The sequence below is a fragment of the Struthio camelus genome, chromosome 1, assembly GCF_040807025.1.
Source record: "Struthio camelus isolate bStrCam1 chromosome 1, bStrCam1.hap1, whole genome shotgun sequence".
NCBI classification, from domain to species: domain Eukaryota; kingdom Metazoa; phylum Chordata; class Aves; order Struthioniformes; family Struthionidae; genus Struthio; species Struthio camelus.
Window position 1 is genome coordinate 14823543 of NC_090942.1, and position 1121089 is coordinate 15944631.

The 1121089-nt window shown below is 41.5% G+C and overlaps 11 protein-coding genes and 3 long non-coding RNA genes across 91 annotated transcripts; 6 read left to right on the plus strand and 8 right to left on the minus strand.

Annotated features, from left to right (window-relative positions):
- The first annotated feature begins 45974 nt into the window (after positions 1-45974).
- LHFPL3 (LHFPL tetraspan subfamily member 3) lies at positions 45975-317526 on the plus strand. 3 transcript variants are annotated; one of them, XM_068929877.1, is made up of 4 exons: positions 46159-46662; positions 233666-233902; positions 278588-278615; positions 315176-317526. In XM_068929877.1, exons 1-3 carry the CDS (start codon positions 46194-46196, stop codon positions 278602-278604), a joined length of 723 nt encoding a protein of 240 aa, XP_068785978.1. In that variant the 5' UTR covers positions 46159-46193; the 3' UTR covers positions 278605-278615; positions 315176-317526. The 3 variants fall into 3 exon arrangements, with proteins under 3 accessions (XP_068785956.1, XP_068785978.1, XP_068785967.1); XM_068929866.1 differs by having other exon boundaries at positions 46162-46662; positions 278588-278635; XM_068929855.1 differs by lacking the exon at positions 278588-278615 and having other exon boundaries at positions 45975-46662.
- On the minus strand, positions 258163-373734 carry LOC104140583 (uncharacterized). 15 transcript variants are annotated; one of them, XR_011138636.1, is made up of 10 exons: positions 373597-373734; positions 372973-373494; positions 371144-372795; positions 325860-325953; positions 302882-302999; positions 280972-284162; positions 277012-277198; positions 274165-274552; positions 260110-260325; positions 258163-259965 (listed from the first exon to the last, which is right to left on the minus strand). It is a non-coding gene; the product is annotated as an uncharacterized lncRNA (long non-coding RNA). The 15 variants fall into 15 exon arrangements; XR_011138649.1 differs by lacking the exon at positions 260110-260325; XR_011138625.1 differs by lacking the exons at positions 258163-259965; positions 260110-260325 and having other exon boundaries at positions 271395-274552; positions 280972-281151; positions 284078-284162.
- LOC138065590 (uncharacterized) lies at positions 355401-366753 on the minus strand. Its single transcript, XR_011138652.1, has 3 exons — positions 362671-366753; positions 360794-360846; positions 355401-356195 (listed from the first exon to the last, which is right to left on the minus strand). It is a non-coding gene; the product is annotated as an uncharacterized lncRNA (long non-coding RNA).
- Positions 373735-374326: 592 nt separating the features above from the next.
- Positions 374327-445520, plus strand: KMT2E (lysine methyltransferase 2E (inactive)). 8 transcript variants are annotated; one of them, XM_068929694.1, is made up of 28 exons: positions 374363-374681; positions 380392-380476; positions 382450-382506; positions 393010-393194; positions 400464-400575; positions 400923-401152; positions 402990-403070; positions 404393-404451; positions 410550-410722; positions 412046-412084; positions 414059-414271; positions 416730-416860; positions 417998-418115; positions 418253-418362; positions 420251-420512; positions 422602-422700; positions 428496-428660; positions 429468-429776; positions 432184-432438; positions 432643-432787; positions 433581-433834; positions 433981-434037; positions 437029-437592; positions 440186-440487; positions 441764-441852; positions 441953-442072; positions 442237-442328; positions 443238-445520. In XM_068929694.1, exons 4-28 carry the CDS (start codon positions 393124-393126, stop codon positions 444747-444749), a joined length of 5562 nt encoding a protein of 1853 aa, XP_068785795.1. In that variant the 5' UTR covers positions 374363-374681; positions 380392-380476; positions 382450-382506; positions 393010-393123; the 3' UTR covers positions 444750-445520. The 8 variants fall into 8 exon arrangements, with proteins under 8 accessions (XP_068785788.1, XP_068785812.1, XP_068785834.1 ...); XM_009669434.2 differs by lacking the exon at positions 380392-380476 and having other exon boundaries at positions 374542-374681; XM_068929687.1 differs by lacking the exons at positions 380392-380476; positions 382450-382506 and having other exon boundaries at positions 374327-374681.
- A 2170-nt stretch (positions 445521-447690) lies between these two features.
- SRPK2 (SRSF protein kinase 2) lies at positions 447691-600992 on the minus strand. 14 transcript variants are annotated; one of them, XM_068929744.1, is made up of 20 exons: positions 600916-600986; positions 600713-600797; positions 551852-551899; positions 551146-551231; positions 546124-546187; positions 497828-497979; positions 490830-490938; positions 490203-490290; positions 489874-489961; positions 484321-484427; positions 479766-479931; positions 477201-477226; positions 475464-475710; positions 474031-474519; positions 467999-468099; positions 467796-467903; positions 456570-456639; positions 455781-455873; positions 455220-455312; positions 447691-449342 (listed from the first exon to the last, which is right to left on the minus strand). In XM_068929744.1, exons 4-20 carry the CDS (start codon positions 551192-551194, stop codon positions 449158-449160), a joined length of 2235 nt encoding a protein of 744 aa, XP_068785845.1. In that variant the 5' UTR covers positions 551195-551231; positions 551852-551899; positions 600713-600797; positions 600916-600986; the 3' UTR covers positions 447691-449157. The 14 variants fall into 14 exon arrangements, with proteins under 14 accessions (XP_068785845.1, XP_068785896.1, XP_068785888.1 ...); XM_068929795.1 differs by lacking the exon at positions 455781-455873; XM_068929787.1 differs by lacking the exon at positions 455220-455312.
- On the plus strand, positions 599227-615558 carry LOC104138399 (uncharacterized). Of its 2 annotated transcripts, XR_011138653.1 has the most exons (7): positions 599227-600198; positions 602351-602721; positions 603434-603522; positions 603617-603742; positions 603832-603942; positions 611696-611770; positions 613526-615558. It is a non-coding gene; the product is annotated as an uncharacterized lncRNA (long non-coding RNA). The 2 variants fall into 2 exon arrangements; XR_692920.2 differs by lacking the exon at positions 611696-611770.
- Positions 615559-623669: 8111 nt separating this feature from the next.
- On the plus strand, positions 623670-648345 carry PUS7 (pseudouridine synthase 7). 19 transcript variants are annotated; one of them, XM_068930012.1, is made up of 20 exons: positions 623674-623781; positions 624759-625016; positions 625214-625256; positions 625946-626087; positions 626204-626281; positions 626935-627328; positions 629149-629245; positions 629363-629464; positions 630356-630500; positions 634829-634940; positions 636305-636382; positions 638210-638338; positions 638596-638721; positions 639027-639088; positions 640236-640396; positions 641240-641366; positions 642102-642203; positions 645353-645482; positions 646545-646636; positions 647394-648345. In XM_068930012.1, exons 6-20 carry the CDS (start codon positions 626964-626966, stop codon positions 647528-647530), a joined length of 1965 nt encoding a protein of 654 aa, XP_068786113.1. In that variant the 5' UTR covers positions 623674-623781; positions 624759-625016; positions 625214-625256; positions 625946-626087; positions 626204-626281; positions 626935-626963; the 3' UTR covers positions 647531-648345. The 19 variants fall into 19 exon arrangements, with proteins under 19 accessions (XP_068786139.1, XP_068786113.1, XP_068786062.1 ...); XM_068929961.1 differs by lacking the exons at positions 625214-625256; positions 625946-626087 and adding an exon at positions 632515-632532; XM_068929979.1 differs by lacking the exons at positions 625214-625256; positions 625946-626087 and adding an exon at positions 632515-632532 and having other exon boundaries at positions 629149-629233.
- Positions 648346-648604: 259 nt separating this feature from the next.
- RINT1 (RAD50 interactor 1) lies at positions 648605-663724 on the plus strand. 3 transcript variants are annotated; one of them, XM_068930097.1, is made up of 15 exons: positions 648605-648754; positions 649651-649748; positions 650141-650336; positions 650501-650742; positions 651655-651828; positions 651906-652055; positions 653277-653433; positions 655425-655535; positions 655720-655945; positions 656523-656660; positions 657449-657648; positions 658913-659127; positions 659808-659988; positions 660077-660195; positions 661461-663724. In XM_068930097.1, the coding sequence occupies exons 3-15, from the start codon at positions 650160-650162 to the stop codon at positions 661675-661677; spliced, it is 2307 nt and encodes a 768-aa protein (XP_068786198.1). In that variant the 5' UTR covers positions 648605-648754; positions 649651-649748; positions 650141-650159; the 3' UTR covers positions 661678-663724. The 3 variants fall into 3 exon arrangements, with proteins under 3 accessions (XP_068786198.1, XP_009664272.1, XP_009664271.1); XM_009665977.2 differs by lacking the exon at positions 648605-648754 and adding an exon at positions 648812-649028; XM_009665976.2 differs by lacking the exon at positions 648605-648754 and having other exon boundaries at positions 649610-649748.
- On the minus strand, positions 662767-664496 carry EFCAB10 (EF-hand calcium binding domain 10). The gene is made up of 4 exons (XM_068930127.1): positions 664310-664496; positions 663752-663919; positions 663436-663520; positions 662767-662898 (listed from the first exon to the last, which is right to left on the minus strand). Exons 1-4 carry the CDS (start codon positions 664449-664451, stop codon positions 662862-662864), a joined length of 432 nt encoding a protein of 143 aa, XP_068786228.1. The 5' UTR covers positions 664452-664496; the 3' UTR covers positions 662767-662861.
- Positions 664497-675458: 10962 nt separating this feature from the next.
- Positions 675459-799915, minus strand: ATXN7L1 (ataxin 7 like 1). Of its 16 annotated transcripts, XR_011138688.1 has the most exons (14): positions 799589-799852; positions 799010-799078; positions 755953-756057; positions 709304-709526; positions 702084-702367; positions 696699-696781; positions 695580-695836; positions 693050-693242; positions 690410-690531; positions 686010-686949; positions 684659-684823; positions 682621-682809; positions 681461-681535; positions 678049-678108 (listed from the first exon to the last, which is right to left on the minus strand). XR_011138688.1 is itself a non-coding variant. In XM_068930149.1 (12 exons), exons 1-12 carry the CDS (start codon positions 799701-799703, stop codon positions 678067-678069), a joined length of 2508 nt encoding a protein of 835 aa, XP_068786250.1. In that variant the 5' UTR covers positions 799704-799915; the 3' UTR covers positions 675459-678066. The 16 variants fall into 16 exon arrangements, 13 of the variants coding, with proteins under 13 accessions (XP_068786250.1, XP_068786277.1, XP_068786239.1 ...); XR_011138686.1 differs by lacking the exon at positions 684659-684823; XR_011138695.1 differs by lacking the exons at positions 684659-684823; positions 755953-756057 and having other exon boundaries at positions 675459-678108; positions 799589-799887.
- A 65-nt stretch (positions 799916-799980) lies between these two features.
- CDHR3 (cadherin related family member 3) lies at positions 799981-864399 on the plus strand. 6 transcript variants are annotated; one of them, XM_068930284.1, is made up of 23 exons: positions 800156-806422; positions 812842-813020; positions 820312-820709; positions 821386-821679; positions 823765-823850; positions 827390-827592; positions 831384-831552; positions 833952-834043; positions 835498-835592; positions 835698-835802; positions 839976-840124; positions 841038-841227; positions 842864-843029; positions 844521-844620; positions 844761-844859; positions 846814-847040; positions 848764-848935; positions 850882-851126; positions 853862-854043; positions 855485-855498; positions 857219-857250; positions 858162-858210; positions 861014-864399. In XM_068930284.1, coding segments are annotated over exons 3-23 (3045 nt in total). In that variant the 5' UTR covers positions 800156-806422; positions 812842-813020; positions 820312-820707; the 3' UTR covers positions 861388-864399. The 6 variants fall into 6 exon arrangements, with proteins under 6 accessions (XP_068786364.1, XP_068786372.1, XP_068786385.1 ...); XM_068930271.1 differs by lacking the exons at positions 855485-855498; positions 857219-857250; positions 858162-858210; positions 861014-864399 and adding an exon at positions 799993-800079 and having other exon boundaries at positions 806375-806422; positions 853862-854215; XM_068930244.1 differs by lacking the exons at positions 855485-855498; positions 857219-857250; positions 858162-858210; positions 861014-864399 and having other exon boundaries at positions 820312-820390; positions 820641-820709; positions 853862-854215.
- A 15302-nt stretch (positions 864400-879701) lies between these two features.
- SYPL1 (synaptophysin like 1) lies at positions 879702-885246 on the minus strand. Its single transcript, XM_009666004.2, has 5 exons — positions 885124-885246; positions 883800-883918; positions 882397-882601; positions 881328-881516; positions 879702-880478 (listed from the first exon to the last, which is right to left on the minus strand). Exons 1-5 carry the CDS (start codon positions 885190-885192, stop codon positions 880350-880352), a joined length of 711 nt encoding a protein of 236 aa, XP_009664299.1. The 5' UTR covers positions 885193-885246; the 3' UTR covers positions 879702-880349.
- A 33326-nt stretch (positions 885247-918572) lies between these two features.
- Positions 918573-950428, minus strand: NAMPT (nicotinamide phosphoribosyltransferase). The gene is made up of 11 exons (XM_068930296.1): positions 950167-950428; positions 938333-938489; positions 936929-937032; positions 933792-933920; positions 933159-933317; positions 932636-932772; positions 930501-930726; positions 929166-929285; positions 923569-923709; positions 923279-923413; positions 918573-921499 (listed from the first exon to the last, which is right to left on the minus strand). Exons 1-11 carry the CDS (start codon positions 950224-950226, stop codon positions 921386-921388), a joined length of 1482 nt encoding a protein of 493 aa, XP_068786397.1. The 5' UTR covers positions 950227-950428; the 3' UTR covers positions 918573-921385.
- Positions 950429-1090768: 140340 nt separating this feature from the next.
- Positions 1090769-1092594, minus strand: CCDC71L (coiled-coil domain containing 71 like). Its single transcript, XM_068930307.1, has one exon. The coding sequence runs from the start codon at positions 1092426-1092428 to the stop codon at positions 1091568-1091570; it is 861 nt and encodes a 286-aa protein (XP_068786408.1). The 5' UTR covers positions 1092429-1092594; the 3' UTR covers positions 1090769-1091567.
- Positions 1092595-1121089: the final 28495 nt, after the last annotated feature.

Here is a 1121089-nt window from a genome sequence, read left to right on the forward strand (position 1 = left end):
CTGCAGCTCAGGAGCTCCTGCTAAAAATACTTACAGATCTGGGAAGTCACGCTAACTTTTCTGTGTGTTTGCAAAGAGTACTAGAATTGCCGTTCATTATCAAGATTTTGGGGTAATTGATCTCTCAGGACCTGACTGAGTCTTAAGACACACTAAGAAAAAGTACCTCTTGTTGCTTTCCTGAACCATGACATCAGGAAAGCAATGTTTTTATGTGGAGAAGGCGCTGGACTGGTCATTCTGGTAGGGCACTAGATCAGTTGCAGGCTGCTGGTCCCGAATGTCCACAAGGGCAATAGTATCCCATACTTAAGAACGTTCACTAAAGCTTCATTTTAACAAAGACTTTTGAGAAGATAGGAATCCTGACAAGTTTCAGGGTATTTTCTATGTGCTCTAGACATTTTGCAACATGTATTAGCTATTTCTCTGCAAGTTAGAAATAATTATTTCCAGTCAAGCACAAACTCATTGCTTGCCGGTCATGAGCAATGGGTTGTGATCCAAATAAAGGCAAGATCATGCAGCTGTAGGACATGAGATGGGCATGTGAAGTTAGGTTGTCCATATTTCTGTGCAACAAGTCTGACACTTCAGGGATGCACCAGACCCACTGGGTACTAGCTGCCTAAATGGCCAGATGCACAGTAGCCATTTGTCCCTAAAACTCTACAGGAATAGTGCATTAGGTATTATTAAGGGAGGAGGCTTTTGATCACTACTGCTGCACATTTAATAATTTAAAGCTGTAAGGCATATTGCAGCTACAAGGATCTACTCATCATTTACTATTTAAGCATGAAGAATTTAGAGCATTTTTAAGGCTCTGGTCATTGCCTTATGTTTATTTTTTATATTAGAAGGTTCAGTGGTTTTTTTGCCAAGGGAGTAACTGCAATCCTACCTGCAGGTGTATTTGTAGCCGTGAGTCAAAAAAACTACTTAATATGCTTCTTTATGCAGATACCACACGTACTGTTTTGTCTTCATCTGCAGAAAAAAACAGAACAAAGTAATTCTTATCAGAATTCCCATATTTTTAATGTAAGTTCCAAGTATAGTTCAGTTACAGAAATATTTCTTTTTACATCTTGGGTTAGGCAAAAGGAGGTAGAAATGTCTCTGAACAAAAACATGGACTTTGTTTCAGCGTGATCTGGAGAGAGAAATAACGATATGCAAAACTGCCTCATTTGATTCTCTAGCCACATCGGTAAGGAAGAGCTGCTGACTAGTGAAAGTGTTGAAGAGATACCATGAAGACTTTTATTAAAGTTCACCATAGAGTCTCTACAGTTAGCTGGCCCGATGCAACAACATTTTAATCTAGAGCTGCTTATCCAGAAACTCTGGAACCAAATGCATTTTGAGCCTCGCCTTAACTTGCTGTTGAAGAACATGTAAGAAACTCTGTACTTCCCCTATTTTTTTTCGGTCTACTGAACTTCCATTCTAGTAAAAGTCGTAATATCCATGTTTGCATATTTAAAAAGTTCTTAATAGCTCAGATTCATATTGACCTCACACTCGGATAGCAAGGTCAGCAGCCAGGAAATGAAAACTAGCCTTGTATGCCTTATGTCAAAGAGCTACGACCTCCAGAACTCCCCCCTTTTCCCCCAGTCTTTGATAGTACAACAGAATTGAAAGTGTGAAAGTTTCCCTGTAGCCCTGGCTGGGATATTTAGAACTAGCAGTTGTTTTTTCTAGTTGTAGAAGAAAAAAAAGGTTTCTTAGTCCTTCTTAAATGCTAAGACCTGCAACTGAATGAACCTACTAATTTTTGAGAATACTGAGAAGTTGAGACTCCGTTGTTCGAGACTGAAGAAGCCCTCTCTTGGGTTCGATAGACTTTGATGTAAAACATACAAAGGAAGGATTGTTTAAACAACAGTAGTATCTGTGATGGTTTAAGCTTATAAGCAAGGTGGGGCTTTGAGAGGGATATAATATCTTACTGGACCAGCAGAAAGTTGGGTAGAAGGGATAGGCTTCATGCCTGGTTTCCAGCTATATCAGCTAGTCAGAATGAGATATAACCTCTCCATACAAGCCTTGTCTCTATAATTAAGAAGTATCATCTTTCCCTGCCTGTTCTCATGTGGTATTGCTCTCATATGGTAAGCTGATTTGTTTCTGAAAACTCTTCTTGCTGTCTGATTGTCTTGGAAATCTTTAAATAATGACAAATTTCTGCATACTCAGGTTGCCTCCCTCTAGGTATTTACTGCTTAAATGACCCTGTAGTACCCCAGTAGTAGAGCAGTTTGTCCCTCTTCTACAGCCAATTAGGTAAAAAAAGATACTTTTATTCCTCCTGTCAGTGTGACCAAAGCCCCCGTTGAAGGGACAGGGTGGATTATCAGGTAGGATATGAACCAAAGGACAAGAAATCAGGTTCTGCTCCTCATCTGTCACTCACCAGTTTCACCACTTGAGTAAGAATGTGAATTTTGGAGTCCATTTTTGGTGCAGGGAGAGCTAGATTTGTTCAGGTTCAGTGCTGGGCTAACATGGTTCAGATTTGACTCCAAACTCCAAACTGAAATAAATTTGCATCTGCCTGCAAAAAATGACATAGAGAGTTGCCAGTTAAGACTATGTCTCCAGATCTCCTCTCACATATCTGCTGGGTCATTTTAGATTTTAAGGGGATTGGAATAGGAATTGTTGCATCTGACGTCTTTTTATAACATCTCTTGCAGTTAAATTATGATCTCTGTTGCAAGTTCCTATGGAAAGTATTAATAAATAAGCTGCATTACCTAATCTTAAAAAAATGCTGTTGTCAGACTTGTAGGATACAAGTGTTCCAGGAAGTTTCATTAGCATTCTTCACCAGATAAATTTGGAAACGTAGCAAGCAGTACATGCTAAATGATGAAGAGATGTTCAGGTGTCTTTCTCTGGGAAATGACTCCTCTTCCCTGGTGGGTTGTTGTGATTACTCGGAAACTGTGCATAATCTGACATGGTGATGCCTGTCTCTTCTCCTGAATGATTAGAAATCTTTGCTGTCAGAAAATATTTAGAGTATAGTTTGTCTTCCATTGCTTTCAGTTCCCGAAGCAATTACATCGGTAAGACTTGGACCTGGATGACACTTAAATCTGTTGGAGTGATTTTTTTTTTAATGGATGCAGTTTTATCAGTAGACACCTACTATAGATGCATATTGTGAATATGGGGGCGTCTGTTCTGCCATAATTGTTATTTCTCTGATGTTCTTGAAAACTGTCTCTGTATGAAGAGGATGGTATTGCTTTACTGAAGTCAAGACAGCTAAAGTCTTGTGAATTTCTACTTTTGGTAAGACCTAAGAAAACAACACTTTTTTTTAAGGGTGCATATCAGCTTCTCATTGCTCTCTGCTCTTTGTTCTGATTTCTGTATGTGACTAAGACATTTTACTGCTCTGTGAGGTGACAATTCTGAATTGTCTCCAGCCCTATGGAATATGCAACCATGAAGTGAGACACACTTTCTCCTTTGGTGATAGAGGTGGCTGGACTGGGCAACTGTGTGTTTGTAAATAATTATGTTATCTGTGTTTATTTGCCAAATCATCTCCAAGTTGCACATGGCCACAGATTTATAGTGCAATTCCTCTCAGTACAAAGAGGAAAGCTACTTTATAAGTTAAATCATTGCATCTAGCAAAAACATAAATATGCAACTAAAAGTCAAATGAAAACAATTCAAAACATTTCTTTTCACTTCCCCCTTATATCCTCAGGGAAGAAAGCAAGAGTCACTAAAACTGTAGCAGAGAAGAGGATATCTGGCAAGCAGGCCAAGCTAGTTTAGAATAAGGTATGTACAGAAAAACAACCTGAAGGAATTTAGAGAGCTGAGGATACAAGGGGGAAGTATGAGACACTGAGACAGGACAGCAAGAGGAGACTGCTGAAAGATTAAGTCTGGCCTCCTGTAAAACAGACATACAATTTTATTCATGTTCGACTTAAATTTGTTTCACAATAACATATCTTCCAGCTAGACAACGAACAAGTCTGAGGTCCCTTACACAGGGAAATAAAATCACTTCTCCTGTAACACAAATTAGAATAGAGGTTTATTCCAATTCTGGAAAGAACAGACTGAGACTGACAACTAGAATGGAAAGGCTGAATGATCTTGTGAGGAGGATGCTAGGATGGCGAAAGTGCTCCTGTCTCTGCTTGGCTCGGCCACCTGTAGAACACTGGCCTGGATTTTTGTTTGAATTAGATTTAGGAATCCCTAGCCAAATTTCTAATTTTTAGCAACCAGCTTATGAAAGCAGTGCTGGTTTGTTATTGGTTTGTTTTGTTTTCAGTCCATTCAAGAGTATTCCCTACTTCTCTTATCTCAGGTAATTGATATCATTTTGCACTTCTTTCGCTTCTAATCTTATGATCTCTTATGCAAGCAATACACATTCAAACCTAGAATACCGACTTGTGCTGTGGCCAGGACAAATGACTTGCAAATACAATTAATAATCATCCATGGACAAGCAATTTGAGACAACTGCAGCAAAAGAGTCAGTAAATATCTCTCTGTGAGTAGGAGATAGCAATTTGCTAGGCATTAGGAATCATCTTAAGATAACTTTAAAGCGTGATAAAGCCATAGACCAGATTTTAAGGCAGTATATGGTATGCAGGACTTTCATCCCTCCAGTACACCAGTTGCTTTCCCCTTCTCTCATTCCCCTTTCAGAAGGCCTCTGAAAAGATTAGTTGTATTTCTACAGAATCTGAAGACGAACGTTCTTCTGAAGTATTAAATAGCTCCTTCATCAGCAAGACTCTGTCCCCGTGTTTTAAGACACAGTCTCAGTCTGTACTAAACTGTCCTCAGAATTTCCTACTGTTTCTCCAATATCAACAGTTCAAGCTTTCGCCCTTAGCGCTTTTAAGAGGGCTAGCCATATGCCTGCTTAGGAATATTTGTGAAATTACTTTGATACCTTCCCCCACAAACAGAAAGAAGTAATTTAGGAAAAATAAATGTAATTTAGAAAGAAATGGCTTAGCTTCCATTTCAGCAATGATGTTATAGTGAAGGAGAGGAGGGATAGTTCCCCTGGAGTGCATAGGTAACTTTCCATTTGCTTCAGTATTTATAGCTATTCTTATAGGGTTTGGGGAGAGGGGGAGAAGTCTTTCTGAGAAAAAGGTATTTCATGCATGGCAAAGTCTGAACAACTACTCTGAGCAAGTTATTCACTGCTTTTCATAGGGTTTCAACCTCTACTGTACTAGGCTGAATGCATTCAATTTTGGCTGATTTCAGTAGCTAAATAGCACAGGCCTGTGTCATTACTTGTAAATGCTAGGTACAAAAGGCACAAATGAAGGATCTATGGCCAAACCAGGCAGCACACTATAGAAGCAATTAATTGCTGATAGAGGTGGGGAGGAGAGGACAACAATTTTGACCTTTCCCTTTTAAATGTGTCTTTTAACAGTTATCTTTTGATGACTTTTGATTTTGGACATAAGATCTGAGAGAAGCTATTCCTGATACGTTAAAACGGCAAAAAAAACCCCAGCAAACAACCAAAAAAAACCCCCAAAACAAAGGAAATAGATATAGAAAGTTAGAGGTAGCTGAGACATCTTGAGGTATTTTGAAACACAAGGAGTAGCTACTACATGCAGGGAGCTTATGCGTATCATGCAGATAGAAGGAGGGACTGTGATTTTGCTGGCCACCTCTGTAGGTGGTGCTCACCAGCCTCCCTTCCCGTTCCTTGCTGTCACAGGGCTTTGGGGACAGGCTGCAGAAAGGAGCCTGCAGGAGACGCCTGGCCAGGAGGAGCTGCAGGACTATAACAGGAACCATTCCTCAACACTGACTGGAGCATCTCTGCTCCCTCCTGTCAACTCTTTGCTCCAAACCTTCTCCTACCTTGATAACTAGAAGCTAGGTCTGTCTTACAGTACAAGCCACATCACTGGTCTGAGCTGCCCAGTGGAGCAGCTCCGTATTCAGCACTCAGCTACAAGACTAATTGGGACAGGATTAGTGCTGCTGGGACCAGGCAGATTCAGCAGGTCTCCACCTCTACCTCATGATATTTTCATTCTGCTGTTACTCACTTATCCATTGCTCCAAGGATACCTCCTCCATGCTGTCGGTTTTGTAAACAGGTCAGTTCCCTCCAGATCGTTCCTTCACAAGTTTCTGCCTGCTACAGCCAAAAAAGAAGAGTCTTACTGAGCCCATGAGACTTCCTTCTGGGTCCCCAGACAGCCTGCTCTTTTCTGTACCACTGAGAGCTCCTGAATGGCTTTCTTCTCTCTTGGCACTCAGATCCCCTATTGCAACAGGCTTTTGCTCACCTTTTCTCTTTCCAGCTGTCCTCCTCTCCAGTGGCTCCCTAACCACCACCTTCCCTTGACACAGGAGGCTAATAAATCCCACTTCATCCTCATGATTCCCTCTCTACCGTACAGCTCACTGCTGGGCCAGCATTTTTGCTCATGTGAAGCCGTCTGCTCCAGGACTTGCGCAGTTGGTCAGCTCGATCTGTCATCCTTTGACCATCCACAGCCAGCACAGGAATCAAGGAGCAGCCAGGACACTACGGTGTGTTTTGCTGTAGTGGGAGAGCACCCTCTGTCTAGGTCTAACAGCAAATGATGCCTCTGTAAAGCAGCTGCTACAGTGCTTACAGACATAACCTCACCTGCCAGAGCGTGCCCAACGCAAGAGTCTACAGGCAGTTGACATGTTCTGCCACATTACATGACCTCCTTGCGTGACCCAATACATAGAGTCTGGGTGCTGAAACTGAAGTATCTTGAAAAATCTGATTTCATCACATTATTCATTCTACTTCTGTGTTTAACTTCTACCATGAGCCTGTGTCAGCCTCGTCTATTTACATTTTATGTTCTTCCAGGCAGGAGCTGTCCACTACACATTTTTACTGTCCTTAGCACAGAGGGGTCACATCCTTGGTTGGCCTGTAGGTATGACTGTAATAATAATAATTAGGATCTTGCAGAGCAATGAGGAACGTGCTACAAGATAGCAAAGGGAACCGGTATAACATGACTTTGAACTTGACATGAAATTTTTCAAGAAGCCAGCTCAGAGACTTTAAAATGGGAATATTATGTTGAAACAACTGAGTGCCCAAAAGACTGTGAGCTGCTGCATTCTATATAAGCTGCATTCTGGAGATAACACGGTTGGTAAGTCCTGCAAACAAAGAATTGCAATAATCCAGCTCTGAAAAAAAAGTCAAACCAATTCAAAATCCTCCTCTCTTAAGAAGGGTCTCAGCCTGGTGATATTTCATAGGCAGTATACAATCATGGTCTGGTAATACAATGCATACATATCTGTTGATCAGTCTTATAACGATATGAAAGCTTAATTCTTCAAGATGGATTTAAAGGGCAAGATGAGGTGAATGCTAGGATAGCAGTCGCGTTCAGCAAATGCTTTCTGACGCAAGCCTTATTCAACTCTTTGTGATTGCTGATATCCAAGGATTGACATTCTTCTCTTATGTCTCCTTACAGTTTGTCCTAATACAGTTGCTGGTGTCTCCCTTAACCTGTCATGGTTTCTCCATTATTTGTTTCTCTTCTGTTATTGTTCTTTTTTAACATAGAAAGCTCAGACATGCCATACGCAGCTACTGGAATCACTATCAGCCGAGATGTCAGGCAGAGTAAGACAGGGCATAGCAAAGGAGAGGGGATTCTTAGAGGACAGAAAACCCTCTTTCTCTGCATGAAAAATTGGAGCCCCAGATCTGCCCAGCCTGTCCATACTCCTGCCTCCCACCAGTGCCTGTGTCTGTGAGCTTTCTTCCCTTCACACTCCTTTCTTTCCTTCAGAAAATCCTGCCTCTGTAGGGTAAGGCAGCATATATTCAGCCTGTATAAACAGAAGAAAGCTGCAGTGGGTTGCAGTTAGTAGAGCAGTGCACAGCAAGAGCAGAGGCACCTGCCACCTTTGCTCTAATCAACATTTTGAATACATCACGTGCCTGAAATTAATTTACAACTGAATAACAATCCTTTTTCAAGCAGCTTGATACAAACCACACATAGGAATTGGACATGGCTTTGTTTAACAGTAATTTTTCCAATCAAAATGGTTATTTAAGCCAGTTTCAATTTGATAATATAGATTCATAAACTCCAGTTTTTTTTGTTGGCATAACTGAAGAGCATTCCCTTGACAATTACTTTGCCAAGTACCACAGAGTTCCAGTCTAACCCTTTGTTTGAATGCTGTCACATCAGTACAACCAGACCTAGGGAATGCCTCCGCTGCAGTCGCTGAAGTGTCTCTCCAGCACAGAAATGCTCATGCTAACCCAGAAAGAACAGAAGGAATTGTGCAGCTGAGAGGACACCCATTTATGTAGCTCAGTGAGGTAATGTATCATGCAACACAGTGTAGCGGTGCGATTTGGCTCTTCTATCCCTCCCCTCTCAAGTCAATCAAATCAAGGCTATTCCCACCTTGAAGCCAGTTCTATCAGCCCTGATATAGCAGGAGAGAGCTCAGAGAGAACTAATTTAGGTTCATCAGTAGAAAATACCTGAAAAATACTGTTCCTCATTCCTAAATCATCACCGGGAGAAGGCAGGCACAGAACTATTCATTTGGAATTGCCCTAGAAATATGTGTTTGTTCACAGGCAGAGAAACCCTAATCTCAGAGAATTACTGTGAGCTAGTATGTGCTGCTGCTATGTCCGATCTGTTATGGGCTGGCTCTAGATTTGCTCAGAGCTCTAGCTGGTGACTCTATCAAATAATCAGTTCAAGTTCCCCCATCAGCATCTGAGATTCTGGTCATTGACACGTACTCTTCTGGAGCTCTAGTTGAATTTGAGCTCTCCTATCTTCCAGCTGGCAAGGAAGAACCGCAAGCGAGGTGAAGGGACACTGCCACTTCAACCCTTGCAGTTTCTGAGAGTGACTAACCTCTGCACGAGCCCTGAGATGCACTGCCTATCCTTTCTGTGAGCCTAAGGAAAAACTATGTCCCACAGGAACAGACCCATAAGCAAAAGAGCATCAGAGTCCACGGTCCTCCATTACCTTCTAAAAGACACTTGAGAGTCCTTTAGTGAAGTGCCAGTCGTCCTTCCTGGCTAAGAAACTGTTTGCAGTGCAATAAACCAGTCTGCTATGGACAACTTCAAAGGTGTGTTCAGCACACAGGATTACACAGAGTTCACAATTTGATACAGACATATACCCCTCTGTCACATTCATTGGAGGCAATCCAAAGTACCTGCAAAGCTGTCAGCATACACCATGAAAGTAGACAATAAGTAGTGAAACACCTTTATGGGTTTAGGAGGCTGTCTGTGGTGCTACAGGGGGAATTCACATAGTTCCTTCCTCTAAAGAAAATAATCTGAAAATGGATTTGCTTAGCACTAACAAGAACATACTGTTATTCAATTGCATGTGATTTTCATGCTTGCTAAAAAGACATGCAGTCTCATTAATCCCTGTTAAGTGTGAGACATTTTTCTTTCACTTTTAATATTCTCAATCCCAGGAAATGTCAAAGGGAATACAGGAAAGATTGACTACAGAAAAGTTATTTCCTCTGAAATCATGCTCATCCGCCTGTCAGGAATTCTTGAAACAACTGCAATAAACCCTGAATTTTTAATGTGGTTCTCAAGTTCAGAGACAGAGAAATCAGTGCTCAGATGGTTAGGACTGCACTAGTTATCTACAATGTCAGGTTACACATGTTTCTGTAAAAGGAAATCAAACAGGAAATTACATTTAAAGAGGGTGATCAAAAATGGCCAGAATACAAAGCTTTTCTCTGCTGAAAAGCAGAGAAAGACAGGTCAGGACAAATGGATTTGAAAGGGCCAAGAGAGAGAGATGAACTCTCTGCCTGATCCCTCATTGTTCTAGGTTATGGCAGAGTGTATGGGTCTACATATGCCTGGGCAGTGGGTGTAAAGTAGCAGTACCCAAACTGTGTAACATAGACTCCATAACACTCAAAACTCCAGACAGCATGCATCCTTACTAAATCCTTAGTTGTAAATACAGTGAATGAGACATGATTCGAGACTAGATAGAGATTGCTTTTCAGGGCCTTGCTGTCCATGGATCACGATTTGGGAACCAATAGTATAGGTTGAAATTTCCCTTACAATCCACTTGGCGCCAGGAGATAAGGCACATGAGGTGCGAGAGGAAGAACTGAGGCCTACACTGTGCATCTCAGCATACTCAGCTGCTGCTGTGACCCACTGAAGCTACAATGTTGAACCTCTGTTTCAGGCTTCTGGAAATAAATGTTTTCTGCAGTCTTGCCAAAAGCAGCAGCATCAGTCAGGCTTAGTGGTGAAAAGATACTCTAAGAGATAGTCTCTCCACGAGCGTCTGATAGGCTTGATTTTCAATTTGCTGTGCTTGCTTGTTTGCTTGAGACTTAGAGTGCAAAGCTAGCATGTGTGGATCGGTTGGAATTTTTGATGCTCTTGGAGGTCTCTGATGGGTTTAGGTACATTGAGCTGGTCTTGAGACATTCTGCTTGCTGGCAGGAGCTCCGTGCTAACAATCCGTTCTTCTGTGTTGGACAGCACAGACCTTTCTTTTTGTGTGTAGGCTCTTCCACTTGGGTATGGTAAGATCTTTTCTTAGCTGACTCCATAATTTTGCATCTTTGCAAACTTCTTAATATTGACTAAAACTCTGGCCTTAAGGGCTTCAGGGATCTCTGTGAACGTGCTACATTGAGCACACCGCATTAAAAGCTTTCTCAGAAATAAGAGGCTTTCTTTCAGTGTAGCAGCTTGGCATTAAGGAGGAGGGGGACATGCAAGACCATGAGACCTGCTAAGAGATGTCTGAAGGACTATGGGGAAAACAGCTTCAGGTATTCAAATGCTGGCAACATCTGTGCTACTTAAAGGTGCAAGATCTGAGCTCAGGCCACTTTTTTATTCATAGCTGTCCTAGTAGAACCCTTAACAGATTGAAAGTTGTTTTGGATCTGTTAAACAGGTTTTATTTGTGGTTTGTATGTCCTGTCAATCATGCTGTCCTTTGTGTGACCCTCAGTTAGTTGGCCCTTGTGTCCCACCCTTATGTTATTAAATCATTGGTTGGGGGTGACTGGAAGGGGAGCAGATCAAGGTGCTGGTCGGCAGGTGGGTCCACATGCTGGTGACAGATCCAAAACACCCCAGTCAGAACGCGGATCCAGGCAGAGTGTGACCAATGGCAGTGTCCGGATGCCTGCGGGCCCAGCACGGTCTATCTATAAAAAGCCATGCGCCCCTATATTGGGGGGGCTTTTCCTCGTCGGGGGCCCCGGAGGAGAAGAAGAAGCCAAGGGCGTATTCCCCAACTGAAGATGGCTCTGCTGGAGGCTGCGGGACGGCCAGCGGAGGAGGTCCACCACTAATGGCTGGCTTCAGGGACGCACCGTGCTGCTCCTCCCCTCCCCCCGCCCCGACCTGAGATCACAGAATCACAGAATGGTTGAGGTTGGAAGGGACCTCGGGAGATCATCTAGTCCAACCTCCCTGCTCCAGCAGGGTCACCTAGAGCATATTTCCCAGGATCACATCCAGACGGGTTTTGAATATCTCCAGGGAAGGAGACTCCACTACCATGGATGCCAGGTCAGGGATTAAGGCTCCTAACTTACCGCGGACAGATGAGTTATCCCTGTAAGGGCGAAGCGGCACACCCTCTCTGGTGTGGCCTGCTTGATCGTAGGGCCTCTGGCCACGAGGCGGCACACTCTTCCCCCCAATTTGTGGTGCAACCTGCTAAAGAGCTTCCCGCTGGGCGGTGGCCCCCTCTGTGGAGGGTGGTCTGCTGAGAGTGCAGGTCCCTGGACCGGAAGGCTGCGCTCCCCACTGTGGGTGCAGCCTGCTTAACCGTCCCCTCCCACCACCACCATACCACTTTCGTAGGTCTTCGTTGATTGTCTTTTAAACTCAAACCTCTGTGTGCGTATGTATAAATATATAATCACTTCTGCCCACTTTTTTCCTGAAGCTTCAGGTATACCATTGTAAATAAGTTAATGCCTTGTGATTATTGTATATTGTTATCAATATTACTATAGTTGCTATCGTTACCGTTCATTACTTCATTAAACTTTGTTACTTACATGTTACAATTGTAAACTCATGCCTAAGGAGTAGGGACACCTATACTACCACCCGAACCTGTTTAGCGTACGGAGCCTGCTGAATTACCTTACCAGGGCAAAATGCCTATCAGCTGGTTCGGTCGTTCTGCAGAGACCTCCCGGCACTACAGCAGAATATTTCTTCCAGTGAAGTCAGCTGGTTTTCTTTAGACCTGGGCTAGAATGGGAGCAACTATGCTAAAGGGGTATAGTACTTATGGGATATCAGAGTGCACCAGATTTGGTGACCCTTAACAAATGCAGCAACATAAACACATCTCCATGAGATCTTGAGTGGGAAGAGGTCATTGTTGCAGGACACAGTTGCCTTTTTGGCTGCCAAAGATTGGTTATAGTTTGGCTATGCGAGCCCAAAGCTGATGTGGAAGAGCTTGACAAGCAAAACCTACACAAATCCTAGGAGAGATGGGAAAGCTGATTACAAGTGAGTCCAGAAAGAGTAGGAGAGCTTGTTTTTTGTGTGTGCATTTAGACTTTGCTCTGTATTTAGAACTTTGTACCTTGAGTATGTGGGACCTTGATGTCACATACCAAAACGGTTAGATAGTTCCACCACATATGTGGATCATCTAAAGAGGCAAAGAGGGAAAAAGAGGAAGAGGGACTGCCCCACTGAACTATGCTGTGGAAGAGTGCAAACAGGTATGTCTAGCAGTTTGCTCTGGGTGGCTTCCGCACTGCTGTGTATGGCATGCACATAGAGGCCTGTCACAGGAGGCTCTCTCCACTATGTGTAGACACACTGCCAAACAGCAAGCCCTCCGCACAGCGCATTCATCTGCACACAAATCAATGCTTGCACTTTGCCTGCAGATAGCTCACATCCATCACAGTAAGGACAGTACCTTTGGCATCAATAGCACACAAAAGACAGAGGCAACTGTCACAGCCGTTTGTACAAAGCAAACTAAAATGATGAGAAATAAGGAATTAGTAGGTCCTAATATAGAAATGACTTAAGTGCAACCTTGTTTTTTGGTTCTTACTTATACAGAAAGAAATGAAAATACATTATGCACGTATAAAAATTTTATGTTCATATTAAATTGCTATATAGAACTTGTAGGATGGTGCAAGTGGTGTGCAACTTCCAAAAGAACGACACTCAAGAGACAATTACATTCCAAGAACAAAATAACAATTCTTGCACTTCCCATTGCATGCCATGGATTTCGGTAGGAGCGGGAGTCAATTCAGCTATAAAACAGGAACTACTAGCTCTCTCACAAACATTGACTGTGGATCAAGAAGTCCCCTTCATGCTTCAAAAACCCATGTTCTGTAAGAGGAGTTGGTACCGAAAGCAGTTCAGGAAGCTGTTCAGTACTCACAGTCCCTGCGAGCCAGAGCAGCAGCTTTTCTTCCTTTGAAATATCTGGTAGGATAGCTTATTATGTTTGCTGGGTGGTCTTGGGAAGAGGGAACAGAGAATCACGAGGAGAAGAAGTGAAGCTAGAGCATGGAGGGTCACAGTTGATGGGAGGAGGATGGCTGGAGGGTTTGACTCATGCTAGCTGAGGGCAGACTTTGGGGTAGCCAGGGGCAGTTGTACAAAGGTGTTACCATGTCACTGAAGCCATCTGCCCATGAGTCGCTTTCTTGGCAGGCTAGTATACTTTTCTGTCTTTATCTGTTTGTAAGAGCACAAGAGGTGAATTTACAAAACCACTGCAGACCACCCCCAACAACATTCCTGTATACGCAAGGGAGCAGAGTGGCACACAAAAAAGTAATGGCTGAGCGTTCAAAACATACCCAGCCTTTAACTGACTGAAAATGAGTACAGTCAGGACAACATGGTACAGGATGGTCTGCAGATTCTTTTCCAGACAAGTCTTTCTGGACTTTGACTAAAAAAGTTGAGAAATACTACCCCATTACATGAATAAGTGTCCATAGGTGTTACTTACGCTATTTGGATGGCTTCCACCAGGTATGAAGGTGTCCTGCGCATACCTCCCAAACAAGTTTATTGAAATGCTTACATACATAGAGCTCACAGCAAAGTATGTGCAGAGCAGTAACTATGCAACCTATTTGCCAGATGTGGCGAACTTCTTGATCATTGTGACCCACCTCTGCTGGTCTGGAGCCCCAGAAAGCCAGAAAGTCACTACTGTCCCCATGAGTCGATAAGGAAAAAGTGTCCTTGAGCTGCTCAAGAGAAGCTGGAGGGAGGTGGTGGCAAGAGCTTAAGACAGTCTGCAGACAGCTTTGAGATGGTGGTCAGAGCTAAGGAAAAGATAACTTTGTGACTGGAGCCATAGCGAGCAGCAGCTAGTAAAGATAGCAGGAGGGTGATGTCCTATCCAACCTCAGAGGAGCAATTACTTTATCTGCCATAAGGAGTAGCACTTCTCTTAGATGGGGAAAAGGGATCTGCCCAGGTGGTCTTTGAATATGCCAAGCCCATGCGCGGGATCTAGCAGAAGAGAGTCCTGGGTTGGCAAACTGTTGGCTGCTAACACCCGGCAAAGGGGGATTCAGTGTCGACTTGAGCTCTTGGGTAGGAGGTTAACCAAGTATTGCTATTTTATTAATTTGGATTTGTAAAATTTCTACTAAGTTCCTCCTCTCCTGCAGTCCTGTTTGTTTAAAATCCCTCTGGCCCTTCTGTGAATGGGGAAAAAAGCTCATTGTGAGCACTCAGACAGTGTAAGCCAGTTCCTCTGGTTTCCAGATGGAGGCTTGAATTGGAATTACTTATATTCTTTTGAGAAAGAACCCTGAAATGATGAAACTCAGCTAACACAGCCCTTTTTACAGCCAAATGCAGCTGGAAAAATGGTTTTGTCTCTAAAAATACCTTAAGTTTTTGCCCTTTGCCAAGCATTTGCAGTATTTTGCTGACATTTACATAATACCTTTCTTTTCCTAATGAAGGCCTTTGAAAATGCCAAAAATCAAACAATCACAGAATCTTAGAATCAGGATAGTTAAGCTTGGAAGGCACCTCTGGAGATCATCTAGTCCACCCCGCCCTGCTCAAAGCAGGGTCAATTAGAGCAGATTGCTTGGGACCTTGTCCAGCTGGGTTTTAAATACCTCCAAGAGTGGAGACTACTGGTATTTGACAACCCTTACAGTAAAGAAGTATTTTCTTATGTTTAAAAGCAATTTTCTGTATTTCAGTTTGTGCCTGTTGCCTCTTGTCTTGTTGCTGGGCACCACTGAAGAGTCTGGCTCTGTCTTCTCTGCTCCCTCCCAACAGATATTTATACACATTGATAAGATTCCCCCCGAGCCTTCTCTTCTCCAGACTGATCATCTGAGCTCTCTCAGCCTCTCCTCGTATGAGAGATGCTCTATGCCTTTAATCACCTTTGTGACCCTTTGCTGGACTCACTGCAGTATGACCATATCTCTCCTGTACTGGGGAGCCCAGTACTGGACACAGTGTCCAAGATGTGGCCTCACCAGCACTGAGCAGAGGGGAAAGATCACCTCCCTCAACCTCCTGCCAACACTCTGCCTAATGCAGCTCTGGAGGCTGTTGAGAATCTGTGAATCGTGAGAGTCTGAATCAGAAGATGAACGTGCTTTGTGGCGTTATGGCTCTGGCTCCACTATTCAAGTTGGGATTATAAAATGTTCTTGATATCTACTAAGGGGTATATTCATACAGAGCACTACAGAGCGCTGTCTCATGATAACCCATGTTCATGTCCGTCCTTGAAGTGTAACAATTTGGATATTTGATCAGTTTTCCTTGTGCAGCACCACAAATTCATACAATTAGATGTAGGGAAATAGTAAAAGAGACAGTTCTAATCATGTTATTTCCCACTGGTAAGATCAAAAGTCAGAGGTTTTTAGATAGTTCTTGACAGGGATGTAGTGAAAGTTTTTTTTTTAAAGATAGACTGCAATTGACGTCAATGATACAGTAATTCTTGGCTGCAGCAGGAAACATTCAAATTGGTAAAAATAACATTTTTTTTTTCCTTTTAAGACCACTGCTAGCAGGTATTTAGTCTGCTTTGGCTTTTCCTCAGAGTCTTCACAAATGTATCAAGCTGTTTCACCCGCAGACTTAAAAGCAGGAAACAGAAAGACTGTTATTAGCTTTTTATATTTTTGAAATTGCAGGTACTCAAATACCGTAGTGACAAGATCCATGAGGTAGGTGCAGGTTACTTTGCTGTGAATTGTTTGCGCACCCCCAAGGCAGGCAGAGCCTTTGTGCCAGTGGGATGGTCGAGTCCTCCGTGCCTCCCAAGTGGCCCAGGTGTCTTCAGACCTGACAGGGCAGCATTACTTATGGCCTCGGGTCTGCAACATAACCTTGGCCACAGTGGGTGGCCTTGGCAAAACATTCAGCTGAGGCAGGTGCACTGATTTTGGCCCAGCTCATGAAAACTGAGAGAAAAGAGAGTCCTCTTTTAGCACCATTTATATTCCCAGTGCAGCACCACAAATGGTGCCATCTACCTTCTGTTTCTGTGATGTAATGAGGTCCCAGAGGGAGAGCTCCAGCAGGCACTTGGTTTCGGAACAGCTGAATTTGCTTCCAAGTTGGCTGAGTCGCCCCTCAAGTGTCTGAGAAGAGAAGACTCAGCCTGGGCAAGAACATCAACTTTATTAGCTGCGTTGTTTTGTTAACTTTCAGGCATGAAAACATCAAGTAACTGTGTTGGCCCTCCTGAGGCACAACTTGCTGTCTCATATGCAAATTAGCATTCCTTTCATTTAAAAATTTCTTCTAATTTCACATTTGGTTTCAGAACTGTATCTATTCACCGTACCGTGAGTGGCAGCCCGGTCTGACTGATTTTTTATTTATGATCCAGAGTAGAAACAATAAATGTATGCGATGATAACTTCATGAGGTCCTGGGATAACCTGTGGACTCATCTTCCATCTCCTCCCCACTGTTCCTGAAACCTCATCCCAGGTCAAGCATTATATGACCTCCTTTACAGATTCTGCCTTCTGCCCTTTTCCACTAGTCTTCCTGCCTACTTTTTGCCCACATCCAGGCATCTTTTGTTAGTGACCACTCACCATTCTGGCTTGAGCACTGCAATAATGTCACTCTGGAGGAAGTCCTTTCCCAGATCTGTAGGGCCTCCTTACCAGCCGGCACGGTACTTCTGGGAAGATGCCAACACTTTTGTTGTCTGCTCGTGCTATGTTTGAACTAAAAATTCCAGCTGAGCACCGTCAGCCTCTGTGTCTTTCTACAACTGTATGTTCTAGCTGGATGTTAAGTGGATCACCATCAGTATATTCTGAGTAAACTTGCACATTGTCTTCCAGCTTTTTATGTCTAATTTTATCACTAATATAGTAGAATTATCAATGCAGTTAATTACTTTTTTTATATCTTATTGCTCCCAGCACCATAATAATCTCATACACTGTAATGGCTCCCTTCAGTATGAATATATGGGCTCTATTTTGCACTTTAAAAAGGATATAATGGTCTTCCTTATATTTCTAGATCTCTTATTAATGAATAATGAAGGAAGACTGGAAAGGAGGAAGAAGAATATAGGAGTAGAAATAGATGGGGTAGTTAGGAAGAAAAGATAGAGAGTCAGTTTACTAATTTTGAAGGAGTGAATTCATGTGTTGAAGGAAAAATTAACAAAGAAATAGAAGTCAAGAAGAGAAAAAGACAGTAGTAGAAGTGGATAAAGATAGTTTCTTGGGGGGACAAAAGATAAATTAGAGACCCTGATACACCTTCCTCCTGGAGAAAGAAAGATATGCCCCAGGAAAGAGAGAACAGTAGAGCTCACAAAAGGTCTGAAATGAAAAAGAGGGGTAAAATGGGGCCAGAATTGTTGATGGGGAAAAAAAAATGGTACAGAAATCGGGGTACCATTCATATTAGAGAAGAGGTGTAGCACATATTAAAGGAGAGAGAGTTGTAGATTTTCTGTAACCTAAACATTTTAAGAAACACTCTGGCAGAAAAGGGGAAAGCTCCAGAAGAAAAGCAAAAGGAGAAGTATTGGTCTATTTGTCTTCAATAATAGATCACTCAGTTCATTGTTTATAGGCAGATTATTCAATTGCCTTGAGAAAAAGAGCGTTAAGTATTTTGGATGCCTTTCTTGACCTAGAATCTATGCATGTTGTTTTTGAATGACAGGATTTGTGTTGGATATCTCATAGCCCAACTATCCAACCCACGTCCTTTCTGCTCTGTGCTTCTCTGCTGAGCTCTGCCGTGCAGGCCACCAGCTCCTCTCACCTCCAAAGGTAAGCTGTCCCCTTGGTCTAATGCCAAGGAAAAACACTTTAGGACAAACGTCTGGGTTATTTAATGCCAGGAACTGGTTAGTGAAATGAGCAGGTGTGCAGACAGCTTCCCTAATCCAATTGACCTGCTGACGTGCACAGGGGTAATCTGTCCAGAGTCCCACTTCTCTGGGTAAGGGCTGTAGCAATCCAGCTTGCTGAGATGAGTGTGCACCCAAGGATGAAAAACTGTTCCTGTGAATCCCCTCCAGCTCTCACTCACATCAGTTATAACATGTATGTCTCCTTAATTCAGTAGAAAATCTGACTTTAAAATTGCTGTGTCACCTGATTCTCTAACAAATATGCATCTTGTGTACAAAGAGGCAACTGCATGCAAAATAAAAATCAGGATCTGCAGTAGTAGAGTGCGAAACGAAGTCTCCCCGTTTTGCACTGGGTGCCGAGTTAAAAAATATTGGCTGCTCAGTGGGAGCTCCTTGCTGCAGTTCTAGCTGCAACATGTAGTACGTAAGTCTGCCACCAGCAGCTCAAATATAGATTGTAGTCACTTGTTTCAGCACTTGGAATGGGTTTATGATCTGTCTGATTGCAGTGCTCTCCAGAGGAAAAGATAGAAGGAAGTTGCCACAGAAGAGCAGAGTGCTTCAGCTACTGGAGGATGCACAAGCTTAGCTGAACACATATTACCGAGGATCTGTGGCGCTGAGAGGCCTTCTGCTGCAGGAGCAGGTGCTATCGGCAGAAAGAGGGATTGCAACTGGAATATGGGCTTTCTTTGCACGTGCCTGTGAACACGTAGGGGCACACAGAGCTGTCTGCCCATGGCTCTGTCTCCAGAGCATCAAGGCAGGAGTGACCCGTTCACCTGCTTTTACTTGTGCCCAGCTGCTGCCAAGCGCAGATGGAAACGGGGAGCACCAGGGCTGATCTGTGGGAACACACCCTCTGAGCAAGCCACCCTCCTAGTGAGCTCTAGTTACCACGTGTCCTAACGTGTCTGAAGTATCCTGCATCTCCAAAACAACAGAGGAAGCCTCCCTGCATCCTCCCAACTTCCTGATGTACCGCTGAGTCCCCGATCCGTCCTATTCGGTGTATGAGAACTTTGCTGTGAGGCTTTTCTCAAGGCTGAGGGCATCTCCACCTGCTAGCGGGCCTTCCCAGCACTGTGCCATGCTCCAGGGCAAAGTGCACCGTTCAGCACTGCTTATTGAGTAATATGGTTGTTTTCATATTACTCTGAATTCTGAACCAGTGTCTCTAACGCCATCCCCAACCCTTCTGCTTTTGCATCTCGGGAAATTCTGTTCTTCTCTGGAAGTGGCTATTATGTGCAAAGGAGGTTTAATTCTCCATTTCATTTGCCTTACTATGATACAAAGTGGCTGCAGTGGATCAGAAAACAGTCTGAGTCTTAATATCTCTTTCTTGCCTCCCTCCACTTGAACAGATTGCTTATCCTGGTATCTATTATCACCTCCACTTCCCATTACCGCTTGCTAACACTAGCCAATTTGAAATCTTCTGCACATCATTCTGTTCCCTTTCTTACACTAAACTCGCTGCAAACAGGACTGTGTTCATTTCCTTGCATTCAGCATCCAGAAAGGGAACATTAAGTTTGGCAAGAGGAATCCCCATGGTCACACCCTTGGTTCATCTATTACCTTTCCAAACCATGTCTTTCCATTTTGGAGTCACCCTCATCCTGCAACTGTCCTCTGCATCGCCAGTTGCTCCATTTTGCACAATTCCCTACTAATCTGCTTCAGAATATACCTCTTCTGCCAGTTCCCAGCACCTTCACCGAGCTGTGCGTGCCTATCTGCTCTCACTTTCCACCCGGATTATTGCAACCCGCCTTGGTATAGTCTCAGGTTTATATTCGTCCATCAGCCTCTCTCTTGAAAGACTGCTCTCACCTTCCTATCAGCTACAAAAACCCTCTAATTGTCCCAAAGTCCCTTAACGGGTCGAATGGATCCTCTCTGTGCACAGTGCTATGCTTACTCCTGCTGGCCCCTCCCTTCTGGCTCTCCTTAGACCTTGTGCTTTCCAAAGTTAGTTCTGGATTTCCTTCGACTTCCTCCAGAACAGCATTTTGGGAGCACGGCAGAGTTTTGGAAATTACAAGGGGAAAATTGTTCAGAAGGCACTGGAGACTAAAAGCCTTAACCTCGGACCTTCATTTCCATTATAAGCTTCAGTGCTACTGTCATACCAGCTACAAACGTGATGATTATGTACACTCTTGTACAGCCTCCTTATTAACACAACATCCCTTTTAAAATGACAGCTCGATAGTGCTCCTGTCTGTTTTGCTTATAGCCTTGCGGGCTCTGCCCCACACTGTGCATTACAGTTACTGAAGTATTCCCTGGTTTATGGCCCCTCGTCTCCTCTGATTTTTTATTGCTACGTTTTACAGTGTTTTCCCTTGCTGCAATTATTGTGCTTCCCAAGGTTTTGTATGCATGATGCCTTATAAAAATAAATTGAACCTTTGCTCTGTTTACTGTTTTCTAGCCACAGGGGAAAGTAATTCATTTGTTTGAGAAAAGGGGTGTAGTAAAGTCACCAGCACGAGGGCAAAATTCAAGCCTAAAACATATTACACTTTGATGAAAGGCAGAGAGATCAAAATGTTTCTTCAAGCACTTTTCCAGACCTATGGAGATTAGAGTTAGAAATAAAATTGTTTTGAATATATTTCCCTTTAGCTTATGTCACTTATGTCAAAGAAAGATAGTCATTTTGCAAAAATGTCCAGGTAATAAATCTAAAATGACATTCTGGAGAAGCCAATGAATCTTCACTTATTTTTGAAAGATATTTTTAGCTGGATAACATCCCACAGATAGGCATGCACTTTGTCTGTATGGATATTTGTTATCGTTTCACTTGCCTCACATAAGATTCGTTGCATCTCCAGTAATAAGTAATTTTACATCCTTCACTTAAAAGCTAGTTTTGAAACTTCCCAAAGCAACTATTCCTCAGTGAAACACAACAGACAACTTAGAATTAGAGAAAAAGTGCCTAAAGGGACTATTCTTTCCTTTTCTCTTGTGAACCAGAACAAAAGCAATGGCACACACATTTTATTATGTCCCAACTCTAAGCCCTCTGTGTCTCAGGATCAAGAAACTCTGCATTTACAGTGATGACCTCAAAACCTATAAGAAAAGCATTTCAAGGGACAGTTAAATAAAAGTGCAAGAGTCTATTAAGATAGTTAATAACAAAAACTACAGAAAATTTTACTCTGAATCTTATAGTGCTTTATTTCTTGAAAAATAAATTATTTATGGTATTTTTTCACATCAGTTCTTCATAATGTAATCCTTCTAGGAAGTTTTACATGGTTATTGCTCTCCTCTCACACAGCAGGAGTTGTGTGTAGCTTCACCTGAAGTTTGCATTAATTACAGAAGATGGTGGTACTAAAACTTACTATGATGGATGGTTACTTGGAAGAGTACTTGATTTTTTTTTCCCTCCATAGTCTGGCTTTTGTGTATGCTATAGCACACCAAAACCAAACTAAGTTTCAAGGCAGAAAAATGCTGAGCTCTGTGACAAAGAGAATTGCAGCAGTTCCAGGTGAATTAAAAGGAGGTTCGGACTGTACTTATCATGAAAAAGAATAATTCCTTGTATTATTTATGTTATCCAATAGAATTTAGTTCTGGATTTCCTTCGACTTCCTCCAGAACAGCATTTTGGGAGCACTGCGGAGTTTTGGAAATTACAAGGGGAAAATTGTTCAGAAGGCACTGGAGACTTTGTTCAACCCAGAAAGTATGGGGTGCTGCCCTGGATATGGGTCTCCTGCGTTCATTTGAGGGTTTAGGCACTCAGGAAACAAAGTCTTCTCCTCCCACTCACACCTCTTTTCCTTGTTCTTTGTGGGGCACTGGCTACTCTAGCCTGAGTCACTGAGCAGATGTGGAATTCCCCAAACCCCACTCTCTTCCAGCAAAACGACGCCCCCCCCCCAAACTTCCTTGCCCACCTTTTTCAGCACAATAAACGGGTGGCTCCCACTAAAGTGATTCAAGTAGTTCAGCCAACAAAATGCATCAACTTTTGAGCTGCTGTCTCTAGGCTTCTCTGTGAAAATCACAGCTAAGGATCCATGGGTTCACCCTTCTTTTATGCTCTTCTTAGAGCGACTCTAGGGGTGGCTGACCAGGGCTACAGCAGACCACAGGGTGCCTCTTCTGTGGGTTCTGAGTTGCTCGCTTGCGGGAACTGCAACTGCTTGTAAGGACCCTTCATAGCCTGGAGTGTGACTGCAACAGCTATGGCAAGAACAGGGAATTTTGAGGGTAACAGGCTGTAACATTATTAAATGTATTTTGCTTCTATTTACAAGCTTTCCTAAATCTGCATGAAATATAGGAGACGGTTTACTACCAGAAGATATTTTTGCTATTAAACCTTCTCTATAAAGGTAAATGAGGACTGATATTTCAGATAATTAACTTTTGGGGCACATGAGACCATTGCTACAACTAGCCAGAAAAACTGCTATCTATCTAGATTTTTACTCAGAACCCTGCATATCCAAATTTCACTGGAAGTGCATAAAGTTCATATTGATATTAGTCAAACTGATGCAAAACACTTAAAGAAATCTGAACCATCGAAATCAGAGTTTAAACGCTTTTAATGGCTAAGGAATAGATCAAAGAATTTGAATTGCTTACATGATTTCATTGTATGTTTTTTTACTTCATTATCTATTTTCTACAGTGTGGAGATCCCATTCTGAGAATCAAAGACAAACATCTGGTTTTACTGCTCGTCTCTGTGAGGGTTAATATCCCAGTGACTTCAAAAGGAACGGCACATAGCTCACAAAGTCTGAATTTGGTCCACATAATACAAAATGAAGTATGCTTATGCAAAACAGAATCGTATAAAAGTCTTAAAGGATTAAATCTCTCTCACAGTCGTGGAATCCACAACAGGAGGAAAAACTGAACAAGAGAAATTCAAACTCTGCTATCACAAGACTTCACTGATTTGTAGGAAATTAGTGTAAAGTAATTCATTTCTTTATGCAAGTTGTTTCTTTACCTAAACCTCCCCAGTCTTCAATGCTAAGCCTGCTGTAAATAACACAAGTGAAGGTGTGCAGATAATATTAAGAAATGCTGCAGAACAGCATATATCCTCGGCACAGACTTCAAGCTTTCTGTGTAACTTTTGGTGATATTTTTTTTTAAAGTATTTTCCCTAACTTCAAAGTTAATACCAAAAAGAAGTGAGGGCAGCGAAAACTGTTTAAAGAATAAATTGGGAAAACATACTTTGCATTCACCTGCAAATTGAAGCAGACAACAGAAGGAGCAACGTTGAAGATCAATTTACACACCCATAGTACACACACATGTAGCTCTCTCTTCGGCTCTGTGCCCCCTACTGAATTGTCAGCCTAGTTTCCAAGAAGGAATATTATGAGAAATAAGTACAGAGAAGAGGGGAAGGAAGAGAACTCTCCCGAAATCTCACTCAGGTGGATATTTCCGCAGACGTTCCAGGGGGACAGATTCTCTTCCTTCCTGGATTAGCGCCTTTGTGCCACTTAGGTGCTAATTAGGAATTCAAAACTAGCTTAAAGTTAGTTTTGTTAAATCCTGTGCCTGACAATTCCTCTCCTCTTGAATAAATTACGGCAAGCTGTTTTTAATCAAGGCAAAACCAGAGCAGATCAGCCCACAGCATCAGAAAACGAACAGTGCCCTGTATATCAATGCATGGCTCTTGTCTCCGCAAAGACTATTTTGAAAAAAATCACGTATGAGTGGCATCACAAAGTGTCCCACTGGCTTACCAGGATGCCAGATTTACAGAATTAGGACAAGATCATGGTCAGCTGCTGCAAGTGAAGAGCAGATCACAAGAAACTTTTCCTTTTTATCCTGTCCTGCTCAGAGGTGCATTGAGCTGCAGCACTTGGCCTCTGCCTGGCATGAACTCCCGCTCCAGGATGCTTTCTTCAGGTCCTTGCACCAAAATGGCAAAAGGCCCGCTTTATGGCACAACCTCCTGTTAGTTTACCACCTTGGCAACGTTATTCTTTCCTTCCAACATACAAGGCACATTTATTTCATACACCTATTTAGAATCGGATGAGTGCAAGGTACACCACTTATTTTTGTTATAGCCACCCGATTCTCTTACTGAAACTCTGCAAACCATGAGCAGCTCTAGACCAGATGTTACCAAATATTGTTTCTAGTTCTGTTAACTTTGGTCCTAAATCTTCAGTGGCTGCTGGTCTCTTGCAACTCTCATACTCCTGACTATGCTTGCACAGCCATATTTGGCCCGAGCTAGGATTTGGCTCAGGAGATGGCAGTGAAATGATCTATGTGCCTTTGCGCACTAATGCATCCAGTCATCTCCAGCGATACAGAATAAGCAGGAAATTTGGAGTTCCAGAATGCAGATTAAAAGCGCCAAATATGAAAGTTATTTGTGCTGTGACAGTATATGGGGAGGTGCTGGCATACATATTTGGAGTAGTGACGTGGCATATCATGTATTATGTGCCAGTCCTACTTCAACCATTGAAATAGGTAAAAAATGATAAAGTAGGAAAAACTCCAACAGGGAAAAGCATGATGTTTCCTTATTAAAAAGTAGGTCACAGGTGTTCCTGTGTGGCTTGGGAAAATGTCATCAGCTATGAACTTTTTATATGATTTGGCCATTTTGAGGTGATATTCAGCAAAGATGGTGACAAGAGGTGTGAAACATAACATACGAATGGTTTATTTTATGATAGGTGGAAGCAAGTGCATACGAAAAACGTATGGAAGGATTTAACAGAGAAACTGGGTAGCTCTCTACTTCACTAGTAAGAGACTGAGCAAGAACAATAGTTTACAATTACATTCATTTAGTTACTTTTATTTAGTTATCTCAGAGCACTTTGCAAAGGTGAATCAACAGCAAAAGAAGGCGAGCTGCTGCACACTTAATTGGTCATTCAGTTACTTACTGACAAATCAGGAACAGGCTCGCAGTCCGATTCCTGGGATCTATTCCAAACCTTTTAGATTCATCAGGATAAGTAGTGCAGGACCAGTTAATAACACCATTAATTTTCAGATGGATCCTTGCCTATTTTGAGGAGACAAAATGGCCAGTCCTAGCTTTTTGCATAAACTGAATAGTTATTATTCACAAGACCAGACAACTAATTATACTTTGGATTTGGTGATGTTACAATTCAGACACGAACAATCCTCTCCCATAACTCATTTTGTGCATTTGCCTTTGCAATAGTGAGTTTCCTGTTTCACTCCTATTTAAAAAAAACATTTTTTTTTACTGTTGTTAAAACATTACCTATATTGACTTTACTGGTCTAGTTCAAAACTTGAAAAAACTTCCCGTATGTTTCCTTGAAGACTCTTTAATAAAAATAAATACAGCTCCTTTTACTTTTCTTTATAGCCTGTTTTGCAGAGCTACTACGATCTTTGTTGACCTAGCCTGTACCCTCTCCAGGGTAATAACCTATCAGTGTGTGCAGTGATTGATGTAGTGTTAATATTTGAAATAGTGCTTGACAAGTGTCTTACACATAGAGAGCATCACCTTTTTGCAATTCGTCTTTTGTCAATGCAACAAACATATAGACTTACTTTTTATGAGACATTAGTTGGCATGAGAATTTCAATTGCTGTTTTCATACAAACTCCCAGATCCTTTATGTGATTACAGTCCTGTTGGATTGTTCCATTTAGCACCTCTTTCTTGGGCTGTTTCCTTGATCCTGGACTAATTATATTACAGAATTGTATACTGAATTTCCTTTACCATCTGCTGGTCTAATCAGCCTAATGATCCATGTCCTCTGGAAGCAGATTGCATTATTCCTCATTATTTGCTCTGCTTCTGACTTTACCATCATTTGCTCTGTGGATGGAAAACTTGGCTCCAGTTCTTGGCTAAAATTGAGGGCAGTGACAGCACAACTTTAAGCAGATGTTAGATAAAGTTACTTCTGGAAGTATTAGTATCATCTCCTAGCATAATTCAGAGTAGCTGAAAAGCTACCTGAAATGAGACCAGGAACCGTTAATCCCTGCAGCTACAACTATTTAAATCAATGGGATTCAGCGAAGTGGTGGGAATTGACGTTTCTTAGCTATGCTCTGAACGGTGCCAGAGAAGAGACTAATACAAAAGCCCATTTACTGCCTACACATTACCAAAGATTTCTCCTGGCAAGACCGACTTAATGGAGGTTTTGTACTATCATCAAGATTCAAAACAGCTGAAATGCTGTTAAGATCTAGCCCTTGTTTTTCAATGCTTTCTTTGATTGTTTTGATGTAAAATCGTTCAGTGTATGAATCAGGGGCCTTCAATCCGGCTCAGAGCTACTCCAGCTATAATGCCTGTGAAGCCCTAAATAATTGCTGAGTATCAGAATGTCGCTTTCTTTTGTTTTAAACTTGTACATCTCTACATTGAACAGAAATAAGCTGGAGTTTCACCAGCAGCTGCTGTTTAAGCTTAGATTGTAGGATCTAACATAGCTATTCATCCTCATTATTGCTTCTTCTGAGTCACTTCCAGTGAACACATTGACCATCGGACTCTTGACAGAGTTAGCACCTCTGTCTTTTCTGACAACCTGAACACTCCTCTGTGGAGTTATAGGAGACACTGAAAATACTCACAACATATATTTTGCATAAAAGTCTGCAGTAATAGTTCTGTGTTTTTGGGTGTTATATTACTAGAATATAGTTTCATTAGAACATGAATTTCCATGTATCTTACAAAATAAGTACTTGCTTAGGTTTATTCTGCAGCAATGAACATTAAGGGCTCTGTATTCAGTTTCCTGTAAGTAGGTTGCTAGTGATAGCTGAAATGCTCTAGGACATCTGAAACACGGGGCTGGCACACCGTACTCAAGACATATGAGAGACTCCTTCTGAAATGGCAGCTGGAGGTGAAACAATATTCTCCAGAGTATTAAATAGTCGTGCTAAAGCTTCTCTGACTTATGTGGAGAAACTTTGCTGAGAGTGTCTGTGGTGTAAAATCTCCTAAAACCAGTGAACAGTGTCTAAGAAGGCAAAGTGGTGTGGAGAAGGCATTCTGGCAAATGGATCATCTCTGCAATTAATACATTAGATGTTATCTTAAAGCCAGTGAAGTTTCACACACTCTGAGATTGTCTAAGACGTTGCACAGTTAATACTTTTTATCAGCTGTGATTTGTAAGATATTTTAAAAAGAAGAAAAAGATTTCTGTTGCACGTCTGACTGTCTGGGAGGTGAAATCTACACTCCAAAGAGCCTCTGCAAAGAAAACACACCTTGGTCCCAGACACACCTGACAACATTTGCCCTCTCGCAGAGAAGAAGAGCTAATCAAAGCTGTAACACGGTTAAGTTCCCCTAAATTAGAAGATAAGGAGGAAAGGGAAGTGAAGTCCTGAGGATATTATTTGGCACTTCATTTGCACTCAAGAGGCAACACGATGACTGTCACTATCCCAAGGGGGACAGGAACACGATAGATAAAGAGAGAGAGAGAGAGAGAGAGAGAGAGAGAAAGGTTGATTCTTTAGGATAACATTGAAGCAGCAGAGTACTTCCTATTTGCTTCCTTCGTTTTTGTGCCTCAGAGAAATCCAGAGTGACAAATACAATGGAAGTTGGTTTTATGATTTGTTATTTCCCTTTTAGAACTTGGTTTGTAATCAGGAACTTAAGCGTTTGGTTTTCCATTGACTTTGTTTCACAACCAAACTCGCTGAGCTCCTGACGTTTAGGTGAATCTGGCAAATCTGGAGTGTATGGATTTCTTCAAAGGTGAGGAATTGGTGGAGAGCAAGGCATGTGGACACCTTGTCGAGGGCTTTGGAATTTGAGGAAATGGATGTTTTGCTTGCAATCAGGAAAGTTTTGGCATGGGGCTCGCAGCGAGGAGGGCACTGTCCCTCGTAGGGAGTCCCCAGAGAGGAGATACCCCCAGCGTCATGTCACCCCAGGTGTCACACCTTCTTCCAGGTGGTTGAGCTGGGGCTGGAAGAAGGCAATAAGGAATTTTGTTGTGTCATTGTGCTGTGAGAATTGAAAAACAGTGATAGAGACAGTGAAGCTGGGAGTACTTTTCCCATCTGTTTTCCTTTTTTCTCTTTTCCTCCCTTTCTGAGTTGAGTTTATTTTGTTAAAGAAATAATAGGGCTGAGCTTCAATAACCACCCCAAATCAATTCTTCACTCTTTTCCCTTTGGAATATTTTATGAAGACTGGAAAGGGTTGGTTTTGGGTGGTTGTTCGAGTCCTATCCGGTACCTTTGAAAGAACAAACTGAAATGAACTTTCTGTAATATACAGATAGGGTATGTGCACAAACCACCGTTGTCCTTGGCTACAACTCCTAAAGACTTACTTAATGCAAATAAATATAATAATATTATTTTAAATGCCTAACCCCATATAAGTGTGTATTAAAAATTAAAATGTTTTTGGAAGTGGCTGCATTCTTTAGGAGCGAATATATTCGTCCCAAGCCAGACTTTCCTACATTATAAAACTGGGTGGGAGTTGCCTGATCTGCATCGTACAGCTCATAAGAATTCCTTAAACTACTTGCATCTGAGAGACTATATTTATTTTTAGGAAGACTACTCTTCCTGACTTACAAGGTTCCTGGGATGTGGTAATCACAACAGGACTTCTCCAACTGTGCCAGTCCAGATAATTCTTATGAGTCTGTTTCTAGACTGAATTTATCTGGCTTCAGTGTCTAGCCAGTGACTCACCATCTACTTTTGTGTAATGGAAACAAGACGTCTATTATCAAAATTCTGTTCTGAATATGTGAATGGAGTGATTGAGCCTTATCTTTGTTAATCAGACAGAGCTGGGACCTTTCAGGATAAAGCATGTCTTCTCCTTTCACTGCTGTTACAATCTTTCTTTGAACCATTTCTAATTAATCAATATTCTTCATTAACTGGGGTACCAGCATTACACACACCAGTCGTATCACTGCCAAATACTTCTGCTTGATTTTCCTCTGCATGTGCATCTAAGAATCATATATATTAGAGATATTTTTCATCACTCCTATGTAATGTAGTTTATCTCTTATCAAAATCTGCAAAAAGTTATGTGGTACCAAATTAAATGCCATACAGAAATATAAACAAAAATTGTGTAAGTATTTAATATAAATAATATCTCTAACAACAAAATGCAACTGTAAATTTTTTTTCCAGTTGTCTGCTCAGGTTTGGTCCAACTGCCGTAAGAAATTGTTATCTAGACTTAATGTTTTGTCTATCTCAAGAGCATCTAACTACTACATTACTATAGGTACAGTACTCTGAGTGAGACTTTCTATCTATAGTCTCTGAAAAAAAAATCTCCAGAAGTGATCCTAGGAAAATGACAACTACTGTTCCTTATGTTGGCATAATACAGTTAACGCCAGTAGTCTTACAAATCTCATGTAGTGATGTTACTCTTCATCATTCACAGTTTAGTGTCCTCAGGTTTTTTACACAATTTTAGCCTCACAGACCAACAGTGCTCACAGAGGTTCAAGGGAGGCATCTAGACACCAACTCAGTGAGAAACAGAGTCAAGCCAAGTTCATGAGGGCTCTGGAAAAACAGGTAAAATTCAGCCAGTGGTGCACACTTGAGGCAGCTGTGGAGAGTGAACTGGTCTCCTGCCTGGGAACTGCTCCTTCCTTTTGAATTGAAGAGTCTTTTAAAACTCCCAGCTGAGATTGATCAAACATTTCAAAGGCCAGGGGAGTCACTGCAAATGTGCTGGAGTGGTACCTGAACGGCACTAAAAATATACTCCAACATCCACGAAATCATTTAGGGTTTGTTCTTCTTTCCAATCAGAAATAAAAGCTTGAATTAAAAAAAAGAAAGAGAACAAACCCTTATGCATAGGATGTGGGGGCTTTGTTTCCTCCTGCTTCCAGTACACAAGAGATTGCTTGTGTGATTTTGTTGAAACTGTCTAACCCATAAATCACCTTTAGGTGCAAGGTTTAGCCTGAGAAATTGGACTCTCAAAATCTCATTGTAAAATACTAACATTGAAGAAGGAAAACAGAGAGGGGAATGCAGTGGCTCTTTTCGTCTATATTTGCTTGGATTTACTTCTATTTCTAGCAAATATTACCATGTTCCACTTTCATGTGATATGCAGGAACTAAGTCTCCATCTTTTTTGGTCACTTTTCTAAGTATACGTGCAACAGTTGCAGCACATATTTTATCTTCTTTCAGAATCTTCCAGAGGAGTTTTTTTAGGGTTTTACCTTGCATTGGCATGTGTATGTATTCAAAATTTAAAAAAAAATGCAATAATTTTGCTTTAACAGTCACATTGCACAAAGCACAGTAGTTACAAGAGGTTCAGTAACCTTCTCGCGTAAGATGAAATATTTAGACATCATATCGTTCACGAAACAAGAACATACTTCATACCCAGAAAAGAGGATCTATCCAGTGCATTCCTGCGGGAGGCATTTAGACCTCTGCTTGAGGGCCAAATAATATCATATACTGTTCATATAAAAGAATAAGGAACAGGCAGCTGACAAAAGAGCTTTAGGGAAATTTCTCTCCAGAAAGATTTCTCTGCGAACTTCCCCGCTCTGCTCCTCTGTACAATTGAAAAAAACAAGGAAGGGGAGAGAAAACTTTGCTCAGCTAAAATTTTTCTTGGATTTAGTCATTTATCTATTCAGAGCGCCAGCTCAGCAGATCTTTGCGCTCCTAGGACACAGCTTCTGTGCTAGCAGCATTAAACTGGTAAACACCTTCCTTTTTCCAGTCTTTTGTCTGTCCTATCTACCTAAGCTGTGGTCCTGCAGGTGATAGCATGTGAGCTGCTGAGCCCTGAGGTCCTCAGGCCTCCATGGGAGCACAAGCCACCTGCGAGTGTGCTGTGAGCTTCAGGCAAAGGTGAATGACCCACATTTGACATGGCAGGAGCTATCTCTTATGGGGCATATGTAGAAAGTTTAGCATGGTGGAGACCTGATATCAGCTGGGATTTCTGCTTTCTCCTGGAGTGTAAATGCTAGGTAAATTGTAACGCAACGGTTGTGGACTGTGGTCTGTAGACAGCTGCCGGACCATGGTTTCTGAAGTGTCTGCGAGAAGTGACAGAGAAAAGTGAGTCTATTATCAGCCTCTCAAAACTTGCAATATGAGGTCTGTGCCTCCCCTGAGAAATTGTTATGGGTCTGCAAGCTGAGAAGGGTTGGGGCTCTGCGCATGGTGCTACTCGGAGCACAACGGCTGTTCCGGTACCGCTGTGGTGGGAAAACCCTCCAATGACTGTCCTTCGTGCGGCGATACCTGTCTGCACAGGCAGCAATGAATAAAGACTCCCAACCCTTTGGCTCTCCAACAGCCAGAGGAAAAGTATGTTAGAGAGAGAAGGGAATCAGCCAGTTCCCCAGGCAGCAAAGAAAATGTGACATACAGCTCTTGAACTGTTAGGAAGGCTAGAGGCGCCACTTGTTCCTTCTCCTGTGTTCCTGCTCTCGACCTTCTGTGTAACACGAGAAGCCTGCAGCTCCCCTGTGCTCTCCAGCTCGCTGACGGCTGTTTCCCAGGACGGTGCCTGCGGCACTTCGGGTTGCCTAGAGGCAGCACAGATGCACATCGTGCAGAGCTGGGAGGTTGGAGGGAAGTCATCACAGCGCCTGCTGAGACCAAACTTGAGCCAGAGGCGAGGAGACCCCCTCACTGGGGAAACAGTTTTGTTAAGCGTTCAGATGCGTGGGAGAAAGTTTGGTAGCAGGAGAAGGGTATGGACCAGAAAGGGAAAGAGGAAGACTATCTTAGAATAAGGAAAAGCAGACGTATAATTGGAGAGGTAGTGCAGACAAGGATGCTAACCTCAAAAAAAAGAAAAGTAGGCTCTGTTTTTTCTGACACTATGGCACGCAGAGCAGGGGCAGAGGTGAACAGCGAAGGCAAGGGGGGCAGCTGGGCCAGCTGAGCCAAACAGAGCCAACACGGAGATGCCTATGACTACAAAACGTTCACAGCTTCTTGGGAAGGTGACTGCACCGTAGGAGATGTAGACATTTGACAGCCTGCCTGCAGCAATGGCCAGCTCAGATGATCAGCCCGCAGGGCAAACTGCTACTGCTGGAGATGCTAATCAGACCCGTGCGCAGGTAACGGGCTGAGAGCGCTGCAGAGCTCAGCATTTCTACTGTTTCAACCCATTCAGAGGTGCCACTACAGATTAGATGAACATCTTCCTCAAATTTAAGCAACATTTTTTTTTCAGAACTGTCTCATAAGAAAGGAAGGCACATCCTACTCAATATGTTTATGTAGCTGATGCAGCTTGCAAAGGATTTGTAACTTAGCACGTTAGTCAACAACCCTTTTTGTAATCACACAGAAGTGGACAATTGGTTACTTTCAAATCTCTGAAGAGAAGATTAGGATCTCAAACACTGTAATGTCTCCTCAGTTAATTTTAACTGCAATATAATAATTTTATAATATAAAAATCAGGTGGTTCAATAAGATCTTTTCGGCCTGTATGAATTGAATTATTCTATGATTTCAAAATTGTCACTTCTGTTACGACTGGGCGCAGAAATAAATCCCCCTGTCAATATACGCCATGGTGGGGGAGCAAACTCTGTGCATGCACGATGCAACCAAAAGACCAGTTCCAGGACATGGTAAGGCCAGCAGACCATCCTGCGGGACTTCACAGTTCCTTCTTCCTTGTCATGTGTCCAGCGTCCCTGAGACATGACTGAGGGAGGCCAAAATCCAAGAGAACTCTGTATAAAAGAGACTGCTTTCAAGTAATTGGAAGTGATTTTGTAGTGAGGTCTTTAATTCCAAGTCTGTCTGCTTTATAGAAGAGTCAGCATTTAATTATACTTTTTGCAAAGCTTTCCCAATGGTCTTGAGGTTACTGAGCAGGTATTGAAAGCCTGACATGCGGCAGACCACTAATGTTAATTTTTCGTTATAGATCTTGGAAAAATGGAAAGGCTGTTTGAAACTGCTGTTCTATTTTTTAATCAGGGTAAATGGATGATCAGCTAGTTGTAGGTTAGTCAGTGTTACAGTGTTACAATGTTACATTCCTAGCAAAATAACGGAAAACGCGTCTTTGTTAGATTAGCGCGTCATAGTGGGAATTCTATGCAGCATTTAACCTCCTCTTGCGTATCATTTAGATTTAAAAATTAACACTATCCAATACCAATATTGCAAGTACTAAGTCAACTAAAAAGTAACTGATATGTTTTACAGGTATTTCTTAAAGACAACACTTAATGGAAAAGGGCATTTCTGAAAAGCTTTGTAGTGATGAACTGCTGGCCCAGTATTGTCCAATATTTTTATTTTCTAACAGTAAATAGGAACTGGCTGATAAAGTTTCCAAAAAATTCACCCACTAGCAGAATGGTAAATCATGATGAGCACTTACGTACACAATGTGATCCATGACCGCTTTATAAACTGAACACATATTGCAGACAAAAATATAATCCCCCTGCAGTCAATGGCAAGAATCACACTGACTTGAACAGAGACAGGCTTTTGCCTTATTGTTCTGACAGAGTCAGACAAAGGTAATGCATCTGTAAACACCGAATGCATTCTGCCTGTGAAGACTGGGGCGCTGCCTTAGAAAAAACAGGACTGAAAATGTTCATGGGCCATCATAGATCAGTAGGCTGAAGATAAGCACTCATGGTAACACTGCCGCTGCAAGGCTGGATCTGCAAACAAGCAATCTTCAGCCTCACTGAAAACTTAATTCTTTGCCTGAGCAGCTCAGATAACATCCGCTGTGTTAACAAAAAACTGAGTGATCCTGGGCCAGATGTTTACCTTTTTCTGTCATTCATTCCGTATTTCCTAATTAATATTGCTGCAGACTAGCCTGTTTCTTCTGTCCCAAAAGTCAAAAGATTATTGATACACTGGCCAAGGCTCAGAAATGAGACAGAGCAGCCATCCAAAATCTGGGAGCAGCCCATTACAGCGATTAGGGAGCTCTGGCTGCTTGGCTTTTTGAAAGAATAAGAAGTAACTTGATCAAAGTCTTTAGGTACATAGCTGGGAAGAAGATAACATCTGATACATTACATAGCTCTTTTATCTATTAGACGAAGGTATAACAAAATCCACTATCTGGAAGCTGAATCTAGGCAAATAAAGTGAAGGAAACGAACCGCTGAAACTGTTGCCACTGTATGATTTCCTAAATCTAGTTTGGGGTCTTATCACAGACTGTTACTGCCCTCAGCTCTGGCGCCCTTAGGCCAGGCGCAGCAAGGAATACCACAAAGGAAATTCCTACTGTTTTTTTATTCATGATTGTTTTCATTTATGAGTTACAGCACTTGAAACAGTCAAAGCCTGAAGGAGCCCAGGCTGCCAGCCCTCCCCATCTCCGTAGCCCTGGCCTTGCCTTCGGGCTGCGGCAGGGGTGGAGGTTCCCGCCAGCAGAGAGCGAGCGCCAGCTCCGGCGCCTGCCCGCGGTGCACAGAGAGACGCCCGCGTGGCCCTGCTGCTGCAAACTCTGCTGCTCACTGGCAAAGGGTGGCGGGATGCCTGTGGCCCTCAACCGCTTTGTCCCAGCTTCTCCGTCCCTGCTGGCCAGCGAGGAGTCAACCCAGCACGGGGGGCAAAGCGGGCACTCCGGTCCCCAGTGACGAGCTTGACACATTGAGCCCTCAACCTGCCAGTTGTTTTTCTAAATGCGCGCCCTAGAGCCTAAGCGCAAGTTTTTGGCGTGGATGCAGGAAGGTCTGGGTGAATCGTTATGACCTGTGTTTTGTGAAAGAGTCTATTGTATTCATTTCTCAGAAAAACACATTATGAACCAAAATTCAACTCACATGTTTTGCCATTTTGAAAATAGTTCCAGAAAATAAAAAAAAGAGGGAGGGATATTCTGTTTCGATATTTTCAAAATGAAATAGCCATTTTTTTGTTACATAGGACTGCTTCATTGTGTTAGTACATGGTAAAAATATGTGAAAAGGTAGCAAGGAATCTGATCGGATATAATTTTTCCCTAATTCATTTTTAGTTTGGCCATCAAACAGAACAATCAATTATTCTCACAACTCTATTCACTGTAAATAAGTGTCTTTCTTCCAGCATACCAACTTTCCACAGTTTTCGCTCCTTTACAGACCGCTATTTTGCCAAATACAGTAACTTGTATTTTTTCCCAGATGATATCTTCTCTTTATAATTTCAGTCACATAAATTTCTTGTATATTTTTTCCACTGTTAGTGTTGATTATAACTAGTTAGCCTCAGTGGTGATTATAACTAGTTAGCCTCATCTGTAAGTTTCATTAACATGATGTTTATTGCCTCTTTCAGATAATGAAGCTATTAAATAAAATTGGATCTAGCAAGGATCCATTGCATATGTGACTAAATATTGCTCCAATGTGGTTAAACATTGGGTTTTGATCATTATTATTGTCTTTCAAAAGCTTTTCAGTGCACACAGTAAGGACCCAATCCAAGTCACTTGGAATATTGCGGCCAAGATATTGCAAAACACAATATCACTTTCTTTAATGAAATCAGAACGCTAGCTCCCTTCCCTCGTATTGCCTTTTAACTGGAAAAAAGTATGCTTGGCAAAACTTACGCTGTGTAAGCTCCTATTGTTTATTGCTTATTGTTTCATTAGCCTCTTTATTTTACTGGCTATCTGCAGATATTTTCCCCAATATTTTATGTGTGCTTATTTTATTCAAAGAGTGGGTAATGCTGCCAATTTCCCACTGTGAAAATCTTCATACTTTTTTTTCGAAGCTGTTAAAATGTTGGCTGCAGTCAACAGCTCTTTACCTCAGTGCCACCGTTAAGATGAAAAATAAGTTTAGTGACGTTTTTGAGCCAAAGATTATTTCAGCAGTACACGTGAAGTAAATATTTATTCAGATTACAGCCTGAAGCTAAAGCTAAGGAGACACTCCATAAGTTTGTTAGCAGTAGGAGAATGACCAAAAGACTGCAGAAAGTGGTGGTTCACTTCTCAGTGGAAAGGGAAAAATTATAACAGATGACGTAATAACTGAAATTTGTAATGGCTTTTCTGTTTCAGTAGGAATGTCAAATCTGATCACACAGTTAACACCATTAGCATCATTATAAATAGGTAAAAATCCAGACATGGAATAGGAAGAGGTTAGAGACCACTTGGACATGTTTTTCAATCAGCTGAGTGCATGGAAATTACTGAGAGAATTGTAAGTTGTTCAGAAAACAAGCTGGGGCAATGTTTTTATATCCATGGGATGAGAAAAGTTTTAGAAGGTTAGAAAGATTAGAAAAAGACAAACACTACGTCTATGTTTAGAAAAGGATGACAGAGGAGTATGAGCAAGGAGAACAGGACTGAAGGAGTTACAGATTAGTCTGCCAAACTTTAATGCCCAGGAACATACAGGAATAAACAATCTTTTTTATAAATACATGGAAGATAAAACAGGGATGAGTAACACCCCACATAGGTTTATCAAGGAATGATCTTGTCAAATTTAATTTCTTCTATTACAGGATAACAGGCCTTGTGAATAAAGGAATAGGCATCCTGTATCTTGACTCTTGCAAGGCTTGTGATACTCTTGTATGTCATATTTTCGTAGCCTGCTGAGGAAATGAGGTTTAGGTGAAGCTGCTGGAAGGTGAATGCAAAGGTAGGTGGCAAGGAACTCTTAAAAAGAGTAGTTGTAGCTCACTGATCTCCTGAAAGTGTTTTCATTAACAGTTTCACAGGAGTGTGCCTTGTGTTTAGTATTAGTCAATATTTTTATTAATGACTTCAGCAATGAAATAGGTTATATGCTTATTAAATCATTACATTACATTAATCTAAGAGGGAGCTGCAAGGACTCTGGAGACTTAAGCAGTTAAGTACATGAGGATGATTCTGTGCCTGGGTTAGTATAACCTACTTGTCATCAAGACTAATTAAGCACATTAGCACCTTGCTAATATGACTGTACTGCTTGCAGTAGCTGTGATATCCCTAAATGGCACTGCATTATGCCATAGGGAATCACTCTAACAAAGAAGTCTCATACTTTCTTCATTTAATCTCCTTCCATGATCTGGTCAGTGTACCAAATCACCAGCAGGTCAGTGTTTAAACATTTTACCCTAAATCTATCTGGAAACACAGCAGACTTAGTTGTATCGTGTTGTGCAATGCCACGGCGATTGCTTGCTTTAGGTTGGAATATCATCTTACACAGCATCAAAATCCCTTTCTGCACCTCCCAAGCTTCCCTTGCAGATTCCTCTCTCTGAGTATTGATCAGGCCCAGTTATTAGAAAGGTTTGCACCGTCCCTAATACCTGCGTTACAAGAATGGTAATATTCTTGCTTTTCCTGAAAACATATTAGACTGCAGGAGTACTATGATTCTAGCAGATCAATACCGGAGGAGATTATTTTACCTACTTTTGCCTCACTGCTGTATAGTTCTAAAATTAGAAACAAGCAGAAACACTATGCAGCATCCTAATTGGCTTGTCACTAGGGTAAAGTAACCAGTCAACTCCTGACTTACTGGATTTTAAGATCTGGGAATCAGGAGGTCCTTCTCTTGCTCCATCCTGACTGATCTGTTGTTTAACCTCTCAAGAAGAAATATTCTGAAATATATGTAATATATATTTAACTGGATTAGAATCTTAATCTAATTAAAACATGTTTCTGTCATACAGTGTAAGCTAAAATATTTTTAGTTATTCTTCTCTACCTTTAAAACAACTACCTGAGACTATTATAAACTACATCCTGATTGCAGTAATAAGTAATAATTGCTTGCTAAGAGATGAGTGCGTACTTCAGTTCGGGAATGTGGCATTCTTGCAAGCTTCCTTAATGTTACGTTTAGCATCATATAGTGTTTATTCAAATGGCTGATGGTAGGAAAGTTATGGCCACCTACGTGATGCTTAGGGATGTGGAAGGAAAAGCTAAAACGTGTCTTGTTGGCAGAAGACACGTTGTTGTGATGTCTTGTTTTACATCCTTATCTTAAACTAGACTGGCCAGAGAGATGTAAGTCCTTCTCCATGTGAATTCCAGTCTAAGAGACATATCTTAACTAAACTCCTATTATATGAAAGGCATGTCTAGACACCAGCCTTAGCTGTACATCTGTCTTTGAAGATGTACAATATATAGCCTGCAGCATGATATTTCACAGCGCCTTTAGTATTGAGTCTACTGACCCTCTGGCAAACAGCTGCCTTAGCAAGACAGGCAAAATTTCCATCATTTCAAGAGGAGTCTCTGATGGTGTGTTTAAACAGCGCAAGGCAGCCAGCCACCTGAGCGCAGCGTTGTCCGAGTCGATTAGCAACGCAGACAAGCCGGCTATATTAGCAAGGCAGAGCATTGTGCTGTGGGGCTGTGGCTGGGGCTCAGCCAACGGATTCAGTGACGCCTGAGCTAGTGGGGCACTGCTTAGTGCTGCGCAGGGCACCCTTGGCCCAGAAAGGAAGCATTTCTTGGTATGCTTGTGGGATGGGAAAGGTTAGATCCCAAGCTCCTGAGCGGTCCACAAAATGTTTTATTTTCACCAGTGTGATTCAGAGTAGTTCTCCAGCTTCTCTACAAGATATAGGTTGCGAGAAGGAAGCTGAAGGAGGTCTTAGCTGAGCTGTGTGTCAAAGAGAGTGTAAAGATCTCTTCTTCTTCACCCTGGCTCTCAATGACTATTTATGGTCCCACTTCCCCCATATTTACTTCATCATCCTAGTTTGTACTTCCATCCGTTTTCCCCTGCAACAGCCACTGTTCATCCCGCTTTTTCACAGCAGTCTGGAACTGAACCTCTTCTGGGTACTGAAGCCCAATCTTCTCTTGTCACAGCGAATACTGTCACACAAACTGTTCCCCACTTCTTTCTCTTTCTTTAAAGAGTAGGTGAGATCCTTCTGCCATTTCAATCTTTGCTTCCACAAACAACCCAGCTATTTCTCACATCCTTTCCCCCTTGCTTCAGTCGTTGTTCCCTGCCTGACCACCGCTCTCCTGCCAGCCCCCTGCTTGTCGGTGAAAGAGGACTTCTTCCTGTTGCGGCTCACTGCCTCGGTTAGGGGCAGACTTTAGGATATGTGGCTTTTCCCCCATCACTGCGCTCAGTATGCCAGCTCTTTGGGGTGTGCTTGGAAGCAGCTCCGGCACAGCTTGGCCGTGCTTCCCCCGGCACCGCTGGTATCGGATGGTGCCCCACAGGTCTCCTTCTCCGTTATCACCAGCAAGAGCAGGCTGAAATTCAAGACAAGTGGGGCAAATCTTCTGAGTTACTTGCTCTCTAATTTTTATGGTAGACCTATACTGGGCTGTTTCTGACTGACACAGTGAAGATAGCAGCGGTTTGTCTGCCACGGGCAGCAGGGATCCTCACCATGGGTTTGCTGCATCTCCCACGGTTGTAAACACCACAGAAACAGAAAGCAATAGCATTTCCCGCTCCCCGAGAAGGGACGTTTCACCAGCGCAGCCCAGGCCCTGGCGGGAAGGAAGGCAAAATGTGCAGAAACTATAATGAAAAAGACATAACGTGGAAGTTAATGCTTTCTGATCGACAGCAATAGCTCATCAGTGGAGAGGCCCTGGGTTGCCATGGCGACGGGCCTGCCGCACCGCTGGGGCCACTGTCTTTCGCACCCGCGTTGTGTTGTACTGTTCGCTGGCGCGCAGAGTTTACTGGTCTGGGGTTTAAAGGGAAACACTGCTGGTTTTCTGTAAACAACCCCCTGCCGTTTGCAGCCAAGTCTCTGCACCACAGGTAAATGTGGGGCAAGGAGAAAAAAACGACGCGGACTGGCAGGTGTTTTTAGATGCGAACAGCGCTGGCGCCCACTCGAGCTGTAATCGAGTCCAAAGCACGCCTCGGCTCTCTCAGCCATTAGTGAAATGACACAGCAATTCCCGCCTGGTGTCTCACGCCGTCCCCGCTTCAGCTCAGCCTCAGCCTTGCTCAGCACCGGGAAAGGGTGCGGGCAACCGAGGCTCTCCAGTTTTTCAGCGTTGGGTGCCCCGTACCTACTTGCACAAGGCAGAGCAGCTGCAGGACCGCCGAGGCTTTCACTCCTCCTCCCCTGGCCGCGAGGTTTCGTCCGTCAGAATTAGGCCGGTCCAAAGGAGAGGAGTTCATGAACCATCTGTCTACTCTTTGGTCATCACTCCACACCAGCTGTGTTAATGAGAAGTACAAGATCTGAATAAAATATAAATAGGTGTTTGTTGTAATAGTTACAGGCAGCTATTTAAGTGGGTTCAGACTGAAAATATTTATAGACAGTGTCTAGTCCGTGAGCGATATCATGGAAACCCAGGAGGAAAGTTCCCACAAAGTGGGGCAATCCCGATCCCCCGACAGGCAGCTGCAGGAGGAAGAGCTACCTGGCAGGTAGACTTGACTGTGAAATGAAAAAAGAGACTGTAAGGCAGAGTTTTTCTACGGCTTTTTAATAGAGCCGGCCTGGGGGGAACTGCTTGCAGGGGGTGGGCCAGGAGCAGAGCCACGAGCCTGAGCGGGGCCATCTCCCTCCCACCCGGGGAAGGGCGCGCATGGCTGTGCACGTGCATGTTCTCATGGGCTGAACATGCTTTTTCCCAGTTCCCTGAACTGTTACCCTAACAGGTCCAGCCCACCGAAACTAGATCATTCATGGTCAAACACCTCTATTGCTATTTGTTCATTAATACATAACTTCCCGCTATCCCATTCCCTGCTCTAAGGGCTCTTTCTTTCCTGCACGTGCCCTCCGGTCCTCTCCAACCATCCATTCACTCCCTCTCCCTGTTATCTTGCTTTCACCCAACCAATGTGAGTATCAATGAAATCCAAGACCTGCATTGCTTCCCAAACCGCCCATTGCTTCCCACACTTCCTAAATATTGCCTATGGCCCATCAGCAGCCTTCATGTGTTGTTCCTAGCCTCAGTACGCTAAGGTTTGCCTGGCACAACACACACTCTTTACCCTAAGTGCTCCAGATAAAATGTTAAAGCAATTCTCCACCGTGGCAAACAATTGACTACTTCCAAAAAGAAATGCTGTAACTAGTTTATTAGAAATATTAACTAAGTAACATCTTTATTTTGTACGTTTTGCGATAGTTTATACATATACAAAATGAGTATATTATGGTTAGATAAAATGATGAAATAGTATGGCTCAGGCCAGTTTGGGTCCCAGGCTACACGGCAATTTGATTTACATCCCCTTTGTTCTATAATGCATGCTCACATACTAATCTGTCAATAGGATCCTGTCTTATTAGGTGCATGAGACACTGTCTACTGTAGGGAAAAACCAGGGTGATGGGAATTCTACTTCACCTGTTGGAAAAGCTGGAGGTTGCATGCATTTGGTGAAAGGTTGTTTTAAGGCTCAGACTTTTTTAGATGAAATTAGACGGCAGCTACAAGGTCAGGACCCAGTTAATTCCCCAGGTCAAAAAATAGCGAAAGTAGGACAGGGCCATTGGAAAGAAAGGATGATCTGAGGATTAAGATGATGAATGCTGTCCTGAAGAGCTGAAGACTAGCTCTGCTTCTGCCAAAAAAATTCTTGTGGGATGCCAGGCCAGATGCTTAAAACGTTTTATAGAAGAGCAGGCACTCAGTATTGCTCCCACTGAGTGAGGCCTGATCTGCAGAGCTGCTGCAGCCAAAATCCTTGGGAGCTCTGCTTTGAAAAATGAGGTACCTGTCTTTTACCTTAACTATTCTATCCAGATTACCCTCTGTAAAATTAATATACCATCTTTCTATCGCACAGAAACATGATATTTTCTAAGCCTCTACAACACTCATATAACTGTGGTAAAAAACACAAAACAGCCTATGAGAAGATTCCTAAGCCTCTCTTCAGTGCAACGCAGGTCTGGGCCGCACACTGAGCAATCAGAAGAAAAGAAATGAGGGAATAGATTCTCTTTGTAGCAACTGCCAGTCTTGTGAAACAAATGAGCAAGGACACCTGTGGAAAAGAAAGATAAATGATTAGGTAATTAAATAATATATCATAATAAACAAGCACAGAAGAGAAGATTTAGGATTGCATAGATAATCCAGGCTTTTTGCAACTTTTGATTCTGAATCTTAGTCACGCTCTTCTGTATTTCCATTTATGCTTCTAATTGTCATTTATAAAGAAATCTATATGTCTTCATGTAACAGAATATTGATACCACTGGGTTAATTACATTGGAAGGAACTTTCAAATCCAGTAGAGGATTTTGCTGTTTGAATTCCCAGAGTAATTGACCAAATATTTACTTCTACAATTTATTATTCCTGTAAGGCTCAACACTGGAAGGACATGGGACCTATTATCAGTGAATTTCACAGAAACTTCTGATACCAAAGAACAGTGAGACTAGAGGATTTACAGTTCTGAGAGTGGGCTGATTTGGAGAGATTCAGGTATCTGAAAAGATGTCTCCCTACATCTAGTACCACTTTTACTATTTTAGCTGGACTAAAGTATATCCATGAAGGATTAGTGGATATCACTTTGGGTCTATGCATGGAGTCCTACGGGCTCCCTTTTGGAGCAAGAGCATATTCCAGAGAGGACATTCTAGAATATCTAAAGTGGCCACGGTCTGGACACATGCAATCACCTCGCCTTTCCTGAACTCTCACTCAGCTTGTCAACACAATCCTGACTTCGTCCTCTGCTTCAAGCCTTTCCCTTTTTTATCTAGAGTGGCTCCCACGTTTCCTTCCCTATCCCAGTCTGGCTCTCTTCCCCTGAGCTTCTCCTCTAGTCTCAATATTTATGCCCCCCCTGTTCCCTTGCCCCATCCCTTTTGCAGAGCGCCTCTCCTCACATCTCCTGGCTCCTTTCTAGGTTCATCTCTCTTCCTCCTGCCAATCGGACTCCAGGGTCCATCCTTCTCAAGTGGACATTCACAGGCCATTCAAAGCTGCTCACTTGGTTCAAATCCCCTTTATTTTTGAGCTTTCAGAACTTCTTGCCCAAATAGCACTCTGACCTCTGTCCCCCGATTGTGAGTTCCAGCCTCCTCTTGCTTTGTAGGTCTGGCTCTTACCTTCTTTACCTTCATACTCGATGGCTCCTTAGAGCACAGGAAAGACACATCCTGCACTGAGCCCTGGGGCCCAGCTAACTTCAGCCTGGAGAAAATGAGAGCAAACACTAAAGGGAATGCTCATCATTCCTCCTGGAGCTGGAGCAAGTTCAGTTACCCTTGGAAGGTGGCATATGAGCAGTCTGGTCACATGTGCTAACTGCAGGAGAAAGACAAGGCGAATTTTAGAGAATTTTAGCTGTAGTTTGCACGCTTGGAACTACTTTGCAATGCAGCTTTACTATCTGAGGCCCACACAGTTCATGCTGCCAGTCTCAGAGCAAGCCAATGTGCTGCATGCCATGTACACCACCACAGCACATTCCCTGAGGGCAGTGCTTTAGTGTATGCAACAGTAACATTGTAACTGGGGCTGCTCCCCACGGGTTGGTGTGTTTATTCCACTGGGCTGAGTTTGTTCAATGGCAGTTTGTTTAATGGCAGTCATATGGCAAACACCTTCTCCTAGTCTTGTGAATGGTGGTGCAACCACAGCCCAAGCCTCCAACTTTGCCACAAGAAGCAAGAGAGGACAAAGAGCACAACGAGCAAATCCTTTCTCCTGTTTAGTGTGTTGCTAACAGAATAACGTGAGTGAGACTTCTGCGAAGGGCTCCCCAAATTAGGGAACCAGCTCTCTGCTGCTCTGAAGACAGTTCTGAGGTTTAAAAAATAGCACACATTTTTCTAATCTGCCAATACTTTTGTTAGTTCTAAGCCTCTGAGAAATCAAACTTTGTCTCAAGCTGGTAAAAAATTTTAACAAAAGGCAGAAATCAATTTCCACAAAGGTATCTTCTCCCAGGCTTTGATCAGCACTAATATTTAATTTAGTGTGGCCCTCTACTGGCATCGACCAGAACATTTCCCACCGACAGCAAGAAATCTCCTGGACTAGAACAGAACAGCGTTATCTTCTTTGCTCTCAGAAACTTCCTTTCTCATTCCTTCGCTCTCTGGCTTTAAGCAGTCTCAGGAGAGACTAATCTTCAAAGAGCTATATATATGTACCATCAATTTTTATTATTAACTCAGGCTCAATGTGTAAGTTGGGGACTGTGAATCCAAGTGTCAGTGACATATGCATGATTATTACCAGATGCTAATTGCTCATTAATATATGCTAATTACTGCTGCATGCCAAAATGTTCAATGTGAAGTGTGCCAGGCCAAAGTCACTTGACTGGAGTTGAGCTGCTTTTTTTCACGGGTGCCCCCTCCTGCTTCTCCACTAATTCATGCCAACATAAGCACTTTCAGCACTGTTTTAGAGCAATTCTTTCTAACTTTACCTTGTTCTCACTACCACGGTCTCCTCCAGAACCGACCGCTGCCATGTCTTTTTATAAAAATGAGGCGAGCAGCAATCCCAGAAGTTTACCCACATTTCCCAGCCCTAAGACAAGATCAACTGTTTTTAGATTTACCTCACCCTGACAGAGGTTTGATTTAGGCAGGACACAAGTGTCTCGTGGCTCCACCTGACAGGAGGCTGCTGGCCACCCTACCACAGTGAATTTACAAGTTATTGGCTCACAGCTGAATATTTACTGGTGATTTGTAAATGAACAGCAAACACAGGTTTTCAGAACAGGTTTTAAAATCGTCTGCTAGGGCAATGAGCAATGCTGGAAGTAGCTCAACCAGGTAGCTGTTGCCCCAGCCTGGGAAGTGACCCCGGCAACCTACCACGGTCCCACCACCACCGTCAGGGACAGCACGGTGCACAGCGCTGGACTGAGGGACCGCCAACGCACGGGCGAACCTGATGGGGAATAAATCACATAGTCAGCAGGGGTGCGGCGAGGCGAGCGTACGGCGGGGCCGCGGCAGCTCCTCGGGGCGCGGTGGGGGGCCCGCGGGGCGAGGGCCTCGAGGTGGCGGCCCGGGGGCTGCGCTCGGGCGGAAAGCGGGGCGCCGCGCCGCCAGGCCTCGCGCTGGCACCTGCTGTGCCTCCAGGGCTCAGGAAAAGGCGCAGAAACCAGACCAAAAACATGCGAGAGAGGAGAGGCTCCCCCGAGTCCGCCCCGGGGGGCCCAGGCGGAGGCAGGCGGGCACCCGCCGGCCGGTCCTGCCCGGCGGCTCTCCCCACTCAGCCCCCGAGCCCCGCGGCGGCCCGGCCCCGGCCCCCCGCCGCCCCCGAGGACCCCGCGGCCCCGCCGCGGCCGGCTCCCCCTTCCCGCCCTTCGCCTGCCGCCCCCCTCCCACCCCCCCGCGGGCATGGGGCGCCAACGGCTCCTCGGCCCGCCGCCGCCCGTGCCTCGCGCCGCAGGCCGCCGTTGCGCAGCGGGGCGGGGCGGGGCGGGGCGGGGGCGCCGGAGGGGCCGGGCGGCGGGCGCTGTGGCGGTTGGCGCCCGCCGCGGCGCGGAGCGGAGCCGCGGGCGGCGGCGGCGGCGGCGGCGGCGGGAGGGCGGGCTGTGGGGCGGGCGGTGCGCTGAGCCCCGATAGGCGGCGGCGGCGGCGGCGGCGGCGGCAGCGGGCCATGTTGCTGCTGCTGCTGCTGCCGCGGAGCCGCTGAAGCCCGGCCGAGGGGCTCTTCGGCTCTCGCACGCAGCGGCGGCGGCGCGTCGAGCGGAGCGAGCGGGGAGGAGGAGGAGGAGGAGGAGGAGGAAGGGGAGGGGGGATCTTCTCGGTGAGGATGCCCGGAGCGGCGGCAGGCACGGCGGCGGCAGGAGCGGGCTCGGCGGGAGCGGCAGCAGCGGGGATGCTCCCGGCTCAGGAGGCGGCCAAGATCTACCACACCAACTACGTGCGGAACTCGCGGGCCATCGGCGTGCTCTGGGCCATCTTCACCATCTGCTTTGCCATCGTCAACGTGGTGTGCTTCATCCAGCCCTACTGGATCGGGGACGGCGTGGACACGCCGCAGGCGGGCTACTTCGGGCTCTTCCACTACTGCATCGGCAACGGCTTCAGCCGGGAACTCACCTGCCGGGGCAGCTTCACGGACTTCTCCAGCCTGCCCTCGGGAGCCTTCAAGGCTGCCTCCTTCTTCATCGGGCTCTCGATGATGCTCATCATCGCCTGCATCGTCTGCTTCATCCTCTTCTTCTTCTGCAACACAGCCACCGTCTACAAGATCTGTGCCTGGATGCAGCTGACCTCGGGTGAGTCGGGGGAGCGGCCCCGGGCGAGGGGCGGCCGCCGAGCCGCGCCGGGGGGAGGCGGTGCGTGTCTGTGTGTCCGTGTGACCCCCCCATGGGGGGCTGCGGCTCCCCCCGCGGCGGCGGTGCTGCTGGAAGAGCAGGGATGCACCAGCGTGCCTGGACCGCGGCGCCCGCCTGCGCCGCCGCGCCCCGGGGCGCGGGCACGGTGACCCCGACTCTCCCCTCGCGCCCTCCTGAAGAGCAGCCGGAGAAATTGTGCGATTACACGAGAAGGTGCCTCCAAACTAAACCATGTGCGTCCAACAGTCCCTCGCCCTCTGGGGAGGGATTGCATGTTAATAGCTGCGCCGGCAGTGACAGCCCAGATCTGTCCTCTAGGACTTGGTCTTTCAGTAAAGGTCGGAAGAAAATGGAAGTGGAAGGCGTAGGGATGCCTCAAGCCGGCCGCAGTAAGCAAAGTCAACTGCCTGTTGAAGGTTAGTCCGTAGCTCAGGTTTCCCTCCAGTCTCGACAAAGCCTGCTTCGGCTCAGTGAGGTTAGGTGGCGAGGTCCTCCACTGGTCAAATGGAAGGGCAGCTGAGGTCGTTGGGTTTTATATGCCTGAGTTTTTGTTTGGGTCCTGTGCCTCCTATTTGCAAGGTTTATTTTCCTCCATATGTTAGAAGGGGGGAAAAAATCATTCCAGTTGCTGGTTTTGACTCAGAAGGTCTCCTGACATCATTTGACTTTCCCCATCCTATCCAATGTCTCCCTTGGGAAAATGCATGATAAGAAAGAGGGAGAACACCAGGACAGCCCTTTTTGCATTTCTCCGACAGCTTTCGTTCTGGGTTGGTAGAGAACTGGAGATTTGTGTGCTGCTGGGTGGCTGAGGAGGAGAAAAGAATGGTATCTAGAGCTGATAGTAATAAAATCACTTTTAGCAAGGTGGAAAATACTTTAATAATTTGAAAAAGAGTTAGTCTGAAATAAATCCTACCTTCCTACCCATCCTCCTGATAAAGCCCTGAAATTGAGAAGTTCTGTCTTTGCAGGAATAAGCTGTTAGGGAAGCAGAGTGAAATGTCTCCAAAGTGGGTTCACAGTCACTTTTTCAGTCCCCTTAGTTGACCGACATTCATTTCAGTTTCAGAGCAGTAATTCTTAGTTGTTTGCTGAGTACCTTCAGCATTATTCAATTTGCCACTTAGTCTGTAAAGCTTAGTGGAAATTTCTGGTTTGTACTAAATGGCTTTGTCCATTTTCATATGCCATGCTGTTTATGTATATGTTATAAATATTTTTTATGGCTTGCTGTTACTATATTTAAGTTTCTGTACATTTTTTTTCTTTATCACTTGGGCAATGATCGTGAGACGGGTAGATTTCCCCCCGATTCCAATGTGAGTAGGACTGGGCTCACTATCTCTGCATTGGGAATCCTGTGTGATGCTGGGGCTACTTTTTCTATTCTACAGCACATATTCACATATGGTGTTGTTAATTGTACCCAGGCAGGTCACTTGGCTCCATGAAGAGTAAACTATATCTTCTGTGCACAACTGATATCTCCTCTACTCCATTAAGGACTTTTGCTTTCAGCTGTCTCCTCTCCTTAGGGCTCTGCTGGTATAAGGCAGCCTGAATATTCACTGGCTTGGTGCATCCTCAGCCTATTTTGTTCATGTCCTGTATGCAGTACGACAGCCCAATTTCTCTGTAGATCCCATATACTTTCTGATATCAGAGACACAGTGTTTTAGTCATATGGTTCTACTGCTTTATGCCAATAGAAGCTAGTGCAAGGTAGACAAACAAATCTAATTCCTTTACTGCTTTTCTGTACAGGTGAATAGTAATGCTTAGAAACCACTGACTACTGTTGTTACATATGAGTCCAACCAGTATACAGCACGTTGCACAAGCGTTGCACTGAAGAGATATTTTCAGGCAAAATGGCATGCAGTTTTCATCATCTTCAAAGCTCATAGATGCGCTGTTTGCATTGAAGTCAACAAAAGGAGTTTTACAGCAGCAGCAGAAGCGCTTCTCAGAGTGCTTACCGCCAAAATTAAAATTAATTATAATTCTCCAAAATTAATTCTTCAGGTAACATATTTTCAGGCAAATGGTTATTGGTCATCTCTCACTATTTGCTGTATGTGAATGTCCCAGAAGAAGAACTAGAACAATGTTGGGTATTGAAAGAGGCGGACTTTGTTGTTTGTTGAATGTTGTAACTTAATTATTTACCTGACTGTTCATTTTTGCATCACCTTTAAAAAGTTTCCTCAAAAAGAGAGAAATCTGTCAGAAAATCCACATTGGTCTGGTCTGCATCCAGTGAAGAAGAAAGCTATGGTGATGGGATAGAAGAATAAAATGTGCAGGACAAGGAAGTTTTAGTGAGCTCTGATAGGTTTCTTATGAGCTATATCACCCATTTCTGTTATTACATTACTCTTTTGAGATATAGGTAACTAGCAATAATAAGCCTAAGATGCTTATCTCTTAAATTGCATTACAGTAATGTCAACTACATATGCATATAGTTCTGCATAGTGCAGGAAGAAGTAGTAAAATAAATATGTGAGTATAGCTTTGATTTTGCTTGTTATTATGTACCTTAGTAGTAGAAGCATTCAGTTAGATCATATAATAATACTGTAAATTAATGTAGGCTAAATCTCCTCAGAAGTACTTTTTCGATTTGGCATTGTGCTTGATTTAGGATTGCAAATAAAAGCTTAGGATCTCGTTTCTTTAAAAGAAACCTTTTGATCACATGCTGTCCTGCATGAGTCATTATAAATTCTCAGCATGATGTGGCTCTTGTTTTGAAAAGGTGTTTTTTTAAATAAGGAAAAGATAAGTAATATCTCGGATGCATACATTTTCAGTCGGTGTCTCTTATCTCTCTAGTCATGACTGTAACATGATTAAGCAGAAAATTCATTGAAGAAAGGTGTTTCCTTTGTATATGTGAGGACAACATACATTAGACTCCCTTGTGATTTTGCCATCGCTGATACTGTTTTCTTGTTTCACAGGCAAAATGCTATTAGTGTGCATTTGATATATTAAGAGCTAGTGTTGACAGCCTGGTTGTCCAGCCGCTAGCCTCTGCTTCTGCAATTTCAAAATCGTATGTACAAGTACTTGCACCTATGCTTACCTAATCTGAGCAGCTGTATGAACACAACCTGCGTAGCCTCCATCACTGTACTGTAAGTGGAAGTGTTAGAAACAAGGTACTTTTGGTCTTTACTACCCCACATCTGAAGGCTGCAAGGAATCTCAGCCATGAAGACATTTCTTGATTTTTTTTTTTGCTATACAAGTTAAATAAATTAAACACTTCAGTTCTCTCACTGTGACTTTTTTCATTGTTAGGCATTTGCCATTTCTTTCTTCTTTACTATGACGTTACAGGTTACAGGAAAGAGAAAAGTAGACAAAGCAAAAGAAAGGCATAGAAACGTCCTATGGATGAACAGCATGAAAATGAATATATATGTTTTCCAATGGATACCTAAGTCCATGCCCAGAATAAGAGGCCAGATGAACAGAACAACATAAACCAGCTGTCCTGTGTCCAAGTGAAGGCCCATCTAGTCCACTATGTTGTATCTCACAGTGGCCAATAGTCACAGCGCCCGCAGAAGAGTATAAGAGCAGGGGAAGCTCGTTCTGCCTCACAGGGCTCTCCCAGCACTTCCCTGCTCACAGACTTCCTGAGCCGGAATCTTTGCATTTAAGAGCTCTGGATGGAATTTCTTTGTTATGACTTTGTCTAGTCACTTTCTGAATCTGTGTAAACTTTTAGCTTTTACAGTATCCCAATGCAAGGAGTTCCACAATTTAATGCATAGGGTGTGAAGAATCAGTAGGATTTTGTTTTAAGTTTTGGACCTTACACCTGCTAGTTTCCTTTCATTTCCCCTAGCTCTTATATTGGAAGAGGCTGTGAACAACGGATCCCTAAACATCTTCTGTGTGCCATTCTTGATTAGATAGACCTTTTGTCATATCCCCCCTCAGTTACTGTTTTTGAAACTTGAAGTATGCTTATCTAGTCATTCCTTAGTTGTTAGGTCGACCCATGCCTTTGATCATCCTTGCTGCTCTTCCCTGAACTAGTTCCTTTCTACTGTAGCCTTTGGTGGGAGCAGAACTATACACAGTATTGAAGACATAGGCAAACCAGCAATTTATACAGTGGCATAATGTTATTCTCTCTTTCGTTCTCCATTCCTTTCCCAGTAATTCCTAACATTCAGTTTTTACTGGTAGTGAGCAGTGGGCTGATGTTTTCCGCAGAACTACCTATTATAACCCCAAGATCTCATTTCTGAAGTGGTAATAGTCACCTTGGAGCACATCATTTTGTATGTAAAGTTAGTTTTTTTCCCCCGAAGAACCTACTTTATATTTATTCTTCTACACTAAATTTCATTGGTCTTTTTATTGCCTAGCTACTCGTTATTGTGAAGTCTTTCCTCATAGTCAGCTCTTATCTGAACTACTCCGAATGAATATCAGCAGCAAACTTTGTCACCTCACTATTCACCCTGTTTTTCCAGATCATTTATAAATATGTGAACAACTCCCAATTTCAAGCACAGATCCCTGCAGGGCTCCACCTCTCTCCACTCCAAAAATTAACAGTATTCTCCTACCATCTGTTTCAAATTATTTATCCTTGCAAGGACATTCCTTTTCATCCTCTGAGAGTTTAGGTGTTTTAAGATTGATCAGTGATGGATTTATCAACTGTCTTTTGGAAATCCAAGTAGACTTTGTTAACCAAATTTCCACAGTACACATTCTTGACTTCTTTAGAGAACTCCAGTAGTTTTGGGAAACATGACTTAAAATAGCTGTCTTGGTCCTGCCTTACTCACTTCCTTTCATCTAACAATTATGTCATCTTTGTGTATGTGCCCACATATTCTTTTGTCTTTCATAGTTCTTATTAATTTGCCCTGGTAAAATCCGCAGATTTTACCTGGACCTGTTTAAAAACTGTTCTCATATTAGCCAATTTCCAGTCCTGTAGAGCCAAAATAGTCTTAAGTGAGAGGTTGCAAGCCATAATTAAAAGTTCATTAACAAAAGTTCATAACAGGGTGTTGTTTTGGAATAAAAAGGTGAAATTTTTCATTGCAGCTTTGTTGTTGTTTGCCTTTATACTTGAAATAAGTCTGCAGGACCAGGTGACTTTTACGTAAGAGTCTTAAAAGGCTTGACCTTGATGCTCCCAGAGCCTTTGTTACTGCTGGTTGTCAGATCTTGGTACGGGGTAAATTCCAGAAGGTTGGAAAAATCTGGTCTCATGCCAGTATTTGAGCAGGGTGTCTAGTGCAGTCAGGGATCTGTTTGTAGCCCACTGTTCTTCAGTATCCTTTTTAATCGGTTGGAAAAAAAATACAAGTTTATCACTACTGAAATGTGCAGATGGCACAAAAATTGTTTAACAAATGATAGTAAGGACAGATAATTCCATAGACTGATCTGGATGACATAATTAACTGGGCTTGCTTGAACAGCCTGTATTTTAATACACCAAATGCAACATTAAGACTTCTGTGAATCAAAATGTAGGAGGCACCCTACTGCTAGGAGGCTGTATTTTTGGAAAACAATTATTTTGAAGAGGAATTAGAGGTGGTGGTAGATGAGTGTGAGCTCTCAAAGCAGTGCTGCACATAAAAAACCTAATGTGATCCTTAAACATCAATGCAAGACATAGGGCTGTGGGGTTACCATTGCCTGCAGTGGTTCCAGGACTCACTCTGTCCCGTTCTAACAGCTGTCAAGACTTAAGTACAAAGTGGAAAAGGTTTCAGCAATTATTTAAATAAATGAAAGAAGATGAGCTAAGAAGGTGATTTTTCTTGCTGTTCCAAATTGTGGTGTATAAAGACCTACACAAGGAAGTGATTTCAAGTAGTACAGTCTTCCTTAACCTGACAGAGCCAGTGTTTGGAAGCTCAAGTTATACAAATTTGCATTAGCCATGAGGTCTGTTGTAACTTGTTAAATTTCATTTGTTAATCATCTTTACAGTGTTTTCTTTGTCTTTAAATAGGACTGGATGCCTCTTTTTCTAAGAGGTATGGCCTAACTCACCGGAAGCAAAGGAACTAGTGAGGCAGAAAAACAGGGTGAATGATCATGGTGAGCTCTTCTCGTTACAAATCTAATATTGTCAAACAAGAATCCTTAACAGACACGCCTGCCAGACTTTGTTCCCCCTGCTTTCCCCTTCTGCAAACTGACAGAAGCACTGAAGACCTAAGGCAGCGGAAAGCAAATCCTGGAACGTCGAGCAGGTTTTGAACTGAGTTTCAGCATTGATGCTGACTTTAATCAAATGATTAAACCCTCCCCCCACTGTAGATTGGGTAACTGAGGTTTTTTGGTAATCTTTGAGCTGTAGTAGGTGTTAGTCCTTCAGGGAGAAAATTCTAGCAGAAGACACTGAAGGCTCTGTCAACAATTAAACTAAGATGGCCTCAGTGTCCCAGGGACGTAAGGTGCTGGGGCTGTGCAGGCGGGTTTCGGGGAGGAGCCATGTGCTCTGCTGGCCAGCACAGACTCTCGCGTCAAGCCTCCAAGGTCGTCATCTTATTAGAGCAGGCCTGTTGCATGAGCCCATTTCTCTCAGAGGAGAAATCTTATTGCCAATACAATTTGATGGTTATTGAGCTCCAGAGGAAACTCCCGCCAGGCTTAGCAGAGATCCTTGGTGCCCTCCTTGTCAGTTGGCTGGGAGCACACCACGGAAACTCAGTGCTGCCGCTGTCACCATTGCTGAGATGAGAGGTGCTAAGCTGATCTGGGAGCTGTTCATGTCCTGGAGTGAGCTGGAGTGAACTGCAAAGTGTGCTGGACAGCTTAGAAAGATGAGTCCAGGATGAAATGAGTGATGTGGTTACGCAGCCTTTTCAGTTTGGTTACCTTATTTGAAGTAAACATTTTCTCAAGTTCCATGCTTTGGCTATGAAAATGAAGGAAAAAGGTGTGTTCTGTGAAAAGCGGCACTAAGGAAGAAATGCTGTGCCTGAGTGTCCCCTCCCTGCCCCAAAGAGTCATTTCCTTCCCCACATACCTTGTGCTCGCAATGTCAGCAGTTCTCCCCTACATCCCCTCGTCCCCTGCCTCCACATATCGCTTCTGTTTCAGTAGCTGAACTCCCAGACTCCTCACAGGCTCTTGGTCTGTGGAGCTGACAAAGACACACCATATCTTATAGCTGCTGCAAACTATTTGTGTGTTGATTTGATGTCCTGAAGTTGCGTCTTCGGGTTGTTAAGGGATGAACTATCCCTGTCTTTTCACTGGGGGGAATTTCTACTTTTCCTTGTTACCTTTTTTTTTTTCTCCACAAAACTTGGAGAAGTTCAGTATCTTGGAGATACCTACCAGCAGACAAATTTGGTTGAAGCTGGTCATCAGGCTTAAAAATGGCTAGGGAGGTGTGCCAGACAGACAATACAAGCGTATCAGTCTTGCTCCTATAGGGAACCTAGGTAACATGTATCTTGTATGAAGTGCCTTTCGTTTATTCGTATGAGTGATTTGAGATTTTGATAGCAAAAATTTGATTTTGAAGGATAAAGGTGTTTTGGGAATTTCTTTTGTTTCAGAGTGTAATAAAAATTTCAGCATCTTGTAACTTTTCCAGTTGCCTTTTATGAACGTCCTGGCAGTTGTGGCCCACTGTCTGAGAAACACTCAGATAACAGAATAGTGAGATATCAAGGGAAAAGCATGAAGTTATCTGAGCAATTTGAGGAAGAATTCCATGTACATTGAAAAAAAAAATGTACAAGAGGGGAGAAAGGAACTGGGAGAGAATTTAAAGGAGAATTTCACCTATTGAAATATGTTGAGTTGAGAACTTGAATACTGCTGGGAAAAAGAAATTGGAGTGGGGTTTTTGAAAGCAGCTGGTATTGTTGGAAAGATCTGCTTTCTTGAAATTCAAGGGGCTTTGTTGACATAGACTAAGGCTGCTGCTGAGTTCTTTAAAAAATTCCTTCTAGAAGTTCAGTGAAGAAAATTGCTGTACAGGAAAATAGACCGGGAGAAGCATATGGATATTATCAGTAGTAGAAGGCAGTTTATAAAACAAAGCTAGATTTTCAAACACTAAGGTTATTTTACCTTTTGAGAAGAGAACCTTTTTTAGCACTGCGGTATAAACAGCATTAGCTTTGATCTTGCAGACATAAAGACAGCAAACATATCAGGACAGAAAATCTGTGGCATGATCAGACAGTGAGGACTCAATATTTGAAAACTAACAAGATCCAGCTGTGAGGGATGGCAGGGTCACAGTAGTGAGGCATCACAAAGGAAAAAATAAAAACATATTTTTGCTCAGAAATGGTGAAATGAGAAAAAGACATGAAGAAGCCTAAAGCCTGAAAAGTCTGCAGAATTCGATAACATCAGTTGCGATCAGCATTGTTAAAAATGCAGTGGCAGCATGACAGAGTGGATAGCTAGAATATGCATTACTATATGGAACGGTGTGCAAATCCCAATTACTAAGAGAGAATTATGGCTAGAATCCTTAAGAAGGGAAATATAATAGACTTTAAGATCTATCTATTCTAAGAAAGGTATTATCCGTCTTCATGCTGGCATTCAGAGATGCAGAAGACTTGCAGCAAGCTGGCTTTAGGATGAGAAGGTCGTACATACTGGGGAAAAAGTTTCTTTATTTTCTCCTTGAGAAGACAGATGCAAATTTCTGAACTTCATTGATTTTAAAAGGTAGCTGATGGCCTCTGTGGAGAGCCTCTTTGACACAAGCACATCATGTGCTATTTCAGAGAAAATTATTCAATCAAGCAATCGTGACCGCATCAGAAGGAAAGAGCTACAGAGTAAGAAGGAGAGAGCTACAGAGTAAACGGTTTAAAATAAATTATTACAAATAGTTGATGAGATGTCACACGTTCCACTTTCCTTATTTTTCTGGTTGTTTTTCAAAAAGGAGAAGTTTATGGGGAAGAAAGACACAGTGTACTTGCAAGGCAAAATACAAATATTCTGAGTTGTTTAGAAAATGCTACTTGTGAAACCTTGGGAGGTTTTTCTGTTTGCTGCTATCGGCAGTCATGTGCCTTCCTTGTAAAAGTTCACTGAATAAGGCAAAGGTAATCTTATGTGAGTAGCATGACCAGAATGTGTCTTGTACTGCTGTGTTAGACTGTGTCTCTGGAACCGCAGTCTTACAATACTTTAGTCATCTTGATGAACTTTGTGTGCAGTGGAAGTGCAAATAAAATAGAACAGTGTCTCTTAAGATCGGGGTAGGTTTTGACAGGGAAGGGAGGAGAGTGGGCTGGCAGCAGCATGTTTTCTTCCTCTCTGACCTGCCTCTTCACCTGCAGTAACAGGCTTCTGGAGCGTGCAGAAGTACAGATGCATCCTGAACACTTTTTGTAACGGGGAACCTCCTGACGTGGGCAAGAAGAGCCTTGCAGAGAGTTATGCTGCAACAGCTCAGATGATAGTCTGAAAGCATAAAGTATCTGCATACTCTGTTACATTCTTAGAGATAGTCTTCAGAGTTATGCTCAACTATTCCTGTAGCTGAGAACAAGCAGGTCAGCAGGGCAACACAATGGCAACATCGATACCCATAAATTGAGCACAGCCAGAACCATTCTCCGGTGCAGAGTCAGCTGGCACACAGTGGCCAGTGGCCATACTATTACATTTTTTTACCTTCCAGAACTGGGTCATGGCTCTGAGATTGCCTACTGAGAATTGTTCCTGGCATGTCCTAACTTGCAAACTGTCCCCTGGCAAAACCACGCCTGTGGAACATGTCATGGGACAGTGCTAACAATTTAATAGCATGGACAATTGAGTTTCAATGCCTGGGAATGTTCCTTGGCACATCTTAATTTAGGGGTATAGACATAACCAATATGTAACAAAGTCTCAAAATGGGGAGTTCCAGAATTATCTGGAAATTTGAAATGACGTGGGATTTATTCTTTTAGTTTGAATCATTTTATAACGGTAACTTAGTGTCATGGTATTCATTTCTGATTTTCATTGTTTTAAATAATAGAAATATGTGAATGAAAAATTCGTATGAGGTATAGTTAGTTTTGAAATTAAATTTACTCCCTGAAAATGAAAGATGCTTATAAGCTTTGGTAGAAGGAAAACATAAGCAAAAATGTTGTTGAATATGCCACAGAAAAGTTTTTGACATAGAGTTAATGAGAGAGTGTGGCCCATGAGCCTAAAAATCTTAAATGAGTCTTCTCTGTGATGTAGACAGTGTGTTTCAAAATCAGATTTTTCCCAGGTGTCTTCAGCTTGGTTAATAAATCTTTGAACATTATATCCTAACACTTCTGCATTGAATCTTTACTTGAGAGACATTCAGTGTAGCTTCCCAAAGAGTTAATTCAAAGTTTTAAGATTAATTCCACATGTTAGACTTTCCATGAAAATAAAATTATTCATTTTTGTAGCTTTATTTTCCTTGCAAATTGAAAAAAGTTAATTGTTACTTGGTTGTTGTGTCTTGATACTTAGCCCTCCTATTTCTGGTGAAATTATGTTACAACATTAGTAAAAAAATGCCTGAAATTGCAATTCATGGTCACTACGCTAGAAAAATATGATTTTTTGTATTAGGCATCTAGCAGTTTTGCTCCAGGTCTGACTTTCTCTGTAAAGGAAAAGAGGATTCAAAGACTAAATTGGAGGAGAAATCTAGCCAAGACTTTTCGCTTGCATAGATTTTAGGATGGGTTTGTTAGGCAACTTTTGCTAGCTAATAGAAACTGTGTAACTAACCTCTGAACTGTTTAAAAAATCCTGGATGCCCTGTTTCTAACTAAAGCCACATTTTCTTTCTTTACTTTTGCCTAGATGGCGGCATCAGGTAGCACAGCAGTGCTGCAATGGGGAGTGTCCTCATTTTGCTGGATTTACATAAGATTTCAGAACCCATTCACATGCGTAGACCAGAGCTGAATTCCTTTAGAAATCTGGCTACTAGTGACTGTCTGGCTTCAGAATAGCACAGCTTGTCTTCTAAAATTCCGCTCTTCCATATTAGTCCAAAGCTGCTGATCATTTACTAGATCCAATCACTTGCATTTAATTTATGTGAGACATTTTGTATTTAATCAGATTCTTGAAGTAGTGTAATAGCATCAGCTGGCTCACCAACAGTAATTTCCAAGCTGACACTTCACCGTTTGTCAGGCAGATACCCTTGAGGTTCAGTGCAATGGAAGCCTGGAATGCTACACAGAAAGGTCTTGATGACCTTGAGGCAAAAGGAGTGAGGTGGAATTCTGTAGGGCGAAAGGAAAGGCCACACAGCTGAAGACAAGTGAAAAGGAGTGATGGGAGGACCTGAGTAGACAAGTTCACCAAAGGATGACAAGGAGATATCAACATAAGGCAGCTGTGAAGGGGGCATGTGTCATCTTGGGATGTATTTCATATATTTCCAGCTGAGTTAGGGAGATCGTAACATCATTGTGTGGTATACTTTGAGATTGCGTTTGAGATTCTGGTCGCCCATATCCAGTTCTGACTGAAAAGGCAATAGCTGCAAGAAGGAACATCATGATGATTAGGGGAACAGTGGCATTTCTTGCAAAGAGGAAGCTAGAAAAACTTGGTTAATTTATGTAGAAAAAGAAAGGTTGAGAAGAGGTCCATGACTGCTGCCTAAAACTACATCAAAAGGCTAATAAAAAGGAGGAAGGGAAAAGAACTGTTTAAGCTAGTGGTTTTCAGTTTTCTCTCTTTTGTGGACTCCTACACTTTTTCCAAAGATGATGCTACATACCCTGTAGAGCAACTTACAGTCTGTTAGGCCTACTTTGCTTCATTACCTTTTAGAAGGCCCTTAGAAATATTTTATGTACCCTTCCAGTGCCTGTGGACCATCAGCTGAAAACCAGTGATTTTAAACGTGGAGCTAACAGTGGGACAAGAACAAATGGGTATAAGCTGGATATAAATCACTTCAGCCTGGAAATTAGAAGAAGATTTCTCATTATTAGAGCAGCAAGGTTCTGCAGCAACTTTCTTACGGGAATTGAATTGGCAAAATACTGAGCTGTTCACTGGCAACTGATGAGTGTCTGAAAAAGATTACACAATGAGATGCTTGTAACAGCATGTGCTGTTCCTCTGGTTTTCATTTCTCAGAACCAATTCATCTAGGTGCATGTTCTTTTCCATTCTCATTCCACTTATTCTGTTTTTTAAACAGTATCACTCCTATCAGAGGGCCTTCTAGATTAAAAATACACAGTGACCAACATCTGTTGATCTGTCGAGTGGGGCTCCACGCTGCTCCACCCACACTTCTGCTCCACTCCTGCCTGCCATGCTGACAAAATAAACCATTATTTTGCTTAAATTCCCAGCAAAACAGTAAAATAGTGTCACAAACAACAGCTGTTGCGTTACTGTGCTTCACATTGTCCCTTTGCATTCACCATTTTCATGTGACTCGGTTATTTAATTTCCTTTAAGAAAATTAAAGTCATGAATGAGCTAAATATTTATGTTCAAGAATGAAAGTAGTGAAAAAAATGAATCTCTAAAATATTCTAAAATACAACGGTTTCAGGAAAAACAGTTTACAAATTATCAATTATGTGACTAACCTGAGATATAGTTTTGTTATGGACATTTCTTTAAGAAGTTGTCCCTTGTCCTCTCTCAGTTCACATAATCATTTTGCCATCCCAAGCTGTTATGTAAACTATGCAGAAAGAAAACACACTGCGAGCTGCAAATTGAACACTTTTATCTTGTACACTTCAGTGATTTTCTATATGATCCCAAGATGTTAGACACGACATTTCATTAGTTTTTAGTTATATGTTGTGTTGAAGGAATTGTGGCAAGGCAAAACTGAGATTGTCTGGGTAACTGTAACTGCATTTTGTCTTTTCCTAAAGGGAGGTGTAATTTTTTTTATTTCTTGGGGTTACTTTTTCCTAAATCACGTCTGGACCAAAAACAAAGCAGACTTCTGCAGTCAGCTCCATTTTATTGGGGGTAAAGAGGAGTTGGACTTTGTCAGATAATGGATAAGCATATATACAACACAGGGGATGTGCTGGATGATATGCACTGAGGTATCTGACTACACAGACCTGGCTTAGTCTGTCGTAGTATAGCAGCTTGCTATCACCATAAGCCTGGCAGACCTAACCTGGCTCTTACAAGGCCATACAGATGTTTCTGTACTGAAGTCAATACTGTTCAGGGTCTGAGTTCAGGTATGATGTCAGACGGAAGCTCTGTCTGTGTTTGTTCAATGCTGTGCTCTAAGGATCTAGAAGTAACACTTTGGGAAACCAGAGGACTGATAAATGCAGCATAGAGGCTTCTGTATGGACATAGGTCAGTGCAAGCTGAAAGCATTCAGTGTAGATATCTGTGCACATTTTCTAAATTCTCATTCTGGTCAATGGAGACATAGCAGTGCAGTCCACGGAGGCCAAGCCATCAATATTTTGCCTACATCCAGGCCTCTAGTGGTGTTTGAAATGCCTTAACTGTCCTGTCTTACTTCTAACTCCTTTTCAGAAGGACACAGGTCTTCTATAGTTCCTCTGTCATATCTGTGGTCTGCACACAGATGTCTCACAAACTGTGAAACAGCTCTGATGTCATTAGGCACCAGTGTGTTGGCAAGTGAATCGAACCCAAACTTAGACTCTTAGCTTACATGTGAGACTCTTCCATTGAGGTCTGTCAATCTGGAGGTGAATCCCACCCTCTGTGACTATGAAACCAGCCTGGGTCCAGCACCTAGTGAGCCCTGGATATGAGCTGTGCTGTACAGAGCCACCACGCATTGGTGGCATGGCTGATGTGAGATGTGGCATGCGAGAGAGGGGGATCCAGCTCACTAAGTGGGGCATGCATGTCTTTGCCAGCACGTTTGCCAGCCTGGTAAAGAGGGCTTTAAACTAGGAAAGGTAGGAGAAGGGGAGAGTTATAGAGACAGGGCAGTCAGGAAAACACCGCTTAAGTCAGGCTGCCTCCAGCGGGTGCATGCAGCAAGGGACATGATTATGGGGTATCCTCTTGCACCCCTCCTGGGAAATCAGCTCGCTCGAATGCCTCTCTGAAGTGCCTGTACACCAATGCACGCAGCATGGGGAAGAAACAGGAAGAATTAGAGATCTGTGTGCGGTCGCAGGGCTACGATCTCATTGCATTTACAGAGACTTGGTGGGATAGCTGGCATGATTGCATGACTGAAATGTTGCCATGGATGGCTATGCACTTGTCAGGAAAGACAGGCCTGGAAGGCGAGGTGGTGGAGTTCTCCTTTATGTGAGAGAGCAACTGGAAGGTATCGAGCTCTGCCTAGGGGTGGATGAAGAGCGGGCTGAGAGCTTATGGGTAAGGATTAAAGGGCAGGCTAACATGGGCGACACTGCTGTGGGTACTTACTACAGGCCACCTGATCAGGAAGAAGTCGTCGATGAGGCCTTCTACAGACAGCTGGAAGTAGCCTCACGATCACAGGCCCTGGTTCTCCTGGGGAACTTGAACCACCCTGACATCTGCTGGCAAGAGAACACAGCTAGGCACAGACAGTCCAGGAGGTTCCTGCAGAGTGCTGAGGATAACTTTCTGACACAGGTGGTGGAGAAACCAATGAGGAGAGGTGCGCTGCTGGACCTTGTACTAACAAACAAAGAAGGACTGGTTGGAGAGGTGAAGGCTGGGGGCAGCCTTGGCTGCAGTGACCAGCAGATGGGGGAGTTCAGGATCCTGCAAGGAGGAAGCACGGCAATAAGTAGCATTGCAACCCTGGACTTCAGGAGAGCAAACTTTGGCCTCTTCAGGGACCTTCTTGGAAGAATCCCATGACATCGGGCCCTAGAAGGAAGAGGGGTCCAAGAGAGCTGGTTAATGGATCACCAAGGATCACCTCCTCCAGGCTCAAGAACGGTGCATCCCTCTGAGCAAGAAGTGCAGCAAAGCGGGCAGGAGGCCAGCATGGATGAGCAAGGAACTCCTGGCAAAATTCAAGCAGAAGAAGGAAGCATACAGAATGTGGAAGCAGGGACAGGCCACTTGGGGCAAATATAGGGATGCTGTCAGAGTGTGCAGGGATGTGATGAGGAAGGCCAAGGCCCATTTGGAATTACATCTGGCAAGGGATGTCAAGGACAACGAGAAGGGCTTCTTCAAATACCTCATTAACAAAAGGAAGACTAGGGAAAACGTGGGCCTGCTACTGAATGGGGCAGGGAGCCTGGTGACAGAGCACACAGAGAAGGCAGAGGCACTGAATGTTGTCTTTGCTTCAGTCTTTACTGCTGAGGCCAGCCCTCAGGAATCCCTGACCCTGGAGACAAGAGAGAAAGTCTGGAGAAAGGAAGACTTTCACTTGGTTAAGGAGGATCGGGTTAGAGATCATTTAGGCAAACTTGACATCCACAGATCCATGCGGCCCGACGGGATGCACCCACTGATGCACCAGCAGAGGGAGCTGGCGGATGTTACTGCTAGGCCACCCTCCATCACCTTTGAAACGTCATGGGGATCAGGAGAGGTGCCTGAGGACTGGAAGAAAGCCAGTGTCGCTGCAGTCTTCAAAAAGGGCGAGAAGGAGGACCCCAGGAAGCATAGGCCAGTCAGCCTCCCCTCCATCCCTGGAAAGGTGATGGAACAGCTCATCCTGGAGGTCCTCACTAAGCGTGCGGAGGACAAGAAGGTGATCAGGAGTAGTCAAAGCATGGATTCACCAAAGGGAAATCATGCTTGACCAACCTCATAGCCTTCTCTGGTGGAACGAGTGGCTGCGTAGAGGAGGGCAGAGCAGTGGATGTTGTCTACCTGGACCTCAGCAAGGCTTTGGACACCGTCTCCCGTCACATCCTCATAGGCAAGCTTTGGAAGTGTGGGCTGGATGAGCGGACGGTGAGGTGGACTGAGAACTGGCTGAATGGCAGAGCTCAGAGGGTTGTGATCTGTGGCACACAGTCTAGTTGGAGGTCTGTAGCTAGCGGCGTTCCCCGGGGCCGATACTGGGTGCAGTCTTGTTCAACATAGTCCTCAGTGACGTGGATGAAGGGACAGAGCGCACCCTCAGCAAGTTTGCTGATGATGCCAAACCGGGGGGAGTGGCTGAGATAACAGAAGGCTGCGCTGCCATTCCGAGAGACCTCGACAGGCTGGAGAGCTGGGCAGAGAGGAACCTCCTGAAGTTCAACCAAGGCAAAGGCAAGGTCGTGTACCTGGAGAGAAATAACCCCATGCACCAGGACAGGCTGGGGGCTGACCTGCTGGAAAACAGCTCTGCAGAGAAGGACCTGGGAGTCCTGGTGGACAGCAAGTTGAGCGCGAGGCAGCAACGTGCCCTTGTGGCCAAGAAGGCCGATGGGATCCTGGGGCTGCATTAGGCAGAGTGTTGCCAGCAGGTCGAGGGAGGTGATCCTGCCCCTCTCCTCAGCCCTGGGGAGGCCTCATCTGCAGAGCTGTGTCAAGCACTGGACTCCCCAGTACAAGAGAGACTTGGAGCTCCTCGAGCGAGTTCCAGCAAAGGGCTACGAAGATGATGAGGGGACTGGAGCATCTCTCCTATGAGGAAAGGCTGCGAGAGCTGGGCCTGTTCAGCCTGGAGAAGACCAAGGGGAGGGGGTCTGATCAACGCGTATAAGTATCTGAAGGGAGGGTGTCAAGAGGATGGGGCCAGACTCTTCTCCGTGGTGCCCAGCAACAGGACAAGAGGCAATGGGCACAAACTGAAACACAGGAAGTTCCGTCTGAACATGAGGAAAAACTTCTTTCCTGTGAGGGTGACTGAGCCCTGGACCAGGTTGCCCAGAGAGGCTGTGGAGTCTCCTTCCCTGGAGATGTTCAAAACCCACCTGGACGCGATCCTGGGCAACATGCTCTAGAGGACCCTGCCGGAGCAGGGAGGTGGGACTAGATGATCTCCAGAGGTCCCTTCCAACCTCGGCCGTTCTGTGATACTGTGATTCTATATGTGATCTGGGTAAGCCTTCAAAGATCCTGTAGTTGAATGTGCCTGTGCATTGCAGGCAGCCAGCCAAAACTGCCCTCTTTGGCCAGTGGTCTGCCAGGGGACAGTCACACCCACATGGGTGTGACTAAGACAGTCAGTTTGAGTTTGGATCAGGAATGCATTTTTAAAGTGAATCTTATAGTTGTCCTTTCTTATGGCATGTTAGTTTACATTGTGGAGCAGTCTTGGGGTGTGCAAACAGGACTCCCATCTGACGAAACTAAACCAGAAAATGCTCTCCAGGAGTGCATGTCATGCACTTTTATCATGCACGTGAGTGCAGTCCACAGGACCGGACAGGAGCTAGTTCAAAATGAAACCTTTGAAACACACATGCTGTGGATGGATGTTAGGTGCTAAGCACCAAACATTTCAGATGCTTTACAGATCTACTCTATTGCACTATACTACTTGCTAATGTAGACGTAGTCTATGCTTTCACACTGGATTTTATTAAGTTTCGGCTTGCCTGTGTCTTGGGTTTGTAAAGCTGTGCTTAGGGATAATTAAATATGTATTTTATTCTAAATAAGCAATATATACCCTCAATCATAGTTCCTTCTTAATCTATTTTTGTCTGGGATTAAAATAAAGTCACAGTGTTATAAAGGCAGGTATCAGAAATATGATAAAGGAATTTGAATTATCTGCTTCTGAAGGAGATTAGTGAATAGTGTATAAAGAGCTGCAAAACAGATACTGTCAAGAACAAAGGTGTTATTATTTATTACTTCCATTTATCCTAGCACTAAAAGTCAAGTTCTAATCATTAAAGTAAATATCTCAGTTTTGCTGACCTTCAGTGATATTTGTTTGACAGGAAAAAATGTCTGACAGGAAGTAATATGTACGTAATATCATCATTTTCTGAAAAGTTTTAACAGTCTAAAATGAAATTGCCTTGGTATTTTTAATGTAAGTTCTTTAATGCCTTAAGTTTTGTTGCTTTATTCCCAACGGACATTGTGATAGGTCATTAATGTGTATGTGGATACGGCCAATTGAGAATAAGAGCAAGGAAAGTCACTGTAAAGGAATGGTGATTCTTTTGTTCTGTAAAATAATATATTTAAATTGTGATTTCTCCAGTTCTTTTAGAGTGCATTATAGTGTTATTATGCTGATCTGTGATTTGGTAGAGTCAGTGAAAAGATGTCCATTTATTCCAGCAGACCTTGCATCAACAGAGCAAAGGATTTAAGCATTTGCTTAACTTTTCTCTTCAGTGGGATGGAAACGTGTTTTAAATGCTTGGCTTAACTAAGTCCGCAAAGAATGCCCAGCCACTTGAGATGCCAGTCATCAAATATTTCCTTTATGTACTTGGTACACTTTTTCACAATTTCTACAAATACATTCATTGTAATAAATAAAGGGGTGGCAGATCTGTGCCAAAATACTAATAGATTAACTTCTAAGGGCCAGTTCAGCAATCTTGACTTGATACTGAGGGATTATTCTTGTGAATAATCCCATTGTGTCTATGCCGTTCAGTATTAGAGAAGCTATTAATTTTTATATCGTATAACATTATATCAAAATCTTACTGCACACTTGTAATGTTCAATATCCTGCTGTACAATCAGATGAAACACAGTGTGGCTCCACAAGAAGAGAAAATTTGTCTCAATGATATAAACATAAAGTGATCTTTGTGCAATCAATTCTATACACAGTGCAGTTCTTTAAAAAGGAATGGCTATGTGGTCATTTGGTACATAACATATTGCTAGCCTGTAGCCACATTAGAATGCAGTGACAGACAGTAATGTGGGAGTTAATATATATTATGCTACTGCAGATTTTAATAAAAGGCAGCATGAGTGAAATGATTTCCTTAGTTTATAGCTAGTATACCAAATTGTCACATGCCATAAAATACATAAGCGGATACCATATAAAAAGGTCTGCAGCAAGAACTGCACTTGCAGCAGATTAGAGAGGGAGTTGTAAAATTAAGTATAATATCACTCTTTAGCAAGTACAGGGTAATTTAAGTCTGGCGTTAGAACAGCGCGATGCCAGTCAGTCCCCCAAAGAGTGAATAGTAGGAGCCAATTGCTGTGTGTCTATGTAATCACGACCATAGGAGTGGAAGTAAAGTATTTGAGCAATCGTGATTATGAAGATAAACTGCTATGTAAATAACTGGAGAAGTGGCTGTCAGTAACATGCTTATATTTCTTACCCACTTAAATAATTAAAGTAATAATAAGCTTCCAAACTTTGCTGCTATCCAAAACAATGTGAAACCTTGCATTCATATTACTGTTTTCTGCCACATATTCCCTTACCGTTATGTTTTGTACTCCTCCTAAATAATGTCCCTAGTGAAATTATAAGCCCCCTGGAGCAGGGACTAGATTTGATTTTATATTTGAACAGAGCCCAGCGTAGCTGAATCCTGATTGTGGCCTCCAGCCTTGACTGCAGTACAAATTGAAGTAAAGATTATTGTTATTATTTGAATTTTATTTGCATGATGTGAGCAACAGAAGCTTGATGAGGTACCCCGTTTGCAATAGTAGTAACTGCGTACTGAACAAACCCTGCTATGTAACCTTGGGTAAGTCGTTTCACCTTTCTGAGTTTTCCCATCTGTAAAATGAGAGTGAGATAACTCCTTAAAATGTGCTGTGCAAATACTGGGTGTATTACTACTAGAAACTGATTGTAAGGCTTTGTATGCAAATTCTGGCTGTGCTTTGTGCAGGATGACCCCTCACCTTTATAAGAACTCAGAGATGCCTGGGCCATCGTGATAGTAATCAATGTAAACAATGAAAAATTGTAATTACCTTGAATAGGAGAAAGTAATATTAAACATATTTGTGGATGTACGTCACTGTGAGCAACCATCTGTAGGATGATAAATAGTGGCATACAGAGATAAACACATTGGGTTGTCATTCCAGACAACATATTCTGTATGTTTATTTCTGTATTAATGAGGGACTCAGTTCTGTTTTGACATCTGTCACTTTGCAATCATGGCAGTGCAGTTCTGAATTTGAGAATGAAATTCATTGGCATTATTTAAGCCTTTCGCTCTGTGCATTGGAAATGCATATGATGTAACACATTTGGCCAAACCAGGCTTTTTCCTTGGATAACAAGACTTAACTGGCGTGATAACATCAGTAGATGACATAGCTTGAAATGCATCAATTCAGGAACCTAAATACTGAGGCCATGATCATCCTGGGCAGACTTGAGAGGAATGCTTTGAAACAGGGAAGAATGACTGACAGAACCAAGGTTTAGCTGATCTTATTTATTTGGTCACTTCAGCATTCAGCAGAGTGCAATAGTTCCTTTTTTGACTTGTTTTTTTCTTTCAAAAAGGAACTGCAGCATGTCCAGATATATAGCTCATGGCTCATTTACTCTACAGTACCAATGCTTGCCACCACAGTGCTTCTCTTTTGAACTTACATGAGTGACAGATTGTTCAGACTACTGGTTTTCAGCATCCACAGCAAATTGGCATGCCGTAGGGCTTTCTGTTGGCAAGAATTGCTTCAGGGAGCAAAAGCATAGTTGATATCCAAGGAGTTACCAAACATATTCAAACCACATCTTGGGACCATTCAGCTGAGGGCGCTAGCTTTAAGTTCCTGCAAGATTTAGCATTTCACTTTTTCTTCCTTCCTATATGTGTTCTGGTTGTTCAACTATGACTGTTTTGAGTGGATAGATAGTAGCATGAAAGAAAGACAGCACATATAGAGAAGAGGATCTATTTACAAAGTGACTTAGAGGAACAGCAGCCAACATTGGTTTTCTGCAGATAGTTTGAGAGGGGCAACCTAACCTTGACTGGAAGGACCAAATCTCAGAGACTTTCAGTGTTCTCCAGTATAAATGAGAACTTAGTTTAAGTCTAAATAAAAGAGGACTTTCTCCTTCTTCACTATTGTCTCTACCTACTGACATATCTTAGAAATATATTTGCCCTTTTTGAAAATGGCCTATGCGACTAAGGTAATTCTCACATAAGACATGATATAGATGCTCATGGGAAAATCCAGATAGCTCAGAACTATAGCAGTATGTAATTAAGCAACCTTTGTGTAGTCATGGTTGATGGCTGCGTAAGTAGATTCCGGTCTAGAAATTTAAAAGCAAATGGGTCGTCGTTTGTGGTGCACTGCTCCAAATTAGATTCTTAGTGTCTGAAGAATAGAGGAAAACCAGCTTATTGTTATTTAGAAATTCTTAGAGGCTGTTCATTCCACCTATGCTCTGGTTGTCATTTTACTTGTGTTTCTGATAAAAAAGGTGATGTGATACTGGGAGTAAAGGGGTAATAATGAAACTCAAGGTAAATAATCCTTGCTATTGTACTACGAGTATATCAGTTTCTTCTCTAACTCTAATATCCATCTGGGAAGTGTTTCCTTCCAAAAAGCGTGAAAGCAATGAGGAGATAACAGTTTTCACCCAAGAGTAGTAATCTGGCAAAGATATGGATATTATTCCTGAACTGTGATTTTTAGTGCTACCTGCAGAGATGGTGGATGGATTATTTCAATCACAAACACTTAGACAAATCTGATGTGGGGCTCTGTTCCAGGAAAGCAGTGCCAAGAAGGATAATTTTATTCTTCAGTGAGTTTTTAGGTGGTGCTACTTATGAACTGAGAACCCTGTGAAGGTTATTTCTTCAGCCACATTTTGTCAATGAAACTTCTGCTCCACAGTCAGAAAATGCTCTGGCTGGAAAAAAAAATTGTGTTGGCAGGAAATTTTATGACATATTGGGTGATGTCATTAAGGGAGCTGTTAGCAATCTGTCATTTAAGGAACAGCTTCTGCTATTCCAGCATAAGGGAAGTGATTTAATTCCATGTCTGCTTGGATTTCTCCTATACAATCAGTGGAAGCCCAAGAGAATGAGGAGGCACAGTATGATACTCTCCTGATTACGTTGCTATCATCTCCAACTTATGGACTAGAGTGCACGTGAATGAAGTGTTTATATCCAGAGGAACATGTTGCAGGATGCTTCCCAAATTCACTTAGCCATATACATGTACATCATTTAGCCTGTACTTCCCTGTACAGAGAAGTATTCTTGCACAAGTACATCCCAGTAACTAACTGGGATGACTGTGCACAAGGAGCAACTGGGATGACTGTAGCATCTAACTCAGGTTAGGCAAACATATTTGTTTGCTGACAAGCAAGGAGAGAAGGAAGAGAATTGCCTAGGAGTATCCGTGATCTGGCACCAGAGCAAGTGCCCTTCCTGTTGGAGGGTGGCACACAAACCCAGATTGTACCGGTCCTCAGGAAACGCTTGGGAGTATTGCAGCCTTCTCTCAGCTTTTGTTTCAGCTTCGGGTGGCTTGATCTTGTCTTCTGTGAGCTTAGACACGCCATAGAGCTTTACTAAGCTATTGCTGTACAGAGCCCAAGTATGCTAAAATTTGTTCCTTTATTCTAGTAGCAAATGTAAAGACATGCAGTTAAGTGTTTGCTGCCATAATCAGGATCATTATTTTCCCTTCCCAGGAGATGGCAACTGAGTTTATCTCCACCAGACAGCCTGTGATTTCAGAAATATTGGTATGACTGATTTAGTAAATGGTTCGTGCATAACTTCTGTGAATGAAAAAGTGTCCTAAATTGGAGCAGTATCTAAGAATACTTAGCATTTGTATAACGGTTTTCAACCAACTGTTTCAAAACACTTTATACACAACAATAAGCATGGTTATCACTATCCTAGTTTTCTTCACCATCAGCAAGAGGGTTTGCTGACTGCCCAGAACAGAATCCTGCCTCTTCCATTTATCCTCTCGGTCTAATCAAGTTGCTATTACTCAGGCTCAGTCTTTTACAGGGCTGGTGGAGCTGCAAGTTCTCGAGCAGAAAGGCATGGAGGATGGTAGCTTCATATTTGCCATAGCAAGATATGCTTCTGAAATACAATTATTATCCTCACAGCTGGGATCCACAGTCCTGGAGAGGCGGTTGGAGTGAACAGGAGAGGTGAGAGGTGGGAGTGGAACATGGTACATTTGCAAGGTCTGAATGTATACTATATAACAGGAAACAGAATTGGCAGCAGTATGAACTCAAGTGCAACTGTCAATGGTACGTGAATTCTTAAATCTTTGTCAGCTAACCAAATAGTAATCATGAGACCAGCCCCTGTAGAATCAGAAGTTCGGATAAAAATATAACATTATAAAAAACTCATTAATTTGCTAAGGAATAATTGCCGTTTGGAGTCCTACCCTTTCAGATTATCATTTTCAGAGTTTACTGTACAACTCTGAAGGCTAACCTGATATTCTTGCTTACTCGTAGATCTCCAGTCTCCACAAACTGGGACTTTGATAAATCAGCAAATATCTGAGATAGATACTTGATGAAATTCTGAGTGTGAGCAAGACGGGGAACAAAGTGACAGCTACCAAAACATAGGCATAGGAAGTACAGCCTGAGTTCCAATGATGAACAATTCTTAATATACTTTTTTTTGCGGGGGGTAGGGTTAACTTCAGTAGGAAACAGATTAACTGGGGGAAGAATTTGGAAATCTAGGCAAAATGACAGGGCTTGATGTTCTTATTTTAAAAAAAAAGGTTTAATATAAAGGATATAAAAATGGCAAGAAGGGTGAACGTGTCTACAAGAAAGTTTATTCCAGAATTAAGTGCTAGCATGTAGGGAATTGTTACAAATTGGAAAAATACCTGCATAAGAAAGCTAAATTTGACTTTGCAATGGTTGCCTGTAAAAGCAAAGTTTAGCAGGAAAAAAACAACTCTTCTAGGTTTTTAAAATAAATCTTAATTGTATAATTTCTAATAAGCTACAAGGCTTACAGCCTTATCATAAAAGTCCTCTAAGCAGGAATTAAAAAAAATAGAATGAGATTTTCAGTTTCCAAAAATAGTTTGCCAAGAGCAGAGGGTTTTTTTCTTCCTGATTGCAAGAGAAATTACTCTGCAGTATTTTATTGAAGAACAAGTAGTATTCTGTAAAAGAATAATTGATAAGTGATTTTTCTCCCTTTCTGTTCTCCAAGCTGGATTTTGTTGCGCTGTCTAGATGAAATATTCACCATGGTACTGACCCCTTACTTGTGCAATTTGTCCGATGTTTGCTCAGAGATGTTTAGAAGTAGTGGAGCAGAAAATCCCTTGCTACAGCCAGCATTTGCTGGGGATTACTCCTCACACTGGTATATGTTGAAGGAGATTCACTGGATAAAGTGAAGAAATAGCTGTATGTCTTCAAGACTAGAAATCTTTTGAGTATGATCCCCAAATACCCTGCCCAAACAAGAAAAGCCATTCTATTTTTTTAACAGATAAAAATATATCAGACACATTTTTGAGGGGTGCACATTTGAGCTTCAGATGAAGAAGATGAATATAGTGCTGCTCTTTTAGTTCTTTTTGATTAGGAGGCAGAATATTTTTGAGGTGGAGGGAAGGTTCCTCCTTTATTTCCTGAGGTAATGTTGAGCATTTGCTGATGCATCACACTTCACTGTATGACTTGACTTATGCTGCATTGCTGCTGTGAAAGGCATTCATAAGTGTGGGGCAGATGTGTCTCAGCTAGTCGAACCAAGTGAGCAAAGGATTTGTGTTCTCTCTTTTGCTTATTGGCAAATTTTGCTTGAACTCAGACTTGCAAGCTCCTCAGATCAGTGACTCTTGCCTAGTTTCTAAGAAGTACCTGCTACTCTTTGGATACTCAGAGTCGTAATGTAAGGGAAACTAATGAGAACATTAAATTACTTGTAATCTCCTCATGTCCCTGTAGCCTGTTTCCACTACCGTACTGTGGCCTTTTGCTGGTTGCAAACAGCTAACTGTGGAGCCAGCACAACCTGCGGCCTTAAAGAGCCACTTACCTGCTCTGTTCTGTTCTTCAGAGGTGCTGGAATAGCCATGTGCCCCAGTGCTGTTTTTTAGGGGGCTGGAAACAACAACACTTTCCATATCAGCCTACTCTAGTGGTGTCACAGAGGCAGTGAGGACAGCAGCTCATATCCTGCTTCCTCCCTGAACTTGTTTTATTCTCTGGATCTCACACGCCATTTTTATTTTGCTGTGTAATCCTTTCCAAAAAGTCCATTTTCTGTTTTGACACTGCTCTACCAATTGACCAAAAGGATTTGTGGCAGATGCCCAAGAGAGCAGGTCTTACTGAATTCAGCAGTAGTTACAGGAACTTATTGCCTGTCAAGATAAAGAATGGCTCCTGAGGGGAAGGATACTCCCTTGGTGATTGTAGAGGTCAGGGAAGTTTTCAGTTCTGGGCTTGCATCTGCCATGCACTTCTTCTGTGACTTTTGGCAAGTAACAGTCTGAATTTTATTTCTTACAGTCAGCCAAGGAGAAGAGAATGTAATTACAGTAAACTCTCCATTATGCGGGGTAGTGGGGAGGCCTCTGGGATAATTTGGATGAAGCAAAAATATGAATCATACCGAACATGTAGATAAGACTATAGGAACATGTGTATGGAGGAAAAACAGGTCTGTGATGTTGTTGATTGCACAGTAAAGTAATCCCCAGGCAATCTCAGGGTACGTACACAGACCAGGGTGTTGCATGACTGCAGCTATACTGTTTCCATTGTGGATAGCCATGGTACACTTAACCCCAACTTGTATAATTGAAAGCCAGCTATACGAGCAGCACATGGGGAGGCCAGCTGAGATCTGAGCCCCATCATGTTGAGTACTGTACAAAAGTAGGTGAAAGAGACCTGTGTTCTGGTAAGTATGTGTTTTAAATATACAAGACAGGAAGGGAAACAGTAGCTGAGAAGAAGATGTGACTTTAGCCAGGTGCCCCCAGCAGAGCTGGGAATACAGCCTGCGTCTCCTGACTCATATGCTAGCCCCAGCCTCAAAGCTCTGCTGCCCCAAGTGATGGGAGAGGGTTCTTTGTAGAATTTCTGTAGATCCCACTGAGGTATTTTTATAGTATATTCTATCATGCTTTACTGAGGAATATTTGCGGTAATTATATATCGTCTTGTTTCACTATCCTCATTTTGAATTGCTTGGTCTCTACTTCACTATAGCACAGCTTGGCTCTTGGTCCAGTCTAGCTCTGGTACTATACTGCACACATGCCCACTAAAATTTCTTGCACTGAACAGCTGCCATAAATGTCCAGTAGCAGCTTTCCTAACCTGGTTAACTCGGTATTTTTTCATTATTTCATTATAGCAATATCAAACGGTCTTGGTGCCTTTATGGATGAATAACTAGAGAATATATTTTTGTGAAAAGGATCTCTTCTTTTTTTGGTTAGGAAGCAATTCTAAAAATGCCCTCAAAATCCTTAATGATATTTATTCTACTCATCTGACCTAAAAATAGCTAAGGCAATTTTAGTGGGAATGAAAAAAGTGGGAATGAAAAATCGCTTGCATGTAGAGTTTCAGCTCTGAGTGGAAGGCAAACCACTTAGATCCTCTTAGATCAAACAATGAAGTAAAAGTCAGGATTTCCTAGTTTATAATCATAGTTTCAACTGTTTGCAAACTCATTGTGGCCTAGGCAAATCACAGTTTCTCCATCCTCAAATCAGGAAGGAAAATGACTTACTATCCAGGTCTGTTGTGGAAACATGTTAGTTAACATTCCTAAATGTGCCTAGTAAATCATTTCATGCTAGTTTATACTAGGGTGCTGTGTTTGGCTATAGCCCGTGATTCCATTTCTTATAGATTATAGCCACATTGGTTGTGTTTCCTTGGAAATTGTTCCTGGAAAAAAACAGGATAATATATGACCAGCTAAAAGGCTGTTGGGACCTCAGGAAGAAAAAGGCTTCTCACCCCTGCTTTACTGTTTGATGTAAGAGTGTTTGAGCACTTTGCAAATGTCCATGAGCAAAGCTTCTTAACCTCAGCTGGAGAAGGGCAGGAGCACTGCTACCAAATGAGGAGAAAATGGATGTTTAGAGAAACTTCGACCAGCAGTTTAGACTCAAGAGCCTACGTTTAAAGATACTGGTTTTCTGAGATTAGATCAAGGTCACTCAGTAAAGATGTGACATGTCCAGGTCCATAGCCTATTGCTCCAGCCTCTTAATAACCAGACTACCCCTGCTATGGCTGTCAAATATTACTATTAACAGAGCTTCAGTGCAGGGTTATGAACGGGCTGAACCTAGAAAGATAGACACTGTCTTAACCAGAACACTGCCATTGACCCTAGGATGAAAATACGGCCTAGATTAAGCAAAAATTCAGTGATCTATTTCTGATGAGGTATTACTTAGTACTGAGTGACCTTTTTCATCACTCTTTTTCCATGACTTATAAATGAAAGTGAAACCTGGTTTGTCTAAAATCACAGTGCTGTGGAGCAGCTTGTGATAACCATGCAGTAAAACTATATAAAAAAAAGACTGTTACTGTGACATGCAGTAAAACTATATAAAAAAAAGACTGTTACTGTGAAATCTCTCAAGTGACGGTCCTCTCCCTTGTGTGTGCGGGGTGATCTGTGAGAGTATGGCGCGCAAGAGCTAAAAAAAAGGGCAGACTATCTGCCAGAAAGACGAGGCACCTTGCTTAGCTCAGGGCAGGAGCTCTGGGAATAGTGTGAGGTTTCAGTAAGAAGTGAGAAGTGCCATTGTTTTTGCCAGGCGTGTAGACACCGTTCTTCAAGCTGGCTTGTGCGCTAGAATCTGGTCCAGAGAATTAACTGTCTTTTCTTTTGTCTGGAAATTCCATCTTTATTGATTCTCACAGATTATAAGGCCAAAAGGGACCGCTCTGAACATCTAGTCTGACCTTCTGCTTAATGATGTGGCCCACAGGCCTTCCCTGAATTAATTTTGGCTTGAATTAAAGCAAAAAAAAAAAAAGAAGAAGAAGAAAAAAAAAAGAAACTGGATTCTCCTTGCCAATTCATCAGATTCCCAGTCCATTGATATTTCAAAACTTCTTATGGGGTTGTTTCTTACCAGATTACTTCTAACTGCGGTTACTATTGCTTTCCCAGTTTCTTTCTAGTTCAGATATGGATTGGAGAACACATTTGACTGTGGTTTTTGCATTCCTATCAAGGGCCTTGCATAGGCAGGGGACTATAGGGAAGGATTCATTGCAGAGACACTGGTGAATAAGTGGGGATGGGAAGAGTATGGTTAGCGTTGCTGCTATGTAGCTGTGAGAGTGCAAAGACATCCTGCACAGCATCCTGGGAGTTACAGCTTGACAGAAGAGACTGGATATGTTCAGTGAGATAAGCTGGAATTTCCATCCCTAAGACCTGGAGGTAAAGAAGGCTACCTATATAAGTAGCTTGTCAGCTTACATGAATTTGATAAGCTTCGAAGCCAGTCAACAGACGAGGTGGATCAGGTGAAAGAAAATTGGTGGTGCAGTACCTGCTGGGTTTCTGACAAGAAAACCAGAAAACCCAAAGCTTACTGACCTCAGAACCAGTTTATGTCTTCTGCCCTCTTGCTTTATCGGAGTGAGCCAACAGCAGCCAGACAGAGTGCAAAGTTCATGGTCTTTCCTGTCTCTGCTCTTTTCAGTCCTTTCTTCTCAGGGGAACATGACGCAGCATCCCTTCCCGGTAGGGCTATGCTCTTGCTTGAAGCTTGAAGTCAAGATGCCTGAAATGGCTTGGCTACTGAAAGCAGTAAATTTCTTTTGACAAGAAGCAGGAAGAATCATACTGCACAGAGGTTAGTATGGCCCTGTCACTGTGTGAGATAGCTAAGTATCTATGGGAGATGTCTCAACATCTGACTGTAGTTTGCACTATAAACATACTTTAATTGCTATATGTGGGATTATTTTTCCTGTTGATGTGTGCTTGCCTGCAGGAAAAGGGAATGCAACCGAAAGTTTTCATGGTTTCAAGGAATCTGTGAACTCCTGTTCTGCTGTATCATGATGCACTTTTCTCCTCATAATTTGACACATCCTGAAAATCCAGCCCTTCTTTCTTCCCCACTCAACTGCTAACATTTTCTGATCTTCACCTTGGTGTCAAGCCACTCACTCATTCTGCCCATATACCTGATTTACCCTGATTTCAAGAGTGATATTCAGTGTCCTCATTTTTCCACCAGCTTGGACCTGTCAGGTCTGTCCAGCTGAGAGACCAAAGAATGAGTCCAACAAAAATTCCTTGTATTCTATAAAAATATCTTACTGTTCAGTGACTAAGAGTTTTTTCTGCAGTTAGCAGCATTTAAAACTAGTGCCTAAAATGCTGGCTCCTAAGGAAGATCTGACTTCCAAAACAAAAACTGATTGTTGTTTTCTGACTTCATTTCCAATATATTCATTTCCTGCAAATCCCTAAAGTGATGAAGGGTCATCTAAAAAGGGCCACAGATTAATTATGTTAGGATGCGCATATTATTTTCTTCCTGCTAAATTTGAGAAGTCTATTTAAAGAAAAATGAGACTTTATTTAAAAACCCCAAGGGACTCATTACGCCCTTTACTTATTTCTAATCATACTGCAGTAGATAAATAGATAGTAGTAGATAGACAGTAGATAAACGCTTGCAAATGGCATTAATGCCTAGGGGCAGGTTGCTGGGGGTTAGCTGCATTGTCATAGAGCACACCATCTAACCTCTTAACTAACTGTGCTTTCCAATCTTCTGCACTGCTAATTACCATGTAGCGCAACTAAATAAATAATGCATGCTGTGTGCACCTAGACTTATAAATAGGCAAGTGTTACACAGACATACAGACTTTCCCATTAATGGTGCTCAGTAGTGTTATCTGCTTGAGTAGACAAGAAGTCAGGGCATCAGTCCTGATGTTTGATGACTCTGTAAATAGTGAAGCTTTTACACACTTTTTAGCTTTTCTCCATTTCCTAGGTGCTGCATGATTGCTAGTAATGCTCTGTCTCACATCCTTAATCCATAATGATATGGTTGGGAGTCATCGATTTACATGAATCAGTAACATTCTGGCTTTGGCCAACATCAATTCATGTTGTAAAAGGCTTGCAATTGCTTTATCTGGTGACATATAGCACTAAGGAGACATTTCCAGTGTCTGTTTATAGGATTTAGTGACAACATTGGTTCAGAAGTAATATATGCAAAGGTATTTCCAAATCCATCAGAGGAAACATCCTGCGAGAAATTGCATTTTGGATGTTTTCGGAGCTAACCTTATTGAATAATTCTGAAGTAATCCACAGAGCTTGTTGAAAATTTTAGCAAAATGATTTTTTCATTAGAAAATACTGATTTGCAATAATCAAAACCATTTGTAGCACTGTGCCAGTTTCACCAGTAATGGAAGTAATGGGAAAGGCTTCTTCCATCTAGGACAGGAATTGTCTGGAGGAATACTCACTTAGCCCATTGCCTCAGATGTCGAACACTCACTATTAAATCTTTACCTTGTGTCAGAAAGCTTAGATGCTTGCATTTCTGATATTTCTTGTAGTTGAGGCAGATGCCCTGACAGCCTATTGGCTATTCCAGGATGTCAGTCCCTTTTATGAAAGGTTTTGGTTTCATCCCAATGAGGAATGGTAGTCTTTAGGTTTTGCAGAAAAGCTATTCCTTCCAGTGCTAACAGCACACAGGCAAGTCCATCTTGTAGAGTTAAAAGTTGGTGTAAACCGTTGCGTCAACCTTAGCCATCCTGCCGGTGAAGTGGTGGAGCAGGTAGCACATCTTCAGAGTCTCTTATATGTCATGAATTGAGTTGTGGCGTGTGCTCTGCGGCTGCTGAGCTATGTGCAGTGAGAGCAGGGTCCTGAGCACATCCCTCCTGCTGTGCCCGGTGCCTCCGGCCCTCCCTGCACTGCAGTCAGGAGCAATCCTGCCTGCCACTCACTGGTGAGTTAGGAAAAGAGGAGAAATCTTCTTCCATGCACTTCCCTGCTGCGCAGCTTGGCAGAATGAGGTCTTCAGGCTCTTGTTGTTGTCTATACCCCTTATAGGTCCTTGCTGATCTCTATAAGAATTCAAATATTTCTGGTAGTATCTTGTATTGCCTTTTTGTGCATGAAAGCTTGCTATAATCCATATTTTGTCTTCCTAAAATCTCATTACTATCTTCTTCTAAAGGTAAAAATCTTATACTTTGGATACTTTTTTCACTGAAAATTTGTTTCCTCGAACAAACAGAGAGAGTAACGTCACCTCTAATTATGTGACTGAATGCTTCAGCCTTTAGCCATTTTGGGGAGTGCATAGCATAACATAGGTAGCAATGCAGACCTTGCTCAAACTGACTTGAAAGACAAATTTAGTCTATCCTTTTGTGGCTGATGGGTCTACTGTAAAGGTCACATCCATATTATTGGTATGTTTGGCCTGTGTTTTTCAACAGCTTATTCAACCCTTATTACTCTACCTTGTTTAGATAGGTTTTTTTTATTTCAGTTGATGCTTTCCCACTTATATTACTACCTGTGTTATATTCCAGATAAAAGTAATGTAATTTATTGCCTATATAGTAGGTACACTAAGGAACCTTCTGAGTTCTAGGGAACTCAGAAGTACGTTTTCCATTGGTGCATGTTTGTTTTTTGGAATTTTTTCTGTTCTATTAATTTATTATTACTGTACATCCTTGATAAATAGATCAGGTGTAAGGCTTTAAAAGAGGTACAGAAACATAACCATCGTTTTCTTTTTAAATCATTCTGTTTGGCTGAATATGGATACAGGATATTTAATTGGAATACTCTCCAATTCCCCATGCTATTTGATAGTGTGATGAATTCTGCGTTCCTATGAATGCTAGCCTGATTATATGGCACACACATTAATCTAACCTTGTTGCCACTTAACTGGTAACTATAGCACATCACCTTCTGTTCTGTGATTGAAGTCCTGAAGTTCTTATTTAAAGCTGTTCATAAATTCACTTGACTAGTGACCAAAATGTTGTGTCGTGCTCTGTACTTTTCAAAGGTAGCTCTTTTAAAAGTATTTTAATAGTTTCTTTATTTCATCATCATTGCTTAACTGTATTTCTTGTATGTATCACTGTAGTAATGAGTCTTAGAGAGTTTTCAGAGAGGAGATTGCACCCTTATAGAGCAGACAGATAATTGGATATATATGCAAAAGATGGTGCCTTAATCACTAACATAACGCATAGGAATATTTTTAACCTTCTTTATGACAACAGACCTCATTTGCATTGACCTAAAAAGGGCTAGGCGTAACATCAATAATCATGTTGCAAAAATGGATCACAAAAATTTGCTTTTGTGAGTTTCCTGATGGAGGATGATCCAGATCCAGTAGTCTGCGCGTGGGCCTGCATGTGCAGGACGAAATTCTGTTTGCAAATTAGGCAAGCTTACAAAGTTCATCCTCAGGGATGCCTAGGGAAACCTGTGTTTTCCTCTTTGTTACATTCTTATTCAACTTTTAAGGGAAATAGTGAAGGCAGTTAAAGGTAGCAGGATCTGACTCGGTCACTGTGTAGAGACCACTAAATCCAGCTCTTCTTGCAAACGTAACTATTGTGAGTCTTCCATTCCGGAAGGAAGTATCACCTTTAACAAAGACCTTGCTGAGTTCAGAAATGCTAACGACTGACTCAGCTCAGCTTTCCAGGGTCCTATGTTCACTACTGGCCACTTTCTGTTGCAAGACTTCTTAACCATTATGTAGACATCTATGGCCAGTTTTTTTTTTTATGGCCAGACTTTCATATCTTCTCCAGACTGTAGGTCCTTTTGGTTCTTACTCTTTGGCTGTACAACATCTAACTCCATGAGACCTAGGTCTGAATGGGGACTTCTGAATGTTGCATAATAAGGTAGAAAGCAAAGAATTATTAATGTGTGCATTTCTGCTGTAAATGCTGCAGCTTTGTACTTGCCTGCTCATAACTGTTCCTTTCCTCTTTTAATTATATATATGCTTTTATTTCAAAACAATTTGAATCTATTTCTGTAGCAAAACGTACAGGGTAATGAAAGGCATTTACATGTGTCTTTGTTGAGTTGCAGCAAGAGTATTTTAAAAGCCTTGTAGCTTTATTTTTCTCTTAGAATGTCATGTCACTTACAAACTAACATCTTCATCAAGGCTCACTTATAAAAGGACAGTACAACTTCTGTGCTCGTTGACAGTCCTTGGAGCTTATTTCACTCTCTGCTTTTTTCCAGAGACTACATTTGAAGTAGGTAAGATCACTGAATCCACGGTGAGGTGTGAGAAACTCCAGATAAATTAGATGGCTGAAATAACAGTGATTGCTTTTAACTTGATTTCTCTTTTTCTCTGTTTGCAGGCAGATGGGAGGAAAGGTCTATACTGCAGTCATTTGCATGATTGCCAACTTTATCGCTTGACCTGAGAATCTGAGTAGTGGTAGATAGCATAAGCTCTAGTCAGGAAATGAAAGGCCAAAGTCGACTTGTTTCATTGTTTAACCCTTCTCTACTGCTTTTATTGAATACAGCTAATTTCTGTCACTTCCACGCAGAGACATTTTAAAATTGAATGGTGATTAAAGGAGGCATTTTATCTATACAGCTTTCTTTGTATGAAAGATCTGCATTTAGTAGTTGATTTTATTAACAATTCAAATGTAACTGATGAGTTTTCTGTATACTGTGATAGACTGTCAGTCTTTGTGGCAAATAAACATTTTTGTGAACAGTAAAGAGCTCAGAAGGTACATGTGGTGTAGGTTTATTATTCATTTGTATTCATCTTTTCTAACTGTAAATGGTGGTGAGTGGGAGATCCAAAACTGAAAACAAAAGTATTTAGCAAGAGAAATCAGAAATGACAGTAACAATCTGGATTAAAAAAAAAAAAAAGAAAGAAAAAGAGAGAGATACAGAAGCAGAAAAGTTTAGTAAAGAAAACTTGGAACAGAATCTTTGGGAGCAAGAAACCAGGAAGAAAACTGGAGAGGAAAATCTGTGTTCCCCAGAAATCTAGGACGGGTGAAGAAGTTGCCTATGGAAACAGGGGTGTTTGATTTCATGCGTGGTGCACATGCAGAGCCAGCAACGATAGGAGCAGCCTGAGCAACATCAGCCATAGCATCACTGAGCAGCTGTTCAGAGGTGTCGATGACCAGAGCAGTTGTGTAAGTGAAGCAAAGAGGCTGCTAGTCAGAAGTAATGAGTCCCTCTGAGGACAACCACACAGCCCCGGGGGCCCTGGAGGGAGAAGTGCGCTGATACACAGGCTTCTGGGTGGGTCCCAGACTGACTCCAGTGCTGGCTAGAGCTGTGTGTAGGAGTAAAGGAGATTAGCTTTTCAACCAAAGACAAGGAATTCAGTGGTAGCAGTTATCTTTCCCAGAAAGGTTTCTGAAAATGAGTTGTTTTTCTAGGCAAACCCACAGCTAAGAAACTAAAAAGGGGGGAGGGGGAGTGCCGCAGAGCTAGTGGTGGCATGATTTGTTGACCACCTTAGAATAAATTCTCTAATAAAGGAAGACAAAATTTAGTTACTTGCTGCTTTTGAGGTATATGATTTGAGCTGATATTAGAAAGGAAAAGGCCACTCTAATACTTTATTACACACTTTACAATTGCAATCATAATTTCTGTTGCTAGGGCCAAATAACTTTCTGCTGCTGGAGTGAAATAACTTATTTATAACTGATACCTGACTTAACGTAATTTTGTACAAAAAAATATATTTGCAGACCTGCTTGAGTATTTTAAAAATAATTAGAATTATCTGGAAGACATCAAACAATACTGATGAGTGTTTTAGATAATTAACTGTTATTTTGAATCTGAACATAATTATAAAAGTCCTAGACCAAGTGAGTATTAGACATATGGAACAGATATTCATATGGAACGGAAAAACAGAACCTCTGACATGACTGATCTTTTCAGAGTTCGGGGAACGGTAAGTATCTTTGGTTGTCATGTCCAGATACTGAAACATTTTTGTGTAACTTTCAGAAATCTTGAGGATTTGTTAGGAACAATTTTCAAGAAGTGCATATAAAGCCTTCAGAATTTACTGTCTGTGGATGCATGAGCACTCCGATACTTGAGTAGAGTGTCTGGAAGCAAAAATTATGCCTCTCTCTCTTAAAGCCCATGTTCTTTACTCAATAAAATGATCCATGAAGACATCATGCAGTTTGCCACACTGCTAATTCCATTTGTACAGTTGTCAAACACAATATATTTCTAAAGATTCTGAAATACTTTGGAAACTGAGTGTCACAAGGTTTGGTCTTCAATAAAATTCTATTAACTGCCCTGCAATTAAATACTTTGTAGAGAAAATAGTAAGGTTTTTTTTAATTGATTTAAAATTGTCTAGAGAAAGATAGCAGTTGCACAGGTTAGGAAAAACATCTAGCTTCTTCTGCTGATGTAGTAGATGTAAAATCTGGAAGAGCAGAATCTATACCAAGAATAAAATAGTCCAAAGGGCAGGGAGATAAGGCAGAGGAGCTCAAATGCAATTCATTGACTGGTGAAAACGGCCAGGGAGCAGCAGGGCTGCCCTGCAAGGGAAGGTGAGCCAGGAGCTGAAGGGGGCAACAGGGCAGGCAGGGGCAGTGCTGCAGAGGCGAGGGACACGATGCTGCAGAACTGAGCAAAAGGAGCGGAGCGGGTTCAGTGAGAGTAGCCAGGACTGGCCACCCACCAGCAACTGCTGGACAAGTCCGTACTGACAAGACAGCTCCGAGGTCAAGCCAGGAAGCGAAGGTCGTGAGTCAGGGTTGAGAATCAGGATCAGCAAGGCTCATGGCCGGGCACAGGCATGCCTAAAGCGCAGCTGAGGCAAGGACCAAGGGAAGAGGCTTGAGCTTAAAATGCAGCCTCTGAGCCAAGGGGGGAAGCCCCAAACAAGTCTTTCTCACAGTTTTTTTGACACAGCCCTTTCCCCCTTTCTGCTGTTTTCACAGTAATCTTATCCAGGGTCTCATTGCTGCACTATATCAGAGCTGACCTTGAACAAAGGCAGCTAAACCCCTAGGAGCAGGGAAAAGGGTTATGGAGCCTGTTGGTGCATCCAGGGCCCCAGCACACATCATAGTGCTGGTCTGCATGTTTGTTACTGAATCAATTAAATGCAGCTGCAGCATGCAATCTGGAGTCCTCAGATGGCACTCCTGCTGGGTGACTCCTAGTCTTGGGAGCTGCAAGGGTTGTTTCAGGCCTCTGAGATTCCCCAGTAGGTTACCTGGCTTTCTTCTCTCTAGAGTCTCACCAGTGCCTTCACTTCACCCCCATCTCACCACAGCAACAGCATCTCTCTCTGTGTGCCCAGCTCAAGTGGATGCTGCTCAGGAGGTATTTGCTAGCTGAGCAGGTGTTCCCCATCTCCTGGGCAGTGGCAGGCTGCCAGCTGCACCACATTGATTTCTGTTTTAGAAAAACTGAAATTGATATTTGTATTGCTGCTATTTTTCATTCAGAAAATCTGTGTAACCTTCAAGCTCTTGCTAGTATTTTGGGGGTAGCTGTCATTGTTTCCAGAGTGTTCTGTATACTGGGCTGTTATTCACGCCAAATCACCATTCAAAGAACTTTTGGTTGCATCCTCGCTGGAACGCATTTGCTAAAATTCGTCTGAGCTGATGCCTATCTCAAGGTACGTGTTAGTCAGGTAGATGAAACTGTTCAGTTTGTGGATACGTATTTCACAGTGGACTTGATCATGATTATGAATCCAGTTTCTCTCCTTTCAGTGAAAAGATCTACGTGTTTGAGGGTAGGCAAAAACTAGAAATGCTAACCTAGGAATTAAATACTAGAGAAATAACCCGGACTCTTGTGGCTGAAGACTTATCTTTAGGGAGCTGACAAATTCAATTGATTAGGATTTCTCTAAAGAACAGATATGCAGAAAGGAAATTTTGTTCTTTTTGTTCAAGATGGTGGCATGGTAAAAGGTGAAGTTTCTTGAAAAATGAACAGACCGACTCAGGATAAAATGAAGAGGCAAGTAAATAATCCAGGCATAGTTCTTTTCAACTGCTGTTCTAAGATGCTGTTCTTTATTTGATTGAAGGAAATCTTGATGGCCTATTGATGGGCACTGAACACAGTGCTACAAGTAAAGATTAGATCCATACATTTTTGTGCGGTCAAACTGTTTTTCTTTTTTTTTTTTTCGAACCAGGTGGACATAGTCTATTTTATTTAAGAAATCAAATTTAAAATACGAATAAAACTAAATTGCTTTGAGTTCTAACACGTCTTAGATTAACGAGGGCAATCTGAATTGACATTAAAACAAACAGAATATTTAATATGTAAGCTCTAGTGAGATTTGGAAATTCTAAAAATAAGAAAACAAAAATTCCATGTCCTAGAGCAATTCTTCTGAAACAGAGTAGAAAGGATGCTGAAGAAATTCCTTTACTAATATAAAATGCTGGCCCTTCAGATCTGAGTACACAGTCAAAATTCAGGATCTTGTAGATCATTTTTTTTCAGTTTGTTTAGGGATGTCTCACTGTTTCTCCACCTGAGCTGTTTCTCCCTTGCTTCTGTGTCATGCACTTCACTATCCATAACAGCGCCTAGCAGATCTCTTCTGCCCAGGTCATTCAAATTCCTGCGTATACCCTTGCATATAGACTCATTTGGGCTAATGCTAACCAGTCTCTAACCCCTGTCAGAAAGGCAAAGCAATGGATAATTTTTCCACTTTCTGCAAAGTTTAATCCGGACTAAAGCTTTTGCCTTACTTTCTGCCATTGTCCAGTGGGCTTGGACAGGTGATACTATGAACAATTTGGTGAACAGAAAGCAGAGAAATAGTTTAAAAAAAAAAAAAAAGAGGAATGGAATTCATATAGGGACAGGTTCTGTCTGTGAGATTATTTCTTGTGAATCCAAACACCCCAAACCAGTTAAACCTCTGTGTTTACTTTCACTCCCTGCTTATTTCTCTTTTAGCCTCCAGAGAAGTGAAAGAGTCTCTCCTTCTGGGTCTGACTGCAGAGCAAGGTGAAAGCATGATTGTCACACAGACCATGGTACTTTACCTTGATAACTGAACCTAGCTAATATAGAAAACAGTGATCGTGGAGACAGTGTCTTGGTTTCAGCTTAAGACTCTTGTCCTTCTTTGCAAAACCATCTTGAATCAGTCTTCTTTAAATTCCCTGTGGGTGTCCATCATTCAGCCTTATTTTATCAGAGGTTGTCTTCTGATAAAAATTCCTCTAGAAATCACAAAATATTTAGTAGTTTTAAAATTATGACATCAGTTCACAACTTCCTTTTCCATTATTTCTAGCATCTATGCCTATCATTTACTCTTTTCCCTATCTTCATGAAAATGCTGGTATTTTTCTGTTTGTAGTACAAAGCATTCATAGTAGCATTGTGAGAAGAGAGGAAGGAGTTGGATGTACCAGTTATATTTTTTCTATATCATGAAGTCTTTGACATTGGAGACCATGTGTATTGGAAGCATCTAGCTACTCTGGCATCTCTTCCTGTGGTCCCACTTAATTGCAGTGGTTACATGAGGAACATTTCCTCTTCTGCAGATTTTTTGATGAGAGAAGACGTTCATTTTTTTTCCTGAGTATGCACGCTCCTTTGAGAAACCAGTTTTGATTTCCTACTTAGGGCAGTGTTTGCAGTCTGTCAAATCAACAAGGCTGTCTTGACAATGTGAGGTTGCAGAATCACGATGGTACAGTTTTTCCAGCTGTGTAGCAGATTACTCCTCAAGTTTCCAGAATTTATTGGAGGAATTGTAGGGATGGTTGCTCAGACACTATCTCTGCAGATCAAACTGCAAATAGTTTACGAGTGCGGCCTCTGCCAGGGGTTTGTTTTAGCTCGTACAATTATTTTCCTTTACCCCTTTGCTGTAATCAGTTACCATCCAGTTTAATGACTGGTCATACTCTTGTGTCAGCGCTTTCCCAGACTGTTGCTGGTTCCCACACTATTACTGGTTACTCTGTGCTGTGAGAGGGAGAATGAGGTATGAATAGGCCATAACAAGAACAATCCCAAGAGTCTTTGTAACTCTGAAGGTGTCAGATCACAATCTGCTGAGTGCTGATGCAGGTTCTGTTTCTCGTCAAACTCTCACACTCACAGAGACAATGATGATAATTTATTTAAAAAAAAAGGTTCTATAGTAGGAATAAAATCCTACAAAACTGTACATCATATACATGCATCCTGGTTTTGGAACAACTCTTGTTTCTTTGGCTTTAGGTTCAGATTAGCAGACCAATCTCAGACCAATTTCAACTATTTCAGTTCTTGAAGAAATGTTTTTTAGCTAGCTTTGGCCTATCATCTGTAGATAACATAGGAGCTGAGAGAGGCAGACTACGTAATACTCTCTCTGTAAGCCTGCCAAGTATGGCAGGTACACTACCCAAGCCAAAAGCTGTCACTGTAAATTACCACAGTCTGTGTTCAGCTGTGAAAACATTGTTTCCCCTATCCTTTCTACCCACTTCACCTTGCCATTTTTAAACCTTACCAAGCTGAACCTGCTACAGAGTCAGAATATATCATCTATTTGTAATAATGGATAAGCACAATTTTAAATTACTTTGTTTAATTTTCTGTACTTCACATCTGATGTGATTTTACCATATTTTTCCTTTACAAGAACACTAGATGAGTCCGGAGACTGGTTAAACTCAGTTAGGCATTTCCTCACTAACTAGCAATGTTTTTGCCTCTCTCAAATATTGATGTCTGGCAAGGTGGAGGTTTAATGAGTTGCTTTCCTCCAGTCTCATCCTCATGCTGTACCTCTGCAGGCAAACTGGACGGGGAGAATGATTGCTGATTGTTAACCAGAAATGTCTAAGAGCATTATACTGAACAAGTCCTGTAGGCTGTGTCTTAAATAACATAGAGCAAGAGGTGTTAGCTCTTGCTGCACATCTCCATCCCATAGTGGGGTAGGACTCAGAATTGCACCCAATCCTTTGTGCCTTGCTTTCCAAGGGGAAGAAGTATTGGCATGTAAGCCAAGTGCTTTAGCCAGGCCCCATATTTGGAAGACTGGGGTACCAGGGCATCTGGGCATCATGTGTACTCTTGAGGGTCAAAATTCAGTCGTAAAGTCTCTGGAAGCTTAGACATCACTCTTTATTCTCCACAGTATTCCTTTATACCAACAGTTGTCAGAGTCACTAGTTTGTATGTTTTTTCCATCTTTTATTCCCTTTTGTTCTTACAAACAGCAAAAATGTGTCTTTGTTCTATTGTCCTGAAAGGTAAGAGCACCTAAAATTTCCCAACAGTCTAGGTCTCAAAGCTGTCCTCTCTCATCTTTTCTTTGCTGGAAACTATCATAGTAGTGAGTAACTATTACATGGATTTTGCCCTTGAATGAAGAGCAATTTATTTGCTGTCACCATTGTGTATAATTTGTCCCATCTCACCCACATCTCTCCTTTCTTCTTTCTATTTTCTTTACAGAACAAAACAACAATGATAGAGGTAATCCTTCAATATCTCAATTTTGGTGTCCTATCTTTCTCCTCTTACCACCTGCTTCCTGCACCAGATAGGGACTTTGGTCATAAGCAACGCTCTCTTCTCATGTTTAAACTATTCTTATCTTTCTAGCTATTTTTTCCACTGTGCAGGCACTAGCTAAATGGCGTCCCATACTTTTTCTACTAGGTACCTATTTCATTAAGTTTAGAAGCTAATTTTACCTTCTTTGTTGTCTACTAAATATCACGAATCTTTCCTTAACTTCATACATATTAAACACAGAGCTTTGCTTCTAGGGCTTGTGGCAGTTATCTTCCGTATTTCTAACAATGCCTGTTTCCTTTTTATGGGATGTTCTTACAAGGATAGGTTCAAGTTCCTTGGCAAACTGTGTGTCCTCTTGGAGGCCTCCTTTTTCTGATACTCACTAGTCAGTATGAGCCCAGCTGAGAAATTATGCACTGGTTCTTTGGCACTTTATCCTATAAAGTCTCAGTGGTACTGGATAAGTATTCTACATCCTTTAACTTTCTTAGTTCTCCCTAGACAGTTCTGGTTTACAGTCCTCTTTCTGCATACTTCAAGCTGTTTGGCTGGATTCTGTCTCTCTCACGTATGGTTACTAGCTCCCCAATAGATGAAAAGAGTTTGACCCCCATCTGCATCACTTAATTCTTTTCGCAAAGCATAAATCCTCTGAGTGGCCCATCCGGGCACCCAGCAGCTATATTCCATTCTTCCCTCTTGCATATCCTTTGATTTCTTTCCAGAGCTGATGTTCATGATTTATCTTCTCATGTCCTTGCTGAAGCTCATCTGTTAGCAAATTCTAGGTTGGCCAACGCCTTTTTCCATTTAAGGGAGGAAATCTTACGCTGTAGTAGATAATGCTAAGGTTTTGCTTCTCCTTACTGTTCTAGTCAGGAGTTTATACCAGAGTTAAGCTTTTATCTGAGCTGTCCAGCGTGGTCATGCCCTGCGGTTGTCTCTGTGGCATATCTTCATGTTTCTTCACCTAAACTTGCGGCATGTTTCCCTTAAACATGCATGGCCACACAGTTCATCTGCACACCCACACTTCTGTATATCCCTGCCCTCCAAAAATATTCAACAAAACTATTTATTTCAGATATGTGAATTCTTGAGTAACTATATACCGTGCCTAGATTTTGATGAGAAGTCTGTCATTGTTAGTTATGTGAATGGCGGTGTCTAACCCTACTAATTTTATCAAAGTTTAACCCAATTTGAAAATACTTTCTATCTTTAATTATCTTAAGCGAGTCAAACCACGTCCAGAAAACTGGCACAACGAAGTGTTCTATTTGGAAAGCCACATTTGAAGGCTAAGCGTGGGCTGACAGGCGATCAAAACATCCTTTCGCTGAGTCTAAGGGAAGAAATGTTTTACTCTGAGAGCTGCAGTGGGAGTAACCGAGTACCAAGAAGGTGGATGAAGGAGAGGTAAAGGTGTCTAGAGACACTATAGTAGGCTTTATAGATACTTTTTCTGGAAGCAAAATAGGGCAATGACTTGTCTACTGATTCAAATATGATTAATATAAAGAAGTGGGTGGGTAGATTTGTTTTAAAATGCAGAGGAAAAATCAGTTATACATCAAGATATAAATGAGAAGGTTTGAATATAAATTAGATTGCACAGTAAATGACAAGATGTAAGAAGAGGAAGCCTTTTGCAGATGAATGTAATGTGTTTTGTTCTTTTAGTCTGGAGACCTGAGAGACTGAAGAACAAAAATGTAAATGAGTGCTTGGGGGTTACTGACGGGTGCAACCTACAGACTGGAGTCTTGCTTAGCTTAGTGTAAAACCCAAGTTACCAAACGGAAATTACAAAAGCTGCATTAAAGCAAAGCTGATGTAAGTGTAATCAGGCTCTGTATGAAATAGCTGTAGAGGGTTCATCATGGCAGCTGCAGGATTTGTACTTAACAGGGATATTTCAGCTGGCTCTGCAAACAGATTAGAAGAGGTTGCTTTAGCTGAGGAGGAAATAATTTATCTAAACATTGCCATACATGATTCTGGCTTTTACTAATGGCTGTAAACATTCCAGCAGTGAGTCAGTAAGTAACTGTTTGCCATGTCCAAGTTCATTAATACAGAGATTTGGAACATCTGCTTGGACTGGCAAATTAGCACCCCCCATTTCCTCCTAGTGAGCTTGAGAAATGTGGTTGTCTGGATCAAAGGATGAAATAAACTTTTTTTTTTTTTACCCCAGATGTTATTTACCTTCTGGGATGTTATATTAAAACAATATATTATTTGAAATTCTTTGCCATCTTTTTTCTTTCAGGATGTAGTTCATGTGGAAAGACGTGATGGAAGGAAGATGGTATCAATCATGACAGGGAAATTTAGCTGTCATGCAAAATTCTATTACACAAAAAAATCTGTAATTGGAGATAATATTATTTCAACTATTGTGCTGGAAAATTTTGATTTTCCTAAGGGAGGTTTCTCATTCCTAGAAGGTTTTACAGGTCTTTTTGATTACCAGAGAAATTGGGAGAAAGGAAAAAAGAAATAGACAAACATAGGAAAGTACGTGGTTTGTATGTTTACATTTATATTTGAAGTGGCTCTATGGACAGGATCAATGGAGGTAAGAAATACTCTTTCCAGCAATACAGTGATATTTTTCTGTCTTCATTTTAAAGGTTCTACTGAGAAAATGGGAAGAGAGCAACCTTTCATGAAATCTCTTTACCTTTTTTTTTAATTCTTTTCGGTTCAGTTAGGTTCCTTTTCATTTTAAAAGAACTAAATATTGTACTACTGTGTACAGAATTTATGATAGAGTAACCTGTAAATCTCCTTTTTGGGTAGGTTTACAATCTGCTGGATTAATGAGATTTTAATGTACATACACAATATTGTCTTCATATTTCAGTGAACATTTAGTATTCCACAAGGAAGTTATTGACTGTAAGGTTGCTTTGGTAAATATTTACCCTGAGGTCAATACATCTTGATATACATCTCAGCAGAAGTCAATATCTGTTTATTAGTGTGATTTTAAAAAGAAGATATTGATAAGAGTAGTATTGATAAGAGTACAAAATAGCCAGGTACAGGTAGTCAGTTGATAAACAGTTTGAAGATGTTACATCAAAATTGTTGTGAGATAAAGAGAGGTAAACTACTACTCTAAAGATAAATTTTAGTGTTTAAAATATATCAGCAACTGCACTTTCTGGATTCTAAATGTAGAGGAACACAGAACACAAGTCCTTGCACCTTGGGCACATTCACTTGGGAAAAGAGGGAGTAACTTAGCTACTGTATGTTTACCAAGTAGAAAATTTACATGGAATAGCTTTTGAAACTCAGTTAAAATAATAATATGCTGAGTAATTCATACATATTCAATGATATTCCTTATTGTGTGTGCTTCTGATGAAGTAACAACTAGAGTAACAGAGAATCCTAAGAGTGTTAAATATATAAAATAGATACGTGCTGCTTCTCCCCATAACGTGGCAAATATTATATCCATAGATAATTAAGAATACCTTGCTCACAGCCAAGAAAGAATCACATAGAGAACTAAAAAAGTCCATAAATGGAGCTAGTTGGCATTTCTGGTGGACCTTTCACTGCATGAAGCTCTCTCAGAAGCAGGGTAGAGTTTCTGGTCAAAGCAAGAAGAAGTAAGAAAAACTGAGAAATAAAGAAAATACTCCTACATTTTGCATTCTTTTCCATTAATGGAGACCAACAGAGATACTTGTTCAGATAAATTTACAGTATCTTTCCCTCTCACTTTCTTTCAGCAAATTGCAGGAATTAAGGGAAATTTTATTTGGATGGATCTTATTTCTCTTTAATTCTAGAGCACAATAGAAACTAGAAATATTTACAAGGCATTGAAATCTATCCTGAATGAAAGTCTGTATGTTGTTTGAATTGATAATACTCATATACTAGGAAAACTTTTGTGTTTCTAGATCATAAATATCTATTAGGAGTATAAAGGTAATAATGCTAATATTTGTTTCTATTATATCCATTTGTTGTCTTTTTTGTCACAGAGGAAGATAAATGAAGGAAAGGCTAGATTTTTGACATTGCTGTGCTGCTGAAGGCAGAAATCATGTTTATTGCCTCAAAAGAAGGCTCCAATGTAGTAAATGAAGAAAACTACTTCTTGATACATTTCGTAATGTAAAAGGGGGAAAAATCAAATGGAAATAATTATTTTGCTTTAAGAAGACACATAAAGACTGAAGATTCTTCACAAGAATACAGAAATCAAAAGCAGTTAAAACAGCACAAATGGAAAGGAAAGACTTAATGTACACTGAGTGAAAAGTGTGGCAAATAAAACTATCTGAACCACTTTTTATGAAGAGGGCAAAGCTGATAAAGTGCTAGCTTATCTCCCTAGAAGAAGAACTCATGAGGAAGCAATTTGTTAAATAAAAACTGAAGGGAATATGATTACACATTCCAGATATATTTAAATCTGCCTTTCAGGGTTCCTCACAAATGTGTATGTACCATGAAACAGAACTTCTCCTGACAGATACAAGAGTATTTAAAAAACAGTTTTGAATTCTGTCAAACTCAAGAAAATTGCAATTGAATTAGAGAAGTCAGAGAGTCTCTTAAACAGAGACTGAAAAGGTTATAAACAGTTTAAAATTTAGAAAATTTATATTTCTATATAGCAGAAGTCTGTAAAACTTTGTAACTCTACATTCCCTTATTATACAAGGTCTTTGCGAAAGTTCTGATGAATATATTCACTTAGAAGCATGAATTGTCTTACTATCAGATAACTCACAAAAAATAACTCCGTATATGGGAATGTTTTTTATAACCAGTGTCTCAAAAGAAATAGAAGTATACATTGTGTGCTTAATAGAATGGTCACAGGACTTGTGGAACCAGGCCACTGGGATTTTTGGGCATCTCCAAGGTAGACATCTACATCTGAGGCTCCCTTTATAGTTAATTAAGAGCCACTTCAAGGGAGCAGTCACTTTGTCCTATTTTAGGATTAGGCAAATTGCACTTCAGAAATGTCTAATTTTTTCCATTGCCTCATTTTTTTATTGCCTTTAAATGAAGTCTAAGCAGCAAACTCAGATGTACCTATTCACCATATTGGGTCTACACTTAAGCGGGGGAATCCCACTCCAAATGCTTTAGACTGCCAACATATATATTCCTTAGAGTTACTCTTCAGATAATGCACACTGACCTGCATCCTTACAATCACATTGGAAAAAGTAGATCAACCTTCATTTTTATCACATCATGCAGAGAGGGATTTTGACTTAGTTGAGTGACTTTTTTAAAACTTTAAATATGGTCTGTGACCCCTGATGTAACATACCTAAGTGTTTTGTGCTCAATCTGAGATCTAATTTTCTAGCAAAGGGCTACTTTAAAGGGAAAGGGAAAGGATGATCACAGAATGACAGAACGGCCGAGGTTGGAAGGGACCTCTGGAGATCATCTAGTCCCACCTCCCTGCTCAAGCAGGGTCCTCTAGAGCATGTTGCCCAGGATCGCATCCAGGTGGGTTTTGAACATCTCCAGGGAAGGAGACTCCACAGCCTCTCTGGGCAACCTGGTCCAGGGCTCAGTCACCCTCACAGGAAAGAAGTTTTTCCTCATGTTCAGACGGAACTTCCTGTGTTTCAGTTTGTGCCCATTGCCTCTTGTCCTGTTGCTGGGCACCACGGAGAAGTCTGGCCCCATCCTCTTGACACCCTCCCTTCAGATACTTATACGCGTTGATCAGACCCCCTCCCCTTGGTCTTCTCCAGGCTGAACAGGCCCAGCTCTCGCAGCCTTTCCTCATAGGAGAGATGCTCCAGTCCCCTCATCATCTTCGTAGCCCTTTGCTGGGCTCGCTCGAGGAGCTCCAAGTCTCTCTTGTACTGGGGAGTCCAGTGCTTGACACAGCTCTGCAGATGAGGCCTCCCCAGGGCTGAGGAGAGGGGCAGGATCACCTCCCTCGACCTGCTGGCAACACTCTGCCTAATGCAGCCCCAGGATCCCATCGGCCTTCTTGGCCACAAGGGCACGTTGCTGCCTCGCGCTCAACTTGTTGTCCACCAGGACTCCCAGGTCCTTCTCTGCAGAGCTGTTTTCCAGCAGGTCAGCCCCCAGCCTGTCCTGGTGCATGGGGTTATTTCTCTCCAGGTACACGACCTTGCCTTTGCCTTGGTTGAACTTCAGGAGGTTCCTCTCTGCCCAACTCTCCAGCCTGTCGAGGTCTCTCGGAATGGCAGCGCAGCCTTCTGTTATCTCAGCCACTCCCCCCAGTTTGGCATCATCAGCAAACTTGCTGAGGGTGCGCTCTGTCCCTTCATCCACGTCACTGAGGACTATGTTGAACAAGACTGCACCCAGTATCGGCCCCGGGGAACGCCGCTAGCTACAGACCTCCAACTAGACTGTGTGCCACAGATCACAACCCTCTGAGCTCTGCCATTCAGCCAGTTCTCAGTCCACCTCACCGTCCGCTCATCCAGCCCACACTTCCAAAGCTTGCCTATGAGGATGTGACGGGAGACGGTGTCCAAAGCCTTGCTGAGGTCCAGGTAGACAACATCCACTGCTCTGCCCTCCTCTACGCAGCCACTCGTTCCACCAGAGAAGGCTATGAGGTTGGTCAAGCATGATTTCCCTTTGGTGAATCCATGCTTTGACTACTCCTGATCACCTTCTTGTCCTCCGCACGCTTAGTGAGGACCTCCAGGATGAGCTGTTCCATCACCTTTCCAGGGATGGAGGGGAGGCTGACTGGCCTATGCTTCCTGGGGTCCTCCTTCTCGCCCTTTTTGAAGACTGCAGCGACACTGGCTTTCTTCCAGTCCTCAGGCACCTCTCCTGATCCCCATGACGTTTCAAAGGTGATGGAGGGTGGCCTAGCAGTAACATCCGCCAGCTCCCTCTGCTGGTGCATCAGTGGGTGCATCCCGTCGGGCCGCATGGATCTGTGGATGTCAAGTTTGCCTAAATGATCTCTAACCCGATCCTCCTTAACCAAGTGAAAGTCTTCCTTTCTCCAGACTTTCTCTCTTGTCTCCAGGGTCAGGGATTCCTGAGGGCTGGCCTCAGCAGTAAAGACTGAAGCAAAGACAACATTCAGTGCCTCTGCCTTCTCTGTGTGCTCTGTCACCAGGCTCCCTGCCCCATTCAGTAGCAGGCCCACGTTTTCCCTAGTCTTCCTTTTGTTAATGAGGTATTTGAAGAAGCCCTTCTCGTTGTCCTTGACATCCCTTGCCAGATGTAATTCCAAATGGGCCTTGGCCTTCCTCATCACATCCCTGCACACTCTGACAGCATCCCTATATTTGCCCCAAGTGGCCTGTCCCTGCTTCCACATTCTGTATGCTTCCTTCTTCTGCTTGAATTTTGCCAGGAGTTCCTTGCTCATCCATGCTGGCCTCCTGCCCGCTTTGCTGCACTTCTTGCTCAGAGGGATGCACCGTTCTTGAGCCTGGAGGAGGTGATCCTTGGTGATCCATTAACCAGCTCTCTTGGACCCCTCTTCCTTCTAGGGCCCGATGTCATGGGATTCTTCCAAGAAGGTCCCTGAAGAGGCCAAAGTTTGCTCTCCTGAAGTCCAGGGTTGCAATGCTACTTATTGCCGTGCTTCCTCCTTGCAGGATCCTGAACTCCCCCATCTGCTGGTCACTGCAGCCAAGGCTGCCCCCAGCCTTCACCTCTCCAACCAGTCCTTCTTTGTTTGTTAGTACAAGGTCCAGCAGCGCACCTCTCCTCATTGGTTTCTCCACCACCTGTGTCAGAAAGTTATCCTCAGCACTCTGCAGGAACCTCCTGGACTGTCTGTGCCTAGCTGTGTTCTCTTGCCAGCAGATGTCAGGGTGGTTCAAGTTCCCCAGGAGAACCAGGGCCTGTGATCGTGAGGCTACTTCCAGCTGTCTGTAGAAGGCCTCATCGACGACTTCTTCCTGATCAGGTGGCCTGTAGTAAGTACCCACAGCAGTGTCGCCCATGTTAGCCTGCCCTTTAATCCTTACCCATAAGCTCTCAGCCCGCTCTTCATCCACCCCTAGGCAGAGCTCGATACCTTCCAGTTGCTCTCTCACATAAAGGAGAACTCCACCACCTCGCCTTCCAGGCCTGTCTTTCCTGACAAGTGCATAGCCATCCATGGCAACATTTCAGTCATGCAATCATGCCAGCTATCCCACCAAGTCTCTGTAAATGCAATGAGATCGTAGCCCTGCGACCGCACACAGATCTCTAATTCTTCCTGTTTCTTCCCCATGCTGCGCGCATTGGTGTACAGGCACTTCAGAGAGGTATTCGAGCGTGCTGATTTCCCAGGAGGGGTGCAAGAGGATACCCCATAGTCACGTCTTGCAGGCATTCCCTTTTCTCCTTCTCTGGAGAACATCTACTTTTCTGGAGATATTCAAAACCCTCCTGGACACAATCCTGTGTGACATGCTCTGGATGACCCTGCTTGAGCAGGGGAGTTGGACTAGATTATCTCCAGAGGTCCCTTCCAACCTCAACCATTCTGTGATTCTGTGATTCCTTGACTGCATGCACTTGCTGGAGGTTTCCCCACTTGAGCCATGTTGTGCTGTTTGAGTGGTGTCTATAACTCTCCCCTTCCCCCATTTTTCCTTGTTTAAAGCTCTCCTTACCCAGTTGGCCAGTTTGTTGGCAAAGATGCGTGTGCCCCATTTAGTGAAGTGGAGCCCATCTCTCTCAGTCAGCTGTTGATATTCAAACAGGGTCCCATGGTTATAGAAAACAAAACCCTGTTGCTAACACCAGCAGTGCAGCCAGTTGTTTACCTGGAGAATCTGTCTGCTCCTCCTCTTATCCTGCTCTTAACTGGCAAGATCGAGAAGAAAATGACCTGGGCTCCTAGACCCTTGGCTGCCATCCCTAGAGCTCTGAAATCCTATTTGATAGATTCCAGGTTGCCCTTGGTATCATTGATGCCCGCGTGGAAGAGCAGTAGAGGGTAATATTTGAATGTATGGACAAGCCTCAGAAGTCCTTCCATGACATCTTGGATTCGAGCCCCTGGTAGGCAACAATCCTCTCTAGACAAGCGGTCAGGTCTGCAGATGGATGCTTCTATCCCCTGCAGCAGGGAGTCACCCATAACAATCACTCGCTGCTTCTTCCAGGTGATCCTGCGTGGCACAGGGTCCGTCAGCTCAGTTGCTTCACTTGAAGCCATGCCCAGCGCCTCCTCAGCTTGGAGGGCACTAAACCTGTTTGTCAATTGCAAGTCTTCAGGAGGAGCAAGAGCCCCTCTCCTTATACAAGAGGTGAGGAATTTCCAGTCTTCATTCTACAGACTTGTGACTTACTGTTTCACATGGCACAGAGCCTACCTGCATCTCCGCTGCTGTGGCAGGTGGAAACTCATGAAGCTGTAGGGTCTCTGAGAATATCTCTTGCTCATCTTCATGGATTGTATGCTTCCTCTTGTAACTCCTTGACCTGGTGACACAACTCATCAATGACAGTGCACCTTCTGCAGAAAAAATGACTGGCATCCCCAGCTTCACGGAGAGGCCCCCAGGCACTCCCTGCAACCTGAAACCTGCAGAGCTACATCCGCTGTCAGAAGGTCTGTCTGGGTGGAAGCCTCTGACACAGCAACGCGAACAGCTACCGGGGAATGCTCTCTGCGACATGTAAAAACAGTATCTGGGGAAGCGTACACTACTAAGACTGGAGATGATGGGGGCCTTCCTGCACCCTTCTGCACCAACTGCTGCACAGACTGCTGCCTCTGTTCACTGTCTCTGGGAGCTGTGCTCTAGACCTATCTCTTGTATAGGCCTCTGCCTAGCACTGACTCACGGGGTACTTGACCCACTCTAATCAAGAGCTGGCTGGAACAAAGGCCCCAACTCCCTCTAATTAGGGGTAGCCAGCAGAGCTCATTAGCAGCAGCTACACCTAGCTAGAGCTTCCCAGGAGAACTTAAGGCCTCCTGCAGTTGTTCTTGCCTAGCTGTCCTTGCATCTCAGCAGCAAGCACCCTCTCATTCCTCAGAGAGTTGCCAGAAAGCCCTCACAACTTCCAACAAGGTTCTCAGAAGTTCTAAGCAGATCCCAGATACTGCTGCAGAAACTGCTGCATCTGTTCACTAACTCTTTTAGCTGTGCTGTGGGATCTTTAAAAAACTTTTATTTGTCTTGTTAATAGGGCAGCTAGCTGGGAAGAAGAGAGCTTGTGTGTCTGCTAAATGATCTGAAACTGAAGTGTAACAGAAAACGACCTTTTACTTAAATGACATTTTAATTCATCTTATGTAAGTTGTATCTTCTGTCTTGTCTCCTCTCTGGGAAAATTTTAGTTTTAGCCAAGTTCTTAGAAATGTTACTGCCCATACTGATGAAGGCAGAAACTATAAAGCTCAAAAATTTCATCTCATTCCACGTAAGTCATGACGAAAATTAATTTTTTAAGTATAAATGTACTTCCTAGACTACTTACTGAGTACCCCTCTTTTTCTGAAGTGATCACAGGAGGATATCCTCCTATCTAGCATAAAATACATATACACACATTAGGCAGATGAAATACTTTATATATGATTTGTTTGCCTCAAGTCCTATGTTTTTCCATATGATCTTGACACCTCTAAGAGTTCTACCTGGAAATTAGAAAAGGTGGTTGTGAGAAAGAGTCTACAAACTGAATTTAGGATGCGTAATTTCTGTTTTTAGAAAGTCATGGTTTTTGGAATAATATTTAAAGAATGTTTGTTTCCAAGGAAATCATTCTTTATTGGAAAGCAAAGCACACGTTTAACTACCGTTCAGTTAAGGCAGTTCATTTAAGGAAATCGTTTAAGGAAAAAGAAAATACAATGCCTGGGAAGGAAAGAGTAGGCAACTGTTTAGATGGTAGTGGTAAAACTTTCCCAACCTCCCAACTGTGGCACATCTGTTTTTGTGAGACATCTTTTTGTGCACATGTTTTTACATTGTGATTGGCTCACAAGGGCTGGGTTGCAAAATGACTGAATACATGATAGCAGGATAGGTCTGATTTAAAAGTCACAGCCTTTGTGTGAAGGAAATGGGCTTATAAATTACAGTATCTGTATTTATCTCTGGTTAAAGGAGATAATGCTGTTGTTTGCTGAGCTCATTATATTTGTTATCTTGTTGTAATAGGGGCATATACTGTAACGATCTGCTTACACATTGCTTTTGAGAAGACAGGAAAAACTCTGCCTGGGCTCCTATGTCAAGAGACAAAATGGATGTGCTTATGCTAAGGCCTGAGGTATGTCCATACAGTGGCTCCCAGAATGTATGAAGTGCCCTGAATTAAAAAGAAAATTTAGGCCCATAACAATGTATGAAGTTCTCAGTTTCACTCTGCTCTTGTGAGTTTCCTGTGGATAATTCTGGTCAAAATCCAGAATCAGTATTGTTGATTTGTAACTGTGCTTGAAAAATTATCATGAAAAACTAAGAGGATGAATCTTGCAAAGCTTCTTCATTGAGTTTGCTTCTGATGGAGTTTTCGCATTCTGTCATCTGTATATGCTGCAAAGCGAACCCTTGGCTTTGCACTATAGTCTGTCACTTTCTAGCAGGGTTTCACATGTCATTTTGGTTTATTCCCGGCTCAGTCCTTCAAATTTTCCAAATGTGTTCCTTACAGCTATTAAGGCTGATTAAGAACTCATTTAAGAATGTCAACTTAGTTACTGATGAGAAAAATTAAGCCATGAAGTATGGTGTGAGCACATTCCTTGGCTAGTTTTTCCTGTACCCTAGATCAGCCTCAGCCAAAAATGGAAAGATCTTTTCAGACAAACTCTTTCTTCAGTTGTGCAGCTGCTTCTATTCTAATTAACACTATATAATGTTTAAGTCTGTCCTTAGCTTAATAAAACTTGCTGTAGGCATCTGTTGGCCTAGAGATATGTTCTGATCATCTCTCTCTGAAGCTTCTGGAAGAAGAAATATGAATGCTTGCTTCCACTCTTTAAAGACCTAAGTCTAAGGAATTGAACTATATCAGTTCCTGTCGTCCTCGGCTTCTTTCTGGCCCAAGGTCTGTAGGTAGGAGTCAGCTCACTTAGCTCCACTCACCCTATTGCTTGCGGTAGATGGAATGGACCTCCATTGACTTCAGAGGGAGCCTAGCAATACTGCAGACAGTATATTTAGGTGAGATTAATTACCACTTCTGTAAGTGATACTTAATAGCGTTGTACTCTGTACAGTTAGACGCAGCAATGTTGCTGAACATATTACACTGTTGTTTGATGTTTTATATTTCATTATTTTCAATTACTGACATTATTTGTGTTAAAAGAGTGTTCAGAAGCTCGAAACTTGTCTTTGGCAATGTTAGTTCTGGTATTTCCTATCTCTGGACTGCTTGACTTTGCAACCCTAAATTTCTTTTAATATAGCTTTTTACATGTGTTATTTATACTTTGGGATAAATAGCATTACAGTTAATAAGGGAATAGGCAAGAATAAAGGATTCAACAGAAACTATTGTCTTTAATTAAAATATCAATTTAATGAACCTGGACTTTTCCTGCAGCTATGTTAGCATTAATAATGCTGGTGGGCAAGGTTATTGGAGCATAATAGCAATATATGCATTGAAATTGCTAAACAAAAATAGATGAGTCAATTTCAGTTAACTCTAGTAAAATAATTAGCATTTGTTGAAGGAAGAAAGAACAAAAATCAATAGGGAAGAAAAATATTTACACCATCTAGAAGAGATTGAAATCGAAAAGAAAAACATCTTTGGAAAAATGCACTTTCAGGTGTCTTTGAGAAATGAATCAGAAACAAAGTAAACAGCCATTGAATGTTCAGAAATTCGATGTGGTGAAAGTGAAAATCTTTAGGAATAATTAAGGTGGATAAAATCTCCTTGCACTGTAAACGGTAGAAACAAATCCTTAATCACAGTAGGACTCAAGCTTGATAAGACAAAGACATCAGTAACAATGTCACAAATAAATCATTATTAGGCGGTGAGCTTAATGTCATTGCACAAATAAAATTCTTAATTTTTTACTGTGAAATTTGTTTGCCTTGGGCCTGCACATTTCTAGAAATCTGGTGTAAAATCTAGAAGTCTAGATGTAAAATGAAACTCAGTAGCATAAATGAAAATATATCATAGAAGGTACTTTAATAGGAATTTATTTTTACCCCTGCAATGACCATTTTGATGAATTTTGATATGCTGAAGTCAGGAATGGTCTTGTAAAACAGAGCTGAAAATTGTGTGGTTTTTTTCTTAAGAGAATATATTGGGCAAAAAATGTTTCATAGCAAATGTAATGCGTAGAGCTCAGAGAGTATGTTCCAAAGAAAATCTATTCAAGCAAGAAGCATCAAAGCATTCAAGTGAGACCTTGAATGAGTTATTAAACAGTAAGTAGCCTGGGAATGAAGGTAGAAAAATAGATATGAAAGAGAAGGCAGCGAATGTGATCAGCCTTCTGCAGAAACTGTTTTTTTCCCTTGTCCTGTAATTTAGACATGAATTTATTCAGCACTGCATGTATTATTTATATCTTTTCTCACCACCTTTTAGTCTCATGATTTTGGGCTTTGGGTGACTTTAATGGGAGCAAGAAACAAGACTTAACATAAAATAAAGATGTGATCCTGAGAGGCGACCCAGAGTTACAGGGATTTGGCCTCTGTGAAGATCAAGTCCTGAAAAATTAACAGTCTTCACAGCTGCTCTCTGTCTTCTGGAATTTTCCTTAAATTAATACTTTAAAATACCCACATTTAAATGGAAGTAATGTTATTTTCCCCCACTTAAGCTATTTCTGTTTACCCGTTAATTGGAAAAACAATACTGTGAGCCATTTGTTATTCTGCTCAATTTCTGCAGGTTAGGTAGCAAAGTTTAGTGATTTTTTTCCCCAGTTCACTGATTTCTCAAGTGATTTAATGTTCTGGGGGAATTATTTCAGCTGCTAAAGATCCTTTAAAGTATGGATTTGCTATAAATATATCCATGCACAAAAAGCATGGTTTATTTAGAGGGCAAATAGAAAGAGTATTGATAAGAAGCATTTAATCTTTAGGTTATCAATATAAATCCAACCAAGCTCTGTAATAACTTGAAGTTTTTACTGAAAGATGAACATTTGTCAGCCTATCCAACATTGTTTTGGAATGCAGTCCTTTTTTCAGCAGCTTGGGAGTAGGGGTCAGAACCTAGGTCTCTTGTCTACAGTATCCACTTCTGTCTTAGCTCTTTATCTCTATGAATCTTGCAGTGTTTGTGCTGTGGTAGCTCGTTTTCATTAGGGCTTCCCAGCCTTTTGAACGAGGTGATGCAGAATCACTGCTCTAGAACTGAGCTTTTTAAAACTTCATGAGTGGGTGAATAAAAAGGATGCCAGTTGAAAAAGATTTTCAGTGGGAGAAAGGAACTTTTTTCAAAGGGAATTTGCATCGCTGTTGCATTTTTGCCGGACATTTGTCACATTTATAGACTGGTAGATTTTCAAGCCACAAGAACCCACTGTAATCAGCTGATCTAACCCCCTGGGTAGCACAGGCCATATGTCTTCCCTAAATGAGTTTCAGTTGAAACAGGACATATCTTTCAGAGAAAAATCCTGTCAATTTTTCAGTTTCTAGTGATGTGACACTAATTAGAAAACTGGAAAAGTTGTTCCAGTGGTAAATCATCATCACTATAAGAAATATGTGCCATATTTCTGAACTGGTTGTCCAGATTCAGCTTCCAGTTCTTGGATCTGTTTGCTAGACTGAAGAGCTCTCCACACGAGACTTGTTTTCTGCATGTTGGAACTTGGGCTATTAGCAAATGCTTTTTGTTCTTAAATATCTTGAACTCCTTCAGTCTTTCACATGAACTATATTTTACAACTTTAACCATTCTTTTTACTCTTTTCTAAACCCTATCCCAACTACTCAACATCAGTCTTAAACTGTGGACATCAAACCTGGACAGTATTTCATGACCAAACACCAAGATAAACCTGTCACCTCATTCAGTATTTCCACATCCAAAGATCACATTCATTCTTTTAGCAGAACATCGTACTGAAACACATGTTATGCTGAACACCCACCATTACCCCCTAGCTCTTTTCAGGTAGGCTCTTTCTGAGAATAGATTCCTGTCTATGAAGGGTATGGTCTCCATCTGGCTGTGTTAAAATTTATGTTAATTGTTTATGCTAGTGCCCAAAGCAATCTAAACCTCTCTATACCACTGACTCGTCCCCTTCATTATTTAGCCACCCCTCCAATCTTAATCCCATCTGCCAACTTTATTGGTAATGATTTTATGTTTTCTTTGCAAATCAATGATAGGATGGAAAATAGAGTGGGGCGAAAAACTGATGACTTCAGGATCCCCGTGGAAACACATATTCTAATGAATGATCAATTTCTCAGACTGTAATGCTTTTAATGTTATGTCATGTTGATTTTTATATCGTTCTGGTTAATCGAAACATCATGTAGTAAGTATCATCTAAAGTACCTTTAGAAGTCTATTATGCCACCATTGTTACTTTTAGCAACTTGAAATCCCAAAAAAAAATCAAATTAGTTTGACAAAATCTGTTTTCGGTAAGCCTGTGTTGATTGGCAGTAATTATATTAGCCATCTTTAATTCTTTATTAAGCAAGTCCATCTTGGCCATTTCATTGTTTTCTCTGGGATCAGTGTCAGGCAGACAAGCGTTTAATTACCTGAGTTGTCTGTATAGTAGCTATTGAAAATATTAGCATGACGGTAGTTATGTTCCAGTTGTCTGGAGTTGTACGTCCTCACATATGAAGAACAATAGTAACAGCACAATTTTTTTTTTAAATTCTTGTTTGCATGTAGAGCAGATTATTTAAAATGTTGAAAAAAATAAGGAGAACACAGAGCTTTGTTATTTACAGGATATCCCTGGAGGATAGCAAAAATACTTAATGGAATTCACATTGGATGAGCAAGTAAAAATAATTAATATATAGACATTAGCAATCAAGGCACATTGCAAGCAGGCGTGTGGCTTATAAGAAAACAATTTTCTGATTGCAGAGGATTTTAATATTAGCTCATTTATTTGAAAAATATAAGAGACTTGATAAGTGGGGACATAAAAGTAACATTTATGGAGCGCTTCTCCACTTATCTGTGGGCCTGTCAGTCAATAATTTTTCTCATTCAGTCATCAAAAGTATAAACAAATTATAAAATTGCAGAAGTTTTCTGCTGAGGAACTTTACTAGAAATTCTTGCTTATATATTAAATTTCACCAATATCAAAGTCTTGCTCCAAATTAGAAACCCTTTTCTGGTCTCTGATGGAAGTAAAAAATGCAGTTTTAGTTGTGTTTATTCATAATTAATAGATACAGAGTTCCAAAAACAATATCCTCAAAGAGAGATACAGCTTTCTTCCCTTCCTGCTCTCCTGGCTCCAGTACGTTCTCCTTAGCAGCACATTGTTAGCACCGCTGTTTGACGAGGGTATCAAACCCAAAACATCAGAATACGATATTGCATAGGGCTTCAAAGCTCAAAATCCCACAATTTGGCCTATGTTGATACTGGTTTTCTCTGATAGTGATGTTGGACAGTAAGGAGGTCTGAGCCCAAGACAGGAAGTCACGCTGTGCTAAATGTTGTGTGGTCCAACACGGTGTAATCATTGGCTCATAGCTGAGAAAGTGCCGACTGTGCTTAAAACTGTGAGACTACAGAAAAATAGCAGAGCAAGGGCAGGACCTTGAGGGAGATGCACTGTTCTTGCAAATAGGCAGAAATTAGGTTAAAAAGATGAAAACGTTCTACTGTTCTCTCTGTTGTGGACACCATGTAGCAAGGGACCTTCTCCTTGGGAGTGCCCGCGCTGGGCCCAGGCTCACCTGGCTGTGCCGTGCCCTGCTGTGAAGGGGCCAGCAGTTCCTTGGGGCAGACCTGCAGCTGCCTTGGACCTGACAACACGGCACGAGGGGAGCCTGGAGCAGAGCCAGGACAGGATGGTGGGCTCTAGGCAGAGGTGAACTCATCTGCTGGGAATGTGGCCATCCGTGAGTCTGGGGCCTGAAGCTGTTACAATGGGAAAGCAAGCTCACCTTTGCTGATGGGGAGGAAGTGTAGAGACCTCTGCAAGGGCATTTTCTGTTCTTTTTAGTTCTCTACACACTGTTTTTTTGCTGATGGAGTGGCTTACCTAGGACTTGATTTTTTTTTTCCCTAGGTATCAGATATTGCTAAAATAGTTATCTCATTCTGTTTTAAATGCCTGTGGGGACAGTAATTTTCCCACGTAACTTAGAGCCCCAGCCACTGCTGCATGATGCCAGCACAGCTGGACTGCGCGAGCCTTCAGCTGCACCTGGGGTGGAGAGCAAGGAGAAAGCAGGTGGTGGAAAGGAAATTGGGTTTCTGAGACTCCCACCTTTTATAATACTAACTGCTGCAATTAATGCAGTGTTTTCTTAAAACCCTAAATCTCACACAATTTTAGGCTCTGATAATTGTCTTGGGGGTAGGAGGGTTTTTTAAACTGTTCTAATTGCTGCCAGTGGACCAACTCCTATTTCCATCCACCTTGCAAGAACTCCAGTGGAGCAAAGCAGGGAGCACTGGTGCGTGCGTAAGGCGAGCAGTGCTGGCACACTGCGTAGCTGGGTTTTGTGGTAGAGGGACAAATGAGGGATATGCACCCGCAAGCCGAGAACAACCGCTCCCAAAGTCTCAGGGGAAATCTTGTTGGCCTTTCTCTGGGCAACAAGGCTGGTTCTTGTCAGTCTGCTCAGTTCTTTGCAGATACCTGAGTCTCTTCTCCCTCCTCTGGAGAGAGCTGGAGATTTTAGGGGAGAAGAAGAATGATGAGAGAGTGACACAGAGGAAGGAAAACGTGTGGGGAGACCAGGTAGTAGCGACAGTTTTATCTATGGCGTGAGATGCGCTATTTGATCCAGAAGAGCCTAGGTGCTGCTGAGGGGGTAGCTGCCCTGATGGAAAATCCTGATTAAGCCTCTTTTAAAATGCATGTTTGCCTGTTTTCCTTGGCTAATAGCAGTTTTTTCTTTTGTTTTTAAAATTTAGTAACAATCTGTCATGCCACTTGGTAGTTAGAGAGTCATTCTGCTACCCTTCTCCATTGTTCCACTGTTTTCTGTGGGTCTCCCAGCAGGACCAAATATTATTCAGCCAAAGCGTGGGAGCAGACTGGCCTTTAATTAATGGATCAATTATGATTTATACAATAAATGTGCCTCAATGCTCTGATACTTACCTAAGTGAAAATATTCATCATTTGATTTATATGCATTAAAAGTACTGAGCTTTAAAAAACATAGTGGTCATTTCTTACTCTCAGATTCCTGAAAAACTTCATTTTATAATGTCGTTACTGAAAAGTCTTAATTTTAAAACTTCAGTCCTTGGTGTTGACCTTACAATTGATGTAAACAGATGGCCGTGCTCCCCTTGAACATCACCCGGTCCTGTATTAGCTGTTGTGTGAACAAACACTTGGTCAAAGTCAGACTGGAAAAAAAAAAGCCCTCTCAGAATCATATATTTAGAAGTCCTATCTTTGCTTCAAGACACGTTATCTTTGTGGTAGGTGATCTTATTGTCGCTTCCTGGTCTGTATCACTGCCATTCCCTTGAAGCAGCTATTACTTAACCATGACATTGAAGAATCCTTCTTGCTTAGGGAAAGGTTTTATCTTGACGATGCTAATTTACAGTGCAGGACTGTTGTGCTTTTCCTTGTACTAAACAGGAAAGAATCTGTATTTTTAGCCACTGTCATGTTAGAATGTTCCGTCTTATAAAATAAACAAGTTTTAATTCCTAATTATTTCTTAGATTTTCTCGTACCTTTTACATCATGTCCATTATTTTTATTTTATAAATAAAATGTGCTCATGGACAGACGTTTGCACAGATGGTATATCATAATGGGCTTTGTACTAGCTTGGTTTTAGATTTTGTTGCCCATAATAGTTAACTTCAAGTTTTGAAATTCAGAAGTAGTAATACTTTACTGGCTGGTCAGATACAGTGACATTGGAATATTGTAAAGTTTGTTATTATAATACACATTGCTCTTTTAAATTAAATTTATTGGTTATATCACTGAGGGGGGGGCATTAGTTACTTGACATTTATTTGTGTATAGCACAAAATGTGCTAATTGTATATATTCATAAAGTTAGTGCTCAGAATGTGATAGAGTCTATTTAGACATATCTGAATGCAGCATTTTTGTTTGTGTATTTCAAGTGAAGTTAGTGCTCATAGAACATTCTATATTAAGATCCTAATTCAACAACTTTGTATATTAGCTTCTGATTTGTATTTCTAGTCATGCCCCGTATTCTGTACTCTCCATTTGCTTACAGACGAGTGTAGTCTATAGACAGTGTAGACCCTGAAATAAGTCTATATTGAAGGATTCAGTCCTACACAGCTAGAATTTGCTACAGGGATAAAGAAAGAGGGGAGTGATGCTGCTTTGTTCATATCTGATTCCCAGCTGGATGTTAGGCCTGTATTTCTTTCACTCCATAAATATTCAAAAGCAGAGGAAAGCTCCTTATCTTTGAAATTATTTGTCAAGCTATCAAAATTTACAGAGTGTTTGGAGGACTCTCATACAGAAATTTTCTTCTGCATAATTCCCCTATCTAATTTCCAGTCTTATCAGATCTTTCTACTGACTTATGCTGTACTGATCATGTAACCCTATGAAATGTTTACTAAAACCACAGTTTCGGCTTGTTGCAGAGAAATGTGCAGTGTATATTATGTTTGAGACTGGGACTGATCACTATTCTAATAAAAGGAAATCACACGTTGAGTGATTTGTCTTAACTGCCTATGAAATTGCTTTATCTTACCTTATAAACTACACTCTGGAACCAAATTCTGTCCATTTTACTCGGTGCATATTGCAGATGACTCCAGTGAGGTTATTTGTGTAAACAATAGGACACGAAGGGCAGGACTTTGCCCCAGGTATCAGGAGGAGCCACCGTAATTTGATAGCCTTGAGTAATTTCCGTCTGCCCCTTCTTTTTTATTTATTGTACTCCAGAGTGAATATACCTGTGCCCTTACTTTTCTTGCTGATCAGAGCGTGAGAGATTCTTCTTTCTCGTGTATTACAACATTTGCTGTGCTTGGGTAGCAAGCACCTTCAGGTGAAGAGCTTCCAGGCAGTGTTGGACAGAATTCCCTAGGCAACGGGGTCTGACAGCAGCCTCCCGATCCACAAGGCCAGACAGTGATTTCTTGCATTCGTGCACAAAAGTGTTCACATTCACTGGTGTAGAAATTGGGCTTGTTGTTTTCTCAAAGTAATTCTTAGAAAGCCAATATTTTTTTACTGAGGTATCCAATATAGTTGATACATTGTAGGCTCTAATAATCAATAAAAGATTCTTTTTGCTTTCCTGTCATCTTCTGTGGGAGCCATTAAAATACCTTCTTTCAGGACAGATCTTGAAAAACTCTCTTTGATTTTCTTAGGAAAGAATTAGGATTTTTGAGCCCCAACATGCATGCATTCCTGATGATATTGTACCCAATTTTGGCCTTTAGGAAAAGGCTACAGAAAAAAGCAGGGTGGGTGTTAGGTCTATCTTGACCATGAACCAATACTCCTCACATGATGAAGAGTGGTGTGATTGGGAAAATATATTTTGTTTCTGAAGCTTCTTCATAAAATATCAAATTAAAAATAAGGTGAGAAAATGAACACCAGCCTATTATCATTAATGCAGTGTAGCACCACAATAGGCTTTCGTACGTGCCAGCTAATTATGTTGGGAAAACAGGCTTTCAAAGACAGGAATACCTGTGGCTAGCATTTTGCACAGGCACAGATTTCTGTCTTTCCCCCTCAACACCACTGCACAGCAGGCAGACACACTGTAAATGGAGATCAGAAGCCCTGCTAAGTGCTAGCCTGGCCAGAGCTAGACCGAACACAGATAGGGACCCAGTGCCGGGTCCCCAGGGAACACTGTGCAGAGTGGCCATGAAGGGCCAGGCTCTGCAGAGGATGGGGCACTCGACTGCACACAGATCCTCCCTGACAGCCAGGTTGTATGTGGCATCCCACTGATTCTGCCTTCAGGCAAGGAGGGGCTCCCCAGCTTGACTTTGCCAGCAGCAAAGCAGACAGGATTGGAAATTCTGCTTTTTCATTTGATAGTTGAAACTTGTGTATAGCCATCATTTGCTCCAGTTAGATCATTTTTTGGCTTGTTTTTCCTTTCTTGCTTTTCCCATTATGCTTTTTCTCATTGGACATACTTTCCAGGAGGTCAGCTGTTGTACTTGCTTGGTTTGTCAGCTCCATTAAATGTTTATTCAATCAGTAATCACCTTGACTTGAAGAGGTATTTTTTGATCGTGCTTAGGCTCTGTCTAGAGTTTCCTTTAGCTTTCCTGATCAATTTTGGTCTGATGTGATTTTTATACTTGTTTTGGTATAGGTAGGGAGAAGTTAGTGTTTATATTTTTATATCTTTGGAGATGTTGCCAGAGGGTAAAATCCTGTTAGTTTTTCTCAAATGCATGGTCCTGCTGAAGTCAGGTGGATGGAATGAACAAGGATAAGGAGTGGGATGTCACTATGAGTTTACATATTTTAACTATCAAAAATAACAAGATTTTTCACAGAAATCAGTCTTACGCGTCATAAGGTGAGTGTTAAAATCTTAGATGTGTTCAAGTAAATATCATTTTGTATCTAAGTCCAGGGATACCCTTGCACAAATTGGGTCCCTTGGTTAGTCATCAAAGTCAATTACAGTTACCTCCCGATAGGATCAGTCCTCTTTGGTGTATTTTTGTTGACTTTAGAGTTTTTATGATGGATAGATAGATAGACAGTTAGGTATTTTTTCCCTTCGGAAATTTTCCAGGTTCCTCTAACATCTAGGCTCAAAAATCACAAAGTCACTATTACAGCTGCAGCATCACCCTTTAGAAACGTCTGGCAAAGCACCTGAAACCACAGCATTTTTATTTTTCTTCAATGAGGCCAGTAGGGTATTGGGCCTTTTCAGAGATGTCCCTCCCTTTCGTGCCACTTTACAGCTGCGAAGAGCGGCTGTGCCCAGCCCTCCAGCCCTGGGCTCCCAGGCTCGCTCCAGCTTCCAGGCTTCCCTGTGCAGATGATGCTCTTGCAACACTTCCAGATGACCTTCCTGTTTCCTACAGGATCTCTCTATGTGAGTTTTAATTTGTGATGGCAAGAATCCTAGCCTGATTATTCCTGGTAATGTTAAGAACTGAATCTATTATTTGGAAAATTACTGTCAATGCACTGCGTGGAGAAGGTGCTTCTGTAGCATGGCCGCGAGTCTCCTATTTCCAGCGGTGAAAACCTTCGTGCTCCACTGATGGCTGCCATATTTCAGCTCTTCAGCCCTCAAAGGTCATGGAAATGTCATTGAAAGGAGACGACCTGCAGACTAGTCATTCTTCCCTCCAAATCCTCTCTGCAATCCATCTCTGCAAATAACTCTGCATCCAGCTTGTTTTAATTTGTTAGGAAATTCCTTTCATTTCTGTGGTTGCCATTACAGGTCTGAGGCCATGCATTTTCCATAGGCTGGACATCCTGGAAGAGAAAGGGATTTAGAGTTACAGAATCTGTGACCAGAAACCTCAGACATCTTCAGGCAGTCTGTAGGCACTCCATGCTGGCTTGACATAAATACAGAAGTTCAAACAAGGAGCCACACAGTGTCACACTTGAGTGTGACAATTTTTTGTTCATGGCAGCATGGCATATGGGACAGGTTGCTGCATTTGCTAATGCTTACTGGTATCAACGGTGATTACACCGAAGCTATGTGTAAAAGTAATGAAAGACTAAAGTCTATGAGGGAAGTGCCAACTCTTACTACCTATAAAACATTATTTTATGGATGACAGGCATAGAGGTTGCAGTTCTGGAAAACACTGCATTCACAATTAATACTATTTTTTAACCTCTCTTTCACCTTCCTTCTTCATAGCATCTATGTCTTGCTGCCAGTAGATCTAACTGAAGAGAAACCTGTGATGGAAGTTAAACATTCAAAACACATGCTTGTTACAGCAAAATAACCATTGTCCTTAATGGGAATTGTGTCTGCATATTAAGTGATAGATTCACCACTTTGCTTTTATTCCATGTCATTTAGAATTACGGAACGAATAGGGTTGTGTGGATGTGTGGATGTGTTTGTGTTTGTTTTCATCATCCTAATATACAAAAGATCAAGTCACTATTAAGAAGAAATAATTATCATCCATCCCCTTGCAGTTCTCCTTTCTGTATTCCATTGAAATGGTTCTGAATACCTAGATGGAGTCAGAGATTAACAGTTTATTTTGGCCAAATTCATATTTTTAATCTTGCATCAGGTTTGTCTTGTTCGTTGGCAGGCTCATAAAATAGTACATATGATGGCCTGATAATTAACCCAATTTTATATAACTAGTAGTGCAAAACGCTATTCAGAAGCTTTCATCAAATATACACTTATCTGAGTATATCTTTTGAAAAATGTGGTTTATTTATCTATTGGACTGAGATTTCTTGTCAGTCCACAGCATGGAGCTAATCTGCTGTTGCCTGGCTAGCTTGTGACTTCAAACCACTGCCTGCAGTGATTGGACAACAGGGCGCATGAGGCATAGTAGACCTTTGGAGGGTGCACATACAAAAGCAGTACTTTTTATTGTTTTAGCAGGGTTCCACATACTTTTGTTAGGACAATCCGTTTGCTCTATACAACGGTCCTTCCTATCTCTGAGCTTATCACAGAATCACAGATTCACCGCATCACACATTATCAAGCGCAACTGTCTGTATTACGACCCTCCTGCTTCTTGTCAGCGTACGCCAGGTCCCATTTTGCAGCAAAAGCAAAAAGTACTTGTGCCTTTCCCTCCCCTAGTCACTTATTTGCCTGTCTTTGATTGTGAAAACAATCCCTGCATCTAATTCTGCCCTCATTTACATCAGTGCAACTGCACTGACATCAGCAGAGTGAACTGCGTTTAATCAAGGCCTACCTGCTGTCTATACCATTGTAAGTACTTGAAGTAATGATGATTTACGACAACTGTAATGTTATTTCTTGCAGTTCTAAAGGAACCATTCCATAATAGAAACTATAACACTGTACAGAGTTTCATTTGAGCAAATGCTGGTTTTGAGCAGTAATGCAAAAATTGCCCAAGTCCATTCAGCTTCTTGTAGTCTTGTAGTCACCGTACTGAAAAAGTCTAAATTATTCTCAAAGATTGTTTTAAAAAATTAGATCTTCACTGAGAATTCTATATGGCAGTTTTGAGCCTGAAACAAATATTTGTGGCTGAGCTGTAAAGGATTTGAAAGGAGATTTGTGAAACACAAACACTGAAAGGCCTTGTAAAATGAGTGCCCATGAATACAGTGAGCATTACCAAAATGACTTTTTCCAGTTTAGAATATGGCAGCGACATTTCTTTTATAAGAGGCAATCATTTATCGTTTTAAGAAAAAGGATTGGGTCTGTTCTATTTACCTTGGGGAACAGAGATACCAGATTCATAAGTGTATTCTCAGAGTAACCAATTGTTAGATTTTTCAGGCATGCATTCTCTAAGATTATTTAGTACTCTCAGGACAGTTGAGACTGTGGTATAGATATTAATGGTCCACAATGACCAGAAACTAGGTTATTCCAAGAAAGGCAGTGGACATAAAAGCTCATATTCCCCCTTAAAATGTTTTGTATGAGAATATATGGGAGTGAGAGTTCAGCTAAATTCTCAGGTTGCAGTCTCAAGTTTGCCAGGTAGTGGATTATGAAAGTTTGCTTTTGTACTTTGTGAAATGAGCATATTTAATACGGAAAGAAAAATTTGAAATGTCACAGACCATGAAATGAAAATTTCAAATGATTTTTCAGGACAGATTTTTCAGTCTTGGGATCATGTTGCAGTCCTCCTAGATTCTGCAGCCAGACACCTGCAGAGGCTACATGTACTTCCCTGCTTGGCCATCTAGCAAAGAGATTTTTGACTGTGCCACTGATATAATGATCAAAACAAAGAAACCTGTCTGTGTATCCTCATGCAAGCGAGGGAGCATTACAAGGCTTTTGATTTGTGATTGTTTAGGAAACACTGAGAAGGCTGGAAATGCGGCAGCTGTGGGCATAGCAAAGTGCGATCTGGAGTCAGCAGGTTAAAATGGGGCTGGCTGGTGTATTGGCTCACAGGAAAAGGTAGGCAACGTGGGGCCTTGCATGACATCAGCCTTCAGAGCGGCTTACGGTTGGCTCTAGCTGTGGGTATGGCATAGTTTTTTTGTTCAATTAGGTAGCCAGAGAAAAGAAAGCTTGCTGCATTAGTAAGTAAGTTCCTTATTTTCAAGCCGTGCTTTATTTTTAATCAAAGCAAGGACAAATAGTCTATAAAAATTCCTATCTTCCATCCTCTGAACAGATAAACCAGGATGAACAATCTGCCTATGATGATGAATAGGCCTATTACCTTGTAAATTGTACTGTATAGTAACTCCTATAACAACAAAAGATGCTGATGCATCTTTTTGATTTGATGATTTAATGCCTATTACATTATTTTACTTCTCGTCCTGGAGGCATTATGGACAGGAAGACATGCGTCTGATATATATTGAAATTAAGGTTGAAAAGTTTGTTTCATATAAACCATGTGAAAAAGAACTATGCTTTATAGTAGTAGTAGCAGTCGTAGTCATAGTCATAGTCGTAGTCATAGTAGTTAGTAGTAATAACAACAGGAATAACTTATAAATTATACTTTCTGGTACCATGTTTGGCAAATTTCAAAGAAAGCTACTTGTCTCTATCACTGTGGTATATTGCCTGTTATAGACAATGAAGAACTTACAGGGATATGAAATCATAATAAAAATTGAAGACCTAAGCTAAAGTTTTGGCGTCCATATGATTATTGAATACCCTCTATGCTGGGATTCCGATGTTGCAAATATTTCCAGACAGGAATGCTAAATATCCTTTTCAGAGATAATTTAATGACCTTCTGGTCCACTTAGGTCACTTGTGTGTGAGGTGGAGCCAACTAACTATCTGCATTTGGCATTGGGAAGGCAAAACTCAACCTAAGGTTAAATTTGATGAAGTTCTTTTATCAGAAAGCCAGGGTTTCTGTTCCTTCAGAAGAAGCTGCAAGACAACCTCTTTCTGTGATCAGCAAGTGCATCTAGATATTTAGGTATCTGTCCTTTGCCATTTCGAAATGGTGAGCTCTCTGCTCAGGCCAGAAATGCTCATTATTAGTCCTTAGGTATGTGGCCTTGGACTTTGCACAATTGAATTCCACCTATTTCTATTACTTCAGACCTCAAGGTTATTACTGCGTGCTATCCCACTTCTGTTCTGAATCAACAGTTCCTCCTAACTAGGTATCATCAGCAAATTATTAGCACATACCTGCTTTTTATTACAGTCTTTAATGAGATTGATCCAAAAAATTAATCATTGAGGAAATCCTCTAGTAACCCTTCTCCAATGCAGCATGCTTGCATTGGAGCTTTTTAAGCGCTATGCTCCAATTTTGTCTTTCTTAAGAAATTTTAACTTAAGCACACTACCACATAAGTCACATGGCTACTGAGAAGCAGAATTTCCCTTCTCAGTGTTGTCTACATTTAGTCCTGACCAAGGCTCCTCTGGCTCTGTTCTCCCCTCTGTTAAAAGTTCTTCCATTCCATACAACAGAAACTTCAAAGATTACTGCAGGTGCTGCAGATATATCTCAACTGTCAGGTTAAGCGCACATCCAGCCCCGTGCTGGGGCCAGGCTTGCCTGTCATAGGCACTGCTTATCCACGAGTGATTGCTTTGAGATAGGCTTGGGACAAGCTGTGAAGCCTTCTCACATAGGAATGCCCAAGCCTATGGAGTGCCTCTGCACGGCCTTGAGGTCTTTGTCATGCAGCCTGGATGGTTTGGACATAGAAACTATGTCCCAGTCTCCTAGCAGGTCTTTTGATCTGTGCCTAAACACAGTTTTGGACTTGGAGCTACAGCTGATCTAAGAAGTCAGTACATAAAGAGCCAGCCATTGTGTTCAGTATGCTTAAGCTTGGTCTCAAGTCTTACTGCATAGGCACAACCCTTGTCTGCCAGATCTTAGTTGAGTCTTTTCAAATACTGCCTGCTGATTTGTAGTAGTATTTGATGAAGATCAGCTGCCCTTCACTGGCTCCTCTATTCCCAGTGCTTGCAGTCCACAAGGGAAGCTCCACTGGTAAACTGGGAGGAGAAAGTATTCTATACCCAGGCTGTCCATCCCCAGATGAAATTTGCTTCCCTTTTCTATGTTACCTTCCAGACAATGTGTCCTTTGGATAAATACATTCACTCTGTAGTAACTTTTAATTCAACGTAAATATCAAGATTGACTTAAAGTCAACACGTTTTCCTTTAAATACAGTGCATTTAATGACAAGTGTGTAATTAACTTTTTTTCTAATTAGTTATTGGCTGCTTGCCAAATTATTTTAGTCACAATATGTGTTATTATTTAGGATGATACCAAGCAAATTACTGGCGTGTCAACTAATTGAAAATGTTCAAATGTCAAAACTATAGCAGTTTGCAGTTCCCATTCGGTAGCTGGTTAGAGTGGTGCTGCAGTAAATAAAAGAAGTAGATTTTCAGATGGTTTTCATGTGAGGACCGTTTATTGCCTAGGATGGATACCATCCTCAGAAGTTAGGACCTAAGTCTGCAAGTGCTGTAGGACTGGGTAAAGCTTGATCCTGGAGTAACTGGTTTCAATGAAGCTGGCTTAAGGGTGATTTTAACCTTCTGCTTATATTCTTAAAGTATTTTCATCATGACATAGCAAGCTACATGCTTTTGTGCAATATTGGATGCTATTACCAGGCAGCAAATGATTGACTTTTAGTTGTTAAAAATATGAATTAATTTGGTGTGTGATAAACAATTTCATTTTTGAAAATAATAATTTGACTAGGCTTGGAACGAACTCCATTTAATGCTCTGCCAGGAGATAAATGGCTTTCCTTTTGTTAGTTTGCTGCCATACTTAGGACACTAGCTTGCCCTTTCAGAGGCTCGCTGGCAGCCCTCGGCATTCCCATGGCTCCCACTGACCGCCCACGCTTTGCTCGTGCTTTGATCCATTAAAGCAGTGGAAGTGATTGCACAGATGAAACATCTGGCTGTATCATCTTGTGTTTAGCTACCCATGTTCTTGCGACAGTGCTTGTCTCGGGAGTGCCAAATGTGATCCTTTTCCTGCTGAAGTTGCTGCTAAAATTGTAATTTCACTTCAGTAGGCGCAGAGTTGAACCCACCAGCTGACGTAAGGCTCCAGGCTCGTCTCTGTATGCGTGCGCGAAGGCAGAGCGGGCCCCGCTGCGGGACACCAGATCCCAGGGCCCGGAGGCTTTGGAGAGGAGTTGTTGTGACAGCTCAGGCCCCGTAGGTGGACGAGCACGGGTGCTGTAAGTTAACTACCACCATCTCCTTTTAAATACAGTGTTGTGCTAGGCCCTGCCACTGTGTGAGGAAGAGCGGTCTCAGCAGGCGTCTGCACTCGCCAGGGAGTCCGGGACACCCTGTGGGGAGGCAGCACCATTGGCCCTCTCCCCATCACAGGGAAGTGTTTAGCAGAAGATTAGAAGCATTTTTTGTGAGCTTTTTACCCCTTTCTGTCTAGCCTGCTCAAGTTTTTAACGGTGTTGAGCATGGGCATCAAATTGGCCACAACGGGTGAGCCTGAAGGAAAATGTTGAATGTGATGAACTTCCAAGCCAGCAGGAAATGTAAAGTTTTGTGACTGCAAGATCCAGCTGCCTCGCAGCCTCATCTCCTCCAAATGCGATCTGAGCTGGAGGAGGGGGCTGCAGGCAGCCAGAAGCTGTGCTGGTAATTAGGTCAGAAAGCAGATGAGAAGAAAGAATAGGAGAGTGAGGACGAACAGATCAGAAAAGCCTATGTTGCTGCGGGAGCTGCAAAGAGGCACCCAAGGGCAGCAGAACGCGCCAGAGTGCCTGGAAGCACGGTGGCAGCTTGGCGGCTCTTCCCTGACCGTCCCCCCACCAGCCGCTGAGACAGGATGGGACAGGAGAGCACTGCCACCCGCTTGTTAGGAGAAAGTCTGCGCCCTTGCGTTTTCTGAGTGAATTTATCAGCTGCAGATTTATGTCTGGTATGCTGCAGGCTTCCCTTTCTGGAAAGGCTCAACATCGTGTCACATGCTGTTCAGGCAGTTATGTGACCTTGCAGGAATGTGTTCTTTCTCCGTAGCTCCCCTGAACATGGTACGATGCCAGCTCTGCTTGTGCAGGGTATTTGTTAACGCTGGGGAGCACAAAAGCCAGCTTTCAGTGTGGTACCTGCAAAAGATTTTGTCTGCAAAGAAAACGTTTCACTGCTTAGACCTTTCTGTGTGACTTGCAGCAATCGTTCTTCTTTGGTTTTCCCATCGTCCTGGAACGTTTAAAAATGGTAGTGGTGAAAGAGGATTAATATAGGTACTGAACTGTTGGTATTGATAGTGTAGTAATGGTGATACGCTTTTTGAACTCTGCGTGTGTTAAATAAGACGAGGACAGAGAAGAAATGGTACGCCCCAGTTGCGATTAGGATCCTATATTTTCTTACTTCACCAGTCTGGGATGTGTTGATGTGGCCACTTTAATAGCTAGCAAATAAGACACCCTTTCCTTCTCTTCCCAGATTCATAATTCTCAGTGAGTGGCAGCATCCAGAGTGTTTGATCTCTCTTTTTCTAGGCCTGATTTGTCTAGGCTGAAAATTCTGACATCTAAATTTCCACTAAGCTGGAGGGGAGAGATGTGCTCTAACTCCAGGAAGAGTCTTCCTAACAAGAAAACTGCCTGCCTGTTCTGTGGGTAATCTTTTGGGACCACGCAAGAAATAAATGTCCCTCTTTCCCCTAGCTCAGCTGTTACCTTCCTGGGAACTGGAAGAAGGCAGGAAGTATTTCACAGGCAGGTGCATTAGGTAGCCATTAAACCCAATGAGCAGCAAAAAATCAAGTTCACAGGCACAACGGGTATTATTCGCTAGCAATCATTATTTGGATGCAAATCAGCAAGAGAGCAAATGTCATTTTCCTGGGAGTTTTGCTGTGTAGTTAAGAATTTAATAATGGGAGAAGGTAGCAGAAATACTCTGGCATAGCTTAGAAAGTAGGCAAAGCCTGAGTGGGAAGGAAGGGTCTGAAGAGAGGTACACTAAGTATAAAGCCACTTACAAAGCCACGTCTTTAATTGTCATTCACTATAAAAGGCTGGTAAAGTCTGAGCAAACGTGTCGTTCTGAAACAAGCACAGGCTGGCACTGTACCATGAGGTATCCTGAGGAATCAGGAATTGTTTAGAAACAGTAACCTGAACCTCTTTGCTGACACAACACACTGCACCTTCCCTAGACATCAGCTTGGTTTGCAGGAGAGACCTGGAGGCTGGCGTCCTTCCTTGACCAGGAGGTCAGTTGCTGGTATTCTGATGTTACATGTTGTGTCAATTCTACCTCGTTTTATATTTTAGCTCTAATATCACATAGGCACTTTTTTGGTTGAGTTAGCCACATATGAATGAAAGGACGAAACTACTGAGAACGCTATTTGGCTGCAATAATCTCTGTGCGCGGTAGCCGAGCGTCGGAGGTGCAGTGTTGAGCCTTGAGGCTTTATGCTGTTCTATAAGTAGATCTATTGCCAAGCTGGATTCTTTAAAATCACATTGGTTTAAATGAAGAAAGGAGCATCCTAAAGGGCTGGATTACGATCTGTTACATCAGTGTAGTTTCATTTTAGTTCACTGTTGAACAGTCCTGGTGTTTTCTGGGCTCTGACTTTGATCTTGGAGCAAATCCATTGATTTCTGCTAGCCCAAATGAGACCGGAATCTGAGCGTCTGAGGAAAACAACCACAAGCGTGAATGGAGCTGGGGCAGACGAAGAGCGGCACCCCTCACTCCATGCCCCAGCACTTGGCCAGGATTTACGTTATGAGTCTGTGAAAACAGACTTGCTGCTAGAGCTTGGACCAGGATCTTTGTTATGAGTTCAGCTTCCAGTTTGGCCATAGTCTGTGTAATAGGAAAAGACAAGCACCTCATGAAACCTTTTCACCCTGCCATTTTAGGATGAGGTAAAGTTTGACCAAATGCAGTTGTCCACCATGCAGCTGTCTCTGTAGCTGGTGAGGAGAAATAGGCTCTCCGAGGGCCAGATTCCTTTCCCCCAAAAGTAGATGGCTTTGTATTTTCTACTAAAGAAGAGGAATTTCTGCTAAAGTAGACATCAGATAAACTGCATCCTAAAAGTGTCTTTTCCTCTCCATTGACTATAATATATCGGTCCAGTGTGATTTACTCACCTGTGGAGGTAGGTGAGAAGAAATAACCCCGTTTGCTAACGGTATTATGGATCTGATAGAAATATCATATTTGCCTTATGTCTCTCTTTTCGAATATGAATTATTAGCTTTTCAGTCCAGAGACCATCTCTTAGGGTCCTGTGTACAGCACCTAGCAGAGTGCATCCCTGAGCTTATTTGGGGCCTCAAAAGGCCACTGTATTATAACTTCATCTATTTCATTTTATCGCTTCTCTGTAAGACTATTATTATGGTAATATGTTCAATGTAAGAAGTAATATATTATGTATTTGCATTATGTTAATGAACACAGCAGTCTTGAGTCATAAAGAACTTAGATTTTAAGTGTTCAGCAAATATTTTTTAAGCTAATGTACTGCAGTGGTCCCTTTTAAGTTAGCCAACATAGTATACATTAAATATTGAAGTGCTCTGGACTGAGCAAAACAATATGTCAGCATTATGCAGCAGCTGAATGCTAGATGCATTTCAGGTGCCCAATGAAGGATGAGAGATGCTACTTCTTTGGGAATTCTTCCTGACTTTCAATCAAATAGCTGATCTGAAATGCCAAACACAAACTACATTTCATTTCAGAATGCTGCTAGGTAGTCCTTGATTGAACACTTTGAACCTGATCAGAATCTAATTTGTTTTTGTATTACAAGAGACACTTACATTAGCACCTCTAGGAGATCAATAACAGATTTTAATGCATACTAATAAAAAAGATCCTAATTCCAAATATAGTTTTTAGTTTCACAAAAGCAACATAGTTCTTGCTAATCGAATATCTTTGATGAACAAGAAGCAGTGAAATGGAGTACTATTTTCAGACAAATGGCTCAGAATTATACTAACTAATGCTGCAAAATGAAACCACACTAATCTATTTTTCACAGGTGTGGGTGCAATTAGGAGTATTTTAGGGGAAAACACTTTCTCACAGGGGAATACTAACTTCTTCCTGAATGTTAGCATTGCTATTCAGTGTATACTGCAGTAAGGTTTCTCTTTATGACAGTAAAAAATATTGTAATCTTCAGAATTAAGAAAATATTTGGTGCTTCTTGTGAAAATTGTAACATATCAATTATAAAGAAATGATGTTCGTAAATGATTGTTCATACTTACCGAGTAGAGTATAGATTGGCAGAATAGTTTTGCTCAAAGGATTTACCATTGTTGTATAAATTCCATATTCAGTTAATTGAGAATGAAAGCACCCTTTTGTCTATCTGGTCCATCATCCCCCAACCGATGCCTCCTGCTCAGTCCCTGGCATACTGGAGACCAGATCCTGACAGAGCCTCGGTAGTGCTACTACAATAGCAACTGTCTGTTAGTTTAGTAATATGTTGCCTTAGAAATTCCATATAGATAGGATGCAATTTGATTTTTCATGATTTATGCTTAATTTCTGCCATTGCTGTATTAATTACATGACCAGACTTGATGAGCAGAAACTCAGTGCGTCTCCCAGATTTCAGCACCCTATGTAAAACCTGAGAAATTGATCTTGGTGGTTTTGTGCAGCACTGCAGCCAATTCATTGTGTGGGAGTTGGAACATTTTATTGATCCTGTAATGTCATTCCCCGTACGTCTAGCCTTCCGCTGAACCAAGCGTTTCTTCTCCATTACAATCATCCACATGTGGCAGAGCCAGTGCCTGGTCATGATCATCTGTCTAAAGGTAGTGCCAGACTCTTAAAAATAACAATTCACAAGACTCCTCTACGCTTTACTGTCCCTGGTCTGTTCCCTGAGGTTTGTATTCTGACTACATGTTGCGGTTGTTTGAAGGTTTTTTTGTTTTATGTGGATGCAATAATACTCATTCAAAGTTTCTGAGAGGATTTTTGCATGGCCTGCCAAAATAATTATACCTTTATAGTTTATTATAAGATATATCAGAAATGTATGTCTACATGCATTCACAAAAGTGAAGGAAATAGTCTGAATGCTCAGCATTATATTCGTAATATGAGAAGGAACAGGCTGGCTATGTGAATATAAACCAGTGTTTATATGCTGGGGCCCCAGCTTCCTTCTATAGTTTAGATTTTTTCATATGCAGAAAGCATAAAAAGCTATAGCAATTTTCAACAAAGGCAAAAATATTTTTACAATTATATAATTAAGCTGCAAAGCACAAACATGTCTCTACAGACTTGAGCTGTAGCAAGTGAAGTATTTGTGCTTGACATCCATTAGTGAACAGGGGAAAGGGCAGTTCAGAGTAGTTCAGAATTGCCCTTCAGAGCCTCCATCCCTCCGCATGGATTTTTCTGCATGCATCTTCAGATGAATGAGGAGAAATATGGTCTAGGCCAAGCCTCATATGCCTTTCTCGTATGTGATAGTTTGGGTTACTTTTGCTTCAAAATGCCAGCCTTTTATATTTAGAAGTAACAAAATGCCCTTCTTATGTGAGGAGGCAAAACCACCCGTGCAGTTTGGTGTGGTTGGCTCCCAGAGCTCTGGCAAAATAGAAATAAAGTGTCTTACTGTCTTTCATTGCTGAATACAAAGACTTCTCGAATGCACCTCTCCTTCCCAGAGGTGGTGAAGAGGCACGTTTTGCAAATGAATGGCTTTTGAAATAGAGCTGGTGCTGATGCAGCTTTGGCTGAAACTGTGGATCTAGCAGAATGGCTGCCAAGAGCCCCTGTGCCATCAGTCAACTCCTAGATTTGCCTTTCTACAAGGCAAAATGGGGTCCAGGCACATCCTGGTGCGTTCTACAAGGCGTCTAATTTGCTCCAGTGAGCTTTGCTACTGGAATCCCGTACCTAAAAATAAGCATCCAGTGTCAGGATTGTTGTAACTTAATCCTTTTGTAAACACTGTCCTCTGGTAACTTGGCAATATCCTTTCCCTCTCCACTTACTGCTGGAGGAAATCACAGAATCACAGAATAGTTGAGGTTGGAAGGCACCTCTGGAGATCATCTAGTCCAACCTCCCTGCTCAAGCAGGGTCCTCTAGAGCATGTTGCCCAGGATCGCGTCCAGACGGGTTTTGAATATCTCCAGGGAAGGAGACTCCACAGCCTCTCTGGGCAACCTGTTCCCTCAGTCACCCTCACAGGAAAGAAGTTTTTCCTCAGGTTCAGACAGAACTTCCTGTGTTTTGAGTTTGTGCCCGTTGCCTCTTGTCCTGTCACTGGGCACCACGGAGAAGAGACTGGCCTCATCCTCTCGACACCCCCCCTTCAGATACTTGTACACACTGATGGGGTTGCCTCTCAGTCGTCTCTTCTCCAAAATGGTGCTACCGAGGTGAAAACTTGCTTCAGATGAAAAGTTGCTGCTCAGCTCTTGGCTTGGCTAAATATGCATGATCTCACAGTCATCTGGCCTGGACTCCACCAAAAAAGGTGACCTCAAGACTGCCAGCAACAACTACCAGCAACCACCAGTCCTCGCGGCTGAGGACACCAAAAGGAGCACGGGGTCCGCTGTGCAGGGAAGTGATGTCATATACTGCTTACAACTGAAAAAGAAAAAGAAATGGTGTCTGGAGAATCGTGCCTCAGGGCTACTGTGGTCTCTCACCTACACCTATCCATGCTGGATCTCCTAAGCTGAATGGGAGGATTTGCCTGTTACATTCTCAATGTCACTCAAAACCACTGGTGAGCACATTCCATTTTTCTGGAGATAGATCTGTACAACACTCCTGAGGATTACGACAACTCATGCTCCCCAGCACGCTTGGAAAGCATGGTGGACCAGGGCAAAAGGACTGCTGGGGCAGCTCTTCCCCTGCCTGTCCTTCCCCAGCACAGTGCTTTGTCAGGATCCACCAAATTAATCCCTGTTCCAAGGACAGCTGCTCTATGGATGAGGTGGGCTGCAAATTGGGACTACCATATGTATTACATCCAGCAGTAAAAACCGTCAGGCAGTGTTTATGGTTCGGCTGGCTCATAGATTCATAGACATTTTATATCATAAAACATTGCCCGTTTTAGCATAACTGAAATGTGACCTATTTTTGTAATAATATGACCAGGTGTAGAAATAGATGGATTTCACTAACCGTGGGTTATTGGCAGTGCTCCACTGCAGCCTCTGTTGAAGTCACCGAGACTCTTTCCACCCAGCTCAAAAGAAGTTTGCTTGCCAAATTGTATGTGATATTTGCTAGTGTGTTTTTTGTTCTCCATGGAGGTACTTTTTGTCATTCCACCTTAAAAAAACACCAAAACAAGGATAGTAAACATGTGAAACTTTGATATGTGATGTAGGGGTTAGAATCTGTGTGCCATTAGAGACTGTACGAGAATAGTTAAAAATCTGATAAGTTGTCACTGATGGAGTGAAATATTACTTATGGCCAAATATGCTTAACTTTCATAGTTTTAGTTTTCTTAGTGTTTGTACAATATTTAATTTTTTTCCCTCTGATACTTTTGTTCAGGAATGCAATGTCTCTTTTGCGTTCATAGTTTATACAAATGAGGATTTCTCATTTGCCCTTTTTTTCCCTTTCCTTTTTTCATATACAGAATGAATATTTTCGTATTTCAGTTTGCCATATTGGAAACTCAGTTCTTTGAGAAAAATAGCTTCTGGTTATTGTTCATTCTGTAATAGCAAGCTTACTAATGCAAAAAGTAATCTAGATACAGTCCAGAAGTTTTTATTAACATTTTATTTGCTGATGACTTCAAATCTAGAAAGGTTATATCAAGTTTAAAACACATTAGCATTTGTATGGAGCACTAACTATTCCCTAATGACTTAAGAATTACAGTTTACTGCCTGTGAATACTTCATCTTGCTTAATAGCTTTTAAATTAGTAGAATAAATGCTGCTGAAAAAGAAAAAATCATTAAAGATGCATATATGGTGGAGGTTTTGCAAAAATATACTTTATGATTAAGCCTATCATAGCATTTGAAGTTGATTTAGGACTGAAAGGACATACTTAATTTTCATGGAGTACTATATATAGAACATAAATAATTCTAAATACAGTTTGGCCAAATACAAATCAGTAAGGAGGAGAAGGGGAGGGTCCTAAATTATATCTAATTGCTTTTTCTTGCATACCATACACACATGAAGCCCCAAATTCTTAGCTGTTATTATTCCAGGCATCTGTGGTCTTAGTACCCTGCTACTAGGGTCGTCCAGATAAAAATCCACAGTAGGCCGTGCGCAGCGTGTCTTCTGCTGGAGAAGAAACCACGCTACAAGGAAAGATGGAGTTCAAAATCTCTGAGCAGGGAATGGCCTCTGTGAAGATAGGTCAATTGAGGGTATGTTTTGCTAATACATCTAGTGGATTTTGAGATTCTTCCTGTGAGAGCATAGACCATAGTGTTTGAGGTGCGTGTTTCACTGCTAGTAGCACACCCTCAGAACGGCTGTTACCCATTTGTTGCAGCCAAGTTGCAGGGTAGGTTGCGTGAAATCCTACCAGTTTGTCGCACTCTAAATCTTGTTAGGTGCAAAAAAAACACACATCATATGCAAAGCCAAGAATTTGTTGTTGGTCCAATTAAAGTCTTAGGAGTCTGATCAAAGAATTATCATTAGTCAGTTACAAAGATAATAACACATGTTCAAATGATATACCATTACAAATATATATATACACAAAACTTTCCAATGTCTGTCCCGTGGTTTGGTGCCTTCCACTGTCCCACTGGGTCCTGTGGTCAGTGGCTTCAGTCTTGGGGTCTAGGGAGTCATCAGCATCCCGAGTCCCATGGTGTTGATGGTTTCTTCCTCCTCCCTCTGGAATCCAGTTAGGATCATTTTTATCTTTGCTAACATGTGCTGCAACTTGTTCTTTCTTCACTGGCTTGCAAGTCCATGTTACACCCAAATGTATTATGTCTCACATATGCTGGATGCTTGTTCTGTGCTTTCTTTGCTGCTGCTAAAGGTGGTTTTACCTAACTTCCAGATCTGCAATCCTGTCATGCCCACTAATTGACCATGGGTGAGCCGCTTTATAGCTCCAGGGCCCTGGAGCTGTTAGGAGCTAAAACAAATCTCCAGGCAGGCGCAGATAGATCCAGAGAAATCCTGGTAGGTCTGGAGACCTGTGCTATTAGCCTAACGCAAAGATTGTGGCCCATTACAGGCAATGGCAATACCATATTTACCTAGCTGCAAAACAAAGAATTGCACATAGCCTTGTGAGTTTATAAGTACTTAGAGCCAATTTTAAACAATGTGTTTATTTTTAAAGTGAGATTTTCTTGGGGGGGGGGGTGGAAAGAGGACTGAGAAGACTAATTGATCTGCTCTGTTAGGCTGAGAGGCAGAAGCCATAAAAACTGAAACATTTTAAAATTTTAATTACAAGTAATTCTTCTCGCAATGCTTATCAGCTGAACTGTACATATTACACAATGTTAAACACCTACCTAATCATAGCAGTGATTATTATGCAAAGTCTTTTTCCAAGGTAGGTCTTGAAATGCCCTAAGGACATAGCAAGGGAAGGGCTGGGAAATTCAGGGCGCATATTCACACTTTTATTTTATTTTATTCCCTCACATTCCACCCCTCCCTCATGCCAATCATTTGTTAATGAAGAACAGGGAGAACGAATCTGAAACATCCAGAATTTTCCTTGTTGTCATTTGTTCCTGAGATTCTTCCCTACCTCTGAGCTATACAATAAAGGAAAAAGTCACCATTCAGGCATTGCTGTGCTTTCAAGCAACCTTGGTATATCGGAGACAAAAATGCAGGGACCTTCTTGGCACTGCAATTTCATATCAACAAACGTGGAAGAAAATAATTAGGAAGTCTTTTTCAATATTGTAAAGCTGTAGTACTGTTGGCATTTTTTTGCAGTGAAAACATTGAAAATTACAATACAATGATACTGAAAGAAGGAGCAGGACAACAACACCATTACCTTCTACAACTAAACCAGCTTCTTAGGTTTCACAGAAAGTGGATTATTCCGCAGCATCAATAGTCACCCTGAGTACGTTATTACCCTCAATCAGGAGTGGAAACTTCCTTCATGCCAGTGTGCAATGAATCTCCTCCATCCTCCACGGCAACCTAGCTGTGACTTTGTGGGAATGACACAGCTTCTCTTTCCAGCTACTTCTAACCACCAGGAGTAGAGTAAGGCCTAGCTGGTTGCCCTCCGCATAGTCTCGCGTGCATTTCACTTTCCCTGCTGCAATGATTCTCAAATTTATACTTCGAAAGCAACCTTTTGGAGTTGTTCCATGCCAAATGCCTATATACATTTGTACTGCAAGAGCATATTTTATTCACCTCTCCAGTGATGTCACTGTCATAGCAGTGGATTTGCTCTTCTGACTAATTATTTACTGGACGAGATAGTTAAGTATTTGTGACTGTCAACCACAGACCAGCCATGTATTGTAGAAATACATTCAGCTAGAATTGTTCAAAATGTGTGATTTTTTTTTTAATATTGGGGATTTTTTAAAGGTTAACTTCACTTGTAGGTTTTTTCTTTTCTTTTTTGTTGCTGAGTTGTTGCAAAAATAGTTGGAAAATTATAAGTTCTTTCTTTAAATTGCAGCTGTCTTTGCTTTCCCTTAGTGATATCTTTACCTGTTAAGTTGATGATGGTCAAAACATGCAATTGTTTATGAGAGTGTGTTTGGGAATATTGTAGATATCCAGTCTGCCTAGCTATCCAGTCAGCCTTTAGGGTGACCAGACTCACATTTCTCACTTCCCAGGAGAGCATCCTACTTCCTTAACTACAGCTAAGGTGATATAAAGCCTCAGCCCTGTAGAAAGGTGAGAATTCAGGTCTCCTCCATCCTGGGCAAACAGCTTAATCAGACAGTCAAGTTTCATTTTGCTCTCTCTCTCTGCTCCAATTAATCTCCAATTATCTTTTGCCAAATAGCGGGGTTTCTCATGGGGCAGAGCAGCCTCCTACCTGCGGGCAGGGCAGCCTGCTTAGGAAGGAAGAGCTGACAACTTGATTGCTGTCAGGCATGCAGGTGAGGCTCCCAAATATTCTCTGCCCTGCGCTAGCACTGTTGCTACTGTGAAATTTCAGAACGGAGAGGAGGGCAGAGATGCTCCCCTCCAACATCAGTGAAGGGCTCTGGCTGCCTCTGGGCTGCACCCTGATGTCTCCCCGCAAGGTGGGCCAGCTGCACCCGGAGACACCTCCTGCACCTGTCCCTCCAGGACCCGGCACAGGAGGGCCTGGCTGAGGACCCCCATCATGCCGAGGTCTGAAGAGGCATCAAGCTGCCCGGATCTGCTGGAAGAGCAGGAACCGTGGGGAGGAGCTCTGGATTCTGGCACCGTGTGGGGCTTGATCTGATTTTGGATATTGCATTCATGGGCTGAGGCACATAACTTCAACCAAAATAAGCTGTTATCACTAAGTCCTTTTGTAGCTCTGGGCCTCAGCTGCTATGGGCCAAATTCCTAAGAGGACTCAAGCTTCCAGCTCTTAAACCTAAAGTCCCGCTAAAGCCTGTGAAGAAGGGAAGTTGCCTAAGTAAGCATTAGGAGCCTGAATATTTTATGGTTCTTGGTCCCAGTGAGTTAGTTTCCTACTGCTAAGATGATGGCGGTTGTCCTGCCCATTCCCAGGCGTGTTTTGGGGCTCATTAATTCCTGCGGCATGAGGGTGGATCATGTTTCGTCCATCTTTCCAGTCTTAGACAGGACACAAATCTGCTCTAACATTTTTAAAAGTTTATAAACAAGACCATGGGCAAATTCCTCTTCCTTTATAATTATAGAAAATAAAAAAAAAAATCTTTGGTTCTTCAACTCACACTTTGTAATTTTTTGTAGGTCAAGAACCTTTTTTTGTTTTAACATGCACATTTATTTTTGCGCTGTTTCTTTTAGTGGTGCATGCAGGGATTCTGTAGGATGGTAACCATAGTAACCGCAGAACATGGAAGATGTAATTTCACCCCCAAAATGCATATTACTGGGTTTTATGTTTGCTGAAAGTGGATCGTCTGGTTCCCTGAACAATGGAAAGAAGTGAAAAAACTTATTTCACAGTGATTAAAAAAGGAATTTACAGACTGTAATCATACTGTATGAGAAATGTGTGTTAGGTGACGTTCTGATATGTCCCTGAGAAGCCAATATAGACAGAAAAAATCGGATAGAAATCTAAGTGTTATTTCCTTGTAATGTTTAGTAACAATGAAATAATCTAGCCTGAGGCTTTCTTATCAACACTGGGCATTTTGTCATCTTTGTGAATGTTGTCAAGTGATATCAGGAACTTAGCTGATAGAATGACAAAACCATGATCCTGGGTAACAGGAAATATATAATTTGTCCTTGACTCCAAAGCAAATACACTAAGTTTGTTTCATATAATTTAAAGAAACAGTAAATTGCTTTGGAAGACATATACAATTATGAGTATGAAATAATGTTGGAAAGGGAAGAAGAGCTGATTTTGCTATAATGACACTTCCAGACAGAGCAGACCAGCCGGTTTTGTGACAGGCTGGATATGACGTTCGTCTTACAACCAAAACCATTTTGCTGGCGGTGAGAATTTGACCCAATATGTTTTATTATATTGCTGCGTAATTTGAAACTGCTAGTGCTTTTGTCCTCCTTTCCCTGTATAAATGATCCTATTTTTCATATGGACTAGTGTCCCAGAAGAAACACTGCAGGCCCTATTACTGCACTGGTTTCTATTTGCAGTTTATATTTCGTATATATTTTATATATGAAATACGTATCTATAATGCATATATATACAAAATACTTGTATATATTTTAGGGACCAAAGCAAAATCATGACCGTTATGTAATACCAGGAGTTGTTACCATCTGTCTTTCTCTTGATAGTACTTAGGTAGATAACTGCATTTATTGCTGAATAAAATCAGTTATTATAAAAACACTTTAGTAGCAATAGTTCTAGGGATTTTTTGCTGTGCATTAGTAGAAAAGGTAATTCCTTGATGAGTCACATACCGATAAATATTTCATTTTCCCAGAAAAACTTTTCTTCATGGGATTGCTAAGCCCAAGCCCTGAGGAAGCACGGGTGAACTTAAAAGTTATCATACTGGTTTAGAATAATGAGATTAGGTTTATAATATTAAATTTAGTGTATATTTTATTTTTTAATTTACTCTTTACCTTTGAACTGATATTTACTTTTCCTTCCTCTCAGAAGGAACTAAACCTTGAAAAGGGGTGGGGGGAGGGATAGAGAGAGAGAAGATGAATTTCACAGAATTACAAAACCCCATGAGTCAGATGTTATGAAAAACAGAAATAGTGAGAACTACTGATCTAGTAGGAAAAGAAAAATGACAGCTTAGTACTCTTTAGCAATCATCTCAGCCATGAAGTTTGATTTTTATTTTTTTTTAGCAACCTTCTCCCATCATTACTTTCTGCAGACTGATCTCTTGATTTTCACATTAAAAAATCAGCTAAGTCCCCAAAGTGGCCACTTGGTCAGTGGTTGGAGTTTGCAATCTTCTCTCAGTCTCTCCAAGTTCATGACTACATTCTTAACAACAGGATAACTTTCCCTGAAAAAGGCAACATATTTATGATAGAGTTTTTATTTACATGAGCATTAGTGTTTTTATCACGTGGAAGGCTGTTTTTCTCCAGTAGGCCAAAAAATGTTACTCAAGGACGAACAGAAGGGTTTTTGCAGTGGAGAAGAAGAAGAAACAAGGCAATGGGCAGGTAACAACAGGACACACCAAGCCGTGCCCTTCATAGCCAAACACGTCAGCACTTTCACCTGGCTAAGCAAGAGCACCCACAAGTCCCCAGTGACTATTTCAAGGCTTTGCATGCTGTATTTCTTCCCTGTTTTGATACCTAGTGCACGTTCCCTGTGAAAATTTGGTATTTCCCCAGGTTTTGCTCGTGGACCTGAAAACAGTGAATTCTCTGTTATCCAACAGAGAAGTAGATGGGTACTACAAAAGCTGCAACAAATTCCATAATAGTAATAACATTACTAATAATAACAGTAATAGTAATAAATGTATGAATGTTTATTCACTTCATAAAGCAGCCACCATGACAGTGCTAAAATGACCTTTTTGTTTTAGAGAAAACAGTAAATATCCTTTAGAGCACTTTCAATGTACAGTAAGGGGTGAAAAATGCAACGAGAATACTTAAGAAAAATAGCAATAGATGATGAATAAATTGATTACCGGAAAAAAAATGCTTTAAAAGATTCATGAATAAATGCAGTTAACTGAATCAGTCACCATCACAATTAGCAAACCATGTTTGTATGAAAAAATATATTGTCAATTAAATGTTTTGTAAGTGAAATCAGTAAAGGAAGCTGGCTCTTCTACAGAAAGAAAAGAGGATTGATTGCTATTTTTAACTGAATTGAAGAATGTACTTTGTTCTCTGGAAGAATTTGATTTCCCACCTCAAGTTTTACAGCTGTTTGCATTGGAGAGGTTGTGAAGATATATTTTCACCATTAAAAGAATGCCTTTACCTGTCCCTCTTCATAGCAAAAATAAAAAAAAGCAAACTTAAGTTCACATTTTTAGAAAAATATTGTCCTGAGGGCTGAAATCAAATACAGGAAATTTCCTTCTGAAAACATTTGTTGCCCCGGCAAGAAGAAGACAATGACAGTTGTGTGCATTTAAAAGATAGTAATAATACGTAAAGGTGCCATACCCTCTCTGCAACACAGCTAGGGAAAAAACATTGGTAATTCCAATTTTAGTAGTTTTTGCAGAGGAAGTTGCATCAGTTAATACAGTTCCTGTGGAAGGAGTAACGTTTTAGGCTCAGCAGGAGTGTAGAAGGTTGGACATCAGATCTCCGGCTGGATTATTTGCTGCTCTTTCTTGTAGCCTGGCAGGACCAATGAGGAGGACCAAACCTGACTTTGAAATCTCTGATGAAGGTACAAGATAACGTGCTACTCTGGCTGATGGAGGCGTTAGTTTCAATGGTGTTCATCTCTTCCTAGATGGCATTGTCCTGACATGACCAACATAGGAGCTAGCAACTGTTCAGTATTTGCATGGATTACATTCACTGCCTACCATACCTGCTGAGAATGAAATGAAGCATGCATGAGCAAATATGTCCTTAAGGTATAACTTTTCATAATAATTAGAAATATCACAAGAGGTCCTTGATTTTGTGAGTTTTCTCAAGCTCAACCTCCCTGCTGCTTTAAGACTTTATGTTCAATTTATTTTGGCTTGCAGTGTATCATTTATGCTGACATGGTTTGACTTGGTTTTGACGTTGTATTATTGTCTTCTCAGCCTTGCACTGTTGGCTGTATGACTGTCTGATGATACTCAGTGGCTTGCAAATAAATAAGACAATTACAGTTGGTACAAACATCCATTGTATTTCACAATGTGCAGGCTCTGTAGTTGATTTCCTAACCTAAACATGTGTAACTGGTTTCAATAAGCTGTTCTCTGAAAATACCCATTACTGTCAATTCAGGCTACCCCACGGAAAATTTCCTTTCCGAATGTCTTTATTCTGGAGTCAGTGACTGATTTGCCCAAAGATCTGAGATTTGGCATGCTGCATTACTCCTTCAGCATCGCTCATTCGTTTGGCTACTCGTCCACCACCCTAGCTCCTATTCCAATGGATGGAAAGCTCAAACAATATTTCTATGTCAGATTTTAAAAGCTTACAATACTTTCATGTGTTTCAACCCACTTTTGGTAGGAGAATGATCCCAGGTGTCCTTCTCCTATGTCCCAGATGGATGTTAGCTGATAAAGGAAGAAATGGAGTTTCTTCAGTTTAAATCCAGCTCAACGTGCCAACAGGCTCTTTTGGGTTTTTTTACGTGTCTGCAGTATGTGATTCGCATCATGGTATTCACCATACTATTAGATGGCAAGCATAAATTATGAAGGAGCTATTTCTTTGCCTCTGTGCAAAGTGTTGCCTTCAGAGTTAGTGGAGGGTCTCCAAAAGGGCTAATCTAACCCAAATCTTAGTCTCTGTGCCCCCAGATGAAATATTATATGTCGGCTTGATTTTTTGGTAGGGTTCTTATAAAATGTAAAACAAGAAGGAAGTGGTGATGCCAGAGCTAAAGGAATGGAGGAGTCAAGCCTAAGCAGTTATTTAAAACAGCAAGCTTTCTCTACTCGCTGGAAGTAGTTTTTATTCCCACAGCTACTCTCTTCATTGTCAACATGACTGCTCACATTGTTTCGATTTGAATAGAGTGACCTTAGGGTCCTCTCAGGGTTGGTTTTTGGGTCTTTGTCAGATTCTCTTCCTTTTGTAAAGTTCCAGGTATCTAGAAATAGGAGACTTCCTTTGGTGTTTTCCAGCCCCTCTGAGCATCCTCAGTTGCTTGGTTACAAGTATCACTGGAGGAACTGGTTCCCAGCAGCAGCAGCTGGGCCAGTGTCACAGGGCATCCGCAGCTCATTTCCTCCTCTATTATCCTTCTTGCAACAGCCTTTACTGTCTCAGTACAAACTGGATTTTAAAATGAAACTCTGAAACTGCAGTGAGTTCAAAACAGTAGTCTGCTAATCAAACAGAGTTTGCAGCGCGCTATAGCCATGTACAAGCACACAGTGATCTTCCTCACAGAAGTTTTGTGCTTCTTTCCTGTTGACATAAGTTGTGAACATGAAAGGTAGCATTCACCTCAGTTAGCTGTTTGTGTGCTATTCGCAGCAGGTTTCCAGAGGATGTGGTGTAGAGCAGTTGCCTTCTGGGATAAGGAAGAACATAATGTAATGGCACTGTTTTCCAGTAGATCTTGGGGCTTTTTGCCTGGCAAACAGTGTAGAGGAGAATTTGATTCTCCTCCATGGAGGGCCTAGTTTTTTTAGAGAGCGCTGCCAGAGAGTTATATTGTTTGGTGATAAGGTTCGGGAAGCAAATTTCATGGAGTCCTCATGTTCTCCACCAAAACTGCACAGTACAGCCCACCTTTACTGGGCTTATTAAATCCAGCTCAACGTGCCAACAGGCTCTTTTGGGTTTTTTTACGTGTCTGCAGTATGTGATTCTCATCATGGTATTCACCATACTATTAGATGGCAAGCATAAATTATGAAGGAGCTGGCAAACCCAGGTTTTATTCCTGGCTTTCATGGCATTCAGCCAAATCTACTAATAAAATTTAGTGAATCAAATTATCTATTCCACGTGAAAAAGTTGTACATGCTCAGAGAGCCAGAAATAGAATAGTTTAAAAGACAGTAGAGTGAAATGTTGAGTCAGTTGATTAAAGAGCTTTACAAAGACTCAAGTTTCATTTTTCTGGAACATATGATGAAAAAGCTTTCCCTGGCCTGTGCATCCTGCTGTGCACCCCATTTTCCCTCTCTTCTTAGGTATTCAGAGTGGATTTTTCTTCTGCTATAATAGGATCTTGGCCCGTGAAGCTCAGCTTTTTGACTACTTCCCTGCCTGCTTATCCATCCAGAACTATGTGAATGGATCTGCAGGTCAGTTTGAAGCAAATGGGACAGCTGAGACAAATGACACCGATTAACTATCAATTGTCTATCACTCAGTAAGTCTAGATGGAAAATGTATGGAGGAGGGACAAAGAGATTTAGCATGAAGGCAAATTTCACCTTGAAAAAGCAATGAAAGAAAACAGAGGAGGACTGAAGTTGGCCGTTCAGAGGCAAAGCACTCAGCTTGGGAAAAAATAGTCACATAGGAAAATAAAAGCTGGCAAGAGCAACTGAAAGAATGATGAAAAATCAAAATGAAGGGAAGTTTTGAATCCAAAGATGACAGTGAGAAAAAAAGGACAATTAAATGGATGCGAACTACGCTGATGTATCCTTACATGGGGATTTGCATCAGTTTGAGCAAAGTGGCTTAAACATACCTCCAGCTAAACTGAACAGTGTGAACACAGAATAGGCCCAAGAGACAAAAAGCAACAGATAAAGTTATCCTTAAACCATACTTACAGTTGTGGACATGGTGCAGAATCAGTTTGTGCTGTTGGGAAATACAGTGGCACAGACAGTTTGTAGTGTGAAGGCAACCTTCCAACAAACTAGTTAATTTTAATATTTTCATTTTGAATTAATATGTTAAAATCTCCACTGTGTCTCAGCTTAAATTCCCCTCTGTGCAACGGAGTAACAGAGAACAGGAAGACTTTTCAGCAGAAGTCCCCAGGACTTGAATTCAGAGACAACATTTCCATGTTCCTGCTCCTCATTCCCTCCCCTTCCAGGTTTTCCAACCCCTAATAGAAAATTTCAAAAACAGTAATTTTCCCTGTGTCAGCCATCAACCACATCAGAGAAATAGTACATAGATTTTAGTTATAGAGGGGTTATCGTGAGTAATAAAATCCCAAGCACAGTGGCAGTAATGCTAATCTTTGTTTTGCAAATATTCCCCACAGTCTTTTTCAGTAAAGAAGCTAAATGCTCTTCTGCAACCATCAGGTCTTCTTTAAATTCTTCCGTTGTTCCCCTCTGTTTTTATAGCCACCATCTATTTTTTTGTTCCTAAACTCTCCTTATCATGGGTTTACTGGGTTAAATTTAGCAGTGACAAACCCTGCAGCCCCAGTAACGTCAGTGTGTCTAAATTAATGTAAATTTTTGTTTATTTATGCTGAAAAGAATCATTTCTGAGGAAGGAAAATCACTGTTCGACTGACCAGCAGCTTATTGATTCACTGAGAAAGACGAAAGTCATTTGGTAGAGTTTGATGTGGTTTCAACTCTACCCCTACTTCCTGGGGAAGTAAAATGTTCAGTAGGGATCTTGAAAGAGGCAGGATAATATCCTCACATCCTTCTGCATCAATAAAAAGAGTAGTACCAGCTTTACGGGGCTACATTTTCTACAAAGGGGTATGGCTGTGCGATATTGCTGTGTACTACAAAGTACAGAATGGTCTCCAGTATAGAATGGATCTATATTGCCTACAACTTGGGGCAGTTCCCAATTCTTAAAATACTTTTGGACATATTCGTAGTCAGAAGCAATATCTGTAAGTGTAATATGAGATTGCAGTTCAGTTTTAAATATCATAATCTAGAAAAGTAAGCATAATGGTTAGTACATTGCAATTAGTATTCAGATTGGATGGACCTTCTTGCTTGATCATAAAGCCACAAATCAAAGCTTATGTGTGGTTGCCTGTTGCGATATTGATCCATGTCCGTGCAGGCAGCCTGGCAAAGCCTCTGTTAAATTAATACAGCTCTCAAGAGTGACTGAGCAAAGGATTAATGTAGAACACTGTTAATCAAATTAAGTGTTTCCTAGAATTCTGTAATACATTTTATGCACAAAGGAAACTTTGGTAAGAACTTGTTACTACATCAGAAGTTATTCATTCTATTGTATTTCATAATTCCAAATGGAAATTTGTTCTCCTCTTCAGTGAGATCTGGTACTCAAATGCTGTAGCATGAAACCTGGAAAAAAGCCTATAAGCATAACAATTTGCAACAAGAAAAGAGGATGTGCAATACAGAAAAAAAGGTGAAATGGAGGTTCAAATCTTGCTTTTTGTAGTTGCTCCTAAGGCATATGGAGAAGGCATAGGCATCTGTCTTTTTAGCGCTTATAAAACTGACTTAGACTTCAATTTCTCAACACTTTGAACCACTCCAATGGAAGCAAGCAGTTTTCTGAGCCAAAAGAATAGGCTCCTGCTCATGCTGGTAGGGACAAGAGAACTGAACCATCAGCATTATCCTGCATGCAAAGCCCTTGCTGCTGCTTCATCTAAGCAGCTTAGCCAGACAGATGGGTGGAAAGGGATGAAGCCAGATTACATCACAGCTAGTTGTGTATGACTACACAACTGCTCTGCAAAGGCTTGAGCTGGGTCCACGCAGTAACGAATCTTCAAGCCCCAGGTTCCTGAGTTTGATTCCACAGGTCATATCAGGTGATGGGAGCCAAAATGGTGACTCATGTTAAATAGCAACATTTAGAGAGAGTCAGTTCCGTGCTATCGTGCTGGTGATAACAAGAGAACTTGTGGACTAACCATTGTCCATGGACCCCAGGTTCAGCTGTGGCCCAGCCCTACTAGAGGTCTGCCATTTACTGTTCATGCATCGTCAGTCTGCCCTTGTGATGTGTGATGATGAAGGCTAACGGGGGTCTGGGCTGCATTATAAAAGCATAGCAAGCAGGTTAAAGGAAAGGATCGTTGCCCTCTCTTCAGCGTTTGTGAGGCCTCATTTGGAACACTGTGTCCAGTTTTGGGCTACCCAGCACAAGAGATACGTCTGCATAGTCTCCACAGTTAGAGTGGTCAGACACTGGGGCAGGAGCCCAGAGAGGCTGTTGAATCTCCATCCTTGGAAATGTTTAAAATCTGACTGATCAAGCCCTGAGCAGTTTAATAAAACTTAAAAATGGCGCTGCTCTGAGCAGGAGATGGGAGCAGACAGCCTCCAGAAGTGTATCCCAACCCAAAATGTCCTGTAACTCTATGATTCTGTTCCTGCCTATCTCTGCTACTAGGCTGACTTGAGAGCTCCTCTAAACAGAGGCATGTACTAACTTCTTCTGTCTTCCTTGGCAGAACAGATTATTATTCTTTCTGCTGTAACGAATTTATTTTGTACATCCTCAAAGAAAAGGGCTAGATTTTCCTTTAATGTTCCTTTTATGGAACAAAGGCAGGGTGCCTGTTGGTAGCATACAGGTATATATCTGTAAATAAGTGAATAATAATTTTATAATTATAACAATAACTTTATCTACCACTACACTAAAGTTTTCTCACCAAAAAATATACCCTTTCTGTTCCTAAGATATTAGCAAATACTATCTTTTTAAGCCACTCATCCATATTAAAAAGAGCAAACAGTAGTTCTTTTGTAGGCTGAATTTCACAGAATCACAGAATCACAGACTGGTTGAGGTTGGAAGGGACCTCTGGAGATCATCTAGTCCCACCTCCCTGCCCGAGGAGGGTCCTCTAGAGCATATTTCCCAGGATCGTGTCCAGACGGGTTTTGAATATCTCCAGGGAAGGACACTCCACAGCCTCTCTGGGCAACCTGTTCCAATGCTCTGTCACCCTCACAGTAAAGAATTTTTTTCTCAGGTTCAGACAGAACTTCCTGTGTTTCAGTTTGTGCCCGTTGCCTCTTGTCCTGTTGCTGGGCACCATGGAGAAGAGACTGGCCTCCTCCTCTTGACACCCTCCCAGAGTTACTTTCAGAGTGCACTTAAAAATACTTTCTGTAATATAAATAATGTTCAATTACAGTGGCACAGCCCTGCTGGCAAAGGGGTGATCCACGTGGAGATTATCAGGTTTCTTACAGGAGAAAAGAAAGAAGAATAAGAAACTAATTCAAGTTAGAAAAACTCAGAAGTCAGTGAAGAAGTTTTATATGATGCTTTTCAATGACCTGGGAAGTACTAAAAGGAAGTTTAAAGAAAGTTAATCCAGATCTTGGACTGTTAGACCAGGGAGAAGGGCTAAAAAAGAAAAGAGGAATCCTGGGATCTGGTTTGTTCTGGAAACAAAGTCCTGTTTCTGTGGTTTGCATTTAGGAGTCCATGAATAAGGTGCATAAATGATGTTGAGAACAAAGACTAGCTAGCAGTCAGCACTTCCCTGAGAAAAAAAATGCATTTCAATGAGCTAGAGAGTTGGGGCCTCTCTTGCCTGTGCTGTCTTTGGCCCACTACCTAGAATTACTTCCTGTATATTGGCCCTAAACACCTCCTCCCAGAATATCCCATTGCTTGATGCTATGAGCTCCTAGCGCTACAGCTAACCCACCCATTCCTGGATGAGCACTGTAGTGATTAAACTGTTGTGCAGAAATTATTTTGACGTTTGGAATTGAACTCCATCAAGCTGGAAGCTGCTAGGGGTGAGTCTGAGCACATGTAATGTGGTGAGCCTCTCTGGGGAGCTCCGTGGTGCTCAGGCACCTGCCTACCACCCTCATACCAACCTCACGCCCAACCTGCCCAGGGCCCTGAGCGCAAGCATCGAGGGATCTTTCGAAAGTGTGATACCAAGGGCTTTTGGCACCTTGGTGAGTATCTCTCATTGACAGCAGAGTCGCAAACACCCCTGGGACCTAGTCTCTGGAGTTGCCTTGTCTACCTGTTTGAACACCCTTACATGCCATTGAGAGCACTTCGGACCACCCAGTGAGATCTTCCAGTCTTGCCTCTCACCTCTTGTATAATAATAATGGATTACTGCTGATAATTAGGTGGCAGGATTCACAGAGCTAATAATACATATCTAGTCTGGTGGGTGGATTACTTAAGCAGGACCTATAAAGAAATGCAAACAAGAAAATCCTATTTAAGTTCTAAATAGTATTATCAATGTTACTGAAGTCTTAGGAGGAGTAGGATGTTGCAACGTATCTGTGCAAAGAGACCATGCACTCGCAAAAGTGATGATTGAGATATATAGCCACTTCTGACTTTATTAGCAATTCTAGATGTTCACTGCATACATATGGAAGCTTTTAATAAGTGTGTCTTGACATATCACAAAAGTTACATCCTTTTTTTTTCCTTTTTTCTCTCCTAATTTACAAATTCACCCTAGGCCCTATTTTGATCACTCATGTTCCCATACTGTGCAAAAATACTTGCAACACTACATTGCACTACAAGAAAAAAAATCAGATACATGGAATCAGTACGCATATAGGAAACTGCTTATTAATTTAAAAGTCAGCCATTTGATATATGAAGTGTTCATAATATACATGAAGTTTACGCAATTTAACAATTATATATGTCTGAGTCTGTGGTTGACAAGCCCGACTTATTTGGGCTGATAAATTGCAGGCTGCATTAAGTAATTGGAATGATTTAAGACTATTCTGCAGAAATGCAGCTGAGGGACATTACAGTGGGTCCTTTTTATTTTTAAAGTGTATATTTTAAGAGCTTAAATTGCTACCATAAACACTCTTTTAAACTTTAACCATACAAGTAGGTCCATTTTCAAAGACAGTCGTTTATTTGTCTAGCAATAAACAATAATTTATGATATGCGGTATTGGTTTTCATTGACTCTCCAGCTCTTTGGCAGTGACATAATGCTGTTTAGTTGCTTTTGCTGAAAAGACTACATAATTATCATCTGTGTTATTATGTGAGACAAAAATACTTCCTGTGTAAGAAAATAATGGTTTGAAAGTTGGAGTGAGGCCTAGAATTTATTTTGGTTTGAAAGTCTCTGTCAGTGACAGAACAGAAGTCTATTCAGACATATCTCCCTTCCTATGAAAACCCTGCAGGATGGGAGAATTGTGACTTTCAAGCCTTGGACAGTTAGATAATCTCCCCTGACAGGCTGGTGGTGATGTAGAGAGCGAGAGAACAGATCATCCTATTTGTGCAGCATCTGAGAAACTTTTGGGAAATCTGGTTAAATTTCCTCGGACCTTAGGGTGGGTAGATGGAACGCTGCCTTTCATGTGTTGCTTCTCCTCCTGGACTGTGACTCTGTAGCATGGGCCACTTCAGATTTACCCTGCCACTTCACCGTCTTTTCACTCCTTGTGCCTGCTCGACGTCTTTGCAAATGATTCTGTTTGCACATTTGCACCTCGTGTTTGTGGTGCCAAAAGCACAGGTCACCACCGTTTGATCCAAAGGAGAACATCCAATTTTAAGAACCAGAAGCTCTGAAAGGGCAAGACTTACTTTGTAATGGGTTCATTTTAGCAAGTAGAGGAATCATTTTGGCCTTTTACACAACATATGCTCTTACATGCTCCTCCAGGAAAGTACCCCAGTACCATTTCTGGGCCTGAGCCTGGAGTTTTCTGTGTTTTTCCATTCCCATTAAAGAACATACCAAAGGGACTGTCTGTGTCTGAACTGCAGTTTCCACATACCATTTTAATGTTAAATGTTATCCTGAGGTTTTTTTTTTGCTTTGATACATAAGGCACCTAAAAAATTGCCTCTTGAATGCATGTAGTATTTCTTAAGGTCAAGATATGCCACCCTCTAATAAACTGCAATCAATAATTATTGAAAAAAACGTAGAGTAGTGTATCATTTATCTTGAAACCTCCTGCTCCGAATAAGAATTCTAGCTTCACTTTTCAGGATAAATTGTAATCTCTCCTAGGTTCTGCCAGGGATACCATAAAATATGTTGTTATATTAATCAAAGTCCCAGCATCCTAGCATCCAAACTATGAATTATTGCTGTATTATAAATGCTCAAGAAAGAATATAGCAGCTTATCCTAGTCTTGCTGAAAAGTGTAACGATTACAATGTGGTGGCAGAGAGGGCAGGAGACTTTGTAGATATGCTCATTAAAACCTTTCTTTGGGCATTAGACTGATTTGATAAATCCACTTTAACAGTTATTTTTCTCTTTATAGCATGTCCATAAACTACCTATCACCTTTTTAAGTGCTTTATAAAGAAATTAATGGATTAATTAAATATTTCCTATGTACTTTCCAAATCAGCTCATGAAACTCTTGAAGTACACCAAAGATTTATGGACCTTGCTGCATAGTGTACTACCTGATATTATTACTTAAAACACTTTTCAACACTTGGATAAATGTTCAAAAGAATTTCAGGGCAATATCAGCCTTGTAATTTTTAGAGCCAAAGCGTCATCAGCCTTTGCAAAAGACTGCTCCAGAATTTTCTGCCAGTGACTGGCCTCACACATTAAGGCTCAGCTTTTTTCTTCATTTGCAGAGAATTATCTTATTCAATTTGTGCAGGGAGCAGCTATGTTAAGCATTTATGTGGAAAGGATCAGAAAGACACAAAGTTAATACTGTATCTCTATGTAAATATTTTTATGAACTGTGAATAGATTGCATTAAAAAATGGGTAGGAAATAATTCATTTATGTATTTGTAAAGTTAATTCAAGTGTTTGGAATAGATTGCAGATGGGTAATAGAGTGATAAGAAAGAGCCAACATCAATCTGTCAAGGAGAAATCATGTCCAAACAACCTAATTTCCTCCTAAGACAAAGGCAAGAGGCTCTGTGGACAGAGGGAAAGCAAGAGATGACATATATCTTTCATAAGGCTTTCGATGCTATCTCACATGGTGTTCTCAGAAGCAAGCCAGAGGGGAAAGTATCATCTAGGTGAAACTGTGGTAGAGCAGGTGAGCACTAGGTTGGATAACCGTACCTACTCACGGGCTGATATCCGTGGGTCGATGTCTGACAGGGAAAGCACATCAAGCAGTTCCACAGGCTTTGTCTTGAGCCTACGACTGTTCAGTGTTTACTTCAGTGGTATGAACTGCGGAGGACGCATATTAAAATTATGGATGACAAAAGACTGAAAGGAGCTGGAGGACAGGCTTAGAATTCCAAAGGATCTTGTCAGATTGGGAAAAAGTTATGAAATAAGTAATATGTGCAGCTCAGCAAGTTTTAGTTACTCTTCTCGCAGCCTCCCTTTCCCATCAGCTGCTGGCACTAACATTAGCCGTTCCCTGTACTGCAAGCACTCCACAGAGCAGTTCCTCACCCTCCAGACACAGTTGGCTGTTCCAGATCTTGTTTCTAATTCCAGTTCTTCCAGGTAGCAGACTTGTCTAGTCACAAAAAAAAAAACCTGACTTGGCACTAGACTCATCACTTGGCTTTCTTTATCCAGACAGCGTGGCAAGTGGTGAGCTTGACTCTCTACAGGAGACTGAACAGAACATGCTGAGCCCAAATGTTCAGCAGTCTGAAGCAAAAAAAAAAAAAAAAAAAAAAAAAAACAAGCCCCAGTTTCTCTTTCTATACATTGAACGAGTTCAAACAGAAGTCATATCATGAATTTCTCTCATGCGGTTTTTAATCAGGTAACTAGATATCCCTATGCAATGCATGCAATCTGCAGCAGTAGCAACACTATCTGTTTGGCTCATGCAACCTGTCCTTCCGCACTATGTTTAAACATTCCCCAGTCTGCATGTCCCTCTCATTCAATGCTATGTGCATCCTGTGTAAACCTCTGTGGGTCTTTTTGAAAGCTACAGACATCTGGCTTGTTAGTACGTTATCTAGCTGCTCATCAGCTGTGCTTGGACGTTTGCTGTTACTTCAGTTGCACAGCTACAGTAACTAGCCTTCACATTTTTCTAATCTGCATAGCATTGCTGTAGCCTGTAACAGCAGCTAGTGCAAAGCACCAAGCTTAGGAACAGCCAGTTGCACAGATAATTCAAAACGAGGAAGCAGGGTCCTCCAGGAGGCAGACCACTAGAAAATGATATAAGAGCTGCAGCAGATCTCAAACAAAACTTAAGTCAGCAGTGTCCCCCAAAAAAGCAACCATCACTGTGGGATGCTTAGCCATGACATATATGAGGAATTAAATAAATAAGTAAATAAGTATTCTCTTTAATTGAGAACTACTGAAAATTTAGCTGGAATAATATGTACATTTCCAGAAAAAAGGTGGACTTTGCTCTCTGGAGAGTGAACAAAAAGATGCAGAAAGTGTGGCCTACTGGGGTTGAGAGAAGACTCATTGTTTAATGGAGCCTTCTCTGGAGAAGAGAAGGCTGACGGAAGTCATGGCTTAATAACACCAAAATCCTCCTATCCACTGCCACCTCTCTGAGGAACGAGATTCTTCATGTCCCCTGTAAGCAGGATAAGAAGCAATATGCTTAAATGGGAAGAAGTGGAGAGTCAGTTTTTATTTTAGAATACTAAAGCTCTGGAAGAGCTTGCTAAGGAGGATTATAGAATCTCCATCACTGGGCAATTTTGAGAAAAAAAGCAAGGATATCTGTCTGTCAATAATAGTCCTTGGATCTGGCAGAGATCAGCTAATCTCTCAAGGTCTCTTCCCAATTATAAATAGGAGAACAGTCCTTTATCCCGAACAAAGCGCTGTCGATGTTACCAGCACGTAAGTTATTGTTATATTTATGCTGAATTTCTAGCTCTTGGAGTCCTCCATTACAAAGTCTGCCAACTTTCAATTTTTAAAAAATTAAGATTTTGTCATTTCTAGTTCCAGTTTCCTATTTGGAAAAAAGAACCTAAAAAGTGCACTTATCAAAAATTAACTTATTACAAGATTTTTTCAAATCTCACAGTTTTCAAGTTGACATTAATATTTTTCATGAGACTTACTCATGTCTTGAAACCTTTGGAGTTGGCAGTCTGGTAGTCTGATACTTAATGCTCACACCACAAAAAAACCCAAAAGTCTCATTGAAAGTTAGAGGAAGTGTCACTGAGTAAGAGTTACTTGTGTGACTTGGTCTTTGCAGAGTTAAACCCTTTTTTGCAAATTCGTAAGAACAGTCATCCACAGATCCGAAAGCAATTTAGAAACATTATTTAATGTTAAGACTCCACTTGGCTTAGGCTACAGATGAGTTCAAGTAGCTTTGGGGAGTTGGCTGCTTTTCAATGGAGAAAAATAATTCCACTGGAAAGCAATTGGACTGAGTGTTTGTGGTACTTGGAGCACTAAAAAGAAGTGAGGGCAGATTTTCTTGGATCCACACTGGCATCCGTCTAAGCCAATTCAATTATTCAGTGAACCCTATGTAACCATGTCAGGACTTAACTGCAATGAGTAGGGAAGGCCGTGGACAAAAAGCAGCCTCCAGTGTAAACCTTTCACTCACTTTGCTGGTTGTAACTTGGTTTCAAACTGATCCGTATTTCCACGCTTAGAAAAAGTTCAACAGGCCTGACAAAATGGACCCCAACATAGTTCCCCTTGTTGCCACATTCCTGTTCCTTCCAAACCACATGTTTGAATCTTTCAGATCACATAGTGCAGATTCATATCTTCAGATGTGGAGATACTGTGTTCAATAGCAATTCATCAAAGAGGATGGATCATGAGGATAATTCAGGTTGGAAGGGACCTAGTCCAACCTATTACTCAACTGAGAGTTAGCTCTCAGATCAGACCAGGTTGCTCAGGGCTTTATCAAGCACTGACTGAACATTGGAACAAGTTGCCCAGAGAAGTTGTGGCGTATCCTTGTGGCATCTTGGAGATATTCGAAAGCCGTATGGACACAATCCTGCACAATGTGCTCTAGGTGAGCCTGCTTGAGCAGGGGGGGTTGGGCTAGATGATCTCCAGAGGTCTCTTCCAACCTCAACCATTCTGTGATTCTGTGAAGTAGAGTATTGAAAGGATGGAGACTGCACAACCTCCCTTGGCAGCCTGTGCTACTGCTGAACTGTCATAATGGGGAAAAAGTTTGTCTTTCTATCCAGCATGAACCTCTAATGTTTCAGCTCATGCCTTTTGCCTCTTGTCCTTCTGCCATGACGACTGTGCAGAGCCTGACTCTGTCTTCCTGACGACCTCCTTAGAGGTGCTGGGGAGCTGCTCCAAAACCTTTTCTGCTCCTTTCCTGACCATTTCAGTCGTCCTCCACTGAATTTACTCCAATTTGGCAAAGTATTTCTTGTTTTGGGGGGCACCAAACTGGATGCCATATTCCAGATGTGGTCTAATGAGTGCTGAGTACAGGAGGATAATCACTTCCCTCAGCCTACAGCTATGTTCCTGTTAATACAGCCCAGGACCCTGTTGGCTTTCTCCGCTGCCAGGGTATGCTGTTTGCCCACATTCAGCTTGCTGTCTGCCACGACCGCCAGGGCCTTTTCCACAGAGCTGCTCCCCAGCCAGTCAGTTCCCAGCTTGTATCATTGCAAATTTTTCTTCCTTCTCAGGTGCAGAACTTTACATTTGCCCTTGTTGAATTTTGTAAGGTTCCTATTGGCCCGTTCCTCCAGCCTGATGGGTCCCTTTGAATGGTAGTCCTGCCCTCGAGCATATTGACTGGTTCCCCCACTCTAATGTCATCTGCAGACAAGAGTGCACTGTGTTGCTTCTTTCAGATCATTGATAAAGGTGTTAAATAGGATGTGTCCCAGGTTAGACCCCTGTAGGGTCTACAGAGCCACATACCACAAGCATCGAGGTATAGTATGAGCAATACTACCTTCTGAGCCCCACCAGCCAACTAGATATTTACCTTTTCTGAGTTAAAAGCTGATAGGGAGGAGGGTTGTTTGTTTAGTTGTTTTTTTAATGCAAAATGGTATACTTAGGCTGCAGTTCACGTTTTGCTTCCCTCGTCTATAATCCAAGAAAGCTTAGCAACAGGGAAAGGTAGACAACTCTGGGGAAAAATCTGTGGCTTGCATTAGTGCAAACATACAAAGCATGTAAGCTGAATGTGTCACAAGTGTGCACTTGAAGTCTATATTTGGTATGCTCTCCAGCTTATACTCCCTATCTGAGCAAATCAGAGCCAGAAACTATGGTGTTTTTGTTTATGTATGGATTAAAAAAAAAGAATTTGGAAGAACTGTAAGAACTAAGTGTTATCCCAAGATATACTGTGCCAGTATCATCTGGCACATGCTGTCATGAAAGAAAACTGAATAACATACAGTGTTGGGAATGTGATCCTGGAAACTGAATGATTGGTCCGGAGCAGATGCCACAAGCACAGTCAAGGCATTAAGAAGTGGGGGACTGAGAAGAGTATGCCTGGGCAAAAACATAAGAAAAAATCCTGTGGCAAATTTACAAAAGAAAATGTGGTGAAGGTGTGAACACAGGAAAAGACTAGCTGCGCATATGGATGCAGATACTAATGAAGTGTTCTGGGAAGAAGTCTGTGTGAGTGCTTAAACCACACCAGAAAAACACCTGAACCAAGAGAACAGGCGCACCATGCCCTCTTAGAGCATTCTTCATTTAACCAGTAGTGAAACGATCCAGGAATATATAATGTTGTACCGAATCAACCTAAAATCTTACAAAATTATTAATAGTAAAAAGTCCCTAAATCAAAATGGCTTTAAAAAGCCTTTGAAAAATCATCGATAGCATTCTAGGAGATAAAAGTAGCCAAGAAGAAATTCTGAATGTGATTTCAAAAGCATAGGTATTTGGGTTTCTGTTATCTATGCATTACTGTTACAAGCTATCAGAAAAACAGGTAAGCCATCAGTGCTTCATGACAGGACTTGTATGAAATTGTAGTGGTGATTTTATAAGTCCTTCTTAATCTTGTGGAGCATTTTGGGAGATAAATATTGGTGTGACCCTCTTGGACAGCTGTTTGATTGTCAGTATATCAGCATTTCTGGTCGCAGAGTGTTATGCAAATGTTGATGAAAGGGGGAGAAGAATCCCACAGCTCAGTTAGACAGTATCAAATTGGTATCTCTGTGTACATCTGTACTCATCTGTTACTAGAAAAAAATAGGTCTCTATGGAAGACCTGGCTCAACTTAGTCAAATAGTGAAACTCCCACTGATAGCTATGAAACCATGATTTCACCCTCCAGTCTTCCTAGATTGATTGATTGATTGCCTGCCACACTATGAAAATTTCATCCAAAAGATCCATTTGGGGCTTTCTGTCACAAGGCTGCCTTTCTCAAGCTTTCTTAAGCTATTATGAATATTTAGTGCCTTTCATCTGGCATTGAGATTGAGTGGACTGAGATTCCTGAGCTGCAGAAGTTGGAGAGTTTATTCTGATCACTGCAAAGTCACATTCCCACTTCAAGATCTGAGGAATCTTTTGTGCAGCAGATCTGTCATAGTGTAATCTTGCTGTGGTCCTCTGCTAGAAACTCTTTTGGGTCTAGGATTAAGCTCGTCACAAATCTGTCTTACCTTTATCTTACCTTCTTCAAAAAGCTACTTCCTCACTAGGTTTAACCTTATGGTATTTTGGTCAAATAAGTAAATAAAGTAAAGGATTACTTCATGATATGTTGAAATGGCAAATTTTATCAGTGTTTGCCATTTAGTAGCAAGGAAAAACTGCAGCGAGTAATCCTAGCAAGGATTACAGAGTATTTTGACCAGTAGTAAGCACTCAGATTTAGCTAAAGCCTGCTCCTTCCATGGCTAGTCAGTAATCCTGGTTTAGACTAAAAGAGTAATTAAGGTGGTGTAGGGAAAAGAGAGTGCACAAAAGGAAAGAAACAAATGAAGCTATGAAGTTTAAGAGTAACTGGACCAGGAAACGTACCAGAAAACAGTGCAAGAACTTGAAGAACAATGCCAGTCTTGAAGAAATACCACTGGAGAGAGACATTTCAAATGATGTGTTCTGAAAGAATTCAGAAATCCTTAACTTTTATTGGAGCAGCTAATCCTCCTTCATCCCAGCACAAAAATATATTATATATGATAGTTTTTATGGAAGAAGCTAAAGCTTATTGCATAAAGGCTAGCTGAAGAAACCAGTACCAGCAAAGTCATTCAGAGAAGTTTGAGCTGATGTAGAAATTTGCCAGAGGAAAGCATATCCGAAGCTCCTTATTCCCAAGTTCTGGTTATGCTATTCAACCATTCTTGACATGTTTTGTAGCAGTTATTGCCAAGTGAAAAGACTTGATGCTAGATTCCACAATAGATTGTTTAGAGTGCAATTATCGGCCTTACAAAAATTTAAACAGGGTTATTGCTGAAGATTTGTGAAGTTGAAATTATTTCTGACATCTGGACGCAGCATCCTCATTCCCTCCTTTTTCCTTTCCTTCCCTATTCTTGAGAGAGTCAGTGTAGCACATCATTATTGCAGTTAGGAATAGAAATGATGAAAACTGGTAAAAGCATTTCCAGAAATGTCTTTCTCCCATTTAATTTTTTTTTCAAAAGCCCAGCAAACAAACTAAAAACAACAGATAACATTTAAAAGCCACCAATAGCTTCTACTGACTTTTACTTGAGGAAAGGTCTTTTTTTGCCTTTTTCATTGCTGACTGTTGACACTAGTTGATAACACAGAGCCAGTCCTCGCTGATTGTACATAGTTGACAGAGATGTATAGAACAGGCTCATGCCCTGAAACTCTCACAGCTAGTTACTGTAGTACTGCAATTTGCTTTTCTACGAAGAATCACACCAAAATTACATTATTGTTCTAGAGATCCTGCAAAGTGGCACACTAGTTCTCTGATTAATTCATCCACAAACTGTGGATCTACCACCGTTCCTAGTGAACACAAGTAAGATGCAGGTTCAGCAAATTTCTGGGGCTCTGGGGAACAAGCTATCTGGAAGAGATGGTGGTACGCTTTGCTAGACTATTAAATGGTCTTATGTAAATGACTGCAGTTGAAATTGTCCTTGACAACATCTGGGAGATCTGCTTATCAAAGATTATTGAAGGAGAAACCTCATAAGAATGCATTAAAAAAGATAAGGGTTATTTATTTGAGAATGGGAGTCATAATAAAAAGTCATGAAATAGGAAAGGTATCAAGGAGTTGAAATGGCAAGTATGAGTGCACAGTCAATGAAATTGAAAGTAGGGGATTCAAAAGACAAACTAGGAAACACCTTATTACATTTTAAGTATTGAGAGTTGACATTCCTGTATCATTACATATTTTTGAAGCCAAGATTTTAGTAGGATCCAAACACAGATTGCATGTTTATATAGATAACACCTGGGATAGGAGGGCTTTACTTGTTAAGTAAACTTGTTAACTACAATCTTTGGGAAACTGTAAATCCTCATGTTTCAGAACTTGTTTTCAGTACTGGGAGGAAAGTTTCCCTGGAGAAAGATCACCTCATACGTATTTAATATCAGGCCTTCTTGTAGCTTATCTCTAAACATCTGTTATTTAGCACTGTTGGCAACCAGATTTAGACAAGGTGGGCAATAGTGTGATGTAATATGGTAATTCACATGAGGAGAATTAGGTCCGCTTGGTCCATTTGGTCTTATGCACACAATTTCGTTTTTCAATTTCAAATTCCCCAAGAGACCCCATTTGGCTGGCCAGAGTGATAGGCCAAAGCACCACCACCATCCCTCCCCCCCTAAAAACTCACTTGAGCCAAACCAGAGATTTTAATCAGTCTACCTTACTTTTTAAAAAATGTTTTGCAGCCATATAACCTTACCAACTTTACAAGTTGTCTTCAGAAATAGTTGAAAGGATCTCTAATGGAAACTATGATTTTCAGACAAATCTAGAACTATACGAAAGACAAACTAAGCATTTATTGGGAAACCTCTTTTGATCTTTTTATTACAGTATTTTGCATCTTCGGCAAATGTGGAAATGTGGAATATCTGGAGTGCTGGTTTCTATAAAGGCTTCGGTCCTTGCTGGTCAGTGTAGCAGTTTTTGCAGTTTATATTACAAGTGAGAATGTACCTGCTGCTCTCTGCTTGGTACACGTTCTGGTAAAACTTTCCCTGTGAGCAAAAACAATTTTTCCTGAGCTGCTATTTACCTTTGCCTTTCCCATTTACCTAATAAAATTTATAAATATCTACCCACCATTTCCTTAATGCATCCTTAGTGTAAGCTAATGTTTAGCTTAGGTTGGATTCTTCTAGGATGTCAAGGTCCTACTTGTACAGCTATAAGCTTTTCCAGGTCAGTGCAGTATCTCTCATTCTCACAGCCAGTTCCCTGATGCTGTTTTCTTATCCTCTCTCTGACTTCTGTGGCCACTGCCCTTTCTCTGTCCTGCAAAAGTTTCTTTTCTCTTGCTTTGTGAATGTCTTAAATTAATAAGCTTTACTACATGTAGGTCCAGAGTCGCATAAAACCCAGAGGCCTAATGTGGGCTTTAGGCAGAAAGTCAGTGCCTGGGTCCAGGAGGTCCAGTCTCCTAGTCTGTCACATCTTTTTGTTTAGGTCTGTCCGTTGGCACCTGAGTTTTTAACCCAAAATCTACCTACATGTTTCTGCTTCTGCAGGTTCCCACAGGACCCATTTGTCCTGGCCATTTTTCTTCTACAGCAGGATGGTGATACTGCTGTCCTTGAATTCAAAAGCCTAAACTGAAAAATTTGCCAGAATTTCCGTTGTAGATGATCTAGTCCCACATTTCTTACCTTCAGAAGGGCAGGAGTGAGCCACTGTCATGGTTGCTATTGAAGCATGTTGCTTTGCAGCAGTGAATTCAACATTGATTTGACCAAAGAGGGAGCATCACTGGTGCCGGGGGGACATGGGGAGCACCTGCAGGGCACTCTGCAGGCTGTTTTCCTGAAACAGTCACTGAGTGGAAGGTAGATTTCTGCAGTTCTGATATGCTTTATGAGCTAGATCTATCACTACCTGATAGCTCCTAATAGTTGTCTCTTTCAAAGGCACATTTCAAAGCTCCACTTACCTGCTCATTAGCACAAGGAGCATGAGGCTGTAGAGTAAAAGCCAAGAAGACTTCCTGTAGCCAAATTGAAATTCTCAGGTTGTGCATGTAGAAAAAATCTGCAAATCTTCAGGGGGAGTTTAAGGCAAATTTTCTAGGCCTCTGAAACAGCATCAACTTTGACCCATGGGCAGGCGTATCGTTTATTTTAAAATCTATTTTTATTTAAGGCTTTTAACTGTGTATTTTTAGCACAGTGAAAGTGTATTCTTTATGGGACTGATAACAGAAAATTAGATCTATCACTTTTTGATGTCAGCATAATTCATCTTTGAAATTTTCTAGATAGTTTGCCACAACTCTAAGGCCTGCCACTCATTAATTACTCTTACAACATGAAAAAAGCACGCAGCATTAGGGTAATAAGCATCATGACTCCTTAAAGGCTAAAGCTTTACAAGTGATAAATTTTAATCTTGAAAAAAACTTTTCCAGTATTGAAAGAAGTGAGTGTAGTGAAGGTTCTGGACCAGATCCAAAAAAGAGAAGGCTTCTACAAGTTAAGCGCTGCAGTGCCTACATTTTAGGGGGCCTCATCCTGGGAATAGGACCCAAATCCCAGAGTTATGTATCTGTAGTTCCTCTGCAGAACCTTGCAAAAGACAGGAGACACAAAGTCTGTCATAGAGAAGTCATATCTTTTATTAGACCAGTTTGTGTTACTGGAAAAAGTGGAAACAGTTTTAGGACATGCAATCTCATACTCAGGAGAGACAGGTGGTTCAAAACCACTCAGGATGAGCAGGGGGGGTGATATTTCTCCCTGTATCACTCCACTCCCCCAATACGAACCTCACTGCTAGCCCTAGGTTTAGGGCAGTCTCTTGGGAAGTGGAAGATGGCAGTTTGAATTCCCTCCCAGGTAATTAGAGCGGGCGCTTAGAGCCCTGGTTTCCTCCAAGGTGAAAATGTTCTGCCTCTCCAGCTGCTATGTAAAAGCTGTGTGCCTTTTCCAGGTGTTTTTGAGAAAGAAAGTGGCTACACAGTTGCAGCTGTATGAGGAATCTGATCTAGGCAGTGGTTGTTAGGTGTTCTCCAAGCAGCTGCTACGTTAGGTTTGTTGAAGTATTGGATTTGCACCAGATTTTGGATCCTGCTGGGTTCTTGCTGGGAGAGAGGTGTTTGGTGATCAGGCCAGGGCAATAGGAGGCATGCAGAAATGCAGAGTAGCTGGCAGGTAGGGGATTTGCAGGCCACGAAGGAAGGCAGCTAGCAAGTGCAAGGAACATCAGGGACACGCAAACTCCAACTTGAACAGGTTTTGACTTTGATGCTTTTGCCTCTTGGTCTCCACTAATGCTTCAATCTTATTTCTTAAGTTTGATTTTGTATTTTGGGTTGAGGTTTTTTTTTTTTTTTGGATTTGCACCTTTATCCATACATGTTTTTTCAGGTTTATAAACAATCTTTTGCTAGTTAATTGTCCTCTTCAGTGAGCTGACTCTGGTAAAGATAGATAAGGCATACTACAAGTTCCTATTGCTTACGTCTACTACTTATATCCCTTCCTTGAAAAGGATGATTACTACTAGAAACTCAGTGGTGCCTGGCTCTTTTCCTGGCCCTGACAGAATATTCCTGGCTGACCGAGGTTAAAGTGCAATATTTTGAGGTATAATCTCTGCAAAACTTTAGAGAAATTTAGTGGTTTATCTTCAACAATGACTTGTACAACAGTGCGGTACAGGGTACAGGTATCCATTTTGAAGCCCATTGGGCTTGAGTTCAGAAGAGCAGCATCTTCCACTCATTTCTGCCATGGTTGTGCATGCCAGCGTTTGTGTAAAAGAGGTTTTGTGGGAAAAACACTAATCACTGCTTCTGTCACATCTCAGCAACAAGCAGGACTGCGTCCATTACTTCATCAGTGAAGTCTCCGTTCAGAAATACAAAGTTGTTCCGTCACTTGTTCATTAATGGATCTCTACAAAATAAGATACAGACATGCTGAACACTGTACAGACACAAAACACATTTCATCTGTCCCAAAGAGTAATTTTTCTCTGTGGAAATTGTGGAAGATTTCAGTTAAACCAGGACTGTCTTTGCTCTAAAGAGAAGATGAGATGCCCATGGTGAGCAATAGAGAGAGGTTACTCTGTGACAGGCTGAAATCAGAAAAGAGAGTATTACTTTACTTCAAGTTCAGCGCCGTGTTTATGGAGAAACCAATTTTTCATCAATTGTATCAGATACTGCCATCAAATTTCCATCTAATGTCCTTGTCCTTTGCCATCTTCTTTGCAGGGACTTTGTTGCATTAAATCTCTGTACAAAGAAATGCCCTGAATTCAGATCCAATTTATCAAGTGAAGGAAAATCTGTACAAAAGAATGAGGGAATTCTCCTCCTGGCAGTTACAATCAGTGGTCACAGGACAGAAGTTCATAATGGGTATCTACTGCCTCTAATTTTTTAGAAATCTTTTTGCTTTTATGAGTAGTTTTTCCACGGGTCTCAATAGGTCCAGAATTTATCCCATCAAAAACAGCCTGAAATGTATGCCTCTTCAAAGTGAATAGAAGTGTACATTCCCTGTGGGACTGTGGGGAGAGGTACAGAGGAGTCAGGAAGAAAATGAAAGGGTGAAAGGATATAACAGCAAATGGAAAATGTTAAGGAAATAAGGGGAACTGGGTAAACGGAAGAAGGACCTTGCAAAGGCAAAGGTACAAAGTCAATTTTGTAGGCACACCTAAGTTCCACATCACTGAATTATGATAAGACTTAGATGAAACTTTCTTCTGATTTCCGTCTTGCTGAGAGCATAAAATGAAATGTTATTCAGGCTTCTGGGATCACTTGATCCTTGCAGAGAGTTTATGGCTCTGTTTCCTATAGCCACTCCGTCAGCCGCAGCATTACCGCCTGGAAACAGCCTGGGCTGGCTTTCCAGGAGAAATATGAAAATTCTGTAACTTTGTGGGTGACTCTTCTAGGTAGGTAGAGCATCCCAGCAGCTGAGGTATAATCTCTGCAAAACTTTAGAGAAATTTAGTGGTTTATCTTCAAGAATGACGCTTGTACAGCAGTGCAGGACAGCACTACTGCAGCAGTTTAACACCCTGGCTGGATCACTCCCCACTGTACCGACCTAATGGGCAGTTGTTGCTGTCGGGAGGCAAGAAGTTGAAGTGTGACAGAAGAGGCAACAGCTGGGAAAAAGTGAGCAGGCAGGAAGGACAGTAACAAAAATAAGCAAGGTATATAACACTTATAACACTGCCCTTGTAGGCAGTGTCCTTAATGGAACATTGGTTTGAGGTGAAAGAGGGAGTTAAGGTGTACGTGGTATTTATGTTGGAATATACAGCTGACGTTAAGGGTTAGATGAAGGAAGCCCATGGCTTACAGTTATTCCTAGGTCTTATTTTTTAGAGATTGTCCGATGTTTCTCAATATGAAAGATCTTTTTGAACGTATTACAGAAATGTATGTGTGTGTTTGCTGCAGGTACATGATAAAAACAAAGCAAAGCTGGCAGCCCAGTTGGGCCAGAAATGTTCCAGGCCAAATCTAGCACTTGAACAGTCCAGCTGCAGTAAATTGATTTCTCTAAGGTAGAAATGAAAGAGAACATTGTCCTTTTCAAAGTTTTTTGTGGGTTCTCTTTCTTCACCTGTTCACTCATTCCTGTGACTTATCCTTGCAGCTTAAGATATTTTCCCTTCCCAGAACGCAGTTTTTCATTTTTCCTTAGGAAAGCGTCCAGCCAGTGACTTTACCTCTGACCACAGACTTCATTATCTAAGCAGTTTTCCAAGAATAAAGCACCTCTCAGAGCCGTTACTAGACTCGAATAATACTCAGCTTCCTGAGAATATCCAGCCTGCTAACTACTACTGAGTTAGCACGGGAGAAAAGAATGATATGCTCTTAAGTAGTAAAAAATGAAGTTTATCTCTCTGGAAAAATGAATAAATACAGATGTGGCCAACTGATTGATTCCGCACTAAAGAAAAGTGGACTTGAGACATAATTTCTCTTTAATGCAAATGAATACAGTGTAATACATAAGATTTTAGCTCCCAGTTGATTTTAGGAATGTAAAATCAGTCACATAACTTCAGAGGTGTGTTTAAGCCATAAGGATGACAAGTATATTACCATGTCCTAAATCATGAGAAAAGCTCTAGGTTGGCCTGGGACTCATAAATGCTCAGTCAGAAATTAAAGCTCTAAAGAGAATCATCAAAATCTTCCCGCAGTCTCCGGAGGTTCGTTTTGCTCTTGCGCTGCCTTCCAGCCCTGCAGAGAGGTGGAGGGATGACGGCTCCACTACAGGACTCTTTCCCAGCAGTGCTGACTGCTGGGAGCTGCAGAAGCCCCTCAGCTTGTCCTTAGCCCGGTGGCAGTGGGAGAAGCAGAGGCTGGAGAAGCCTTCTATGCCTGGAGAAGCAGCTGAGGGGACAGGGCCAGCGTAGGATACTGCAGGGTACCCAGCCTGTGCTCTGCAGAGGACCTGGTGTCCACACTTGGATTATTTTAGCAGTGTGAGATGCTTGGCACCATGCCAGCAGATAGTCTCTTGCGGGAGCCCAGCAGTGAGCCCGGGAGGCTGTGTGGGTAATGACCACACTGCTTTCATCTGCCTGGCAGACCTGAGGTCCTTTGAGTCAGCATTATTTCCTGTGAAGGTTTTCCATCAAGTTAATAGCCAGGGTGAACGTGACTCTTTTTGCCCTGCTAGACATGTTTCCCTTGGAGTTTTTGAAAGGTGATTGTAAGGCCTTTGTGCTGGCTGCAGAGAATAATCAGGCAGTGCTTCTGACGGGAGCAAAAGTCAGCAACAGGATGGCTTACTGCACTGATACTTACTGTAGATTCATCCACAACCTGCAGAGAGCTGAGCTTTATAAGACACCCGAAAAAATGGCCCCAGTGATCAGTAATTTGTCCCCTGGTAAAACGCTGTGTTTCTGCCACAGCCTGTTATTCTTTATTTGCTTTGCTGTTGTTCAGAGGAGCCCTAGTCACGCAGCAGGACTGGGTACTACACAGACACGGATCGTAAATGCAGTCAGCTACTGTAATACAAGTCTAAGACCAGACAGCAGATGGATGCATTCAGAGGAGTACAAAGAGGCAGTGATATAATATTGTTCATCAGCTGCCTTACTGTTGTCACATTAGATTTTAAACACATCCTGGCAAAGGTAAAGATTCACTTTGCCTGGCTTGGGCTGGATTAGATTTAGTTGTCTAAGTTAAACTAGTCACCTATGCTCTGTAATCAATGGAGAGAAATGGGCACTGCCAAAGAAGAATAATTCTCTTTCTATCGCTGGCGTCTAAGCTACTTAAGATGAATCCTTTATTGGAGAGGCCTCTTTCTTTCCAATAACTCTACATTGGTATCTGAGACAAAGTTCACTAGGTGCAATTCTTAGCTTAAGTTCAAAGGTGGTATCATCATTTGTGGAAAAAATGTACTGCATCAGTGTAGTGCTGGGCACTGGATGGTGTCAGTGCTCCAAAAACATGCTGTCATGCTCTGCGGTCATGACCTGTCCTTCAGGTCTGCGTTATCCCTCTTGGAGCCGCTCAAAGATTTTGCGGCCTTTGATCCTGCCTTCTCAAATCCTTGTGTGGGCGTTGCTTTATGCTAACAGATACGTTACACATATTTTTTCCACAAATGGGTAACGGTTTGATTTCTCAAAAGCTGAAAAAGGATTCTGACGTGGTGAAAACAGCAGAGTGCGGGGGGTATAGGCACAGATGGTGAGCGGATGGTGACGTACCTGGGCAAGGGACTCCCTAACTCCGCTCTCATTTCTGGTAAGAGGTTGTACACTACAGCTCTGACATGCAAACACACAGGTGAAATGTTTTGCAAAGCAGACACTTCGTGCTTTCTTTTTGAAGCAAATCTCTCTGAAGCAGCTCATGCAGTGGGCTTTTGTGTTCTGGACAGTAGATTTACCACGTGTGCGCCAGGTAAACTTCCTGACCACGTTAACAAACTTCCGTTGTGGATCCTGGTCACTGTCGCTCTTCCCACTTGCTGGGCATGAGGCTCATCATTCAGCAGTGTTATTTTGGTATTAATCTCAGATGCAGAAATCTCGAAACAATTTCAGTTCCTCTTAAGGTTCCCTTCCTATGTAATTCACAGCAATATGGTAATAAACCCCCAGCTGACACAATAGAAACTACTCTAACGTACACTCAGAGGATGACTTCGTTTTAACAGACTCTTAATGAAATATGCAGTATAGGAACCCTTTCATGAAATATGCAGTACAGGAACCCTTGCAAAGAGGGGAGAGTAGAGGGGATAATTAGTTCAGAGCTGAAAGCAAGGACAGATTGCTGTGTTATTCTTCTGAACACTGGCATTGTATGCAGAAAAAATGCTGGTTCTTGGCTTTTATCCCTCGAAGACCATTCAAAAGCCACAAGCTTCTTGCATTATCACTTCTGCAAGCTTGCCTCAGGGAGTGGTATTCAGCATCCCCACAGACTGCCTCATGTTTTTTCCTAGCAGTCTGCTTGTCACACCAGGAAGCTAACTCTCTGACTGCGACTTTCAGACTACTTTTCTTTTGTAAAAGGCTAACGCAGTCCCGTGTACAATAGCCTCACGCTGCAGCAAGATCCACCACCAGTCTCTAGTTGTCTTGCGTCTAACATGTTAAGAACTCAAATGTCACCATATCCATGTAGTTTCCTATTATATCCTATCCTAAACTAGAAATCCCAGCTCTCTGCAGCTATCCAGCCTCTGGTCCCAGTGCTTGCTGTAGTGGCTCATCCAGCTTTTCCTATTTTCAGCTGAATACCACTTCCTTTGCCATCCGGAAACAATCTATTAACCATTTCATGAGCTGGCGTGAGGCTTTCCTCAGCATTGCACTGCTCCTTGGAGCAGCTGCTTTCCTTTGGGAATGAGGTAACTTGCTTCTAAAAGCCTTCTGAATCCTCAAGCCCCATCTGGGCTGCTATGACAGACGAGAAGCTGTTCAGAAGACAGGTCATGAGGAAAATTAGAATCTGGTCAGTCTTTCTGAACAGGTAATATTCAGCATATAAAGTACTATTTAAACCCCATCAAAATGCCATTCCCAGTGAAGATCCCGTGCTTGATCCCAGTGAAGATCCCCTTCATGGGTTGACAGCTCTCTCTCTTCAGCTGATATATATTGCTAATACTGTTTTTACATTGAAAGATGAAGTCTATCCATACTGCACTACAGACAGAGCCTTTCTCCATTATGGAGGAAGCAGCTGAAGCTGTAGAGGACATTAAGAGTAGGAAAAGCATTACCTTTAAAGAGTTACGTTGACACCTTCTTCCAGGAATTTTTCCACCCTTTTTGGAGGAGGGTTTGCATGATGCAAGAGGGGACTGTTCAGTAAGCAATGAGGAAACACATGAGTTGAGACAGCTGGACACTTCTGCTGGCCTGCCATTGATGCAGATAAGCTCAGGTCCTGGCCTGCAGTCAGCTAGAGGGTTTAATTTTCAGCCTGCTTTTTGGCCCACAATGACCAGAAGTCTCCAGGCAGTGCCCAGGAGCCATTCAAGGGGACAGCACGTCCCAGGGACTGTTCCCGGAGGCAGCTGTGCCATGGCACTTGGCCTCAGGGCCGAAGCACGTGCCTGCCCTGTGCTATTGCCAGCCTACTAGTGCAGGCTGAGAGGCTGCCCATTGCGGGCAGGATGATTTTAACGTCGTTTGTGAGCCCTGCTGCAGAGATAAAACAGGGTGCTCTTAGGTCAGGACACACTTCCCGGTCCAGGCAAATTGTGCACCCCTGAACCCTGAACAAGGTATTTAACACCTCTGCACTGGACCATGTGTGAACAGAGATACAGCCTTGCTCTTACTCTGTGTATCCCAACTGTGAGCTCTCTGGGACTTGCCTTGTGTTAGCACAACATTTAGCACAGCAATAATTGAGCTTAATTGCAAGCCTCTAGGGAACTTTGCAATAGAAGGGACAAAGATGAGAGGTGTCGTTTTTCGAAGCAGTAGTCTGAGATAAATTTTCAAGGCTGTAGAAAGTGATTTGGCAGTGTGGCTTCTGTAGCAGCGAAAAGTGTTCTACTATGTTATCTGCCGTAACTGAGATGCCCACAGTCCCCCATGGCTGAACAAGATGCCTGTATCAGTAGCACAGTGGCACGTCGCATGAGATTACTGCGGGAACAGTTTCACACCGACATCCAGTTGTGCAGTTTATCTGCACTCAAAACTCACTAGCTTCAGTGAATGGCTTTTTCACACAAAATTACTGAAAAACCAGGTTGTATGTTCTCCATGCTTTCTGAATGTTATTATTTCTTGTGAGCCTGTGATTTTTTACCCCTCAGAAAGGCTCCTTGAGCTGTCCTCAAGGTTTAGCTCAGGCCATTGACCCAGGACGGTCCGTCCATCTTAGTGCTCTCAGAGCTGCTCCCTGGCTGGTCTTTGCAGGATAATCTTGGCCGGCCATCTGCAAGGGCTGGCAGTCTCTCCATCTTTGATGTAGTCAGTTCCCTACAGTCAGTTTTTCCTTTGCAGAGCAAGCGGAGTCCAGATGAGAGCTTGCTTGCATGCTGGGTCCTACCAGCCCACAGCACTACTCTTTATCTTGTCTCAGTTTCAAAGATCATTGCATCCGTCATGGAGTGCCCTTCTCCAAAGTGGCTCTCAGGGCTGCCCATGGACCCCTGTGCTCCTATTCCCAGCGCGAGGATGGGATTCCTTGGTTCCTCAGTGACTTTAGTCCTGTCTTGCGATAAGTCAGCTCATTTTAATGTTCCTCCCACAGAAGTTCTCCTTGATAACACTCTTTGTTCCTTCTGCTGAACTTTGCAGTTTGGCTCAAAGGTTTTGAAAGACTTGCTGTGCTGAGTTTAATCAGGTGTGTTGCATTTCTCCCATTGGTATGTTGAGCCTTACAGAAACTCAGCCTTCTTTGGCAATTACTGTTCTCTTTTTCCTCTCTTCTGATTTTAGTAATTTCATTCTGTTCTGTTTGCCCAGCCTCTCTAACTCCATTAGGATTTTGTATTCTCAGGCTTCCCCCGTACACTCCTCTAAGGAAAGGGTTTTTTTTTTTATTCCTTAAATATTACTGTTAGCCAAAATCTTGTGCTTCAACGTTTCAGACAGACTTGCGGCTACTAGGAAAAGGAAAGTAGTCCTTTGTTTGCCAGGCAGCCCTGGTAGCTCTGAAGAGAAATATCCCTTGCTAGGATGATTTCCTTGAAAAAGGATAATCCTTCAGTAGATGTTTCCCCTCCTTCATTCTGTATAGTCACATCAGCTTTGTGCTTTGTGCGTATTCTTGCCAGCCTGCAGTTATGGGGTGAGTATACTTCTTTTTAATGTAATTCTTACAGATTAAACTGCACTGCAGCTGGTGAAACAGTTTGCCTGCAAGGATGGCAAAGCCTGTAACAAGCAGCTATTACTATTAGTCATGTATACTATTCCTACATTGAACATGTTGCTTGGAATAATATGCTAAATGCCATATGGGAAGGTGAGGCTCCTCTTCCCTGTATTCTTTATATCCTCGACCTTTTTTTAAAACCAAAAAAAAAAAGTATTTACACTCTTTCATTGTTACACTCTTTAGAAAGAACAACAGAATAGCAGGTAGCAATTTTAATTCTTTGTTCAGGCAAGATCAAGCCTCCAGATGCTCTGGGACAGGAAGAATGATGAAATAAATTGCAAAAAAGTTAAAGAAAATCTATAAATTACCTTTAGAAGTAGCTTTGTGAAATCCCATGATGCCATTTCAGACAGGCCAGTGTTACAATGCACAAGGACAGGGAATAGGGTGAGGATTGCAGCAGTGCACTGATTTATAAACCTTGCTGTGCTCTATGGCTCCCTCATCATAATCGGTTGTATGGCCTGCACATGATGAGAACATATCTAGATTGCTCCTCAGCACAGTACTTGTGCTGGAGCTGTGGCCATCCTGTTTGTGTACCCTTCACACTCACCAGCTTGCACAATTTCAGCTTAAACTGTGGCATTTCATTGGCATATCAAAGATGCTATTTTAGTACATTTCTAACTCCTTTTGCGCTGGGGATGTTGTAGTGAAAGTCGTCTACATTAGTAGTGTTTCACTTTGGCGTCTCAAGCGTGAAAATACCACCGTAAGAAATCTCCTACTAGGACAGGAAAATGGTCCCTCTAGCCCAGATAGATTCTGAATTCAGTAGCAGTGAAGGGATTTAGGGAGAGCACACAAGTCTGACTGCTCTCTTCAGTCCATTCCCATGTACCCCTCCATCATCCCCTGCCTATTCCCTTTTTATTCCCATTTATGGACCCTTTAAAAACTTGCTGGTGCTATCTGCCTCCTTCCACAGCCTCCTGTGGCAACACGCTCCAGAAGTGCACTCCTGACTGTGGGAAGCAGTATTTTCTCTCATGTCCTACTAATCTTTGTCGAATGCCTCCTAGGTCTACGGTTGTGGGATTTAGTAAATAGTCGCTCTGCGCTCACATTATCCCCTTCCTTCATGACTGTGTAAACGTTTTACGCTGTAGGTGAAGCCCACATAAGAGCCCCTGCCTGCTTTTTCCCACCTTGTGCAACCACCTTTTTTCATGGAACAAGAAAGATGTCAGCATTTCTCATCAATAGCTGTAGCTACCCTGTTTGTGCTGGTGAACACTTTGGAGGGAATTTCCCAGCAAGCAGAGAGACAGAATATCCCAAAATCTTTAACTGTTTTCTCTCTCAGTCCTTTCCCAGACAAATTATTTTGAACTTCACTACCACGTGCCTCATTTCTGCATCTGGCTTTATGGGAGTTGAGAATATTTTCCATTGGAGTCTGCTCTGAGGACTCTCAGGTTTGGCCCTGTTTTCAAAAGGTGTAGTGATAAATTACTTTAACTTTGTGCTTAAATACCTAAGATACTCGGAACTATGACTCTCTATTTTTACATAAGTTGGATCCTGCATCAAGAATATTCAGTGGCAAACACCGTTGACTAGAAACTTGTAGTAAGTTTTAGCTACTGGGCAAAAACCAAACACCAAACAATTTTTCCATCAAGTGATCTTAAAAATGGAGCCATTTAAAGTTCTGCTCCTCTTCTGAAGCCAACAGGATAACAAAATTTCCATGACTTTTAAGCCATATTCCTCCTGTTCTGTACCTGCTCCAAGGTGTCCATTCTACCTCTACCTTTGTCAGCCTTTGCCAGACAAGAAAGCATTGGTGAGCAACATAAAATAATCTGCTGACTGGAGGAGAATCTATTCTCTGCAATGTTTCCTTGCCTATAAGTTAATTCATTGAGCAGCTCACCTGTGAAGAAGGTTTAAAGCAAAAATGAAAGGTGGTAAATCCTATGAATTAATCAGGAAGACTTTTTAAATTATTAAAATACTCTACACTTTCAATTAACTTGTATAAAGGATTTAAAAGGTGAAGAGCGTATAAATTTGGAATGCATTTAAATTAATTCATAATTTTTATATTTATATATTCTTTTACAACCCCCTTGATACTGAGGCGTAAGGTATGTTCTAAGTTCTTGAATGACTTTTCTATGCTGTAAATATTTTATTGTGTTAGCAATAAATACTTATTTATGTACTGGGCTCTCACATGCGTACTTAAATTCTGTAATAAAGATGTAGGTAATAAAAACATGAGTTCTGTGCTTTCATTTATTGTCAGGAGATTCAACAAGCTGTTGTGCTTTTCTTAATGCTGAATACTGATTCCCATCCTGGCAACAATTTTATTAAAGAAAACAAGTTGGTGTCAGTGTGTTGAAAAAGCTGGCAAAATACTGACAAGGTAGATTGCATTTCTCTGTAAAAAGTTATAGATTTTTAAATAATGCCATTATTCTCTGCGGCCTGAAGATCTGGGATCAGAGGATTGTACATTTGCTATCCTAGTTCTAAATAAGCATGATACCAGTATGAAGGGACACCAGTTATTAAGTACAGTCAGTGGATTAAGAAATAATAATACCCTGCTTGTAACCACAACAGCAGATGACAAGATGCAGGAGAAAGCCAAAGGCATTCCTTTTCTTAAGTTGCCAGAACAAATTCCTGATGTCAAGGTTAAATGCCCTATTTTGTGAAGCCCTCTATCATTCAAAGCACCAAAAATATTAAGAGACAGGTGTGAGAGAGTGAGAGACCTGCATGTCTACCTATCCCAGTCTTGTTCATAGATCTTCTCTATCATCTTCAATCCCTCTTTTTCTACTAGCTGGATTATTTTTGGAACAAACTTTCTCCACGCTCATTGTATCTTCATTTTCCTTATATTTCTGTCAGTTGGTGTATCTAATGTTCAGAAAACACAGGTTAAGCTTTATAGTATTCTTTACTATGGTCTAGATTAAGAGCTTTTAGGGGTTGTCAGAGCAGTTTGTGGCCCATCGAAATCTACCTCTGCAGTTAAGATGAAAAAGCTCCCGAGCGTTCGAGTGGAACTGAGAGAATCATCCATCCAGGCAAAGATAAATGGAGCCACTTAGGTTTTTACATAAGATGGTATCTAAATCCAGGCATCCCCTGACACACTCAAATTCTTATCTGAGGCTGGTGCTGCGTATATATCCAAGGGATTTTGTGTATGGATTTAGGTCAAGGATGAAAATGTTCTTCAGTCTGATCAGTCCTCACTATTCCCTTGACAAGGTCTCTCTCGTAAATATGAGTCGAACTTGTTGGCTTCCGAAAGCCTAATGCTGAACATATCCATACTTTCCTTTCTCTTACTCCTGCAGTGCATGCAGTATGACAAATAACTCCTTGCTTCTTACAGTAGAAGACTTCTAAAAACCAACAGTGTGAAAAATAGATTGAGACAGACAATATATTCTAAATATTCCAGTTGTTTGTAAATGATCTCACAAATTTTAAACCGTTGGTCATAGATGAAGATATTTTGTTAATTGAGATAATTAAGACCTGTGCTTGTTTTGCATCACAGTGGAATTGCAGCACAAACACTTAATTTCTAACTTTTTGTCCATTTTACTGGTTCTGGCTCTCTTAGCACTTACCTGTGTCTCCTTTGCATTCAAATCTGCTTAACAATTCTTAGAGAATTAAGATGGCATTGCTTCCACTTTAAGTGAGATTAGGGAGATTATCTTATCTCAGCAACCTGTTTTACTTTCCACTCCCATCTGGTCACAAGTTTCTGAAAGGGTTTTTATTGTCAGTTATGCATCCCTTCAGTGCATGTTACTTTCAGTTTTGCTGTTGACTGAAAAGTAATCACAAAATACTTTAAAAAATATCATGAGTTTTGTTATATTACCACTATCTGTTCCTTCTCCTACGTGTTTTTGACACGTATGATTAAAATCAGATATCAGATATAGCAGATACCATCACATAATATTAAAATTAAAATTATTATTAAAATCATTTATCTTCTGTTACAAAGAGTTACCTGTTGTGAATTTCACATTCAAATATTTTAAATTTGTATAAATACGGCATTGCAACACCAGTAATTCACAAAGATTTTAAGAGAAGGATTCATTGCCAGTTGGTTGATGCCAGGGAACATGCATAGAATTATAAAGTGCCTTTTATAAGCAGCCTGGCATGGTGACTTCTGTGGTATTGATGTATGGTTAATTTATATAGCGCACATGAAGGTAATCTGGTGAGTAATAAGTGCTTTAGAAATGCATAAAGAAATAGCAGTTGAATTGAAAAGTCTCCATTCAGATTCATTGTAAAGAAAAGAGCTAAATAAGAGAAAGTGGATGCTTCCAGGGAGAGGACAGTAGCCCGGAGCAGGCTCTGAGATCTTGTTGTGGCCTTGCGGCTCGTGCGAGCAATGCGACTGCAGCGTCTTCACCTCCGCGAGGGTTTCTGCAAGGTGCTGTTGTTCCCTGTTCTACAGCCATCACGCTCCAGACTGTTCATAGTGCAAACTGTGAGGAAATGTGTACTGGAACCAGCATTTTTCTATTTCATTTTGAACTTCTTACATTTCCTTTCACTCCATGTTCAAAGGAAATCATTGTTTCACTGAAATTTGAGTGTCATTGCAGCTAAAGCTTACTGAAAAAAGTATATATGTATATGCATTTGAATTGGCAAAAAAGGGGACTGATTGGCACTGGAAATAAGAGCTTATTGTTTCTTCTCTTAAATATATTTATTGATAAATCAGATCTTCGAAATATCATCCAGAGTTATTCAGGACAATTCAAGAGCATCATGTTTTTGTATAAGCTGTATCTCAAGCAGGAATTCCACAAAGCTTACAGCATGTACATTTTAAAAAATTAGAAATTTCAAATCAGGGTTGAAGTTTAATTAAGGATAATAATGCTCCACTTACGAAAATTGTATTTACATATTTTTGTACGTCTAGGTCTGTAAATGTCTGATATGTCGTTATTTCCAAGACTTCATTGATACCGGGATATGTTAGAGAATAGTAGAAATGCGGGCCTAGAAAAGATGTAAGTCCATTTCACTGCATTGGCACAGAAAATTCATAAGACAAAAGCATCTTAATTAAAAATATGTTATCAGCAAAGTATGATTACTTGTCCAAAAATTTGTGTCCAAAGTTTTTAGTTCATTTTCCATTATTTCACTATAAAAAGTGGTCCGGTTAGGAAGCAGAAATAATACTATGTGGCTTAGATTGTCAAGTTCACACAGTAAATGAAGTATGATAATCCATTTTTAACAGTTAAAATGTTATTAGCTAAAGCAAGTGAAAATAACCCCATGGATGCTCTCTAGCTAGACATAAACCTGTGTGTATCTGAACCGAAGCAAACACATTTACGTTTTCTGAGCATCGTTTTGAATATAAGATTACCCTACTCCACACGGCTTCACCTTGGGCTGGAACTCAAGTATTGCATAAAGTAGTAGATTTGTAGGGCAGGGAACTGAACCGAGGGGTCCCATTCCCCTGGAGTGACTTCCCGAGCTCAAATAATATGTCTAAGTGGCAGAGACTGCCCGGAGTCTGCCCTGGCTGGAGGGGTGGTATTTACATTGCCTCCTGGTCTTTCATGAGAGGGACATACTCCAGACTAGGGTACCTGGTGGCTGATAGTACATTAAAGGGGGTATATCTTGATTCTCAGAGCACCTGCAACGTCGTTTCTGCAGAACGATACTGCAGCGGAGCATGCTGTAGCTCCATCCTTGGCCGCAGAAATTCGGGCATGGGACCTCCACTGCAAACAGTCTGTGCACTTACTGTTCTGTGGGGTACACGACAACAGAGGAAAGCTGTGGCCAGAGGGAGATATGAACTGCTTTTTCTGCAAGAACATGGGGAAGGATGCAGAAGAGAAGGTGACAGTCTAAATGGCAGCACTTCTGCCCACAGCTGACAGTGAGGGACCCCCAGCCAGTTTAATTATCCTCCTATCACCAAAAAAAATATTTTATTTTCAGCTTTTACAGCTGGAGAAAACTCTCCAGAAGAGACTCTTAGGTCATAAACCAGTGCTGGAAGTCGCAGAGGAATAGGAGGAAAACCACCAATAATTGTATTGACCCTAAGGGCACTCAGCTGAGACCGCGTTGTGGTTCCTGGTCCTACAAATGTAACCAAAGACAATCTCAAGTGAGGTGATGTGCATACCGGGAGCATGGTCTGAAATGACTCTTCAGCCTTGCATCAGGTGAAAGTCAGATTCCCTCTCCCCATCCTTCTTCTGACACCATAATTCTGTTATTTCTGACTCTGTGGTTGCCAGCCTTCAGCACAAGGAGAATCAGGTATCTAATCAGAACTGCCTGGAGTTAGGGCTCTCTCCCAAGGAAGGGAAGGGAGGGTTCAAGTACTCTTCAACCGAGCAGGACCTCTGGTGAGCAGCACAGCTCTAACTCTCCTGCTCTTGCACTGCCAGCCTGAGCTCCGGCAGGACAGATACCGACATTTTCTGTCCGTTCCCAACACAGTCAACAGAGAACTCGAACTTAGTTCTGGATCTTCTCTGTGCACTGTCAGTGGTACCTTAGTCTCTCTATTATTTTAGAGGAAATTTAGGCATTTACTATAGGAGACTTCATTGCCCTCTCACTCCCAACAACTGATGCAGCTAAATTTAGGCATGTCCACACAAAAATTAGATGTTTACATTAGTCACACTGAATTTGTTTGTATTTCTAATTTTCTCCTCACTGTTGAATTTGTAGAAATTATTGATTTTAAGTATCTTATGCTAAATTTCAAAATTCTGGTTATTTGTCTTCATTTTATTTGCCCTTCACATCAGATTGTAGGACTTTTTCTCTTATTTTTAGTGTAGAGGTGGTGAAAATTCTGGGAAGAGATTTGAATTCATCTTATGTCTTTGTTTTGTTATAAAATAAAAAAACATAGTTAACATATCCTGTTCTAACATTTCAAAGCTGGGAGATAGAATTCTTCATCAGCCATGAGATCTGAGGGAGCTAGTTAAGCAAGGCAAAACAGGAGAACTTAAAGCCAAGACAAGAACTACCTAAATAGCCTCGGTAAGTCACTTATGGGTATTTCAGTTGCCATATCTTTGCGTTATCTGAAGATAACTCTTGCCTTTCTGAGCAGGATATTGGGATTAAACCAATCCATCTTTGTATAGTACTCTGCATGCGTAGAATAGTATGTGCTACAGAATACTTAAGTGAATACAGAATATGCTTTATTGTGGTCGACACACATGGCACGGTCTGTGTATTTCAGTAAATATCGAGAACAGTTGAAGAATGCAGACTCTTCATTGGAATACAGCACAACAGATGTATATTATCTTCTCTTCAACCAAGAACAAAGCCAGACTGACCTGTTAAAAATTCTGATTTATTTCTGTAGATTAGTTTCTCTGCATTGATCTAAAAATAGGGTTCATTAATAGGCATTTAATTGGCTCTGTGAGTTGTAGAGATAGCAATTGCAAAAGCAATTTGAACATATGCAGACAATAACTAATGGTGGAATCGAAGCTGTTTCTAGTGGCTGACTAGAAAGTTCACAGAAAGCTCTGATCATTATTGAACTTTCATCTTCAAAACGTTTAGTGGAGGTCCCATTTACTTGAGTGGGACCTTCCCGATCCAAATCCAACAGGGCAAACAACCAAGCATTTAATCAGCCCCATTAACTAGTGCTCCAGCAGCTGATCAGCACTTGCTCTCACAAGCACGTTTTCCTGCACAAACCACTGCAGCAGACAGTATCATAAGGGAGAGTGCTAGTTTGGGAGAACAAATTATACTCATACCTAAAAAGGCTAAAGGGATGAATTCTGTCCATAGGTAGCTGTGCCTTGCTGTTATTACTCAAAAATTGTTCAACACAAATGGGACAACTAGATTTTGGCCTGAGTTTCCCTGCTGTGTTCTGTAGCTGAAGAAAATCTCATAAGAATATTGGTATGAATTTACACTCCATATATTTATTTATCTAGCCCCCTTTCTAATATATTTTTTAATTCTTTACTCCATAGCATCCTGCAGCACGGAGTTCACAGTGCAATTACTTATTTTGTGGAGGAAAAAAAAATCATTCCTTTTATTTGGCATAAACCTCCTGCTTGACAATTTCAGTGGATTCTTCATAGCTCTTGTGTTATTAGAAACAGCAAAAAATCATTCCCTATGCATCTTTTTCATGCCATTCAGGACTTTATTGGGCTACATCCTAGCAGCACAGGCACATTCCCATTGTTTTAGCTGTGTTACTAGAAATCATGCACATCAGCAGACTTTGTATTCACGTCTATTTGCAGGTGAAGCAGGAGATCTTAGGCAACATTTTATGTGCTGAGTAAACCTCATCTAGAACATGAAGTTTTCATACATGCCTCCCTAGATATGGTGTGAGCTCCTTCCCAGTAATAGCACTGGGCAAATTTATATTTGATTAGTTGTGCCCTACTAGTTGCAGGGAAGGTGATCTGGGAGCCGAGCATCACAGCAGGGCAGGCAGAGGCAGTGTGCTCGTGGACAGGATGCAGCCCTGCAGTACCAGAGTGAGGCAGGCCATGCAGGGCTGACAGGGGTTCCTGGGGTCAGCCTAGAGTCTCGATCACCAGACAAGTCCATGGTGCTGAGGCAGGTCTGAGATCAAGCCTGGAAGTCAAGTCAGTAGCTCAGGAACTGGTCAGGATCTGGGAGTTCTGAGACTGCAGTGAAGCTCCAGCAGAGACCAAGGGTGAGAGCTTCAGCTTAAATGAAGCTCCTGAGCAAAGTGGAGGGATCCCTGCTAAGGCTTCTCACAGCTCTGTTCAAGGCCAGACACCTGCAACCTATCAACATTGGCTTCAAGCCCAAGCAGCCAACCCAAGGCTGGAGAAGATTTACTCAGGGCTCTGACCCTGGGAAAGTGGAAGAATAACTCCCAGCTACAGTCGTGAGAAACCTCACTGTCTTGAAGGTTTAGTAGCACTTGATAATATCATGGTGCTTTTCTGCTATCCGTGCCAAGAAAGACTCAGATATTGTGCTTATTACAAGACCTCAAGCAAACCACTTCACTTCTGGGTCTTTTTTTCCTTCTTCTGTTTTTTCTGTAGTCCTAGTTGGGGTCTTTAGCTTGTAGTTAAAATACGATCACCAACGTGGCATGCAGAGTTGCCCAATCGTTAGTTCTTTCTTAGAACTTTAACACTTCAAAGCATGCTGCAAGTTACTAGAAAAACAGGCAATTCTGCTAGGCCAAAGGAGCAAGGTTTGGGGAGAAGAAAAGTAGTGGTGTTCTTCCAGAGACAGCCCTCATACAAATCTTCGTTCATTTGGGACACCAGATCAAGAAGTGAGGAAGCGTAGAGTGGGATAATCTTTCTGGTGTCATTGCCCTTTCGGATGTGATCACCTTTTTCCTTTACTGCATCCTCCAACCATTATATCTCTATTTGTAACCAGAATGAGCCAAGGAACATTCAGGGGCCCTGAAGCCAACTGGTTGGACGTTATTCACAAACATGTAACTAAACTATCCTAACATCCAAAACTGGACTACATCCAACAGCCTACCTGGACTGGCGTTGGCGTATGCTAAACCTTGAGTCGTTCCCAAGCACTGTGTGGAAGAAAGCTGTCTGGTTGTGCCAAAACCATGCCAGGAATGGTAGTAACAGTGAAACAGGATGACTAACAGCAGTCCTGTGCGTGTGCCTCTGCCTCAACTCTGGTTTAGTAGTATAGACATAGCCTAAAATATTGTTTCCTTGACTCACATTAATTAGATGTTTCAGTTTAAAAGGGTCGTATAAGGTCACTGCAATTAGCTGCCAGAGGCTTTATTTCATATGAAATGCATATGACAACAGTACACTTCTCAGCGAGTTGGGTTCCAGACTGCCAGCAGACTGAGGTAGATACCTACATGCCTACATGTCACAGCTGACTCACGTATTGAAGAGTGTATTTGCTCCTGTAATACCTACCGCCTTTAAAATACAAACCTGAATTCTGAAGGATTCTCTAGGGGGAAAAAAAGCTTTGCCTTCATAATCATCTGTATGCCTAGAAAGATCTGCAGCCTTGACCTATTCAATAGTCTGCCCTTGTGTTCCCCAGCAGAAGAAAGGATGATGACAAAGGGATAGGAGTACGCAAGAGAGTTAGCTTCCAGCTCTTGCAAAAATCTTTCTACAGATGCACAGATACGAAGTTAGTCCTGGGGCCTGGCAAGACATTTGTACTTCTGCTCCTGCAGCGGCCACTGCTGTTGCCCATTGCTCACTCTGTTTGTAAGTCTCTTCATTAGCATGCAGGTGTCACAGTAGAAAATGAACTTTTCTCTCCTATGCAGTGGAAACTGGGATAAATTTTCATATGTAGAGTAACCATCTCAACTCATCCATTCTGCAGCAGGTTTGCCTCATGGGTTAGCAGTCTGTCTTTGGAATCAACATACATCAGCCTGTATCAGAAGGACAGGAATCTATATATGCTACCTTTCTCTTTAAGCCAGTTTCTTGTGGCATTTTTATTTTCATTGCCCTTCAATATATACCATCCAAGGAAGCATGTAGCCCTAATTCACTACTCTAATCTCTAATTTGAGCCTTTATTAAGTTTTATGAAAGTTTAATGAATATTGCTTTCCGCTACCCTTGAACTAGCACGTGCAGAAAAGAGCTGGATGCCAGTACAGCAGCAGACATGCCTACTAAGGAAACGAATGTGGGGATTTCCACTAGAGAATGTTACCTGCAATTGCTTACGCTAGACCATTAATATAAGACATTGCTGCTCAATAACACTATGCACCGTCTACTACACCATTACCATCCCCAAGCACTTTTGTTTAAACATGATGATAGCATCAGATATAGGTGAGACCAGTCATTGAAAACTACATTAGCATGCCTCTTTGGTCTCTAGTAAGTCTTGAAGCTAGGTGAAGTCTTTTCATGTTGACTATTTTGGCAGGCTATATTGTTCTACAATTTATCAGTTGATAACTTTTGCTGCCTCACAGTCATTGTGTTTTCCCAAGTGAAGAACCTTTGGCTGAGCTCTGGAAATATATGCGTTTCACAGAAATGAAAAGTTATTAAATCAGTACTGCAGGGGAATGCAGAGGAATGATCTGTTTGTAATTCTGGGAAAAACAATTTAGAACACTGTTTTTAAAGCTTAACGAAATTACTTAAAATCTTTCACAAAAACAACCAACCTTTTTCATCTGGTCTCCAAGGATTTCGTTTATCTTTCAGATCTAGTTGCTGCAAAATACTGATAATGCAGAAATTCCATGAGGCGTTAAATCTCCATCTACCAGTGGCTGGCAGAATTAATCAAATTACCTTTTAAAGTTAATGCAGTCGGTGAGAAGAGTTTAATGATATTCAAAACCTTCATGGTAATAATTACAGATGAAGAGGGTCAGTCAGTTGAGAATTAATGCAAAAAGTGCATAGAATGATAATCTGAATTAATGTATCAGACTGTGCAGAAGGCATTGGCAGAGCAAGCCATGAAAATAAAATTCATTTGCTTCCCTTCAAAAGAGTGAAATAAACTAGCATTTGTAAGAATCTGAAGTCAAGGATGAATCTGAGGCTTGAGCTATGCTAGAGAGAAGGTTGGGAGAAGTGAAAGGAGTGACTCAAAGAAAGAGAAAAAAAATGAACAGAATTGCTCTGGAATGTCTCACAAAGTTTGAAACTGTTTGGCTCTCTCTTGTGACTCAAAGAAGTTTTACCACAGATTTCTCTTGCCCCAAGGCTATCTCACATTTTTGATTTTCTTTATTTTGCGTATTTTTTTTTCTATGCATGTTTTTTCACAATTTAAAAAATGATCAAATATTAGGTGAGGGCAGTGTCTTAAGTGCCTTTTTCCATGTAGTTCACAGGGTTTTTTTCTGTCTAAGTAATAGAACAATTCTGAAAGGACTTTCAAAAAAATTAATACAATGTGCTCCTCCTTCACTTCAAACTGGATAAGCTCAGGCTGCATTCAGGTCTCACAGAAAAGTCTGTATGTCAGCTAAACTGGAGCTGAGAATTAGTGTAAGTATACAGCATTACCTTCTGAGCACCTGTTCATTCTGGTGCCTGGAATCAAAAATCGCTATCATCAGTTGAGGATGCCCTATTTGAAATATCATATAGTGACCTTACTTCGGAGGAAGGCTAGTCAGTGTAGGCCTCTATTTTGGCTTAAGTATCCCAATCTCTTCAAAATCACTAGCCAATTTTTAAAAAACCTGACCTACAGCAGCAATTCCAGTGTTTTTTGGTTTCTATCTTTTGCATACCATGAAATCAGTTCAGGCATTATACTGTAATGTTCACAAAAACTGAGGCAGCATTGCTTTTATGGTTAATTGCATGTTGAACTTTCCATGTGGCGTTTTTGTATTTCAAGCTTCACTGCATATCAGCAGTTCAGATTCTTATTTTGCATGTATGAAGAGATTATCAAATATACCAGCAGAGCCCACTGCAGAGAGCCTGTTTACATAGCAAGGTGATTATGCAATTGGACCATGAGGATATGAATTATCTTTGTGCATAGCTGTATACTGCACTCTTTAGACCAGCAGGACTCAACATGCAGCAGCCAGCGAACAGCATTGGCATCAGAGACATGCAGAGACACGAGGCAGCCATGGCAGATCCTTCATAGCAATCACTGTGAAACCATATCAACTTGGTGAAGATGTGCCATCGTTGCAATTCAGGTTCATCACTTGAGGTTGTGTTATTGCCAGCCTGCCTCCCTAGAGAGCATCTCTTCAGCTGCTGCTGGTTTTGTCCTCCAACCTTACTGCTGAGAGGAATCCCAGGAGCTTCTCCCAGCCCTCCAGTGAATCTCACAGAGTGGCTGGGCCTGCCCAGGGCTTTCCTCACAACTTTATGAAGTAACTGGAGGACGAACCAAACACATCATACTCTGGCTCTGCACTGCAGTAGCCCCAAGGACTAAAATAAGGAGATCTATTGCTAGAAAATCAGAGCTTGAACATGACTAGCTCCTAACACTTCAGTCAACTGAGTTGACTTTGCAGTGATGCCACACTTATTGTCCTATTGAGAGTTAAAGTTCTAATCAAAGCATTTTTAAAAAAAAAAGCAACATTATTTTTCTGTTGCATCAGAAAGAAATTGGACACTTTTACTGCTTCACTGCAAATATTTTTGTTTGCATGCTTCTTGTTTGAGAATTGCAGAGTAATTGGCTTGGCTGTGTTTGATCAAGAAATCTGGCAAAAAAATATGTAAAATTCCTGTGGTGTAAGGATTTTTTTTTTCTTTTCTGAACAGCTGAGACGCAAAAATGATGTAATTATAAAATGTTATAGTTAATCCTGTAGTGATCTTGACATTTGCAAAAGGAAAAAGTGTGTAAATACTCTTGGAAGCCCTGTGACTACAGAGCATATTCAGCATAAGTAGACAGTTATTTCAAAAATAAGAGTCAGTGTTTTGTGTGGCACATAGGTTATGTGAGTACAGCTTAACGCTCTCTTCTGTACTAATCTGGAAGATACAGTAAAATTTACCAAGTAATAATTTTGTTGTTGGAACTGTCAGGTGTAAGGACTTGCTTTGAAGGGCAAGATCTTCCTTCAAACCATTTTCCAGTAGCTTTTCACCTAGATTGAGGTAGGTACTGGTGGAGTACCATTTCACCAGCTTTAAAGTAAGATTCGGGTTTCAGTGTTCTTTAGTAATTTTCTAACATACCTTTCATTCCTTGCCATTTGTGATAGTAATACATTAAAGTCAGCCTTTTACTTTTGCCAAAGTTTACCAGCCCACACATAAATTCTGCTCAACAGACCTTTGTTCTGATCATGGGAAAGAAGAAAGCTGACATTAATTTACTTCCTCCTTAGAAAAAAAATGTTTCTGATTTGGATAAGAAATGAGTAAAGCTTCCAGAGATTGCTTTACAGCATTAAGTAGTGGCATTGCGTGAGCTTTTTAAAAAATGCCAAAGGTAGCGAAGAGCCAAACAGGACTTAACGATCCTAAACCACCGAAGTGCTTATAAAAAGCCCATACCTTTCCTCTTACTTTCCCCTCAGCTAATGCTAAAGCATTATGCCCTGGAAGGCTTAAGTCTTCTCCGAACCGTCCTGTAAGGCCCCCTGTGATCAGAGAGAGATTTCTGGTTGGAGTTGCTGGTTCATTTTAGAAGCTTTGGTTAGAGGGAGGTTCCTTAGGCCACGGCTTTCTTGTTTGTGCTCTCTCCATCTCTCAAGGGAGAATCACTGCGTATCTCACGGGCAGGCTGCAGGTGGCAAAAATCTGCCCCAGCAGTCAGCGCGGGGCCGTACAAGCAGGACACCGCACAGTTCAGAGGAAATCACTGGGGAGTACTAGGCTAATTCCCCACTTGAGCTGGAATTGGAAAAAGGCAATTAGATCTGTGCTGAGAAAACGTGGCTAACTCCAGCTTTCAGGGAATTTAACGGTTTAATCGTGCTTTGTAGCATAGTAGAGAGAAGCTGCCACCATAGCTGGAAAACTATGCTCAGAAGAAAACCTCAGATTAAAATCACAGGGTCATTAAAGTTCAGGTGTGTTGGAAGGGCCCTGAAAGGGCTTTTGAACACTACCTGCAGACACAGTGCAGGTACAGGCAGATTTATTAGTTTCTCAGTTTCGTTTTCAAATTGTGCATAGCCATGACAGCATGTGCTCTTCGCATAACATGATGCTAGTTCTTTTAACACCTGCTAGTTCATGGCAGCATTGCCGAGGGCTGGGCCGATAAAGAAAGCAAAACACATAAGCTTTGTATCTTTCCATTTCTCGTTTTCAGCAGCTATTTGATCCCAGCCCTGTGCCCAGTCCGTGAGTGGCTGCTTCTTCTACTTTTCTATTTCTGTTTCCTGCATCCCAGAAAGTCTTCTTAGTATTAAACGTAAAGTTTTCATGGCATATGCTACATTTACCCTCTGGCATCAACCTTTCTCAAAATATATATCTGATTGATAGAAAACATCAGCTTTCCTAGGCTCCTCAGTTTCTCATGCCACGTGAGGTTTAAGTTCCAAACAATGGTATTTCAAACAAGTATTTGTATGTAGCTTTAGTATTTGAGATTTAAGCTTCAAGGACTCTTAAATCAAATATATGATCTATGGAAAATAATATAAAAAACATTTATTCACAAACAATATTAACTGCCTGAAAAATATCTTTGGCGGGAAAAAATTAAGTAGATTTTAGCTGGTGCTTAACAAACAGATTGCCCAAGCCTGCCAAAGGAACCATCTGCAGGTACAAGAGGTAATTGATTTATAACAGTTCAAAAATTCCTTCTGAGATAGTGGCTGGTATGCCACACTACAGCATGGTACAGTTTGAAATGTTTCAGTCATGTAGCTTTAAAAATAATCTCAGAAAGTAATAAAAAGCCCAAAGAATAAGATAGCTGTTAATTTGACAGTGCTATATTTCACTTAATGTCCCAGTTTCTGCAGTGGGAAAAAGATCCTATTTCTGTAGGGAAAGAATGGTTGGACTCCACCAGCCATGGAAACTTGAGAGATCAGGCTTGGTGACCTGAGTGTAGAGAAAGCCAGATGATGGCCGGTGGCATGTATATTTCTGGACGAGTTGCAGGCTTGCGCGACAAGCCGGATCTTGTGTTTGTACCCATGTGCACCTGGGGAAGTGCTCAGAAGAGCAGTGTCTGGGGGCTTTCAACGTGTGGTGGACCTTGCCCAGGTTTTGCATTTTCACATTTTTGAAGAGTCCAGCAGGAGCAGCTGTCGTGTAGTGAGGCAGAGGCAGTAGTCCCAAAATGTAGTGCTATTCTACTGCTAGTTTAAACTACACATCTCAGGTTCCTCAGCTGTAAAAGGAGGCCCGTATCTCCCTCGTATGGGCGGTTAGATATTTAAAAAAGAATACTGTAAATTGTTATATAAAATCCTTCAAGAGAAAGCACGACAGAAGTGAGCATAGCACCTCTTTCTGTGTCTTAACATCCTTGGGCTGTTTATTTCTTTGGATTAATGCAGAGAGAATTTGGTGTTAAGTGAGTTCCTTTATCAATAACTTTGCATTGTCTTATCACTGTACAGACCAGCACAGCAGCTGTACACACTCAGCTGCAGCAGGCAGCTCACAGTCTGCAGGCCTCTGGCAATTTTACAGACTAGCTATTCCATAGCATCCTACAGAATGAATCCTTTCTATACATTTTCATTTCTATGCCATGTAAGTTTGGCTATAACCTCACAGAGCCTTACCAGGGAAAAATGGGTACCAGAGTTTTGGAATAGCTGCTTCGGTGACTTTCCACTGCAGCTTAGCCTGCCCTGCCACTGAATGATGACCTCTTTCATCCTTCACGCAGATCCAGTACCACTGGTAAGGCAATAACACAGCTCCCTATGTGGGACGTCCCAGCCTTAGTCATGTTGACTGCTACGTCGTTGCTCCTTCACTGTGGTACTACCTGGTGTGAGTTGTACGTGTGAAACTATCGTGTGCTCTGCTTCTAAAATGTCGTAATGTCTGCCCTCGTCAACATCTGCACTCCCGTGTCTCTTGTTACCATGACACCTCTATACAACCAAAATATCAGTATTGCTCCTCTTTGTTTGGAAGCGGTAGCCCTACCTTTATTAGGTTACAAAAAGTTTCTCTTTCCAATGCTACAGCTACTGGACTGCAAAATCCCAAGAGAAACTGTGCTTTTACAGGCGCTGATGCTTCAGAGCTGGTCTTGGACTTAGGCGTTTCCAGTCCCCTGCGGAAAGTGGCCCCAGAAGAGGAGTCTGGGGCCCCTAGCAGTGGTTGCGCTGGCAGAGCGTGCACGTGCACTGCACTTGTCTGGATATGAGGTTGCAATGCGGGAGCTCTCTGACCCATGTCCATGCCTGAAACCAGGGAATACAGACTCTGAAATCGCCATTTTTGTTAGCTAATTGTTTGCTTGCTAAAAAAAAGGCAAGTTAGATATTGGAGTCTTTTTAAGGTCCCAAAAGATGTAATGCTTTCCTTGTAACTAGTGAGCCTATTACATGGTTGGGCTACTGCATTTCCTAAGGGTGTGTAGTAGGGTTTAATTAGTTAGCTGTACTGAATACTGAAAATATGAAATGCTTTGGATGTGATACTTGGTACAGATAGCTATATAAAACGGTTATATTAATAGGAAAACTTTAAATCGAGTCAAGCATATGAGCTCAAATTTATATATTTTATTGATTAAATCAAGAAAAATTTAGCTCTATGTAGGGTATGCTACAAAAATCAGCATAAGAAAAATGCATGCTTGCATAATGCTGAGCTTTTATACTCATCTCTCCATACTGAAATTATGTATTAATTAATTCTCCATAGTCGATTTTTTTTTTTTTGGTGAACGATTTATTGCTCTGGAGACTGAAGCCCTACAAAGGAAAAAACAGGCAGAGTTTGGCGATGACTATGTGGATTTCCGCAGAATACATTGACAGTATGTTTTAGCACCAGTATTTTTGATTAATAGGTTATTTAGCATTCATGCCCTTTTGATCTTTGGCTCTTTGCTGAGATTGTCTGCATAGCTGCAGAAAAACATCAGTCATGGCAATGTTTTGTCAGAGGAGCATTGTTTTGGTGGTAAATCATATCTTAAATAAAACTCATCTGAAGTTAAATTCTCAAAAATTTGGGATATTTGCTAAAACAAGGTATAGAATGTATTGCGAAGAGTAAGGAAAAACATTAGTTCTAGTTCTTGAAATGAAAAAAATTGGAACTGAGCTTTGTTCAGAAGAAGACCTCTGAATTGTGGGCTCTATCTATCAGAGCACAGGTACATGGAAAAAGAGAAATGTGGTGGAAATTCTTCAACCACTGCCTGATCCCCTTCTTGCTGGTTGGCAGCCCAAGTGCTGCTATCTTGGCAACAAAAATGAAGTACAGCAATAGTTACAGTATGGTGTCATTAAGTGGTATTAGGGCAAAGATAAAAAAAAAAATTTGAATTTAATCAACATAATCTCAGCACCCCTCCAGAACTGAGTACCCAAAGTCAGAACTGTTGAGGTTTCTCATTTTTACTGTTTGCATTTTCACATTCAAATGCACCAGGTAAGCAGGATGCCTTTAAAGGAGCTCTGCTTTCAGGATTGGCCAGAAGGAGCAGGCTGTGGGGGATCCAAAAAATGCAGTAGAAATACTGGGTGGAAAGAGCGCTCCGGGCAAACTTTCCTTTGTTATATTACACGTGTAACCCCTTTCCTCTGTGAAACTGTAGAAAATGAGTTTTCTCTACAGATCACTTGTGGTTTGTATGCATGAAAATGCAATATTTCTGCTGCAGTGAAGAGCTTTACTGGGTAGTTTTACAAATTTTTTTTAATATTCATGCTTTTTTTATTGCTTTATTCTCTTCTTAGAAAAAGAAATAATGGTAATTATAATATTAATTATAAGCTGCCAACAGATCAAGAACTGTAATCCATAAAATTCTCTCTCTTCAAGTTTTTCATGAATCTCAGTAACTTTTGACTGACAAATTAGTAAATTATTTGTATGCAATCCTGTTATAAAAGAGTCATACAGAGGTCTGCCATGTGATCCAGTGGTCATGTGTTCCCGTGTTAAACTGCTCTCCCTGTTACAAGTGCATGCTTTATTTCTATTTCTGTTTTCATGGCATATTCATGTTCAGGATTGTAGACACTTTTTAATGGAAGAAATTTAGAACTAAAATATTTGCTCAAAATAACTAGATATGACAAACAACTCATCATTTCCATGCATCTGTGTGCATGTCTGCATCATTTCTGTAGTGAGCTCTCTCACCTTTTCTCCATTTTATGCAGTGTTTGTTAGTAACTGGTAGCCTGGATCAGAAAATCATTGTGATTCAGCAGATCGCTGGATACAGTTAATTTACCTATCTGCTCTTCCTCAGAGGGGTGAACTTAAATACCCTTTGACCAGCGTTCCCCCATCAAGGCTTCACAGGCACACTTTCAGGGATGACTTGTGTTGCTTCTCAGCTCACAAGGTCAAATATCCAGCTCTCAGGATAGAATCAGCATTTTGCAGCCAATTGTAAACAATACCCGAGCCCTGAAAATAGAACCTTTCATGCTGTTGCTATATGTATTTAAATTAGCTTTTATCGGAATAAATTCACTTCAGTCATTGAAGTACATTGGTTTATCCAGCACTCCTGGCATCCCAGAAACTTGCACAGAGTTGCATGAACGCAGATGTTAACTGGCTAGGCTGAGTAATTGCTCAAAAGCTACCTGACAAACCCACCTCCCTGCTGAGTTCAGGGAACCACATTCTTTAGTATAACTAATCCTTTCTCTTTCACAAAAGCAGATCAAATAATTTCACATTGTCTCTTTTCAAACATCCTGGTCTCTCTCTGGCCGGGAGAAGATTGGTACGCTCTATGCTGTTAAATGAGGTATTGATTTCCTGTTTCTGCTGCCTGACATCCTGTCATATGAAAGACTTTAATCGATAGATCATATGTCAGCTGTAGTTATTTCATGTATCATATTATTATTAGCGTCATCATTATTATTAGTTTACACTTCTGTCTAGACTGCTTCAGAGCATTAGCATGTCTTTCCTCTTGCGCCTGACTCTAGCTCCATTACTTATTTCAGAGTAGTAGATCTCAAGAGATACGCCGTGCCAGACAATATACTTCTGTCTCTGTATGCCAACAGAAGGCAGTAAAACAAAGGAATAAAGAGAAAGCTGCCCTTTCCCCAAAAACGTCCACTCCCATGCTTTTTTTGTATCATCTTGAGTAAGTTGTTCCACTTTGCCTAGTTTTTGCTGTACCAGAGGAAAAATAAGCTTCTCTCTTCTACAGTTGTGGTAGCAGTATTTCTCCTGGTAGCGTAAGGTGGTCAGTGCAGTCTCCTGTGCAGGAAGTGAGTTGGGTTCACGTCCAGTCAATGACCAGCGCTCGCTTTCCCGTTGCCCGTCATTGTTGCCCAGGGACTAGACGAATCTCGATTCGCTACGCGTCTTCATACTGGAGCAACCACACGAAGTCAGGAAAGCGATGGTGCTGTCGTGAAAGGGATAGAAAGAGCCCACATATTTAGAGCTCCTGACCATATAGTCTAGTGCAGTGGTGCAGTAGTTAACAAAAGGGCGTTTGTCCTCTAATTCTGATCCCCTTTCCACTAGTTTTTACACAACTATTGGCTTCAGTAAGATACTCATTGTTTACATAAAAATGACTGAAAGTAGGATCGAGTCTTCCATGTCTAGAAAGCAGCGTTCTGCTTCCTGCATCGCCAACTCACCCGCCTCATTTTTCAGACTCCACTGGGACTCTGGCTGCTCAGAATTAGCCTGTGTAATTTGTCATATCTCCCTTTCCCAGGCTTTTATATAATGATGCATTTCTGCTGTGTGCAATATGTTTCTGTCAACTTTCAGGTCTGTTATTGAAAAAAGAAAAGGCACAGCTGGAATCTTTAACAGAGCAATAGCACACAAAAATTCAGCTCTACAGTTACATCCCCTTTTAGCTATGGTATCTCTTTGCACATCTAGCACATAATTAAGTGCAAGCTATTCTTTTAGAAAACAGTTAGTGATTGCCTTTGAGCATTTTTAGAAAATATGGGCATTCATCTTGTTTATGAATAACATTCGTTTTTTAAGTACAGATATGTAGTCTGCATTTTTATCAAGAAAACTGTGAAGGCTGATGTTAGAGGACAGAGTAACTTATGAAATACACATACCTTGTATAATTAAGAATATCATATGAAAAGCTGCGTTTCTATTTTAAAGATTTTGTGCGGCTCACATTTAAAATAAATTAGCTGAATAGTGGATGTATTTTAGAATAGCATATATATATATTTTATATATATATATTTATATATATATATATATATATATCTATAAACGAATTTTCTAACTTGTTTCTTCAGTGTTTTAGAAGTTTTGGCTTCTAACTGACAGTGGTTCTACCTTCTTGTACTTCTAAGATGGCAGAGCTTAGTTCTCTGAAAAACAGTGAACTATTGTAGAATATCTGACCTTCAGGTTTTGAGATACGGTTATCCAAACATAAAGCTAGAACCTAGAACAAACCTTGCCATACAAAGGCAAATCCTTTCATTCCACTCTCTGAAGCTGACAGTATAATGGTGAAATATTTTACTTTCAGGCTGTTTAAAATTCCCACTTAAATGATAGAGGATATAAAGATTTTAAATTCTTTGACTTAGGAAGAAAATAGGAGCCAGCAAGATCCTATAACTATTTTTCCTAAGAAATGTAAATTATGTATATGCATAATCTGAAATTCTACTGTATGTCCAAAACTGTATGTTACACACTCATCCTACATTTTCACAGTTTGTTTTCAAATTATGACATTGAACTTGATTTCATTTAATGTAATCATGGTAAAAAATGCTCTGTACCTGTGATTTGATTTAATTGAACTAATATAGGAGCTAATGGACAGATGAAGTACCTTTTGTCAGCTTTTCTTCTAGGATTTTTCAAAAATTGGGGAGAAGGGGAAGTATACCTTCTCTTTTAAAATAAATTCATCTACAACTAATGACTGTCAGCATGATACTCGTAACTGAGGGAATATTTGCTTATAGCAGGATTACTCCTACTGAGCTGAATGAGAGTACAGAAGGAATTAGAGTCTACACAGTCTGACAAAGGTTTTGCCTGATAATTTGGCTTTCCCATTTTCACTTGGCCTTCAAAATCATACCCTTCTGATTTTTCCTTCTGACTTCACAATAAGCCTCTTCCAATTTAGCTAAATTTCTTTCTTTATCTGCCAGAACTGAAAATATCAAATTTTTGTGAACTGAAAATAGCAAATATTTAACAGAACATGCAGCCGCACACTCTTAACAATGTGTGCTGTCAATGGCTGACCCAGCATCTGCACAAAACAGTGCGAGTTTTAATATGAGTTCTCATGGAAGCAGCATTAACCTCTAATTTCTGGTCTTTCAAAAGCATCACCAGTTAACCAATGATCAACAGCAAAATTATTGAAGTGTTGACATGAAGTAAAGATATTGACTTCTTGAAGTCGGTAGGACTTTTGTCTCCAGTAATATTCTAGGATTTGGCCCCAATGAATGTGCTTTTACCAAGCTGAAATGTCCTTTCAGTTAAATCCAGACCCAATGGTAAAGAATATGAGTTGTAACTTTCTTCCTGAAATAAGGCCAAATCCTTAACTCTTAATACAGGCAAAAGTCCATGAGTAAGTCCGCATTCTTTTTTTAACTATTTGAATACCAGTCTTTCTAGACTATAATCCAGGGATGTGATCTGATTTTGCAGAATACTTAAGCACACACATAAGAACATGCTCATGGGATTTGGTAACGTAAATATAGGGCTAAATCATTCTGCAGAACTGCAGCCCTAACGCTTTTACTTGCAATAATTGTTAACTCTTAAGGGCTTTGCATAGGTGAAACTCTCCTTTGAGTCAATAAGGGAAGAAAAGTCAATTGGGATACACTGAATAAAGAATTTAGCCGTCAATACACCGTCAATATGGTCAATACAGCGTCAGGAGGAGCTCGTAATGCTGATGTTATCACTTTATCCTAAGCATTCTGAGTAACTGTTTCGGTCTGTAGATTCAGGCAGAAAATAAACATTCACACAGAGTTTATTAACAGCACATACAGAATGACTAGAAAACTTAATTCGCTAACGAGAGGTTTTGCAAGCCTCTGTGCTAGCAAAGCCTCATTTCCAGCCGATTTATGTCTCTTGCTTGATTGGCTTTATGACTGAATTGTAGTGAGATTTTATGTTATCTCTGCATATATGCGTAGTCTTCCCCTGCAGAGTAATTTGATGGCAACATGGATGCCACCATTTGACTGCACATCTTAGCCAAGAGAGTCGGTATGACTAGGGTAAACTTGTGTGCATTTGAGCCACAGTCTCTCCACTGTGTAGCTTGCCTCTTGCAATGGAATCTATAGGATCTTGGTTGTCTTTGAAACTTTCACTCTTTTGTCCCAACTTTCACTCTTTTGTCCCATACGGTTAAAATTGGCCAATGTATTCAGCAGATCAGGGAGGCATGACCTATGGAGGATGAGGGAACACATAAGTATGCTTTTCAGTGCAGTCCAGAGTGATATGAGAATAACTAAGAAACTGTCTCCAGAAGGAATATTTCCCAAGTCCATTGGAAGGTGGAACTGTATAAATGAGATATTCAGGATCACTTAAGACATCAAATCACAGAATCATATAATATTGGAGGTTGCCGAGGGCTGTGTCCAGTCGGGTTTTGAATATCCCCATACTGGAGATATCCATACTGGAGATTCCATGACTTCTCAGGACAACCTATTCCAGTGTTCAACCACCCTCACAGTAAAAAAAGCGTTCTCTTAGGTTGAGATGGAATTTCCTGTGTTTCCGTTTGTGCCATTGCCTCTCGTCCTGTCACTGGGCACCACTGAGAAGAGTCTGGTTCCATCCTTTTACGCTCTCCTATCACATATTTATACGTACTGATACACTTGTCCCTAAGCCTTCTCTTCTCCAGGCTGAACAATCTAGCTCTCTCAGCCTCTCCTCACATGTCAGATGCTCCAGTCTCTTAGTCATCTCAGTGGCCCTTCACTGGACTCACTCCAGTATGTCCATATCTCTCACGTATGGAGGAGCCCAGCACTAGACCCAGCACTCCAGATGTGGTCTCACCAGGGCTGAGCAGAAGGGAAGGATCACCTCCCTCAACCTGCTGGCAACACTGCCTAATGCAGCCCAGGATGCCATTGACTTTTGCCACAGGGTCACACTGCCGACTTATGGCCAACTTGTTGTCCACCACGACCCCCCAGGTCCTTCTCTGCAAAGCTGCTTTCCAGCCAGTCAGACCCCAGCCTGTCCTGTTTCTAAGACATATAGCCTGTCCTATAGGAATAACCTGGAGTTATTCCTCCCCAGGAGCAGGACTTGGTATTTCTCTGTGTTGAACTTCATGAGGTTCCTCTCTTCCCATTTCTCCAGCCTCTCAAAGTCCCCTGTATGGTGGTACAATCAGCTGGTGCATCTGCCAATCGTCCCAGTTTTGTATCATCTGCAAACTTGCTGAAGGTGCGCTTGGTCCTGTCATCCATTAATGAAGATGTTTAACAGTATTGGCCCCAGTGTGGACCCCTGGAGGACACCATTAGTAAGTGGCCTCTGGCTGGACTTTGTGCCACTGGTCACAACCTTCTGAGCCCGGCAGTTCAGCTAGTTTTCAACCTACCTCATTTAAAAAAACATGGAAGGTTTGATTAGACCTTCCAGGTCCAGCTAGCTCTTCCAGCTAGCTACTAGCTAGCTGTAGGAGAGCTGACCACACTTCCCAGTCTTAGCAGACCTCCAGAGGCTGCTGGCGCTGACCTGAAGGGTATAATGCTCTGCAGCTGGTAGTGACTCATTTCTAAGTGATTTGCGGTGTTGGCCTTTGGAAGATCTCTCTTTAGATATTTTCTTAATACAGAGGAGATGAGTGACAAGAGACACCAATCCCTTTCCTTCATCCTTGCCCTTCCTTCTTATCTCCAAATGTTTCCTACCCTCCGTGTCCATTTTCCAAGCTGAAGACTTTGAAGAAGTCTCTTCCTCCTATGGATTTGGCAATGTCCTGTACAGTTAGAACCTAATGCACCTGCCAGGCACATTTTCTCTTCTGCATTAATTCCTTCATGTCAAAGAAGATGAGACTGCAACTGATAAGTTTTACCTTAAGATTAATCTTGCTTGCTGCATGGTAGTGCTTTTCTTAGTCTGAACCTGGCTGCCCCAGCACTCCCTCAGGAGTATCAGGAGATACGACTTTATTCACTTGAAGGTTTGTCTCTCCCAGCGTAGTCATGGTCGTATGGGAGGATCAATGTAATATTCCACTCTTTAAGAAATGAATCAAGACATTTAAAAATATTATTTAAATGAATATGCAATGTAAGCTTTAGATTTTCTTCCGGAGTCTGCTTGTAGTAAACCGAGAATTTTATTAGCAGTATAGGTTTTAATTTATTTCTCTCTCCTGGAAATCTGTCACATCACAGCTTTCACTTTGAGGATGGGTTTCAGAATTATGTCTGCCATTATATCAGTATTGTCTCTGACACTAAATCATATAGTGTGCACAGGATAATAACTGAAAGGTGCGTTGCTTTTTAAGGTTCTCTTTATGACTCTGTATGAAAAGTCTTGCTGCAAAGAGGCAAAAATCTTTCCTAGTTAAGATTATAGGGAGATTTTTTTTAATTGTCGTTCCACTTATGGCAAATCTACCTGCAAATATATCAGAATTAAATTAATCCATCTTAAATTTCCCCCATAGAGGAAGAACTTGGGAGGAATGTAAGGGTTTCTGGACATTGGTTTTCATCATAAATGATCCCTAGCCTATCAAAAGTTTTCCACCTTTGCAAAAAGCATTGTAAACCTTTTTCTTTCTATGTTAGTACTAACAATTAGAGGATAGGGGAGAGAAGGCCTGTCTCAAGGCTAGCTACATTTAATAACTCTGTAGTTTGTTACATTACCTCATTGACTGGAGCCTCTTACTGTTTTAGGCTGAGACTGTAGAGCTAATTTCAGTTAGGTATTCCCATAGTAAGCACTCTATAAATCCTGTTGATGGGAATTTATTTCCTATGCAAAGGAGGTTGTAAGAATTGCAAATTTCTTGGTCTATGTCTCTAGCATTTCAATGGTTTCTGGAAGATTTCAGAGGTCCTAACTCCTGGCTGGTGCTCCTGCAAAGCTTGTCAACTCTGCAGGAGCAGAGACCTTCTGGGCCAGGTGACATACAAAGCTTATAAATTTTATAGCATCAGAGCTGGAGGCAAAAGACTCTGTGGTACTCCAACTTCATAAATGCCACAGGTGTCATTAAGCTGGTGGGTATCCTTGATCCTAGCCAAATTAAGATCAAAGACAGGTACCTTCTGATACTTCAGTATGAGCATATTTTACTGTTCTTGGTTTCTCAGCCATGAACTATGAAATAAGTGTCGGCTACACTGGAAAAAATGTTGCTTGTCCTTCCAATTCTATAAACAATGAGAAGAGATTTCATGTGAAATCACAGTAACCGATGAGGTAAAGGGAGACTTCTGCCAGAAAATGTTGTGCGTTATATGCAAGTGTGTGAGCTAATGAGCAATGAAGCTACTAAACAAACTGGTACATTTCTACTTTAATAAGAAAGCAGAAATAAATTGAAATAAGTGATAAAAGGCATTTCCCCAAATTGCTAGACTTGTGCAATGCATTTCGTTTCTAATAGTTCAGAGGTTCTTCTACCACATCCTTCTTCAGGTCTGTTTACCCTGTTCAGACACATCTGAGCTAGGTCTAACCTACCAGCTTAGGTACTGCACTTAGGAGTGCAAACGGGAGTGCAGGCACAGCGCTTGAGTCTTCTGAACAAGCTTTGCTCAAATTTGAATTGAATGTTCAAGTCAGTCCATTTAAAGCTACCTTGGCTATGCTTACAGTAGTATAGGTACACCCCACCACCTAGCTGCAGAGGGGAAGTTCGGTTTGATATAGGTGAGTATATGCACAGCAGGCACTGATGGCATGAACAAATCGGACCGTCAGGCACCATGGTAGGAAAATAATCGAGGTGTATAGACTAGCGTCCTGAATTTACATACATCAATTTCTTGAGCAATAATCGACCAAAATGGATTCACATTTGATAGAATTCCTTCAGACTGAAGTTACACATGCTTCATGGGGTTGAAAGCATTCTCATTAATTCTCTTTAGAAAACAGGAGACTATGTTATATAATTTAGCAACTAAAAAGCAAGTTATGCTCTCTTCAGTGACCCAAGAAATTTTTTTGGTTTCAGTATGGCTGTTAAGAGGAGGAACCAAACAAGATTTAGCCGAACTGATTGTAATGGAGATTGTGATTTTTAGTGAGATGGATCCCAAGAAATATGAAATATATTTTTGCAGATCCGTTGGCGTTTGATACATCCAGTCCTATCATCACCTTTATCTTTCAGTATTCATCTTCATTCTATTGATATTTTGCCTTTCTTGAGCATGGTACTTCCTTATTAGTCACACATTATGTTTACTTATTGTTAGTGGGAAACGTTGCAGAAAGTTGAGCTTTTTGTACACAGTAAGCATATAGAAAATGAGGGTACAAATACAAGGACCTACCAGGCAAGCAGTCGCATCATTCTGGCTCCTGCATGACTCTCTGACTTAGGCAAGTGAAAATACCGGTCTGTGAGTGCTGGCTGGAACAGGTGAAGGCACAGAGGTGACATTGGCAGGTCTTAGAGGAGCTCTCTAGATTTGTCTGGAGAAGGAAATATTGATCTAATGTACAAAAGTTGCGGACAAGGTTTCTGGTCACAAGAAGACCGGACAGTGTATTAATGAATCCTATGCTGCCTCCTTCAGATCAAAGTAACGTAAACTGCTCCCCATCCTCACAAAGTCAGGGTCAAAGAGATCAGGTCTTCACCTGAAGTATCTGGCAGGTTCCCTAATAGGCATCATCAACAGATAGAATTGAACAGAAAAGGTTCTTCATTAAACTTAAACAGTAAATGTGTATCTTTCCAGGAGATTAAAATTTTTCAAGCAAAAGGGGAAAGGTTCCTTATTTTTATGTTCTCATTGGGTTCAAAAAAGGGCTTTTTGAACCTCAACATTCGACACTGTTTCAGGTACTGGCAAAAATACCAAATTTTAGGAGGGAGCCTCCTGAATGAGGTGTAACCCCATTGTGACCTGTGCTGCCCAGGGCTGCTGACCACAGGAGTGCTGCTTCAGCTCTAGCTGAGGTGGGTACCTGTGGGAAACCGTGATGCCACTGGGCTCAGCACGGCCCCTCCAGTGGCAGGAGCTGCTGCAAGAGGAAAATCCTCCCCCAGACCTCATCTCACAGCATGAAGTAACATGTATGTGATAATCAAACTAAGGAAAAGGGCTAAAAATACCGACCGAGTGATTATCCAATAATCTTTCGGTTACTGCCCACTGACATGGTTTGGCTTGTGGAGCTGGAGGTCTCCAGCTGGGTGCCTGGTCACTGCCTCTCCCAGGCTGCTGGCACAGGTCGGGCTCAAATCTCAGTCCTGACCTTTTTTCTGCTGCATGAAAGTGGGCTTCCCGCACCGCTAGCTCTTTTGATACGTTTCCAGCTGCAGTCAGATCTGTCTGGGGTTTTTCTCAAATTCTCCTTGTTATGAGGTTGCAAACATAGCCTTTCTCGGTTTTTCTCTCCAAAGTTCTTCAGTCTTTTTCAGGCATCTTCAAACTAAGGCCTTTTTTATTCTCAGAAGAGTTTCTGGGTCAGCTCTACACCTGTAAGCAAAAAATGTTGATACTGGATACAAAATTTATACCAGTAAGATAACTTATATCAGTTTCCTGGATGAAGTAAGTTTTAGCAGTAAAGGACTTCTTTTGGTATAATCATCTCCTGACATTATTTTGTCAGTTATGTGAATACATTTCTTTCACACTCCCGGTAAGGTCATAGAAATAAACACTTGAGCCCAAGTGAGGTAAATATTCTTTGTGTGTGGTATTTAGGGGAAAGGGTGGCCCTTTGTAGTGCCAGGAAATGTCAGCTGCATATGAAAAAAGAAAAGAAAATACACACCATGCTTCAGAACACTTGTTTCCCAAAAACAGCTCTTGACAATCGCAGGGTAATCACACAATCCGATCATCATAATCTTTAAATTTTCCACAAGCACAGCGTTTTGTTCTGTGTGAATTCTGAAGGCAGGGGATTTTTTTGTTTTCCTCCATTTTGCTCCTACAGCCAGAAACAGAGAGCACTGACACTTCTAGGTATATTCCACTTTAGGGGAAAACCACAGCGCACACAGCCAGCCAACAGCAGCAACTTGGAAACTTAAAAATTTCTGTATTGCTTAAAGGACAAAAGGGACCGGGGCCACTCTGAGGCAGTGAAAGGCAGCCATATCGTGGAAGTCCTAAGGATAAAAAGCCTCTTGGGGTTCCTCGCTCAGACTCAGATTTAGCTCATCTCCAGAACCATGCAGCTTCGTATCAGCTGTACTGGCATTATCTAATTACTAATACACTTGTAACATGTTGTAATAGGAATGGGAACCTTTTCCACTCCCAGGTAGCACTTTCAGTCTTCTCCAACAATCGTGTAAAGCTAGGAACTTATATAAGTTCCCATCTAACAGTGAAAAAATACCCAGAGAATCATTTCGGTGGCCTAGTTTTCAGACAGCAAATTCTAAAAAGAATTGCCTTAAAAAGTGAGGGGATAACATTCATCTGGATATGGGTTCCCTCAGAAGGTTAGGTTTGGTTTCTGAATTACAGATGTTTTTCTAAGTTCATGCTCATTCCAAATGAAGCCGTATCTCTAGCTTAATACATTTTCTGTGGTGAGCCCAACCACCCATCTAAAAAGTTGAATAATCTAATTCAGAGCATTCAAGATTTACTAATGTCGCTCTCAAACTGTAATGCAGATAACAGTGCCTCTCTGTAAAAGCATTCAATTTAGAGATAAAATAGAAAGGGACTCTATTCTGCATTTCAACATTGATATAATTTAAATGCCACAACAGTGCAATTCATTCTTGCATGCCTTTGGCTACCTGCCAACACAAAAATGGTGTGTGGAGAGAGCGAGAAGAGAAATTATATAAAAATAAAGTATGCTGAGAAAACGATGGGTTTAATGGTAGGAACTGTACCTATATCATTATTTTTACGATGCAACTCCAGTAAAGCCCTGCCCATGAAGTGTCCATGGACAGGCTTGACCTACAAAGTGCATCATTTTTCAAGCTCTGCAGACTGTTTTCGTGCTATCAATTCCAGTAATTACTGCATTTAGAAACAAAGAAACAATAGAATTAACATAGGAAGAGCAAAGATATATTCTAGATCTCCTAGGCTCGAACAGCTGCCTTCAATAGGCAACTTAAACATTCTGACTCTGAACAGTGCTGAGGAGGCTTTCACATGTGTGCTGCAAGGCTGGGAGCACAGGTGGACAAACTATTTGAATAGGAGAAGCTGGGGTATTTTCCACTAAGGTTTCCCTGGCTCAGTTGTTTTAAAATACTTTGCTAACATTAGAGTTAGTGTGAATAAACTATTTTTACTTAACTCTAAATGCTATGACTCATGGATAAAAAGAGATGTATACTTGAACTTTAGCAGATCTGAGAAGGGTCTCATAAATATTGAAGAGTGGTACACTTTGTGCAAAGTAGCTCTAGGTGAGCCTGACCTTTTCCATATACAGCAACCTTGTCTCAAATCTAGTTAAATGGGGATTAGCAATTGTGGTTTTTTTAAAAGAAAAGATGGATTAAAAATTTCTGTAAGAGCTTGTTTCCAATATAACTCACTTATTCTCAAGCCAATACTACAGTCCAAAAGGAATTTTCAGGTCATCCACAAGGCATTTCTGTCAAAACAATGAAACAGCTGTCAGTCTTCGCCATCTATTTTCTCACAGCAATTCTTTTTTCCCTGAATTCCCATTTCATGAGTCTTTTAGGTTGTCCAGAGACGTTGCTGGGTTCTGCAGTCTGTAAATGCTTTGTGTATTTCACTAGGGGAAACCCAAGTGCTCACTTTTGAATCTAAATTGCTCTCTTGAAGTGAGCAAATTTTTAGAACACAACATTAAATTGCAAAATATTTTGGCTACATTGCAATGAGGATTTCAGCAATGAGGAATGCTGTTTATTTTTGATTAGGAAAATAAACAGTAAAGTGACAAAATGAACAAATTTAGCTATGGAGTTCTACATGTTCTAATTGTTTGCTTTCTGCAGTCCCAGGTGGCTGTCTCTTTGTCAACTGTTAGAGTTTCTGCAGATAGCGTATTGAATTCTGTTCGGGAAAACATGAAACAGTATATTAAATAAAAGCAGAAGTCCTCCTGGTCATCCCTGACTGTGTGTGCCTACAGCTAAGTGAAGCACAGCAGAGAGTTGTGCAGGGTTATGGAGCACTGCTCTGGGATCTTTATTGCTTCGGACCGGATTCAGTGTAGCCGTGTTAAGGCAGCATTAGCATTTACTGATTTAGGCAAAGTGCCGCACTAGTGTGACTGGCCTGCGCCATTATACTCCGTTTTGTGGCATATACTCATAGTGGCTCCTGAAGCTGTGATGAATCTTACAGTGGTCATGGTAATGACTAATTTAGATTCAAAGTTTATATCTCAAATTATTTTTATTCTACCTAACCTGAGTGAATATGACTACCTCTAGAAACGGTTGATCCTTTCGCTACTTCTGTTAGGCTCTTGGCTTCAATGATGCTGTGAAGTAATGACATCCATAAGTTATTTAGACCTTTTTTTCTAATTAAAAGAAAAGGCTTTCCTTGTTTCAGAGTTAGATAAATGCTGCCTTCCAAATGCTTGAAGTGTTACTTTACTTTGACTTATGAAAGGGCATGGAACAGAAAAAACCCTTTCCAATTCATTGTTTGCTATCTTTGGTGTATCCTATTTTGTTCACTCACTTACTCTCTGAACAGTCCCAGGCTTTTCAGTTTCGTGGGGTTGTTCTGTACCTTTATGATCCTATTTCTATCACTATTTGTGCTGTGCCTTTCCAAACTCTGTTTAAACTATATCCTTTTGAGATATAGCTTATCAGCACTGACACACCGTTAAAAGCAGGAGTGAGCATTTCATTTACCTTAAGACATTATCAGTTAAGAATTCTTTGTCCTATTCTATATGCATCCCCACAATTTGATTTTTTTCTGTGACCCCTGATCTGATTTAAGCTGAAGTTTGTGTTACAGGTCCACACACACGGATCTTTTTCCTTTGTGGCTACATTTAATTTATAAGCGAATAACATAGAGGAGTAGTTCAAACCATTCCTTCCTTGTGCATTACTTCATGTTTGTTCACATTCTGATATAGACATATCATATGTCTTCCAGCAGCCTTTCATGTACCTTCATCAGGACTCTCTTCAAGTGTTCCTTGTAGTTTTTTCTTCTTTTGATTCATCTAAGTTGTTTTTTTTTTTCTAATTCTCTCTTCATCTCAGGTCATAAATAAATACAATTAGTACTACTCGCTGTAGTCTGGGACTTTGGCACACTGGAGAGTAATCTTCAGTCATATTGAAAGTGACCTTTTATTGATGCATGTGTTCCTGTAGTGTTTGCGAGCCACATCACTGCTTTTCTGTCACATGATGATCCACTTATCTTCTTACACAGAACTTTGCCAATGGCTTTTGAAAATGCTACTGAATTATGTCAGCTGGTTCTGTTTTCATTCACTATCTTGCAGGGGGGTGAAGTGCGGACGGGTCCCTCCGAATCCCTCTGTCTTGGCAAATGTTCCGTATTATGAAAAAATGCAAGAATTCACAGTTGTGACCCATCGATTTGCCTTTTGTTCGTCTTATTCAATAAAGGACAGCTGAAGAAATCTTCCCTACTATAACATTTGATATCTGTCTTTCTTGTTGGCTGATTCTCACTTTTACAACCTTGGTTTTCTCTGTCTTAACTTAAATTATATCAACATTAGATATCATTGAAGGCAGACATCCTTTGAAACTTCAGGCTGATGAACAGAGACAGGAATCAGTTGAGCAGCAGATACTAAAATACTGGGATCAACTTTAGGAGGAACCTTTTAGAAAGGAGGATATAGCTACTTTGCAAATGCACTTACCATTATTTTATTCTTCCCTTCACTCTCTAAAAAGAAAGCAATGGCACTCTTTGATCTTAGAAGACTACAACACGTTGATGAGTGTACAAAAACTGTTTCCTTGCTGATTATACGAGGAAAAATGTTTTATTCTTCCCCTTCATATTTGTATTGAGTTGCCCTGTAAATTATAGAATAAAGAAGCTTATTTTCAAAAGGAAGAGCACTTATCTTCTCATTACATGATTCAAAAAGGGACGGGATGGCATGAAAAATCCATTGAAGCCATTAAACGTTGCCTCTGGCTCAAGAATTCCCTGATCTGCAAAATGCTGCAGACTAGGTAAATAGCCCTGTATGTTTGCCCTGGTTATGTATTCTTTCCTTTCTTTCCCTGGTATCTGCTATCGGCAACTGCTGAAGAAAAGGTGCCGGCCTGAACAGCTCTTTAATCGGACCATACAAAGAAGTTCCTCAATCTTTGTTTCTCCTTTTGAAAGTCCTTCTTTTTTAACCATGACCCTGTCCTAGTGGCAGACTCCCAAGGCTGCCACTTAATACTCCTGGTTCCTCAGCACCCCAGGAGTTGCTGCCACGCTGTTGTTCATCAGTACTTCTCTCTGGAGCATAGCTATGTTCAGGTGGAAGGAGTCTGCCCCGGGGTGGTGCTCGGCTCCGCTTACAGCCGTTCCCTTCAGTGCCCTGGTGATGGGGCTCAGAGAGCTGCCTCCTTGAGGGGTTTTATGATGCCAGGAAGCGTGCATCCCTGGCTTGTCCCGGGCATCTGCCACATACTGCTCAGCTACCCGAAGCCCAGCAGATAATTGCTAGTAATCCTCAGAAAAATGGAAGAGGGCTAGAACTGTCAGTGTTCATAGACATCTCTAACTCATAATATCCATCCTGCTGAAACAAGTCACGGGGTGTGATTACTCCAGTTGAAACACTGCTAGAGAAAAATAATCTGGATAACGTTTATGTAAACAAATTTGTTAGTGTCATTAGCTACGAGATATAAAAATTACACTTATTCTATGTAGTCCTGGACAACTGTATGTTACTGTCATGGACAAAATCATTCTGAAGGGAATAAACTGAATGTAAATTCTGTGTTTTTGTGCTTTCTGAAGAAACTAATATTCCCCAGTCCTCAGGGCCGGTAGAGGTGTGGAGCAGGCAAGCATAGGGTCACAAAAGCAGTCTAGGCCAGTTATTCAATATTTTAATTCTCTTATTCTCCTACGAGGTTTATAGACTGGCTGTAAAACCAGTCTCCCTTTTTCTTCTCCCTAACCCACGGAATAGCTAATCCAGCAGTTGTACTTATATTTGTGGCTCCCCATATTCTCTCAGGGCCTTCTCTGAGGAAGGGTCAAAGTGCGCTCGGTGGGGTTCTAGCTGCTGCAATCAGCACTGCAATTCTGCCTTTTTCTGCTGTCATTCCCCCAAGTACCCCTTACAGAGGACATTATTGCTTACCATGGCTCCCACCCTTTTATGGGGTCCTTCTCTCCTTGTAGATGGAGAAAGGACAATTATTAAATAGTGACATATCTCTGTGTTTTCATGAAAATCTGGATTTGCCAAGCAGAGAGGAGGGTGATTCAGTTTCCCTTTTTTTCTGTAAGACAATCAGCTCTTCTCTCTTCTGCGGTATGTAACACAGAGCCCAGGAACTGAAGCTGATATATAATTATCTGGTCATTTCCTCTTGAACAAGCTTTCCTAAAAAGGTAGGTGTTTTAATTAAACTGAGGATATTGTTGCTTTGTGAAATTCTCTAGTAAAGATTATAGAAACCATATTCAGCATCTTTGAAATATGATATCTTTAACCATCTGTATGGGCAAAGATGGGTTGAAGTAAAAGACAGTGAGAGAATGTTCAATTCCTTTTAATTAAAATGATTGTTTACTAGAGTGTGTGATAGTCCGAAACTGATTAATGTTCTTAATGAACTACATTAATCTATTTGTGGGTTTCTTTTTAAGGCTTCTGTGGGTATGCGTTATCAATACCTTCATTTGCTAAAGCAAATTATTTTTCCTGTCTTTTTCAGGACTGTTTATCCAGGTAGCCTCATTCAGAATTACAGATGTTATAAATCTAAGGTTGCTTATTCATAGGCATGAGATTTAACCAATTATCGCCAAAAACAGATAACCTTCTGATAACCTCCCCAGGAAGGGAAGAATCAGAATGAGATAGTAGTAATTAGAGAAGTCACGAATGGCTTCTGAGTAACAATGTAATCACTAATTAGTTAATGCTGGTCAGTATCTCACCCTTTAAGAGGACACAGTAGAAATCTCAATTTATGCTTGACCTTAAAACCCTCCTGCCATGATGAGCCAGCTCTGGTCCATTGCCACAGCTCTGGTCTTCCCTTTTGTATGCTTGGCCTCCCATAAGGCTACAGCGCCCGCGTCCCCTCCACCTCCTGCTGCTGCCCGGGAGTGAGGGCCCTCATCCGCCCCAGGAGGTCACAGGCTTAGTAAGTGGGCATCCATGGGCAGTGGGGCTGTGCTGAGGGATGTTACCTCAAGCGTTACCTTTGGGATGTTACCTTTTCAAGCGTTGTTACCTTCAGCTGAACTAAGAAGAGGTTTAGTGTGGACACACAGTGGTGACAGCATATCTGCCTCCTGTTTTCATGTAGTTTCTGCTCAATTAGAAATTGTAAAAACATTCTGTCCTTGTCACAATGTCTGACCCCATCGTGCATCCTGGATTCTGGTGTTTCATGTGCACTATGGCTGTGCCAAGCTATTAGAGCAAAGAGATGTTTTCCACTCTGAGCTTTCTCTTTAAAGGAAGCTGTCAGAAGAATATATCCCTTAAACTTTACATTTAGTAACTCTATATAAAGGAACAATAGCTTTGAATTTCCCAGTTATTTAATACCTTGTTAAACACCACTCAGCTACTTGGCAATAGTTAAAGTAATCTTCATTAAGTAGCCTTGATGCCAGCCCAACTCTGCATAAACTGCTGTTGTCACCATTCATTATTGTTGCCTGTAAAAGATCTTGGGAGATATCTCACTGAAATGGAAACCTGGAGTCGATGTTTTCCAGGGAGGACAGAACATTCTGTAATTTTTCTTTTATCACTCATCTTTCCTTCCTCAAATACTTTAGAAAATGTATCTGATACACCTTGGTACAGCTGTGAGAGGTTTGTTAAGGCATATCCACACACTGAGGTACAAGGGTAGTTCTAGTCTGACTTAGTTTAGTCCAACTAACCTGAGCAACACTAACAGTGTGGAAATGGCCACACAGGCTTAAGTCAGGGACCCGGGGACATACACTGTTGCCAGCATGCATTACATATTTGCTAGAGTTATTTATCAGGCTAGCGCACCCACGCTGGTGTATGCTCCAGTCACACTCTGGTTTTGCTGTGCTGACACACAGCACAGCATCCTTCACTGCAGGGCAGTTGGCTCAGCCCAGGCCCTCAAAGGCTTCTCCCCATCGAAGGGCGTCTACCTACTCCGGAGGGTCTGGACACCAAAGACAGGATGATGTTCAACATATAACAGTGCTAAAAGTGAGGGGATGTCTGAAGTGTGCTGAGCTCCTGCTGAGCACGGCATGAACTGGGAGCCTGAAGCAGTTTTTTCCCCCAAGATCAAGATCAGGAACGTGAAACAGGCTCCAGTGCGGCTGGGGAACCTTGCCATTGAAGGAAGCAAAATGTCATCTTCCTGAGCTGCAGGGTCTTGCCACCCCTGCTGGGCACAGGGCATAGCAGGAGCTGAGAGGGGGCAACTCTGGGCTGCCCCAGAAGCAAGATGAAGATATGTTTCACTGGTGAAGCACTGGTGAAGATGGGCTCATCCTGAGCTGCTGCAAGCTTTGTGAACAGGCCCCTCAGCAGTCAGTGTACCCCTCGTTGTCGTCACACCGGAGTATCCCTTGCTCCCCAGACTCTGCTGTCAACAGAGAGAAAACAGGTAGTTCAGGTTTTTACTGTGAAAAATCCAGATAGAAAAACATACTGAATTGTGCTTGCCTACCATAAGCATTAATGGCTGAACCACTTCTGCCTAAACGTAGGTCCGTTATCCGAAGCAACAGGGCCTGGGCGCCCGCTCCTCTGCTCCTGCGGCTTTGGCTGCCTGGGCCCATGGCCAGCTTAGATCGGATGCAGGCATCCGCTTTGAGAAGCCCTGGACAGCTTTGAAGCATTTGGCAAAGGAGCTGGAAGAAGGCCCTGCTTCTCCCTTTAAGTTCAGGCCTTGCTTGTGGCACTATGGCTCTTGCCAGGACAGACACTGCCCTGCCTTCCTGTCATCTCGGCTCCCGCTCATCTTCCCTGGCAGAGCAGCCATGTTTTTCCCTGACACCAAGGAGGAAAAAAACTCAGTTGTGCTAACTTCTTATTTAGGCAGCTAAGACATCTCCTCCCATGTGTTCATCTGTTTCTTGCAGTTCTCTCTCATTTCTTTTTAAATGTGCCTCTGCCAACGTGTCACTGTGCTTCCTTCAGCCTTTCACAATACAGACTTGTGATATCTGTGTATCCAGTGTATCTTTCGGACATTGTGGAGAATGGGATATGGAAAAAAATATTAATTCTTCATGGTGCAGGGTGGCCAGCTGCTTCCCCAATCCAGTAAACCAACCAGTAGTAACAATCTGCTATCGCCACCACTGTGGAAGCTACATATGACTTTGTAGGTCCCACTTCCTCATGTCTCTAACCCAAAGCCTTCACACAGGTATTTGCTATTCTCTTGGCTGTGGGAGGAACTGGGTCTGCTAAGTCCATTGGGAAGTCTTCAACATTAGATATTTGTCTTCCACTTCAGCACATGAGTTTAGTGTCCCACACAGCTCAGCCGTGGAAAGGCCTCCCTCAAATCCCATTGCATGGATTTTCACCTCAACGTGGTGAGTCCCTTTGGCTGGCACATCCCCACAGCAGTCATCTGTGTTGTAAGGAAATTAAGGAATACTACACAGTGAAGAAGCAGGCTTTTTTCTTTTTTTACCCCTAAGTTCTCCATGTTCATCAAGTTTGCAAGCCTAGGGCAAGATTAATTAAAATCAATGGAGCAAAGCAAATTAAGCACTTAAAAGTGTTCCTTGGGGGCTATCAAAACCTGAATAAATCAAAATAAATATTCAAATGTCTGGGGCTTGTTATGAGACTATTTTATCATTCAACCCATTCACTCTCCCTGTCTTTCACTTTTTTCTTTATCTGCTCTTCACAGGGTTCATTGGATGCTCTTTCCTCCGTGTCTCACACCAGCAGCTCTCTTGCAGACTCAGGACTCTACTCCCACACATCTAAAATAAAAAATCACACTCCACACAGGCCAATTTAGCAACTCTGACTCACTTAGTAAACCTTACTGAGATATAAATACTACTATTCAAGTTAATGGGATGGTCTGTGAGGAAAAAATAGGCTCACAATTCTAAATAGGGATCATAGGATGAATGTCTGCATTTTGTTTTCACTAGAAAAAGCACAATTGTCTACTGTGTATATAAGATTTTAAGGAAAACTGCAATCACTTGCAGGTATCTTTGGATGCTTCAAACTGTATCCTCAGTCCTCTTCCTGACTGAAGCCCAGAATTGACTCAGGATCCCAATTAGCTCCCACAGAGAAGGAGGTGCAAGGGTAGATATTGACTCTGTGAAATCTCAGCTCTACCTTTTTCTTTAATTAAGTCTATGCTTTTGTGCCACCTGATTGGTCCTAAATAGCCTTGGCTAGTAGGAAAATCATCTCACCAATATACATCTGCTTCTGCTTGAGATCTTAGTAAATCTTTTAAAGTCATTCCAGCTCTAGTGTGCAACCCTCACAGACGGACTTGTTCGATATCTTCTAAAGCCAGATGTTATGGACGGACGAGGAACTTTGCTAGGCAAGTGAACAACTTGGTAAAGAAGGTGGATGCTTGCAAGGTTTTAGTCATTGAAATTCTGGAGAATACTGAATCTAAGTCTTCAGAGACCTTTTTCTCTAATTACCTGTACAAAGTATTTCAAGGGGAATTGCTAGCAAAGAATTGCTACCTGTTAGCTGCCCATATGGGAGAGAAAAAAAGACTTTTTACCTCTTCTTACTGCTTGTAAAACACAGGAAGCTAAAAAAAAGTAATTTCCCAAATATGTTTTTGCATTAGGGACTAATAAGCAAACATTTCTTATTTCTAAAGAGCCATTTCAAGATTTGGGTCTTGTATTGGCATATTACCCTTACAAAAACTCAGCTAGATAGGTAAGAACATATTGAGATTTTTTATTTCCTGAGGTAAGTTTATACTTACTCTGTTAATTAGAAATGAGTCAAACATTACAAAAAATCTTTTCTGACCAATATGTACTTTCAAATAACTAATTCACTTTGGGCTGACTTACACCCAGTGTTTGCTTTTCATAAACATTTGAATGATTAAGTGTTATTGACATGAATGTTCACAGCCAGTGAATTTATTAATATTACTTGCTTTCAAACAGTGATTAATGGCCCACGCTGAGGCTGGAACCCCATGGAGCTAGTTACATGCATAGACCTTTTCCCTACTTTAGAGTTAGGCCTCAAGACAAGACAAGCAATGACGGGAAAGAAGGAAGCAATTTATCCCCACTGTAGTTAGAGTGAATTGAGACACGGGGTTGTTAGGGCATTCCAACGGCATTAGTGTGTGATTGACTTTAAGCCTGACAGCATTGCCACTGAAGTACTTAGCTGGCCAGCGCCTGCATGATTTTCCCTCAATGGTGCATGGGCTAGGAAAGGGCAGAAATCTGGTGCAAACAATCAGAACAGTGAGCTGAACACAAGAGCATCCTACCATCGTTATCTTTTCACAGAGACGTGGGTGAACATCTGCAGAAAACACATTTAAACATGCCTGTCTGAAGGAGAAGTGTTTTTGTATGTGTGCTGCAATGAATGCAGAATGGTGCTGGATGATTTATCTGATTGTCATTACCCATGTCAAGAATTCCCTCACCATCTTCCCTCACCAGTTACTCACCAGCCTGCCTTAAGTCCCACACTCTTACCTCTTGTTCATTTAGATATCTGGGTTTTTGGCATTCTTGCAAGGTACAGAAACTCCTCTAGCATCCCTTGGGAGAGCTGAGACCTGGTGGCTCATATTCCTGAGCCCTGATGCTGGAGATAAAGAGCTTCCAGACCCTCCTCCAGCCTTCCCCTTTTCCCCTTCTCAGCGCACCAGCTGTTCTCCAACACAGCGCTCTCCGTACTGGGACTCGTAATAATGAAAGCAAACAGATAGACCTGTTGCATGGGTTTCTAACACAACTGCTTAGTCTTTCAGACAAAATAAAATAAGCCTAATCCAACTAAACACAGTAAACTACTGTGAACTGCTTGTTCATATGGTGCCTTCCCTGGATTTTCTACGACCCATCAACATTTCTTGAGATTTCTGTGGCATCCAGATGTCCTGCATCCCCACCCTGTAATTCATGACTTCCTTTTTAAGCCTAGAGTTTCTACCTTTCCCTTGTAAACAGATTCCTTCTCCCCTACTCGGTCCCAGAGTTAAATGCTAAAAAAGCCCAACAAGCTCCTTTCTTTCTATGCCCCATCCAAAATTTCTTTTATCCTTGTGCCTCTTTCTCAATGTTTAATGTTGGCACAAGCATTTGGCTTCTTATTCTGAGAAAATTCTAATTCTGCAAATTTCAGTCCCCAAACATTTGTGGAGAAGCTGAGGAAAAGTGGTTTCATCTAGGAAGCATTTGCTCTTCTGCTGTCTACAGGCAAGGTCTACTGAAGTGATATAAATATCATGATCGTGTATTTAGAGCTGGATGTACAGCTGTTGTTCTCTCAGCTAATAACAAGGAGTATGAAGCAAAAAGGTTTCAGCATAAATATTTTAATCATAGAAAGGATTATTAAATTGTAGACTGCCAGCACCTTCAAATCATTCAAATGACCAGTCACAGGTGGCTCCAATGGCAGCTTTTGGCACGAGAACATTCTGAAAGGAGCGTCTCTGGATTTGTCACTCGGTGACACTCTCTTTCTGGTGAGTCTTAGACAACACGCTTAGATGAGACACTCGACTCCTGCATACCAAGGGCTGGGCAAGATGGATCTCGATGAACAAATTAATTCGTGCTGGAGTTCTCTGTTTTACCAAGAGCCACACAGAACCCTGTTTTCTACTAAGCCATGTCAGTTACTGGTAAAAAACTACTATCAAGCCCCCAGAAACACATAGGACCCGTTTGGCTGGGTTCAGATGCCTTCCACAAACCCTTGGGAAACTGGGAACGCTGAAATGAGTAATAGACAGCCTGTGCTGTAGGAAAACGGATGCTGGTCAAAAGATCAACTATCCAAAAGGCAGAAACTACTGGGATGCCATTTGTCTCCCCAGTCCTAACTGGGAAGCAAATAGCAGATAGCTTTGCAGCTAATAGCTGCAAATAGCAAATAGCTAATAGCAAAGCAGATAGCTTTGGAAGAGCTTATTTTGTCTGGCAAGAAAAGGCCAAAAGACTATTCAAACAATATTTGCTATTTTTTAAAATCCTGCTTCTCTGCTTGTAAAGGTTTTATATGCAGGTAAATCATGTGTGTCTTAAACAAGCTGTTCACCATCAACTGGAAAGAAACTTCTTGAAGAGAAATATGGAATAGTGGCCCAGATCCAGCAGGGTATGTTGACGAAATCAGCATTCGCTAGCTGGGGCATGGGAGGTGGTGGGAGAGGCAGGCGGCTCCCCCGGGAGCAGCAGCTCTGAGAGCCAAGAGCGCCGCTGGAGAGAGGAGACGGCCGTTGCCAGGAAAGGACCAGGAGTCAGTCAGTTTTACAAAGCAATCAGAAGAAGACATATGGGGGTGTATCAGAGTCGGGCTTGGCCACCAGGGCCCGTCCCCTGCCTTGCCGGATTGATTTAGAAACTCGGCACCGTCCTCACCAGAACTCTTGCTTTTAGCAGCTTCTCCGTACCTGAAGAGTTCTTTCTTGCCAACCAGATAAGAAAAATCTTAAAGTTACAATGTACTGATGTTGTTCAAAAGCCAGGATACGGTGATAACTGTATGAATCCCCCCCTCTATCTACCTTTAAGTGAAAGTCTGTCTACATCGCTCTTTGGTTTCCCTGGTTACAGAGACTTTCTGTTATCCAGGTGTGAGTCTCTGATGTTAAACACCGAGTCTTATTGCTTCTGTGCTGTGGTAAAGGTTAGAGGGGATGGCTCAACTATTGTCTGAATGAAAACAACATGTTCTTATTAACAAATATACAAATAGTGGCACTTATATGATGTGCATTGCTGTATTTTTAAAACAATTACAGCAGGACTTCTTAATCCACAGAGGAGTGAGACTGAGGAAACGTCATTGTGTTTGGTTAGCAAAGGTAGAATTTTTGTATTAGATTTGTTTGATATTTGATTTATATCCTTGTAATTTTAAACAAAGGCAATTAGTTATTCTGAATACATAGGAAAATTTTACTTTTAGATGGGAATAAGGTACCTTCTATATTTGTTTCTTCAGCTTATCAACCCATATCATCAAATACGAGAGGCTTGGTCTTGTTAGCTTGAAAATCAGAAGGGAAAGAACCACTGAATTCCAAGAAAGGCAGCTTTGTTCCAACAGCTTAAATTGAAGACAACTGTCAGGAGTGCAGAGATGCTGCGTTCGCTTTGCAGAGATTGCAGAGCTCACTGTTATTCTCTTATAGGTGCGGCTCCTACAGGTCTTGAGTTCAGAAGTTTGGCTCTGTGACTGCAAAACAATCATTTTAGAACATCTGTGACAAATGCTGCTGATTTAAAAATGCAGGAGATTCCAAACAAATTATTAGTTCATCAGAGATCTTAAAAGGACATGAACAGGCTAAAAATAAGTGCAACAAATGAGCGGTGTCAGCTTTCTTACCATTAGTGCTATAGGTTGGGATGGTTAGAAAATAGACAGAATCCCCTTTACCAGCCATGCAGAAGCAATGGTGGCAGCTTGCAGGGTTAAATGCTTTCTCGTATTTATAATTCCACTCCACTTTCTCCTCCTGTACGGATATGGATGCAATGATTTCTCTTGCTCACAGGTTGCCACTTGGACCATCCTGTTTTAGAACGTTACAGCTGAAAACATTGCAAATCTCATTACTCTTTCCCACTCACACTATATGTTTAACATTGCCTTTCATTCCACTCAGACAATGGAAATTGAATATACGGACAGTTTTGCAACACCTACTCTGGCACTGAAGGAGAACATTTGGATTTAAGCATCCTTAAATGTTGTTTGCACTGTGTGGGAAAAAAATCATTATACTTCTGTTATAGCATTGCTTTGGCTAGCAGCTTTTGACCACTTCAAGATTGTTTGCTATTTGCTTTTTTTACATATATTCCTACTGTATAAAAGGAAAGAGGCAGTTTATTATGAGTCTTATCCAATCATGCTGTATAATTCTATGAAAGACAAAAGGAATCTCTTCAGCTATGTCAAATACTGTATGCTGTTCTTACATTGACATTACCGAACGTGTTTTGCCGTAAAATATGGATGATGTGTAAAAGCTCAGAAACTGCCTATTAGATCAAACCAGAAATTCCTTTTGGAATCCAAAGACAGTCTAGTCTGGTCTTTGGCAGCTGGTACCAGGTGCAGGAGAAGTATAAATAAAGTATAAATAAAAGTATAAATAAAGATGAATCCTTTAAAGGATTCTTTCAAAATAAAGATGAATCCTTCAAAGGATACGATTTCTGGATTAGAAAACACTAATTTTTCCAAAATCCAGGATCATTGACTAATGATTGTTTATTTCTAGGCTTAAGTTAAAATGTCCCATCAGAAATCATACAGAAGATTTTCCACATGATTGGATCATAAGCTGAAAACCTTTTATCGAGAGGTGGCTCCTCTTTCCTAATCAAAGGGCTCATTTCTCAGAAGATAACATGCAACAAAATGTCAGTTGCCCGTCCTAGCACTTAATGCAAAGTCCCTGTTCTGAAGAAAGGCATAGGGTGCTCTTCTTGCCAAAAGGTATCTACATGTTGTACACAGCAGTTCCATCTTACGGATGCCAAAGATAACTCTGAACAAGCTCACCTATATGGCATTGCAGCATTGCACAAAGGAAGTGGCTGGCTCCTTAAGTTGTAGCCATATCAGTATAGTGCTCTTCCCAGGCTATTTCTCAGCAGAGCAAATTATCCTGGGTGTAGATCCACATTGACAAGCTATATTGCTTCCAGTCTCAGAGCTTGCTACGTCAGCATTGTGTCAGAAAACTACACTTTCTTGCACTGCACATTACAGACCTACCTGCACGTACTTGAGTGGAATTTAGTAGTTCTGTGTATGCCCTGTCATGCTGCTTGGCTTGAATTCGCCTAGGTTAAATTTGCCTTCAGACATTGCCCAGGTTCTGCGGGCTCTCTCTAGCTGAGTATACTTGTTAGTATTATCTCTTTTATTCTATAGATGGTTCATAAGGATAATTCATCTATGATTGCATAATCTTTCTGTAAACATCATAAAGAGATGGAGACAGTGAAGCTCACATCATGCATTTCCTGCATAATTATATTTGTTTGTAGTAGTATTCATTTTAACTCAATGAAGATCAACTTACTTATCATAAGTACACCTGTTGACCTGGCCATATGTGTTCCTCTTTTCTTTATAAAAATAAAAAAGTATTTGGAGAGAAAAAGCGTGCTCTGAGAATTAATCAATGGCAAAAAAATATTTTCGTCCTCTAGTCTTGGGAAGAGTGTTAAGAGGAAACTATAGACGGAATATGGAAGAATGAGGCAATAGTAGTAGAAACAAAAGAGGTACTGGGTGCAATCTCACATGTCGATAAGTCATAGTCTTCAATGGTCATCCAGTCATCTGAGTTATACTCATCTACTTGACAGGATCAAAGCCTAAATGGCAAAATAAAATAAAATAAAATAAATCCTTAAGGGTAGCACAACCAAAGGTTGCACCAAATACAAGCAGATAATGTAGCTTAAGCTAATCATTTTTAACACTTACACAGCCTTCTGTACCTTAAAGATATTTTCTAAATAATTAAAATTCAGTCACTTGCATCAGTTTGGGTGAGATTCCTTCTACCTAATTGTAGCTGTGCAGAATATAGCTCACCCTCAATAATCATTGTAGAAAGAAAGGCACTTCCGAAGTGAGTCATTCAACTTATCATGGACACCTATCTTGAGATGGAATGATTTGTTCTCTGGATGTGCCTCTCTCAATGTGTCAACTAAAAGAGGCTAAATGACTATTGTAGACAAGAAACATAACTTTAAATAGGCTTCAGTCACGAGAGAGGACTTCTATCCCAACCATAACTACTTGCCACAGTTTTGAGAGAACTAAATTTTAGAAATGTAACCAGGACCAAACCTCTCTCTGGGTTTTATATAGGGTTAAAGTCAGTGTTAGCACTTACAAAATGATAAGTAGCAATAACAGGAAGTTCTTCAGGTTAAGAGACATTTGGTCCTAAGCAGAAGGCTGTTCAGAATGAAAATGGCTAAAGGTGATCACAGGCTGGAGATCAGCAATGCCCTATGCCATGTGATAGCTTGGCCACTTCTGTAGCTGGCACTACATATTGACTTTCTCAACAGAAAATTAAGTATAAACATGTGGGGAAGTGGATCAACCCCTTTCTTCCCAGTCCCGATAGAGATCAATGTTAGGTCACAGCAGGGATCTGTATGGAGAAGCTAGTACTGCCAATGCATGATGCCACATGCCTTGTGAATAGAAAACACTGATCTCCATGGCTGTCTGTTGGATATTGCTGAGTGCTGAGACTATGATAACATATCCCTTCACAGTCTGGTAAGCTCTTATCCACCTCCTGCTGAAGACACGTTTTTGACAGCATCTGGGACTCTGACTTAAGTTTCCCTAAGACTACATATCTAAGCTGTCACATTCCGCTTTTCAACATCAAGTATACATCGTCCGACCCTGTAAGAAACACATGATAATCAATTAGACATGCTGTATAAAGCAAGAGGTATAGAGAGCTTTCAGTTTAGCTTTGTGTGATATCTAACAAAAATACCCTATGGAGTCTTCTGTATAACAAGATTTTTAGCCTGATTTCCTCTGGAAATGAGGCGTATGTGATCATGCTGTTTTCGTACCTGTCAGTTCCTTCTTAGAAATTTTTTATCCATTGGCATATTTCAAGTTTTCTAAAAGGTTCAAGAAAATCACTGACAAGCTTGAGAAAAGAGTCCCAAATGAGTGTATTCACCGAATGAAAAATGGTTATGAAAGCTCACTAGTTATCTGTTCAGTTTGACCTCGTGGTTAGTTGATGAGTGCCTAGGTACTGGCAAGGCAATAAACATGCATGAAGGTTAGAGCCAGTTACAGCATGGGCTGCTTTGTAGCTGATCATCAGTTAGGGCATAAGGGAGTGAAGTGGTGATACCTATGGGGTGGGAAACTGATGGTGTGTGAATGAAGGCAAGGCCCGGACTGGGAATTGTTGAGGTGTTGCATTTGAGAGCTGGTGACACAAACCCATACAAATTGGCTAATTGTGCAGCTCCCAGAAAAAGGGTTTTTAGCCTGTATTTTAATGTTATCCATTAATTAAAAACTAATGTAAATTTTCACTTTGCAACACTGACCTTTGAATTGTCATACAAAGTAACTGTATGACAAATGCAATAAAACCTGCATAGCTGTTTTAAAGCATTCTCAGATTATCTTCTCAAGTATCTCTATGTCTATCCATTGTGCTGAATTGTCTGAATTCAGAATTCTTCCAGGACATTGTTACTTAATGTACTGCCTATATACAATATGTCAGTAAATCTTCAATGCTAATAATATTTAGAAAATTTGAAATGGTTGAACGTCAACATGATTTACAGAGTATATTTTAATTATCTTGAACAAACAGTTATTATTTCACTTCTGTAGCTGTGGAAATGAAAAGAATGAGGCAGCAGGGAAAAATAAATCACAGAATCACCTGGGCAAGAATGATAACACCTGGGTTAAATACAGGCCAAGTGAGCAGAACTCTGGAAAATGACAAATAGTGAGCTAGCTTCAAGGAAGATTAATATTAAGGACCATTGTTTTGGACCATTGTCCAGTTTGAAATGGAACTTCCCATTGACTTAAAAATTGAGACATGATGCTACCATGATGTTTCTGTTACTACTTGATTTATCTTTTTCTGCTCTTGAGGAGTACCCTCTCATTGCCGTAATACTTTTGACTGTTTTGCCATCTTTTATCCCATATATCTCATCCTGTCTCTCTGACTTTGTTTTATGAGTTTTTCTTTTACCAGTCTTCTCTTCAACTCTCCAGCAGAGCCTTCTCCATTAAGGGAGTCTCTTATGCCTCCCTCCTTCCCATTGTACCAAGCCTAGTCTCTTTTTCAGCCATCCATCCGCTCGTTTCAGTGTTAAAGTCGACAGTTCAGTGTTCCCTTCCTTCACTCAGGGCCCCCCTGAGTTTTCATTTTTATCATCTTGTGTATGTAAAGTGAGAGACAGAGAGAAATTTAAACAAATAAATGCAGAAATATGTTCGTGCCCCACTGGACTATCCTGTCATCTTATTTTTGCCACCCATATCTTTGTTTGCCTTTCTTTTCATCATCTCCTATGTGTTTATGAACTTCATGTCCTGTCTAGTAAACTATGTGTAGCCCTAGACTGCAAGTTCTTTGGATCAGGGAAAGTGTCTTTACCTTTAAATGTTCTATGACAATTAATGTAAGTGAGATTATATTCCATACTGGTAACTACTAAGTATTTCACAATCTCTGAGTTAGTGAATCTACACCAGGGAAAACCACTATTTCTCTATTCCTCACATAGCGTATTTAGATTTTGCTGTTTAATCAAGTGATGCTTAGCTCATTTGAAGTGACTTATGTAAAATTTTCAGTTGTCAATTCCTGCATACTAATCAACAACTTAATAACATGCAGTAAATAGTCATCATGCTTAATCTTAGCAGCAAGCCACACGTTGGTGCAGCTGTCTTAAATTCAAGGACAAAAGTTGCTCTGTATCCTTGTTGGGCCAGAGACTGATCTTCATTTTCTTTGTCAGCAGGGAAAAAAGTCAGTCATGCGGTGCAGTAGATGTGTAAATTTGTTTTTGTTTTTTAGTCAAAGAGTAAATTTGGTGCACGTTCATATTTTCTGAACAAAAAAAAAGGTACCTGGAGGTAGTTAAACGAATGCTTGAGAAAGAGGCTGTAACTCAGTAAGCTTCATGAGCTGCAGAGCATTTGGGCAAAAGTGTGTGTGAAAAGTGCTAACGTGAGTAACCTAAGGGTGACTTCTAAAGCTGAGTTATCTCTTATCCCCATTAGATGTCACAAATAGGAATAATATACCATCCCCCTGACAACACGTTATGTGACTGTTCCTTTGAATTACAATGTTAATTGAAACACCTATATGAAAATATTTCATAGCCTTTGTAAGGAAAATATAGCTCTCTTAAATTTGTTCAGGCTTTTCATATCTCTTCTAGTCTCATAAGACTAGGATGTCATGAAGAATAAATTCACCAGATTGATATATTGACTACACCAGGATATACTTTCATGTGTTAAGTCGTAACGATGTGATTGGGCCAGTAATATCCCACTAAGCAACACTTTTAGTGTAAATTTCTTCTAAAATCTTCAGGGTTAAATTTATCATTGCAATAAACATACAGTACACATATATGACAGGCAGAGAGTTACGTATGTGCTTGTGTGCATATACTATAGGCAAAACCCTACCTTTAGTAACCAGGAGTTCTACCTCTGTAGGTATTACGGCTCTGAGTTCTCAGCTGTTGCTTGAATTCCATCTTTAGTTTTCTAATTCTGAATTTAGAGTTTAAATTATTATTATTAACGTTGCAGTTAATGCGTGACAGCATTTTGACAAACTGGATGACACAGTTTGTTGCTGAGATAAATAATTTCTTCCAGCTGGAAAACACAAACATCACACAAAATCTAGAAGGACTGTCTCTGGAAAAGAATTTTGTTACTCCTACAGGGAAAGTGGCACTGATGTAATGAGTTTATAATTACATTTTTTAAATAATTTCCCAAACTACTCTCAGTGGTGGGGGGTGAACATCTGTTCAGATCGGCATTTGTATGGTTCTCATCATTCAGACTGTGCTCCTAGGGGTTACCTATGCATTATTCACAGGCAAAAATCATTTTCTATCTACAACCTTCCATTCAAAGAAAGGAAAATGTTTATCAGTGGAAAGTTATACTTTTTCAGACTCTAAATTTTACAAAAGGCAAGAAATTTGCCTTGACGTGTCTGAAACACCATGAATATTTTGGAACTAACTAAAGATGAGACAGTTATATGAATCACTTTAGGGAGAGGGGGAAGGATCAAAAGAAGGAAAATCCAAAGTTCACAAAATTATTCATTTCAATTTTCAGAATATTTCTGAATTTGAGTTTGGAATTATCAGACAGAGTGAATTTGTGTTTTATATGTTTGGATACAAATTAACCAGAAGCAAATAGTCAGTTGTAGGTCATATTCATCATTTAGCAAGGCTGAAGAACAATAGAAAAAAACCCTACACTAGAATACATCCTACATAACTCCACTAGGGCCAAAAAATTGCAATGTCAGAGAGAAAAACATTGAGCTAATGTCTGCATTCACTTCTTTCTTTGTTAGACACTTTGTAACAAAATAGTGTTTCAATATGAGAAATATTGGCTTAACCAAATCAACTATTACAGTCTGGTTAAATTGATCTGGCTTCCCATGAGAACAGCATATAAAATCTATTTGTCTCTTATAACAAAGTATAAGCATAGAGTTTATTACAAGGGAGATGATCGTGTAGTTTGTGATGGAATGCCGAGTATGACCTAAATCCCCTTAAGGCATTTATCTGCAGTTGAAGAACACTTTGACCAGAAAAACAATCTTTGAGTAAAAGTATCTGAAATATCCTTTGGCTGAATAAAATGAACTGCTGTCCTCTATGTCTACAATGATCTGTTTTGTAGTTCAGTTCAGCTAGATCATTTTTCTGTGGCCCAGATTCTGTTAACAATACACTAAATTTTATTGGACATTATTCCATTTAAAATATGAGACCAACTCCAGGGTAACTACACTGTATGAGATCAGGCTTAGACCTGTGGTTTGTGTATAAATGGAAAGTCATGTACTTACGACATAGATATGCTAAGGGCACTGAAAATTCTAAATCTATAAAGAGAATTGTATTTAAGAAGGCTTAAGTAGGCTTTATTTTTAATCTTTTTTTTTTAAATAGACAAGCTGAAGAATTATGCATTCAGATATAGTGAACCATCAAAATGACAATAGGTAAGAACTACAAATGAAATAAAGTCAAAATCCCTTCTAATATGATTATAATTTTGCATTAGGATATTCATGATCTATCAAGAGCATAAGAACATCCAAACCCTGGCTCATGACATGGTCTGTTTGACAGAGAAGCAATAACTTTATATTTAACACAGATGGAACCAATGTTTTTATTTTCAATGGTAAACGTGTACCTTCACTGCTGGCTTGTCATTGCTATAACAGAGGACAAGAAATCCCTAAAGGTGGAGTGGGAGTCAGAAGAGAAGCATGACGAGGTCTCTTAGGGTGATGAATAAACGTCTCCTTAAAGAAAGAGCTGGTCATTAGTGCTTGGGTATTCTGGTCTTCCTTGCCTACAGTTAGCGCTCCATGGCGTTCTTCATGGCACTTCATGCAGTTTGGATTTATACTTGCAGAAACATCATGATAGACAGACCAGAAGAAAGGCTTCACAAACACTAGTTGAGAAAAAAGTAGTGAGATACCCTGGACAAAACCAGAAATACCTTCCGGTTCACTGGCATGTGTGTTGTACTTCAAAAAAATAATTAAAAATCACTTGTTTTTCAGATAGTAGGCAGACATATATTCCAATTTATCACCTTTTTCTTGATCAAAATTTAATTTTGTCCCAGACATACTCAGACTTGTGATATTGCCTCACATACACAAAAGGCAAAGCTACTGAAACAAGCGGAGATACATAGGGTGGGATTCAGCTTGCAAATTGTTACTTCAATTTAGACGCCCATAGGCTTAGAGCTACATGTGCGCTAGATGTCCTCATATAATCAAAGGAGACCTAGTCAATGCAGTCAGTGGGATCTGGAGAGCTAGTCAACTCACCTGAGGCAGACACACCTGATGAGTGAAGTGCTATCTAGACTCCACTGACTGTGTTGGCTCGATCTCCGCTGACTGCAGTTGAAGAGTAAACAGTTCAGTTTGTTGAAGAGTAAACAGTTCAGTTTAGCAGCTCTGTTAATCTCTGCGTACATTGCAGACTTGAGTGCTGGCTGTTCTTGCTCATGTTAGAATGAATTACTGAACGGATCTTAAAAAGTCCTGAATTAAGTCAATGCTATTTTGTAATACTATGAGCAGGAGCCTCTTATGTGGCTGTGGAGTTTGGATGCTTAACCAGAGCTGCCTAAAGTATGTTTGAAACCTCCAAAGACTATGATGCTTAAAATCACTCTGGTTTATATCTCTGTATACATAGTTTCCCCTAAGTTTTACATTTTTAAGGAGGTAAAGGACCACAGTGATCATCTACATTGAGCCTTTGCTGAATATGGATAATTACTGCATCAGTAGATCAAGGGAAGATTTGCAGAGAAACTAAAGTCATCTCCCCCTTAATCAGTCCTCTTAATGCTGCTAAATACAGTATGTACTCTAGTAGGTCGTGGACTAAGGCAGAGTCATGTAGCTGTGCAGCCAATTGCCTCCCACACTATCTTCTAGGCTATGGCTATAGCCAACCCTCCACTCATAAAATAAATGCATCTAAAAATATCTTAATCTCCCTGCACTGTTTTGTGGACAGCATGATGGGGTAATGGACACTTACATTAGAGCCTTTGGAGCCCCAGAGTTTGAGAGAAAGGTTGTGTTTCTGTAGCTTGAATCTGCATGCTGAAGTACCAAAAATGTCCTGCATGTCCCCATGAATTACTATTAAATTAGAACATTTTTGAATCAAAGAACTGAATTGTATCTTTCAACAATTTTTTTATAAAGCTCATACAAACAAACTCCTAATTTCTTCATGCTATTTGCAGAGAGACTGACCCTGATGCCTTTTAATCAATAGGGATTTTGCACTTGACTTCAGTAGAGGCAAAAATTGGCCCAGGGTGAATAAACATCCAGGGGTAATTACATCCCGGAGCGTTTCAGTGAAGTATGCATCCAATTTAAAAGAAATCCCCTATTTCTTTATTTTAACAGACAGCATACTCAATACTTTGGGCTGGCTTATACATGTTGTGTTTCTCTATAATGTATTTACTTAGAAAATCTAAGCTCAGCTGCAGCCTTTGATGTTTAGGGAAGTGTTTATAAGTGGTTTTACTTAGTAAACTGCTTTCCCAGACAAATTTACTGAAGCACTAGAATATCAAACTGTGAAACATAGTCTCAATAGTTAGTATTACCTGGAGTGTACAGGGAAAAAAATGGCATTATGATATTCATGCTTGCAGCTTTTCAGGTCTTGCGTATATGTATTTATAAACCTTAGATATCTCGTATTGCATCAGTGCTGGCCGTAATATCTTTCCCAAGCAAATCATACAACATTACCTGCATAGTAAGTAAAATGTACTCATACATCTGAAAGTGTTGCCTGAAGTTGGAAGCTGTAACAGGTGCTGAGAACCGAGACACTATTATTAACCTATCAGGGTATTTAAATATGTCAGCTTAGAAGTCTGTTGGCAGAAGGCTGGTTAACATTACAGAATGGAAATAAGGCGTGTGTTTAAAAATTTCTAGTTACAGAAAAGCTTTAGAAACAGTGTTATATATGGGGCTTGAAATTAGTCTGTTCAGGTCTGATGTGCTTCAAAAGAACGAGAAGATCTGATGCTTTTGGAAGTGAGGGTCTGGTAATGCTGTTCCTAACTCCTGGCTCACTCTGCAGCTGTAAACCAGACCTCTGTCTACGGACACCAGCAGATGTGCACCAGCATGTCAGGAGGCCGGTGGAGGAGGTCTGCCCACCCTAAGCCTGATTCCTGAGTGAATATCCAGTTCCTCAGTCGTTTGAGGCAGTCATGATACATCTCGAAGGAGTGGGTATGAGTCTGCCCACTAGGAGGGACGGCTACATGTCTGGGAATATGACAGGTAGGGAAGGAAGTGCCTGAGGACTGGGGCAACACACCTACAAACGGTGGGAAATAGGGGTGGGCCGAGAGCACACCCTGTCCCGCTGCCTTTAACCTTCTGCCTAGGGACCTGGGGCGGGGGGCTCGGCATCAGGGTTCGGCTCGGGTTAGGGGTGGGTGATAGCTTCTGCCAGCTTGTGTGGGTGACGGAGGAAAGGCGGTGCGGGGTGGAACAACAACATGAGCTGGAGGCTTCCTGGGAGGCTGCAGTCTAGTCTGTGCCTTCTCCATCTTCTGGGGTATATTACGCCTCATCAGTGGCATCCCCGTTATTTAGTTTGATATCTGATGGAGGAGAGGCCGCCATCACTGCCAGATGTTCTAGCGCTTGTCCCTGGGACCCTAGATCATAGGAGCCAGCACCTCATCCTCAGATGAGCTTAAAATCACAAATACTTTTATTTTGAAAGAAGTCATTTCCTTGAAGGAATTCTGTATTTACTTTCGATTATTTTTATCTGTATATCACCCTTCAGGTGTGTTTTCAACCACTCCTTTGGAACTAAGAGGACCAGAAATTTCTTCTTTTTAAGAAAGTGTGAGAATCTTTCACATTCAGATAACAACTTAAAAACCTTGTGAGACTCACAATAAGATCATGAGAGCTGACAACAGAGATACAGAGTGTGTTTGAGGTGAAGATTGTTATCAGGCCCTGAAGTGTTATCATACAACATTCCCAAACCGTGGGACTGTTCAGCTGTAGATGACATTGAAGACACTGTGATTTTTTTCCAGAAGGAAGAAATAAATAGCTTCTCTCATGTTGTAAAAGATAAACATTTCACTTATTAATGAGTCTGACAGAATTTATGGCTACTGAGTCAGCAGCGATAAAATGCAGCAATCGTGGATTAAAATATTGCATCCCCTGTAACAGGTTTGGGATAGAAAATATACTATTTTTTTCTTTTCCATATATCTTGGGAGATGCAAATGATCAACAGCATCTGAATCTGCAAATCCTCACTACGACTTTTCTCAAGAGCAAATGGAGCATTGGGCCCTTACCAAATCCAAATATTTCCATCAGAATTAGGCCCACAACTGTAACCTGAGAACACTAGAGCAAGGGAGAAAAATAAGACTTTAAAGTCTGCCAATTTGACTTTAAATTCAAGCATAATAAGGCAGAACAAAAAAAAATTAAAACTTAAGAAACAGCTGTTAAAGGGCATAAAAACACTAATCCTTTTGGAAAAGCATCAGAAGCAGGAAATCTGCCAGAAAGTCCATTGGATCAACAGACAATCAAAGTATAAACGTCTCCGAGAAGACAGGACTACGCTAGAAAAACCAAAATAATTCTTCTGCACAGCTAATTACTTTGGAGGAGTTTTGGGAGGCTCCCACACTAGAAATCTTCCTTCTGGGAGACTCATCAGATGTTCTTTCTCAAATTTAAATGGAGATAGAAAAATATATGGAATAATTAGACAAAAAAAAAACCAATAATTTATCAGCAAGATCAGAAGGATCAATAGGAACAGATATGCCAGAATTATAAAGGAATTCAAGGATGAAAGATTCCGGGACAGGAATTAGGAATAATTAAATTAAGATAGCAGATGAAAAATTTGAAACAAAGAAAATGATATGGCTTTTTTTCACCTGATGGATAACTAAGCAGTGGAACTCTACCTCAAGATATTGTGGACACTGAAAGTTTACCAGGATATAAAATTTAACTGGACAAATTAACTGAAGAAGGAAAAATTCATGAAATATCACTAAGGATAAAGATATCTCCACTGGTGCCTGAACTGCAAAAGAGACTGGATCTAGGGAGATACCACTACTGCTTTGCACTTTTCCTCTTTTGTGGGGGAAAATGGGTATAGGGAAAATGGTATGCAGAAAAACAGCTGACCTAGTACAGCTGTTTTTATGTTGTTATGTTCTTCTGAGGTTTTAGAGTAGATATTTACACTTCCTTTCTCCCTCTGTTCCCAACACACAGATGCGTGGAGGACCAGATCAGTAAAAGTATTTAGGTTACCCACTCCAGGTGATTCTCAAGGGAGCTGAAACAGTAGTGGTTAGGCACCTAAATCATATGTACTCATTTACTGTCAAAACAAGTTATTTTTATTTAAAAAATAGCATCAGCAGTGGCATTTGTTCAAATTGAAGCTTACAGACCATAGCTCTAAATGATATAGCGTCTCTTACTAAGAAGTTACAGCAAAGGGCTGTTGCTTTGTAGAAGCCAGATGCTTTATTTTAAGTGACAGAGCTCTGATAATGCAGCACTTCTGACTAATAGTGTTGGAAGAAAGCTGTCACTGCGGGCTGCGTTCTTGCCACTGAGGTGAACTAAAGTTAGCCAGTAAGAAAGATGCCCATTTTTTTCATGTACTAATACTTTGAAACAAAAGAATTAAAATTCAGCATTAACAGAAATTGCTGGAAAAGTCTTTAGCACTTACATTTGTTACTGGTTTGTGAGGATTGTGATACCTTAATAATGCAAAATAAGGATGGTTAGTGGGCTTTGAGCCCAAAACATACGGGCGTATTAAACATTCACATAATCATAAACCCTGCAAACCCTAAATAAACCAAAGTCCCGGTAGGAATCGTTGAGTTTTTCAAAGAATAGAAAGCTGCAATTCACTAGAAAGGGAAAGCAAGGATCTGTGTGAGTGACTAGCATGACCAAGGGAGTCATCAGTCTAGAAGGTTTGCTAAAGAGTTAAAGGAGGAAGACAACAAACTGGAGAGGACAGAGAAACAGCTGCAGGAAGCAGGTGAAAACATCCAACTAAGTGAGATAATTCATTGCAGAGAGATTAGAGAGAGAACTTTTAAACAGAAGAAATAGAAAACAGAGTAGACAACTGAGAAGAAACAGAAGAGAGGTAAGGAGCACTTCCCAAAATGCTGATATGTAGTAAGGTGGAGAAGATCTGCTAAGATTAATGCCTTGCAACTCCCTCTTTCCCCCCCTTCCATACTATAGATTATGTTCACGGTAGTCCTTCTTAAATCTCTTGTATCTTGGGCCCTCATCAGTGCATAGGTGCTCAAACAGAAGCCACAGTAAGGTATGTTTTTGTGTCACCATTCAAGTGCAGATCTCACTGTAATAACTGCAGTGCGGTAATCAAAATACTGCATGTCTGGCCAGGGAATCTGCAACAAGATAGTGCACCTACCTGCCTAATTCAGTATAAGGGTCACACTACAATTGTGCTCATTATCTTGTAACTTAGTTTTAGCGTAAAATGAAGGCACTCTTGCAATGCATTATGGGATCCTGGCACTTAGTTTTAGCGTAAAATGAAGGCACTCTTGCAATGCATTATGGGATCCTGGCACTCCTCCCAGGAAATCGCTGGAGAAATTTCCTCTGTAGAGATGGTCAGTGCCATCTTTAGCCATCTGGAGAGCAGTCAAGTTGATGCTTATATAAAGATCTTGTGATTAAATGGACAGCTATTCTCAGTCAGGACTTTCTTGGTACAGAAGTCCCTGTGCGGGGAGTGGGCATGAGAGGATCCCGACCTGTTGACCCTAAATTGCAATGTTTTAGTTGGATGGCATTATTGAGATAGGAATGAATTAGGTCTTCAGCAGACATTTATTCACATTGAAGGCTGTATAGATATCTTCTTCATGACAAAATTCACCTAAAATATTTAATAATGGCACAGATTTCTGCAAGAGAGGTTTCCCTACTTTGCTAATTCAGAGAAATATAAATATGTTGGAAAATGTTGACTCTTAGAGGTAATCTGTCTGTGGTATTGCAGACATTGTATAAAACCCTTCCATAGTGTGCTACGTGGAAAGAGGGTTGGCAGACAGAAAAAATCTTCTAAGCAACAGATGGCAGGTGACATGACAACCATTTGAGCAATGGTAACCTTAATCTAATTAGTTTCTTAATCAAGATTAAGAAGAAACCAAAGGTGTGAGAGGTGGTGAACAAGATATCTGTAATCTGTAAAACAAATATAAGAAGAGGAAGGACATGTTGAAGGATAAGATGCGTGAAAGGAGGGAAATTACAAGAAAAATTTCTGTATGCTTTGTCAATATGTAAAAAAAGTAGTCAGCTTGCATCAGCAAACATGCACAGAACAAGCAAAGGTGGGATATATAACAGACTTTAAAACTGTTATATGGATAAGATCAGCAATTTAAGCAAAAGGGGTAAGCATAATGAGAAAAGGACGTAGGCATTTGATGAGAATGAATGGTATCTCCTTAAAGTTTCAAATGTAGTCAGAGATCACCAAAGTTTCTGCTGGAGTTATGAGAAATGGAAAGATTAGCAAAACGAGAGGCTGAGGAATATCTCAATGAAATTTTTGCCCAAGTGGTATCTCCAGGGGAACTTTTAGCAGGACCATTTCCACCGTTACCATTCTGCTAGGAGCTGCTTTTGCCTGTGCTGGGGTTTTGCATATGAAGCTGTCCCAGCAAGACTCCCACTGCTCTCTGGATAGGCACCCTGTGGAACCGGCACCACTGTTTTGCTTTAATTGCTGCAGCTGCATCAGCTGAGTTTCCATCTCTCTTTTACATATGGGACAGATGATCTGCTTTATGTAGTAGTTCCCATAAGTGCTACAGCAACTGAGAACAGGTACACGTGGAGGGTGCAGAGCTGACATTGTCAACCTGCTGCAGGCATTTTCTAGCTGAAAATGCTGGGATGGAGCAGGTATTTATGAACCAAACCTCAGCAGGTGGGATCAGGTCAGGAGGCAAATCTGGAAAACTCAGCTGGGGCTGCAGAACATTTGGATGTGGAAGGTGGCATTTCTAGAGGCCCCTGCTTGCTTCAGCACCAACACCAACAGTATGGCTTTGCAGAAGATCTACCAAAAATACTTGCTCACTGCCAGATCAGGTGGGCTACATTCAGTAGGAGCTAACTAAGCTTATTACCTTTCTTAGGTCTGTTTCTGATTAGATTCTACTAATGAACCTGAACAAAAATGTCCTACTGTTACTGTCTGGTTTAACTGTCAGGCAGAGTAAGTACAACTTTTCTAGTTACTGAGATAGCTATTATATATCAATATACTCACAGTTCAGCTTATTTTAATCAGACATTAAATGTACTTTTTCTCTGCTCTTGGCTTTCTGCAAGCTGCAAAGTATCCCATCTGAAGAGTGTCAACAGACTTGATGCAATGGATTTCAAGAATTGTAGTGTCTCATTGTTTAGGATTCAAATCATGATGCCACTCCACATTCACAGACATGTCAAAAGGGAACTTCTTCATGTTAGTGGATGCATTTGTGAACCACAATAGATGTTGCACAGGCAACAGAGTGGTCTAGAGAGACCCATTTTTAGAGCAGCATGGTCAGAGTGGTGGAGTAGCTATAGCAATTGTTTTCCAAGAAACCCAAGATGTTCTTTCCTTCTGTGGCTGAATCTGTCTCAGACTTCACCAGGAATAAAGGTAGTTATTATCTGAGCAGCTGCATGGATGAGTGCTAATACGGTCCTCAGTTGGCTGAAAACATGTTGAGCTGCTCACGGCTGAATGGACACGAATCAAACATTTCTATTACTAGGGCTGTACAGTGTGTCTTATGTTGTACTTAAGAACAAAGATGGGAAACTTTATCCTTACAGTAGAAAGGATTTTGAGTGGCTTAACACCGAGGTAGCTGAGGTACGAACAGCTGAGTGCTTCAGCAGCAGCAGCCCCTTGTCAGTGTACTCTCCATACGCTCTGGGCTAAATTTGGCTGTTCCTAAATAAACTGTACTTGAGTTATGTGGGTATTAAAAACAAACTTTTAGCACATTTTAATGAACCTGATGGACTTATTAGGGGACTAAGAGATGTCACATGCCAGTGTTCAAAGGCAAACGCTGTATAACATTTTAAACCATGCAAAATTAAAAGTGCAAAGCATCGACTGCTATTCCTGCATGAATCACAAGCTGTCTCTGCAATCCTTTTTTTGGGCTGAATGAGAGGCAAATTATGACATGGTGTTGTGTCACCAGCCCCTAAAAGATGTAGTGACCATGCAGAATAATGACTACTACTGTACAGGTTTTTAGGCATTTTGGTCCATGAATTTTACAGTCTCTATTTTTGATGTCTCAGGAGTTGTGTAATATTTTGGTGCACTTTCCTATGTAATTCTGGAGTCTCTCTGTTTCCCCTGCACCAGGCACTCCAACCTTTCCTTTCTTTCACAGATTCTGAACTTGGACATCTGGAGAGAATGACAGAACCTGGTTTCCACATATCCATATCTTTATCATCATGGTCAGGGAGTTTGTCAGCAGGTTGAAGCAGGTGCCTACCCAAACTAAAGTTTTCCAAAGAAACTGTCATGATCTCTGAAGTAAATTGCATTTACTTCCAAAGCACTTTTTCAGAATAGCTCGGAACTCTCAGCCCTGTCACTTCATCATACTGCTTTCCAAAGCTAGTAATCCTGTGAGACTGAGAAATGGATTCACAGGTGTCATTGATAATAGATTTAGGAATAACACTAATTAAAGATTGCCAGTTTACTACAGCCAGTGGTGATTCTGATGCACCGAGATCTTAAAGTTTACGTTTCCTCTAAACTTTTAAAAGAATCCTGTAGAGTGAATGACAAGACACTGGACTGCTTGCGAGGGCGGTTTTATATGTTCTATGTGTTTTATTGGAATACTCAAATATCTCTTTCATTGTATGTCATCTCCTTGCAGTGTATTGGTAGAAATACTTGTATGTACTTGTTGCCTGATGCGTGCAGCAACATTTTGACTTTCCTGTGGTATTTCCCTTTTTCTTGCTGGTACTCACCAACCCACAATTAAAACAAACAAACTGCTTCACACAATAATTCATTTAACCAATTTGTAAATGTTTTCAGCCATTATTTTAAGAGAAGAGAGAGAAGTGGGGAGAAGGCATGGAGCTTCAGGATCTGTGAATATTTTTTAAAGAAGGCACAGTTGCTGTAGTCCCACCTAAACTCCCCTCTACTGCCTCTGGCTCCGTCTCTGGATCCAGTTGGGTCAGAGTCAGCTGACTCCTTCTGGAAGCACTGTGCCTCCTAGTTCATCCTTCTTAATGAGCTGGGGATGGGCATTCACTTTGGGGTTTTTCTCAGGTCACCTACCATGTCTTCAAGCTTTGTGCTTTGCACCCAGCTTTGTAGGTATCAGTGTGGACAGCTGGGCAGCCCAATGTTTCATGGCAGACCCATATGCCTTTGCTGGGACTCTCAGATTTCCCTTTACCTTGCGTTACTGCTTTGCCTTGCATTATTCTGGTCTTTCCAAAGTTATCTTCAGATGCAGACAGCTTCATTTCTGAGACAGCAATAAATAGCAATGGCAAATTAATAGGCATATGCCGGAAATTTTAAATGGAGGGGGACCTCCTAAGTTCTGTGACTATTGGGCATCAGTGCTGAAAATTAGCACCAGAGTGGTTACTTGCCATGTTGGAAACAGTAAGAATTGTTTTATCTTAGAGGCACTGTAGCACTAGAACCGTGCACGTGCTGGCTTAGAAAAAGGTTCAAAAAGATATTACAATGTGATGTCATAAACCTAGATAGGACTTGAAACTGCATGTGTAGGCACACAAGGATTTGCTGACAGCTATACTGTTAAGCATTGCTGTATAGGGCAAATCTTGGAGTTAAGCACCAAGCTTAAAAAAGAAAAGCACAGAAATGTACTTTTTAAGGATTGAAAATAAATTCTAAAAGTAACCCTTCCACTTTGGAATTGATAGGGGAATCAGGATAACGAACACAGCAAGGCAAGGACTGTTGCAGTTGTACTTAACAAAACAGGAAATATTGCAAAGTAGGCAGACGCAATAGCAAATGGAAGATGAGGTATGCTTACCAATAGCCTGGAAGTACATTTATCATTAAACCACCCTCCATTTGGAATGTATATACAAAACACTGGGGACAGCATGTGCCAAATTAAACCCTTAACAGTCTGCAACAGCTCCTCTCAAAGGCTAGGTGAAGCAGACTCAGTTACGGTCTGAGCTCTGAATTGGTGTCCCAGCTGAATTCACACGCACTGTATTATCCCTTTCAAAGTCTATTTGTTTCCCCAAGGACCCCATACCCTGGAGTATCTGGATGTACGTGTTCCCTGATGGTTTGTAGGTAGTCTCCCAGGATGGATTAGTTGTCATCCACCCGAGCACAGATATTTGGAGCACTGATAGCCAATGCCTTTGGTTCCCATTGACCAAAGCAAAGCCACTGTTTTCAACATATCTTCCCTTCTAACCAGCAACACAGTTACCTACAGAATCCAGAGGCAGACCTAATAATAAAGTATGCACAAAATTAATGCAAATTTTTTGTATGTTTTCTCAAAGATGTTAAAAACTCTCAGCTCTGGCTAGCCAAAAGCAGTGAGTTCAGGAGGCTCAGCAATCTCATAGGCTTGGCCCTCGGTGAAAGGGTAGCCTTGCCTTTAACAGGAAAAACACAAGCAGGAGAACATCACTACTGTTACTGGTCTCACTCTCCAAGGCTCTCTCCCATTACCTAAAGCTCAGATGCTCAGCGGAAGAGACACTGCCATTCCTGATACTTCTCCTGCCGCTAGGTTCAATGAGACATCAGGTCTTGAAAGGCAGTAAAGTGTAACTGCTGAATGTCAACTTTAATGAAGAAGCAATGCAGCCGAGTAGTCTTGGGGCCTGTTGTCCATTCCTCTTTTCTTCTGAGCAAAAAACTATTAGGAGATCAGGAAGAGCAATGGCAGAGATAAGTAAAGAACAGCACGTGACAAGCTGTGCAGGCATAAAGACGTATATGTGTGCCTCAGGGGCACTGTAAGGAACTATACAAAAGTCAATGCCTTTATCATCCATTCAGAACTTGTCTTGTGTCTGTGCAAGTCTGTTTGGAATGTCAGCTAGTACTGTTCTGGAAATCGGATTTAAATTATTATAATGACTGTAGTTAAACCTTAACATTTCCAGCTCAAGAACCAGGCTGCTTCCTTCTGCTCTCACTTGCTCTCTTTTCAGATGAGACTGCCAGTTATTGCTATATCTTCCAGCTGCCGCTCTGCTCCACATATTAAGGTCCTCCTCTCTGCAGGCCTTCAGCTTTGCATTATCTGCTCCCACTTACCTGTCACATAAAGGTACTTCCAACTTCTTTTTCCTGTTCCACAAAATTCCCCAGCTCTGAGGTATGGCTGTGGGTCCCCTCATTCAGAGGAGACAGGGAACAGGGAGCAGACTAGCTTTGGGAAGGCTGCTGATTTTAAAAGTGAGAATGCAGGTCAGTTTGTAGCTAGATCTTCCCACAAAGAGCTAGTTGGAGTTCTCCTGCCTGACTCTCCGTTCTGGCAGAGTATATTGCAGGGATCCCACAGTCCTGAGGAAACGGGTGAATCCTGAAGAGATTTTTAATAATTTGTGGATGAGCCAGTATCTCAGAGTACAGTACTCAGGTGAGTACCTTTCCCATTTGTCAAGGGAATCATGGCATTCAGTCAAGTGCAAGTCATTTTTAGCAAAACAATAATGCTTTACAAAAGAAAAGAGGAACGAAAGCCTTCTCCCTCCTCTTCCAGTGCACTCGGTTATTTCTTTTCTCCTTGTTCATGACAGAACATTTCCTTGTGCATCATGTCATCTTTCTACTCACCTTCAGTCACTTCCTCAGAAACTTCAGTTTGTTTGCAAAATGGGGAATACAGTTGATTCCTATGACTGCAAAGGGAAAGTGACTATCACGACCATGAACAGGGGGTGTTTGTAAACTGTTGACCTTAAAACACTTCTCATTTCAACATTAAATCACATTTTCTTATCATGATGCATTATATTCTGGGAATCATAGCCATGCCTTTGACAGACAAAGTAGCAGTGACCATGGAGCCGTGTTTTGGCCTGCTGCAGAGAAATCTTGCCAGTGGCTATCTTACCCACTCCCAAACAACTTCTCGGATATCTCTCCCAGTTTCCGTAAGAGAGATTTCTCCTGCTGCCCGGCTACCAAAATCAGAAGGAGATATCTGTCCAGCAGTGCTTGTAGCTGCATGTGTTTCACTCTTCTTCCATCTGCTGTGTAATATGGCAAGTCAGTGCTGCAGGAAAGCCCATTAAAGAAGGAGCAGTGGCTCAGCACATTTAAGAAACTTTTTTCCCTGTCTCTCTTTTTATTTCGTTTTCCCTTGCAAGCATTTTTATTATTCATACTTCTTTCATGGCATGACAGCCCACTAAATGGAGATCAGATAACGATTGGTTGAATTCTAGGTAACAATTTGAAATCACTAGCTCAGTTATTGACCACTGACCCATGCTATTTCATGTACTGGATGGGTGAGTTACCTTGTTTTCCAATTATTTCCAATCATGACTGTCAAATACCCAAAGTGGCAATGCAAATGAAACAGAGAACATGACTAGGACGTCATACCAGATGTTGCTCTGAAGCAGCAGTCTACGTGGGCTGATTCTTTAATGCATTGCTAACATGCCATTGCTGCTGGCATGCTCCGTGGCACGTAGCAGTAAGACAGAGGCAACCCCTGCACTCCAGCATTGCAGCAATGTAGCTGGGGTTGTGTAACAACGTCAGGAAGCCTTGCCGGTTGTGAGCTACTGAGGTGCAGCCTAAGCCTAGCTGGTTTCACAGGATGTAGCTGTAGGAGGAAAGGCAGTCAGAAAGTGGCTTTGCTGACTACAATATAGGCAAGAATTTATCCAGGTGGAGAGTTTTGCTAAACTGATGGCCAAAGGAAAATAAATCCAAAGCCTGTGAGCACAGTGCCCGTGGTGCTAGGACCTGGAGCCTGCTTCAGCACTGCTCCTGCCCTAAGCTTCAAACAGCTGACGTTTCCATTGCTTGGCAGCTCTTTTGCGTCCGGTTCTGCAGATACTGCTCCATCAGCTGAGAAAAGTAAAGATAAAGATCCAGGTTTCTGATACCTGAAGATACAATGTGTAAGACTGAGAACCGTAGACCTTAAAGTCGTAAAACCACTGTAAAGGTCCAAGGTAGCTCAACCTGGCCTTCATAGAGAAAGACATCCTGATAATTTGTTAATATACTGATACAGCTCCATCTTTAATAACTGTTTAACAGCATCAGCTTGCACAGCTTAAAAGTTTTTGGCCTGACTACAGCTACTGAGAGTTTGTGCCAGAACCTCTCCCACGATGATTCGAAACTGCCTTCTACTTTACCACCTGCATGTATTCCTGCACCGTTGACATCCATTTGTCCTGGTGCCGAAGCTGCCCTTTGATTTAAATAACACCTTTCTCTCTCTGGGATCCACTCTCTTGAATTTATACAGAGCAATCATAAAGTTCTTCAGTGCAAGACATACAATCCTGCAACAGTGCACGAGACTTTTAGAGGTTTTTCTCCTCATTTTTAGCAAGTAAATGGTTACTGGCTGGAAAGTTGCTAGTTTTCATAGGCGCGAAAGACTGAAATAGTGACATTTATTATGGAGCCTATTACAGACTTAGTTGTGTAAATTCCTTTTTCTTGTGTGAATTTCTCTTTCTTCCTGCATCTTGCTTCCACCTCAGAAGCCTGCAGAACTTTGCCGTGTTTATCTTGAAAATGGTGGTTGTGCATTCCCAGACTTTTCCGCTCACCAGCATTTGCTTACAAATTTGCTTGCAGTTGCAGTAACTTCAGAAACAGACAGGAGGCATGCATTTCCCGAGTGTAAAATCAGGCTGTTGTAGGTGCTTGATGTTTGGCAGGGAAGTGAGGACAGCTTGAACAAGGACCTGGGCATAAAGCAAATAACTTTATGCCTCTCCTCTTTCTTTGTCGTCATCTTTGCACATCCTTAATAATGAAGGGGAAGGGCAAATTTCTATAAAGACCACGGGGAGAGAGCCTAATAGTCACCTCCTTCTTTGCTTCCTACTTCCTCCATTCTATTATATTTTTCACACAGCTTGATATAGGCTACCTTATTTTTGATCTTAGCTTTCTATAATTCTACGTGGCTGCTAACTCTTTGGCTGCTATCTCTATTAGATATCCTTCTTCTTTCTGAATCTCAAATGTGTTTATTTCCCAACCACCTCATCTCGTAAGAATATAGGCCTGCAGGAGACTTAGCAAACCATCAAATCCAGTCCCCTAATCATGACCTGTTACAGCATCATGTAGTGTCTTTCCTGAAGTGCCAAATGATATCTTAAAATAATCTTGCTCTGATTAAAAGGTTGTTCCAAACATTACTCTTCTGATAATTAGAAACCTTCTGATTTGCAGCCTAAATTTATGTGTAGGTAGTTAATACTAATTTATTTTAGTGCCAGCATTTGCCCTTTAACTTAAATAGCTTTGCCCCTCTCTGATGTTTACCCCCCTGACATATGTATAAAGAACAATCTTATTCTACCCCCAACCCAAACCTTTCTCTTATTGGGCTCCTTTTGAATGTAGGCCTTTTTTGCTCCCAGAAATCTTGCTAGCATGCTCTGGCACTTCTTCCAGCTGGAGTCATCTTTCTTGAACATATGTGACCAGAACTGCACACAGAAGTACAAACAGGGTCCCACCAGCACCTGATGGCTGTAATGCTTGCATTGTGCTGACAAAAAAACATTACCTGGTGCTACCCGGACTCGTGTTTACTGTTTTCATGGGTGCATTTTAATGGTGACTCATAGCCCTCCAATGAGTGATCAGCATATATTTTTTCTCTTCTTTATCGTTTTTATCTTGTTCCCACTTCATAGCAGAAAATACATGCAGAAGTGATTGACTTTGCCCTTTGCACAATTACATTTGCAGTGCCACATTTTATCACAGACCTAGTCCTCCAGTTTACAAGGTCATTCTCTACATCCTGTATGATATCCCAGTAGTATTCTGCATTAACAGTGCCCCCCATCAGTGGACTTTACTGCCAAATGCCTACTTTTGCCCAAGCTCCTAATGAAAATATTAAATGATTGGGCCTAAGGCTGATCTTTGAGATGCTTGACCTGTATTCTCACACAAACCCTACACTTTCTCTTCAAGCACCAAATGTCGATCCCTCGTGAACAAGTACCATAACCACCTTAAAATTCTTGTGTTACTCTCTATCTTCTTCAGGTTAAGAAGCAAGTTTATATATGACACTCTATCCAATCCTTTTTGGAGAGCATGCTGCTTAGCTAGAAGAGCAGTGACTTTATCCAAGAAAGCTATCAAATAAATCCATGTTAATGTCTTCCCATTCTGCATTTACCTCTATGTCTTTAACTACGTCTCCCTCAATAATTGCTCAGATCTAAGATCGACTAATGAGTGAGTGTTTGCTCCAATTACTTTTCAATTCACCATTTTATTTTGTTTTGCTAAAATTTAGGTAACACATTTGCTATTCTCCAGTATCTTGCCAATACATTTGTTAAAAAAGACTTAATATCAGTTTTTGTAATTTGTAAGTGTTAATTATTTCAGTATTTGGGATTGACGATTACCTATTCCTCCAGCCTGAGCCCATTACAATCTTTTTAGCTTTGCTATGGGCTTTAATGCAGTAGTTTCCATTTCTGCATGCTCCTGCCCATTAGCTGTCATGGCTTTGCCCTCATGTTCTGTATCTTCCTTCTCTGAAAAATGAGGCAAAGAATTAGTTCTTGGCCCCAGCCTCACCACATAGCAGCCCCATTTTTACTTTTCTTGTATGGGTAATGAGGGTAGATAGAGTTTGACTGTTACTCATTCAAACAAAGTTGAAAGTATCGCTGAAATTCCCTCTTCTCAAGATATTTCAGCAAATTTGCATCTTTGGCTGAAAGAAATTCAAGGGTTTCCCCAGTATTATGTATGGACCTCTTCAGTCCAGTTGACTTGCTAACTAGTTTCTTTAGCTTATCAGAGTTTGTCTGTCTGAAATATGTATTTTTTATGTCTGGTTTCAGGCACATTTTCATTCATCTTCTCATTTTATTTAAATTGAATTGACTCATGGTCACTGAAGGCAAGATTATTTTCGGCTCTTCCTCCTCTTTACCAAAACTAAGTCTAACATAGCTTCACTACTTGGATGAGTAACTTGTGAAGAAACATCAGCTGCATAAATATCAAGAAATGTCTAGACTATGCCATTCATAATAGCACTTATTCTCCAGTCTTCTGTAGCCTACACTGTGTTTATATTGAGTTTATTCATTAAATCTAGTATAATTCAGTATGCTATGGGTTGGATAAAGACCAGGTTGTACAATAAAGAAGCTAACATTAAATTAGAAAGCTGCAACACCCCAGAGTGACAGTATTCAAAATAAACACTTGTAATAGTAACTTTTGTTGCCAAAGACAGTCAAGTCAAAATTGTATAACACAGCTGTGATCTAACAAAAACCAAAGGAGCAATATGAACAGGTAGTACCTTCATTACTTACACTGCTCTTCTCCATGAGACTCTAGCATGTGAGAAAAGTGGCTTTTTGATATCCAGCATCATCAAATAACCTAGCTTCATGACAGCTGACGCCTAGGTCACAGACCTCTGATCACATGCATTTGCAAGCACCTTTTTCATTCCTGGGATTTCTTGGGGCCGGATAAACTAGCTAGTTTCCACCAAGCTGAACTGCCATTTCTGGGGCTAGTTGACTCCAGAGACAACTGGGACAGCTGGACAACTGCCCATGGAGCAGCATGGAAGAGGCCGTGCCAGGCTGGTCTCACTCAGCCCCGCAACCAGCTCCACACCAGCAAGCGTGGCACAGCCAAGCACCTCCACACCCTCAGGCGACACTCAGGACCCGTAACACACACCTCCGTTGCCATAAAAAACACTGCTGTGCTGGTCTCTGACGCAGCCCGCACATTAATATGGACACTTCAGATGGAAAAGTTAGAAAAAATATAATGATTCAGTCCTAGGGCCAATGGATGCCACAAGGTGGCAAGGTGATATAGTGTAAATGTAACTTTTGCCCTGTGCAAAAGGGCTTTTTGCAATATCACCTCCCATACCTGCTCCATTGTAAATAAATATTTTTAACATTTGCCTTGTATAATTTTAGTTCACCCATTTTTCATCAGCCAGTCATCTGCCTCTGCTATAACTGTTAGCGATCAGTTGTCATTACATTTCTAGAGAATTTTTGCCCACATGCTGATTAGACCTGCATCCAATGTCCCAAGTTTTCATATTTTGTCTGGACAAGGCACTACAAATACCTATTACATATAACTGTGCCTGGAACACTATAAGTTATGATCTTTCATGTGAAGTCATTGGGATACACCCTGTGATTCACCTGCCATGTGCTCATGCAATCTACGCTATTCTTATATTTATGCTCAAACTAAGCTAGCTGTTATACCAACTAAATTATTCATAGATCTGCATTCATCTCAAAGCTTAATTATCATGGCTAATGATCAAAACTTGGAAGTTAAATGCTCCCATGATGACACAGCCCCAGACAGAATTTCTATCTGTATAACATCAAAGAAATCTCTATCTGTACATGAATCCAATACTTCAGGTCTAAAACAGACCCTCTTGGTTCAGTAAAATTTCTCTTACAGTTCATCTCCAAAGTGATTTAACTGAAGTAGATTGCACTACCTTTGCTGTTCCTTCTTACATATTTACAGGTTAACACATTCTTCTTGCTGTTTCCACCTTTCTGAACAACTCATGATCTTTACTGCCTGTCTTCAGGAATGGTGGCTGGTGAGACATATTTCTTTTATCCAACTTCCCGTGCTGCAACAGATGAATGAATTCTTCTATTTTGTTGTCCAAGCTCACGCAGTCGGCATCAAAATATCTCAGTTATCTCTTTGTCAACTCATCCAGGTATTGAAGTGCCTTTTCTCCCTCACTGTAACACCTGCCTCGCCATGGCTTTCCACAATAACATTAAGTTCTTTTTCTTTTCTGTCCAGTCTCTGAATATTTCTTCTAGGATACTTTCTTCCAAAAAGACTCTAGTTTACACCTATCAAAACCATTTGTGCGAATGGAATCAGTAAATGAAGAGAATCAGGGGATTTGCTTCAAAATTGCATGTTTGCTCCAAGCCGAAGCAAAAATGTACACACAGAGAATTTTAAAGCAAATTGTTAGCACAGTCTGTATCACTCAAGACAATCACAGCTGCATGGCTATGCAGCCTCTGCATTCAATCAGTGCTGTATTTGGTCAGTTAATAAGACACATTTTCTATCTTCTGCCACCTCGCCTCACCCTTTCTTTCTTTCCCAACTCTAAGGTCCCAAAAGACTGCAGTTCCAAAGAGTTTCTTTATAGTTACTGTCTCCCTGACTGAGTCCTCACCTTTCATTTCACCTCATCATAGAAGCTAGCTCCATCAACACAGTGGGCAAAAATTCTCTTCATTCTAATGAAGTTTAATAGGTCTCATCCACTGTTTTTGTAAAGACCATTCAGAAAAAATTCTGAGGAGGAAGAACCTCTCAGTTTTGGGAAGCAATGAGTCTCTGGCATCTGCGGATATGGAAGGAAAACAGTTGTCACTGTAGCTCCCATTCCATTTTGTGTTACTCTTTTATCAGGAAATTTGCCATCGTCACACTTTACATGCAAGTAAGGTGCATAAATTGGGTGTGTTATCAGGAAAAGAATGAAGATGAGGTAAGAGTCCTGCCAGTGGAAATTTCTCAACACCGGTTTCCTGTATAACAGTCAGGTGTTTCATAAATAGAACTTCATTCCATGCGATAATATAATATTAATCTGTCACCATATTTGGCACAACCATATGATCTTGAACTACTTGTTTGCTAATTACAGTTTGAGCTCATGCACGGAGTACAGGCTGTGATAGTATTAGCTTGGTCAGAGTGGCAGGTCTGTCAGTGCCAGCAACAATTCAGTGTCTGTTTCCAATCTCTGAAAGTGTCATATATGCATCTTTCCATCCCCAGGATGTAAAAACTTGTGCGCTCTCTCTTAATATGAATTATTTGTCTTGTCACTCGGAGCCCTAAAGGAAAATCACGTGGCAGTTTCTGTTAGCTGGTCATTTGAGAAAAAGCTTCCTAAAAGAGAAGTCAACGTATATCAGGCGTGTTTAAGTAATATTTATTAATATTTATTAATTTTTTTTTAAAGCTTGAAAAGTTTCACCAAATTCCAATGTGTAGGGAAACAATTTGCTAGCTTACGTCTTGTTAAAAATAAATCAACAAATAACAAAAAAAAAAGGATAGCAGGAGGTCCAGGGACATAGTTACAAAGACAATATTCCTGCTAATAGCCTTCTCAAGCAAACAAAGGGAAAATGATGTAGATATGATTCTTATAACTGTTACAGTTGCACAAATAGCTCTGAGCATTGTCAGTGACACTAACCAATCTTCCATCAGTTTCTCCCTGTTGCTTCTTACAAAAGCTCTGATTAGCTGCAGAGGTACTAGACCAGTCTGTCGGCAGGTTCAGGGAGACGGAGCTAATTAAATATATTCAGCTCACACAATGAAGACTGTCTTAGAGTAATATAGACTTAAGTTTTTCATTACTCAAATCAGCAAGTCTGTAGGAACTGATGATTTAAGTCCTTTTATTCAATAGATGAGCCTTCAGAATCTGAAAGTTTCTGACTTTATTAGAACTCTATAGTAGTGAAATAGTAGTACCATGTCCTTCAGTCTTTGTTGCATTTCCATTTCACGCTGCTATTAAAGACAGCGGAAGTTTAGACAAAGTAGGAGATGGGACCTGTGCCTGTGTTATAAAATCAGCTCTTAGCAGTTTAACCGAAATTGCAAAAAAATTGGTTTCAATTTTTCAAATTTATAAAAAACTGAAAGTAATTTTCTCCTAGCCAAAATCTTCTAATCCTCTTTAGAAGGATTAAAATGTAAAGTTTTATAGCAATACAAAGTAGATCTATAGGTGGTCTTTTATACCTCTCTTATTCAGTCCTGTGGCTGATAAATGAATCATTACCTGTTTCATATTATTGAGCAAGGCTGTGTCCTCACAGGCATTCAGTGCAAAATATTTCCTTAGCAAGTGAAGACTTTCAGTAAACTAATCTTACTTGTATCAACCATTACAGGTGTGGTATGATTCCTGCATCTGAAGATGCTGATCACCAGTCATGTAGTAGAAAGCATCTGAACTGTATAGGCTGAGCGGATAATGATAATATTTCCTCTTTGATATCTGCCTTTACACAATGGGATCCAGTTCAACCAACATTTACCTGTGTGTCTTATCACTAAGAGCAGTCCAATTGCAATCCACAGAATTACTCCACAAAGCAGTAAGGTCAGCAGGTATATCAAAGTATGCAGGATCAGGATTTAGGAAAGATCAGTTAATTGGAAATCTGAGCAACTGACTGGAAAGATGTGTACTGAGTTCTTGAGATAAGGGCCCATGTTTTTAAATACCAAAGTGGAAAAGAACAAAGTTAAATCATTTTTTAGGAAATACTGAGGACATGTGATATATAATAAAAAACCATAGAGATGTCAATATTTGCTGACTACTCGTATGAAATTAACACCAAAATCCCACTTGTATATTTTGATTATTAGCTGAGCATTGAGCATCCTTGTACTCTGAGGGTGATTAATAGAAGTGAACTAGCTTTGGTAGTTTGCTGTTATGTAGTAAACATTTGTCAAAGTTATCTGGGTAAATGCTGACATATTCATGAATACCAGAAATATGCAAATCTAACATTTCATTTCAGAGAAGTCCATCACAACTGTGAGAGTAATGCTTAGCCATCAAATGTGGAAAGTAATCTTTCTGGAAGTATATGTAACTGTCTCAAGAAGGAAAATTATTGTACCATTTCTCTCTAAAATATTTGGGGGGGGTGGTCTTTGGAAATTATATAAATAAGTTAAGGCAGGCAATAGGCAACTTATAATTTGCCCCACCAGCATGTTCTGAGTAAATCAGTCTAGATCTAATTGTCCTTGATTCTAAGCCTAATGGTCCTTGAAGCTATTATAAACTGCTATATTTTCACACAAATGAACTGCTCAGGAAGAATTTGTCAGCTGTGTTAGGTACAGGTTTTGTTCTACATCAGCCGCATCTTTGCTCAAGGTTTTTTCAATAAGACTTTTGTAGCTGTAAAAAATAAAATACCATTCTTGAGTTCTGTTGTCACATCTTTTTTACAATATTTCATCAGATTAAATCAGTGCACGTCTGTTTTTGTTTTGTGGGTGCTAGAGGTGTGTAAAATGGCAGTGATAGTGGCATGGTCCTGGAAAGGTAAGAGCTTTTGCCGTTCCTAAAACCCATGGCAGCTGTCAGTTGCACAAGTTACTCTGTGTATAAACTATTGTTGCAAAGCAGAGAAGAGGTTCAAAAAGCCATTTAAAGGGTTTTAAATCATACATTGTAATCTTTGCAATTAGCACATACACCTGTGCTAACTTAGTGCACAGAGCATGAGTATGATATTGAGACTTGTAACAGGTGATTTAGGATCCACTGTACCTCATCAGCCCTACTGAGAAAGAGCGGTTAATGCTGGAAATAGGCTTGTTTCCAAGTTAGAAAAGACATACTACAGGCAATTATTGAAAACACATAGATTTTCTAATTCTCCTATATGCAATAAGAACTGAGATAATGTAATTGTTATTCTTAGATTTTCCTTATTTTACTTAATTTTTATGCCATATGCCCCTTTATTGAAGGTGGCCCTCTGCCTTTACACAGATAACACTGCACTTAGGCTGTTTGCTTCAGTGAAGCTAATGAGTCTATCAGCACAAGCAAGGCCTGTAGAATTAACCGTATTAGTGCACTATTCAAATGCTTTGCATTGATAGGAAATGTACCTTGAGTACCCAACTGCTCTGTTCCCTTTTCCAAATATCCCATCTCTCTGCAATAGAATCAAAAAAATCGGTTTCAGTTGGAAAGAACCTTTGGAGACCATCTGGTCCAACCCTCCCACTCAGAGCAGGGCCAGCTTGCAGGAGGTTTCCAAGGAAAGCCATTGTGAAAAGTGACCAGCAAGGTGCCAAGTCATGCCATCGCTATGCTCCTTCAGCTGTACCAGAGGAAATTCCCTGCGGTTGCTGGACTACAGCACTGGGAAGCCAGGTCCCACGCAAGTTTTGTGTTTAGAGCTACACTCAGTCCAGTCCTATGAGATGACATCCGTGCATATTCTCAGCCCATCGTTTTTCTCAGCTAATGGCTCAGTGAGGAGAGCCCATGCTAGTGAATATTCACAGTAGGGATGCACTTGTGGGTTTGTATTTTTTCTGCCGTGAAATATTGCCACCTCTGGGGCACATCTTCCTTGAGCGGAAGCTCTGGTGCAGCTTTCCTTTCATCGTACCTCCCACCACAAGGCACACCATCTGGTCGGAAGAGGGGCAGATAACTTCTAAAGAGGCTGCTTTACAGTAACCACAAGACATATGTCCATAGCTCATATCCAAACACCCTCCTCTCTAGGCTGGTAGGACGTGCAGGCAGAGGCCATGACTGAGCTCCAGAGCACAGCAGGGTGCAGCTGCAGGTCTTTTAGCATGTGCCCAAGTGCCGCGTCCTGCTCAAGGTGTGGGTGGCCTGGGCACCGATGGGGCTGCGCTTGCTCAGTCCCAGTCCACCACGGCTGCCCAGTCTGGGGATGCGATGGGACCAAGCCAGGGCGGTCGCCTTGCCCAGTGGCTGTTGTTTAGCAGTGGATGTAGTTTAGCTGCCCCAGGTGACAGAGCACATCTCTTCTGAAAAATCAAACTTGTCACTCCATTTTGTCCATTCTTTTATCCAGAGTCATGGTGGCCCTGGGCACTGCCTGCAGCCCCACAGCAGGAGTGGTGTCCCTGGGGAGCAAGGTTCAAAGCACATTACTGCTCCTAAGAAATTAAGCTGAGCCTTTTACCAGGGGAGCTGTGTCATCCAGGCTGGTATACTGCACCCGTGGTGAATGAGCACCTGAACATCCCTCCTTTTCCTCTGCCCCCCCAGCACCAGCTGCCCCGACCAGAGCCATCGTTTCAGTGTTGAATGCTGGCTAGGCCTGTGCAGATTGAATCTGCTTTTGTCTTGATGTTAACAGGATCGACGCTTTTGCCTGTTTGAGATGTCATTTGTTGATTCCTAAAGTAAAGGAGATCAGAGGTTGGCAACAATCTTGACAGCTTATTTTACCTTGCAGAACAATGTCATTACTTGTGTTTTTGAGGAGTACAAACCTTGTGCATAAGCACATATTTCAATTAAAGGGGTACTGACAACTTGCAGAAAAGATACCCTTGCTATTATCTATAGGTGTTACAAGCACTTAGATTGCTAGGAATGATAGTCAGGGTTTTGCTGGTTTTTTTCCCCTATTTTTCTCTGGTTTATCTGCACTGACCATTTGACAGTAATCAGGTGTTTCCTCTGAATAGCCAGCTTATTAATTATTTTTCTCTTTTTGTTTTGTTTTTTGTTTCTCTTTTCGTTTTGTTTAAGCCTTTCATATTACAGTGAAGAAATCTGTCTCACTGAGAAAATATAATTGTATTGGAACAAAAATTGGCCAGGAATTCAGGATATACCTTTTTTTTTTAAGAAAGAGCTGCCAAGTTGATGTTCTCTCTTAGGTTTTTATATTGAATATTTAATCGCAGCATATAATTGTGTGACTTGTTTTTAAGCCATCCAGCTTTGAAGCTGAGGATGAAAAAGTGTGTTGTTTTAATGATAAATGTGTAGGTTCTGACAAAAAATGAAAGTTGGTCTCATTATCCCATTGTTCTCCTTTTCTTTTTTTCTCCAAGCTGCCTGTCTCGTCCTGGGCTGTATGATTTTTCCTGATGGCTGGGATTCAGATGAGGTAAAACGGATGTGTGGTGAAAAGACAGACAAGTACACGCTGGGGGCTTGTTCAGTCCGCTGGGCATATATCCTGGCTATTATTGGAATCTTGGATGCCCTCATCCTCTCATTTCTGGCATTTGTGCTTGGCAACAGACAAGACAGCTTGCTAGCAGAGGAACTCAAGTTGGAAAACAAAGGTAGGACTGCTTTAGAAACACTATTATGGGGTGGCCTCAAGGGCAAATGCTTAAAAACAATGGTCTGTGTCATTTTATTTTACATGTGAAAGTTAGCATGCTGACATACTTTCTAAGTTGCTGGGGAAGAGGAAGTGCAAGCGGGACAGAGGAAGTTATGCTTTTCAATCTCCAAAGTCTAAGAAAGTTGGAAATTACCGTAATTGCTGCATTATGAAAGAACTAGCACGACTGCTTAATATTTTTTAAAATTGTAGCTGGGATGTTCTTGTGTTACCCCCCTGTACATTATTTCATCAGCATTTAATTTTCACTTTCTCCATCTTTAATCCATGCCCCGTACAAGGTTCGTTCCTTTGATTCCTTTAGGATTTTACATAGTAATATGAATGGCTGTGATAGTATTCATGATATGTATTAGTGCAATAGACAGCAAGGAGGGAGTGCCTGGCTTAGGAGATTAGTAATGAGCTATGTAACAGGTCAGACTTTACAGTGAGGCACCAGTGGACTAAGAGCAAGAATCAGAGGCAGGGATAAAGAAATTCCGTCTCTTGTTTTACTGTGTTGCTTTGAGCTAATTAGTCAGTTCACATGAATCTAGGACAGATTAATAACTGAATATTCATACAGTCATTTGGGAATAACATACAGTTCGAGATAACAAGCATGAAAACGTAAGAAATGCCCTACTGTCTCAGACCAGTAGTCTATCGCTCAGTTGCAAGAGGAGAGATGCTAGGTGGCAAGCGTGTGCAAGCATGGCCAGTTTGTGCAGTCCCTTTCGCTGGTGCTCCCCCAGCATTCACAATTGTATTTACTGTGATAGATATCACAGACGCTATATTCCCACTTCAACCTTTTAATGGACCTGTTGTCCCTGAATCTGTCTAATCCCTTCTGAACCAGCTGATACTGTCAGTTTGCACAGTGTCCTGTGGCAGCGACTTCCTGAAGTTCACTACTGACTGTTTTTTACTAGCTTTTATCTGTGTTAAACTGATCCCCTACCAGTTTCACCAGGTGTCACATAGATCTCGTAGTGCAGGAGTCTGCGTTTAGCTCATCTGCCACCTTTGTAAGTTTGTAGGTTGCTTCTAGTAATAACAAAGATATTAGGAGCCCTTCATCACTGGGTTGGAAGTCCAAAACAGTTTGGCAGCCTAAGTTATATGAAAATAGCTGGTCTCAGTCCTGCTCCAGAAGAACCATTATCCATATACCTGAAAGCATCAGCACACTGGTACCTGCTTGCTGAATTGCAGACAGTCAGCTCACTAAGGCTAAAGATAAACAGACCTGAAGGTTGAACTTTACACACAGCTGTAGACTTCCTTACAGCCTACTCCTGTTGTGAGTTAAGGAAAGTGTATGTTGCTTGCAATTGCCTGTATACACCTATTCTGCAGGGAAAACGAGGGCAACAGCTTCCAGGAAGGTCACTGCGGCCTTTTTCTGTGAGAATAATGTTCTTCTACTTTTGAAAATTAAATACATATCAGAAGGGCATTCATAGCTATGCCACAAGTGCTTGCTGCATTAGCATCCTGTTTAACTGCTCTGTGCCATACAGATCTCATGAACCCTACAGCTCAAGCACCCTCATCCATTTTGGCACCTTGTGGGCAAAAAACAGCTTCTGAAGACTCATCACCTCTCACATCACTGGCACAAGCTTCTGCCAGGACATGTGGTCCTCAAGGTATCTGACAAAGACCATTCAGCAGCTCATTTGAGCTTGGAATAATCCCAGCAATGTAGCACAATACCAGGTTCAAAGCAAACCAGAACTCAGCAGAAAGGGACCTCCCTCCACAGTCAACTCTAATATCAACCACTTGTTAAACGATCCTTCAAAAAAAAGGAAAAAAGACCATTTGCCTTCCAAAAAAAAAAAGATGTCTTCTTTTCGTCCAAAAAAGCTTCTGCTGAACAAGGACAGGCTGAGCCTAAACCCTCCTGCCACCTCCTGGTATTCCCCCACCAGCTTGTGCTGCTGCAGGGCATGGCCACGTGCCAGAGGCACCACGGGACAGCCAAGGAGCGGGGTTGTGGGGCACCTGGCCATGATTTGGACATGCGGGAGGTATCGGTGCCAGTGGGCCGAGTGGCTCTGCATTTCCCAGCAGGGAGGTCCCACCTGGCAGCGCTGCTCCTGTCGACATCCCCGCAGGCGCACCGGTCCTGCTGGCATGCGTGGGGCTGCAGGCTGGCACCTCTGCGGGTTTTCATTCTTACCCCTTTGCCTACACTTCCTTAGCCCCTTTCAGATTAAGTGACTCTGGAGAAAAGAAATCACCAGCATTCACCCCCTAGTCCACATGCAAAGGACCCATGCATCTCTTGGAAGTGACTAGGATGCCAAAATGTTAAATGTGCAAATATCACCAAGTTGTCTCCTAAATACATTGAAAATAAGACTAAGAATATAAACACGCACACACCCCACCTAGGTCTCACCCAGTATTGTTGTTAGTATGACATCAGAGCCCTCATAATAAGGCAATGGGTTAGAAGCAGCCTTGATTTCTAAACACCCTCCATACTTTCTTTCCCCTGCTCATCTACAGGTGCTCTATTCCAGGGCTTGTACTGGCTCAGGCTTCTGGATTAGCTGGGCTGGATTAGGAGCATCCCTTCTCAAGGAGGACTGCCTGGGCTGCATCTGTCCTCCAAGGGATAGAAGATCTGGACAGGCGGTCAAGGGAGCCCTTGTGAGGGGCTGCTCTTTGCCTGGGGACCCAGGGATGCCTGCCCTTTGTTGGAGGCAATGTCCTCTGGTCACAGGCCTGGACATCCTGTAGGTGGGTGATAAGCAAGTTACTGTCTTAACAGAGAGTCATGCAATCCATTGTGGGTTTTTGGGAGAGTATCTGGGGAGCAACCTACACTGACCTCATAGGTGCTCTAGAGCACATGTTGAAGACCTGCATATGCTGGAGGTCCTTCTGCTCTCTGCTACCCTTGGGCATTTCAGGTGGGCTCCCTGACCGGGCAGTGCCCGGAGTCCTGCAGCATGGTCCTGAACCTACACTGTGCTGCTAATGGGCAGATTTGGCCTACAGGCTGCCACCGATGGCTGTTAGAGGATAGCATAGACAGAAAGTGTGCTGAGCACGTTGTCAGCCTGCTGACCGTGCACTGCAGCTGCACGGGCTGGATCAGCAGACGGCCTTTACGGGTGAGAAACCTCCTCGTGCTCTCTCTGCTCTTCCCTTGCTGCAAAGGGGATGCCCCATGTGTGTAAATACTGTTATGCAGCTGCTCAGCAGAGGGGAAGAGACTGTAAATTAAGTGTGAGAGTAATAACAGTCTTCATTTATGTGGAAAAATCTTCAAGAAAATAAATTATTAGGGAATGCTCGACAGCTGCACGGCTGTTTGTAATCAGGTGATAGCTCTGACCTGAGGAGTCGTTGCAGATCAGCTCCTGCAGTCTCCGTAATGCGCGTCTGCGGTGACGGTGCTGATAGTCTGTGTGAGCACCTCCTGCCATGGCTGTTTCTGAAGGCTGTGAGGAGTAAAGGCTTGAAAGTATACAAAATTTAACAGGATGGTAAGATGTGGTAAGAAAATGGCAGAAAAAGAACAAGCTGTACTTCTAGATAGACTTAACATGCTGAACTGTCCACCTGCTCTGTGCTTTTGAATACTACAGGTCTATATATTTACATAGGTTAATGAATGCTTGTAAGTAAGGAATTTGACTGTTAAAATTATTCATGGGAGAGGAAAGGCATATTTTTGCCATACAAGACAGTTTCACTTTTCACTCTTGGATAGTGAAAAATAGTTCTTAGCCATTTCTTATTTGCTTAGGTTAAAGATAAAACTACCATGGTAGTGTCACGTCTGAGAAATGTAAGACAAGTTTAGCACACTTTTTTCAGGGTATCGTCTACTTAATGCAATTTCCTAATCATGCGAAATTTACTCAACAATTTTCATTTTAAAAACCACCTTTTAAAGGAAAGGGACACCTCTAAAAAGACTTTTTTGTTATATTTATGCTATTAGCAAAAAGAGGGGAGAGAACAGTGTTGTGTAGTTGGCTTTAATTCATAGGAACTAATAGTAATGACTTAAAGGCCTGCATGTTATTAAACTAATGGCATTCAGGATGATAACAAAAATTGTCAGAATTCATCTTAGCCTTAAGCTTCATCAACACCATTGTGAGCGAGCCGCCAACATCAGGCCTAAACCTTGATATGCAACAACATAACTTAACATTTTGAACCATAATGCCTTAATGATATAAAATTAAAGTTCTGGCCAAAGGGCAAAGGCATGAAATGAGATGTTTCCAAAAGAAATTGAGAGTATAAGGCAATTGCTTTTATGGTAGAAGGTGGTAATATAGTCCGCGTTACAAGTCATAAATATATGAGCATTCAGAAGGAATTCTCTTATTCAAGTAATATCAGTCAGACCAGGTGTGTGATGCACTTTCTTTGTGGACAGCTGTATCCTTTCTGATGGATAGAACAGCTTCACAAAGCATTTATGTTTAACATTTGACTCATCTTTTGGCACCAGATGGTCACGATAAGCAATTTGCACTAAAGGTTTTTCAGAGTTAGAAGCCTGGAGCTGAAATAGATAAAAGGATGAGAGAGCTGGATAGGAGTTTTGAAGGATTCATCTACCTGCAGTGATTGCAACTCACACAGACTGTGACGACACTAAATTTGCTCCCAATAGCCAGACTGCAGGGAGTTCAGTGCACGGTGCCCAGCTGAGCGCTTTCCCGCTTTGTCCACATTTACACCCTCATTATTCTCCATATTGTGTTATCAGTGCCTGACCTGCGTTTTTAAGGTCACAGTCACCGTAGAATAAACATACTTGAAGGAAGAACTAAGGGGAAGTTGCTTCTTGGTGACAAAGCAGTTTTCTGTAAAAGGAAAAAGATTCTTGCACGGAGATTTATGCACTGTTGGCAAGAGAATTATCTTCTGTAAACAAGAATATGCTACCCACATGATTTCTGCTGCCATTCTCTATACAGCAAAATTATAATTTAACCCCTCTTTAAAGCTGTGTACTCCCTAACATCTCCTGATACACAAGTGAGTATATGCACCTTTTCATTTTAGTTAGCATATACTTTCCCATTAAAAATAAAATGCAGTGTTGCTGATACTCTGTTCCCTTTCTTTGATATTTCACTTTACATCTGCTTGTCTCCTTCCACCCTTCCTTTCAAAAAAGTTCAAGAGTGATCCACAGGTCTCCACATCAGCCTCTTGCTGCTTCTCTGTGGCTCTGTGTTGAAAGTGCTTTAGGTGACTTTGAACTCAGAACCAGCTTGGCCAGCTGAATTTCCATTTAAGAAGGAAAATGTGGAAGAAGCTCATGCGGGAGTGTTCTGGGATGAATTGCTACAGATAATCTACCACATGTGCTTGCCAAATTGCAGCTGGCCAGAGAAAGCTGGAACTACGTCAAAAGGTCTATAGTGGTGCCTCAGAGGGGAAGTATTTAGGTACCCTGCTTTCCAAAGGCAGAATCAGGCTGTTGTTTGAAGCTCCTAGCTGTAAGTTCCAGGTTGGGAATTCCTGGCCCTAATTTATAGCTTCAAAACATGATTCTCTGCTATTTCAGCCAAAAAACAAGTTTCGTCACAACTGTGAAGAGCTCACGTGTTCTCTTTCAGCTGCAACGAAAATGTGGCTCATCTATCATATCATCACTGCAATTAGATCCAGTTGTTAATTTCTTTGCTTAATTGTAACCTATTTTCCATCATGTATCGCCTCCACAATGAGCTACAAGGAGCTCTAACTACAAGGAGAGTAGACAGGTAGTACAAGACCTATTTCATCTAGAAATTCATATGAAAATGTTAGATACAAATAGTAACATAACTCTTAACCTGCAAATAGAAGCCAAATAAACAGCTTTTTGAGAACTTTTTTTTTTTTGCTAAAATTTACATCTTCAGGAAGATGGACATTTGCCTGTGTTTTCAACTATATAAATGATATAATATAAAGAAGAGAAAATATAAAGCTAAAATTGAGATTTCATTGTGACAAACATCAGAGGGAACTTTTCTCTCCATGAGGAGAATTCTTATAGCACTGCTGTAGGATCTGTGTTCCCAAGGTATAGACTTTCATCCAAGGTCTATATAAACCATCACTGGATTCAAATCAGCACTCTCCTTTGCAGTGCCTGTCATGCACTTTCTGGGCTGGTGTGTGCTGAACTGTGCCTTACAAAGCCAAAGAGCTCCAATCAGAGGATCTGGAGGCCATCTGCTCCACAACAGGCTGTAGCATGTCATGTAGGACACTGATGCTGGAGATCAGAGCTTGGGGTTTGAACCTCCTCAAGCCAAGGCGAGTAGAATATCCAAGTATTTTGGAGGTTTCAGTAGAAACTTAGGAAAAGAAGATGGGAAGTAAGACGTGAAGTCAAGTCACCCAGCTGCTTCACTATTGACTTAGAAGACGATTTCAGATCCTTCTATTTGGAAGTGTCGATTTTCGTGCTTATGAGTATGTTAGAAGCAGAGAAAAAAGCTACTTAGATTTTTCTACCTGTATTACAGAGCAGTAAGGCAAAAGCCCTGGAAAAGAATTCAAAATACTTGAGTTCAGTTCCTGGTTGTGTTACTGGCCTTGGATATATCATCTGATATCTCCAGTTCTCTGCCTTTCAACTGGAGGAGAACGAGACTGTCTTTGTTAGTAAAATACGTTGAGATTCAGCATTGGAAAGAGGAGTAGAAAAGCTAGACAGTGGTAATATAATTATTGAAAGTAAGTATCCTGAAATTGAGCCCATAATAAAGTATTTTAGCAGGAAAATACTTTATCCACATGCTAGGTGATGCTGCCCTTAAGGGGAGGCAAATGAGGCGTCAAAACTAAAAGTCTAAAGTTGATTAAAATACCTTATTAAATAAAGGTCAATCTTGCACTAGTGCTGATTGATATGTCAGCTGATCCAACAGTTCCTTTCCAACTCTACTTTCTATAATGAGAAAGTAAAATCACTCCTAAGCATATGCATTAATTACTTCACAGAAGAAGTTGGATGCCATGAATAAAGAGTCCTAGTTCCCCACTGATTACTGAAGGAAAAACATGGTGAACTGCTTTCTATCTCATAGAAACCTACATCTCACTTGCTGTTAATACCACCGTTAAATAATTTTTCCATCTTAGTGTTCCCATGGCACGAGGGACAAAGTATCAGGATTTGAAGGCATGCTGGTAACCAGACTCAAAAAGCTAGCCAGCTTCTAAAAATCCTGTCTTAAATGGCATGGGAAACTCACAACATTGTATGGGCCCCATGCTCAGCTGAAAAATTCTGTAGAGCAGCAGACCACGAGGGGTTACGCATTAGAAAACGGAGTGGCATGATGCATAGGAACGTAATATCGAATGCTTTTAGTGAGTTGAGGCCAAAAAGAATAGCCAAAGCAATACCGTCACTTGCTTACAATCATTTATTTACATGGCCTCAACCCCCGTGTTCAGGATCCACTTAAAATTTCTAATACATTTGTATTTTTCACACCACCATCTATGAAATTCAACATAGAGGGCAGAATGCAAAGCCTTACTCCAAATTAATGGAGTCGTGTTGGCACAAAAAATAGCTGCACTTCTCTCTTATGTCCAAAGGAATGTACATCAATTTTGAAGATGCATATTTTAAGTTCTGGGTCCTTTAAAGAATAACAGTACTCGATATTAATTTACTATGTACATGCAGGAGTAGAAGAAAAGTGCAGGTAAGCTGAAAATAAGTAGCTGGTATAGAGACTGTTATGAATTTGTTGTATCCGAGTTACAGAGTAGGTTTTGGAATTTCCACTGGTTCCTTTTTATGGCCAAAGGAACGCACTGTATATGCAAAGCCAAGAATTTACCGTGAATCTCATTAAAGTCTTGACAGTCTAATTAAAGAATTAGTAGCCCAGTTAAAATGATACTAACATTTATGGGTTCAGATCATGTGCAACTAAGATAATATACACACAAACTGTCCAGTATCTACTCCTTTGATGTTATGGAAAGACGGTTTCTACTGCCCTTCTGGGTCCTTTAGCCGAAGGCTTCAGTCTTACTGGCCAGGGAGGGTGTATGGGGTGTTATCAGCATCCTGAATCAGCTCCCTTTTATGGGAGGAGTATGATGTTGATACAGCTGGTTGCTTCCTCTTCCATCCAGAAACCACTTGGGGGGCCATATTTATGTTTGCTAACACAGTCTTCACCTTGCCTTTTCTTCACTGACTTGCAAGTCCACGTTACATCCAAATGTACCATGTGTGGTGTGTCTTGCAAATATTGGATGCTTGTTCTCTGTTTTCTTTGTTACCCCTGAAACTGGGTTTACCCATTTCCTGGGGTTGCAACCCTTTGGTAATCAGTAATTGCTCATTAGTGAGTTGTCTGTAGCCCTGGGATCTCCGATATCGTCCTGTGCTTGGTAGACCTCCGCAGTCGTGCCATGCCTTTGCTCCTCTTGCTGCGCTTTATTCCGAGGTCATAGATAGTTCATTCTACACAGAATAACTATTTGTCACTGCTATTAGTTGCAAAAGTACTTATAAATGTAGGTGTTACGCTACAAACTGTACAAAGCTAAGCTAAAGTAAAACAAAGTGGGTGATAGTCACCCAGTCATTAAGCAAGTGCTGTTAGAGGCTAAAACAAATCTCCAGGCAGGCCCAGATAAGCCCAAAGAAAGCTTGGCAGGTCTGGGGACCTGTGTTGTTAGCTTAACACAAAGCCTCTGACCTGTTACAAGGAGCACTGTGTTTACTGAGCTAGAAGGCAGCAAGTCTGACTGTGCCATCGCCAGCAGTTGCATTAAAAATGGTGCTTTGAGGTTTAGGCAAAAATCAGAAATATTTCACAATACGTCGATATTCAAAGGGAAGTAGCAGCCACATATTTCATGCCAGGTAGGGCTAGTCACACACAAAGATTTCCATGCCCTGTCATCCACGCCTGCTTCCCGGCTGAAAGCAACCACATTTTTAGGAGAAGCAGCAGAGAACAAGATGAGTTCGTGACTCAGCCATTCTTGCATGAATGTTTTAGGGCAGTTTATTAAGGCAGACCAAATAATGAAGGCAATTTTGTGTAAATAATCTAGACTGTGACTGGGAACAGCTGATCTATGAGAACATTTCTGCCCTCCAGCGTAGACTGCCACATTAGATAGCTGCCTGGGCTGTCTGTACATTCACACCAGTCCTAACTCACTGCCTGTCCACGCACAGAGGAAGCCCATAGAACTGAGCTGGAATTGTCCTGTGCATGTGGATCCCTAAAAATGTGCTCTCATGAAGCATTGGTAGTGAGTCCCGAAATAATCAACTTCACTACTTTGGAAACCAATAAATGTTCAATTTGGCTAAATAAACAAGTAGTACAGCATCTCTGCGTGCTCACCAGTGACTTGCAAATAGGAGCAAGCAAAAACTGATCATGTGGGAGGAGCAAAATCAACTAAAAATATAGATTCCATTGTTCTGAAATAATTTAAAAATTTGAAACAAATTCTCGTAATTTTATGGGAAATCCCTCTCGTGATTTAAAAATTTATTAGTTTCATTATCTCATTTCCACTGCGAGTTTGTTCTGATTCTTTTTAAGCAGTTTCATAAAACCAGAGTCGTTTTCTATCTGCAGACAAAACATCTGAATAAAAATACAGGTAACCTCTCCATCTATGGGCATCATGACAATAGAAACAAAGGATGTTGTTATTAGCTTTAGAATAAAGGAGCTATCAAAAATTCCAAATGAAAAAAGCCTTGTTTTCCAAAGTTACGTTCAAAGAGACATGTAAGTCATTGCTGATGAGGTACATGAGAAAGCTGGCTCGGTCTGGCTTTTGTCACAGGTAATATCCAAGACAGCTTACTACAGTAAAAAGCAAAAAGTTGATCTTTTTGGTGCTAGCAGTGTAGTTTTACTCTATTTAGCCAGTCATTTTTATGTTACTTTCTTCTAGAACTTTGAAACTGTTATGGTTCTTTCTGGAGTCTATTCGGAGTTGGTAGGGACTTCCTCTTGTGTCCTTAATCTTCTGTATGAAACTCCTCCTGTATGACAAGCTTGGCAGACCCCAGTTTGTCATTTCCACACACCTCTCCCTGGATTCCTGGGATGCCTGGCCCTAGGACAGGCCCCGACTAGGACACCCCCATGTTTTAGCTCCTTGACTCTGGGGTGATACTTCCAGATCCAAGTTTGCTGAAACTAAAAGTTAGGCTTCTTCTCTTGGCTGCCAAGGTCTTAGTCTGTTGACTTTGCCTTGTCTGTACGGTTTTACCTCATATAATACCAGACAACAGCAGTGGAAGAGCATATTGATGAGGAGCATTGCAGTCAAGATTGCTATAGGTGGGTACTAACTTCATCCGCTGAAAAGGAACACAATAGATAGCAGGTGAAATTATTATTCAGAGACGTTCTGGTTAGGTTTTGTATACCCCTTGTAGCTGGAGGGTTTTGTTTCTTAATTCATGTTTTTATATTATACAAATAGCTTTGCTCACAGCACACGATCTATGTTATTATGCTTACTCGCTCAGGCATTTGGCATGCAAGCACTCCAGCTGTCAGAAATGTTTTTATGCACCTACTTCAAAAATGTTTAGTATGGAATGTCCTCTATAGACATGGTAAAATTGAAAACAGAGGTTTACTTGCAATGCAGTTTGACTAGAGATATTTCCAGCACCACTAGACATTTGATTTTATGATGCACCTTCACCTTAGTGTTGTAAACCTAAAAATTCGTGATCGTAATGAGCTGGCACGAGGACATCATTGCAAAGTCGTTCATGTACTCTTTCACCTCAATGCACTTATGGCCTTTTTGGTGCCTTTATTTGCTTTTCTTCCCCACTCTTTCAAGGGTTTCACAAACTACCACTCCACATGGCATGATCTGGATGATAAAGGTAGATCTTTACACTATGAATACACCCTACTGATTTTTTGCGTCTGAATGCCCACTGTAAGGTCTAATAGGTGGACAGTCATCTTGAAATACTGAGTAAATCCATCAGCATTGCTACTGGCAATGAAGTACAGAAGTAAATACTCCCTTGCTTCCTGAACGCAGCAGCAATAGTTTATCTGTGTTCATTACATTTCTACCGTAACGATATATAAGCTGTGAAAGAGATGTACATATTAGGTAAGATTTGAGAAAAATAGCAGTGTTATGCAAATGCCTGCTAATTTGGGTGCCTCTGGAATCTGTTCAGAGTACAACAGTTTAGTTATTTTATGATTTCTTCAAAAAGAGCACATTCAGAAATGAAACTAGATTGGCACAGGTGAAATGGACTCATTTTATAGAAAATGTTTACTGCTATTCCTTTTATTTTCAGGTAGATTATTGAACCTAAATCTTCAAAGCTTTTCCAGTGAGCATATTGGACTCAATTATGCACTGTTTTTTCCCTCTTGTGAAATCAATGAGAATTTTAGTGGATAGGAGTAAATGGAGTCCATTATAGCAATTCATACACATTTTAAGTTGTCATGAATCATATTTCTATTATTCCTTTTTTCCTATTTATTTCTATTATTCCTTTATTTATTATTATTCAAACAATATTTTTCCAGTGTTTTAATGTGTGATATGCATCAAATAGCTTCACATTTCCTTTGAAGAACTGTTATAAGACTGACAATAACAACTGGGTGACCTCTCGCACATAAAACGATGATAAAGCAATAAAAATCAGGCATCATATATCTTATAGAGACAAACATTGGTCTGCTAGAGAACACTGAAATGTATTAAGAATCATTCACTGTATTTCAGGCGTTAGGGAGAAGAAAACAATGTCAAAGGGTTAATTGGAAGCTGGGTATAAAAGTCATGCTGGCAAAGTATAGACGTGTCATGCTTAGGAGAACAGCCACAAAAACACAGGACTTCCATCCTTAATGGGAATGCTGGATTTGGCAGCATAGAAAAAAGCAATGCCAAGTGGTTGTGGAGAAGCTTTCCTTGGGAAAATAAAAATTTGTAGCAGCTTTAAGGCTGCATTTCTGTGCCCTTTCAGAATTAGCCTGCAGCATCTAATTGTTGAATTTCGAAAGATAGCTGAAAACCACCTGAGAATTAACTGGCACGTGGCCTCTGCACTTCCAAGCCAGAGACGTTAGCTATCTAAAGAGCAAAGCTACCTTCCATTGTTCTGTCTCAGAACAATGCGACAGAACTCCCTACTGCTCTGTGGATGTTAATTCTTATTCCATATGGGCAAAGATGACATGTTATTAAGTACAATAAATCTTCCCAGGTAACTATCAGCCCTGCTATTTTCCTGAAGACGACTGACAAGCTCATCTTAAATAAATCCCTGAAAGGCCTCTGTGAAATGATTAGAAGTTGTATGTTTACAATGATGCCAGAAAATCAGCAGGTTTATACACTGATCAATCATTTAAACACTAGCAAGCAGCTGGCATCTGAGGCTCCTCTATCAATCAGTTCTCTCGCAGGTTAGAGGTAGTAAAGTTGTACTCAGACACCAAATATAGGTATAAAAAAGCTGTAGGAATGCTAAGTACTGTGGATTATTGCATGAACTGTTAAGATTACATATTTAACAATAATGTTGCGTGTAAGTGCCTGATCCCAAGATCACAAAGAATTGGCCAAGGTGTCACCTTCTTCCATAAGCCCAGCTGAAGCTCTTTCATTGCTTTTCTGTGCTTTTCCACTTTTTCCTTGCAGATTGTTACAAACGTATGTGCTCACCCACTGTCAGTCTCATGAAACAGTGGGATAGGACGATATTGACCGTTGCCCTCTGTACTGTGGAAATTGGTTTTGAAAGAAGAGCCGGGGAACCTCTGGACAAGCTGGAGCTGAATGCAAGGACAAAGCCAAAAAGCCACTGCTTGGGTTTCTGTGGTCCTTGTAGGGTGTCCACTTTGGAAGGGACTAATTCTCTCTGTTTCTAGGCAAAGAGTCTATCTGATTTAGTGAAGAAATATGAAGGCACGTCCACAGTGCTGTTACTTCCAGCAGGAAAACAGGACAGTATAGTCTTAGTCCTGTTGGTTCTGCTGAAAGTGTTAGTGGCTTCTTTATATCCCTTCCCTTTCCACCCAAATCCATATTATATGTGCTATGGCTATGACTGCATGGGCTTGCAACAGTGCCGTCCTCTCAGCTGCTATGCTTATCTCTGCACAGGGTGCCTTCTTCAGTATGGTCTTTCAAGCCTTTAAGTATAAAGCTCTGTACATCTTTTAATAATACTGAGCCATAAGTCCCAGCAAATCGAGAACAGCTTCACTCCCGCTGTGGTTTCCTTTTCTTCTCTTCCCTCCTCTTCTGCCTCACTCCCCTCTCCTTTCATAGAGTCTGTGTTTGTATCCCGTTTGCTTATCAAATCTCTTTATTTCACTTAAATTTCAGGCCTTCAACTTTCCTAATCCCTGGACTAGGTGTTTCAGCAATTTATATTTTCTTAATCATAGGGAAAAGATATCATCATTTAAGCAGACAAAAATAAAAGGAAAAGGGAATGTTTCTGTTTTTCATATATATATTGCTTTCTAAATTCTGACACTAGAAGCATTATAAACGGTATTGTCATTCTTAGCCTGCTTGGGAAGAGGAGGTGAATGCTATCATATGATAAGTATAAATGGGCTTTTATAGTTATCACTCAGATCAAAGCCCTCTGCATTGACCAATTCTGTTTTTTTAAAGGAGAAGGATGCAGCAATTCATCACCTGTCCAGTATAGTCAATGTTTTATACCTTTTTTCTCAGAAAAGAATGTGTGAACTGCCTGGCTTTGACAAGTTTGAGGCACTTTGTACTTTTCCTTTCTAGATCATCAGTGTAAGTATAGCCCATATTTGATGAAATCTGATTAAGAATTGAATCTGGAGGATGATGGCTGAAGCATGTAAAAAAAAGCTAGGTTCTGCCCAACTGGTAGCAGACAGATTCCAATAGAAAAAAATACATATATCTTAACCCTGTACTTGCAAACACTCTCACTAGGAAGTCTCAGACATGAATGGAGAATACACATTCCTTTGAATGCTTTCATCATTGGACTCCTAACTTGAGATACCTAATACCTATTTCCAGAATTGCTGAATATGTACAAGTCATGAGGAATTGGCTGAAACATGTCACTCAGCTCTCTGAGAATCAGATTGTCAGTATCGAATATCACATACCCAAGAAGTGAAGCACCTAGAGGTCTCATTTGAAGAACATCTGCTGCTGCCTCCTGATAAGATAGTCCTTGTAGATCACATGCCTGACAGAGATGGGTGCCGTACAAATGTACTGTGACAGAGCTGGTGCGTTTTGGCAGGCCTATGTGGTAAAGCCAAAGGTTAACTTATGATGGCTTGTATCTGCCTGTACTTCCGTACAGCTGTCTCTTTGCGTTCCCACTCCACCTCAGCATTTGTATCCTACAGAATTAGTAAAGTGATTTAACTCAGTACCTGACACTGCTTTCTCTGTGTTTCCAAGAAATTTAGTCTGCAGTAACTGTGATTTTGCTTTGTCTGCCATTTTCTAGAGACAATTTTAATATCAATTCCCAGTGAACATATTGAGGTATTTAAGATAAAAATAGAGTTCCTTCTGTGCTTCGCTCTCCCATTTGTACAATCTGATGCCAGTTCTGAACTTATATTCGCATATAAAGAAAGAATTTATCCTCCCATCCTTCCATGACAACATTAGTATTGTTGCCTTTAAAAAGACAACAGGCAAAACAACATTGGCGCTATAGAAACAGCGGACGCCCTTGCACACTGTATTACACATTTGAATAACATAAGTAAAGGAACTGCAGTTTCCTGTTCAGTTTTGCAACATGCTCAAGTTCTGGAGTTATATTTACATTCTTTCAGAGAGGGTAACAAGGATGAAATTTCTGATCTGCATATTTTCCTGTCCTTAAAGAAATAGAAGAATGTTTTCAAAGTCTTAATCTGAAGATAATCAACAAGTTCAGAATTCTGGCTTTATTTTCAGCAGTCTCATTGATTCCTGGTAACACTGTGTATACCATCTAGACCTCAGACCAAGATAAACTTAATTAGGAAAACTTTCTGACAAACTGTATATTAAGTAAAAGACATCTTTTCAAGAAACAAAACCTTGGGTGGTGCTTGAATTTAATGCTTAGCGTTAGCTTTAAAAACATTTTTATGCTGGCACATTTCACTTTGATATTTTAAAGGAAAAAAAATCTGATTTTCCTCTCAAAATAATTTCCTTATGAAATTACACTGCTTATCCACCCATCTGTTTATCAGTCCCTTCCCTTAATAACTTTTAAACCCATTGTCCAGTGTCAACAAGATTTGGCAAAAGGCTAATGGTCTTAAAAATATCAAACTCCTAGAGGTGCTCTGAAGATCAGTAGCCAGATGAAAGAGTGATCGCAGTAGAGTTTACTAGTGATCGCAGTAAGGGGAAGCCAGAAGTTGCAGTGCTTACCACCACTTGGTGACTAGTCGGCTCAAAACTCAAATTTCAAATGTGCTGCACTGCCTGCTGTTTCGTGCCCAGTTGACACACCAGATAAACTTAGGTAAATCCGTGCAAGTAATCCACATTGCAAGTATTTCTGTATGAATGTGATGCATACATGTGTATAGACAGGTAGGGAAATTGGGAAGAAACCAAGGGTCCTGTGGGAGAAGGCTGTGAAGGACAGTGGGGCATGTGGGAAGCATGAGATATGGAAAAGCTCAGGAGACACGAGGGGAGCTGAAGGATCTGAGGACATAAGAAGAACAGGTATTGTAGATGGAGGGTATGTGGGTGTAAGAGGAAACAGGGTATTGCCATGGAGGTGTCATGGAGAAACAGCGAAGGAGGTGGGTCGCTGTGCTGTAGAAGTATAGAAGGAGGGCACGTTTGTTGGACGCCAAGCTTCATTAGTCCCGCTGCTCGTACAACAATAGGCTCATTTAAATAAAATTTTAAAAAATAAAGATAAAAAGATTATCCAAGTGCCTATATAACTCACAAAACAATTTGTCAGATATTTTGGTTTAACTTAAAACAAAACAATAGGAATTAGTGGGAAGATCATTTTTCAAAAGAAATTGTAAAAATTGTGTTTCATTTCAGCCCCAAACTATTTTTCCAGTGCTTGCTTCAGCCACTGAACTGAAAAATTGGTTGTTTACCTAACTCTTGTACTTAAAAATATTTGCAACAAGGGCATGGCCAGGACTTTTCACTAAGTGTTTAGCTGTGGGGGCAGCTCACAAACCACGCCAGAGAACCTGCACTGCCTATTGGAGTCCTGGCTGAGAAGATCTCTGCCTGCACTTCATAGACTTTGTTTTCTTGTTTAGCTGGAGATAGCAAAGTAGGATCAACTTACTGACCTCCTCAGGTGATAATCTTCAGAGATGCTGTCATTTCAACAGCTGCCATAAGAGAGCTTTCTGAAGGCAAGCGCCTACAAAATAATCAATTTTCAATTTGAATGTGCCAAAAGCTGCTAAGCTTTATGCTCCCGGGTTCATGACAAGAACGCTACCATACTGATTGAAGAGATTGTGTTCACCACGGTTAAACAAACTAAATGGCCATGGGCCATGCCTAGAGGGCTTCTGCTATCTTCCAGAAGATAGCTATTAACTATTGCTAATAAGTAGTAGGTGAAATACAGGATACACTCAGAGATAAATTTATCGTCATTTTCTGTTATTCTCTCTGCCGCCACCAAGTTGGAGCACACTGGTGCAAGCAGTGCCCAGAGCGTAACTGTTCTGTGGCTGAGCAGAGAGTTGTATTCACAAAAACTGTCAATCAGCACTGTAAAGCAGTTTAAGCCCTTTAAGAGAAAAAGATAAAGAAGAGCTGGTCTAGGAGATTCGGCATTTTGAAGATGCAGCAGTTCTCTTTTTACAGCTGAGGAAAATGTGGGATAAAAGCAAGTGCCGTTAGCATTCATCCAAGCAGGCATCGCACTGAGCGGCGGGGATACGTTGCATCTTGCAGTTCTGTGAAGGCATCAGTCACCTCTTATGCTGAAGTTGTGTCCAACGCCTCCCACAGACAGTACATGGTATGGATGGGTCACCGCCAGCTGAACCCGGGATAAACCTCTGTCACCGGATCTCTGTTGTGCCTGAAACAAGCTGCAATAGTCTGGACTTCTCCATGGAAACCCTCTGTTCTGACCAACCTTTTGACTGCTTCTTTCCTTTAGGAACTGTGTCCCACTCAAAAGTGCTGAACCCTGTCAGTACCAGCATCTGGTCCAGTGTGGTTGTTTGCACCAATATAAGTCCACTGACTTCAGTTTTCTTTCAGCCTTGCAGCAGCGTAAACAAGATCAGAATTAAGTCCTGCAATCTTTGTTCTAAATAACATACCCGTTGACAATGTGGAGAGAGCTTTCTTCTCCTGAAATAAAAACCTTGTCATGCTCTGTTCAGCTGACTAAACCTAGAGAATGACCTTAAGTTTAAATTGTAACTCTTGGTTCAAAGCATCTGAAAAAAGGATGGGAAGAAAGCCCTGTTGCTTATTCCCAATGGAATAGAAACTTTTTAATGCAATTACCTCACACACTAAGACAGTTTTAGGAATGTGTTAGGTATGTCCCGTCTCAATGTGTGGCAGCATATTCTTGCATACCTGTGCCTTCCCTGAGCTTAGGGAGGGAAGGAGATCACTGCGGTGGCATTAAAAGTGGTGCTGCTGTAATACAGTGGGGTTTAGAAACTTCGGCATTGAAAGACCACGTTTCTTCCAGAACTGGAAGCAGTGAGTACAGCTGCATCAGCGTGGCTCTGAGCCCGGAGACACTACGCTTCAGCACAGCACTGAGCTAACGAGGCTGTATTGGTTTTAGGACTCAGCTAATATCTGTGCAGCACCTTGTGCCAAGTGCAAGTACTTTGAACTGGTTTTTTGGTCTCTTTCTATGTGTTGTTTCCCTCCTCGTGATGTTGCTGAGACTGGTTCCATCTGGAAAGAAGCATTTTGTCCTTCTTTGTCTTTGTGCGTATGACATAACAGAGCGTGGCGCATAGATCCCCTAAGCTTATAACAACCCACGCAAATACAGTGCGGAAAGACTGGCTCGGGTCTTTAAAGGCGTGCAGCTGCATTATTGCAGCACTGTCTGAGCTAATAAACCCTGCTGATGCGCAGGATTTGTTGGCTTGTGCAGAGAACTCACCCTCTGCCACAGCTGCATCACCTGCTTCAGAAGCAGGCAGCTAGGCAGGACCCTCCAAATTGTGTCATTCTGCATAATGAAGAAACACCATATGTCTCCTAGCAGCATTGCCTTTCTCTGGCCTGCTCCATCGAGGGCCATGTCTAGCCCTTGCAAGCAAAAGAAATACGCTGTTAGGTGCAGGAAAGGGAGAAATTGTTCATTGCTGGGATAACTGCTACAATTGCCTGAGTTCAGAATGAACACAGAGCAGCACTGTGCTTTTCCTCATCACCCAAAACAGCACAAGACTGAAATCTGCCCTAACCTTGAGGCCAGCGCAGAGGACAAGGGAGTCAAGAGACTGTTTCCAAGTTCTGTAGGACTTTGGACAAGGCACATAACTGCTCTGTGCCTCAGTTTCCCCATCTGCCCTGCAGAGGCTCCAGCACTATTTGCTTGTTTCAAGCATTTTCTGCAAGGTCTTTGCATTAACACTTCTGAAGTGGCTGGAGTTCCTCAGGCGGAAGACGTGATAAAAGTGCATATTACTGTAAAAAACAGCCTGCTAAAAATAACTCTCACGAAACATCTGTCAAACTAAAAAACTTGAAAATAAGCTGTTTTATTCAAATAACATAAGGAAGAGCCAAACAGGGGACCACATAAATCTCGTGCTGCACATCTGTGGCCAGCTCAGAGATACGAGGCCACATTGTATCGCAGGCACGACACTCTTCCCAAAGTGGCCATACGTCCCAACCTGGCCTTTACTTTTCTGGTAAATACGTAGGGTGAGATGTGCCTATATGTAGTGAGGAAAGCAGGATGTGCCGGTATCAGAGGGAGACGAGGCTTGCACCTGTTCATCACACTGATGAGCTGCTTCACTCCCTGTTCCTGTCCCACCCCTGCTGCGAGGCAGGATCCACCTGGGGCTGAGCCACGGTGCTCTCATTAATGCAGGACCAGGCTCTGCCGTGCTCAGTTCTGCTTGATGCTTTTTCACTTATGCAAGCAGCAACCCCTGAATCTGTACTGTAAGGGAAAAAACTCTGCGTCTCACTGACGCAGTTCATCATTGCCTGTGTGTGTTGAGTGATTGCCAGGAGAAACTTTAGCTGCTGTAGCAACTCTTTTGGCTGAGCTGCTTGAGCCCTGCAATGAAAAGTGTTCGCCAAGACATATACAGATAAAACTCATGCAGTCACTCAGATGATCTTTCCTTGCTTGAAGTATTCAAATCAGTGGTCAGCAACTTTCAAGGAAGAGAAAGCCCAGTGAAACAGTTGCAAGAGTCTGTATGGAGGTTTTTTTCTGTGTAGCTTCATCTGGGTAGTTAGAAACCTTTGGTTTGTCTGCTTTCTCCAAAAGTTTCAGATATTTGATCAGGAAAAAAGAAAACATACCACAGGGAATTAGGAACCATCCTCACAAAGTAAATATGAACAGCAAGCAGTAGAAGATGGAGCTGATTGGAATAGCACAAGCAGAACGAGCAGGTTGAGTGGCAAACAGCAAAAATACAGAAATCAAACCCTGTTACCAGAGAAATCACCACCAGAATATAGGGAGCTAAATTCACTGAATAAGTCATTCACTCTGAAAAGTTTTCCCTGCTCTCTGAACTGAATGTGGAAAGGTTTCCATGCCATTCTTTCCAGCAAGCGTTCAGTCAAAGATAAAGAGAGGTCAGTTTGTCAGGCAGAGAAATAAGTGAGTTTCTCCATGAGCAGCAGCCATTGCTGCCCGTAGATCAATTAGGGTTGGAGTTTGAAACATGCTGTGGTGCAAAAACACCTACCATTCCCTTGGTGCTGCCTGTATCATCTTCTGCAGAGGCATGAAAAGTCAGTTCTGTCTTCAGCATATAGGTCTTTCAGTTATTATTAGACTGTCACAGTAAAGGAGATGAATTGACAATTTTAAGGCATGTTCTAAACAAAATGCTACCCAATCCATCAAAAGGTGTTTACAGCCTTTCGTAGTTACGCTTCTCCATTGGTAGATAGATACACATTTTTCACTAATAGAATTCCATCAGAATGTATTTCCCTAGATAGGGAAATTATAGGCTGTCTACGTAACGAACATTTTAGCAGCACTTGAAAACTCAAGCTTTGAGAGTCTGGAAGAGTACAATAATATGTATCATTCAGTCCATATTTTCTTAAGTAAAAAAAAAAAAAAGATATGAATTGGGTTGAAATCAATCATTTTCAATGTGTGGAAATAAGTCTTTTCATCTGAACCACTATTATTTTCACTTTGGGAAAAGGAGACACAGCTTTTTCCTAGCATAGTAGCATCATAAAAGTAAGATTTTGGTTCTATTAAGTGCATTTAAATGAGGATATTAGATTGTAAGTCTATTTATCTTTTGTATACACATTTTAGCCTCCATTAGTATAATGCCTGAGCAATCAATCTGTTTTGCCATAGTAGGGTGCTTTCGATGCTCTTCTGAATGTTCTTACTAATGCTCTATGTCATATAGGTGTTAAGCTAACTGTTCATTACTCCCAAACGAAGGAAGTTCAGGTCTCTCTTACTCACCTCATCCCTCCGCTCGCGGGTGCAAACTCCAGCCACCTGCTTTGTGCCAGCTCTGCTGCTTGTTGGCACTCTTTGTGAGCCTCAGGGAGCACAAAAAGTGAACTGGTGCCTACTCTGTCAGTGACCAAATCTGCTGGTGGGGAAGTCCAGCAGGCTGCCAAGGCAACTGGACTGCCACTGCATGACACCGGCCTCTGCAGGTGCAGGAGAGGTGGACGTAGGGAGAGTCCAACCTCTTTCCTCTTAGTGGCAGCAGGTTTGGGAAGATTGGCACATCCTGAAGGCATCATTGCGTATGGCAAGGGAGTTATTATTCAGCCATGCTATTTCCTTTTGAGGCACCCTTAGAAGGATTTTCATCCGGCCCTGGAGTTTTCCTGCTCTCCCTTCCTCAAAGGCCAGGGGAAAGCATCCACAGCGCAGTGAGTGCTTTCTCAGTGCTACCCGTGAGGACTGGTTTCTTGGACAAGGACCAGGCACAGGTGTGTTTATGGACACTATCAATCCCTGGCAGTCCCTCACGCAGTTTTCCCACTGCCTGCAGAACTCATGTCCCTGCTGCGGAGACGGGTGACCCACCTTTTCCGACCTACCCCAGCACGGGAAGGACTAGAGGAACTCCAGATTTGCTGCATCTTTTATCAAAGGGCTGCGGTGGCTTCCTCCAGGCACCAGTGTGCAAATCCAAGTTAATGTTTAGCAGCTTAGTCAAATAAGGATTAGGATAAGGTAGGATTTTAAGATAGCTTAGACCTATTGCAATTGTCTTCTACAAACAGGCCTACCAGCCTGTTTTTGCTGTTGCTCACGTGTCAGACAGTCATTTACATGGTCCGAAGCTAAAATAAAACACCTCATCACAGTGCTACCTTTTACCTGGGCTTTGTGCTGATGTACATGGCCACACTGGCTGTACGCCAACAGCAAATATGGTTCTGTACGCTTAAAAGCGCACATTAGATTTTCATTTGAGTAACTACACAGGATCCTTTCAGTATTTGCACCTGTTAGTATTAAAAGCTGTATTCACTGTAGTTAACTACAATGCCAACATGTCTTTGGAAGATTTAAAGTGTGAATGGAAGTGGGTCAGGCTCCTGCAAAATCTACATAAGGCATAATTAGCATGTCCATCAACTATCAAAGACATGATATATTTTGCAAACTGTTCATTAATTCTGTACAAAACCAGTCACAGGTACAATGCAGTCTCCGCATCTAGGGGTGAAGGCTGCCTTGTATGCAAATCTGCAACATCTGTGTGGTTTGGGGGTTTACCATCTTTTCTTTTTAAATGAGTGAAACGTAGATGAACACTGAAGACACTCACCTGAACTCTTCAGAGTCAGTAATTCCTAATTACTAATCCCTTTTTAGTTTAACTCTGTGAATTATGAAATGCTTTTCAAAATTGTGGAACGGAGTGTCTGAACCACTTGGGAGCTGGTAAAACTTAACAGCAATGAACTCTTTCTTTTCGAGACACGTTGTCCTGTCACGAAAAGGTATGCAAGCCCAAGTGCCCAGGCTGCCATTCTTTACATCCCTAAGACTAATGCTGACTTTACCAGAGGTGTCGGGCTCGGGAGACTGTAAAATACAGTACTGATTTCATAGAGGTAGGTGGAGCCCTAAAACCTATCACAGGGTGTGATCAGCCTCTGAGAGAGGGTGATTCTGCCATAGCCACTGGGAGCTTTGCCATCGACCTCAAGGACAGCTGGATCTGACCAGTGTAAGATTCCTCAGCACTGCTTTTAGACAGGCATGCCCCATATGAACACAAACATTTTATGTTGGTGCCGTGCAATTTAAGGGGTCTGATTTGCAAAAACATTCCGTGCCTCCCCAGCAACTTTATAATGGCATATATTCCTATATTCAAACGTCCATGATCTGGCAAAGAGAACTGGAATATATATATCAGGGAATATTGACATACGTTCTGGGACTCTCAAATTAGGATTTCAGAGTTGTATGCATGTTTTTTTTCCTCCATATTTAAAAAGGATTTGTACAACTACACTACAATATTATTACACTTTGTAATTACACAGCCTAATTACATGATTATATATCTTTACTCTAATTACATAATTAAAAACCATTACAGAAATTATGTGAATATATTTGAATCAATTAAAACATGTTTTGCCCACCCAGGCAACTGACGTAACAAAAAAAATAATGAGGGGTAGCAGGTAAACCTGCATAATATATAATACGATACCCTATTATGTCTTATTAGAGAAATTCTGTTCAGTTCCATCCATAGTCTTTGACACTGTTTTACTTCAGAACAGACAAGAATTTGAAACATCACAGGTAAATCTTAAAATATAATCATTTTGTGTTTTGTATTCTTGGACACCGTTTCACAACGCTCTCTAGTTTGGCTTCTCTGGAGCAAAAGTTTTATGAGCAAGATCTGACGCCTGTGTCTTGAGAGCCTGGTAATGGCATGGCATTCATGGCCAGTCAAGCCACTGACTCACTGGGTCAAATCCAGTCCTGTCTGTCAGGGACTGGAGCCAAACAGGATGGTTGTGAACATGTATCAACAGCAGGGAATTATAGAACAGGACGTTGTGGGGAGATAATCCTTGCTGATTCCTCTGGAGCTGCCTATAAAGCAAGTCCTCTCAGTAAGAGAAGGACAGTAAAATGTGTTTGTTTGCATCAGTGTCTCTAGCTCAGGAAAAGCCGGTCAACGGGTGGACTTGCTGGATTTCCTATGTGGGAACTGGCCTGCGTGGCCTGCTCCAGGGGCCTGGTGGACACGGGCACCTCACACCTCAGGCATAGAGACAGCACACACCAAAATAAATATCTCACCAAATCCTGGGCATGGGGACTCTCAGTTCTTCCCTGCTTGGTAGTGAGAAAGCTTAGTTTCACCTCAAAGGGCTGGGCAGAAAGCCAATAGCTGGGGGGGCTCTGGTACAGCCGGGGAAGGCAGGGAAGACAGAGGTGAGCTGGCAGAGCTGGGGGCTGCTGACAGCTCCAGTGCCAGATTTGCTCAGTTGGCTTTGCTAGGGGAAGGGGTCTGAGGACACGGACCCGCCAGCAGGGCATAAGCACGTGCAGGCACATGCTCGTCCTCTCTACCACGCAACACCTGGGTGCCCTGCACGGGGAGCACAGCGGCCACCTCGCTCCAATAAGAAGAGTCTGCGGAAGACGAGGATGTTCCTCCTGCTGCTCACAACGGGCTGGGGAGCTGAGTCTCCAGCACAGAAAAATCCCACTGTAGAGAGAACGTCTGGCAGTCCGTTGATGGGAAATTGCAGAAACAAAGACTTAATTTTTCAGGGCTGTCAGAGTAATATTTTCTGCAAGCACTAAACTCACCTGAGGAAATTCTAAGCCCTGGGACATTTCCAGAGTGAAAGGGAACTTGACTGTCTCATTTATTCCAAACCTTGCCAAGGAACAGTCTCATTATGATCACTTGCATACACAAAACATAAAAACAATAACTTATTGTTTTTTTCTTTATTTTCCTTTATTTCTAAGTGCTGAAAGATATTAATACGCCTATGGGATTTGTGTAGAGAGTAGCAGATCTGTAGCTTAGTTAATGCAGAATAACTTGTAGGTTCCCAACCTTGCAAGCCATGAATAAGTAGGTATTTTTCAGAGGTTAGTCTGCTTGAGGGAATCCCACTCCCAGACTTTACAGTTCCTCTTTACATGTGAAAGCGAGAACGTTATTTAGGCTTTGATAAGCAATGTCTTCTACCTGGAGCATAACCATTATAAGCTCAGCAGGTGTGTTTCATGAGATATTATAACCCTTTTTAGCTCCTTTTTTTTTCCTGAAGGCACAATAAAACCTTCACACAAGATAAAGGTAGTGAGTCTAGCTTCCCTGGTTTTGTTCAGTTTCACGTAAATTTGTTCTGTTTACAGTTCATTTCGCAGTTACATTCTCTATTCATTTTGTATGGTTATTTTAAAATGTCTATATCTGTCTCTCCCTGCATGTATCTCCCACTCCATTCTGGGCTATACTTTTACTCTCCTGAACAGCAGGGCTACTCTGTTGAAAAGCTGTGTCATTTTTCCTAAATCCTCCCCCCAACCTGTTCATTTCTCATTTTAATTAACTTCAGAAGATATTCATCCATTTTGCTTGCAGTGACTAAGGTGCACCCGCTGCAAGCTCAGGCAAGACTGGGGACCTCAGCACCCAATGTGGTTTCCCTGTCTCCAGTATTTCCTGACACAGCACCCTGCTGATGGGTGGTTTCGAGCACACTGCACCAGGGAGCATGTTAAGCTGTTTCTCTCGGCTAGCATTTCACGCAGCCGGTGGGGCTCGCTCTGGGTGTCTCCCTGTGTGGCTGGAGCAGAAATACCGAGTTACAGGGTCAGGAGATCTGAACCAAGGTCAGTGCCCAGTTCTTCAGCCCTGTCTGGTGGCTTCAGCCCTACATTTCCCCTGTGATTCAGAGATGCGGTCACGCTTCATGCAGCAAGACCTGAGCTACCTTCAGGCTCGCTGGTGCAGGCACAGCAATAAGATGAAGCAGTAGAGATGCAGCAGCACAGGCTAAAGCAAAGACCATATTAACCTAACAGGACACTGGATAATACTGGTGAATGAAGCTATATCACTGCATCTGCACTGCTGTAAGTCTAGCTAGGTGGAGGGCAAGCCACAGGCTTTCCTTGTCTATCCTTGGTTGCAAGGGGCCGTCACGTTACCAGATACCTGAAAGGTATACATATCTTCGTTTGGTTTTGCCTTGCACCTCCAATATCTCTCTTCTGCAGCAGGGCCATTGACAACACAGCCACTAGCACAGTTCAGGTACGATTCAGCTCCAGAGCGAGACACATACATGTAGGTGTCCACATGTGCGTGAGTGTTGTTGTGTAGTCGGTGGAGATGTAGTCAATGCTGGTCAATGGGGAGCACGGAGCAGTGTCAGCTCATCGTACGCGGGGCCCAATTCAGGTGCCCACGTTTATGTGTCTGTTGCCGTTTGAGATTCCCTGGTGTATGTGAGACATCCACCCAGGAGGTCATTTTGGGCATCTGAGGCTTTGAGGGAGGCTGGGCTGGAGGACGCAAAAACGGATGCAAGGCGTACTGTGCCTCTCGCCCTCGGCACTAGAGTACAGGACCTTTCTCATTCCCTGGCACAGCCGTAACCCCTAGCTGAAAGGGCTGCTCCGGCAGGTTGTGTAAATACTTCACACGCTGCAGCAGTGCCTGCTCCTGGGGCTTTTTCTGTTGGCTCTGCTGGGTCGTTGTCCACTCCAGCACCCCTCTAGTAAATCTTCTTCTGCATCCCCTTGTGTAGCTCCTGTTCAGTCCCCTTAGGCAATGTAAATAAGAAGATTTTCATTCCAGCTCTACCTCACCACAATAAATACACACAACATATGGTCTAAATTTATCCTTCCTGCTGGAATGTAGCTTTGTTTGCTTAAATAACAATACAGCATAAAGTTTAACCTACGTTTTCTTCTGACCTTGGCGCTTTTCGGTCTTTTCCTCAGCAGGACTCCCAGTGAGTTGAAGAAAATAGTTAGCCTTCTGAACACGGGCAATGGGCTTTGAAAACTGTAAATTGTTAGGTAGGTTTAGCAGGTCAACCCAGATGTAGAAAAACAAAGGTGAAAAGTATTTGGAAATTAAGCCAGGGAGCAAGATGTCATGGTTGGCCTCTGCCTCACTGCAAGACAAAGACGTTCATAAACATAATTGACATATGAAGATCAAGTTAAATTAGGCATCAAATACATTTGATAACATACTGCTGTAAAGAAAATTGAAAAATGAAGGTTTTATAACGATAACTTTTCAAATGAAAAATGCAGCATTTAGTTTGGGGAGTCGCTCTTGCTGCGGGCCTCTTTTCCAGGATGGGAGCAGGAGCAGGGCAGCTCATAACACCTTGCAGCTGTAAGTGAGGGCTCGATCCTGCATTCCTCACGCAGACTAAACTCCCAGAGCTAATTTTTAAAGTACATAGAAGAGGACCTTTCCTTAAAAATTTGCCCTTTGAATAAGCAAACCTGTTTAGTCATCAGTCCTGGAGGGCAAATTCCTCCTTTGGCTACACTGCAGCTGTAGGATTTACACCCACTCCATGGCAGCTCTCAGCCCCTCTGGCAGCCTGCTCATCCATCAGTGTCAGTGCGCCTTTTCCCCCCACTATTAGATTACTCTGTCATTCTGTACGTGATAGCTCAAACTATTTATGCTACAAAGAAACTGTGTTAAGAACGTCATTCTCCGCTATCTTATTTTACACTTTCACCTCGCGTAGGTAGCAATGACCGCACCAGGCTGAAGGACGACATGAGATTGGGCCAAATTCTTCAATACCTTCTTTGGATTGCACTGATTTAATTGAAACCAGCATCCTGTCCTTTTCATTTCCTGAGTGGCACAATGCAATTTCTTCAAGGGCTAAATTGTGGCATTTACAAAATATTCCATTTCTATATAGCAATTATATATCAAACAGTGAGTTGAACAGTTAAGCCTCCTTGTGCTCTGCTAGGCAGCTTCCTCCCTGGCATCATGTCAATGAAATTTCACCTCAGTGATATTTTTGAGCTATTAGCTAAGAAGATTGTATTCAGCCCTGACTGATTCAACCTGTCAGACAGTAGACAATTAGTTTGAAAGGTTCTGCTACCTGGATAACCTATGGATAACATCTCTGCTGCATAACTAAATTTGGAAAACAATTTCCCAGATCAGATTTCTCGTGCCTGCATCCTCGTTTTTTGTTTCAACAGGTTGCCTCAAGTAAGATATACAGCAACTCCATTGCATACAATGAGATTTTTCAGTGTGCAGCTTTTGCAGAAATTTCCAAATGGTTGAATGCTCCTGAGGAAATTTGGTACTTGAGCAAGCAGATCATTAAATCACAGTGCACACATCAGCTAGACAGGCTGACATAGAAAACAGACCACGCTGCTGACCTTTCTGCTTTTCATTGTTTTTCATTGTTCGTGCTATGCTAGGTTCAACAAGTGTGGCATGTGCGCAGACTGCATATAGCATTGCTTCTAAACAAGACTAAAAACGCAGAAGTAATGAAAAAATGATGAGACATTTTTTCCCTGTTGGAAGTCATGTCAACCTTAATATAACCATTGCCAACTTTCTGTTTTTCCCAAGTATATTTTTTTCCAGAACAAACAAAAGAAAAACTTTCACTTCCTCTTTTCAAATAAATTTAATATCAAGGGAATTATGCTGTATGAGCACATGTAAAATGAAATCAAACTTCACTTTTCATTAGAAAAGCAAATAATTTTTGCCATGGATTGGAAAGAGAGTTTTGCCAAGTTATAACTAATCTGAATATTATCAACTGTTTAAGGTCAGAAATATATTCCTTTCGGATAGAAAGATTGTTTTTGATGGTGGAAAACAAAGAATGCTTACAAATCAACGATTTGAGTTTTTTTAGACAAAAGGATTTACATTGACTTTTAGTTCATAGTATTTATCATTTTTAATCCATTCACATTCGAAAGCTAACAACAATCTAGAGAAATATGCACAAAATCTAGACACTTCAAGGTGATCTTTGTGTATACATTCTACTGTTAATCTACATAATCATTTTAGTTTTCTTTTAGTCTTTTGGCATTGAGGGAAAAAATGCACTGAGACATAGAAATTCCACCCAATTTGCAGGCAGCAAACAAGTTTCTTGACGTTAATTTGGGAAGGAGAAAACATCTCTGAATAAATTTTAACCAAAGAGTTATAATTATAACCAAAGGGTGATTATAACCAAGGGGCCAATGCTCCATTTGATCCCCTGTCATTCCTCAGACTGAAGTGAAGCCCTAAGTGTTCATAAAACTGATATAGCAGTTTGTATTCTAGGAAAGTGAAAATCATTGTACTTTTTCCAAGCTAAAACTCTAAAAAAGCAGAAAAATATTTTTATCATGAAGGGCAAATTGAGTAGATCCAAACCCACAGCAGCCAAACTTAAGGCCTTTGGGAGCCAGGGATTTACAGACACTGACAGCCTGTCCTCGAAGCCTGATTCCCTGTCAGTCTAAAACAAGCATCCAGGATTTGTCTTGCCCCTGAAAGGTAGTGCACATAGGTCTCCCCTCTACTGAGGAGTTTCCAAAAAAAAAAAAAAACCATGTTTAAAAAATTAAAGAAATGATCTACTGCAAGAAGATAATCAGCATGATGCATTATTTAGTGCAAGAGGTAATTAATAAAATGCAAATGCTTTGCTCTAGTTAGACTCAAGGACATATTACTGCTAGTGTAAGTTATACCGACAAAGAAATGAACGGGAGGAGGGAAGCTAGGGGAGGTCATATGTTGTGCAAAGTGACATTTCCATTGCTGCCGAATTTCCAGATTTTACGTGTTAACCGAATTCTGTTCCGCTGTGCACGGAACCGACGAGCAAGTCAGCGCAATGAGGGGTCAGCGAGTACACTGAGGCTTGTCTGAGCTCCTTCAGGGTAAAATCGCCTGACCTCAAACTCAGAACAAGGCCCCAGAATGGAGAGGAGGCTGGATTCGGATTTGTTATTCGGCTCTGCAGGACTCTAGTTTCTTTCTGCCTCAGGATTACCTGCTCAGCTGCAGAGTCATGAATTAACTACGTTTCCTAAGTCTTAGGTCCGCCGCTCCCACTGGAAAGTCACCCTTCTTTTGCCTCTGTTGCTCTCACCAGGCAGCTCATTGCCAGGAAACGGTCTAGAGCGGTCAGCTGCCTTCTGAATTGGGTATTGCACAAAGGGGACCATAACACCGTGGGGCAGAGGAGCAGCCGTTTATCCATGGGAAAGTCGTGGGAAGGCAGAGGGATAGGTGACATAGGGAAGCAAGGGGTTGATGCACATGAGACTCGGGACCTGGCAATAAGAAAGCCAACAGGACGATCGGGCAGATGAGAACGCAGTGCTTGCTGAGGACCACATCAGTCAGCTTCCCTTCCAGGCAGCGGGAGATAAATCGGGGCCGCACTCAGCGGGCGAGGTATGGGGAGGAGACCTCCACCTCGGAGCCGCGGCTCCTAAGCCCAGCTGCTGGGCCGTAGCGAGCGTCAGCGGGTGCTGTCTGGTGGAGGTTGGAGGCCTCATGTGCATTTAGATGTCTGACGACCCTGCGTGACTACATGTAAAAGGGAGCTCTTTAAGCGCGTGGGCCAAAACTGAATTAAGCTATAACTTACTGCCTGGCAATGGGGCAAACACCAGGTTTCTGAGAAGGCGCGTTATTGATCATCTGATACATGACAAATGAAGGGTCATCTTCTAGGGCTCGGGCTTCCCTAGCTGATAATGTGCTGAGACATTTCTTTGCACATGCTAGGGATTATGATAAAAAATCTGGTATTATCCTGCTGTATTTGTATCACCTCTGCATGGAGGGCTCCCAGGCTTAGGGAAGGGGTGACTGAACAAGCCACAAAAATATCTGGTGAATCATGGCAGATTTCAGCTGCAAGTTTATCATCGGTTTTCACAGGTCAAGCACTGTGGCTTGGCGCTCAGATCCAGCGTACCATGGACTTGGGTGACAAGGGTCCCTCCCCCTTCGCACCTGACTGAAGGCTTTTCACTGCTCAGTAAATGAATTTGCTGTGCTGCAGTTGGTTTCTGGCTAAAAAAATAACCCTAAAGCGGTAACTTTAGTGGGGTTCCACTGCCTCTTCTGTTTGCAAATCTAAGTTTCAGGAAGCCCAATCACTTCAATGAACAACCTTTTGACCCTGGTATCCATCTATCACATAGAGTGATGTATTTGCCAACAGGAATATCCAGTTGGGCAGTCAATCATTTAATAAGCCTTTCTTGCTACACAGAGTGTATTGATTTCTTCTTTCAGCAATAGCAAGAGACTATATTGTCAGAGTAGGTGTTCTGCAGTTCTCGTATCCTTTTCCTCATGTAGCCTTTGTTTTATTTCCCTCCTTATGATTTCCATCATCCTTTATTGCTACAGATACACTTCCTGTCATCTCTGTGTCCTGAAGCATCTCATTTTCTTTTCACTTGTACCTTGATTAATGTCTTCATCAGTTTTGCTTTGCTCTGTGGTGTTGTGGAGTAGCTGCCCTAGAAAGCTCTTCGCTGTGAGAAACGTGGCTTTTTTTTTTTTTTTGATTTGTCAATGATTTTCGCTTCTCTGTTTCTCTTTGGCGATTCCAGATATTTTATCCTGATCTTTCTACTGATTTCTTTAGACTAGAAATTAGCAAGGTTTTGTTTAATTGTTGTTAAAGCAACTGATTTAAATGTTCTTCTATACCAGCTAGAACGTTATGGATTTAAATGCCTGCAAAAATAGAGTTTGTGTTTAATGTCCCCCTCACTTCTGACTGTGTTAATTAGGATGATTTAGGAAGAGTCAGTGCATTACACCAGGGTCACACTGGTGGAGGCTCACTCCGGCGACTGCAATTAAGTCTTTTAATTTTCAATCAAATAACTCTTTCGCCATCCTTTTGAAAACACATCATTGAATCATTAGTTTTGTTGTCCTTACCCTTCTCTACTTCTGTCCTTTTCCAAGGACTGCAGCACCCACTCACCATTGCTAACATTATTCAGATTTCTGCTCTTGCTCCTATAGTAAGTGTATGGAGATTTTGATTAAAAAATTTTAACTCTGAATAAAGGACTTGCCATCCTGAAAAAGTCTAGAAGCATCATGGTAGGATATTAGAATTCCCTGGTTATTTCCAGCCCAGTTGTCCTCTTACTAAATAGATGCATTTTCTCAAAGATAAATTTATTATGCCCTGGAACATCATTCCATGATGCTGTCACCTTCCTGTTGCAAAGCCAAGTGTGGGAGTTAATTTTTGCCAGCATTTTGCGATGAGACTGACAACTTCAAAGTATCAAAAATAGACACAGTCTCAAAGAAGGTGGGGATTATTATCTTGCCGCAGCCGACATCATAGCCACTTTATTTTGAGCCTTTTCACTCTGTTGAGTTCAATCCTGTGCAGACTGAAAATGTTATAATTATATGGGAAAACATTTGTTGGATGCAAAGACGCAGACCCAGCGCAGCGTGGCTGGTAAGGGCTGCGGGGACCCAGCTGCCGAAGAGACGGAGCCGGGACAGGGCCAGCCGGGATTTTGGGGGTAAACCCTGGGCTGGGTCCAGCCCGGGTGTCTCAAGGAAAGGGGAGAGGGGAGGGCAGGTCCCCCACGAGCCCCGCACCGGTGTGCAAATGCTGGTGTCCCCAGAGGCTTGCAGACAGCCACGGGGTCTGCAGCTGGACGAGGCAACCCTTTTTGTCATTGCTTTTAAAATCCCAGCCAGTGGTGCCTGCATCGGGGTGGGCGAAGGCCCAGTACATGCGCAGGAAAAATACCTTTCTCCGAAAAGCGTCACGGCATCTTCATCAAGCACCGCGGGCTCCTCTCCTTCCCTCAGCAGTTTGTTTCCAACCCTTGCTGTTAACGTGTTTTGCCTAATTTCCTCTTCAGATCTGTCTCGTTTCAGCTTTCAACCATTCATCCTTTTCCCCTAGATTAAAGAGCTCTTTTCTCCCTCTGAAGATATTTATTCACTGTAATCAAGACCGTTCAGTCTTTTTGATAAGCTAGACAAATCATGCTTTTTAGATCTCTCTCTCCCCATTAGGTGTTTTCTCTAGTCCTTGGCCCACTTTCACAGGGTTTTCTGTATCTTGCTCCGTTTTCCCGCAGCCCCTGTAACGCACGGACACTGAGGCTGCGCAAGGCGGGCGCACGGCCGTCCCAGCGCTGCCCTAGGAAGGAAGATCGCTTCCCACCTCCATGTCACAATTTCCCTGTGTATCCATCCAAAATCTCGGTAGCCTTTTTTAATGACAACAGGACACTGAGGTTTCCTGACTCTTGTTTGGCCTCGAAATTATTTGAAGGAAAAACGGCACCCAGTAAGTGCAGCCATTTTTATTTCTTCTTCCTGAAAGTTTAACTCTCTCTTTGGCTGTATTCAAAAGCGTCGGACCAGCTGACCAAGCACTACATCTCGTATGGCTGCCTTGTCCTCATTTAACACATCGTCGATCCTTCTGTCAGCTACAGATGTTATCAGCCATGGTCTAATGGAGCTTCTGGATCGCTGCTGAATAACTTTTGGCCTTGGAGCGATATCGGTGCATGCTTACCAGAAGCCCTCCCCTCCCCCCACCATTTAGTGATGATGATTCGTTGTCAAATTATGCTCAGATAAAGCATTTTTAACAGTTCTTAATCCTTGTTTCACACATGCTTTATTAAGCTTCCATAGTGCTAATATTACATCCTGCAATACCAAGTTAAACACCTCAGAAAAGTCTTTTTGAATTGCATAGGCCCAGTTATTTTTATAAGCTATAATTTTTGTAAAGCTCTGATTTATAATCTGGGGAGGTAGCAAAAGGTTTGTCTGCACTGCAGGCTTCAGCATGGCTGTGCTGGTCTGGCAGCTGGAGGCAATCACTAGCCATCACTGCACAGAGCTGGTGTGTGCTTATTTACCCTGCATCCTGCCTACCTCGTTAGCAGCGCAATTAGAGAGCCAGTTCAAGGAAGAAACTCCCTCACCTCAATTCACAGAGAAAGTTACGGCAGTGTCAGAGAGAGAGACCATCTGAATTTGTTAATAAGCATGTTTCTGTGCAAACATTGGGATTTACTTGATGAAGATTCCCGTATCCACACCCAAGAAGGATATTCCTGTAGGGGTTTCTTATTTATGCACAGCGGGGAGATTCGGCAGCCTCCAGGGCACGTTCCCTCCCGCCCGGAGGGAGCATCCCGGAGAGCACACTGTGCATCTGAAGATCTACGTGGGTAAAGGTGGCAATTTTGGCTAGAAACAAGTGCCCCAGCCAGAGAGAGAAACCCTGATTTGCCAAAGTCTGTGTTTCTCTGCTAGCCCCCATACCACAGCGCCCTCTGTGAGCCTCGGGAGCAGGGGCGGCAGCAGTGGCGGCCGGCAGGCGGGAGCCATGGGAGCGACGGTGCCGGTCAGGGGACCCCAGCCCTCCCCGCAGTCCCCTGGCTCGAGGAGCTGTGCACCTGCAAGGGAGCCATGAGATGTCCTGGCAGATGTCTGTTCACAGCAGCCACTTGAGAGGAATTTAAATCAAGAGTAGGAAAGATTCACAATAACCACCTTCCCAGGAGTAGGAAACAGCGGGGGGACATATGAAACCTCTCAAGTAGGCCGTGGGTGTTCAGCCCAGCTCTCCAGCAGCCTTGGCAAGTGCTGGAGCATTTTCTCTGCGTTTTGGACAGAGTTCTACAGGCTTGCACTTAACATTCATCCTTTCCTTTGCATTTTCTATCATCTAGCAGAGATGGTCTTTCAGTGCTGCACTGGCTTTCTGGGATCCCACGCTCGGGCACATGACTTTTCTCTTACACTGAGAGTTACCTATCTGTTATTTCCTGCTTTATGAATGCTCTTAGATCCCTGAAAATTGGATACTAGAGCATCATGGCTTGACATTGTGACCACTTGGTAAATCTAACCCATAGGACCCAAAAAAACACAGAGTTATTTGCAGTGGCACAGCCACCCACAGTATGGCAACGATGGGAAATGTCTACACTGATATTTGGTTATCAAGAATTTTATGACTGATTTTCACAGTCATAGTTCTGGAAGCCTACATCTAAATACCATTTGTTTACTAGGTGAGTACTATTGTGACGGTCACAGGGAAAGCATCGAATCTTGTCTTCTCTCAGAATCTCCTGACTCCTTAAGGAATAATATCACTTCTCAAAAACTGCTCAGCTGTTATGCTGAAACTTTAAAAGATAAAGTGCAACATGAGACAGAAAGAAGTCATGGAAGATTCCGGTCCAAATTGTTAACATGTGGGATATTTATAAGCAACTGCAAACTGGAGCGTGCAAAACATTCAGCAAACTTCGCAGCAGGCACCACGGCACCTTGTACAACTGCTGCCTTGCCGAAGCAGGAAGATGGTTATGGAGATGCTGTGCTGGGATCCTCCCAGCTTCCCTTCCTCACGGCCAGCCTTGAGCTTCTGATAATAAAGCACCTTTTAGGGGGTCCCTTTTTAAAACAGTTTTTAAGATTGGAGGGTGTTGCAGCACTAGCTTTCTTTCTGCAAAGAAATAGGTGAAGCCTAGCCCTAAGGCATTGCCACTGAATTGGATGCAAATTTTCCTTGGGTTCCTTTGAAATCCTTCTCCAGTGTCACTGTAGACTTCTAATGGTTCTTGCTTTTTCACCTTTTCCTGCTGGAATAAGGACTTCTCTCCTTCCACATGCCCCAGCAATGCAGGTGCTGCAGAGCTGAGAGGAAGAAAGCAGTGCAGGAGGCTGGCTATGGTTGACTTTTTCAAAAGGACTTTTGACTGCTCTGGTTTTTGGGGGACCCAATTTGAAATATCATGGGAAGAACTGACTTTCAGAAAGAGAATGTCTGGCAAAATTAATCCATATGCCAAGAAGTTTAAAGTACTCAATATCATCAGTTGCTTCTGAGAAACCTGGCCCCAGTATTCAACTGAAGAGCGGGGCAAGGAAGAGCTTTTTCATCCTGTGTGAGCTTCCATCGAGTGCGGGGATGATCCCAATGGCCTTTGTGGCTATGTATGCTCACCATCAAGGTCCCTTCCTGGTTGATGCCATGGCTATATCATGCTGACTGGTTACCTTACCAGCTGTGCTAGCATGACCTTTATGAAATTCTGCTATAGAAGCTGTTCCACTTTTTATAAATAACTCAAAATTCACTGCATGGGGGGATTTGAGCTAGGACCTTCTTCGTCTGATGTAAGAAGGAACGGCAGCTTTGAATAAGACTCTTTGGTCTACAGCCACTAGCTGTCAGGAAGAATTAAATATTCCTTCCACCTTCTGTTCACAGACGATACTTTGGTTAGAGTTTCTCTGAATGCTCTATGTTGCAATTTTGTCTTTGAAATACGCATTTTTATATGTCACCTCAAACTAATTATGTCTCTGTTTTTCCTGAGGAGATGAAGAAATGCACTAGCTGTGTCCAAATTATAGAACTAGCTACAGAGATGTCACCTACAAGCCAAGCTGGATGAATAGTGGGGAGAGAAGCACGGCAGCTGTTTTCAGCCATTGCTGTAAATTTTGCTGCTTGTACAGTTAATATACTAAATTGCTGCTTGTGGAGAACGCTCCCAAAAAAATTCAGATACAAGGACGGCAGGAGGGAGCTTGAGTAGCTGTCATACACTAGGTGGCTGTCAGCTCCTTAGACTCAGCGCTCATTCCTGTCCATGCAAGCCCTGTGAAATCAGGGGAGCTATAGCTGCTCATCCCAGGATTGAATGTGGGCCATCATTTACCTTTGAACATTTTTAATGATTTCCCACCACATTTCCTAATGATAAATGTGCAACATGGGGTAGATGAGCAATAATGCTGCAAGTGCAAAAGGAACTTGGCTGTGAAAAAGGACAAATGGTCCATTTGGCTGCTGGGTCCCTCCGCACCTGGCAGTTGGGGGCCCATCCTGTGCAGTGCTGACACCTCTCAGCTCCCACTGAACAAAGAAGAAGGAAGGCAGCGGCACTCATAAATGCAAAGCACTGGCCTGGCCTCCAACGTCCTGCACCCAGATGGTGCAAGGGACGTACTTACTTTGTGCCGTGGTGCCCTCTGTTGGCTATGCCAGAAGATAAGGACCTCAACAGTAATGTCAGCTAGAGGACATCTTTTCTTACAGACTGAGTGGAAACGCTCTTGATATTAATTACAATAGCCATAGTATTGCAGTTATACCTGAGTTTTATCAAATATTTATCCAAATGCATTTATTCTACTCTTGAGCAATTGTAATCCCTGGTTTATACTAATTTGAGCTCAGAATCTGACCCCTTATTTAGAGTGCTACACACTAATTGCTAGAAAACTTCATTTGTCCTGGAATACCTTGTTTTGACAAGCGGACATTGCAATGAGAGCCTTTCCCTACATAAACCTTTTGCTTTAGAAACAGATTACTCATGATTCCTGTCAGATATGAATTGCAGATATCTGGGGAAGTGTAGCACGGGGATATTTGAGATTGAAATTGCCTTGCTATCTGTTCTACTGCAGCTCTCTTCCAAAGTAGACTTTAAGTTATAAATTACCTTACAGATTTGTAAAGCATGACATAGAAACATTATATACACTGTAAGTGCTTTAAAATTAATTTGTTCTTGAATGTGTCCATGTATGAATGAATGAATGAATTTGACATAAGCCTCTCAATTTTATGCTCCACTACAGAAAGTGTACAAAGTACAAACTGTAAATCAACTTCCACGTTTGCTGAAATGACTGCTCAGCTGTGAAAAGAGTCTGCCCAATATTTAAAGAAGATTTAGATACAAAAATAATAATGTGTGCAAGAGAGCTGACATACAGCCCTGGGACTTTCTAACCTGAAATACTGAGATTAGTGAAGTTGCATCAGTGTGCAGATTCTTCAGGTTTGGGCTGGATTGCAGAAGGGCAAAGAGGTCACAGGGAGGCAGGATGACTGTGGTGGTGGCTTGCTCACCACGCTAGTGGAGCTGACACATTTGGCAGCGGCCTCCTGCCTCCTCAGGCAGAGCTCATAAGCGTGAGATGCCAGGGCAAGCGGTGGTTTAGCTCTGTATGATGTTCAGAGATGTGAGTAGAGTTTAGCAGTGACATTTTTACCTCTTTTATTAATTAAAAATGTATGTCAGGGCCATAACACAATTCTTTTAGGAATTCAGGTCAAATTCAGCAATAGTTTTGCCTCAGAAGTGGGATGGACCTTGGTGGTAGTTTCCTTCTTTCCTGCCAGGCATACTGATGATGGGGCTCCCCCGCAGTGTGGGACAAGAGGGCTCCAGCCTCCTTCAGGAGAACCACCTCTCACCAGTCTGCCGGGGCTGTGACGCGCCTTTCGAGGGGTGGCCAGGATTCTTTCGGATTCTGGGATTAGTTGCACTGAACTTGAGAGACTACCATTTGTTAGATATAAGAATTTATTAGAGCTAAGCGATTCTACACGTATGATAGACACTGGCCAGCACTAAGCAATTAATACCAGACAATCTACAAGTACAACAAAGCTAAAGAGTATAGTAAAGAATAAAAACAGAATACTCATATCAGAGCTGTATGGTTAAACCATAGATGCACGCTACGATGAGCATTCTCGGATGCACAGAACAATGACCATTCTCGCCCTTTCCTTGTCCTTATGGGCCACCCTTTCGGTATCATTTTCCCTGGATTGTTCTCACCATGTCACAAGCCACGCCAAGACGATCCAGGTTCTCCCTGCCAGTTGGCATTAGGAGCATCCCTGCTGACGGGTGGGTTGTCGGGTCTGCAGGCCAGCTGACACTGAGTCTGAGTCCACACCAGAGGTATGTGGCTTACTTTCTTTTATCCTTTATGGGCTTAGTTCATTATCTAATCCATCAATGCAAGCTGGACAATAGAACAGATGGCCTCAGTCGATAACAGTATGGATACCAACAGGCTGGTCAACAGGATGCTCAGCGTTATGGTCGACAGATAACAGTACACATATCAACAGATGTCAGTACAGATGTTCAAAATTTCACAGTACCTAGATGCTTACGGTATGAGTCTGCGGTGTCATTTCTCCTTTGCTGACTAGGTTTGCGCCACAGTCACGGAGTCACTGGAAGGGTATAGCAATCCCACAGTGTGGTGGCTCTGGCCGTAGTGCACCTAGGGTTCCTAAACTCTTGGGGAGCACCCTAGATCAAACCCCTCTTCTATGGGCTGCACTATCCTGAGCCCTACGCTTGCCTGTGTGGCACCTAACAGGGGCAAGTATCTGACATCTCTTCTTTCAATGTGGCTTAATCTGGTGCAAAGTGCTTCCATGGTCATTGCCACCAGACTGAAACCCAGGCACCCTGCATCTCCACTGAATTGCTGCCATACTGGGCTGGAGAATCATTCTGTTAAATGCATGCTCTTTCTCTCTTGACTGCTGAATATTTGTTCAGTTGTAATTAAAAGTAAAATTACCACAACAGGAGAGCTTGAGAACATCTTATCTCAGGTGACCTCTGGCTGGAATCTAGGGAACTTCTCCAGTAAAAGACAGACTTTGACTCAAATCTCTACATGTAGCAGAGTGTGGTCTTGACCTTGGTGAATGTCCTTTCTTTTGAGTACTAGGTCAAACAAGAATAGCTGCCACATTTTGTTCTGCTTTGTGATGCTAGTCCTTTTTTCCTCTGCTTTTACAACATATCCCTTAGATCATGCATTGTGCTGATATGAAACCAAGTTTTTCAGTTTTTCAGGACTTCATTTCTGAAAGTTGATAGGAAATTTTTTTTTTCTGGTTCTGCTGCTGAACCAAAAAAAAAATCAAGGATTCTTACAGCTCCGATGGTGAAAACCTTCCGCTCATGCTGCAGTGAGCGATATTAGGAGTCTAAGGACACCTGAAACAAAAGCAGCAGCTTAAAAGAGAAAGAAGCTAAAAAGGACCTGAACCACCTGCCATGGAGATAAATACCGAAATCCTTGTTAACTATAGTGATTCAGCAGAGATCTTTGTCCTTAATACCACAGATGAGTTTATTATCTAAAGAGTAAACATACACCTGAAAAGCAAAAATAAATCTTTTGATGGGAGAAAGAACTTTTGAGAATAGATTTTTTTAAAAATCGTATACTGACTATAAAATCAAAAGGAGAACATCAAAGATGTGATTATATGGATTAAGCCCAAACTCAGCTCTTTCTCTGAGAAGACTTGAAGAGGTGGAAATACAATTCAGTCAGGAAAAGAAGAAATAAACTTTTTCTTTTAAATAAGGTGCTAAATGTATTGTATTGCGTAGTGTATATGTCCTTATATTAACGGACGTAATGCAGTGCTTTTATTCCATAGCTTAAATGACGTTTGCTAGCCTAGGGGAACGGAAGTTCCTGCACCTCTGCACTGCATGACTCAGATACCATCCCTTTGCTGGCAGTTGGATGCTGACTGCCCTTTGCAGAAAGCAAGCGGATGCAATCTCTAGTTCTCCTGCCTGTCCTTTTCCCAGCCAGCACGGGAGGAGAAAAATGCCTTCTCCTCCTCTCCTCAAGCTCCGACAATGGAGGTAGCTCTGGCTTAATAGTGCAGGTCTCCCTCCAGCAAAGCTTTTAAGCATGTGATTAATCCATCCCCATTTAGAAAAGTGCTGAAGCAGCAAAATTTTGCCGCGGGAGACCTGGGAGTATACTCCAATTAAGGCATTTTGCTAAGTGCTTTGCTGAGCAAAGATGAGCAGCTGAACCAGGACTGTGGAAGGGCAGCAGGAAAGGGGAGGGTGGCAGAGCAGCTCCAGCAGCACCGAGGGAGCATCGCCACAGCTCAGAAAAGCCCACTTCTGGAGCCCAGCCTTGCTGGCTCCGGTGTAACCTTTACAAGTCACTCCACTTCACTCTGCCATTGGAGCAGAGTTAATAATAGTGACCTCCTTAAAATCTTTCTGAGATTTACACACATGAAGAGCGTGTTGTGAAAGCCAAGTGTTAATGGAAACATCTTTGATGAAATTACCTGGCTTCTTTGGTAATTTCCTGTAGCTCTTTGTAAGCTGTTCGAAGTCCTCACTTCTGACCTTGGCAGTATGGTAGGGCTCTCACCAGTGTCCTTCGCTGCCTTGCACGTTCACAGCCGGCATCTCTTCCCCAGGCCCAGGGCTGCATAAGGAGACGTGAGCCAGGACAAAACGCTCAGCTCGCAGGCCTGGACTAACCCCGCCAGGGACCACAGGTGGATTTAAGGGCACAGAAAGCACAGCCGCTCCGCTAGCCCCAGGCTGTGTGTCACGTTTATGTCATCTAGAGTCAACAACAGCTACAGGAAAGACAGTAGCTTTTAGGCAAGTGATTTCCAAGAATGAAAGCAATTGAGTGTGGTTGGGGGGAGGAGGAGATTTCTGTTGCTGTAAGAAAAAAAGAATACAATAAATGAAAGACCAATTACCAGCTGTAGAAAGACCCTGGTGGAGGAGGATGGGTGGAAAATGCCACTATTGTGATGGGAAACAAACAGAGAGAAATGGTGATCCCTGCTTAGGAGAAGTGCAATAGGGCGGGCTGCAAGCGGCAAGGGGGAATTTTTCATTTGAGCCAGAGAGAGGTAATGAAGGAAAAGGGGTCAACGTTTCATTTTCTGAAATTACAGGATATAAAGGCTACAGTACTCTAAAAACTGAATTTAAATGTTTATGGAACTTAAAAAAGATTTCACAATAATTATCAGGAGAAGAAGTGACTGAGCATAGAAATAAGGCTACTGATCAAACATGAAACTAAGAACAAGCAGTATTATTCTGATATGGCTGAAGGGTCTCGTGCTGGTGCGAGGTGATTTTGGCTTCCTTGGACATCAGCTGCAGAACCCAGCCCCTGTCGAGAAGCGCTCGGCACGTCCGGGATCAAACTCCGGCATGGCAGGATAGCATAGGGCACTAATGCAAATGTTCATGTAGTCCCGAGGCAGAGAGCACTCATGGAAACCAAGGCAGCCTGTCACCACGACTGCTACTCACCTTGGGCATGCGGGTTGCTAATTCACCGGTACATTTGAGGCACCCGGTGAAAGAGTTTCTGAGGATCTCGGTTTGGAAACCCTTCCTCTACAAAACCGTTCAAGGGAAAGCTTCATTTTAGGACATGTACATCTCCGAAAAGTGCTAAAGATTGCATTGTTCAAGAAAACGGCATGAATTGTTGTCATCTAAAATAAGCGACTAGTACAGCAGAAACTTTCTGGCTTTTGCCAAACTAGCCCCTAGTATCGATCCAACAGATCTAACCTCCACAGAGGTGTACGAAGGCTTAGTGCTAGCAAGTGCCTGCAGATGCTGCCCAGCTGAGTCACCAGCTCCTGACATAAAGCCTCTGTCCCAATCCCTGCTGCGCTAATTGGTGTGATATGTGACTTAGGGTGCGCAAGGATGACACAGGTTGCAGGGGCTGAACTGTGATGTTTAATTATAAACAACAAAATCTCATCATCATAAAGATCGTTTCCATTAGTGATCTGACACAGCTTCTTATGTCTTATTGCAAGGTGTCGGTGGCATTAACAGACTGGGCTCTTTCCTTTCCCCTTGAGAACAGGGGAACTTCTTAAGATAAACAAATACTTTTTATACTACATATTCTTAACCTAAAGCTTTCTCCCTATTCTTTTATAAATTCCTGGCGATTATAGAGGCTCAGTGGGCTTAGCAGAGATGAATTGCATATGATCCTGGAATACAGCCATTGCATTAGTTACTCTTCCTTTCAGTTGTTCTGGGTTTTTAGTAAATAATCTGCATGTTTAATCAATGGAGACTAATTACAAAAACACACCAGGGCATGTTTTACTGTTGCATTAAAGGCTGTTCATTGCCATAAGCAGGGTGGCCTCATTATTTCTAGCTGTAAATCACTATCTATGATATACATCATGTAGAATTTCACTGCAACTCTTAAAAAAAAGCCTAAAAGAATATTTTGTCACTGGATACAAACAACAATGGATTTACAACAATGTAACCAAAGGTATCCTTTAACCATGCATATGATATTTTAGATGAAAGGGATTATAACAAACTTGATTACTTCCTCCTACAGCCCTAAATTCAAGGATCCCAAAGGACAGGAGAGTCTGTTTAAAATAGCTCCAGAACAAGACTGCTTTGTACATCTAAACAAAAGCAGCCAAGCGCTATTATCGGTTACCTCACTATAAATATGAACTACCTTTAGCGACCTTGATATAGATTTTTCCTAAATTCGCAGTAGTAACAAAACAGTTACCACTGCCCCAAACAGTTACCACTGTCCCTTCGTCTCCAAGGGGGTGGCAAGCCGGTAAACCAAGGCCGGTGGGGAAGGCGAGGAGCACGTGAGCTCCCCGGAGCTCGTCCGCAGTATCCGGGGTGAGAGCGCGTGTCCCACGGCGGCCAAGGGGCGGCGGGTGCCCCCAAGGCCAGCAGGAGCGGAGACGTCCCTCGGCCCCAGCTGGCAACGCCAGCCTAAGTGCCCTCGAGAGCAGTCCCCGCCGCATGCCGGGAGGGAGCTGGCGGGCTTGGGGAAAGCGAGCGCGCCGGGAGAGCAGGAGGCCTCTGCTCGCACACGCCGGAAGAGCAGCTCTGCTTTTCCCGGGGTATTTCCCAAGTATATCGGATTGGTGTAATGCTACAGAATCGTGACGCCTGCCACCTAATCCCCAGAAAAGGGCACTGGTTCCACTCCGCCGGGCTGTGCTGGAGGGCGGCGGAGAGCCACGTGCCAGCACATCGGCACGCGTTTCTAACCAGCGGTTCTCACGGTGCAGACACAGCAGAATAAAATAGGGGAAAAGGCAAAATGCTGTCAATATCACTTATCTGATGAATTATTTTACCTTAGGTTTTTCAGCACTGTAAATGAGATGGCTGCTTTGCTTTGTATCCAGGCAGTGCGTGTGCATCCTGCAGCATCTCAGGCTGCTCCATGTCTCATTGCCTAAATAAGGGCAGGAGACAAGGCGATTCCCTGTACCAAGATATATACTGTCACAGCTTCCAAAAAAGACAGAAATCCAGTGAAGTCTGCAAAACATAAATAAATAAAAGGTATTTCTTTCTGCTTATTGAAAAAGTTGATAAATTAACATATTGATTATTTTCATCAGAGACATGTCTGTCATTTAACCAACGCATTCTGATACCTTCAGCTACCGGGGCTAATCTCTCTGGTGTCTTTTAGAGTTCTCCTACAGTAGTCCCAGTTAGAAAATATAACTCTGATGTTGTGTTTGTTGTTTGTGATTTATATGTCAAATCTACTTTTAAATTCCTCTCAAAGGAGTTTTTAAAGTGATAGTGGAACCATTGAGCTATATGCTTAGTTAAGAAATTACTGCTTTAAGACAGTCTGTCAAATTCTGTCTATTTTGGCATCTCCTGCCAGGTTCCTCTTGAAAAGAAGCAGTTTAGGCCAATTGTTTGCTCTGTTAGTCATTCCTTCAGGAGAGCTGCTTTTATTTCTTTCGTCCTTGTTACAGATTGTTAGCTGTTCAACAGTAGAGTATATAGATGTGCAAGTACGCGTCTTTTCCTGATATAAATCCTTCAGCTTTAGGTAATTTTTGTATCTTTCCTCATCAGACAAAAAAATTTTATACACTTATGCAAAGAACTGTGAATTCACAATAAATTATCTGAGGAAGTAACTGAAAATAGAGATCCTCTGAGATACGAAGGCTCTTCAGGTCCCGCTGGGCTTCCTAAGGGCTTCGGGGGTGTAGGATCTCATAGGAGCAGGCTTACATGCATGCATAATTAGAAGTACAAATCGTGGTTGTCCTTGAGATCTAATCCATTATGACAGTTTGTACCAATAAAGGTTTGGAGGTTGGGCCATTCAAATGGTACTTGCGTTTTTGCAAATATAACAAAAAATAATAATCAGCAAGATCCATATTTTTTAATACTATCATTTCTCATCTAGAAGAAAGATGTCCATAGGTTTTGTGTGTGATTTTATCTTTGCTCTAATAAATTGTTCTGATTTGTGATTTTTTTTTTATTTTACATCTTTCTTCAAATATTTTTGAAGTAGCCAGGTTAACATAGTGTTTCCAGTTGCCCACTGATGGAAAGATGTTACCAAGCATTTTGTTTCTGTTATGATCAGGAAAAATGCAGTGAGGCACAATAATTCTTAGGACTACTTTGCTTTTTTATATCTTTATTTATGTTCTGTTACTATTTCTCCCCTATTAATCTTGGTTTCTTCATCCGCCTCCTTAGCACCCCGTTGAACCACTCACTTGGCTTTCAAAATTTACCTACTGGAAAAACTGAGACAAAAACCTGGGCTGTTCACTCTCTCCACACTATAGTAAATGATGAGATTGTTTACAGATGATACTACAATGTGCAAGATCTCGTTTGATTATACTTTAACTATTCTGTTTTTCCCTCCCTACCTCACAGATGATGGAAATGCTTAAAGCAAATTAAGGTAGTATGACACAGACTAATGTAAGTGTGAGCATGGCATCCAGGGGACAAGCTGTGAAATGTTTGCGCACTTCTGCCAAAATACGTTGCATGGCTTTCTGCTGTTGTCTCGTGTTTCTGATGTTAGGCAGCATGTTCAGCAACATGTAAGCATTTCATCTGAGCAACATGTAAGCATTTCATCTGATATCTATATCCTCAGCTTTGGTTTCATATTTTCTTAATAAACCTTTTTTAATGGCTGGTGGCCACTGCTAGTAGCAAATCTGCAAGCTGCATATGTTATTGTTAAGTAATGTTCAGAAAAGCCTCCAAGGATCAGGGCCTTGCTGGATATGGTTGTTTAGAAACCTGCTGTGAGAGTGCTGGAGTCTGCAGCTCACGAGAGTCAGACCCAGTATTGACACCTTTTCTGCGCTTGTCGCTGAGCAGCAGCTGCTCCCGCGCTGCAGTTTCTTGAATTCAAGCCTTTTATTAGCACAGCTGCTGCTACATACCTCTCCGCTCCCTACATCTTTGCCTTGCGATGCAAATGCTTTGTCACCTATCGTAAAACATGTTACGTGTTAATGTGGCAGGTGCCACATAGGAATGAAGAATGTAATGTTCTCGCAGTACTCCGTTAAAGAGACTCTACCATGGACAAATATGATATCTTCTGGTATTTATATGTTTTTTTAATTTGAGTGTATATAATGCTTACGAAGGTAAGACCAACCATAGTAGCCTGAAAGATACTTATCAACACCGATATTCTGGTGCTGCCTGTTACTGAGCAGCAGAATTCGGCTATTTCTGTTCTCCTGCAGTAGCCGCTCATATTTAAGTGCAACCTTTTTATCACAAGGATGGTACAGGGCAACTTAGTGTAATCTCCATCTTTGGAGATATTCAAAAACTTGACTGGAAAAAGCCCTGAGCAACCCTCCCTGACTAGAACTATTTCAAGCAGGGGTTTGGACTAGATGACCTCCAGAAGTCTCTTCCTACCTAAATTTTTCAATGATTCTGCAGTTTCATGACTGTGCACAGATGGGGAGTAGAGTGGAGCAATAGAAATAGTTTTCGCTATGCCCTGAGCTATCATTTGAAACCACATCACCAGAGATGATAGGTCAGTGCACTGGTCACTGTTCCACTTTTGAGGATAATAAAATGGAGATAATAAAATGCTGATTATTTCTCTCAGTATATCCAGTTCAGCCACTTGCAGCTGGGCTACACTACGGGTGTTGGTTGCATTTCCTTATCAGGCAACAAAAATATTTCAAACTATTATACGTGTAATAGGGGTGGAATTAGAGCAGATGTCTTGTGAGAACTGAATGACTTATCAGAAACATATCTACCTTTTGAATTACTGGAGCTGTAACAACTGACACTGACAGCTGTCTTTGTGATGTTTTTATACCTCTTCTCAATTTTCCTGCATGAGATCCCTAGCTCTGTTCCTTAAGACACTAATGATTAGAACTGTCAGAGCTGGAGAAAATCCACCTGGTGAGCAAGGTCACCTTCTTTATTCCCAGTAACAAAGGAAAACACCAGGATAACAAGGCTAAGGAAGTCCTAATTAACGCCAACGGAGACCTAAAAGCTAGGGAAAAATAGGGCAGGCAAAATAAGACGCTACAGAGGTGAGATTATTTTGTGAAATCATTGCAAAAGAAGCCTGGAAGCTAGAGTTTCAGAAATAGGGTTAATGCTGGGGATGGGCTGTGGAGGAGAAAGGGAATCAACAGCACTGTTTTGTGAGCTGCTTGGTGAGTTCCCACGAGCAGAGCCCTGAGGCACGGCAGGCCCCACAGGCAGGCGCTCCTTGGACGGTTATTATAAAGAGGGCATCGAAGCAATTCCTCCTCCTCCTCTCAATACCAGCAAAAAAGTTACAGTGCTGCTTCTTGAGCTCGGCTCCTGAAGCAGAGGCCTTTGGACCCACTACGTGCATGCCGAGCCAGGCCACCCAGCAACTCATCACCTCCTCTCCTCCCTGGGGAGGAGATCCACCTTCCTGCATCCTACCCAGCACAACTAAATGACTGTAGGCACACGGCTTTCATGGTAAGTGGGTATCCTGGCATTTTCTACATCTACTCACAGATCTGACTCTATTCCCCCTTAAAGATCCTGAAACTGCTATTTGAGTATTGCTGCACTATGCCACTGTGACAAGAAATAGTTCATCTTCCCAAAGCACCTGGTTAAGTGTTTTTGCTCCCAATTTCTTCCCCTAATCCACTCTCAGTCTAAAGTTCTGATTCCTTGAATTGTGCCACCTCTCCTGGTTGCCACCTCCCTCCCCTCAACTCTTTGACCCCCAATTATAGGATTGTCCCAAACAGCTGTCTTTCACGCACCAGTATTTGGAAGAGAACTGCCGATCCATGCCAGGTTTCAGCCTATTCATATGTATAATCTGGGTGTTTCTTGCTGATCTTCTTACGCAGCCATCTCTGGGTTCTGCCACAGTCTGGTGCAGTTGTAAAAAGGCCGGTTTCTTAGCTGATTTCCCTTTTATGCCGAGAAAGTCTCCAACTCTTATTTTACAAGTGTGAAAAAGTGGCCAATAAACAAGAATGACTTTTTTTGCTTTTCAGCACCTTTATATGATTAATAGAACATTAAATCATGTTTTCAAATCCAGCAAGAAATATTCAAATCAGATATTGCAAACAGAAATCCCACAACCTTTCAGCAGTAAAGAGTGTTGCCGACTCTCCCCAGGGAGTGTAAAATTTCATTTTGGAGATCTTTAAGGACAGGTTAGTCAAACACGTCAGAAGTGACATTGGTATAATTATCCTGCGTTGGGACCAGGAGTGGTTTGCATGACCTCCTGAAGTCCCTTCCTGCTGTATTTTTGTATGATTCCGCTATTTCAAATGATTTTAACAAGCTCAGCCACAAAATGCAATCACCAGTCTAAATGGCTCACACATTAAATGGCTGACACCAGGACACAAGTTCATAAGAGAGAACAAACCCGAAGAACCGCCGCAGACTGTTGAATGTCACAGTGTCTCGCTTTCACACGTACACGAAGGGTATAAGCCTCCGCACACACTGCTTGTGCTTCTTAGTGTCACAAAAGACCAACATCAAATAGTCAGTCAGCTTAAATAGTTGCCACAGAACCAGACGTCATGTAAAAAGGCATTTTGCTGAGCCGTTCGGTGAAGCCATTCATTTCTTAATTAATCAATATTTGATCTTCTCAAGAATGAAGAATAAACTACCATAATAAAGGGCCAGGCTATAAAACCCTGTGCTAAATGAGCTTATTGTGAGCAGTGTATCTCCCTTTCTTTTGATGATTTCAAGTAAGCATCATGAGCAAACTACCCTGCGGTCCCACTGAGTCGTGCCCACATGTCTTCATCTGTAAACCTTGTTATCTAGGCTGGCTTCCTCTTTGAGCCTCAGAGCATCCATCCTTTACCAAATCCTTTGACATGGCTACCTTTTCCAATTACATCATTCAGAGCAAATGACCGGAATAATTTTTCTAATTACCTATGGCACAGTCTTGCCCTTCATGTAAAGGTTAACTCCTTGGAAAATTATTCAGAGACTATCGTCATTGATCAAAAGCACCTCCTACAGTTTCATTCAACCTTTGGCCACGTGTAGTTCTGACCATATCAAATTAGGAAACTAGTTCCCAACATGCCTGCTGAGTGGCTCCTCTCCATAGTGTTTCAGTAACACTGACACGTTGGGATTTCCCATGGCACCCTCCTGGGCTTCCCACATGGGACAGAGCTCCTCACAGTGACTGTGGCTGGCCATGAATCTGTTGACTACACTGCTGCCTGCCTCCTCGTCTGCCCGACAGCAGACATGCTCTGCAGGCAATGTGCTCTAAAATGATCAGACTTTCCAGCTCACTTGCTGATGGCCTGGTTTCCTTTATTTCCTGTATTTAGATATTCTCTGCACTGTGGAGCCAGACATGCCTTGAGCAGTCTCATGCCCCTGGCAGTCTTTTGCCACACTTGTGGCACACTTGTTGCCAGACACTTGTGCTGGCCTCTGTCACTCTAAGAGATCTTCTGACCCCACATTTCCACTTGACCAACCCTGTCTTGCTCACACAAGCTACTGCTGCCTTGACATGTTTGGGGATCTGGGATACACCCACAATAAAAAGGGTAACACGCCATGTCCTTTTCTGCTACTATCTACCATTTTCAGTTATATGCTGATCCCCTTCACCACTGTCAGTTTTGTATGAGCCACAGACCAGCTTGCTCCCGAAAGCCCATGGGATAGCTTGGAAAGAGAAATGTGCCCGGTGGAATGCCAGTGCCTCCCTTGCTCAAAAGACTACCCATCTTCCTAATGTGTGAAAATTGCAGATCAATGACAGTGGAAAGCTCAGCTCGGCTCAGACCTTCCTTTCTTCAGCAGAGCACAGTTATAATCTTTCATTAAGGCTGGCCAAACTCCTGCACCATGACCACCCAAAACGTCCAGCTTTTCCTATGACCAAGGGCCACGAGACATGAGGATCAGAAGGGAGGGTAGTATAAACTACCTCTGGAGGTAGTTTATAGACAGGGCTGAGCTTGTGTCTGAAGCTCTCATGATCTGGCAGTGCTGGTCTCTGCAACCCCCAATTCCTGTGAGGCTCCTGTGTCAGGTGGAGACTGTCAGCCATGTGGGAACCACAGCGCATGGGAACCACCACTGAACCACTCACCACACGTGGCCTAAGGATCTTAAGTTATCCACTATCATAAATGTTGCATTTGCTGAATATCACAGGTTTCAAAAACCTTCCTTTATTGTAGCAGAAAGCGATAATCCTTCTCTGCATTGAGACTAGCCAAATAATTTAACAAGTAAGAGGGACAGAAACCTAGGCAGAACAACGGCATCTTATCAACCTGGCAATATCTTAACCTGGCAAGTAATTATGCATGAGCTGAGCTAGAACTTGATGATGCTGTTGCACCTGCTGCCTTATCTGTCTTCTAGATGAGCAGTTATTTTCGATTTTCTGGCTGTTCAACAGGCTCATCATTAAGAACGTTTTCTTATTTCTTAAAATATATTTCCCTTCTGTAGTCCTATTGGCAATCATGTTAACACCAAGAGCCCTCAAGTGCTCATCATCTTAATCACAGCACTTTCAGCAGAAAATGATTCTCTGAAAGACTTAAAACAAAAGGGCTCTATCCTGGTGCCTGTGGAACAGGTTATTCTTTTTCTGTTCCAGATTTCTGTTTCATATTAAAATGATTACTGGAAACTGTACTTTCTGCTGCAGAGAACCATCTTCAACAGACTTGAACTGGTGAAAAGGGCAATTAATAGGTTTTTTCACATCTCTAGCCTCTGTGATGTAATCATAAATTTTGCAAAAATGCAAGAATCTTTCCCTCCTGGTAAATGAGATCTGCCAGGTAACTTTGGTCCTTACCAGAGAGGGAACGGTGGATGAAGGCAAGGAGAGCCTACCTCTTTAGCTCCCTTCATCAATCAGCAAGAAAAGGCAGCAGGTTCTTCCACTTTGGTAGGCTCAGGACACACAGAGCACCACCATCTGGATGCCAAGGAAATGCACAAAAAATCAATTTCATTGAAATGAAGACATACAGCTATCTTCAGCCTGTTATATATTAAGGGGAGCACAGTCATTCTCCAAAATGCCTGAAGCCAGCTCTGAAAGCAGAGCTCATATATTCTCAGAGGTGCTTGAGCTCAGATCAAGTTTGAGGGGGAAAAAATATTGCTTCTATGAAATTCGTGCCAGAGGAGATCTCAAGAAGTAAATCAAAGGACACTAGGGACAAATCGTTGATAAAAGCATATCAAAACTTTGTTTAATTTGTTTGCACTGCTGTTGTAAAGCAGACTCACTGGAGACAATATGATCTACAAATGGAATTTGTTACTAAATCAGGACATGACTTACTGGAAGGATAAGGAAAGTAATGATTTCATCTGAGTCATTACATCTCCCTATCAATAGCATATCTCTGTGGGGAGCATGCTCACCTCTGGCTGAATATCAGGTGGTCTGTATAGGACAGACTCTAGAAGCTTAACTCAAGGACATGATAAACCCAACTATCCAGAAGTCTGAGAGTTAGATATTCCCTGCTTGAAATCAAATGTGCGTAGATGTGTGCAGTCAATGAATGGTATGTGCAATATGCAGCACATTATCCCTTCAAGCTGCAAAATTTGCTTCTGCCCAGGTCTGTGGGAAAGTGCCACGTGTTAAGACAGTGAGGGGGTATCTCCCGAATACATGTACGTTCACAAGCACTGCAACGTGTAAATCTGATGCATCCCAAGCACATACTCATGTGGTCTGTGTGCAATGCACATTGGACTAAGTGAGCACATGTTACACAGTGAGTGGATTTGCACCTGTGCACCTTTGAGCTGCTCAGCTTTTGGGGTGGATATTCAAAATCCTCAAATTCCACTCAGACAACATTTCTGGGCTGAAAAAGAGCACATGTATATGGAGGGAGGGGTGGAGAAACGAGATAAACTTATGAATCAGGAGTTGAATAGCCTTGCAGACATGCCACTCAAAATTCTTCAGCCTTGTCTTCTCCTTGCATCCTGTACTTCTGTCGTTCATATTGTCAAAGTCCATTTTGTGCTCTTCTCTCCCATATTTCCATGCAGTTCTTGTCCACCATCTTCCCAAATCTTCTTCCTCAGCAATGTCAACTTCCAGACAGCTCCTTCAGGCTCCAGAGTATTCCTCTCAGTCTGTTTCTCTTTTTAAAGTACCACCTTCCCTCCTTTGTAGGGAGGTCTCCCCTCTTCAGGACTGTAGTTCTGGGTGTTTTTTTTTAGTTATACAGCTACGGCTTAAACTGACCCTGTTATCTTTCCTCCCATGCCTGTCTTGTTTGATTGCAGTTGGGGAACCTATTATCTTCTCCATCCAAGCAGCTCACAACCTCAGTGTTATTTCCAACATTATCACCATCTCCCCTTCTCTCTCCAGAGTGATATTGTCATTTAATCCTGTTGACATTCCCTCAACAGTGTCCCACAAAAATATCCATTATTATTTGTTCCCACAGTAAGGCCCTGATATCTTCACCCTCAGCCTCTGCAGCCTTCTCTGTTCTGGACCACTTGATGCTCACCTTATCTTCCCTCAAAATGTCATAACTAAAATGAATTCCTCACTGTAATTCCCCAGCAAACCACACTAAATCCTTGCAATGCTTTACCTTCATCCTCTCCATCAAGTTCATGGTCCACCGTTTCAAAAGTTTCCATAAAACCACTCACACAGCTCTCTCTGCTCTTCTTCCTTCCTCCAGACTACCCATCTCCTTTTCCTGTTCATGGTGCTTCCTTCTCCCCCCTGGGGCCTCCTGTGACACAGAACCCTCTTCCTGCAATGCCACGACCACGGTGACCTTCAAACCATACCAGGCTGTGGAAAGCCTGGCTATGTTAGTTTCAATGGAGTCTCCCATATACCCTGGCCTCTGATATTGAGGTATTGCTTTGCAGACGAGACACATGCAGTAGTGTGCATAGTGTGCTCTTGCTCTGTAAAATCCTACATGGAGACCAAGCATGTGCTGGGTAGCAGGAGGAGAAATCACCTCAGTGCTCCTGCCCAAGCTGACCTCACTCAAGTTTAGCTCAAAGTAAACCAGAGTCAGATTTCATCTGCCATGTGGTTTTGTAGCAGGGGACCTAATGCTCATCCTGAGCTGGCAACATCCCTTTTTCCAGGAGACACAGCCTTTCTATATTTCCTGCCTTCATTATAAATTATTAGGAATGGAGACTAGAGTATATTAAATGCCTGTAAAAGACCTGGCATTACATTAAAATTACATGGAGAGGAAAAAGATTCCTCTGGAAGGTATGAGTGAGATTTGAATAGGGAAAGTATCTCATGAGCACGTATGCACAGAATATTTTTTTCCCCGGGGGGAAAAAATAGGGAAAGTGATTGTGTGACCACAAGACACTGTCTGAGTAGACTCTTTTGAACAGAGCTTAGAATACTATCCACCTATCATAAAGGACATTATTTCTATAAATATCTCAACCCTGTATATGCTGCTTGAGCTGAGATGTGAGGCTTAAAAATATTTTCTGTAACCCGCACCATTTCCCTGAGCAGCTTATTTCAGCTCTATGATTTACAACAAATTCTTCGGCTGGTGGCAGCTGCCTGTGAAGTAGTTTCTAATTAATAAGTGAATTTTCAGACTCCTTAAGGACAACGTTTGTAACAGATTAGAAAGATCAGAGATGCCACAAAGATTTCTAAATAACAAGAGTTAACTGTGATTAAATGGATCACTGTAGAGTGGAGAATAGACTTCTCAATTACATATCAAAATTAGTAAACAAAAAAAAGGTATAGCTATTTCATACTGATGACTTAAGTAAGCATGCCCAAGAGCAATAGATTCAATCTGGGGTCCAGAGTACTTGTAAGTGGCTGGTGATTTTGAATGCTCAGCGCAAGACTCGAAAGGGTTAAATTTTTAGAGCCTGGATAATCAGGCTTGTTTTGAAAAATGAAGAGGCTACAAAAATTATCTCCAAAATTAGTTCATTCGGAAGGGCTAATTCCATTTTGCCAATATCAGCCGTGATGGACATTATGTCCTGCAGCAAAGAAGGAGCTAATGCTACTTGTCAAATCATTTGTAACAGTTTTTCGTAATGTTTCAAAATATATGCAAGTCGCAACTTAACTGCATGGCTTGTTCATTTTAAGTCTAATTAATAACAGCTTGTATAAAATATGATGCACCATTCACATGCTTAGAATCTAATTAATTATAGTTTGCCTGTACCTAATAATAAATCTCCCTTGCTAAGCTTGGTCCATAGACTCATAAAAGTGCATAGCTTTTGATCACCTTTAAAGGCAGTTCTATCACTAGCAATGATATAGTTTACAGAGTCCTACAAAACAACCTCCTTCCCATAACCTTTGATGAGCATATCGCATGAAAGGTAATAGGCAGCATTTATAGACCATCCACATGAGCAAAAGCACAGACTACACACAGACTCCCTTGAAAAGCCTAAGAACCAGGCAGTAACTCCTGAAAGTTCTAGCCTGTTAATTCATATTAATACAGTAAATAAACAATGTTTCTTCCTAAGTAGCAAAATTAGCACAAAAAATCATTCCGTGTTGGCTGAACACACTTAGTCCTAGTGATACTCAGAGTATTATAGTTTCCTCTTGGTAGATAATAGCTGCTTTTCTAATTAAAGCATCTTAGAGACTTATTCTAGCCTCATTTTAGGAAGAGTAAACTCAGCCAGTCAGTCAAATATGTTTTTAACGCTGTCTGACAGTAAAATTCTGGAAAAGCTATGAATATTTTGCTTAGAGGAATAAAATATGGACCATATATTCCTTTGGCAGGATTTGCTAAACACTGTGCAATTACAGAGTGATACAGTCATGTTTCTCATTAAGGATAGCAACTCTCTGGAGGAATCCAATTAGCTAACTTGGCCATTTACCCAGCTAATCACAAATCCTTACCTTCCTATTTTTCCTCACCGTCCTTGATACTATCGGAAGGTGCAGCAACTGTGATAGCAATAACCATTCCCGTGATCTGCAGAAATGTCTCCCTCTCTGCTTCGGCTTGAGAGAGAGACAGAAAAAATGCTGTAAGCCATGCTGTTGGGATTGAGGGATCAGCTTTTTTTTTTTTTAATCTGAAACCACACACATAACTTTAAAAATACATGACTGACCAAGTGAATGGTGCCTCCTGGGGAGTTAGAAGTTAGGTCAATGTTTATGCACCTTCAGGAGAGGAAGATGGTTTAGTGCTGACATGGTGCCTTCGGCTGTGGATTCAGGCCAGGGAGGCGGTAATATCCAATATGACCTGGACTTCACATTCCCACATTTCTCCCTCTGAGACTGTACATGCTAGAAGTTTAAATGGGTTCAAAAAACAGCTAGATATATTGATGGAAGAAAAATATGCAAGGCTCTTAGATGCTACAGTTCCCCTTTTGGCTCCAGAAGTCCCTGAGCTGCAAATTGTTGGAATATGGCAGAATATTCTGGGGAATATTCCTAGAGCTTTCCCTGTTCTTCTGCTTTTCCCCACACATCCACTCCTGGCTGCTGCCAGAAAAAGATACTGATTGAAAGGACTTTTGGTTGACCTTACATACAAATAGCGAAAATAGTGTTTTCCAACCTTCCTGGGGAATACTTGTTCACTGCGAACCACTTCAGCTCTGACTCTAGCAGCTGGCTCTCGCTGCTCTCTTTCTGCCATGGACTTTGCCCTTCACAAGCCCTCATGCTCCAGTGACCTCAGCCTTTTACTACTTCTCTGGAAGAAAGCTTATGTATTTTCCTTGCTTCCCCCTTCCTCATACTAACTGCAGTTTTGTATCGTTACACAGAATCTAGTGGCATCTTCTGATGGATTCTTTACAGAAAGCCTTAAATCCAGCATATTTTTCAAATGTGATGTTACAATGCGGAGGCCTGACATGTGGTTTGTCATTGCAACATTCCTCATCTCTATTTCCTCAGCACATCATAGAGGTCACTTTGCAGAAGGTATTTTCTCCAGCTGCCCTTTACTAGAAAGACGGGACTGGTACCAGGGGCGTGAAAGTATCCAGCCATATAATGGGCAACCGTTTAGTCATATAGCAGGAGAGAGGACACGGCATACAGCTCTCTGAGACTATACTGTTAGCCAGAGATCCTGTCCCCACAGAAAGACTGAATATCACATCATCTTACCACGGACAACGATATTTATACCATTACAGTAACACCTTGTCATGGACACCTCATTGCAGGTCTAGACCCGCGACTCCGGGTGAGCCCTGCCTTTCGGGAGTGCCTCGTTTGCTCTGGAGGAATACGACTTGCCTCACTGGTGCAGGAAGGGGCATATTTCTCTGGACTTGCAGGAGTACTGGTTAAGCAGAGCAACCATAGCGCAAAAGATTGGGTCGCTTTTGCCTCCAACACTGTCATTTCTTTCTTGTGCAGTAGAGTTCTCAGATGTACACATACACAACACTTAGATTTATTTCTATTATTTGCCAGACCTACAAAATACATGAGCTGATACAACAAACAGCTTCCACCCAGGCTACAGGAAAAAAGATTGTAACTTTCTATCATATCCACAGCTCCATCAGAAAACCTGAGGTTTCACATGAAGGAAGCACCACACGTAACCACTGAATAAAAACAACCTCAGCCCACTGGGGACCCGACAGAATTTACAGACGCTGAACTGGGAATGACAATCCAGCCCTCACAGTGAGCACAGCACAGACAGCAAATGCACATACCAGTTAATATTTTGAGATTGTTTTAGCTTTATTTGTGCATCTTGACAGGTGACGTTTCCAAGGCACTGCAAGTCTCTATTGAGTTGGACCTATTATTAATTATGAATATGAAGCTGAACTTTGAAAAATACTTACATGACAGAAAAATAAGGACACCTGTGCCAAGAATCATTTATGCAGAGAGGGTGATTCTTTGAGACTTTGCCTGTGTCCTGAGCGCACCACTGTTATCACCTAGCCTGACCTGCGTAATGTTTAGCATCATTTCCCACAGCATGACCCAGAGCAATGTTTAAGCTAGCATATACTCTACAAGGGACAAAGCACTGCTGAGCTATACATCCTTTAGCAGGTTTCTACTGTGGTTAATTATCTTCACGGTTTTAAATTCATATGTATACATATTCCCAAGTGCATTTCCTCATCCGCGTTATGGTATGTCCCTGCATCTAAATGTGGGTCGGAGTTTGTCCAGGAGCATAGCTCCCAGCTGATGTTCCCTGCAGGTATAACCTCATATGAGGTTTTTGCTCCTCGCTCGGTCCCTTGTTGGCTGGCTCACTGCTCACAGCTGCTGAGGATGCCCATCTAGTCTGTTCTCCCAGGGCACCCCAGCAAAGTAAGCCAAAATGCTGCAGAAGAATCTGCACACAGAGCTGCCCCTACTTACAGGGACCCTGGAGATGGCTGTGGGCGAGATGTTACTCAGAATTAGGTCTGTAAAGAGATAAATGGAAGGCTGTCACTTGAAACGCTGATGTAAGGTAGGAATTGGACAACAGGTTTCATTAGAGTCACATCTGGAGCTACAAATCTGGCAGTTCAGGTGCGTATGGCTACAGCAGCCATAAGGGACAGCTGAAAGAGCTCTTGAATAACACCTCTGAAGAACTGTCTCTGAGACCCATGCAGACAGTTTAATGCAGGCAATTTCCTGCATTATCAAATTCCCCGCATTATCAAATGATGGGGTCATATATGGAAACAAGCTTTGCCATTAGTTCTCCTCTTGAGAAAGGCTGCTGAGAATAAACTTTTCTCCCCAGCAGTCATGCCCTCCTCTTCGTCAGCAGGAGCACAGCAAACCTTCCCAAGGGGCTTACACATGCTATTTACCCAGAATGAAAAGGATGGGTGAAAAAATTAACTAAACACTTGTTTAGGTAGCTGATACATTCGGTTTGGTTTCTTAGCAACCATGGGAAAAGAAGCTGCTTGAGATATGAGCTATCTGGTCAAATCCAAAAGGCATCATTAATGGAGGACTACACTCCATTTCTGTGTTCAATAGCAGCTGATGATTTGTGTTTGCTGCCTGGTGCAGAGAAAAGAGGCAACTCTCTCTCTCTCTGAAAACCCTTCTATATGCAAGAAAGGATGGCAAGTAAGCCCACCTTTCTTTACTGAAGGATGAGGGGAAAAGGTGGCCTGCCATTCTTTGCACGGGGTTATTTCAGATGGGGAAAGGTTGCTTAGGGTTAAACTGATTTTCATTTTAATGAGAATGGAAAGGATGAGAAAAATCTTGCACGATATTTTAACATCTCTGACAACTGCAATCAGTGAAGTTCCTAAATAAGGTCACAAGTAGGAACTATAGTTCCTACTCAGATTGCACCTACATCCATGCCCCAGCGAGAAGGCACAGCAAAAGGAGAGCAGGAGGGCAGTCCTGCAGCAGCGACCTTAAGCCACTTGAATTATGTGAACTAAAAAACAGACTCACACCTTGTTGCCAATGTAGCCAGCTGTCTCCCTGCATAAAGCAGTCAGTCACCCAGTCTGCTGGGAGATGCATCTACTGACAATGCAGGTGGCTTAGCTAACGCATCTTTTAAAGGTTGTTGCTTTGTGATCCCTGCTTCTAAGTGTACGAGAAGCTGCTCACGGCTGTTGTCTCAGTGATCAGCAGTGTCAGTCTCTGGTAATTCCCTTGAGCAAATCCACAAGGAGAAAGGGATGATTTTTGCCAAACAGTTTCAGATTTTAGTGAATCTCTGCATTATGTGCTGGCTTAGGGCTTGTACTGGTGTGTGTACTGGTGCAGCCATTTCATTGTTTTGCTCTTCTCAGGGGCAGTGTTTAAATCACTTAAATTTATGCCTGTTAGTGACACACTGGCTGTGCTCATTGCTAATACTTTATTTCCATCCATACTAACAGTATCTATCTCATTCATTCAGATGTAAGTATGAGAATGCTGACCTGTAGTTAATCCTACAAGTCCCTGACTTTTAATTTAATGACTATTAAATATTAATGGGAGCAAAGAGTGGAAGTCAGATCACCTTTTCAACAGCTTAGTGCCCCTGTCACCAGGCTATAATGTCATCCTTGATCTTGCTTTTTTATTCTCTTCCTCGTAGTTTCATTTACAGGACAGAGAAAGCCACGCTTTAATAGAAGACTCTGCAGTCAAGCAGCTAGCACAGGATTAGAGCTGAATCAGGATCTCCCAGCTCCTGGGTGAATGTTCAGAACATCACAATACTGGATAAAAGGGGGGTTGTTTTGCCCAGGTCCCAAGAGAGTATCCTCTCCACACACCAGCATAGAGGCAATGCTAGAGAAGGGAGGAGCACATGCACGCATGTGCAGACATGAACTTGTTGAGCTGTTGTGCAAAAAATAATTAAAATAATTCAGAGATGTGGAGGGTGTTAGGGCCTTCCCTAGGGCATGTGCTTTCTGTGCGTGGTTCATTCAATGAACATGGTGCAGAGAGTGGGCCCAGAGGCTCCTGTGTCCCCAGTGCAAGCCTTAACCGCTGCAGTGCTACACTCCTCGCTTTGTTCCAAACCCAGTGACGGGACACCTACCCTGGTAGGCCTGGGCTGCAGGTTCAAATCCCATCTTCTAGAGGAGAGAACTCAACATCACACTTTTTATTCCCTAGATGAGTACTATTACGTCTTGATTCTTACAAGAAGCACCATCACCTCTTCTAGTCCTGCTTCAGTAATAAAAAGTAATGTCCCCCACTTGATTGTCTGGAGCAAACCACAGCTAGGGCATCCCCAGCGGGCAGCAGAGCCCCTCCAGGCCCACCCAGGGCCGAGTCTAAGACTCACCCGCTCTCAGAGCTTGCTGGCCGAGCTGCCGGCTCCCTATGTGATGCGCTTGGATCGAAAACGCTTAGCCCTGGGCAGTGAGGGTTCAGCATAACATTGCCCAGGGTGGGTGCTTATAAGTCAGAAAAGGAAACATTTCATTTCTAAGCCCCTTAGGTGGGAGAGGAGGTTCTCTTCCTCAGCTTATTTCTGTGGGGTTTTCTCAAGATTTATTCTTTCGCCCTGCCGTGTGTGATCATATCCTCCCATACAGCCATACGTAACTGCTGTAGATATTTGCCTGTGCTTGAATCTACGTATCTGCAAATGATGATATTTTTCTAGTTATAAAGCTAATGAGATAAAGCAGAATTCAATCAAAGCAGTTGGGCCTGAAGTGCATTAATACTTAATACTACCCTTTACAATTGTAATTATGATTTATTTACTTTTTTAATTGCTATCTGGTTTACTTATCTCTATGAGAGATTTCTCAAGAGTATCTTTCAGACTATACTGTTTTATTTTTATAGAAAAATGCAGGCATTTAGTGAAATGGAAATTACTTCCTTATTATTTAAAATTAATTCAGCCTGTCAAAATGAGCTCATTGCCATGCACAGTACTTCCTTCTTAATTCAGTCTCAGCCTTTCTAGCAATTGAAATTCTGGGCTGAGGTGATGTACATAGCAGGTTTTTTATACATATTAAACCCTACATATTAGGAGGATTAAGGCTGCATATACATTTTAGAATAGGGCACATAATTATGAATCGAGTTTTGTGCCAGGAATGAAGGAATATATGTCTTCCACTGGTCTTGTAAACTGTTTTGCTAGCCAGGAATGACGCTATGAAGGTGCCTAATGGGAATAGAAGGGACTTTGCTGCCTGCCCTTGCAGGACTCCAGGATAAAAGTGGAGAGAAATATTTACGTATGAATAATTGGGATGCCAGTGCTCCTTGCCTTTTTTCTTCTTGGAATAAAAAAGAAGAAAATGAAAAGCAGAAGAGGATAGAGGAGCTTGAAACTTGTGATGGATGTAGGAAGAGAAAGCCTTAATAATGAGAGAAAAGTGCCTGTCACCTGAGGGAGTAAAGAAAATAAGGGGAGAAAGGGAGGAAAGAGAGCCAGCCAAACAGCTTCTGACACTGGGGATGGTTCTGAGCTGAAAATGAGGGGAAATGAAGGAAAAAGGAATAAAATGAGCTTTCAGATGGCAAAATCTGTGTTTCAGTAGCACAAGCTCACAGTAAGAGCTAGCACCGGGAGCCCTGTGGTCTGTCTGGCTCACCCTGCTGTGCCCATGAGAGCTGCTCTGCCCAGGGCAATGGAAAGTAGCAGCAGAAGTCATGCCCGGTCCTTGGGTGACTCTGCACACCTTCCTCTCGGGGAAGGACCAGGAGCACAACCCCGTGGCAAGCGACGGAGAGCAAGGCCCAGAGACCTCTAACGGAGCTTGCTGTCCGGACAAGCCAAGATTAGTGCTTCTAGGGAGTAATTCATCTTGTCCTTGTGTAGGTGTCTAAAATAAGCCCGATGACTCACCCCCCAGAGGCTGTATCTACAGTAATAAATTAAATGTGGCTGGGAACGCTCTCAGGCACCGAGGCCAACGGGTGCAGTGTGGCCTGCGTCTACACTAGCTAACTGTTTTCACCACCAAAGCAAGGAGCAATCAGCGCTCAGGCAACTGAGAACAGCCTCGGGCACATCTGGTAAGGGGGCTGAAGAAGATTAGCTGGCATGTAGCAGCATGGGGGCACCGCTGATCTCACACGTTCCCACACAGACGGTCACGTTTCTGCACCCAGGAGAGTTTTCCCAGGCACCAGGTTAATATACTAGTACAGATGTTACCTAGAAGTGCCTGTCTTTGTAGACTAGAGGGAAAGTTCAGGGTGACCAGCTCAGAAACATGCCTCCATCTGGCAGCTATCTGTGGCTCACTGAGGGCAGCTCCACTGTCCCAGGCACAGCTAGAAGCAGCCCTGCTGACGCCAGGTCCGCAGCCATGGCTGTGCCCCGTCCCAGGGTGGCAGGTCCTCGCTCCGCCATCCTCTCCCTGTCCCAGCAGGGACCAACATCTTGTCCTCTGGCCTTCAGGGTTGTCTATGTCAGATACAGTCTTGTCTGAGGAAAGGCATTTAGTTTGGCCATAGGTTTGCTTCAGGGTCAAGAATCAGTTGCGGGGGGCAGAGGGGAAAAGACAGGACTTTAGAAGAGCTTTATGATTCAGACTCCTTTCTCTGAGCTACTTTCACTCATCTTTGCAGCTGAATGTCTGTGATGGATGTTCAATATTCTGGAGTCAGCTGAATGTTGTAGGAATTACCTCAGGGATTCAGCTTCCCTGGGTAACTGTCCTGGTCACAATCCCTAAAAAGACGACAGCAGAAAAAGAAAAGTTGGAGGACTGAGCTATCAAGGAACAGACTCTTTGGAGGGCAACTGACAAGATTGCCGTTCCTGTAATGAGATGACTCTGGAACTGATTTTTCTATTCACTGACTGAATCAAAAAAGTATTTTAAAAATGTTTTAATCAATTTAGGCAGACCAGAAGCAAAACTTTTACTGTCACTCTTATCTTTTGTCATCACTACTATCTGCAAGAAGGGTAAGAAAGAGGATCTGGAGAACTACAGGCCAGTCAGTGTCACCTCAATCCCTGGGCAGGTGATGGAGCAAATAATCCTGGAAACCATTTCCAAACTTATTAAGGACAGGAAGGTGATTGGGAATAGTCAGCATGGATTTGCAAAGGGGAAATCATGTCTTGACCAACCTCATAGCCTTCTGCGATGAAACAGCTAGTTCAGTGGTCAAAAGGAAAGCAGTGGCTATTGTTTTTCTTGACATTGTCTCCTATAACATCCTTATTAACCAACTGATGAAATATGGACTAGAAAACGGACAGTGAGGTGGACTGAAAACTGGCTGAACTGCCAGATTCAAAGGGCTGTGACCAGTGAGACAAAGTCCAGCCAGAGGCCAGTCACTACTGGTATCCCCCAGGGGTCAATAATGGGGCCAGAACTGTTTAACATTGTCATTAATGACCTGGATGATGGGACAGAGTGCACCCTCAGCAAGTGTGCAGATGATGATACAAGACTGGGAGGAGTGGCTGATTTTACCAGCTGGTTGTGCTGCCATTCAAAGGGACCTCGACAGGCTGCAGAAGTGGGCAGAGAGGAACCTCCTAGAGTTCAGCACAGGGAAATGCTAATTCCTGCACCTAGGGAGGAATAATCCCATGCACCAGGACAAGCTAGGGGATGACTGGCTGGGAAGCAGCTCTGCAGAGAAGGACCTGGGGATCCTAGTAGACAAGCTGATCATGGACCAGCAATGTGCCCTTGTGGCAAAGGAGGCCAACAGCCTCCTGGGCTGCATTAGGCAGTTGCTGGCAGGTAGAGGAGGTGATCCTTCCCCTCTGCTCAGCCCTGGTGAGGCCACATCTGGAGTGCTGTGTCCAGTTCTGGGCTCCCTAATAGAAGAGAGACATGGAGCTACCAGACTGAGTCCAGTGAAGGGCCACTGAGATGATGAAGGGACTGGAGCATCTGACATGTGAGGAGGGGCTGAGAGAGTTGGGACTGTTCAACCTGGAGAAGAGAAGGCTCGGGAGGGATCTTACCCATGTGTATAAATACCAAATGGGAGGGTGTAAAGGAGATGGAGCCAGACTCTTGTCAGTGGTGCCCAATGACAGGGCAAGAGGCAATGGGCACAAACTATTCCAGCAAATTCCATTTAAATATAAGAAGATAAGTTTTTATTGTGAGGGTGGCTGAACGCTGGAACAGGTTGCCCAGAGAGGTTGTGGAGTCTCCATCCATATTTAAAACCAGACCAGACACGGCCCTTGGCAACCTGCTCTGGGTGACCCTGCTTGAGCAAGGAGTTGGACTAGAAAACCTCCAGAGGTGCCTTCCAACTTCAGCTGTTCTGTGATTCCGTAATACTGAGACAAGAGAACAAGAGGGACCTGGCAAATGGAAAATAACGGATTTTGGTTTAGGGATTTGCAGTAAAAAGATGGTAAGAAATAGAAGGCTGGACTAACCAGAGACATGTGATGGTGAGCAGGGCATGCAGAAGGACCCTCCTGCAGTAGCACTGATGAGATGGATGAGATGTTGGAGCACACAGCTACCTCCAGCTGTGCCACCCTTGGAAAGGGTAGCCATCTCCCACTAACGCTGTATTAGCGGGTGAATAAGAGCTCATGTGAAGAAAGCTCTGTAAAACGAAGACCAGTGGCAGGGAGCCTGATCAGCCCTCCAGGTCTCTCCTTCATCCCGTGTTGTACAAATTCAAGCAGAGCGAACGGGGCTTGAGAGATTCCTGCTGTGCCACTGCCCCATTGGGGTCAACAGCGTGCCAGCTTTTGTGAGGCCTGAGCAAGGGGAAGGGAGCCCGTCACAGTCAGGGCTGAAATTAAAAGGTGACGTGTAACCCCTCTGGGCTGGTGCCTGAACTACCTTCTAAGGAATCAGGTTAGGAAAACCTGTCTCTGCAGGTAGCTTGTCCAAAACCGTGTGCTGCAGCATGGACTGATGTCGCCGTCTAGCGCAGGCACTCTCCCCTAGGGATAAGACGTCGGTACACAGAGTGAGCACACTGCTCCGGGGTGCCAATCTCACTTTCCTCTGCCTGTGCTATATTTTGGGCTGGGACAGCTTCTTTTTCCCTTTTGTTCCTGCACAGCTGTCTGAAGGTGGTTTCTCCGAGGGCTGCGACTCCAGCTTGCCTGGGGGACAGCTGCTGTGTCCTGGTTCCCTTGCCAACATCTCCTGTGCCTGCAATGTAAAACCTTGATAATTACAGATATGCTTTGATGTGGGCTATTTTGCTGGATATTTCTGGTGAGAAGGGCACCAAGGAATGCCTAAAGCGCTGAAACTATTGGGGAGCAGTGCGAGAAGAAATCTGAGATTTCTTTCCTCCCATGTTCAGTGCCGCCTTTGTCCCGCCAGCCGTGACTTTTGTTGCAGCAGCACATCAGATGTGGGAAACACACCTGGACTGTCACTTCCACATCTGCATTTTTTTCAGGTGCTTGTGATTTGCTATTTTGCAAACTCTTCTGGGAAAATCAAATGTTGGCTTTTCCAGATTCAGCACAAATGGCTGTGAATCATCAGGAGCATTTCATATACACAGTTAAATAAACTATGCTTGAATTTAAAGCATTGCATCTGTGCAAGACAAAATAATATAGAAAAGGTGACACTTTTCAGATCCACTGGTGGGGCTTTTTTTATTTTTTTCCAAATGAAAGTCCGAAATATTCTTCATTTAGTAACTACAAAATATTGTGCAATGAGGATCCTAAATAGGAGAAGTTATTATTTTTGGAATTTGTACATCTAATAGTGGTTTATTAGATATTCCAGGTTTAGACTGTTTGGAATTAAATTACATGTAACGTTAATTAGTTTTCTTAATGCCACGTATTTTGAAATTAGAAGTATTGCAGTGGGTGAGCCGATGACTTTAGGTACAGCACTCCCCTCTAGTGGGTAAAATCAGAACATCCCGATTTTGCAGGCCCTGCTGCATCCCAACCAGTAGCACCAGGCTGGAGATGAAACTTTTGCTTTTTCCCTCAAATATTCTGAAGATTCCGAATTGCTGTTATTCTTTATGCTTTGATATTTATTTATGTTATGTTATTTTTCTTCTGAATTATAGTGGGGAAGGGAGAGAGGGATGGCACAAAGGAAATGTGAGGCTCAGAATCAGTTCTTACTTCTGAATTTTGGATGAGAGCAGTAATTCCTGACTTTCCTGAGAAATCCTCCTGCTAAAAGTTCCATCAAAAGTAGCAAAACACTTTATTTCCACAAAATCTTTTGGAAGCTAAAACTATTTTTTAAAAATTTGAAAGGGCACTAGGCAAATCTTGAAGGATGGGTTCACCACAAGCTACTGCCCAGCTGCAGCGCCTGCCTCAGCAGCTCATCTAATCCCACTTCCAACTCCTTATGCATTGGCATATGCTCATTCAAAATTATGTCCCTGAAACATTCCCTTGTTCTGCAAGCAAGAAGCAGTGCTGTGGAGAGTTTCGGCTTCAGGAAGCTATAAAAATGAAAAAAAAATCATGTCCATCCATTTGCTACCACAATTCTGCTATGATGCAGCTATCTGTAATGGAGGAATGCTTCTAACCCCTCCTTTTTCTTCTCTTACATAACTGTGGTCATGTATTTAATTAATTTAAAAAAGGATGTTGCCTGAGAGCCTCAACAACTTCCTGAATTTTGTGATCCATCCCATCATTCCACTGAAATCAAAGCAGCAGCCCAGCTGGCACCAAGTGCACTGAGAGCAAGCCATTAATATTTGCATGAACCAATTTATCTCTTAAAAATGTTTCTTCTTGACTGAAGCATAAATTGCCTTTACTCTAATGCGCTATATGATGAATTGCATTTGAAATAGGCCTATTTTTAGCAAACAAATGCTAATGGAAGCCTGCCGTTAAAAATAGACAGTACAGTTGGCACAGAAACAAGGGCCAGGGACTCTTTCAGTGGAAATGCTCTCGGCATAAGTCATCTGGGGAGAAAGTGCGACATCCATATGGAAGTTAGTTCCTCCAACTGGGGAGACTATGAACAGCATGTCCTTGAACCATGACTGGTCATCCAAGCCCTGACATAGGAAAAGCAGGCAGACGCCCAGCAGGGCATCCCCATGGAAATTAGCTCAGCATAAGGAGCCGTCCTTGTAGCTCCCATGGGTTGGATATGACAGGGAGGCCACCTTTTCCTTCTCTCAAAGTGCCTGATGCTCAGTAGGGGCAATATAGATAATTAATGCATCTGAGGATGAACAGAGCTGCAGGGGACTTGGGCACCCGCTCGCTGCTGTGGTGGGAGGAGCGCTGCAGGGAGCGTCTCTCCTCATCGCTCGCTCGCCTACCCCGGGGCTCCCACACTGCATCTCTCTCAGTATCTCTTCCACTGGTTAATGGTCTTTATCCTAGACAGATTTTTTCCTCATGTCTAACTGACGTTTGCTGGACTGCAATTTCAGTCGGCACTTGTCATATCCCCAGAGAGAGCAATTAATTCCCTTCCATTTTGCAACAGATTTTTTCATCGTTGATGAGTGATATGGCCAGTAAATACCCTCTACTCTAGACTAAACAGCTTGGCTGCCCCAGTGCTTACTCTTACATTAGATTTTCCAGACTTCCAGCCATTCTTGTTGCTCTACTCTTGTCCTCCCCTGGCTGATCCACTTCTTTCTGATAGTCTGGTGCCAAAACAGCAGCTGTACAGCTGAGGCTTTGGCGAGTCGCCCGCTAGAATCATTTTGCACATCTTATACATAATATTCCTGTTTATACAGCCTGGTATGGTGTTTGTCTTATTTCACAACAGAAAGGCACCACGGACTCATGATCAGCATACTAATAATACTGTTTGAGCCTTTTCAGCAGAACTAAGTAGTCAGTTGTTCCCAAACTTATGTTTTGTACAATTTTTTTTCTGCCTGTGCACATATTACTGAATTGCATCCTATTTTCCATGCCATTTCTCTCATTCATTATGAATGCTTGAATGCTAATTCTGTCCCACAACATGCTTACTGCCCATCCCAGATAACTGTAGTCTACAAATGTAAGAGGAGATCCCCTATTCCATTATCCAAGTCATTAATGAAAATATTTTAATGGTATCAGCTCTAAGACAGATTCCCATGAAACCCAGCTAAGCGCTTTCTTCCCGCTGGACAGTGAACCACTGATCACCACTCTAAGCGTATGTCTTTTCCAGCTAGTTTTGCATTTATTTTCATAGCAGTTTATCTAAGTAGTGTTTTCTTAACACTATGAGTTTCAGATTGTAGCCCCAATGGTGAATAGAAGAAGCAAGGTTTGTAGGGATAGGTCAAGTCTTTTAGTAGACTAGCTTATATGAAAATGGAAAATGGATAAGCTTCCAAGCACACATCAGTCAGTGTTTATCAAATATCTGCTGTATATTTTCAATAGACTTCTTTTCATTCCACTCAGCACTGATGGGGCTGATGTGACTCAATGCCGGTTTTTTTCACCTTGTTTTAATTCCTGGGTGAATTGTGCAAACACCATTACTCACGGCAATTTGGCTCCACCACCAAGGCAACCTAAAACCAGACATACATACTGATAAGGTGTATCTTCACAGTCAAAATCTCCTCGGTGTGGCAAATGATTCTTGGAAGCAGGCTGACTGCAGAGCTATCTTTGACTTCTATGGTCAGCTGCGATCACATTGGCCCAGCACTTCCTCAGATGAGGGTAGTATTTCTGCTTGCGTATGTTATCCCACGATTCTCAGCATGCCTTGCATCTGATCTGCCCTGGGCATAGTTTCACGGTGCACCATGGAAGAAGTCGTCCATCCCTCTTAAGCCTCACAGAGGACACGTTCTTAACTTTCCAATAAAATAGCCTAAAGCACATCTCTTCGTCACTCCACGCTCCTCCATTCTGTTGCTCCCACTGGAGCAGGGGCCTCAGCGCAGCCCACATGGACAGAGACCCTCTGCTCTTGCCTGTCATGTAGACCCAGCGTCTAGTATGGGGTTAAGGTGTTTCAGGAGTGACTTGTAGCCCTTGGAGCACAGCTGCACATCATGGTGAGATCACATAGGTTCAGTGCAGACATGGCAGAGTGAGAATCCCTGATTTCCCAGGTGTGCAGGGTTATGGAGAGCTTCCCCTCAACGGTAGCGAAGACCATGACAGGCTGCCACTCCAGGGCTTCGTCCTTTCAGAGACGCACGTGGGCCTGTCTCCAAACAGGCCCCCAAAATTGCACTAGACATACAGACGGACCCTGCTCAAAAGAGATTACAGACCTAATTTTGGACATTATTTTTCAGCATTTTGCTTGAAAAGTAGTTTCAGGTAGGGCAGCATCTCTTTCTTGCTGCCAAAAGATTTTACCCACTGAGCTCTAGCCAAAAAATGCAGCCTTCCTGTGGCAAAAAACTCTATTGACACTGAGGACCAGACAAGAAAGCCCAGTCTGTATCTTTGTTAATGGAAAATGACCTAAAAAGCCTAATTATTCCTGAAAAAAAAACTAGTACATATGATTTAATCCTTTCATACATAATCAAGAGAATGTTCTCATCTTGGCAAAAAAAAAAAAAACCCACTTCGAGAAGTCCTTGGTAGATCCATAGTGCTTCTCATTATCATATGATCTTAGCAGCTGGGTTGGCTCTACTCATTCGAAAAGCACCAAAAAGGCCCCAAAAGGATTACAGGAGGCACAGATTGCAACAGAAAACATGCTTAGGAGTCTGGATTTAAAGTATGGGTTTAAGAAAAGTAAAATTAATTCTTTATTTACAGGCTTTAGCATTTTCTGGGACCAAGCCCATTTCTTCATAAATCTAGACCACAGCCCAAACTGGGAAGTAGTCAGAAGTCAGGAATAATAGTCAGAAGACAGGAGTCCCAATTAAAGATAATTTACCTACAGTAGCATGGGTGTTTCATTAGCAGACAACATTAAGAATCAATACTTTATGACCTAACACATACTTGAGTCATCTATCATGTTTTATCCTCAGATGAATGATGGTTATTTGACAGCTCAAAAAAAAAAAAAGAAAAGTTTTTGCTGGTGTCACACTTGCAGATAAATTTAACAGCTAATAGTCTACAACAAGCAATTAAAACACATTGGTCTGTTATTACAGAACAAATTCTATTCCACGGGGCCTAAGGGAAATGCATCTCATACAATTTGGTATTTTTATACAAGAGGACAACACAAACTATGCTTTCCCTGCATGAAAAAGCTGTAATGCTGCTACTTAACAACGCATAGCTGAATACTGAATTTGGTGCTTTTACGTAATCGAGAAGCAAAAAAACCCACCTGCGCACGTCCTCTGTGTGAGTCTAGGAACTAAGTGCTTGAATCCCAGTGTCAGCGGAACCACAGGCAGACAGGTCCATAGGCATGTACCCATCTGGAAGATACTGCAAATTTGTACCTAGATTAAAGCAGAACAATGGAAGGAGATTAGATCCCATAAAGAGGAGGAAGGGATGGAAATAAAATGCCTGTGTAGTTACTTATAGGCCTAGAAATGTCATGAATGCACACGCTATTTTTCTTTTCAAAGTTCCAACTCTGAATCATGCGTTGCACATGAGTCTCAGCTTTCATTTGAAAAAAAATAAAAAAGCTTCCATTCCTCAAAATTGCAAAGAAAACCCTTAGCCTTCAAAAAACATGAAGTAAATAACAAGGAACCCAGACTGTTTTCAGAACCTCATGTTTGTACGTATCCTTTGTTTGTGAAGGTGTGTAGTTCACTACAACTTTCTGGAAAACAAGGACTTCATTTCAGGAGCAATGCCGCCACTTTGTTCTAGTGTGGAACAAAAAAGGAGACCTTTCCATTTTTATTCGGTTCTGTAGGTAATTAGTGGAAAGCAGCCAGTTTCCAAAGTAGGCAAGAGCTTGTTTTCCAGAGCATTTTCTTTCATTTTCCACATCTCTCAAAAATAACACCTTTGATCTGATAAAAATGAAAAGCACCTGAGAAAAGCTTCAGTCTCAGCAAATTGGCATTTGCAGTGAAAATCTCTTTAATAAGAAGTTACTATGGGCAATACCAAGAAACACTGGGAGAGCAAAGAAGTCTAAATGACCACGTTTTTTTTCTATCACCAAGCAATCTTTGAGATCTCATTAGTGATGTATTTTGAGAAAGACCTCAGAAAAGAGCAGGAGGAAAGCAAGGTGCTGCAGCAGCAGGGGCAGTAGGGATGAGTACACGGTTAGTCTCTAGGGTTTGGTGACCCATTTCTTGGGGGACACTAGGAGATAGCTACACGTGTCTCATTACAACCACAGCTAAAGCTTTCCCTAGCGCTTGCCCACATGAGGTGAGTCAATGCACAGCAGTGGGTGGTTGCTCCAAGACACAAGACGCTTGGGAGCACATCTTAAACTAAGCGGTGCTGAGATCTCCGCCACCTTTTCCTGGTTAGCAGCAAAGAGGCAGTAATAGCAAGGCAAATGCCAAGCGTCGCAGCTCTACACAACAGAAGCTCAACCATCTTGTCAGAGGTGCTAGACGAAAAGGTTTGTTCTTTTGCTAGAGTTTCAGCTCATTTTTAAATCTGCTGGGAGCGACATGGTCGCATGGCCGGTCCTGGCTGCAGGGCGGTTACTTCTCGCTCCACAGCCCCCAGGCTCAGCAGGGACCCACGCGACCATGCGTTCTTCTCCAGGCCTCAGGGACCTTAGGGGACGTGACTGTTGGAAAAGGCTTCCAAATGAGGAGACGTATCAGTGTCTGAAGCGATGAAATATTGAATCCCTGCTCTCTCTCTAGGATATTCATCATCAAAGATTTACTTATCTGTCGCTCCCTGACAGCGGTAGCTGACAGGGACGGTGACAGCTGACATACATTAACCAGGCACAGCACACAAGCTATCACTCCAGTGCAGAAATCTATCATTATTATTTAAGCACCAACAAGGAGTCTCGGTTGGTGCCAGACACCAAATGCAAACAGCACCTGCTCTGAAAAAATCAATGCCGTCAGGGTTTGTCCGAGGCGAGGAGCCTTCGATACAAGCACCTGAGCCCTGTTAGCGTTAATAAGCACCAACGCAGGTGACCGCAGCAGCAAAGACAGGAGCCCCAGAGCAGCCTTGGCGATGCGGGCACACGCAGGCTCCGCCGGGGACAGGTGCTCCGACTGCTGCCGCAGCCCTCGGCTTTCCCGTCACTCTGATGGCTGCAGCCATCCTGGGCAGAGGAAGGAGACAGGAGGCTTGATAGCAATTTCTTATTGAGGGCAGAAGGTGGAAGCCCTTGTTAGAGCTTTGCTGGAGTTGCACAACCTGATAATGCACAACGCGCTTACTAAAGGCTGCAGGTGCAGGGAAATGGGTTATTTTCCAGACACCTTGGGGGATGCTGTTGAGGATGTAAATGCATGGGCCTGACTCAGCTCCTCTTGCCCAAGCTCCTCCCTTTTTGCTGATCAGCTTCATTTCTAAGCAAATTCATACCAGCATCGTCTTCATCTAATGGGTAGTTCTGAATTCTTTTTGTCTTTGAGGGAGGGGATGACCGAATTTAGAAAAATCCTGATGAAACCAGGTTTCAGTTTGATATGGCAGGGCATTTTTTCCTACTCCCTGTTAGTCTTTTCAATCAGGCTGGTTGCTTTTTGAGACCACCACGCCGTCTCTTGCTTTTACAATAGCAATCATGCCTGGTTACAATGGTAATCACATCTTATTTAGCAGGGTGAGGTATGATTTACATAAATTTGCCTTACAGTCATTTGTGGGAATGAGCAAAACAGAAAAATGTCCATTTGTGTGTATGAATCAGGCGTAGGGAGGGAGGAGGAAAGCAGCCACCAAGCCCTAAAGCCTGTCTTAAGCTGTATAAGGTGCGATCCTTTTAGAGGAGGGAGCTATTTACAACACCACGTGGACACCACATCCCAACATTAGAGAAGCATCTGTTGGAGGGTGGGGGCTTGTAAAAAGTGCCACCCTTCCGACCATCCACAATCTTCTCGCTCATGCAAGCTCAGCTGCCAAAGGGCTGTGCCTGCCTTCATACGGTTAAGGCTTCTGTATTCATGCCTTTAAGTACATGGACCCTGAAGATAGGTCCAGAAAAGACTGGTTGTATTGAGAAGCTTCAGGATAGGTGACCTCCGGAGTTATTTATTTAGTTGCATTCTTGAAGGCATCATATACAGAAGACATCGCCAGGAGGGACTTGAATACGGAGAGTGTAGTGGCATGGTGAAACACAAGGGACAGTGGGGAGAGTGGAAAAAGGCTTAGAGGTGGGATAGGGAAAGGAAGCAAACACTGGATGCAGAGGACGGCATAACGGGAAATAACCGTGTCTGCAGATTGCCAGGGTGAAGCCAGAAGAGGCAGGAGCCAGCAGCTTCCCTCCTACGACCAGCTCCACAGAATGGAGAAAGGCAGCAAAGGGGTGATGCTCTTGTCATTATCATCTCAATTCCAAATCTGCATATATATACGGATATAACTATAACTACAGGATTTGCTAGATATGCAGAGCTGTCACCTTCCTATTTCTGAAGCAGAAGAGAAAGAGTATGCCTAGGGCATGGTATCACACCTGTCGTTCAGGGCTAGTGAAAACTAGCCTGCCCTCCTGCACGCTTTTGAGCTAACTATTTCATAATACTGTCCTTCTCTGTGATGGATCTTTTTCTCTGCATTGCTAATCGCTGTCTTCCTCCTATATCAAAAGCTCTTTGAGGAAGGAACCTCCCCTTTTTCTTTTGCCAGAGTGCACTTAACACACTTACAGCAACTCAAAAAAAAATTAAAGGGAGTGATATAAATTCAATAGCCATAATACATTCTTATATATTGGCCAAAGCCTGCATAAATCAGTTTTGCAGCGATCCTGCAGCAGAACTTTAAAGGGAAGATGCCTGGATTGATGCCGTCACGCACTCCCTCGGGACCTTGCTGCATGCCAGGCAGTTCTCCTGACTGATAGTGGCCACCAAGAGCTTCTTCGTCTTCTTAGACCCAGGCTTTACGATCTCTCAGATCCAGCCTGTTGTCTAGCTGAATTTCACCCACTGAGGTTTCTTTGGATGTTGCTTGTGCAGGATGAGTTGTGCATGTCATCGCTAAGCTTTGGAAATGCTGACGCATTTTAGGCATGACCCTAAATGTATTTGCACAGAGGATATATAGACAACAAATTAATATTCCCATACTCCAGTAAGCCATTAATTAATTAATTAACTTGTTGTTTTGAAATCCCAGAAATAAGCGTCTTCAGACTTTTATCTTTCTGTTTCCCATAAAAATACAAGTCAGCACCTGTATGTTTCACAGACACAGAAAGGGGATTCCTGTTTGCAGCTCATTAGTTGCTTTTGATTGAGGCCAGACGTTGCAAACTCTTTGAGATGACTCTGTGTTTAGTGTGAAGGCCTCCCACCCTGCTCTGATCTTGCTTTGACAGCTGAAACAGCCTCATGCCGTGGACCCCGACACACACCCTGCTTTTCTCTTCCTTTTCTCTTCCTTTTTCTTTCATATAGCCCCTTTCCCCCCACAGTGACTGTTGGGTGTCCACAGCAATAGGTAGGAGTTATCACAGGTAAGGAAACAACCTGTTCCTCTTTACTGTGTCCTGTATTAGTGCTGAAAAAGGCCTTGAGGAATGACAAATCCTCGTGGGAATGCAGTCATTTTACAAATGGGCCTTGCTTTTTCTTTTTTTTTTTGCTATAAATCTAGACTGTAATCATAGACTCTCCAAGCACTAGTCAGCAGCTGATGCCTGCTAGTGCACCCCTAATGTTTTTAAAATGAATAAGCACTAGCTGAAGCCTTCATCTGAACAGATGAGAAGTGTCAGGAAATGCAAATGAGCGATGGAGAATAGAAGAGCTCAGATGATGGATGTGGTGAAGCAGATACCCCTCGACACCCACAGACCCCCGCATCCGCTCTCTCCGTTGGGGTGCCTCTGAGCTGCATTGACCCGGGCAGGTGGAGGCAGAGGGAGGATAGGCACCAGCACAGGTCCTTACACATAGAAAGATTTTCCTCCAAACTGGATGTGTGTTTGAGTAACAGGGAAGCAGGTCAGATTCATGCAGTGTTCCCAGTTCGTCTAGTTTTGAGGATGGCCAAAGAACAGAAAAATTGATTTCACACGGAGAAAGAAAAGTTTTAAAGTTTTTACTATTTTGAAGCATTTAAAATTCAACTGCTATTCCAGGCACTGAAGGTTTTTACTATATTTTTTGATTTTTTAATTTTTTTAAATTGAACTTCTTGTAGCTATTTTTCAAACCCTTGATGTGCTGAGAAGGCAGTTTGCAAGGAGAACATACAAAAATGCCTATCAAATTGTAATTAAAATCAGCAAATCATTTTAGGAAATTTCATTCACAAAAAAGTCATTTTAAAACGCCAACATATTTTTTAAGGAATTGAAAAAAACACCTCTTGCAGGTTTTGACCAGCCCTGTACATAACTTAACGACTGTGTGAGGTCCCCAGGTAATCCTCAAGAGTGAGTCTCTGCTGTGACCTGATCCAGGAAGAGGAAAAGCAAAACTGAGTGAGATTTACAACTCCTGCCCCCTTCTCTGGAGCCTGCTACTCCAAACCCAGGCGGGACTTCTGCGTCCTGTGAGCGCTTGGTGTTCAGCAGCACTGAGAAGGCGGATGTTGCCTACTCAAAAGAGAAATTCCGAAACACTGCTGTCCATGGCCAGCATGGTTAGTCGACGGTCATGGCCCTGCTTCTGCTGGGAGGAAAAACTGACTATATGACTCAGGAAATTATCCGCCATCTAGTTTATTTTAAAAAGAGCAGAGCACCTTTCCTTTGAATGCAGTAAAATGAGCCTCACCATAGCCGTTTCCTTACTGAGAAATCCTGACTAGCACCTTCGAGAGTCTGTTTCAATATCTTGGCTTTCTCCCAGGGCCAGACTCCTACTCCCTGTGCTGTGCATAAATGCATTTGAAGCCCGAGCACCGCATTTACGTCAGTGGTAAGGAGTGCCTCTCCTCTTCCTGGGCTAGCTCTTGGCCTCCTGCACCCCATGCTGCAGGCACTACCTACCCAAAAAGTCAAAGTTTGTGTTTGCATCAATGATGAGACTTGTTTTCCTAGACCAAACGCTAGGACACTGGCATCAACTTCTAACATTGTCTAGCAGAGTGAAGAAAACTTCTGAAAGCAAGATGCACAGCTAAGAAAGTTAGATGTAAAGTGGATGTTAACAAAAAATAAAGAAAATATAAAAACATACAATGACAACCCAAACATTTTCAGGCCCAGGACCTTAACCAGCTACCCACACAAAATTGGTCCGATCCGTGGAGGGGCACTCAATAAACAAGTACAGATCAAAGTTTATAACAAATTTTAAATAAAGATGAAACAGCTTTCTGAGCAGGCTGATCACACAGCTTGAAGGCTAGTAAAACAAACAAACAAACAAAAAAACTACAGGTCCTCTGGGTTCCAGAAAATAAATTAACAAATAACTCCACCAAATGCAGAGAACATAAAGAAAGCAAAATATATTCTCATACAACCATTAAGGAACAGGAAGAGTTTAGGAATCACTGTTCAGGGATTCCTGTTTAGTGACAGTAATTTATTTGACCATCTGGGTAGAGAAAGGCTGCAGCAAACCACACTGAGGAAATAAAAATAGATGAACAACAAGTAACTGGTTTTGCTTGGCTTGCGCCTATGACTCTGCAGGGCAGGAAGCTACTTAACATGAAAGACTTTATTGACGAAGGCATTTCAGCCTCTCTCCAGCCCTTCCAACAACATACTCTATCTCCCATGCCAGCAAACCTGTCTTGAGACGTGACTCCCATCTCCAATTCCCCAGAAATATCACCAAGCACAAAAGACAAATTGACAAGGGCTCTGGAAAGGAACTGCCGGAGGAAGGAGCATTTCTGTGATGCCTCCTGACTTTCTGTTCCACGGTAAAAGAAAACTCTTTAGGACCAACAATAGAAGGCTTTTTGCTGTGTTTGTTCATTATGACAAAAATCTTCCTTTTCTCAGTAGGCACAGAGTAAATATTGGAAGGGAAGACAACTCTTTCCACTATTGTGTTGGACTGGATCACTGAATCTCCCCGCTTCTGTACCCACTCCGAAGGGACACACATCCCCCTTCCTTGCTCACAACATGCAGCATTGCATGTGATGGTCATGGCAAGGAAGCTGTGCATGCTCAGCACCACGACACAGGCACAAAGCTGTCTGGGAGCACTGCAAGCACACAGGGGTCTGGAGGCTGTTCGTGGGGAGATGCTGGTGGTTGAACCGCCACCCGAGGGGGTCCTATTTCAGTCAGCCCAGATGACAGGGAGGTCAGCTATGACTTCCTCCAGTCCTTGAGAGGGTTGTCTATCTTTCTGTCTGCCTTTCTCACCAACACATAGACGTACGTTATTTTCTTGGACCCACATTTGAACTAGAAGGCCACCCAAACCAGGGATTAGGGGAAGCCCCTCTAACAGGGGAAGCCTGAAGTATTGCTGCTGCCTATACTCTGGGTTTCAGAGCCCGTGGTTGCCATCTCACTAAATTTAGGTGCATTTGAAGGAGGTTCCTGTTGAAAGAAGAAAATTGTCAGACTATGATTAGGTGCCTCCCTTAAGCTGCTTTAAGCCCATTTTCCAGGATTTGCAGTCAAAATTCACCTGCTTCCTGAGGTATGATTTTATTGACAAGAGCAGTTAAGCTGACAGTGATATATAGCCTGGCTCATGCCCTCCTGCTAGGCTGGCTTGCTCCTAGGATCCCCTCATCAAGGCCAGCCAGCCTCTTAGCTGCTGATCCCCCTCAGCCTTCCTAGGCAGGAGGTAAAAACCTTAAATTCACCTTCTGTAAAGCTATTAGCCTCCCCTGTAAAGGGAGTACTTCTAATACACAACCATACATCCCAGCAGGAATAAAAATACCCACCACGAAGTTGTGCTCAGGTAAGAACTTTGACAGCTTGTTAGAATAACTGATCCACAACAGCCTATTAATTTAATATCTCAGATTGAATATTATCCTTTATGCATGGGCAGTTGGTTCTCTCCTTGTTTTTCCACTCCTTGTGTTTCCTTGTGTTAATCACTCTGTGCAAGATATATTTATATCCCCCAGTCTAGGATTCACACACCTAACTTCATCCATCTCAAACTGGCCTCCAGGCTCAGTCAATGGTCTTCAGTCCCTTAGGAGCCATCTGAGGGGTGTCATCAGCCCTGAACAACTGTCTGGGCATGATATGAGTCACTCTGAGCAGATCCTGCCTCTCTCCAGGGACTGCCCAGGAGTTGGGGAGTAGATGCTCGAGTTCTAGGTGGCCAACATTACATGAGATGCATGCCCAAGACCACACTTTGTTGGCTCTCTGCCCCAAGGAAAGCCCACCTTTCTCAAAATTGCCATCTGGAAAAGAATATGAACGTGAAGAAACTGAGAACATCATCAGGGATACTCTAGTGTCATGCTCTGGGCTCCAGACTTAATTTCTCAGTGGGTCTCTCCTTTCATATTTTGGCATAAAGTGGTCAGACTTCATTGCCTGATGGATTTTTTTTTAATTAATTTGCCTTAACAACCACAATTTTCTTTGCCACTACACCCCCAAAACCCATTCTATCTGGAGATACAAAACAAATAAAAACCCCAGAAGATAATGTTTCCCTGTTGCATCACTCTTCTTCTTCAACAGCACGCTGTGCACGATTAAACAGTTTCTCTGCACCGACAACCTTTCCTTCCTGCCATATATCAGTCTTCACATAGAGCAACAGAAAAAGGAAAAAAAGGATATAAGAATAAACTGGATTTAAAAAATACAAAAGGTGTACGTCCCCTTACAGAGTCTGTCAGGGAACAGTAGGACCTGAGCAGTATGGCAGTCACTGGGAGTGCACTGAGTGTGCAAGGAGTGCAGCTTCAGGTCAGTGGTGCACTTTCAACACACTGGGTTATTTCTTGTGAACAATGATATAGGAACTGCTTGTGGCTGAGCACTGTCCAGTTACATGCAGACCACTGACACTGGTAACCTGCCAAAATTATTCTGGCTGGATCTTTCAGCCATTTTTCTGTTTCTTCTTGGAAAAGGACATATAATGAACACGTCATTCTTTGTGTTCGGTGGTTAATTCCTACCATCCTCTCAGATTCTAGAAAGGCCATTTAGTGGCCATAGACTGAGCCTCCTGCGTGTAGACTAGCTTGGGTCTCCTTTCCATTGAGTATTTGGCAAATTCTTGAACGTTTCTGAAAACATTTCATACAGCCTCTGCCTCTGGAATTAAGCTGCTGCCACTAACAGGCAGCACCAAATACAGTCCAGCAGACCAAATAAGCCATACCATTCTCCTCAGTGCTCTGGTTTCACAGAGCTTGAATACCAAATCTGTTAAAACCTTGTTGTTGTTTATTTGATTTGATTCTATTTTACTGCAAGGAAGTGCTGCAGCAGAAGACCCAGCTCACACACCACTCTACTGAGATGAGCTTCCCCTCTAATGCTGTACAGACAAAAATATCACAGAAGCACAATCTTGAAATTTTTTAAAAGTTTTTGCAACTCCTCAGGGTTTGCTGTATACGCCCCACACAGTCTTTTAACCTCCGCGCTTGGAGGTATGCTGTGGTAGCCTACGAATATGATTGCCAAGTCCTGCTTGCTAGTTTGCCAGGATGAGGAGGAAAGTCACTTACCTAGCCTTAGTGAGGACAGGAGATCATTTATCACATTTTGTCAAAAAGATGCTGAACAGTCAAGCACCAGGGAGAGAGCTGCTGGCAAAAGAGGTCTAGCTGGGAAATCTTGGGCCATCCGTACTTCCATTTCAACAGGGGAGCCTTGTTCTTTCCTTGTTCTGTCTAAATGTTAGTGCATGGGCAGGCACAAGATGGCACAACTCCTTTAGCTTTTGACCTATTACTAGGACTATCTGTGGTCAGCATCTCCAAAAACACATGCTGGAGTTTCAGCAGGTTCGATCACCAGGGGTCTTATGAGTTAGGACAGGACCTAAGGTGATGACCAGCTGTTTATTAAGCGTATAATATTTGCCCCAGGGTGGCTGTCAGGGCACTGCATAAGGATCGCCCTGGCAAGGCCAGGGCAAAGGATGCCGTGGCATCAAAGGAAAAAGACACCCATGGCAAGCAGGCAAGTGGGAACAGACATTTATAGGTTAGAGGGATACTGTGGTCTGTGGAGATGAGTTCACCACTACTCCGTGGGCTCTTGAGAGCTGACGTGGTTTTGGCATAGCACTGATTTCGGTGGGATCACAAATGCCAGTTGCTTTTTAGGTTTGTAAGTAGCTCTAAGAAAAGAAACCTCAAGGAGTCAAAAGCGTATGATGTGCTACAAAGCAGACTGAGGGATGTTCAAAGTGAATGACTTATTTCTGCAGGTTCTTCTTTCCATAGCATCAACTAGGCACTGTGGCATTTATTAATTTTCTTTTCCACGTTTATGACACTTGTGTGCAATATTTGTCAAGAGAACTAATAAAGGTTTTAGTACGTTATAATCCAGACACTCATTGCTGGATATCCAATAAAACACTGTTAAGGATTTGAATAGCACAGGTACACTGGAGTATGATTAAAAATAGTTGAAAGAAATGGTCCATTCCATGTTATCAATCTTAGATTTTTCACAGGAGCATGAGGGCACGTGCTCCTCACCGTGTAACTTTGGCTTTCTCTAGATTCCTGTTTCAACTACTATGGATTGTCTAAAAGGCTCAAAAAAACCCAGTACTGCACTTAAATAAAAAGGTTAGAGGTTCAAAAACTCTCTCTTTCTTTCTCTTCTTTTATATAGTAATGCTACTTATCCATATTAATTATGATATTAATATGGCAGTAAAATATACTGAAACTCCTGACTCAGGCCATTTTTAATAAGTTTTATTTATCACAAATAATGTGCATTTCTTATCCACTCTTCATTCTTTATTTTTGCTACATGTTTTAAAAGGAGAGAGGAAGCTCAAGGAGCAATAAATGCTGATTTTGCTTTTACAACAGGAAATTATCAGCCCCATTATAGACATCCTTCATTAAAAAGTTGTTCCCACAGTGAACACTACATTGAGTGTTCATTTTCTGACAAAAGCAAAGCAGACCCATTCACCTTCAGCAGGGCCCTCCTTAAGCTCAGCTTATGCTTCTTGGATAGATTATTTGCTAGTTTCTAGTCTCAGCAATATCACCTAAAAGTGTCATCTTTGTAAAATATATCTGCACCAAAGATGTATGCTGAACATGTGTGAGCTATATCGAGTCAGAAATTTTCTGCCAAAACAATCTTTGCTTGAAATACATCAATTTATTGGAAGTTAACAGGGAAATTAGGTTTGCAGGGTCCACAGCAGCAGGCCTCCTGGTTGGCAGCCATGCAGCTCCCTGAATTACCATTGTGTGCTAAAAGCCCTCAGGACTCTGGGCACCTGCTCGGGGGCATAAGTCTCCTTGAAGTTTGTGGATGAGTTAGCAACAGGCCAAGTAGTCCATAGCAGTCAAGGCAGCATGAGAAATCTTGGGGTAATGGGAGAAGGTGGCTATTCCGTGTAATTTGGGGGGAAAAATGAAATAGTTCAGTCTTCTTACACTAACTTGTATTGTAATTTCACAATTAAATCTGTTCTTGGCCCTTTTCTTTTTATTTGATTTCTTTCTTTTTTTAACCAAAATTGGAATTTCCCCCGAGTTCTGAATTCCAGCAGTCTCTCGCTGAGGCCACCGTGCTAGGATTAGTAGAAAGGGGTTGCAAGGAAGGTGGTTTTCCTTCCCCTCAGGCTTCAGGCTCGTAGGAGCTCTGACCAGTAACACGTCTCTAGTTGCCCCCAGAGGTCCTCAGGGAAGCCTAGAGGAGCTGGAGACAGTGGCTGGAGGCAGCTGGAAGCAGTGATAATCCACTCACCCTCCGTTTCTTTACTGCACCTCCTAAGGGATCCATATGTCCCTCTGTTCCCCACACTGCCCCTCCAGCGCAGTCCGGTCAGCCAGGGAACGGCTCTTCTCACCCTCCACAGCGTAGCTGTGGTTAGTTTTTGCTCTCCAGCACATACAGTTCTGTTCACCATAGATGAAACTGGAGGGATCGGAGTTAGTTTTGGAGAAAGAGTTTGGATGGAAAACATCTCCGTCATCACTGGGGTCTGTTCCTTTGAAATCTATCACAATGCATTATTTTATCAATGTGGTTTGGGGGCACAGGGGAGTGAAAGAAATTAGTGACGTGAAACAGGAACGCCAGGAATTTAACTTGATGCATGGTATTAATCCAACAAATGTGATTCTTGCCCCATTCACACTATATCTTTATTTTCCTATTGTTCAGACTTAAAATGAAACAATCTCACTACTTTGACTTCCCATGTCAATTTGTTGATGAAAACTGATCTTTAAGGATTCTAGATTACAAATCACTGCAATGATCTGAAGATTAAAGTTGTCATGTCTCATGATAAATGGAAATACAAAGAATGAAGTGTATTTACACTATTGATCAGATGCTAGTCCTGAGCCAAGCACAGTATGAATGTCTTTATGTGTGCTGGCAGTAAACCAGCTTCTCTCTTCTCTCTGTTTTGCACAGTCCTACTAAGCCAATCCTCACTAGAATGAGCACAAAACAAAATGAATAACAGCTTTTGTACATCAACATTAAAATGGGAAGAAGCTCGGGAAAGGTCTCCGACAGAGAAGAATGCTGACGAGTGCAAAACTGCCTGACTGGTAAGCGCTACCTTCTAAACACAGATCAGCCAGACACGGAAGTGGTTTTCAGAAGAGAAATGCAATCATGGATTACACACCAGCTCATTACAAACTGTTGCTGAATACAGCATTCAGAAGACATGCATGAAAAGTCACATTTGGGGAATAAATTAAAAGGGGTGTAGTTGTTGCTAGATAAACATATGTAATATATATGCATTGAAGAGGTTTGTAAATGTCATTTTTTTTATTCAGATGAAAAGCAAAAAGCTTTAAAACCTTTCACAGTAGAGAGGCAGTTAATTCCAGACTATTCCTATCCCAGTAGCCAAGAAGCTGATAGGACATTTCTCTTAAATTAGCATTTATAAATAGACTCTCTGAATGTTTCCATCTCCTAGTGGAAAAAGCATAACTTTTACTGCTACATTTCTGCACTTCACTTACTTCACTGTATAATAAGTTGACTAAAAATGTAAAGCTTCTCAATTTTTACTGCATACGTGTTCCAATTAATCTATGTCTGTAACAAACTTAAGACTGAAAAATTATTTCTGACCTATATTCTAGTTCTATGAAGCATATATACTATAAGATACATCTGACTCAATATCATAATACTATAATTTCCCAAGTAACATAGAACTGCTTATATTTAAAGTGAGAAAATAAAACCACCTGTTTTGTTTCGTTTTTTCAATAGGAGAAAGTAATTTACCCCTTAAATATAACGTACAGCTGCCTGCTGTAAGGACATTTCTATTGTTTTTCCGTGATGCGTAAGCACTGAGCGACATTAGCCTGTGCTAACAGCGATCAGGCTAGGTGGCCTAATCATCCTTTCCGGCCTTAAAATCAACTCATACAGTAACAGGACTAGCAAATATATGCCACGAGTAGGCGCGCAGCGGCTGGGTGCGTGGTGCCCGGGGTATGCCCTTGGCTTGCCCCGCCGGGCAGCCGCGCTCCCCAACGCCGCCAAACGGCAAGAACAGGGCGCGACACACGGGGACTCGGGAAAGACTTAATAGACCTTAGTGATGAACGGCCCACGCTAAGCGAATTGCAGGGGAGGGAGCCAGATGAAAAATTGTCTTTGATCATACTGCCAATAAATAAGTATAGGAATTAGGTAGCTCTTTTACCTAACTAACGAGGTACCAGTGTGGCCCCGCTTATCTTAGAAGCCGAACTCCAACGTGGATGTTTGCCAGTAAAGTTTATATGTGCATCTGGGTGGGATTTTTAGAAAACATTCTGTTCGAATCCAAATCTACACTCATAGTTGAGTGCAGGAGACGCTCCTGACTTCTGCAGGAGCAGAGTTAGCGCTGATGAAAAATCCCATTCAAATCAATCAACTACCTTAAATAAATTCCCAGTACCTGCTACTGAACTAAAGGCAAAAAATCAAGTAATTTACACATGACACCCCATAAACTCACTAAGGTCCCACTTTAAGCAGGTATTTAAAACTGTGATGTCCAATCAGTGTCAGCTGGAAAATGCACCCCCTTAAAGGCTGGGCGCCTTCAGAAGATCCTTGTTAAATGGTATCTCAATGAAGCTCATCCTCATTCACTGCTTGTGCTGAACCACAGACACACACCCATCCCAAAAGCCCGGGCAAGGGTTTGCTATCTGGCTGTGTTACCGTATTGCCGTCTTCTTTTGCTCCTTCAGTTCACCTGTATCCCAGATTACTGCAGTCATGACACTTTTGCTGCGACAAAAGCTGCAAAAGCAGGGTTTTTCTCTACTATGTTATTTTTTGCTACAGACTACAGAGTTTCGCATTATAGTGACAGTGTCATGTCGAGCCCTTTCTAAATATATAGAAATGTTGCAAAAAAGTGTCATCACAAGATCTTGCGGTCCTGCCAGGATAGTTCAGTGAAAAGGTACCGTTTATACATAAACAGAAGCAAAGACTTACACGGACGTACATCACTAAATGTTGATTCAATAGGAGTAGTATGTTTTTATTTTTTTAAATGTTACTGCTTTCCCATTCCATTCCATTGTAACGTGTCAACTGCGTGTAATTTTTTTTAATGTCAACAAACTGTAAAGAAAACTGTTGGAATACCTGATTTTCTGTAAAAAAATAATAACAACAATAATTTTTGTTACTTTAAAGTATGCTTGGTATTAAAGTACCTAATAAAGTTCAACAATGAATTTTGTAGCATACTAAAATAAAGTGTAACAGTGCTTTTCTCCAGCTCATCTGTGGTAATGGCTGCTGTTGTTGCAATTACTGTTGTCCTCCTAAACGCAGGTTTGGCTCCCTCCTACATACCTGCACCTACCCAGACCCCTAAGATAAGCCAAGCCCAGGCAAAACCCGGTCCCTTCATGAGCACAGGGGTTCATCTGCATGCATCAAATTTGCAGGTTAAGAACCTCTGTCTTAAGTAGTCATCTCCATCCTCTGGTACCTGACTGTATATATCTCTGTGACAATATAAAGTTCCTGATTGCATTGTCCTGTATAAAACTTAGTTTATAACTAGAGAATGCAAATTGTAAATAAACTAGCCAGGAGTTAATTATGGCTAAAGAAAGAACTGCCAGGTGTGTAGGATGTTGAGGTCCTGTTCATTTGCATAGGCAATGCACTTCAGTTATTCCTAAAGAGATCAGAAATGTCAGAGGAGCAATTTGGAGTACCCAGCAAAGCTCAAAAACTGATTCCCTCTAATTTCCCTCATGACATTACAATGAAGACACAATTCCTTAAGCCTTGCGGCTGTCCCAGGTGCGCATTGTCCCAGCAGTTGCACCAAAAGGAGGTAGGTACTGCGCTCTCAAATAGGGGCTGGATCTGCCGGCATGATGCTGATGTGCCGGTACGTGTTTCTGGGGTTGATCTAGAAATGGCAGTGGTGGGGGTCTAACAATTTCCAAACTTCATGGTTCTGCCACGTTTTGATCTGAGCAACAGGTCGACCTCCTCCCACACCATCTATATTATATAGAAAGAAGTAATGTTGGGCGCAGCGGCTTTCTGTCCATTTTCAGTGCGCTAATCTGCTGTCCTTCACACATTTAGGAAGTTTGATTAGTTTCAGCTGTAAAGCTGATTCTCCAGGGATTTGAAATGAAGTAAGAACTACCCAATGAAAACCACAAAAAAGCAGATTTATCCTGACTAGTTCATATATTGAAAAAACAGCTTGTGAAACTCTTGCTTAGTGTCGCTACATACTAACGTGAAGTAGCGTCACTACCACTTCTGAAACGCCTTTTGCATTTGGAAAAGCAGACTGAAATATCTTTCACTTCTCCCAGGTAGTTTCATAATAGTGCTGTGTGCCTTTACGTAGCCTTCCCACTTCACAAAGTGATGAGGGGAGCGCTGCCTGTGCAAAGGGCACAGATTTCAAAGAAATAAAGTATAGGCCGGTACCTAGTGCTCCTCAGCTTCCAAGAGGACGTATGTCCTCTATTACCATGAAAGATCCTGAAAAGCTTCTCACCTTTCAGAATAGTTTCAATAGCCACTACGAAACACGTATTGAGACCAAAGTTGCAAGACCAGCCTCCAAGTTTTAATACCAGCTCAGCTGCATTGTAAAACAGTCTAGACTAAAAGATGCTCAAAAAAAATGTAGGAGCTAAGTCTGACTTTACGTCCACAAACTGGTTTTAAATTAGCATAACAATATTGATTATTACTCCTGATTTTGTCAAGTGTAAGTTAGCTTTATATTACCCTAACATTGCTGTAATAATTATTAATAACATGATTTATCTATTAAAAGTTATTAATAATTATTATTAATAACCTGGCTATTTATTAGGGAAACAAATAACATAAAGATTATTAAAATCCTATTCCCTAGAATGACGTCTCTTGATGTGATTAACGCATATTTAAAAAATACTTCCACAGTTTAACAGCTGAAGATGATCTAGAATATCAGTAGTATAACTCATTACATACGATCAGGATTTCCCATAGGGTTTTAGGACAGAAAGGTAGGAATTTTGCTCTGGTTTCAACACATACAACACAAAGCCTGTCACCAAGAAAGGAACTAGCTCTCCTCTCCCTTTGCCTCGGCTTTTCTCCCTTAATTAAGCGAAATCAGTAGGAATGTCACTGGACTATTCTGAGACTAAAGCAGGTGCTTGTTATATATGTGGGGATGCTCAAATGGCAATAGAAAAGCACATAAAATACTCTGATTCTCAGGCAACGAGCTGAGACAGTTGCGGGGCATAAAAACAAGGGAGTTTTCTGGAAGAGTTTTCAGACTACCAGCTGTGAGACACGTCACCAAGAAAAGAGCTGCCCTAGTCAGTACAGCTGAATTCCCCGAATGCTTCAGAAGGATTAGGAGTAAAAACACTCCAAAATTCTGGAAAAGCTTCCAGGTTAATATGCGCTACCACTGGTTTTCAGTTTTAACTGCTGCACTATAACAGGAAATTCCTCATTTACAGCTTTTAATTAATGTTGCATTAAGGAATTTGCAAATTCTTCAGCCACAAAGTAGCTTAGCGATGCAGAGAGCAGAGCAGCGGCTACTGTGCGGGGCTGTGCTGCCATCTAACGACCAGCCATTTCAGGGGCGATTACTCGGAAGTTGCTCAAAGTGCAGCTTTGCATTTGTATTTATAGAGATCAGGATAATAAAACCAGTGCATATATAATCTCCTGTGCCTCCCAGAAAAAGAAGAAAAAGCAGGTGGCTGAACTGTCAGCGTATTCACGTACACCGGACAGCTATAAAGGCTTGGGAACGTACTCATTTCTATTTGAATTTCTAAAGACTGCAGAGAACAAGCCCCATCTCGGTAAATACGAGTGAGAACTTTTCCTAACACGTAAAGAGCACAGCCCAGGGCTGTGCTGCCCAGCACTCCCCAGAGACGGTTTTCTGCATTTCCCAGTGAGTACGGCTGCCAACGCTCTATTTGCCTTCTCAGGGCACAAGTGGGCGACAGTGACATTTTCTTTCCTCTTGGCATATGACATCATTTCAGGCATTTAGGTGCACTCACTGATGGCCATGAGAGATACCGCCTCTCTCCCAGTTCACTGTAACCCACCTTATTAAAGAATCATTAGTGGCCTTCTACTTGGTAGATCATCAAAAGTTTTCCAGATCCCATTCTAAATTTCCTATACAGACGACTCTATAGAATATATAGACTTGTTTTCAACAAGTGATCTTCTGTAGACCTCTCCTCTCAATTTTTCCCTAGGTAGATGTTCTGCCCAATGCACTGAATCCCTTACCCAAAAACCATGATGCTTACAGCTCAGTCAGGACAGCTATGGTCTATACTGAGCATACAAGTTAATATGAAATGACTGGTAGGAGGACTCCCCATCACCCCAAAAGACCAGGGAATACCTTCCATGATGACTAGCCAAGAATGACTAGCAGCAAAGAATCTCTCAATCATATCCGAAAATCTGAATTCTACAGAGCAGAATGAAGTGTGAACTTGTGAATTTGGGCACTGGGCCCCACTACTCAGGAAGACTCAGCAAGTGCAAATCACCCTGAAAAGTGGGCAGGAAAGCAGGGCTATAGAAATAGTTCCGGGGTTGAGCTGAGCCATGGGCCAATGTGAATTACAGAGAGACCTCACAGAAGAGAACTGGGACTGGGAGAGCCGAACAGGAGCTCTGAAGGAAGCAATCCCATACCGCTGTGTTAGCAAACCCTTCCTAAACCCCACAGCTTTTCAGACCCAACCTGAGCTCCAGCAGAAGCTGGACAGAAGGCCTGTTCATGAGGCTGTCCATGGTGTTACTGCCACGGGGATGAGATGGAGGGATGGAAGAGCAGAAATGTTAGGCATCAGAAAGAATGGAAAAGGCAGGGAGCTTGAAATGAATTCCTGTACCACCAGATAACCTTAACCAGCCAGCATTCCTCCAAATTTCCCTGTTGAAATCATAGCAGTTAATGAGGCTGCTGGAATAATGACTCTGAAGATACTAAACACAGCACTGATGAGCTACGGGCATGCAGTAGGAGACTCACAAGCATCTCCAAAGGTGACAGAACATGGAAAACTGATGGTCCCTAAAGGAACAGGACATCAGATTTAGACCCTACCCTGATAGCATTTGCTTTGAGCATACTAATGTCTGATTAGATTTACCAGGCTGAAGGCTGGGAGGGGATAAAGGCCCTAAACCTAGAATAAGAGCAATCAAAGCAAGGGGCCACAAATACACTAACCATGATCAAGAGTGTGCTGTGAGGAGCTAGCTGAGGGCAAAGGAAAAGGCTTCCCATCCCTTGGGGATCAGGGTTGCAAAGGGGCTTCTCATGGAGAGGTTCCCAAAATGATAAGCAGGATATCACCACACTCGTATTTCCCATGCATTTCATACTGAATTCCCTGAAATGCACTAGATAGATAGATAGTCTTCTCGAAGGCCTTAGACAACAGGACTCCAAAATAAGTTTTTAAAATATGGCATTGCATGTATTTCAGCCAATTGCATGACTATGCTTGCTGCTTTTGCAGGACTGGAGTCACTGTTTCCTGTCATGCTCAAAGGAATTACCACACCAGACAATATACTGGCTTGCCAGGCAATTACTGTTGAACTGTGGTAATGTTCAACCACACAGAGACCCTATGTCTAGTTATCATTTTACAAAATAGAATAGGCACTTACATGTCTTCTTCTTTTCGCTGCTTACAGTACCCTTACAAGCCCTTCCAAAGCTGAAGAGCAAAATATTAATAATTATTATTAAAAATAATAATAGTAATAATATCCTCACCCACTGTCCACGAAAAATTCACAGACACAGCCTGCTAGACTGTTTTTAGTGTCTAGTGAAAGTCGCATGTTGGCCTCTTTCTTTTTGTAAGAATCATGGAGGGATAAAGAGGCTGGGATAAATTTTTATAGCCTGGAAAATGCAGGGAAAAATCTCAGAAACCAAGATGTGTGTCTGAGAGGCCCAGAGCCTCAGCGTCGCAAAATCATTCATGTTGGCAGAGACCTAGGGAAGTCTCTAACCCAACCTCCTGCTTCAAGCAAGGTCAACTCTGCGGTTATGACTTTTTCTGGTCGGGTCTAACAAACTAGTATCTCTTGACAATCTGCTCCAATACTTAGTCAGCCTCATAAATGAGTCAATAATGAAGTAAATATTAATTAGGACAAGCAGACATGTGATTTCAGAGCTGTTGCTATAATGTATATGGCTCTGTTCTCTAGTGAAATCATTCCAATCTTTTTACAGCGTGTTTTTAACCCTTGGACACATGCGTAGAGGTCAAACTTTAATATATTTATAGTGCTAACTTGTGGGTTTTGGATTATATTCTTGCAATGGTTGGAAAGGATGTATTTCATCTAAGCTTGCACAACATACCTGGAACAGTTAAAAAAGGAAGGGAATTTTCCCCTAGCTTTAACACTGTGTTTGATAAGTAATAAACATATCTAGACGAAAATAGAAATTATTGGTCTGCAGCCCTGACATTCGTAGCTGTGTTTTCTGCAGAATTCCCCAGCCAAGAAGAGTCAGGTTGAACTAATATGCGGCTATGAGACCTGTGCCTGCAGCCCAGGTGGCAAATTAAATAATGGTGGTTGGTCAGTATTACTCTTTCTTTGGTTTCATGTTGTTATGGAAACAGTTTGACCGTAGGTTTCCGAGGAGCGGAGCCTCACAGATGCCTAACAGTGAATTTAATTAATTATTTAAATGACGGTACAGCAAAGTAACAGCTTGAGCTGGGTGCCTCTGGGGAGGGACCCTGAACAAAGACATTTGGGGGTAATTCTACTCCTTACAGTCTCTTTCCCCACCTGCCCGTGACAGTCTCTTCCAGTCGTCTTTGCCGAGTCGGTGGTCTCTTTCCTTTTGATTGGTTCACGTCTACATCCTGGGACGGTTGCTCTGTTCCTGCTTCATAGTGCCTTCTCTTATCCGAAGGTTAGCCGTTACCTCTGTCCATTGCGTGCTGTTATCTTTGAGGACCGGCTCTAGCTGGTTTTGCGGTCGCGTCCTCAGCAATGTCTCTCGAGCTCATTTACAATTCGGTCCTGCGGCCTGCAGGCTTCCTCTACTTTAGGCACTAGTGCTAAGCTGGGCTAGAGCTAAATGAGCTCCCTTTTCTAACACGTTGTGTAAAAATATAGGTCTTTCTGAAAACCGTTCTGTTTAGGGGTAAATTGGAAGATTTGTAACAGGATATCAGTTTACACTGAAATATGTTGTTATGCAAAACTGCTGCTGAGATCCAAATGGATGTGAAAGACAACGGATTCGCTCCTTGTGCTTAGATGCAACTTGGTGGAGGCAGAAGGACATGCATTGCCTTGATGGTGTAGAAGACCAGTGAAACACACAGTGGCGTCCGCTTCCAGACCACAGATTCTTTCTAATCTAGGACCTCTTCTCTGCTGCTTGAGGAAATCTCTCCAGCAACAGGGAAGAACTCAAAACCTGGAGGCAACTCTGTGGCTTTACACCACCACCGCCCCAGTTTCTTTTTGGACTCAAGCAGCCTCTTGAAGGTAATGAGTTACTCTATTCCTTCTGGTTTCTCCACTTTTCTTGTTCTGCTCTCTCCACTCCATTTTCTTGTCAAGAATACTGCCAATTATTCTATTTTTTATTGCGAGTTTCTGAAAACTGGTATTATCCTGAAAGTCTAAATAATTTACTGTGGATTTCTTAATAAGAAGGTGGAGAGCCCTTCTGTCTTGTTGGGTTTTTTTTTTTATCTTTTCATTTTTAAAGTGAGTTTCCAGTACTAAAAATCATGATGAAAGCAGGAAAATATGCTCATCACATATTTTAAAGGTTTCTAAACCAGAAGGCAAAGAAAAAGAACTCAAGGCACATTTGTATTTAAATCTCATTATTTTTAAGCCAATCTCATAATATTTGGTAGCTTGATGCACAACATTTTAATGCTAAGGACTGTAGTAATCAATAAAGAGGGTACTTTTCCTGTGGTGCAGAAAACAATACGTCAGCCAGATGTCATCCCAGGCCAGAAAATGAAGTAGCACACAGGGGCGAAAACAAGCTCTCGTCCTGCTGGGTACTGTGCCAGTAAACCAAAGCCCCAAGCAGAAGTTTTGCCAGGTCTTGCTCCTGTTCCCTCCTGTTTCTTTTTTAGCACATTTGTATGTTAGGATTTTACCGACAAGACTGTTGATCCAAAATCCAGCAACTTACTACTGCCTTGCCTTTGTCCTCTCCTCTCCCCCGGATGACAGATGATTAATATCAGCAAGAGACTTTTGAAGCAAATGAATTTATTGAATGTAACAGAGAGCAACGGGAAACTTTCCAGACCAAATGATTATTCCAAAAGCTTGAGGGAGGAGAGGTGTTTACGAAGACAGAGTAGACCAGAGCCCCTGTACAGAAACCCATGGATTAAAATAAATCGCTGTGGCAGCGAGATGGCAAGCACAGTGGCACGTCCAAGCCCCCAAAGGCAGTCGATGTCAAGTTAAGGCCTAAAGACACTGATCTGTAAAGATTTGGGGTCATCACAGAAGGCAGAGACAGAAAATCAATAGGGACTGAGCACTAAGACCCACGACTTCGCTGCCTGAGTTAAAGGAAAACTGTGGCAGCCATGGTAACAGCAAGATTTATTTATTCAGTATGCTACAGGGTACAGAGATCAATACAATCCTTTCCTTAGGATTGGTCAGTCATTTTAGTTGGGAGAAGATGAGCATACACGTTACTCAAGGCAGGTGCACTCTCTCTCTCCATGTACGCCCAGCTGTGTGGTCTCAACGGTACGCAGGGATTAGTCCACCCTGTGGGCAGGCCACCTCCATCCAGAACTACTAGTTGTCCAAGTATCCTGGCTATGTCTCCTTCATCCAGACACAAGCAGAGGAATTCATCCACCAGTCTCAGGTTTTCAGCAGCTTCATCAAAGCACAGGCTAGAGCCACAGTCAGAGCCTGGGCTGTCTGACACACTAAAAGCCCAGGCAAGTGACAGAGGGTGTAGTGTCACGGCCAGCTGGCGCTGATCTAAGGGTGCGCTGCTGCCGAAAAGAGCAGTCCTGCCTGTCCCTGCCGGCTCCCACCACCTCTCCCATGTCAATACCAGCACTTGTGTAGCTGCACAGTGAGCTGATTCAACCTACTTCACGGCCACATGATTACTGGTGCCAAAATGTTGAGGGGGTGCCAATATGGGGACTGCAAGGGAAGCCCACAGTAGCTTGGCAGATCCTATTCATGACACCACACCAGGAGGCTGCAGGCAGAGTAAACGTGGTGCACTCTGATCCCCCGACACTGGGCATAGTCTGAACAACTTACCAGCGCTTGCACGAAAGCCCAAAGCACCCCAGCTGCATCAGAGTTGAAGGGCATGTGCCGTAAAGTTTATCTCGGCATGATCAGTACGTTTAATCCACATAGACCACAGTGGGCGACCCTGACCACCTCTGCAGGACATGCTGAACGTGCCAACACTGATTAGATGTAGGAGGATCACTCATTGATCTGTGGCAAGGGCAGCTCTATCTAGGGCAACAACACCTGCATCCATACGTCTGTTGCAGCTTCCCAAACGTCCTACCTTTACCTCACGGTGTACTCAGGAGTGTATCCTAAAAGCAGTGCTCAGTTGCATAGCGTGAGTCAGACTCAGGTGAGTCAGCTGGAAATGCTATCTGTGAAGGGAAGAGAGACAACTTTACAGAGATTTTTAATCTGACAACAAAGCCTTCCATAAACTTCAAAGTTGAAGCTATTCAGCAAGACAAATACTGCAAAAATGAGTAAGTAGGAGGGTCATGCATTATTAGTCCATGGGGAGCTGCCTCCATCTCAAGTTTCAAATCAAGATCAGCGATTGTTTTCTTCAACAAAGCAAAGTTTTGGCCTTGATCAAGACATTTCTGAGCAAAATGGTATGTGTGGGGAGACAGTATATCGCACATCAAACCCGGACAACCTTGACAGACAGGCTTTAGCAAATCTTCCTGCTGCTGTTCAAGGAATTCTTGCCCCTAGCTGTTCGCCCCACCTCGCTGCCAGCGTTAGCAGACAGGGGTGGGACGCTTACATATAGGGACTGGCGACTGCCATAAACTGTCATTAAGGTGAGTATACACTAAGACACAGGACTTGGCGCAGGGGGCTCATTCTGAGGACTCGTCTGAGTCTGTAAACTTCAGCAGAGGAGTTAGGAGGAGTGCAGAGAGGAGTCACAGCTGGGGAAAAGTAACTTAAGCCGAAGGAGGACGACTATCATAGTTCATTTACCGGTGCCCTCCAAGTAGTTTGCAAAGCATTCTGGCTTTCAGCTGTCCTAAAGCACGTTATGCAAATGAAGGATAAATACCATTGTTTAACTGCAAAATTATTTCCAAGTTTAATTAGTTTTATATGAAAGTAAACCCAGTCTTAGCTGATTCTTCCTGAACGAGTTGCAGATTCAAGGTTTATATTGTCACAGAAAATTATTTATGTGTAGATACTAACAAAATTACTTAAATACTATAGAGTCAGGAGAAACAAGCTTCATCTCAGTGTGAAAAATATGCGCTGCACCAAATACTGTCTTTCCTTCCAAGAGCTCTGCATTCCCTCAGTTTTGATTTTATAGATGTTTAATTTCAGGCTGAGGAATGCTGGATTCACGAGAAACACGGAAGTGAGTCCCAGGGAGCGAGTATTACTCCCCTGTTTTCCAGCTGGATACGAGAGCAGGAGAAATGCAAACAACGGCAAGCCAGGCTGCACCCTCGCGCTCTGCACGGCTTCCTGAAACGTCTCAGGAGGGAGATAAACTCAGCTACGCTGAAAAACAGCTCACAGTTAAAATGGCATCTGCTAGTCCTGCTGCAGCATTCAGAGTCACACTTGCCCCTCCATTTGCTTCTTTTAGGCTAAATTACTTTGTTCCCCAGGTGTATAATTAGATATAAAGGGGAAGTTGAAGATGCATATCCTCCTGGCTTTTACTAGTTTTCCCCTCCTGGGAAACAATCGAAGTCCTGTTTTAAACTTAGGAAGGAAAAACACTTTAAAAAAAAAAAAAAAGGAACACTAAAAAGCTCACAGGAAATGACCCAGAAACGCTTGGGATTTGGCCTCACTGATTCTCAGGCTGCAAGCAGGTGGCCAGCGTGAAGCTGCAGAACCCGCCGCCCTTCGTTACCACCCCTCCGCTGACGACGGCCATCACCCGCAGAGCAGCTTGTGTCAGTGCTCTGCCGCCGCTCCACGCACAACCAGCCAGCTTAGCCTAACCAGTCGCAGCTGGGTGTTTGCAAGGAGCCGGAGGGATCAGCCTGCCGGCGATCAGCGAGGTCCCGCAGGGCCTGCCCCGGAGCCGGCAGAGCAGCGGGCATCCCCGGCATTCGGGCAGCGCTGGACAGCTGAAGGGGGGTCACACCTTCAACGGGCACCGAAAGGAAACGCCGCCGACGGAGCGGCACTGGGCCCCCTCTCTGCCCGGCTGGAGTCGCCTGTCACTGCCCCCCATCCTCCGGCTGGCAGGCGCTGCCGCGTCCTGCCTCCCCGAGCGCTCACAAGGCGAATAAAAATGGGGAGCTGCGTCATCGGATCTGAGCAAGCAGAAAACTGGCAAGGGAGCAAGGATGAGCTGCTGACGGAGGCCTGACGGCAGCTGCTAAACCCCGAAGCTGCGGTCTCTTTGCAGCCTAAGAAGCTCTTTCCTCCCCTGAGTCTGTTTTCACTTGAAGCCAGTTTCACATTCTGGACCGAAATGGGATTTATATTTTTTCCATGTGGCCCACACCACTGCCTGGGTCTCGCGGCGCATGGCAGGTCCTGCCACGCACAGCGTAGGGCCTAAGAGAGGCTGCAGATGCCCAGACCAGAGGAAGCCTGCGCGTCTCTCTCTTTCCACGATTTTTCCCATGACCAGCCAGATCACTCGGTGGCTTTGGGCACCTTCCCTGCCTTGCGGCAATGTGAGCTTCTCTAGACTGGCTGGACAGGCTTCACGGGCTTTCTTTGGAGTCTGGATCATCTTCATGAGTCCCAGGGCTGTGCAAAGGCAAAAGGGGGCAAACAGGCACAAGCCCTGCTGGCTGCTGCTGCCCAGGGCATGGGGGCCGGTCTGCAAAGCCAGAAAAGCAAAGAAGGAGGCAGCAGCATCCAGAAGGAAGGAAGCCCCAAGGAGGGGGAGTGCACCAGCCACCAAAGCTTGCATCATCTTTGCTGAGGGCACCTCGTTTTCCCAGCCTTTCCCACTTGCCTCCTGCTGCCACCAGTCTGTGCAATTCCACAGACTACAAGTTTTGGGGGAATTTTTTTCTTTCAGATGAATCTGAGGGAGTTAGGAACCCAAATCCAAGACTGTCAGTTCCCCAGGCTAGGACTATCCGTGCTGACCGAGGACAGCTGCTCGCTCTGTGCACACAGAGGAATTTGGCAGCCTACTGATGTTGCTCCTCAGTAGCAGACAGAAGTACGCTAGTGCAGCCCAGAAGATAAACCAGCATTGAAGGAAAGGAGCATGAAAGAGGAACGTAGCATACAAAATAGGGTTTGGGCTCATCCAAGGGCAGTGGTCAGGAGAGAGGGCTGGACTGTCTCCCAGTGTGCACAGCATACCCTTTATTACCTTCCTGCAATGTTCAGCAATTTACACAGGCACCAAATCAAAGCAGGATTTAGCCTGCATCACACCAGGAACTGCCTTTTTACAAACCGCAGGGTAAAATCAGACATGACAGCCTCACCTTCCTGATTAAAACAGTGAGAGTGGTTTCTTTATATCTAATCCACTGATAAGGAAGAGATACGTGGACTGGGACAGCACGTCTGGAAACTGTTTAATAGGAAGTAACATACTCCAAAGTCCTATACCTGGCTTATTATTCACCTGCTCAACCCTGCCCCCTTCCAAAGCACATGTTTCAGCATGCCGGGTTTCTGTTAATTGAAGGTGCTCTTAAATGTAAATGAGGAAAATCACACTAAAGTCGCTCAAGACTCCAGATAAGATTTGGAGCTGGTACATCTAAGTGAAATGTCACTGAGGCCAAAGGAATCGCCCTGTTCCTCCCTTTTCCGCCGCCATCCACTGCAATCTCCGAACTTGACCCTACATTGCCATGTCCTTATGAAGGGCTTAGCACAGAGGATAACGCATTGCTGCAACGGCGACTTGGTGCCCCCCTCCCTCGGCGAGCGGCCCGAGGGGCACGCTCCCGTCTCAGGCTGCCCTGGCGCAGATTTCCTGCCCCGGAAACTCTCGCCCTTTCCACGGGCTGCTCGCGTGGAGAGCGGGCTGGAGGGAAAAGGAGACGGGGAGCGTCTCGCCCGGGTGGGACGAGAGGCCTGGGTTCCTGTCCTTGCCCCTGTGATTACTGCAAGCTTTTTCAGTAAAAGTCTACACAGGATGGGTTGGGCCGCTTTATCAGGGTTGCACCAGGGCTCTTTGGGTTCGTGCAGAGCAGTTCTCAGGGAGGTCCTTTTCAAACCAGCACCCTCAGCCAGAGCCCGAAGACATCTGCTCCCCGGAGCTGAACAGCCAGGCTGGACCCATGGGTTTAGCTCCGCTACCAGCGGGAGGGGGATGGCTGATTCGCCCTGTTGAAGAAGGACTGCCTTTTGCTTTCATTTAAGAAATAGCACTTAGGCCTCGACTGGTGATGGGCAGTCCTAAAGGCACAAATACAGCTCTCTAGGGCACTTGCATGACAAGGGCAAACTATGAAAGACTCCAAGCCTGAGAAGGGATATAATTTGCTTCTCTCTCAACTGTCCCTAAAAGAAGAGAAGTGACTCTCCTCACAGTAAGAAATAACAATCTTTTCCCACAGCCACCAACAAACACATTAAATCTGAGTCGATTCTTTTTCTCAACCAGATTGCAAAATAATTCTTTTTTCAGACTTTTCTGTTCCCTCAGCAAATCCCTCAGGAATTGCTGCCCTCTTCCCATACCTCCTATGGCACGTTTCTCCACGGCCTGGGCAAGCCTGGATTGCTAGTGCCGGCGCTCAGCAATATCTGGCTTATTCGTCTGCAAACAAGGGGAACGTAAAGGCACTTGAGACTTCCTAACCAGACCTTTGCTTTTCCAACCTCTCTCCTCCTGGCCTCACATTTTAAGCTGAACAACTCTTGCTGAGCGAACAGGAAATAACAGCTCCTTCCTGCTATACAGCCCTACCCTCCCGGCCTGGGAACACTCGCCTTCTCCCAGGGCTGGCTTGGGCATCAGCCAGGGCTGGTGCCGACTGGCATTCCCCTTCGGAGCCAGCCTCATTCACCTGTCGCTCTTAAAGCTCAGAAAAAGATTGGTTCAGATTATCTCAGCAGAATCCTGGTTAACTGCAACCGAACAGCAGCTCTGCGACAGCTGAGATGGATAAAGCTTTTCAGTTCAATGTTGACTTTTCCAAATCCCCTAAATTTCACATACCCATTCAGATGTCCTGGAGATTTTACGTGACTCATGACAGTGCACAGTAGAAATAATGATGTCGGTTTGGGACGTTTTTAGATGCAGTCTCTTGGAGAAGAACCCTAGCTTTTAAGGATGACATTGTTATAAGCTCGTTTTTTTCCACTTGCGTGCCCCGGGCATTCTCAAATAATCTGAATTTCTACTGTCTGATTGATGGTGCCCTCTACACGTGTGGAAAACAAAGCTGAAGACAACATTCAGAAACAAAGTTAAGTAATTCAGTTAGATACATAGCATTGATTTTGCGAACAAAGAGGACTACTTGATGCAGAGGCATGAGTGAGACAGACAGCAGTTTTTGACTGCATTAGGTTTCACATGAACTCAGGCACTCCAACAGATGTGCAGAATTTGAGGGCCTTTGCCTCAAAGAAATCTGGCTGGGCAGAATCTGTTGGGAGAGAGGAAGGTGCTGTGCCAAAGACCAACTCTATCAGAGAGCTTTTGCTTGAAGGGAAATACAACAGTGCAGCAAAGAAACTCAGAAGGGCTCCGACTATTTCCAGATAGAAAAGGCAAAATTACACCTCAAATATTTGCAGGGAAGAGGGGAAAGAGAAGTGAAAAGGGCACTGAGAAGAGCTCAGGCCACAGAGGATGAGCGGGTTAGTCAGCATGGGCAAGGGGACTTTGGGAGGGATGGTGGCAGGACTATGCGGGCAGAAGAGCTTCTTCACCTCCACACCAATTCTGCGGTGTGTGTGCCATAACCAACGGTCCCTGCTTTCTTTCCCTATGTAAGATCTGGAAAATCATGTGCCCTCAGGGAGAAGAGCAGAGTCTGAGCCACATCTGTTCCCCCTTCCCATGGCTGGGATCTTGGAGCCCCATCACCTTGTTCTGCCTCCCTGACGCAAACTGGATGCGGCTCATCTTGGCACTTACAACCCCTCTTCTTGCCACCCAAGTGGGAGAGCTGTTTGCTGTTTTCTGGGCTTTTCCCTGCACAGGGGTGTCGTGTCCCTGAGGACGTCAGAAGTCCTTCTCCTGTTTTGCCCGTAAGCTGCCACCTGAGAGGTTTGGCTTTCTACCTAGGCAGCTGCAAAAAATTAGCCCAACTGAGGTTCAGCTGCACAGTAGAGGAGTGCAGAAAATACTTTTTTTGCCATTCAGTCACTCACTCGAGCTTCAAGAAACTCTTGAATTAAAGTCCTAAAAGGAAGTGCTGAAACTGACTTTAGGGTCGGTGCTGCCTGTAGCAATTTTGGGTTTACTGGTGCAGGTTTTTATTACTTTATCAGCGTCTTGAGAGGCCTCTAGTTTTTATCTGTCCAGGTTTCCGCAGGGTCTTGGGACGTCTTTGCCATTCACATCTATTTAAACAATTTCCCCAAGATCTCAAAGTGTCTTTTTCTATTACACGGGGCTATAGGGATTCTTTCAAAGGAAGAACTACTTGTTTCAAATGGTTTTGCACATTCTCAAGTGCATCAGTTGTCCTACTGTCAATCTGAGCGGTATTTTGTGTGTAAAATTGTCCTTTCTTCTTCACCTCCTGGCTGTACTTGTATTCACGTATTTTAAGTATGTGGTTAGATTTAAGCATTTTAGAAAGTAAATTTCCCGTTCATCCTCTGATCATTGGTCATCTTCTTTCACAGTGCTTCTAAGAGTTGTAGCAATTCAACATTGGCCTTAAAAAATTCTCAAGTATCCAAACACTCAGGTGTTCTAGAAAAGAGAGCGTATTATCAAACATTCCCAGTTCAAAGGAATGGGAATGTTAAATAACGTTACATGTTAATTAGATGGGAATGTTAAATAATTTCTAGTTTTCATTATTCTTAAAATCATACCAGGAAAGTATACTAGCCCACCATAATCTCAAAGACGAGATCAGCTACGCATTCCAGGTATGTTAACCTCTTAGCCAGGACAGCACGGACAAGTACTTTCTAATGACAAAGTTAGAAAGTATTTCTCTCTGGAGACAGTGCTAGATTATTTATCTCTTGTCCTGCTCCTGATTATCCACGTTTCATTTCCAGAGCACACCAGAACTGGTTCGAGGCGAACTGAATTATCCCTACATATAACAGGACCGATTTAATGCCTAGCAAAAGTGATACAAAATGGAAAAGGAAAGCTAGTTTTGAGGGGAGGCAAGTGCAACCTTTCCTACTACTTCTACTGTCCTCTTCCATCCAGAGCAACACGGACACGTCCACCCGCCTGTCAGCCTTCCAGGGCTGGGGCAGGAAATCTCCCCCTGGGGCGGCATGCCTTACTTTTACCCCAGCATGTTCTCCTCCTCCCTCCAGGGCCTTCCCAGTCTGGGCTAACCCCAACGCTAATCTGGCTCCAGAGATCATCACCATTATCAGTACCACCAAATAAAACCAAGGGAAGATGTACCGGGGAGCTGGCAAGTTGGGGAGAAGGGCACGTTGTCGCAATGCCATGGGGAAAGGCTGCGCGGGGCTCCCGCACCGACGTGCCACCCCCTGGGTGACTGCCTCCAGCTCTGGTACAAATAATCCACCAACAGAAAATAGAAAATCTTTTGCAGTAGCCTGTCGCTTTACAGGAAATAAATAATGGCATAATTACTCCTGTAATACATCATAAAAGGCTTGCTAATTGCTTTCAACAAAGCTCCAGGTTTCCTTATCAAACCTGTCAGACTGAAATAACTGGAAGTCTATAAACCAGTAAATAATTAGGCCTGAAAATCTCTTTCTTGAATCTCTTGGCACTGCTTTCATCCACAGCAGGGAATCACGAGACATACGCAGCTGAGGGGGAACCAACATGAAGGACCTTACATCAAACACAGGTGTTGGTGGCCGGGGTCCGCGGGTCTCCTTGGGCCCCCGGAGGGTTTCCAGCATTGCCTCCCCCAGCTTACGGGGAGCCGGGACGTGCTCCATTTCTGACGGCTGCCACGCGAGGGAGCAGAAGGGAGGAAGTGGCCTGGCCGCACGGGTGTGGGCTGACGGCCCGGGTGAGGAAGAGCCTGCGCTGGACACGGGACCTTGCCGGGGGGGGGGGTTCTGGCTAGAGCAGGCTGTGCCCGGTCGTTTCTCTGGGCAGTTTGTTTGCATTGACTTTCTCCGAACAAAGGGCTAGCAGCTGGCGCTCAGGCGAGAGCTCCCTTTTGAAGAAATCACCACCCTTGGAAAGGCTGCAGTTACGCACCGCGAGAAACCACAGCGAGATGCTGGCCTTCCCACCAAACATCTGCCTTCGCCCTCTCCTCTCTGTGGTTTAATTAGAGCGTTTTGCGCACAGCTTGCTTTTCTACCCCGTCAGCTTTGCGCTGTAGAAACTCATTTGGCTCAAAGCTCTTGCCTTAGGAGTGCAATGATTTCGGCTGTTTGCCTGGGCATCAACACCCCTCCCTCTTTTTTTTTTTTTTTTTTTTTTTTTTACCACCAGCTCAAACATGCTTTAACCCACAAAACCCCCTTAAAGAAGGTGCGCGTTCATAGCAAGCCCCAAGAGACCCAAGCTAGGACCTTATCTTTTCAATCATCTTGTTTTCTGATAGGGCTGCAGTACCTGCCTGCAAGAGTGTTTATTTGCACAAGAAATGCTGGTCCTCAACAGCCTTTTTAGTCTTGCCTCAAAACAGCCGCTGCAAGCGTGCAGCTGAGACGCGTAAATGGGGGCTTTGCCCCCAGCAAATCGTTCATGTGCCTAGGTAGGCCGTACAGCCATAGGTACCCCAGTACATCTTCCCCGTCGTGTCTGTCTGCGTGAGTCGGTAGTGACTTGTTTATCAAGACAGAGTAAAAGCTGAAATGTAGCCACCCAGCTGCCAGCTAATAACACAGAAACGTGCTTAATAACTGGCTTCCATCAGTAATCAATGTCCGGCTTATAGCTTGTCCCTACTAGCAGATGGCGACAGGGCAGTGAGTCTCTCCCTGCTCCTTTGAGGGGTTTCCCCTCCCTCGGAGCGGGTCTTTGAAGAGGGGCTTCCTTTAGAAACCTAAAAGGTAAGCAATGACCCTGCATTTTGCTATTGATTTGCCTCCTGCGATGGTCATTTTGGTTCCTCTCACCTTCCCCATTGCTACCCCTGCAGCGCTGAGGTAATCGGGGCCCAGAGAGAGATAGGGATACTGGAGCCACTCTGCTCCTGTGCAACAGTAGAGCGTTAACTAACGAAGACTGGAAAAGCAGAGTCCCTCTGGGGCAGGAGGAGCGCGGGAGTCCTGCATGCCGTGTCCCTCGGAGCTCTTACCCTCGCTCTGTGTATACAGGTTGAAATCAGCTGTGTAGCTCTGTGTATACAACTGAAAAATAACTCACTAAAGTCAATTAAACTTGTCTGAGACCATTCTCCAGCCCTGAATGTCCCACATCCATCCTAATGAAGTCTCACAGCCTCCAAAGCAGCCTGGCTTCATCCAGACTGCCCAGCGGGAAAGGTGCCTAGCACACGCTAACTCCCACATCATCGGCCAACGCTGTTCGGGAGCGCCTGCTCGCCCCAGGCCAAAACCAGTTCGGAACCACTGCCACACTGCAGCAGTACAGATGGTTTAGCTCTGCTGCCCAAGCAAGTTCCTTAACGCTCTTCGGTTTACTGCTGCTGGTGCAGGACATTTGATTTCCCAGATTTCCCACCCTGCCAGACCAGGCAACTTAAATCTAAACCTGAATTCAGCTGGAGGTGACACTGTTAGCTCACCGTCCTTAGCACAGCGAAAACATTACCACCGAGGGTAAGATACTTGAGGATTTCTCAGATCAACTTTGTCTCTGAGAAAGCCAATTCAATTGATCAATGTGACCAAGTTTAGCTTCCCATAAGATACTTTTTTATATATAAAACAGTCCATCTAGCAGAGGTTTGCAGCTGACATATAAAATACGTTATTAACTTACATTTTGTTTTGTTTCTCCAGAAACCACGCACCAGGAATGCAGACCTGCCAGAGCAGATCAGACACCGGTCTGTCTTGCCTGGCGTTTTGTGGGCACTGCTCAGTCTCTTGGGCAGCCCTCTACGCATGTGACTCTGCTTTCAGAAGAGGGAGTATCAAACCCTGCAGACAGCAGTTATCCCTGAGGAAAAGTCTGTTCTTTATTAAGGCTTTATTTATGCATTGCAATAAGGTGCAAATATTGACAGATAGGTCTACTAGCAAAATCCTTCAAACTACCTATTTCTATTTTACAATTAACAATAGCAGATGCCTTCAAAGCACTGAATACTGAGAAACTGAAATACTCCAGCTTGTTTTAACAGTGTGTTAAATTATTAATTTTTAACAAATAAATTAATTAAATTATTAATTTTTAGGATAGCTATTTAATCAATTATTATGAATTTTGAAAGCACTGCTCTAAGAGCTTGATATTAAAAAATAGTCAACAAACGTAAGAAGGGCTGAGTTCGCTGTCTCATAGTTGTATAGTTATATACTCCAGCATAGTATACAAACACACACATATATATAACTCTATCTATGCGTATATATTGTTGTATACTACAGCAGTACTACACCGAATAGTTGTATACTAAACAGTATATCAGTATTAAACATGCTTTCTATATAGAAATGACTACACAGATATAAAAAAGGGGGGAAGTAAGGTCACTGAAGCACAAGTTCCCCCTTGCCTCTATTCAGCTTTCCATCCCGCGCACTAATTGAATTTTGCATAGGGCTGAGACATTTTGCTGAAAAACTTCTGAGGGAAGTTATTTTTAATTATTTTAATGTTAATAATCAGGCTTAATTTTTAATAAAGATGCGAAGAAGTTTGTCAAATGCTGTGGGCAGCCAAACTGATGGCATGAAATCTAAGAAAAAATATACAAACCAAATACCCCCTGGTATTACAGAGGGGGAGAAGAGTCATTTTGGTAGGATTAGGGCAAAAGCCAATTAAGAAGAGCACCAAATGACTAACATTGACTCACTGTCTTGCGTGATGCAGTTAGGTTTCCTCCTGTTATTTATAGTTGTATTCATGTCTGGTTATGACATGCTGTCAGCAGCTGAGTAGTTTGAAATATGTTAGCCTGGGGTCCAAAAGTTTGTTGTGCCATTCAGTGTCCTATGAAACAGAGACTGTCAATTTTTTTAAATTTCCTGAAGTAACTCCAAATTCAGCCACTTGTTTTTCTCCCGCAGCCCCACCTAACCCCCGCTGTCCCTGTATTTTGGTTTGCTAGCGCACATGCAGTTTTTTCCCTGTTAGTTATTCGGTCTTTTCTCTTTCTGGCTACTTGCTCCAGGGAAGGCTGCTCTCTTCTCTAATCCCCGCGAGCCCCGGTAGGAACAGGGAAACGTGGCCAAAGCACAGAGATTCCCGTGTTTTGTTTTGGAAACCCACAATGGAAGATCCCATTTTCAGGACACCTTGTCTGAAAAGGAGACACTTTGGCCTGGGATATAAAAGCAGTCAAGTACTCTAGGAGCTATATTTGTGCCTAAGTTCTACTTATTTTTTAAAGGAATTCTGTGCTTTCATGCCTTTTAGGACCTACGGCCCTCATCCAGTGGAAAAGCAGAGCTGTTTTGTCACACTGTAAGATATGCACTGTACATAAGACGACTAAATAAAGAACATTGGCACATTTTGTTTGATCTTAAAAGAGCTGCGTTTATATGAGAATGAAATGTTATGATTAGTTAAAATGGAGGCAAATATAAGAAAGTATAGTCAGGTAAGTACATGAAGTATGTAATTATACAGAGAATTAAATTTGAACATAATACAGAGAAAGGGCATTAGAGCTGCGCCTAGGCTTGGGGGAAATGGATGCTCTGACCTGCTCGGCACCAAAGCGGCCAAAGTGTTTCCATCTGGCCGGTGTGCCTGGATGGCCTTTCCTTCCTTGGAAGCTGGGGAAGCAGGATGGAGACGCTGCGCACACAGGCATCTCCTTCACTGCCAAGGGATAAGGAGCTACCACTGGAAGCTGGAAAGTGCTCAGGAGTCACAGCACGTGCACGTGTACAAGCAAAGAGCAAGGGCAAAATCAGGGGAACTGAAAGCAAGCCAGTCCCAAATGGCTGGTTTGGAAGAGCGGAGGAAGGCGATACCTTTAGTTAACCTGCAAACTCCTTGTCACTAGATATGGTTGAGATTAAGGATCCACAACATTATTGGATTGGTAAGCGAGTACTGAGAACGTTTGGCATTTTTTAGACAGGACTGAAAAATTACAAGAGAGAGAAACCACTGTGCTTCAGAGCCTAGTGCCTCACAAAAGGCTAGGTTATAGGCAGAAATCAAGATTATTTCATGTTTGTCCCCTAGGGAGCTTCTTAAACCTTCTTCCAAAACAGCTGGTACTGGCTGCTCTAAAAACGGCATACTCTAATCCCATGCATTTGGCTGGGTTTTAAGCTCCCCTTGAGATTACAGGAACGCCTGTGAATTGAACGAACAAATCCCGACCCAATATTTAAGGCAAACAATACTCTAGATCAAAACGCAGGAAGTCCAGACGGTTTTCTGTCAAAAAGAGTGGTGGATCCCAGCATGAGGGGACACCATCCTGCCAGATACAGATGCGGAAACCTTGCAGTTTTATCTGCGCAAAACACATTCAGCCTTGACCCATCTTTTGAAGGAAAAATGTGCATTTGCTCTGCCACAGCAGGGGCAAACAGGGTTGACTGATCTAATTAAGCATCATGGCTTCAAATAGGTGTTTTTCTATGTTTGGGAATCAGCGTCAAGGAGGTCGTTTAGCAACTGCCAATGTCACGCAGAGAAGGTAAAGAGCTCAGCCCAATAGCAGGGAAGGCAGTATCTACTCCAGGCAGTAGACTAACCAAGAAAGGAGTGACGCAAGGTGATGGCACATTGCTGCCCTAAATATCCAGATGAACCTCAATCATGGTTAAATACAGCCAGTGCAATGCTGTTAGCAGAACCACCTGACCCCACCATTTTAGAAATGTAGGTGAATTAAGGTCATACAGCCTGGGAGAGGAAGGGCCAGGGGAAAAATGTATTTACAATAGCACCTGTAGAATCTTGTGGGCAATTTTGCTGAGTCACCTGGACCATAAAGGAATAAACCCTGGTACTGTGTAGACCAATCCCACCTCCAGATTTTGGAGCTATCCCAGGCTGCTTAGCGCTTTCCCCGAGGCTCTTAGCAGGGATGCCTTTCACCCACTTGCTACACGAATCTTCTGTTGGTGCGGTTTGTGTCACGTACCAGAGCATCCATTTTAAGCCTCAAATGTTAGTTTATCCTATAGGTTTTTTCCCCTGGGCTTTTCATGAAAGGTTTTGCAATTGTGGTAGTAATATTCTACCACTGCAGGGAAATAATCTGTATTAAGTCTTTAGGAGAAATTATAGTCTTTAGAAGTTGCTGCACCCAGCTGTATTACTTCCACCGTTTCGGAACTTATTTCCTCTAACTCCTAGCTCTACCCTCTTCTCACTGCCCAGAGGGCAAAATATGACGGTTAACTTAAACCTGTAGCTTTACTACGTTAACCTGCACCATCTGAGGAGGTCTAGCCCTGCGCGTTGTTGGCTGCTGAGTCCTGCTGTAATTTAGCTCCTTATTATCTGTCTGATCTGATTAAACTCGGTATCTTGTTTACATTGTATTGGCGAGCAGGCCTAACGTGAAGCCTTTATAACTCAATTGCTTGTCAGATGAGATTCGTTTTGCAGTACTGCTCCTCGTCTGGGAAACAGACTCCCCACAGGCGTTAGATCCACCTGGATCCTACCAAAATTGTAACAAATGTCGACATGCACTTTCGCTCATCTTAATGGTAAATGTCATAGAAAAATGAGCTGTTAGATAACTGCTTTTCCTCATGGTTAACTTCTTGTTAAAATTAGAGAAAAAATAGCTTAATATTCTTTTAGCAAGCTGTTCAAACTCTCTAGATTTGTGTTACAAGACTGGAAACGGTTTTACCTAACCTAGTCTTACAGTACCTGAAATACATTGTCTCCTCCCTAGTCAAGTATGACATGAGCAAGATAGAGCTCTTCAGTAGTATATTTTTATGTCTTTGCTGAATTCAAACTTTCCTCAAAGTCCAGTTAACAAACACAGTGTTCTTACAGTGTTATGCCAATAGAAGAGATGATGAAGTACATCCACTGAGCAGCTTAGGTGGAGCTCAGACAACAAATTATCACCTAAACTGAAAATTCCCCCCAACCTTCTCAGTCGGTCATTTCCCACACCTCCGATGGGCCAGGTCAGTCACTTGGATGCAACTGCTTGTGGGGTTGTGTTGTAAAACAGAGCAGCTTTTGGGAAAGGGCAGAGGAATTCCCTAGTTAGGACCAGGCTGGAGGCTGCTGCCATTGCTGGGTGTCTGCTGGACTGGTTTGCAAAAAGAGTGATTGTGGATGAGAATTACAGCTTGGAGCTGAGATTGGCTGCCTTCTTCTCCCCATCACCTGCTCCGTAGGGCATACCCTGTCCCAGCACCTACACGTGGCTCTCACGGGAGAGGAAGCGTCTCACTCCTACATGTGAGATGGAGCAGGCAACGGAGGTGCTGCCCTGCGTGCTTGGAGGCTCCCTGGGAATGGCATCTGCAGGTGTGGGAAGCCTGTGCCAGAGCTCTGTCAAGACTCCAGCTTCCCAAAATAATCCACAGAACATATATATAACACAGTGCTAAAAAAGAAGGCCAGATATGCATTGTATGTTGGGCCTGAATATGTGTGCATAGTTGCAATTGTGTGCAAAATGATACCATTTCATATGCAAACTGATATTTAAGGGCACCTAAATACTGTCTAGGGCATACAGCCGTAGTCATGGAACTAGTATTTCTTATATCGACACAGGAGTTTGTTTCTCTAGTATCCAGGCAGAACAGTTCATAGGTTTGCTAGGGCTGAGTAGTCCATCAGGGTAACCTCTCAGCAGACACTTCCATTTCTGCAGTAAACAGCATCCGGCAGGGAAGAGGTTAATATACCATCTGCCATCCTTGGACTTAACCTTGGATTTAACTAATCCCAGAGGACCTCTTTCACCTGGGTTGATCAGGGGCTCATAACAAATTAGGACATAAACTTACACATCTGGCTTCACAGTGGGACACCGAAATCACTCTGCTCCCCACTCCTCCTATATGCAGGACCATGTGTTCGAAATGCCAGCAGAGGGACCCACAAACTCTGTATTTGTTTAATCTTGTTCAGGAGATCGAAAAGCTAACAACCAATAAAGCCGATGCTCCAAATAATCAACAATTTCCTGTTCCACACAAAAGCCATCCTCCGGGCACTAACTCCAGACCGCTTCTCCAACCGAAGACGTGCCAGCTGTGCCCATTCTAGCAGGGGGCTGTAGCTGGGCTGGTGCCTTTTTTTATTTCATCCCTCTGCCATATGCTGGCAGAGTACTGCTAGAAACACTAGCCCCTGAAACTCAGGTTTAAAATTGGTTTGTGTTGCCAGGATTGGCAACAACTTCTTTACAGAACTAAGGATTCGGCCCCAGGATCTACATAAGTGAGCCATTCCCTACAACAATTAATTTTTCTGCTCCAATCACCCTTAAGTGAAGTAAGGAGCTGGAAGATAATTTGTCCATAGAAAATAAGTAGATTTGGTATCAGTATCACTGATAAGGTTGATCGCTTGTAATGCAAGGAAAAAAAGCTGCTCATAAAATTATTCTGTCAGAAATATGCATGTCTCTTCGCAGAAGGTGAATTTCAGTACTAACCTGCAGCATTTGCAGGAGGATTTAGGTATTTGGGGGTCTCATTTGCACACGCGATAGCAAGTTTTTCTTATAGCTCAAGTTTTAGCTAACCTCGTGGGAATTGCCAGGCTCTGACTTCTGTTACACTCAGGTTCCTTTTTCTGAAGTTTCCCTCAATCTTAGAGTTGCAGGTCGGTTGGCTGTTGCCAGACCTGTCTTGCGCTACTTCTGAAAGCTTTTATTTGCTACAAATCACCAGTGAACAGCAAACACTGCCTCCTTCACCACGCCTCATGCACTTCATTCCTGATAAGATAGGATGATTACAAACCTGTGCTGCAGTAAGTCAGGGCTGAGAGAACAACTAACCTCTATTTACTTAATACATCCTGACAATTACTGGTGTAGTTATACTGGAGAACTCATCAAAGGCCTCATCAGGCTCACTTACAGCTTTGCAGCCTCATCAGCATGAGTGGAATTCGCCTGCAGCTGTGCCACCTGGGGCTCTGTGGATTAATGAGCGTTCACAAGCTAATTAAATCCTGAATGAGAAACCTGCAAGTGAAGGTACTTCCCCAAAAGCAATACTGGGGACATTCTTCTCCACTGCAGAGCTGAGTCATTTGTCCCAACACGTTGGTGGAGATGCTGTCTGACTGGAGACTCCCTCTCATGGATGAGGGCGATGGATTTCTTCACCTACTTGGGCTGTGGAATTTCTCTGTAGTTCTGCATGGTTCTCCGTATTTCTAAAAACCCATCTACTGTAGCCAGTATCTTTTCAAAGTGAACTGTTCCCAGATCTACCATAACGAGACATAGAAAGAAGAATTGCATTCTGTTGACCTGATTTTCCCAGCAGTTTCAGCTAACTAAGGTGTTTTCACATCCTCTCTTAAGTTACTGCTGCTCAGGCTGATGACCTGTAGTGGCAGCCATTTTACTGGTGGAAGAAACTTCCTCCATGCTCTGCATCAAGGTAGAAGGTGTTATGAAAAGTTACACTATTCTGCCATGAGCACAGCACTAAACCCTTTGAAAGAACTTAAGTTATCATGGATGGAGAAAAGAAAGCAAAGACCATTTAATGGGCATGTTAATCACATCACTTCTCTTCCACGCTTTCTCTGTAATTTGACAGTATGTTACATAACAAGTTTCCCACCCAGCTGAAAAGCCCTACACGGATGGGCAGCGTTTCTCTGTTATACAACCATATCAAAACCCATGGCTCCTTCCACGGCTGTTCTTATAAATCCAGAGACTGTGAGATGGTGGGAAGCATGAGACATTAAACACACCTTCACAGGGTGATCAGGCAGCAAGCTCCAAGCCCAACAGCCACCCTTTATCCAGAATGCAATTAAGTGCCTTGATGGGGGCAGCTGGTTGGACACAAGTTGCTGCACACAAGGCGCGACAAGGATTTGTGATGGCAGCAGGAGCTAAGATAACAACTAGTTCAGCAGCAGGCATCTTTTTGGGAAAAAAAAAAGAAAATCACAAGGCCAGCAGGCAGAAACCAAGGAGCCATAACCATAAGAAGCAGGGGCAGAACTCTTGATACATCAGCCCAGCTAGAAATGTGAGGTTGGCATGGTAACTACGGAAAGTACTCACTGCTGCATGTTCTTCCAGTGTTCAGAGACACAGTGCCACACTACAGGTACAGGAATTTATCAGTGGATTTTTTTTTTCCTCCTTCTAGAGGAAACTGGCTAACTGCCCGGGCCAGGAACACAAGATATGTACACTGAAATGCTGTAAAGGCTGGTGCAGAAAAAGCTACCCTTCTCTGATGTACTACTATGCATCACAATGACAGCACAAACTCCTCTACACATACAAACTGGCCTATAAAAATCAAGACTGGGTACTTTCCCCAAATACAGCCTTTTGTTCAAAGGGAAGATCTTGTCTTAATGAAAAGATTATTGGAGAAGATTATTCAGGAAGTGAGAATAAAACCACAACAGCATCTCCTAACCTTACAATCTACAATCAAATAGTTGTCAAAACAAATATTTTTTTAATCCTTTATTTTTTTCTTAGAGAATATATACATAAAAGCTAGTTGATTGCAAAACAGCCCTTTAGGCACTGTGTAAAGAACATGAATGGGAGGAGCTCCATCTTCTCATAAACACAGTGTTAATAAGCAGAGGAGTTATTGAGCCTGATACGTTTGGTATTGCGAGTATATACCTAATTTGGAAATTCAATAAATAATGACTGAATAAGATAATTATTCATACTCCATACAAACTTATCAACAGTTTTATTCTTCTTTTTTTTTTTTTTTCTTTTACTCCCTATCCATTATCTTGCCTGCATCTGCTCGGGAATGGACTTTCTGTTGGGCTAAATGCTTCAAAGTGTGATATTCTCATTCTCTCAGCAGTGATGTCTCTCACCATTGTTTAGGATAAGTCTTCATAGTTAGGATTTAAAGTGGAAGTGATGTTGAAAGGGGCAGTCCTGCCCACAACTATTCCCTCCGTCCCCAGCCACACATACTTACTGGCTTCCTTATGTCTGCACTAGTGATTATATGGCCACAGATCTTACTGAAAAATAACACAACCCTGCAAGTAAGAGATTTATTTTTGACCGGAACAGATTAACGGCCACATGAGCACTAGACTCATTGCACTGAAGGAGGTCCTGTGTGCCAGCACAGTGAACAAGAGGCACTAAGCCTACAGACATCAGTTAGATGCTGCAGATAGCTCGTACACACAAAAAGCAATACCCAGGAGAGAAAGTAGTACACTGAAGAGATCAGCTTTCCAGGCGCTGCGCGCAAGTGAAACAAACAGCAGAATATACAAAAGACATGCTCTTGCACAGCTAGTTTGTTTCTGAAATCTCATATAATCAGTTAACATATTTCACGTTACCTTCCACTAGCTGGACTCAATAAGAGATTTTGCTGCTGTTGCCATTTTTAATTTTTTTTTTTTTTGTCTAGGCATAAGAAAATAAATGATCAGTTTGTAGGGTCAAAAGTCAAGTTCCTTTTTATCATGAATGCATAGGAAACTGGTTTATGGTAGCATGGGAGACTGTCTTACTCATTACAGCTCTGCTCCTACACCACTTGGAGTTAATTATAGACCTCTTCTGTATGTTCCTCATGTATGTTGTCCAGCTGAGCCCCAGGAGCTTTAATCCGAGCTTTAATTGTGTATCTTTAATGAATACTGGCCAGTATACTTCCACCTAGCAGAGCAAGTTCTGCCTTGTTTTTTATTTTATTCTACTATAAATCTTTTTGGAGTCACCAGAGGGCACCATTATATATAGCATTATAAGATATTTAACTGATGCCAAAAGAAAGCAGATTTGGGGTAAAGTACCTGTTCATAGTTATGGAAGTCCTGATAGGCCTTGTGGTATTCACCAGAAAATGAAGTGGGTTGTTTTTTTTTTTTTTTCCTGACTATGGCTTAGACTCAGCACTGTCACACTTACTGACATGAAAATACAGTGCATTGCATTAAATGTTACAAAGAACACCACTGTAAATAGTTTAACTTAATTATGAAGAGATTCTGCTCAGAGGAACTGAGTAATTAAAAATGCACATTTCATCTTTATCGTGTCCTTTCTCCACTTCCCTCTTTTAAAATTATTTTTTCATTTATTGCGATTAATCTATGAGATGATAGACTAAAAAAAAAAAAAAAAATCAAACTCCCTGATGCTATGTTCCATTTGACTTTAAATGGTTTTTTCTTTTTCTTCTTGCATGTGCCTTTGCTTCACAATGTGTTTCATTAGCAAAGAACAATCATTTACCTCCATTTACCCAAAGGGATTTAAAAAGAAGTTAATTTAGATCCGAAGCATAGAGCTTCCTAGCTCTCCTCACTTACAGGGAGTCTATTCAGCTAATTCCCACAGCTCTTCATGAGCTCCTGCTGCCAGACCTGCAGCCATGTTAAGAACAAGGCAGTTCCTTTCCAAGCATGTTTTCAAGGATCTTTTAACAATACCAGACTTCACATTATGACACCCTTTCCACTGATTATTAATAGATGCATTTGAACTCTATTCATACTCATCTGGAAAGACAAACTTGCATGCAATAGCAAAATGTGGCAACAGTTGAAACTCAGAGCAGGCTCTTAGACACGAGTAGGAAAATACTTTACATAGCTTTAAACTTTTTTTTTTTTTTGTAAAGGCAAGAGTTAACTGCTGTAACGTTGAAATTAATGCACAAGCCAGGTACCACAAGCCAGCAGCTCTGCGGGGATTATCTAGGCACATGCTCTTACCTGCCTCCTCCTTTCTTCCCTTAAATGTGAGTATGTTACTTATGTTACTTTTTTTAATTGCCTCATGCTTACTATTGGGGATTATAGGGAAAAGTATGCACACAGACACTTACTGTGGAACAGCTGATGGGTGGGATGTGAAATGTCAATTTGGTTTCAGTCTTCAGTGGTTATCAAAGCATGTGTTGCCCTTGCACCTCAGCACTGACAGTTCTTACGCATATTCAGCGCATACATTTCAATCCACACACCTAACAGGCATAAGTTAATATACTATGCGCATTTGTTTCGCCAAAACATTACAATATAACTGCCAGTCTTCTAGAAACTGTTACTGCATTATTCATTGAAGAGTAATGCAGCTGCTCGGTAACCTGAAGAGAATAATTTACTCTCAAGCTGCTGGATTTGTTCGAGTGTCATCATCCCCCTTCCCTCCCCCCAATATTTTGCTTCCTTTCATTTGATAATTTAGGAGTAAACATCCAAACGCTCTTTTACCAGCAGCTGCATCAGACCTGGCACTGTCAGGTTTTCAAACACGGAGGTTGAGCCATGCGGCCACAAGGAGCCTTTTGTTGACATTTTAAAGTAGGAAGATTTAATAAAGGAACAACAACGACCACACACTTTGCTCAAATTAACAACAACATCCTGTACTTGAGAATGACTGATTCTCTTTGGAGATTTGTCCCTGAAATCATTTACATTAGCTATTTCAGCTATGTAAACCATACAAGTAAAGCTGTGCTGTCTTTTGAAGAGCTTCACTCTGTACTTTGCAAGAGATCTACCTACTACAGACAAAGTCTTTTTTCCTTCATCTCTGCCTGGAGCCATTCCTCATCCTCTTCATGAAAGTGAAAAGCAGGAGATGAGACTTCACTGGTCAAAGGAAAAGCAGGTCTTACATCATCCTCTAATGCTCTGCAGATTCCCCAATACCTGTCTGGGGTATTCATCACAAAGCATCAGATGCAATCATGAAACAGGCCCTCAGAGTGAGCAGCGTAGCTAAGAAGCGCATGATAGATAGCCCCTAGGGCAGAGCGAGAACTTCCAAGGCTTGGAACAGCTCTGCCAGAACCAGCCCTTTCATCCCTTCCTCCAACACCAATGCTGCCCAAGTGCAAAAAGTTTCCAGCCGAGACCCAGAAAAATCCCACCTGTGGCCTAAAGCAAATTCTAGTCTTCACTGGGTCAAATTCAAGCATGCCCTAACATTTGGGCAAATAGCTCTTTGTAACGTTAAAGTATGTACAAAAACATAATCCAATCCTTTTTATTGTACTAGTGACAACAACAGGGCAGGTAACCATTAGATTTTTAAAAGCAAAATAACTTGTATATGCAACATTATTCTATGCACTTATGCAGCATTCTGGTTTTGATTGTCTGAAAAATCTCACAGCTATTACTGTCCTCTACAGAACCACCACATAGTGCTGCAGCAACATTGTAATAATTCTACGGAGAAGAAAACCGAAGCACAAAAAAGTCACATTCCCAGAGTCAAACCACCACTAGGAGAGCCATAACTCGCTACAATTCACCCACCAGCAAGTAGTATAAACTGTAAGAATAAAATTATTAAGCAGAATAAAATTATTAAGTTACTGTACATAACTCTGGAAGGATCAATATGGCTTTTGTAAAAGGAAATCCTGCCTCAAGAACCTATCAGGCTTCTCTGAAGGGCTCAGCAGCCAACATGGATGAGGATGGTTTGGCTGAAAATTGCCCTTTCCAAAAGGTTTTCAACAATGTTCCTCAAAAAGGCTTTTAAGGAAAGCAAGCAGCTGTGACTTAAGAGGGAAGGTCCTTGCAGGGGTAAATAATTGTTAAAAGCCTGGAAACAGAAGATAGGAGGGTCAGTTCTCACAGTGGACAAAGTTCATGAGTGCAGTGAGTTCATGGGTGCAGTTCATGAGTGCACCCCACAAACAGGAGGGTGGGGGGTTGGTGGTAGAGCTGTCTGGAAAGCATATCTGGAAGAGGGGGCAAACAGGAACGGGACAGCCTGCTGATGATACTAAGTCTAAGTCATTCAGGGTAGTGAGGATGAGAGCTAACTGAAGAACTACAAACAGATTGCACGAGTAGTAGTGAACGGGCAAGAAAATGGCAAACGGAATTCCATGCAGATAAATATACTGTGATGCACAAGGGAAGACACATACAAGCCTACATACGTGCTCTGAGTTGACCATTACCATTCAAAAGCTATGAGATAATGACAGGAAAAAAAAAATCAACTCGGTGCTCAAAGAGATCAAAACAAATCAAATGCTAGGAATTTTTGAGTCAAAGGTATGGAACAGTTTCTATATTCAGAATGATTAAAGATCAGACTCTCCAGTCTGAAAAAGAGACAACTGAAAGAGCATAATAGAGGGCTATAAAATCATGAGCATCATGGATGGCAGCTGTTCACTTTTCTTCCAAAATGAAGCTCATAGGAGAGCTCAAAACAAAAAGAGGCGGTCCACCACACATGGGACAGTCCAGCTACTGCACTCCTTGCCAAAAGATGCTGTAAATCCCAAAAGTTTGTATCGGTGTCAGTGGAAGACTAGACAACCCTTGAAATGAAATCTGTCAAGGTTTAGTAAACACACAAAGCCCACAAACAGCTCAGGAGGCACCTGCAGAGCAAATGGTTGGAGGCTGGAAAAGCAATAAAGAACCTATCATTTAGGCTTGCCCTGTTCTTAGGCTTTCATCAAGGCACCTGCTTGTGGTGCCTGCTGCAGACAGGACACTGAGCTAGACAGATCTTCAACCATATCCAATATGGCCATTCTTGTTTCATATTCTAATTACCGCTATTCAAAATGATTATAATTCACAGGAGCTTTCAAGCCAAGAGTTACACTGATAGAAACCACTAGAAACATCATCACAGAATGTCAGGTAGCCCCGGCTAGAACAAGCCTGAAATAATCAGCACTTAATCTCTGAAGAGACAGAACAACGTTGGCAAGAGGAAGAGTTCATGTTTTTTGGTATCTCAGAGGTACCAATACATTCGGGACTCTGCAACACGCCAGAAAATAATATGGTATGTTTGTCCTTAGAACAACTTCAAGCTTCCACTGCTAGCCGTGGGTACATAATAAATAAATAGATCAGTAAGATGTATTGCTTTAGGTAGCAAGGCACTGAGTGGCCCACATTTTCAGAAGCGTCATAGCTGGCTACTTAGTCAGCTTTGTAAGTTATCTTACCTCTTTTGCACCTTACAGTCAGCCACTTGGAGAAATGAGGTATTTTCAGGCATCTGCTGTGGGCAATCTGAAAAAGTATATTCACTATCTGCCCCCTAGAGTGTGATTTCTGGGGAGATGCAGCACATTTTCCTGATAGTATGCAGCACAAGGAGGTGAACAATCAAACATATAGTCTAGATCAAAAGAAATCTAAACTTGCATCATATTCTTAACAGTCAGTATATTTCAAGACTCAGAGTTTTGCCCAAAGAAATTCAATAGTTAGCTAACATTGCTACTTTTGATTAAATCTAAAGCCTTCCAAAGAGAGACAAGTAAGGCAAAAGTCACTTCTGTACATCCAAAACTTCACTCTCTGTATGTTGTGTAGTTGGAGTGAACTTTGCACATTTGTGAAGGAACTGCTACACATGAGAATTATGTTCAACTGAGATGCAAGTACCCAAGCATGCCCCAGTCTGGGCAGATTAAAACCGAGTCGGAAACACTGCAGGATTGTACGTGTACAGTGAGACTTCCCTCAGAAGCTGTTTGTATTCCAATACTCAAGTAGAATGAACACAAGAGGGCGTCGGATGTCCCAAATATCAGAAGTCTGATTTTCATATATCATCTTTGCTGCAACAGTGTATCGTATTTCCACTGTCAAATTCAGATCAAAAACTGATTGCCAAGAGTAACACCACAGCTGCTTACGGTTTGGCCTCAGTTTGCTAACATACTAAGAACACTGGGGAATACCGTCACTGTCCCAAAGACCCAATTCGTTAATAATTCTGCCTTTTCTAAATAAAGGCCAGTGTTAAGTTGTGTGAAAGAACTGCCATTTGCAAGGTTTAAACGGTAGGAAGAAGCAGAAAAGTCTTAAGAAAATGGAAACACAAAAGCCAAAAAGGTTAAATATCTTTAAGTTAAATTTAGCCTGGCAACCGCCCAAACTATGAACTCGAGCAGATTGCTTGTTGGTTTTTAACAGAAGCCACTTCCTTTGTAGCAACAGGCAGATCAACACTATTGTGTTTCCTGAGGATGGGCTTTGGGTTTTAGTCTGGCTGGGCAGGAGCCTGAAGCCACACAACTTCCTTATGTAGAGCTGAGCAATTTAAAAAAAAAAAAAAAACAACAAAAAGCCCACCAGTGGCATCTAGGGAATTCTCCCATGTGTATCTAGTCCAGAAATGAACTGGGGTATTTTCTCCTTCCCCTGACTCTGGAAAGCCCAACAGCTCCACTGAGCACAGGGGAGGAAGGCAAGCTTGGCAAACGCTGCTTGCTGCTGAGGGCTCCTCTACAGCTGCAGATGACTCACACTGGAAGAGCCCCTTCCTGCCAGATTTAAGGGGACACAGCCTTCCCAACATTTTTCTCAGTTCATTTGAGCGCATTGATCTCTCTCACTTGAAACTCTCCGGACAACGGCTACTTACACAGTACAGCCTGCGCTGTTGTAAACCGAGTATTTTTACAACACAGGAAGAGCAGCAGGCCCAAGCGTACTCTCACCAGCTGTGCTGGGGCCTGTCTGCTTCCCTCCTCCCTCCCCTGCAGCAGGCCTCCTACAGGAATATGGCTCACATCCCCACTGCCTTCTCCCAACAGTCAGAAGGATCACAGGAACGGAGAACCCTGTGCCCCCCTGGCAGGGCCAGCTGCTCTCCCGGACCACAGAAGCAGCAATAGCAAGCCAGGACTTTCTCAGCACTTTCCGGCAGCTCTCAGTGCTGCCTGCCAGGAGGGGTGCACTGGAAGCTCCTGTTACAGCTTTCCATTGCTTCGTTTGCTTGAGGGGTTGGCGTATTCCCTACCCATTTCTTCCCTTCTATAGCTCCATATGGGGCTACAGAGCAAGAGGCAGGCATTACACAGGCTCCAGGTGCTCTCGGCGAAGGGCTGACCAAGTAGAAGCTGGCATGGGGGAAGGATCCGCTGCTGCTGCCTGCTCCTCTTGCTCTGCTCCTTACTGGTAGGCAGAGCAGGCTGAGAAAAGGGAGCCCCTCCACGTGGCTTTCAAGAAAACAAAAGCAAGGTCTCCCAGCAGCAAAGAGGTACAGCCTTTCTTACAGACGGTCAGTAAGAGCGTACAACCATGTTTTCTCTGCAGCGTTGAGACGAGAATGACATCATTATGCTAATATGAGACAGGAAGCACAACTAAGCATAAAAAGCCACTGAAACTGAATATATATATGAAGGTTTATCAGGAGCACTAACGACTGAACCAAATAGAAAATGAGAAAGAGGGCCTGGTTCATCTAACTTCTTCCAGTTTTAGTAACCTCCAGTGCCACTCATAGCAGCAAGCAGTAAAAGTAGGTCCTCGGATATACAGTGTTCAGGGCCTTTAAACTCCACATGGAAAAATGAAGATTTTTTTTCAAGGCGGCAATAACCTACTGTCTTACCCTGGCATGCAATCTGAATTCAGTATTTTGACACCAGTTTGAGTATCTAGATAGAGTGGCTAGGATTTGTAACCCCTCTGATTTTTTTCCTTGAAATTATACTAGTTCACTGCCAATGATCTTGGGCAGCCATTCTTGCACTTGTCTTTATTAAGCGGATTTCTTTCTCTACTTTCCAGAAAAGTGCACTGAAGTCCTCAGCCTCCTTCAGCATGCCTCATCTACCTCAAAGTAGCTCTCCAAACCCGAGTCTAGACTTCAGTCATAGAAGAGAAAGAGGCACTTTTATTTCATCTTATCTTAAGGTAAACATGCCAACAGGGTCATCTGAATCCCACTTCTACCAAAAGGCATTCTATTAGAGTTTTCTAGAAAGATTCTAGAAAACCTATCACAAGGTCAGGTGTAGACTGAAGCTCTCCTTCAACCGCAGCTCAAAAGGGTTGCGAACACTACTGCCCCGCAGGGCTCACAGGTGCCCATCTCGAGCAGGCAGCTCCTGCTCCCGCAGCCAGGGCTCACAGGTGCCCATCTCGAGCAGGCAGCTCCTGCTCCCGCAGCCAGGGCTCACAGGTGCCCATCTCGAGCAGGCAGCTCCTGCTCCCGCAGCCAGGGCTCACAGGTGCCCATCTCGAGCAGGCAGCTCCTGCTCCCACAGCCAGGGCTCACAGGTGCCCATCTCGAGCAGGCAGCTCCTGCTCCCACAGCCAGGGCTCACAGGTGCCCATCCCTGCATTAGCAGATGCCAGCTAAGCACATCCCCACCATCGCTGCCTGCAGCGGCCGAGAACAGGAGCAGCTGTGCCTACCACAGGGAAATGCTCAGCTGGGGGAAGGGATGGCCTTAAACATCACAACTTTTCAGAGAGTTAACAACCACACCAAACTTACAGGTGTGGTTTCACAAAACAGTAAAGCCAACCTGATCATCAGCTGCTGCCAAAACGAGAAGTTCCCACTCTTTCATCCCTTGCACTAGCCCTGCCACTCATCTGACCCCACAAGAAGCCATTCACAGAGCTAACATGGCATCAGTCTACCACTGCAAGAAAAGTGAATAGTTTTCTGCCAAAACAGTGGAGTTTAACTGAATGCTAGTGCTGGTACAAGGGTGTACTGCGGGAGGGCAGGAAGCACAGACTGACAGGGCTATGTGAGCTGCTTGGGTGAATCATTAAGTAACATACTTTGTTACTGAACAGATTTAAATACATCGGTAAAGACCCCTGTATGGACGTTTGTTTGGCTTACAACTCTTTAATACAGAGTGATTATATCTATTCTTCTCAGTTTAGCAGTGTGTCCCGGTTTGCAGATTTCAGTGAGTTTTAATATCACAAAACTAATGACCTAGTAAGGCAAACGGGGCAGCTCACAGCAGTCAGAGCTGTTGTTTCAAAGCTGCATGCAGAAGCTGGCAGAGGTCACTCATTGAGAACACTTCCAGTTCTCCAAGGTTTCTAAGCTGTTTCCTCTATATACACTAATTTAAATCAGTATCAATAACATTGCAGGATTGTTGGAGCTGAGGTCATGGATACGTTACTCTGCTTCTTCTCTGATCTATAATACCAAATCTGTACAACATAATGTAAACATTACAGCCTTAACACATTATTCCACTCTAGTAGTTGTTTATACTATGCCATTTCCTACAAAATAAATGACTCCATATAGAAATTATGAAGTGAAATACTAGCGGGTGTTGCTGCTATTATTCACGAGACTTTCAGTTACCTGCTGTCGTATCAACATATTCTACCTCATGTTTAGAAAACACAAATTAATGTGCTGTTACTTCCCTTCATAATTCAGCATCAGATCTTATAAATATGGAGATACTAAAATATAACTAACTGAAAGCACTGGGCCACTTCAGCAATAACGTATATTTACTGAGAGCGCGCTGTATGTTAACTGCAGATTTTTGGCAGCTATATCCACATCATGAGACTGGTCACTTCCCGCTACACACAGACACTGAAAAAAGACAGAATAGGATTAGTTTCCCACAACTTGTATAACTGGGTGTGTCCTTCCAAAAACACTGCAAAGGGGACTCTATTGTTGCCAGCTAGCCCAGGCAGAAAGCACTCCCCAAAACACAGCAGCAGCATACCTGCCCTTGCACCTTCTGAGAGCAGAGCACACACGCCCCTCCCAACACTGCCCTGTTTGTTGTGCGCTGTTTCCAAGCTTCGGTCAACAAGAGAGGGGTCATCCCTTGCCGGGACACAAGGCTACAGTAAATCTAGAGCACACAGGAGCTACAGATGAGAAAGCAAATCTCACCCTGAGGGAACTTCTGCTTACTTGAATGCCTTCCCTATAATCCTATTTTATGGGCCACGTGTTTTGGGAATGTTGAACAGTCAGGAGACTGGCAGTGACTAAAGGGAGGTGATTCCTTCCAGAGGACTGCTGAAAAGCAGGATACAGCCTTAAAAACTCTCATGGCAGCCTTATTCTTAGCTGTATAAGCACTAACATGATTAATGTTTCGCTCTTAGATAAGTACTGACCTTTACCAAGGAATATATGCAAATTGTTGTTTTAAAAAATAAGAAAAAATAGTATCAGCATTTAAAATTCACCTTGAAACAATGTTTTCTCCTGTTTGAAAATATAAAGTGAAAAACAGCATCCTGATTTTTAAAAATCTCAAAGATGATAATGTAGGTGAAACAGAGGAAGAAAAAAAGAAAAGTAAAGAAAACAGGTCTTTACTCTTTTTGGCCCAATAGCTGTCTTTACAAGTAGCTCCATTAACTTGTAGGCAGAATAGCACACACCTCATCATTGGTAAGTGTGGGTGGCAGATTCAGAAACACTAGCCACTCTATCTCTTTCAGGGGGATACTAGACCCAGATATCTCCTTCTCTCTTTTTACAGTAAAGACCACGCAGGGACGAAGCAGTGTCGGGGGGGGGGGGGGGGGAAGCCACACACATCAGGTTAGTAGCAACTTGCATTCCTTTTAACTTCTCCTCCCCTAAGGACAGGGAACACCAGCACGGCTGCCTACAAGTCCAGCATACAAGTAATCATCAGGCTTAGTATGACAATCATCAATTGATTCACATAACTAATAAAACACTGACCTATTTCTACTGATACAACAGCTTTGTTTTCTAGTCAGGAAACCTCACGTGTTAAAATCCTCCCCTCTCCCATTTCAGTAAGAACACAGTATCTAGTACCTGGCAGGACCAAGTACTTTTTAAGCTGCTGTCATTTCTCCGCATTAGTGTTTTCCACAGAGTACTCTGAACAAGAGGACAGACAGAAAACAGTGACTTATAATCCTGAAGAACAATGGGCATTTCTGTGAACTGCTTTTCTACACAGGATGTGGGGTGGGCCTTCTTGAGCTTGTGTAATCTGTCTTCAAGTCCAAAAACCACACTCTGAAAACATGCTTTTCCTTCAACAAATAGTCACACATACAGTCTGCCTAACATTACTTTACATGGCTGTCATTTACCAGTATGGAAAATTTTCGTTTAAAAAAAGCTTTAAAAAAACCACCTTAGTATCCCAAATATATTAGTTACAGTCTATGTACTACATAGCCTTTATTTTGTTTTAATCCCAGACACTGTATTTGGGGGGGGGGGGGGGGGATGTGTCACTTCCACTTAGTTAAAACGGACTTAGGAGCTGCGACTCTGGTAGTGCTTTAAATGTTAGTTCACATCCTAGGCTCCCTTGAGCCCAGAAACACCACCACAAAGGCACTGGAAACACTTTAATCCAATAAACTGGGAAGGATTCGTAAGTAAAACACATTCCAATTATCTTAGGTTCTTTTAGATGCTCTGATTGCAAAATACCAGGCTTAGCTATCTAGGCAGCCCCTTGAAGTCCCTTACTCTAGATACTCCACTGAAAATAGTTCTTCCTCCAAGGGTGCCCCAAAACAGACTCCTTCCCCACAAGCAGGACTATTTGCTGTGCAAGGACTAGACCAAGTATAATGGAGGCTAAAACACGTGGAAGGGATGGCTTCTTCCAGACTTGGCATCTGGCTCACTGAGGCAAAGAAAAAGGAGACAGTTCTGAAGCTGGAGGTGAAAAAAGTACATACAGCAGTAGTGCATTGTTTCACATTACTCCACTTGTAGACAGCTTAAGCAAGATTTTTGCATTTATTTCATATTTATTTCAAAAGCATTCCCATTATCTACAGCAAGTTGCCTTAACAGACTTTTAAAAAAAAGAAAAAAGCAGCAGGAACTGTCACTTGACCAAACAAACTTTCACCACAAACGTCTGTGCTGTATTTGTAGAGACAGCACAATAAAGGCTTTAGAGCCTTTGGGCCTTGAACTCAGGGCCTCAGAAATATTACCACCCTGCTGTTTACTGGGAAGTATATCTAGGCAACAGAAAGCCTATCACTACATTTCAAAAGCGCAATGACTTAATTGAGGTCATCAAAAAAAAAAAGGAACAAGTATCAGTTATGGTCTTCCTTCTGAGCATTTTGTTTATTGGAGTTATCTGCCTGAAAATATGACCCTCTCCCTCCCCCCCTTTCCTGTTTGTCTGCCTCTTGCAGTTTTAGGATCTGAACTCTCATGAACAATAACTGAAGTATCTTTTAAAAGAACTTCTCCTTTACGAGTTGCACTCATGGTAAAAATACAGGCCTTACATATGACATTAAAAATGCAGCACTATAACAAATTGTTAGGTATGGCGCCACTCTCAAGAAGAAAAAAATAGATGTACAAAAACCAGGTATGTGCTTTAAAATGTTCTCTATCAATTCATCACTGCAGCTTCTTCTATAATTTCAAACATTTTAATTCCTCGTGAAACTAGCTGGTGATTTGAAGCTTTATCCTCTTTTCCAATGCCCAGTTTTTTGAGTAAGTGTTCTTCAATCTACGGCTTTCTCTCCTGCAAGTAGGTTTTCATTCTGTAGGGAATCAGGAATAATTAGAATCTAAGATTGGGCAACTGGGAAAAATTAACAGCTTTTCCAACATAACAAGACTAATTTTTGCACACTAACAGGTTTCAAATGACTAGAAAACATTGCAAAAACTCTTCTCCACTTTCATATGTTAATTGAGATTAGCATGACATATTCTGTTAGCCAAGTTCTGAATTAAGGGACAAGTATTCAGCAATATTAGACACAGAGCAGTTCCTACCACACCCTCCTATGTTTTGACAATTACCACACAATTTGAGTCAGAAACTATGACATTCTATGCAAAACTGTTTAACTTCTGTCTTCACCTCAAGCAAGTTCTCATCCAAGTACACACACTCTGTTAACCCAGCTCCTGTGACTTTGTATGGGAAAGTTGCAAGGAAATTGCAGAAAACAGGAAGCAATGTTTCTATGATTCAACAAGTTACAGCTTTTCCTCCGAGACACCACCAAACCAGTGTAAAAAGCACAATATGAACCACATGAAAAAGTGGTTTTTGTCCACATTGAAGATTCCAGGGTCACTTAAACTTCGGGTGATTAAGCCTACGGCCCTGATTAAATTCCACTGTGTATTCCTCTACTCCATCCTGTACCTTCATTCAGGGCAGTTTAAGGGTGAAAAGAACAAAGTTTTTTTGTTTTAAAATGTTGCAGAACCACATTTCACCTCAGAAATCAGCAGTACCAGAAAAAGCAAAGAAATTATCCCTCTGACTGGATTTGCTGGGTTTTGATCCTTTTAGTTGAAAAAAGGTGCTATCAATGTAACATGCTGATACTGTAGTCTATCACTTAAGCTTTCACTGAGATTTGCTTTATTTTGCTAACAGCAGTTATCCCAACGGGACAGAAGACTGCCTATAATAATGACTGGACTGAAGCAAGGTACAAGCCATGTCCTAGCCAAAATAACAATACCCAAAGAGGTCTGTTAACATCACAAGTAAAAAAAATTAAATTCTGTTCTGCCCCCTGCAGTTCTCTTCTGTTTTTAATTTGTTAGAGAAGACTGAAGCCTGTATTCAAAGACTTCAGACCAAGTTGTTATCACCAGTCTCACTGCTAGCATTACTAGTAACTCATGAAGTGCTGGAGTTACCACTGAAAGGCAAGGTAGGGGAGAAGGCACAACCAAGTCTGTGAAAGTATGGGTTGCTCTGTCATTAAGCTTGTTTTAATTGTATTGTTTTAATACATGAAAGGAAAGTGGAAAAAGGTTAATGGTGAGAAATACACTTGCAGAAAAATCAAGTTTTACTCATCTCTGTTTTGTAACATTATGAAGTCGCACAGCAGAAAGTGGAGAAGTGTCAGGATAGCCCATGCAACTAAACCCCCTTGTTTTATAATAACTTGTAATTACAGACCACATACTGTTGCCCTGATTTCTTCCTTGTCGTGTTACTGGTAAAAGCCCCGCTTCATTTGCTGCAGAAGTAATATTGTTAACTTGTGGTAAACTAATAAAACTACAGCTAACAAGAAGAGAAGAGAACATCTCAGGGTAACCTTTAATTAAGTTTTATCCCCTATCTCTGCCTTAGGCTTCCTAAGTAACAAAGAGAATTCCTTAGAGTTTTTCACTGATCACTAGTTATTAGTCTCCAGCTATCTAAGCCCCTGCCAAAGCCATTGTTACATGGTTTGTGTACAATCCCGCTTACTTACACCTGGAATAGAACTAAAACAAAAAAGGAGAAGCAGCACTTTGGCCTGCAGGGAATCTGCCTTGCATCATACAGCTGCTCCCCCTTTATTTTGATGATTCATGGATCTGCACTGGGCTGCAGCTTGAAAATAAAATCTTGGGATGGAAGAGGGTGATCTACCCATTAAACAGATCAACCCCCCGTTCAGAGCATCTTCTTGCACATGATGAGCCCAACACTACGACATGGTGCCAGGACAATAACCAACAGGAGAAGTGAGAACACCTGAAGCCACTACTGCCTCTCGCATATCCACAGCAGGCCCTAACATACCACTTGGTAATTACGGTTAAGAAAGCTGGCAGTACTCCAGCACCAAGTTGAACTCAGTTACCACCAATTTGGTACCACTCATGCCATTTTTTACTTTGTCAGATTACTAACAATAACTAGCAGATCATTCCTGCTCTCAAGTAGCCACGACATCTCAATACTGCCTGCAGCCACTAGCTCAAGGCAATAACCCCATCAGCTTTCTAGAGGTTGCTTTTGTCAGTCCCACCCTTCTAGGTCCAGCAGACTTTATTTAGGCTTCTTGATGGCAGATGTCACTGGCTGAGAACCATTAAGTTTTCAGTAGCTCCCCACATAAGATTTCTTCCTGTCACTTCACCTCCTTTTTGCTACAGCTGCCCCTCCTCACCTTCGGTCCTTCTCCTACTCATATCACTCACATCCTCCCGGATTAGACCGCCACACTCCTCAGCCCAACACCCTCCTGTCACCAGTTCCCTCCTCCTGCTGGCTCCTAGTGCTTTCTTCATTCCTGGAGTCCTTAATGTTCCTTAAGAGTTCCTTCTTAAGGCACTCCTTCACCCTTGGTATGCTTTACTCCATCTCCCTGGTCTACATATGTCAAGCTACCACTTTCCTCCATGTTACTGATCTGATCCACAGATGCTTTGAATTAGGTGGTTTCTTCTTCCTTTCTGCTCAGATGTTAGGATGATTAGAGGCAATTCTAACACTTAACACATGCTCCTACACCCAGCTAAGAGCAATCCAGTGACCTTTCTGTATTTAAAAAAAAAAAAAAAAAAACAAAAAACACACTACCTTTCTAGATTAGATCTGGTTTACAGTGTTTTTTCAGCCTTCAAGAGGTATGTGTGAACATGCTACATTATACATGACTAAGTCACATCCATTTCACAGGCCTGAAGTATGTATAATCTGACCAGCATCAGGAATTGTGAAAGGCTTACTCGTAAACTTAATCTTCTTAAGGAAATCCCACCCACAACTTGCACTCCTTTTCTAAAGGAAGGATCACAGCTTGCACAAGTTTCAGCAAGTGTTCAAACAAGCAGAAAGAGCCTTTATTCTAAAGCATATAAATAACAACAGAAGCATGATTCCCAATTCAACTACCTTAAATTAAAAAGTTATATATGCAGCATATACAACTTTAAGCCTATGACTTAGGGAAACTAAAAATACATTAGGAGTAATAGGTGCTCCTGCTTCTACTCAAACATTTCAATACCCACCCAGGGTTGCACACACTAGTAGACCCTACTGTTTAAGGAGGAACACATACATAGATTTAAGCCCCTGTCCTTTATGCGATTCGCTGCTTTAGCTTTCTATGTACTGTTTAATAAAGTTTTCTACCTTTTGATAAGGGTAGTAACTCTTACTGCCAAACTTCTTAAGTGTTCACATGACTGTTAGTGTATTATAAATTTCACATTCAATTACTGCAAAGAAAAATGAGAGCTTTCTTGGAAACAAGTTGCAAAGCAAACTAGATTAATACTTACCAAGCCTGTAGAATTACTGATAAGAATCAAATTAACAGCAAAATATGACAGTTGCCTGCCATTTAAAAATATAACCCAGGACAAATGGAATTGCTTAACTCTTACTATAAGTCAGGTGACCATGCTGCTACGTTTCTTTTTAAGATCAAGTTAGCGTGATTCAGAGATCAGGGGATTAATTTTCAAGATCTTTACTGTCTGTGTCTAAGTAGTTGATGCAAGAGTTGGTAAGTCTTTCTGTAAACAAACACTCCATTTTTTTTCCCCCGGAGCTCAAGATGATTTTGAAACTGCTATTCTAAATCAGTATCCTTTTCTACCTAGCTAGTTTTCCAAAGCAGCTAATACCAGCCTGAAATTTTCATTTCAACAAAAGCAATCATGGCAAGCAGTTGAGATCTGTCCATTTTTCTAGAGACCTAACTTTAAATGAAGAGTTAAAGAAAAAAGACCAAACTGCAAGCACATGTTTATCTACTAAGAGATATGCACAGAACACCCCCAAACAGAGCATATGAGTAAGTGGAAAATACATAGTGGAAAAAAGAGAAGACTGGAAGGGAAGAACACTTGTATACACTAGTGACATTTCCATGTAGCTGCTAGAGGAGCATGCTAGGACAAGCCTAATATTTCTATCTTTGCTCCAAATGTGGGGACACTTCTGCCTGCCAAAGCGAGTATTTATCTGCATCTTGCGTGAGTGGTTCCAGACTTGTTCTGTACACATTCCATAATGCCAAGGAACTTCATGTTTTTAGGTGGGTTGCTGCAGCTTGATTTCTCAGAAGCAGACATTATTTATATTAAGGGTAGATGCACATGGATTGCAAATGAGATCTGCAATGAGACATTTTTCCTCATAAATTTAGCACCTGGTTACAACTGCCAATAAACTCATACAATGATAAATACGCGGTTTACACAATTTTTACTGTATCTGTTAACTAGGGATATACAACTTCTTTTTTACTTTTCCCTTCAGAGAAAGCCTAAAAGACTGCTATAGATTTCTTTGTGCCTCTATGGCTCAAACGAGAATTTCCAAGTTTTAGATCCCCCCAGCTGAAGCAGTTTGGCATACCTCAAACTAAATACTTACTGTTACCGAGTTACCCTATTCCTTTACTTCATAAAAAAGCTTGGTACCAAAACCTACAAGTAACATGGAACTATGGTTAAGAGAAGTAACAGCTGATGTGAAGACATAAATGGTTACCTAAATAGCTTCATGTTTATAATGACTAAGAAGCACTAGAGTATTCAGTTTCACTGATTTCTGTGGAAGTCATGCCTGTGCACAGCAGCAAAGCTCCCATGATAGCAACTGAACAGTAATTCGAGTTATGAGCATTAATACCATGCTTTAGGGGCTATCCACATGTGATTATCCACATGAAGCTGCATTCAAGCTTGAGAGGCTTTATGCCTTTGTTGTTTAAAAAGGAAGTATTGCGTGTGCTACAATATAATTGCAGTAAATTTACTAATCCTCCAACAGAAAGGTCAGGAAATGTACTAACATCATTCTTATATACAAACCAACAAGTTAGCTCAGAGTTGCTACTCCACCTCCACCCCCCTCCCCACCTTGTCTAAGGTACCCTAGGTTTTGGGGGAGGGGAAGATAGGAAACAGGCACTTCTTCTGCTCCCCAAACCTAAAAAATAACTGAGACAACATTGCTGTAACATTAAGCCACACACGCACTCCAAGAAATCTAAAATACTCTGGGCAAACAGTCACAGAAGCCTTGCTTTTTGCCCAGCATTTATCATTATCCAGCAGATCAGGAGACTGTCACAGGAAAGTTTACTTTTGAGGACAAAAAAAAAAGAGATGAGCCGGTTGCTGTTTAGGGGTAGGGGGACTGTTTGTTTGTTTGTTTTCTTTTAAAGCTGTTTGTCAGTATCTCAGAAGTCAGCTAAGAAATGATAAGCTCCAGGAGCATTCTAACTTGTGAACACAAGAACTAGCTTTCCCCTTTCAGGTACTTCTTGCCCTGTGCTATCAAAAAAAAGAAGTCAGTGGGTTTAGCAAGAGTTTACCCTTCACATTGGAAGGGAGAGGAAATAAACATCCTCAAGTTGGGTATGATGTTCTGGAGAAAACCTGAAGTTAATACAAATAGCTAACATGAGCAAAGGTCATACAGAAAAAAAGTTATATATATACAACCAGATGCCACTGGACAAATTTTGCATGATGGCATGAGTTTAGACCGCAATAAGTTGTGTTCTCCTTCAATTTACAAACAAAGCAGTTAAATTCCTACAAATTAAGACTGGTAAATCTTAATTATACTACAAAGACACATTTAAAGTGATACAGAGCATTTAAAAGACCTAGGAGGCATGCTTACAAGCTTCATCATTTCTTCTTCCCTGCATTCAAAAAAGGCAAAAGGTTCTAACCACTAAGCCAGTAGCTATTTCGGAACACTACAAAAAGGGAAGTTGAGCATGAATATCTAGTTCCAACAGGGGACTCAAAGTAAGAGGAATGCCTAATTAGAGATAGCGTCTCCTTTTCCTATGCTGTTCGTTTCTGGCCAGTCTTCCTTATTCTCCATTCAGTTGGTTTCCATGGCTTGTTTATGTTCTTAACACTATACATTTATTGCATAGGAAACCTGCAAGCTGGTTTTGGAGAAGTCTGGTAGGCAGGTGGGAATCTACACATTCAAAAAAAACAAAACAAAACAAACACAATTCTTTTTACAGTCTAGCCTCCACCTCAGTCACTTTCCTTTGATATTTGGAAATAACAACACAGGTTGTCACATAGGTCTCAACAAAACTATTTTTAGTTTGGGGGAAAGTCCTGAAGTTTTAACAATAAAAAAAAGTAGGCCTCTGTGCTACAAACTAGCTGACTGTCGTATACCATAGCACACCTAGCCATATCAATCTAGAAAGCTGGAAAGAGACAGTCATGGAATGACATTCTAAACCTCATAGAAAAATGGCTCCCACTTACCCTCTCCACCCCCAGAGACTCCAAGGCCTACTCAAATTTCACAGATGGGCAGGAAACCAAGCATTCCACATGGCAGATTAAGTGTTAGAAAATCATATGACTTTAGAGATGAGTTTCCCAGCAGGAAGGAAGTTATAGTGAAATGCAAGACCAATCTGTGTTTCCCCTCACAAGCTCTGTAAGACAAATGGGGTGGGGGTTGGGGGGGGAAGAACAACACACTTTCCTGTTACATAGCAGCTAGCAGTCATGTGACACACAATGCAGTGCAACTATTTGAAATAGGGATGTTACTCATACGCAGAAGATGATCTCTAAATTGGTCTTTCAGAGCTCTGGAGTTGGTAGAGTTCTGGAGTTGGTAGAGTACAATGCTCCTTTTCTCACTGTTTCTATAATCCACTCTGGACACAGCCTTCAGCCACTTAAGCAGGCCTGACCTGTAGCTCTTGAACAATATATGGCTTTTATTTTCCAACCAAGACAGCTGGATTTCAATCAATTTCTTCCTTATACTTCATCCTCCTGCTGCAGTTAGAAGGCAGGACCTCTAGTGATGATGTCTTCATAAGAAAATATAATAAAAGGAAAGCTTAAAAATCCACTAATGCTGTTTTCCAGTAGGTCTTCTCCAGTTAACATCAGGAACTATGCTATTTCAACCCAACTAACCTTTCTCCTTACGGAGAGCTGCAGTTACCTCTGGAAGCCTAGACCACACTCTACTAGGCACCTTATAATTATTTGTAAGCACTGTCATTCACATATCTGTATTCAGAGTTTTGATTGTTTCATCTGTCATGCATTGAAGGACACAAAGCTATTTTAGATAGGCTAAATGGATCTCAGGTATATGCTGTGAAGGCCTGCTCACAAGAGAACGTTTTAGCCTTACTTTTTCCCTTACAACAGGAAAAAGGCCACAATTTCCCTGTAATTGGGAAATATTTTCCCTATTAAAGGAGTTTCAAAAAGGTACCAAGTCAGACATACTCTTGTTTAACAGGACTGTTTAAAAACCATCAATACTCACGTTAGCTTTTACTTCTCCCATACACCAATCTAGCAAGTTTAATGAAGAATCTCATCCTTACCTAGGACTAGAGCAAGGCTTAACCTTTGAAGAGCTGCTATAAAGGTGCTTCTAAGCAATAAAGAAACCTCTCCTGCACTCCACTGCCAAGTGGACATATCCAAAATTCAGAACCAAACAGAAGTCTTAGAAAGGAACAGAGAGAAAAAGGCCTACTAGAACTACCCTTTTGGACACCAAGTCCAGTTCTGTCTTTTGGTTCTGTGACATTCTACTGACGTACTTGGGAGTGTCAACAAGAGGACAGGTGAGCCATAGGGGTTAAGAGTACCAACTCCAAAATTATTATTTTTTGCATCATGTACGAAAATACAGGCTACCTACTTTATTTTAAACTGTTCGACTTCAGCCATCCCTTAATGACTTTAATTTTAAATATGGAATGGCTTCTGAACAGCTGCAAAGCAGAAGTACCCAAGTTTGCAACATGCTATTTCTAGGAGGATACAACAGATGTTTTACACGTGTTAATATGTACATCCTATCCTAAACAGGATGTAGCGTTTGCTTGTAATGACTGCAATCACTGCATAATTGTTGCTCAACACTATTCTAGCAGAAGGATGAGGCACCCAGAACAAGGCACATACTTCCTATTAAGTAAATAGGCTGCTGGTCTATCAGACAAGTTCGAGCTTTATGCAACAGCTATAGACCAGCAAAAGTAACTTCTAGCATGCAACTTTTGGGCTGGAAAAGCATTTCCAGACAGTTCAGTCTCCCACCACAATACACTATTTACTACAAAATATATTGGCCTAACGTGAGGATTAGTCACATGAGAAATTTGAGACACAAGCTTATAATTCACAGCAGACTAGGTAACGGCAAAGCCATTAAACTGACCAGAAAAGGACAGCAGCCAACGCTTTCTCTTTAAAAAGAAAAGAAAAAGTTAGTTCTAGAATACAGCAAGTGTTGCAGTATCACAGCATTACTGAATTTAAAGGATATGTTGAACCAAACCTAACTTGGACACTTGAACCAACTTAAGCATAAAATAAAGTGTAGCTGCAGGAGAAGAAACCGTCATGCCCCTTAAATAGATTGTCTCGTCCTGCAGTTAAGCAAGCAAGGTTAAGGCAGGCCCAGTGCTGTGTCTTCCTTTACTAAAAATTTAAAAAAAAAAAAAAAAAAAGCAAGCACCAACATTCGGCCTACAAGGCAAAATTGAGATAACTGATACCAAAGGGAACAGGCTAACTACTCCAATTTACTTAAGAACAGGATTATTGACAAGTCGTACTACTGAAACGGAAGACAAGACTAAGTTACCTCACACCTGCACTTCCAAGATCAGTAATATCTGTAGCATGCTATCTGAGGGAAACAGTGAAGCAGCTTGCTTGTTCTGAAGAAAAGAAAGATCCTGCACTGTCAACTCTTATAAGCAGTCCAGCCTTACTACAGCCTCCAGAGTACAATCCTAACAATACCAGACTTTTAGACAGCTATTCCTTCCCATCAATTAGGTCTACACCAACAACTGTTCTCCTGTTTGAGAGGTCTCTTGACCAAAGGGCCAACGACGCATAGACCTCAATGCATTTATTTCGCACCGCCCAAGTCTCATAGCCCTATTATCTTTTTCTTTCTGTTCATAATACTTCTTAGCCCAGCTTAAAATATTCCTCCTCATTTGAGAGGACAAAGAAAACCAAGCCAAAATGCTTCAATAACAACCCTTATTTTCGCCTGAATACCATAAAGTCTCTGAAGTGGTCCTTCAATTTTAGAAGTCCCTCACTATTACAGCAAGAATATGTTAACCTCCGTATTTAGTACTTATATTTCAGAATGAGCCTGAAGATGGTCTGGGACAGAAGGGAAAACACCTCAAATACCAGAACATTTACAGAACCTACTTGCATGCAAAAGTAAGTTGCATAAAAATGCAACTTCTTCCAGTGTCAATGCAAATTGAAAATTGCTGTATGTATCATACAACTGCATTAACTGAGTTACAGCAACTCAGTAGTAGATTAACAAGCAGGCCCACTATGCTTAAGACTCACCAGAGAACGAGAGGTACCATTAAATACAGCTTCTGCCTCTTAACTCTTCTTGTACTCTTAAGTATAGGGAAGAGGTGATGTGACATTAATCATCCAAATTCCTTTTACAGTTTAAACTAGTTTGTCCAGCTCCATAGATCTGCAGCCTTAATTACAGCTAGTTATAGCCAATGACTCAACAGCCCACTGCCACCATTTTCTAGTTATAGTTATTTCCCCTCCCCAACAGAAGTCAGTTCAGATTTAAGTTTGCTATCTCTATTAAAGAGCAGAGGCTCCAAGTTCAAAAATTGCTGTTAGGAGCCACAGTGTCTGGTCTCAGCTAGATGAAATATAGCCTTTCCTATGCTTGTGCAGAGATAGGAGACAAGTGTTTCTCCGAAACAGTTTAAAAATAGGATCTGACAACCGCCCAGCATGCCTTTATAAGCTTACAAGCTTGCTCCAGCATATGAACGCTGGAATGGTTGAGCAGAGCTTTGGAGATTAATTCAAAGTGTGGCATCACTCTGATAAAAGCAATACCTTCACTTTCTGAACAAGAGTTGTCTTGTAAATCAGGATAACTGCTATAATGACATTTGAGGAACATGCTCTTATGAAGTGTTCTAATTGGAAGGACCGCAGTTCTTTTGGCTAGAAGTTCTCAGACACAAGAACTAACCTGGTCTCAGTAGGCGAGTAGACACGTAGACCAGAAGTAGTACAAACACTGCGGCTCCAAAAAGAAGCAACACAACTACTGCATAGCTCAGCACTTACTAGGGAATGAAGGTGGTTAAAGATTGCTATGCTAGAGACTAACTTATCTCAATCTCATGGATCAGCCATAGTCTCACTTATAGCCACTTAAGGTTGTTGCTTAAGTAGCACTAATAAAGCAGGACAGCTCCGCCTCTCCAGCATTTTTACTTTTTAATTTCTGGAAATCATGAGACAGTGCTCTAACCTGATAAAGAACATGGAAGGCAAGTGTGTGTGTGTGGGGGGGGGGGGGGCACACAGATACTAAACCCAAAACAAAGCTTATTTTCAGACACCTTTTCAGCTTATATTCTTTTGGGTTCATCCCCACTAGTTTTGGCCACTTACACCATAGAGCTGCCACACAAGGTAGTTTCAGACTTTGTAATAAAATTACTCCTTTTACTTGCTTGTCTATAGCCATTGTACTAAGATCGGATCAAGCTGCTGCTAAAGACAACAAACAGAAGTACAAATGCTAGTTTCTGTAGATCAGGTACTAAGAATTACGAACTCAAAGCAAAGCTACATTAAATGCAAATTTACTGAAGTTTGCAAGAAACTAACACACTACTATTGCTGCTAGCATTCAGTATTAGAGTGCTATCCATTTTGACTGCACCATTTTGCCATGGGTTTTCTATACTTTTGAAACTGAGTCCTAATATGCCACCCTGAATAGGCTACAGCAATCTTCAGAAACTAACCTTCTGGGGGGGGGGGGGGGGGGGAAGGCATGAAGTAGTGCTGCAGTCACGCTGCATTCCTACTTTTGAGTAACAGCTACTGCCTATCACTAACAAGCTGCCAGACCAGTGTTTCCTTACTTGACCTCAGGAGTGCAGGAAATCAGTTTGTTGATCCTGTGGTTGTTCCCTATGCCTTAAAAATAAATAAATAATTCCCTCCATAGAAGTCATGTTGAAGAGTTTCAGCAGTGATAAGGAACCCCTTTTGTAAAACACTTCTCTACTTGTGTGGTTAATTAGTTTTCCAAGCTCACAAGAAATACAAACCCTTGCTTTCCACATGACAGGAGGACCACCTTCAAGTTGCAATTCTGGAACACTGGGGGTCCACAGTTCTCCATAGCTTCCCAACTCTAGCACAGGCCAACTCTCAGCAAGTCTCTGAAGCAGCGTTTTCCCAATTTTCTTTCTAGAGACCCTCAAGAGCTCAAAGGTAAAGATATACCACTGTTGTACTTTCACTGCTTGGATCTCAACATTGACTGAAGAACCAGTCTTCATTTGCTGGTTATTTTCTTGGTCTTCAGAGAACTGTTATTTACAACATTCACAGTTAGTGATATTTTATAACCATCTCAGGGCAATCCCCCACCTACTACAAAAGTAATTAACTAGACAAAGCTAAGAAATGCGCTCTAAAACACTAGAATTTGGTCAAAGATGCTCTACTTTGAAGAACAAGGCCATGCGAGAAGGGAACAAGAGCTACGCTACTGTACTTCACTATTCAAAGCTTATCAGTGAGCTGGACTCAGTGCAAATTCTCACTTATCCCAAATTAGCTGGCCACACAACACCTTGCAACTTGATCCTTTTAGTTAGGAGTTAAACCCTTAGGAATTTTGCTACAACCCCGTAAGCATCCCCCTCCTAGAGAAGGGAGTCCTAGAGGTCTACAGATCCAAAATTAAACCAAAAAACCCACACAAACAAACAAAACACCCACTCTACACAAACATACCACCACCAAACACAAGCCCTGAAGTTGCACACAAAGGAAGTTCCTGTTCTGTCCTGCTGCAGTTCAAGCCTTGAACACCATCTTCCCACATTAAGGTGAATAAACCAATCTGTTGACAGTCACTGGACCTGCTCTACAACATGCAAATAATGCACACTCATTGAGCTACCGACCAGTGTGATCCACAGGGATCGCAAGTTTGATCAAGATTAGATCAGAATTCATCCAGTTCTTCACTGAACACTGTAGCTGTCAGGTTCCCGGCCATTTCTGGAAGTAGCATGCCTACTCAAAGTTTTATCCCATCCCAAACAAAATAAGCTAAGTCTGAAATCCTGTGAAAACTTCACTGTAATCCCACCATTCCTTCCCAACTCGAGTCTAGTTAGTTTCGTAGGCAACCACTTCTGTGAGTGGCAGCTGACAGAAATGTCTTGCCATCTGGAACTGTAGGTCAATCTAGCACTATCTTACATGCTCAAAAAAAAAAAAAAATTCAAGACTTTAAAGAGCATGTCCTTAAGCAAGGATTGTAGTGAGTCTGGCTAGAGTGGCCAGCCTTTAGGAGTTGCCCCTGTCATTCTGAGGGAATCTTATTTCAACTGTACAAAACCAAGACACAAATCTCCTAATTCCACTAACAGTTTAGTTGACACAACTCCACTCCTCCTGCAGCTGCTTCTTCCTACCCCTATTCAAACAGGAACATCTGCAAAGGCATGCAGTGGACATATCCATTAAAGGAAAAAAAAAAACCCACCACCAACCTATCCCTTACAATTAGGTTTTATGCCAGATCTGTTATCCAATTCCACCTCCCACATGAACACTTGCACCATCAAAAAGGGGTGGTGCAGAAGCAAGAATGAACAGCTGGAAAAAGGGGCAGGATCATCTTTGAGCACGAGCACCACTTCAACTGTTTCAGCTATGGCATTAATGCATGCGCAGATCTATTACGCTGCTAGTATTGCGCTCCTTTCTCCCCTGTATACCCTTGAACTCGTCAGTCCTTCTGTAAGGCTAAAGGTAAACAGTACTGTTTAAATAGCAGGACTACGAAAGACAGGCCACATCTACATGCACAAACAGGCTACCATTGTGAGTTGGAACAAGTCTAATTGTTGGAGAACATTCAGTTAATTGCAACATCCTTATTAGAAGGACTCAGGATTCAGCAGAAATTGTTTCTTGCTCTGGTAGGCTACCATAAACACAAGCTATATGCCTGATTTTTACCAGGTCTGCCTCCTACAGCTCCCTCCCTTCCAGTCACCCTCCAGATAAGGGCATAGCCTGTATCAGACTGGCTGCTGAGGAAATTCTCTCCACTGAGGCTTCTGTCTCAGAGAAGTACAGGCATCTGCTTTTAAACCATCCTCCTGCTAAAAGGAGTAGCTCAGAATGCATCACAGGCCAGATTATTTTGAGGCTGCAACACTGCTAAAGCTACTGCTTCCTTGAAGAAAGCTAATACTGCTTCCCTAAGGATAGCTAATAAAGCAGTCACGAAACCACCAGAATACTACGGCCTTATTACAACTTGCCTTCATTTCTATAGCTTCATAGAAGCATAGACACTCATTAGTTCAATTACTGCTTTAATAAGCTAGCACTTATATAGAAAACTTAAAGCAGTTTTTAACTTAGTGGTTACTAAACCAAAATCTAGTGTCAACATGATCCACTAGAAAAGTTGCTTTAGTAATTAAAGCTCTGCAGCTGCCATAGTCAAACTTTTGATTTCCGAGTATTCCATAGGAATCACTAACACAAACATTCAAACCTCTCCCTTGCAATGAAGCAGGCAATCATTCCCTATTTCATATTTAGGGAATATAAGCATAAACTCTAATGAAGGCGAAATGTATTTCCTGATCTTCGATTCACCTTCATGTTCTTCACTGAACATACCATTTCAGGTCTCAAGTCAGTTCTACACTAAAAGGATCACTATGCACTGAAAGCTTCTCTGGAACCTCTCATTATGAGGGGAGCATTTACCTTGGGTCATATTATGCCTACACAGGCAGGCTCAGCAGGGTCACTCAAGCGTTTGGTCAAACTGATTCTCTCCCCATAACACCATTCTCAGTAGGCAAAGCTCAACTAGCATTAAGTTCAACACAGCCTCTACGGCTCAAGAATCCAGCTCTTCAGAGTAGCCTGCACAGAACAAAATTGGTTGATGCAAATGCTCAGCTGACAGCCATCATCTGACACTCAAAGGGTTTTACTTTTTCAAAGCATAACATACACCCAAAGAAGTTAAGCTTAAATGAGACTCCAAACTTGCAAAAGCTTCACACTGTGCTATGCTTAACTACTGCCTCCTTTTCTCTCCTGATATCCTTTACATAACCTACAAAGCAAAAACGTAGTACTATCAGGTGCTTCCAATCCTGTTTCTCTACCCCCCCCCCCCCACGCAACACACACATCCCCCGTAGGTTGTATCTACAACTAATAAGGACTACTTGGAGTAGCTCTCAAGTCTCCAGTCAGCTCTTATGTAACTAGACTCCACCTCACCATATTACTTATGTAACATCTATTAAGTAGCATCTATTATACAGGAGTCCTCTGTATTAGTCATATACCCAGTAACTTTCATTCCAGTAGTTCTCACACGATACATTCACCAAAAACCTCAAGCTTTACCTCCTATTACATTATTACTGAAAAACAATTTCACATCTGTCTGTGAATCTACTAAGAACAAAGTCACATGAAAAACTTCTAACAGAACAAGCCACCATTTCAAAACATCAGCAATTTTAACTTGTTTGTCGGGTTACCTGCAACGGCTAAAGTTGCACCCTACCGTACAAGAACAAGGTATGGGAACAGGCACAGAATTGCCTCAGCAACAAAAATAAGAACAACCCGAACCGTAACACAAGTTGCATACCTTAAAAAAATACCAGTAGGATTAAAGAGTTTGCATTGCTCATTCCCCCCTATCAGGACATAGGCAGACTCAGAAAATACATCCGTCCAGCTTCCCACCCACCCAGACTTGTGTGACAAGTTCATTTTCCTATGAACCTCAGAAAAAGTAGTACAAGGGACGTCTTCAAAATATTTGCATACCAGAGTTATTTTTCATTAAGTACATACTTGAACTCCTGCGTTAAAGAGACAGGCCCTCCGTGGCCTAGCTTTGTAATACCTGCCACATTACCCTAAGAAAAAGCTGCTCAACTCCCAAGACGAGAGGCAACACCACACAAGTAAAAGAATACTGATCCATTTTTCATATAGAAATACCGCTCACATAGAAAAAAACGTTAACAGCTTTCAGCTTTTTCCTTAGTTTCTTCCCCCCTCTGTGCACCCCCGGCAAAGTAACACTTAAAATACAACAACGCCCCACTCAGAAGAACAACTCCACATACAGTCCGTACATTTTCCTCAGCTGTTTTAATGAGATCTTTTAAACATCGCTTAAACTGCATCTTTCAGGAAAATAGCGCGAGGAACCCAACTTGCATATAAATAAGTGCTCTTATACACGAGAAGGGGGAAGCCGAGAGAGAAAACTGAAGTGGGATTTACGTTAGTGAAACCGGCAGCCGAAAAGGCCGTGTGCGGGAGCCGCGCAGCGCCTGCCTCCACACTCGGCCGCAGCGAGCAGGCGCCCAGAGGAAACTTTCCCTCGCAGTGGGTAAAGCCCTACGCAGAGAGGGGGCGGAATGGAAAGCTTCCCCCCCCCCCCCCCAGCAGCTTGCTACACACTGGAGAGGGGTGGAGAAAGAGGAGAGAAGCGAGAACCTTCCTCAGCAGCAGCTACACCCTCGTGCATAAGGTTAATGGGGGAAGGGAAGAGGGAATCAACGCGGCAACGACCGTATTGTGCAGAAAGGGGGAGGGGAAGGGAAGCACGGACTCTCCCGGGCGGCAGCAGCCGCCGCCGCCTCAGCCAGCTTGGTCTGCAGCCAAACCCCGCAAGAATGCAACGCGGTCACATGACCTCCGGCGGACGTGCAACTCCCTTCCCTCTCCAGGGAGACCCTGCGCCATCTTGTACTGACGCAGTTACAAATGCAGGCGCACGTTGCTCCTCTGTCGCTCTTTCCCCGCTCCTCTCCTCACAGCCCCAGCGTTATTTGGGAAGGGGAAGCCACGGCCTCTTCCTGCTTTCCTTTTCACGAGGTCTTCAGGGACGCCCTGCCCGTGAAGTCCTCCCTCGCGCTGGGATCATGGCGCCCGTTTTCTCCCTTTGCACCAGCCTCCCCCGACAGCTCCCCAACCCTGCCCAGCTGCGGCTGCCCCTGCTGCAGGATGATGTCAGCACCAGCCAATCAGAGCACGCCGGGCAGTCCAGCCAGCCTGGCTATTGGCTTTCGCCAAGCTCCCTCCCCCCTCCTGACTCAGTCTCCGCCGCGGTTCGCTGCGGAGACGCGGCCAAGGCAGAAGTGGGGGGAGGGGAATAGGAGGGGAAGGGAGGAAAAAAAAAAAAAAACCTGCACAAAAAAACCGACAACCAAACCCACCAAGACGCCAGCCGCCATTTCGCGCAACAACAGGCAGAACCCGAACGAGCAGCCCCAGCCAAGCGCCCTAAGGAAAGAGAGAAAGAGAGAAACAGAGACACACGCACAGAAGAGTTAGACAGGAAAAAATACCCATAGACTCCGCCATGATCACAAGACGTTTAATCACCCCCCTCCTCCCTCAGACTCAATGCCCCATTACAGCCGCCTCCTCTGCGTCCAACCAGCTAGCAGATCCCTTCACCTCGGCTCCCTCCTGCCGCAGCAGTAGCTGTTTAGAGCCCCAAACTCTCTCTGCCCAAGGTGTGGGGGGAGGCTAGTCTATGGCGCTGCTGCTAACTGCTTCTCCAGTCACCCGATTGTGGCGGCTCCATCGAGGCAGGGTAAGAGCTGCCAGCCCAGCTTTTATCTGGTGCCCCGAGTTTGCGCACTGAAGGAGGCTCGCTCAGCCCCTGGTGGGCGTCGAATGAAACCCCAGCCGCCGCCTCCCCTCCCTCAATCAGCCATATCGCTGGAGGGGCTGAAGCCGGGCAGGGAAGGCAGGGCGGTGTGCGGGCTGGCAGGAGCAGGGAGGGGAGACGGGCAAAGGCACGCGAGCTCGGTATGAACAGAAGAGGCTGCTGCGTCTGTCCCGGCAGGCGGAATGAGCCTCTTGTTTTGCCAGCTCTCAGTGGTCCAGATAAAAGCAGTCCATACCTGCTCTCCCTCTAAGTGCCGTTCCCGAAGCGGGGGGGGAACTAGACTCATTCACTGCTTCTCTCGTTCCCTGGAGAAAAGAAACGCCTCCAGCTAGCGTTGTTTCACGCTATTACTCGCTTTAAGGAGGGGGGGGGGAAGAAAAAAAAAAAAAAAACTCTTTCCCACTTGCCTGCTATGAGCCTTACACGCTTCGGGGAAGATTCTCAGTCTCAAGCGTCTATTGACAGGAGAGATTCAGTCAGCCCCTCCATGTCGCCCTGAACAAGACTCAGTCAAACTCCCCCCACCCCGCCTTTTTCGTTCGCCCTCTCCTTCCCCGCCCCCGAAGTTAGTGCGTCTGAATGTGGGATCCAGCGAGCCTGTCCGGCTGTCCGCATGCTTCGTCGCCAAAATTTACTCCTCGGCTTGAGATTTAAAACTGTGCGTTGAGAGTAACGATGGACGTGAGGAGGGAGCCGGGGAGGGCGGGCGGGAGGAGAGGAGAGACGTGGAGGGGGGTCTGCCTCGGAGGATGCAGCTGTGAGTCAGACATCCTGTCTCGCTCGCGTTCAGCTCCCACAAGAGCGCCTGGGCCGGAGCCCCCGCCCCTCCCCCGCAGCCTGCGCCTCGAGAGCTGCGCATCGCCCCCGACAGCAACCCAGACGGCACCCTCCCCACCTCCACTGCCCTACTTCCCCGCACGCCTCCACGTAGTCCCCCCTGCCCAGCCTCTGCTGCAGTCCGGGGTCTCGGCAGCCGAGGCGCTTTACTGTAACGAGCGAAGAGCTTTTTGCAAAATGGACACTGAGGGCTCGCCGGGCGCAGAGCGCGCTCCAGCCCACAAGCAAAATGGCGGCTGTTTGGCTTCGCCTTGGTAACCCTGCCCCTGCCAGGCGGGGCGGGTGAGCCCCGTGCAGTGGGAGGGAGGGGAGTACGGACGCCATTTTCCCAGAGAGAGGCAGTGACATAGAAGGGAGCGTAGGAGGCTGAAAGGAGGGAGACACGGGAGCAGTGGCGGCAGCGGGGTTTGTACACAGGTCCCGAGGCAAAGGGCGCTTCCTAGCTGGTCCCCGTAGGGTTCTGTGCATTGAGCTAGTTTTGGGGGGAGGGGGGGTCTCCTCTTTCTTTCCCCTTTCTTTCTTTTAGCAGAGTCTGCTGAGGGTTGAGTCCTGCCTAGGGTAGGGATATCCGCAGTGGGGCTGCTGCATTGTTTTGGCTGGGATAGAAAAGGGGCTCAGCTGAGGGGTCCTGCTGCCTGGCCTGTGACCATTACAGGTGAGTCTTGGGTTATTAGTAACGTACTCAGCTGTGGCTGCTTTGGGGGAAGGGGGTGGCAAAAAGGGACTGAAATGTGACGGGGGACGTTTCATTGCCATCTTTTAGAGTATGACTCCCTCCCCCCGGAAATATGTTTAAATTCTGTTTAAGTTGCCCTGAATTTCTTTCTCATTTTGTAGGGTTTGGTTTAAAAAATGGCAGGGTGTCGCTACATCTTGTGAATATGGCGGGTTACTGTAACTGGAGGAGCTGAGGGGAATTTTTTGGCAGTTATGCCAGGTTTATGCATTATGCTTGGAAAAGAAGAGCCAGAAGAAGCTATTATGTGACAACATACCTTTCCTTGGACTCGAGGTTTTAAGGACGCAGCTTGCGTGTTATTGGGACTGCGTACTGAGTTTTATGAAGCTTAGGGAAATCTATTCTGTTCCTCCATCCTGTATATTTTTGCTTTGTGGTACTGAAATGGCTCGTTATAGGCCTAATCTCTCTGCTTTCCACACCCCCGCCTCCTTTCCTCCCTGTCTACTAATATCTCTGCTTCGTGGTGTAACCTGGACAAACGGCAAACAGTCTAAAAGTGTTTCTGTCCCAATTTAAAAGGGGATCGTTCTGCCCACCCCCTGTCTTGAGGTTGTAAGTAGTTATATTGGTGCATCCCTTTCTTGTTTTAGTTTTCTGTTAGCCAGCGTTTGTGTTCCTTGGGTGGCATATCTTCATCTTTCTCTTAAAAAAAAAAAAAAATTAGTGGAGCAGACCCTATTGCTGCAGACAGAGGGGAGGAGAAACAAACGGTTCAGTGTGTAGTACTAGATAGGGTAGAGAAACATAATATAGCCTGATTATAAAGGTCCTGTATTCCCCCATACTCAGCCATTAGGGAATATGCGGTGGCCAAAAGCCCTGAGGTCTCAGAAATGATACCCACTACACGTTATTAAAGGCAGAACTTTAGTACTTCATCTGGATTTAAGAATGTTTTAGACTCATTATTTACATTATTTTAGAGAAATTAATAATGAAACGCTTTTGTTACTCAAGGCTTAAATCAGAGAAAAGAAAGAGACATCTATGGCTGTACTTGTAGTGCACAATTATTCGATTATAAACGCCATACTTCTGAAGTTACTTTTTAAAAAATGTGGAGGAAATTTTTTAATTTCCCTCTTTTGTCCTTTAGAGATTCTAAAAATGGCGGCCTCAGGCTGATGTTGTGGTAATCTAATCAGCTCGGGTCCTCCACACCCCATGCAGTGCGTTTGTCTGCAGCATATTACAGTCTTAATACGTTTAAATGAAAAGACTGTTTCCTTCAAATAACATACAAAACATCTCTGGACTTTACTGCGATTTAAAAATGCTGTGTTCCAGCTGATTAATTTTATTGGTTATGTGTGTGAAAGGCAAGTGAACGAGACCACTCTTGTCGGGGAAAAGGGGGGTGGAAGGAGGCAACAGACTCGAGCAGCTTCTTTGAGGGGTGTGTATAGGTTTCTGTAAGGTGATATGTATGTCACTTAATAATTTGGAAAACCTGTGTTTGTGATAGATATGTTCATCTGTGTGCACGTCCATCCCATTATTATTAATATAAAAGCAGTAGTATTTCTCAAAATAAGGAGAGGATTAAGTTCATTAAAACAGTCAGCTAAATTCTTTGTGGAATCACGTTTGTGAATGTCATGTTCATCTTCCAGGCAATACCTTTGCTGGATATCAGGTAATAATTCCATATATTTGTAGTTTGGGAATACTGAAAGAACTTAATGTTTGAGGAAATAATTCAGGCAAGATTATAACCTGTTACTTTTTTAAGATGGAGAATTTCTTCTGCCACAGTATAATCCCGGTATTAGACTTTTTTTTTCCCTTAGTTTATGTTGTGTATCGCAATACAATTTGTATGTGTGGTAACACAAATACTGAGCGAAAGTGCAGTTCCTCCTCTCTAATTCTTTTCCTAAATGAAATATGAACCTTTTAGTATCACCACTATAAATATGTTTGGGTGGGGGTAGGGAGGTCACAAGGATTTATTATTTGATAGTTGGTGTAGTGTACTCTGATACAAGCTGCAGATACTGTAAACTATATTTAAAAAAAAAAAGGGAAGACTAATATTTTTCTTTTTCTCTGCCTCCCTCTGTCTCAGTCTCTCGCACTTTTTAATTTTCTTTTTCCTTAAAAGACTGTCTTTAATCTTGTCCTTGGTTTAATGAGGTATAAATTTCTATTCTAGTGTAGCTTCGGAACCTTCTGGATTTAAACAATCAAAAAGGAAGTACTGAAACGCCAAATCTGTCTTCGGTTCCTGAAGAACTTTAATTTAGATGCCTTTCATGTATTTGGAAGTATTGATGTGTGGTTTAAGGTATACCTGAAGTTGAAAAACAAGATAATAAGACTTTGAGAGTGTTGTTAATGCATGCCTCTCATGTGCTTTGAGGCCAAAGGCTGAGTGATTTCAACCACCAAGTGATGCATTAATGGTCCAGTAATGCATGCTCCCATCCTGCCTTATATTGTATGGATTTCATTTTTGAACAAGCCATATCTTACCGTATATTTATTAAAAAGAAGACAAATAGGTTTCCAAAAGGTAAATGTATGGGCCTTTTTAGAAACCTTTTGCTTTTCCCTTCCCTCTCCCTAGGTTTAAAGCTCCTGTTCTGGTGAATGATTTTTTTTAACGCTACAACTTGGAGGGCTACGTGGCCCCTGTTAATGTCTGCTTTCACGGCCTCAGTCATGTTCTCAGGCAGACTTCTGTTTCAAGATTAAGCTCAAAAGAAACAAGTTTGTGCGCTTACGAGAAGGTGTTCTGAAAAAAAGAAAGTTGAAATACATTCTGATATTTTCTAGCTTATCTTACAGGTTGCAGATTTTATGGACTAAGACCCTTTTGGGAATTGGGAGATCTTCCAGAGATTTCCTGTATGCATGTGAGTGAGTCACTTTACCCTTTGTGACTCAGTTTCTCTATTTGTAAAGTAGATCGCAGATCTGTTTTTAAGGAGACGATATTACTAAGGAAATACTAGCCTTATTTTTTAAGCACTGAACTACTTTGGTGTCAATTGTTGCAGTAAGGTCTATTCATGAAAAAGAAATAATCTTTTTCCCAACCCCTCCCCCCTCAACAACCTACTGACCAAACTACTTAGAAGAGATAAGGTTTGAAAGAACAATTTCTTTTTTTAAAGAAACACTTCCGATTTACAAACATCATGTGTTATAAGTGCTATTTTCTAAATATTAAAAGAATCTGTACTTTAGTCCTAAAGCCATTTATGTATCTTTGAGCTGTTTAGCTCAAAGATACATAAATCTCTCCTTTAACTATTAAGGAAGATTCCTTGCAGTTAAAATCCCTCCATTAACTATAAGGAAAATCCCTCCCTTAACTATAAGGAAAATTTCTTCTAGTACCAAGATTTGGATTACTGTTAGGGGTTACATTACTTCCTATGTGTACTGAAACTTAACTGCAGAGAACTGGATTAATATTCTGTTGGAAAGCAACAGAAATACACCAAAGCCTTCAGTCTAACACCAACTTATGTATCTCTGGGCCCCGTCCCAGTATGATTTAAGGACAGTCTTAATATTTTGTCCGTGCTTAAATGAACTTCGGAGTTGCTATTTGTGGGGCTGACTTAAGGGGTGGTGTAAGTAATTGTAGAATTGTGCTCTTGTTCTTAACAGATTAATGTAAATGAAGGCTTAATTAAAGTATTGCTGTTTTCATGAAACGTTGTAACAAAATTGAATGAGGGCCAGATCACTGAAGATGGAAAAAGGCAGTTCAGACTTCTGGAGAGATCTTAAGAAAGTTCATCTGTGTTATTCATCTGTCGCAGATAGAAATGTGTATTTGTGAATCTCAAAAGCAAATTTTATTGGTCTGTGTTTTTGGAGCAGGTACTGTGTTTAAACATTTCCATCGTGCAAATAGTAGTTTATATTGCTGAGAATGAAGCTTAATCTTTTATAGAGCTGCCTTAGTTGTGTCGTCATATTCTATAGATTATGTATTAAGGAGGAAAAAAAAGAGGGGGGAACTTTTTTTTTTTTAAATTCAGCATTTGAAAGAATAAAATGTTAATTGCATTAGACTATTGAATAGTGTAAGATGAATGTTTCTAATTACATCAGTGTTCATAGTTCTGTGTTCCTGTTCTTACTAACCAAAGATCTTACCCGCAGAAGTTAATCTAATCTCTTTCAGGATCCAAAATTCTGCCCATGACCTTCATACTACAAAAAAACACTTCTATAATCACTTTCAGAGACTAAACTGTTGTTACCTTTAAGGCATAACAAACGCGTTTATTTAAGAGAAACCTTGTTAAGGTTTTATATAATTGCTAGCAGATACTGAGATTGTTTTTTATTTCCTTTTACAAATCTTATATATTAATTTACTGTTAATGAAAGTGGAGAGATTGTGAGTGCTGCAGGTTGTTACAGAATCTTAATAACTGAGGTTATCTGTAAACCTTTGAAGACAGTTTTGTGCAAAGTATTTTTTTTAACGTCTGCTGCTTTTTATCTTTTTTAATTAAAATATTTGGGAAGAACTATGGTAAATCACACACTAGAGTTGTGTATTTCAAAAGTACAAGTTAAGAACAGGTTAAAGTAGCACAAAGGTTGCATCCTGTGCAAGTAAAATGCATTTGTTAATGTTTTGCATATTTTATTGAAAGAGAGCTGTTTTTCCTTTCATGTGAGACTTTGTATGCTGTTTGGATTGAGGTGCGGTGTTTTAAAGCTTAGGAGGCTTGTAAGGGACCAGCAGTTTTGCAAATCAGGCTCAATATGTGAATGCCAAAATAGTATTTAAGATCTCAGTTTTATAACTTACTTTTAAGTTAGTATTTTCAGAAGACATAGATATTAAAATGTCACCGCATGGGTTCAGGTTTAGAAGGGTTTTTGTTTGTTTGTTTGTTTTTCCTCAGGCATCGTAATGTTTTGTTTCTTGCTTTGTGCCATCATAGAATCTAGGTTATCAGTCACTTTTACATCTTTATCTGGATAATGAATTACTGTCCAGTTCAAGGAAAAATATATGAGTAGGTTTTAATGGTATTTCTGTACTTAAATTGCAACTTAAAACATATGAACTATAATTTATTGCGCACTGTTGATTATTCATGTCTTTAGCAAGCGATATAGAAAATGCTGACAATAATATCCTACGTTTATACAATTTTAAATATATATAGAATGATAGCTGTGGATCTTTTAACCTGAGGAGTTCTGAATATTTAAATTATTTTGGTATTTATTACTCTCTAACTGTTCTAATCTGACTAGTTTTTGAAGTACTTGTCTTTCCCAGTGAGTGATGCTCTCTTATTTTGCCTAGAGTAGACAAGGTGAGCTAACTCCTGATTAGTGTGTTTATGATGAGACTGTGTTTAAAAGCATATCACAAGACAGCTGATGTTAAAGGCTAGACAGTTAATCCTGTTCTTAACTGTTGGTTTAAATAAACTTTTCCAGTGAGAAGTGCTTTTAGTAGGTACGACTTAAAGTGAAGGTGAAGGCCCAAGAATTACAACAGCTTATTTAAAGCGGTTTGGGGAAGGTACAGAGAGATCACACTTTCATTTGGTTTCTGAAGATATGATTTTAGAACTGGGAAAGAAACATGAAGAATATGGGTTTTTTTAATTATTATTGTTTTTTTAAATCGAAGTTATTACCTTACTGGTTATGAGGATAAGATTCTGCCCGCAAATACTTTGCAAAGTAAAATAACTGATTCCAGTTTTCATCTTAAGGTAGGAGCACTTGATGGAAACCTTCACTTTTTGATTATGCAGTTTGTAATCAATGATAGTAACAATTTTTTAAAAAGTTCATTTTCTGCTGTCCCTTGCTTTCCGCTCACTTACGTCTTCTATATTGGAAATAATAAAGACAGCTCTACGTGTTTTTTTTTTTTTCTCTGTGCGGCAGAAGTGTTGAAAGTTAAAAGTTTCTGCCTAGCAGTACAAGCACAAAATAAAACTTTGTTGTATTCATTCTGAGATGATATATTTCATATCCTCATTGTTAGAATGAAATACGTACCTAGAGCTACTCTGAAAAAAGAGAGTAAAGTTATAAAGGTAGACAATCTCTATGTTTATTAAGCAAATCCATCTCTTTTTGGAAGATTATTGCAATTGAAAATAAATACTTTGTGTTTTTTGAAAGGAGGAAATATCTTTTGATTTTAAATATGTGTTTTCTGTGACTGCACAATCGCTGAACATAGCACAGTCTCCTCCATTTCTTCCCTCCTGTCCATGCCCAAAATCTTAGTAGAGAACATTGAAATATTACAAAGTTGTTAGCAAGAAGTATAGTCCCCATTGAATCGTGGTTAAAATTACGTAAAAGAGGTCGTCTAACTGCTGGAAAGAGTAAAGATTTCTGTTTGAAAGCCTGCAGCTTTCCACTTTCCTGTGTTTAGATTCTGGCGCACGAGTGTAACGATTAGGTTAGTGTCTACAAACTTAATATACGAGTAAAAGTGGAAGTGCTATTGTGCTATTCATGCACGTCAAATGCCACTGATAAGACAGGGGAACTATGTCTTTTTCAGAATCTACCTAAGTAAAACCGTGTCAAAATAGAAATTAAGTTTAGCCGGAAGGCCAAACTTTGAGTAAATCTAAACTATTTGCTTCTTGTGTAGTAGGTATCTAGTAATTACAGTAGTCTTTTATATCTCATTAAGCAGTATAGAGAAGTCCCTTATATTAATAGTTTTGCCTGATCTCATGAAGGCAGCAGATATTTGGTTTGTTCAAGCCAGTACACATACAAATGTGTGTGTGTTTGTAGCTGCTCATTTCCCCAAAAAAAGGCCCGCTTCCTCCTTTAGAGGAATACCGGGCCTTAAAATTAGGACCTTACGGTGACTGAATCACCATTAAATTGGTAAATTTAATAACAAATTTACTTAGCTCTTCCAGTTGTAGGCACAGCTTACTAAGTATTCTTAGGGAATGTTGACTGTAAATACTTGCAGAAATGCTTTATGTTTTGAAATGTTTGTTACAAATAATAATGTTACGGTGACAGGTGTAAATTTAGATTCTCTTAGAGAATATTTGATAAGTCACATGCACAAAATGCCTCTAAGTTTAATCAGAAATTATTTGCCACCTCACATTAGATAGAGAAAAATATTTGCAGTGAAACAACTAATGAGAAGAATGACTTAAAAACAGGATCTGTTTGCTGGGTAACTAGTTGATTCGTTTTCTTAACACTTGAGTTCCTATTTAAAGGAATTTTACATTTTGAGGGTATAACACGTAATGTTAGATAGCTGAGTTTCTACTTACTGGTACTTCTGCAAATTACACAGCAGTGTTGCTATCAAAAGTTGTCTTTTCTCTCATACTCCTTCGTGTGTTGTGCTCGTCTTTTTACAATTCCCTGATTCTCACTGCATATAATTTTGTTAACAGTGGTATGGATAGGCCTTTTGTCTTCATGTGGTTTATTTTAAGAAGCCTGGCAGGGATTCCCCCCCCCCCCCCCTACTTTTTAGATTATTGGTAACCATAGCTAATGACATCAAGGGATTGGCAGTTAGTTTCTGCTTTTTTTTTTTATTTTGGTTTCTGTAAATAGCAAAACTAAAATACAGAAAATATTGTGCTTTTTATTTCTCTCTGCAATAAACTAATTCTTACTTGTTCTCCAGCTGCATTTAGCTTTAATTTCCTTCTACCGCTTATTCTTTTTCTCTTCCTAGTCCCATATTTTGTCCCACTTCCACTGAGAGAAGAAAAGGAGTGAAGAGAGAGAAGAGGTAAGGGGAAATCTTCCCTATGTTTAATAGCTTGGGGTAAATATCTGAGGGGGAGAGATGCCTTTCCATCACTTCTTCAAGAACACGTGAGGGCAGCGCTCTTGGACCAGACAGCAAAGGGGAGAGAGCCTACAGCTGGTGGAAGCTCGTTCTCCTGTATGGCAGAAACTGTTGCTAGTGGATAAACTGATGCCCAGTTCATTCTTGTTAAGGGCAGCTTTCTTTCCTCTAAGTAGAGTTGGTGTAATGCACGTAATGAGTAGCTGAATGATGGAAACGATCATGTCTTTCAGTGTATGATCTTGAATACAATGGAGGAGGGAGATTTCTTCTTCCTTGTTCTGGATTCCAGTTCATGAAGTGTGACTGTCTTACCAGACATGACTGAGGTCCCTGTTGCCTGTAGAGTTCTGTATTTAATGTAGTGGAATAATCACAGGAATGCTAATCAATCTTTGCGTCAACTTGCTGCTTCTGTCTCTGTATTGGGAGTGGCGTGAGAGCAAAGTAGGAAGAGAGAAGCGTTATCCTGCAGTTGTTTGACTGTCATAGCCTTGTTTCTTAAATAAGTTGGGCTAACGATCACTGTGTCTCTGTCAGTACAGTCAGTAACTTCAAAACAAAATTTGATAGTTAGAGGTGTCAAGGATGCTAACTTCAAACGTTCAAGTTTAATGAAAATCTGTAAGGGGATGGAAAAGGGCAACTGTTAGCCATGTCTTGGGAGAGGCAGGGAGAAGCACGATGATCTCGGCCATTAACTCTTCTCTGTGCTAGCAGCTGGCATGTGTGTAGCTCCAAACCAGCCGTAGAAGGTACTTTCTTTTGGCTAGCTGGCAGGGCGTGTGGAGAAGGAGCTGAGGTGGACTGGACTACTGAAAATAAGTAGGTGAGTGTGAAGGGCGTGGGAGGGAATCGAGTGTTGTGTGTGAGGCCAAGACCTGTTAATATTGTGGCAAGGAAGATGGGGAGGAGGATGTTGCTGTGAGAGGAATATAGAACACGTGGGATCAGTGAGAACTCTTGGGCACCAGCTACAAATGTTTAGGAAATAAGATTTCTTACGGAACAAATTTTCTTCTGTGTGAAATAGAGGAGTTGGTTGTTGGTGGGTCCTAATTTGTATATGGAATTTGAGTGTGCCTATTCTATATCTTATTTTTATCTTCGTTTTTTGTCTCAGCACAAATTTGAAATTGAGTGGCAATTAGTCTGTTAGGTTACCATAGAGAGCAGCAAACGGTCAGGAGAGGTCTGAATTTAGTCTCATAGTAGTTTCTAAGCCTGCATACTTCATACTGCAGCTTAAGTGGTGTAACGTTTGGGAGTTGGATATTCCTGCCAGTCTCTTAAAATCTGTACCATGGTGAAGTGTGTTGGGGAAAACAGAGGAAAGAACTTCCTTGTGGGTAAGATTAGTCATTTATTCATGTATTCTGCTTCTACGTGTGATCAGAGATGTGTTATCTCCTTAGGCACAGCTGATAACAAATATATTTGACATATATAAATGTTTGTGTGTGTGTGTGTATATATATGTGGATCATTACTTGAATCATATCTAGAGTATTGTGTTTGAATGTCAGTTTGTCTCACTAGTGTTTTCCAGATAATGTAACTGCAGTATAGGGAAGACTTGAGTGCTGAGAACACTACTAGAAAGCTAAAGTTTAGCAAAACCTACAATTACTTTAATAAACGTGGGTTTTTTTCCCCTCTTCCCCCTTGACCCACCCCATTTTTAAAAAATGAGTTTGTAGGTAGGGAGGCAAAGAACGAAAACTCAGTTTCTTGGCTCTGTAATAGTTCAGGACAGTGGTTTCAACACTAGATTTGTGGACTATGACACTTCATTGATGAGTCCATATTTGCTTGGTTCTCCTATGTAGATTGTGCTAGAGCATGTGTGAATCAACTTCTTAAGTCGGTTCTTGTGGATTTCTTCATGGGAGGGTGGTTCTCAAGACCACAGATTAAGATTTTTGGTCTGTAGACTTGAAGTAAGGCACGACAAGGATTGCTTTTGCTAACGATTGCGAAACGTGTATATACATATGATGTAATATTGGGGGCAGCGAGGAAGGAAAATCTTTAGATTGCATGTTTTTATTAAGGCAACTTATACATAGAAGATTTTTTAATGTTTGTCCTCTAAATTCTTTTTTTTTCCTTTTTTGAGGTGTATGTAGTAGGCCTGATTTGGTCTCTCTCAGTTTTAAGATCCATGCATAATTATCTTCCTGTGTGTTATACCGCGTATCAACTCTTTAAATTCTCTACCTCCCCCTATAAAGTATTTGTGAGGGGGGAAAGACGGCACCGGCACACCGTGTAAGCTATTTTTCCTGGCATTCTAAAAAAATCAAACAGAATAACAACTTTTGATCGTCTCTGTGTTACCTGAGGTGACACGCGCAAGCAAGTAACACCAAGATTGACAGGAGTTGGTTGAGGTCTGAGAGCAGGAGCGCTGTTTTGGAAGCCTCTGCATCGTGGTCTCAAGACTCCACTGAGATGGGAAACTGTAATTAGAGTGATCCTGTGCGTCTGTGGAGCCAGCCTGAGCCCTTAGTAGCACAGATCTACTGCTGGCAGGAGAGATTGGAGTTTTAGTTTGGGCTTAGTGCTGTGTGAACACACTTATTCTGCTTTTATATTCAGATTGACTTGAATGCCACCACTGTGTAGTGGTTGAACTGACAAATCCTGCTTGATGCGGACTGCTGCGTGTGTGTGACTAACTTGTGTATCTTTTACCTTTGAATCATTTTATGTGTAAATCTGATAATCTTTCTCTGCCTTTCCTCCTCCTTGGTTCATACAGAAGTGGAAAATTGACTGTGCGGATCTTAAATAAATGTTGTTTCAGCAGTTTGTTTGTTTGTTCCAGCACACTTCAATTGAACTCCTTCAGATTTGTACACGTTCCTGTAAAAAGAATCTTAACGCTTGCACTGTGTGTATTCTGGTATTTAAATACTGCTCCAGAAAATTGCTCTTTAAGTTTTATCTGTAGTTAAAGGAGGTAAGGCAACAGGTTTACCAGTACTTTTACTTAAGCAAGTGAGAGCCTCTTCTGTGCTTGTACCTCTTCTGATATTGAGGGAACAGTGTGTTTTTCAGTTATTTGGGAAATGCAGGCTTTCTCTCTTCAGGGTTTTTTAGGACTGACTGTTATTCTCAGAGATTTTAAATAAACACTCTGTTTACTAAATATGGATACTTTATCCATTTCACTTTACATGTTTTATAATACATCTTTAAAGGTGTATCACTTCACCTTAGGGAAAGACAGTTGGACTATGTAGATAGTTTAGAAGGTTCTGGTTCTTTTTGCTAGTTATCTGTATTTTATATAAAGACCTTGTGAAGATGCAGAATGGATGCAGATGGTAATTTGACATGAGTGACGGTGACATTAGTTCTAGGACTTTGAGACAAAGTTGCACACTTCCGTATAAAATCTAATTAATTATTTGTCTTAAGCCATCACTGTTTCTCTCCTGAAATAATCCACTAGAATTACGAATAGATTTTTCTCCCTTAAGCCCTTCCTCTGCATTTAGGCAGGCTCTGATCATTCTCTCTTACATTTTAGATAACTGCAAAAGCATTCTGTGATGAAATCTCTGATGTTTTGAAACATCTAAAATATACAGCTCTTTCATTTTGTAGTTGTGATGTTTTGACAGATGATGACTGATAGAGACAATTACTGGAAAAATACAGCCTTTTTGGAAAAAATAAGTTTGAAGTGCACATCTTAGTCATCCAAACAGCCTAACAAAAATGGAAGAAAAGACCTGATACTCTTGTAATCCTAGTGATGTGAGAAACTTGAACTGATTTAGCAAACGACTTGCTTTAGATTAGTGTAGTCTTGTGTGTGTATGTGGAAAAGTCTTAAGATACTGAGCTGAGAAATATGATTGCCCTTGTAAAGGGACATCAGCGAAATCATTGCAAATTGGAAAACAAAAGTTATACTGCACCTTCCTTGGAATTTGATTTTTGTAATATATTTTATTTCTAATTTTTCAAATGCTTTTCCTCCTAGTATTTATCACGTGGCAGCAGGCTGTGGAAATAGATTTATGGGGAAGAAAAGATGAACAATGATATTGACTGTGTAAAAAAAGCTGTCAAATGTACTAAGTAGAATGATAAAAATATGTTTTTTTAAAATTTTGGTTGTTACAGTGTTAGGTGTGAATGTTGGGGTCTTAACTTTTTGTTATCATAAGCATGTAAGATTGTTTCGATACATTTATCCTTAGGGCTTTTTTTATCATTAAAAATGTTATCATTTGTGCTGCCATCACCTCCTGGTTTTATGGCTTTTATGAAAAATTTTGCATCCATCCTCCCAAATGAGAGCTTTAGTGTTCTGATGCATTCAACATAGATTCTAGCAGGCTTTCTTTTTTCTATTTTCTCTTCCCTTTCCCTTCTCAAAAATGGTGGAACATCTTGCGGAGGTGGACTACCAATATGGGTAGATAGTCATGTGAGCTGTAGCTTTCCTAGTGCAATAGGTTCTCATTGGTTTCTTCTGGCTTGAGAAATGTGATGCAATAGAGAACTTTCACTTATTTTGTTAATGATCAGATTTATAGTGTTACTTTGTTTTTGAATATAAGTACCGGGAACTCAGCTTCTGAGTCTCTAAAATAAAATGTAAGTAAAATCAAGTAATTTTTTAAATAATATTTTACAAACTTCTTCCAAAAAAACCCCAAAGAAACAAAAAGAACCCTATATGGAAAATGCCATGGAAGAATTGTCTGGACTTTCACACCTGAAATATGGTTGATAGCTGAGATTATGAAGCTTTATTGGAGTCATCTAGGCAGTTTGGCTTGATTTCAAGTTCTCATTTCGAAAATGTACTCTCTGCCTTGGTGTTCTGTCATCTACTTGTTGCCTGAGACTTTTGTATAGCTCTTGATGGTCGTACAGGAAAAAAGTAGAAGATGGAAAAAAAAAAAAATCATGCTGAAAAAGTAGGCCTGGAGTTCCCTTTAGCCAACATCTGACCATAGCAAATGGATTTTGTTTGGATTTTTTCACTGGGTAGGTCTAGGTCCAAACAGACTCATATAAATTCAGGTTATTACCCATTCACCTTCTGATATAGACAGTCCAACTCCTGAATTTGTTTTTTCTTCCCTCTAAGTACCAGTAAAAAAAGTTAATTCTTTTTTTCCCCCTTTGCTGTCACACAGTTGATCTTAAAAGGACGTGGCAGAAAGGAAACACGTGGTCTTCGTTAGACCACAGAGCAATGTTGTGTAAGTGGAATACCTCAGGGATAATGTGTAACTATTTCATCTGTGTGGCTTTGTACAAAAAACATCATTTATGTATTAAATGACAGAAAATAATTTGAGTTGTATTGAAGTCTTAAACTTCGGCTATTGCAGCACTGGTCACTTTAAAAAAAAAAAAAATAGTGCTGGGACCATAAGCAAAGTAAATCATAAGAAGTGGTGAAGTTTCGGACAGTTTAGACTTGAGGTGAATGCTAAGTCAACAAAGCCATGTATATTCTCTAGAGGGAGAAGGAGTTGCCATGGAAGATATAAGCCAGCTTGTAGTTGAATGATAAAGTGTGATAAGTTACTTGCAAAAAGTTGATTTTGCACAAGGTAGAAGTTTTAAGCAGGTTGAACAAAATTTGCGTGCTTTTTAAGATGAAAACCGTGTTGTTAGGGCAAGATAACCTTTTAAATTTCAGTTAAATAAAAGTTCCTCAAATGCGGAAGGTTTTGTCATGTTTTTTAAAAAAAAAAAAAAAAAGCCCCGTTGACAGGGTAATAATGGAGAAAGTCTGATGAACCTAGGTTCGAACTAGGAAATCGCCAAAATTCTTTCAGTGCTTACAGAGTTATATCACTGAAAGAGTAAAATGTCCTCCTAACAAAGATGGCAGTATTCCGATGTTGAGATTAAGGTACGGCATATGTACTGCTTACCTAATAAAGAACTAGTCTATGAATTTTTGGACCAGCATCCTGTTTATAGTACCTCTTTAACTGTGTGACCCTGAAATAACTGGCCGAACCAGTGTGATCTGTCTCATTTTTAAATTTATGCAGCCCTTCAGTAAAGACTTTCCTAAACAGTAAGTTGTGTATAATTTATTTGGATTGTAAAAAGACTTCTCCAGCACCCTTCTCCTTTCTTTCCACTTTTCTTCCCCCTACTTAATTATTTTAACGAAATGCACCTATGAAAATAGCTTCATAGAGGGCTGTGGGTGACACCTTGTGAAAGTTCTGGAAGAGTAATGGCCTGAAACAGATGGATACTTGCAGAAATTGGAAAGTACTGTAGTGTGACACCAGATAGTATTTTATGAATCGTCTGCACTTGCAAGCTTCAAAGGATAAGCAGCCACCGTAAGGTTGGAAGGAAAGAAAATTCCTCAGTGATTGTTACCTTATGTTCTTAACCTTTCCATTTTTGTAGTCAAAATAGAAGTAACGAAAAATACTGGGAGTATTTTAATGTCGTGACAATACTTCTGGTTCTGACATGACATAAAATAGTTATTTTCCTGCATCCCAAACGTGGCATTACTGTAGTGTTTATCAGCGAGTGGCCTATACGCTCACATTGTCATTAGTGGACTGGCATAGTGTAATGGATTTATGTGGCCTTCTCCCCCCGATCCCCAGCCCTCAAATTCCTTGTGGATACTCAAATTCCTTGTGGATAGTTATTCCTAAGTGAGCTCTGTTTGTTTGAATTAGCTTGTGTGAGTAGGTATTGCGAGTTGGTTACTGCTCCATTCTTCTGTAGTTACCACAGGTCAAAGGAAAAGCACTTGAGGGTTCTGTGTTTAGTTTTGAGTATGTGCGTGCTGAAGACCTGAAATTTTAAGGTGCTGAAAAATAAGGGAGCGTTACAAGTCGCGTTCTGCTTCCTTCTAGGTGAAAGCAGCTTCCTTTTAGTTTCTGTTGCAATGATGTTTGGCTGCATCAGTTCTCTGATTTTATTCAACGCAGATAAGTCCGGTTTTTGAGTGAACTTTTGAGTGTATGTTACTTTACATACATAAAGTTGTATGTAAATAGCTTGCAAAAGAAAGTTGAGGATAAAAAGTTTATCTTGTCTCTGCTTTTTCCCCCCCCGCTGTAAACGAAGCTGTACTTGTTTGGTCAGAAATCATAGTATTAGTTGGGCCATGCAATAGCAGTGAATTTTCTATCTATATATAGCTTTAAAAGCTACTCTCTTTTTATTTGAAAAAAGCAGAAAAATAAAAATCAAACCAAAAAGTTAAACCTGATTCTCAAATTTGGTATATATCTTTTTATCTTCTTACTCCATATCTCTCCTGTCTTTGTTGACATGAAGGTTACTTGAAGGTGTGATTGGGTAACCTGAGTTGCCTTATGTAACTTTGTGAATATCGTAGCCCGTGAGGCAGCTGTCTTGCTGGTTTTTCACTGTCGTCTGTCTTCTGGACGTTTTTTGCCTGTGTGACTTTCTAGTTGGTCAGAAGTTTTCAATTTTTTTTTTTGAATTTTCTTTAAGCAAAAACAAAACCCAGTTTTGAGCGGGAGGAACACCTGTATAAGTGAGCATCTCCATCCCTAACTTTTGTCTGCTCTGTCTTCTAGGCCTGCTTTGTAACAAACTAAAACTTGTTTTGGGGATGACATAGTTATCAGCATAAAATAAAAACCCCTGTTGTCCTGATTGTTAGTGCCGTTGACAGAGGATCGACCTTATTTTCTTAACACAGGGTAGTTGATTTAGCTGGATTAAAGTAGCCGATTTCTTCTCAGCTGTTGGATAGGAATTAGTATAACTTTTTCACCCTTTCAGAAGAAGGGAACGAAAGGGAGGCTGAAACTTCCTATAAGTTGTAGATGCAGTTTTCCAAGGTTCTAGCCTGTAAGTAGAGTAAACCGTATGGCAGCAGAATGAGTACTTGCTTAACCTGTGTGAAGATATATGTTGTGTGGTGGGGTTTTTTTGTTTTGTTTTTTGGTTTTTTTTATACCTGTTACTGGAGAATATTCTATACGTGGTTTTCGCTTAGCAGGTTTCTTTTGCTTGTTCTTTGTCAAAATCGTGTGTTTTATTCTTGAATTTTATGCATAGCTAGTGATACAGTTTGCCACTTGTGGTATTTGATAAGAAAATGCTCAAAGTTTAAACAAGTATGGCAAGAAATCCAAACAAATAGTTGGCCTGACTGCTTTCCAAGTCATTGTATTTGGTGACTCCTGTAGTGACCCCAAAACGCAACTTGTGCTGTCTAGAGGAAGGATGAGATGTTTAATGTTTAGATGCTTCAGAGCATGCTGAGATGTTTGTTAATAATTGCCAGACTTCAGTAATGAGATAAAATTCAAGAAAGTGAAATGAGGACTTGATGCTCGTTCATCGTCCTGGAGATGCTGACTTTGTCAACAAAAGGAGCAAATTCAGATTTAAGGCCAGGATGCTTCTCTGAAAAATCCTTACTATGGGTGTCCCTTTTTCTACTGGGGCCACATTAGTTTTTGTTCTAGGTCTAGTAGATCTGGCAAGGATGAGTGGGTTAAAATATCTTGGTCTCATAATGTTTAGGCGTTTGTAGACTGCACCTCACTTTGTTGGATGGAAGAAGTGTGTTTATTAAGTCAGTGTATATGTTTCATGGAGGAAGTGTTACTGAGTGGTCTGTGTTCTTGCAGTTCTATGTTTTGGAAGGACCTTGCAGTTATTCAGTATGGAAGTAGGGAAGATGGGGGTGTTTTGCTTCTGTTAACTAGCTACTGGGGAGGGGACACCCTTGTCTGTATTAGGGTACAATTAGATTGCTTTAATTTACTCATCGGTGAATGAAGACAGATGAGGTGCTAATTGTGTTTGCATCTCCCCTCCTGTGTTCTGCCTGACTTCCTAAGAGGAGGAGACTAGTAATAGCTACCACGCAGGTGGGATTATTCTGTTGATTTGTGAGTCAAAGCAGATTATATCTTTGCATTACAGCTAAAAACTACTTCTGCTTATTTTCAATTTGTTACTTTTTTTTGGATAAATTACTTCTAAAAATGACCAGAATTACTTTCACTTGTTGAGTGTGAGGACATCTGATGGCAGTCTGTTAAAATGAGATTGAAAAGGTTGTTCTGTGTCATCATTATGAATCATTAGAATGAATTTGATTCAAAAAAAACATACCAAGTGTAAGTTCTAGCATTGTTTCTTCTGTGATGCTTGGTTTGTACTGTGGACATTCCAAGTTGCTTTTAAAAATGCAAAACAAAAGTGAAGAATGTTCTTTGAGAAATGCTTAAAAAATTGTGTCATCAAACACCTACTGAAAGTTACAGGAATTGGCTTCTGAGAAAACAGAACAGTAAGCAAATACACTTGAAATTCAGCACGTCTACAGTAAAGTGAATGTTTGTTACCTTACTGAATGTGACAAATATGTGTTTGTTTTTTTTTTTTTTTTCCTTTTTCTCATTACTAATTTAAGTGAGCAGGAAGGAAAACATTGATTTGGAACAATTTTAAAGTGTTATGAACTCTAGTGTCACCAGAATTCATATTTTTATATTTGTAAAAGACTTTTTTCAAGTTATTTTTTCAGATTCGTTTTGTTACTGATTTTCATGCATCTCGTGGGTGTAAAGGTGCTCCTTGAAGGACTGTAGTTATTTCACATGTTTTAACTGTAATATGTGACTGAAAATATGCATATATATTGCATTTGGTGCTATTACTCATTAAAGGGGGATATACTGCTCCATTACATAACACTTTTTTAAATGTTGGGAAACAATGAAAGAATCATTTCTAAAAGCTGATTTGTAGGAAGCTGCATTTGGCAGCTGGAACTCAATTAAAAAGTGTAAAAATGTACTTAATTTCTAAACAATCAGAACCTTGATGGTGCTGCCTATATGCAGTAGAAAATAATACTAAGACATGATTTTAAAATTAAAACCTTTCCTGAGGTATGGCTACTGAAGCTGTTAGCCTTTTAAACATATTTAATTTAACTTTATACCTTTTCATACACTAGAGAAGAGATTTTCTGCAACTTCCGTTCAGTTTTTCACTTTTTGAGTAATCTAATAGTTGAAACAACGTAGAGGAATAAAATGAATGCAAACTTTTTTTGCAGCCATTTGCAGAATTTGCTCTAGCACTTAACCTTTCTTTCCAGCTGTTTTGCCAGTAACTTGACTAGCTTTTGTGCTAGAACTTGAGCAGCAAATGAGCATTATTGAATATTTTTGTCATTGTGTATTACTTTTTTTAGTTCAGGCCGTAAGGTTATCATTGCACTCTTAAAATAAGTGTATTTGAAATGTTTACTTTTAAAATGCTGTTATTTTTGTTAATTTTCCTTTTGCTTGCCTAACATAGAACTTAATGAAATTACTGGCAGTGATATATAGTAAAGGTTTATTTTAAAAAAAAAAAAAACCTCTTTAGAATAATTTGTTTTCAAATATCTGACTCAGTTTTCTGTTCTTTGCTTTTTAACAGGGTTTGTGGATGCACTTAGATGTTTGCAATGAGCACTGTGGCTGGCATGCCCCAGTGTTTTGGATACCAATGCATAGGACTCCGTAGTAATCGAATTTATCAGAAACGAACGTCATGAGCATAGTGATCCCATTGGGGGTTGACACAGCAGAAACTTCTTATTTGGAAATGGCTGCAGGCTCAGAGTAAGTATGTGAATGTAATTTGTGAGTTTTCTGGGGGTGTTTTGTTTGTTGGGATAGAGTTGGACAGGACTTAGGAATCTGCTTAGTTATGTTGAATTTTTCACAACACTGTAGTCAGTAACTAACTTTATTCTTAAAAGCCAGTTCCTTCGCTTTGGGGAAGGGTACAGTTGAAAAGCTAAACTGTTCTAGGGATACCTATTTTTCTTGCTTATTAGACTGAAAAATGCAGCTCTTGCATGGTTTGCTAAATTTCTTTACCATTTTTGTTTCCTTAAGTGTGTTTTTTGTTTTTTTTGTTTTTTTTTTTTGCATTGGGAAGATAATTTATTTTGGACAGGTGAACTGCAAGAAGGGAGTGATTAATTAGACAAGGATATGTTTGCTTTTCAAATAAAAGGCCTAGCTTAATTGTCTAATACACTGTCTTCATAAAGTTATTTTATATTAAACTATTTGTAGAAAAGCATCCATTTGGTAATTATTCCTTTCAGTTGCTACAGCACAAGTGGACAGCCATAGTTACGAAGCAACAAAGAAAACCTGGGTTCAAGAAATCTTTCCTTTGCATGAAATAAATACATTGAATTCTTTTTACTTTTTACTGCTGTTGTCTGATTCTGCAGTGTTGATAGGCCAGAGTTTAGGTGTTCTTGATCTCTAAGTACCTCTGAAGAGCGAGAATTTTGCCTTTGAAAACAAACATCTTTCTACGTGTGTAGCATCCACCTGGTGGTTGACTCTTATGAGAGAAGGAATAGAATTTTTTGCAACTTCTTTGGAGGGTTAGAGACCAAGCTGTTTATGATTTTTATAAGTTTGCAAAGGTTCGTCGTCCCATTAAGCTTTTTATAACCTAGGAGCGGTATACTTTTTTTCTTTTTTTAAAAAACTGTTTTCTCTGTTCTTTTTGCATTAGTAGTACATCTGACATTGTGGCTTGCGGGGGGAAAGAGGTGTCACAAGATGATATGATTAAGTATTAAACGTTGAGTTTCTGTAAGACGCAATGAACTTTGTGTTTTTTTTTTTTTTTGCATATCCATAAAAAAAATCTGTGGTTCATTTAGAAAAACTGTTAAGTTCATTGTTTATATATATATATATATATTTTTTTTTTTTTTTAAACCACTTGAGATATGTTGGTTCTAGTTCCCCTTCTCCACGTACACTGTCTTCCTCTAGTAGTGTTAAAGGCTTTCCCTATGTTTAGTTGCTACAAGGATGTGTATGCCTGTTTTGGATATTGAAACAATGAATTAGATTTATTTTTTACATACTATTTTTCATGCTTAAGGTTTCTTAGAAAAAACCTCACAAAGTGGTCCTGGATTAAGAGTAAATAATGGGCGCATTGGATAACCAGTATGAGCTTAGAGCTTATACGCAGTCTTCAATGTTAGTTTGCTTGCTTGAGAACGTGTGCTAACTTAGCACTATTGCTTATTTGAAGAAGCAAATGTCTTTCCTTTGTCAAACTTGAAAGAAATTCTTTACAGACTGCGCAGCCAGAAAAACTGTTAAACAGCTTTTTAAAGGAATGTGTGCTACTGTGTTTTCAGTTGTATATGAGGTTACTATATTTACTTTCTGGGTGATTTCGAACTATTTTAGAAAAGAAAAATCCTCATTAGGAAACTTTTTGAGGCATTAAAGTGCTGAAGTTGCTTTGCTGATCCTTTATATTGGGAGCACTAATTTGCTTGGAGTAGAAAGTTCCTTAAGAAACTTGAGAACTGTTTGCAGCTCTTTTCATTATATTTTTCTGTAGATTTCTCTTATGTTTAGAGAAGGTCATAATTCCTCAGGTTGCCAACGTTCCTTGCAGACACAGCAACCCATGCTGAAATTAAAATAAATAAATACAGTTGTCAGTATAAACAAGACAGAGTTTGCAGTGTCTTGCTTGCTTGATACTGTGACATAGAGGCCCAGTTAGGAATTGCTTCTCTGTAGTTGTTGTCTGTTTACAGTTAGATTCATTAGTGTTTTCCACCATACTTAGGCTGACTAAGGTGCAGTTTCATGACTGGCTTAATCTGATTCAAAAACTATGTCACTGCATAAGGAAGTTTGACATGAAACTGTGTCCCTAGCCTACCTGCTTATACAGTTCTAAAAATTTTTTATTAACATAAAGTTTCTTAAACACTGCCTTCAGGTCTGGAGTTTGTAATTAAAAGTAGTGTCTTTAGCATACTGACAGATCGGAGGTTACACGTGAAGAGCTATTTTTGAAAGTAAGCTTCAATTTTCTGGGTTTTTTTCTGTCTAAGAACCGCTTGGAAAATTGTCTGATATCACCTCTGTTCAATTTTTTTTTTAATGTTTTCTTCTAGAGTAGTGTCTTGGGTGTAGATTCCTTTGATGAGGAATATAGATTATTTGCTAATCTCTTCTGAATTTTTTTCCCCAAGTGGAAGGAATTGGAATTTCTGTATTGTGACTGACAGGTCTGATATTGCTTTTTTGGTTGCTAAAGCATGTGCAAACACAGAACGAGGGAACGGCAAAGCTGATTATGTAGGAGAAGGAGCCATCTTACTGCTAAGCGTAACTTTGCCTTATACTTTAAACTGAGGGATAAGCCCATTAAAAAAGATGAATACTTTACCTCGTTACATGCAGCTTCACCTGTATTTTAACAATTATTGTAGCAAATACCTATGTGGAAAATAATTTTCTTACAAAGTTTGAATTTTCTTACGAATAGGGTGAAATAGTCTCTCTCCAGGTTTTTGCACCTAAGTAAGCTCTCCAAAAGTTCCTCTACACTGTGCCGTGCTAGTTTAAACAGAAAACAGAAAAGTTGTCATGTGTGTATTTTCAGTAATACTTGCCATACCAAATGCCGCTTGATAGCCGCAGCAGTATGATCATATACACAAAAGAACCTGTTCCCTGTTGTTTGGAAAAGGCTTACTAAAGACGAACACCAGTGAATTCTTAAAAAAGAATCCATCTTTTACTGGTAAAGACTGTAGAATAGTAAGAAGAGCCATGACTTTTTTTGAATGGTCCAAAATGCGCTTCTTGACTTGAATGTGTTAGTATAGCTCAGAGCATGAGTTTAAGTTATGTGCTGGGAAAATATTGGTGATGACACTGCTGTCCAGTTTTTGGTATTTATATGCATCTTTTAGAGAGAAGACCAATGTAATGAAACTACTCTACTTTTACTACTCTCTTGCTCTACCAGCAGTCCCAGTGTATGGATCACTGCATTGAGTTTAAAGTCCAGGAGAAAAGATTTTGAATGTTGTTGTAGTCTTGAAAAGAAATAGACAGAACCTGTGCTCCTATTATTTTTGTTAAAATGGGAATTTTTTTGGAAGTGTTGTAGGAAGAATGGGAAGCCTGCTAGTTCCTACAAATGATACCAAGTCTGTGGGGCCTCCTGTGAGATGTTTAGGTAGCAGAAACCGCTTTGCGATAGAGAACTGGTGCTCAGTTCTTTGTTGTCTAGCTAGTTAAGCCCATCAAATGTTTTGGTGAGATGAACTGTCTTGAGATACAAAATGTTACTGCTTTTCATATTAAAAAAAAAAAAAAATTCCTTTATCTGAGCTGAACTTCAGTCAATTATTGCTCAGGTATCTCTGAACAAAGGAAAAACGAACTCAAACTCCATGAAAATTATACCTATCGGACAGACTGGTGTGTTGCAGAAGCATATTCTTTAATTTAAAAAAAAAAAAAAAATTACCTGAGACACAGTTAGAAGCAAAAGGTTTCATTTAGAATTTTGACAAGTGCTTTTAGGAAGTACTGTTTCTGTATGTTATAATTGTTGTAAGTAAATGCTTTTAAAAAGAATAGCTGCACTTCCACAGCTAATACACTGGTACCTACTAACTTTTGAAAATCCTGGTTTTAGTGAGAGGTTTTTTTTCCCTTTTAAATACCTACAGTTTTGTAGAACTGGTTGATGGCCCCAGCTTCTAAAGGCTGATTGTATTTTGGGTGTTAGTCAAGAGTCAGTTTATTTTATAATTATTAGTCATTCAGAAACACAACCGTATATAAAAAGAACTGGAAAAAGACTTCTGAAAGCGGGTTTTTAACGGCATTGCTTAGAATGGTTTATAGCAGATTCCTTTAGCATAGCTGAAATAAAAGCTTGTAGGAACTGAGTTTCTGTGAACTTGACTGAGTTAGTGTGTATTCCTTATTTTGTTTCTTTCACTATTGCCATCTGCTGGCAACATGCAGAATATTTTTCAGTTTGCACTGTTTTTTTTAAATGTGAACGGTTGGAAATGACCCAGAATGTGAGTTGTTTCACCCGGAGAGTAAAAATTAGTTGAGCGATTTTTAAAAATGGGGGCATCTTGCTCTTTTTATTCATTTGAGAAAATTCTGTATTCCTGTTTTCAAACTGTAAGAATGTTTTAAAGCGTTGCAGCCTTTGATCATGGGAGGCTCTTTTTTATGGTGCTTCTATTCTGTTACTTTGGAATATTTAGCACAATTTTGAATTGGTAACATTAACACTTCACAGATTGGTATATATGACGTTTTAGCAAAATAATGTGGTCAGCGTACCATATTGTAAACGATTTATAACTTTCTAGACTAGGTGGAAATAGATTTAAGGAGTAGAGTTGGTTGCCTCGCTTCATATATTGCACGGGGTGTAGAGTCCCTTTTCATTTTTGTCGTCGATTTATGAGGCACGTATAAACTCTCTCTTTACAGCATATGTTTCCGTTCCTGTGTCTTTCATTGAATTCTCTCCTATTGAAATAGCGGGTATTTAGGTCATGGTTAATTTTTTATGATTATTTTAAATGAAGGAAAATCTTCCAGTAATTGTGACGTTGCTGAAGGATGGGCTGTACATTAATTCCCTGTTTCCTATATCAGTATACTTTTCTACTCTGAAAACTGAGTATTGTTCATACAGTGAAGAAAATGATCTACATCAAGCATCAAACACACAGTAAATAAGGGTATTGCCATGCTACTGGTTTCTTCCCTGTTCAGTAAGGGTTGAGCTGCAGGAGAAACTATATAGTGGCAAAGACTTTTGAATGAGAGAGAAAGAAGTGAGCATCTATCTGAGCCGTGATAGATGGATATTCAGCTTCTAATTCACTGCCATTTTGAATGGCTAGGTAATCGAGGAATTAACTGAATTGAATTAACAGAATATGATTATTTCACTAATGTATTATGTCAGCCTATAAATATAGGCAAATATGTTGGAAAGGCACAGCTTTTCCGACTTTTGTGTCTGCGTTTTTTTCGGGGAGGAGGGCTGTTTGTTTGTGAGGAGGGGTTGGTTTTGTTTTTTAAATCATGATGTTGCTGAACTTGGCAAATCTCTGTCCTTGGAGATGGTCAAAATGTGAGTTGACGTGGTCCTGGGCAGCCTGCGGTAGCTGACCTTGCGTGAGCAGGGGAGTTGAACCAGATGGTCTCCAGAGGTTCCTTCGGACATCAACTTTTCTGTGTTTCTATGAAATTTTGAGCTGTTTCTCAGGAGAGGTTACCAACAAACTCTGAATAAAATGATTTTTAAGCAAGGATGTGCTGTATATTGTGGCATAATCAAAGAAATGAAGATTTTACTGGACCTATGGAATAACTAAGAGCAAACGTCTTCAGAGTCAGGTTTTTGTCTTATGCAGTGTACCCGAGTTCTATTTGTAAATTCACATGATCTGCACACTTGGTTGTGCTCGCTGTCTCTCTTTCTCTAAATGCACCTGGTCACTGTTAGATGTTTGTGTTCTTTTTTTTTTTAAAGAAAAAAGAAAAAAGAAAAATTATTCTTTGAACTTCAGAGAAAAGTCTTTACACAATAGCAGTTTTAATTACTGTTTCTTTTTAAGCAGTTTTATCATATGGAAACAACAGGCAGTAAAGGTAATGAGAAGAAATGCACTACTACAGATGTTAATAGGACTCTTTGTAGTAGATATGAAAATATTGTATATTTTTGAGTAAGCCAATAACGATAAGCAATAGCATATTCTTATAAAAATGTTAGCAACAAGTTCTTAGGCAACTCGCTGCTAACGTGTTTCTTTGTCCTTTTAAATCAAACAAATACCACTTACAGCGAAAAAGCGTTCATATTTAATGTGGTGTCATGTGTAAGAAAACAGTCATTTCTATTTCAATTTAGGGTTGAGAAAGACCAGCTTTAAAAATTGTTTAAAATAACACTTCCAAGGAATAAGTGTTATTTAGACACTTGTGATAGGAAATAGAGTTGATACATGATAAGAATAAAGTTACTAGACTTGGTATGTGATGCGAGGCAGAAGCCACTTTAATTTTTTAGCTACTGATATTTTGCTGTGCCTCTCGGTGTAAAAAGAAGAAAATGTCTTTAGGTAACTCTGGGTTCATTTGAAGTTTATCCTAGTGTGATTGGATCATACAGTGCAATGGAAAAGCTGTAAGTTACTGACCAGATGAACATCTCAGTCGTGAGAGTGTGTATGCTTGCCTGCCCACATGAATGTAATTACTGAGAAAAGGCAATAAAGGTATAATACAACTTCTCACTTGAGTTTTTCTTCATCTTTCTTCTGTCTTTGTTGTGGTTTACTGCACATAAACCAATTTTTATCTAATAAAATTTCACTGTAAAACTTTCTCTTCCAAAAGACTGTTGTTGGCAGTTCATCTTTAAAAGAACAGTTTGTTGTTTTATTTTAATCTGCTCTATTCGTGATTACTATTTACAGAAACGGTCACAGTGTGCCCCTGCTGTGGGCACAGGTTCCTATAGATGGTGAAGGGTACTGTCCTGATGCTACCACTAGATGTCATTACAGAATCGAATAGGATTGGAGGTAGTGAAGCGACTATAGGGACACAGGTTTGCAGCTCCAAGATTGGTTCTTGTGGTGTTTTTTTTTTTTTTTTCTCACAATTAAGCTCAAGTATTTTCTGCAGGTTTTGTTAAACCTATATAGATACAGGCATTTTGATGACTCCCTGGACAAACTGCATAACATGTGCTTTTCTGAAGTACTCCCAGATTTGCAGAGTATCAAAAAAGACCGCGTTTACGGTTTTAATTCTTCTGAAGAACGTTTTATAACTCTAGAGAAGTTCGCGTTCTCTGCCGCTCTGATAGCCTCTTGTGAGATGATAGAAAAGATTTTGGGCAGGGGGAAGATTGAGGGGGGGTTAGATCGTTGTTTGGACTGTTCTATATGCGTTAACTGAAACAGCAGGTAATTACTTAGCTGTTGTGAAAGAAATACACGTAATTGCATATTTATTTTTCTTTCATCTTTTGCTTTTCAGACCAGAATCTGTAGAAGCTAGCCCTGTGGTAGTTGAAAAATCGAACAGTTATCCGCACCAGTTGTACACCAGCAGCTCTCATTCACACAGTTACATTGGTTTGCCCTATGCAGTAAGTTTCACGCTAACTATTGTATATAAAATAGATTATGTGAAATTTGCTGTTCTTCTCTAGAGTAACTGATCCACAGTTAGAATTTTATATTATATTCAGTGTTTGGTCAATTTATTAAAATGGTTGATGAAAAGCCAAATGCAGAAAATAATGCACTTAATTTTATGTCAAATGTAATTGGCAAGGGAGAAAGCAAGGTGAGAATGAGTAATGCAGAAATAACAGTTTAAACTATTATTTAAAAAAAGGCAGTTCTCATAAATTATTTCTAACCTTTTAGCTTAAATAGCCATCTGAGTGTATGAATATTTAAGAGTACAATTTATCTTTCAAAAAAAATCTAGGACCATAACTATGGTGCTCGGCCTCCTCCAACGCCTCCAGCTTCTCCTCCTCCGTCAGTGCTTATCAGCAAGAATGAAGTAGGCATATTTACCACTCCCAACTTTGATGAAACCTCTAGTGCTACTACCATCAGTACATCAGAGGATGGAAGCTATGGAACTGATATTACCAGATGCATTTGTGGCTTTACACATGATGATGGATATATGATCTGTTGTGACAAATGCAGGTAATGAATATTAAATGAATTAAAAAGGTAAAAAATGACTTAGAACTTTAAGCTGCACTGATGAAGTAAGTGTGACTTGAAAGGTTTCCTAATTGTGCTGATTCATAAGATGGAGGAAGTTTCCTTCATCGAAACAGTGTTTTAAGGTTATATGGCTTTCTGTTAGGGAAGACAGTTGATTAAGGCCACAGAGCCTTTTACACTTTACAGTTTGTCTTGACTACTTGTATCAATTTTTTTTTTAATCTGTATTTGTTTATTGTTGCTCTAAGTATACCTCTTTTTCCCCTCTAAAAAGGATCTCTTTGGTGTTTTTTTCAAGTTACTTGTTATTACAGTGGAATAAAAATGTTGGGATTGGTTCCTAATCTGAATGTACCAAGTAGTAAAGCGACTTGGTTCAGTTACTTTGTAAACTGTGTATAATATGTGTACACATTTATGTGTACATAAAGCAAGTAACTTGCGTGACGCTAAATATGTAATAAAACCTAGCACATGAAAGACAAACTGTCAAATACCAGATTCTGTGCCTGTGGAATTTCTGATATAAGAAGTCTTTAATCTGCGGAAGACTTAATAGTCTATTAAAATTCTTAAAATTGAAGTGCTAACTGAGATTCTAATTTGAGAAGCTGAAGTTAAATGTTTAAGCTTCCGTGTTCACGCTTAATCACCTGCTTGAGCGTACTCAAAGAAGTGGGTGCTGCTAAAGAGTTGAATGTTGGAAAATTCAGCTTAATGATTTCTAGAACTGAAAAACTTAGCAGGAGAGGACAAATCGGTTTCTGGAATTATCCAGTGTTAATTAGCCTATATTACCGTATTGTGCATATTCATGAACAAAGTGATACTGCTGAAATTACCAGGGTGTTGTGCGTTTTATAAAATGATTGTAACAGCCAAAAAACATTAATTTGAGCCTCATTCTTCTGGCTGCTTTAATTACAGACTTTGGTTTTAATTTTTGATGATCCTTGTTTCAGATAAAACTTTCCTTTATTTTGAGAAGTATTTAGATGTTCTTTCAGCAGTGGAGGTGCCATCAGTCACAGGTTAAGTGGAGTATGTCCCTGTGAAGAAGTGATTTTTCTATTGGGGTTGGGAGAATTGTGGAAAAATTCACAAGTGGAAAGATGATAATGATTTCCATATGCCAGTTTTTTATAGTAATGGGGCCATGGGCATAAGCTAGTATCCTAGGTTACCCTTCAATCCAGCAGGCAGCCTCTCTTCTTGGCTATGGAAAGTAGTTAAAGCTGTTCTCATGTTGCACAAAAGTGCTACCACTCATGCGACATCTCCTAGGCGGGATCTTGCTTGCCTGCAAAAGGATATGTGCCCTGGGAGCCCTATGTCGACCCCTGTGGTTTTAGATGCAAAAGCACTTTATGAATACTTTTTTCTTTCTTTTTTTTTCTTTCTTTTTTTTTTTTAAAGCAAATGGAATCCTTTTGTTAAAGGATACTGCTTGTGCAGAGCATAAGTCTTGCTGATGCATGTTAGTTGGTTTGTTGAGGCTGTTTTTCTCTCTTGCGCTCTGTTGTGATAACTTGCCATTTTTGTGTTTCCAGTCTTGGAGGAAAATTTCCAAAAGGGAAAATGAGGCTCAGGAAGCAGACAACGAGACACAGCCACAAGATTGGAATTACAGGGTGATCAGTGGTATACAATATCAGTGAACTAGAGGAGTCGTGGTGAAGATAATGATTGATATATAGTCTTAGGGAGTAATCGCGCGGGGTCAAGCTCATGATTGAAAAATAAAAAGCTGTACCTGTATGGTTCTTAAAATTGTACTTAAAATAACTAAGGGCATGTTGTTGTTTTTTTAAAGTGTTTGGCAGCACATTGACTGCATGGGGATTGACAGGCAACATATTCCTGACATATATCTGTGTGAACGTTGTCAACCAAGGTGAGTAGTTCACGTGCTTTTGAACTCTAAGTAGTGAGAATGAATAGAGAATATAAGAACGGCTTTAAACAAATGTTTGTTCTTTTAAAAGCTTTGTAACTTAGTGACCCAATAAAGAGAAGAGAGAGTACTTTTGTTTTGCATTAAAAGTAGATGAGGTGCGTTCCCTATAAATGGGATTAGTGATTCTTGGATTTAAGCTTAGATTCTCTGAAAGTATCCGTAGTTGTGTGACTTCACTTTATCAAAGGCAGGAGAAAATCCCTACTCCTTTTCACATACTTTTTTCTTAAACTGGAATTTAAAGAGGCGATACTGGAACAACGAACACATTAAAACATAGACCATGTGGCGTAATCCTAGGAATCTTAGATAAAGGAGCTACGTTTTTGAGGCAAATGATCTCACCAGTCTCCTTTCCCTTCTTCACGGTGGTCGTTGCTTCACCTCGCTTGGTAGCAGGTGCAAGCATCTACAACGCTTACCCAGATAGCATTGATGACTGCATGCTTTCTCGGGCTGGGCAGTATACAGACAATCCATTTCGTGTTTTGTTTCATGATTGTCATGCATGGAGAACCCTAAACGGCAGTGTTTTCAGGTCAGCTGCCCCACGAGCGTTTCTCAGCATGTTTCCTTTTTATGGTCTCGTTCCAGTATGTTACAATGCTCGTTCTGAGGTTTTTGCACCCTTAAATATGTGCCCCCTCTCAAACTTGAAGTCATATGACAAGGAAGTCATTTTTTTTCGTCCTGCCCGGTAGGTTTATTATACCTGACTGTTGTGAAAGTTGTCCTGTGACGTAGAGAATAAGACACTACAAGCTTATGTTGCTGCTGGTTAACTAAATAATAAATAAGACATAGGTGTGCAGAACACTTTAGTAACCAAGAAATTTAATTTTCTTTTGAGAAACTGTTTGAACCTTGTTGTCCTATGATCTTTCTGTTACTTTATGGTATTGGGGCAGTTGTTTTGAGGACTCTGCAAGGAATTGGTGTAATGCTTGCTTATCTGTAATCCATGGATCACCCGTCAATCTTTCATCTGTATATCTGTAGTTCTGTTACATTTTCAAGTGATTTGGATAAAGCTAGTTCTTGAGGATGGCTGTATGTGCTTTGCATTACAGTGGGATGAAATGAGTGTACCAGATACGTTTTTGTAAGTATCTTAGCACTCAGCTGGTAGTATACCGTACTTTTGCTTATTCTGCAATAGCCAACTGAACACGGTAACGATGAAAAGGTCTGCTTCACTTACTTGTATGTGTTAATGCCTAAGTGTAAAGAATGGACTGAAATTTATTTCTTAATTGCAGGAGTTTAGATAAAGAAAGGGCAGTGCTGTTGCAGCGAAGAAAACGGGAAAATATGTCAGGTGAGTAAAGAAAGAGCTTAAGAAACTTTCCTCAGTCATAAAAAAAGGTCATAAAATAGTTGCATGTCAGCTGTATAGACTTAAGAGCGTGTATACACAGTTCCCTGCAGTTAACTTATTCGAATTGCTAAAACGTAAGCTAGAACTTTGTTTCATAATTTTTCTTAAAAACCTAAGCTTATTTAGTAGAATTGACAGTTTAGGCTTTTTAAGCCCTCACTGTATGTCTGCCAGTGCTCACTAGATTTGATCTGCAGTTCATGTGGAATGTCTTACTGTTTTATGCTTCCACAATATTAAACAGCTTACAGTTACAGTAGCCTTCAGCATATATGGCTCGGTAATTAAATGCCTTTTACACGACTTTATCATAAATAGCACTATACAGAATAGTTGCAATTTCAAGCGTTTCGTTAAAGGATGCGTTTCCTTACAGACACACGCGCACCCCTCAGCCCTTTCTCTTGTCATTGTGGATTAATCCACTCTGAATGCTACTAAAGTTCACCATGTATTGTTTATATTGAATTACACCCGGCATGGTTAGAATACATTTGTTCTGTAGTTTACCTCCTTGTAGAAAAGGAGCAGACATAAGTTTGAAATCTGTGTCCTAATACTGTAACTTTATGCATCTTAATAGTCCTATTTAATATGATTGCCAGATCTCTATTGTTGTTTATTGTAATTGCTTCTTAAACTGGAGCCATAGATACACCTAGAAAAAAACACGGGAAATAAAAATATTTACTTGGAGGTTTCATCCTGTCCTTGTCCGATGCGTGTATTGCATCCCTCAAGTTGAGGGAATAGGAAAATCATAGCTGTAGTGGATGATGTTAGAGGGCAATAAAGGAGACAAATAAAAACCCCGGAGCTAGGCAGCTCTCGTGTTTGAGACCATGTATTGAAACAATAGTTTTTGGTTTGTGCTATACCATTTCTGTGTGGTAAAGGAAGAGGGCTAAATAAAATGCTTAAGAGGTCTGAAATAAGAACACAGTAGTCGTAGACAGTTCTGGCTAAGAAGTCATAGTGTGTTGTTTTTTTTTTTTTTTTTTTTTTTTCCTTCTTCTTCTTTTAGGAAGTATTTAATATCCTGCAGGTTAAGGGAGGCAGAGGGAAGAGGGTTTGGTCGTAACTCCCTCCCTCCCCCTCCATTTTTCTTCTCGTTTGGGCTTTTCTCTGGAATCTAAGATGTCAAGGGATCAGAGGAAATATAAAGCCTTCATGTGGTTCATGTGGGATTAGCCCCAAAAACAAATGCTTCATGCAGTTGTACTCCCTGTTTCAGGAAGACAGTTGCCTCCTTGGCAGTTTTTCTGGCTTTGACACAGAACTAGATACAGGCTGCACTTTGCATGTCTTGCAACCTCCTTTAAACAAAAATGACAACAGCAACAGCAAAGTAGTCGCTCCCCGTGTCAGTCACAGTACTTTGCTTAGATTGGAATGAACCACCCATTCTGGAACAAAGTTCAATTGACTGGGGTCTTTTTATAGTTCAAAAATACGTTCATTAATTCCTTTAGCAAGCCATTTAGTGTTCTGTCTCTCAGGACTGCAGATAGACTGCTATTTCATATGCAGAATTTCCCAAGTGGGTGTAGGATCTGAGTCCTTATTTTCCTCCTCTTCAGTTAAAACTTGAGTTTCCTGGCCTATCCTTGGAAAAAGAGGAAAGAGCTCCCTTCAAAGGAATCTAGGAGAAGGCCTTTACCTGTATTTTCTGTAAGCTGTGGTAGATGCTTGTGAAATGGGAAGGAAAGAAAGAAAGAAAGGAAAAACTGAAATAATAGAGGCAAGTCTTTGGGGTATTAAATTTAGTTGTCAGTAAAAAGTCTGAGAAATGTTGCCTGAAAGTGGCTGCTCTAGCAGGCAGAATGTTTGTGCTTCACAATATAGCTTTCATTTATGGATCCATTTATGATATTTTAGGATAACTGCTCCCTGAAGCCCAATTTGATTGTCCAGGGAAAAGGGATTTGTTGCTGCAAACAACTCAGAAAAGCAAATGAGAAAAGGGAAGACTGTAGCTTTTATAATAACAGGAGTATTTAGAGTAAGCTGGTGGAGGCAGATGGGAAAGTATGAGCTTCCTTTTCCTGTGGTAGGAGAGGGATACTAAGCCCACTTTCTTGTTACATAAAAAATAGTTTCCTAACTCTGACAATTCTTCCTTCCTAGTATAGATAGTCGCATCCTAAGACTAGTATCTTAACACAGTTCCACAGTTCGTGATATTCCCATCTGTGATGGTGTAATTAAATGAGCTTTATTAAATGAACGTAATTAAATGAGCTTTAAAGCAATATAGCATAGTTTTGAGAGGGAATTTGGACTTTTGGTTTATGACATCCACAAAACTCGCTAAATCAGATAATACAATTTTATGGTTGATTTCTTGGAGTATTTTTTGCCTTTTGTGACAGCAGATGAGGCTTGTAGTACAAGAACATATTTCATTCTCTTTAATTTGTATTTTGGAATTTCAGAACTCAAGCTATCTGTCATGAATTCTGTCCAGCCATTATCAAAACGTGTTGTGTTTCTGGATTGGCGAGTAATCCTGATGATCAGTCTTTTAAATCTGTTCTGAACTATCAATGGAAAAAAATACCAAATGATAAGTCTCGAGTATCAAAACAGAGTTGAAACAATACTTTTTAATTCTAAATTAAGGCGAAGGACAAGTTTATTTAGTTGAAGTGCATTATTAATTACTGTGATTTATCATCCCATTTGAAACTAATATATACTTGCTGACTTTGGTTATTTGCTTGGCCAAACGCACTGTGTGTGTGTTGGTTGGTATTACATGATTCAGTCAGACTTGAAGTAATTCAGTGGGTGAACTCTCTACTGTCAGTTACTAGTAAAAATGTTATGCTTTTTGCTCTTCCTACTTGAAATCATCTATGAAAAGACATGATTTTTAATGTGTCTACTAAATATTTATAAGGGGTGTGTGTGTGTGTGTTTTTTTTTTTCCTTACATTCTGCAGCAGCAGAGTGTTACTTCTGATTTATTTAGCAATAAGCGTACAAGGATCTGTCCTCTTCAGGTGTTTGAGTAAAGGCAAGGGTTATGTATGACTAGACCTTGTTTGATGAAGTAGCATGTAATTAGGGCTATTTATTTTATTAAGTTTATAAATAACGGGGCTCTTAATTTTGAGAACACCTTACCATAATGGCTTTTATGCTCAAGATCTGTGAAGTGTCCCTGCTTTTTGCCATGTTGCCTCTACAGTTTAATGTTGTGGAGGAAATAATAGATAACTTAGTTGGCTTGCCTTAAGAGAAGAGTTCTGAGGTGGAAATTCCATGTGCTGTGGAAGTGGATGAGAGTTCTAAACTTGTATGTGTAACCATGTCACCTTTTTTCCTGATATCGTCTTCAGGAGCTCTGCTTCTTGAGAGCAGAGGCTGCTTTTTTCTTCTTTCTTCTTCTTCTTCTTCTTTCTTCTTCTTCTTCTTTTTTCTTTAATTTCTCTAGGTCTTTTAGAGGGGAGGGTTTGTACCTGTCCTCAGGCCTGGAGTTGTGTGCGGTGATGCTGGTGATGCTGCTTTGATTTTTCTTCCTGATGTAAAAGTGTGACTCTAACGTGGCTTACTGTGCATTGGCTTGCTTATTATAGCTCACTGGAGCGTGTTTGTTAAGCCATTTGTGGATTGTATCCAGGATCCTGTTGTGGAAAGATACCTGTGCTAAATGATGGCCTTTTAAGAAAGATACTGATCTAGATGTGTTATATGTTCAGGTACCTTGCTTCAAATGTCAGGTCCTGAAATTGGTGCTGGTGGTACCATTCACTGTTTACAGAGAAATGTCTGGGCCCATAATAGCTTTTTGTGGAATTTGGAGAGCTTATATCTTGCTTTCCATGATGCAGAATCTTCCTTTAGTGTGCTTTATTAAGGCTCTGCAAAGGAGCATCTCAAAGCAATGCCATGTAATTATAAATTAGGTTGAGGTAATGCTACTTTGGAGTAGGCTGGGATATAGCACAGACAACAATATTGAATTGCTGCTTCCTTGGGGAAGACTGTGTGCGTGGGGGGAGGACCCCCGCCCCCCCGGGTGACATAATGATTGTGTAGGCACCAGTATATAGAATTAAACATCAGTGTGTTCAAGAGTGTCTTGGGTTTTCATTTCTCATTTGTTGAATGTCAGTGAATAGCAGAACAATCTTCTTCTTTGTTTAGATGTTTCTTCTTTCCATGTGACTGTTTTTGATGCTAGTTCAGAAAATAATAGGTGCAAACAAGCTCAGAAAAAGTCATTAGCCAACACAAAAATAACTCGATATCAACATATAGGTAAAATGTATGTACTGAAGAAACTGTTTAAAGCAGCAAGGTTTCAAATAAGACACAAAGTTAAGGTTGCGTTTGTGATATGAGTTTATCCCTTTTTGTTTAGAGGTGGAAAAAGTAACACATGATCATACGCTCTTTTCTCCCCCTTCCTCTCCCTAGTCTCCCTTCCCCACGCACACTGTATTCATTGTACACAGTGAATGGTGCTGCCCAAAGGAGTAGTCATTCAATATCTTTTTCTTTTTATTCAATGTGTAGTCTCGGGCCTTATTTATACCACTATTCAGACATGTATAGATAAACTAAAATAGCAATTTCTTAGCGTTTTGTAGCACGAATTCTTAAGCGCTTCTTGACTAATGGTGAATCTTTGCAAAACTTCTGTTAGTGAAGAAGGCAACGCTGCTTCCACTGCAGAATCAGGAGATGGTAACGCACACAGAACGAAGTTAAAACGAACACAGCGAACTTGTCGCTAGATTGAGATGTAGAACTAGATAATAATCCTTTTTTATGTTAACACAGTATGCGTGTAGGCCCAGTTTTCTTTGATTTGTCTTATGACCCTGAGAGCTCGGTTCTGCAAATCGAGACCAATCCTATAAATGAACGTACAGTTAGTGATTTCTGCACTGTGTGCTTCATATATCTTATGCTTTCACAATGGAGTTGGCTTTTCTGAACTTGTTTCATGTTTAAGACAAACAAATGTCTTTCACTTCATCGTACTTTCCTCGTTCACTTAACCTCCTTTGCTGTGCTCTCTTAAATTTCATGAATAGAAATTAACAGGAATTAACAGGAGCAAGAAAAAATCCAGAGAAACCAGTAGCTGAAGTCCTTTAGTAAAGAAAGATTCAAGAACGGGACTGCTCAATTCACTGATTAAGGCAGCATCCTTCTGAGCTCTGAAGGAATGTGTATTTGTTTTTTTTTTTTTTTTTCTTCCTGCTCTCATACCAAGTACCTGCTAAGCCTGCTCCTCAGCAGTTTTAGAAGAAGTCTTGTTTAGTGTGAAGCATGCTTACTGAAGGCAGAATGCTTAGAGAAATTGCTCAAGTCCCAGAAGTCTGTATTGAGTGTGTGTGAACAGCAGTCTCCTATCTATTTTGTACCATCTCTTGTAGCTCTCCTCACACTTGACAGCCTTTCATCTTGACAGAACTGCAGTAGGTCTTATTTCAGGTCAGGGAATGTATTTATCTGACATAAACGCTGACTTATGCTAAACTTCAAGCTTTGGCTTTTAAGTCTGGAGGCGCACAGCGCAAATGAAAAGCAACTGGTGGTTTGTGTACGATCTTATTTTAAGAAGTAAAATAGACTTGCGTTTTCTCTTCCTTGAAAGTAGCAGGAGTTCATTGTTAAAGGATTTTGAGCGGTCTTAACAGCTAAATTGACATACCCTGAAGAAGGTGCTCAGCACTGAAACTGGAGCTGAGTTAGTTGGTTAGGACTTATACATGACTGAAAAGAGAATATTCTCATCTGAGCGAATCCCAAAGCAATGTTATTGCAATCAACGAATGGAATTCATCTGGTGTGTTTTCCTTACCTGGTATTACAAACACCTACTAATAAACCAGCTTCTCACTGGTAATTAGTTTCCATGCTACTGCAACTGTTGGTGAATTTTGCATATGAGTAGTTGGAGCTTTTGACAGTACAGTGACACACTTAACTGTCACTTACTGTTCTGATGGATGTATGGTAAAAAGTGAGTGTTCTTTCTGCAGTATTTGATTGTTTGCAAAATCTTTTTTGTTTTGAAGATGGGGATACCAGTGCAACAGAAAGTGGTGATGAGGTTCCTGTGGAACTATATACTGCTTTTCAGCATACACCAACTACAATTACTTTAACTGCTACAAGAGTTACAAAAGTCAATGATAAGAAAAGGAAGAAAAGTGGGGAGAAAGAGCAGAACATAGCAAAATGTAAAAAAGTAAGTGAATGTAATTCTTTGTTTTATAACTGTGTTATAAGATAAACTATACCTATGTAAAAAACAGAGCATTGTTGTTAAGATTTTACTACCTGGGTTTAGATCACAGTAGAATACTCTGCTGCAGTGAATTATACTGCCACTTGATTTTCCCTGCCTCTTCCCTCTCCCCCCCCCCAATCTCTACCCCTAGCAATTCAAATTAAGATGCACTAGTGTGATAGCCGCGGAAGTCTAGTTTTATAATTGAAGCAGAACTTGTAAGGAGGAATCACGTTTACTGGACCAATCGATACAGTTGGAGGTGGGGAAAAACAGGCTTTGAGGAATCACGTTTACTGGACCAATCGATACAGTTGGAGGTGGGGGAAAACAGGCTTTGGATACCCAAAGAGGAGTTCTGTGTCTGAAAGTCTTCATTTGCAGTTTTAGTAATGGTGATTGAGACATCTACGGCTGGCGGTCGTGATGTGACTCAATCAATGCCTGCTTATTTGAGTTGAAATTGCACGGAAACGTGCTGTCAGAAAGTCAGCTGCTGAACTGCTTCGGTAGATAGGATATTGAAATAATACTGTTTAATTACAGACGTAAACAATGATTTCTGTCTAAAGAAGTAAAAGTACATTGAATTTTCTAGAGCAATGAGTTGCTTTCTGCCGATATGATGAGAATTGGAGAAATGGATGAGGGTTTTATCCTTTAAAACTGGAAATCGGAATTACAGCAGCCAATATCATTTTGGAAATCTTGCGTAAAATGTTTACTTTTAAATGAACAGTCCTGAATATAAAATTACTTGCACCAGCTTATGTTCTCCTGTTGTTATTTTGCAATATAACGTAACTGAGATGATATAAGAAAATAGGTTGTTTTAGAACAACAAACTTTTTCCCAAAATGAGCTTCATAGGTTGTCTCTGATCGCTCCGTTCCCCTCTGACACACACCAAAATCCACACAGGCACACGAGTAGGATAGTGAAGGATATGGACTGTTCACAGATGCACCTGATAAATTTCTGGTGTTTAGTAAGTGACTGTTGACTTTACCTTGAATTCTGAAACTGTTATAAACTAGGAGAGAGATGGGGTACCTGGACCGCTAGCTCTGAAACCTGAGTTCTTGCCTAACTTAGGAATTTTCTTCTAGATATGTATTTTGTGGGTGGTGACCTGCCTCCTCAAGGTTTTAATGCAACTTACTACTTTTCTCATCTTCTTGAATGTTTTATTGAGAATAGTGCACATAAAAATGGTTAATTCCTTAATAGTTGAAATTTTGTCTTTCCTCTTAAGAAAATAAATACTACTTTTTATTTCAGGCATTTCGAGAAGGATCCAGGAAGTCTTCAAGAGTAAAGGTAAATGTGATTTTTGGTTGGTTGTTTTTCATTGTGGATCTTAATTGTACATTACTTAAGGCATAGTTTCAACTGCACCCTGAACCTCATCCTCTTGGTTTTGTGTATTGGAATTTTTGGCAAAGGTGTCACTTCCATCTAAGCACAGTAATTCTCTAAAATATGCTTCATACTATTTAAGTACTAAAATTCTCTCAGTAACCGATGTACGACATACGTATCATAATGATTTTAAAATAAGATACGACCGGTACATCTTCTATGCCTTGCATAAAGTTGCCCCAAAATCCTGCAAAATAGTGTAGTGTAGACTTTTATTCTGAACAGACTTGAATTTCAAAGATTTTTATTCTGAGAAGATGTATTTTTTTTAAGAGCCAGTGGAGGAATTGGGGCATGTGTGTGCTGTGCAAGGGAGTAAAGTTTAGCGCAGGACCTCATTTGAGCTGGTTAGCTCAAACTTTTTAGCTTTAAACAGCACAAGACTGAAGTGGCTATATTGCTTTTGAAAGCTAAGTTCTGCCCTGGGATACCTAGATGTCTAAACAAGTGGGACACAACTTACATTTCGGATATGCCCGATTTCCTTGGGACTGAGAAATAGCGAAGACAAAATTGGAGAACTGGAAAAGAAAAAAAAAATCTCTGTTCTGTGTGTTTGAATATGTTGTTTGTATGTTTCTGTTGCTTTTTTCATGGTTTTCTTTGGAAGCGTTCCACTTTTTTAATACTGTTGACATGTAGTATTCTCTCAATGCATGAAAGAACACTTGATCGGTGACAGGTAAATTGAATTACTGAACTACTTGCTATTTTATGACTGTTCTATAGTGTCTCTGCACAGGAGTGTAGAAAAAAGAGCGCTGGCTGCTGCCAGCCTATAAGGCTACTGCTGCTGCCAGAAAAGGAGCATTGGTTGGCTGTAGCCTGGCTGCTGCTTGTGAAGTCTTGGAGGTACAATGGTTGTTTAGAGAGGAACAGACAAGGGGAAAAGTAGGATCTATGCAAAGCCTGTAACATTGTAGTCACAACCTCTGCACCCTAAAAAAGTATGGGTAGGATTCTTATAGCTTAGTGGGATGCGAAGCAGAAAGATGCAGCATAACCTTGGAAGCTGGTAGAGAATATGAGACCTGTGTATAAAAGGAAGGAGGCTGGACTTTTTTATTTTTGAACCTGTTCATAAAAGTTGAGTAGGATGGGAGAACTAACTTCCAGCTTGGGCACTCTTAGGGTCATGATGCAGTGTGGTTGAGGAAGGAGACAGCGTCAGTCATCTTCCCCGTTCAACTAAAAAACTGTTTTGGAGTTGTATCCTTCAGAAACTTGCGCTTCATGTGCTTAGTGCTCTCCTAAAGGGTCTTTGACAGCCATGGCCGAGCACGCGTACCCAGTTCTGTTGAGAGAAATGTATGTAAACATCGGAATAAAACACACCTGGAAAAAAAAAAAATGTTTATGTATTTAAAACCCTTTCAAAGGCATGTCAGGGACAGATACACTTCCAAGTTTGGGCTTCACAAAATTAATTCACTGTGGCTCTTCAAAAGGCATTATACAGTCGTCGTCATCTTTTTCTAAAGAGAGACAAAGCTGCTTGGGTTTGTTACTGGCATAGACGCTTCATATCCTGATACCTCTCTGTTGGTGGGGTGGAGGTGGGAGGAGAATGTATTACTGAACTTGGAAAATAGGTGTGAAATTATAAGACTTATTAGAGGACAGATAGGATGTTATTGAATTCAACTGAATGAAATAATGCAGAACTGGACTTACTAATTGTGGTAGTTGCAAAAAGGACGACAAAATGGGTTTATGTATTTATACGAGTTAAATTAATAACACACTCTTGTGCTTTGTGTTGTATTGTAGACTACTTACTCTTGTTGAGTTTCTAAATTATTAGTGGTAACCTTTTCAAAAACAATTTTTTTTCTTACCTTTTAATTTCTGATCTCTTACTGTAAATTATAGGGCTCAGCTCCAGAGATTGATCCTACCGACAGTTCAAGCTTTGGATGGGAAACTAAAATCAAGGCATGGATGGATCGTTACGAAGAAGCAAGTAATAACCAGTATAGCGAAGGTGTTCAGAGGGAGGCACAAAAAATAGCTCTGAGATTAGGCAATGGAAATGACAAAAAAGAAGTCAACACCAGCAGTCTGATTTTCAAACCTCCAGTAGAGGTAACAAGCTCTGGCTGTGATGTGTGCTTGCGTGATGTGTTTGTGCCGTGAAAAAGATGGCTGTGTAGATGCCGTTGGGAAAAACAAAAAAACAAAAGACTTTTCCTATTTTTGCGTCCTTGTTCTGTCTTGTCTCGCAAATGTAAGCATCAGAGTTGTTACAGCTTTTTTAAAATTCGTAAATGGTATTCATAGGTCCTCTGTCACTTGTGATTATATTTACGTTCACATATTGTTCTCATAAGAATCGTGAAGGTACTAGACTGAGCCTGAAAACTGAACTGTCCTTAGAACGTGTTATGGCGTCCACAAAGCCAATAGACTTCCCTGCTACTATTTCTCTGCTCTGTGAGGAATATCAGACGAGATGTGAGTAGATAGAAGCATCAGAGCCAGAACTTTTTTTCCCGTTATGACTGTCCATATGTTCATTGCCCACTTCTTTTCTTTAAGATGTGGTGAGCCTATTCTGACTTTTCAGGTATTTAAGCAGAATTTTGTGTATCAGTTCATGAAGGATATTTTCGATGGTAGCTGATATATGCAGGACTTGGAAGCAAGATCGTGTACCAGTTTGATTTTGGCGAATAACTTTCAGATAGCAGTGACTTCACATCACGATCTTAGGTGTAGAAGACCTGAATTTTTAAATAGCAGTTAGGTCAGTTTTATGTTTTGTCTACATCATCATGTCCCTCGGGTGAAGAATCTCTCCTCTTCACTGAGAGGAAGGATTGACTTCAGTGATAACATCTGTGCCCATTTTCAAAACCGGAGTTGAACGATAATCCTTTGTCTCATACGACTAGTTTACTTTCTGTGGCACAGTACTAGATAGTTTTATAAATTTTCTTTCCTGTTTAAACAGCTATATTGTTAATAGTTCTAAAAAAAAAAAAAAAACAAATCTAGCTATGGTTTTTACAATACTATCTTACTTTTTTTTTTTTTTCTTGGATTGTCTTTTTGGTGAGACCTAGGAGCCTAACATACTATTGCTAGTGACGCTTAGTTGCTTAGCCTGGACCAGGCTTGAAACTGTTAAGTGGTAACTGCTACGGTTTTCGTTGTTGGTCAGTTATTTTTAAAAAAACTTTTTCTAAATATGTGTGTGTTTATTTTAAAGCTTGAACTGGGAAAATACGATTGGTAATTCATTTAATAGAACTTTATTGAATTATTATGTGAAGTTGCATACGTAGAGCATGTGATTGTCTTGAGTGTTCCTTATGAGGATGTGCAGATTGACACTCCAGTGTTTCTTACTCTATCAAAACTCAATATTGGGTTTTGGTATGTGTTCGTAAGTCCACAGATTTGTGAAGGGAACTATGACTGGTAGTAGTCAAAACAAAGATCCTGATTAAAAACGTAAGATGACACTAGATAGCACTGAAGCATTCTACGTAGTGCTCTGGAAAGGTGAAGAAAGGTAAATGACGGTAAAGGCGGGGGTGGGGGGGAATTAAGCGATCAAGATGTTTCACTCACTGTATAATGCTCCTTACTGGTTCTTTAACCAGAGCTGCTCGTTATACAGATATTTTTAGACAGTTTAGCAATGAGGAGGTGGCGTCTTGTTAATAGTATTTGTGTGTACTCTTGCGATCCCCTAACTTGCAGTTTATGAAGAAATCGTGCAGTGTCTCTGTATCCTTGCCATCATTTACTTACGAGGTTAAAGTTAGAGCCATGTATTAGCCTTTAGTGTTTTGTAACAGAAATGTCAAGGAAAAGTTACTGTAGCAGATTAATATAGAAGCATCTTCGCTTATTTTCCTCCAAAGCCGTCATGTTATGTGGGACACCCTCCTTAGAAGAATGTACCTGCTTATCCAGCCCTTTGCTTACATGTAGGCCACTACTTTTTTTTTTTTTATTGGAGGTGACAGTTGTTAGAAGTGTGAGCTCTCTAGTTTTCAGGGTGTATATGTAGATATATATTTTAATTAAAAGCCATCCTTCCACCTAAAGATAGGGAAATAAGCATAAGAAATCTACAAATTCTTCTCAGGATTCTTTTTTACTCTTTTGATATTTTCCTGTTCTGTTTTTCCTTGAATGACTCATGAAGGTTCTTCACATGTTTTGTTTAAAGGAATTGAAAGCTTTTTTGAAAATATTATGCAAATGGATGCATTGGTTCAACCTGTACCTCTGAGAGTTAATAAGAAGTGCACTAAAGGATATAATACTTGAATTGTAAGAGCGTTAGTATGTTGATTTTCAGCCATGTACTGGAGAACTAGGGCTAAAGCATTTATTGAATCTAACTTCATAGCTCCTTGCATTGCTAGAGGAACGGGATCAAATCAGTTTGTGAGGTTTAAGTCCAAAGAGGAAGTTTTTAAGTTTGTTTAGTGTTGCTTTAGGGGTAGGTGGACTGTAATCTGGTGTTAATAATGAAAAAGTTGGTGAAAAAGGATATTTCATAGATTGACTCTTGTCTTTATTATAGAGTTATGTGCAAAAAAACAAGAAGATTTTAAAAGCTGCCAAAGACTTGCCTCCTGATGCACTTATTATTGAATACAGAGGAAAGTTCATGCTGAGAGAACAATTTGAAGCTAATGGATATTTCTTTAAAAGGTTTGTTTATTCCAAATATGTTTTAATAAGGTAACTTTTAAAATGCTGTTTTGCCCGCCTCCTGCCTCAGGTACCAGTGGGTCTTACTTACCAGTAATGTCTTGGATTCTGCTGTTTTTCAGCTAAAACTAATACAGACTGGAATCTGGTCTGCCCCTTCTCTCTTGGGTACAGTTGTACTCTAGAACTAGTTTCCTCATGCTTTTTTTGCTTTACCATGGCTACAGCATTCATGGCTACACATGGCTTATAGCACCAGCCAGTGGTTGACAGGTTTTGCCATGTAAAAAATAATTCATAAGCTAATGATGAATACCTTTTCTTCTATGAAGGAAGTTGATTTTAATTCCTTCAGGCCAAGAAAGATATACACAGGTCAACTTGGGTCCTTTTACTGCCCAAGTGCTCTGGTTGGTAGGTTACTGGGCAAAGCCAGGCTGCTGCCTTTTTTCTGTATATTGTTCTCAGTGCTGTCTACCGGTCGTTTATGGTCCTCGGAGAGCTGTGCTCCTACTACCTGTGAAGTGCAAGGACGCACCTACTTTGGAAATTCCAAGAAGTCTATTGGAGAAGTGAGAGCTTAGAGGTTTTGCTCAGTAGAAGTAGAGATGGAAGGGTTCCCAGGCACCTGTAATAGCAGAACTTAAAGCACATCTTGGCAAAGTGCTTAGATGTTCCCTTTCTTCAGAAAAGTTAGGTACTAGTGATACTGCAGCAGCGTAAGATGGTTGTGTTTTTTTTTTTTAATTTTTTTTTTTTTTCTCTTCAGCTGACTGAGGCACCTAAATTTCTGCCTCGCTTCCATTTTAGGACTTGCCATAAGAAAATTTTCTTAAATGAATATGAACTCTGTCTTCTTTGTTTCTTGTTTGCCATGTTACTGTTACTTCCTGGTCCTATGCAGAAAAATAACGTTCAGGGCTATAGTTTAAATTTCAGTTATGCTGAGAATATATTTTGGGAATATACCAGTTAGAAGTAGAAGGCTTTTGATACAAACGGGTCATTTTTAGATTAAGCCACGAAATCACTGTATCATGCCAACATCGTGACATAGAGTTAACTGATGTGAAAAATAAGCCATATTTAACATCTTGAAAAGGATGAAACTGTGATTTTTCTTTTGTCATCTTTCAGGCCGTACCCTTTTGTCTTGTTTTATTCCAAATTTCACGGGCTAGAAATGTGTGTTGATGCAAGGACTTTTGGAAACGAAGCTCGATTCATCAGGCGCTCGTGTACGCCAAACGCAGAGGTGAGCGTATATGTTAAGTTTCCCAACTGATAATTTGAGCGTTTCCTACGATTTTTGTACAAGTATCTTTTTAAAAAGAAAAATGATAAAATAAAAAATTGATTCATTATAATACAGAAGTATTCTCTTGGTTATAGGTGAGGCATGTAATTGAAGATGGAACAATTCATCTTTATATTTACTCCATCCATAACATTCCAAAGGGAGCAGAGATTACTATTGCATTTGACTTTGATTATGGAAATTGGTAAGTGTTTCAGCATGCTGTTCAAAAGTGCATTTAACGTTTATTAAGTTGTGTTGTGTGGCTTTGTCTAATGTCATTTACTTTCTTGCATGCTTTAATAACACAGTGCTCCTTGAGTACATTCTTAAAATGAGCAGCGTATGTTAAGGCAAGGATTTTTTGTACTTTTATTACTGAATATCTGTTGCAATTTCAATGCTGCCCTTATTTATAAATGATTTGGAAAAGATAGAAACCTATCAATGTGGATAGAGAGGTAGTATGAAAACTTTCCAATACCTAGGTGACCCATAATGTGGCGAGCGTAGGAAAAAATACGCGGTATTTTTTATAATAAGTGGTAACATCCTGTTTGTTTCAGAGTGCCTCTGGAGTATAGCTTTAGGAGGACAGTTTCTGTGGAATTTGATTGTGAATCATGTTGTTGTTTAATATGTAATTAACTGAATGCTTAGTGCCTTAAATTGTATAACCTGTCTATTACGTGTCCTCCTGGTTGTAGCTACTGCTTCCCTTTATGAACTGGGGAAAGTTCTAGTAAACTGATTAAGCGTCGGTTAAGCATTGGTTTGAAATGGTAAAGGGCAATAATAGGTTAAGTTACACTCCTTGTACGCATGAACTGTATTATTCAAACACCTCTTTAAAATCTGATGGCGAAATAAGGCCTTTGAGTGATATAATCTAGTAATGATTTTTCTTGATTAGTAGGAAACTTTCTAGGGTATAGGTACAATGTGCAGGAACATCTAAGCTAATACTAACCTTGGAAACCGAAGCATTGAGGAGACTAGTTCTGCGTGTGCACTTGCTTAGGGTCCAGAAGCAGTTTCACATCTTGCTGCATCAAGGTAATATGCTTTTCTGTGCTCTGCTGATAAGTCAGCTTGGTGCAGTGCTGCGCAGACATGGCTTTACTGCTTCTGGACCTGAGGTGGCATGTCCATAGAGTACTGCCTGTGTTAATCAACTTGGGTTCTCGCTACCTCAAGATAATCTTGCAGCGTTACGTGTTGTAGACAAACTCTTGCCTCTCTTATGTGAAGGTGACCTGAGAAATTGCCCAGTTGGTAGATTTTTGGTTTTATTATTTATCCACTTTAAAGTATGTAGTAGTTGTTAAGTGTCTGCACCTGATGGCCCATATAAGCTGTAGGAAAATGGCACAAAAATGTCTCTGGGTTCTTTCCAGTATGCTCATTTTGTGAATTCTGTCTTCAGTCTTTGCATAAAGCAAGAACTCTTCTTGGCATGCTACAGAATAGATACTGCCAGAAAAACTAGCTGTGGCTGAATTTGATGCATCGAATCATATCAATGAATGCTGTATGTGTTTGGATGCAGTGTCTTAAGACTCTTAACTGTTGGCCTGTTAAGTGCAAATAGAACTGTTGACTGACTTGCTTAGCTTGTATATACGTGATTAGGCACTTACCTCAACTTGTTGGCAGGTACGCTCTTTCAGACGCTTAACTACAGTGTTCTGTTTAAACAGGTGTAGGATCCTTGTATACAAGTGATTTGTGTGTTTTTTAAAAAAAAAAAAACAAAACAAAAGCCAATAAAGGGGAGGGAGTAATCAATGTGGTGGTTATACTTCCACCCAGAATATATTCTTAGGTTTTTTAGTGTTTTAGACTGTTAAGCAGATACTAACCTTGAATTTAAAGGAATTCCAGGTTGCAAACAGCAGCAACTATCAACCAGTAGCAGAGAATTTTGAAGTGTAATAGTGCATATGCTTGTGAAAACTTAACTGCTTTTAGTATGTTTGCATCATAGCAGATGTATAATGTGAAATATATCAACTTACGTGGTTTAGTGATGAAAAATCTCATTGCTGTATAACCTAATCAGAATTTGCCTTCTTACATTTAATTGTTTTCAGTAAATACAAAGTGGATTGCGCTTGCCTCAAGGAAAATCCTGAATGTCCTGTTCTCAGACGTTCTGAACCTACAGAAAACATCAATACTGGATATGAGACCAGAAGGAAAAAGGGAAAGAAAGAGAAGGATGCTTCAAGAGAGAAGGAGACTCAAAATCAGAACATCACATTGGACTGTGAAGGAGCAGCCACCAAAATGAAAATCTCGGATAATAAGCAGAGGAAGCTTTCTCCCCTCAGGCTGTCCATTTCTAATAATCAGGTATTGACAAAAAGTGATTAGAAAGAGAAGCTTTTAAAGCAAAACACTCTCCTTTATAGTTACTGAAGGAATTAGATAACACGTCATTGCAAAGGCTTATGTGATTTTTATTAAAAAGCATAATGATGGGTAGGCTGTTTATGGTTTTTGTAGTAGTCTCTAAATTCAGTCAGACATTAAGGAAAACAAAATATTGTGGTTCCCTTATCAGTTTCAACTCTGGGGTTTTTTTTTTTTTCCCTCTGAATTTTTTTGTGGATCTCTAATGTAAGAAGTCTCATGTCGCATGCCTTCAGCGTCTCCCAAGCCATCCTGGAGTGGCTTTTAGTTGCATATGTTACTCATGAGCTTAATATTTTAAACATAGCATTAAATAGCCCTCCTCCTATAACACACAAAATTTCAGCCAAAAATATTAAGTAGTGGCTCTGGCTCTGTGTTGAAATAGTTGATTCAAAAATGTAAATAGAATTGGAATTGAAAAAGATGTGCTTTGAACTGAAGTACTGATATTGGGTGGATAGTGTGCTAAAGCTACCAGGTAATATACAGTGGTAGTCAATTTTAGGATGCGTCTGTCTTTTAACGTGTCAGTATGAAAGAGCTAGTGAGAGAGATCGGTGAAATTCGTTATTAATTTAGTTTTGCAATTAATTTAATTTACTGTTAAAGATAAAAGTATGTAGCAGAAGATGGTTACCCTGGTAACCATCTTTTTTGCTGTGAGAGAAAATAATTTAACTTTTTTCTGGTGAATCTGATGGTTTGCAATGATGAGGGCAGAGAGAGAAGAAGGGTTTTTTCTCGGAGGAAGCCATTTCCACGTTCTTCACCTCTATAAGGTCACTAACAGTGACGGACGGGAATACGAAAAGGAGCGTCCTGGCACCAAATTTATGCAAGACTATTGAGTTGGTCGGGGGTTCTAGCAGCTAAATTAGTTAAATGCTTGGAAGTCTGTAAGGCGTGGCACGAGACTGTTACAGGTGATGATCTGCAAGGTGATGTTCAAACTTTCTCATTGTACTTGTGACTTTTATTTTTTTAAAACTGTTAACTGGTATTTGGAACCTTCTCCTGGGCTTTTAGTGTAACATACAGTGCTTATAAAGAACAGTCACAGGAAAACTTTTATTGTTCACAACAGTGAACTTAAAACGGTAAGAGTTGTGAGAAGAACAAAGCTGTTAAACAGTGCATCTAAATATAGAAGCTGTTCAATGAATAGCTTTTCTCCTGTAATGAAATGCTTATAAAAATCGCTATAAAGCACAGGGGGAAATGTAAAACTGCTTTTAAGACAAATGTTAAGAGTTTTGGTTAGTCATTTATGAACAGGTAAAATTGCATATAGGTCTAGTAAACACTTTTAATTCTTTTCAAAGTTACTGTTTTGTGTTACAACAGACCTGAAAGTTAAGTGTGTGGTGTGTGGTTCCCCCCCCCCCCCTTCTCCCTTCAACCCCCCCAAAACATTATAGGTTAGTTAACTTTTATGGTATGACAATCTATTTAAACTCTTGCTACAGTCTAATGATAAATGTCACTTTATTAGAATATACTTCTGAGCTGAGAACAAATTTTATGGAGCTGTTGGTTAACATCCGTTTGATGTGACAATTTTCGTTCTATTTTACTAAAATTAACGGCCAAGTTTTTTTTTTTTTTTAAATGGGTTGTAACGTAAAGCTTCTAATTCTTTAACTAACTTTTTAAAAAAAAATGGCTAGATCAGTGGCCACTGTCAGTGTCGTGAAGACTCTCTTGGTCTAGAGGTTCAATTCTGATGATTTTGATGGTGGGGTGGGGGGACCCAAACCCCAAAAACTTCACTAAGATCAATATATTGAAGAAAAAAAATACAGATATGTCCATGCTCAGATTGGAAAAGATTTTGTCAGGCGGTTATATTTACAGATTTGTACAAGGATTCAAGTGGATATTAGCTTTTACGTTTTTACCTTGGTTTATCGGCTTGGTTGCTTTTCAAGAAGTGACCTTGAGGATTCTTAGTTCTGTCTAGCTTTTAGTTTTCCCTAGTTTGCAAGAGTAGTGGAGCTTCTGTAAAGCAGTCATTTCCATCTTTCAGGAGCCAGATTTTATTGATGATATAGAAGAAAAAACTCCTATTAGCAATGAAGTAGAAATGGAATCAGAGGAGCAGATTGCAGAAAGGAAAAGGAAGATGGTAAGTTGGGAAGCAAGTAGCTGCTTAAAGTTGTCACTAAGGCTTAGTGACACCTGCTCTTCCCATGCTAATTGCTGCCTTTCTGTAGGCTTCTAGATCTGAGTGTATATGAAGTCAGATTGCTACATGAACTTCAACTTAAAATGCAAGGCTTGTTTGAGTGAGAGCATTTCCATCTGGCTTGATCATCAGTTTCTGACAAACATGCAAATCTGTTATTTTCAAATGTATATAACTTTCTATTGCCTTTACAAAAGACATTGTCTGTAGAAATTATCTAGGCTCTTTTCTTCTCTTTTATTGTTGCACATCATTTATGTTGGCTGTATTGTAGGTACTGTTGGGAGTCAGGATTTTTGACTGATTAATTATTTTTGAATTCCCAACTTAGGAAGCCTCAGAAATCCTGATTTTTCAGAGGTTGGTAAAATAATATCTTACAAAAGCTGGCTTTTTAAAACGTGCTTTTGTGTTGGGCATTCAAAATGTGAGGTGCTTGGAATTTCTAGTTAATCATAACATCTTGACCAAGGTATATAATGAGTATTTCTATTAATATTTCAAACACTTTTCATTTTTTTGTTCATGCTTATTTTTTCTATTTTTTCTATTTTTTGGAAGACCTTCTTTTTCTAAAGCGTCACGGAAATGTGCATGTTCAAAAATGTTTTTGAGTATTTGCAGGCCTAAAAGCATGTATCTATAATGAATCTTCTGAATAGACTTACTTATTTGGATTCTTCATACAAAAATATATCTAGCTTCTGCACAGCTTTAGTGCGTATATTAACTTCGGGAGATATGTAATCTTCCTTTAGAAATATGTTGCAAGAAGACTTGTAACTTGTGCCTTTTCAAGCCTAAGAACGAAGGATTCCTTTGAACAAAAACTTACCATAAAGCTATTGATTTATAGTTCAGCACTTTATATGGCTGTTATACATACTCTATTCTCAATACTACCTCGGCTGTTTTAAGTAGCATCTCAGAGAGGTTTCTTTGCAAGACTTCTTTTTTTGTATTTTATTCTCTTTTTAATTTCCGTGACTTGTCTTAATGGTTACTGCTGATAAATTTAGGTTTGAGCTGGTATCTTACAGACTAGTGTTCTCAATATATTCGCCTTCTATGGAGCTGTCAGCCCAACTGAAAGCCTATATACCGCAACAATACGCTACGGATTTGGCAGGAAGTTACTGCTAAATCCACAAAATTTAAAGAAAAGATTTTTGATATGAAACAGTGGAACCAGGAAATGAAAAGGAAAACTGCAAGAGACTTATTATGTTCTGGTGCTAAAATATAAAGAAAAATATTTTTACTCTCTTTAAGGACTGGGTGTTTATAATTTTGTAATACTGTTGCTCTATATTACATGGAAATAATAGATTCTCATGTTTTATACAGCCAAGCATAACTCGTGCGCTTAGATGTATTAATATATAAACCCTCTTGCCATCTAGGTATTTAATCTTAGCAGCTCAACTGAGTCACAGTCAAGGTTTTTTCTAGTCCTGTTATGATTCTCATTTGCTCACCTGTGATTTAATATTTTTGATATATTTGAATCTGAACTACGTGTGCCTGGGTGGTTATGAGGCTTGACAAGAAAGCCAGAAATTTGAGAGAGGATGGGGAGGGAAGGGGCTAAGAGAGTGAGACGTTGTCAACCTTGTTTCTTGGGTTGATCGGAAGCCCTAGAGAATTTGTAATCTTTCTGCTCTGCAGATATACATCATTAAGCAATTTCACTCTTTCATCTAAAGCTAGCTACCAGATGGCAGCGCAGTGTGGGAAGGATAGGTGAAAAAGGAAGGGTAATTAGCTTTAGGGACAAAAGAGGAATTTCGAGGCATAGGGGGGGAAAGGAGATGCTACAGAAAGAAGTGGAGGTGGTTGGTGGAAGGAACATGGAAGCAAAAGGAGCTGGCGATCTAGTCTCCTTCTGTTGATTCTCCAGCCTAAGAAATACTGTAACAAGCCAAAAGGAAGCTGACCCTTCTGAATTTAACATGCAGTCCTCTGCCTGCCACTCTCTTCCCTCCACTGCCTTAAAAGAAGCTTATTAGCAATATATACAGATTGCAGTAGGGAAATTATCCTTTTATTTTGCTTGAAGTTAGTCTCTTTTTCTTTCCTCATACTTTATTACTACTGCTTTTAAGTTTCTACACCTTGTACCTCTTAGTTCTGTTACCGTCACTCTTCACCGTTTTCAAAACTTTACTTTTAGTGTCGTGACTATTAATGAGTTCTTTGAACTCAGATCATCTTCAGTTCTATCCATGGAATCTGCAGAATTACTTAAACCCTTTAACTATGTCTTTTGCATTTATCTCATCCAGTGCTAAAAGTGCTATCTTAGTGTAACACTGCCTTGTCATTAAATGGGGGGGGGGGGGGGGGGGGGTTGGTGGTCCGTCCGTTCCCCCCCCCACCCCCCCAAGGCTCAGGGTATGATCACCTGCCAAGAGCCATTTGGTGCATGAAGAGTTTAAATGACCTTTAAAGGGCTGGCTTGCTACTTTATCAGCAGGCACTTGCAACTGTGGCATCAGCCCTCCTGGTGTGATCTCAAGATCAGTATTCATCTCTCTGGTGATACTCTTCATCGCTCGTGTTAGACGCCCTTTAAATGCATTTAGGACAAGCATTCCTCTTACAGTGACGTTAAGCACCTGGTCTCCTAGTCAAAATGACGTTCAGTCAATCCTTCGTTAGGTCTGTAGACATCAATCCTTGTTTTTGACACCTAAAAGTTATTAGAGTAGGCGGTTCTTCCTTTGGCATTGTTTAGAGCTTCAAAATCACACATGGTGGTGATTTTATACCATCTGCTGAAGTGCCAACATTACTGTAAAGCACACTTTTTTTTTTTAATTCCCCGAATTTTTTATGACAACTGGTTTTTGTTTTTGTTTGTTTTTTTTTTTTTTACACCTACTTCTTCATCAGTGTAATTGAATGGCATGTCAGCATAAACTGATAACTCATCTGCATTGCCCCTTTGGCTGAACAGATATTCAGTCTTGTAATGCAATCACATACAGCTAAAATGCAATGAATTGTGTGTGTTTGTGCATTTGGTGTGGTGTGTTTTAAGCAGGAAAGTAGATGGTCACAAGAGAAAGTTCTTTACCATAGGCAAAAACTGTAACAACTCACCATTAGTATGCCCTGACTGAATTCTTGCTGTGGAATGCTTTGTGCTCATGCTATTCCTTGAGCGCTTGTTTAATGACTTTCATTTGTGGGTTTTGGTCTCTGGAATAGGCGTGAGTTCTATAGCTTACTTACTCTTCGGCTTCTTGAAACCGTCATCTTTTGAATCCTGTAATGATTTGTGTCACTAGTGCGTAAAAACTTTTCTTTTGATTATTTCTGCTTTTCCATACTTGTTGTCTTCTTTCCTCACAATTGATAGTTCTATACAGTAAATATACCTAAGTAAATATGCATAAGTTTAAAATGTGCACTGTAATTTCTTGCACTATTTGGTATATTCCCTTTTTCACTCATACCTCTTACATCCAGATGATCTGGTATTTCACGGTTCACTTAAAAGATTCAGGGCGACTCATGAAATTGCCAAAAATCACAGTGGAATTTTTGAACTACGGTATGTCGCACAACAAGCGAGTGAGGAAAAACAGCAGTAATCACTTGCTCTCACTGTGTCGTTCTTCGATGAGCTTCAGGCTACTTCAGCATATTTTTATTCATCATTATGGGGACTCCCTAACCCCAAATCATTAAACACAGTTGTATTAACTTGAAAGGATGAGAACCTCTGCTTGTTGTTTGTGTGTTTTTCTTCCTTCTTGTGTAAATGTAGCAAGCATCACTGTAAACTAGTGGATAAAAACTGTATATCAACTGTTATATACTGATTTAAACAAATGTTTTTCCAGTAGTTAAACTCTTACTGAAAAGTGCAGATATGGTCTCTAATGTTAAAGAATTTTTTGTTCTGCTCTCATTTTCTGGGTGCGACAAGCTTGTTGAAGTTCAACATTGTCTTTCCTTAGATGATTATATAATGTCCATGTTCAATCTGTTACTTCTCTTTAAGGTGTGATGGTGATAATTTGGTCAGTGACAGATTTGTCAGGTTAGATTCATTTTTTTGCAATGTATTATAAAACAGTAGGCTTGCTTTGTGGTAGACCGATCAAAGCAAAATTGCATTGAATTAGAGTAGCAGGTCATATCAAACAACTTGTGATTAGCAGAATTCAAGGTGGCACCAAACCTATCTGCATCTGCTCAGATCTTACAGGAAATTAAGGGGATGAGCGGGTTTGGGGGGGGGGAGGGGCCAAGGGTGTACTTTCCTTTTAGTCTTCTCATTTTCTATGATTGTATCAGTAGCAAAATCCTCAAGACTTTAATTTCTATCTCTGTTAGATATCAGAAAGCAAAATCTATGCAAATGTTAATATAAAAATCTGAAAAATTACAGCACGAGCTCTGGTGTTAACAGGTTTCACAGCGTCATGTCATGCTTTTGAGTGGTTCTTTTAGAACACTGATGTTGAGAGCAAGTTGACCTTTTTTGACACTTCAGTGACGGAGTGACACTTCAGTTTATCATGAAGTTTTATAATAATTTAAATACTATGGTTTTGCGTGAAGTGAATTGATTTCTACTACAGCTACAGTGATTTTTATAAGTGTTCCTTAAAATTAAAGACAACAACAACAACAAACTACTCTTTGTCCATGCTAGCTAGTTTGTTGAAGCACTGTGAAGAATTACAGTGATGCTTAAGCGTTTTATTTTTTGTACTCAAAAAGACTTTACAAAATAACATAAACTTCTTATCTTAAACTTCTTAAAGCCAAGTCCTTATGGTACTTAGTGACAGCACAGTTGCTCTAACTATTTGCAGCTGTAGTTATTACTCTAGCTCTGCTATGAGTATCACAAATAATTACAAGTTTGTCTATATTTTACTGAAGTTTGGAGGCAAATCTTCAGAACAAAATTAGGCTCCTGTTTCACTCATGATCGGTATACTTACAGGTATTCTGTCTTTGATATAAATACACTGTTGCTATCAGTGCACTACTGGTGTCCTCTACGTGTTTATTGGAGAGGGGGGAAAAAAAAAAAAAAAAAAAGCTTGTAGTAAAAGTCTCCAATTCTGCAACTTCTGTAGTGGTTTAAGTAGAGCTCTCCCTGTAGATCTGCCTCTGTATGAAGATTAGGATCTGAATAACTGATACACAGAAAATTTAGTTTCTTTGTGTGACTTAGTATTGTCTTATTTTGAAATACTGATTCTTAGATGCTGGTTCTGTATTTTGATGTGGTTTGTAGCACTTGGAAAATGGATCAGAGGATAATGGTGTTCTGCATTTATTATTATTATTTTTTTGTTCCATGCATTTATTGATTCTTCATACCTTTCTGGTCATCAGCTTATTATTGTTTTAGAATATTTTACATGCAAGAAGTGGCCTGGAGTTATGTGCTCTTTTTACATTTATAGTCTACTGATTTCCTAGTAAATGACCATTTTTTAGCAAGTTCTTAAGTCCAAAGCAGGACCCTCTTACCCTCTTCTTCTTTGTAAGGGTTACTAAGAATGCTAGCCTTTCTTCTGAAACCTGTAATAATTGCAGTCTTTGCAGCATCTGCCTTTTCTCTGAGCTTTGGCTGAAAATGACCTGCATGTCAACATACTGTACGTGCTCTGAAGTACTGTATTTTAAAAAAAAAAAAAAAAAAAGGCTTTTGCATATGTGAAATCTTATGATCGAAATTTGATGATTATTATTAAATCCATCAGACGAGAGAAGAACGGAAAATGGAAGCTATCCTGCAAGCTTTTGCCAGACTAGAAAAAAGAGAAAAAAGAAGAGAGCAGGCTTTGGAAAGAATCAGCACAGCAAAAACTGAGGTTAAATCGGAATGCAAGGAAGCACAGATTCTCAATGATACTGAATTTATTCAGGTAATTATCAGGAACTTTATATTAACATTAACTGTTAACATGGCAATGAATCTTTCTTCAGTGTCCAACATGAGAGGTGTTTAGGGATCCTGGTTTTAGGCAAAGGAGATGGGTTTCCTTAGGCACCCTCTATAACCAGTGAACCGGGACATGCTGCTTCAGCGGGTTCTTCAGGTTATAATCCCTTCTTTTCCTTCAGAGAAACAGAATTACTAAGGCTTATTTGGTCCTGAGTTGCTCTTGCAGAAGATACTTAATTGTATCATATAAACAATTTATCCTTCTTGAATGCTGGTACGCTTCTTGTATAGAATTTTTGCTCCTTGTCATGCAAACGCTCTCACAGATTCTCAGCGTTTCATCTCTTTCCCTGGATGGTGGTGTATGTCAGCATGTTGTTAATGCTTGCATGACCATGATGAATGTTTAGTTAACTACAGTCAGTTACAAAAAGGTCATTGAGCTGAAAGATGTTATGGTGTAAGCAGCTGGTTTCTAGTCCGTAGATGAATGAATGTGGCATGGCAATTCTTGCACAACTCTTCAGTTGATCTGAGCAGTGACTGATCCATGTAAATACTCTAACTGGCAGCGATGTATCAGGTGCTTGGGAGGAAAGTACAGGAAATCTTGTAGACTGTCTGGAAGAAAGATAGAAGTATTACCTCCGAAATATTTCAGTTCTAACAGAAAAGAGGCAGAGGCTTTTCAGACCCCTGAAGAAGGGGAAACGGACGATGGCTTATTTCAAGTGAGGTACTTGGCTTTACCTATGAGATTTGGTTAGTGGACTTTTTCTTGTACCAGGAACCAGCAAAAGAAGAAACTGCCACCAAGCCTACCCCAGCCAAAGTGAATAGAGCTAAGCAGAGGAAAAGCTTCTCTCGGAGTAGAACTCATATTGGACAGCAGCGTAGGCGACACAGAACTGTCAGCATGTGTTCTGATATCCAGCCGTCTTCTCCGGATGTGGAAGTGACTTCGCAACATAATGAAACCGAGAATGCTGCACTGGTAGCTGAGCCTGAAACAGAAACTGTTGTTACAGAAATGGTTACTGAAACAGAAGCTCCAGCACTTAATAAATGCCCTACTAAGTATCCTAAAACAAAGAAGGTATGTTTCTTCAGGGTGGGGAGAAGAGGATAGAGAGAAAGATATATAAATAAATAAATATATATATATATACACACACACATATATATATATATATATATACACACTATATAATATATAACTATATAATTTTTTAAAACTCTGTTAAAGATACTGATGCAGCACTCTATATAGATAGAGAAATAAAGTGATATTTTTTTAAAAAAAAATTACCATTATGTGTCCACTCACTGATAATATAATAAGAGATAAATGATGTTTGTGTTAACGTCTATCAGTAGAGGTTATTTTGGATTTTGCAAGACTTTCAAAGCACGTCTTTCAGAAATTTGGAACACGTTTTCCAATGGAAGTACTGTATAAATGGACTGTAATAATATATGTAAATCAAACATACTTAAAGCTATTGGGTGTTGGGGGCGGAGGGGGAACACACATATTGACAAAAGCAAGTCTTTCCTTACTTTATTCATTGTATGCTTTAGAATATGTTTTAATGGTAGTGACCAAAAGATCTCAATGGACATTAGTAACTTCTAGTATTTCTGAGACACCTATTCCAAAATGAGTGGATTTAAACCTTCCAAAAACTAACACACGTTTCGGGGTGGAGGTTCTTAATTTTCATTAGCGTACTGTCTCTAACAAAAAAATTACTGGAACGTATTGCATACAATTTGAAGAAATACCACAGTATTTAAAGGCATTCAAAAAAAAAAAATCCTACACCTGCAAAAGTGAATAAAGTAGTAAAAGGCATGGAAAAAATCTACGGACTGCATTAAAAAATTCCATTTTCTTCAGCGTGCTTTACAAGTTCTTCTGAATACTTTATTGACAGATGTGAATACTTTATTCAGCAGGTAGGGAAGGAAGCAGAAAAAAAAAACTGATAGAGACTGAAACTTCTTGTCAAGTGAATAAAATGATCTAGAAATTACCATCTTAAAACGAACCCCTAAATATACTTAACCTATATTTACATTTTTAAGACGACATGGATTCGTCATGTAACAGTTTGTTGCATCGCTACATTCTTATCAGAAGGGGACCTAGAATCTACTCCTTGTACTTTTGTGTTGCATAGGTAAATTGGAAATTAAGATATCTGAGAAGTCCGAATTTTATTATATTTTTTCTGTTCCATAATATTAAGGATATATGTCTTGTTGCCTTGTACCCAGTACATCTTTAGTGAAGAGTCCTGATATAAAAATAAAAAAAGTTAGAGATCTGTGAAAGACCAACATCTTAAAATTAGACCTGATATTAGGACAATCTATGTTTAAAGCCTTAATAATATTTACATGTGCTATGTTTTGGCGAGTCTTCTTTTTTAAAGTTCACCCACTGTAATATTCAGTGGGTTTAGTTCCATAAAACCCTCCCCGCCTTGTTGTTGTGTGTGGGTTTTTTGTTTTTTTTGTTTTTTTTAACTTCTTGGGATGTCTTACACCTTGCAAATAAAACAAGATACATTCTACCTTGAATTGGTCTTCAAGCCATTATAGTGCAATAAATACTGGTATTTGTATTTCATGTGCAAACACTTTATTTGGAAGGAGTGGGTGCTTCTTGCAAAAATGTTCACTAGAAGCTGAGAACTAGCTCACAGCTGAGAAGGCAGACGCTCTGGTTTTCTTCTTGAAGTCTCTACACTGGAGGGAAGAGTTAAATCTACTCATTTTGAAAAGTAAAGAATTTGGGGGTGAATCTCAAAAGTATTGAATTCAAAGACTTGTATACCTATTAGAGTTCAGTTGCTTTACTTCTGGTTCCCTGTTAGTAGGAACTAAAATCCACTGACACTTTTTCAATGAAGAAGCCTCTTGAACCAGGTAGGAGAGACTATCCTTTTTTGATAAACGCGCCTTGGATACGTGTTGTAGTTTTAATATGACTACAACAGGAAGAGAACGTTCAAGGCGCCCTACTTGGCGCCTTGACTGAGAATCCTGACAGTGTGGAAATCTGATAATGAGGAATTAACTCTGTTCATTTGAGATGTCACTATTTTGACTGAGCTTAGGAGCTCAGGCTTGATTTTAAAATACATTCTGGAATTTTATAATAAAATTCATATCATAAAGTGCAATCACTCTGGGCATTTGTGTAGCGTGTTCAGTGAGAGTTAAACTGAAAGGACCAAAATGTTCTCAGTTTATTCAAAACAAAACCTTTTGTACGTAGAGCGAATCTATCCTGATTCCTTCCCCTCCTCCCCATCCCAGTATCTCACTAAACTGTTGTTTTATACTCTGACCCTTTGTATTCTTAAACTTGCAACCTGGGAACTACTTGTTTTCTGACTTGCATAATAGTTGGCTAAGTGAATAACTAAAGTAAAGACACTTCTAAAAGCCACTGATCTAAACCACTCATTATGTTTTCTTTCTCTTTTGTTTAGCACTTGGTCAGTGAATGGTTAAGTGAAAAGATTGAGAAGACAGGAAAACCTACAGACAGTCTTCCAGAAAGGCCTCTACGTATAACTACTGACCCTGAAGTTCTGGCTACTCAACTGAATTCTTTACCAGGTCTCACTTACAGTCCGCACGTATATTCTACTCCAAAGCACTATATTCGTTTTACTTCACCGTTCCTTTCAGAAAAGAGGAGGAAAAAAGAACCTGTGGAAAACGTTACTGGCTCTTGCAAGAAGGTAATGCTTCCCTACGTTTAACCTGGTCTTGAAATGAAAAGCAAATTTCTGATGGTTCCCCAATACCGTATTACTTAGAAGTAAGTCTTATGCACTGGTCTGAATCTGTGCAGAAAAAAGTTGCTTTGACAGAATGATTCTATTTGTAATGCATTTAGAAATTTTTATTTCTAAACTATTGAGTAACTTTTTTTTTTGTCCCAGCGTTGGTTGAAGCAGGCTTTGGAAGAAGAAAATTCAACAATGATTGATAGATTTAATTCACCGTCTCAAGAAAGATCTAGAAGCCCAGCCATCAATGGGGAAAATAAAAGTCCGTTATTACTGAGTGACAGCTGTTCCTTAACAGGTGAAGCTTTTACTAATAAAATACGTAAGAGTTATGTCAGAGCGGGTGCATATTTTCGTATATATGAAGGAATGTGTATTTTAAAGCAATGAGACTGTTGAACTGTTTTCTGATGCATTGTCTTTTGAACAGTTGTTTGAAAGAAATGCTTAGTAGCATAGTGCTTTTTCCTTGATCTGGAACTCTTAGTTCCAGATAAGTAACTGATAAGTAACAACCGTTTATCGTAGTGATTCTGTACAGATGCTTACAATCATCAAAAGACTGATCGTTTTGAGTATGAATATTAGAAGGTTAGGTTACGAGCTCATTTTCCGTGCTGTTCTGTATGTTCAGAATTCCTATTAAATTCAGTGATACTGCTGTATGTAGGGGGAAAGCTGTGTAACCTTTTAACACTAGTACAAAATGGGAATATGTAAAAACTATGAAATTTTTCTCAAGGCTATGGAGTGTATTAGATGATTCCTAGATACAATCCTGACTTGAATTTCCATTTTTGAGCTGAACGATCTTAAAGATGCACAGAAGTTGACACTTCCTTTTCTGAAAACATTTTGGAAACAGTGCTTCCTATAAACCCTAGCGTGGAAAATTTCAGGTATTGATCTCTGGAGAATGTTTTAAGAGTGTATTTTCCGGGAAGTCTGGCCTTTGGGGATTTTTTTGTAGGCTTACTGATCTTCAAGTGGAGTTGATAATTTTACTACATCAAGTATTTAAGAAACACTTTAAGTGATTACCATATATAGATCTCTTCTCGCTTTTTTTCCCCTCTAATTTTAACATACAGATCTCACCACGCCATTAAAAAAACGAAGACTGTATCAACTCTTGGAGTCTGCTTTCTCAGAAACCTCCACGCCCACTCCTTCTCCATATGCCACACCAACTCATGCTGATGTCACTGCCACAGAGCCATCATTGTTTGCTACTCCTCCTAGGATAAAAACGGAAGATGAAACTTGCAGAAATGGTTATAAACCCATATATTCACCAGTTACTCCTGTAACTCCATGCATACATGGAAATACCATGCACTTTGAGGTGAGATTTGTAGTGAATTCAGTGTGTAGAGGTATTCCATACCGTTATAGTATAAAGCAGTGTTTGTACTCCAGTTGAAAGGCTTTTTCTGTGTTTGTCTAGGCTGAAAAAATAAGTTTACTCATAATTTCTTCTTATTTGTTTAGAATATTTCCTCACCTGACAGTTCCCCAGAAATAAAAAGGCGAGCTTACAGTCAAGAGGTAAGGATCTTGGCAAAAAAACTGCAAACGCTCTCTTGTTCCCCGGATTTGATCTGTACAGCTGCAATATTCTTAGTTAAATGTTTTTCACCAGGTAGTATAAGTTTTTTTGGAATGTAATGGGTGATTTCCTCTCTTGTTTTGTTTGTTCTTTCCAGTATATTTCTGTCTTCCATTTTCTGTCTTAAACTGGTTCTTCTCTCTCCTTGTTCTGACTTGCTTAAAAACCCTAATGGTTGTCCTTGACAAGCAGTAATTACTGTAATTTGAAGGTAAGTACAGAAAAACAGTGCTGGTACTTCAAAACTTATTTTTATTCTACTTGCACCATTTCTTCTTGTTACCAGCCTCTCTTAAACGTTTTGGTTAAGCCAAGCTAGACTCAAAGCGAGGAAAGGTAATAGATGTGTCCAGGTGGATTATTGCAGGTGCTGGAATGTGCCTAAGCTATTTCCAGACTGCTGTGTCCTGTTGCACTGCACTGGAATGATTTGCATGGTTGAACCACCAGAGGGCAGTCTTATCACAGAATGGTTGAGGTTGGAAGGGACCTCCGGAGATCGTCTGGTCCAACACCGCTGCTCAAGCAGGGTCCTCTAGAGCATGTTGCCCAGGATCACGTCCAGGCGGGTTTTGAGTATCTCCAGGGAAGGAGACTCCACAGCCTCTCTGGGCAACCTGTTCCAGGGCTCTGTCACCCTCACAGTGAAGAAGTTTTTCCTCACGTTTAGATGGAACTTCCTGTGTTTTGAGTTTGTGCCCGTTGCCTCTTGTCCTGTTGCTGGGCACCACGGAGAAGAGTCTGGCCCCATCCTCTCGACACCCTCCCTTCAGATACTTGTACACATTGATCAGATCCCCTCTCAGTCTTCTCCAGGCTGAACAGGCCCAGCTCTCGCAGCCTTTCCTCATAGGAGAGGTGCTCCAGTCCCCTCCTCATCTTTGTCGCCCTCCGCTGGACTCTCTCCAGTAGTGCCGTATGTCTCTTGGACTGGGGAGCCCAGAACTGGACACAGCAGTACTCCGGGTGTGGCCTCCCCAGGGCTGAGGAGAGGGGCAGGATCACTTCCCTCGACTTGCTGCCTCATGCTCAACTTGTTGTCCACCAGCACTCCCAGGTCCTTCTCGGCAGAGCTGCTTTCCAGCAGGTCAGCCCCCAGCCTGTAGTGCTGCATGGGGTTATTCCTCCCCAGGTGCAGGACCCTGCCCTTGCCTTGGTTGAACTTCAGGAGGTTCCTCTCCGCCCAGCTCTCCAGCCTGTCCAGGTCCCTCTGAATGGCAGCACAGTCTTCTGGTGTGTCAGCCACTCCGCTCAGTTTAGTATCATCAGCAGACTTGCTGAGGAGGCACTCTGTCCCTTCCTCCAGGTCATCGATGAAGAAGCTGAACAACTAGTATTATATAATACATTTCCCTAAAATTACAATAAATAATAAAATATTTTTAAAAATAGTAATGTTATGGAAATAGTTTGACCGTAGGTTTCCGAGGAGCGGAGCCTCACAGATGCCTAACAGTGAATTTAATTAATTATTTAAATGACGGTACAGCAAAGTAACAGCTTGAGCTGGGTGCCTCTGGGGAGGGACCCTGAACAAAGACATTTGGGGGTAATTCTACTCCTTACAGTCTCATTTCCCCACCTGCCCGTGACAGTCTCTTCCAGTCGTCTTTGCCGAGTCGGTGGTCTCTTTCCTTTTGATTGGTTCACGTCTACATCCTGGGACGGTTGCTCTGTTCCTGCTTCATAGTGCCTTCTCTTATCCGAAGGTTAGCCGTTACCTCTGTCCATTGCGTGCTGTTATCTTTGAGGACCGGCTCTAGCTGGTTTTGCGGTCGCGTCCTCAGCAATGTCTCTCGAGCTCATTTACAATTCGGTCCTGCGGCCTGCAGGCTTCCTCTACTTTAGGCACTAGTGCTAAGCTGGGCTAGAGCTAAATGAGCTCCCTTTTCTAACAATATAATGAAATTATTTATGTTCTAATATAAAATTCGTTAAATACAAGAAATTTTGCAATGATGCATTTGTCCCAAATAGGAGAATAATGAAAATGCGTTATGTAAAGTTCCATAGCAATATGTAACTTGAATTATGGATGATAAGCACAAAATTTTCATTAAGTTGTCCAACCGTAAGCCTAATGCCTAGTAGAAATAAGTAACAATAAAAATTTAGCTGATTATATTTTTTAAAAACTTCACTTTTTGATGAGTCTTGCAAATTAATGATCCAGGTACTCTCTTCTATGGATTAAGTGTATTTTTAAGTCACTATCTTAAGTCTTAAAATACCAGCGTTTTTCATACCGTCATAACTGAGCTGTGAATTGAATTTAAAAATTGTTTTTAGATGATTGTAATAGAATAGTGTACTATTTATCTGATTCTAATTAAAAAGAGGAGTCTTCTATAGTAACTTTCCTTTCTAACAGAAAGAAATTAAAAACATGAAAGCCTCTAAAACAGATTGGTTTAGAGAAGACACTTCCAGCTATGCACATCTGCTGAGTTCTTCATGGTTAATACAATTATAAGTACAAAAATCAGTTTCTGTAATTTCAGGATCATTTTTCCCTCTACAAAATACTGTTTGTAATATTGTCTTAAAAGTCTAAGGTGTCTTGGGAAAGTTTTCCCTGCTCGTCCCCCTCCTCATTTAAGTGAAACAAGGACTATATAACTCTTCCAGGGCAGAATTTGGTTCTGTTAAAGTTCTCTCCTTCCTCTGCCGGTCCCAAATAAAAGCTGATACTTAAAATTGAAGTTAAAATTTTAGCTTCCATAGGCATTTCATTAAAATGCTTTTATGTAATGCGTAGAAATAGTTAGAAATAAATGTCTGGTTATACATCTGATTCTTAAATAAACTCACAGCGTTAGAAGGTCTTAAAATCCCGCTTAAAAGCATAACTGAATGTCAAAATAGGAGAAGTTGTAAAGTGGAAAAATAGTTGACATGCTTTTTTCTTTTTTTTCTTTTTTCCTATGCAGGGATATGACAGAGCCTCAATTCTAGCATTGAATTCTTTCAGAAATTCTAATCTGACAGAAATGGGCCTGCAAGAAATTAAGACTATTGGATATTCCAGTCCAAGGAATAGGACCGATGTCACACGGCAGTGCACTGGAGAAATGGAATCTGTGTCAGACCTCCAGCTGGGACTCGAAGTAATTGAGCAAAGTGCACTGCATAAAAACCTGGAAGCCCCCACACATGATAGGACTGATTCAAACAGCCAACTAGAAACTGCTCATTGTGGACGGGGCACAATTTATTCTTCCTGGGTAAAAAGTCCCGACAGGACAGGTGTAAATTTCTCAATGAATTCTAATTTGAGGGACTTGACACCTTCACATCAGTTGGAGGTAGGAGGTGGATTCAGAATAAGTGAGTCAAAGTGCCTGATTCAAGACGATGCTAGAGGCATGTTCATGGAAGCATCTGTTTTTTGTACTTCAGAAGATGGAATTGCATCTGGCTTTGGAAGGACTGTCAATAACGACAACTTGATGGATGGGAATTGTACACCCCAGAATCCTCCACAAAAGAAAAAGGTTATAATTTTAAGAATCACTTGGTCTGTCTTATATACTCTGCTAATCGTATTCCTATAACGGAAAGAGCCATGCAAATTTAAAAAAAAAAAAAAAAAAAAAAAAAGGATGGGGGAGGAATCCTGCTGGCTAATCTTTAGATATTACAGCATAGACATTACTGAGGAGGAATTATGAAGAGCAAAGTCACACGCGTGCATTAGTAAATGTAATTTTCTAATCTAATAGATCAAAATTCACTTTTATTCATAGTTTTCATTTGATGTCATTTTATATGAATCGTAAATGACTTGCTCAATAATAAAACTTGCGTTTGGAAAATAAGCATCTAAATATGTAACTCATCACACAGATCCTGTAGGTAAGTCACATGGTCGTGTAACCAAAATTGAAAAGTTGCCCTGCATAGATGTCTTGACTACACTTTACTGTCAAGTTACGTTCCCTTTTCTCACAGAAAGGATTGGCAAGCATTGAGGATGATAGTCTCCAACACAATCGCTTATCTCTTCTGTCTTTTAACAGACTGTAATAATTTGTCTGTCTTGTTTAAAAGATGCACAGTTTATTTTGTTTGTGGAAGTAATGATCTGGGCAGAGGGAGCTTGTGTGCATGCATGCATCGTGAGGTTTTGGGTCCCTTCCTCACCCCCATTACGGGGGGGCATCCTTCTAGGGATGCTCATGACTGTTCCTTCAGAAGTGCTCCATCAGAACTAGGTTTTTGTTTACCTCGCTTCAAACTGAGACACAGCTGAAGCAAGGTAGTAGGAGCTTTGTTCGTACCTGGTCTGGACCCTGAGAAGTCTTACAGATTTGATTCGCGTTACTGTAGTCCTGTTGTTTTTGCAAAGCCAGCTAACATAAAAGAAGCCAACATTTCGGTAGCTTCCTGTTCTTCATCTGAAGGTTAAATGAGGTTGTTCTCTTCAAATCCAAGCAACGCGTGATGCTTCCGTAACTGTCCTCCCTGCCCCTTGCTCGCAAGGAGTCTTCTCTAGTTATTACTGCTGAGGGGAGAATTCAGGAATTTTGTAGGAGGCGAGTAGTTAGAAGCTTTTGCCTAAAATCAGATTGGTGTGTGTGTCTTTACGCAGTTATTCAAGGAATTTTTTTCACATCTCCATGTTTTTGGCATTTTCTCCTTTGTTTTCTCTCAGCATTGTACAAATCTGTCTCTCGTTTTAATGAGTCCTTTACACTGTGGCAGTACTTTATTTTCTTTTCAAATAGCACCCATAGATTTTTTTTTTATTCCATTCTTAACGCTTAAAGTAATATTCTTCAAGAGATCCCAGTCAGATGATGTGGAAGTAATATCAAAGCAAGATCAGTTCTTAACCTTGAACTTGCTTTGTGGAAAAACCAGATATTCTCAACTCTGCTTACCCTTATGTACAGATTAGTCTCTAATGGATAGAATGGGGGCAGACTGGACACAACAACAGCAGCAGCAACAACAACAACAAAACAATCTCCCCCCCCCCCCCCCCCCAGCCCAAGGAGTATGGAAACTAGGCCTTTTTGCATGCCCTCCCTCCCTCCCCCCCCCCCCCACACACACACAGAGTCTCTCCTTCCCTCTCTGCTCGCTTGTATTGAGGACTGAGCCATATAAACTTGGAATTCTTTCATTATAGCACTTCAGTTTCTTATTTGGGTGCTGGAAGGTTCAGAGTAGATTGCTGTTAAGTAGGAGAACAGGTATAAAAACCGTAAATGCAACTGGCACAAAAAGAATATTCTTACTATAAGGTCTGAAGTTCAGGGTTTCAGTTTTCTGCTTGAAATCCTAGAAATGCGAGGTAAAAGCTTTTATTTGTTTATTTTTCTCACTGAAAGTAACTTCTTAACTTCTTAAATAGTTTTCTATTACATAAAACCTATTATGTACTAAGGCTTTTTTTAATATAGAAAGTAGAAACTATTGGTCCTTTCATGTATCATTGTTTTTGGTAATAAACCATTTTACTCGAAATTTAGCATAAAAATATGTTCCCAGTCCATCTTTTTAGATTGCAGTAAAGACTTTGATGTAAAATGAATGGGGAAAAGAATGCAAATTTAAGTTGCAGATTCCTTCTATTGAGAAAAATTTATGAAGAGCTTGGTGAAGCCTTTGATCTGTGTAATAGGATGAAGCAAAAGCCTGGTAGGTTTTTAACACGAGGTAGTCAGACTGAAACCAGGATGTAGCATCTCTTAAAACTAGCCTTATTATGTAAATATTCCTTTATTAATGCTGCAGTTGTAGAAGAGCTGTGAATTCTGTGGTATCTTGAACCAACAGTACATCTTCAGGAGGGAATTTCCCCCATTTTTGCTGACCCACCTCACCTTCATCTTCTCTGAGGCAAAATCCATACTTCCTTCTCTTGGCAGAAGCCTTTGTTTGCATCTTTCTTTTAGTTACTACTGACTAGTGCACTGTAAATCCTCCGCTAATGTGGTGGAATATCTTCGATTACTCTACCCTCCTTTTCCTTTAGAACCAAGTAAATGGTGTATCTTATTGAAAGCACTTATTTAACTCACTCCCCTGAAAGTGTCCAAAAGAAGCAAGTAAACTTTCTCTCTAATTTTTCCTCCATAGGTATCCTTATTAGAATACCGTAAGAGACAGCGAGAAGCTAGAAAAAGTGGCTCAAAGACGGAAAACTTTCCCCTGGTTACTGTGTCTCCTCATGCTGCTGGTGGAGGAAACATAAGTAGTAACAGTGGTGCTAATGATGGGTTTAACAACAGTGGTGAAAATGGGGAGCAAAGTGATAACGCTGCAAGCCTACCTTTGCCGCTGCCAGCTACTGTTTATAACGCAGCTCCAGAAGACGTTGGCAACAACTGTGCAATTAAGGAAACTTCTTGCAGTGAGAAGAATGAACCAGAAGTTCAGTGGTAAGCCGCGAAACTTTCAGAAGAATTATCTACTTAGAAAAGCCTGTTGTATTTGAAATGTGTATTTGAAATGAGCAGAAGCCCTGGCTTTCAGATTAGTGAGCAGTTGTTAGTTTGGGCAAGACAAGTCGCGTGTTTCTGCAGGTTATAAAAACTACACGGTATAGTTAAGAACGTGACTCTCTAGAGAATGGTATTGATGAGCATGCATGCTCCTTCCGCCATCGCACAAAGTCGGGGGGCCGTGTGCACTCGCTAAGGAGCGCGGACAGAGGGAGCGGCAATATCCTGGAGGGAGGCTGCTCTGACAGCTTTGAGAGTCCGGTTCTCAGCGTGGCCGTGCCTGCGCGCTCCACTCCAGTGGAGGTGCAGTCTTGCATCTCCAGTGCTTCATCTGTGGAGTGGAGGTAATGCTTCATCGTGCAGAAACTAGTGTATTCTATTGTAAGCAAAGAACGCGGAAAATAGAATAAACGAGGAAGAATTTACCAGTAACTTTCTCCAGTAAATCCTGTTGACTCTAAAGGAGTTGAAGTGTGTTTTAGCACAACAGTATTGTGGAATGTTTACCGTGTGTTCTTCGCTGAAACAAACCACGTTTTGTGGAGTGCTGCTTTTGTTGTTCTTGGCCAGATTGTGAGAATGAATTGATTATAAAAGAGACAAAGTCACGGCTGACATTTCACATACATTATCTGGCAAGTTGAATCTAAAAACTTAAAATTCTTTGTAGTTGTCTAGTATTTACAACTATGGATCCAGCATTAAAGAGCAAACTCTTCTTCTTAAAAACCATACGTTTTTTCCTACTTTCATGGGGGGGGGGGGGGAACAGCTTTCTACAAATGGAGACTATGAAACAGTGTCTGAAACCTGCATTGCTGAAATGTGATTTTTTGGTGTTAGATTTGTCAACTGTTTTTAAAAAAAAAAAAACAAAAAGCAAAGATCAAAACCAAAAAAAACCCCACACAACAGATCTGTGAATATTCTTTTCATACTGACAGGAATTTTAAGTTTTCTTAATGTAACAATGCTGCAGGAAATTAATATTTTAAGTGTGAGGAAAAGCAGTAACTGCCTAAAGGAAAAGCACACTGCCTAAGTGTGAGGAAAAGTAAACTGCCTAACAAATCGCATTCCTTAGGTAGAACCAGTTAATTTTGCTCTTTTGTGTCGTCAACACTGTAAACTCTCTGACCCTGAATTTGCATATACATTGTCCTAAATTTAGTATGTGGGAGTTCCTTCTCTTAAATGCGCTCCTCTCTTCAAGGACTGCATCAACCTCTGTGGAACAAGTGAGAGAACGAAGTTATCAGAGAGCTTTACTTCTCAGTGATCATAGGAAAGACAAAGATAGTGGTGAGTTGCTTTATCATGTCAAAGGTGGATTAATCTAACCAGTCCCCCGTGGTAGTCCTTAAGCATGCTAATACTTTGTTTGGGTCTCCTTCGTCTGTAGGGGGAGAATCACCTTGTAGCTCACGCTCACCGTCTCATGTTCAGTCTCCACCTTCATCTCATTCAAATCTCATTTCCCAGTTGCAGCTTAAGGTCCCTTCTTTCACTGAATTAATGGAAGGTCAGTAAGCAGCAGATGACCTTGTATGACACTTGACCTATTGAATAGTTTCTTACAACAGCTTTAAGTAGCTCTTCAGAGTCAAATGTAAAGTGCTTAGCGGTCTTCACAGAAGACTTGTTTTTTCCTGTTTTTTATTTTTCTGTGATGATTTGTGCCCATAGAACCTGATCCTGAAAATCCAGAGCCCACTTCTGAATGTCCGTCCCCAGATACTTCACAAAAGACTTGTAAGAGTCCTTCAAAAGCAAGCAAGGTAAAGCACTGTCTGTGGCAGGTGCATGTGTGGGTAACTGTGTGTGTATATATTATCTAATAGGCATATGAATACATAACATACATCTTGGATTTTTTTAATGTTTGTTTTTGTGATTTAGTTCTTCAAGATGGACATGTGCGTCGGTATCTTTCTGTTCAATAGTTAAATATTCTTACAGATGTTTATATTAATGGTAGTTCATACATGCTAAGAACTTGGTTTATGTTTTGTTGTTTCAGTAGGGTATCTATGTATATATAATTTTGCATTCTCAACGCACAGAGGAAATTATTTCGGTGGATCACCACAGTTCGTTCTGCAGGTTGAATGCTGAAGAACTGACAGTCAGAACTGACAGTAGTAGTGTGATTTAAGTACTTCTTACCTTCACGGGAGTTTGTTCTTGCCATGTCAGAATTTGGCATTGTTTGCCAGTTGGGGCACTGATGTGGAGAAAACTGTATAGTAGCTACCGGTACAATATTAAATGCAGTAATTCAGGGGTGTAACATTCAGTCAGTTTCTTCACATTATCCCCACTTCAAAATGGTAAGTTGCTCTAAAAATTGCTTTGTCTTTGTAAGTAGTCTGGAATTATTCAGACTCAGAAGTCTAGAACTTCAGCAAGTAAAGAGATTCCCACTGGATTCCAGCTTTGACCTGATAAGCAAATATTTTATAGTAGTAACAGGAATATGACTTATCTTCAACTTGAAAAGAACAATTTGTATGTACTGGTTAAAAATAGTGTCAGTACTAAGGCTGAGCTTCCTGTCATCTTGATTTGTCATGTGCCAAATAAATATTTGATGCCACAACCCTATTTTCTTACACTTGCAAAGACAGATAACACTATTCCGAGATGATTCTTTTAGTTTTAACTCATTTCTTTTCTTTTCGTTCTAGCCTTCTTCACCGAGTCCTGTAGTTTCAACACAGTCACTTGGGAAAACATCCGCAAAACCAGATTTGCACTGGGAAGCTGCAGCTAATGCACCGGAGGCAGAGTGTGTGAATCATCCAAAATCTGAGCTGCAACAAAAACAGCTGACAAATAACGTCCAAGCACTTTCAAAAAATCATCCATCTCAATCACATCTGCGCAGTTCAGCTGAGCAACTTCCACATTCACAGAAGTTGCCTTCTGCGCCTTTAAAGCTGCATTGTCCCCCTTCACCTCATGTAGAAAATCCTCCAAAGTCATCTACTCCTCACGCACCTGTTCAGCATGGTTATCTTTCACCAAAGCCTCACTCACAGCAGTTGGGATCTCCATACAGACCTCATCATCCACAGTCGCCTCAAGTTGGAACACCCCAGAGGGAAACGCACCGAAGTTTTTATCCAGCAGCACCAACCCTTCAGCCTAGTAATCAGCAGCAGACTGGTGGACCGCTGTTTACTCAGACAGCTTCAGGACAATCTTCAGCTTCGTACAGCCAGTTTAACCAACAAAATCTGAACAGCAGTGCACCACCTCCCCCTCCACCCCCACCGCCTTCTTCTACTTACTATCAAAACCAGCAGCCCTCTGGAAACTTTCAGAGTTACAGTCAGATGAAGGGTAGCATACCCCAACAGACTGTATTTTCGTCCGGACCAAATCAAGCACTTCCTGGCACTGGAGGTCAGCAAACAGTGCCAGGACACCACGTAACTGCAGGGCATTTTTTGCCATCTCAGAACCCCAGTATTCATCACCAGGCTTCCTCTGCTGCTCCACCTCCTCCTCCTCCTCCACCTGCTCCAGGACCTCACCTTGTACAGCAGCAGAGTTCTCATCAGCAGCATTCTGTAGCACATGTTGTCGGTCCAGTTCACGCAGTGGCAGTAGCTCCTGGATCGCACATTCATTCTCAAGCTGCTGGTCATCATTTGCCGCCACCACCTCCACCACCGGGTCCTCTCCCCCACCATCAACCTCCTCATCCTTCAACTGGACACCAAGGTTTGCAAGCACAGCACCAGCATGTTGTAAACTCTGCGCCTCCACCACCCCCGCCCCCGCCATCCAATGTTATGGGCTCGGGGCACCACCCAACATCAGCACAAGGGTTACACCACCCATCTCATCAAGGACCCCCCCATTTTCCTTCAAATGCTCATACAAGCGTATCTTCCTATTCCTCACAAGCCCCACATCATACAACATTAGGACCTGCACCTCAACATCAGCCTGCTGGAACAGGACCTCATTGCCCGCTCCCTGGTCAGGGTCCTCACATCCAACCTCAAGGACCAAACAGTATTCCAACACCTACTGCTTCAGGGTTCTGCCCTCACCCCGGCTCTGTAACCCTTCCTCACGGAGTGCAAGGACCGCAGCAGGCATCGCCAGTGCCTGGACAGATTCCAATCCACAGAGCACAGGTGCCCCCAACTTTTCAAAACAGTTACCATGGTTCAGGGTGGCATTAAAATGGAGCCCTTTAATTCTAAACATTTTTAAAATGTTCTGTAATATAAACTGTGTATATTTCATATGTACCTAATTCAAGGTACTTTTTAAAGCTTGTACATTGATACTTTGTATAAAAGCAAACACCAGTGCTCTTTCATTGTATTCTTTCCATTTTTTGCTTTTTAAAATTCCTGAAAGATGTGCTGTTAAGCCAGTATTAGGTATTTCTTTTTATTTTGTAAGTGAACATTCCAGCTGTTTTTTCTGGCAGTAGGTTTGATGCTGCATAATCTTTAAAATTTTATTGTTGCAGTTAAATTCATTTAGTGAATGTTTTCTATATTACTTTTATACATATGTAATTAGATAAGTACACAGGCTAAGTGATGGCACTAACATATTTTTTTTTCCATTTTCTTCTGTCAACAGTTCTTTGTGTGCATAGAGATAGAAAACAATGCAATACAAATTTTTATAGTTTTGGTGTGGACATGGCTTTGTTTCACCAGTTATTTGCAGAAAATGTAATTTAATGTATAGACTGTTTCTAATGTCTGACAAGTGCTGTAAATACTGTATTTCTTTTGCTTGTAAAATTGCTTAAAGCTTCTTTCATTTGATATAGTATTGTATATAATAAGTCTCTTTTGCAAAAAAAAAAAAAAAAGTGTGATCTTTGTGAAAGTAGTACAGTATATGATCTTTAATTTTTTTAATATACTGTCACATTGCAGCACTGGTTGGGCATTTTAATTCATGTTAATAAATCACAATTATGTCAGTTTTGACCACTTGTCCTGAAAGGGTGGTGTCTGTTAAGAGAAACATCCATATGTCTGTATAAAACAAACAAAACCCCTGCTGTCACCTTGGGGCTATTTCACTTCCCCACAATTTCCAATTTCCACTTGGCAACGTACAGATAGGTATGAAGTTGTTTTGCAGGACGTATCGGGTTTATTTTCCCGTGCTGCGTCTAGAGGTAAGGAAAAATTACTTGAAATGCACCAGAGTGTTGTGTCAGTTTACTGATAGGTCAACTTACACAAAATTAATCAACACAGTATAGATGCTTTGTACATAATGTTCATACACCAGTACAGTGGAGCACTAAATCTGTATCAGACATGTTATTCTGATCTTGATTACAGACCACAGTAACAGTTACTTGCACACGTTAGTACATATCTGTTGTCGTCTTTTAGTGGCTCGCTCAGAATTCTTCTTATCGCAATATATAGTCGCTGAGGCCTTTTTAAATTTTCAGGAAACGTGATAATAGGCTAAAATATTTTTTATAATGCAGCATTTCTAATGGCTGTCCACCACACACTGGAGATTTCTTTGCTCATCAAAGGAGAGGTAAGTGTCCCATTTGTCTCTAAAATGGGATATGGAGTGTAATGAATCATATAGCAGTAAATTATTTTTAAAATGGAAGCTTACTCTCGCTGCCTAAGGAAAACAGCTAAGCAGAGCAGCTTCTGTAGGGCAGCTAAGATGTAACCGTTGACTTAACTAATGGTTGCAGATTTATTCCATAACTATGCTGTATGATGATGTTCTTACATTATGTAAATGGGCACACTAAACTTTGCTAATACAACAGAATTACTCTAGATGGCTGCATCTCAAAATTCAGAGAAGAAAACCAGTAGGCGACCTTTACTCTTGCCACTGGAAAACCTGAAATGAAATGACTGTGGAGATGGCTGTTGCCACCTATTGAAAAAAGATTGTACTTGTTTTGGGTTTTTTTTTTTAATGTCTCGCTGATACTGTAGAAAAATTGGGGCTGCCTTAAATTTCAATTTGACTGTAATTATTAGCCATTTATTAGTGAAAGTGCGACACAGAATACTTTCCTGTATGACTTTCCTGATGACACACAAGCATCCTATGAAATGCACTGTTTTGCACAAGTATAAAGCAGAACCAGATTCCTCCAGCAACTCGAGGGTTTTTTAAAAAAAAAAAAAAAACACTTAACTCTGTTGGTCAGAGCCTCAATTTGAAAAACTTTTATTTCATCCCCTCAATTTAAGTCCCAAGTTCAAATCGGATTGCACGGACCCTCTTCCATTCCTCCATGAAGTAGATAATTACATCACTTCAAAATAAGAAAATATGTAAAAGATAAACTGTGTGCAGTGAAGAGTTGAGCGGGTAGGAGAACAAGAGAGTACTATTATTACATACGTTTCCTAAAAGTTTTGTTGTATTGCCATGCTCAAATGGGAAGAGGTAGGACCGCTGTAACGTTACTCAACTTATCTGGCTTGCATATAAAACTTCAACGCCTATTTTCTTTCCAACAACAAACTTCCAATTAGTTGCAGCAACTAGGCACTACTAACGGCAACGCCAGGTGTGAAGTGGAAAATCGTTTTTACCTCTGTTTTTGGATTCCACTGTAGTATTTTTCTTCTCATCAGGGTCATCCTTGTTGCCTTTAAAAGAAGTTCCAGGATAGAGTGCTTGAGGAGTGGATGGTCAACGTACTCTGTTCCGAAACCCAACTGTTGGCATCACCTTAGCGGGTGGATGTGTTTCTCTTGGCTAATGCATTTTGTGCTGCCCCCTACTAGGAGGTGTTCCCTTTTCTTTTTGGCTGGTTGGCTGCACACTCTTACCAGGGAAGGGGTAATTGTTTACTTGTTCAGAGTAAGTTGAATGCATTTTGGGAAACAGTCTTTTTCAGTTCTGTCCCGTTTCATCTAGCAACCACTTGAGTGTAGCCCATTGTTCTACGCTACAGCCTTCAGTATTTTCTCATTTATACCAGGTAAAGTATTTTATGAAGTATGTATCGTGCAGAAAGCTGCTTTTCACTTTGGATAGGCTTTTTAAAAAAACAAAACAAAACAAAACAAAACAGCACCACCCTACTGTGAAATGTAACTGTAGCAAACAGTTGGATTTATGGCTAGCAAACATTCCAATGACCAGCACACTGTCTGAAAAAACAAAACACTTTAATTAGACAACTGCAAGCACCTCAAACAATTGGTTATTGTTACAGCGTGGGGCTATCGTCTCACAATCTAGTTATTGCAAAGGCATGTGAATAAATTTCATATGGACAAAGTCAAGGAAAAGTGGCACCATAGTTTACATGAAAACCAGAAATAAGCTTACATTCATCCCACTGACTTCTAAAAGAGGCCAAAATATACCTCTATATTTTACATTCTAAAAATCTGTATTGCCTATAAGCTTCGGTCTATGTAGCTTTTTTTCCTAGGAAACACATAATTTTCGCGTGCAACTTACAAAGGGTAATCATATGTCTAGTTATGGGAAAAAAAATTAAAGCTAGTGCAAATTTTTTTAGAAACAAGTAAAGCTATGAATGGAATGAGCATGATCTTCTTGCTTGCTGGGTTATTTTACCCACTGCACTGTTAAATACTTGCACCTAGCCTTCCTCAACTGATTCCAAGCGCACACTTCTATAGAACATCAGTAATTCTACACAGAGAGTGGTTCTCATGCTCAATTTTTAATTTTTTTTAAGGTATAGTACAACTTACAGTGCTTATAAAAAGGCAACACCATATGGTACCATGTCTTCACTATCACATTGTAAGGGAAATTGCTGTTTTTTTTTTTCTTCTTAAAAGCACTTAAAATAGGCAAAAGTTCTAAAAGGGAGTGCTAAATAATAATGCATACTTTATTAGAAAGAAGTCTAGCCTTCCTTTAAAGTGCCATTTGGGGAATGAAATCCTGTAAACCAGAGCCATTTTGTTTAAAATCCAATGAACGGGAACTGCTACAGAATAGAAAGTTTACACAATTCCTTAAAGCAGTGTAAAGTCCACTACATGCAATTTGTTTGCTATAAAGCTCTCTAAAACTTAGTAGCTTTAGGCTGAAATTGAGTCCCCAATCCCATATTTAAATGGAAATAAACATTTACAGGGTGCATTTACATACACTATAATACAAGAATGACGTCCCTTTGCCAGAAGATAAAATTGTACAATTCCTTGTCGTAACTTAGTTCTGACTTGATAAATTTCTTATGCTCGTAAATTATATAATATGCATCAGCTAAAATATTTTTTTTTTCATAAATAGTTACAAAACTTGCCAAAACACATGGGCGGGGAAGTTTTTTTTGTTCAAAAAATCTGACATCTGAATGCCACACAACACAAGAAACAATGCTTAAAGACACGTTAAGTGTTTTCTGAAGAAAGTGGGTCAGTAAACTACTAGCTGAAGACAAAAAGACTACCCTTCCCCCAAGAACACAGTGCACAAAAAGCAAAATGTCAAACAGTACCTCAAGCAAAATAAAGGTCTGAGGATTGAAGCCAGCTCACGTGTGATCCTGCTAAAGGATTTCTGACAGTCACCCTTTAGGTCCGATGCATTGGAAAGTGGTTGCTGGCTTATTTTTACAGTTGGGAGAGTTTGCTAAGAATTCAGCCATGGATGCCTAAGGCATTCTCCAGCTGAGGCTCGTTTTTCTGGGACCATTTCTAGCATGGGAATCAGGAAATCTGTAAACTGTGCAGCATCTTCATGAGGCCAACCGTACTTCTCCACAAGCACATCAAAAAGACTCCAAGGTTTCAGCTTGGTGATGTGTCGGAGTTCTCCTGGAAACAGAAATATAACTGGTATTACAAAAAGACCTCGTTATCCCTGTTTATGACTAATCCCTGTTTAGCTTTTTTTTTTTTTTTTTTTCCCCTCACTCTGTGTTCACAGCACCTTTACCATGCTCCAAACAGCGTCAGGCAGGCCAGTGTATTGCAAGCTTGCTTCAGGTCAGAGAAAAGGAATATATCTGATGTCGAAAGCAAACTGAACGTTGTTACACCAGGAGTCCACTGTAAACATGATTTTATCTTGATTTTTTTTTTTCCCCCGTTGCCTGCTTGCTGCCTTCCTTATACAAAGAGGTATTCATATGCATGCTCACACTGCGTGCACAGAACACCGCAGACCTTTTCTTGTTGCTTAACCAGTGACCCAAATGTTACAAAAACTGCTCAGAGCTGCAGGACACGGGCTCTCAGCAAAACCGGTTACTGCGTCTCCACTGACAACACAGCAACGCATTGATTAGTTGCAAACCAGGCCAAGCACAGAAGGTTTTACATTGGGCGTTCGGGCTCCATCTCCCAGGCAAACCCACCCAAGCAGCTTGGTCTGAATTCTTCTGGAGAAGGAAGAGCTGCTCTGCCCAGGTCTCCAAAACCCACCACCAACACGAGGAGTGGCAGAAAGCAAGAAAGAGCTGCATTCCACCGCAGAGACTGCATGCAGCCAGCATGGCAATGTACTCGAGACCAAAACAAATACTGAAGTATGAGCGACTCCTTCCGCCATTCAAATCTGGATTATTATCCAGGGGAATCCAAAGGTCATCCTGTTTGATGGGGAAGGCGGGCTCCTCTGACCCTGCTCCCTCCTCCTCCGTTGCCGTCTCCGTTTGTCCCAGACGTGTCTGAGCGAGACAGGCTCTAGTGCTGCTACAAAAAGCACCACACCTCAGAGATTGGGTTGCCCAGAGAGGCTGTGGAGTCTCCTTCCCTGGAGATACTCAAAACCCGCCTGGACGCGATCCTGGGCAATATGCTCTAGAGGACCCTGCTTGAGCAGGGAGGTTGCACTAGATGATCTCCGGAGGTCCCTTCCAACCTCGACCATTCTGTGATTCTGGGATATTCTTTTTAAACCAAGTGGTTTGGCAACCTAATTACTGCCTGTGGCTGAACTCAGCTTCCTGTAACCTACTGCCCATAATGTGCTATCAGATGCCAACTCGTGGGTCTGGGCTTTTGCACACCCCTGTGGCTACAGAAGTCCCACGGCAGCTTAAGAGCCCTTGTCTTCAGACTCCCTCTGGGAATCTAAGTCTCTGAATGCAATGTACTAAAAACTGCCGTATGCCCAGCAGGACTACTGGGCCGCTCCCAGGGTGCAACACCCCACAACACAGCTCTGCCGGCACATTCACAGAGATCCCCAGACCCGCCTTCCCCAGGGAACCCTGGGCGTTCACTAGCGGCGTACGTGTGCAAAGCTCAGTCACTTGCAAGAGAAAGACGTGACCTCCCAGAAATATAAAGTCAAGACATGCGTCCACATGCACGACCCACTCTCCTTTCTATCTTACCGTTCAACTTTTGAAAGGATATTGAGATAAAGAGGAACTAAAGCACATGATGTTTTCTGCCAGTTGATGTCTGCACACTCACAGTATAATACCGTTCAGTCCAACAAACAAAAAGACTTTGGCTTAGGCCTACATACACCCATAGCATGTGACTGTACAGAGGGACAACACAGCTCGGAGAACTTTATTTATTTCCAAGCTTACTCGCAGCCCTTAAAAATCAATCACTGTAAGCCTCTTAAATAAGAAGTGCTGAAAATCTTAACCTTTTGAAGGTTTGTAAAAGTGTGCATTGCTGCCTACTAACAAAAACAAACTTTAAAATAAGAATTTATAAACAACTCAAGTATTGTGCAGCAAGTAATCTCAGTGTCAAAAACCATCCACTACATACAAAAAAAAGATGAAGAAAATGAGTCTGTGTCCATAACTTCTCCAGGTTATAGTGTTCACTGCAAGGGTTGCCATAAACATTTACAAAACTACAGCAGCTTGGGGGGAGGGGGGTTACTTTTTTTAATGCAACATGGCTTTCGCCTTTGTATTTCAATTACGTGGTTTTTAGTTATTGTATTTTCAACAAAAAAACCCACAAACCTACCTGAAGGCCTGCAAATTCAAACTTATCATCCATTTTGTTCATAAAACATATTTGTAATATTCAATTGTAGCATTCTCGTATTTGCCTCTTTCTTTCCAGTCTCAGGTGACAGACAGCCAGTCTGACTGATTGCAGGATGAGGTTCCCGGTTCTTTGTAGGTGCAGAATGGAAACCGAGTCCATACTGTTTGCATATGCTTCCTATCTTATTTTCTGAAATGGAGCCTGAATTTGAAATATCCAAGCAAAGACTAATACACTCTGGGGAGCATAACATTCTTTAGCGTCTTTCTGCTGAGGAATAAACTCATCTTAGTCCTATGATTTGAAGGTTTCCAAAGAAATTCAATTGTGAAACATTTAAGAAGATGGAATAGAGTAGAAATTATCTATGCATGGACCAAGAATTAAATTAATGCTTCAGTTTTCCATAAAGATAATGATACTGACCTTGAAAATTTATTAACAAAAGTTCTTTGTCTGGATTTCTGATAACGAAGCACATCATACATACATACGTAGGAAATTGCCTGAGAGGACAGTGGAATTATCGGAACTGTAAGAACCAAGTGTGGCCAAAGGGGCCACAGCACTAGACTGTTTTGAAAAAGGAGGTTTTAAGTCAGAAGGAAATTATTAAGGCCATTTCTTGAGGGTCTGTTGAGGTGAAGATGCTACTTAATACTTCTTTGTTGACCACAACACAAAAAAGCAGGGATAGTCTATGAAGTTTGTCAATGACAAATTTGAGATGTCTCATCTAGAAAGAGGATAGTTCCTTGAACACTAAGAAATGGATGACGTGAAGAACTTGAGAAAAAGCAATGGGATATAATTTGCTACTACAAATTCTGAGGAAATGCTCCAGAGAACTAATACAAGAACTTCTGGTAAGGTCCTACATTAGAGCAGATGTGGCAAGAGAGGCGGAGAAGAGCCTTCTCCTTCCCTTCCAGGATGTTAAATAACGAGCAGTGCTTTTCCTTTAACAGCTCCCCACAGGCAAATCCTCCAGTAGCTAGCCAGCATCTCACACAAGTTTAGCTCACAAAGAAACAGGGTTAGCAAACAGCAGTTCATTCAAAGAGTCTGCAGAAAAAGAAAAGAGGCCGAGCTCTAGAAAGACAAAAGGACTCACTAGAGCTATTACTGGACCCAGCATAAATCAAGATGAGACCTTATGAAATTTTCGGAAGAGACTCAAGACCGCACCTCCTGCAGCCCCTAACTAACTCAAGTCTTCAGCCCACAAGCAGCTCAGAGGCAGCATAAAACGCGGGGGCTTGCTGGCCAACTATGAAGCATATCATTCCCCACGGGCAATCAAATGCAAATCCCTCCTGGATGGACCTGAGGGAAAGGATCTGCAGCACCAGAGAGGCTGGGAGCACTGCGGTGGCCAGGAAAAGGGAAGGGAACCTCTGGTGCCTGATTAAAGAAAAAAATCTCAAGTGACTGGGTAGGAAACTCAGCGCCTCAGTTTTCCCTCTTCCACCATGGTTCACAATTTGTATTCTTCTGCAAAGCCTTTCAGTTTTCCTGTTTTATGGGAATTTGTGACATTAGAATAATCGCTGCTATTTGAAAATGCCATGTGGGCTATTCTCTCATTCATCTTGCATTCGCGATTTTGCTCTTTTCTGTAAAACAGGTGAGTTCCAATCCACTTAGCTTACAGAGCAAGCTCGGACTTAAAATTTCATGTGCACAGTGAAAAGCGCTTACATCTTCCATCGAGCCAACAAAGGCGGTGCCTCCACAGACTCTATTTATTTTCGAAATTTAGGACTCATAGGACAACAGCGACTCTCTGCAGTGGAAATTCTACAGGCAAACAAGATGCTCAGGAAGGCAAGTTAAGTCCTCCACTTCATGTTAATTTTAGAAACTGCCCTCTCTTGTAAGCCAGAAACACTGCTATTATTTAATGGTTAGGTCACTTTAAGGTTGTTCTTTATGACCTCATTAGAAAACGCCAATCAATCAGCCTGGTGTATACTAAACATTAGGAACATGAGAAATTCCTTAACAGGACAGCCTGGGGGGTCCCAGCTCAGTATGTGTCCGATGGTGGCAACAGGAGCTGCTATTTAGGGAGCGCTCATGAGCCTGGCCACTTTCTGCAGCCCGTTCCCCTCTCTCCCAGGCCCTGGGAGTCCTGCATTAGGGAGGACAGGAGAGCATTCTTTCCCAGTCCGCTTTCTGTCTTGTACATTTATGGACCTGTTGTCCCTTAGTTTGTCAATCTCTTTTTGAACTTGCTTGTACTGCCTGTCTTTACAGCCTCCTGCAGCATCGAGTCGCTGAAGTTCACCACCTGCTGTGTAAAGACATACTCAGCACGTCTGTGTTTTAGATGCATCGCCTGCGAATTTCACTGAGTGCCCGTAACTCTCATACTGCAGGCGCTGGTGAACGACAGCTCTGCATTCAGCTCATCCACGGCCTGCACAATTTAGTAAACCTTTATTATCCCCGCCATGAGCCTTCTCCTCTCCAAACTTTCTCCAGCCTTTTCGGCCGCCCCTCCTAAGGCAGTTGCTCCATCCCCTTGATCAAGTCTTCTCTTTACCCATTTTTGTACCTTGTCTAACTTGATTAAACCCTCCTTACGGAAATCAAGCCACACAGAGGTCATTGCAAGCTCGGAACAGGCCGTTCTCACGCAACGGGCGAAAGACTCACTGGCTTGTCTGCCGCCTCGTCACGCCAGGCTCGCACCGCCCCACGCCGCAGCCTCGGCCCCCCTCGCTGACCCCACGTGCCCGAGCAGCTGCGCGGCCTTGGGCGCCGTGCCCCGCCAACAAGCCGCGTGCTTCAGGCACGTGGCGTCGTGGCCAAGAGGGAAGCTGTAGGTGTTGGGCAGGAAAGCACAGCGGCCAGCTGCAGTCGCCAGCCCCAGCTGTTCCCACCACACAGCGTCGTCTCCTGCCGTAGCCTGTCACTCCATACAACACCGCGCTGTCTCATACTCGGGGGGGGAACAAACGACGCAAGTCTCACCACATTCCTTCGTGTGTTCAAAAACCTGTCTTTTTAAAGACCACAAAACAAACACAAAATGCAAGAAGGTAAAAGAACCATAAAGGCTGATGGGTTTGCTAAGATGATTTTTTTGGTTCTTGCGGCGACTGACACTTTGGTAAAACACCAAACGCAGCTAAGTCCTGGCTCCTGGCTGGGGCTCTCGGGCGTTGAAACAATTAGTAGCATCTGAAGTGAGATAGCACTGCGCATGGAAGAGCAGCTTCGTCCGTGGCTCTGTCACAGAGCTCTCTCTTCTGTCACTCTCTCCTCAGGAAGTTTAAGAGACTCTGAGGACTGCGCACATCTATGTACCTATTGCCCACATATTTGTTTTCCACCTAGTTTAATCCTTATCAAGAGCATATGCCTGATCATCATATATGATCAAAAGTGGATGACAGCTCATTTTCAATCAAGCTACAAGCTATTCGTTATTTGATGATTCCTTACATTCACACAAACATTTGACAACAGATTCACAACAGCGTTAGCTAATCTCCATACTTTGTTGGGTACATCCCAAAACAAGTTTTACGCAAAAAACTCAAACGAATACTGAAAATGTTCGCTTTTCTTAGAAAGGCAAGTTTACACCAAAATTCTTCTTTTACAAGAGCTCTCCATTTAAATGGATATATTTCTTCAGTACCCATAAACGAACGAACATATTCTCCTTTTTGGATAGTATTATGCTTTAAATTAGTGTTGCATAAATACCGTTACCTTTTTTGGTGAAAAACTCCTTGGAATATTTCCCCAACATAGCGTATTTTCGAGGGATTTTTCCCAGCAGTTCAATGATCAATGCTATGTGGTCTGCATTGGAGAACATTGCCAGCAAAACAGAAACATACAACAGTTTAATCAGTACATTGCATGCACACACTAACACTGGCCCGGTACAGACAGAAATAGATTGATCCTGGTAAAACAAACACATGCACACTAGTCAGTGTGTTGAGCGTGTTGATAAGGCTAATGGGGCTCATTTGGAAAAACTTGCAGCAAAATTGCCTTGTGAAAAAGACATTTGAGGATCAGCTACTCTAAACAGGTTTTGCCATACAGTTTAAAATGTAGCAATAGTTACTTTTCAGAAAGCTGAGCTAAAAAAGTTGGGTTTGTCGTAGATTTCTGCCTCTAATTCATGTGCATTTGTTTTTCAAAACTGTTTTTTTGTTGCTTGATTTGAGAAAATGCTCTTTAGTGGGACATGTTACAACCAGCAACAGCAATTCCACTTCTGTCTGCATCACGGCACCTTTCAAAAAGAAGAGGTACTACCTCTGCGATTGAAGAATTCCCGAGAATATTTTCCAGATAGAGCAAAGTGCCTTGGGATATTGCCTAGCAGCTCTATGATGTGTGCTATGTGGTCTATGAGGGAGAGAAAAAAAGGATACGGGAGTGGAAGGGGCAGGGAAAGGATGGGATAAAAAGAAGAGGAAAGAAACTGGAATTAGTAAAAAATCAGAAATAGTTTCAAATCAACAATGTTTGCAGCAAATCCATGCAGAGGTTTCCAGGATCAGCAGAGCGCTGGCATCATTAGCAGCATTTAGGAACAATGAATGATGCCCACATTACCACTGCAAAGGGCATTTACAAGCAAACAAGCATGAAAATGGACAGGTACACAGATGGAAGCAGGAGTTAATTCTGGTTTTAAAAAAATTAGTAATTGCCTGATTCAAATAAAAATACACAATGTAAACATTATTCCACTGTCAAACTTATAAAGATCAATTTTGACGTTTCTTTCATAAACTAAAACGTTGTTATTCTCAATCAAGGATCCACACATATGCAGTCTTACAGGAAGGGCACTTTAATTCCTTCAGGCAGTTGTTAAGTAGAGGACTATCTGCAGAAGGGAGTTTTTGCCCACCCACTGCTACTGACGGGACTTAAAACTAAAAAGAAAAAAATTGTATTTATAATCTAAAAACAATGTGTATGAACAGTTCAATCAAATACAAAAATTAACCCCACTATAAGCTTGCTAGAAACTTAAGAAGAGGAGTGTGAAAACATACAGAAACTCAAAAAGTTTCTCAAAGGATTCATTCATACCTTCGTCCCTGGAATAGTCTTCACCAGAATGCGGTTCAAACAAATAATCTCCAGTTGCTAGCTCAAATGCCTATAACATAAGAGACATGTTTATCAGTATTTCAGAAATCATTATTTTAATTCTATCATGTCAGTACAACATCGCAACCGTCTTGGAATCAAGAAAGAATTAGTTTCAAAGCTGGTGCTTAACAAGGTCTAAAATCGGACCTAAGACTCAAGAAAGACCACTTACCTGGCAACCACCCTTTCTGAAGTACAATCATAGCACGAATCCGGGCTCTGGAGAAAGTCCCATGCTCAGCACCAAGCCAACTCCCTTTCAGTACGAGAGGCTGGCAGCGTGCGACAGGCAGGGAGCCTGAAGCCCAGGCGTTCTCCTTAACCAGGAACAATGAAGACAACAGACAAAGAACGTGGACCTACGGCACCCATCCAACCAGTAATTCCTGGGGCTTAACTGGCTAACCAAGAAGTATTTCCGCCTTTTTCAAAAATTCAGCACTGACCCCCAGTGCTAGGAAGTCTGCTAACAGCATCTGACTGCAGAGGAAGCGATTCTGAAGAAAAGCAGCTACATACTGTTACACGGCAGGGAAGTGGGAACAGAGCCTCAGTGTAAGTTAACATTAAATATGTTTTAACGTGCTAATGTGTTACGTGCTAATAATGTTAAATAGGTGTAATTAATGAAACTCAAAGTTATTTCTAAGAGAATAAAGAGCTGCACTTGTATCTGAAGGCTATTTATCTTTCAGAGATCCAATGCTGGAAACTGAAATTAAAAAAGTCTGATTTGGAAATAAAATACGTTTTTAACAATAGCTAATCACTTGCAATTATCGCACAGGATAAACTCTTTCTTCCTTGATGACTCTAAATCCAGAATGTTTTTTTAAAAAGGTATTTTTGTTGAACCACAAGTCATCAAAATAAATACTGCAATCATGGGGTAAAATACTGCAACTGCTATTGATGAAGCCAATCAGAGCAGATACCATGATGACTGATCCCTTCAAGCCACTGAACTCCTTGGATGGAGGCTCACCCTCCATTAGGTCAATGATAAAACTCCCAGTAGAGCAGTTTCTCCTTAGGGGCACGCACCTCAAAATCCCCAGAGCACAGAAATAACGATGAGAGCACGTATTTGTATTGCAAGCATGGATTAGTCTGACTAATCTGCTGAACACTTCCCTCTGCTCTCTGGATTTATTCTCACAGTACGTAGGTTATCCAAACAGCCCCAGGAATCTAATTCCTTTTAGGCTGCATTAAGTACGTATCAAAGTATTTTTCCTCTTCAAGACCAGAAAAAGCATCTGATCCAAAAAAACACTCCAAAAATCAGAGAGAACTTCCGGGCACGGCGCTAGGAGGGAATTTCGCTCTGTCAGATCATTTGCTACACAATATTTGTTTCCTGAAAATAGATATGCTCTTCTGTTCCAATTCACAGCCTAGAGTTGCTGAATCACCTGTAAATTTAACCTATTTATGGGCACTTGGCTTCTTCAAGCTGTGAACCGTGGAGTGATCCAAGCCGTCTATTGCCAAAACAATTTATTGCAATCATAAATGGCAGTTGAGAAAGCAGGTATGTCCCTTGCTGACATTTCGGTTAATCCTACAAACAAGTCTTTAATTTCTGAAGTCACTGTCACTAAACGCCAAACTTTTTTTTTTTTCTCCTACACTGATTTCAAGTTTGAGAGCTTTCATCACACAGCTTAAAAAAATCTGAAGAACTTCATAAATTATCAGGTGTTTACATTAAAGAAGCTTTTATAGTACCCAAAACAGATCACTGGTGGAGACCTCTAAAAAGAACACAGAGCATATTGTTATTCTCTTCAGATGAGACTGAGAAACCCCAGACGTCCCCTTCACCTAATGAGAATAGAGTCGTTGAAAAAGCTGGGCCAACTTTTCCATGAGAACACAAGCTGGAGGGGGGCGGGGGGGGGCTTATTTCTGAGGACATTAAGAAACGTATACCTATTCAATACAGATTCTTGGAGAAGAGAGAAGACGTAGCTGAATTTAGCCACAAAGGTAGATCCTCTAACGAATAAAGTTTCTGTCCCCGAGCTGAAGTATTAGTAGCTGAATATCTCTGGGTGGGATTAAAAAGATTAAATTCGAAAAATCATAAAAACTCTTCATAGAGAAGCACAAGAACTAAGCATAAAACAGTGACACACACTTTTAAATCTGATAATATTCAATCATCACAGCTGCAAGTCCTCACAGATTCAGGATATTTATACTGCCTTTTCTCTGAGCAGAAACTAAAGTTTTACGAAATTATGATGCTACTTCTTTTTCCTTTTTGTGTAGCTTTGACTGCATGCCCAGGATGGGTTGGAATCACAGCTTTTTAGACATTTCACAGAAGGGCACAACAGACAGGCTTGGCAGGAACCTCTGGAGACTGCTCGGTCCACCCCCTCGCTCAAGCAAGGTCAGCTGGAGCTGGTTGCCCAGGGCTGTGCCCAGTTGGGTTCTGAATATCTCTTAAAGACGGAGACTTCACAACCTCTCTGGGCAACCTATCCAGGGTTTGACCATCCTCACAGTAAACAAGTGTTTTCCAACGTTCAGGTGGAATTTCCTGTATGTCAATTTGTGCCTGTTGCCTCTTGTCCTGTCACTGGGCATCACGGAGAAGAGCCTGGCCCCGTCCTCTTTACACCCTCCCACCAACTATTTATAAACATCGCTAAGATCCCCCCAAAGCCTTCTCTTCACAGGATAACGTGACTCTCCTAAGAGGACTCTGCACCAGGAACGTGGAAACTTCTGACTCAGATGCACACAGAGGCAGCCTAGAGACAGCCAGTATCTCTAGCAACCATCCTCATCATCCACGCAGGGTAATGGCTCATGGATTCATCTGCAGCAACCTGGCAACAGGTTCCTACACATCAGTAGCATGGACTGGCTAGATAACGCATGGAATTATTTGGGCCAAAAAAAAAAAAAAAATCCTTGACTTACTTAGGTTTTTACTGTAAAGAAACAAAACCAGAATGAGTGTTAAAAATACATTAATAAGCAGGTAAATAGCAATCAGAAGGACACCGTGAAACCTCTGAATTGTAGCAGTCAGAATTTTTCTACTTACTAAGCTGGCGTCCTAACGCGTGGTGCACCAGAAAACACACGCAGTCTCGTTAACGGACTCAGTGCTGAGAGCAAGTGCCACCAAAAGAAGGGATCTCTGCTGCCAGTGTTCAAAGTGACAGTTCCAGAAATACACTGATGCTCAGCACTTACTTAGCACTTTTCAGCATTACCTCTTTACACCCAACTGTAGGAACACAAAACCGCGCAGTCCCTAATTCACAACTGGTTGAAAATCTGTGATCAAATCAGGACCTGAAGTCCCTGAAAGACAGTAAATTGAGTGCAACTTAGCAGTGCACTCTTGTGGCAACGAAAGCTAACCACATCCTGGGCTGTATTAAGACAAGGGTGTCTCTCGTCAGCACTCACAAGTATATGGAGAATTGTGACCAGTCCGGGATCCCCAGGATGACAGACATCGACAAACTGGGGAAAGGGGAAAGTGGGGGAGCACAGAGATGGCAGGGAGCTGGAGCACAGGCTGCCGCAGGAGAGGCTGGTGGAGCGGGACTGAGGGCTGTTCAGCCTGGCGGAGGGAAGGCCAAGGGGGGATTCAGTTGTGGCACTGTACTAGAAAGGTGGTAACACAGAAGACTGAGACAGACTTTTCTCAGAAGCAGACAGTGAAAGGACAACAGGCAACACACACAAGCTGCAACATGGGATGTTCGAACTGCATACAGGGAAGCAATTCTTCACAGCCATTGGTTAAGCACCGGAACAGGCTGCTCAGAAAGTTTGCGGAAATGCCATCTTTACAGATACTTAAAACTCAGCTGGACAAGGCTCTGAGCAACCTGATCTAACCTTGAAGGTAGCCCTGCGTCAAGCGGGAGGAAGATTACATAACCCCTAGAGATCCCTTTTAGCCTAATTTTTTCTATGATTTTTATGATTCTATACATACAGATTCACCATATTTACTTAACTAGATCCCCTTTGAAAACAGTTACTTTTAAAAGCTACAAATTTTTGACAGAAATTCTGACTTTGAATTATCGTGATTGTTTTTTTATTATTGTTGACATATACCTCAGTAGAAATCAGTGTTTCATCTGTTAAATGAGGATAACAAATAAGATGTGGCATATTTAACACAGGCCACAAAAGCCCAACACAATCACACATGTTTATGGGCTGTGTTTGCAAACGTTACTTACCACCCACTTCCCCATGGTTACCGCAGAAGAACAGTCTTCACCACTACAGTTGGAGAACCTTTCCGATAAAACGGCCACCACTGCTGCTTTTGTAGGCTTTGGAGAGGCTACCCTGATTCTTTCCCTGCCACGTGACTGTAAATGTACCTACCTCTATACTAAACTGTTGGAATCACCTATAACGTACTACAGATCCAATCTTACAACTGGAAATACCTACATTTTCGCTGCGTGACAGCTGTGTACCTGGTCTGGTGACTGAAAATGGATGCATGCCTAGGGAAAGATGTCTGGAAGAGGACTGGAACAACTATTGTTCCTGTTGATGCAGCCTGAACTCCGTCAGGCTCCCTGCAAACCGTCTTACAAAGTCCTAGCTGGAAAAGGACAACAAGCCATAGGCCAGATTTATTACTGTGACAGACCAGATCCAGCTCTTGGCCAGAGTTTCTCTGCCCAGGCTGAAATGAAGAGCTGCAAATGAGAAGATTAACTGCTTTAGAAAACAGGCTTAGTTTAAGAAATCAGTTCCAGAGGTAAGTGGGAGCACAGCAAAAAGAGCAAAAGGCTTTTTGAGATGAGTACACCGGCTGACAGTTTGTTCACTCCTGAACGTCTCTCCGTACAGAGTCAGGCAACGCAAACAACATAAAAGGAATGTGCAGGGTTATTGGCTGGTAAGAAAGGCCAGACATGCGAAGCACAGACATTCATGGGATGCTTGAAAAGGAAACAGGTTTCTATTGTTTTCTACACTCTGATCTCAGAATCATGCAAATGTTGTGCGGTTGCTTTGGAAAGTCACCGTATCTTTGGAACATCATTTTCTTTAGAATGTTTCAGGTTGTCCACCCACCACCTTCAAAGCAAAAGGCTGTACAGTGATTAATAACAGCGTTTCGTACTGTATCTGCCTACTGAAAAATATGTGCACAGTGACTGAAGTTTTTCTTTTCTCTCAGCCAGATTCTTGATTTTCCATTTTTCCTCAAAATAGTTTTTCTGGGCAGACTGAGGCTTGTCATCACACCTTCAGTAGGTGTCACTCACATGTACCGGCATGGTGATACTCATGATCATCTTCTATGAAGACATGATCATTTTCGCCCGTTTACAGTACAGAAAGGGTAGTTACATTTCGTAGACTTCCTGCTAACCTACAGCTATGCTCTATTAGCTGTTTCTTATCATAAAAAGAATGTATTTCAGGAATCACAGCTCTCCACAACAGCCACCTCAGATACATATTAGAAAAATATTGTCTTGCTGATGTCTTACTCATCTCCTCCTCGCAGCTGACACAAGATAATACGTAATGAACCACAAAAGTCAGATGTTAAGACTCATCATTTCAGGTGCTTTTCCTGTCTCTAACCCAAAGAGCCAGGAAAAGTAGTGGAAACATGCTGCTCTCAGTCATTTGCAGGAGCAATAAAAAGGGATGCCCTCTCTGCCAGTACTAACTCCCTTCTTTTGCCAGGATTTCTTGGCAGCAGCAGTGGAGTACTGTGTTCCACAGACTTCTGGATTTAGGACACGCGACATCATGCAGTGCCTTTTTAGTTTACACTGCACAGAAAGCAATCCTCTTACTTTCGCAAGTGTGGAAATTCAGCCTGATAAAATAACGTAATCAAGGGGGGTTTCAGGTTTCAATCCTGTCAAAGGCAGCACTGGCTCCCAATCTGCCCCTTTTTTTTCAGTGAAAACAAGAGAGAGACACACCTCCACATCAGCATAACTAAAACAGGGTATTTAGTAACTGTGGGGAGAGAGTCCCAGTTTCTAGCTCTGGCATGAGAGCAGCTGAGTATCCCACATTCAGATATATTGGCCACATTCTTTAACAAAAAAAAAAAAAAAAAAAGCGCACCGTGCAAATTCCTTAGCAAAAGATGTAAATGTGCAGCAAATGATCTCAACAATCACTCAGGCCTGGGGCATCGTACTTCCCTCTCCCTGCTTTTTTTAACGCTCAGGTTAGCTGAGCTGGTACTGGCATGAGGAAGCTCCCCTCTCATCCTTTAAATCTGATTTGAAGACCAGCTTTTCACGTGTTGGGCACAAGAACTGGGCCATGATGAAACATCTAAAATTAGAAGACTCAGCTCGCAGGCTGCTGGCTTACAATGCTGCTTATTCACTGACAAGATGCCAAAGGAAAAAGTACCGTAAGGTTATTAGCACTGAGTTATTTCTCCATCTTTTACACCACTTCTCTTAAATGATATACTGTTTGCTGTAGAGATCTTACATGGCTCTGTTCACGTAGACTTCACAGAATCACAGAATCACAGAATCGTTTAGGTTGGAAGGGACCTCTGGAGATCATCTAGTCCAACCTCCCTGCTCAAGCAGGGTCACCTAGAGCATATTGCCCAGGATCACATCCAGACGGCTTTTGAGTATCTCCAGCGAAGGAGATATTAGACTTCCAGCACAATTTCAGAGTCTGCAGCTACATCCATACTAGAGGCAATAAAAATACAACAGGACAATTCTTCCCTAAGAAGCTGCACCAAAAGCATGGGATTGGGGACTAGATGAAGCCAACCCGCATTTCCACAGCACAGCTGAGGAGAGCACGGCACGTAGACACAACATACCAGTTCCTAAAAGCCAGGTTTGTAAGGGGGATATTCTGTCAGTTGTTTTGCACGTGCGCGCGCGCGCGAGCACACACACACACACACACACACACACACACAGGAAAATACTTTCCACACAGATGTTTGCATGCTCAGAGACCTCTGGCAGAGGCTTTTGTTTAAAAAGATCATCATAATCTCCACCTTTGTTGCTAAAAATGAAGCAAAATTGATAGGCAAATAGGACGACTGAAAAGACAGTCTGCTACAATTATGATACAGCAGGACCTCCTGGTACGGCTTAACAATAATGTATGCCATAAATACAAGCCAGTACAAGAGCCAGTAGCCCTACTACTCTCCTAGTCAATGCTATTCCCAAGTGACCAAGTGATCTCGTTAGTAAGGAAAGGACAGCAAAAGGCCTTAGGCTCAAGTGGAAGATCCATAAAGCACTAGACCTAGTTACAATCCCAGGTGGATCCCAGCCCCATACCTTCCAAGGAGTCCTTCACAAAACCTACAAAGCAGAAAACACGAAAACATTGCGGTGTTTTATGTGAACATGTGGAAGTCGACTACTGACATGGAAGCTCCATGGACCCTGAATGAATTCAAAGGAAGGAAGGTCTGTTTTTATTGCAATTCATTTTAATGCAGAAACAATCCAGAATATCTGACACAGTAGTGGACATATAACTGTAACAGATGGAAAGTCCTTTCTATTTTGCAAAGTAAGCAGCCTTCGTATGGTGCTTTCACTGCTGAGCAGAGTGTTCCGGACTACTTGGGAACAAGCCCTTTCAGGAGAGCTTGGCAGCCGTGTGGTCCAACTCGCACAGTCCACGCTGCAATGGAGAATCTGACCACGATTTTGAAGTGGCAAGGATTTTCAAAGCATGTCTCATCTTTGCTCAGATACTACCTTACTATTCTTTGAACGTGCATTAATTCACATCATTCGTATCTGGCACATACCTTTGCAGTACTCTAAGTAATAACATCTTTCAATAGATAAACTGAGACAAGAAACCTTATCCAAAGTCAAAATCGTTATCAGAATGAAGGACAGGATCGATAATTTTGTCACACAGCCCTCAGCGCAAGCCAAATTCAGTGCAACATGTTTCCTTTCCTAGCAGGTCAATGTAAGTCACAAACGTAGTATTTCTGACAGAGGGATACAAAGTCTTACTTACCTACTCTGAACACAACATCCAGGTTACCATCACTTGTTAACGCACAGCTAGCCCTTAATTAACAATGTTTTTCAAGTACTGTATGAGAAATACAATTTAAAATAAACACGGGTGTCAGCGAGTAGAACACCACTTCACGTGTGCTTCGTACTGTCACATGAGGCCAGGTTTGGAAGGACGGAAACTAGGAAAGAAAAAGGTAACGGCAATGCTGCTGAACCACTCATTTTGTATGTGCGGCTTCCAAGTACGTCCTGAACAACACACCGGACCTGTTGTACAAGCAAAGCAACGTGACAAAGAAGTGGAAAATCTCCTCACGCTCCATTGAATTTTAGGTTTTAGACAACACGGCTAACAGGATAGCTGAGCCGTATCTTCAGCCAGTCAGAGCAAAATAAACAGCACCTCCAGCTCCTGCTCCAACAGACAAACCCTTTGAAAACACACATAAGAGTAACAACTACGGAAGAAAGTGACTTAGATATGGAAACAAGAGCAAGGTGACCCAGATGAACTTGTTATGAACTACATCTAGGTACAAGAACCCAAACCTGAAAGAGCAAGTGGGACTGTAATGGCATTAAATGGCATTTAAACACCTTGATACCTCACAGTTCTTAGATGCTCTAGGGACTGGAGAGAATCAAATCGCAATTTCCAAAGACAGGCAAGGTAAGTAAGTTATTGGCGTCTGCGCAGCTCCCCTTGCCTCTTAATCTCAGTCCTTTCCAGAAAAGAACTGTTACTGTCTTCAGTTAATACCTACCGCACAGAGCTGTACTGCATCTGATACTGAGATTGGCATTAACACTGCTCTGACCCATTTTTTTAACCATAAAGGAACGAGAGCAAATCATGAGGAGTTTTGAAACTACGAATTTCTGGAGCGAGCTTGAGACTCCTGATCTGAATCTTTGCCATGACTGCGCTTACACAATGAAGACAACTGAATTCAACAATCATACGCCAGTGCTATAAAATTATTAAATTTCTACGGTTATGTTATAAGGGCAAAAATACAAAGTCTGTGGCAGAAGACAGAACAGAATACCAATGTTTCCGCCTCCAATACTTTGTTATCCTTAAAGCTTACAGAACGAAAAAACAAGCAGCATAATGTTCTCATTAAAATATCGCAATTTCATAAAAAATTGTGAACCTGAACTAAACGGCAGAGATGCATTACAGCTGGGGCGGGGGGGGGGAAGAGTATTTTTTTTCCTTGAATTTAAGAAAGGACTCACACTAAGAAAGCAATACAGCTTATACAACATGAACAAAGATAATTCAAGTGTAAGGGGCAGGATGACTCTCATAAAGTGAAACAGCCCAATATTTCCTTGCACGTTCACCTTCATCTCCTTTCATACCATACAATTTTTCAAAATTCGTTCAGTCACTATGAAGGGTTAAAATCAAGTAAACAGAAGATGTATAATGAGAACTCATACGTCCTGTCAGTAACCGCTGCCCTTCCAAAGACACCTTTCCTATTTAAAAGGGGAAGAAAGTCATCTATAACTCATGCCAACTATTGTAAGAGTATTACATACCCTAGGTGTGAAACTGCTATTAAGTATCCTATTTTATTTAAATGCAATTTTAGATGGAGTTCAGCCTGTTTTCTGTGGCTCTAGCTACAGGGACGACTATAAAATTAGCAGGATGTAGTGCACCTCAGCGCCCCTTCACCTTAAGGGAGAAGGATACAGAAATCAAAAGAAGGTATTAAATTGAACCGAGGTTGACAGAAAATATCAGATAGTAGGAATGAAAACCTGTTACAGTAACTTTACAGTTAGTTAACAGCGGAATCATTAAAGAGCTCAAAGAATTCACAATTTAGATTTCCTGGAAGTTCAGCCTTTACACTGACATGCAAGCTTCCGAAATTGCCCGATATCAGTCTCTAACGGCTGATCCAACTGAAAAGCGTGATTTTGCAATATCTTTGCCAGGAAAAGTAGCAAAACCCAAGAATTAAATACAAGTCTGACAACCACTTCTGCCTGTAGGACCGTAACTGTGGAGTATCCCGTATGCTTTGTTTTCAATGTAATAGAAAAATTCCGCGTTTTGCCTAAAAATGGATGTGTAAATTTGGAAATGGATAATCTTTTATGTGTACCAAAGCAAAACCTAGTATTAAATGCTCACAAAAAACATACTTGCATTTTTGCTTATGCGTTAGTTACTTGCAACACATGGCTTACTGAGCTTATATCTGTAGGATTTTATGTTCCTTTCAATCCTCCTCCTCTCCCTCTGAGTTCTGCAGTTCTTCTCATCACCCACGCCTGCAAACTGTGTCTAGTATTTGAGTCTTCTCCTCCTCCTCACACACCCTTTTCAGACATGCATTTGTAAGATACAAAGATCTGAATATGCGTTCACTTTCAAAATAGCCAAAAGTATTTCTAAATGTATTTCTAAACGTATTTCTAAACTATCTCTAATGAGAACGTGTATGTAGCTTATTTATCTTCAAAGAGACACGGTAAACAGAATGTTTCAAACGGAAGGTGTTTAGTTTTTCCAGTTCTTTAAAGCTTTTCTAAAATACATCATTTCCGTTTTACTGTGTGTTAAAACGAATTCTACAGAACTTTAAGCCCATGTTTTACTAATAAGCTAAATTCCTTCCCTCCAAGTTTACAATCTAAAGAGGTCATCTGCAAACCTAATCTGATGAATCCGTTCACTGAAACTGGCAAGAACTGTAAGCATTTTAGGGTTATATTATTTTATGAAAGCAAAAGGAAAGGTAACACAGCAAACGGCTGCACAGATTCTAATATCTAATCACCTTTGAAGAAACCATGCAATTGTACTATTTCAGTTAGATTTTGACGTTTAAAACACACATATAACTCCTTGCAAACTTGCATATTTTTGACTGCAAGTTTTAAATGCATCAAATCAGAATTACAAACTTCCTCAAAAATATTTTCTTTCGATTGAGAATGCTTAAGCAAAATTGAAATAAAAGGGAAAAAAACCTCATCAGTAGCTATCTGATACTACATCATTTATAATAATGTGTTTGTATCAACATGTCAGAACTATCCTAGCCAGGTTCCCCCACTAAATAAACAACTGTTTTTTCGGAGGTTTATTCTTGTAAAATACAGGTTTTATTGTTCTTACCATACAGGCTGTACTCCAGATATCAGCAGGTGTACTGTAACCTGCTCCTATTAAAACCTCTATGGATCTGTACTGTCTTGTCTGGATGTCTTCTGTGAAGTGTTTATGCTAAAATAGAAAGAACAGCATTAATGGAAAAAAAGGAACAATAAAAAGGCCTTAACGAAGGCTAAGTAACCACAAAGTGATGCAGCTATACTTACCACCCAGCAGGCATTCCCCAGGTCAGCAATTTTAACTCTAATTTTATCTGCATTTCTTGGGTCCAGCGGATTCACCAGTAAGTCAGCAGCACGAGTTTTTGCTAACACAAGCAAAAAGCAGAATAGTTAGCACTTAGAGCATATTGTTCATTTACATGAACAGCTTTGCCTTGTCAATTTATCCAGTTTTATAAAACCTTGAAGGAATTAAAATAATTTGCTGAACGTTATGAGAAATTAAAGCAACAGGCGTAACATTTCTTACTTAGATTTCTAAATAGCTTTACACATTTTAAGCGTAAATTGTTTGCATTTTTTAAACAAAATGCCAAATGACTATTATTAAAATATCTGGAGGAGCTTCTAAGCAAAAATGGTGCATATGTTTCCAAGAACAGATTCAGAAGGAAAATGTTAAACCTCAAGCTCCAAGAACTCCACACGAAAGATACATTCTTAGAACAGTTTGGTTGAGAATATAAATTCAACACTTCCATTCCTGGCTAAAGTACATAAAATCTAGCTGTATATTTTTTAATCTTCTGTCCCATGGGGAAGATTTACCAAAATGTGCCTAATTTCAGAGCCTAGGGACTGTCACTCATTTTACAGATAAAACAGCGTTGACTCTAAGTTCTCTGAAGGACCTATTTGCAGGGAAAATTATACGAACTAAGAAAGTAGTACTTCAGTCCAATTAATCCTGCAGTCTTTATCGGCTCCTGCGAGATGGGGGACCCTAATGTACAACAAAGAAGGACTGCTGCTTTTTTTAGGTTTGACATACCACCCAATATATACCAAATAGCATGGGAAAGAAAACAGACTGATTTGAACGAAGAAGAAAGGAACCAGATATCACAAAACAAACGGCAGCAGATGAAGCATCTCAGTTTCCTTATTCCAGAATCACAGAACGGTCGAGGTTGGAAGGGACCTCTGGAGATCATCTAGGCCAACCTCCCTGCTCAAGCAGGGTCAGCCACAGCAGGTTGCACAGGATCGCGTCCAGGTGGGTTTTGAGTATCTCCAGGGAAGGAGACTCCACTACCTCTCTGGGCAACCTGCTCCAATGCTCAGTCACCCTCACAGTCAAGAAGTTTTTCCTCAGGTTCAGATGGAACTTCCTATGTCTCAGTTTCTGCCCGTTGCCTCTTGTCCTGTCGCTGGGCACCACAGAGAAGAGTCTGGCCCCATCCTCTTGACACCCTCCCTTCAGATACTTGTACACATTGATCAGATCCCCTCTCAGTCTTCTCTTCTCCAGACTGAACAGGCCCGGCTCTCTCAGCCTTCCTTCAGAGGAGAGATGCTCCAGTCCCCTCATCATCTTCGTAGCCCTTCACTGGACTCTCTCCAGGAGCATCATGTCTCTCTTGTCCTGGGCAGCCCAGCACTGGACACAGCACTCCAGGTGAGGCCTCCCCAGGGCTGAGGAGAGGGGCAGGATCACCTCCCTCCACCTGCTGGCAACACTCTGCCTAATGCACCCCAGGATCCCATTGGCCTTCTTGGCCTCAAGGGCACACTGCTGGCTCATGATCAACTTGTTGTCCACCAGGACTCCTAGATCCTTCTCTGCAGAGCTGCTTTCCAGCTGGTCAGCCCCCAGCCTGTCCTGGTGCATGGGGTTATTCCTCCCCAGGTGCAGGACCCTGCTCTTGCCTTTGTTCAACTTCAGGAGGTTCCTCTCTGCCCAACTCTCCAGCCTGGCCAGGTCTCGCTGAAGGGCAGGCAGCACAGCCCTCTGGTGTGTCAGCCACTCCTCCCAGTTCAGTATCATCTGCAAACTTGCTGAGGGTGCACTCTGTCCCTTCCTCCAGGTCATCGATGAATACATTGAACAAGACTGGACCCAGGACTGACCTCTGGGGGACACTGCTAGCTACAGGCCTCCAACTAGGCTCTGCGTCACTGACCACAACCCTCTGAGCTCGGCCATCCAGCCAGTTCTCAATCCACCTCACTCTCCACTCATCTAAGCCACACTTCCTGAGCCTACCTAGGAGGATGTGAGGGGAGACAGTGCTGAAAGTCTTGCCGAAGTCCAGGTAGAAAATATCCACTGCTCTGCCCTCATCTACCCAGCCAGTCATCCCATCACAGAAGGCCATTAACAGATTGGTTAAGCATGATCTCCCCTTGGTGAATCTGTGCTGACTACAAACCCATGAAGACTAAGATTGGAAAATGATGGTAAGATAAGAAGGATGTACTAGATCAGTAAAGCATCCTGGACTCCAGGAGGGATACAGTGATCAGTGAAACTGGTTTAAGAGCTGGAAAAGGCTACTGCACTGGACATGGAGACAAAGGAGAGGAAGTCAAGCTACACTAGGAGTGACTGAGATCAGAACTGCTTGGACAGCAAACGTCAATGAGCAGTCAAGGGAAGGACATGCAAGCTAGCTGGGAAAGACAACGGTAGGATCAGCCAGGAGAGAAAAGACAGGACTAAATGGTAGATAGACTGAAGGAGAAAGGTAGAAGGGGCAGTCACCTCAAGGAAATAGTCCTCTGAAAAAGCTGGAACAGAGTGTGTGGCTCAAGTTAAAAAAAAAGCTCCGAAGTAGGGCACAGAAATAAAATGCACTAAGAGAATATACTAAGGTTGCAAAATTTAGCACTTAAAAGACAGGAATTATTAAACTCCATATTAACTTAAGAACATCCCTTAAGAGCATGCTGCGTAGTTTATCAACAAAATCACAAGCAATATTCACAAAACAGGATCCTTCTCCGTTCAGTAGCCCTACCAAAACAAGGTTACTGCCTGTGAAATCCTTGCCATACTTCTTGTTGAAGATGGAAGGTTTGCGGTAAATAAAGCAGGAGTACAAAGGAAGGAAAGGCAAGGCTTCATCGGTAGGACATCTGAATACAACTTTAGAAAACAGCATTCTTAAACCTGCCTCTGAGAGACAAGATAATAGGCAGGTGCCTACACCTTTGTGTTTTCCTCAGTAACTTGCTAAGTTTGTGTCCCATATTTTCCAAGATGAATATGAGACCTTGGATTCTGGTTTTGACAAATGCTGATGACTCATAACTGCAAGTGAAGTCAAAAGAAGTGTATTTTTTAGCAAGTACTCTCAAAAAAAAAAAAAAAAAGTATCCTACGGAGCTCAACCTGAGCTCAAACTTAATGAGCATTTCTGATTTTCACTTTTGTGCGTCCTAGTTCCGTAAAACTGAGAAATATCACCTCCTCTTCCCACAGTCACACCATGGCAATATACTTAGTAAACATTCAAACACAGGAGTGAGGAGGAAAGTCATGAGGAAATAAATAAATCTATCTTAAGAGCATTCGATCACACGGTGAAAATTTGAAGAAAAGAAAAACTTAACAGCTGCTCAACCACTGAACACAGATCAGCCTGCGCACCGCACAAGGAAAGCATCCTGAAAAAAATAAAACCCTGTTACTCGAGCACGTACAGCAAGGACTACACAGAGAGGAGCAAATGAAGATGTCACCAAAGTTAGAGTAAAAAAGTAGCACCACTTATCTGAACAGCCTACAACTCTCACACTCTTTTTCTTCCTGACATACTTTGATTTGTTTTCTTCCTGTTTAACCCAACATTATTATTGATTCCATTAATATGAGTAACATTTAGCTTTTCCTCTTTCTGAGGAAGATGTGAGCTATGGCTGAATTCACTATCTTTCTACTTTCTTGGCACACAAAGCTCCTAAATTGCTCCTGATGAGATACCATTAAGGACAAATCAAGTAGGTTTCTCTAACTATGAAGATAAGCTGCTCCTATGATGACAATAAAGGCTTCACGCTCTGGAGGCATGGGAAGTTTACATAACACCCCAGGAAAACAGCAGGAGAGGTTTTTGCCTGTATGCAGCACAAATGCATACGAGCCTACGAGGCATTCAGGAATCTACTGTACATGTTTAAGGCAGTACAGAGCTTGATGCACTTAAGGAGACGGGCTAAAAAACTTACTAGCTTGAATCCTGACATCTTCCAAAAACTCTGCTCTACTCATTTATACTTTATTTAACATTTCCTGGGCACCTACAGATTACTTTACCAAGCTAGACTTTATAAAACTGTGAATTGTTTATGAAACCCATATATTTATCATTTAGCCACTGACATCATAAACGAAATCAATGCCAAAAATTCTGCTCTTTGCAATAACGCCAAGTTTTCACCTTCCGTCTCTTCTATAAACAGGATCTACAAACAAAGGCTTTGGGTCTGAGCAGTTCTGGTGGCCAAAATCTGAAAGTCCAAAACCAAGCTCAATACAGAAAAGCCGTAATGAGTTGAGGGTTGGAAAAAACGTCTTACAGAGACAAAGAACTCATCTTGTTTAGTTTTATTAAAAAGGAGGTTAAGAGATGAATTTTTTGAAAGACGTAAGAACCATTAATGGATGAAAATACAGCATATTAAAGAGCTTTTAAATATGACAGAGAAAAGACAATCGCAAGAAGCAATACCTAGAAGCTGCAGTTAGAGAAATCCAAGCTAGCCACAATTTCCTTAAAACAATTCAAAGTACTGACCAGTGGAATAAACTCCAAACACATTGGATTGTTTATTATTTCATTTATCCAAATCAAGAGCAGGTATATTTCTGGAAAATACGTTTTAAGACAAACACAGGTACTAAATTCAATAAAGGGTGAATTACTGACTTATTACAGACAGGAAGCCAGGTTAGATGATTTCATGATCCCCTTCTGCCTTAAACTTTGCTTACTTGCATCTATTTCTTCCTCTTCTCTTTCCTGCGTACGCTGTTCTGTCAATACAATTATGTCGCCTACAATAACTTATCCAATAAATTTACTTAATACCTTTAAAAACATGTTCTATGGCAGAAGAAAAAAAAAATCACTGTTTTGCTTTCCCCTTAAAATTTAAGACGGTAGATTTGTTTGAATTTAACAGGAATTCTTTTGTATTGTGTTCCAAGCCACATCTATCAAGCTCCCAGACTTGAATGCAAGAAAAAGCATCCAATTTAGTTCAAGTAAGCTAAGCTATTTGCCTTTGATCAGAAAACAGGAGAAAGTTTTCTTAACTGAATCACTGCCTTTCTATTCCACTCATTTGACTCGCTCTTTCATTTTTAACGTAATATACACCCGTGGTACTAGGCAAAAGATTTGCATCAATTCAAATCAAAACATCTTTTTTTTCTCTATTTCATAGAGTCATTCAAAACTAACACATTTGTTTTTTCTTGAATCTTGGTCCTATGAGGTGGAAATTCACCAGAATGCTTTTGGATCAAAGTAACCAAAAGTCTTCTCTTCAGCTCTACATATCTGCTCTGCCTTGCTGCCAAAAGCTTTCTAAAATGAAATACATTGAAAATAAGCGTAACTGAGTTTTTGCATTCACACAGTACAAAATTCAATGAGCAAAAAAACCAGGGCAGATGCAAGTAGGAAGGTTAATAATGCAGCTCGCATGGAATAAAGGGTTCCCAGTAGTGGGCTGCAGCTGTACCCCAGTCCTGGTTAATCTGACTCCATATCCCACTTCCTGCCCAAGGCTGGGGAGTGCCTAGGAGAGAATATTTGGGAGAAGTCTGCACAGATTTCTCCAACTGCGGAGGCTGGCACACAGACACCATCTTTTCAGTGGGCACTCTTCAGACTCTGGCAGGAAGCAGACCAGGACATGAGTATGTTTGGCACATACCCAGAAAAAAAAGTTCAAAACACTGTAGACAAAGAAAAGCCAACATCGCTGAGATGTGCTAGACTTACTGTATAACAGTTCAATCAAAGATCAAGGAAATGGTTGCGATAGAATCATTTTCTGCTGCTGAAAGAAATATGTGACAGCCTGCCACATAAGGCTTGGTACTACCGATACAATTTTCACCAAAAGTAAACAAAAAGTCTGCATAAAATCTGCACACATATGTCACTGAACAGAGAAAAAAACGCATACATTACGTTTAAGCCCATTACTCAGTCTGTACAGGACATCACCTGCAGCTCCAAGAGACACCAAGCATTGCACATGACACCAAGGGGAATACTTACTTTTAGGCAAATCCCCAGTGCTTGAAGCTGAAACTGTTCTGCTCCTGTCATGAGACGGGCTGCTCTCCTCTCTTTCAGTTACAGTTGATCCTTCAGAAACAGCAGAACCACAAGCTACAGACTCCAGAGCCCCAGAGAACACCGAAGCTGAAAATTCAGAGAACTGTGACTCAGGAATTTTATGACGTCCATTTGGCAATTCACCATTAAATTGTTCATAGGAGCTGCTATATGAGTAATCACTTTTTGCATTTGGCTCATCAAGATTATACTCCTCTGGATTTGGACATTCTTCCTCTTCCTCATCCTCATCTTCAACCTGTTGTTCCAATAGGAATGGGCCGTTCACAATATGGCCATTTGTTTTGGGGGATTCTATCCACTTAGGGTCTGTAGGGTCAGTGTTGACAAGTTCCTGCTCAACGTCATCATCTTTTTCAGTGTTTTCTTTCTCTGTGTCTTCTTTTTCATCCTGATCTTCTGCTTCACCTGAACAATGTTAATGAACACCACATTAGGTCAATACACCATTTCAAAGTTAGGCATTCAAGATTTTTAACTCTTCAGTAACAAGTACTTGACTTCTGAAATAGCACAAAAAGAAACACTGAATATCACAGAAAAACACTAAGACTTTAAAGCCTAAACTAAAGCTGAGATAAAGAACTAAGGCTGTTAGAGCACCAATGGGAAGTGCATCCAGACAGTGTAATCAAGGGATCGACTCAAAAAAGAATGGTATGAAAGGAAGATATAGAAACTACAATTCTGTGAATCAATCAGTGTCCAACAGGGAGTCACAGAGGTAGGAAAATACACAGTATGACCATTAAAAAAAAAAAAAAAAGGAAAGATAGTCTCAGCAGTTATATTTTTATCAGAATTGGAGAAAGTCGATAAGAAAACCAAGGAAGCTAAAAAGGAGTTGGATTGTAACAATCATGCTACAAACTACCAGAACTAAATAAGAATTGCAATAAGACACCTTAGAAGGGAAGAAGCCGTAACTATTATTACCTCATAGTCTATTACCAGCAAAAACATGACAAAAAAGGGGAAAGTAAGGATGATTCCAACTACATTAATGTTACAGAATAAAAATTCAGCTTATTTTTCTTCTAGCTCACCAAGATACTTGGTGATGCCACTTAATGTGGTATGGTAACTGACTGTTCTGTTGAACTCTCCAGGTGTTCTTTTGTGAGATTTGATAGCTAGATGGCTATTGATGATTTTCTTCACTTCTACAATACGTTTGACTTTTCTTTTTCATTTTAGACTTTTATTTATGACTTTATCTACAGGGAAAAATGAAACAGTGATCGAGGAACGTTAAGCAATTTCGTTTATTACAACAGATGAAATGCTGCAATTACACTCCTCTCTCAAACAGTAACTTGGTTTCAGAGTCAATAAAAGCAGATAATACTAACCATCATCATTTCCAGGTTCTTCATCTACTACGTCTTCTAGCTCAGCCGTTTTTAGTTTCACCTCTGGGTGGTACTCATCTTCTTGCTCATTTGATGGCACAGCTGAGGTTACATTTTCTTCTATTTTTTTCCTTTCAGCTTCTCGCTCTAGTTCTTCTATTTCCTGCAGGCGCTTTTCTAATAGCTCAGCTTGCCTCTTCTGTTTTTTCTTCAGTTTTTTCTTTTTGTTTTTGGATATTTTCCCAACCTGAAATATGAAACAAGCGAAAATAAAAAAACCTAAATAATTTTCCTCGAGGCAACTCACACCAAAAGTTCATTTGTAGTGTGATTACTTTTTATTTGAAAATGGCAATCAATATAGTGGATGATTTTTTTTTTCCGTTTTATTTCAAATCAAGAACCATTTAGGGTGATATGAAGCAAAAAAGCTATCACAATCTTACATGCTTATACATGTTGTTACATGGTTGTTTACTAGCTACAAAAGCAAAATATAACTAGGACACCATAGTAAAATTTCTACGATCCTGCAGTCTTGACTAGCACAATAATTTTAAGCCATAACCTATAACAAAAGATCATATTATAGTATGTGGAAGATATTCTGCTATAATTTCTGTTTATCCACACATAAATTATAGTCATAACTTCTCTCCCTGTATGTTGCAGCTAATAACCAGCCAAAAGTAGGCTAAGAAAAATGGTAAGAGAAATGCAAAGAGATCGAAAATGGTGAAGAATTTTGAATAAATTCTGTGTTACTTAGCTATTTCCCCGTGACAAAGAAAGCAGTTTTATTATTCATTTCTGGTCCAAAACATATGAATCACAAACAACAGATGGCCATTACAAAAAGTTTAACATTTTACATATAACATAAGGATTGAAAAAATCAGGTACAATAACCAGGAAAAGAAAAATTAAGACATCTGAGCTAACATTGAAACAGTTTATTATATTTTAATCGAATTCTGATTTCTAATTTCTTTATTGGATAAATTAGTTCTACCCAATTTTCATTCATCGTTCACAATACCACTGTAAGAAACCCTTGTATAATTTAGAAATGAAGTACAAGAAGCCAAGAGAAATATTCTCCTCTCAAAGTTTTATCTATAAATCCCATTATCTTCAAAACAAGCTATAGGACAGTCAAAAACAGTTATATGACAGTCCTATTAAATCACATACACGCTGTATACACATTTTAATTATATACATTTCATACACAGATGTAGAAAGCAGGTTTGAACTTGGATACTACTAAACAGCTGTATGATCACTGTTCACTTGGTATACGCATATGCCAAAAACATCTTTCAAGCCTCATGCAAAAGCCTCTCTTTTAAAGCCTGGATGATTAAGACCTGGAAGTCCTTAAGCTGTCCACAACGTATGATACTCAGTGTATGGGCACATTTTTCGCCAAAATTTGAATCTAATGGATTATTCCACAAGAGATGAAAATGGTAACGCTCAACTTTCTCTGACATGAAGTTGTTACTACTATAACGATTGAATTGTAAAGTCTATGAGAGTTTCTATCAGAGAAACATTGTGCTTAAAACTTGCAAGACCTAAGACATTAGAAGAAAGGTATTCTTTGAAAAGTAAAAGCTATATTTAAGGGAAGCTTTTAAAAAGGGTACAAACTACCAACAGTCTAATTATTAGTAGTAACTACAGAAATACAGAAAACAAGATAGTTAAGCTGAATTATATAACAGTACTTACAGGCTTTTGTTGTGGAGCTGTACTCACTAAAAAGAAAAAAAAAGTTTTAAATATACATTTTTACAAAAACAACTCTGTAAAAGCAGAAAGTACTAGAAATAATGCAAAAATTTTCTGGAAAAAAACTCAAAGCAGAGATATTTTGTATTTATTAGTAGCTTTTCTACTCTTTACAACGCTCTACTGCCTGAAACCATTCGATGTCTCCGTCAGACACTCTACCGCGAATGATTTTGTTCTATCTTACAGGAAGCAAAGCAAAGTAAATCTATGACTGCTCCTCTCATTCCTTTATAGAAATAATTATAAAATTGCTACCTACATTTTCTACTTAATAAACAAAGAGAATTTTAATAAACCAAAGGTGCTATGCTTTGAACAATATGTTATTTGCAATGTGAAGCACTAGCTGTTCAAGAAGAACCCCTGAAAAAGTTTTAGACGTTCTGACATTAGAAACCTGCACGGATATCCAACGCAGACTTTTCTGCATCTATACTCATAATTGTCAGTTTGCAACCCCAGCAACTGGAACTGGAAGGAGCTGCCATTAATTTGCGTTCACTCTGCTGTGGCGGAGAGCTGACGTAATCCAGAAGGGACAGCACACAGCGGACAGAACACAAGACCTGACTGAAGATTAGTCACAGAGGAAAGCTGACTGACCAGCTATAGACAGATTTTAAATAGTTCCGGGAGTATCAACAAAGATGACTACTCCGTCACACTGAACAAAAAAAGTCAAATATTCAATTTTCCTTCCTTCTGAAGCGGAGTACTGAACAAAAAAAGTCAAATATTCAATTTTCCTTCCTTCTGAAGCGGAGTACTCCGATGGGAAGACTACCGTAGGCATCAAGAAGTGCCCACGGCAAGAAGTGCTACACCATCTCCAGCACGGACCTCTTCCTACGCGTGTCTCAGAAGGATACCAGCAATGATTAGGTCTGATACGATTACCATGCTAACTGCAAACGCACCTAACAATACGAGCCACACAAAAATCCCTGAACACTGGAAAACAACAAAAATAACCAATTATGTGAGACTGGAGCAAAGCAGAAGGGAGGAAGAAGAACTGGAAGGAACTTCTTCAGACACAGAGGCATGCAGCAATTAACAAGTGCAAAATAAAAAACCTGACACAGTTAAGGTTTCACAGCTCTTTTGCAGGTTCAGATCCCACTGCTAAGTTCAGAGAAAAACTGCTGTTATGACCCTGAAAAGGTTATGTTTTCAAAAAGGTTCTTCAGTATCATCCCTTTTCTAAAAAGCGAAATTATGCAGGGCTTCTTCCTGAAATACTGAAAAGAAAATGCAGCACCTTTAGCTCCAGCTTGGAAAGTCGTATTTTAATTACAACTTGCTAAGAATAAAATGCAAAAAGAATTCCATCCACGGCTTCCTTAAAATAGTGTTTATTTTAATGTCAGGAAGCAATATCAAGGCTGCATAAGATAAAACAAGTTACTTCCCACTACAAATAACAGAGCCTTTAGCTACATGATCACCCGTGTAAAATTCAATTCAATATATTACTGACTTATGTACTTCTGTATCCTAATATATACAATACTGTGAAATATCGCAATCATGTTTGCCGCACCACCAACAACAAAATCACATTCAGTCAAAGACTGAGTCTAAAAATGATGTTGAAAAGAAAACGTTTTAGGAAATTTTAAGAGTCCTAAAATAACATGCTATTGTAGAAATATTCATAGATTTTGATCACAGTGATTGTTCCTGATATAACAGATGTTTTTATTACAGCTCAGCTACTCTACTCTGTAATATATTTTCTGACATGATTACAAAGCTATTTAAAATGTTACTATTTCTCGACTGCCTGTAGCTGATGTGCTAGACTGAAACACCAATCGCAGTCATGGTACTGAAGATCAGTAAAAAGGCACACTTTCTTCTTGTTTGTCTTTACTGACGGCTCTGAATTCCTTTACCGCAGTCTCTCCTAGCTAGGCGCACTGCAGAAAAACGTACAGTTCCTGTCTAAACTCTTGGCAAATTTAACTTAACGTATTTCACACGCAGTGCTGGGGAGAAGAGCTTATCGTAAATTCAAGTACAATGTATGCCATTTCCAAGGGTGAACGTCTATGGAATCTAAAACTTTCTACTGAGTCGTGAGAATAAGTTCTAACTGACTAAAAGTCAGATGATTCCACATGTATGCAGACGAACTCGTAATGGACTTAGACAGATAATTTACATAAGATTATTAACCACTGTCAACGCTAGAGAGCCAAGGCTCCAGTGTTGCTACAGCCACTCATAAAAGCAGGGTGGCGGAGGGTGGGTTATTCCGATACATCTTTTTGTGTATCAGGGGACTCCAAAAACCTGAGCGTGCAAAGTTGAGAAAAACAAAGCATTCTTCTGACAGAGTTTCAGAGCACACATAAGAATTAAGTAGACATACATTAAGATCATTTCATATTCACATACAATTATTTCAAATATGTTAATCTCCATTCAACAAAATATTGTTAGCGCTAATGTATAGATGCAACTTTACTAATAACATATTTAAATATACTCTCATACCTGCTGAGCCCGAAGGAGGAGGAGCACCAGCTTTCTGCCACTCCGTAGCTTCAGCAGCCATTCTACGAACGTAGGCATCATCCACACACATCAAAATGTTTTCTGGCTTTATATCTGTATGAATGATCTTGCACTTGCTGTGCAGATAATCTAGACCTTGAAGTACCTAATTACAGAAAGATTTGAAATTTAATTTAATTAGCCAGACCAAGCTAAATGTATCTATCGTTAGTGCGCAATTATTGCCTGCAGTCCATATGTGGCCTGCTAGAATAATTTACTTAGCTCATAAAGCCAGTTTTAGAGACTTTCATGAATAAGATGCTGGCTGGCTGAACTGTCTTGATGACAGCAACCTGCTCTCAGACCTTCCACCTCCCCAGTGCTCTTTAGCTGACCTACACAAGTATAAAAAACTTAATGCTTCTTCCTCTGCAACAGGAATTTGACTGCTCAGTCAGAAAGACTGAGCCTCACTGGTTCACTGCTTGAAAGATAATTATCCCAAAATAAACACTGTAAATACTACATGCTATAACTGAAGTTTGGTTTGCAAATAACCACCTTATAATTAATTATTCCCCCCTCCCAAAAAAAAAAAAAAAAGGTAAATGTGTTGTTTATATGAAACGTTAACTACAATTTTCCTTAGAATTGCAACAGTAATTCAGCTTTTAATGTGACCAAGATATCACATAAGGATTGGTCTATCTGTATTTGTTACATGTATGTTTCCACTAGTCTTTCATATTCTCTGCAGGCTAAATTCTGCTAGCTTACGTTAAACCTGAATATCCAAAGTCTTAAGGGTCTTCTGAGACTGGAAAAATATCATGATTTTTACACAATGATAAAACTTTTTTCTTATTTGACTGGCACAGAAAAATACAAAAGCTTGTGTAATTTTAAAATTATTTTACATAAGACCTAGCTAAAATACTGTGGTAGTTAATTATTATGATTATTCGGTGCAGGATAATGTGACAGGAGAAATAAAGTTACCGCTATAATAATTTGCATAAAATATCGTAGAAGGATATCATCAGCAGAGAAAAGAACACAAACTAGCTAACATCACGTATAAGATTTCTTTTGACTTTTAAAGAATGATCTTTCCTTCAGAAGGAGGAAAATATTAAATCACTTACTCTTGAGCTTCAGCGGCACACATATCCTTCCATTCTAGACATTTTATAAATAAATTAGCACATGCCCTAACCTACTTGCTCTCAGGATACATTAAGACATCACTAGCCAGGGTGAAATCTAAAAGCGAAATGCATGGGTTGAAAATAGCTGCAGCAGAATGCGAAGACATTTGACTACCACCCGATCCTGAGCTAGCACCAGAACTGCATGCATAGAGCACATAAGGCAGCTCAGGTAAGAGAAGAACAGCAGTAGCGCACAAATGGTATTTACATTCAGGCTAACGTATCATAGAATTAGCTCAAGCGCACGGCTTTCCTCTCGCCGTTCCGGAGCTCACCTGGTCAGCAACCGTCCTGAAAAGCATCATCACAGTACTGTTAGCACAGCGCTTGCTGTACGATAACACCAGTGCAGTGTTTTTAGAACATGTATGGTATAGGTTTTGTCCGACTAGAAGAAAGGATACTGACCTGCGTATTTTTAATGAGAGGAAGAACCTGGAAGGCTTACCAGTAGTCAAAATGCCAATCAAACTCGTCCATATTGTTCATTCCAACCTCACAAAAATTAAATTTTCCTCTTCCAGGACTAACCAGCTTCTCTTTTAAACTGTTTGAGCCACTTGGGATTTTTACTTATTCATAGAATAGTCTAGGTTGGAAGGGACCTCTGGAGATCATGAGATTCAACCCTCCTTCGCCCCAGTCAAAGTCAAACCAATTTCAAAGTTGGATCTAACCTCAAAATTAGATCAGCTTGCTCAAGAGCATTTTGCCAGTTCAGTTTTGAGTATCTTCAATGATGTAGATTGCATAACGCTGTAGGCAACCTGTTCCAGTGTCTGACTACCCTGGCTGCAAAGCATATTCTTCCTAATACGTAATAAGATTTTCCTTTTTTGCAACTTGCGTGCATTAGCCTTTTGTCATATCTCTGCACACCTCAAAGAGGAGTTTGGCTGCATCTTCTCTAATAACCACTCATCACATAGCTGAAGACAGCAACTAGTTCCCCTTCTCAAAACCGAACAAACCTAGCTCTCTCAATTCCTCATATACTGCATGCTCCAGCTCCCTAATCATCTTGGTAGCCCTCCATTTGACTCACTTGAGCACATCAATGTCTTGTACCGCGGAGCCCGAAACTGGGCACAGTACTCCAAACGCAGTTTCAGAAGTGCCCAAACTGAGGGGAATAATCACTTCCCTCAATCTGCTGCCTCCTCTCTTGTTAATGTGATCCAGTACGTGGTTAGCTTTCGTCACCGCAAGTGCCCCCCACGGACTGATGTTCATCTTGTCTGCCTCTGCCCAGATCCCCCATGTCAATGTTGCCATCAGCCTTCACGTTTTCTACCAGCTCTTCCTTAGTAAAGTGCATCCTCTCGTTGGCTCATTGCCAATAAATGGCTCCCCCATGCTAAGAAACTGCTCTCAACATCTAGAAGTCTCCTGGCTGCACCCCACCACAGCAGATATCAAGGTGGTTAAAAATCTCCTATGAGAACCAGGGCCTGAGAGCAGGAGGCTTACTGCAGTTGTCTAAAGAAGGCCTCCTCTACTTCTCAAACTGGCAGCCTGTACCAGAAGCTATCGCGATGTCATCCTTGCTGGTCTTCCCTCTGACCCTGATTCAGTCTGCATATCACCCACTCTAAAGCAAGGATTCAAGCATTTAAGTTGCTCCTTTGTGTAGAGGTCAATCCCTTTTCCCTGACTATCCCTCCGAAAGTGTCTTCATCGGGCTATTGCTACACTCCAGCTATCTGAGCTATCCTGCCACATCTCTGTGATCCCAATGAGGTCACAGCTCTGCAACTACATATGCATTTTCTAATTCCTGCTACTTTTTTCCCATGCTGTAGGCATTTGTGTAAAGGTACTTGAGGTGGATCCCCAGTCATGACTACCAGAGAAAACGCAGAGAGCCGCCTCCACAATTCTGCCCCTCAGGTAATTCCTCGCTGAACGCTCTTCTCAATGGGCTTCCCATCTCTGAAGATCCCATCTGAAAGCCCTCCTCTATTACGTTACAGGAGCCTGTTCACAAAGATGCTGTGAGCCAGGTTCAGAAGTTTACACTTTCCTTCCAAAAAGGGTTTTTTTTTTTTTAACTTGGATCTGTTCAGTGGTCTGATATATAGCCTGTTTCTGCAAGCAGTCAGTAAAACGGAGGTTCGAGTAAAGTGCATGAGGGAGCTCCTAAACCTGGCTTTGCTGCTGAAGTCAGTGTTTCAAGCAATTACAGTGTAAATTCCCTGCTTTCAGCCAAACTCCAGGATAACAGGGCAACAAAGCAAAAATATTCCAAAAGCATAAACATGACAATATTTACTGAAAAGAGTGATTATACACATGCACATATCATACAAATACACACATTCCTGTTTCTTAGCAGGCAGATCAGTTTGGCTGGAGCACTGCATTAACACAGCTCCTTATTTTTATTATCGGAGCCAGCTGGTTGTATAGAAATTAATGGACCTAAAATTTCAACTCTATGCAAACAAGTGCGTTGATCAGCGTATCTGACTAATTCTGACAAAAGTGCTGATACACTGACATCCACTAGCTGATATACAGTGAAAATTTCAAAGGAAATTGAAAAGTACCTTGATAGACAGCTTAATAATACTAATATATGTAATGCCAATGAAAGGTAATATACGAATTTCTTTAGCTGAGAAACTGAAAATACTTCTTTGGTCATTTGTAGAAATTAACTGCACATGGTTTAATTGTATATACAGAATCACACAGAAATACTATCTGTATTAACTAACTTTTCTTTGCTGAGACACCGTTTCGCCTTAAGATCACCTCCCAGCAATTTGTCTCTCGTGTAGCAAGAGAATATATTTTGAAAGGACGTGTCTCAGTGAGATTTTGTGAACTGCCGAATCATGCTAGCGCTTTAACTCTAAAAAAATTGAAAGATAACAGAATTAAAAAGACAAAAGCAGTTTTTCCTTTAGAACCTAGCTTTCAGACAGATATACAACTGTTGTTAAGTTTTATAATAATATATTATTTCTCAGTGTTCTGATGTCGCACTTTCCAGGACAGCTTATGAAGAAGCATGACACACTGCTAGTTTTATTAACCACATTGCAATTGAGCATGAATATCCTTATACGCATGAAAATGACTCACGACTTAAGCTTTTTGTTTTCTAAAGCAGCTCAGGAAACTCCCTCCTCAGTAGGATATCTTGATAATAAAAATACAATATACAGAAATGCAGGCTATCCAGGAAGATAGTCTTGCAAACCCTTCCTGGGATTGCCTATAAAATTAACTTATTCTAGATTTGTTAGCAAGATCTCACTTGAAATATCATCATTTTAACCTTCAAACTGCTAGCAACTGTGGAAGAAGCTACTTAAAATATTAACAAATCTTACCTGTCGAATTATGCTTTTTACGCAACGGATGGGAAGGCCTTGATAATTTGACTTGATTATCCATTTTAAGAGATGATGTCCAAGTACTTCAAAGACCATACAGACATCTGAGATTTAATTAAGGATAACTTCCAAAGAAACTTGTTAGTTAGATCAGCCACAAATGTTTGCTTGAGTATTGGCTACTCATCACCCTGGAAGAAAAGAGCTCATCCTCAATAGAGCAAAACATGGTATATGCTTTAGTACTACCAGTATAAAATTGTATATAAACATGTGCAAGAGCAGCACCTAAATGCAGAATAAATTAAAGTAAAACATTTCAATAATGCAATTCTTTCAGTTACATCTAAAAGTAAAACCAGCACCAAAGATTGAAATAGCTACTGGCAAAAAATAACTAATTTTTCACAGACCGGTTGAGGTTGAAAGGGATCTCTGCAGATAACCTAGTCCAACCCCCTATTTTGTTTTCATTTGAAACAGTTCAAAATACTGATCTGCCCTATCATCTCCAGTTTCTAATAACTTGTAAATGAAATCAGTAGAAGGTTTTAACAGCAGAACACCGGAGCAATAACATTTTATAAGATGCTGAATACATCTTTTTGATTAGGCTCAACTGAGAGTCACCTGACAACAGAGACTAAAGAAGCAAAGTTTTTATTTTATTTTATTTTATTTTTATTTATTTTTCTAATGCGTAAGTTTTAACTGCAGAGCATACTGGCAATCACTGAAGGACTCAGAAATAAAGAAAACTCAGCATAACTCAGAAGAAGCAATATACAAACATAAAACCAAAAAGTTAATTTGCCACCAGCAGAGGCCAACAGCGCATACCCAGGGAAGAGTATTAGAACAGAACAAACATTTATGAACTTCCAGTGATTTGCTGTTCAGGGATTTGTTAAGTTGGAAGATTCTATATTTAATACACTTGGATAGATTATTCATCTATGAAGAAAACATTCAACCTAATAGCAAGTTTTAGCATCTACAACATCCTGGCAAGAAAATACACCATTTCACTACGCAGCATTAATTCTCAGACATAAGCTGGGAATGACTTTGCAACAGTACACTGAAAAGAACATTAAAATCTCAACTACAGGATATGGTAAGCTTGCAAAGATGAATGCAAAATTAATGCAAATGAATTAATGGATGGATATAAAATAATATCCCTACTGCAGGAAAATTTCAACAGATGGAAATTAGCCTGAATCTGTATTTCAGGACTACTGACAGGGAACTACACCATTAGGAGAGCTACCTTACCTAACTTACCAAAGCTACGTTAGTTAGAGCCTTGGCCAAGAATTTCACAGGCATGGCCTTAACTCACATCAAAACAAAACATAACTTGTCTGTGGATCTATCATTTATATTATTCTCAAGTACCTACCAATATGCATAAAGCTAAATGAAGTTTTAAAATCTGTATCATCTACTCTGCAGTTAGACTGAAAGATAAAAGGTCAAAGTACTTTGTGAAGAACTGTACCATTTTGATTGCTGCTACTTGCTCATCTCATCTGATGTTCCTTAATTCCTGCACTAGAAGGGATAGTGAATAATCATTCCCTATTCATATTAATCAATCTACTCAGAATATTATAAATCCCTGTTCTACTCCCAAGAAGAAATAGTCTTGGCTGCCTTACCATACAAGCTTCCAACGAACAGAAATCGCTAGTAAAGCACACAACGAAAGAGGAAGAGCCAGTCACACCCAATTAGATCTGCAGGTCTTACTAACTTTGCCTATTCAAAGCCATAAAGGCTGCCATGGACACAGAAGGGGAAGATCACTAGAAAAAGAACTGATGTTCACTTGAAAAATATCAGAATATTTTGCTTGGGAGGACTCTGATAAACTCAAGGCATGCTCAATACTAGGGAAGCAACTAAGACAGGGAAAAGACATACAGGAGACTCCAAGTTTTGATTAGCTACGCAAAAATGTGAGTGCTGTCTGATCTACTATCATGTGACTTGAAAAAGGTTAACCTTAAGCCAGAGTGTTCACAACGGATAATTAGGGAAAAGCTGTGCATAAATTATTAGGATGCCAGCCCTAGAAGCCCCAGGATCTTCCTGCAGCACCAAGGTCCTGACCTCTAGAAAAAAGACACCTGAAGCCCACCCAGCAGAGCTGCCTCTTGGGAGGTGCTCTTGAAAGTGGTTAGGTGAATATCCAGAAGGGGCACACTTACCAGAGTAGGCAAAGTGAGAAATTACACAACGTTTATCAACTGACAGAATTAAGAACTTAAAACCATTCATTCTTGACTAAAACCCTACATATAACACACACACACACACACACACACACACACACACACACACACACACACACACATATTAGTGTAGCATTTAGAAATCTGATGAAGTTTAAAGACTTGTTAAACTAAATGATATGCAGATCTGGTACCAAGGCAGAGCACTTCCAGATGTATCTCAGTTGCTTCTGCACTGACAGCAGTTAGGCTTGATGGTATCAGGTAAGGCTATATATTCTTTAAAGATAAACTTACAACGTGTGATCATGCCAGGAATGTTTCCTTCTTTATTTTTTCACTTAGCTTTTCAAATACTTGTTTTGTTATGCGATTATTTGAATCTCTCACAAAAAATACACTCTTCTCAGTTAAATATTTATTAAAGCTCCAATACATACCCAATGCAGAAAAATATAATAGCATACATTTATCAAAACCACTGACGTGCTCAATTTAGGAAATTCGGTTATTTCCTGAAAAAGTCATAATTGCAGTCTTTTTAAAATACATAAGTAGTTAAAAAAAAAAAGTATCAGTCTAGTACAGTGCAATACACATTCTTAAAATTCATGTGTACATAAACATTTATTACAGTTCCTCGGAGAAAGATCATTGTTTTTAGACACATAGTCCAGGCTAATGGCTGCGCACATTCCCAGCCCTGTGCTATATGGTCCTCGACAGATTTCCCTATTTGAAAGCTCCACAACATTTTGCAGTTTTAGCCATTTAAAGGATTCACGCACCTCTCTTCTGCATTAACTTTTAAATGTATTTCATGAATAATTGATCCTTTATCTATGAAGCATGTGTCATCTTAATTTACAGATGAGGAACAGATTATTAGTGGCTTGCTCAAAGCAAGCCAGAAACAGCACAGCATGGAAAACTTTCCAATCATTGTACTTCTCTCAACCTGTTCAATTCAGTAACAGCAACATGAACATAGCACTAATAGGGCTTGTTTTTTTTTTAATGGAAACAAATAGCAGTGAACATCTGCCCCTTCCAAAAAGAACCTGCACTAAAGATTTTTTCCAAAGGAGATAGAGAGGAGTTGATCAAATAATCAGTGCAGCCAACTCAGGATACACAAATTATTCACACAAGAAAACTCAAAGCGTAAGATACCTGTTATCATATTTTCACTGGTAGTTTGAACTTTGACAGACTTCCAACTGTACTTTAAATTTGATTCACATCCAGCATCAGCCCATCCTGCCTACTATACCTTTCCGAAAAATTCACTTCCCAGTAAGGCAGGAATATTTTTGTCCACACAAAAAAACAACTTCTGAACCGCCACATTTTTCAAGGTAAAGGTAAAACTACAATGGAAAAGATCAATATCAGCTCTCCAGTTTTAATTTACTAACACAAAGCTATCTGAGCCCTTATTTTGCACTAATACGCAATCTCTCCTCGCTTTGTTGACCTAAGTGCCTGGTTTCAAAAAGAAAGTTTGGACATGCTTTCAAAATATTATCACTAACAAAACTTACTCTTCATACTCAGAAATGGCTTTCAGCTTTAATACAGATGTATATGTGTATACATATACATATATACATATACCTATATATATTTATATGTGAAATATCAATAATGTTATTGAGAACATACTGTTGCACAGGTAAGCAGTATTTCTACGTATATGTGTGAATATATTTCCTTATTCCCTATTTCAAGTTAGTGTTTTAAAAATAAACTAGTTTTACAATGAAAACTGTATGTCAAATCTCTGATTTCTAAAAATTCTAAATATTCTTCAATGGTACGGTTGTCAGCTGAAGAGAGTACTCTACCATCCATCTTCTTGCACACTAAACATAGCATATGGAAGCCAAAATCTGAACGGCTTAATACCTTGGTCACATTATTTGTCAGTGCACATATTTAGACAATATTTATACAATACTTCTCAGTAAGTATCTCAGCATCACAGCTTAAAGCTTATTTTTTGTACCACAGGAGCATCAAGAAACCCTAACCAGGGTTCTTTGCCTCACTGTGTTAAACAGTTTCCTTCCTCACAAATCGTTTATGTTTGGGTTGAAGTGACTACCAGCAACCGCACGATTTAGCTTAATTCATTTTCATTTGATGTTAAAACCTAGAAAAGAAAACCAGAGTATACTTTCTTCACCTAAATTCAAGCAACTGTCATGCTAGCTGACCAGTGAATGAACCAGGAAACAACCCAAAACAGGACAAAGAAAAAGCAGTTAAGATCCCATTCTGCAAACGAGAATATTTGTCCCCACGCTCTCCGTCTCCCTTATTACACACACAAAGGCTGCTTATCCAATGTCAAGAGACGGACGGATAAGATGAACACTGCTTGCACACTGCTCCCTGAAAGCATGCTCTCTAGAGGGCACTCAGATTGACTGACAGTCATCTCCTGATTCCTCCCCTAAAGGAGAAGAGGGAGTCGGTGAAGAGTATCTTAACTCCATCTGCTGAAGACTGAAGGCATCAAAATCAACCTGGTCTTACGCTCTCTTGAGCAGGAATTGTCTCTTTATCTTGTAGCGTGACATCATGAGCGACGAGGTCTGTGATCAGGGCTCCAAGATACAACAACCACACAAATAAATACCAATTGTAACAATAAACAAAATGACAGTAACATCATAAGCTGCTGGAGTATCTAATACAATTGGCACAGATCATTCATCTTAGTTCAACTCAAAAATCAAAAATATCCATAGCCCCAAAATTTTACCTGAGAACAATATTTAGTCATGTGTTACTTTGGCTCCATTTTCTTTTTTTGAAGGAGGCATTAGAAGTTACATTTTTAAAAGCTTCGTCAACACAGAGCGTTGTTAACACCTGGCCAAAAGAGGATCACAAAAACAAGAGCAGAATCTCCATGCACTTAAACTTCTCAGAAGAAAACAGAAACCAACTTCTTCATGAACTGACACCTTCTTTTTCCTTACTAGTCTGGAGCAAGGCATATTTACTGTAAACCTCAACTATTACAAATCTTTTCAGTAAGAATTCTGTTTCTCAATAAACTTACCTGCTCTAGTTTTAATAAAGCAACATAGGATTAATGTATTTTTTTATTTTTGAGTTCAGAAAAGCTAAGCTACTTTCATTCAGTTGAGTGCATAGCACTAGACTACTCTTTATATCGGCACGTATTCTGGTGCTTCTACAATACAATTTTAAACTACGGCTAAAAAAAGCTAAAACTAAATGCTTATCATGTCAGTAGATCATTTCTAATGAAGATACAGCATTTTCAAAAGGATACGTATTCCATTCATTCCAGAAATTTTGAAGTCATCGATTAGCTGTACAACCATATCTTTGTTGGGATCATTAGGATCACTTTCACGAACCTAAACCAAGAGGGTAAATACTGACATTTTAGGAAATAATTTGCTTTAAAATATCTATTTAGTTTTGCCTATGAAGTTAAACAATAGTTGGAAGCTTCAAAAATCATGGTAACGCATAATAAGTCAGCCATTTAGAAAAAAATATGTAAACAAAAGTCAAAACTATTTTTCCATCTCTTTTTTTTTAATTTATTACTAGTGTTATTGATACTGAGCACTGAATTGCAAGACTCATACTTACACATTTCAGCAACTTTATTTCATCCAAGGCTGTCTCTGTATAATGCTGGGCACTTTTTACAACTTTCATTGCAACAAACCTTTTCCCCCTTGAAAACAATAAAAACATTTTCAACACACGCTCTGAGCTAAAAATAGACTATTTGAAAGGTCTGGAAATTTTAAATAACATATTTTTTAATCTAATGTATTCTGACAGAAAACTAGAATACGCTAAAAATTACATGTAAAACAGTTTTTTAATAATATTCTGGTAACAGTTTGATTTCTTGAGTATTTGTTCTGCTTGATGCTAATGTCTTTAAAAGACGAACTTGGGTACACATTTTATCATTCAATCAATGTATTTTGTTTTATTAAAGAAAACACTAGCTTACTTTCACAAGTTCAAGACAACATGTAAATTCAGTTAAGAAAAACTAATTTGTCCAAGAAAATGAACTTACACATGTTTCTGACAGGTTTTCTAAAAGACACCCTTAACCAAGAGCAAAATAATACTGCAGAAGACTCCAAGAATTTACATAATGCACAGAATTTACATGCAAGTAAAACGGAAGTCACTGCATACAAAATAAAGTAACGTAAATTAAGAAAAAAGAAAGTGAAAAGAAATAAGTTTTCTTACTGCATATCCCAGCATAGCCAGACTGTAGAGAAGTGTCCCCATCCTAACTTTCTAATAACATGATATCGGCCGTTGAAAAGATCGCCAATTTTCACTGGATGATAGCCTCCTTTCATGAAAAACACAGGTAGAAAAAGGACATTCAGAAAAAAAATCAGTATTCCTAGCTTTTCAAATAATTATTTTAATATAAATTTTCATCTTCACATTGTCCTGCACTAAAAATAGGAAATCTAAAGAAAATTTTACTCTAATGATAAGAATTTTGTCTTACTTGGCCAGAAGGAAGAAATCCATGTCCTTTACCTATGGTAAAGAGTTTCTTCACTCTTCTCTGTTACGGCTTTTATTTGCGGTAATACTGTCATCAGTTCTTTATTTCCCCAAGCTTATCTTCTACTTCGTAGAGAGTTCAGGAAACATCTACATTATTTATTTGATTATCATATTTATAGTTTCTCTAGTCAATATATTTTTGTATGATTGTAGAATCTCAACAGAGACTCTTTTAACTCCCGTTTGATTTGCACTAAATAAAGGCAGCAATAAAATACTTCCTGAGAAAATACTAAGAACAATACAGAATTTATTGATGCTCTTCTACTTTGCTCCTGACACAGCAGCAATGCATTTTTTCTCAAGTCTGAGTTTTTTTACAGTGTGGAAGCAGAAAGAGCGGGCAGCTACACGGTTTGTCTAAATTACATTTTAACCGATGGCTGCAGGCTAGCTATCCATTCGCACTGCTGACGCTCTAATGCCACTACCCAGGATCTCAAAAGCCACACTGGGCAGAACGGCCAACACGACAGAGTAGATTGGAGCTCAGGTTTCTGTGCAGCGTGAAGGGGTTGTACGATGTAGCGCTGCTGCTTACTGCTCCTCCACGAAGCTTTTTATTTCCTCCACATTTTAAGAGGCACTCTTCCTCCCACTCAAAAACACAGTGCAGACAGTGATCAGACAAGACTTCTTATTCAGAACCCTAGGCCACTAATAACAACATCCACAATTCTGCCTAACTTACAAACGAACAATACAGCTGCTCCACGCAGCGCTACAAGATACCACCCATGCAGAGCAGCAGCCAAAGAACCATCTCTTCTGTTCTTTCTGGTCCTTCATAACGTCACCTCCAACTGCACTTTAGGTAGAATCCTTAGTTACGGAGTGCTATCACTATTGATTACTATGAACTTTACTGTTTGCTCTAAGTTGTTGTATTTGTTTTGGAATCCCTTGAAAAGCTGGTCAGAACTGGTGCCCAATTAAGTCGACAATGTGAGTGTATTACTTTATTCCTTGGGGCTAAACAGGGAGTTCTCTCTTACCTCTTTCATATCTTTGGAACCACGACATGAAATGTGGATATATTTATATCCTTTCTTTGCTAATAACACCTTTTACCTTAACCGAGGTTCAAGATTTTACTAGGGAGCCTGTCTCAAAGGCTTCCAGGCAGATTAAGAAATTTAAAACAATTGCATGTGTGACAGCACTACACAGATTATATACTCATATACTAATATATACTTATATATTGCTTTAAATGTTAGTATGTCCAAGATGAAACTCTAAAGCACACAGTTTCAATATTTGTATGTTGATGCGTATACTTTAAGCTTCCTAGGCAGGAGACACTTGCTGGTTTGCTCACAGCTTCAACCAAAAGCTGACCCATCTGACACGGTCCCAGCTGCACAAGCTCCGGTGCGCAGCACCACTGGCGGAAACTCCCAACAGGTTCAGCTAACGCACCAGGGAAGCTCAACACAGAAGCCTTCGTATCGACCGGGGCTGGTCTGAACCGAGCGACAACAGCAACGACCAGTCTCAGACGGGCAGCTCAGCTGCACCTCAGCTACGTACGCAGTGACGATTTGACAATCCTACCCACCTACCTGCCTGCATCCTAATTCATACACACTGCAGAGGGTCAAGTGTGGTCACTGGGCCAAAAAAAAGAGTTTGAATTGCATAGGTAGCACTGAAAGACAAAGAGTGCAGTCTTATCTCCTCCAACCTAGCAGTAAGGTGTTGAAGAAGACAGAAATTTCAGCTTTTTCATGAAAATTTTGGATAAATTCATAAAGATCAATGTGTGAGAACCAACTTTATCCTTTTACTCTGTGAGAATTGTATGTTCGCTATCACACACAGTACTGGATTTTGAAAATGCTTAGGTACACAGATGCAAAAATTTTCAGTTGAAAAAGACCAAAGGAGAAAGAAGGCCCCACTTTGTGAGCCACAGTGCCATAAGGAGGACTGAAACGTAAGGACCCAGCCTTAAAGACCAGCAGCAGTCACAAGATTCCCCCTTTGGTGAAGACTTTGGTGAGTCCATCACTAGGAAGAAGAATTTATGTAGAGAAAATCTTGACTATGATGCTGTCCTCTTCATTTGCAAAAAGAAACAGGACTCTGCTCATTAAAACATTACTAGGCACGGCAGCATATGAAGCTATCATCAGGCACATATGAAGTCAGGCTCTATAGCAGTTACATTATTACAGAAATTTGCCAAATAAAGTCACGTATACAAACCCACGTCAAGATCAGAAATTCACAGAATATCATTTTACAAGTAAAACTGCAGTACTAATCGAGTTGCTATTTACTTAACTGCAACAGCTGAAGATAAAAACATTTTAAAATCTGGATAAAAACAATCTTGTTCTAAGACAGCTATAGACTGGTTTAAAACAAAATTATTACTATTTTTTGGTAAATTCCTTCTATGAAACTGTATCCGGGATGATAAAGTGAAAATCAAGTGACAGATATGAGTAGAAGGTTAAGGTAAGAAATGCAGCAGTTCTAACTTCGGATTACGGAAAAGGTTTGCGTTTGTGAAAAGAGCCAAGTTGCCTGGCTTGACAAGCAAGGATTATGTAAAGCGCTTCCATGTAGTTGAGTGCCACTTCTTTTTATTTTGTCCTGCATATACCATTGCATGAAAACAGTGGGAAATATTAAATATTGTTCTGTGCAATCATTATTCCTTTCGTAAACAGATATGGAGTCAGAAAATCTGAAAAGCATTTAAACCCAGTTTTAACACCTCTCTATGTTTGCAAAACAGATTTTAAAATTAAACAAGATAAAAATTTCTGAAATGTTTTATAATCTTTACAAGCTACTTTACAATCTAAATTAAATCATTCATGTATGTAGTTACACAGCTTCAAAAGCACATGAAAACACACACAGCTGACACAGCCTTTTGTACTGGCAGAAGGGTATAAGAGGCCTTCAGAGAGATAAACTAAGGCCAAAAGTCATTTTTCATACCAAAAAAAGTATTTTCGTTTTTTCATAGCACATTACCCAACTATAAAGACTTTAAACACAAGTAAATATTTTTTTTTAGGAATGGTTCAGGGAACAAAGTGTCAGGGCAAGTCTGCCTCTCTGGAGATAGTCTTTGGGATATTTGTGCCTCTAAGCGTTAAAAATAACCCAAAACTTAGGTTAGTTTCTTCCCATCACAGACTGGAGAGAGAACACCCTAGAGTAGAAATCCATCAAAGATATCATGTCAGTAAACGCAGGGATTTTAAGTTATTTTAGTAAGAAGCTCTGTACTGCAAGAATAACAATAATATATATGTTAAAAGTCCTCTTATTTGGGTCACAACAGCACCCTGTAACTATTATAACAGTAGACCAGCCTGTGTATATTCTGTAAGCATATATAATTCAGAAGGTAATTCCTACCGTCCTAAGGCACAACAGAAATAGTTCTGGCCATAATCAACTACTGTCCCTGTACGTATTATTCCCTGACTATTCAAGTCAGCAAGGCATTCATTAACAAGTTGTGGAACACCAGTAACAGCACGCTCAGTAAAAACGCATTTTAGAAACTGGTGCCCCTTTCGCTATGATGAATGTAATTAAGTTCTTCATGATGCAGAAGGTATTTCCAAATCGTAAAACAAGCAAGCATCTATATAAAGTTAAGAGGTTCGAGAAAACGGATATACTTTTGGAAAAACAGTATTAGCATTTGAAAACATACAATGTATAAGTGGTACTGCTGCTAATGTAACAAGTATCCCTTGTGCTATTCAGTTCAGCAAAAAGAAAAAAAGTCTCTCATACAACTAGCTCCATGCACTCAAGGAAGAGGGTCAGAAAAATGAGATCATTATTCCTAAACGTCTTCTGAATGTATTGGTAATTGTGGCTGACTAGTTCTATGTTTGCAGAGGGAATTATCCCCTTTGTGAACTGGATGAATGGGCGACATCTCCAGGGGGCAAAGAAGAAGATCAGAGAAGCAGAGAACTCCAGCTAGAGCCACGACATGACACGCGCTTGAAAGACATCTCCCAAGCGTTCCAAAGCACTGCAGAAAGCAGAAAAAGCAGCTTCGTTGTCGAAGCAACACCTTTAGAGGCGTTAGGTAGTTAGTGTTTTGATATCTCCATTTCTTAAACATTGAAAAAGCATTCAATCCATATCCAGTGATATCAACAGAAGCCATTCCACAGATTTAAAAGGACTTTGGGAGAAAGTCCCTGGGGAACAAAGGGTAGTGTAAACACGTTAGGCAAACGGGTGTTAGGTGTCTCTTCCACTTCAGGTGCTAATTCAAACTAATCCAATTCTCTGATTACAAATACTCTCATGACTGAGAACTATTTATTAATCAGCATGTAATGCAGTGAAGATGTGAGTCCAGCTCACTGTAACACATCCATAAAAATAAAGATTAGAAATAAAATTAGTAACAAAAATATCCAGTCAATGCTAAGTATGGTTAACAGGTAAAATACTAAATTCAGACAAAAAAATAGATTATATGCTCCTTCATCAAAATGGCCCTCCTACGAAATTTCAAACTAGGCTTGAAAATGGATGAAGTATGTTCTGAGCCTACTCAAAAGTCCTGGGAAAGTTCCATTTTGGAGATAAAATTAGGAAGAAAAGAGTGACTCCACTAATATATGATAATTTCCAAACATTATCTTCTGCTCCTTAAATACAGATAAGATTGCCCAAAACAGAAAAACACATATTCAAATTAATAAAACAGGTCTCCAAAAAATCAGAAATTAATGCAGCTAAAAGCTATCCTGTTATCAAACTAGTTACTTATTTCCCAGACTGAATATAAGACAAAAAAAGAAATTCTGTATGGCTCCAGACAATCCCAATCTGGCCATTACGTTCAGATCCTTGTTTGACACGGTGACTTCCCCTTCAGTTCAATCCCAGGACACTAAAAGAAGGAAAGCTACCAACCAACCTTATAGGCAATGTGGGTTAAAAAAAATCATTATCTATTGGAACAATACATGCACTGTCCTCAAAGAAACAAATTTTAAGGACTGTGGCATCCAAACACACCATGAACCATCTTTAATATTCTTGAACCATCTTTAATATTCTTCCATACATTCAGTGCTTCAAAATTACAAGAATTCAAAAGAGCCTTTAAGCATACAGAAATTCCCTTTAATTTTTCACAAAACTTGCAAGTATTCTTAGGCTAACATGGAATTCATTTTAAAAGCACACAGATATCGCTGCTGAACTATTATAAATAGTCCCACAGGCTCTAGTAACAGGTGACCTATAAGCAAACTGTAAAGTTAATTTGTTTGTTTGTTTGTTTGTTTTTGTGATCTAGATTCTATAGATGGTGACATTTAGCAAAAGATACTGGGACAGAGACAATAACGGATTGTTTGAAATCTAATTCAGCCCTTATTTCAGGAAGAATTAAGTGAGGGCCTAGCAATGCTTGATCTCAATGAAATACAGCAAACAGACGTTTAAACAACAAATCCTTACTTATTCACTGACGGAAGATGCTACAGATACCAAAAAAGTTATCTTAAGGAATAAATGTATTATAAGAGAAATAATTTTTTAAAAAATAAACAAATTTTGGCTATATATATTTATATATATATTTCTCCCTTTTCCCAAAAATTTGGCTTGAGTTTACCAGTTTGTTTTCACTATTGGTATCTGTAAACCATTTAAACATTTGAAATTCTGCAGATTAATAAAACTTTTTATATCAAAATGAAATAATCACTTCCAATCATTAGCTCCGAAAAGAAAAACAAAGACCTGTTCCAGCCTGAGAGAAGAGATTCTTAAAACAGCAAAAAAAAAAAAAATTTCTGGTTCAGACGACATTATCAGCTTTGGCACAGCAAGTGTTTCTTGATTTGAGGGATATGGAACACCAGGTATAGTCAAGCTGTATATTCATATCTCTGAAATCTATTAAGATAGATTAAGATAGATGACCCAAGTCAATAGATCTGTCTATGATCTATGATTTTTTCGTGTAAGTACAGTGTATGTATTGCCCTAGTGGGAGGAGACTCGGAGGTTTAGGAACAACATTAAAAAAAACTTAAATACTGACACTGCTGTACTGCAGTCACATGCTGTTTAGCTATGTAGAAAAAAACAACTAATATAACATGAACTACAAAAATGAGGTAAGCCAAAAACTAAAATAAAGATGTAGAAAGCCAACAACACTGAGGACTGGGAAAGACAATAAAAAAGCATGTAACATCTCAGGCTGGTGAAGGTAAGAAAAAGAGCGCAAAATAAGAAACAGACCCTAATATAAATTTAGCTGATGTTGTCAAAGGCATCAAGGCATTTAACAGCCTTTCAGAGAGTGTTTTATTGTTTGCTTTGAGTATTTTTGTTTCTTTCACAACTAACATCAATCAAGAAAAGCTCCCCCTTTGTTCTTGTATCTAAGCCATGAGAAACAAAACAGGTGTGCAAGACTTGTAATTTGTTATAAAATGCATAAATAAGCTAAAAAAGTAGAGCTGAAGACAGATTTGCATTCGGACCTGAACCTGGCAGTCATTCACAATTCCTGCACAACTCAGTTCCGTAACTGAAGAGCAACTCTATTTAAAAAGCTCCCAAGAAGCAGAGTTAAGATTTACAAGATGACGTTCTCCCTCCGACATTAAACAACCGCCGCACCGGTTAACGGCACACACCTTTACAGTAATCCGCAGGATCCTCTTGCTCCTCATCATCAGATCCCAAAATCTCCTCCTCGGGCTCGGGGGGGCTGGGCTCGGGCAGAGGCGGAGGGGGGGGCGGCGGCGGAGGTGGAGGTGCGGAGGGAGCTTTCTGTTGAGGCTCTGGCCTGAAAATAAGGAGAAAACAGGCTTACTGCAGAGTGCGGTCACAGGGGCCATCTGGCCGTTTAGAGGGGAGGAAAAAATGCCTTGGGAAATGCAAGTGAAGCCTGTCTCCCAATGGCAAGAGGCAGACAGGATTAGGCACAACCAGATATGCACCAGTTTAAAATTTCTGAGTTCCTGACGAGCGCCTGAGATGTTAGACCTACGTTCTTCAGCACAGTTGAGAAGAGACATTTTTCAGAGAGCATCAAGATAATCAAGTTATTGAAAAGCTCTTGTCTGCTGGCTGAAGGAAGAAAGATTTCATTAATATATAGCAAGGAACGATCTTCTAGTGACACTGACATAAACCACGTGGCTTTTCTTAGCTGTAACTGCTGCCGGGACTACAGAAAGCCGTTTCAGTATAGAAAATACAGAAAACAACTACTGGTACGAGAGAAAAATAAATCTTCCTACTTAATCTATGATCTACCCCTAAAACACCATTCATATTAACAATATTTTAGCATTCAAATAATACTGTCCAGGGCTGCAAAAAATCTTTCCGTAACTTGTTAATTTTTCAGCTCCTAAAAATCCAGACTCAAGTACTGCCTGGATCATGAGCAAAAGCTGCGGTTATATTTATCCCACTCCTGTGTTCATTCCTTTCATAACTCCCCGCCACCACTTCCCGCCCTCCCCCCAAACACACGGCAATTGCTGGAGACAGACAGAGCAGTTGGAGGGGAAGGGTGGGCCCACAGTTGGTCAGAAATAAGCTCCACGGGCAGCATGCGCCGCCTGCACAGCAGCTGCTATGGTGCCTTCGCTCTACAGGACGCTACTGGAAGTTGCACGCCTACCAAATTTATCTGCCTTACAGCACTTTCGGAAAAAATAATTCTTCTGTTATTTCAGTAAACAGTCTGATTTAAAAAGGAAGAGCTGGAATTAATATAGTAATGAAATACATAATGAAATAAAATAGCTGAAGTTATAAAAAGGAATCTACTCAAAATACATATATTTATTTTCAATTGCATAAAGCTGAGGACAGAAGTGAGAAAAGGGAACCTTTCCGAGGATAAACAATAAATGTGTTTATAAGTGCTTCTGCTTCCATAACTTAGGATATTTTTTTGCCCGTATCACTCCTCTTTTGTTCCCAACAGATGTCTCTATATTGTATATTGGGAGGAAAGTAAACTGATTTAGCAAATGGAAGGTACAGTGCATTCTCCGACCAGTCATGTTAATCTTACCACACGTTAGATTAATGGACCTTCAAAAGCCTGGCTTTACTGGGTCAGCAAATTGATGGTCCCCACACCCAGTTTGATGGTGGCAGAAAGCTTTCATCCACTTAAAAGCACATATACGCACCCATAGAGAACATAAAGATCAGCATTACAAGCCTTAAAACCTCAGCTTCTGGGCACAAGGCCATTTTGGATACCCTGATCAAGGAATATAAACTGTTCAACATGAATAACGATGAGCCAAGAAAAACAAAGCACAGTAAAATAGCCTGCACTTCGTCAATCGGAGAGTAGTCGACCAGGTGACACGGGCGACCCGCTGACACTAGTGGATGCGTGGAATCGTTATTGGGATGGTACCGTCGTGTTACCTCATTTTGACCAAAAAATTCCATGTTAATGTTTTGGTCACATAGGATGGTACAAACACAGCAAAACCCTAACTGAAGGGCAACATGGTATGGAGGTCATAGTTTTAAGAACCCATTCAAGTTGTGTTTGATCTTGTCTTTTAAGCAAACGACTATTTGCTCTATTGCTTCACCTGATAAGACAACACCTCAAAGAGAACTGGAAGCACTTGCGGAATTGAGACTCACGCATTTTGTCACTCATTTGGAAATAAACAGGAAGGAGTATCAAGAATCTCCCTCTAAGAGACAAGAGGAAGCATACCCGTCGATGTTTAGTTTCAAATATTGGCTTTTTCTATTTCTAAGGAAATAGATTCACAAAACTGAGCTTTATCTGAGTCTTTCTCGAGCTACTGCATTTAATTTTGTTTGGGAAAAGGTTATTTTCCTTCTGCTTACAATCCTTGCTACGTTCGGTATGCTGGAATGCAGGAGTATTTTCTTATTCTCCTTTGCGTATATCAGGAAGGAAGGAAAGATGTTACTTACTTCCTTCAGGGGTTATTTATGATTTTATTTGCAAATAACCCAACACTGACTTAAACCGAGAAGAAGCTGGGGATTGTCCTTTCAGCTTTGATTGCATCTTCTGAAGCAATTCAGTGTTACTCTGTGAAGAAGGGTGAAGGGAAGAAATGCTGCTGAGCTCCAGCAGCCTGACTGCTAATTCCTCATTACTGCTGTTTTGCTGTTTGTTTTCATTTGCGATTCTCAGGAAGGGACATTGCTCTTGTTCAATAACTCCCCCTAGCATTTCACTGATGCTTGCTCTTCTGCCACTAAATAATTTCACAGCATCAGGTCAGGACATCAGTCCATGAGAACTCCAATTTTGCTGTTTCTTAATAAACCTTTTATTGAATTGGAAATACAAAATGCTATGAATATTCCAACAGTATCTTTCTTTGTGATGCATGGCATGAATATATGCTTTATTTGGTTACGTTTAGATTTCATTTTTTCAGCAGAATTTGTTAAAATGTGAATTAATTTTTCCTTAAAGTGGACTTTAAAACATCTTTGGTGTTAAAAAAACAGACACTAAGAAAGCTGTAATAAATGTGTTAACCCCCATTTCCTTTTTCAGAAACATAATTATCAAAAGCTATCATAACATAATAAGCTTTTCAACAGCTGGAACATTTCCAGTGACTCTTATGCTTCCTAAAACATTGTATGCACTAAAATGCATTAGGTAACATATGCATGCAGAGGCATATACTAAATATGTTTTTCTTTTTCTGATGTAATCACCTGGTCCTCTGTGGTCTACCACTACTAGGTAATTCATCACCTTCCAAGCATAAACCTTAATTAAAAGAAGATGACAACACGTTATTTCTAGATTCACAATATTCTGTCGGCACGTGTGCAGAGAACTGACCCTCTCCCCAAGCTACAATGACTTTATAATCTTGTTAAAATTATAAACAATTATAACATTATAGCATTATAAACAATTAACAAACACGAGGCAGGGTATTTTTTTATATGCTGCTTAAGAGACGAGAGAAAGACTGAAGCACTTCTCCTGCAGAGTGAATTTAATGCAAAATATGGTGCAATGCTGACTGGAATCCTAGAGAAAACCAATCACCCATTTTAAGGAATGTAAAGCTACTGAAGGGTTCCTTTTACTTTCCTTCCTGCAGGACGTGTTGCTCCATGTTCCAACTGGGGAACAGCCAACGGTAAAATAACGCCCGTAACATTAAAACCTGACAATATTGATAAAATTATAACAAGAAAAAATTGGGAAGAGGTGCTCACGGTATTTTTGAAGGGGGGATTATTTGGTGGTTTTTGTTTGTTTTGCCTTTTTGTCTATTCTGGAAATATTTTGGCTGGAAAGTAGAAAATTGGAAGTAGAAAATTTTAAAATCTGGAAATACAATATTTTTGGCTGTTCTGGAAAAGGCGGGACAAGGGCAGCAAAGCTGATGAAAAACATGAAACGCTTTCCACACAGGAAGCATGTGAACATACCAGGACTCTTCGGCCAGGAAAACGGACGAGCAGAGATCTATAAAATCTTGAGAGGCACAGAGAAAGTGAACAGAAAATGACAATTCACTGCTTCTCCCACACAAACTGAGCCAAGTTCAGAACTAAAGAAAAAAAAATTATTCATGCCAAATGAAGTTCGCCAACGCCATTCTTTGCCCTAGATATTATGGGTGAGAGAAGCTCACAAGGGTTCAAACAGGGTTCAGAAAAACTCATGGAGGAAAAATCTATTGATGGCTAATAGGAAAAAACCTTTGACTCGGGCAGCCCGCAAGCCCACGAGAGATTGCCGGATGTCGGGCAAGGAATCAGCACACACGGGCCCAACCCTGTGCTCCTGGCCACGGAGAACGCAGATGTACCTTGGGTCTGACCTAGGGCACTCATTTCGTCTTCAGACATTCCTTCCTTCTTCCTTAACAAATGAATCCCTGCCATAACCAGAAAACAAAGCAGACTTCAAACCTCTTTATCCAAAACCCTCCTTAGACAAAAAAATGTTTTCTAATTATCAACAGACATGTTACAGGAGGTGCCCTTCCCTGTGAACGCTGTTAAGCATGACACGTTGCTGAATTTTTTCACCTGAAAATACTAGCTATAAATACCATCCTTTGTTAAGTTTTCTTTTTTTATATTTCTGTAAAGACTACTTTCAAGTAAACAGAACTTTACCTTGAACATAGCTGAAAGACTGCCACTGATTTTCAGAAGGGCGTTGCCTCAGAAGGAAGATAGGCTGAATCAAATGAAAAAAAAAACTGGGGGGAAAGGCAGAAATTCAGGGGGCTAGCCTAAGAACAACCCTAATCTAAGGGGAAAACAAAATTCTCCCGAAGATTTTCAGCGGAATATTTTGAGAGTCGTTTACTAATAGAAAAGGCATTTAAAAGGAAGTTCAACAATTCCTTTATATACTTAATAAAACAAAATTTGGAATCAACAGTATTCTAATGATGTTATAGACCCCCTGACACGTCCACAGAGGCTCTTTCAGGAATTTCAAATCGAAAGGAAAAAAAGGAGACAGGAGGAGGGTAAACATCAGAAGAAATGTGCTACAAGCCTCCTAACATTCAGATGTGTGCTTGAAGACACCTCTGGGTGGGTGCGAGTCCATCCGGAAGGAGTTCCAGCAATGCTTCACCGCAGCTCTGGAGGGCAAAATCTTTTCTGTTCCAGGGCAAGACACTCAGGTGGCGTTGAACTAAAAGTCTGAGATCTCTAAACACAAATTTCTTCCAGCTGTTATTAATTGCTTAAGGACTCAGTTATTTGAATCTCTTTCTCATATGTCCAAATGGTGTTTGCTTTACTTGTTGAACTCTTGCCTGTTCTTTCTCCCAAGGGCAGATTTAGCTTAACCAGACCGGTGCCTTCAAACAGTGAGCTCTTTAAATTTAAGATAGCCTTAAATGAAGGCTTTGTAAATAAGTTTATGCATACAACAAGCAACAAAAACACAAGAAAGAGATTAAAACTACTCTGACTCAAAAAACAAAATAATGTTGCACATTTCATATAAGATCTCAGAATTGTTATTACAATTATTTGTAATTTAACAATTTAATGCTATTTTTGTTTGTAATTTAACATGGCAATTATTTGCAATTATGCCAGAGGTCATCTTACTGTTTTTCAAGTCAAGGGTCATAAATCCAAAAGGAAAAAAAAAAAGAACATCCTATTCTCTTTCCATTCTTGACCATGGATTCTGTCCCCTGCCGTCGTGCCATATGCAGCAGTTCCACAGCCATGATGGAAAACTAATCCATGAGCTGAACTGCCTCACTCTGCAGCCACACCATCTGCAAAACCAAGGCAAAGCAAGCAGGAGGAGCGCATTGCCAAGAGCAGAGCTGCTGGCAGCCAGGGGCTGCCCACTATTATATCAAATCACATGCAATATGAAGCAGTAAGGTTTGCCAGGTTTGGGGTCATTACCAGAGGTGGCTCTTCCAGGGCTTTCTTGGGGCCTGAACTACAGTAAGTATCTAGAACCAATTGGTTTCAAGTTCTAAAAGCCAGTCTCAACTGAAATTTTGTTCTCAAACAGCTGCAATTCTGTTTAAAAAGTTTGTAAGAGAGCAAGCCATAAGCCAAATCTAGCCAGGAAGCCTCAGTCTTGAACTTGCCAAGGTATCATGTTTTGTTCTCAAATACTGGTTGCTTGCACAGCTCTACTTTCCAGACCAGTTCTCCATTACAGACTTGAGGGGAGGGAGAGAAGTCAGCAGTTAAAAAGAAAAAAAGAGACCCACCTGGTGACACAAAAAGAAAAGACCTAGATATATGCTCTGAAGCTTTCAGTTTACCCGTATTTCTACTCACTAGTAAAGTGTCGTAAAGGTTGAGAAAGTTATAAAACAAATTTGACCCAAATTGCTAAAAGCCAAAGAGGAGTAATACGGCTGTCATAACCCACAGAACATGTATTAAAGAACAGAGGATACAGAGTTTCTTATATATGCATCCTAACAAATGCCTGAAATCAAATCTTCATCTGAACTAAGTTAGATAAGGAATATTCCTCCAGGACAATATTAAAAAAACAGACCAGCCTCATAACCTACATACGCAGCTTCATTTTCTCCAAATTCTCCTCTGATAAGAGTAATTTCTGATGCTACACAGCTCCTTCCTCTGTCTCCCTACATAGGTACTTTTACTTCTGACAAGGAGGAGTAATTAGAAGACCTTATGGAAATACTGGCATGCTAAAGTTAAGGAAGTAACCACTATTTCTTTTGGCTTTATTTCCCTACTACTATGGTTAAGTTCTGTGATAAATTACTTTCAACAGAATGAACCATGTATGTTTAAACAGAAATAATTTGTGACTTTCTTTTGGGCATGTTACATTATAGTGTTTCTAGTAATTTTATTAATAAGATATAATCAGAAAACATAATACTTGTTGTTTCGGTATCTTATTGCCCACCATCAACAAGAAATCTTCAAGCTTTGGGCAGGGTGGGGTGGGTGTGCACCTTCTTCTCTCCAAAAGAGCTACTTGCCCTGCAAAAATGAGTAGATTTCGCTTAACCTGGCATCAGAACCCGTTAAGTCAACAAGCCTTTGAAGTCAAAGCTGGAGATGAAATTCAATAACTAAGCTATGAAACACGGGATTTAGTCCTAGCTTATCACCACATGCCAACAACTTCCTCAGAGTTATATAAACATGCATACGCTACAAGTAAGTATATACTCAGTTTACGTTATGTTATAAACCATATGAAGACAACCATCATAATCTTAAGGAAAGTGAGCAGGAAATTAATCAATAAGTATGGCATTTAGCAGCCCTTTTCACCTGTGTAACACAGCCCAGTAGAAAAGATTTAGTAAGAATACTGAAATTGTAAACCCTCACCTAATACCAAACACAGTCAGCAGCAGAGCACTTTTTGCTTTTCTTTCCCAAGGACACCCCAGTAGGATGCAGCACTGACTTCAGGTAATCATCTCAGTGCAAAAAAGCAATTTTCCTCTACATGATTAGCTAATGTTTGGAAGACCCATTCAGCCTGTTAGTAAAGACACATCATTCTCTAGATTATGTCTGGGAACCTAACTCTGCAGAGTCTTTACAGTCAGGAAAGGGTAAGCAGGCAAGCACTTTGGACGGGACAATGATCTACTTTGAGTTCTTCTCTCTGTATTGCTTGTTAACGTTAATTTAGGCACCCACTTTCGTTAAGAGAAAAGCATAAAAGAAGCAAAGAGATTGCAAAGTTCAGCAGCACTCAAAAGTGAGAAAATGGTACAATTACCATATATGTGTTTCGAGAAAACTCATTCCCATCTACGTAAAATGGATATCCATAGTGAGCAGCTGGCTTAAAATACAGCCTTAAAAAACACAGGCTTATAGGGCTGCACCTATACTTGGAGGTGAACGAAATTTTAACATCTGTTCTTCTGTATCTAATATTATCATAATCAACAGAATAATTCTGAAAGCTGGATACTGACCCTGGATAAGCTAGGACCTAGAAATAAACTGCCAGTACATACAAACATGGTATGTTCTTGCTCGTCTGCACAGATTTGCATTCTGCCTTTGCTGCACTTTCTCTGCAGGCAAGGGACAGGAGTTTGTAGAGCTGCTGTGTCACAGTGGTGAAACGAAAAAGCAGCTGGCAACCTCTTCTGTGTATAAGAACATGGCAACTCTTTAGCTTTGAATTGCAGTTCAGAATGGTGACACCAGCCAACATGATTTTGGCAATTCAATAAAGACTGGTTTACAGCGCTTCATCTCCAGGATGCATATTTTCATACTGTAATAAGACTGACTCCACAACACCCTTTTCATTTTTTTCTCAGGTAATATAACATGCAATTTAAGGTCCCTTTACTTCATCTTTCTATCTTCTCGTCTTCATCAGGGAGGTAACAATTATCACTGTTCAGACACACGGAAACAGTCTTTATCTAGGTAATTGTTTGATAAGGTGATCTAGAAGAAACCAATACCTTCAGCTTCTGACAGAAAAAAAAAAAGATCTTTTTAAATGCCTAGATCTCAGAATAAATTTTTCAGCTTACTTTCTTACCAGTTAAAGCCAGAATTCACTGGAATGCCTCCATTTCTTAAATGTAAAAACGGATATCTTGCCCAGCCACCATCTGTCTCTCTTATAGAACATGGCATTTTCTACTTATGGCGAATTTCACCTCGTACATTTCCAAAAGCAGCTGCAATCAGTGTACTCTCCTGTCACACATCCTATCAGCCCAGAGGTCATGATTCCTCAGTCGGCAGGACTCCTCATTGCGGCGCGTCAGCTATTCAGCATTCCCAGGGAAACGCCTCTCAGCTCCTTATTCCCATCAGCCGTTTGTATTGCGGGTGGCAGAGCTCATTTTGGAGCTCTCCGCTTTGTTCGAGGCTTGCAATTTAAGGTCTTTCCATTTGGTTGGATCTTCACTGAGCAGGGTCTTGTCTCAGGAGAATCCAGGAAGTCACTTCAGTACTCTGGAGCTCTGTTCAGCCAGTATCTCGGATGAGGCAGTTTTGGTTATCAGCAGCTCCCACAATTCCTGATGAGGTTTTCAGAATCTCTTCTGTGTCAGCAGGTCTGAGAATAAGGGTCATCAAACCATGTGAGTCATCTCAGCAAACTTTACTCACAGCATGGATGCCGGCTGACTCATTTATTGGAATATTCCTATTTCTAACAGTAAGAGAGACGTTAATTGCAGATTAGAGGAATCCCAGTCATTGTGGTATTTGGATGGACATTCTCACTTGTAGAAAAGATGGAACTGTAAAGATGCGCCTGCCTCCTGGAGTGAGATTTTCCCACATCCTACACCTTGATACTAGAACACCGTGACTGAGGCTTCCAATACCACTTCAGGAAGCTGTAAGCCACAAGAAAGGAAAGCTTATCTTGCAAAGGCAAATGCAGAACCCAGTTTACCAGGAAGTGGATGGCAACTATTACTACTGGGAGGCTCTTGCTTACATTTCACCTCTTTTATATGAGTTATCTCACCTCAGGGTATCTCAAGCAAGGACAACAGTGTCTGTACCTGACCACTACACAGAATCATCTGAGAAACTGAAGAACTTTCAGATTCCACATTTCAAAAGTCAAATGTCCAGAATAATCAGTAGGGCACAGTATAAGGCAAAGATGTACAACGCAAAGTACAACACTTTGGTGCTGAGGACAGTAAGGGATGGTGACATCATGACTGCAAATCCCTGACACGCTAGAAGCAGCAACTGAGAGCCAAGGAACTTCTTAAGTTTACCACTGTTGAAAATGGAAATGATAAGGTGTTGCGGTGCTGACAACTTCTGATCTCACTGATGCTAAAGCTAAGACACACTACGGATGTTTGCAATGTATTGCCTTGACTTTCACTAAGCTGAGCTGGTGCCAAAGTCAGCTAAGTCTACTCCAGCATTGGCTCAGTTTGCTGACAAGCCTCAGAGAAGCTTTGACAAACTCCAGAAGCTACGGACACTATCAGGACTAAAGGATATGAAAGAAACATGGCCACACAGCTAAGGGAAACTCAGAGCTGAAGCAGTGTTTTGAGACAGGAAACTGAAAGGCACTGAAAGTGCACCAGGCTCATCACACCTGATATACCTACAGCGACAGCAGAGGGAAAGAGCTTTCTCTGTTCCTGCAGGAAGTCACCTGCAGTCACATGCAGCCACTGTCACCGTGCGCATGGGCTATCACTTGAGAACAGAAGTTTAAACCTCTTAAAAGATGACAGCTGAAACACAAGCTGATTGCAGAATAGGATGGAGATATTCCAATATAAAGCGTGATGTCTTTAAATTATTAGCATGACAAGGCAGCCGAGCCTCGGAGGGCGGTAAAATGCCTTCGAGGTTAATCCTGATTGATAGTGAAAGGGCCAGACCGTCAGGGAAGAGGCTAATATTCCTCCCTGAACATTTTACCTACATGGATTGCTACCAGAGTCCCGGTTAGGATAAATCAGTTTCCCTTAGCTATTTCATGAATTCTTGCTAGGCAACACCAGGTAATAGATTAGCTACATAGTACTAGGGTTGGGAAAGAAAGATCAGATGATTCAGTGACACGAATGGAGCCTTCCACACTTCTGAAGAACGCTGCTTCCAGCCAGATTCGTCTTCTCAGGAGGATCTGACTTCTGCAAACGTCCCACTTCGCTGAGGTGGATGCTTTACAGCACAGGCAGCGTGCGGAAACGCAGCGATGTGCAAAGCTTCACGCTAGGCCCCTTAAAGATAGAAGAGAAACTGAAAGCTTTAGAAATCCCTTCCCTTAACAACTCCTGAAACCCAAATGAAAATGCAGTGTTTCTAGAAAGCTCCCTGACACACCTCTAAACCACGTGTTCCTCACCGCTAACATTTTCTTTAATAATAAAGGAAAATAACTACCTGAAATCTCATCAATACAGATTCAGTTCTCTGGAAATACAGCTTCTACGAAAAAAGTCCTTTTTTTCCCTTTTGGCAAAGTAAGAAATACAGTTGCAGTACTACCTTACGTACGAACATCACCTCCTTCACGTCCGACTGACGAGCCCTATCAGCAATCTTCAAAAGTGCATGGAAGATAAGTTTGTAAAATAGATGTCCCTAATTCATGCAACTTCAGCCGACTTCCCCGCAAGTATGTGTGCCAGCTATAATCATTTCTTGAAGAAATAACACCACCACCTAATACAGAAATAGGAGGCAAAAAGGTACCCGGAGGAGCAATTGTACAAAATGCCACTGGACAGCAAACAAGGTGTATGAGGGGCCTGGTTTCCTTATCAGTATAAAAACTCTCCCCATCCCTATGATCATGCAAAGAGTAGAAAGAGGGCAAGCAGGAGCTGCTGAAAGATCAGAGGGTTGAAAGAAAAACCAATTGAGGCTTATCTTTTGAAAACCTGGAGAAAAACAGGACAGCATTGCCATAAAAACAAAGGACAGGATTTTCCAAGAAGTCCCTAAAAACCTTTGTGAAACTCATTTTTAACGAGTGGAGAAGGTGAAAACTAGATTGGAAAAGCTAGGATATTAAGCTAAAAAATCAGTCTATTTTGTCCCTGTTTTCTTCCTGGCACAATACTTCCCTTGCCTGCAGGACAGAAGATTCCTTGCTATTTCCCTGCAAATACAGCAGTAATAATTGTGTATATATTTAATAATGCTGCTCTGTAACGTTAGAAAAACGTAATGAGAATTCATTTTCTACTGGAGACAGCAAACAAGAGGTTTCAATTTCCACTGTTATTCAGATCTACCTTTTCAATAGAACTGGAAACGCTGTTAAATGTTTTTGTGCCCTGAGACACATTTCCTATTTAGAAATGTAGGCCTGAACCTCTCCCCTCGCATAAAAACACCAATCACAGCACAGCATTAGCCTTTCTCGCAGTGCCTCGGTGTTGCCATGGCAACCGGCCCTGATTTCTACTGCCAATATAGGTTCTGTATAAGCAGAAAAAGAGCTTAAATAATATTTATATAATATGCAACAGGGAACATACATGTAAGGTTTATGATTTCATTGGAAGCTTGAGGGCTGATTAAAGTGGCTTAAATAATTCTCATATTGTTTCTGTTGGACATCCAAAGTGGATCTATGTTACTGGCCTCAAATTCATACCATAGGAAATATGGGACATATGGGGACCTCAGCACATTTTTTTCTCGTTTTCAATCAAAAAGATAGGCAAGCTCATTACTCCGTAAGTAAATCAAATCAGGTGTTCTCGAACTGTATTGTGGAAAAAAAAAGTAAGTGAATTTATTCATTAAGGAGCGACATCTAAGGCTCATCTCAAAAAGAAGCCACAATATAAGGCTATGTCAAGACTTGACTTTTACGCAACAGAAAGATTTTGAAAGAAGAAAAGCCAACCTGACCTACAGTATTTGCCTTATTTGGAGTCTTCAAAATTTTGATAGGATGACATACCTTTCTTCTTTTTTTCTCTCCAAATTTACTGTAAAAATATCGCAATAAAAACGCTACCCTGCAATTCAAGTTGTCTGAATAGAAGCTACATGCGTCCACACAACTAGCTTTCAGCCTCTGGCTTGAGATCAGGAGGCAAATTCCAACTTCCACACAGCAAACGAGCTGTTCGCTAACGGCAAAAAAATAAAAATAAAAATAAAAATGCCTTTAATACTAAAGGAACTTTATTAGACAGCTGTACTGAAAACGACAGTTAGAACAGAAATTACCTTTCAAGTCTGTTTAAAGGGGTGGCAAATGCTGCAAAGACTCTTGAAATAAGAAGAAAAAAAGAAGTCTCATTTCTCTCACCTCTAACTGTTAGACTTTGCCAGACCATTTTTTCAAAGGTACCACATGTTGAAAAGCACTATTGGTCTAAAATTTTTTTTTTGGTCTGGAAGAATTTCTGACTAGAAAAATGAGAGTGGGAGACAGACATACACACACACACACACACACACACACACTCAAAACTGCAGCTAGATAGCCTGGCCCGGAGTCCCAAAGTCAAGTCCAAAACCTGATCTGCATGATCCAAGACTGAATTTTTACTTCAAATATCTGTGGTTGTCTCCTATACCACAAGCCAAGACGTAAAGTCTACGGGTAGGGTAAGTCTTACTCTGTTTTGCACCTATATAGCCTCTTTCCAAACAAAAATGTTTTAAGTTACAAAACACTAACTAGAATGAATTATCATTCCTCAGAGAGAAAGCCCATGCAAAAGGAGTAGACCCAAGAACTTGAGTGCAATGAGATTTAAAGGGCTCTACTGGGAAAAATCAGAGGTCCATACATGCCAGTATCCTATTTGTGAAAAACAGCCATGCGCAGATGTCCAAGGAAGAGCACAACATCAGGCTAAGCACATATGGATCTTTCTTTCCCAGACGGTTGCCTGGCCTCCAGGAAATTGCAGATTAGAGACTGCAGATTAGAGAGGTGGACGGGATTCCTATATGTTTAGTAACTCTCAGCAGAAGTTTATTCCATAAACCTCTCTTTTCCCCTCAAGCCCATGGGAACTTTTAGCATCCACATGCTATAGCATGAAATCCCAGGGCATCATACCTTCACCTTCTCCAAAGAATCACCTTCTTTTGTTTGTTCTGAATCTGCAATCCGGTAGCTTCCCTAGTCGCCCCTTGATTCGGTGTCCTGCAGGGGGGGTGGTGAGCAGTCACTCGGCAGTCAGCCCTCCCCGGCACACAACTCTATAGACTTCTGCTGCATCCCCCCCCCCGTCAGCAGCTTTCCAGCCTTGAAGAGTCCTGTTCAGTTTTGTCTTTTCTCACAAGGAACCTGCTCCAAAATTCAAGATCCTCCACTTCTCTCTGAACCTTGTTGTGCTATATCCTTTCAAAGCAATATTCCATAGGGGATGCATGACAAGGTTCACGTTTTGGCATAATGATGTTTTCTACTTCGTTCTCTGTTTCTTTCTTAATTCTTAATCGTCCACTACTGAGCGCTGGGATGATGCTTTTACGTAATATCTGTTTTAATTTCAGTACCCTAAATAACGACGACCATTTCATAATCCATTATTTTATATGAAAAGTTAGGATTGTTTCGATCTGTATCACTTAACATTTACATATACTGAATCTCATTTGCCATTTCAACATCCAAAATATCCGTATGAATAGAGCGAACAAGGCTTGATGTCATTTTTTCATCAAGAACCTCCATGATAAAAAGGAAAAAAAATGCATATGCTTCCACCAGATAATCTTGCCAAAATAACCATTTTTGTATTTTCATCCATGCAAATCAAAGAACTAGAGGTTTTCTGGGGGGAGGGTTTGAACATCCTAGGTCTACGACTGGCTCATATGATTGTGAATCCCCGGAACTGTCTAATTATTTTCTAATTAGAGTGTGATTATGCTATGAATTATTACCTCTCCAAGCAGAAATAGATTAATCAGTAGCTCTAAAAGGAAATGACATTTCCTTTTAAAATATCATTTTACATAAAAATAATTATGTCTCATGAAATTTAAGCACATGAGATTTTAAAACTGCAAAGAGAATTGTAAAGAGAAATTAAAAATATTTACTCAAGTCACATCCAAGACTCTTGCCCTGCTTTAGTTACTATTAAACACCATCATAAAGCATATATTTTGCAAAATTATGCAGAAAATACATGCTCTTTAAGACAATGCTATCTTTGACTCAAAGGCACTACCCAGGTGTCCTCTCTCCTGAAACGAACATGCACAGGCTATCTCTGTAATCTGTGATTACAAAACAGTCATCACATCCATAGAAATGTATGCATTAAGAAAGAATTAATTCATGTACGAAACAAGAATAATTTTGTCGTTGACAAAACAAGAAGAAAGCACCCACATGAAAATACTAGATACTACAGAGAAGACTGAAACAGGAGAAAAGTGTTCAGCAGTACACTTTTGAAGCCATATGCCAGGAAGATAAAAGAGTTCCTACCTAATTCAGTTGGATAAGGAGACTGTTAGAAACTTCGCTGCCTTAAACTCCCTCTATAGCAAAGGCAGAAAAAAGGGACAACTCAGACATTAGACAAGTCGTAAAACAGGCATTTAATTTAAACTGAATGACCAATGCTATATTTATAAATAAAAAAAAAAATTACTAAATTTTGCTTTTCATTGGCAGGGGACAAGATTAAATACATCTTTCAGCTGTAAATTTCAGGGTTAACTAAATGCTTATTCTCACAGAACATAAAAGAAATGAACTGAACATGTTACAAAAAGATATTTTCATCAGAAAAACAATACTTTTCTAGAAAAAAAAGCTGCATTACAAAATGTCACAGCGATAAAATGTAAAGGTAAATGAGAGAATCAATTTTAAAATCAAACGCGTGAGCTGCATTTTTATCTATTCGCAAAAGCCTAGAACCATCTCAGCCAGTGCAGAGCTGAGAGCTTACCGCAGATTTTGATTTAACAGTTCTAGAGAAGGTGGCAGTTGCTTCAAGCAATTTATAAATTAGCAGAAATCATCCATATGTTTCGTAGCAGGGCAATATATTTAAATATGCTTATTAAATTTTATAGTACAATAAAATTTCATTTTCATTATTAAAATGGCATTGGAGACCTGAGAGTTGTCATTCTATTTATTATTTCTCAACTAGTAAGAATATATTCAACTAAAGGCCCAACAAAACAGTAGCAGGTTGAAGCTTAATCTAGTGACATAAAAAAGCCATTTCCTTTTCATCTATTTCTGTATGGAGAAAATGGTATTCTCAGAGATGCCTGTTGCTTACCTATCATTAAGGGCATATAAAAATAAGTAAAATATCTTTATGAAATATTGAGTTGCATAAAAATGAACAATAAAATAATTCTAGTTTGAAAGCAAGTGCTCATTTTAGTAAATGAGAACTCTAGTACTATATTGATATTTGTTTAGAAAGATAGCATGGTGTTCAGCAGGACATAACATTACATATTACACAAAAAAATGCATCTTTCACTACACATGGAAGACATACATTTTTCAACAGTATTACGAATTTTAATAGCAACTGGGTAAAACACTAAGATCATTTTAAGGAATACATAAAACATGGCAGCTTGAACAGGAATGGATCCTTCAGTGTAAACTGCTTTTTAAATATAAAATATTAGTTTGCACTTGAATTTCATGGTAAACCTCAGGCAGTCTGCTCTGACTTTATTTTAAAACTATTTTTATGCCAAATCCCACTTTAAATACCACCATATTATCTTACATGCTAACACATACTGAACTACATGTAGTTAAAGTGGTTTTCAAAGGCAGTCCCTAATCCAAAGAGATCTTCAATGACCAGAAGCAAAATTAAAGTAGGTTTTAAGCTCTTTTTTTTTTTTTTCCTCCATCTGCTGAGTAAAAGAGAAATCTCAGCTAGAAGAAAGAGAGCTTAGTGGAAAACTTTCCTGTTCATCTTCAAGCCTTGTTCACCGACAACCTCACCCTCTCGGCACGCGGCCTTCGACACAACCTCCCCCGTGGCGGGGGGGGCACAAAACGGGCAGCGGATATAAACACGAAGGCACGTTCCTTTACTTCCTGTGTGTTTTCTGACTCTGCTAAGAAAAGTATTTAGACCAGTCAAGGGAAAACAGAGACGTCAGAAGCGCGCCCCGGCCCCCCGTGCGTTCCTGCCAGGTTTGGAGTCGTGACTGGGAGCTACAGCTTACGGCAGCCTCCACCCTGAGCCCAGCCTCTGGTTCAGGAGCGCAGATCAAAACAAAAGGAGTTAATAACGAGAAATCCAAAGATTTTGCCACAGCTGAGACAGAAAACCACTAATTTCGTTTTTGCACCTTCAGCCTCTGTGCTTTTTTTTTTTTTTGCCACTTGTTTCCGGCATTTCTCTATTTCAAGTTTTAATACGCAGTTAGGCAGTATATTAGGACTACGAAGCTAAACCACAACCTCCCTAACAGAGGAAGTGTCAAGAGCACGTGAAAACGAAGTGCTCCCCTTGTGCAAGGTGTCCGCTGGTAGCGCTGCTCACCACACCAAGTACTTATCTCACGTACGCAGCTGCTATCGTTGAAGAATTCAGTGCAACTGCGAATTCAACGTTCACCCGTCCAGGTCGTGGTTGCCAGGTTCAGGCAGTGACACGACAGAAGGGAGGCTGCAACACGGGGCCTGTGAAGGGCAACACCCTCGGGTAACCCCGGCCCCTGTCGCTACAGGCGGACATATTCGCCTTGGCATTCTCTACGGGGCGAGGGGTCCTCCGTGTACCTTCACTGTGATACTGACACCTAATAGCTTGAGAAGGGGCTTAGTGGCGCAAAGATATTCAAGGCACCTACGCTCTGCAGCATAGTACTTTCTATTTTTCTTTTGGTTAAGTTAACGTCCATGTCTCTGTTGCCTTCTCGGACATAGCCTGTTGCGTTCGGATCAGAGCAGTCGAAGAAAAGAAATCAAAAAAGCATACTGCCTATGAGATTCAAGTGGCTTTAAGTGAAAAATCAGTAAACTCTAAAAAGGAAAAAAATATTTCAGGAAACAATGAACATTTCCAGTACCTATTACATCCAATGCCACAACAGCTATGGAAGAATAATTTGCAAAACAAGGTTCTTAAAAACTTGGTCTACAGTAGGTAAAGGAAGGATCAGAATAACTATCATTCGGAGTACTGTAGTAAAATGGAAACGTCAGCCCACGCACATACACAAACAATGGAGCACACACCCAAATGCCAACAGATACGCTTCACAATATACGTCGCTTCAGAAATTTTTTCTTGTCAGACCACAGAAGTGAGACACAGACACCCACAAATAACTTTTGTTTCTACAAAACTTCAAGGTTCCAGACAAATTTTAGCACCGTTTTGTCACTCAGAAACACTGAAACCAAAAGATAATCCAATTTATTTTTCAGATGACATGAGCATCCTTAGATTTTACAACGTAATTTTATTCTGTTCCAAGGAATTCTTAGGGACCAGAAACCACACAAGCAGGACTGAAACAGAAACATGGCAGCAATCTGTCTGAGAATAAAAATGAGTATGCCACACCATACAATGAATACAGAAAAAAATAAACTGTTCATTTTTTTCTAGTTTCAATAACAAAGACATTTAGGTTATTTCCACGTGTGATTTCATAAACTCCTCCCTTTAAATTAAATATCTACTGCATGTGTCCTGGATATGCCTGTCTTGCCAATAAATACAGTAACCAAGCAAAAGGATAAAGAAAAAAATATTTCAAATCAATTTTGTTTTGCAATGCAGTTTTGGAAAACTGCTGGATTTTATACATATAGGAAGAATACTCAAAAATAAACACAAAAAGGAGATGAAATATCATTATCTTTGTACAATAAACAAACACACACATATTACAGAATATATTGACCTTATAACGGCTTGCGATTTGTACATCCCAAAGTCTTTTAGAGATCAGCAGTATCTGCATACAAAGATGAACAACAGTTGTTTTCTGTATGAACTAGGAGCTGAATTTGCCTGGCGTGGGTGCCAGTCGCTGAATTTGTTAAAAAGTTAATTAGGTCAAACCATAAAATTTCTAAATCCTGGCATCACCAGAGACAATTAGACTGGAATAAAGCTTGTTATAAAAATAAACATGCAAGCTCGCTGCATGGTGCAATGCAAAATGCATTAAGAGGGCCTCCACAGTGAAACAAGAAAATACTTATTCTTTGTTCTTTAGAAAACAAAGCAAGGATATTAGATTATCTAAGGCAAAACTCCAAGCAGCAAAGAGAAGAGTTATTTAATGAACATAGTTACTTCAGACCAGTATCTAATACAAAGAATTAACCAGCAAGTAAGCAAGCTTTTGATGGCTATTTAGACCTTCTCCTCAGGAAAGCTCCTCCTCTGCTAGGACAACGGAAAAATGGTAATGTTGTGCTGGCCAGCAATAGCACATACTGGTCCTACGTTCCTGTAAAAACATCAACGACAGTTTTGGAAAGCACCTGTCTGGGAAACAGAAAACATTTTCTCCTCATTTCTTAAGTTAAATTTGGGTGTGCAGACTTTCAAAGGACTGAAAAATGAGCTAGTCTGAGCTACGCTGGCTAGCTAAATATCAGCACTACCCTACGAATTAGTCAGTTAACAAGGAACATAGTCACAGTAACAGGTACGATACTACCTGAAACTCAGGGCCATACAGATGCTGGGGAAGAGGGCTTTAGGAGTTGTAGAGCGAGAGACGATTCTAGGTATCGTCCAAGAAACACAGAAAAATACATAAAACAGGTATCTATCTGAGGGAAAGCTAAAGCTTGGCATTTTCTTTAGCTTACTCATTACTCATTTACAATATATTTTGACTTAGGAAAGATTTTCTTCTTAATTTACAACTCAAGTACAGTGATGCGGCTGCATATTGGGACAGGAGTGGTTCTTCTGGAAACCTGGAAACATTTGAAAACATAAAAGTGTTTATTGCACTATGTTGCTTTCCATACTCTTCTGTACACATCAATTTACGAATCCTTTTGAGAAAATCAGAAATTGGATGCAAGCACTCCTACTGTTACATATAAATACACCCCAGAGCTAGCTCTGACTATAAGCATTCGCCTAACTGGTACCTGTGCTGGAAACTGTAGTTCCAGCTGGAAGGCAGCTGGAGACTGCCCCGGCTCCCGCACCAGCAACGGAGGACTCAGGACAGAAAACAAGGGAACTGATAAGGCCTGTAGAGCCATATTTTCTTTCAGAAGAATATAGCTTTAGCAACATATGTGAAAAGAGTTTTTAGATTTTTTTTTTTTTTAAATAAAACTTTGTCAGCTTCTGACAGTTCTGTAAGGCTAAATAACTGAGCATATGATTCTATACCTAAAAAAAGTTTATGTACACAGACCTAGAGAAATCCCTACAATGCTTAGATGCTTTTTTTTTTAAGTTAAATTACGCTGTTCCTCAAAAGAGGCTGCAAGAAATTTACTCATGGGAAGTAATTTTCTCATGGGAAGATCAACTCTAAAAATGAATAGACTGCCTAAATAGTTAAAACTCTCTCAAAAAAATCACAGGTGAACTCTATTTAAAGAGAACCCTAAGAACCCTATTTAAAAAGTGCAGGTACTAGAAAGACAATAGCTTTAGAGTATGGCTGAAAATAAAGTAACAGTTCTTCTGTCAGCTTCTTTCTTCTATCCGGGACCAAAACAATGATTAGGAACCTCACCCAAACGACCCACATAAATTTAAGACTTCACAGAAAGTTTATTTCTTTTTTTTTCTTGATTCTATACTTGCATGAGGATTAAGTCAAACTAATAATTCCATCTTCTACATGCTAATATGACCAAAACGGGAAAGAAAAGGACACTCAATAATTGTGTCATTAAGTATATTACTGCATAAGTGACTATTAAGGCTGGGCAAATGCCCCTGCATGAAGTTAAATGCTTAAGGTCAAAAATACAGAAGGCAGCAATGAACAAAGTGTTCCTCCATATTTTTCCTCTAAATCAAAATAATGAAAATAGATCTGGAATGTAGGTCTCTGGAGACAACATCAAAAAAAAAAAAAAAAGTAAAATAGCAACCAATTTAAACAAAAATCTTTTCTTAAAAATAACCTCTGTAGTTCCTATTTTGCAGATCAATCACCAGTCCAGCCCAAAGGAGGCCATATTTTGCAGAACTGCTCTCATAAAATAAGCATTCAAAAAGGATACTAAATTTAAAAAATATACTGCTGCACAAGTGTATGAATAGAACAGCAAGTGACAGTTTTGCAAGTCTGCTTTCAAACTAGCAGAATGAGCCCTCAATCCTTCCAGGACAGGGACTGTAGTTACATCAAAACATGTCTGCATACGGGGTCTAATCCACACAGAAAGCTTATCGATGTAGGCACACTCTTCTGCCAGCCTAACTGCAAAGGCCATGCTAGGCCATCCTTCAAAAAGACTTAATTCTGGAAAGTAACACAAACAGCTGTTAACCTTTTATCTGCTTTACTGCTCCAACTAGTCTATAATATCTTGCAAATATGGTAAATAATTAGAGAGTTAAAGCAGGATAGGTTAACGTGCATGGTAGGGTGGAGAACGCTTAAGAGAACTGGACAAGGATAATAAAATCTCAACATGCACAACTAATTCACCTAGCATTTGTTGCAAGACTTGGCCTTCTATGGCGAGTGTATCGAAATGCTGTTAAAGCTGAAAAGGCCTACAGATTTAACGAAACAAGGCTTACCAAGAGCAGCAACAATCTTTTAATAAAATAGCTGATACAACTGGAAATGAAAAGCAGACTAGCATTCAGGCTCAAGAGTCCTTGCATCAATCCTGACAACAAGCTGTTTCTTGTTAAATCTAAGGAAAAAGCTCTAAGCCCAAAAATGAGTTCACTTCTTCTAATTAAGCTGGTCTAATAAAAGCATAACATATTGTATATGTTAATAATGTTAATGGTTTGCAGAGTTACTTCAGAAGATCATCCGTGGGTACAGATCCTGCATCCACGCAGATGACAGACTGAACATTTGGGTGTAGTTCTCATAAATCTCCTGCGCGCACACAACACAGAGATCCTCAGATGAAGCCTCAGAGATTTGGCATCATCTCCGTTCCTCTGTTAGGGGGCTGCTAAGCACTTCCTCAGTGACAGTGGCCTGAACACAGTATCAACATACTCACTAAATGAAAAGCACTCTTTGCTAGCTTTTCTTCTTCTTCTTGTATGGTTGTACAAATGGTTGTGGATAGCACATTGCTGCTTACTCAAAAACAGGATGAAGCAGGTCAGATCTGTCACCTAGTTAGAAAGGCATGCCCAAAGAGCTTCTGGTCAGTGACCGGATGCTGACCTTCTAAGCTGGCAGCTCGACAGGATTTGGACATCCAGGTAATCATATTCTCAACTGTACTGGCCATGCCAGAGCAGAGCGCCTGGAGAGGGAGCATCCCGCCCAGGAAAGCCAGACGGCTGGGGCCAGCCTGGCTACTCTGGCCCCGCAGGTCAGTAAGCCACCACAGCAAGGGCTGCTCACACTCAAGGGTCCCCCTAAAGCACTGTCGGTATTGCCCAGGAAGGTCAAAGCACTGCAGATAGTCAGAGCCTTGTCAGTTCAGCCAGGGAGCTTTAGCAGAAAAGTGGTGATACTACATTTGAACCCAAAAATCTGAGAACGTCCAAAGGAGCTATTACTTGTATTATGGATTCCTTCCCTTCTTAATTTAAGAAAGGAGGGGAGAGAGACTACTGCAGCAAGGCACAAAAAGAACGACTCAAATATAATGCAAAGGCATCCAATTTAGACTCTGGTTTTGCACTTTTTTCTTTTCCTCGTAAGAAACAGGTCACTGCGTTTTCTGGACCCAGACAGAGTTGCTGAATGTCTGGAGCTCGCCAACACCAAACAAAGCCTGGAGCTTAAGTCACTTGCCAATATATTGCACCTTCTCCAAAATCAAAAGAGTTCTTGTCAAAATAGAGCATCATTTGCAGGGTTTGACAGTTAATAGACAGACTTAGAGAGGAGTTTCTTTGTAACAATGCTGTAGAACAGCCTGTGGAAAAACTTAGCTAAAAATAACCTTGACTTTTGTCAGAAAAGAGTTTAATGAAACACAATGAATTAAACCATATTTTTATGAGGATTTTTTCTCCCTTCTGGCAGAGGGGAGAAACTGCATTCCAGTTACACAACTTATACGATACCCTAAACCCTGAGTTAAACCACATGTCTCCAAAATGGCATACTGGTCTGGCGGAGTACAACCTTACTCTTTAGCACTGCTCATGGAACTGTCATTCAGATTAAAAAAAAAAAGAAAAGGCTGAGAAGTGGATGGACTATTCAAAAAGGAGCCTGTGTTGCAATTATACTGTGCTGAAAGATAATGCTACATCTTAGCAAACTATAAGGAACTATGAACATGGAGAGTACCTAAAAAATCCAGATTTGAGAAAAAAAGAAGTGACGTGCAAGTCAAAGATTGCCTTTATAATTACTTCTAGTCTCTAAGTGCAATTGAATTTTGCACTTTTACTATGTTTCTCCTTTCTTTTCCAAAGGAAGAAAGGAGGAAGCACATAATCTGTTTCTCCATTATTAAGCACGGAGAGAAGAGTAGAACGAGCACAGAAATCCCAAAGTCATAGATATGCCAAACCACAAAACTTTGCATTGGTGGTGGTTTTCTACACAACCTTATAGAGGCCTTCTTCGAATCAGCTAAACTACATCCAGTCTGTATACACCTTTCAAATCCAGATTCTCAAAGAAATCTGGCTGCAAGAAAGCATTAATGAAGCTACAACTTTAGAATCTTTTGAGATACCAGTTCAGCCTTTACAGACTCCACAAAACAGCTTGCCTTAATACTACGTTTTGCAGAAAGTAATCAAGAAAGCAATCATTTTTAAGAAGTATCAAGAGTATTAAAATATGAGAATAAAATTTTAAGGAGTCTTTGATTTCCTTATGTTTACAGCAATCTCTTTTTTTTTTTGTTAAGAGAATTTTAAAGGAATGTTTTGTAGCAGTTCCAAAAAATAGAAGTGAGTAGAACAAATTCAGCATTTTCTACGGTAAATATAATTAGATTGTCACTAATTTGAATGGTGTCAAAATTTCATGACTAACATTATAAAAGTGCCTTCTCATTTTGTTACAAAAAGGGAGAGGTGTAACTCTTTTTTTAAGCACAGCTGATTTTCAGCATTTTAAAATACTGTTAAAGCTCTGGATAAACACAGTTTCACTGAATAAGACTCATAGCTTCCAGCACATCCCTTAAAAAATTCATTTTTTGTTAATGATTTGTTAGCATCCTGATTCAACTTAGGCTTCTATATCATTTAAAAGCTGTAATTTAATATAAAATAAGATAATTATACTTCTTCTTAAACTATTATCTAAGAGATTCTTACAGCTAAACATACACCAAACAAATTAGTGTATGGTTGCAACCAAATATTTTATGGCAGTACTATGGCAAACGACGACTGCAGTCCACTTGAAAGAGTCTTGTCAAATTGATACAAGAGAGACGGAAACAAGACTGGAAAATCATTAGTAAGAACTGCAACATACACAAATAACAAGCTGAATCTGATGCCAGCTACCTACCACATATAAGCATCAGAAAATGGGATTTACATACCAGTTAAGAAGACAGGACAGGAGTAGTTGAACCTATTTAAATAAAAAATGGACCCTTATTTATCTGTATGAAGAGGATATATTGTGGCTTAAAATTTCTCAACTATTACAGAAGCAACAGACTGAATAAAGACTACTGCTGAATACTGAAAGTAACTTAAAATCAGGGTTACAACCCAACGCATTAACACTGCGACTTGAGTTCAATTCAATAACTGTTCAAATCAGGGAGGCAACAGCACTGAAAGTTACCAAGAACTAATACTCCTCTCACAACAAAAACTTCTGGGTTTGGTTTTCTTCACATTAAGTAAAGGCCTCAAAATAATCTCATGATCTCATCCATTTTCTGTGTGTATGACCCCCAGTTCAACCTCTCTAACATAAAAATATGCATATAATGTGTGCCATGCCTATGCTAAAGCATCCGTAACAACAGGCAACTACTGAAAAGGTTTGTCCGCCTTTGTGTGAACCCCACGATCTGGCCATGTTCTCATGTACGCCATAATTATTTGGCTACTGTCACCAAAAAATTGTCTTATGCTTGCCTGCCAGACTACTGCCTAAATAAAAAGATTACCTTCAAAAAGGAGAAAACGTAGGATTTACATTCTCCCCTTTAAAAGTGCTTTTAGTGTTTGAAAAATCTATAAATTTTCATTTTGGAATTTAAATATTTTTCACACTGGTTCTTACTTTGGATATTAAACTACTGTGTGTGTTAGAAGACTCTGTAGGTGGTTAAGAGGATGATGTGATTATGACTTTAGAGACACCACAGATGATTAACCTGGGAATCAAGATGAGATGTGAGGGGTTTTTTTTGTTTTGTCCCCTCCACCCTAGTCTGCCTTATTAAGGATTCAACAACTCTGCCACTTTAATTAAAACAGTGAGAACTACTAATGCACATCTGACTCATCTACAAAAATCTCCAGCAAAACAGAGAAGACACCAGACTTGATGTTCTATTTAAAAGATGCAAAAAGCTGGATGAGAGTATCAAAAACATTTTGGAGAGTAGGAGGGGAAGAGTCCAGAACACCTTCATAACTTCTGTATGCATTTTAAAAATAAGGTATATGTTTATTTCTTCTTTGTTCAGTATATCTTCAAAAAAACAATAATTAGGAAAAAAACAGTTATGCCCTTTTGCTTAACACCTGAAATGGGTTCATCAACTTGCCACTCATCATTTCAAAATGAAGTCTTCACAATCAGGAACTAGATCAAGTTCTGCAATTTTACCACAGAACTGGAAGACAATTGTTATTCTACCACTAGAGAAAGAATAACCAACAACTGTAATCTTTTTTCCTAAAGAAAATATTTTGCTTACCCTATGAGCTCAAAAGTGATCAGTGTCAAGCATGGTCCATTAGCAGTCCTCAGTAACAGAAAGCCTACATTTTCCCGAGCCATTTTCACTTTATGAGTTAATCTTCTCGGTAATAAATACATAAACAAAACTTGTTTCTGGTAAACGCAGAGAGTCACTTTGAGCTCTGCTAGCAGAAGAACAGTCATACCGGGTCAGATCAAAGTTGCATCTAGTCCACTACCTTGTTTCCAACAGGGGCTGAAAGCGGACATCTTGGGAAGACTAAGTGAATGAGACAAGCAAGCAGTGGTATTTTCTCCAAATACTCACCCAGTTCTGCAACAATTTGCCATAGGGACTTCTTGTGCTGCAGATCTTATCTCTGTATTTAACAGCTTTCAATGACCTATTCTTCCATAAACTTGTCCAGTCACGTCTTGAACTGATAAAATTTAACATTAACATTAGAATTTAACACAGTATATTCACATCCTGTGGACAGGATTTCAACACAGTCACTACCTACGTTTGAAGAACAATTTCCTTTTGATTGTTCAGAACCGGCTTGAAAGCTAAACATGGATGATTCTCGTATTGGAAGAAACAGTAAAGAAGTATTTCCTATTTACCCTCTTTCTGTTATTCACAGTTCTGCAGACCTTCATTTTATTTCCCCATCAACACTTTGTTTCCAATTTAAAGATCCCTAGTCTCCTTCGCCACTCTCTGAATGAAATTTGTTTCATAACCTGAATCAACTAAGTCATTTCTCTCAGTCATTTCTCTATTATATTCTTTCTGAGATGAAGAGCACAGAACTGTGTGAAATATTCAAGGCATAGGGCACCTCACATTTACACAGATCACCTTCCTAATAATCCCTAGCATTCTACCTGTATTTTTGATCATTATAGCACTGAGCTGTGATTTTCATGTATCTAGTACTACGACAAAATTGATAATTCGTGTACTAGATCCCATCACCATATGTGAAGGTAGAACTGTTTTTCCCCATGAGCTTCATTTTATGTTTATTTACACTGAATGCCACCCGACACTTTGATGTACATTAGCCCTCCCTCTTGTAGAGTCTTTCTGAATTTTACTTCCAGTCATCCCTCCACTTTTCACCTTACTATTCACTCCTTTTAAAGATCATTTATGAACACAGTGTATAGTACACGTGCCAACACAGATCACCAGGACACTACAGGTGACTTCCTTCTACTGTCAGAAATCATCATTTAATCTTCCATCATGTCTTTTAATCAATTCCAGGCAAGGGTCCTCCCTTTTATCTTTCAGATCCTTCTGTAAACAACTTCCTCAAATACTCCTCCTCACCACCTCCAAATCTAAGCAGACCATATCAACTATGAACAAGCTTGCTGATTACCTGAAAAAGCTCCAACATGTTTTTGAGACTTGACTTTTCTATAGAAGAAATGCCAGCTTGATTTTCTTATGATTTGTCATTTACCCAAGTGTGAATCTGTTCTTCATTATAGCATCTAGAGAATTTATCTGGTACAAACTGCAGGGTTATTGCTCCGTAGTTTCCCCGACCTACGCTGGAACCCTTCTTAAAAACTGGCATCTACTTGAACATTTTCCAGTATTTGATCACAATGGTGGTATTAAGCAAGGGTTTACAAACCACAGTTTTCTGCTCAAACTGCTCCACAACTCAGCATTTTGCATCTATCAATTTGTCTTTTTGCTCCAGTACCTCTTTTATAGATAACTTAAATGTGGATCAGATTCTCTAATGAGTCTCTCAGAAACAGGATTCTGGCATGTGAACCACCAGAAGCTCATACACAGTGAACATGAGCAAAAAATTAATTTAATAATTCTCTACGTTGACTTTATTCTCTCTGAGCACTCCTATCATCTACAGGCCTTAGAGATTCTGTCATGTTTAAGTTTTTGTTTCTCCTGAAAGGATGCTATATCTTAACATACTACAATCACTGCTATCGAGTGACTGCTTCACCACTACCACGTTGAATCAGGTCCTCAACACTAAGTTGGACTGAATCAGAGGATAAGCCTCCTAGGTCTGTTTCTTGAGTTCACTGACTGTGTCTTAAAGTATCAGCATCAACCCTCAGCATGGCCAAAAAGTCTTCCGTTCCTAATGCATTTTGTGTTACCACTCTTTACTTTCCATCATCCTACCAGTGAGCGTTACCATTTGCTTCAGGTAGGTACTTTTCCTATTCTGAAATCAAATTAGGATAATACGTAAACAAAAATCTTGTTTCAGATGTTGCAAGTAATACAATACAGTTACAAATGGCTGTAGAACACGTGGGTGAAGAAGAAAAAATAACCAGTTAATCCATAAAATTTAAATAAGGAAGGTCTTCCTCCGTTCCTTTATCCACTAACTTGCTGTGAATTTCCCTGCTTCCATGACCTGTCAGGAAATTTTCTGCATATTTTACATCTCACATTGCATCCATTTGTACGATGCATCCTTCTCAGTGGAACATGCAGGCTTTTATAACATCTCCCTCTCCTTTTTTTTTTTTTTTTTTGATAAGGGCTAAAAAGATTTCACATATGGTTTTATGAGATGGGGGAGCCAGTTTCACAGTTCCAGCAGCGGGAGGACACACTCCCCACTCCAGTTTTTTTCACCTGCCTCCAGCTGTACACTCTCTTCCTGCCACTGATGTTGTACAGGCACTGGAATTTACTGGATTTCTGTGTGAACCTCTGCAGTTAGCTCAAAGGGAAGAAAAAAACAGGAAAAAAACATCCTCAAAGCAAATGAAGCTGGTTAGCGTTTCTGCCTCATGAGTTAAAAGGAGTGCACTGAAGGGCCCCACAAGTGACGCAGCTGATGCAAGAGAGGGCACAGAATACACAACAGCAGAATACACACAGCACAAGAAAGAATAAGCCATCACCTCCCACTCCTACATTTTCGGTGGCAGGGAGCTTATCCCCCTGCTTTTTCTTCTCCTCGGGGCTGAGAGTCAATCTGCAGTTCACCGACACATACTGAGATAACCTGAGAGCCTGCTGCCACTAAAAGACTCAAGTCTTGATCCTCACTCCCCGCTCCCATACTCGTGGGCATGCAAACCTGCCCCTTTCCCTTCTGCCAGCAATATCGCTTGTTTATTCATTTTGGAGGTTGGTTTAATGAGCTGAAATGTAACGGACAAGGGGCAGAATGAGTGTAAATGAAGAGATAAGATGATGCAGACAGCAGTGCATGTAAGATGGATAAGCCATTTCAGTGCTAATGAGCTATCGGATTTGTTCAGTTTATCTGGTATATCTTTGGAGTAATACTTTCTGGAGTTCTCTTCAAAAACTGCCAGAGTGAAGCTTTACAACTGACTTACGCTGATCTAAGTTCATGCTTCCAGTGAGGGGGACTGTCCTGCCTTTTGCTCATTTTCCACAAATTCCTCACAAACTAGGCAACAACACATAGCACGCAGATGGCTGAAAAGGTCAAGCACGCACGACTCATTACTGGCTTCTCGTGGAGACCAAAACTGAGCTCACAGTAACCCTGGGCAGTGACTGAGCCCTGACATATTTTTTTGGAAGGATACTGAGACAAGTACACATACACACGCACGCACACACACACACAAAAAATCTTCTCCAAACCCCAAATTTCCTATACTCTCAGTTTGTGCAGTAAGGATGTCCTCATTAGCTTTCTATGTACATTTCAGCATCCTCTTCTCTAAGTTATCCTGACCTGATTAATTTGACATTCTGCATCATAAATTATAATAAAGAAGAAACCAAACACTTTGGAACAGATGCTGTCTTTAATACTGCAGAGAATTTATACATGAGCAAAAATTATATAAAGATGGGTAGTATTATCTCCATTTTGGGCTGCAACAATTTGGCAAGGTAAAAGTCTCTTAACTTTCACCATACGAATAGGGTACCTTTTCCAGGTTTCTCCTTGCTCCTCAGAACAAAACATGTAATAGTTTCAGTCACTGAGTATTTGTACTGTTTAATTTCTCAAGCCCTTCTTTCTTTATAGCTGTTACAGGGAGAGCAAATGCCACCACCCTCACCAGCTCAGCCTGTCAGAGGCTTGCTGAACAGTAAATATTCTTCTCCTCCTCCAAACGGGACTATCAACAAGGTAGCACTGTCTCCTGAGGTTACTAAGTCTCAGATCAAATGTCTTTTCCTATGAGCATGCTCTAGCTATGCACTGTTCTAACTCTAAAGCTTGCACATCCTCCCTTTAATAAAAACATAACAGGTTTTGGGCACAGTGAACTTAAAACATTTGCTTTGATCTATAATGGGTGCTTTCATATTTCAAATGTGTCTTTGATAACATTTAGATCTCCAGTTCCCAGTTGATGTAACTGGATCACTGAAATGGGCAAACATACGTGCAAGGTTAGTTTCCAGGGCTTTTTTTTTTTCCTCTCTCTTTCAATTTATAAACCTTCTTTCACGTTACTGTTGAACTAGGTTAGTATTTAGGAGAGTTTTCTGCTTCAAAATTCATCTTAAAGAAAAAAAAGCTTTAGCATTCATTACGGATTAAAACACCTTATCTCATTCCACAATAAGTATTTGCTGCTACGCATTGTAAACTAAGGAGGACGTTACACAGCAAACACACCACTACGTGAGATGCATTTTAACCGAACTGCCAGTGCCCTGCCTGCGCAATCATGCCACTTCCAGAAATACACAGGCAACACCTCACAGCACGTGTGCTGTACATGCAAACCTCAGAAGTGAAAATCGTACACTCCTAAACAAATTATAGCAAAACTAAACTACTAATGGAGATCCCACTTGACTTCCCCAGCCGACACTGGAGCACAGATGTTGTTAACATCAGCTTTCCTCCTCCCTTCCCCTTTCAAGAATTAAGTCTCTATTCTGAAGGACTACAGTTCTGCAAATACGAGCTCAATGGACGGCACTGTTGACTCTTCCACAGTTTTTAAAAATGTCAATGCCTCTATTCTCAAAACTTTGTTAAGGAGAATCAGTGTTTTAACAGTTTCACTGCTGTTAGTAAGAACTCCTGAGACAACAAGTTAAACGGTCTTATACTGCACAAATTAATTGTTCCTGCTGATCTGTGAAGTAGAAGACAAAGCAGACGTTGGATTAATTAATAGTAGAGAAAGACAGAAAAAAATAGAAACTGTAAAAATGCTGGGATATCCAACTATCCTAGCCATCTTTGGAGAGAGGTGATAAGAACATCATTTCTCCTCCTGAGGGGCATGAAAATGTATTGGATATCTAAGATCCAGCAGAAAAAAAAAAAGAAAAAACACATAGCACCACAAAAGTCTCAACTTTCATTCCTCAAAACCGGAAGAAGTTGGGCAATAAGGCTCTAAACGAGTAAATGAGTGTGTGCTCTGCTGGCAAGCTCTTCCTCCGTCCTGTCTTCCACATCGACCTTTAAGGAGTAGCTGAGTTTGAAATTTTTTTTCCATGCCCTGTGAATGGGAATCATATACCCAAGACTTTCTCACTATTCTTGTTTCAGTTTAACAAACATTAAACCCAAGACATCTAAACAGTTAGGCTGAATATCTCAGCATCTAATCATTTGTCAAGATAAAAGAAACATCTGCCTATGGAAGGATATGCACTTATTGCACATTAGAAGAATTACTGGCAAAGGAACATTGCAGTTCATGCTAGGACCGGACTAAACTCAGTTTACATGTGGAGTTATGCATAAGCTCTGTCAGGTATTTGAGAATAAAATATATTGAAAGACATGACAGAAATACAAAAACAAGCACTAACAGAAAATTCTGAAAAAATGTTAATTCAAGTTAAGTTCTAAAATGGGAATCACATTCTTTCAGCTAGTATTTTAAGATTTGCAAACAACAGAGAGGATTACAATAAAAAAGCCCACAAAACAATGCTGAAGTGTTAAGACTGACTTAAAACAAGTGTAAAAGAATTCTAGAATAATTTTTCAAATCTAAACCTTAATTTTTATACTGCTATGAAAAAAGACAGATACAAACAAATTCCATAGCTCATGGATTACAGAATTACTATTAGGCCAACAGAGAGCAAAAGAGCCCCTAGCGGGACCCTGCTAATACCCCAGGCAGTGAGAACGTTTCCAGAGAGAAATCATGTCAGCATGTGCAGACAGGGGTGCACCTCTGTTCACAAGGGAAACCGGAACTGATGGGACAGGAAAGAAAAACAGCCCTTCCACGAAACAGCTGAGCCACTCTAACAACTTGCTGCCAACAACAGGGGGTCCTGACCACTCGCCCTCCTCTCCCAGTCTCCTCTTCCCCTGCCCGCCCATGCAGGCTCTGGCGTTCAGCTGACGCCCAAGGGGAAGGGGCTCAGGTCACCGAAGTGACAAACTCCGGGAGCAGAGAGAGGGGAGGAAGAACGGCACAAGTGGGAAAGCTGTGACTGGGGCCGGATCAGCCACGTCAGCTACGGACACCTGCTTGACCGAGCTCAGGTTCTCGTGGCACCGTACACAACACAGCTCGCCTACCCCTTCTGAGTTTGGTAGCAGGCGTACAAAGCAATTTGGATAAGCTGGTCCCAGTACCAAAATTCACTTAGGGAATTTGCCAACAGGCAATCCATGAAACATCCACCAAGAAAACAACTGGAGCACTCCCCATACCACTAGCTCCCTAGATAACTTATTTCTGTGTCAGCAATCAGTCTTCCTGTATGAAAAAGGAGCACGTGCTCAGCCAATATTATACCCAGAAGCTTGGTTCGAACCCACCTGTAATCCAGGTATTACCCCAGACAGATTCCCTAATTCGCCTATTCAGACCCCAGCAGGGTGCCAGAAGCAGCGCTGCCACGCGAACCGAGCGCTCCTCACACTAACCCGCTCAGCTGGTTTTAAGGGCAGTTGTTATCCCTACCCAGCACTGCACAGGCAACGCACGCTAAAAGCCTGACAAGACCTTCGGTTTGCCATCATAACAGCAACTATGTCTACAACACAAGCTACGCTGAAAGGTAAATTAAAGCGTGTTGAAATAGTAAAGAATGAACACAACTGAACCTCAACTCCTCTCTGATCCATAATCTCATACGTACCACGGAGAAATAAAAATTACACTAGTTCCGAGTATTTACGGCATGGCCTAGAAGAAAAGCAGCATGAATATTATGAAAGCAAAATAGTCTGAAAATGAAATACAGGCCTTTCTTTTGGACTACGACAGACTGGGATCATCAGAGGTGGCCTAACCTGATCCTGAGGGAAAAGTAAGGACTTACATTGCTCTGCTGAAAACCCTAAGGACAACTCAATTACAGCACAAACAGGGATGAGTCCTAGAGGGAGATACAGCCTGCTTTCCTGGGGCAAGGATGCTATCTCTACTCATCAACCCGCATAAAAGTAACACAGAAACAGATGTACCAAATGAAAACGCATCTTTCCCGTCAAGACAGGGACAGATTAATACAAGCTTATTGAAATCAGTTTTACCAGCCTCGGCATCTGTATCTTTTATTTCAAAAAAGAAAAAGAAATGGCAAAAAGGCAAGAAATACTCAATTAAATTAAATACGTAACAATTTTTTAAACAACGTATTGCAGCTACATACATCATTGTACTCATGTTTTACAGGAAAGGATAAGACATTTTAACTTCTCAAAATTAAGGTCTCATCCCTTCTAAAAAACAAAATCTGAAAAAAAAATCTTTATCTTCAGAGGATACAAACATCGTGTCTTTCCACTGAGCATACTCCATTGGAAGAAAAACATAACTTAGATCTTTCAAAGTGAGAAGCCTGGTCCTTAAGAAAAATCAAATCACTTGAAAGAAAACTTTAAAACAGACAAATCACTGTTAACATCTCTTGTGAATAAAACATTTCTCCTTTGTGTTTATAATGTTACTGAACCTAATTACCTCATAACACCGCCACCACCTTAATTATGTTTACAGTTTCCAGTTCAACGTTACAGAAGTCTGCATCCTTCTAAAGGATGTTAATATTGCAGCACGCAATTGTCTAAAACTACTAAAAAATAAACAAAAAACTTCAAGCAAATACATAATGTGCATGCTTAGCTGATTTTGCAAAAATCAAACTAGTATCAGCTATACTGGCCACTAATTAGCAGTATCTAGCCCAACTTAACTTGCAGGAAGCCCATAAAACCCAGAAAAAAAGAAACTGTCAAACTACATTTATTACAACAGTATAAATAACATTTATCTCTTCTGCACATGTTATAACATTCTTTGTGATCCTTAAGGTTCAATATACACATAGTGCCTTTCATCATTTCTACTAATTCCTTCTCTTACATTAGTAAATAATTGTATTTTGAAGTCAAATGAAAATACAAAATAAAAATAAAAACTGAGTCACAAATTCTTAAGTTTTCATTTTAATATCCAGTTACTGATTCAAACTCAACTGATCATCTCCACTGATACTTTGCTGGCACCGTAAATAATTCTACATAAAAGCAATTTCAAAGCTCCACTCTGGCACACACAATCACGTTCTGTATTTTGCGGGAGCGCTAGTGATTCCTAGTATATGCAGTGAAATAAAATCTTAACTGAAAACAGACTTTTTCATTACTATCAAATTATAGGATTGAATGCTAACAACAGCAACACACATGCCAGGAAATAACTAGAAAAACACTCTTACTTTAAGTTTTTCAAACTTCATGTAACATTTTAAATCACAAAATTTTGATTTCCAACTCAGGAATATTTAATTAAAAAAAATTAGATCAATTAATAAAAAAACATATTTTTTAAATCAAAATATATCTTCCTCCTTTAATCACAATTAAACCACTTATCATGACCTATTTACGCATCACTTCAAAAACATTACAGCATAAGGGACTCTACAGAACATAATTACTAGTTCACCATCTCAAAGCTACCTTGAAACACCACAAATTTCATTACAGTCAACACGAGCACTACTTTTCATAAACTCCAAAGCAGTCTGTGACTGTGCTGGTCTACAGACCAGCAGACTGGATACGAAAATCTCGTCAGTATCTTCTTTCTCCTAAGAACACTGCATGATTCTCCTTCCTAAAAAAATCACTTTCATTTTGCAAGAATTGTCCTCTTTCCTGATTGCCTGCTGGTTATTCAGATCATACAGCAGGTTACCAGCACTACTCGAAACGCTGTATCAGCTCTTGGATGGTACCATCGTCTGTGATACCTCCTATCCAAGGATCACAAGAAGTAAAATCGACAGCAGAAGAAAGAAAAGGGATGCAGGTAGGGCTAAAAAGGAGGCAACGTTCCAGTTGTTGGAAACTGGAAAGTTATCACCCAATGCTTTCAGTCTGAATCACGTAAATCATTTTAAGTTTACATTTGTACAAAAGAAGTAATAGCCCACTAATTATCATAACAAGCCTATTTCAACAAAAATACAGTGCAATGCATTTTACAAATACATCTTGTGCGCCAATACCCATGCTGAAAGCACTTTCATTACATTCAGAATTAGCAGTTTTTACCAGTCTTTATTTAAATTAAAAAAAATACAGTAGTACTCATTTCACTTGAACACAAAACATTTTAAACAAACTATTCTGTATCTTTATTCTTCATCAAAACTTTTCATTTTTAGACCCTGACAATAAGTTTATTCAATAAGCAGAGTTCCGTATTTTTTGTCATTTTGAGTATCTGCAGTTTATATTCTACTACTTGTAAGGGGCTGGTACCAACTTAGAAGATACAAATCACAGATAAAAATAACTGTCTAGCTGCTTAATTATAAAGACTATGTTATAGCTTGCCCAGTTATTACCCCACAACAGTTTCCATAGAAATCAAAACTAAGAAGATGTTTAAACATCTTTGTTAAGAGCGAACAAAGATGAGAACGCCCAAGAAGAGAAATCATCAGAGCTAAATCATCACATCCTGAATACAATGCAGTAAAACTTTTCTCCTTAACCTTTGCTGGTCTCAATCCAGTATGTCATGTCTTTTTTGTACTGGGGAGCCCAGAACTGGACACAGCACTGCAGGTGTGGCTTCACCAGGCCTGAGCAGAGGGGAAGAACCACCTCCCTCAACCGGTGGGCAACATTATCTAACGCAGCCCAGGAGGCTGTTGGCCTCCTTTGCCACAAGGGCACGTTGCTGGTCCATGATCAACTTGTCTGCCAAGACTCCCAGGTCCCGCTCCGCAGAGCTGCTTTCCAGCAGGTCAGCCCCAGCCTGTGCTGGTACATGGGGTTATTCCTCCCCAGGTGCAGGACCCTGCTCTTGCCTTTGTTGAATTTTATGAGGTTCCTCTCTGCCCATTTCTCCAGCCTGTCCAGGTCCCTCTGAATGGCAGCCCAGCCACCTGGTGTATCAATCCCTCATCCACATTTTTGTACTGTCTGTCAACTTGCTGAACGTGTACTTCATTACACTATCCAGGTCATTAATGAAGATGTTAAATGGCACTGGCCCCAGTATCAATCCCAGGGGGACACTACTAGTGACTGGCCTCTGGCTGGACTTGGTACTGCTGATCACAGCCTCTTGAGCCCAGCAGTTCAGCCAGCTTTCAGTCCATCTCACTGCACTTATCCAGCTCAGACTTCATCAGGTTGTCTACAAGTGGGTTATGGTAGACAGTATTGAAAGTCTTGCTAAAGTCAAGATAAAACAACAGCCACTGCTAGTGTTCCCTCAGCATTAAATGTATTTTAAGCCTCTAACATTTTTGTCCAACAGTATATATTTAGAACGGTTTTTTTCTGCATCAGAGTTTTTTTCTGCATCAGAGTAACTTCTGTTTGTTTCTCTTGTGAACCCTAACTGGTTATGTGGAACACTAAAAAATCTTTGTCAAAAAATATTTATATATGCAGAAGCAAGTACTACCATATTTTCATATTTATAACTTTCACTTCAAATATTCCATATCTCTTTCAACCTCTCTGTATTTGAAAATAGATTTTTCAAACAACCAGCACAAAATGAAAGGCTGCGGTAATAAAGCAAGCAGAGGAGTATAAGCAGGTGGTTTCTAAACACAAAAAGTAGACAACAAGAACGAGGACTGCGTGTAAGGTGAAATCTCTGGGATAAATGTTTTCTTTTATTATTTGCACATGAAACTCCACTGCAACTGAATCTCAGCTTTCTTTTACATGCAAGAGTATACACGTGAACATAAATTAGCTGTGGGGGGGGCAAAACAACTAGGCCTTAAAAGTAGTTTAGAGAGCCAGGAAGTCATGAGAGTTGCAGAAGCTTTCAAAAGTTAATGAAGGAAATGTATGTATGTATCTATGTACACATGTCAGCTCCAGCGGACTCCTACAGGCTTGGACCATTGCAGCAGGGCAATCAAGCATCATGTGTTAACCTAGAGCCAGGCTGCCTCTAAAAGAAAACCAGTCACTTAGAGGAAAAACAGAAAGAAAACCAGGATGGAATAGATCTAAACAGTTTTGCCTAGAGAAGTCTAGGGAAGACTTGGCAGAAGTCTGGGAAGATCCTAAAGAAGCTCACACCTGCCCATAAGAAAGGCGTCACTAGACCTATTTACAGTAAAGGGTAACAGTCTTCAGATGCCAGGCAACATGACCTGGGAAGAAACTGCAGAGCTTAGCAAATGAATGAAGGGATTATATGGTGCATAAAGACTTTTTTTTACATTATATTTTAAGCATGACATTGTTATCCTAAAAAACGAATTGCTGTGATCAAGCTGCTCTTTAAATAACTCAGTATTTATCTGCAATCTAGACTGATAGTTGGGCTAAATGCCCCCCTTTCACTCTAAACTAAAAAAGAAACAAGAGACCTTTTATATAACAGCTGGGAGGAAAAAAAATAAAAGCACTGTCCAAAGCCATGACACATCAAATCCAGTCAGACTGTAAGGTGTGTGGATTGAAGAATTTTATAAAGAAAAATATTTGAAATTAACGGAGTTCCGAAGAGCTGACTGCAGTTACATATGCCTAGGGCATTGGGCAGGGAAAAAAACAGCAAAAAATACTGTGCCTGTGATCTTGGGGAGATGAAGGAACAAGATTTGTTTTTTCCTTTGCTACAGTACTCGCTAGATAGGCAGACTTGAAAACATCAGCAAAGTAGTTGCCTGTTGAGCTTTGTTTCTACTCTGTTCAAGCAAACAGAGCTCTGTTTACATTCTCAGTAAATAAACAGGACTGCACGCGCGCACACACACACGCACACACACACACACACACACACACACTCACACAAAATCCCACAACCCTCAAATCACATAATCTATTTCTTCTCCTAAGAGAAGAATTTGGCAAAGCCTCAACTATTAGCTAACTCTTGGGCTCTTATTATATTAGAAATAATACACGCCAGGTTTTCTGAATACAGATGTCAGATAGCCAAATACTGCCTAATACATGTTGTGGGTCTGTTTTTTGCCTGCTCAGCTAGCTTGCAATGGAATTGAGCACTCTCTCAATATTTGCAGGTCAAATTAACCGTTAGCCTTCCTTTCCACCTTGGAGACATTACCCCCCTTCTAAACAAGGATATTTGATTGCCTTTTGCCTTTTATTTTAAACAGGCCCAAGAAATATGATGCAATTGCTACTATTAGGCAGTTTTTTTCTTGTGTAGACCAGAACAAACAGGAGGAGGGTGCCTAGTTTGAGTTGTTTATGCTCCAGAACTCCTACCTATTCTGCGTCCTTAGGCACCTTACGTTGAATGAGTTTTGCAACAAACACGGAGGACAATTTCAGTGGAGTAAGTTTGCTTGTGGTCATTGCTTGTGGTATTTGCTTGTGGTCATTGCTGGGCTTTGTGTTGATAAATCTGTATGAGACTAACATCGCCAGCAGGTGTTAAGTCTGAAGCACAGCACATACATTTAACACCTTTTAAGATAACACCTCAGTTTCCCTTTCCAGAGATACTTCTCTGTAAACGGAACAGGAATCCAGAAATAGACAAAACTCTGCAACACTAAATGTACAGGAGACCAAGAAGTTGGAGAAAAGGAATTGCACGTTTTGTATCCTCAGCAGATTGCCATCTTTTGGTTGTCCATGTCAAGTTGCCAAAAATCCCTTTCTAACAGGGGCTACTAGGCCCTGGGACATAGTTAATGATTCGGGGGAGACTAGCGTGTAATCTACTAGTGGCTAGTCACAATAAAAACAGATCCAGCAAGGATCAGAGGAAAACAATAGGTAGAGGAACCCTGGTAACCTAATCAATGAAAGAAGATTATTGCCTTAAGGGTTACAGGACTTATTATGGGATGCAGGGGAAAGAGCATTTGGGATTGTGTAAAGCTTATGGGATGCTTTAAGGGGATTATGAGAACATGCAATACTTATTATGAAATGTTTAGAGGAAGCGAACAGAGGTGGAAAAAGAGAGGGATAGAGGTGGATACGGGAGGATCATGCATGGGAAAATAGCAGGGAAAGATAAATGGGGACGGTCCAGTGTAAACAGGCAGCTAGTCAGTATGCTTGTCTGACTGAGCGCTGCTGCATTTGATCACTACAGCCTATCCCATATTGTCATTAAATCCTATTTCTAACTCTCTTCTGCACAGGTGCACTTTTTACTCTGAGAGGGTACATGTGAAAGCTAGCGAACTTCAAGCCAGACCAGCCACCTAGTAAGGGAAGAGGTCTAAGTACTGGCAACTAGACTGGGACCACAAACCTCAGGGGCTCAAGGGTCCACCTGCCAGCAACTAGGTAAGGACAAGGGGTCTAAGTGTCAGCTACTAGACAGTGTGTCTATAAAGAGCTACTGGAGTGACCCATATAGTGTGTGTGCGTGTTTGCGTGTAAATCCCCTAGTGGACTTTAATCCTAATCAGTTGGAAAGGGGCTGTCCAGTATTTTATACTTGGTGCTGTGTGTACATTTATGTAGGTGCCAACAGAAGTATGGTTTTGAGTCTGTGTGCCAAGCCATGTATGCAGTGTGTGTGTGTGTGTGTGTGTGTGCTGTGAATAAGTGCTCAGCCTCATTACTGGCTAGCCCTGGGGACAGAACTGCAGCAACCTTGCTTCTATGCGGCTGGGACAGGAGGAATCCCCCAGCACCCAGAGCACACCGCATGTGGCTACCTCTAACCAGTATGGCTAAAAAGACATACAACTTTAGCAAGTTTCTTAGCAAAACTCTCAGTAATGCTTTGAAGTGTGCAACTCCACTCCTGCGAAACTCTCAATGTGCTTTTGATGGGAGTTCGGGATAAAACTTCTATACCTGCCTAAGTTGTCCTGCATTTGTTGGAACACAATCGATTCAACCTTGCTAATAAAGATTTGTAAACTATTAAGTATTTTAAATGATAGGAGAAAAATGTATTAGCATTTCTCAGGCACTGTTCTTCTACTCTAACTGCATGTCCTCTGGTTCTTTTTTAATAGCCCTTGAAATTCCTGAGAGCTAAACATGTTTGAAAGGAATCTTGCCTGGATCTTTCCTATGTGTTTTCCTCGGGAGTCAGAATATAGCTATACACCATAAAGGGAGAGTAGCACATAAAGCAAAAATAGAGATAAGACAAAATATATGTAAATTATATCACAGGAATATATTTACTAAGTTTGCTTTGGAGAAACTTGTAAAGAGATTTCCAACTTTAAATACTAGTGGCCTGCACAAGAAGTCGTGTGTTGTGTGGCAGCATACTACAAGCAGGGAGCCCAAGGAACAGGGACTGCGCTCATCCAACAGTGTACCCACAGACATTAAGAGTACTTTGAAACGCTGGTGATAAAGAGGAAGAGATGGGCTGTTTTCTTGTTCTTCAATAGGTCCTTTTAAGTTCAGCAACCTTTGTCATCTGCCGTGCAAAAAAAAAAAAACACACCAAGGAAGATTGTATCTGTTTTACTTGGCTTTCTAGACTAATATTCTGAAACATTAATTACCTGGGAAGGAGCCAAATGAGACTTCAAACTAAGTATATAAAGACTGTTTGGACTCTAATTTATACTAGAACAAATTATCATATTAGAACAAAGTATTTTAACTGGTAAAAGAGCTCACCACACTACAAAGAGCTTAGACCTGTGTCTTAAACATCTGAACTCTGAGTAAATTTATGCTTCGGAATCACTATGTTTAATTATCTTTTTCATACTTCTTAGGGAAGTCTTGATTCAAAGCAGTATTACAGTCTTTTCAGAAGCAGACCACCGTCCTAGCTAAGAGGCCAAGCAGCAGTGGAAGTTCCTGATTCTTGTTACATGAGCAATAGGACCTATCAAAAAGGCTTTCTGCTGTCATACTGGAAACGACAGAGCACAGCTCTGCGTAGGATACCACACGTGGCACTCTGGCACGGGTAAGGTAATTCTTTCTATAGTGGACAGCAGCTAAAGAAGGCAATGAGAACCTGAAGGATCTGATGCTGGATAGACAATGCTGAAACTGTCAGCTGTCCAGTGAAACCCATATGAATTTCAGAGCCCTTTTCCACCTCCACACTTGTCAAAATTACTATTGGAGAGTTTGACACAGTACCTGTAGTAGTGGCTACAAAATACAATAACACTCTTTGTAGTAATATTAGTGACAAACAATATTCTGCCAGTTTCTGCCAGATCTATTGCTAATATCTAAGTTTTGAAAACACAGAGCAAACACTTAGCTTTAGAAGAGTTTCTGCACTAATATGGCTGCATTTGCCCCCAAAAGGAGATCCATAATTGATCCATCCCCATGAACACTAGTACTTAGCAACAAAAGTGTAGTCAGGTCCTTGCCTTCTTAGGAAGGCTGTGGTTATCCCAGTAGATCTGGGGCATAAGAAGCTGCTTCTTGAAGACAAAGTACTGAACTCCTAAAATGTCTCTTGCTACTCTCCAATGACATTTTGCCAAATAGAAAGTAGCTTTAAAAAACTCCTCCTCCTCCCTGAGGAATTACATTGCTCCAGAGTTTGAAAAAAAATGGTCTTCACATTATTCAATGAAATGTTAAGATATGGAGGTTTCACAAGCTTTCAAAGGTATAAACATCATCTTTTTAGTGATATGCATATCGCTGACTTAATTATTTGTCATTTTGGAAGACTACAAGATAAAGTTAGAATGAGGGCACGCTTATCAGTACGGAAAAGTTACTTAAAGTGCCTTCGCAATATCCTGCTAAATGTAATGGCCAAACTGCATGCCAAAAGAACACCTAATTGGGATATGGTTCTTGTTTTGAATGCTGCACGTTCAGAGAAGAGAACCAGTCAACTAGTCTGATGGACCTAAAGCCATAATCAGACGAAGAGAGTTGTGCTGATGAACTTGGTAAGGAACTGGCACTCCTTTGTTTGCGGTATGTAAGACAGGCAGAGCTTGGAGCTGCATGTGTTTGTTTTGTAATTAGTATTTTAAGGAATAAAAAGAGAAAGAAAAAGGGAAGCAAAAGAAAAGGAAATAACAATTCACCATCGATCTAGTCACAGTCAGCTGTGCAAGTTTGGTCAGCATCATAAGTGAGATGACTTTCATAATATCTTTAAGGTTGTTCAGATTTTGTCAGAGAGGTAACCCAAGCCTAGGAGTCAGTCCTGAAGAAAATACCAAAGCATCTGAGGCAGAAACTCGCTGAGGAGAGTAAAATGCCTAAAGGCTTCAGGTAACAGAACTTCTGGTCACAACACCCTTTGGACAGAAAAGTGTCGTAAGTCAAAATGAAGGACTGATATCCCCTGAACTGTACAGCAAGAGTCACTGCAACTCATTAACTGAGAGACGCCATAGTTTTCCTAAGCTGAACGCTTAAATCAATACACATTTAAACTTGTGGCTTAGCTACTCATGATAACTACATCAACTGCATATCAATGCAAATACATATATCACATCCTAGTAAACGTAGAGAATTATATGAATATCCAAATGTTCTGTTATTTGTTTGTAGGTATAGAACATAAAGATGTGGAAAACCGTAACGAAATTTATTCTGTAATACAGGACAACAGCAACAGAAATGCAGTAATTTGGCACAGGTACACATTGTTTTGTGCAGTCTATCGGGCAACGTTCCCTTAGCATTCGTCTAGAGGCCTGGAGTGGACACTTCAGTGAAGGCACGACTAAGACAATGATTAGGCAAAAAGCTTCAAGTCACGCAAACAGACTAAATTTGTAAAAAGAAAGGCTTTCCTTAAAATTAACTGTTATTTTTTTCTCTGACCTTTTTCCCTCAGTTGAATTGGATATATACATTTATCTTGGAAAGATAACATTCAGTACTCAAATCATGTCTTCCTTGTATTTACATATATGTTTTTAGCCATTAACTAATTGTGTTCTCATCATTGACAGATTGCTTGGATTAGTTTCCAGTGAAGAACAGTTCATATACAGGACAGTATAATATAAACCCCCGGCACTTTCAATCTCTCCCTTTCCCAAAGATCTCTCATCTTAGTTGCAACAGTTAAGTGCAAACAATCATGAGATTCAAGTTCTTCAGAACATACAATAAAACTTCCTTGTAATAAAAATTTCACAAAAAAATGTATGATGAAAAGATAAAAAAGGAAAAAACCCAAAGAAGAAAACTAATCCCCAAACATTGCATAGAACATAATATGAATAGTAGGAATATTAATGAAAAATACTTCTACATTTCACTTGTCATTAAATATCAAAGTATATGATCGTCATATGTATAGCAGAAACAGAGACAGGAATAGACAAAGTCTATCACTGGAAAAAAAAAAAAAAACACTTCACATTCTAAACCTTTTCAAAAGCTACTGACGAACTGATTCAATCACTTCAGTCACCATCAGCATAATTAAACCTGAAAAGTGCAGTGTCCCCTAAAAATATCACCTTAAGTGAAAAAGCTGCTCCAGAAGTGGTTGCTTCTACATGTGCTATTTCCATTTTTTTTCCACACAATCACAAAAGCAAGTTGCAACATCCCTTCTTTCTACGTCCCTTTCATATTTCACTTAAAAGTCTAGCACACTAAACTGCTGAGCCTGCGAAACCTCTAAAGTGAAAAATACACAATATCGGGATTTGTTTTGGTCCAGTTTTAGCCATCTAAAAATTAAATATCTAGTCTAAGATAGCTAGACTGGCTCCTTACACTGTTACTGAACAGTTAGCTCTCCTATGGGGGAATGAAGTGCCTCCCTGGACAAAGAGGCCCCCATATTAAGAAAGGATGATTTCCTCCCGCAATGTCAAATAACCTAAGATAAAGCATGACAAATAGCAGTATTAGTTTGCAATTTTGAAAAAAGGGAAATAAATATACACGTTCACCATTATTAGGTATTATTTTAAGTAATAACTAGAAAAATTAAAGCACTGTGATCAAGAGTACTACAAAAAATAACTTTGAAATGTCCTGAAATAGAAGTTAGGCAATATTTTGTTAAATATTTTGTTAAAAGTTAGTGGAATTAAGAAATAGTTGCATTATTTTGCTAATTAATATTTGTTTCAATGTTAGTTGCAAAAATAACAGTAGAATTATTACCTTACAATGCCCTATTATCTAATAGTTACTATGAAACATTATCTGACACACAGCAATGCGTCAGGTCATACTGAATGTTGTAAGCTGATTTTTTCCCCTCCTTTTAAATGTGTTTTATTCCTGTAATTCATTACAATAAATGACACATGTGCCTCAGGAGAAACAGTGAATCCACAATTAAATAAAAAAACCCAAAACACTGGTTTCTAAACCTGAAGGAATCTTTCAACATCATAGCCCATTTCACAATGCCTCTTCCATCAACTACCATTAGATTTTTTCTTAAAAAAGGAAATAGATAGTACTCAGGCTCCATCTTTTTTCTTCCCCCTCATCGTCTTAGATTTCCTCCTCCTTCACTTCATCCCTGACTGCATTCTTGGTATGACCTTATCAAAAAACTATGTAAAAGCATTAAAAAATATATATTCAATTTGTTCTGAAAAGATAAATTTCAAAGAGAGAGGAGCTTACATAGCTCTAGGCTAAAAAACAAAACTGAAATAAAAACAAAGACCAGATCTCCTTAAACCTTGCCTACACCAGCCTCCGCCCCCAAACACTTCTGCGTATTTGAATAACAAAAACTTTACTGTTTTGCTGTCATTTGAAAATATCTTCCCTTTACTGCTATTTATAAAACCCCTCGGAATCATGAAAATCGAATTATATACATACACTCATTATCTACTTTAAGACTGCTCATGAGTGCTTGATTGCTATGGATTTGTTAATTTTTGTTTGGAAAAACACTGAAGCATAAATTTATTTTTAAGCAGTATGTATATGCAGCCTTTGCAGAAAGACAGGAAAAGAGCAGGTCAAATACTTCAGACCCATCAGCCTCACTAGCGACCTTTACCAGCAACACCTTGTGGTCAAACTACGTTACGAAGATCACATAAATTTAGAGTTCAGAAATCACAGCTGCAAAAACACTGAGCACTTTGCCCTAAAGTCCAAAAAGGAAAAACATTATATGCATTAAATTTATTGGAGAACAGTCTAAAAATTAGAAAATGATGTGGGTGGAAGAACTGACATTTCTCAAAATGGAAAAAAAGTCCTCACAAGGAGGTTAACACAAAGTCCCTGACAAAGTTAAAAAAAAAAATATATATATATATATATATATATATATATACAGTTCAATAACTGATACAATAAAAATAAGCATTTTTGCTTTCTCTGAAGGTTCTTGAAAAAACATTCTCCTCTGTCTGGTTGCTAATACTAGCTTTCTAATGATGTTTTATAGGACTTGGACAAGTAACCTGGCATAGCCACCCCCGAAACGGTCAACGAACATTTAGGTTACACGGCAGTCAAGTTACTGCTTAGTAAATAAAGAACCCAGGTATGTGCTGCATTGTAATGTGTCGGAAAACGGTGCACTTAAAGCTCTCTTTCTCTGTTTGTAACTGCTCAGACATACAACCAACTTGGTGCAACAAGTCACAGCAGGTTAGTCGGCCGGCTGTAACCGTGCACGTGCACGCTCACATACGTGGTTACCGGGGTTACCTTATCACACCATGAAGGAGGACTTTGTCACAGGCTACTAACACATACGTGGACGGTAACTGCAGAACAACACTAACCAGCCAGAATTTTAGGACTTAAAGATGCTATTTAATTGTATCTGCCTAATGAAATATCCCACAAAACACAAAATATCAGTAACTTAACCCCCCATCAGCAATTAAAAGTTTTTCTGGCGGAGAGGTGAGGGGAAGGGAAGGATGAACCTTATAAAGGAAAATGTCTCTAGTTTATATTAATTAACCTTTCCAGACTGCAAACATCTTGCAGGATCCTCAACACAAGGCTTCATCTCACTCTCTTGCTAATGTTTCCTGAAAGCCTCTCAAAATCACAACAACCAACCATCCTAAGAGAGCGCTGCAGAATTTCTAACACTTTGAGCTTCCGTAATAGCCAAACCATCCGTTATAGTCCAGCGTCCTTCCATCAGTGTTTTCCTCTAGGACAAGATAACATGCTGAACTTGCAAACGAGCAGGAGAACCTACAAACAGCAACACACTCTTTGTGGCAAGGAAGGGGAGAAACTGGCGGGCTACTCTCTCATTCCTTCCCTACTCCTCGTCCCCCAGTTTCTGTGAACGCACAAAGCACCTCCTCTCGCTTCCCCTCCTCAGAGGCGAGCGCGCTCTGGCAGTCTCTGCCAGTGTGCAAAACAAGACACAAGCCATGGACTCGTTTAGACCTTCCACCTGGTGTTTCAGGGCGCTCGAGCTTCACAGAAAGACCAACCTCTGTGATCAAGGGTAAAAACTAATAATAATAAAAAGAAGTGCACGAGTTTGCATTAAGAGTCTGTGTTTGTCAAAAACATGCATACTGTCATGCGTGTGTGCGCTGTGCGCACACGCTGCAATCTCTCTACACAGCAGACTGAAGACAGTTTTGCAGTTCAGATACTCAGCACAACCATTTTTTTTCCTTTAAAACATCACATACAGTAATTTTGAAAGGGCCCTGTATGGAACTGAAAGCTGGTAGACTAGGCAGCCCTGTTTCATAACAGCTGGTAAAAAAATTCAGTCTATTTTTAGATTTGGGAAAAGAATGTGTTTGTTTTTTTTTTTAAATCTCAGAGAATATGTAAAGTCGTTTTTATTTATAACTGATCGTGTAAATTGTGCAGCTGATTTGTCAAATCAATCTCTAAATAAACAGTACGATACATTTAAATCCCTCAGAAGAGGTAGGTTTATATGTATGCAGAATGCTCACATTTTAATCTTTGCTGCAAGTCTTATGCATTTTTTCTGTACACTACTTATGCATCAGGCTGTTATAAAATCTCTTACTTTTTAATGAACGGCATTTAAATGGAACTCAGACAAATGCATCCTTTTCTATTTATACATCATAAACCTTTACAGGGATAAATTCATCCTGGATAACTGTCAGTTTAACTATGAGAATGTTTTGCTCAAAAATGAACTGATCAGTTCTAGCCTGCTGCATAACATTCATACAGGTTAAAAAAATGGATATATATCCAACTGAATTCCCCCCTCCCAGAAAGCGAACTCTTTAACAAAAGCCTTCCCAAAAAATCAAGTTAACACCTGTTTCTTTTACTGTTTTCACCCCATCATCCTCTCTGTTATCACCACCATTTTATTAGTCTTGCATTTAAAATTTTTAAAGCATCAGGGTGAAAGAGAGGTAAACAAATAAACATTCACATTTTCTCCCACTAATCTTAATTTCAAATAAATAAATAAATAAAACAAATCTCAAAGCTCTTATCTCTCTCCATTTTGGAAAGGTGACTTAACAACTCATTCCCCCCCCCCCCACCATTTTCTCTCCCGTTGCTGATATTTTGCTATCCTACAGCTAGTGAAAGGCAATATGGTTTGCTGCTATCTTCCACAAATATACTTATAAATAGAATTGAACTGCTCATTTTGATTTTTAAAACCGTGCATGCCACATAGCACTTTCTCATTTTGAATGGTTTGTCTCTTATCCTGTTTTCTTAAGATAGCTTTCAGTGCGTTATTATGTCTTATTACGCTGAGCCATTCAATAAAGTGTACTTTAGATAATTTCAATTGAACATGTAGTCTGAGTGCATTCAATTAATAACTACATTTTTTGCCAATGCCAAATTGTTAAAATGGCAAAATATAACAATCAGATGGCCTTTTGGGCACAGCTGAAATGATTAATGTAAATAATTTGATACAAATTGATATTATGTTGCTCTGGACTTAAGCAATTTTATTAATAACAATTTCTGTTAAAAATGAGCCTCGAGCAAAACAGGAGTGTACAGGCTTGATCTTTTAAAAACAACAAAATAGTCACTTGGAGGTTATTTCATGTCAGAAAACTTACTGTGTATTTAGTACCTCGAAATATTTCTTTAAAATGAAGCAGCTATTTACAATTACTATAATCTGATTGACAGATAAAATAATTGCTTTAAAAACACTTCTGAGTCATTTTGTCCTTACCTGCAGGCATGAACCATTACTGCATGCAGTGACTGCTCCATTTCCTAGCACAGACTTGAACAAGGATCACATCTATCCTACAGAATGTGACTAATTTGAGGATTTGCGATTCCTGAGCTACTTTGCAAAGGACACTCCCTTTCTACATAACAGGACATTAAACGCTTCACCAAGTCATTTTTTCTGTTAACCTAAATTCAAAAGAACGCTTTGTAACTGTCGAATGATTTTCTAAAACGCAACAAAAACACCACATCTTTAAAAATGAATTTAGAAATCGGGATGCTGTTCGCATAAAAGTAAAAGGGAACACAAACCAGCACACACAAACCAGTAGCCTGCTGTATTATGATTTGCATGCTGCAGCCGAGGACACTTCATTAAAAAAAGGAAATCAAAAAACCTTTGCAAAAAGGCACACAGCTTAACCAAAAAAAACAGAGATTCAATTAATACGTTACAATAACCAGCATGCAATACATCAACAATGTAAGCAAACTTGACAAAGAAAAAAAAAGCCCTACGCTGCTGCTTTGCAATGCTACACCATTAATTGTTCATGCAGGAGATGTAGCTGTACCTTTCTGAAGAGGACGACTTCTCAGAGTTAACTGACATCAGCAGCTCAATCTTCTGCTTGATTTCTGGAAAAATCAGAAAATATTCACAACCAAGATTGCCTGCCTTTGCTTTCCAGAGTCTTATAACAAAACAGGTTTTTTTCCCTAATCCCTTTTGTTTAAAATGAGGCCACAAGATTCACAGTACTTCTGTGAAGACTGATTCAATCGGGCTATGAAGGAAAAAGCTCCAGAGGCATCAGGCCTTGCTAAACTATGCACATGACTGTTTATGAAAGCAGGAAGTACCATTTCTTTTAAGCAGAGGGGTGTTTCCTTTCTTTAGGTTGAGCTGATATATCTACTAGACGATTCTTATCACAACAATTACGAATTGATGCACAGATTTGAGTTTCTCAGGAAAAAAAATAAAACAAGTGGTTTATGACATTTATTACTTTTCAGTTTAATTATGTAAACGTGATTTGCTACCCTCAGAAACCTTCATTTCAAAAGCCCTGAAAAATATGGCTCTTTGAATCATTTTTGTCACAAAGAATGAAGTATTAAATCAGTTCTTTAATATATGGGCTAGAAATCATAAATGGAAAATACTACACATACGTGCATTTGTGTGCGTGTGTGCGTGTACGTGTCTCCTGCATTTCATTTCATTCAAGTATACTTTGAAAAGTAGTATTTGATTTCCCTTCAATTATTTTTATATCTTAATTACCAGTTTGGCACTCCCAACCAACAAACAGAAGCATCCACCAGCACGACCTCCGCCGAGGCGTTATACTGCCGTAAAAGAAACTGCCTGACAACACACTGCAGACCCAGATCAATTCTTGCGAACAGGCCTCCCTCGTGGGGGGTGGAGGGGGAAAGGAGGGGAAGAGGAAAGACACATTCTTGAGCCATCTGTGACTTGTTTCACAAGACCACGGTCAAAGTAGAATATCTGGTTGAAAGATAAATTCTGGTTAGCAGGAGTTAGATATTTAAGATGTTTGCGATTAAAAAAAAAAAGGGCAAAGGATTGTATCACAAATTTGAGCATCATTTTAAGATCCTGCCATAGCTGGAGACGGTAGTGCCACCTGTAGAAATACTGGGAAGGCTGTGCAACATTAAGACTATGTTCAGTTTTTTACAGCTTAAGTAAACTTCAACCATTTAGGATTAAACATTCTATGACAGGAGAGCCTCAATCTGGAGATACACACACACACACACACGCACGCACACACGCACGCACGCACACGTATATATGTAATTTCAGATACAAAGTCTCAGAAACCTCCGAAAAAAGAAGAGAGAAGAGAAACTATGTATTTTTTACTCAAATTAAGAAAGGATTTTCCATCCCCACGCTCTAGTGGAGGGTTTGAAAGTTGCAGGGATCACTTCCTGACTTAAGTGTATGTATTGACTTGTTCTTCCCAAATCCTATCTGGCCAGATAATCCCCTAAAAAGAATCTTATTTCTCCCATTCAAAGTAGATGCTTCCCAGAGCTTTCAGCACGTCCCTTTCCAATTTCTGTACGCACACAACTGGGTCTACTGCATAACCGCAAGGCCCAAGCCAGGCTTACTTTACCACCGCCCATCCTAGGCAGCTGGCGCTCCTCCAGTTACAGGAATCTCTCTATCCACCCACACTGCCTTCACAACACAGGCAAAAGGGCAGCTGCTTAAGGAACTCCCAAGCTAGCCAAGGAGCAACTCCGCCAGGTTTGGGCCGCGCCGGAGAATCAGCTTTTCGATCTGTTCTCTTGGACTCGATTACCTAAAGTCTATAGCAGTTCTAGGTTAGGCCGTATGTATCTCTCCCTCTGTGCCTCAGTTCTCCAGCTATCAAAAGGGAATGACAGTATCAGCTAAACCTCACTGGGTACTGCTTAAAAATAAAAAAAAAAAGTAGTCAACTTAAGATAAAGCACCAATAAGGCCCCCTTCCCCTCCCCCTGCCCCAAATTATTCTGTGCTCAATGCGGCCTGGAAAATGGCTATTAAGTAAAACTTAGACCTGCACAGTGAACAAGAACTGAAAATACTGAGTAACCACCCACTCAGCGAAAGAGCCAGGCCTCTTAGGGGGAAAAATAAATAAATAAATTCTGACACGTCATTAGGAACGATGCTGCACTGCACAAAGGCTTCAAGAACAGCTTTAATACCTCCTAGCTTTCCTCTATACAATCATACTGTTATTTTAAAACACACTTTTAGTGCAACTCATGATATTGGTGTTGATCATACAAGTTATGCAATCCGCTGGATATATTGTTACTTATTTTAAAGATTGCTTTAAAGAGGTGGAGGTTATCGCATTAGGGTTATCATAACACACTATTTGCCAACAACTTTATGTTCAAACTGTATGAAAGCAGTGCAGAAGATGAACTAGATAGAATAGCGGCCAGATGTGCTCAAAAATATTTCCTACAAGTAATTCAGAATGCTGCAAAAATATTTGCGTGTGTTAGAATTTGCAACCTAGTATAAACGAACAGAAAGTTATATTACTGAATTTCAGCTTGAAAACGGAAAGAGACTGCCTTTAAGATAATTTTAGATAGACAATTTGGAAAAAATTACTTTGATAAGTCTCTGAATACAGACTGCACATAGACTGCTTCATACTGCACAGGTTAAAAGAAAGTGTACATTGCCATACATTTTTTTTCCCAGTCTAAACTTTCTGCTGTTATTCCACACGCTTTGCTTGCTTCCTTCCTGCCAGCCCCATAAGGCAGCCATCAAGTCGCAGGTAGAATCTACCTCGCTTTGTAACCCACGTCTGCACTTAAGGTCAACGCCAGGCAGAATATAAATATTGACCTACAATAGCTGTAACGAAAGAGGAACGTCAGTGTTCGTTTCTAACAAGAAAGCTCTTACAAGGAATGAAGCACTTTCCTGTTTTGGTACTGAAGACAGCATGACAACTCTCCCAACAATTCCTCCCTCCTTTTTTTATATACACTGATTCCGTTCCTTAATACTTGCCTTTTCATCAGCTTAGACCCTTGTTGTTCTCACACACCCATCCAACTTACTAAAAGGCATTTATAACGTGCACTGTTACAAAACACAGTATACGTGTCAAAGTGACATACATTTGCCCTCTTCCAAAACACGATGTTTCATTAAAGGCAGGCAAACCTCTCTCCTACGTGTCTTCTCTACTCCGTGGGCATTCCACGGGCCAGAAATCCTTCTTCTCGAATACGATCCAGCGCACAGTGAGAGCCCACCTGCTCGCAGGCAGTAAATTCCCTCTCCCTTCTTCCAGTTTCCATTTCTAACCGATACAGAATAGCAGTCTGGAATTCCAAGCTGCGTTGCATGAGGACCTGACCCAAACAGTGGATAAGTCTTGGACATACTGTTTTCTTAAGGATCAGCATACCCATAATTCCTTACCGATTCTCTCTTTATACTCTGACCCAATATGGTTCAACAAGAACATGATGCTTTGTTACACATTCTGCGAACACATTTATGTTGTCAGTACTAAAAACTAACAGCTGCATCACAGAAATTTTTGTGGATCAGGGAGACTGAGGGGTTTGATAGCTTTGCTGGAAACAGCCTATCCTTTTAGCACTCTATAATTTTTTTTTTTTTTTTTTTTGGGGGGGGGGGGGAGGTTGAAGTTACCTGTTGAGGGCTTAGTACTGAGAAGAAAGGTCTGTCAGGTTTTTCACCCTCTATTCTAGACAGAGATAAAACCGACAAATTTGGAATTGCCAACTAAGTTCTTTTCCCCTACCCACAGGTGCTTGACACTGACTGACTAAATACACATCTCATAATCCGACTTTTTTTTTAATTCCTCTTGAAGTTATTTAACCACGTTAAAATGTAAAATTGATGATACAGACAGAAACTACAAGACTAGCATTCTATCACAAAACAAAATCCATGCAGCTTGGAATAGAGTGATCAACTGATCCATCCCATAAGCAAGCCTCCGAGCAGGCTTTGTACATTATCTTAATACAAAATGAAGAGATTATTATACTTAAGTTTTATTGCTAACTACACACTCCAAGACGTTAAAAATAAAATTCAAGATATAAGCTACTTTGCCTCAAACTTGAAGCATGCTCTAAAAGATGCACAAAGACATTTCTCTTGTACAGCTATTCCAGTAATTATTCTAATTTAATTTTTATTCAGTAGTATCAAGGATTCGTTTAATATAGGGACAAGAAGAATTTAAATCAGTTGAGACTTCACAGCAAAAAAACCCAACTATCATTAATGCAGAGTTTCACCTATGAGTCAATACAATTTCCACCACAACATTATATAATTAAATTAAAGGTTTTTCTTTTCTTTCCCCCCTTTGCCCCTCTCCTGTCAATTTGAGAAACTTTCTCATTTAGGATTTACCTATCCTGCTATCTGAGATTTTTGCAAGAGGACTCATTCCCACAGTTTTTAAAGCAAATCCATACCTTTCCACATCCACTCTGCATCCGCAAGGTCATCCTGACACTGCCCCCATCACTCCAGATACAAAACTGATGGCAGAAATAATATCACCAAAATAAAACAGATGTATACCTATCTGAGTTTTATACTCAGTGCCTTTTGGGCCATGAGAGAAAGAGCAATGTTATCATTTGTTTATTGTGATTATTTATAAATTACATATCCAGAAATCTGGGCTCATGCACAGAATTTATTAAAACATACAAATTTTATCTCAAGTCCAAATAAAGAGCCTGTCCAAATAACGGTTATCCTACCACCCACTCAAGCAGCCTTCACAGACACAGCCTAGAGTAATGTAAAATGCAGTAACATTTGTTAAACTCGAAGTGAAAAAAAAAATTTTGCACAGTGACGCAAAGATAGAGGTAAACACTGAGCTATTCAGGACCAATACCAGTTATGGATTCAAAAAACACCACCTTAAATGGCTTTTATGAGTTAATTAGATAACTGTATTGATCGGTGCACTTCAGTGCAGTGAACATTCTGCAAGTACCTCTGCTTTGTGAGCAAGCAACTACAGTCTCACCGAAGATTTCTGGACTGTCCGAATTTCTGAGGCAACAATAAGATGACATTGTAAGGAGAAGCACATCCAAAGGAATAGATCACTGGCTGAAGAAGGATAAAAATGAATGAAAATTAGTGCCTGGAAATCCGAAAGCAGCAGCAAATGTCTTAAAATTCCCAAGTTACAAAATAAAAATAAATTCAGGTATGGAGAATCAGTGTCACAAACTCATCAACTGTTCCATCCACTTTATCAGCCCACTTTGAGCAATTTTACATTGTATATAGATCAAGCGTCAGGCAATTGGCTCTCATCCAAGACCTGAGCAAAGCAGATACTCTAAGTCTCTAAACCATACCATTCAAATTGCAATTAAACGAAAACAAAAAACAACCTCAGAAAGGCTCTGCGCTGCCCAAATGACTTCTTGATTACCACGATTTGTTTATTTATTTGTTTAACCAAAGCAAAGCACATACTAACCATTTACAGGAAGCTGGGCTCAGCCTTTCTTTTTAGCCTGGTTGTTTACCTCCTCTGAGATTTTTCAGGTTTGCATTGACTCAGAGAAAAAGGCATCAGATGAAGTTAAAATGGGAACAGATCTCTTTTTAGAGAGCTCACTTGCTCTGTCAAAAAAAGTAGACCAGAGACCTGGAAAAATGGAGAAGACAGTCCTACGAAAAAAATGCTGGCAAAAGGGATTTGTAGGAGAGCATCATACCAAAGGCTCCAAGAACAGAGAATCCTGAAGAAAGTTTCCACAGCGACTCTAGAACAAATAACGTCAGAAAGCATAAGGCAATACACTCTTCAGACCAGCCAAAGAAGAAAAGCTATTTTATTTCAAGAACATGAAAGGATAAAAATAATTTGATACAGGAATTAGGAACTGTGAGGGATATTTAAACTGGAAAAAAATAACAGGGGTATCTGGAGTTTCGTTTGCTTGTTTTTACTAATAAGCAATACATAAGACTTCTCCACCAACAAAAGAAAAAACCCTAGTTGCTGTTTAGCACAGATGGAAAACTGCAGACAAAGCACACAACCGAACAAAGACCGTTCCCTATGACATATGGGAAGATATCAGAGTCACCATTATTTCAAAGTCAACTGATTTTTTTAGTTTCAGTAAAAACTTAATTGTGTCTATTGCAAACAGAATATCTCAGTGGTCTACAAGATGTTCAGTCGAGATTAAACTATTCTTACCAACAGTGCATGTATGAAATTTACCCAAAGCAGTGAACCACTCTTGCAGGAGTCTTTTTATGGCTTTTTTTTTTCCCTTTGGGGGCAGGGGAAGTGGGAGGGGCAGAGACAAAGTAGTAGATAAACTTGTTAACTGCAATTTATTACAACATAAACCCCTGCAAATAAAATTCCTGACAGCCCTTTTAAGATAAACAGTATAGAAAACAGAAGCAAGAAAATAGACTCATCTATAAATATACAGGCTCATGCACATGTTTTGTTAATCCATCCCGATAATAAAAAAAAGTTCAACTATTTTCTTTCACCTTCTGTGCAATATCTGTTTACAAGGACGTAAGTTTAAGATGGCTATGCTACAGTATATACCACAATCCTGTAAAATATATCTTCCCTACCAAAATCCATGCTAATCTATTCCCTTTCCTCTTCTCCTTCTTTTAGTCAGGTTAGAACTATAGGGGTGTGGATGCTATCTTACATTTTTCCTATTATGACTCTCACATCCCTGTAACTTGATTTACTTCTAATGTTACTATTAAAATAAACAATCCTGCTTCCCAAAATCCCATAAAGACAGATCTGAAAATATTATGCAAAATAAATCAACCAAACAACCAATTCTAACTAAATTCTCAATCCTGAAACCATGAAATGCCTTTCTTCACTACTACTAACCTGATTTTGTGTGGACAGAGCTATGTTTTGAGCTGTGGACAGCTGTTGTACAAGCGCTAGCTTAAACAGAACGCAAGAAGGCAGTAAATTAACATGCTCCTGCAAAGGCATCAAGTATCATAGGACAAAACTAGTCAACAGAGATAGAAATACAATTTCAGAGAGTCAGTCCTTGATTTCTGTATTTTAGGTAGTGTACTTTAAAATAAAGAATAGTTCTACAAATGAACTGCTAGCATCACAGTTTCAGACACCAGGGGTGTCTCTGGAAGGTGGTACACATGCAGAGCAAGCCTAAAATTGATCACCATGTGAACGTTAATTCACAAAAAAAAAAAGAGAGGTAGTATGGAAGCACAAAGGGTATATAATATATTATAAATCCCCCGCTATAATATCGCCCTAAACCCGCACAAAAAATCATTTTTCCAGACGTTGCTAAGTTTTTGAAGCAGGAAAGTTAGTGCTTGCACCCCAAAACAATGTTCCTTGCTGTTTAGATGGAGGAGTTTATTTGTCAGTTATTAATGGACAAAAAAATCCTGACTGTGCATCTCTGATGAGACCGCTTGGTCTTCCAGCAACTTTATATGACCATAAAGAACTAGGGAGATGTCTTGAAAGGTTTTTTCCTACTACAATGGAACAAAAGTCAACAAGTATAAAGCAGGTATCTTCTCTTCTTGCATCAACTGCCTTGTGCAACTTTAAAAAGATGGAAAGATCAGTTCATGTGGAATTTCAAGATTATGATACAGTGGATTTGAGATGCATAAGAGTCCTTAGGAATGTAAAACACTGTCAGAAGTGTCAACCAGTACAATGGGACTGAAGTGAGATACCACTACAGTCACCCTACAGACCCTGATGAGAAGCTTGTTTGTTTCCTTTTAGTGGCATAAAGTCAACGTAGTCTTCCGTGAATTTTTGATCTGCTCTTTTGATCTGCTCTTATAGAGAAATCTTCTGTTTTGATAAGTGATTCTGGGAAAAAGAATTCCCTGCTTTGTATGCATTTTTCATGAATATATTGCCGGAAAACATGAGCCCTCAGGCAACTAAACATCCGTGTCACAAGGTCTGTGTACAGTCATAAATTTTGATTCCAAGATACCAAGAATGGGCAGCTCGGGAAGAATACAGGAGGTTGCCCAGGCATCTTAAATGATCTTTATTGTTGTATTCTCTAGTTAGCAGGTTTCTCATATGAATTCAACACCACAAGATAAAAGGGTCGCCAAGCAGACTTCTTCAGCAATGACCTCTAATACTTAACAGTCACAGTGACGCTGATACATAAGCCAGTGACTTTCTCAAAAAGGAGTAAGTGATAGAAAAACAGCTGGTTGCAATCTCTTGCTATGGAGATTACTTGACTATTTTCAGTTTTATTCCCCTTTAGTACCCTAAATAATATTTCTGCCCAAGGCTTGAGAAAACTGCAACAGAACTTCTAATCGTTAAGCCATGTTTCAAATATAAGATTACCATTTAAAAAAAACTGTTAGCTCCAAACTGATAAAGCTAACCTTTTCTAAGGGGGCATATCAGAAGTCAGTATTATCAAAATATACAATACTTGGAACATTTATTTAAAAGCCATGTTTTAGTTACTGCTCAGAATGCAAATACAGGAGTTTGTTTTAGAAAGCACCTCCCCGCCAGACATACAAGCAGTAGAGAGTGGATGAAAGACACAAGCTGGAACGCAGGGCCTTCATCTGGACGCGCCGCAGACGGACACGCAAGCACCAGCCAAAGCTCGGCCCCGCCTGTGCTAGAGCACAGCAGGCATACGTAACAGGAGTTAATACCCGCCTAGAAAAAAATTAATTTAAATAAATCAAGAGAAAAATCTGATGAAAAAAAATTTCATTTTCCCATGCATAAAATGGAGCTAGGTGACTTTTTTAAAGTTACAAAATGTTGCACATGCCCTTTCACAGTTAAATTGGAACTTACTTACAAAAGTACTGATCTTTTATTTGCTACATAGGAAAACTTATCCGAGCTTCTCAAAAATAGCCATATTTGCTCTCGTTGAGGGCAGGATGTAATGTTTACTCTGTATTTACCGGTACATTAAGGTGACAATGTTAACAATACATAATCTTTTTTTTAAAGAAACTGTAGGTTGCATCAGCTCTTACCTAGTGATCTTAGAGACACAGAAACATCGATTCTTCACATCTTCCATATACTTAAAAGTCCATTGGAATTTTTTCTGCACAGGCACTTTGAAAGAATATATTAAAAATCACTGTTATTCTTCCAAAATGTGTTTTCCCTGAGTTTTTCGCTGTGGTTGGTACATAATACTTTTACAGAAATTCCAAAGAAAACCTATCTTCCTTCAAAATAGCAGCCACTGTCCATTAGTAGCAAAGAGAAGCGTCTATGCCGCTTCTTAAACAAAGACAAATCCCACCAAGATGACGGTGCTAGTAGTTTAGAACCATTGCCATTAACACAAAGGGAGGCCAAAGACGACTGGAAAGACAGTAAATACACTTAACAAGAAAGTCTTTGCTTTTTTTTTTTTTTTAAACAGAGGAAGATGGAAGCTGACAGTATTTTAGAAAGAAGGCAATCTGTTGTGAAATTTTCTGTTTCTATTAAGGACTTAGTGAAGGAGATATTTTATTCATGAGAAATAGCAACTCTAATACTACGATTTTAAAACCTCATTTCACTGAATCTTCGTGCTAAGGACGAACAAGGCATACGTAAAGGAATGAAATGCGACCGGAAGGAAACCGGCATCGCAGGCGTTCTCAGGATGGAAATCAGAAGCTTGAGTACTTCAACAATACATCCGGGTTGGTTTCTATGTCTCCAAAAAGCAAAAAAACATACAACATATATAGATGAATCTGCCTTTCAGTTTTCTAAATATTTAGTTTCCCAATATATAAATATCAGCTTAGGGCGCATAGTAAATACCTCTGAAGAATTTTTCATATAATCAAATTTTTGAGTTTCCTGTTTATGCTTGTCTATGGAAATTTTCCACTTGCAGATAAACTTGAGCATTAGGTATTTAAGAAGAAAAGCATTAAGGGTGTTATAACTCCTCTGAAAAGGACCCATTATAAACCCAGGGAAAGGGCATTACATTTAAATTTAACTCTGCATTTGAACTTCTTTTAAGACACCCACATAACTAAATAAGTCTTGTTGATGTAATCTGGCACTTGAACTGTTTTAGGCTCTTGCTAGGCTGTAGTATTTATTAATAAGTGCTCAATGAAACACACAGATGAGATTAAGAGGAATTCTTCATTCTTCTAGTTCTCCTTGGTCTGGCAACATTCCCTATACCGGCTGCTCTCCCAACACCAAATTGTTGCTTTTCCCTGGCTTCTCTCTTATCAGTAAGTCTTCTCTCCTTTGGGCCCAGGTTTCTCCCCAGTGCACACTAGTCAAGATACCCTTAAGTGGGGGGGGGGGGGGGGGGGGGAAGAGAGCCCTCCCCCTTCCCCTTCAAAAAGCCAAACAACCACTCTGCCCGATGACTGTTTGAAAATGGGTGGTTGAACAAAAAGCCATTCTTCAAACACAAAAATAAAAAATTCAACCATCTTTTTGCATAACTACTTGTGAGATTAAATACTAGTAAAGCACACTACAGAAAGCATTAACTATCCCATATATGACTGTATTTATTGGTATTTTCTAATTATTCACATGTTCTGTTTATGAGAAAGTTTTTGATTGGAGGGGAAGAAAGCTTATTCCTGAAAGTATATCCATTCTAGGAAGAACCCCAACATATGCAGCTAAGTATGTTAAAACATATCCTCCTGTCCTTTATAATAGGCTGCCAGTTGCTTCCTGTTACTAGGGAAAAAAGCATCTTCATATAGGAACAATCATAAAAAATCTAGCTAGACAGACAGTAATTTAAGAAGCTATTACTCTGCTAGTTAAAACACAAGAAATGATTAGATGTATTTTCCAGATCTTCTCTAAAGAGAAGTATTTAGGCTACTCTGAATGCACACGGTCAGCTTTTCTGTCTAAGCTGAAGGAAGCTGAACCTCCAACATAACGTCAGCTATCAGTGTTACTCTCCTTCACACCCTTTAACTAGATCCCTTCTTTACTGTCTTAATTCATCAGAGAGAATTGATAATTTCTGATTTCTAGTCTGATTTATTTCCAATTTATTCCTTTTATGGAATTAGAGTCATTATTGTGCTAGGATTCTTTTGACAATAGCGTTTTCTTCCAGGTCTGCAGTTCATCTAGATGCCTAATGTCTATTCACATTATCAAATACCATTGTTCTTCCACTCATTTGTTATGTGCTTTTTCTTAAAATTTCAAGAAAAAATTAAATTGCTTAGACATTGTAGAATGACAAATTAAATTCCAGCCTTTGGGGAAAAACAGATTTCTATTCATCCACACTGAGTCAGACATATGTTACCTTCTAAAGAGTAACAGAATGACTCAAAAAATCTTGCATCTATTCTGATTTCTGACTCTCCTAGGAGACGATGTTACATGATTTACCCAAAAGGATTAAACTGTGTCACAATTGTTAGATACATGCTGTAATCTCAAACTCTAGGTTAGATTTCTCCTTTGCCGTACTTGCTACTATAATTCACTGCTCTAGAGTTGTATGTTTTTACTTTTTGCTATAAATTTTCAAATTAAAAATCCTTATAATAGAAGTATTTTTGAATTGAAATACCTTGACAGGATATTTACAGGCTGTTTTTCAGTATGTTCTGTCAAAGTTTTTATTTTGCGCTGATCAATGTAGTATCTACACAACTGGCTTTGCAAATATTCTTGCAGCGTTTCCATATTGCTTATCCATGAGACACTTTCACCAGATTTTTATACTCCTTGAACTCTATGTATGCTGTAAAGAGGACGCTTTTAGCTCTGTTCCTCTAGAACAAGAGACAAGACTTGTTTTCCCTTTTCTGGACTCCTAAGAGGACAACCAATTCTAAGACAAAGCTCCATCAAAAAGGCACGTGTCATCTTGAGCACAAATCAAGCCAAAACACTCTCCACTTTAGCATGAAGTTCCACCAGCACTGCTCTGTGTCCAGCTAGAAAGGAATGCGGGTCCATGCTGTTGATCACCTTACTTGAAACATAACTCTTCAGGAACATCAGGAAGAGTAAATAGTTCTCTCACTCAAACTTCAATACAGCATGTCCCTTATTGAGTACAATGGAGGAGAGGAGGGAAAAAAAGAGGAATGACAAGAGCTTTCACAAGAAGGCGAAATCGGAGCGCCTGTGAAACGCAGGTAAGGAAGAACGTCTGCAGCAGCCGTTACAACTGCCAAAAGCCAAGATGTTGATGTTGGCTGCACTATGCCACACACGTCAAATAATATCCAAATACTCCTGCTGTTTCTCCCTATGGCTGGTAGATTTGGACGCTATACAACTGCTGTATAAATAAGGCTGTACAGATCCGTTGCCACGGTGCACGCTAGATTCTGGCAGTCACTGGCACTACTGTATGAAATATTAAGGCTTTGGCTCACAGCAACCTTCCTGTTATTGAAACAAAGCTAGAAATTCCTAATCTGAACAGAGCTAGGCATCTAAGACAAAACAGAGTCTCTGTCCCAAGATCCTCAGGCAGGTTTTTCACAGGTAGTTGCTTGGGGAAAAGACAACTGAAGGTTAATACAAACTCTTTAAGGATGCTTTGAAACCCTCTGTTAGAGCTTGTCAGATCAACATCAGTTACTGCAAGAAAAAGGCATCCGGCATCTAGAAACAAGCCTTTCCAACGCCTTTGCTACCTCTGAGGTGAAGCACATAGCTAGCAGAAGGCAGAAAAAACATAAAGAAAAACCATTACCACTTTCCAGGCATCTTAAATGCAGTAGCTGTAATCATACCTACTTCCCACACATGGGTCTGCTTTCCTGGGAGCATAAGCACCACCAATGAAAGCAAAAATTGCTAGGCTGCACAGAGGAGAAAATCACAGTCTATTCTAACGGGCAGCCAGTAGCAACAATAAAGTAATAATGACCACAGTTGAGCACAAGTATAGCTCTTCATTCTTATAGCATCATTTAACTATTCTAAAATAAAATTTTAACAGACTAAACAGAGATACTTTGTTTTTAAACTACATTGATAAAATAACTCCTACCTACTGATCCATTCTAAGCTTCTAGAAACAGGATTTTTAGTAGAGAGCTATAATTCTGAAAAATTCAAACTGAAAATCATTACTGAAGATAAAATTGTACTGATGACAAATTTTAAATATGCACACAGTGCCTACAAAAGGAGGAACCTTCTAATTATATTTTAACTGCATTTCCCTGGTATAATAGTTTCCATCATTAACAGACAGTGCCCTGCGTTTACATACTAACATGAAGAGACACTAAATTTTTTTCTGTTGGGCTTCTCCCTACACTAACAGTTGATGTAGTAGTAACATAGAAAGATATTTATTTAAACTGATACAAATGTTAAACACCCTCACCATGTTAACCTGGCACTCAGCCAAAATCTTCAACAAGAGAAAATCTTCTCTTTACACTTTGTTTTTCACAAGGAACAGAAATAGCTTTAATACTTCAGAAGTCTTTCTAAAGTCAGCATGTAATTATAATACAATACATATATACTGAATATCTATCACTGAATATTTAGGAGAGGTGCTTTCTGTTAAGGGAATGCTTTGAAAGTCTTCTAGTCTTGAATAACTTCCATGAGGAATATTTTCAATTTCACATGTAAGACAGAGCACACATGCAAATACATGTCAAAACACCTTCTTGCTTTGCATTTGCTCTGTTGTTTGGAGAAATGTGATGTTGACTTTCAAAGAAAATAGCAATGTTATACAGATACAACAACAATAAATGATTGAAAAGAATCTGGAGAAATATCTATTATCTTTTACTGCAAGATTTAGATAACTGAGGGTACCACAAGAAGGTATCATCTAGAAGAAAAGGAAAAGCTATGAGAAATGAAAGAAAAATCTTATCTCAAAAAATTCTGGCATAGAAAACATTCCCAAAGGAAAGGAGGGAGATAAAATTAACAACAATAACGGAGGAAAGAAGGTAGAGGTCTGTCCAGACAGGAGATCTGATCTTGCAATCAGTTACTTCTCTGCTGTTTCCTGTTTGTTTTAATAATATCTCATCTAAAACATATCAAAATTGGCTATTACTGAAGAAAAATTCAGTGCTGGTCTGCAAGTCTCCACATCTCTTCAACTTTAACACTCACGATCTTTTTAGCTCTACCTCTTTTCTTCTCACACCCTCCTCCTCCTCCTCCAACTCACTTCCCTATTACTTATTCCTCTTATTCCCTCACTTCCCTGTTACTTATTCAATCATATGAACAACTCGGTATTGCCTTGTCTAAAAGCTGGCTACGAATAGTTTCTTAGGCAGTGAAAACACAGTGATGTAGGTGGTGAATCATCACCATCCACTCTGCAAATGTGCGGTCACATCATTCAGCAGCTAATCATGTTGTCATGCTGTCCTTCACTATCCTTCATCCTCTCCTACATTATATGAAGCTGATTTTGTCGAGTGAGGCCACTCAAAATCTAAAACTACGGCACTCTACCTCCTCCTCTGCTCTAGTCCTACCAGCTCTTTCCCCGTTCACAGTGCTGATGGCTAGTATTTCATGAGTCAGCAAATGATGTCACTTATGTGTGTCCATACACACAAAATTTCTTCATTTGAAAAACAAAAAGTTAGAACCTACATACAACGTCAGTCCTTTACTCTGGTCACGTATGCAAAAGAAAACCCCCCCAAATTCACTACTGGCAAGAAACCAACAACATACAGTCCTAATTTTGGCAGCTGATTAGCAAGACTTTAAACAATGTACAATGTTGAACACACTGCCAGCAGTGTCAATTACGTCTTCAAGGGGAAAAAAAATCAAACAAACTACAGAAGCTAAAATAAGCTTTGTTTTAGTTCTTTTTTTGGTTTTTTTTGTTTTTTTTTTTTTTAAACTATATCAAAACAGATGAAGCCATCAAAAGGAAAAATAACATAGGAAAAAAGGCAGATTTACCAGGAATCATCCACCTATTGCTTTAGGTATCACTGAGAACTCAGAGAGAGAGTCACTCCTTGGTACTATACATAGAGCATTTCCTTCTTTGTAAGTACAGCAAAAAAATAGGGAAAGTCAACGTTAAAAAAAAACAAGTCTTATGAAAGAGTACTGAAAGTTATCTGTATTCTGTTCTGGTTTCACAATCCTATTCACCATTCCCTAAAATATCTGTGTTTACAGTCATAGAAGATACATGCTGTAAACCAGATAATTCAGGTTGCAACAGGATTGCGGAGTCTAGCCTAGACAAAGCCTTATGATGATCATCCTGGCTCCCTTTATAGTAAAGGAAACATGCACCAAATTTATATGCATTTTTAAAATGCTGCTATTACTTCACCCTTCTTTAAGGAAACTTCAAATATATATAGATTTATATACTCGCTATTTGTTTCTGGTGCTTAAAACTCAAAATAAGATACAGATAGGCAGAAAAAAGAAAGAAAAAATGAAATAACAAACAACATCAGAAGTACCAACTCTTAAAAGTCAGTTTGAAATCATGTCGTCTCGTTGAGTCATAAAAATCACCAATTTACCTAAGTATTAGATTAAGGAAAAGACTAGGGAGCAAAGGAATATCAGCTGGAATCACCGAGAGCACAGGAAAATCAAGCAGGAGAAAAATAAAGCAAAATTCCTGGGGAGAGGACAGGAGAAGAATGAATGTTGTCAGGGAAAAAAGGTACGTTGCCAAGGCAAAAATAGATAGTTGCAGAGTGTAGACAAAGAAGGATAAGAAAGCTGGGGAGAGTGTAGGAAGGAAAGTGAACTAAAAAAAGATAGGGACTAAATCTTGCAAAGGAAGACACTGAATGTAGCAAATGTGCTCAACATAACAGCAACCAATGAATGGTTGTTTAGGAGAAAAGCACTTTAAATATTTTAAGGAAGATTAATGCGTGCTCTCTTATGCACTGTCTACAAGATACACTAGAGCACGTACTGGAAAATAATACCTTCCCTCAAAAAAGGGAAATCACAGTAAGCAGATAACTACTCCCCCCTGCCACTATGTTGCTCCAAGAAGCAACTAAGCAGTAGCAACAGCAGTGCAGGAAGACGCAGGTCAGTTACTTGCACGCATCACCTTAAAAGCACTTTTCAGAGTTTCTTATATACCAAAAAATATAATATCTTGAATAGAAATTATATCTACTTTGAGAGTCCAAAGCATATTTAGAGACTCGGTAGCATCCACGTCTTCAAATTAGAATTCTGCTTTGGCTTATAAAAAAAAAACTTGTGAATGAAACAGTAGAGCAACATCATGAATATCAAAAGCAAATTGCGAACTCAGAAAATGTGATTTTTTTACCCAGACTCTTGTGCATTTTTGCTGTTATTTTTCATGTTTATTTAACTACAACACTCAGTAGAAATCTTGGGGTTTTTTTTAAGTACGCAACACCCCAATTGCTGTTAAAGCTGGAAAAGCTCCCAATGAACGTGAGTCATCAAACCATTCCTCCAAGAAGACAAGGACGACAAGACTTAACATTGCCCTGGTTTATTTTCACATAGAAATATCAACAGGAAAAGTGACTGAAGGAGATAAAATATTCAGATTCCCTTTATCCCACAAGAAACCAAGAAATCTTTACTTTGTTCCTTTGCTGATATCCTGGAGAAAGCAGGTAAATGACTAGATAAAGAAACGGAGGGCCAAATCCAGAGGCAATATATAAGAAAGTGTAAATTAATTATTTTACATTACACTAGGCTATGTCCAAGCGTCCTCTTAAAAATCTAGCTGGAAGGGCTTCAGAAGGTAGCAGACCCAGCTCTCCATTGTGCCTTCTACCAAAAGCTCCAAAGAACAAACAAAATACTCTGCCTGATTATTGGCCAAAGACTGCTTAAAACAAACCAGCTGATTCTGAGGCAGGGAGCCGATGCACTCTCCGGGTCCAGTCTGACAGCTCCGTTACACCAGAAAAGGTAGCTCAGATAGTAATATCTTAAGATGCTCTCATTATACATGTCAAAGCTCATGCCAGAGTTCTACTTAAATCTGCTCTGCTAACACAGAAACAAGTCTAAGGCACAGTCTACAAGGGACTCTAGCCACGAGGGCATTTGCACTGTGTAAATCCTCAGCGTTGTGCAGAGATTATTGAGGATGCAGACTTCATCCTAAAAACAGAAGTTGCTGCCTTCCCAAGGAAACTTGTTCCACTGCCTGTAGAAGCATGACGATATTTTAGATGGCTTTTAGACAGCTTAAACTAGGTGAAATGAATCGTACCTTTTAATACCCACCTCTGAGTTACCTGAGATTCCTTTTACAGTAGAAAAAGAAATGGGAACTTCAGGACAGAGTTAACCTCATCTATTTGGTAAGGCTAATTCAAAACAAGATGAATCAGACCTAGAAGTGCCAATTTCTCTCCACTGTTAATAAAGGAGTCCAGGCAACTAACTCAGATGTCGATGCCTGTATACTGAAGACATAAGGTCAAGCAAACCTCTCCCTTACACTACAGATTCAAGCAGCTATATTGATGCATATAATCTTCACGTACTTAGGTTTCAACTCCTGTAAGAGATACAATAGGATGAATGTATCATCTAAAGCTGCCCTTGTGAAACCATGTTTCCTGACTTGAAGTTCAAGTAAATCCAACAGCCGCCTCTTTTTGCTTCTGCCAGGAGGGTTTCCTTAACTAATTGCTTTGTTTCCAAACGAGGGCAATATTGACATATTTTCTGTAACTGATTAGAGTTTAATTGTTTCATTCTTAAAGCCTCTTCCAAAGAGGAGGTTTTAGATTAAATTGGGTTTTCAACAATTCTAGTCAATAAATCTCTCACTCCCCAGAGTATGCTTTTAAGGTAACTTTCCACCTCTTGTCCTCGGAAGATCCACCAACATTAATTGTTTCAGATTGCTTCTAATTGCAGGTATTTTGCCTTAACAACGGTTCAAAAGTTTACAATCAAGATGTAGCCCTCTTCGCTAGCTAAAAGTCTTTTTGGCTAGGCTAACATTAATTATTAGTTACTAATCGTTACAGTTACAATACTATAAAATGTAACACTATAAAAGGATAGTTAATGCATTGCACATCATTAGCTGCTAACACATTCAAACACAAATCTGTGATCTGCATATTATTTACATGTTGTGTTATCAGTCAGAAATCTAGTTTAAGTCCTCAGCAGGCCTTTATCAAATCTTCCCTTACGCAATTGTTAAGTACATGTTCTTATATCATGTCAAGGATTCCTTTTTTTTTTTTTTTTTTTGCCTTGTGTTTAGACTATATTTGTATCCTGGATGTTTTATTTGTTTTAAACTGCACATAACCTCTTTTGAAACCCGGGATGGCAGCTGCTGAGAGAAAAATGTGTTTTAGACTACTGGTCTCCCTTATATTGGGTAGGAACGTTAGTAAGAAAATGTTAAAAGGATGTTTTTTCCTTCTTTCCTCGAAGAGAGTACAGATTATGTAGCAACAGTGGTATAAAATTAGAGGGAGACCTTTACCAAAATCCAAATATGAACAGTGGAGAAAAAGAAGAGGCCCACAGTAGAAGTCCAAAGATAAATCATAAATACAGATTCAAAGCAAAGCAACTATTTTTTATTCAGACAGCAACTTCTCTTAGGCCGAGTTTGTTTCTCAAATAGCTTTATTATACTGAAGCAGTGTTGCAACTTGCTCAAAACCAGTGACCTTCTGTTGACTTTGAAAAACAATACGTTAAAGGTTATGAAGTAACTAGAAAAACAAACAGGGTGAAAAGCTGGTTTTCCATTTTTAAACACAGAGCTATACACTCTGCAGCTATCCAAAAAGAAGGACATTTTTCACTTCAATTCCTCTGACCCTATCAGTCAGTGCAGTCTTTTCCAAGTTTCAAGATCTGTCACAGCAAGTTTCATCACAGAGCTATTTATGTACACTGATACAAGAAGCACGCAGTCTTACCATACGACTAGAGCTAGACTGGTTCTCCAAAAGAGGAGGACATGTTTAATGCTGCCATTAAGTTCTGCCCTAGAAGATCCATTTTGACAAGTACATGCTCACCCTTCAGTGAAAACTTTCAGTGGTATAGTGGAGGGGAGACAGGGGCTGAAATCAGTATTTTTTTTGCCATCCGTGTTTAACATTAAAATCCCTTCTTATTTAACAGTTTGCTTTACTGTTTGAAAAAAATCATTGATCATCTTTTTCATTTGGCAGGCTGGTTATAATACTACACTGGGTATCTGTGTAGGAAAAATATTGCATTGAATACTTGTCAATGATCATGCTGAAGCACTGCTTTTCTCTCACCTCAGAGACAGAGATATAGCATGCAATTCTTCAAAAATTACTATTGTGTCCAGTATGCATTCCAGACAGGTTTGAATTTTATTGACGTAGCATTGTAGCAGAAGTTCATTTACAACACAAAATGTATTTTCTTAGGCAACTGTGGAAAGCACGCATGTCAGGGAAAATTCAAGATGACACTTCTCCCTTTCTGAGGATCGTTATATTTCCTTTCAATTAAAATAATTATGGTCTTTCCTTTGTGAATTTGTAAGTGTGTTTTGTACCTGTACAAAGAAATGCTAGGATAAATACGCTCTAAATAAATAACAGTGTTACGGTGTTAAAACTGTGTCTCAGAATACACTTTCTGATAAGTCCCTATTTTTGTCTCCTTCAGCATTATAGCCATGGAGCATCTGTGACAGACCTCAAAGCCTCCCAAGACTCTAGTTTTCTATATTCTAGCTGTAATGTTTCCATCAGACACAGAGTTCAAGGCAAATGCTGGGACTCTCATTTACACCAGCCAGAACATGTTACATAATAATAAAGTATTCTTATACCGTGTTTCTATTACATTAGCGTCAGTTAGAGTTAAAACATAGTGTTTCATATAAAAACACAGACCAGGCTGCTCCCTGAAGACTTTACAGACTAAGAATACAAGCAATATACTGGGGGAAGAGGAATGCAAGCGTAGGGAGATAAAAATAAATGTATAAATGTATTTACACACATGACTTTTATAATTAGAGTAATGTGGCTGCCAACCACATCCATCATCCCTTCAATTGTTTATGGGCATGATAGCAGAAATGGCTAAGAAGGAAGAAAAAGACTAGAACAGCTACAAATGTTGGTCAAGGAGGGTATTTACAGGAAAAGGAGCATGAGAGGAGAAAGAAAGTAACATTTATAGGAAATAAGGAATGAGTGGGCAAGGCCCACAGTTCTGACAGATACAAAGAGATAGACGATGCAATGAGATCTGCACATGAGGGAGGAACACAGTGGGCGAGCCCAGATAACGTTGATGAAGAATTCCGAAAAGGATGATTTGGTCAAAATAAGAAATAAAATATATTTGAAGGGCTTCCTGGAAGGATCAGAAGGGATGACGCTGCAGCAATCAAGCTGCTATATGAAGCATACATTTTCTCTCTCACACAGATTGGTTTTTCCCCACTTGAGAAGAAGCCTTTTAGAACGTAAATATATTCTATTGCTCCCAGTCTCAATCAAGATTTTCTTCTGCATTTCATATCTTAAGTGATAGCATGACATCAAGCACTCTAGTTTTTTTTTTTTAAGAGCTTTCATGATTCCATATTAACTTCACATAAAAACAAGTTGATAGTCTAATAGAGTTTCATCTGCAAGATGGTATCTTTGGCAACACTGTATTCTTTAACATACTGTATTAATAGTATACAAAATACAGCATCTTGAAGAGGAAGGGACTGTAATCCACCTGCAGTGATGCCACTGAGGATGGAGCAGGAATATGAAAAGAACTTAAGATACATGATCATGCCTTTAAACATTAAAATCAAATTCTTAAAAATACCTTCTCAGTTGTTGCATGACACCATTAGAAAGACAAAACTACATCTGTCTCTTATTTTTCTTCCAATTCTCAGCTGAATTTTATATTTACTGAGTTACGCTGCTTAGTTTCAGGTAACAAGTAACGTCTCAGTAATATTGTTTACTTTTAAAACACCGGTGCATACATTTAACCTTAAACCCACCCGCTTCTACTTTTTGCCTCCAAACATGCAGCAATATGGAGAGACTTATACAGTATCTTTATAATCCAATTTGTCCTTCCTGATTCATACATTTCTTCTTCATGAAACCTGTAACAGCACAGCTTCAATGGCAATTATCAACAACGTACAATATCACATTTCCTTTCTACAAGTGACCCCAAATGATGAAAGATACTAGTCAGCTAACTCTCCAAAAGGTTACAGGTCTCTTCTCTAGACTCTCTGCAGACACTAGAGAAGCAAAAGCAGCATTTGCCCATTACAGCTTTCACTCTAAATCTATTCTCAGCCTCCGATGTTACAATAATCTCCTCTACCTCAGAGGAGATGGTTTTAAGCACCACTTCAAGGACCAACTTAGCATACAGAATTTCTAACTGCATGTGGATTCATGGGAGAGAAAGACTGAATGACAGCTATTTTTTTTATAAATCAAAGGATATGCATCTAATGAAGATATTTCCATAAACAAATACCCAGCTAACAAACAAAGATCAACACTTTTTTTTGTCTATCAATTGCTTCTCTTCTCATTCTTAAACAAAAAGCCCTACTTGAACTTTATAAGTCAAATTATTTTAATTGAAATGTAATGACCTTGTTGCATATCACTGTCATATTCCCTGCCTGCTCATTGAGTCACTGAAGAGTTTAAATTGTAATAGTCCTCAACACATTTATGACATGGCTCCATCTCTCCTCATCATCAGGACAACGCAGTTCAATTTCCTTGCTTTCCTAGCATCGAGACAACGGACTAAAACAAGTTGCATGAATCTAAATCCATGAGAAAAATAATGTAGAAGGAACATTTTTAAATTGATGAGTTTCAAGTATGACCATCAGAGAGTTTCAATTTTTAGATACGTTTGTACTCCAGGCAATTTTTAGTTTGGTTTATGTTCATGTGTGGTCTGGATACAAGTCTGAATCTCAGAACGTCTTACCTTTTTGGTGAACTAATGGAATGAAGTCTACCAAAGCTTATTTTCAAGGATCACTTTTAAACTTCAAGTACTACAAACACTGCCAACTCATCTGATCAAGACGTACACAAAGTACATACACCGTACGTTAAAGAAAAACAAAGCAAAAGGCTTTACTCAGGTACATAAAAGCTTTTTCATCTCTAGCTCCACAAACACTTTAAAATTGAAAATTTTTATCCTCATTTTACCTATGGGAAGGCTAAGATGGAATAAATATAACCTAAAATTATTCTGTCTTTCGGTGGGAGAACCTGTACAAAAAAAAAGTGTATCCTTTAAATCATGGGTATCAGGTGTTGCAGGGTAACTCAGAGATGGGGAGAGAAGGGCCTTTGGAGACCATTCTCTGAAGTACTAACATAACAATTCATCTCTCTAGTTGCTTCATGCCACATTCTCACAAAGGTATCATCATTTTTTGCAACTTTTACTGTGCCTGCTTTCTCAGTTTCTCATCTTTTCCTTCCTCTGCTAGCCATCTTTTTACTTGCTCCTCCTGTTATTCCATTTTCCAGAATGCTATATGCCATGCCACTTGGTAGAGCTGGACCTACTGAACTGGACCGAGTGCCATGAGCAAAAAAACAAAGTGAAGTGGGAGAGGTGCTTCCCGAGTATAAGCAAACAATAAGCTGTAGCAAGAAAGTTGCTTCCTGAGCCTGCTCTGAGGTGGCAACGTTATCAACCAAACACAAGAGAAGGTGATTTTCAATGCACTGCCCACTGTTTATCCTAGCAGCCATAAACTCAGTTGCAGCACGGCGCACAGTGGACTTCATGTCCCCATTTTCACAATTCATCTCTCACGCCCCTACTTCATAGATTTCAGCTGAGATGCACAAGTCACACTGGTTTGGATTCTAGCCCTTAAGAATCACTTTCCAATCTATTACTAAGAAGCTTGAATACTTGAACCGATAATCTCGAGATAAAATATAAATGAGGCTCTCTTAGTTAAAATCATTAGCTGTGGAACTTCTTTAAAAGCATGCTGAAGCTAGAAAACATTGACCTCCATAGTTACAGTACATAATCAAATGAAAACATAATCAAAAGCATACTGGATACACACAATTTTTTTTTTAAAAAATAGAGTCCACTGGAACAACATATTAAACATCTGTACTATTGTGAGCTGTTTAACTTAATATGGCATATTCAATCTATGTCCCATTAAAAATAAAGAAGGTAATTAACAGGGCAGAAATATAACTTCTGGAACTTAATGGGACAGGCTTTTATAGGATAAAGTTTCAATATTTGTAAATAACTAACACAAAATGCTGAGCCACACCTCAGGCCATTAATTTGCAAAGCAATACATACTGCAATTACTTAAATATTAGTGGACTATCCTACATGTAACTATTACAATTGAAGGATGCAATGAGACGTAGAAGAATTACTTAGAAATTCTCCTTGAAGAAAGATATCACAAGCAATTCCCAGGCAGGGGTTTGTGTTTGAGATTTTCTCTCTACGGGAAAAACAGATCTCAAAATTCAGAGCCAATGTTATTGATGGGGTTCATGAGTTAGCCTGAGAAACGTCCGGAAAGGTCTCCAGCGTCCTCAACTTGAAGTTATTTTCTAGGAAGAAGCAAATGAAAGAATATAAAACCTACTAAAGAAGGTAATTTAAGAGAGTACACAGTATTTTCTTTGTTGGAGAGCTGGTAAACAGTGAGCTTTTATAATGTTCAGTGTTATTTACAGAAAACAATTACAGAACTTATACAGAGCTACAGAACTCCATAGGAGGATTTCTAAGAGAACATGTGACTGCACTGCTAATTGCTGATGCGATTAGAATTCGGTTTTGGTTTTTATATTTTATTGCCTTGCAGACTAACACTAAAGGGTAGGGAGGTTGCAGCTAAAAGCAGATAAAAGTGAAGCCGCTATAGGGCACTTGGCAACTGTTTGCCAAAGGCATTTCAGGTGCACGTGCAACACCATGCTGCTCCCCCACCACTGCATGCTCCTTATACTAATGGCCTGTGCTCTGAAAGCTGAAATCAATGCCATTGGGGAAATCTTTCAGATAAAAGCTTGGAAGTAATGAGGCTCAAAACAAGTTTCTCTCTCTTGAGATACTGTAAAAATCACTTCTCAAAATCTAAACATCTTGAGAACACTTAACAGGAACTTACCTCTCCCCCTTTACTCACAGGCTGCTGATTTAGCTTACTGTCTTCTTAGAGAAGCACTGAAAAGGCATGCTTTCATCTACGATATATTAAGGTTCCAGGTTTAAAACTACAGAGTTTAATAGCTCCTCAGGATATATGAGGCAGCTAAAGTTATTGCTAGATAGAAGAACTTGTAACATCTTACTAAGAGACCTAAAAGTTATCCAATATACTCTACTTTAGCAGTCTTTAATTCAGCTATCAAGAACTAGGCAAAAAGGTAAACCATTTTTAAGATAGGTAGAGAAATATATAAGATTTGTCAGTCAACAAATGAGTTTGACTTAAATGAATCTACTTTCCGAGATTCTGTGGTGCATACCTGTATGTCCTCAAAGGGATTTTTAAAAGTGTTCAAAACATGAGGAGCGCTAAGCCCGTCCTCTTTACTTTGTCCTCTTTTAGACCTGATGGAGGATCAGACTGTACAAATATTCTGAGTGCCTAAGACAGCATTTAACGTTCATTTTTATAATTTAATCACTGTAAATTAGATGCACATAAACAAAGATTTTGTTTTCAGAGCCCCACCAGCTGATGTCTGAGATGGGAACAAAAGGTCTCCTTTGTCTGCCTAAAAGATGTTTTTCCAAGTGACCTTTGACACGACACTTAAATAGAAAATAGGAGACTGACGCCTTCCTGAATCTGAGGCTATACGCCTCTTTGCTCAGTCAGGATAATGCTTTTGACCTTTGCTTAAGGCTTGGCATTTATCTAACATAAGTTATTGCAAAAAATAGTATGTTAAATTTAAAATATCAATGTGCTACAAGAAACATCAAAACTGAACAACCTGAAGAGTCAGAAACGAAATTAAATATAGATGTTATGTACAATAAAATTCTTCTGTACTGATGTCTTTAAAACAATAGAGATGTAAGAATATTTAATTCAAATATATGCATTCCTGTAAGTACCTAAAATCAGTACAACATTCAGATTATAACTGTCTAATCATAGTAATCATCTTATACTGGGTTTATTACATTATCAAAGATCTTGATCCGAGCTGACCAGCGGCAGCTTCACAATCAATAATGAAGTAAATTCAGAACAAGGTTCATGCTGAAATAATCCACTGTGACTTAATATTTTAATTATGCATGTTTCAGCCCACTATAAGCTTCTGTAAGGCTTTTCTCTAAAAGTCTAAGATTTATTTTTTTCTCATCATTGTCTAAATAAGTACCTACATGTTTCTAATTGCTTTGTTTCTATATCTCCATTGAAGTGTTAGCAAATAATATGAATAAAAGCCCTAATTTGTTTAAAAACTTCATTCCTCAAATCTGACCCAGAAAAATTTAATATGCCATTTTCTATGACTATTTTTCTTTTTTTTAAATAATTCCCAAGCAGCCTCCTCACTGATCTGAATTGTTTCAATTAAAATTAGTTTTCTCTCCCTATTCTTCTATTATTAAAATTAAGCTGTCCCCCATTGTACTTTCTGGTATTTTGATATGATATAGTAAGACTATAACTTTGATTGCTCTTCTCACATGATTGAAGTATGCGCTTTTGAACTAACTTACGCCCACTTTGTACTTCTTACCTCAGCGCAAGTGCAAAATGCCACATCTAAGGCAATCACATCATCTTAATGATATTCAAAAATTTAAATAATATTAGTATTAGCTCCACTCACACTATTCATTTCTTCATGCATTCTTAAATAAAACCACACAAGCTAAAGAACAGCATAAAATTGATACTTACTGTTCCCTCTTTTAAGTGATAACCCCAGGACATTAAAAACTCCTGAAACATCAAACCTATAAAGCACCTGATCAGCACAACTAAGATATTCAGATAAACTTGTAGTCTCAAGCCAAAAGTAAAGCAATAAAGGAATAACCAATATTTGCTTTAAGCCTTGGTTATAAAAACACAGTAACGAGCGTTTTCATAATCTTTTTTTCCACAGACGTCACATTATAGAATGGCAATGAGTCACATAAATGAAGCTCTCTGTTTAGACAGCAGTTCTGCATTTAAAGAAAGCATAATTCAAACTCGTACAGATTCCTTATTTTCCAAAGCAGCACATCTCAAGTACAGCATGAGAATAATCGTCACAGCAGCGTAGCTTCCTTTCCAGTGCAAGGTAAGTCTACAGCACAGTTAGGTCAGAGATGTAATGCAACTAGACAGCAAAACTCTAGGTCAGAAATTCACTGAGTACGTTCTGTTACAAGATCCACTGATATTAACCAAAAACAGCTATTTTGCTGGGTTTTGTAAAGTTCATTTCAAATTCTCCAAAATAAAACTACATATTAATATAGACATTTTGGTTTAAAAAAAAAAAAAAAAAGCAGCTTCATTTTATGAAACAGCAAACACAAATGCAAATTAGATAGCTGCATCTGAAGTCTGACAAGTCAGCCCCAACTTCAGCCCAAGTCTGACAACCTAACAGGGCCGCCACCTAAATTCCCTTCAGATTGGAAACTGAAAAAATAAAGCCTGGTAATTTCTCCAAACAACATGAACTGAAGTCACATAAGCTAAGCAAAAAATGTTCTTGGAGACAAAAATCTGTGCACAATTGCCTTCACACTTGTAGAGGAACATGAAAGCCATTAAGATCTCAAATTGCTAGGAAACTCAGACAAGTAGTCAAGCTGCATGTTTACATTATGAAATAGCTTCCATAACCGCTCCATAAAACGTAAAAACCTAACAACAGAACTATAAAAAGCATTGTGATGCAGGGAACTTACCCTTTACATAAAAGGCAATTCCACCATTTTCCTCATTTTCTCTGGACTCGTAGTCACAAGGCAGCACAATGTGCTGTGCGCCATGCACACTTTCAGCATGGAAAGTGATGACAATGTCATCCAGGAGTGCCTTTTTTTTAAAAAAAAAAAAAAAAAAACCTCAGGTGTTCCTCTACCGCCTGCAGGATTAAAAAGCATTCTTTGTAGATCTGTGAAAGTGATTTAATTCTTTGCATACTTTTTAATCTGCATTTCATCTTTTTAGTAAACATTTATTCTTAAGAGGAAAAAGGGGGATAAGATGGGGCCTACATGAAACCCATCAAGTGTTCACTTCATGAAAGGAAAAAGGCTATATATTGAGAGATTTTTCCCGAATGACAATTCTATTTTTTATGCTTGTTTTAGGACAACTTTTTATTTAACCACGCCCATCATTTCAATAAGGAAGTCAAAGAACCCATTTCCCTTTGCTTCCCACACCACTTTTCAGTTAGATAGTGTTTATTAAAATAACACACTCAGTTTTAATTAAGTTTTAAATTTGTTACATATTAAGGTTTTAAGTATGTTTAGAAAATAAATTTAATGGAAATGAGTAGAAATATTTGCCACAATAACTGTAAGCAAGGTGTCATAAATGAGTGGCAAAACAAATGAATCCTGGTTTCTGATGATGTGAACCTTTTTTCCCCACTGCCCTCTTCCTACTCATTAGTCACTGCAAGCTTCTCCAGTATTTTCTCCGATATGTCTTCCTGACGTGGGAGGGCAATACTTAGTCACCTGCCTAGACCAAGAACACCCTGATTAGCCAACCCTCAGCCCTTGAGGATAATAGCTCAGTCCTACCTACGTTTCTCTCAGTGAGAGCGCTCACTTGGATTTTTCTATGTCCAGCAGGCAATTCCCACAACATTTTCCATGACTGTTTGCCTTTGAGACTTGGTTCTCTTTCTGATTTGGTTTAAAGGCTCCTAACCAAGAGAAAAAAAAAAAAAAAAAAGAAAGAAAGAAAAAAGAATTTGCTTACACAGCCTGACCAGTCTTGAGGCTCTCTCGACTCTTCAGTAGCAAGGTAGCATCATTTTTTTGGACTACTACCTGTATTTGGTAGTTACAGAATGTATGCTCTAGCACTCGCTATTATTTTCAGTCCACGTCCGATTCATACGCACATTAAGGGACTGATCAACATGTGAAGCTCATCCTAGCTCCTTAAGCTGCTAACACGGAGATTAATCATTTTCATTAGTAAATCAGAGTAGAATTTGAAACATACCGCAGCCTACAGAAATGAGAACTTTTCAACAGGACAGACTATTCTGGCTCTTCTACAAAAAGAAGCCAGTGCGCTCTCTGCTCTTCTCTCTGCTAAAACAAAACACATTTGCTATACTGAAGAACAGAAAGAAAACATTTATTCAAAGAAACCTCATTGTAGAAGAGGTAGGTACTGACAGAAAATCTGAACGGTAACATAGAATCGGAATCCTTCAACACATTCTCAGAGTAGGATATTAAGTTTCTCACTCTTCAAATGAAAGGAAGTATCATGCTAACTACAATACCATGACAGTCACAAGGACAGGTGCATTTCTTTTAGACTCCTGATTCTAATAACAAACTACCAACTACACCTGCTTTTGTGAGGCATTTTGAATGAGGAATTTTTCCACTGATTTTACTGATCTGGTAACACTGTCAAACAGAAGCAAGTAGGAAAGAAAAGAAAGTCAGCTCAAGCATGCAGTTCAGACAGAACACAAACTGAAGGGCAGTGTTCTCCTTGCTCCCCAGACCTGTTTGAAAAGTTTAAACAAAAATCAAATCATAATTTAAAAAAAGTACTAAAAGAAGAATCTGGGGGTTGGGGGAGGGAAGCAACATTGATACTATTTACTATTCGTCTTTATATTCCGATTATTCACACCACACAGATAATTGACTTGATCGATAATTTGCACACACAATTCTATCAATTCAAGTGCGGCAACCTTCCATTATTGGAAAAAAAGTAGAAATATTAAGTTTTTTTGATCTTAACATAGTGTATTATAAATCAAAATCAATCATTTTAGCATATTTAGAAGAAATTAGAAGAAAAAAATCTGATGTTCTTTGCTGTGATGTCTCAAGTGTAATAAAAGCATGTTCCAGAACCTTTAAAATCTAGAGCATTTGTTTAATCTACAGAAAAATTCCAGTTTTAACCCGGTAGACATTCTCCATCATCTGCACAGCTCTTTACATTGCAAATTGCATTCACATTTGACAAAGACTAGCCACCTTCTACTGCAGCAGAAATGAAGAAGTAAAATTTTACAATGCTTACCCTGTAAAGAATTCTTGAACATAAAGGAAAGAAATTTTAATTTAATGGTGATTTTGTGGTGGCATATGACTTAGCTATCTTTCAAAACAACATTTTGGGCCCAAGCTCCATGGATAATTTCCCTATTAAAATCTGAAACAATAGAAACATACAACAGAAAACTGTAATATAACAGAAAGACTATTTTTCTTTGTATTCTGTATTTACTAAATGAGTCATATAATTCCCTGCGGCCAAACTGCATTCACTGGTTTTTTTTGTTTTGTTTTGTTTTTTAAAAAGAAAAAGCAAGCAAAGAAAATAGCTCTAATGCACAAAGGAATGTTTTTGTATTGCAGCTACCAAAAATAGAGCCTGGCTTTGGTGAGTCCATTTCTCAAAAGCATGGAGTACTGAAGAAGAAGGAAAATCCACACAGGTAACAGACTCTGAAGCTTTTGGAGATAAGATCACCCTCATCCCTCAAAATTTCTCACAGACCACCATAAACACTTATTATCAACTGTTTGTTTTTTGTAGTTCTGCAAACTCACTGCAAATCATTTATCACAGCCTGTCTGTTCATAGGTTAGGAACCACTGAAATTTTTATTAACCAGGGCCTATGAACACACACACACACACACACACACACACACACCCTTAGCACTGAGCTGAACACAAATAATAAGGTAGAGCAAGAAGCACTAACCTATACTGAGCACTTCTGGTTATTTTGAAGAGACAGTGCATCAGCTAGCTAAAATGCTTGAGTGGTTCCACCTCTACTGCCTCAGAGGACCCTCTACCACAGGGTCCTCTCCCCTCTAGGAACCCCCCATCTCCCTTAGCACAGAAGCAGCCTGCTGTCCTTGTTCCCCAGGGCAGCACTGCTGCTAGACACCAAGCCAGATGCTGTTCTTCTCAGTCAGTGAGGGAGCCATAAGCCAAGTGCATATCAACAGAATCTACTCCCTTCTCAAGGCATGGAAGGGAAAAAAACAAATCCGTTTCTCGCATAGAAAAATACTACAGGCATGTGCAGTTTATAAATTTTAAATCCTGAAGCACAGCAAAAAGAAAAAAAAACAGACTAAATGGAAGGAGTTAACAGAGCTAGCGCTTGCAGCATGTGAGGCAGACAAATAAACAGACATCCCACAAAACCTCCCACTTTCTGATGTGCCTTGGACAAAAAGATAGAGATAGCTATAGAGCACCGATCCTGATAGCATACTTGCTGAGGCTGGTAGTGTGCTCCATCTGGATTTTTCCCTATTTAAGGACTCTTGTTTTCAAAGAAAAAATGCTTTTGCAGATGAAGAAATGAGATTAAGGACCTGCTTAGTGAATAACCCATCTGAAGTCAGTAACAAAAGACACTGCTTTTACAGGAACAATGACAATCAGTACTGATTCCTAATGGAAACCCTCAGAAGAAAAAAAAAAAAATTATACGGAAGGATAATTTCAACATTAGGGAAAAAAAAGTCAAAACAAGCAAACTGCAATGGATACCTGAGTCACAGCGAATGCTCAGTTTGCATCATACCCGTCTGTCTTGTTACATGTAAAACTAGAAACCAGGACCTGCCTGGAGAGGTAAGAGAGCAAGGGCAAGGTACAAACTACAGGAAGTGTTGAAAGATAAGCATTTGGAAAGGTTCGGACGTAGCAAGTCTGCAGTAACATGGACACTATGATACTCAATAAAAACAACCTTCCAGTGCTATGAAAGACGCAGATGAAGCAAAGTATTCAGAACAGGAACACCACAAGGGCATGGATACGCAGCGTGCAAAGCACATGCCACGCTTGAAGGAAGAGCGGATACGACACGGCATATCAATTTGGTGAAGACAATTCTAGATGAGAAGAGAAGCTCAAGAGAATTATAGATGTTTCTTCATAATGGAAGAAGAAATACCAACAAAATTCAAAACTGATACAACAACAGAAACTTCACCCTAATACAGAACACCGTCAAGTTTCTGCTTTGCACTAACATAGTCCGTCTCAAACGTAAGCAGGATACCACACCTATGGGAAAACGCAACACTGAATACAAGTAAGAGTAAAAAGAATAGCAAGAAAGCAAGCTTTGGAATTCCAGTCAGCAAAGGACTAAAAACCTTTAACAGCATTTCGCATCTCATTTTGCCTCATGCCCCTCTCCTAAGTGAATTTTAGTGTTCACGTTCCCTGCTAAATTATCCTAGATACAGTATTGATGCGGCTCTATTGCTCCTCGTGCCTAAGATAACTCATATTCATGAAGCACTTCCTACATGTCCTCTGAGAGTATAGTACATAAACCATGAATTATTAAACTTAATAAACATCTGAATAGCAGCAGGCTCTACAGAAGCAGATCTCAGCACAGAAGAAAGTTTTGGAAATCTTTTTCTTCTGTCCCCATAGTGTTTAAGTGTCTACTGTAATATTGGAAGATTTAACTACCTACATTTACTGCACTAAATGCATGCACAGAATCAAGTTACACTGATGATGATACCACGTATGATGTAATTGCTTATCATTAAGCATGGAGAAGTAGTTGAAGTTAATCAAATCAATAAAAAGAACAGGCATCGTCCGTTTTTGCCTAGACCTCACAGACCTCAATTACATGGGAACACTACCACTTACTTCCAGAAGCACCACTCATCAAGTTCTCTGCAACAAACGTTCCAGCCTGTTCTATAACAGAGTAGACTGGGCACAGAGACCAAACTAAGCTCTTCTAACACCACTTCGAAAATAGTACTTCAAAGCAACGTTTCTGGTGTATCACTCATACCAGAAATATTTCAGGAGAAGGTGCATGACATATAAGGACTGAGAAGAAAAGTCACTACAGCACAAAGCAGATAAGGCAAAACTCCTCCTGAGCAACACACCACAGCATGGCAAAACATAAATCACTCCAGGACAAATTACCTCCACTGGCCACTACTGGGTAAAAAAAGATGATAAAATCTGCTCCAAATAAAATCCAAGAAATAAAGCAAGAGAAAGCTTCTCAAAAAAAACATCTGAAAGCCACAACAAGGTTGTTGACTTACCCAGTAGCATCAGTACAAATCACTGGGAAGACACCCACAAAAAATTAAATATCACAATAAGAGGGATAGGCTATCACATTCAAACCAAATCTAAACCAGAGAAGAGCATAGTACGCAGATCTTTTACCAATATTTGTGGAACGGTAAAGGCAGGAAAGAGCACTCCGAGACAAGCTGACTGCTGTAAACTTGTAGCCAAACAGAAATGCCACCGTTACTGCATGTCAGCAACATAATTTTATATATTCCCAAAGTAATAACCCAAGCGGTACTGTGATAAAAACTTACACAGTTGTTTAGCAGGAACATTAGCAACAGCATCTTCAATAACTTTTCTGAAAAAAGGAGGAGGATATACTAATAAATACCTAAATAAAGGGACAGAAGACCCTTGATAAGACAGGTCCTGATACTGGTACAAGGAAACGGTTTCTGTAAGCACCAAGCAGAAAGCAGAGTGCATGTGAAAGCTATTTACTGACAAGTCTGTTCAGCCTTCTATCTCATGTACAAACCCATACTATGTCACATATCTAGCAAGTAACATTGAAACCAAAGAAGATATAATCGGCACATCTACTAACAAGTGTTTGCAACAGATGCACTAAGTATTTCATAAGTTTATCCATAGTCAGTAAGTAAACGTATACTGATTTTATATGAAATAGTTTCAAACAAGTGCTACGTTAAATCAAGGAGGATTTGTTTTTAAAACAACACTGATACAATCACAATTAATTCTTTCTAATTGGCAGGCTAAAACATATACCATCAAAAAGTAGTAACTTAACAATTCACTTTTTCACATGTGTAAAATACACTGCCAACACATGAAAGCAAAAACAGTTTCCTATGTACCCAAGTAATACATGTAACGGGTCTCAATCAAGCATCACTTGCATCACTTTTAACAGAAAACATCATCTCTTGATCAGGATAACAAATTTCAGGTACAAGAATGAATGCTTTTAAACAGAACAAAGCATGTTTTCACTTCAATCAGATCTGCTGGTTAGTGTCCCATTTTAGATGACAACTCTATATCACATTTTGGAATTTTTTAAATTGATGTTGCCACCTAGTGGTTTTTTTTCAATAGTATTAAATATTCACAAAAGCCAGAATGAAAACATCAATATCTAGAGTGAATTTGAGAAAATCATCAGATATTTTAATTTTTTTTAAATATAGAAAACTCTACTATTCCTCTCTACCCACAACAAAGGAAATTACCAAGGATTATTTATATAATTAAGCCTAAGGTAGTAAATGCTCTTTAAAATAAAAGTCATTCTTATGAGCAGAATATAAGAATAAGAGATAAGAATATAAGATAGTATCATCAAATATCTAGTTTACATTAGACAGTAATCCCATTTTGAACAACTTTCCAAAACTATTTCACACACAATTTCAGAGAAAAAAATATAGTTACTAAAATCTGTTTACTGTTAAAAATCTGTTTGTAAAAGCTTTTCCTTTCACTTTCTTGAACACAAAATAGAAAAGAAGAGCAGATTTCCAATCTGTCTTGCAGCTTTGCCATTCTGTGTTTAATAGAAATGTAAGTACCCTAAGCACAGGAGTTAAAATGCAGAGCAAGTCCTACTTTATCCAGTATCAGAGAAAACAACTTTCAAAACGCTTCCACTAGAAAGTTTGGCTAAACAGTTAAAGAAAGAAGAGAGACAAACTGGAGAAGAAGTTCTCAATAATCATGCCATCACCCATTGCCATTTCTTCCGGATCCAAACTAGCATATACATTTAGGAGAGCACTGCTGTTACAGATAACCCCATTCTTTGTTCAGATTACATCTATATTCTTATAAATATCTCTTGAAAATCCAGATGCTGACTAGGCAGCAACAGTAACAGCCGCTTGACAAGACTGTATGTCACTCCCATCCCTTCTGTTGATGTCCCTGTTTCTAGAGACTAGTAGAAAGACAAATAAACTACATTTTAATCAAAAACTTTCAATATTTTTTCCAAATAGTTCAGTGATGGTTATTTTAGCATTCTTGGAAATGAAACATGCAAGAAGAAAGTCAAACAGATTTGATCAAACACAAAACCAATTAATTTCAACCAGCAGATTGTTTTTTTAAAGCCATCTTTCTTCTAGCAAAGAAATACAGTTTCTATCTTTTTTTTTTTTGCTTCTTAAAAAAAAGTAGAGTTTATGTAATCATTCTGTGTCTATCCACATACTTGCCAGTTTTAACAACATTTGAAAAGTAGATAGAGGCCTCAGAGCTATTTAACTTTCTACAAGTTTTGTGAAAAGTGGCCACTGGTACTTGTTAGTACCTCACAGAGAAAAGCCAGGGGAGTCCAGCTCTGATATTTTTGCACAACACATGTGGGCTTAAAAGAAGCGTAAGAGGTAGGCTTATGGAAGTGGGAAACTGAAGCACGGGAGAGAGTAAAGCTATTGAGGTATGACCAAGGTGGCTTGAAGGTCTGTACTACCCACTTTAACCTTTGTCTAATTGGCATTATTAATAGCACGTCTCTTGTACACTTATATACATATGCAGAATATAGAGGTTGATAGTAATACTAAGTTTTTTTTTTTTTTTAATACGTTTCATATACAAGTGCTACTAATGTCATAGTTAGGCAAAAAAGGTTATTTCTTTCTTCTCAATCTTAAACAGATCTATAGACCAGTCTTTTGTTTAAAACACCATTCTCTAACTTACTTAAATGATCTTCCCATTATTTCCTGGCACACTTTTGATCTACTTTAGAATATGAACAGAATTTCCATAATGAAGAAAAGTCATACCTTAAAAATGCTTTCAAGCCATTTCAACTATTTTAGCTAAAATTTCTGTTCACTGTACAGTGCTACATAGCTTTGTCCACTTGAACACAAAAGCTCGTTTTGTGAGGGTAGGTACAAAGCTTCTTTTAAGAGAAGCAATAGCAGCTGAACGTTCAATGTAAATAAAATCAGAAGTCACACTGCAAACCACCAGTATTTCAAGATACTACTTTAAACGAGATTCAACCTTAAAAAGGTCTTTACAAAGCCAATTTGCAAATGAGAAGTTCAGGACTATCTACTACTGCAGTTCCCAGCACTGAAATAATTTTTTAAAATGTTAATAATACAACTTGCTTTGTGTTTAAAGAAAGCCTATATGGCTTTAATTGTATTTGAATTTTAACTCAATTAATTCTCTTTAAAAACGTTCAAATGTACAGCAGAAAAAGGCCCCTTCCCTTTGATGCCATTCCTGCTTACAATGTCCAACAGTTAGGTGAGCTACTTGCAAATATTCTCTCAGATATGCTGATCTAAGTACCATTTTTTCATTTCAAAGGTCCTGGAGATTTTTCCTGGAAAAATCTCCAGGACATCATTTTATTTTGTCATCACCAGTTTAGCATTAAATGTATGCCTTTTCACTTCCTAGCTGCCTCTAGCAAGCTTTTCTGAACAGCAGCAAGGATCAGAGCATGGCAGAGGTTTAAGGAACGCAGTATATTTGCATTCAGATTACGCGAACAAACAGCAGTGATTACTCCTCACTACAGATCACATAAAGCAAGACAGCGTAGCCCAGTAAATATGGCGTTGCCATCGTTTGAAATGCGTCACAGGCTTTGGGTTAAGCTAATAACACAAGCCTCGGAACTTGCCAGGCTTCGTCTGAGCTTGTCTTGGCCTGCTTGGAGATTTGTTTTAGCTTGTAACAGCAACTGTCTACTGATCAAATGACTTTGCTTCAGTTTTAGTGTAGCTTTGTACAATTGTGTGGTATAACACCTACTGTTATGTGCATTTTCCTAATTAATATAGCAATAATAAGTAGTTATTCCACGTAGATTGAACTATCTGTGACACTGGAATAAAACGCAGCATAAAGGGGCAAAGGCACGGGATGACTGCAGAAGCCTAGAAAGTCACAGGATGGTATGAGAGGCCTCAGGGCTACAAGCAACTCACAAACGGTCAATTGCTGGTCAAAGGATTGCAGCCTGGGTGCAGGGAAAAACCTGTTTTAGGTATAACAAGGAGAACAATTATCCAAAATACGTAATATACAGCATTACATAGTAAATCCGGACTTTAGCACGGATTGTAACACGGATTTGCAAGTCAGTGAAGAAAGAACAAGTTGCAGAACACGTCAGTAAACATATAAAAGTGACCTAAGTGGATCTCAGAGCGAGGAAGAAGAAATTATCAACATCAACATCATACTCCTCCCAGTGGCAGACTCGGGATGCTGATGAATGGCCATATCCCTCCCCTCAGCTGAAGCCATCAACCTCAGAAGGGTGGGCATAGCATGGGGGGGGGGGGGGGTAGGACTAGATGATCTCCATAGCTCCCTTCCAACCTCAACCGTTCTGTGATTCTGTGATCAGAAAAAGAGTAGATACTACAAAGTTCGCGTATTTGTCATTTTTACTGTTTCAAATGTTAGTATCATTGTAACTTGACTGTCGGCAATTTTTTGATAGACTGTTAAGACTTCAATTAGACTAACCACAAATTCTTTGTTCTGCATATAAAGTGCATTTCTTTTGTCCATAACAAGACTTTGAGTGTAGTATACTGGTGGGAATTCAAGCAACCTATTCTGCAGCTTGGATGCAACAAATTAGTAAGAACAGGCTCTAAGAAGAGTTGAAAGAACAGGGGCAGATGAATGCATTAGTAACTATTTTCCCTGATGTGTGTGAAACAGATGTTCAAGCTGCACTTGTGCACCACCTTGACAGGTGGTGGGAGAGGATCATGCTGCAAACACGGGAGATCAGCAGTGGGGAACTTCAGGCTGAGAAAGAATGTAGACGGGAGCCCTAAAGCTGGGTTGTCTACCTGACAGTCTCCACCAAGAAAACGGGGGGCTTAGAATAAAGTTCATTTATATTACTTTAAATAAAGACAGTCAAAAAAATGTAGTATTAAGAAGGATAGTAGCAAAGATTTTCATTTTATATACATATAAAATGCATACCCATAAACCATGCATACACACATGCTCTCTTCACCTCCCTAATTCCCAGTTTGCAACTTTGAGAGCTGTTTCAGCATTTCAGTTGTTTGACCACACCAACAGGAGAACATACCCATGTCTTCCCCTTTAGTGAAGCATTAAATTGCAAATGAGACTTTTCCCTCTCCTGTACTCAGTCTCTGCCTTATCTTCTATTTCCTTCCTCCAGATACCACCAACCATACCCATTAGGTCTCTTTAGATGGAAAATGACATAATACATACCCAATTTTCATTCCAGTGTTCTAGGAAAAATTTATTGGCTGCAAATGTGGACTTTGCTGTTTTCCATTGGTGCCGATAAAAGCAGAAATAGAATTATATTATGGGAAATGGGGTAGAGGTGTTTTTAATTCTTGATTAAGCTTTAATTCCACGGTATCTGTGACTTTCACTTTCAAAGAGAAAAAAAAAAGCGTCAACTCAAGAAACAAAAAAAGGCAGCTTCCTCCTCTATTTTTCACTTGCTTATAACATTCTAATGCTTTGATGAGAACAACACACGAAGATGACCCCTAAAGAAAGATGACCTTACTAAGCAAAGAATTGGAAGGGAACCAATTTTCCTACTTTGTTGTTTTCCATATCTCCTGAAATACTGAGAGATATCATCTCTGCCAGTATACTATTACCTTTATAGGGTGGTAAGAGACTTTATGCACTGTTTGAGTTTAAGATATGTTTAAAAATCCCCAAATGAAATTGTTATGCAAAGATAGTATTTTATCTACATATACATACATAATCATTATTATCTATACCAATAAAATTATAAAATATGATGTGTACCATTTGTTCCCTTGCATGAGGCCACTAGCCACAAAAAAAGTGGGCTAAGTAGGCATCTGGGGATGCCAATCACCCATCTCATGTCAGCAAGAATCAACAAACTTCAACTGCCAAGAGTACAAGAAGGAAATATGTACGGTAAAAAGGTTAGCTACTGACAGATTCAATAAATGACCACCCTATAATTATCAACAATTCGATCACTTTCTTAATCTTTTCTACAGGTGACCAACTACTTTAGCCACAATTACAGGAAACAGACTCAAAAGTTTTTAGAATTATGGCAATGCAACAATAAATACACACACACTTATATGTGTGTGTTTGTGTATATATATAAATATATATATATATATATATATATATAGTATGATATGACATGACCTTGCTAGGGTTTTTGACCATCCTAACAAAAATAAGTTTAAAGAACAAAAAATCCAAACATTGACAATAAAACTCATTAAAGACACAGAAAGACATCTATACTAGAGGACTGAAAACTTTACACAAAAAATACCATGTTACACAAAATCACTGTTACAGTCATGGAAATCAAGCACTCTCATCATTAAAAAGCAAAGAAAATCAAGGACATACTTTCTTACCTATAAATTGGTTGACTAACCCTACGCTAAAATGTATCACTAATATCAAGGGCAGAATTGGTTGAAGATGATTTATTGGAAGATGAAAAAAATTAGTCAAGTCAAAAGTTATGCAAAGATACAAAATGAGCCATTAAACTACAAACAAGCAAGTAAATAGTATATACTTAAGCTATTTCTCTTGTAAAACGCATTGCATATCCATAATAACAAGAATTCTAGTCAAGAGCCAAGAAGAACAGTCAATGGGTACCACATAAATGCTTTATGCAGAGAAGCTATGCAGATGTTAGCAGATTTACTAGGCATGAAAATATTCCTCAGACATTCGGTTATGAACAAAGCTTTATCTTAAAAACGCTCTGAACAAATTAACACATTCTCTGGATTTTCTCCACAGAGTCCTGACACTATGGAAGAACAATCAGAGGTCACATCTGTCCTAGATCTCCTTTTTTAAATCTTTCCCAACTTTTGCGCTATTACCTTTGTCATAATTAACCATATACTTGTTTAGATTTAAAAGGGACACTGTTAATATGATTAATACCACTTTCTGTTTTAAAAATTCAAGTCACATTATTCTATTTAATGATACGTCTTCCAGAAAAATTAAATGAGGTTTCCTTCCTCATTTCTTGATGTCATATGAAGAAAATATAAAGCAATATCTAGCTTTTTATGAAGGCCATAAATAAATGAGAAAGAATTTTCTGATGCCACTTAACTCTTTGGTGTTACAACAGCCATGAGAGGACTTTCTTTGCATAATTTTATTTTTAAGATAACTTTACTACTTGACATATTTCTCTAAAATGGCGATTAAACGTTTCAAAGTGAGATAAGGAGATAGCACAACAATGCAAAAATGTCAGATTCATTGATTCAGATGTGAGGCAATGAGAAGAGTGCAGTATTCCTTTTTACACACGTACAACCTGAGTCAAATTAACGTGCGACATTCTCCTCAGTTGTAAAGAGAGGGTATCATAAAAATCCATTTAATAAAGGCCTTGAATGTTTCTAAACTATTTTTGGATCCTCACACAGTAAGTATATAAACACAACTCAATACTTTTTTAACGTGATATAAGCAGAAAAAAGTGCCAAAAGTAAAGTCTATTACTTGAAGACTAAAATATTTTTGACGCTTAGTTTGCTGTGGTGTTAACAGTCTCAGGTCACAACACAAAGATATTTTACTGTAGAGCTTCCCTAAAATCAATCACACTATCTTAGTATTTAGCACGCTGTCCTAAAATACAAGGAATATCAGAAAATTAACATATACATAGTTACCAATAATGACGCATAAGATTTGCTACATATAACGTCAACAGTTTACTGTGGAGAAAAGTAACTTTTCTTTTTTTTTTTTTTTTTTTTTTTTTTTAAAACTACACAGTTTGAATTCACAAACCCAGCAGAGTCCTCTTGCCTTTTCTATCTTTTGTGTTGCGGGTGAGGTATTTTCAGAAGGACGGTGGTTTAAGTCTCATTTAAACAGCATTGCCTAGCTCGGGAAAAAGAGATGTTTGTACTAAATGCAGTTTCAGAGAGTGCAGTGATCAGGCATACTTACTAGCTCCACAGCACTGAACTTTGATTTTAAGTAGTGCTTGTTTCCATTGTCCACTGTTTTTATTTTCCTGCAACTCTGTTCCCCTCAGCAGCTAAGATACACTTATCTTTACACCCTCAGCCACGTTACCAGGATGGGCGCAGGTAGTGGCTAATCCAAGGTCAGAGAAGCTGGCAGCAGACACAGAATAGTCCAAGTACAGAAAACCAAAATGAAATGGAAGGCCCAAGGCCTCCTTACAAAGAAAGTCAGCAACATTTGGGGGGTCACAACATTGAAAAAGAAGCACAAGAGAAGCGGCAAAGGCTGCAAGGCAGCTGTGGGACTGCCAGTCAGTCCTTCCAACAGACTAACCAGTCTGGTTAGTCTGACCAACAGTCAGGGATGGAGAACACTCACTTTACCAGAAAGAACGTTGGACCAAAATTTCCAACCAAACTCAAAACTTTTTTCTCTAACAAATTCACCGAGTAGTATTCGAAACATACTGAGTCTATTTATTGTCACCTGTGGCCATAGTGGCCACTTCTCCAGGTGTTAAAACTAGACTTACCATAACATCTGATTAGTCTTAGATTGTGATGTTCTCTCCTATGAGCCCTACTGAGATAGATGGAACTTTCCATAAAAGGATGTTTGTTTCAAATAGCAAATGCAAATTAAAACAGAGCATTTGGTGGAATGAAGTATGATACCCAAAATTAAATCTAATTCAATTCAATTCATTGAGTTTTTCCTACTCTACTATCCAAACCACATTCTCATTTAATTAACAGTGGTCTATAACATGAATACTGAACATCAGGCATTGATACATGCAACAAGTTAAAAGATGGTAACCTCAGCCTAGTTCTTTTTAGTCATGCCCATGTCACAACAGCTTAATCAAAATTGGAACACACACTACCATCTTTTTATGGGCTATTATCCCAGAGCTTTGTTATTCCGTTCCAAATTCTTACATAAGTGGAAAAATAAAGAGTTGTGTCTAATTCATATACAAGCTATGCATATTAAAAAAAAATGAAAGTAGGTTGTTGTCCATATTACTTGAGTATGCTACTCTAATCCTCTACGGTGACACAATCTCGCATGCTAACCAAGCACCACCATGAAGGGAGTCCTTTTTCCTGAGTGCTTTTTGTTGACTATATAATACAAGGACTATATCAGACTTGCACTTAAAACTATCAGCATATTCATCTTATTTTTGTTATACTACCCATTTACTATATCCAGAATTATCTTATTTGATGAAACACACAAAAAAGCTACACTAATATTGCCTTGCATGTCAATTAGAACAGAAACAACACTTTCTCTTCAGTGTCAGGTTTTTCACAGATGTTTAAGTTTTACCAGTCCAGGGAGTCAAGTGCCTGTGCTTCTAGGTCAGAACTTACCTGGAAGGTCAACTGGGTAAAACTAAGTATCTTAGCACCTATCTTACCTTTTAAGTCAAACTGAGATTCACAAATTGTGTCTTCACGTCTAGATTATCTAAGGGACTTCAGTGGCAAACATGCTCAGATCGTATTTAATCCACAACAGCAACACTGAGTTCATCACAAAGCTCCCTGTTCACAGGACTGCTAGTTCCTTCTGATTAAAGAGTGACTCTATAAAACGTACAGCATTGGAAGCAATTACAAAAACCTTAGGCATCATCTTCTCAACCCATCTGACACAGGTCATTTTGTACCATCCGATAGATCAAGCATTTCTAGGCAACGCCAAGTATACGAAAATCTCTAATTTACATAGAAAAATAAAGGCAAATCTCTTAAAGCATTTGACTGGACTTTGATTAAATGTCTATGATCAGTATCATGAGACTTGCAAACCCACACTTGTTGGAATACTGTGTTACCAATACACAAGACAGGTAGCCCCGAGCAACATGCAGCCATTAAAAACAACAACAAATAAAACCAAAGAAAAATGCTTTTTCCAGTTACTGTTATGTGTACAGATGACTCCTATTCCTATGAACTAGATCGCATAAGAGTTTCATGAAGCTTCTGGTCTTTTTCAAGCTCCCCTGACAAAGCTGAGATTTTAAAATATACACCTGGGAACAGACTCTGGCAACAGGGAGCTGCCATACCGTGCCTTGTGACCCCAGAAAGCAACTAGAATGAAAACTTAAGCCTTTTATTTCCTTTGGTCCCCCACTTATAAAAATGCTGAATTATGGCTGCTATGCTCAAAAAGTTTCCTTTTAATCATCTTAATAGCCTCATTTTGAGCAAAACATTGCCTTTTTTTGGAACTCAGACTTACTTGGCCACAATCAAACAGCAGGTTGATACCAGTGCATCAGTAACACTTTGTAGTAAAGCCTCCCTTTCAGTTACTCGTCCTCTAACTCCTGCTGAATAATCAAGAGCAAAAGACTGAAGAGATACAAAGCTACTGCCCTTCCCTCACATCGATGCCTAGCACACCCTACAATCCTGTGACTGACACTTGCTCACAGCAGGTTGAAATAATAGGCTTGAAATCACTCTGGCATCATATCTCTTATTTCATAGATGAGTGAATTACTGAGCTACTACATAAGCATGAGAACTGAAGCTTTAAGAGAGTTAGTTGTTCACAGCAACAGATGGGAGGGGAAAAAAAAAAACACACACACTTATATTCATGCCTTTAAATCCAAAGCTCACTTTGGCATCAAACTCAGATCTGCAGATGCCAATAAAGTCTATAGGAAAATCAGCATTTCAGGCACTCCCATTCCTTCAGTCTGTCCTACTCCCTGGCTAAGGCATCCCTCCCAGCCCCTTCTTTCTTCTTTCTCTTACTGTATTTGGGGTTATGAATGAGCACTGTACGTATAGTATGATATTATATTATTGTTAATCTTCCAGTTTCACAACTAGTTTCACTACTGACCCAGGCAGAGGAACGCTGCATGTTAGATCATTCACACCTCTTTTGGATCTACGCTTACAGCTACAGTCACCTGTTGTTCCTCTACTGAAGAGGTCTTTAAAAACCTTGAAACTCCCATACTAATTCACATCAAAGATCGACCTAGGCCTGTAGCATATCACTAGATGCCAGAAACATATCCTTAGAGATGAGCATAGAAGTGGATGACTCTATATCAGAAAAAGCTTACACGATAGCATTTCAGGAAACACTGGATTGGAAAGTCAGAAAAATTGCATGTGCAGTAACATACTTAATAACTACTACTGTCTACTCTTCTCCTCCTCAAATCCATTTATAATTTGACCTCTATAGTATCTTGTAGATATATTCTGCTGTTTGTACTATATTCAAAAAAAAAAAATTCTCTGGCATTAAACATGCTCTCTGGCTACCCTAGTTTTGTCATAAGAAGAGGTAAATTATTTACTATTCACTTGCATATGAGTAAAGATTTAAGCACTTCTGTGAAATATCCATTAGTTATCGCTACTTGTCTGAAAAGCACGTAAGTCATAAGTGAAGCTGTTCAATAGCCTCAGTTAACTTTACTACCTCCTTCATTAACCATTTTCTAGTTCTACCACATCCTTTTAGAGGCAGTAAGATGAGATCCACATACAAACTGAGCACAAAGCGTATTTATATAGTAGCACAATTTATTTTAAAAGATTTTATAATTAGCTTTTAAACATTAAAATAACCAGTTCTTAAAAAAAACAGTTGTCCCAACCCAGTCTATTCACGGGCTTTGTTAATATGAATTCAAATATCTCCTAAATACCTCTACTATTTTACTCTTTAAATGCTCTTTTAAGTTTGTTTTTACATTAGCTGCCCCTTACAGCATAAGATATAACTATTGAAAAGTATTTGAGTCAGACATTATGCTCTGCTCAGGAATAAATTTAAAGAATCGCTTTTCCTCATGAGATCTGATTATGTATTCCCCAAAACAATCCACTGTGTAGTTTAATAACACATTCCGAATTATGTCTCGTTATGATATCTACTCAGTTTGGAAAAGTCTTCCATTCACATATTTTTTCTTCAACTATAACTAAAGCTCCCTTTCATGATCAAACAGTCAATAGAGAACACCGTATTCTTTCCAGGTAGCCATGGAATTTCAATCCAGTGAGATGAACAATACCTTTTCAGACAGCTAATACTTACCATTTTTGACTCTGCACTTTAACATAAATGTCACTTCTCCATCTACTTTTATAGTAGATAAAATACACTGATCACCTTCAGTCAAGCTTCTGAGATCATGTATCACTAGCCTCATTTAAAATAGACATTCAAGTTCACCCATTAATTTATAGGATTTCATTTTTTTTTTAATCTGGTTTAAATAAAGTTGCCTTGTTATGTACCTTGCTTACCTATGACCTTAGATACACTTAACTGGCATTCTTTTAGTTACTTTCAACCTGAATTTTAAGAACTTACATTTTATCATTTTTTTTCTGGGATTCAGAGCTCTACAGTTTCGCTTCTACGTGATTCATAATCCCAAACTCTCTAACTGTCCCTCAAAGGCAGTAAGTGACCACTGGGTACTCATACCCTGGTAGGAGTCAGAAACATAACCAGCTGTTTTAATGTACTTTCATAGCTCTTGTGAACAAAGCAGGCCTAGCCCACTTAACTGCCTACAGTTCAGCAGGACAAATAAAGACCAAAGCTCAAGTTTCTGAAGCTACTGAAAAGAAATTCAGCGTTTTATAGCAACCTGAATCTTTCTTCCGTGAATGCTTAGGCATGGAAGGCCTGATGAAAAGCAGCTCTGTACAGTCAACAGCTGTTTCCTTTCTTAAACACTCTAGAAGAGGAAGTAGCCTGATGCAATGAAAAAAAGCAATTAAAGTCATCCTGCTCTACAGACTGTAGGTACTCCCTTGAAGATGCAACTTAATAATGCATTTCCTATTCTTACAGCAGCCTTTCAGGCAATCACTCACAGAAGCACTTCAATCATATGCATCTACATACTCGGTGCAATGACCTAAGGATTTCTTACATATTTGTTTGTATAAAAATCACTATAGATGTCTGAGTCCATGAAGAATAAATAACGTTACATATAAGCGAACAAAAGCAGGAGGGCAGAAAGTGGGAGACAAGTGAAACAAATAGAGAAATTATGGCAGGGGGTGCGAGGAAGGAAGAATAGATGAACCAAGATCAATGGGAAGAAAAAATAGATGTCCCAAGAGAGAATTTTCTTTAGAACAACAAACACAAGAACAGTATAATCTTTAGTACAGTTTGGAAGTTATTAAACAAATTATTTTAATATCAGAATTTAACATACAGATATTGCACCTAGACAGTTCTGACCTTTATCTCTGCAACAAGTACAATGGAGGGATTAAATCTTTTTTCCTCAGGGATAGGAAAATAACATTGACTTAACTACGGAGTTCTCGCTTCTATTTTAGAAAACTTCAAACTAAGCATTGACAATAGCTCAAGGCAAGTGAAGCCTTTGATTGTTTTAGTCTTTTACATTTAAATTAGTGACTTTTTTCTAATCGACTAATTTTAGTCGAGGAAAAACTGCAAGAGCACCAATACTAACAAGAAGCATTATTTCACAAGAGTTGTTTGTGTAGTTTGCCTTTAACTAACAAGTTCAAGATAAGATTCCCTTCCTTAGCATTAACACTCAAAGAGGCTCCTTAGCCAAACTTTACTTCATTATGCAGTCTTGATATAAAAATCAAAAATCTGCCAGCTGGTTTGCTAGACAAAACCAGAAAACGTAATTTTTAGGTATATGCACCATTTTAATCCTAAGATTTCCAAGCACGTAGGCTAAATTTCAATTTAAAGTGGTATACACAACTCAAAAGTAACTTACTATATTTACAGGGGTGTACTTTTAAACCTAAGTAGATCATTCTCTTCAGCCCAAAAGTTTATCCATAACGTCTTCTATTAAAGACTTTTTCTACGGTTACCTTAGGTTCCAGCAGATACAGACCACTGTAATAAGGCTCTGTAATATGTACTTTATTACCTTATGCAAAGAAATAGCTAGAAAGATAAGCATGTCTTCCGCACATTATCACAAATCCATTCAAATACAATAATTCGCAAAGAGGGAGCTCACTCTTAAAAGGCATGTTACAGGCATGCCAAAGGGGGAATAAGAGGAAGATGACTACCAAGGCTCCGGCAACTTTAAACAGAGCCGTTCCTCTCGCAACGTCCAATAAGACGACTGTTGAACAGATAAAAGGAAGAAATGAGAAAGCAAGAGTAAGTGTCTCCTTTAAAAAAAAAAAAAAAAAGTAGGGACAGGAGAACCAGAAAGCAAAGGCTATCACTTTGAATATATGAAAACTGAGCTCAATTGTATTTTAGAGATACAAGTATAGGTATATGTAAAGATGCATATATAAAGGCAGTTTTTTGTTCCTTTAAATCTGACTAAGATTTTTTTAAAAAATAGTCTAGCAAAATGGGGCCCCAATCCCCATAGTCAACTAGTAATCTACAACAAAATTAGTTATTGGATTATCATCATACAGGCTAGAGTGCAAAATAAGATTTGGGCAGAATTATAACAGGAATCATCAGGTAGGAAGAGGAAGTCACTATGAAGCTAACTGCTACATAATTATGCTTTCGTTTTTAGCAGGCCTATCCCTTTCTTCTGTGTACGATCAAGATCACATCATTTGCTTTCATTAAATATTGGCATAACATGAGGGACTAATCTTTCCTAGTCCTTCTCTTCAACAGCTACTAAACAATTAATACTGGCTTCCCTGACGGTCTTTACCGCGTCATTCCAAGACCAAAAAAAAAGAAAAAAAAAGGCTGCCTCATATTGTTAATATAGTTCTTACATTCTAAATCCAAATTATCTGTATCTTCTCATATTCCATTCTTCAGGAAAAACAGCCATTGCACTGTGAGCTGTATAAAACCAAACAGAAGTAGAGCAACAGTCATTGACCAGCCCCTTCTCCTTAGCATTTCTCAAAGCAATTCAACAGGTCATAATGGAAAAGACTGCCTCTACCTCAAGTGAATGTTAGAAGCCTGATTTATGGTGGCTAATTTAAATTATCTTTTTCAACAGATACCCACAAAAACAGTTAAGTATTGTCTACGTTAAAGAAAAAAGGCTTTTCAGGAACTGCATCTATGCATACTGCATAAGAAAAGCACAGGAACGATATTTTAAATTCCCTTTGTGGAGGGAATCAAAAAACCTGGGCTGACTGTTTACTTCAGAACTGTGCAAAATTTGAAATAGGTCACGAGTGTAACATAAATCAGGAGGTATTACACAGAAGTGTTCCTCAATGGCAAACGGAAGCTTTAGATGGGTAGTTCTTTTCTGCAGGCCTGGACCAACAAGAGAAGGAGGGGCACTTGCTGGCATGTTTTCAGTCATCATTTACATTCTCTTAGAATCCGCTTACACGTTTCAGTTGAGGGGCAGTTAAGAGACTGTCTCAGACTTTGAGGGTTCATATAGGAATCCCAAGAGGCTTTATGTATACATGTAGCCTTTGATCAGTGAACAGAATACATCCAGCAAATGCCTATCCGCACAGCAACTACCTAACAGATGCAGTTCTTAAAACAACTTACTTGTCCAGCAATACAAAATAGTTATTTTGTCCAAGCATAACACATTTGCGGAACCATTAAAATGCTTGCGCAGTTTCCTCGATACCAAGTAATTTTGCAATTTCTTTATCCACATTTAGGCCGGGCTTCCTTCAAAAATATTAAAATAATTTTTAATGTCTATAACAGATGGACATAAATATATATACACACACATCCAGTAGTATCTTCACGAAAGATGACCAGAAAGGGAAGTTAGATAAAGTATATTATCTAAAGCTCATTGTCTTTCTCATGCAACAAAAAGAAAAAGGGTTTCTGTAGAGATATAGATTTACTCTTTTCTTATCGACATTAAGAAGGGAAACAGAGAAACGTACACTAAATCCATTCGACGTACAGGTATTGCTATAAGAAGCATGTGCAGTTTCCACACTCTCCTAAGGATCATTAGTCATAAAGGCAGATGTAGTCCACACCAACCTTTGCCTCTAGCTTCTTCAGTGAAAAGACGACAATTCTGAAGATTGCAATCTTTGAAAAATATTAATGGAATTTTAAAACCAAAAATCAATTTTTAAACACAAAAATCTAGTCTCTTAAGAGACAAGTAATTAACAAAAAAAAAAAAAAAAGGTCTTGTGCTCATTTCCTCAGTAGGATCAGCAGTTCTCCACTAAATGAGGAAATGGAGACAGTTCAATATGACACAATGGAGATAGCTCAATATGACACAACGTTCTCATTAACCCACACTTCTCTCTCTGTAATGGAACTAGCTTATCTAGATACGTTTGCTTCTACAACTGTTACTGCTCCAAAAACTGTTTGAGATTGGATGCTAACTTTATCTGAGAAAAGTCATATTCTGAGGTGGCAAGCAAAAAGTTGAATATTTGTTACAGCCATAACAATAGGTCTTACTTTCGTCCTATGTCTAGATTATCGACGGCCACCAAACAGAACTGTGTGTGCACCTTACAATCTTCTTTTTCACCCACAGCAAGTTATTAAAATGATCAAAAAGCACTTTTAGAACACCATTAAGAAGTCAAGTAAAAAAGGATTTTTTTCCTTTACGTTAACATGTTGGAATGCAGAGAAGTTACCCCAACTGAAGGCTTTGGACCAATTCAAACCACTTTTATCAAATCACATTTACTATGCAATCTGATGTTTCTTTTTACCCAGTAAAGATTGCCATATATATCTTTAACTGTAGTTGCCAAAAAAAAAAAAAAAAAAAAAGTAAATAGCTTCTAGTCTGTCACTTTCTTGAAGACAAAAGGAGACTGATGTTTTTATTTCAAAATCCATGGCCAGGTCTTGGCCGTAAAATTTATTACCATCTTACTCTATAGTTACTGTAAATAACAGAGTGAAACAAAACAAAAAAAAAAAACCCAGAATACAAGTGGCCTGTCCCTCATCATCATAGTTACTCCCCAACAACTCACCTCGATACGATCTGAAATTAAGTTATTAATACGATCATGAAATTAAGTTATTTTCCCTCCCCTATTAAGGCACTTTTGTCTAACGGAATTGTGTAGAACCAGGGTTTTTCTTTAATAAAACAAGGGTTATTGAAAATAATATTATGAAACACAACTATTACAGATCAGATTCAGGTTCCCAAATGGCATCTATATTCATTGCCTGTTCATAAAAGCATTAATCTTGGCAAATGCTTACGAGCAGATAATTCTTTGATAATAGATGCCCTGACACTTATATGACAACAACTACTTTCAGCATACAAATCTGCAGGCGGACTTCCAAATATTGGAAATTCTGGAGCCACTTCCTTTTCAGAATGTAAGCTATTAGAGCTGTGGGATGTTTTCTTACTTTATGACACTGGGAGTATCAAAACAGAAGAACTAATGCTTTGTAATACACATGATAGTTTACACTGAAAATTACTTTAGATTTCATCAAATTCCACAGTCTTTGACATCTGTTTATTATTACGATATAAAGGAACATTAGACTACGTGACTCAAGCATTTAAGATCAAACAGGTCACAACTCCAACTTAAATTTCTGTAATCTCAATAAACACAATTATTTACTTCTTCACAAAATAATTATTAGTATTATATCTAGACAACTAAAATCAACCTTGTTTTTTTCAGCTGAATCTTTCTGTATGTTCTTTTTCTTTTTAAGATGGCGTAACGGTAGGTAATAACGTCTAGACACATGTAAGTGGGCAAAAAAACAAGGTAGAAAGCTACAGCCTGATGATTTAGTTAGCCTAATGGAATCTTAAAATTTGACAAAAAATAGAAGATAAAACTCAATTTAAAATATTCTTAGCAAGAAGACAAAAGGCTATCATGGCAGAAGTCTAACAGGACAGTAACAATGCCCATCATCACATTTTGAGCAAATACTCAACCCAACACCGAGTGGACTTCACAGGTTGAACCACTCTAGGACAACATACGGCCACAAACCACTGGTAGTCCACAGAAAAACTGCAAAAGGCATTTCACACATACGCGTTTCCATCCTTGCAAGGAGACAAAGGAAAAGGGTTTGGGGGCGGGGGGGCACTTTCAAAAGTGTTGCAAGCAAAAAATAAACTAAGGTAATGAAAGTCACTGTAACACTATGCAAGATGATGTGGGTATTTTTTTCTCCTCAAGAACAGCGAATCACTTTCACACATTAAGACCCTACAGTGATGTCATATACTTAAAACCTTGATAAATGTACAATGCATACAGGCCCGAGATGATGTTAGTTGTCTGGAAATGCACAGTACAGAAATCCGGCACTTCCCATGTTATCTAACATATGTACTCTTCACCACTATAAGGCACTATCGGCATGGTCACCATCATCTGTTGTGAAGACCCCAATACTCTCAGTACTGCTTAAAAAGATAAAACTAAAAAAACTACAAGAAAAATGAATTTTGAAACAAGTCTTCATGTTTGGTCTTACACATTTGCACCCAAGCATTTAACACACTTAATCCTCCCCACGCATTCACATGCCACACATTAGCTGAATTTTTCTACACACAGAAGTCTATTGTTAAACTTTTGGTAGAAATTTGCGTCAAAGAACACAAATCTCTGCTTGGGTCCTCTTCTGGCTTTTGTTTTATTCATTTTGTCCTTAAAATCAATTAGAAATAAAGTCAAGCAAAATAAAAATTATAACGCTGGATGTTTGTTCCAGCTTAAGCCACTACTAGTCTGAGTATAGACAAGAGTTTGCAGTTCTGCTGAATGCAAAAGCTAGGCAAACCTCAGACTGCCTCTTACATAATTGGGTTCTGTTAGTGCTAAGTAAAGGACAGCAAAAAAGCTTGTCTACCTGCAAGCAAGTTTATCTCTGAACACAGATGGGGCATCCGTTGAAAATGCTATCTCACAGACCTCTCTCAATGCAGACCTCCATTTTAAGGAGAAGTAGTTCACGGAGAACCTGAACTAACCATTTTGATTAATCTTTTGCCTGATCCAAAAAAATACATATGCCATTTGTACATGCTGCATGTAAGTCCATCCATTATTACCAAAAGCAAGTGCTACCCAGTATTTTTAAATAGTCATATTATATTATGCTTCTTCAGTAGTCTGGGTAATTGAATTAAAAAAAAAAAAAAAAAAGACCTCAGTTTAAGTATCATATACAGTTTTACATTTAGCTTTGATTCAAGACAACATGCTTTCTCTTCAGAACACGAGTCACTTACCTTCTCATTTCCTACTCTTCCCACAACATTACACAAACACTATGGATTCACCTCCACTACTTCTCATAATTGACTTAAGGGGTCAACACTGAGCAGTCACAGGACTGATCTCACAGCCTTTCATGGCAATTAAGGTCATAACAGACAAAAAGCTATTCAGAAGGAAAGAGCACTGCATTTTTTTTTCTTCTTGTGTCATCATCTTAATACTGTTCAAACAAAAGCCTGCAAGTTACAATGCAATGTAACCCTCCTAGCCAATTCTAGAAGAGTCCTGCAGTTCTTCGAAGCACATTGTTGCCAGCAACAATGGAAGTTGCTCTGTAAAGCTATGACTCAACAGACAAGGGTCTTCCTACAAGCTACAGGGAAAAAAAAAAAGCTTTGGATTCAAAACTGTGAAACAAGATCTTATGTTGTAGAACTTCCGCTCCTTAAATCAACATTTTCATTTGCAACTACTGCATATTTAACGTGCATCACAGATGATATACAGTTCTATAACATACTAGCATATGCTGTAGCAGTTGGATTTAAAGCAAGGCTGGAAACAGCAGAAAAAAAGGGCTACTTCTGCTGAGGTTATTTTCTAAAATAATGTCCAATACTAGTTTTGGCCCACAAAGTAAAGCTATTTAACCATATGCAAGGAGATGTAAAATTTTGAAAGAGTTACCCAAGAAGTATAAAAAGGTCTAGATAGCATAAAAGGGGGTTGAAGAGAAAAGAATAATATGTAGTAGCAAAGAAACGATGGCGCCATTGTCTACGGCAGCAAAACCACTGTTTCCCGAGGGCAACTGAACAGATTGGGCCATTGCATCTGGAAATGCCGACTCAGTATGGCAAAAAGCCAGCTACTGACTGTGCACCCTGACTTAACAGTAGCCAGTTTCTTCAGCAAACTGGAAGAGAATACCAGTTTTGTGTCTGTTAAAGCAAACTTCTAACGACCTCATTCAGCAAGACATCCCAAGGCAACCCTGGTTAGAAACATATCGAACACTCTATCATATAACTGAAACAGTAAGGTATTAATAATCTTGTGGTTAAGATTCAACTGAAAGCTACAAATACAATTCAGAATCTAGAGTTATAATAAAATCTGAGATTTTTCTGTTTTCAAAGTGGCTAAACACATCCACGCAATATTACAAACTGACTTTCTGAAGGCTTTTGGAAACAATGGAACTAATCTAATCATACTGTGCATCTTGTATGCAAAATTTGTTTCCTTCACAATAGTAACAAATTCATATAACTGAAAGCACAACTGAAAGCACAACAAAGCTTTCATACAACACTGGAGGAAACAGCAGTAGCAGGCAGGGTGTGGATGAAAGTTAACTGTCAAAATCTGATGACGACCACCATAGAATTTCATTTCATCCTATATTATTTTTACATACCTCAAGGGGGGGGGGGGAATCTTATTACCAAAAAAAAAAAAAAAACCCCACACAGGACAGAGGGAGAGGAGTGCTTTTATTTCTTTCTACAGAAATCAAAAAGAAGAAAAAATCACCCCTGGAATAATTTATTGTGACACATAACAACATCTTTACCCCATCACCTATAAATACACATCTGTCCATCATGTCCAGCTTCCTAGATTTAAGACTGGCAGACTAAGAAGACAGCGAGATGAGGAACATCTGTGGAACAAATCTCCCTGTCAGAGTAAAGTAGTCAGACTAGATCCCCAAGGTACAAAAACAAAGACAAGAGTCTAGATGAGGTATCATGGCAATAAAGTCTCACTGAACAGAACACAGTAAAAGTTAATGAAGGAAAAACACATAATCCTGTGAGAACAAAAAGTAAAGCAAGTCCAAGGCCACAGTGTCCTAATAAGGACTCCTAGGAAAACGCAGTTCAAGCATGAGCATACAGAGACGGGAAAACAAACGTTTCAGTGAAAATGGCTATTGTGAGAATGAGAAAAAACGAACAGGACAGTGACAAGATGATGAAGCGTTACCAGGAAAAAAAGAGGAAAAAACAGACAGTTATTAGAAGTCAGTTTCTGCAAGCCGGAAGAGATTTTAAAAAGACATGAAGTCACAGAGGGCAGGAGCGCTCACAGGAGAAAGAGCTTCACCTAGAAGAAGCACTAGCGGAAGAATTCCCAGGCAGTGAGATACATGTGGAAACAGGAAATAATCTCAAAGCACCAAGTAGAAAGTGTAGAACAGGAACGGTATATAGGGCTGTTAGGGGGATAACTAAGAAAAGGATTGTCTATAGACAGGACGATACCAGTAAAGCAAGAGAGAAATCACAGAACAAAAAGCACCACGAGAGAAGGAAGACCGCTAGGGCGAGAGAAGTCCAGGGGCAGTTTGAAAGGGACACGAGAGGTGATGGCGACAAAGACCAAGCCTGTGCACATCCCCGAACAAACGCAGGTTTCTCAGAAGCCCTAGGAGAAAAGTATCGCAGCGCTCTTGGGAAGAGGACACAGGAGTGCCTCAGAGCAGGTTTCCCTCGGGGCAGGAAGGCAGGTCTGTGCCAGCAGGGCGAGCCAGGGAGGCCTTCCCCGAGGGGGCCGAGCCGGGTGTCCCGCACACCCGACGGCGGGGGGGGCGGGGGGGGGGCGGCGCGCGGCGGCGCGGGGGGAGGGGTAACGGCCACAGGGCTTCTGTGGAGACGGAGCGGGGGGAGGGGGCGGCTCCGCCGGGAGAGCTGCCGCCTGTCTCGGCGGGGGGAACCAGCCGGGGGGGCGGTGGGGGGGGAAGCAAAACCTGAGAGACGTTACCGGGAAAGGGAGCGGGCGGGCAAAAAACGGGAGGGAAAGAAACCGCCGCCGGCGGGAGAAGCGTGAGCGGCGCGTGTCCCGCGGAGGGGGGGGGGGTGGGCTCGCCCCGCGGCGGCGGCGAGACAGGGATCCTAGCCGGGGGGGGGGGGCGGACAACGTTAACGGCGGCCGAGGGGAAGGCTCCGTCTGGGGAGGAGCGGGCGGGCGCTGAGCGGGTGGGGGAGGCTCCGTCCCGCCGGGTCCGGGCTCTCCGTACTCACTTTTTGTGCGGCGGCGGGTGCTTGTCCCTCCTGCCGGCCGCCGCGGGCTGCTTGGGCCGCCGCCTGCGGGCCTGCAGGGCCAGCACTGCGGGGAGAAGAGAAGGAGGAGAGCGCGGGGTTAGCGGCCGGCGCGCTGCGCTGCGCTGCGCTGCGCTGCCCTCCCCTCGCTCCCGCCCCGCGGGACCCGCCGGCCGGCCCGGTACCTTTGCGCGAGCTCATCGCCTCGCGCCGCGCCGCGCGCTCCTCCGCGCGCGCACCGCTCGCCCCGCCCCTCCCGCCGCGCCGCGTCCGCGCGCCGCCACCGCGCGCCAGCCGCGTCCGCGCGCCGGGCACCGGCCGGCAAAGCGGCGGCACCTCCCCCCCGCAAACCCTTCCCCGACCGGCTACTGCGCAGGCGCAGCTCTGCCGGCGGGGCCGCGGCCGGAAGGGCGGGGGCGGGGCGGCGGCAGGTGGCGGCGCGGGCCCGGCGGGAGCGCACCTGGCGGCCCGCAGCGCCCCCCGCCGCCGCCGCCGCCCCCCCCCCTTTCTGAGCGGGCGGGGCAGGTCGGTGCCGGGCCTGGGGCCGCCGGTGAACCCGCGGGCCCCGGGGCGCCTCTTGGCTGGCGCCCGGCGAGGACGAGGACCCGAGGCCTTTACCTGGCGTGACCGGCCCTTAACTTGGAACCTGTTGGGCTCCGTCGCGTCTCACCAAGCGATTCTGCAAGCAGTTCGCTGGGGGCTTATTTATGTAAAATACTACTCCCCTGTGTATTAAAATATATATATATATGTATATATTATATATACATATATATATATATATACAGAAAAGGGGGATGCATTCAAGCACGGGGTGATGACGCTCTTCCCCTTGGTCAGCCCAGCCTGCCGCCTCTGCCTGGGCTGTGCTGTTGCCCGAGGAGTGCAAGTGCTTTCCGCAGGAGAACGGCGCCCGGCGCTCAACTCCTCCTCGTACAAGAGCTTCTTCCCGCTCTTAACCTGGCTTTCCCACGCAATGAGAGTTATGCTGCCAGTTCCTGCTGAATAGCTGTCAAAGCCCCTAGCTGATTTCAATCCCGTTTGATAAGGTTTTCAAAGAAATTGTCTTCTTGGAGATTTTAGGAAATAGAGGACCTGATAAAGGGAAAAGATACTACTCGTACTTGCAGAGCAGGTACTCACACCTTGTACGTAAGGTTATACCGCTACCCACGGGGACATTCTTGCTCTCCCATCAACTGCTCTGCTTTTGCCCCTTACGTGGGCCCAGGCCCCTCACCGGGGTATCTGTGCGGTGAGTTCTACCACTTCAGTGAACCAAATGAAAACTAATTCTGCCAACCCCAAAAAATACTAGTTTGCAATTGGGATAGCAAGCTGATCCCCCCTCCCTCCCCCATTGCTGCGTAATTGCTCAGAGTGGACAAAAGAGAAGGAGAAAAGCCTAGTGGGAGCGGAAGTGTCGATCTGCCCTTTTGGCAGCCGCCTGAAGCTGGATCAGCTTTAGCTTATCACGAAACTGTAGGGTTACATGCCAGAACCAATTACCCTCATGACATAAAGCCAGAGAAATTAGATGTCCTTAATTCTGGTTCTAAGTTCGTTGATTGGCATCACTGACAGTTATTTAACTCTACTTTTTTTTTTTTCTCTCTGCAGATCGTAACAGAAATACAGTGTCTTGCTGCTCATGATACCAGGTTCTATTCAGATTTGGCCTAGTCATGACCTGTTGAAAATTGCCACTTCTTATTTGTGCTTTGCATTGCATAGCTACATTTGAATAGTGTTAGGATTTGGAGATTTTGTGTAGTCTATAAATTCTGCTTGATGCAGAAGATGATCTGGGCCATACTGAAAACTCCAGTCGTCTAGCTTCTCCTTTATCTCCGTGTAAGACTGGAATTCAAAGGCATAATGACAGAAAGGTAACAGTGGGCAGTTATTACATTTTGATGGCACACCTTCCTCCCTAAATGCCAAGAGAAAGAATCCACAAGGATGAAGATCTCAGAGGAGATGTGGTCAAGGTATGATGAGTGAAGGTAACGGGCAGCGATCACTAGTCTTATGTAATTGGATCATAAAGGTTTCAGCTAGACAGAATAATTGAATCCCTGGCTGCAGTCAGTTCAGCTTAGTAACAGGACAGGAACAGAAAGATAGCATCCATTCCTTCCTAGCAGGTTCCATATAAAGCCAGACAACTCAGACATACCACAATATATAATACTTTCTGTCCGACTGGAGAGCCTAACAGACAGAAAACAATAGGACCACAAAGCTCCTAAGCTACAACTGTCATGATGCACCACAGCTGCATTTCTAAATCAAAACAGTTTTTGTTTTGCATCCTCCATCATAGAAGATCACAGGAAAAAAAACATTTCCAGTAGAATCTATTATTGTGTAACATGTAATGTTAGCATGCTGCATGTCTCCCTTTCTGTGGTTAGTCCAGTTCAATATGATAGCACAGCAATGTAGTCAGTCCGATAGATCAGGCAACAGAAGGCTGTACTGAAATTGCGAAGGCTTTCTGCTCAGAAAATGTAGATGCATGAAAATTAATAGTATTTGAATGTTGAAAAGCAGATTACATATCTCCCCTTTTTGTCCAGGCTATTTTTAGCTTCATTGGTTCATTGTGCTGCTGCACAAATACTTGTGCCTCTATAGAAGATGCTAGAAACAAGCAGCGGTTGGTGGAGAAAATGGTGAGACTACTTTTTTCTTTTTCAGTGGCAGTGTTGGCTGAAAGCGATCTTGTAGCCATGGCTATGGAGTGGAAATCGTATCAGGGTCCCGAACGTCTTTTCAGCTACTCATGTGTAATTCTATTTACTTCAATAGGAGATTTGTATGTAGAACTGATTGGACAATTAGGTCTTAGATAACATCAGTGAGCTTTGCTTACGTCAACAGGGTTATAAATTTGCCAAATCTGGAGTCAGGAAGGAATTTCCCTCACAGGCAACATAATGTCAGCAACCTAATCAGGGTGAGGGAACAATCTGCTAGCGCCGAGGGAAGGAATTACGTTAGGATCAGGTGGGTGTATTCCACACAGTCAATATCTTTCCATTCCAATGGACATATATTTCTGGACTGTATTCTTCCTGCTTTTTCTTTTTTTTCAGAAGAGCCTCTTAGACGATGCTCACACAGAAGTGCAAAAAACTCACTGAGACTCCATATGTACGTATAGAGGCTTACCATGTGCAGTTAACTAAACTGGAGAGTAAATTAAGGTTAGTAGAAGCTAAACATATTTTGAAAACCAGGAAACTGTATTTCTCAGACTCTGAGAGTGTGGCTTATGCATATTCCTGGCTTATGCATATTCCAGAGGACCCAAGCAGGGAGTGAAAGTTCAGGGTCAAATATTTAATGGAATAATGTGAGGTATGTTAAACCACCTCATTTTATAGATTTGTGTATTTTTTCAGATTCATATTTCTTTAAAAATATGCTGTAATTCCCTTTGAGCTTGCAATTTGTGAAGCAATTCGAAAGAGAATGAAAGACTCAGGTTTTTGTCTTAATTATGAAAACCTTAGTAAAGGTACTTTCAGCGAAGGCAAACAAGCTGCTCACATGAATAAGGTTAATGTGATAAAGTATTCACTGGATCAGTCTACGTTTGACAAAAATAAAGAAGGGAGACTAAAGGGAAGGGACTCCATTTCAAAAAATACAGAGAGTGGTCATTAAGAATAAACGTACCCTGCATTATATCTATTCGAATTCACTCATTTCAGTGGAGTTCTCCATTCTTATTTCATTATGTCTTATTATATATATTATATATATACTTAACTGTTTCAAAAATCAACAATGAGTCAAGAGAGAGGATATCCTGAATAGTGAAAGAAGGCTTTTATAAATAAACAATATAAATTAAAGACAATGGACTGGGACAGAATGTATTTGGGTCTGGCTGTCTCTCCCTGAACATAATATTGGAACAGGTGCCTGTTTAATTATAAGGATTACCATAGAGCTCATTCACTCCGGGGAAGGGCACGGTGAGGTTTAGTCATATGACTGCCCCAACAGGAGGAACAACAGCAGCAGCAGCAGCAGCAGCAGCAGGTATAGATGATCTTCGGTACAAATATTAGGGGGGAGGCAGGAGAAAATGTCAAATTATGAGATTATATTTTTACCTGTTTATAATGTAGTTTGAACCAGACATTTGATACCTGCTAGATGTGTGCTTCGTTTCCTTTTCACCTAACTTTAAAACACTTCACTTATACAAAGAGGCATTCAATTTTCAGACATGAGTGAAATACATTTGTACAGAATAAAAAAATAACCTAGCAGCAATCCTATAAATATCATATTGTCTGCTTTCTGAGAATAATACAAAACTCTTCCTTGAGCAGAGAGATGTTAGAAGCTGCTGCCCTGGAGTTCTGATTTATGTACCAGTTCATTTCAGCATTACTTTTCCCAGTGTGTGGTGGCACGCTCCCTGAACTGCACTTTCTTAGAAATCAGGATATTGGCCAATTTCATGCTGCTCTCGCACAGAATGGAAACAAACAAGAGATAACACATAAGGCAGAGGGGGAAATAAAAACAGGGGTGGTGGAAAAGGAAAAAAAAAAGTAGAGAAAGGAAATACCCAATTAAAGGAAAGTTCTTATTAATATGCAAGTCCAGCCTCCTCATCCTCTCTCCTTTCATGACTGTCTCTTGTTCCTTCAGTTCTCACCCCCCTTGCACATTTCTTTACAGTATGATACGCTTGTGTGTGCATACTAACAATTAGTCTACCCTTCTCTTGTTCGTTTAAAGAATTTTCTGGCTACAAACATGCTTTTTCCTCTAGTATGTAAACAAAGCAAAGAGGACAATTCTCAGCTTGGTTTTGAGCAACACATGACAAGCAGATAGGAAGCATTAAGCCACAGTAACTAATGAGCTAGGTTTGCTTTTCAAGTCATAAGGACTGTTGGCTCATTGCTGCTTGAGGGTAACTTCAGTTAGGGTTAATAGGAGCGATGCACACTTTAAAAAATGTAGGCTTGTTATCTCAGTACTGCAAATGGAGAAAAATGCAGCAGGAAGCATGAATTGGAATTTCTAGACAAAACAGGAGATCAGAAACTCCTGAATTTAGACTCCTGGCTCATTCGGTGATTCATTTTGCTCTTCCTAAAGCAAATTACATGATTCATCTGACTCATTTTCTTCATCTGTAAAATGGGACCGTGTATACCAGCTGCAGAGAGTCATCATTGATAGAGAATTCTTGTTTATTAAGTAAACTGGAGTAATTAATAAAGGAAGCAAGCTATAAAAGACAAAGCAGACCAGTTTAGCACTAATTTGACATAAAATTAAAGACTTGCCTATGCCCAGAAATAGGTGCATCAACCCAGATATGTATTGTACTAGTGTAAAATAGGGCATAAACTGGCATGACTTAACTCAGTTCTGAAATAGGATGAGACAGGCTGTGGCAATACCTTTATGCTAAATATTTCTTCTGGGTTTAGTCAATCTAGTGTGGAAAGGACCCAGATTTCCAGAATGACTCACTGTGTTTTTCCTTCCTCCTACTTTCATTTCTCCCAAGTTCCAGCTTCCCCCATTACTTCCAGCAGGCTCCCAAACATCCCTTCAGATCAACTTCCTCCAGTTTTCTGGGTCCTTTTCTTAAATTTCTTCCTCAGCTCTCTCTCTTTCCTCCTGGTTCCCAACTCTTTATCCAGCCTACACTTCTTATTTCAACCTCCCTCATCTCCTCGTTCCAATCTGTTGCCTTTTCTTCTCTATTTAAATCAGATGGTTTCTTCCCTCGTGTTGACTAAATGTCAGGAAGGGACGAGAGGATCACAGAGCGATTAGTGACTGCTCTCAGTTTTCTGATCCAAAGCGCAGTACGAGCAATTACAAGGGAAAGTTCTTCAACAGTGAGGCAGCCGTGGTTTGGGCGCATGCCTACTACCTCTCTGTGAATGGCACTGCTGCCGTCTGGTCATGTGTGTGAGAGATGTATCTGTGAGCATGGAGTATTTTGAGACTTACGTGCTAAGCTCCAACATGTCTCTGTTAACATGTGCAAACTGCAGTTTCACAAAGTCTCATAATTTGGCCAAATTTTCCTAGGGCTTGCAAAGGTACATCTTTGATATTAAGGTATTTTTCTATGAAATCTCTCCTTCCTACTGAAAGGGAGCGATTCACAGCTAATGAGGTAAAAGTACATTAGCGATCAGATACAGAGTGTACCTAGCTTCCTTCCCTCTTGGCTTGGACTGCACAAAATAGTCACAAAGAAAACAACGAGGGACAAAATGTAAGACAGAATAGCTCAAGCTTTATACAAAAGGAAGCAATTGACCCATTTTCTCTTGAAGAATAGAGCCTCTTTCTTCCCCGGAATCTACTCTGTACTCTTACATGAACTTAGATGAAGATGTTTACACAGCCTTCAAAAAGTTCAGACGTCAGTTGACTAGTGTGATGCCCCAGAACTATCCTTTCCTTAACACATGCTGCTTCAGTGTGACATACCTGCATTGCCTTCACCAACACTACCTTTCTGGGAAATTAATAGCCGCTATCCTGTTATGCGACACCTCAGCAAGGAGCAGGGTTCCTTTAGGATACTGTGCCTCCTGAACTAACCTCCTATCAATGGAGTGTGGATACAGAAGCACTAGCCAAATTGGTTTGGCTGGGTACAGTTTGGGAACTTCATCTAGGCGACAGAATATGTTTGTCCTGTGATATAGGAAGCAACTGTTTGGTAACTGATGTCTCAGTTACAGAGTCAATGTGCATTAGCAGCTGCAGTTACTGGTATGCTATTGTTTACCGGTAAAGCACAGAACAATGCCGATTTTGCTTAGTTAGGCTTGACTAGATAACAAAGTCAAGGAACTACTGCCCTGCAAAGAAAGTTCTCCGGATTCTTTTAAAATGATAAAAACAGCATTCTTTAAAATGTATGTATTGTTTCATTACTCAGCATAGGATACTTCATCCCATAGGATTAAAATTTTAGAAAGTTAACAGCAACTGGATCTTACAAAGTGAAATGTCAGCCAGCTGCAATCGTCATTAGCTTTATCAGCTGGGTTCATAACATGTGTGAACTAGCCATTCAGTTTATTTTTACCTAGATATGGCCATACCATATCTATACAATGTAAAAACATTTGTTTTACAACAAAATGAATTTTTTAGAAGCAGCAAATGCCATAGATAATCATTAGAGGAGAAGTAGAACTGGCTTGGCTTGTCAGCCAACCCGTATTAATAACTCTTTCCAGCCTTTACGAAGAACACTCACGAATGAACTTAGTTCATTTCAAAGAACTGAATAAAGACTGATTATCCACCTCTAGGAACTTGAAATTCCCTGTGCTCCTACTATAAGATGGCTGACATCACTTAACAGTGAAAATATTCTAAACAGCCAGCTATATTTTCATCCAAAGCATACAGAGGTAATCCACTACAGCTTGGCTTGTACATTGTTTCTTAGAAATGAATTCAGTGGGTTTGCTTTAATCATGTTTTACACCCACTTTGCCTTTCATTGTAGTCCTATAAATGACTGCAGTTAGAACTATTCTCATGCTTTTGCCTTCAGAGCTGCAAAATATTATAATAAACATTAAGACTATAAATATTGTCAAAGAGTATGTCTTCATTACAGTATTTACTCAAGCCAGCCCCTTTTGCAAGAAACTACACTGTAAAACTACACTCACGCAATCTGTCCATCTATCTACAGTAACTTCTAGGTATCCGGATTTTTAGCCATGTCCAAGAGCATTCAGTACTTTGCTAATTGGGCTCCTCTACAATTCTGTGGCTCAACTTGTTTGTACTTTCTGAGCCCACGCGCAGAGGAAGTCTGAGACAGACTATGCAGAAAACTAAAGGATTATGGCTATTTCAGTCGCTAGTGAGGTAGGAATCCAGTGCAGGACTACGATCTCTTCTTTGTCCAGATACCTGGCTTTAACCTGTTTGGGAAACAAGGGATCTTAGTCCCTTCAAACACTATGTGCAATAGGCATATAATCCTATTTCCTAAAGTCTCCTCCTCTGTCCTAATTTGTGAATTACACTTAAGGCTCAATATACATAATATATTTAGTACTCTATATGCTTAAGAACACTCAGCAGAAAAACAATTGCACAATGGTAATAGGATGCACCTCTGATTAGTTACTGGTAGGATACACCCAAATCCATTTGCTTACCAATATGCTCAGTGCTGTTTATATGCAATGGAACAATGCGCTATCCACTTCCTGTGGGGACACAGGCAAGCAGTGTTATTGTGAACTCAATACAGTGCTGAGTCCAGTGCATGCACTTAGAGCATGCCTCTCACTGCTGAATCTCCCGGAGAACAGGGGGTGCCTTGTCTGCCTCCCCCCTTGAATTGTTGTTTGAAATCCATGTGGAAACGTGATGTTGCCAGTGGTTTTGTCCACATACCAATTTATCTAACTACTGTTCTGGTTATATCATCTTTGTCTGCCTTATTCAAAACTTTGAATACAGCTTCCTGACTCATCGTTCTTTCTTTCCCCAAAGTTAAACATAGTTCAAGATGAAAAACTCTATTACTAAATAAAGTACTGTTTAAACAATCCTGGGAATCTAGCTGCAAATAAAAAAAAAACTGTAAAAATTATATTTGCAGTGAAATTAACAGTAATTGCAATAGTATTGGAGTTGTGCATTGTCAGCACACTGTTCTCCTTTTTTTAGAGCAGCCTGGATGCCATGTGAAAGGAGTGCATCTCTCTAAGTGGTCTTCCATTTCTGGAGCTTGTGGTTGGCTATCACTCCTTAAACTCTGGAATTCCTTAGAGAGCTGGTAGACCTGGTAATGTGAAATGGGTGTATATCATTTACAGTCTGGTAAAGATGCTGGGTCTGTTGCTTATTGGTCATGAGGGGAAGGAGCAACTCAGGCTATACTTGATTTTGTAACTTGTGTTCTCTCACTTTCCAGTTGTTCTCTACATTTTTGGCAACCACTTTTCTCCTTCATTCGCTCACTATCCCAGCTTCTTCTTCAATAGAATTCAAGATGCATGTTCGACTCATGTCTTTTTTGCACAGGTTACCCCTGCGTCTTTGGTTTTTTTTTTTTATTTTTGCTGGATTGGGGTCATTTCTACCAAATATGTATTCTGATTTTGCCCCAGAAAGAAAGAAAGAAAAGTATCGCCCCTTTTATGCTTTGTATCATACTAAGTCTTAAATTAATATTCTATATGCTTAGTACGCCTCTATTTTGTATCTCTTTTCTGTTTAGAAGCAGTTGCATTCCATGCTGCCAGTCTACAGAGCCCATAGTACTTCATATTAATGCCTTCACAGAAATTGTGATGGTTAGGAGGCCCTTGCTGAGGGACTGAGAAAAGACCTTCAGATGAAAGGGATGTTTATCAGTTCTGGTTTCAAGCAGCAGTGCCGTGAGAATACATTAATCAGTTGGAAGTCCCAGATTGGAGGAAGGAACAATTTTTCCCAGCATCTGGTAGAAGACTGCGTGTTAAGGAGCTGTTTCTGTATTTCCTGGTGACCAGTTAGCAAATCATTGAATGGAGAGAGCAAATAAGCTGCAGAGCAGGCAGAGAAAGATAGCTTGCCCTAGCAGTTTTACTAACCACCATGATTTTCTTATATTTTAATCATTTCTAAGCCTCATCAAGGAGGAATAGGGAAAACGTGCAGGTGAACATTAACAGGATGCTGAATTAGGATGCAGGGACCAAACTAAAAATAGATGTGCCTCTTATCCTGTTGACTGGAAAGCATACTGTGAACTGAAAGTGACAGGAGACCAAACATTGCAAGCACAAAATGACCTTTTCGCTTAATACAGCAAGTGGGACTTATCATGCAGGCTATCTGGGACAATGCTTTAATGCTAGTACCGGAATAACGCTCACAGAATTCAGTAGGTACAGATAAAGAGATATGTACTTGGTTCTTGCTAAGCCTCTAATCCCAGCTTTGAATAAGTTTAATAGCTACCAGTTAAATCCTGGCTAGAGTAAATCATTCATTGTACGGGTAAATTTTCCCCAGCTGGAATTTATGTTGCATCATAGGTGCACATATCCATTAGAGGTTTGGGGCAGGGAAGGAGACGGGGAGATGATGCAACTTCTATCCTTGACCAAAGGAGGGGTCATGCTATAGCATCGACTGTCCTCCGTAATCATATGTGCATTGGTTATACTTCGGTGAAGCTTCGTACTCATCCTGTAATTCTGTCCGTAACAGAGAACAAATCTCTTACCTGATGGCTCTGGCATCAATTCTGTTTCTATTTGACTCCATCTTTTAGTAAATCTGTGGACACAGTACAGATTCTCCATCTTTTTGGTTGTATTGAGGATTACTCTAAATCTAGGGTACTGCCTCACTACCTCTGCTGCTGGAATTTCACACAGTACTGCCCTTTTTGCCCCAGTCTAAAACCTGAGGCAAACTGTTCTGCCTCAGAAGCTGTCAAGTGTTATTGCACTGGTAGATCCAGTTGAGGCTTTTATTATTGTTTTTCCTGGCACTGAATTTCTTCCCTGCTTGATCCTTTCCTCGAACTTACAAGAAAATAATCATCTGTAAGTGTCCCATCTAGAATTATAACCTTTGCCGTGCTCGACCCAGAGGACTACCAGAAGGTTGGTGCAAGCCTCTGGCTAGGTCACGGTATGCTGGAACACAGCTGCCCCAGCGTATCTTTTTGCATTGCTGAATTGAACTAAGCTGCACAGAAATGAAGAAAGTCATGTGAAGACAGGGGCTTGAACTGCTGTATGGTCTTTCACACTCAGGAAGTAAGTGGAAAATGAATAAGTAGATACATAGAAGTAGAATTTGTATTGAATTGTGCTGGCCCTTGGAGTAATATCACAGTGCACACGCCATAATTCATGTTCACACTGGAAAATACATGGGATGGATACTCAGGAAGCAAAATGTGACTTTAATTTACTCCCTTAGCTACGCAAATAAGACTAGACTCAAAGGACTTCGAGAACATTTCCTAATAGGACTTTTTCAAGAAGAGATGACAAGGTATGCAAGTATAAGTCATGTTTCCTCTTCTGTCCTTTTTTGCTGCCATATCAGTGGCCTCTGTAACACTTAACTAACTTTTCCTCTCTCTGAAAAGAAGTGGTTCAGCTTTTCATCATAGTCCAGTGATTTTTCTTTTTGAGTTGTCAGGAACAAACATATCTCCCTGAAGGATTTTTTTTCAATGTCCGCTGCAGTCAAAGGTATAAGCGCAACTTGCATAAGCACATCTTTGTTAGCTTTAAATGAGTCAGTTTGAGGTACATAACAGCGGCCAGTCACTGATGCCCTGTGCTTAAAAATGTGAGCTAAATTATGGAATTAATGAGTTAATAAGCTGGGAAATGCGCCCGCTAAACTGCTGGAGAAACCCAAGCTAACAAGTTAAAGTTGGCTCAAACTTGTTAATACAAGCTGCACTTCCACAGGATCTGCAGAGCCGAGAACTCTTTCTGTGCTCTTGGACCCTAAGTTACAACTTTTCATGTGGCAATACATCGCAGCCTCCGTGGCCAGTAGGTCACTTAGTCAATCTTAAGCTGAAATGAAATCCAGCCACACTTTACCTTCCCCACCACCTGTTTTTGATGGGTGGAATGAGAATTAGGCATCAGGCCAGAAAGGAGCTGTACCATGCTCTGGGCTGGTCTCTGATCCAAAGAGTTTGGGTGTATTGTACAGTACAACTGTTCTGCAGCTTACACTGGGCTTGAGCAAGTTTAGACTATTTTAGACTAATAATGAGTTTAAGTAGTGAGTACATACAAAAATCTTTCTTTTCCTAATTTAATCACACTGCTGAATCATGCCTCCTTAGCAAAGAGTAAAATAGCACAGATATTTTAATTATTTCCCTCTTTTTCTTGAAGTAGTGTGCCATTAATTTCCTTTTTCTTAAGAGAGATTTTTGTCAGCACTTTCTATGCTTGACTTCTAGTTAAAGGAATAATCCCTATTTGTACATAGCAACAATTCACCCCATATACTTAAAGCACTTAGAATTTGACAACAGTCCTACTTTTATTACATTCACCCTTTACAGAAGGTTTAAATTAATTAATGAGGTCATGGCACCCTCAATCCAAACTTCTGCTTGCAATGTCTGAAAACTCTGCAAAACAGCTATTTCAAAATAAGTTTCATGTTTCTTACCATGCCGCTTTTTTTGTTGTTGTTGTTTTCTAAGGTGTAAAACCATCTACTAATGAAGACCATACACTCAATTAACCACAAACTTATGTTTTTTTATTCAAACAGTATTTAATTAAAGTGGAAAATCATGGAACGTAAATAGAAATATTGAACCTAAACAGAAATATATTTCAAATTGCTCTCCCCTGCATGTGTACTACAGCTTGCAACACAGTCGTTTTAAAATGCCAACAAATGCTAGCCCCAGAACATTTGCAAATGTCAGATTTGTGTCTGGTTAGGCTTCTAAAGTTTTAAGTCTGAACGACTTATTCATTTCATAACTCATTCTACTTCTTTCTAAATGATAATCTTAAGCTTTTTTCTGAAGTGGAAAATTATTTATTTGTACTGAGTGCAAGTGATCTAATATTCTAAACTAATTACAATACCTTAAAAGAGTGAATCATCCCAAAAGGTATTCTAATTGCTCTTTTCCTCACGTTTTAGTTTCTTGGATAAGATTTGCATTAACTTTTTCTTAGCTTATTTTCTAAGAAAACAAGGTTTGTATGAAGGGTTAGTGCCCATCTAATCATTTTTGAATTCTTTGTCCAATTTCAGCTGAATCTGGCAGGAGGTTAGAGGTCTCAAAGGTACTAGGAAGATCTTAAGGAGAGACTCTCCCGCTGTCTCCATGGAGAGGAAGGAAAGGGGAACTCAGGAGCCTTCTACTCTGTTTGGCTGGAGTTAAATGACAAGTTGATGCATCCTAGCCAGCAAGTCAACCCATTCTGCTACTGCTCCAGGCAACAAGTTGGAAAAGGGCAAGTAAAGGATAAAGGGTTCTGCCTAGAAGGATGTACAAATGAGCTAGGAATATTACAAGGTGCAAGGAGGACATTCAAGAAGGGAAGCTGAGGGTATTGGAAGGAACTGCAGGAGTCAAGGAGAAAGACTGGAGAAACACTTTGATGGTATCAAAGTGATGGTACTTTGAAATATATAATCCTGTCTCAGGATTTCAGTATATTTTCCAAACTTGAGAATTTAATGATCTGCAAGTAAGAGAGTTAATGGCTTTCCAAATCCGATAAGCTGAGAGATCAGAAATTGGTACAACTGTCACATTTATTTTCAGCTCTATCCATGACCATATGATTTATAAATAGGAGTATTTTTTAAATGAATTATTGAACCTTACAACTTGATTGTGATAGAGGGATGACAGAGAAATTGTAGGGTAATGATTTTAGGATAATACTTTCTCATTTGCATCCAGCTGAGTTCTCTCCACTTAGTTTTATGTGGACTAGCTGAACTGCATTCTTCCCAACGTCTCAATTCTGTTCACATTTTTGCCATTGTGTCTCAAGTATATTTTAAGCCAAATAAAAACAGGTATTTTGTGGGCGTACATTCTTAGCTCTTAATGTACAGCTGTCTGTATGTTGGTTATGTGAACTGATTAATCTCACAATAGAAATTCAGAATTTAGTATATTGTTCTTTAAATTAAATCATGGTTATGCGTGGTTTGAGCTGCAACTTTGCTTACAGTACATTGTTCCAGTTGCAACCACGAAGGCAGTCAAGCTGCCTCCTTGTTGAGTCTGTATTTATATGACAAATCTTGCATGTCGTTATTAATAAGCAGTTATTGAGAACATTGGTATATTGGATCCCAAATCACGTGACTTGCCCCTGTCATGTCTGCAGTTTTTGTTAAAAGTTATGGAAGATCCTGGTCACCCTGTATGCAAATTCTTTTAGCTTGTATGCAGCACTGTGAGCTATCACTCAGGTTCCCTTGGACTACGTGGAGCAGAATCCTTCAAAAAATCTGCCTGCAGTGTGTTGTAGAGCCTTTGTTTTTCCGTAGCATCATATCAATGGCAGGTACTGTAACCTGCCAGAGAGTGCGCTTTGTTGCCTGCACACTGCATAAATGCATTTTGTAGAAATGTAGACTTGCCATGTTTTTTTTTTTTTTTGGAGGGGCATTTTCTGATTGTATCTTAAGTGATTGGGTGATTGAACAGCTGTGTAGAAAAGTGTTTCAAGATATGGGAAGAATGCTTTGGAGTGTCTTAGACTACTTGATTGTCCGGGAGAGAGAAAGCATAACAAACTTGGAAACAAATACGATGCATTTGTACAAGATGCTGCATGTTGTAATTGGTGCTCTGTCCTCAACTGTGCTTCTGGAGCTGAAGAACTAAGACCAAGAAAGTGAGTGGAATTACTATTTGTAGGCCAGTGATGACCGATATTGGCTCCAAAACTTCATGGGCCTTGTGAGAAGAACCGTCTACCCACAGAAGTGGGTAGAGCGTGTGGTGTAGAGACAAGTCACAATATAGAAATTGGCCGCTGTGCGCCTGTGGCTAGCTAGTTTGATGTTGCAGTTCAGTAGTGATCTACAGTGTTGTTGGGAAGGTTGTTAACTTAGCATCAGCATCACGACTTTATAAGAATGGGACTTTCATACTGCCCGGGAGAGATCTTTTAACATTTGCTCATTTGTAAAGGGCAGTTCCAGATCCTATTGTAGGGAGGAGTGTAGAGCCAAATAGCTGCTGCTTAATGCCCTCTGTTTTGTGCCTGATGAATTGTATGGATTACAGTGAATAAAAGGCTAATTTGTCTCCTAAAGCATATATTGATATAAATGTGATGGCTTTCTGCGCTACCTAGCTTGGGTTAATAGAGTGTTGTTTCAGCATATTGTGTTTCTTGCTTGTTCTGACTATATCAATAATATCTTTGTGTGGCCTGAACTTCCTATTCATTACAAATCGGTGAACAGCAATAAGTACTTCGGCAAACAGATATTTCTTCAGTTATCAAAGTCAAAGCCTGAATAACTTGAAGAGGAGTGCAGTCAGACCCGCCAACTGTAAACAATGAGCACTTTTAAAAAGTGTACAATGGCTTACAAGTCAAAGACAACCTAAGAGCCAGGTTGAACTGCAACTCAGTTGTGCTTTATGAAGACATTAGCGCACAGAAGACGGACGGCAGCACCAGTGACCATGATATCAGCCGCCTGCTTCTCTGCTGTTCTCTTTTCCCATCTTGCCTCTTTCATGCATAGTGCAACACAGTACAGGCATACAATGGGAAATGGCTCTCGGTTCCCTGAATCGTTCCAGTTAACTTTCTTCATGTTTGACTGCCAACTCTAGTGCAAAGAAGAGATCAGAGAGAGGGAAATTTGAAGAAGGTTTAACATCTTACTAAGAGGTTGAAGCAGCAGCAGTGCGAGAAGAGGTAGGTGTTCACTGCTCTGTGCAGAGGCCTGAATATGCACAGCTACCATCACTGTGAGTCTGTCCCTCCCCTGTTAGCTTTGACCTGTAAGAAACACTTGAAGTTCTGGGGTCTGTACACACTCATACCTGAATTTGAAAAGATAATGCCATCGCTTAGTTTTTCCCCATAATCTCTATTCTTGCAAGCTACTTTTTCAGTTCTCTGCTTTTCCTGCAGTAATTCAGAACATTCTACTGCACATTGGACATAGTGTTATCTGCTGCACGTTTCCTTTTGGTCCTGTGGCAGCATGTGCGTCCTGAGGCTAGACAGGAAAATTCCCAGGCCTTCTAACCTGGAATCTCAGACTGTGTAACCGTCCAGTCTTTTTTTTTTTTTTTTAATGGTAGAAATAAACTCCCCTCCCACCTACTACTTCTACAGGACAAAGCTATCGGTCACAACTTTAGCCTGCTAGATGTTTCATCCTGACCCCGTACCCCCAGGTAGCAGGCAAATGTTGGTTGAAGTAACAACAGAAGAAATCACAATATAATTTTTAATTTATGTATTATTTTTAAGAAAGGTGTCTTGCTCCAGGAGAAAGCAATTTGACTGTCAGTGAAGCAGCTATCAGGGAGCAAAAAATAAAAGAGCTGCATTTATTAGTCAGGGCTCTGCATCGGTCTTTCATGGCAATCCATCAAAAAATGCGTATTTTGGAAGGCCCTGAATGGAGAAAAGTGTCTTTTCAGTCTTGGAAAAGGAGAGTGTCCTTTCAAGGATACAACAGTGCTTTTTAGAAAACCAGTGACTGTGCAACATATGAACATATCAACGGAAGGATCTTTCCAGGGCAAACCTTGCTCTACCACTTCGGGTAACTATTGACTAATTGACTAGAATTCTTGTTGCCTGAAGTATCTGTAAATGTCACATTTTTAATATGAGTAAAAATCAGGGAAAATACCGATAAATTGCTTTAAAAAAACATGTTTTGAGTGGGGTTCAAGAACTAGACTCCTCCCTCACCACAAGGGAGGAGGAGGAAACAGAACTGTTTGGACTTTGGCATTGAGGGCTTCTCTGACTTATCCCCGCTGAAAGTGTGACTGGCCAATAGGACTTCTGCCAAAAACACTTTACCTCTCCTTCTCTCCCCCACCGTTTTTCCTATTCCACTCCCACAGACAGTTTCCACAGAAACAGACTAGCACAAATAGTACAGTTTTTGGGTGCCTTTTCCACAGCAGTAAATGGTGTTTAATCAAAGCGTCTAAATGAATCGTTGCCTAATAAACATCTCATTTTGGCAAAAAATTTCGCTAGATTTTAGACCCAGTGGTTACCTGGACACTAAAAGACATATTTGGAACTTCTCCCCCGTACTCAGTATTTTAAACCTTATGTACTAACTCCAGGGATTGCATGACTTATCTGACAGCGGAAATACTAAGCTAATATTGTAAACTATTGCTTGGTTTAGGGCTTTTTCTGTTTTTCTGTTTTTTCCCCTACTACTCATCAGCAACATTGGCAAGTGCGTGACAGCTATCACATGCCACGTGCCAAAGCCAAGCTTAGACTCATGAAAGCAGAATCTTCCCTAACATTGCACTTATCTGATGACCATTAGGTAATTTTGTACATGCAAAAATATAGCGAAGGTGGTTGCACTTAGCACACACTCCATGCTCCTGGTAGACCACCAAGCAGGTATCTGAGACCTGCTTCACTGAAAGGATTACTCTCAAGTTTGCCATGGAGTGTTTCAGGCCAGCCTCCTGACCTTCCTACTGCCTATAAATAATCTCCCTTTCACAAAAATGTTGTCATGTGGGTCATTGGGCTCAGTGCCTAAAGAACTAGAAGCACCTCTAGTTCCGTATCACAGATACAGGTTGCTGGGATATTTTCAGTGTGCATCCTCAGCTGCAGTGGAGAGCTTGTTTGCATGCTCACAGTCGTGATACCACGGTTCAGTGAACGCTCCGCTAAACAAGCTGCTGTGAAACGACGTTGCTGTGGAATATGTTCCTACTATCATATTTGAAATCATGAGTGTTTACTATACTCCCTCTTGACAGTAATCAGAATTCAGTTGTACTCCTTCTACCAGCTAGCCAGGGGGATACAGGCATTACTTTTGCTCATGCTAATGAGCTTTGAGCAATCCACAAGTAAATGAAGCATCAACAGTATCTCTAGACAGCAGCAAAGAGAAGTGAGATAGAAAGGTGGAGGACTGCCTGTATTCTGGATTTTATCTTATTCAAAATATGTGAAGAATTAGGCATGTAAAGGGGGGATACTGTGGTATGACTACAGCTTAGAAGTTAACCAAACACAGGTATCAAGATTTTTTGTATGGATGGTGAGGAATGAGATTTTAAAGTCAATACAAACATACTATAGAAACGGCCATAATCCATTTTGGTTTCCTGTCTGTCAATCTTTGACATTAATGCTGTGACTTCGAAAGCATTGTTAGTGGTTGGATTCAGACTTCCTAAAGACAACAGGTCTTTTGCTGCTAGCTTTGTAGGGGACAGAATTTCACAGCAGTAAGAGTGATTAAGGCAATCAGGAAATTCATGGAAAACCAAGGGTGACAGCAAGCACAGACAAGACAGGCAGTCATTTAAAGAACACATTCTGCTACCCAGCAGGTCAGCATTTGAGCAACATGTGCTGCCAGGATAGCTTATTTTCTCCTTCCACCCTTGCAGCCTTCTGCTTTTCTTTGTGCAGCAGCTTTGCTGCAGGAGATGCTCTCACCCAGCACCACACAGTGTCCTAGTGTCCTCCCGCCTCTTCACTAGCCCCTGTGAGAGCAGTAGCAACAGCCAGCCCTGCTGGCAGGAGCTGCTTCAGGCTGTGTCCTGGCTCTGCTAATTTTCTTCTTATGAAATGGCGCTAGTCCTAATACAGAGAAAGAAAAGTCTTTCACCTCCTAGAGGCCAAAGGCCTTCTGAGATAATTGTGGGTCGGGACAGAAATATATATTTATTTCCCCGGATCAGCTTCCTATTCCCTGCAATACTTGCTCTTTATTGAATATCTTTGCAAAAATTGAATGCTGCCACTCCAAGGTATTTGATCTGTGGGTAACAACATCCTGTTTTGCTGTACTGCTGCAAAGAGCTTTACGCCTTTACACCATCACTGAATCTTAAGAGAGAAACAAAAGGGGCAAAAAGAGAATGTGTTTTAGAGTTACCCCCAATTCTACAGCTAAGGTTTTACTTGATATTGTACAGTCACGTAGATTCTTAACTTGAAATTACCTGTACAGCACAGTACCTGTTTGTTTGTTTACTGCTACCTTTATATAATTAATTTGATAGAGCGGAATCCAGTCCTCTCTGCCTGAAATTCTCCCCTTCCCCCCTTTCTCCCATTACAGACTAGTTGACCAAGGGATTTGGAGAGATGAATTTGAAAAATCACACAATCACAGAATGGCTGAGGTTGGAAAGGACCTTTAGAGAGAGACCATCTAGTCCAGCACCCCTCCTCAGGCAGGGTCACCTACAGCACCTTGCGCAGGACCCTGTCCAGACGGCTTTTGAAAATCTCCCAGGATGGAGACTCCACAGCCTCTCTGGGCAACCTGGGCCAGTGCTGAGTCACCCTCACAGGAAAGAAGTTTTTCCTTATGTTCAGACAGAACTTCCTATATTTCAGTTTGTGCCCGTTGCCTCTTGTCCTATCACTGGGCACCACTGAAAAGGGTCTGGCCCCATCCTCTTGATACCCTCTCTTCAGATAAAAATAAGCAGCTTTTCATTTTTTTAAAAAGAATGGAGGAAGCGCAAAAGGGGACGATCAACCTACAGGTGATGGCCTATTAAACCCTAATATACTTCAATAATTTGTGTTCTGTGAAAACCATTTTCATCATTCTTTTGGAAATCTGTGTGATTCTTTTTGGACTATCTCAGTACACTTCAAAGTACCTCATTGAAATTACTTACCTCATGCATTAAGTTTTCTGTCTCCCCCCAAAACCAGGATTTTTCATAATACTGTACTTCTAGATTTTGCATGCTAATGAATTATCATCTCCACTTTTCTCTTCATACAAGGCTTCAAAATAAGCATTAGAAATGCAAACAACCTATGAAAAATACATCAGGCTTTTAATAGTCCTTTCGTTTAATTCTCCGTGGTGCTATTAGTGACATAGGTAAAAATCAGACCAGTTAAGTGCAGCTGGCGCAAAGAGGTGTAAAACTACAATTATCAGTGTGATTGTCTGTGCCCTGGGAGGCTTAAAACTGAAGAAGAGTGAGTGCTCTTACTGCTGCTCTCTTTCATTAGTTTTTTTTTCCACTGAGCGGGGACAGCTCAACTGTGCCTTTGGGCTTTGCAGGAGCATCCTTGGAGAAGACTGACTCAGCATGCTTCTTCTCTGTGTTCTCTTCCTAGGCAGATTTATGCTCCCACCAGCCCATATGTGCTATTTTCACGTCCCTTCCTGGGAAGCATGAGTATAGGAAAGTATTATAAACTTGAACTTACTACAGGATGTAGGTATGGTAGGTCATCTTTTTTTTTTTTCAGCAAAGCAAACTTCCTTTAGGGTGGATTAAATAAAGTTTCTATGGGAACATACTGATATTCATGTTTTAATTAAGATTAAAAAATTAATGCAGTTGTACCACCTGACTGGTGACTAATTGTTAAACCTAGAGGACAAATGTAAGCTGAAATTGCAGCTACAGCAGTACTTTCCTCTTACATTTTACATTATACTTTTGTACTTAAAAGGGGCACTTGACTAATGCACAAAGAAAGTGGTGATGATTTTGCCAGCCTGCACTTAGAAACCATGCTGGGGGCAGATCACGGTGGAACATGAGCAACTATTACCATTTTTAAGTTCTGATGGTCTCTAATTCCCAGCGTGGTTCCTCAGTTTTATTTTAGAAGCAGAGCTAGAGAGTCCCTCCTTCTCTCCTGCCCCTGAACTGTAGGAAGGCCAGCCTCAAGGCTTTTGTCCATAGACTCTCAAACACTGGTAAACAGTTCTTTTAATATGTTGCAGATTACTTCTTAGTATTGAGAAAGGAGCAATAAGCTTTGCTGAATATATTAGAAAACTTGAGAAATGCATAGTAATGATATTATTAGCTATTTACCTTGTGGTAGCACCTGCAGGTCCTTCAAAATGTGGGTTCTTCACTGTATGAGGCACTTCATAGCACTCCAAATTCTATTAAATCCAAGGTAATGGTAATGGATGGTAGATGAACATAGTCAACAGGGATAAGTAACAGTAGTAATTTTCATACCAAGGACAGGTTATGGCATAGAAACTACTTAATTACTGTCAAGGATTTTGTAGATAGACAGGTACTTACTGTTGGAATTTGGAGGAGTCAAGAGTAAGTTTTGTTTTTAGGGAACTTCTGTACAAGAGGAAAGAAGCAAGAAGCTATACAAGAAAAAAAATTGGACTGATGAGTGGTAAAAGTCTTGCCGAAAGATTCCATGTTTTCAGCTAGATAATGCGGTGTCTTTGCCTGAGAGAGAAGGGACTACCTTTTAACATCTACATCTACAGTTACCGGTCTGATGACAGCAAAATTCGCATGTTACATAGTTCTTTTTACATTTCCCCTACTGCCAAGACAGCCCGGTAATTGCATAATAGTAGTCCTAGCTCTGGACTCCTCACGAACGCTACACAGTTTTCGGAAGTACCATATTCTACTTTGTCTAGATAGCTAACAGATCGTGTCCAGTCCACTGTTGTCCTGTCCTCAGGAGCAAAAGCTTCCAGGAGCGCATTCAGCCTGTTCACAGAATCAAAGAATGGTTGAGGTTGGAAGGGACCTCTGGAGATCATCTAGTCCAACCTCCCTGCTCCAGCAGGGTCACCTAGAGCATATTGCCCAGGATCACATCCAGATGGCTTTTGAATACCTCCAGGGAAGGAGACTCCACTACCTCTCTGGGCAACCTGGTCCAATGCTCTGTCACCCTCACAGTGAAGAAGTTTTTTCTCAGGTTCAGATGGAACTGCCTGTGGTTCAGTTTGTGCCCGTTGCCTCTTGTCCTGTTGCTGGGCACCACGGAGAAGAGGCTGGCCTCATCCTCTTGACACCCTCCCTTCAGATACTTGTACACGTTGATGAGATCGCCTCTCAATCTTCTCTTCTCCAGGCCGAACAGGCCCAGCTCTTGCAGTCTTGGCCCAGCTCTTGCAGTCTTAAAGTCTGTTCCCTGTTATCTGTACTGGTTGCTAGTAGGTTATTTAAATTCCAAGTGTGAAAGGTAGTCAGGGAGTAGACTAAAGCTACACAATAAAGACACAGTTTTGATCCTCTAGTGTAAATGCAGTCACCAAAACAAAGGTAAATCTGTGGATCTGTCTCCCTTAAGAACTAAGGATAACCACAAGTTTTTGCTTTTTTTCTAAGTGTGTTTTTCATGTGTGTCACAGAGCAATGCAGGTATACATGATTTTTTAAATCTGAACCAAAGCACTGCATTGTGCTGCCTCTCCTCTTGGAGTAAAGTAGGAAAATGAGCACAAGGGATAGGGAAAAACAACATATACGCAGCAGTTGTAAGTCTCATCACATACAAGCGTGATGAATAGAATACAATGACTAGGGAATGAGAAGGGTAAGTAACTAAGAGAGGCATTAATAGTCTGGCAAAGAGGAAGAGGTTGGCTACGATTAGGATATGCCACAAAGGGTCTTAACAGTAAAGACAAACCGTATGCGTGGAACGCGATGAAAAGACGTTCTTTGCAGTACTGCTTAAAATGGAAAGGAAGCGGGTAGAAGCTGATGTTCTGGCAGGGTCAGAAAAGACTCATGTCATGAATCCAGCCTGTGTTTTTATTTAGTTTTAAAATGATTGCACGACGCGCATGAATATCATGAAGTTGAATGGGCATGAATATCATGAAGTACTCAAGCGTGTTTGTGTCCCGGGACTCACGCTCAGTTAGCATCATCTGTTGCAGACGTCAGGAGGGCTCAGGACGACCACTCTCTCAGTACACGGTGCCTCCTGCCTTCCCTATAGCCTGCTGCTGAAGTTAAGTTTTTTCTGTACCGCTGCTGTTCTTTTGCGGATTTATACTAAGTTACCTCCGCTTCCCCTGGATGCTTGAAACTACTATGTTTTACTGGTTTTCTTTATGGCAAAGAAAACTCTGGTAGGCCCGGGAGCTTAAGGAAGGTGTGCAAGGCGACAGGCATTAGGTCGGCATCGCCTCCTTCCTCCTCTACCCGTCGGACGGCCGCAGCCTCCCTGACCCAGGCTTTGCCAGAAGCCGGGGCCGCCCAGCTTGGAAAGCCGCCCGACTGAACAGCGCTGAAGCTGCTGAAAGGCCGCCAGCGGCAGAGGCGGAGGGTCCGCGGGGCCGCTGCCGCCGAGCAGGGACGCGGCCGCCTGGAAACGGCTGCGGCGCCGCGCTGCCCGCCGGCTGGGCCGGCCCCGGCCCCGGCCCCGGCCCCGGGGGCGGCCTCCTGCCTGCGCCCGCCCCCGCCGCCCGCCGCACACGCGGAGCTGGGGCGGGACCGCGCCGCTCGCTCCCGCCGCCGCCGCCGCCGCCGCCTCGCTCGCGCCTGCCGCGGCCCCCTCGCCAGCGGCGGCGTGCCGGTAAGTGGCACCTCCTGCCCGGCTCACGCCATGGCGGGCGCAGCTGGGGCCTGGCGCGGCCGCTCGCCCGCCCGCCCGCCCGCCGCGCCCCTTCCGCCGGCTTTCCCCGACCGCCTCGGGACTCCCCTGGCTTCTTAGGTTTTTTTCCTTCCTTTCCCCGCCGCCCCCGAGCCTTTTCCTTCGCCTGCGCCTCGCTCCAGAAACAAGCCGCCAGCCGGGGGCCGGGCCGCCGCGGCGCGTTGCATGCCGGGCCCGTAACGGCCTCGGCCCGGCCGCCCGCGGGCGGCAGCGCCATGGCGGCGGCGGCGCGGGCGGGCGGGAAGCGCCCCTCAGCGGGCCCGGGCTGCCTGCCTGCCGCCTGCTCGCCGCCGCGGCGCTGCGCCATGTCGTGAGGCGCGTTGTAATCCAGGGTCCTGGCCCATCGGATGGGAAACGCGCTCGTACTCCCCGGCTTGCTCCTCCTCGTACCCGGTAGCCTCCGGCCCTGCGCCACCGCTGGCGGCCTAGACGTGATCGCTCGGTGTCTCCCGCTGGAGAGAATCAAGGCGTTTGTTGGCGGTGGTACATCCAGCCGCTGTCAGAGCGCGGCCTCCCGCGAAGTCGCTGCTTGTGAAGGTTTTGGCTTGTATGGAGACAGCTGTTGGCGGAGAAAAGCGTTCAGGTGGTTGAGCGGCTGTCAAAAAGTAGTGGTCAGTTAGTTGTCACTAGTGACCCGCCCAAGTGGGACAGCGTGTGCCCTCATCACTGCAACTTGTTCCTTCGAGTAATGAGCCTCCCGAAATTTTCCCTGAGGATGGCGAAAGAATAGTACTTCACTACGCGAGTTATTCCTCTGTTATGTGAGTAGGCTGCGTCTGATAACTCTAGAGCGTTTGTGGACAGTGCTGAATTCTTTTAGCAGTGTGTATCGTTTAATACCTAGGTGCTACAGTTGTATTTTACAAACATGAGATTTGTCTTGTTACCTCCTTTGGCAGGCTTTGCAGAGGGTTTCGGCGTGCTGAGTTCGGCTTTGTTCGTCATGCAAAGGGGTTCACAAGCCATCCAGAAGCCCTTTCCACATGAATGTTTTATAGCTAGGGCTCCGTAAGTCTGGGCAGATACGAGAAGAACCTGGAGATGCTGGTGAATCACTTCTCTTGGCTATGATTTATTTTATTTTATTTTATTTTTTTGAGAAGGCTTTTACACTTTTAGTTGGAGAGCAAACTGAAGCTGGCGCATTCTACTGAAAGGTACGTTGGCTTGCTGATGGTTCTGTTTTCTTCTGCGTGTATTTTGTCACTCCTGTCTTCGAGCATCATACATGTGTTTTGTAAGTCTCTTATTTCCCTTTTGTCAGTTCTTTATTCTGGCTTCTGCTTTCAGTTCTTCATTTGCACAAAATATTTCACATGTTCCTATAACTGTCTTTCCTCTCTATTTACCCTAGCTTATGTGACCTGTACCACTGAAAGTCCAGATATAGTTACCAAGTCAGTAATGAATCTTCCTTTAAAAACATATCCTTTAAAATGTGCTGTCTAGTAGTTGGGAGAAATAATGTAGGATGACATACGTGGTTCTAAAATGTTGCTCTGTGTCAGGATTAATTCCTTACTTAACAGCTGAACTTTATTAATTTAGAAACTTGCCTGTATACTATTTGGGTGATACTGGGAGAAAGGTGCCATCTTTGTCTAGTTACAGAGACTATAATTAGTCTCCTTTTGTAAGCATAAGAGTAAAAAACTCTCTGCTGCTCTGCTGTAGCTCGTTAAGTGACAATATTATGTTATGGCACTAGTTTGGTAACACATTTACTGGTGAATTTATTAACTTGTCCATGTAAGTGGTTGTGCCTGCTTCTATGCAATTGCTGATGCTGGGTGGGGTAGTGGCCAGTTTCTGTAATGGTCACATTGATCATTACATATTCTCAGTAATTTTTTCTAGACTAGTGAATTGTGGTCTTAGCACATCGTTTACTTCTGCTTTTTTGCAGGGGTGGGTTCATGTTTAATAATTTGCATGTAGGTGTCAGAAGAGGTCTCTTTTAAGAGTTATAAACCATTACATATATATATGGTTTTATATATATATATATATATATATATATATATATGGTTATATATGCTTTTTTATTCCTGTATTTTTTTATATTTCTATATCAAACCATATATAGATATATAGATGGTTATAAGCCATAAATTTGGAGTCTGCTTGATACTTGCACACGGCAAACTCTACAGAAGCGTTACAAGTACCTGAGCATTGTGCACTGTGAAATTTCAGCAGGGTTACTGGAGCAATTGGGATCCGTTCAGGTGCCTAAAATTCTTTGGGGATCTCCCATAACTCTTAAGACATCATGGAAGGACAGGAGCGTCCTTGCAACCTTCTTTTTTTTTTTTTTTGCCTGAAACTTTCCTCTGTTTTTCAGATCTTTAGGTTCTGGTTCTGCTGACCAAGTGTAGTTGCTGAAGTTAACGGTGAAGAGTCAGAGCTCTGGTCCATCAGTGTGAGTAGTCACGTTCCTCTTTGAGATCATTTCACTTGCTTGTTTTTTCGTTTGTCTCATTCAAAGATTTTGTTTTCTCATCCCTATTTATCTTTTGGTCTGAATTGCTGCCCTCTTGAGTTCTGCAAGGGATTATGTCTGTTAGAAGAGATGAGCATGGAAAAGGAAGAGATGAAGTTTCAGGTTTAGGGGAATGCATCAGGGCATCCTCTCCCAATCCTCGCAAGATGGCTACTCTCAATTATTCCTTGGTCTACCCAAGACTTCGTATTTAACAGAAAGTGTTCTAGGCACTAAATTTATATTGACAGCAGAGCCTGTGTGGAAAGGGGTTGGATACAGCTGTGGGACAGTTGGCAAGAGTGACAGTGTCAGTACATGGACTGTTTAGTGTTGAATCCTTTTCTTTTATAGCCTAACATGCATGCTGCCTTGGGTGGGTATTAAGTCCCCTTAACAGCTCCCTTCTCTCTTCCCGAGTACATAATGTTGCTAGCTCTACAAAAGCTTTATTTGTTGTTTAACTTAAAAACATGGAAAGTTACATGTTTTTCCTGAACTATTGCAGGGCACACAGTCTTGGGAGTGAAGAGAATACGTATTTATTTTGCTCTTAAGCAGAGAGGAAATAAGCTATTCTTCTTGCTCCTCAGGGCTTTCTATCCTGCACTGTGCCTTAAACATGGAAACTGTAGAAATGACTAGTGTATCCTTGAAACGTCCTCGTTCTGAGGATGGTGTGGCTAATGCAGACGAAATTAAAAGACAGAAGATCTCAGAGAAGTCTAAGACAGGGAACAACTCTGGGCAGAGCGTTGAGACTGTAACAGAACAACCTGAAAAATCTCTGCTTGAGGACACGAAAAATGAAATAATCCTCACTGAGGAAGGTGAGGAGCAGGAAGATCAGGAACTAGAGGACAGTGATGAAGATGGAGATCCAGAGAGCTTTGCAGACATGATGAAGCATGGACTGACAGAAAGTGATGTTGGCATAACTAAATTTGTTAGCTCTCATAAAGGGTTTTCTGGAATCTTGAAAGAGAGGTAACTCTTTGTCTTGTTCTGTATGTTAATTCCTTGTTTTAGCAGCTGTTGTTCTCCATTTTCCTTTTTGACTCACAGGATACTGTTGGATTGTGTGTGGCTGTCTGGGAGGTTCGTTGCTTTCTTTTCCTCATGCTGAGGCTGAAAGAAAAATTTTATTTGGCGTTTTTCTAGATTATTTTTCTGTTTGTATTTTTCTTTCCTGTCAAATGGAACTCTGAAGAAAAAGGCTGTGTATGGTTGGAAATACACAATTACACTAACCTTTGCTGTTTTCCTTACTGTTCGCAGCGGTTTAGAGCATAAAATCTGTTTACAGTATACCTACCTTTTACACAACTCTTCAGTGCTGATATAAGATGCACTGGGTAACAGGGTTGAAGCCATCGTCCTCCATTTGTTCCTCGCTTTTTTTGTGCTAAAGTGGCTGAGTGCATCTATTTGCAGATGGTCCTTCTGGCTTTAAGTAATACTCTGAGTTGTAACATCATTTACAAAACACAGAAGCAGGGAAATTTATAGTTTTGAGCGTGGAACACTACGTTATATACTTACTAAGCTACTTGATTGTTAGTAGTTTTTCATTTCATGAAACTTCTCTCTCTTTTCTTTTAATAAATAGCTTCTTCCAGTAAAACTCTCAGAATGTAAATACAAAATCCTCTGAAGTGAGCATCCATTATTGCCTTAACTTAGCAAAGCAGTTAAGCACGCTTTGTTTTATACATCAGAAGTCCTTACTTGTATATCCTGGTTTAATATGGAGGTCATCTTACATAAGGATGATCTTAAGAACATTTTATTGTTTATTTATTTAAACTTTATGTACAGTATGAACAGCTAGCGTAATCCTCCACTGGTGAACACAGTCTGTGTAGAACTGCCTTCTCTGAAATTTGCCGGTTTCAAACAGAGGTGGCCGGATGTAGCCATATGGTAGTGATGTTTGCAGATTCATCGTTTTTCTTTGATCCTAGTTTGTAGCACCTATAACTAATTTAATCCTAATATTTGAAAGGTAATCGTCACTAGCATGTCTAGACAGCTACAGATAATAAGGAGAGGACAGTAACACTCCTAAGGAAGGATTTCTACCAATATGATGTTCGGATGCACAGAGGTATGGTAAATGCAGGCTTGGAGGAGATAAAATGGTGCAGTTTTTTTCATCTCTCGGGATTTCATAAGCTGAGGGTTTAGGGGGGTTTTGTTTTTATCTTTACAAGCCGTTGCTACGTAAAAAGGAGTCAGCATGTTTTTAATATTGGACGCAGTGACTTGACCTCAAATGTGACAGTCAGATTCTCTTTTGCTGTCCTAGAATGTACAGAGTAACTCTTCATTTGAAAGATGTTCTTTATACTTTAGTATATGTAACAGAGCCGAATTTGTCCTGCTTTTCTTAGAGTGGCTAACATGCGCTTTATTCTGCGGATCGACAGCTAATGCATTTGTTCGTGTTGTGACAACACAGTGGATCTTTAATTGTCAATAATGACTGGGATTGAGGATATGAATTACTGATATCTGTACGTTAGTAAGGAAGTGACTCAGAATAGTTACAGCAGTTGTTTGGTTATTCACAAAGAAGTCTACTTTGTTTAGCTAGAGTAGACGTTCTCCTGTGTTCTCTTGGTATGTTTTTTGAGGGGCAAGAATAGGTAAAGCCTTCTGATGGCTGAAGTTTCTTTTATGCACCCCTGAATAAATTCTGTTAACAAATAGCTTCTTGGAAAGGTAATTCATGGAGGGGGGGGAAGGGTTATTATTGTTATTATTTTATTTTAACTCCCGTCCTAATGCATGTTTCTTCCTGTCAGATACTCGGACTTTGTTGTTCATGAAATAGGAAAAGATGGACGTGTGAGCCATTTAGATGATTTTTCTGTTCCAGTGGATGATGAGGTAAATTCTGAGGTAAAAATTTGGTAATGACTATATTCTTAAAGCAAAAACATTAAGAGAGTGGTGAAAATTATTCTATGTGAGTTGTGTGTGTGTTGTTTTGTTTTATTTTGTTTTTCATATGCTTAGGACCCATCAGAAGAAACGTTTACAGTTTTGTCAGATGAAGACAAGAAGCGTTTAGAAGAACTCCAGCTTTTTAAGAACAAGGAAACTAGTGTCGCCATAGAGGTAAAACTAAGAAACAGCATGAAATTTTGGAGGAAAGGAGGGTAAGCGTGAGTCAGTGTCTGAAAGGTACATGCTTTCTGAAGCATGTAAGAGCAGTTTGAACTTGGTATAACAGTAGGTAATACAGAAATGCTGCCAATTTCAGGTTCAAGTCTGTAAAGCCTTACAGGTGAACTCAAACTCAGACATACAAGTAGGCATTTTGATTTTGGTGGGATTATACACATGAACTCAAATGCATGTCTTAATTTTTGTGTTAAAGTTTTGACTTTTTGTCTAGGACTATTTTATAGTGTCATTATGTAAGAAGGATTAAATAAACATCCATCCTGATGGAAAAACTGTTTCCAAGGTCAGTTTGTAGTGATTTAATAGAAAAGAGGATAAGTATGATCTTCCGTAACAAGAAAAATAAAAAGGTACAAATGAAATAAAAACCTGATCTTTTTAAACGTCTAAATATTCCATATACGAAGAGCAGTTGAGCAGAACTATTGGAACAGAAAAAGGAGTAGCATTTTAGGTTTGCCGATTTCAGATGAGCGTTCATATATTAAAGGATCCTAGGGTCTTTTTTCTGTAATGCATATGGAAAAACTTAGTTTGTCCAGAATTGCCACTAGAAAGGTGAAATTTTATTAAGCACAAAAGAAGTAAGTAAGACTTGCGAGTTTTTGTTTGCTAATGTTTAGGCAGGGTTTGTAGCAGAGTTAGCTGCTTATTTTTCAAACTAATTTTAATGACTAGGCCAGACTGTTCAAAGTATACCTATTCAGGATGTTAGAGTGATTCAGTAGGTTTTCTTTAAGTATACAAAACTTTAGCTCTTAGAGCATCCTTCCCTGTTTGTATTACTTTATTTGGTTTTTGCATGTGTGTGTTTTAACGCAGGTAATTGAGGACAGCAAAGAGAAAAGAACAATTATCCACCAGGCTATAAAGTCCTTATTTCCTGGGTTGGAGACTAAAACAGAAGATCGAGATGGAAAAAAATACATTATTGCTTATCATGCTGCTGGGAAAAAAGCACTGGCAAGTGAGTTTCAGTGTCACAGTAGTTGAGTAAAGGAAATGCTAAAATTCAACTGAAAATTAAAGATCATTAGAAAGTAGCGCAAGCAGAGCGTACATCCTAACTTAGTCCTACACTGTCTTTTTTTTCTCCTTGCACTGATGCGGTGCATCTAAATAGCTAGGAACACAATGGATACCTCCTACCATAGCTGGTTAAAATGCAGTTTTAGATTTGTACTCACTTCTTTCAGATCATTAATCAAATATAATTATGTTAAAAGTGGGAGGATCCTTTACTATTACAATAGGAATAGGCAAAGTAGGAGCTTTATTTTATGTGTTGTTTTAATTTACTTACCTGGATCTGTAAGTATTTGCGCATTATGGAAGTAAGGAGCTGGAGATGACACTTAATCAGCGAAATCCTGACTTTCTTGAAAATCCATGACAAAGTTCTCTGTGACTGGAATAGAGACAGGAGCTGTTTGTTTTCTCAGAAGTATGGTTTTATATAAACACAATATATTTACTGTGGTCTTTAAGACAGTTTTGGTTGCTTGTGAGGTTAGTTCTATCTCCAAAGCTAATTATATTTGCAGAAAACTGTCCTTACTCATTATGAATTACAGTTATTATTTTGAAATAATAAAAATAATGACTAGTACTGCATTTTGACAGTCCTTCACCTTAATATTACCAGATCTTGATTTGATTATTGGGGATAAATTAATATGTTCTAGATCTGTTATGCCGTTATTGTTCAGTTGCCTCTGTAAGTCCAGAGGATTGCCTAAAGGCAGAATTTTGCACGTTTAATAAAGGTATTAGTGTTTGGTTTGGTTTTGTTTAAACTGATTTCCTTTGAACCTGCAAATGATGTAACGTGTAAATCTATTCCTTTCGTTTTAAAGATGAAGGAGATGGAGAAAGGAAAAGAGAAGGAAATAAGATAATTGAAAAGTTTAAATAAGAACATCTCCACATTCAGTTCAGTTTGTTACTGTCAAGGCCTTTTGAAAGCGAATATGGGAATGTTGTACAAATTGGTGCAAATTATATGTTGTTTGTTCTGTTTAACTGTGTATAGGAAACTTGTATGTTTGCATGCTTTATGCATGGAGTATGCATACTTAACAAGCACAAATTCTTCTCAGCCAGTCTCATTTTGTGTTGGTTTTAATAGTTTTCCCTTCGCCTTTCCCGTTTGCTGCTCATATTCTTTAACCATTGTTACAGTCCAGTGGTTCTTATTAAGCTGACTGGTCTTAACTAAGAGATTCTGTATAAAATACTTTAAATATTTGGAGTACATTGAAAATAATTTAGTGGTATATCTTTAGGATTAAAACGTTACCTGGAGCACCTTTTTGTAGTGCAGAGGAACACCCTCTAGTAAATCTTGGATTCTTAAGTTGTGAATGCTACAGGCGCTTACCTGTTCAGAGGGGTTGAGGTGTGTGCAGTTCAGTCAGTGTGTGTGAGCGCTTGCGAATTCAGGGTTTGAGAGTGCAAGTTTTTTTTAAAGTCAGATTTATATTTGTCTTTTGTGTTTCTACAGCCAGTAACACATCTCAGTCCTGAGTGGGTCCTATAGGCAAGAAACGTTTCAGGAGAACATAATATTCAAATGTTACTTGAGAGATCTGTTTACCTTTCCTTTCAGTGTAAAAGGTTACCAAAATACTTTCCTAAAAGCTAAAATTAGAAGCTGTTTTGTATCTATAGTAAGTCCGCACCCCAAATACTTTAAACGCTGCCTTACTAAATTGTCAGTACGTTGCTGTTTTGTCATTGTCCACAAATGAAGTTTGTTGCATCTCCAGTTGAAGCTTTCCATACGTTCACTGTTTGCCTCTGCACGATTCCATTGCATAACTGTCTAAATTGCTGTCATCCACCACCTAACTGTTGGATGCTGTCTACAGCATAAACGATCCCATAACCATAAACCTGCATGTTCACCTCTTAAAAACCCTTCAACAGTTTAAAAATTAAATGCTGCTCTTTTGTGCTCTTTACGCTATGCATTGGGACAGAGGTCAGAACTGCAACAGGTAAGAGATGTTGACATTTCATACTAACAAAATGAAATGCCAACTATTGCAACCTCCTAAATAGTGCTAAGGCTGGCCAAACTAATAAAAATTAATTCTAAAAAAACCCTGCACATAAGTAACCTTTAAAATTCCCGGAAATAGCCAATAATTGGGCTTGTGCTGCCTCTCTTTTGCTAGCGCAGTATAGACCGTGCAGCGAAAGGCTGCCAAGTAAGAAGTGATGTGAAAGATCAGGACTGATGATACGTTTGAAATCTGTGGTAAATTTCCCTTTGATTTTATTAAGCCAAGACTTTGCCCTTTAGGCTTACTTTGAACACCATTGTCTGGATTTATACCACGTTAAAAGCAAACATCTCCTATCCTGGTATTAAAAAAACAAAAACAAAAAGCTTCTAGCCTTCACGTTGCAGCAAAAGATTTGGAAAAAAGGCCTGAAAAATAGGATTTTACTGTCAGATATGTAACATGACTCTGAAAAATAGTAATGAGGAATACAAATTGCCCCTCCTATCCATCTACGCAATTGAATAATTTTAGGTGTTGGGCAAGGAACAGTTAAATATTGGGACTGTAGCTACAGCCTTCCACTCAGGATGGAGGGCAGTGCTGTGGATAGGCTTGTGGCTGTAGTGGCCGAAGCACGAGGAGGCCGTTGGTACGTTGTACCTGAGAGTGCTTTAGTCTAACTTCGATCAGGGCTCCTTTTTTGAAGGATGTTTCAATGAGGCTGTGCAAGACGGAGTAGTTAAACTTTGAGAAATATTGCAGTTGGAGAAGACTTTCCTTGTGAATCGCTGTCCATTTTTCTCTCTTCCGTTCTAATTAATAAATCCTTCATGAAGGTATCTTGCTTTTCAAACTGAATGCAGTATTTCGTAGGTCATGTTTAAGGATATGTGTGAAAGTAAATTGATAGGTGGCTCAGAAGGGAGGCCAACATGAGCATGAGACCTCTTAACAGCTTTTTGATCATAGTGTCCAGATCAGGTCCTAGAAAACTCTTTAGTATTTTTAGGGGGCACTTTGTTTTGAAGCCAATGGTGCAAGGCAGGTGTTCAATAATTAAGCAGTTAAAAACTGTATATGTAGGGTATTTCATACTGTAGCATGAGAAATTGTTTTGACAGAAGCAGTTGTATGGATGTTACTTTCTCAAAAAAGTTCTCTTTGATCAGAAAGTTTAATGAGGCTTAAACATACTCACTGCCTGCATGGGTTTGTGGGTTTTATTAGACTTACATGAACAAACTAGCAGAATTTCCAAAGAACTTCCTTCCCGTGTCAGTGTTGATATACTGGAATAGGACTGACTTTTTTATTCAGCTTTTGCTGTTAAGAAGGGAGCTTCAGCCATTCTTGTACAAAACTGGAAGTGTCTGCTTAGTGGCTACCGAGAGAAAAGGTTTTTTTTTTTTTTTAAATTAAAAAGAAAAACTCAGTTTTGTTCTTACAAAACAAAGAATTGATAAACGAGGCACCTTAAAATTGTTTGCTAACCTCTTGTGGGATCAGTCTCCCTTCCTGGTAATGCTATCGACAGTAATAATTGTGAAATGAAAGCTTTATGTCTGAAATGTTTGTGTATAAAAGCTTGCCAAATATGCTGACAACTGTGCTCCCCTCTCCAGCAAATCACAAGGAATTGTACAGTACTGTAAATGTCGTCTGAGTCTACAAGAGCTAAAGTCCTCTCTCCCATTAGCGTTCTCTAAGCATGGCACGGCGTCTGCTTGGAATTATCTGAAAATGTTTTTATTGTGGCAGATTTACCTCTCTCAAAGGACTTTTTTCAGAAATTCACCTTTCACGTTACACGCAGGAAAAAATCCTACAGAAATAAACACCACATTAGTAATGTAGTGTAAGGAATGTTGTAGTCGCACAAACAGGGCTCCAGTGGTTCTCAGCCATTAACTTCAGCAGGCATTAGATGAAATGTGGAGGGGTTTTATTGCTGAAAGTCAGTGCAATGGTAATGTTTTTTGAGGAGCTTAATCAGGCTGTAAGGCAATTAAATGGCTGGGGGAAAAATTTTTAGATAATTTAATGCAAAGGAAACTGTCATCATTTGTTCAAGCTTTCTGAGGTGATAGGATTGGTATCCTTTACAAAGAAAAGTACAGCCCACTGGAAGAGAAGAAGGTGCTTTTCAAGTGCTTTGCCGTTGTAGCAGTCAATGTTTTTTTTTTTTTTTTTTAAGCAGCTGAAAACTAGGAGAAATCACAAATGCCTATCCATTTTAAATGGAGCTGCAGCGGCTCTTATAATTTTAACTTTTTGTTTTTTAAAGATCCAAGAAAACACTCTTGGCCAAAATCTAGGGGAAGCTACTGCCACTTTGTACTGTACAAGGAGAACAAGGATACTATGGATGCCATTAATGTGTTATCAAAATTTTTAAGGTAAGACTGTTCTTTCTGTCAGTTTGGCTAGCATGCAGTCCTCTCATAACATGTACAATAGCATGAAATATTTATACTTCAAGGTTATGTAAGAGCAACACAAGTGATGACTGTCATCTAATTTTTAGCCATTGTAAAAAGACAAAAAAACTTGTTTTAGAATACTGAATTTGAAACTTTAGGTTTTGTGTGGAGGGGAGAATGCAGCAAGTAATCCCAAGTAATTTATTTGTAAGACTGAGCCATGTTACTTAAAGAGAAAGAAAGTCTACAGATTAAGTGGCCTGATCCAAGCAAACACCAGGCAGCTCGTAGCCTTCATGTGCATAACTGGAATTAAAATTTTCCCGAGTGTGTGAAGATACTCAAATATGGTACGAATGTGTATCAGATATTGTTGTGGTAATATGCTTACCACTTCTTGAGCGGTCACTGTTGATAATCTGAAACTGTGATTCCATGTATTAATTGCTGCGTGGCAACACAGTCTTGATTCTGTCCACCCCATCAAATGCAACAATAAAAAGATTTGTGAAAGGCATGATGTGAACATGATGAATTGCAGGAGGAGGACTATTTTTTAAATTGGATCAGTGTAGAGATCTATTCATAGGGAAGCTTCCCTACTCTTTCCTTCCTCTTCCCTTCATCCTTCCCCTCTAAAAATAAATGTTTATACTTCAGACTCTAGCCAGTGTGATGCTAGTACTCGTAACTGAAAATCAAATGTAGTTTGGTGGAAACATACGTGTAATGGCAGTTCTGCAATTCCCTGGTCCCCTAGCTGGAATAACCAGAAGCATCTCCCCTATAACACAGGCTGTAAATTGCAATGTGGAAAGGAACACATTTTAAATTACCTTCTCTTATTTTCATATAATGTGTATGCATGGTATTCAAATAGACATATTATTTGAAATTTAAAGAAGAAATGGACATGATCTGAATTTTTCGATAGTGATCACTGCGCTTTCCTCCACTGAGTGGATGTATATAAAGAAATACTTCAAAGCTCGTATTTTGAAAGAATAAACGTGCTGTAAATGAATCTGTTTGCATATAACGATATCTGATAATGAAAACAGGAAGGTTTCCCTGTGTTTCATATACTTGCAGATGAGATTAGAAAATGTCACATATATTCAGCAGTATCAAACTGTAGCATAGTTCTGGGCAAGAAAATACTTGCTTTTTTTCCCGTTTGAACAAAATCTAACAAAAGATGTTAAATGTAATTTTTTTCATCTGTTTTTAGTATAAAAGAGAAACTAATAATTCTAGCTAGTTATGTTGATAATCAGTTGTGTCCAATTTGTGTTTATTTATATAATATATAGATAATGCTTTTTACCGTTGCTTTTAAGAGTGAAGCCAAACATATTTTCCTACATGGGAACTAAAGATAAAAGGGCTATAACAGTTCAGGAGATTGCTGTTCTTAGGTAAGTGAAAATATACTGGAGTATTGGCACTCCTAGCCTGATAACTTGGCTACCTTGCTAAAAACTCTGAAGATTCTTGTTTTAGGAACGGGCTTTTACTATGCATACTATTTGAAAGCAATATTTGTACCTTTTGCTCTTAGACTGTGAGGCAGGTTTTCTGCTCGGAAAGCAGTATCGCATGTAATGCAAATGGCAGATTCAGGTCCCGATCTCGTAAAGCACTCAAATGTCGTGTATATTTATGAAGATACACTATATTCTTTTATTTGATGATGGTTGCTAATATTTTCAGTCAGTGGCGTTCTTGAGTTGTAGGTGGGGCACACGGGCATAGGCTTGTTTGAAGCAGTGAGCCGGGTTGCGTACACGCTCTCATGCTGCATGATTCTCATGCAATGGTAGAAAAACAGAATGACGCGATGAAAATTCAGTCCCATTTCCTTCCTGACTTTTGTTTCCCCCTTCCTCCAGTTGGAATCCTATTTTCCTTTCTCACTGAACTCTCTCTGAACAGCTCCGAAGAACGCTAAACACTGCCTTTGCTCATCTGTGAGTAACCAGAAGGGGCAAACAAAGACTAGAAATTTTTCCTGCCTTAATGTACTCCCATAAGTAGCCTACTAAAATAAAGTAAAATCATTCTGGCATACTCCAAGATAATTATATGATGCCTTGGCACTTCAAATCAGTGCTACATCAATAGCTGAGGATAACAGATGCCCTACAGTCAAGCTTTACAGTATCTGTTTAGCTGGTTAGAATATTCTGTCTCCACTGCTTTTACAACTCTTTGAAAGCCACACTCCTCAAGTGGAGGAGTTCTCAGATTTGGGAGTTTGAGAGCAGTAGTTTGATCAAATCCTTGTTAAAAGGAGGGCATTCTCCCAGGAGTTTGCATGTGCGTATATTTGTGCCTCTGAAAGGAATTACTAATTCAAAAGCCCCAAATTATCATTCCTGAAAGACAGGTGTGCCAGTTGATGACGACCAACCAAACTTGTGGTATAGCCATCTCCGTTGCTGTTCTGTATGTCTGTAAAATCATATTTAATGTTATGTCTCAGAGATTCAGTGTAGTGCAAGCCCTGATAGGGGAAAAACTGTTGACTCTGGTGTCTGTTCAGTACTGCTGGACTACAGACTGTTCCATATAACGTAGGGGAGAGAGAGGATAGAAAAGGAGAAGTCAGTGATCATCAGCCCACTCTGAAACGAGCATGCTGGCCATGCTGATAGATGAACTTGTCTATCTGGTATAAATTTTGGAAAATGTCGAAGAGCAGCTCTGCCAAGCAAATAACATGATATGTTTCCAAAGCTACTAGCAACAAGAATGAGAACTTCAGGAGTGACAAGTAGATTTCCTACTCCTTCCTCTGCATTAAGCTTGCACAAGGGTTAATGACTTAGCTATGCATTTAAGACTGTGCTAACTTCAGTTCATGGTGTATTTACGCAAATAAAGCAAAGTTCAGGCTTGTGTTGTGGGGAGCCAGTATATTTCAATATTGCAATTCTTTTTTCCCGAGTGTATATTCTAATATAGGTGTGAAAAGATAAGATGTGAAAGATGTGAAAATATATACAGTATACGCTTTGTCTTGTGTATATCTAAACATAGAAGAAGCCTTAAGAAATATCTGTCCTTCCCTTTGAGATATTTCAAATAAATATTTTGAAGATAACAGTAGAAAAATGGGGAAACTGAAGTTGTTACTTACTGAAGCATTTGCTTTTTGTCTTGAAATGCTGGCACTTCCATGTTTAGTTAACTATCTGCTTTTCTAAATGTAGATTGATGAGTGTTGGTCTGTTTCTTTTTAGAATCACTGCACAAAGACTTGCTCATTTGAATAAATGCTTGATGAACTTTAAATTAGGAAACTTTAGTTACAAGAACCATCCACTGAAATTAGGAGAACTGCAAGGGAACCACTTCACTGTTGTTCTCAGGTAATGTATTTAGATAGTTCTGTTAGGGTTTTTTTTTTTTTTTTGCCCCCTTAAATAGTTGAGGAATATCAGTGCATATAACCTTACAACAAAGAAGAAGAGTAATCTCCTATTAGAAATTGGAGGAAGTCTGTTGAATTTAGTAAGTGCTATATAACACTGATGTTGAGCTTTTAATACTTTGGGGATCATAAAATAGCATGAGCCCTTGAAAATCTGTATATAACAAAATGGTAACTTTTTAAATATTTTGCCAGAAACATAACAGGAACTGATGACCAGATAGAGCAAGCAATGCAGTCTCTCAGGGAAACTGGATTCATTAATTACTACGGAATGCAAAGATTTGGAACTACAGCTGTTCCTACATATCAGATCGGCAGGTATGTGTTGTTTTCATCCCATCTTTATTTTTGTCTATTTTTTTTATATTATTTTATTGTATCCTTGTGTAAGGTCTGCCTTATCTCTGGGGAAGTTTTTCTATCATATTGCCTGTGCCAGTTTTAATTTTAGATTCAAGAAAGAACTTGTTTTTGAAGTTGCTCCAGCATATACCTTACGTATCATTACTACCACTAATATTACATAAACCCAAACACTAATACTGCTTTCTTTGGGTAAGTTTGTTACATACTTAAAATATATTTAAGTTCTTAATAAATAAACTTTACTGTTTGAATTTTAGAGCTATTCTACAGAATAATTGGAATGAAGTAATGGACTTAATATTAAAGCCACGACCGGGAGGTAAGGACTAAATATTTAAAGTATTTCTGTTTTTTTTTTTCCCCCCCAAAAGCATTTTTAGATTCTGTGGGGTGTATTATTATTATTATTATTATTATTATTATTACTGTTGTTATTATTATTTGTTTATTTGTTTCACCATTTAAAAGGACATTTGTGTGGACAGCTTTGCATATGCTTTACTTCAATTTAGCGATGAAAAAGTAGTCTTCGGACTCTCTGCCTTTTCTGCTTCTCGTTCTTTGCTATGCAGTTTCTTGAGGTATGGGTGAAAAGGGATATAAATACTAATATGCAGAGCCTGCTCAGGCTCCACTTGGAGCCCTGGTAGAGGTTTCCCACACAGCCGGCGTCTCTTACCAGCCTGAGTGAGGAATAGCTCTCTCCATCTTCTGGAGAAAGGCAGGGGATCTGTATGAATGGACTTGATTCACTGTGCAGTGCTGAGGGTGGTGTGTAATCTGGCCCTAGTGGTACTGATTGATAGGCACAAAATAATGTTGACAAGACCTTTAAGCATAGAAAAGTAGGTGGTTTTCCAGCCAGAGACCACCAGAGCCAGCAGTCTGTTATTTTGTTTATGCTGGAGGTGACAGGAATGCACAGTAGGGATGGAGACAGTCCCACTGCCTGAGTCCGCGGTGCCTGACCTCACTGCCACTGCTTCCTCACCCAGGCAACCTTGAAACCCACTCGTCTCTCTGGGGCTTCCCTCAGACTGCCTGAGTCCGCAGTGCCTGACCTCACTGCCACTGCTTCCTCACCCAGGCAACCTTGAAACCCACTCGTCTCTCTGGGGCTTCCCTCTTGCACCTGAATTGTCCCTGTCATATTAGCATACAACTCAATTTACCAGTGCTTCTAAAAACCTCAAACTGACCGTTAACTGGCCAAAAATCATGATGCTTTTTTCCTGCCTTTCCCCGTAAAGTAACACATTCCATTTAAATCTAGCAGTGCGTAGTAGAATTTATCAAAACCATTTTATTTTGTATTTATACCAAAATATGATGGGAAAACTGGTGGCGCGTGCTAACACTAATTAACATAATTAAAACTTTAGTTTTTCAACTACTTTACCAAAAAGTGAGGTGAATGGGGTTTTTTTGGTGTAGTTAAAATATTTTAGTTCACATTCTTGTTCTAGCTGAAAAAGGATACTTAGTAAAATGCAGAGAAGAATGGGCAAAGACTAAAGATCCAGCAGCAGCCCTCAAGAAACTGCCTGTAAAAAGGTGTGTGGAAGGACAGCTTCTTCGTGGACTCTCAAAGTATGGAATGAAGAACATAATCTCTGCATTTGGCATAGTGAGTGTAAAAGTGTTGTGGGGTGTTTACTTAAATAAGCCTGCTGTTTTTGTTTTGATGGTATCATGATGCATTTGAAATAGACTAATAGGTGCTTAATGAATATGAGGTTAAGTGTAAATCTTTACATTTATCCTGCCTGTTTGCTTGAAGTACGGCTACGTGGTAGCTTGTCACATCTGTAATTAATGTATGCATAATAAGCTCCCCAAATAATACAACAATCTCGTTGGAAGCTGTGCTGTTACACCTAGTAACCATGTCTAATACAGATCTGAGGACTGTGCAGAAATTCAGTGCCAAATTTTTTCTCTTGCTTTAAACGCGTGAATCAAATTCATAGTGTGCTAATGAAACAACTTGGCCTTGAGATAATGGGCTCGCTATCATTTTCAAGTACTGCAGTCAAGACTGAGTCTTTGGAGAAAATGCTTCTTCACCAGCAGATTACTGGGCCCCGTGTAGAAACTGAGGAGTAATTTCTAGAAGATAATAGGATAATTAGGATATCATTCTGCCCTAACACCCGCAAAGTTTACTTAAGATTTCAGGAGGCTGAGTATGAACTCTGTGTTTTGTACCAGCCGTCTGTTTGATGAGCTGTTCAAAAAAAAAAGTTTTTTTAAAATCTAAATGCAATTTTTGTGTGGATTTCAAATGTATGGAAGCATTATTTCTTCACATATCCTTCTTCCAAATGAAGTCTGTATACCATTGAACAGAGTGCTGATCATGAGGCTGGAGAAGTTCATGCTTCAAAGAAATCCTTTTAGGGAGGGCGATGGAGAGAAAAACCTAAAAATGCTTCTTTCTAATGTTTAACTTTTTTTTTCTTACCTCCAGATACCAAGAAATAATCGTTTAATGTATATTCATAGCTACCAGAGTTTTGTATGGAACAATATGGTGAGCCAAAGAATAGAAGAATATGGTCTTAAAGCTGTACCAGGAGATCTCATACTTAAAGGAGGTAAAATCAGACAAACAGAAAGCAAGTGATGCTTTATAGTCCATATTCCTAAGAAAATAAGGCATAAGTATGCAGTATCATGTAAACAGTTTTGCTCTTTTTTTTTCTTTCGACCCATTTGGTCCACTGACTTCTGAATCTATTGGCCATTTTGTGTTAAATTTTGCGAGGAAGTGAGAGTCATATATTGTGCTTTAATAAGCTTTCGGTTTACTTGTTTGCCCAAATAAGTAGTTCAATGAGGTAGAGAGACTGTGAAGAAATGATTCTACTGAAGGAAAGGAGGAGTTCAGGCCTTGCTGAACTATGGAAGAAAAGATGTAATGAATGCTTTAACCACAGAAGTTTTTATTTACTTTTTTTTTTTTAATATAGTAGAGACTGCGCTTAGTTAAAACTTCCCTCACTTGAATTTTTCTGAAATTTACCTGTGTTGAGAGGATCGATAATATTTCTAGTTAGTGGATTGTTCATCTAGCAGTCCTTATTTCATTCAGCTTTAAAAGTTAATAGAAACCAGTCTGTGATTCTACTATCGCTGACAGCCTTAAAGAATATATTTCTTCTTGTTGCTGGTTTTTTTTTTTTGATGGTGTCAATTAAACAGGAACAAAACACAGTAGTTATCCCTTTAAAAGTAGGCATGTTTAAATGAAATATTTAATTTAAAATTTTGCTAATGGTGATTGTCACAGGCATTCATATGGTACCTTTATTTTTCTGTTCTGATTGTAGGCACAGCTGTTCATATTGGAGAAGGAGATGTTGATAACTATACTATCCATGATGTAGTGATGCCACTGCCTGGATTTGATGTCGTATATCCAAAGCATAAAAGTAAGTTTGACTGCTAACTTGCACAGTCACTCTGAAAATCCAGATCTCTTTTAAGGTTACATAGATCTAATTTTCCTTTTAAGAACAACTTTGGCATCGTTTAAAAAAAATAATCGATTTCAGAGCTCTGATACTTTGATAATATACTTCTGTTAGCTGGGATAACAGTAGCCTGCATTGTCACTTATTTCTTTTAACATAAATCTGTTTCATATTTCTTTATAGCAAATAGCTTTTCCAAAGAAAAAAAGTACTTACTGATGCGAAATATTTTATTTCATAAAACAGCAAGGAGATGAGGGGAGTAACTGGTGAAATATTCTTTGAAAAATGTGTGTGTATTTGTTTTTAACCTAGAAAACAAACTAACTTTCTAGGGGTCGTAGCCCAAACGAAAGCTTAAAGTTAGGAAGAACTAGATCTTGTTTAATTAAATGTTAAGGGATATATATGTATTATATAGGTGCATATATTTTTTATGTTCATCTTTTGCCTGTAAAATGTATTAATCTAAATTGCTTTTGTTGGAGTAGGTTGAGTTATCTATAATTATTTGCATGGAGCACAATGTTGTTATTAAGGCACAGAGTTGTAGAATCATTAGGTTGGAAAGGATCTCGGGATCCTTGGTCAAAGCAAGATCAATGCCATATCAGGCCAGCTTGCTCAGGGTTTTGTCCTGTCAGGTCTGAAACCTCCAAGAACAGATGTTCTCTAAGGTCTCCTCTAAGCCTTCTCTTCCCTCGGCTAAAGAAACCTAGTTCTCTCAGTCTCTCCTCATAGAGCATATGCTAAAAACCCCTGGCGTTGTGGTAGCCCTTCATTGAACTCATTCAAGTTTGTCGGTAACTTCTTTGTACCGAGGTCTCCAAAACTGGACACGGTATTCCCAAATGCAGTCTGAGTGCCTACTAAAGGGCAATAATCACTTTCCTCAATGCAGCTACTGGCTCCAGTCCTGTTGACCTATCCTGGTATGCTGTTGGCCTTCATTGATGCCAAGGCACTCTTTTAACTAATACTTAGTTTCCTTTCTATTGAGACGCGAGAAATTTTCAGCAGAGTTGCTTCACAGCCTCTCAGTCCCCAGCCTGTACCACTGCAAGGGCTTAGTCTGTCCCAGATGCAGGAATTTGCATTTGTCCTTGCTGAATTTCATGAGGTTCCTGTTGGCCCATTCCTCTAGCCTGGTTAGGTCCCTCTGAAATGGGGGTCCTGCACTTGAGTGTATCAGCTGCACCCTCAGCTTGATCTTGTCCACACGCTTGATGGGATGAAATCCAGCTCCTCCTCCAAGTACAGTGGTAAAGGTAGTTAACAGTACAGGTCGCAGGATAGACTCTTGAGGAACTCTATTTGTAAGCAGCTTCTGGGTGGATTACAAACCCGTAGCCACTAACCTTTGAGACCATGACCCAGCCAGTTATTCACCCATCAACTGGTCCACCCGTACAGACTGTAAGGCTCTAGCCTTGGGTAAGGATCCCTCAAGGATGCTGTAGGAACATGTCAAAAACCTTGCTAAAGGCAAGATAGATAACATCCACTGCTCTGTCTTTATTCGCAGAGCTAATAATGTTATCATAGATGGCAGAGAGGTTGACCAGGCATGGTTTACCCGTAGTAAATCCCTGCTGGATGTTCCCAATCACAACCTCCTTCATATGCTCAGAAAAGTGTTTCAAGAGGAGTTGCTCCGTGGTTTTCCCAGGGACTAAAGTGAGTCTGACTGGTCTGCAGTTCCCTAGGCCATCCTTGATCTTTTTGAAGGTGAGCACAACATTCATCTTTTTCTAGTCAACAGGAACCTCCCCTGATTTCCATGACATTTCAAGGACAGAGAATGGCATTACAATGACACGAGCCAGCTCTCAGTCCATGCGTCTCCTCTGGTCCTACAGAGCTGTATGGGTCAAGATTTCTCCAAAGATGCCTGACTCCATCCTCTTCCACTACTGGTAGTTTCTCTCCTCCTTGAACCTTGTGTCCAGGCACAGAAGCTCAGGAGATCTTGTTAGTTAGCCTGAAGCAAAGGAGACATTGTGTACCTCAGCCTTATCTCTGTCTGCTGGCACTAGATCACCCACATTTAGGAGCAGCCCCTCGTTATCCTTGTATTCTTTTACTGCTGATGTTGCAATTAAGCTCTTAATTGCTCTTGGTGTCTGTTGCCAGTTGCAACTCTAGTTGAGCTTTGGCATTCCTAACACCATCCCTACGTGCCTGGACAGTGTTTCTTTCTTTGTAGCCTGTCCTACCTTTCACCTTATGTATGTATCCTTGTTATATTTGAGCATAGTCATGAGTTCCGTGTTAGGCCGACCAGTCTCCTGGAAGAAGCAATCGGTTTGAGAATCTGAGATGAGGTGTGGCACTGAACCACGTTTATTTCATAGATTGAAAAGAAAAGCTGAAATTTTTAGCGTTCAGTATATTTATAAATGTGATTTGCCCTTAGTAAACTTAAGTTATTCCTCTTGAAACTTCCCAGTCAGACGGAAGTAATGCTGGAAATTGCACTGCAAAATAAATGCATCAAACTGCACTTTAGTTGCAGTATATCCCTGTATTTCCATTGCCAACCTCCTCCCCATCACGTGTACATATACACACTCTTACTTAAGGATACACACTCTTACTTAAGAATACAACCCTAATAAAATGACTCATTCTTCTGGCCATTTCAGTTAGAAATGCTTAGTATTCCTTATCAGCTTACTTTTTCAGAGGGCTTTTTTAAACTCATTTCAGTCTTTGCTGCTTTTTCAAAGATAAGAATGGGTATTCTAGCTTCTCTTGTTTTTTCCCCTATTTTTTTCTATTTTTCCTCTCCCCCCATATACCTGAGATTGTCTTGTGTCAATAAGTGACGTGTCAATAAAATATTTTATATAAGTTTTGTTTTCAGCTTAAATTCTGATTGTCAAGCAAGAGATTCTAGGTTACTTGACTCTACTAATCAGGTTGAATAAGAAAACGTTGGAAGTAATATGATTTGCGATAAATAATTTTCAACTTCCGTCTGACGTTTATCCCACATATGCTGAAGATCACTGGAAAACAAGGGAAGGAATGTTACATTAAAACATGGCCTCCGTTGAAACTGGCCGTACTGCACACTCTCTGCTTAATGTTTTCATTTCTTGCAGTTGGTGAGGCCTACAAGGAAATGCTGGTAGCCGACAATCTTGATATCAACAACATGAGGCATAAGATTAGAGATTATTCACTTTCAGGAGCATACAGAAAGATCATCATTCGACCTCAGAATGTCAACTGGTGAGTAGGAAGATAAAGGAAAAAACACTTGAATTGACAGTGTAGGGTATATATAGGATGACTAAGAAAGTACCATTAGATCACAGTGTGTACATGTAGACCAAAACATAAGTAAGAAGGAATCTTTGTTCATTTTCCTCACGTTTTTACACGGTTGAACTCGAGCCGCATTTCATCACTGATCCTCTGGTTCTGTGTGATGTGTTAGCGTCAGGACGTCTGTCTAGTTGTTACTATCCCGTGCAGTAAGGGCTTGCCTAAACACATCATAGATAATTAATTATTCATGCTGGAACCGCAATAGATAATACAAAACAGGTGTTTTGGCAATCTTTCTATGAGAAAAGTTGGTTTCCGATTGCCTGTGTGTGGATCGTTTGTATTATTTAAATGTACTAAATCACTATTATGAAGGATATGACCAAGTTGTCCTATGGCAACTGAATAAATGTCTTTTAAACAGGCTATTGTACAAATCTGCAGAATGACCTGATTACTGTGTTGCATAGAAAAGGATATGGAGGATTTTTGGAAGGAGACAAAAAATTCAAATATTTGAATTTTATTTTAGTTACTGCTGGTTTTTAGAGCTTATCTGCATTCCCATTTACTATTCAGCCTAGTAATTACATATTGAATGATTATATGAATGGAAGAAAGAGTAGAATATGTGTTTAAACCATTACAAAGACATTTAGATGGCTTTTTAAAAATATATATATATATTTTTTTGTTGTTGTTGTTGTTGAAGAATCCTTCTTAGAGTTGATGCCATTCTTTCTATAATTTCATAAACTACACTTCTTGTATAGCTGGAAATCCTGATATCCCAGGGGGGTAAAAAGCTGAGTCACGTAAAGAAATTTCTCACTAGTTCATTATTTTGTGAATATCTTCACTAAACAGACCAGCTTTCTATATAAGGCTTTATCAGTTATTGCACCATAAATAAATAACACCTTCCCTAATCTGTACTGGAGAATCATTCCATCTCAGTGATATTTTTGTAGCTGCCAAATTTAAATAAAGAAAAATAATAAAAACCTTATGTATATTATAAAGGGAGGTTGTTGCGTATGATGATCCTAGAATCCCACTATTTAATACGGATTTGGATAAGCTGCAAGGAAAACCACTACCAGTTCTTCCTACAGGTAAGTTAACATTTCTGCGGCTGTTTGCAAAATAGATGTTTGATTGTTGTTTTAAACTGCAACATACTGAAAGATCTTTTGGAGAACAGCTTTCCTTTAACAATACTATTAGGTAATGATATAGAAAAGGAGGTACTCAAAGTTAGGTGCCTGAGTAAGGACCCTTATTTCTCAAAGAAGTACAAGCAAACTCTTCCAGCAGTCTGTTGCATTTTCTTACACATCTCTGCAAAACGTGGTAAACGTCTCACCATAAATGTCTGTGAAATGCATAAAGAAAAGGTGGAATTAAGCCACAAATGGGCTATGTGCTTGAGCACATATTATTTGTGCTAAGTATAAGAGACTATTCAAATACTTAAAGTCAATGGAAATTTTTAAAAATGACTTAGGTCACAAGGTCTTTTGACTCTGCTTTCCAGAAAATAGAGAGACTAGGAATTCAGTTTTGAAAGAAGAGGAGTTTTTTCTTTTTAAAAAGAAAACAAAAATGCCCTACTCTGACAAATTGATCAACTATATAATTTTTGATAAATATTCCTCTAACATAGTCACTTCCTGCTGAGAGAAGATGTTAAATGGAAGTTATTTTATGAAACTTCACTTTATGCTACACTGTGGATTGTAAATGGAGTGTAAACTCACTTTTTTTCTTTTAAGTTTTGATGTCCGCTTTTGATGATATCCAGTATAAGCATTTTGTGTGGTCTTAACAGTCTATTCTTGTCTGTTTTTCCTCCTACCCCTGATACGACAGATGGTAAATTCAGGGCACTGAAGATGGCGTTCTCCCTTCCCCCATCCACTTACGCGACTATGGCAATTCGAGAAGTGCTAAAAATGGACACAAGCATAAAAAACCAGACACAGCTGAATACTACCTGGTTACGCTGAATGAACTGTAAAAGGAGTTAGATTTTATCACGTATAAAAAGTTTTACTACGTACGTGTTCGGGACAAATCTTTAAAGATCGGTATTTTTTAAAGTTTTTATTGGTGCAAGAAATTAACATTAAATCATTTGCAAGATGGTGGTTGTAATATAATGTAGCTCTTAGTGACTGATGCTTTTAATGAATGAATAAATTGCTTGAGCTGTAACATGACTGCGTCTTTAAAAAGAGGGCTTGTAATGGTTTCGGAGCTGGAGGAAGCTGCGCTTCGCTTGTCTGGAAGTACAGCGACGGTTGAATGTTTTCATGAGTTTAGCACAATTCAAACTCTTCAAACATACTAAATTTCGGATTAGGAAAACCAATTACAATAAAACTAAGATATTGACGAATATTCGTCATCAAAGAAGAAGTCTCTGTAGCCGTAGGATGCCGGTAGCATTTGCGCTGATCTGGTAGAGGATTCTGTTAGCGAGGCCTTTTCTGTGGGGTGATGATGGTGTACAGCTGTTTCACTTGGCTGTAGTCTTTTATTAAGAAAATATTTGTGCATATTTTCCTGCTTTACTAATACCTGTACTAAAGAACAGCTAAGGAAAATAAATTAACCAAAAAGTCTAGGTGAACGTCAGTAACTGTTTCCTCCAGGCGTCTTGGTGTGTCCGTTGCCGGCAGTGGATGAGCCGGACTCCTGGTAGGGGAGAAGAAAAGCTTACAAAGCCATTCGGAAAGGACAGTCTTTGCCTTCGCAATCCGTTTCTATACCAAATACGCAAACCCGCGTTGCTTGTGTTAATAAACTCATGGAAACACAAGGCGTCTCTCCTGTTGTACTTCTTCGTTGTTCAAACGCCAATTAAATCCTTGAAACCGGCCTGATGATAAACCGTCTCTAAAAGATTTTTTTTGGGGGGGGGGGGGGGCGCGCGTTCTTGAAGCGGCAGGCCTGTAGTTTGCCTGCAGGAACAAAGCTAGTCTCGCCCGCGGCCGCCCTGAGGCAGCGGAGGGCCGCGGGCCGCCCCTGAGGGACGAGGGCGGGGCAGGGGGCGGGGCCGCCCGCGGCGTTGGCCCCCCGCCACCAGGGGCGGGCAAGGGCGCACGCGCGGGGCTGCGCGCACGTGACCCTCCGTGGCGGCCGCCGCCCGCGGGCTTCTCGGCTGCTGACGCGGCAGCGGCGGGGGGCGGGGCTGCGCGCGCGCGCGCGCGCGAGGGAGCGAGCGGCAGGTGAGTGAGCGGCCCGCGGCGGCGGCGGCGGCGGTCCCCGCCCCCCGCCGCGGAGAGGTGCCGCAGGGGGCCCGGCCCGGCCCGGCTGTCCCGGTGGCTCGCGCGTTGGAGGGCGGCGAGGCGTTAACGGCCTCCCGAGCTGCTGCTGCTGCTGCTGCTGCTGCTAGGCGTGAGGGCCGGCAGCCCCCCGGAACGGGCCGGGAGGAGGCCTGCCCTTTTAGCAGAGCCCTGCTGGGCCGTAGAGTTGTTCTGAAGCGGTGAAGGGAGAGGCGAGGTGCAGGCGGAGTTGCGTGTTCGAGCGGGGGGGTGGTGGGAGGCCGGTGCCCGGTGTCGAAACCCTCTCTGCCCCTGTAGAGACCAGTGGACTTCTCGAGTGGTACTTGTTTTCATTTCTGCAGGCAGCCTGGGGGTTCTTACTACTCCCACCTCTTCCATGCAGCGCCCTCTCTCTCTCTCCCCCTCTCTTCCTGAGGGCCTCTGTTTTCTGTACACGCTCCTTCCCAGCTGCTCAGTCTCCCAGTTTCTTCTTGCTGGTGCGCTGTCCTGCTCTCCCAGCTTGGACTCATCACTTGCACCATCCTTTCACTCTTTCCTGTTGTCCATTTAATATGCTTTTTTTGTTTAATTAAAATGGATAAAGTGCAGGTGTATGGCCTATGCTTTTAAACACTGTTTTGAAATTCAGAATGAAAAAAATTGAATTGTAATACAGCCAAACAGTCATTGTGGTGTGTTGTTGTTGTTGTTGTTGTTTCACTGTACATAAACATCCTCTCAGTTTCAGGACTTGTTTTCTTTGGGTGCTGCAGAACGTGCAGATCATCACATGCCTCTTCTGCTGTTATACTCTATCTTTTTTTTTCCATTTATATTTCACTGATGCACTGACTTTACAGATCACATGCTTATTCTACAAGACCTGACTGGATACTTTGCTAGTCATGGGTCACCTCATCATTTGGCGTTTCTGAAACATCGTAAACTGCCTGAAAAGGTAATGTAGGTCATTGGATTTTTTCTTCGTTCTTAATAAAAATAAATGTTTCGTCCAATATTTTTCCTTGCTTTCCATGCTAGAAACACGTATACAGAAATATTGCTAATAAAACTCAATTTTAGGGAAGGTATTTTTTCAAGTAGCAGACGCATTTCACTTGGCTAGTTAACAGGTGATCGACAATGGAATGTATATTAGCAAGGTTCCCTTGTATGTCTTCTAAGCCATACCTAAGCAAATTGCCTCATTTAAAGCATTTTTTTTATTAAATATCGTATTTACTTTGCAATTTGAATTGAACTGTCCTTCTCATGGAAGTTTGTATCCTCAGTAGATCAACAATTGGTAGTACTGTCTTAGTGATGACTAACTAGAAATCGTATGATCAGTATTGCAGATAAAGAAAACATGGCAACCATTAATGTTAGAAAGAAAGGACTCACTAGAGATCCAGATCGCTGTGATATCCCATACTACGTTTCTGAATTTGTGGAAAGAGAAGTTGGCAGTGACTATGATTCTCTGAGGAAGCTAGACAACCTTATTGATAAGCTATCTGAAAATAAAAGGCGGTTAGAAGAACAGGTGAGTGTCTTTTCAGATTTTCATGGAAACGGTAAATATGCTGAATGATCGATTAAGTGTATTTAACTATATTGGGGCAATTTATTAATATCCCGTATGATGCTTTTCTGTATAGTGCAATGGTTTTATGTCATTTTACGCTTAATACTTCTCCCTAAATATAGGTACTTACAGTTTCATCAGAGGTCCCTAAAAGAATTCAGAATGCTTTAAAGAATGCAGAAGATTCTAAAAAGTCTCTTAGTCGGCTTTTGGAGGAAGAAACACTTCTATCGAGTTCAATCAGTAGCCACTTACTGAAAGCTCAGCCATGGATGGAGGATCTCGATGTACTCATTGGTCAAGTGGAAGAGATTGAACGACACCTGTCTTACCTGAAATGGATCTCACGAATAGAAGAGTTAAGGTAAAATTGAAAGACCTTTAAAAACTTCTTACTGATATTATCACACATCTTTTTCAAGGCTTCAGTGTTAAATAATCAGATTTGATAAACACACTGGAACTGGAAGTCATCTTACATGCAATTTGTTAATTCATTTACTAGTGAGAATTCGAGATTATTGTTCTGATTTCTGTCAACTTTTAAGAAGGAAGGTAATAGCTGACAGCTTCTTACACGAGAGAGAAAAGATGAAAAACACTTATGGTTTTTTTTTTTCAGTTACTATAAATTACGATAAGATAATTGAAGTGATACCTAAACATCTTGAGAAGAAACATGACACTTCAGACTTCAAAATTCTAATCCTTTGTCTTAGTGCACAGATCTTCATTTAGTGTAAGTGAACAGTGTCATGTTAATTCATTCCTAGCTTCTTTCAGTGGAGAATTTTTTGTAGTGCACAAAAAGAATTTCAGAAATTAGAAAGCATTGTTGGATCAAATTTTATATAGACAAACTTTAGTTGTGAAATATTATGCAGAAAACTGTAGAGGTGTATTAGGCCGGTCTTCCACTTTATGAAATTTGTTTTCAGTGTTGTTCTTGGAAGTGAGAGGAAAAACAGTTCTTTAAAAGGATTATTTCAAGAAGGTGTGCTTAAAAGAGTTTGAGACCTTCCTCCTTTCCTCATCTTCCACTCCTTTTCCTCAACAGTTTAATTCTCTGTGACAGACTCCTTTCCTAGGAAGCTTCAGATACGGAGCTTGGTCCATGAATCACGTCTGGGTATTGTGCATGTGTGCTCAGAGCGGTAACCTAGTTTATCTCATTATTAAAATATTTCAGATTAAGCAAGTTTTATCTTTGTTTCTGAATATATAGGTGACTTTTTTTGTGTGTTAGTGAATGTTGAGCCTCAACTTTATTTCATAGTGATAACATTCAGCAGTACCTGATGACCAACAATGTTCCTGAGGCAGCCACTACTTTAGCGTTCATGGCAGAACTGGATATTAAACTTCAGGAGTCATCGTGTTCTCATCTTCTTTCTTTTATGAGATCCACTGTTAAATTCTGGCATAAAATTCTTAAGGACAAGTTGTCAAGGTAAGGGATGCACCGTCATTCTGTCATCTTTGCGTTGTACCATAAACTCAAGTTAAAGTGCACATTTTGCGTTGCAGTGACTTTGAAGAGGTACTAACCCAGCTTCGTTGGCCATTTGTGGGGCCACCACAGTCTCAGGCGTTTGGCCTTGCTGCACCAGCCAGCGCTCCTGATACGTACAATAATTTGGAGATGTTGTTTTGTCAACTTCTGAAGTTGCAAACCTCGTATCCTTTTGAATAATTGTATATTTTTAGTAAAGATAATAAATGTCAGGGGTGCACCTTCTAAATAAAGCAAAATTATTTAAAATTTTATTCTCTCTGAAGACAGAATAGCAATTGAATGTCTATTACTTTGTATTAACGTTAGAACATACGTTTTTTACATAGAAAGTGTCAGGTAAACAGAGCTGGAGCTTAAAACTTGTGTTCAATAAAGTAAGTTATTCTTTATGGCGATAGCAATATTATAACTCCGAGTTGCCAGGTCCAGTGATCTCATGGTAGCTGTTGGTTCAGGTGTCATGATGATCAGGCCTTACACACTTTGACAACATTACCTGTGCTAATAAAACTGGTGATATATTCTCTATGAGGCATAGCTACTGCTTTTCCTTTCATAAGCATTAAGCAGCGGCTAATAGGACATAAGGGCTCTGTATAGACCTGGTAGCTACTTCCTCTGTGTAGTGAAACAGTGTGCATTTCTGAAATCAGCCTTAACCACTTAGAGGTGTCCCATCCCAAAAGGAGCAGAAAAACAGCTAGAGGTGTATGTCCCAGAAGGAGACTTTACAAAAAGGGGAGGCCACAAAAGGATTTTCAAAAATTTCAAAAGGTGCTGTTGCTCATCCTCTTCCTTTTTTTTTTTTCCTTTTGTAAACGGAAAAAAAAAAAAAAGCTCACAGCTAAACAATTTTCACTGAAGAGACTGTGCTTTTTCTTTTTTTTTAATCCTGGACTGGGAAGAAGCAAAGCCAGTCTACACAACCCTGCATTAATTACAGTTTTGATCTGTCAGTTTGGGTCACTTACATCCGTTCTTTAAAATGAGAAATCATGTATTGCATTTATTGATCCTATGAGTCTTTGGTCCTCCTGTAAGAAATATGAATATGCATTATGCATGTGTTTGGGACAGCCCCTGTCTCCCCCCATCCCGTGATAACTGGGTTCTTAAACCAACTTCAGTGACTTGTGCTGCCATTGAATTACTAATCCTTAGCAGCCTGAGTTGTATTAAATATTATATAAAACTGAAATATTTTGAATGTTTTTAATATTCTGAGAACATCATAGCTTGTGTAATAGTGCCTTCAGTCAACTAGGTAAAACTAAGACATGCTCATTTTTATAAACCCGTTTTATTGAAATTATGGTGTTGGGAGAATTCAACACTTGTATAGTCTATTAATAAGATGTTTTATCCTTGACCTTCAAACTTAGTGATGAACTGCTAACTAAACCTAAACAATTGCCAGAAAAGTACTCTCTACCTCTGTCACCACCTATTATCCTTCCAATACAGATCATGCTGAATCCTCTTCAGAAAAGATTCAAGTATCATTTCACTGGAAATAAACAAACCAATGTTTTAAGCAAGGTATAGGAGATTTACTTGATTGATTTTTAACTTTAGTTTTAGGAGCAGATACATTACTGTATTTAAATTACGTAGTTTAACACTTTTTTTTTTTTCTTCTGAAATGAAGATTCCTTAAAATTGCAAGTGTGGACAGACATCAAGATAGCACTTTCTCATGTGACTCGAAACAAGAGATGTCCAGTTAATCTGCTGGAAACTGACTGACTTTTTCTGTGTGCATTATCATCAAAGACTGAGTATTTTCATCTGAGAATTATCATTCAGACAGGCTTCTTGCAAGTAAAACACTTAGGTTGCCGCAATGCATCTGCGGCTGAATTTGAGAGCTGTTTTAGAGCAGTTTAGTAACACAAGTCTGTGTGCTTGCATTGACCACCTTGGGTAAATACAAATATATTTCCAGTCTGAGAGTTGCTCCTACAGTGCCTTTCTAATGATGTTATGCATATCAGTGGGGAAGTGGTGATTCTCTGTTTAGTTCAGTAAGGTTTTATAGATAGTTCAGCAAAATGGTCTTATTAGCAAACCAGGGAAATTATTTTCTGGAGGTGAAATGTGTCTATAAGGTTGGGAGCACAACTGTTCTTTTAAAAAGACTTAGAAAGGAAAGTTACAGGTAATCCAATGTCAAATCAGAAGGATATTGTGACAGGGTATGACTCTAGTCAGTTTATTTTCCCCGATAACTTGGATCATGGAATAGAGAAACTACCCATATGAAATATTTGAAAGGTACTAACCCGGAAGGGGTTACAGGTATTTGAGCGGACAGGATCAGAGTTGACAATGATCTTGACAAATTGGAAGGAGCGCCCAAAAAAAAAAGTGAAATTCAGTAGACAAGTGAAAATTAGTTTTAAAAAAAAAAAGAGAGAGAGAATAGATGCAAAATGCAGATAATGGGAGGGAGTGCATCAACAGAAATGACTTCAGTGATTGGGGATGAGGAGGATAGGCACAACTTCCATTTGACCTAACGCTGAAAGAAACACTCTTTGGACTGCAAGCCATATTTCTACATGTGAAAACCGTGGAAAAAAGATTAAAGGCATTACAACGTGAAATGAAAAAGTGTTAGATTCCCCAGTTGCAGTGTATGCTGAGGTTAGGCACAGATTCTAAGAATGGAGCTATAGAAGAGTTTTCTAAGGAGTATGTACTTTTTGCTGAACCTAGGACAAAAGATTTGCCCAAAAGAAGGGGGAAGCACATACAAGGAAGTAAAGACGTCCTGAGTGAGAAAGCGATAGGGAATGGGGAGATAAAAATCTGAAGTTTTTACTTGAAGCAGCAAAATAACTTGTTAATTCAAGATATTTCAAAGTGCACAAACACTTCTCTGGTGTTGCTTTTTCTTGTAAATAGCTTTAATTTTCATAAGGATGTTTGTTGTGTGATCAGAGATCAGGAGAAGGCAGAGGAAAGAGATCGCTGTTTTTAGATGTTTGTCTTTAATTTAATCTACCAGGACAAAAAAGAAAATAGTTTCTCCATAAAGTATACTCATACAATTCTAATCCTCTATTCTGTTCCAAAAAACAGTTTTAAAAAAAAGCAGCAAGCCTACCATACCTTTTATATCACTACTGTTTAAAAAAAAAATCAGTTGAGAAAACTCAAATAACTTAAAGCTAGTGTTCCTTGCCTTCCTCGTTGTTATTTGCCTAGGCATTTGTATTACCCGCTTTTTTAAAAACTCTTTTAACTACTGATTTTGAAAACTCTTCATGCCTCCAACTCTAATAGCATGTTAGAACCTATCAGCAGCGGATAGCTTACATTTTTAATGAGGCTTGTATGAGTAACAACTGATACCTTTTTAAATTTCTGTCTAAACTGTCAATTTTAAATGTTTCCTGTGTAGAGCGTGTATTTCCTTTATCTTTTGGTGACAGATAACACATTAAATGAGAGTATAGATACAGCACTTGAATAAATGTTGTTTGAATGGGTTTGATGTTTATTATTATTAATCTTTTTTTGATAAGCCTGAGTGGTATTTAACACAAGTGCTTATGTGGATCGGAAATCATGCACAGTTCCTTGATGACAAAATCCAGCCCATATTGGACAAGGCAGGATCTTCAGTGAATGCTGGGGTAAGCAGTTTTGTGGTTGAGTCCGTATCATGTATTTCTCAACTTCCAATAGCCATTTGTGCTTTTACTGATTTCACTAGATAAGTGGTGAGTGAGACCTAACTCAGTCTAGTAACAGTTTTAAAGCTATGTACGTGTTAATACTTACCTCTGACTTTCTTTTTTTTTTTTTCTCCTTTAAAAGCTTGAATTCTCTCGTGGTCTAGTAATGCTAATTTTGGAGAAGTTGGCTGCTGATATTCCATGCCTTTTATATGATGATACTCTCTTTTGTCACCTTGTGGATGAGGTACTTCTCTTTGAGAGAGAGTTATACAGTGTTCATGGTTATCTCAGCAGCTTTCCCAGTTGCATGCATATTCTCTCAGAAGAATCCTGCTTCCAAAGGTGGCTAACAGTGGAAAAAAAATGTAAGACTTAAAACAGATTTTGTTGGCCTTTATACATATTTTCTTTCCGATTATGTGATGTATACCTATACAAATAGTCCCCTCGAATAGGGTAAGTCACTTGGACAAGGTTACTACGTAAAGCTCTTCATTTTTATACTTGAGAATTATTTTGTCTGAAAATTGCTTTGACCCTGATAGTGCTTCTGTAATTTGTAGGACTGTTGCCCCTAAGCTGTGTGGGACTTAGTAGGCTTTCTTTTAGACAGTAATATAGTGGGCGTTTAGATTGAATTAGGAAGGGCGTTAACTTATGAGGAGTGAAGAGGAAATATATTGGAAAGAAGCAAACCAACTATAGAAAAAACTCAACTCCAGCATAGCTGTTAACAGAATTACACATGCAGAGATACTGGAGCTGATTCTCTACAAAGCCGGTCGTCAGTTGCTTTTACGCTCTGAAGATGTAAGTTTTTATCTAATTGTTAGAGATAAGGCTTTTATGTTCTTACGTATGTTCATGTATTTTAGAGATTTTTTTTTTTTAGGAAATTATTTATTAAACATTTAAATAATTTGCAATTTTTGTTCATCTCAGTTGCTCTTCAGAAAATGGACTCTATGCTTTCATCTGAGGATGCGTGGATATCACAGTACAAAGATATCACTGATGTAGATGAAATGAAAGTCCCAGACTGCGCTGAAACTTTTATGACTCTCTTGTTAGTTATAACAGGTAATTATTAAGGTATAGACATTAATCCTATTTAAAACGAATAATAGAAAAACTGTAACTAATCGATTTTTTTTCCCCACTGAATATATATCGTTTCAGCAAATTAAAAAATGCAAAGTTGTGATGTTTGCAATTTTATAAAAGCTATGCTATTCATTTTATGTTTTGGACTTGAATTCAAGCAAGAATGATCTTGAGCTAGATGCCATGCTAACAAAATCCTAATGTAAAAACGTACGTTTGATATTTACTATACTGAAACTCATTAATACCTAAGAGAATACGATTTGTTATGGTACAGTAGTAAAAATACCATAGCATTACTTTTGATTCCTTGACACCTTAGAAACTATTAAGTAACTAGTTTTTTTGGAAACAAACAGAAGAGCAGGTAAGTATTCAGGAGACATTCTTATTTGCATACTCAATGGCTTTATCTTACTCTGCGGGAGTAGGCTTTAGGGGCCATGTGGTATTGCTAGACTGGTGTGGTATAGTAGCACGTTGCTTAAACATGTGTGCATATGCACGCGCGCACACACGCGCGCACACAAAATGCTTGTGGAGCCAGGAGTGGAAAACAGGTTGTTGTTTCTTTACATGTTTAGCTTTTGCACTGAGTGGTTTCCCTGAGTTAGTTAAAATAATTAGTTATTTTAAAGTTTAAATATTATGTGATGTGTTCACAAAAGTAAGGTTGTGTAGTAAGACAGCCCTAACGTTTCTTTACTAGAACTCAGCTTTTCATGCGTTGGAAAATATAAAGCATCTTATTACTGTCTTTCCAGACAGGTATAAGAATCTTCCAACAGCTTCCAGAAAACTGCAGTTCCTGGGGCTACAGAAGGAATTAGTTGATGACTTCAGGATACGGTTAACTCAAGTAATGAAGGAAGAGAGTAGAGCTTCTTTAGGCTTTCGATACTGTGCAATCCTTAATGCTGTTAACTATATAGCAACAGTGTTGGCAGACTGGGCTGACAATGTAGTAAGTAATTATTTTGCTTATGAAATGGAGTAGTAGCATTTTATGTTTCATAATGAATGAAATTTATTTTATTTTTAGTAGTGTTTATCTGACTGTGTTAAGTAGAATTAATCATGAAAAAACAGAATTAGTTATAAATTTTGTTTTAATTTAAAAAAAGGGGATAAATAAGTCTAGATTACTGTTTGAGATCTTAGCTATATTAATTATGAACTTTCCAGGGAAAGAGGAAGAGAGGCTGGGGAAGGGAATAATCTGAACAGACATAAAGAGGGTCTCACTTACATACTTTGTATTGTAAAAATAACAGTGAATTGACTTTGAAGTGCAGAGATCCCTGAGCCAATTAAATCAATCAACGTTGCCATTAAAGTGCGCGTACTGCAGTGGCACGCGAACATTGCTGTACTCCTCCCATACTGAGTTAGCTTAAATGAAGCCAGCGTGGGTATCTGCGTTACAATATAGTTAAAATTTCCTCAGGAAAGCCACTCATTGATAACTGGGAATCGATTATTTTCCAGTATCAATGCTGCCTGGTGGCAGCATGGCTCCTCTGTAGGATTTCAGCTTTTCAATGGGTATTGCTGTAGAAGACCATGAAACTGTCAATGTGAAGTGTGGAGAAATAGGTATTGTATGTGAAATGGTCTGCCTCCGAATTCTTTCCGTCTTCACAGAAACTGTGGATTAAGCAGAGGATAATCTTGACTTTCTAAGACAGCAACCTTCATGTCGTATAGCTATATCTACACCCAGCTTCTTGATCTGCTCAAAGCCCAAACCAGCAACTTCTTCTTGTTACCATTGTGTTACATTACATTCAATACATTTCCTTGCCTTAGTCAGCCCAGCAAAACTGTTATTTAATGAGCTGTTATTTCTAAAAAAAAAAAAAAAAAAAAAAAAAAATAAAGATCCTAGTTTGTTTGTGTAAACAAACGTAGAAAAAACACATTTTTACCTTTTAAAAGCATTTTACTGTAAATCTTATAAAATGTTTTTCAGCATTTCTCTAAATCTGTTCCCGTTACCTATCTGCTGCTGTGTTTTAAACCCGTACTGGTTCCATCATTATGATGAAAACAGCATGTTTTATTTTTACTCTATTAGAGTTACATAAAAAAGAAGAGATTTTTAATCTTTAAAACTTTAAGTGTGCCAGGAGAGTGTCTTCTGGAACGTCACCTGTTAAAAGTACAAATAAGAAATTCATATGATAGAATTGGTTTTGGTCCTATTTATATCTGGTTTTGTTTTGTAGTTCTTCTTGCAGTTGCAGCAGGCCGAGCTGGAGGTTCGTGCAGAAAGTAATGCTGTCAGTAAACTACAGCTAGGGCAGCTGGCTTCGATGGAGAGTTCTGTCTTTGATGAAATGATTAACCTCCTAGAACGCCTGAAACATGATATGTTGTCTCGTCAGGTAGATCATGTCTTCAGAGAGGTCAAAGATGCTGCAAAGCTGTACAAGAAAGAGAGGTGATTCTTTTTGTTTACTCTCCGCTATTACAGTATTATTTTCTGTTAAAAACACTGAGGCAAATAAGGGCAAAAATAGCTAATAGGAAAAATTAGTTTCCTGAATAGGAATGGCTAATGGTAGTAAACTTTGGAAAATTCTCTTTGTTTCCTTCAAAACCATTTTAATGTTGACTTATGTTGTCTTAAACTAGTCCTGCCATGAGTGGGTGCATTGTTTTAAAAACCCTAGGAGGAATCCTGGCTTACTCTTGTCAAAAAAGAATTATTTTCAAGGAAGTAGTATTAAAGAGTAAGTATGAAAGGATCTGTAATGGCTGCTTCTGCCTTCATGGACACAAAAGGCTTCCTGAATGTTTGCTCCTGAGTAGGATTTGTAAAGTACTTCATAAGATGAAGACAGCAGCTCAATGATTTTATAGATTAACTGATTCGTGGATTTCTTGTTTTTATGTGGCATATTCAGAGATTTTTAATAAAATAGCGAGCTTAACACTTTGAATGAAATCTAAATAGAGTATTAGACTATGATTATTTTTTAGGCATTGGAAATGGGAAAGGAGAACTCTCTCTGCGATACTGTAAATGACTATGATTTTTTTTAAAGGATAATTTTAATTTCAGTTGTTTTCATATGAATAACTTCATTAGAATGACTTCAGTGTGATCACTTCTTTTAGGTGGCTATCTTTACCATCCCAGGCAGAGCAAGCAGTAATGTCTTTATCAAGCACAGCTTGCCCAATGTTGTTGACATTGAGAGACCGCCTGCTACAACTAGAGCAGCAGCTCTGTCACGCGTTGTTTAAAATTTTCTGGCAAATGCTTGCAGAGAAGGTGGATGTATTCATATATCAGGAAGTAGGTGTCTGCAAAATTTGATCTATGCAGTACCATGTAGGTGTTAGTGACTAGCCTGAACATAAGGTGTACCTCTTTGTGTATGCAGATAATTCTGGCAAATCATTTCAATGAAGGAGGAGCAGCACAACTCCAGTTCGACATGAGTAGAAATCTGTTCCCTTTATTTTCACACTACTGCAAGAGGCCGGAAAACTATTTCAAACAGTAAGTAGGCAAACTTCTGATGTATTAATATTTCAAAAGTGAATAGATGGAGATATAGATAGATGCTTTACATTTCACAAGTTTTTTTCACAGTTAGTTTTGAGTGTAGGAGAAGCACTTAAACTGTATGGATCATCTCTGCTTCCAGTACTTAAAACTACATAAGTTTTGATTCTGCTGTGTATACTCAGGTAGAAATTGACTGTGGCATGTGTTCTTGGAGTATTTTGCATAGTCAGGATGTCTGCTGCACACAGATTATTGAACTTGTGAAAAATAGGCAACACAGACTTCCAAAACTAGGACCAAAGGAAGTACTCAAAGATTTAGTTATGGCACAGGATGATAAATTTTCTATGTCATTAGAAGAAAGGTTGCTTTAAATTATGTTCCTGCTCAGAATTGTCTTGTATAGCAGCCTAGCTGCTTTCACTGTTAAGACAAGAAGCTACTGTCTTTGAGCTCAGTCTTTTTAAGTAACTCAGAGTCCTCCAAAGAGTCCAGTGCTAAATCCTTATGCTGATTGGTTTAAGATTTCTTCCTCAGTATGGAGCACAGCTTTCAGTTTTGAACACTTGAAGACACAGATGATGTATTTGTATTTTTAATCGAAATATTTCTGGTTTAAGATTATTTGAACACTTCCCTTCACAAAGGAAATTAATACATATGTATTATTCCCAGCCTAAGAAAGCATATGTGTAGAAAGGAACAGCAAGAACTAATGTTCAACTGGACGCGTGACTGTGTATCATATTTAGAAACTAGAAAGAATATGACAAAGGCAGGGTATCGATCTCTTTGCTCCTTAATGATATTAATAAGGGAAGATGTTCAGATTTTAGCAATTGTCTGTTAAACTGTGCTCTTAAAAGAAGAGCATAGTTTAAGCACGAATAAGAAGCAGTTTCTAGCTGTCTTACAGAACATTTGTAGTTAAGGAAGGCTAGCCAGATTATTAAGTGATAACTTCTATTCTGTATTTTTAGTATTGATGGAAAAACTAGGAAGCAAAAGCCATGCCAAGCACTAGGAGGCAAAATACTGATTCTTTTGAAATAGGCATATATAACAGAAAACACTTAAATAGTAAGAATAACTATACTGTTTATCTTCATCCAGACAATACTTTTCAGTTCAGCAGCTCTGCTCCTTTGCAGAAGTATGTGGAAGCATTTTTATGAGTCGCTGTGCACACAAAATTGTTAAATACATCTCATGGGTATTTCTCATATTTATCCATTTTTTTTTTTCCTCTCCTGTAGCATAAAAGAAGCCTGCATTATCCTGAACCTAAATATTGGGTCTGCCTTGCTTTTGAAGGATGTGCTACAGCCAGCCTCAGAAAGTGAAATAACATTAAAGCCAAACCAGCCATCTGCAACAGCAGCATTAAATGAACTTGGGGTTTACAAATTAGCTCAAAAGGATGTGGAGATTCTGTTGAATTTGAGAGCTAGTTGGCCAAATACAGGAAAATAAAGGTTTTTGTGAAAAGTAGTTAGTAACTTGCTCTAGATTACTTACTTCAAATAAAAGTAAAGCAAATGGGTTATATTAATATATTTCCTGATTTTTTTTTTTCCACTGCTATTTGCTTAGAGACTGGCTTAATTTAATTAAGTTGTGTGCCTTCCTGTATACACAGTTAAAATGATTTCAGAAGGCTACTGATTTGGCTTCTAACCCCACAGAAGTGGGGTATTTTCTATAGCCTTCTTGTAATTAAGGTTAGAAGCTGACAGTATCTTGAGCTCTAATGAACGTTACTTGCATGCTGTCAAACCATTCCTTTGTAAGGAATACAGAATTAATGTGTATATGCAAATCCACCTGCACACAGCGTGGAACACTATTCCATATGAGCTGATACATTTTCAGTTAAAAATATAGGTGCTTACATCTGTAAATCCCAGTTAATGGACATTCTATATTAAAATGTGTATATCTAGGACAGAATGCGATGAAGATACATATCATTGTTCTCTTTATCCATACTATTTGATTTTTTTATTTTGCTGTCCCCAAAATTTTTTTTAGGCCAAACCACCTTTATTTTTAAGCCTGTTTAAAAATTGCTTAAGTACTAATGTTGTAAATACGAAAATAGTATTTTATTTGGAAGTGCTGTCTTTCTTCAAATTTAGACATTTCTCATAGGTTGCTGAAGTTGGTGGTCTTAAAAAAACAAAAACACAAAAAAAACTTAAGAAACAAGAAACTTTGTTTCTTAAAGTTAACTTTATTCAATGGTATTATTGGTGGATGAGCCAACAAGTAACACAGTATTCTTGCAAGCTGCAATCTGAATCCATCACTCCTGTTGCACAAGCTTCAAAAAGCCATTTTTGCTGGTTAAAAAAGAGATCTACCATTTATTTTTTTACAAGAGTGCATTGTTAACAGATGAATGGTAATTCTCAAAAGATACCCCTCCAATGGCTTGTAAAGATGAGAGTTTTTTTTGTCATTGACCTTTACGTCTGATTGCTGAATTTGGGGGGGAAAAAAATGAGAAAAAGAGGGCATTGCTTAAAAATGAGAAAGGGCAGCAGCTGTCCACAGATGGAGGAGAAAAAAAAAAAAAACAGAAAGGTTGAGGAAAATGCCTATTTTGTGTGTGTGTGTGTATAAATACATATATATGTATACATGCACAGCTGAAATTAATATACAGCCCAGCTTTCCAGCATCTTTTTCTTCCTAGGACAGAAAAAAAGAATTCTGGTTAGATACCACTTAGCATAACTAGTTCCAGTTATCCTTCAGTGACTGTAGTTTTCACTGAAATTACGGCTATCAAAAAGTTGCCCCTAGAAACATATCTTTACTATGAGATGCTAATAAAATTCTGAGCCTGTTTTGTCTAAGAGTTGTGTTACTGCTTCAGGCAGAGCAGGCACCATAGCTTAAATGTTTCTTATTTCTAAATCAGTATTCTAACCACTTAGGCTATCTGATGACCGAGCTGTCTTTGATCAGTGGGGGAGATAATTGGATAGGTCTGCTTTAATAGGATCCTGAAATTGAGACGGCAGAGGAAAACGCTGAGTTTGAGAGTCTTAGAATACCTTACCGCAAGTCAATCAAGTTAAGAGCAATAATTCACCCTTTTTAGTTGTGCAATGCAAAGTAAAGTGGCTAAGCTTAAACGAGTTAGTCCTTTAATTATATGCTTTTGTAAATAAAAAATAAATCACAGTTAAGTAACAACAAAAAAATCCTTTCAATTAAACTTACACTTCTGCCTTGAACGTGTCCAGTGTGATAGTCCCATCATCTGCAGAGTGCAGACCTTCTGTGCTCAGTCCCAGGGTTTTAAGAGCTAGAGTTAAAACGGAATTTCCTATACGAGTCTTTAAAAGCTTAAAGTGGCCTAGATCTTCTAAAGACAAAGGTAGTAGTAAACATATGTAATTTCTTTGACTTATTAATTTGCAGACTGCATAGTCAAACGTGCTGATACTTTTAAAAAGCAAATAAGCATGGTTCTAAAACTATTTTAATAAAATTCCTCTTTGCAAACGAATCTAAGTGTTATTCACGCGAGACTAACCTTCTCCGTACTGCGCTGATGTTATGTAGCCTTGACCTACAACATCCATCATCTCAAACATCGCAGTCAGGTTCGAGTCATCCATAAGACAAGGGTACTCCTCCCCCTCAGCTAGTTTCCCAGCCTTCAGCCTTTCCAGTACCTGGATCAAAAACTCGCGTGGTCTTTCTGCAATGAAGTAAAATTAACCTACTAGTAGCCCCAGGCCCCTCAGCAGACACCTGCTGGTGACCGAGGCAGCCAAACCAGCTTCTCCGTCCCTCGGTAGTTCCTCGCAGCGCTGCCGTTAACCAGCCTGACAGAACAACAAATCTGCCGCCTCAGGACAGCTCTGCGCTGGCCTTGGGGGCGCTGCTTCCTGACAAACAACAGCTTCTCCGAGGCCAGTGGCCCCGCGGGCTAGAAAAAAACCCAATCCTTATTCACCCCCTCCCCTACCGCCCTGCCCGCGCCGGGGACGGGGAACGGCCGAGGAAGAAAGGGGCCGGGGCGGGGGGAAGGGAGGAGGGATTCCGCTGCCCAGGCCTGCGGCCGTCGGCGCTGCCGGGCCCGCCGTACCGGGCCGGTGATAGAGCAGCAGCGCGCCGAGGTTGTGGAGCAGCTCGGGGATCCTGTGGCGCTCCAGGTACTGGCGGCCCCGCTGCTCGGCCGTCGCCGTCGCCGTCGCCGTCTCCGCCGCCGCCGCCGCCGCCGCCGCCATCTCGCGTTGCCAGGCGACCGAGCACGCCGCGCCGCCCGCAGCCCGCGCGCCGGGAGGTGGGGGAGGGCGGTTAGCCCGGCCCCGGCACGCGCCTCGGCCCCGCCCCCTGCCCCGCCCCCGCGGGGCGCTCCCGCCCCGCCCGCCGCTGGCCGTTAACCGTCGCGCTACAGCCCCGCCCTTCCCCCCTCCTTCCTTCCCCCTCAGAGGCGCCCGGCAGGCGCAAAGGGCGGAGGCGGCAGCAGGCGGTGGGGGCTGAGCAGCCGGCTGCCTTCAACAGCCGGGGCTCTCGCTGCCGTGCTGCCGGCAGAGGAGAGGGCTCGGGGAGGAGCGGGTGTTTCTGAAGCTCTTCGCTAGCGAGAGGTTAAGGAAATGCCTCAGATTGGGAGTATGAAGCAGTAAAGTGTGTATGTTGCGGGGGGGGGGGGGTCGAGTCAGGGAGGTGATTCAGCGATTGAAACACTGGGATTTTTCGTCTGATTCGCTCAGAATTGGCATGGAGTCAATATGATGAACAATTTCATTCAGATTAGAACATGAGAAAGAGCTAGCATTGTGTACAGACAATCTGATTTACTACAACCTGCTTTAATTGGTAAGAAGTGGTAAGCAAAAATTAATTTGCCTACATTTCATCGTACTTGCTCTAGAACAGAAAATCATTGCTTTCAGCAGTTTGTACCATGGTTGCGTTAATTCAAGGGAAGAGTTAAGTTACGCAGTATTGATTTTAACTTTTTTTTTTTTTGCCACTCTTTTCAACTTCAGCCACGTTTCTTTTCATATGTGGTAATGCAGTCTGCACCTTTAACTTTTTTCCCCCATTTATCTTCCTTTGCCTGGATTCGCTTGCTAAAGGTGGTTTTACTTAATCCTAGTAAAGGGGAGCACATAGTAAAACGTCAAGATGCCACCTAGTGGAATCTAGTAGTGCATGCTAAGTACAGGAATAAAATTAGTGCCACACAATCATGTTTAAGCTTAATTTTACATCCCAAATTTATGAAGCAAACTCCTACAAGAAATTGGAGTCTGTCCTCTATATGCTGTGAAACTTGGCCTTGATACGTTTGTCAAGAGAAACCATGCAGCAGAAAACAAACTCTTCAGAGATCTTCTAATATCCTGTCGTGTCTGAAAAGAAGATTGCATGTAGGAAGATGCTGCTTTTGTGTAAAGTCAATGAGTAACAACAAATAGTAAGAAACATGGCTACTTTTTTAAATAATTATTTAGGTTTGCAGCATAGACTGTGTAAACAGAGAAGAACTGGCATGAAAGAACGTTTTTACAGCATTACCCAATGTGAGTAGGAGAAAGATAATCAAAGTGTCCTACTAAGAAAAATTCAGGCATATCTAGAAGGATATCCATCTGCCATCAAATGGAAAACAGATAATAATAAATAGGCATATGATAAAGAAAATGAAATTATTTTGAAACTTAATTCTAGTACTAACCATATTTAACTATTTGCCAAAACTAAAATATCACAAGATATTAATAGAATCCACCTGTTTTTGATAGAGAAACACTGAGAGAAAGGCAACATTGAAAACTGCAGAGACAATATAACTACGTTCTCTCTCCAGTATTTTTAACAGATTATGCCATCTACCAGAAGTCTTAATTTGGGCTAGAAAAACTCTAGGTTCGTAACATTTACCTCCCTTGGCAGCTACCTGGCAATAACGGGAATCTCCCTCTCCTAGGGAATACAGTTCATCATTGTTACTGAATCCATTCCTGTATTTGAATTTTATATCACTTTCAGTAGAATTTGCAAAGAAATAACAAAGGCTGAAGTGAGAAGGGAGAAAGTGTAGTTTGAGGTACAGAAAAGTACAAACAAGAGACTGAGTTGGCCAGCAAAGGAGAAAAAAAGACCTGGAGGCTGTTTCTATGGAAAGGAGGAAGGAAAGTAGGACTGTTTCTAAGGATAGGAAGACTGACTAAGAAAGGAAGTGGAAGGAGCAAATGAAAGACTGCAGAGAATGAAAGGTAAGTCAGTGTTTGGGGGGGAAAAAACGGCATTTAGCAAAGAAAGTTTCTCCTCTCATGGTCAACAAAGATAACCATCATTAAACGCATGTGTTGAAGGCTGAAATTTTATGCATAAACACTAGCTCTGGAATTATGGGTTAAAGTGTATTTCTATGGGGAACAGTTCAAAAAAGTCACTAAGAGCAAACCCCCATTTGATCTACTCCTAGGAATACACTTTTTGATTTAAATTTATTTTTAAGAGAGCACAATTTATTTCGTTTGAAAATATGTTCTGATAAAACATCATCTAGGGAGCTTATGAGCCCTGGTTCATACCAGAGTATCAGCTATACATGAGTTCTAAAAGTATGATAATTTAGGGCAATTTGTGAGAAGTTTGCACTGGTTATTGTGGGGAGGGGATTGAACATCTGGTTCAAAACGATTTGATAAAACATCAGAAAGTTTTTTGGCTTTTTTATAGAGATGCTGCTAATTAAGTTTTTATCAAGAACTCAAGGATCAAATCTGTTTTCATGTATTTAAAAAGTGTCATGGTTATTTTAAATTGAATTTATTTGAAAGCGTTAATACCTGTTGTGACAGAAGCTGAGCTTTTTGCAGAATATTGTTAATAGCTTAAGCCTTTTACCTTAGCACATATGACTAGACTAGCTAGAGTCTCAAAGATTGTAACTTAGAGGAATAGGGACTGTAGGACAGATAGATGAAGCTTGTTGCAGAGCAGGCATTTGACTTGCTGAGGAAAACAGGCAGATGGGCTTCCCCCCCCCCCCCCAAACTGGGGTGTGAAAGAATCACAGAATCACACAGAATCACAGAATCGTTTAGGTTGGAAGGGACCTCTGGAGATCATCTTGTCCAACCTCCCTGTTCAAGCAGGGTCACCTAGAGCATATTGCCCAGGATCACATCCAGACGGCTTTTGAATATCTCCAGCGAAGGAGACTCCACCACCTCTCTGGGCAACCTGTTCCAATGCTCTGTCACCCTCACAGTGAAGAAGTTTTTTCTCAGGTTCAGATGGAACTTCCTGTGGTTCAGTTTGTGCCTGTTGCCTCTTGTCCTGTCGCTGGACACCACGGAGAAGAGTCTGGCCCCATCCTCTTGACACTCCCCCTTCAGATACTTGTACACGTTGATGAGATCCCCTCTCAATCTTCTCTTCTCCAGGCTGAACAGGCCCAGCTCTTGCAATCTTTCTTCATAGGAGAGATGCTCCAGCCCTCTAATCATCTTGGTAGCCCTCCGCTGGACTCTCTCCAGGAGTGCCATGTCTCTCTTGTCCTGGGGAGCCCAGAACTGGACACAGTACTCCAGGTGAGGCCTCCCCAGGGCTGAGGAGAGGGGCAGGATCACCTCCCTCGTCCTGCTGGCAACACTCTGCCTAATGCACCCCAGGAGACCGTTGGCCTTCTTGGCCACAAGGGCACACTGCTGGCTCATGTTTAACTTGTTGTCCACCAGCACTCCCAGGTCCTTCTCGGCAGAGCTACTTTCCAACAGGTCAGTCCCCAGCCTGTACTGGTGCATGGGATTATTCCTGCCTAGGTGCAGGACCTTGCACTTGCCTTTGTTGAACTTCATGAGGTTCCTCTCCGCCCACCTCTCCAGCCTGTCCAGGTCCCTCTGAATGGCAGCACAGTCTTCTGGTGTGTTAGCCTCTCCCCCCAGTTTAGTATCATCAGCAAACTTGCTGAGGGTGCACTCTGTCCCTTCCTCCAGGTCATTGATGAATATGTTGAACAAGACTGGGCCCAGGACTGACCCCTGGGGGACACCACTAGTCACAGGCCTCCAACTTGACTCTGCGCCATTCACCACAACCCTCTGAGCTCGGCCATCCAGCCAGTTCTCAAGCCACCTCACCGTCCAGTCATCTAGCCCACACTTCCTGAGCTTACCTAGGAGGATGTGGTGGGAGACAGTGTCCAAAGCCTTGCTGAAGTCCAGAAAGACAACATCCACTGCTCTGCCCTCATCTACGCAGCCAGTCATTCCGTCATAGAAGGCTATCAGATTGGTCAAGCATGATTTCTGCTTGGTGAATCCATGCTGACTACTCCTGATCACCTTCTTGTCCTCCAGATGCTTAGTGATGACCTTCAAGAGGAGCTGTTCCATCACCTTTCCAGGGATGGAGGTGAGGCTGACAGGCCTGTAGTTTCCTGGCTCCTCCTTCTTGCCCTTTTTGAAGACTGGCGTGACATTGGCTTTCTTCCAGTCCTCAGGCACCTCTCCGGATCTCCAGGACCTTTCAAAGATGATGGAGAGTGGCCTAGCGATAACATCCGCCAGCTCCCTCAGCACTCGGGGGTGCATCCCATCGGGGCCCATGGATTTATGGATGTCAAGTTTGGACAAAAGATCTCTAACCTGATCCTCCTCCACCAAGGGAGAGTCTTCCTTTCTCCAGCCTTCCTCTCTTGTCTCCAAGGTCTGGAATTCCTGAGGACTGGCCTTAGCAGTGAAGACGGAAGCAAAGAAGGCATTCAATAACTCTGCCTTCTCTGTATCCTTTGTCACCAGGGCACCCGCCCCATTCAGCAGCGGGCCCACGTTTTCCCTAGTCTTCCTTTTGCTATTGATGTATTTGAAGAAGGCCTTCTTGTTGTCCTTGACATCCCTTGCCAGATTTAATTCCAACTGGGCCTTAGCCTTCCTTGTCGCATCCCTGCACGCTCTGACAACGTCCCTGTATTCCTCCCAAGTGGCCTGTCCCCTTTTCCACATTCTGTAGACTTCCTTCTTCTGCTGGAGTTTTGCTAGCAGTTCCTTGCTCATCCATGCAGGTCTCCTGCCCACTTTGCTGGACTTCTTCCTCAGACTAAAATCTAGGGCTGTCCTGAAGAAACAGGAACAATAAGGGCTGGGAAAGATGCCTAGGTCTGCTTTATGTTTAGTGTGGACATGCTGAGCAGCAGCTCACCTGGGTGTTTTGCCTGCCTGTGCTCCTGCTCCACGTGGGCATTACAGACCACTGTATTAAGGAACAAGGCTGGAGCTGTAGTGAATGGGTGGTGCCATTTCTGTAGCTGCTTTGGAAGAGCCCCATTACACTCTTCCATTGTGTGGGCTATTTCTTTTACTTGTCCAGTCAAGTTTTGTCCGTCTCCAAGATGGAGATTCCACAGCCTCTCTGGGCCCCTGGTCCAGTGTTTGACCACAATGCAAAGAATTTATTCCTTATGTCTAAACAGAAACTCTCCTTTCTGTATCTTTTGTTTATTGCTTCTTGCCATTTTGCTGTGCACCACTAGAAAGAGTGTGGCGCCATCTTTTCTACAACCACTCATTATGTAGCTCAAGACAGCAATTAGATCCCCCCCCCCAACACCTTAATCTTCTCTTCTTACAAGTGAACAAACCATTTTTTTTTTCAGCCTCTCCTCATACATCTCATGCTCCAGCTCCTATTCATCTTGGTGGCCTTCCCTTGAACTCAAGTTGAGTATGCCAATATCTTGTACTGTGGAGCCCAAAACTGGGCACAGTACTCCAGATGCAGTCTCTGAAGTGCCAAAACAGACAGGACTAATCACTTCCCTCAGACTGCTGCCTACATTTGTGGCCAGGCATTGTGGTTACCTTTCATCACCACAGGGGCCCACCACTGACTCATATGCAGCTGGTCTGCCAGAACCACCCCAGGTCCTTTTCCTACAGAGCTGTTTTCTTGCCAATCAGCACCCAGCTTGTTCAGTTACAAGGGGCTTTTCCTCCCTCCCACGTGCAGGACTTTGTATTTACCTTTGTTGACCTCATGAGGTTTCTGTCAGCCCAGTTCTTCAGCCTGTTGAAGTCTCTCTGAAGGGACTGCCTCTACGGTATCCATCACCTCCCCATCACACCAATGGCTTTTGGTGTTATCCATGAATTTGCAACCCATCTCAATACCCAGAATGATAGTGAAAACTTCATTCAGTGTTAAGGCCCCAGTATTAGCCCCTGAGGAATGCTGCTAGTAGCAAGCCATCAACTGAACTTCAAACTGCTGACCTCAACCCTCTCAGCCTGCTGTCCAGCCAATTTTACGTCCATCTCATAGTCTACCCTTTGCATCCATTTCTCTCTCCAACTTGGTTGTAAGAACATAAAAGCGGACTGTGTCAGAAGCCTTTCTAAAGTCAAAGCAAGTAACATTCACTGCTTTCCCTCCGTCCCCAAAACCAACCATTTTATCATAGAAGGCAATCAGATTTTGGTAAATCCACGTTGGCTGTTCCCAGTCACATTCTTGTGCCTGGACATGGCTTCCAAGAAGCTTTGTTTTATAATATGCCTGGGACTGAGGTTGGGACTGAATGGCCTATAGTTCCCTGGATCCTTCTTGAAAATAGGCACGACCTTTGCCTTTTTTCCAGTCCTCAGAAACCTCTCCCCTGCCCCCTGCCCTGCTCACTACACTCTTTTAAAGAGGATAGCAGCCATCACTGTTGGATCCAGCCCAGCTAGTCCCATGGACTTGCATATCTCTAGGTTAAGTACTCCCTAACGAAGCCTTCCTCTTGCATGGGTAGTGCCTCACTTCCTAGACTCTGCCCAGAGGCCTGAGCACAGACCGTTCCATTAAAAACTGAAGCAAAGAAGAAGCTGAGTACCTCAGTCTTTTCTCTGTCCTTTGTCACTAGGGTACCTGCCCCATGTAGTAGGGCCCACATTTTCCTTGGCCTGCCTTCTGCTGTTGAGGTACCTACAGAAAATCATCTTGTCCTTCACGTCCCTCACTAGTTTCAACTCCAGCTGAGCTTTGGATTTCCTAGTTCTGTTCCAGCAAGCCCAGGCAATGTTTCCATATTCCTCCAGGGTAGCCCATCCCTGCATCTATCTATCTTCTGTATACTTGCCCTTTGCATTGATTTCTGTCAGGAGTTCCTCATTCAGCCAAGCTGGCCTCCTCCCATGCCTACTCAACTTTCTGCACTGTAAGAATGGACTATTCTTGTGCTTCAAATAGTTCTCCAATGCCCTTTTGCCCTTCAGGGCGGTCTTCTATGGGAGTCTGCACCAAAAAAAAAAAAAAAAAAGCCTGAATGAGACAAACTCTGCTCTCCTGAATTCCTGGGTTGCAGTTCTACTATTTATCTTGCTCACTTCTCTCAAAGTCTTAAAACTTTTATTATTTCAAAGTCACTGCTGCCAAGGCTGCCGTCAATGTAATAGCCCCCGCCAGTCCTTCCTTCCTTATGAGTTGCATGCCTAGCGCAGCAGCACTCTGTGTGACTAAATCGTCCTTGACATACTACAGAAGTAGACTGAGCTGCTTGTGCTCCACCATGTTGCCATTCCAGTCTTCTCCCTGTGAACCAGAGCCTGCAACTGTGTGGCCAGCTGTGTTTTCTCCAGTCAACTGCAAAAGGAGGACTATACCTGTGGACAAAAAGTTAACAACATTACTGTTTCTGAGTCAGAGAAGTAAAGACGTGACTTATGTCGTGTAACTTAACGTACGTCTGGAAACTCAGCTGTCTTCAGAACTGGCCACTTCCCAGTTGAATGAAAACCTTCCCAAAATTAATTTTCTAAGTATTTGGGTGAGACCTTTGCTGAAGACAAAGGGAAAAATGAAGTTACTTAGCAGGAACGTGCATTCTTTGAGATATATAGTATACCCTTCTGTTTCAGTGTGGCTCTGTGCCCCAAGCTCTTAAGACCAGAGACTCTTTTTTATCCTAGCAGAATCTATAGATCTATAGACGGAGGCTATTACAGGCCTGTGTAGATCATAGTGCCCCTCCATTGCTTTGGTTACTCTGACCCTTCCCAGTCTATAAAAAGAGATTATTTTGAACTACAAAAAGGAAGAGGGGAGGCAGTTAGGAAGCAAATGTAAGTAAGTGTGGAATATGTATCTCTAAGACTCAAGTTACTGTTGAGTAACTTTCCCCCCCCCCCCCCCCCCCATATTTGACAGTTGGTCCACATGTGTATTCTAAGTGTAATCACTTAAGTCACTACCCTACAAAAGTGCAATTACCAGGAAGAGGTCTTGGAGCACTTCCTGATGTCAACATTGCTCTACCAGATTCAACACTTCTGGATGCATCAGCATTTGGTGAATGTGAATATCAATGATGTAGATGGTTTCCCACAGGTGTCAAGAATGGAGATATTCTTCACATGGGCTTCAACAGTGTATGTGCTATAATAGAGCATGTTCTGATTACTGGTGATAGCAGATTCAGAAAATAATGCCATGTAGCCTGTTACACAGTTAGCCATCCTTTATATAAAGGTGTTAATGAGTCTTCAAAAAAAAAAAATGCTTGGAGAACATCCAAAGTGCTTGTTTCTGTGAATGTAAAAACGTAAGACTCCTCATTAGAGGGGATAGTAGTTTCTCAGCCTCACTCTATGATGTCTTAGAAACAAAACAGGTATGTTGATTCAAATAAACCCTGTGCTACATCTCCCGGGAGAGATTTAGAAAAAAAAAATCCAGTGGAGTACCTGTCTGGGGAAGACATAACAGCGTGCCAATGATAAGGCCTTGGATATCAGCAACTCCAAGTGGGAATTATAGCTACGGAGAACTAATAGCTACCAAGTTACTTAATGAATAATATTAAGACCAAGCAATGAAGAAAGCTCTGTTATGAAAATGCCTAGGAAGGCTCTAATGAGCATTTCTGAGAAACTGACCCTGCAGGATAGTCTTTGCAGACAGATCATCATTACTGCTTCCTCAACATTTGGATCCTATGATAATTCAGGTTGGAAGACCTGACCAATCATCTTCCTAAAGCAAGGTCAGCTTTGAGGTCAGACCAGGGCTTTATCCAGCTGCATCGTGAAAACATCCAAGGTCTCCCAGGACCTGGAGGCTCTGTCACCATTCCCTCCTCTGGCTCAGCAGAGGTGAGGCTGGAAATCAGCTGACACAGACACTTTGGACTCACCGGATTGCACATGGCAGTTTATTAAGCCATTCATTATGTTTACACCAACAGGCCTTTTACACCTGTAGCATTCTGTAAATACACTTGGACCATTCTAAACAACTTTTCTGAAAAATGAGTTTTTTGAGGTGTTTTATCACCCTTGCTAGTAACTGCTTCAAAATAATCAAATCCAGCTCTAATTTTGGAACTAAATCGTTTAGCTTTTGGAAATCTGCAATGAGGAAGTTGAATGTTGTGCATCATCTGGAATCCCTACTAGTGTCTTTACCCTCAAATCAAGCTCTCCTGGATCCTGACTATTATTTTTGTCAAGCTTCCCTTAAACAGCCCCTTTGTGAGAAAAGCAGATCACAGACTAGATCTAAATGTTTCTGCAGGTCAGCTAAAACAAACAAAATCAAAGAATCTAGCCTGTGATGTCATTTGTGGTGCATTACAAAATGAGAACAAGAACGCACTGCATACCTTCTACTATGCTTATACAGCCAAAGGGCAGACAAGGACCTGTTGCTGAACTATATCAGCTTTATCTTTCTTCTACTTAGGGAAGTATGTTTTAAAAGAGGTCTGTACTTGTTCTGAGCAGTAGCTTTCAAGAGGTACTCCAGGAAGAAAACAGCATAAAAATTGCATGAAATAAACATTCTAGTATTCAAAAGTCTGAATCTGTTTTATGAATATCCTCCAGATATTTCTGGAATCATTATTTGGCATTTCTTCCATTTGTGAATCCTAACAGATTTGGATGAATAAAACAGATACTGATTGCAGACAGCAACAATTTTCTTTTAAAAGAAATACTTCTCTGGTAAAACTAGAAGCATAAAAACTACAATGCAATGAACAAAAAAGTTGCAATTTGATCTGCTTACCTAAGAAACTGGGGGTATATAGACTATGCTAGATAATACAAGTAAAAGTACTGCTACAACAAAAATACTTGTTGCATAACAAAACAAAACGAAAAAAGGTAGGGGGAGTGAAAGCCAGTTCCAGATAGAGAACAGCTTGTAAACCATTAAAACAAATCTACAAGTGCTAACAAATGACTCACCCAGTCATACTTAGAAAATACTTCAGTGGTCCTTGACCCCTGCTAGCCATGGACAATGATAGCAAGCAACTAATAATCCATGGGGACAATGCTCTTATTTTCTTGCTTGTAGTTTTGATTTCTACTGTCTGTAAGTAATATCAAAGCATCTTATAAAGAAAACATCACTTTTCAGCCATACTTGGGGACCACTCTCTGTCAGATGATATTTCATGACCTCCTGAATTTTCAAAATCTACTGCAATTTCAATATCTACTTTATGATGTTCAGTTTCTCTGTAGTGTCCTGGAAAAGATAACCTCAAGATTAAAAAAACTAGAGTTTTTGAAATAGAAGCAGCTCAGACCAAGACACAAGCTGGGCAGTAAGAGAAAGTTCAGGGTTAGCTTTTGCCACATGCATCAAAACGTGCAAGACATTACATAAAAAAGCTGCTCATCTAGAAGGCAATTTTTTTTCCCTTCAAGTATTGTTTTCTCTAATGCAGGCCAACTTTCTATCTCCTCTGCCAGTTCTGAGTGTTTGCATACAAAAACCTACTTTGCAGTTCAATTGCTTTTAATTGCAATAGGTTTTACACAGACACTGAAATCTCAATGTCTAGATAAATGTTGCATTTTTAACATTAACAACTATAACAAAAATTGTTAGAAATTTGCAATGTCAATTAAAGTGAGAATTCCTAAATCTAGCCGCTCCAGCAAAGTTAATCCTCATTACTGATAAGGAACATAAAAATGCATACAGCTAAGCAAAGGAATTTAAAAATGATTTACCAGTGCAAAAAACTCAGTAGCCGATCACGACACATGTCCTGACAGGTAAATACAGAAATACTGTAGATGTGAACACCACAATAATCCCAGAGCAATTTAGCCCTATATAGAGAGTTGGGCAGTTCACCTGAACTGCTTCAGTCAAATCCTCAGTACTGGTTATCCACACAATATATTTCAGTGTCTAGCAAGAAAATGTCAGTTTTCTAATACACACCATTTTTGCTTTGTAAAGATAAATAATGACAGAACCCATCTGTTTCTTACAAACATATAAATTATTTTATTTACAAAGCCATGTTACAAAAAAAAATAATAATAATAAAGCAAAAAACAAAAATACAATCGCTCACTAGAGAATATCTCCAGGCCCGGTGTTGAACCATGGCAGTATCAATCAGATACACGTTTGTTCTGTTTTTTCTTTTTTTTAAACTGTAAGCCATAGAATTTACTATTTACACCTACTTTAGACATTTATTCTGCTTACAATTATCACAAGCATGGAATGAATTCTATTTGATACTGCTAATACATAAAGGTGCAGGACAAAGAATGAAAATACTTAGTGTTACAAAATATGGATTGTAGAAAAGAAATTGGCTGTACAAGTATGGCGTTTTTCTTTTTTTTAGAATGATTGGACATGCTTTCTTCAAAAGTCTTCTGGAAAAGGTTCTAAAATCTGTAGTAGGAAAGCACAATATAGCAGGTGCAAATTCATTTCTGTGCAACAACAGTTATTTAATATACCCCATGACTGACCAGCTATGCAAAACCCACAGAGTTTTGTTAAAGTGCCATGGGTCAACAGCATAACAAAATATAAGGTGTAAATAGAAAAATTTCTTTTTTTCTTCTTTTTCTTTAAAACAATAGTTCACTGAGAATCAGCAATAATAGAATATGCTGTATAAACTATTCTCTACAAAGGTTGATCAGCACTATTTACAATTGTTACATCAATACAAAAGAAGGCATACAAGTTATCCAAGTCGCTTTTTTATGGCTGACGGGCCTATGCATTGCGTATGTGTAACAACCAAAGCTTCTGAGCCTCTATTGCTGGAAACGAATCACAAGATTTTTCAGGCAAATGGGGAAGAAAAAGAACTACTGACTGAATGCTACACTAATAATGCATTATAGGCTGGTCCAGTTTATATCCATTTTCTTCAAATATTTATTTCCATTTCACTTTTCAGGCTGAAATTTTTAATACATATAAAATTAAATAACGATTCTTTGATGATGAAAGAATACTGTGGGATTTTACTTGGTGCTTAGCTTTCCTGAAATGCTGTCAGGTGTAAGCCAGTTGAAAAAAAACTTTTAAGCAGCATTCAAAGGACAGGCTTCATATTCCAACCTTTCCAATTAAAAGATGCATGGAAAGAGCTAAAACTTCCTGAAACTACATAATTGCTCCTTCAGTAATTGAGTAGCATTATTTCTCAGAAGCAACCACTGAATCTCACAACCACTGTTTTCCCTCTGCAACTAGAAATAGCAGTTCATTGATTACAGAGGATGACTTTGTTACTGAGATTTTTAAACTCCTGCAGTTTCATAACTCAAAATAAATTAAAAAAAAATCAACATAGTACTGCTCCTAAAACTGAACAAGACAAAAATTGTGCAAAAATAACAAAGATATGTACACATTTTTCAGTCTGAAGAAATGTACAATAAAAACATAATTCAAAGAACATTTTAAAAATATAAACATTGCTTAAACTTTCCTAAGTTTCATACTGTTTCTGAAACTATTCCGGTCAGTTAGCTCTGAAGTATAGCAAAACATAAATTATTACAAAATTAACACTATAAAATTTATTTTAAGAATATTTCTAAACTTTTTTCAAAGGGTCTAGCCTTGTTTATAATTGCTTAAACATTTTTTTAAGTCTTAAAATTTGCCGTAAGCCTTCTTTTTTAAAAAAAGAAAGTAGTAATAATCTCCCTATTTGCAGTCTCTCGCCTTTCCCGAAGATGTAAATAAACCAGCATATAAGTGCACTTTTAACACTGTAGAAATAAAAATTAACTCCTCTGTACTATTGTTCCAGTACCTAGTATTGGTTTCGTGATTATAAAATCTATATTTTATTAAAAAATTATTCAGTAATCCTATAAGAAACACTGTCAGTGCAATTCTATTAATGCAAGCCAATCTGCTCAACTCTTGTCCTTGCAAACCCAAACTGTTTACTTAAGTTATCAAGTACTATGATCTTAAGGGTCTAGAACTCCATCAAGATATGGGGATTTTACATGTTGAGCCTCTGGTAACATTAACTGCCGTTGGGCACAAAAATCCTCTATGCATTGATTGAAGTATAGATTCCTTAAGAGCCTGATCCTGGAAGAGGCTGAACACTCAGAATTCCCACTGGAATTAATAAACGCTGTAGATACAGAGCACCAGTCAGGATTAGTCCCTAAAGTTGCAGTGCCCCAGCTGTTTGCAAATTGCTAAGAAATGCACCCCATTTTTATCCATAGGACAAGCTTAAATACAGAATTACTGTAGTTTTTATTTAATGAACAAAATTTAGAGATCATTTAAAATACATTTAAATCATGATCTAGATTTTTTTTTTGGCATGTCCAATGTGTTGTGATGAGGAAACAAAGGGAGCATTGCAACGCTAACAGCTTGAAAAGGCATGAAACATAACTAAGCAGAACGCACAGATCAGTGGCAAATACAAGTGAAAAACTAAACAAATCACTATTACAGTTTTCTGTAAATTTCATTCTTTTTAAAACCACAAATTCATAAAAGGTTAAATCCATCTGCAGGACATAGAAAAGAAAAACCCTGTGGAGTAGGGCTGCTGAGAGCTTGAGATTATAGGCTGGTTCCTTTTCCTTGTTATGGAAGAGTCCTTATTCTACCAGTCCGGTTTGATGTCTTCTAAAAGAGAAACCAGAGCCAGGTTCAAAATCACAAAACGTCCTTCAGTACATAATACTTTAGCAACATCTGCATCTGACAGCACAGGACTAAAACCAGGAATTTATTTTAAGTTCCCCAGTTAAATTCCATCTCCATTTAAAAAAAAAAGAGAGAAAAAAACCAACTCCAGTTACAGGAGCTGCTTTGAATAAACTACGTATTTCATTTTGGGACTGATTTTAGTATGCTTTGGTGAATTTTGTGTTCATTAACTTAGCGTATCAGGACAAATAAAGAGTAACAATTAGACAACTCTGAAGAATCTTTTCCTCTACAACTGCTTGTTATGTATGGTGTACGGAAACACCATATGGCATAGAATGGGTGTCACCGTCCTTTAATAAAAGGATCTAGTTACACAATATTTAAAAACCACCGCATACTGAAGTCTTGAAGTATTAACACATTCAGGCACCTAAAAACACTCTGAAGACAAAAACACTCCATTAGTTATAAACCTATATCAAGGATAAACTCTGGAGGAAATAAACTTTTAATACATAGTATCAACAGGAACTGTGAATTGGACTGTAAAACAATCTTGTATTTGTACAACTGTAAAACATCACGCCATTAATGTCTATTAAAAACCAAGTAGGGTTTGTAGGGAAAAGTATTTTATTAAACCACAAATAGTTGGGAAAACAGACAAGCTTTTATGTATACAAACCCTTCTTCAGGTCTCAAATAGATGCAGCAACGTTCAAGTTAAACATGAAGTAAGAACAAATTGTCTGAGTTTAACCTGACTGAGTTTAATGCAATGGGAGACAGCAAACAGGCTCTACAATAGTATCGCCACAGTCCACGAGTCCTACACACCAGTATCGGAGAATACGGTGCATTTCATCACAGGTAGCAAATGACCAGAAGAGACTATGAGGGTGACACCAAAATAACCACTAGGCACCTTTAGCTCACAAATCAGTAAGGGAAAGTAGGAAGTTGTCAATAGCAGGTCACTTTCACGGCACTTCAGAAAGAGAGGAGGGAAACTCACTCTCTTAGTTTGACTGCATACAAGAAATTATAGGTGCAAAAGAGAGACGGGTTTTATGCCCCATTACAGTTTTCAGAATGCCTCATTCTCACCTAGACCTTCAATGTCCTGTGGCTGTTAAGGACTCCTCTCCTTCTTCTTGAGAAACAAGAATCTTCTCTCCCCCTTCTAACTTCCCCCTTTGCTCCACAGATAACAACTACTTTCTCTGACAAACTGCTTAACCAATTAACATAGTGAATGCAAAGTCCAGAGTAACTGTTCTAAACTCATACTTAACTTGGTGCTGCAATTCAGTTTCAAGTGACTTGTTTAAAGTCTGTTGTTCAGACTTGTATTCACGAAAACTTACCTGTTTTTTCTGATTATAATATCCCATGTAATAACAGAGATCATCTCTGCCAACAGACCTTGCCTCACTTGGACGCCCTGATTATTATAACATTGCTGTTAAAAGCAAGAGAGCTCAGGCTGCCCTAATAATATCTTGACTGCCACAGCATATATTTCTCACTTATTATTACCTAATTAATAACAACTTTATAAAGAAACATTACTACACAGTTTAAGACTAAAATTTTATTTAGAGACTACACAGTTGCCAGATTGGAGATGAAAGCTGTCAAAAAGCCGCTCAGATTTATTTTGATAGCGATAAGCATTCATTAGATATGTAATCAGTATTTATGGGTCAAAATACTAAAATCCTGTGTTAGGGTTTAAAAAAGCCAAACATTTAATAAAAACTAATACATCTAATTTTTTTTTATTCTCAGCTTCAGTTTCAACTACCAAACTGACAGGAACACATTTTTAACACTAAAGATTCTCTGGGGCTAAAAACAAGCAGACACAGATTTTTCATAGTTACAGAAACAGGCAGCTGAAAAGTTCAGCAATAGCCTCTGTTTACATAATGCTGCCACAAAATTAATATTTTGTACTCTTAGGTTTTCCCATGGGATCTAGGAAACAGTTACCCAACAAACACTGTTCCTAGGGTAGAGTGTATTTCATACAAATATAGTAGGAGGAGGTTAAAGCAAAAAGGGTTATACTTCAAAACAGATTCATCCCATGTCTGTTACCAGCAGCTGGTAACACCGTGTCTCACAAAGGAAAATGCCAGTCCATAGAAACATTTTGGTGCGAACGGATTTTCCACAGCTTTTTTTCCTTCAAATATAGTTATTCTTCCACATCTACAGTCCTTTGCATCCAGTAGCAAAAGAGAAAAAAATCATTTTACTATTTGGCATTTCATCACAAGATGGGAATGACTCAGAATATTTTGAGTGGGGACAATGTTGTGGGTTATCACAGTGTTAATTACTGTTCTTGCTCTTTATCTTTTGCTTTGTCTACATAGGCAAAATTAAACAGCACAGCCACTTGGAATAACTGCTCCTGTATAATTTAGAATACATAACAATTCTAAAATACTGAATGGTCATACAGGAAAACTCTCTAGGACAGGAATTTTTGCTTACTTGTGACTACGCCTTGGTGAGGTGGGAAACCTTGCTTATACCAAGCATCCTGACAATGAATTCTTGATAAACTACCAAATTTGGAAAGCCAAACAGTAAAGGCCAGATTAAAAAAAAAGGTCCTTGAGTCCTCAAAACAGGTGAAGGCTGCATCACAGGTCAACAACCTGTCCTCAAAACAAAAAAAAAAAAAAAAAGGAGTTACAGGAAGTAACAAAATTACCTGTCTACTAGTCTGCGTGACAAACAGGCATGGTGGGAGGGATTAGGATTTCTTACAGGCCAAGAAGAATTCAGATTGGGCTGTGTTACTTAATTTAGTTTTGGCAAATAGTCAAATCCCCTGTCTTCTCTCTGTCCCTTTTCCCTTTTCACTTATTTTTAAATGCTGCCCCTTCTGTGCCAGTTTTGGGACTCTGCTGTGCCATCTTGCTTGACAGGAGAAGTTAGACAGAAAAAAATAAACTGGCTTGGCTGGATCCTGAGAGGATATAGTTTCTGTTGCTGCTGCCGCTGCTGCCAGCTGATTTTTTAATCACCAAAGGAATAGCCAGTGAGTTGCACATAAGATAACCTGAGGCATATTACAGGTGATGAAAAACAAGCAGAAAACTCATTACTCATAAATATCAGAGGGGAAAACAGCTGCAAAAAATATTAAATGAGAGGAAAAATATCTAGTATTAGTTCACTGAAAAAAACTTTAATTTATAAATAAATGTATTTATAAAGAGATTGTACTTTAAGGCTTTACAGTATAAAATATTTCAACACCACTTGAAAGACTATTTAAGTACATCTGTTTTTTAAAGCAACTTACTTGTCTGTTGTGTACCGGGTTTGATGTACTCGAAGGACTGGATTGTGACAAAGCTACACTGCTATTTTTTCCAATCTGAAAGACATTAATTGAGCGGTATTGAGAGGAGTATTTGTCAGTTGAATGCAGATGCTAGTAATGGCCTTCTCCTGTGTGTGTAAAGTGGCACTAATTGCTTTGCATTTGGAGCACAGGTATTTTTGCTCTTGCGCATTTTAAAACATAGTTCTTCAAATACAATCATAATTACCTCTTGGAGCCTGTATACTTTAAGTAAACTCTTCAAGGCAGATAAACATGATTACTGGTCAGAAAACAACGTAAGAAATGCTAACTAAGAGAATAGAGGTTGCAAAACCCAACTCAAGTGTCTGGTTTACTTCTGTTTTGACCAGTCTGACATGAGGTACAAACTGATTAGAGATGGCTGCTTTAGCGTGTGTATCCTGTAAGAGCCTCTGTAGTTGAACTATACCCAGCGCAACGTGCGCAGAGAGGCGCTGAAGCAGGGCAGAGAGGTGGCTGTCAGGGTTGGGGCCCCATCAAGACTCCAGAGTAACTTTGTGCAGCCAGGCAGCAACCGAGAGAGCACAGTGTGCGCACGGGCGCAGGACTCCCCCAAGAGACCTCACCTCCACCTTGGGAGTCAGAGGGTTAAAGCACGTTGCCGACATGCCTTAAATTACTCAGTTTTCTTCCACGCAGAGAGTCGTGGTATTTGCTTTACTGAGCAATAATAAACCAGAAGAGTCAAACTTCAGCGCTTTAAATTTGCAATTATATCCATTTACTGGATCAGAGATTTTTTAGAGGAATGACTGCAAATTAATAGCAGATATACACACATTTAAAAAATACTTAGTTAAAATATTGTAATAAAACTGCCCCACCTGCAATACTGTATATATACTGTAGATATTTTTATCGCTACACGAAAAGGGGAGACAGCTCTTGAGTAAAAGGAACACTTTCCCAGGGATTAAAAGGCTCATATACAATTAACTAGGCCCATCTGCCTATAAATGGCAGATGACTAGATTTTAAACAGTTATTCACATGACCAGTGGATTTAAAGTAATTTCAACTTTAATCATTCGATGGAGAGGTAGTAAGGACCTGTCTTTTAAACAAGGTGAGAAGTGGATTTGTGAGTTTCTTACCGAACGTATGGGACTGAGGCATTGGTTTGGGTGGTTTAGACCAACATTACGTTTTTCTCCTTCCTTTTTGCAACATCATTTGCTATGTCGTCATTTGATTTACATTGTGGAATGTATTTTTTGTATCCATATCCATGCTACTGCCCTTTCTCATGGTGACTGTTTAGGACAGTTTTCTCTATTCACATTCTATCCAAAAGAAATATATTAAGTTTTGATTTACAGTCAGTTCTCATGCGTAACAGGCAGATTCTGTGGTGCACAAAGATTAAAAGGGTAGGGCTCTGCCTACCCTGTTCCCCCCCCGCCCCCGTCAGCTTTTTGTTTGTGTGCCACAGCTGCTGTTCTCTAGGTAGTAACGTGCTATATTAAGCTTGTAAAATCCTTCCTAATCATTCAGAACATCATGATAAGCCTGCAACAGACACCTGAATAATATTATCAGGTAAAACATATGAAATGTGTCATTTTTCAAAAAAAGTGAGGATTTACAATCTTTCTTCTTTACATCCATGGTTGTGGTACTCATAAAGCCCTTTGAAGTTTGGATGTGAAAACTCTTTACAATAGCCTACAAGTAACATCCCCATTTTAAACACAAAAGAATAGCCACTAAGGAACTGACTTGCTGAAATACTAGAATCATGAAAGGGAGTAAAATCTACCTCTTCAGGCTTTCATTCATTCAGTGCTCTTAAGGCTAACAGACTGATTCTCTACATAATACAAAGCACGGAGCAACACAGCTTGCAGCAACACATGCTGCTTTGAGCTGCTTTACTGGCACACCTTAATTCGGAGCTGGAGGGCCTGCATTCAAGAACAGAAGGGCAATTCAGACTGAGACTGAACAGTTTTGACACTCAATAAAAATAAGAATGGATTCCCAGTTGTGCTGGGTCTTTAATGATGGAAACACCATTTCAAAAGGATTAGGATGATGCCAGGAGTCAAATTCTTTTCTCCTAAAGTATACTTCAAAACCAAATGATTCAGACTTTCAGTTGCTATGTACCTGGGCCAGACTTGAGTTAGACTAGAAAGGCTCCAGAGCCTATCACCAGTCACTTGAGCACTTTTTTCAGTGCTCTTACTCTCTTAATTTAATTTACCTTATTACATCAGGGGACAGGAGCAAGATTGTAAGTGACACTGATTTTTTTTGTGGAATTTTTACTGTGTTTGCATTTCTAGGACACAGAAAATCAAAGTAGGAGTGCTTAAAAGTGATTTAAAATATTCTGTTCTCCAGAGTTTTAATAATTACATGCAGAGTATGCAATATTATTTGACCCATATGTTTAAGTGGGTATACATTTCATTTGTTTACAGCACAAAATAAAACCAGTAGGAACTGTCTATTTTGTATAGCATACAATTCAGTGTCCTTGTCACAAGGACAATTAGCTACCAATCAGAAATCTGAAAATACAATTAACTCCACTTTACCTCCTATTTTTGATTATTAGTGTAGCTCCAAAGGCAGCACTGAAAGTGTGACTATACTTTTACATATATACATACATACACATACATGTATGTATGTATGTGTGTGCATATATATTTATATATAAATAAATAAATAAATATATATATATATATAAAGATTATAATGTTTAAATATCCTTATAGCATAACAGTCATTACATATATCTAGCCTTCACTTGTGGGAAGGCTATTAGTTTAAATTACATATTCACAAATATTAAAAAAAGACCTCTGACTGATTCTTTATGCTTTATGTACTTCCGTTATTGTGCAACGTGCTGAAACGCACCACAAACTGGAACAGGAATGTCCCAGAGTAACATGCCAAGTCACTGGGAGAGTGAGAATTTGAACTCAGGACCTCCTGAATAGATCTATAACACTTCTGCAGACTGCACAATCTACAGATACAGCCTATGTACTGTGAAAAGAGGATGCAGTCCATTTCTTACAGCCAACATTTGTACCAAAGTAACAATCTGCGGTTACTTTTTCTTCCCATTTGAGATACTGTATCTCTGGGCAATTTAATCTTTTTGGGTACACTTACATTTCAAATATCAGATGTGTGACGATGAATTTACAGCATGCTCCACTGACTTTGCTGACTTACAGATTAGTTCTGATTGCAGAACATGGATTTAAAAGGCTTACAATAGAAAGATAAGGCCATTATCCATTTTTAAAAGCCAAACAAATCATCTCAGTTGCATCTCTATTGGAAGTAGGAAAGAGAAAATACACTTGTTAAGCCACTCTGAGATCGTCACTCTGCTACATAAGTTTCAGAACTTGTTCACTCCTTTCTTCCGCTTCTGCCTACTACTATCATCTACGGATTGCCTTGCCCAAGATATTACCCTATTTCCAAATCTCATTTTATGACCCGTGCCTTCAGGAAGTGTGAGTTTCCCGATGGTTCAATTGTCTTAAGTTACCTACTCTGGAGTTTCTAAGGCATCCTCTTTTCTCTGTTTCTCACTGCCTTCCAGAAGTTAGGGCCAAGCTTCGTTTTCTCTGCACTACAGAGTATTGGACACATTAGCAGAATTAACAGTAGATCATTATAAAGACAATATTGGCAGTGTTTCACCAACATTTATCAATTCACGTATCTTATACTTTTGTCCTTATATAGTATCACTGCCTGAAAAAAAAATCAACGCTCTATCACTGGTACGTGACGTAAGACGTTCCGTAATGACATAAGAGATCGCAACCTTATCTGTTGCACTGACTTCAATATTCTGAAAAGTTCAGTTCTTCAACTGAATTCTTCAATTTCTGAACGCTTGAAAAAAGCCCAACCCTGTCTATTAAAGACAGCTGATTAGGATTTTAACTTCTTAATGTTTTCCACTTTCAAACAGGAAACAGCATCTGAGGTCCAGCATCTCAGATTCCCCCACAGGAAAAGGAAGATGTAAGCATTTTACATAGGAGAGAAATGAGGTGAGTTGCATAACATTACAAAATGAATCAGCAAAAAGTTTGGGAAAAGAAACAAATGAACAGAAATGCTGACCCTTATCTTCCTGTTTTAGTAACACAATTTATTTCAGAGAGAGCAGCTTTAAGATAAGAAATGAATTTCTGCAAGTTATTTATCCATTCTGGACATTCAGTTTTACTCTCAAAGATACAAATGGCTACTTTATTAATTGAATAAAATTTGTTATAAAAATATTTTAATATAGTATAAATGCTTTTCGTACACTCAAAGCATCTTCCCATAACGGGTACAAAATAAATACAAATATATTTCTGTATTAACCTATGGAATAAGTAGTGTGATTAAAAACAATCTGAGGCAAACATTATACGGTCTTTTTCATAATGCAAGAAATATTTCAAGTAAGTCAAACATGACCTGCAAGAAAATAACTGGAAGAGTCCCTTACCTGCCGAGAGATGGAGCTGCTTGTAGGATCTGGCACCGCAGAAATAAGGTTGGCAGTGCTCTTTCTATGAACACTATTCATACCAGGCATTTTAGTGATTTTACAGGCTTTGCTACTAGAACTAGAGTTTTTACGTTTTTTTCCTTCTGATTTGTCGAAAGAAAGGGGTAGAGAAGACACTGCATTATGTGCTCCCAGGGAGTGGTCCCCCGAGTGGTGCACAAGAGAAGATACAGACAAATTAGAAGAGTCAATACTGCTTACTACCATGCTCATATGTTTTACTGAGTCTGCTGAACTACTTGATAATGAAGTCCGTCCTGAGGGCTCCGATTTGGCACTGAGTGGGCTTGTTCCATTATTTGTATTGTGCACAGACATACTGTTATAGGAAGATGTAGCCTGATAGGAGTTCAAAGTTGAACTGGGATTCAGGACACAGTTCTTTTTGTGGGACCCTGAAAACGAAGATGAGGAAGATGTCTGCAAAGATAACGAAGACGATGACGATGACTGCGGCCTTTTCTTTTTGTTACTTGAAGACTCATCGCTACGAGATGACAGGTCTTTAACTTTTGAGGATTTGCTGGTTTTTGTTTTGGATGGCTTGTGGGATGGGGAAGGGATGACTGCTGGCACTGGTGACACAGCTGATGGCGCCTTAAAAGTTGAGTCCATGATACTTAAACTTGCAGCCACATGAGGAAAAGCTGTAGTGTGTGACATAATCGAATTCGTATCCGATGTTGTCACAAAGGCTGCATTTGATAACATGGCTGATGTCATTATGTAGGAAGAGGTGATTCTTGAACTGATGGGTGTTGAAGGAATATATACTGCGCTAGGGTTGCTGAAAGGCTGTAAGACCGATGCTGGAAAAGGAGTGGAGGCGTGTGCTGCTGGAGAAGGCATGGGGCTATCTGCCGCAGGAGGAATTTTCCTAAAGATGGGGGTGGGGGGAGAAGAAAAAAAAAAAAAAAAGAGGTTTAGATACGCATTTTCACTCCACCTAAAAATTTCCACCTGAACAACACAGACAGGAACTAATTTCCTGGAAGAACCAAGTTATTAAAAAAGTCAAACCTAGATCATTCTAATTATGACTCCTATTCTACCAATCACATATATTTTAATATTCACAGTGCAAAATAAGCTCTGTGGTCTACAACAGCTTAACATGCTTTTACTTCTGATTTTTGTTGTTCTTTTTAAACTTGCAATTCAAATATTAAGTTCTTCGGGATTTAATACAACAACAAACGACAGGCTCATGTGTTTTAATGTTGTAAGGATTCAGTAAGGCTGGATCCTGAAGTGTATTTTCCTAAAAATTTATTTTTGAAATAAGGCACATTAATTCCATGAAGGTAGCGGAGACCTGACAGAAGATTAGGTAAAGAACTATGCAGCATAATTTCCCCCTACAAAATTCTGTCATGGCACATGACTCCTACGCTTTGTAGTACTTCCACTAATCCAGAACTGTCCTCCACTTCAGCACAAGGGCCCCATGTGGCAATTAAGTGTCTTATGTTGCCATGTAATCACTTTCTTACAGATTTTGTTTCCTTTTTCCCCTCCTATTTTACAAAACAACTCAAAAATACGAATAAAATGCCTTATGGTAGACCTATAAACATGCTAGTCACTATGTTTCATTCATTGTTTGCGCTTTGCTGGAAGCTGAAAGTTGCAGAACAGTTTAAATATTAACCTAAACTTACAAGTTAGATTGATTAAGGTCACAACTGAGTCAGTTTTGGGGTTTGTGAATCACTTTATCACTGAAGTTAGAGAAAGAAAGGAGGAAGCACGTAATTTAGCTCATCCCTTTCCCAATGCACTATTCCCAGGGGCTCACCTGGGAGCTGGTTAGTCACGATTAACTAGGTAAGTTATTTATTAATTTCACTGACGCTGAAAAATTGACAGAGTATTAAACAATGTTTGGTAAGCTCTATAACTAGTTGAATACTATTCAGAGAATAAAACTTAATAACATCACCTGTGAAATGAGTAGGTTACATTCAACTTCCTTTCTACTCTGCCACTAGTAGTACATCTTTTCTTGCTTTATCTAGTCCAGTGTTAACAAAGAACTAGACTTCCATAATGCCTCTTGCAAAATTATTATGTGGTCTTTTTTCATCATTTAGACTAAGATTTAATTCAGTTTAGTTCTACTTCTCTTGGTTAATATCCTATACCTCACCAAAACTCAGCATTTGCTATCCTTAATGCTGACACCTTTGCAATGTTTAGAGACTGACTCTTGCCCTCAAAGAAGTAATCCTAATCAATCCTTTCTGGGGTGTTAGTGTTTTATCATAAATCAAATCCTAACTACAGGTGTTCTCTCCAGCTAGTCTTCTTATGGAGACTCTCAGAAAGAGCACCACGCTCACAGCAGAAGTACACGTGGGGTTACACACAGACTCTGAGCGAGTTCTGCTGCCCACGACTTGCTAGGCAACTCTGAACAAAGCTGCTTACCAGATCCACTCCGCAGTTTCTGGGGCCATTTGTAAAGAAGGGCCAATAATTCTTACCCACCTTTGTAAAATACTTTGAGAATTAGGGATGAAAGCACTTCTTAAGTGTTATTATTGTTCTCAAAATATGACCTTGCACTCTACTTCTTGTCTCAACTGGATGAGCCACAGCTACAGAGCTGCACTAGCATCAGTTATAAAACAGCAGCTTTACACATGCCCCTGCCCCCTGCTTGGGGAAGACAAGAAAAGAGAAGTCCAGAGGAGGCCTGAGGACAGCAGAAGAATACAACAGGGATCAAGCACGGTGAGCTTCCTGTGTTCTGTAAACAAATAAGTATCGATGGAACTCATTACAATATTAAGAGATTGCAGAAAGAGCTAGAATTTGAAAAAATATTTAGAACTGGATTTAGTTGGAGCAGGATGAGGCCTGTTTATTCCTTGTATCACAGGACTAATATAGAGATTGTTTTTGTTTTTCATTATAGGAGTGATACTAGTGACACATTTTCTCAGATACATTTATGTCTTTTCTCCTCACAAACAAAACCAATAGATAAAAAGTTTTCATCTTTCTATTTGGAGACATCAAATTAGTTTTATTTGTGGAAGGTAAAACACAGAGTGACAGACTCTAGTAGGCAGCCGAATTTACAAACTGGAAGAGAGGATCCCCTGGCAGATCAAGCACTATCTGACTAAACAAACGTGAAACTGGTCCTTTTACAGCAAACCCACCCATTTCCAAAACAGGTCTCCCAGCGCAGTAGCAGTTTGCATCGAGTTAGCAGGTTAGTCAGACAAGCCAAGCTTTAGTGTTTCAAAACATATATTCAAATAAAAATCACATCTTGTTTATCTAATGGCTGCCATCCAATGAACATAACACAGTCCTGATAATAAACAGTGACATGAAACACTGCACTTCAGTGTCATTATACTGGAAGACATACGCATGTTCCATAGCAGAATACCCAATAATCTATCTGTAGATCTCATGAGGCTTTCAAATACTTAATTGTTTTAACTAGCTCTTTCTTTTTTAATAGTATAGTCTATTTTAATGCATGCATGTAGCCAAAGCCTATAGCGCTTGGAACCTGCTTATGTGATATAAGGTATTGCATGTTCAGAATGCACTCATACATAGAATATTAAGACCTCAAAGCCAGTGAGTTTAGAGGGCGCTGGACTAAAAAGAAATCTTATGCTATCTTCAACACTTTTGCCGAAGTGCACTTCTTTCTTACGGAGCAAAGGCTGAATAGGAAATCTGATGTGTAATGCAAGTTTAAAAAAGTTTTCCATCCAACGCTGAGGGAAAGGAAAGAGTAACATGCAAAGTCCCCCTGATTATGCCCTGCAGACTGGTCAACAGTCTCCAGAGCTGTTTTAACAGTAGAGTAAAGAACTGTTTGAGATGTTTATTTCACTAGAGAGACTTTTGTACAGTTCAGGAAAGATTAGGTGCATCGGTGCATTTTTCTACTGTTTCTACCGTTAGATCCATGATGTCAAGAGCAACTCATAGGCCTCTTGCCAAGTCTCAGGCAGAAACCAGCCTGTGTGTAGTAAAACCCTATGACAGCAAGACATATCTCCAAACCCAGAAAACGCTGAGCATTAATGCACTTGAATGTTAACAGAACTACTCCTTCTCCCCAGATATGGAGGGACTGAAAAAAAAAAGTCCTAAACCTGGCAGAAATTTACTTCAGACTAGAAGCTTGGTCTTCTGTTGTACTGCAAAGTCTTTAACAGCCAAGTGAAAACTTGTATTCATATTACTGGCAGGACTTAACACAAAGCTAACTTTAAAAAATGCTTCCCACGGAGTGTTTAATTTAGAAGTGGTACAAAATTAGAAACGTTAAACTACCCACTAATTATAAAACTCTCACTTACTTCCACATCTGTGAATTCAAGTGTTTTTCTACCATGGAGTTTAGTGCGAATCGAAAATGGTCCCATCTTCTGTCAAAGACGTAGTACCCTCTTCCCATTAAGCGACTGCCATAGGAACAAAACTGAAAGAAAAAACATTTTGTTGTGGTTTATAAATAAAAAATGTTTATATGTTATGCAGTAATTATTATTTATGCATCAAGAAGCACATATGTATTATGCAGATAAAATACCTTAAAAAGGGTATTTTCCACTATCTACAGCACAATTGCTTTTTGCATGACATTTGAAAAACATGCCTGAAGTTCCAGGGTAGCGTAAAGTATACTTCATACTTCGTTAACAATTCAGTTTACTGTCAGGTAGCTACGTGTAGCAGGGAAAGCATATAAGTCCTTCGGTACTGTTAGGGGAGCAATTCTGGCTTATACTACTCCTACTGCCTCAAATACACAGTTATGCTATTCACTTAAATCTCATAATTCTGTAACAGGAATCAAAATATAACTGAAGAGGAAAAAGACACAGTGGTATGATCTTTACCATCTATTTCATAAAGAAACAAACTAGGGACATTTCAGTAAAAGAAAACAAAGCATCACCTAAGGCACGTCCTCTACAACAGGGCACCTGATACACTCTTCACAGCGTATGAAAATCAACCAAAAGACAAAGCTGCAAAGCTGAGGAGAATCTGCACCATTTCCTCTGCAGAACTTTCTGAATTAATTGTGAACCATACTGAAAAACTACTGGGGAGGGGGAATCTAGCCTTTCTTTTAGGTCATTCTGACGGATGTCACATTAGGTAGAGAACTGCTACAACACCTCTTTGAGAGAGAGACCTATTACAAATCATCACGTTCTCATGACAACTTTCCAACATGCAGGGAAAAAGTCAAACAAGCGCTGGATGAGAGGAGAAACTACCGATGCAGTAAAAGAAGCAGCAGTTTATACTGCTTTTCAGCTGATCAGACAGAGAGGGTGTGACTGTAACTGCTTATCTTAAGTCTGTTTCAGTGCAAGCTTAAACAAGTTAATTTAAACCACTGCCTGGTCGATAAACTAACCCCAGTTTGCAGTGAAACAGGTCAGTTACCACTGAGAGGCAGTTTAAGAAGCTACCGCCTTTTCCCTGATTACTACCAGCTAGCCGAGAGAGGGAGTATCTGAGGAAAACTCTTAGGCCACTCTCATATGAAATCTAGCAAGTTAGTTTAAACTATGCTTAAGGTGATCTTTTCTGACTTCACATCAACATGGACTACAAGCACTTGCACTATTATCAATCGTTGCTTCAGCTGAGAAACGCTAATTAAGATTTCAAGAAACAGACGAAGCAGTGGGATTTGTCTTGCTGAACAGCACTAGGATCCTAAAACAAAATGACCAGTGGTACTGACAGCCGTGCCTCACTGATTATGCCTACACAAGAACTGGCTGGATTTGGATTATTCTTTAAATTGTGTAGACACACGTGCAGTAAGCCTTGAGTATTTAATTCATAAAGAAGGAGCAGGTCAAAAAGCTTAGCAGGCCAAACATGCACTGTAGATGTGGCCCGAGATCAACGTTCTCTATAAGCAAAAACGAGGGGAATACAAAACTACCAGGGAAGCGAGAGGCTACTGGATATCATGTTATTATATAGAATGTAATAAGAATTCCTATCTTCTAGCTAAAAACTACATGTGCAATTTCATCTCATGGTCATTTCCATTCATCTCTTATTTTTTTCTAGTGTCCTACCCTTTACACATTCTCCTTTACTCTAGGAAAGATAGACAAAGCTATAGTTATCACAGTATTTAATTTTACTGTGCACATCCTACAGAAAATATATAGAGGAAGCGTTCACTAATTGGATTCCTTGATCTTTATGAGAACTGACTGCTCAAAAGTTCAATAGTTCCCATTGCTTCTTGGTTTGTACTATGTAAACAAATACACACTGCAGATAAAATGCCATATGGCTGCCCTAACTTCTTACTTCTTAGAATTTGTTACTAACTTGGGGAAAGAGAAAAACAGCTGCCAAAGCAGCACACACTTAAGCCACTTCCAGAGCAGATGGGCTGTGTTGTGCTGCACACTCTCCGTTTCCAGATGAATGAAGCAACAGCTTCTACGTTTACATACACTTACATAAATGATACTTAATTACTGCTTCAAGGCAAACTACAAAAATGAGTAGCAAAGCACTGTAATAACACTTTGCTGCCACACGATTTTCAGAGCTCTAACCAATCACACGGGTTAATTTCGTAACAACTGAGACAACAAAGACAGATAATCTTCTCATGTTCTTTCTAAAGCAATGCAACTCTTCTCAGTTTAGCAGATTTATGCCTAATTTACAGTTTACTGAGACAAAAGTCTAATACTACAAGTTCTTTTTATTTTCTGCTCCTCATCCTGTCCTGCAACCTAGTAACGTCATATGCGCTGACCAGTCTTATCCTCCTATCTTATCCAGTCCATATCACTGTTTTCTGACGAATCCATTTGTCCTCTTTAGAATACAGTTTTTAGAATGTAAGGTCCTCAGTCCTTACATTTTTACTAAATTACATCTTTTTTCTCCCCTCCCTAATCACATCAGAATAACAGCCAGGCATGCCAGAGACAGACACATACCCCAAGAGGTCTGGGATGGTGTCCAGAAAAATGACAGTCTAATTTCTCAGATTCTTCAGCTCCATCCACTTCTCCTTCATCACTGGATAATCTGCTAGTTAAATCTCCTCCCATGGAAGGCAGTGGCAATTCTGGTACATATCCACTGTGGTTTGAAGAACTGTTGCTGTTTATGCTATTTGCAGATGATGGTCTAGAAGGAGAAAATACATTCTAAATGTCAGTGTTCAAAAGGCTCTGTAAACCCACTTGCCAGAGGCGAGCTTCAAAGTAAATCATGCAAGAAATGAACATATACAGAAGGAAATTAAAAGACACAGAATACCTGACATTTGGTCTTGTCAGAAAGATGCCACGGATTACCAAGTTAATGTTAATGAAAGTACATTTGTTATCGCTTGAAATTACATTAGAAACTTGCCATAAAGCTGAGTTTAAGATCTTGAGAGAGGTAAAGTATATTAAAAATGCAAACAAAAATTAGATGTGTAAAATCTGTTTCTGCAGCACCACTACTATGCTACTTGCTAGATCCCAAAGGTCCAGCTATGAAATTCTATTTCATACAGAAGTTCTACTGATACCAGTATAGTAAATATAACGTGAGTGTTTTTAGCTTACTTGCTCTACAGCTAGTTTAGTGAGTAAAGCAACTGGGAGCACCTCCTACAGCATATGTTTTCTCTACCTTTGTCTGAAACTCAATTAAAAAAAAGAGGGAATTTCTCTGCATCACCAGGGTGCAATGGTGCCTTGCCTTTCAAAAGAAACTTGGAAACAAGTCAAATTAGTAAGGGGAGATGAAAATAATTCTTACTTGCTCTCTATGCAAGCAAGTATGTAACGTATGTGAACTCGTTGAGATTGGAGGACATGTCCACACTGAGCAAAATCAGAAGATAAAAAAGAAAACAAGCATAATTTAGCCTTCCTTAATCTAGTAAATTTATGCTGTCAGCACGAAGCAGTCAATGAGCCTGTCCTCTTCTGAGCAGGGATTGCTCGACAATGTCCATCAGCTAGAAATTACTGCTGCAGTAGCTTTTGCAGGAGAGAGATCATGCGAGTGCTCCTTAGCCTTCTTCAGGAAAAGTTGGCCAGGTCAAGCTAAGTCACCTTCAGTGACACCAGCAAACTCTGCTGCAGCAGACCAGGGAGCACTTCCAGAACCTCCTCCAGCAGCAGAGCTGCAAGCTTGCTGAGTCCCAGCAGAGAGGCAGGGACGCTCTCCTCTGCCACAGCTGCTTGCAAAAGCACACAAAATGACAGAACAGAGGCACTGCAGCAGAAACAGAAGCATGAATTGTATAAACACAAAATGTGACTGCTAAAATCATCTTCCTGGCACACCGTTTTCCCTTTTTTTGGGAATCCTTCAGCTGGCTCTCACTGAATCACATTCAAGTTTTGCTTCTTTGACTGTAACACCTACTAAAAATAACATCTGCCAGTCCCTCTGTGCTCCCCTCTATGTAAGGGCCATATAAGGTCACCCTTTTAATGAGAATTATGTAGACTTCTCACCAACTTATCTACACGTATTCTTGCATTGCCCATTAACTCAAAGATCTGTAAGACCCACCTCGACATGGTAGACTAAAACTGCACTATGGCTTGATGAACACACGGAAAACACTGGAAATGGCTCTGTAATATTTGAGATAGCAAATACAGCAAAAATCTCTGAGACAGGGACAGTAACTTTGTACAGATGCCCCAAAACAGGCACCCAATCCTGACCAAGCCTTCTGGAAGGAAAAGAAATATGAAACAAAATAAATATGAACACACCCAACTAGCTTAGCTATTCCAGCCAAAACTAGTACAGAAGAAAACATACGGCAAGTTTATCAGAGGGCAATTAGAATTCAGTTGAGCCAGTAACTCATACTAGTACTTCTAAAGGTGAAAGGGTTTCCCTGATGTCTTTAGAGGGTGCATTGTCCTTCTGAGGCCTGTTTTGTCCTTGTAAGAAAAATCTTCTAAAGGAGGAAAGATATACTATAGCCAGACAATTTCAAATCAATAGTTTTAAAAACTAGATGCCTATATATTCACTTACACTAAATTACACCTTTCTTCACAAGTCATTCCATTGATATTACTGGTGGAGTATTTGCAGAGGAAGTTTCTACTTAAATGTGCAGAATTTCCCCTGCCCCGTACCTGTCTTGATTCATCTAGACAGACTCTTATTCCAACATGTGTCAGAATGATTTGAATATAAATGCTCCTAACTATTACTGATCATTTTAGCCAAAACATCCAGCTAGTATGACATTCAGAAGAGAGGATGGACACCACTACTCACCCCATTCCCTGTCAGACCATAGGCTACTGTGGAAAGATTTATGTTAATGTAAGCGTAGTATACTTTTTTACTGCTGAGAGATACTCTTACATTAACGTATTTTATCATTTAAGAGCACAAAAGAAATACAGCCTGTATATTACATAGGCTGTACACAACACTAAGACATTTGTTATAGCATTGTCAGAATGCAACAGTTCACGCTGAAGAATCACTTACCTGGGAAGTACAGAATTTGGTGGCCTAGATTTTGCAGGAGATGTTACTTTAGATTCTGGCCCAGAGTTCACCGAAGATCCTGACAGAGAGTCTTGTGCTGGTGTGGGCTGGCTCTGATAGCTTTCCCTTACAGATGCTGGATGCTCTTTGTCTTTTGCAACTTCTTTTTCCCTTGATCGAGCTTTGTGTTCAGCTAGAAGGATGTCAAACTGTTTTTTACGGCCTGGAACTGCTCGTCGATGGTTAAGTGAATGAGTCTAAAAATAGGGTGGTTAAAAAGCATTTGTGTGTGCATGATATTGTTTACGAGTCCTCTATACTTCTGATATACCACAACTCTAAAAGATAAAAACCTACTTTAAACAACTTTAGCCATAGTTACGGAAATAAAGCTGTTACTCCACATAATCTTCGATAATTTAGGAAGTCATTCGCAAGAAATGCCAACTTCAATGCTAAAATTACTTTTTGCAACAATTTTCATAATAGATGCTACTGACTTACCTTTCCCAAGACAGCAAATGTTATTCCAATAATTTCAGAATATAATATTAAGAGGTAAAATCATTGTAGCTCTTAGCTTACAATGAAAATTTGATTTGATTGGATTGAAAAACGTGAATACGTATTTAAGCAAATCTATCTGATCATCTCTACTGACAGGCAGCACATACACATACAAATGTTCATTATAAATGTCTTATGGTGTTGCTACTTTTTGACATGAGACTCGTTATTATCGCAAGGGCAGCCCCTAAGTAATTTCTTATGGGAAAATCATGTTCATTTTAACTAAGAACTGACTATACTTCAACACTGCTGTACACACGAACCAAAAAAGGAGCATTTAAAATAACACTCGTGCTTCTACATGAAACGTTAATGCCTTTTGCATAACAAAATGACAGGAAAGAAAAACATCTTTTTAAAAATATCAGTGGAATAATGCAGATGCTCTGATTCAAAGAAACAGAATTACTCAAAAGAATTACCTGAGGACAGCGTCTGAATACCATACCCATTGTCTGTAAGACAGGAGCAGGTATGACCTCTCAAACTACTGTGGTGGGATTTAAACTATAACAAAGCATCTGATATTTTATCTTCTAAGAAAAATACCTTGCAGGTGAGCGATCTTGTGCAAGGTTTCTTTGTTTCAGGATCCAGTACTCCACAGTGTTTATTTGGGTCAAATTCTCTTTCTGTTTGAGGGCAGGAAAAAAAAGGAGGGGGAGAAAAAGATTATTTCAGAAATTTTAACCAGAGCATACAGGTTTTGCCTGATAGTACTTGATTCAACCAAGCCCAGCTTGAACCACCATTCCCAACACCAGCCCCATGTAATAGTGCCATGTGCATCACTAATACAGTTATTTGTTTTTTTTTGTCCTTACATGTTTCATACTACTCAGCGCAGGATTTCAACCACAGGCTTCACAGGAACAAGCCTGCGTTAGAGAGCGCTCCAAACACAGGCCCAAGTGAAGTACCTCGGAGTTCAGTTGCCTCTCTAACATTGGCTCCCTATGAGGCACATTTGCAAATCCGGCCTCTGAGTTTGGCAGCATAATTTAAGACACCCACAGACAACATAGCGCACGTGCTTAGCATTATGTCTTTGAAACGCTCAGAAACTCTGAAAAGCAACCAGTGGTGTCTGAAAAGGTAAATACAAGATTACTGGAGACACTAGAAAAAAAAAATCTAAATCCCTTTTTCAAGAAGCATAAAAATGTGTTTGTTAGTTCATATTTCCCTAAGTCAGTGGGGGCACTGAGCTTAAAGGCTGCAAAGGTTTTGAAAAAGAGGCATTTACATGAGCTCCAATAATTAACAACATTAGAACTGCACTTAATCTTTAATATGGTATCTTTGCATATTTGTCATTAACATTTTAATATTTGTACACCACATATAACACCACCTCCTTTAGATTAGGTTTAATATAATGTTAGGTTTTGCACTACAGGACTATAGCAAAAATACGGACATATGCTTTTTATGCCACATAAACAAATCTACCATTATCTTTATATACCTAGACATCACATGTTGTCATTGGCAGGGCTGGTTTGCTTTAATTTGGTAGTGGAATATAAACTACTTGCCAAAGTCTATTTTAACTGGACAATTGCGTTGCATTCAGATATAATGATCACTTGTACTTAAATACAATTTTTAATCTGAGGAGCTAAAAACTCTTCACAAATTTAAAAAAAAAAATCGGTGCCACGATGGAGAGAGCAATTCACAGCCATGCTACAGCGCCGGGAAAACCTCACAGGCAGCAGAACAGCTAGAAGAAGAAACGGGACGCCAGATAATCTATGCTCGACAACTCCTGTCTCCCAGATATCAGCGTGACTAGCAGTTACGCATATTGTGCTATCTGGACTTAAAAATGATAAAGCAAACATTAAGTAAATGGTTAGGTTATTGGCCTAGCAGCAGAGATGCACCAAAAAGCGATTCTGGAAAGCCAGTTGGCTGTACATCTTCTGGTGAAATCCACAGAGGGCCTGACGGCTGTCACAAGTACTTGTAGTTGCTATGGCTTTTACAGCACAGCAGAAACAAAAATGTATCTGTGTATGACTAAAATTAAAAAACGTTTTCTGCCTAACAGATGAAAACGTGTGTTCATGAGCTAAAGCAGTCAATTCCCTACTCCGATTTTTGAGTACATAACGTGCCTACCGCAGCTTCTTGAATCACCTGCCTAAAACCTTTCAACACAAGTTAAAAAATAAACTAAACAGACTATATGGACTCAAAAATGTGTATTTGAATAAAAAATCATGAGGGCAACGGCGAGGCTTCGAAACACGTTCTGAACATCACCAAACTAGGACTGTTCGGCACCAACAGGGAAACATATTTCAAAAATCCAAAGTGCTTCCTCTGGGAATGCGCAGACTGCAACCTGCCAGTAAGAGTGTCCTGATCAAGCCAGACTTTCAGGACTGATTATAGGGAAAGCCAATTTTTAGGAACCCATAGAGGTAAAAATCAGCATAATGACTTGTGGTCAAAAAAGTGGAAGCCTCTGCTGTCTACAGAACAAAATAATATGCTGTCTCTGAGACAATACTAAGCAAACAAGAAATCACTTCTCCTGGCTGAAGCCTACATGGCCTTTCCAGAGGTGTCATGAAACATCCAATCGCTAGCTACAGGCGCGCCTGGTTTGGGCAACATGTTAAATGAAGATCACTGCCTTCTTATCAATAATGAAATGCAGCTTCTGACTACTTTTATATGAGGTAGTCCATAGCATGAGACTCCCCCGGCCCTCGTGCACAGGCACAGCTTGGAACGCTGCTTCTCCAGACTGGATCCCTCCTAATCACCTTCAGTGGTCAGAGCTAAGCAGCATTATAGCCCCACCTAAAGAAAAGACAGGGCCAAAACTTAACTGCCTCAAACGCCTGTTTGCAACACAACAGACAGACCTGGTTTAAATTGGACATCTGTATTCTTCAGCTTTACCCCTAAGGGAACAGGAATTAAAATTAAAAAAAAAAGGGGGGGAGGGTTGCAGCTTGCTGTTTGGGGACACTGATGCACTCGTGCTGGGCAGCTACAGACGGGCTTTTGTGGTTCCATGAGCTCCTTTCCTCTCTCACCCACAGCAGCTCTCCTGAAAGGAGAGAAGGTTCATTCATCACCCAAACAACCACTAGCTCTCAGCAAAGAAAACAACTTTAGCCACAGTCAAGGGAATGGGATGAGGGAGAGTGGAGGTTGCTAAAAAGGAAAGAAAATGATGTAAACCAGCCAGACCCGCTACAAAGCTCAAAAATTAACAGCTGTACACTTCCACAGCAGAGAACCGAAGGAAACTTAAACGTCCCAGCCACCTTCTCCTTCTTTTTATGTGAAACAAATTAAATATTATAGTATAGCTAAAACAATCATCTCATTGACCTTCCAAGATCTTTATCTCAGCCTTTGTACAGTTCCGTATAATAACTGAGAGGCATCCATCCTACTGACACAATCTACGGACAATTTACAGAGTTTTCAGAACTTCTGTTACTTGCATCATCACTCATTTATTGTATTGTCCCATCAAGATGCGAGACAGCAGAAGCAAGATCTAATGGATTCTAAATCGGATGAGAGAAGAGCTTTAAAAAAAATAAACAATTTTGTGGATTTGATAACCACATAAACGTCAACTACTGTCCACAAGAGTACTCAAACAATCCTAAAGCAGAGCCCCAGCCTCTTTGGAAATTTCCACCAGCGAAACTTTCCCGGTCCTAAAAGCGACAGTGAATGGCAGCTTACAGACGGAAGAATGATGGAGCGGCACCTCCATGGAACAGAACAAACGACTTGAAGGGAGGCCCTACAGAAACGATTCTCCTTTATGAACACAGCTCAGTGAGCACTTGTACAAAAGAAGTCCACGTATCACCTACAGCCCTGTATCACTACACGTAGAAGGTGACACGAGCAAAGCAAGCGTCACTTTCAATCGCCTAGGAAAGAATTCAAAACTGATCGTTAAAAAAAAATTAAAAATTAAGCTTTGAAAACATTAAAGGAAAGAATGGCTTAAAAGAAATCAGTATTTTAAATTAATTGCAAAATATACTATATGTAGTTACTCCTTAGACTAACAAACTGGATCTTAGCACGTGAAGCTTAAGGTATAAAAGACAAATCAATTACTTCCCCTTAATATTTTTTAGTTTTGTGGAATTCTGTCATGAACAACTGTTTTGTTTTCTTATAAGGCACCTTTTAACGAGTTAAGAAAGAAATCAGTGTACTGAATGCTTTCGGGCAATGGCATTGTTCCATACCACACACAGCCCTAGCAAACACACCTCTCACTGCTTTGGAGTCAAGCCATGGTAGCATTACCATAGAGCTAACTGCCAAATTTGAAAAAATGAGGAAAACCCAACTGGTATTCTGTAAAAAATAAGGCATACTTGTATTATTATCTTGCAAAAGTTATCCTTGGTTCATAACTACGGCACATTCAGAAAATCATGTGAATTTACTTCCTGTCAAACGGGCGACCTAATCCAGTGCTAATGCTGCCATTAGTCAAATTAGCCTTTCAGTACACACAAGGAGTTCCTGCCCAAATCACAAAGTACTGCCAGTACATGAATAGACCCTGTGCAGCTTCTGAAGCAGGAAACTCGATTCAGTTACTTTTGCTTTAAAACACAAACAAAAAACCCACCCCCTCAAAGCACTTTCTTTCCTTTCATTCAGAACAAAAATATGTTTTCAGCTTTAGGGGGCAAATTCTCTACTCACTGCCCTACAGTTGTATGGGTAACCTCTGGGGAACTTCAAGGAGAAAATAAGAAAAAATTCTACCTGCAGAATGGGTGGCGATAGGCCCTTTCTAACCAACCCTCTACGCTCCCACGATGCTTCTGCCTGTGCTTCAGGACCTTCATCCCCACTCCTGCTCACCTAAGGCTGTCCGGGGCATTCCCACATTTTATGCTACTCCCTCAACCCCACTGTCCTGTCTTCTTGAGAAAGACTGAGATCCCAACTCCATAAATTTCTTACTTCACTCATGTATGAATTGTGGGCAGAGGAGGGGGAGATTTATGACTCGTAAGATTTCCCCCAAAATCCCTGTTTGGGAACCTTCCCTGTGGGGGAATCTTCCTAGAATTTCCCAATATTTACAAGCAGAATGAACGCTGTTGAAAAAAATTATGACTCGGTGGATGATGTCATCTTAGACCAAAACAAAATAGTTCTTCTGTTATTAGAAGCAACATGTCTTTCCTTCTCTTATTATAATGGAAATTACCTTTTTGCTAGAATTACAAACGGAACGCTGTAAACAACATATGCTCTCTGTAGTCTCATCCCTTTTAAAGATGCAGCAATGCAACATTATTTGCTATTTTCAGAGACCAAGATTAGCCACTGCATTTCTTCACTATGCAGTTAATATGTTAGATTAAGAAAATGTTTTGTATAGGCCCGACATTTAATGTCAAAGACTGATGCTACATATAATGGGCATGTATTTTTCAAGTGGTGCAAGTTACATTTTTCAGCAGAACTGTCTCTAAATGTTGTTATATTAATGCCCTAAACCTCAACTGTTCGACTTGATCATTACTGTACTAGGAATACTAGGATCATCACTCAGCTTAGGAATTTGCTTGTCTACTGTAAACAGATTCAAATTATACAACAAGTTAAAATGAGCAGACCACCTGCCTTTGTTTTACTGAATTTATTCCCTTAAAATTTTACATTCTGCCTGTTGGCCAACTGAGAAATGCATTACACACCCTACTTTCAAGCTAAATAGAATGTGTATTTTGGAAATATTTTGCAAATGAAAGTTTGAAATCTCTTTATTCACACAGGCAGAACCGCATCCTACAATAGAGAACCAAACCAAACCCAGCCTACGGCATTTTATTACTACATAGTTTCTAAGCTGTAGAAATATTAATGAAGAAAGATGAACTACCTCAAAATGTGAACTACAACATTACTCACCTGAAAGTCTTTTGTAAGGCTTGTTACTGCTTTTAGTGCCATTTTGGTGTTTCTTGTCTATTGATGGAGCTATGATTCCTTTGCCGTTCAGAATCTTTTCTGGTGATGGTGGCACTGACTTAGATGTCAAACCAGATTTAACCAAAGTTGGAGCAGGTATGGTGGATGAAGAGGCTGAGGAGGAGGTGATGGTGGTAGTGGTTGCAGAATTCATTTTAACATTGGCACCATCTGCCTTCACTAGGTTAGGAATTTTCTCTAGACTGACTACTGGAACAGGAACACTGCAAAACCAAAGAAAAATCTTCAAGTCGTATTTTCTGTACCACATATTTACGGTTCCTTAACTCCCTTCCACAAATATAAAAACTTCTGATGCAAGTGACATAACATCTTGGGACTAGACTAAAATGAAATACTTGGTACCATTAGTCACTACTTTTGTTCAATCAAATATTTACAACATCAGCCTTTTTTAAAGCTTGGCAAGGTAGAGAACTATGAAAATGAAGCTTCACATTTTTCAAGATCCGTTTCCCTAGTATTCAGAAACAAAATAAGCATTTGGTACTAGGCAAAACACGTTCCCTTACATACATGGTCTCACGCCTTTCATACCAGTACCTACTGCAAACGTGTACGCTACACAAGGTTCATCATGATGGTGAAGAAGTGTACTAACAATACTAATATTTCTAAATAAACACTCAAAAAACGTTAATTTTTTCAGAAGCGTCTGAATAGCATAGGAGTCCCGGAGACAAGGGAAAAAGAGATTTTGAACCTAGAAGCTTTAACAGCATCCCTTTAAAAGTATTAAAATCCTTGAGAGTTAGAGCAATATTAAATTTTTGTTTAATAAAATCTTGCGAACTAACGAATAAGAATCCCAGTACGACTATCAGCTTAGCTGGACCTTTTCAGAATAAACTCTGCAATAGCTAACTCCGCCTTATTTAACCTGTCACAAATAGCATATTTCTGACACTAACAAATGTAGTGTTCTCAATTTGGTAGCAAAAAAGGTTAAGTAACTTTTAATGCCAACGTTATTTTGACATTACTGGCTCATAACTAAATGAGTGAAGAATTAACAGCTGCAGCTGCTCTACCTATACACAACCCCAAAATCAGATGTCTTGTGCCTACCAATTAAAATTGTATTTACTCCTCCTCACTGATGCAAACCCAGAGAGAAAAGATTAATTTAAATATAAATTTAATTTAATGTAAAGATACAGATGCTCAGAGCTTTAAGCCCGGGTTTCACTGGAGGCTGCTAATGGAAACATGTCACTTATTCCAGTGCTTCCCATACGCTGTCTGAGCAGTCGCTTTTGCCAGACAGTTGACTAATTGCCTCGTAAGCAAATTTACACCCTGATCACGCAAAAGCTGCAATTTTGAGGGTATCATTCCACCCTGAGCAAACAAGAGAAACGTAAGTCTTCTTAAATATAAATGCAAAGGTGAGGTTTAGGAGGTAAACCAAAATCCTCATCCAGAAGCATAAACAGCTTAACAGTATTCCTGTTAACACTTCTTAAGCTCAGAGATTCCTTATCTATTATTGTCTTAAAGGTTTAACTTGATGCGCGTGCTAGAGGTAAAATTAAATATGTTTACAATGAATATAAAGTTACTCTTTATCAGATCATATTCAAAGAACAAGCTTTTTATTGCAAATCACTGCAGTGATTTTGAATGCTAAGCGCGGAGGGTCCTACAATTGCATTACGGACAAAAACGTGATGCTTGTTGAAAACACAACCTCTGCTGAATGAGTTTATGTTCTGAAGTACGCTGGCATGGCACTGTTCAGTAAGCGGAGTTTCTCGCCAGAAACCGCACTGGTGCCAGCCAGCAGGCCCAGACGGTTTTGCCTGTTTGTGCTGTTTGGGATTTTCCCCATTCATAAATCCCAAGTAATTTCAGTCTTCTGTGCCTGAAAGATGGCACCTTCTCTGTGTTGTTGCTACAGAAAAAAAAAGATGAGCAAATATGGAGTTTCTGCTATCAAAAAAAGATGACGACTTTGACAGGGCACTCTCCACAGGAGACCCTTCGGAAACATGGGAAGAAGGGTCCAAAATAACTCGAGTCTTGACCTTCACAGCATGCTAGAAAAACTTCCCTTTCTCCAAAGCTGCTGGAGATTGTCAACAGAAAGTGCAGAATACCTGGCTGGAGTGGACTCTCCCACACTGGAAAGTTGCGTTTATTTCTGTTCCATATGCCATATTTTAAGGATAATTCCATATTTGAATACAGCTAAATGAACTACGATAAAAACAATATGCCTATAAAACTAAAAAGAAGATGTAGACATCAAGATATAATCTGGAGCTGGGATTAAATCATATACATCTTCCACATCCTGTGGTATTGTAAATACAGAAGGAAGCTGGTCAGAAGACAGACCTGAACGCAGCATAATGTAGAGCGCAGTGCAGTAAGTAAGCAAAACAGTTTAACTTACTCAAAAAAACACAACTGCAAAACTGTTTTAATAACAGTGTAAACATGAAGCTATGACAGAGAGGATTTTTTTCCAGCTATTCTTTAAACCACTCTGAATTTATGCAGTTAAATGACAGACAAATAATAATATCTTGGAGTGGGAACTATTTTTTTTTTTAAAACAGATGACAGAATTAAATTTTCTGAAAGCAGAAGAATTTTTGATCCTTGATCGAGTCATTGTACTATATAAAAACAGAGCTGAATGTATCTTCATGCCCTGTTTATGAGATCTATCTGTCTCAATTCAAAGCATTAATACACACCAGAAGGGTCAAGTATACTATCTGTTCTGGTAGTAAAATACAGTTAATATGAAAAGAAAGAGTGGACGGTTCATCTGCGAGAACCTCACGCCCTAGCGCACACGTGGCTCCCTGTGCTAACGAACAGCGCCCAACGGAGGGAACGTTTTGGTTTACTTTTGTTATAGATCAGCAAGTGAACCTCAGGATAGGAATAAAATTATTCATTAAAAATTTCTCTGCAATGCAGAGGGAAAAAAGAAAAACACTCTGGTTGTTATAAGACACATACACTATAGCACTCCAGACAGTCTACAGTAAATTAGAGATTTTAAAAGTTACAGATAATTTTTTTTTAAAATATAAGTGGGTACCGCATTCAGCATTAAAGAACCCTAGTTCTGCCTTGGTACAATTAATAAGGATGAAGAGATAACTGGGCTGCAAATTGGAAGCTGTGTAGGACCAGTGACATCTGAGAAGGACTGAAAAATGAGTAGATGACATTGGGATGCTCATATTTACATTTGATGGTTTAAGAGAGTACTTCTTCCAAACTGAGGATTATGATGAGTCAAAATTGAAGATTTCTTTAAAAATTTCATTAGAAAAATAAAAGAAACATAACGCCAATATTTTAAAAAGAATTTTTTCCAAAAAAAAGACTGTTTAGGTTTAGTAAGGACAACTGCTGAAAGAAACGATTAGAAAAACAATACACAGCAAACTAAAAAAAGAGAAAAGGCACACAGCAATTAGTACAAATGAGGGAAATGGGAGTATAGAAGATTGCCAAAAATATGTCCAAAAAAAGAAGTGGTATTCGATAAAGGCAAGTTTACTGGGAACAAAAGAAATCCTAACAATAGTACCAGCACCTAAAGGAGAGTAAAATTGTTATTAGTGATGCAAAAAATGAGAGAAATACTCAGTATTTCTTTTACGCTAAGACGGAAGCATGATAACGTACTCCAATCAGATAAGATGTATTTTTGTTTCCTTCAGCAACTGTAAAGTGCTAGCTAAAAAAAAAACACCATCAATACTTTTCCCATAAGCAGAGCCCGGGAAATGTATCCGTGAATTCCATGAACAGTTGAAGAGATATTTGGTCTGAGCATATTAATTTCTAATTGAATCTGGGAATATTTGGCAAATTAGAGAACGCTAGATGAGCGCTGCTGTTGCATCCACATGCAAAACCCAAAACAGAATGTCTTGGAAGAAATAATGGAAAAGCTAATAAAAACAAACTGATAAACAATTAGTTCACATGGTGGTACTGAAAGCAGATCTTAGCAAAGAAATCTGGTTTCGCTTTTTGATGAGGATAAAAGTTAGGCTGACAAAGATAACTGTCAAAATGTTCCAGGCATTCAGAAGACACTATAAAACACAAATAAAAACAGTATAAAGCAAATGTTAAACACAGAATTAAAAACCGGTTTTCAGAGATTCACAATTCAGTAAGGATGCTTCCTAGCGGGGCACTTGAGCCACCGTTACTAGGGCTGACACTACTGAGAGCTTCATCAGTATGTAGAAATAAATGCAAGATTACCGCTGATAACATTTGCTGATGGAATCAGGATCAAGGGAAACAGGGAGCAATGAAGAGAAGGCAGCTATAAAAGTGATCTAGAGTGTTTTGTCACATTGATTCATTTAAAACAAAATGTACTTTACTACAACCAAATGTAAGGTTATATATGAAAAAAAACAATCTAGTCAGTCAACAGTGACATACGGGGAAAAACATACTGAAAAATAATGACACGTTTAGTGGTCACCGTGGATAAACAACATGAGCTTTTATTGCGTTGTTGTGACAAAGGGGCTAATGTGGATGCTTATATAAAAACAGAACTAGTAAATACAATTAAGGAGCAAATTTGCTTTTCACATGCCCTTGGTTATACAGATACTGGAATGTTGCTGACCAGTTTCAGTACTTCTGCTACATCTCCTAAAACCTCAACCTCAAGCTTCAGAAAACACTGCTTTGCATTTAGCTTGAGCACAGTGTCGTGGTGCTCCTGTCCCGCTCCAGCCTCTGAGCACTGCTGTACTAATAGCAACCAAGATACAGGGAAAAAATCAGAACTGGCAAGTATTTTGGATAACGTGTTCACAATAACACCTCACATTGCAAGCATAACAACGACAGTACCAAAACAGCAGCTACAAAAATTAAACAATCCCCAGTCACCTTCACCAGATCCTTCTGGTCACACTTTTTACAGCATCCACGGAGGAGCTCTTTGAGCCCTGTTGTGTATCTTAGAACAACACAGGACATGAAGACAAGAAAGAGATCCTGGGTCAGTGTTTAAAATAATGATTCGAGTAAATCAGTAATGAATAAAACGGGGGAAGAGTTTGGTCAACATGCAGGCAGGCATTACAGCAGACATCTACCGGGCCAGACTGGTGCAGAAGCCATTTCTTAAATACTGCTACTGACTCTAACAGATAAGGTTTAAAAGAGATGCTGAACAAATTATGAAAGATGTGCAAAAAAAAAAAACTTATCCCAGGCGCGGAAAGCAATCATTACAAATGACAAAATTCCTGAATCAAGGTAATTGGATAACAGTCTGGAAGAGCCTATGCGAAGTAAGCATTTGTGGTACGAGACTACAGTGTGACAGACAAAAGCCTTGAGTAATTGCAAGCTTCTGAGGATGATAAATCTCAGCTTACTTGGATGTGTGATGAATTCTATACCCATTTTTTGAGCCAGACGAATTTGGTAAATCACAGACAGAACTGCCGACATATCCATTGCCTAATTGTTAGCAGACTAGTACAACAGTTTTAGACAACTAAATACACCTTCTTTATCACCAATAAACATTTGGGATGTTCCCAATAAGGGGAAAAGGAAATGCCTAGTTATCTTGTTCCCTTTTGGCTTTTGTTGACTGACAGATTGCCATCTGTTGCCAAAATGAAAGATCCTCTTTACAGATTCAGTCAGCAGGCTGAAACGTGGATATGTAAGTTGCTGTGTGCAACGCTGGGATGGCAAACAGGTCAGTAAAGTTAATACTCTCAAGCCCTCTTTGAATTCCTTTTCATTAGAGTTAAAAAAATAAAATAATACCCTCTTGTATGAAATTTCTCCAACATTCACAAAACGTTACTATTCAGTCAAGAGTATTATTTTTCTGACAGTAAACAAAGCATTTACGTCTTAACTAGAACAACTCTGTCTCATCTGTATGTGCGTGTGTGCAATCTAAAGATCTAGAATCCCTATTTGCAGCAGTTACGTACTGTAATTGTCTAGAATTCTCATCATACCTATAGAGACAGCAGATTCAGATGTATAGGAAAATCAGATTTTGATCAAGTTTGTTCCAGTACCAGGTAAACTCTACAGGTAGGCAGAAGCTGCTCTCTTTGAAACCATAGCAAGCAGCGCACAATGTCGTAGACAGAAAACATCGTCTATTATTTTAACAGAATTTGAGTTTGTTCTGTGTTACCGATGAGTTGCTTAGATTAAAGTATTTACTGCTTTAAGGCAGTTGTGTCCAGAAACCCTACCTAAAATCTAGATATGCTTCTTATTACATATAAAAGAGAGAGATCCTTACGCAGTAAGTAGGGATAACAAAAATGATGTCCTATTATCTTATGTCTACAGACAGGGAACTGAGGCCAAAGAGACTAAGTTATACGAGCAGCCTGTGCAGAACCAGGAGCTGAACCCAAATCTCTGGAGTCACCAAGCTAGTGACCTAGTCGCAAAGCATCTTTCCTGTAAATAACTAAAGATTAAACAGTCTCTTAAGGCATAAAATACAGTGACCCAATTTGGCTCTCATTTCTATTTCTGCAATTCTGCACAGTCACAGGAGGATGGGCCCAGCAGTTTCAAAGCCTGTATGGGTATACATCACAATACACAATGCAAGACTTTAAAAAAACCAAAAAATATAACTTTTGCAGACAGAACTTTCTTCTATCGTCTTATAAAGCATCAAATGTTATAAAAACATAGAACAAGCTCCAGCAGCAGCTGCTGCTGAAGATAAACGACTGCAGCCAGTAAGTTTTCATGAACATCAGCTGAGCCAATATTAAGAACTCAACAACAATTATCCTGCTGTTTAAATGCATCAGTTTTAAAGGCTGATATTGTCATGTCAGATGGACCTTAAAGATAACAAACTGGGTCACTTGCTATAAACTTTTTATATGAATCTCAGAAAAGCAGACATTTGATGGAACATTAGCAAAGTGAATCATCAATCCTTCTTCCTCTTCCTAGGATTTTTTTAAATTTTAAAACATCCCAATTTCCTCCCTTAGGAAATTTAGAGGCTTAAACTGTAAGCTTAGAAAAGAAGAAAACACAGATTTTTGTGATGCTCATGAAAATACATAGAGATATAAATTATTTTTGGAAAGCAAAACAGCTCAGCTATCTGTTCTTTTGGTACTTACCATGGTTTATCCCGTGATACTTTTGAAGGAAAGACTGTGTGCTGTTTGCTACTGGAGGTAAGTAGATTGTCTTTGGGCGTTTTGAATGGCTTTGAGTTGCTGCTGACAGGGTTATGGCCGCTGATACAGGATTTCGGTTTCATTTGTACTAGGGACGTCCTGGAATTGCAGGCTGGAGAAGCTGGCGAAGGGGAAGGTTTACACATTGAACCGTGTCTTCGTTCTGTAAGAGAAGAAGGGTACAGCTCACAGCATTTCACAGGCCAAACGGGGGGAAAAAACAGAAGTCAGGAAAGGGGAAATTGTGCCTTTATATTCTAATCACAATGATTTCATCACTCCATAGAGAACTACCTGGTAGCCACTGCGAAAGTAATCATGCCGAAAGACTGAAGCCAATCAACTCTGTCAAGCGCTCGCAAGAATATAAAAATAGTGTAATAAACGCTAGGTAGCAACACAAATCTCCCCAGGAAATTTCCCCGAGAAGTCTCGGGCCGTTTTGCAAACAGTGAGCGCCCGCCGGGACGCAGGTGAGGGACGCCAGGCGGCTGCCTCAGCTCTCGCCCGCAGAGGAGGAACGGGAAGCTGCGTAACGTGTTCCCACATGACTCGGGACACAACTCGGCGACTTTGCTTCTGTCAGAGTTTGTGAAGAAATCACGCGACCCAGCTATTGGGCAGTTCACTTCAGGAACCTCTTGCTTTAAGTTTAATGGAAAGCCACGAAGAAAAAAAAAAAAAACAGAAAAAAAAAATCAGAAGACTGACAAGCAACTAAAGGGAAACAAATCCCTTCTAAGGAGACAACCTCCAAGCTATCAACCACGCAGAGCCCTATCTCCTAGCCCCAGCCAAGGGAAAAGCTCTTTTTCGTCGCACAGGGCAAGTAATAAGTGCAGAAGAGCAGAAAGTTTGCCATCAGTTACAAAACGCTGCGCCGGGAGGTCAGGCCCTTGCTGCAGAACTGTTCAGGACAACACTGAAGACCTCTGAAGTACTGCGAAAAGCAAGGCCTTGCGGGGCCGCGACAGGAGAGCAGGCTTGAAAAGGGACAGACGCGAGGAAAACAGTTTGGGCTTGGTTATCTTTTTTATATCTAAATGCTCTAACCCTGATATCATCCAATCAAAACGTTGGTTTAAGGTGGCAATTGGTCATTCTTTTCTTTACCCATTCCAAACTTCTCCTGGGGAGACCTGCTGGTGCTTGGCCAGAGCGCTGGACTCCGGGACGCCGGCAGCAGCAGGCGCGCTACCGCGAACTTGAGCATGGCTACAAAACATTACAGGAGGCAGAGAGAGGCAGGCACGCACGCCACCGACACAGTTTGGGGGAAAGAGGAATTCTCCAGTCAGCAGTTCTGCGCTGAACAGCGGCTGACTCGTGTTTGCAGGCTGCCCGCGAACGGAGAAACACTCCAGCAGCCTCAAGGCTGCAATCAAGTACGTGCACTCACTATTGATACAGTAATTGAATGTAGCAAATATAATTTAATCACAGATTTGAGAACTTTTGACAAGCTAACGTTCAGCTTTCAACACATGGTAATTTTTCTTCTCTTCAGAGTTTAACAGCACCCAACGGAAAGCTAATTTTGAACTTGCGCAGTATCACTCCATTAGCCCAGAGCAAGCTAGAGAAGCAACAGCAACCTGCTGCTCCAAGAGGAAGTTTTGCATTTGCATCATAAACCATGCACTCTCTCTGGCTTGCTATTTCATGGATAACCCAGAAAAATTTTCCCACAGAGAATCAAAACATGGCAATTTGTGTGGCATCTTCACAAGTAAAAACTTGCCTGTAGCAGAAAGATTCATCCATGATTAATATGCAGCAGGCCAATACCTCAACAACAACAACAAGAAATACTTACAATATATAAAGAATATTTCAAACTGTTTGTATTGCATCCCCCAAGACTACACACAGGAATTTTCCATTAAAGATTAGGCACTTCCATATCTTCATAATCGGAGCTTTTAATTATAAATGTTGAAATCTCCTCAATGCTCTCCCGCAACTGAAGAACAAAACATTCTCAATTTTTTTTTAAAGAGAAAAAGGAGCTCCCCCCACCAAACAAACGCTAACTGTCTTTTACCAATTTTCATCCTGCCTCACGCCCCACCATACAGCTCCAGCCTTTAAAAAGTCCTTCGTAGGATGCAATTAATTTACATTAATTTCACTTCAAATCTGTGGCATGAACCATTTTAGCTATGCATCTGTTCCTGAAATACTGAGTTTCTTCTTTTTCCATATTTTTTATTTGGTAGACTATTTTCTTTAGCTAAAGAATAGTTACTGTTTTAAGATTCACCAGCCTGCTCAGTGACGACTTAATCTAATTTGAATTACCTGAATAAAAATATTTATATCCTATCTGAAATTTTAGCATTACTTTCTTGAGGGCCGATGAAAAGGAACGCCTGTGTAACCAGCAAAACCAGGCTCTACATAAAGTGAAACTTTGGAAAAATCATGTTTCTCATGTACATTCATGATTAATTACTCCAATCTTCACCACAGCTACTGGTTTTCTCAAGACTGACTGCCTGGTGGTAAATTATATCTGTGACACCATCCCTAAGGATATATTTGGAAGCGAAATACACTACTTTGTTATTAAAATCAGTACTCCGTAAAGACAGACAAGATACTGACCATCTCAAATCATCTCTTAAAGTCATCTGAAGAATCACATGGTGGTTTTTTAAGAGACTTTCTTTACTCAGTCTAATATTGGAATCTTTTCCCCCAACACAACTTGTTCAATCTATTAATTCCCAGAACCAAAACAGAGCATTAACTTTGAATTTTTTTAATATATCACATAAAGTGATAGAAGTAAAAGGCATAGTGGTAATATGACAACATAATGAAGCGCATCCTGCCATTTTAGATATACGTTTACTTAAAAGAGAGGGAAGGAAAAGATTACGAGGTCACTTATTTTATCATAAATGTGTCAGAGTAGTGGTCACTCTTGTGATCACAACCAACTGCTATATCTGGCATTTCCTTTCCTCTCCTCAAACTCCACTCTTCCCCTAAAACCTGGCCAGGGAAAGCCCTCCATACTTTAAACAGACTTTGATAGTGATTTGAGAATCATCAGCGTCAGGCAGCTTCTCGTGAAATTTCCTAGAAGCAGAGTGCAAATTACGACCGCGCTAAAGTCACATGGGAGAGGGAACATAAGTAGCTAGTGTCACATAACGACTCATAATTTGCAGACACAGCTAAGATGGGGGAAAACGACGTGTTTACTTACACAAGTTAAAGTCACCTTAGCATTATCAGGAGAAGAAGGAAGCAACACCTTACAGGTAGGGTCACGGTGGAGTGCCAAAAGAGTAACTCCTTCAGAAAGGACAGAAAACCACTCCTGCAGCAGGGCAAGCATGCCTCCAGGGGCCGGGGCTTTCAAGATGGGAAACCTCACAGACAAGCAGGTGAGAGGTGGGAGAACAAATCACAAAGAACTAAATATTGAGATATTCCTTCTCAAGAACTATTACACTGGCTCTCATTTGCCTTTTCCCTGCTGCATGTGTGGTAGTAAATCAGCCTTAGACATCGGATAATAACTTCCAAACAGAAATAACGGCAGTATTTTCTCTCGTATAAAAAACAAAGCACAAATTGCATCGGCTGTCAAAACCAACCGCTTAAACCCAGGTGGCTGTGCTTCTCTTAACAAAATCACATTTCCTGGTCACACACTAGGACTCATCGATTCTTTACAAATTCCTACTAGTATGCCTAGCGGTATTTTATACATACACAAAGAATTATACACACAGTATATAAATCTGCTGTTATATAGCCTACGTAAGAAATTAGTATGTGAACAAAGGACACTTACACATCAAATATATAAAATCAGACATTCACGTACTAACGCATTAAGAACATAACTAGCCATCTGGGTAAAACTTTCTACACTTATCTGCGGTGCGTGCGTAGGCAAATAAAGTCTAGCAGGGCAAGTGAATTCATGCGCACACAACTGTGGCTATGGTCGCGGCTGTTTATATTAAGGAATGGCATATCCAGTGCACAAATGTTAACCTAAAGTAAAATGTAAAGTTTTGCCCCTAAAAGATGAAAAAAATCTTGCAAAGCAACTGGAATGCCAATTATCATCCACAAAACATGAACCCAAATTCTCCAGCCATTCTGATTTCCTGATTTCTGCAGAATCTTGCAAACGTGCGTTCAAGTTTAAAACAGGAAAGAAAATTTTGCCACTTTGCTCAAACACTTCCAAAGAGATGTTTACATTCTGCATAAATAACACATACTCCTTAAAAAAAAAAAAAAGCAAGCTAGTTGCTGTCAAATCCCAAAGCAGAGAGAACACAGCCAAAGTTACAACCCTCTTTACTGCATTAATCCTTCTGCACCCTCTCAGCAGGCTCAGAGCAGCCAGTGACAAGCAACATGTGACTGCTGTTGTCAAACAGTTAATGTATTAATGACATGAATCTCGGAGAACAAAGTTTAACACCCTCTCACTGAATTAACTGCATTTTCTAAAGAACCAATCTCAGATCAATATTTGCTATTTTTTCTAGTGAGTGCCAGGATTATAAAAGCTCACTTCTGTCGGTACAACACGACATAGTCTCCTAATCCACATTACAAACCGTGCATCGCTAGCCTTGCAAACGATCTTAAAAGTATTCCAGGAGATTCTCCATGTCCTATGGAAACATGGATATAATCCAACTTTCCCAGCCAAATCTGAATTGTTTGCTAGATGCAAAGTCCTTATGTTGTCTGAGACTTAACAGTCCCTGAATCTCCAGAACTTCCCTCTCATGTCCTCATACTTAATTTCTAATTCTCCTTCCTGCACCCTACACAGTGCAATCCTCTACCTTTCCCAAAAACCTTGGCTGCAGCTGCCAAAGTCTTCTAGGTCTCTTTGAATCTTTATTTCCACCGGATCCTCCTCGACGGGTCACCAGGGAATACTAGCAGCTGTTTTGCAGGAAACGCCACATCTCCTTCTAATCATAAGCAAAAAAGCAATGCAATAAAAAGGCAACATGATCTCCAGTTCCACCAATACAGTGTGTGGGAAAAAGAGGCAAAAACATATTCTGAAGCAGCAAGTTTTTTCTCTAATACTTCTTTTTGCCTCGACTCTCTCTCTCACACAAGATCAAGCACCTACTTAGCTCACAGCAGACCTTAAAGACAATGACTGAACATGAAACACGTTGCTAGTAAAATCTGCCAACAATACGTTTCTAGGTGGATTGTAGTAATTTTGCACTCCAAAAAGATCCTTCTCTAATTTGGACTACAAACAACTACAATTCTTCCTTAGCTTATTTCATCTAAATCCATTCTTACCCAGCATGCTCTAATCAAAATGGATCAAATCAAGTGAACAGTTTTTGCCCACAGTTAGTGTCTTCTCCGTCGGTGAGATGTAAAAGATTGCAAAGGGAGGGAAACAAAAAAGTCATGAGATACCTTGAGGGTACAGAAAAATGTGCCTTTGGTATTTCAGTTTTTTTTTTGGCAGGTAGTTGAAACAGACCAAAAAAAAAAAGAACAAACCCTCTAACGTTGCGAGAAGAGCCGGACCAGAACTTTGTCAGCACCAGTCATTTTGAAACACAGCTCTCGTTCAGCACGATCCTACTTCCTGCGTACAAAAGGCCTAAAGCAAAAATCAATTTTAGGTTGATCCACGAGTAACTCAGTGACCCAGTATTAAGGTTTATAGTTTAGTATTACATTTGGTAAAAACAAACAAAGCATAATTGCTACAAATCAGACATGGAAGAAAGTTATTTTTCGTTAGTGAACAGTTACAGTTTAATAAAGCTCAATTTAATGCTTACACTCAGGTTAATCACAACAGGTTAGTTTATCGTCATTTTACTTAACAATAGTGCAAGCTAACTAATCAGACTGTCCTCAGCACAATATTAATAGTCTATTATTCTTCATTTACAGTATTTAACCAGATGTTAATGAAATCTAGTATCTCCTCCACAGCGTGGATCTGTTCTAGTAATACGGTACCACAGCCCTACTGCTGAGCACGTTACTTATGGTAACGCCACGCAACACCTGTGCATGAATTACAGGTTTTCTGTTTACAGTATGTTCGGAAGTGTTTTTGCACAGCCCTTCCCTGTGCAAAGTTGAGCAATGTATACTTACAATTTCAGTAAATATTAAGTGAAACTCTCCACCTTGCACTTATCCCAGTTCAAAGTTTGAAAATGTACTTGGCATTAATTCTAATAAAAACCAAAAAGAGCAAAAAAAAAAAAGAAAAGAAAAGAAAAGAAAAGAAAGAAAGAAAAAAAAGAAAACAAACCCACATGCCCCAAAAGCTGCAGTCAGCAACCGGAAAATTGAACAACTAAATGCTCGCAGAAATGTGTCATCCTGCAATAACTGGCAGCTGGTTCATAACAAGAGTTCATAAACACCTTGTAAGCACTTTCATTTTGTAGCTGCAATCTTATCTTAAAAAAAAAAAAAAAAAAAGCAAAAGCCAGTGCGTGAGGTTAAGTAAAAATAAACTTGGATTGGATTCTAGCAAACGACAGAATAACGCACGAGCAAAGGACAACTTTACCAGCTTGTCTGACAAACCACTATTCCAAGTCCAGCTGAAAAAGTTTGGAAATAATATCCGCAAACCGATCCACCCTTGCACTGAGCGCTGCAACGGAAACGGCACAGTCGGTTTCATTTTGATACTTCTTGTAAACTGACAAAGGAAATAAACTGCCAACTCAAAACCCAGAAGTGATATGCTGGATAAAACGCAGCTCAAGAATCGTACGCTTCATTCCAGGTCAAATGACATAATTGGGAAATTATCAAGCGCTAAAATAACCACCATTCTGCTCGTGTGTATTTACAATAAGCACAAGCTTCGCTTTCTGACATAAAACCACTAAAACAATTCTCCATTTCACACAGTCTATAAATGAGTAGGATCAGCAAAATTATGCAAAACATCCTGCGAGAAGAAGAAATGTAAACCGAGCCACTTACAGCGAGGAACCGGCTGCCAACTTAATCTGATTCTACGACGACTGTAAACATGTACTTTGGGAATGTGAAATGATTCACATTGCCACAGATGCCGTCAGAGAAATACAGCGACGCGATTAGGTATTCTGCACACGTTAAAAGGCAGGCAGATGACCCGCTGCAGCAAATACCCGATCAGGGCTCGCGCACACCAACTGTTTTGACTACAGGCACTTGTTAAGCACCCAGTTTCAGGTCCTACCAGTTGGACACCAGAACTGGTCCCGTGCCAAGAACAACAAGCGTTGAAAACGGCTGCGTGGGTTTTTTTTTTTTCTTTTTAATTGTTGATACAACTCCAGTAACTGCAAAAGTGAACCCAAGTGCAGAATTAAAGGCAACAGAAAGAGCAAGGAGAGTCTTATGGGGAGCAACTCCTTTTTTTTTTTTTCCTTTTTCTTTCTTGAATCAGGAATTAGGGTGGTTGTGTCTAACACAGCAGGGCAAACCTGTCGTTTCCCCCAAACATCTTTTATTTATGGAATAACTTTAATATTTGCCAGGATAATTATACCAGAGATGGCAGAAATAATGTTTAGAATACCACTAAATATTCTTAAGTGCAAAATCCTTTTAAAACGGCCAATTTCCATAAAAAGCCACACACTCAGCATTTCCCACAACAGTTTCATTTCTCTTCAGCTGAAAGCATTAACGACAACAACAACAGCAGCAGCAGCAGCAGCAGAGGAAGGACCAGAGAGGCTCCCACCACAACACAAAAGTCCCTCAAACAATGGGATTTATTAAGCTATACGTGAAGTGAAGCTGCCGGTATTTGCTTGCTTCTTCTGCAAGCATTCTGAGCTCCAGAGCTGAAGCTCCGGCGTACTGCTAACAGGGCACACTGAAGAGAGCCGAGAGCAAGGGAAGAGCGAGTGCCTTGCCGAGGTGACAACGGCGGGCTCCACATCCTCGACTCAGAAAACCTAGATTTAATTCCGCTGTCACGGCCTACTTCTTCATCTACAAGCGGGGATACTACTGATTTAGGCTATCAGCTTGCTCGAAAGACGAGCGTGAGATTTACGTGGCAATTTATGCTGCCTTATAACGATACGCTCGTCAGCCTGGGAGCGGTATTCGCCACCTGACGCGCTGCTACTGCAGGGAAAACAACAGGTTTCCTACTGTGCATCGTACACTTAGCTCAGCTCAGCGAGACCACAAGTTCCTGGGCAAAACGTAAATAACTGGGCAAATGAATCCACGCTGACCACCACCGGTGATAACTTTTCCACCATTTTTGTTCTCAGATCAAGGAAATGCATTATCAGCACTGAACTACAAAGCTTAAGGGAGGACAGGCGGAGAAATGCTAAACTACGTTATCGGGCAGCGGTACTCCCGTTGGAGCAAAGGTGAGCGCTGCAGATGAATCACCGCGCTGTGGGTGATTTAGATATGCGGGGAGAAATCTTTAATTAGGCTACTTGCTGGATGCAAGAAAAAAATAGATACTTATATCTAATGCAGAAATACAATGAGGAACAGCACTCTGGTTTACTAAATAAACAAATTTAAAAGCGACTCATCTCCAGACTCCTCCAGGAATCTGACTGAAATAATTTCACTCCATATACGCTGTTGCAAATTGAAGGAAATTTGGTTTCCTTCCTCCCTTACACTTTATCTTTCATTACAGACCCGTTTCCTCAGGCCTAAGGCAGATCTTTCACCTTAGGGATCATCCAATAATGCACATTTTTCTTTATTTGATTATACTTCCCATGTAAAATAGTTCACTGTATCTTTAGCTCCATTTCAATGACATTTACAAAATTCTAAAACAGAAATAAAAATAAAAAGGTCATTTGCACGTACACCTAGGAACTGATCAGATGTTTCCCCTTGCACCTCCTCCACATACCTACCATAAAAGCATTACAACAAATTGGTACTTCTACTACTTTGCTGTTTCAATTAATCCAAACAGAGATATAACAGTTTAGCAGTATTTTCTTTTACAGATAGGAAAAGATAAGCCACAAAAGAGTGAGGATGGAATAACTGACGTGCTTTCGCAAGGCCACACAATAAGTGCAAGATTAGACGTCATGTATTTACTCAGACCAAAACTCAGATCAGTGATATTTAGCCCTTCCTATGAAATTAAATGAAATCACTGAAGTTTTTCTAGTAATTCATTGAGCTAATGGTACAAGTCAGGCATACATTTTACATACACTATTACAGTCAAAGTCACATTTCTATAAGTTTAAAATGACTGCTATAAAGACAGAAAACTAAAGCAAATAAACACGGCTCAGCTTGCTATGGTCTAAGTAAAATACCCATATTTCAGGTTTCCAGCAAAAAGAAACACTGCACAACTCAGAAAAAACAAAACGCTTTTAGGAGACTTATGTTCTTCATCTGTTTATAACCGTAGTATTGTGCTAGATTTTATTTGGTATCAAGATAACTCACCACCAACTCATTTCATTGTTCCTTAGAAGACTCTCATATAAAAATGGTAACTTTACTGAAATTCACACAGAATAATAGCTTTGTAGTAGTTGTACATAATCTATTGTTTAAACCTTCTGGCTTTTGCAGTTCACACTGTTATTTGGGATCCAAAAATAGCATCTGGTGAAACAACACTTTTTTTTTTTTCTATATTAATAACAAGCTGTTCCATAAGCAGAGAAATAAAGAAAACTGTTTTTCTTAAAGTCTAGGTTTTTCTCCCCTAAATTTGCCCCATCTCAATTACCCTGTGCTTCTCTGCCCCGCCACCCTCCCAGTTTCATCCCATGTCCACGGTCCCTTGGGTCCCCCACCAGAGACAGAACATGCTCTGTCTGGTTTGGAGGTGCGCGGGTGGCAAGTGGGGCAGCAGCACGCTCGTACTGACACGAAGCTGCTGTTCTCGGGGGACATGGTCATCACCGTGTTTCTTCACAGTTGTTGATTTTCACAAAACTGCAGGAATTTCATTCTGAAGCCAAACTGGCCAAAGAGTTAACAATTTTTAGACAAAAATTGGTGTGCTCACATAAGCCTTATCATCTTTTAGGAAACTCAGTTAAAATTTACCTATTACCCTGTTTATTTGCCTTTCCATGTTGGCAACTCCTCATGAATATTCCCAGATCTCAAATTAATTCCTTCAGAATATTCTGACATCTTTAAAAGTCAAGTTAAACAAACAGATCTGCCCAGCTAAGGGCCATTTTGTTTTGAAAACTGAATGAGTTGATATTCAAGTGTCAACCTGCGTTATCAAACCCCGATATGAAAGCAGCACGAGGGTCAGTGCAGACTGTTTTCTCATTTCTAACGTTTCAGATAAACAAGCTCACTCATCGTCCAGGCGCAATATTTGCAACGGATAATAAAACCGATGACTTAGGATGCTGCAGGAATGTGCATCAATTACAAGCCCCTACTACAGCCGCTCCACAAGATTGAATGTGTAAAATAATTTCTGAACAGGTCCTCTCTTCAGCTTTCTCTCGCTATATGCAGCGGTACTTAAAAACACCACCTTCTACAGAACAAAAATCGGCAGTCAAAGACATACCAAAATCCAAAGGTGGGCTGTAAGGCGTTTTTTCTTAGTTGTACCTTTCCCTTTAAAATCTCCTTAGTTCTACATTTACAAGTAACTTGTATCATTTATTACTTCTAACTGTGCAGACTAAAGACACTTAGACCTAACTTCACATGAACAAAATGGATGTAAAGCCGCCTAAGCGAGTCAGAGTAAAAAGTGCTTTATATTCTACCTCCAGTTATGTGTCTTGATCATTCCTCACTACAATCTAGCTTCACCTATTAAATATGCCTTGTTTTCAATAAAGTACTCAACTGTTCATATTGATAACAGGTTTCCCATCATTGCCTGCATGGGAGAGTGCGCCGTGAGGCTATGATTTAATAGCCCCTCTTACTGGATAGAAACGATTCCTTTCAGAAGAGCCTTTACTCAGTTTTTTCAAACTACGATATAATCAACAACAAATCCAGACTTCCAAAATTTGTTAAAGTGCGCTCACTGTTTGATATGCTGTGCAAGCCAAGAAATTTTCCAAGGCCAAACAGCAACTAGAGTGAGGACGTGAATTCAAAGCATTCCAAGTTTTTCCACTCTGCTCCTGTCGCCTCCTGTAACTCGCGAGTGGGGCAGGAAGGGGACGGAGGCAAGGGGACCGAAGAGTGCCGGCAGCACGACCCACCACGGAGCAGGCGCCCCGCAGCATGGCAAGGCTGCAGCTGCAGGGCTGCGCAATGCACCTTTCCCTTCTCCCACTTCTAGTGCCTGCAACAACCTATCACTCCGCTCAGGTGGTTCAAACTTTCTGTGCACCTTCTCAGGAAACGCGCACACATACTGTTTTTTAGAGGAACTTTTTGGACAAAATAAATTTGTTTACACTCAGCAGCTGAGGACATCGGGCATTTTTCCTATGTGGTACTCACATAACTTTTTTTTTTTTTTTTTTAAATAATTCTTGCATATTTAGCTACACATTTGTCAGGTGTTTTCATTTAAACTGCACTGAGATTTTGTATAAACTCTTTGGGGAAAAAATATCATTTCTTTTTAAAACAAAGCACAGCTCAACTCAAAACAATTTTTATGAATTTTAGCAGGGACAGTAAGCAAACAAATCAAGATCTTTAGAAAGCAAATCCACACAAAGGATTCAATCCTGCCTGAAGATATTTGTCTATGAGATATGCCATAGGAGGTCTCAGGGAACATGCATGCAGTAAACATCTTTCCAAGGTATGAAATGTGTGACGTGTCAGTGGTTTTTGTATTAAACCACCCCAGGCCATTGGAGCGTAGCTTAAACAGATTAGGGTGATTATTATTTCCTATCAGGGGCTGAGCTGGCTTTTTAAAGGGCTAGACAGAACCTGGCTTCATCCATGCCAGGTGTAACATGTCACCCCAGATGGAAGAATGAGAGTACAACAGTTTGCCAGGAGATGAGAATAGCCTGAGGTCAGTCAAGAGATGATTACAAGGGGAGCAGGCTTGGGAGCTAAGAAGAAGAAGAAGAGAAAACAATTTTGAGACACTTGATTTCAAAGTGTACAGGCAGTTTATTTACAGAGTCAATGCTCAATTATCTGTGGTCAGATTATCTGTACCAGAGATGCAAGAACAAATCAGCTCCAGCCAGGCTCATTCGCTTAGGTACAACTCAGTGCAAATGTTGCTGTACTTCCAGGGACGACTTGGGTCTGGAAATAATACAGCAGCTTTCTTTCAGCGTAAGACTAAAGTCCTTTTGGATCTAAACTGAGGATGTTTTGCCTGTCTCTGTATGGCATTTCCACATGCAAGAGGACTGGGGAAAATGGCATAGAAATACTCCTTAAAAACACATTCAGTCAGCTCAGATTCGCTGGATTTTGGAGCTTGTGTCAAGCCAGAACTGAACTGACTCCACACGAAGCCACTACCTTGCAGCGTTATCTTAGTGCCCCAGGTCCCAGGAACTGTAACTAGCTCGGGGACAGCGTCAGGCCAGAGCTAGCTCGGTACATTCCTGCCCCGGGTGCGTCACGGCTACGTCCTCCTCCTGCAGCCAGGGAACTGGGGAGTTCGATGCAGACAAGTGCAGGATACTGTGACAAGGCAGGAGCCAGGCACCAGCCAGCATGACAAACACTGATAAACCCAAACGCAGCTGAGATGGCCTCCTTACGGTGGCAGGGAGCTGTGAAATCACTTTATATTATGATTTATAGATAATTCATTTAAACCAGATACTCTAAATAAGTGCAAACTTAAAAAACAAGCGCTTTCTAATTGTAAGAAAAACAAAGCAACAGACAATACCAATCTGACTGAAGCTGTTTTCCTGATCACAACACCAAAAGCATAATTAACAGTGAAATGAAAATGTAGACAGGGAAGGAAATGGAAAAACAAAAAAACAAAAAACATTTCCTACCTGCCAATTGCTTCCTCTGAATCAGACTATCTGTGTTCATTCTGCAGGGCTGAGTCCTTTCTCCATCTGTCAGGAGATAGCAAACTCCAGAAGAGACTTTATGCTCTTTAGACCCTTCTGGAAGTTGTCCCTCCTCATCAAATTGATGCTGCTATAGCTGAAAGAAATCCTACTATTCAGAGATAACAAGAGATATTTCTAAATTGGAGGAGTTTGAGATTCAATTTATTTTTTTCAGCTATGGGAATAACTTGACCAAAGAGACAGGGAAAGGACAACATGCAGGATACTAACATGAAAAATCTCAGCTATAATCAGCTGACTCCAGCTTGATTACAGAGGAGGAACTCAACTCTGTATTTGGCAAATGGATCACAGACCAAGTTTTTTCTAAAGCTTATTGCTAAGTCTGCCAGTTGGTAGCTAGACAGCTCAGCAGATTTAACCAGCAATGGCTAGCAAGTGAACCAAAAGTAACCATGCCTAAGCTGTCACTGCTGGGGGTTGCCTACTGTTATCTAAACACTAGGCAAAAAGGATTTATCTACATTGGAGACCACAATGTGTAGCACAGAACTACGTAAGTAGTCCCAAACAATAACAAGAAGCAGAGTGTCGTGGAGCACAAGACAAGGAAGAGAGAAAGGGTTATCTGTCCCAGCAGAACATTATTATAGCTCTTGGAGAAATCTGCAGAGCCTAAAGCTACCACCTTATTACCCTTCCTTTCCTTCTCCCTAGTCCCAAATGGCTTGAATTTCCAACTTTAGGTCTGAAAAACAAATAATTCAAGAAAAAACAACAGTTCAAAACCAAAATTCACCGTCATGCTATTTATCAGAGAATTCTGGTAGCTTTAGTTGTTACTGTCTCTCCTTAGACTTCAGATTGCCTAATGGGTAATAGTAGTGGAAGTTACAAAAGGTCTGTTGTCCTTCTTCGCTATTTTATTTTAGAACAGGAAATATTCTTGTTTTGAGAGACTAACGTGCATTGGATGATATAACATTCAGACAACAAAAACAAAACATCTTCTGCTGTACATTATTTCCAGGTCTTGTGTATGGTAATTTTCTTGGAATATTTACTAATGATGAGAGTATCACAAACACTAAAAGGGGAAGGTCTCAATTACTAATAAACAGCTGGGAACAAAAGACTTTGTTAAACAGTCAACAATTCACACGAACAGAAAGTCTGACAGCTTTCACCTCATATTTACTGTAACAAGGGTAAGGCCCACACCCCCCTTCTCCCACCCCTGCCAAACCCCATCCAACTGCCAATGACCATAAACGCAAAACCTAAGAACTGAAGCCACTCTACTACATTGCTACCCACAAAGTTTGAGGAAAAACACAACAGGAATTTCTCCTTCAGGTGGATGGCTGCCACAGCAAATTTCCATCTGCAACTTGCAGGTAACTTGGCTGCCTATCAGTCAAACACATACTCGCAACTAGTCTGAAATAAACCTTCAGCTCCGCTACCGACCCCAGAAGATTACCGTGCCAGTAACGTGATTAGCAACGGACTGCGAGAGGCATTCGGTGAGCTTCAGAGGTGGCACTTATTAAAGGACAATATAGATTTTATGTCCTGAAAGCCATGAAGTGAAGTGGGGAGGCTGGAACTGGGCCTCGTATGTCGTACATGTATCAAACAGAGATGCAATTTCTACTTCTACTCTGCTTCTCTTTCGAAACGCTCCAGGTTCATCTTTGGCTTCAACCTTATATTAATACATGGCTGCATTACTGGGTAGGAATAGGCAGCAGGCAAATTATATAACACAACCTTGAATCTTTCAGCAACTGCTTCCTAGAATAGATTGTTCCCATCCTGCAAGTACAGCCCGTATCGCCTCTCCAGAGATGTACTCTCGTGGAGTCAGTGCGTTGAAACAGGCTTACCGAACCCATTTTAACCAGCCATCCAGATTCATTCTCTATCAGCGACCTCTACCTTTTTAATCATTTTATGCCGATTTGTTACTCACAGATCTTACATACGTTTTTTTCTCCTCTTCCTGGTTACTGTTATTAAATACTGTAGTGACGCAGACTACTTTTGTAGCACTTGTTCTCCCCTTTATAACTAGCTGTCATAATCTGTTGTATAGCCAGTTTTAAACCCATTACAGATATCCTACAGTGGTTTTGTATTTTAATTAAACTGTGAAATTTAGCACTGGTCAAATATCTCAGAATAGTCATAGCTTTACAGAAATCAGAGCTCACTTAACAGCCAGTCTTTCGTGGATTTAGACAGCTATCACTTTCCATCAGCTGACACTGGTTTCAGGTAAACAAACAGTCCTCTCTTGAAGAACTCCAAAATGAAAGAAATCAGAGAGATTTAGAAAATAACTCAATATCATGAAAGCATTCTTTTTTTTTTTTAATTTAAACTTAAACACCTAGAACTACATCCTAGCTTCCAAAAGTAAATGGTAAGTGATTCTCTCGCTGTTTTTAAAAAGCTCTATGGAATTTATTTAAGAGATTCAAAAAAATTTTTCGACAGCTGCATGACTACTAATTCAAGAGTCAGCAATTCCCCATTATCGTGGCACACTGTGCTTGAACTGCTTTGGTACCACTGTCATGCAATTAATTAAAACACCAGCATGCATTACGTATTTTTAAACACTACCTATTACCAAGGTAACCAGACATAGCTCCCACTATTTTTTGTATGCCACATTGTCATGTGAAATTTATGTGACAGAGCAAAACAGAACACACAGAAATATATACTGTGCAAAAGGAAGAAATCATGGTAACTTCTTTGTATATACTGGCCTAGTTTAAGCTTCCAGATACTTGCCTCGGTCTTTCTTCAGCCTTTCTGAACAGGCAGTGATACGGATTACAAATGGTCTGCATGTGTGCTAACAAGTTAAAATATGGCTCTTTAGAGAAATTAGCATAAATTTGTGCAGAAAAAGAATGAAAAACACAAAACGTTTTAGATTCCAAGATTCCAGGCAACATGAACAATAATATTTGCACAACAGTATGCTGATATAGTTAGAAATATCAGTACAGATAAACCAAGGGTCAAAGTTCTCGTTATGCCCAGAGTTTCAATTGTGGCACTTCCTGATTTGAGCCTAAACCAATCGTGCTTAAATCTATTTTGTCCTTCATTACTTCTACTAAAAAAATCAATGAGCTACTGTCCTCCCCCTGCCCCCCCCCCCCCCATTTCACATATCTACTTCTAATTCCCTCACTTACATCCTTACAGAGTATCGGGTGAGTTTTAAGAGGTTTTCAGTTGCATTGCTGCAGTACGGTACTGCACTAAGCCTTTCTGATCGAAGCTCAACCCAGGCCAGAAGGCCCTGGGGTGGCCTGGGAGTCGCAAAGCTCCCCTTGCACCCTTCAGATTCGCTGCCAGTCTGAAGACCAAAGGAGCTGCTGACAGTCCTTAGATAGATGCCACCTCTCTCCACATTGTTTTAAACAGATTTCTAAAACTATGGAAGCGTGCATCTCCAGCAGTACTCCTGTCCTGCAGCCGTGCAGGCTCCTACAGCAGTTTGGCAATATCACTCTTTCTGCACAGCAACAAACAAAACCGGGCCCTTGAGCAAAGCAGACTCACGCTTAAACCCCACTGTAGAAAAAAACAAATGAAACTTTACTGGCCTCCTTCCATTCATCTGCAGGCACAGTTTCCCCCAACGAGAGACTCAAGAGCCCGTATGGGATGGAAGCACAGGCCATTCCCAATCCGGCGCAGACCGGCGGCTAGATTCATGGAGCTCAGCTGCAGACAGGGAGGCTTTCGAGGCTGCCAAAAGAGATCGGTGAGCTCCCTCTCCTGGGCCCGCACTAGCACGGTGTGCGCCTCTTCGGAGGCGCGCTGCTAACATGGAGCAGCGCCGAGTAAACAAGGGACGCGTCGCAGCGACGCATGCTCCCTGCGGGTTTTCAGTCGTCGTCTTTTTTTTTTTTTTTTTTTTTTTAAAAGTCCATACTCAAACTGATAACTATGAAAATCTCAAAGAGTGTAAATGCTTGGAATTGACAAAGTAAATGCAAAAACCTTCATAACAAAGTCCCTGTTTAGTTATCTCTCAGTTCTTCCCGTGAGACGTTGTTTGACAAAGTCCCATTCTAGTTCAGGCAAGCTCACCAAGAGCAAGGCCTTCCAGCAAACAGAGGGCCAATACTTCCGCAGGTGCAGTGATTTCCAGGAGGCTTACATGTCAAGTTTGTCCCCCCCCCCAGCTTGCCGTGTCTGATAAACTCCACTGAACGGTGCACAGCCACCAAGATTTAAAAAACTAAGCTTCTGAGGGTCTTAGTGATTTTATAAAAAAGTGTTCAAATGGACCCGGTCGGAATTAAGATCTCATTACAGTCAGCTGCTGTACAAACACAAAGTTCTTTATCAACTGCTTTTCTTCTTGAGTACTTACAAGTACTCAGATATCATAGCTATGGTGTCACTACCAGAAATAAAAAGCTACATAAACAAGTCGGGCTTTGCTGCAGCAGAGCTCTGCGTGTTAAAGCATCTCTCAGCCAAACCTCATCCAGCTGACCACTGCTGGAAAACATAGGTTCCCCACTAATTGGAAATACTTCTTTTGGCAAAACTCTGAACGTTTCGAACAGAAGTAAATGTAACGCTTATCTGATGCCATTACAAGCAGTTTCTGTTTCAGTTATATTTAAAAAGGTGAGAGAAGAATTTTGTTCATGAAGGGGGCAGAACGCAGTAGACGTGTATAAATAAATGCAGTCCCTCAGCTCTTCCAGTGCAGAAGCAGCTCTGACTGCAGCAGAGTGGTTATTTCAGTACACATTCAATTTCAGAAATATTTCAAAAACAGCCCAAAACATCAATTTGTAGTACACTCAAATGGGATGCTAGTTTAACGCAAATTTACTCTTACATCTGTCTCCAATATGAAATGCGTTGACAAAGGCAAGCTCACATCACAAGGTACCTACAAATGCCTTAACTCCCATATATTTGCACCCGTGCATGGAGCACTGTGCCCCAGGAATTAAGCTTAAAGATGTTTTCTAGAGTACCCTGTTCAGTGGCTGCTCACCCTCCCTGGCTCCGAGGGGATCCTGATGGGGCAGGAGAGGGAATGGCCCCAGCTGCCCTGAGTTTCTCCCTTAATCGCACAATCCTCTGCCTGAGACCTTGGAAGAACAGAGAAAGTGGATGAGGAGAGTGAGATTAATTAAAGATTAATCAAAGATTAATTAAGGTAAGTAACCTCTTTGACTGGCATTGCAGAGCCTTCCGGCAGCGGTTGCAAACTGGGTAGAAGACAGACTTAGACTTGGGCTCCAGATAGCCTGGCTCGCTAGACCTGAAACGGAGCCTGCAAATTTAGCTAACGTTACCTCCTGTGCGGGTGCATAAGCTGTGGTTGGTTGGTTTGTTTGTTTGTTTTTATGTGGAGCTTGAAGTCCGAAAACAGACTATGTGCTTGGGGCATGAACCCACCCAAAGCAAAATAATCCCAAATGCTTTAGGGAATTCAGTGTAGGAAGGCATTCACTGCAGGCACACATCCCTCACAGAAGGCACAATCACAGCAGCCAAGGAACAGGAAAATAAAATAAAAACAGGATGGAGAAGTAAGCAGAAGAGAAACAAATAATAAGTACAGAAATAATAGGTAAATAACATTAATAGCTAAATATATAAGACAAGTATGTAAGTAAGAAAGTTTAAAATTTATTGAAAAAATACACCAAAAACGTATGCTCATAAAATGCTCAAGTAAAGCTGAGGGAAACAGAGCTGAAAAAAAGTAAGGGTTGTATTGCATACTCCTTCATTTTACGGCTAGGATGTTAGATATTGCTAATAGCTATATATTTATGTATTTGTTTTTCGGGCTGATTCTTCTGGAGCAGTTGTAAAAGCATACTATAACAAGCAATCCTGCAGATGCACGGAACAACTCTTTCAAAAGCAAGGCTGTTGCAAGATGGGCATGTGATAACCAAAGTTCAAATCACAATTCTTGAACGACCTGCAAGTCATAGCATGGTTCTGAATGTTTAAAATATAAGAGAGGGCAGAGTTAAGGAAGGGTTAACTTTCCCCAAAAAAGCAAACCAGTGCACCAGAGTTTTCTGAGGAGGGGGGGAAATAATGCATACTGATCATGTGAAAAACCAAGCAAAAGTAAATTCAAAATGACACTTTCAGTATATGAAAATAAAAATCCATTATCTGAAAAGTGAGGCTAACGTTAGCTTTTGGTTAAGATACCCAATATTGAGATATGGAAAACTGACAGCCTCCTGGATGTATCTCAAGAGATCCATCAACAGATCGCCTGAACCGACGTTTCAGGAAGTTATAACCTAGTGCCTCCATTTTCAATTTAAAAAAGAGAATTTATCAAAAACATCAATAACTTCTTATGTATAAAAGGACTTCTTCAGTAGACCTGAAGACCACAGCAATTTTCCTTACAGATTAACTTTTTGTAAGTGGTTTTCTTTATGCAATGCCATACTAACACAGGCAGTCTGTGCTTTGCCAGATGAAATTCTGCACTCAGTCATATGGAGGAAGTACTGCTCAGTAAATAATTATTTTCTAGCTCCAGAATCTTTGTAAGGAAGCTTTAGATACAGAACCCTCGACCTTTAAAAAGGATGAGAAGAGAACAAACGAGTCAGAAGTACACTTCTTTGTAAATAATATGGAACATAAACAAGGATTTTTTTTTTAAAGATCATTCTCTTCGCTCATCTTAGAGCCTTTAATTAAGCGGCTAAGAAATAAGGAGCAGCAAAGAGCAATTGCTTTGCAATCTGTTTTTTTTTTTTTTTTTTTTGAGGCCATAAATGTGGCTCTGGTAATAGTACTACTTAGTAAAAACATTAAGGAGACTGCCTATTTACCCACGCTTGGATATGGACATTAACACGCCTGATGCCAGCAGCAGATCAAGTCAGGATATCAGAGTGTTTTTAAATTTACTTTAAGAAGAAAACCTCTAATAGATCTCTAGATCTCTGTAGCTAGTTTGGACTAATGGGGCTGGGTATATCCCCATTAAAAAAAAAAAAAGAAAAAAAGATATGACAGCATCACTTTATAGTAGCTTTTTTGTGCTGTGCCTCAGAACAATATTGCTACAGGATTTTCCATAAGAGGCCCCAAATTTCACAATTTAAGTTCTTTCCTGATGGACACTGTCACTATCTGACAGCTTTCCTGCGTTAAACGACTTGAACCCGGGAACACCTCTTAGTACCTAGTCCGAAAAGAGACTGCCTGGTCTGCAACGTGTTCTGGGACTAAAACTTCAAAAATGGAGGAAAAAAAAGAGTCCAGTCGGCTGGGAAAATACATGTTTCTTGCTAAAGTCGTGTGGGCCTAAAATAGTTGCCAAAATTAATTTTGTTTCCTCACGGTGCTAGGTAGGTCAACGTGCAGGGTTTTTTCCACAGCGAAGCAAGGCTACAGCTTCAGCAGTCCAGCGCTGGCAAAAACAACAGCACAGACTTCAGGCAAAAAAATTAACCTGACACAGAAATGAAACACCAGCGCATGCATTTGAACAGCAGCTGTATGAAGTGTTCTGTTTGGGAAATTGTACATTTCTCTCAATCCAAGCCTAAATCAGGTTCCTGATGTTTCACTGCCAAGGGTATCTCAGCACCAGTGGGCAGAAGAGGGGTTTTAAATCCTGCGGAGGCTGTTGAGGTAGGTCGGAGGCAGAAGGCTTGGGCCAGCCAGCAGTTCCAGCGCCTGGCTGCGGAGACTGCATCGAAAGAATGCCTACAGCTCTCTGCCGGATCATTTCTGCAGGCTACAGGTCAAAACTGCCAAAATAACAAAAACCAGGAGAGCGGATTCAGATTTTGATGAATTCAACCACTCCAACCAATCGAGGGTCTGATGCATTTTCAGAAACACAGTCTATGAAGTATGTTTGGGGCCTATAAAATACTTCCGCTAGTCTTAAAGCGTCACAGAACTCCATAAATAAATCAAATAACCATACAAATACTGAAAATACTGAAAAAAGTACAAATGCTCCACAAACGAGTGGTGCTTCAGAGACTTTCAGTTAGGCGTCTGTTATCCTACAGCCCAGGCTGATGCCTCGGCAGTCCCACATTTCCGCAGGTGCTGCCCCAGAGAGGCGATGGCACCCCGGCTTCTAGTCCCCTTGGAAAGAACATGGCAGAAAAGTGATGAACACGGGTCTAACCGAGGAGTGAGCACCGTAGTCCTGAACATTTCACCCCTAACTCAATAAATTGGACTATTATTTTTGAGAAACGTTAGAAGGCCTGACGTATACCCAGCCCCTTCCTTTCTGCTTGATCCTTGCCTTGTCCACGTGCCTGGGACTTGTCTCCATTTCGGGTGAGGCAGAGCCAGCCAGTCCAATCCCTTTCACTTCATTCCAGCCAGCTCTACTCGCGCGATGTCTGCCCCATCCTTACAGATGAAAGGCACGTTGCCAAATACAGTTCTCTCCCTTTCATTCTTTATCCAGGCCAAGAAAATGTCGCCAGTTTATATGCCTATATGCATTCAAGAGAATTTTTAAAACAGCTTCAAATACCTAGAAAGCATAAGAGAAGACAACTTAGGATCCGCTTTCTTAGGAGAAACATCATCTTTTTTAAGAGATGTCTATTCAACGTCTGCCACAACAGAGTTCTCTTTCTTGACCACGATCCCTAGAGCTTCCTTACAGATAAATTTCTCTTATTAAAAATAAAGATAAAATTAAGAAAAAAAAATCCATTTTGAGTTGGACACAAAGTTTTCTTGCTGTAAAACTTTCAACCTAAATTGCCTAAGCAACCAGAAGTACCAAGAGGCTGATCACACTGTCTTCCCAAAACATACCTACAATTATAGCAGCAACACTAGGCCTCAATCAAAACACATTCTCACTGGACTAGCTATCGTACAAATGCATGACCACCACTGTCTTTGTTCCCAATTACGAACAAGGGTATCAATCGCATCAGTGCCGTGGAGGTCAGCACTACCACCTTGGGTAGAGCATCCTGCTTACAGGCTTCTAAGAAAATGGATGAACTAACCCCGAGGGGAATGAACGTTCCTCCTCTAACGCTGAAATCTGCAAATCCTCGAGCAAGCTCAAAGAGACAACAAACGCTTCAATATTAGATGCAGTCTTCTCTTACACAACCTTTTCCCACTGCTCTAAGGCTGTGAAAGCTTCTGAATATTTTTAAAGAATATTTACAGGCAAAGGATTAAAGTTAAATGATACATAAAGAGTTAATGCCCAAGTAAAAATATGCAAAAATAGCATTTCTTCTAGCAGCAATGCTTCTGTATATGGTAGTGTTTTCTTAAGTTTGATACTTTAGTCCTCACATGTATATTGCTTCCTTAAGGTGTTAGATGAAAAAGGCCTCAAATGTATCTGTTAAGTGCTTATAGCAAACAAGAAAGTATTTGTTGCCTGAGGTGTGCAAAACTGGATAAATCTTTACAAGCACCTCAAAGGTACATTTCTCAGCTTTAAACAGAGATTCCACAGTGCAAGGTAACATTGGTATCTCTTACTGACTTAACTGTAAGTACAATAAAGGTTTTATTTCAATTAATCTTAATCTCACATTAGGATTAGTGGTTTTGATTTAAACTACATTCACATTAATATTTTCACGTGTTCTGTGGGTATATGTATGTTTTGACAGTAGTACACAAATGTACTGTAAGTTGTATAGAAGCTGATGAAAACTGTCACACCAATATTTAGTTGCTTGCTGACATGTACTTCAATAAAGACTTAGGGAGAACAGCCCAGAGTGTATTTAGCTGACTGTACAAAAGTACACTTACGATCACCCAGAAAATATAAAATGCTTATGCTTTAAAGTCATCTGCATGCATGGGATGAATACAGGTATTAGTATGTTTTTTTAATCCTGAATCACGTAGCGCAGCTTTTTTCAATCATTTCCTTTTGGACTACAGCTACCGCCTCAGACTTCTGGAAAGTTTTTTTCGCATAATGGATAACATTTCTGCAAAAGTCTCACAGAAAGTTCTCATGTTAAGATTAAAAAATGTTAAAGAGTTGTATCAAATATAGAAAATTCCTTTCTTGTTTTGCTCTGATCTCCAGCCTCTGAAAACTGTAACATGTTCAGTCTCACTGAATACATTTATTCAGATAATGTACAGTAAATGCAATCCCTAACTAAATTCACATAAAGTTTTTGCAGAAACTTCTATTCAATGCGTTATCTCTTCCTTTCTAAATGCAGTGCTGCAAATGCCAGTATTCTGGATACGCAGTCCAGCAGGCTTCACTTTTTTTTTTAATTTAATTTTCAATTTCTATCACTTAACAACTTTTATTTTCATCCTATTCGGTCTGTATATAGGGAGTTTTAGAGGTACTGAACTTGCCCCTTGTAGATGTCCTCTGCCTTTTGGCAGCATCAACAGGCTTACTCAGCACCTCTAAGACTTGCTCCCTACCACATCCCCTTTTAGAGCTCTGACTTCTTATTAGAGAGAGATGAACGTTTGTTTCAGGGGGAAAAACAGCAGTGCTGCTGCTAATTCTTAGACATATCTGTAGTCTGTAGCTACCAGCTACCAAGAAAACACTCAAATCTGAACAGGTTCAGAAAAATGCCACTCTTCGGTGAAATCAAACAGCAAATATTTCATCCTCAAGGTCAAGTGTCCTTTCCAAAAGACATGCTTTTAAGACTGTAGTTTAGCTAAGATAGCCTGAGCTGATTTAACAATTAATTATTAATTTAAGAGTTAACCAACGTGAATAGTTTTCTCTTATTATTCAACAGCAAGTTGACTGGTCTCACTAAAAGGTCAGACGACCTACAGGACCCACTACAAGCAAGGAACAGGATCATACCACTGGGGGAAGACGGGCAAGATGAGAAGAGCTGCCAGTGCCTCCTTCGGCAGAAGCAGGCCGCTAGATCAATTCAAGTGCCCATCGCACTGCAACCCGGCACAGCGACAGCCCTGTAAAACAGGCACTGATGTCACTAGCAGACAAAAAAAATCTTGGACAGATGACAGAGTTTTAAAGCTGCTGAAAGTTTTGTTGCTGTTGTTGAAACAGAGTCTTGCTTATTTTACAATGAGTGCAACTGTCCACGCGGTGATCAGCGCACCCCGGCAAAGAGCTCGGCTGCACCTCGTAAGCAAGCCAATAGCTCCTGCTGCTCCTCTCACAACTGCCTGAGACCTAGTATTTTTTTCTCGCAATCTATGAAAATTTATCATCAAGGCTGAACAATTTATTCCCACAAAACATCTCTGAAAGCCGGCCCATTCATAACAATGTTATTTCAGAAAACAACGACAAGAGTTACTTGTCTGGCATCAGTCACCTGGTACGCTGTGCCAGGCTCACCGACTCCAGCTAACTTCGCCGTCTTCCACCAAGAACCACATGACAAACGTGGCAAGAATGACCCAACTCTTTATATAATAATATTTTCAGAAACATAATCAGAATTTGTAAAGAACTGGATACAAAAGGAAAAACACTCTTTTATTTACTATCTATATGCATCACCAAGAGCAAGCTTTGCGAGAAAGGGCTTTCTTCGTTTTCAAGAACAAAACCCTAGAACCAGTCGGAGCTGCGGAGCCCACCGCATCTTGCGGACCTGTCTCACTGGCTACTTTTGTGCATCTAAAGGAGGCCATTAGGGAAGCACTGTAATGTAGACGGCACAAGGAAATTCTCAGAACGTTTCTACGCTGTGCGTTTTGCTAGACTTGAGACTGAACACGATCGGAATATTAGCACCTTACTTGTCAGACTAACCTATTTCATTAAGAGAAAAAAAAAAAAAAATCTAGCCCTGCCACTGGAAATGGTCCAGCATCTACATTTCAAAATAAAAATATCGGCATTTTGATTTGCCCCCAAGTTTTCCAGTAACAAAAATAAACTGGCAATACAATATTTACAATAGTTATTTTCTTAGTTAACTACAAGCCCAATTTTTAGTTAAATTCAGAGTTCAAAAAAAAAAAAAAGTCACTATATTAAAAGTGTGCATTGAATAAATGCAGCATTGGTTGTATGGCCAAGGAAAAGTCAGTATAAAATCAGTATAAAGGTGTTGAATAATTCATTTGCATGATAAACATTTATTATAATTAGTGTTCTTCCAACACTCTATTAATATTCCAAACAATATGGAAAGACAGACCACTAAAGCAACAGAAATCAGGAAGCCTTTCAATAATGTATCAAGAATAACTGGAATACAAGCAAAGTTACAAAAATGAACTGATACAATACTAGGATAATTTTACTGTAGCTGGGTAATACACATTAATAAAAGCACTATTAGACAGCATTACAATTAATCTTTTAATTTAATTGACTAATACATAATATACTTTAATGTAATAGCTTGAGTTAGGTTTTAAAATTGTTTAGTTATTTTTGCCATTCGTACAACCTAATATTTCAAGGAATGCAAGTTATTTTTACGAGGCAGCCAGCTGCAGATGTTGCTGAATGTCAAATATGTTAAGTTCCAGAAAAACTGCGATATTTAGTTTTGTATATGCTTTCAAAAGTTTCCCTAACATGTGAATGGAATCTATGTTTGAATCACAAAGAGCAAATAATTTTGAAACTGGATTAAAGGAAATAAATAGTGCTTTATTTGTAAGGTAACTTTATTCCACATAAAATCCACTTGTGTTTAGCAACCAAGATTTGGTCCACACTTACAAGAAGAAACTACTGCAATGATTGATATATTATGAAATAATCTTTAAAAATTAATTAAGAACAACTGCTTTAAAAAAATTACTTTCATGCACACAGCAATACAGAAGGCAACGATGACTAATGGGGAAAGGCAATGCACTGCCAGCTGTGTCCTCCAGCGCGTGGGAAGCACCGCAAATACCAATAAACGCTTGCAGGGCAGGTAAAGCAGCCACTCTCTTACATCTATGGTAAAAACACAAAGCAACAAAAAAAACCCAAAGCCTACTATAGGAGGAAAAGCTGAGCTGTTTATTAGAATAAGCTGCTAAAATGTCTGTGTAATTCTGTCAAAATTCCCTTTGCTTTCACTTACTATAAAGCAAATACAGAATGGCTAGCTCGCATATAGATGTCTATACTGGCTCCACCTGAAAACAGGTAAGATGAATCCAAGCCTAGATCTCCATTTCCATAGTATTTCTAGGCCTATGTGAGAACATCTTACTTTTCGTAATACCACCAATTCCTGGATATTTTCTTTGCTTATTTTACAAAGACATCAACAGGAAAAAAAAAGAAGTATTTTAATCCACAGCACAGCTCCATATACAAAACTCTATACAGCTCTTATTCTACGAAATTAAACAAATTACTAATTATTACAAGTTCACCTAGCAACACTTCCTATGCATGTTAATAGATCAACTAATTAAACTTATTGCTCTTAACGAAAAAAGCAGTTTAGCCTTTGTAAATATACCTATATTTTAAACAACAATAAAAAAATAGTATCTCAAAATTTCCAGATGCTTTACAGAATCACAGAATGGTTGAGGTTGGAAGGGATCTCTGGAGATCATCTAGTCCAACCTCCCTGCTCAAGCAGGGTCATCTACAGGACATTTCCCAGGATCACGTCCAGGCAGGTTTTGAATATCTCAAAGGAGACTCCTCCACCTCTCTGGGCAACCTGGTCCAATGCTCTGTCACCCTCACAGTGAAGAAGTTTTTTCTCAGGTTCAGATGGAACTTCCTATGTCTCAGTTTCTGCCTGTTGCCTCTTGTCCCGTCGCTGGACACCACGGAGAAGAGTCTGGCCGCATCCTCTTGACACCCTCCCTTCAGATACTTGTACACATTGATCAGGTCCCCTCTCAGTCTTCTCTTCTCCACGCTGAACAGGCCCAGCTCTCGCAGCCCTTCTTCATAGGAGAGATGCTCCTGTCCCCTCGTCATCTTTGTCGCCCTCCGCTGGACTCTCTCCAGGAGCTCCATGTCTCTCTTGTCCTGGGGAGCCCAGAATTGGACACAGTACTCCAGGTGAGGCCTCCCCAGGGCTGAGGAGAGGGGCAGGATCACCTCCCTCCACCTGCTGGCAACACTCTGCCTAATGCACCCCAGGATCCCATTGGTCTTCTTGGCCTCAAGGGCTCATTGCTGACTCATGCTTAACTTGTTGTCCACCAGCACTCCCAGGTCCTTCTCGGCAGAGCTGCTTTCCAGCAGGTCAACCCCCAGCCTGCACTGGTGCATGGGATTATTCCTCCCGAGGTGCAGGACCCTGCCCTTGCCTTGGTTCAACTTCAGGAGGTTCCTCTCCACCCAGCTCTCCAGCCTGTCCAGGTCCCTCTGAATGGCAGCACAGTCTTCTGGTGTGTCAGACACTCCTCCCAGTTTTGTATCATCAGCAAACTTGCTGAGGGTGCACTCTGTTCCTTCATCCAGGTCATCGATGAATGCATTGAACAAGACTGGACCCAGGACTGACCTCTGGTGGACACTGCTAGCTACAGGCCTCCAACTACACTCAGTGCCACCGACCACAACCCTCTGAGCTCTGCCATCCAGCCAGTTCTCAGTCCACCTTGACATCTCCAGGTGATCTGAATCAGACATTTAGTACCTCCATTGCGGTCTCTGAGGGTGTAAAAAGTAGCATCAACTAAGGTTATGTTGACCGCAATTTTATAGTCTGAGTTCGTAAGGGATGGAGTAGGTTCAGCACCATGTCCACTCAACTTTATTAAGTCTTAGAACACTTGCATGGAAGTTCCGGGCAGAAACTTTTCAGAGACGGGTCCCCTAAATCATAATTTCTACCCCCAAAAAAAGAATCAGCATATCTCGCTAAGCAAGTGGATCTCAAAGGAGCCAGTTACACTTATTTGCAAATTGTAACATATGTTTATGCTAAATCCATGGTTCTCCTTCAACCTGGAGGATTTTGTAACTAGGATGACCATTATTAAAGACTAATGCCCCTGTTAATGGGAACATTTCAAAAACCAACCGGCAACTGATTATTGTGGTTCAGCTGAAGTGCACCTTTAAAGCAAAGTGTATTATAAAAATGAGAATGGCAAAGCTTAATTGGTAAAACTAGCTTAAGTCAATATTGCTGCTATCTCATCCAATGTAAACATCTTATGGGAAAAGCACTAAGAAGAAGAATCCCAGTTGAAAGAAAAAAAAGAAAGAAAAGAAAAAAAAGACAAGGCCAGGCAGGGTGAAATACTGCTTTGAAAAATCCAGTGCAATTTGCAGTACACACACTGAGCAGCTAGTAGCTTCCTCTTTAAATTAAGCAAGACACTAACCTCTTCCTGTTTCACAGCTACCCATGCTTACTTAATACCACTGGCAGTAAAACAAATATCAATTCTATCAACTTCATGGATATAAATGTATTTAAAAAGTTATTATATTGATATTATATCAAGTTTTAGAGGAGATACAAAACATTTTGAATGAGTACCTTCAGATCTTTGTTGTCTTGACTGCCCATCAAGTTACTTGTGATAAAATACTATTTATCCCTTATAAGTTATCGTTAACTTTACTGTACAACCACATAAGAATGCAAAATTCTCTAACTTTACAATTTCACATTAGACTCTAGAATTTTGCCCCAGTTAAGTTTTCTGGAACAACAGAGGTGAGAAACCTGTATATTTCTGTATAAAGATTTTATATACCTGTTCTTGACATGGCAAGAATTGCAAATCTTGGCAAGGCTAAGTTAGCTTCACGTATGATTGATTTAACTTAACTGTATTCTATTAAATTTACCATGAAGTGTGTCTCCAAAAAATTTCACAAAAACAGCCATCCATCGAAAGGTACTGGCTTACCTAAAGCTAAGATATCTTTCACCAGTAGATCAAAATACCTGATGTAGTCAGGCTGCATATTTTTTTTGAAAAAGATTTCCTCTTGGGTTTCAAGAAAAGAACGAAAGATGTAGTAGTTGGTGTGTTTTGAGGGAGTCTAAAAGCCTTTTCTTCCACAGACTGAAAGACAGCCCAGCAGAAAACACGATTATGTCTGATCAAAAAAAGAGAGGAAAAGTCAGTCATTATACAGCAGAGAGACTGAAAGCGTCTGTGAGTTGATAGGTGGGATGACCTACGCAAGGGATGACATGACAGGTGAAAACAGAACTGAACAAGCATAAAAACAAGGTTGAAAAAGTGAGAGGCAGCATGAGAGAGATACACAGTAAACGTAACTGGTCAAGAAGCTCTTTCCTCTAAAAGGCATCTTGCCGAAGCAAAAGACGGGAAGGCTGCAAAGTAAAGGTGTGATATGAGGAAACAAAGATGACAGTCTTGTTGGATGACAAACAGGTAAAGGTATCACCTGTCTCACCTGCTTTTCAGTTTATATTATGCAACTCTGCAGAAAGTTAGCTGCTTTATGTACACCCTCTTGCCATGAATTGAGACCTTCCAACAGATACTCTAACCTTCCTTAAGCATTAAAGAAACTAATTATATTGTGGGTTTTTTTTCCTGTTGCACACTTTGAATCATCTTTCCAATCTTAATGTGCCACATTTAATATCATACTTTAAAAAACAGATACAAAAGACACAAGGCAGTTCTACTAAAATGATGCTAAGAGTCAGTTTAACCTCCTTCTGTTTTATAAAACGGATCCATGGAGTAAAAATCCAATGACTGGACTGAAGTGAAGGGAAAGAGAAATATATTATTCAATGAATACTCAACGGTTAATGCAAAGTCTTGCATCAAGCAAGCTGAATTCTTCGGTGCTCAATGGAATACATTTGTCTCCATATTTCTTTTCTGAAACTATGATATTTGCAGTTCTAAATACTGTTTACTTCAACTTTGTTCTGTCTCAGTGATACTATTTAGCTAAGATTAACATCTCTGTATCTGTGAGGAAAAAAACTTGTTTAAAAACTGCTGCTGGTGCTAATGCTGGCAACAACTTTGTAATTTCTCCATAGGACTCTACCACATGATCAGCAACTGGAAATAAAACTGTCCTGGCGCACAGGCTCCTGAGTAACTTGAAACCCTCACTGAGGATGAAAGCAAAGCAGGAGCAGTGACCGAAGCCAACTTTGCCAGGTTTCGCCAATACCGATCTGGGAAATGCAAGGAAGGAAACGCCTTGCACTCCTGAAATCTGCCTTTACTTTTTTATCACATGACAACTTGTTCACAGGATCAAGATGAGAGGGCATTCTTAAATTAGGGCATAGCAAAAGTTCAACTTTGTTCCCTCATACCTGTCCACAACAGTGTGCCGAGAGTGTTAAGACAAAATCACAGTGGGAAGACAGAAAAGCGTGTTGATAAAAGCGGCATAAAGTGGCAAGGAGGATGAACTTACATGGTGCAGAGGCAGCATCAGCCCTTGACCCATGCTGACTGTAAAATAAAAGCTTTTTGAATTTTTGTTTCCTACAACTCAAAAACTAAGGAACCATTCCTAAGTATTGTAGCAATCTTGAAACTACTAATGTCTGTAAGGCATCACAGTCTAGTATTTATGGATTTTTTTTTCTAGTTTATAAAAATAACGTTGCATATACATGAAGCTGTGAACATAATATGAACTGGATACAAAAACAGATCCCAACTTCCCTCTCTTCCTAGCTCCCTTAAAAACAGATCAAAACAAAACAAGCCCTGCTAAATGTGTTCTTTGCTGTAGCATTTTTTGTTGAACTTTTGTCCTTGCCTTTTTTTCAATTGCAAAGACAGGGGCTAATTTTGTTTTGATTTATTCCCAGAATGGCAGATAGCGCTTATGGAGCGGTAGGCATTTCAGCTAAGGAGGGGAAGAAAACCAAAAATACTCCAGTTCTTCCCAAGCATGACAAGAAGTCGAAAAGAAAACAAAAGAAAAAACTACAGATTTCAGCATCTGAACAAAAAGTTGAAATACGGACACTAGATGAAACATTCCTGACCGCCAGGACTCCAAGCTAGGAAATGTGAATTGTGACACTGGGGTTTTTGTGTGAAACGTTTTAGTGAATGCCCTTTCTCTTCTGTGGGGACAAGATATAAAGCTTTTATTTTTCCTTTCCTTTTACCTCTTTGCAAGAAAAGAATCTGACCTTGATAGGGCAACTGGAGCATTATCATGTCACTTGTAAGAGACTATTTAACGCAGTGCATGCAGAGCCCATAGATCTCCCTCCCTGATGGGCTGTCTGGACACTAGTTTGGGAGCGGTGAGACAGAACGAACCCTATGGGCATGCTCAGTCTTTGTCAGCCAACCCAACACTGATAACTGCTCTCTGAGCACCTAGACTGCCCTCAAAATTATTTCACATTCAGGACATGTCAGTATTTATCACTGATAAACACAGCAGTTGATATCATAATGGCTTTTTTTTTTTTTTTTTTAATTTACTATTTCCTGACAGTTCGGTACCTGGCTTTACGTATCTTCTAAAGGAAAGCTATTTTGGTTTGGCTCAGGGAGTGTGTTTGTTTCTAAAATCCTCACTGATCAAAAAGCTAAGTACTTCTAAATATATTTGTACTGAAAAGCTACGTCTCTAAATTAAAGGTGGTGAAGCCCAGCTAGACGACTGCTTCCCTGATTAAAGCACTCACTTTTCTGCCACAAGTGATTTGAACCTAGAACTTGCTGCTTTGCAGAAAAGGGCTCTGGCGACAAAGTATTGTGAAGGAGGCTGAGAGGCTGAGCAGGATTTCACTCGCTCTCTTCTGCTGAAATTATTTCGCCTTATATAAACAGCCATTTACTAATCACAGATTGGTTCCCAAATGAGTATCCTATTTGTCAAAGCTAGGGATTTGCACTCTTTCTTACTCTGTTCAACAGCTATGTAATTACTTATTCAAAATAAAAACTTCAATTGAAGAGAAGAAACCAGTGTGGACTTGAACTTCTGTCTTCCACTACCAGAAGCACTCAGTCCCTCAGAACGCAAATAATTGTGAGGGGACAAATAAGTCCACAAATAACTCCTCAATCCTTTCCATTTCTTTTCTGTAGAGAAGAGTCAATCACCGAACCAGATAGCGGCTCTCAAGCAGAGCCGGTTCACCACTCCCTGGGAGACAAGATAGCCCAGCTCGCTGTTCCCATTTCTTTGTTTCAAGTAGAACGCTGTCCATGTGAGTGACCACCAACACCCACCAACACTAGATGGCCTGCTTAAGGGGCTCCTCAAGGTGCTCCTCATTCAAAGCCCCACAGATTAGGGAAGAAAAAAGTAAATAGGATGCTCCACATCCCAAGTGACTGTTCTAATCGCCAAGCTAGATGGTAAAGGAATAGAAACAATTTCGTAAACCTAGTGCTTCACTGCCTCTCAGCATCTTAAAGAAAAGATTTCATCTCAGGCCAAGTGGAACATTTTGCCTCTGTTGGCATGAAATTTATTTTGGTACAAAAACGAGGGGCAAAATTAGTTACAACGAAGCCATTTCTTAGCATGAAAAAATTGTGTTTTCTTCTTCATTAAGCTGGGAAAAAAAATCTTTTTTTCCAAATAGGTCTACACAGAAAGTGGCAATGTAACTACTCCCTCATAGTTATTTTAGTATTAAGGCTACAGTTGCATTCAGGGTACAATGGGTTGGTCAGCCAAAAAATACATACGTACGTACATGTATGTATAAACCCACCTTTGCTTCTTTCCTAACCCCGACAAAACACATCTTCAAGGTTCAGAAGCACAGATCAATGCATAAGTATTACACAACAGAGGGACCTCAACTACTTTAACAAAAAAAAAAATATATAGCAAGGTATTCCAATATGACAGAAGAGGGACGCAGAAACAAGCTGATCAAGAAATTTTAAAAATGAAGCTGAATTAGTACCTTGGAATCACGATATCAAACTCATTCAAAAACATGGAAAGCTTGAAACCTGTTAGAAAGTCTGCAGGAACAACAGATTATCACAGCGTAAAAGGAACGCTCAGAAAAGGCAAAGCACAATACTTTTTTTTTTTTTTTTTTTATTTTACATCCATGTCCCCTGTAAGAACTTCTTGAGATTCTCATGCCAAAAAACTTTCTTTAGGAAAGGCTCAAAGATTCTGCCTCTCGCTGAAGCATCAGTAGAGGATGCCACAAAGCACGTGGACAGAATCCCATGGTATTTATCCATAGGAACCTACGGATGCAATTATCAAGCTATTAATTAGCAAGCACTGCCGCTCACTGAGAGCCACCTTGTATTTGAAGATCAGAAGGTAACACTAACATATGGGGAAACACAGAGAAATGAAGACTAGCTAGTCTGAAAGGTGTCCAGACATGGTGTAGAAATAAGAAGGAGGAATCAACTTAGTGAATATATCGATAAATTGAGGAAAAGTCGATATAGTTTTGTGAGCGACAGACATGAGTCACAAATACACTGGAGTTCTTGGAAGGCGTAAACGAGCGTGTGGCCAAGGGAAATCCAGTGGACACAGTAGCTGAACTTCCAAGAAGTAAAATGAGGCCAGTATTAAAGCTTCTTAAAAGAAAAGTTAGCTGCTCTGGGACAAGAACTAATGCGCCATTCCCCCTGCCCTCCCTGCATATCACCCAAAGGCTAAATAAGTACCTTAAAGAAAAGGAAAGGAGGGTGAAAATGGCCAGTTTTCTCAAAAAATAGAAATAAACCAAACCCCCCCAACAAAAAACAAACAAACGAACCAACCACACACAAACCCTCCCCCCCACACACATTCCCCCCACAACTTCCAGTAGGGCTCTGTATTAGGGCCTGAACTCTTCAGCATATTTAGAAATGATCTGGAAAATTAGGTGGCTAGTAAGAGAATAAAATTTTCAATAATTAGTAAGAGTAGTAAAGATGAATATCAGACTGCAGAAAGAGCTCACAGTACTGAATGATACAATAAAATAGTAAATGAAATTCAAATATAGAGAAATGTAAAGTGACAGTGGGAAAAAAACCATAATCAACTTTACATACAAAATCATGGTCTCTGAACTATTATTACACAGTAGTGAGGTACTGGAGCTGTAAGAGACTGGTTGTAAAAGTTCTACGAAATTACCATCTCCATGATTCAGGCAAACTGCCTGTAAGGGAAGGAATATTATAGCACGGGTTTCCTCCCTTCAAAAACAATTCAGCAGAATTGGGTAAGATGCAAATACACGCGGTAAAGACATGAAGAGTTTCTGTAAGAGTGACAATTAAACAGATTAGGACCAATCAATCTAGAAGAGTGATGACAGCAATGGATTATAATTCACATTTCTTAGGAAGGTGGACAGGAAATGATTATTCACTGGCAGATGGCAGGTTCAAAAACAAATAAGGGGTTTCTTCACAGTATTTCTTCTGCAGTGTATAGTTAAGTTTTGAAAATCCCTTCTATAGGACCCTAGCTGCTAAAAGTTTACATTACGTTCAAAAAACAATGCCTCAATAAAACTGTATAGCAGCAGAATGACAGAAGACTGGCCTTTTATTTTTAAGGTTCAATTTTTTTGCTATAGTGGTTCATATTCATCTAATTGCATGTTCATCTAATGGAAAAGTATGCTTTATTTCAGGTTACCGAAAGAAAGGCTATCCTGTTCTAAAGTGACTTAGACCCAAACCATCTACACTGCTACAGGTTTTGAACTTCTGCAAAATTATTTTTGAGTACATCCTCTTCTGTTTTATTGCAGACAGTTTCTGCATCAAGGCTGTAATGACTTCAGACAGGTTTTTAGTTAATGGGCAGCAAAAAAAAACCCCTACTACTCAAAATACGCTGTTCTGTGCCGTGCCGTGCCGTTCCCTACAGCTTTAAGCATCAGTTTCTGCCTGTGCCTTCCCTGCCTGTGCAAAATGCTGAAAAGCTTCCGTGTCACTTCAGCATTCCCACCAAACGCATCTGGCGTTAGATAGTGACAAAAAGATTAAACAACAGCAAACTAATCCTTTGTTGTCCTAATCAAATAAAAAACACTGTTTTTACCCACACCTTATAGTTTTCATTTACCTAGTGTCACTGAATGAGAAGCACTCGTTTAGTCTTATTTGGACATCTGCAGTACTACTGCAGCTTGACAAACCTTAAAATACACGCAAGGATGAACTGGACAAAGTTCAGGCTAGCCAAAATTAAACACAAACTAAATCAAACTGAAAATATGTATAAACAACGTAGAACTTTTAATTATTGTTGGTCAAGTGCTGGTCCATGTTTCAGCTTTCACAAATATATTCCTGTTTCAGTATTTCAACATAAACGCTGCATCAAAAATCAGACTCCTCCCTGCAACCCTTCTCCCCCCCACAAGCTGAATTAAAACATGAAAAGATTTTTCAGTCAGCAAAAGCCTAAAATTATACTGTTTAACCAAAAACACTTCCAATTAGATATTATTAACTACAACACGTATGATACACTCAGCACGAGAAGACCACCCTATAAAACACATGATCTATCCAGAGGGAATAAAATGAAAGCAATTATATAAAATAATGATAAAATAATGCTTGATTTACATATATTTTGCATATGCAATGCTTGATATTTTATGTAAGTAAGGTATTAGGCATACTTCACTAGATGCAGAGCAGACGCTAGGCATGGTGAAAGATTATTTCTCAGAAACAAGAAGTGTGTCCAGAAAAAAAAAAAAAAAACACCCACAAAGGCGGCGGCGGGAAGAGGGAATCTGCTATTTCCCAGAACACCGGTTAAAGACAGTGTTCCTGGTTAGCAACATCATTAGTTTCACAAACATAAACAGCTAATGAGGCAGATTTCATTTAGGCATCTTTTCAATAGGAAGATTTTGGCATAGGAAGCTAAACCGAACATTGTAAATTGAATCAAAATCAAAATAGACACTTAGTGAGGTGAATTAGTTGCCCATCATCATTTGCCTAACATATTTTAAATAGCTCTTTCATTATGTCTTGGAGAACGTAATTCATTATCTAGGTGAATGCAACAATGTTAGTTTAAAAACAGAAGCCTACAGTGCTTCTAACATATCTGTAATGATCAAATATATTTTAGGAAAAGGGCTAATTCAATATTTTTAGATTATACTATGACAATTATTACATTAATATCACTAGCTGAATAGAACAGCATTAAGCTATTAAGATAATTATATGAATCACTACAGGATTGTGAAATGGGAAATGCAGAGGAGCTTCAGCTATGTTTGAAATGATGAGAATTTTAAGTACAGTATTTTATGCATGCAAATAAGATGTTTTGAATAGATTTGGCACTATTCAAGCACCAAAAGGTTGTATACTACAATGAAATAAACAGAACTCACAGGATTTTAAACATGAACCTGTGACACACATACATTTGCATATTTGAGGATAAAACCATATCAAAATAAACAAGAAGAATATTTAGAAATCAAGGTATAAAAAATCTGGAACAAGTTATTATCGAACACTGCAAAACAAGTATCTGAAGTAGATTTGCAAGCTTAGTACTAACTAGTTTATTCATGGGTGAAATTTCCGTCTATTAAAAAACAAGATTTTTTTTTAAACACCAAATCAGAAAAAAAATCTGTTCTACATGAAAGGCGTTAACATAACTGCTTCTGATGCTAGCAACCATAAAGCTCTTAAACTACAGTTCAGTATTTATTTTGGTTTGATACAATCTGCGATTTCTGTCCACTGCACCTCTTCAAAAAAGGACATATCACTATCCTATCATGCGCAGGCATGCCAAGGGCCACGCTACACCACAGTAGCGTGACTGTAGCTGCTAGAAACGGCTACGGAAACAGCAGGTGAAAGCAGCATTTCAGAGCATCAGAAGTACTTCTGGAAAGTAGCAGACTGCCATTTCAGTTTTCTTTCCACTCACCACTGCGCGTACCAAGGCAGTTTAGCCCTGGCAGCCGTGAGGGCCAAAACAGTCCTAACCGTTTTCAGTTTTGCCAGGTTTTAACAGGTTACGATGGAAAGCGTTGCGCGACTTCAGCAGGCATGTCACAAACCTTCCCCAGGCTTTCCCCCTCTCCCCTCCTGTCACAGCCCCCATCCCTGCAGCACAGAAGCCGTCGGAAGAATGACGCACCGAACTCAGCCCTGTAAATTATAGCATATAGGAGATTAAACTTAAGCCTAATGCTACAGTCAACCTTCAACAGCTGAGCTCTATAAACAGATACTCCTTAAAAGAAATCCTTACTGGTTACTATTTAAAACCACATCTCTTAAAATCTTGACTGAAATGAATTACCAGCGATTCCTATCTCCCGTCAACGCCATGACAACCACGAACGGTTCAAGTCTGTATTGTATATCATTTAACACAATTTATGTGCAGGTAAAAAAAATACGTAACAGCTCACTAATCAAACACTATCGATAAACACACTACCCAAAAGAGATAATGCCTATTATAAATCAGCTTATACATAAACTAGACGAATGCACTTTCGGTGCTCTGAAAGGCCCAATGTCACTATTACTCTTTCAATCTACTTCCTATGTAGAATTATTTAAGATCAGCATTATAAAATTACAGCACAACCAAGGAACAGTAAGAGGCACAGCTTAATTGAGGAGACTGGGGAAAGGACACTTAATCACTATTTTGTTTCCGCATTTTTCAATTTCTTACATAGGTCCCTAAATAGGAAAGGGGGAAAAAAGGTTACTAGGTTAGATGGCTATTGCATACTTGCTTAGCATTTCGTTTACCGGTGAATGTTTTCCTCTGTTGGATACACCCTGCTCTCTGATGCACAGTCCTCTGAGAGCTCAGCGGTGCCAAAAATGTTCACGCCTTCTCACTCAAACAATCTTTTGAATGAAAAAAACTGAACTATTGAAACTATTTAATCTATTTATAAAGAAATAAAAACCTTTGAATTTTTAAAGTGCGTAAGTTATCTTTGGGCCGTTGTGAGCTTCCCACTTAAGCTACTCATTGACCTCATGTATCTATTCCTCTACCCAAAATTCTCCGTTTCAGGCTCTCTCACTGGTCACGAATTAGCAGCAAACAAGACAGTAGCATCAGCAGAGAGATGGTCGTAGAAACAAACAAACAAACAAACAAACAAAACCCCTAGCAAATATTATGCTGCTTGTTTCCAAACAAGCATCAGCAGGTCTGACCTCGGCTCCACTTGTAATTCACACACGAGACAGAAGAGAAGAGAACAGGCTCTCTCCAGCCTCGAGCAGACCTCAGCAACCTGCAACATGCCACGCTTCCTGCTGCTCTGAGCAGCGGCTGCACGTTTTTCAGTCCCTGCCACAGTACGTCCCTTGGATCTGGGTGTTATTTTCTACACTCAGTATGATAAATCTTCAATGCAAAAACCATTCTCACCAGTCTTGTCTTTGCCCTAACTACCAGAGAGACTGAGACCGTGACCCAGGCTATCTCCTCTGGGAGACGAGGGTGGTAACAAAACACAAATCTCTTGCTTCCTAGCCAAGTAACTACAGAGAAGGCAGGAATTTCTTTTTTTTTCTTGAATGAACATGGCCTTGCTATTGTATCTTTTGCTGAGCAATATGCAGTACACATAGGAAAAAACAAGTTGTCTGCAGTTCTGGACCAGCAGAGTAGCCAGTACTGAGGTGACCAACACTCTTGGGCATGTAAGCAGCTAGGAAAGATTTTTGCTTATTGCTTGATGTGAATCAAGTACTAAAAATTCAACCCATTATCTTTTAGGCATCTAAGCACTTTTTCCAGATCTGGCCAAAGTCTACTAGCAGCTAAGGTCTAGAACAGTTCTCTCAAGGGAGTAAATCAAAGACAGAGTTTGCATTTCTCTACCTATTCAGAGCCCCAAGAATTGCTCTGACAGTCTAGAAATACACATTCCAAAAGGCTACATCGGGAAAAAGGTGATTAATTCAAAGGCCGTGCTGTTTTAGTTTAGCCTCTGCAAGGGGTGACACATTCACTCTACCTGGATTGTCCATGCAGTGCTTTACTATTTAAGTTCGACAGGGACGATGCAGAAGATGGACAGCGGCCTCAGTTTCACACAGTTTAAAGCAAGTGAAATGAGAGTTACAGACAGAAATCAGCATATCCTAGGCAATTGCGCAAGTAAAGCTAGAATGAGTAAGATGCATACAAAATGTTGAAATCCTTCTCCCCTCCCAAAGAAAAAGCAACCTTGGGTTCTTGCCAGTCCGGCTGCTAACTCTGAACAACTGTTGCCATATTTACCAAAAAGCAGGGAGGATGAGGGTAATTTTCATTATTTTAATTACCTTATGCAGTGCAACCTAATCATGAAACTAACAACCAAAAAATTAGTTGATGGATAACAGTACCATACCACAAGTTTTGACAAGGCTGCGAAAAACCACAGTAACAGAAGGAAGAATCACTCACAATGCCATTGTCCCTGAAGGGCACAAGAACACTCCCACTGAGAAAAGGTCAAATGCTGTGGATAAAATATAAACAATGACAATACCCCAAGTAACTGTATTTAATAAAAAGAAGGCACTGAGTAATTGGAAATATCAAAACTGAGCAGGATCTGTCAAATGTGATAGTGATACCAATATCAAAATCCTTATGCCAAAAAAGATGGCAGCTACTAGTTATGTTCTAGCTCTTGTTAAGTAAGCAAATCATTCTCATTCATAGGATAAGCTTAGCCTTCTTTTGTTAAATTGTGGTTCATTAAATTATAACATGCAACTATTCCAATGCAAAATAGCTACTCTGAGTAATTCAAAACTTATAAACTCTCTTAGAAGAATTATTATGATCTGACAAGGAAAATAACTTATTTATAGTCTTCAGTGGTCTATTATTTTGTAGCTTGTTTTCCTTTTACATAATGCTTATTCAGCCAAATAGAAGGAAAAAAGGGAAATGTCCTTTTCCATCTTGCATGAGGACATGAATATGTCAATACAAGACTATGCAACTCAGAAGCAATGAAAAAATCAAGGAGTGGGATTTTTTCAAGTAATAAGAATTTCTACCTCTTAATTAGAAGCCTGTGTTAGAATAACCTTAGAGACAGGACAGATAAATAGCAATGAACATGCAATAAGAAAATTTAAAAAAAGAAGAGATCTTCAAAGTTGTTTTTCCTCAATAAGGCATAATTGCTCTCTTCTCTTCTACACTATTTCATCAAATGGGGCTCTGAACTATTCATTTCATTAAGACAGCATCCACATTTTTGGAAACTGTTCCAGAGCATGTTTGGAAACTTTCTTCGATGTTTATACTACAATTGTTGTTCAGCCAAGCTAAATTATTTTAATAATTTAAAAATTTTAATTTAATTAAAGTTAAATCCACCCCCCAACTTCACTTTTAACACTTTCCCCTCATTAATTTATTTCCTCATACTACAATAAACAGTAAAACTGATTTGACAAGCTCTATATCTACATGGCTTGCTCTTCATTATTCTGGAGCTACCTTTTTTATAAGATATTTTCCTTTTAACAGAAAAGGCCAAAGTTAACAAGCCTATTATTGTGAGGAATATCTTTGAAAAATAACCAGAACTAAATCCGATACTCTTTAGTTTGGTAAGAGATAATGCAATATAAGAATACAAAGCTTTATTCTGACTGAGACCAAAGGAGCACAGAAACTTCTCCTGGGAAGTGGTATGGGTCCCATCTTAATAAATAACAGACAGACTATCACAGAATTTGAGTTAAGAAAAGTCATGTGGCCAAACTGCTCTTCATAGATTGCTATCCTAAAAAACTTCTAGAAAACAGATATATTAGAGGAAAAAAAAATCCAACAACAAAAAGCAAGAACATTATGGTACTTCAGGGATGCTGTGCTGTCCCCAAAAACACTCTACACCTTCATTAAGGTCAGCATGTAAGAACAGCCTCAAAACTAACATCCCCCACCTGGCAAGTATGGTCAAGTCTGCTACAAGCCATACAATCAGGCTGATGTTTCATTTCAAACTACTTTATGGAGAAACAAATACAACTTACATGCTCATATGCGAAAAAATTCTAAGATGTACCACTACAACAAGTCAGTCAAAAGTGCTATGACAAGAACTTCAGAAAGCAAGAAATCCCATTTTTTAATTCTATGACACATCATTTTCAAAAAGTACAATAATACTGAAAGACCTCAAGAAATTATTTGATTTATATAGTTTACTCAGCAGTCTATAAAGCCAAATCTCTTTCAGTTGAGCTTACGCCACATCTACGTGAATGGTTTAATCCTTGTAAATAGATGTAAATCCTTATCCCAGAGATATAAGGACATGAAACCGCTCCTAAAAATAATTCAGTCTTTCCCCAGCCTAGACGCTAGGACACGTCTACTAGTTTGCAACAGTGAGCTTTATGCTGGGTTTATGCAAAGACTCCCAGATTTAGCAAGCCGGTCCTCCAACTAGCCATACCTCTTATTTTACCTTTCTGATTACTACTGGTCTAAGGTCATAACTTTAGGTGCATCACTTTCCTTCTAAAATGTCTGAACAACAAACATTTTTCTCTTTTCTGCTTGATATTCCAGGAATCACACCCTTAAAAGTTAAATAATATCTGCTTCTATAATCTTCACAACTTCCCTGTGCCATCAAGGATGGCTGCCACATGTCTAGAAATTAGAGACAAGCAAAATATTGGGTCTTCTCGTGCTCTAGAAAAGGCAAATGCCAACAAGTTCAAGAGAAGTGTTATAAAGCACAAACGCTCGCTCAACTAACCATCCCAGTGCTGCTCCAAAGCCAAGACTTCCAAGTTACAGCAGTACAGAGAAACAAGAGACACAAAGCACGTGTCCGGCAAGGGCTTAAATCCTTACTGAGAGGATATGGACAGGCTCTTCCTGGAGATATTAGTAAGGAACCACATGCTATGGGAGATTCTGGGATAGATCTCTAGACGTCTTTGTCAGTAGCAATGAAGACACTCCACGACGTAGCCTTCAAGAACCAAAAGACAGTAGCGGCTTTTAACGCTTTCTCATTTCGTTGTCTCCGTTACAACCTTAAAGCTGCAATTCAAGGCATGTAAAATAATACATTTTACAGTATATAGGACAGTCTAAATTACCCCAAAGTCTACTGATTGAGGTGTTCAGTATCACTGAATTTAAAGGCATACTCCTGCATGACCTAATTAACCAAAATCTGATCTACTACATTGATTCCAATGCTCAGCAGGTGGTGAAATTCTAAATAAAACTAAGACTGAAAATTAAATATTTCTGTTTCACAGAATGTGCTTCACAGATCGATGTGATCTGTTGATTTCCATTTCTTAACTGACTGCAGCCAGAAGCAGTGTCTTGCAAGAAACCTTCACCTGCCCTTTCTGGATGGATTATTAATATCATAACATAACGCATGGAGATTATTCTAGCCGCAAGCAGCTTACAGTTTATGTTTTCTAATGAAAGATTTTTTTAAATCATTTTCTCCCTAGCTAATACAAATATAGATCTATATTAATTAATAAGATATAATTGTTAATTATATATATTATTAATAAGATACATGTCCAGTCCTTCTTTAGATCTCACTCAATTCTTATCAAGAAGATAATGACATGCATCCACTAATATATAAACACAATACATAGTACTTTTAACAGTTTCATTTTTTTTTTTTTAAGAAGAGTTGTTTTATAATAACTACCAAAGCCTCCAACAACCCTTCTGTCTTCCAAAACTTCTTTTATATAGTTTTAAGCACATCACCTTTTCTGTTTCTCCTTTCAAACAAAAAGTTTCAGCTATATCTTTAAAGCTTTTCTGCTGGCCTTTCAGCAATATCCCAGTGTTCCTTTCTTGAAACAAGGCTGACTAGATTAAGCACAGTCTTCAAGGGGATAACACCATCTATTAATTATTTTCAGTATTTTCCATTTCTTGCAATGCACTGTTTGCTTTTTAGGTCCTTATTGAGGTTAACTTTTAAAATCAAACAATTCAGAACTTAACTCTCGGCTGTCCAGTGTAACAGAGGATTGTGGTAACAAAGATGAAGCAAAAGGAACTGCATAAATAATGGAATAACGGAGGAAAGAGAGAAAGAAGAAAGACCAGTGACTCATGGGATCTTTGCAGCTCACAGGCAACATGCTAGCACTGATGTTAACCGGTTACTTGCAGAGAGCTCCAAAAGTTCCTTTCCACATGGATTGCTTTACTCTCATCCATAGTAAACTCACTGCTTCATCATTTTGTCCCACTGCTTAGTTCTGGAATATCCTTCTATAGCTCCTTTCAATATCCTCAATTTTTTTTTTTTTTTTTTTTTTTTTTTACAGGATGCATCCATCTGCAAATTCTTCCACCTTTGCTCTTTATACTGTTGTTCTTGGTATTAAAACCTAAACATCAACCTTAACTACAGAATCCTGAGACAATGAGCTGTAAAACCACCGTCTGTGGTTTTAAAAGGCTCAGGTTGACAATCCTATTTCTTGACTAAAAAATTTATTGTCAGCCCATGTGTTGACTTAGCTTCTTACTATAAGAAGCACCATTTTAAGATTTATAAGAACAAGCAGATAAAAAAAATGCAACTAGATGCAGAGTCACACTATCTGTGCTTCTTTTTAATTAAACTTTTCTTCATAGGAAGCGCTGAAAATAGGATACCAATGTAGAGTATAATTTTAAATAATTGATCTCAGACAAAATTCTATCAAAGGTTTTGTTTTTGTGAGGAAACTCAGCTACTGTTTATCACCTTACCCATAATACTCTCAAAATGAAGCATCTATTTGCGGTGACCTATCCTATATTAAGTGGTTGCTGTATCTAGCACTATGTCATCTCAGTTTCTCACAACGACACATTCTTACCAACAAAACTAAATCTCATCAAGTCTCATCCAAAACTTCTGCATAATAACAGCAGATGCAAAAGTTCTTTGCAAAGTTGCACACTCCCTAAGTTTCTCCTAAATAAATAAATAAAAACCTCATGACCTTTTTCGGACTACCCATCCGTGACATGCTTAAGAATTTTTTTGGTTGTCTAGCTGGCTATTTAAATTCCCTTGGCCCTTTTAATTTCTCCCTTAAAATTACTTGTCATTATTTATAATCTTATTTCTTTGCTGTGCTGTATTTCTACTTTATAGATAAACCTGTAGGCCCTAACTCCTACGCTGCTTACCTTTCCATGACACATTTTTTACTTCGAGTACGCTTATTTTGTAGCCTAGCATTTTTCAGAAGAACACATGCTATTTCAAAGGCCCGTAAACCTAAAGCTCAGTAATTTTACAGCTGATAGATGTCACATTCATTTTCCCCTCCCTTCCATATTTTCCTATCTAGTTCTGAAAATTAAGCCCCTAAAGATAAACTTGGCTTCACAATTTTCTGTCTTGTTACTGGAGCCAGAAGTTTCTTCTATCTTCTTCAAAATATAACTCTCTTTCCTTAGCACTGGTGACATATGATGCCCTATTTGAATCATTAATGAAATACTTATATGATATAATGATTATTATGCTCAGGCCACAACTCTGGATCCAAGCTCTCCTATGAGTGCTGATAACTCCTCTCTCCCCAGTGTAGGTCCCAAGACACTCTAGTCATTTTGGAGTCACCATAGGAAAACTCCTTCCGCAGATCCATGCGTGGCGGCGGGAATGTACTCCAAGAACAGAAAGGAGGGGACATTTCTAACAACTCTGCCTTTCAAATTGGTTTTGTAAAAAGAAAACACTGCACTGCAATGCCTCCTGCCCTTCCCCTCCGTCACGAGAGGGCAGAGCTCTAGGATAAGCTGCACTGCGGCTGCTGCTCAGCCCTTACAGGCAACATGACTTCCAGGATAGAAGAGGAGGAGAAAAACCTTGCTTTCAGTATAAACCTCAGCTTGACAGTGAGGTTCGCTACCCTTCTAGCTGACATACAACCCTGTGAACATGAGATGTGTCACTAGGATCCACAGATCAAAGCCTACGACTCGACTCAGTAACAAAACTAAAGTAAGATACAACCAAAAACACAGCTTCAGGTTCAACTGCTGTTTTGCCTATGTAATCCTGCACCAACTTGGACTATCAGATAAAGAAATCAAAACAATAATCTAGCATTTCAACCAACACTTCTAGTAGATCACTTACGGCTGTTACATGAAAACAGGACCAACTTTCATACTACTCCACAAACCAGCATGCCATGACCAGAAAAAGCATAACTATGAAAGGCTACAGCAAGTCTCATTTTCTAAATGGTTGTTAGTCAGGAATCCAGCAGCACATGTTATATAGATTTTTCTGTTCAGTAGCACATGTTTTATTAATGCACCAATTCAATGATACCCACTGCGCTTATGACCGTATGCAGAGAAGCTTCTCTGCCACTGAAAGAACCGTAAGATACCTGAAGCTGGGCAGGAAGGAACCACATAAATAACTATGTGTGAGAAACAAATATTTAAGAAAAATGACTTATTAAAACCCTGGACTCTCTTCCTGCCGGGTAATTAAATTAGTATTTCATTCTCCCAGTATACAAATGCTTTCAGACCTTTTCTTATTCAGTGGATACTAAATGCAATTTACTTTTTCATAATTATTTAAATCGGGGCCAAAGGTACTGTTGAGTAGCACAACTGCCTTTCACCATGATTGCAGTTGCTTCTGGTTGGTCATTAGCAGTCCATCCATACAGAGCCACGGTCATATTTTGGTAATCTCTCCTCCAAAGCAAATTTTTACATTTTCTGCTCATTCCACTTATGTTTTAACTTACTGAGTTGCTTTGTTACCAAGAAGACTGAAAGAGACACAAGATTTGTGAAGTCTATTCGTGGTATTTAAGTAAGGAAAATCTTTCTGGTTCATTCATTTTTCACTTTCTTAATGTATTTCATTGATCCCATCCTCTGTACTAGCTACCATTCATTATTACACAATCACCTACAAACTAACATAATTAAACTGCATTTTAAGAAGAAAATTTAAAAACCTCATACAAAGCTAGCCATTTCAGTCACATTTTGCAATCCTTTTAAAAAAATAGAAAAAATTATGGACAAATAATAAGCAAACCAGATCTTGGGGTGAAGTCTTTCAGGGAGTATTACAACCAGTTTATTAATCAACTAAAAATCTTTTTCTAACTAAATAAGTTTTACTTACAAAAAACGAACTAAAGATTGTCATCTTGCTGTTGTCATACTGAGAAATAAGTACCTGCATATTTCTTCAGCTTCTCAAATTAACATTTTCAAGAGAAAGTTAACAAATGTGACTTAATATATCATTCATTAAAAAAATTAAACCCTATGAGAAACATAAAAATAAATCCTATAAACCTCTATCTGTAAATCCCATCAGAAAATCACCCATCATAACATCCAAGTTCCGGTTAACACAGATCTGTACTATAGATCTCACTGTGTACCTTTGATAAAAGACAATCCAATGTTAGGCCACAATAGTTTCAACCTCGCTAGAACCTAACTAGCGGGATTTCTTTGTTGTAATAGTTCAATTTATTATAATATGTTCAATTTGAAAAGCCCAACTACTGGAACAATTATTTTAACTTCCTTTACAGGAAATATGCCTATTTGAAGGCATTCCTGATGTGGAAAGAACCCAAGATAACCAGGAAAAGTCTATCTGCAATGCCTCTGTCATGAGCATATGCAATGATTCTTCAGAATCATACGCTGGTTTGCACTGTAATTCAGGAAAGAAAACATTCACTTACCGCAGTGCGACTGGAAAACCTGTGGCTTGACTACCTGATTGCAGATATTGCACACTACAAGATAGAAATCATCATGAGCTGGATAATGGCCAAATAAGTGCATATCTGTGGGAAAGTTAAAAAATATATACAAGAATTAGAAATTATGCTTTAAAGAATATATTAAGAAAAAATTGAAAATACTGTAGGGCCACTACTATCATGTTAATTAACACAAAGTAAATTTATACATTGCCCTGTAAGAGCTTCTTACTGGGTTAAGAGATTTTTTCCTCTTCTGGGTGCCAAGGTGCCCTATACTTAAGCTGCAGTCACAACACTTCATTCTGAGCCAGAATAGAGGCAGCAACATCTTTGTCTTAACACTGACTGCAAAGAAGTGGACTAAACATTTCTACACCGGCCAACTGTAGAAACAGTAAAAGAATGCGTCTTTTAACATCTCTGCTAACGATTATTCTAGAAAACACGGTGCACGAGTTCTGCTCTATGTTACAATACTCTAAGCTTGCCTAAAAGATTGTCAGAGAAAGTCTCCTGCTTAAAAGCTAGTTATTTGACCAAGGTCAAGGATGCTACAGCTTAAAATACAGTCAGGAATGCCATCCCAGCTTTGAACCTGAGGTCATGACTGCGAAGAAACAAAGATGGTGAATGAGGTATTTCTCAACGAAGGCATGAGGAATCTCATGAAATCTATTAATGGGTACAGTCAAATGATTACAGGTGCTTAATCCTCGCAGCTGAGATACAATAGTGCAATATATGCAATCTTAAGCCATTACAAAACAGAATAAAATGGGTTTGCTTTAATTACACTGAAGGCCAAAGTGCTCTAAAATTACAAGTGAATTCAGTTAACTTGTGTCACTTTGCATTGCTACGACTTAAGAACAAGCTCACGTACTCATTCACCACATTTCAGCTTAGAGGGCAGGAACTTCTTAGGTCACTCTTACTCACTTGTGTGTGATCATGTTACTGCACCCACTGTTGCTAAATGAAGGTGTTACCAGACACGTGGTTACTAATGCAGTACCAGCCACACAGATCACACTACCCCTCAGAACAGGGCAGTGACCTTTTCATCTAAAGACATCACAAAACGGCACTCCAAAGTTAGTTAGCAGCAGCAGAAGTCTATCAGAGAACTTGCAAATTTATCTTCTGACTCAGACTGAAATACCAGCTTGGCACTATTTAGGCAGGCACTTAAGCAGGAGCAAAAACGAGAAGATCCTCAGTGCAAAACGCACAACAGCAGCTATGAGTGGTAAACACATCAGTGATTAAATATTATTTCTCCTGTAAGTTTTTGACATAAATCAGTTTTCTTTAAAAAACAGGCATTGCTTTCAAAGGGTAACTTAAACTGGTAATTTATTTCAATAGCTATTATTGAAAACAAATATTCTGGCCTGAGAATTATTTTGTCCTGCTTACTATTTCACCATATTTATTAATTCTGCCCTGGCCTGTACCCGCTGTGTAAGAAGTCCCACCTGAGTAATACCAGTCCTTATGATGGCAGTGCTTGGAAGGAAAAAGCAACAAGTGTCTTCGGTCCCTGAGAAACCAACATGGGAATAGAGCAACCACTCTCATGCTAATTTAGGCATCATCGCAGGTAGACTCACAGATTCTCAATTCAAGTATCTCCCTGGGCAGAAACCAGCACTGCTGACCCTTAGGTACATTATAGTCTGATCAGATGTGAACATTTTTTCTATCCCCAAAAAAACAAAAGCCTCCTCTGGTACTGTTCTTACCTGGTTATGAAATCCACCTCTTACCAGTATTAGTCTTGGACTAACCAAGTCTTCAAATGCATTACAAACAGATAAATATTATCAACAAATTCAGTGTAAATATAAAGTATTTCATTAGTGAGATATAACCACCATTATAATGTCTTGCTTTTGTTAGTGTTAGTACTGATGAAGCCAAAATCACATGCTTTGATTAAACCCTCTCTGATGCTGCTAGTAAAACAAAAAACCAAAAACCTCGCCAGGAACTACGGCAGGCCTGTTTGTTTTATTCTTGCTTTTAATATGGTAATTTTTAAATTCTGGAAATAATTTGTTCTACCTTAGCCTCTGGATTAAGTCAGTGGTCTTAAAAATCACTTTACATTGGCAATTCTTAGCCACGGATCTGTTTCCAACCGGGAACAAACAGATTTCCACTGACAGCTTGTAAACGCCATAGAAAAGATTATTCCTCCAAGATACAGTTTGACACCAACTCTCAGCTCAAAAATAGGCATTTAGTTGTATTTATGAAATATTTCAAAAATAGTTAAAACATCTCAACTTAAAACAATTTTTTTTCTATCTTCTGAAGAGTCCAGAAGTTATTTTGCTATGAAAATATACCGACTTTGCCCCTCACAAATACAAAAGATTTTTAAAGTTGCGTCTTGTTTCTGCTCTAAATTCTTCAAGTCCATTTAACCCCCGCAGCTCTCTATACTAGACTTCAAAACATGCCTGGATCTGAGGCATATGAAGACTGGCTGCGTCAGAGTCTGAGTTTTATGAAGTCTGGCAGTAACTTCTAAAACATGTATGGTATTAATACTGCAGAAATCCAACCAAGGACATAAGCAGAATTAGAAATGAGATTAGTTCACAGGATCACAGAATCATCTGTATTTTCACCAGACACGATGAAGGAGACAGAGCGGTGAGGGAAAAGTGCTATTATTTGTGACCACACTGCACAACCATGGCAAACAGCACAGCACAACATTTGGGAAATAGCAAGATTCAGGGTTTTTTTAATTATTTTGAAGCAGCACAAGTTGAGATGGCAAGAAGCCAAACAGATATATAGGAGAATGTACCAAAACAGCACTGTGAGAAACACAGCACCAAAACGATGCCGAGACACAGTGTACGACATTAACTTCCAAGGTGCTGCCTTTCTTTTCTTCAATTTGAAGATTCTTAGAAATAATCCAGTGGAGGTGCAAATCTCTCTGGTAAAGGCCAGTCTTCTGACACGAAGCCTGACGTTACTTGTTATCTGTCAAAGGTCCACTGAAAGCAATCCAAGAATCCCAAGGGCTGATAACCACAGTTTGGAAATCGGAAGTGTAAATCAGATACCATGAACAACTTACTGTGATTAAATAATCATATCAGCTAAAAAAAATTAACTAAACGCTATCCTTAAGACATGATTCCTTAAAAATTTGTTATAGAGGAATTTGTAAAAGGGAAAATTTTGTCCAGTCTGGTAAAAGCTCAGACAGGTTTAACTCACCTTAGCAGTTCCACTGATGTTAGCAGGATTGGCGCAAATCAATTTTCAAGATTAAACTCACAATTTATGACCACCTACACTGTACATAAATCATTTTTTAATTAAAAATCATATCAAGCATTAATATTGTCTCACCAGAAATTCCAGTCAGAGACTCACTTTACTAGGTACGGTAATATTACAAATGCAATCCACATCACAGACAATTTACAATGAAGAAAACAAGGAAAGTATGAAATGAAAATGGAAGTAGAAGACATAAACAAGTACGTGCATTTTTATCCACATTTTCTGTTTTCTTTGTAACAGCAGTTCAATGCTACTGTGTGTCATAGGCAGAACAGTCTCGACTCAGGGTATTTCGTTTAATTTATTATCAATTAACAAACTTTTAATTACTCATTTGGGTACTGAGAAAATAGACATAAACAATTAAACAAACTTAGAGAAACACCTTTGCTCCGCTTTGCCCAGGCTCAGCTTTGGTTGGGTCTCCCTTCGAGGGCAGTCTCACCCCCCTGGTTTTCACCCCCCTGGGGTACACTCGGGCCCCCCCATCCCTTTGGCGCAGGAGGTTGGGGTCAGGGCCCAGCGGTTTCTTTCTGCTGCTCCTTGTTTCCGGCTCTTTTCCTTCTGCTGTGCCTGCCTTCTTATTTGTTTCCCCTGTCCCGACCTGGGTGCCCTGCGGGTCGTGGTCCCTTTGGGGGTGTCCCCACTCCGGCGTGGGTCTCCCATGGCCCCGCAGAGGGGTGTCCCCACTCCGGCGTGGGTCCCCCACGGCCCACAGTCCCTCAGAGGTGTCCGGCCCTCCTCCGGCCCGGAGCTCCTCCTCCACGAGCGCGCCCCCAGCTGCATCCCCAGCCCCGGCCCTGCCACCTGCCTCCCCCCTCTCATTTCTCCAGACGCGTCTCTTCACGTTTCTCCTCCCGTGTCTGCTCTCATGTGTGTCCTCACACATCCCCTCCCACGTCCCCTGCCCCCGGCAGCTACTCCCCTTTCTTAAATACGGTTGAGCACCACGTGCTCCTCCGACTGGCTGCAGTTTTGGTGCGTGACGGGCTGTTTTCATCCTTTTCGGAGGTGGCTGACGTGGGGCAGTTGACGGTGACCTCCCACACAGACCCCCCCCCACTCCGACAACTGAATCCCTGCCGTTTGTGCCCAGCACACCACGTCCTACTCAAAGTAACCAGGGCTGAATAGTTATTTTGAACACTGACATTGTCAAATGGCCAAAATCATACCGAAGAACAATCTAGACCTTGTACGTGTAAGAAAGGCAGTGGCGTCCCTAAAAAAAAAAAAAAAAATCATCATCTAAAGGCAACAATCACACCTCATCATCTCCTTACTGGAAAACAATGATTGTCTTTTCTGAAAAGGTTAATTTTGGAGAAGAAAAGAACTCTTTTCAAGGGCAGTTTGGTAAAGACTTCTTCATGGGATAAGGAAAGAGCACAGAAGACGACAGCAGGTATCTCTGAATAAAGCGAGCAACCATCAGATAACACCGAAATCACTGTCAAAGTACACAAAGAGTAGGGAGGGAGAGAGGGGGGGAGAGGGACTGTGAAGAGTATTTGGTTTCTACTAACACTGGGATCCCCATAAAGGAGAAACAAAGTGACCAAAGCCTGCACTTCCCACCCCAGCCTGGCATGGTAAGCTTGGCCAGAAGCTGTGCTCGGCCTGTCTCTTAATTGCAAATAGGGGCAGCTGTAGGGGTAAGACCGGAAAGAGCTGCCCACCCCTCCCGAAAGGGGAAAGCAGCCTGTGGCCTCCATGACCGTTACCTTATTTTACTGGGAGATGCTTTCAGAAGATTTGGAATAAACTCCTCATGGCAAGAAAGAGCAGATAACTTATTTTCCAGTACCCGTAGGCTTTGTGGAAGCGCTATCTACACATACTCCACTCTTTGCAGTATGTAATCACCATCCCCTCAAAACCACATCTTTTGGCTAGCCAAGGCTGTTGATACCATACACCAACAAAAGCCTTGCCTTGGCAATTAGCTATTTGACTAATAGGATGTGATAGTGTCCCATATCACGTGAAAAATACCCAAGACAGGAAATCAGAAACATTGAATGCTGTCTGTAGGAATCATGACTTTCCTAGATTAAAATCTTAAACTGAATGTTACCATGTGTATACTTCACCACGGTGCTCAGAAAGCAAATGAAACTTCTGCTTATAGTTTTTACATTACTAACATGTGCAAATAAAAAGGCAGCTATAGCCATATGACACAATTTTATAAGACTTCAGCTTGCTAAAATATGCATTAAAAACACAGATATCATGGAAACAAAAGAAAATGTTGCTTCTGCAAACTATGGCACAAACAAAAATGCAGGTGTCAGATATGACTTTCTATCTTCTACAATAACATACACAAAGGAATTATTTTAGTAACAACCAAAACCAATGACTTTTATCCTTCCCTGTTTTTATATAATTCATAATCATTTACATCCAACTACACAATAAAACACAGGCTAGAAATAATCTAGAACATTGTTCCACTGAAGAGTTAAGGTTGTCAAACAGTAAGACCTCACAATACTGCCTGGGAAATTTTATTTTTTAATGATGGTATTTTGCTATAAATCATACACACTTTAAACCTATCAATTGCTCCACTGAATACACACATAAAGTCTGTTCTGAAAATATTAGTGATGTGTAAACACACATACTTTATATATATATATATATATATATATATATATACACACATACACACACATACTTAAAATATTCAAGTCAGACCTGTTTAAGACCAAAAGAAAAGCTAACAAAAAAAAAAAAGTAGTGGCAATGCAACAGTAAACAAATCCATCTGGATCTTCAGCTCTTGAAGATACAGATTTTTAAAAATTTCTATCTCGAAATGTGCTCAGTATTTCCCTCCTGATCCACAGGAATGACAAATCTCTGCATCACTCAAATGATGAAACACAGAAAATCTTTGGTGCATTAGATTAATTTTACATATGAGATTACTTAAAAAAAAAAAAAAGAAGAAGTAATTTGAATGGTGAATTGAAACTTGAAACTGAAACAATATAAAGGTGTCTTCAGAGTGTTACTAAGATAGCAGTCAAACATAGCTTGCAAAGACAGGGTAGTCTTATCTCAGAAATAAATGTCACACTCCTTCCATTTAACATCACCTTTATTCTCCTCTAAGTGTGTTTTTCCCTTCAGTTTTCCTTTTTAAGTAAAAACAGGTAAGTTGCTTTAGTAGTTCGTTAACCAGTATCACTTGTATTTATCCCTGAAAATGCCACAGTCACAGTTGTTAACTATTCACAGAATAATTTAAGCCTAAAGAGCTAAGCCTAAAGAGCTGAATGTCATTTACTCCAAGCCCTTTTTCAAACCAGGGTTAACTTTAGTCAGAACCACAAAGTAATCACAGAATGGTTGAGGTTGGAAGTGACCTCTGGAGATCATCTAGTCCAAGCTCCTTGCCCAAGCAGGGTCACCTACAGCACGCTGCCCAGGAGCGCGTCCAGATGGCTTTTTAATATCTCTAGGGAAGGAGACTCCACAGCCTCTCTGGGCAACCTGTTTCAGTGCTCAGTAAGGCTCAAGCTGTTTTTTTTTTTTTTTTCTGATGAAATAAAGGATAGATAATACTTGAAGTAACCATAAAATCGAGCAAAAACTAAAATTCAATGTTTAGGACAGAAATTACGTAGTGTCAAACACAATTGTCGTAAGTCCTGACTGATGTCCTTTGGGCGTTAATATAAGAAAGCAAAAACTCTGCATGCTAAAACCACAAATGATTAATGAGAACATTGGACTTTTCAACAACGGCAATAATAAATGAAAGACAACAGTGACCAAGACAAAAAAAAATGCAGAGAAAAAAAGCAGCAAACAGACTTGACCAGTGTGCAGTAAAGAGTCTAGGTGGTGACACCTTTAACCGAGACCAGTAACCTCAAATGGTATGCTGTCTCCCAGGTTAGAGCAATCATGAGGATGCTGGCAATCCTAAAGAATGCTGGGAATTTTCCACTAATTATAGTTTATACAGGAAATACCACCCCCACTGACTGAAGATTTCATACTGCACTGCATTATCAAATGACTAGACATTTTGAAACTGTATTGAAGATGGGAGTGGTGCCTTCCATTTCCAAACACCCATAACCAAAGAAAAAAAAAATGCTGATAATTGCTCATTAGTGATTAAACAAATACTGCAGATTAATATCGGCATACCTTTTGGAATAATAATCTGTTTGGAAGAGATTATAAAGTGAGTTAAACATCACTGACGTTAGTATTTTGCAAGAGGCATCGTACATCAAGAAGAAAAGAAACAAACATGGAAAAATACAATAAAAATTGTTCGTGCAGGATTCTGAAGACCTCTGAATTTCACGTAGGCTGTTTGCAAACCTAGTCTAAACAATCTGGCAACAAAGGATCAGAATTGCCTGTGCCACCCAGACTAATGAATACTGGAAGAGAAAATCCAAGTCTCACAGGTCTAGAAAGTATCCTGCATTCCTATAAAGCCAAGAAATCCCAGTTTTTTCACATCTTAAAATACCTAAAGGATAATATAGTAGCTAATGCATGTTTTTCCTCTTAAAAAAACCCCAGTTTCTTAAAATTTGCCTATAGAGAGCACATACTCCCAATACCTCTTGGTTTTGGTAGAAGACAGCTCATCTGCTTATGGAGTCTTTATTTCACTCTCTGTATACAACTCTGATAAAGTACACCCTCCAACACATAATAATCTGATAAAGTGCTCGGCAACTCTTTGTGTTCACAAAGGCACTTAATTTCTCCTATAATGACTTTTTTTGTAACACTATATAACACTCAACATAAATGTTATTTTGAGATTTTCTGTTTCAACTGTAAGACAGGCTGCAGTTCCACAAGAGTTTAAACTGATCAAAGTTAGGCACTGGTTATGGCAGAGTCAAGAGGTCTCTTAACCAGGAAAAGAGTAACAAAAGCAAAAACAAAACCAAATAAAAAAACCCCCAAAAATAGAAAAAAACTTATTCTACAGTTTAACTCCTGAACAAACCCACTACAGAACCAGATAAACACTTCTAAAAGTGTAAGGGAAGGGAAGGTAATGTGTGGCTCAGCAAGGACAGCAGGAGGACCAACAGCAACCAACTGGACCAAGAGCAGTTTAAACTGCTGTGGAACAGCAGCCCCCCTTCAGTTCACTGTAAAATCTGTCACACACATATCTGTGGAACATTAAAGGAACACGCTAGGCTCCAAAAAGCAGCTTTGTAAAAATGAAGTTATTTGTCTCTTGGTTGGGAATTAAAGATAGCAGTAATCAAAGGTATTAATTTGTACGTCATCTCATTTTACCTAATTCCTTGCAAGTTCCTAACACTTTAGATTACTAAACTGATCTTTAAAACTGAGTTCTCGTTTCACAGTTTAATTTTTCTGCTATGTTGTACAATGTAACCAGACCAGTTAACTTTTACCTTTTCAGTTCCTGAACATATAGCCCTTACTGCCTGTCCTTCATTCAAAGGCCCCTCTCATTTTTTTATTTGAAGAGTGTAGGTAATAATACTCAGGAAAGCCGGGCACATTAGGAGAGGGTCACACACCATGCTAAGGTCTGTCTGGATGGTTATGTGGATTTTAATTAAACACTAAATTTTTATACTGAGGGTTTATCCACAGGGTGAATGCAAACACTGATGCTATTAAAATATATCAGCAAAGTTTAGTGGACATCTGCATTGACCTCTACAGCTCAGGACCGGAGTGACAGGAAAATGATCCTGGAAAGCACCCAGGTGGGGCTAAGAGATCTTTCACCGCACAGAGCATTCTCAAGTCTGTAATGAAGGAATTGGACAGTGGGAAAAAGCTGAAAGGCAAAAGACAGTTAAGCAAGGTGACAGGCAATAAAGCCAGTGTTAAGGAATCAGAAATGCTGCTGAAAGATGAGTCAGTGTAAAGTCTTAGGACCAATCACCATTTCAGTCACACAACATTTAGTTCTAACTAGGAAGTGTAATCATAATGTATGGACACAAGCAATTGAAACAACTCTTTCAATATCAAAATATTGCCTACAAAATTTTAACTGTGCTAAACTTTTTGTAATGATTAGATTACACTGCAGGGAAATAATCTCATGGACCATCCTCTTCACATACTTGGATTTTAAGATGCCTCCAAAATCACATATGCCAACATTATTCAAGGAACAAGAGCAAGTGCTTACAATATTGTATTATTAAATTGCTTAAAGTCAATATCTGGAAAAAGGAATGAAAATCCTCTTATGCGGTAATGTAGCTTTCAGTTTACGTATTAAGGTCCAAAGACAGAAACAAAAACAAAAAGCAACCCCAAACATCCCCCTCCCCCGTTAAATAACTAGCCTCAAAATTAAGGTGAGCAAAACACGAGAAGGAAACAGACTTTCATAGGTTTAAAGGGAATGCAGAAGACTCATGTAAGCATAGATAATATCTTCAATTAACCAACTGCTAAACAGTTAGGTCTGGCTTTTGGGCTTTAAGGAGATGATGTGTGCCCAAAAATGTCTCTACTTTCCCCTACCAGCTACAGTTGGTCTAACTAAACATGTTACCTCCAGCTACAGATTTCATCTTGCTTTTGTCTGGAGATCATCATGGCAGCAACATTATTATTAAATGAAAGCCAAAATTGAATCACTTACGCTAAGGAAACATTAAAAGATACATTACTTATAAGGATCCAGATTAGGCACTCCATACCCAGAAGCAGAGATGACATCCCATTTGTAGAGCACACAGCATAACTATTCTCAGATTCATGCTGATGAAAAACATTGCAAAGCAGCTTTGATGAGGAAACTTTCTTATCCTGCAGAAACAGTGGATTCCTTTGTACGCGCTCATGTATATCACTATCAGAAAACCCTGAAAGAAAGCAAGTGCGTCCACACACGTGCACACAAAGGATAGCAAATGCGTAGGAGAGTTATCAGTCTCTGCATTAGTCTTCTCATTCCTCAGATTCCCACAGCCAGGCATAAAGGACAGAACAGCTGGAAATCACCTTCATTTCCCTCATAATTCAAAGTCAATGTCATAGGATACACCTTGACTAGAGTCTCTAAGAACCACTACGTAGTAACAGAACAATTCTTTCTTCCTTGAACATGTATCAGTAGAGGTCTTGCTGCAAAGGAGACCTGTCAGTACAAGTAGCATCCTTTATGGGTGACAGGACTAAATTTCAGTTCATATTGATGTATGCCTCTCCTGAAATACGTGTTTGACCTTTAGCAACATGAGATGGCTAAGCTTTTGGATATGCTATATACACTGAAGAGGCAAAGAAACAATGTGAACATCTGGGTACTGCAGAAGTAGCAGGGTAAAGATCTGGAGATACCAAAAGCATGTTGAAGTGTTTCAGGCCTTTTAAATTTTTTTTTCCCTCAAATTTTCTTATATTTCTAAGCTACAGAAGTACTCAAGACTATGAAGAGAAACCTTGCACTCTCAGCTTTCACCACTGGTGTTACAATAGTTAATGACCCTCATGGGGGAATAGCTTTGTATTGCTGTTCTTCGTTAGTGGAGAGGGAAACCCTCACTGGAACCTGAGATATTAACAGGTTTTAGAAAAGCCTATTGGACTACTACAAGTCAGTAGAGTCCTAACAGTCTATACATATTAAACTGTCTAGAGCCAAGGGGAAAACACAATATTGGTGACAATTAGGACATTTTTTGTTGAATGGGCCACTGAAATACTCCAATCACAGATCTAACTTTCTTTGATAGTTTGGCACAAGGAGTCTGGCTGAGGAAGCTAATGGTAAAATAAGATTTTTTCCCCTTTTCTCGGTAAAAAGATGACAGTCTTCCCTAAATATACCTCCACAGCTATACTGGCATCCATCCAAACACAAGTGATTTATAACTTCGCCAACACCGACACCAAGCCAGCCAACAAGGCAAACTGTGTTTGGGAGATGGAAAAAGGCTTTTCAGGGCCTTGAAAGTGAAAGGTACAGAATTTGAAGGAGACAGCTCTGTTTGACAGACGGCAAAACATACCTGATTTCTGATGACAGATAACAATTATTATCTCAGCTGCCTATATACGAGGTATTGTGGCTTATTACCGCAACCTGTTATGCAGGTTATACCCTGGTACCAGTGGACCTGGATCTGCCTAAGTTTCGTCCTCTGTGGGCAGATTTAATTGGAAGTTAACACTGCTAGCTGCAGGCCGCCGCGTCTCCTCATGACTGGGTAGTTCTAGATTTTCTCTGTCCCTTTCTTTAGGAGACCGATCTGACTTCTCTTTCTGAGCTTCTTGGTCAGCATCTGCTTTGATCTCTTTTTTTATTGCTTGACTTTTATGAGCAGCAAAATTCAGTCCAGAGGCTGGTGATCAGATCACAGCAGTTGCAATGAAAGATAAAAGAGGTTTGAAGATGCAGTCATTTTAAGTTGAGCAAAGCAGTAACAAATAGGGCATTCACCAAGTCCTATCTTGCTGTCCTAAGAAACTGAGGGAGAACTGTAACCATTACTACCCCCTCCTGACTTTGTATGGGGAATACTTTAGTTTTGAGCATCTGCTGGCAAAACCTGATACTCACAGTTAAAAAATATCTAGTGTCACATATGAGTGGCATGTACCACTGCAGTGGAACCAACATACACTTTAAGAAACTTCTATGTAAATAACAAGAACATTTCTTCCTAAAAGGACACCAGTTAAGGCTTTTTTCTTTTTTTTAAAAGAAACAAGATAAAACATTCAGAATGATCATTCAAAAATACAGGAACTTCTGTTCTGTAGAAAATGCAGGCCGTTCTCTACATCAAAGCAAATCTTGCAAATATTTTTCATATTCAAATTTAGGCATGCTTTCTGGCTGACTACCTGAAAGGACAAAATGAGCTATTGCAAGGTTAACAGAATAGCTGAGAAACAGGCACAGTGACCAGATAAATTTATTTAGATCTTAGTTCACCATAAATGTCAGTTCTGATAGCATAAATAATTGTCAATCTTCTCACCTCTTCAGCCTGCCACAATCCGTGTTCTGCGCTACAGCACAAAAACCCTAAAGGTTCAGTTTAATAAATAAGCATTTGCTAATGATGCAGGTATGCTATTGCTGCATATCTCAAACCAGCAGGGTTTCTACATGGACTTCCTTAGTGTAAAGATTTGAAGTTTTCTGTTGTAAATAAATAACCCTCCTTCAAACTGCAAAGCCACTGTACTACTCTAACTTACTGATCTGTAAGTACTGAAGTGTTTTTTCCTTATTTTTCCCCACTTGTTAAAACTGTAGCTGTAATGCATATAAAGTGTGCTGAAAAATAAAGCTGAAAAGAAAAAACTCCTCTGATATTTATTCATATTTTCATCGTATCTCTCCCACTTTTTTCTTTTTTTTCCCCCCTAGTGCTAGCAACGAAATACCACAAGGATGGCAGGTTTTCTGCTTACATTTTCTTGTCAATACACACTAACAAAAATACATTGACTATGGAGTCAAACAGTCCTCAGGAGGAAAGTCCAGTGCTGAAAAAAAAAAAGTAACTCCTATTTCTTCTGTGCAGACTGCCATGAAATAGACCTTAATTCTTCAACTGGTGCTTTCTCCTCAAACGCTCAGCAAGGCATGACTGGCACTCACACACTAGCTTGGGAAGCTACATTGTCTTCTGCAGAAGAGCAACTCTGTGGATTAAGGCACCGCAACCGGACTGAAGGAGATCTGGCTCCAGATCTGGATTCCTGGCTCCACAACAATATTCTCGTATGACCCTGATTAGATTTTTCTGTGCCTCAGTATCCCATCTCTAAAATGGGGATAATATGGTCTTTGTCTGCCTTGTCTGTTTAGATTGCTGCCTTTCAGCATTCTCTTACTATTTGTCCATACACTGCAGCCACAATGGGGCCCTTCATTTTGGCTGGGACTTCACTATTACCATAAAACAAGGAATTAATCAGATAATTTTCAGTATGTTTTAGAACTGTTGTGCAACAACCGTGATACTATCACAAAAGACTTCTTAAAGAAATTTTAATATCTTTAAAGAAGCGTTTTCTGATCCAAGCGACACACATAGTTACAGCAAATATTCTTCTTTGCTGACATTATGGAATAAAACTTTTATTAGGTATTCCTTACAGAAACCCTGCTTTTTTGAGTAGGAGCATAAGTTAAAAAAAAAAAAAAAAGTCCTACAAACACAACGTTTTCATGGGTTTCTAGCCTAGGTCCCTACCAACAAGGTTACCGAACTTTTATAACAATAATATTAACAATAGTATCAAGAAAGTGTTTCTAACACAATGACTAATGAGTCAATTCAATTTTTTCTAGCAAAGAAAATAGTAAATGAGGAAAAATAAAAACTGTAATCTCACCAATGTCACTTTATAAAATACTAAGCATGCCATTGTTTGTCCATATATAGGAAGAACAAACCCATATGCCGTTCTCATTTCATCAGGTGTTATGTTAAGTTACTTACTGCTGAAGAAAGTCAGTATTTCTTTACAACTCAGCCAGCAGAAAACTCAAAGAAAATTCAAATCTAGTTTCTCCTCTTCTTTTACCATTAGGTATGGACTAAATCTGAAAGAAGAGAAAGTGATTCTTCCACTGCTGCCTAAGTAGAGCAATTGTATTTGTCTGTCAAGCTGCTATAGACATTGAGGTCCCAAATCTTTCCCAAATCTTATCTCCTGCTCTGTTCTAGCAGAACAGGAGAAATCAGGAAATGAAACACAGCCTTCTTTGTCTCATAACACATCAAAAACTCAATAAAACCCACTTCAAGAAAAGTCAAGTATTTTAAAATTTTGCTAGCCCAAGAAAAATCATGTTGTTGATTAATAGCTGCTTCTAAATACTCTATAAAGAAAACAATTTTCTTTTGATTTTTGCTTTCAGAGTTCTCCAACAATATAAAGTTATCATTACAAAAACCCTAACTCCTCCTCTCCCAAAGTATTCTGCACATTTTCACAAGCAAGTTGTTATTTTTTTTATGACAAATAACGGGGGGGAAAAAACCCTGTTGCTTCAGTACATCTAAGAAAAAGATGTAATACCCAGAAAAACTGCAAGTTTGGAATATATAACCTTTTACAATTAGATTGCGACTTTAAAGCAAATGGCTAATGATTAGTAGCATCTATTAAATATTTGGTGGCCACTACATAACTAACTTTTTTAAGAACAAGTTTCCCAACAGATATAATCACAGCTAGATCAGGAAAATAATCGATAGAGACTGAGCTAATCTTTGGCAAATGACATCAAAAAACACTCTGAGATAATTTGCTATTTAGCTGTTCTATAGCCAATTTCAGTTTCTGGAGCTGTCAGCTCTTTAAAAGCATCACTAAAAGAAAAGTCAAATGTAACTAAACACTTTGCACCTCAAAGCAATCAGAAGCACCTTCTGAACCTAATTACTCATGACATTTACAACACATATGCATTTTACAAGAGAAGCAATCTGCAACATGAAAAAGTTGACTACAAAAATTTAGAGATGGCACTTTCTAGGCAGCAACGTGTACCAATTTCAAATTTTTTCTACTAACCGCCTGTCTCTTCATAACCCCCAAGCCCAAAGGTACTTCTGTTTTGTTACTCCAATTCTCCCTTCAACAAAAACCAAAGGCAAAGAACACCTTACAAATGAAGAACTTTCCTCTTGCTTAAGATGCAAGGTTCCTGTTCATTTTTAATCAGCACCTGGATATCACTTGAAAATATACACATTTTACTGCTATTCTAAAAGGACGCAAATAATTCTCACGCCGATTCTTTTATACCGCTTTCTTTCTGCCACTATCTGTGCCCTTACACCATACTGCCTCCTACACCTTTAACAACCCTTCTCTCCAGGAATACTGCCTCTCATGAAACTAGTCTCTCCTAAAACTTACCTTCAGCTACAACAAGATCACGTTATACCTGCCTTCTTCTCTTCCCTGAAATGATATATTTCACATTATATTTCAAAAAGACCCTGAACATATAAGTGGCTTAGAAACATTCAGGCACCTCATTTCCTTCATACCTTTACTCTGTTTGGCAATTTACAGTAACTAGAGAGGCAAAGGTCCTCATCTTACAGCACTCTGTATGTGTACGAACCCCTATACCCACAGAAAGGGACTTCCAAACATACTCCTTAGTATTTGTTTACCAAATGCTATGTGAACTTGCAGCTTCAAATGTGTCTGTAGGTTGTTACAGAAAATATAGTACAGGTAAAAAATTCTGTAGTCAATACATCAAAATACTAGAAAATGGCACCTAGAAGGTTAAATACATTCAGCTGTCTCCCCTTTTCTTTTTCCAACCAACAACTACAAATGACATGGATTTTCTTCTCTTTCTTGTCGGTGTGCAGGGAGAGGGACTGCTGAAAGCTTTAAACTGCACTGTTTACTTCAGTTAGAAGATGGTACCAAAAAAAAGAGAAAGTTCATTAATGGATAGCAAGATGTGGAAATACGAATGAGAAACTTTTAAAAAAAGTTTCAACATACAGAAACCCTACCGTAAGGGCATTAAGATAAAACAGTTAAAACAGAAGACAGTATCTCCAGCAGATTAAAGACTAGCCTTTAGTTCCATGAAGTGGCAACTCTAGAAAACAGGTCTCTTGCTTTAAGAACTCTGCTCTCAAGGGGACAATTATCCTAGAAAGCGTGATCAATCACGTATTTTACTGTCTGAAAAATCGATATATCATCAGTTTTGGTTTTACACTGAGATTCACAGAGTATAGTTACATGCACCCCACAAACATTTTCCAGAAGAATATGCTACTATTGGTAAAGCACGTTAACTATAGACAAACTATTCCAGCATTGCTGTACTCTCTGGCAATGCAATCATCTCTTCCCTGTCCACAAAGGGACAGAGGGAGACTGCATGCAGAGTGTTGCGAGCATAACTGAGTCCACACTGAAAGCCTGTTGCACACCTCAGTTCTTACACCTCTGAGAGACATGCCTCTTGCAGAAGAACACTGTCACACACGGCACAAGGGTCAGGAAAAGTCCATAGGGCACTAACACAGCCCTCGAGTCTTCAATAACAACCTTCTAAGAACATACCTACAGGCTGCATTCAAAGGTATTCTCCTCCTACCTACTCAACACTTCCAGGGGTAATACTAACAAAGTTATAGTTTGTTACAAGTATAGGATCAACCACAATTTAAAGCCTCTCTGTGGTTCACCCCAGCGCTCAGACAATCCTAAGACTCACTGCCTAGGTGAGAGAAAATGATTTGTTGCTGTTGCTAAGTCATGCAAAAAAGAAGGCCTTAAGAAACTTGAAGAGCGTCATCTACTAGTTAAGAATGAATAAAAGAAACCGTAAGTATTTCCCTCTCTGAAATACTAGAAAATGTCAGTTCTGAAGACTTTCAAAACTAAAAGACTGAGCTTGAAGAAACCTGGACACCCAGTAGTGCTGAAACAGCAAAAGAAAGAAATGGAAAACAATGGAAAACAAATGTGTGTGTTATTGGTACGTATCAAAACAAGATCTTCTGTACTTGTTATGCTGAATAGTACATCCTCATAATACAAGTTCTCAATTTAATACGGTCACTCAGAGACATACAAACTAACATAAAAGCTAGTAATGGGGATGTTTCCGTTTAATGAAGTAGTTTAATAGTTCAATCACATTACTATTTTATTTCAATTTGTGCCACATACGGAGTATTGCCCAAATCATTTTCTGACATGCACCTATGTAATTCTTGCTATGTCATTTAACACATACAAAATTACTTAACAATTTCATTTTCATATTCTCAAGTAGAGACTTAGAAAAGCTTCAGTTGTATTTGGAGTTGAGTTTTTTCCTGGATGGAAGGAAAAGGTATTTTGGGGGGCATTAACAACCCAAAATAATGAGAAATATTTGTTTTTCCTAATTCTATCTTAAGTATATGACTACTACAACAAACTTTCTAGCTCATTCTTTTGGGTAATGTTACCTCACTTTCAATTATTTCACAGCAGAAATGACTTACTAGTACTTGCCTAGTACTTCAGGGCACAACACAGATGCTACAAGGTAGCGCAGCCTTCCTTATTTGTGGAGGTTGAGAAACCTTTCCGTTTACGGGAAGACCTCTGTACCTAATCAAAAATCAGCAGGCTGACTCAGATTTCGGGTCCAGTCTTGTTCAATGTATTCATCAATGATCTGGATGAAGGGACAGAGTGCACCCTCAGCAAGTTTGCTGGTGATACTAAACTGGGAGGAGTGGCTGACACACCAGAAGGCTGTGCTGCCGTTCAGAGGGACCTGGACAGGCTGGAGAGCTGGGCGGAGAGGAGCCTCCTGAAGTTGAACCAAGGCAAGTGCAGGGACACCAGGACAGGCTGGGGGTTGACCTGCTGGAAAGCAGCTCTGCAGAGAAGGACCTCGGAGTCCGGGTGGACAACAAGTTAAACATGAGGCAGCAATGTGCCCTTGTGGCCAAGAAGGCCAGTGGGATCCTGGGCTGCATTACGAAGAGTGTTGCCAGCAGGTGGAGGGAGGTGATCCTGCCCCTCTCCTCAGCCCTGGGGAGGCCTCACCTGGAGTACTGCTGCGTCCAGTTCTGGGCTCCCCAGGACAAGAGAGACATGGAGCTCCTGGAGAGAGTCCAGCGGAGGGCGACAAAGATGATTAGAGGACCGGAGCACCTCTCCTATGAAGAAAGACTGCAAGAGCTGGGCCTGTTCAGCGTGGAGAAGAGAAGACTGAGAGGGGACCTGATCAATGTGTACAAGTATCTGAAGGGAGGGTGTCAAGAGGATGGGGCCAGACTCTTCTCCGTGGTGCCCAGCGACAGGACAAGAGGCAATGGGCAGAAACCGAACCACAGGAAGTTCCATCTGAATCTGAGGAAATATTTCTTTACTGTGAGAGTAACAGAGCACTGGACCAGGTTGCCCAGAGAGGCTGTGGAGTCTCCTTCCCTGGAGATATTCAAAACCCGTCTGGATGCGATCCTGGGCAATATGCTCTAGGTGACCCTGCTTGAGCAGGGAGGTTGGACTAGATGATCTCCAGAAGTCCCTTCCAACCTCAACCATTCTGTGATTCTGTAAGTGTTACGCTTACATTCATAGTAAAAATAATGTTTTACAGTCATACGATCACTGAGTTAATGAGCCTGCCTTTAGATTTACAACCATTTGAGTCAGTTTTCCTCCTAGCGGGCACACTGAAACTTTGTTGTTGATACCTGATTGACATTAGGATATGAAGGGCTCTATGACTGGGGAGCTAAGACCGTTCTAGGAACATGCACAAAGACAACTGCGCTGAGATTTGAGAAGGTGATGAAAACGGGTCTGTTCAGTGACAGTCGCACGTTTGTAAGTGCAACAGTGAGAAAGGTTAACGAGAACGTTCTCCGACACAAGCTGGCCCCAGAACCAATGCTTTCACCAGCACCCAGTTTCACAGGTTAATCTCATCTACCTAACAACGACTTACTGAGATGAAGGGACCACTTAACACTTCCTATGCTTTAGTTTGATGCCTGTCAACCTTGCTTAGAAGGAGTCTCCCTTCCAGCGTTACGCTGCGTTGAGGATTTGGACGATGTAAAGCAATTGTTCGTTTATTTCAGCCAGTACTATAGTGTTGTGCTAGCTCTGCAACCGTTAACATCAACAAAACGGTTCTGTTCAGAGACTGATTCTTGAAGTGTTTTGAGGAAAAGCTGAATAAACATGGATTCTAGTCTGCTCTGCCTCCCGATACTCCACAATTTACCTAATTATAGGGTCATTTGAATGAGAGGTTTCCTCGATACAATCCAACACGCAGCTCTTCAGAGACACTCTCAATTCTCTGATACACACCTGGCTTCAACAGTGATAACACCTTGAAAGACAGAAAAACTAAGACAGAGAAGCAAAAATGCACTATCTTGTCTCATGTATTTAAGGTACACTGCAACATCATAAGGCAGTAAAAAGCCATCAGGGTTCTTGGACAGAGACCACTTAAGAAGAGCTCTTTTCCACCAATCTTGTCAAACAAAAATATCCTCTAAACTATTACAAAGAACAAAGATTACCCCCATTTACTGTAACAGTATGGGTCCTTGGAGGACCATTACCAAATACCAAGCAATCCAACAGAAAGGACAGTGGATGGAGGAGGAGTCAAAATCCTGCACTCTTTGGCTATCCTAGTGGGAAAACCAATTCTTAGTGTTGCTTTCCCTGCAGGCATAGAAAATTATATACATTGTAACTCCTAACTAAGCACTTTCAGATTTATTGATGAAAAGCACCACGCAAGAAAAAATACATACTTTCATTATTACGTATATCTTCATATGCACCTCATCTGCAAATATATGTAATAATTACAATAATATAAGTGTCAGCGAATTCCTACCACAATGTTTCATCTGGGGAAAAAAAAAAAAAAAAGCTTAAATATGCTATAACAGCCATGTAAGTGAACATCTGTCCCCTGGAGGAAAACAGCCACTGAGAATTGTTCGCACGTTCTCCACGTGGAACCTCACCGAGGATCAAATGCAAGCTCTGAAGCTGCTTGTGTAACCTCCAGCGTGAAAGGGGTACACACGTCTTGAGAGAGCCAAAGTATCTCAGTACAGGGCTGCACTGTGTACGCTGTCACAGCAGCCAGAGCTGCGGGAGCTGCTTGCCTCAGGGACTTTGGCAGCAGTTGGGCGAGATATGAACGTGGTCCATGTATTTAATGACGTTTAATATAACGCCAGATAGATTCACTATTCTAACCTAAAGAGGAGGTAAAATTCTTTCTGTAAAGAAGGTTAAATGTCTGAGTATAGGAAAAAGGCAGCAACATCCACCTCACTCAGCACAGCACAAGGAAAGATTATATACTCACGCTACAGATGTATCTGGAGTATCACTCAAAAAGCATCCAAGTTAGAAATGCACACATTCATTACATGCTTCCTGTTCAACAAATGTGGATTTTGTTGAACTCTGTATCTCAGTGGCATGAGATACCAATTGCTAACGTACACTCTTTGTTAATGAAGAGTTTGTAAATGAACTATCAAACTATTCCACAATTAAACACTGTTCTGTTTCTGAGATTATCACAAACTAAGGATACTTCAGAATTATCACAGTGGGAAATCTGAACAGTCCATTTGTTTTTTCAGGCTTCCCTGACAGAAAGTCTCTGCCTAAGGAAAACTCTTAAAACCAGAGCACATTGCTTTGCACAGTGTTAACATATAACGTATCTTCAAAGCTTCTGTCATGGCCAGAAGAAACCAAAATACAGCTTTCATACCTCGAAATGTATTTTTTTTTTTTTAAGTCTCCAAGTTCAAGTGAGGTAAATTATTTGATATGTAAACAGAGTCAGATGGCCACATTTTAAACGTTGTCTCTCAATTGTAAGCATTAAAGAAACAAAAATCTTTGTAGTTTTATAAAACTGAACTGTTTATTTTGATTAAAATATTTTTTCTGCAATGGGAAAAAAACACCAAGAGCTGTAAAAATCGTTATGTGGAAACACATACTCTTGAGTAAACCATCAGGATTGCATAATTACTGTATAACTACACAAGAGAGTTAAGGCAGTCTGGATACCTTAACTATGAATTTCTTCACTGATTTTATGAGTTTCTTTAGTGTCTGAATTTATAACTTTACCTCTAATTTCCTACTTTTGCAGTGCTTGTTTGAAGGATACTTGCGACATCCTTCTAGCTGTTTCAATCTTGTAATATTACCACATTCTCTACACAATTTTAACCTTATCTTAGTTTTAAGTTAGTGAATTTCAGAAAAGGAAATGATTTTCTCCTGACCAAATCAGAAACAAAATTTACTAATTTCAATTCTGTTTCTTTATCATTTTAAGTGGAAGCAGTTTCCATGTCATGCAACAAGTGCATTTTATGGTTGTCGCTATCAAAGTCATTAGCTATTAAATTCATCCACAATGCTCTCATCGTGAGCATAAGTAAGATCCTTCTTTAGATTCAAAATCTTAGCCTAGAACTGTGCCTACACGAAGTGAGAGGACATGGTTTAAGAGTTGTATTTTACAGTCAGGAGACTGTAAAATCCGGAGACTGATTGTTGCAACAATCAACTAATCAGAATTCAGAAGCTGGCCACGGCTATAATATGTGCCTGATAGATTTGGCCACATATTATATTCACAAACAATTTATTTTGGTTCAGTATCAGTAGTGTAGCTACCAGAAATAAACTACAAAATGATAACCTCTCACCTGCCAAGAAAAAAAAAAAGAAAGAAAGAAAGAAAGAAAAAAGGCACCAATCAAAAAAGAGGAAATATAATACATTAAGAATTGCTAGTAATATAGATAAAGTAAGCATTCCTGTCCACTTAATTACCAAAACATACCTCAGTTCTTATTGAAATAACATACTCATATAACGAGCTTAGAATCACTGTTTACATTCCAAGGTAATTTGCAAGCGCTTTACAACTGCATGTTTCAATAACCTTACAAGGACTTTTATTCCTCTGTGGAAAGAGAGTGTTACAAAACATTGAACCTGTTGCAAAATTGCTGATGAAGTTATGAATAAAATCATCTCTGCCACTGGTAGAATTCTACCAAAAAAATTAAAGCATTCCTCCCATATGAATAATTTTTCTTGGCAAAAATAAACAATTAAAAATAATAAAGGACTGCTTTTCAGTTCTAGTATCAAGTGTTATTTCAAATACAGCAGTCAGATTTCACTTTAATAATGTTACAGAACAAACACACAAAGGCCTGAACTTATCTTGGAATGACTGGATGACTACATTATCATCATGACATCTGCATACAAGGACATAAAGATCTCCTTAGTGACACGCACCGATCTGTCTGCACAGCTTCCAGTTATATTCAGAAGACGTATACATTTTAAAGCCTCCAAAAGTAAATGAAAGAGAAGTGTTCTCATTTCAAAGCAGTCAAAATTCTAAACGTTTAAGAAAGGTTTTGGGACACACAAGGTGAGCAAGATCATTCATAATGGGAGCTACCCTGCTGTTAGTGAAAACTTTGCCCTCTATTTTGATGCGCAGAGGGCTTAACACACATTTCAATGGAAATGTAATCAATCCATCAGTAGCCCGCCCAGGCACCATTCAAACTCAGGACACTCCAAGCAAACAAAAATTTAATCATTTACTACGCTTCTTGATTCCTTCAAGCACATTCTGGCAATTTGCAAGCTCCCACAGTCTTCCCACTAGGCATGTTTGAAGCACTTACACATAAAGCACGCGAGGCAAGAGGGAAAGCTCCTAGCCAGGGCACGTTCCCAGACACTTTAGAAGAGAGATTCCCAGAACTCTACTATGGTGCAAAACCTCCCCCTGCTGCTCCTCCTCCCTGTCTTCTTCTCTCAGGTAACTTCCTCTCACCTGCAGCCCTCTGTCCCCTCTCACCTGCAAAAACTACTTCAATTAGAAGCAAATCTATTACAGAGAATGCCAGGAGCAGCTCAAAACCAAGCAGAAGAATATATCATGTACTAGCGGAATCCTCAAGTTCCTTGCTGCAAAATGACTCTTTGAGTTAGCCAACTCCATCGGACCATTCTGAGTCAGTTTGCTCTAATGAGAAGAAAATAATTAACCGATACAGACTAAAAATTGAGAGAAATCCTCCTCCAAGCTACTGAACATATACAGTGACATCGAGCTGCCACTCTGCCAGATGCTTGCAGCCAAGAGGAAATTCTGAGAAAAAACAGAAATCTGAGCTATGTGAAACTTCCATAGACAGGTTAGACATTTACAGTACGCAGTCCATAGTTACACCTGTACAAATAGTATAATCCAAGGTAAGAATTTGCCAGTGCTGTCTGGGCAGAGATCTAGGCTCTGCTAAGAACCTAGCAGGCTTTGTTTGACTGCAAGTTCAGCATAATTTTAAACATAATAAAACAAACAAACAAAAAAAAGGACAACTTTTCTGAAGAAAAAAACCCCTGTTGTAAGATACCCCAATAAGCCTGACGCTTTCTGGAAAGATATGGAAGAGAATAGTTTTTTCTCCTCAAATGAGGGAAGTATTAAAAATTAACCTGCTAGCAGCAGACAACATGAAGCTGTCACTGGTCTCAGTCTCCAAGTTCCCACATACTGTATCTCGGCCTCCACTATCTTGCTCTTCGTATACATATCAACGGCTACTCAAAGTGAGGAAACCGGGATGTAGCTTCTTTACAGAGGTAACCAACCACGCTGCGTAAATAACAGCATCTAGGTCTTTTGGGAATGTTGTCGAAAATGTGCTATGTACTACAATTACAAGCAGTAATTTTTTTAAATTACCTCGGTCTCATAAAATCTCCAAATGAAGGCGCATCTAACCAAAGCCTCTCTAGTAACAGAGCCGGAGATTTATCTTATATGTTTGGAGCAAGTCACTTGGCCTCTCCCCGTTTCTGTTTCTCCATCTGTAAAGTGCCACAGAAGGCCCGAGAGGCTTAACTGATTAACAGCAGGCCAAGTGCTTTAGACAAGTGTGCTACTACAGCATTAAAATTGTTTCATTGGTTCTGAAAGTGTAAATTAAATTGTTAGTCAAACCAAAATAAAACAACAATATCCTTAAAGTATGGCTACAGTATTTGAACAGAGAAGTATCATGTTTATCTTATTTGCCTTTTGGAAGAGAGAAAAAAAAAAATCTCCCGACTTTAGGCATTTTATTTCGGTAGGACATCGGAAAATTGACTCTTTCAAACTCCCTTTCAAACTTCTCACTTAACTCTTACAATCCTGGAGGAGGTTATAAGCAGAGAAAAACAAAACAGTAATGCCCAATGACAGTGGCACGAGGCTGGGCAGATCACTGTCTCCAGGCCATAGGGGAAGACCCCTATACACTGAGGCCCCATCAGCAATCTTTAATTGACAGCTGATGACAACTACCAGTCACCTGGTTAGCTCAAAAAAGTGTCTAGATGCCAGTATCTACAAGGCCAAAGTGTTTTTAACAGCTGCAAAAAACAATATATTAGCTACTGGTAGTGAATACTATTCAAGCACTAGACTTCTTTTAAAAGCAGTACTCACATGGAAATTTCATATCTATACAAACTCATGTTTCAGTCATTCACTCTTTCATAAATGTTCATTTTGCTGTAATATCACTGGCAGAATTCAAGAAGCCACCCATGGTGAGAGAAACTTTCCATCTGAAATAGTGATAATGGATAACGATCATCTAAAAATTACCTCCTATGTAGTACATACACATATCGACCAAACACCCAAACAAGTTCCACATAAAGAATATGTAATTCATGTATTTTTATAGCTAAAATCAGTTGCTATAAAAGAGACATTTTAAACAAAGAACGAACCCCAAAAGAAAGACTAACCTGCAGTACTCTCATTTCTTCTTGTATTTCTTTCAAATTACTAAAGCAGGAACAGACAAAAAGGGCAAATATTCTTCAATTCATCACAAATGAAAAGCAGTTTTCAGTGAGGCAAAAAGACCCTCATTAAACCGCGCAGAAGTTTTAAGATACGTGAGGGAATTTAACAGAAGCCTGACAAAAGAGGGCCGTTTTGAATCATCAAATACTTAAGAAAAATCTCAAAAACCCAAACATCACTACAGAGAATTTTCTAAAAAAATACTTTTAGGATATCTGCTGTAATCTGCCTGTACGTTTTGAGCACATAAAAATGCCAAAGCTGTAGTGCCATCCTTCATCTTGTTCTCACTAACCTTTTTGCGTGCTTTAGATCTTTTTCAGACTGCAAATGTGTATTTGCACTACACTTTGCTGCCAGTTCATCCAGCACACAATTTGAAAGATGGCCTAATTCAACTGTCAGGATTGTGCACTAGCTCTCTGCATCCTTAAGCTCCCACATGGGCACAAAGCGTTTCAGTCCCGCACTATTCAAAGCCCACGCTGTAGAACCTGCGCTGACTACAGCTGCTTAAAGAATCACTGTGTAGTCAACGTAATTTCTTCCTCCTGAAGGGTCAGTGTGGCACTCTCAGCAGGTGACTGGCAGGCAGAAAGGCGAGGTTCTGTTCAATCAGACACACAGGTTTCATACTCCTCTCCTGGAGCTGGCATCTGACCTATATGCCACATCAAGTACATGTTGTTTCACAACAGCTAAGGAGCTCCACCACAAGATGCCCTTCAGGACAGGAATTCCTCTGAAGCAAGTGACAGCTGTCCTTCGTCTCCCGGAGAAGCACATTGATGTTCTGCTACGGGGAGCGAGGAAGGGAGGAAGGGCTGCTTCACAACCACATGGAAACACATCACTCAAGATGTCCTGGTTTTGATGTGTAGCACACCAGCATAAAATTCAAGGAGATGCTGTCATGTGCTATGTGAAGACTGGGAGCTCTACAACTTGTTTCTCCTAATGCAAATACAACTTTTGGAAGATGAGGTCCAGTTCAATTTAGAATTCAAGACTGTTAAAGACAATCCAGAGCACTTTTTTTTTTCCCCCAACATTTACCTCGTTCCTGTAGAACTAAATGAGAAATGAGAACTTTGGGGCTGTTAACTTTCTGCTTGAACAAGAGCCGAGAGAAACATCATCTCACAGGAAGGCGAAGCCTTAAGCTTTCTACGGTATAGAGTTTCCATACATTTAAAGATTATTTTTATCTGATGGCAACTGTAAGATAGACCTGCCTATATCGCCCACTGAACCACTTGCTTGGCTTGCCACACCGGGCAGGTAAAATAAAAATTGGAGGAAAAAGTTATGTTATCTGTCCCTATGACAGGATATCAGTCTCTTTCATGACCTGCTGTTTTCATATCAGAAATGATCCTTTTTGAAGCTATTAATGCTTTATGTCAAAGCAAATACTATCTTTCCGCAGGAAAATAAGATGTTGTCTTATTTGCCATAGTCTCAGAGATCATTTACCTGAATGCAGGGGGCGAGGTGTGGATTAAATGACGCTGATGAAGATTAAGTAGACCAAACATCTGCTTGTTCTTAACACAACTGTTAGTATCCTGCAGGGCAGATCATGACTTAAGTCCAGCATTTGCGAAACTGTTGGTAGAAGGATCTACACAGTGAGGGGAACATGACAGCAATATTTAGTCCAAACACAGTCAAGTGTAGATCACTACACAGTAGCTCACTACACATGGAACAGACTATGTGCAATTCAGAGAGCAAACTTCTAAATAGTCTGTAATTACTCAACTAAGAACTGATGGATCAGACACCTGCCAAGCTGTGTCACCTTCTCACAGGCAGCAACAGTGAACTGAGGGAGAATCAGGGTCACTGGACCTTTAAGACTCTTACTACAAGGTAGCACAGGACATGTATGACCCCAGACACTCCCAATCAGAAACAGCCTGAGTTTATGCACACAAAACTCATATCTCTAGAACAAAATACACACTGACACACATTTGGGGGAAACCTTATCTTTTAATTCATAATTTGTTTTACCCTTTGCAAGTGCAGAAAAAGGCTAAAAACAAATATTTTGCAGTCCTGAAATTATTTAGGTTTTTGTTGGGCGCGCAGACCCAGAAACCTAACATTTTGTAAAAAGAAATCCTATATTAAGTATTTTCTCGTTTAGAATTTCATTCAAGCATCTTCATTTTGCAAGCTGCAATACTGGTAAAGGGATGAGACAGGAGAATTTACAAACTGGAGTTCTAGTACATATGCTTTTCACACATTTTGTATACAATGCTTACAAGAGTTATAGGACCACGGAGATCGGGGAAACTTCTTTAGGCATGTCTTCACGGAAAGCAGGTGAGGCGCTTCCCACATACACAAAAACTCTTGTATAAATTGAACTGTACCTTAAATCTGCATTGATTGGCCTCGTTATGGGTATAATCAAAAGAAGAGGTGACACTTTCACACAGACTGATTATTTCCTGATTTTGCAACAAGGAGGCAAATTGAATGATTTAAATGCTAAAGTCCTTCAGGAGACTCCTTTTGCCAAACCAGGACAAAAACAGTTCTCATATAATTCATTAGAAATTACAGAATCGCTTACCTTAAAGATCGACCTGCCATGCCCTCACAAATCCAGGGACAAGAAGGCAACACCAGGAAAAACACGTTAATAAAGGTTGCTCTGCTTTGCAAACAAGGCAAAACCAAAGACGTTCAGGCCCAGCTCTCAGTTATACAAACTAGGCAGAGAAGGCCCAAACTGTCTGCAACGCTACTGAGAAGGCAAACAGTTATTTTGGTAAATGATTAAATTATTCTTACAATTAATGAATGGAGGAACATTTGTGTTTTTGATTCCCTTTCTGTTTTCCTGGTAAAATGGAAAGTGGTACCTCGTCTTTCACATGTTATTGAAGGACAGTTCCCTATAATCCATTCAGCTAGAAAGTTGCCATTTTGCTTTGATCACCTACAAGATCTTAACATCTTTCACACGAACCTCTAATTTAAAAAAAGAAGCCTTTAACATGTATGAAGCTTCTGAGGGGAGGAGAACTAAGAAATCTTCCTTATGATTTGGACTGAGTTCCTACATTAAAACAGGACATAGAATTTCATCACTAGCTTCAAGCTCAAGCTTTCTGGTTGCCTAAAGCATGCTTCTTGGGAAAGCATCAAGGCCTGATGCAAGGATTTTGTGCAACGGAGAATCTACTGCATCCCTTGATAAGCTGTTCCTATTTAATTGCATCATTAAAAAACTGCACCTTATTCCTAGTCTGAACTGATCTAGCTTCAGCTTTCAGCCATGAGAATCCCCTTAATCCAGTCGACAAAGAACCATCTAACTGTCAGATACCTTCGCCCTGTCTAAGTACTTACAGTCTTATCAGGTAGCCACTACCGTCTGTTGATAAACTAAATAGATTGAGCTTCTTAAATCTTCCATCCTAAAGCTGATTATCCAGACCCCAAATTAATATAGATTTTTCTGAACTCCTTCCAGTTTTTCAACACCTTTTTAAAGTGTGCGCACCAGAATGAGATATAGCATTTCAGTAAAGCTGTATAAAAAGTAGTAATACCCACCTCCCCTCCTACTCTCTGTTTCCCAGCCTTGCACCTTCAGCCTTTTCCAAGGCCGGTTTGCACAAGGAGTAATGCTTAAAATAATCAGCCTTCCAGGGTAATTCTTCCTTCCCTACTTATATTCTAGATATAAATTCCTCCTAATACAACAAATTCAGAATGGACCATGACCAAATCTATCTCTATTTGTTAAACAGAAGAACATATTAATTTTTCACCCCCATTGCAGAAGCTGTTTATATGGTGGAATACATTAAATAAATGCCTGCATTTTTTGCAAGAAAAAAATGCAAAGAAAAAGATTACGTTACAGTCATGTAATAGTTGCCTAAATTAAAGCTACCTTGTTAAACTATTGTTTCATTCAATAGTCTCACCACTCTCAGTCTATTTGCACAACAGAGCTCAGATGCATACCTGTATATACACTTCTTGAGGTGCTAGGTGACCACAGTAGACTATTTCCAGCAAAATCCAGCTGGCACAATGCAGAATTGCTTTAGGCTGGAGGCCGTGTTCCACGAGACAAAAGGTAGGGCTGCAGGCTAGCTATGGAGGATTTGCTAATGTTACAAATCTACCCATATAGTGAAAATTAACTGCCAGTTATAATCAGCAATTATTACTGGATTGCCAGCTAGTTTCCCTTTCTATCTTAGAGGAAAAAAGAACCCAAGGACTATCGCAAAGTATGTGGGAAAACTACTTCCACAAAAAAACAAGATAAGATCAGATCCTTTTCTGGTAAAGCATCCAGGGTCCTCACTGGCACTGCAGGTACAGAAAAGAAGATAAAGCTGGTTTGCTTGTGCAGGAAAGAAACAAGAAAACTGGCTTCTGGAGCAGTAACATCAAGTTCTACTTTTAAGTAATTTTAAAATGAGAGAAAAGCACTGGTATTTGTGGTGCCTTGCTAAAATATGCTAGTGAAACATTGGTTTCTTTGCTACAATAAGAACTGGCCTACTCTCACAAGCTCAGTTTGGGTGATATTAGCCATTCTTTGGGAGAAGATTAACTTTGATACTGTATTTCAAAAGATGACACACTCTAAGCACTGCTTAATTTTAATGAGCAAAATTTGGTGTCAATGGTGGCATCATCTTTAGGAAACTGATTAACAGAGCACTAGTCACTGAAGTACACCATGACCTCTCACAGGTAAAGGTAATGTGGTTTGGTCAAAAAGGTATTAAAAAAACAAAAAGAACGCGCCGCATCACCACCACACAACTGCCCACCTGTATTCTCCCTGTAATTTCAAAATAAGGTGTTGTTCCTTTCCTTGCCATTATGTAATAAAATATTTCAGTGTGAACTGTATTATACCCTGTTAGTACACAGATGATTTTCAGAATTCTTTCATTTAATTGCAGTGCAGGCTGGGATCAGGCTTTAAACAGCAGCCACATTTGCATTCAGAGATCCCTCCACTCACACACACTTCAATGATAAATGGATTAATTTCTGCACATAGCTGGTAGAAGACTTCAGAATTTTTTCCAGTGAAAGGTGATACATAAACATTATCTGTAGTCAGCTTGTCTATTCGCACGGTTTCTTCCCATTTCGTTCGCTCCCTCTGCCTCTCATCACAGTGATACTCAGGTATGCTGTAGACATGAATCATACATTTTACATCCTTCCTTTAGAACACTGTCTTTTTTTAATCATCACTCAAAGCAGCTTTTATTTATGACTTTGAACATGGGAAGTCTTTTTCAGACGTTATAAACATAACCTCCGAGCATTAAAATGAATAAGCTTTTAAAAGCACACTCTTAAGTATTGTTCTCACAGCACTCTGTGCTTGCACATGGTACCCTTAGAAACCTGTCGCAAAAAGCCCACATTCAAGGGGTTGGATGATGACCTCCCGAAATAAATTCAAACTTCAGTGGAATTTGGTCAAGGCAGACAGACTGTAAGGATGGAAGGCCGTAACAAGAGTCAAAGCTGCTTAGAACTTCATATCTCATTTAGCCTCTGATCCTAAAACATATGAACAAATGGACATACAAGAACTAATACAGAAGAAGGAGGAGCGGTATGAAACAACGACAAATGCTGTTGCACACACATTGTCTTAGTTTCTCATCACCTTGTGGCTAATACTAACATTGGGGCATGATTCAAGAATACAGATGAGTGGAGCCTAATAAAAAAAGGGAACGTTTACGGAGGTATTTGGAGAACAGAGCGCATGTTTAGGGAACAGGGTTAAGCAAGATTAAGATTTACCTTTCAATATTTATGTTATTTTTTTCAGTTTGACAACTACAATTAGTTTCACTTTCCATCTCCAATAGTCAGACAATATTAACACAATAGGGAAAGCTTTAAAAAAAAAAAACCCACAAATAAACTGCTTTCACTAGAAATCTGTTCTGTGCACTGCTTTTCTGTGTGCTGTACTATCAGCTTTGATGCCTCCTTCCTCCACATCAGCTAATTATTCTCTACCTCCTTCAAATTCCTCCTTAAAATAGCCTGCTTGCATGAAATTTTTCAAGATTCATAGATAGATTTTTATGTCTCATACTGCTTATGGCTTTGTCTGAAGTACACTGCAAGCTCTCTGGTATAAAGACCACATCATCTTCTTCGTTTTTTAAAACTGCCATTCTTAGATGTTTTATAGCTACGCTCTGTAGCGTTTAATCACACAACAAGTTTCACGTCCCTTTAGAGCTTTTCCAAATATATATTCAGTAAAAAAAATTTTTTTTTTTAAACTCAAATTCAAAATCATCTCTTATCTGCCAGAAAAGCAATAAAGATTTACAGTACCTTTGGTTTTGTCAAAGAACTGGAAAAACAAACCGTAAGAATAGTAATAGGTATACTGAAAGGCAGGAAACAAGAATAAAAACTGCAGACTAAAACTTGTAGCATCCCCTTGTTCAGAGATGCAGTCAGTAAGATTTCTTTTTCTGATGAATGAAAAACCCCAACATGTTCAAAGCTGCATTATCTCTTTTAGAATCTGAATACCTGCAAGGCTTGGTAACACACATACCCAGCGTGTCGTGAGATATGAGAACAGCTGAAGAAAACCGACATCAACCACAGAATGCACAAAAACTCTAGGGAAAATATAGACTTATACTTGGCTCACAACTTACACATTTTTTTTCTGTAATTCCTCCTTATATTTTTCAATTACTATGCATTCAATTTCTTAGTGTACCTGCCCAAGATCCTCCAAGTCTTTTATAAAAACAAAAATAAAACAAAAGCATGAATACAGATTAGAATCTAAAACTTTCCAGTAGTGCACAAAAACCACTCTGGACTTAAGAGACCCTTCAGTTAGGGAAGGCAAAGATGTTTTTACAAACATTAAACAAACATTCTCAGTAACTCTGCGAGGCGACTTCTATCAATTCTTGGGATGCCTGAACATTGACAGCACACAGGGACAGGCAGAAAGTTGTTTGGGAAAGAAGGGCAGGTAATGAACTAAAGCCCTCCAAGCTGAAGGATCAGCTCAGTCCTCTATGTGTGAGCAGACAACTCTTCCCCCCAGCACTCTCCTCTTCTTGTGTCTTTCCTTTCAGAGCTGTTTAGATCTACTAAAGAGACATGAAAACCTGAGATTAACCCCTTAAACACTGAGAAGTCAGGTATCAGAAATGACAGCCACTCCACATAACACCTCAAAAATCATTAAGCTCCACTTTCTCAGAAGAAAAAAGATTCTGCATCATAAAGCATGCCTGCCTGAAACGAGTTTGCTCTGCCCTGCAGGACAAGCAAAAGCCATACAGTCATGTTAACTGCAGCATTGTGCCCAAGCTTTGAGGATACACCCTGCTCTCTATGACTTATTAGCCTGGGTTGAGTCCCTGATAACGTAATCGTATGGCCTTGTGTTGGCTCCGAGAGCAGGAAGCACAAGACAGTATCAGTGTGTGATGGATCAGGTAAATATACGTTTATTTATGATGCACTGTGAAGAACAGCTCTCCTGAGCTAGAAACCAGCAAGCAAACTCTGTTCACGTCCTTCAGGCCACGTGACAGATATGACCAGTGACCAAAGCGCAGAAGCGTGCCAAAGCCATGGTTTACACACTCTTGTCCCTCCTCCTCTTAAAGGCAATAACCTCTCAATTTCTCTGAAATCCTCCTCCTCGTAAAGGCGTTGCATTTTAAAGGTACCTTATGGATTCAAAGACAGGGCTGTTTGAGAGGACAAACTGCCAGTGATACCCAGTCATCTCCAAAAATAATTTTTCATCTAAAACTGACCAAAGGCTGAACCGGCATATTCTGAATGGCATCAGCTGTCTCTCTTAGCACTGCCCCTCATTCCCATCCCACTGCTTCTGATGGACTCCACCCTCACGATGAAGTACACCTAGGACACCACCCTCTTTCACAGTGATACAATATTTTCCCCGTTTCCGTTTCCACCCTTTTTGCCTCTCTCTCCCACCACTAGGTCCAACTCCACCTGCCCTGATCCCTTGCTCATCTTAAATATCCATTTCCTTTGTTTTCTTCTTGCCTGTCCTAGCATCTGCAGTGGAAAAGGAAACCAGCCCGGAAAGGAGGTTATTACACATTCTCACTCTCTCCCTCTCCCCTGCGGCTTACTAAGCCATGCCATTTCTCCAGTAGAGCTGAACCCACACCTGCAATTTCAGCCTTTTTTCCTCCTACTTTTGACTCACTCCTCAAACCTTTTCTCTTATATCCATTTCTTTCTCCACAACAGAATGCAAATATTTATTCCAAGAGAGAGTCAGAAAAAATCATTTCAGGTTCTCTCTTCCTACCCCCTTTCTCTTCCTTACAGCTCTCCCTTCTTCCTTCTGTCACAGGTGCAAAACACATCTGTCCAAATCCTTCCAGTTGCCTCACTCACATCACCCAGTTCCTCATATCTCCTTCCTTACTTTTCTGCTCAGCTTCTCCTTCTCCTCTTACGGAGCAGTTACACATTCAGTCAGTCTTTTCCACGCTGGGAAATCTACCTCTCACTCCTTGCTTCTGTAAGTACACTAGTTCTCTTTCTATCCTTCTTTTGCCTGCAAGTTTATAATGAACTGTTTAACGACAAACTGCACTTGTCATTTGGGCCCTCCTCTCTAAGTCCAGCCTTAATTCTCTTCAGCTGTTCCTTGCTCTCCACTGAAACTATTTTCACTAAAATGTCTAAAAAGCCTATTGCAACACCAAAATAAGTTCATCCGTTCCATCCTTCATAAGCCTTTCCCATGTTTCAAAAAAATCAAATTCATTTCTCCTCTAAGGCATTCTCCTTTTCCTACTACCACAATTCTACCCTCTCCTGCTTCCCCTCCTCCCTGTAACAACTCGTTCACTTGTCACTGGAAAGCTCCTTATCCCCTCTTCATCTTCTGTTAGGGCTCCACTGAGATGTGTCTTTTGCCCTTCCCTTATCTCTGGGAATTTCATCCACAATTTCAGCTCCTACGGAGACAGGTCTCATGCAGAGCAGATTTATGTCTAAACAAAGATCTCAGCCTATCTTTCTGATATCTCTCGTCACTGAGCAACTGTCAGCTTCAGCTCCATACAGCTAGAACAAAACTTAGATCTCACCTCTCCCACCCTCATTTCTCGATCACTGTGGACAGCATTATCATTTTGCCCATCATTCAGATATGAAAACCTGTCACCCCTAACAATGACTTTTCTCTTGGTTCAGCTATTCAGGCTACATCTGTATCTAAGTGATTCTTCCTGTCTTGTATTCTTAGGATAAAAAAAAAAACAATCTTTGTTAAACATCTTCAGAGCTAACGCTGTGGGCCAGGTCTTCGTCTCACAGTAGTTACTACTGTGCAATTTTCTTCTCTTTGGCACTCACAAACACTATCCTTGTTCACACTATTCAAAAACCTGATTTTTCTATTTTGACATATTGATCTATCATTACTCGCTCTGCATCCTTCTATACGCAACCTTCCATTTGAACTTTAAACACTATAAACTCCTCATCTTTGCTGTCCAGGCTTCTCTGTCCTACGCATACTATAGTGTCTATACAGTGCTTGCTGTCACCTCATTTGCTCTCATTTCTAGCTGGTTCATGATGTGAGTATCCATTTATGAAATTGTTAACAACCAGTCTAAAACTTCATTCAGGCCAACTTCCACATTTATGTAAAGATATCTTCCAAGCACTTGCAAAGCTTCTTCACTACCCTCTGCATATCTTCTTACAGCTTTCCTTTCCACAGTTCTGACAAAAGACAGTTAGGCTACTAGCGTACAAAGTCTACTACCTAGCCTGTTGAGCAATTAGGAACTTTTGTTTGTCAATATCATACTCCTGCTTTGCCTTGTATTAAACACAGTAACTCTGGGGCACAACAGAGTAACAACATAACAGGCACACATGCACAACGCACACACGCGCAACGCGCACAAGCCTTCCCTCTGCTGGCGGAGCGTACAACAAGGTCTAGCCCATGACGGGGCTGCTAGACATTAGGAGCACACAGATAGCAATAGCCCCTTCTTAACTGTTGCAGTAACAGAAGAACAACTTATGTTCATCCAGATAACTGTCCTAACCAACAGCCCCAAATAAGCAAGGTTTTGGCTCTGTCAATGCTTGTTGTGGCAGTGTGGCTCCAACAAACTTTTCAGATTATTATTAGTAGCATCCTATCTCACGAGACACAATGAAGAGCTTTAAAAACATCTAGAGGTGCTACCTGCTACAGATAATGTTACCTAACCTGCAAAAATCACATGTGGCCAGCATAAAGGCCACTGAGGACAGAATACCTACTAGAGATTAAAAACATATGATGAAATACATTTCTGTAAGTCTCTACTTCCTTTTGATCATTTCAGCTCACAAGAATGACAGGCTACAAATCACCTTCTTCTGCCACTGAAGAGGCCCCACCCATCCTGTTTTGTCTTGGTGGACGAGGTACTTTTGATTTTACTCCAAAAAACATTTTAGCAGCTATTACTTGTACAAAGTTAGCAGGGTCCAATCTGAACATAACTTAACATTCGCAGAGACTGTAGCTCCCTGTGCATCTCCCCTGTGTATGTCCCACTGCATATCAGAAAAGAATTATAAACACAACAAACCAAGGTGGCGGGGGGAGGAAAGGGAAGAGATCAACACACGGAATCAGCCCCCATGAACTCTTGCCCTTTGCTAGTCATTCTTGCATCTTGAAGTTTCTTCATCAGTCATTCTCTCTCTTCTGCTGAAAACCTGCTCCATGAGAACGGAAAGGGAAGCAAGCCTAAACGCCTTGTGTACTGCGTGCAGCTCTGTCACAATGCAACTGCTTCCGTTTTACAGATGATTCAGTAGGAGCCTGGGGATTAAGTGAACTGTGCTAGACATAAGCGGGTACCAACAGAACCTAGAACTTTTGTCTTTGAGTTCTTTGCTACTTCTAGCAGATGTCCTTTTTGATCTGGGAGAACGCCACTTCTTTTTTCCAACACATCTTTTTCTATATTTGCACACATATACAAACACCAAAAAGAGTAAGACCAAGCAATTCTAAATTCTGAATTGCTGTCAAGAATGCAGAAGACAGGAAGATGTGTTGGGCTTATGGGCTGAATTTTAAATATACTTTAGTAAAATATGAAAGGAAATTGCAGAATAATAATCACAGCATTTCAAACATAAGGCATCTCTACTTCTACTGAGTACAAGACCAAGAGCAAACAGGAAGCCTGCTTCTCCAGCAACGTCAGCGGCTTTCATGCAAAACTTTTTATAAGCCATACAACAAGTTACGGCACAACAGTCCCTTAAATCATTAACAATCAGCCACAGAAAAAGGAACACAAAAAAGGAAAAGAAAGAACTGATGCACACAACAATTGCTTTTTCTGCCCCCCATCTGTCTTAAGTAACTGTCTTGGATCCCATCTTCAATCTGAGTCAGCTCAGACAGCTGCTCAGCACTAAGATAAAACGAACAAAACCAGATCGTTCTACCTGCTCTCAGACTACTCAGGGTCTATCTTTCTCATTTAGCAAGAGAATCAAAGAACCCTTGCTACAGACTTGCTGACAGACCTCCGCCAAGCACCCTTACTGCTTCACTACAGCATTAGCCACAGGTTTTCTGGCATGCAAATCACCTAAAGACACCAGTTCCTCCTGGCATCCTGCATTACTAACTCCTGAATCAGCTGTTCAACTTGGTGCAGAAGTACTTCAGCTTGTCCTTGAACTTGGATGCTATATAGAGACATCCAGTAAGCCAGTATTAATCCACACTCATAGAAACTGAATCTCTTGTTTGCTAACTACTCCAAAATTACTCTTTATAGCAAGCTGTCACAGCACTCATATAACTTTACAGTGGAGCTCACTCTTTGGAATACCCATATCTACATACTATTTCTTCTGAAGGCCATCCTCATCAGCAATGGTGCAGTGTTACAAATCTAAACTTTCACTAGGACTACCAAAAATTTAAGCCTTCTGCTACAGAAGTCCTGTGACCCACAACTTAAAAAAAAAAAAAGTTTTGATTATAGGCTTTTCCACTGCTCTGACCTCATACACCTTAGCTTTGGTCAGAAAGCTAACATCTGCACCAGCGGTAAAAAAGAACCTGATGAGGTCCTAACTAGGACATTTTTAACTAACTAGGAACAAAAGGCCCACCTCAAGGACATTATTCTTTTCCACAGCAGCACAGTGTTCAACTCTTATTTCGTCTAGTGTTTCTTCATATGTGGAAACCTATACTTCATTCATAAACTATTAACCACATACACAGGCAGATCAATAAGAAAACACACACACGTTTGTTTCTAGATCTCAGTCAAAACTAGATACAACACTTACTATACTTTTTGTGGTGACAGCAGGGCTTAGGGTGCATGCTAGTACACATGTGTCATTTCCTCCTCTGAAGTCTTGTTACAAACTTCAGTGAGTAAGGGAACGTCAGAGACGGATCTTTAGCGCCGGTACCACACATGGTTTCCCTGCTATTGTGTCTTCCCCTGCCCCACCCCCCAAAATCTTAAATTTAAACTAAACGAGAACTAATCTCTTCAGAATAATTGTTGTGCAAGTACTGGGAGAAATACCACCCAAATTCTATCAAAATATATGCCATGCCAAAGACTTTCCCCCGACAGGTTAAAGCAACCTTAAAGATTAAATTCTTATCTATCCTATGGACATATTTTGATCTCAACAAGGTTATTTAAAGTAAGAAAAGATAATCATGTTGCTGAAAAAAGTTGCCTCGTGAATTAAAAAAAGTTGTCAACATTGTAGTTTTATTTCTTTCAACTGTCAATCTCAAGGACAACCTAAATAAAAAAATAGAAAATTGCTAGTATCTTAGGATAAATTATTTTAGAGGCCAGTCACCTAACAAAGTCAATTTTTAATAATTCATTTATAGAACGACAGTTTCAAAAACGTGGACTCCAAACGTGGAATTTCTGATCAGAGAGTGTTATCACTAGTTCACTTTTTCCCACTGTGGGCTGATGAGCCAAAGAATATAGACTCCAGGTTTCAGAAAGTAACTATGTAACACTAAGCTACAATTTTTACTAAATCTCTGGGCTCTAACATCACACTATCATACCATCCTACCACTACGCGGTATGTTTCATTCTCTCTCTTTCCCCATTCCTCGAGACATATTCAATGTGGCTACAGCCACAACCAGTAGCCACCCCCCGGCCTTGCAGAAGCTGTCCGAGGAAGAAACAAATCAATTAATTAATAATTTTTGGAGGCAGATGAACATATACCGAATCGATCAGGCGTTTAAACATCAGAACACAGGCGATTCAATCCCACTGTCATTCCTCATCCTATAGAGCCCCCACACTGGGACCTTTCCTCATTATTCTTTTTCCTCAACAAACGCTACGAGAAAGTTTCTCTTGACCACGACGACGGTTTTGTATCTGCCAATTCTCAGCTCTTTCACTCATTGAGCTCCACGTGAGTATTTTATCTCTCTAAGAACCAGTATCTCTGGAAGACCTGATTATCTTACAGGGAAGAGAAGGAAAATTATGCAACACTCACCCTTCTCTTCCGACCATTGGAAAAAATAACAAAAAACCCAACAAGCAACCAACCAGAAACACCAACCAAGGTGATCCAGATTTGATAACCTCTTTCTTTTTGGGTATGCGTTTAAAATTTCATCATTATTTTCTTTCCCTCTCAGCCCTTCCCAACATCCCCCACCACTTCTAGAAGATGAAAGATGAAGGTGGCTATGAAAGAAAGGAAAAACAAAAATGCTTTATTCTTCAGTTTTTGTTTGATATGTTTTTAAAGGAGACAAACAGCACCATCCACAAACCACTAGTAAACAAAGAAAATCAAATCAAATCCCATCCCTATGCTTACATTAACCAGCTGTTTTTTTCTTCTCTTCCTTCACAATCTCCTCATAATTTCAGTTCTTTCTCTTCCTTTTGCTTTTCATATAGCAGATTGTTGTAGTCTATATCCTCTTCTCTTCAGAGATGTTCCCTGCCCTCTCCCAACCTCCTTCATTTCTTATCCATCCAAGGAGAATGATAAAAATCATCAAGATTTTTTCCGGTGAAAATACAAAATACTGAAAGTAAAACTAATCAGTACCCCTTTAATTTGCCCTTATGCTGCTAGAGCATTTCCCCAAAAAAACTTTTCCTTCAGATACTTATCTGGGAGGTCAAAAATGAAAAATACATTGGAAAGACCTAATCCTTCTTCTATATTAATTCTCAGCAACTACCCTGTAGATTTAAAACCGCACTTTGCACATCTAGTCATCAAGTTAAACAGTCAAGTTTGGGGCTATGCAACAGTGATAGATAAAACCTCAAATTTTAACATGATGTCAGAAAAACAGAATGGATTTTTTATATAACATCCTTTATGCTAAACAATAATGAGTCAGGATGGTTAGTGAAGAGATTATCTTAGACAAAACACACACAGCATCAGACTGAAACCTCAATAATACAAACCCACTGAACTGAGAAACTGAAGTTGACTATGACACCAAGTACCCAGATATAGATCTAAATCCCACAGGTCATATTTAACCCTGCTGTAGTTAGTGAAGATAAACAGGCTGTCTTTCACTCCTCTGTAGCCAGTGCCTGCCCAGAAATACTCCCAGCACTTAATGCTGTACATTCGCTAAACTGATTATATATATTGATAAGAGTTCTGTATGAATGACACACTATTTTCTTTAAAATGGTATAAAGTAAAACATACGCCTTCAAAATTAATCCAAAATCAGTTAGAGGTTATTATAGATACAGTGATCTTTTAGTATCAGTCTCAGTTATGTAGCTATTGTCAATTTGTACAACACACAACTTGTCAAATAAATTCAGACTCCTTTTGCTATACAAGCTATCCACAAGAAAATCTTCAGTTCTTCAGATATGCCACTCAACATTTAAAAATTCAATATGAATTCCAAATGCTGCTCCAACCCCTGTTTTAACTAATCTGGTTGGCTGGTAGTGATTTGCCCGATAAGTTACACAATACTCTTTCTGCTTCCTGATTAGATAAGCAGATAAGTTTTTCTGGCACACATATTTATGCATAAAATTTTTCATTTTCTGTGAACACTTGCAACTTTGTAATCCCCTCTCTACAAATCTACACGACAGTAGAAGTCAACCACGGACATACTGCATTCACTAAAAGAAAACATCAAATAAGTACTAGCATACAAAAAGCAATCACATCTAAAAAATTGAACAAACATTCAGTAAACTCCTCTCTCTCTGTACCACCTATATATACTCTGTAGAATAAAGAAAAGCAGGAGACAATCTTTTTCTAAGACTTCACTTCTTCCCTGAAGATGGGGCAGAGGGGGCACGTGGCTTCAAGGCACCTTTTGCATTACAGAAATCAACAGCATGGCCAGCTTGGGAACCCCATGCCCAGAGACGTGCTAAGAAATAGCAACCACTTTGGCAGGCGGAGATTTGGCAGAGATTCTCCCCACTGTCACAGGAGAATGCTGGCTCCCAGGTCGGAGCCCCGGCTGACAGGAGGGGGAAGCACGGCCCATCGTGCTAAGCATGTGTAGTGCACAACCAGAAAGGAGGCAGCAACGCAGGGAAGAAGCTGGCTGGAAGCAGTTTTTAACATCTGGTTCTACAAAATCAAAATGAACCACCTTGTCATGGTCTGGAGGCGACCAGCCGCCTTCCCATCCCTTCCCCCATCCTCCTCTACAAACAGTTCCACTGGTCTCACGGAGCGCCTCACTCAACTGCATACAAATGAAAAGCCACGTAAATTTGATCATATTGACTAAAGCTAACAAAATCCAGATAAATACTACCAAAAGTGAATGGGGCAAGATTATCTTTAATCTTTATTGAACGGGACAGTAATTTCTAATTCATAAAGCGTTAAGGGTTAACCCAAGTTAACTTAGACAGGTAAAGATACTCCTTAAAATCTGCTGGCATCGCAAACGGCAAAAGCAGCACTACTCAGGTATATCCGAGTGCAAACGCACATGAGTTGGGTTCAGTATTAAGACCCACCATGATCGCAACCCTTTTCTATTAACAACCCCCAGCAAAAGAACAAACCAACATCTCATAGAACAGATGTGTGCAAGATGAGAATAAGCACACAAGTGTTCCTGCACGTACGTCAGCAACATTTTCCGTAGGCCAGTCTAGCTCTTCAATTTCTTCCCCACCTTTGTTAACAAGGACAGCGAGGCTCAAGGAAGATTTACAATGGGTGTTCAGACACACAGACGGGTGTGGTGGAAGCACCTGTATTAACAGACTGCTTAAGTGAATACAGTGGAAGTATTTCAAAATGTACTGATTTATTCAAACTTCTTGAAAGTTCTTTCTAAATGATCCAAAGCAAGTTACTGCTTGGAAGTAATGAAGTTATTAAAGCGTTTTATTTTCTCAACATAACTGTTTTTCCTTTTTTTACCGTACAACTGAGTACTATAAAACCTAATAAATACTTCACACCTGTCACTATCGTAATTTCAGCAGTGAAGTTAAAAACTTCATTTGGAAAATTATTTTTCTGGATAAAACGTTTAAAAAGATTTCATTTGGTGAAGTCTCTAACACCTCGAAAAACAAGCAACGACAGACTACAGCTGACAATCTACACTGAATCATTCTAGAAAACAATTTGCATATTAGATATGACTAAGTAGGAGTGATGCTCTTCAATCTTTATGTCCTCAAGTAACTTTATAATAAGAATTTGCCTTCAAGGACTTCTGAGAGCAAAACACTTAATCTCAACAAATTAAACTCCTTACGGAAGCCAAGCTCTAATAGCAAGATTTTTGTGCAATTACTTTTGAATAAAGAGTATGGTCAACGTCACTGGTAAAAGCACAAATTGTTCGAGCCTTGAACCTTTTACCTATAAGTGAACTACATTAAAATGCCAGTTCTGTCTCTTAATTTATTTTCAGGCTGGCAAAATAGGAGTACAGGCAAGTTCAAGACTCAAAGCAGGAATACAATCAAGCTTGGGATTTCTGTAAAAATCTTTCAAAAGAGAAGTTTTATGATATTTTAATAGGATTTATTTAACACGTACTTTACGCAATTTTATAGTTTATCACACACATTTACGTTACGTTCCTTGTTTTGAAAGCATGGTACTCATGTAAGTTGCCAATATGCTCAAAATTAAACGCAGATATAATGACAACTATAACATAACGAGAACCTTAACATAATTTCAGAATACGTATTATGACATTAAACGTAATAGTAGGATTTCTCTCTGCATCAGTATCTTGCACAGAAGTTTCGCTATGATGGGGTCGTTCCTTATGAACCAATTTCTCGTGACAGAAAGGTTACGAGCGCGTAACACTTTCTTAACAGAAGAGACAAACAGAAAGCTACATAAATGTACGCCCCACACCGTTTCACTAGTTTCACTGTCTGTTACTCCAGCATGATGTTAACAATACACATCGCAAACAAAATGTGTCAGTTTGATTTGCCTGTGCTCACCGTTAAAGTTTCTCCTTTAGAAACTGACAGAACTATGTCGGGTATGGCGCATTTGCAAACGCCATTAAGCTGGAATTTGCTTGTTCATGTTTATGGTACCAGAAAACCTGACGACCTAAATGACCTATTATATATCTGTTTTTGCATAATACGCATGAGTTGGCCTAACCTAAGATGACATTAGGCACTGGCTGCCCAGTTGACAGCGAGCCACACTCACCGGAGGGAGAATGCAAGACTAAAATGGAACCTGAGCTACGGTGAACGAACTCAAAGATTGTAACAGACCGGTTTTTTGGAGGGAGTAAAGACGTTTTTAATGCGGTTCCCAATGATAACGTAACGCTAAAGCTGACGCGCAGGTCTGTACGATCATCTTCACCCAGAGGCAGAGGAAGCGTCGCACCAAGGAGGGACAGGGTCCTCAAAACAAATCCAATATGGCCACTGACGTGCAGTTGTCTTTTGACTTAAAACCGTCTCCTCTGTGAGCACGCGCGTCAGGCGCTTGCGCATACACCTGTTATACTCGCACTTCCCCAGAAGTTGACACGGTGACAGCCACCTGCGTGTATCCAACCCCGGGACCTCCCGGAGGGCAGCGGGCGCCGCTGGCCCGCTGGCTGGCCGGCTGCCGGGGCGCCCTGCCTAGGCCGAGCCGCAGCCGCCCCCGAGCCCGCCGGCAGGCAGGTAGCGAGGTGCGCCCGCACTAGCCACTTACCTTCTTTATTGAGCCTCATAACCTCCCTGCTTTTTCCACCCTCCTTTCCAGCCTCTTCCAGCTCTACACCTGCGGGAGAGAGGCAGAGTCAGGCGGCGCGGCGGGCCGCGGGGGGCAGGTATTGTCTGCCGGGGGAGGCGGCGGCGGCGGCGGGCAGCCCGGGCGGGGGCACCGCTCCGGCCCGCGGCCGCGCACACACAATAGCGGGAGCATCCGCCGCCGCCGCCGGCCTCCCCCCACCCCCCTCCCCGCTCCCGGCCGCCTCCCGCCGCCCTCCCCCGCCGCGGAGCATCCCCCTCGCCGCCGCCCCCCCCCCCACCCCCGGCCCGGCGGCCGGGCACGGCGCGCCAGCACCTCCCCGCACGCATGGCACCGCGGCTCGGCGCGTCAGCTGAGCGGAGCGGCGCGGAGCGGGGAGGCGGCGCCGCGGGAGGCGGGGGGGGGGGCCCGAGCCGGGCCGAGCCGAGCCGGGCCGGGCCCGCCGGCCGCCCCGCGCCCTCCGCCGCGCGTGTGCGCTCAGGGGGAGGGGAGCGGCGTGGCCAGCCGCGGGCCGGTCTCTGCGCCTGGCGGTGCCCTTACTGTGCGGGGGGGCGGCGCCGTGCGCGTGCGGGGGGGCGGCCTCGCGCACCCAGGCGGCCCAGGGCTGGCCCAGGAACGCCTCGGGACTGGGCACGGGCCGCTCCAGGGCCGCCATGGCGCCGCGCCTGCTCCTGCCTCCTTGTTGCTTTTCCCGTTTCCTTCGGCGGCGGCGGCGGCGGCGAGCGAGCGAGCGAGACACGGGATTCGAGAACGCCGCACGTCATCCTCGGGACGTTCCGCCGCCCACACGGGGGTAGTGTCAGCCCCTGCTCCCTATCAGATCGGGCTCCCCGCCGCCCAGCGCGCCTGCGCGCCGCCGCCGCGCCTGCGCGCCGCCGCCGCCGCCGCCGCCGGGCCTGCCCTGCCCTACCCTGCCCCCTGCCCTGCCCGCCGCCCCAGCGGGGCGCGAAGCCGCCGCCCGCCGCCGCCGCGCCGCGCCGAGGAGCCCTGCCCGGGACGGCACCTGGCCGCGCAGGGCGCGGCGCCCCGCAGTAAGTGCCCGCGCTGCGCTGGGCGCGGGTCGCCTGCGCCTCGGCCCCGCGCAGGGACGTCGCCGGGCTGCGGGCGTCCCGGCCGCCGCTGCCGCCCGCCAGCTCCCGCAGCCGCGCTCTCGGGGCCCGCCGGTCACCACAGCCATTTTGTTGCCCGAGTACCGCCTGCTCTGGGCGGGCGGGCGAGCCTCGCGGGTGGGCAGGTGGGGTGGTTGTTGTTGCTGTTGTTTTGGGGGTTTTTTTGAGGCTGCGATGCAACGGCTCTCTGGGCTCACGGGTCCCGTCTCTCCAAAATAACGGCAGGTTGCTCCGTCTCAGGGCGCATGATCCGCGGGATGTGCGTGCGTTTCGTTCTGGGACTGAGTCGTTTTCGTTGCGCTTCTGCGTGGGGGTAAGAATAGAAAATAACGCTACTGCGGAGATTTTTTTGCTCCGTATATCCAACTTGCCAAAGGAGTGACAGTGTAAACCTATTGCTGCAGCTCGTACCTGTATAGCTAAATACAAACACCGCTGGTGAAGGGCTCAGGCCCATTTGAACAGTCTCCCTGACCGCACACGTCCGCCAGGTCCGACCCGTGGCAGTCGACCCTTTTATCCCGCTGGACAGCCCCAGCCCGCCACGGTCGGCCGAGGTCAGTGGACGCTTCTCCGAGTGGTGGTGTGGGGGTAAGTGGTCCCTTCCTCGTCCTCCCTCTCCTCCCAACCGCTTGTTTAAGACCCCTTATCCCTATGCACTTTTTGTGGGACAACACGGCAAAGCAGAACGTGGAATTAATCCAGAAGAAAAATAATGTTTAGGGACAGCCCAAGGGTTGGAGCAGTGGCCAGAGGGGCTGGACAGGAATTGCTGTAGTCAGCACGGCTGCTGGGAGAAACGTACATGGCGTTACACCTTAAAACAGGTTAAGTAGATCTCTTAGAATTTCATTAAGACTGGATGGATTATTTTTAGCCTGAAAATGGATAAATATTTTGGGCAAAGAAGAAACACTCTTTGCCTTGTATACACTGTCAACAGATGCAGTATTAAATCTATGCAGCGTTCTCACTCCACCTGTTCCAAAAAGTAACTGGAACGTACAAACCCCATCTTTAGTATTTGGAGACAAGCCTAAAATCTTTCATGCCGTGTGGCCTGGCCAAAGTGCCTCCAGTCACGTAACATTAGGTACAAGAAACTACAGGCACAACAAAAGAAGCAGAAAACTCAGCAAAGTAGGTGTCGAAAGAAAACCAGTCAATCACAGCAGACTTCTTAGCAACCAACATGGAGCAGCCACGAGATGTGTGACCTTACATCTGTCACCTATGGAATTTCCAGAAGCAGGAGGGTAGGCATGCTGTTATACAAAGCACGGGCAAGACCTGTCCTGGAATATTAAATACAATTCTAGTCACCAGTGTTCCAGCCAGTTTAAATAATCTGCCTGCAAACAACTGCAGAAGGGGTTAATCAGAATGATCAGAGGAATTAAGAGTCTGTCATACAAGAAGAGCTTGACTTAGTCTAGCAAAATGCAGCTGGGAGTTGATATGATTGGTATCTTTAATTATAAGGAGGCATAATCATCAGTGAGGAAGGAAAAAATAAGGTAGAGTACAAATAGACATAAATTGCTCGCGAATAAGTGGAGGCTGGAAATCAGAAGGTTTCCATTAAGGAATGAACCATGCAATAGTTACCTGCAAATGGACTTGACGACTCAAAGTAAAAATAATTCTAATCTGTGTTTCACTTTTCATTAAACAACTATCACAGTACGAAAGTATTTCCTGTTTTTTTTTTTTTTTAATTCTACCAAAGCATCCAAGGATTTCTATTCCTGGAGAGAAAAATTAGCCTTTATCTGAAAATAAAATACTTCACAGTCATGATGTCAGTAGCACTTTATGACAAAAAAAAAAAACCCAAAGCCCTGCTCACTACATTTAAAACTGCTTAGTCAGGGAGAGCAGGATGGAGTTCCCTAAGAATCATCATAAATGACATGAAGTTAATTGTTAACCTTATCTGGCACTGCTTCTTCAATTCACTGCAAGATAGTTGAGCAAAAGTCTTGACAGCGGCCAAATAGTCTCCTAATTAAAGAGGTTACGCTGCGCAGCCATATATGCGTATAATTTCTGTGATTACCCAAGATACGTATCTCAAGAGAAGATTCAAAAGAAAACGTGAGCACCAGGAAATCTCCATCAATGAAAACCCATAAAAGATTTTGGGGAGGTACGAATGGCCAAACATCTAACAAATATTAAACGCTGCAACAGGGCACAAGCAATAATGCAGTTCCTAACTACACAACTGGGAAAAAAAGGAGGAGGGGGAGGAGGACAAAACTATTTAATACAAGCTGCCACAAACCAAGAAGAAAAATGAAGGAACTTTCCAACTTTTAACACATGGCACTAATCTACATGCTGCTTACCATGACATGCTGCAGAACTACAGTCTAGGCTCTAACAGAAACAGACCATATGAAAGAAAAATTAGCATAAAATCAAAGATGCAAGATGTACCAATTCCTTCCTAAGAAGAAACAATCTAGTCACTTACAGTTTGAGGGAAACATTTGCAAGGCCCTCCCAAAGGAATTCTACCTCCTCCATACCATATGTATTCAAGAACAACATTATTGTTAAACAAATGGTTCCACAATTGTCAGGACAGATATGCCTGAGTTTCCAACGATCGGCACCTTCTGTTTGAAAAGTGCAAGTTCTGTTTTGATTACATCTAGACTGTCTTTGTGATCTGCACCAAGGAATGAACCCCATCCCTGAGTGAACTATAGACTGGCTTGTCTCCATAACGTACCTGTAGGCTGCAAGCCCTGTTCCTGGAGAGAAGTGGCCTCCATTCTGTGCCAGGGGTTCCTCACCAAGAGAGCTACTTATTTCACTGGGACTGGGCACTCCAGACTGGAGCCAAATCAAACTAGTGTGTGCAGCATGGCCAACTATATTTTGTTCTACAGCTCGACAGCGAAATAGGGAGAGAGCCAATCTGGCAATATAGACACATCCCTAGAAGCTTTTCCCATGGTTGCGCATCTGAGAAGTTCTCCCTTGTGAGAATTCTCCAACACAGCGTGAACACAGGGTGCAGTTTTACTGCACAACAGCATTGGAATGGTTTCTTCTTCCCTCTTCTTGGCATCTACTTTCACAACGTTTTTAGAAATGCAATTGTATTTAAGACTTCTCTTCTTTCAAATTTGGTTGAATTAATCAGTGGATCAATAGTTATTGGTGGAGAGGAAGAAAGGGAGGGAAAGGCACAACTGTTATCAAAGACGACTTATTTCCATAGGAAGCTAATAAAACATTGCACAGGAAGGCACAGATTAAACATCCTCTATGTTTCTTTTCCACCCGTACACCAATACAGAAATTTAATTTATTTTTCTATGTCCTTGAACAAGTCACTGTGCTACAGAAAAATAATTCAGTCAGTCAGGAAAGGTACTTCTTTCGTTCCCTGGTCCCCATGGATCTTTTTTGTTTCGACTGCCAAGCAGGGACTTCCTTTTACTATGTGGCTTTTCAAAATTTAATATAATGCAACCTTTATCTTGGTTGCAGCTTCTAAATACTACAGTGATACAATCATAACATGGAATTAAAAAAGTAAACCATTAGCAAATTGTCTTTTAAGTAAGAAGGAGCGAAATACAGATGCAGCCTTAACTCTCATCTTTTTAATCCACAAATCACTGGTCTTTTAATAAGACAGTCTCCAAATGCAAGCTTTCCACACAGTAACCAGGAGATAAAATCATATGTTCCTATATATAATTACTAGCATTGCAGTTAAAGGCTTGTGCTTTACAGAATTGCAGGAAAAATTAAGGCATTTAGAAGAGATCCAAAGCAGTGTCCCAGTCTTCAGCTTATGTTGAGGCCTACCCAAAATATATATAATTTTCAGGATCTAAATGTTAGTGATAACAAAATGAAACACGGCAATTGTCGAATGTGGTTATCAGGAACATCACATGTAGTCACCATGTACGAATAACCATGATGTGTTTGTATTTCGACTCCGCTGTCATACACTGAGAACATACCATGAGTTTCCTGGAGCTGTGTGTGCAGCCAAAAAAGCAAAAAACCAAAAAAATCCCGGTAAAACAATTTGTAAACTTCTGATTTAAATCACGTATGCCTGACAATAAGCGCACCAGATGGCTTTAAATGGCTGCAGTAGTATTACAAAAACCAGCTGTGTAAGCCTTCAGTATCATAACAAGATTATAAACATAAGATGTTTTTGTGACAAAACCATTATAATTTAAGCAGGTTGGCAAGAGATTCATTAGTACTTCTCAGAATCCTATTTTACAGTGGATTAAGCACAACAGTGGTTTTCTCTTATGCAGCAGGTATTATTACATAGCAGATAGTTTTATGCACCCAGATATCTACTTTGGGAACAGAACTGCAAATGAATCAAGACTTTCTTAGATAGTCAGTGGTGGACCTTGCAACGGTTAGAGTTTGAAAGCACCAGCAAACTAACTAGCTGTCTGTCACAGAAATACAGAAACTTCAATTCTCTTCCAGGATCTTCAGAAATATAAAACTAATTTATAAGTTGACTTGTGTACAAATCATTTTTATAGCCTGTTTTTACACTCTTGCTGATTTTTACCTGTTGATTATGTATTTATGGTAGCTCTTTCTTGGCACAGTGGCGAAGTGAAGTTTCTATTTAATGCTAAAACTCCATCTCAGGAAAAAAGATATCAAAGAAGTTCAGACTGAGAAACTGTGAAAAAACAGTTAAATTGTCTTGCCTTGACCTGATAGAACTGATTCTAGATTTTTTTTTTTTTTGAGTAGCAACCTAGTCTGCTGTGTGATGATTATAGTAGCTAACTTCATTAAACAAAATGGATAATTACAAATAAAAAAATCTTACATCTAGATTTCTGCCAACAGACATACACAGGATTTGCCTTAAAACAACTCCACACCTAGAGAGCCCAATGTAAAACCCGCTGTGATGCTGTCTCCCTATACACACTACAGGCAGAAGTTCAATTCCAGTTGTGTTTTCTTCATAATTTCAGAAGGTGTTCCAGATGCTATGCAAACTGTGTCACAGAAGAATTTGGCTAGAAAGCTGGATTAAATAGACACTTAAAGCAGAAATCTATTTTAATGTCCTCTGAAATAAAACATAAGAAATAAGAAATCTAAATTAAGCTTTTGGTTCCATCTTAGCCAAAGAAGCCAACACTTAGAAAAGAAACAGAAAAATGGAGAGCTGAAGAAAAAATTCTTGGTGAGAATGTAATTTTTCTTACATAACATCACTCCTGTATCCCAGCAAAACATATTTCTCCAACAAGTGCTGCGGCTGCTTTACTCAGAACAAAACAATGCTTGAAATACTACAGCAGCATTGAACACACTAATCAGATGAAGCAGCAAATCTAAAAGAAGGTATATTTATGTACAGAAAATGCACAGTAAGTTACCTTATGACAGTGCACTCTGAGATTTGGTTTAAAGAAAAATGCTAATAAAAAATGACCGGAAATCAGCCGCTAACACACATTTCAGACCCAGGAGAGTTAAACAAGCGGTGTGAAATAATAAATTGAGAGTCCTTCTGTTCCAAAGTCTAAAAGCCTGTTCGAAGCAATCTAACTCAAGTCTTGGTTGTAGTCTCAATGCATTAAAATAGCACTGTTCTACAGCTAATCTATTCTGTTTTTCAAGAGGATAAATTATCTTATCTACTGCATTACCATAGCTGCAGTGCTTCTGGTTTCGAAAACTAGCAACACTGTTAGTGTATCTCTAGACAGGACTGCATCGTACAGTGCAGACCTACAGCTTCACTGAGCGCAGGGTCTTACCAGTTGCCTGCAAGAAGCAAAGCAGTTTCATTTCTTCTGCAGCTCTTCCAGCCGCGAGTCTCGGAGAGTTCAGTTCAGACCTGTTTTCCTCTACAATATTTTATCGCTCTCAAGGATGGTCTCCATGTCCTGGCATCCACCAAACCTCTCTACGCTCAGCCTCAGTAATATAGGCAACCCATATCAGACAGTGATCTTAAACTCGCTTCTTAAAACACAGTGCTCAAGGTCCCTGGTCTTAACACTTCATCAGATGGACTTACGGCAAAGAAACTTAAGATTAGACCCGGTCAGAGGAGTGGAGCCATTGCAGAGGACCCGTGGGTGGATTTTTAACAATATGGCTACTTGGGGAGATGGGTGACCTGAAGGACAGCTCAAGGTATACCTGAAAGTCTACAGTTCTGTTTTCCTGTTATTGACAGGTACTCTGAAAGGAAGACAGCTGGATTTTTTTGAAACCCCAGTAGTGTGTAAGTTTTCTACTGCTTCTTAATGTTATTCAGCGTATTTAGCATCGGTGCAGCAGATCATTTACATTTTACCTATTAAATATTTATCTGGTTGGTTTTATCCAAAACAGTTTCTTGGCAACTAACGGCACTAACAATATTTGTAAAGGCCGTGTTCAAAATCTAAAGGAAGGCACTTAACATCCAGTTAGCGCAGAAACGAAGACACTTGTAGGAGTTCCCTGCATTTTTGAAAGGCATGGCAAAGTTCTTTAGATTTTGAAAGATCAAAACACCTGTAAACGGAGAAAGTTACCTTGCCTCAGCATTATGTTAAGTTTGCATTCAAACAGCTTGTTATTTCTCTAAGTTTTGCTCTCTCAAAATGCTCATGTGAATGACTAAAAACTACAAAACATGGGTCCCTAAAGATCTGTCCACATTTCTCGTGAGGGAGGCGAAGAAGTATATTAAAAATTAAATTTACCCTGTGGAATAATGTATGTTCTCACTTTTCGTTTGTGGGCACACTCGCGTTTGCTCCCAGAGCGCCCGGGTGACAACACGCAGCATAACCGGCACTCGCTGCCTCTCCCTTGCTGGGTTAGAAGCAATTTTCTTCTGTTCCTTGCTGGTGGAGATGTCATGATTTTCCTGCCTGTATCTCTCTTTCTCCCAGACTCCTCCATTTTCTGAATTTCTCTTCTCTGTCACTTTTGCCCTAAGACTACAGGTGGGCTTTTCACATGTCGTGGGGCCTGTTTTGTTCCTGGGCTCACCGACCGCCCTCTCACTGGGGTCCAGCAGCCTCAAGCGCTCACCAAAGACCTGCCATGCTTTCTGATATGCCCTGCCTCACCTTTTACGCCCTGTTTCGCCATCTCCTCCTGGGGGACCTCTCCTCGGCAGAGGACGGGTCTCTGCCAGAGTCCCCCACCCCGCCATGCGTGGCCTCTCTCCCCTCAGGAGATGGCTCGCAGGTGCCATCTTCTCCCCTCCCAACCCTTTCTCCTCCCCTCCCGCTGGGCGCCTGCTTGCTGCCTGCGCCACAGGGGACGCCGGCGGCCCTTGCTGGCCTCACCCTGGCCCCAGCCTGCCCCGGCGGGGTCCTGCCGCCTGCCCGGCCTCCCTCCCTCCCTGCCTCCACTCCCCGCCGCGGCTGCTGCCCCTGCTGCATGAGGGCTGTGGGGGCGGCAGAGCGGGGCGTCAGGCAGCGCCTGCCCGCCCCAACGCCGGGGCGGCTCCGCTGCAGCTCTGCCCCGCTCTGGAAACGTGGGGCGAGGATTTCGGTCGGCGTCGAGCGGCCGTTCCTTTGATGGGGGTTGGATTTGGGCCCTAGATTAACCGCCCGCGGAGAGGCCCAGCCTGCCCGCGGCAGCGGCAGCGCCACGAGGCCAGGCCTCGCCTGCCGGCGGGAGGGGGCTCGGGCCGAGGCTCTGCGACGGGGCGACGGTCGCTGCGGCGTGTCCCGTTTCCAGCCGGCGCAGGAAGCCGGCGTGTTGAAATCACGGGAGAAAGCGAGCCTGTTCTTCCTGTGTTTCTGGCTAAGGCTGGAAGTGGAGTGCCAAAAACCCATTGTGTCTCGTCTGTGCGGTGCGGAGAAGCGTCGCAGAGCTCCTCGCTTCGAAGCGCTGACTTTGCAAGGAGCTTGGTCCTGGTACGAGTCCCATCCCGACCTAGACGCGGTGAAGATAATAAATGGTCTTCAGATAAGCCTTAGCAGTACTGTACTCAGTCCGAATGGATCCCAGAGGCTTTAGCGTGTGTTGGGCTGCGGTGAACAACATGCCTAACAACTAAAAGCGACCTGTGCAAAAAAATACGTTTGGTATTTAAGCAATTGCTCACATGAAGCGAGAGGCTGTGACACAGACTTTTGTGAGCCGTGGACTGCTGTCATCCTTCCTCACAGGCCACCCTGCTCCTCCATCATCCAACTTTTTACTCAAACACTTTTCAAAGGCAAAATGACTCCGCAGACCGGGTGTGGTTGGGCCGCAGTTAAGGTCTCACAGATCCAATGCTTTTTTTAATGAAGTCCTCCCCCTAATGATACAAATTGGTCACCCTTTGATGGAGCAATTTGAAAACTATTGTTGGACGAGTGTTCCAAAGGCGCTGTTTTGTTCTAGCAGACAAGGCATAAAAACACAGTCCTAATGATACTTTGCGGTTAGTGCAAGAAAACACCTACTCAGCAGGACAAGATAAAAACTGAGACTTTACTAAAAAAAATCTAATGTTGCCTATGAAGGACGCACACCTCTGAAATACACAGGAGCGAAGATTGCTGGCCAGCTTTCCGGGCTCCGATTAAAGAAATCTCTGTAGATTTATAGCCATCATACATTTTAAGTGGCTAATAACCTCCAGATCTGTGCATATAAATGTTTTGTCTTGGCACTCAGCGTGTGAGATCTAGTACATTCAAAAGTGGTAACACTGTTGAAAAATAAGCAGTACTGTTTTGGGAAAAAAAGTAATTGTTATAAAGTTAGTCCTGGGATATTTAGTAGCTCAACTGCAGATACAGAGGTGTTTGATACAAGATCACAGGCAGAACTGGCTACTGTGTTTCAAATTTTCTCTCCACTGACATTTAAAAAGATGCTGCCCCTTTACAAGACAGTGGGCGTCTGTGGTTTTCCCCATCTCTGTTTAACTCTGCTAACTAATGGAAATAATATCAATTAAAAATCAAGTTCAAACTAAACACAATCTCCTCTTTTGCCTCATTTTGCAGAAGTGGAGTCTTACTCTGTGTATGCTAAATCTGAGCTGTTACGTTTTTATTTTCATTCATATTTACATTCAAGGACCCTACCTGGTAATCTGGTAGTACAGGGCTTGTTTTTCCTTTTGCACTAAGAGCAGTCTTTTGCTTGGCACTGCAGCTACTAGTGACTTCAGAGTACCGTTGAAATTGCAGCCTATGAAATAGGAAAGGCTACTGAAGTCAGAGGGCTTTATACAAGGTGGGCTGAAAAATCTAAGATTATCTGTCTGGGCACATTTTGATTGTCAGACTTCTGTGGCAAGAGGTGCCTTCCGTTTACAAGAACAGTAGAGCCCTTTCTGCTGTGCCCTCAAGCGTCGTCATAATTAGCACAATTAATACAACAACTATCAAGTTTATCAGTGGCATGAACGGAGACATTTTATTGAACTGTGTGTTGGCATCACAGTGCAGTTGGACCACTTCTAAATATTTCTAAAGCTACCGTGAACCAATGAGGCAAAAGGTATGTCCTGGTCATGTAAACAAGTACAAACATGAAGTTAGAGGATACATGTAAGCAGAGTGCATTGCGGTGGTGAAAAGACCTAACAGTAGTCTTCTCTTGAGAAACACAGCATTTCATAGCAGTGCAATATGAATTCCTGCAAATGGAGAGATGAGTCTGTATTGAAGGGGTAAGGGATGATCTTATTCAGAGAACTTACAGAGGTGCAGAGCCATAAACATGGCTACGATCTTCTGCATTTGTAGAGGGAAAAACAATAAGGGCATCTCTAGGTCCTGAAAGGGCTCGTATGTGAGCAAGTCGTCCATCTATCCAACATTTAATATTTTTAGCTATGGAAATTTTTGCATCAGCTGACAAAAAAACCAGTCTGTCATCATCAGTCTGAATCTTAGTGTGACCCACTGTTCTGTTCACTGCCAGCACTACCCTTGCTGTATCAGAGTCTAACAGTGCACTGTGTCAGCCATGGGATTATTGGTCATAGATTTTGCAAAATTTCTCATACACACTTTTAAAAGAGCAGCAGAGGATTATGAGAGCTGGCAGATACCATAGCTGTAATTATTTTCAGTGGTTACAATAGATGTTTTTAAAACCTTTCCTTTTTCAAACCTGTAGGTAGTTCAGGGCTGTTAAGGGGCAATCCCTCCTACTGCTTCCAGCCCTGTAACCTCCTCAGCTATCCCCTGGGTAGAGCACACGGCAGGACCTCCCTCTTGCTCGCTCCGTCTTGCTCTTAGCCTGCCTGCCTCACCTTTGAGATCGCTGCTGCAGGTAGCTTGCTGGGCTGCCCTCTAATCTGCTGCTCCTACTGCTCTCCAGCCTTTGGAAAGGCGTCAGAAGAATCACGTGTCAGAAGAACTCTTCTGCCAAAACTGAACCAGTTTATGAAAGAAGGTTGAATTCACCAGTGTTTTATTTCAAAAGGGAACATGGGTAAAAAGCTCCATTGATATCAGAACGTCAAAATGACGTCGTAATATTTAAGGAATAACGAGAACGTCGCGTCATTTTATTTTCCTTTTCTCTGTTCCTCTGTTCTCTCAAACCAGGCCTGCCCTGGGATTAAGTGATCAGCAAAGAAATGTAATTGCCATAACTTGCTTTCTCTTCTCCTTGTGCTTAAAGAGCACAAATTGACTGACTGCCGCACAAAAAAGAAATGGTTGAAGTGGCCAAATGTGAAAGATAGTACGCAGATGATTTTGACTGACTCATTTGTGCCTGTATCCTGCAGCATGAATGGCCACGCATCAGTGAAACAGAAGTTTTTCTTTCTTTTCTTCCTATTCACTTCCCTAATCTGTTTACCTAAGCAACAGGACTCGTCCTAACCATGGTTAGTAAGATAAAATACAGAATCTGATACATCCTCTTTTCCCTCAGGAAAGGCTTCTGGTAATTTTTTAATAAATGTTTGATTCTCGCTAGGAGACTCTGAATGTAAATATAGAAGGAGGAATTTCTCCAAATAATTGCAACTTAAATGCTGAATCCCAAATCTATTTATTGCCATTACTTTTTTGTTGATGCACATTGAATCCATGCTGTAAGAGATTTCTTTTTTGTGGTTGCTATGGTAAAAAGCAGGCCCTAGTCCATTTACTTAAAACCCATGAACTGCAATTAACTGTTTAATGTTGTAACGTGCAACAGCTCTAGTAACACCTTAACAGCTTTGAGCATGACACTCCATCATCTCAACAGATGGTGATTTTGGCTTTCAGGGTTTTCAGTTTATTCTTCTCTTTTATAATCCTTGCCATTATGTCTTTTGAAAAATGCTCCTGGACTAACTTAATTGCAATTTGATTATATTGAGGCATTCCTTGGATCTTTTTGAATTTCTGTTAAAGATGACCAACAAATGGAAAAAAATATATTTGTATGTGTATCCCTAGCAAGGATTATAAAAGCAGATTTTAAAGTACTTTAAGAATATGTTTCTTCTTATCTGTAACCATAAATGTACAGTCTCAAAATACCCCCTGTGTATTGTAGGAGCCTTACACCTCATTAGAGAAGGAGACGTAATTGATTTTTTTCGTGAAGAAAGATCCACCCTGAATGTTTGTGCAGAGTCTGAATTAAATAAGAGTTACCAAATTCAGCTTATTTGTCAGAAGGGATTTTCCTATTATTGTTTCTCCTACAGAGTTGAAGACTGAGTTCCTCATTAATTTTTGCTCATTGTTTCAAAGATTTATGACTCTCATAAACCTGTGTTAACATGGAATTTTAACCATAATTAGCAAAAAGTTGCCTTTGTCCACACATTATCAAGAGCAAGATGGTCTAGTGAAGTTGTTTTTCAGTTACTCTCTTTCACCTGTATAATATATTTACGTTACATTTTTTGTTGAGATTGAAATGGATTCTTTAGATTCAGAATCAAAACTTTTCATTTTGCTTCTCCAAGGGATCTCATGTATTATGCAGCTAACATACTTCAGATGTAGGTGTTGTCTTAAATTCTCTAAAGGAGGACATTCAGCATTATACCGAAGAAAATCTTTTTTTGTTGTTGTTGTGTTATACCTTCATCAGCAGTACAGGCAGCATTTCTTATTATTTAGGAAAAGAAAACAACAGGGAAAAGGAAAAGAACAGTTTTCTCAGAATTATAACAAGATAATCTTGCAGTTTCAAGTTTTAAAATATGAATGTCTCACTCTCAGCTATTTCCTGGCTGACTCCAGGTTTCTATGATTATTATTTATTCAGTGCTGATAGTGTGCTTGACACTGTGCAAATATAGAAGGAGATATTCATGTGGACTATCTGCCAGGATTTCCTAGTTGTTAGTGGCAGCGTTAGCCTCTTTAAGCAAAAGCTTGAGGCTGTCTTTAAAACAGAGATGCTTATCCATCCTGCCAACACGCAGGTTCATACATATGACTGTGGGAAACACTGCTCAAATGCACCCAGCAAGGCTTTAGAAGGACTGACCCAGTGGAGTTTAATTTAATTAGGACAGCAGCAGTGTGTGGTAGCTCTGATTGATCAAACCTTTAAGAATAGGCGGTTTTCATAGTTTCAAAAGCTGGAACTTTTTAAGGGAAAGGTAGCTGGGAAGAATCAGTCCTCCTGATCTGACACTTAAAGAATCAAAGTCATTGCCTGATGACTTAATGCTTTTAAGATCCCTTTTCTTTCATGAAGTCCTTGAACTTTTTTCTAACTTTTCTGTAGGACGTACTGACAGCACATGCGCTTCGTTCACCTGGACAGTTATGTTCGTGTTCCTCAGACTGGTGCTGCCACTGGCGAGGTTGTCAGCTGCCAGACTGACATCTGTCACTGGCGTTGTTAGAAACAGTGTCTTCCAAATGGCAGCGGTGGAAGGCTTTTGTCAAGAAGGAGTATCTCAGGTTAGTGGCATTTGACAAAAAAATACATATTTTTTCATAATCTGAATGAGATAATTGATTGTATCTTTATTAAAAAAGAGTTACCATCTTCGGATTTCCTCTCTGATCCACAAGAAAAGCATCCTAATAGATGGGATCTTTGGTGACTGTCTCTTGACTTTATGTATGAAAGAGCAGGTTTGCTACTTCACAAATGAAGAATATTTTCCTCATGATTACTTAAATAAAAAAACAACAACTCCAGAATCCCAGAAAAAGGAAAAACCTACCTTCCGGTGAAGGATAAATGCTTTCCCTTGTTTATGCCCTGGCCATCATCTGACCCGGGTCATCATTCAGATGACCGTTCAGATATCTCAGCAGGATGAATGGATGATGCCAATGAGCTTATCTCTTTGTCTGAGATGGTGATACTACCCCTCTGAACTAACACTCAAAACCCTTCATTAGATCAACGCAAACCATATATTGGAGTTAGTATCAAAAAGCCTCACTTCCAGAAATGAACACATCTGCCATGCATTGTACAGAAGGAGCCAAAACGAGAAGACTCTTAGAAAAATGCACAAACCTCTGAGGGATTTGAAAGATCAAGTCAAATGTATTGAGCTCAGTTCAGAACTATGGTCAACTAGTTAAAGAGGTATATATGATATCTAATGAGTAAAATACAATTCCTGTATTAGTAGTAGTTATTAGAACCTAATTTTTGTTTGGAAAGGAAAAAGGAGTGCTCACATTTCTTTACCCCCCCCTCCCCCCCCCCGGAATAAGAAGACTTACTCTTTGCTTTCAGGCACTGTTTTACACTGAGCAAAAAGCCTGGATTACACTCAGAGGAAAAGTTTAGTTAATTCTCATTTTGCAAATCCTCCACAATATTTATTCAAAAGATTGGCAAATTCCAGGAAGTTCATCCGTCCCTGAAGGAGAAGTTTTGTAAACAAATCTGGCAACAAATTGATTTTAACAGCAGCAACCCTGCTAATCTGTCAAGATGTAGTTTGTTTTTTGACACTTGATTAAATTCTTCTTGCTTAATAATAGGAAGTAATTTGCTACAAACAAGCTATTTAGCTGGGATACGGTGACTGCCCCTCTGATACCTCACAGAGCATTTAATCCCTTTCAGCAGAAAGCATCTAATAGAAGGATGCTAAGCATAAATTTATTTTAAAACAGAGGGACTTATAAATTTGTGTATCCACTCAACAATTTTAGGTTTCAAGGCCTGTAAATCCCATTTATGGTGTACCTTTCAACCCAGACGTGCATTACTCCACATCCTCTGGACGCACATGAGAGAAGCAACATGAGCGGTTGTGCTGGCAAATGTGGTGGTCGGGGTAGCCCAGGCTGAGATGAAACAACTGTGAATGAACAGAACAGCTTAGGCTGGCTTTGTCAAGGAAAAAACTTGTGTCCAGAAATAATGCTTTTGACAAGAAAACGGTCTCAGAGTTTTTGCAGCTATTGGTAGAGCCAAATGGTTAAAAACGCTATCTGTCGTTAGTGTAAACTGAAAGAAAAGATATATACGTGCTGTTGCTAAACACCTGGGGACGTTACTATTCCTTGCATTCAGACAGTCCAGCCAACTGGACTGCGAGGCATGTCAACATTTTGGGGTGGCCAGTCTTGATTATAAAGGTGATTTGGCATTTCAGCTCATTGCAGCCATATTTCCCCTTAAGATGGAGGGATTAAATTTGTGAACTCAATTTATGTCGTAGTTTCATACAGCTACGTCTATCCTGGGTTGAAGGTGCAAACATAAGTAGAGCCCAGGCAAGGTTATGCTATCAGAGAAGATGTCCATCCTCTCTGCTCCTTTCCACCCAAAAAGCTGATCCAGATCCCAAAGAAGTCAGTGAGTTTTCTCTCTGTGCTGGATCCAGCTCTAGGCAAGTACACAGCTCCGTAAGTACCGCAATTAAGATATTGAACTAATGTGGATAATCCGTTTCTCCTGCCTGCTTGGAACACCCGAACTGCCTGAGCTAGGCTTCCTCTCAGGCAAAAGTCTGAGGAAGTTGGTGGTTTTCTGTTGCTTTTGAAAGATCAGTCTGTGTCCCTGTGGACTAAGGGGTATGGGGGAATTCCAGAATTTGCAGCCAGCTCCTTGGTATTTGTTTCTGGAAGCTGTTAGCTTAAATATGTTAGCCAATCTTAGTGATGGGGGAACGAGATGATAAGAGTGAGGGTTTTAGAAAGTCATATTTAATAGGTGCTTTAAGATATATTCATAAATCTTGCTTTTCAGGTTCCTTTTTAGAAGGAATTTAAATTCAACGTTATTTTGTGGATATTAAGGGCAGTGCAGATATTCTACTTATTCTCTAATATCACATGCATGAAATCACCCTCCCTCAAAAAAAAGACCATACACCCCAAAATATCCTGGCAGAGCTTGACATCAGTAGCTGTATACACTAGCATTGTTGTGAGACACCTTAGAGTCTAAATATTTCCTCATTTGTGAGAACCTGTGATATACGTTTTTTGCAGCATATTTGAAATCCAGCACAGAAAAAGAAAAATCTTCTGTAAGGATTTACATTTGACAGTGTAAAATAACAAATTCTTAAAAAATAAGCAAAGGAGTTTAGCAGCCTCTTGCTTAATTGGGATTCATGCTATTAAAAAAAGTAGTTGGAGCTGTCTCTCATTCTAACTCTTCTCCGGCTGAAAAATATTATTCATTTACATTGTTGACTGACTCCCTCTGTGATTTAATCCTTTTCTTTACATCCTTAGTGGGTAGAGCTAGTAGGAAAGTCACAACCACCAACAATAACATGCCACTTAACTCAGAGGTACTGATGGGACATTTAAGTAAATTTAAGTCAACATATATAAACATTACATTGCTGGCTTGAAAATCTGGACGTTTGCAGCTGGAAGTTTTGATTACTTAATTGATACTGATTTTCAAATTGCTTTTGAAATTCAACTGCTGGTTTGAATCTGCTCCAGATGGGCAGTAACTGAAAACTGTTATAATCTGGCAAGTATTTAGTAGCACAGATAAGGAGTTGATCGCCTCATTAAAAGTATCTCAGACATATGCACAGATTTAAAAAAAGCTGTTCACTGGCTCAGCAGAGTGTTTGCTGAGGGGAACCGAACTGCTATGTCATCCCTAAGGGCTCTTTCTGGCACAACAGTGGAAGGAAGCTGCTAATACTGTTGCCCACGGAGGTGAATATAAAATACGTTAGGGTCTGTTTGTTTGCCTGTCAGCGAATGCAGTGTGGAATAGGTCAGTGCTAGTTTTCAGTGTAGTCAGTGGAAATTCGTTTGTGAATAAATGTCCCCCCACATGAATAAGAACCACACAGCTGAGCTCATGGGTTTCAGGAATCTGAAAGTGGTACGTATTTTTCCACCAACAGGTTATCAAAATTATTGCCTACCTAGTAACAAATGATATAGAGATGGTAATTAGGGGTGAAGTCATATAAGCGTCAGAGCTAGCCACCTTAAACCCACTTTATTGTCACTGGGGAGAAGCAGACATTTCAAAGGGACCGTGCATCCCATCCTAAATGAGAAGGCTAAAGATGCTCCAATGAATTGTGCCCTGGTAGTGCCTCGTTGTTTCCAAAAAGCCTAGGATGACTGGCTTAGATATACAGGGCTGTATTTTAGCTTTCTTAAGGTAGGCGATCCCATCCTAAATGTCATCCCATCATTCTGAGTGCCAGTTGCTAAAACATTATATGAATACTTCTACACTTTTTTACAACCTTTGAACCTACTCTCTTATCCAAAGCCTTATGTCTCTGTTTCCACAAAATCCTGTCATTTTTATTAAGAAAAGGTACAATTTTCTGTAACAACCTTATCAAAGATACTGACCAAACTGATGTCCCTGGCACAATTTTAGAATGCTTTGTGACCGCTGCATGATTTGCATGGCTCTTTTCTTACTGCAGATAGCTGGGTTTCTGTATGGCACTAGATGGCAATATTCCCTCAGCTCCAGCAATGGTCATGGAAACGTTACACAACAAAGGGACGTATTCTGACCTTGTGTTCTTGTTATCACCCATGTAGCTCATATTATTACGGCAGGGTTTTATTAGAGTGAGGTCAGTCTGGGCTGCAGAGGCTTTCTGCTCTCTCTGCATTCAACCCTCCTAGCTTGAGAGCTTCACAGTTCTCTGTCAAAACATTCGTTGGACAAGTATGCTCACTGCATCAGGTCTTCCGTTTCATGCAGAAAGCCCTTGTGGTCTCAGACTGTTCCATGATGTTTATGCTCAAGTTCACAGGCAAGAAGTATCTTTATCTGGAATATTACACGGCTTTCCTGCTGCCTTATGAATACTGATGCAGTGGTAGAATCGGCCAAATCGTTTCTCAGACGTCTTGTTGCCTCATGTCACTTGGGGGTGGCTCAGTTTTTCTCTCATGTTTGCTGTCAGCTAAAATAAACATAATCTAAGTTCAGCAAGTGTAGCACAATGATTCTGCATTTGTACCAGATGAATTTGACCCCTATCCCTGTGTGATACTTCTAAAGATTTCCTCTAGTCACAGAGTTTACAGGAAGCAAGAAACTTAGAGCCAGCTGTGAATACTGCATCTCTCTCTTTTGTGTAGCCAAGATTTTGTTTGCCTTAGGGCCGCTTTATTCAGGCCCAGGACTAGTGAAATTGCTCCTTTCAAAATCAGGCTTATCATTGACCTCTGTGAGACCAGGATTGTTATAATTATTTTTCAGTAGCCTAGGTGAAATGCCAGAATTGCCCAAATGTAGGAAGATACTAAAGAGGCTCGTAGACAATATGTGTCCCAAGCAAGATATTGAGGTAGAGACTGGAATTATTGTGGAAAAGTTTTTTTTTTCTGTTCCCTTGTTCCCATAGGACCACCAAAAGCCTCCTCTTTAGGCCTATGCCTGCCACTTCCCATGCCTCTCTGCCATACAACCTCTTTTTCCCAACTTACAAACCTAATTCCATGCTGCCAGAGCTGTCCTGCCGCATGCGTTTTAGATGTACTAAGGTACAGCCACAGAGGAGGGCAGAAGCCGCATTTTCCCCAGGAGAAGCCTATGCTAGGAGGTATATGGAATATCAGGCTTTTCCTGGGTAGCTTTGCCATACCGGTGCCCAGAGGAGAATGTCCTCTCCCAGCTATGAGGAGCTGTAGGGCTCCAATCTGCCTGAGAGAAATTAAAAAATTCAATGCCCTTTGGGGCTTGAGGCAAAGCACACTGGAGCCCCGAAGCAACAGGACAGAAAAGACAAGCATTAGGGTAAAGTGGAACGAAGTATAAGCCAAGCAGCTAATGTAGAGAATTGCTGTTGTTTTGTACTACATCTGATCAAAGAAGCCTTTCAAAGGAGCTCAGAGGAGCTCCTCCATCATCCCTTTGGGTTGGGGGAGTTCCTGCGTGGGACTGCGGGCTGCTTTCCTGTATCTCAGTGAAGCCCTATGCAATCTTCGGTGCAGACTGCGTCTGCCAGGTCCTGGGCCTTTAGGATTTACGGGGAAAGTTTGGGGGCATGTCTTATTTTGTAAGAACTCCTTCCTCCATGTTTTTTACTTCTATATTGTCCAGTCAAAGATCTTTAAGTTCTGGAAACCACGGACAAATGATGTTTTACACTATTGTGAAACAGTGAATTATCCTCACTCCTGCTCAAAGGATAGAGGAAATTAGGTTAAAAAACTGTCCACCTCTGACAGTAGATCCATCACCCAAGCCCTAACCCTTTGCCTAGCCACACTTTTCTGTTCATTCCATACTCTTCTTTTCCCATTGGCAATAAAAATATTCTATTATTTGTGCTAAAATGTGAAGTCACTTATGCTAAATATAAGCAAATCCCCTTTGCTGAATAAAATATACAAAATGTAGTAGGTTTCATGTTGCAGGTGCCTGTTTAAGTAGTTCTTGGTGGTATATTAAAATATTTGACTAGGTGAAGTGCATCACGTTGTGTACATAGAAACCTCAGCGTTTCTGTACCCATATTTGTCCAGAGCATTCTTTCTTGTTGCATTTGCATCATCTGCTACTTCAAGTCCTTGTTTATACATTTACCAATCAGCTCAGGTGGCCAAGCAATTACAATAACAGACAAACTTGTAATATGCAGTAAATAACTGTATCATGAGGTACAAGGTATTACCACATGGGCTCAGGCCCTGATCCAGTATCGCATGCTCTGAAAGAAGGCTTCACTGGCCTCTGCGTTTTTCACTGGATCTTTACTTGCACTGGACCTTTATACTTATAGACAAACCACATGGTTAAAATTCAAACAACAAATTCAAAATGACTGATATGGACAAGGGAAGGCATGCCTTACAGGCATTGAATGTACACATTTTGCACAGGCAAATGAATATTGAATTTCATTTTATGTTAAAACTGAAGATATATAATATTTTAAAGCAGCACAAAAACTTCGTAGAGAGAAAGTTATTTGGTAGCAATGTACTTTAACGTTCATGGTGTCCTGCAGTTGGCACAATTGAGCTCGGGATCAGGAACAAGTACTTTGGCTCTGCTAGGCTTTCTATGTGGCCTTGGAGAAGTCACCTAACCTCTCTTTAGAGAGGATTCAAGCACACCTGGAGCCTTCTTGAACTCATGTGCTAAACCTGTCCTTGTACTTATCTGCCTCAGTTCACATTTGTTATTGCAACAACAGAAAGGAAGACAGAGGCTGAGCAGGCAAGATGGAGCAGAAGGTATGGGAAGGTTCAGAAAATCTCGCCTGTCTTAATGCCTTGTATACCCCAGTCCTCCTAAAGTAAGGGCTCACATTCCTTGGAAATGGTAAATGAAGCAAGACAGACTCGTAGGATTCCTTCTTTTTTTGGCAAACACTCTTACCCCTGGAGCAATGAAAGAACTTGTTTTTGGTACTGACAGCAGCTGTGTTTTCAGGCTTCTGTATGTGCTTACCCAGATTTTAGGCTGTTCTCTACTTAAACCCAAAAAGTTGATGGGGTCAAAGTGTTTAGTAACAGGCACCTCAGGTTAGTTATCAAGGAGGTGATTAGTGGATTTAGGTGTCTACAGGTCAATGCTAGATGGCCCAGATAGATAGTGTCTGGGACTTTTTGACATAGTTGCATGGGTTCAGGCACTAAACTTGCTAAACTGGGATCACTTTAGGTGAGATTAAGGTAGCCTGGACTCTACACGTGACTTTTAGTTTGCTTGTTACTCAGAAATGATGCAGAGGAAGCTTTTAGCTAAGAAATTAAATGAAATGGTGCAGAAGTTTTTGGTGTAGGATGCTGAAGTGCTGTTTTAATATTTTAGGAAAGGTTACCAAGGCAGCGGATGGAGAAGTTGTGCTGTTTAACGAGGAAGAAGAGGAAAATGAAAACCAACAGTCTAGGTAATTTAATTAGTGGAATAACAGTAATAAATACTGGGGCAGAGGCTGGGTCAGGAGAGCCTAAACTCTCCTTAGGCTGCTTAATTTTTGGAGGGTAATAATCACAGTGAGAGCAAGATGTCTCCTTTCCTGTGAGTGGCTAAGCAAAAGAGTGCCACTAGTCTAGCTGAAATAGCCATTAATGGGAAAATTATGTTGTGAACCTCTGATGCATTTGAAAAGGAAGAGAACATTTCTTTTCCATTGATAGACTGGAAGTCAACTGAGAATGAAATGCATAGAAAAAAGATTTATGTTCTGAGCCTGCACATTTTGTTATGTAAGTGTACCACTTCTCTGAAGCTGGCATCTGTTAAAATCCCTCCTCACTCACTTGAGGACAGGCAATAGAAAGTTTGCATGTCAAGTTCTGCTCTGTCCCACCAAATTTCCGCAGTTTCCTGTATTCTTTTTCTGTGCATCCCAACCCAACTGCCAGTGTGGTTTCTCACGCTCCAAGCCCTTGGTCTTTCCCCAGGAAACAAAACTCCTTAATTTCTTCTGAGGCATCTTTCTCTCACATTCTCTGTCTTTCCTGATCCTCTAGCAGTGTTTCTGCAGTACTCTAAAATACCCAGGTTTCAAATGGTCTTGAAAAATAAGAACGGATTAAAAAGCTAGCTCCTTTCTTGACCTTTCCATCTGCTCCAATTAATTTTTTCCTCCCTCTGGTTTTCCTGGAAACTCCTGAGTTGTACTGTTGCTTGCAATGCCTGTGACCTCTTTCGTCTAGCTGCTTTGTATCCCCAGAAATCTCATTCGTGTCCTTCGTGCAGCACAGAGCTGCTGTTGCCATCATCACCAGTGAAATCCTACCTTGCTAACTTTTTCTTTACTTACCTGTTCCTAAGCAGTGCTATATTTGACAAAGTGATTAAACTTATTTCTACTTGATTTTCTCCCTGGTCTGGGCTCTCTTTTAACTCTGGCGTCTTTTTCACCTCGCAACCTGGCAGGAGGACTCAAAGAACCACACAAATCAATGCAGCAGAGGAATGTAAGAAAAGAGGGACTGGAAAGAGGTATTCAGAGATGCTGGCAGTGACCGAAGGAAGAGGAAGGAGCCAGAGCCCTTTCCGATCCTACATGCTCCTCCTGCCTGCGCTGCCCTTTTGTCTACCCTCTCCTCCCTCACCACAGGCTACACTTGGCTCTCCTGTCATCTTCCTCATCACCTCTGTGGTCATCTCTAAACTGAGACTTATCATTGACACCTGGAAAACCTGGAGACATATTCAGAGAGAAAATAGGTATTAACTACCCTGTGGATATGCACATAGCACCTGAACCAATTACCTATTGCACTAAGAGAAGGTGAAGCTGAGGAAAGGCTAGTGTTTTACACACGCATGTATTCCAAATGCCTTTGCCATCCACGTCTCCCATATCCTTCTGTGGTGTCACAGGAGTCCAGGTACCAACTTGCTTTTATCTTTGGCAGAAAATACGAAAGGTTTGATTGTGCAGATTTATGTGTATGGTCACTGGACACTTGCTGACAATAGATCTGTGTGGGTTCTCAGATGAGGGAAGATCAAAACAAAAAGGCTGAAATATGTGTTTATAGACAAAAAGAAAAAAGAAAGAAGAGAAAGGCCTAAGAAGTAAGAGAAATAAAATTAAGGACAAAAAATTGTGACCTCTGAGCTCTGAGGAAGGCCTGGCTATTTCAGAAGATAGACTGTACATTGCAACTAAAAAGAGGTAAAAGGCCAGCAGCAGTTTTACAGTATCCTGGTAATTAGTAAAAGATTACAAGCTTATTGTACAAGCCTGGTTCATGTCCGTGCACACAGGCTTCATCTTTGTTGGATGTCCATTCGGATGAAAAACTTCTTTGTGGACCCAGGAAACGCATATGAGGGGCTGGGCGACAACCTGGTCACCATTTAATGGCGAGTTTTCCCATATTTTTTTTTACTAACATAAGGTCTAGGCACACATTTCCTGGAACATTGGAAGATTAGCTTCCTCAGTACTGCAGGTTGATGTATTGTGTTCTGCCAGATGATACGATGTGGCAATATACACTTTTAGATCAAGGCTGCATCTACCTTTGGCAAGGCCCTAGAAGTGCTCTTAAATAGATGAAGGTCAACCATCAAATGAGTATTTCTCCTGATTCCCCAAACCGGTATCAGATATATACATAAGGCTCAGGCCCTACCAGTCGGTTTTACTAATGCATCTTTTCCAGTTTCGTTATACTAGCAAAATCCTCCAAGGTATATCTATACTACAGTTTAAAGGTGTACAGGCAGCCAGCATAACCAATGCCTGCCCCAGTGTTAAGATAGCGGTTCATGTTCGGCGTGTTCAATTAGCATGCCTATCCTACGCAAAGCACAGGCAGGCAGGACAGAGCTATCTGAAATGGCGTCAGTCACCGGCACAGCTACAGGATGTCATGCAGAACCATCCAGAGATACTAGCTTACCTTACAAATCAGTGTGGTTTCTTCAGAGTTGGGTTAAACCTGAATTAGTAAATCCTACCTCCTAGCAGAGCCGGTAAGTTTCTGTGGAGATGTTCAAGATACAACTAAACGAATCCTTGAGCAACTTGATCTAATTTGACCTGCTTTGAGCAGGATGTTTAACTGGATGACTTTCAGAGGTCCCTTCCAACACCTAAATTATTCTATGAGCTGATGCAGATGCAGCCAATTCCACTATTAGTGCCATCGCCATATGATGCTCCACTGAAAAATGCTAGGCCTGCCCTTAGGTACAAGGGAAAAAAGGTTGCATGGGCAGCTTGTGGGCTAGCTGTCTAAATACCTAATCTAAGGGAGAAGGTACATTTTGCATTGTGGTCCACGCTGTTTGACTGCTGTTGGTTCCTGAGACAGCTACAGTGAAGCTAACTTTGTTTTGTACATCAGCTGCAATCTCACCTGCAGATAGGTAGAGTGTGTGGTCTGAATAACTCTGATACCCAGAGCAAATGGGAAAACTTCAGGCTCTTGGTGTAAGAAAGAAGGCACAAGTACTTCATTCTGGTCTGTGAAGAGAGCGCCCCATTTGCCAGAGCTATGAAAGTGACACTATATTTGCAGATTTGGAACTTACTAGAGTCTTTGCATAAAGCTTCATAACTAAGATGTTTGCAGTGAAAGAACTGCTGATGACTGTCTTCTCAAGTGTGGCTCAGGTCTGCAGATGGAGTGTTAGCAAGGAGCGGTGCTCTGACGAGCAAACAAGCTGACCGTGTTTCGAAACTCCCTTAGAGACACAGCTCCTTTGTTTGGTTTCTCACTCAACAACATGATAAAGAGGAAGAATTTGGGTGGAGCTGATGTAAACTAGGGAAAACATATCATGTTCTTCCTTCAGTTTGCATCTTGGGGACGTGAAGGACAGGGTCATAAGGACGATGAAGAACATGCTCCTTCTCTTCATTTCGCTGCGAGTAATATCTGGTAAGAACATGATTTCGTTACATTGCTAAAATTAGAGCACTGTTGGCTGTTGTACTTTCTCTTGGGAGCTTTATAATACATATTTAGGGATCAGACACGGATGGAAAAAATCAAGAAACAATTATTTTCTTACTGAAATAGATTTGAGTTCTGTGGTTACAGCAGTACAATAAAGAAGAGAACTTCCTCCCTCCCTAAGACACTCTGCTGGATGAGGCACTTCAGTGTGCAATATCCACTGCTCAGTGTGATGGTGTTGGAGTAGGAAAGGAGGTCAGTTCTCCAAGAAACCAGATCTAATATTAATACGCAAGCATTCTCCTTTCAAATATTGATAACATTAGTATTTGATGAAATAACACAAACACACACACACACACACACACACACACAGAGAAAAACATTTGTGGAGGATATTAGTAAGGAAATACTGTTATCTTTGCTCAGTGTAAAAACCTGGAAGGTTTGCCAATAAGGATGTGCATATGTTAGTAACTTAAAGTACATCTTCAAACTTCAATCTGCGCATGGCACTCGGAGCACTTCATATTGCCTGTAGGGTCATGTTGCTTTCAAGGCACTGAAAGAATTCTGCCAGCTCTCAGGAACCTCTCAATATTTGATGTTTTTCCCTGATAGCCCAAAACTGTGATCAGGAGACTGCGTGCGAATCTCAGCTTTCCTGGGAAAACAGTTTTCTTCTAACCCGCATGCTTGCAGAGAGAGAAAAGCTTGAAGACGTGACTCAAGCATACTGTAAAGACTAACAAATCACAGCCAAACAAGACTTAAATATCTACACTTTTCAAAGTCAATCTCATGATTTCTTTATCATGGGCTCATAATTTGTTAATGTTTGGGGTTGGTAATTCTGATAAATAGGATATTAAATTGCTTCAGGTATGTTTTGTTCTCTGAAGTAAGGAGGTAACCAAGGACTTGTGAATACGGAGGGAGGGCTTTTGTAAAATTGTGTGGAAGAAGAAGGCGTGTAGATGAAGCACCAAAAATTTCAGTTAAAAAGTAATGAGCAAGCAGTAAGAATTTATGATATAGAAAGAAAAATCCTGAATAAACAGTCAATGAAAACTCTAGAGGTTTTATGAAAATAGAAACTCTTTTCTTTCTGCAGCCATTTGAAAAATGTGATAAATTATTTCATTGATTTTTAAATGATTTTCATTAATAAACAGTGGCTTGCTGAGACAACTGGATTCGTAAGGTCCTATCAACAGGAGATTACATTAAAAGTTCAGATCCACTTATGGAAATGTATCCCCAGAAGCTCGTCTTGGCTCAGTCTGATTTGCATGGGTGATTTTTGTTGATGATGTTTTTCAGAATCTTTAAGAACATTGATAAAAGCGTAATCCTTTGCTGGGCCCTGCTTCCACTGACGTAAATCAGTCATGACTCAGCTGAAATCAATCCTATGGAGGTGTCAGTGGGACCGGTTCAGATTTACCTCCCTGTAAAGGTGGTTCCCATCTCACAGCCTCCCACATCCTAGCCTGTACCTCACCCACTGACAGGCTACCTCCAAAGCCTTTTTTTCACACATGCCAGAATCAACCCATCCGGCTGTGTGGACCAGCTGTGCCTGGAGCATGGGGTCCTGGAGGCCCCTGGGGAGAAGCTCCCAGGCAAGGCTGCAGGCCTGTCTGTTACTGAAGGAACCAAGAGTCTCCCCCGAGGCAAAATCTTCCTCTGCAGCCTAGTACGGCCCGTTACCTGACCAGGGCCTACATAGTTCCCCCTTCTCCTCCCCATGTTCAGGGTGTGAAATCTTGCTAGCTGTGAGAAAAGGACCTTGAGGTGTGTGATAGAGTTGTGCTGTTGTAAGAAGTACTCCAGGAAACCTTGCGAGAAGCAGTGCTTCCTGGGGTAGAATGGAGGAAGAAGTGGACCATGGGACTCCCATGCTTTGTCTCATTGACTCATCTACTGTTAATTAGTTTTGCTATCTGATGAAGCAAAGGCACTGGGGTCCAAACTCTTCTCTGGTCCTATGGGGAGCAATTATTTTGGAGTCCACTAATAGGGATAGTATCTGTCACACAAGAGCCATATGTGATCTGTCCCTAAAATGCTCCAAAATTTTGCTAAAGATGCAGGAAAACAAGCTTTTGGAGAATTTGGAGCAAAAGTCACCAAGGCTTCTTCAAATAGAAGAGCACTGGGACTGAACTTTCCTCCTGCAGATTAAAGATCCTGGTGCTGTTGGAGAGACGGCAATTAGGGAGTGCCTCTTTGGTAGCTTATGTTGGTCACCCTTCCCCAGCTACTCGAGGAGAAGAGGGAGAGGGAAGCAGGTCTGTCCCACTGCCTGGAGGTACTAGAAAGGAACAGATTCTCTCTCAGCATTACGTCTCTGAGCTCTGGGTTGAGCATCCAGGACACCCAGGTGGAAACATGCTGCAGCCCTAATGGCCTCACTCTATCTAGTTCCAGCAGTAGCTTTTTACCTTGAGGCTGCCCAGCAAAGATAAAAACTCCTGTTATTTTTGCTACAGCAGGTGGTGGTGTAGGAACAGCTCAGCTAGTCAGTCCCTTGACTGAGGAGTATCTGCCTCAGTCCTGGCTCACAGGATTGTGTTGGACAAGCTAGCAAAGCCCCACAAGCAATATAACTCTCAGTCAAGTCTGTTCTCCTACTGAGGTACGCTGTCCATTTAGGGATGTGAGGTTACTAAGATGTTGTCTCAGGACATGCCCTAAAAGCTGTCCTGATTTGCATCGTCTAGGCACTCTTCACAAGGTGAAGCACTACTGCCCATTAGAAAAATAACAACCCCGCCAAAATAAACAGCAGAGCAAGCAGAGATTTATTCTCACAGAGTCCAGAGAGCTGACTGAGTAGCAAGGAGCTCACGCAAGGCCACTGGCTGCTGTAGGGCCCTGGGCTGTTTCCAGGCACTTTTGAACCACACCTGGCCTTTGCTAGCCTGTGTCTACTCCAAGGAAGGGACTGCTCGTCTTCTAGGCTCACAGCAGAAGATGCAACGGCTCAAACCCAAAAGCTGCTACTAACTCACACTGCTCATGAACCAGGCACACACATAGCTGTGCTAGAAGGAATAAGAAGAGGGAAAACATGGAAACTGGCTCTGCAGATGGCATAATTCACAGAGATGATCACTTCTTTAGCCACCCTGACCCAGGGGATTCAAAGTGCTTTTTGATGTGACGAGGGCGTAGAGGCAGTAATTAGCACTGCGGGTGAAACTGAATAATAGAAACCTACTATGTTTTTTTGTTTTTTACGACTATACGTAGGGATATCTGAAGGCAAACAACGCAGTAACAGTGCTACTTTGGCATCAACCACTGTGGATGACAATAGTATAGGACCGAATTAGAGAAACGGTTGACTCCTTTGCCATTGGCTCTGGATTTACTAGAGTGCAATGCCACCATTCGTAAGCAAAGAGAGAAGCAGGTCATTTTGTGCTCAGTGACGGCAGCTCTTGGCACAAGCTGTGTGCTCCTGCTAGCCTAAGCTTCCCAGAGGTAATTTTACATTCATTTTCATCTTGCAGGAAGAAGAATCCAGCTGCTTAGGGGTCTACCTGCAACAAGCACCGTGGAAGAAAACGCACCAGCTGGTGTTTCAGTTTATACCTTTAATGTAACTGTTTCTCCATTGTCTTCTGAAGCTGTTACAATACATCCTACCATCATAAATTCAAATCCACTTACAAAAGCTTTTGATATTACACCCATAGGAGGTCTTGCATACAGGGTGAGTTTTATGTCTAGTTTGAGCAGTGTTCAGTCATGTAAACTGATGTTTCCTGGATTATTGAGAACTGGTGGCACACAGTGACTCCTCTTTTAATCAGAAAAGAGTAGCAAAAGCAGACTGTGGTAGTATTTGGCTATGCTGTAATAGGTATGACAAATGAGTAGCACTAGTGCTTACAATTTTTAGTTGCATCTGGGCGGAAAGCCACAGATCATAATAATTCCATTTGTTCTGTGATAGAAAATGTGATTTTCTAGAAAACCTGAGGTTAAAAAGAACATACAGGGCCTGATTCTGCTTAGAGGGCTTGTCCATACTTTTTCAACTTAATTTGTATGAAGTAACTGTGAATTTAAAGTGCATTAGTAAAGCCATACACAGCTTCTGTTCGGCCACTCTCATCTGGAACTGAAGTGGATTTGATTCACTTCCAAAGTAGTTAGCTGAGTCAGATCAAAGCCACATTTAATTCCGCGTCAGGGTTGTGATACATGAGAAAGCGATCGTGAGGTAACAAGTTATCACACTTCCACACGCTGCGATCTATTTCTGTCCATTTGTGTGCACTTCTCCCATGGCAAATGCAAAGCCAGTTCTATCAGCTCAGGCCTTTTTCATTGCGCTGAGCGTTCATGTGTGTGATAACTTGTCATCCCATTGTAACTCGCTTGTATGACTGAGCCTGAACAGTGGCACTGAAGAGAGTCATTAGAACGTACTGGTAGACACTGAGTAGTATCTTAAAAAATTAATTTGGATTAATTTCCCTGGGTGTTCCCAAGGAGTTCTGGTTTTCACAGACCTGATACATGACCTTTCTCGCTCTCTTTGCTGATATTTTAGAAAGAACATTTAGGGGAAAGTAGGACTGTGATGCCAAGGGGGTTGCAGCTCGTTGGTACAACCTGCCTGGTGGGAGGGAGATGCACGTGCTCCCGTGCTTCTGCCTCCCAGCAGATTCCAACGCTCTGCTATGCCTGTTTCTTTAGCTGCTTTCCAAACCACATCAGTGACATGACCTTGATCAAAAAAGTCTCCAAAAAGTCTTTTCTTACTTGTCAAGCATAGGAACATGGCCAGACAAACACTTGACCTGGCTCAGCTGAAAGGAGGTAACAGACAGACTGGATGGAGGAGCTAAACCAGCTTCGCTGCTAGAGAACTTGCAGTGTGGAACTCCCTTCCTAGACTGTGTTTTGGCATTCTGAATGAAAGCTATCCCTTCTGCTGCAAAATACAGCCCTCTGCACCACCTTTTCTATAGCTACTTGTTCATCTCTGCTTGTGCCATCTCTAGCCTGTGCAACACAAGCATTCGTGTTACTGCTTGGTGAATGGGACTGAGAAGTTAATCTGGAGGAAGAAGAACCTGAAAATAGATAGAAATTGACTCCTTGATTTTTTTCAGAGAGACAACACGAGAATGAAAAGGAGTAGCCAAGACAGCTGTAGGCTACAGACTAGTTTTTCCAAAATGCCGGCTAGTCTTCATTTCAGACCACAGCCCCATCATCAGAATGGCCTGTGGGGACTTTGTGTGCCTTGCTTGAACCGTAGCTGTTCTCAGGGTTTCCTAACTCACTCGAAGGACTGGAAGAAACAGGCTGGCTCCGTGCAGATCCATCTTGAGAAACTCATAAAGAAAACTGCATACAAATTCTGTGAATTAGCAGCTGAGGAAGCATATTCAATTCATAAGGCAAGGATAAATTTTTATGAGTGTGCTTAGTTCATTTATTTGATGAGCATTGTTACTTTTAATTATTTATGCTACTTTGTAGCAGATCAGTGCCACATTTTGTCAAAGATATGTGATTCAGTAATGAGATGCCTCAGTTTTATCTACTACCGTTAAATCTTGCTGCAATATAGAAAAAGACAATTTTCCATTTATGAATTATGGGTTTGCAGATTAGCAAAGTACCCGTTAGCACAGGTTCCTCTGTGTTTGCTAAGGCTATTTTTCCTGTGGCAACAAGCCTAGGCAACACCACATTTCTTGATGTGTCCTGGGATTTCTGAGAATGTCACAGTCACCGAGATCTGAGCCCTGCATGTTCCTCCTCACCTTACTCTCGTTTTAAGAATCCCATGCAGAGAAGATACACTGAATGAGTGACAATTTCCTGCTGCCTGAAGCTGCCTTGTTGCTGCTACTGGTGCAGCCCTCACTCTGCGGCCTGGGAGCAAAGGCGGGAGCAGGGACTAGCAAGCCTTCAGTGACTGTTTCCAACCTCCAGTGCAGCAGAGCAGGCACAGGACCATGGCGACCTGCATGTCAGATAGGATAGATAGTTATGGGGTGACTCTAGACTCCCTTTTACTAAGTCTACAGCTCCTTCAAGTGCACGCAGTGCTGACTTTATAAGTAAGCATTGCTCCTGCCTCGAGGTAAGATAAGCTGTGGCCCATTCCCACAGTCTAGAAAAGAGAAAATCTGGATTCGCTTCATATGCAAGGTCTCTACAAAGGAGGATAAAAGATGTGATTTAGGCAGTCTGGCTGTAGTTACAACACCAGTGAAAATACTTAGCTGTGAATCGGAGGAGTGGTCTCCAGAGCACGTCATTTCTGCTAAAAATCCACACAGTTTCTCATTCTGAATTCACTGAATCTGTTTAGTACATTTAGTTTTCCAGTAAACATTCATTCTGGAGAGTAACCTTCTCCATCAGTGTTGCAAGCTTTTTGTAGGAGGGTTTTCTGAGTCAGAGTCACTTTTATGGGGAACTTTTATCTGCACAGTTAAGGACAGGGAGAGATGATCCAGGTAATGGTGACTGTCTTCTGGGGTATTGTAACAAAGAGATCCACAGGGTCCCAGAGATCAGCTATTTTACATACCAGAAGCCAAAAAAAGCGTGTGACGCGGCTCACTCTCCTCCAGTTGTCTCCATTAACTGGCTCTGTTTTGGCTTCCGTCTTCTAATTTTGCTGACACCACTTTTGCATTTGTCCTCTGGCCATGCCATCGCAGCTAAAATGAAGGATTTATGTCATCCTTCCCCTTCTATATCCTCTCCAGACTCCTCTGTTCTGCACTGTTGTGAATACACTAACACGCTCCCTGTCACATGGGCTGTTGTGAGCCTCAGTGCTTCCTCCTCTCCAGTCCTGCAACACCCTGCTACTGGTGTTCAAGCTTCAGAAAATTTTTGCTCACAGCAGTTTTAACAGCCGCCTTCTCTGTTCTAGTCCAAGAGTGGGAAGGGCTGATTTCTTTATTAGTTGCAGCAGTGAGGTTGATGGCATGCAACTTCTGGCATCCTGCCATTGCTCTGGACTCACCCTAAATGCCAAACGCCCATAATGCTCCGTAGGATAAGTAAAAGGCCTTGTCCCCAGCTCCTAACTCTCCCTGAAACAGCGAAGCTGTGCTTGTGCCCAGCAGGTCTTTCTCCTGGTTTGCAGTCTCGTGACAGCTCTGCTGGAGCTTTAGGGGGGAAAGGTCAGGACTTGGAGCAGGGGAGCACGAGACGTACCTCAGGCCTTGAGGGCAAAGCCTTCCCTGTGAGGGAGCATACCTCTTTTTAGGCTTTTTGCTTCTCAAACTGTTCCTTACTCAGGAGGTCCCTGAGTCAGTCCAGAGGGCCACAACATTTTAGTCTTTCAATTCTCTTTTTCTGCCATTTCTGCCCTCGTCAAGAACTGTGCCAGCACAGAGAAGATGATCTATGATACTGCTCACTGCTTACAGAAGGAAGTTGTCCATTTACAGGTATTCACTTGTAGAGACTGTAACTTATATCTTTTGCATAATGTGCTAATAATAATTTATTATGTTTCAGGTTGTTACCACTGGAAACCCTGTCCTAGATTATGAAACTATGCCAAAGAGCTTTGATTTACAGATTTTTGTTGAAGATACAAATGGCAGAACTGACCTTAACACACTGACTGTCCAAGTAACAGATAAAAACGAATCTCCTGTATTTCAAGGAAATATGGCACTTCAAAGTAAGATAATGGCAGTATTTGAAAAGAACAACACTTGAAAAGATGATACCAGAGATGATAGATAAAACATAACTGCAAATAGTGCCTGTAGTTAAAGTGGCCTAAACATTTTCCCTTAGGAAAAAGAGGGAGGGGTAGGACATTGTTTTTATCAGAGCATTATTTTCAGCTAAAATCTTGTGTACTTAGTCTCTGGGAATGCCCTTTTAGTTTTGCAGAAGCTTTGACCAAAAATGATTTAACCATTTTCAAATGTTTGAAGAACAAAAAGGAACTGTTATTTATGTTGTCTTTTTGATGAGATGAAGTACTCTAGAGGTATGTACTAGAAACTTGAAGATTGGTAGAGATGTAACCATTTGAGCATGGGTAGACGTTTCAGTAGTTTGTTGAACACCGGACTGATTTGGAGATGCAAGATAGATTTAAAGAAGTGTATGTTGTGCACGTGCAATAATTTGGGGGGAAAAACAATAAAAATAATGCTCTGGCAATGTTTTACATCCATATATTGCATTTGCCCCTGCATATGAGGATATAAGTGGAAAATCAGTTTGAAAAGTGAGATCTCACAGGCTGTGATTTATGATGGTGAAAATGGAAAGAGGCAAATAATTCAGGGAAGGTGCAATACCGAAGAGGCTCTGGCAGTGTTAGGAGTGAGGCTGAAGTATCAAACCCTGGCTGGCATCAGTGTCGGGCTTGTAGGCTGTGCGGGAGATAATGCAGAGGACTACACTGTCGATTGAAAGGATAGCGAATAATTGTCTTCCTCTCCGAGCAATCTTACCTTGTTTATTTGCTACTGAGGAGGGCCTGCACAAATTGTAGCATGAGGTGACAGAGTATAATAACATATTCATTATGTGTTCATATACAGGCAGAACGTTCAGGTAATGAGTGAAAATTTACCCATTACTTGCAAGGTATTGAGAGCAAGTTTAAAGTATTTGCTAATACTCTAACAGTATTGTACAGAATAGCATTCAATAATTCAATATTCAGAACAATTTATTTTCTGTCTGAAAATACTGAACTGTGATGGGTTCCTGGTATGTACTCAGAACTGGCTGCTGAACTCCCCTAAATACGGACTAGGCCAGTGTTATTTAGGGCTGGGGCTCGTCGCCCTTGAGGAGGTCGCAGCGCAGTGTGGCTGTAGGCTTGATGCCCTGGACCCTTTGCTGCTGCTCTGGTTCAGCGCAGCCCTCCTGAAACACAGCCCGTTTAACCAAGGCCTCTTAAGCACATTGACATTCCTGCTTCCATACGATACTTGGTTTGTAAAGCAAATTATCTTCCCTGAAAGAAGAGGCTGTGTGATCCTCTTAGTGTAGCTGGTGTCTTGCATATCATGGGTGCTGCTGGAATCTAATAACAATTAACTGTGACACTTCAGGGGACTGGCACAGCATGAAACACCCTCTCCGTGGGAGCTTGTTACAAATAAATGCATCAGCTTAACTCTCAGCTAGAGCTGCCATAAATTGGTGAGCGCAGATGTCTGATCTGTCTAACTATATGGCTTTAGTTAACAGCATCAGCTACAATTAAACACTAATTGCGCATTCATTGGTTACTAAAAAGCATCTCCCTCTCATTAAACTTTATATCATATCGTTGTCCTCTGGGAATCCTCATTACTCTGCTCTGGGATTCCCGCTGCTCGGATGAGAGGCAGCACTCAGCAGGGGTCACACTGGAAATTAATAGTCCAGAAACACAAGGTCCAGCAGACACGAAAGGGCAAGAAGTAAATAATGTGATCTAAAGAGCTGATCTGTTAATTGCCATGCCCAAAGAAAGCTCTTACGTTGCCAGTGACGCAGTGCAGGATAGCCCAGGTGCCCTAAGTCCTGATATGGAAAGAAATACGCTTTGCACTGAATTAGTCCCCTTAATAAGGTAACAGTTTAGGTTACCGCAGACCATCTGCCATTTATTTACCTTGCGGACATAAGGGGAAAGTAAGACTGAAGAAGAAGGGTGCTGGGCTGTCCTGGCAGGGTAGGGGGTGAACGAGAAAGGCGGCCGGCAGGGGGCTGCCTTCTCCCCATCCATATGTAGAGAAGCGTATGTGGGCCATATGCACTGTTTTACTCCATACCTTATGGGCAGCTTGCGGCAGGCTATATGTGATGACCAGTCTTTATCTCTGAGGCATGGTCCGTATAGCTGCTATCAGTGACAGTCGCCTGCTTATGAATACCTGGTTGCTTTCTTTTTTATCTTTTGGGTATCTATCTGTGCTCTTTCCCGTGGCAATTTTGGGATTACACTTGTAAAGTGAGAACGCGCATCAGGCAGTGATACGTCTGGACACCTTCGGTGCGTCAGCATGTTTGCTGCCGTGTTCTTTAGTCTTATCCGATTATCTGACTATATTTCTGTTCATGCAGCTGTAGTGATCTATATCTTGGAAGGAAGCAGAACACCACCCGGATTTATTTACCAAGTCGAAGCAGCTGATCCTGAAAATGCCCAACTCAAAGTAAGTTATATTAAAGAAAAAAAAAAAAGAGTTAATGTAATCCATTGTATTTGAAACCCTAATAGCCAGCAGCTTTCAACAAGGAACTTCCCTATCAGGAACACAGAAAAAGGTTTAGTCAGTTAGAAGGAAGCATTTTAAATAATAATATAAGAAAACCAACCCTCAACAGTAGGACACGAATTATATTTTTAAGTTCTCATCATGTCAGGATTAAGAGATGGTGAAGGCGGTTAGATATAGCTGATCAGAGATACAGTAGCAATTGGCTCTCTTTTTTTGCAAATGGCTTCCAAAACACTTTTTGTACACGAGAGTGACTAAAGATAAATGCCATTTTGAATCTTCTGTGTTGCAATGACCATTCTTTCAAATGAGATAGTAGGGAAACCACTTACAAGGCAACTGAATGTCAGCTTTTTTGGCCATCCTAGGGCAAACTGTGACCATCGGTTAAGAAAATGTGTTAGCTGATCTGAAAATACTCTTGATATCAGGAAAATTTTCTAGGAAGTGATAACTTGGTTTGCAGAAAGGGTAAAAGTAACTGCACTTACCTAAGAATAGTTCCCCAGCTTGGCTTTGTGGGCTTTTGTTTTATAAAAGACCTCCTGTTCAAGAACAGAACCTGAAAATATGGCTTCAATGCGGAGCTTTATTCAGGCGAGTAATTACCTTGAAGTCCTTACTTAGGCTTTGCCCAGTGAAACCACCAAGCAGCGTGGGCTTGAGCTAGGCAGGAAGGAAGCAGAGGCCCAGGGATTCAGCTCTGCTTCATTACTGAGAGCGAGTTCCACCGGTCTTTCAATCTTTGCCAAATCTCAGACATCATAAGAAGCTGAAAATACAGCAATGCTGGACAACAGGTAAAATAATGTTCCAGAGAGGGAATTTAGAGTGGTTACATGGCAAAAAATTGTTAGAAGAACTGCGATTGCACAGCTACTTTTTCACAGTTTCAATTACATATGTCACTGCAGGAGGCAAGAGGTTTCACTCTGATCTCTTTACCGCCTGTTTTTTTCGAAAAAGTAACACTAGAGAAGTTGTATCACGTGGACAGATCTGCTCAGTTGATTTTGCAGACTCATTACTTGTATGGTGGGTGATCCTTTGATGTTGCACACTTGAGACTTTATGGGCACCTTTGCTGCTTCGCGCGCGGCTCTCGATGCCCCAGCCCGGCCCCTTGGCTCCCTTCTCTCCTGCGGGTTCCTGCTCTGCTCTCACTGCAAAACTGGCCTTTGCCTGCCTCTCCGGGAGCCTTGAGGTGGCTCTGCTCACAGCCCGTGGGTGAAATTCTCATTGCAGATGGGGATTTTCTATGTCTGCATGTTTCATTACGTAACGTTTTGCAACAAATCCTGTACTATAACTTGGCCCGTTCTCCAAGGCAAGGAATAAATGGAGGGATGGCTAAACAAAAAGCTAATTCATAGCTTTTTTAATTTCAGTATTCGCTGGCCCCTGCATCAGTGCCATTCTCAGTCTTTGAAAGTGGAGCCATTTTTTCTGAAAGAGAATTTGATTATGAGAAAGATCAACATAGGTGAGAATTTATTTTATGCATTAGTCTTTCTGTTTGCTCACTGTGGGCAGAGAAAAAATTCATTATGTATTTACAGAGTGATTCTGGTTTTGTTTTACTTAACAGTTACTTTTTAAATATAACAGCGACAGATCCAGAAGGACTCCGCTCTACTAAAACAGTGAATATAAATATCATTAACATCAATGATGAAAGACCTTACTTTACCACGTGAGTGAAAAACTTCCGTTTTGTTCCAAACGTAGATGTTTTCCCAGCTTTACTGCTTTGGCACCAATGGTAGGGAGTGATGTAAGGGTAAGCTAATATAACAACAAAGTACTACTGAAAACAGTATTTTCATTTTGTTATGATTCCTGGTGTCCTGCTGAAAGGTTTTGCCCTCATTTCCCTTTCTTATTCTCATTTTTATTTGTAACGGTTGTTAGTTTTCCAGGCTGCGCGCACATGCCAAGAAAAGCCAAACAAGTTCATTGTACTTGTTAGCATTTAGGTAGGTCAAAGCTATGCAAAGACCTTTGGACAAGTTCAGGCAAAGAGGTGAATTTCACCCTATGTGAACACAATCATACAGAATTTACCCTTCATGCATACCCTTCATTTCACCATAATGATGTTTATTCATGCAGAAGTGTCTAGCCATAAAAAGGCCTCACTTTTGATCTCTTTTCCTCTTCTTCCCAGACACTTAGACTTGTAAACAATCCCAGTCATCTCTGAAACATTCCCACCTCTTACTGGGTCATAAGCAGGAAATGGTTGTGTTATAACACACAAGTCAGAAATAGCTTTTGGAGGTTAATGGACTTTTAGCTGGAATCAGGAACACAGCTGAAAATGTGCAGAATGGAACTATGCCTACGCCGCCACGCAGGCCATGTTGCATGGGAAAGCACCCCAGACTGTGGTTTCCAAAGAGGGAGGCTGACAAGCAGAATTCTTAAAGATTTGTTCTGATTCCGTTATTGATTCATCTTTGCTGCTTTGCATGAGACACTAAATTGGATTCAAGACACCTTCTTATGTCCCCTGATCCTGAGGATGTCCAAGGGCTTAGCTGGTCCCTTCTGCGAATAGTTATGATGGCTTCTCCCCTGTCGTCTCTGCAATGGGGGCAGGAGACAGCGCAGCACCCGGGCCATGCCTAGAGGCTTCTAAGTCACTGTTTGGAGCAAACTTCTGGGGGCTTTGGGGAGCCAGAGCGATGCACAGCTGCTGTGCTGAGGCCAAGGTTCTGGACCTTGCTGGGGAAAGGCCTGGAGAATCTGATGAAACAGGCGAATGAAATATCAGAAACAGATATGGGTTTTTTTGCTACTTATTTAATACTTGAACTTCATGGCTGGAATAATCAATAAGGAAAGGTTAACAGCTTGCACCGCCATATTACTGTACTGCTACAAGCAGAGGAATCTGCGTCCCAGTGCCAACATTTGCACAATGTGTTCTAGAATGATTATTTCCTCCAAATATTGCCATTTCTGTTTATTTATCCTTACATCTGGAATGCTGAAGGAGCTCTTTTAAATATTTATCTACTTATTCAAGCCAGTGAAAGCTGCAGTGACTTCAGCATCCATGACATCTAAGGCGTAAGGCTTAGTTCTCATGTGGCACAAATAATGCCTGGTATTTGTTTAAATTGTCTCCCTTTTAGGAGTCAGGATTTCTACTGGCACTACAGGCCAAAAAGAGAAGCTCAAACAGTTTGTAAAGAGCTTGAGATTCAATTACACTTCATGAGCTGTCCTCACTATGTGCATGTATCCCCTCTCCCGTGCTAAAATGTGAGCTGCACACTGGGGCTATGGATTTTCTGACACGAATAATTAGTATTGTGATGGAAGTAGGGGAAACTTGACAAGTTAGCAAACTTTCTATATTTTCTCCTGATCAAAGCTTTCAAGACCAAAATTTTCAGGGGTCTTTTTAATTGTTCCCATAGTATATGCAAGCACATCTGTTTTGCTGTTCACAACACTGCATTGGCATTCAGCCTTTTGAAAATCTGGCTGTAAAATGAATGGAAAACTTTTGTACTGTGGAAAATAAAGGAGAAGACAAGAAAACAAACATATGCTTCCTTCTTCATTACATTACAGTATCTAAAAGATCTTCTTGAGCTATCCTATGGAAAGGCAGTGGCAGGATGCAGATAGATTGACAACAGGGCACAGCCCCGACACGACTCTATAGGAAGTGGCCCAAACTCCTGTGCAGCTGGGCTAGCGCCCACTGCTAGGGTGATGTGCTTGAAAATGTCCTGCTTCTTCATAAGAGATGCGATGGGGACAGGCCAAGGGCCTGGGTTGGGCCCAGGAGTCCTGGTCAGCACAGGGGGGCTGCAAAGAGGGGCTGTTTGCAGGAAGGCCAATTCTGGGGTTCCCCAGCAGGGGATTGTCCCCCACGGATGTTCCTACTCTGAACCAAACCCATCAGAGCTGTCCCTCCCATATCCCCCTTCGGCTGGAGACAGGAGGAATTTTGGGGTGGCGTTTTTGGCAGCTGTGATGGAGACGTGCTGCTGTTTTGTTTCTGAGTGTCTCAGGAAGGAGCAAAAGGAGAATGAGGTAGAAGGAGCCCCAAGAGCAAGAATGAGACTAACTTAATATGCTGGCTGCACAGATTTTTCTTTGCTTCTGGCTGGAAGTTGGGTGTTTCTACTGGGAAAACCCTATGTGACTTCTCTCCTGTGTGCCTTCCTCTTTTCGTATGAGATAACACAATGGTTGGAAATATTGCATCTTCTTAACCATTCTTAAAATTGAAAGTGGAGGCCTGGAGACATGGGATCTTCTGTTCTGGCTCCACAATTCTCAGCTCCAAACGCTACAAGCCACCCCATGATATCAGCTTTCAAAGGCCAATGAGGGCCCACTGCTTTCCTCAAGTTGGGAATCACAGAATCACAGACTGGTTGAGGTTGGAAGGGACCTCTGGAGATCATCTAGTCCAACCTCCCTGCTCCAGCAGGGACCTCTAGAGCATATTGCCCAGGATCACATCCAGACGGGTTTTGAATATTTCCAGGGAAGGAGACTCCACCACCTCTCTGGGCAACCTGTTCCAATGCTCAGTCACCCTCACAGTCAAGAAGTTTTTTCTCAGGTTCAGATGGAACTGCCTGTGGTTCAGTTTGTGCCCGTTGCCTCTTGTCCTGTTGCTGGGCACCACGGAGAAGAGGCTGGCCTCATCCTCTTGACACTCCCCCTTCAGATACTTGTACACGTTGATCAGGTCCCCTCTCAATCTTCTCTTCTCCAGGCTGAACAGGCCCAGCTCTTGCAGTCTTTCTTCATAGCTCTCCGAGAGGTGCTCCAGCCCTCTAATCATCTTTGTAGCCCTAACTACAACTACAGACTAGTCTATGAACTAAGTGATGGCATAGGAAGTTTAAAATGTGCAAAAAGGATTCAGTCTTGAAACACATTCATAATGCTTTTCTGACTGTTGAACACCCACAACTCCCTTTGATTTCTGTGAGCAGACAGGGTGTGTGTGTGTGTGTGTGTGTGTGTGTGTGTGTGTGTGTGTGTGTGTGTATTTCAGTAGAATAAGTCAGTCTTCACTTGCACGGTTTTTGCATGCTCGTGCATGCCTGTTTTTGCACATGGTTCAGGTACCATAATTACATATCTGGGTACCCATGTGAACATGCAAGCTGCAATCATTGTAAGCATTCCTGCATGATTGCCTGCCAGACTATATCTGATCCATCTGATTATCTGAAGTAAACTTGCTTACTTCATGAGAAATCTGGGAGTGCTGGAGTGCCAAGCATCTGCAGTAACAAGCCATTCTCTCTGCATAAAATGAATCGGATAGTCAGGTGTTGCTGGCAGTGCTGAACGTGTGCATCTGGGGCATAGTGCTCCCTCCTGCCTCCATCTACTGCAGGGGCAACCTGAAACCTTTTTACTAATACTGTTGTCCCCCCCAGACCTTCAGCATTCATTCCAAAACAATTAATTGTATTTCAGCTTCTGTTTTTGTTTTTCTCCTACAAAATAATGGAATTAAAGGATGTGGCTTTGCAAGCTAGTGGCCCTGTAAGGAGATAGACTGCACATCTGAACACTTACCACTCCCTTCCATCTTCAGCTTCCGTGATTCAATGAATGTCAAATCACTTTTACTATTAAAAAGTCATAGGGAAAGGGAAGGACACCTACTTGTGTTTCTGCCATGCTTTGTGACCACAGCCAGCTAGCAGAACCAGTGACTCGGATATTTACCCTGATGTGTGAACAGCTTTGAAGCCACCTCTGAGCCCAGCGTGGCCATGGCTCTGCTGCTACAACGGGCCGCTCAGCTACATCTGTGACACCAGCTGCCATTGCAAACACAGACATGGCCTTTGCTGAATTTTCTTTTCTCTTGTAGAAAGCAAAGAATCTACAAGATTCCAGAGGAGCAAAGCCCCGGGACTGTTGTTGCCAATATAACAGCTGAAGATCCTGATGATGAAGACTTTCCCAGCAGACTTTTCTACAGCATCCAGTCTTCCAACACATATTTCTCCATAAATCCGTGTAAGACAAACAAAAATGTGCCTTCTGACACCTTGAAAAGAGACATCCTAGTGCTAGGGAAAAAAAAACTTTTGCCTGAGTTTTGAGCTGGCTTACTTTCTTCTGTGGCTACCCTACAAGAAGAAATGCTCAGTACGTATGTTTTTAGGGTCAAAATCTTTGGTTAGCTGACCAGGATTCAACAAGATACCCTGAAGAAGGTAGACCAAAGGTGACTTACTGGTAAATGTTGGCTTACTTCTGGATGATGATAGTCCATTTGGCAGACATAAGATCAGCCACCTTCTTTTTATTTTCTGAGGACTGCAGAGACCCTTCTAGGGGTTTTGCAGCAGCTACAGATACTTAGACCATAGGATGTGCCCGTTGTCTCCCTCTGCCTGGATAATCCCAGGTGGCTGCTGGGAGTTCAGAGAGGAGTTAACAGAGAAATCTCTGACGTTGGGATCTCTGCTGTGCAGGCAGGCATCTTCGTTGCCTTCGGAGGGCAACTCCTGTCTCTCGTGCACTCTTTAGATTAGCATAAAATGGTCAGGTCACACCTGGAAGATGGAGCAAGGCTAAGCTCTGCCCTAGCGACAAGACTCGCAGCAAGGGAGATTCACTATGCAGGTTCACTCAGCTACTTGGGCCCCTCCGCAGGCCAGGCGGTCCAAAAGAGGCAGTGCTAATATGCTTGCCCTGTTCTGCTGTTCCCTGGGCTTCCTGGGCTGGCTGCTCCAGTCCTCTGAGCTTTTTACTCCAGGGTTAGCATACAGTAACTGCTCCCCCCCGATCTGCTCTTGCTTTAGGGCTGCTTAGCACCAGCTCTTGAGGGTGTAGGGGACTTCTAACCACTTTCCAAGCCCCCTGCTGAGGCTCCCAAGGGCCCTCCAGACGGTGAGCATCTAATTCGCGGTTCCTCTCTGCCCAGCGACTGGTGTGGTGCAGGTGGCCAGGAGAATCGACCGAGAAGCCCTGCCACTGCAGCTTCACCCCAACATCTCAGTGATCGTGCGTGTGGAGGACAGCCCCAGCGGAGGTCAGGCCAGTGAAATGGAGATCACAATCATTATCGAAGATCTCAATGACAACCCACCGGAATGCAACCCTTCTACCTTCAGGTACGGCCTTCGAGCTGCATTGTACACCCACAGCAGCGCCCAGCCCAGGGTGCACCAGTCAGGGTCCTCAGTCCTATAGCTAGAGGTTCCAAGGGACATTCCTCATGATCCTTTAAGGCTCACTGCAAATGTCTTAGGGCACAAAATTCAAACCTCTGTCTTGTTTGGCCTGGAAATTTGAACCGAAAAAATCTGTGTATCATTAGGTACTTTATTTATCTTTCTTTCTCTTTAGGTACCAAATCCCTTAAGATATCAGAGCCATGTGTTGTGCAGAGTTACTTTTCTGACCCATATGGAACGAAGCTCCTTCTTTCTCACTTTTTACTAAACTAAGGGGCATCATTCCCCACAGAAAGCCTGCCAGACGGTTCTGGAGCTGCATTTTAAACTTCCTGAACTTTTTTTCTGAATATCTTCCTGTTTATCTCCACGTTTCTTGTCCAGTGCACTCTGTAAGGTCTTCAGAGGCCGCATGTCCTCCTGTCTTCTCTATGTGTGGTAACTTGCTCACGGACTTTGCTATGTGTGCTCTGAGACATTTGGGATGATCAGTTAGCTTATATTTGAAGTCGTATGAAATGAGGACCTGCCATTATCCCCATTTAAATGATGAAGTGTAATGGCATAGAACAACTAATGTCAAAGTTGTCCTGTTTGAAGCATTCTGGGTGCCTCACAGACTTCAGGTGCGCTTATGGTAGTTTGATGGTCCTGCAAGTCAGAATCCAGAGTCTCAAGCCGAGACCTGTGTCGTAACGCTACAGACTTGTGCAGCAAGGGATTTCCAGTTAGCGGCTGTCTGTTTAAATTGTTTGCCTAGTGGCTATTTTAAATGTCTTGCACTGAAATCACATAATTTTATGGAGTGGAAGTTCCTCAGAGCGCTCCTTGGTTACTACAGCCATGACACTAAGAGTCTATTTGATATCCAGTTGTCATGCAGATTGTAACTTCAGCTCACATTACGATCTGAATGAAGCAAAGATCTTCAGGCAAAAACACAATCAGCTAATTAAATAACTAGTCGTACAGGGACTGTACAAGGGAAATAAAATCAAGGCTTAAGGATATTTCAGTTAGTTCTCCTATACTTTTTCATATGGAATTCTCCACATTAAAAAAACAAAACTGATGCCACCTCCCCTGAGTTCCATCATGTGCATCACAGTGACATCACATATGTCAACAACAGGGCCAGAAATTCTAGTTTCAAAGAATAGCAGAATGGACATATTAGTTAAGGAGAAAAAAAAGAGGATCGCAGTGGGAAAACATTGCAATATATACAATACACTGAAGAGGTGAGCGTTTTAAAGTTTTTTAAAAATACGAATTAGTAATTGAACTAGTCTTGAATGTTAAGATCTTGAGGTAGCTTCTGAAGTTAGACTGAGTTCCAAGATTTTGTTTTGGATCTGGCTAAATATTTATGTCCTGCCCATTACATAGAGCTGTTATCCACCACAGCATAGGGGTCAGATTCGAGGTTGCCACATCAACTGTTGTCTATTTAGATCTAGGATTTCACTCTGAAAATAAAAGGGAAGTCAATATTTTGGAATGTAATATATGAAGAGCTTAAGAGCAAAAGTGTAAGAAGAACTCTGATGGGAGATATGTTTCTTTTAAACAGGGAAGAGACAAATGAAAATGCTACTGTTGGGACATTTCTTCTTGATCTTAGAAATTTCTGTAAAGATATGGATGTCGATCCACCAAACAATCTATTTAATTTCACTGGACTATCTGGTTTTGGAAGCAATAAATTTGCGCTGGATTCCTTGTCTGGAAGACTTGTGGTCAGTCATTTATAGCTTTATGATAGATTGTCTTGTTTCAGGGGCCAATTTTCGAAATATTATTAAGGGCATTTCTTATTTTGAATTCATTGTCTGTTCAATAAAAAATAATTAGTGTAATTCATGTTGTGGTAGTATGATGTGGAAAATGACTGTTCTGACTGGATGTGAAGTGTGAACCTTTTGACAGGATGCTTTGTATGGATTTTAGAGAATTTGGTGAGCAGACAACTGTCTTCTCCAGTTTTTAGTCGAAGAGCTAGATATGACTGAAAAAAGTCCTTTTCAAGGAGGGTGAAGCACCAACTTGGGTGCAGATAAGCAGAGAAAACTGATGCCATTTCACACCCATTTGTTCAGGCAGACCATGGAAGATTCTTGCTATTCAGGATGAAGAGCTGAAACACTTGAGAAACCCCAGACTGAGAAACTACTTCCCAGATGCACTGATCAGAATTGTAGAAGTACTTAGAGTGGTAAATTTTCACAAAACCAGGGTAGATTTCCACCTGTGTGATTTTGTGTGTCAAAATTTGGGTGCCTTACATTGATAGCTGCTGTCGTATTTGCAGTGCCCAGAGCTCACGCCAGCTGTTGAACGTGAGCAATGGTGGTTGTTTTGTTGATTTAAAAGGAGCAGCGGCAAAATAAAGAAAAAAGGATGCACATAACACAAACTAGCGAGTACACAGTCATTACATCTAAAAGAGGAGAGTGCTGCAGGATGAGTAAATGATTTTAGATGTCGTTCTTTAATTTTTCATCTGAGGTATAAATGTCAATGACCACTATCCTTAGCTTCAGCCCCCAATATAAAAGGCATTTTTGAGGCTGCACAGAATATTATTGTAATCAGCATGTCTGTATAACGTCATAGGCTGTCTGAAGTGTCATGTCCCTCCCAGAATTTCCCTATGGAGGGCAAGCTGTGGCTGCCCATGCTTTAGTGCTGGAAACCCAGAGTTTATAGGGCTCTTCCAGAGAGTCCCGGGGATTAGGATTTAAATCTTTGCGTGAGCCACCATTCAGTAACAGCTTTTTCCTGGATAAACACTTGTGGCTGAACCTGACACCTTTAAGGCAGGTCTGCAGGCATGATCTCAAGGAGTAACTGTTACTGTTGAGCAAGAGCAGACTGTTGTTGAGCCAACACAGGGCTCAGTAAACAGCTCGATTACTGCAAGCGCTTTGAATTCACCAGGTGAAAGGCCGAGACCTTTTGCTTCAAAGGATACAACTTCCTGCACTTTGGGGCAGAAATATTTTCTTGGCAGAGGGAGATTAGTTTTGAATTGCCAAGAGACAGCAGAGAGTGAATATGAAATTCAATGTCCTGTAATTGATTAATAGCCTATATAACTCCCATATGACAATTCTATATACCCCGGGGAGAACCCACTCACAGAACATTGAGAAAAACTAGTTGCCACCCTGTGTATTGTGACTTTGTGTAAGGAAGTATAAATACAACTGTGTTTCTTTTTAATTTAGATGACAGAAAGTATTGATTTAGAAAACCCAGCTCATCTAGGAGCTGAAGTTTCTTCTTTGACTGTCAGGGTGCAAGATATTGCCTGGCCTAACTACTCAAGCAAGTATCCCCTTTACACTTTTGATATTTTCCTGTGCTGTAACAGCATGGAGAGGAATGCCATATGTATTTTGAATATATGCATGAGAAAATTTCACAGCCATACATAACTCTGATGTAATCTTCTGCTGTATTTCCAGATATCATCTACATTTACATCAGGATAAAGCCAGTGAATGAATTTTTTCCAGTCTTCAGTAGTTTATCGTATGAATTTAATGTTTCAGAAATTACTAAAGGTACAGTAAGTAGCACCTACATGAGAGAAATAATGATGTCATGTTGATAAGTACATTTTTGCTCCAAATGTATTTTTATTTAATTGAATGAGGAGAATGGCTCAAAGTCCCAGTTTGATTGGGGTTCCACTGTACAATCACCTCATAGCCCTAAATAGAGAAGACCGGCAGCAACTCCAATTGTACAAATGGAAGCTGACACACAGACAAATCCAGCAAGTTGTGCAAGAAATCTGTGACAGAGCCAGAAACTGAACTCAGATTTCTTGTTTTAGACCATCTTTCTACTTTTGCTAGATTAGCTTTTCAAAAGGACCGTGATGATGTAGAGAAGCAACTATAGAGGGTGGTGCAGACGAGAGAGGACCCCCTTGGCTGAGGCCCTTCCCGTCCCCGGGTGAGTCCCGCGTCTCAGGACTTGCAGAGCGGCACCATGGCCTGTCTCCTCCTTGGGGAGCCTCATGTGCCTGGCAGGACTGCTGGCCTGCTCTGTGCTATGCTGCTCAGTGGTCAGAGGAGCTTGATACAGGGATAGCACCTTCCCCAGCTTCTGCCTCTTGCAGTGGCCTCTCCCTCATATGATCTAACACAGCAAACACAGGTCTTCTGGCCCACGACCTGACTTACTTTTTTTTTTTTCTGTTGGCTGAGAAGAAAATGAAAGGTCATTCTGGACTTTCTAGGACATAGAAAATTGAGGGTGGAAGGGACATCTGGAGCTCTCGAATCCAGCTCCTGCTCAAAGTGAGTTTAGTCTCAAAGTTAGATAAGTTTGCTCAGAGCCTCATCCAGTTAGTTGTGAAAATCTTGAAGAATGGAGACTCCAGATCTTCTCTGAGCTCCTGTTCCGGTTCAGCAACCCTTATTCCAGGCAATTTTTTCCTTATATCCAGTTGGAAGTTTCCATGTTGCAACTTGTTCCTGTCTGTTGCCTATCGTCCTTTCACTGTCCACTTCTGAGAAAAGTCTGTCTCGGTCTTCTCTATTATCACCTTTCACCTTTGTCCTTTCAGTGGAGGGTAGCAATCAAATACCCCCTTGGCCTTCCCTTCTCCAGGCTGAGCAACCCCCAGTCCTGCTCCACCAGCCTCTCCTCTGGCAATCTGTGCTCCAGCTCCCTGCCATCTCAGTGCTTCTTCCCTGGCTTTTCCCTAGTTTGTTGATGTCTCTCTCTACTGGGGGTCCCAAACTGGTGACTATTTTCTATACACAGCCCTGTGAGCGCTGAGGAGAGAGGAACAACCGCTACCCACGATTTATTGGAAACGCTCTTGTTAATACCACCCAGCATGTGGCATGTGGTCTTCATCACCCAAGGGCGCAGTGCTGGTGCATGTGTTGTCCACCAGGACTGCCTGCCTGCTAAGTCACTCCCCTACCTGCACTGACGCACCCTGAATATCCCCAGGCCATATGGATGTAGTTAGGGTTAAACCAGTGTCTGCAAGGATGGGTGTGCACAGTCCCATCTCAGTCCTCCCAGTGTACAGCACTATCATTTTAAGCTTATTTTATCAATGCTCCATACAAAGGTAATTCAAGCTGCCCTTAAAACAGCTTAGAAGGCAGAGAGGCAACTGCATTTCAAGGTGGACAAAAAGAAAGAGTCTTGTTCTCCGAACCAAGCTAGCGTTTGCCCTGGCCGTGGTGTGGTACGTGTTAGTGCAGGGCTCTGGGGGTGGCCCTCACCGTCAAAGTACTTCTGTTGTGGTTCTCTATAGACTCCTCGCATTTTGTTATTTATTGCTAACAGGCAAGCCTATACATGGGAGAGCCATAACAGAGCATGATAACCTAGTATTTCTCACGCCTCTGCTTTACATTTTTTTGAAGGGAAACTCGAAAACAAATGTTTAGTTACAGTTTCATCAAGCTTTGGCATGAACAAGTAATCTGTACTTCCTTTTCGTCCAAGTTTAAAATGTTAATAAAATACGAATTTTCTTCCTTTCAGCTGGATCCAGCATTGGAAAAGTGAATGCCAGAGACAAAGACTGGCCACCCAGTGTCATCACTTATTCCATTGTAGCTGGAGGGGGCACCAGGGATTACACAGATATATTCTGGATCAACCCAGCTGAAGGAGATGTGAAGATCTTAGCTAGATTAGACTATGAAACCACTCAAAGATACCTTCTCACAGTACAGGCCTCAGACCAAGAGAAGACTGCAACAGTATCTGTGAGTAAGCCCATTCTACTTCTCCCCATTTAATCTACATTTTTCTCTCTTCTTCCTGACAAGAACAGTAAGACATTGGGCAAAGCACTTTGGTGCGTATAAGGCAAGTTCACCCCTACACAGGTTGTATATTAATCAGATGAAAGAGATGATGTTCATTCAGTCTTGATTTATTTCTTGCAAAAGGATTAAAGCAATTTTTTAAATGTTTTAACTCTGTGGTTTTTGTCTTTCAGCCTTTTTTATTTTACCTGGGCAGTAAAATTGTTTTCTGTGTCCTAGACAACTTAAGGTATTCTCTCTGGCTACATATATACCAGAAAATAGAACAAGGACAGGGTCTTGAGGACAAGTAGCACAACCTAATTGCATCTATGCTTAGCACCAACTCTTTTCTGGACTTCAGATAGTGCCTCTGTGGCCATCAAACACACTTATAATTTTGTGTGTGTCCTTTTCTCATATCAAAGTACCTGCAGTAATGTGAGGACTGTGTTGCAGCCCACTGGAATTATGTTTTCATGGTGTGAGAGAGAGGGAATGTGCTGCATACTTGGGATACGGGCTGAGGGCCTGTGTAGTTTGTTAGAATAACATCCGAGGGCCCAGACTGGGACCGCCTTGTCCATGATCCCTAACAGGGGTGAACTCTGGCCCATGCCATCCCCTGGCAGACCTAGTTTTGTCCTGGAGAGTGCTATCTGACATAAACCAAGAGTATGCCAGGGAGCATGGTACCATTAAACGGTATGGTTGTGCTCAAGCTTGCCCCCTAGAGCAATTTTCTATTTTATTTCGAAGAATAGACATAGGTGGTATATCCGTGAAAGCATTTGCAGTCATCCTTTTTGAAGAACCCTAGGCCTCTTCACATACTTTACTGGTTCACATCTCCTCTGTGAGGACTGCCTTGCGTTTGGTTTTTGCCAAATGTACATCTGTTGGATGGGATACAGGAATTAGGCCTACTTTTTTATTCCAGACAACCACCATCCACTGAGAAACTTGAAGAGAAATACTTAATCTCCTTATCTCCTGTAATATTTCAAGATGGTGATTAAGGAAAGCATGAGGAACTCATAATGATGATCAATTAATCTGCTGGTATATTAAAGATCAACAAACGTTAGAGGAAAAAGCTTGGGAGAGGGGTAGCCTCCTTTTCCCAGGTGGCTAATACCAGCTTGCATTAAGCACAACCAGCTCCAGCCACTGTGTCCCTCGCCTTGCAGAAAGCCATTACCAGCATTTCCCTCTCACTGGGAAGGGTCAATCTATAGGGAGTGTTCCTTCTTTCCGTGGATTACACTCTGAGTTATTATTAAATGTGCTAAGAAGCCTAACTAATGACTGCGAAGCCATTTGAGACCTTTGAAAGGAAGCTTAATGAACACTTGGTGTTATTATTATTGCTCATTCTTACTGTGACATACTTCAGGTAATTCAAATAGTCAGACAAATCAGAAAAAAACTCTGTGGTTTTATAAAATGATTCAGGTTAAGGAAGCTGTTCCCACAGGAGTACTGATCACAACATGAAAAGAGGGGCAAACAGTCATCGACATTTTCTGGTAGAAACCAGATTGGAAGAGAGGGTCATTGCTCTTCAACAGCTGTTTGTCAAAAGAGTGAAAAGGGCAAAGCCAAACAGCTTCTGAAGCCAACACAGTTCTGTCTTAGCACAGTGGAGGCATTTCAGCTGGTTGTTGCTCTTTTCTTTCAGGTAACTGTCAATGTTTTGGAAGTGAATGATGAAGAACCAGTTTGTTCACCCACTTTCTATTCATTTCAAATCCCTGTTAGCTTAGCTGTTGGGACTAATATTAATGGCTTCAGGATTGTATGTCAAGATCGAGATTCTGATCCCAGATCTTTCCGTTACTTCATTAATGAAGGTACTGTGTCACAGTGTGTGAGCTTGGAGCAGCACAAAAATTCTTCAATTCTGATGGTCCGCTTTGATTTGTAAATAAAAGTCTAGCATGGTTTATGTGCTACTTTTCATGGAGAGCTCATGATGATCCCCAGGTTTCTCATATCATTATTTTGTGTCTCCTCAAGTTGGCTACTGGTGCTACCACCTAGAACCATGTCCGTGCAGGTTTGGATTGCCCAGCACATTAGTTAATTGACCATTAAGTGCAAAATTGACATGGACTTCAGTGGAATCAGCTGGGATGACACACAGGGTCAAATTTAACTTCTAGTTACAGCTGAGCAAATCTGGAGAAATCCATGGTGATTTCTGTTACTCTACATTTCTCACCTTTAGATGTTGGTACCCTATTCAAAACTACTGTGGAAACCTGCATGTCCCCATTCCATGCTGCATGCATTAAAATCCCATTGTAAGAACATGTGTTTCAGCCCAGGGATCAACTGCATCCACTCAGAGAACTGCTAAGACAGAGGACGACATTCAGCTTCAGAAAAAAGGGAAAGTGCTTTCTTGGGGGAATTTTTTTTTTTTGGTTCTTAAGATGATGACTGAGAAGGAGGGAGCAGATTGTTCAGGTGCCAGTAAAAAGTTGAGAGCATAAAAAGAGAGAACTTCTGTCCTATTCCAGCCCCTTAAAACTGCAGAGCAGCAGCAGCTCTGCAGCAGCGTTGCCTACCTGCAAGCCCACAGAAAGGCTGTGTTTAGATCAGGAAATTAGGGTCATGCCACAGGCCTCAGTATTGGTTCCCACTGCTAAAGTGTTAAGTTTGGTTGTGGTGTGACTTAAATCTACTCCGAGCAGCCTGTTTCCAAGAAGAGCCTTGGCATTATAGAAGGATCTGGCACCTTGCCTGTAAGGGGCTGTGTGTGGGTCCTCTGGTGCAAAGGCTAAGGAGGTTTGGCTGCACAGACACGCATCTGGCCTTCGAGCCAGAGATGAGTTGCTGGCCCACTCCACGTTGTAGCATAGATACGGTCCCTTCAAGTTCAATGCTGGAGCTCTCCAGGGCAGCAAGAACAAAACCAAAAGCACATTCAGTGCCTTTACATGGGTCTGATCTCTCCTGTGTGTGGTCTACCCGCCGCATAACAGCCAGGGCAGGCTTACCTACAGTCCAGGCCACTCGCAGATCTCCTGAGATGAACTCAGATCTAAGTCTTACTCGTACCCAGCTTAACAACCAGTTACATGGACAGAAAAAAAGTGGATCGTGGTGCCAGACACATCAGGCTCCACTCTCTGGTCCACACAGCAGCTCACAGTGCAGATAAAGTCCTGGTCTGATTTGTAGGTGGTACTTCCACTGCAGAAAATTAAAAACCCTCAGTTATTAGCTATCTTCTGGGGGACCCGCCAAAGGCTATGTAGAGAGAATGTGTACTGGGCAGAGGAAGAAGCCATGGAGGAGTGTTGGAGGTGGACCTCTGGCAACCCTGGGGCTATCCATGTGGCCTGGTGGGCAGTCCCGAGGACACCTCGACTGTGGGAAAGCCCCTGCAGCATCATAGGGACCTCATCCTGACTCAGTGCTGCTGTTTCTTGCGTGCCCTCCAGGCCATAAGGCCAGCTCCGGGGGTGGGGGGGGGTGATGTCAGGGTCTCCTGTTGTGCACCCTATAGGACTGAGCCATTTCCACAGCCTCATCTGAGCTTTGTGTCCCTGGAGAGGCTCTTACTCCATACTGTAATGGTTTTCTGACTGTATTATTTTATATAGTAGTTGAGAAGATCAAGCCATTCTTGTCCATGATATTACACCACACAGGTGTAAAGTGATCCATAACAAGTTGTCAACAGAAAGTGATCTTTTTGCTTGTTCCAGGCATTTATTTTAATGTGGGATTGTTTTTCTCTTTTCTTCCTTTTGTTGGTGTCATTTTGTTTTTTTACTACCATTTGCAGGCAACGTGAACAATCATTTCACCTTTTCACCAAGTGCTGGCTCCAACACATCTCAGTTGATTCTTGCATCTAGGTTCGACTATGACAGTGGTTTTGATACAAACTGGATTTACAGACTGCGTGTCTACATAACAGATGACAATCTGTTGTCTGCCAGGGACAAAACTACAGACTTGATTAAAACAGGAACAGTTACTTTAAGCATCAGAGTTATCCCAAACCCGACTACTGTCATTACCACTACGGTAAGTTCACTGAACTTTATATCTAACCTGTTGTTCTTTCATGGGCTAATCTCTGTGGGAGTTGAGAAAAAGAGGGTAGATATATGCAAAAAGAAAGCAAAAAAACTGTAGTGGGTCCAGTCCTGGGAAGTGCTGAGCCCTGTGTTCTTACACTGAAGCTAATGGTGGTTAATATGGTCACTGTTGCGAAGGATTAGTCCCAGGTACAGACTTGCAACACATCTTTTTTATTTTAGTATTTAAATCCAAAAGGGCAAGTATCCGAAGAGCAGGTACTCTGCCATTACCATGTAAATGGGAAGTTAAAGATTTTGGAAACTGTACTGGTAAGGACACGGTGGAGGTTAACCTTTGCCTGGAACATTAAAATGATATCATGCATTTTGCAGGACCTCTCTTTTATTCTCAGCTTGTCACTGCTTTGGCTGCCTTGCATTTCTACATGTTTCTTTAGAGTAGGACACAAATTAATCTATAGCTACTAAGGTCAAAATAGGCAACAGCAAGAACAACAGGAAGTCCTTATCACTTGGAGGGGATATTTTTTCATCAGTGAGGTCACTCTAATGTAAAACTTTGACCTGACTGTCAGGAGTTGAAGTAGCTCTGCACATCCTCAGCATGTCGCTGAGGTTTCAGCAGGTTTCAGAGAGGTGACATTGCAGGTGTGGGTCGGAGGTTTTCCTGACCTCCTGTACTTGTGGTGCTCCACGGCTGAGCCAGGGAAGTCTGCATAGCTTTTGGCAGCCAGAGGGGGCTCCAGCTTTGCACCGTGATCCGGCAGTTGCTGTGGAGTGGGGGAGCCTGAGGTCGAGTGATACTGGCTGCTCTGACTTTACAGTTTCCATTTTGGAGCTGATTTCCATCAGGCTGATGCAGGAGATGAGGAGAGTCTCTTTTTGTCCTACCTGCAGAAGAAGCACAACCTGAGGGGTACAGAGCTCTCTGTGCCCCCGACCTGGTGCTCTTCCAGGTGCGGACCGCTTCCTTCACCCCTTGCCAGACCATCTATCGGTCGACCAGAGTCCCTCTGTTTTCTGCCTGACTGCTGATGGCTTTAGCCTTTTCTTCCTCACACACAGGAAAGAAAATTTGATGATGCTCATGAAGGGATAAAAGAACTATTATTAACTGTAAAACTATCCAATCTGTTAAGGACTACCTGCAGCTGAGTCAGAACCAGAGGAGCTGCACAAGGAGCACATGAAAGTCTGAAAACTTTGTTATGAAAATGCTTATGTTCAAATTTGCCGATTGATTAATAACCCTGTTATTATCTAATGCTCTGTTGGGAAGGAATAATTGGTTTTCTTACAGCCTCCTCCTCCCCCTACTTGATGTGGGAACAAAAAGTTAAGCTAACAAAACTTATTCTATATTTCTTTCCTGTGATTTACCACAGCTACAATACAGTCTAGAGTGCATACCACAGCCTTAAATCTGCCTCCCTGGAGAAATCAGCCTTCCACTTTCAGACGACTTTCCAGAAAAGCCCTTTCATTACAGCATCTGCTCCTCTCACTACTGGTTATGTGTGTTCAGTGCAGTAACTTGGTGAAATGGATGCTGGAAGGCTGGTGGTGTAGAGGAGGATCCCTGCCACTAAAAGTCACTTCTGACTTCTGTCCCAATGAGATTGCAGTGGTGATGGTGACTTTAAGATTATTTTATACTTTCTTTAATGATTTGATATACCCAGCACTACTGACTGACAGTAGATCACTCTTCATTCTAAATATTACCTTTTAACAGTTACTGACAGTATTAGACACAGTCAAACCCAGTCCACCCATCTGCCAATTTTTGCTAGTATATACAAGTTAGTCTAAAGCTAGCACTAGACAGAGAACAAATAGAAACTCTGTTGATTTTTGTATACAATGTAACTACAAATGTATTACAGAAAATAAAATAAAAACTTTGGCAGATGATTAAAACTCACGGTGTAAGACATACTACAGTAGGTGTTGACCTAGGTAGACTAAAGGAGTCATTTCGGACCTGTGTGAAGCTAGTGTCACGATGGGACCCTAATGAATGAGCTGCTAACTCCAAGTGATGTGCCAGCTCAGAGCACTGGCTCCTGGCACATGGGAAGATCTGGGAGCTCACAGCTCCTCAGAAAGTGTAGTTCTCCCTTCTGGAACAAGTCGCAGGGGGAAAAAAAGGAGTTTCATTTATTTTTATACAATAACTCAGTTCCTCAGGGTTCAACTTCTCTTACGAAGGGAGTTGAATGATCACTGCAGTGGAGATGACCTACTTCCAGTTTTGCCTTAGGTAACTAGAAACCATTATCTCGGTAACGGCAGTATTCCCTGAACTTCCTTATCCTCAGACGGTGTGATCGCAGCTTCTGAGGCAGCCTGAGGCTTTTAAACACCACTGCGGCCTGCATATTTGAATAGAAGACATTGAAACATTATCAGGAACCTCCTTTTTGCATCATGGGTGGGCTTCATTTCACCTGCCTGTAACTGCCCCAGGAGCGTGGTGGTCCATCTCAGTCAGTCATCTGAGCTGCCTCGGCAGTCAGCAGAGCGAGGTGCGTGGGCTGAATCACCATCACCAGGAGACACTATCTCCCTTTGCTGATTATCTAGAGCACCCTGGGGGGAAGCTTGGGCCCGGTGCCTCGGCACAGAAGTTAAGTTAGGCAAGACGAACAGTGCTGTAAGTGTCAACACCTTACAAGTATGCAGCATCAGGGAACTTTTCCTGTTTTGTTTTGAAAGCCTGGCTTTACTCTTGTGACGAAAAGGGAAAATCTCTATTCTGAATCGGCGTGGTACGTGCCGTTCATCATCACTCTCGGCAGTTTGCTGCTCCTTGGACTACTAGTGTATCTGGTGTCGCTGCTGGCAAAATGCATTCGCACCTGGTGCCCACCAGCACGCAAAGCAGACAACGCTCCACTGTGAGTCCTTCCAAATGGGGGGGCAGTACCTAGAAATACCTGTTAATGACAAAGATAACTCAGTCTTTTGGGAGTTAATGAAATCTAGGCTCTGAATATTTTACAGTGGTATGTCCTTTGCTGTAATAAATGCTATTACTGGCTACAATGATATTTGGTGTTAAAGATAAGAAATCAAGGAAAAATGTGCATGGAATTTTTTTCCTTTTTTTTTTTTTTTTTTTTTACTAATTATAAAGTTTAAGTCTAAGTTTAAAGTTTAGGTTTAACCAAATGCATTAGCTGAAGGTAACTGTGGAATTAATAATTATTACCTGTCAAGACAGCTAAGCCTGTAAGGCCCAGTCAGAGTCAGCGCCTGGCTGTGCTGAGCACAAATACAAATGTACGTGGGCGCCCACTCCGAGGGAACTTCCCATCTCGGTAGATAACGTATGCATAGTTCTTCCTTTTAGCTAAGGATCTCCGAATCCTTTTCAAACTTCAGTGCTAATCCCAAATTCTTTATTCAGACCCAACTTCTACAGATTTCTTGGAGTTTTGACTAAGCCTGTTGTGAGGCTCTGGCCCATAAAGCTTCACAGTAGCTCTAGTCACTCTTGCTTGGCAAAAGCCAAGGAAGCACCTTGGAATAGCTCCGCTTCCTTCTGGGAAGCTGTAGAGATCCCCAGGGACTGCTTTTTTAGGGGGCTTGGGTCAGAGTGTCCACAACTGACGTTTTACTTCACAAAACAAAGGTGAGCAGGACTTGAAGTGAAGCTGCTCTTGGGCTTAAAAAAAGTACTCTATAAGTATTCTCAGGATGTGGATGGAAATTTAGAAAGTATAGTACATTTTTAAAGGGAAGAGGTAATAGATGACTGTGATTATAATTCAAATAGTATATGGAAGAAATTCAACAATTTGTGATAAAAATGAAAAATGAATCTAGTAGCATATAGTGTGGCTATTGCTATTATTTATTAATGGGGCACGTGATTCATTGGGGTTTAGGTTCTCCCATTAAAAAGCAATTTTTACATTTCAGATACATTTTAAATCCTTCAAATATTTTAAAAGGTATTATCTGAGCACAGGAGATCCAACCAATTGACCTTCCTCTAAGGATGGAACTAGATGGGAATTATGCTTGAAAATATAATTTTCCAGATTACATAAATCCATCATGCTATCACCAATAAAACTTTTTTTAAATATTGTCACTTTTTGGAGAGGTGTTACAGTGATACTCAGGGCTGTTTTGCTGTTTGGGAGCAGCGTTAAGTGTTGCAGGCATCCAGTGAAAACAAAAGCATAAACCAAACAAATCAAGCAAATCCCCAAACTCAAGGAAGCAGATGCTTCTTGCCAAGTGAAGGGAACAAAGTATGATATTCTTATATAGGCAAAAGTCTGATATTTGTTAACTACACTCTTAATCTTTTTTTTGTTGTTGTTACAGGATAGATGCTCCAGGTGCGTATCTCCTTTCCATATCTTAATTCTTCTCAATAACACCTTGTTTACTGTTCAGAGTAAAATTGGTAAATCCATTTCCAGATAAATAAATTTGGCTTAGTACAAGAGTGCTCCGATTAAATAACCTGGCTGACTATGGGAGGCCGGCCCAACTGATTGCATGGTCCTTTTGGTCTTCAAATCTGTTCAACTATTAGGTAAAAATCAAGTTCAGAGTGGCCTGACATTCTGGCGTGGTATATTTTCATACATATGCTACCTATTGAAAAAATAATTCCATTTCTCAACAACTGCCTTCAAGATCCCTCTCCTCTCTAATTCCCTGTTCTCTGATCCCCTTCATTTTCTCCCTTGGGCCCATTACTTTGTATACCTGAGGATTTATTTTCCAGTTTTTTTTAAAGAGGTTATATAACTTAGCAGGGGTATAAGTTACACACACAAAAATACAGGGTTTCTGAAGAAGCAGGGTTTTTTGTTTCATTTAGTTCCGTAGGCTTTCCTCTAGCAAGCACGGCTTATAACTTCTCATTAAGAACCTGCTTTTATAGCTCCCTCTACTCAGTGAGTATCTCCCAGCTTGAGAAAACACGACTAACAAAACCCAGCAAAACTGGCTGTTCTCTTGATTGCCCTGTTTGAGACATCTCAGCGTTGGCTCGTTTCCAAAAAATGGATGCCTGGTGCTTTCTGAAAAACTGGTTCCCAAATTTTGGGTGGCAGAGGCCCGGTTTCCCGTGAACGCTCAGGTTCGGGCCCATCTGCCACATTTCAGAGGATCGCATACACAGTCGTGAAGCGCGCTGGTGGACAGACATACTGTTCTCTAAAGGAAGGACGTTAAGCAAATTGGCAAGGAGCGAGCGAGAAGAAATCATAGCAACTAGCTGGGTATCATCCACAAATCCGTGCTGTTGAGATGCCCGTGGCACTGCTGCTGTATTTGTTTGCATGTGGGATGAGTTAATTGTGTGGTAAATTCACACATAACCAAACTGTTCTTCACTCTGAATTTTACTTGACTAGATTTGCAGCGCTTCCCTGTTTTGTCTCCAAATGAATGTTTGAGTGCACACGCTTTGCAAATACAAACATTCACGGGAAGAAAAAAAAAAAAATCTATGTTTCTATTTCAAATATCCCCAAAGGTGAAATTTGCTTCCTGGTAGACAGCCAGTCTGAGGCCCCATACAGCACAGGCGTCCTCACAATACAGCTTGAACAGGAGTTACACAATGCACAGACCTGTGCTGGCTGCCTGGGGCCGCAGAGGGGGAGGAATTTCACCCCTGAAGCAAACTTCACTTGTAGCATTTTGGAATGAGTGGTAGGCAAAAAAAGAATTATTCACTGAACAAATGTGTGAATAAGTTTCCACAAAGACCTCATTTGAATTTCTATATCTGTTCATATTATTTACAAAGGGAAATTTGTTAAAGAAACTATTGTTATTTATTCATTACTCAAGGAATAATACTTTTTAAGGCTCAACTTTTCATTAGTGCACCTGTGCATTTTTAATGCAGAATATTATGAAGGAGTCTAGTGTGCAAATAGTATTAGGGATCATTCTTTGAAAGGAAATAAGGCTCATCTGAGATGTCTCAGAAGTTGAGTATGAAGCCTCTCTATCTGTTTGGGGAAATCATGGCTTTAGTGTCTACAGTCACTGTCAGAAAAATCTTGTTCTTTACAATATGCACTTTCTTTCCCGTAGAAAAGAAGAAACCTAAGAAGGAAGTGGTTTTGGTAAGTCCTACCAGCCTCAAGACTAAAAAAAAAGTCCAACTCATCACCCAATATGACTCTAGAACCCCTTTATATGAAAGATGTCTGTTCTCCAAAGACAATATCAAAATAACAACAGAAAAGAAAGGACTGCCCCAAAATGCACAACTCTACTGCTCAAACTGACCTCTCTGGAAGCAACACTGGGGCAGCACTGCTTACCTGCATTTTGGCCCCTTTTCTTCCAAGACCCAAATTCTCCATCATCTCTGGTACCCCGTATGTGGAAGGCCAGAGAGGCCGTGCCTGGAGCAGCGAGAAAGGAGACTCACTGCAGCCAAACAGGGAGGAGGACAACATGCCCCAGCTTCACTAATACCACGGTTACACTGCTGAAGTGCCACTGGCTTCTGCAGTTACTCCCGAGCTGTGGGAGTGTAAGCAGTAACGGTACCCAAGTGTACCCAAGCTGCAAAAAGTTTGGATTGGATAACGTGTTTGCAACAAAATGCCATTCTTATTTCCTCTGCAATAGATGTTTGCTCCCAGATACAGAGCATCTCAGGGCTCCTTCCCTTCTCGAAGGCATAAAGGCTGCAAAGTGCTTTCAAATTGAACTCTCCCTCCCCAGGTTCTTTAGCGAGGGGATTCCCAGGCCTCTTCAGAATGGAGATGACCCTCTTGTGGTTACACATGTGGAGGCATTTAGCATGTCAGACCTTATTACTTCATCTTTGAACATCCAGTAGCAACACTCTACCCCACAAACGGCTTTTGTTGCCAGTTCAGATTAAACTCAGCCTGCAAGAATGCAATATACAGGTCATACAAATCTACCTACAGCCATGCAGGTCAGCATTTCCAAGTCACTGCTCCTTCTTCTTGCTTAACTAATTCACAGAATTCATTTCACATTTTGTCTCTCTTCACAGAAAATGACAAGGCTAAACACTGTCTTTGATGGAGAAGCCAGAGACCCAGGTAATAAAAAGTAATTAACAGCGGATATGAATATTTGGCCTGAAACAAACTAAATTCATTGACTTAAATATGGTTTGACATTTGCTTTTCATATTTCAGGTTTGCTGTTTCCAAGGAGAATGGGAGCTGTATTTCATAGATAGTGAAAATCAAGAGAGTGCCCTAGTAATGTTTTTAATGGTAGAATATACTTAGGTCCCTTGAAAGCATGCATCCAATGGCTAGGATCCAACCGCTCCTCTGGCAAACCTGATTGTCTGGATCTGGTACTGGGGGGTGGGAAAGAAGGGTGGGAAGGAAGGAGGAATTTGCTCCAAGCCTCCTGCTCTTGTGCTGTCATGCTACGTGGTTTCCCCCTTCCCCTGTCTGGGATATAGCCAGCAGACTAATGAAGCCACCAATGTAATGACTCAGTCTCCAAAAGCTCTCCCTGAAAGCACGGCAGGGTGAGTTACTTGCTCCTGCACACGCTCCTCTCTCGTAGCAACGCTGCATCATCTGAGGCTCAGACATCGCTTGCTGAGGAGGACAGGGAAGGCCACTTGCTTTTGGATGCGCATATGGTGGCATCAGCTACCAAACGTGTTACCCCAGAAAGCAGTAACCCTCCAGCTATGTAAACTCTTGAGTTGTGCTTTACCAGCTGGGCAGTTGGGAAGAGCAAAATCAGGGTAAAAGCTGGAAACAACAGGATGGCCCAGGAGGTATAGTGCTGATCCCCTTCCCCACATGGTGGCCACTGCCCTCTGCAGCACAGTTCATTGCACAGAAATGTTTTTTGTCAGGGTGGATCCCTCTTATCTCGGCCCTTGGAGCAGCAGCCCCTGTGGCAATCGCCGTATTGCAGGGATTGCTCTAGCCATGTGGCCTGGCTTTAGGGAGTCCAGCTCTACATCTAGCGGCTACGGGCCCCCAGCAGACAGGGGCTGCCAAATGGGACACTATTGGTTGAAACAGCGCCTCAACAAATAGTTCTGAATCAGTGGGTCTCAAAATTATCCAGAAAAAAGCAGGCTTGTTTCAAGGCTGGGACTCATCTGGCCAAATTTCCACCCAACTGCCTGTACCTTGTGTTTCTTATTATCTGGCTCTGGGCTCTCGAGGGCCTTGAGCTAATAGGAAACACTAGGCACAGGGATTTCAGCAGAATTTAGGCGAATAAATAGGACCTACTGTGCAATTAAGCCTATCCACAAGTCTGGTTGAGGCCAGTCTGGTCCAGGCCTAAGCCCACTTGCTATTTATAAAGAGATTCTGAAGGGATGGGCTCCAAAGTCCTTTTTCCCCTAGGTAATGGCATTTTACAAATATTAGACATGGACATTCCCTGGGCCACTTCAGGAGCTGCTTCCCAGAGTTTTGGCAGGACAGTGGACGGTTTCGTTCCTTCGCAGACCTGACCACACCAGACTAATGGATATCAGGGCCCATCCAAACTGCACCCCAGCATAAGGGCACTTGTGTCAAACAAACATCAAGTTATAACACAACACTGTGGTGTCAGCAGAGAAATGTGTGTTCCCCGCTTCTCCCCTCTTCCCTCCATGGCTCATCCCAAACCCTAGAGGACCAAGTGCTTGTGGTCTGGAGATGAGGTTTAATAACTCCCAGGATATTATCTATCGAACATGATTAGGAGGGCTGGTCAGGAATTGCTTCCTGATCTGGACTGCTTTAACATGCTTGCCTTGTACGTAGTCATAAAAACAATATGCAAAGAGATCCAGTTTCATCTTTAATTGCTCAAATAGCATTACTGTGTCAGAGAACATTAATTCTGATACAAACTATAACATGTAGAACACGTAACTTCTGTTTCTTTCCAGGCCTTAATGGTCTTTTGTTTGTCTCATGTTAATAATGTTTAATTAGAAGAAGTGCCACTATAGCTTCTGATTCTCTGTTGAGAAAGAGGCAGTAATTCAGATTATGAGGCAACCACACTGGATACATACCAATTTGTCCTCCTGTCTCTGGGTAGTAAATGAACTGAAGGAAAAGGTGCTTGTTTTTAGTGTAGAGGTAGAAATTACTTGCAAAATCTGAAGAGGGCCAGAAATATTTCTAATAAGAAAAGGTAACAATGTGCGTTAAACAACCAAAACTTAAGAATATTTTATATAGATGAGGAAGCATGTACTTGCATAAACAGAAAATAGACATGATTTCACTGTATTAATGACTTATCTTTTGAGACAATGTTCACGGCAAGCCTTGAGAAAAGCATGCAGTGCAAATTGTAAACCAATGCATACAGCTAAAATCCTTGGGGAATTCCAGATCTCAGAGCCCTGGGTCACCACACACGACCTAACATGGGCCACAGGATGTCTGTCATATATGGGGCTGCTAGCAAGTGTTGCTCCACCAAGCTGGTAACTCTGCTTGAAGGCACACACGCATACAATGGACTTACCTAGCACAGCCAAGGCAAAAGTTTTGGGACAGCCAGTCATAACAACCAAGGATTATGTATGAGTTTGTTATACTGATCATGCTAGCCCTAGTTTGGATACAGGTATAGGATGAGGTCCTATTTTAAATATTCCTTTTCTTCAGACTGTGAAGCCAGTTTTGTATTGATAGGATGGCATCTCCCTTGAGGGACTGCTATGACTCCCAGGTCCCCCACGCTCGCTGGAGGAAATGAGGCTTTCCCTCTCAGGGCTACCTTCCCAAAGTGATCTGATTTTCCAGGTGCTTTGCATTTCCAGTTTCATCCCCATCCTGAGGAGAACTGTCATGTCTTAATCTGCTAAAGCAAGAATGATTTTAATCAGCTGTGTTTTTTCTCCCTTGCAAGTCACAGGCAAAATGTATGAATTCAATACGCGGTCGGGGGCCCGGAGGTGGAAAGAGACCGAGGAGCCTCTTCAGCTGGCCCCAGTTGTGCAGGTAACATCAAGTGCCACAGAAAATGGCGGTGAAGGGAAAGACAGAGCAGAGACTCCAAGCAAAAAAGAAACTCCAGAGAAGAGGAAAGAGCCAACAGCAGAGAGAAAAACAGCTGCCAAGCCCTCAGAAGGGCAAACAGAAACACCAGGCCAGGATGGGCAGAAGTTAAAGAGGCAGAAAGAGGAGTCTGCGAACCAGGGGTTAACCTCACCAAACGGCCAAGACAAACCACTAACCTCCTCTCCCAGAAAGCATGTTGTATTACCATTAAGCCACCCTTGAAGGATGGTGCATGAGACTGTGAGGAGCCTCCCAAGCAGGCCGCTGCTCCTCCTCTGAAGAGCCAAAGCATCAACGGATGCTGACCAATGCTATTTTCTCTCTATATATCTTAGCTGCGAAACATTAGGAGGCAACTGCTGTGTAAACGGGACCTAAAGGCAGAAACAAGCTGGGTTTAACCTTTGCTACATGCAAATAAGACTGGAGGAGAAGGGAAGGCATCATGGTAGTCAGTGCAGTGATCTAGGATTAGGAACTAGGATAAATGCAGTCCCCCTGCTCCTCTGAGCGCAAAGACAGTTTCTGGATAGTGTGGAAGAGTCAGTAGCTCCTTGAAAAGGGGAGGAAGTGAATGGAGGTGATGAGGAAATGAAACCGGAGTCACAGAAAAAAGTATTAACTGCCCACTCCCCCCCCAGGTTTAGCAGCTGGCAATTTCCTTTTGGAAGGCCTTTCTGGCCCCAGGCTGCTCTAGCCTTTGGCCCGTGCCAGGGCGGCACAGCCGCATCCTCTGGCTGCATTTGGAGAGGCGAGAGGGCTGGGCAGTGTCTGCACGGACACATATTCTCACCAGTGAACGGGTGCCGGGAGCCATGCTGCTCAGAGAGAGAAAGACAAAAGTGAGGTCAAGTTGCTTCTCTTTTCCCTACTGAGCTGGCTGCTAAACAGCAGAAAGGGTGAAATGCCCATTAGAATTGAAAAGTTTGGTGGTAATAGCTAAAAATGTTTTCTTTTCCATCACCGTTTTATTTCAGCCCTTCCTCCCCATCTCTTCTTGCTGCAGAAGTGAACACGGCTTGAAAGCAGTTTTGGATTGGAGAAAATCCACAGTTTGTTAATGATATCTCAGGCTGTCATGTTAATGTTTTCAGCTTACTTATCTTTTGCAGCACTAGCAGCGTTCAATATCTTTACCTTTCCTGATTTCCTCTGGGGTATTTAGAGTTTTGCAGAATCAAGTGGAACACACTCAAAAGAATAATTACAGTAAACACGTGTGGTGAAATAATTTTTTCCACGTGTAAGCATGTATAATGTAAGTGCTGCCTAAGAACCTGATATAAAACAAGCAAACCCTACAAGATTTCAGAAAATTATTTTTATCTGAAGAAAATTAATTATAAATGATGACTTCGTACTCAAAGATGTTTGTGTTTCATTTCTTTCCTGATCACAAAAATTTTTTGGGTGGCAAGGGACTCATTTAAACTAGGTGGTAAGAGAAAACATTTGCTTTAAGCTCAGCAGGGCCAGTAACTTACGGTTTTATCTAATCTGTCAGACTTACCATTTTTTTTCATTCCAGGGGGGACCTGGATAGGGAGACCGGGGGTAATTTCACTGAGGATCCTACGCTTTACTAAGCCATTCTCCATGGTGCTGCGACTCTTCTGCACACTCCAAAGGAGTGGTTTGGCTCAGGAACAACTTCCCTTGCAAGCACCAAATGTCTTCAGTCAAATAACATTTCATTGAGCAATCAGAAACCCAGCCTGTCATGAACAGCACAATCATAAAGATAGGAGAGAGTGATTTATACTCTCTGAACTCGTTATCAGTTTACTGTACCTGCAGTGGTTGTTATAGTGTTGTTTGACCCTTCAGCACCAACAGGGCTAGTCACATATTCAGAGCTCTCACTCACCATTGTTTGCATTGGTTTTCTGTAAATAAAATATATCCAATTTCTATGTAGGTGGCTTTCCAGTGACATAAAGAAGTTCTGTGGTAACTGATAGTACTGTTGTAACTAATCTTTCTATTATTGTGACACAAAGATACGCACAGACACGCCCGGCACCTACAAACTTTAAATCTTTGTCACTTGAAGAAGTCATTTGCATTGTTTTCATGACAGGAAGACAGCACAGGCTTTTAAATTGATGTTGCTGGCCATTTATCTAGTGCTGACTGCTCCACTTCCTGAATTCCTCTCATTCGACTTTCATGATTAAGGCATAATTATTATTATTATTATTATTTTTTAAGCAGACGGCAAAGAGAGGCAGAAATAGGCTGTAGTTTCAGGTAGAAAATCTGGAAAAATAGGGATGAAAATGCATCTCCCTTTACTACTGTTCCTACTGCTAACCTACACAAACCTCCTTCCTTCCCTCCTTTTCAGGAAAAATAAAAAAAGGCATAACGTGGTATCACACCATACCTTGAACATTCATGTAAGCAAACTGCTCTCACTGCCAGTAGCGCTGGTGTCTTAGTCTCCCACAGCTGGCCAACAGCTTTTTTTTTGGTGTGTGCTTTTTCCATTGAGAAGACTCTTGGATGACACAGATCCAGTGTTGAAAACTATCACTAGATGGACTGAGAGCAAGGATTAAGTGCAGGAGCTAAACAATAAAAGCATTTAATTAGTGGAACAATTAACAAAGAGTAAAGAGCTTTTCCATCATTTGAAGACTTCAGAAGTGAAGAATGGCTGCTATATGCTGTTGACGATCAGACTAGATGATGCTGACAGGCTCTCCAGTCTTTAAAAACCCTATTAATCTCCGTGCATATAGGTACAAGGTGCAAATTTTGGTGCCACTTATTTTTGAATGATGGCTCTGATGAGCTGAGACTACAAGAGGAAGAAAGGGATCTCATGGTTCAAATAGGGTGGCTGAGGGCAACAGTTTCTGACCTCCAGCTGCCTGTTACATGTTATGCATTGCTTTTATCCAAAACCTACAAAAATCAACGCAGGTTTTGCCATTGATTTCCATAGCTTTTGATTTCTGTGTCTCTATTTGCTGGATGTCTCTGAAGTGCTTTCAGACTTTGGATTAAAGTTGCTATGAAAGTTTCAAGAGTGAATACGAGAGAGTGCAGATCACTTTTCCTGGCTGGGTCTAGTCTCCCCAGGAGTTTTCCTGTGATCATCTTGGTATTTTTTTAGTGCTTTTCTCCGAAACGAATGCACTTAATGCATAAATGTGTTGTTTTCATGTTCGTTTTATAAATAATATTTGCAATAAGCATCATAAATCTCAGCCTGCTCCTGGCCACGTAACTTTATTTTTATTAAGGAATGTAAAAGTACTGATACTGTATTTGTTCATGGTTTCTGTAAAGCACATCTAACCATATTCATCTGCTCTGAGGTCACCTTTGGATTTCAAAATGTGTCACTTATTTGCAGGTAATAAAAATCAAAACACAATATTCAAGAAATAACACAATAACCCCCACCCTTCCCCACATTATCCGCCTTTACCTTACATAATCAAAACCAGACAAAACCTGAGGTATTTTTATGCTGGTTATTCTGAACTGCCTATTAAATCAAAATATGTAGATCTTTTTTGCCAAAAAGCCAGACTTTTTAGCATTTGATAGTCAGTAAAATCTTCCAAAGAGCAGGAGACAGAGTGGTTAGAGCACGTGCCAGGTTGTTTAAACCTGTTCTGTTTGTTGACCTATCACTGGCTTTATCATGGCAGTTAAGTCACTGAAGGATGGATCTGGCAAGGAAGCTACATCCAGTAAGGGCTCTGGCACCTGGGCATTAGGAGTTGCAACACTCACCAGGAAGGTTCCTGGAGCAAAATCCTGCCCTAGAGGCCCGCTCTTTGCCAGGCCTGGGGCTGGGGCGTCAGGTACCAATAACAGCATGCAAACTACCAGCACACTGACCAAAAAGCTTGCAGAGCTTGCATCTAGGAGATTAACCCCTGAAAATTTACTTCCCCAAGGAGCTTAGACACCTCACTCTCTGCTATCTTCAGATGCTAGGACTGTGATCCTAACACCAACAAGTCTTTCTGAAGAGCTCTCTTATTTTCAGAAAAGAGCTGGAAACTGTCTACTGGGCAGAGCACCTGGCTGAGAAGGGCTGTCAGGTTGCGCTGAGTGCCCGGAGTGGGGAAATACAGTGTTGGGGACAAAGCTTGGGGTGTGCGACACTGCTTCTCAGGCAAACATCCCCAGTCACAGGGTTTTAGGACCACATTCTCCCTTGTGTTTTCCTCTCCTAGGCTTTGTCAATGCTTTCCTACACATGAGAATGGTTTCAGCTGCAGAGATGGAGAATGTCTGCCCAGGAGTCTGCCACTTCACAACTGGTCGGTCATTACAAGCAGGAGATGGGTCTTGGGCCTCCTCAGACAACAGTGGCATTGCTCATTCTCCTGGGCAAAGAATCTAGCTACTAAGTTATTTCATGAGGCCTGGATTGTAATGTCACAATGCAAATAACATTTTAACAGCAAGCAGCCACAACTGCATTTCACATGCGCCCCAGGCCTGGCTGTGTTTGTCAGTTGTCTGAGATCCCCAAACAAATTAGACCCTTTGCAAGGCTCCAGCTGAAAGAGGCTAACGTCTGGGACCTTGTCCAGCTGCAGCATGGACCTTGCACCTGCTAGGCTTCACCTGCACATGCCTATGTCTGAGCTAGTCATCGCAAGCTCCCTGTGTCGTCGGTGGGGAGAAAAAAGGCTCTTTCGGTGTGACTTATACCATTGCCAAGCAGATCTCTGTTTATAATAGGTCAGATGAAGTGGGCCCTAAAGCATCTCTTTCTGGCTGACTAGATCAGACATCAATGCCTATGCACTAGACATGTAAAGTGTAAAGTTAGATCAGAGAAATCTCAACCCAAGTTGCTCAGATGAGGGCCAGTTGGTGCTGCTGCACCAGGTGCCCGAGGAAGTTCAAAATCAGCAGGCAACTGAATATGGAAGTAAGCCCAGCTCACTTGTTCAGATCACACTAAGGTATTCAGGCACCTCTGCTCTGTTGGCCCTCCGAGATCCACAGGGTGCTTTCTGGGATCTGCCTTTGGGGTCATTCAGCATCTGTAAAGATGTAATGAGATGAGCTTCGGAGCAGCCAGGTAGAAGATGGGCCTGGCTGAGAGACCTAGGAAGATAAATACGAGCTGCAGTGAGTTTTGGCAGCAAACTCCATACTGCTGAGTGAAAGATGCACTTGAAAACAAAACAGATCTTATTCTCAGTATTGTTCAAGGATGCCACTGCTCTGTAGTTCTCTGATGCTAAAATCCAGCTGCTGCAGGTTAACAGACCCACTGGGAACTGACTTTGAGTCAAGGTCCTCAGTTAAGCTCCTGGGTGTGAAGAACACAAATAGCGAGTGATATGGGGAAAGCAAGACTCAGTCCAGATACAGAATCTTGCCCGATTTTTGATTCTTTCCAATAGATTAGCTGGGGGTGCTCAGACAGTTGTTACATATGCTGTGCCACAACTGCCAAATCTCCAGCTGCCAAAGTGGGTGGGTCTGGGACAACCCGGATAAAGTAAAACCATGGACACTGTTACGGCTTCTGTGCTGCCACCGACCACAAGAGCACCAGAGCTGTGTTTGTGCAGGACCTGCGTGGATGAGCCCGGCTGAGTGCAGCACAGCCTGCACTCGGGAGCGCTGCACACTCATTGCCCTCCTTAGCACTGCCATGCTACATGACCCACATGGCCCAGGGAGGCTTTGTGGGCTCCTGCCCTACAACACATGTGGCACAGCTGGCGGGCCTGCGAGCTGCTGAGGTCCACACACATCTCTCCCATTCTGTAATTACTAAAATCAATTGCGAAGAAGAGGTTTTCTCCCCATCTGGTCAGGGACTAGCAGGCTCAAGTCCCTCACCAGGGCCTCTGGGCGCTGCTGACAGGCAAATATAGCATGATAGAAGGGAGGCAGGCTAGTATCATCATGCTTTCCAGATGGAGAAAGTGAGGCACAGGGTTCTTTGGCAGAAGCAGAATTGCCGTGTACGGAGATGTATCCGGCTCGGCATTACTCTCACTCGCGTGGGTCACTGCTAGCAGAGCTGTGGCAGCCCAGGAGCGCCTCGCAGCGCTTCGTCAGCGTTCAATGCTGCCGTAGCATCGCTGTGCCTGGAACCGGGGCAGGCGCCTTACAGCGAGCCGAAGTACAGCCGCACAGCGCTGCAGCCACACCTTAAAGACCCTTGCCAGAGAGACGGCTGTCTTTCACGGCTCACATCTTTCCCCTCACTGCCCTCCTTCCCCCATGACTTTGGCCTCTCGGGATATGTTTTGCTCTTACACAGACAAACAGTAATTTCAAGGAACTGTTTCCCCCATTGGCTTTTCATTCAGCAGCTGTATGATGGCCTTAGCCATCCCTGACCAGGGCTCAGCACCCCCCAGGCTGGGCGACTTGTAGCAGCACCCCAACGGCAGGATTGGGCCCTCCAGCAGCATCTCACCACTCGCTTCCCCACGCACTTCGAAGGCCGCGTGTCGGGTTGAGGCTGCAAGAGACTGACAGCTCTGCGCCAGCCCAGAGCGGCAAAGCTCCTTAACCGAAAAGCGAGAGGAGGGCAACTGGGGGGAGCTCGGGCAGCCCGTAAGCGCTGCAGCGGCATCACCCTGTGAGTGGCCACGTCAGGCTCAGTCGCCTTCACGGCCCCGAGGAGCAGCAAACCCCTCGCCTCCGAGCCGCTCCACACCGCAGAAAGCGCCGCAGCAGGCCAGGCCGCTGGGGGATCGGCGGGGCTGGGACTGGGGACCTGCCGGGCGGCCACGGACAGAGCCCCGGTGTCGCGAGGGCAGCAGGGCCTGGGGTGGCCCCGGCAGCCCCGCGGCGCCCCACGGGGAGACCGCCGGGCCTCGAGGGGCAGCTCCCGCTGCCTCAGGTTTTCGTGGAACAACACTGACCCCCGGTGGTTTGAGACGCTGGTGAGGTAGGAAACCGGGCCAAGAGATTTTTTTTCCATATGGAAGGAAACTGCATAAAAGCAAAATTATATATGGAGCAATTGTGTGCAGCATGACACTTCCTCTGGAAGGCAGCCAGCCAAAAGAGGAGGAGGCAGAGGTGTACTGGGGCTTGGGAAAGAGGACAAAGAAAGAAGGAACGAGCAAGTCTGAGAAAAACAGCATAAGAGGGACTTAGGCACCAAACCAGTGTAGACTTCTCCGTAAAGAGCTGATTGCACCACACGATTTATTTTATTGTGGAGCACACTGAGTCATTTCTGGAACAACAAAGTGTTTTATTTTCTGCTGAGCTTTTACCTTCACCAGACTTAACTTAACCCCTTCCTCAATGTTTATATATGCTACAGGATGGATACTCCTGCACTTCATCAACTGTGCAGACTAGGCACAAGTGTCAGGCTGGTAAGGAAGCTCCAAAGTTTCTCTGCACAGGCATGCCCAGCAAATTGAGAAAACATGAATGAGGAATCAGACCCGATCTATTTTCATGCTGAATTCCTTGACCACTCCTCCCTACAACATCCAGCCTGACCAGGTCTTCCTACTTCATGCAGACAGTGTAACCACACCGATATCAACACAGGAGGCTGGGCTTTCTCCATATCTCCACTGACCATCAGCAGCCAGTGCCAACTGTATAACGCACTTGCTCAGGAACTGCCTTAAAGACTTCAGGGCATGCGGCCTGTGGCAGAAACACATGTGACATCAGACATACCCCAAACTTTCATTAAAAAAACAGCAGTTCAGAAGCTCAGAAAAATGAAAGAGTTCAACGGGATCAAAATGGGCTGCAGTTTCTGCCAGTGGCCTTCTGTCAGACAAGCTTTTCTATTCCCTGCACCACCAGAAAGACTGCAGTATTCACTTGTTATCAAAGATTGAAGGGCAAGGACTGAAATTTAGATATGCAACATCACCTAGCCAGCTGCTACCCAGCTCTGAAAGCATCTGAAGACTTTTGAGACCTAGGTTTGTCAAACAGTCCCACCCAAAGTTCCCCAGATATTTAATTTTACACCTCCAAACCTGCCCGGAAAGATCAAAGTCCTAACAAAGTTGAACAGCAACATGTCAAGCTAACACCTAAGCCTCAGTGAGGAATTTCACCAACTACTTTGCTGGAAGCCAGGAGGCGTTTTTTGTTACACCTACCCACTGGCTCTGGAGGGGACAAGAGGGAAAGGGAAAGCAAGCAGACCCTCATAATCTCTGGCTATCTGCACTGGGTGGATGGTCTCGAGGACAGCTGATAGCTAATCCGCTTTAACATATCCTCCAAACTAACCAGTGCGTATGACCAGAAAAGCTGCAGCTGGTACCTTGATACCCTTTCATCCCCTCTTCCCATCATTGTCTTGCTTCTCTTGAGGAAGCCAGCTCAGTAAATCAACAAGGAACTAAAGTAACACAAGTTTCAGTCCAGTATTTCAGTGCTGTTCTGACGGATAAGTCAGGACAAAGATGGATGCACCCAAGGACTTTCTCACGCGTAGCCAGGGCTGAATCAACACGGTGCTGCTACTTGCTCCTGAAAGATCCTCCCTCATCACTGGACTGGAAGCTTTTTCTCAGAGTTAGAAGAGCATGAACTTACCCACTTAGCAAAATAGAGCAGTAGCCAGCCACAGGGTGTCTCCAGCAAGAACTCAGAGGTAATCGCTTCTGCAGGCTCTCCTTGCGTGGAAGATTCTCTCTCCTTTCATCTTTGCCCACTGTCGGTCAGCATGTGTAAGCTCAGCTGAATGGCACCCCAGGAGGTTGATCCTCAGGGGCCTGATCTTTCACAGTCCTGCCCGTTCTGGGGGCACCAACACTGACCCATAGCAGATGTAAACTCTCACTCCAGACTGAAGGCCTATTGCACTTGCTGTTCACAGCACATGGGAGAATAGGATCATGGCCTCTCGAAGAAGAAACTAGAAATCCACCATGTTTCCAGCAGCCCTGCTCTATTTTGAACAAGGTTGCAAGCTCTGAAGTGCCCACGTCGGCCACTCCAACAACAACAAAGAACTCAAGGCAGTTGCAATGAATTTGTGCATTGGTTTTAACAATCACCCCAAATCTTGGGGTCTTTAACAAGACCCCAAATCTTGGCTCATATTTGTGTTTCTCCTAACAGATGAGTGGAAATAACTTGGTAGGGGGTCTCAATAGCAACTGCTTTTCCAGGGGATTTCTTGCTGGAGCTCTCATTGCCTTGTCAGTAGCTTCAAGAGGTTGGAGCAAAGGACATGGGACCACTAGGGCTCCGGTTAGGCCAGAGCCTGCTGTGCAGAGGAATAAAATATGTTCCTCTTTGCCTTCTCATGCTTTGCCTTGGACCCACCCTTTGTTAGAAAGATAGGGAAAAGTCAAAAAATGGCAATATTGGGCTCATCTAGTGTAATCTAGCCAGGAACTGTGTTGGCATTTAATCAGTAAGATTCAAAACGAAATCATTTCATTGACTAAGAGCTTCCAGGGGCTCAGGAAAAGATCAGAATATGGGCCATCTGGCTTTTTGATTTGGCAGTGCATTTCTCAAACTTATGTCCTGACCTACCTTCATTTTACAGATGCTCTTCACGGAAGCGAGTGCAAACCTCAGAGGCTCCTGTGCCTGCCAGTCCTTTCTCATTACTTGTGACGCACAGTTTCTGTGGAAACTAATGCTAAAAATAACCACCCTGATCTATCCTGGCACATGCCGGATTCTTCTCTAACTGTAACTGCTTGGTCTACCCGTGTTTACAAACATCTGGAAAGAGACCCTATCAGTACCACGCCCATTTGTGCAGCCTCTGAGTCCTAGCCAGGGGTATTCCTAGTACAAAATCTGGGTTTATTGCTTGAACTCTGTCTTGAAAATGCCTTGTACATCATAGTCACTATTGAGAACATACGATGACTTTGCATTGAGCTCTGAATTGCTTCAGTTTGAAGGACCTTCTCACTGCTCTTCTGCTTTGGATCCATTATTAGCACAGTGTTTCCTTTTCTCCTCTCCTCTGCTTTCTGTCAGGGATCTCTTCTTTGCTGGCCAGGTCAGCTAACATCAAAGTGATTCATTCAGTTTAATTGCAGGCTGCTTCTATGGCGTAGACTTGACTTGTTCCAAAAATGCTACAGAGAGCTCTGTGCCACTAAATAGCTCAAAGACAATGCTTACCCCCTTGAACTAGAGTGAAGGGATCTTGAGGTACAATTTTCCGAGAAGCTGGTATGTGAGAATTACACAATTTGGAGCTGAAAGTTTTATAGCCTCTTTTTACTGTGTTCAGACTAGGACATCGCATGGCACCAAATTTGTTTTTGTTGTTGTTGGGTTTTTTGTTTTGTTTTTTTAAGCTAGCTGTCATGTGCCCTTTGCTCAACACAGAAGCTTTAGGTCCTGCCCTGCAGGCAGTGATCTCAACAGGCTATTAATGCCACTCAAATCCAGCTAACTGATCCAGCTGAAGATCTGGTGTAGGCAGGAGAATCAGCAAACAACACCTCCTCTCCTGCCAACACCTCTCAGCTTATAGGCACCTCTCTGTGAAAAGAAGGATGTGTCATTTCAGCCCATAGGGCAAGGGGTGATACAGAATGTGTTCTCTAGCTAGTGCAGAGCTTATGAAACAAAACCTGAAGATAAACTTCCTGTATTAGTGGGACTGTTCTGGAAAGCAGCTAAAACACTTTGTACTGATAGAGCCAGTGTAAAAGCAGAGCACCAACTGCTTTGATCTGAAAATTGTGTTCTAAAAGAACTTACCAAGGAACTTAAAGCAAACTTGTGTTTAGAAAAGGAGTACTATCTAGCATCTCAAAAATATAATAAGGAAATACAACTTTTTCAATTCATAAAAAGAGAAACTGCAGAAGCAGAAAATTGCAGAAGGAAGTACCAGGATTAACATGCATAGTGCAGTGATTCACCCTAGAGCAAGGGAGAGCTCCAAATGAACCTGATCATATTAAATGTGAAGCTAAAATTAGATGCTTGCAAAAGCAAATTGGGATGCAAAAATTACAAATAGCTGCTATATCTGCAGAAGGTGAGGGAGAATTATATTGGAAGCCACCAGAAGATGATGATTTGGGGGATGATATGTATGAACAGGAAAAGAAAAAGGAGTAAGGGACAGCAGCATATACAAAACTAGTAGGTTATCATCCCAAGGGCAGGGAGATGTGGCAGGTCAAACTATTATTGTTGTTTTAATACAAGAAATGACTCCAGGGGATTTGAGATAGATAGCTTGCATCTTGGGATCTTGAAAGAAAGCACGATTGTGCATTGTAACATGATACTTTTAGAAACTACTTCAAACTTTGAATTAAGTTGAAATGAAGTAGGTAAATTGATTAGCGCTTGTGCTACACCAGCTTTTACTCAGATCAATCTACAGCCTCCTCGATGAGTGCATTAAGCCAAATTGTCTAGCAGATAGGTAAGGAAAAAAATGCAACTGGTAGCACTAACGTTAATCCATAAGCTGAGAAAGATAGAGAGCATTCTGTGAACAAATGGACAGTTGCTCATACGTTGCCAGGACGTAACATCAAGTGCCAACCGCCCATTCCTGGTGGAGCACGGCTAGCTGTGGCTCTCCTGGCAGCAGCGACAATGAATCAGGTTCCTTGAACAGGAGTACAAGAAGTAGCTGCCCAAATGCATGCCCACTACTCACAGCGAATGCTCCATCTTCCACTGCTAGCAGTAGGAGGAGTGCAAGCAGACAGAGCTCTTACGACTTCACTGCACACCACAAAATACTGCTCAGCTCTAGACAAATATAAGCTACTACCACTGCCAGCCTGTCAATTTGCATTTCAGCAGCCTGGCTCTAGTTTGTGTTTGAGGAGGGGCTAGATTCACTAGTTGCGGTGATAGCGGCTGTAGGGATGCAGATCCAGTGACTCCATTCAGCACTTTCTGCACTGGCTACTAGAGACCTGACATTGCCAAGTGTCACTTGAACTTGAGCTCCTGGGGCTTTTTTTGCAGCATGGTGACAAAGTTCGTAGTCAGCAGTTCACAGACACCATGCTAGGTCTGGCATTACTTCAAGCCCCAGCCACTCTTCTGGGAATTACTGCATGCAGTAAGTACATTTCTCAGCCAGGCCTGACTCTCAGATCACTGGTCATGGCACCATAAACAAGTGATTCAGATCCTTAAACATCTCCAAGTGCTGATGAGATTCTACTCTCCACAAAGGAGTTCCCTATTAGTATCCTATACCCACCCCTCAGCTTGTTTCCTTCTTTGCCACCCTCCAGTCTTTATTTCTGCTATGGGTTTCAGAGCACAGTTCTCCTCTCTAGCATCGCACTGTGCACCATTCCTCATTTCCCTTGCTGGAGCTGCCTAACTATAGCTTCCTACTAGAAGAATTCACACAGGGAAGTTGGAGAGGGGAGAAGAACAAGAGGATTTTTATGAGCTTGCTCCACTGATGGCTGCAAGAGATTGTTGTCAGTAGAGGATACCTTACCTGTAGGGCTCTGGCAGATTTCCAGGCCCTTTGTTCCCTCAGTGGTGAAGCACAGTGCATCATCTGTTAGCCATGGCAATTCTTGTGCAGTCAAGATAAATGGTAAATCAGTCAGCACTCCTCCTCCTCTACCCCCCATGCTTCCCTCACGAGTAAATAAGACACCAAGCATTTCAGTACTGCCAGCATGAACGTGATTCAAAGGCAAAGACTTCCCAACGCTTTGTGGTGTAAATGAGACCAGCAGCTCCTGCAGCATGATGCTTTCCATTTCATCTCAGCTGCAGGACTTCAGCAGGCATCAAAGCTGGTAGTGCTCTGCATCAGTTCCTCCCCCTTGCAAAGGGAAACAAATCTTATCCTAGTGAATCAGAAGGGGATATGTGGCTGTTTTTCCTTTTTAAAAATCTTGCTTGCTGTAGACTGCATGTCATTGTCACATTAGCTTGCAGAGCAAGGATGATATTAATATTTAGCTGCGTGGAACATTCCATATACTACAGCCAACTAATTTCTTCAAAACATAAATCTGTATCTGTTAATTGTTGTATCCTTCCTCTGACTAGCAGCAAGTAAAAGATCATTTATCACTTCAGGAAAAAGCACATTTTACAACGGCTGCACATTACTTTGAGAGCAAGACATAAACAAATACAACCAGGCCGTACGCTGTTTGGTAACAAAGTGTTCTTGACAAGGTCTGTTTACTAGCTAAGGTTGAAGCTACCTGTTTCCCTTAGCCCATACATTTATGGTTGGATTGTACGCGTTTCAGAAACAACCTCTGCATTTTGCCAGCTGTAGCCCTGTCTGCCACATTTTGTCTCTCTGCCTTCTGAAGGGAAGTGCTCTGGGCATGGCACATGCTTATTTCATCTATGAAAAAAATGAATGAGAAGTTCCTATTCTCAGCAGCACTGAAACAGTTGCTTTGCAAAAGCATTATGGAATGAGTGCATGTTAAATTTAAAGCTTTTGTTGAAAGACGCTATTGCAGTATGCTAAGTCTTTCAACTTACTTTCACTTATGGCTAGTTCTAAACATCAGTGAAGCTTATACTGATCTAATCCATTCCTGCTTCCATATGTGCAAAGGTGCATACAATTACCATTTTATAACTGCAAGCCATCCCATCAACTAACAGGGCTATCTGTGATAATAGGCAGTGTGCTTCAGTTGGTAGATATGCATATATTAGATATATAGGAACACAGTTCTGTCAAAAAAAGTATAGGTTAATAAAAATGCTTTATGTATATCATATACAACCTTCAAACTCAAAAGAACTACAGGGCTGAAGAGTTTAATTTATAGTTAACAGATTTTATAAATTTTCTCTTAGGCAATAAGAAAAATTCATAGAGATTTCAGATTTGTGATGAAGTATTATTTTAAATAAGTACACACAACAATACAAATAAAGCCAGTATCAGAAAAGAGATTATTTAGAGAAGGCATCTCTGCAAAGTGACATAGTTCAACCCTTTGCTCAAAGCATAATAAACTTTGATCAGGTGACAAATATACATTTGCTACAGGCCTAGTTTTAAAAGTCACAGAATGGTTTAGGTTGGAAGGGACCTCTGGAGATCATCTAGTCCAACCTCCCTGCTCAAGCAGGGACCTCTAGAGCATATTGCCCAGGATCACATCCAGACGGCTTTTGAATATCTCCAGGGAAGGAGACTCCACAGCCTCTCTGGGCAGCCTGTGCCAGTGCTCTGTCACCCTCACAGTGAAGAAGTTTTTTCTCAGGGTCAGATGGAACTTCCTGTGGTTCAGTTTGTGCCCATTGCCTCTTGTCCTGTCGCTGGGCACCACGGAGAAGAGATTGGCCTCATCCTCTTGACACCCTCCCTTCAGATACTTGTACACGTTGATCAGGTCCCCTCTCAGTCTTCTCCAGACTGAACAGGCCCGGCTCTCTCAGCCTTCCTTCATAGGAGAGATGCTCCAGTCCCCTCATCATCTTTGTCGCCCTCCGCTGGACTCGCTCCAGCAGTGCCATGTCTCTCTTGTCCTGGGGAGCCCAGAACTAGACACAGTACTCCAGATGTGGCCTCACCAGGGCTGAGGAGAGGGGCAGGATCACCTCCCTCGACCTGCTGGCAACGCTCTGCCTAATGCAGCCCAGGATCCCACTGGCCTTCTTGGCCTCAAGGGCACACTGCTGCCTCATGATCAACTTGTTGTCCACCAGGACTCCTAGATCCTTCTCTGCAGAGCTGCTTTCCAGCTGGTCAGCCCCCAGCCTATCCTGATGCATGGGGTTATTCCTCCCCAGGTGCAGGACCCTGCACTTGCCTTTGTTGAATTTCAGGAGGTTCCTCTCTGACCATCTCTTCAGCCTGTCCAGGTCTCGCTGAAGGGCAGGCAGCACAGCCCTCTGGTGTGTCAGCCACTCCTCCCAGTTTTGTATCATCTGCAAACTTGCTGAGGGTGCACTCTGTCCCTTCATCCAGGTCATTCATTGATGAATGCATTGAACAAGACTGGACCCAGGACTGACCTCTGGTGGACACTGCTAGCTACAGGCCTCCAACTAGGCTCTGCGTCACTGACCACAACCCTCTGAGCTATGCCATCCAGCCAGTTCTCAGTCCCCCTCACTGACCACTCATCTAGCCCACACTTCCTGAGCTTACCTAGGAGGATGGGATGGGAGACAGTGTCCAAAGCCTTGCTGAAGTCCAGGTAGACAACATCCACTGCTCTCCCCTCATCTACCCAGCCAGTTGTCCCATTGTAGAAGGCTATCAGATTGGTCAAGCATGATTTCCCCTTGGTGAATCCATGCTGACTACTCCTGATCACCTTCTTGTCCTCCACATGCTTAGTGAGGACCTCCAGGAGGAGCTGTTCCATCACCTTGCCAGGGATGGAGGGGAGGCTGACAGGCCTGTAGTTTCCTGGCTCCTCCTTCTTGCCCTTTTTGAAGACTGGGGTGACACTGGCTTTCTTCCAGTCCTCAGGCACCTCTCCTGATTGCCAGGACCTTTCCAAGATGGAGAGTGGCCTAGCAATAACATCTGCCAGCTCTCTCAGCACTCGCAGGTGCATCCCATGGGGGCCCATGGATTTGTGGATGTTGAGTTTGCACAAATGATCTCTAACCTGGTCCTCCTCGACCAAGGGAGGGACTTCCTTTCTCCAGACCTTCTCCCTGGTCTCCAGGGTCAGGAATTCCTGAGGGCTGGCCTTAGCAGTGAAGACTGAAGCAAAGGCAGCATTCAATAACTCTGCCTTCTCTATAGCCTTTGTTACCAGGGCACCCGCCCCATTCAGCAGCGGGCCCACATTTTCCCTAGTCTTCCTTTTGCTATTGATGTATTTGAAGAAGCCTTTCTTGCTGTCCTTGACATCCCTTGCCAGATTTCATTCCAAGGGGGCCTTAGCCTTCCTTGTCGCATCCCTGCGCACTCTGACAACGTCCCTGTATTCCTCCCAAGTGGCCTGTCCCCTTTTCCACATTCTGTAGACTTCCTTCTTCTGTTGGGAGTTTTGCTAGCAGTTCCTTGCTCATCCATGCAGGTCTCCTGCCTGCTTTGCTGGATTTCTTACTCCGAGGGATGCACTGCTCTTGAGCCTGGAGGAGGTGACGCTTGAATATTAACCAGCTTTCTTGGACCCCTCTTCCTTCTAGGGCCCTACCCCATGAGATTCCCCTAAGTAGGTCCCTGAAGAGGCCAAAGTTAGCTCTCCTGAAGTCCACCTGATAAAATTACCAAAAGGCCAAAATGTTGGTCTTCATGATAACGTTGTACAGGTACTCCTATCTTGGTGAACCAAGATCATATAGGATGTACTATTTTATCTCAGGTGCCTTTCATTCCACTAGGAAAATAATATTTGAGAAGGCTGAGTAGTTTTAACTCCCCTCCCTCACCCCCTAAAAATGAAGAAATAAGTGCCCTATATGCAATTACAGAGTAATCCAACTTTTCTGTATCCATCTTTTCTCAACTATATGTAGTGATATAGACCTAAAAGTTACAAAGCAAGTCATTAGTGACAACTGCCAATCCAGGGCAGTTAGATAATAAATGAACACTGTTCAAGAATGAAGATTTAAAGTTTAAAGCTAGTACTTTGAACTCATGCAATTGTTGAGGCGAGAAAGGGCTTTCAGTCATAGGTGGCAGGAGGTCCTGAGAGCCAGAAGAACAGCTAACATAAGAACACTTCAAAATAATGCCTTATTAGTATTTATGATCAAATATCTGCTTCAGTACTTGAAATCTTGATAAAAGCTTCAGTCTCTATATTAGTGAACACCAAAGCACCTTAATTTCTATACACATTGCCTTTCCACAAAATTCATGCTGTATTTATAGCTCACTAAAATTTTTCTGAGTATGGCCAGGTAGTAGAGATCAGGCTCCTCTTTTATCATCAAAGTTTCCAATAAAGCTTCAAGGCCCAATTCAGATCGCCAAAGAGACAGAAAAACCCACCCAGCAAACAGTAGTTTCCTGATGGTTTAAGACAAAAGTGCCAACAGCATGGAACTACTGACAGAATGCACACATCCTGGACAATTTACAATCTACCCAAGTGGGGCTGCAGAGATAGCTGGGACATTCTATGTGCTAACACCAATCACCAACAGCTTGAAGACCCCCAAGGGTGAAGCTAAGACATACTTTATATCCAAAATGGCTGATGAAACAGCTAAAGCCTCATGCTTTTGACCACAGTTTCTGCAGAACAGCTTGCACTGGACCCAGTCCTAAACATCACTCCTGGAGCTGGCGGCAGCCAAGAGCATTCAGCTAAGATCAGAGCTGCAGAGACAAGCAAGACTTCCCAAAATAGGATAGGCCATTGTTACTATCTAAGAAAAAAAACGTAAGTGATTTGTTTCATATCTCACTTCTGAGGACAATATTTGTAATGAAAGGGGTACTGTCCCCTCAAAAGCCTATGCTCCAGTCTGTTCCTTTGCCAATTGCTCCTTGCCCAGCCGAACAGGTAGCAGGCAGCTTCTTTCTCAGCACCACCTGAAGCAGGATGCAGTGGAACAGTCCTGGGAAGATCACATTATGATTTTGAACCCCATGCTTTTGATGCAAGAGTAACAATTGAGTACTACTTTGGTCCTACCTTCCCTTAAAAGAGGTCTTTGTAAGGTGGAATAATATTTGATATTAAGTGACCATTAAGAAAATGCAAGTCAGTTTTCTCCTGACAGTAACACAGCTAGTAGTTGCTAAACAGGAAAGGGTACAAGCTCATCTACTTTCAAATCTCTTATCCTGGAACTGGAAGGAAAAGAAGGTAATATTCATGCACCATTCTCTAAAAATATGCCATTTCTTACTTCTTCTGAAAGGAAGTTCAAATGAAAGTTTGGACAATTATAAGCAGTGAAAGTCCCATTGTGTGTTTGGGGGGTGGCAATCTGGCCTATCAGAAGGAAGGAAGCCCTGGGCAGCATCAGGCAGCTCTACAAAAAACCCAGGGCATCGCTGTTAAAAAAAAAAAAAAAAAAAAAAAAAAAAATCTTTCTGCTGCACAGATAGCTTCAGCTATTCTCATCTCGCTAGCTGAATGAGTTATGTCTCAAGCTATAAAGCCAACACATTTGCTTCTGTTACGGCAGTCAGTACTTAAGGCACATTCTTTCAGCAACAGTCATTTTATTATGCTCTTTGGACTGGAAGCTCACTATCAGAAGTCAGTATCCAGCACACTGAACAATTAGGATGTATTATATGCACACTACTATGCCTATTTTTAATCACAAACAGTTTAAGGAATCTGAAACTGACTGAACTGCAGCTTACTAGATTTGTCAAAACATACACTCTTTCCAGACAGTTCCCAGTAAGTCAGATGTCTTAGAGATATCTTAGAAGAGACTCACATGAGAAGAATCAAGTATTGCTCCCAATAAATATTAACAAGCTGAACAGCATCAATTAAGACTTTGTCATGTTTAGACATCTACAGTTATGTCCTTTCATATACAACCACTGTCCATGCACCTCAAAGGTATTTACAGAAACCCAAACATTAGCAGTTATAAAATATTAGCTTTGGTTTCTACAGTATTTATGTGAATTTGGGACAGTACTCTTGAAGTCATACACTGCACACATACACACTCATATTTGTTAAGTCACGAGCTTATAGTTAAGTTGTACGCTGTTTTATTGTTTGGAGATTGTTCCAAGCCATTAACTAGTAACATTACATTAAATATGGGAATAATGTCCTTCTAGACAAGACTTGTCAGTAGATTTTTTGCTACAGTATGAATGAAAGTTCTACATATGATAAACATATGATAGCTGCAACTCTGACAGAGCTCTAAGTTTTACTCAGATGACTTTCATAAGGTATCAGTCATAGGAAGAAATTGAACAATTGCATTTTCTTTGGAGTTTCATATGTCCTAGTTGCATTTACATATCAGTTTTCAATAAAGGCTTGTTAGAGCTAAGTAAGCCGCAGTAACAACCCAAACACAGTTGCTCTCCTAACCTATCCCTTCTATGACACTAGCCTAAGAACACTCTTGAAGGGGGTCAGCATTTAGATAGTCTAAACATTTTGCTCTTCAAAACTTGTAATAAGAAGCTGTACAACTTTGAAATGCATAACATATTGCAAGATAATAAATGCTTCAATTGGGATAGCCACCAAGATCTTGTGTCAAATCATAGTACAAATAAATTTGTCCAAAGCGTTATCAATTATTACTGAAATAAAACCTAAAGGATCCATACTGTCGGCAGCGTGATGCAGAAGTGGAAGCACGTCAGAGTATCACTTTGTTTTTTATATTCCTCTTGGAGTTGGATATATTCCTGAACTTTGAGTTTTGTTTGTTTGGTTGTGCAAGTTGGTGTCCTTGTATACAAACCAAATATTTCCTCCCCACAGAACCATATTAAGCAAACCAAACACCTGCAGGTTACGGAAAAAAAAAAAGAAAATAGTGAGAAGTTTGAAGACGACTTCAAAAAAAGCCAGAAGCGGCAGCTATCTTTGACATCCCTTTCATTTGGGAACAAGACACTTATTCTAAGTTTACTATCTGACTTCCAAAGAAGTCTGCTAAAATAGCTTGTAACAGGCTTTAGAATTTTTCTAATTTCATGCAAAGGACAGAATATTCAGTCTCCTAGTCAGCTCTGCACATGCACATCCAGACCACATGACCAATTACTACTGGGCTGATGAACAATCAGTTTTGACAAGTAGAATTTACTGGGAGGAGCATACAATGAGCCTCATTTCTCCTGCTCTGGAGGAGAGTTCTTTCTGGGAACATAAGCACCCTATACCAATCACGGCATTCTAAGGAACCTCTGTTTGAGGTGTGGAAAATTCTCACAGTTGAGAAAAGGCCAAGTTTGACAACAATAGGCAGAGCAGGGAATATAGTTTTTCTGCTTACTTGCAACACTCAATAAGCCACTTCAGTGGCTTTATACAGTAATATATTATAAGGGGTTCTTAGCTCCAGACAGAAGTAATATGGGAACTTAAACGTGTCTCTAAATACCACATCTAACAGCTCTAGAAATAGATCCTAGAAGTTGTTTTTGTTCTTTTCTTTGAAGAAAGTTCTCTTAAAAAAAAAGATATTATTTCGGTCAGTGATCCGCCATAATATTACTGGGCCTAAATGACTAGTAACGCATAAAGCGATCTTAAAAAGCAACACGTGACCAGTAATAAACAGGAATCTCAGTTGCCATAAGCTATTTTACACCATATGGGTACAGTAGATGCATCATAAAACATACATACCACTGATACATTCAGAGTTCCCATGCTAGTTACAGAAGCAAAAACACAAGTTGTTCCCGGGGCTTTGCAAGATTCAACTTCTTGAATAATGCTGGCACCAGTGGTTATTTTGATGTCAGTAAGTGCCTTTGCCCAAGCAGAAGTACTGACCAGCCACAGAAAGGCTATTATGACAGTGATAGCCAAGTCCTACAGAAGAGAAGTATTCATCATTAGGTTAAAAATTATGCATGACTGTACACAAGAGGCAGAAACAGTACCAATTACACAATCAAAATAACCACAATCAGTGCTAATAAGCACAAGCACATTTTAGACACTGACAATATTGTAATTGCAACCCAAGTTATAATCTGTGTTGATAATCAACTACAGAAAACTGTCTGCCTTTTGCATCTGTCAAGCATAAGCAATCTTATCCTTGAGAAGAAATTCCATCGTAAATCAGATGTTTAACATTTATGGTAAAAAAAAAAAAAAAAACAAAAAAACTAAGTCAAAGTTTGGCAAAGCAGGGATAGATGGGGAGGAAGAACACAGAGGATTTAAATCTGGTTGGCTGGTATGCTCAGATTTGGTTTCAAAGGTCTCTACGTCTTTTTCTCAGCATGCTCAAGAATGTCCCATTCTTAAAGATGCTGGTGAGGGCTTCAGTATTTAAGATGAAGGAACTGTCTTGTGACTTTTAGTCACTTTGCTCACTGCATCTGCACAGCAGGTGCTTTACACAGGGGGTGTTTCCAGAGCCTAACAGATGACGCTCCCCCTATGGAATAGTTGTATATTCAAATGCATGATACAAGAAGTTGCAGTGAGGACACCATTCACCTGAGGAGGTGAAACCTCATTCCACTTTTTGCTTCAATAACTGCCTAAGATACAACACTACAGATGTTCAAGGACTTAAGCTCCCTCTTCTGCTCAAGGGCCATAGCCACTAGTCTCAAAGACTTGCACTCACATTCCTTCTACTGTTTCATGAGTTAGTTCAGATACTCATGTTAGCAGTACTTCTCATCTCTTTGTGGTTTTAAAAGAGAAGTCAGTAACATAGTTTAGTATTACTTACAGTCAGTGGAAGCTTGCTGTTGCGCTGATACACATGCATATATCCAATATACACCACAAGGGCAGCAATGCAGTAGAGGAAAACCAACACTGCAAGTGTAACAAAGAACTGTGCAGAAGAGGAGAAGTTGCCCACAAGATAGAAGTCGGTCCAAGTACCACCACAGCGTTTTGGATCTGGTGCACTAAACATAACAGTATTCAACCTGGAAAGATTATATCTCATGTAGTTAGAGTTTGCCACACAGTGGAAGTTTCATACAGTCACGCTTTATAATAGTGCTTCAGATTCTAGTTGTGTGAAGTTACTCTATAAAACTATATTTGAATTACGCAGTTGTCATATAATACTAAGATACGTCAAGATCTCTGAAGATTGTTCCACCTCCTATATCAAAATAGGCAACAGCAGCTTCAAGAGAGAAATCTTGATCTTATGTCTAGAATAACTGGAGAAAGAAACCCTGATTTGGAAATAGACTTAATTAACCAATTAAGTTAATCAGAGACCAGAGACTGGCAGTTAAGCAGATTAGGGCTTATAAGGCACTGAGTTGCATCATTAATTACAAGCAAATGCAAGCCCTGAACCTCCAAGTACAGGAAGTTCAATCCAATCCTGCAGGTCACTGAGTGGGCAGCACAGAAGTGTTTCAGATTCCCACTCTCCTCAAGTGCTGCTACAATGCTCAACTTCGTGTCTGAGTTCTGTACTTCTGTAGCAGCCTTTACTAGTTGCCATCTAATTCCTCTTATATTGTTACACCTGTGCTTATTGAATACAGAGCCTGAGCTCATTTTGACTGTGCAGCTGCTAGATCAAAAAGGAAGCCTTCCTCCTTGTGCTCAGAGAACAAGAAGTTGGTCCATTTTTCATCTCTACACCTTTCTACCTGTAAGACCACTACAAAGGCAGAAGAGTATTCAGTTACTGTGTACCCAGCACCCTTGCCAACATCCTACCAGTATAAGCTGAAAAGCATATTTTCCCATTCAGTCTTTAAACAAGGTTATTATACCAATGGCTCATCCATTGGAATCTTACCTGGGCTGCCAACGCAACTATAGTTTGATGAATAAAGAAGCTATTACGATTTTAATTATATTATTTAGCTTATCAAACAATCACTTTCTGTAGCATTAATGCAATGCTAGAATATAGCTTAAGGTATAGAGATAGAAAGCAGCAATATATCCTATTGTCATACCTACCAGCTTCTTTTTATAGGGCATTGACAACCACAATGCTTTGGAAAAAGTACAAAATATTTACATTTTTGGCTGCTGTGGAGCAAGTCAGGGGTTTCACACTTTTTTCAGAAATATATATCTAAAAGTAAGTATCCATAAGAGAGGGAGGGAGGGGAAAGTATATATGAGCAACAACTGAGAAGGTATACTCACCTGAATGGATAAGCAAAAACAGCTGTAACTGTTTTGTTTACCACTCCCTTACAGGAAACTAGAAGGGTAGTTTCACCTTGAAAGCCTCCACATGTGGCAAAAGCAAAGATGGAGAAGATCTACAGAAATTTATACAGGAGCATATTAGTACAACAGCAGCCCCTAACCATTGGTCTTCTAGATTTTTTTTTCCCCCAATTTCTATAGATATGCATTTCTTCAGGTTAATAGCCAGCCCATTTAAGACTTATTTCATACCCCAAAACATCTGGAAGAAGGAAAAAAAACTTGCCATGCCACATACAAACAATTTTAATATTCCTCTAAGAAGCTATATTCCAACAGTTAACTCTATTCACAGTCATTCACTGAAAACACTGTCAAAGAGCAGGAATAACCCACCCAACCTGGATGTTTATCCAGTCATTAACCGGAGCTACTGCTCTCATTTCAGGGGAAAGCAGCTGGATTTTAAGCACTCCAGCAGAGCGCCAAGGAAACAAACACAACTTTTTAGCTCAAGTAACTAGCAAAGGCAAGGAATAAGTGAAGGACTAAGTTAGCAGCAGGAAAGCATTAAGTGACATTGGCAGAGGGAAGAGCGCACTGAGCTTTCATAACCCCAAACACAATTAAAAAAAGCCAATTATAAAGTTTTTTAATTTACATTTTTCCCAGCTCTACAGTGAAAGTATTTTTTCTGTTTTGAATGCTAGCATCAGAAACCAACACAGTACTTCTTGCAGTTATTAAGCAACACCTTTTCAGAAGAAGCCTCAGACATCCACAAGTTTGCATTAAGGCAGCTAGCAGCTACACATGCTCCAAGTATCACACATCAGATTACTGCAGACCCACTGATTTCCAGGAGAGCAGGCTTGTTACACAGGTCTCTTGGTAGCTCCTGCTTTCCCTTTCTTCACCAGCAGCCCCCCCATTCCCTATGATGAGGGCAGACCCCACCACCACTCAGCAGCACCAGCCACTGTGGCAAAGCCAGTGACAGTACACATACTAGGTGCACTTGCAGAGCTGTCCCCCCCACCCCCAGAGGGCCTGGCAAAACAGCAGCCCCAGGCCAAACAGCCACCATCTGCAACACAAGACAGGGACAGGGCAGCCTGCCAGCGGGCTCCTCCTTGGGCCTAGCTGGCTACAACACACCAGCAAAGCCAGGCCCACACCTCAGCTGGGCAGAGCCCTGCTGCAGGCCCCCAGAGGGCAGGACACCCCAACAGGCAGCGCTCAGCCCCCAGGGAGGGACAGGGCAGGAGGAGACACAGCCCCAGGGACAGCCAGGCTCTCCCAGAGCCTCTCCACTCACCCACTCGAGGACCTTGATGAAGCCCAGGGGCTCCAGGAGCAGCCCGAGGTCCACCCGGAGGCCAAACATCCTGAGAGACAGCAGACACCCACAGCACACTACTACTGCTTCCACCACAACACCACCACCCCACACAGCCCTACCAGCCCCACTGAGCGACCCTATAGGGGCAGCCCCACCCTGCCCCGCCCATTACCCCCCTCTGGGGCTGAGTGGCAGCTCCTGGCCCCGCCCACTCTGTGTGCAGCCATCTTGCTGTACAGCTGCTGGAGGGAGGCTGGTGGATGGGGGTTCCCCCCAGCAGGGGGACCTGTGTGGGGGTGTTTGTGGGTGCCTGGGCCCGGACTGTGCCCAGGAAGTGTCTCTGCACTCAGAGGGCCGAGGAAAAGCTTGCAAGCCCCAGCTTTGGCCATTTTGTGAAATGTGGCAGCAGCCGTCAGAGGACAAAATGGGTGTGCTTGGCTGATGGGGGGGGGGGTGAAGCGAGATTAGCGCTCCTGCTGAGGAGCCCTCAGCCCGTGTCTCTAGACAGCTTTGGGGGCTGGAAGGTGCTCCTGCAGCGAGGGCATGGCCCATGATGTGAGGGCTGCACTTCCTCGCGGCTGAGACTCACGTGAAGCCAGCATGCTGGGAGGGATGGAGGTGGCAGGCAGCCCCAGTGCCAGAGGGAGTTGCGGCATGCTGCTCCTTGTATCTCCTGCCTGGGCTTGCCAGGTGCCGTGTGACACCAGGCTGTGCAGCACCCAGTGGATGGCTTCAGTTTTACTTAGTTCTGCAGCTAAGAATAGCTCACTGCGAGGGTTTCTTGTAGATAGGAATACCCTGTGCTGTGCCTTGATTTGGGGTTTAACAATCCTCAGAACAAGCTAACACAATCCTAATAACTAGCTAAGCAGAAGGACTGAAAAAATTCTTATGCAATGAAAATTTGCTAAAATCTTTTTGACTTTTTTTTTCAAGCTTTAAATAATTTTTGTGATTGTGCTCTATAACTCAGATTTTAATCTTCTGCAAAACCAAAGAGCTAAAACTCACAATGAAAAACAGTCTTGAGGCCTGCGAGAGAGGCCACCCTCTTGTGAGGCCACCTCCTCCTGTGACTCACACAACTAAGTGAGGAAGTGGTAGACTGGTTTGGCAAGTAAAGAGTACAGGGTCTTTCAAGGACAGACCTTGAAAATAAGAAAACGGGGCAGAAGGAGGCCAACCCCAACAATCTGCACACAAATAAGGAAGTGCCTGCAGGACAGCATTATGAGTGAAGCTCTCATACCTTTTCTTGGAAAGCAGCATGACTATGTGTCCCTCTGAAGAGCCTGTACACTAATGTACATGCAGTCTGGGGAACAAAAGAAGGAATTAGAGGTCTGCATGCTGTTGCAGAGCTATGATCTCATTGAGATCATGGAGGTGTGCTGGGATAGTTCACACAACTGGAGTGCGGCAATGAACAGGCTCTTTAGGAAGGACAAGCCAGAAAGAAAAGGAGGGGTAGTTAACCTGGGAATGCTTGGATCTCTGCCTAAGGATGGATGATGAGCCAGCTAAGAGCTTATGGGTTAGGATTAGCAGGAAAGCCAACATGGGTGACGTTTCTGTGGGTGTCTGCTGCAGACCACTTGCTTAGGAAGTAGATGAGACCTTCAGCCGTCTGAAAGAAGCCTCACGTTTGCAGGCCCTGATGCTCATGGGAGACTTTAAGCACCTCAATGTCTGCTGGAAGGGCAACACAGCTGGCCACAAACAATCCAGAAGACTTCTGGAGGGCATTGATGACAACTTCCTGACACGAGTGACTGAGGAGTTAACAAGGGCAGGTGCTCCACTAGACCTGATACTTAAAAACAAGGAGGAACTGGTCAGGGGTGCGAAGGCCAGAGGTAGTCTTGGCGTTGAGGATCCCGAGGGAAGGGAGCAAGGCATAAAGCAGGGTCACCACCCTGGACTTCAGGAGAGCAGACTTTGGGCAGTTCCGGGACGAGCGTGGAGGAATCTCGTAGGAGATGACCTTAGCGAGAAGAGAGATGCAGGAGAAGGGATTGGTTCCCAAAGATCACCTCCTCCAAGCTCAAGAACGGTCCCTGCCAACAAGCAGGATGTTAAGCAAAAGTGGCAGGAGGCCTTCTTCATGTGACGAAGGAGCTCCTGACTAAACCGAAACATGAAAGGGAGCATACAGGAGGTGGAAGCAGGGACTATAGTGACACTGTCTGAGCGTGCAGGGATGGGGTTAGGGAAGCCAAAGGCCACCTGGGGTTGAATCTGGCAAGGGATGCGAAGGGTAACACAAAAGGCTTCTACAGGTATATCCGTAGCGGGAGGAGGACTAGGGAGAATGGAGGCCCACTGCTGAAGGGGGCAGGGGACCTAGTGGCAAAGGACATGGAAGAGGCCAGGATACTCATTGCCTTCTTTGATGTTTACTGATAAGACTGGCCTTTGAGAATCCCAGGCTTCTGAGACTAGTGGGAAGTTGGGAGCAAGGCAGATTTAACCTTGATAGCGGAGGATCAGGTGAGGAAACCTTTAAACAGGTTGGACATGCATCCACAAGTGCTGAGGGAGCTGGCCCATGTCGTTGTGAGGCCGCTCCTGATTACCTTTGAAAATCTTGGCAACTGGGGGAGGTTCCTGAGGACATGAAGAAAGCAAATGTCACTCCTATCCTCAAGAAGGGCAAGAACAAGGACATATGGACCTACAGGCCAGTCAGCCTCCCTGAGAAGATGATGGCAGATAATTCTGGAAGCCATTTCCAAACACATGAAGGACAAGGAGGTAATTGGGAGTGTTCAGGCTGGATTTATGAAGGTGAAATCATGCCTGTACTAACCTGCTAGCCTTCTACAGTGAGGTGACTGGCTTGGTGGATGAGGACAGAGCAGTGGATGTTGTTTATCTTAACTTTAGGAAGGCTTTTGACACTGTCTCCCATATGACCTTCATAGACAAACTAAAGTGCAGACTAGATCGGGGATAGTGAGGTGGACTGAAAACTGGCTCAGGTGGCAGACTCGCAGGGTTTTGATCAGTGGCACAAAGTCCAGCCAAAGGCCACTCAGTAGTGGTATATCCCAAAAGTCTGTAGTGGGAGCAACACTGTTTAACATCTTCATTAATGATGTGGACAGAGTGATTCCTCAGCAGCTTTATTGATGACAGAAAACTGAGAGAGTGGTTGTTAGACCAGATGGTTGTGCTGCCGTTCAGAGGGGCATTGACAGGCTGAAGAAATGGGCGGAGAGGAACCTCATGAAATTCAACAAAGGGAAGTACAAAATCCTGCAGCTGGGGAGGAATAACCCCATGCAGCAGTACAGGCTGGGGGCTGACTGGCTGGGAAGCAGCTTTGCAGAGAAGGAGCTGGGGGTCGTGGTGAACAAGCCAACAATGTGCCCTCGTGGCAGAGAAGGCCAACAGTATCCTGGGCTGCATTAGGCGGCGTTTCCAGCAGGTCAAGGGAGATGATCCTTCCCCTCTGCTCAGCACAGGTGAGGCCTCACCTGGAGTGCTGTGTGCAGTTTTGGGCTTCCCAGTACAAGAGAGACATGGACATACTGGAGCCCAGTGAAGGGCCAGTGAGGTGATTAAGGGACTGGAGCATCTGTCATGCAAAGAAAAGCTGAGAGAGCTGGGACTGCTTAGCCTGGAGAAGAGAAGGCTCAGGGGTATTTTATCAATGTGTATAAATACCCCGTGGGGGAGAGTGAAGAAAATGGAGTCAGACTCTTCTCAGTGGTGTCCAGTCACAGGACAAGAGACAACTGGCACAAACTGGAATACAGGAAATTCCATTTACACATAAGAAAACTTTTCTAGTGGGGGGTGGTCTAACACTGGAACAGAGAGACTGTGGAGTCTCCATCCTTGGAGATTTTTGAAACCCAACTGGACATGGTCCAGGGCCACCTCCTCTAGTGGACCTTGCTCTGAGCAGGGGGGGTTGGGCTAGACAATCTCCAGAGCAGCCTGCCAACCCCAACTCTTCTGTGATTGTCAGAGTCAGACAGGTGTGACCCAAGCTGTCCTTTTTTGCAGTGGTCACTGCACCCCAGGCAAGAGAGGTCAAGATGCCCATAAGGAAAATATTGTCCACTGCAGATGTTGTGAGGGATAATTTTTTTCTACCCATCTCACTTGATAGCTCCCTGTGTTTTTTGGGCCTTTGCGAGCAATAGGAGATGGCAATTATTTTGATTTTCCTGATGGGAAGATGAAAACAACAGCTTCTGTTGTGGAGTGAATTCTCAGTTACAACAAATCACCACTGATTCATTACAAGTCCTCTTAAGCCTTTAGTGGTAAATCTTCTCACAGATTTTCCTGGCTGCTGTATCCCCTGCCCTCCTCACCTCCATTGCTTTTGGCCTTGTCGTGTCACAGAATCACAGAATAGTTTAGGTTGGAACACATCTTTTAGGTGTCGCACATCTTTTTTCCCTTACAAAATAGGCAGATGCATCAGAAATTCTGTCAGGAGATGCTGACCTAGCAAAGTAGGGAAGCAAAGCAAACCAGAAACAGCAGAGAAGACAAACACAAAGGAAGTTATTAAGGAAAAATATGCAGCTGGGAAGTCCTGTGCAGGACAGGATATGGCTTTTATGCTTCTTTGCCGGTGGCTGAGCAGGGCTGAAGAGGGCACTTGGAGAGAGATGCTGTCAGCCAGTCCTGGCCTAGACGTACGCAAGCTCTAATGCTGACAGATGTTGGGCAGGGAGTAGGTACAGTTGGGTGCCAAATGCCCTGCTGGATGGCCTTTGATATGCCAGAATAGTAACAGCTGTTGTTTCTTTGTAACTGTTTGCTAGGGAATCAAAACCTCTCTTTTCCTTGTACAGACTTTATAAAATGTTTCTGGGTATTAGCTATATGTCCCAATGGCTTGCATTTTCTTCAGAGCTGCTAACTACTCAGTAAAGACCAACATGAGTCCTGCAAGTCTAGGCAACATGGTTCATTTCTCCTCCTGCCCAGTATGGGTATGCAGAGATAACATATTGAGAAGTCTGCTCACCACAAACTGTGCGCTCTCTCAACCAACAGAAAATGCAAGGTGATCAGCGCTTGCTCAGCTCTCAGTGAGAGACAGAGGAGCTTCTGCCTGCGTGCCCTGCCAGTCAGAATAGCTGTACTGTGAGTGGTTGTGCCAACTTGCTGAGAGGAAGAAAAAAGTAGGTGAAACTCTACTGTGAGGATTTGATTTGCCAGTCAAATTATTGACAGGATAATGCAAACGTAGAACGTTGCTGTGCAGATGCTGTGTCCTGAGAAAGTTGATCTCAGCTCTTGGGACAAGTAAGCACTGCGAATGCCATTTGGGATTTTCCTCTAAGTTTGGTAAATCATAATCCTTAAGAGCTTCCTCTGCTCTGTGTCTCAGTCTTGGTGTACCCCAGTGCTGAGCAGCTGTAATTATTAGGCTTTCCTGAGTTTGAAATATTTGTCTCTTTGACAGATGTTACTACCATGAATAAGTCGCAGGAAGCCGGCCAAGGGTGGTAATACATGGGGAAGCTGCCAGGTCAGGAAATGCTTGTGAGAACGGTAGCAAACTGTCAGTCTTTCAACTGTTCTGGTGTTGCACTGCTATAAAATGTTGGTAGCAGAGATAGGACAGTCTCACACAATTCACTTCTCTGTTCACAGAAAAATTTCTACCTTAGCTTTCTGCACAAAGAGTAAGAGGGGTACAGAGGCCTGCCTGCTGCTGTGGGTTCCTGGAAGCAGTCCAGAGTTTAAAGCTGTGAAAAGGATGGGTCTTGTCCTTTCTTTCACTGCTGCATTACAAATACAGCTGGCTGCCCAGCCTGGCCACCTCCTCTCTGACTGGTGGCTTCTGCTTCGTTTTCATTTGTGATAATGAGCCTCACCTAAACTGCACACACAATATATAGTAAATCCTCAGTTGTCAGATTTTGCTATGCCGGTCCTTGAGGGTTATATAAACTCTTAAACTGAATAGAATAGGATCCTTTAAGACATGAAAATTCTGTTTTTGATGCCTCAAAACAAGATGAATTCATATCATTGGTTCTCTTTATAGCAGTATCTTTACACTGCTTTCAAATCTGATGTAATTGCAGGTTTACCAACTTTATTATTAAGAATGTGTTATTTATGTGTGACCTTGCTGTTAAGAACAATTTACAGTTTAGTAACAAATTAATTACAAATGAAGACTGGTTGGCCTACATATGAGAAAGTCCCAGGAATATGTGTGTATGGGTACAAAACAAACTTGGTGCAGGGGCAGTGGCGTGAAGGGTGAGAACGCCTGCACAGCGAAGGCTATGTATGGAGCCTTCCTTGGCAAAGTGAGTCAGTCCTGTGAGGACAGTAGTGCTCAGGGAGCTGAGAGCAGGGCTGTGGTGCCAAGCCTCCCAGGACTGCAGCTGAACAGATAGGCATGGTCAAGCATATTCTAAAACTGATTTTTAAATTGTTGTATTGTCTCATTTCTGTCATAGCTATAGAGCACTCCCAGATGTGTGCAAGCGTTCTAAGCAAAATAAAGATTTTCTGCTCCTCAGAGCAGTCTACCGAAACACTCCCCATGCTGTCAGAAGTCATAGCAGAGCATCACAGGAATGGGAGCGCCCAGGATAACAGGGTCTGCACCACCAGTCTGCTGAATTGTGTCTTAGATTTGCACCTAGAGGTGACAAGATTTGTGGTGGGCTGGACCTTCCGGGTGTGCTCCAGAGCAGTCTTGGATACAGCCTTGAGGAAGCGCTGCCTCCTGCAAGCACATGGCTCTGCAGAGCCATCAGCCCTTTAGCACCTCTGAGGCAGAGCTGTCCGTCCAAGCCTTCGTCCTGTGGCTTTGAGGGTGTTTTAGATACGCTGAGCACAGGCTATCTGAGCACCTCTGAGATAGGGTCTAAGACAACAAAACTTTATTTCATTAACTAATATTGCAAGGGAAGAACAGTAATCCATGATTCTGGTGTTGAAATTAGTCCCTGTTAAAACCAATGTTGTCAAACAAGGGTTACTAATCAGGGAACAAGACCACAGCAAAACTGTACAAGTCTGCTGGGTTTTTTCTCACAGGGATATTGCAGTGGCAGAACTCAACCGCTGTTTGGTTTGGCCCGTGCAGATCTTGCGGCGTCAGAGTCCGGTGGGGGAGTCTGTGTGGAACTGACAGAGCTCTTAACCTTTTTTTTTCTGTACTTCATGGTGGTATTTTGAAAAGTACTTGGTGTAGATTTTGAAAAGGCCCTCCAATCTAAGGATCTGTCACAGTTCAATGTCATTTCACCTTGAATTAAGTGAGCAGTAGCAGAATTAAGGAAGTATGCCCTATGGGAGACTATCTGTGCTCCCTGCTGGCCATATATTACACGCACCTCACAAAGAAAACAGTCCAGACAAACAGTATTGTGGGTTCAAGCCATCTTAATTAGCTTAACCGTCTTGAACAGCCAGTTCCTGTAAGCAGTAAAATCGAAATACAGAAAAGGGACAGGACAGGATAAAAAGATGGAGAATGTGTTTGGTCATTGTCTCCGCCACATGCTCCATGCCCAAGAAAAACTGTTGCATATGTGTAAGTGGCATTTCAAGTCTTGTTTCAGTCTAAAAGAACAAAGCAATCCTGCCCCCCCCAAACCGCCTCCACATCCAATACACCCTGGTATTTCGTTTTTCATGTCTCTGTCTTTCTTACACCCCATCTTTTACTTAAAATCCCATAAGCAGTGTGTCTCTGAAAATATATACAGGCGTTTGTCTGACTGCTCCCCTTTTCCACTTGTCAGTTAGCTAAAAATATTTCATTACTTAAAGCATTCTTCAAAAGTGCTCTCAGCCCTTGACTGATTTTTTTTCCCAAAGACTTTTCGGGTCTCAGATGTCTGGTAGGGAAGTGATCAGAACTACATACAGTATTCCAGCTGCAGGCTCATTAATTCAAAATTGAAAAAGGCTCTTAATTTTTCACTCCATATAACTTATCTCTCCGCTGGGGTTAAAAGTATCTTGGAACGTTTTTCGCCAGTGGATTGCATTCCAAAATGATATCAGACATTTTAAATATACATCGTGCCTCCACAGGGCCAACTTCATAAACTGCAACCAAGCCTGAATCACATCTCTGCGAGGAAGAACTTCAGCAGGTAAACTGTAAAGCACTGTTTAAGACCACTATAATAAGTGAAAAAGCCCACCACAGAGAAAGAGAGTTATTTTGCTTAGAAAATCAGCTTAGCTTAGAGAGAAAGTGAAAGAAATATAAAAATTATATAACAAACGGAAGAAAGGAGAAATTGGCAATAATGAATATAAATTAGAAGGCAGACTATTGCAGAAAAGTGATAACGAAGCAAATAGACCAAGGGACCAAAAAACGGTCTGTAGACTTGCAGGCAATAGCAATGCATTTTTAAAGCACAGGAGAAAGAAAAAGGTTATACCAAAGTGAAAAGACAGAAATGGTGGAAATACCAACTCAAAAAAGGCAGCAGTGACCAATATTATATTCTGTATTTGGGAAAAAGCAGGAAAGTATTAATACGCTAATAATGTAGTAAATCCTTTCCACTCCAGCAGGGCTCAGGGGAATGTTGAGTCCCATCTGCTAAAGGTTTTGTGTCAGCAGGTGTCAATACCCAGCAACCGCAGTTTGGACAGGGCTGTTAAAGGAGCTTTGTTGATCTTAATAGATCTTTAGAGATGATGTCGTCCATCCCGCCTGCACGGTCACCTCGAGCAGGCTGCCTAGGACCATGTCCAGGCAGCTTGTCAATAGCTCCAGGGATGGAGACCCACAACCTCTCTGGACAACCTGTTCAATTCAAACTACCTGGGTGGTTAAGTGTCACGGGGAGCTCATTTTCTTAGATCAAAAGAGCTTGGGTGATGAAGTGAAGGGTAACTGAAGCTATTACTATTGTGTTGGGGTACACCAGAGGATAGGTGCAGTGAAGGCAGAGATTTATGCTAAAAGGCAATTTTACCACAGGGATCATTGCATATAATCAAAAAATAAATTTATGCTGAAGATGAAGTGGAGGCAGGAGATTCTGGAAACATCTCCCAATAGCAGGCAAGCACTGCAAGTTGTTTTAAGAGGGCGTTCAGAATATTTGTGATACTGTTGCTTGTGACAGCAGAGGAATGAACTTGATGATTCATGATGTCTTTTCCCATCCTAATTCCTACACAGTCCCAACGAAGATTAATTCAGGGAAGTCCTGGCTTCAGTGTTTATAGATAAAGCAAGAGTGGGTGATTAAGTGGATACTTATGTGGCAGGGGAAACACCACTACGCTGGACCGTTCTGTCCGTAATACCGTCCATTCAGCAGGTCTGCCCTAACTTTTGAAACATCAGGTGGAGAAAGTGCTTTTCTTCTTTGAGTATTAAATATATCTTATCTGCCAAATAGCTCTCTACAGGTAGTTTCTCTCAATGTAATAAGCTGTATTTTTCTGTCTGTTTTGTTAACTTTCTGCCTATTTTCTTGTATCTTTGCAGCATTTTATATTATTTGCCTGTGCGCTCTGATGTTTGAAAGCTTTCCTCTTTAGAGCTCTTAGTATGTTTCTTATTCTGTTTATATCTCTTTTGGCACTCTAATCACAATACTAAGTTACATTTTACCTTTTTCCTCATCTCTCTGGCACTGGTTTGCCTTTTCTCCAAGCCTTTGGAAATCACTGCTTAATGTTGTCCTTTGCTAATAGTCCTTCAGAGGTTTTTCACTCCATATAACAGTCATCCATCATAGCCGCCGCTTTCAAATACTATGCTTAAAAGAAGTTAGATTTTGTGAGACATTGTATCAAAATGTTTTAATAAATTCTAGGCATTTTACACTGGCTGCCTTTATTTCTTCCACTCACAGTAGCTCACTAGCTCAGCTACTTCAGAGCTATTGCATTGCTTATTAGTACCTTTACTTGTCTCTAGTTTTAATTTCCTACTTTTGCATGTGCAAAAATTCTTGTTATTTCCCTTGATCCCTTGATAAAGCGTTAACGTATCCTGCTAGTCACTGTTACTCTGTGAAATCCACTGAAAGGCAAGTGCTTAGCACACACATTTCCCAGAAAAAGGCAATAATAACGATCACCAGATCTATGGGGAACCTGTAAGAATCAAATATTTTCTTTTTTTTTCCAAGCAAATGAGTTAATAGGAGGTTTCCTTGCAGTTTTGGGATTGCGAGCCTGTCGCAATTGCTGAAATGTTCTTCAGATGCGACTTGATGTGGGATATTCACATTTGGGGGAGTTTTGTAACCGAGGTGGCAGAGATCGGTGTCCCTTGGAGTTGAGCAGGTTGGGGGCATCCCGGGTGGCTGTGAGCATTCCTACTGTGATTTTCTAAGTGCACTAAACAACATTTCTGTGTACATTTCCAGAGGGCACGAGGGAGGTTGATGCTGCCCAGTGAGAGCGGGGAGCTCCTGTGGAGGATGCTTCAGGGCAGGAGTCTCTCTGAGCTACCATCGCCTCCCAAGCAGATCCCCGCAGGGGATTGCAATACAAAAAAGAAACCTATGGTTTAATTTTGGTGGCTCATCATCTTGTCGGTATTAACTAGGTCGTTGTGAGACTTAGTCTGTACAGTATGGTAAAGTGTGAGTTGTTCTGTAAATACCCCTTGCAGATTAAAACTCTTGGAAAATCATCATTGAAGATGGAGTGTTGGAACACAAAATTTAACTGTAAAGGACAAAGAATATGATGTGACAAATGTGACAAATTCTAAATTACATTGTAGGCTTATGAATCTTCAGCTAGAATTAATTCAATTGCTTACAGAGAAGGTCGTATCCGGGAGTACAAAGTGACTGCCAGATTATGCAGACAGAATCCTGTTATACCATCTAGTGGCATGTTGTGATTGTGCACACTCTGGAAATTACTCATTTTCAGGACGAGGTGGTTATTATTAGTATAACAAATTATTACTAATTTATGTTCATCATCTGTAAAACCCAATACAAATGAATTTTTGTATTTTGACTGTGAATTTCTTGGATGAAGGGAAGACACGTCTCAGAGATGCTGAGCTGATGTGGATATTGAGAGTGGAAAGTGCAGAGAAAAGTGGTAGAATATATTGTCTGCTTCAGCCAGACCTGTTAGGCTTGGTGCGAGCATCCCTTAATATACGTTGGTCTCTTCTAAAGCCTAGAATTTACTACTACATATGATCTGTACCTCTGGCCACGTACACCTCTGTAGTGCAATTACACATTTACTTTTTGATGAATTCTATAACTTTATATACTTCTTGGCTGGCACTGCTGCTTAAAAAGCATTCTCCATCCATGGCTGCACTATTCTTTGCAGAAGTTTGTACTGTCACATATTGACCTGATCAGGGTGAAAAATAAACCCCTAGAAATGATTATTTTTCATCTGGATCAGTTCTCCATTCTGTTTCACCGCATAGCTGCACAAAAACTTGTGCTGGCGCAAAGCCGGAGGTGGTTTGGGGGCAGGAACAAGCAGCTGGGGACAGGAAATATCTTTTTTTCAGCTGCTTTGTTTCAGAAATTTCTTCTTAGCCAAAGACTAAACCATAAAAGATCAAAAAAAAAAAAAGCTGTCCCCTACAAGAGACATTAGGTTCTCCATTGCAACAGAAGGAAGATAATTCCCCTTCCTGAATGGCATCCTCGGAGCGGTCGGAGCACAAAGGGCTGAAAGTACAGGGTAAGAGAAAATCTCTTGGGAGCGCCAAAAATGTACTGAATTGTCTTGAACTGGAGTCAGGATGAACTCAGATCTATATACCTATTTCAAGTTTCAAAGGACCTGTTCTAACCTACTGAGTTTGGGAATTAAAGAAGCTTTAAAATGAGTAAAATTTAATTTATCTAGTGGATGAATAAAATGCAGCAACCACTCCACATCCTGAACTAATGCTGCTATGAAATTTTTTTAGATTTCTAACCAAATCTCATTAGAAGTTTATTTATAATTAATTATAACTAGGCTGAATGTATTACTTCGTTTTTTTTTTTTAAGGTTACAGATTTCCCTACTGTTGACAAAGAGTATGTTAATGATATCATTGTGAAGTTCTGTTGTTTACTGTTTTCTTCAACAAGTGGTAATTTTATTGACTTTGGCAGACAGATTGGTGTTTTGCTTGATTTGAATAGATTTTGTGACACAGAGGCACAATATAAACCGAGATGTTCCAGAATAAACAGGACTATTACTACCAGATGGAAATAGCCCTGAAACGTTATTGGACTTGAAAGAAAAAAAAACATTTTCGGACTCAGGTGAATCATCTTGAAGCAATATCTAAGTACAAAATACCGTTTTTTTGAAAAAAAACAACTGATGGGTATAAATAGTATTTTTTTCAAATATTACTACTTATCGTCTATGCTCATACTTTGAGTAGATTAGTCTTTAAAAGACATGCTGACACATTTGAGTTAGTGAGATAATTATACAAGTAATTTGAATCTGAAATGAGATATATCTGATTATAAAACAAATAAAGGCAGCTAAAACTCAGAAGATTTTAGGGGGGCAAACTTAATTATACGTGAACTTAAAGGCAGGGGATATTTGCTGACCTTATTTGTAGAGCTGCTCAAATTATTAGTTGTGAATTTCATATGAAAGCTAAATTTATTCTGGTAACAGTAGCTCCTGCAGTCAGTGGATAGTGAGACCTAACCCATGACAGGTTTATAACTCAAATCCGGGTCACGGACATGAGGCCACAAAATAAAAATTAATCTATTCAACAGTATAAATATCTCTCGTTCTAAATTGTGAGAAAGGAAGTCTTATGTACTTGGGAGGGATAACTGTGCACGAATACAGACGGTGACACGGGTATCTCTGAGGCACAATGGATGTTCTTGAAGAATCTGTTAAGGATTTAAAAGCAATGGAATGTATTGAGTAGATTGTATCCTTTAGATCACAAGCTGCAAAAATGGATATGGATTGAATAAAATACAAGCAGCAGTGAGAAACAAAGTGAAAACTGAAATAGAGGATATAATAAAATTAAAACTGCTAATTCAGCAATCATCTGACTGCATTAAATTTGATAGAAAAGAAAACACAAAATAAAAAAGACTCAAGCATTCTGTGCAAATATAAAAGCCTTTCCTAAAGCCATTAAATGCAAATGCTGCTCAGCAAAGGGAGCTCATAAAATCCTTAGTCCAAAAGTTCACAGCCTTCAAAATGCAAGTGTAGGCTCACTCTTCGATGCAAGCTAAGAGTTTGACCAAGTCCAGCTTAACGCAGAAAAAGCAAACTGTCCTCTTGGCACTGTGATTGGGCAGCTACGTGTTTAACATCTTCCCTTCAAGCCTGCTTCAGCGCTTGACATTTAACAGAAACAACCCGAGTCGGCGCCTGGTTGACCCCTGCCCTTTTCTTGCTGTGATCAGAGTCGGAATAAATTCAGTCACTGCCGACGCCTGCCTGCTTGTCACATTGTGGTGTTCAACAGAAGCCCAATTTTGGCGGAAAATGGAGCAAACGAGGGTACCAGCTGCGAAAGAAGATGATGCAGGGCCTCCAGATTATCCTGGGAAAACTATTTGGCAGAGAAATCAGGAGAGAAAGATTTCCTGTAGGCTACCTGACAGGTCCAGACCTTCAAATACATGAGCTGGGGAAAAAAAAAAGCCCAGCCCTATCATAAAGCTCTTTAAAACCAGGTTTAAGATTTGCTTTAAGAATTTTCCCGGTTTTATTTTTAAAATGTCTTTGCAACCTTTCAGAGCCTCATCAGTGTCATGAGGAGCAGTGGTTAAAATGCAGTATAAAATCAGGAAAAAAACCCTTTAATTTTATGAGATGCTTCAGCTACAGCAAATTAAATGTGGCCGGGGACCTTCCTGGCCCCAGAGGCCGGCTGGCACGATGGGGCTTGACTCACTGCTCATCCAGCCTGAGACTCCAAAACAGGGTGGCCATGCGAGTAGAGGGCAGCAGCTGCCCAGCTCCCCACCTGGGAGCTGTGTGGACGCAAACCAGTTTCCCCAAGCCAGGTTCATGCCTGGGAGTGCTTTACTCTTTTGCTGGTAGGACTGATGGCGTTGCAGGGCAGGCAGCGCTCCTTGGCGCTCCTGCATTTTCTAGTGTAGACGCAGGCTTTTCGTGGGACGGCTGGGGCACCAGCATGCCACGAAGGAGAAAAAAGTCACCTGGGATTTCCTTCGTGCCCCCTGTTCCAGTGACTCGTTGCACTCCTGTCCCTCCAGGCGCCTAACTAGTTATGTCAGTCCTCGTAGGCCTGATTTCTCTCTTCAGCCATCACCTCCCTCCCTCATACCGCCTCCGTTTTTTATGGGATCTCACTCATATTAATCAATCCTGGAAGAATTTTCCAGCCTCCTGGGACAGGAGGTAGAAGGCAGCAGGAGGCTGGCCAGGAGCCAGCCAGGCAGAGGAAAATCACGCTGCCTTGCCTGCGCCAAGCCCTCCTTATTGTATGCGGCCTGCTGCACCAGCCATTTCATTAGCCATTCATCATACTCACAAACGAGCCCTTTACTCCAAGAAAGTTTTGAAGAAGAACAGATAGCTTAGAAGGAGAGTCGAAATTGCTGAATTATGTCATTGCTTTGGGGTCTTTTACACATACTGGGGCCATTGTCTTGCAATGTGTCTTTCAGCAAATATCCACATGCGAGTAGAGAAAGGACAGTAATGGTTGCTCACCTGTGTATAGTGCTTTAAAACCTCCGGCTCCGAAGTGCCATGAAAGGTTCCTGTTACGCTGTCATCTCACGGTCACAGTCAGGTGTGCGTGTATGAACATATATAATTTAAAACAGCCAAAGGCAGGAGCAGGTTCTAGGAACTAAAACAGCTGATGTTTCAGTCCTGGAATCACAGAATCACAGAATCACAGTGGCTGAGGTTGGAAGGGACCTCTGGAGATCATCTAGTCCAACCCCCTTGCTCAAGCAGGGTCAAGGCTATGTTTTGACTAGCTTCCTGGGGGCTTTTCCAGTAGCGCAGATTTGGTTTAACCAGTTTTCCTGGTAGTCTGCTGGCACCAGGCAGCATTTCTGTAGTGCGTATTACTGAAACATAAAGCTGGAATAACCTCATAGGGCCACAGACAGCAAACTCGGAGGCTGCCCCAGTTTGGCTGGTTCTCCAAAGGCATAAATCCACTGCTAGTTCCTCTCTTCATTTCTTCTGCACTGAGCACACCCCAAAATCTGGGCTATACATAGTGCCTAAAAATTTCACCTTCTCCACATTTTCCTGTTAACATCCAAGAGAGATTTTTCTTTGGAACTGCCTCATACAGGTACATATATATATATGCTTGGCACATAACATATTCACACATAATTAACACTAAGCTATAAATTTCAAGCACCTGATTAAAATTCATATTGTTAGCAGCAGGCAAAATTTAGGACCTAAGTGTTTTGACAGAACCTTCTGGAAGATGGAGCTCCATTCTTTTTTTTTCATTAAGCCTATATACATCAAGACTAACTCCCTAGAAGTCATATCCCAAAAAATGGGTGGCATTGACTATCATCTCCCGTAGAAATAAGTAATTTTAGTTGAAGAATCTGGCTTCAGAGAAAAACCATGAACGTAGCATCTACCCAAGTATGAGGGGTCCTCTACAGAGGGTGTGCATTCCTGTGGGAATACTCTGCTCTTTTCTATTTGTGTAAGACAAGATTTTTGCCTGGACAGATAGTACCAAAAATTATGATCCTTCTCAGTTACATGGGTTCAGCCTTTCCCACCAGCTTTTCTCTGGGTGATGCATAGTGACAGCTGTGGGATTCTTTGAGAGATGTAGAAAAGATCTCCTTTTCTGTTTGCTTACTGGGTGTACATCCGGCAAATGGAGTCCCCCCACCAAATCCCTTTTGTCACAGCTCACTCAAGGCTGGGAGAAACACCTCTCTAGTGTTAGGTGTCTTTCCTCGGCCTTTGGGCACTGCCGGAGAACAGATTATAGGGTCAGACAGACCCTAGGGCTAATCTAGTATGGTCATTGCTCTGGTGTCTGATTTTTGCCCATGTCTTAAACGACAAGTGTAAATGTAAAATTCCCCAAACCACACTGGTGAGACGCCTCTTCACATACTCACAATAAACTTATTTGTCATCGGCTTTCTTTTTAGCATCTTTTTTTTTGTGGCAAACGCCCCTTGGCAAGTGAGAGAGGTTTAACGGCCTAGCACGAGATTGAGGGGGTGCTGGAGGTGCCCCCGCTGACCTGTGGCTGAACGTCAGCAAGCCGTTAGCTGTGACTGTTTATTCCAGGCTGGCCACTGTGCTTCCACTTCAACTGCTCCATTAAAAATAAATGTGCTGTCCTGATGGCGAGGGGACGGTCGCTGCACAACGCTTGCTTCAACGCGAAGTCCAGCCACTCGCGGTGCAAGAGCTGGCTCAGCCCCAGCTCGTGGGGCTGGAGATGTGCCCGTCGGCTGTCACGTGCTCGCGCCAGCCCGAGCTCTGCCCTGCCGGCTCTGACAGGGCAGCGTCCTTTCACACTTGCAAGACCCCGACACGCCTCTGTCCAAAGCACTCTGTGTGCTTGGCAGCCAGCCCGCTTGTGCTTTTCCAGCGGCACGTGGTCAGTGGCTGCTGCCGATGGCTTTGGCAGATGCAAGGAAAACATTTTGTAACCCTGGAAAATCCCCAGTCCTCACACTCCGGTCTGGTTAACAACATCCTCCGCCAGTGGCATCTCTGGAGCAGGAAGCATCCAGGAGGGTAAACAACAGCCTTGAGCCCTCGGAAGGAAGGAAGAAGGGGAGGGAGAGAAGAAGGAGAGAGCAAGTAAACAGCAGCATTTTTTTCTTTTGTGAAGAATTTCATAGTATCATTTCTCACTCCAAGTCCTCAAAAGTCAATAGCTGGTCCTCAAAACCGTGCAGCTGGCTTAGAACATCAGCCTCTCGATACAACTGAGATTCCTTTCCATTCGTCTTCTGATCTTTTTGCCTTGGGAGGTGACATTTGCCAGCTTTCCTCTGCAGCCTCAATTGTTAGAAACTTCGTTTTTATTGTAATGGAAGCTGAGATTCTCACATAATCATCTGACTCCAGACGCTGGGGCGATGTGAAGCACATTGTGTACCATGGGACCTGCAATCAAAGCGTTGGCAGCGCTGCAGAATTTCCCTGCAGAGCTCATCCTGCAGGGATTAATGTCCCCAAGATAACGCGCAAGGTCGGAGAGGAGCTGTAGGAGCCCTCTAAAGGCCACAGTCAGCCCTGTGCAATGAACCAGCAAAAGCCTGTACGTCACGTGCCTCCCAAGTTGGACCTATACACCTAGGCAAGGCTGACATTCACATCAACCTCCGCGCTGGGTTGAATTTCACTCCGGGTGCCTTCAGGAAAGCCGACAGCTGAGCGGGTGCCTGCAAAACTTCCAAACTAGAAAAGGGTTTGGGGCTCGGGTCTCCTTTTTTTTAAAAAAGATGATTTATTCAGCCAAACCTTCTTTTTTGTTGAGCAGAAATGGCATCTAATTCAGAAAGTATCTTGTGGATAAAGATAATATTAATGATACACAGAGAGAGAAAGATATGTGGGATGTTTTAATTAATGTATGTTGCATATATATGTAATACATAGATACAGAAATAAAAAGATTTCATTTTTACATATTTTCAATTAAAATGCTTTGTTTTGCATTTTGAAGACATGTTTTATTCTGAAATTTACCTAAGGTAATGATGAAAATAGAGTCGAAACTAACCAAACACAAAACAGACCATTTTGGAGCCAACCCAATATTTCAGCACTGTGTCTAAATAAAATGTGTTTTATTTCAGCTGCCACATTAAGAAAATCCATTCTCGGCATGTGACCCATCTCAGGCACTCTGCCAACTCGGGAGATTTTCCCCGCGCCTTCGCGGAGCCGGAGTTTGAGGCAGCGTCGCCCTCGACCTGCCCCGCGGGGCTGCGAAGTCCATTAATGACTTTGTTTCTGCGGGAGCTGCTGGGGCTGGAGGAGGTCCCGCTGTGCCCGGCCGAGGCTTCGTGTCTGAGCCGGGGCGAGGGCATGGTGGTTTTAGCCAGAGCTTGCGCAAAAGCCTAGGAGGGAGCAGGTGAGGAATTTTGCAATCAGCCGGCAGTACATTTTCCGTAATTCTGAGTTAGGGTTAAAAAACCCAGGCGCCCTTGCCAGTAGCCCTCTGATGGACGTCAGAGGCACCGCACCCAAACAGAGCCTACTTCTTTTAGGATATAACTTAGCCCTTTTGTCCGGTTATAAAACAAAATAGCTCTTTAGTCTTATTGTAAGAATTACTATTAAGGAAAGAAAAAGCAAAAAAGAGGCTTGTCAGTATTTGGCTTTTTCCTCTGCATTGCCAGGTGGAGAGTTTTATTATTATGATAATTTGGGGTCTGGACCAACTTTTTGCTGCAGATGGTGCAGAGGATTGGGTGGCTTGCTTGTGTTTCGATGCGCAGCTCTGCGGGGAAGGAGGGAGCTCTGCAAGAAGGGCCCTGGGCTGAGCTGGGGGGGCGGGACGCTCTGCTTTGGGAGCACCTTCCTGGGGAAGGGATTGGGGGCAAACTCCACGGGGGCATTTGGTGGCACGTTTTGCCTCCGCCATGCTTTCCGTGTCTTTCCCGTGGCAGGGGCCTGGGTGGAGGGAGCGTCCCGGCCCAGGGTGGAGCGACGCGCGTGGTTGCGGTTGGGCAGAAAAATAAAGCGCCGAGTGACGGAACATGCTCTAACAGGAAATCACTTATTTCCTTGCGCTTCTGCTATGACAGCAATGTTGATGTTGGATCTTCCCTCGTTGAGGGAAAGAAAGTGAGTTCAACAGAAACGGTTAGGGCCTGGCTGCTGTGGGCATGAGCCGTCCCCTGGCCCTGAGAGATGGCTTTTCACGGCCCCGGTGCACAGCGCTTTGCCCGCACGAGCCTGCCGGAGGCGGCCTGCGAGGCATTTATCTTCCTCCATCTACAAGATGCACAGCCCCGAGGAGGGAACAAGTAGCGATTTGATTCTGTTGCAGCTGAACACAGCAAGAAACAAGGAGGGATTTTCCAGTTGTACTTGAGGCGGTTTCGTTTCCAGTGCCCTTGAGACAGATTTATAACGCTGCCACTTGACGGCAGCTGCTCGCGCTCTTAACTCCTGTGTTGCCTTTGGGAAGAGAGCGATATTCTTCGGTGACCAAAACCCTACCCTGGCCATTTCGTGTGGGAAATCTGGGAATATTCCAGCACTGGAGTTGGCTCCGTTGTAGTTTGCTCTGCGATCTTTATGCTTCGTCAGAGGAAGATGCTCCGGTCTCCTCTCAGCCTGTTGGCAAAAAGGACTAACCTAGTCCTCTTGGCAGACATGTTTTTTTTTCTTTGCAATTTGCTGTCATTGTATTACTGAGGAAAAAAAAAAAGTCAAGAAGAGCTATTGTCTAATCAACCTTTTTTCCAGCACCACAGGCGAATTTTAACTTTTGAACAAAGTCAGAGCAGGGAGTATTTGCTAAGTTGTGCAGCAGCAATTGACTGCAGAGGAAAATCAATGTGCCTCATCAAAACAGCTCGATAGCCTTGTGTGCATCCGCAGCGGTTGTTTCCAGATGCTATGTTTTGCCCTAGTATCATTTCCAGTTGTGATTATTAACCTGAATTTTATATTTTACCTGTAAACTTTTCAAATTCAACATTTACAGGTTCAGGTTAAATCTCCTTTTTTTAAATGGGCAGAAGAGGAGATAGCCACTGAAGGGTTCAGTATTGTTTGTGAACCAACACACAAGAGACCAAGCAATGAGGTTCAGACTGCAGTAATGCGCATCTGCTGGCTACAGTGGATCTGGACCTAATTTGCAGAGGGCTATATGAGATGGGCCCAGCCCCAGAGGTGTCCGAGACTGGGGACAAGCTGTGTTTCACGTGGGGACTTCCCACTGTAGCAAGCAGTGGCACTAACTCAAAGCACTGAAAGTCATGAGAACAATTTAAAAACTAAAGCGATTTCAGAAAAACACATTTTTCTTTTTTTTTGCTTCTAGGACGAGACCCACCTTTTTAAACTTCGCTTTCAGCCATGAGGGGTAAGACTATTTAAAAGACTATTTAAAAGAGAAGGCTGAGATTTTCACGTGATTCCAGGGCTCCAGAGTCTGCTGCTTCGGTGCCAAGCCCGGGCTGGCGTCTGCCGCCGCCCTGGGGCCCTGCCTGCCAGGCCGTGCCTTCATAGCAGCCCCACAGCTCGTGCCCATGTCCCCAGGGTGCACTTGGCATCTGCTTTGCAGTTCCCTGTCTTGCTCGTGGAAACAGGATGAAGCAGGAGCAGGGCTCCTCATCCTCCTTGAGGGTTTTCTATTCTTGTTCAGAAAGTAGTTCTTTCCCTCAAAAAAGTCCTGGTTGTTCCTGTTTGCTTGTATGGCATCGCACTTGCTTTTCCTTCAATACCTCTGGGCCATACCCGCGTCCCGCCATGGCCTCGCTGGGTTTGCAGGCAGCCCCAGCCGCACTTGCTGGGTCTGGGAGCCTGGCCCAATGCAGGGCTTGTCCCGTCCCCTCCGTGACACTGCGATAGTGCCTGCCGCTGGGAGATGGGGCGTCAGGCACTATCGCTTGTCCGAGGCTGATGATGACTGTGCATCCCGCTGCTTGCTGCAGCTGTGCTAAATCCCCTCCCGTCGCCTCCCGAGCCAGCAGGGTCAGAGACAGCCACAGTGCGAATCACCAGATGCTTTTGGAAGAGACAACACAGACCATCACAGCTGTAATAACGCTGGCAAACTCAGCTCACCCACAGCAGTCTGAAGTTGTCTAGTAAGACTGAACCATAGAGAAACCTTCCCTTGTCTGAAATTGCTCTGCCAGGGCTTTGGAGTCCATCTGTTTTCATTAAAAAGAAATCAGATGAGCAAGCTAATAGTGGTGACGCTACAGCTGCAGTGATGAGCAACATGGGGACTTGAGCAGTGCGGGGTGGTCACTGTGCTTTGGCTAAGTGACTGCCACCCACTCTCCAGTGATAACAGGGCTGGCACAGGCTGAACCCTGAGAACTCAGAGGGAGAAACATCTTCCTCTTGCCTCCCTCCAGCAAAGCCCCTCGGTGAGGAGACAGGTAAGAAACCTGCCTGGACCATGCTGGGACAAAGGGAATGTGCTCACAGGATGAAATGGCCCTTCATACCACTGAGGCTGGGGCTGCAAGCAATAACATCAGACTGTCCAAGGCACCATAGATGCCTTATAGACACCCTGCTCTGGCTTTGCAATCAGAAGGGAAAGCCAGGCGTAACACGCTGTAGCTGTGTCACAAGGCTGCAACCGAGCACCCTCTTTGAGTCCAACACCAGTTCCCAGTCTGAGAAACCTAAAGTAGGTCAGCCTCAAAGCTGCTAGGTCAGGTCTAGAGCCAAGGCAACATTTTTATACCACTTGGTTATGGATCATCCAACTAAAGGTAGTCCTCAAATGAAACTCGTTCCATCTAACAACTGAGGGCTTCAGAGAGCTGAACGGGGGTGGTTATTTGATGGATTCCCCTAGTTCAGTTGTTGAAATAAACATTCTTGCCGTGTTTCCATACCAAAAAAATAAATACAAATAAATACAAATAAAATCCAGTTGCATGCTGTTAATATTTGAACTAGGGCTGTACATTTATTAGATTTCACCTGTTGCTTTGAAATTGCACTATTACCAGGAAACAAATTAAAATGGATCTATCAATTAGTAGCGGATTAATAAAACAAGTATAAAAAATAATAATTAGGGAGTGAAATTCAGAAGCATGAAAGTGTATGAAGACTGGGGAAATCTCCAGAGCAGGAGGCAGAAAGTCTGAGAAGCAACTCAACATGTTCCCTGTCCTCCCCAAGCTGCATTCAGGCTCAGGAGAACGACGCAGCCGCTGCGTCTCACCTTAGAGCTGCTGGGAGAAAATGATAATGAGGCACAAATGGTTTCCTGATTTCTAACTGACATTATTTTTTCATCAGTTTATTAGATATCTTTATTTTGTGGGCAGTTCTTCAGAGAAGGCAATGGCCGCGTGCTACCTTGGCAAAATACATTCAAAATTCAAGCTTTACATGGCCGTGGTCATAGCCGTATTTGAGCCCATGTTGGGATAGATACCTACAAAAAAATAGCACTGCTGCACAGTTTTGGCAGTTTATTCTGGAATGCAGGAGTGAAACCCCACCTGGTCTGCAACTTTACTGCTAGAGCTGGTTAAAAGTCCTGTCCTGGGAGAGGCTGAGCTTTCTCCCTTCCCCAAAATCAAAATTACAAAACTGTTATGGATCGATGATTGCAAGATGTGTCGAATTAGGCCCATTTAAACATTTTCTTGTAAACAACGCAAAAATACTTCATTTTGCTTTCAATTATATATATTTTTAGATGTAAGTATAGATAAACTTAATATTTGAAGAGTTATGCTGACCAAGTCAGAGTTTCAACAGTCTGGAAACTTTTCTAACTGTACATCAAGGGGGCAGATTCATTGGAAACAACCTTTTCTGCAAAAAGTTCTAGTTTTAACAGATTGGCATTTTTTTAAGGAAAAAATATGTTTCACAGGAAAAGTTCCTGGCAATTCTGCTTTTTTCCCAAATTATTGTATAATGGCTTTCACAACACTCCAAAAGGTCAGTCGGTTTTCTTCCACTCTCCTCCTCTAACTAAAAAGAAAATAAAAACAGATCAATGCTCCTCTTTTGGAAGTAAAAATACCATATTATACTTCAATAAGGACTTTATACATTTGAAATGCTGTGAAAATAGAAATTAAGTAGCTTAAAGCTTCTGTAAGTCAGCTAGTGAACCTGAAGTTTTGAAAACGCTAAATTCCTGACTCTGAGAAATCTTGTACTTCTTGATTTTCAGGAGTCTGCAGCAGCTGAAGACTCCAAGGAGGTTTTGTGTTACGCTGCTCTGTAAGGGGTCACTGGGTACGTTACCACAGTCAGTGGTAATCTGCCAAAGCACGCTGACCTTTCAGAAAATAGGAAGTGAAACTTGGCGTTTGCTGTGAGATTTACCAAAAGTACAAAATCTCAAAGCTCACCTTGAACTCAGAATCCTGTTCAAAGGAAATCAAATTCTTCTACTGCCCGATTTACAGTTCATTTTCAAAGCCAGAGTTTTGTCCCAGCTGGAGAAGTGTTGCTTCGTAAAGGCCTTAAAGGTCACCAGCAGCTTCCCACCGAGCACCTGGTCCCGGCATGATACGGCCACAAGCCAAATCCCACATGCGCTCCCGGTGTCCAGCAGAGCAAGAGGGCAGTGCTGAGTTTTAACCAGTCAAGGGAAGGACGGGGAAATCACTTTCTCCCCAGGAGCTGCCTGGGGAGAAAGTATGACATTAAAGAGGATTTTGACCAGCACAGCCAGCCTGGCGAGGCATGATGCCGGGACGATGCCAGGACCAAGAAACCTCGTGTGCAATGTGAAACAAATTTGCTGGGGGAGTTGTTAGCCACGGGAACCAGTGATTAAGGCCGTGTGTGAACCGCTGAGCAGGAGGGTGCCTGCAGTGGCCGGCAGCCCTGTCCCTGCCACCCCGGCTGGGGGCCTGCACTAGCCCCATGTCATGGCTAAGTGCATGGCCACTGCTGCCACCTCGCCATTTAGGGACTACCCAAGTGACACGTCTCTCTTCAGACCATGTCTTGGTTGCTCGAGATGGTCTCTGCTCAAGAAATGTTAAAATTCTAGCGTAGACTGCACACTTGGGTTTGCTTAAGGGGAATTCTGCAGGTTACAGCTGTGACTTATCTGTCAATCAATCAATTAATTATTACATCTTCTTCTGTTTACACCACACCAGCACTCGGAATCAGGGTTTCCTGGTGCTCTGGTGCGGGAGAAGATACAAGGTACACTACACGCAATGCAGCAGAGCAAGCAGTAGAGGAGGAGGGTGAGGGAAAGAATCAAACTGCCCTTTTGGAGGGCGGTGCACTGTTAATGGTGTCGCAGCTGTCAGGGGACCTCCCTATCTACGTGGATTTTGTTAGCATCTGGATTGATGCAGAATACAGAATTTATGATCCAGTGTGAGACAGTTCACAGTGAAACTACTGAATCATCAAAAGTTATATATCCCTTGCTTGAAACAAGAAGTTGTTTGCTAGCTGATCAAGCACAGGAGATGACATCCAATCTCCAAAGAGACTGCTGATTTAAAGAAGTGATTGGTTTAATTAAGAAGTATAGCTGGACTTTTCCTGGGTAGGAAGGGGTAGAAAGAGAGGACAAAACCATTGCTGTGGCTGGACAGTGTGGAAGGGGCTGTGGGAGGCAGCTGGCTCTGGGAGGCGGGAGAGCCAGGCTCACTCGAGGTGTGCACTCAGATGAGGCTGGCCCACCATAACATTGCCTATGGGGAACGTGTCGGACCATCATAGCACTAACGGGCCATCTCCCTTACTGTCTCTTTCTGTTACTGCCTCTGCCTGAAACTAATAAGATCCTGGCACCCAGCTTCACTCCGAGCGTCCTGGCAGACAGTACATAGGACACAGCTAATTCAAAAATGCTGGAGAGGGGAACCTTGTCTTTGGCTCTAAATGCAGAAACACAGGCTCAGCATGCTCTCTTTGAACTCCAGAACTGGGGAACTTCACCAAATGTTCCCTGAAGGATCACAGTCCCTGCCTCTGGGCTATTATAGAGGAATCAACCTATTTACATTCCCAGTGAGTACCTGTGCAAGGGTCTGACTCTCCACTACAGTTGCAATGCCTATATCTAATATTTTGGCCCCATGGATTTTGTGCATCCTGCTGCTCATGCTTATTCTCTTATGCCTTAGAGGAACAACCTTGGGGACATTTCCGAAAGCCTCCTTCATGCTCTGGGTTGGTGATGCTCTGAAGAGTTACATTACTCAGAAAATGAGTAGCTTTTACTGGATACGTAGACTCTGCTCAGGCCCTTGCTGGAAGCTCAGGGTATGTACTCCTTCCCAAAGCAGCATGTTCCCAGAAGAAAAGTCCCAAGTCACAAACAACTGAAAATAGCAAAATGATCTCACAGATCAGTTGCTAAAAATATGGGGAAGAGTCTGGTTACAAATGCTGTGGTCTGTTGGTTTATTATTCATCCTGTAGAGGAAGGCATCCGAGAATCCTGGATTCTACTACTTTTGAAATCATTTTTCCTTTCTGGTGTTGCCTACCACCCTTTCTTGACAGACCCTGAGCTAATACTGAGCTAAGTGCCAATGAATACAAAACACTTCACATGGACAGCTGCCTTTGGTGATACCTATCCATTACCCAAGAGTACTCCTGTCCCAAGCCTGCGTCCCTGGGATAGAAAAGACCTCGCCCCCGACCTCTTGTCACTATGCTTCTCCGATCCAGACCAGGTTTGGAACTAATTCACTGCGTTAAGTTTTATATTGACATCAGTCCACTCTGAAAATGTCATCATCACAGGTGCGCCACCAACTTTCTGCACACAACCAACCTCAGACATTAGTAACACAGACTTCAGCAGCAGTAACAAGCTGCTTTGCCTGGTCATACCGATCAGAACAAATCCTCTCTTATTTTAGTTATGGGATTCCTTGTCACAGCTGATATATCTTTTCAAGAGCTTATGCTCTAGTTTACAGTGGAGAGGGAGAATTCCTTTTTTGAGAGCACAAGGCAAATACTTGTGCTGCTCCTAAGGTCCAGTGCCTGTGTGACTGCATTAGTGCTGCCAACAGCCTTTCAGCAATAATCCCATGGTGGCCTCCCTGCACACTGCTGCCCAGAGGCCACTGGAGCACGGGGAACAGGAGGACAGGGTGGCAGGCCCACCAGTGCATAAAGCAGGAGGAAGGCGACTGCAGGGTTCCTCCATGGCGCTGGCATTCCTGCAAAGCTGGAAAAAAAACCTTGGGCAGAGACCTTTGCTACCCACCATGTGGTCTCTCAGCCTCAGGGAACTGAACACGGAGGCTATAAACGTGCACAGGAGCACTTTGGAAGGAGAAGAAAGCTCCTAACTCCCCGAGAGCCAGCTGGGCCATATAAACCCAGAGATGCAACCATAGGAGGCTCTGGAAAGTGTTGCATTATCTATGGTGCACCCAAGATAAATCTTCCAAAATACACCATATAATTATATCTGAGCTACTCTGAAAATGCACTGCCACATCTCCCAATGGGGTCTGCTGTGCTGCTACGAGTGGTCAAGTCCTCGCTAAAGCAGTTCAATCTCACCTGGGGGCAGGGCTTCCTTCAGCCCAGAGGGTCCCAGCACATTCCTTCCCTAAAGATATTTCCTTTTGCAATAGGGAGTTGCAGGAGAAACCACTGTTTGCCTGGCAGCATTTCCCGCTCAAAGATAAAAGGAAAAGGAGAGTGTCTGTATCCTTTCAGCTCACACCACTTCATTGGCTACTAGGTCCAAAGTGAATTAAAGAGGGTGCGGGTCTAAAAGCTGATGTTGTTTTCACGCTGGGATTGTAGGTCTGTTGAACACAGGAAACTCTCTTAACATAATGTTAGATTCTCTAGCATTGTATTTTGTTTTAAAAACTTGTGCAATATGGAATTAGCAGGGATTAAAAATTGGTTCTTTCACTGATCTCAAAATATTGATCAGTGGGAGACATCAGTAAGCATGGCCACTTTTAACAGGGATCTCAAAGGGCTATTCTTTTTGTTTGCCACAGTTCGGTTTATTTTTCAGTGAACTAGACAATGATACACAATTTCTGCTGGTAAAGTCTGCAGATGACATGTACATTGGAAGGTAGTAAAGACAGAGAAAGACAAGTTACTGTTATGCAAACCTGACTTGCCCTGTCACAGTCCCATGTCATGGCAGCTGGAAGGCAGCTAAATACCAAATTATACAACAGAGACAGATGTGCAGGTTAGAGCTGCAGGCTGTCTTGGCAAGCAATAATTCAGACATAGATTCAAGAGAAATCGTAAATGATCACCTCAACATAAGTTGCCAGGCAGGTGGTAGCTGAAAAGGCTGATTACATAGCTCTTTTCATACATAAAATGGAGCTATCAGGCAGAAGCATGGCAAGGATTCAGTCTCTGTACACAGAGTTCATAAAAGATCGTAGCCCATGAAAGATCCCTATTAGAATACCTTTAGTCTGTATGGGAATTTCCTTCCATATGTAGAACATATGTACATCTATATTTAGAATATACACACACACACATATATGTGTATGCAGTCATACGTATACAGTCACTATACATAAAAGATCAATTGCTTATAGTTACTTCATGCCCAGCACCTATGTCATAGGCACCATAGTAGTTCATTCACCCTTGTTCCAACTATAGAGACGATCAGCTTTATACATCAGTTTCCTGGGGACATGACACATGCCCACACAGACTGCATGGGGTTCTATTGCTCTTTACTTAGGTAGCATAAGACAAATATTTAGACAAAATAAAAAAAAGCCTACATGCGTTTTCTGGCCTCAGTTTCCCAAGTACTTGTAGCCTGGTCAGAAGCTCCTGCTGAATGCCAAGAACTTATTCAGAGTCAAAGGGCGAACACGGTGCAGACTAGATTACCTCCGCGTCTAGTGCAGATCTATTTACTTGTGCAAGGGCTGGTGGGCAAAGCTGGTCTCTTACGACGACCAGCTTTCCTGTTCATGTGACTCCCTGAGAAGCATCACCAACCTGAAGAATAAATTTGTCCTCGTGCATAACCATTGTTCTTGTCCCAAGGCAATTTATTTGAATAGAAGACCATCATCATATGAATAAAATTGCAGAATCCTGTTATCATTCAGGATTTTATTCCAATATGGCAAAGACATCAAGAGAACAAAGAGCAGTTTCACAAATTCGCTGAGTCTTCTTGAGTCAGATTTCCCAAATTTTCAAAAGTTTTGATCTTGCTGACAAAAGCCTAAAAAGGCCAAGAGGCTGGAATCTGAAGTTGGACAAACTTAACTTTGCAATAGCAGTGGTAGAACTGAACACAAGATTCTGGGGAAGATTCACCTTGACTTCTGGAAGAGGGAGTCGTGTTTCACAGACCAGAATTCTTTGATGGAGACAGCAGGAGTGTGGGTAGGGGAGGTCCAGTTAGTACAGCCCACTTCAGTTTCTCAAAAGCTATCAACAAGGTTCCTTATCAAATATCTTTAAGGAAACTAAGCAGCCATGAGATAAGAGGGGAAGTCCTTTTGTGGATACAACACTGATCAAAAGATAGGAAACAGAGATTAGGAAAAATATTCAGTTTTCATAGACATAAATGGAGTTTTTAAGTGATCTGTGCTGGAATGTATTCTGCTCAATATATTCATTAAATAGTCCAGAAATGGATGAGTAAGTAGGTAACTTAGCTGGAGATGCTAAGTTACTCAGGGCATAAAGGTGGGAGCTGATCATAAGGATTTGCAAAAGGACCTTATGAAACAGTGACTACAAATTAAAATGGTAGATGAAATTCGGTATAGGTAAACATAAATTGATGTGCACAGGAAAAAATAACCCTAACCTCACACATAAAATGGTGTGTTGAGGTTAAGAATCATCTACAACCACTTAAAAAAAATCCTGGGGTTACAAAAGACAGCTTCAAGAAAGGTCAGCACAATGCTCAATAGCAGTAAGAAAAAAAACAACAAAGCAAATCAAATGTTAAGAGAAGAATAGAGCACATAACACAGAGCACTAGGCCACTGTATAAGCTATGTTTCACTTGCCTCTTGAATACTGCATGCATTTCTTTTCCCCTCATCGCACCACAAAGACTTGAATTAGAAAAGGTTTAGAGAGGGCCAAAAAGGAAGAGATCAGAAGCATGGAAGAACTTCTGTACGAGGAAGACCTTAAGTAGATTGGGACTCTTCAGCTTGGAGTGGGGATATGATACAGATCCATAGAAGCATGAATGGCCTGGAAAAGTAGAATAACATGTTCTCTCCTTTTTCCAAGGTAAGAATTCAAGGGCACAAGAAGCTAGCAATTGGCAGGATCAAAACAAACGAAAGAAACTAGCACATAACGCAATGTGTAATCAAGCTGTGCTATTACCATGGTTTGTTATGGCCTCTAAAACTTGACATGGCTTAAGGGGAGACTGGAAAAATTCAAGGAAGAAAAGCCCATTGGTCGTTACTAAATACATTGTGTTTCCTGTGGCTCAGGAGATCTATGATCTGTAACCTGGTGGTGGTGGTGAAAGGGAAGATACCACTACATGCTTCACCACTGGTCTTGAGCATTGGCAGGATCTCGGCTTCCGTATGTTTCTGGCTATGGCACATGTCATTTTAGTTGCCTGAGGACTGGAACACATAGAGCTCACTATAGAGACATCAGCATGAAACATGATAATCTGTAATATGCACGAGACCAGATGGCAAGGCAGAATATCTTGCATCAGTCTTTCTTATTTTGATGTAAAGATTTATAAAAAAATATTTTAGGAAAATTATATGTGGTTGCTTGGTGGGAGAGGTACTTTGCAAACGCAGTGTTTTAAGAGACTGATGGATAAGTCAGTCAGTTGGAAAAGAACTACAGGCAGCCATAACCCAACGTGCATCTTGATATACTTGCCTTTACTATAACAATCATCACATTGACAGTACTTGTGTCTAATTGACTGACTTACACAATAGAAAGAACATTATTATTTATAACCATTTCACAACCTGTAAAGTCATTCCCTCTTCCCCTGCTGGTTTACTGCACATCACACGTTCAATAACCATATGGGCTTTTGTCTCAAAATGCCTTTGGGCAGGACCAACATGTAGCACGGAAGAAACTATTGAAACTCCAGGTCTTGCATAATTCAGCATGGGCTGTAAAAGATAGGTCAGGAATTGAACATGTACACGCTTTCTTATTACACAACAGCCACGGGAGCTGGCTTCACAGCTGTAAGCAAAACTGGAGCTGAATTTGGCCTGTTTAAAACTCACCAAAAATGCATTTTTTCCTATTGGGTTCAGGATGGAAGCAGGACACATATTTAACATATAAAACTAAGCAGGAAGTGTGGCACTTTCTCAGAGGACATAAGACTCAGTGTTGCTGTCCCTATATACTAGAGTATATTGTCCTGCTCTTGCATGCACCTGAGTAGCCTCTTTGATGGGATTAGGTAGGTGTGTCAAGCATGTGGAATTTGGCCCAGATTGGTGAGTCAAAAAGCATCCCCAGCAACTAATTTAAAATGTTAGAACATTCAGCTAAGTTTAATTAATTACTAGAAAGATTGTAAATGTAATTTTGTTTCAATATAAAGAAGTTATAACAAAATAATTGTATAAGAGAACAAACTAACTCTTAGTTTTCTCAGACTTATGTGTCCGTTAACATTCTCGTGGTCACAAATGAGGACACAGATGGCAGCAAAGGGAAAATTCTTTCTTTTGGTTTTTACTGTGTTAATCTACTTGCTTTTGTCTGAAGGTGTAAAGATTGCAAAACCTTGTACAGAGGTGAAATTTTCCTCTTTATTTTGTGGAGATTCATAGCTGCAATAAAAGCAAACAATGGTCTTCAAGCAACAGTGCTGGAGGTGAGGCTACAAAAAACACACAATGTGTGGGAAGTACAGTAGCTTTAATGAAATTTGTCATTACCATTTGGCTTAACAAGTACCTACAGCCTTGAAAAATGGATTAAGGTTAGACTGGGGCAAGTGAACAGACCACAGCTTTGTCACAGGGACACTGCTACGCTTTCTGCTTTGGTTTAATAGCCTCAGTGTTTTCACAGCAGAACACAAGACAGACCTAAACCTGCCCAGGTGGGACAAAAATCATGGGGAGGCATCATCAGCAAAGGGAGATTAGTTGCAATGCGCTGACCTTTCTGTGACTTACAGGCTCACCTCTATCCAAAGCCATTTAGCCCAGAGGTTATCCTCTTCAATTGCCAGGATAAGTCATTCTTCTGACACACCCTACAATAAGCAGCAATTCCTTATGCTTACACTAAGAAACAACTTTCAGAATATGGAAAACTGCCCCTCTAAAGAGAAGAACACATTAGCCCTGTTCTGTATGGTCAGAAAGCTGAGGAAACTACACCCCAAACACTGAGGAATTCACAGTTTTCTTCCCCCTGCTGTGGGGGAAGGGAAGGAAGTTTGAGATGGATATTTTTCACTTTTACTTAGAAGATACAGATGTTGGAACGCACAAGCTTCTGAGTCCATACAGTTCACCTGACAAGAAAATGTATTATTTTTATTAATCTTTTGGTTATATGAATACTGAGTCATGATAAAATAAGCCAATTTCCAAACTGAAAGCTTTTGATAGCTACATTAATAACCTAAACTGGTGACTAAGAAGTGAAAATATCCATCCCTTAGATCCTTCCAAGCATTCTTTATCTATCCTTTTGAATTTCTCAGACAGTGTGATTATAGAAAATGTTGAAGACATTTTCAATAATTTATAATTATCTCGCTGTAGCAATGTAATATTTACTTGATACAAGCACAGGAAGAACAACTAAGTTGCTCTCAAACAAGATCTTCAAATCTCATGGGCCAATACTATCAATGAAACAAGAAAATGCAAGTAGTTATACATACTGACAAATTACAGCATGCTTGCATAAATATATCTAATGATCTAGGGGAAATTTTGATTTAGATACAATCTAAATTTTCTGATTTTTGTCTCTATGCAGACTGGTAATAAACTTGCCCTTCTACTCAGAAGAGTTGTAGGAGGTGAAAATAGAAATATTGCCAGAGGCATGATCGCTCCCTATGTGTCCTTAAGAGACCTCTCTGCTCCAGACAAACAGAGGACAGCATTTCTGATTCCAGGAAATTTCCCCATACATTTTAAATTCTAAAATTTCTATTCAAAAAGCAGTTATGAGCACTCAGAAAAAGATCAGTAAGGAAATTCTATTGAACAAAATATGTGACTTGAGAAAAATCCTACTGACTCCATTCTCATGTCCTTTGAGCTGCTCTGGATTGTCTCACAGCAGAAATCAGGGTACCTTTCCACAAAATATCGTGCCACAGGAAAATATTATTTGGAAATGTTCTACTGCTAATGTTCTTCTTCCCTTACTGTGAGCTATAAACACACATATCTTATCTGAGATTTTTAGGTCACTGTGACAAAAGGTGCTTTCAAATTATTAACAAGATGATCAGCTGTGCTATCAGTAAAAGAGGAAAAATGAATACAACATCCAGGCTTAACAGCTATGACTTCAGTAAGCCTGATTCTATGGATCAGCTTCAATCTCAGTATTTCTTTATAGAAGAACGTTTGTTTCCGAGAACCAAGTTATTTAGAAATCATACAGCTCTCCATGTAACGTGACTCCAAGAACCTCTGTCCAGCAGGTTTCAGACAAGTGGATCATCTTTCACTAAATTGTTTGCAAGTTCCATGCAGGAACTGTGCACCTATAGGACCGTAATTGTGGCTCTCATGGACAGGCAAAAAACATACTTCCATGTAGAGATGTAATCACCATTGCTTCAGTGCATCTTCACAGTATCTGTACCGAGTTACTCAAGGCAGAATCTATTTTATTCATTACAGTAGAATTAGAGGACACAGGAAGAGACACATTTGTTAGATCCTTGCCTTGCCCTGCACAGTTTGAGGTTTGAAATTTCCCTAGTCTCTTTTGTGCAGTGACCTGGGAGCCTACCAAAGCACACTCAACGTTCATAATCACTTTTAACTTTCACAAAGGCTGACTATCGTGAGAAAAACGATAAACGAAAAGCTGGATGCTTTTTATTGGCTTGGCTAGGAGGAAGAGGCCTCAACTACTTGGGCCGTGCGTGCTCTTTGTAAAGATAACGTAACGGAGACTTTAAATCCAAATGTTAAAAGGCCCTTATCGTAGGCTACAAAAGCCCCTTTTTATGTTACAGTAGGACTTGAATTGACCAGCTACAACTGAAGATGACTATCTTCACACTAAGTGCATTTGCTTGTGTTTGTAAGCTACATCCTACAATCTGAAGTTATACAGCAATTAAAAGTATATTTTCTTCCAATTATGAAAAACCTGTCCAAAGGGTCACAAAACGGTCTGTTCCATTAAGAAGTGGAAACTATTGGGACTGTAGTGATCTGAAGGCTACATCTTTAATTAGGCTACTTTCAAGCAAGCATTTTTATCAGCACTAAATTAAATCTAAATAAATGAATAATTGTTTGTCAAAGAATTATGTGAAATATGAATGGAGGAATAGCCCTTGGGTTTCATTCAGTGGCTACACATCAAATAGGAAGTACTCCATTTTGAAGTTCATGAGAGATGCTGAAGTACAGATGTGTTCATATTCTGCAAACAGAAGAAAAGGATGCCTATGTTCTCTTCTCTAGAGCTGACTTGACTGTAAATTCAATCACTTAACCACAAACTGTGTGCAAACCAATGGAGCAGCTCTCCCGCAGTGGACTGTAATGACAGCACAGCTATGTGCCAGTCTCCGTTTGGCACCGGGGAGCAAACAACCAAAATTTGATGCCCAACATCACAACTTTAAGACACAGTCAAATGGCTACTATTCGCACTGCCAGAACTAAACTTTATTTCCATGTGTATTACATACCGGTATTTGATGCCAAGTACATTAAAATTACTTTTACAGAGGATTTAAGTGAGGAATATTTATTCTTCACTAAACAGGTTAGAAAGGAATGTAAAAACCTATAGGAAAAACTGTTTAAACTTTGTTTTGATTTTGGCAAACCAAACAGCATGTACTTTTCTATTTTCTCAGATCTTTCCAGGTACCAAAAAAAAAAAAAAGAAAAAAAAAATCTTTTCATGCATCTCAGGAAAAAATAGTCTTACAAAATCCATTTCTTATGCTAAACACTAGTTACAAATAAGAGTATTAACACAGAACTCCCTATTCCTATTTTTAAATACAAATAGTGTATTATATTATGAAATGGGGATAATCAAAACATATCAATGGCTACAAAACTAGTAATTTAAAGCAAACTGAAACATGCTGTTTGCTTTTATGTGGAAGAATTAGGATATTGTATGGTTCCAGCACTGCAATAATTTCTATCAACTTCTTGACACCCAGAATGTCAAACTGCCAAACAGAAAGATATGTATTCAGGTCTGAATAGCACCAGGTGTTTTTCTTTTTTTTAAAAAGACACTAACATTTATTAAAATGAGTGACGTGACTACTTTCTGAAAGTGACATGCACAGGTAGAGAATTGCTTTAAGTTTTCAACTAATAAGCTAAATTTTCAACAATACTGAACAATTACTCATGTATTTCATGGTACACAAGAAAACAGTGCTTCCACAGCATATCCCTAGTTCTCAAGTACAAAAATATGGGTAGTCAATAGTTATCAAAATTTTTATTGGTACAGAATGAAAGCAGCATTTATTTTTATTTTTTTTAAACCATACATCATAAAATGCCCTAGTACACATGTGGAGGGGTGAAATAGGCTCTGTACTATTTACCAGCTACTGATCCTATGTCTGGATTTATTTGGCATTTCCTGGCCAAATACAAGCAATATCATTAACAGCAAAGGAAAGGCAGTTCTTCAGTGTGAAAGGTCAGTATTTAGTCTTACTAAAGCACTATTTTTGAAACAATACATCACTTAAATCTATAATCACATACACTAAGAGTGGAAAACAAATTTTTATTAACAGGAACTATTGAGACTGGGCTTAAGTGTCTTAACCACAAACCCTGGAAATAGTATGAGTGTTTTGATGGGGCCCTTTTTGGTGAGAGAATAAGAACAATGAAGTATGGCTTTTCGGTCTTCCTTTAAAAGCATGTTTTATATAATTTTGTAGGCTTAAATGATTTTAAAAGACCTCTCACATTTTCCTGTAAAATTATTTGTAAATTAGTACTGTTAATTACAACATCAGTACAGTAAGTCAAAGACTGACAGTTGACCATCAACCTAATACAGAAGCCGTTTGTTTTTGCTGTTTTTTTTTTTTTTTAAGGGAGGTATTCCTTTTGTAGTAAGAGCCATCCTACAGTACTATTAAACATCTCAGAGCCTATTACTACATAGCTTTTCAAATAAAATCCTCGACAGCTTTGCTTGCCAGCAGATATTCTAATCAAGCTTATGCAGAGAGCAAATACAATCAAGTGCAGACAGTTCAAAAGCATCTCTCATACATATTCTTTTACAGTTACCCTCTGCAACATAAAAGCCCCTCTTCACCCCAGTAACATGGGGGAAGAAGGGGAAACAGGTCTGCCATTCATGTAGGAGTTTGGCTAGCATAAAGTTTTATTAAAGTTGTTAACAAAAATAGTTAAACATTTTTACAATTTAACATCCAGTCTGACAAAAGGCAAATCAATGAAAAAAATACAAAAAAGTAAAAAAGTGCACTACCCAGTCCAGTATTTTGCTTTAAAGTCATGTCACTTACAGTATATGAAAAATAAACCCAGAAGTGTAATTACTTTAAAATACACCGCTTCCATATTTCAGTATTTTACACATATATTCTATAGTGGAAGAGGAGATCTCTTAAAAACTTTACTCTTAAAATATTGAGGTGCATATGCCAAGTAGAATAGACTTGGCAAGTTAAGTTGCAGTAGAGAATCCTTTCAAATTTGGCATTCCATTTACATACCTAACTGTGCCAGTAAGGTCTGTAGTACCTAAATCTTCTAGTAAGAACAGTAACTTTCTTAATAATGTAGATTTACTAATGCAGACAACTAAAAGATACAGTGAGGTCAGCAATTCTATGGGATCTTAAGGGAGATACAAGTCCTGATTTCATCTTCAAATGGTACAATGTCACAACAAACTTTAAGGCCATGTTTTATTTGCTGATTAATGGACAAAAGGCAATGGATTCCCCCCCCCCCCCCCCACCAAATATTTTCTTGAAAGTCTGTGCTCATAAAAATCATGAAAAGTTGGAAAGACTTAATTATTGAAACTTTAAATATATTTTACACAATCTTGTTTGTACAAAAATACAAGTTAAATATAAACATAAAGCAATCATGATAATTTTATGTATATCCATTTTGTGATATTCTGTTATATATAAAAAAGTTTCTCAGCTCTGTCTCATTTGTGAAAAGATCAATACCAGATTGAATCACTACTGGCAAAGGGCCCTAAAAAGCACACCTTAGCATTAAATATGTTTTACACTGTAAGTACCATTTCCTGATTTCATCTTTTCTAAAGACTGGCAAAAGATAGGGCAGTATGTCCATAAACCAACAAATAATTTGGCTACAATGTCATAAAACACAAACACGCAAATCTGTACAATAAACCCATTATGCAGTACATACTCGTTACACACACATACACAGACATGGAATGAAACTTAGTGAGACGCTGTTTCAAGTTCACTGTTCTTCAGCCTGGCATTTTGTCTTACTTCATCAAATGAATATGACTTCGTTACCTTTCCATTCTTAAACACTGTATGAAGGAGATCCTGCAAGAAACATCACTGTTTTAGCAAAAGCAAAACATCTCTCAAGGACATTTGAGAAATGAACCAATACAGGTTACACAAACTTAGAAGCAAGCACTCAAATCATATCTGTCAAGACTAGAGCCTCAGGCTGTTAAGATACTTGACCTTTTCAGTTTCCACTGGTACACTTAGCTAAGGGCTAGACAGAAAAAAAAAATTAAGCCATGTTGTAAACAGATAAAAGTTTTATACTGAATAGTCCCCAAAGTGAAATGCCCAAATCTGGCCAAAGCCAAAGACATATAGGCTAAATATTCCCTGCTAGAGCAGCTAGTCAGAAAAGATTCTCACTCGAACCAATTTTAAGTACAATTTAATTACAAAGCTTCATACAAAATCTTTATTTCCTCCACTGCAACTATGAAAAAAGTTTTCTTTGCAGTCCCCTTTACACATACAGCCTGTAAAACAGAGTACTAAAGAGTGCTAACAGCACACTGAAAGAGCAAAGCACAGCATTGGACAGAAAAGTTAACACAAACCAATACCGGACAGCAGCTACGCTTGGTTAGCTATTGCAAGGATCTGTGGTTTTAGGAAAAGAGGCCCACAAAAGTTCCCCTTCCATCTGCACTTCTGTTCCCAGAGCGACAAAACACACATATGTGACTCCCTCTAATATCCCAGTACAGAAAACTTCTTCATGAGTTATTTTATCTGTCAAAAAAATGAAGTGATACTTTTGCATAATTTAAACCCAATTTTTTGTGATTTTGGGTTTGAAGAGCGTTTTTCTACCGTTTACTGCCCATATATAAAATTTACAAGTGTGCACAATAAACATACATACATGCATAGGTGTATATGTAATTTGGAAAATAAGCAAGTTCTAAAACTGCACTTTTGCCTTTACAGACTTGGAAGTTTTTCTTGAGTTTTCTAGTACACAAAAACACATATTCAAGCTACCAGACAGAGGGGTATGGAAGAAGGGGAGCTGTAAAACTGCAACAGTAAGTGTAAAACTGAGCCCTATCTGAGAAATTTAAAGATAGAAAGCAAACTGAATTATATACACTGTAGATAATACGTGCTCTGGATGCAAAGACCTAATAACAACAACAATCACTAAAGACTTTAAATAGTCTGAATTCAGAAAGACACTTAACACGCAACATTTCATTGTTTGCCTACTGAAAACTTACAGAGATTTCAAACCAAAAGCCTGAGACTGGGTTAAAGTTTGTGCTTGTTATACTGAAATAGCATTTAATTTTGCTATGCCAAAGAGTCAACAGGGAAACTGACTTCCTGGTTTAATTTACATCTTTGAACACTGGAAAACTATTCCATTTACACAACATTTCTACCTGAGGGAACTGTTTACAAATCTCACCAGAGAAGCAGAAACAAACTTTAGTTAAGTCTGTCTGTCTGTGTCCTCTATCTCCTTCCCCACCCCCCCCCCCCAAAAATCAGACACTACTCAGAAATTGAGCTACATAGCCCATAAAAAACTACTCAGCTAGCATATATTATGCTACATTATGAGACATTAGTTTTGCAAAAAAGCAGTAATGATCCTTTTCTTTTCCTGAACACAGACTTCTAATTGTAAAACTTGAGGGGCTAACATTCTGCTTTTATTGAATTTGGGACTGAGGACACTTGTGAAGTAATAAGACAAAGCTAAATATAAAGACAACTAAAACAAATTCTAAAATTAAGCTATAACCTGCTTTTTCCTCAGTCTGCTTTTGCATGGAGAGAGACTTGGTAAATCTTCAAAATTCATACCTGTCCATACTCTTCAAGATCTCCCTTGCCTTCTTCAAGTGTCACATAATCTCCAGCAGGTGTCCTATGCAAAGACAGTCGGCCTTTCTTTGATCTTTTGTTTGGATCGGCTACTGGATCCTTGAACACATTTACCTAGAAATTAGAAGAACGTCTTTTAAAAAGAAAGAGCTTGGTGGGGCTCGTGTACTTTATACAGATGGTGGTAACGTAACAGGAAACGTGAAACAGCTTTTCAAGTGGGGAGCCTTCTATTGAAAGCATGATGGTAGAAGCAGAAGACGACATACCCCAAGACCGTTGGTCACCACATAACTACATTTGAAGGAACAATTCAAGAGATCTCTAGTTAGTTTCTGCAGCAAGGCTCCACCAGATCCAAAGGCAATATTCTCAATACTCCATTTATTCTTCTTCATTCCCTCCACAATCTGGTAAGAAAAAGAAAATGATGATAGAATCTATTTTTAAACCAGGCCATTTTTCCAAAAAACATTATACTACTTAAACAAGATGCTTTTACAGACAATTAAACCAACTAACATTCAGTTTCCAGGAGACACATGTAAAAATTTTGTCAAGATTTGGCATACTGTTTTTTTTAAACTGTTATTCCAGCACGTGATAATTATAAAAAAAAGTGTTTGCTATAATACTATTATCATGCTGCCATAGGCATTAAAGATTACTTTTTCCTTCCCAAACTAGGAGAGCTCAGTAATGTAATGCCCAGACAATCAGAGCTCTAAAGAAAATAGATGACTTTGAGGCCTGCCCATAATTCTAAGAAGTCAGAAGGCTCTGAAATACTCCCACAAAGTATAACGTGCATCTTGAAAGAAAGCAATCATCTTGTACATCCACTCCAGAAAGAAGTCTGCCCGCTTTGATCAATGACTGTATCAGAGCAGTCCTTCTAAAGCTAGAAACAGTTGCACTAGAAGTTTATAGGATGGAAAATGGAGATGCATATTTTCTCATTTGATTCACATCAGCTGAATACGCCAACCAAAAGCTACTCAAAGAGTTAGCTTTGCCACCTTCTCAGGCAGGTACAGATCAGTGTGAACTGCACGCCTATCAACAGACAATTTAAGACTTGCCACGTCATTTCCTCCCCACCCTAACTGTAGCCACAGAAACACTTGTCATCCTCTAACCTGGAGTCATGGATGCTAGTTTAGTCATACTCACAAACGGTCATGATTTGTTTCCCTGACGTGTTACCCCTACAACAGTCTGAAAAGACAATTATAGGCGCAATAGGAGAGTGCTTGAATTTATAGCTATTACCATTCAACTAACAAAAGTAGGTGAAAAAACTTTAGAGTGGGTAAAATAGCAAAATCCCTTGCCATCCAGAAAAAGGAAACTGAGGAGCAGAACGGACAGAGATAATGCAAGGAGAACAGTGCAGAGTTTCAGAAATCAATAGCATCAGAAGTCTGGCAATCTTTTGTGTACTCTCAGCCTTCTGTATAAAAGGGAAATGCCAGGGTAACACTGAACAGGACTGTTTTTAGCAGCTACTGAGGTCAAGTCATTTCATTAAGGGATGACTAAGGCAAGGTGAAAGTTTCATAAGGAAAAAAAAAAGGCAATTCAACTTGAGACATGGATAGTGGCAAACTGGTAGCTAATGTAAATAAAAATGCACACTAGTATTTTGTTTATCCATCTAGTCACATGTAGATCTCTTGAAGGACACTCTAAGTCTGAATGCCTGGCAGAGACCAGCCAACAGAAAAGGTGGACTGCAGAGCTATAACCTCTCAAGGGTATGCCCTGAACATTTTCCCCCTAGATTTTTAGTGGAAACCTCTCCAACCAAGAAATCTCATTAGTGAGCTTCCCTCACTCTCATGGTGCTAGCTTCCTGAGCTTCATCGACCGAGCCAAGCAAAAGAAATCTCAGACGTGCCTCCGCTCTGCCATGATTTTCACTTAAGGAAACCCTTTGGAAAGCTCTGCATCTTGAAGAAATACCTCCTCAATACGTGAAAATCCTGTGGATTTTAGCAGTAGCCACCATATCCTCTGGGACAGTGACTCTGCACAGAAGGGAATCTGTATTTTCGGGTCATTAGGTTCTCCTGGGAACCCGTTTTAAAAGGAGCACCCAAAGAGGATAAAGGATTTAGAGCAAATATGCGAATGAGATTTCCCCTTACACATTTTAGAAACAACTGAAGATGACAAAGGCAGGGTAAGAAAAGAGATTTTCATCCCCAATCCTCAAGCGTAACGTCCAGTAGAGCAGTGAGAAACTAGCCTGGCCTGGGCCTACATAAGGACTGTGTTTATCTACGCTGTCTTTAGAGAAGTCAGATATAGGTAAACTCCACCTAAATTCCGCGCAAGTTCCGTCCAGACACTGATCAACCCTGAAGCCACATAAACTACTAGCCAAGCCTGAGCCAAAATATCTTGCCTGTGTGCTTATCAGGTCTTATAAGATCAGGTCTGACATTGCCCTCCTCTCCAAGCTGTGTAAATGCTCACAAGCAGAATTTGCTTGAACGTACCTGCGATAAACAAAGATGATATAAACAACATTTCACTAAGGCTTAGACTTCATTTCCTCTGATACCTGTAGGTTAATAGATGCCAGTGCAAGTACAGAGTAGCTGGGCCATGGCTGCTCAGCCCCCTTGCCTGCATAGGGAGCCATGGGAACCCTTTTCAGTTAGTGTTCCTGCTCTCACTTACAGACAGTTTGTCCATCTCTTGCCATATTCACAACTCCTCACTTAACCTGGGTGAAAAATTAGCTTCTACCTGTCCACTCTTTCCCATGGGATTTTCCTTACTCGGACTGATCTTTGGCCAATGAGGGGTGGAATAAGGGAAGGGATATTGAGACTAGGGCTGAAACTTGGCTCTGAAAGTACCAGTAACCCACAACAGAGGTCCAGACTACCGTTTCCTTACGTACAGAGGAGGAAGGCAAACAGCAGCAACAATGCGGGGGGGAAAGAAAAGAGAAAGATCCCAAACATGACTGAAGTTTCTCCCAAAGGAAAACCATACAGAAGAATTTATTGTCTCTCTTTCAAACTTATACAAGGAGAATAATTCAGGTGTCCAGGTTTTGACCACCTTCCTCGGACCATTCCGGGCATGGTTATCAACGGTGACTCCAGATTAGAGGATTTACTCTGGATAATAATTTAAAAACAGCTGGAAATTGAATGTTCAAAGAAAATCCTTTGAAAGTGTAATATATTGTGGAGTTAGCAGATTGGAATGATTTAAAAAAGTGAAAATGCCAGAAGAAAGTCAGAAAAGGTTCCTTACCTCTTCTACCAGCATCCCCTATTAAAACAAAGAATTTTAAAATCCAGTTTATACTCCAAGTTTTTTTCTATATTTTTGTTTCAGCTAGTTTGGATAGTTAAACAAGACTGATCAGTCACTACTCATCCAGGTTTTCCAATCATAGCCATTACCATCGATTTGATCTATAACAACAGATCATGTCTGGAGCCTAAGACTGATATGGAATAATTAGAACGATCACTTGCATAGGCTTTAACGGGGTGCGGGGGAGGGGAAACTGCCATTATATTTGTTCATGTCAACTCCTTTTCGAAAAGGAAGAGTTTTACTTCAGGATTTTTTTAAATGGCATCCTATTGCCCAGTCTTCTACAAGTCTGCATGGTAACTTTGACTTTGCTAAGATAAGAGTAAAAAGAGCTCCATGAAATTTTAAATGAAAGTAGAATCAGCCTGCAAGCTTGTGGCCTTCTGCTCCAACATAACTTGTTCCTGCCAAACGAGCAGCGTCTCTTTCCTCCCTTCCTGCTTCCCCAAATCCAACCAAGTGTTTGTTTTCTCTCCTGTATAGTGCTGGTGATGACTGGACCCTTCCCTGGGCCAATTTAATCACTAGAACAACAGAAAATTGACCACTTTTGGCTCAATTAATGTCCTGCTATATTTATGGTTAAATTAGTTTGAGGGGTTTAATGACCAAAGCTGAAATGAGATGTGCAGCAAGATTATGGCGTCTGGAAAAGATGAGAGGACGGCCACTAGGCAACAGCAAGCGGCTATGCCTGCTCTATGAGTCTTGTAGAACAAGATTCTCAACTATTTTCTGCTACATATTACAGGTAGATTTGTTTTCATAATCAAAATTAGTTTGGCTGAGGAAAGTACGTAAACAGGTGGATCATCTGAACAAAGAATTATTCTTTCCATCTATATCCTCTCCCTTTAACTGATGGGATTATTTCTCTACTTAATTTACAGCATGGAGAGCAGTGCCTTTTTCCTGCAATGTAAATACTTTAAATATTCATTTTAACGTTATTATTACAATCAATGCTGTATGAGCTTACCTCCTTGAATTCTGTCAGGTATAACTTAAAGAAGGCAACCTCCAAATTCTTTCTTACAAGAAAGCATTAGTGGTCCAATTTGTTTCCTGTCACACTCATGAAAATCTCAACAGGGACATGTTTTTGCCTACTACGGGCATCAATTCATGACTAAATTCTGTTTAACAGTCATTGAGAATAAATAGTTCATAAAGATCAAACAATTTTCTTCCTTTAGTACCTAGTGATAAGACTTTCCTTCCAGCTATTAACATTTCGTGCTTGTGCTTTGTTGAACACATCAGCACGGTTGTATAGTCTCAAAAAAAAGTCACAGGAAAATAAAATTTGCTTTCAAGACCACTGGAGCAGGAGCAAAACTGTAGTGCATGACTGCACTACAGCTGGCATATCAGGTAGCAATCTCAATATTAACTGCTCATCAAAGATTTGAATAATGAGCATCTCCAGAATTCTGTGGTTTACGTTCACATTATGCGCTCACGTTAAGTATGCAGACAGTTTCATAGCAGCTAGAAAACTAGCCTGAAGTCTCTCTTACTCCTAATTTTGAGAAGTGACAAAACTCAGCTTTGTTAAAAACAATCTGAAGGTGCGTCAACCTAGAACGCTAAGACACGCGTCCAGAAAATACAGTAAAACTTATCTTAAACCTATCCAACTTATTTCTGGTTTTAAACGCTAGTCCAGCTAACAATGCTCTACTACAGCTAATGAGGAAATGTCCTAGGAAAAACCTGATGAAGTCAAGTCTTCCTTTGCATACCCCTCATCCTATGTACTTACTGCAGCCTACACCATTTTGACTGGTTTATATTAGCAACTATCTTCCGCTAGCCAATAGTGGTGAATTTATAATTAGCTTCCAGCATGCAGTAGCTACTAAATAACTAAATTTTGTCCGGCTTAAAATTGTACTTTTAGCATAATTAAAAGGTCATATATATTCACCAGATTCAAGCATCAGGGATCCAACATGGTCCAGCTGGACTCAAAACTATGGACTAGCCTGTTATTCATATTTTTTGGGTTTTCAGCAATGCCCATTAGTTGCCAAATCAATGGACTCTTTACCCTTGTTTTGAAAAGTCTCCTTCAAAAACCACACCTTCCAAATTTGAGAGCAAGCACACTTCAGAAGCTGCATAACTAATGAGCCAAAAGAGTTCATTACTACTATTGCTACAGCACAGCAATCATGCAGTGTACTTTAGATATCAATGAAAGGACCAATCACTGCTAGATCTTGGTCTGATTCAGGCTTGACAAGAAGGATGAAAGTAAACAAAAGGAGAGACAGTGGGAGGATAAGTGTTACAACAGTGAGATTAGGAAACGCCTTTGAGTTATTATGCATCTTAATAATCCCCTTTGGAGTTGTAATGCATTTCTTTTACTCATTAGGATATCACTGCCAGTGTCTGGAATGAAGGGCAGGGTGGGACTGGTAGACAAGCTGCAACATCTGACTAGACATGACAGATTCCAGATTACACGGCAACACTGCCAGCTTCACTGTGACAAATGAATGTGATCCCCTACCTCTTGCAATGTATTGATATCCACGCCATCCCCTTGAATAACTCTGAGATATGGTGGCAGCAACTTGTAGCCTTTTGAGTTTTCTGTAATGGGAAACTTCTTCCCTAAGATCTCCAAGACCTATTGAAAATAGAAGGGAGACATTCGAAAAAACAAAACCAAACAAAAGCCCTGACCCCTCCCCTCCATTCCACAATTCCAGCAAAGAAACAATTTCCACATTTGAGTCATGTTCTCAAAAAAGCAAACCCATAAATATACCCACATATCCCTCTCTAAATATATCCCCATAAATACACAGACAAAAAGTATGCCAGTCGTTGTGCTGGAAGCCATTAGATTAAAGCCGTCAGAGACCATATGGCCTTTAGCTCTTGTGTACAAGTTCGTAATCAGAACCATGCCTCTCTCCTTTCTCTCTTTGATTGCTACAATCTCTTGCTATCAACGTGTCAACTAAACATACTGCTCTTTCTTTGACCTCCCTGGATATGGTGGATGGGGCTTTCAGTTTTCTGACATTTTGTTAACCAGCAATAATTAAAATAAAACTCTTCAGCTAGGACTTTTTTTCTTATCAGCTCTGATAAAAAGATTATTCACAGTTCCTATTTATGTCACTTATCTCAAAGGGAAAAAAAAAAGTTATAAATGGTAAGTTAAAGTTGTATGAATCTGACCTGATAGCCAACAGTCTCCTCCACTTCCTTATTAAAACAGCGCTGAGAGCTACTCTAATTCAGAGGTATCAACAGTTTTTGCAATAAAATTGCAAAAGTAGTATGCTCTCTTAAAAGCTAAAAAAAGGGCAAAAAGTCTCTCTCAGCTTTAAGGTCATGTGCCATTGACTTAAACGCAAGTCTTAAAAAATGGGTAAGAATGCTCAACCTGTATTTGCAGCATAAAACAGTGAGGTACATTATTACACAACTCTAGGTATCTAACCTTAGTGGTAACAAGTCTTATTTGCCTGGCATTTATGAATACTCGAGCTGTTCCCCGTTTTATTCGTTAAGTGGTGAGAGACTTCTCTCCGTAGAATCTTTCCAACCTCATTAGAGAGGACAACAGATCACTGTCGTAAAAGCTTCAGGAAGAGTAGGCAAAAACCGATTTGTTGAAAAAGATAATCTATTTAGGCTTCAAAAGAGAGTTTCCATACCTAATGACATAAACGTTTAGATTTTACAGAGGTCTAAAACATGCAACACAAAACACACGCTATGCGTACCAAGTTAGAGTGTTGTATTTCCTACGTTTGTTAGGTAGTCATCACAAAACAAAAACAACTGCCATTCCAAATCTCGCATACAAATGACTTCAAGAAAGCGTTACCTTTAAAACAGTGTCAAGAGGATTCCCAGAATCTGGCCTAATAATAAGCGGTGCCTCTGGACTTCGGGCTTCAATTATGTGCCTTAAGTCATCACCCCATATTTTTTCACAAGCATTGTATATGTCGTAGCTGTCACTAACCACAGATACAGGCACTGAAGAAAACTGTGTCACTATGTGTTCAAAAGCATCTTTTTCATGATCTTTACCCCAAGCTGTTATGGTACTGTAAAGTCAATTGAAAAATCCATATTAGAGCAGTATCTATATGTTAAATCACACATTCAGCATTTCCTATTAGCAATAGTTCAAGACAATGAAAGGCAATATGATTAGACAGACAGCACAAACTGTATGCTTATCAGCTCTGTGCTGTATGGATAATAAATACACTAACAGTACCCTGGACTCATCTTTTAAAGCTCAAACACTTTACAAGTGACATTTCTTTCACATATAAATGTGAAATTCTTACATATATGAGAGAGTAGGGGAAGTTCTTTGTTAAATCCGAAACTCAGACAATTGGAGAACTACAGATGCAAGAACAGCACATCCACCCCAGCCATTTCAGACTACAGAACGGGAAGTAGAGAACTAGCACTTAAGTTTAGAAAAACCACTATGGTGGCTCTGTCCACTCTTACAAGGGCTCCTCTCCTAAGGAAAATGCAGAGTGTTACCCTTGGTACAAGGGTATAAGCAAGCATATAAAACAGAGTTGCTAAGAGAGGTAATAAGTTACTGAATACCAGCTGATCAGCGGTGACTGTCTGCATGTAGCTGCCACAGATCAGCTGATATAACTTACATTAATAACTTGTGCGTGAACTCCTAAGACATGTGCTCACACTAAGCACAGGTGTGTGGTAAGAGCTAGCGTGCTCTTTACAGCACGACATGCTAGCATTAGCTTCTGTTAGGACAAGTCCTGGCTTATGGTAGTGAAGAGACAGAAGAAAGTTCTTTTCAAAGTGGTCGGGGCAGTCGCAGGAACAACCCCGGTGGCACGCCACAGGCAAGCACCACAAATACACCACCACCTCAAGAACTTTGAAACGTTTTGCATTGCTTGCATGGGACTTTTTTTGTACGCTAGCTTGAAAAAAAGTGTCTGAAGTCTCCATTTGTCAATGTGAACTTTAACTAGGACAATTTAAGCTGTCTGCTGTCATGCCACCACTTCAATATGCTCTGTAGAAGACATTTCTTCTCTGGCACCATGTGTTTTCTTTCTTTCATTATGGTTAATTTCAAAGTTACTTGGGTCAATCAATTTTGGATTTAAACTGTAGTATTAAGCTAAGCTAAAGAGCAGAGGTTCACGATAGGTTTTGTTATTTCTACTCATCAAGTGGGAGCTCCAGAGCGGCCCTACAGCAGTGCTTCACATCAAGGCACTAGATTTTGTGCTTGCTAAGAAAAAAGCTAACGTCCCTTCCTTTATATTATTCTCATTTCAGTGTGCAGATATGCAAATGGAATCCAAAAGATTTCCATTCACTCCTGACCTTGTACAGGATTCAGGAAAACAAAATAAAACAAAACAAAAACCCAGAGAGACAGCTGTTAATCTCAAATGTCTGTTTGAGATCAGTACCTTATTCTTTCTCAAAGTCATTCACAATTCTTAGTGAGAGATCAAGGATTTATCATAGGAAGCTTCAAAGCAACTACCTCTTTTGGAGAGAGAACATTATCTGGGAGAGTGTGGAGTTGCAACTTTAAGACTTTTCACTTTATGATGTGCTTAAAAATGTTTTTAAGCTCTTAATGAGCTCTTTGCAGCTATTTACAATGTAAATCTTCAATATTTATTTTTATCTATAAGCTCACAAGCCCATTGTAAAAAGAATAATCTACATTTCCTTAGAACCTGAAAAGAACATTTATTATAGCTAAAAACAACTATGCCACTATTTGTGCCCCTAGAACGTATAGGAGCATCAGTCAGCAAACTGAACTTCTGCCTCAACAGCTGGACCAATCATCGCTAACGTTGTATGATATAAATGAAACAGCTTATGTCCGCCTCCTCCTTTGGAGTGAAACAGGTATTTCTGGACGCAAAGATGGATAAACAAAACTGTATTTCGTCAAACTCTGTAAATGTTTTTTTTAGCTGAAAATCTTACCTGTGTTCAGCAGCTGGAACAGAATATCCTGGAACTGGATCTTTTGTTCCATAGTACTTTTTAATTAATGCAATTCCTGCTACAGTGTCTGTTCCTTTGAAGTTCACCAAATGAGCCGAAGCTCCTATTCCTGCAGTCTGAAAGGGATGAGACTTTCAGTTGCTACGCCAAATACAGAAGGCTAAATTCAACTACTGCCTAACGTTAGTTCTAAAAGGCGGGATTCTAACTCAGTTACCACTTCATTCATATACTCTTCATGCATTTCCACAGGAAAGTTTCCATAAGGAGAAAAGCTCTCCCAGTCTAGTACCCAGATACAGTTAAGGTGCATGCGCACCGCCCTCCCCGCCACCAACTTCCTCCCTCCTCCCCCTAACACACAAGTCTAAGTACAGTACTCTATGCATCCATAATTTCACAGTCGTATTTAGATACAGCTGTTAACAGATACATTCTATGATGTTCTAAAGTACAGTTAAGAAGGATTAGACCTCTCAAGCTGCTAGATAATTAGTATTACCTCTTGTGAAGAAACTCCTCTGTAGCCAAAGTCATGCAGTTTGTACTCCAGTCCTTCTAAGCTGCCAGAAGTCTCCAGCAAATATTTGGCCAAAATCTTTTTCTGCTCTCTAGAATTTGTAGCAACTGTGATTGGATACCATGACTGAACAAGAATAGTCTAAGATAAAAAACAACGCGTTATTAGGTACGTATTTGCCTAGGACTCAAATATCCCCACACGGCATTTAATCAGGCACAAAAAGGTCTACCTATTTTTAGCATCTGTTGAGAAAGTACTAAGGCCTGCAATAGTTTGCTTTAGGGTTTAAGGTAATTGGCCTTTTGTTATGAGGTAGGCCAGGTATGGACTGACCATCTCAGGAGTCATCGTTCTCAGACACACAACTCTCCTCTCCTCCTTCTCTTCTTGTGGATAAAAGTACTGTTGTGCATTTCCCTTAAAATTAAAACAAACACTTGCCAGGTAGGAAAAAAAGGTCTCCGTAAAAAAGCTAAAGAAAGAATCCATGCTTATTTAAAGCAGAAAACCAAAGCTGAGAGAGATTCCCCTTAAACCAATAAAGTATTCATCCTTTAACTTCAGTGCGTTAAGATTTATTTAGAAAAAACACACTAACTTTCCCAAACTAACCTCAATCCAATTTGTAAGCCAGTAGCACTCTGGATCTGTGTTTTCTACTGTGAAGAGAACATTTCCTCTGGGAATGACAGAGCCCTCAGGAACAGCCTTTATTTCTATAGGAAGATGACCATCATATTTCTGTGAAAGAAACAGCAATATTGTTAGACAACAGGAAAGATTAGGCCCTGTTTTTGCTTTCTTCGACTGCAGCGGATAAAAGCCAGGCTGTAATTTTCATAAATATGAAGCTTGCCTTTTCTTTCTTTCAGCCCCCCAAAATAGTATGGTTTATTTACACACCCATCCAAGTGCATCATAAAACCTATTTATCAAAAACGGAACCAAACCCGGCAACCTGAAGAAGAAAGTCTCCTCATCAAACTGAATAACGATTATCAGTTTTATTCCTCGTGCAAATGGATTCAGGAAGGCTTAAACATTTTATGGAAATATTTATGTCCCATAAACAACAGATACATTCGCTACTCAGTTTCTTTAGCCCTTTTGCATGAGGTAAGGAAAAATAGTTTAGCCATCAAGTCGTAAAAAAGCAAAACAAAAACCTGACCCCTCCAAACAGTCCACTTTTGCTTAGCCTAGATGCATACTTTGTTATTTTATTGGAGCGGGATCCATTTAACAGCTATTTTAAGGACTGTTTTATCACAGCTATTCACTAAACTTTATTTTCAGTCTTGAGGTGTCATTCTTTTGTCAAATATGGTCTTTCATTCCCGAAAGACTAAACAGTCTGTGGAAAATGCCTTTTGCTAAAGAATAAGCTGCAAACAATGAAACAGTAATTATAACCTTCTGAGCGCAAGCTTTGAGAGCTCTGATAAAAATACTTAAAACGTTTTGTGTGCTCTTTTTGACGGAAAGCTTCACATGAGACACTACCTCTTTAAAGGCAACAAAAAAAATTGTATTGCATTACAGAAGTTGCACAGATTTGTAAGTAGCACCAATACGTGCTCTCCAGTACCCAATACACACCACAAGTCTCTCCGATACTACAGTTTAAAAGTTGCTTCTGAACAGTAATATGCTGAAGCAAATTGTATTTTTATCCCACAAGGCTTTAGTTGCCAGACTTGGAGATGACCACTCTGGATCAAAAAGCAGCAATGACACCTTCAAAAAAGGCCTCTATTTATTAATGATTCATTGGGGGGGGGGAAAGGAAAAAAAAAAAAGTATATTCAAGTGGAAAAACAAAACAAGAAGTCTTGGAAGTGGCTATAGGCATTGATTTTGTCAAAGGAAACAATAATATGTTCAAATCATAGCACTGTATTACAGCTCCTTAAATTTTTAGGCAGGATCAACTGATTTCCTGTAATAAGGTGTCTCTGCAGCCTACACTAAGTGTATCAGGCAAGCATTTTAGGCAAAATACATTATCAATTTCCCTCTTTCTCCCCCAAGATTACCTCCAAACAATCAGGGCTTACATTTCAATCTGTTCTCATCAACTTCTGCCCACTTCTAGCCTTTCCATCACCTGCTCATTCCCCAGATAGCCCATTCCTCACTTCTGCTCCTTCACTCTGTGAATATTTACTCATTCATCTATTTTCTGTGCAAATTCATGCACGTATATTTCAGATTCATTTGGGCACTTCATTTATACAGTTCTTGCTCCCTCTGCTTTACCTAACACAGATACTAGTCTCCATACACACATACATTATGTGACAATAGGAGAGCAGAGCCCGAGAGAAGGCAATGGTAGGTACGTATCTGAATACATACAGGAATTCAGCAAGCAGGATGGGGGGCTCAGTGTGCATATAGGAGCATACAAGGACCCAAAGAAAACATACATTTCCAGTGTGAGAGCCATCAGCATTTAAGATCAAGAAGCAAAAATGACACTTGTTTTTATATGCACACCATTTTAGTGAGAAAATCTGATCAAGGAAATCAAGGAATCAAGGAACAGAGTATGTGCACAGAAATACTTGGGGAGTCCGTTTTGACTAAACCTGAAAACCACGCGTTCAACGGCAATTACTTAAGTACATTAAAACTCAGCGTGGACAGGCACGCAGCATTAAAAGGGTCTTGATTCAATTTAGCTAAAGAGGGATCAAGATTAGTTGAATTACTAATGAGTAGTTCCCAATGTATAATGTAGGTTAAATATGAATTTGGCTTGAATTCACATCTGTAGTTATTTCAAACGGATGCAAGTCCTCTATAAACCTCTCCATAACTCCATTTCAGAAAACAGCGTTTTCATTTACCATGCTGCCATTTCCAACACTTAGCTGAAGTTCTGTTTTCTTTTCTGCACCTCATGGTCCACCTCGGTTGCAAGATGACAGCCAGATACGTTTACAGGTACACGCCACCATAAAATACACTCGGTTAGGGTATCCAGTGGAAAATGTAACGGACTAAAAATTGCTTTTTCAGATCCCAAACATAAGCATTCAACAGAACCCACGGTGAAACTGTATTTCATTCTTCTGCAGAGATCAGAACAGCTCTGATGAATGTTATTAGTCTGAATCTGCTGCTTTTACAGAGAAGAGATGTTTGTAATTATTTGAAGAATGACACCTTTTTAAACAACAGGGAAAGAGGAAAGGATAATGTGAAAAGACTTAACGTGGGAGGCTGCGTGTGTCTGACGTGCTCAAGCCTTGTATTTCATAAACTTTAACCTTATTGCTGAAAAAAATTAGGAAACCATTGAATAAAATATGTATTTTCTTGAACTATTTATACTTGCAAGAAGTTGTAATGCTTTCTGCACTAGAAGAAAAACGGTTATGATTAGTTACAGAAAGCAATATAAATGACACAACCAACCACTAAGCACTATATTATATAGAGACTTGCCAACAAGACCCCGCTTATTCTAGCTGGCTGATGGCAGCAATAAATTCTTATTACCTGCAAAGCCGTATTTGGCCTCCGAAAGGATGAAGATTGCTTTTTTCTATGGATTAACAATTATATGATTATTCTTGGACAGCTGTTACTCCCTGTAGGCTGCATATAAAAAGCTACATTTCTCCACCCTTTACTATCATGGTTAAAATAACTTTGTTTAAAGGAGAAACTGCTATATTTATTCTACAGCTGATTCACAAATCCTTCACGATGATTTCTTAGTATTTTCATTAAATTTTTACCTCCAGAATATAGTTCCATCCCTTTTCATTGAAGACATCATCTTGAAAATGTTCCCTGTACACTTCTTTGGCTTCCTTGATTTTTTCTTTGGTCACCACTTTACCTGTAGTTTCAGAAACAGAGAAAAGCTCAAAAACTTACAATATTCATCAATTTATAAAATAAATAACATAAAAAGGTTCAGACAAAAGAGTTGTTACTCCCCATGTCTCTTTCTGAAGAGAAAGAGAAATAGAATATATCAGCTATGCTTAAACCAATTTTTACTTTAATTTACTGTACAGATTAGGAAAATCAGCAGAGTAATAGATTTGTGGTTTGCAGGTTACTCAGGAACAATTTGAGATCATTACCATTTTACGACTGGTCAGTAATCTGTGGAGTGTTTTGCGCTCAGTACTAACCCCAGAGGAGTGTCACGACTGTGCAAGTTGACATATACAACAAGATATAACTTGACTGGCACAACTATTAAGCTATACTGCTCCAGAGAGAACACCTCAGGAGAGAGCTTATAAACAAGCTCTGATTAACCACTCCTGTGATAAGAACTGACAGACTAATCACATTATTCAAATAAGTATTGCTACTACTTTAGGAACAATTATCATTTGAAATGGTAAAAAAACAATACTCAGATTGCTAAAGAGAAAAGAAAAGAAAAGAAGTGTTTTTATTTTATTTTAATGCCAATATTGGACAGGAATTGGCAGAGACATCGGTGGGTCTGGATCAAGGTAAAGACATAGAAGCTATGACTAAAATTTTATTTCTAAAGCTCGACAGAAGGCAACTCACATTCAGGTCAGAACAGGTGATATTTATACATAATGCTAAAAGCAAACAAAATTAAATCTTAAATGGCACCAAGAAATTTTTAGATACTACTCTTAAAACTGCCAATACTGAAAATACGTTCATACGTAGCTGCCATATTCAGTGATCTAAATGGAGTGGCAAAAGAAACTTAAGGGAGATTTAATTAAACAGTTATTAGCTTATACGCTAAATAAATCGGCAAACAGACTATAGTTTACGTTCACAATGTGAAATATATTTTCCCTCAAAGCTTCAGTCTTGTGATTCTGTTAACAGCCTTACTCCATTTCTATGTATTTCCATTTAGCTCACTCAAGTTGGGATATGAACACCTCTTCATTTTTATTAACCGACTGACATACAGAAACACAGTAGAGAGGTGTCTGAATTTAGAAGTCAGTATCACTTTATGAGGGTGGACATCTCAGCTTCAGAACCACATAAATAAGATCTTAGGTATGTCAACACCTGCACTGTAACAAAATCACCTGGGAATTGTTTCAACTATATGACTCCAGCATGGCTTGAGAAAAATTAAAGTATTTATTCATAGGTACAGTTTTACTGGAATTTGAGAGAATTACCTTTTAAGTATTTATTCAGAATGTACTGCAAACCGTAAAAAACAGTTTCCTCATATTTCACTTTCCTTAATTTGGAGTTTTCAGTCTTCTTTTCACGACATTCAAAGTAGGAATATACTTTGCTTGTATTAGGTGGATATTGCTTGTAGTGTGTAACCTACATTAAGAAAAACTCCAGTAAGAGCTCAAAACATCACTACAAAGCACAAAAGACATGAAAAGTATTTGGGCATATTACAGTTTTCAGCAGAGCTCTATCTTTTTATGTTAAAGCTTGGAGTAACTCCAGCTTTTCTGGACTATTATTATTCTCCCACTCACAGTCTAGATAGACAAAAAATATTAATGGGGATTTCCCCTTATTTAGCCCTCTCCAATTTTCAGTTCAAAAGACTGGCCCTACCATCTTATTCTTTGCTTCTGCGTGAAGCCTTCTCCCTTGAGCAAACAGCCCAGCTCCTCCACTCCTACAACTTCACTTTGATTACCTGGGAAAGACACTGGCTATGATTTTTAGAAACAGCAGTAAGCACTGGTCCGGCCTGGTCAGTGTCCTCACTGCTGCACTTTGGACAAACCTACTGGCAACAGGAAGTAAAAATTTGTTTGCTACTACCAAAGGCAGGCATCTGCTTGAAGTTGTGAAGGCTATAGTCGTACGGCTCAAACTAAAACCCACCTAGACTCAAGAAGGCACTGACAATGGCATTTACTCAAGTGTCTCATGTACTGTGAGTGGAGTGGACATCAACTCTGATTAATGCCAAAGCCAGCTTACAAACCTGTTACTGCTGGAAATGCTGTTATAAAAATCTAACAGAGATTTTTATCTCCCCACAAAGATTGCTCTATGGCCCTTTTTCTAATTTTCAAGAAAAGTTCACATTAGACATAAATCAAGCAAGAAAAGTTGCAGTCTGAAAGCCTATGTTACATGGAAATTGGTCATATAAACATGATGTTAAGCTGGATTCAACCATAACAGCTTCTACTAGCAACTGATAATTAGTAAGCCTACCCAAAGATTTATTTAGGGTAATACATGTTTGACAGTACTGCACTCTAAACAAAACCGTTTCATCCTGCAACTTCGGTATCTCCTAAGAGGTAAAAAGCAAACTCCATGCAAAATCCATAATTCCATATTACACAAAATGAATACACAAGAACATAAATGTGATGCTATTAGTGTTTAAGTCAGAGGATACATAAATCAATTTAAGGCATCCCCAAATGAAAAGTTATTACTTTTTTTTTTTTTTAAATTATCACCAAAAGTCTATCAACAAATCCATATATTCTATAAGGGAAAACTGTCCCTAAAGTGCCATAATACATCAGAGAAAATCTCAGGGAAGCGTGAAAGGCATATCTGAATTTTTCTGTAAAGCCCAGCAGATTCATAGGTTCAAGCATGAGATCATTGTAAGTTACTTGCTACTACTTCTTATTCTAAGTCACCTTAAAGATGTAGTTTCTAATATCATGAGAAACTGGAAAATAGGTAAGTTTTAAAAACTCTTCCTTATTCTCGTGGCTTTTTCAAATGTACCTCTGACGCTTTCAAAATAAAATATTTGAAAGTTTCCCTTACCTGTATTACTAAAACTGTATATTAAAGGATTTTTAAAACACAGTTTTCTTTTTCCTCTCAGAGGCTGTTTATATTTAGCAATTCACTCAGCTTGGACAATGAACTAGACTGCTCAATTGCATTTTCTGTTTCTCCTATAACAGCACAATGCTGTTGTGCTTGGGTTTCCAAAGCTGCAAGGAAACATTCAAATAATAAAAAAGTCAATTTAAAAATCTTTCCATTATTTTTACTTGTATGAAGTTTTCAAGGCAAATCAAATAAATTCCAAGCTTGTCATTGCAAGTTATCTGCCTTTACTTCAAACAAAGTACTGCACAGCGGACACATTTAATGGAGCACAAACCTATTCTGTTCCAGTACCATAACCACTCCAAAAACAGAAGGCTTACTATTAATGTGAGACCCAAAGACGCCAAATGTCTTTTAGCTTCAATTCTAGCTGCTAGGAAAATGTCTCCCTCCACAAATCGTAACGTCAGTTCTATGCAGAACTTCCAAAAAGGTAAATCACACAGGGAATTCTTTCCAGGATATTATCACACTGGAAGGAAAACAAACAAACGAAAAATACCTCACATTACTACGAAGCAGTTTGGAAAAAAACAAGTTGCGTTTGATATGCCTTTCTAGCTAATGGTAGGATGAGTATGCACACAGAGTCCCCTTACAAAAAAAGGGCACTGGATGGTCTCCGAGAAAAGAACATGTAGCTGAGTCTTCTAATGGTTTGTTTCTTTAAGGTAAGGAAAGTAGAAACTCCTTGCTTGGCATTGTTACCACTGAAATAAGTTACAGCAACTGCGTGAAAACTTTTACTCTTTTCTATAGCCATGCAAAGGACTGGACTTTTAGTTGGGGCTCCTTCTTGATATGATTACATCAGAAAATTTCGTTTAATTTAATTTTATTTCCATTCCTTATCCTACCGGCATCCAACAGCTTCATAATTTCAGGGTAAGCCCTTTACACAGAGCCTAGTAGCTTAACATGTACATAGCAGACTTCCCAGGTACAATCATGCAATCCAATAACTAGAATTCCCTGTAACATGCTCTAGAACAAAACAATGTAACATTGTTTTTATTCACAACAGTTCAAGTAAGGTAAAGAAAACTATATCCATGTGAGACTGCCTACCCAGGTTTCTTTGCCAAAGTCTAATTACCCAAGTTCACTCACGTGGGCATGTTGCTGAAGTCAACACCTATATTATAATTAAAGCTTGTGAGATTTTTAGCTGCCACCTCTAATAAAAACTTTGGCTTTGGCAGTTCAAAGACATCTCCTCCAGCCAGTCGTTTCTCTCTATCAAATGGATTACAAGCCCAAAACTAACTCAAAATATACAGTGCACACAGTGAATTAGTGCCACCTATGGCATTTAAATGCAGTTTTCTTTAGGGACTTCTCATCCTCACTCTGCCTTGAAGCATGAGCACAAAAGAAGGTGTTCTGGCTGCACACCAGAACTACAGGGCTGAAACCAGGCTGGAACGCTAACAGCCAGACTGAAACTAGCAACCTAAAAACTACTGAAATCCCTCAAACGTTATGACAGATTTAGCTACTTTTTCCTGACTTATTAAATTAGATCTTTATCTGAAAATACACCTCCAGAAAAAAAGTTATTTCTAAGGATTCCAACCTAAGCAAAAACAATGTTTATGACAGAAGTGTCAATTTATCAATTATACTGCTTCAAGTACTTGAAGACAATTTACTAATTTTACAACAGTTATATCTGTAAGATGCAATTTTGTTCCTCACACACTAGAATCTATTTAAACCGAGTGAAAAGTAGCATCTCTGGCAATTAAGATACTTCACATCTAAGCAATCTTTAGATCTGTAATTTTAAATAACTTGTGCTTCCTTTCACTTTCCACAAAGCTATTAGTTTTGTCTATAAAACCAAAACTCCCTTTGGGATATAGAGCATGTCTACAAGACTTCACACAAACTACTCACTTTTCAAAGACTCAGTAAAAAATACCACACTTTCCAACCCTTGCTTAGGCAAGGCACACTGTATAGGTATGTGAGAAATTAAGTGCAAGACCTACTTCCGTTGTTCTTAAGGTGTTTTACTGGTGCTTATAATCTCTGGGTCCATTCCTAAACTCTGCTACAGGCTTCCTCTGTGCTAAGTCGCTTCACTCTGCATCTCAAGTCCTCATCTGTCAGTCAAAAATCACTTATCTGGTTTACCTGCTTTACTTTCAAGCTCTCAGGCACAGGCACCATACCTAGTAGGCTACATTTATCTACAAAACATCATGACAGCTCCAACTGCAAACTAGGATTTCTGGACTACTAGGATGCAGGGAAATAATACGCACCCACCATAGTGATGTTCAGGAGGTTTCGTTTGTAGTGAACTGTCTGATGGAAAAAAAAGTCTGGAGAAAGATCAAGCCCTAGGGAGCAGAAACATTTCACCAAGGAGACAAAGAACGCCACTGAAACAAAACCACAAGGCCCTTAAGACAATGAAAACTATGTTTATACGGATGCCTGAACTTTTGTTATTGTCAGATGAAATATTGTATCTTTCTGTATTCTAAGGAAGAGTACAAAGACCAATCAGTGACAAAAGATGATATCTGAAACACATTTGACATGGCTTACTGATCAAGATATTACTGATGGAAATAAATCAGTGCTTTCAGTCTGGGGATGATAGAAGCAGGACTGGTATGGATGGGCTCTTGATAAGCAGGAATGACTATACTCAGTAGGAAAGCCCTTCTCAACAACAAAAACAAACAAACAAAAACACAACAACAAAAAAAACCCTGAAACCCTAACTGGGACTAGGAGACCCTTAAGAGAGAAAAAAAACCCCAAAGTAGCTCAATGGCCTTTCGACATTTAGCTTGACTGTGGTTTAGATTTTCTCTACAAGAAGTATGACAAACACCTTTGGAATAACCATCTACAACATGGTTATGTTATGATTGAAATAGAGCACTTTTATTCCAGTTGTACTAACTCCTTATTGAATTTAATCAAAATAAAGCTGTACTCCAAACAAAAAAATATCTCCATTGGGACTGCACCTGCTTAAGTAAATCAAGTCAGTCAGTTGACAAAAACTTGGACGGCTGATAAAAAAAGAAATTTGTGCTCCAAGAAAAACCCACCAAGCATGAAGAGTTAAATTTTAGGAGGAAAAGAATTAACAGGTATTCATCACACACACACACAAAAGCACTGAGGTAGAGGCTGCATTTTATAAGCGAGATAAACATAGTCTTTTGTGCCAAAAATTTTTTTATAATCCACAAGCTGTGTTATGTAACAGATTGCAACCATATTAATGAAATGGCTTTAAAAAGTTATTGAAGTCTATACATCTCAACCTCCTGAAAATATGTATCCTAGGTCTAACACGAGTAGAGAACTCAGGTGTGGCCAAGTTCTGGTTCATTCCTGGTGCTCAGGTAGGTCAGGTAGATACCTATCATGAACGCTGTCTAGCGTGAAGAAAACCCAAAACATCCAGAACATCTAGCCAGCAGGATTTTGCCTGTACTGAAACTCTGCAAGCAATAATACCAGTTCAACTCAAATGGTATTTAAACTTTCTAGGATTACATTAAAAGATCTTTAGTGCAAAAATGTGTACAGAACGAGCCAGCTATTGAAACCAAGGCACTGTACAGCCAGAAGCACAAAGAATTATGGGAAGAGGAGGAAAATAAGTCTAAAGGAGCCTAGTCCTGCAAGCTGGTAGCTAGGCCACCCAGCTGGGGCACTTTACGCTCTTCAGCAAGTAATTAGGGCTCAACTTACAGACTAGTCACTACAGTGAAAACCTTTTTGGTACACTGAAATGGATATAGCCCATTCCAGCGTATGTGAAAATTGACCTTAGGCTGTTACAAGTGACAAATAGAAGTGAGAGCTAAAGTTGTAGGAAGTAATGTTAGAATAGCTTGTTGAAGGAACTAATACCTGAGAAGACTTATCAGGGACATCTTCATGTCCACATACAACCTACTGAGTTAGATGATGCAGTGGAGCTTCTGGCATTTACACTGGGTAGACTTCTGCACAGCACTTCTAAGATCCCCTTAACTTCCAGTATTACATATTATTTGAAATCCTTGTGGAAAGATGCCATGATTTGAAAGACTGTCTGTCTCACCTAAGTCTTTATCGGGTTTAATCAATAGAGTGGTTGAAAGGTAAGGTTGCAGGGAAAATAATGCTGTTAACACAGAGGAGATAACCAGTACTTAAGAACAAAGGGAACGCTTTATTAGATACACCTCACTGGGACGAGACATAACTAACAGCAGTTGTAACGTAGACTGCTGACCCCCTTCAGGAAAAAAAACTGTGACTTGCAGTTCTATTCAACAGGGAAGCTATTGCAGCTACCAAAGCAATCACAAAAGGAACGTATACCACAGACAAAAATGGAAATGCAAAACCAAATCAAAAGTCATTATGGTTAAAGGTTGAGGTTATCCGAACGTAAGAGGAAACCTCAGAAGAGTCAATCTTTTAAGAAGTCAACAAAAAGGGCATCCAACAATAGGAAGTGAAGTGCAAGACATTTGCTAGCAAGCATTAAAAAAAAAAACAAAACCAAAAAACATCGAATGATCAAGTACATCAAGTACAGCCTTACCCTTTTGGTCACAAATGAGCTTCAAATTACCATAGGCAGGTAGCCGTATAGAGACCTCCAGCAGCCTTACTGAAACAGCGTAAGCGAAGCAAACTGTTACTGTTTAAGACCTCATAGCAAAAACACTGGGAGATATCTCCTCTTATGATATGAGAGGGATACACTAATGCAGGTTATGCACGACTGAAGACTGATCTCGTTGTACCATCTTTGATGTCTCTGTTCTATCACTATTTCTTATATATAGGATGAAAGGTAAAGGGATCAGAGGTGAGGGAAAAAAAGCTATCAGTCAGTACTAAGACAAACGAGAACAGCATGCAAGCACCTGAATTTCTATGGAAGTTGCACATATTAGCAGAGATGCTGTAGAGTGACCACATTCACATTTACTGTAAAAACAAGGTCAAGTGTAAGCACTGGAAAAATATATTCTAAATTATTCAGAGAAAATACAATGTTAAAAAAAAGGTAACGCTTTACAACAGATTTCTTTGCCACCAAAAATTCCTGTTTTGCATCAAAGATGATCATAACAAAGATGACAAAATGCCTTAAGTTTACTGTTTACGCATTTGTGAAGAGTCAGCCGCACTATTTCACATATTGCTACAAGTTTCCTGTTCCTTAATGAATATGGAAAAACATTAACTTTTCAACAATAAAAGCTGCAATGACTCAGGAAAGATGGACTTTCCATTAATTTAACAATTGTCTGAATTCTGTACATTTACAGTGTTTCTTTAGAGCAATGATGACTTGGGATTTGTAACAGTACAGTACCACAAAGGCTGAAATACTGCAAATCAAAGCACGGAAGATACGGACCTAGGTACAGCAGAGAGTATCTCTTACAAGGAAGGTCAGCCTGAAAGTTTCCAATGCTTTCCACTGACACAAGATCACAAGAGGTACCAGAACATAGTCACAGCCTCACCAAAAGATTTAAAAAAAAAAAAAAGCGCATCTGAACAAGAATATTTATGGTCATTAAGTACTAATCAACCCCAACAAATTAAAGAATGTTCATGTCTTTTCCTTGCATAGCCATAGCTTTCTGAATAACATATAGGCTGTCAGAAACCTGAGGATAAATATACACACACAAACGAAGTGCTTCAGAAGTGTTCTTCTAACATCCATGCAGAGTAAAAAAAGTCAAAGTGATACCTATTTTAAATTCAAAATGTAAGACATATGGTATTAAAAGGTATCTTTCAAGCTTCATTGAAGCATCCAGAAATTACCAAATTCAGAAGCAGACCTCATTTATAGTCTATATAGCAAGTCAGCTCCTCCTCTAGGGTAATTGCATGGCAGCTTATTACAGCTATCAGCTTAATTACAAAACACTGCAAGCAGCAGTGATACATTTCACTGGTAAAAGCAAAATAAGCTATTATTGCTTTAGCAAACAACATTCAGTCCTCGTTTTGATAGTGTTTCCCCACTTGCAGCTCATGCTGCAACCAACCTGGGCCAAAAATTTCAGAACATTCAATTGTTCAATAGGTACAAGACTGTTAATTTGGTGAAAAATGTAAAGCAAGAACACACAGCTTCAGGCACATGCTTAGGAGATCCAGTAACTTCAGTGACTTCTGTAAAAGCCTCAGTGTACGCCAGTTACTACCATCTTCCAACTGAACAATACAATTCTCCTAAGCTGATCCTCCCAGTACAGTTTCATACTACTGATTCCCTGAAGATTTAGCCTGTGCAGAAACAAACAAACCTGAAAACATGGAACAATCAGAGCACTGGACATCAGAAAGAAAACGGACAGGTAGTGTGTCAGGAAATAACATCAGATGAATGAGAAACGGGAGTACAGGGATCCTGTGGGTTGGGAAGCATGATGAGCGAACACAACCCTCACTGTCACAGAGGGGGATGAGAGAGAGAACAACATGGGGAAGAATGACACAGCCAAGCTGGGAGGAAGGGAAAGACTAGGATACGCTAATTCTTTTGGGGAAAAAAAAAGACTGTAGGAACTTCTTGATACGGACAAAACAATAAGACAGCATGCTTGTATGCAGAAGAGAGAACTTCAAGGAGCCTGCTGACGTCCCCTCACTTGAGCTTTCAAACTACCAACAAGAATTTTAACTGCAAATGCTTCCCTTTTTCAGTCACACCAAGTCACTAACAAAAACCATCAATATTAAAAACATCATCTCTGTACTGGAGAATCACTCAAAGACATTCCCCAGATAACACTGCATTGGTGACTCTCTTGAAAATGTTACGATAAAAGGACAAGTAACCAAAGAAGTAAAAAGGCTGCTTTCATTTATCTGCAAGAGACATACACACCAAACCATAAACTCTTGCCCAGATTCTGAGAGGACAGCATACAGTACCTGTGGAGATCATCCTGTTGGAGGACTGAAGAAGCTTAAGCATACAGAATGAAGTACACAGGGGAAAAAATAACAACAACAAAACTGTTGTAAAATATTTATATTTTATAGGGATGTGAGATAAAATGAACAATTTTAAGCCCTTACTCAAAATCATGGAGCACTTGTACAATTCTGTAAGCAGTTCACAACGGAAGCTCAGTGCTGGGTCCAGTGTGTAGTAAGTCTCTGAGATTCACCCATTCAGAATGATTCCTATCTATAAATGCTTAGTAGGCTACAAATAAGAATGAAACTCAATTATTTTTCACAATTAGGTTTTAAGATTTTGAAACTAAATGTTTGACAATCTTCCATGACTTAAGAGGAAGTGTCCTATGATTCACAGACAGATAAGAAGATGGTTTAAAAGGAGGGCACGTTGAATTAACTGCCAATGGAATATTGTTTCACTACCAAATTAGTTGGTCTTACAGTATTTGTTTTTCAATTCTATATAGACACAGAACCTGCAACCAATTTTCTCTCCTCCCCAAATTTCAAACTGTAGCAACATAGAACTGGAACACCGAGGCCAACACTGTTTGGACTCAGACTAATGAGTTATTAGAGGTACGACCCTGAGATACTAAACTTTTTACTTGTGGACAGCTGCCTGAGCCAGGGTGGTACTGTTTAGGACAGCCTGCAAATTCTTTTTCCAAGCTGTTTACTTCCATGTGACTTTTGTCGTTGACATTACTTTGTATGGATACCATCTACTGCAGTAGAATCACCAAGTATATTTTTGTAAACAGATACAAGTTTCTCCTCAGAGTTTGTTATATATGATACTGCACACAGACAGACTGTGGATATGGCCAAAATATCTAAAGAAAAAGAAAAAGACACAAGATCAGTTCTCTCTCTAGTCAGAGTATTTTGCAATTCCTGTAAAAAAGCTTGATGATGCAAACAGATATTTTAGCGCAACTGTTACTGAAAGTGCTTTCACTAAGTGTGTTTCATTGATTGGAAATGAACTTACCATCCACGGAGAAGATAAGAGATACTGGCTTGTATTACCTAACAAGATAGAAGAAGCTATATGCTTAAGCATTGTTCAAAGACCGTAGAGCTTTTGGGATTGGGAACAAAGCATATAGGGAGAGAAATACTTTAAATGGCCCTAACAAAGCTGAAATTTCCAACTGTTCTTAATAGAATGAGACATACTACAAACTGTTACAGTAAACTTTATCCAAACTCAAAGTTTTAAATTAGGAAAAACATTAGGCCTTTAACTTGACTTCTTCTAAGATTTCTACCACTCATAGAATGCTACCAAAACATCTTTGATATAAAATAGCAAATAAGATAGAAGCAGATTTGTCATCTGTCATACCAGCACTCCTCACCACTACTAATCCCAAAGCAGATCCAGTGAAGTTAACAAAAGTGCTGTGCATATTAGATGTAAAATGGATACTGTTTGGATACTAAGCCTACAGTACCTCTTGCTTTCATGTTTTCCAGGCTTTAGTGTGTGCAAGGCCTGCCTGTGACTAGTCTTAAACATAAGAGGAAAAGTGGGCCTTCCATAGTTGGATCAAGTTTAACAATAAACACTTAAACATTGTTCTTAAATAGTACTGCAGCTAGATTAAGCAAGTATTGAAAACAGTTTCCCTGACCCTCAATAGCAGCATTAAGATGCTCTGACTGAGCAGCTCTAAGACTTCTGTTTCTTCCAGTTTTCCAACACACGCTCCCTCAAACAATAATAAGCATTAAGAATTTCTTCACAGAAGTAATGCCTTTATGGAGCATCAAATAACATTAATATCATCAAAGATGAGCTGACAAAGAGACAGCCACACAGGTCAGCAATCAGAACATCTCACTGAGCCTTGTACTTTGGTAATTAGCCAGTAACACGACCTGGCCATAACATCACATCACATTTCCTTCTGTTTACTCTTCTGTCTAGAAGTAGTCCAAAAAAGAACCACGTGAGGGATCAAATCTCTAAAATATTATTATAATTTAATAAATATTTTATAAACTGTAGGGTTACTCTAGTTTTGTTTAGGTCACCAGCAACCTTTTTGACATTGCAAATTCAGTCCCCAAAGAAAAAAGTCAGGCTTTTCAAAGTCTAGGAGATACAGGGCATATCTATAAGGCCAGTCTCGGGGAGTCACATGCCAGCTCTGCCCAAGGTCTAGAAACTTGTCTGTTTGCATTAACACAACAACATGGAGCAGGAGTAGGTCTTCAGCCTGGGCATGCTTGTGTCCCAATGCATTCGAAGAGCTTCTGGGTCAGCCATCAGTCCTCTAGTGGACAGAAACACAGCACAGACAGCTGCATGTATCTGATCATCGCTAATCATGCGGCATTAATTTTAAGGAACGAAGGGAAGATTGCAAACTCAGCTTCCCTACTATGAATGAGAAGCTTGCCTGCAAAATTCGACACTGCAATGACTAGAAAGTAGGCATGTCTAGAAATCACATATTTCAAGTCAGCGGGTTCCTGAGAGCGCTCTGAATCATAAAAATCACACAGAAGCGTAGGCAACCAGCATAGTTTCGCTGTCCAAGTTGAGCAAAGCGGGAGAAACCAGAGGAGGTGGGGGAAAGAAGAGTAACCGCCTTTCTCGTTTCCACAGCCCTAGAGAGGCAACATGTGCGTTCGTTCGCTCCCGTCGCTGGAGAGGGAACCTGGCGGGCGGCGTGTTTGCAGCGGGCCGGAGGATGCTCTGCTCCGGTAGGCGGCCCCCGCCTCCGGCGTGCCCGCCATGGCCGCCCCTCGCCGCCCTGCCCGCTCCGCTCCGCTCCCGCAGGGCGGCGGGACGGCAGCGCCCACCCCGCCCGGTTTCACTTTCTGTCTCGCCTCACCGCGAACGGCGGCCCCCCAGGGCGGCGGGGGGGGGGGGAGGGGGCTGCGGCCGGGCCGTGGGGACGCGCGCGGCCCCCTGCGCCCGGGGAGGCTCTCGGGCGGGCCAGCCCCCGCCAGGCCTCCTCGCCCTCCGCGCGCCGCCAACGGTCGCCCGGCGCGCCGCCAACGGTCGCCCCTCAGGCCGGGCACCCTCCCTCGCTCCTCAGGGACCCCGGCCGCCCCGGAGAGGCGGGCAAGCGAGGGGAGCCGCCGGCTGCGGGCACGGCCTGGCTCGGCGCCCCGCGGATGGAGCGCCTCAGCGGCGGGGCCCAGGCAGAGGTGACCCCCCTCTCCCCGCCGCCGTGCCCACCTTGTAGGAGTCGGTGGCGAGGAGGATGTTGAACTCGGCCCCCGCCGCAGCGCACTCCATGTCGCCGAGCCCGAGGAGGCGCCGCCGCCAGCACGGACAGGACAGGACAGGACTGGGCTGCGCCGCCTCCCGCCGCCGCCGCCAGGCGCTCGGTAAGGGGAGGGGGCGGGGGGGGGGGACGGGGAGGGGGCGGGGCTACAGGGGATTACGGCCAGGGGCGGGGCCACCGCCCCGCTTCCTACCCCATTGATTGGACTCATGCCTCGGCCTCCGGAGGCGGGGCCGCGAGGTCACGGGGCGGGTGGGGCGGGGCCAAGGCGCCGAGCAGCCTCTGATTGGGCCCGCTGCCCGGTCGGATTTTGGGAAGTGAGGGGTAGCTCGTGACGTAGGTGGAGGTGGGGAAGAGCTCGGTACCGCACGTTCTCTACCATTAGATTCCCGGCAGAGAGCAGGAGGGGCGGGGCCTGTGGTCGACGTCACCGGGCGGCCGATGCGCGCTCTCTTTTTATTGGCCAGGAGCGCGGCGGCGGGGCGGGCGCAAGCGTCGGCAGAGCTGGTGACACCTCCGGCGGCGGGTGGGGGCGGGCGGGTCGGTGCGGTGCGCGCATGCGCGCCGGGCCGCTAGTTTCTGTTCTCCGCGGCCGCCGGCGGCGGGTGGCAGTTACGGGAAGGGGCTCGCTGCGGGGGAGGGTGAGCCCGGCCTTTCCGGTAGCCTCTGGGCTCGGGGCACCCCGAGCTGGCGTGTCCGAGGTCAGCCGAGTCTCGGGACGCCGTGGCCTCGCAGCGACCTGGCTGTGAGGGGCGGCTTCCTCGGGGTGCGGCAGGGCAGCAGCTGCCTTGGGCCGGCGCCTGCCTCCCGCCGGCTGGGGGCTGCGGGAGTGGGCTGGGGTGCCGTTGGGCCTTGCCGGGGGAAGGCACCGGTTGCCAGGCTGAGGGCAAGCAGCTGCCTAAGCGAGGGCAGTAGAGCAGGGCTGGCCGCAGGGAGTGACTGTGCCGAGGGGTGCGCGGCCTGAGCGCCCGTCGCTGGCAGGGTGGGGAGTCTCTGTCCTCGGACTGAGCCGCAGGAGGACGAGGTGCTTCAGAGAAGGAGTACCCAAGCGGTGATACGGATACCGCTCATGGCGTGCCAGCCACCTAGCCCAGTGCCAGGTGGTGCAGCAGCTGTTGATTGCGCCCTTTGTAAGCTTATAGCAGGGAATTTGGGAGGACGTGATGAGGAGAAAGGACAAGGGCGTGCGTGCTTGGGTCAGAGCTTGGGGAGAGAGAAGGAATAACGAGATGGAGGTCTTGGGGTAGGAGAAAGCATATGTGACTGCTTGAAAAAGTCAGGAGCTGCTGCTGCTGCTGGTACCCAAACGAATAAGTTTAGGAACTCCTGCTCAAGAGCAGCGCTCGCTCGCCCTAGCTTCATGCGTTGGGGTGCTAGAGTTGCTCTGTAGGAAAGACCAGCTGGTGTTCTAGACCATCACAGTCTCCATCTCTGCCTTCACTGCTAGTGTTCAGGACCAGTTGCTTCAGTGGACAAATAAAATACTTTTCTGTAGAAAATTACTTCCTAGTCCTCTTTTAAGTAAGTGTTGATCTGAAATGACTTATAAAGATATATATATATACACCTTCCAAAAATCTTTCTTTTGCAGTCATTATTATTGTAATCAGTCTTGCAACTTATGTAAATACCTGATGTTTTTGAATCATGTTTAGCTTTTGGTTGAAGAATTGCTTTGTGGCAATAGGAAATAGTACTTCTTCTGGGGCAAGTAGTGAGTGTGGTTTATAGCACAATCATGGCTCTCTCGTGACAGGTGGACACTTGCCTCGCTCTACTAATGAGAGATATGGAAAAATAATAACATTAAATTTTGACTATGCTACTAATCAATACTTCAGTAAGAAAGCTGCTTAATTAACCTTTTCAGTAAAAACAGGACATTGGCACATACGTTGCCAATAACACATACGTTGACATTTGGTGAGATATGAATCCATAACCAAAGCTGTACAACTACTAACTGTTTATTAAGGTGATCCAGAAAAGATAGTTTTCACCGGTCAAGTTTTCGTAGAAATAAGAAAATCCAACAGAATTGCACAGAACAAGGTCAGGAATGGGATCCAGCTATTTTGGGCCTGATTTTGGGACATCAGTCCTGAGAGCTTCATAATCACACAGTGAGCTGCAGTCTCTTTTTGATTATGCTTGTGTGTCCCTGTTGACTTCTGTATGCGCTTGACTTATGCCAATTTATATGAGAGAAGTACAAAGTCTTTTGTTTAATAGTGACTATTTACTATTAAACTATTAGCAGTTAGCAAAGGAGAAGGTGAAAACTGACATTTACTGACAATAAGTTATGTGAAACTACCTTTATTAGTTTCCTCAAGAAAGAAGGGGTATCTGTGGGGCAGGAAAAAGGCAGTGAAGCAGCTAGAAACATTGGGAGAAGGTGTACATCAGGAGTTTCCTACATCCTTCCCTTATGCTGCTTGCCTTGTGTTCTATTTTGTGAACAAAGTCCTGTAGTAGCAATGTAGTGGCCTGTTTTAAGTCAGTTGCTGCAATGGTTTGGATGAGGGAGCTGTACAGAATCTATCCACCATGAACTTGCAATGAATCTTTCTCCGGTCTTTCTGACCTCTCTTCTATCTTAAATATTCCACTTGTTCAGTTCCTACATGTGAAGATTTCTTCTTTACACTGACTTCCCCACCACAGCAAAAGAGTTGAAGTTTCCAATGTCTTTTTCAATGCTCTGTGTAGCTCTTTCCCTTCTTACCTTTTTCTTGTGTTTGTTACTGTGGAGCCAACTTGGTCTGTTCTCTTCCATTAGCAAAACTCATCTTAAAATGTTATTTACATGCTAGTCCAGCAAGCATCTGTGGTTTTTTTTCCACATTCCCCTTGAATATAAAAGGCTTTTTTCTGAGGTGGTCTGGACTGGATTCCTCCTTAATTCCTTTTGGAGACCTATTTCTGTCAAAGAGTGTCTCATCAATGTGAGAACGTCATTATAGGATAGTCTTTATATGCAACTCTCCCTTGTTTTGTCCCAAACTTTCTTCTGTGATCTTCTTTACGTCATAGTTTTCCCCCTTGCCATGTCCTGTGTGTATGCTTTCACAGTGAAATTTCCCTGTGGCAAAGGACAAATCTTCTTTTTTGTTTGGAAAGACTATTTTAATATAAAGATGATTAATAAAAAAAATTAATTTGATCAGATCAGCCTTTTATCTTAACTGTTAAATCAGAAAAGCTGGAGAGCAGAAATACTTTTTTTTTTTTTGATGGCATTTCATGCTGCAGGATTCTGCTGATATATCTTCAAGCCTTCAATAGCATAGTTAATGATGATTTACTCGGACAGAATTTTTAATTGTCAGCATCCTCCCCCCTCTTCCCACTGGCTCATTGTTGTATCTTACAACATACCAGAACTTGAATAATGGTTTAATTTAGCTCAAATGAACACATCTAAAACTGTATCTGTTATGGAATATTGTAGTGTTAGGACACTTTAGAGTATAAATAGAAAACCGTGTTATACTAAACTGTTTATGTTAAATCACAGTTTGCTGGGGAAGAGAACATATTTTAAACTTAGCAAAAATTAAATACTCCAGCTCTTGCAGCGGTAGATGGTGGGAGTGTAGTTACACTGAGGAGGAGAGATGATCCTAGGGACCTGAAACACTTGATGCCCGAGCTGTATTTGTCATTTATTATCTGTGAAACTGGCTTTAGACTGTTCATCTTGCACATCGACACCAGGATTTGTAACATATGTGGGGCTTAACTTCTGTCTTCAGAAGGAACCACATTAAGAAATCATGTTCTCCAATTTAAATACAAGTTCAGCTAAATTGTTTCTGACACCATTTAGCCTACTTACAGAGTCAGGGATCTTCAGTAATTATCTTCTAACATTTTCTTTTAGAATATAAGAGCTTTTTAGAGGTACTCATTTTAGATATTTTCAATAAACAGAGTTCTAATGGTAGATTTAATAGACTCGTATTAATCCAGGGACATGTTTTGCTCCCCAGAAATTTCTAATAATAAATGATATTCTGCTTAGTAGAAGTGTCCAGTCAGCATTTTGTGTATACAAAGTCTATAATGTAGTCTGCTACTGTATTCAGAGGAGAGCCATCCCACAAATGCGTTTTCAGGCTGATGCCTGAGGTGGTATACAAGAACAGTCAAATTAAGATGAGTATTACATCAAACCACCTCTTTGATCACTATTGAAACTCTCAGTATTTATTTTATCTAGCTATGAGAGTAATTTCACAGTTGCATAGAAAATCTACGTGACTGGAATTTCTGCCTACACAATGGTTATGCACAGAGTGTAAGTATTTGATAAAAAGAGGTTCTGGTTCTTCTAGTTGTTAATTCTGAGCCTGAACCAGTCCCCTATGTTCCGCTCATCTCGGTGATAATACCCAAGCATATCAACAAATGCCAACATTATCCTTTAGTAATGATCATTTTATTAAAATATACAGGTGAAAAACCAGAATTTTAGCTGCACTCCTTTGTGCTTTAGGTTTGGTACGGGTTGGTGCAAGTAGTGCTAATGGCGGTGCTTAAGCTTGTAATGATTGACAGGAAGTCCCCGAGTGACTGACAGCCAGGTTGACATTGCTGGAATTTATCAGACACCTGTCACTTTCCACCTCCCTGCCTACAATTCTTTGTTGTGGAGCTGTGAGGAAAATAAAAGTGGAATCTGGAGACTTTTTTCAAGACTAAGTGCTAATATCCTTCCTAAACCTTCCTGGCCTGCAGCAGGCTGCCGCATCTCAGTATTTCCTCTGTGTTCTTGTAGCCTTCTTTCGTCTTGGATACCTGGCTGGGACTCTAGAGTTAGTCAGTGCATACTTAGTTAAGATGTTGGTGTTATCTAACTAGATTTTAGTGTGCTTGAGAACTGTATTCTCATTGCTAAACTGTATCCATCAAAAGTCCTGTTAAATAGCATCCCAAGCACATTGGATCAGGGAGAAGTGGATTATCTTGCATAGGAAGGACACATCATTTTAAATCATCGTCAGTGAATGAAGTTAGCGCTAATATTTCTCTCCTGTAGTTTATCCAAAGGAATGTGTAGATGCCTGATTAAATCATAACTTAAAACACTCTTTAAAAATTCTGTTATGCAGACTGTATAAATAACTGAATATAATATGTATGAAAATAACAAAATGATTTATTTATCTAGTATCTAGGACAAGGTTAAATCCAGTGCAAAATTATATTTACAGGAGTTGGCAGATTTTGCTGATGAACAGCTACACTAATTATCTGCAGTTTGATATGTAGATCTTCTCTCTGTAAAGACATTTCTAACATAATCCTGGTTCATGGTCTGTCTGCTGAGGTTCCTGGTCAATCCATGGCATAGCATCTCTTTTCTGAACCCCAGCCTACTAAGAGGTGTCTATATGCGTGCAGGACCTGGATCAGCAGGATTCACATTTCAGTATTGCTAGCATTCAAACGTTGAGCGGATTGATTTTTGTAGTACTAAGTATGCAGCAAGTCAGTTTTTCTTTGTACCTTCTGAGGAACAGCATTTCACCGTTAAGTTTTATGTTCAGAAGCAAATGTATGTATTTCTGCTTGGGCTTGTATAACTAGCTTTCTAGACATGCTGCAAGACTTCTTTCCTTGTTTTCTGGAACAGGTGAATTTCAGGTTATGGCTACGGCTTTGTTTCACAAGACCTGAATGTATATTTCTTGACGGGCATTGCACAATCACTACTGATGTTTGCTTGTTCTCGAATGCAGTTGCCAAAGAGTAGGAGAGATTCAGTCACTTTATTGTTCAGAGCAATAGGAAGCTGGCATACCCTGAAAATGCTGTAGGATATCCTGAAGTCTCCTGTGTAACAGAGATGCTTGGCTGGTTCTGCATAGTCACTGTGGATTCAGCACAGTTTATCAGCTTTGGCTCAGGCCTGAAGTTGCCTCCACAAAGGGCCGCTCTAGTGTATCTGCTTTGTGTTTTGTTGTTGTCCATGCTAAAGATTCCTCATGAGCTAGTGAACTGGAGAGTGAGTGAGCATGGTGCATGGATATTTGAGTGCGTCTGCCTAGGACCAGTTTGGATCAAGAAAGGCCTGCCTGAGCAGGCTTGCGTGGCTTTCCTGTGGCTCCATGAAGATAAGGGTGTCTGTTGCACTTCTAAATCTTCTTGGGTTTGGACTATGGTCCAGATATACACTGAAGGGGGCTGGCTTGGATCAGTAGAGCTTATTTTTTGTGCTTGCAGATCACAAAAGTGGCTAACCGCTTCAGCTCTGAACTGGCACTGAAAACTGTTTAACCTTGTTTGTGCAGCACTGCACCTGAGCCAGTATGCTTTGTGTTAATAACCTCTGAGCTAAAGAGAGTGTGTCTGTAGCACAATTAATGTGCAACTCAAATAACCCTCCACAGGTAGTTAAGAATTGGCTGTGGAGGGTGGAATGTAGTGAATTAAGGTAACGAACATAAATATTAGACCGAGTTACCTGTGCTTCGCCCAAACATCAGGCTTCCCAAGGCTATTTTAACATCCAAAATCTGGCTAGGTCTCTTTCTTTTAAATCAAGTAAGCACAAAGTATTTTCTTTGCCTCCAGAACAGAATTTCCTTCACTACATTACAGTACCCCGAGGCTCAGCTTGAGCAAATAAAGCAGAGCCCACGATAACTAATGCATCTGGCTTTTACAGGTAGAAGAGTGAAAAGGTTCCTATAAACGTTTGAGAAGTATTCCTGAATCCTTAAAAAAAAGTTTCTTCAGCGATGTTTGACCAAAGAAAAATTTGTGGTGTTATGGCATAATGTGAAGATTTTACTGTCATTTGCCTAGAATCACCTTCACAATTCAAACACTTTTTTCTACCCCTGAGCAAAACAGTAAATAGCAAGCCCTCTGGAGTTGAGACCATGTCTAATTCTGTGTTTATCACCTAGCGTGATGAGAACGGATCCAAACCAGAGCCTTGCTCTAATACAGTAACAACAGCAAACACAGCATCTGGAGGACGTGACTGACCTTCACATAGGTGGAGGGATAAGAGACCTCCAACTAAACTGTTAGCGTGTGTGAATTTGAAAGGAGCTTTTTAAAGAACCCACTCCAATATGAGAGATGAACAGTTTTGTTACTAGGTAAAAATACATGGTTGACAACAACCAATACCACCACTGCAGTAACAAAACATGCAGAGTTCAACCACACATGCAGAGTTCAACCACGCTGCCACTGTAATGTCTAAGGACCAAATGACAGATGTCAGATTTGGAAAGAGAGAAAATAACTTTCCAGTGATCCAGGACTCTGCGTTCAGTCAAGCAAACTGAAGGTTATTTTTATCTTCATTCAGCCTACTCCGGGGAAAAAAAAACAACCCCCCCCCCAAAAAAAAAAAAGATACCCTAAAACCCTCTAGAAACACTGATTTCCCTAGAATTTCTGTTTTCACTGTCCTGGCAACATGGAAGATTATACATATTTAGTAATTGCTCAGTTTCTGTAATATTTATGCTGTTTTACAGGAGAACGTCTTGAAGCAAAACAAGATATAGCAACACATTTGGAAAAAAAAAAAACCCACAGTAGACAGCCCTGACACTTAGCTTTTTGCTTCATCCCGTCAGGTAGAGGAGTTGTAGTTTCACAGCTTATGACATCAACCAGTCTCCTCACATGAACTTCACCCTTGAACTGTTTTTTCTGTGTGCTGCCGTTAACATGCTCAGGCACTTTCTACTTAGGCCGAATCCTGTAACGTTCAGAGTTTCTCCAGTGAGGACTCAGCACCCTGAACTACTGCTGACTTTAGTCAGCTCAGTATCTTGCAGAGTGTTTCTTAAAAGAGAGAAGAAATGAATAATTTATTTCTGCTTTCTGAAAGAATGGTACTGAGGGCAAGCAGTACTGGACAAACAGCTTTCTGGCAAAAAATGCCAGAGCGCTACAAAATGTATTGCGCTGCAAATTCAGAGAAATGCATGATTTTTCAGCTGTACTCTTCCTAAAAGGGAGCTAGAAGGTTTATCAGGCAAATATCTGGCTTATGCTGTAACGGAAGAATGTGAATATTTAGGTAACAGAGGGATCAGGAGAGAGCCTCAAATGTTATCTGCTTTCATACAGTTCATTGCAAACTCATAGTCTGGTATAAGTTAAGGCACTTAGCAATCAGCAAGGGAATTTGTAACTGACAGGAGCTATGATGCTGCATAAGGATGCAGGGGCCATTCTGCTAAGTCATCCTAGCTCTAGGTGAGAAAAACCTGCATACAGATGCAGAATCGTTTCTGCTCGCTGAGTGCTGGTGCATTTGAACTGCTGCTAGGCTGTGCCACGGGTCATGGCTCTCCTGTGCGGAGATGGAAAATAGAGTCCCCTAGGAGAACACCTTCAAAGCCAGGCAAATTCTTGTGGAAATTTATCTTTAGGTTTTTATTTTCTTGTTCCTTAAGGTAAAAATTAAGGGAAGAGAAGTGAATTTAGGATATTAGCCTAAGCCCATAACCAGCAAAAGCTTCCTCAAGTGCTTACATTTAGGGTGTAAGTAGTTTTATTGATTTCAGCAAAACTGAAGTTAGCAGTTGAGGTGAAGAATTGCAGAAGTGATGAAACAATATGTGTGTGTGTGTGCACATGTGCGCACACTATTTTGGAGGAGCAGGAAATTTTTTTGAGGTCAAACGGAAGTGATCTCTGAAAATTTTTTTTGAGTGGACTTAGTATTTGTGTTGTATGTGTCAGAGGACTTCTGTTGGTTGTTTTATGCAAAATGTGCATTCTTGGAACAGTACGCACCCCTCCCAGAGTATTGCCCCACAATCCTAATGCTACAAGCTAGATAGAAGCCTCTAATGCTCTATTTCGGGCCCTAGTCCATCTTAAATGCTCTCTACAGTAGACAAACTTGAGTAGGTTGGCACCCAACCTAGGCTAGCCTATAGCCAGATGGTCAGGAAGCTCTCCTGGAGGGGCACGTGCCAGGAGCAGTCAGCACTTCCTCTTCCTGGACAAGCGCTCTTGCTGCTGTGCCGTAATCTAGACGTGTGGGCAGTTTTCTGCTTTCACTCTCCACAAGGAAAAAGACTGCAGCTGCATTTTGTGCAGAGCTTAATCCCGTTAGTGTGCATGAAGCATGGCCTAGAAATGCTCACTGGAAGTAGGCGGTAGGGTGAATGCTGGCTCTCTGAGGAGAGATAAGCTCTGAGGTAGTCGGAATAGGGCAGCTGTGGATGTGCACAGAAGCAAACTGATAAGCATCAAGAAAATCTTCGGGCTAGACAAATACAGGCACCTACTATGTTAGATACAACAGCATGGAGTTTTCTATGAATGGAGTGTTTGGATTTAGGTCTTTTTTTTTTCTTAAGTAGCACTTTACTCACCTTTGTCCTATTTTTAATTTACTACTTTGTAATTAACCACGAAATGAAAACTGGAGATCAGAGCCTACTGCGGCAGGAGAAGGAGAGAAAGAGGAACTTTATGCATCAGTCTGATTAGTGCAAACAGGAAATTTAAAAAAAACCCCAACATATTGCCTCAAATTATGAGGAGCTACAAGAGGTGCTGAGAAGAGAAAGGGAAGGAAAAGCTGCAAGAAGAGAGATGGCAACCATGCTATGTAACAGCTTGTGCTGCATCAGGAATCAATGTGGGATCCCAGTTTGAGCGATTTCATTTGGATTGCACCCACCCAACAGATACCTGCAGAGTCTGGCTTTTCTTTTCACTTTGGCAACATTTGGAGAGTTTGTCAATCTGGTGAGTTTCATTGAACCGAAATACAACACGGCCCCTCGCACACACTATGTTCTGGCCAACTCCTTGTCCTGGTTTGCCAAGCTCCCTGCGTTCATTTCCTGCCTACTGTCTCATTTCTTCCTCAGTGCTCTCAAGAAACGAACCAAACAATTAAAACACACCTCTGAAATCCCCACTTATTTATAGATTGCCCTTCCCTGGGATCGTTAGCAAGCTTCCTTTTATATTTCTGTCCCTGTAGGTTTGATGCTGAGATTTCAAAGATAGTAGACACAGGAGTGGGACTTTAGGTTGCAAACTTCTAGAGGTAGAGTCTAGGTGACAAACTAGCACTGAAGTTATTGCTTGGCACTGTAAGAAGAAAAGAGCAAGAGCACTAACACTTAGCACTAGTTGCTAAAGTAGTTGAAGCTTAGGCCGCAGCCAAGGCTGGCTGGAGTCTGCTTTTTACAGAACAAGGGAATATTGTAACCATCAAAGGTAAGGGTCGCAGAGGTAACCTAAAGAAGCCCCTCCCAGCAACAGAGAGCACCGATGGACAACAAGAAAATGAATAAGAGAAGTTGTGAGACTGGTTAATAGGGATGAGACTGGGGGCGGGGGGAGGAGGGTGTCTGCAGTGGGTTGTAAAAGGATAAATAGAACCAAGAACATGTGGACAGGGTCCCTCGGTGGAGGCACCTAGCTTAAGCTGCGCCTTTATTACATGTAATAAACCTTTCTTTTTTTTGGTTTAGAAAAATATTCTATGTTTTATTGAGAAAATAAGTGAAGACCTAGGGTCGAACTAAAACGGTTGAAGGTGGCAACCGCGTAATTCCTGCAACAGACTAGGTGGCAACTGCATAATGCTTGCTGTAAAAGGTGGCGACCGTGTAATTCCTGCAACAGGAGGAAACAATAATCAGCTCTCTACTCAGTGCGCTCTACTCTCAGCACTGTTACTTTTTAAACCTGCAAATGGGATAATCTTTAGCACAGAATTTAAAAGTCAGTTGTATAGTTGGTTGGGTAGCAAGTAATAGTCATGATTCCAGAAATGTTTTGAATAATGAGTTTCCAACAAACCCAATGAGGTGAATAGCTGGCTTATGACAGTTCTTCCTGTCAAATGAAATTTGAACCTTTCCATAGCCCCTGTTAGTTTTACTCTTTTGAATCAGTCCCTTCCTTACGATTATCATTTTTTTATTCATTGTCTCTTTCTTCTGAAGAAACTGTATTCTTGCTCCTGGCAGTAGCTTCATTCTCCTTGCTGGGGAGGCAGAAGGTATGTGATGTATTTTTTCTCTGTAGGTACCTCCTCATAGGGTTTGAATAGTTATATTTTCTCTTTTGTAACTGGCCATGGTAGTGGAAATTATCCATGTTCTTGTTAGGAGGATTTATTTCTGTCACTTTATGAGTATGTTTGTATTACATGCTCACCTAACTTGTACTGTCACAAAGGTCATTGGTTTGATAACAGCTTGATTCTGATTGCAAGTTTTAATTTTACAAGACTTTTAAGATTTAAATAACAGTGAACTGATAAGTGTTGTACAGTGTTGGTTAATCCCAAAGGTCTCTCACTGAGAAACGGGGGAAGTGCAACACTGGAAATTGGAGGGGGGGAATATGGGAGTTTGTAACTCAGGAAGCAATGGCCTATTGGATGCCCAAATATTGAACAGTCAAAGGTGTTCCTCCCAGAGGGAAATATTCAGAGGACAGTGAGGGTCAACTAACTAGCATGGAACAATGAAAAAGAGTAGGAGTGAAATTAAAGATTGAAAATAAATGATCCAGAAGACAACACTGAGAATACCGATGTAGAAGAAATGGTCAACAGTCTTGTTTATCCATAGTAAAAGACTGACACAAACACTGCTGGAGTAATCTTCCCCACCACTTCTATGAATCATAGCTATGGGAAGGTTCTCAGGAGTTCCACTACCTAGGAAATCAACAGGGAAGTTGTACCTTAATTTGTGTTTTGATTCACAAAATGGTACACTGGTATTGTGGCTGCTGATTATCCAGTTTGACGTCTATTCTAGCGTACCAACTTCCCAAGAGATGTACCTGGGATTATTGTGTCTGGTGCACAAGGTAGGGTCAGGGCAAGGAGGAAAGAGGGACTGCAGTTTAGTTCCAGTCTCATAAAGATGATATGAGAGCTCCAGATACAGTCAGGGTTTAGTATGGTTGCAGACTCAGGTATGGGAATTAGATGTGTAGTCTCTAAAAACATTATGTTATTTTGAGGTGGTGGGAGAGCAAATGCGTCAGGAAGGGAAAAATGGTGAGCTGAAATCTTGGGAAATCCTGAGTCCTTTTTTTTTTCCCCCCCCATCATTTTCTTTTGGATCTCAGGCCAGTCACTTAAACACTATGATAATTCATCATGCCTTTCAGGTTGGAAGGGACCCTGGGAGATCTCAGTTCTGATCTACTGCTCAAAGCAGGTCAAAATGAAATTCAGATCCGTTTGCTTAGGACTGCGTTGTCCTGTCAGGTCTTGAAAGTCTCCAAGGACAGAGGTTTCTCAATCTCTCTTGACGTTTTTTTTTAGTGCTTAATTTCCCTGTTAATGACTTTTTTTATTAATACTCGGTTGGAACTTCTCCTGTTTCAATGTATAACCTCTGCCTCTTGTTCTCCACTGTGCCCCACTGTGAAGAGTCTGGCTTCATCTTGTCGGTAACCTCCTTGTAGGTATGGGAAGGCTGCTATTGGGTCTCCCCTAGACCTATTCTTCTCCAGGCTAAACAAGGCTCAGCCTCACTTCATAGGGCTTATGCCATCTGGTCCCATGAGATGAGTCAAGATTTCTTTATACCTGTCTTGATCCTCTTCTCCTTGGATCCTGTCTCTAGGCACAATGGCCTGGGAGAACTTGCTCACAAAAACTGAGGCAAAGGAGGCACTGAATACCTCAGCCTTATCTGTATCCACTGTCACTAAGTCACCCATCCCATTCAGCAGCAGGTCCACATTTTGTTTTTATTCTTTTAATGCTAATATAGCAGTAGAGGCTCTTGGTTTTGCAAGTTTCTCCTCTAGAGTTTAGCTTTACCTTTCTGGCATCATCCCTACATGCCTAGTCAATGTTTTTATATTCCTTTTGAGAGCCTTTGTGCATCCATTCCAGAACTCTGCTGGTATGAGTGATCCCATAATGTCTCAGTGATTCCAATGCTGCCGTAGTTCGGTATCCAAATGTGGAGCTCCAGCTACTTTGTTTGTTTCTCGGGCTGCATGCATTTGGGTACAGGCACTTGAGGCAGCCCCTTTCGATGTGTTTTATCCTTCCCAAGGGCTCTCTTGCTCCCATCACCTTTACCCATGTACTTAGCACTCTGACCTCCCTTGCTTAATTGCAAGCTGTTATCACCACCCTTGATGTATCTTGTTTAAAGTCCTCTTCACCCAGTTGGCAAGCCTGCTGCCTGGTCTTTCCCTATAAGACAAAGATGGTTATACTTTTCTGTCTCACAGACATGTCATAGTGATAAACACATGAAAAAAATGTGAGCAAAGCTAGGTGAAAACTGAAATCTGCTTTGTGGGAAACTTGTGTTTGTGATGGAAATTCTTTATGTGAGAAAGAAAGCTAGAAGAGTCAATATTTCCAGTAGAAGGAATTCTTAATAATTGACATAAATGCAAATATTTTGTTAAATAAGGTCTTTAAAATATTGAAATTGAGGCAGGGAGCTCAGCTTCAAGATGCCCAATTCAGCTGTGTGGCACAGCTTGGACGCTGTGCTTCAGCCCCTGCAGTATGAAAAGAATTGGAAGAGTAGAAGCCCTGGGAATAGGGAATGAAGCTGGAAGCTCTAAAAACCATGGTTCTAGGGTTTCTGGGCCCTTACTCTGTGTCAGAGTACTAAATAAAGCTGGGTCATCCGTAACTAATGGGTTTCCTGTAGTCTCAAGCATGCACTAGTCTAATAAAGGAGTTGGCAACAAGCAAGATAAGGTTTTATCTGAACTTCTCCTCCATTAAATCAGAAACTCTTTAAAACCAGTATGTGTTCATGAAATGTGTTAGTCCCAGCTATTCTGTGTTTCCTGACCTGTTAAATCAGAAAATTCCCCAAGCAGCTGCTCAGATAATATGGTACTGAGGGACTGTAAACATACAGTTCGTGGGTGATCCTAAGTGTGGTTGGCAGCTAAAGGGATTCTGAGAGTTCTGTGCTATTAGCTAACTCTAGTTCAACACCTGCTGTAATTCTCTTGCTCAGGGTTATGGTGAAGACTGTTGGGAATCCGGAAGATGGTGGTCTCTGTCATCATAAGCAGAAAATGTAGAACACCCTGAATGTTACACCAACAGTGAAGGAAGGCGGCTACAGTGTAATATGGGAATCACCTCTCCCTTTTTACTCTGTACAGAAAATAACCTCTTTGCGAAGGTAGTTGACTCTTTTCTTGATGAGCCAAGTGAGTTGATTAGAAGACCCATCAGAGTAGGGAACGTGACACGGCACTGTGGTGTCCCCTCAAAGAGCAATGCAATGTAGGCACCTCTGACCAATTGCTGTAGCCACTAGTTTCTCTCATCTTTATATTTCAGATGAAAGTAGTTCAGAGTGGTTCTGGTTCAGAAGGTGAGCTCAAGGTCGTGGGACAAGTCTGTGCAAGCAACACATACTGAAATCTTTCTCCATATAGATATTTCTGTATACTTTTAGAGATTTTAAAGCCTGTAAATTCATCCTAGGGAGCCTAGAATTTCCAGTACTGCTGCTACTGCTGTGAACTATTAGTGAATAAAAGACAAAGTTATATTTTATCTTCTATAAAATCTTTAATCTTCAGTTGAGTTATCTAGAAAATGATTGTGAACTCCTGAATAGATTTTATACTCTTGATTATAGTTTACTAGGGAAAACTGGGACTTCAGTACACATTTTCTGAGCAACACCTAGCAGTTAATACAGAAGCAGTGGGAGTGAAATACTTTAATCTTCTACAGCTCAGGTCTGTGCTGCTCTTTGTGACACTTAGTGGCAATCATGCAAGTACAGATATTCCAGTTTTTCGGGGCACTGCTGAAGCATAACCTTTTACTCCTTTCATACATACTAATTACATACAATTTAGCTGTGTTACTAGGGAACGTTAAGAAGAGTCAGATTAAAACACGTAGGCCTTGTTTGATTCTCAGTTACACTGATATAAAATAGGTGTAAGCATGTTGACATCAGTAGTGTGCTGCTGTATAAAACTGGTGTAATGATTAGAATTAGGCAAATCTAAGTTTAAATTTTCCCCTCTTAAAGCTTAAGTAAAATGGATTAGCACAACATTTCAGTATGTATTTTTTGGATCAACGCAGATTAATTAAATCATGACAATTCACTCATTCAAAGATCAATAAAGGCCTGTACCATTAACCTATTTCTGTTTACATATTTGATGAAAACAATCTTTTTTCAAATAATAGAGAAAGCTGCTTTATGTCACAAGAGTGTGGTAGTATATCATATCAATGTGAAACCCATTAAATTAATTCTTATTAAGCCCACAGGGGTTGGAATTATCAGCATTAAAAGCAGGAGCACGAACAGTAGTAGATTCCTGTCTCCTGTGGGCTAGCCAGTGGACAAGATAAGAGGCACATTCTCTTATTAAAATGGGCTGCATTTTGACTTTATGATTATTTATGCCGTTATCAGAAGGTCTTGCAGTATAGAACAAAATTAGAAGTGTCCACATCACTGTACTGTCATGTATGAATTGCTGGAAGGTTTTGCTAATGCCATCAATGCAGTTAAATTTTGAAAATGTACCGCTCTGTAGTGGAAAGTTGATCGCATGCGCGTTTTTTGGTAAATACCTTTTTTATGCATCAGGCAGATTTCTTTACTAGTTTATTTCTTCAAGAACTGAAATATAACATTTTTCTCTCTCTTGCTGTAGCCAGATCAGAAACCCAAGGAGCTTTTAGATGATAAGAATTCATAGTCTATTATCTGTGATTTTATTATCATCTTATGCAATCTCACAAATTTTTTAAAAGTAAGAATATCAATCCAGTATTTTGAATACATTTTCCTCCTTTTCAGCTTAGTTGGAGTAAGGGTTTTGGGTTATTTTTCACATGTTGTCTCACAGTGCTCTATAGTTTGGAAAAGCCTCTGCAACTCCAGGAGGGACTCCAAATATATGAGAGACTTTGATCAATAAGAAGATAGCAATCACAAATAAAATATTTTGTACTTCTGTTTCATTCTGGCTTCCTAAGATCTCCTTTGAGCATCTAAGGAATGAAGCCTATAAAGTAAATCAAGTACAAAACTTACTGTTTTCATTTAACAAATTGGGAAATTAAAGCGTACAGATTTTAAACTATTTTTTAAATGTTTATTGGGTTTAGCAGGGCAAAAATTTCATTCTAGGCCCTAGATTCAGAACATTTTACAGCATTTAATTATGTTTAACCCTAATTTTCTATTCCATGTAGTCATCTGGAAGAGAAATACATTTTTATGGTGCCTTTTCACTGTGCATACTTCATTTCCACATCACCCCACTTTATAGGTGCTGCTCTATGACCTATGGTGTGGTACACAGAAGCCTTCCACTCAACAGCTTGCTACAAGGGCCCACCAGCATGGGCAGTGTATTTTGCTATTATTCCTTGTTTTTTGCTGTTCTTTTTGCTATTGTTCTTCCTTTTGGCTATTTCTTTTCGTTATCCAGTTTAAATTTAGGGCATTTTTTGCTGGTTACTTCCTCCTACAGAGGGAAGACATTGGGTCCAGAAATGACACTATTCTTGTCAGGCTGTGCTGGAAGAGGGGATGAGTTTTGCTGCGGGAGGATTTCCTAGCAGTAGTATTGGAAGAGGCTGAGTGATTCACTGCTATTAGTGGCATATCGGTTCAAGCTTTAGGGCAATAAGTCTGTGATCAAGGGCTTGTGAAAAATGGTCTCACTAAGATGATCCAGGATGAAAGCTTTGACTAAGAGTTCACCATGGTGCCACCTGTGGTTTGGCCTTCATATAAGGCCTGTCACGATACAGGAAACCCCGGACGCTGACTTATCGTTCCCATCCAAGTTCAAGAATAGTGATTTAGGTGAGGTCTACCTAATGAAATCAGGAAACCGCTTCCTTCTTCTCTCACCACTGTCCTCAAGCTTCATATCATGGTTCTTGACAAGTCAGAAGCCTTCCCTTGGTGAGTGCTTTGCTTTGTTTACACTTGCTTCAATCCCAAGGGAAGGGAGGAGAGGGCATGAGGGCAATAACTGCCAATGCAAGCACTTCCGAAGCTGTCCCAGCCATTGTCACTGCTGCAGACTAGCTGCAGACAGTAGAGTTTACTGGGATTGTTAAATAGCAGTTTCCCATGTCGAGCACCTGCTGGAGAGGACTTCTGCACAGAAATCATCCGCATCACATCAGCTACTCAGGCTGAGATGAGAGCATGCTGCAACAGTTGTATTGGTCATGCACATTCTGATTGCTGTTCTGGAATAACTGCTTCTGGCAGTACCCACTTTCATTTCCTGCTCCTGGCCTGGGGACGTGGTGTTACTGTCAAAGTGCTTTTGCAGCTGTAGGTCCCGTCCCTTCCCTGCGCTATTTGGAACAACTTCCGACTACAGATGGCAAGAATTGCATTTATTCACCTTACATAGGAAAAACTCAATGCAGCACTAGTTGTGACCCCTCCCCCTCTTTCCTTTTCCAGAACTTCCCGGGCTGCAAGGTCCCCTTCTGCATCTTCTACTAGCCTTGGAAAATGTCCACCTGTTGTCTAGCCACACTGCCATTCCCAAGAGTCCAAGCAGTCGCTCAGGGATCAGCAGAATCATTCCAGTGGGATGATGGAAGAAGGGGGAAAGTCTGGAAGAAATAGGCACTTTTTGGTACAACAAAGCAAGATAGTAACCTCTTACTTCTTCATACAGATCAGCCCCAGGACTCAGAGACAGTTATAGATTAGCATGAGACCAGTGTTGGAGATGTCTTGCACTGGAAAACATTAGAAGTTCCTTTTTGAGTCCCTACACAAACACAGAATCCAGGCAACCTCTCCAGGCAACCTATCCTCATGGCGAAAATATTTTTCTCTATATCCAGTGTAAACCTCTCTTGTTTCAATTTATTCCTGTTGTCCTTCTGCTGTGTGTTGCTTAGAGCATTGTGCAGGCTAAACAAGCGCAGCATCTCTTCATAGCGCATGTGCTTCAGTCCCCGGTCATCTACTCGAACTCAGTCCAGTTGATCAACATCTCTTGTATTGGAGGGCCCAAAACTGGATGCAGTATTTCAGATGCGCTCTAATCAATGTCAAATAAAGGGGGATAATCGCTGCTTGATCTACTGGCTCTGCTCCTGTGAATACAGCCCAGGAGGTTGTTCGCCTTCCTTGCTGCCAGGGCACAGTGCGGGCTTATGTTCAGCTTGCTATCTGCAGGTTCTTCTCAGCAAAGCTGCTCCTCAACCAATCAGTGTACACCCCATATCATTGCAGGGGTTTCTTCTGTCCCAGATGTGGGACTTTGCATGTGTCTTTGTGGATATTCAGAAGGTTCCTACTGGCCCATTTCTCTAGGCTGCCTGGGATCTTCTGAATGGCAGCCCTGCCTTTGAGCATACTGACTGGTTCTCCCTCTTCCACCCACCAATTTGGTGTCATCTGCAAACTTGATGACAGTGCACCCTGTTACGTCCTTCAGGTCATTGCTGAAGGTAATAAACAGGTCCCAGGATATACCCCTGGAGCACTCCACTTGTTACTGGTCTCCAGGCATAGTATGACCCATTAACCATTGAGTCCAACCATCCAGCCAGGTTTTTACCAATCTGGTTGTCCAGCTATCTGGACTGCAACATCCGATCTTGAATACAAGACTATCGTGGGAGACCATGTTGAAAACCTCGCTAAAGCCAAGGTAAATGGCATCCACTTCTTTCCCCTGGTCCATAAATTCAGTCATTTTATCGTAGAGGGCAATCAGGTTGGTCAGGCATGATTTACCCTTGGTAGAAACCACACTGACTGTCCCAATCACCATTTTCTCCTTCATGTGCCCAGAAATGCGTTCCAAAAGGCCTTGCTCCATGACCTTTCAAGGTACTGAAGTGAGACTGACTATACCCTTTCTGAAGATGGGTACAATATTTGACTTTCTCCAGCTGTCAGGGACTCTGCTCGATCTCTGCAACCTTTGAAAAAAGATGGAGTGGCCTCACTACAAAATTGGCCCATTCTCTCAGCAACCTTGGATGCGGCCCATCTCGTCCTATAGACTTGGATAGGTTGAGTTCTCTCAAGTCATCCTTGGCTTGACCTTCATCCATTGCTCATAGTTCTCCTCCCCAGACGCTGCCTTTCAGCACAGAGGCCCAAGAGACCTTGTCATTGAAGACTGAGGCAAAGAAGGCACTCCATACCTCAGCTTTTTGTGTGGCCACTGTCACTAAATATCCTACCCCATTCAGCAAAGGTCCCACATTTTCTTTGTTCAGCCTTCTACTGCTAATGCAGTGGTAGAAGCTGTTCTTGTTACCTTTGATGTCCCTTGCGCTCTAGCTGAGCTTGGGCTTTCCTAACACCATCCCCATATGCTGGGCAATGTTTCTAAATTCTTAGTTTGCAGCATATCTGTTTCTTCCTCCTGTGTGCTGCGTTATTGCATTGAAGCTCAGTCGTGAGTTCCCTATTTACACAAGTCAGTCACCTGATAAGCCTGCTTGGCTTCCTGAGTAATGCACTTGCAGTTGGAAGATGCTGTGCTTAAAGACCTGGCAGCTTTCCTGAGGTCCTTTACCCTTTAGAGCTGCTTCCCATGGGATCCCACCTGCCAGTTGCCCAAATAAGATGACATTTGCTCTCTTGAAGTCCAGGATCGGTACTGTCCTACTTCCTTTCTCACTCCCCACAGGATCTCAAACTCCACTATTGCATGGTCACTATAGCCAAGGCTGCCATTGATAATCACATCCACAGCCAGTTCTTCCTTGTCTGTGAATCAGATCATTCCTGGTTAGCCCATTCAGTACCTATATAAAGAAGTTATACCTGACATCCTCTAGGGATCTGCTGTGTTGCTTACATCCCACTGTATTTCCCTTCCAGTGGATATCAGGGAGGCTAAAATCCCCCAAAAGAACTGAGAAGTCTGTGATACAGGGACTTCCATGAGTTGTTAAAGAAGACTTTGTCCACTTCTTTGCCTTGGCTGGTTGGCCTGTTAAAAGCTTCCACCACAATCTCATCCTTACCGGCCATGGAAAAGGACTTTGCCTCGCTGGTCAGACGCATCATCTGCTTTCCCAGAGGACTATCTGAATCAGCAGAAGGTTCTGAATTCGCTCTCTAGAGTTGGTTATAAAGTCACAGCAGAAAAGGGCTTTTACCATGGTATCATTCGTATACTGTGCACAGACTTACTCTTCCCTTCCTTTGCCTTGCCTATGCTTGTTCCACTCCCTTTTCTACAATATCTGAAGCACAGGCTCTGCTGAGCTGAATGTGTTAAGAGGCCTTGCCACTCCTAATCCTCTTACAGCAGAGGCAGGAAATGAACAAGTCACTCCCAAGCTTCTCACTCCACTGCTGAAAATGTCGGCCTTGGCATATGGGGCATTGTAGGGAACAGTTATGAACAGCAGTGCATTATACTGTGTGTCTTCAGAGATCTGCACAAACTGATACACTTCCCATTCCCTCTATAAGTTTGTAGGCCTAGAGACAGTAGCTGCTGCCAAGGTGCCCTGCTGGTGCCTCTTGCCTAGGACCTAGAGATAAAGGGCAACCTGTGAGCCTTTCCTGGCAGGGGCCGTGAATCAGAATTGGTCTGTTGACTCATGCCTGCCTGGTCTGCAGCGGGAACAGCACTTCCACTAAGGTTGTGCCTGTTGATAGTACAAGACCTGGGTAGCAGACTGGCCTCAGCTAGCAGAGGAGCACCATCAGCTCAGAGAGAGGGAACAGGATTCATAAATCCATCAAGACCATTCAGGCTTCTGGCTTTTCCTGAGCCTCCAGCCCCATAGCTTTCTTTGTCTGTGAAGGAGCCATCAGAGCCAGTGAGTTTTCTGGCGCTAGAGGAACACCTTCCTCAGTCTTCTGCTCCAGAGGCCCCAGTGTCAGTTTTTGACCTGAAGAATTCACTCACTTACTCCATAGGGACCCCCACTGCAACCAGTAGATCCTATGCCACTAGGGATGTTGATAGACCCACATGCAGCAGGTGGCTGAAGTGCCTGGTGTGCATTGGAGGGTTCCGAGGCATCTGGATACAGTGCTCATGGAACAGCTCATGAGCCACTGAGCAGTGGAGGCATGACCGCTTTGCAATAGACAGTGTTCCAGACCAAAAGAACATCCTTCCACCCCACACAATAGCTGCCAGTGAGACAGCAATTTGACAGCAGCAGTTTTTGCCCGGTAGTTCACTCCGGAAAGTAAATGTGTAGTGCAGACGTGCCCAGAGAGGAACATGTGTTTAGGTGCATGTTTTTTTTTTTCCATAATACTGCGATATTTGACATTGCCTGAAACCTACTTTGAACTACAGGTCATCTGCTGCACATGCTTTATAATAGGGGTGCAATCAATCTGTACGTGGTACTTTTACTCATCTGGTACTAAATGGAGAAATATCAACACAAGGGTGGACAGCCAGCTTCTGAAAGAAGATTCTGTGTTGTTGCTGGTAGTATAAACAAGGTTTACACCTGAACTAGTCTTAAGTATTCCTTTATAACAGGACATTTGTCAAATGCAGCCATGAAAATGCTTAGCTTCCTCTGTGAATGCATGGAAGACCCCCGCATACCTTGAAGCCATTGTATGACAGCCTAGTCAATCTAGCAGTTTACAGCTTGCAGTTTCTTAACTCAGATGACTCTAGAAAAATGCAGACTCAAACTAATTGAGTAGATAGCTGCAGCCTTGCACAAGTTGCAGTAACTTATTGCCCTTTGCTGTTTACAAGGCTTTCAGGAGGAATACAGTAACTCACATGGACTTCATTGTTGCCATGTGCATAGACTGAAATTAAAAAACCCTTCAATTTCAAGATTTTTACACATATAACCATGTACAAAGAAAATGTGATTGGGAACTTTAGAGCCAAAAGAAGGATTAGTGAGAAAAATAAAGGGAGTGCAGAAGGAGAGAGGAAAACAGCCCATATTTAAAATGATCTTATGCCATTTTACCTATCAACATTTGCATGGGAATTCTGAATCAGATTAGTCTTTATAAAACTCCAGAAAAATATTTGGATTTATTCCAGGTATTTATTATTTGCTAAAGTACCTGCCGGCTGAGAATGTGTTGTCAGAGATTACCTTGATGTCTCCTCAAAGAATCTCCATTCTCTGGGCCTTGTAAGAACAGATGCCAATTGCTGATGGCTGAATGCTACTTTTGCCACATGTCTAAGAAGAACAGTTAAAATTTTGAGCATCTTTAAAGGAATTTGAGAGAGCAGAAACACATCCTTTGGCAGACTCTCTCTCAATTTACAATATCTGGTGGATGAGAGGTACACGTGGAGAGACGGTGATTACCCTGATAAACATCAATAATTTGGGAGTCCCTCTGAGAAACCTTTGATGTGATTGTAGAAGTCTGCAACTGTCCCGAAGTAGTGAGACTCATATATAGAACTATTTATTCACCTGTTCCTGAGACAAATTGCACACAGGAATTCAATACAGATACTATTGCCATAATAGTCAACAAATGCAACGTGCTGCAGGTTAAATGACTGTGTGTGTTATTTCTGCCAGGTGCGGGGACAGGAGGAGTTTTTCCTGGTAGTTAAGGTGTCATTTTTGCAGTCTGCAACACCTAATGTTACAATATACACAGCTATGACTCAGACCCCCTTGCACACTGCATAGCAACATTAATTTTAAGTGAAATTTTTGCTAATGCTTCACTTGCACGTTGGTATTTATTCTTTTATCCAAGCAGTGCATCACTCAGACAGCATGTGCCTGTGATTAAGGGGATCTTTGGCCACCACATCTGTTGACAGCAGAATTAACTGCCTTTGCAATTGTGTAATAGTGCAATTTTATTTCCACTTTTGATTTACTGGAAGTAGGATTAGGGGATCAGCATTAAAACTAAGTGCCTGGCACCCAGCATTCTCTGAGAAGCCGCCGTGGTTTTCTCCATATAAAAGCAAATTCTGAAAAGAGTCTTTAGATTCCGCAGTGCACTAGTTACAGAGTGTAGCATCTCAGGGTATTTGAACGGTTTATAACTGCTACCAGAGTTGACACTGTTCTTTATAAATTTAGGTAAGTACAAATGCAGCTGGCAGGAGTTATTTAGAACATAGAATTTAATGAAGTAATCAAATTATAGGAATCACTGTACCTTCAGATATAGCACAGTTCATGTGAAAAACAATCAAGAATGAAAGCTCAAAGTAAGTCAGCAGAAGTGAGAAAGATGGAATTCAGCCAAATGTAGCAGTTTTGCAGGCTACCCCCACATGATTAAACCCATTTTAATCCTTTCCTACAGTTCAGCACAGCTGGAGCAGGCCTATACAGCTCTTATAGGATATTCAGGAGACCTTTTACTCAGCTCAGAGTATATGCACACAGAAGAATTGTTTCAAACATTTAGTGTAAGCCTCAGTGGTCCTAGATCTCTGTTTAAAAGAGTACAGAGGTGGGTAGCTACATGCAATTGACTGAGGGTAGGGGCTTGAATTCCATTCTGCAATCTCATCCGATTCCTCAGGTTACGCACACACACACGCAGGGCAATCATAGAACTGAAACTCATCCTAAAGTAGGAACGCTACCCTGCAGACATCAGGCTGTCAGGTTTCCTCCTTTGCAATGCTTTCAGAGAGATGGACAGGCAACCACTTTTCAAGCTGCTTTCATTTGGCAGCATAAACAAAAAATCTCAGTTCTGATAGTCTTTGGCTGTTGTTCTAAGATGGTTACTACAGTTTCTAATTTAAGTGAACCAACTGCTGATAGGCAGAGTTAACCCTCATGGCCGTGCTTACGGAGATAAACTGAGCTGTACATCTTTCAAAGGGAGTTCTATACAGCTATTTCAATAATAATTTAAGTGTCCCACTGTTGCACTGACGCTAAAAGACGGAGTGTTTGTTAAAAGAAAAAATATTGTTTTGGGGGCTTATCATAAGGTAACTCTTACATGGGGAATCAGTTCTCAAACAGGATGGTTGGTTGCTATCAACTGGCAACGGGAGTCTCTGCTGCAAGGGTCCTACGAGACCTCTGTTGCAAGCTGGCCCATGGCCCTGTGTGACCACTCTGGCTCATGCATAATCTGTCACTATTGATTATCGTACCTACTGTAATGAGCAGATGTTACAGGCTGCAATTAGCAACGGGCTGCAGTGCTGGCCTGCGTGGGGTAAGGCCGTGATTTGCCATGTGCCAGCTGAAAATGGTTCCAGCCTGCCCTGAGGCAAATGAAAACAACAGGGAAAAAACACACTGTGTGCCAAAACCAAATTGTAGTGTGCCAAAACTGTATCCAGGCAGGGAAGCTCGTGGTGCCCTTGCTCAACATATGTAAGAAAGAACCTGGCAGCCGTAGGGGCTGGAGATGCCCTGTTGAGGGAGAGAGGGAAACTCCATGCCAAAGGGGGACTGGCCACCCCGAGGGGACTGCAGCCGATAGGCAACCCATGCCGGGGCAGGGACACCTGTGAGGCACCGCAGCCTGGGGGGTGACCCACGCCTGAGCGAGGACACTGAGGAATAGGGCAGCAGAAGCCATTATGTGCAGAGGGGCAGAAAACGTTACACAGGGTGTCAGGAATCATTAAGCACAGCATGGCAGAAACTGCTACACACAGGGCAGCAGAAAATCATTACCGATGCCACTTCGACCTCCGATGTTGCCCGTCACCTTGCCAGAGCAATTTTGACTGGCAGAGTCTAACTGTGGCAAAAATAAGGGAAGCCGAGACTGGGAAGGAGAGAGGATAGATTTTTATGTAAGTGTTTGTCTAATTGTGTTCTTCTTTCCTTCAGTATCTGAATCGTTGATCTGAGGTTTGCATTGCCTGGCTATAAATTGACTCAAGTAAAATTTCCTGACTGGACTGTTTTGCCCATGACAATTACAGGCAAAGCATGTCCTAAATATCTTGGCTATGTACAAAAGACTGTTCTACATGACTATGTCTGCATCTGCAGGAACAGTTTGTACTGAGTATTTATAAATGTCTTATCTTGGTACCACTTGATCACTTCTTCAACAAAACTGCCTGGGAATGTCTGGGACATTCTACCAGGTGGTTAATCAACACACTTCAGCATACCAAATGGACTAGGTTCAGCAGGAGCTACCCGGGGGAATCTGTAGAGCTGTCCCAAATTCCCATCTGGAGATCTCCTGTGGCAATCAGTCAAATACTGAGTTGTGAAGGTAGAAAGGAGTTGAGACAGTCACCTAGTTTCAAGTCAGTCCTTCATCTGAAAGCAGCCTCATTAGCTCACCTGTGTTGATGACAAGCGGGGGAGTTTCTGGACCATCCTTGAAATTATTGACTGGTATGCAATGGGTGTGCATACAGGCACAGCCCTGATACTCAGCTACACCACAATTATAACTGGGGACAAACCGAAGTTTCATACTGCCTTAAGTCTCAGAGCTCCTCCCACACCAAGATGTTTTCCTGATCTTCAGAAGTGGAAATCTCTAAATGCAGTTGTTTGGACTCCTTGGATAACTTTTGTTAGGATTTATTCAAATGAATTTTGGATTATAGCACTTCCCAGGAGATATTGTAATATTGTCTAAAACAATCAGTCAATCAGCATTGCCGATAAGCTTTTATTTATCCAAACCTATGGCTTTGCTCATCAAAGCAGTTAGGACTGGTGGAGAAAGCAGTGTGGCCTCACAAAACTAGACACTTGGGATTACATCGAGTTGAGTTCTTTTGCAAAGGTGAGGCAGAGGAGGTGAATTTTGACTCTATATTTCTCAGCTCTCTAGTTCCCAGGAGAGGTTTTCTCTTTCTGAAGTCCTGTTTCCCCTCATCCCTCCCCAAGAATCGTCCAGGCCTGCCCTAGACCTGGCACGCCGGAAGCTCAGCGGCTGAGGTATTATGAATGCTGCTAGACCACAGTGTTCAAACACCATTTTTTAACACAGCAGACTTTGACAAAGCTAGTGAGTTTGTCAAAAATTGCTTCAGGGGAATGTTTTGTTACCAACACTATGTTATACAGTCTGCTTTTCCTCAATAAGGAGAAAAATTTACCCTAAGGCCAAATATCCAGGAGAGCATCCACAGGCACTTTGGACTATGTTTTACCTATTCAAACAGCTCTCAAACTGGTGAAGGAGGCCTAGATGGCCTGAGAATGTGGTAGAAGACGGTATGGTGAGGGAAAGAGAGGCAAACACCATCAGCGACCGTAGAGCCGCATCAGCCCAAGCAGATCCTTAAGGAGTATCTTTTCCGTCAGCACAGATTAACAATTGCTGTAATATGACATCTAGTCTGGCTTTCAAGCTGAAGAGAAAGAAAAAGGGAACCGCACTGCTGAGAAATGAGTTTTGAAATAGTAGAGAGAAGTATGTGATAACAGCCTGAGGTCATGGCACTGTGTCTGGGACTCTTGGATTTTTTCACTTCAGGTTTAGGTTTCTTCAGAAAACAACCCGTAACTCTGTGTCTGTGTATATATATATATATATGAATAGTGCCCAGCTGAGTGAGGTTTCACTCCCAACTGAGCACTGCTGAAATACAAATGAATAAATAATAGTAATCACCAGTTTAATAGCTGTCTGTGAGAACAGAGCACAGTGCTGTTTAATTTTGACCAGCAATAACCCTGAGCAAATTAGTACCATCTGGTCTAAGCTCAGAGCTATCTTGATCAGCATAAATAACATAGGCGGATGCAAAAGTTTCTGAAAATAACAGTTACCCTCCAAATTGTCAGACTGGCATCACGTATCAGTTTTTCTTCCAGCAGTGTCCCTAAGACTGTGCCTGCTGTTACTCAGAAACGGCAAGGTGTGGATCTAAGGCCTGAAAAGATTTCGGGTTCCACAGCTTTCGGGTTCCAGCAATAACAGAACAGGAATTTTATCCTGCTATTAAATAGTGTTCATCCTTGCTAACCTCTTGTGATGAATGGCTCCATCTGAATTTAATGCTGCCATCCTCTATGCATCCATATGAAATATCATTATAATATATCTTAAGGAGCTGTCAGGGAAGTAGCTACAGCTTTTTTATGCAGGATAACTCCCCAAGGAAGTGGGATGAAATGGAACAACCTCAAAGCTTACTGTAGGAAAAAGCGTTTGAGGCAGTTCAGTGGGAGATGGATCCCAGAAGGGCCCAGGGCCCCAGAACAAACAAAGAGACTTTGTGTCTGTCCCAGGACTCTCCCTGCTGGGGGCTGACAGGCTTTTGGAACTGAATCAGGAGCTGGAACAATGAAGTATTTTGGAAGAAACCAATTTCTAATTTTTTCCAATATAGCAGTACCCTCTCCCTTGCTCATGTTTACAACTGGATAGGAGAGAGGGCCAATCCATGCTGCAGTGTCACAGAAATGATGGTGGCAGTGTTGTGCTGGGACATGAGCTTGTGCTCAACGGGCTGGCCTCCATACAGGCAGCAGGGAGCTCATCGTAGGCTCGTCTGCCCTGATGAGAGGCAGGGTCACAGAAAGGGCTTTGGAGAGAGCAGCCAGGTGCCCTGCTGACATAGTGGTGTTTCTCAGCGGCTTGTTAGGATGCCAGTGAGCAATATTGCATCCTCTCCTGGAGCTCCAGGAAATCACAGTTGGTTTTGAGAGCTCATAAAGGTTACACCCAACTATTAGAGACTTCTCAGAGCTTTCAGACTCAAACATAGGAAAAACTAAAGAATTAATTTTATTTATCCCATCAAAGCAGTGAACACTGCTCCTGCTTTACAATAACTCATTGTTTCTCAACACCCCTTTGCCGTTCATGTTCCACCTGCTTAAGTTCTTCAAGAGTAAAATGGGGACATCTCTTTTTAATGTATGAATTTGCACAAGAGCAAGCTCAGGCTTGTTCCCTGGCTTTCCCAGATTTGCAATCTTTAAGCCAAGCGTGCTCCTCCTGTCAAGTGGGGAACACAGGCGTATGCTGCCTTTTCCCCGCATGCACTTCTAGGGCCTAGAAGCCATGACCAAGTCCATTGAGCCACACAGCTGCGGAGCTTGTGGTCACGAACAGCCTTTGTCACTTCACCATTCGTATTATCCTCAACCAAAAAACAAGCTGAAGTGATGAATTTGCTGCATGTTCCAATAGGGAACAGAAAAAAGGATTTTGTGAGTAAAAGAATATTCCCTGCTTTGCTGAGCTGTTCAGACACAGCAGGCTATGCTCAGAGAGGGAAATACAAGCTCATGGTTGTAGAATAAATGTTATCCAAATAGAGATTTTTCCATCTACAGTCCAATGTTAGTTTTTCTCTACTGTTCCATATAGGCAGACACCTTTTAAGTGGGTATGAAGATTTGTCTCCTGGTGATATGTTAGAAAAATATGAAAGATGTCTACTTTATCTTAATTTAATACCATTTCCTTGTCAGGATTCCCTTCCAGTTAAAGCACAGGCATGTGATTTAGCCACAGCAAGTTTTTCACTGCCTCCTGTTATTCAAGAAGTCCCTCTATGCTGAGTTCAGCACATCAGTGGGAATCCAGCTGGCTTTCATTGCATGTCCTGGGAGATGCTCTTTCAAAGTCCACTCTCCCAAAGGCTTGATGAACTTTTGATTCAGCGTTTTACTGTCTCAGCATCCTAAGCGGGTGTCAGGATCTGACAGTCTGATCGTTGGAACTGTGTACAATGGGGAAAAGCTGCAAAAATTGAGGTGGCAGGAGAAGCAGCAGCAAGAGCAATTTGACAGATGATGTGAGCAAAGCCATTGCTTGGAATTGTGGAGATGCAGAGTTCTCTTCCATGGTATGGAAGGTGCTTATCTCAAAGTAATAAAATGCTGAATGTGAAACCTGGAGATGCAGCAGTTACTAGCCTCGCCTCATTATTGGGTGAGTGTTTAGACTACCTTGACTCAATTCTGGAACGAAGTTGCCTGTAATCTATGAAAAATAATGTGTCACACTATATACACTGCTCTTCACTAAAGAGATTGTTATGTGTTTCTTGCTTCAGAGAGGTTACTGTCTAAGAAAGTGTGGCTACAGTGAAGGCTTTCCTGACACTGAAGCTAAATTCATGCTAAGAAATAAAATACTGTTCTGTGGCCCTGAGGCCATATAGCTGAACTCGCTAACCTCCAAAATAGATACCTGCACCCAAACATCCTGTAAGAAATGGCTTCTGGCTCTGTGCTCACCCTGACTCGAGGCATGACATTGTCCTGGGTGGCCCAGCACCCATGCCATGGCCCTTTCTGACGATTTAGTGGCTAATCGTGAACCAGTGTTCAGGCCTAGATTCTGGCCCTGCTTGCTTACTACTGTAGATTAAGCCTGAGGTGTCACCTAGGCAAGCTTGGGCTAGCTGGAAGTGAGCTGGCTTGGAGAGCAGGGTAGGCACAGAGTGGGCTGCTGCCCCGCCGCCGCCTGCTCCGCTGTGCGCAGGCTGTGGTGCAGGCACGTGCTGGCCCGGCGGCCTGGACAGCTAAGTGAAAAACTAGCTCAGGAGCTTTAGCGCTGCCCCTTAACCACAGCAGGGACTGCAGAGGGCTGTTTCCTGACTTAAATGTGTGCACAAAGGCACAAGGCAAATGATTTATGGAACAAGAGGTTTTTCAGGGAGGAAAAGGAAGGATGTGGATGTTTGAACTTTTTCGTGGCAGAGGAGGAATCTTCATGAAAGGAACTAAGAGGTTTTTCCAGGCACTTAGGGTGACATGAGAGGAAGCGTGTGTACATCAGGGCATGATAAAGGCAAGGTGGGACTGCTGGAGGCCCAGCTAAAGTGACAGAACAGCCAGACTCCTTCAGCTGGGGATGGGGTAGGCACCGCCAGAGCAGCAATATGCTCCAGTGGTCTGCAGAGAGGACAGGAAAGCAGAAAGGAGAAAAGAGGCAGTGGCAGGTTTCAGGGAAGAAGAGGAAGAGGAGGGAAAGGGAAGAGGAGATTAAAGCTAATCACTAAATCATCCTCTCTCTCATCACAGCTTTACGATGCTTCTTCCCCTTATCTCTGAGCCAAGTTCCCCTTCTTCCCTCCCTTTCCTGCCCCAGTTCTTTTTCACTTTTTTTTACTTGTTTTCTTCCTTCCCTTTATCTTGCCCCTATCCAGTCCCTGTGCAGTCTCTCTGCATGTGTTCATCTGCAGTTATTTACCAAATGCAGCAGGAAGGGGCAGCTCAGGGATACACTTGGGGAGACTGAGGTCTGTCCCAGCAGAACTTTATAACCCTCGCTAACTTCTCCTCAAGCCTTATTTCACTGTTGGGCTAGCTGTGGTCAATGCATGTGCTAGCACCAGATGTGGCACTGCAATGCCCCGGAGCAGGAGGGACACACAGGACAGGAAGGACACTATGCCTGCACAGCAGCTCCCAATTGGGATTTGCCAGGCTATCTGCAAGCTTGCAGAAGCAGGCATGTGGCACCTTGCTGAGTGCAAAAAACAGTGTATAGGAGAAAGTTGCAAGATCTCGACACCTTCGATGTCCCATCATTTGTGAGGCAAATGATGAGAATTCCTTGTATAACCACGTGCTTCAGCCCTTCAGGGAATTTGAATAGAGCAGATTTTTTTGAAATGCCACAAACCAGAAAACATTAGAGCCACCACTGGTGTCAGGACAAAAAAAAAGTATTGAGTGTTTTGCAAAGCACTTCCATCAGTAACGTTTGCCCTTGCTGAGTTGCCGTAGCAGCTACATCCACCCAGCATCCCTGCTCTCCCAGTTTCTCAGACAGACCCTGCTGATTGTAGAGGAGCATGTGCAGAAACCTGCCAGGAGGGTCTTTGCCCCTTTTTGCAAACCGAGCCTTCACTGAAGCCGTGATAACAACCACTTACAGTGTGCAGGAGCCGTGATTAGCACTCAAAACAGGCAGGGGCTCAAATGAGGGAAGGAAAGTTCCAGGGTTGAGAAGGGCCTGAGAATGAACATACTTTGCCAAAGCATGTCGTTTTGTTTTGCACAGCAAGATTGTGAACTGAAATACTTCCACCCCCAGCACAGAAATGCCGCTAAGGTTTTTAAGCAAAGAGTTCATGGCAGAAAGTGTTTCTGCTTGGCCATATGGACTCCTGTGCCTGAGAGTGGATTTGGCTAACCCTGAACATGTTGCCATCTGCCGGATGCATCCATTTCTCCTTCAATGTCTGTATAATACTCCTTTTATGTATCCACAGCAAATGGCAGACCACCTGCGTGTTTTATCTTCTTAAAAAGAAACTCCCAAATGGGCTGGCTCTGAAAAACAGGATTAGCTGAGAAAGCTTTTTTCTGGATACAGAATTATTTCTTAATGTCCTAAGTTGAAGTCCTACAAAGACGTATGCCTGGATTTGTCTTTTACAGAGGAAATGTTCTGTTGACTGCAGTGGATGGCTTATTGAAAAATTCATGTGATTGTGTATTTTTTTATAAGCTCAGAGCCTTTTTACTGCAGTATGAGGAACCCACAGTCAAGATTAAGATGCCATTGTGCTAGGTGCTGTGCAAACACAATGAGGGAAAGCCATTTTCCCAAAGAGTTTACACTGAAATACATCTTGAAATCAAAGAGGATGGCTCACACCTGGAAGGGGTAGTGATCGTTTCCACCTAGCCACAAGCTTTTTGCCTCCTTTTCCTCCCTTCTGAGGGTACCACTTTTTCTATTGCAGTGCCAGTTTCCTCCCAAATTTTCCCGGTTCCAGGGGGAGATGAAGGGTGTAATTTGCCATGATGAAGGGAACATGAGTTGTATTTTAGACAGAAGAGGTATTCAAGAGAAATAACACCACCAACACACTCTTTACTGTAGAACAAGTGAACTCACATTGCTGCTTGAAAAAAATTGAAGCATCACAAATCACCCAAATTCCCAGACATAGGAGTACCAGCCAAGTCCTGGATTCTCGCAAGCATTTTGCTTAGGTCTGTGAAAATGCAGACTTTTTTTTGGAGAGTTTCCTCCGGAGCTAAACATAGTTTGGCTTATAAAAATTTATCAGTGTTTGCTGACACATATCATACATTCATCATAGCTATTTGCTGCTTCACTTACTGTGATTAATGGGGTAGCACATGATGCATGTTTAGTAGAGAGCACTCCACAAATGGCCAAGGCCACTGCAAAATACTCCAGGTTTCAGAGCAAGATATGTATTTGGGAGCTGTCCCTTCTTTTTCCCTCGTATTTCTTTCTTCCTTCACCTCCTGTGGCATGTGCCATGGGGGTTTCTGGCTAGGTCTTGGGGGAGCTGCACCAACTACTACATTGGCTTTGGCACTCAGAATATGCTATACCTTCTCCAGTGCCAATATAACAAATGGAAATAGAGGATTTTTGAAGGGGAAGGAGGGAGACTAATGGCAGCAGTGATTACAGTTTAATATTTCTAGTGACTGGTGTGAAAGTATAATATTCTATGTCTCTTCAGACAGTATTAAGTGTAGCTGTGCACAGAGACTATTTGTATTTATTGATATGACTTTATTTGGAGAGCCTGCTAACTTTAGCAATCTTCAGCCATGTGAACAGAAATACCCAGGGCCACACTGAGGCTAATTTAGGGGGGTGCTTCAGCTACTCTGAGAAGACAGCTAGGGAAAAATTTATGGTGGAGAGGGCACTCGTGTCCCTGTGCTTTTGGGCATGAATGTGAAATCTGGCAGCATGTTCCCCAACTGGGGAAACTGGTCCAGATTCAACCATATTTTAAGCAGGAGTGGATTAACTGAAGGAGATCGAGGGTGAAGAGACAAGGAGAGGGGACAGGGAACAGAAGAGACAGTTACTCTTGCAGCTCCAGGACTGGAGCCTGGGCTGGAGAACCAGAGGGGCTAACTGTCTTCCAGTCCTGCTCAGGGGTACCTGCTGCTCTTGCCACTGCTGTGCTGATAATATTTGGGGGCCTTGCCTGTTTGCCTCTCTTGAAGTCTCTGAGCTATCCCCCTCCTTTGGAGAGAAGCAGAAGAGCTACTGACCATTTGGGAGGTGGCTTCAGCACGCCTGCCCAGCTCCCGTATCTACAGCTGCTTCCTTAAACTTCCACCTGTTCTGCTGAGAGTTTTGTCCATGGAATTTCCATATTATTCTCAGGAATTCATCCGAAGCAGAAATGCCTATAAAACAGGTGGGATTTTATGGCTCCAGGATTGTTTGCCAGCTGCTTATCCACCTGCTCCTGTTATTTGGCTTTTCTCCCCTTAGTCCTTTTCTCCATACTACCCCTGTGTCCCTGTTTGCCCATTGCTTTCTCCCCGTCTCACCTCACAGAGCTTTTCAGAAGGAAAGAGGCCAAACAACTTAATTGTGTGGACTCTGTGCCTGTGAGGTAATGACACCACGAAACAAACTCATTGAGTGTTTAGGATATGTGCAGTCAAAGGAGCTTAATTGCCTCTGCCTGTTGAAGAGATGTTATAATATAACGTCCCATGTACTTGTTGCTTACTTATTAAGCTGTGTTTTGAATCTTGTGGTTATACTAGAGAGTATATTTTTAAGAGATAGTTGACTTAGTGAGTAACAATCAATTTGGCAAGCTGCCAAGGAAGTTGAACAAAAAGGTGGTTTTCATTCTCCTAAGGCTGCTGAGCTGACTGCTAATACTATGCCAGCTGCTTTCTAGCTCTCACAGATCTGGACGCCAAATTCACAGACCTTCTGAGGAATTTAGCAGTCTCTTCATTAAGCCTATTAAATCCTTCTGATGTTTCCAACAATGACTTAGATTTTATCACTAATGAAAGAAAGCCCACAATTCCTCTGGATTTAGTCCACCTTATCTCAACAACTGAAAGAGAGCTTGGCTAAAAGGATAAAGAACTTTTTTATCAGTGTATTAAGCCATTTTCCTTGTGTCAGTCCAAAGGAGAAGAAATACTCTGACATATTCTTGAGCAATTAGGCTGGAGAGATTTGCAGGGTTGCTGCCCCATCAGTGCAGAGCTTCCCGCCTCTGGAGCCAGGGCAGCAGAAGGAACCATTCTTCGAAGTCCTCAGCCATCACATTTTTGTATGAGTGTGAGTGGTGCCACTGGAACTGATGACAGTTCAAGTTAACTGAATGGGGGCCGTGCCACTCTTCTGCTTCCTCTGCCACGGGCCAGGAGCTGAGGATCAGAGCAGGCACCTGGGAGCAATGCCGTAAGAACACAGAATCACAGACTCGTGAGGTTGGTAGGGACCTCTTTAGATCAGCTAGTCCAACTCCCCTGCTCAAAGCAGAGTCCACTGGTGCAGGTGCTCAGGGCCATGTTTAGCCAGGTTTTGAATGTTTCCAAAGATGGAGACTCCACTGTCTTCATGGGCAACCTGTTCCACTGTACAACCACCTTCACAGTAATAATGTTTTTTTCTTTTGTTTAAAGGGAATTTCTTGTTTGTCAGTTTGTGCCCATTGCCTCTTGTCCTTTCACTAGGCACCACTGAGAAGAGTCTGGCTCTGTCTTTTCTGCTTCCTCCCATCAGGCATTTATACATAGATGAGTTTCCCCTAAACCTTCTCTTCTGCCAACTGAAAAGTCCCACCCCTCTCAGCCTCTCCACATATGACAGATGCTTCAGTCCCTGCATCATCTCAGTAGCCCTTCACAGGACTTGCTCCAGTATGTCCGTATCTCTGTCCATATGTACTGGGAAGCCCGAAACTGCACACAGCGCTCCAGGTGTGGCCTCACCTGTGCTGAGTAGAGAGAAAGGATCACCTCCCTCGACCTGCTGGCAGCACTGTGCCTAATGCAGCCCAGGAGGCTGTTGGCCTTCTTTGCCATGAGGGCACATTGTTGGCTTACAGTCAACTTCTTGTTCACCCAGACCCCTAGGCTGCGCTCCGTAAAGATGCTTTCCAGCTGATCAGCTCCCAGCTTGTACAGGTGCACGGATTTTTTCCTCCTCAGGGGCACGACTTGGCATTTCACTGTGTTCAGCTTCATGAGATTCCTGTCAGCCCATTTCTCCAGCTTCTCAAGGTCCGTCTGAATGACAGCACAAGCTTCTGGTGTATCAACCATTCCTTCCAATTTTGTATTGCCTGTCAACCTGCTGAGGGTGCACTCTGTCGCACCATCAAGGTCATTAATGAAGATGTTAAATGCTATTGGCCCCAGTATCAACCACTGGGGAGCACTACTAGTGGCTGGCCACCAGCTGGAGTTTGAGCTGCTGATCACAACTCCTTGAGCCAGGGAGTTCAGTCAGTTTCCAGATAACCTCACTGCACTTTTTTCTAGCCTCTGCTTCATCAGTTTCTCTATGAGGTTGTTATGGGAGACAATCAACTCATCGTAGAAGGCTAGCAGGTTGGTCAGGCATGATTTCACCTTCATAGATCCATGCTGTCTACTCCCAATCACTTTCTTATCCTTCATGTGTTTGGAAATGGCTTCCAAGATGAGTGGCTCCGTCGCCATCCCAGAGATCAATGTGAGGCTGACCGATCCATTGTTCTCTAGATCCTCCTTCTTGCACTTTCTTGAAGGTAGGAATGACATTTGCTTTCTCCCAGTCCTCAGGAACCTCCCCCAGTTGCCAGGATTTTTAAAGGTAATCAGGAGTGGCCTCACAACGACATGGACCGGCTTCCTCAGCACTTGTGGATGCATCCCATCAGGTCTCATGCACTTGTGTTATGTCCAATCTGTTTAAAGGTTTCCTCACCTGATCCTCCGCTATCAAGGTTAAATCTGCCTTGCTCCCAACTTCCCACTAGTCTCAGAAGCCTGGGATTCTCAAAGGCCAGTCTTATCAGTAAACATCAAAGAAGGCAATGAGTATCCTGGCCTCTTCCATGTCCTTTGCCACTAGGTCCCCTGACCCATTCAGCAGTGGGCCTCCATTCTCCCTAGTCCTCCTCCCGCTACGGATATACCTGTAGAAGCCTTTTGTGTTACCCTTCGCATCCCTTGCCAGATTCAACCCCAGGTGGCCTTTGGCTTCCCTAACCCCATCCCTGCACGCTCAGACAGTGTCACTATAGTCCCTGCTTCCACCTCCTGTATGCTCCCTTTCATGTTTCGGTTTAGTCAGGAGCTCCTTCGTCACATGAAGAAGGCCTCCTGCCACTTTTGCTTAACATCCTGCTTGTTGGCAGGGACCATTCTTGAGCTTGGAGGAGGTGATCTTTGGGAACCAATCCCTTCTCCTGCATCTCTCTTCTCGCTAAGGTCATCTCCTACGAGATTCCTCCACGCTGGTCCCGGAACTGCCCAAAGTCTGCTCTCCTGAAGTCCAGGGTGGTGACCCTGCTTTATGCCTTGCTCCCTTCCCTCGGGATCCTCAACGCCAAGACTACCTCTGGCCTTCGCACCCCTGACCAGTTCCTCCTTGCTTTTAAGTATCAGGTCTAGTGGAGCACCTGCCTTTGTTAACTCCTCAGTCACTCGTGTCAGGAAGTTGTCATCAATGCCCTCCAGAAGTCTTCTGGATTGTTTGTGGCCAGCTGTGTTGCCCTTCCAGCAGACATTGAGGTGCTTAAAGTCTCCCATGAGCATCAGGGCCTGCAAACGTGAGGCTTCTTTCAGACGGCTGAAGGTCTCATCTACTTCCTAAGCAAGTGGTCTGCAGCAGACACCCACAGAAACGTCACCCATGTTGGCTTTCCTGCTAATCCTAACCCATAAGCTCTTAGCTGGCCCCTTGCCTGTCCCCAGGCAGAGCTTCATGCATTCCTGCTATTTTCTCACATACCTCCTCCCCTCCTTTTCTTCCTGGCTTGCCCTTCCTGAAGAGCCTGTATCCATCCATTGCAGTGCTCCAGTCATGTGAGCTATCTCATCACATCTCCATAACCCCAATGAAATCATGGTCCTGCCACTGCATGCGGATCTCTAATTCCTCCTGTTTGTTCCCCGTTCTGCATGCATCAATGTACAAGTACTTCAGAGAGGCATGCAGGTGTGCTGATTTCCCAGAAAGTGTATGAGAGGTCTCCATCTAATGCTGTCCTCTCAGGACCTCCTTATTTGTCTGCATACAGTTATATTATACTCACTTATATTCACTGCAAGTGAAATAGCATGGACTGTGAGCTGGAGTCTTGAGTTTTTAAAAACAAATTGAATTCCCTAAAGCTAGAGATTCAGTTCCAAATTCCCCAGCTACCCGGACTCTCAGCCACTTCTGGACTGGTATGGAAGGATGCTGCAGCATAATCCGTCAGTCTCATCCCAGCACTGTCTGCTACTGAGCACTGCTCTCCTCTTGCAGAACATTGTCTGAAAAAGCCTGTAGTTACTTCCAACTACCTTTTGTGTTGATTTGCTGTAACAGTCTTTCATTATATGACCATATAAGATTTCTGGTGCTGATTGCCTTCCTCATTCCATGCATTGGTTGGAAAAAGAATTTGGCAAAATGGTACAGGGGGGTTGTTGGATACCTGAAACTGTCAGTACTGAAGTTTTGGGGCACATACAGAATGAAGGATCAGTCTGCTGGAAAGGAAAACTGCTCTTACGGCTTGCTAGAGAGGATATAGATCTGGATTGTTTCATTGCTTCTGCCATTGACTTGCTGGCCAGGATGGATAAATCTCTTTTGCTAGATCAGTGAAAGATAGTAATACTTCCTGGCCCTTCACAGTTGTTGTGAAAAGTATTGCTTGAAAATAATGAAGAGCACCATGAGAGCCTCTGTGATGTAAAGAACCTCCTGTGGTTGTTAAGCTGCAGCGACTGAAAGCTAAAGCAATTTGGGAATGATGAGTTTCAACAGCAATACTGAAAATCCGCCTAGAAGTCAGTTTGAGTTAGAAAAGAAAATCCGTGTTCCAGCAAGGGGGTACGGGGAAGGGGAACAAGCTATGTTGTTTCCATTGTAAAGTAATTGTTGGAACGTGTTTTAGAATAGCTTTACAGCTATAAAACAGGGAGCAGAAATTTGAAAACTAGCATAAGTGATAACTCTTCCTTCAGGGGAACTGCTTTTAAATGCTTCAGAGGAAACAGGATAAAATGTAACTCTCATGCGGTTCTCTGAAAAAAGGTGTGCAGTAGCAGCAAATTTTGCATAAGGTGGTTGGTTGAGCTTTTCTTGGTTTTGACGGTATTCTTTTCCATGGGCCCCTTCAAGGGCTGGATCCAGATCTCATTGCAGAGGTAACTATACAGACACAAACTAAACATGCACTGCAGCATCCTTGCTGATTAGTTCTTGATTTCTGAGTTCCTGACCTTTACCAGGGAAGTTTATGGGTGTGGACTGAAGACGCTGAGACAGTCCCATATATCAGAAGAAAGGCAAAGAAAATACCATTTGAACAGTGAGTTTGATGCCAATGAAAAAGAACATATCTGAACAAAAGAAGCCAATTTTGACATATAATGTGGTTATGCATTTCAAAGACTGTCAAAATTTTAGTTTACTGAAACAATATATGCTCTGTCCACTGGCAAGCACCCTAAGTACCACTTCCATATGTTAAAGCTGCCATCACAGCAGCCACAGAGCTGTGTTTCACAGTCTAAGAAAAATAAATCCTCAAGGAGACCTCATTAAGTTGTGTAACTTGTGACCTGTCAGCAATAAAAATTATTCCTTCTAGAACGTTAATGCCACCAACAAAGCTTTTGCCAAATTGAAGCCCTTTTCATAAACGTGGGGTCAAGCTCACATTTAGCCTGGGCCTCTGTGTATTCAGAGGCTGAAGCTGCAGGAACGGTGGTATACTCTGCTAGGTTTCTCTTCCCGTGGCTTCGAGAGTCCTTGGGTCGCTTCCAGGGATTTGCCAATGGAGAGCTCATGAATTGCAGTGTGCATTATGAAACCAATGTTTCGTGGAAATGTCTCGGGATACGGGCACAGGGATATGTTACTGCCAACTAAATGCACTGTGGTTTTCCAGTGTGTCAGCTGTTTTGGGGTTGCTGATATGTCCATACTCAGGAGTAAAATAGTAAATCTTCTAGGGCCTTCAGGCTTGGTGTCCTTGGGAAGGTGAGGTAGTAAGGTGTTGTCGCAGGCAGCACTAGTCCTGACAGCTAAAAAATAGCTGCTCTGTGGATCCCTGGGGGAAAAAAAAACAGTGAATAGGTGAGGCTTATTTCTGACCTATTCTGAGCTATTGTGCTGAGTAGACATAGAAAAACACCTTCATTTCAAGTGGTTTCTGTCCCATAACAAAGCCTTATTCACCGTCTCCTTGAGGCTGGGTCTGTGCTTACTGCACACATTGCATTAGCACTTCTTCTTTGAGAGGACACCAAGCTGCTTGTACAGCAGCTCGTATACAATAACCCATGGCTCTAGTTCAGCACCCCAAAATCTGCATTTATTAATTTAAGAGAAAGTGAGCAAATAAAATTTGGCATGTGATCTTCAAAGCAGCAGGTTTCACTAATACGCTGTTTGAGACTGATATTAGTGGAGTATCCTGTACGGTCACTGCAGTCCACCAAACCTATTCTGGATCTTCAAAATCATGCAGGGAGAAAGCCCATCAGAACGCAATAGAAAACACAATTAAGTACAATTAAGTGAAACTGGATGCCTGTATTTACTGGCAACAGTATTTAAAAAGAAAAATCTCTCCCTTTTACCCTTCTGTTCACTTCTATCCGCCTCTCCTTCTTCTTCCCAAAAAGCTGCCAAAGCACTGCCAGTTTTCCATGAGAACTATTTCCACCAGGAAATTAGATGTTGGCTATTACAGTTTACATGTTACAGACATCTCCAGAAATCAGTTTAACCACCACTAAAAATGTGCTCTGCTCATCCTGAGAAGAGAAAGGAGGAAGAGAAGATTGTTTAAGGAAAACTTTCCCCAGACCTAATGTAAAATCTGTTTGAAAATGGTGTTTCCATTATATTTCAGAGCATAATTTGATGAATGTAAAACACAGAAGCAGCTGTAACTGTTCAAGATGAATTGTAAGAATGGCTTTTCAAAAGATGTGCTCTAATCAAGCGTATTCATCTGCGTGGAAGCAGAGCCTGAAGAACTACATGACAGATTTAAACTTGGGGTTTAGAAACTCTCTGGCATTTTCATTCCTGTAGTTAGAAGGCAGGAAAGTAGGTGGAAGGGGGTGGGGAAAGTAGCCAAAAAGGACAACAGAAAACCGTGATAGCTTCTTCTGTTTTGTTTTATTCCTAAATGCCTGACCCCCACAGGTTCTAAGTAGAACATTGACATAAATTTATTAGGAGCACCACCTTTTGTTGCTGTCAGTTCCATGTTCTGCATCAGGAATTGCAGATTCATGGGAATTTCTTATTCTGAAGGAATATAGCAGGATTTCAGTCCTAGTATGAGGATCCGAGCAAACAAACTGACAACTTACTCTAGTATCAATTCAGTAAACAACCTAGGTGTGTCTGTAAAGTCATGCACATGCATGAATGACGCACGGTAAGCCTCTGCTAGCCTGCTTCTGGCGTTTAAGTGTTTCCAAATCAATCGTGCTTAAACACACGTGGTATGCATTTGTTATATATGCATACACATCAATATACATGCACACACTGTTGTCTGGCATGTTTCTTCCAGGTAATACAGCTATTTACTTTGCTGTCTCTGTGCTCGTGGGAGAAGAAGCCGTCTGAGAGGAACTGGTGTTGCTAACAGCTGAATATATGAATTTCTGTTGATGATAAGGTGGTAGTGAACTCTTTTAAAACTATCTTCTTTTCTCTGTTGACCTCTCTGTTAGCTGGATGCCTTGCTTCAAAGGTTGCAGCAGCACTGCAGCAGTTTTCCCATCAGTTCCTTGACACAAGCCATTTACTCCTAGTCATTGATATTGATCTGATAAGCTTTAAGGGACTATTTCAGGGTGTCTACAAAGAATTTGCACTGAAATCCAGGCATTTTGTTAAACCGTCTTGGGGAACTGAACGCTTCTATGACAAGAATAAACCCAGCTCAATCCCAATAAAGCCTTGCCATATATGAGGCGATAGAGCTGATGTATGCGCACAAAAGGTACAGTCAGTGCTAATTGTAGTTTGTGCTGTTGGATATAATGAATGCACAAAGCCCAAGACTGAGGCCAAAAGAGGAGGTAGAAATTACAGCAGCCTGCTACAAAGCAATGTGGGTTGACCATTGGCTCCATTCTTTGTTCCAAAGACAGTTTTGCAAACATCGAAGAAATCCAGCAGTAAACTCTTTTGGAAAATACTTCATTCTCAACTGCTGCTGGTTTGAAGATGATGCTATGAAGATAAATACATTTTTCAATTCCTTTCACTCTCCCAGGTGAAATTTGTTGCTAACTTTGCTCATATGAACAGTGTTAATACCTATTGCATGAGCAAATGAACGCGTATGAGAAAATGTGAATATATGGAAGCAGCTGAGGATCCTATGTGAGTACAGGCTCAAGGCAATCAATCAGTTGCATTAATGCAATCAATTGCATTAATCTAATCTTGGAATTAAGATTAGGCTCTAGAAAACTACTATGAAGACTACAAACATGTTGGCTTAACTTCATGTACCTAAGTAGCGCCTTGAAGCCAAAGGAATTGCCCATGCTTAAGATTAGCATACACACACACAACCTGCTTGTCTAGGACCATAACAAGGGCTGATAATCTGATAACACATTCATGCTTGGTAAAAACATTCAGAAGCACAGACACCTCCTGATCATCAAAGTAATTTTTCCAGGCCAGGCAGTGTGTCATACGATCTCTTCCATAACGCTATCAAGCTCTATATAGATTGGTGCCAAAGGCATTCTGGCTCTTGACCTTTGTCTCTGCTCGGCTTCCTTGGGGACCACTTGAAGGAAGTCCTGAATGTGGCTTCTAATCCCATTGATTGCTTTGACTAATTCAGTGTTTCTCATGAGAGAGATGTTTCAAAGTACTGTTAAATCAAGCTTTGCCATTTCTCTCTTCATGTGCACTCAAATTACTGAGTCCAAAGCCACACACTGCAGGTGTGCATGTCATATTTTCCAATAAATGTCATTCGTTTTAAAATGATAACAGCTAAAAGCATGCATATGGAGAATCAGGAAAATAATGCATAAGTGGTATTACATAATGATTTAATTCAGTGACGCACAGTCAATTAACAGAAGTGGCAATGTGACTGGGATTTCAATTCATACAGCCAAGATAAAATTTCTAGGAGCACTGCTCTTGACATTTGATCAGCACCGTGTTTTGAGTTTCTGGAGAAGCCTTAATAGTTACCATTATATTTTATCCTTCCAAGCTCCACGTTAGAAGGCTCAGTTTCATGAAGCATCACCCGGTGCCAAGGACAGTTAAATCACATTCTGACGTAAGTTGTGCAGGATTTTCCCTTGGCATTGTCTTTGCTAAGAAAATCAGTTCCTTTATTTCAAGCATGGGTAAAAGCGAGTGATGCAGACAGATGGAAAAAGGGGAGAGGAAAGGGAGATAATTAGTCCTGTATTGCAGCCTGGCCACCAAAAGCAGCAAAAGGAAAGAAACCAAACCATGGAGGACAGAAAGTGAGGTAGAAGAGCATTTTCCTTTCAGGATAGCATAGTCTGAGAAGTAAAGAAACAAGAACAAAGGGGATTTGGTGTCCAAGGGGAAGTCTGGTGGGCTGAGTGAAAATGTTTTGGATAACTGCCCTGCTTAAACCTGTGTCTGGGCTTCAGGACACTGTTATGAACCCCTCCTTTGGCAACTCAGCAGCAACATGGCTGCAGCAAGAAGGACGCTGGGGGGGGGTCCTAGGGACAATCTGTGCATGACGTGCTCCAGTTATGGAGCCTGAGACAGCCTGGGCAGAAAGCTTTGAGGAAGGCCCCGAAGGATAAGCAAACCAACCTAGTCTGTAGCCTGGGAAAGGCCAAGCAGAGAAGCTCGTGCTATAACAGCAGATCGACTCCTGCCCCAAGCTGGAGGTGGGCTAGGGAAAGTGCAATACCACAGAAATATTACTTTGGTGATAACTTTAATAGGAAGATTGAATCTCTGGTTCAAGAACTGAAGACACTCTTATGGGAGGAAAGTGGGGGACAGCACAGTTAAGGCTCATTTCTGCTGAAGTACCAGAGGAGAGTCAGCTCTGGGCGGAGGGCTGAGCCACTGAACACTGGCAAGCTGCATGCTGGAGGGAAGCAATAACTAACCTACAAGCCCTTCTCATGACTCATAGGATGATGTGGTGCCTGTCCCAGAGTGCTGTCCTTCATGGATTAGAAGAGAAAAAAAATATAAAAAACTGAAAATATCTCTGCTCCCCTTGTGCCTGTGTGACAAAGGGACAGATCCAGCAGGCGCACCTACACAGCAGGCACAGGTCTTGCAAAGAGAGGTCACTTGCTTCTGTGCTCCTGCAGTGTTCTTCCTTGCACATTAAAAGATAGTTAAAAATAGCTTGTACTGTGCAAGTCTGTTAGGCCCAATCCAGGAGGACTTACAAAACTTTTTCAGATACCTCTTTACTCATGCAACTTCGTGTTCCTTGTTTTTTCCTTGTTTATACAAATGAAAAAGTGATTTGAAAACATAATTTGTAGTGTAGTGTAAGATACAAAAATAAAGTCTGAGATGTTACAAAGACCTGATTTTTAATCTGCTTCTAAGATGGGGTCTGATGTTTACTACATCGTGGAGAATGAAACAGTGGAGATGCTTAACAGCTTCTTAGGTAAGGCTTTGCAAACACTAACACTATGATATGGTTAGTAAACCAAGCCATGTTAATGGAGCAGTTCACATGTAATAGCTGCTTTTTGCAAACACAGAATAAGAAGCCTTGAAAGAATAATTCCTGTTTTTTTAGAGTTACACTGCAAAAATAACTTTTACATCTTACTAAAAAAAGGCTGATCTAATCCAAAACCAGAAATGGGATGAACATATATATGTTTGTACATATATATGTACTACCATATTTGAATATATAGTCCTAATGAAAGAATAAAGATCTGAGGAGCCTGCAGAAGCAGCTAGAATTTTACACTATCTGGACTCCTAACATCTGTGACCCTTGGAAAAAGTTTCAAGTAATAGTGGTGACATTTGGTTTGTTGTTCTGGTTCGTGAACGTTCCTGTCTGTAGCAGCACAGAACCAGCAGGAGTGCTGTGTGCTCTTGGTTGCACGCTCTTAAATTAGCATTCCAAGTTAAAATAGAGACTTTTGTTAAATGCAGTCACACAGAGTGGCAGATTTTTAGTTTTTGCTCCTCATTCTAAAAATTCTTCAAAGCCTTAATCTTCTCAAAAGAATAATAAAAAGGAAAACATGGGTTTGAAGTGCTGGCAGATACTTCTTGCAGAAGGGAAAGCTCCTATGTCTAGACTGCTTGTGCAAATCTAGCCTTGAGGTTAATTTTCAGTCTCAGCCAACTGGAGTATCTTATCACACCAGAAACCGGTGCATCTGGACTAAACTGCTGTGCATCGAAGAGACAGGATTAAGCAGCTCGCAGGGCTGCTAACAGTGTTGAACTGGGCAGAATGAGAGGCTTCCGCTCCAGAGCTATCAGCTGAGTACCCTTTATCAGCCCTCTGTTCACACCAGGCTTGAAGCGCTAAGAAAAGAGATAGGGATGCATGTGCTGGTTGTATGTTCATTTATACCTACTCACACATACGTGCACACATTCTTTCTCTCTACACACACGCACGCACGCACAAACGTATGCATATGCATATTTATATAAATACACGGTAATAATTTATATCATTTACATATATTATAAATACAGTCTGTAGTACCAGACATTGCCAATGATTTTGTAACCCAGGGTTGTAGCAGGTGATGATCACAAAGCTTTGCTTTAAAGCTGCTCCTAACCCGTGAGAAGCTTCAAAGAGCAAGGTTTCACATCCATTCCCTCTTAATGCAATGAGATGAGAGCATGATACAGCCCACAGAGACGAGGGCTGAAGTACAGGTGTGGGTGTTCATTGGCTGCTGGCAATAGGGATGACACAGAGAGCTGGCACGGGGTGCTGGAGCAATGAGCTTAGCACACATAACCGGATTTGTGAACTAACCCTAGGTGTTTTCACTGGCTGCTGAATCTGGTCTCCTGTTCAGCTGTCCATCAGAAAACTGAAGCTGTCAGAGTTTCTCCTGAGTGACTGGAAATGCCACTAATGCCAGCCTAGGGACCTGGAGGAGGAGGACCGAGGCTGCTTGAACTTTGACTTGCAGTGTGATGCATCACTCATGGCTTTGCAATGCAATGGGATGGGCATTCAGTGCGGTGACATATGCAAGTATATCAGCCACGGTATGCTCTGCGATTCCACAGCATAGCTTGGAGATTAGAATAGGATTTATAAAGAGAAATAGGTACTGAGATTTCATAGTTTACATATGATTTGTCTTAGATGCTCCGTAAAAGTCTGTTGTGCTGCTCAGGTGCATACCGAGAGCAGCAGAGCTAGCGCCTGCGACCCAGCAGGGGCCACAAGCACCGAATCTCACTGACGTGAAGGAAGAGCGAACTGGCTGCCCTGCAGTCACCAGCACAAGCTTTGTTCCTTCCTGTCTTTCACCAAGTTGTTGAACATGGCACAGCAGGGCATGAAAAGATATTGAATTCAAACTTTGGTTTTCAAATTTGCATAGGGCTGAGCTGTGGGATTGCGTCTAACCATCAAGCCGGGAAGAGCACTTGAAATCATTTGTCTGAGCCTCTGTGTAATTCCCCTCAATTAATACTTGATTCAGTTCCAGTAACTATAGTTGAATTTGAGGATATCTTTTGGAAAAACATTGATTGAAAACTTCTTCAGGGATGACAAATCCACCACAACCATCATCCTCATTACTGAAAACAATTATGCCATATTCACTTAAACATATCTATCAGCTCTTAAGGCAGAAGGCTGTTGTATCTTTATCTGTAACCCTTCAACTGATCTGTTTTCCCTGTGGGTTCTTATACAATGTTTAGAGAAGATAAAAGGACTTTGCCTTTCATATCAGAGGGTTTTCAGTCCTTCAGATACTATTGCTCTCTGCTGAACTTTCTCTGATTTTTTTGTATCCTTCTTAGTGTGAACTTCAGAACTGGGCACCAAATTCCAGCTGTAGCAGTGCCAAAAGCACCTCCCTGCTTGTGCTCAGTAACAAGCTGGGGACCATATTCAAAAACAGCATTGACCCTTGAGGGCCTGATATCATACTGCAATTTCATTGTAACTGATTATCAGTAAGCCCTAGTCTCTTCCAGAATTACTGCTCTGCAAGACAGAGCACCTCGTTAGGTGAACATGACCTGCATTTTTTGTTCCTAGATATATACTGTAATTTACCAAACTGAAATATGCATTATTTTCTTGTGCTAAATTTTTTGCCAGCTGCCCCGATGTTGCTGATAATGATTGTTTTCTTCTGGATCACTCCTCAAAAAGATTGAGATCCAGTCCCAGATAATTCATGTTAAGGTCTTCTAGTTCTTGTTCCATTTTATGCATGTCACATCAGTTTTGTCTTATCTTTTATCTCACTCAGAATATGATCTAAGATTAAGCAACATTCCTTACACAAGTCTAAACACATTGCTTCAATAGCATTATAGTTATCAGCCAACTTCCGAAACTAATTTAATATTGCTTTTAAAATGAGAATATAATATCTTTCATAAATCCATGTTATGCAACACTAATATTATCACCTTCATTCAATTAATTATTAATGGATTGCTGTACCAGTTCCTTCAAAATTATTGGAGACAGGCAGGTCGGTAATTACATGGAGCTGAACCACCTAACATTAAATTAAACTAAAACCCCTGTGCGAAGTTTAGACAGTGCACTGCTGAGCTTTAAGGAGCAGTGCAATTCACACTGTATGTGACAAGCCTAAAATAATCAGATCAAGAAAAAAGTGTGAAATCCCAAGTTACCATGTCTGACAGACCTTACGTGACACAAGGGAGCAGAACCACGCATACCATCAGGGAAGCGAATCATGCACATGCTCACCCACACATTAGAGAGCATGCCATAGTCATGAAGCCCACACCTATATGGTCACCTTGGGAAATGTTGGGGTGCACCCAGGGCCCTGAGAACCCAGCCTGGCTCCACGCTTGCGTGGCTGCAGCCGGGTCGTGGCGGCTGCGCCATGGCTCGCTCAGGCGCTGTGGCATCCCTGCCGGCTTTGCATGCCAGACTCCAAAGCAGCATGCTGGCCAGCGCGTGCCTGCTGTGAGAGATGCCCTTGGCAGGTCACCTCTCAGTTCTGAGGTGTACCGGTGAGATGGTGGCAGTGGTGAGACATTAAGGGCTCATCGTTTCCCAGGGGAACCATGTGGCCGACATGGTGGGGATGACTCCAGGGTTATGGGTCCGGTGGGAAACAACCTTACTGCTAGTACAGAAGAGCTCAGACGAGCACATCTGCCTGCCTGTGAGGCAAACGGCTCATCTGCAGCAGCGCAGCAGAGCTGTCTCCATGCGTGTGCACCACACCGCCACGTACCACATCACTACGCACTGCAGCTCAGCCCTAGCCTACACATCCCGAAACCAAGGGTCTCAGCCTAGGGCAGCCAGCAACTCTGCTTACATCCAGTGCTCCTTTGCTACTACTCCATTCCTACTCTTCTCCAAAGAGCCAGGGTGGATCAGACACCACAGGCTAAATTCAAGAAATTAGATCAAGTGTGCAGATACTTGTGTTGACGGGGAAGATGATCAGGAATCAGGGAGTTTGCGGAAGAGGCATAAGATGAGCAGGATGGGATGGCTCTGGCTGTTGGCTCCTACAGGAGGACACAGCACACAAGGATGGGGAACACAGTCCTATGCCATTCACCTCTCTTGTCCTGCTCCTGTCCTGACATGGGGACCAATTCTGGGCGGGTCACAGAGAAGGGTCGCATACGCTGTTTGCAAAGCAGCCGTGGTGAACAGATGTTAGTTTTTGCCAAGCACCAAAGAGTATGATGGCTTCAACCAGCAGCCACAGGTCACAGTGTGATCATAGTGCTTGGTAGCTGGCAGCACACATGCCCCCAAGGAACACAGGCCTCCGTGGCATCCCTAATGGACACGTGCACACAGGCCCACTTTGGCCTCCTGTTCACACCAGCTGTCAGCACAGCACTTCCACAATGGTGTCATGCAAACTTCAGGGCTTTCTCAAGGACACCATCCTGGCTGGACTGCTCGTTAGCCTGACGGTGCAGCTGGCCACAGCCATCACCGCCATCCCCTTTGCCTCCTCCATCCTTCCACACGCTGACCTCCACTCAAGGTGTGGCCCTACCAACACATGAAATGGGCTTGCAGCCTCTTATTTACTCCTAGGAAACATGCACCCATACTCTGGCCGTGTCCCGGTAGCCTCCCCAGTTTATAAGCATGCTGGTCCCGCAGCAGGGTCTGGGCAGAGTCACAGAAAGCTGCCAGACAGAGCAGAGAATTGCTTCCTTGTTCACTCAGGATGGGATCCAGATACAGGGAACATCAGTGCAAAACCCTGCACCCACCAACTCTACCACCCTCCATCAGGCTCCAACAGGACTTTGAGTCCTTAATTAAATCCAAAAGCAGACCAGACCATTCAAGGCAGATGTAGTCAAGCTTCTTAAGTGAGAAGAAATCCAGGTAGTTCCCAGTGCTTATAGGCAGCCTGTGATGACTGCAGCATCCTGCGTGCCACCGTCCCAGACAAGTGAACCTAGCAGAGGAGCAGCACGGTACGGCCAACATGGCCATAACCCGTGATGGTCTTTCTTCCTGTGTCCCGGACACTGACTGGGAGCTGCCCCAATCCATCCTACATCACAGTGCACACAGGAACAAGCCCAGCCAGGGTACCAGAAGGCTGAGGCTGGACACTGGGGCAATGTATTGACTTCTTTCATGCACTAGCAGTCCCCACCACTGTTCCTCGTGTTGTATATTCAAGGCTGTTGCTTGGCAGAGGGCACAGTGACCTGGCCTACAAGTGGAGACTGCAGCAATATCCTTGCTGCAGGTGTTGATGCTTTGGTAATGTTGAGGATTGCAGTCAGGGTGGAGATGCCCAGGGCAAATGAGATCCTGTCTTTACCTACCGGTTGCTTGTTTGTGCTCATAAAGTGCTTGGGAATATAATGGGAAGCTGTTGATGGCTCCATTCTGTGCAGAGGAACAATGCCATAACTAGGTTATTGGGGCATGTTGATGCTCCTGGTCCACATGACAGACTGGTCCACCATCAGGGTGGGAGTGACAGAGGCAGTCTATTGCCTAATGCTCCCACCCATCCACATGGCCAAGAGCACAGAGGCTGAGCAAAGCCCTGGGTCTGCACCCCTGTGAGTCCATGTATCACCTTGGCAGAGGAGGAGATCCCTGGGGCAGGTCTCCATCTCCCTCCTAGGCTGCAGCGAGGCTGTGCAGCATTGCTGAGGGCAAGTGGAGGAGCTGTAGCATGAGCTGAGGCTGTTATAATATTTGCATCCCATAGGCAGGTGGGGAGCAGCACGCATGCTGGAGCAGCCTACGGCAGCACTGTGCCAAGGCATTGCCGATGCTGAAGGAACCAGAGGACATAACTCACTATAGGGACAGTACTGATGAAAAAGCCACCCATTTGGCTGTCTCTCTCTCTCTCTCTCTCTCTCTCTCTCTCTCTAGCAAGACATATATATACACATGTATATATACGCACATAAAACCCAATAAGCAAAACATACATATATATATTCATATGCACATGCACACACATGCACACACAAACATAAATATACCCCCATATCTATATATGTGTGTGTGTGTGTGTGTGTGTGTGTGTGTGTGTGTATTTACACATCTACATACATATATGCACATACATACATACACATATATCCTCCCTGTTAACAGTCTGGAAATTATGTTCATAGTGTGCTGGAGGTTCCACAATCAAATCTTGGAGGGAGGGGTGGTATAAAGTTGTAGCCAGAAAGCAATTTCCCTGTTATACTACTCTTTGATGAAACAAATGTTGCTCACTTAGGAATAACATGTATTTGCCGAAGAACCAGATGAAAATACATTGTGGGAAGACGGAATTAGAGAGGTTAGTAGTGCCCCTCTTCATAGTGCTGACTGTAGTGCTGGGGTGAATGATTCCTACTCCACAGCCTTTACTCCCTTTTTAAGGTGGCACTGGTGCTCGGATAACACTTTTGCGACCTGTACTAGTGTGTGAAGGCATCTGCTGGCGCTCTTTATTTTTCAGGGTCCAAGCACTTAACTGGCGAGGTGGCTAAGGTTTCCAGGTAGAGGAGCTAGACGCTATTCGCAGACATCCTTCAGTATAGGCTGTGCCAGGAGTTGCCCTGACTCTGCAAATACCACAGGCCAGAAGAGGAAATATACAGTCAAGGTCCAGGGCAAAAGCAGTCAAATTCTGTATAAGCTGCCAAAAAAAGAGCCAGTCTTCGTTCTGGCAGAGTGGAGGCTGGTGCAGGAGCCCATGCAGGAAAAGCAACTTCTAGAAACAAAACACCCACGCTGGTTGTTTTCCTGGAAGATGACATCTCTTCAAAATTGCGCTATAGAAACAGCCTTCCCCAGGCCTTGGAGGGATCGGGTAACTAGCTGCATAACCAGATCTGCCTAAGGGCTGTGCAGGGCCTGCCGAAGCACTTGCAGAGCAAAGGCTGGTGAAGAAATGTGGGTCCGCAAGGCCCTGCTCCTTGCCTGAGCAGCCAGATGGGAGCCCCACGGGTGGCCTGTTGCAGCCCAGCAAGCCAACACCCGAAACAGAGCTTAGGCGCCTGGCGCACGCCAGCTGCTGTCCATGTCTTGTCCATGTCTGTATTTACACTGCAGTTGCTTACTTTCCCAGGAACTGCCCGCGCATTGGAAGAAGGGTGCAAGCCCCAGGGTGCAAGCTTTGCTCCCCGCAGGCGCCCAGGAGAACGCGGGCTGCCGAGGAAGCTGCTCCCGCCGTGCGCCCAGCAGCCCGCTCAGCGCTGCGCAGACTGAGGAGCCACTCGTGGCTCTCTGCAAGCCTGCAAGAGCAACTCCTTTCCCCTTGCTTCCCTGGGAAAAATGTGACCGAGGGCGTTTGGCCAAGAGCTCCTCACCTCAGCCATCCTACTACATTTTCTGCATTAATATAGTGCTTTGCCAAATGTAACACTCCGGGCAAAAGCCCATTTCTCAGACCCTGACTGGGGCAGGACCCTGCCTGTAATTAAAAGCAGGCTACAATGCCCTCCGCTCTCACAGGAGAGCTCTCTGCCTCTGTCATGCCCTGTGCAACACTATATAGCTGTTTTGCTATAAGCCAAAGGGCCACCGCTCAGGTGCAATGTTAGTCCAATTCCTACATCAGCCTTCTTGCAGAAGAAACTCTCTCTTTTGATCAACTGATCTTTGATCTTCTAATTTAACTAAAGATTCTGAATTAATGCTGTTGTTATTTATGGCTCTGCCTATCTGGCAGAGCACCTGATTTCCAGATATTCTTTTGTTCAGTGCACCGTCGAGATGGTCTGATGAGCGGCTTTTTTGTGACTGGTTCAGTAGCAACCAGGTGCTCAGAGTAGGGTAGATGGGAAGGTGACAGCAGTCCCTGTTCCAAGGATTTGCCTAATTATAGAGCAGCAGCTCCTCTGGTGACGTAAATTGTCACAGCCCTGCTGCAAGGAATAAGACATGAAATTTCACATCAGCAGAAGACTCTTCACATCATCCAAGAATCTGCTGCAGCTTTGTCTCTCTGATAAATAAATATTTATGTGGATGGATCTGGCTCTATCTCGCAATTTGATATTCTATGAGATACCTAAAGCTTCAGACCTCCTCCTTGCCTCTCCACCTTGTAAGAGATATAACTATAGGAGCAAGTACTGTCAACAACAGAGCTAATTGCCTGACCTCCGTGTTTTTGAGTCTTGATTCCATGACACTCAAATCATATCAGTGTTGGTAACAATTAAAGCACGCACGGCAACATATGGATTGCCCTTCTTATCCTTGTGGATATAGGATGCTCAGATTCATTCCGGTGCACTAACCGGAGACCCAGAGAACAACTAAGTCAATTATAACTATGCATTTCATTTCAAGTCAAAAGCTTCCCTAAGTCTTACTTCTTGTCTTTAACAGAGTTCATAGATAAACACATACGTTTTTCAGGCAATAGCTACTTACAGCCTGAAGATCATGTCAGCTAGTTAAAGAAAGAACAGAAAGAAATAGACCACTGTTTTTTCAGATGTTTTGCAATGGACTCCTTGTGAGCATCAGTGATGTGGCACTATACTGGGGAGCAGAGAAGCGGCGACACAGCCAAGTCAGCTGGAGGAGCTCTGAGCTGAAATTGTACCTCTGCTCACAGTTATGAATCTGAAAACCTCTGCACAGTGCCATGCTGAGGGACCTCTGGTTCGAATCTTAAAGTTTCTGAGGGCCTGAAGGTCCACACCAGGCAAGGCTGAAGCTTCTGGGTCTGGGCTGGAGGAGCTGCTCGGTGCCCGTGTCCACCCGCGATGCCAATGCAGCTCCACAATGGGCAACCTGGGACTACATCCATCCAGCACCCTCATAATGCAGCTAACACACCAGCAGGATCAGGCATCTCATTAACTGCATGAACACCTGAGTACCAGCCTCTTTTACCCAAAGCAAATGTGGTAAATTGCATTTTCAGTGCCAGAAGATTTGAAAACACTTTTTCCAAGGAGACATGGTGAACCCCAGGGGCTCACCAGCTGGTTGGGGAAACGTCCTCTTGCTGAAGCTGTCTGACAGCATAAAAAGGGACTCCAGACATCCCTGGCCGATGGCTTGGGAACACACAAGATCTGCACTGATCTGGTGGTCCTAGTGCTCCCCTGGGCAGGGAAACATAGCTGCTTGTCCTCAGTGCCAGCATTAGCCCCCGCATCACGCTCTGGGCAAAGCGCAGGAATGAGCGCAGGGAGCACAACCGACACCCACACTTCTCCCTCCTGTGGAGGCGCTTGGAGCTGCTAAGTGAGCTCCAAGTCATTTGTGCGGACATGTGAAGCATCATCAGGAGGGCCCTGGTGTGAAGGAGCTGGCCTCAGAAGTGTCAGCTGGACTGGACTGCCAAACAGATGTGGCCAGATGTGGCCAGATGTGGGCAGATGTGGGCAGATGTGGGCAGCTGGTCCCTGGGCAGGTGCGGCATCCGGGCACTTAGCTGCTGACACTGGGAGCTGCACAGACCTGGTGCCCTAAACGCAGATAGAGCTTGCATGTCAGGGAGAGAGGTATCTTGTGATACCTCCCAGGAGAATTATGGGGGAGATTATTTTTGCTATCCTGGACACAAGTACCTAAACTCCCCTCTGGAAGTTCGCCTTAGCAAGGTGTTCCCAGAGTCAGGCTGATAGGCCTGAAATTGCTGCAATCATCCTGTTTATATACAGCGCTTTGCAGATTTGCACCTGAAAAAGCTATGAGCTAACACTGTTCACACCTTATATAGCAAATCCAAGTACAAACATGCAAACAAAAAGCCCAGCCCAGAAATTAAATGTTTACTACTAAAGTAGCAGTTAATCTCTGAATCACAGCTCCTGAATCACCTTGTCTGATAAGCAGTAGCATCAACTATACCAGGAAATCACAGTAAGATACTGGTTTGCACATCTTTCTATTGTTAGCTAGAGTATCATTCCTGTATTAGTTGTAGAAGACATAGGTGTGGATAATAGATCACAATTTCAATAGATGACTGAAGACTTTTGAAATTGTGACATAAATGAAAACAGAAAGAGAAGATAGACTGCATGCAGTATTTGAAGGATTAGGCAGAAACTTGCAGAACAAAACTGATACGGAAGCATTCACTTAAATATCTAGAAGAAATGTCAGCATATCTTCAAGAAATACTTGCTTCCAGCCAAAGATGCAAAAGTTTTTACATGTGCACAGATGATGAATCCCATCAGATTTGCCCCATTGTACAACTAGAAATTGTTAAAAAAAATTGTTAGAAAAGTCAAATTATCATAAAAAGGGGGACACATGTGGCGTCTTCTCCTCCAGCCCAGTTTTGAAAGAACAAGTGCTCCTTGGTTGTGTGAAGGAAAGGGCCTTAAGGATCTATCCTGAGAAGTCCTCTCTGGAGGTGCCTCCCCACAACCCTGGATGAGCTGCCTGGTGTTGGGTTGGCTGGTCATGCCTTGTCCTCATCACAGAGGCTCTCTTAAGGCTTGCCCAGAGCACTGACCCCTTTGTGCCCCATCCTGAGAGCGTGGGCTCTTGCGTGCACTGGAGAGGAGTCTTTGTACCCCCACAGCCAGCGTTCAGCATTTCATCACCTAGCTTGTGAGCACCCAAACTCTTTATAGAGAGTTGGCTCTAAGGAGAATGCATTTCACCTCCTTCATGCCATTCCTACATTTGCGTACAGGCTCACATTTCAGCGGGAACTGATGAAGCCAGCAGATGTTGTGAGTGAACATAACTGTAAGCTGCAGTCCTTCGGAGTGATGAGAAGTATTCTCAAGTGTGGAAAAGGATGCACCCAAAGAAAAGAGGAATTAAGAGAAAGCAAACCAAGGTTTGTAGAAGTGTGAATGTGCTACATTCAAAGCGCTTAGGATGTTCATCTAAATTCCCTGCAGAATACAAGCTTTAGAAATGACAATGGCATGTGTCAAATATAAGTTAACACAAAATATTGAAAGAAAAATAGAGCAGAATAGCCAATTTGCTGAAAAAAGCATGAAGGCTCAATTTTGATTTTCTATTTCAATGTAATTCTAGAAAGAGAAAATATGTTTTCCTCTGAGAAAAAAACACATTAATGATTCCCTCTTTTCCAAAAAAGCACCAGTATGCAATGTGACAGGTATAAATGTGTGTAATATCTAAGAATTCTAGCTTAAAAGATTGCAAAGCAGTGACAGTTCAAAACTCACAGTAATAGGAAAATCACATTGCTAAGATGCTGAGAAATAATTGGACTCATATTTATATTTGAATTAAACTATGAAACCAGGAAACTACTCAGTCGAAAATATAAGTATTTGCCAAGGACAGCAACTTGTTTCTCTTACATATTATAATTCTGCCACCACTAGAGGCGGGGAAGAGAGATGGGCTAGTGGGAAAGGTGCTAGTTTGAAATCTAGATTCAGTTCTGCTGTAGCTTTCTTCTGTGCCCCTACACAAGTAATTTAGCTGGACATATCCAAAAACATTTTCTTACCCAGCTCGCTTTGGACTTTCAAGGAGAGATAGGGAGGAGGTAGGCACTGATCCTCTGGGCACATATATGTATGGCTCAGGCATGAAAATGTGGGTGATCCTGTAAGCAACTCTTCAGGGGCTGCTGAAACGCTTGTGCAACATAGTCAAAGGCTTTGAAAAATCCAGTCAAGTGAAGTGCTGCACCTATCCAGAAGGGAAGACCTGTATTTTAATAGTCTAGTGGTATGCTTGTCTTCTAAACTCCAGAAGGAGCACTGTGCCCCAGCCCGGGGCCTCACTTGGCCCCTTGGCAGTTCCCAACTTGGCTAAGCTGGCAGGAGGGGCTTCTTCAAATACATCAGTAACAAAAGGAAGACTAGGGAAAATGTAGGCCTGCTACTGAATGGGGCAGGGACCCTGGCAACAGAGCACACAGAGAAGACAGAGATAGTGAATGCCTTCTTTGCTTCAGTCTTCACTGCTAAGGCCAGCCCTCAGGAATCCCTGACCCTGGAGACCAGGGAGAAGGTCTGGAGAAAGGAAGACTCTGCCTTGGCTGAGGAGGATTGGCTTTGAGATCATTTAGGCAAACTTGACACCCACAAGTCCACGGGCCCTGATAAGATGCTCCCACGACTGCTGAGAGATCTGGCAGACATCATTGCTAGGCCGCTCTCAATCATCTTTGAAAGGTCATGGCAATCAGGAGAGGTGCCTGAGGACTGGAAGAAGACAAATGTCACTCCAGTCTTCAAAAAGGGCAGGAATCCCTGGAAAAGTGATGGAACAGCTCATCCTGGAGGTCCTCACTAAGCATGTGGAGGACAAGAAGGTGATCCAGAGTAGTCAGCATGGATTCACCAAGGGGAAATCATGCTTGACCAATCTGATAGCCTTCTACAATGGGACAACTGGCTGGGTAGATGAGGGGAGAGCAGTGGATGTTGTCTACCTGGACTTCAGCAAGGCTTTGGACACTGAATCCCATCACATCCTCATAGGCAAGCTCAGGAAGTGTGGGCTGGATGAGTGGATGGTGAGGTGGATTGAGAACTGGCTGGATGGCATAGCTCAGAGGGTTGTGGTCAGTGGCGCACAGTCTAGTTGGAGGCCTGTAGCTAGCAGTGTCCCCCAGGGGTCAGTACTGGTCCAGAGTGCACCCTCAGCAAGTTTGCTGATGATACAAAACTGGGAGGAGTGTCTGACACACCAGAAGGCTGTGCTGCCATTCAGAGGGACCTGGACAGGCTGAAGAGATGGTCAGAGAGGAACCTCCTGAAATTCAACCAAGGCAAGTGCAGGGTCCTGCACCTCGGGAGGAATAACCCCATGCACCAGGACAGGCTGGGGGCTGACCAGCTGGAAAGCAGCTCTGCAGAGAAGGACCTGGGAGTCCTGGTGGACAACAAGTTAAGCATGAGCCAGCAGTGTGCCCTTGTGGCCAAGAAGGCCAATGGGATCCTGGGCTGCATCAGGCAGAGTGTTGCCAGCAGGTCGAGGGAGGTGATCCTGCCCCTCTCCTCAGCCCTGGTGAGGCCTCACCTGGAGTGCTGTGTCCAGTGCTGGGCTGCCCAGGACAAGAGAGACATGGCACTACTGGAGCGAGTCCAGCGGAGGGCGACAAAGATGATGAGGGGACTGGAGCATCTCTCCTATGAAGGAAGGCTGAGAGAGCTGGGCCTGTTCAGTCTGGAGATGCGAAGACTGAGAGGGGACCTGATCAATGTGTACAAGTATCTGAAGGGGAGGTGTCAAGAGGATGGGGCCAGACTCTTCTCCGTGGTGCCCAGCGACAGGACAAGAGGCAACAGGCACAAACTGAACCACAGGAAGTTCCATCTGAACATGAGGAAAAGCTTCTTCACTGTGAGGGTGACAGAGCATTGGACCAGGTTGCCCAGAGAGGCTGTGGAGTCTCCTTCCCTGGAGGTATTCAAAAGCCATCTGGACACACTCCTGGGCAACGTGCTGTAGGTGACCCTGCTGGAGCAGGGGGGTTGGACTAGATGATCTCCAGAGGTCCCTTCCAAGCTCAACCATTCTGCAATATTGTGAAAGCTAGCTGCATGAAAGCTAAGTGTCCTCTGGGCTGCTGTGACATAATTTGAGAGGATCCTGCTGCTTACACATACCCAGCATCTCCAAGATCCCAAACATCATTAGACATTTGCAAACCTGGTATTGCATCGCAAGACAATGGTGGCCTCAGACTGGTTCCAGCACTGACAGCTCTGGAGAATGAGGACTAGAGCCATCACAACTCTTGTGAGATGGCACAGGATAAACAGCTGAGGATACCTCATCAGAATCCTGGCCAGAGAATAGGGTGGCAGCATTTTTTTAAATCTTTCAGATAAAATCAGATAGGACTGGAGCAGATCTCAGGAGAAGAGATAAATCTCATGTAATCCAACCTCCTGCCCAGCTGCCCTTATAACATGTCTGAGCAATGGCTTCTGGACATTTTGTTAAATAACTTTCAGGGATGTAGATTCCTCTGTAGGAAACTTATTGTGGGAAAGATTGTTAAAAGTGCTGCAGAGCCCAAGAGAAGTCCCGGCACAGGAGCATGGCTAATTCTTGCCTGTGGCCAAGAGGAGATCAACCATTTGTGCCCCCAGATAGGTCTCAGCTGCTGACCTACAGCCATATGTGACAGGTCAGAAGTTTAGAGGTGATGCTGGAGGCAGTCCAGCATACACGGTCTGGAGACATGGCACACAAGGGCACACTCCAGTAAAAGGCAGAACTGGGTCCTAGTTCCGGTCCTGCCAGTGGTTATTTTGTCACCTTGAGCAGCTCACCTCTGCTTTTCAGTTTCCACATCTGCAAAACAAGGCAAAAACTTCAATAAAGGCATTTGAGATCATCTTATAAAGAGGTAAGTGTCATTTAGTGGCATTAGTGCTGCCTAATTTTGTGTGGTCTTCAGTAAATATGGATGTGGCAAGATGATTCCAAAGCCAAAAAGCTTTATTTATATGGTGAATGCTCTGCTTAATGGGACCAGGTGAAGTGACAATCTCTGCTTAACTCACTTGCACCCTTCAAAGGGTTTAAGCAGAGTTTTCCTTGTGCAGCACGAAATTATGTTGCAGCATTGAACCCCAACTTCTCCAAGAGCAAATATAGTCCCTGCCTTGTCTTGTTAATAAATGCTAGAACACAGAAACACTGCCAGCTTCACATGCTTTAATCTCCTCCTCTTCTTCAGTCACAAATAAAAGTACCTGTCCAGTTTTATTGGTAAAATATTTCCTATTGCCTGGGACACAACATGCTTTTCTCCCTGAATTAAAATTGCACTGTATTACTCAGGTAATTTAGCAATGAAGAAAGAGCTAGAAGCCTACAACAAATAAAAATAGAGCCCCATACAAGATGCACATGACTTTGCATTTCTTCCTCAGGATTATAAAGGAACTGGCCTGACCAGTTGGGTTAGCCAAGATTTAAACGCCTGTGATATTAAATGACACAGGCATGGCACAACTGCTTTTGCATAATGACTTTTTACAAATTTGCAAAAAATAGATGACTTTTCCAAACATTGGCCCTGGCTATTTTTATCACATGGATAAACTCTAACTCCATAGGAATGCAGTTCCACAAGAATATCTAATATTTTTGTGGGCCAGCACCACTGGAAGGCTGTGGACCGTTCTATGTTTAGGGTCCCAGACGTTTTCCCTGACAGATGCAGGCTTCTCCTGTGGCAAATTTAAGCCTTCTGACAGTAGGCTTCCCATATGTTAGTTACTTACCATGTATCCTTGGGATATTGTGGACTGCAGGTAGAAAACTACTGATTTAAATATCAAACAACTTAATTCTGCAGAAAGATTTCTTTGTATTTGTAATCCTATGGGAGAAAGATCCCAGTCATTATAGCCCTGGTACGGTAAAAGGATTGACTTTGGTGGTTGTGGAGGCTCCTTTACTGGATTTCTTGTTTCAGGGATATTCTGCGGACATCCTCAGCAAGGATAACTCTGGGCAGCCACAGTCCCAGAAGAGCCCCCTTTGCATTCAGTGTTCCTCCTTCTGGGGTTACACCTGAGCTCTTTGACCACAGGTTCAACTCCCCGGTCCCTTTTAGACCAGCATCATTCCCAACCCAGAATGGCCACCTCTGCACCTCTCTTATCATGTTGCCTCTTGCGGTGCCATTTTTGGCTGTCTTTTCCCCCGGGCCATTTTCCCCTAGCCCAGGGCACTGGGACTCTGCCTCAACCTGTTCTTCGTCCCAGCTTAATTCCTGGCTGCCGAAAAAAGCCTAAGGTTTCTGATGCCCCTCAGCTGTGTGTGCCCACTTTTGGTAATTGAAGGATGTGAGGAGAAAACAGAAAATCATCAGGGACAGAAAATATAGCGTGCTGTTTGCCACTGCACCACCTGAACCCCACAGCTTTCATACACCGTCTGCCTGGGCTGTAAGTCTGAGGCAAGGACCAGGTTATCCCCTCGGCTAGAAACATGTCCTGCACATGAGCATGCCCTCCAAAAAGGAGCTAAATCAAACAGGGTTGCTGTCTCCAGATGCTGGACCATTGTCCCGATCTCCAGGTAGATTTGTGCTGGGGCTGTGAAGCAGGAAATGCAACGTGAGCATCCAGAAAGCGCTCCTGAGGCTCCCAAACTAGGGTGCAGCATGGGAGGGACTTTGAGAGACACCTTCCCTGGGGACCTGGTCAAAAACACCCATTACAGCCAAACAGCTTGAGGAGAGGCCATATGCTTTCCCCTGCTTCTCTCTCTGGGTCTTATCTCACCCTGTTCCTACACAGTTTTTTTGCATGACATGCTTCCTACGGTCCTAAATTGCATGATGCAAGATTTTGGGAATATACAACATTATTGATCTGCAAATGGGAGTTATACCCAGAAAAAGTTTTCAGTGGATCCATGTCTGGCAGACCACAGGCCAGCTTAGGAAGTCCTGCAGTGTTTGGTTGCTACACAAGTTCCAGGAAGGCGTTGCATGAACTAGATACCTTTGGGATTAGCCTCATACTCCCTTTGCCTATCACAAGTCCTTTAATTGAAGCATGTGATATAAAGCCAGAATTTGGGTTCAAAAGCTTTCAGTCTAAGCTGTACCTGCAACGTTGCACTGGAGGATGTATGAGGGAAGGAGACAAACCACATTACCAGGCACCAGTGCTTTTGTGCTGGCCCTTTAGTTCTCAAAGCTATTCCCTAGCGCTATCAGCTCTGGTTTTGCAGTTTTGGCTCATGATCAGCTCACAGACTTTATTGATTTTCTGTGATCTTTGGTCCTGTAAATATTAGCTCTTGTCAATTTGTTTGAGATGCCTATCACTGGTCAAGAGTCCAAGTACTGGCAACCTCCACCTAAATTACACTGCGGGACTTCTGCGCTGCCAGAGCTGGGGAACGTGCTTCGGCATCTGTGTGGTGTGAATCCCAAGCGAAACCAGAAAACTCGGCGAAGCAGTTAGTTGTGTAAGAGCAGGGCTGTGTTACACAAGCGCGAAATCAAGTAGGGGTCTCGGAAGTTGGCAGACACCGCTAATAATGGAAGGTCATTCACAAGCTTATTGCTGGGCTTTGCCTAAAGGTTGACTAACTAAAAAACAAGTCGCCAAACTGCCGACCCCAGCGGGCCCAACCCGCGCGACGAGCCGCTGCCGTCGGCGCGCTCTGGAGCCGGGCTCCCGCCGGGGCCGCAAACGGTTCGACTCAAGGGTTTGGCAAACAGCTGGGAGCAAAAACGCTTCGCATGAGGCTTTGAGAACGATGTTTGCTTTCAGTTCGCGTCAGCGCTGGTTTCAATGACTTTCGAGTGCTTCCCCCTTCCCCGTGCCGCCGGTTGCAGGCTGGCAGCAGGGACGGGGCAGCAGCGCACCGGTTTGCCCGGGGGCGCTCCCAAAGTGGCCGAGGCGAGCCGACCCGCGGGAGCCGGCCGCCGGCACGCACAGCGCCCTCCCCACCGCCCTCCCGCGGGGCGAAGCGCCCGGCGGCTCTCCGTCACCCCTCGCCAACTGTTGTTCGATGCCCAGGGCTTCTTTTTTGAGTAGAAACTGTAGAAACGAGTAAAGTCACAGTGAGGGTGACTCCTGGCTCAAAAACACATTCCTGGGGTTTTAAAAAGAAACTATAATCCGATTTTTGAAGCCTGATCAGCCACACTGTGCGCTGCAGGTATGCCTTAACAGCTTTAAGTAACTCTCTGCAGAGGTTAAGGTAACTCCATTTAAATTTTTTTTTTCAAAGAGAGCAAAATAAAGCTCTCCCGGCAAAGCCGACGGCAGAGTACTGAGCGAGAAGGGCCAAGACCCGGCCCGGGGTCCTCGCGCGCCTCCGTACACCTGCTTCCACTTTCCTTTTCTCCCTGGCTTGAGCTGAAGGGAGCGAGAAAACCCCTCGGCCGCTGGCCGTGGTGGGTGCACCGGCCGTGAGCGGCGGTGCCCGCTCCCGCCCCGCCGCAGCCCCGCTCTCCCGCTGCCGTCGGCCTGTGGTTGCTGCCTAACTACCTGCCGCTGGGCCAACGCTCTGCGCGTCCTGCGCGCGCTTGCGCTGGTGCCACCCCGGCACCGCGGAGCCCGGGGCGGCTCGTCGGGCTTGGGGGCGTTTCGCACGCCCTCGGCGAGGGCTGAGCAATCCCCGCGGCGGGGGGCGACGGGGGATCAGGGCCCTATTTGTCTACAGACGCTGCAGAAGCAAAAACATGCCTGCACGAGTGAGCAGGAAGACAAACAAGGTGTAGGCCAGCGAGGTTCATCCTCGCTGGGGTCGACTCAGCTGAAGGTTGCGGTGGTTGGAGAACATCTGCGGAGCAACAGGCAGGAGTCCGAACTGAGCTTCAGTTTTAGCTTGCTAAGGGGCTTTTGCAGGTGCCCTAAACCTCCCTCGCAAAGTTTGTTGAAAGATGTGCTGCAAGGCTGGTGACCGCGCAGCACGAGGCAACACGCTAGCCCACACACCGAGCCCTAATTGCCGCTGCCGGCAGGCTGGTAGGGGAGGGCAAAATAACTGCCAAAGAGTGCTCCCGCACGGAGCGGGTCTGCACAGCGCAGACGGCGAGTGTGTTGCCTGCTGCCGCCCCGGCTGTGGCAGCAGTGCCCCTGGTCAGGGTCTTGACCACCCTGGCCAGGCCCAGCCCAGGACATCGCTCTGCGCTTGGTCTTGCTGGAGCCCATTGCAGTATGAGATGGGGCATGAGGAGGCCTCGGCATGGTCAGACACGGTCTCTGCAAGCCAGGGAGGAGGCGCGTGATCCCCAAAATGCAGCGTCCTGGACCAGCAGTGCATTGGGGAACGATGCTGCCTTTTCTGGTTTTTGGTGTGGATGAGCGCTCCAGGTTTAAGAAAAGGAAAGATAACACGAGGTGCTGTCAACAAAGAAACCCCAGCGTTTGGCAGTCCACCTCTTCCGTAACACTTCTAGTGTCCACTTTCCCTGTACCTGGATGCTAGTCTGCTTTATTTTTAGATCATGCAATGTAAAATCATTTTCCGTGTAGAGGTGTTTTATTAGTCCACATTGCTTCCTGCATGTTATAAAGGGCAAAACTAAAACTACGGTAAAACTGATAAGTAATAGATGGGATCTGTCACTGCTGATCGCTCTTGGGAAGCCAGAAAAGCATTCACTGGAGTGCTCTTGATTTGCTGTGAAAACCTTACCTTCAAGGAATTTATTCCCAAATCAGAACAGCCACTGTGCTAATTACACTGTATGATTGCTACCATTTTTATCAACTACAACAGCTAGAATGCAACAGTGAAATAAAATGAAATGGCACGAAAAACCCTTGAGAAATTTTTTGGCAAATCTAATCAGAGCGCTGAGGTGGTGTAAAGGCATTCCAAAAAGGTGTTTCTTTTCTGCAGCTCGAAGAGGTTTATTCCTGAACTTCTAACTAGGACGTATTAGTCATTGTTTGTGCTGTTCGTGTTTGTGCTGTTCACATCACTGCAGGAAGAAAATAAGATCCCCTAGAAGAATAATATTTCCAGTGGAAAAATGTTTTGTCTTCTCTCACTTCTTGCATGTACAGTTACCGAACGATTACTCACAGAACTTTTTCCCTCTTTCACTTTGTTTATTCGGTACAGTTGACAGGACGTAATGACTCTTCCCATTTACTGTTCCCTTGCATAGTCAGTCAGATCGTTACTTTTCCTGGTGTTTGTCCAGCTCTCCAGTCCCATGATAAAGAAAACTAAAAATACAGGGCAGTGCAACCAGCAAAATGTGGCGGAGGAACTCAGGGGCAAGCACAGGATCTGGAACTATTTTGACTTCTTCCCTCTTTACTGTTTCACTTTTCTTTCCACTTCTTTTAAAAGAACTAGGCTTTAAATCTGAGTCCCCTAAATATACAGTGAAATCATGTAGCCATTGCATCACATGTACCAACAGGCTGTATGGGAACTGAGGAAAAACAAAACATCTTAAGGGTTTTCAAGCCTGTGTGCCAGATGAGCTTTTTTTCCCCCACAGTTATTGCATGACCAAGTTCAAGAAAAGGCACCCAGGGAGTGAAACACCACCATCCTGAGCTTTTGGTAAAAGGCAGTGAGCCCGGAGAGCTCAGGAGAGCCAGCAGATTGTCCCCTCGGACTTGCTGCAAGCGTGCATGCTAAATCACTGGACACGTCACACCCTTCGCTTCAGTTCCTCGCCTTCCCAGAAAGTATGCTGGGACCCACAGAGGTGCCCGGCTGGTGCTGGCTCTGGCTGGGGTTCTCAGAGGTTTCACTCATTGAAGTTCATAAAGGATGTTAAGCTCCTTGGATAAATGGTGCAATGTATAAAGTTTTATTATTATTATGGGTTATTTCAGCACATAATTATGCTTTGCGATACAAAATACTGTAAAGTAGGTCACAGATGAAAGAGATGAAAGATTTTATTGCTATGATAATGCTCTTTCAGCATATAGCACACTGCAGTTGAGATGTTCCTATCCAGATTTCAAATGCACTTGCATCAGTGCAGCTTTTATTAAAATGCTGTAGTTGAGGGAATTATCTTAAAGCAAAGTTTTACTGCAGGTAGATATACTGATTAGCCACTAAGAGCTTAGCTGGAAAGAGCTGAAAGTCTTGTAACAGAATAGCATGCACGGATATCATAGTTGTGTTGAAACTCCAAATTCCTCAAGAAACAGGATGATTTCACTGACATTTCATAGGACAAAAAAGGAAAGCACCTATTTGGATAAGGTTGAAAGTTCTATTTTGGCTCCTCCAGGAAAGAACATTTTGAAAAGGACTTCAATATTTCTTTTATTTCACTGTCTAATAAAAATTTTTCAACATTCAAACCATTCACATTAAAAACATGTCAACATTCGGCACGCAAAATGTGAATGCGTCCAAATCTTTTCTAAACACAAAATTTTGAAGTGATCTCATTCTTTTTTTCTTTAAATTATGGACGTCTCCATGAAGAAGACCCCTGGGTTCTTGCAGAGCTCTGTGCCCAGCCGGTTCATTGCCTCTGCATGTGTCAGTTTGTGGCAAGTAGTGCTATGCAGCGCCTGTAAAAACAAAGCAGGCGCTTAAGCTGCTTTGCACTTAGCTTAAGCTGCTGGAACATGCACTAAAAGCATAAACTTGAAACTAAAACACATGCAATCACGAGCTCCTTAGTTACAATGCTGCCCAAACCCTAGGATTGCCTGAGGAACCTTATCCTTCCTCCGCAGTCCTAAGAAATATTTCTACTCCAATATTAACCTTAGGTGCAAACCCTGCACTGGTATCTACTTTGCAAAGTTTTACTAGCTTAGCTATTTTGGTTAAGAGCGTAGGGTGATAAAAAACCCTCAGTCAACACAGCTATTCTAGAAAAAGCAGCTCTGCTGATGGAAGAATGCTGCCTGGCATTTCCACATCAGCAGTGTGAGCTGAGCTTGGATACCTTAAGGCACAAACTTTGGATCAGCCACCAGCTTTTAGCAAGCAAGTGAAGTCTCTCCAGCATTCTCTCCCGAAAGCTCTCTTTTGAAGGAGTCTGGGTTGAAGAATGGTCAGCTGAGGCAATATCCTTGCGGGGAACTGGTGTTGCAACAGCAGCAAAAAACGTTCTGCTCATGTCTGCTGGGATTTTGGCAGCACAGCTCGTATAGCCAAGATTCTGTAGAACAGATATATCCTTCGGTCCGGTATGAGATAGCCACAGCTCATACTTGAGGTCTTCATCAATCCTTTGAAGTAACTTTCTTAAGATCTGAAGGCACCAGCCAGGGCAAACAGCTTAAGGCCACAGTGCTGCAAAAATGCAGGTGCACAAATCTGTACTCAAAGCAAGGTCTAGAAGAGCCAACAGCCTGCAGGGAGACTGGCGTCCGGGCTGGAGGAAAGCAAGATTCGAGCTTTGTGCAAATAAACATTAACTAAAGCAAAGCGGGATCGATCTCATAAGAGAAAGGGAGCCACCTTGGCATGCCTTATCCCATTCTGCTAGGTGAGGGCAAAGGATGCAGACCCCGCAGCCTGAAACCCAGGGACAGCAGAGGCTAACTCTTGTTCTGTCATTGCTCAGTAAATGCCTTTCTGGTGACCTCTAAGTTAACATGGAGATAAGAAAGCTCTTTGTGACTTTTCTCTTAAACAGCAAATGCCCAAAGAGCTTTGATTCATTCTGAGACATGATGGTGGACATTTCTGATTTCTCAGATGTCTGAGACATGGCAAAGCCATCTCCATTTGGGTGTTCCTCACTAGGTCCCCCTGGCTGAGAACCTCTCCCTGCTACAGGGTGTCTCTGCCTGTGTGGCTGCAGCTCCAATACAAATAGGCATGCAGCATCAGCATGTCAGGAGTAAATGCAAATATATGCACTTAAGAGTAAATCCTCTTCTACTTTAGGCAACCCGGAGTTTGCTTACTTCTCACTACCCAGCCTGCAACACGAGATAGGTGATTTAGCTGTCCTTTCATTGACATGAACTTACACGTCAAGGACATGCTCACCATTTGGCAGACTTGCAGCCACTAGCTGGAAACATAGCTAGGGAAACACGTATTGGCCAAGCGGGAAATAAGCAGAAGCGCTTTGCAAAAGCAAATGAGAGGACAACATGCCAGAAGCATGGTAGAGCACAGGAGACAAGGATCGTTGGAGACAGGCGGTTTGAGCTCCTTTAGCACCTTCTCGCTTCCCAATAAATCCAATGCTACCTCAACATTGTTATGCGTATTTTCTTACTGCTAATCTTAATAACACAAATCACTGCTGCTCACAACAGAACTATTTCCTTCAAACGAGCAAAACATACAGAGCCACCCCCCAGCTCCTCAGTTGTTACAGCCTAAATCCTTGGACAAAAGAAGAAATTCAGCCAGAAACTACTAAATAGCCTGTTTGGTAGGGGGTTGGTTTTGTTTTTTAATGTAGCTGAATTCTCTTCATCTTTTTGCTCAGTTGAGCAGATTCTTCTGAACTGCAGGCCCTAAAGCCAGACACGCAAGCCTGCATACCACAGAAACAAGAGAGCCACCGAAAGGGATGTTTTGACAGCTAATGCTGAAATTACAACGGCAACCACTCGAGTTCGCTTTGAAAAGCCTAACTGGTGTTTTTACTGAAAAGGTGCATGTGGTTAATCCAACAAATCTTTCCTAAAACTTGTAAATCATTGCTTAAAGCCCACAGGCTGTGATGGTACTTGACAGCTGTGTAGGACTCCCACGGCCACCATCCATCCAGTGCTTCCCACAGAGGGACTGGGGCACAAAGATCAAGTCAGCAAGCCATTTCCAGGGCTAAGAAAGGGCCCACATAATTCATAATCAATTTAGGGCCTGGGCTGTCCTTTCAAGCAAAAGTCTGGGAGCATATCCTGGCCATCACCTTTTGCGTGTCCAGCCCACAGTATTCCCAGGCAGGAGTTTTCTGTCTATGCAAAAGATGCCAAGTTTCCACTGACCACATGCAAAAGTAAGGTGCCTAATTCCCACTTTGTCTTTGAAAACTTGTCTCTCTTTCTCTTCCTATAGTCCGGGACAGATTAGTAGGAGGAACCTGTGTCATTCCATGTATAGTAAGGGTTGAATTGGCCTCTTTATGTTTCCCCATTTTTGTAGAGATAACCCTTACATTTCACATATCTCACCATGTTATTCCATTAGCCATTAACTAAGTTTTCTCTTCCAAATGACTGTACGCCTGTGAGCTGGATAGCTGGAAGGAAAAATCATTCTGTGCTGTGAACAAGCAACAAAGATTCAGAGGATTATTTCCGACCAGTGCTACACTGGGGCAATTTAAGAGACTTCTGTGGCGTTGCTTGTGAATTCCATGGACGAATGAATCAAAGGCATGTCACTGGAGGTGCTTTTAGCTATTGAAACAAAGATGTATTTGCGACTCATTTGCCCATTGCTAGAAATAAGTAGCCCTGAGTAGTCAGCTGGGTTTGCCTGGGATGTTTGTTCGACTCAAGCCTAAAAAAGAAAACTAAGAAAAGGATCAAAAGGTTGAATATAAGATGGGCCTGACAGAGCTGGACAGCTGTTTCAAAACTGTCCCCTGCAATAGTAGGTAAAGACTAATGGTGACTGTTTAGTGACCTTTAAGAAATATATCGGGCTTGAGATAAATTCCTAACTGATAAACGTTCACATAAAATAACATTCTGTATAAATTCAAAGTGAAAACACAGCAGGAGGTAGCCAGTAACCACTGCAAAGGCCCATGCAGGCCCAGGTGAGGGGGCGGGTGGTGGTGGTCTGCCTGCACCAGGAGGGTCCTCAGGGAAGGCAGAGCCAGGCTGCATCCCCGTTGCCAGCACACCATGTCCTACAAACACCTCCTGTGGTTTTGTTTATATTTTTAAGAGAAGCCAGGCCAGAAACAAAAAAAAAAAATCCCACAACACCCACACGTGTGTGACATTTTAGAGTACTCAGTTGCTGCAAGAAGCTGATTTCGCACCGCACCGCCAGGGCTGGGCACTGGCCCCCGCCGGGCAGGCAGTCTGCTGCTTACTCTCCTTGCAGCAACTGCATTTCACTTCTCCTACAACTCACATGCCATCTAGTGGTTTCCAGAGTAGGAAATTCCGTATTAAATATGCCTTTTGGACTTGCTGCTCCTGTCAGCTATTAAATATTTCTCAACTTTGTGTTTTGAGAAGCAAGACAAGGTGGAGCGCTGCTGTTGTGTTTTGTCAGCTCCAGAAGTTTCATCTCCTAAGACGGCCCCAAGAAATTTCCACCACCTTGGGCTCTGCTTGTGGCTCTCCTCTGCTTCCCCCTCATGTTGGAAGCCTTCACAGACCCCTTCAGTCTTCAGCTGTGCATTTAGCCCCCTCCCACAACCTAAGACCTGGACAGCTGGTTGTGGGGACTCTGCTCTGCCTGCTTGCAAGCATTTGGTGAAGGCAGACACTTTCCACAAAATGCTCAAGTTAGTTAAAATCCAAGTTTTCCAAAGAAAAAAAAAAGGATATAAAATGCTTTTCCCCTTTCCTTCTTATTAGCTTCTTATGAGGGTCATGTCGTATTTCATTGTTCAGCTCAACAGCTAAATTTTGTGTCCTATAACCATTTTCATTCAGACAGGAGGATGCTTGTGGTTAGGCCATTTCTGCAAGTAACAGGAAGGTTTGGTTAAGAACTATGTTCTGTCTTCAAAAGAGTTGATTTGGTTAGCCTTTCCCACTTCTCAGCACGGTAGCCTAATCGCCGTCCTAATAAACCCTTCTGTGGCTCTGTTCCTCCCCAAGTGCTCCCAGCAAAGAGGCCCGTGCCAGCGGAGCTGGCTGGCAGACACCGGCAGAGGACTGCTGGCACCAAGGCCAGTCGGGATCGGCCAGCTCCAGCCCCGATGGCCCCTCCCAGGACACAAAGCTCGTATTGCGTTTGCGGTTACTAATGGAAGAGCTTCCTCACCCTCAGGCTTGGGCAATGGGTATCCAAGTTGCTTGGGGCAACAAAAGGACCCAGGCCTGCCCTGTGTCATCTGTGGCGCTTGTATGAGGTGGGAGCACCAAGAAAACAGAAGCTGCTTTCATCAACCATTCATTTCTTGCCTTTTATTACAAATACTTGAAAACAAAGTATTTGTTTTCTGCAACAAACTCTTTGACCTTTCTTAAATGAACTCTCTCAGCAGTTCTGAAATGGTTTATCATTTTCCCTTTGAAACCATTTGAAAAAGTTAACTTGCATTTGTGAATGTTTGAGCTGCACCAAAAGTGGATGTTTGGGGCCATAAATTACCTGAAAAGCATACATCCAGGTCCACTGTGCTGTTCTGCTGGGCCTCTGCATACTCCTGCTGCCAAGCTTGATCATGACCAACTGCGAACCACTGTAATACCTCTCACTTCTTCTCTCACTGGCACAACAAAGCCGATTACATATAGCAGCTGCCCTGTATGGAAGTAGGAAAAAGTGCTTCTTCTTTTCTTACTTCTCCATTCTGGTTTTCTCCTTCTTTCTTTCTGTCATTGTGACATGCTCGGGGCCTGACCTTGTATTCTGTGCTTTTTAAATTAACTCCAGAACAACAGGCAGAAAGTGAAGCAACACAGTGGAAAAAAAGCCTTACAGTGCAATCTTTCTTCTTTCCCCTACTTTATCTAGAGTAATTCTCTATCCAACCCCACTTAATATCACCTCTCAATCTTTTGATTACTTGAGCCTGAAAACCTGAGGACCTTGAAGATTTACCACGCTGCTTAAAGTAACTTGTGCCCCAAACTGTTACCTTCCTGAACCAGAGCCCCTGCCTTTGGATTTGTTTGCATGTGCCATGTGTCTCCATGCCAGTATACATAGTAAGTATAAACATACATTTGTCTTCCTACCATTAAAAACTCAGAGATGCCAAACCTTTCTGCCCTTGCAGGGGCATTACGCTTTCAGAGTAGCAGCTCCCCAGCACACTGGTGGCTTGCTGCTTTCTCCCCTATTTTTCAGGATTGTTTTGGCCAGAGGATATACATACATATATGAACTAGCATTTGTACTCATTTTTGCTCCTGTCCTTATCTTGTAGCTGATTTAATTTGAGGTGCTGATCTCATGTGCTGTGTATCACCTAGTATTATACCTTGCAGCTAAGCAAAAATCCTGAAATTAATATTGACTCAGTAGGCTGCAAGAAAGGTCCTTGCCATATAAGATCTGGTTCATCACTGTGGTGAGGGAAATGCCATGAATGTCATATGCCATGAACTTCTGCCCCATGGGCTGGAGAAGCAACTTTATTGCACGAAAGTCAGGCAGCCCTACTTCATCAGCAAACAGTCACCTCAGTGCAGACAAACTGCCGAACAGAACCAGCTGGAAGTCCCTGAGCAGGGCAAGAAACAACAGATCCCTGGCAGCATGAGGGGAAGCAAAAATTATTTTAACTCTAGCCTCCTGTGGAAAAACCAATAAAGCAGAGACATGTCTTTGCTTAGCAGCTAGATGGCAGGCTCATTTTCTTTAAAACTTTGTGAACACTTCTTCACTGTTGCAGCGACTTCAAGAGTATTCAATAGAAACGACTAATCCATAGGTCAGTGCTAACAGAGGAAGTCTTCTCCGTGTTAATTAGGGAAAAAAAAAAACCAAACAAAAGCACAGATACAGAAAACCGCTGGTTGCTTTGAAAATCTTGGCTTCTGCAAATCCTACTTCTGACATGGCGGACTGACAGAAATCATGTCCAAAGACCAGAATGAGTCACAGACGTGGCCACATCTTATTGCAGACACCACGCAGAGAGTACTTACTGGCCTCCCATAATTCCTTGATGGGAAAAACCTAATTGAAAATGTTTACAAACACCATTCATCAAAAGCTCTTAATATGAATAACTTCCTTTCTTTTGCTTCCTATGTAGAAAACGACTTGCAAGACCCAAGAACATGCAAAGCTAGCTAATCAGTCTCTCCAGATCTCTGTCTGAAGTGATTTCCATATTCCACAATGCAAAATTTTCCATTATTTTCTGTTGCCATAAGATCTGGGAGCTCTGTCCATGGCTGTGAGCCATGCTAGAGCGAGGCTGTCGGGCTTGGGGTTCACCCTTGGCTCGCTGGGATTTGCCTGTTCAGAGCTTGCTGCTGCCACAACAACATCAACATTGCTGCAGTATAGACAGAGTTTTATATCTTTAAGGCAAATTTTCCTTCTCTTTGTTGCTTCTTCAAAGCACCACTGAAAAAATACAGTATTACTCTTTGCCACGCTTTCAACAAGTGCCTTCAATAAGTGTCCTTATTGAAATATAAGAGAAAACTGTCTATACTGCCTAATATCAGTGCTGTCAAAGTGATAATACCATTAAGCACTAGGCCAAATAACACTAAAAGTGGTGCCTGAAAATTAACATAATTTTTATAAATCATTTGGGGATCTCAGAAGGAACAAGACTGCAGCAAACTGTAAGTACTTCTCCTGTTCCCACACATACATACGGGAGGTGTTGTGTTGGAAGAAAGGCTTCATGCATGAAAGGTGAGCAGGAGAGAAACATTGTAAAAGCTCGTGCCAATGAAGACTGAAAAAAGGCCTCATCCTGAGAAGTGCTGAGAGTGCGGATGTTGGAAAAGCCCAGGGAGAGCTCTTACAGGCAACACACCAGCAGAAACACCTTTTCACTCACTGACCAAAACAATCCCATGGCACCTTTCCTGGGCAGAAGAGCTGCAGGAAGCCCAGCAGAGCAGCAAGGCCTTTTAATTAATTGCACAGTTTTGGGAACCAGGCAGCAGCCAGAAATCACGAGAGGCCCCAAAGGTACAGTTCATTGGAAAATAAACAGTCTTCCACGGGTGGCATGCCACATAGGGCTGAAAGGGGATAGCCAGACTTAACCTAAATACAATCCCCAGCTAGATACAATTACTGAGAAAATGGTTCCTTTCAGAGCATTTCCTCTTCTATGTCTATAAAAGCCAAATCCTCATGGCTCTAGCATGGACATCTGATACTTGAGGTATTATTCATTTAAATAATGAAAGGCTCAAAGGAAATCTGGATTTGGGTAATTAAGATGCAGGTGGAGTTTTGGAGAGGGTTAGACCCTGGTGACTGTGCAAGCCTTGCAATGTGCTCACCTTCTCCCTTGTCATCGGGCAAAAGGGAGAGGTTTCTGTGAAAAGGCATCAGTAGAAGATATGAAGAGATGGACACGTCTCAACACGGATATGTCTAAATGTGGGTAGCAGGGAGAGGTCAGGCTGAGCATGGAGGGAGCCATGGAGGAGACAGCTTGGTGGGAGGGCACACGCTGGCCTCATCTGCCAAGCCTTTCTCTTCAGATTATGCTCACAGCCACGTTTTAAGTGACACAGTAAAAAAACCCAAAAACTCGATGACAGCAGCACCTGATTCCTTGGCAGGCTGCCACTGAGGGAGAAGTGCTGCTGCTGGACCTGGCCTGTGGCTCGGGGCTGTTGTGTTTGGATGACATTTATCTTCCTGGTAGCTTTGGCCTCTAGGTTGCTATGACTCCAACTTCCTCTCTGTTTTTTGGGGGTTTTTTTGGTAAAAAGTACTTTCTACATGTGTAAAGTCACATCTGATGACAAGCAAGTAAGCACCCCTACACAGCACATTTATTTTTCTTTTTTTAAAAAAAGTGTAAAAACAAGCCACAAACAGAATGGGAACGTTTCATCCTGAATTGTGCAGACCAAAGAGGAGCCCAAGCAGAAGCAGGATTACAGGGTAACTCTTCCACCAGCCTCGATGACCAGCAGCAAGGGCTAACTTTAGATTTAACAACGCCATTATAAATAAGCCTGCTCCAAGCCCCTGCCTAGAAATGCGGGAAAATTATACTAAACTGGTGCCCAGTGAACAAATTTTCCCTGCTCACATATATGAATCAAACAACTAACAAACAGTATTTTGCTTAAAGGAGGGGGAAAAAAGGCAAAGGAGCCACGTAGGTAGAAGGGAGGCCCTGGGGGTGATGGGGTGCAGGGGGGTGGATGTGGGGCGCGTGGGAACGGTGGCTCGTGCGGGAGCGAGCACGCCTCGCCGCCTGCCTTGCTGCCTGCCACTGCTGCACTGCCCAGCTCCGGCTGCTTTGCCTTTTCTTTCTTTTTTTTTTTTCTTTCTTTTCTTCTTTTTCTTTCTTTTGCTTTGCCTTCTTTTGGCTCCCAGAGCGCGCACGCTGCGTGGGGAACCAATCTGGCTGTTGCACAAGAGCGGAAACGCTGCAGCAGCTTCCCCCTTTTTACCCGTTCAGCAAAACCACTCCAGCTGCAGGTCTCCTGCTGCAGGTTGGTGGCCCGCACGCTGCGCCGGGTGCCCCAGCAGCACCCTGGCCTGGCCATGTGTCCCGGCTCGCTCAGATACAGCTGAAGACACAGGGCGATGGCTTAGGTGGCTGCTATATGCGCTCCACTCCCGACATAACTCCTCGCTATCAGAAATACCTTCGAACCGGAGCACCACCAAACCCAGCCCGTCGGTCCCATTTATTTAGTGCTCGGGTACGGCGCCGGCGAGGGGGAACCAGGGCTGCTCGGACGGAGGCAGCTCCCCATGTGCTGCCTCGCGGCTGGGGCGCAGCAGCAACCTGAAGCGATGCAAAACTTGAGCAGCAAATTCGCCCGCGCTGAATGCAAGGTCTGAGCGCAGTAGCTGCACATGCTGACATCTGCTGCGGACGGGCAGGAGCGGGGCAAGGGAGGGAGCAAAGCACACTGCCAAAATGCTATAAAGCAGCCCCAAAAGACCAGGTAGACCGCAAGTTTATTTGTGCCTTTACAGCCCCGTTTGCCCCCAGCCTCTACCAGAAGAGGCAACAGGAGCACTCAGGCACCGTGGGCATGAGAAACTGGGCTCTTGTCCTTGCTGATTAAAAAGGTGTCATTTCCCCACCAAAGAAACAGACAATAGCTATTTGTAGTATAAAAGCCAACACTAAGACAAGGTCCTGCTCACTGTCTGCTGTTGAGCATGTCAACATGGTACACACCAGCCTTTCCCAGCTAGTTCCTGTTTTGATTAGCCCAGGCTGAAAGAAATACCCTTTCTCCACTGATTTCACTGGCTGAACACTTGAGTGTAAAATATCTTTTCCTGACAGCAGCCATACCTATACTACTAGTTCATTTTATGCCAGCCAAGCTGCGGGAAGCAACATTTCGTCAGTATTAACCAGGGCAAATTCAAAGTGGTATTGGAAGAGGACAAGAGCCTGCTGGTGCCTCATCATTCAAGCACTCCCCACCCCCAGGGCTCACAGGCACCAGTCCTTAGAAAACATAAAAAATAACAGCATTTTTTGGCAAACTTGTCACTGATTGTAACAACACAATCTGCTCACCCAGAGCCCTCAGCGGAATTATGCACGCACATCCACAAAAGAGGTATCAGAAAGAGAGTGGCAAAGCAATTGCCTTTATCATCTTCTCCCAAAGGGCTAAGATCCTGGATGGTTTAGCAATTCTCTGCGCAGAATAATAGGAATAAGAATAAGCCAGTGGTGTTTCCCGTAGAGGTGGAGGGGAGGACCCAGTGGTCGATACAGCAGCAGGCCCACGCTGTTGGTACTTCACTTTTGACACCACCTGGTGGAGCATCACATACAAGGGGACTCTAGCCATTTGAGAGATTCCTGGTAATAAGATGCCTCAGATGCAAAGAAAGAGCTTAATCCAGCTGAGCCACAGCGTGCGCAGGCTGTTTACTATTTGTTTAAATCATAGCTCCTTTTAATAAATCCCAGCTGTGCCCTTAGCCGGTTGCAGCTGTCCCACGGCTGCAGCACACGCACGGACGTCGCACCCAGCTCTTCCAGTACTGCAGGACACGCTGGGCACATGGCCAGGTCCTTGGCTGGGACAGCTGCTCTCTTCACTCCTTTCCCCTCATCCCTCAGAGCATACAGAGGTTTCCTCTGCGGTAGGGAGGGCTGCTGTGTAGTGGGATCAATCACACCCTGTCTATCAGGTTGTTAAGGCAGGAAGGCTTCCATTAAGTGAGGAAGGGTGTTAATTTACAGCGTGTTTGCTACTCCTCACCAAATCCTCTTCCAGCTTGGAGCTCACTCCCTCACACTCACTGCCTACTAAGGGCAAAGACTAACAAGCATTTTATTTATCTGCGGTGGTTGGTGCAGCTTCCCCCTTCTCACCCTCTCCTTTGTGCTCCTACCCTTCACTTCAGGTTGCGCTGCTGCTGCGGACTGGATCAGAAAATTGATGTGGCTGCAATAAAACTAAAAGAAAAAAAGAAGCTATATAAATATATGTTAATTCAGACCTGTTGCTCAAAGTAGTTGATCAAATAGCCGTAGAAACAGCTGAAGACAGTTCAAGCTAGCACTGCCATCAAATACTCATGACACTCTGGCTTAAGAGTGGCTATGTAGAGAATTCAGGGTGCAGATGTCTTAGAGTATTACAAAGGCAGAGGCAGGTTCCCTTGCAAAAATTGCTGTTCGGACAAGCTCTAAGTTGTGTACCAAGAGCTAATCTTTAGTAGAGTCTGAATCTACCAAAGCAGAGCTACTTCCTCACTCACAAGCACTATGAATTTTGTCAGCTTTTGATACTAAAAAGATTTTCTCAGAGCTGAACAACTAAAGGTTTTCCACTGGATCAAGGGAAACAAAACTAACCATCAAGGTAAAGTAAAATAAACATATAGAGCATTATTGCTTTGTTGTTTTGGAAAATGCAATTACTTATGCCATGTATGCTATGGGAATTACCTAGTGATAGCATCTGAGAGGTGAGGTCACTAGCTTCTAACAAAATACTACAGTACAGACGTAATACTTAACAAGCCATGCTGCATTTTCATATTTACAGCAAGGATCTTGAGGAAAGCTGTCCAATAAAAAGAATGATTTCTTCTTAACACACTGCCTTGCATCAGTTCAAGCCAACTTCAAGTGCTGTTCTTTTTGGAGTAGTTTCCTTTCATTATTACGAAATGCTAAAGGAAAGATCATACCGCTCGGGTCTGAGATAGAGGTGAACGCAAAAATAGTCAAAGGACTCCGGAGCTGTAGGTTGCTAGCAGGCCCTCTTTCCCACTGCTTTGCACCTTGTAGAGCTGCTTACATGATACGGTGATATGGTAAGATAGAAAGATGCAGAAATAATATGCTTGTTCCACCCAAGTACAAGGCAAGAGAGAATTAAGTCCACTGTTATCCAGAAAGACGTATTCAACCCACTGCTTTCAATTCAGTTTGTCATGCAAGTGCAGATTTAGGTTATGGGTAATAAGCCTGCAATAGCAGCTGTTGCAATCCCATGCTCAAGAGGAGCTAAGTCAGCAACAAATGCAAACAAAAACTAGGCTACATATAAGGAGTGATCTCTTTTTTGGGTGACGCATGGAGATTAACAAGTGACAAGCTCTCTAAGTCCTTAAAAAATGCTCTAAGAGATGGGAAAACATAAGAAAATAGCAATATGATTTGAACGGCTTTTAAATTTACAATAGGCAGAAGAAATCCCCAAAGACAGAATAGGAAATCACTAGACTGCTTTGGGTGAAAAAAAACTGCAATAATACTCCTAAGAAATTTGGCACTTCATGTGCCAAATTTCAGCCAAAGGAAGGATTTTTGCTTAGTTAATAAATGTCTGAAAACTTGAAATTAACACAGAAACATTAGCCCAGCGTTAACTGCTGCTAAATTGCTAGCGGGAGTCTTTGCAACATCAGACCCTACCCTCTTTCTGTTGCAGAGCAGTCTCGCATCGGTCTGGATAAAAACAGTCATTTATTCCTAAATCAGGCTGTCTCATTCATATTAATATCTTTCTTTCCCAGTCAGCAGGACCTCGACTGCAGGAGGCAACACCTCACCCTCCTTGCAGTCCCCACTGCAGAGCTGGCCAATACGATCTCCATGAAGCGTAGTCTGTGTAGGGTCCAGCTCCTACTCACTTGGGCCTCGTGCAGAAGTATCTGAATTTAGTGCTCAGCTGTTAGAAACATCAGAGCTCTGCTAGGGAAGAATCATTCAATGCTGACAGCCCTGGATCACTTTGTCAGAGCTCCTCAGGCAGAAGTGATCTAGTAAGAATCAAGCTTTTGCTGCCAAGCAAATGTTCCATGACACAATGAGGACTGTAGTCATCTCTTCTGCCAAACACGAGCATTTTCTGTAGGCAACAGGTCCCATTCTGTTCTGTTTCCACTAAGTAGAGTAGAGCTACAGAGGCTGAATTGAAGGGCCACTGAGACAAATGCGTGAGCTTTTCGGAATTTGGCAAGGTTGTGGCCACTCACCTCATGCTATCTAGGAGACCTACTCTGACCCATCAGGTCTGACCCTGCAGGGGTTCCTAAAGTAAATCTGAATTCCTCCCCAGATCATCACCAGATCTCTTGGAGAAGAGGTAAGAGTCCCCCACGCTGGGAGGTAGAGCTCAGCTGAGCCGCTGCCTGACCCACATAGAGCAGGTGGACAGCATTAAGCACGAGTGTTGAAGTACACTACCTGCAGAAAATGGCCTAGATCTCACTGCCAGGGCAGGGGAGAGAGTCTTAATGCACCATGTTTTCAGAGATGCTCCGCACTACCAGGGCCAGGCTCTCCCTGGACAGTCCATTTCTCTCTTTTTTTTCCCTTTTTTCATTTCTCTGCTGGAGGTAAAAAGACACCTGAGAATTATTAACCCAATTTATAGTTATTGCAAGGCTCTCCGGTGCCTGTAACAGTGCACAGTGCTGCCCATGGGCATTTCTCACCAGGTCCGACATTCATCAGAACAAGCAAGCTGCGCTGCAGCGGGAAGTAACACGTGGTAACGGCGCTCACATAACTAGAGGGCTGCTTTTGTTTTGCTTTTTACACACACATTCAGCTGGAAATATGTCCTGTCATAAAGTGGAGTATGACAAGAGGCAGCCATAGAAAGAAAAACAGTTACGTCTCTTGAGAAAAAGCATTTGCCTCCTCTGCACTGGACAATAGGCGGCAGAAGTTGGTAGTTCGTAAGGCCTCTGCGCTGCTTCCTTGGAAGTATAGCGGAGAGGATGGCTTGCTAGTGCATAACTGATGAAAAAACACAACAAACCACTGAACAAGTGATCGCTGGATCGCAAGAGCGATGCTGCCTCTTCTTTGGGTCCCCTCCTGCCATGCAGACCAGTTTCACTGGAATGAGCTGCGTTATACAGTGCATATCTAAGAGAATGACAAGAATTACAGCTATAGGGCCTGGCTGGCCTGTAAAGCCTGGCTGCATTTGGACACGACTATGAGCAATGGAATTGGGCAACATAATAAAGAACACGATTTATCCTTGGCTATACATTCGAGCAATGCGTCACCTAGCTGAGGGGCTCAAAGATGTGTCCAGCTCTGTTTTATGGATGAGCCTGAAGAGAGGGAGGAAAAATCACACTGTCCCCATGAGAAAGTTCACCAGAAAAGACCATGAGATGTTCTCATACGCAGAAGAAGTAAATCGGTAGTCCTGCAGCTGCAGGGCCAGGAGCTGGATTCAGTGATTGCCACATGCACTTCTGGAATTGCACAGACCTATTGAACATTTTGTATGTAGGGTAAACAGGATGTGGCAATTTCTGAATGTCACTGAGGCCAACTGTACTTTCCAAATTAACTCGTTGTCTCCCTAACCTTCTCATAGAGACTGCCCATTTACAAAAAACAAGAAAACAAGAGACGGTATAACATACCACTTTGTACTTTTCAACGTGGAAGACTGAACAGAAGATTAAAAGTCTTCCACCTAGTATAAATTGCTTCCAGTGGCAATCACTGAATTATAATATTGCTATTGAAAGGCTTGCTTACACAGGGCTTCTTAGAGTTGAGGTGCCTATGGGATGAAGACACTGCGTAGCTCAACTGTGTTTTGCAGCTGAAAGAAGATAGTGAGGTTGAGTTTTCAAACTGACTACACTCCCTCTTAAAAAATCAAAACATCTGGAAGAGCACTGGTTCCTTTTTTAGTTCCTTCTGTTGTGGATTGTGCTAAAGCTTGTTGAACATGGCAGATATTGCAGCTGCTATTAATTCCCGTTACGCACAAGGAACAATTAAGTTCCTTTATGGAATCAACTATCTGGAACAATAGGAGCCTCCATCCAAAATGCAGGCCCATGATGCAGGTCTGATGAGGGATCCGAGCTATACAGGCAAATGCATTACCAGGTATTGACTGGTAGTACAAACTGCATTAGCTGTTGGCTGGAAAAGAGCTTGGAACCGTGAGCACTGTTTCCTCATGTTATAAAGAAGATCGTGCCTGCTCTTTGTAAATGAACAGCTATTTTCTGAAGCAATTCAGACCCTAAAGAATTAGCTAAAATGATCCAAACTTTAGCTAACCACTAGGGTCGAAAAAGGATAATAAATCCTTTTTTTTTTTTCCTATTAACAAAATCCACAACTTTATGTATTAAAGCCTTCAAAAAACAAAAATGACATCACTAGTAATTTCAAAAATTCCTAAATGTTACTTCAATGGCCTGGCAGGATCATTCTGTTCTGTCCCTTTTCCCTTCCATGTCTCTCACAAAAGACCTTATAGGACAGTCAGCCTCCCTCCAGACACCGAAGGCTTGGTACAACTACTTTCATAATGTGAACGGGATGCCAAGAGTTGAGCTGAAACATGTGTGAGGGCAGGGCAAGTGGCTTCATCCAGAGCTTTTCTGCAGAGGCCAGGCTATGTTCACAACCATTCGGCAAAGTGGTGCTGGTAGTATCAGAAAGCGTGAATAAAGAGTATGGTTTTCCTTGATGGTGTAGGCTGCAGACAAATTATGTGATGGATGATGAGTCCAAGTGAAACAAATCTGAAGGATACTGTGAGTCCCCGGAGTGGAGAAAACAAGGGAAGGGCAGAGGGGTTAGCAGCAGAGGAAATCCAGAGCAGAGACCTGGGAAAGGCAATGAGCAGGGAAGTGACAAAACTGTAATGATAGTACAAAGGTTATTGGTAGTAAAAATGAGGGAAAGCAGTAAAGAACTGAAGGAGTGAGATAAAATAACGGCAAATGAAATTTAGTCCAGGTAGATGTAAAGCAATGAATACATTTAGGGAGAAACAGCTCTAGCTTCACATTTAAAACATGGGCTCCACGTTCATCATTGCTACTCAGGAGGGAGGCCTTGGTGGAACTACTGTAGGCAGGTTCTTGAAAACATCAAATCACTGCTCAGCAACAGTCAAAGAGCAAATAAAATGTTAGAGATTATTAGAAAAGGAGTAGCAAACATCATTGGGCCACTGTATAAATTGGGACACTGTATAAATCTGTGTTTCACTCACACCTTGCATACCCTTTGCAGTCTAACCCCTCATCTCCTAACGGACAGAGAAGAGCTAGGAAAAGTCCAGAGAAGAGCAGGAGGAGCAGGGGTCTGGAACAGCTTCTGGATCAGTGCAGGAGGCTGGGACTTTTCAAGCTGGAAAGGAGAGGAGCAAGGCGGATATGGTAGACGGAGATCGCTGGAATCATTAATAACACAGAGAGGGTGGATAGCAATTGAGTGTTCATTGTGTCTTCCAGTACAAGAACTAGGGACCAGGTAATGAAGCTAGCAGGAGCCAAGTTCCAGACAAAAAGAAGGATGAAGCTCTTCTTCCAGTAGGCGGCAGACCTACTGAAGAAGTCCTTTCCGCAGAGCGCAGGGATTGGGAGATGCTTGCATGTTCTCCAAGGATCTGGAAGGGTCCGTTCCCCTCAGAAACCACAGCACACACAGGAAATCCTCTGAGCTGAAAGCACCAGGAAGCGGGGTAGTATTAAGGAGGAAGTGATAGATATGACAAAAAAGTCATTGGTTGGGGTGAAACCAGCACAGTTAAGCTGCAGTCCCAAAGTGTAGGTAAGGACAAAGAAGAAAAGCTGCAGTTTCATCTCCATTGATGCTCAGGCTGAGCCCAGACATGTCCCACTGTAATCACTAGCAAAGCTGCTACTGGTTCCAGCACACTAAGCCCTAAAGACATAAAGGCAGGCAGGCAAGAGAGGAGTTTCAGGGTCAAAGAACTTTTTAAAGATGTCAGAAGACACAGCACAGGTGAGTCTGCACAGGCAGAATTTGCAATTTATCTGCGTTTGTTATCTATCCGCCAGATCCTAAAGGTTTCAGCCCTGACAGGATCCAAGTAAATTTGGAATTTAAAGATATTCCCTTGCAGAATCTGCATAATCCTAAATAATGACTACTCTGTAGGTATTGCCCATAGCACAGTTATTTTTTTCAATCTTTTTAATATGCACTTTGAAATAAGCAGTGTTGCCTCTACTTCACTCCTGATGTGATTTAACGCAGTAGCGAGAAGCTGCGAAGTCTTGGCCCCAAGGCAAGGTGCAAAGCCCCAGAAAAGGCCAATAGTTTCAATTTTAGTATGTGGGTTTGAGAGCCCAAAGTGTTCTTTTTAAATGGAAGAAAACAGTATTCACTGGTTACCCACTAGTTATTACATCAATCAGTAAAATAAATATGCTTCTTCCCAGAATTGAAGAATGCTTCACATTCCAGTGTACATTCCTAAATATCGTGATTCTCTTTCATATAGACAACAATCATTTCGGGTAATGACTTTGGAATTAGCCTCTCCTGTTGTGTGGCTTTGTTTTTCTTTAGGACTGGTATTTGTTTGTTTTATGAATCCCATATCCAGCTTCGTAATTAATGCTCACATTACGGTCAATAGTTTGAGAGAAGAATCTTTGGCAGGTTTTTTTTCAGCTGAACTAGACTGTTTTCCTTGGAGTGCTGAAAACAAAATCATTTTAAGAAGCTGATTTGATTTACGGGGTTAAAGTAGAAATGTGCCAAATTGCTCCGCAGACATGGCATAGCTGCTGACCTGCACTGAGGCTGGAAATTGTTGCAGGCTGTGATGTGTCATGGCTGTTTGTGTCAGCTGTGCGCTGGGAAATACACAAAGGAAGCGGCATGCTGATAAATGTCCTTGAGCTTGGGGCTCTAAAAGATTCCTGTAAAACATATTATGTGGGATGAAATCATGCTCTCAAACCCAAGGAAGAATGATGTCATCTCTTACACAACTTACATGTCTTTCTCAGTTTTCCTCCCCTGTGTTTGGGATAGCACAGATGGACCTGCACCATCCTCACGAAGAGCTTCAAAGATATCTGTCCGGTTCAGCCCACCCAGCCCTGTTAATCAGCCTGACACCATTAGCCCTCAGCAACTCAGGTTGTTTCTTCTTTTCATTATTAAGACAAAACCCCAGACCAGATTACAGTAATTGGGCTCTGGCATTGCAGCTTGACTTCTCCATGTGCACCCTTGTATCACATTTACTCCACGCCTCCTGCTCAGACACCCACTTTGCAAAGCTGGGCATCTCGGCACAGCCCACACCTTGATCCCCACCATTCACATGTGTGTTTTGGCAGCAGGAGATTTCGGCAGTGAGTCACACCCAGCTCTTTGGTATCTGCCCTGTTTGTCTTCCTTATCAGAGCTGCTCACCTTGCACTTGGTCAGTGATGATGGGGAAGCAGACGTGCAAAGTCAGATGCTTGGAGGGAAAGCAGACCTACCCCAAGGCAGAGACTGGGAGCCTCACAATGTGTGTGGACCAATGTCCTCCTAATAGAGCTTTACATAGCAGTTAGGAAGGAGGAGCTTCAGCTTCCATATAGGCTGCAGTCAAATGAGCGCTTCCCCTTGGAAGAAGCAGTCTCTCCCAGCTCTGCCTTCAGTCTATTTTTGCGCCACCTTCATGCCGTGCGCTCACAAGCAGATGCGCAGCTGCAGCATTAACTGGCTTGGGGAACAGATCTGGCTGAAAACTAAACCAGCAACACCCTCCCCACCCCTCCCCACCCCCCAAAGAAGTTATTTTCCATCCAGCTCAGTTCTCTGATCTTCTTTGCCACACGGCAACCCTAACAGTTGCACTAACAGTAGCACCAGGGAGGTTGCTCCTTCCCACAGCTGTGCTGCCGATGGCCAAGCGTTCCTCCAGCAACAACCCAAGCCTTCGCCCAACAGACATGCTCCACTGCAGGAATCGGGTTTTCTCGTTTCACTTCCACTACTCAGGCAATTCAGGCTTGTGTGCAGATGCCCAAAGTGTCATTTGAGGAGATCTTGTTAGAAAGCTTACACAAGGCAGGGTCTGCTGTGCCCTCTCCAGGTCAGTAGAAAGGCACTAGGAGAAGCGTTTCTTGGAGTGCTTCTTGCTTCACTTCTTGCTCTCACGCCCCTTGGGGGATTTTGGTAGTTCGCATAGATGACTCTTTCAATAGTTTTTCCCCTCCTGTCCCCGTTCCCGTTATCCAACAGATGGAAGCAGCATCCTCCTTTGCCTTAGAGCTTCAGGTCCCAGAGAGTGTGTTTAATGATAAATTACTTCACTTTTAGCACAACTAAGCAGGTGGAAACAAGAAGCCGGTAACATGTGACCTGCTTCCCACTGACTACAGCTATATCTCTTAACAGTGGTGATCTTTGTGACTAATACAGCACTGGGAGGTGTGAGGCAGGGCGCGTTAAATCACTCCCTCCAGCACGGCTGTAATCATCATCCCTCCACACGAGGAAGCTGCAGTTCTAGAGCCTGCAAGATACGCACACCAGCAGATCTGTCCCAGAAATAAGCCAATAAGAAGAGGAATTGGTGCCAGGAGGTGAGGCTGGCCCCGTGCTGCACCTTTCCCAACTGTGCAGCTTGGTACTTCCCTCATGGGGCAGGCATCCCATGGCTGCGTGACACAGGGCTGGTGGCCATAACCACGCCGCCGCCCTGGCAAATTCTCTTCCCCACCTCTGACCTCTGCCTGTAGATAACAAACTGAAAGATTTTTATGTTGGCTGTATGCCAAGGTGCCTTGCAACATTCAAGGTGGCCACTCCCAGTGAAAAAAAAATCAGCATGAGGCATTGAAACTACTGTGTGGCTGAACCTGAGGCCAGGAAATCTTCTTCCCCAAGTGGAAGACTTTCTTATCTAACATATAGGAGGCAAAGGGTTTGTGCTATCATAAGAAGCCCCGTTCACCATTCAAACCCCCAAAACCTCTACTGACCCACCAAGCCCTATTTGTGCATCCGTAACACCCCAAAATGACACTGGCCACTCCAGTCTGCTCCCCTGGGCTGCTTGTCCTCTTGCCCCTTCCTCATGACCCTCCATAGGCTCCCTAAATGCCTTCTACCCCATTACCCCCCAAACCATATTCTCCCTTCCTGGCCCTTCGCCCCACCCAAATCCATGCCCTGAGTCCTTTCCTCCTCCCAGGCTTCCAGCCTGGCTCCTATCCCAGGGGCTTCTCCCACTTTGGCCCCTCTGCTCCCCAGGAGCCACATCCCACCTTCACGGGGCAGCAGAGCTCAGCTTTGCCAGCACAGCCGAGAAGCCTTGAGCCAGGAAGGGAGGGGACACCTCTCCAAAAACAGTTCTCTGTGTGTCTTTTGCTGTGTACCTCTACACACTCGCCCTGATGTGCTGAGCACAACTATCTGATTATGCCCCCCCCCTTTAAAGCTAAGCAATTCTGTTTCCTTGCCCCTTGTGGAAGGCTTAACTGGGGACCCTCTTTTTACCAACAGAGCTCCATGTTCTAACCCTCACAATTCGTTCTGTTTGCAACCACTTAAATACCAACTTCCACAGCAAAAAATGTGACCAAGACCAAGGCTCACTGGCAGACTGCTCCAGTTTGGCAGTCCAGCTGAGCATAGGCAAAGCCAGGGGAAGTGGGCAAGCGGACAGAAGGGTCTATTTAGAGACTGATTCATGAGCAATTTTACAAGGACGGAACCACCTCTAATTTCCCCAGTTCAGGTTTCTCTATTGTGAAGGAAATCAGCATCTGGAAGCACTTCCCAGGCCACACTTTGATCTGCACGGCAATGCTCCAACCGCTTCTCCTTTTTCCCCATTGCCACTGGAGGCCATTTTCCATCATTACAACAAATGGCAAGATCCCTGTGAGATCACCCCCAGCAAACTAGCGCATTTGCTGCACTGGGTGGGCAACTACCGATGGTTCAGGTAGAGGACAGATTTCAGAGCCCAGCTGAACATGGGATCTCCACTGAGACTGCACTGAGACTCAGCCATGATGATTTATGCTTGGTAGCCCGACTCATTTTCATGTGGTTTGGAAAAGGCTATCACAAAAGGTGTCCCCGTATGTCGAGATGGCAAACTCTCCCATCAGCACCAGGCTGGCTCCACCGCCCTCAACACAGGGTGCTTGTCTGACACTTTTTGGTGGCTGCTGACCAGCTGGCCTACGGTGCCGTCACAGATCCCATTTAGAGCAATGGGCAAGCACTTCTTGCAGGCAGAAGGAGCATTTAAAATCTTATAGGTATGGAAAATACAGGAGACAATGGAAACATTTTTCTCAGATATCAAAGTGCAGGGTAAGTCAACACCGCATCCTGACTAGGGAAATTTGCATGGAACTGCCGTACTGTGAATGCAGGATCTGGGGTATAGACTGGGACGTGAATGTGTAATAGGCAGAGTAAACAGAAGGAAGGAGGAGCTTCTCCTCCAGGAGAAGAACATCAGGACACTCCAGGAGTGTCCCTGAAGGAAGTAGGGAGACAGCTCTACCCTCAGTCCTGAAGTTCGAGATAACGCTAATGAGACAAGACCATTTTGTTATTACATGCTGGAAAACTGGAGGAACAGATATTATTTTGTGAAGAACCTTGTAATTTTCTCCCATGTCACTGCTTTCACGCTCGGCCCAAGTTGCCACATGCCTGTCTGCAATCATGAGGATAGCCAGGGAAATCCCCACAAGGGGCTACCACACGGGTGAGCATTTCCTACAGCAGCAGCCTGGGCTGCCAGGCTTGGGCTGGCATACCATCCGCACCTAGCACAAGAGGGAAATAGTGCTCAGAAAGATTTTACCAATGGCAATAAAATTCTGCTGAGGATGGACTCCACCATCCCCAAGGCATGATCTGCTCTGGGGGAATTGTCCTGTTTCTATTTGTTTGTCTGCCCACTGTGTATTTCTTTTACTTACAATAAATTCAGTGCATTTCATTCACTTAGGGTTGTTTTACTGTAAATTCCCTCCATCCCTTACTCAGCTTTGTAGAAACTTTCCCCTTAAAAGAGCTGACATTTATTAAAGGCTATGCAAAACCTATGGAAAGCTATGTGTAGAAGGTATACAAATGACAGCTTTACCAACCTCCAAAGTGCAAGAATCATTATTCCAAATGTGAGAGAATAAAGATTTAGTCTAGTGCTGAGCTGTGAACTTCTGCTGTCCTCTTCCATTATGTGTGCATGACAGAGAGAGATTAGTTTCCTAGAGGAACCAGTTTTGACCCTGAGGTGGTCGCACTCCCTGCCCCTGCTTATTCCTATGTACACGCTGCCTCCACAGCCTGCTCCCCTTCACTCCCATGCCTTTACCCTGACCCATGCCATCTCTTCTTTGTGCTAGCGCAGCCTTATGGCAGACCTGTTCAGAGAGCTGGTCTGGCTGAAAAATATCCCTGCCTTTTTTTAATATATACTATTGCTGAGTTATTTTCCCAGAAGGTCATTTCTCCCACTCAGTCCAGCACATACAGAGCAGCTGTCCTAGCGTGGGGAGAAGATGCAGGAGCAGCAAAAGGTTGTGGAGAGGTGGAGGAAGCGGCCACGGCGCTGCTCTACACGGTGTTGCTGCTGAGTGTGAAATCACAGTTTCATTCTTGCCCTTGCTGATTGTCTGATAGCACAGCGCTTCCAGCCCCTCTCCAAAGCCCAATTGCTCAAACTAATTTATTTGTGCCCTCCCCCCTCCGCACATATTCTCCTGCCCTCCAGCAATTAGTTTTGCCCCTACAGAAGGGCTCTCCACCAATTTGCCCCCGCAGCGCTGCCTGGGGTCCTGCTCCCTCCGGCCTCCCCAGCAGCGGCGGGTACAGGGTCTCGTCCCCGCCGGCCAGGCTGATGGGAGGGAAGTCACTGGGACTTCTCCCTGCTCCCGCACCAGCCTGCACAGAAACGAGAGGCGAGGTGAGCCAAGAGAGCCGTTTTGCCAGGGGGAAAGGCAGAGCTGCCCCCTTGCTCTCTGCCTGCTTGGGGTGTCCCGGGTGGAAGGGAGCGCTGCCCGCTCTCGGCAGCTTGTTCCCGTGGGTGGAAGTGGAGAAGGCAAGCAGGGGCAGGAGTCGGCCCTTCGCTTGCCCTGCTGAAGCCACGCTGCGCATGGGGAGAGCTGGCAGCGCCGAGGCTGCAGAGCGGAGCCCGCCCTGGGGGCCTGCGGTAACCAAGAGCGCATGGGGATACGCAAACAAAAGGAGGAAGCTGAGGTCATTAGGAGAAGCAGCTCTGCGAGAAACAAAATGGGGTTGAGACAGTTGCACTCGAAACGCAACTAAGAGCTTTATCCACCTCCGTTCTTAGGTAAAAGCCTGATTCCCTGGAGGCCAACAGGAATTTTGCTATTGACTTCGACGAGGGCTCGTTTCAGCCTTGGTTTGTTGTGTCTGCAAAAGAAGCTTGCTTTTGGGTATTAATCACACCATAGTATGAGTCTACAAGCTCTATCTGGAAATGTATTTTTCACTCTAAAATTAAGACTCCGGTTTCTTTTCTCTAAGCAGTTCTGCATAGGACTTTTTCATTTACAGAAATTTCAGAGAATAGAAAGCCAGATCCTGAAAATTTTCCTGAACCACAAAACCACATATGCCTCATGGAAGAAATGCCTTATGCTGTGGCACCACAAAGGTCATACTTTTCCTCCTCTTGCCATTGTGCACTTTTGGGGCTCTGCAACGCTGGGGAGGCCGCAGGGTCCCTCCGCAGCGGGAACTTGGAAGGGAAGGCTGAGAGCTGAGCCTGAGGCGATTGGAGACTCTGCGTGTTGGTTGAGTCTACACTCAACTTACTGCTCTGTCTCACATAGGAAGCAAACCAAAACCTGATCAAAGAGTGCTGCTACTGTTAACGTTAAACTGTTTCATTACCTTCATTAGATTGTAGTCTCAGTAATGGAGAAAAAGCATCATGCAGTTCTCCTCATCCAAAAAGAAATAAATCCAGGGTTCAAAACAGACTTAGGAAAAAAATTATAAATGTTGTCTGGTAGGAATAAATTTGGAAAATGAGCTATTAAAGTATTTACCGTACACAAAGGTCTTTACCACCACAGAGCCTTCAGGATCGTTTTGAGAGTAGTTTTTTAAACACTGGAGAGGCACAAAAAATGTAGTTGGAATAGTCTCTTTTTGTTATCTTTAAAAATAAAGCTATACGGGACTGTGATAAAACTGGGCACAGTCCTTGATGTTGTGCTCCTCCTTGTATTGCCAGTAGTAATTCTCTTTATTTAGACTCATTCTAATGTGCTTCATGGCACATTTAAGGCCAAGGATGACCTGGGGATGCCACAGAAATCTCTTGAAATGCCACATTATTCTACTTTTTGAAGATTTAAGAATGAGGTTATAGAAGTAGACTATGTTGGCATTTTCACTTTATTACCATGTGCCAAAATAGCATCAGTAGAGGTCTAACCACCTTGCTTAGACGGTGCTTCCCTTATCAAAACGTACCACTCTTTCTTCAGAACCAATTCCTTCCCATGATGGTACTCTTTCACTTCTGATTTCCCAGGTTAGTCTTGTGTAAGAAGGTGTGCTCCGCTTCTTCGTATGTGTGGAAATGCAAGTCCCGCAGCTGCTCATGCAAAAAATCCATCACAGATCCATCTGTGCGCCTTAAATTGCAACCAGAAGCCTCACAGTAAATGTAGGTTATTAGAGAGCCCCTAAGATAGCTAGTCCCCTAATAGCAGAGTACTCTGGAGGAGCCTAACTCTGCGGATATTCAGCTTTAAGTCTCTGCACACAGTACCTTGATTCAGATCCACGAATAAGGTAGCTGTTTATGCTGATTTGGAAAGCTGGGACCAGCCTTACTACCTATACTGGAGTTGGAAGCAGGGACGAACCCAGAGATGCGCAACTCCGTTTCCATCTGCACCAATGATTCTTTCTCTCTTGCACACACATATGCACACTTTTATCTCAACCCATCTCTTTTTTTCCAATGATTCAAGAAACTTGAGAATATTCAGCCCTGTACATCTGGTCCCTGCCCATGCAACCTGATTTTAAGTTACTGTGAAATTCAAGTGTATGTGAATTTGGGAAACTAGCTCAGAACCATACCTAGTTAGGAAAGTTCCCGATACGAACAGATACCAGTTCATCTGATCTCCCTTATGGAATAAATAATTATTCTGTGAACAGCTGTAATACCCCAAACATTGATTAGCCCTCCAAAGACCACAGTAAATTCTTCCTCGCATTACCTAGAATTCCCTTACGAAAGCAGATAGTTAAAAGTTGCAGCAACCAGGACCACTTGGACCCCACCTACTGGCAGAAATCTTACACTCATGGGCATGGTTACGCCTCAGCTTAATACTGTTGGTTAACTCAAATCCTAGAAATGGGGAACAAAGTTGCATACAGCTTTAACTGGACAGCCAAAAAGCAGCAATTTCTGCTGACAGAGAGTCTCCGGAAAGGTCATACACCCATTCATTGCACGGGAGAAGAGGAGACGTTAACCTGTAAGGGCAAAGTTATGACATAACATAAATGAGTATTAAACTGTGCATCGTGTCCTGCTCATGAAGCAGAGACTGTTGGGTGCTACTCCTCTCCTTTTCTTCACATTTTTGCTCCACCTAGTTGATAAGGATGATATTATCTCAATTAAGAAACCTGTTTGTTTTTTTTTTTAAGTTCTAAGGGCAAAGTCCAGGACAGCAGTGCAAGAAACTACTGCAGCATTTAGGCAGAATTTATGTCTATATCTACAGAACAATCTAGCAACCAGCAATCCGGAGGCCACCCAACCCTGAAGGCACCATAAATTCACTAAGTTCTTCCTGGAAACTTTTTGTACCTAGCAGGCAGCATTGAGCTCAGCACACTGTGCCACAAGCACGGCTTGCAGCCCAGAACGAGGACAGCTGACTGACTGACTTGGCCCAAGGGATTCACACTCAGCTCCATCACTTCCTGGGACTGAGTCCCAACTGTTGAGGTCAGGACAGTCTGTCCTAGCACGCCTGCCAGGTCCCACAAGAGATGGGCTGCCGATAGGTAGCCATGAGGAAACCTGCCTGGCCAGGGTGACTGAAGTTCCCAGGTCCAACTAGCGCTTAAGGCATTAACATTGGGCATCTACTAGAGCAAACCCTGAAGGACAGTAGATCCTGGGCTATCTGTCTGAGTGGCGTGGGGAAAGCCTAATGATTAAAGGCCGCCCTTTAATCAGCAGATGCACAGAGAGCACCAACATTCTTCTCTCTAGAACTTCCTGTCTCTGGAGTATTTAACTTTAACTTCAACTTTATTACCTTAAAAATGAACTCACAACACAGTTTCTAACCTGCGTTTATTTTCCTAAGCTTTAAGAGAAAAAAAAAAAGAGTGCAAGGGACACACTTGCTCTCTGTGCGAGCCATACTGAACCCTCTACCTGTTAGCTGCTTGCATCAGGGGAACAGGGAGTCTCCAGGCTTTGATTTTCTCTCTTTTGGTATTCGACTTATTTTCCCTAAGCCTTCACTTGAGATATGACCCCTTGTAGCTATTTCCACCCTTTTTACCTTTCACACCACTAGCTCCTTTTCCCAGCTTTCTTCTCATCCAGGCAACTCCATAGATCTAAAATAAACAACTCCATGTATCTCTAGGTTATTGCCTGGACCAAATGTTTTAAAATAGACATTAATTTGAGTGTTTTGGTTAAATCCTGTTCATCATTATGAGGTAAACAAAGTGATAGTTATCCAACTGCAGTTGAATTATACTAGATTTGCTCCAGTTAAACCCATATAATCATTTGCTCTTTAAACTCTCAGTTTTGCAGGGAACATTATCATAGGGAACAGCTGAAGGTAGCTGTGGCATTGCGAAGCTAGCTGTGGCATTGCAAAGCTATTGATGTCCCCAGCCTTGAATTCAGACTCTTTGTAGCTGACATCCATCCATGCTCAGAAGCTACATCCAAATGCAATTTTCTCCACTCTTCACACCAGCTCAGCTTCTAAAAGGATGTAATAAAGCCCCAGGGTGCACTGTAATAAACCAAGTTCAAAGTGCATAGTATCGAATCTACTTTATATGAGAAGGTATGAACCAAAGTCAGTGTGTTTCCTCATGAGAAAATTGCACTGATTTAATGCAATCAGTTTAGCAACTGAGCTTGCAAAATGGATTGCACTTCTGTAGAGCTGTCCTCACACTGGAGAGCAAGAAACTTTAGGCTTCAAAATATGGTCAGGTACTGGTCAGACTCACCCTTGCAAATACATGCAAGCCCAAATTGTAACTCCACGGCTCCAGCCTCAGAGGCTTTGCCCTCAAGTTCCTTCATGGGAAGGTGGCTGGTATGTAAACTCAGCAATGGCTCAGCTGAAGCCTCCTAAAATCCTAAAAGCTGAAGCAATACATCCTCGGCTAAGCCAGGCCTTTCTGCTCTGCTGGCGGTCCTTGGGCCTGACCCTCTCCCTTCCAGGGGCAGGCAGGTGAGCTCCTTTTGGTGCCAGCCCTGCTGCTCCTCCCTGTTCTCTGCTTCTCTCTTGCTCACGGAGGAGTCTGGCTTACAAGCTGCTTTTGCATCCTGCTCTCGAAGGATACAGCATGTCTTGCCAGAGCAGTCTGTGGTGCTTGGAGAAGTCCAGTCCTCCACTGGAGAAGGTAGCAATTTCCACCCTCTGGTTGCCATGCCATACACCTAGGCATATGTCCGTCTTGAAAAAGTAGGACACACTGCATGGGAAAAGAATCCATAGGGAGCCTCCAGGAGCACATTCCTGCTTCCCACCAAAGCCGCTTCACACTCTCACCTCCAGTCCACATGTTAACATTTCAGCTAGTTTTGCTTGTTCTTCACTGTGAAATTTCTTCACTCTGTTTAATTGCAAAAGTCAACCACTAGATTCAAGAGATGAATTACCCTATTGCCGCAAGAAAGCTTGACATTTAGTAGCTTAGAAGATATTTATGACTGAAGCAGTTCTTCTTTTGAAATACAATGTTCATTTGTAGAAATTCCCCATAGGAAAAACAACAAAACAAAACAATGACATATGGAAGGTGATAAAGCCATACCAAAACAGCATCTTAACTGTTCACCTTTAAAAGGTTAAATGCACACAGATGATGAAAAACAGTTCAGAAAGTTAACCAGTTTAGTCCTGGAGCAATCCAAGCGTTTCAAGACAGATCTACACTGCACTAAAAATCTGATTATGTAAACTCATAAATGGATTCAGTGTGTTAGATGCCAGCACTAAATCTTCAGCTGTTTACCAAAAAAAGTGCAATAGGGGACTTTACATTAAAATGAAGATTGGTTTAGGAAAGCCTAGCATGAATGAAATATGCTGATATAATATGCAACCAGAAAGAAAGAAAGCATAAAATTAACAATCATCAGCTCTTGCTCCCGGATTATGACTACAGAGAGTGACATTAATTGTAACACTAGTCCTTGAGATGAACTGCAGAAATTTGGTAAAGCCTGTCAAAAGTTTCCAAGTTCCTGGCTCAAAACCTGTGGGATCCCAGACAAGAGAGAAAAAGATTCTAACATTTAGTGCTGCAGGTGTCACTCGCTATTAACCACAATTGGAGACAATAATTTTCTCTTTAAATCCTGAAGGATCCAGTCCACAAACTCCTGCCTTTTCTGCCGGGATGGGATCCTGGCCCTGCAATCAGGAGCATGTGCACAGGGGGGCTGCCTTCAGGAGCATGCCTTCAGGGGGGCTGTGCCACAGCCAGCTGGAAAGGTCTGGGGACCAAAGAGGAGCCTGGCCTCCAGCGTTACTCTGTGAATACCTCGGTATTTCTCATGCGTAGCCTCAGCCAGCCAAAACATTTGGTGACTCTTATCACATTTTACAACATTATTTTGATCCTATTCAAAACTGTGTCGTTAGCAGGCAGAGCTGCTGCTCTTGCCAAGCAGTAGCACAGCCAGGAGTGGGGAGGAGAGCAGAGAGTTGCGCACCGCAGCTTGCACAGCCTCCACGTACCCTGAGGTGCCAATAGGAGCTGTAAATTTTGATTTTGATGGTCAGATGATGAGGAAGGCAAGAAGCAAAGTGTTATCTCAGGGCATGAAGGTGGATAATGAAGATGAAGGTGAGAAGAGAAGAAGGCTGGGTCATGGAGCATCTTCTTTTGAATGGGGCTTTTAACGAATTAGGCAAAAGGAGGCCTACATAAGGTATGTTTATAAAATGATAGTCAAGGAAACTGATCATAATTAACTGAAGTTCTGGATGTAGCAGTAGTTAGGCATTAAGCCCTTCTGCGCACCCTCTTGCTCTGAACCAACATGGCCTTAATCGGTATGGGCTGATGCAGTCCAGAAGTGACAGGCACTGGAAGCAAACCCGGCTATTCTGTGATGGACGGCAGTGTCTGTCGAGGTTTGTCACAGTCAGAGTCATCCATTTCCAAAATTATGTCAGGGGAGGCTTTCTGGGTGTTTCTCAGTAAATATGCCTCTTATTTGGTTGTTCCAAAGCACCACAACAAGTTACTGTGAACTCTGTAGCCCTTTTATTCTCTCTTTTTTATTTATCTGTCTAGGTTACATTTTCTGTTACTGTATTTTAATTGTATTAATCTTTATTTAAATCAATTTTCATTATAATTCATTATAATGCAGGATGGACTCATACGCAATTAGATAAAGATATGCTGTTAAAATGTTATGGATTATTTTGTTGTTGCTGAGGCCCTTTTTCCTCTCTCTTGCCCTGCTTCAAAGGAGGGTGCAGCAGAAGTGTTTCATGCTACAGTTGTACTCAAAAAGCAGCCAATGGCACTAGAATTGGGATTAGACATGATCCTTTTACTGGCTGTATAAACCAAAATGAATAAACCAAAAAGTCCCTGGGAAACTATCCAGAGGAGCATTTTAAACCCTGAAAAGAATCCCAACAAATAACACTGTCTCTTTTGAAACTAGGTCTGTAAACTGGTAGGTTGGCAAATTAGTAATTATTTTGGCAAAGAGTGAATCAGTGCTGTTGGGCAGCCAGCTCAACACATGAGCTTCCAGGTGCGCTTCTCAGCCACCAGCCAGGAACAGCGCTGGGCGCCTGCGTGGAAGGGGAGACACAGTGGAGCAGGAAGTCAGGCAATCTCTAGCGGAGTTACAGCAAGGTTTTCAGAGCTCCTGGTCCATGGTGTGCTACCTCCTGCTGCCTTACAGCACAGCAGCTCCTGCCCTGTGGCGAATCGGCGCCCTTTCCCAGCGAGATGCCCGAGTTTTGTGTCCCTCTCAGGAGTCTTCTGAGCACTCCTGGGATTTCCCTCGCACACATCACCATGTGACGGTCACCTGCGATCAAAGGGTATCCAGCTCGTCCCGTATTTGGCATTCAATACTGTCCTATGTTGATTAATCCAGTGGATCGGCCCAAATACTGTACATGTTGCAAAAATATAATAAAAGGAAGAGAAGTAAGATAGAGAGAGGTGGAAGACTATATCTGGATGACACAGCATGTTATTTCATCAGATCTTTAAATGCACTTGTGCTTAATTCTGACTCATTTGGGGCAAGATTCATCACACATCACTTTAGGTTATCTGCAGTGTAGCCATCTGTGTCCGAGCTTGTTGTATAGGCTGTCGTCATAGTCAGCAGGGGGAAAAGGCACTTTTAGAACGTGACTCACCTCATGCTAATGCTGATATTTAACCTAGTCAAGATGAACTGTGCTCTAGAGGTGCCTGTTTCCCTCTGTTGACCGAAAGGGAGCCTAGAGCAACCAGCTCTGACATAGACAGCTGCAGCGTCGGTATCTACAGTAAGGTGAGATGAATCCCATTCCTGCAATTGAGTAAGTTAACCTGCCTTAATATAGTGGGATTTATTATCTCAGATTTTGCTATGTATACCGAGCAAAATTCAAAGAGGAAACAAAAAAGAAGGAACTGGATCTTTGCTGCTCTGTGACTTCGCATCCCACAGGTGACTCACTCCGATCTCTCTCTGACAGCTGGGAGCTGGGTGGATAACTCACATCAGTGTCAACGCACAGACACATCCATTAGCCACAGTGACAAAGTCATGAAACCTTCATTTCTTCTGTAGGTGTATAATTATAGTAAGAGAAAAATCTGAGTCATAGGTATAATTCAGCCTCCCTTCAGGTGCGTGACACATTGGGTCTTAATCAGTTAAGGACTGGAAAATACAGAAACAGTGTCTATTAAGTATTAGTGAAACACATAGTGAAGTTTCTTGGATGTGGTATATACAGACGTGGTTTGAAAAGCCTGTGGGGCAGCATACTAGTGACCTTTCACAGTGGTTTTCACAGAAAGATAAACATGTCTCTTATTACATCTCAATTATAATTTGTAAGTGGATTCTTCCAGACAGTGTCTGGAGTTGCAGATTTTCTCCTTCTAAACAGCTACTATTAGAATTTAAAAAGTTACTTATCTGATTGATAGATTTATCAAAAAATTAATTTGGCTTTGTATATGTGTATAAAAGGTGCTCTGTTACTCCAGCAGATAAATTGTCACTATCCTGAAACCAGCTGAGAAAAGCCATGAGGCCAATACAAAAGCCGCTATGGAACCAATACAATTATCTCAGACAACAAAGTCTCAAAGGAAATTCAGAGTTAAGCTTTCACTGAAGAGATATCAAAATATCTCAGGGTATGGAAGCATACGTTTAAGACACCTGCACAACCTTTTCCAAGCAGGTAGCATATTCTGTATTATGACTTAGTGTAACAGTTGTGATGGAGGAACTTTAGTGTCTGCATAAATCGAGTTCAGAATTAAGTTGATACTTAAAGATACTTTACAGTGGGTATTTAATTTTCTTTCTTCCTCTGGGGTAATTAGTGGAAAGATGCAAGGTTCTTTAGATAGCTTATCTAAACATTTCTGTCTCCTGATACTTTATTGTGTTTTGGGTAAAACTCTTTTGACACGTGTGGAGCAACATCTGACATTTACTCAGCCTAGAAGAAGGAGCATTTCAATGACCCTTTACTTGGGAGTGGCTGATGCAGAAAAGGCTACCACCGAAGCACGAACCAGGCATCAGCACTGGGCAGGAGCTGCGCTGTTGAGCTGCTTGGTTTCCTGGAAAAAGGGCTGTAATGCAGGAGCTTCCCAGCACTGGGGTTTCTGAGGTCGCCTGCGTCCTTGGGAAATCCTGGAAAACACCAGAAAGTTGGAACAGGAAAATCCACAGAGTAGGAACAAGCCATAGGAAGAAATTAGGCCAGTTCAACATGACTAACTCTTGGCAAGACCCTGTAGGCTGCTACATAATATCTGAGTGTCTTCGCACCAGCACAGCCCAACCAGCAGCATAGGGCTTGCCTCTGTTCCTGAGCAGCTAGTGGGGAACGGCCACAGAGGCCGCATATCTGGCCCGCTGGCCAGGGGCTGCGCTGCCAGGACTGCAGGGCTGCAGGCAGGGCCAACATGCCTGCTATTCTTAAACATTTTTGGTTTACTTTTTTATTCAGCCTTTTCCAGACTTTGAACCGACCATGCCAGCTCTTCCTTTCCTTTCTTTACAAGTTTGCCCCTTTTCCAGTCTTCTGCAGCTTCACACATCCTCTGAGATCCAGTCAGCTCCTTGCTGGGGTGCCAGGAGGGCTGAGATACTCTGGATGGTGGAAACAGGGAACCATGCTGGTCTGTAGGAATATAATGCAGAGATAGTCCAAGGTCTTTTTAAGAAAATAGCTTGGATCTAGTTGGACTTCTTTTGGACTTATACTGGACAGGGCTTTTCAAGAGGGCATTACAGTGGGCCTGAAATGACCCACACCATGTTCCTTACACTGTACCTAAGCGAATGATCCTCGTGGAGCTTCGCAGGGAGTAAGATACAGGTACAAGTGTGTACAGTCAGCTCATGTCCGTTTGGGCTTTCTGAGGGAAGCCTTGACCCACCTGGAAATTGTTGGACTATTTCCAGAGCCAACCTGATCCTGGAATCAGTAACGCTTCGTTCATGTGGTGCTTTTGCTAATAAGCCGTGTCAGATCCTAGCTGTCTCTGCATCTGTGGCACAGATAAGCCCCAGATTGGATAATTCAACCACAGATGCCTGAGAGCTGATTTTAGCTGCACACACTTCTGTGATTGCTTCAGCCAGATCCCTAGGTACTCTTGGGTGATTTTCACCAGACCCAGCCAAGCTGAAAACATCTAATTGAAGCAGTTCCTAATCTGTCCCTTCTCCTCCAGTTTGAGTTCTTCCCCTTTCCTCGCTACTGTTAATTGCATTAACCATCTGATAGCAGTTAATCTTTTTAGTGAAGGCAGATGCAAAAAAGTGTTAAGCAACTTGAGTGATCTGGGAAGTCCGGCTGGAACAGGCACTTGTTCTTGAAGGGGCAGTTGCACTGGCCAGATCTACCAGTGCTTATACGGGCAACATCCCGCTTTCTTTCTTAGTGATACCTTCTAGGAAAGAGGAACCTTATGCATCATTTTGCCAAAGTAGTATAGGAGGATGAGACTGTCTGCACAAGACATCAGTGAAGCCTGGGAAGGAAGGAGGGTGCGTAGAAAACAGGCAATGTACAGCCTGGAAAGTAATAGCAGAGTGAAATCTGGAACTCACTGTCTCCTTCGTTTATGCTTTCTCCCGTAGGTGGTGCGGAAAGCAAAAAGCAGAAGGCGTTAGGAACAGAAAAAGCTATAACCTCAATGCAAAGTGTTTGGTACTTTCCTTGCCTCTTGCTCTCCATGTCTTATCTCCGGTCTGCCTGTGTGCAGCCCATTCAGTTGTGACAGCACAACTGTTTGTAGGGCTGTGTTTTGAACTGGATTAGGGAACTGATCCGATTTAAAAAAAAAAGTCCTGCCAAGAAATGTTAGTTCTGTGAGGGGAATGAGTGATAGCGAGAATAATTGAAACCAGCATTGTCACTGAACACATTGCATTAGGAAACCACAGCCCCAGTTACACGGCCAGCCTGGCTGGACTATTTTGCATTTTCAGATGTGCAAATGAATCTGATGTTAGAAGCTGAGTCCTCTTGTTTCGGGATTTTTTTGTTTGTTTTGATTTAAATAGCTGAGTACTGATGTCTTCCAGTCATTGGCAATATTGTGGCTGTCTTATTTAGTGACCGTCTGGAGTCTTTTACCATGAAAATGAAATTCGAAGATGCAAAACTCTGTCAGAAATCACTGAGAGATGAGAGTACATACAAGCGATTTAAGGATGCAAAACATAAAGGGATGTTCCAGTTGCAGCAGAATAAAGCATAGCAAACCCACACATAGGAAAAGTTATGCTTAAAAAACAAAAATTAACACAGTTTCTCTTTGGCTACATGTCTCTGCAGTGTAGAGGAGGTGTGCACCCACCCACTGCATGAGTGGTGAGCCTGGTCCCAGCAAGGCTTTCGGGGCAAAGTGTGTCTAATGTGCTCTCCTGCTCCCAAGCAAGAGTGTAAAAGGGTGGGGCTGCCCTGGTTCTTTCTGTGACTTTCTTCTTCTCCATAGCAGAAACTGAAATTCTAGGACTAAATCTATACCACTGCATTTAACAGCCCCGAGGACATCCCTGGGCATTCCCAGTCCTCTCCGCTCTTAAATAGTTAGCATGGGTCATGGCACATTTTGTGCCTGTGCCTGTCTCTCCTAGACAATTTCTGGGCAGAGCTCAGGAGCTGCCAGGGATTGTTCCCAGCACCATTTTCCATGTGGCCATCCTGTTTTGGAGAGAAAGGAGTTCAATGCTGTGGGTGCAGGGTGTTCCTTGCCCGCTAGCCTCAGTGCCAGGGAATGGCTCTAAGCAAATTAAATTTAGTAATAGATACAGCTTCGGTTTCTTTGTGCTATCATTCCTCTCACACTAACTTGCACTTTAAAACCTTTTTGATAATAGCTTGCTTGTGAGCTGATAGGTGTTTTAAGCAGTAATCTACGGACTTCCATTTTTTTATTTTCCTAGAATGAATCTGCTGTAAATATTGATGTGTCCTGAGGCTTTACAGCCACCTCCTGCAGAGCTGTGATAACTGCTGACAATGGGCACCTGAGCTGGGCATTTAGGTTAGGCAAGAGACAAATCCTCTGTTTGCAAATACTCCTTCTTATCCTGCACTAAAAATCCAGAGATTTACCTTAGTAGACACTTCCTGGAAGATACCTAGCATTTCTTGGCAAGTCAAAGCACATGGCAAACTGTGATCTTCATTGGCTAATAATTTTCTGGTTTAGGGGGTTGCCCTAATGAGAAAGACATCTCAAGAGGAGAAGCAGCAGTCAGCCCCTGAAGTCTCAATATTTCTGTGCTAACAGGTTCTGCCTGCCTTTCATCCTCAATTCCCCAACAAGATTGCTGTGTAGCGCAGTCAAACCAGCTGTATGTTGGTGAGCCAGGCAAATTCTAATGCCCAATTTAACATGCAGCTCATGTGCCTTTAAATAGCAGCGAGAGCGGAGCCAAGCCATCCACTGCAGCAATTTCTGGACATATGTGCTGAGCCCCCCTCCTTCCCAGAGCCCTCCCAGCCCCGGAGCTGCTAGTGCACATGACCTGCGCGGAGGGGCTCGGGATTGGTGCGGCTGCCTGTCATTTCGCAGTCACCCCACTGACGTCTCCTCCACGCTGTTGACTCGATCCTGTTTGTAGCCAATGTAATTATATCCTGGAGAATCAACAACTGTTAATGATTTAGGCTAAATGTAGTTGAGTGCCCTGAGATTACCACATTTAGATTAGATTTCCCTTCACGTGAACCATACGGAGAATTTGAAGAGCCTGCATGCTTCTGTTAAAGTAATTCTGGACAAAGGAAAGACTGACACTGGCTTCCTCAGACTCTATTAAATGCTTCAGCGACCTTGGCATGAGTTTCCAGTCTGTCATTGCTTTTGGAATTCTCCATGCAAGAATGAGATCTGCTTGAGAGCAGAAGTTCAAAATCCATTCTTGTCTGTATAGCTTAAGGAAGGAGAGCTCAAAATCCCTGATCATCTTCAAGAGTTTGCTTGGGCCATTGAAGAGACACTCGCAGTGTCATTCTATCCATAAACTGTGGAAGACAGTGTGAAATGTTGATGATGCAAAGTCTAAGAAGTAGTCACACAAGTCTAGAAACTCAAAGAGTCCATCGCAGAGTGCTCTTGTGCTACAGGGCTGGCTGCCAAGCAAGGCGTGCAGATTGCTATTGCTGAACTTCTGAATGATGAGAGAAAGAATGGGTCTGCTCTTTGTGATATCTGACTGCTCGACATAGGGGACATTCCCCCAGAGTGTCCTAAGCGCGTGAGAGGTCAGTGAGTACAGCTGCTACCTTTGGTTTCTTTAGCTAGCCCATTTCTAGGTGGGCTGTGCTGCAACCTCATCCCAGGAGCTGGGGCCAGATCCAGAACACAGATTTTAATCAATATTATCAACTCTGTAAGTCACTCCAAGAGAAAGTTTCCTAACAAGGAGACAGCGAAAACGTTGTCTGATAGTTTTAGAGCTCATTTGCCTTCTTCCCAGATGTAGAGCAGCTGTGGCTTTTCCAGCCTTTCACTCTACCACTTTCTTACTAGGAATATTTGTAAATGAAATTGCCAGCTATTCTTTAATTATTAAGGTATTCAGCAAAAAAGACCATCAAGACCAGCCACCTTTTGTAGTGTGGTGACAAAAGGCCCTTTGTTTATCTTCAGTATTGAAAGCAAAGAGGACATCTGACAGTGATATATTTTGAGGAAGTTATTTATATGCTTGACTTTGACAGGATTTGGTAACCCATAACTCTGCTCTCCAGACCAGTTGCCTAGATGACAGCATTTACTAGCAGCAGCCTGTAGGTCTGTTGGTTCACAGCAAATGATCAACGGAGGAAGTTCTGAATTCTGTATCTCGGTGTTAAACAGTCAACGCTTATTTTGATCTTGCTGACTTTTTTAGCTGTCCTGGTCCAAGGGTTTAGGAGCAAGCTCGTACTGCTTGTAGAGCACTTAGATTTTGGGTGAAATGGGTGACTGCTTTCCAGGAGGCTGTTGCACTGGGGTTCACTGTGTTCTCCAGCAGGCTATCAAACCAGCTTTCACTTATAGTAGCTGGGGTGAGCATGACAGTTTTCTCGACAGTGCCCTGACAAGAATCTCAAGCCTTGCTTTGAGGTTTTCAGTGAAGGGTCAGCGCCAGTCTAAAAACCAGACTCTGAGGCTGATATATAATAGTTCTGGCTGTAAGTAAAAAGGTCATGAACTAATCACACAGCGGAGCAAGCCAAAATGAGACATGAGACAAAGATCACTTGTGTAGAGCACTTTCTTGCCTATCTAAGCTTTTTTAGTTATTTGGCAGTGTGAGTCTTCCAAAAAATGCCCACAAAAACAACCTGTTCCCCAGCATTATCAATACTTTTCATATTTCATATCATTTGTATATGTATTAAAACTGCTCAGATAGATTGTAGTGTTGTTTTAATATTAATAAAACTGGAGGACACCTTCCACACTTGGTGACTTACAAATATTCATCACAGTAAAATCTCTTATTTTATTCGCGATGACATATAATTGCATAAACTATGTTGCCTGAGCAGAGTCCCTGATTCATATGTTACATATAAGATGAATCTCCGCTTCTGATGAAACTTTGCAGAAGCAAGAATATATTTGATGATCTCTGAGCAACATTTTCTTCCACGGGGCTTTCTTGAAGCACAAGCATAGCAATATTTTATACATTTCAAGTATTTCACGCTTGGAGCAAGATGAATCTCCTCATATTTAACGTCAGGATTTGTAGTCACTACAAGAGCTGCAAAGAAGGATTTAATGATGTGGTCAAATAGGCTATTAAAATGATTGCTTTTCTGATTAGAAGGCTCTTTAAAAGTGGTCACAAAAGTCGATGGGCTCAGTCATGTAATAGGAAGCATCATGCGATGATTGCCAACTTTTTCCCCCTCAAATGAATTTTCCGTCCGGAAGGACTTGGAATCCATTTCTACTCACGTACACTAGATTTAGAGACCCATCAGAAATGCATTCACTGATATGGCTGAGAATGTATTGGGACTTTCCAAAGGAAGGAAAGGACATTGAAGCAGTAAAAGCACAAAAAACAAAGGAAAAGACAAACGGACTACTTTTACAGACCCCCGACTGAAACAAGATTTAAACTGGTAACGTAAATAAGATGTAAGAGTTTGATATTCACACAGATTATCTGAGGTGAACTGAAAGCTTCCAACAGCAAACTACACAGTTATAAAGACTGCAGGCCAGGTAAATTTGTGAGTTCTTTTCAAAGCAAGTGAAATGAAGAAGGAAATTCGAGCAGAGAAGAGGGACTAAATTCACCTCAAAGGAAAGGAAGAAGTGCATCATGATAGAATTGCCCAAGAAAGATTTAAGTCATCAAAACAACTGGAGGTAAATAACACTCCTGACTAAAAAGGGGTTTTGTACACGTATTCTGAATAGAAGCTGCAGTGCTAGTAAGTACAGCTAGCTGGCATCTTTCCTATTTCTTTGTTCGTTGACCATACCTTCACACTACATAATACTGATGAACAAAGAAATTAATGGCAACTAGTACTCTCATATTTCAGTGACTGTAGGAAAGCATTGACAGTGAAGATGCTATAGCAAGACACCGAACATTTACAGATTTCATTGTAAAATCACATTTTCCAAGATCTTTCTCAGCACACCAGAAATTAAATGACTGCTTTGATGGCATAAGCAAAGGTACATCATCTCCCCGCACTGTCGCGTTGTCCCTGACTGCTGTGTAACACATATCTGGCACGGAGACAGGAATTCCAGGGCTGTTTGGCAGTCTCCATTTGCTGGTGATATCTATTCATCAACAGAGCAGATACAGCAAAAGACAAATGGCTTAGTCAGAACAGCAAAACAATAAGGTCTTACAATCAACAGGTCGAAAACAAAGGCTATGAAAATAAATATGACCTTACGTGGCACTACTGTTCAAGAAGTAGTAACTGCAAGCATTGTTGTCACATTTATTTATCCAAGCAGTATGTCTCACAGCCCTTGTGATGCTATCTGTGGTGCAGGGCTCAGATGGGTAAGAGAAGCACTGCTGATCTGAATACAGAAGTCTAACACAAATACTGTCTGCACTAGACTGTGGATTGGGGAGGAACAATAGGTTTATCGAGTACAATTTAAACAACTTCCAGTTGGAGGTCTATACCAGATAGCCAGTATAAAATGATGAGATAAAGAACAATGACAATTTGGAGTGTATACAATTATCAGATAGCTAAGCAAAAGCAGAGATAAGAAGGTGGTTACACCTTGACCGTATCCTGACAATACTGGACAACAGGCTTCGTGACCTGAGGGCAAAACGAAAAGATGTTGACTCAAGGAATGACTTTGCAGGACACGAAGAGCTGAAGAAGCAACCTCAGAGATTAGTAGATGGATCACATTAAAAGTACTGCTCTACGATAGAGTTAGTTAGGGAGACCTGACCTCTGCCTTATGGACCAGATTGGTGTGAGCAGTGGGCTGCCTTAGAGCACCCCTGTCTGCTGAAGTTTTCTGCCTATAGACACTAGGCACAGCACAGATCTAGGGATCTTCCCATGTTGTCAGGACAGGGGTTACATTCCAGCTATTACAAGGAGCCTTGAGTTTGCTCTTAAGACCAGTTTTGCCTACTTTACACATTACAGGCCTGTAAACCTACCAGTGCTTGCTTTGGACACCTCACTTCCAGCATAACCGTGTGTGATTTTCTGGTACAAGCCACTCAACCAGTTTTCTCCTTTCCATTGAAAGTCCAAGAAATTCACTTTTTATTACCAACTGTGATAGTACGTTTTGTGATCTCCCCTTGTGGGAATAGGATTAAAAATACCTGTTTTTTGCAAGAAATACGCCAATCTGGCCTGCATTTAAAATGCAGGGCAGGCTTGTATGAGGTTACCTTAATCATCTGGGCCAAATAATCGTTTCAGATGGGCCCTTTTAGATTCCCCAAACGTGTGAAGGAACTGAGGTCCTAGTACTGTAAACCCATAAAGAGCCTGTTTCCAGCCAACAGGAGAGCTTCTTCTTAACTATTTGCACTGAAGTATATTAAAAGAGTGTTCATCATGTAGATATACAGTCACAGGGCAGTAATAATTACACACCAAGAAGTTTTGCAAGTTCCAACATGACTGTTGTTTACCTGTCTATTTTCAAAAATAAATACCTGCTAAAGGTGTGCCCATGCTGAGGCCTTTGTCCTGTCACCTCTTAAGGCACAGTAAAGCATGGTTTTGTATAGCTACATGGTGATCATAGGCAATTGTTGGAGAACACATCACTCAAATCTATTTCACAACTAAATGAAGGTACCCAAATACATCTGTGCATAGCAATAAAACAAGAAAAAAGGAAGAAAAAAGGAACAGATGGTGGCAGAAAGATGGAAGAGGGGAACTTTCCTTTGTTTTGTCTTGAAACCAAAAACACATCCTTCAGTGAAGGTTTTTAACAGGGTGGAAAAACATATGTCAGGGGAAGAATAAAGGACACTTTGTTGCCTTAGTGCAGAGGCTTGGACTAGATGCTTTTTTGAAATCCCTTCCACAAAAGCTTAGAATGCTTTTGGAGGCTTTTCTCTTTCTGAGCACTTTTGACCTTGAAGAGTTACTGTCCATAAAAGGTGACAGAGCGAGAGCACGCAGAAGCCAGCTCACTCCAGGTTTTCCTCTCAGTGGCTCACTCCAAAGGCAGCTCCGGAGGGGATGAGGGCAATCCCTTTGGGGGGATGGAAGGCTAGTTTCAAACTAGATGGGTTCCCAGAGCCATTTTATTGCCCAGCAACACCAAAGTCTGCTGGCAGAAGGGAAGGACCAGAGGAGGAGAAGTTGTGTGTGTCTGGGACAGGGGGAAAGCAGGATTTTCATTTGCAGCAAGGATTTGATCTGGCTTAGCGTGACTGCGGAAGAGTGCAAGTCAGTTAAGGCTCTTCATTGGAGCCATTGTAATCAAAGGTTTCTGTTTTCATTATAGATCTGATTTGTAGCTGGACTTCAGTATGTGGAAGCTATTATTTGGATGTCCAGTTCCCTCAGCTTGGGAGTTAAATCACAGGATTGCACCAAATTTTGTCAGCCTGAGTTCAGTGCATAGTTGTGCTTCACCCTTCGTGTATCTGTTTCTTCTGTTAACACAGTAGCCAATCTGCACAACCGCAGGGCCTTCTGGAGAGGAAATATTGACCTTTACACACCTCCTCCAGGTTCTTGGGTTTCTCCTCTCCATTTTGAGCCATGGAAATGGCCGAACTTTATCATTGCAGGACTTACTCAGAAGGGGCCGGCTGGCCAGGGAGGCTCTGATGGATGTGGATCCTTGTGGTAGTACCTCCCTTTCCGGCTCACGGTGTACCCGGGAACTCGGAGGGAGGAAGTCACCCCACTGGCGCAGTTGGCTTGTTTTCTTTGTAGCAATTCTATTTCTTCAACACAGACCGAAGCTTTTTTTTCCCACTCGGCAGGAACGCAGCAATGGCTTTGTACGCTTGTTGTTGGACTGTAATCCCATCCTCACTTACGTTTTGAGACTTCTGCATTGCAATTTACATGTATAATGCACAGTTAATTACAGTTTAAATTAAGCACACAAAAATCAAGACCTGATGATCTGTTTTATCAAATCAGGCTGGGTAAGATTAACATCTATCATAAAATAAATGGAATATATAGATAACTCCTACCATTTCAGTAGCTCATTTACAGAGCCATTAATTCACTGGGAACGCACTGAACGTACCAACGGGGACCAAGTCACTAAAAATTCACTCTCTTCCTTTATCTTCTTTTTCATCAGGCTGCTGCCACAAGCACACCAGAAGTTGCAATTTCCTATGATTTAATGACAGTCTGGTGTTTCCTACCCCAAACTTTGTCTTCTCTTTTGCTCACCTAACTACAAACTTTCGGTAATGGTCTTCACTAAGAAATAAGACGGCACAAAATAATAAAATAAAGTATTTTATTAACAATGTATATATTACTAGAGTGTCTAGATCTCTTTTTGCTATTAAGTAGAACAGCAAAATTAGCAGAGGATGTTGCAGAATCCCTTCCTGTGTAGGACGTCAGAAGAACGTTGTGCCCAGCTCTCTGATGCTCCTGTGACTACCCGTCAGGCTGCCGCTCAGAGCACTCTGGAGGGGATCCAATCCCCTCAGGCAGAGGTGGGAGTTACATACAAGTCTTCTATTGCCCAGTGATCACCGACCAGTAGACTACTGTGTGAAATGTGGATATCCTTTCTGACAGGCTTCGAAATCCAGCTTCCAGCCAAAACTGCTGGGCTCATTCTACTCAGGTATACAGATAGTTTGGGAATAACTGAAACAACATTTGGGGACAAATTTACTATTTGAAGTTTACCCAGCTGCAGGTGTAAATGTCTTTAATTTTGCATAACATTCTTGGTGATGTGCCCATGGGGAAGAGAGGACTTTTTCTAGCAATGCAGTAAATTATTCAGTAACAGATTGCTAAAGTGATCAAAAAATAAGGTGTAAGATACTTTATTTTTTAATACAAATGAAGCATTCTTTGAGGTACTGATCAAACTAAACAGAAAATCCAATGAACTGAGGATTGACTTAAACAGAACGCAGAGGCTTCTGCTGAGACAAAATGTATTATTTTCCCAAACTGCAGTACTGCCCTCCAAGATAAATTATTTGATTAAAAACAACCTCCAAGTTGGTTGATTTGTTATTCAGTACTTTGGATCAAGACGTGAACATTTTGGGGGAAGATAGCAAACTAGTTGTATTCGAGTGGTTCTTTTATTTAAATGAAATAAATACAAATATAAAAGAAACGAAGAAAAGAAAGACAAAAGCACGGAATAAGGAAAAACTCTTATTGGCATTAATATTATTTACTTGCATTACTTCAGTGCTTAACAGCAGCAGTCATGAAGCAACACTCCATTATATGAGGAGCTGTGCAAACATAAAATGAAAGGACAGGGTGTTGCTCCAAGTAGCTCACCATTTAAATGCAATCCACAAGACAAGACGCAAGTATTGACTAATGGAAGAGTACAAGGACACAACATTTGTGCACACCTGAGGCAGTGAGTGGTCTCAGCCTACGGTGGCCGAGGACTCGAGGTGGCTCCGGCAGAGCTCCCGGGAGCTCCTTCAGGCAGCACTGGCCACAGGCTGACACTCAAGCGCTCTTGCTGGAATATGTGACAAAGGGGTGGTGGGCATCTTCCGGGCTACACGGGAGATGGTAAGAAGTGCTAGTCTTAGGAGGGACTCATGCAAGGGGTATGCAACAGAAAGGGAGGAGGAGAAAGGGAGATGCTAGAAACAGCACAAGTGAGCTGGAAAATGATCTCTTTGCTCCTGTGTGATGAACGGAGGGCTCTGCCAGTTCAGACAGGGTGTGTAGCCCTTTCCTCAGATAAATGTAACCTCACTTTCTGGGAAAGGCCAAACAGCAAGTCTGGAAAAAAAAAAAAAAACCTAAGATCTGCCTAACACAAAGCTGACTAACTTAAAGGGATTCGTTCTTTGCATCCCTTAGATATCTAGCAGAAGACTGAAATTGTTCAACCCACTGAGTCAAGCAGGAAGGAGCACTCTAACCAACCCGGTTAACCTTTAGGTAGAAGTTACAACTATCGGACAAGTCAGAGAAAGGAGATATGTATTTATAAGAGATAGAGATGAATAACAGCACTATTCCTCAGCATGGCTTAGCTAGTCTTTTATTTTCTTTCACTTCCAGTAGGTGGGCAGGTTTTGCCCACAGCTTCACCAAATATTTTCTAACTCAGATAAAATTAGCTTGTTAACAGGGAAAACCTGCAAAAATTGGACATCAACCAAATCTAGCTAAAATTAAAAAAAAAGCTAAAAACAGAGTTCCCAAAATGGGTTTCCTGGAGCATGTTACATCCCTGTGTAGCAGTAAAGAAACTCAGTTGTTGCAAACCTTTTCTCACCATCTCAGGACAATATAACCTATCATAATTCTCATTGTCTTTAACTATTTGCTCTCTCCTTACTTTAGTGAAGCCAGGTTCATGAGTTCCAGTTCACAACAATAACTCCTAGTACTGACTGAATTCCTCATAACTTCCTGCAGGCTAACTGAGGCCCTTCAGCCAGAAGCCAAGCCTCCCTACAGTCCTGTTGGCAATGTGAGCAGGCAATTCAGGTGTTAGTCACAATGAATCACCCACCAGAAATGCCTCTTTCTCCCTGTTGACTGCATATGGAGCCAAACAGGCTTGCCACTTAAGTCTTTTGCTTTAGCGTCTAACATGGGATGAAAATAGAGCTATGCATCTGTAATAACCTCAGTCTGTAAAAGATTTTTTTCTTACCCTTCCTTTTACTTCTAGGCTTGTAATCTACACTTTTGTTTAGATCCTTAACACAGAGATTTTGGCCCATGGGTGTAAGAAATCTGCATGTCAGCAGGAGGGCACAACCCATCACAGTTCTCAGAAAGTAAAGAAGAAGAAGAAGGAACAAAAAACAATGATTCACATTTGTGTGCTTAAAGATTTGAGGGTAAAAACACCTACTCTGATTGTGTAACTGAAGAAAATTGCTGTTTATGAGGTGTCGTCGTGGAAAAATCTAATGGTATGAAAGCAATTGTCTTTCTGGAAAAAGAGAAGAGAAGGAAACTAGACGCACTGAGGCCACCAGTGAGCAGGGTAGGGAAGAAAGGGACGATGCCAGCAGAAGAAATGCCAGAGAAAACGTATATAGGACAACAAACAAGCGTGGAATGATATTGATAAAAGAAAAAAAAAAATCATGGGATCATAGAACATATATAATAGGACTGAAAGGGAGAGGAGAAGTCATCTTGTCCCCTCTCGTAACCTGAGCACATGACTGATTATCTCTAAATCATTCCTTACTAATATTTTACAACCTGTTCCTAAAATACTGCTTCTATTCCAGAGCTTAATTATCCTTGTGTTTTTCCTAATGTTTTTCTACATTGCTTGCTGCCCTATACTCAGTACATGTAAAGACAGTTTGATCCCTTTCCCCTAATAGCGCTTTTAAAAATATCCCTTAGAGTATTTTCATACTTTGTTCCCTTCAGTCCCATCTTGCCTAGACAAAACAAATCAAATGCTTTCAACTTTTCTATCCAGGCCAGGTGTTTTGCCTCCAGGCATCCTTCCTGCCCTCCCTGGGGCACTGTCCAATTGATGTGGTGAAGTATGGTGCTCCAAAATGGACAAAGTTACAGAAGACTTGAAAAGATGAATAGAGCGGAGGAAGCAATACTAACTGCATCTTATTTAGACTATATATCCAAGTGTGGGGTCTGCCTTCTTTCACAGCAGCACAATGTGGATGACTCATGTTCATCTTTAATCACCCGCTCCATCTCTGCAGAACTGCTGCTTAGGCAGTTACCTAATTTGTATTTGTATAGTTGCCTTTTACTACCCATGTATCATACTTTGCCCTTATCCTTGTGGGATTATTTCCTATTTATTTTAGGTTCCTGCTGTAATTGGTCAGGAACTTTTTCAGTTCTAATCCAGCCTTTCAAAGGACTTGCAGTTCTCTCCTCCCCCAGCTTGGATCCTCCACGTCAGTGAGAGTGTTGTCTATTCCTGTGTCAGGACCATTAATGGATATACTGGCTTCTGCTTGGCCTGGGAGTGGTTCCTAGGGCATCTGTTCAATATATCCTTCAAGTTTGACTGTGGTCCACTGATAACTATCCTTTGAGTACAATTTTCCAGCAGATTTGTACTTACTAGAGTTTTATCTAGATATATTTGCTTAGATTGCTCAAGAGACTGCTCACAGGGTTGTGATCAGTGGCACAGAGTCTAGTTGGAGGCCTGTAGCTAGCAGTGTCCCACGGGAGTCAGTACTAGGTCCAGTATTGTTTAACTTATTCATCAGGGACCAGGATGAAAGCACAGAGTGCACCCTCAGCAAGTTTGCTGATGATACAAAACTGGGAGGAGTGGCTGACACACCAGAGGGCTGTCCTGCCCTTCAGAGGGACCTGGACAGCTCTTTAGAGATGATCAGAGAGGAACCTCCTGAAATTCAACAGAGGCAAGTGCAGGGCCAATGGTCTTCCGGGGTGCATTAGACAGAGTGTTGCCAGCAGGTGGAGGGAGGTGATCCTGCCCCCTCTCCTCAGCCCTGGTGAGCCCTCACCTGGAGTACTGTGTCTAGTTCTGGGCTCCCCAGTCCAAGAGACACGTGGAGCTCCTGGAGCGAGTTCAGTGAAGGGCTATGAAGATGATGAAGGGACTGGAGTATCCCTCCTATGAGGAGAGGCTGAGAGAGCTGGGCCTGTTCAGCCTGGAGAAGAGACGGCTCAGGGGGGATCTGATCGATGTGTGCAAGTATCTGAAGGGAGAGTGTCAAGAAAACGGGACCAGACTCTTCTCAGTGGTGCCCAGCGACAGGACAAGAGGCAACGGGCACAAACTGAACCACAGGAAGTTCCATCTGAACATGAGGAAAAACTTCTTTCCTGTGAGGGTGACAGAGCCCTGGCACAGGTTGCCCAGAGAGGCTGTGGAGTCTCCTTCCCTGGAGGTATTCAAAAGCCATCTGGACACACTCCTGGGCAACGTGCTGTAGGTGACCCTGCTGGAGCAGGGGGGTTGGACTAGATGATCTCCAGAGGTCCCTTCCAAGCTCAACCATTCTGTGATTCTGTGACTGTCATACGGAACGGTGCCAAAGCCTTGCTGCAGTCACTGGTAGGTTGGTTCTCTGAGTCACTGGCATTCGGCATTCTTAGGTAAACATTGTCGACAGGTGTATCCAATCTCTGGATGGATGTGCCTTGTAAGCACTTAAGACTAAGGACTTTATCATTATCCAAAGAGTAGCGTGCATTCGTAAGCCCCAAGACTGTTTCAGTCTTAGTTTGTGGAGAGGCTTACTAGACTACCCTGAAGATGAGAAGGCGAAAAGAAAGTGAATTTCTACACGGGTCAACACATCTTGAACAAGATCGTGCACTTGTTAACTCTCACCTTGATGATCATGCAGTGCCTCAGGTATTTGCAACTATGAAGAAGTTAGATTCAGGTTATTTCAAGTGAACAGGGGTCTCAGCACAGCCTTGCCCAAGGAAGGGTCAATTTTGAATGCTTTTAAAGGACATACAGCTCTGTGAAGGCCTGAAAAGAGCTCCAAGTGGCCAAACTTGGCTTTACGCAAACTAATGAGCAACTTTGTGTCCTTCAGTTCAAGCCGTTCATCTCAGATGATCAGGATCGTGTCCTACAAAGGAGAAAGACCTATTCAAACTACTAGACAAAACCTTGTCTTCTGATTCAGCTAAATCAAAAATTAACTCTTCCTGCAATGAAATATTTTGCTTCTCCCCAGAGAGAATGATCCCTCACCAACAGCATATTTACAGCCTGGAACCAGAAGTGCATTCTCAAGGTTGTGCTGACCACAAATACAGCTGCCTTTACCTTTCAGAGTATTTGAGAGTGAAGAGATGCGGAAGTCTCCTGGAAACAATATTCAAAAAGTATTCACTAGAAAGCCCAGGTTAACTTTCTCTAACAGTCCAAGGAAACAGATCAGCCTTGAGCATCTCAAAAAAACTGAATATAGCTGTCACTGAAACTTGCCTTGGCCAGAACAGGCTGAGGTAATTTACAGCATATTCAGTCTCTCTGGCTGTTACAGCACTGGCAGGATACTCTGATGCTTCATATACTACCCCAAAATGAACGTCTTCTCTGCACAGTAGAGGATACCCAGCATCCTTAGTTCACTGATGTAGAATATTATGAGGCCTGTCAGCAGCTGATCATAGCAGCTTCAAGAGACCTTTTTCACTGCTCTGTGGGCTAAAACACTGAAATGTGTTCTCTAGCCCTTTCTTAGGGCAGCCAAAGGCTCTGGACCCTCAGGTCTTCCGAGTGAGGGTTGTTACCCCAACGGGGAAGGATAAGTGATGATAGGGAGAGACATGAGGAAGAATGGCCAGGCAGGCCAATAAATTTGACGCTGCAGAAGAGCAGACTCCATTGTACTGAGGGAGGGCATTCCTGAGAAACAGGCAAAGTATAGTATTATTTGCAGAGTCTAACAACGAAGCTGGCTCAAGGGGTCACAGAGCCCCTTCACCTGCCAGCAAAAGACAGGCTGATGCATACTTGAACTGGATCCCAGCCAAGCTGTAGAGTTTGCATGTCGCTGACAGTAAGGTAACCTCAAGGTGACCAGAATCAAATCCAGATCTGGCCCCAAGAAGTCCAGGGATGAGACTTAATTCCTCAGCTTTCTATCTGTTCTCCAAGAAACCTGAGAAGTTAGAGCGCTCTACGGTGACCCTGCAGGAGGGACACTTATCTTACTGAAACCAAGCAGTTATTTTAGTTGATGCTGACAGGGCACACCCACAGGCACTGGGACACGGTATCCATTAGGACCTCTTTTGCCTACTTCCTCATATTTTTTAGTTATTGCTGGTTAATTCTCCTTAAGCTTTACCTTTTTTAGTTAAGCCAACTTTTTTGGCTCTGTGAGCACCACTGAGGGCTGGAATGCTGCTGCTGATCTTCACTAGTGGCCATTTTGGGCCAAAAAAGCTGGTAAGGGGTTGTACTGCACCAAGATTAAACCTAAAGACTTCTTATCCAGTTATCCATTTGGACAATGGGCAAGTCCTCGCACAATCCCAAAGAGCAGTCTGTTTTCTCATACTGATAAATAAAAATGGGCCAGGGCTTGTTCTTTTCCCTTAAGGATAGATGGTGCAGCACAGCCTACATCCATTTGGCTGAACGCCTTCATCCCCATCCATACTGCTTGTAGGGAACATTTTCTGGCCTACATTAACTCCCAGACTGTGCCTGGGAATTGTCTGGGGACTGCCAGTTGACACAGGCCAAAATCATGCTAGGCAGTACGCCAGCAGTTAAACAGTAGGGGTGATTGCAGGCAAGTATTCAAACCCGTGCCCTGACCCTGCTTAGTTTACTAGTGTCGATATGGTCTTTGGTACTGATATGGACTGGACTGGAAATTCAAAGCCCTCCGATCTGAAAATACACAGATAGCTTTAAGGAGTAGAAATTTCTGCAGCCTTTCTTTCCCATAATTTTCTTCCATGTGCAGGTTTTGAATTCCTTATCTATACACTTGGCAGTGTTGTGGGCTCACCTGCTGCAAATGGGCTGTATGTCTAAAACGTGCATCCCAGAGGATGTCTGTCCAGGCTTCTGCTCTGGTGCGGTCACAGAGTCGTGACCTCAAAGCAATCTTCAAAAACTAGACTGTGTCCACATGCACTGGGGCTCGGGGCAGGCTGGAGGATCAGCAGCTCTAGGGCTCCAGATAGCAAACACTGCATAAAAATACCTCTCCTTTTTCAAGGAAAAAGGTGCCAAAGCAGGGAGAAAGAATGAAAGGGTAAGTCAAGCTAAGATCCAAGGCAAAGATCTAAGGGTAGATCAAAGAAAGCTTCATTCGGAAAAAGAGCTCCATCTAGAAGGGGAGGGGATACAAGGGCACATGAGCAATGAAAAAAACAATATATTAGGCATGGATGTGACCTGCTGGAGCAGAGTCAGGGCACCTGGTTACTGCTGATTAGGCTAGAAAATACTCTGGCCAGAAGACATAGTATGTGTTCACACAAAGTCTGACTGGATCTGTGGACAATTGCTACAAGCAACATGAAGTCAGCTGCTTTTTCAATATCAACAAGGTCTCTTGCCCCTTTATAGAAAGAAATTAAATTGGTCTGACATTATATGTCCCTGATAGATATGTGCTGGCTCATCTTTTTTTTAATACTGTCTTACTTGTTCCATTACTTTTATGAGAGCTGAAGCTGCACAAAGTGGTCTATAATTCTCTGAGACCTTCTTAGCTCCCCTTTCTAAAAATATTTAAGCATATAGTGTGTGTGTGTGTGTGTGTGTGTGTGTGTGTCTTTTCCAGGCCTCTGGACCACCACCAACCTCCATGAGTGCCTGAAGACAATGACTAGTTGCTCCGCAATTGTTTCTGCCAGTTCTTAACAACTCTAGCGTGCATTGCATCAAGCCCAGGAAATGTGAAAACACTTCCTTTTCTAAGCGTTCTCTAATTTATTCTTTGCTTATTTAGGCTTCAACATTTACACTTAGTCACCCACGTTAATTGTGGTAGTTGTCAGACCTCAGCTGAAAGTCTCAGTGAAGACAAAAGCAAAAAATCCCATTAAATAATATCGAACCCCTTTTCCAGTTTATGCTTTGTAAGAAAATTATGAGCAATAACAAAATGAGGAGTAGTTTATAAAAGTAACAATAAGGAAAGGTGGGTAGAGAACTGGTAGAGATGGAAAATTTGAATCTTACACGGTTGACTAGCCACCTTCAGAGTGAATGCAGTTTGTTAAAGAATCTCTGACTGAAATCTTCATAATTTATTTCTTTTGCATAGTCATGAGGAATTCTTGAGCTATCAAGAATCAACCCAAAGGACGTTGAGAGCAGTAAAAACTTTCAAAACACACAGTAAGAGTGATGCTGGTGACTGTTGTATTTGACAAAGCTAATCACACTCAGGAGAAAAGTAACAGAACAAATACAAAAGCAAAAGTGTCTATATGTAGCAGGCAGCCATGGACTTAATGCTATATAAAATCAATTGCATATTTTTTAGGAGTATCAACATAAGGGAGTAAAGAGAACATAGACCTAATTCATCTGCATTCACAAGAGGAGTGGATATCTGTTTGAAGAAATGTGCCGGGCATGAGCATGGTTGGCCAAAATGAGCTGAAGAACGGTACGTTCCCCTCTCCTGGGGGCTGCCTTTCCTCAGAGCTGTGCCTTGTCCTGGTTCAGTCCCTGTGCCGTGCTGGGCCACCCTCCAGGCAGGAACCAGGAGGGAGACGGGGAGGAGGCTAAGCCTGAGGAAGCACTTCTACGCTTTGGGAAGAGGTTGGTCGCGCTCCAGGGGAGGTGGACACGCTCAGCACCTGGCTTGGACGCTTCCCCCGCTGCAGCCTTGCTCTCTGCTGTGCTGGCTCTGCTCTTTCGGACTTTGTTTTTTCCCCTTCTTGGCCTCTTCACTTTCTTCCATCCATCAGCCCCACGGCAGAGAGGATCTCTTTCCCTGTGGCTGGCTCGAACCTTTCACTTTCCCCGCAGCGCCTCCTGAGCCACAGCCCTCACCTCTCCCTCCTGGGCTCGCTGGCACCCGCCTCCTGCTGCCCCACGACTTTCCTGACCAGCCCTGAATGGCTCTTAGCTCCGGCTGTTTTCAGAAACCTAGAGTCATTTCTGGGCTCCTTGGGCAGGTAACCAAGCCATTGTGCAGCCAGCAGGGCTGCGGTCAATACGGATGGAGATACCTTTGCAGCAGGCAGGGCCGGTCAAGTGTCCTGGTTCCTGCAGGGCAATGCAAACCCTTCCTGTGAACCCAAAACGCCTCAAAACGGCAGTGCAAGTCACTGGCCGCTGTGCACCACTGGAGCACGGAGAGGTGGTGGGAAACCCTCAGCACAGGGCAGCCCAACACTGGCCTGCCCCATGTGTCCTCGCTGCGGCCCGCCAGGGCATCTCGCCAGGGAGATGGGGCCTGCCAAGGCTAAACTTGCGGCTGGGGTGGGGGTCCTCCTCCTTTTGGTGCTCGAGCCCACCAAAAGGATGGGCTCGTTCGAGCGCGTTCGAGCAGGAGAGCAAAATGTGGCGGCAGCTCCCGTGGCTCAGATCCACATCTGTCATGAGGAGGCCCCAGCGCCACGCAGTACGCTGGGCTGGCTGAGGAGGGGAGGCCAAGCAAGGCAGTGCTGGGACAGGTTGACAGCGGCCAACGGGATGGGGGCTGCCCGGGGAGATGCCACGCTCTGCCCCCTCCCCGCACCCGGCCGAGGGGTGCAGGTGCCCGGGGCTGCTGCCAGCACGTGGGAGCTGCCTTGTCTCAGAGCCTCCTGGAAGGACACAAAAGGAGCGAGAACAGCTATGGACTTTGCTTTCTTGCCAAGGTACTCGATGTCTTTCACTCAGACTTAAACCTGACATTTAGAATCGCCATTCGCTGTGTGAACCAGTTCCACATGCAAAGATAAAAATAAAAACCACAGTGAAACACTGGATTAGCACTGTGCAGCACCCTTTTCAATCCAAATAGAAAGGCTTTTCGGGGTGAGCTGGCCTCCAGAGCAACGTGGGGTGTTTGGGACCCCAGGTACCCTCCGGCAGCTCACGGGGCCAAGCATAGCTTGTGTGCAAGGGCAGCAGGAAGGCCTTGGAGCCCTGCTAAAATAAACACCTCAAAGGCGAAGGCAAGAGCTGGCCTGCCAACTGCCCGTTGATGCCAGTTACATATTCAGACATCACGTATGTGGTCTCCTTCCTCTGTAGATCCAAAAGGTGTTTAGGAAAGTAAGTGTCTTTATTCTCATTTCACATATGGAAACACGGAAGGCGAAATTTAGGTAATACGTCCTGGGCTGCACGGGAACTGCTGGCATAGCTGAGAGACAGCTCCACACTCCCTCGCACCCAGTGCCGCCTCCAGAAAACATTCACAGATGGTTGACTGGATCCTCCACTTCCAAAGGCAGGACGTGGCTCAGCAGCTCTGCCCTGTCTCTTCCTCCAGCATACATGGATGTTGAGTCATGGAAGCTGGATTTGGGTCTACATGGTTGTGATAAAGGCAGCTGCTGCCTTTGAAGATGTTCTTTCAAAGTACCCTGAAGCAGATCTGCCTTACATGAAAAGGTCTAGCTAAATAAAATCATTCAAGTGTCTGCATCTACTTATCCCCTTTCAACTGTAAAGGAAAGAAAATCTCAACTGGTAATTGTTGAGAGTCCAAGAGAAGTTGGAAGGAGTAAAGGAAAAGTAGAAACACCAGGATGGGACTCCCAGCTACCTTGCAAGCTGTGCAGACATAGCTCATGTTTATATTTGGCTTTGGCCAGTGAACTGCTGCCTTTTCCCTGCTTCTCCACCAGAGCAGTCTACTATCACTGAAAAGCTGCTCCTTTGCGGTCCAGGTGGGACAGCCCTACCGTGTACCCCATCTCACCGGCTCCCTATGGCAGGGTATCTGGGACTGCTCAGTTTTGGAAGGGAATAATTTGCAGGGCGTTAGCGTCACTCCACTCTGACTCACAAACCTAAGTAATCAAACCCCCACTGGTCTAAGAGAGGAGAAGTTACTTATCTTTCCAGCGCTGGTGCACAGGAAGACACCTGTGCTTTGGTTAAACTGAGCTTGGAGAGAGACAGGAGGGAAGGAAGGAAGGAAGGAAGGAAGGAAGGAACAAGAGATAACTGTATTTGCAACTGCCAGGTGGGCTGCATTTGGCTTAAATTCATTTCAAGTTATTTTTAGTTGAGTCTGTGCTCCCCATCCAGAGGTGTTTGTAGAATGGGACTTCAGTAAGCGTAAAGAGCAAAACCAAATGGTTGCTGCTTTCACAAACCCCAGTGCAGCTGCGACCTGTCAGAGCCCAGAGCCTTCTGCAGGGTCAGCTCCATCCCGCTCGTGGCCTCGTCGTCCTTGGCCCTCCAGCCATCAGGGAAAGCTAAAGCCCCCTCTACTACTCCTCTGTGAATGCTGCAATTTTCCCAAGGACAAGGTGGCCCAGGATTTATGGCTCTGGGTTTCTATTTGTTCCTTTATGTGGTGTTAACAGCCTGGAGTTACCACACAAATTGATGACCAGAGATTGCGGAAAGGGCTTCCCCTGGATCTGATAACTGAAGCCACTTTGGTTTTGATGCCAGAAGTGAGCCTACCTTCCCCATTGGTTTTAAGGCTATCAGAAAATCTGTGGGCTTCCTTCTGCTGTGATTCCTTTAAATGCTGGCTGCATTTTGGAGTTTGGGTTGTGCAAAAACCATCCCCCAAGATAAAGCTGTTGGGATGAGGTCACACTGCGTGCGGAGCAGGTAAAGGAAAGACTCAAGCAGTGTATCCAAGAGTTAATCAAGTAGGAGCCTGGCCATTAATTAGATTATTGTCATAAATGTTATTTGTGCTTTTAATGAAGAACTAACTCATATCACCTGTTTAAATTGTCTCATTATAAACAATTATTTATCACCTGTTACATAGCAATTATTTTTTTCTTAAGAAGACAGTCTGCCTTTGGGGGAACAGATAAAACTGTTTTGTTTGAGCAACCATAAATCACCCTTCCACCATCCTTCTTTCTCCTGTTACACAGAGATCCTAACTCTGTCCTCTTTGTTATTAATAGATATTTGCTGGCTACTCCCAGCACCACAGAAATCAGAGAGATTATAAAATGCACTATAAATTACAAAGTCTCTCCCTCAGCCATAAATGGACAATAATCTGTTCATGCTAACATCTGTGTAAAGTAGCTTTCAGAAGATTTTTTACAGATTCCTCATAATATTTACACATTGAGTGCAGACAAGTATTAAACAGACCTCATTTCAGCAGCAAGAACACATCCAGCTCGTACCGTGCTGCGGCTTCATCCCAGCACCCGCAGGCAGGGCAGCGAAATGCCCTGAGCACAGGCTGTGTGAGTGGTCCAGGAAGAGAGTGACACTGCGCTCTGCTGAATGGGTAGTGTGGTGAAAGCCCCAAGTAGTCAAACTTGGCAACCGCAAAGTGAAACAACTGGCCCAGAGCCCCTTCCCTCCTCAGCCCCGGCCCTGAATTCAGAGTTTGAAATGAGAACAAGAAGCAGCCTGTGCTGGGGTCAGGGAACCACAGGGCAACTTTGGCACCGAGCACATGTGTGTTGCCTGGCCCACAGAGGACCAGCAAGACACAGGGCCAGGTGTAAGTACCTCACGCACATGTTGAGATGCTTGACAGGTCTATACTGACCCATCCACAGCAACCCAAGCAATACGTCATGTCTGAAGAGCAGCAGCTATGCTGAGGAAGGCAGCTATGGTATGCAGGGGTGGTGTGAGGGCTCTCCGGGACCCCACAGCCCCCTAAGGCAGCACAAAAAGTGCCACCAGGTTCTGCAGCCACCGACACTGGAGCAAGGCAACTAGCTTCACCCAGGCCTCCCTCATCCCCACTGAAGTGACAGCAAAGGGTCACCTCCAGCTGGGTGGCTTGGAGAGCTGAGCCCTGGGCCAGGGCAGGCAGGAGCAGCCCCTCAGCAAGCGGGGCTGCCGATGTGCTCTTCGGGGAGTGCAAGGGCAGCCCCAGAGGCTGCTCAGGTGGCCACGTAGTGTGGTGGCACTTCACAAATGAGACCAGAAAGCCAGGCAGGAGCCCGGCAACCCAGCTTCCCCTCTCCAGGGAGGATCCCCACTGCCACGTAAGTAGTCCTGTAGTTTAAGGGCAGCGAGGAAGGCAGGGCACAGAGCAAGAGCTAGGAACTCCTTTAATTTCTTCCTTTCTGGAGCACCACATTATAAACACCAGAAGACACATTCTCAAAGCACCATGAGTTCAGTGGATGAACCTGTGGTCCTTGCTAGCAAGAGTTCCTCAAAGGGAGACACCAAACCTCAGCAACCACGTGTGTAATTAGGAGCTATTTTAATCATGCCCATAGCTGTATTCCTATAGCCACCTCCCAATGCCTGCTGGACCCAGCATGAGAGCTTTGAGTGAGTCCCGTGCCTTTTGCACTTGCCAGTTATGTTAGGTTGTCCTAAATTATTACTTATCACTTTAAAGAGATGAAACTTTCTAAAGGAAATTTTATTCGTTTCCCTACTCTTCAAACATTACACCAGGCTCAGGCCGCAGAGTCATTCTCTTGCTTGCTTGCTTTCTGTTCTAGTGACTCTTTTAGTGGAACAGCTTTGGGACACCTCCCCCTGAACGCTGCCCGTCGGGGGGTTGGAGCATGCTTGTGACACCAGGCAGGAATTTAATTAAAAATCATGGCCTGAGCTGAGCAGCAAGTGAATGTGTATCCACCTTTGTCCCCGCTGAGAGGAGAGCACCGCAGGCGGGCGACACGTACCAGCCCCTTCTGCTGGGACTCTCGTGCCTCCCACAAAATGTAGAGTTTTGCAGGTGACCCTCCAGCCTGGTGCGTGGGAGTCACGGAGAGCTGTGGGGTCGAACGCCCTTCGGCAGAAGTGAAACTCGGCTCCTCCGCATGTGGTCTGAGCGCTCTCACACCTCACCACCGGTGGGAAAGGGAGGCTGTGACTCCCGCAGCGGCAGCCCTACAAAAAATTCAGTGCTTTGTTCCTCCAGCAAGCCTTACAAAGACCTGAAATAAGATATTTTGCTTCACAACAGATGCAGAGAATTTTGTTTCTGTTCTTGTCCATTCATCATGAAAATACAGGGAAAGATTAGATTTGTTTGGGACCACACTGATTTTTTCTTTCTGTGATTTTTGTTAAGTTTTGGCCACTGACCCATAAATCAGTCCTTCGTGCAGGCTCTATGTGCTCCTGAAGGTTGTGTACCGGCATCCAACCATCACCTGAATAACAATATCAGCTGCTTAGTTTAATCAGATTGACAGAAACAGGCACATTCGGATACAAAGAGAAAAGGCTTTGTGTGAGGAAGAATTACCAAACTTGCTCTCCTGCTCTGTGTTCAGTGCAATCCACTGCTCCAAGTGTTATTCTGTAGCTCATGTCCTCTACTCTGCCCTTGGCCCTTCTTCACAGCCTCTCACTAGCCATTTCTTTCTGGGTTTCTTTCTTTCTCCCTTGTTGGTATCCATGACGTTTTTGCTGCCTGCTCGGCTCCACCTCCTTCGCCGCTTGCTGTTCGCTCTCCCTCCTCCCCCTCATCTCCAGGCTTCACAAAACCTCGAGGCTTCTACTTCCAGCATTTTGATTTCTGTTTCTTCCTCTTACCAGCCTCTACTCTCTGGTGCCTTGAAGTAGCCCTTCTACCTTTTCTTAAGAAGAGGGTTGCTTTTTCTTTCTCCTCTGCTTCGCCATTCCCTTCAACAACCAGATGCATCCTTTACTTGTTAAGATTTTCTTCCTGTTTTTCATTTTATTGTCTTCTCCTTCAGCATTTGATGGAGCTTCTAGCCCACGTTCCTTTTATATTTGCCTATCTAAATCCTCTTCCATGGTTATAGCTATCACTTCTGCGCCAACGACTATGAATGAATAGCCAGACTCGCATCTTTTCCTTGCTCTCTTCTCCTGCAAGGCCTCCTGATATGTCAAAATTAGCTTCACATTTTTCCTCTTTCCCCCTTTCTCCACGGCTACTAAAATTCCAGTAAATTCTCTGTCATTACAGCTGTTAACCTGGAGCTTATTTTTGGCTCTTCCACCTCCTTCTCTCTGCTCAAATAAAGGTCATCCCACAATTGCACTAATACTCTGTAAATTCCTGGTAATTATCCCTTTTACTCATCCTTGCTGCTGAGGCAGATTTTCATTCGTGTTCAGAATGACTGTACATCCTCCTCCCTGGCTTCTCGTCTCCTGCCTCTGACCACAACTCAAAATCCTGCCCTGGATGCCTCTTTCATGTTATGATCATAGCTCTTACCCTCATCTGCAGAGTGGCCCCCGTTATTTAATACACTTACTGCCACGGAGTTTACCCAAGCGCTCAGCCCTGGCACAGAGCTGTGCTCGGGAGCCTAACCTTCCCTTTTCTGTACTACCATGCACTTGTAGCCAGGGGAGCATAAACACAGAGGAAGCTGTGTTCATATTCGCAGGGAGGGACAAACAGTCAAATATCTCTTTTATCATACCGCCTTCTCTTCTGTACGTAAATTTAGATAACTTGAGTTTATAGGATCATAATTAACACTGAGGTTGAATTTTTGCAGCTTTCCCTTGAGGAATTTTACTGAGAGATACATCTTCAGATATCAGAAAGGGAACGTTTGTTTATATTTCACATCCTTTTATAAACACGGTTTTCACACTGCTTCCTCAAATCCTCCCAAGGCAGGATACAATGTACAGGCTTGGCAATGCTGGCGGCTGGAAAAGAGAGTTTGGTTGCTAGTGACTGGATACGGGAGTCAGAGGTGCCTGGGCAGAGTTACTTGCACTGCTGCAGGAAGGGCTCCGTCCCCAGCCGTGGAGCTGCTCCAGCCTCGGCGCGTACCCTGGCCTGAATCGCCGCCCCCCAGGACAGCGGCTCGGTGGCCAGCACCGCAGCCAGCGCGCCAGGGCCATGAGTTGGTGCGGACACCTCGGCAGCCACGGCTCCCTGACGACTCCGGGGCAAGGACACCTGGGGACAAAAGCTCCTCGGTTCCCGTAGCTGTCTTGCAAAGAGAAGAAAGGAGTAATTGGGGATTACTGGGAATTAAATATAGGGTTTAATATACAACTGGGAAATACCATAGCAGGATGAATAATTTTTTTAAAAATCTTCCACTAGTAGCAGATGCATCTAGGTGTGCTGCCACTTTAGCAAACTAGCTGCTACCTCTGAGAGCCTCAGAAATACTAGCAGTAATTAAAAATGTATTTGAACTATATCATTGCAGTTTATATCCAAAGTGCTTTTAAAATGTAGAATGAACAAAAGTAAACATGGATTTCCCTGTAGGGGAGAGGTCTCTTCATCAAGAGATGACTAGCACATTTGATAATGTTTCAGATTTCTCTTTTTAAAACGCCCGGTTGGGAAATTTGACCAGATTGCTTCATAAAACCAAAACAGTTCACCCACTTCAAGTAGAATTAGTCTAAACACATACTTGAGCATGAGGATGGAATTTAATTTGGAACAAATATATCTGTCTAACCTTTGCAGTAATTAAAAAGAAAGGAAATATGCAGCAATTAGTTTTAATAGTTTAGCTTGCAAAATCAGTATCAATACGTATCTAAATTAATAAAAATACATTTGGAAAGTGCAGGTACATACTTACACCTTTTTGGCACGGACTGTCCCCTCTCTCTGTTGCAGTTGCACGAATATTCTCTGTGACTTTCCTGCACTTACTGAACCAGGGTGTTAGTGTTTTTATCTGGTCTCTGAAATGACAGATCAGTGCTCCTCCAGGGACCTGTTACAAGACTGAGCTCTTGATACCCCCCCATAACTCTCAATTTCCCAGCCTCTCTTTATGCGATTTTACTACCACTTCAGTGTGGGAAATGAAGCCTGATGACCCTGCGTGAAGGAAATGCACTGCTGAGCAATACATCAAGAAAAACAAGAGCAACATGGGTACTTGAGGCAGTCTCTTAGGGTTTAAGTTACCTTTTATTACTGACATGAAAAAAAACCAGGAAAAAAAATCATGCAAATCTAATCTAGAGCATAATGCAAACACAGTCTTAGATGTTCATGCATTTAAAGCAGGAGGAGAGCCCCCACTGCCCAGCAGTAGAGGTCTCGTCCAGAAGGACCCCTGGAGCATCTGCCTCGTCTTGCACGAGGCACCCGAGCCCACAGCACATCTCTAGCACCCACCAGCAAACTTACATCTCTGAGCTGAAAACCCCAAAGCCACAACTCCAATGAGCCACAGGAAGTGAGCGCAAGAGACGAAAGGCATTTCCAGCAGCCTTGATCACAGCAACATCGAACAACACTTCTTTTGTTACGAGTTGCGGGTGCAGCCCTGCTTGCACAGGTTCAGAGGGGGTTTGTCACCCGTTTCAGCGTGAGAGGAGGGGAGTTCTGTACAGAGCAGAACAAAAGCTGTCTTCCTCCTTTCCCAAGAATCATGGGTGTATTGCGGTTAAGACAAGAATTAGAAATGGAAGACGACGAAATCCTCGCCGAAGCACGTTAGAGTCTACGTTAAATATCTTGCGGCACTTGTCTTCAGTATTGGGGAATTTTCTTAAGGGAGAGGATCATAATATGCCATTCAAAAAACAGATCCTGAAAATCTTGTGCGCGATCAAGTCATGAGAACTTAAATAAACGTCAGAGTTGCCTTCTTTTTTATGATGTTAGAATTCTCATTCTTCACATTGTAAGGGTTATGCATGCACTTTTATTTTTTCCTTTTTCAATGAAAATTGAGTCTCACATAATACTAGAAACCATGGTGCTACAACATGAAAAAATATTTGGAGATGCAGGATGACATTATGTGAGGTAGCAATATGATGACCACTCACATAGAGCTGCCCATTGAAGCTGCTCTGTATTTCATCCAAAACATTGAATGCCACAATTTCCTTGGATAATTGGAGTTTCTCAGCAGACTTCAAGGAAAGGCTTCTCCCTCGTCACATTTTGGAGTTGCCAGTACATCACAATTTGCGTGTTGAGTTTCTGTGCTGAAATAAAATACTATTTTTTACCAAAATGAATAAGAATCTTCCTGGAATCAAATGCAGATTCTGCTTCCAAGAATTGCACTCCTTTCCAGAAAGGGGAAGAGAGTGCTAGGGACTTGCTCCAAGTAGTCTTATCATTTTGCACATCCAATGAAAGGAATCCAAATCTAAAAATACTTCATATTAGAGTCTAATTTGTGTGAGATATTTGTTGCCAAGAATTCCTAGACTCTGCTCATCCAGTTTATTGTTCTTGGCACAAAGGGGCACTTCCATTCTGTTGCTGTTGTTATTTGAGCAGTCTGGAACAAAAAGTAAAGTAATAGCAAGTCTATCTCTATGTTAACGTACCTCAGCAATGCTGTGGCCATAGCAAGGTTATAGATGGCTTTAAATGGGCGCAAGCAAATTGAAATTTATCAGCTTTTAAAGTCAGTTAAGCATGTTTACAAATCCTGTATCTGCCTTCCAGATTCCTTGCAAACTTAGGGAATTTCACAATCTCATTTTCTGTATGTAGGAATGTTTCTCTGCTTGATTATATAAGAGAAGAGGAAATTAATTCACTAGTTTCTCGAAGAGAAGAAAAAGTGAAAACAATGCATGCTATCTTGTCAAATGCATAAAGCCATCCAAAACTTGATTTTTCCCCCCATTTGTAGGATTTATTTCTTACAATAGTATGCTATTTCCAGGTTGTAGATGGATGATGATTGCAAGGGAATGATATTTGATTAAGGAGGTGCTACAGTCATCGCATATCAAATTCTTCTTTATATATATGTATATGCATATACATACACATCTATCTGTCTTTATTCATCACCAGCTATTTGAGTCTAAACATTTCACGCCTAACAAGGGTTCCTCAGTGTGCTTTGTTTGTGTGCTGAAATGTGAAATACATACTGAAGTTCTTTAGGCTTTGACTACACGAAGAAATGCTACCTCTTCCAACATCATTTTAAATTTTTTTTGAAGTGGGGTTTTATCCAACTTTGAATGCTTCATAAATAAAATATCAGCATATCAAAATACCACATGGAGGAAGATACACGGATAGATTTGAGATGATTGTATATTTATAAAATAAAATTTTACAAACTCTTATTTTTTTTAGACAGTATGGACCATTACTGTTTCAGCTATAGCAAAGGACTGCGTACAATGATTTACTGAAAAACACTGGGCATTGTACTCTCCAGTTCACAAAACAAGAAATTCATTATTTTTCAACCTAATGGCTAGCTCTCCCACTACACAATGATTCATTTTCCCTCAATTTAAGACAACAGAAGAATTCTCCTTCCAACAAAAACAAGCATAAATTCTGAAGATAAACCATATCTCTCTGGGACTTCAAGTCTGTAGAGAAGGAACACTATGGATTAAAGGTGAGGGGGAGAGTTATGACTGGCCCATTCTTCTCCAAGATTTATGGAGGATATAAACATGGCCACACTATAAATTAAACAAGGTGAGTTTTCACTATCCATTTCTACTTTTTTTTCCTTCTTCTTTTAGACTGGAAAGTCTTTCCTCATCTTCCTAAGGGATTCCCAAGACACAGATCACACACATGTGTCTCAGTGCCAAACACAATACGGTCTCACAGGATTACGGTCTCACAGAGGTAGTGGAGTCTCCTTCCCTGGAGATATTCAAAACCCGCCTGGATGTGATCCTGGGCAATATGCTCTAGGTGACCCTGCTTGAGCAGGGAGGTTGGACTAGATGATCTCCAGAGGTCCCTTCCAACCTAAACGATTCTGTGATTCTGTGATTCTGTGATTATCATCACTGGAGCCTGCCTTTCACCACCTTGAGAGCTGGTAGATTTTTACTGTTGTGCTTCTTTTCCTGCTTTTTTTTCTTTGTTCCAGGTTATTGTATGCAAAAAGATATGCTTTAAGGCCAGATTTGGCTCTGTCATATCTAGTAATGACTTCCCAATAAGTCATCACACAGGCAAGGGCCAGCAACCAAGGGCACCTTATCTCCGGTGCTAAGGAATTTGGCCTTGGATGTAGAGGGTTGATGTACCTCAGCAGGTGGCAGGGGGTCAGATCACGGAGATGGACAAGGACTGGGAACGAAGGCAGAGAAGAACAATTGTGTTCTTTGATGTAATCAGGACATAAATTCAGCACTTCTCTATTTTGCATAAACTGGCTGAGGTGTCTAGTATTTTGGAAATAAATTCAGGGAAACCATTGTTATGGCCACACACAAACCCTTCCTCTCCATCTCCTTGCAGTACCATTGAGCCCCAGAACTTGTGCTGTGACCAAGCTTTCCATGGTAAGCTCAGACAGATTTGAGGAGGACAGAGCAGGCAAATTTCTCATGCCTCCTTCCCAAGCCCTATGCTACACGCGGAGGTCATGCTGAAAGTGGGAGTGTAGTTAGAAAGCAGTAATTTCTCCTGTGTTGTTTCTCTGGAGACACAAGGCAAAGCTCAGAGAGAATACAAAATTGCAGCCACAGGCAGCCAAAAGGTAGCTCAGAATTGCTGCAGATACAGATGGCCCCTGCCAAACGCTGGCAACCTGCCCAGAGCCCACATCTGTGCCTAGAAAAAGGACGATAGTGTTGTAGCTCTGTATCCCTTGCAGACAATCCCTGGCCCTAGTGTGACACTAAGAGCCCCTGACATTCATCGTAAGCGGGGGGAAAGGAAATAGCGTGAAAAAGATTAACGTAAGCATGTAGAAAGCTTGGTAACTAAAGACTGACAAATAAGGAGGACGTCATTCAACGATACATCTTTTGCAGAACGGTTTTTTGCAGCGTAGTTAGTTAGTTACACTCAGAAAGCCTCCTGAACAAGTATCAGCACAGTTTTGGCTGGGAGGAGTCTGACGACTGAAGAACACAAGAGACATGCACACAGCTGCCAAAGCAAGAGGAAAGGCTCACAGGCCACGCTTGCTTTTCTGTTCAGAACCCATGTAGATATGGCTCATGAAAACTGCATTTGCACTGAATTAAATGCAGAAGGCTAAAACTGGTAATATACATTTTCTAAAATTTTAGAAGAAAAAGAATGGGATGTGGGACGTAAGACATGCTGTCTGTGTTGGGCTATGCCCCCAGCTACCACTATCAGGCTGGGGGGTAGCTTGTAACTTGACCTGACCCTAGATTCAGGTTACATCACCTGTTCTGATGCAATGGTCATTGTCTGAGCGGGAAGAGCAGGAAAAATGCCAACTACTATTTCTAAAATTCCAGGCAAAACAGCAGCCCAGAAAAAGTCTGTGGGACAGGAGGAAGAGTTGTTTACACCGGGATGCTTTGTCACTCCGGTATAAAGAAATGTGTCAGTCTTGGGGAAGAAGCAGGAAATCAGGTTTAGGGTAAAAGGAGAACATAATTGGCATCTTTGACGGTGACAGGCTTTGGAGAAGTCACCATAACAGAAGTAAGCATGATCTCCCAGTCTGGAGGACAGGGGTGCTGGGTGCCAACCCATTAGTTCAACTTTAAACCCAGTTCTGAGGGAGTTAGTTGACAAGCAGAGCAATTCATAAAGTAGAGAAGATCTCAGGTGAGAGATATAAAGCCACTAAAAAGCACCCTAGTGGTTAAACTTACTCAGGAGTGGCATTTCAGGTTGCATTTACTCTCAATAATTTTGCTTCTAGTCTTGAAAATAGAAGCCTGACCCCATAGTTTTCTTTGTTTAAACCCAGAGCTTGGCTGATGCTGGAAGTGAGGTTGGGGTAGACGAAAAACATTCAAGCATACTCCGTTTTAGGAAGCAATTTGTCCTACAAAGCAGTGCATCTGTGCTCAGGCACCAGCACTTGCAAGATACTACGGGCATCTGTGAGCTGTGGGGTTCCTCATGTCATCTTGCCAGGACTAGGATGGGAGCAGGTTTGGCCAAGTTGGGAGGAAGAAACCCTTCCACCACACTGAAACCAGCAACCTTCTGGCAAGAGGCAGGGAGCAGAGGCACATCTTAGCAGAGCCAGCACCAAGAAACTTCAGGGTAGCTCACCTTGCTGCCTCAGTTATGTCCCCATTTCCACAGCAAGTCTTCATACCTTCTGCACATCCCTGAGATGTGCAAAGGTTAATTTGCAGAGCCCAAAATGTTCACATATGAGCGTCTGAAGTTTGACAGCTAAACAGCGTAGCCATAGCTTCCAATTTTATATACTGAGGTTTTTAAATGTTGGTCTGTCAGTATGTGTGAAGTTTCACACTTGGGATTAACTAGTACTGACCTCAAATGAGAATTGTCTCACTTTAATGTTTTAGGTCCTATTTAAGTCACAGAGCTCTCCAGCAGTGCCCAGATATCCAATGCATCCAACAGTTATCTTTAAATACTATGAAGTATTAGAAACTATGCCTAAGCAACAGGGCTCATTTTCTTGTAACAGCAGACTGCAGGAGGCAAGAACTAAAAAGTCCCTGTGAAGTCACACACGAGCAATATAAGCCGATCACGATGCAGCCTTCCAGCAGCACTCAGACCACGTTAGACTGGGTTTTTGGTCTTTTTGGGTCTGTGATCTATAAACTGGCCAAAACATTCTCACAAGATGCACCACACCCCGTGCTTTATGGATGCAAGCGCTGCTGGATTTGAGTCCTGAGGCAACATTTGCCTATTCTGCAAAAGGTGGGGGGGAAAAAAAAAGACATTGCAAATACAAAAGCTGTTGCTCTCTGACGATTTTATTCTCAGGCTATATAGGTACATCAAAAAGTTAGTATCAGCTGAGCTGACAAATCACGGGCCCCGGATTGCAGTCTGCAAAGGGGCAGAGGGAGGATTGACCTACACAGGAATGCAAAGGACACTGGAGCATTCTTAGCAAAGGAGAAATGCTACTTTATCCCCTCCCAACCCTCAAAAGGACAAAAACTAGACTAGCATAAAATGATTGCCACTAGTAACAAGGTGTCTGAACACACCAGTGGTTCTTGGTAGTAGTGAGAGCTCCTAAGTACAGTTTTATGGCAGCATCTATTCTGTCTGGAACGTTGCCACAGAACTTGTATCAGTTCTTTGGGATTTTAAAAAGCAAAGAGAAAGTTCCTGCCTTCAGCCACTCTCTAGAGCCACTTTGTATTTGTCACCTCATCCCCCATTTTGGGCCTCATCTCATCAGAAAGGTGAAGCGTGAAGGAGGCTGGAAAAGCAAGGAACGGCCAGGGGAGCTGAAGGACACAGTGTTTGCTTCAGCTGAAGCCAACACTGCAAGGGCTGGCTAGAGCTCAGGAATAACCTTCCCAGCAACGCTGAAGACAGCAGCCTGCCTCGTGCTGGAGGGGAGACTGAGTATCCCTCCTCCAGCCCAGGAAGCTCCTCAGGACTGTTCCCATCTCAGCGAAGAAGCCCAGGAGCTCCTGCTCCTTCCTTCCCTTCCAGCCGCCCTGGTGCCTTATCAATGAGGCAGGCTAGGGGGTACATCAGGTTTCTTATCTCTGTCTCTCAGTAGCTTTCTTGAAACCACTTCATCTTCTTTTTGCATAGGTGTTCCTATGCAAAAAGAAGTTCCATATTTAGGCAGAGGCTGCTTAATATACCTTTGTACAATTTGAGATTCCTTTTAGTTGAAGCTGTGGCATTTACCTTTCTTGATCTAAACTTGCAGTAAGATCTCAGTGCATTCACACATCCTGAAGATGTGCACTGATACACAGGCCTAGAGGAAAGTGCGCTGTTGCAAGCAATGCAGAAGCTGCAAAGGAGGTGATCCCAAAGGTTAGATACAGATAATAAAGCATCAGAGCTGGTCCTCCCAACTGACACCTAAGGATGGAAGCTGGCTCAATAGAGTTTTTGCCCTGATGCCAGCCAGGGTGAGGAGACGACCGAGAATGTATCCCTTGGTGTGTCCTTTCAAGGCTCTTGCATGGAGTGCAGTCCAGGGGCCCCAGAGCAGCACCAGAAGGCGCATGCCCCTCCAAATCCTCCTCCTGGAGCACAGCAGGCTGGGTAGTCTGCTCCCACCCAAAGACTGATTCAAGTTCTCTATATTACAGACACATCAGCCATGCCAATCCCAACTCTTGACCGTCAAGAACAAGGCCTTCAGCTTCCTGAATTAAGCAACTGTTAAGCAGTTATTCGCCTCCTGATATTGTTGCTGGGCTATGTTGCTGCTGAACACATTTTCAGCCCTTTCACAGCACAGTTAGCAGGTAGCATTAGTTTCTCAAGGCCTCGGGTTGCACATCTACTGGATTTCTGGGATGTTAATGGCACGGATATTACCATGGCAGATGACAGCAGTAGGAAAAAAGGAATAATAAAAAAAACAGCAAAGGCTTGGGAAAGCAACGAAGTGATGGTAGGTAAAAAAAGGCAAGGAACCTCAAGAAAGAAGATGGGGCAGATGCTTTAGAAGGAGCAGAAGAGTCACAAAGAGTTGAGGGCTGGCAGCTGTGAGAAAATATGAAAATGCACCAGGCTCTTTATATAGCAAGGGATGTGCTCAGGATGTTGCAGAAGCATTCAGTGGTTTTAAGAGATTTCTGGTAGCTTGTGTATGTTTAGCATATATGCTGCAGGTCTTTGCGGTTGTGCAGCCTGCTCATTGGTTCAGAATCAAGTATCTTCACTGGGGGTTGGAGTACGCTCGGTGTGCGCTCAGAGCACAGCTTCTGATTAAGTCTCCTTCTAACGGAAGCTAGTTCACGTGCACCAAAACTGCTTTGCATACCAAGCCAACACACAGTAAGTGGGGGTAATCAGGCAGTTCACTTCAAAACCATACTGAAGCTTTGAACCAAAATGTTAATGCAGTCACAGCCTCAGGCACTTAATTCATGCCTGAATGCTAGTGAACTTCAGAAAGCAAATGCCAACATTCCTTACAAAGTTAGAGCAGGGAGGTGGATGCTTTTCAAGGCCTACTGGCGGACATACCTATCAATTCACATGTTTGTGACCGAGTCTGATGGCGTGGATCTTTCTGACAAGTACCAGGGAAGATAGTAAAAATGAGTAAGTGGCTAGTTAAAACACGAGCAGACCACCAGATAGATGGGGAAACAGCAATTCTTTTCCACTCCCTTACACATTTTTATCTCCTATATTGATTCTTCTCTTTACTCCCAATACTTATGCTCAGCTATGGCATAAGAACTGTGGGCAGAGACAGGGACACCAGATCCTAGCTGTATTAGTAACCGTGTTCAGGTGCTGCTTTACACCTGAGTAGGTCCCTACTTGCAGCAGCCTTTGGGCCTGACTCACTGCAGTTTGCTTTGGTACATACAGCGGGCTCCAGTGAGTAAGAGGGTGCAGCATATTATCAAACCAATCACACCCTCAGATGTTGTTGTGATTTCCATGACCCACCAGTCCCTTCTTTGGCTATGTCTATACTGTTCATCAGTCCTGGGTCTGAGCTCAAGCCTAGCTCCATTTACGACCCACACTGTTTTTTTCTTTATGAATGCCTTTGCTCAGACATTGGTCTGCCTGGAGTAGTGAAAGCTGGAATACTTGCATAATGCCATCACATGGATCCAAGCTTTCCTTCATGCAGTCTAGACAGGCTGACATCAGCAGCAGTAAGTTCAGGAGGTCCACCAGAAGATGTCCTGAACTTGGGTCTTCCTAAGCACAGACCAGATGATTTGTGTCTAAACTGCAGCTACCAAGGTGAACAGAAAATGGACAGATAATACGATTGAACTCATTTAACCTATTCTCAGAACCATGTTCCAATTAGCACTAAAATCATGATTAGTGTGTTTTGATGGGATTGCTGCACACAAGGAGTCTAGAACCAAGACAGAGATGCGCTCCAGCCTTTGCAAATTATAGGATTTATGATGAATTTCCATGAGTATTCCCAACTTCCACGGGAGTTGTAGAAGACTGCTTTGCTATCAAAGGTCACTTTTACCCACCAGCAGGTCCTAAGACCTGGGGAGTCCTGCTTTGACCTCTTATTGCAATTGTTCAAGGTCGTGCCTAGAGATACGCAACCCGTAGCTCCCTAGGTTGCTATGTTTCTCCTCTCCCTTTCCTGTAGTCTTGCTCTCCATTCATTAAAACAAAACAAAAAACTATGCTCAAACTCCATAACTATGCCAACAAAACCTCTAATGCAGATGTTTTTATACATGCAGAAACTCCTTTCTGCCCACGTAACTCATTCCATTCTGGGAAGCAGTCTAACTTTCATCTTCATTAGCAGGGTTTGCCAGTTAGAGCTCTAACAGGAACTCCCTTTAAGTGGGAACAAGGTCTGATGCTGCTGCTCCCATACCAGCAAAAGCTGCTTCGCTGCATGATTCTCTCATCTGCTGCCCAGACAGATCCCAGACAGCTGTCTCCAGCCTGCCGCTCCCGTTCACATGCAGGTCCTGGCTCCCTCCCAAGTCTTGTCTTCTCTGACCCACAACTGCCAACTCCTTGGGATTTTATTGCCAGGATCACGATATTTGATGTTTTTCTTACTGTTCCCATTCCTAGACTGAGGAAACTGCGGAAAAAACCCACCTTAATCATTCAAAATAAAAATGAGATTCTATTCATCTTGGAGGCAAAGAAAATCTTGAAAAGCATGAAATTTAGTGACTCAGAAAATTTGGAATATAAATTATATCATTTTTAAATCTTTCACTTTTCAAAGCCAATTTTGTGGCAGGGGAAAAGCGAGTGAAATGATTTACATGTTAATTAGCAGCACTGCTGACATGACATATTATTTCCCTGTCTAGCACTCGATATTATGCAGCATTCCAGTGAGACAAGATGGAGAGCTGCAGTTCTGAGGTGGAGATATTTTACACTCTGTGCCCAAGAGAAAGTGAGATACACTGTACAATGTAATACAGCTACAGGCTTTGAGATTGCCTTCATTTAGAGGAGGAATGGCTTTTCGGGGCAGGGGGGGAGGCGGGAGGAATGGTAAGTATCAACAGGGAGGGCATAGTGATCTAATGTCCTACACCACATGCGAGGGTTGTCCCTAACGCAAGGACCTTCTTGCCCAGGGCAATGTTCATCTGACCAGGTCATCCGGTTAATGATTCCTTTACGCAGATACCTACAAAATCCTGGACTAGACGCTAGGGTCAAGAGAGCCATGGAGACAATCAATAAGTGAGTTCCCCATGCATTTATAAATAATGAAGTTAGTCCCATTAATGACAAAAAGTGATAAATGTCCAAAAAGCTTCCACTTCCAAGTTTACCTTTTCTACTTCTGTCAAAAACCTTCCAAACAACCTTCTGTTTGTAAAGAATGTTCCAAACATTTAGTTTAATGAAAGACTTCTTGCAAACAGAGAGAGAGCTTTGATAGAAATATCAACAAGATAAAACACAAAAAAAATGGCTGCTTTGTGCTTTGCTTTTAAATAGGACATTTTTCATGAAGTCAAACTTTTATTTTTCAAGGTAATTACAGGCAGCCCACCAAAAACCTTGAGGTTTTGTTTCATTCATATTGTTCCAGATAGGACATGGCCCATATTATCAAAAGTGTGATTCCCCCTTGTCATTTTTAAATAGGTAGGAGTCAGGAAAAGGCTTGCATACTTTGGAAATAGGGAAGAGGAGGATGGGCGTGAGGAAACAGACAGTGACAAAAATGCTAAGCTAGTTCAAAAGAATACAAACATCAGAGGATTATTAAAGACACCTGGTCTGGTGGAAAGATGGATGAAACTGAGCTTCCATTAGATGCTGCACAATGAGGTGAAGTTTACATGCAGATGGAAGTAACTTATGCACAGTTGTTATACAAATGATATTATTGCTAATAAATGAAAAAAAATGTGAAGCATCTAATCAGTGTTCAAAAGCTTAATGTGTGAGCAGGTAGGGAAGAGATATATTCTCCGCAGCACAACTTATTGCACGCAGGACTTTGCCAGACTACACAGAGCTGTGCTGAAAGGCTGAGATTTGAAACAATGGCAGGAAAGTAGGTGGAACAGTTCTGAAAAACAAAAATTGTCAAAGGTTTCCTCCACTTTCTTCTCTACCCACTCATCCACAAATAACTATCAGAATGTCTATGTTCAGCAGCACTAGTTTAACCATCCAAGACAGGAGTATAGAAAACAAACTCTAAATGACACCATGGCCATAATGTACAAATTCTGTAGTATAAAAAATTGGAAAAAAAAATTGTTTCATTCCGGGTTTCAAATCAAGATATTTTCCTTTCGTTCTTGTTTCAGATTACTTCCTTCCCTATTTCTTTTCTTGTCTTGTCTTTTTAAGATCACTTAGGATGTCTTTAAAGACCTTTTACATCTGCCCTTGCTTGGGAGGGGATGTGGTGGACCAGGTAGCCTCCATAGCCCTTTCCGACCTAAACTGTTCTACTTTCTACAGGCACAACTACTGAGCAATGGATGCATCTTTGGGGAAAAAAGCATACAAGCAGTGTTTCAAAGATTTAAACTTTGTTTCCCTAAAATGGATAGAAATAAAAAGGAAAGCTGTCCAACCTTTAGCATTAACTAGTTAAGGTACAAAGTACTGGGAATTTCCACAGAGCGGAAATCACACCCGACATTTACAGACACATTGAGGGCCATTCAAAATCAGCACAGCACTCTTTCTGAGCCTTCACGGGAAAAAGTGCTCTGCTTCTTTCTGGGAAAAGTGCCTGAGCGGAGGGCATTTTGTGTCTAAGCTGTTTGACCCTTCCTGCTGTAAACCAGTCAACAGCAGCAGGAGCAGCACTTCTCGGGCTTCCATCTAAGACAAAAGATTGGTTTTACAATTTTCTGTCTGTGGCTTCTTCCAAGTTACCATTGGAAGAATGGAAGAAAAAGTAGATACCTGCTCTCCTGGAGGAGCTAAATTCCCCTCACAACCTCCCAAGATCCTGGGGCTAAGCGGAGATTATGTCACAACTTACGTTAGTGGATTCCACATAACATAGAAGTCCACTGAAACCTTACCGGAAATGATTTCTACATGGGATAACCCTTAGGAAGTAGCTGAGGTAGATTCCAGGAAGGATTGTTGGGGCCCTGAAACAGTATTGCTGAACTCCTAGAGCATGCAGATGTTGGGCAGTTTTAGGATATTCATTGAATACAATGGCATTAGACAAATAAGAACATAGAACAAAAGCTTCTGGCAGAAAGCTGCTTTGCATGTGTATATAATAGATAGTTTATGGTAACATATAATACATTGTCTATAAAAATATATATTTGCTATACAGAAATATGCTTTGCATAATTAGGAAATCATTGATGTTTGGAACCTTTATCCTTCGCTCTACCCAGACTCTGGCATAAGGAACAACCTAGCCTATGTCCTAACCCACTCTTTCTGCTCTGTTTCAGGAAATCTTGCATCACTGAGCCCAAGCTGTATCTCTAAGTGCCACTAGCTGCACAGACAGGGATCCTTAGAGGGGCTGAAATCAGTGTTCGCTTAGTTACCAACACAACCAAGTACTACACAGCTAATTCAGAAGTACTTACTTGGTATTCACCTGGTACCTGATGGAGCCACGGGGACAATTTCAGTTAGAAATGATTTTAACAATCCTGGGATGAACAAAGTGGGCGGTTGTTACTGCAATTGCTCAACCAGGAAAGAAGAAAACTACAATAGTGTAGCACCTTCATTTCAGAATTCGAGTATATGGATTCCTGGGCAGACTGAAAGAAACTTGCCTTCTTTTTCCAAAAGGCCTTTGAAAAGTCATCTTAGATCACACAGATCAAGTAACAAAGAATCATCACATCAGGTTCTTTCAATCTGGTTTCTTACCTCTCATCCAGGAAATATCAATCCCTTGGAAACAACATCTGATATTTTGACTAAGGTCCACTGCTGCCCACAAATGTGAGGTTAGGACAATACTTATTACAGCATCAGTAGAGAATACATCTGCTCCATAGTCACAGATCATTCCATAGCAATTTGATTTGGCAAGAGCTACATAGGCTGATAAATGGGCTGCTCAGTTATACAAGCAAAGAAAGGTAATCAGAGAAGACTGAAAGCAGAATAAAGGCTCTCCAAGGAGGGGGAAAGAAGCAGCAAACTACATGCAAGACTCTAAAATGAACAAAACTAAAAAAAATATCTTTCATGGCAAGTATTTCATGCCCCATCTACTCTAGACCATTCACTTTGTATCTTTCCCTAAAAGCAGCCCAAGAAAAGAAGGCAGGTAAAGACTGTCTGCGTTTCCAAAGTAGCAAAGGGGGGCAGGGAGGGAGAATGATCAGAGCAGTTTAAGGGAGAAGATTTTCCTGTTAGCAGCTTTTTAACTTCAGGAATATCGAATCTCATCTTCTATAAACTAAAATAAGGAATTTGAAAAAGTAAAGAACTGTAATAGAAACTTTCTTAAATTCTAGTGGTATCCAGTAATCCTACTGGACAGTACAGGGAAACACATGCTTTTCTGTTTGGCTGGACTTCTTGCATGCCTGTTAAGAGTTAAATGAACTACACGACTGAAGATTCATTTCTTCCACTTCCTATAATATCAAGTCTTACTTATTCAGCAGTATCCATGTATTTACCGTGAAACTCCACAGGAAAAACAAGACTCTCTATTCTTGATATCAACCCTGGAAAATATTTTCAGTTCCTTTTTACATAAGAAAATAGCAGCAACGACAAAAGAACTGAACAAACTTTTTTCTTGTAATTCCACAAAGATATTTAGACACTAATTTTGAGAAAAACATGCATTTATTTTTTTGCAGTACGGAAAAATGGCTTTACCTCAATTAAAGATGAGAAATGTTCCAAAATTCTCCTATATACTCCTATTGCCATGTTTACTGGGTGCCTCATGAAAGTTTGAGAATAAACCACCACGAGGGCATACATTTGGAGTCACTGCCTGAGCACATCACCAAACCACAAAATACTGTGGAATAGGTCTGCCTCAGCCTTTCCCCGTTAAAGCAGTTATACCTCAACTAAAATAAATGCCAGAGGAAGAACTGAAGTGTACCCTAAAAACCCAGATATCCAGGAATTTTCTCTTGCCAAGTGAATATTTAATTATACAGAAGGAAAATGTTCAAGCTGTTGTAGCCTGATAGTGAGGACACGGACCTTCAAAGCTCCTACTCCCAACGAGTCAGGGACGCTACTGGAATTTTTGGCTCGAGTAGCACAGGATTCTTGACCTCCTGTGCTGCTTGATACAAACTGCCCTGTTTCTGTGGATAGTACCTAAAATCTCTTGTGAATATTGTTCTTTGCTTCCAAATTTCCTGTTTGTGTAAACCCAAGCAAAAACTGAACATTTCAAGTTGAACAAGACATTTTTGTTGAACCCCCGCAAAATGTTTTCAACCCATACATACACATCAGAAAGTTTTCTTGCTCTTTCATTGGGTCAAAAGGAAATAGAGACATTTCCAGCGCTGCTAGTTTCACGCATTTGCAAATCTTGGACTCAAAGTTCAACATCGATCGACACCAAATTAGTATACATCAATTGCTTAAACAGCACAAAGAGTCCAGCGCGCTGCCTTGGTGGAGAAATAGTAACTGGAAAAATCTTAGGAATAAAGACGCAATCTGCAAGCTGGATTCACTCTGCCCTTTACTTCTGGTGAGAAGGAAATATAGACACACACAATACCCCTTACCAGTTCAGCGCAATATCCAAGTACCACAAGTCTTCTCACTGGCAAATATATACAATGATGCTCTGCATGAGGTTTGGGCATGTAAGCAGAGTTTGCTGTTTAAAGGCTCGGAACAGATGGCTTCAGGAACCAGTTGTACACTTTGATCCTTTTGATGTGACAAAACTCTATGCAACCTTAGAGTAGCGAAGAATTTTTGCAAGGCATTGCTTTCTCCTTTCATGAGCTTCAGTCCTGAACAATGACGGAGAGGAAGGCATTGCCCCTTGAATTTCAAGCCTAGACTAGGCAACGTGTCAGGCACAATGGCAACCTCAAACAGCTCTCTGCTTGATGTTTGGGGCCATAATGCAACCTCTTTTTGGCACTGTGGCATTTTGAAATTCAGTAAGCTTCCAATGACTGGATAAAAAATTAGATTGGGCAAAGGAAATGGTACAACTTCCAGAATATAAAGTCGTTGCATGAAGGGAGTTCATATGGGAGAGAACTAGCTACTGCAACAGAAGTCTGGCAACAGAGGCTACCACAAGATTCCTGTTTAATATGAAACCATCCATGCTGACTGAACTAGACTGGGCATTGCACACTGGATTTATTCTGGGCCTGCGCTTTGTCAGGCTCAGAAGCAGCCCCATATGACAGGATACTGAAATCCACTGAGTTAAACAGAGGGGTTCACATCTCTTACATTGCTCAGTTTGCATGAGAACAGCCACACTGAGCCAGACTGGAGGTCCATCGAATCCACTATTATACTTTCTCCAACAGCAACTGTATCAGAAGAGTATAATAATCTTATTAGCCTTAAGTAGAATAAGATCTAAGGCTTCCATACTTTAAAGCTAATTCAGTACTCCTGCAATTCTGCACGCTCCTTTCCAAACTGTCTCAGCTCTGGTCTATAGCTAAAAGATCCAAAAAAAGCCAACCTGTCCAAAGCGAACTAAATAGTTTTCTGATTGCTTGGCTTCCTCAGACGTCACAAAGACCAGGAGGTGGGTAGAAACTTGCAGCTTTGAGAACAGGAGGAAAAAAGGGAAGAGCTGGACCGCAGATATTCCCTTCTTGGATTGCCATAAACTGTCGTAAATAAATACTCACGGTGAGATTAGCTCTGCCAGCCATCCTGTAAACTAACTAAGCTTTCACACCCCTTCCTGTACTCAGATCCTTTGCTGAGCTATCTCAGCACATTAAGTTGCCAGAAAACCTGACTAAAGATTTCCCCCCCCCCCCCTTAAGTGACTTCACAGACTGAAATAACCCAGTTAAAAATCTGGAAACACAGCTGCTGCATTAGTTTAGGCTACAGTGAAACTTCAACCCAACTTGCTAACTGGCTATCAGCAAAGCATACTACACCCCCAGTAAATCTGATACTTCAAACCAAAAAATCCAAACATAACCAGTAAAATAAATAAAAAAGCAAGCCTTGCACGTACAGCCCACACACCAGAAGTCACAAACTTTAAGAGACTTGAAGTTATTTAGCAATATTTGCACCCACACAGAACTTTTCAACAGAAGCCTTAAAATGAGGCAGATTTAATACAGTGTCTCCCATATCATACCTGTGGCAGCCTTAACTCTGCCCCTGAAATTGGATCTAGACTGGTCCTATGCCTGCTTAGGAGTTGCCTGAAGAATCTGCACAAGAAGACTACCTAGATGTAATCATCTTTTTACATAGACTTCTCAAAATAGTCCTAAAAAAATTAATTCAACATACCAGTAAGAGTAGAACTTTCACTGAAGCTGACTACACACTTTGAGAGTTAGTAATAATGCTCAAACTTGCACTTCTAAAGGGAAAAGTCAAAACTGAAATACTTAGAGAACTGGCATCTGTCCACACTGCAGTTTGCCATATTGAGCACTTTAAATTCACACACTTTCCCCTTTAAGCAGGTATTATAGCCAGAGAAACAGCTTAACAATTCGCACCCTTGAACTTTCATTTCCTAATTCACGTCAGAAATGTGACGTGGCACTACTGCAGCAATCAGTCTAACATTATATAAACAATTTCAAAAGCTTAATGGCTATAGAATAGATGAAGTTTTAGTTTTGAAAAGTAAGAACTTTGCAGCTTTGCTAAAAAAAAAAGACATAATATAAACACATTTTAGAAGAAGCTGGCTATTTCAGGTTAGCACTGGCAAGCACGTTTTTTACAAATAGCCTCTACACATCTAGTTGTCTTATTATCTCTGTCAAGAAGAGGCAACAAAGAGTTGCCAGCAATCAGAAAAGAAATTAGAGTCTCTGAAACATTCTATAAACAAGCTGTGAAGTCATTAATTCCACTATGAAAATTGAGAAGTTAGTCTCATTTCGTAGGATACTGGGAACATAAATCATTTATTACCAAGCAATTCTTTCCCTTCCTAAGCTTAAGGACAAACAAACAAAAAAACCCACCACACACAGTCCCCATCCCCCTTTGCTTCTCACACACCAACTGCAAGGTGCAAGATCAAAACAAAGCCCTTAAAAAGACAGTTTGAACAAAGATTGCTTACCCCTTAGAGTGACAATGTTATTTTTCAGTCGAAATAACTAAGCTGATGAAGCTAGCATCAGAGGCTACAGTGAAATCCAAGAGAAGTTTACATAAAATATTTATGTGCAAGTAATTACATTAATATGATTATCCACCATGAGTCACCTAGTAACCCAAGATGACAACCAGTGCTGTTTCGTTATGAAGTCTTGCCCCTTTTTGCAGAGATAGGCACTTCAGTGTGATATTCGGGTCGTGTGAACTACAGCCTTTTTGCTGTGACAACATCATATGATAGCATGCCTTAAGACACCTATGTATTGCTTTGATGAGCAGATACATTCTTCACCACCTCTGAGCTTGTTCACTGGAAACACCCAGTTGTGTCTTCGTTAAGTGACATACATGGTGTAGTTCACCAGCAAACCCATGCCTGTGCAGTCAGCTTCACTGAACTGAAACATCACTTTTCTTTGACTTTTATTAAGTTCACTTCGGTTGACCAAATGAGCTTCCCTAAAGTAAACAGGGTTATAAAATATCAAGATGATTCTATCTTTAGGTGCTCAATAGAAACAAATACTCAGTTCAACTAGAAAACTTTAAAAATGACTTTAGATACAAAAGTGTAACAATTATACTGCGCAATACATCTTTATATATCACTAAGCCCATGAAATTAAAAAAAAAAGTTTTTGCACCATCAAGAACTGCCACAAGTCCTGAACCTCCATTCTTTATGCATCCTTAATCAGAGTAAACTGAAACTCGGGAATGCTTGGGATTCAAAATACCCTGAGCACATACTAGTGCAACACCACAAAGCATACATAATCCATTGGATGGGGGGGGGGGGGGGGGGAAGAAAAGGAAAGGAGGGGAAGGGGAAAAAAAAAGGAAGAATCAGATGGTGCTTTATTATACAAGCATGAAAGTAAGTTCCTTTGGAAAATAACTTCTTGGGTGGACTTCTGGACCAGTGAGGTAGCCCAATGGGAGGAAAAAAGGTGGAAGTGGAACTTGGTCCCCACGCGAGACGCCGGCCGGACAGTCCCTCGCGTCTGGCCGCGCCCCGGCGGCGGCGAGGCCAGAGCCGCCGGGCTGCGGCGGGGCCCGGTGCCCCGGCCCGAGCGAGGCATAAAGTGCAGCAGAAGAACATGATCCAGACAAAAGCAATGTAAACAGGTGACTGATACCGGTCTCTTTGTCCGCACCGCGGCGAAGGTGAGGCGCCGTCCTCGCCCCCTCCCGGCCCCGCGGCCTCAGGACGGCGCCAGCGGGAAGCGGCGGACCCGCACCACGGGCGACAGGTCCACGCCGAGGACCCGCTGCGCCCGGCGCCGCGCCGCCGCCAGGCTCCGCCGGCTCCACACGCTGCCCCGCACGCGGATGGTGGGGAAGGTGGTGAGGCGGGGGGTGGCCGCCTCCCAGATCTCCTCCAGCGACTTGCCGCCGAAGGGCTCCCAGGCGGCGCCCTCCGCCGCGCCCGCCCGCTCGCTGTCCTCCTCGCCCGGCGGCCCCGCCGCCACCGCCGCCGCCGCTTCCTCCCCGTCGCGGGCCGGCTCCGCGGCCGCGTCGGCGGCGCGCTGCCTCCCCCGTGCCCTCCTCCGGCGCCGCCGCCGCCGCCGCCGCTTGGCGCTGCCGCCCGCCGCCACGGCCCGGCGCTTGGCGTCGGCGGCCGGCAGGCGCCGCTTGCCGGCGCGGCGGCGCGGCCGCTCGGCCGAGGGCGGCGGCGGCTCGGGGACGACGGCGCGGCAGGAGGCGTAGCCGTAGACGTCCTTGCTGCGCAGGATGACCGGGGAGAACTCGTGCTTGAGGCTGCAGAGGAAGTTCCACAGCTCCGAGTCGGAGCTCATGAACTCCGTGGACTTGGGCATGAAGAGCTTGAGGGCGTCGCCCAGCGCCTTGGTGCCGGCGAAGGAGACCTGCGAGCGCGAGTACACAACTTTCTCCGCCTCCCCGTCCAGCCCCCAAGCGGCGGGCGCCGCTCCGCCGCCGTCACCGGCTGCTGCTGCTGCTGCTGCCCCCGCCGCCGCCGCCGCGGCTCCCGCGGCGCTCCCCGCTTCTTGCTTCATCTTCCCGGCTCCTCTCTCCAGCGCCGCCTGCTTCCTGCTGCGGGTCATGGAGGCGGAGGGAAGGAGGGGAAACAAGGCAGAGCACAAGCCGTCGCTCGCAACCCGCCGCCGCGGCCGGGCGCCCGCCGCCGCCGCCTGGCCTCGCCCGCCGCCTCAGCGCCGGGTGGGGAGCGACGATCGATATCCTACCGCCCGGCACAAAATGGCGCTTTAAAGTCCCAGGCGGAGACTGCGCGGCGGCCCGCCCTCCCTCGGCGCCCGGCGGTTGGCCCGTTTGAAACTGCGTCAGGCGGCCGAGCCCCGCCCCCTCGCCCGGGGCTGGCCATTGGGAGCGCGGCGGGAGCCCCCCCGGGAGGCCGCTGTGGAGGGAGCGAGGGGGCTGCTGGGAGCTTCCTGCCCGGCGGTGATGGGGCAGGGCCCGGGCTGGGGCCTGGGCTGGGGCCGCCCGGGGGCATGCGGGGGCCAAGGACGCACGCGGCGTCTCGCTGCGCCTCGCCTCCACGTCCCCCGTGGGGTGTCCCGTGTGCTGGCCTTCCTTTTGGCTCGGGGGCGCCCGCCATGCTGTGCCCGCTCTGGCAGCGGGCCGACGGGCCTCCCGCCACCTCCCATCCCACACCTCCTCACAGTGCGAGGTTCCTCACGGGGCAAAAGCGGCAGCCAGAGAAATTGTTTTCTGAAAGTATATTTGAGTAAGGATTTAGTTAGATGCTTCCAAGGGCAAGCTGTCCCAGAAGAAAGGGAGCAAAGGCTTAGTGTCTCGTTGGAAGCAACAAAAAGATTTTGTGACACACACAATATGGGGAAGTCCACCATATAATACTAAATGCATCCACTCTCTTGCTGCAGGGTTTTTTTTAACATGATCCTCAAAGTCAACGGCATGATCAAGACACTGAAATAGTCACCATCGTCCTTGTGATTGGTTTCCTATGCCAAGAAAGCAGACTGGTAATGAAGTCTGAAAAACTCAGCCTTGGCATTGTTGAGTCTTAAATGAGATAGTCTCCTGAGCCGCCGGCTTGCTGAGTTCACAGCACCGTTCCTTCCTGCGTGGCGTTCCTGTGCTGGTAGCTTTCTAGTACAATTCAATCAGCTGTCACAAAATCGCATGTCTTTCTGAGACTGTACTCTCCAATAATTTAGAGATTGCTACCACTAGGGAGAGTGCCTTAACTTCGTCGACTTTCTAGATTGTTTCAGCTAAACCACAGCTCTTTCCAGCTCCCAAAACAGCAAAACGTCAGAAAAAAGAGCAGAGGAGGCTTAACGGTCCCTACAATTGGCAGATGTGTGAAGAACAGAATCCTGCTCTGGGCTGGATTAGATTCCTACTTAGCACTTTCACCTTCTTTGGTGAAGGGCAAAGAATAACATTATTTCCCCTCATAGACAGTCTTTGTTCTGTATTTAATCTTTCAGTTTAGAATAGGGAAATCTTTTATTCTCAATTCATCAAGAACCTAAATTGGAACGTCTAGAAAAGCAGTCAAATACAAGGAAGAAATTATGCATAAGAAATGATTGCCAATGGAAATAACTGCATTTTCTTCACAGTCTAATTTGGCTTGTGTTCATGGGAAGCGCGGGGAAATCAGTCCAAATAACCATTTGCAGCCGAATATTAACAGAACCACCTTAAATCTTTATGGGGACATTCTCCAGCTGCAGCTGTATTCTGAACCAGCTTTATAAAATTATCCGTTCTTAGAAAACACCTTTTCCCAAAACTGTGACGTCAGTAGATTTTTTTTAATGAGATTCATTTTGTAGCCTATTTCAGAGCACAGTTATCCAAACACTCGGATCAGTATAGCTGAGAAGAATAAGAACATGTAGCTGGAAGTGTTCAGACCAGGCACCTCTTGATCCAGCTCTGTTGCAGTTAATCGCACTCTTGTGTACGAATGCCCGCCCATTCAAAGCCACTGCGTAACCACAGCTGAGCAAGTGGCTCATCACCTGCTGAACCGTGATAACTGACGTGCTAATGTTCTTTGTGGCGGAAGGTCATACACGATCAGATTCAGCAGCTCATTAATGAGTGGGAATTCATTAAACTTCAGAAACCCCTATCATTGGCCATAACCTTTTTCCTCAAGTTACAGACATTTCTGGCATGTGACTAGAAAATCATTGAGGTAGAGGATAGGGAATTTTCAGCAAGCAGTAAATGAGTCACCCTAGGTACAAGTTAAAAGACAGATTAGTACATTTTTGTCTTAATCAGCATGTATTAATAACTTTAACTTTTTTGCTTCTAGCATGGGCAAAAACCATGGAAAATGATCTCAGTTTTACAAATCCATTATGAGTTTTCTACACTGTAACCACTCTCCTTACAAAGTCATCTCAGGAAAATGCATGGTAATTGGCTATCTTTCAATAATTTACAATATCTCAGTACAGTCTTAAGGATGATAATAAAATTAATAATCCTTTGCCAAGTACCCAGCTCTTCATTGTAGTCATACTACTGCTTATAAGCATTAATTATCACTCACAGCACTCTTGAATTATGTAAGTAAATATTGCCTCTCTAACAGATGAATAAAATGGAAGAATTAATTAAAATGGTTTGACTAAGATGTATGGACTCAGTGATTTAATTTTCCGTAGATCTTCTTAAATTCTAACAATCATCATTCTAGAAATGCAGTGAATATTCACACTGAAACAGAAGAAAAAAGTCTAGTAATATTTGCTCACATATCTTAGAAACCTTTTCTCTATAGAGCTGTTGAGAACAGCGGATGAAGTATCACTTGGCAAATTACTTAATGGCCATTTTATCTTCTTAAATAATTTCTACTTAACACAAATAACCACTGGTAACTGCTAAAAAATGTTATCTGTAAAACTTTACGTATGATCACACGGAGTTTTGAGTACAGCTGATAAACCCTGAAATCCTGGATATCAAGTCACCCAACTGCTGCTGCTGGGGCTTTTCCTCTAGTGCAGAATTTACATGGATGCTCTGCTACCCAGATTAGCAAAGGCAGTCTTTTACTGTGCAACACCTTTACAAAAAATCATTCTTTTCAGATACCTTTAGCTCTGCTGTGGAGAGGTTAAATTGACTAGAAGCCTGCTTCAGGCATTTTGCTTCCTAAACGCATTTCAGAAATAACATCTTTCCTCAAAGCCATAGCCTCAAGAAAGCTTTTGTGACAATACAAGCATGGCTCCACATACATTTACCGCCACACACATTCAGGTGTTCCCCCATGCAGTCATCAGGTTCCTGGGTCTGAGAAGTGCCTAGACAAGCCACAGCAAAGTTCCTGAAAACACATTCAAGGACAGACAAAAGCAAATGATTTGCAAGAACAGTCTCTAAATCAGTTTTGCAGAAAAAAATCTTGGAATCATTGTATATTTTTAGGAAAATGTCAATACAGTGGCAATCGGAAGGGAAATAAAATGTTAGGAATTGCTATGGAAGAAATAGAAAGCAAAACAGAAAACAGTATTCTGCTGAATTTAAGTCCATTGTGCCTCCACAAATCTTGAAGACTGTGTTTCTAGTCCTACCGTCTCTAAAAGGATATAGTTAATGATACAAACAAGGGCAACTAGGATTAGCAGCAATATAGAATGGCTTCTCTATGAAGAGAGATTAAATAGACTAAGACTCCTGAGCTTGGAAAACAGATGGCTGAGGAAGAATATGATAAGGGTCTATAAAACTGTGATAGTAAAAGCAGGCAGATAAGAAATGATTATGGCTTAGTTCTCATAATCCCAGAATGAAAGGGAAGCACATGAAGTTACAGGGCAGAAATTTTTTTGCTCTCCAGCAAAGTTGTGGGTGTCAGAGTGGAATAGTGTACCCCCAAAACATCAGATGAGTTCACTAAGAAGGGGATACAGATGTTATGGAGCATTCAGTGTGATTAGACAGAAGTGAAAGAAAAGAATCCATCAAGTTCATTAAGGGCTATTGAGCAAGAAAACCAAGCCTAATACCGTGGGCTCAGAAAGTCCCAAAGCCAAGTGTTAGGAGTGGAAGGAAGAACACATCAGTGGAGATAACCCTTAATATCTGCACCATTCTTATACTCTTTCCCTAAACTTCCTTTTCTGGCCTCTAACGTAGAAAGAACGCTGGACTTGAGGGGCCCTGGATCTAGCTGTCAGGGCTGGTCCTACTCCGCAATCCTAGTAGAAGACAGACTAGGGCAACTACCACAATAAAATGTAATGTTTTTTCTAGAGCTTTACTGTTGCAACAGCTTGCAACAGCTGGAAGAACATGTCCTAGAACTAAAAAGCAATGAAGTATTTGCTGAGAACACGGTGCAGAGGTTATAGACTCCATCCAGCGCCAGGACCCCAACTTGGGCAGCAGCCCAGCAAGGATGGACACTGAGATAAAGTGTATTCCACTGGTTCTGATTATTGCATGTTCATCTTCCTCTTTGTTCATAGCCTTAGTACACCCTCCTGCAAGTGATGACTGACCATGTGCAAAGAGGGGAAAAAAAAAGATATTTTAAAATAAGCATTTTAATAGCATTAATGAATGCTATTAATGTTTGGAAGAGAAAAAAATCTCAAATATATTTTAGCAGAAGCCTTTGATACATTCAAAAAACCCCTCAAGTAACAGTAAACAAGAAAATATATGAAGAAGCATGCTCTGTGATACAGAAAGCACTCTTTGAAGATATTTTAGTAGAAGCTGTATATCATTTGTTTCCACATTCTGGTAAGTAATGTGCATGTGATGCACATAACTATATAAACTGTGTATCACTTATATCATCATTGTCCTGTCATTAGTGAATGCTGAGGATAGCTGTACAGGTGGTCACTGCAGTTTTTAGAGCTGATAATGATCTCTTGGTCTAAAACGTTAAGTCTTTGGCTGATATATCAAAAGTGAAAATTCTTTTCTTGCTAAGCCTGTTTTTATTTCATCTTCCTTTTCTCTTATTCCCTTCAATCCACCTAAGTCATCTGCTTAACCATTCATGTTGGTTTTGACTACATTATACTCTGAAATTTTCTATCTTTACTACCCCTAAAGTAGTTCATCTGATGTTAACTTTACTGTAGACAAGGTAGCAGTATTTTAACCACCATAGCATCTTTGGAAAGTCAGTACGGAACTTCTACTCTAGGACAAGAATAAATATTTCGGCAGGAGATCTGCATGGATGAGCAAGGAACTCCTGGCGAAACTCAAAACAGAAGAAGGAAGTCTACAGAATGTGAAAAAGGGTACAGGCCACTTGGGAGGAATACAGGAACTTTGTCAGAGTATGCAAGGATGCAACAAGGAAGGCTAAGGCCCATTTGGAATTAAATCTGGCAAGGAATGTCAAGGACAGCAAGAAGGGCTTCTTCAAATACATCAATAGCAAAAGGAAGACTAGGGAAAACGTGGGCCTGCTGCTGAACGGGGTGGGTGCCCTAGTAACGAAGGATACAGAGAAGGCAGAGATAGTGAATGCCTTCTTTGCTTCAGTCTTCACTGCTAAGGCCAGCCCTCAGGAATTCCTGACCCTGGAGACCAGGGAGAAGGTCTGGAGAAAGGAAGTCCCTCCCTTGGTCGAGGAGGATTGGGTTAGAGATCATTTGTGCAAACTCAACATCCACAAATCCATGGGCCCCGATGGGATGCACCCCCGAGTGCTGAGGGAGCTAGCGGATGTTATGGCTAGGCCACTCTCCATCATCTTGGAAAGGTCCTGGAGATCAGGAGAGGTGCCTGAGGACTGGAAGAAAGCCAGTGTCACGCCAGTCTTCAAAAAGGGCAAGAAGGAGGAGCCAGGAAACTACAGGCCTGTCAGCCTCACCTCCATCCCTGGCAAGGTGATGGAACAGCTCCTCCTGGAGGTCCTCACTAAGCATGTGGAGGACAAGAAGGTGATCAGGAGTAGTCAGCATGGATTCACCAAGGGGGAATCATGCTTGACCAATCTGATAGCCTTCTATGATGGGAGTGACTGGCTGGGTAGATGAGGGCAGAGCAGTGGATGTTGTCTACCTGGACTTCAGCAAGGCTTTGGACACTGTCTCCCATCACATCCTCATGGGCATGCTCAGCAAGTGTGGGCTAGATGAGTGGTCAGTGAGGGGGACTGAGAACTGGCTGGATGGCAGAGCTCAGAGGGTTGTGGTCAGTGACGCAGAGCCTAGCTGGAGGCCTGTAGCTAGCAGTGTCCCCCAGAGGTCAGTACTGGGTCCAGTCTTGTTCAATGTATTCATCGATGACCTGGAGGAAGGGACAGAGTGCACCCTCAGCAAGTTTGCAGATGATACTGAACTGGGAGGAGTGGCTGACACACCAGAGGGCTGTGCTGCCTGCCCTTCAGCGAGACCTGGCCAGGCTGGAGAGATGATCAGAGAGGAACCTCATGAAGTTGAACAAAGGCAAGTGCAGGGTCCTGCACCTCGGGAGGAATAACGCCATGCACCAGGACAGGCTGGGGGCTGTCCTGCTGGAAAGCAGCTCTGCAGAGAAGGATCTAGGAGTCCTGGTGGACAACAAGTTGATCATGAGCCAGCAGTGTGCCCTTGAGGCCAAGAAGGCCAATGGGATCCTGGGCTGCATTAGGCAGAGCGTTGCCAGCAGGTGGAGGGAGGTGATCCTGCCCCTCTCCTCAGCCCTGGGGAGGCCTCACCTGGAGTACTGTGTCCAGTTCTGGGCTCCCCAGGACAAGAGACACATGGCACTACTGGAGCGAGTCCAGCGGAGGGCGACAAAGATGATGAGGGGACTGGAGCATCTCTCCTATGAAGGAAGGCTGAGAGAGCTGGGCCTGTTCAGCCTGGAGAAGACTGAGAGGGGACCTGATCAATGTGTACAAGTATCTGAAGGGGAGGTGTTGAGAGGATGGGGCCAGACTCTTCTCCGTGGTGCCCAGCAACAGGACAAGAGGCAACAGGCAGAAACTGAAACAGAGGAAGTTCCATCTGAACATGAGGAAAAACTTCTTTCCTGTGAGGGTGACAGAGCACTGGAACAGGTTGCCCAGAGAGGCAGTGGAGTCTCCTTCGCTGGAGATATTCAAAACCCGCCTGGACGCGATCCTGGGCAATATGCTCTAGGGGACCCTGCTTGAGCAGGGGGGTTGGACTAGATGATCTCCAGAGGTCCCTTCCAACCTCAACCATTCTGTGATTCTGCGACAACTTGCAGATGGAGCTCCAGAAGGAGGATGCAGCTCTGCAGGTCTTGGGCTTCGGGGAGTGCCTGGGGCCTCTCACTGAGGCTGGGGCAGTGGAAGATGGTCTAGCCTGCAGGAGATGTGCAGTTGTTGTGGATCTGTGTCATCAAGCAGTGGGACTGTGAGAGGAGGTCAGCAGACAGGGCAGCATCAGAGATGATGAGAAAGAAATCAACCAGATCTTCTCCGAGACCTTGCAGATTCAGGAGTCCGAAACCCAATTGCGCTGAAGGAGGGGCAGGCAGAGTCTGTGCCTATCAGGTTGGGAAATGGAGACTCCCGTGATGGTAAAGGCTGCATACTTGCAATTTCTGGCCCCAGGAGGAGGATGGCTCCTGCTCCACCTGCGGATTTGCAACTGCAGAATAGATTGTGTGTGCTTGCAGCAGACAAGCAGCTGGGAGCTTTGTCAAAATGCAGCCTCCATGACAGCTGATACCGAGCAACCCAGAAACACCAGGAGGAAGTAGTAAATGGTAGCAAAGGGAGACTCCCTCCTGCAGGGAACAGAAGCCCGCATTTGCTAACCTGACCTGCTGTCCCAGGAGGTTTACTGTTTGCTAGGTTCTTGGATCCAGGCTGTTATGGAGAGACTGCCGAGACTTGTCTAGCTCTTGGACTGCTGCTCTTCCACATGGGCACCAGTGATATCCCCAGGGGAGACCTGGAAAGTATCATGCATGACTCTGTGGCTCTGAGGGTGGCGATCAGGGGCATGGGAGCCTGGGTGGCCTCCTTGATCCTATCAGTGAGGGGGAAGAGCTTGAGGAGGAGTGGATAGATCCTATGGTCAACAATTAGTTGCACAGCTGGTGTCAGCAACAGGGTTTTGGTGTCTATGACCATGGGATCCTCTTTGGGGTTCAAGGACTTTTTGGAAGAGATGAGATCAACCTAACTGGGGCAAAAGCATCTTTGCCAACAAGCTGGCCAACCTGGTAAAGAGAGCTTTAAACTAGGAATGATAGGGAAGTAAGAGGATGACCAACAATCCAGTGAGGAAGTGGTGGACCACGTTGGCAAGCCAAGGGCATGGGGGACTGTGAACAGAAGGGAACTCATAATAAGCAAAACAGGACTGAACTGTGGTCACCCCCAGTGTACACACGTGAAAAAGGAAGTGTCTATAGGACAGTATTTGGGGGAGAGGTCTCATAGCCTTTTTGGGAAATCAGCACAACAAGGTCCCTCTCTGATGTGTGTACACCAGTGCACACAGCATGGGGAACAAATGGGTAATTAGAAACCTGCGTACAGTTACAAGGGCTATGGCCTCACTGGGATCATGGAGACTTGGTGGAATAGCTCACACAACTGGAGTGCTGCAATGGAGGGATACAGGCTCTTTAGGAAGGACAAGCTATGATGGTGAGGAGGGAGAGTTACCCTTGATGTGAGAGAGCAATGGGAATGCATGGAGTTCTGCCTTAGGATGGACAATGAGCCACGAGAGAGCTTATGGGTCAGGGGGCAGACCAACATAGGCGATGTTACTATGGGTGTCTGCTACAGACTGCCTGATCAGGAAGAAGTAGGTGAGGCCTGCTTCAAACGACTGGAAGAAGCCTCATGTTTGCCTCATGGGGGACTTTAAGCACCCCGATACCTGCTGGAGGAACACCAGGGCACAAGCAGTCCAGGAGGTTTCTGGAGTGCGTTGGCGACAACTTCCTAACACAGAAAATTGATGAGCCAACCCAGGGGGACACTCTACTGGACCTCAATTATCTCTGAGCAACTGGGGGAGGTTCCTGAGGACCGGAAGAAAGTAAATGTCACTCCTATCTTCAAGAAGGCCAAGGAGGAGGATCCAGAGAACTCCTGGCCAGTCAGCATCACCTTGATGCCTGGGAAGGTAATGGGACGAGTAATCCTGGAAACCATTCCAAACAGATGGAGGATAAGAAGATGACTGAGAGTACTCAGCATGGGTTTATGCAGGGAAAATCATGCCTGACTCACCTGTAAGCCTTCTGTGATGAGATGGCAGGCTTGGTGGATGCGGGGAGAGCAGCAGATGTTGTTTATCTTCAGTGAGGCTTTCAATACTATTCCCCATAATATCTTTAAAGACAAAGTGATGAAGTACAGGCTAGATAAGTAGATAGTGAGGTGGACTGAAAACTAGCCGAGAAGCCTAGCTCAAAGGGTTGTGATCAGCAGCATGAAGTCCAGCTGGAGGCCAGTCACTGGTGGTGTCCACCAGGGGTCAATACTGGGGCCAATACTCTTTAACGTCTTCATTTAATGATCTGAATGATGAGACCAAATGCACCCTCAGCAAGTTTGCAGATGATACTGAACTGGGAGGAGTGGCTGACACACCAGAAGGCTGTGCTGCCCTTCAGAGGGACCTGGACAGGTCTGGAGAGATGATCAGAGAGGAACCTCCTGAAATTCAACAAAGGCAAGTGCAGGGTCCTGCACCTCGGGAGGAATAACCCCATGCACCAGGACAGGCTGACCTGCTGGAAAGCATCTTTGCGGAGAAGGACCTGGGGATCCTGGTGAAGAACAAGTTGACCATGAGCCAGCAACGTGCCCTTGAGGCCAAGAGGGCCAATGGGATCCTGGGGTGCATTAGGCAGAGCGTTGCCAGCAGGTGGAGGGAGGTGATCCTGCCCCTCTCCTCAGCCCTGGTGAGGCCTCACCTGGAGTGCTGTGTCTAGTTCTGGGCTCCCCAATACAAGAGAGACACGGACATACTGGAGCAAGTGCAGTGAAGGGCTATGAAGATGATGAAGGGACTGGAGCATCTGTCCTATGAGGAGAGGCTGAGAGAGCTGGGACTGTTTAGCCTGGAGAAGACTGAGGGGGGATCTGATCACTGTGTATAAATACCTGATTGGAGGGTGCAGGGAACAAAGAAAACAGAGCCAGACTCTTCTCAGTGGTGCCCAGTGAAAGGACAAGAGATAATGGGCACAAACTGAAATACAGAAAATTCCATTTAAACACAAGAAAAAAAACTGCACAGGTTGCCCAAAGAGGTTGTGGAATCTCCAACCTTGAGATTATTCAACACCCAACTAGACATGGCCCTGAGCAACGTGCTGTAGCTGATCCTGCTTTGAGCAGGGGGTTGGACTAGATGGTCTCCAGAGGTGCCTACCAACCTCAACTAGTTTGTGATTCTGTGATTCCGCTGATTGAGAAAAGGCAAATCATTTAATCCTTTTTTTTGTTTCTCTTTTCTGATGACATAATTTATGCTGGAATATTCTCCTTCTACTATTTCTTCAGTTACTTTCTTTCTAGAATATGTTTCTACTGTATATCCTTCAAGTTATAACCCTTGTTTACAATATTAAAAAATATGCTCTGCATTACTTTCCAATACAGGCTGAGCTGGTATGTTTTAAAGTCTGAACTGTATGTTATCCATAGTGTAAAATTGTTAGATAGTGGACCAGTCTAGTACCACTTTCTGAATATAATTGCAACACAGGAAATTTGTTGCTCTAGAAAATGGTTCTCACACATCATAGACATCTTATAATACTGCTCACACAGTTTTTCTCGAGACACTCTATTTAAAGTAGTGAGACTGTTAAAGCAAACGTGAATTTCACTCACTTGTCTCAAGGGGCAGACATTTTTGGAAGTGAGATAAGAACTACTTAATAACCTTATTAGTTAAATCATATTACTTGCTACCAAGTGTTAATGAACATGTGAGTTGAACAATTCTTTTCCTGATACAATCCAATCTGTGCTTCCATTTTTCCTTGATACTAGGTTTGTACATTACCAGATTATCTGACAGTACAAATTCAGTCCAGAACACTGTGAGCACGCAACTGATTTTTTGTTGACCTAGCCACAGCATAGAATGCAATGTTTACATCGGATTTATCTTTTATGCTGGCCGAGGGAAGAACAGATGATATGTGTCCCAGCATAAAGTCCATGGAAACAAAGTTACCCTTCACAATGCTTTGAACAAACTGGAATAAACAGAGCAATTTCATAATTGGCTCAAGTCCTCATGTCATATGGGTGTGACATTATTAAGTGGAGACTTAGAGCAGCTTTACAAAGTCACTGGACTGTGTTTTAGTTAGGCTCACTCTTACTTGTTCTCTTTGCCCACATGAATCTTGCCGTCCTTAGTGCCCAGTGTGTTTGTTCTAATAGAAAGTGGTAGAAACTGATTGTTTCTGCCACTTTCACAGGGAACAGGAGTGTGAGCTGCAGACTCCCTAGGTAGGAAAGGGTCTTGATCGCTCCATTTCAGTGAATGTTGCAAGCACTCAATTATTATGTAGATGCTGGTTGTTAGCCAACACCTCCTTTTGAATCTGTCTTTTGTACTCTGAGTCAGGCATGGTCTTCAAAAGCCTTGAAGGCTTATCTCTACACTTTGAAGGGCCTCCTTCTGCTAAGGGACCTCTATCCCGTTTCAGAATGGCAGTGAGATTTAGGGAATCTCTAGAGTACAGCACTATGTGAGCATGCACAAGAGACCTCACTTAGAGAGCTAGGGAATAAAATGGAAGTGCTAACTCAGTTCAGACAGTAAGATGAGATTAATTGGTTTACCAAAACTGAGATCGTTCCCTGACTTAAAACCTGCTAGAAATCTGCCCATGTTACACGACATGCACCAAGCACAGCAAACCAGTATTGTAACACATGAGTCATTGGAAGGAAGTGCTGCTTTTGGAAATACTGGCTTATTGTGGCAGGAAGCAAATGCGCAGGAATTTAAGTGATTCAGCTTTCAGATTTTCTATTCTTTGAATATATTTCATATATTTCATTCAGTGAAATTCTAGGTTTAAAAGCCTAAATTACGATTTACATCCATTTTCCAAAATATTCTAATAGTTTATAGTTCAGTAACACTTTGTTGATAGTATTCCTTATAATCCATTTAAAATTATTGTGAATTCACATCAACACAAAATATCTGAACTTGATTATTTTAACACATTAATGTATTTTAACAAATTAATTACTTTGATAATTTCAAGAATATTGTTATGAAGAAAGAATAAAAATCGATATTTTAGATAGTATCTTGAGATGCTGGCTTTTAGATTTTTTGTTTTAAAAGGAAAGAAAAGACACTCAGTGGCTGTAGATACTCCTCATTTCAATAGAGATATATTGATTGATGCTAGCCGAGGTTTTGGCCCTATGCATGATCTGCATTATTATAAAACCTCTTCTGAAAAGATAATAATTACCAAGGCAAATTCATCCTCAGTGAACTCAGTGGCTCCAGGTGGATAAATAGCTTACTTGTAAGTACTTAAAAGTTATCTTTCAGAAATGCAGTGAATTGCTTAATGTTTTTAATCACACATAGAGGGATGTATGTTATGAAGACTATCAACTGGCAATTGCATTGAATGTTTTCCAAAACATACAAATGCCCCAAACTTGCATTACAAAGGGAAAAAGTCATTAAATTTAACAAATCATCCACATTCAATCCACATTCCCTTCAGCTACCTTTTGAAGGCTACTCCAAATAAGAAATGGTAGTCGTTTAATCTTTATTAATTTAATTAAATCTATGCTAAGCCCTAGTGTGGTCACTTACTCTAGTTTATGTGTGGCTTATTTCAGTTTATTTAGTTTTATGCTGGCTCCTGTTCTTAAGTTCAATGAGCCATTGTTACTCACGTAGAAGAGTACCCACACAAGGGTTTGCACTGGTTTAATTAAATCCGTCTAATTAAACCAGCATTTTCACTGCCCATTAGCATTCTCTTACATCTGCATGTTGAGTCTAACTTTTTGACATTAGGAGCCTAAAGTTAAAGTCCCAAATGCATTGTCTGGGGGGAGCTGCTCAGTGCTTAGCATTTGCAATTCATGTCCTGAGCTGTTCATTATCTCTTTGCAGGCAATGAGAACTGCAAATGTGCCATCATCTTTGAAAATGTGGTCGTTATTTAGAAGTGTAAATAAAAGATTGCAGAGGCTAAGCTCAAGTCCTGTCTGAAACAAAAACTGACTTCTTTAATCTCCGGACTGGGTTGGACATATTGTAACAGGGAAATACTGCATTATTCTTAACATTGTGTATTACATGCTCTAGAACTATCTTTGCTTTCCCATTTCTTCTATTCTCTTTTCTCTGTATAGCTTCTAAATAATCCAGATTCTTTCTGATTGTCCCTCCCTGATGAAAGCTGAATTGCTTAAATTCCTGCACATTTGCTTCCTGCCACAATGAGCCAGTATTTCCAAAAGCAGCACTTCCTTCCAATGACTAATGTGTTACAATACTGGTTTGCTTGGTGCATGTCCTATTTTGTCACAGCCACAATGATTGTAGAATTAAACAATTCAGTAACAAAATGAATATGGTAATGTGCAGAAGTTACATGTCATGTAGATATGAGATAATAGTAAGGGCAAAACAGGAAAGAAACAATAGAACTGAAAAGATGAAATTCTAGGACTGATGTAAAAGTTGTTGATAATAATTACTGAAAATAGTTGTCAGATATGGTCTGTATTTGCATGAAATTTGAAAAAAAAATCTATCTCACCAAGGCAGAGAGATACAGAACATTCTTCCCAAGTGGGGAAGAATTTCCTAGCAGAAAGCTCTGTACTAGAAATTAGAACATGTGAAGATAAAAGAGTTGGCCAATTAGAGAAAAGTAGCAGGATTAAAAATAAAGAGAAAAGAGAGAAAGACAAGTAGATTTCAAGAACAGAATTGGCTCACCTAATGTTAAACTAAATCAGACACATTTTAAGTGTCTCATGTAAGCTAGCTTCAGGGTGGGCAAGGGCATGTCATCTGCTCCGTTCTTCCGCTTAGCTTAGCTTATCTCCACTGATATTAGATTAATTTCATATGACTAGTTTGCCTCATCTTTAGGAATCCTGATTAAAGTGAAATTAATTCTGCCACGGGTGTAAATATGTTTTAGTCAAGACTGATTGTTTTCTTCAGCCAACCTCTCCTTTAAATTCAACTCTATCAGTTATGTGATACTCACAGCAGGCGTCAGGGTAGGTCTTTAGAGAAATCAAATTGGTCATAGTTTAATCAGTTCAGCTCCTGTGCAACCTTACTCTAATCCCTTTTCATGGACTATCTTCCAGTTCTTTAGCTTTCCTAGAAGTCACTTACCAGTTCATACTTGTGTTGAAATCTCTAGTTACTTCCACTTACATGTTCAGGTTATGATCCAGAGTTTTGCCATTTTAGTTAGGGCCACTAAAAAGGCATTATTTTCCGCATTATTTCATGTGCCTAGACTGATATTACAGATGGATGAACCTAGAAAAACTAGGTGAAAAATTTTTCCCTGGGAAATCTTACTCTGGGAAAAGGAAAACTTGTGGGGACAGGCGCATCTATTTTCTTATTTCCGTTGAGAGAGGCTGTTTCAATAAACTGTTCATAGCATAGGCAAAAGCTACTGGTTGTCTGACACATCTATATTCGACTTCCCACTCTCCTTACTTCTCACTTTTCAACCTAGCTCTCTCAAACTGTGTCCGGTATAGTGCAGGATTTCTTTTAGTATAGCTAGTTGGAGCTACTGCATGTTGTAATTATGAGCTACTAATGAACTGGTACGAAGACATGAGTCTTGATCTCTGAAGGAAGTGTTGTGAGCCCTGAACTGTTGACTCTTTTGGATTTATCACCAAAATATGTACTTTGAAAGTTCTGGGGTCTGTGGCAAAAAAAAAATGTTTCTGACATTTTGAAAAAACCTCTTTCCTGCCCAAGCTTACAAAAAATACTTCACCATATCTAACAGTTTCTGAATTTGAAATACAGAACTTCAGGAACGGCATCAGGGAGCAGCAAGGGCAGGCTGCTCCGTGAGGGCAGGCGCACCAGGAACTGCAGGTGATGGCGAGGCAGCCGAGGCAGTGACAAGGAGTCAGGAAGTTGAGTCAGCAGGTCTGGGTGGTGAGCAGGTCCGGACACAGAGTCATCTTCAGTTCAGTGAACACCCAGGAAGTCTGTCGTGATGAAGTAGGTCTGAGACCAAGCCAGAAAATCAAGTTAGTGGGTCTGGATCAGAATTGAGGAGGCAAGAGACCAGGGCCAGCTGTAGCTGCTGCACAGCTGCGATGTGGCACAGGCAGAGCCAGGCAAAAGAGCCTCAGTGTCAAAGCAGCTCCCAAGAGATGGAGGTGCACGCCCTCTCTTCTACTTTCCTTTGCAGCAGCTCTTATCAGCGCAGGAGCTGACCTTGGACTCAGCCAGCTAAGCTCCTTAACTCAGCCAACTAAACTCCTAAGAGGCGGGCATGCGCTCAGGGCTCTGATAAATGGCCGTACTGGGGCAGACCAAAGGTCCAGCTATGACAGTGGCCACCAGTAGAAGAGAGCTAGCTTTACCCACTCCTTGTTGCTCTGTGGCCCAAGCACACTCATGGATAAAGGAGCTCTGCTTCTAGCTGTCTTTCTCTGTCTTTTCCTATCCCCTCACACCAGAGTAAAGAGAGATAGAAATGAGGAGAAGAATCACCGGCACTGTGACTGCAGCCATCAATGCCACCGTGACTAGCCTCAACAGTGTGAGAGTTGCCGCTACTACCAGCATCCAGTGACTCATCTTCCATTGTGTTTGGCAAGAGCCAGCGATCCTGGGGCTACTGCTGCACCCAGCACCTTACTGCAGCATATCCCACAAATCATCCTCTGAAGAAATAGCTCCCATCGTTCCCAAATTTTCCTCTACACCCCCCAGGGCTTTCAGGCTTATGCTTATAGTAGTCTTCTCATCTGCTGTTTCTCCTTTCCCTCTTCTTGTAGGCTCCGTTTTTGCCAAAACCAAACCCATTCAGCTACCATTTCCTCCCTCTGTAATGTGATTTCTTTTGCATACGGTTCCTCCTTCTCTCAACCTGTTTGCAATTTCTTCTCAGTCCCTTTTTTCTTTCACCTGTCACCAATCCCTATCATTCCTTTCCACCCATTTACAGGCAGAGAGTGAGTTGCACTGCACCAAAGTAGCACTGGGTAGAGCTGTGCCCCACAGAGCTCTTGGCTCCTGCTACTCAACGTAGTGAAAGATCATAGTTCTGCTGTTCTGAGTGCTCAGATGGTGGTACTGGTGGGGGTTCAGCAGTGGCAGCAGAAGTGCAAATTCAGCTGCAAGGTGAGGATTGTGTAGAGCTGCAGTGGTGCTCCTCTTTTTCATTCTTCTCCTTGTACAGGGATTGTATGGGTGCAAGGAAAAAGCTCCAGTCTAGCTCCTCCATGTACCCATTTCCTTCCGTTTGCTTGCATGGGATGCTGAAGGAGGGAAGATCTCTCCTGGCAAGTGCCAGGAGCTGGCAAGTGGGGGCCAGCAGCTGGGCTAGCATCCCCAGGAGGTGGAGTGCTGCTGCTCTGGAGCAACTGAGCGGCCATAGAGAAACAAGCAAAAGCTGTGAGTTTCAAGACCACAGATGTTAGGATGACTCCAGCAGCCTGCCTCCAGTACAGGGCTTCCCTATCTCTACCCTTACTCCTAGTTTCTGAAATCCTGTGCCTGTAGTGCAGGTGCCTTGCTGCCAAAGCCCCTTCCCACTGTGTTCCCTCAGCCCTCCAACATCATCATCTCTCCCTTTTCACAGGCAACCCTCAGATAGATTACAGCATCATAAATGTCAGCCAGCTTGCCATGGCTCAGACCCATGCCATGGGATGTGATCCACCCAGGCCAAACTTACAGAGTCCCAGACTGCAGCATCCTTGGCAGGCATTGCACACTGCTGCACAGCGCTGGGCCAAGGGCAGGGGGTCCTGAGTGGCTGGTCCAGGAGCATCCTTGCTGAGTCCTTGCTATACAAATTCCCATTCTGTTCACAGTGGCAGAGATAGCCACTGTCCTTTTGGGTGTTGCTAAAATCAGAGACCACCAACATGAGGCAGCAAGACTGGGCGTTCTACCCCTACACTGGGGTCCTAGGAGATAAGGGCTCTAGGTTCTAGGCTGGTCTAGGAGATAAGGGCCAATTTGAATCTCTCAGTACTCTTCTATCTTGAGTGAGTCCTGCAGCAGGGCAGACCATTCCCTTCCTTCTTTTCCCAAAGAGCTTATCTTCCAACCTCTGGGTTGCAAATCCCTCTTTGGTTGCCTCTGAGAGACACCCAGGTGTACATGTTTACTGAGTACATCAGGATGGAATCCTCTCCTACTTCCTCCAGTCTCTTGTTGAGTATCTGGCCATGTTTCTCCCTTCACCCTTTTCTCCTCCCCGTCCACACCTCTTCTTAGCCTGTCATCATGGGACACCTCTGTCAATTTTATCCTAGCCAAACTGGCCAAAGTGGCCATCCCCTGTGCTAGAATAGGGCAAGCGTGATGGGGAAGACTTGTCCCTAATGTGGGCAGTAGGAAAAAAGAGGAAGTGTGGCCATGAGCAGATGCCTAGGAAAGTGTAACAACCAAGAAAGCACATAAAACACTTCCCTAAATACTCTCAGCTGTCAACTATTTGCAGTTCAGGGAATTCCCGAAACCTTCAGTGGAATTCTCTTCCACGATGCTCTCAGACTTTCCCTAACCCATATAAATTTTTTGCATCCGCAACATCATTTGGCCAGGAGTTCTGCGGGTCTGCTATGCAAAGAACAGATACTGGAAACTAGCAGCTGGGGTTTTAGGCCGCTCTGGAAAGAACTGCAAGAGAGAGAATTTAAGAGTGTTCAGGAGACCTGTAGAAAGGCTAAGGACAACAGTCCAGATGGGGCTAATTTTATGAAGAAATAAGAATAACTCAAAGGCTGGAAGAAATAAGAATAACTCAAGGCCGAAATGTATCCACTGTACAGCGAGGTGCCAAAGGCATTATAAAAAAACAGGAGATCAAGAGCGAAACTGGATATGTTGCAGTGAGTTAACCAGAAACCTGTGGTTCAAGCCTTCCTTCTTGAAAGGAACATTTGTAGTTGCTCTGGGCAAAAACATTCTCCCTAGCTTCACAAACATTGTACAAAAGATAAGATGCCTCTAAAAGGGCTGTGGCCTTCCTGATACTGCAATAGCAACAGCTTGGAAAGCACCATGGTAGCGATTTCAGATAGCCAGCAGTACATGCTATTATCATTCCTCTGCTAAGTCGGTATTTGCATAACATGCTGGCAGAGTTCCCGCAATGAGATCAGTCTTAGCCAGTGAGGAGCAAATCCTCTCTGTGCTTGTGTTTGAATTCTTTGGCTTTGGCATAGCACTGGACTGCGTGCCGAGAGTGCCCTTTTCTAGCATCTTTGTGACAACTCTTGCTAAAGCTTTGTGTAACGTGAGACTAAGCAAACTGTGGGACAAACATTCCCCCCTCTCCAAGGGGCAAGTGAGTCCAGGTACCTCCAGGGGATACAGAATTTAGGAAAGTAGGCATTATTAAGGAAAAGAGAACAAAATAGAAAATACCAGTAGGCTACTGTAAATTCACGGTGCATCCCTCTGAATACAATGTGCAGTTCTTATCTATCCACCTCGAGAGGTTGGGTAGAGCAGAACTGGAGAATGTACAAAGAAGAAATGTGGCAAGGGGGAAGCAGCAATGGGATGGTTTCTGCACAAGGAATAAGTGCTTGGAATTTTAGCCTATGAAAAATGGGGTATATGGCAGAAGTATATGAAATCATGAGTGCATGGGATGGACAAATAGGGTTATGCACTCTCTCTCATAATACAAAACCTAGAAGGCATAAAATCAAATCTCAGGTGGCAAACAAAAGAGACATTTTTCTATGCAGTGCCTAATTAAGCTGTGGAACTAATTGCAAGATGTTAAGCATGTAAAAAGCTTACATGTTTCAAAGAACAATTAGACAAATTCCTGGCAGAAGGAATTCCACCAAGCAGTATTAAATGCAAAGGTAGCACAGAATCAGGCCTTGCCTGGATGTGCTAGTGAGAAGCTGCGTTGTCCCCCCAGGATTCAGCCCAGAGGATAGCCTGGAGATGCTGATCCTCCTCCAGGTGCATAAGTGGCAGTTACTGTACTGACAATGATGAAGATAATTAATGCTACAGGCCTAAATAAAATGATAGTTCTGAAGGATACTGTGACAGGGTAGATCTAATGTGAGGGTGGGAAGCATGACACAGACAGGGGCCCAAGGCTCCCTTTCACCATGTGAAAACTAAGCCAGGAAAACCCGATAATGAAACTAGTGATTTTTGTTTACAACCTTTGCACTTATTAATTTAAAAAAGAAAAAAATTGGTAAGAGGCATCTGTCATGATTGCTATAACCAATAACCAAAGACTGTAATTAGAAGGAAAAAAAGAGTAAAAGGAGATTCTTCCTGTAACCAGTTTTAACTGAGAATGTGTTAATAAAGGGGGTACCTTCCAAACAAAGTAGTTTAACAAGATGAAATAGAAACATAGAGGGCTGATAAAAATATCCAACTCTGGCCTTGTCCTAATACAGAAATTGAAGGGAGGTATTCACATAAATATGTGAATATTGCCTAAACTATATAGTTTAGGCATCTAACTTGGATGCTGAAATGCCCATGGAAAATGCCTAACTTTTTAATTAAAGAAAAAAAGTGGCCTTCTAATTTTAGATCCTCTGAATGTACGTGTCTAAAATAAGGTAAGGTTGTACCAGCCACCTCAGTCCCTTCTCTGCGCTGTCCCTTGCTGTGGTCTGTGTGGCCACAGGGGACCCTGGAATCAGACATCCTGTGAGCCAGCGTGGGCAGGTGTGTCCTGTGCCAGCCCTGTTTGCACCATAAGCCTACCTGCAGGGAATGTCGCTCTGAAACTAAGGCCACTCTTGGGAGACTGGGCTTCAGTTAGTGCCAAATTGTTGCCCTCTAATTCTGCGTTTTCTTTCTTAGCTCAGTTTACATATTTGTAGCTAATTCCTTGCAGTTGGTTGTGTCTGCCTGAAAAGATTCCAGTAATATCACCGGTTATTTTATTATCACTAAATTTGTTAACGAATTGATTAAATTTGTTCATGAATTGATTTGGCTGTGCGATGCATGAGCACTGGTGAAAGTTGCAAGACATCGCTTCCAAAGAATAAAATAGCAAATTATCTTAAAATTATTTAAAACAAATATCAGACACACAATAACAACCCAGCTGACTGAAAATAAATGGACATATGTCCATTTATTCATTGCACAGCACTACGTTCCTCCACTGCAGCCTAGAATGTCCTTATTTGAATTCTTACCATTTGTCACCGCAAAGCTGTGAGCGCATGAGACATTCCCTCTTTCTGTTATACATCTGTGCCCAGCCTATATGAGTCATTTACCTTCTAGCTGCCTGTTGTGAAGCATTAATGCCTTAATCTCACCCAGTGCATAAATTTCTTCCTTCTAATAGGTACTTTGGAGGTTACTGAATGCAGCAGCAATACAGAGGACACTGGGTTCACTAGTTCTGTGGGCAGAGCCACCCTGCCTTTGGCCCACCTCATGTACGCTCTACCACTGGCCGAGTACAGTGAGAGCTTTCCCCATGCGCTCGATACAGCTCACCTCTGTGCTGACTCTGTGTGCGGCAGAAACGGCAGAGGCAGGAGTATGCCCTTTCGGAAGGTCCTTGGCTGTCCATGTCAGCAAGCGACACCCACTTCAAGCGAACCAGGTCAGATGGCAGATACTTCCTCCTTCTAAAGGCCAGGTTACTGGCCTCTCTGCTTTCCTCTCCCTCTTCCTTTTCTCTGGGAGAAGACAAACTTTATAGCAGGCTTTTTTTTTTTTCATCTTAAGAACACAAAGTGACTCCCCAAGAGCCACATCTCCCAGCAGTCCCTTGCACTGAGGCGCTCAGTGAGTTCCAGCTCTCCTCATTCGGAATAAGTTGTTTTGCCCTCACTAGAGCTGGCAGTTGGGGTTTCTTCCTAACGAGTGATGGGCTGAGACTACCTGACACTTAGTAAATATGGTCCCTCTCCCGTGACAGAGTGACTCAGGACAGTGAGGCCAGGGTGGGGAGGGCCAACACCAGCTCTAAAGGGCTAGTTCATACTCCTACCCATGCATACAGATTCACAATTCACTTCTTTTTAAAGTATCATTGCCCACAAGATAGCATGCAGTGCTTTTGCTATGCTTTCTTTTTCTTTTTTTGAATCAAGTAGAATATTTCTGATCCCAATCTCACATTACTGGAGAAGTATTTATGGTTTGTAACCATTTGGCTTCTGTTACTAAACTTCATAATAATATTTGCTTTATCTAGTTGGCTAAAACCTTGACTAAGATCTTTACATCTGAATTTAATAACAACCTTGTCCCATTTTCTGCTTTTCTGCTTTTGGGATAGCTATTAGATTATGAGCTTGAATAGCAGCTGGCATTTCTTCCCCCTTGGTTCCACTGATGCCATGAGCGTGCCGAGTTTTACTGTCCTTCATGATGATATTCTGATAGGTGATATTCTGTCATTGATGTCTGGTCGTGTCTAATAACTGGAGTGTCAGTAGCTTTAATTTACAGAGTTTTCAAGTTTGTACCTGAGAAGCTGTGGAGAGAAGGTAGCTGCACAAAGGGAGAGGGGTTTAGGCAAAAGGCCAGTCTGGGGTTGAGTTGATGTCATGCATCATGTATAGCCTCCTCAACATTTCTAGTATCACTCAAGCAGCAGTTCATGCTTCGGGTGGTTGTCCAATTTAGACAGCAGGAGAAATACATACAAATTCCTATATCTAGGAATATAATCTATATAATGTAGCCAGTATGCAGGTGAGACAGAGGACAGCACAGTGCTGACGGAAAGGTGCAACAAAAGCACAGGCAAAGTTTGTTCTTATGGGTACAGCTCTAAGGTAGGGAGACATTTGCAGAAAATACAGTTGGAAGGATTCATGTCACTGGGAGATTAGGCTAGAAGGCCTGAACCAACTCCAGCGTCATCAGCCACCCTATTGAGCAATTATGTTCTTCAGTGCTGTTTTTAGACCTATGACAGAGAACCACATGACAGCAGCCTTAAGATGTCAGCAGTCTAGCTAGTGTGTCTGGAGCCCCTGGATAAGTGCATTTTGCCCACCACCCCCTGCTGTAACCCCTGGAGGACGCAAGTTGTAAGAGATCACAGGCTGACATCTGACCCCTTCAGGGGAAGACGTCCGGTGGTGCCTTGGCTCAGAATGTGGTGTGGGAGCTGATGGGCTGCTCTCGCACACACATCTCTGACACATCCAGCACTCACATTAGCAAGACAAGTCACTCTTTTTCTTGTTCTGATTCTCTCTGCCAAGTCACATCCGTAACTCTTTTTAGGTGCCCATGTGAGATGCATGAATACACGGTGATTTGGTGTGATGGGGAAGTTCAGCCAACACTCCTTTTGGATGACACGTGTAATTGTAGCATGGCTGTGCTCAAATCATGTTGTCAATTCTCTTGCATAAGCATGCAAATACTTTGCATTTCCGTATCCTACAGATCTTAAATTAATTCAGACAGTAAACAATGAAAACATACAGCCCTCTGGGTAACATCCCTCAATAACATTATTCTCCATGTCTGGTGAATGAGATAGAGATAGAAACGGAGACATGCAGATAGAAAGGCAAAGGCCTGCCTCACAATAACACAGGAAGTTTATGGCAGAGCTCTGAAGAAAATCCAGGTCCCTTGACTCCAATGTCTCTTCATAAGGCATTCTTTTTCCTCCTCTTTTATTTCTAAGGAAAATGAAAATTAAGAAGGAAGAGGACCAACTCTTTAAAACTTCTGGACAGAAGGTAAAGCTTTTTACTGAGCTCCCATCACTGTAGCATCTCAGGAGCTCTAGCTTGTCATGACAGGGATGCCACCTTTTGACATAAAGAAGCATTGTTTTTCCCATCCTCTGTGGCGCCCAAGAAGTGAGACACTAACCAAAGTGTCCCTGGTGGCAGAGGTGATTTGTAGCATAGCAGGGCTTCACCCCTGGGCTCCCCCCGTCCCAGACTGGGCCCTGCATCAGCGCCTGAGCCCCTCGTCCTGGTGCCCCTGGCAGCGCTTCGCCATGCGGAGCATTTATTCAAAGAGCCCCCAGAAACCTGGGTTCCCCCTTTCCCTGGGAAGACCAGCCTTGACATTGTCCTGCCTGCCCAGCAGGTGTCACCAGAAGACAATGGTCGCCTCTGGCCTGGTGGCATGATGCAATGCTGATTGCGTCACCGGGAGGTGACACAGGCAGGTGGCCCTTCGCCAGGGAAAGCAGCGGGCTCGCCAAGCAAGGGAGCGAGTGGAAAGGGCACCTCTGGAGGGCGAAGCTTGATAGGGGCCGCTTAGTTTTGCGCCTAAAAAAGGAAGGGATCCAAAACAAAATATGTTTGGCCAGGCCATTGTGGCTGCCGTTTACTGGCATTTTAGCAGGGCACTGGAGCCTGGCGAAGGATCTGGGCTCCTGTGCAGTGGATGAACACAAGGTGCTTGCCCTGGAAAGTTTGCCATCTAAATCATCTAGGCAGAAATTATGTCTTTTTGCAGGACTGCAACTCAGAGGGATTAGCTATCAAATCCCATGACCATGAAAGTGAGCTAATTTATCTTCGTGGCCAAGAGCACAGCTGTGAGGCCTGGATTCATGCCAGTTAACGTTAGGCATTTAATTGGAGCTACTGGCCTAGTCACACTGTAGGCTCCCTCTGTAGTCTATACAGATAGGCAGACACCTCCAAAGGCAAGTTTAAATCCTCCTGAGTGGGGTGAATCCAAGTCTCGTGTTCCAATTTCCTGGCATGTTACAGTGCCAGAAATTGCACGCATATCTCCTCAAGCATATCAAACACAAGACCTTCCCTCCTCTTAAACTGTATGTCTGCAGAACCTGCGACAGATTTGCTTATCTCAGGAATCCAGTGCTTCAACACATGTGATTTGTTTAAATGGGATTATCAGACTAACTTGGATTCAGACAGCTTTTTCCCCAGTCACTAGCATAGAGAATTCATGCTTTTTGTATTCTTTCTTTTATGGAATTAAGACTGGATATCAGGATAATGCCAAGTCCCTTTGGAATGATTGTCAATGCAATTGTACTGCAGTTGCGCGTGCACCCTCTGTGCACAGAATCAGATCTTCTTTTCTAGTGGGAGTGCAGCTGGACCTCCAGTGGCCTTGTGTCTGCGCTCGTCGTCTCGCAGTTAGATGGAACCCTAAAATACTCGACTTTTTTCTCAGCATTGACCACGCATTACTTAATGTTATTGTTAAGGATAGCTTGCTTAGTCCATTGGCCTATATACATTTTTACTTTCAGTAAATTTCTGGTTAAGTCTTAGCACCGGCACTCACCTCATACTGGACTGGTGCTAACAAATTGGAAGTGAAATCCGATGGATTTAAGATCAGTCACTTTTTGCAAGCCTTCACTCCTAGCAGACAGATACAGCCCTGAGTAGCTTGCTCTTTATCTAAGCATCACTCAGAGAGTTTGACAAGCCCAGGTGGCATTGTTCTTTCTTGAGATATTAACACAGGCATCTCATGTACTGAGGAGCGTGTCAGAGCCAGGCCACGGTCTTCTGGTCTGTTTTACAGAATCACACAGGATCACAGAAGGGTTGAGGTTGGAAGGGACCTTTAGAGATCACCTAGTCCAATCCCCTTGTTCAAGCAGGGTCACCTAGGGCACGTTGCCCAGGATCGTGTCCAGAGGGCTTCTGAATATCTCCAAGGAGGGAGACTCCACAACCTCTCTGGGTAACCTGTTCCAGTGCTCAGTCACCCTCACAGTAAAGAAGTTTTTACTTTTATTCAGCTAGAACTTCCTTTGTTTCAGTTTGTGCCCATTGCCTCTTGATCTCATGAGAAGGAGAAACAGACCCTTCTGGGTCTGTACTCTCCACTCCTAAACTCCTAGCAACATCATCTACAATTATTCTTATGTCAGTTACTTCTAATAGAGACAAAAAGGAAGAAAAGGATGAACCGAAGTGTGGTTGCCCTCTTCAGTGCTCAGCAAGAGCACTGTCAAGACACAAGAGTCATTAGACTCTTCTGGGGTTCAGCTTCTGAAGGGCTGGAAGTCTGGGAAGCTCCAACCTCTGTGCAGGTGCTGATGCCCAAAGGATCGCAAGCAGCACGATGTCGCAGATTGCCATGCCCTCAGGCCCGGCTCTGTAGGCACTGATCCCAGTATTCACTATCCTCCTACTTAAGGACCTGCTTCCTACCACATCTGTACCCACTCCTTCAGCACCTGCTCTCAGTACGAGCAGCTTCTGTGCCTAAAACATGAACTGTGCTAAGTAGCCTTCTGTGGCCCTTCCAGGGAATCACCTCCTCTTAAGAGATTTTCAAAACCCTTCCAAGTCGCTTATACGTTTGTGTTAGTTACACATTCCCGGTATCACCATTGCTCCCTGGAGGGAGGGCAGTCATGGTGAAATAGCCTTCCCTGGAAGTGTCCTCCTAGTCCTCCTTCTCTGGGCATAACAGGGATCCACCTTCCACCCATTTAGTTTCTTCTTTTTAATGGAAGCCATGAAGGGATTATAAGGAGCATGTAGAGTATTTGAGGTTATCTGAGATTAGAGATGGAATACCCTCCTAGTATCTCCCCGTGTGTTCTCATGTCCATATCCTTATTCTGGTCAACCTATCATATGTTTTTGGGGTACTGTTGTTCTTTGGAAAGACTGCAGCATCTGGTCTATCCAATAGTAGGTCACCCTCTTCAAGGAGGAAAATTAGACCATCTCAGCCAAAGCATTTTGTTATTTGGAAGCATATGGGAAAAATTTCGGGAGAGAGCATCAGCTTCACAGGGAAGAACAACTGCTCCCTGCTAGGATGAAACACAAGGCAAGGAATTCCTATATGTCTGCCTCATTATGTGAATTTAGAAAGACTTTCTGTAGCTTTTGAAACTCATCAAAGAGACTCTGGATATTGTTCAGAACATGAATATTGTGGGCTATGTCTCTGCAATAGTTGATAGATAACCAGACAAACAACTATGAACAGATCCAACTCCACGCCCTGCCTGTTCTTCAGCCACATAACTGCATTAAAGGCAAGCTGGCTTAGCAATGCCTAGAGGTATATAGTCCCACCAGTGTACTTGGGATCACTGTGCCCTATATGCACTGGAAGACATGCTCTGGCCATCTGCTGTATTTACATTGCAAACTTACACGACATTAAAAATTCCTATCACCCTGTCTAGCTAATACATGAGGCAGTGGCCACGCTGGCCAAGTCATGGAGCAGAGACAGACATTGCTACAGTCCCATCTTGCTCTGGTAAAAGGGTAGAAGAGAATAGCACGTTAGGGGGAATAGGGCACAGTCTACTTTCCTGTGGGGCTGGGGCACAGGGAGAGTGTGATGTGCAGAGCAGACTGGCCAGCGCCGTGCAGCAGATAACTGCCTTGCAAGACAGACCAGGATAGAACAAGGAGCCCCATCCAAACTGGGCTCAGGTACCATGTCTTCCCCTGCTGAACAGCTCAGGCTTCATGCTGCAGAAAGGAAAAGACTAAAAGGGTTTGCAGAAGTTTGCTGAAGAGCCCTGGCTTTCAGCTGCAGGCAGGAAAATACAGGGATATGCATTTAATAGGTGATGTAATATTTGTGGTGGTAACTCAAGGAATCCTAAAATACACGAGGTGTCTGGCAATCTGGTTTATTTGGGCCATGCTCCCATGTTAGTTTGTCTAACAAGCTCTAGCACACATTTTCAAAAGAGGATCATCCATAGGGAAAGACAGCCATGTGATGAAGCACTAATATTCACAGCATAATGCGGTCCTTGTTTTGTGCTTAAGAACTGAAACTTCCCATTGTACGTTCCCAGACGATACAGATTTTTCTTAGCCTTTCATTTCTATGAGACAGGTATACCAAGTTCCAAGTGTGAATCTGGCTTTTTATTCACTTTAGTTGTGCTGGCTGGCTGTCAAGACTTTTATTTGTCTATAAAGAAAGAAGCTCTATTTTCCAACGTGAGGACAGATATCTATTTAGCAAAGCTACCTCTGTCTCCTTCATACAAAGGGCTGTCACACAGGCAACCCCAGCACCCAAACAGGATTCCTGGCCTCCTCAGGAAAGAGCAGATCTGCCCACAGACCGTCTGTACAAGGGATGCAGCACTTGGGAACGAGCTCTTGTTCTTTAGTCCAGAATAACCCAAATGTGGTGCTCTTTGGGGCACTCTGCAAAAGCCATCCATCAAACTTTTTGGAGAAGGTTAAGGGTACGTTTCCAGAGAAGATGAGGCTAGGAAAGAGCTTTCTTTGTAGCTGATTTTATATCCAAATAAACTGTGTGGAGCAAACATATTCCTACTTTGATGTCTTTTTCGTATTCCTGAGTATTGTGACAGCAGATCAGTTAGCCAGCAGGGTACCTAAAACTTCCAAGAAACATTTTTGTTGTAAAGGACATGCTACTTAAAAATACAGAAACAAGTAATGAAATAGTTTTAAATGAAAGGCTTGTACATTACTCATTTACAATAACAAAAGTACATAAATGCTATGATAAAAGTCTACTCTTACATAACTATCATATAATTTACCTCCTAATATAAGATAACTATATATATAATATATCTGCTAATATATATATACCTCTTCACAGACAGGAGAATGCACCAATAAATATGCACAGAGTCCACCATGTTTCACAGATTAAGAGCAATTAATACCTAGACAGTAGGATAGTGCGTATATGCAGATATATCTAGACAGTAGCAAATGAGAACAGCAGAACAATCAAGAGAGCTTGACTAGGGAAGCCTCACACATTTTTGGTGAGAGTAAGTTTCAGAGACTGAGAAATTTCTGTCTGTACCTTATCTTTAGGAGTACCTAATACTCCTATGTTCTTCATCAGACTAGAGACCTGGTTAGAAGTGTGAACTCCTTTTCTCTCCATTTCTCTTTATGTCCTCTTTCATTTCCTCTGTCAAGTCCCACCACCACAAGATGATGCAATATTGCATCACCACCTAATACCGAGACCTCTGATGGCAGCCAGAAAAGCTCGTGCGTTTCCCCACCCCTTATGAATAAACAGTGGTCTAAAAGAGTCTAAAAGATCTGTGTACGCACACTGTGGGACTGTAAGGAATAATCTCTAACAAACACATACATATATACACAGATAAAAGTATGTATGAAAGTCAGTAAGAGGCATTCCACTTTTCACAAGTTTTATGTTTCAACTGATGTGTGTATGTAACTTTCAGAGGTGTGTGGAGGAAACAGCTTGGACTCCCAGCTGCATGCTTTAAATACCTATTTTGAAGTATAAGAGACTAAAACAGTAAAATGGGAGACAGTCTTCAGATGTATCCTCAGGATGCTTCAACACCTGCTGTTTCCTGTTTGGAAAGCTGTAGGCATTTGAAATGAGGGATTTTATGCAGAATCCAGATCAGCAGGAGCCCAGACCTAGCAGGAGAAAGGAAAGAGCAGGAGGAAAAGGGACTAGAGATAGGCAAGGTTCTTCTTTTCCTTTGTCGAGCTTTACTGCCGCTGCTCTGCCTGCAGCGGAGCAGGTTCACAGAGGTCATTCTGGATCAGGCCACAGGGCCACTTCCAAGCCCACGAGATCCTCAGAGATTCCCTGGGACACCTCTTCCCAGGAACCCAACCCGGTCACTCGCACGGGAGACACCTTAG

Coding starts and splice junctions, on each gene's coding strand:
- LHFPL3 (XM_068929855.1), top strand. CDS start 46,194: ATGCCCGGAGCGGCGGCAGGCACGGCGGCGGCAGGAGCGGGCTCGGCG. Junction 46,663..233,665: donor CTGGATGCAGCTGACCTCGG/GTGAGTCGGGGG, acceptor TTTTTCTCCAAG/CTGCCTGTCTCGTCCTGGGC. Junction 233,903..315,175: donor ACTCAAGTTGGAAAACAAAG/GTAGGACTGCTT, acceptor TGTTTTGCACAG/TCCTACTAAGCCAATCCTCA.
- PUS7 (XM_068929961.1), top strand. CDS start 626,964: ATGGAAACTGTAGAAATGACTAGTGTATCCTTGAAACGTCCTCGTTCT. Junction 634,941..636,304: donor GTGTTATCAAAATTTTTAAG/GTAAGACTGTTC, acceptor GTTGCTTTTAAG/AGTGAAGCCAAACATATTTT. Junction 636,383..638,209: donor CAGGAGATTGCTGTTCTTAG/GTAAGTGAAAAT, acceptor GTTTCTTTTTAG/AATCACTGCACAAAGACTTG.
- RINT1 (XM_068930097.1), top strand. CDS start 650,160: ATGGCAACCATTAATGTTAGAAAGAAAGGACTCACTAGAGATCCAGAT. Junction 650,337..650,500: donor AAAGGCGGTTAGAAGAACAG/GTGAGTGTCTTT, acceptor CCCTAAATATAG/GTACTTACAGTTTCATCAGA. Junction 657,649..658,912: donor CAGACTGGGCTGACAATGTA/GTAAGTAATTAT, acceptor TTTGTTTTGTAG/TTCTTCTTGCAGTTGCAGCA.
- SRPK2 (XM_068929744.1), bottom strand. CDS start 551,194: ATGTCATCTTATTGTTGCCTCAGAAATTCGGACAGTCCAGAAATCTTC. Junction 490,291..490,829: donor TGGCTATGCTGGGATATGCA/GTAAGAAAACTT, acceptor ATTGTTTTCAAG/GGGGAAAAGGTTTGTTGCAA. Junction 455,313..455,780: donor GGAATTCTTCAATCGCAGAG/GTAGTACCTCTT, acceptor TCTCCAATGCAG/ACCACATAGCATTGATCATT.
- KMT2E (XM_068929687.1), top strand. CDS start 393,124: ATGAGCATAGTGATCCCATTGGGGGTTGACACAGCAGAAACTTCTTAT. Junction 404,452..410,549: donor AAAACGGGAAAATATGTCAG/GTGAGTAAAGAA, acceptor TTTGTTTTGAAG/ATGGGGATACCAGTGCAACA. Junction 418,116..418,252: donor CGTGTACGCCAAACGCAGAG/GTGAGCGTATAT, acceptor TCTTGGTTATAG/GTGAGGCATGTAATTGAAGA.
- CCDC71L (XM_068930307.1), bottom strand. CDS start 1,092,428: ATGACCCGCAGCAGGAAGCAGGCGGCGCTGGAGAGAGGAGCCGGGAAG.
- NAMPT (XM_068930296.1), bottom strand. CDS start 950,226: ATGGAGTGCGCTGCGGCGGGGGCCGAGTTCAACATCCTCCTCGCCACC. Junction 933,318..933,791: donor GGCTTACAAATTGGATTGAG/GTTAGTTTGGGA, acceptor TTTTTATCTTAG/ACTATTCTTGTTCAGTCATG. Junction 923,414..923,568: donor TGGTGACCAACGGTCTTGGG/GTATGTCGTCTT, acceptor TCTAATTTCTAG/GTAAATGTGTTCAAGGATCC.
- SYPL1 (XM_009666004.2), bottom strand. CDS start 885,192: ATGTTTGGCCTCCGGGTGGACCTCGGGCTGCTCCTGGAGCCCCTGGGC. Junction 883,919..885,123: donor TCATCAAGGTCCTCGAGTGG/GTGAGTGGAGAG, acceptor AAATTTCTGTAG/ATCTTCTCCATCTTTGCTTT. Junction 881,517..882,396: donor ACAGCAAGCTTCCACTGACT/GTAAGTAATACT, acceptor TCTCTTCTGTAG/GACTTGGCTATCACTGTCAT.
- ATXN7L1 (XM_068930138.1), bottom strand. CDS start 799,703: ATGGCGGCCCTGGAGCGGCCCGTGCCCAGTCCCGAGGCGTTCCTGGGC. Junction 799,079..799,588: donor CGGCGCCGCCCCCCCGCACA/GTAAGGGCACCG, acceptor TCTCTCCCGCAG/GTGTAGAGCTGGAAGAGGCT. Junction 681,536..686,009: donor GCAGCTCCATCTCTCGGCAG/GTAAGGGACTCT, acceptor AATGTCTTTCAG/ATTGGAAAAAATAGCAGTGT.
- EFCAB10 (XM_068930127.1), bottom strand. CDS start 664,451: ATGGCGGCGGCGGCGGCGGCGGCGGCGGAGACGGCGACGGCGACGGCG. Junction 663,920..664,309: donor GCTGCTCTATCACCGGCCCG/GTACGGCGGGCC, acceptor ACTTCATTGCAG/AAAGACCACGCGAGTTTTTG. Junction 663,521..663,751: donor ATCAGCGCAGTACGGAGAAG/GTTAGTCTCGCG, acceptor TTTTAACTCTAG/CTCTTAAAACCCTGGGACTG.
- CDHR3 (XM_068930284.1), top strand. Junction 840,125..841,037: donor ATATTTCTCCATAAATCCGT/GTAAGACAAACA, acceptor CTCTCTGCCCAG/CGACTGGTGTGGTGCAGGTG. Junction 851,127..853,861: donor CTACTGTCATTACCACTACG/GTAAGTTCACTG, acceptor TTGTTTTGAAAG/CCTGGCTTTACTCTTGTGAC.